This window comes from Elephas maximus, chromosome 19 (assembly GCF_024166365.1).
Source record: "Elephas maximus indicus isolate mEleMax1 chromosome 19, mEleMax1 primary haplotype, whole genome shotgun sequence".
Lineage (NCBI taxonomy): Eukaryota > Metazoa > Chordata > Mammalia > Proboscidea > Elephantidae > Elephas > Elephas maximus.
In genome coordinates, this window is record NC_064837.1 from 77433474 (window position 1) to 78560325 (window position 1126852).

At 40.4% G+C, this 1126852-nt stretch overlaps 1 protein-coding gene and 1 pseudogene across 1 annotated transcript; one reads left to right on the plus strand and one right to left on the minus strand.

Annotated features, from left to right (window-relative positions):
- Nucleotides 1-64392: 64392 nt before the first annotated feature.
- On the minus strand, nt 64393-581061 carry XKR4 (XK related 4). The gene is made up of 3 exons (XM_049860443.1): nt 580196-581061; nt 227418-227617; nt 64393-65858 (listed from the first exon to the last, which is right to left on the minus strand). Exons 1-3 carry the CDS (start codon nt 580978-580980, stop codon nt 64912-64914), a joined length of 1932 nt encoding a protein of 643 aa, XP_049716400.1. The 5' UTR covers nt 580981-581061; the 3' UTR covers nt 64393-64911.
- A 506236-nt stretch (nt 581062-1087297) lies between these two features.
- Nucleotides 1087298-1089725, plus strand: LOC126063209 (polyadenylate-binding protein 1-like; annotated as a pseudogene).
- The last annotated feature ends 37127 nt before the right edge of the window (nt 1089726-1126852 follow it).

A 1126852-nucleotide genomic window follows, 5' to 3' on the forward strand; every position in this document is an offset into this window, starting at 1 on the left:
TATGTTGAGGAATTTTCCTTCAATTCCTATTTTGGTAAGAGTTTTTATCATAAATGGGTGTTGGACTTTGTCAAATGCCTTTTCTGCATCAATTGATAAGATCATGTGGTTTTTGTCTTTTGTTTTATTTATGTGATGGATTACATTAATGGTTTTTCTGATATTAAACCAGCCTTGCATACCTGGTATAAATCCCACTTGATCACGGTGAATTATTTTTTTGATGTGTTGTTGGATTCTATTGGCTAGAATTTTGTGGAGGATTTTTGCATCTATGTTCATGAGGGATATAGGTCTATAATTTTCTTTTTTTGTAATGTCTTTACCTGGTTTTGGTATCAGGGAGATGGTGGCTTCATAGAATGAGTTGGGTAGTATTCCGTCATTTTCTATGCTTTGGAATACCTTCAGAAGTACTGGTGTTAACTCTTCTCTGAAAGTTTGGTAGAACTCTGCAGTGAAGCCATCCGGGCCAGGGCTTTATTTTGTTGGGAGTTTTTTGATTACCGTTTCAATCTCTTTTTTTGTTATGGGTCTATTTAGTGGTTCTACTTCTGAATGTGTTAATTTAGGTAGGTAGTGTTTTTCCAGGAATTCATCCATTTCTTCTAGGTTTTCAAATTTGTTAGAGTACAATTTTTCATAATAATCTAAAATGATTCTTTTAATTTCATTTGGTTCTGTTGTGATGTGGTCCTTCTCGTTTCTTATTAGGGTTATTTGTTTCCTTTCCTGTATTTCTTTAGTCAGTCTAGCCAATGGTTTATCAATTTTGTTAATTTTTTCAAAGAACCAGCTTTTGGCTTTGTTAATTTTTCAATTGTTTTCCTGTTCTCTAATTCATTTAGTTCAGCTCTAATTTTTATTATTTGTTTTCTTCTGGTGCCTGATGGATTCTTTTGTTGCTCAGTTTCTATTTGTTCAAGTTGTAGGGACAGTTCTCTGATTTTGGCTCTTTCTTCTTTTTGTATGTGTGCATTTATCGATATAAATTGGCCTCTGAGCACTGCTTTTGCTGTGTCCCAGAGGTTTTGATAGGAAGTATTTTCATTCTCGTTGCTTTCTATGAATTTCCTTATTCCCTCCTTGATGTCTTCTATAACCCAGTCTTTTTTCAGGAGGGTATTGTTCAGTTTCCAAGTATTTCATTTCTTTTCCCTGATTTTTCTGTTATTGATTTCTAGTTTTATTGCCTTGTGGTCTGAGAAGATGCTTTGTAATATTTCGATGTTTTGGACTCTGCAAAGGTTTGTTTTATGACCTAATATGTGGTCTATTCTAGAGAATGTTCCATGTGCGCTACAAAAAAAAGTATATTTTGCAGCAGTTGGGTGGAGAGTTCTGTATAAGTCAATGAGGTCAAGTTGGTTGATTGTTGTAATTAGATCTTCCGTGTCTCTATTGAGCTTCTTACTGGATGTCCTGTCCTTCTCCGAAAGTGGTGTGTTGAAGTCTCCTACTATAATTGCGGAGGTATCTATCTCACTTTTCAATTCTGTTAAAATTTGATTTATGTATCTTGCAGCCCTGTCACTGGGTGCATAAATATTTAATATGGTTATGTCTTCCTGATCAATTGTCCCTTTTATCATTATATAGTGTCCTTCTTTATCCTTTGTGGTGGATTTAAGTCTAAAGTTTATTTTGTCAGAAATTAATATTGCTACTCCTCTTCTTTTTTGCTTATTGTTTGCTTGATATATTTTTTTTCCATCCTTTGAGTTTTAGTTTGTTTGTGTCTCTAAGTCTAAGGTGTGTCTCTTGTAGGCAGCATATAGATGGATCGTGTTTCTTTATCCAGTCTGTGACTCTCTGTCTCTTTATTGGTGCATTTAGTCCATTTACATTCAGCGTAATTATAGATAAATAAGTTTTTAGTGCTGTCATTTTGATGCCTTTTCATGTGTGTTGTTGACAATTTCATTTTTCCACATACTTTTTTGTGCTGAGGCGTTTTTCTTAGTAAATTGTGAGATCCTCATTTTCATAGTGTTTGACTTTATGTTAGTTGAGTCGTTATGTTTTTCTTGGCTTTTATCTTGAGTTATAGAGTTGTTATACCTTTTTGTGGTTACCTTATTATTTACCCCTATTTTTCTAAGTAAAAACCTAACTCGTATTGTTCTGTATCGCCTTGTATCACTCTCCATATGGCAGTTCTATGCCTCCTGTATTTAGTCCCTCTTTTTGATTATTGTGATCTTTTACCTATTGACTTCCATGATTCCCTGTTATGTGTATTTTTTTTTTTAATTAATCTTAATTTGTTTGTTTTTGTGATTTCCCTATTTGAGTTGATATCAGGACGTTCTGTTTTGTGACCTTGTGTTGTGCTGATATCTGATATTCTTGGCTCTCTGACCAAACAATATCCTTTAGTATTTCTTGTAGCTTTGGTTTGGTTTTTGCAAATTCTCTAAACTTGTGTTTGTCTGTAAATATCTTAATTTCGCCTTCATATTTCAGAGAGAGTTTTGCTGGATATATGATCCTTGGCTGGCAGTTTTTCTCCTTCAGTGTTCTGTATATGTCGTCCCATTCCCTTCTTGCCTGCATGGTTTCTGCTGAGTAGTCTGAACTTATTCGTATTGATTCTCCCTTGAAGGAAACCTTTCTTTTCTCCCTGGCTGCTTTTAAAATTTTCTGTTTATCTTTGGTTTTGGTGAGTTTGATGATAATATGTCTTGGAGTTTTTCTTTTTGGATCAATCTTAAATGGGGTTCGATGAGCATCTTGGATAGATATCCTTTCGTCTTTCATGATGTCAGGGAAGTTTTCTGTCAGGAGTTCTTCAACTATTTTCTCTGTGTTTTCTGTCCCCCCTCCCTGTTCTGGGACTCCAATCACCCGCAGGTTATCCTTCTTGATAGAGTCCCACATGATTCTTAGCGTTTCTTCATTTTTTTAAATTCTTTTATCTGATTTTTTTTCAGCTATGTTGGTGTTGATTCCCTGGTCCTCCAGATGTCCCAGTCTGCATTCTAATTGCTCAAGTCTGCTCCTCTGATTTCCTATTGCGTTGTCTAATTCTGTAATTTTATTGTTAATCTTTTGGATTTCTACATGCTGTCTCTCTATGGATTCTTGCAACTTATTAATTTTTCCACTATGTTCTTGAATAATCTTTTTGAGTTCTTCAACAGTTTTATCGGTGTGTTCCTTGGCTTTTTCTGCAGTTATCCTAATTTCATTTGTGATTTCTTTAAGCATTCTGTAAATTAGTTTTTTATATTCTGTATCTGATAATTCCAGGATTGTATCTTCATTAGGGAAAGATTTTGATTCTCTTGTTTGGGGGGTTGGAGAAGCTGTCATGGTCTGCTTCTTTAAGTGGTTTGATATGGATTGTTGTTTCCGAGCCATCACTGGGAAACTAGTTTTTCCAGAAAATCTGCTAAAAAAAATGCAGTCAGATCCCTATCAGAGTTCTCCCTCTGGCTCAGGCTATTCGGATGTTAATGAAGCCGCCTGGGGAGGGTGGGGAAGGGAACAGAGAGATAGGAGAGTAGCACCTCAGAATATAGCCAGAGTTGCTTGTCTTGCTTGGAATGACTATTATATCTGAGATTCCCACGGGCGCGTCACCTATGTGTGCTGGCTGTGTGGAGATTGCCCCCGGGGGGTCTGGCCCGCTGGAGTCACGGTCAGATCCTCCGCTTCCAGCCCCACACCCAGCGTCAAGGCTCCCCTACTGGGACGGTGCACTCTCGACTCCAAAATCAGTCTCTGCCTCCCGGGGACTTCTCGTCCCTCCAGCCCCCGTGAACCAGTTGGGCCGCCTCCCGGGGTTAGTTCAGATGGGTGGAGCAGCTCCCCGTGCTTGTGCCGTGACCGAGTGTCCCGGCTGGGACGCTGATCTCCCCGCTCCAATACCAGTCGCTGCCTCCCGGGGACTTCTCCTATCGGCTGCGTCCCACGCCGCCCGCGCGACCCGGCTGGGCCCCTTCCTGGGGTTAGTTCAGGGGGGTGGAGTAGCTCTCCGTGTTTATGCCGTACCTGCGTCCAGTCCAAATCCCGGCGGGACGGTTCCCCGGCTCGGATGCTGCTCTTTCTGCTCCAAGACCAGTCACTGCCTCCCGGGGACTTCTCCTACCGGCTGCGTCCCACGCCGCCCGCGGAACCGGCTGGTCCCCCTCCCGGGGTTAGTTCAGGGGGGTGGAGCAGCTCTCTGTGCTCGTGCCGTACCTGACTGGTACGCTGGCTCCAGGCTCTGGAAACAATCGCTGCTTCCCCGTAGTAGTTCGTTCTCCGTCTCTAAATCTGTGTTTGTTGTTCAGGGTTCATAGATTGTTATGTATGTGATCGATTCACTTGTTTTTCCGTGTCTTTGTTGTAAGAGGGATCCGAGGTAGCGTCTGCCTAGTCCGCCATCTTGGCTCCGCCTGGGTTTGGTTTTTTATTTTTGCTTTTGATATTTGGTATCATTTGGGGAGTATCTAATGAAGTATTACCTGTCTGTCCACCCTCAATTTTATACTTTGTTTCCATCCACAGGCTCAGCAGCTCCTGTCTCTGCAGCCCCTGTGGTTGGCCTCAAGAAGGCTCTGTCACACCAGAGACCCTGGTGGACTGGAGCTGCCAGTGTGGTGCCAAAGCCACCTCCCCAGCTGGCAGTCCTGGGACAGCTGTTCTTTCTGTTCCTCTTCCCAGCCCAGGCCTTCCTGCTTGTGACTGGCCCAAATCATGTCCCTAGAATATCTTCTTTCCTCAAACCTGAATCCATTTTAAACTCACTGATTTTAAATCAACATATTTTTCTTGCTGTTGTCATTGTTAGAATTGCCATTGAGTCACTCTAACTTATGGCGACCCCATGTCCTATACCATCTTCACCATTGTTGGTATGGTAGAACCCATTCTTGCAGCCACTGTATTTTGAGTGCCTTCCAACCTAGGGGGCTCATCTTCCAACTCTATATTAGACAATATTGTGTTGTGATCTGTAGGTTTTCAGTGACCTTTCTTCCTTATCTGTCTCAGCCTGGAAGCTCCTTTAAAACTTGTCACCATGGGTGATCCTGCTGGTGTTTGAACTACTGGTGGCATCGTCTTCAGCATCATAGCAACACACAAGTCATCAGTGTATGACAAACTCACAGACAGGTGGGGGGTGTTTTACTTAGAGATCACAAAATACAGTCTCTCCATTTTATATTTGTGGAAACTGAGACTCAGATGTAGTAAACGATTTGCAGAAGAGTCCATGACCACTGCCCCACAGGATAATTTAATTAGTAGGCCTTTTACCCCATTGCCCCATTGTGTCTGACAGATTTAGCACATGGAAGAGGGAAGTAGAAATAACAAATCTACAAACTGAATAATCAGCAAAACTCTTGAACCTCAGTAAACTTGGTGATTCTTGTGGTAACTCTATGAGGTGAGTATTATTAATATCCCCATTAACCCAGGAGGAACGAAAGGTGGGAGAAGTTAAGTAAGTTGCCCAAGGTTGCAAAGCAAATAAATGGTAAAGCCAGCATTTGAATATCTGCACCCTGACCTCAGAAAACCTACCGAGAATGGTATTCAGTGCTCAATGGTATTCAGTCCCACTGAGAAAGTGTTCTGTGATGACACTATTGTAATATTAAGAATCTTTCCCTGAACAGTTTATGCTACATAAGGGATATCTTTTGATAGGGGGACTATTTGGTCATTTACCACAACTTCTCCCAGGTCCTTAGGTTCTCCTTGGCTCTGCCGTCACCCGAGGCCTGCATGAAGAGTCATTGAAATAACCAGGAAATAGTCAAGACAGACATAAACTTTCCTTTTGAATCTCTAAACCTAGATCGTCATCCATAGCTAATTAAACTCGAGATCAAGGGTATATGGATAAGTAATTTTAATCCCAGAACTTGCACTAAGAATACTTGACTACATCTTCATTTTGTGGGAGTCTTCTACAGTCTGTTATTATAAGAGATGGAAAGGGTCCTATAACCCAAGAAAACTTACCAAGGAACTTAAGTAACACAATGAAATGAGAGTTGCATACCCACTATGGAACTCCTTCCTGTATTGGAAGGCTACTGATGATCATCGTCACTGGTCATCCTACCCCGTGACATGGTAGTAAGTCTGTCAACACCCTTCTAATTGTAACATTAACACACTGAATGATAAAAAGAGCCATTCTCACTCCTTTAGATCTGCCGCAATAAAGATGAATGCTCAGGCCCTGCTATTATTAAATTTTCATGCTCACTGTCAGCTAGATGAGCCCTGATGTCAGTGAAACTGCTAAAGAGAGTGTTGAGGAAGGCCTCCTCCTCATCTGAAAGACGGTTCAAAACTTATAAAGTAGAGAAAATACATCTTCTCCAGTGTTTTAATGTTAAAGTAGAGAGAATATATTTTCTCATTTGTTTTAGTATAGCTGTGATTAATCTCAAGTCTTTAGAAAATGGCCCAGATTCTGTTCAGAATATGGCTGAGCAGCCTGTTCCAGTCTTAACAAACACCTGAATACCTTACAGGATGTTTTCTCCTCTTCACAATGGGTGATTGAGAACTGACATAACTAAACCCATAATGATGCTTTAAGTAATCTCTAAAAATGTTTTTTTATGACACCAGCTGCACCAGTCTCTTCCAAAGGGGTGAGCTTTGGAAGCTCTCTCAGCTCCTGTGGCCTTGGTCTCTCTTCTCTTTGTTCTCTTGAGAAATGGGATTCGGCCTATAAGACGGCAGCTGGAAAAGGCTCCTGACATTTTTAATCTTCAACTTTCTTTCTTGCTCCCTATCTCAGCCAAAGTTGACTTGGCAGAACAGTTCCACTAGCGGAGAGATTCTTATATGAGTTTTTTCAGCCTGTTACAAACATACTGATTAGAGTCCAGATGTCTGACATGCATATCTTTAGTTTAATAAAGTTTCTTATAGTTGTTTTGTGATGTATAAGACCATCTGTGGACTACGTGCTCAAAACATTAGGTAACCCTGATCTTCCCCCTATAAAACTCTCCCTCTAGCTCTTTAGAATTAGAAAGAATTTGGGAGAAATTTAACCCCCTCTGTCTCTTGAATACCGTTATTTTATAAAGCCCTCTTACTGCTTACCTCCTCCTGTCTCAGTATTGGCTTTGCTCGAACCCGCAATTTGGGGTAACACTTAGCCTTAATTTACACTTGTAGCTTAAACTGGATGAAAGAATGCCCGCAAATTAACAGAGCAATACCAAAAATTGTATAATAGTTAAATAAAAATAAACTTTTTTAAAATCATAAATGTTTCCCAGTGAATAAACAAGAAAGGCATTTATAACTGTAGTAAGGTCTTAAGCCCTTTGTTTCCCAAACTTTAATGATTAACTGCAATATTGCAGAATAAAATGTAAACCTACACTACCATAAAGCTGTCAATGACATTAGAACAAATGTTTTAATATCGTCATTGATAACAAAATTTCTAAGATAAAGTAGTATATAAATAAATAGACAAGAAATATATGTCTCAATTTTAATGATTAAGATCTAGAAAATTTTCTTGTTGTCTTTTCCTTTCGATGGTTGGCTTCTGTTCTCTGATTGAAATATAGGTCCCTCTTAATGAACCCTATCACGTAACATTAAGGATGGTCTAGTCAAACTTCTGACTCCTTATTGAGGAAATTTAGGCTCAGACAGGTATTGTCTGCCTAAATCCTGGAGCTCAAGTGCATGCTGGTGCCGGGACAAAAACCCAGGTCTCCAGCCTCCCATGTTAGCTCTCTTTCCACATCTGTAGTAACGGGAGGGTGGTACTGGAGAATGGGGTAGAAAAATTTTCCTCAGCACAGAGAATTTCATCAGGTGTGAGATGTGGAACCCCCTTGCAGTAAACACTTTGGCCTTTGGTCCTGGTTCTTGAGAGCTAGACAACACCCGAAACCAATGAGTAGGGGCTGACTAGACCAAGAGGGACTACCTGGCAGCCCAACGCTGACTAAGCCTCAGGAGGCATAATGTAATCTAACATGGCTACGAGGTGAGGCTAATAAAAGGTCTTGGATGACAGAGGCTCAGTAGAGCTTCCTGGGTGGCGAGAGTGAATATCTGTTCTCAGGAGGGTTAAGTGCATTCCCTGGGGACATGAAAGCTCTATGCCAAGATCTCTCCCAGATTTTATCCTGTGTTTGGATCATTTTTCTTTCTATTTAAAGATAGCCCTTTCCCTGAAGTTCATGAATAGTTCAATCCAGGTATCAGATCTAAAGGGAATAGTGGGGCTAGCTGGTTTGAAGTATAGGGAGTCATGTAGACCCCTGTGCTTGGGGCTGGTACCTGTTGAACTAGCCCCAAGTGGCTTGGGTTGGGAGAGAAGGGCTGCATGGGCAGCTGGGGTCTTAACTGACCAGGGAAGGAAGGGAAGCTGAGATTTCTACAAGGTGGATGATCTCAGCCTCCCTGGACTGGTGTGCCACTGATTTACATCAAGTGTCTTAGACCTTAGAGCAAGTATGATTTCTGTACTAAGGACCCACCCACTGTTTTATTTAACGTAATGATATCATCTGGGTACTTGAAACTCAAATATATTTTTTCCTTGTTCCTGAAAACAAATTCCCTAAGATATTCATGATGCTAGAGCCAGGTGCAGCTTTTACGTCTCACACAATAACAAAGTATGGAAAGCAACCTGAAAAATCCCAGAGCATGAAGGTTCCACTGCAGCTGCAAACTTGGAAATACTGTGAGCGAATACTTACAAACGATTGTAGCTGATTGGTGAAAAAGGCCAGCACACTTCTTTCTAAAAAGAATTTGAAGAGCAAACAGATACCTGCCTGCCTGTGTAGAAACTTCTACAGAAAATAAGAAACACTTAGTGCCCCATTAAAATGGTGCCTTTAGGGGTAAAATAGTCACAGGTAGGTTAGGCCTCTGCAAGAAACGAGGTAGGTAATTTTACCAAAGAAAAAAAAAGGACCTTCTCGCAGCATAAAACACTCTTGCATACTAGTGCTCTCAGTTGTGTGATGGTCTACAGTTGGACTGCAAATCCATTTCAGGTTGCAGAGACCAGAACCAGCCCTTGGAATTTTCCTCTGTAGCTTTGTGCAGGAAGGTCCCTGGGTGGTGCAAATAGTGAAGCGCTACACTGCCAATAGAAAGATTGGCAGCTTGAACCCACCTAGAGGCCTCAAAAGAAAGACCTGACAATCTGCTTCTGAAAGTTCACCGCCTTGAAAACCCTATGGAGTGCAGTGAGATGTTTAGTGGGAACGGGTAAGCCTTGTCTCGTTGTCCAGTTCTGTTCAAATATTGCTGAGGGCTCAAATATTGTGTTTTTGGTGAGATGGAACAATATGCAATTATGTGCCCAAGATCCAAGTCAATGAATTATTTGCAATTTGAAGGAAAATTTGAATGATTCTGCATGGGGAGGTGAGGGAAATTTCTATGTAGGAGGAGTTCGAAAGGTTGTCCTGAAGGATAAGTCTGAAATGCTCAGGTAGAGAGAGCACTGGAAGAGGTAGGAGAAGAGCTGAGGGATTTCTAGGGAGGGAACAGCTTCAGCAAAGTCACAGGCTCACTAAAGTACGGATCCACGCAGCGACAAGGGGAGGCCTGCGAAGACAGTGTGAACATGAGGAGCAGAAGAGACATCTAGAAAGGCAGATGAAAGCCAGTTTGGGACAGGTCGGAAGCTTACTACTGCACCCAGTGGGGAAGCATTGGAAGTATTGAGGTTGGGAATCCTGTGCTCAGTAGTGCATTGAGCCTGGTTCCAGAGCATCTCTGCATCTTGATTGAGCATCTGATCTTTCTTGTGTATGTCTGGATGCCAGCTTATCTTACCCAGGGATGCTCAGTCCCTGGGATAACTGAACTGTACATTTCAAACCAAAATTATGCTGCAAGCAGAAAATTAGTTACCAATGTGCTTTCTATTTGACCAGTGGCTGGTCAGTTCTGCAGAATGTAACTCCTTTCCAGCTGGAGATTGAATGGAGGAGATGAACTCACTGTCTTCCACATCTTGGGCTCCTCTTGCAATTGGCCCTGGAGCCCTCTACCTAGTGGTTATAGTGAACACTGTGGCACACTCTTTGTGGCCCATGCTGAGCAGCCCAGTTTACTAAAAAAAAAAAAAAAATGGATGGTCTGTAGAGCAGCTATATCATTTTTTGATAGGAAGTAACCAGATTGGGTCCTAATTTTTCTCTGCGAAGAAAGAAGATGTGGTTCTTAGTGTCACTGTGGTTCTTAGGCAGAGGGGAAAAAGTGTTTCCCAGGAAATTTTTCTGGGGAGCCAAGGTCTTGGAGGGTCCCCAGGTCCGAGAACTACATGTATCGACCCTGCACATGTGGTTGGTGGGCTGTTGGTTACAGTTCCAAACATGTTGGCACCATTCCTGAGTCTGGAAGCTATTGGTTTTGCATGCATGTTAGTCCTACACTTGAGAAAAGAGATGTCAAGTTTGATACTTGGGATAGATTTTAAAAAGCTTCTTCTAAACATAGGTCTTGATGACTGAGAAGGAGACCTGACACGGGGAAGGTCTCTGTAGCAAAGGAATGTCTTGAAAGGAGGCTGGTAGAAAATGATAGTTATTTCTCCAAAGTCTTTGGGGATTTTTCCTATAACCACTAACATGAACACTGCCTTATCTCTGGAATTCCTACCTGCTAAGTTGTATCCAAATGCCAAATTTCTCTGTCTTATGTGAGGAAGACCCTCAGTGAGATGGATTGACCCAGTGGCTGCAACAATGGGCTCAAGCATAACAAGGATTGTGAGGATGGTGCAGGACCTGGCAGTGTTTCATTCTGTTGTGCATAGGGTCACTATGAGTCAGGATCGACTCGATGGCACCTAACAACAACAACATGCAGAGATTGCCTAATTCCAATCAAAGTGTGCATTATGACATGTTGTTTTGCTATTGTTTTATTTGCTGCTCCTGTTGGGAATTTAAAAATGTCCTCAGGTTGTCTGGATTAGGGAAGCAGCTTTGAACTCATTAGAATAAAAATCACACTAGTTTATTCTTTACTTAAACTATTACTCATTATGTACAATATTTTATCTCAGGTATCATGGAAAATGCAAAGCTAAATAGATTGAGATCCCTGACTTCAAATTGTTGTTGTTGTTAGCTGCTGTTGAGTTGGCTTCTGACTCACGGCAACCCCATGTACAACAGAACAAAACAGTGCCTGTCCTATGATTGGACCCTTGTAATCAATAGGGTGTTCCTTGACTGATTCCCAGAAGTAAACCACCAGGCCCTTCTTCCTAGTCTGTCTTAGTTCAGAAGCTCCGCTGAAAGCTGTTCAACATCATAACAACATGCGAGCCTTCACTGATAGATGGCTGTGCATGGGGCCCATTGGCTGGATATTGAACCTGGGGTCTCCTGCATGCAAGGTGAGAATTCTACCATTGAACCATCACTGGCCTCTCTGTCTTCAAGTTAATCTAATGGAAAATGTGGCCTATAAATTATAAATAATTATCAAACAAATTCTAGAGTGATAAATGTTCTAAGTGAAATTTTATTTCAAATAATTGCAGGTTAGGTTATTGAGACCAACTGTTCTTCTGAAAATAATAAATTATACTGGATAAAATATTTTAAAATGTTATCTTAAAGGCATTGGAGAGATGATCAGGTAGTGAAGAACTCCTCGGCCAAACCTGAGGGGTAAGTGAAACATCGAATGTTAAAACCAATTATCTAATTCCCTTCCTTGAACCCAAGCTGCAGTGATTGGTTCAGAGCATATAATTCAATAAGAACCAAGGAGTTATAAAGATACTTCAATAGGGAATGCTGGGACACAATTCCTTAGATTTATCCTGGAGCCATGAACTGACAACTGTTTAGCAATTGCAAGAAGAAAACATTCTAAAATGAAACAAATAATAAAAAAGTGGAGCTAAGATAATAGAGAAAGAGAAACTGGGCCCTGAAAACATTTTTAGAGCCTTGGACCAAACTGTGCCTGAAGACTGCTCAGTTCCAGGATGACTTATTTTTTTAAGGAAAAGAATGTTTAAGGACAGAGCTTTGGGAAATACGTAAATTCAAGGCCTAAGGAGAGAGCAAGAGGGTGTACACAGAGGTGGACTCTCAGCAATATAAGACAAGAACAGTAAAATATAGTTTCTCCAAATATAAGGGAGAAAAGGGAGATCTCAGCAATTGTCAAATGATGTGCTGCTTGAGCTTGAAGATGAACAAAAAAAAAACTAATGAATTCGAGGACTAGAAGATGACCTTTGGGAGAGTCTTTGGTGAAGAGTCTTTGGGCAGAAATCTGACTGCCAAGACTCTAGAAGTGTCTTGGTGGTAAGAAATAAAAAGGATGGATGTTGTTTTAGTCAGTTTCCTCTAGAGAATCAGAAACGCGACCACAATTTTGCTCCTTTTATAGGGAGTGACATACATCTACCCATCCCTCTCTCCATCCATCCATCCATCCATCCATCCATCCATCCATCCATCCATCCATCCATCCATCCATCCATCCATCCATCCATCCATCCATCCATCCATCCATCCATCCATCCATCCATCCATCCATCCATCCATCCATCCATCCATCCATCCATCCATCCATCCATCCATCCATCCATCCATCCATCCATCCATCCATCCATCCATCCATCCATCCATCCATCCATCTAGATTTACTTCAAGGAATTGGCTCACATGATTGTGGGGGTCTGGCAAGTCCAGAATCCTTAGATCAGTGGACAGACAACTTATAAGGATAATTTCTGTAACTCTGCCAATATGAATCAGCACAAAGCGGGTTTCTATGAGGCAGAGGTCAAATATACCTTCACTTTCCAACTTCCCTGTTACTTCTGATACCAGCCGCTTCCCTCATTACATTTTTTGGGTTTTGATAATTCGTTGCAACATCCGTAAAACTCATGGAAACACCATATCTGTGATAAAAACTTTAATAACAGAGAAGGATATAAACAGAGAAAGGTATAAATGAAGAAATGCAAAGGGCAAAACTTGGGACAGTTTCCAGGACAGACCCACTTACATCTCAGAGGGACCCGCTTACCCTTCCGGAAAACAGATGTTCACTCTTACATCATTGGCAGGCATGCGATAGCTCGGTTGTCAGGAGGTGCACCGTGTTCGGATGCTAGGTTTATGCTGCTGCTTCAGGTGTTGGTGGTGTGCAGTGGCTGCTGCTATTGGACTCTCTCTTTTTCTCTGTGGTTCCTTTGGGCTGCCTCTGCTCCCACTGCTGACTGGTCTAGTTCTCATCCAGCATGCTTGGGACAGCTGTGCTCCTGGCCCTGTTGCTGACTGATCTGGCTCTCAACCAGCAGCCTCAAGAGAGCTCTACTATGCAGCCCACTGTGGCCTGGTGCTGTTGCCTCTGGTCTTGGTGGGCATCCTGTGGCTGCTCCCATGTCTCTGTCATTTATCACATGCTGCCATTTCTCCCTGTCACTGCTGACTGCTCTGCTTTCTACCAGGTCCAGCTCTTTACCCAGGTCCAGATTTTCATTAGTGTTACAGCTCTTTTATCAATGTCATATCCCTTCTTTAGTGTTACAGCTCAAAGCTCGCTTTTGAGTCAAATCTATGACACCTAACAACAACAACATAGCAGGTCTTATTCTAAATCTGGGAGGGTCTCAGCACAGGACCCCAGTGTCCAAAGGATGAACTCCCTTCCTGGTTCTTGTGGACCAAAATCTCTGTTTCTGTCATTTGTATATGCCATTTCTTGTCAATTTCAAGGTGGATCTTCCTAGCCAGGTCCAGAGCTCAACCAATCCTCTTAGCTGGATTGGACCCCGGCCAATCGTCATAGCTGGATTGGAGTTCAATGAATCCTTGATTATCCAGGAAATGTCAATTAATTCAGGCCTTGTGGCCTTGTCAATTACTGGGCCTGGACAGAACAAAGGTAGCAAACCCTCAAGTTGTTTATAGTTTACCTGGGAAATGTCAATCACTCAGGAAATCTCCTACCAAATTGTTTTTACCTACAAACTCAGGGCAAAAAGGCCACATAAGGGAATCCGCTGCATCACAGTCAGAAGAGTGAAGAGTAAGTTCTTCCAAAATGTCTATTTATAGCCTGGAAGCAGAATACACCCTAGGGAAACTTCTTTTTTGCTTTCAAGGCTTTCAATTGACTAGATTAAGCCCATCTACATTATGGAATGCTGATTTAATCACATATACCTATAAATGCAATAAGACTAGTGTTTGAACAAAGAACTGGACACCATAGCCTAGTCAAGTTGATACATAAAATTAGCTATCAGAAATGTAAACTCCCTTCTCATTAAGTCTGAGAGACAAGAGGTGGGGAAGGTATGTGTGGTAGCTTGTTGGGCAGGGTGGCCAGAGTGGAGGTGGTGACAGATATAAGGGGACTTTTTTTTTTTAAAGAAAGTAGAAGATTTAAAGGCTCCTATATTTTTTTATAGGTAGGCAGGAAACCCTGGTAGTGCAGTGGTTAAATGCTACAGCTGCTAACCAAAAGGTTGGCAGTTCGAATCCAGCAGGTGCTCTTTGGAAACTCTATGGGGCAGTTCTACTCTGTCCTATAGTGTTGCTATGAGTTGGAATTGACGGCAATGGGTTTGGTTTTTTGGGTATAGGTAGGCAGAAGAATCAAGGAGGCAAGGAAGAGCAATTTGATGGAGCACAATTATGGAGGTGGCAAAAGGAAATGAGATTGAGGAAAAAGAAGAAAGGAGTCGCTTTGGAATGAAGGATAACTGCTGCTTATTTGAAGCCATGAGTACAGGAAAGGAGGGAACAGGGAGTGGTGAACAGCCACACAGGCTTATCAATTTGGGGGAGTAACTGGAATAAATTGATATGATAAGTGCAGTAATTAAAGGGACACACAAACAGTAAACTCCCAGTAAATGTGAAGGAAAATAGTTAATTTTGTTGTTGTTGTTGAGAATATACATAGCAAAACATACACCAATTCAACAGTTTCCAGATGTACTATTTAGTGACATTGGTCACATTCTTCAAGTTGTGCAACCATTCTCACTCTCCTTTTCTGAGTTGTTCCTCCTCCACTAACATAAATTAGGAGTACATAGCAAGGCACATATGAATTTTTATGAGACACTGACTTGATTGGTAAACTTTCACTTAAAGCACAATAAATAAATTTAAAAAACCCAAAAAACAGAATGTTCAGTAATGGTAGCCAGGCACCATCCAGGTCTCATGGCAAAGGAGGCAGCTGTTCATGGAAGCAATCAGCCACACATTCTGAAGCTTCAGCTAATTGATTCTTGTCAAGCAAACTAGCGAGTTGAAGTCAGCCAGACACAGGGCTGGAAGAACAGAGAGGTTTATTCGCAGTTTGCAAACTGGGAGGCAGGCAGGGTCTCATGACCTAAGGCTGCCAGCTCCCTGAACCAGGGCAGATTTGCTCCTTTTATAGGGAGTGACATACATATGCATGAACAGTGAGGGGAGGATCTTCAGTCTTTTGATGTGTGCTCAGTCTGCATAATTTTAGTGAATGAGTTTTTGCTCACGGCTGTAAAAATACTGCGCACAGCCCTAAAAAAATGGCCACAGCTTGCTACTGCCAGTCCAGGAAGGTCACAGAGTTGGTAGATTCTGAGTCAGTGTGCCTGCGCCTCAGCCTCCTGCCAGGAGAAGACAGGAAACCTGGGGATTCTACCAATCATGGTGAAGTGCTATAAAAGTTGCAAGAAAAATGCAGCAACAGTAGACTTTCCTGAAAAACAACTATTATGGGATGGTCTCTAATCCTTAATAACCAGTTCATGACTGCCTGCTTCAGTTTCATATTCTTGAAAGAAAATAGTTTTAGAGGAGGAAAAGGAGCTTCTAATCACTTGCAGCTCTACTGTTCAGAGTGGTTTTGACGGTGGTCCAAAGGACTCTGTTGTGGAGCTCTGTGCAGCTGAGAGGACTCATTTGGATTTCTACAGGCTTCTGCTTATTTACATGAAGGCCTGAGGAGGCAGCCCAGGCAGTGAATTCTTCCAAGGTAGTATCTTTGTGGGTAAGAACCTTGCTTATCCTTCTTGAACTTCCATGTGATTCTATTAGTGTGCTCTGAAAGAGATGCTTGCATCCCTTTCTTTATAATGACGGTCATTGGCTGCATTTAATTTCCATATTTATGGAAACTTCCAATAATTCCACTGTTAGGACTAAGTTTGCTCAGTTCTCATGGGAAATCCACAGAGGAAGCTCTTTTTCACTCTGTGACATGGGTTCCAAGCAGCTGCACACAGGTCAACCCTAACAAAGCACCCTGGGGGAGAGGAACAAGGTCACTGTGACCTAAATTATCTTAAAGCTCAGTTCCACTAGCAAAGCAAGAACTCCCTGTCAGAATGTAAGATGCGCAGTGAAGGAAGAGCTCTTTTGTGCTGGGATGTCTCCCAAGTGGCACCTTTTGTGACATATGCCATCTTAAGAAGTGTACTAGGGTGTGAGCTGGGGGAATGTTTCTATCTAAATCTAAGGTATTGTTAGTGCTTGCATTGAAGCATCTAGCTGTGCAGTTAGTTTTTATTTATATTCCTAGTTTTCAAACTCCATGTGGAGCCACCCCCTCAGGTGCTACAGTGGGCGAGGGGTGGGCTTGTAGAAGGAGTGGGGCAAGGCTTTCCTGTTTCATGTTGAGGTGCTTGGCATCTGAATACAATTTTATTGGAAATTCATTTCAGTAAAATTCCTGAGAAAAAAGAAGAGGACTATATTAAATTAACTAATGCCTATTGTGAAATACATATTAGCAATTAAACAATTGCCAATTTTTTTGGAAGGGAGGTTATTTGCCCTGGTTTATAAATAAGAAACATTGAGAAATACCTTAACAATGTCAATGCCACTAAAAACAAATTGCTTTTTTACAGTTTAAAACCTTAGCAAATACCAAAAGCCATATATTTTCCATCTGTCAAAATTGACTCCTTTTTAAAAAATATTTCTTATCCCTCAAGACCTTGCATAAAAAATATCACTTTTCGCAGCCTGCCCCAGATCCCTCAGTCATCAATGATTCCTTCTTTCTTAGTCCTTCTATTGTATTTGTTAATATCTCTGTTTTGAGGGTTCTCATTCACCTTCATACTCTCTATGGTGCCTGTCTAGGTATAGTCACTTGTCAAGAGTAAACCCTAAATAAATATCTCTTTTCCTGAGTTCTCAAAATTCAAGATTTTTTCCAACAGAATGAGGTAGCTGAGCGTCTTAGACTGGGTTCTCTAGTGAAGCATATATATGTATAAGCATATATAATATATATAAGCATATGTATAAGCATATATAATATATAAGCATATATATGTAAGTATATATACACATAGAGAGATGTATAAGCATATATATAGATGTATATGTATATATATATATATATACATAGATTTGTTTCAAGGAAATGGCTCACACAGTCATGGAGGCTGACAAGACCCAAATCTGTGGGTCAGGTATCAGGCTGGAGGTCTCTCCTGACTCATGTGGTTGTAGGGTCTGAGGAACCCAAAATCAGCAGGTCAGATGGCAGGCTGCTGGCTCATGGGGCTGTAGGAGCTGGTGAATCCCAAGTTCTGTAAGTCAGACGGCAGACTGCTGGCTGACATCCGACAACTGGAGGTCAGAAGATGACAATTCAGACGCAGGATCGAGAGAGGGCAAGCTTGGCCAGAATATATATATTGGCTGCAGGCTACACCCTCCAAGGCAACACCCCTTTCCACTGACTGGCTGTTCACCTCAGATCAAAAAGTGGAAGATGATTACATAGTATCTGCCAAAACACTGAGAATCATGGCCTAGCCAAGTTGACACATAACCTTAACCATTACACTGAATAAATATCCATCATAATGAAAATAAAGTACTGCCCAAAGCAATCAAAAGTATTTAGGAGCCTGTTTGCACCTTTTTGGAGAAGTCATGGTTGACAAAATCTTTGTGGTAAATAACTGGGACAAACCCTTTTTAAACTTAACACTTCTTTACTATTCTGTTTCTAGAAACTGTAAAAGTATCTAGTATGACAGCTGCCAGTCTACCTCAGGCACAACTGACCTGTTGGAGGAATTCAGGTCTTTAAAATCTCCTCATCATCTTGAGTTTTGTTGACCGAGTACTCACTCAGATGGTCTTTTGAGGTCTCTTCTACCTCAGTTTCTATGACTATCTGAATCCTTACCTCCCACATCTATCTTGATTTTGACCAAGAACAAAGTCTTTGAATAGCTGTGCTTTCTTAGGGATGAAAGCACAACAGATTTGCAGAAAATCTTCATCACATAAACACGTGTAGAACAAGTTTGTTATCAACGATGAGAAATCCTGGGTTAGCTTTATTTCCCTATGCTTATGGAGGTGGGTAATGAAGGACAGAAAATACATTTTCTCTAGTGTTTTAAATATTAAAGTAGAGGGAATATATTTTCTAGTTTGTTTTAGTATAGCTGTATAAGCTGTGATTAATCTCTAGCTTTTAAAAAAATGGCACAGGTTCTGTTCAAGATATAGCTGAACAGCCTGTTCCACTCTTAAACACAACAAACACCTGAATACCTTACAACAGTTTTTCTCCTATTCAAAATGGGTGATTGAGAGCTTGGCATAACTAACGCCAAAATAATGATGCTTTAAGTAATCTCTAAACATCTTTTTCTTGCACCAGCTGCACCGGTCTCTTCCAAAGGGGTGAGGAGCTCTCTCAACTCCTGTGGCCTTGGTCTCTCTTCTCTTCTTTGTTCTCTTGAGAAATGGCCTTCAGCCTATAAGATGGCAGCTAGAAAAATCCCCTGACATTTTTAATCTACAGCTTTCTTTCTTGCTCCCTATCTCGGCCAGGGTGGACTTGGCAGAACAGTTCCACTAGCGGAGAGATTCTTATGTTAGTTTTTTTCAGCCTGTTATGAACAACTGATTAGAGTCCAGATGTCTGACATGCATATCTTTAGTTTAATAAAGAGTTTCTTGTAGTTGTTTTGTGATGTATAAGACCATCTGTAGACTACGTGCTCAAAACACTGGGTAACCCTGACCATCCCCTTATAAAACTCTCCCTCTAGCTCTTTAGAATTAGGCAGAATTTGGAAGAAATTTAACCCCCTCTGTCTCTTGAATATCGTTATTTTATAAAGCCCTCTTACTGCTTACCTCCTCCTGTCTCAGTATTGGCTTTGCGGCAAGCGGCTCGAACCCTGTGATTTGCGGTAACAGTAACGATGATTTACTTTAATTCAGTTTGCCTGTACTAGATTGGCTAAGGAAAGGATCTTGGAAACCCCGGTATTCTGAATAATGCCCTCTCCTGCCCACCCACCACAAATGCCTACTTTCTAATCTCTGGATTCTGTGAATGTAAATTTATACGGCAAAAAAGACTTTGCAAATGTAATTAAGTTTAAGATTTTGAGATGAGGCAATTATACAGGTGAGCCTGATGGTGGCACAGTGGTTAAAGTGCTCAACTGCTAAGTGAAAGTTTGGTGGTTCAAACCCACCAGCTGCACTGCAGGGAAAGATGTGATAATCTGCTTATATATAGCCTTGGATACCCTATGCGGCAGTTCTACTTTGTCTTATAGGGTTGCTATGAGTCAGAATCAACTCGATGGAAATGGGGGTTATAGGAGGGATGCAGTAGGTAGTAGGAGATGTGACAATGGAAACAAAATGTTGGAGTGATTTGAGGAAGGGGCCTCAAGCCAAGGAATGAGCAGCTGAAAAAGACAGGGAACAGATTATTTTCTGGAGCCTCTAGAAGGAACCTGCCCTACTGACAGTTTGATTTTAGCCCTAAAAGACTCCTTTGAGATTTCTCATCTCCAGAACTCTAAGAGAATAAATTTGTGTTGTTTTAAGCCAGGAGGTTTGGGGTAATCTGTTACAGCAGCCACAGACACTTTGTATGTCCACAACACATTTGAGAGTCTCCTATGTGCGTGTACAATTTCCTATGACTATACGACATTCTCTGCCATTTTTCCTTGGTGTAAGCTCTAGGGAAAAGCCTAGAAAAGTGGAAGCATATGAGTACAATGAGGTGTTTTTTTAAAAAAAGACCAGAATAGCACTGGAAATGGGATACCCTGAGTTAGAGAGAAAAGAGCCTTTCTATATGACCCTGTTCGCATCCCTTCCTTCTAACAAGCTTACAATATCTTTAATATGAATGCTTCATCCTCTGTGGCAAAACTGGTGCTAATTAGAAGTTTTTCTGCTGAAATCATGAACTTCTTGGTAGTATTGTTGCTGTCACTATAGGGTCAGAGGGGAAAGTTTGACATTTTCAAAAAGAAGTGTGTTTTACTTAAGTTATTTTGGTTGCAAAGAACACAGATTCAATCAAGTTAGCTTACGGAATTAGATATTTATTGTAAGTGGAAGTTGATTGTACATATGGCAAGTCTATACTTGTTCCATAATGCTGGGATGAAAGAAAATAAATATTAAAAAAAAATTTAATGAAATAAATTTGACTTGGACCTCACTTACTAGGGTTGATAGGAAGTTTACAATCAGTCATTACTGGGAAGGGAGGGTTTCTTTTCCTTTTCCCTATGCGTCTAAGGATCTGGAAGTTTTCTCAGACGTCAAGCTCCAATGTGCATGAGCTTATCAGGCCTTTGCATGCATCACACTGGTTTCCCATTGACCAGAGCCAGTCATATGGCCAAGTTCATGGTCCAGTTGGGGAGTGGGGACTATATAGGCCATGAACACTGAGGGTGAGTTCATTGGGGGCCACAATGCAACAGTTCACCATGGACAGATCTAGCTCATCCATTCACACTGGGCCACTTCAGTTACGCATTTTTATAGCATTCTGTGTTTATTCTTTTCCAGCAATAATCACTTTTTTTTTTTTTTTTTTGCTTATTGGCTATACATTTCATAGACTCTAAGTGCCATGAGGGTAGTAAACATGTTGGTCTTGTTCAATGCTGTATAACTATCAAAAAGCACAGTGCCAAGAATGTGGCAAGAGGAGGTCCTCTTGCCCCAGGAGAATGTAACCTGGTGAACTTTTATGCAACACAAACATGTCCAACAAGGCTGCCCTGTAAGCAGTTTTTCTTACAACTAGCAGACACTGTACTGGACACACCAATATAGAGTGCTTAGGAAAAAGTTCGGGGCAGCCTGACTGCAGCATTAACTGAGGGAGCTCAGGTGCGTTTACAGGAGCATCAAGTCCTAGGGCAGGCCAAGTCCGATAGCACCTTTCCAGTTTCGGAGCCAACCCCTCAGCAAGCAGCTTTTGGATTTTCATTTTCTTCCCTGATAGACTCCTAGCTAGAAGGAGATTTCTCTCTTTGTAAAGGGTTCTTTAAAAAAAAAAAAAAAAAAAACTCATACAAATCAGTGTTGCATAGACTGGTTGATGTAATCAATCCTCCAAATTTTTCATCAATACAAGTGCTTGGGAGGAAGCAAGGTGGAATAACCTGAACATAGTCTTTAGAATAGGTGAAGCCTGGACGTGAACTTTGGCTCTGTTGCTTCTTACCTGCCTGTTCCCAGCCAAGTTGCATAATCACTGTGGTGCATGAATCACGTTTATATGGCCTTTCTAGCCATGGCCTTGTAACTCCCACAAAATAATTGGCTGGGACTTATGAGTACAAATTGAGTGACTTATGGTCCAGCAAGCGGCTTGGTCGGTTTACTATGCAAATTGAGTAATTTGTGGTCTACCGAAGAGATTGGTGAGTACATGGTCCTGGTGGGAGGGACATGATTTGAAATTAACAAGAAGTAGGCTTACATAAGGGCCAATTTTGCAGAGACTGTGTGGCTCTCACTACCATCAAGAAGAAGAATCTGGAACAGAGAGTGTCCTTTGGACCAAGATCCTGGTGCCCCTGCCCTGAGAAACTCCTAGAGCCAGAAGAAGATTGTGCAAGACACTGAAGATGGCATGAGATAGTGTGAAATGGCAGCAATGGGGTTGCTCGCCCATGGAACAAGAGCTGAGTGCCTTGGAGCAGGAGGCTTGCTGGGGAGCTAAAAGACCTGTAAGACATGCCTGTGCAGGGCAGTGGCTTGAGTGCGTCCTATGCAGGGGTCCCTCAGAGGATCCTGTGCAGGGGTCTTCCTATAGGAAGGCAGAGCCAGATGCCTCTGGGCAGCAGACTTGCCAACAAAACCAAAAACTGTGCAGGACAAGAGAGGCCTGAGTGTGCCCCATGAAGGGGTTGTATGCCTCCCCCTCAGGGTAGCAAGAGAGCTCCACAGGCCTGGGTAGTGTAGCTAGAGCTGGCAGCAAAGGCCAGTGAGGCCCAGTAACAGCAGAAGCCTTGGGAGCCTTGTACCTCCCCTCCCAGTAGTGTGGTGGTAGCTGGAGGCAGTGGTAATGTGAAGACAGCATCGGACCTGAACCATAACACACCTGCTCAGGACATAAGAATGGGCATAGGTAATTTTGAGAAGGGTAAGCATTTCCCTCTGAGAATGTGTTGTTATTGTTAACCATTTACTTTCTATAAATTTGCCAGCAGAGTGTCTCATGTGTCCTAATTGATCACAGATGAATGTGGCACCCATAGAATGGTCGATACCAGTGGGTGCTTATGTCTCTTCCTGGCAGTCTTAGGCTGCCTGCGAGTTTGAGGCACAGCCTATCTTCATGTGCGATGTAGACAGACGGACATGTACATACAACCACTATGGTTTTCATGAGTTGCAAAATGGCTATCTTACCTTTAGCAGTTTAATAAAGTGTAAATTAAATAATACTCTGTCACACACTGGCTAGTATCGAGGATTCTTAGGCCAACAGAGCCAGGGCTAAGTTAAACTCCTGAGAAAATGTAATGTAGTATTAAAGTGTAGAGACTAAGAGTGAAGCATTTTGGGGACATTGGGTTAAAACAATTTAATCATCAGCACAAAAATTCTTTTGAGGTCATTAAAAAAAAAGGGGGATATAAAGAAAAATAAAGAATTTCCCATGGTTCATGAAGTTTAGGAAAGAAAGAAATTTTAAAAATAGCTCATTTTCCATATCTTAGTGAAGTACCCAAGCCAATATCAGAGTTATCTATTTATTAAATGTAAAAATGTTAAACACGGGGGTGGAGCCAACATGGTGCTAAAGACAGAAGCACCATGCCACCCCGCCACAGCAAAGACCCAAAAACTAAGTAAAACAGACAAACATCAACCCTGGAACGCTAAGCATCAAATGAAGAGGTAAACAACTCAAACAAGCACCAGATGGAAAAAGAAACTGACAGAGAACAGTGAGGAGACTTAAGAGTGGAGGTCCCCAATCAGCAAACGTGGTACTGATCCACCACCTTGGACCCCTGTTGAAGATCAGTGGACAGGGAGTATGGGAAAGCAGCTTTATAGAGCTCCCAGCAGGAGACAGAGCACCCGGTGACCAGTGAGACACGCTTTCCCACCCCCACCCTGTCTCCTCGTTCTCAGCCTTCACCGCTTCCCACCTGGCCGATCTGTGGCTTTCCAGTGGGCCAATTTATTGCTTCCCAGCGGGCCTATCCAGGGCTTCCTGGCAGGCCAATTAACAGCTGCCAATCTGCTGGCATTGCTTTTTTGGGCCTCTTTTGGTTTCTTCCCTGCCTCTCACCTCCCTCCCCTTCTCTTGAACACCTGACTCCATGTGCTATCATTGCTTCTTCTTGACAGGCTATGAAGTGCCACTCACCTGGGGAACAGCTTCCCTGGTCCGAGCTGCCATATTGGTGGGATCCCTGGGGGCTCTTTGTTTGTTTGTTTTTTCTTTCTTTTTTCCTTTTTATTTTTCGTTTCTCAGTTTCTTGTCTCTTTCTGCTTACCTTCTTTTCCTGTCTCCAGAATACCTGGGGCTGTCTGTGTATCATCTCCACCCCTTCTAGCCGGGCTGTACTGCATGGCTTTGGAGCCACTTCCCCAGTCTGCACAGGCACACTCTTGAAATCCCTGGGGGAATTTCTTTCTTTCTTTTTTGTTTTTCTTCATTTCTCGGTTTCTTGTCTCTCCAATCCAATGGAAGGGTCCCTCAGCACTTTTTTTTCTGCTCCTGTTTTTCTCTCCTCTCTTTCTTCTTTTCCATACCCAGCCTAACTTCACACATCACAACCTTCCCCATCCCCTCCCTCCTTTCTATCTGCTCTGTGTGTTGAACATTGCATTCCTGAGCAGCACAGGCATGGCCTACGGGTACCTGCCCTGCACTGACCCCTGGCTCACTTTTTTGACCCCAGTACATGCCTCAAACAACCCATCTCAGACTCCCCTCTTCGGCTGGACCTGCCCTGCTTCACCATAGCTGAGCAACTGGCCATGACCATTGGACAAGGAGGTGAAAAATATCTTGTCCACAAATGAGCAAACAACAAAGGATGCACAGCCCACCCGCTCAGATGTAACCAAATAGGACAAAATAAACAAATCTACAATCAATAAATGAAAAAAAAAAAAAAAAACTACTGAATGTCTCGAAGACAGCAGACAATATCAAGATGTATTGAAAAACAGGACAGGATGATTCCAATAGGCATCTGAAATAAAACACCAGATAACTTTCCAGTAGAAGAAAAGGCACTAGAACTATCTAGTAGGGAATTCAAATCTCTAATATTCAGAGCTATCCTAGAATTGAAGCAAAAAGCAGACAAAAATGAGGAAAAAATAGACAAGTCCATGGAAAAGGCAGAAAAGTTCATGGAAAATATAGACAAAAAAATGGAAGAATTCAGGAAAATAACACAGGAACAAAATGCCAGAATAAATTTCAACTAGAAATCATACAAAAGAAATCCAAAAGATAAACAACAAGAATTCAGAAATGGATGGTGTCACAGAAGGACTGAGGAACAGTTTTGAAACAATGGAAGACAGGATCAGCGCAATTGAAGACAAACACTTGGATACAACTTTGAGGAAAAATCAGAAAAAAGAACAATGAAAAATGAAGAAACCCTGAGAATTATGTGGGATACAATCAAAAGCAAAAATTTTCAAGTGATCGGAGTTCCAGAACGGGGGGAGAAAACAGAAAACACAGACAGGATCATTGAAGAATTGCTGACAGAAAACTTCCCCAATATCATGAAAGATGAGAAGCTGACCATTCAAGAAGTTCAACGAAACCCATATAGGATAGACCCCAAAAGAATATCACCAAGGCATATCAAAGGCAAAGAAAGAATCCTGAGATCAGCTCAAGAAAAATGAAAAGTCACATACAGAGGGGAAACAATAAGACTAAGCTCTGATTACTTGGCAGAAACCATGCAGACAAGAAGGCAATGGGATAACAAATAAATCCATGAAAGAAAAAAATTGCCAGCCAAGAATAATATATCCTGCAAAACTCTCATTCAAATATGATGGTGAAATTAGGGCATTTCCAGATAATTACTGAATGTAAATGGCCTAAATGCACCCATAAAGACAAAGAGAGTGACAGAATGCATAAAAAGGATCCATCAATATGCTGTCCACAAGAGTCACACCTTAGAAACAAAGATGTAAATTTATTAAAAATCAAAAGATGGAAAAAAATATATCAAGCAAATAACTACCAAAAAAAGAGCAGGAGTGGTAATACTAATCTCAAATAAAATAGATTTAAAACAAAATCCACCAAAACAAAAAACAAAGAAGGACACTATATCATGATTAAAGTAATGATCCAACGTGAAGACATAACCATAGTAAATATCTACCCACCCAATGACAGAGCTCCAAAATACATAAAACAAACTTGAAAAGCACTGAAAAGAGAAATTGACAGTTCCACTATAGTAGTATGAGACTTCAACACGCCACTCTCAGTAAAGGACAGAAAATATAGAGAGAAACTCAACAAAGATACAGAAGATCTAAAGGCCACAATCAACCAACTTGAACTCATACACATATATAGAACACTCCACTCATCAGCTGCAAAGTATGCATTTTTTTCCAACACGCATGGAACATTCTCCAGAATAGACCACATCCTAGGCCACAGAGCAACTCTCAATAAAATCCAAAACACTGAGGTAATACAAAATATCTTCTCTGACCACAACACTTTCAAAGTAGAAATTAACAAACAGAAGACCAAAGACCAAAAAAAAAAAAAAAAAACTACATGGAAACTAAATAAACACTGCTTAAAAATCACTGGGTAATAGAAGAAATCAAAGATGGAATAAAAAAATTCCTAGAATCAAATGAGAATGAAAACACATCATACCAAAACCTTTGGGACAGAGCAAAGGCAGTGCTTTGAGGACAATTTATAGCAATAGATGCACACATCAGAAAAGAAGGGACAAAATCAAAACATTAGCTGTACAACTCAAACAAACAGAAAGACAACAGCAAAAGAAGCTTACAGCCACAAGAAGAAAGGAAATAAAGATCAGAGCAGAAATAAATGAAATAGAGACTAGAAAGACTCAACAAAACCAAAAATTGGGTCTTTGAAAGAATCAACAAAATCGACAAACCACTAGCCAAGTTGACAAAAAAAAAAAAAAGGAGAGGTTGCAAATAATGCAAATAAGAAATGAAGTGGGGGACATTACAACAGACTCAAATGAAATGAAAATAACAGAGTAGTACAAAAAACTTTACTCCAACAAATTTGAAAATCTAGAGGAAATGGACAAATTTCTAGGAACACGCTACCTACCCAAACTATCGCAAATGGATGTTGAAAATCTGAACAGACTCATAACAAGAGAAGAAATTGAAAAGGTGAAAAAAAAAAAAAAGCCCTGGCCCAGATGGCTTCACTGAAGAATTCTACCAAAGATTCAGAGACGAGCTTACATCACTACTACTCAAACTGTTTCAGAACATAGAAAAGGAAAGGACACTTCCAAATTCATTCTTTGAAGCCAGCATAACCCTGATACCAAAATCAGGCAAAGAGACAGCAAAAAGGAAAATTACAGACCAATATCTCTCATGAATATAGATGCAAAAATGCTCAAAAAAATTCTAACCAGTAGAATTCAGCATCATATCAAAAAATAATACACCACAACTAAGTAGGATTCATACCAGGTATGCAAGGATGGTTCAACATTAGAAAATCAGTCAACGCAATCCACCACATAAAGAAAACAATCACATGATCAACTCAATCAAGGCAGAAAAGGCATTCAACGAAGTCCAATATCCATTCCTGATAAAAAACTCTCAATAAAATAGGTATAGAAGGGAAATTCCTCCACATAATAAAGGACATCTATACAAAACCAACAGCGAACATCCTTCTTAAGGAAGAGGACATTCCCCTTGAGAACAGGAACAAGACGAGGATGTCCTTTATCACCAATCCTATTTAACATTCTGCTGGAAGTCCTAGCTAGAGCAATAAGGCAAAAAAAAAAAAAAAAAAAGGCTTCAGAATTGGTAATGAAGAAGTAAAACTGTCCCTATTTGCAGTTGATATGATACTATATATAGACAACCCAAAAGACTCCACAAGAAAACTACTGGAACTAACAAAAAGATTCAGCAGAGATGCATGATACAAGATAAACATACAAAAATTAATTGGATTCCTATACACCAATAAAGCAAACAATGAAAAGGAAATCAGGAAAACAATACCATTGATAAAATACTTAGGATAAATCTAACTGGGGATGTAAAAGACCTACACAAAGAAAACTACAAAACACTACGGCAAGAAACCAAAAGATATCTACATAATGGAAAAACATACCATGCTCATGGATAGGTAGACTCAACATTGTGAAATGACAATTCTACCCAAAGCAATGTGCAAATACAATGCAATCCCCATCCAAATACAAGCAACATTCTTTAAAGAGATGAAAAAAACAATCATTTATTTTATATGGAAAGGGAAGAGCCCCAGATAAGTAAAGCATTATTGAAAAAGTAGAATAAGGTAAGAGGACTCGCACTACCTGACCTCAGAACTTACTATACAGCTATGGCAGTCAAAACAGCCTAGTACTGGTACAACAACAGACACATTGACCAATGGAACAGAATTGATAACCCAGATGTAAATCCATCCACTTATGGACACGTGATCTTCAACAAGGGCCCAAAGTCCATCAAATGGGGAAAAGACAGTCTTTTTAACAAACGGTGCTGGCAAAATTGGATGTCCATCTACAAAAAAAGGAAACAGGACTCAAACCTCACACCATGCACAAAAACTAATTCAAAATGGATCAAAGACCTAAATATAAAACCAAAAACTATAAAGATCATAGAAGAAAAACTAGGATCAACACTAGAAACCCTAATGCATGGAATTAACAGGATACAAATCATAACTAACAACACACAAATTCCAGAAGATAAGCTAGATAACTGGGATCTTCTAAAAATTAAAGGATTTCACCAAAAGAGTAAAAAGAGAACCTACTAGCTGGGAAAAAATTTTGGCTATTACACATCTGATAAAGGTCTAATCTCTAAAATCTACAGGAAATGCCAACACCTCTACAACAACAAGACAAATAATCCAATTAAAAAATGGGCAAGGAAATGAACAGACACTTCATGAAAGAAGACATTCAAGCAGCTAACAGACAAAGCGAGGAAATGCTCGCAATCGCTAGCCATTAGAGAAATGCAAATCAAAACCACAATGAGATACCATCTCACCCCAACATTACTGGCATGAATTAAGGAAACAGAAAATAACAAATATTGGAGAGACTTCGGGGAGATTGGAACTCTTATGCACTGCTAGGCAGAATGCAAAATGGTACAACCAATTTGGAAAACGATATGGCACTTCCTTAGGAAGCTAGAAATAGAAATACCGTATGATCCAGCAATCCCACTCCTAGGAATATGTCCTAGAGAAATAAAAGCAATCACATGAATAGACGTATGCACACCCATGCTCATTGCAGCATTGTTCACAATAGCAAAAAGATGGAAACAACCTAGGTGCCCATCAATAAATGAATGGATAAACTATGGTACATATACACAATAGAATACTTCACAACTATAAAGAACAATGATAAGTCTGCAAAGCATCTCACAACATGGATGAATCTGGAGGGCATTATACTGAGTGAAATAAGTCAATCACAAAAGATCAAATATTGTATGAGACCACTACTGTAAAAACTCATGAAAAAGTTTACACACAAAAAGAAACAATCTTTGATGGTTACAAGGGAGGGGAGGAGTGGGTACAGAAAAACACTAAATAGACAACCGGTAAGTTGTAACTTTGGTGAAGGGTAAGACAGTACACAATACTGGGAAAGCCAGCACAACTTGTACAAGGCAAGGTCAGGGAAGCTCCACAGACATGTCCGAACTCCCTGAGGGATAGAATTGCTGGGCTGAGGGGTGTGGGTTCCATGCTCTCAGGGAACATCTAGCTTAATAGGCATAACATAGCTTGTGAAGCAAATGTTCTACATTCTTCTTTGGTGAGTAGCCTCTGGGGTCTTAAAAGCCTGTCAGTGACCATTTAACACACTCCACTGGTTTCACCCCTTTAGGATTAAGGGAAAATGTAGAAAACTAAAGACACAAGGGAAAGATGAGTCAAAAGGACTAATAGATCACAATTACCACAGCCTCCACCAGACTGAGTCTGGTACAACTAGATGGTGCCCGGCTACCACCACTGACTGCTCTGAGAGAGATCACAATAGAGGGTCCTGGACAGAGCTGGATAAAAATGTGTAACAAAATTCTAACTGAAAAAAAAGACCAGACTTGCTGGCCTGACAAAGACTGGAGAAACCCCGAGAGTATGGCCCCCGGACACCATTTAAGCTCAGTAACGAAGTCACTCTAGAAGTTCACATTTTAGCCTAAGATTAGACAGACCCATAGGACAAAACGAGACTAAAGGGACACAGCAGCCCAGAGGCAAGGACTGGAAGGTAGGAGGGGACAGGAAAGCTGGTAATAGGAAACCCAAGGTTAAGAAGGGAAAGTACTGACATGTCATGGGGTTGTTAACAAATGTCTTAAAAACGACATATGTACCAACTGTTTAACGAGAAGCTAGCTTGTTCTGTAAACCTTCATCTAATGCACAATAAAAAAAATGTTAAACACAATATGAGAATAATGTATCTTAAAAGCTCATATTTACTAACTTGGGATGATTAAGATATCTACCGGCATAAGTATGCTGTGCTTTTCTTCAACCCTAGAACCACTCGCATGAAAGAAAAAAAAAACTGCTATTTCTGTATGGAAAACAACACAATAGTTATTTTTAAACTTTATTTCCGTCTTTATTGAAGAAGAAACCAAGAGGATTCTATGCTCAATCATGTTTCCCCACTTAAATATAAAAAAAACTTTTTAAGTATACAATTCAGTGACATTAATACATTCACCATGTAGTGCAGCCATCACCACCATCTAGTTCCAAAACTTTTTTTGACACCCTGAGCAGAAATTTCATACTTCTTAAGTAGTAACTCCCCATAACTTTTTCCCCTCAGCCCCTAGTAACTGCTAATGTACTTATGTCTCTAAGAATTTGCCTGTGCTAGATATCTCATAGGTCCCTAGGGGGTGTTGACTTGGAATCGACTCGACGGCCACGGGTTTGGCTTTGGTTTAGGTGCTGCAAACACTTTGCACCCGACAGCTGACTGAAAGGTTGGTGGTTAGAACCTACCTAGCATTACTGAAAAAGAAAGGCCTGGTGATCTGAGTCCTTTGAGATCACAGCCAAGAAAACTCTATGAAGTAGTTCTACTCTCTAACATGTGGGGTCGCCATATTTCATGTAAGCGTAATCATACAATATTTGTCCTTTTGTCTCTGGCTTATTTCACATAGCATAAGGCTCTTCAAGAATTATCCATGCTGTAGCATGTATCAGAACTTCATTCCTTTTTATGGCTGAATAATATTCCATTTCGTGTGTGTGTGTGTGTGTGCATCACGTTTGTTTTTACACACTCAGCTGTTGATGACTACTTGCATTATTTCCACCTTTGGACTATTGTAAATACTGCAATGAACATCAGTGTGCAAGTACTTGTTTGTGTCCCTGCTTTGAAGTCGTTTGGGAATATGCCTAGAACCGGAATCTGGAGTCATGTGGTAATTGTACGTTTAATTCTTTGAGGAACTGCCAAACTGTTTTCCACGGTGGCTGCACCATTTTACATTCCCACCAGCGATGGAGGAGGGTTCCCATGTCTCCACATTCTCTTCAACACTTGTTATTTTCCTTTTTTTTTTGAAATTATAGGCCTCATAGTAGGTGGGAAGTGGTATCTTACTGCGGTTTTGCTTTGCGTTTCCCTAGTGACTGCTGATGTTGAGCATCTTTTCATGGTCTTGTTGGCCATTTGCATAGTTTCTTTGGAGAAATATCTATTCAAGTTCTTTGCCCATTTTTTAAGTGGGTTGTTTGTATTTTTTGTGTTGAGTTGTAGGTTTTTACTTTTTTTAAAATAATTCTGGATATTAAATGCTGATCAGATATATGGTTCTCAAATATCTTCTATTCTGTAAGTTGTCATTTTACTTTATTGATAATGCCATTTGAGGCGCAAAAGTCTTTGTGATAATGTCCAATTTATCTAATTTTTCTTTTATTGCTTGTACTTTTGGTGTCACATCCAACAATCCATTGTCAGATTACAGGTCATGAAGATTTACCCCTAAGTTTTTTTCTAAGAGTTTTTATGGTTTTGTTCTTATAGTTAGGACCTTGATCCATTTTGAGTTAATTTTCATCTAAGATGTGAGGCATGAGTCCAATTTCATTATTTTGCAAGTGAAATCTAGTTGTCCGAGCACCATTTGTTGAAGAGATTACTCTTTTCTCATTGAATGGATTTGAGACCTTTGTTGAAAATTAATTGGCCATCAGTGTTTGGGTTTATTTCTGAACTCACAGTTCTATTCCATGGGTCTATATATCTATCTTTATGCCAGTACCACAAAGTTTTGACTACTATAGCTTTATAGTATGTTTTGAAATCAAGAAGTGCGAGTCCTCCAGTTTCCCTCTTCTTTTTCAAGATTGTTTTAGCTATTTGGGATCTTCTGCAATTCCATGTGAATTTAGGGATAACCTTTTCCATTCCCGGAAAAAAAAAAAAGCTTTTGGAATTTTGATAGGGATTGCATTGAATCTGTAGATTCCTTGACATCTCAACAAAATTAAGTGTTCCCATCCATGAACACAGTATGTCCTTCCATTTATTTAGGTCTTCTTCAATTTCTTTCAGTAATTTTTTTTTATAGTGTGCAAGTTTTAATCTCCTGATTAAATTTATTCCTAGGCATTTTATACTTTTAAATGTAATTGCAACTTAATTTTCTTTTTGGATTGTTCATTCAGATGTACAGAAATACAACACTTTTTTTGGTGTATGTTTATCTTGTATGCTGCCACTTTGTTGACTTCTTTATTAGCTCTAGTAGCTTTCTTGTGGGTTCTTTGGGATGTTCTAACGTACACAATCATGTCATCTTTGGAAAAGGGTAGTTTTATTTTTTTCTTTCAGATTTGGATACCTTTATTTCTTTTCTTGCCTAATTCACGAATTACCTTTTTTGTTTAATTTTTTGTAGTGAATCACTTTGACTTTCTCATTTGCTTTTGCATATATTAAAATTATTTTTTGTTTACCATGTAGATTACATTTACCATTCTCAATTTATAACAAATCTATTTTTTCTTTTTTTATTGTGCTTTAAGTGAAAGTTTATAATTCAAGTCAGTTTCTCATACAAAAACTTATACACACATTGTTGTGTGACCCTAGTTGCTCTCCCTATAATGTGACAGCACACTCCTCTCCACCCTGTATTTCCTGTGTCTTTTGGGCCAGCTCCTGTCCCCCTCTGCCTTTTCATCTCGCCTCCAGACAGGAGCTGCTCACATAGTCTCATGTGTCTATTTGATTTAAGAAGCGCGCTCCTCACCAGTTTCATTTTATGTCTTATAGTCCAGTCTAATCTTTGTCTGAAGAGTTGGTTTTGGGAATGGTATTAGTTTTGGGCTAACAGAGAGTCTGGAGACCATGTCCTCTGGGGTTCCTCCAGTCTCAGTCAGACCATTAAGTCGGGTCTTTTTATGAGAATTTGAGGCCCGCATCCCACCTTCCTTCTGCTCCATCAGGGGTTGTCTGTTGTGTTCCCTGTCAGGGTAGTCATTGGTGGTAGCCGGGCACCATTTAGTTCTTGTGGTCACAGGCTGGTAGAGTATCTGGTTCGTGGAGGCTGTTTCTGTCTCTTGGGCTCATAATTACCTGGTGCCTTTGGTGTTCTTCATTCTCCTTTGCTCCACGTGGATTGAGACCAATTGATGCATCTTAGATGGCTGCTTGCTACCTTTTAAGACCCCAGACGCCACTCACCAAAGTGGGATGCAGAACTTTTTCTTAATATACTTTGTTATGCCAGTTGACACAGATGTCCCCTGAAACCATGGTCCCCAGACTCCTGCCCCTGCTACTCTGTCCCTTGAAGTGTTTGGTCGTATTCAGGAAACTTCTTAGCCTTTGGTTTAGTTCAGTTGTGCTGACTTGCCCTGTATTGTGTGTTGAACTTCCCTTTACCTAAAACAATTCTTGTCTACTATCTAGTTAGTGAATTCCTCTCTCCCTCCCGACCCTCGTAAACATCAAAGAATATTTTCTTCTGTGTTTCAGCCTTTACTTGAGTTCTTATAATAGTGGTCTCGTACAACGTTTGTCCTTTTGCAACTGACTAATTTCACTCAGCATAATGCCTTCCTGATTCCTCCAGGTTATGAGATGTTTCACAGATTCATTGTTCTTTAATGTTGCATAGTATTCCATTGTGTGAATATGCCATAATTTGTTTATCCATTCATCTGTTGATGGGTACCTTGGTTGCTTCCATCTGTTTGCTGTTGTGAACAGTGCTGTAATGAGCATGGGTGTGCATATATGTATTCATATGAGCGCTCTTATTTCTCTAGGATATATTCCAAGGAGTAGGATTGCTGGATTGTATGGTAGTTCTATTTCTAGCTTTTTAAGGAAGTGCAAAATCGATTTCCAAAGTGGTTGTACCATTTTACATTCCCACCAGGAGTGTATAAGTGTTCCAGTCTCTCCACAACCTCTCCAACATTTATTATTTTGTGTTTTTTGGATTAATGTTAGCCTTGTTGGGGTGAAATCGTATCTCATTGTAGTTTTTTTTTTTTTAATTAACTTTTATTAAGCTTCAAGTGAACGTTTACAAATCCAATCAGTCTGTCACATATAAGTTTACATACATCTCACTCCCTACTCCCACTTGCTCTGCCCCTCTTGAGTCAGCCCTTTTAGTCTCTCCTTTTGTGACAATTTTGCCAGTTTCCCTCTCTCTCTATCCTCCCATCCCCCCTCCAGACAAGAGTTGCCAACACAATCTCAAGTGTCCACCTGATATAATTAGCTCACTTTTCATCAGCGTCTCTCTCCCACCTGCTGACCAGTCCCTTTCATGTCTGATGAGTTGTCTTGGGGGATGGTTCCTGTCCTGTGCCAACAGAAGGTCTGGGGACCATGGCCGCCGGGATTCCTCTAGTCTCAGCCAGACCATTAAGTTTGGTCTTTTTATGAGAATTTGGGGTCTGTATCCCGCTGATCTCCTGCTCCCTCAGGGGTCCTCTGCTGTGCTCCCTGTCAGGGCAGTCATCTATTGTGACCGGGCACCAACTAGTTCTTCTGGTCTCAGGATGATGTAGATCTCTGGTTCATGTGGCCCTTTCTGTCTCTTGGGCTCTTAGTTGTCGTGTGGCCTTGGTGTTCTTCATTTTCCTTTGCTCCAGGTGGGTTGAGACCAATTGATGCATCTTAGATGGCCACTTGTTAGCATTTAAGACCCCAGACGCCACATTTCAAAGTGGGATGCAGAATGATTTCATAATAGAATTATTTTGCCAATTGACTGAGAAGTCCCCGCAAACCATGTTCCCCAGACCCCCGCCCTTGCTCCGCTGACCTTTGAAGCATTCATTTTATCCTGGAAACTTCTTTGCTTTTGGTCCAGTCCAATTGAGCTAACCTTCCAAGTATTGAGTGTTGTCTTTCCATTCACCTAAAGCAGTTCTTATCTACTGATTAATCAATAAAAAACCCTCTCCCACCCTCCCTCCCTCCCCCCCTCGTAACCACAAAAGTATGTGTTCTTCTCAGGTTTACTATTTCTCAAGATCTTATAATAGTGGTCTTATACAATATTTGTCCTTTTGCCTCTGACTAATTTCGCTCAGCATAATGCCTTCCAGGTTCCTCCATGTTATGAAATGTTTCACAGAATCGTCACTGTTCTTTATCGATGCGTAGTATTCCATTGTGTGAATACACCACAATTTATTTACCCATTCATCCGTTGATGGACACCTTGGTTGCTTCCAACTTTTTGCTATTGTAAACAGAGCTGCAATAAACATGGGTGTGCATATATCTGTTTGTGTGAAGGCTCTTGTATCTCTAGGGTATATTCCGAGGAGTGAGATTTCTGGGTTGTATGGTAGTTCTATTTCTAACTGTTTAAGATAACGCCAGATAGATTTCCAAAGTGGTTGTACCATTTTACATTCCCACCAGCAGTGTATAAGAGTTCCAATCTCTCCATAGCCTCTCCAACATTTATTATTTTGTGTTTTTTGGATTAATGCCAGCCTTGTGGGTGTGAGATGGAATCTCATCGTAGTTTTAATTTGCATTTCTCTAATGGCTAATGATCGAGAGCATTTTCTCATGTGTCTGTTGGCTGCCTGAATATCTTCTTTAGTGAAATGTGTGTTCATATCCTTTGCCCACTTCTTGATTGGGTTGTTTGTCCTTTTGTGGTTGAGTTTTGACAGAATCACGTTGATTTTAGAGATCAGGCGCTGGTCGGAGATGTCATAGCTGAAAATTCTTTCCCAGTCCGTAGGTGGTCTTTTTACTCTTTTGGTGAAGTCTTTAGATGAGCATAGGTGTTTGATTTTTAGGAGCTCCCAGTTATCGGGTTTCTCTTCATCATTTTTGGTAATGTTTTGTATTCTGTTTATACCTTGTATTAGGGCTCCTAGGGTTGTCCCAATTTTTTCTTCCATGATCTTTATCATTTTAGTCTTTATGTTTAGGTCTTTGATCCACTTGGAGTTAGTTTTTGTGCATGGTGTGAGGTATGGGTCCTGTTTCATTTTTTTGCAAATGGATATCCAATTATGCCAGCACCATTTGTTAAAAAGGCTATCTTTTCCCCAGTTAATTGACACTGGTCCTTTGTCAAATATCAGCTGCTCATACGTGGATGGATCTATGTCTGGGTTCTCAATTCTGTTCCATTGGTCCATGTGCCTGTTGTTGTACCAGTACCAGGCTGTTTTGACTACTGTGGCTGTATAATAGGTTCTGAAATCAGGTAGAGTGAGGCCTCCCACTTTCTTCTTCTTTTTCAGTAGTGCTTTGCTTATCCGGGGCTTCTTTCCCTTCCATATGAAATTGGTGATTTGTTTCTCTATCCCCTTAAAATATAACATTGGAATTTGGATTGGAAGTGCATTAAATGTATAGATGGCTTTTGGTAGAATCAACATTTTTACTATGTTAAGTCTTCCTATCCATGAGCAAGGTATGTTTTTCCACTTAAGTATGTCCTTTTGAATTTCTTGTAGTAGAGCTTTGTAGTTTTCTTTGTATAGGTCTTTTACATCCTTGGTAAGATTTATTCCTAAGTATCTTATCTTCTTGGGGGCTACTGTGAATGGTATTGATTTGGTTATTTCCTCTTTGGTGTTCTTTTTGTTGATGTAGAGGAATCCAAGTGATTTTTGTATGTTTATTTTATAACCTGAGACTCTGCCAAACTCTTCTATTAGTTTCAGTAGTTTTCTGGAGGATTCCTTAGGGTTTTCTGTGTATATAATCATGTCATCTGCAAATAGTGATAACTTTACTTCTTCCTTGCCAATCCGGATACCTTTTATTTCTTTGTCTAGCCTAATTGCCCTGGCTAAGACTTACAACACGATGTTGAATAAGAGCGGCGATAAAGGGCATCCTTGTCTGGTTCCCGTTCTCAAGGGAAATGCTTTCAGGTTCTCTCCATTTAGAGTGATATTGGCTGTTGGCTTTGCATAGATGCCCTTTATTATGTTGAGGAATTTTCCTTCAATTCCTATTTTGGTAAGAGTTTTTATCATGAATGGGTGTTGGACTTTGTCAAATGCCTTTTCTGCATCAATTGATAAGATCATGTGGTTTTTGTCTTTTGTTTTATTTATGTGATGGATTACATTAATGGTTTTTCTGATATTAAACCAGCCTTGCATACCTGGTATAAATCCCACTTGATCACGGTGAATTATTTTTTTGATGTGTTGTTGGATTCTATTGGCTAGAATTTTGTTGAGGATTTTTGCATCTATGTTCATGAGGGAGATAGGTCTATAATTTTCTTTTTTTGTAATGTCTTTACCTGGTTTTGGTATCAGGGAGATGGTGGCTTCATAGAATGAGTTGGGTAGTATTCCATCATTTTCTATGCTTTGAAATACCTTTAGTAGTAGTGGTGTTAACTCTTCTCTGAAAGTTTGGTAGAACTCTGCAGTGAAGCCGTCCGGGCCAGGGCTTTTTTTTGTTGGAAGTTTTTTGATTACCGTTTCAATCTCTTTTTTTGTTATGGGTCGATTTAGTTGCTCTACTTCTGAATGTGTTAGTTTAGGTAGGTAGTGTTTTTCCAGGAATTCATCCATTTCTTCTAGGTTTGCAAATTTGTTAGAGTACAATTTTTCGTAGTAATCTGAAATGATTCTTTTAATTTCATTTGGTTCTGTTGTGATGTGGTCCTTCTCGTTTCTTATTCAGGTTATTTGTTTCCTTTCCTGTATTTCTTTAGTCAGTCTAGCCAATGGTTTATCGATTTTGTTAATTTTTTCAAAGAACCAGCTTTTGGCTTTGTTAATTCTTTCAATTGTTTTTCTGTTCTCTAATTCATTTAGTTCAGTTCTTATTTTTATTATTTGTTTTCTTCTGGTGCCTGATGGATTCTGTTGTTGCTCAGTTTCTATTTGTTCAAGTTGTAGGGACAGTTCTCTGATTTTGGCTCTTTCTTCTTTTTGTATGTGTGCATTTATCGATATAAATTGGCCTCTGAGCACTGCTTTTGCTGTGTCCCAGAGGTTTTGATAGGAAGTATTTTCATTCTCGTTGCTTTCTATGAATTTCCTTATTCCCTCCTTGATGTCTTCTATAACCCAGTCTTTTTTCAGGAGGGTATTGTTCAGTTTCCAAGTATTTGATTTCTTTTCCCTAGTTTTTCTGTTATTGATTTCTAGTTTTATTGCCTTGTGGTCTGAGAAGATGCTTTGTAATATTTCGATGTTTTGGACTCTGCAAAGGTTTGTTTTATGACCTAATATGTGGTCTATTCTAGAGAATGTTCCATGTGCACTAGAAAAAAAAGTATATTTTGCAGCAGTTGGGTGGAGAGTTCTGTATAAGTCAATGAGGTCAAGTTGGTTGATTGTTGTAATTAGATCTTCCGTGTCTCTATTGAGCTTCTTACTGGATGTCCTGTCCTTCTCCGAAAATGGTGTGTTGAAGTCTCCTACTATAATTGCGGAGGTATCTATCTCACTTTTCAATTCTGTTAAAATTTGATTTATGTATCTTGCAGCCCTGTCATTGGGTGCATAAATATTTAATATGATTATGTCTTCCTGATCAATTGTCCCTTTTATCATTATATAGTGTCCTTCTTTATCCTTTGTGGTGGATTTAAGTCTAAAGTCTATTTTGTCAGATATTAATATTGCTACTCCTCTTCTTTTTTGCTTATTGTTTGCTTGATATATTTTTTTTCCATCCTTTGAGTTTTAGTTTGTTTGTGTCTCTAAGTCTAAGGTGTGTCTCTTGTAGGCAGCATATAGATGGATCGTGTTTCTTTATCCAGTCCGTGACTCTCTGTCCCTTTATTGGTGCATTTAGTCCATTTACATTCAGCGTAATTATAGATAAATAAGTTTTTAGTGCTGTCATTTGGATGCCTTTTTATGTGTGTTGTTGACAATTTCATTTTTCCACATACTTTTTTGTGCTGAGGCGTTTTTCTTAGTAAATTGTGAGATCCTCATTTTCATAGTGTTTGACTTTATGTTTGTTGAGTCGTTACGTTTTTCTTGGCTTTTATCTTGAGTTATAGAGTTGTTATACCTTTTTGTGGTTACCTTATTATTTACCCCTATTTTTCTAAGTAAAAACCTAACTCGTATTGTTCTGTATCGCCTTGTATCACTCTCCATATGGCAGTTCTATGCCTCCTGTATTTAGTCCCTCTTTTTGATTATTGTGATCTTTTACCTATTGACTTCCATGATTCCCTGTTATGTGTATTTTTTTTTAATTAATCTTAATTTGTTTGTTTTTGTGATTTCCCTATTTGAGTTGATATCAGGACGTTCTGTTTTGTGACCTTGTGTTGTGCTGATATCTGATATTCTTGATTCTCTGACCAAACAATATCCTTTAGTATTTCTTGTAGCTTTGGTTTGGTTTTTGCAAATTCTCTAAACTTGGGTTTATCTGAAAATATCTTAATTTCGCCTTCATATTTCAGACAGAGTTTTGCTGGATATATGATCCTTGGCTGGTAGTTTTTCTCCTTCAGTGCTCTGTATATGTCGTCCCATTCCCTTCTTGCCTGCATGGTTTCTGCTGAGTAGTCTGAACTTATTCGTATTGATTCTCCCTTGAAGGAAACCTTTCTTTTCTCCCTGGCTGCTTTTAAAATTTTCTCTTTATCTTTGGTTTTAGCCAGTTTGATGATAATATGTCTTGGAGTTTTTCTTCTTGGATCAATCTTAAATGGGGTTCGATGAGCATCTTGGATAGACATCCTTTCGTCTTTCATGATGTCAGGGAAGTTTTCTGTCAGGAGTTCTTCAACTATTTTCTCTGTGTTTTCTGTCCCCCCTCCCTGTTCTGGGACTCCAATCATCCGCAGGTTATCCTTCTTGATAGAGTCCCACATGATTCTTAGGGTTTCTTCATTTTTTTAAATTCTTTTATCTGATTTTTTTTCAGCTATGTTGGTGTTGATTCCCTGGTCCTCCAGATGTCCCAGTCTGCATTCTAATTGCTCGAGTCTGCTTCTCTGATTTCCTATTGAGTTGTCTAATTCTGTAATTTTATTGTTAATCTTTTGGATTTCTACATGCTGTCTCTCTATGGATTCTTGCAACTTATTAATTTTTCCAGTATGTTCTTGAATAATCTTTTGCAGATCTTCAACAGTTTTATCAGTGTGTTCCTTGGCTTTTTCTGCAGTTATCCTAATTTCATTTGTGATACCATTAAGCATTCTGTAAATTAGTTTTTTATATTCTGTATCTGATAATTCCAAGATTGTATCTTCATTTGGGAAAGATTTTGATTCTTTTGTTTGGGGGGTTGGAGAAGCTGTCATGGTCTGCTTCTTTAAGTGGTTTGATATGGATTGTTGTCTCCGAGCCATCACTGGGAAACTAGTTTTTCCAGAAAATCCGCTAAAAAAAAAAAATGCAGTCACATCCCTATCAGAGTTCTCCCTCTGGCTCAGGCTATTCAGATGTTAATGAAGCCGCCTGGGGAGGGTGGGGGAGGGAACAGAGAGATAGGAGAGTATCACCTCAGAATATAGCCAGAGTTGCTTGTCTTGCTTGGAATGACTATTATATCTGAGATTCCCGCGGGCTTGTCGCCTATGTGTGCTGGCTGTGTGGAGATTGCCCCCGGGGGATCTGGCCCGCTGGAGTCACGGTCAGATCCTCCGCTTCCAGCCCCACGCCCAGCGTCAAGGCTCCCCTACTGGGACGGTGCACTCTCGACTCCAAAATCAGTCGCTGCCTCCCGGGGACTTCTCGTCCCTTCAGCCACGTGGCCGTGCCGCCCCCGAGAACCAGTTGGGCCTCCTCCCGGGGTTAGTTCAGATGGGTGGAGCAGCTCCCCGTGCTTGTGCCATGACCGAGTGTCCCGGCTGGGACGCTGTTCTCCCCTCTCCAATACCAGTCGCTGCCTCCCGGGGACTTCTCCTACCGGCTGCGTCCCATTCCACCCGCGCGCCCCGGCTGGGCCCCTTCCCTGGGTTAGTTCAGGGGGGTGGAGCAACTCTCCGTGTTTATGCCGTACCTGCGTCCAGTCCAAATCCCTGCGGGACGGTTCCCCGGCTCGGACGCTGCTCTTTCTCCTCCAAGACCAGTCACTGCCTCCCGGGGACTTCTCCTACCGGCTGCGTCCCACACCGCCCGTGGAACCGGCTGGTCCCCCTCCCGGGGTTAGTTCAGGGGGGTGGAGCAGCTCTCTGTGCTCGTGCCGTACCTGACTGGTACGCTGGCTCCAGGCTCTGGAAACAATCGCTGCTTCCCCGTAGTAGTTCGTTCTCCGTCTCTAAATCTGTGTTTGTTGTTCAGGGTTCGTAGATTGTTGTGTATGTGATCGATTCACTTGTTTTTCCGTGTCTTTGTTGTAAGAGGGATCCGAGGTAGCGTCTGCCTAGTCCGCCATCTTGGCTCCGCCCCCTACAGTTATACTTTTGACACTATCAAATAAGCAGAAGTGGTTTTTTGCAAGACTCCTTGAGCAGTCTTAGTTTCCTGCCCGCCTGTTCAAAAAAGGGCATTTCTCCTCTCCTCCTCTCTTCGTTAGAACTGACTTAATTGAGTAACTCGGCCTTTTCCTAAAGTCTCTCCAAGCCCAGTCACTTGTAAGTACATTCTAGGAACAAATTCTTTAGAAGAGGGTTCAGCTGCTCCCCTACATGGTTAACTTCTTTTCAAAAATTTGTCAAAGAAATTCAATTTACACCTAGCCCAGTTGCCAATTTGGTTCTCACTGGTCAACTGGTGTGTCGGATAGCTATTCTCAGATAGCTGCATGTTCAGCAAGGATCAGTTCTCTTTTCTTTTAATATTCTCTACTCGTTAATCCATTGTTTGCCGTGAATCGTAATGTAGTACTGCATTTTTGTTTGTGGTGTACCAAAATACTTGTTTCTTGGTTCTTTCAAAACTGAAAAGTTTTAACAATACTGTTATTTAACTTAATACAATTACTTTTAGAGTATTTATTAATTTTAATTGTTAGATGGTGCTTCATGTAACAATGTATCATAATTTATTTAGTTTCCTATTGTTTGTTTTTAAGTTATTTCTAGTTTTTCCCTCTTAAACATCTTCGAGTATACGCTTTAGGATATTTGTTAAATCTAGTAAGTTCCAACCTTTTTTTTCAGTTTTTTTTTTTTTTGCCATGTGTGTCGTCTTTAAGAGAAATGCCAGTGAATATATATCTTTGGCCTATTTTCTTATTGATCATGTCATCACTCTCTCTTTCCCATAAAAAATGTGTCACGGGGACAGATTACCTAAGAAGTAAGATGTGCACAGCCTGATCTGTAGTGCTCATGTGTCGTGCACAAATTGTACTTAGTACATAAGCATAATTAAGCCCGTGGGCCTCTTGCCTACTGTAAGCTGGTGTACCGTGTTTACTGGTTAATCTGCCCCTGCACACGTGTCTGTCTCGTACATAAACCAGTTGCTGCTCAGTCAATTCCGGCTGATGATGACCCTATGTGTCAGAATAGAACTGTTTTCAATGGCTGATTTTTCAGAAGTAGATCACCAGGCCTTTCTTCTGAGGCGCTCCTGGGTGGACTCAAACTTCCAAACTTTTGGCTGGTGACTGAGTACACTGACTGCTCATACCACCGGGGACTCCATCATACATTTGCACGTGTATGTGATGTGTATACAAATGCATACACACATATGGAAGAGAATATTGGTGATAATACAAAATATTTCACACTTCAAGATGCTATTAATATATTTTTGTAGTTGTTTTTTTTAATATCTTCAATCCGTATGTTCCTAATAATGAGCCAGTTATCCTGACATTTATTGAAGAGGCTATCCTTTTTCCACCAGTTAGAAGTGCCACCTCTATCATATACTAAATTTATTTATAAAGTGTGTACAGATTCTGTTTCTAGACTTTTTTTTTTTTTAAGTCTATTGGTCTATATTTTCCTGTGATAGTAGCACGCTGTCATTGTTACTGTAATGTATAATATGTTCTCATGTCTTGTAGGGCAAGGCACCATCAAAACCATTATTATTATTATTTAGAAAAAACAACTTCGTTATTCTAGTGCTTTTATTCTTCTATATAAACCTTTAAATCATTTTGTCAAGTTTTGCAAAATACCATTGTAGTATTGCTTAGAGGTGTATCATGTTAATTATTTAGGGGCAAATTGCATCCTTATTAAATAGTTTTGTAATTCAGGAATATGGCATGTTTTTCTTTTTTAGAAATGTCCTTTTAATACAAATGTTATCTTTATAGTAACAATACCCACCCATTGCAGACAGCATGAAAAAATGCAGACCAATAGCTTCTTTTCCTCTTTGTTTTTGGACCACAAGTAGAGAGAGCTGAGTTAATCATCGTTCTAGTTGAGCTAATTGTACGTCATTGCTCCACGGTGTGAATGCTCCTGTAAATGTCAGAAGAGGGCAGCTGCGGTAACAAGCAACAACAAATGTCAGCGGATCAACCCAGGAGATGCTTACATTTGCTCAGCTCCCTGTGGATCAGCTGGTGTGGGGTGGGGACTCTGCTCCAGCCACTCATTCAGGGACCCAGGCTCCTTACATGGCATTATTCTATCCCCAACCCACCACCTTGCAGGATATCTTAGGTGCTCCTGTAATAGCCTGTGCAGATCTCTGCTTTTGCTGTTACCGCCAAATAACCTACAGGCAGAACCTCATTTCACTGTGCTTTACTTTATTGGGCTTTGCAGATACTAAGTTTTTTTTTTTTTACAAATTGAAGGTTTGCGGCACCGCTGCGTCAAGCAAGTCTATTGGTGCCATTTTTCCAACAGCGTGTGCTCACTTTGTGTCTGTGTCACATTTTGATAATTCTTGCAATACCTTTCAAGCTTTTTCATTATTATATCTATTGTGGTGATCTGTGATCTGTGATGTTAATATTGTAATTGTTCTCGGGTGCCATGAACTGTACCCACATAAGACAGCCATCTTAATCATTAAATGTTTTGTGTGTTCTGATTTCTCCACCAATCAGCTGTTCCCAGTCTGTTTCCCTCTCCTCGGGCCTCCCTGTTCCCTGAGACAGGACAATATTGAAATCAGGCCAGTTAATAACCCTACATGCCCTCTAAGTGTTCAAGTGAAGGGAAGAGTTGCACATCTCTCACTTTAAATCAAAAGCTAGAAACGATTAAGCTTAGTGAGGAAGGCGTGTTGAAAGCCAAGACAGCCCCAAAGCTAGGCCTCTTGCACCAAACAGTTAGCCAAGTTGTGAATGCAGAGGAAAAGTTCTTGAAGGAAATTAAAAGTGCTACTTCAGTGAACACAGGAATGATAAGAAAGCGAAAAAGCCTTATTGCCGTTATGGAGGAAGTTTTAGTGGTCTGGATAGAAGATCAAACCAGTCACAACAATCCCTTAACCCAAAGCCTAATCCAGAGCAAGGCTGAGAGAGGTGAGGAAGCTGCAGAAGAGAAGTTTGAAGCCAGCAGAGGTTGGCTCACGAGGTGTAAGGAAAGAAGCCATTTCCATAACTTCCATAACATAACAGTGCAAGGAGAAGCAGCAAGGGCTGATACAGAAGCTGCAGCAAGTGATCCAGAAGATCCAGCTGAGCTAATTGATGGAGATGGCTACGCTGAACCACAGGTTTCCACTGTAGATGAAACAGTGTTAGATTGGAAGCAGATGCCATCTAGGGCTTTCATAGCCAGAGAAGTCAATGCCCCTTCAAAGCTTCAAAGGGCAGGCTGACTCTCTTGTTAGGGGCTAATGCAGCTGGTGACTTTAAGTGGAAGCCAATACTTATTCCGAAAATCCTAGCGCCCTTAAGAATTATGCGAAATCTACTCTGCCTGTCTCTACAAATGGAACAACAAAGCCTGGATGACAGCACATCTGTTTACAACACGGTTTACTGAATATCTTAAGCCCACTGTTGAGACCTACTTCTCATTAAAAAAGATTCCTTTCAAAATATTACTGCTCATTGACAATGCACCTGGTCACCCAAGAGCTCAGAAGGGGATGTACAAGAAGATCAATGTTGTTTTCATGCCTGTTAACACAACATCCATTATGCAGCCCATAAATCAAGGAGTAATTTTGACTTTCGAGTCTTATTATTTAAGACATACATTTAATAAGGCTATAGCTGCCATAGATAGTGATTCCCCTGTTGGATCTGGGCAAAGTAAATTGAAAACCTTCTGGGAAGGATTCATCATTCTAGATGCCATTAAGAACATTCATGATTCATGGGAGAAAGTCAAAATATCAAGATTAACAGGAGTTTGGAAGAAGTTGATTCCAACCCTCACAGATGATTTTGGGGGGTTCAAGACTTCAGTGGAGGAAGCAACTGCAGATGTGGTGAAAATAGCAAGCGAGCTAGGATTGGAAGTGGAGTCTGTGGATGTGACTGAGTTGCTACAATCTCATGATAAAACTTTTAATGGATGAGGAGTTGCTTCTCATGGATGAGCAAAGAAAATGGTTTCTTGAGATGGACTCTCCTCCTGGTAAAGATGCTGTGAACATTGTTGAAATGATAACAAAGGATTTAGAATATTACATAAACTTAGTTGATAAAGCAGCGGCAGGGTTTGAGAGTGTTGATTCCAATTTTGAAAGAAGTTCTATTGTGGGTAAAATGCTATCAAACAGCATCACATGCTACAAAGAAATCTTTTGTAAAATGAAGAATCAATTGATGCGGCAAACTTCATTGTTGTCTTATTTTAAGAAATTGCCACAGCAACCACAATCGTCAGCAGCCATCAACTTCAAGGTAAGACCCTTCCCCAGCAAAAACATTACGACTCGATGAAAGCTCAGATGATGATTAGAATTTTTTAGCAATATTTTTAATTAAGGTATGTACTTCTTTAAAGATATAATGCCAGTTTTTATAGTGTAAACATAACTTTTATATGCACTGGGAAACCAGAAAACTCGTGTGACTTGCTTTATTGCAATTTCATTTTATTGTGGCAGTCTGGAACTGAACCCACAATATCTTTGGGATATGTCTATAATTATTAATGTACTGGACTACTTTACCTACTAGGCTGCATTCTTTAAGAAAATATGTTTTATTCATATTTATACCCTAATACCATGCATGGCACATGGTTGTGATTTTTTAAAAAATTTTGTTAACAGTGTAAAAAATATAAATGCTTAAAAAAAGACTGGAAAGAATTACATCAGAATGGTGAGAGTTCCAGGTCCACAAAACAAAAAGAGACTAAAGGGGCACAAAAGCCCAGGGGCAAAGACTAGAAGGCAGGAAGGGACAGGAAAACTGGTAATAGGGAACTCAAGGTCGCGAAGGGAGAGTGTTGACATGTTGTTGGGTTTGTTAACCAATGTCATAAAATAATATGTGTACTGTTTAATGAGAAACTAGTTTGTTCTATAAACTTTCATCTGAAGTACAATAAAAATAAATAATAATAAAAGAATGATGAGTTCCAAGTTTTTTTACATTTAGGGTGTTACTATTACAACTAGGAAAAAAGAATACCCTAGTAAGTTACTCTAAAAAAAGAAACAAGTGAAAATTTTTTCATTTTTTCGTTCCTTCTAATAGTTTCCTTTATCAGCTGCTATGTGTTATTTATAACAGTTTCTACACATATAGTCAGATCTTAGGCTACAGTCCTCTTTTAAAACTGTAGGCACAAGGGCTTTTTTAAGCCGGTAGAATTCTTACCAATTGCACAGAAAATGGAAAATACCTTTAAAATGAATATTTTAAAAATACTTTAAGAAAAACAATTACATAAAACATATGCCCAAATTTTGTAGACAAAGCAGGTGTGTAGACACATCATCTTTTAAAAAGTATTTTTGCTTATTGAAAAGTTTTCCTTTCATTAATGTTAAAACAATTTATTTGGGTTTTTAAGACTCTTTGTGATCTGAAGCATCTCTTTGCTTCTATAGTGGTTCCAGAGAAATATTGTCTAGCACTTCTTGCAAGTAAAATAAACGAAACATAGCCTAGAAACAAATTAATTTTAAATTTATTTAAATAAAAACTCAGTTTTTTTTTTTTTTTTTCCAGATGTGAATAACATCGTCTTGAGAACATGCTGTTAACTTGGCCTCCTCCTCTGTCCTTCCCATATCAGATTCAGTCTGTCCTGCTCTCTTAGTAGACTTAGAAAGAAATGGGAGCTCAGACATCTGTTAAAATGACCACAGTGTACTTTATTTAATGATTTTGGTACCTTGTGTTGCAATAAAATAAAATAAATGAATTAAAAAAAAAAACTACAAAATTCAAATATATAAAATTTCAAGTTTTCTTTTTTTTAAAGTTTTACAAGAAAAATCATGTAACCGAGGAAATCTGTTCATTATGAAGCACTAATTTCCACTTGATTTCATCACAAATTGCAACTTACTTAACAGACCAAAATAACTATGGTACTGCAGTACATCAAATACTCCACACACCGTGCTGTGAACTAGAGCACGCAGGACCACTGCCCAAGACAGCAGCCTCAGCCAATAAAGACACTCTTACAATCCGAACACTAAAGGAATGTTTGGATACATGAAATTTGAATATATATATATATATATTTACAGGAAGGAAAAAATTTAATAACAAGTTTAATTCTTCATTTCAAATAAAACTCCAAATACATTTGTACAGTGTTTACAAAGTAAAAGCACAAGATTTGCCAAGGTTATCACTTGGGTCCACGCACTGTGCTCGTACCAGGGGGAATGTCTACACTGTTTCTTAAACACACATGGGGTCTCTCGGGCCTTATTTCTGTAAGGTGTACAGGCAGTCATGGCGACTGAGCACAGTCAGAACGTGATGCCAACAGTTGACAACAGGGAACTGAGAAGGTATTAGTCCATCTCTTGGTTTGCTGTCCATCTGCCATCTGTTACATTACCTTTTCAGGGATAGACTCAAAAAGGAAAAAAAAAAAAAAAATTGAACAGGAAAAGGAGCACAATACATTTAAGGCAAATTAAGCAAAGATAAAGCAGCTTCTCTTGGTGTTGAGCGGAAAGGAGGAATTTTACCCCAAACCAAACTTAGAAACAAACAGAAAAGTTTAGTACAACCTCCTGAGGTTGGGTGGATGACCATCATACACACATTTTTGAAAACTGCTTTGCACCAAGTACCTTTTAGAATTTGAAATGGAGAACTTGTTGATGACAAAGTGCATGATTTCATGTTCCTAAATAAAACAATGGTAGCTGAGGTAGTTAGATGTGAAACTTATTTGCTTAAAATAACTGCAAAATGAACAAAAAAAAATCAGTAGGAAAAATCCTAGCCATTTGGAATCAGGTGCAATGGTTTAGTGCTGAGCAAAATGCTTCTATTTCTTTATTAGATGTTTTTAATTAAACAGGAATATTAGTGGCGTAGTGTTTGTTTTCATTTTGCTTGGCAGCATGTCAGTACCGATGAAGCTTGTATCCCCAGTAATCTTGTTCGTAACTCATGATTTCACCATTTCTGCTTTGAAGCTATCATATAAAATGGCAGAGATTATCATTACTACAAATTTCCAATCCAAAATATAACAAAGAATTTAGTACAAATGGACAAAAGAACCAATAGGAAGGAAGATTTCACTATCATCTTAACATTTTTGCCATAGCCCTAAATTCAATGAACTATTTGGTTTCAAAAGGAGAGGTAACCTCTGGTTCACAGGCTTCCCTCTTTGCTCTGATAATGGAAAAGAACAATTTGCATCTCTTTTCTTTAACAGCATTTCTCATTATTTCTTTCTAGGCTACTGAGCTGTCTGGTTGCTGAGAAGAAATACAGAAGCAAGTTAGTCAGGGGGAGGTTCTCACCTGGCCCTCCTCCTGCACAGTCTAACAGGGGCTTCAGGTAGAACCTCCAATAAGCAATTGACCACAAGATTTGTTCTTCCAGGTATCTCATACCATCTAGATCTTTCTGAAAGGAGTTTGTAGTAATAATGAAGAGATATTAACATACAAGGGATATGAACATACAAGTCATGAGACATTCCTTTCGAGAGAAAGAATTTCCCACATGTTTTCTACAATATGCTTATGGAATAGAATGTTAGCAGAAGTAGCCAGGACAGTTGACAACTAACCACACTCATGGAAGTGATGTTTACATAACCACCGATTCACAACAGTATCATCACAAGTATCTTGGCTAAAAACTATCCTTATGAAAGATCTCTGCTTTTGGGGTGGGAGCCCGATCCTCTGGGTGGGCTTCAAGTGGGCTGGGAAACCTTGAAAAGAGGCAGGAAGGTTTAGTAAAACACGAGGGGGACTCAAGTCCCCTTTCTCCCAGTGATTAGATTTACAATTTGTATCTAGTAACTTATTGTCGCTACTGGCTTTTTCATCTGGCTGGTGAAGACTTTGAAGTCTATCATTTCAAAGAGCTGTCCAGATATAACTTTTTTTTTTTTTTATTCTGTACCTTTGCAGTAAAAGCTTTTCAAGACATACTCTCCCCTGGCCTCCTCTCATCCCAGCCAACCCACCTGCAAGATGCCACACCTCTTCTTATATCCGGGCCCCACATCCTGTCCTAACAGCTTTAGTCTTCTTGTGCAAAAACAAAAGAAAACATGAATATTTCCTTTCATGGCAGCAAGGGCATTCTGCCACCCATTCAATTGGAAAAGTATTGACTTTCGAAACTGGACTTTTTTTTTTTAAAGCCAGAAAAGTCCAAATTATCTTTTGGCTCACATACTGTACTCATATTTTTGGTCTATAAAAGCAATATTTATCTTAAGTCTGGTGTGGCAGCAACAATTTTTTTTAATGGATCAAACAATTGCCTAGGTTAAACTCATGCTTTCAAGAAGCTTGACACCATGCATTAGAAATACTTCACCAATCTGATAATCTAAGGCTTTGATGTACCTGGAAAACTAGATTACAGAATCCAGAAGAGAATATTTTGAATGTGCACCTTATGGCAGGCTCCAGGCACAGCATGATTCTGTACCTACTTATGAAGATAAAATTTCTGAAGCCCTATTTTATATTTTGGAGATCACACAAATTCCTTTCCGAAAAAATATAATTACTAAATAAGAGCACAAAGATAATATTGATGTACAACTTTGCCTCACGACACATTATAAAAACATTATCTGCATTGTGTATTCCCTACTTTATAATATTGTCCCCAGGAGTCAAAAATTGCGAACATTTAAAACCAGAAACCACCTTATGTAGCAAGAGTTCTTCTCAGGATCAAATGTTTAACTTAGAGAAGACACGTTGCTTTTGCGCGAAGTTGCGCAGGCTGTTCTCCGTGGTTGTTTCCCCGTTATCCACCCCTCTGCCCCCATTCCCTAGTCGTATTCACATTGTGCACATGTCAGTACTGCGCTATCAGTTCATAGCCAGCCCTTAAGTAAATACTTGACTGAAATATTTAAAATGTATTTATAATGTGACAATAAATCAACGCAGGAATTCCAGGCAGAAATAAGACTTTACATTCTTTTATTGGGTGAAAACGGAGAGAAGCGTCATTTTTAGGGGTGCAAAGGGATCTGAATGTAAATAACGCTAAATCTAATTTTAAGAATATTGATTAAAAAAAATTCCCTTCTGGTAGTGAATTTTGAACACCACGTAGCAATCATTAGTACTAAACTCCAGGATCATGCAGGCGTTCTGGAAAGCGTAGACTAGGATCAGGCATGCAAACAGCTTACGTAGCAGGAGGAGCCAGGTTGTCTGGATACATTTAATAAACATTTAGTAAGTTCAGTTAGGCTACAAGGAGAATTGTCATTCTATACAAAGCCTCTCAGCGTCTATATGAAAGGAGTCAATTTTTTTTCATTAAAAAGCTGATAAAAAGTTTTTAACTTTTATTAAGTGACCAAGAATGACTATTCTTTGCTTGGTAAGTTATTGCTGTTGTGTTACAAAGACAGCTCCAGCTCCTCCACCACAGTCTGTCCCCGCCATGCACACAATCCTCGTCCGTGGTAATACTAGTTACCGAGTGTGGTAGCACTGCACGAACTTTGGTTAGCTCCTTGTCACAACACCCCTATGAGGTAGGTAAATAAATATTCTTTCTCCTTTACATACGGGGAAAATGAGGCGGGGGGTGAGTTTCTGAAGATTCAGTGACTGCCCAGGGATTAGGACTCAGGTATGCTCATGTTCCAGTCCCCATGTTCAGATCAGGGGACCACAACCCTTGTGTCCTTGCATTCAGGAAGGAATATATTCCACAGCGTAAAAGGATATTGTTTCATAGACTATATTTATAAATGTTTAAAACAGTATATCCAACACAGGGATTTTTAGTTGTCTATGAAACCATAAACTCCATTTATTTATGACATAATAAAAGATAACTGAAAGAAAATAATGTTTGCATGCTTGTCAATTGAGGGTCACCTCTTTGTTGCTAATTCAACTAAACATTCAACTGAAAATCCTGTCAATAACATGAAGGTAGAAAGATTTAGAAAAGGATTCAAATTTAGAAAAAGATTTAGAAGTAAAATTCTCAGGGAACGAGATAAGCAAAACCAATTGGATTGTTGTGCACATGTGTGATTACAAAGCGTCACAGCTCACACATCCGAAGGCTTTAACAGGTGTGTGACTAGCAGCCACTGCTTGCCTCCCAAAGAGTGGTTACCAAACACAATTAGCACAGAGTAATGAAACCACAGTGGTTGAAGGCCCTTGCTACACCAGACGGAGATTACATTTGATTTGGGGGAAACTTCTTCATCTGATGGGAGGAGGCGCCTGACAAGGAAATGCTCCTCAAGGAAAGGTAAGGGACCCCATGGAGTTGTTCTGACTTGGCACTAAACATAGAATTTGACACAATACCTAAGAACTTACAAAACATTTAGATTTTCTCTGGAAATCCCCTTGTGATCTTTGCATAGCTGAACACCTTTCAATGCTCTATATGCCTGCACGTAGGCAACTCCTCTAGCAACTTCCAAAACATAAGCATTTTTAAAAGAAAATTGGTCTGAATAGCTTGCTTGTTTTTCTGCCAAGCCGCAGAACAGCCAATGAGGTAAGTACACAGTTTGAGGAATTACACATGCTCGCCATCCAGAGCCAAATCAGAAGCAGCAAGATCAACCTCCTAACGTTATAAGAAGAAACGTCCACAAATATAAGTCAGTACAAACATCTCAACCTTCCCTTCTGGAGAGTAATTTCCCTTTGATATCTTTTTTTTTCTTTCCGGGACTTCTGAAAGATACTGCAAACAACAACAACAACAAAACCCCCACTTATATCCTGATATGCATGCAATAACCAGTTAGTGATATTCAATCTGGGAATGACATTAATAAACCACGCCCCTGTACTTATTTTGTTTAATTTGGGGAAAATAGCTTTTGCATCTATTGATGCCATAAAAGTCACCATGAAATAATTGTATTAAGTAGTTTAAACCATTTTTAGGCTTAAAAAGTGCAGTAAGGAATGTTTAAAATCAAAACTTCTATTTGAAGAATAAAAATTTAACAAATTTTTATTTTTCTTGAACAATTCAGTCTAGGAGACTTTGTGGATGATTAGATTACAGGAAGAGCAGAGGAGAGTTATAAAATAAAAAGGTTACCAGACCAGGGAAGGGGCCTGTCATGGACTGAATTATGTCCCCCAGGAAATGTGTGTGTCAATTTGGTTGGGCCATGATTCCCAGTATTGTGTGGTTGTCCTCTATGCTGTGATTGTAATTTTATGTTAATGAGGATTGGGGTGGATTGTAACACCTTTACTATGGTCACATCACTGATCCAATGTAAAGGGAGTTTCCCTGTGGTATGGCCTGCACCACCTTTATCTTACAAGAGATAAAAGGAAAGGGAAGCAAGCAGAGAGTTGGGGATTTCATACTACCAAGAAAGCAGCACTGGGAGGAGAGTGTGTTCTTTAGACCCAGGGTGCCTGCACAGAGAAGCTCATAGTCCAGGGGAAGGTTGATGAGAAAGACGTCCCTCCAGAGACAACGGAAGAAAGCCTTCCTCTGGAGCTGATACCCTGAATTTGGACTTCTAGCCCTACTAGACTGTGAGAAATTAAATTTCTCTTTGTTAAAGTCGCCCACCTGTGGTATTTCTGTTACAGCAGCACTAGATGACCAAGACAGGGTCGAGTGACAGGTCTTTAGAACTCTCCCTCAGAAGGAGGTCTGTGCTAGTGCATCCAATTTTGCCAAAAGTAAATGAAAATCAAATAGCATTTGCTCTGCACTATTTATTTCTCTTTGCACAACAGACTTATCAGGAAAATATTAGCGGCAATAGATTACTGCACAAAAAAGTTAAATTCCATTACCTACAACACCTGACCAGTTTCTATCTAGACAACAACAATCAGATGAAAAATGGTATGATTCAAACATCTGGATTTTTCCAAATATTCAGATGTTTGGTATCATGCAGACCAAATTTACTACTTGAGTGACCTATTTCTTCACTTTTTATTTGGGTATTTGCATTCATGTGGACAGTCTTCATTTTTAAATAAAGCCATAGTGTCTACTTTGGTTTTGTGAAGATCAGCAATCATCTGGAAATTCAGATGTTGAAAGCCCTCATATAAAAAGAAACTTAGTCATACGGAAAACTCAGAGCTTTGGGGCTCTCAGTAGTCCAGTGGTTTTGTCTACATTGAGAAATTCCTTATATGTCCACTTTTTCCACTTCCATTATTCAGAGAATCATTCTCATAAGACTTATTTTTCCAATTAGGGATAGATAGATAGATAGACAGACAGACAGACTAGGTGACTGGCAGAATCAAGATCCAAAACATGTTTAAAAGATTCAGCTAATCCTTGTAATAAACCTCGTTGGGAACTGTGAACAGAGAGGCTCTTGTGATATCATGATGTATTTACAATCGGACTATATGTAAGGCCATGGTAACCCTGAATCTCATCACTGTGAAAACAAGGGAGAATGAAATGATTCATGTTCTACAAGCAAGAGCGACTTATGGTAACTTATATGTCTCATCTTATAATCCATCAGAAACTTGGAGGATGTAGAGCCAGCTAGCAGCATCAGTGCCAATAACCAAGAAAACTACCATGGAGGAGAATTCCCTCAAGGATAGAGTTAGTCTGGGACACAAGCCATGGACATCTCCTCTATCTTCCCACTTTAGCCATGCCTTGGGCTTTCTAAGTGGACACAGCCATCATCATAGTTATGGAGTGGCAGTGGCTACTTTGAACCTCTACCTTGTAAGAAGGGCAATATTTCTGACCTGCCAGTGACGGGTTTCTTCTTCAGTTACCACACGTGGATCTCTAACCTATTTAGACATCCTCTGTTCCAGTGTTGCCTATGGCTACTCTTACTCATGAGCCTTGTTTAAGAGGACTGCACATTGCTCCCATGTCCCCACAAACAACTCATTCTACATTACAGAGTATCTTTGTGCCTATTTTGATATGGAGTTCAGGAAATCAATATTTTCTACAACTTGTTAATTTTCATTGGCTTGGAATTGAAAATGAGTCATATGGTGGTAGACCTCTTTTCCATCATAAACTTTCAGTGCTTGTGCCGAGGGCTAGTTTTGGAAAATGACTGGCCAGAGTAGGGCTTGCAGCATGATACTGGGGGTATCATTCATCATACTACTGGAATATCATTTCAGTAGGAACCACGCTTGTGGTGTGTCTTGGGGCTAACTACCAAGATTATCCCTTACGAGGAGAAACATCTTGGAAGCAAACAATGATCCATACTGCTGCTGCTTTTTTTTTTTTTTTTTAAGATTGCTTACTGGATGAATCTGATGATGTTCACCTAGTCATCTAGGGTTAACTCCTAACATTGCTGTTATACTAAAAGATTAGACAGAGGGCTTTACAAGAACACATGGACACTTACTCTCCTGCATACCCTGAAACCATGATCTGATGTAACTTCCTTCTTACCTTACGGCTCAAACCTTAAAAAAAAAAAAAAGCAATGGAAAAACAGAAACAGCCCTGATTTTTCATTTCAAGACTGCCTGTCTACTTCTAAGAAAACCATGAAGGCATTAAGAATGTCAGACTGGTGACCTTAGAGCTCTTTACCAAGGGTTTGCAACGTCTGAGTAGCAACTGGAGAGGTAATCCCACACACGAATGTATCTCAGTTTGGGACTGGCAATGTCATCACCCAGGAAGGCAGGAATCAAACTACTCAATAGCTACATCCATGCAGATTTTACCTCTGAAACTGAGTTAGCAATTCAATTTTTACCAATTGGTTATTACCATGCTGACAACGGGACATTCAAGAAATGAAGTGAGGGCAGCGACTGTTCTCCAACAGGTCAATGAATATACAGATGACAATGACTTTTTTTTTTTTTCTTTTCCAAACCTGTGGATTTGAATCCATTTAAAGCAAGTATCCATTACCCACTACCCATCTCTCAGCTATGCAAAGCCCCGGGAGTTCCTTTACTTTTGTTCGTTTGTTTTTCAAAGCAGTGCTTACTGGCCAAACCAAAAGAAGTGAGGGAATCTTCCTGGCCTGAGTGATGAGGGTCTGGGTCACATGGAGCCACAACTGCTCTCCTCTGCAGCAGTCTTCAGGCCTGGGCACACGCAGCACAAGGCTGAACTCAGAGATCCTTTTCCACTAGCTGATTACCGCTTGCTCGCAGCACCTTGATTACAATAGTACAAGTCAAGAATTTGCAAGATCAAAGTGTGTTGAATTAATTAACTGCAAACCACCTCCAGTAACACTTGACAAGTTCCAAGACGTTTCTGAAAAGAAAGAAGGGAATCAATACTGTCAGCAATATGCAATTTGGCAGCAGCCAGGCTTGTATTTCTGAGTGCAAAAGGCTCCCCACCATTCCTTTTCTCATACCCATACAAGTATCTCCTTTTCCAGAGGCACAACCTCTGATCCAGATCATGGAACACCTTTCAGCTCAGGCTTAAAAAACTTCAGAGATCTTTTTTTTTTTTTGCATGTAATATATATTGTGTGTGTGTCTTAGGTGCCCTGGAGTTGGTTCTGACTCATAGTGACCCTATAGGTCAGAGTAGAACTGCCCTACTGGGTTTCCAGGGAGTGGCTGGTGGATTTGAACTGGCAACCTTTTGGTCAGCAGTTGAGCTCTTAACCACTATGCTACCAGGGCTCTGTACAATACATTAGGAAGGTTAAAAAGGGAAGCTGACTGTTTGGTTCTCTGAAAGAAGTATGTAAAATGAGCATTCAGTAACTAGCTGACAGGTCTCCTCTGGTTATGAGATGGTTCTGATATTGCTCCCAATGTGGGCAGACCAAGAAATCACAGCAGAGCTCCACACAAAACACCTGGTCACAGGTTAACTGCCAAGTGAACGTAGTGGTGCCAGACACATTCAAGCACCAGAGCTCGTTTTCCAGAATGAGAAAGGATGGGACTGCCAGTGTTGACTCAAACAGCTTCAGCTGGTTTGAAACGAAAATAGGAATTTCTTAGAACCATGATCGAAAACTGAAATTTATGTTCAATACTCTTGGAGTTTTTTTTGGACTTACTGATAAATGAATTAATTTGAAAAAAATTAAAAATGTTGATTTGATACAGCTCTGTAGCAGAGAGCCACTAAGCACAGTTAAATTAACTTAAACATAACATCTCCATTTGTTAATATCTGTAGCATTTAAATGAAGTAAAATTTTGATTAACTCAATTTCTATGCAAATTAAGCAGTAGAGGGAAGAGAGGGTGACTGCTTAGTTTGGTAGCTGAAACTACAATAAAAACCCAAAACCTTATATTTCTCTGAAATTCTAATAGCAGAGTAGGTGACAGGCTACAGTAATAGCACAAAAGAAAATTAATTAGTTTTAATTAGTTTTTGGTTAATTAGTTTTGCTGTTGATTTGTTTTGTTGAACATGACTTTTGATCTGCAAACATCCTATCAGGCTTCTAGCCTGATTTAGTGGCTGAAACGGCAGTCACCATGGTCATGAAAGTGGTAACAGCGGTAGGGAACTGGAAACCCTTCTACCAGACCAAGGCTTCCAGCCAGATCCCTCTACTCCAAACCACTGCTGAGAATCTGCACTTCTAACAAGTTCCCAGGAGATGCTAATGCTGCTGGTTAGGGATCAATTCTGAGAACCACTAGTAGAGTGGTGATTCTCAAAATTTATTATACATGAGAATCACCATGGAATCTTGTTTAAAATGTAGATTCTGATTCAGTATATCCAAGGTGAAAATGAAAAAGGATGGGAGCGCCAGTGTTGGTTAAAACAGGTTCTAGCACTGTTTTTTTTTTTTTTTTTTTACTGGTTTGAAACTAAAATAGGAATTTCTCACAATCACAGTCAAAACCTGAAATACACTTTCAATACAGAGGAATGGCCTACTGGAAAACTCTTCAGATATTTTGGAAGACCCTAATTTTCTGCTTTTTCTAGGAAGAAATTCTCAAGAATATTTCCAAAATTTACTCAGAGACAACTATTTCGAGTCAAATACTATGTGCCAAGAGAATATTCCAATTTTCTTGTTGCTTTGTGACCTTGATTCAAAGATATCTAGTGGTATAAAAAGAAAAGAGGCATAAAAACAGATTATAAACTTAGTTTTCTTGTTATAGGCCTGCATCTGTTGCTGATTTACCTTTATATCGTCACCTTATGTTTGTTATTGTGAGTGGTATTGAAAATATTCCAATTTTCTTGTGGCTTTGTGACCCTGATTAAAAAATACCTAGTGTCAGAAAGGCATAAAAACAAATTACAAAATTACTTTTCTCTTTATATGCAGTCACCTATTGTTGATTTATCTTTATAGTTATATCATTACCTTATGTTCATCTTTGTGTATGGTAATTGTTTATTGTGAGGCTTATGTGTTATGATCTTGGAAAAGCTTGTGTTTATTGGTATACTGTAGTATTAAGGAGTCCCTGGGTGGTGCAAATGCTTAATACTCTTGGCTGCTAACCAAAAGGTTGGAGGTTTGAGTTCACTCAGAGGCACCTTGGAAGAAAGGCCTGGGAATGTACTTCTGAAAAACCAGCCATTGAAAACCCTATAGAGCACAGTTCTACTCTAACACACATGGGGTCATCATGAGTCAGAGCTGACCTGACAGCAACTGGATCATATTAAATGTAGATATTGAAAAGAAAAGCAATGCAATCAAGTAGAAAAGAGTTAGAGTAGAAGTCAGAAAACTCTTATGGGGCTACTCATAACCAAACTGGAAGCTGTGGGACGCAGGGTGCCTTTTGTACCTGACTTGATACTGCCTTGCAGGATGGGCAATGACATGTATCAAAGCATAAGGTGTAATCCTGATTACAAAATTTGCCTGATCTCTTTGTATCTCATCGATAAAATAAGGGTGCTGAAGTGACACTAAGATCTCTTTTAGATGCTATTTTCTGTAAAAATCAGTGACTTCTAATTTAGCGTAACTTTATAAAGATCTGCTTAAGTGAGTCTGAAATCAAAGTAGGAAACTAGATGACTGCTTGAATTTTTTACTAGTTAGGTGGTTCAGGCTGATCATTCCAGGTTTTCAAAAATCATGAGGGTTGAGAAAATTCTTGATTATTGGTCACCTTATTGGTATCAATTCAAACAACATGCACACAGCTTGCAATGCAACAAGAAAACATCAACCATTTTATCACTGAATTCAACAAATATCTGGTAAACCTTTCAACCTGAGATGACGTTCCTAGTCTTATGGATAGTTCAAGTTAGTGATTTAATAATCCTCTTAAACATTACATTTTGCAACCTGCAAGATGTTAAATAAAACTTAGGAAAAAATTATGATGATGGAATAGAATTACCTTATAATATGAAAGGAGCATCACTTCAAGTATTTGTTAGATCTTTTTCCTTCCTTTCTTCCTTCCCTCCGTCCCTCCCTTCCCTCCTTTCTTCCTTCCCTCCGTCCCTCCCTTCCCTCCTTTCTTCCTTCCCTCTGTCCCTCCCTTCCCTTCTTTCTTCCTCCCTTCCCCCCCCCTTCCTTCCTTTGTCTGAGTTCTGAAGTAACTGGTGAAGTTCAGTTACTTTTCAGTTGCCTAACTAAATGACAGAACAGGCACAGATAGAATACAATGGAAGAACCTTCAGGCTAATTTATGTTTGTCACCAAATGGAGTGTAGAGTAAGGCAATGGAGTGGGCAGCTGTCTGGAATGGAAGGGTAGCCTTTATTTGCCCCCTATGAATCAGAGAGCTGGAGTGAAGTTCAGTCACAGTTGTTAGAGACTTCCAGTTCTCATCACCAACTTTTTTCTTTTTAACTTTTCATTTTGAAAGACGTCTTTGACTTTTTAAATAAAACATTCTTTGAAAAATGGAATCAAGACACCATGATTCTGTTTCTTCTAAAGTCCTGCCAAATCAGGAATAATTTCTGTTGGGAAAACATTCCTTTGTCTTCTAGAGGGAGCTGCACTTGTTCAAAGTGGTGTTCATCTCTCAGTTTCACTGCTTCCTAGCTGTGTGTTGTTTGGCACGTTGCTTGAAATCTCTGACCTTAAGCTTTGTCATCTGCAAATGGTACTCAACTCCTCGAGGTTATGAGGATTGAATGAGATAACCTATGTAAAGCTCTTTAGCATAGCACTTGGCAAATGGCAAGCTTTGAATCATGGTAAGCTACTGTCAATAAAGAAAACTGAGCTGTAAAAAATCTAACAGGAAAAAAATAACCAAAGAAGGAATTTGATTTTGAGTCAGTTTGTTTCTGGCTTAGGCTAGGTCAGTGTATTCAGGCTATGTCAGTATACTATGAGAACATTTCAGTCAACGATTAAGCATTTCAGGGACATTAAGCTTTCCTTACTGGGCAGAATACAGACCACACAAGGTAGACTGAAGTTTTACATTTCTGGGCTACACTACTGCGTGCGGTGTAACATAACTCTGATTCTTTTCAGAGTGGAATACAGAGGAAAAGGTTTGGAGGGATGGTAAGCAACATGATGCCTCAGGCGCTCAGGAGAGAGACTCTGAGCCCCTCGTTTCTGTGGGCACGTGGCTGGTCGCCATTTACTCCATTTGGCGCTCTGCGGGGAGAGCAGGCTGCATGTGAGCGACCCTAATTGCTACAATTAGCAAAATTAAATGGCTCATTGTGTTTTTATACAATTCCACCCACATTCTGCAGAGTTTCACTTTAGCATGAGTAATTATCCTGCTGAAGCTGTTAATCACAGGCACATCTTGAGTCTTGCCACGTACCCATCTGTAGGGCAGCAACTGGACAGGGCGGAAGTGGATAGAGAGAACTCGGAGTTCACTGCGTAGCCCAACTCTGCCCCCGGGAGCTGTGTGAGGAGAGTAGAAGCAACAGAAATGTGAAGATAATCTGATGGCTGGAACAGGTCGGGACAAAAGACAGGAATGGGGAGGGCGGGGGCGGGGGTGGCGGTGGATGAAATGGTCCATCCTAGCCATTTTGCAATGCTTGAGCTTCGGGTGGGGAAAGGAGAAAGATTGGTGGCAGCTGGCAGACGCAATAGTTCTGATGGTTTTGCAAAGTGACTTCGGATTGCTGCAGAAGACTGAACCCGAGCTGATCTGCAGCTGGCCCTGGAATTACAAAAATAGCCACCGAAGTCCTGGTGGGTTTTCGCCATGTACCACAGCAGCCCTGAGCTATATTTTTGAAAGACAATCTGGGCTATTTTTAAAAAGGCTTTAAGGAGTTCGCCTTAGAAGCATAAAAAATGCAGGCGTCTGGTCTCGTCCAAGCTTTATATAGAATCAGTAATGGCTAATGGCAAAGATGTGTGCAGAATACAAGGGGAGCATGTATGTAGTACAGAAAAGGGCTCATTAGGAAAAAACACCTCTGGATTCTCGTCTAAACATTATGTCAGAACGCGTTTCCGCTCAGTGGCATTTGGTACACTTAAAAGCAAATGTGTGGCCTCACACAATTCTGGCTAAGGCACCAGGAGTTTTTCTTCGCTCAATTCAATCTGTTCAGAGAAAGAAACTTTGAAATGACTCAAAACTATGCTGCTCAGCTGCTCAACAGATGAGATCATTAAGGAGTGATGTACCTAGGTCTTTCCAACTCAGAATCACAAATGGGTTGATGTCTTAGAGCCATGGACTGTAAGCCTGGGCTGTAGCTGAAAAAGGAGTAGGAAAAAGCTTATGATCTAATATTTCATTTGTCAACAGCATAGCAATTTATACATATTTAAGGGCAGTCTACACTTTATCCTTTTTGTTTCTGTTATTTAGTTGGAAAAGTCTGATTAGATACTTATATATACATACATATAATTTTTTAAAAAGAGTCACTGAGATTTCAATGATTCCTACTCACTTTTAATTGGAAAGTGCTATCACTTCATTTATTCATAAAGCAAAATAAACTGGAGATTTAGAAATATTTGGTAAACAAATTATATGCATATACAGGTGGTGACTATACAACTTGGCCATTTTAAGCAGAAATACTTTAATTATACTTTTATATTCGGATTATCTTTGTATTTTATGTTTTGCTAATACTTGAATTCCATATTCTTGCCATGCTAGTAAGATAATGTTTCTCATTTCTTGGGTTAACAGAATTACCATCAAAGAATAATAACTGAGGGTCTACAAAGTGAATATTACTGAGCTAGATAACACAGGACTAAGTAGGACGGCACAAAAGCCCAAAGAGTTGATTTAAAGACAGTTATTTGGGGGAGCCAAACTTTGACTTACATGGAAAATTCTTCCTTCTATATATATGCTTTCATTTAGGAATGTCAGTCTGAAAGTAAAAACAACAACAAAAACCTTATTCTTCCTTTAAAGAAAATGTCATGACCCTATGCAAAAACCAAGTACTAACAGGCAAATCCCCCCTATTAAAGGACTCAAAGTGGACTTCAGACCCAGGAGATTTGAGTCCACAGTAAAGAGTATGGCATTTCCAATTTGTATGCTAACAATAGCTCAGCCCTTTTGGATTCTACAGTTAGTTACTTTCTGTAGGGGGTTTATTAGCAGATTGAAAATGAAACCTTAAGAATTAAACTGTAAATAAAAAGTCAAACTTTGTTCCTTTGTACATTGATGATGTCTCTTTAAACCATAATACTTTGGACTCTCTTCTTTTCTATATGTCTAGAAACTAGTAAAAGTTGTTACTACCACAACGACAGTGAAACATGCAGGTAAGATTAAATCATGATTTTTTTTAAGTAAACTTTTTTTCAATCTTTTGAAAAAGTTTGTAATTTATAATATGGTAGAGATGTCATTTGCTTACCAATAATTTTTTACTAAGTAAAACATATCCTTCAAGTACGTCCCATAACAGAGTATTTAGAGTATTTGGGAAGTCATTGAAAAATTACAAAAATTCTTGTACCTTCCTGACCATCGTTTTCACCTCAATACAAACAGCACATTATTTCCGATTTACATAGTACTTGTGTTGACTTTTAACATGGTAAATTAGGGATCAAGTTGAAAATAATTTAGAACTTACATGATTGAAGAGTGAGCTTGTTGGGTTTTGTGTTGATTGACATTATTAGATTGTAATCTGTTATTTACTCATGGAGTCAAAGGTTCTGCTGAGCAATTCGATTTCCAAAGATTATCACGTAAAAAGTGTTCTTGGAAATAGTGAAGCCAGTAACTCATGGTTCTGCGCGAGAGTAAAGAATTTGCCAACATAATCAACTTTTTTCCTTCTAAAACGGTGATTGTGCTGAAAAGCAGAGCATATTCCTGGGCCTTTACTGGTGGGTACGCCATCTTCCCATATCCGAGCAAAGGTTATTATTTTTGAGTGGAAATCTTGCTTGGAGGATCAAGACACGGAGTACTACGGAAGTACATCTACTAATAAAAATTGTTGATTTAAAAAAAATTGCTCTGGGGCTTTATACCAAAAGAAGTCTTAAGTTGAGGCTTCTGCCCCTTCCTGCAAATATCATCATGGGGCCAGCGGCCTCTGTGTTATGCACGCATTACAGGTGGTGGCTATAGAAGTTGACCGTATTAAGCCAGTCCAAATAATTGAATAATTAAGTTAAACTAACTTTTTCCCCTCCTTTTTTGGTGACTTGACTAATATTTATCAGCTGGGTTAAAATAAAACAGGGGAGGCAGTTTAAGACATCTTCCACTGTGGTCAGGTTGCCATGAGGGACAGATGAAAGTAAGCATTTACATCTTTGATTTCCTGGGAAACATTGGCCAGTCTCGACAAGCCCTTTCTAGTTAAGTGGATTCTCTCTTCACCTGATATTCTGATAGCACCCCTGGCCAGGTTCCTGGGTGCACCAATATTGAAAAGTCAAGTGATCTTCCAAGAGACAAGTGCTTTCAATCTGCAGAAGCAGGTGGATGGGATTTGGGGACCAGACTCTGACATCCCAAGTGATTATGATACTGAAACTATGATGCTGAAACAATTCCAGGTCTATAAAAAAAGTGATGACACCTATATGTATACCCTATATTTTTTTATTACAAAAATATTGAAATAATCCATGAGTTATTCCACTCTGCACCAACTATAAAAAAATACTATCAAAGTTTGACCGGCACTTTTAATGCAACAAAAAGCACCATGACAGGAGGACACAGAACAGAAAGCAGGGTGACTTTTACTTGCTGTACGGAGGTATTTGAAACCCAGAAGCTTGTAAGAGTGCAACTTTACAAATAATTCAAATACGTACAAATTTGAGCTGGATATAGTGATAAGCCCTCAGTCAGTTCAGGAGAGAGTTCTCATAGCATATTTCACTGCATTTGTCTGCTCATACTTACTAAAATGTGTCCCAAAGCCTCTAAAAACACATCAGGTTGACCTTAGATTGGGGAAGAACGTCTGTACATAGTGGAGAACTTCATTGTTCATTCTTGCATCCGCTTCTGTGGCGCTCAGTCCATCTGGCTTCCATATCAGTCTTGCGGGTACTCAGTGTTTGGCACTAGAAAGGTATGGCAACGTTGTGGTCTCTTGTCACGCCTGCTTGCATTCCCACAGAGTCATGCATCCAGCATCCTGAACCAGACCCTGGTCCATCCTGCCGTCCTGCCTGTCATTCCAGTGGAGCCACCCCAGTGTAGAATCAGACTCTCCTTTTGCCTTTTTCCCACTTCTTCCCTTTGTATTTATTAAATTTCTGCAACTGAATACTGAATCATGATTATCATTTGTTTACATCACTAAGTTGGTGAGCTCCTTCTTCTTACTGAAAACCATAAATGTGCTGCATAGGATTTCTGTCATAAAGGATGTTCCCAACGGAAAATGTAAAATAAAATATAAACCGTCAAATGTGTAGAAAACTAACCATTCACTCAATTCGAATACATATGTAAACACACTTGAGTGGACTGTCCATCGGGTAGGCTTTTCACACATGGTATTATTTCCTAATAAGAAAATGTTTTTATGAATTATTTTCTAAGCAGTGCTATTTTTTTTTTTTCCTGGAGTCTTGAAGGTTATATTCTCTCTCTTTTTGTGTGTGTGCGTATGTGTTCCAGAGCTTTGCATCAAGAAAAATCACCAACGCTATTTTGACAGAAGACTGCTGTCATGTGTGTGTGTGTTTGTGTGTGTGCGACTGAATGTATCTTTATGTAAAGATCAGTTTACTCTATCAAAACACCCTATGGATTTGAGGCAAATTTTCCATCATGACTACCCTCTGGTGGATGCGTTGAAAGACTGTGCAGAAGTTTGGTAACAACGAGGAGTCCTGTGCTGGGTTGCTCCTTCAGGTGGAGTAGCTGAGGCTCTTGGGGCTGCTGTTTGGACAGGAGGCCAACACCAGCTAGTCAGCTACAATGGATCAAACCATAGTCATGATGATGGCTGGACTGAGAAGGTCACAGCTGCTTGCCCTACTCTAGGATGAAGTTCCATTATTGCCACAGCCCACTGTCAATCTTTCACTGGACCCGGTGGCTCCTGCAAATTCTTCTGCTCTATAAAGTAGTCTCATACTCCAACCGCTCCTGAATAAGGGCATCATCTTTGTACTGCAACCTCGGAGGAGACGGGGAATATTCGAAAGCTAAAATGGCCTTTCGGAGGCTTCGGTCCAAAACGTGCCTCTCCCATGCTGGATACCTATTCCTGAACAGGTCAATTTTAATGACTGATTCTTCAATCCGTGGGGGGCGAGAGGATGGCGTGGATGGGGCTGTCGGCCTCACCTGAAAGACAGGCACACACCCATCCCGCTCAGCAAATTTCTGATCACGGTCACTGGCCACACTGCGGTTGTTGGAGATGGACCGTAGAGTGCTTGTGGCCACTTCTGGAGGCAGAGTGAAGGCAGCTGCTGGATCCTCACAAGCACAGCTCGGCGACTGCCCAAACCTGGGTCCATTGGGGTGAAAGAAGGCATAATACATCAGCATAAAAACAACGCCAGTTAAAAAGCTGCTGAACACCACACACAGGGCGGGGATGGCAAACGCATCTGCAATCTGGGGAGCCTTGTAGAGGTACCAGAGGGCACTCAGGGCTGTGTTTTCCAGGAGGATCACGAAGTAGTAAATGAAGAGCCTGCAGCGTGTCCGACCTTCCTTGACATTGAACCAGCTGAAGATGTAGATTATCCCTACCACCATGTCAAACACAATCTCTTCCCATTTGGTGATACAGAATTCTGTCTCACAGTGGACGATCCAGAAGGTCATGATGCACCAGTGCAGGACGATGAAGATCCCAAAGTACAGCTGGAACACTGAGGCAAAGAGAGCAAATGTGATGACTCTCGCCGCAATGGTGAAGAAGTGCCAGCAAAACTGGATGATGACGGCCATGTAGCTGATGGGCTTCTTGTCATCGCGAGAGTCCCGGAGGGCCTTCTGGTAAGAAGCCAAGGCCCAAGCCAAAGACACAAGGGAGGCTGCCGCTGTGAAACCTAAAAGGCAAACAGGAAGAAATTCTGTCAAAAGTCAAATGTAATGGTGTCCCCAGAAAGTAAGCCAATTGGCATTGGGGGCTTTGGACAGGCTAGCTGTGACCTCAGAGAATAGTTATACGTTTTTTGAGTTGTAACCAAACAAAGCACTCAAATGAGGATACCAGTATCTGTCCTCTGTGTGGTGCCAACGATACAGAGCTGTCACGGAGGTAATGGGAATGCCCCTTGAAATCAACATGGGATCTGGAGAAGGCAGTGGAACTTTAATTGTGTGTATTTGGTGTGAATACACTAAGCAGGTGATTTTGATTAGTGGGTGGAAAAAAAAAAAAAAACCCAAAAAACAAAAACAGTGGACTGGGTTACAGAACAGAGTTTTTGTTTTAACTTTGCTACTTATTAAATGCGTGATCTTGGATAATCATTTAAATGGTTGTCCTCATTTATAAAGTGGATGATCCCCAAGGTTCCTTGCCAGCCTTGAGATTCTGTGATTGAAAGGGATAAATAACCACAGGAATCTTGAGGGGCTGTCTGCTTTTAAGCAAGAATAAATGTGATTTATTCACAAAAGAAAAGGAGTCTATAACATGCTTACAATGTTTTTGGTGTTCTTGGTGTGCAGTTTGTTACCTAGTATCACCCAGTACTCTACCTACAGCTTTTGTCTGACCCCTCACTGTCCTTACTGCCTTGCCCTTAAAAAGGAATGCGTGCTCACTGCCATTCATCTTATCCTTTCTTAAATGAAAGGCTGCACTGAAATCACTTCTCAGCCACCCCTTCTCTGTATTATATTAACTCCATTTGTTTAGAGTTTCCTCTAAAATTATGATTCCCAATTTTTGAAATCATTTTTATTGCTCTCCTCTACACTTGCTCCAACTTCTGTGTCTCCAACATTGCATCCTAGGTCCAGACATGGACAGGTTCACCTAAAAACACACACGGCCTCCTTTAGGAGACAGCTTCTGAGGGGTTCACTTTGTCCCTGAGATTCAGTGTCCACATGCCTTGCAGCTGCTTCCTGAAGGGGCCATACAGAGACTTACCAAGGCGAAGAATGCTCTATTGTGTTCAGAGGTCCAGATCTACTCTAATCATCATCAGGGCACATGACAGTCTTTCTCCCCCTTTGTAAATAATAGAAGCTGTGATGACTGCCAAGAGCTTATGATGGAATTGGCACTTTTATATTTCAGTAGGGAAAAGCCGTCATTTTTTTATGAGGATTAAATGTTAATTTTTTTAAAAAATGACTTGTGGGAAAAGGCCTCGCTGATTGATAGAAAACATAAATCTCAGTCATCACTCTTCACACATCCTCCGTGACTATGGTGAACTCCAAAAAAAGCCCAATTATTATAAAGGAAATCTTTTCCAACAGCCACTCATCATAGTAACTCCCAATAAAGCCAGCAGAACACCTGGGCATCTTGCATGGGATCTTCCATTTCTGGCTGGCCAGCACACAACTCTGTCATGACCACAAGTCCCAGGCACATTTCTAGATGATAATATAATCCCTATGTGGCAGAAGACGGTTACATCAACTACAAAACAAATTCAGTAGTGAAATGAGAGGGAAGAAGGAAAACAAAAAAATGAAGGAAAAGGGGGAAGGATGGAAAGTAAAGGTGATGGAATTGTGACTGTGAACAACATTTATTATGAGCTTAGGATGTAAGAACAAAGGGCCGTGCCATTTTTATTTCAACACCTTTGTGTGGCATGGACCTCCCATGACCTAGCTCCCTGGATGTACCATTTGTACATGTGTAGCTTCTTCACTAGACTATTTTTTTTTTTAATGATTTTAGAGCTTTTTCTACAGAAGTCCCCTCCCCCTTTCAGGTGCAGGCATTGGCCTTTCAGATGCTGCTTCTCATAGCGCCATCTTCAGGAAGAGGTTCCGCACTGTTGGCCAGAAACCAAAACCAAATTTATTGCCCTTAAGTGGTCTATGACTCACAGCAGCACTATAGGACACAGTAGAACTCTCCCATAGGGTTTCCAAGGAGTAGCTGATGGATTCAAATTGCTGACCTTTTGGCTAGGAGCCAAGCTCTTAATCACTGTGCCACCAGGGCTCCACATTGTCAGCCAGATTTGTGCAAACAAGAGAAACAGCCAGCTTGACTTGATCAGGGTAGTCAGAACAGCTATACCAATTTGTACAAACCAAAAAAAAACCAAACCCGCTGCCATCAAATTGATTCCAACTCACAGCGACCCTTTAGGACAGGGTAGAACTGCCCCATAGGGTTTCCAAGGAGCAGCTGGTGGATTCGAACTGCTAACCTTTTGGTTAGCAGCCAAACTGTTAAGTACTACACAACCAGGGCTCCTCCAGTTTATACAGGAAGATGCTACTTAAGACTCTTTTTCAAAGCAGTGAAAAAATAGTAAAAAACTTCAAGTGCACATTGTTGTTAGGTTTAAAAAATTAAAACATTAGCCTTGTACAAATTGCCCATTAATCTTTCCCCTTTCTACTGCATGTGCTAAGAGTGATTCAGCCCATCTTTGACACTCCGGAAACTTGTTAAGACAATATTCTGGAAGTAAAACATGAGTTTCCATCAGTTTTGCTTTCTATGTATCTTACAATTAAAAAAATCTTTACTAAAGGAAATTTCACATCCATCATGCCCCTTCCCTTTATGAATTTCTTTTGCTTTTGGAATGATTAGAATAAATGATAGTTTGCTTCTTGACCTATTTAGCAATTAATTTTTTTAATTAACTTTCATTGAGCTTCAAGTGAACGTTTACAAATCAACTCAGACTGTCACATATAAGTTTATATACACCTTACTCCGTACTCCCACTTGCTCTCCCCCAATGAGTCAGCCCTTCCAGTCTCTCCTTTCCTGACAATTTTGCCAGTTTCCAACTCTCTCTATCCTCCCATCCCCGCTCCAGACAGGAGAAGCCAACACAGTCTCAAGTGTCCACCTGATATAATTAGCTCACTCTTCATCAGCATCTCTCTCCTACCCACTGTCCAGTCCCTTTCATGTCTGAGGAGTTGTCTTCGGGAATGGTTCCTGTCCTGGGCCAACAGAAGGTTTGGGGACCATGACCGCCGGGATTCCTCTAGTCTCAGTCAGACCATTAAGTATGGTCTTTTTGTGAGAATTTGGGGTCTGCATTATCCCACTGATCTCCTGCTCCCTTAGGGGTTCTCTATTGTGCTCCCTGTCAGGGCAGTCGTCGATTGTGGCTGGGCACCAACTAGTTCTTCTGGTCTCAGGATGATGTAGGTCTCTGGTTCATGTGGCCCTTTCTGTCTCTTGGGCTCTTAGTTATCGTGTGACCTTGGTGTTCTTCATTCTCCTTTGATCCAGGTGGGTTGAGACCAATAGATGCATCTTAGATGGCCACTTGTTAGCATTTAAGACCCCAGACACCACATTTCAAAGTGGGATGCAGAATGTTTTCACAATAGAATTATTTGGCCAATTGACTTAGAAGTCCCCTTAAACCATGGTCCCCAAACCCCCGCCCTTGCTCCGCTGACCTTTGAAGCATTCATTTTATCCCGGAAACTTCTTTGCTTTTGGTCCAGTCCAGTTGAGCTGACCTTCCATGTATTGAGTATTGTCCTTCCCTTCACCTGAAGCCGTTCTTATCTACTAATTAATCAGTATAAAACCCTCTCCCACCCTCCCTCCCTCCCCCCCTCGTAACCACAAAAGTATGTGTTCTTCTCAGTTTATACTATTTCTCAAGATCTTATAATAGTGGTCTTATACAATATTTGTCCTTTTGCCTCTGACTAATTTCGCTCAGCATAATGCCTTCCAGGTTCCTCCATGTTATGAAATGTTTCACAGAATCGTCACTATTCTTTATCGATGCGTAGTATTCCATTGTGTGAATATACCACAATTTATTTACCCATTCATCCGTTGATGGACACCTTGGTTGCTTCCAGCTTTTTGCTATTGTAAACAGAGCTGCAATAAACATGGGTGTGCATATATCTGTTTGTATGAAGGCTCTTGTATCTCTAGTGTATATTCCGAGGAGTGGGATTTCTGGGTTGTATGGTAGTTCTATTTCTAACTGTTTAAGATAACGCCAGATGGATTTCCAAAGTGGTTGTACCATTTTACATTCCCACCAGCAGTGTATAAGAGTTCCAATCTCTCCACAGCCTCTCCAACATTTATCATTTTGTGTTTTTTGGATTAATGCCAGCCTTGTTGGAGTGAGATGGAATCTCATCGTAGTTTTAATTTGCATTTCTCTAATGGCTAATGATCGAGAGCATTTTCTCATGTATCTGTTAGCTGCCTGAATATCTTCTTTAGTGAAGTGTGTGTTCATATCCTTTGCCCACTTCTTGATTGGGTTGTTTGTCTTTTTGTGGTTGAGTTTTGACAGAATCATATAGATTTTAGAGACCAGGTGCTGGTCGGAGATGTCATAGCTGAAAATTCTTTCCCAGTCTGTAGGTGGTCTTTTTACTCTTTTGGTGAAGTCTTTAGATGAGCATAGGTGTTTGATTTTTAGGAGCTCCCAGTTATCTGGTTTCTCTTCGTCATTTTTGGTAATGTTTTGTATTCTGTTTATGCCTTGTATTAGGGCTCCTAAGGTTGTCCCTATTTTTTCTTTCATGATCTTTATCGTTTTAGTCTTTATGTTTAGGTCTTTGATCCACTTGGAGTTAGTTTTTGTGCATGATATGAGGTATGGATCCTGTTTCATTTTTTTGCAAATGGATATCCAGTTATGCTGGCACCATTTGTTGAAAAGACAATCTTTTCCCCAATTAACTGACACTGGGCCTTTGTCAAATATCAGCTGCTCATATGTGGATGGATTTATATCTGGGTTCTCAATTCTGTTCCACTGGTCTATGTGCCTGTTGTTGTACCAGTACCAGGCTGTTTTGACTACTGTGGCTGTATAATAGCTTCTGAAATCAGGTAGAGTGAGGCCTCCCACTTTCTTCTTCTTTTTCAGTAATGCTTTGCTTATCCGAGGGTTCTTTCCCTGCCATATGAAGTTGGTGATTTGCTCCTCTATCAAATTAAAAAATGACATTGGAATTTGGATCAGAAGTGCATTGTATGTATAGATGGGTTTTGGTAGAATAGACATTTTTACTATGTTAAGTCTTCCTATCCATGAGCAAGGTATGTTTTTCCACTTAAGTATGTCCTTTTTTAATTTCTTGTAGTAGTGCTTTGTAGTTTTCCTTGTATAGGTCTTTTACATCTTTGGTAAGATTTATTCCTAAGTATTTTATCTTCTTGGGGGCTACTGTGAATGGTATTGATTTGGCTATTTCCTCTTCGATGTTCTTTTTGTTGATGTAGAGGAATCCAAGTGATTTTTGTATGTTTATCTTATAACCTGAGACTCTGCCAAACTCTTCTATTAGTTTCAGTAGTTTTCTGGAGGATTCCTTAGGGTTTTCTGTGTATAAGATCATGTCATCTGCAAATAGAGATAATTTTACTTCCTCCTTGCCAATCCAGATGCCCTTTATTTCTTTGTCTAGCCTAATTGCTCTGGCTAGGACCTCTAGCACAACGTTGAATAAGGGCGGTGATAAAGGGCATCCTTGTCTGGTTCCCGTTCTCAAGGGAAATGCTTTCAGGCTGTCTCCATTTAGAATGATGTTGGCTGTTGGCTTTGTATAGATGCCCTTTATTATGTTGAGGAATTTTCCTTCAATTCCTATTTTGCTGAGAGTTTTTATCATGAATGGGTGTTGGACTTTGTCAAATGCCTTTTCTGCATCAATTGATAAGATCATGTGGTTTTTGTCTTTTGTTTTATTTATATGGTGGATTACATTAATGGTTTTTCTGATATTAAACCAGCCTTGCATACCTGGTATAAATCCCACTTAGTCATGGTGAATTATTTTTTTGATATGTTGTTGAATTCTATTGGCTAGAATTTTGTTGAGGATTTTTGCATCTATGTTCATGAGGGATATAGGTCTGTAATTTTCTTTTTTTGTGATGTCTTTACCTGGTTTTGGTAACAGGGAAATGGTGGCTTCATAGAATGAGTTAGGTGGTATTCCGTCATTTTCTATGCTTTGAAATACCTTTAGTAGTAGTGGTGTTAACTCTTCTCTGAAAGTTTGGTAGAACTCTGCAGTATAGCCATCCGGGCCAGGGCTTTTTTTTGTTGGGAGTGTTTTGATTACCGTTTCAATCTCTTTTTTTGTTATGGGTCTATTTAGTTGTTCTACTTCTGATTGTGTTAGTTTAGGTAGGTAGTGTTTTTCCAGGAATTCATCCATTTCTTCTAGGTTTGCAAATTTGTTAGAATACAATTTTTCGTAATAATCTGATATGATTCTTTTAATTTCAGTTGGGTCTGTTGTGATGTGGCCCTTCTCATTTCTTATTCGGGTTATTTGTTTCCTTTCCTGTATTTCTTTAGTCAGTCTAGCCAAGCAATTAATTTTTGCAAGACAAATACATGCCTGAATTGAAAATATGGGACCATTTTAGAGTTAAATAAGTCCCTCAGCCCTCCTCATTACAAATTTACACCTGCCGTGAAGCGCAGCGTTCTTTTGCTCTTTGAGCAAATAACCCCAGCTCATTTATTTTGAATTCCTAGCCAGAATCCTTCTGCAAGCCCCGGAATTATCACTGAAGCATAATTCCCCTGTGTTTCTGACACACAGCGGCATGCTGCTGGAACACAGGACTCTGAGCTTGCCTTAGCTAAGATACATGTTTCAGGTTTTTATTTGAAAATCATTTCAAACTTCTTTAAAAAAGTTGGAAGAATAAAAATAGTACACAAAGCACCTGTGTACCCTTTAACCAGAGTGTCATTTTGCCTCATTTGTTCCATCTTTGCTTTCTTTCCCTTTCTCTCTCTTTGTCTCTCCAGCAATTGAGAGTAAGTGGCAAGCATCATGGCCCTTTACCCTAAAATACATCAGTGTCTATTTCCTATGAATAAGGATATCGTCTTACATAACCACAGTGAAGTTGTCAACTTCAGAAGATTTAACCTAGATACAATACTTTTTCTAATTCACCATCAACGTTTCGATTTCATCAATTGACCCAATAATATCCTTTACAGAATTTTTCCCTCTGGTACAGGACCCAGTCTAGAATCAGGTATTACATTCAGTTGTCAAATCTCCTACATTTCTTTAATCTGGAACATTTCCACAGACTTTCTTTACCTTTTATGACATAGACCTTTTTTTTGAAGACCATATTACCTCAAAAAAAAAAAAAAAAAAGTACAGTATGTTCTTCTTTTGTGTTTTCCTGCTGTGTCCTCATAGTTAGATTCAGGTTATGCATTCAGGGTGGACTATTACATAAGTGATGTTGGACAATATTTTTTCCACACCATTAAAATACTAAAAATAGGGATTCCTTCAATAGTCTGAGGAAACACATAACGTGTCTGTCAGTATTTTCTTTCAAGATAATGGACAGCATATCACCGATGGAAACTTTAAAGACCAAGCTACAAAAGCAGCTATGGGGGACTAAATGGAATTATGTTATTTATTAAAATGTTAGAGTAGATGATAAGACCTCAGAGCTTACCAAGTGTAACTATCTAATTTTACAGAAAACAAACAGTCTGTCTTTGAGGTTAAATGCTCTATCTTCTCTTCTTCCTGCCTCCCTCTTGCCTTAGATGAAAACTCTCCTTCTACTGCAAATCTAACCCTTCTGCTTCCTTGAGGATGGACACTACCAATTACCCCTGCCCTCTCTGTATTCGGAGCCCTGATGGCCAGTTGTTAAGCGTTCAACCACTAACCAAAAGATCAGCAGTTTGAATCCTTGGAAACCCTGTGGAGCAGTTCTAATCTGCCCTATAGGGCCACTATGAGTCAGAATCAACTCAACAGCAATGGGTTCTACGTATTCAGGCTCTTTCTGTCCAAGATCTCCTTGCCTGGGGCTTACAAACATGTAACAAGTCTCTTCTATCCCAAGAAACACTCTTCACTTGATTTTCTCTCTCCTCTTCTTTATTTAATGGGCCTTGTCTCTTTCCTGATTTTCTTCCTATTTTTGGTTTCCTAATTTTCATCTGCTTGTCTTTGAGATATTGTTACTTCTTAGGATGTTCCCCTTGGTCCTCTCCCCTCCTCAATGTCTCTCTGGGTAAGTCCACACACTCCCCAGGTTTGAACAACCTTTTCCAACTCATCAGCCAGCAAATCCATCTCAACTACGAGCCTTTTCTGAGCTGCAGAGCTGCGTGTGGGATAATGGCCTACCACCTAGGTGTGCATAATGCACACATGGTTGGATACACGGAAGCAATCCGATTCTGTCTTGGAAAGAACACAATTTTCTTCCTTTATCCCCCCTCCTCCGTAGATGGAAACCCTGGTGGTGTAGTGGTTAAGAACTATGGCTGCTAACCAAGAGGTCGGTAGTTCGAATCCTCCAGGTGCTCCTTGGAAACTCTATGGGGGCAGTTCTACTCTGTCCTACAGGGTTGCTATGAGTCGGGATCGACTCGATGGTAGTGGGTTTTGGTTTTTGGCTCGGTGGTTAGTGCAATGCCCTTCCCAGAATGGGGGGGGGGGGAAGAGGGATGGCATGAATTTCCAGGTAGGTGCACTGTTCTAAGAAGAGGGCTTTGTGCACAGCTGGACTAAAATGTCACAATGTGTGCTATTTTGGTGCATGGCCTCTGCCACCAAAGTGGTCCATGCACTTTTGATTTCCTGAGGCACTGCAGCCTGAACTCTTAGCCTAACTTTGAATGAGATGATTCAGTGACAGTAGAGTTGGTATGACAGTACAGTCCATTATTTTGAGCATATACATATACGTATACACACGCATTATTGTTGTAAGCTGGCTTCAAGTTGATTTTGAGATCTCTAGACTAAAAAAAAAAAAAATTTATTATTTTTATTTTTTTTTAGAAAAAAAAATTTTTTTTTTTTTTTTAGACTAGGAGAGGGCTACTTCTAACCCCTCAAATCTGTTCACTTGAATTACTGTGGATAGAAAAAATAGTTTTTCAGAATACTATGATACTGGTCCATTCTGAAAAAAAGATTTGTATCACTGAAAGGGTCATGAGGCTAACACTAGATTATCAGTGAACTAACATTTCAAAATAATACCATGTATCCAAGTGAGTAGCAAATTTTTGTATTTTTTTCCCTCTTTTTTTCTGGATGACTTTTCCCCTTATGGCGACTCTCTTCATATCCTCTCCTCCTGTCCTTCCTCCCCCTCCTTTGTCTGTCTGTCTCTCCTTTCCTGCTTTGTCTCTGCTCTGCCTTCTGCTCTGTCCTTTTCCTTATTTCCTGTCCCCTATTGAACATGGCATGGAATTGATTTTTTTTTTCTTTTAAATAATTGTGTTAATAAAATAATGTTGGCCCACATTGATGTTACCCAAATGTAAGCTCACAACTGTGCCTAATACCCAAATAAAACTCAAAAGCAGAAAGGAAGGTACATTGTTTGTGACTGGTCCGCCCTAATGGCCCTTTTCTGCACCCTGTCCTGAGTCCTGTGACTTTGCTCCAAATCCAGATGTGCTTTCAAGGCTTCCCGCAGTTCCCGCTAAGAGGACCCATCAGCTGAGTAAGCCCTGACTTCCACCCCAGTGACCTGCTTTCCTATGGCCTTCTATTTTGGATTTACGTGCAGTTTTAGTGAGAGATACAGAGAATCCCTTACAGTTCATTTTAGATTATAGAAAACAGTAGCTTGGAGTATGTTTGTTCAGAAAGGGGAAGGAGTTGTGGGCAAAAACTCTATTGTTTCAATTTAAACATATTTCCTCTTAGAAGGAATGGATAAGGGCGAGAGTGAGATATAAGATCTTACTCTGGAAATGGTATAATCCCAGAGGCCCTTTTTTAACTTTGAAACCTCTAGACTAGGAGGGAGCTACTTCTAGCCCCTGAGTGTAAACTAGTTCTCTTCACGAACAAGTCTTTGTAACAAGTACACTGCCCTCTTCCTCAGAGTATTTGTCACAGTTTATAACTGTGCTTCATTTTGTACTTACTTGTTTCTCACCAGAGTGGAACTTTAGGGAAGGATTAATATCTACCTTGTTTACTTTTTTGTCCCCAGGCTAGCACAGTTTGGCACACGTTAAGGACTGGCACAGAGAGAGAGAGAAAGAAGAGGAGAGAGAGAGGAGAAGAGAGATAGAGTGAGAGAAGAAAAGAGAGAGAAAAGGGAGGGAGAGTGGGAGGGAGGGAGAGGGAAGAAGGGAGGGAAGGAAGGGAGGGAGGGAGGGAGGGAGGAAGGAAGGAAGGGAGGGAGGGAGGGAGGGAGGGAGGGAGGAAGGGAGGGAGGGAGGAAGGGAGGGAGGAAGGGAGGGAGGGAGGGAGGGAGGAAGGGAGGGAGGGAGGAAGGAAGGAAGGGAGGAAGGAAGGGAGGGAGGGAGGGAGGGAGGAAGGAAGGGAGGAAGGAAGGGAGGGAGGGAGGAAGGAAGGAAGGAAGGAAGGAAGGGAGACCAAAGAGAAAATCAGATGCTCAAGTTTTGCACAATTCTTCACTGTTCCCCTATTCTGCTGCTTTGTGGTTTCAGTGCGAGCTGCAAATGCCAAAATGCAGTGAAATAAAATCTGTACTCCTGTCGTGTTGTTTGTGGTCTGTGTGTAAACAAGAAATCCTGGAAATCTCCAGAGAATGCTTTATAAGATTTATAGCCTCATTCCCTAGATGGAGGAGGTTCAGGGAATTGAACCAAGTGCTCTAATTCTTTGATTCTTCAGCAAACTGAATGAGCCTGTCTCCATCCTCTCCCGGGGCGGGGAGGGGCAGGTAGCGCATAATCACAGCCCCCCCCCCCCAAGAGCAAATCAAAGGTTGTACTCTCAGAGGAAAAAAAAGTGTGATCACAACCAAACTGTGGTTGTTTAGAAAGCGGTTTTTTCTTTTTAACGTAAAATATTCACTATTTTGAAAAATTTCAAACATACTTAAAAGCAATGAGAATAAACAGGGTGACTATTCCCTTCATGCATACTCAAATAAAGCCCTCTTTTTGAGTTCTGAAATCCATCACCAGGGAAGCAGGATTTTGGCAACATGCGGACTCCTCTTGATGGAGCGCCGGATTCGCTCCTTCTGAAATCTTCCCGGATCTGCCCTTTCCTGAAAACATCTTTCCCTTTACCTACGGAGACGGAGCAGCAGTGCTGAGCCTGCGCGGTCCCGGAAAGCACCACCCGGCTCACTGGCGCTCTTCTGGGACATCTCGGAAGGCTTTGAGCTGGTAGCTGTCTGGACCAACTCCCCGCCCTTTCCTGCCTCGTCTTGTGTCTGCATCTCTGTGCCCCAGCCACCCTGCCATCTCTGTTACTCAGACGTTAAGTATAACGGTGTTCCCTTCCCAGAGAGGGGAAATGCTAAGCTCTCCCATTAAAAGCTCCTTCTCTCTTGTTCAGCCACCTCATCCTTCCATTGTCAGTTCAAGCATCCTTTCCTTAGCTAAGCCTTTGCTAGCGCCTTCGTTGTAAGTGCCCACAGCGCCCCCTGCCTTTGCTTTTCATAGTACGCACCAGCTGTAGTTACCTGCCCTATGGTGCCGGTAGGCACGTCTTGTCAGGAGGGCATGTCTTCGCCGGCTTGCAGGCTCGCCGACCGACCCCGGCGTCATGCTGTGAGCCACTGTCTTGAGCTGGTGCAGTGGTCAGCCAATAGCTGCTATCATAAGAAATTCAGCTGCTGTCGAGTCGATTCCAACTCATGGAGACCCCATGTGTGACAGAGTAGAACTGTGCTCCATGGGGTTTTCAGCGACTGATTTTTTGGAGGCCTTTCTTCTGAGGTGCTTCTGGGTGGACTCGAATCGCCTGCATTTCTGATAGCAGCCGAGGGCATTAACCCTTGGCGCCACCCAGGGATTCCAGCTGTTCTCATACTGTCTCTTTAACTGCCTACCATCTTTACTGCAAACATCATGACTTCCCTTCTTATCCCATTTGTCCAACCTTTCTGTTGATTTTAATATTTTTTCAGGAAATGTAAAGTGTCTTCTCACAAATAGTTTGGAAACTGGCGCTTTACAACATAACCTTCCTTGGCTATGGAGTGAGATGGTCACATGACCATTCGTAATGTATACAGTCTCTCATCTCAAACATGACTTTTTTTCCTGTATAGGAACAGTCCCTAAACCAACAAATGAAAAAGCAAATGAGACCTTGAATTTTGGATAATGAAATAATAGTCGAGAAATTTTATATTTTTCTTAGTGCGTCTGAGGCTCATAACCAGCAGATAAGTGAAGAAGGAACAAACGTTTGTTGATCCCTTGCTTTGCACCTGGTGATGTGCTAGATATCTACAACCTCTGTCCAATTAGAGCTCATGAGAACGCTTGGAGGTGGGGACTTTGACCTCTGTTTTGCCAATAGGGAAACAGAGACCCAAAGAGAAGTTAGATCACTTGCCAAGCCCAGGTAGTCAACAAGGGGGAAGGTATCAGAACCCATAGATTCCACTGCTCTGTCAGCCATGACAACAGACTGCTGCTCTCGTTAACAACCAGGTGATGAGACAAAGACAGGGACAGTGGTTCTCAAATTTCCCCCAATCCACACTAATGGGATAATGATGTGAGGAGTTGAAGGTGACACTGAGTTTCCTTTATGAAGGGCCATAAAGGGCCTCCAGGCTTCCTGACCCCTCATGTGGTCACATCACACCACCCTCCAGGCTCACAATATTGATCAGAATCACAATGACCTAGAAGGAAAACCATGCTTTTTTGCCTCTTTCCATATTCTGACTGAGAACAGCCCTCCTAGTCATCCAGGATTTTCATCTGAGGAAAAATACTGCCCCGTTTGAGTTGGATTGTATAACCTAAGAGTTGCTGTAGTTGTTAGTTGCCATCGCCGTGGCTCTGACTCCCGGGGATGCCACACACAAGAGAACAAAATGTTGCCCGGTCCTGCACCACCATCACAAGTGTTTGTATGCTTGAGTTCATAGTTGCAGTCACTGTGTGTTTTCAGTGCTTTCCAATCTAGGGGGCTCATCTTCTAGTGCTATATCAGGTAATATTCTGCTGTGATCCTAGGGCTTTCGTTGGCTAATTTTCTGAAGTAAATTGCTAGACCTTTTTTTTACTAGTATGTCTTAGTATAGAAGCTTTGCTGAAAACTATCCACAATGGGTGACCTTGCTGGTATTTGAAATACTGTTGGCATAGCTTCCAGCATCGTAGCAACATGTAAACCACCACAGTCTGACAAAGGTGGACCCAAGAGTTGTTGTTAGGTGTTAGTTGCCATTGAGTAGGCTTTGACTCATGGTGACATCATGTATAACAGAATAAAATGTTGCCAGGTCCTGTGCCATCCTCACGATTTTTGGTGTATTTGAGTCCATTGTTGTGGCTATAGCTGGTCACAAAATGACAATCCAGAAAGTCTGGGTTTCTCTAGAATGTTTTTACAATTCTTCATTATGTTTAGAGCTTTTCTCTTAGTTACAATATATAAAAGCAGTAGAGCCACTTGGCATGAAACATATCCAACTAATCTAGTTGAAAGACTACAAGGATTGAAAAATTGACAACTCTCTCTGCTGTGGTCTTTGTGAAGTGCGGTAAAGATGAGGGAAGCAATATAGCTTCCACAGGTCTGAGACTTTCTAAATCTTCCTGCATGGAAGCCATTTTATCTCTGTGCTAAACCTTGTAATAATTCTGATTAAAAATATTTAAATGCTTTAATATATTTAGTTTTGGTAGGGATATGCATTCTTTTTGTAATCCATTCTGAGGATTTCAACTCCTTTGCAAGGCAAATTGTAAGGCTGCTATGGAGTTGATAAGGGAAACATTGAATTGAAATTTATAAAGTGTTGTAATATGAAAGAAGTTGAAGGAACTTCTTGGGAGGAGGAAAGTGTCTCTCCTTAACAAATGTGGAAAGTTTCTTCCTTCTTATTGCAAAAGAGCATCTCAGAAGATCTCACATAGCTCTGTCTCATTTTTTACCACAATATTTATTCTTGTAGTGTTTCTCCTTTGGGAGAGAGGGAGGGTAAGGGGGAGACTGAATTGAAGAGAAATAAAGAGAAAAATGGAGTCCCTAGTAGGCACAAACAGTTAGCACGCTAGGCTGCTAATTGAGTGGTTGGAAGTTCCAGTCCACCCAGAGGTGCCCTGGAATAAAGGCCTGGCGACCTCCTTGAGAAAAATCAGCCATTGAAAACCCTATGGAGCACAGTGCTACTGTGACACACTTGGGGTCACCATGATTTGAATTCAACTTGATGGCTTTGTGTTTTTGGAAAGAGGGAAACAGAGAGAGAGAGATGGGCAGACGGGAGCTGGGTCCTTCTCCCACTTGTGAGAGACATGGACAACAGAAAGACGAAAATAATAATAGTAATTAAAAAATTCCCACATGTATTACACGCTATGATGTGGCTGACTTTTTCACATTTATTATCTGACTTATTTCTTGTAGTATCACTTCTTTGATGTGTTTTACCCATGAGGAAACTGAGGCTTAGAGAGATGAAATACTCTTACACAGGGACAGCAAGCTTTTCGGAAAAGGGCCAGGTAGTAAATATTTTAAGCTTAGCTGGCCATACAGTCTCTGTCATAGCCATGAAGCTTTGCTGGTATAGCATGTAAGCAGCAGAGGCCTTACTTAAACAGATGAAGAAATAGGCCATGAGTCAAGTTTTGCTGACCCCTGATCTAACTCACTGGCAAATTTCCAAGAAGTAGCAGAAGCAGGGTTTCTACCCACATTTTCCTGATTTCCAAGTCCTTATAATTTTCAGTACGCTCATTGGAACATTTGGGGCCAATCGTGAAGCCGGATACCTCGTTGAAGACTTTTTCAGGTGGTGGTAGTGTGATGTCTGACTGAATTAATGCCTAGAGGCCTTGTGACCAAACATACAAACAAACAGAACTGCAGGGACCCCTGTTGTGAGCATACTCTGCCCACAGGGTAAACCTCTTGAAGGGTAACTGTTCAGATCTAAAGTTGTCAAAAAAGGGGGACAAATGCCACACCTCAGTAAACTTCTCCATCATTTTCAGGAAAGTGGGTAGACATTTGCCAAGTGAAGGGCCAGATGCCCATGGGTTCAGGCTGCTTCCCTGCACGGTTTATTCTGTCCTCCTGCCCCCATGGAAAGGTCTGCTCCTCCCTCACCTGGCCCTCACCATGCCAACAGAAGTGTCTGAGAGGACGTCTTTAGTTGTTCCTCCTTTCTGTTTGCTCCTGAGATGCCTCTGTGGTCTGCCATGTATGTGAATGCTGCATGTCTCAAATTGCCCACCAGCCCACCAGCCTCAAGAGTATTGACAATTAGCAGCTTCTTTTGAGGAATCTGAAAAGAAGGACCACCACAGGGAATGACAGTCTGGGTCCCTGGGATTTATCATCACGCGTTAATTCCAATGAGATTTACTCTCCAGCCACCCACATTCAGAGTTAGTCATCCTCAGAGGGTTTGGAAGAGGGCCCAGAAGAAAGGAAGCTGTTGGCACTAACCAGATCCACTACCTGTGGCCAGGGTCAGTGCCATAAAGGGCCAGGTGTCTCTGGGGCGGCAGTGCAGGGGTGGATGGTGTAGGGTGAGACAGGAACACTAGGGGTCTGTGAGACAGGCTGGCATGCCATGATCCTATGACTTGAGGAGGCATGAACATTTGCATTTGTGGACATGGAAAGCCAAAGCCGTTTTGTGGTATGAGGACTGGAGCCTGCTCACCCGGGACTCTACCTACCCGGGAGAAAGGGAGTTTAAGAAGGCCTGAGGTGGGAGAGGCTCCAACAGAGAGTGTACCTGCTGTGCCCACGGCCGAGGTGCACACTGTGAGCTACGCTCCAACCAGAAAGCCCACACTCAGGCCTTCCTTCCTCCATCCCTCCCTCAATTATTTCTTTCTGCACATGTTTATTAATGCCTATTAAGTGTCAGCCACAAAGACACAAACTTGCTTCCCTAGAGGCACTGGAAATCAGTGTGTAAGACAGGCGTATAGTCACAATGCACATTTACTACACAGGGAACATGGTGTGGAGGGGAGAAGGGCAACCTTTGCGCTGAGGCTGGGTCCTGGAGGGAGGGCAGCCCAGAGGAGAGCCAGCCAACGCAACAGCTTATAGGTGTGGCTGAGGCTGGAGAGCAGGTGTGTGGGGTAAGAGGAGGAGACACCAGAGATGAGCAGGGGTGGGACATCATTCTGGATGCCATCATACCTGAGCAGCAGCATGACAAGATTTGTGTGACCCCTGAGGTGGCAGGGAAAATTCGAGTGGGGGGAGGTGGGAGGCTTTTGAAGTATTTCAGGGGGATGTGACAATGAGGGTGCAGGGAACCAGAGCTTCAAGCTGGCTCTTTCCAGTACAAACCCCTGCTGAAATTTGCATTTCTAACAAGTTCTTAGGAAGTTATGCATAAGAATCACCTGGTGATCTTGTTAAAATGTAGATTATGACTCAGTGTATCTGGGGTGGAAATGCAAATCTCCACAGGGAACTTGTTAGAGATGCAAATTCTTAGCAGAGGTTCAAGCCAGAACTAGCTAGCTCGAAGCCCTGTAGGGGAACAAGCTGCTAAGAAGTTCACAGGATGAAGAATTTAGACATATTAGCTAGGAGCTCTGGGTGACTTAAGAGTTACCTATTCTTCATATGTTTGAGGGAGAATCAAGGAAATAATGTCCTTTATGAGCAAAAAACTTTCTACATAAATCTAGCCATTCCAAATCCTAGCTTTCCTCTTAATTTTACAGCCCTCCTGCCACCAGGTGCTCTTTCAGGTCCTGGAACCAAAGGAAGCTTTACTGGTGGAGGATGACTTTCACAGAATAATAGGCCACAGGAATAACAGAATAAAAGGTACAATCTACAGGACAAAGAAAGGACATTTTCTCTTTACAAATGTAAAACATTTCTCTTCATAGAATAATGTTTTTAAAAATTATTTTAAATTAAGAGAATGAAAAGACAAGGCATAGACTGGGAGAAAATATTTGCAAAACATTTGATAAAGGACTCGTATCCAAAATATACAAAGAACTCATAAAACTCAACAATAAGAAAACAACTCAATTTAAAAATGGGCAAAAGTTTTGGATAATTCACCAAAGAAGATAAATAGATGGGAAATGGCTTATAAAAAGATGTCATTAAAGAATTTCAAATTAGAGAGGCAGAGCCAAGATGGCAAAAAGACAGATGCTTCCGGTGAGCCCTCTTTACAACAAAGACCCGAAAAAACAAGTGAAATGAATATAGTTATGACAAGCTAAGAGCCCTGAGCATCAAAGGCAAACTTAGAAAACGAACTGAGGGGTAGGGGGAGGAAGAGAGGTTCAGAAGCGGAGAGGAGGTACTGGACTGAACCACGGGGAGCCCTCAGGCACCACTCCCAGAAGCGGCGGCGGCGGGGTGGTACTAGTGTTCGGCTGCAGTTTCCTCAGGGAGAAGCAGCCAGCCACACAGCCCACTCACACCTCTAGAACCTGAGCAGAACGGCGCTCTCGGCAAAAGCTAAGTACTTGCGTACATTTTACCGTGCCCCCCACTTCCGCTCCCAGGCCAGCTTCAGCGGCTGACATCCCTGGGCCTGAGATAGGCCCTGTTGAGCACCTAGAACCATTCTCCCAGCCTTGGAGAAGGAATAGATTTGCAACTGGGGAAAAGATAATTTGCAAGCTCTACTAACTGGGGGAGCTCAGGACAGAAGCAGCTCCTGTCCAGGCATAAATGGTCCATGGACTTTGAGCACCTTTCCCATCTGCATGGACCTGTGTGGGCCTATTTCAGAAGGATAGGTCCTTGTTGGCAGACTCCAACCGTTTCTGCTGTGTGGTGGAGAGATGGGTGTTTGATGTCTGACATTACTTTGCCTATTAAACAGTATCCTCACATACTCACATCAGGAGCCTAAGGACTAGTAGCCAAACTCAGGTCACCCAGCCACCCATGACAGGGGTCAAAGGATAACTGGAACCTCCCAGTCCTTACAACGAAAGGCATTGGGTGTCCATGGTCCGTCCATAGAACCCACCCACATGTACTCTCTAGGGAACAGGGACATGCTTTCCTCAGAGACTCGTGGGGGATGATTCTCAGCCCCCTGCCTTGTTAAGAGTGTGACCGCCTGCTGCAACCAGATACCAGTACCTACACCAATCACCCCTGCCCCTCTAAGACTGTAGGACAGAGCCTGTACCACCCACTTGATGATAGCTACCTGGACACCTGAGCTGGACTCATACTAGAAAAGTGAATGGACTCCTAGGTTGATATACCTGATAACAGCTCTAACCATCTGGGGACAGGATGACAGAGCTCCAAAGGTGAAAAGAATCAAGCTAGCTCACTCAAGCAAGCCATTTGGGCATCTCAAAACAAAACAAAGAAAGAAGCTACAACACAGTAAGCAAACATAAAATAACCTAATACAATAACTTATGGATGGCTCGGAGACAATTGTCAATATCAGGTCACATAAAGAAACAGACCATGATCGCCTCAACAAGCTCTCAGAACAAATAATCAAGGGATCTTCTAGATGAAAGTAAAAAAAAAAAAAAAAAAAAAAGATGAAAGTAAATTGCTGGAATTACCAGAGGCAGAATAAAAAAGATTAATATACTGAACCCATCAAGAAGGAAATAAGGCTATACACAGAACAAGCCAAGGAACACAAAGATAAAGCAAGTGAAGAAATTAAAAAGATTATTCAGGAACTTAATGGAAAATTTAATAAGCTGGAAAAATCCATAGACAGACAGCAATCAGAAATTCAGAAGATTAACAACAAAATTATAGAAGTAGACAACTCAGTAGAAAGTCAGAGGAGCAGAATAGAGCAAGTGAAAGGCAGAATTTCTGAACTTGAAGATAAATCACTTGGCACCAATATATTTGAAGAAAAATCAGATAAAAGCATTAAAAAAATGAAGAAACCTTAAGAATCATTTGGAACTCTATCAAAAGAAATAACCTATGAGTGATTGGTACACCAGAACAGGGAGGGATAACAGAAAATACAGAGAGAATTGTTGACATTTGTTGGCAGAAAACTTCCCTGATATCATGAAAGATGAGAAGATATCTTATCCAAGATGCTCATCGAACTCCACATAAGAGGGATGTTAAAAGAAAGTCATGAATACATATTATAATCAAACTTGCCAAAACCAAAGATAAAGAGAAAATTTTAAGAGCAGGTAGGAAAAAATGAAAAGTCACCTACAAAGGAGAGCCAATAAGAATAAGCTCAGACTACTCAGCAAAATCAGGCAGGCAAGAAGGCAATGGGATGACTTATATAAAAAACTGAATGAAAAAAATTGCCAACCAAGAATCATATACCCACCAAAACTGTCTCTCAAATATGAAGGTGAGATTAGGACATTTCCAGATAAACAGAAGTTTAGGGAATTTGTAAAAACCAAACCAAAACTACAAGAAATACTAAAAGGAGTTCTTTGGTTAGAAAATCAATAATATTGGGTATCAACCCCAGAATATAACACTGGGCAGAGCAATCAGAAGTCAACCCAGAGAGGGAAATAAAAAAAAAAAAAAAATCAAGATTAAAAAAAAAAAACACTCAACACAGGGTAACAGTGATGTTACTATGTAAAAGAAGACAACATTAAAACAATAAAGAGGGACTAAGAAATGTAGTCATAGATCTTCCATATGGAGAGGAAGATAAGGCAATACAAAGACATAAAAGTTAGGTTTAAATTTAGAAAAATAGGGGTAAATAATAAGGTAACCACAAAGGAGACAAACTATCCTACACATCAAAATAAAATACAAGAAATAAATAGAGACTCAGAAGAAACAAAATCAATAACAACGAATATGAGGAAAGGACAATACATAAAGATAAAATACTCAGCACATAAAATCAACTGGGAAAAGGAAACTGTCAACAACACAGAAAAAATTCATCAAAATGATAGCACTGAATTCATAGCTATCCATAATTACACTGAATGTAAATGGACTAAATGCACCAATAAAGAGACAGAGAGTGGCAGAATGAATTAAAAGACAATGTCTATCTATATGCTGCCTACAGGAGACACAGCTTAGACTGAGAGACACAAACAAACTAAAATTCAAAGGGTGGAAAAAAACATATCAAGCAAACAACAATCAAAAAAGAGCAGGAGTGGCAATATTAATCTCTGAAAAAATATACTTTAAAGTTAAATCCATCATAAAGGATAAGGAAGGACACAATATAATGATTAAAGGGACAATACACCAAGAAGATATAACCATATTAAATATGCACCCAATGACAGGGCTGCAAGGTATATAAAACAAACTCTATCAGCATTGAAAAGGGAGATAGACAGCTCCACAATAATAGTAGAAGGCTTCAACACGCCACTTTCGGTGAAGGACAGGACATCCAGAAAGAAGCTCAATAAAGACACAGAAGATCTAATTGCCTCAATAAACCAACTTGACCTCATAGACACATATAGAACACTCCACCCAACAGCAACCAAGTATACTTTCTTTTCTAGTGCACGTGGAACATTCTCTAGAATACACCACATATTAGGTCATAAAACAAGCCTTAGAAGAATCCAAAACACTGAAATATTACAAAGCATCTTCTCTGACCATAAGGCCATAAAAGTGGAAATCAATAACAGGAAAAGCAGGGAAAAGGAATCAAACACTTAGAAACTGAATGAAACTCTGCTCAAAAAAGGCTGGATTATAAAAGACACTGAGGATGGAATAAAGAAATTCATAGAATCCAATGAGAATAAAAACACTTTCTATCAGAACTTTTGGGACACAGTGAAAGCAGTGCTCAGAGGCCAATTTATATCAATATATCCACACATCCAAAAAGAAGAAATGGCTAAAATCAAAGAATTATCCCTAGAACTTGAACAAATAGAAAGAGAGCAACAAAAGAAACCCATAGGCACCAGAAGAAAACAAATAATAAAAATTAGAGCAGAACTAAATGAAATAGAAAACAGAAAAACAATTGAAAGAATTTGCAAGACCAAAAGCTGGTTCTTTGAAAAAAATCAACAAAATTGATAAACCATTCACTGAACTGACAAAAGAAAAACAAGAGAGGAAGCAAATAAACGCAATAAGAAATGAGATGGGTAATATTTCAAAAGACCTAACTGAAATTAAAAGAATCATATCACATTACTATGGAAAATTGTACTCTAACAAATTTGAAAACCTAGAAGAAATGGATGAATTCCTAGAAACACACTACCTACCTAAACTAACACAAACAGAGGTAGAACAACTAAATAGAACTATAACAAAAGAAGAGATTGAAAAGGTAATCAAAAAACTTCCAAAAAAAAAAAAAAAAAAGCTCTGGCTGGGATGGCTTCACTGGAGAGTTCTACCAAACTTTCAGATAAGAGTTAATACCACTACTACTAAAGCTATTTCAGAGCATAGAAAGGACGGAATGCTCCCAAACTCATTCTATGAAGCCACCATATCCCTAATACAAAAACCAGGTAAAGACACCACAAAGAAAGAAAATTACACACCTATAACTCTCATGAACTTAGATGCAAAAATCCTCGACAACATTCTAGACAATAGAATTCAAGAACATATCAAAAAAATAATTCACCACGACCAAGTGGGATTCATACCAGGTATGCAGGGATGGTTCAACATTAGAAAAACAATTAATGTAATCCACCATATAAATAAAACAAATGACAAGAATTACATGATTTTATCAACTGATGCAGAAAAGGCATCCGGCAAAGTTCAGCACCCATTCACGATAAAAACTCTCAGCAAAATAGGAATTGAAGGAAAATTCCTCAACATAATAAAGGGCATTTATACAAAGCCAATAACCAACATCATCCTAAATGGAGAAGTCTGAAAGCATTCCCCTGACATCGGGAACCAGACAAGGATGCCCTTTATCACTGCTCTTATTCAACATTGTGCTGAGGTTCTAGCCAGAGCAATTAGGCAAGGTAAAGAAATAAAGGGCATCCGGACTGGCAAGGAAGAAGTAAAAGTATCTCTATTTGTAGATGGCATGATCTTATACATAGAAAACCCTAAGGAATCCTCCAGAAAACTACTGAAACTAATAGAAGAGTGCAGCAGAATATTGGGATACAAGATAAACATACAAAAATCAGTTGGATTCCTCTACACCAACAAAAGAACATCAAAGAGAAAGTCACCAAATCAATACCATTCACAGTAGCCCCAAGAAGATAAAATACTTAGGAATAAATCTTGCCAGAGATGTAAAAAGCTTATACAAAGAAAACTACAAAACACTTCTGCATGGAACCTTTTGAGACCTACATCAGTGGAAAAATATACCTTGCTCATGGTTAGGAAGACTTAACATTATAAAAATGTCTATTCTGCTAAAAGCGATCTATAGATTTAATGCAATTCCGATCCAGATTCCAACGAGATTCTTTAATGAGATGGACGAACAAATCACCAACTTCATATGGAAGAGAAAGAGGCCCCGGATAAATAAGGCATTACCGAAAAAGCAGAACAAAGGGGGAGGCCTGACTCTACCTGATTTCAGAACCTATTATACTGCCACAGTAGTCAAAACAGCCTGGTACTGGTACAACAACAGATACATAGACCAATGGGACAGAATTGAGAATCCAGACATAAATCCATCCACATATGAGCAGTTGATATTTGACAAAGGCCCCAAAACAGTTAAATGGGGGAAAAGACAGACTTTTTAACAAATGATGCTGGCATAACTGGAGATTCATCTGCAAAAAAAATGAAACAAGACCCATACCTTACTCCATGCACAAAAACCAGTTCAAAATGGATCAAAGACCTAAATATAAATCTAAGATGATAAAGATCATGGAAGAAAAAATAGGGATAATGCTAGGAGTCCTACCGCATGGCATAAACAGTATACAAAACATTACTAACAATGCAGAAGAAAAAGTAGATAACTGGGAGCTCCTAAAAAATCAAACACCTATGGTCATCCAAAGACTTCACCAAAAGAGTAAAAAGATTACCTACAGACTGGGAAAAAGGTTTTAGCTATGACATTTCTGATCAGCGCCTGATCTCTAAAATCTACATGAAATCCACAAATCTACAAAAACTCAACTGCAAAAAGACAAATAACCCAGTTAAAAAAATGGGCAAAAGATATGAACGGACACTTCACTAAAGAAGACATTCAGGCAGCTAACAGATACATGAGGAAATGCTCAGGCTCATTAGGCATTACCCAAATGCAAATCAGAACTACAATGAGATTTCATTTCACTTCAACAACAACAACAACAAAAAGGCAGGCATTAATCCAAAAAACACAAAACAATAAGTGTTCGAGAGGCTGTGGAGAGATTGGAACATTTATACACTGCTGGTGGGAATGTAAAATGGTACAAGCACTTTGGAAATCAATTTGGTGCTTCCTTAAAAAGCTAGAAGTAGAACTACCATATGATCCAGCAATCCCATTCCTTGAAATATATCCTAGAGAAATAAGAGCCCTTAGAAGAAAAGATACATGCACACCCATGTTCATTGTAGCACTGTTTACAATAGCAAAAAGATGGAAGCAACCAAGGCGCCCATCAAGGGAAGAATGGATGAATAAATTATGGTATATTCACACAATGGAATAGTACGCATCGATAAAGAATAGTGATGAATCTGTGAAACATTTCATAACATGGAGGAATCTGGAAGGCACTATGCTGAGTGAAATTAGTCAGTTGCAAAAGGGCAAATACTGTATAAGATCACACTATTATAAGAACTCAAGAAATAGTTTAAACAGAGAAGAAAATATTCTTCGATGGTTATGAGAAGGAGGAGGGAGGGAAGGTGTGAGAGGGGTATTCACTAATTAGATAGTAGATAAGAACTACTTTAGGTGATGGGAAAGACAACAGACAATACAGGGGAGGTCAGCACAACTGGACTAAACCAAAAGCAAAGAAGTTTCCCAAATAAACTGAATGCTTTGAAGGCCAGTGTAGCAGGGGCGGGGCTTGGGGACCATGGTTTCAGGGGACATCTAATTCAATTGGCATAATAAAACCTATTAAGAAAACATTCTGCATCCCTCTTTGGAGAGCGGCGTTTTGGGTCTTAAATGCTGGCAAGTGGCCATCTATGATGCATCAATTGGTCTCAACCCCCCTGGATCAAAGGAGAATGAAGAACACCAAGGACACAAGGAAATTACGAACCCAAGAGACAGAAAGGGCCACATGAACCAGAGACTACATCATCCTGAGCCCAGAAGAACTAGATGGTGCCCAGCTACAACCGAATACTGCCCTGACAGGGAACACAACAGAGAACCCCTGAGGGAGCAGGAGAGCAGTGGGATGCAGACCTCAAATTCTCATAAGACCAGACTTAATGGTCTGACTGAGACTGGAAGGACCCCAGTGGTCATGGCCCCCAGACCTTCTGTTGGACCAGGGCAGGAAGCATTCCCAAAGCCAACTCTTCAGACAGGGATTGGACTGGACAATGGGTTGGAGAGGGATGCTGGTGAGGAGTGAGATTCTTGGAGCAGGTGGACACTTGAGACTATGTTGGCATCTCCTGCCTGGAGGGGAGATGAGAGGGTGGAGGGGGTTAGAAACTGGCGAAATGGACAGGAATAGAGAGAGTGGAGGGAGAGAGCGGGCTGTCTCATTAGGGGGGAAGCAATTGGGAGTACGTAGCAAGGTGTGTATATAAGTTTTTGTGTGAGAGACTGACTTGATTTGTAAACTTTCACTTAAAGCACAATAAAAGTTAAAAAAAAAAAAGGAAGGAAATGATGAACATGTGATTGAAAAAAAGGAATTTCAAATTCAAACAACTCTGAGGTACCACTAAAATCAAAACCCATTAAAAGAAAAAAACCAAACCCACTGCCGTTCAGTCCATTCCGACTCATAGCAACCCTATAGGACAGAGTAGAACGGCCCCATAGTGTTTCCAAGGAGCGCCTGGCAGATTTGAACAGCTGACCCCTTGGTCAGCAGCCGCAGCCCTTAACCACTACGCCTCCAGGGTTTCCACACTCCCATTAGAATGGGTGAAATCCAAAGCACTGACAACACCAAATGCTGGTGAGGATGTGGGGCAACAGGAACTCCCATTCACTGCTGGTGTGAATGTAAAACGGTACAGCCACTGTGGAAGACAGTCTCACACTTTCCATCAAAGATAAGCACAGGTTTATCATACAACCCAGCAATCGTGTGCCTAGGTATTTACTCAAATCAGTTGAAAACATATGTTCACACAAAAATCAGCACATGGATGTTGATAGCCGAGTTGGTCATAATTGCCCCAAATTAGAAGCAACCAAGATGTCTTTTGATAGGTCAATGGGTAAACAGCCTGTATTACATCTTCATAATGGAGCATTACTCACCGATAAAAAAGAAAGTGACCTATCAAGCCATGAAAAGACATGGAGAGCCCTTACATGCACGTTGCTAAGTGAGAGAAGCCAGTCTGAGAAGGCTACCTACTGTATGGTTCCAGCTATGTGACATTTTGGAAAAGGAAAGTATAGAGACAGTAAAAATCAGTGGTTGCCAGAGGTTTAGGGGATGGAGGGAGGGATGAATAGGTGGAGCACAGGACACTTCTAGGGCAGTGGAAGTGTTGTGTTTGTAATGGTGCACACATGACATTATGCATTTTTCAAAACCCAAAGGAAGGTAAAACACAGAGTGAGCCCTAAAGTAAACTGTGGACTTTAGTTAACAACAATGTATAGATATCAGTTTGTCAGTGTACCACACAACTGCAAAATGTTTATAATAGAAACTCTGTAAGGAGAGAGAAGGGCATAAGGCAACTCTCTGTAAACCCAAAACTGTTCTAAAAAAGAAAGTCTATTAAAAAAAAAAAAAAGACTTTTAAAGTAGGAGAAAAAAATCTTTGGCATTCTTTACCTATGCAGTATGTATGGTTCATTTTATGTGGATTAAAGTATACTGAAATAGAGGCCCCTTTGTGGGAGGGAAGGAAGGGCCACCTACATAGTATTGCCCTGGTTTGCAGAGAAGCATTAGGGCTGGTTTCAGCAGTGGTACTGAGGGGCAGGAACCATTACAAGGGTTTTTTTTTGTGTGTGGAGACAAGACACCGGGCATCCTGAGGGAAGGCGTGGCCCTGAGGGCCCTCGTGTGCAAGGCCAGCCCCCGGCAGGGTGTGGGGCTCCCGGCCCCCCAACGCTCAGAGGAAGGACTTGAGGGACTGGAAGGCTGGCTGAGGAAAGGCGTCTAGTTGGAGAAATACGGGAATGAGAGGAAACAGCTGCCACCAAAACCGATTTGAGGTCCCTAAGAAGGCAACAGACTCTTCATCTATCCACTTTGGATTCAGTCTGCGTCCTGGTTCCACACCTCGATTTGTGGCAGAAATGGATGTCCTTTAAAAGTATCTTGCATTTCACATGACCCAGCTTTCTCTAAGGATCTCGAATGATAACCGTTTCCCACGTCTGCCTGCTTTGAGGCCAGCAGGCAGAGGCCTGGGGTTACCTTTTGCTGGGGACACCTGGGGGTGTGGAACCCTCTTTTCCAGGGTCCTGACCTCTAGGTTGCCTCATTTTACCATGTCAATAAAAGGAGCGTGATTGCTGCTGGAGCATTTCGTGATGCAGCAGGAAACTATGCTTTCAAGCCAGGCACTGCCTTTCTGGGGGATTTCAAAAAAGAAAAAAAGAAGACTCAATACCCGGAGAAGACGCGTTTGCAGCACTGTCTGTTCTTGCAGTCGGACTAACTCAGAGGAAGCTGACCCTGGGAGGACACGGACTGGCCCTGGATTAGCAGAGCAGAGGGCAGGGGGCAAATGCTCTGCCCTACTCTCTCCTGGTCCTGGGGGGCACGTCCGGTCACGCCCTCTTTGGGGGCCCAGCTCCTTCTACACGGCTGTGTCAGAAAGGCCCTCAGTGCTGTTTAGGAAGTGGAGGCAAGCTTTTCCAGAGAAGAAAAGGCCATGAGAACATCTAATGCCATGAAGACTGCCTCTGAGGTCCGTATGACCGCTCAGGATCCCAGCAAAGGCTTGACTCGGAGCCCCCTAGCGGCTGGGGCTGTGCGCCGGCGGCCCTCTCCTTCCGCACCTGCCCCTACCTGACTTTAGGACCCACTTTTGGGACACAGTCCTGCTGGCCTCCTCCTCTCCACCTTGCCTTTGGTTCAGTTCTTCACTTACGGGTAGCGGTGAACTGTCTGCTACGGAAATCTGTCAAATCTCTGCCCAGCTTCAAACGCTTCAACGGCTCCCCATTGACTCCCAGCCTTTCCTGAACCGGCTCTTCCAAAACCCCGCTTGCTCTCTCCCCACCTCCTGCTGCCCCTTCTCTCTTGCCCCTGGGGCGTCTGTGTTCCTTTCTTCCACCCTACCCTGCGGACTCCTGCTCATCCCCGCAGGCCCGGCTTGCATGCCCCTTACTCCAGGAAGCCTTCTGCCCACCCCCACCCCTCAGCCCCTACCTGCTGCCTGGACCCTCTGTCCTGCCGCCTCGCAGCTTGGCGTTCTTCCCCTCCCTGCAGGGACCAAGCCTCTCTCTGCCAGTAGGCCTCAGAGCTTCGGTGTAATCACATATAGGTTTGATTCTTAACTCAGGGTTGCGGCTGGGGTAGAGGAGAGAGTGGCCATGTGTTCTGTAAATTGTAAAGAACTTTACAAATAGCCAATACTTGGAAACTCTGTGGGACAGTTCTACTCTGTCCTTTAGGGTCGCTATGAGTCGGAATCGACTCGACGGCACTGGGATTCTGGGTCTCCGTTGTTCAAAAGCAGCCCAAAGGAAAGAACCTGCACAGGCTGGGTGACTGGGGAACATGGTAAAACTTCCTGTAGAAAATCTCTGTCCTTCCCGAAAGGACAGATTGTAAGGCTTGTAAGGTCTCATAAAGATCCCTCTGGTCACCATGCACCAAAAGGTTGTTCAGGATGCCCAGGAAGAGCCTCCAGGTCCTCTGTCCAGGAGCATTTAGACCAATTCAATGACCTTCTCTAGTAAAACCTTATTTTTAGAAATCAGTAAGCCTTTCACCAGCTCCTGTAAATGAGTTCTGTATTTATCATATATGTTATGGCAAGGTTCCTAGAATGCCTTCCTAAAAATAGAAGATGTTGCCTTTTAAGGCCTTGTCATATTTTGAGGTGCCCTCTAATTACTGTATTTGAAACAACAAAATTCTGTTGAGGGGAAGGCACATTTACTTGAAGTGACCCAAATTGCTGCTAGTTTGGGATGATTATAGAGATTTAATAACAAAATTAGCAAAAAAGAAAAGAAAGAAAAAAAAAAGAGGCAAAGAAATTTTACTCAATTTAGGAAATATTCCTAGAGGTATGATTTCACAATTAAGTTTTGGCTTTTACAAGTCAGCCTTTTAAAGCAACAGAGTTAGTGGTTATGAAGATCACAAATAGCAAACAGGAAATACTGTCCGGTAATATGCTCTCTAGAGGGAGCCTCATACCCAGTTCAGAATCTTGTTGTATCTTAAATAACACAGACAGAGGCCATGCTCCTGGAAACAATGCGTTGGTGACAAACAGTGATGGAAAAAAGTAAAATTTCTAAATGTATGTGTGATGAGTGTGTGTGACTAAGTCAATGAGTTAAACAGCATAAACAGGCATCTAGCTATTCCATCCACACCCTCAAACGTTTAAATATTTAGGTTGGCTTCGAAACTATTGTATGCATCCTCTTCTCATTAGAAAAATAGAGGGTTGCTTTATATTAACAATCCTTCTAAATCGGGTAAGCACCTCTGACTGGGTGGTCTGAAGTCCATGTTGGTCTACCTTTCGGGCCTCTGATAGGTAAACGGCAATGATCCCTTCACGATCACTCTTCACGTTATTGTGTTTCTTTTCAGATTTATTCACACTCCCTTGTTCAATTCGACAAATGTTTTTGAATGCCTACCTTGGGTTGGCCATTGGGCTGGACACTGGGGATGCTTGCGGAGGTCTGAGGCCTCCACTTGTGAACTGTATCTGGGCCCAGGCTCCCACCTTGCATCCCTGTTGGGACTCCTGTTCCATCTTCTCCCCTTTGCTTCTCTGTGCTCCTTAACACCTCAATTATACCTCGACTTTAATTATCTAGGTATTCACTAGCCTTTTTCCTTTTCTGGAATCCATGAAGGCAGAGACTGAGTTGTATTATTGCTATACTCCCAGAGACTCAGAAAACACCTAGGACATTTGATAATCACTTGATGAATTGCATTAAATTGAGCTGAATGAATTTAGAGATGTTCTAAATTGAGGTCTTGTTTGGGTGCAGTTTTTGTCCATAACAAAGAGATACAAGTGGCCTGGATCTAGAACTGTTAATTGGTATCCTGGGGGATGAACTAGCCCTGAGAGGTAGATGGTATAAAATATAAATCATCAAGAATCCAATGTGCCTTCCTTTCCTGATCAAGACATGTTTCTGACTGGCAGAAATAAACTAAATTCACGCCACCACCATGTTTAAAAGCTTCTCAGTGAGGCTTCTGTATGCTAGCAAGCACTAATTTCCCAGGATGGAGACTTTTAGGTGGAAATGGCCAACTCGAGATTCAAGGCACCCTCCAAATTTTCTAAAATTGTTGAGAATAAATTATTTTATGCTTTTTAAAACATACATTGGTGTAATTTTTGATAGCATTAGGGAAACGTAAGCTGGAATTTACAAAAACTCTGCGATTATACATGTCTCAGGTGTTTTGAGTTAGTACGATATAAGTAACTGTACAACTTAGAGGTACTGATATGCAAGTGGTCCAATACCTATGACAATTTAATGGTTGTTCTGAGGCAAAAAGTCACCATTTCATTTATTCTGAATGATAAACTTGCCATTCAGACAACATAGTAAAAGAAACATACAAAGTCAATGATTAATAGAGAAATAAAAAAGCAACACCACAAACTAGGCCAATATTATTTTTCCAGTTGACCATTAAATTTATGTCTGAGCTTTACAGAAGCCAAAGCAAAAAAAAAAAAAAAAAAGTCAATGGATAAATAATTCTCATTGTTGAATAAATGCAATAGTACTTGTCCTGGTATAATATTTCAGAAGCAGTGATCCAGCAGCCACAGCACCTTTCCTGACATGAGCTAAATGTCAGGTTCACAGAGTACTGTTTCCATTACAAACTGGTCAGCAATCTAAGCCAACTTGTGTAGACAGTAGATCTGCAAGGACTTCTCCTCCTAAGAAGGAGACACAATGAGGGCAAAATGGACCTACAGTCTGAATCAAACAGGGCGATGTACATGTGAACAGATAAGGGACTGATGTGTGTGTAAAATGGTCCCTACTAGTACTGCCAACAAGAGGAGACCTTAACCCAAATCAGTGTTCTCTGCGAGGTGGAAGGCTGGGAGCTGGCCTTCCTAGAGCTTCAAGCAGGTTCTTGGTAAGATACTGAGAAATCTGAGTCATACAGGAAGAGCTTGCTGTCCCTGGGAGAGAGGGGTGAACAAGTGCAGCTGCTCTCTCACTGAGATCTGGAGTCCGGGTCCCTGGGCTGGTACCTGATTTCTGCTGTGAGCACATCAGGTCTACTTATCAGATCATATCTTGAGACAGGTCCAGTGGTAGAGACCACAAAGTGACTCAGGAGTCCTTTCCTGGACCACCCACTTCGCTTGTCCTCCTGGGGTGCCCTGGGTCTGGTAGAAACACGGGCTGGGTTTCATCTGTATTTTCTGCATTCATGAGAATGCGGACACACAAAAGCCTCTATCAGGATGCAGGTAGTGCATTACCAAAGGAGTCTCATTCTGTCCTTCCATTGTCCCAGGGCTACTGGTCTCCTGGGAGTAAAAGCCAACTGCATACATCCAGATTGGGCAGTGTATATTGTGCTGCCTGTGCAACCTGATAAGACAATGCTGGAAAAGGCTGCTTCAAATCTTCAAATATATGTACTGTAATATAGGAAGATTATTTAATGCCATGGTGGACATGGCCTGATGTGTGGAAGATTCCTTCAAGTCTTCTGGTGTCTGCTTTAGCTTTTCCAGAATATTTTAAATCAGATGCTATTCCTAACTAGCAGGAGAAAGATGTGGCAGACTGCTTCTGTAACGGTTACAGCCTTGGAAACTCTATGGGGACCAATCTACTCTGCCCTATAGGGTCACTATGAGCCAGCATCTATTGACAGCAATGGGTTTGGGTTTTGGGGTTTTATTCCTAACTAAAGAGGCACTTGTGGTTCAGTGGTAGAATTCTGGCCTTTCATATGGGAGACCCAGGCTGATTCTTTTTTGTTGTTGTTGTTGTTATTGTTTTAATAATATTTTATTGTTTTCAGTGACAGTTTATGCAGCAGTTTAGGTCCCCATTCAATAATTTCTACACAAGTTGTTCAGTGACATTGGTTACATTCTTCACAATGTGTGAATATTCTCATTATTTCCATTTCCATTACATTCTAATGTTTGTTTTAAAGTAATTTTTTTCAACATTTCATTGTGCTTTAGTTGACAGTTTACAAAGCAAATTAGTTTCCCATTCAATAATTTATAGACAAATTTTTCCATGACATTGGTTGTAATTTAAAGTTAATTGTTGACTGTTTGGTCTCATATAGATGATTTTTTAAAGAAGCGCAATACTTACAGATGAGCCAATTTGTTATTTAGCTACATGGTACTCTCAGGGATTAGTTTCAGTTCCAGGTTTAAAGAGTATCTCAGAGCGGTAGTCTCGGGGAGTCCTCCAGTCTCAACCAGTCCAGTAGGTCTGGTTTTTTAGGAATTTGAGGTTCTTTTCCACATTTTTCTTCCATTCTATCAGGGTCCATCTATTGTGACCCTGATTAGAACAGTCAGTAGGGATTCAGTGAACAGTCAGTTCTGATTCCAATCATAAACACAAAACCACCTAACGTGCTTGCCAGGCTCCAGAGTTCAGTAAATGTCGGTTTCTTCTGCTCTTTGTCCTTTTAAGGGATCCATCAGCCTGAGATGGGAAATTATGACCATGTCATAGATTAGTGGTGGAAGAAGGTAGGAGAAGGTGGTTTAAGTAGTTTAGCAAAGGGTCTCTTGTGTTATTACAGATGCTGCTGAATAAATGCTTAGTGAATAGTGGTTGAGTTTCATCCATGTCGTAAAATAAGCATCAAAATGGTATTCACCTAGCTTTGATGACAATCTCAGAAAAATTAGGTCATGTGGAATTTTGGGAATAGTATGAGGCTTTCAAACTAGTGAAGATAATACTTTGAAGAAATCTAGAGAATAATTAAAGCTAAGAAAAAAGGGGAAACTCAAGGATTATGAGCTTAGTATTCATTTTTTTCTTCTTGCTGAAATGTCCTTGTTTCTTTATGTTTTTGGCCCAATTTGAAGGAGCAAGTGCTTCTCCTAGAGCTTCTGACTCACTTGCCCCTAAATCTGTCCCTCCTTGCTGTGGCACAGGGCATTCTGGGGGCCACACTGGGGCATTTCTTCCTCACCCCTTCATCCTCAATTCCTGGGAGACTTAGAATGCTAGAGATGTAGGATGGAAGAAATGAAAGAAGAAAGTGAATGCTACCCGGTTTTTGACACCGGCTACTCTATTCTTCTCTCTTACTCTCAAGAGAGGTGCATATTCTGTTTCCTACAAAGATAAGGAAGGTAACAAATTCATAAACTGGAGGACAGTTTCTAGGTGTCATCCTGAATTCGGGCTGTAGCCAAAACAAAACAAAACAAAATCAGAAAGCAGAACTGTGAGCTAAAGATGGAGCAACAGCTGGTGATTTAGCCGACCACTGGGTAAATACATAATTGGAGACAAAATTAGTATTATTAGTCTGTGATGGTTCTCCCTGCCAAACTGCTGCAATCAGTTGCTTTGAAAACTTCCCTTCATTTTTTCAAGTTCAGGTTGATAGCCGGAGGGGCCCCAGGGGCTGTCTCACAATAGGTCACTGCAGATGCGGGGAAAGTAAGCTCTACCTGTATGCTAACAAAGTGAGAGTTTGGAACACTCGCAGGGTCTTCACTTGTAAATTCACAAAAATGCTATCAGAAGAGGTATTTATAAGTCATTATTTTCCCAAAAATGAAGCCTACTGAAGCTAAGTCTGTCCCCTGGTGTCCCAAGGGCATAACTGGTGTCTGTCACATACCAAAACCTGCTGCAGCGGAGTTCATTCCGACTCATAGCCACCCTACAGAACAGAGTAGAACTGCCCCATAAGGCTCCCAAGGAATGGCTGGTGGATTCGAACTGCTGACCTTTTGGTTAGCAGCCAAGCTCTTAACTACTGCGCCACCAGGGTGGCATGTGCCACATGGCGGAGAGTAAATGCTTTCAAATGGCAGGAAGAATAATAGTGAGAGAAAGTTGCATTTATTTAAGGACCATGTTAATGACCCATTTCTTTAACGGACCGCTATGTTTCAGGCATTGGAAATAACGACGCCTTGATCTTAAGCAATGCAGTAATACTTTCAAAGTATTGTCCCCTACATTATCTTAGTATAGGATGTTGGTTTCATATCTTTCACATTTAAGTTTGGTGTCTCTAATTTCCATAAGATTACCATCTGGAAGTCAGTCAACATCCCTTCTCTATTCTGAAGACATTTGTTAAAATTCCTTATTTAACCAGGAAAGGATGATGACTGAATGCCAAAAGGATGGCATTTCATCTTATGTTTGGTTCACTTGTCAGAAGGGAAATCAGTAGAGGCTTCACTCTGGCCAGTGAAGATTTTCTTTTCTACTTCAAGCCGTGCCATCTAGGAAGACATTGGATTAGTGCAGTGGTTAAGGCTGTGTCTCTGAGGCCACTGCCTGGGGGTGAACCCCAGTTCTCAGGCACGTCCCTTCACATCTCTGAGTCTCAATTTCCTCATCTGAAAAATTCATAAAGTCAACAAATCTTTATGAATACCCACTCTATGCCAATGCTAGGGAAATACCACCAGACAAAACCAAAAATGTCATGGCTGTGTCTGTGTGGGGTGGGGTGGTGGGGTGTTGGGGGAGGGTAAACACATAAATACACCCAGATTGACAGCATTGGGGAGGAAATTAAATCAGGGAAGGGGGTAGCAAGTGGCAGTGGGGAGAGCCAGTTTCCCCTACGGTGATTTGGGAGTCTCTGATAGGACACTTGGGCAGGGTCCTTATAGACGTCCGATGAGCTCTGTAGGGTCTGGGGAGAGGTTGGCATTGCCCCACTAGAGACTGGAGCAGCCTACATGCTCGAGGAGCATCAGGGTGGAGAGCAGGTGGCTATATGATATTGTGCGATACCAGGCACAGTGAAAATGCTGGCTCCTGGCCAGGTGGGGGAAAGTGGACTCCCTTTCCCACCGGCCGTCACCCCAGTTCAGCAGCCAGGCACCCCCAGGAAACTGTAGCTCTGTGCCAGGTGTGCTGGGTACTGGCACTGCCGGCCAGGATGCTGGGGCACGCCTGACCTCCCCAAGCCCTGCCTGGCCCCTGGGAGCAGAGGGCAGCATGGCAAGGCCCGGCAGGGCCCAGGGCGTGGGGGGCAGGAGCAGCACCCTGAGAACCCATCCAGAGGAGTCAGCGGGCAGTGGAGTGTGCAGAGCCAAGAGCAGCTCTCTAGGCACCAAGGTTGTTGCAGGGTTTGGAGCACAAGGATGACATGATCTGAGCTGTATTTTTAAAGCATCCTTTTGGCTGTTATGTGGCCATTAGACTACAGGGCACAAGGGTAGAAGCAGGGAGGCCAGGTAGAAGGCCAAGGGAATTATCTAGGCGGCTTGGGATAGGAGATAGCAATGCAATGTGTATAGTATTTCAGATCCACATTGTCTATTTGCTGTTTGCTTTAATGGATAGGGAACATCATGATAAATGGAGAAAAGATTGAAGTTGTCAAGGATTTCATTTTACTTGGATCCACAGTCAACACCCATGGAAGCAGCAGTCAAGAAATCAAAAGATTCATTGCCTTGGGTAAATCTGCTGCAAAGGACCTCTTCAAAGTGTTGAAGAGCAAAGATGTCACCCCGAAGACTAAGGTGCGCCTGACCCAAACCATGGTATTTTCAATCACATCATATGCATGTGAAAGCTGGGCAATGAATAAGGAAGACCGAAGAAGAGTTGACGCCTTTGAATTGTGGTGTTGGCAAAGAATACTGAATATACCATGGACTGCCAAAAGAACAAACAAACCTGTCTTGGAAGAAGTGCGGCCAGAATGCTTCTTAGAGTCAAGGATGGCGAGACTCCATCTTACATACTTTGGACATGTTGTCAAGAGGGATCAGTCCCTGGAGAAGGACATCATGCTTGGCAAAGTACAGGGTCAGCGGAAAAGAGGAAGACCCTCAACGAGGTGGATTGACACAGTGGCCGCAACAATGAGCTCAAGCATAGCAATGATTGTATGGATGGCGCAGGGCCGGGCAGTGTTTCGTTCTGTTGTGCATAGGGGTCGCTATGAGTCAGAACTGACTCGACGGCAACTAACAACAACAGCAACAATCTTACCTCATTAACCACAGGCAGAGTAGGATTTATAACACATCAGATCACAAAAAGGAGGACAACCACAAAATACTGGGAATCATGTCCTAGCCAAGTTGACACATATTTTGGGGGGACACAATTCAACCCATGACAGTAGCCAAGTGCTTAACCATTGTGCCACCAGGGCTCCTTGTTTCCAAAGCCAGAGCACTTTAAAAACAAAACAAAAAAACAACAAAAACCCAGTAGAATAAATAAACTACATATCTGTTACTGTAATCCATTAAAAAATATATTAAAATAAAAACAAAACAGAAAAGATCCCTCACAGGGCAGTTTTGTAGAGTCCCTATCAGAGCCTTCTTCATGATTATATTTTAATTAGCAAATGCAAACTGATAGTTAACCTCTTATTTAACTTTTAAAATGTTCAGATTAAATACTAAAAATAATAGGGAGATGGCAATTTGATAGATAGTATCTGGGAACTACCACTCAAAATTTTGAGTTTGGAGCTCGAAAATCTTTTTCACTGATTAGCAAAGAGAAGAGAGACACTTCCAGAGAGATAAATGTTTTCATAAGTGTTTTTCCTCATCCTGATACGTACAAGATGAAAGATTTTACTTAACTTTTGGTAGTGGCAGGGGAGCTCTGGGCAAGCTTTTTTAAACTTCTTTTTTATGATGAAGATAACTACTGAAGGAAGAACAGAATGGGGCCAACTGACATAAATACTCAACTATTTTTTTTTTCTCTAACAATGAATAAATTTATTAAATAAACCCTAATCTATCAAACACTTCTATTTTATTCGGATGGAATTACAAGTTCTGAAAGTACTTCAAATATTTGAGAAATGTTATGTGAAGAAAATTAATTTCCTACCTTATCCAGAATTACATCTTCAGTGTTTTATTTGAGGCACATTCCTAAGATCTATGGCACATAGATATTCAAATATAAAACCACATTCAAAAGCCAGATAGATCGCTTTTTGGAATCTAGCTGTATTGTTGTAGCTTCTCGGGGAGGATGATTGGCCCAGAGTTGCCTGTGATTGAAGGTTGGTTTTGTAATAAGAACATTCGTTGCTTATGTGGGAAACCTGCTGCAATCTTAAAATGTTATTAGCAATGTTTCTAATTGTTAGATGAATAAACTGAGGCTCAGAGAGGCTGACCATCTTTGTAACGGACTTGAACCCAGGTCTATGGCTGGCTCAGGGATTGGCACTTTTTAAAACTGTCTTTTGGACTGCTTTAAAGAGAGATTCATGTTATCAGCCTCTGGCCCAGGGGCAGGCTGGGGTACTGGATGAGAGATAAGGACTTCATAGGATGTGAAAAAGTTCCCAGAAGTCTTCATCTTTATTCAGTAAGCATAGAGCTCAGATGGGTTCTCCTTAACCAGAACAGCTCCATCCACCCAAAATTCCAACTGTACTGCCCTCATAACTATTACTTATCATATATCAAATGCCCATGGTGCCCTGGGCTCCTTACAGCACTCATTAACAAAGGCTCCCCAGCACCAGACACGCTTCCAGAAGCCAGGAGGGGAGCGCTGATTGAGTGGCTGAATTAATTTCTAAGCAAACATTTCTGAGTTCGTATTCTCAAGTTAATTTGACCTTGATGTTATGCCTGAGGCAATTTTTCTAAAATATTTCTCATGTGGTGATGTTGAAGTGTGCATATATATACTTTGGGTAAAGAGCTTGTTTTAGTGTGAATTGACAGATACAAAGGTTACTAACTTACACAATATCTGGGGACCACAAGCAATTAACATCACAGAGAACAGGAAATCAATCCAATCTTTGTTTCATTCCTCCTTGATATGGTAAAGGAGCCCTGGTGGCACAAAGGTTAAGAGCTCGGCTGCTAACCAAAAGGTTGGCAGTTTGAATCCACCAGCCGCTCCTTCGGAACCCTAAGGGGCAGTTCTACTCTGTGCTATAGAGTTGCTATGACTCAGAATCGACTGTATGGCAACAGATTGATTGGCTGATTGAGGTGACAAAATGAGAACTGTGTGGACTAGTAGCACTATTGGGTAAGGGGCACAGTCATCTTTGCCGTCTATCTTTGTATGGCCAGCCCAAACGTAGGTGAGCTTTTCATTCTATTATTTATTAACTAACAATGACAAAACCCACAGCAATTTATTGAATGTTTCCTATGTGCCAGGTGTTTTTCTGAGAGCTTTATAAATGATAGCCCTTTAATTCACCAAATAACCCTATGAAATTGTTACTATTATCACTATTTTATGGATGAGAAGACTGAATCTGAGCAGGTTGTGTAGCCCAATAAAGGTGCTGAGTGTTGCCTGTTGACTCTGTCCCAAACTTGGCCTTTTGTATTCTCCCTATACCACTGCAGGTGGAAGCCTGCAAACTGCGTTTTCCAGATTTCCTGCTCAGTTGGATTCCAGCTATGTTCTGGTAATGGGGTACACTCACAACAAATTAACTGGGAGAAGAAGACAGGAACTACCCTGTTCCTGGCAGAGGCAGCTGACTACAGACTCTTATAGTAGTGCCAGCAGTTCAAAGATCACTGGAAGATGAGCAGGGACTCCACAGGGGTGACAGCCAACAAAACCCAGTGGCTCCTGCAGCAGTTTCATGCCGTGTTGGGGCAGAGGAGTGTGGGCTCAGGTGAGCACACCCTCCTGCCAGGAAAGCATGGATTTCTGCAGTTTTTGCTCTCTGTGTACCACCAACATTCCCAGTTTTTGCTCCTTCAGCCCTCTACATTATGTCTCTTAATTCCCTGATTTAAAGAACTTTCTGTATGAGATACCTAGAGTAGTTTGTGTTTTCCTGAATGAATCAATGTCATATTCTCTTGGCCTGAGCCCACTGCTCAAAGTCTAAATGTGAATAGGTCATACCTTTTATTCCAGTCCCAAAGAGCTGCTGTTGGCATATTCACCACTGCTATGCTATGCTGTTGGCATATTCACCACTGCTATGCTCTGCCCTGTCTGCTCCATAGCTCTTTGAGGCTGTGCTAGCACAATGCCCACAGATTCATAGGATCCATATGGCAAGAGAAAGACCTTGGATGTAAAAGCTGCAAGTGACAAAGCCATGTAAAACATCCAAAATCCAATTGAATGTCAACTTATTTCTGTAAGTCATGAGAAAGAAAGTATGAAGAATTCCACTGAATTTAAAGATTTTTAAAGTGATAAAGATATGCATATATTGTAGGAAACAAAAAATGCAGAATCTGATAAATTGATCAACCTCAGTGGGAACTGTAGGCTTCTGTGTGTAGACTGAAGAACTAGGTAATGTATTTATCTTGGATCCAGGGATATAGGCTAAGCGGCACTTCCTTTCAGTCATGGAGTCATTGACACAGGAATATAAATAGGATCCAGTGAGTCCCTTAGGACTGCCAAGAAGAACACAGCCAGTGATCTGGCCAAGATCCATTTAATTAATTGGGATGGCAGTTTCTCTCAATGGTAAGAATTTTTCAATTCCATTAAAACACAAGACAAGGTATTAAAATGATTGATAGAGGTAAAACCATGGTATTAGTAATTGGGGTTAAGAAGGAATATGTAAATATTTATTATTTAATGCACTTTTAATGTTTAAGAAAATTTGGACTATTAAAATGTTTCAGAGTAACTCGTACAGAATTTTTCCTCTCACCGTGAACACCTAGAAATCTGGACAAAATATGTGATACAACTATTTCAGGTACTGGACAATAGACAGCACAGGCCTATATACTAGATAGAAAGGAAACAAATTTGGTGAGACCAACAAATGCCCTGACTTTTTTCCTAGGCCTCCAAACTATGGTGCAGAAAGGAGAACTCAAATGGAACACTGCTCTATAAGAGACAGATATTAGTATTCAGGAAAGCTGAGGTGCCTGGAATTTGTGGGGAATAATACTGGAGAGAAAGAGCTCCAGAAATCTCTGGCATCCCCCGAGTTCTTTTTGTTGTTGTTGAATAACAAGCCACACATGCATAGGTCAGGCAAAAATAAACTACCAGAGTTCTGTAAGCTGAACAACTCCCAGAGCATACACAGGGCTAGGAGACTGCAAATTCTAACCAACTGAAGAGAAAAGACCTCACTGGATACCTGGAACATTCAGAAAAGCCCCAGAAAGGCCATGTCTTAAAAAGGAGGGCCAGGTTAGCCCTAGAGTAAAGGGTACTCCAGACCTGCCCTGACAATGCCTAGAAACAAGCCCTGAAAGCATCAAGCTCATCCCCTAGTAAATTAACTGCCTGAAAAAAATGCAGCACTCTTTAAAAGAAGACCATATTCAGATTCAGAATACCCAGTATACAATTAAAAATCACTAGCCATGGAAAGAAGTAGAAAAACGTGATCCATAGTCAGGAGAAAAATCAAACAACATAAACAGGACCTGAAATGACAAAGATGAAATTCGCAGATAAGGACTTTAAAATGGCTATTACAGATACACTCAAGAAAGTACAAGAAAACATGAGCATGATGAGGAGAGAAGTGGAAGACATAAATAAGACCCAAAAGAAACTTCTAGAGATAAAAAAAAAGTGATATAAGAAATAAAAAATACACTGGATAGAATTAACAGATTAGACCTCAGAAGATTAAACCTAAACCTAAACCTAGTGCCGTCAAGTCGATTCTGACTCAAATTCAGTAATATTGAGCACTCTAAACTGAAGCACAGAGAGAAAAATGCCTGAAAAAACAAGAAGAAACAAAAACAAAAAAATTGAGCCTCAGTAATCTATAAAACAATATGAAGTTGTCTATCATATATGCAACTGGAGAGCCAGAAAAGAGAAACAGAAAATTTATGGGGAGAAATAATGACTAAAAATTTTCTAAACATGATGAAACTGTAAACCAAGAATCTCAATAAACCACAAGCAGGATAAACACACACACACACACCAAGGCACTTCATAATCAAACTGTTAGAATCTGTGATAGAAAATCCTAAAAGCAGTCAGATAAAGACACCTTATTTTCATTTACACAGGAATAAAGATAAGAATGACCACTGACATGGGGAGCAATGGAAGCCAGAAGACAATGGAACAGCATCTTTAACATGCAAAGAAACAAATCATGTGTCAAACTACAACTCTCTATACGGAGAAAATCTCTTCCGAAATGAAGGCAAAATGATGACATTTTTATACAAATAAAAACTGAGAGGATCTGTCACCAAATGTTAAAGGCATAAGAAATGTTAAAGGAAGTTCTTCAGACTACAGGAAAATGATACCAGATGGAAACTTGGGTCTACCCAAAGGAATGAAGAGTGTCAGAAGAGCAACCAAAAACCAAACCCACTGCTGTTGGGGATTCCTACTCAGAGAGACCTTACAGGACTGAGTAGAACTGCCTCATAGGGTTTCCAAGGAGTGGCTGGCGAATTCGAACTGCTGACCTTGTAGTTAGCAGCTGAGTTCTTAACCACTGCACCACCAGGGCTCCAGAAGTAGTAAATAGGTGGGTAAATATAGAACTTTGCTTCTCACTCTTAATTGGTTTAAAAGGTAACTGACTGTTTAGCAAAAATGATTACAATGTATTGTGAGGTTTATAACATACGTAAAAATAAAAGGTACAAGGATAATAGCACAGAGGATGGGAGAGGGTAAATGTAAGTACAGTATTTCAAGGTTTTTATACTTCAAGTGGTATTTGAGGGTAAACTGTGCCTCGTTAAAGACGCATATGATAAGCTAATTTAATGTGTAATTTATTTAGGTCTGATTTTTATGTTAAAAATTATGTTTTTGCAACTTAAAATGATAAAGATTATTGTATTTATAAATGATAGAGTAAGAAGAATTATTTGGTATTTGGAAAATTTTGAATATGCAGACCATTGAAATGCTTAAAAAGTGAGTCTATGAAATGTGTAATACATACATAGATATATGCTATAATTCTGTTATGCTATTAAATCTTATTAGCTGTGCTCAGATACATCTTGCCCTAGTTTTAGCCAGGAAACAGGCACTAAGCCCTTTTGGTTTGCTGGGGTCTTTTCTCCTAGCTGCTAACTGGTCATGTCCTGCACCTTCCCTGAAGGATAGAAACGGAGGCTGCACAGACCAGGGGAAAGCCTTTGGGGGTTTCTCAGTGCCTCACTTGGCACAAAAGATTCTAGAGATCTCCTCTTGAATACCCTTTCCACCATCTGCTGAGCCTGCTTATAGTTGTTTGCTTATGCTAATGCTTGTGTGAGCATTATCATTTGTGCTTAATGAACTAGACAGGTGTACATCCTTGGCAGCATCCCTGTCCTATCCTTATTCCTTACTCCCATAGCCACCACGCGGACTCCTCGTGCTCTCTATTCAGGGCATACACTCTGACCTTCACACCCACACTTGTGAGCTCCTGATTGTCCAGTTCTGTATCAGTTCTTCTCTTCACCTGTTCTTTATCCCGGGAACAAGTTCCACAGATGGTGGGGAGATTCTATTTGTTCATTTCCTTCCCTTAGCATTTCCCTTCATTTAGTCATTCATTTAGCATGTATTGGACTTTTGCTTTATGCAAGGCAGTGTGTTAGGTGCCAAGGACAAACCAGACTGATGTCATCCTTGCCCTTATAGGGATGGTTGGCTATCGGGGAAGACCAAGTGGAAAATGGACAGTGGCAATCAAGGTGCGAATTCTTCTGTCCACTGGTGATGATCTAGGGAAGGCTTCTTAGAGGGGAAAATGACTACTCTGATACCCAAAAGATGAAAAGTAGATCCTGAAGCCTTTCTTCCTAGGCAGACTTAGTCTGAGAGCTCCACTGAAACCTGTTCAGAATCATAACATGCAAGCCTTCACGGACAAACAGATGGCAACAGATGGTGGCTGCACATGAAGTGCCCTGGCTGGAATCAAACCCAGGTCTCCCACATAGAAGGTGAGAATTCTACCACTGAACCACCAGTGCCTCATCAGCGTTTTGCAGACTATGCCATTTGGTCTTTAAGAGTAATGGGGAATCATTGAAAGCTTTTAAGTGGTGATGTGACATGATTGGTTTTATGGTTTGAAAAGAGAGTTGGTTAAAGTGGATCAAGAACGTTTATGAAGGTGATTCAGTCATTGAGGTAAGAAGTGCAGTGCAAAGTGGAACAAAGGTGGAAGGATGGAGAGAAGGTGATAGACTCTAGGGGTATTTAAAAGAACTGTTACATTTGGTGATTGGTTTGTTGTTAGAAGAGAGACAAGAATCAAGTACAGTGCCTGTATTTTTAGTCTGGGCAACTGAGTAGACAATGGCGCGTTCACCTAGGTAAGAAATACTGAGGATGACACAGTTTTGCGAGAAAAATGAGGTGTGCGGCAGGGTTGTGTTCTTTAACCATACCTATTATTCAATCTGTATGCTGAGCAAATAATCTGAGAAGCTGGCCTATATGAAGAAGAATGGGGCATGAGGATGGGAGGAAGACTCATTAACAACCTGTGTTATGCAGATGACACAACCTTGCTTGCTGAAAGTGAAGAGGACTTGAAGCACTTACTAATGAAGATCAAAGACCACAGCCTTCAGTATGAAAACAAAAATCCTCACGACTGGACCAACGAGCAACATCATGATAAATCGAGAAAAGATTGAAGTTGTCAAGGATTTCATTTTACTTGGATCCACAATCAACAGCTGTGGAAGCAGCAGTTAAGAAATCGAAAGATGCATTGCATTGGGTAAATCTGCTGCAAAGGACCTCTTCAAAGTGTTGAAGAGCAAAGATGTCACCCTGAAGACTAAGGTGCGCCTGACCCAAGCCATGGTATTTTCAATCACATCATATGCATGTGAAAGCTGGACAATGAATAAGGAAGACCAAAGAAGAGTTGATGCCTTTGAATTGTGGTGTTGGCGAAGAATATTGAATACACCATGGACTGCCAACAAACAAATTTGTCTTGGAAGAAGTGCGGCCAGAATGCTCCTTAGAGGATAGGATCATGAGACTGCGTCTTACATGCTTTGGACATGTCGTCAGGAGAGATCAGTCCCTAGAGAAGGACATCATGCTTGGCAGAGTACAGGGTCAGCGGAAAAGAGGAAGACCCTCAACAAGGTGGAGTGGCACAGTGGCTGCAACAATGGGCTCAAGCATAACGATGATTGTGAGAATGGTGCAGGACCAGGCCGTGTTTGTTCTGTTGTGCACAGGGTCGCTATAAGTCAATCTACTCGACAGCACCTAAACAACAACGTTATCCACCTAAAAACACACAGACAAGTGATTCTTTAATAGGCAGAGATTTTACATTATTTCTTTCACTTCTTCAGCACATATTCCACTTTCCCCAAATTTTATCTTAATGTTATATATATGTAAATTATTACATAAATGTTAATGTAGTTTATTCATTATTCTATAGGACTTCTACACAGCAAAATGCATATAGGTTTTATTTATTCATTCATTTTTATTTACTCTGATTATAAAAAATTACATGCTAAAATACTTTTTCTGGATTTTTGGTTATTATGAAATTTATTTTAAGTATATAATTTATTAAAACATCATAAATGTATATCTGAGTTTAATAACTATTTATTAAACAAATATTTTATTAGAAAGCCATCTCTTAAATTAGATGGATGAAGGGAACTGTTGAATTTTCTCTTTTTGGGTGTACCTGAGATTTTTACATCAACGTATAGGGTGGATGAAAGATTTGCCTTCTGAGGAAGGAGGTTGTGAAAGGAGAACAGCAGGACGCCTCAGCCCACAGGAGACTTCCTCAGCAAGTCAGCTTGAAGTGAGAGTACAAATGGACAGGAGAATCTGGAGATCAATTTCTTTAAACTTTTCCATGCCCTGGGGTAACAGGAGTACTAGGATCCCAATTTCAAGATCAGTGTCCTGAACTCTCTCCTCTCCTTCCGCTCCAGCTCCTAGGCAGTATTTTGTCTTTGCCACTGCAAAAGATCTAACCTTCGTCCTTTCCGCCTTTCTAGAGGATGTATCCATGTTTCTAAGATTAATCTATTCCTTCTCCCCAGTGGTGTTTTTTTCCCTCACATTTTTAATTGCATCCTCTCTCCCCAGCCATCGTCAACTTCTTTCCTTCCGCCAATGAACTTGCCAGGTTTCTCCTGTTGGTATGTATGTGCGTACTTTAATTTTTAAAAATTCTTCACTTGATTCATTGCTTCCTTTGTAGCTCCTTTTCAGTTACATTTCTAGAATTGTGTGCTCTCCTTCAACATGTCTAATTTCTCTTCATATTTTATCTCACCTCTGTCCCCCACAATTGTCAATACTTACAATCCTGCAGTTGCTTATACTGTAGTCTACTCCCCTAAGTACGTTGATTTACAGCATCTAAATTTTCTAACTCTCTGATGTCAATTTATCTGTCTCATTTTCCTCTCCCCAGTACAAAGATCTTCTTATTTCCTAATTTAACCTGTCATCTGGTTAGGTATTCCTGCATGTCCTTCTTGGACCCCAAATTGTGGGCTGAAAATGAAACTTAGTCTTTCTGACCCCTCCCCAGATCCCTCTCCTTGCTCTTCCTAAACCAGTCCCTCCTCCTAACTTTTTTAGTTGTATTCTGATCACCACCACTCCCCAAAGCTCATCTACCTCTCCTGCCTCTTGGTACCCCCACTACTTTGACAAATTGCCAATACTATTTAGGAAAACTGCATTATAACCCATATGCAAAAAAAAAAAGAAAAAAAAAAACATCAACCTAAGTCACACCATACACAAAAATTTACTCAAAATGGATAACAGACATAAAAATATTACGTAAAACAATAAAAGTTTTGGAAAAACACATAAGAGAAAATCTTCAAGGTCTAGGGCTTCCCCTTTATAATTGTCCTAAATTTTTACTTTATGTATGTAGTGAACACATTAGGCAGTGTTTTAATTTCAGCTGTCAAACACAGAAAATTCAAGAGAAGAAAATTGTATTCACCCTATATTTACTCTTTCCATTTTTCTTTCTTCCTTCCTGATGTTCCAAGTTTTCTTCTTTTAACATGTCATTTCCTAGAAAACTTCTTTTAGCCATTCTTTTAAGGATATAGTGTGGTTTCTGGGATACTGAAAACAAGTTCTCTGTTTTCTTTCATCTGTTAGTATCCTGATTTCCCCTTCTTTCCTTAAGAATATTTTAGCTAGATATAGAATTCTGGGTTGACAGTTTTTTTTTCCTCTCTGTCTCTATCTTTTGTTGTTGTTGTTGTTAGGTGCTGGCGAGTCGGTTCCGACTCATAGTGACCCCTATGCACAGCAGAACGAAACACTGCCCAGTCCGATGCCATTCTTACAATCGTTGTTATGCTTGAGCCCACTGTTGCAGCCAGTGTGTCAATCCACCTCGTTGAGGGTCTTCCTCTTTTCTGCTGACCCTGTACTCTGCCATGCATGGTGTCCTTCTCCAGGGACTGATCCCTCCTGACGACATGTCCAAAGTATGTAAGATGCAGTCTCACCATCCTTGCTTCTAAGACAGATTTGTTCGTTCTTTTGGCAGTCCATGGTATATTCAATATTCTTCGCCAACACCACAATTCAAAGGCATCAATTCTTCAGTCTTCCTTATTCATTGTCCAGCTTTCACATGCATATGATGTGATTGAAAATACCATGGCTTGGGTATGGTGCACCTTAGTCTTCAGGGTGACATCTTTGCTCTTCAACACTGTGAAGAGGTCCTTTGCAGCAGATTTGCCCAATGCAATGCGTCTTTTGATTTCTTAACTGCTGCTTCCATGGCTCTTGATTGTGGATCCAAGTAAAATGAAATCCTTGACAACTTCAATCTTTTCTCGATTTATCATGATGTTGCTCATTGTCCAGTTGTGAGGATTTTTGTTTTCTTTATGTTGAGGTGTAATCCTACTGAAGGCTGTGGTCTTTGGTCTTCATTAGTAAGTGCTTCAAGTCCTTTTCACTTTCAGTAAGCAAGGTTGTGTCATCTGCATAACACAGGTTGTTAGTGAGTCTTCCTCCCATCCTGATGCCCCATTCTTCTTCATATTGTCCAGCTTCTCAGATTATTTGCTCAGCAATACAGATTGAATAGGTATGGTTAAAGAATACAACCCTGCTGCACATCTTTCCTGACTTTAAACCAATCAGTATCCCCTTGTTCTATCCGAACAACTGCCTCTTGATCTATGTAAAGGTTCCTCATGAGCACAATGAAGTGTTCTGGAATTCCCATTCTTTGCAATGTTATCCATAATTTCTTATGATCCACACAGTCAAATGCCTTTGCATAATCAATAAAACACAAGTAAACATCCTTCTGGTATTCTCTGCTTTCAGCCAGGATCCATCTGACATCAGCAATGATATCCCTGGTTCCACGTCCTCTTCTGAAACCAGCCTGACTTTCTGGCAGTTCCCTGTGGATATACTGCTGCAGCCGTTTTTGAATGATCTTCAGCAAAATTTTGCTTGCATGTGATATTAATGATATTGTTCTATAGTTTCCACATTCAGTTGGATCACCTTTCTTGGGAATAGGCATAAATATGGATCTCTTCCAGTCATTTGGCCAGGAAGCTGCCTTCTATTTTTCTTGGCATAGACGAGTGAGCACCTTCAGCGTTGCATGTGTTTGTTGAAACATCTCAATTGATGTTGCATCAATTCCTGGAGCCTTGTTTTTCACCAATGCCTTCAGAGCAGCTTGGACTTCTTCCTTCAGTACCATCGGTTCCTGATCATATGCTACCTCTTGAAATGTTTGAACGTTGTCTAATTCTTTTTGGTATAATGACTCTGTGTATTCCTTCCATCTTCTTTTGATGCTTCCTTTGTCGTTTAACATTTTCCGCACGGAATCCTTCACTATTGCAACTCGAGGCTTGAATTTTTTCCTCAGTTTTTTCAGCTTGAGAAACGCCGAGCGTGTTCTTCCCTTTTGGTTTTCCATCTCCAGCTCTTTGCACGTGTCATTATAATACTTTACTTTGTCTTCCCGAGAGGCCCTTTGAAATATTCTGTTCAGTTCTTTTACCTCATCAATTCTTCCTTTTGCTTTAGCTGCTCGACATTCTAGAGCAAGTTTCAGAGTCTCCTCTGACATCCATCTTGGTCTTTTCTTTCTTTCCTGTCTTTTCAATGACCTCTTGCTTTCTTCATGGATGATGTCCTTGATGTCATTCCACAACTCGTCTGGTCTGCAGTCACTAGTGTTCAATGGATCAAATCTATTCTTCAGGTAGTCTCTAAATTCAGGTGGGATATATTCAAGGTCATATTTTGGCTCTTGTGGACTTGCTCTGATTTTCTTCAGTTTCAGCTTGAACTTGCATATGAGCAATTGATGGTCTGTTCCACAGTCGGCCCCTGGCCTTGTTCTGACTGATGATATTGAGCTTTTCCATCATGTCTTTCCACAGATGTAGTCAATTTGATTGCTGTGTGTTCCATCTGGTGAGGTCCATGTGTATAGTCGCCGTTTATGTTGGTGAAAGAAGGTATTTGCAATGAAGAAGTCATTGGCCTTGCAAAATTCTATCATTCAATCTCCAGCATTGTTTCTATCACCAAGGCCATATTTTCCAAGTACTGATCCTTCTTCTTTTGTTTCCAACTTTCGCATTCCAATCACCAGTAATTATCAATGCATCTTGATTGCATGTTCGATCAGTTTCAGACTGCAACAGCTGATAAAAATCTTTTATTTCTTCATCTTTGGCCCTAGTGATTGGTGCATAAATTTGAATAATAGTCATATTAACTGGTCTTCCTTGTAGGAGTATGGATATTATCTTATCACTGACAGCTATGTACTTCAGGATAGATCTTGAAACGTTCTTTTTGACGATGAATGCAACACCATTCCTCTTCGAGTTGTCATCCCCAGCATAGTAGACTATATGATTGTCTGATTCAAAATGGCCAATAGCAGTCCATTTCAGCTCACTAATGCCTAGGAGATCGATGTTTATGTGTTCCTTTTCACTTTTGATTTCCAATTCTCCTAGATTCATACTTCGTACATTCCAGGTTCCGATTATTAATGGATGTTTGCAGCTGTTTCTTCTCATTTTGAGTCGTGCCACACCAGCAAATGAAGGTCCCGAAAGCTTTACTCCATCCATGTCATTAAGGTCGACTCTACTTTGAGGAGGAGCTCTTCCCCAGTCATCTTTTGAGTGCCTTCCAACCTGGGGGGCTCATCTTCCAGCACTATATCAGACAATGTTCCCCTGCTATTCATAAGGTTTTCACTGGCTAATGCTTTTCAGAAGTAGACTGCCGGGTCCTTCTTCCTAGTCTGTCTTAGTATGGAAGCTCAGCTGAAACCTGTCCTCCATGGGTGACCCTGCTGGTATCTGAATACTGGTGGCATAGCTTCCAGCATCACAGCAACACACAATCCCCCACAGTATGACAAACTGACAGACACTTGGGGGTCTCTATTGTTTAGCACTTAAAAAATGTGCTGTTTTCTTGAGTCTTATATGGTTTCTAACGAGAAATTTGCTTTCATTTGAATTCTTTTTTTTTTTTCTATAGATAAAATGTTTCTCTTTCATTGCTTTCAAGGTTTTTTCTTTTTCTTTTGATTTTAGAAGTTTGACTATGTGTCTTGCTGTGGATTTCTTTAAGTTTATCCTATTTGGGGTTTATTCAGTTTTTTGAATCTGCAGGTCTATGTTTTTTCCTCTAAATTTGGGAAATTTTAATCCATTATTTCTTTGAGTACTTTCTCCTCTTCTTCTAGGGCTCCGATGACAAAAATATTAAATCTTTCAGTATTGTTCTGCAGGTCCCTGAGTCTCTGTTAACTTTTCTCAGTCTACTTACTCTCTGTTTTCAGATTGTGTAATTTTCTGTCTTCAAGATCACTGATTCATTCCTCTGTTCCCTCAATTTTGCTGTTGATCCCATCCAGAGTTTTTTAAATTTCAGTTATTTTATTTTTCAATTCTAAAATTTCCATTTGGTTCTTCTTTATGTATCTATTTCTTTTGTGACACTTAAGGTTTTTTCATTTGTTTCAAGATTGTGATTTGTTGTTGAAGCATTTTTATGAAGGTTTCTTTAAAATCTTTGTCAGATAATTCTAACATCTCTGTCATCTTGGTGCTCTTGTTTGTTAATTTTTTTTTTCATTCAAGTAAAAATTGTCCTGGTATTTGGTACTATGAGTTATTTTTTATAGAAATTTAGACATATTTAATATTATTTATGAAAGTCTGGATATTATTTAAATTTATTTTAACTGTTTCACTGTGACATATCTCTGCCAGAGAAAGAAGGGGCACATCATTACTTCTAGGTGGGTTAGAAGTCCAGGTTTTCCAGTTGGCTTCCACTGACAACCTACGGATGAGGGGATCGCCTGGCTTTTAATCCTCCATGCTTTGGTTCAACTTGTTTTATAGCTACTGCTTGCACTAGAAATCCAATTTTCAGCCAAATTTAATGTTCTGTACCACTCTCTGGGCCTTCCTGGCTTTGCGTTTTTGCTTATATTTAGAATGTTTTAATAATCAGGGTTTCTTTCAGTTTCTGAAGTAACACTTACAAGGCCACTTTAAGGCTGTAACATAAGACAACTCCTTATCCTAATGAGGACTGATGTTTCTGGGGGAAAACATATGGTTTAAAGAGAACAATCAGATTAGTGTCCAAAGCATGGATTGCTAACCATATGCCTTCCCTACCCCCCAAACAATATGAAACACTATAGTCTGAGAGTGTACAATGAGTGTCCATCGCCGTTTGAATAAAAGGCTTTGCTGCCAATTTCCACTCAAAGTCATTTGTTCTGTGTATTTGGATAAATTACTCATGTTTTTTATTGTTTCCTTTGAACAGAGATAATAGTGTTTTTTTTAAAAAATAATTTTTATTGTGCTTTAAGTGAAAGTTTACAAATCAAGTCAGTCTCTCACATATAAACTTATATACATCTTACTACACAGTCCCACTTACTCTCCCCCTAATGAGTCAGCCTGCTCCCTCCTTCCACTCTCTCCTTTCATGACCATTTTGCCAGTTTCTAACCCCCTCTACCCTCCCACCTCCCCTCCAGACAGGAGATGCCAACACAGTCTCAGGTGTCCACCTGATGCAAGTAGCTCACTCCTCATTAGCATCTCTCTTCAACCCATTGTCCAGTCCATTCCATGTCTGATGAGTTCACTTCGGGAATGGTTCCTGTCCTGGGCCAACAGAAGGTTTGGGGACCATGACCCCCGGGATTCTTCTAGTCTCAGTCAGACCATTAAGTCTGGTCTTTTTAGGAGAATTTGGGGTCTGCATCCCACTGATCTCCTGCTCCCTCAGGGGTTCTCTGTTGTGCTCCCTGTCAGGGGAGTCATTGGTTGTGGATGGGCACCATCTAGTTCTTCTGGTCTCAGGATGATGTAGTCTCTAGTTCATGTAGCCCTTTCTGTCTCTTGGACTCATAAGTACCTTGTGACCTTGGTGTTCTTCATTCTCCTTTGATCCAGATGGGTTGAGACTCATTGATGCATCTTAGATGGCTGCTTGCTAGCGTTTAAGTCCGCAGATGCCACACTTCAAAGTGGGATGCAGAATGTTTTCTTAATAGAATTCATTTTGCCCCCTGAAGCCATAGTCCCCAAAGGCCCCCCACTCCACTGACCTTCAAAGATCTCATATCTGCATTTTTTTAAATATAAGTAATAACAGCATGGTATGAGGTTTCACAGACGATGATTACAGTATTTAATCTGAGAGAACAAATAAATATAATTGAGGCCTGCTGAATAATGAAGAATAAAAATACTTTTTTTTGGAAACATAAAATACATTCAGTGAAAATTATCAGGTAGTAAATTCAGCACAAACAATTTCATTTTATTACAACCTTTTGAATTTATATTATACTCCTTTCTAAGTTCAAGGAGTTTAATTAAATGATTTTTAAAAACAGAACATACAATCATCCAGTAAAATTTACTGACTGGTAAATGAATCATGGAATAATATTTTCCTATTCAAATTTATACATGTGTTTGTAATTTCTAACATGAAATTTCACAAGTTAAAATGGTTATCAGGTTCCTGCCTTGAATAGCATTTTGACCTTTTGTGGGATCATTCTAGAATCCCTGCTCCTCCTAAGTACCACTTTACAGTGGCAGTTGGGAACACTGTGATCCCTGTTGCTGACTTCACCTTTATGTCACACATGTGCTAGTCCTAGATTAGTGCCCTAGGCAATAAGTCTTACATAAGGGTCCTTGAACTTACTCTATGTTTGGGATACTTGTGAGACACTGTTTTCTAGGCTTTACCCCATATCTACAGAATCAGAATAGCCAAAAGTGACCCTGGTGATTCAGTGGTAGAGTTCTCACCTTCCATGTGGGAGCCCAGGGTTGGACTCCTAGCCAATGTATCTCATGCACAGCCACCACCCGTCTGTCAGTGGGGGCTTGTATTGTTGCTATGCTGCTGAACAGGTTTCAGCAAAGCTTCCAGACTAAGATGGACAGTGAAGAAAGGCTTGGCCATCTACTTCTGAAAATCAGTTAGTAAAAACCATATAAATCACAATGGTCGGATCTGATCATAGGAAAGGCATAGGACTGGGCAGTGTTTTGTTCTATTGTGCGTGGGGTTGCCAAGAGTCAGGGATTGACTTAACAGCAGCTAACAACAAAAACAAGATAAAGTCACAGCTCATTAAAATTTATGAACCACTGGTCTGAAACAAGACAATCCGTACTTGGAATCTGTCTTCGCACAGCCTAATCTGGCTCAGCTGTCCACATCCCTGGGACATCAGGGACTATTGTTCTATTTAACATTGTTCTCTGCATCCTGTGCCGTTGTACATTTCTTTTTGCAGCATTTGGTGGGAACAAAGGTCACGAGCTGACTCTTCATCCAATCAGCAATTGTCATTCTTATCTATTGCCCTTGTAGCTGTGTACTATTTAGTATCATTGATTACCATACTACATTATTTTGCATGCATTATACAGGTTATCAGGTTATTGTTTTTAGTTGTATAACTCCTGTTTATATTTTGTCTCCCTGGCCAGAATTTAAACTCCTTGAAGACCAAGAGCAGGGCTTGTTTCCTTAGGATTCTGGGCCAGTGCCTCACACAGGGCTCTGAAGCCAGCAGGTGTTCATTAAATGCATTTTAACAGATGAGTTCTCTGAACACACATATTCCGTTTTAGAAGAACAAGTGTGCCCCAGGAGCACTGTGGTAATGCAGTGAGTGGTTATCCATGTGTAGATTCCCTGATGAGATATACAAAGACGACATTAGGTGTGTGCCTCATTGGCACCTCACGCAAGTGAAGGGCCATTTGAATACAGCCTTATTAGCATCCAGTACAGACTTGTGATTAATTAAAAATGTTAATAATCATCAACGCCCATGAGTCAGGGGAGGTGGTTACTCAGCCTCTGCTCCAGTTATAACTTAAATGCCAGAAAAAATCTGCCTATGTTCTAGTCACCTCACCTCAATGTATATTTATTCCAGCAAATTCTCAGAATAATAGATGGCATTTTACTTTAGCCACTTGGTATTTCCTAAAAACCAAGAACACTTAAAACCCAGTGCCATCGAGTCAATTCCGACTCTTAGCGACCCTACAGGACAGAGTAGAACTGCCCCCTAGAGTTTCCAAGGAGCACCTGGTGGATTTGAACTGCTGACCCTTTGGTTGGCAGCCGTGGCACTTAACCACTATGCCACCAGGGTTTCCAAGAACACTTAAGATGGTTAAAAAAAAAAAGAGCATTTTATATATATATATATACACACACACACGCTTTTTTCTTTTTCTCACTAAGATGGTAGAATGTGTGTGTATGGTGTGTATACAAGTGTGTGGTCACTAGAAAGGCTTCTTGGGGTTTTTAGCTCTATTCAGAACAGAACATACTTCACTAATATGAACTATTTAGCACATAGCATTTAGTTATACCAAGAAGAATTAGCTATACCAAAAAGAATTAGTTGATGTTCAACCATTTCAAGGGGTACCATGTGATCAGGAACTGATGGTATTGAAGAAAAAAGCCCAAGCTGCACTGAAGGCATTAGAAAAAAACAAGGCTCCAGGAATTGACGGAGTATCAGTTGAGATGTTTCAACAAACACAGGCAACACTGGAAGTGTTTACTCGTCTATGCCAAGAAATTTGAAAGACAGATACCTGGCCAACCGACTGGAAGAGACCCATATTTATGCCTATTCCCAAGAAAGGTGATCCTACCGAATGCGGAAATTATGGAACAATATCATTAATATCTCACGCAAGCAAAATTTTGCTGAAGATCATTCAAAAGTGGCTACAGCAGTATATCGACAGGGAACTGCTAGAAATGCAGGCCAGATTCAGAAGAGAATGTGGAACCAGGGATATCATTGCTGTTGCGAGATGGATCCCGGCTAAAAGCAGAGAATACCAGAAGGATGTTTACCTGTGTTTTATTGACTATGCAATGGCATTTGACTGTTGTGGATCATAAGAAATTATGGATAACATTGCAAAGAATGGGAATTCCAGAACACTTAATTGTGCTCATAAGGAACCTGGACACAGATCAAGAGGAAGCTGTTTGGACAGAACATGGGGATACTGATTGGTTTAAAGTCAGGAAAGGTGTGTGTCAGGGTTGTATCCTTTCACTATACCTATTCATTCTGTATGCTGAGCAAATAATCTGAGAAGCTGGAGTATGTGAAGAAGAATGGGGCATCAGGATGGGAGGAAGACTCACTAACAACCTGTGTTATGCAGATGACACAACCTTGCTTGCTGAAAGTGAAGAGGACTTGAAGCACTTACTAATGAAGACCAAAGACCACAGCCTTTGGTATGGATTACACCTCAACATAAAGAAAACAAAAATCCTCACAACTGGACCAATAAGCCGTATCATGATAAACAAAGGTTGAAGTTGTTGAGGATTTCATTTTACTCAGATCCACAATCAACACCCATGGAAGCAGCAGTCAAGAAATCAAAAGATGCACTGTATTGGGCAAATCTGCTTCAAAGGACCTCTTTAAAGCGTTGAAAATCAAAGATGTCACCTTGAAGACTAAGGTGCACCTGACCCAAGCCATGGTATTTTCAATCGAGTCATATGTGTGTGAAAGCTGGACAATGAATAAGGAAGACTGAAGAAGAATTGATGCCTTTGAATTGTGGTATTGGTGAAGAATATTGAATATTCTATGGATTGCCAAAAGAACGAACAAGTCCGTCTTAGAAGAAGTACAACCAGAATGCTCTTTAGAAGCAAGGATGGCGGGGCAACATCTTACATACTTTGGACATGTTGTCAGGAGGGATCAGTCCCTGGAGAAGGTCATTATGCTTGGTGAAGTAGAGGGTCAGTGAAAAAGAGGACGGGTCTCAAGGAAATGGTTTGACACAGTGGCTGCAACAATGGGCTCGAGCATGACAAGGATTGTAAGGATGGCACAGGACCGGGCAGTGTTTCATTCTGTGGTACATAGGGTCACTACGAGCTAGAACCGACTCCCTGGCACCCAACAACAACAACAACGTAAAAATTGAGATCTAGCCCAAGGTGTAAGGTTTTTTTTTTTTTTTTTTTTTTTGTCTTTTTGGTAATCCTCCACGAGTGATCAGTGAATTAGTAGATACACTTATGCTGGAAAGTCTGTTTTTAACTTAATGGTTTAAATGAAATTTTACCAAAAGAAACCATTAGAAGAAGACATGTGAAAAGTTTCACTATGCTTGTTTATAGAAATGGCCTCTATGTGAAGCTGTGGATCTGAAGTTTCTTTTGGAACTTAGACAAGGAAGTGCTTTGGTTCCACTGAGAAACTGGCACACTTTTTCTTTTTGAAAATAGGAACTGCATAATTGAGAGTGTCTGCCTTTTTGTTTGGCTGCCAAAAAACCTAGAGCTAAATTTAAAGCTTTGCTATGTGAATATGCAGAGATTTAACATCTGAATATCTCTGTTATTTTATCATTCTAGTCTCCACAGTCTTACTCTCATTATTTTTCAGGTGCCCCATTCTAATCTATTTGAAATTCTTCATGGAAAAAGCAGGAATGAATACATTAATAAAATAAATAAAATATAGCTGTTGTTTTGTGATTTAGTAGGGGTGAAAATACTGGGAAAGTCACAGAACCTTGATTTTCAGCTGCAAAATAGGAATGAGGTTTTCCTACGTACTTTCATATCTACTTCAGAGGATGGTTGTTGTGAGGATCTATTTAGGTCAGGTCAACTGTAAGAAACTATACAAACGGTATCTTTGTAGAAAAGGTCTCAGCTTAACCTATATTTACTCTGAGGATTCAGACCTCTCATTAAGGTGTGTGGAGTGGGCCAAGTAACACTTTGCAGGATAGAGGAGAATCCTAGAAAAGAATTCATCCTAAATAAAGACAGGATTAATGTCAGCTCACTCATCCTAAGTGAAGAGAGGATTAAGGTGAGCTCAATCATTGTCTAGGACCAATGAATGGATCAATATCAGTGGGACAAAATAATATTATTTATAGCATTATAGCCACTTTGTCCCCCGTTTCGGGGAGAGAAAGTATAAAAATTAGAAAAGCTGTTTTACTGAAATCTCTGTAATATACTGAGAACATAAGGCACTTTTCTAGAACCAAGAAGCAGTGCAAAGTATAAATCCACCCTTACTGCCTCACTACCTCATCTCCTATTTACTCTTCAAACCACTTCAATCTTCTTTAGCTGATCAGCCAAATTGGTTCCAGCTACTCTACAGAAATGACTCTGAAAAAGTTCATGTATGAAAAAAGAAAGTTCACATATATTGCTTTAGGCAAGTGAGTTAATCTCTAACCCTCAGTTTCCTGGTCTGTTAATGTAAATCACTTATCATAGTGATCACAGCAAGTGATAAAAAAAAGAGAGTCTGTTATTTATAATAGAAACATTATAATTAATAATAATAATTATCATTCCAAACACCTTTTAAGACATACAAATACCTTCTCAATTTGGGGCTTGCCTTGCTTTCTAAATTTAATTTTGATATGCCTTGTCTTGTGCCCTAACTTTCAGACTTTCTAAATTATTTGAATTGTCCCAAAATACTTTTACTTATTTCATGGGTCTGCGCCTTTGGCTGTATTGGTTCCTTGCTGGTCCACCTGGTGAACACTTATGTTTTTATATTAAGCTCATCAATTAAATCCTTCTACCTTCCCCTGTTGCATTAGGTAGAAGAGACAACTTCCTTCTCATTGTCCCACGAGGTGCCACTTCTATACCAGCACTGGTAATGCTTTTTGCACTTATTGGTTCACATGTATCTGCTCCCCCCAGACTGTGTTCCTGGAAAGCAGGGCTAATTTTCAATTTTGTGTTCCTAGGACCTAGCACATCGCACATTGCAGGCACAAAACACCTATTTGGTGAGTAGATGATTGACCAGGTCCTATTAAGGGGCAGACTGATTGTTCCCTGAGCTGTAGAAAGCTGTTAAGTCTTTGGTCGAAGATTTGTTCCTGAGTAGCTAACTGACCTTTGGAAAATCAATGTACCCCTCTGACCCTTACCAGTGGGGGGCTAGAGGCAGGTCTCACAGGAGCCCTTCCAGCTTGAACATGGCTCAACCCTAAGATCTTCTACATAGGCTTTTTTTAATTTGGGTTTTCTGCTGTACTTCACTGATATGGACTATATTGTTTTGTCCTCAATAAAAATAAATATTAAGTTTCTTTTGAATTGGGATAAAAATGGAAAATGACTACTTACTATCTTCTCATTTTAACTGAAGTAGATATCCCAGGTATTTACAGAAACTTTAGATACTGAAAATAGGAATTCAAAATTGAACCAAAAAGATAAAGCAATGACAAAACACAGGGTGTGTTCAGGAAATAGCAAGTCTCCTGGTGTGACTGAGACACAGGTCACAAGTTTGGAAAGCATGCAAATTCTGAAAGCCAGGCTGGGACTTTGTGTAGAGGTGCCTCATTTCCAGGCTAAGTAGCTTGTTCTTAATTCAGCAGGAATAGAGAACTACAGGAACATCAACCTGGCTGCAGTGCTTTGCAATTCATTGTATCAGGAAATACAAGGAAGGCATGGAGGAAGTTTTCATCACTGAGTCCTGAAGAGACACACCGAGAGCCTGAACTAATGTGTTGGTAGGAATTGAAAGAAGAGTAAGGAGCAGATATTGCAGTGAAGAGCTATTCTGATCTTGGGTAGTGATTAGATATGGGTAGAGTGAGAGGTGATAACAAATGATTTCTTATTTCATGCCTGCCTGAAGAAGAAAAATGGTACAAATTCTGGAGATGTGGAAGCCAGTAGGTTGTAGAAGGATGGCAAGAGTTCAGTTTTGGATATATTGAGTCAGAAATGTAATGCGGCGTTTCACAAAAATGCATAGTAGGAATCTGAAAATTAAAAAAGAGAGAACCTGAAGGTGAGGTAATAGAACAGGGAGTTGCAGGGGACAAAGAGAAATTGAGAGCAAAAGACCTGGCGTCAAATATCAGAATATTAGATAGGAGCAGGGGCCAAGAGATCAGCCAGTTTAACTTTCTCAGTTTATAGATGTGGAAATTTAGTGCCCTAAGACTTCTAAAAAACTTCTAGGAAGGCTTAAAAAATTTATACCCTTATAATTTACTCATCTAAAAATGAAGGGGGGATTTGAGGCTATTCTGAATATATGAATCATACAGTGATTTTGTTTCTGCCAAGGAAATATTTTATCACAGTTTTTTAATTCAGCAGAGAAAAGCAATCTTTCCAGAAAGACATACTTTCCTGGTTATCTGAGGATCTCCATTTTTAAAACAAGACATGTTTTAGGTCGCAGATTAAAATGAAAATATTAAATGTAACATGGAAATAGGGCCTAGAGATTCAGACAGTAGGCTGGAGCAGGGCCAGTTGTCCGCCCCCACCCGCCCGCCTCCCCAGCGGCACATAGGCCGGGAAAAAGTTGAGCAGGACAAACAGTGGAATAAACAACCTGGTGCAACCATAACCCAACTCCTGGAGAGTAGAACAGAACACACAAGCCCTGTGAGACAAAATGTTCTCCCTGTGGGGTGGTACAAACTGAAATGTTCTAAGATGTTGCAAATAAATTGTTGATGCAGATTTTGCAGGACTCCACAGGTGCAGAGCGTGTGCAAAAGGACCACCGTTTGTCCTTCTAGTGCCTGCCGAAGGGGGTGACGTGACAAAGGGAACCAGTGTGCGTGCGTCACATGCCATAATTAGTATGTCAAGGGTAACCAAAAGGCGTCCATCTTGAAGAAATCCTGTGTGTGCACCTGCCATTTTCATAACCCAACCCCTCTACAGGAATTTCAGCCCTTCCCCCAGCCCCGCCAGGAACCTCACGAGTAAACATCAAGACCGCTCCTCGTTGGAACCCTTAAAATAATACTTGGCTCTTAAGCAAACCGGAGATACAGCCTCTCTGAGGGTTCTAGCCCTTACTGTCTCCTTTTGCTAGCTGCCGGCAAAATAAATTCGCTTGTATGACTCTAGGCTGCCTCCACAGTCTTATTGGGCAGCATGAATCTGGATGGGTTCAACCAAGAACGGGGCCCTCGGTAACAAGATGGGGATGAACCTCAATACCAGAAGTGAATGCTTTAGAAAAAGTTGGTCTTGTCCTTTTTTTTTTGTTTTGTTTTCAAATACTCAGAGTAGTAATTTGATAAACCAAAGAAATGTAAAAAAAAAAAAAAAAAAAATGTAGCTGCCAGCGCCTCACCGGGACTGTTAACAGAATGATGTGGGTATATTTCCCTCAACAAAGCCAGCTTCGGGAATGGTGCATGCACCTCCCTGGCTGGACACCTCAGGTTAGGAATTGTTTTACACAACAACCATGAGGCTGACGGGTGCTGCATCATCAGGGCATTTTGTATGTCACTTCCCTGGTCTGTAGTGCCTAACGCTCTTCTGAGATGGAAAGTGGAAATCCAGTTTGATTGCTTTACTACTGATTCCTTTACTTCTCTCTCTTTAGAAATGAAAATCTCAGAAAACGTGTCAATGCATTTAGAAAAAAAACTGTAAAGCTTAGTAGGGCTGATTATGAAAGTTAAAGATTTTTACATGGCATGAGACACTGTAGCCAAGCTAAAAGGAAAATACATCGAGACCATAAACAATTAATATTCTTAATATTCAAAATGAGGTTACAAATCAACAAGTGAAAGAAAATTAAACCTTGAGGAAAACGATCAATAAATAAGTAATTTGCAAAGGAAAAGTAAAAGTTGTCAAATACCATAATGATCAAAGAAAGGCAACACTCATGCTCTTATTGCCATACTCTTGCCCAACTGTCCCAAGCTAGACATATTTGCCTGTCTTTGGCAAAAATTAAGAATAATGACAATATCCAGCCCTGGGGAAATTAGTACTCTGCTGGTGGGGGTATAAATGTCCTTCAGAAAACTGGCAATTTGAATCATAATTAAGAAAATGGCAAACTCTTTTTGGAAGGCAGAATTCTAAGCTGGCTCCCAATTTTTCCATTCCCTGATTGTACACATCCCATATAATCCACTTCCCTCGAATGTGGGCAGGACCTGTGACTACGATGGGGTGTTACTCCCATGATTCGTTACAGTATATGACAAAGGTGAAGGGATGTTTCACACGTCATTAAGGTCTCAAAGGAGCCATGGTGGTACAGTGGTTAAGCATTTGGCTGCTAACCAAAAGGTTGGTGGTTCAAATCCACTAGCTGATCCGTGGGGGAAAAATGTGGTAATCTTCTTCCACAAAGATTTCAGCCTTGGGAACCCTATATGTAAGCTCTGCCCTGTCCTATGAGTACCTATGAGTTGGAATTGACTCAATGGCAATGGGTTTGGTTTGGATTAAGGTTCCAAAGGAGTTTACTTTGAGTTAATCAAAAGGGAGATTATCCTTGGTCTGCCCTAATCAGGTGAACCCTTTAAAAGAGGGTCTAGAGGTAAGAGATAAGAAACAACAGCAGATGCTCTTCTGTTGGTCTTGGAGAAGCACACTGTCACGTTGTGGAGAGGACCATGTGGCAGAGAGCAGTAGGCAGCCTCTAGGAGCTGAGAGGCTTAATCCTACAATCACCAGGAACAGAATTCTGCCAACAACAGTGAGCTTGGAAAGGACCCTGAGCCTCAGGTGTGTGCAGCCTTGTGAGACCCTGAGCAGAGAACTCAGCTAAGCCTCAACCCATGGAAGCTGAGAGATCATAAATGTGTATGGTTTTAAGCTGCTAAATTTATGGCAACTTGTTGCACAGCAATAGGAAACTAATGCATTCTTTGACTAAGTAAGTCTATTCTTGGAATTTATCTTGAGGTGATCATTAGACACTCAAAAGTATATGCCTACAGGGGTTTCTTTGAGCATTATTGGTAAAAGACTAAAACAACCTAAAAATCTAACAATAGTGTTGATTAAACACATTCTGGTATATCATAGGGAGTCCCTGGATGGTGCAAACAGTTAAGTCCTTGGCGACTAACTGAACGGTTTGTGATTCAAATACACCCAGAGGTCCCTCTAAAGAAAGATCTGGAGATCTACTTCTGAAAGATCACAGCCATTGAAAACTCTATGGAGCCCAATTCTACTTTGAAATGCATGGCCTATCAAGAGTCGAAATCGACTTGATGGCAACTTTTTTTTGTATATCATATATTATATGGAGGGATATGAACCAAAGTAGTAAATGATTATATAAGTGGTAAGATTATGGGTGAACAATTTTTTTTCCTGCACTTTGTTTTTATATATTCTTTCTAATATATTCTTTCTAAATATCTATTTTTATAGTTTTATTAATGTATAATTTAATACCATAATACCCACCCATTTTAAGTATACAGTTCAGTGATGTTTAGTAAACTTATCCAGTTGTGCAAGCATCATGCTAGTTTGAGAACACCATATCACCCCAAAAAGATCTCTTGTGTCTCTTTGCAGGTAATCCCTACTTCCTCCATCAGCCTCAGGCAACCACTGATCTGCTTTCTGTTTCTATAGCTTTGCCTTTTCTAGAACTTTCATAGAATTGAAACCATACTATATATATAGTCTTTTGCATATGGCTTTTATTCACCCTGTTTATGAGGTTTATCCACACTTTTGCATCTACCAGTTATTCACTATTTTTTTTAAATTATCACATTTTGTATATGCATTTACCAGTTGATAGTCATTTTTTTTTTTTTTTTTTCCAGTGTTTAGCTATTGTCAATAATGCTGCTACAGACATTCATGGACAAGTCTTCATGTGTCATTTCTCTTTGGAAGATTCCTGGAAATGGAACTGCTAGGTCATATGTTAAGTGTATATTTAACTTTTTAAGAAACTGCCAAACTTTCCTAAAGTGACTGTATCATCTTACATCACTAGTAGCACTGGGTAAGGATTCTAGTTTCTTCACATTCGTGCCGACATCTGGTATTGTCAGCCTTCTTGATTGCAGCCATTCTAGTGGGCGTATGATTTAAATTTGCATTTCCCTAATTACTAAAGATGTTGAGCATCTTTTCATGTGCTTATTAGCAATTCATATATCTTCTTTGGTGAAATGTCTAAAAAAACTTTTCCCCACTTTTATTGGGTTGTTTGTCATATTATCCTGTTATAAGAGTTATTTATATATTTTCAATATAAGTCCTTTCTCAGACATGTGATTTGTCAATTTTTTAATTTCAGTGTGCCTTTGGTCAATCTTTAGGGTCCCAAAGTGGTTGTTAGGAGTCTCTGGGTGGCACAAATGGTTAAGTGTTCCACTACTAACCGAAAGGCTGGTGGTTTGAATTCACCTAGAGGTGTCTCAGGAGAAAGGCCTGGCAATCTACTTCTGAAAGATCACAGCCATTGAAAACCTGTGGAGCACATTTTTACTCTAAAACACATGGGGTTGCCATGAGTTGGAATCGATTGGAGGGCAATTGGTATTGGCAAAGTGCTTGTTTGGGAAATTTGTCCAGTTGTATAACTTTTTTTTTCCCGGAAGGATTCTTTTATCTATTAACATCACAATGTTTATATAATAAAGAAACCGTAATATTGGCTATTAGGGCTATTGGAAAACTACGCCCCACATATCTGTCAGTTTGCCGTACAATGGGGGCTTGCATGTTGCTATGATGCTGGAAGCTATGCCATCCAGTATTCAGATACTAACAGGGTTACCCACGGTGGAGAGGTTTCAGCTGAGCTTCCAGACTAAAACAGTCAAGAAAGAAGGACGTGGCAGTCTACTTCTGTAAAGAATTAGCCAGTGATAACCTTATGAATAGCAGTGGAACACTGTCTGAAATAGTGCCGGAAGATGAGCCCCCAGGTTGGAAGTCACTCAAAAGATAAGTGGGGAAGAGTTGCCTCCTCAAAGTAGAGTCAACCTTAATGACCTGGGTGGAGTCGAGCTTTTGGGACCTTCATTTGCTGATGTGGCACGACTCAAAATGAGAAAAAACAGCTGCAAACATCCATTAATAACCGGAACCTGGAATGTACAAAGTATGAATCTAGGAAAATTGGAAATTGTCGAAAGTGAAATGGAATGCATAAATATCGATATCCTAGGCATTAGTGAGCTGAAATGGACTGGTATTGGCCATTCTGAATTGGACAATCATATGCCAGAAATGACAACTTGAAGAGGAATGGTGTTGCATTCATCGTCAAAAAGAACATTTCAAAATCTATCCTGAAGTATGACACTGTCGGTGATAGGCTAATATCCATAGGCCTACGAGGAAGACCAGTTAATGTGACTATTATTCAAATTTATGCAGCAAGAACTAAAGCCAAAGATGAAGAAATCAAAGATTTTTACCAGCTTCTGCAGTCTAAAATTGATCAAACATGCAATCAGGATGCATTGATAATTACTGGTGATTGAAATGCAAAAGTTGGAAACAAGAAGGTTTGGTAGTTGGAAAATATGGCTTTGGTGATATAAATGATGCCAGAGACAGCATGATAGAATTTTGCAAGACGAACTACTTCTTCACTGGAAATACCTTTTTTCACCAACATAAATGGCAACTATACATGTGAACCTTGCCAGATGGAATACAAAGGAATCAAATTGACTACACCTGTGGAAAGAGACAATGGAAAAGCTCAACATCGTCAGTCAAAACAAGGCCAGGGGCCAACTGCGGAACAGACCATCAGTCACTTATATGCAAGTTCAAGTTGAAACGAAGAAAATTAGAACAAGATGACGAGAGCCAAAGTATGATCTTGAGTATATCCCACCTGAATTTGGAGACCATCTCAAGAATAGATTTGACGCGTTGAACTCTAATGACCGAAGACCAGATGAATTGTGGAATGACACAAAGGACATCATACATGAAGAAAGCAAGAGGTCATTGAAAAGACAGGAAAAAAAGAAAAAACCTAAATGGATTTCAGAAGAGACTTTGAAACTTGCTCTTGAACATCGAGTAGCTAAAGCAAAAGGAAGAAATGATGAAGTAAAAGAACTGAACAGAAGATTTCAAAACGCGGCTTGAGAAGGCAAAGTAAAGCATTATAACGACATGTGCAAAGAGCTGGAGATAGAAAACTAAAAGGGAAGAACATGCTCACCATTTCTTAAGCTGAAAGAACTGAAGAAAAAAGTCAAGCCTCGAGTTGCAATAATGAAGGATTCTGTGGGGGAAAATATTAAACAATTCAGGAAGCATCAAAAGAAGATGAGAGGAATACATAGGGTCATTATACCAAAAAGAATTGATCAACGTTCAACCATTTCAACAGGTAGCATATGATCAGGAACCAATGGTACTGAAGGAAGCAGTCCAAGCTGCACTGAAGGCATTGGTGAAAACAAGGCTCCAGGAATTGACGGAATACCGATTGAGATGTTTCAACAAATGGATGCAGCACTGGAAGCGCTCACTCATCTATGCCAAGAAATTTGGAAGGCAGCTACCTGGACAACTGACTGGAAGAGATACATATTTATGCCTATTCCCAAGAAAGGTAATCAAACTGAATGTGGAAATTATCAAACAGTATCATTAATATCACATGCAAGTAAAATTTTGCTGAAGGTCATTCAAAAGCAGTTGCAGCAGTATATCCACAGGGAAATGCCAGAAATTCAAGCTGGATTCAGAAGAGGACGTGGAACAAGGGATATCCTTGCTGAGGTCAGATGGATCCTGGCTGAAACCAGAGAATACCAGAAGGATGTTTACCTGTGTTTTATTTACTATGCAAAGCCATTCAACTGTGTGGATCATAACAAATTATCGACAACATTATGAAGAATGGGAATTCCAGAACACTTAATTATGTTCACGAGGAACCTGTACATGGATCAAGAGGCAGTTGTTTGAACAGAACAAGGGGATACTGTGTGCTTTAAAGTCAGGAAAGGTGTGCATCCAGGTTGTATTCTTTCACCATACTTATTCGATCTGTATGCTGAGCAAGTAATCCGAGAAGTTGGACTGTATGAAGAAGAACGGGGCATCAGGACTGGAGGAAGACAACCTGTGTTATGCAGATGACACAACCTTGCTTGCTGAATTGAAGAGGACTTGAAGCAGTTACTGATGAAGATCAAAGATCACAGCCTTCAGTACAGATTACACCTGAACATAAAGAAAACAAAAATCCTCACAAGTGGACCAATAAGCAACATCAGGATAAATGGAGAAAAGATTGAAGTCGTCAAGGATTTCATTTTACTTGGATCTACAATCAACATGCATGGAAGCAGCAGTCAAGAAATCAAAAGACACATTGTGTTGGGCAAATCTGCTGTGAAAGACCTCTTTCAAGTGTTGAAAAGCAAAGGTGTCACCTTGAAGACTAAGGTGCGCCTGACCCAAGTCATGGTATTTTCAATCACATTACATGCATGTGAAAGCTGGACAATGAATAAGGAAGACCGAAGAAGAACTGATGCCTTTGAATTGTGGTGCTGGCAAAGAATATTGACTATATCATGGACTTCCAAAAGAACGAACACGGTTTCAGGGGACATCTAAGTCAATTGGCATAATAAAATCTATTAAGAAAACATTCTGCATCCCACTTTGAAGAGTGGCTTCTAGGCTCTTAAACGCTAGCAAGTTAAAAAAAAAAAAAAATTTGTTAGTGGGTCTCAACCCACCTGGAGCAAAGGAGAATGAAGAACACCAAAGACACAACAAGGTATTATGAGCCCAAGAGACAGAAAGGGCCACATAAACCAGAGACTATATCAGCCTGAGACTAGAAGAACTAGATGGTACCCAGCTACAACCAATGACTGCCCTGACACGGAACACAACAGAGAACCCCTGAGGGAGCAGGAGAGCTGTGGGATGCAAACCCCAAATTCTCATAAAAAGACCATACTTAATGGTCTGACTGAGAGTAGAAGGACCTCGGAGGTCATGCCCCCAGACTAAAATTTAAGTTTTAAGAAAAGAAAAACAAAAAACAAACAAACAAAAAAACCAAAAGATGAGGAGTGAGCTTCTTGGATCAGGTGGACACTGGAGACTATGTTGGCATCTCCTGCCTGGAGGGGACACAAGAGGGTGGAGAGGGTTAGAAGCTGACGAAATGGACACGAAAAGAGAGAGTGGAGGGAGAGAGTGGGCTGTCTCATTAGGGGGAAAGTAATTGGGAGTGTGTAGCAAGGTGTGTATGGGTTTTTGTGTGAGAGACTGACTTGATTTGTAAACTTTCACTTAGAGCGCAATAAAAATTATTAAAAAAAACCAAAAGAACAAACAAATCTGTCTTGGAAGAAGTGCAACCAGAATGCTCCTTAGAGGCAAGGATGATGAGATTTTCATCTTACATACTTTGGACATTTTATCAGGAGAGATCAGTCCCTGGAGAAGGACATCATACTTGGTAAAGTAGAGGGTCAGCGAGGAAGAGGAAGACCCTCAATGTGATGAATTGACACAGTGGCTGCAACAATGGTCTCAAGCATAACAATGATCATGGGCAGTGTTTTGTTCTGTGGTGCATGGGGTTGCTATGGGTCGGAACCTACTGGATAGCACCGAACAACAACAAGAAGAGCACAAATGAAAAGCACTGATTCAGGTCTGATAAGGCCCTTGCTCACAGAGCCTCAGGTGGCTACGTGTCCTTCCTCTGCCCCTGATTTTTCTTCACCTGTACACATACGTGGCTGCATTGCTGGTTCACTATAGTTATTTTTAATGCTATGACTGAGACATAAGGAGCATTTTGGTCTCCAGCTTCATCACTCTTCCATGTAGCAAATCTCCAGCAAACTAGGTCGACCATGTTGCATTTCAGTTGATTATTATTGGGAATGCCAGGATGGAGATCTTTAATTGTGGAGATAAATAGTGGGCAAAAAAACAGAAAACCAAGGATTATAATCATCTTATTAAAGAGCAGAATCCCAATAAGAGAGAAATAAACAAACTGCTAATTAGTAAACTGGTCCTGGAGCCTGTTCCCCAAACTACATTCTCTCCACTGATTAGAACCATCTCATTTGTGAACTAGATGCTACACAGATGAGTAGATTTTGGTCTAATTAATCAAAATCCAGTATCATGAGTTTGTCTGGATTCATTTTTGATTGCAAAGAGCATTCCCTTCAAATCAGTGTCTTGCAAAAGAAATGTTTAGATTTTCAAGACTAAGTTGTATTTTGCACAAAACGGTTTTCATGTCATTGATTGTGCATTGTGTACACAGAATCCTGTTCCTTGGCTACAAGTCCAGGTGTAGGGAAAGATGAGCATTTTTTTGAGTCAGTCTTTCTTACAGCAGTGACTGTTTCATATGAATAAAATGAAGTTTAAGTCACTGGTAATGCCAGGCTTATGAGTGTATAAAGCATAGATGATGAAGCCAATTTCTGCCAAACTAAAAATATACCGAAGAAAGGAACTGCAAACTTGTACAAGGCTGGCTGTTGTTACTAGTTTTGCTGTTCTTTTTAACAAACTGGACAGGTAGCTTGCGTGCCAGAGAGCTTTGTACTCACTGATGACTATATCTCAGGGGTGAGGGTGGCAGCTCCGTGTCATCCACCCACTGGTTGATACCCCATCCAGGGCATTTGACAGACAGGCACCATTTAAACTAAGGAGTTAAAGTTACCCTCCCCAGATCGCTGGGGTAAGAATGTACCATCTACCTTCCACGCTTTCAATCTGGGGACGACACGTGGATTGGGCTTTTATGCAAACAGAGCTCCGATTCTGATGGCTTTCGCTGTGTGCCTGATTCTAGCCATGTCCTCTTTTCACTCCTGTGCTGTTTGGACCTTTCAACTGTCACAGAGCTCTAGGTTTTGCTTTGATTGTCTCCTGACTGTCAGATCTGCTCCACACAGGGCGGGATCTGGGCACTTCTGCTGTTAGCTGCTTCAATCCCCCATTACCAACCCCTGCTTTATTTTTTTTCAGCCAGATAGGCTATACCATCATTTCACAAAATCGGGTGAGAGATATGACTGAATTTCTTCTCCGGGCTAATGGAAATTAAATTTTTCTCTATCTGAATTGTCACAAAGGAGAGTTTGAGATTTTGGACAATAAACATAATTGGGGAGTACAGCATGCTTTTCTGTAAGGGTCTGCTCCCTGGAGGCATGCTGTTTCTCACTCTATTTGTGTGGATTGATCCGAGCAGGTGGCCATTTCCTTGGCTAGTTGAAGGAGCCTCTTCAGAGGGCGGTGCCTGGAAAAGGGCTTAGTTCTCATTGAATAAGTACTTTGTGATGGTGGATATGTGAAGCCACTAATAAATATTTATGTACTGATATTGAGCATTTGTACAAATGGAAACGAACACCTAGAATAATGTTGTTTCTACTCTTACTATCAGAAGAGTTGCTCTTACTATTTTTCCCACTCCATCAGGGGCCATTGGCGTATTGGGGGATGGACGCACCATGTCTTCTGAGTTGACTGGGGACAATCCTGCCCAGTCTATAGCTGAGTGGGAAGACATCCCATTGCGATTCTCCTCACCTGACAGCACCTGCCCTGAGGAGCCACTTTCTTCCTGTTCATGATCTAAAAATGCACCATAGAAGATGTAATTTCAGGCCAGAAAACTGACTCCATGATTTCCAGGCCTGTTTCTCTATGGAGGAAATATTTATCAAGGCTGCCTTAGTTCAGTGAGGCTCCTACATTAACGGGGTAGGCATATTCAGATCGTCACCTTATATGATGTTAAATGTATATAATTACATGTGCTCTTCTGTAATTTTTCCCCCACTCCACTCAACATTATATTTTAATAATTTATTTATAGGTTAGGTTATTGCCATATTTATTCATTTTCTCTATAATATAGGATTCTATGACATGACTATATCACGATTTTCATTTTACTATCAATGAACATTTAGGTTGTTTTGCCATAATTACAGATAATGCTGCTATGAATAATGTTTTTTATTTGAAAGAAAGTGATAATTTATTGTGAAAATAAAAATTTGGGGAAGACTAAAGAAAGAATTTTAGAGTTTTGGGTAGGTCCGAATTTGGGGATTCATACCACTGGCTCCTTTTCGGCCATACAGTACTCCATTTAATGCTGCTCTGTGCTTTTTTTTTTTAATATGCTATTTTACTGTGTTTAAGGTACACAGTTTACACAGCAAATTAGGTTCCTCTTTACACTATCTACAGAAACCATTCTGTGATGTTGGCTACATTTCCCCGACGTGTCGTCATTCTCATTCGTTCTGCTCTCGTTGCGCCGTTTCCAGGACTCTAGTCTCCCCGCCCTTTACCTTCCTGTCATTCCTTTAGAGTGATTTTTGACCATTTCAGCTCCTACACACGATTTTTTAAAGGACCTCATTTCTCACAGGTGATAGTCTTTATTTTACGAGCCAATCTGTTATTTAGCTAAAAGGTGCCTTCAAAGGATAATTTTAGTTTAAGGTTTAAAGAATATCTCAGGGAGATAGCCTCGGAGAGTCCTCTAGTTTCAAGCGGTCCAGTAAGTCTGGACTTACTAGGAGTCTGAGCTCTGCTCCACATTTTTCTCCGATTCTATCAGGATCCATCTTTTGTGCCCCTGGTCAGAAGAGGCGGTAGTGATAGCCGGCACCATCCAGTTCTTATGGTCTCAGGGTAGAGGAGGTCAGGGTTCACGTGGACTATTAGTCCTGTAGACTACTCTGAGTCATTGGTTTCCTTTTTTCTCTTTTGTTCTGGATGAGTAGAGACCAATAGATGTATCTTAGAGGGCTGCTCTCAAGATATTAAGACCCCAGACATTACTCACCACACTGGAATGTAGAATATATACTGTATGAACTACACTATGCCAATTAACTGACTTGTCCCATGAAACTATGGTCCTAAGCCTTCAAACACAGAAAACTAATCTCACAAGGTATTTGGTTATGACTAAGAAGTATCTGTAACTGTGTCCCCTATGTGGCTTATTTTATATACATGGAAATACATGTGTGTACACCATAACTGTGTGTACATATGTGTATAGGTACATCTATCTGTGCACACATATGTATCCATATATTCATGCCAATACACATATATACCTATATACATATTTGTGTAACCACTCACATATTTTTTGCTTGTGTTGGTGTTGTTGCAAAATTTATATTTGTCATATCCTTTACCAAAAATGTCTTTTTCTCTTGTGTACTTCTTAGTGACATCATTTACCTTGGTCAAGCTGTGTGCACTTCACCCATGTGCGATGCTATCTTTTCCATCACCAAAAATAACAAGTGTCTTCTATCTCTAGAGCGCTTCCCTCTCCCCTCCCCAACCTGTCCCTGGTAACCACCAATGAGCATTGGTCTCTGTATATGTATCTACTCTTCTTACAAAAGCGCCATCATACAATGTTTGTCCTTTTGTGATTGACTTATTTCACTCAGCATAATGCTTCCAGATTCATCTATACAATAAGATGTTTTGAGGACACATCATTTTTCTTTATGGCTGTGTAGTATTCCATTGTATGTGTGTACCATATTTTGGTTATCCATTCATCCATTGATGGGCACTTAGGTTGTTTCCATCTTTTTGCTATTAAGAATAATGCTGCAATGAACACACATGTGCATATGTCTGTGTCTCCTTCATAAATCTCTAGGGTATATGCCTAGGAGTGGGATTGCTGGATCATAAGGTATTTTTATTTCTAGTTTTTTGAGGAACTGCCATACTGTTTTCCATAGTGGTTGTTCCAGTTTACAATCCCACAAGCAACAGATAAGGGTTCCAATTTCCCCACATCCTCATCAGCATTTGTTGTTGTTTTTAATCATTGCCATTTTTGCAGGTGTGAGATGGTATCTCACTGCAGTTTTAATTTGCATCTTTCTAATGGCTAATGAGGCTTAATGGCTAATGATCTTGAGAATCTTTTCATGTGTTTATTGACCACATGCTATGAATAATGTTTTATTATATCTCCTGATATATATGCAAGAATTTCTTTAGTGTGTATGTATAGAAGTGCAATTGCTGAGTTGGACTGCAAGTATGCTGAAGTTTAATAGGTAATGCCAAATTGTCTTCAGAAGTGGTACAATGTATGCACCCATTAGCAGTGTATGAGCCTTTTCATTGCTCCATATCCTCACCAACACTTGGCCTTGTGTAACTTTTAAAGTATTTATCAATTTTGGAATACAGTTTTAATGTGTATTTCCATGATTTCTAGAATGCTTGAATATCTTTTGCAAAGTTTGTTAGTAATTTGTGTTTCTTCTGTGAAATGTTTATATATATATTTTTGCCCATTAAAATTGCTTGTCTATTTTACTGATTTATAGGAGTTCTTTATATATTCTGGGTACTAATCCTATGTCAATTATATGCCTAACAAATATCTACTGCTTGTTTACTTGTTTTATCTTTTTTAAAAAGGCTTTTTTTCATGCAACTGAATTTACTCATCATTTCCGTTATGGTTTGCATTTCTGTATCTTTAAAAGAATATATCCCTACCCTAGGCTTATAAATATTTTATTCCTAAACTTTCTTCTAAAGGTTGTAAAAGTTTGCCGTTCCTATGTTACTTTTTCACTCACCTGGCATTGCTTTTGTTATGTTATTAAGTAGGAGTTCATTTTAACTTTTTTTCCTATATATGTAATTAATCATTATCAGAGAGAAAGGATTTCTCATTCCTCACTGATGTGTAGTGCCAGTCTATCATGTATCAGGCTTGCATATGTGCACTGGTCTATTTCTTGGGCATCTATTCTGTTTCATTAATCTATTCATTTATACCTGCAGTTTTATATCAGTTTTCATATCTGGTAGTGTCTTGATTTTTCTTGAGCCTTTGTTCTTCTATGTGAATTTCAGAGCTGCACTGTCATTGATTGGAATTACATTAAATTTATATATATATGATATATATTTAAATACATATATAATATATATATTATATATTGGTATGATAATAACTAACTTCTTTACAATATCATGTCTTTCCATGTGGATTTCTCTCCATTTATTAAGTCTTTCAATGTTTCTGAAATTTGATTCATAATTATATATACTGCTTTGAATATGTTTCTTTCTGAAAACTTAATTTTCTAAATATTGGTGGTGGTAGGAAATACAATTAAATTTTTCATCCTAACAAAAACCAAACTCGTTGCCATCAAGTCAATTCCGACTCTTAGCGACCCTATAGGACAGCGTAGAACTGCTCCATAGGGTTTCTGAGGAGTGGCTGGTGGATTTGAACTGCCAACCTTTTTGGTTTGCAGCCATAGCACGCCATGGCTCTTAACCACTACGGCACCAGGACCCCTTTATATATATATATTTGAATACGTTATTTCTTTCTGAAAACTTCATTTTCTAAATATTGGTGGTGCTAGGAAATACAATTATATTTTACAAATTGCACTTGTGTTCATCAATATTCCTGAAGTATGAATAGCTATAATAATCCGCCCACAGGCTTTTGGGGCGTTTTAAATGTAAATAATCATAAATCTACAAATAGACAATGTTGTTTTTTTTTCCTTCCCAATCCTTATCTCTTATTCTTATAGAATTAAAAAAAAAAAAAAAAGTTAAACCATTGAGCATGATGTTTGCTGTAGGATTTTTTTTCTTTTTATCATTATTATTTGTCGAATTTTGTCAAAAAATTTCCTCACCAATTTACTGAGATGTTTTTCTTCAATTCATCTGTCAGTCTGGTATATTTTTATATTTTCTAGTATATTAATCTGATATTGATCTTTGGCCCTAACGAGTTACTGGATTCAGTTTACTGTTTGTTGGTTCCTAAATCTCATGAACATGATTTCTACAGGTTCATGAGAAAAATGTCCTGTAATTTTTCATCCTCAGGGTCTCTTTGCCATTTTATATCTCAGTGTTATGCTACGGTGATAAGCTGAGCTGTGTAGTTAGTGTTCTTTTTAAAGACTTCATTAAATATTTCAGAATTTACTTGTAAAACCAAATGAGCCCGATACTGACTTTGTACTAGCATTTGAATCTACAAATTAGTAGCTTTGGTGATTATAGGAACATTCAGAATTTCAATCTCCCCCTTTTTGATTGAGATATAATTCACATGCCATAAAATTCACCTTTTTAAAGTGTAAAATCTAGTGGTTTTTAATATATTTACAATGTCGTGCAGCCAGCACCACTATGTAATTTCAGAACATCTTCATCACCCCACAAAGAAATCCTGTACTGATTAGCAGTCACAAACCATTCCTATAGGACAGAGTAGAACTGCCACATAGGGCTTCCAAGGAGCGGGTGGTAGATTTGAACTGCTGACCTCTTGGTTAACAACTGAGTTCTTAACTACTGCACCACCAGGGCTCCTTCCATCCCTTAGCAATCACTTTTGCTTTTCTGTACATTTCATATGGATGGAATCATACAGTATGTAACCTTTTGCTTCTGAATTTTCACTTAGCACAATGTTTTCTGGGTCTATTCATGCTATAGCATGAATTAGTACCTCATTTCTTTCATGGCTTTATAATATTTCATTGCATGGAGATACCACATTTTGTTTATCCATTCAACAATTGATGGGTATTTGTTTCTCTCCCACTTTCTGGCTCTTATAAATAATACTGCTATGAACATTCATGTAAAGTTTTTGTGTTGACGTATGTTTTCAATTCTCTTGGTTATATACCTAAAATTGGAATTGTTAGGCCATGTGGTACCTCTGTGTTTAATTTTTGAGGAACTGACAAATTATTTTCCAAAGTGGCACACCATTTTACACACCCATCACCAAGGCATTAGGGTTCCAGTTTATCCACATCCTCATCAACACTTATTATTGTCTGTCTTTTTTGTTTTAGCTATTCTAGTGAGTGTGAAGCAGTATCTATTACTTTTTGAATGAGATTTTATAATTTCTGTTTTTCTAGAACTTTGCCATCACAACCACATTTTCAAATTTTTAGGTACAAAGTTATTCAACATATCCTTTTCTTCAGCATATATACTAATGCCCCATTTTATTCCTTTTTTAATTTGTATCTTCATTTTTGATTAATATTGCCAGATATGTAAATATAACTAAGAACTTTTTCTTTTTTAATCTTCTCTAGTGTATCTTTTCATTTATATCTGCTCTTATATATACAATAGTATTCTTTCTACTTTCTTTGGCCTTATCCTGTTCTTTTCTAACTTCCTAATTTAGATGCTTAATTCATGAATTTTGAGCCTTTCTTCTTTTTCTCATAGACTTTAAAAAAACTTTGTATTTCCTTCTAAACACTGCTTTAGCTCTATCTCACAAGCAATGATACATATTTTTATTGTTGTATTCAAAATATTTTTCCATTTTCATTACCGTTTATACTTCAAATTATGGTTTTTAGAAGTGTATCTTTAAATTGACAAATATTAAGTTATAAATATTTTACTGATTTATACCTTCATACGTTACAGTCAGAGAAATGTTATCCATATGAAACCGACTCTTTGAAATATGTTGAACTTGATTTATGCTCCAGAACTTGGTGAATTTTCATAAATGATCCATGCATATTTGAAATGATTATACATTCTTGAGTACGATGTTTCATACATGTCCATGGTTGTTGTTGTTGTTAGGTGCTGTTGAGTTGGACCCGACTCATAGCAACTCTATGTAGGACAGAATGAAATATTGCCTGGTCGTGTGCCAACGTCATGATCATTTTTATGCTCGAGCCCATTGTTGCAGCCAGGGTCAATCCATCTCATTGAGGGTCTCCCTCTTCTTCCCTGACCCTCTACTTTACCAAGCATGATGTCCTTCTCCAGGTACTGGTCCTTCCTGATAACATGTGCAAAGTACGTGAGATGAAGTCTCACCATCCTCACTTCCAAGGAGCATTCTGACTGTATTTCTTCCAAGACAGATTTGTTCATTCTTCTGGCAGTCCATGGTATATTCAACATTCTTTGCCAACACCATAACTCAAAGGCATCAATTCCTCTTAGGTCTTCCTTACTCATTGCCCAGCTTTTGCATGCATATGAGGCAATTGAAAACACCATGGCTTGGGTCAGGTGCATCTTAGTCCTTAAAGTGACATCCTTGCTTTTCAACACTTCTTTTGCAGCAGATTTGTCCAATGTAATATGCTGTTTGATTTCTTGACTGCTGCTTCCATGAGTGTTGATTGTGCATTCAAGTAAAATGAAATCCTTGACGTCAGTCTTTTCTCCATTTATCATGATGTTGCTTATCGGTCCAGTTGTGAGGATTTTTGTTTTATGTGGAGGTGTAAACCATACTGAAGTCTGTGGTCTTTGATCTTCATCAGTAAGTGCTTCAAGTTCTCTTCACTTTCAGCAAGCAAGGTAGTGTCATCTGCATAACACGGACTGTTGATGAGGCTTCCTCCAATCCTGATGTCCAGTTTCTCAGGTTATTTGCTCAGCATACAGACTGAATAAATACGGTGAACAGATACAATTTTGACGCACACCTTTCCTGACTTTAACTCACACAGTATCCCCTTGTTTTGTTAGAACAACTGTTCCTCATGAACACAACTAAGTGTTCTGGAATTCCCATTCTTCATAATGTTATCGATAATTTGTTATGATCCACACAGTTGAATGACTTTGCACAGTCAATAAAACACAGGTAAACATCCTTCTGGTATTCTCTGCTTTCAGCCAGGATCCATCTGACGTCAGCAATGATATCCCTTGTTCCACGTCCTCTTCTGAATCTAGCTTGAATTTCTGGCAATTCCCTATGGATATATCACTGCAGCCACTTTTGAATGATCTTCAGCAAAATTTTACTTGCTTGGAAACTCTATGGGGCAGTTCTACTCGGTCTTTATGTGGTCGCTATGAGTTGGAATCAACTTGATGGCAACGGGTTTGGTTTCAGTTTCGGTATGCTAAAATCTGAAAGGAGACCTGGAGGTGCAATGGTTAAGCACTCAGCTACTAACCAAAAAGCTGGGGGTTGGAACCCAACCAACCCCTCTGCAGGAGAAAGACCAGTAAAGATTATAGCCTAGAAACCCTATGGAGCTGTTCTGTTCTGTCACACGGGGTTGCTATGAGTTGAAATCAACTTGATGGCACCTGACAAGAACATGCTAAATTCTAATGAGACTGCGTGGCCCAAGTGGTTTGCAATTGGCTGTTAACTGAAAGGTTGGTGGTTCAAAGCCATGCAGTGTAAAGATTACAACAAGAAAACCCTATGGAGCAGCTCTACTCTGTAACATACAGGGTCACATGAGTTGGGGTCCAACTCTATGGCAGCCTAATAAGATGTTAAAATCTATTTTGATGCTGGACTTGTCAATTTCTCCTTGTACTTCTAGTGATCTGTGCTTTTTATGTTTTGTCGCTATATTTTTAGAATCCTGTAAGTTTACAACTGTTATATTTTCCTGTTGATTTACTTTTATTTTTTAAGTTCTGATTACCCTGTATCTCTGGTGATATAAAACCAAACCCAGTGCCATCGAGTTGATTCTGACTCATAGCAACGCTATAGGACAGAGTAGATCTGCGCTGCAGAGTTTCCAAGGAGCACCTGGCAGATTTGAACTGCCGACCTCTTAAACTTTTATTTTTTCTGATAATTGAATAATTGCAACAGCTGTGTATATATTATCATGGTCTTATCCTTTAATCTTTTTTAGTTCTTAAGTTTTAAGAGTTTTTTTTTTTTGTAGAGAGTGTTTTTTTTTAACTGGTGAATACAGTCCAGCCTCAGTGGTTATGAGCTTGGCTGCTAACCAAAAAGGTTAGCAGTTTGAATCCACCAGCCCTCCTTGGAAACCCGATGGAGCGGTTCTACCCTTTCCTATAGGGTCGCTATAATTGGAATCTACGTGACGTTAACGGGCTTGGTTTTTGGTTTACAGTCCATTTATAATTATTGTTAGGTTTTGGTGTATTTGTATTTATCACTATCATATAACTTATGCTTTATATTCGCTGTACCCGTTTGGTCTTTTTTATTTTCCCCTTCTTGCCATCATTTTGATTGAATAAAATCTTCCTCTCATTCCATGTTTCTCACTACTAGTTTAGAAGCCATACTTCTCTATTTGTATTTTTTGAGAAGTTACTTTAGAAATCTCAATGTGCATATTTAACCTGAAGCCTAAATCAGAATCTTTACTCCTTCCAAATAATTCACAGACCATAACTTGTTCTACGTGTAGTCACCCTGTCCAAATTTATAAGACTTTATTTTTGTGAGATATTAATTTTATCTTAAATTTTAAAGTTCCCCAACTTAGACAGTTAAAAAAAATTGTTTAATGCCATCATTGTTTGCTTAGATTTACCTACATGGTTTTTTTCCCCATCTTCATATACGTGTGAAAGTTGGACAATGAATAAGGAAGACCGAAGAAGAATTGATGCTTTGAATTGTGGTGTTAGCGAAGAATATTGAATATACCATGAACTGCCAAAAGAACAAACAAATCTGTCTTGGAAGAAGTACAACCAGAATGCTCCTTAGAAGCAAGGATGGTGAGTCTTACACACTTTGGACATGTTGTCAGGAGGGATCAGTCCCTGGAGAAGGACATCATGCTTGGTAAAGTACAGAGTCAGCGGAAAAGAGGAAGATCCTTAACAAGGTGGATTGACACAATGGCTGCAACAGTGGGCTCAAGAATAACAACGATTGTAACAATGGTGCAGGACTGGGGGGCATTGTGCATGGGGTCGCTATGAGTTGGAACCGACCTGACGGCACCTAACAACAACAACACGATTCCTTCTTATATATTATACCTTCTTTACTGGATCATATTCATAGTATCTGAAGTCCAACTTTTATAGGTTTCTTAGTGAAAACCTGTTGATATTAAATTTTTTCAGTTTTACATGAAGTGTCTTTATTTCATACTTACCTTCACTAGATATGTATCTTCCAGATTGACAGTTTTTCCATCTACACTTTGAATGTATTATTCTATTATCTTGTAGCCATTTCTATTCTTCATAACTCAGCAGTTACTCTAAAGCTCATTCCTTTATTAACAGCCTGCCCCTGTTCTTCTCTCCCCCCACCCCTGAGCTCCTTAAATCCTTCTGCTTATCTTTAGTTCCTTGGTATCCGACAGCTTCAGTATGTTGTGTCTAGTTGCAGATTCATTTTTGTTTATTCATATTTTGTTTATGTTGCTTAAGATTAATTGAATGTGAAGATAGGGATCTTTAATCAGTTCTGGATAATTCTCAGCCTAACCTCCATTTATTTTATTCTCTGCAACTGCAATTAAATATATGTTAACTGTTTTTACTCTGTCCTCTATATATTTTAACGTTTTGTTTATATTTTCTTTGTCTCTCTGTGCTGAATTTCTTCTGATTTCTCTTCCACTTCACCAGTTACTTCTTTGGCCATGTCTAATCTGCTGTGTAATACATCCATTGAGAATTTAATTTAATTTTTTTTATTGTGCTTTAGATGAAGGTTTACAGAGCAAATTAGTTTCTCATTAAACAATACACATCTTGTTTTGAGACATTGGTTGCCAACCCTGTAATGTGTCAACACTCTCACCTTCTTGACCTTGGCTCCTCATTTCCATTTGTCCAGTTTTCCTGTCCCCTCCTGCCTTCTTGTCCTTGTCCCTAGGCTGGTATGCCCATTTAGTCTTGTATACATGGTTGAGCTACATGTATTATGGTTTGTTTTATGGGCCTGTCTAATCTTTGGCTGAAGGGTGAACCATAAGAGCAACTTCAGTACTGAGTTAAAAGGGTGTCCAGGGGTCATACTCTCTGGGTTTCTCCAGTTTCTGTCAGACCAGTAAGTCTGGTCTTTTTTTTTTTTTTTTTTTTTTTTGTGAGTTTGAATTTTGTTCTAAATTTTTCACCTGCTCTGTCCAAGACCCCCTATTGTGATCCCTGTCAGAGCAGTTAGTGGCGGTAGTGAGGCACCATCTAGCTGTGCTGGGCTCAGTCTGGTGGAGCTGATATAGTTGTGGTCAATCAGTCCTTTGGACTAATCTTTCCCTTGTGTTTTCTTCATTTTCTCTTCTTCCACATAGGGTGGGACCAGTGGAGTATCTTAGATGGCCACTCACAAGCTTTTAAGGCCCCAGATGCTACTCATCCAAGTAGGATGTATAACATTTTGTTTATAAACTATATTATGCCATTTGAGCTAGATGTCTCCAGAGGCCACGGTTCCCAGCCCTCAGCCCAGTAATTTGGTCCCTCAGAGAGTTTGGATGTGTCTAGGAAGCTTTTATGACTTTGTCTTGGTCAAGTTGTGCTGACTTCCCCAGTGCTGTGTACTGGAGATTTTAATTTTAATTATTAAATGTTTCATTTCTAGACATTTTATTTGGTCCTACTCTATCAGATTGCCTCTTATTCCTGCATCATGCTTTCATTTCTTTGAAAATATTAAATTTTGGATCTAATAATTCCAATATCTGTTGACTTTGTGGATCTGAGTGTCTCTGGCTCTCACTCATGGTGGCTTGTTTCCTTGTGTTTATGTATTTTTGCCTGGGAGCTCATGTTCCTAGGGATGTTATATGTGGGAATTGTTTGAGTCATGTATTTAAAGTGTATTTCTACAGAAAGCATTTGTGTTTGCTTCTGACAGGTGCTTGGGGAGAGAAAAAAAATCAATCCATAGCACTTTCAATTAAATTTTTAGCTTGAGGAACTTCAGGTTACACAGGTAATGTGAATTTAAAGCACACATCCATGTTAGAGTGAGCATGTGCTAGGAAACTCTCATTAAAAAAAAAAAAAACTCTCATAGGAGACATTTTAATCTTATTTGCTTCTCCACCCAGAGTCTAGGCTGACCCATGCAAGTTCCCTTATGCAAGACCATTTCTTCCATTCCCCCTACTCTTCTTTCCCCACCCTTTGGAGATTTTTGCTTTATGTGGCAATCTCTGATTGGACCTCGTCTATACCTGGAGAGATGAACAGATGCTCTCAGGGTTGAAGCTGGTTTCATATTCACTGCTCTGGATTATAATTTCCTGTTGTTTAAGGTCTCTCTTTTTCTTATATTCCTGCCAGCTCAGCTATGCCCACGATATTTTAAAATATGTACAATCCAACATTTTGTGAGTTTTTGTATGAGAAGGTTTTCTTTATATAATAAATCATATAGCCAGACATAGAAAATCACTGATTCCTTCTTAAAATGACTAGGGCAGGCTTATTTCTTGGCATCTTCTTTTACAAGCCTCTCTCTCTCTCTTTCTCTTTATTCTGTCTGTGTTTTTTTCCTATTTCCACATTTTATTCACCTTCAGGCCAGGGTGGGGACTGTTATGAGTCACTGCTCATAGAGCATGTAAGGCTACTTAGGTGTATTCCTTCAGGTGCTATTCTTTGAATTGAGCTCAGAGCTAAGTTAACACTTCTCATTGGGTAATGTGCCCCAAGTGGCCCTCTCACTGAGTAATTCTGTATCCTATCTCTCTTGTTCTTGTAGCTGCTTCAGCTATCAAGTGTTCTCTCACTATTGTACCCCAGGACATTTTCAGGTTTATCCCTTAATCTTGTTTCCTGCCCCTTCCTCATTTCTTTAAAGGATGTCCCATAATTCTTCACATATCTGCTTCTTTGCTCTTTGTAACACACTTAACATTCATTTTCCTTTTAAAAATTTCTCATTTGTATTGTTCACACAACGAAGTCACCACTGTCAGGCCCATCCATCTATAAGCCACATATAAATCAGTTCCTACTCAATCATGAGTTTTACCAGGCACAGATCTACAATTTTGCAAATATTATTTCAGTACTTTTCTATATGCCAGGCTTTGTTCTAATCACTGTCTAGCATTATCTCATTTAATTCTTCAAACTCTCTCAAGATGCAGGTCTTCTTTAAGATCCTCATTTTAAAGATGAGGAAGTTAAGGCATGAACAGATTAACTAACATGACTATATTTTGTTGCTACTAAATACTGTAGATGGATTTGGCCCAGTCTGATTTCAGAGCCCATATCTTCACTGGTGTGCAACACCGCCTCCTAATAAGTAACGAAATTGATGCCAAGTAACTACCATTGTGCATGTCACATAAAAAAAACCAGCCAAACCTGTTGCCGTTAAGTCGATTCCAATTCATAGTGACCCTACAGTGACCCTAGAGTAGGTGTTTAATAAATGTTTGTTCCTCCTTCTTTTATCACTCATATGCTCAGATCCGTATGTTTTGGGGGTACTGGTGGTATTTCTTTATCACAAGGCTCTAAAATTGACCATGTAGGTAGCTGGGAACCTAATTACTATAAGGGAAGCTTTGGACTCATGTTATAAACCCTTAAGAGTAGATCAAAACCCCTAGAATGCCAGCTATATTAATCTTACCCCCTGATTTAAAGAATCACAAGTAAACCTTTAAATCTAGCAACTTCCCATCTCAATAAAGAAAATTGAATAAGCTATTTGGTGGGGCAGTTCTACTCTGTCCTTCCTATAGGGTCGTTATGAGTCGGCATCAACTCAAAGGCACTGGGTTTTTTTTTTTTTATTTTAAATTGGTAAAATCATATCCTGAAACAGTTTGGATATCAGAATACTGCTATCAATACCTTTATTCACTATTTACTTAAAAACATTCTTTTTTCCACCATGAGGAACACGTATTCAATCTGTGTTGAATTATGAACAAGGACAAGAAATCCTGTAACTTTTATAACATTTTGCTTTCCTTGTTAAGAAAACTAGATAGGGTGGAACTAGCAATGGAAGTAACGACAAATGCTGAGCCCAGGCCTGTGTGTCCAAGAGCCCACTCAATGCACAGGTCCTAGAGTTGGGTTCACAATGGCCAGTCAGTCCATGGTATTTGAATCCTTCAGCTCTTGAAGTTGGGTAAGTCCACAGAGATAACCAACTTCAACCCCTTACTTTGCAGAGGGGGAAATGGAGTTTCAGAGAAGGGCTTTGTGTGATGTCATGGTTGCCGTAGCATCAGGATTGGGTTAGAACCCTGCATCCTGCACTAGGGTCAGTGAGCCTCTCCTGGAACATGGGGACAAAACTGAGTTACTTCTGATGACATGTGATTGGCCATAAATTATCAGCGTGTGAGACTACAGGTCAAACGACCATGGCGAGAAAAGTCCTGTCTGAGTTATAAGAAAAAGCGTGGCCCAACGAAGCCAAAATTTCTTCCTACAATGATAGAAGACTTATGAGGTCAAATCTGAACATGTCTCAGAAATTTTCCAGGATAAATTTCAACTTCTGTGCAACAAAATTCTAATTTGGTTGTGGTAAATATAGCTTCTGATCAGCAACTTGTCACATACGTTTATTTTTAAACCCCTCTTTGCTTAAAAGCGCATCTGTGGACTCTTCTTAGCAGAGCTGTAATATCAGTGACACTCCTGTTTCTTAACTGACTGTGGCAATGAAGGATTCTCATGGGTTAAACTCTGTTTGGTTAAATATTGTCATTAAAAATAGAAGCAATGTAAAGTAAAGCACCTAGGGATTCTGTGGGAATCAGGAACCTTTTAATTTGTCTTAACAAGAAAAATGCCTCTGATTGAATATGTTATATGGTTCATTTAAAAACCCAACCCATAAAATAGCTTCTATATTAAAGAATAACATAGAAACTAGATTTGCATATGCAAAGGGTTGGAGGAGGTAACTGAGGTTTAGTGGTAGAATCTTTGCCTTCCAAGCAGAAGACCCAGGTTCAATTCCCAGCCAATGTACCTCATGGTATTTCATCCCATTGTGTATGGGGACCTCATGAGTTGGGGACAACTCGATGGCAGCTAACAACAACATAAGGGCATGGAATGTTTGGACCCAGATCAAATGCACAGGTCTTTTGAAAGCTGTGAGTGAGTGACACCGATGCTGGGACGGATATATACTTGGGGATACTGATGCAGGATGGTTGTGGAGGCTGGTTGTGGTGCCAGTTGTATGTGAATGGCCCTGTGTTCAAAAGGATGAACATTCCTTGGACTTTAGGAGGTGCTGGGAGCATACTTGGGTGTGTGTGTCCTGGGTCCTTGTTGGTTTTATGGGATAAGAGTTGTAGGATAAGATATGGGGTCCAATCCACATCGCATGGCTGGGGAGGGACAGTAGGCCACTGTGCCCCAAGCAGTATTTGAAGCTAGGCAAAGAAAGACCTGGGGCCATAAGCAGGCACTGCAAAGGATTTTTGACTTCAACTATTTTTCCACTGAACAAGTAAGAAAACAGTTAAGTAAAAACACAGTGAGGTTAATCTTCAGCACACTGAGTGGGTGGAAATCCCATTACCATTAACAGATTTACACACAGAAGTCCAACACATCCACAGGAGACTGTTTGCAAACACTGTATGATGAATAATAATGATAAAACTAAAATTTCAGAAATGTTTGTTCTGTGCATGTTAATGATGTGTAGCTTTTGTCTCCACATCACCAATCCCATGATGGGATCTCATTTTCAGTCTGGCTTATATCCTATGGTTGGATTTCATTCAATTAGCTGATATCTAAGCACTCTTGATTGCCATTTCCTTTAAAAAAAAAAAAAATATATATATATATATAATGGGAGGTAGAGCCTCCTAGACAGACACATCATGGCATCCCTCTGCAGCAAAGACCTGAAAAACTAAATAAAACAGATATAAACATCATTCCTGGAACCCTAAGCATCAAATGAAGGGATAAAGAACTAGATTAAACACTGAATGGAAGAAGAAACTGAAGAAAAACAGAGAACAAGCAGAGATACAGAGTAAAGATCCACTGCCAACTCACATGGCACAGCGACACCATCTTAGAGCATAGCCAGCAATGATCCCAGACAGGGAGTACATGAAGGCAACTTCATGGAGCTCCCAACAGGAGAAACAGCACCTGGTAATCAGAGAAACACACTTTCCCACCCCTCACCCCTCTGCCCTATACATCACCCCTACCTCTTCCTGATGGGCCACACCACACTGCTGACTAGAGAGCTTATGGCCTACTATCACTATGAGTCCACCCCATCCCCACCCACCGGCTGCTGCTGTGCCATTTTCTCCCTTTTCTTTCTCTCTCCAACTTAGCCCCATATGTCCCCCACCCCTTCCCGACGGGCCACGCCACACTGCTCAGCTAGAGAGCTACAGACCCACCATCACCCTGAGTCCACCACACACCCACCCACCGGCCCCTGCCATGTCATTTTTTTCTTTTTTCCCTTTCTTCCTTACACCTAGCCTTGTATGCCACCTCTTCCCCTTCCCAGCTGGCCACATCACAATACCGCAGGTAGAGAGCTACTGGCTCACTGTCACGTGGGTCCTCCTCATTCACATTCAACCATCTACTGCCAGGCATTTTTTTTCCTTTCTTCCTTTTATTTCTCCCTCTCGCCTAGCCCTGTACCCCTTCCCAATGGGCCTCACTGCACCTTTGTGGGTATTGCCATTTCCCTCTATCTCCACCTCTTCCTTAACCTCTGGCAACCACTACTCTGGTCTCCATTTCTATAACCATGTCATTTCAAGAATGCTATATGAATGGAATCGTATGGTACACACATTTTAAAATTGCCTTTTTAAAAAACTTTTCACAAAAAAAATTTTATGTAGTCCAATTTGTTATTTTTTTTGCTTTTGGTATTAAGTTTAAGAACTCCTTGGCTAGCCCTAAATCACAAAAATTGTCATCTTTTTTATTTTTGCTAAGTATTTTGTAATTTCATGTTTTATATTTAAGTCATTGAGCCATTTTTTTAAAAATAATTTTTATTGTGCTTTAAGTGAAAGTTTACAAATCAAGTCAGTCTCTCACACAAAAACCCATATACACCTTGCTACACACTCCCAATTACTCTCCCTCTAGTGAGACAGCCTACTCTCTCCCTCCACTCTATCTTTTCCTGTCCTTTTTGCCAGCTTCTAACCCCCTCAACCCTCTCATCCCCCCTCCAAGCAGAAGGTGCCAACATAGTCTCAAGTGTCCACCTGATCCAAGAAGCTCACTCCTCACCAGCATCCCTCTCCAACCCATTGTCTAGTCCAATCCCTGTCTGAAGCGTTGGCTTTGGGAATGGTTCCTATCCTGGGCAAACAGAAGGTCTGGGGGCCATGACCAACCGGGGTCCTTCCAGTCTCAATCAGACTATTAAGTCTGGTCTTAGGAGAATTTGGGGTCTGCATCCCACTGCTCTCCTGCTCCCTCAGGGGTTCTCTGTTGTGTTCCGTGCCAGGGCAGTCATCGGTTGGAGCCAGGCACCATCTAGTTCTTCTGGTCTCAGGCTGATGTAGTCTCTGGTTCATCTGGCCTTTTCTGTCTCTTGGGCTCATAATCACCTTGTGTCCTTGGTGTTCTTTATTCTCCTTTGATCCGGGTGGGTTGAGACCAATTGATGCATCTTAGATGGCTGCTTGCTAGCGTTTAAGACCCCAGATGCCAATCTTCAAAGTGGGATGAAGAATGTTTTGTTAATAGATTTTATATGCCACTTGACTTAGATGTCCCCTGAAACCATGGTCCCCAGACCCCTGCCCCTGCTACACTGGCCTTTGAAGCATTCAGTTTATTCAGGAAACTTCTTCGCTTTTGGTTTAGTCCAATTGTGCTGACCTCCCCTGTATTGTGAGCTGTCTTTCCCTTCACCTAAAGTAGTTCTTATCTACTATCTAATTAGTGAATACCCCTCTCCCACCCTCCCTCGCTCCCCCCTCTCGTAACAACAAAGGAATGTTTTCTTCTCAAACTATTTCTCAAAAAAAAAAAAAAAACAAGTTCTTATAATAGTGGTCTTATACAATATTTGTCCTTTTGCAACTGACTAATTTCACTCAGCATAATGCCTTCCAGGTACCTCCATGTTATGAAATGTTTCACAGATTCCTCACTGTTCTTTATTGATGGGTAGTATTCCATTGTATGCATATACCATAATTTGTTTATCCATTCATCCTTTGATGGGCACCTTGGTTGCTTACATCTTTTTGCTATTGTAAACAGTGCTGCAATAAACATGGGTGTGCATATATCTGTTTGTGTAAAGGCTCTTATTTCTCTAGGATATATTCCAAGGAGTAGGATTGCTAGACTGTATGGTAGTTCTATTTCTAACTTTTTAAGGAACCGCCAAATTGATTTCCAAAGTGCTTGTACCGTTTGACATTCCCACCAGCAGTGTAGAAGTGTTCCAATCTCTCCATAGCCTCTCCAACGTTTATTATTTTGTGTTTTTTGGATTAATGCCAGCCTTGTTGGAGTGAGATGGAATCTCATTGTAGTTTTGCTCTGCATTTCTCTAATGGCTAATGATTGTGAACATTTCCTCATGTATCTGTTAGCTCCTGAATGTATTCTTTAGTGAAGTGTCTATTCATATCTTTTGCCCATTTTTTAATTGGGTTATTTGTCTTTTTGCAGTTGAGTTTTTGCAGTATCATGTAGATTTTAGAGACCAGGTGCTGATTGGAACTGTCATAGCTAAAAACTTTTTCCCAGTCTGTAGGTAGTCTTTTTACTCTTTTGGTGAAGTCTTTGGATGAGCATAAGTGTTTGATTTTTAGGAGCTCCCAGTTATCTAGTTTTTCTTCTATGTTCTTTATACTGTTTATGCCATGTGTTAGGGCTCCTAACGTTGTCCCTATTTATTCTTCCATGATGTTTATCATTTTAGATTTTATATTTAGGTCTTTGATCCATTTAGAGTTAGTTTTTGTGCATGGAGTGAGGTATGGGTCTTGTTTCATTTTTTTGCAGATGGATATCCACTTATGCCCGCACCATTTGTTAAAAAGACTGTCTTTTTCCCCGTTTAACAGTTTTGGGGCCTTTGTCAAATATCAACTGCTCATGTGTGGATGGATTCATGTCTGGATTCTCAATTCTGTTCCATTGGTCCATGTATCTGTTGTTGTACCAGTACCAGGCTGTTTTGACTACTGTGGCGGTATAATAGGTTCTAGAATCAGGTAAAGTAAGGCCTCCCACTTTGTTCTCCTTTTTCAGTAATGCCTTATTTATCTGGGGCCTCTTTCCCTTCCATATGAAATTGGTGATTTGTTTCCCCATCTCATTAAAGAATGTCCTTGGGATTTGGATCGGAATTGCATTAAATGTATAGATTTCTTTGGGTAGAATAGACATTTGTATAATGTTAAGTCTTCCTATCCACGAGCGAGGTATGTTTTTCCACTTATGTAAGTCTCTTTTGGTTTCTTGCAGAAGTGTACTGTAGTTTTCTTTGTACAAGTCTTTCACATCTCTGGTAAGATTTATTCCTAAGTGTTTTATCTTCTTGGGGGCTACTGTAAATGGCATTGATTTGGTAATTTCCTGTTCGATGTTCTTTTTGTTGGTGTAGAGGAATCCAACTGATTTTTGTATGTTTATCTTGTATCCCGATACTCTGCTGAACTCTTCAATTACTTTCAGTAGTTTTCTGAAGGATTCCTTAGGGTTTTCTGTATATAAGATCATGTCATCTGCAAATAGAGATACTTTGACTTCTTCCTTGCCAATCTGGATGCCCTTTCTTTCTTTATCTAGCCTAATTGCTCTGGCTAGGACTTCCAGCACAATGTTGAATAAAAGTGGTGATAAAGGGCATCCTTGTCTGGTTCCCGATCTCAATGGGAATGTTTTCAGGCTCTCTCCATTTAGGGTGATGTTGGCTGTTGGCTTTGTATAAATGCCCTTTATTATATTGAGGAATTTTCCTTCTATTCTATTTTGCTGAGAGTTTTTATTAAGAATGAGTATTGAAGTTTGTCAAATGCGTTTTCTGCATCAATTGATAAAATCATGTGATTCTTGTCTTTTGTTTTATTTATGTGGTGGATTGCATTAATTGTTTTTCTAATGTTGAACCATTCCTGCATACCTAGTATGAATCCAACTTGGTCATGGTGAATTATTTTTTTGATATGTTGTTGAATTCTATTGGCTAGAATTTTGTTGAAGATTTTTGCATCTACATTTATGAGGGATATAGGTTTACAATTCTCTTTTCTCGTGGTGTCTTTCCTTGGTTTTCGTATCAGGGATATGCTGGTTTCATAGAATGAGTTTGGTACTATTCCATCCTTTTCTATGCTCTGAAATACCTTTAGTAGTAGTGGTGTTAACTCTTATCTGAAAGTTTGGTAGAACTCTGCAGTGAAGCCATCCGGACCAGGGCTTTTTTTTGTTGGGAGTTTTTTGATTGCCTTTTCAACCACTTCTTTTGTTATGGGTCTGTTTAGTTGTTCTACCTCTGTTTGTGTAAGTTTAGGTAGGTAGTGTGTTTGTAGGAATTTATCCATTTCTTGTAGGTTTTCAAATTTGTTTGAGCGTAGTTTTTCATAGTAATCCGATATGATTCTTTTAATTTCAGTTGGGTCTGTTGTAATATCGCCCATCTCATTTCTTATTCGGGTTATTTGCTTCCTCTCCTGTTTTTCTTTTGTCAGTTTGGCCAATGGTTTATCAATTTTGTCGAGTTTTTCAAAAAGCCAGCTTTTGCTCTTGTTAATTCTTTCAATTATTTTTCAGTTTTCTATTTCATTTAGTTCAGCTCTAATTTTTATTATTTGTTTTCTTCTCATCCCTGTGGGTTTCTTTTGTTGCTCTCTATTTGTTCACGTTGTAGGGATAATTCTTTGATTTGGGCCCTTTCTTCTTTTTGGATGTGTGGATTTATTGATATAAATTGGCCTCTGAGCACCGCTTTTGCTGTGTCCCAAAGGTTCTGACAGGAAGTGTTTTCGTTCTCATTGGATTGTCTGAATTTCTTTATTTCATCCTTGATGTCTTCTGAAATCCAGTCTTTCTTGAGCAGGGTATTGTTCAGTTTCCAAGTGTTTGATTTCTTTTCCCTGCTTTTCCTGTTATTGATTTCCACTTTTATGGCCTTATGGTCAGAAAAGATGCTTTGTAATATTTCAATGTTTTGGATTCTCCTAAGGCTTGCTTTATGACCTAATATGTGGTCTATTCTAGAGAATGTTCCATGTGCACTAGAAAAGAAAGTATAGTTGGTTGCTGTTGGGTGGAGTGTTCTGTATATGTCTATGAGGTCAAGTTGGTTGATTGTGGCATTTAGATCTTCCGTGTCTTTATTGAGCTTCTTTCTGGATGTCCTGTCCTTCACCGAAAGTGGTGTGTTGAAGTCTCCTACTATTATTGTGGAGCTGTCTATCTCACTTTTCAATGCTGATAGAGTTTGTTTTATGTATCTTGCAGCCCTGTCATTGGGTGCTTAAATATTTAATATGGTTATATCTTCTTGGTGTATCATCCCTTTAATCATTATATAGTGTCCTTCCTTATCCTTTATGATGGATTTAACTTTAAAGTGTATTTTGTCAGAAATTAATATTGCCACTCCTGCTCTTTTTTGATTGTTGTTTGCTTGATATATTTTTTTCCATCCTTTGAGTTTTAGTTTGTTTGTGTCTCTAAGTCTAAGGTGTGTCTCTTGTAGGCAGCATATAGACGGATCTTGTTTTTTAATCCATTCTGCCACTCTCTGTCTCTTTATTGGTGCATTTAGCCCATTTACATTCAGGGTAGTTATGGATAGGTATAAGTGTAATGCTACCATTTTGATGTCTTTTTTTGTGTGTTGACAGCTTCTTTTTCCCACTTGATTTTATGTGCTGAGTAGAGTTTCTTTATATATTGTCCTTTCCTCATATTTGTTGTTGTTAATTTTGTTTCTGCTGAGGCTGTATTTTTCCCTTGTATTTTATTTTGATGAGCAGGATAATTTTTCTCCTTTGTGGTTACCTTATTATTTACCTCTATTTTTCTAAATTTATAAGTTTTATTTCTTTGTATCACCGTATCTTCCTCTCCATATAGAAGATGTATGATTACATTTCTTAGTCCTTCTTTATTATTTTAATGTTGTCTTCTTGTATATAATAACATCGCTGTTACCCTGTGTTGGGCTTTTTTTTTTAAAATCTTGCTTAGTTTTTGTTTTTTTTGGATTTCCCTGTCTGGGTTGACTTCTGGTTGCTCTGCCCAGTGTTCTAATCTTGGGTCGATACCTGATATTATTGATTTTCTAAGCAAAGAACTCCCTTTAGTATTTCTTGTAGTTTCGGTTTGGTTTTTAAGAATTCCCTCAACTTCTGTTTATCTGGAAATGCCTTAATTTCACCTTCATATTTAAGAGACAGTTTTGCTGGATATATGATTCTTGGCAGGCAATTTTTTTTCCTTCAATTTTTTTAAATATGTCATCCCTTTGCCTTCTTGCCTGCACGGTTTCTTCCGAGTAGTCCGAGCTTATTCTTATTGGCTCTCCCTTGTTGGTGACTTTTCTTTTATCCCTTGCTGTTCTTATAATTGTCTCTTTATCTTTGGTTTTGGCAAGCTTGATTATAATATGTCTTGGTGAGTTTCTTTTAAGATATACCTTATGTGGAGTTCGATGAGCATCTTGGATATCTTCTCATCTTTCATGATATCAGGGAAGTTTTCTGCCAACAAATCCTCAACAACTTTCTCTGTATTTTTTGTTATCCCTCCCTGTTCTGGTACTCCAATCACTTGTAGGTTATTTCTCTTGATAGAGTGCCACGTGATTCTAAGGTTTCTTCATTTTTTTAAATTCTTTTATCTGCTTTTTCTTCAAATATATTAGTGCCAAGTGATTTATCTTCTAGTTCAGAAATTCTATCTTCTACTTGCTCAATTCTGCTCCTCTGACTTTCTATTGAGTTATCTAATTCTGTAATTTTATTGTTAATCTTCCGAATTTCTGATTGCTGTCTGTCTATGGGTTTTTCCAGCTTATTAAACATTTCATTATGCTCCTGAATAATCTTTCTGATTTCTTCAGTTGCTTTATCTGTGTGTTCCTTGGCTTGTTGTGCATATTGCCTCATTTCCTTCCTGATGTCTTGAAGGGTTCTGTATATTAAACTTTTGTATTCTACATCTGGTAATTCCAGGAATGCACTTTCATCTAAAAGATCCCTGGATTCTTTGTTTTGAGAGCCTGTTGAGGTGATCATGGCCTGTTTCTTTATGTGCCTTGACATTGAGTTATTGTATTAGTTTATGCTTGCTTACTGTGTTGTAGCTGCTTGCTGTGTTTTGTTTTGGTATGCCCCTATGGGTTGTCTGAGTGAGCTAGCTTGATTATTTTCACCTTTAGAGCTCTGGTGTCCTGTCCCCAGCTGGCTAGAGCTGTTATCAGGTATATCAGTCTAGGAGTCCATTCAGTTTTCTTGTATGAATTCAGCTCAGCTTTCCAGGTAGCTGGTCATCAAGTGTGTGGTACAGGCTCTGTCCTACAGTCTTAGAGGGGCAGGGGTGATTGGCTTATATACTCCTATCTGATTGCAGCAGGGGCTCACGCTCTGAACAAGGCAGGGGGCTGAGAACTGACCCCCAAGTGTCTCTGAGGAAAATGCATCTCTATTCCCTAGAGCATGATGGTGGGTGGGCTCTGCAGAGGGACCATGGGCACCCAAAGTTTTTGTTGTAAGGACTGGGAGGTACCAGTTATCCCTGGACCCCTGTCGCGGGTGGCTGGGTGACCCAAGTGGAGCCACCAGTCCTTAGGTCCCTGTTGTGGGTAGGTGAGGACCCTGTTTAATAAGCGAAGCAATGTCAAAGGTCAAATACTCACCTCTCCACCACACTGCTGAAATGGTTGGAGTTTGCCAACAAGGACCTATTCTCCTGAAATAGGCCCATACAGGTTCATGCAGAAGGGAAAGGTGCTCAAGGCCCACGGATGGTTTATGCCTGGATAGGAGCCGCTTCTGTCCTGAGCTCCCCCCATTAATGGAGCTAGCAAATTATCTTTTCCCCCAGTTGGAAATTTTTTCCTTCCCCAAGGCCGGGAGGACGGCTCCAGGTGCTCACCAGGGTCTATCTCAGGCTTAGGGATTCAGCCGCTGAAGCTGGCTTGGGGGTGGCGGGAGGCAGGGGGCGTGATAAAATATATGCAAGTACTTAGCTTTTGCCGAGAGCGCCGTTCTGCTCAGGTTCTAGAGGTGTGAGTGGGCTGTGTGGCTGGCTGCTTCTCCCTGAGGAAACTGCAGCCGAACACTAGTTCCAGCCCGCCGCCGCCGCTCCGGGAATGGTGCCTGAGGGCTCCCTGTGATTCAGGTCCGTTAACTCCTCTCCACTTCTGAACGGCCTCTTCCTCCCCCTGCCCCTCAGTTCATTGTCTAAGCTTGCCTTTGATGCTCAGGGCTCCCAGCTTGTCACAAATATACTCATTTCACTTGTTTTTTTCTGGCCTTTGTTATAAAGAGAGTTCCACGGAAGTGTCTATTTCGCCATCTTGTCTCCACCTCCTCTGTGATCCATTTTGATGTAATTTTTGTACAATGTGTGAGACTTAGGTTGACTTTTTTTTTTTTTTTGCCACGGATATCCAATTGCTCCGGCACCATTTATTGTTAAGGCTTTCTTTCTTCTATTGAATGGCTTTTGCATCCTTGTTAAAAGTCAATTGGGCATATTTGCACGGGACTCTTTCTGGATCCTCTAATCTTTGCATTGATCTATGTGTCTATCCCTCCACCGATACCACACATTCTTCACTCCTGTAGTATATAATAAGTCTTGAAATCAGATAGAGTGAGTGCTCCCACCTTATTCTTTTTCATAATTGTTTTAGCTATTCTCATTCCTTTGACTTTCCATATAACTTTTAGAATAATCTTGCTTACATCTACAAACATTCTTGCTGGGATTTTGATAGGTATTGCATTAAACTTGTATATCAATTTGGGGAGAATTGACATCTCTACTATGTGGAGTCTTCCAACTCATGAACACAGCTGTGTCTCCATTTATTTAGGTTTTTTTTTTTATTTCTTTCATCAGGGTTGTATAGTTTTCAGCACATAAGTCCTGTGCATGTTGCAATTACTTAATACCCTAAAATTAAATCAGCTTTGAAATACTTGGTCATATTTAAACACAGACTCTTTAGAGTTAATACATTCTCTTCATTTTTAACTTCACTGATAATAATTATATAATGAATTTTTGCTTTGAGCATGCCTTTTCCAGTTTTTGGATGTCTATTCTATGTACAGCAGAGTATTGCTTGTGTTTTAAGATAAGTGCTCAGCATCGATTCAATAATGCTGCTATTATCCAAATATATATTTGTATGAATGTAAAATGTTACATTACAGCAATAATCTAAAAGATTGTTGTTAACAATTGCCATATTTTATATGCAGCACTGACCTAATTTGCTTTTACTACCTAGCAGTTCTGGTAAATAATTTGCTGTGAATGGTGACTGTAAGGAATGGTAGGAAATCATTATTCTACAAATGTTCTTACATATGTAAATTTACAGCAAGTGGGTCAATATTAAAAACTCAATTTATCTTTACGATAAAGGACACAATTCCTGAGTCTATAAATACTAAGACATATGGACAAAAAGAAAATGCATTCAACTTTTTAACACAGTTTGGGTTGGTTTCATGATTGGGGGTGGTAAAAATGTCATTTAATTTCAAACTATGGTTTGAGCTGATTCCAGCTCAATTTATCCTAAACATCAGACGCTGTTTTTAGTGTTTAAGTGTGAGTTTTCCGGTGTCATTGTTTGGTTGCTCATTGATTCATTCATTCATTGGTTTTGAACTATGCTTGGTTCTGTGGATCAAAGACAAAACAAAGAAACAAACAAACACAAAACCAGTCTTTGCCTTTAAGTATGTACAGGTTTGGTGAGGGATATATAAATGTAGAAAGATGGCTGAAATATGAATGATTAAGTTCCATGATAGACATATAGACTGTCCTTATGGGAACATACACTAAGGGCAGCAAATCCAGCCTGTGTGAGTGTATGTGTGAGTGTGCGTGTGTGTCAGCGCATATGTGAATGTATATGAGTGAATGTGGATGTGTGTGAGTTTGTGTGATTGTGTGTGTATGTGAATATGTGTGAAAGTTCATGCGTGGGTGTGTGAGTATATAGGGGTGTGAGTGTGTGAGTATGTATGTGTATGAGATTATAAGAGTGTGTGTGCATGTGATTGCAAGTGTGTGTGGGTGGGTAGAGAGAGAAAGACAGGCCCGGGAGTATATGGCGAGCTTCAGCAAAGACACTGGGAGAAGATACTTGAGCAGAATTTTAAATGTTGAGTAGAATTCAGTCAGACAAAGGAAAAGAGAAAAAGGAAGTGAGTGAGCATTACTGAAGCAAAAATAAGCTCTGTGCAATTGTCCGTACTTAATTTTGAAAGAAAAATTTATTTTAAACTAAAAAATAGACTTGCACTGCTATGTTCATGAATGAGTGTCTTACTTCCAAAACTCTCTACTATTTCACATTTATATCGCCCCAGAGATAGCTCCAGTCATTCATTTATTATTTACCCAGGGACTCAAAGAAGTTTGGTGTTGCTGTGGAACCAGGAGGCAAATAAAATGTCGTGGGAGTTCAGGCTGGAGAAGGTGAGTGGTGGGGTGGGATGCTGAACATTGAGGCCCTCTATGAAAGTAAAGAAAAATGGAAAGACATTGATGGGTTTTAAGCAGTTGGGTTGCCCACTTACATTTATTTTTTAGCTTGATACTCTGATGTTTCTACACAGGGTCACCATGAAAAAGCTTGGATAGGGAGAACAGCTGTTGTAGAGCATCAGCTATAACGCCATGATAGTGGGAATAGTGCTATGATAACGGGAGCTATGAGGCCTCATCTAGGAAGTGGCAGAATGAATGGAGAAGAGATGATGGACTTGAGACATGTTTAAGAGATACAGCCATCAGGTCTCAGTGTTTGAATGTGGTGGACTGAGAGGGGGAACATCATGAGACCCCAGGTTTCTGATGTGGGTGACTAAGTGGCTGTCACCATAGATGTAGGCTAGAGGAGAGAAGGTTAGGGAGGGAGATGCACTTTCAGTATTGGACGTGTCCCCAGGACATAGAGGCGGAGATGTTGCAGCACAGCATAGGACAGCATGAAGCTTGGGAGAAAGGTCAGGGCTGGAGATCAAGATCCGACGGCCATCAGTCTCAGGGCAGTAGTTGCAATCATGCTAGCAAGACAGTCTAGGAGAGTGAACAGTGAGAGGGATAGGAGTGCTGGCACAGATTATAAGAAAGACTAGATTCCCAAAGGATGAGATGTCAGCCTCTGTGTGAGCATGGAAATTCCAGAATTGGCATTGATGCTACTCTGTGACTCTTTGAAATCATGAATGACCTAACTGTAGACTGGACTCTTAGTCTAGATCTGAGCTCACTCAGCTGCTTATAGGAACCAGGCAAGTAACATCAATGAGCGCAGCTGCCTGGCTATAAGATAATAAACGGCCACGCTATTGAGGGCCCCTACGCTGATTTAAGGAGCCCTGGTGGCGTAGTGGTTAGGTGCTACAACTGCTAACCCAAGGGTCGGCAGTTCAAATCCGCCAGGCGCTCCTTGGAAACTCTACGGGGCAGTTCTACTCTGTCCTGTAGGGTCGCTACGAATCGAAATTGACCCTTGGTTATGCTATTTAAAGACAATAGGGCATGGTTGGGATTGAGGCAACTGAAGAGTGTGTGTCCCTCTAAAGAGGGTAATCACAGCTCACCTGACTTGTCGCTATTATACAATGTGGGCTAAGTGGCCAGATCTTCCAGTTTTTCATAGGCATTTAGAAACCTAGATTTTTATGTAGACAGTTTATGAATATTTAGGATTGTATGTGATGGAAAAGAAAAAAATAAAAATGTCTATGTTTGTGGTCTACCACGTTGTGTGCCCTGCAATAGACTTCTTGGGTTGGAGTGACTGAGATTAATGTTGAGGGTCAAGAACTGCAGGGAGGGAGGCCGCAATTCACAAGGACTGTACTCCATTCACCCACAAATACTTATCTTCCAGCTCCATGGAAGAAAGGCCTGGTGATCTGTTTCTGTAATACAGCCAAGAAAACCCTATGAAGCAGTTCTACTCTGTAACACATGGGGTTGCCATGAGTAAGAACAGACTCCATAGACTCCACAGCAAGAGGTTTTTTTTTTATTTTTGGGTGTATGTGTAAAGCTCAAGGAATTTAGCAGTAAATAAGAGTCAAAAAATATCAGAAAAGAAAGTACCTCTGAGGAGATGTTTTTCTGGTTACTTGTTACCCTCCTTATTGACGTGTGGTTGAAACAGACCACAGTGTTTGTGGCAGAAGGGCCAGGCAGGGGGCTCGGCTGCTGGTGTCAGTGGGTTCACACTTACATTGGCCCCTTGTTGTTGTTGTTGGTTGTTGCCGTTGAATTGGCTCTGACTGATGGTCGCCACATGTACAACAGACTGAAAATCTGCCTAGTCGTGTCCCATCTTCATGATCACTGGCATGCTAAAGTCCGTTGTAGCCACTGTGCATTTTGAGTGCCTTCCAACCTAGGTGGTTCAGCCTTCAGCACTATCTCAGATAATATTCTGTTGTGATCCACAGGGTTTTCATCAGCTAATTCTCAGGAGCAGATATTCAGGCCTTTCTTCCTAGTCTGTCTTAATCTGTCCAACATGGGTGACCTTGTTGGTTATCTGAGGTATCAGTGGCTTAACTGCCAGCATCACAGCAACACACAAGCCACCACAGTATAACAAACTGAAAGATAGGTGGTGGTTGCACCTTATTAAATGCTGGATATTTAGCTCTAAAACTATTAGAAACAGATGCTGGAAAAAGCTCATGAACTCCCTGTGCTTCTGTTTCTTTGCCTGCAAACTGTGGATAATGATAATACCAACTCATAGAATGCCGGGGAGAATGGAGCGAGATGATGACTGTGGAGGGTCAGGTCAGCGTTCTGGGTCCTCTTAATGATGAAGAAGGGTGGTTGTCATTATTATTATGATGTCCCACTCGGCATTCCGCACACGTGTCTAAAACGAACGTGCTTAGAAGATGCAAATGTGGCTTTTGCTCATGGAAGCGGGAGCAGCCATTTGAGGCCAGCCTACATTTTCACAAGATGAACTTTACAGAAACTGATTCCTGGGGTACGGGGCAATGCCCTGAGGTGATCCCAAGCAGGTGCAAAATCAAATTAATTGCCAATCAGTTGCACATGCTAATACAAGCGAGCTCCAGGAGATGCAGTCGTGGGGGAGCACAGCTGTGTATACGGGTCCTATAGGGACTGTCAGCTGCTACTGACAGTGGAGTTGTTCAGGGAAAGGCTTGCTCCCATTGTCCCAAACCAACACCTCTAGTCTTCGAAGTGTTCATGATCTCCTGTGGCGATGGGGTCCAGCTGATCTCATGAGATGGAACCTGTGAGTCTGAATGGGTCTGGCGTGAGTTACGCATATCAAAGAGTCTGCCTTGCAATATAAAGCATTTATGGCTTCAACAAATATTTATTAGTCACTTCCTATGTGTCAAATGGAGTCCCTGAGTGGGGCAAATGGTTAATACCCTCAACTGCTAACTGAAATGTTGGAGGTTTGAGTCCACCCTGAGGTGCCACGGAAGAAAAATCAGCCATTGAAAACCTCATGGAGCAGTTCTCCTCACATACACACGGGGTCACCTGCAGTTGACTCAACAGCGACTGGCTGTTATACGCGAAGGCCTGAGCCAGGTCCTGGGGATACAATGAAAACAGCCTGGACGAAGTCCCAGCTTACGTGAGGATAACCCAACCCAACCCAACCCAACCCACTGCTGTCAGGTCAGTTCCTACTCACAGCGACCCTGTAGGACAGAGCAGAACTGTCCTGTAGGGTTTCCAAGGCTATAAATCTTTACAGAAGCGGACCGCCATATCCTTCTCCCTCAGAGCAGCTGGTGGGTTCAAACTGCTGACCTTTTGGTTAGCAGCCAAGCACTTTAACAAACGCACTACCAGAGCTCCTTCACATGAAGATACTAGGCAGTAATATAAGTTTAGGGTGCCCTGGTTGCTCAGTGGTTAAGCACTTGGCTGCTAACTGAAAGGTTCCCTGCTTGAACCTACCAGCTGCTCTGTGGGAGAAAGACATGGTAGTCTGCTTCTGCAAAAATCACAGCTTTGGAAACCCTATGGGGCAGTTCTACTCTGTCCAGTAGGGTCACTATGAGTTAAATTGACTCAGTGGCACACAACAACAAGAAGGGAAGTTCAGACTACTAGTACACAGTACTGTCACTAGGGTTGGTGTCACCCCGTGCAGTAACTCCTGCTGTGACCTCCCCAAGGACCTCCTCCCCTACCAGACCATACAGAATCCTTAGTAATGTGTTTTGTACTAGTGTTATTCCTAAATCAGAATCCCTGTACGTCACCCTGTCCTTTCCTTTAATTACTACTTCATTCTCACAAAACTTATCGATATAGAAATTGATACAGGTTCACACATTCTAAGGACCATGATATTTTTTGTAGCTAAAACACCTGAACATTTGACAAAACCAGCAACCATAAAAACACTGGCAGCAACGAAAACAACCCCGTGTGCTTGTAGTGTGTGCAGAGGAAACCATGTGATTCAAAGCATAACTGGGTAATAATGACAGCTCTGACCCAGGCGCGTTAGAAGGTTCAAAAAGTAAACGAGCATGGAATTTTAGCCTGGTAGGTATACTGATACATGCAAGCTGGGCTTATGAAAAAAATTTTTTGTTCTTATAACTAACCACAGGCATATTTTTATAAAAAATAATAAATTTCTATGGAATCACAGCACAAAAATTTTATGGGCAGTCACTTTGTGTCACTCCCTCACCCCTGCCGCACCCTTCTAGTGAGAAGCCACCGCTAATACAGCACATAGAAGGAGCACTGAACTTAGACCAAGAGGCAAGCCAGGGCTTCTCAAAGGAAATGGTGTGAACACTGACATTTAACAGCGTGAGCCTGACAAGGAAAGATGAGCGCCCAGATGAGCAGCCACACGTGCTCACTGCATGGCAGAGCCAAAGAAAGTTTCCTTTGACTCAGCTGGTCACCTTTTCTTAACTGTGTGTCCAGATTAGTCTTAGGGTAATTTTCAAGGTGTGTTCCATTGCTGATTCAATAGATTATATTACTAAAGTACACAGACTTGGAGCAATGTCTTAAACTTAATGCCATTTTGAAAAGACCATGTTATCTGTCAGCTTCATAGATCTTAAAGAGATCTGTTTCTGCACTGATGTTATGGGGATAAGGAACCTAGCTCCCACTTACCCCTGCCTCTCCCATTGCCTCCTCTCTAGTACACATCTTGTTGCCTCTGACTAAACAAATGCAATATTTTCTTCACTGATTTCCTTATCTTGATTTTTCCCCCACTTCAATGTCTTTTACGCATTGTTGCAAAATTAAATTTCCTGAAATGCAGCTCTGATTCTGTCATTCCTGTGCTTGAAGTTTTCCATCAAATCCCCACAGACCGCAACGTTAACGACACACCATGCAGACTGGCATTCAAAGCCTTCCCAGAGCTCCAGCCTGCCTTCCTCAGCTGCTCTTGCCCTATCCACTCCCTGGGTCTCAATGTTGACCACTTGCACTCTGGCTTTACTACTTGGTTGGCTTTTGTTCATAACAGTTCCTTTAGTGTCCCGTGCACTTCCACAGCCTGTACTTGTAGAAACTTCTACCTCTCATGGACCAGTTCAAATGCTCTACGGTTTGTGACATCCTCCCCTAACCGTCCCACTGCCCCACTGTATTCTCACCTTCCCTAAAGTCCCCACAGCACTGTGTCTATATCTCATGGACTCCACTTGTAAAATGATGCCCTTGTTATCGCAATGTGTGTATGCTCTGATGTACTGAAGGCGGCGGCTAGGTATTCATCAACTATGTGTATTTTATAGAATTAAGCATAGGATTCTTCACATGGTAGGGGTTCATGTTCATTGAAGTCTAAGGATTCTGTTGTCGTTGTTAGCTGCCGTCAAGTCTGCCCTGACTCATGGTGACCCCAGGCACAATGGACCAAAACGCTGCCCAGTCCTGTGCCATCCTCATGATCGGTTTCGGATTGGACCATTGTGATCCATAGGGTTTCACTGGCTAATTTTCAGAAGTAGATTACCAAGTCTTTCTTCCTAGTCCAGCTTAGTCTGGAAGCCCCACTGAAACCTGTTCAGCATCATAGAACACGTGACCCTCCACGGACAGGTGGGTGGTGGCTGTGCATGAGGCGCGTTGGCCGGGACTCACACCGGGGTCTCCTGCACGGAAGGTGAGAATTCTACCACTGAGCCACCACTGCCCCCTCTACCAATTCTACTGTCTAGCACATTTTTTCACTGCTAGTTTTATTTATGAATTAAAAAAGCCTTGACTTTATATGATTGTATTTGGTCTCAATTCATTGAACCATTAATCTTTTTTACCTTGTACATGTGGAACATTCAAAGTTCATGAACAATTCCATGTTTTATTTTATTTTATGCCCTAATGTTCTCACATTTCTTGGTACAAGCGCAGAAAGGTGAAATGGCTTGTTTGAGCTCATTGACTTAGCAAAGATCCAAACTGGAAGCTGGAATTGGGCCAACTTTGTGATTCTGGGCCCCTGATAACTGCTTCCCTAGCGTCTTTTTCTTCCTTCTGAAGACCCAGCAAGAGGTAAATGGTAAGACCACATTCAGTATTTTCTCACTCTACCCCTATGTCAGTTAAAATAGAACATGGTTACAGCTGCAGACTCAGAGGAGATATTGCAATGCAGCTTAGTCTAAAACCCAGGTGTTTAACTGAAATTATTCAGCGTCTATCCTTTCAGTCTAAATTTGTTAAATAATGACCGTCACTTAATTTTCAGTGGTGTTGTATACACACCTGTTGCCTATTGACCTGACCCTGAGAAGAGGAAGAGAGAGAGAGGCAGATCACCTGGGTTTGCCCCTTGGTGAAGGAATCTCGTTGTTGTTGCTGCTTCTGCTGTGTTACAAGGCTTCAGGAAGCAGCTATCAGAAGCATTAATATTTGCAGGTGTGACTGGCCCCACTGGTTGGATACAAAGTTTCATTTTTTATGGATCTGCCTCCAGCAGATGTATGGTAAGGCAGAAAAGGCCTTGGAATTAAATTGCAAAAATCTGTTTTCATCTTTAATGTAACTCCATCATTAGAGGTTACCTAATTTTACTGGGTCTGGGTAATCTCTCAACAAGGTTATTGGGAGAATCAGACAGAATAATATATGGGGAAGCATTTTATAAACTTCGAAGCACTTTACTAGAGTGAGGTGTTTTATTATTATTAGAAGTGGGAAATAAAGCAAATCTTTGAATTCAGTTTTGTTAAAAAGCCTCAATTAAAGTCTAATGGACTTATCTGCTAGTTATTTTGGGAAAGCATTTTATAAAGCCAAGGTAGCATAGAGCTTGCTAGATTATTCTGATAAATTATTTAAAAATAATTTATATTTTTCAACTCTATAACTCAGGTTTAATAATTAAACCACAGGAATGAGCAGTAACCTTCACAATCTATAAGATAATATTTTTATGGATAATTTCTATATAGAGAACAAAAAATAAAAGCAAAACGTATTTAGCCTGCCATTTCTGAAAAACAACAAAAAGATACAAACATTTTTGTATTTTGGACTTTTCTTGCCCTATATTAGAAAGTTAGCATGGCTTCCTTTTATGCACAAGCTTTTCAAACTGAGAGAGGCTGACTCAGTTTATTGCTCCTTTTACTTTCTTAGAGATAAATATTTCATCTAGAAAACAACAGTGATGACAAATCCAAAAGAAAACCCAAACCAAACCAAAACAAAAAGAGCTTTCTATATTGGTAGTAGTTGTTGACGGAAGATACCAAGGTTTTTTTACTAAAATTACCAGAGTGATTCTTATTTCAGAAATCAGATAGCAAGAACATCACTCTAACTTCCTTCAAAAGGACTTTATGCTGCTATCATTTTGTTGTTGTGAGAGCTAGATATAAATAGGAGGAAGAAATTGGAAGAAGCAGCTAATGAAAAATAGGAATAGTTCCCAAATCTTCTGCTTTCTGCCTATCTAATTCTCTTTAGTATTCCGAGTAAAACACAACAACGATCAAACCAAACCAAAACCAAAAGCTTTCTGGAATGAAAAGAATGGTCAGCTATTGAAGGGAATGAGAATTTGGACGTTACTAAAGAACAAATAGATCCATTATTAATTTGCTAAATAGTATAAGTCGGAATCGACTCGATGGCACTGGGCTGGATGGGAACTAGGCCTCAGGAGCTCATTTTTCTATTCATTATTTATTTAAGAACGTAGCATTACCTGTAAAATCCGCAGGGAGCCAGCTCAATTACATCATGTATTAAAAATACTTGAATACATTGACAATAATAACAAAACATTAAAATGGAAATTGTTAGAATAAGCATTGGTTTTTTTGGTCATGGAGTCTGGAACAGTTTTAAAAGATAGTCCAATGTGAGATTTAGCCAAATACATTAGAACGCCAACGAAGGGCACCATGGTTAAGCGCTTGGCTGCTAACCAAGAGGTTGGCAGTTTGAACCCTTCATCTGCTCCATGGGAGAAAGAAACATGTAGCAGCATGCTTCTGTGAAGATTTCAGCCTTGAAAACCCTATGAGGTAGTTCTCCTCTGTCCTACAGGGTCACTGTGAGTTGGAAGTGGCTCAATGGGTCAGTGGCAATGGGTTTGGTGTTTTGGTTTGTTTTTAGCTTGAATTAACCAATCTATGAAATGTTTGGCCATTTAGACAGCCTGTGAAGAAAATAAAAGGGCAGTCTCTCTCCTAAACCCCTGTGCTGGGGCGGAAAGTCTTCAAGTCCATTTCCAAACTGCCCATGAGGGGAAAACCCATGTGACTTCTAGAGGCTGTATTTAGGAAAAAAAGGAAAACTAGAGTTTATTGTGTGCTTACCATATGCCAGTGACTTTGTGGGGGTTCTTTCATGTAGTCCTCATTATTATACTCCTTATACTCCACAGCAGGGGCTTTCAACCCTGGCTGCTTCTTGGAACCCCTGCGGAGCTTCAGTAACTCCATGCCAGGCCCCACCCTCAGAGACTCTAATGTCATTGTCTGGGCCTCAGGATATTTAAAACCTTTGGTTACCGAATTTTTACTTAAAAAAAATTTTTTTTTTGATGACATGTGTTTCCAGTACTGGAATGCATGCTTACTAACTGAATACATTTAAATTTTTGGCTGGTAATGTGGATTTTTTGAGAAAATGATCTGGTAATACAAGTCACCAATAAGGCAAGTAGCAGTCTGGCACCACTGCTCTCTGGTATGACAATATCCCAAACCCAAAAAAACCAAACCCATTGCCGATGAGTCAATTTCGACTCATAGTGACCCTAGAGGACAGAGTAGAATTGCCCATATGGTTTCCAAGGAGCGCCTGGTGGATTCAAACTGTTAACCTTTGGGTTAGCAGCCGAACTCTCAACAACTACGCCACCAGGGTTTCCTGTAAGAACTAAACAGAGAATTTATTGTGGGTGTCTTTCCATTAGGTTACATGTAAACCTCTGATTTTCTAAATATGACACAGAAAAATCAAAACAAACCCATCAGGGCTCCCTAACTATCTATCACACCCAAGCCAAACCAATTGCCCTCCAGTCAATTCCGACTCCTAGCGAGTCTATAGGACAGAGCAGAACTGCCCCCTAAGGTTTCCAAGGAGCCACTAGTGGATTCGAACTGCTGACCTTTTGGTTGGCAGCCGAACGCTTAACCACTGTGTCACCAGAGCTCGTAACCATCACACAGGAAAGATATAATTATGCTTGCAAGCCTTATTTCACAGAAATAAAGGGGAAAAAAGGCAAAAGTTTACAGAACTAACACATCTAGGAAGTACCACCTAATAGAATGCTCAACCTATGCAACAACCAGCTCCAGCGCTGGTCTGCTGAGCGTCACACATTTCAAAAGGGCCCCAGCTTGACAGCTAAGTGAATTAGAAACAGAAGGGAGCCCTGGTGGTACAGTGGTTAAGAGCCATGGCTGCCAACCAAAAAGTCAGCAGTTTGAATCCACCAGCCACTCCTTGGAAAACCTGTGGGACAGTTCTACTCTGCCCTATAGGGTCAGTGTGAGTAGAAATTGACTCAACGGCAATGGGGTTGGGCTTTTTTTTTTTTTTTTTGTATGAGGTCCAGAAGCATAAAAAGAGGATGGTATACCGTTAAACCAATAGTAACTAAAGAGTTAAAGCTGCCCCAGGCGACTCTAACCTGTACACAAAGTTGAGAACCACTGCTCTCTTGGGTAATATGTGATGGCTGAAAACACTGGATGGAAAACATTTGGCCAGATGTAATACAGCTAAAAGCAATTTGATGGAAACAAGGTGCTTGGTATGGTCTGGCTACTGCCTCCTACTTTAGCTCTCTGAAATCATCCTCTTCCTGTCACCCCCTTGGGTATATACGCAAAAGAACTGAAAACAGGTACTCAAATAAATGTCTGTACATGAATGTCCGTTGCAGCACTATTCACAACAGCCAAAAGGGAGAAATAAGCTGTGTCCATCAATGAAGGAGTAGATAAAAAAATTTTGTTATGTGTATACACACACACATGAAATAGGATGTTATTCATCTATAAAAATAAATAAAGTACTGATGCATGCTATGACATGGATTAACCTTGAAAACACTATGCTAAGTGAAAGAGTTCAGATACAGAAAGTCTCAGATTACGACATTATACTTACATGATATATCCAAAACACGTAAATCCACAAAAAGCAGATTGGTGGTTTCCAGGGCTGAGAGAGGGGCAATGAGGAGTGACTGCTTGATGGTGGGACAGGGAATAGGCAGTGACTGTTTCACGCGTACAGGGAGATGAGAATGTTTGGGAACTAGATAGAGATGGTGGCTGTACAGCATTGTGAATGTATGAAACACCACTGAATTGCTCACTTTAAAATGGTTGACTTAATGTTAAGTGAATTTCACCTTAATTAAAATCAAAATGTATCCCTCTCTATGCTCAAGTTCACAGACTTAACTTGCAGGACCATGATCAAACCTCAATCTCTCTGATTCCATAATCCTTGTGTTTTTCATCTCATAATCATTCTCTTGTTAAAATAATCTTCTAATGAGGCTTTTATTCTTTGAATATTAGAAAAGAAAAACAATGAAGACCAAGAATTCTTCTGTAATAGCAGCCTTCAATAGCATCTAATGGTTTCCAAATATGAAACAGGACATTTGTTTCTTGTAGCAATAAATTATAGACAACATTTAGATCTTTTTCCTTCTTAATCCATGGGCCCAGCCCCTAGTTCATAACAGGCAATCAACAAATGTTTGCTGGATGCAAGGTTAGGTCTGAGGGATTTACTTAATTTCCCACATTACATGAAGATAACTCAGTTGTGCATTTAGCTTCTGATATAATCATGACTGTTTACAACTGTGGTTTTTCTGACTGATTAATAGATTATTTTTCCCTAACCTCCCTCCCCCATATCCTCTCCTGTATCTCCTCTGTCCCAGTGCCAGGTCTCTGCCCTCCTTGTCCCACCAAACCTAACAGGGCAATCAGAATGTCTGAAGGGTAAAACTCTTCCCTTATTCCTGAACTGAATAATCTGAGATTAAATCATGACTTTGAAAAGACAGTGCATATTGTTGCCCTGCATTTCTTTGTTAAGCTGTCTTTAAGGTTTCAGTTCTCTCCTCTGCATGATCACAGACTATTGTTAGCTATGCAAGATGTACTCTCCCTGTTTTGACAGAATGAAACATTCTGAACAAGAAACAAGGAAAATATGTGTAAAGCTTTCCTGCACGCCTAGGTCTCTCTGTCCTGGAATCACTTAAACATCACACTACTTTCCAGCATCTAATTAGTGATGGCTGGAGGCTTCAGATTCCTTAATAACACACAGAAAGCAGAAGAAGGGACACAAAACATTTTTACCCCTTTCCAGCATTCTCACTGGACTTATAATTCAGGATGGGCTTGGAAAACCAGATGGGCAAAACCAGACACTACAGTGAATCTTGTCATCCTATTTTAGTGTTTAAATAGGATAGATAGTATGTTTGGGATAGGAGCTTCTAAGATGGTCCCCAATGACCTTCACCTCCCAGAGTTCATGTCTTTGTGTAATGCCCTCTCCTTGGGTGTAGGACAGACTTAATGAATACAATATGGCAGAAGTTTTGGGATGCTAGTTTGAGATTAGTGTATAAAAAAACTGTGGCTTCCATCTTGGGTGCTCTCTCTGACACCACTGACCCTGGAGAAAGCCAGTGGCCAAGTTGTGTGGCAGCTCTGTGGAGAGACCCAGGGCAGGGATGGAGGCTGGTCAAAAATCATGTTGGTGAGTATGGGAGAAGACACCCTCCCATGCCTCCGTTGAAACTTCAGATGAGACTGTGGCCAGTTGACAGCTTGAATATAACCTTGTGAGCGACTCTGAGCCAGAGGCACCCAGCTCAGGCATGCCCAGATTCATGCACAACAGAAACCATAAGATAATAAATATTTGTTGTTTTAAGGCACTATGTTTTCAGGTAATTTGTTATTACACAGCAATAGATAATAAATATAATATTAGAGATGTAAAAGCTTTCCTCTGCAGAACTCCATTCCCTGTCTAATGCCCTCTGTGATAAACTACAAAGGCATTCCCTTGCGGCACTCACCGCTTCGTAACCAGTACTACAGATACGTCTCATTTCTCCCACTAGGCGTAAACTTCCGGAGAGCAGGAACCCACTGGTATTAATTTTTGAATCCCACTAGGTCTCAGAAATGAACTCTGTGTGTAGAAAATCCTAAATAAGTCTGATTAATACATATGTGACTAGGTCTTGCTTTGAGGACCAAGAGGCAGGTGGTAGCTGGACGTTAGACAAGGCTTCTATTTGACCATCATCTCCATTGATCCTTTGTGCATCTTAATATATTAATAACTGACTTCCAACCATAATCTACACTTGAGGTTTCTCTTTCTTATGGTAGAAGAGACAATGAAAGCTTGAGTAAATGACATCCCTTCATTATTTCTTTATGGTATAGCTAATTTATAACATGCAATCCTAAATCAAAGCATAATATCTTTTTCTATTATTGAAAGGGTAGTTTATGTAAAATAAGGAACCATTTGAAAATATGTAGAAGATGAGTTTTTATTTTTTCATCGGCAGTGCACAGAACTGTTACTAAGCAACAAAGCTTACTGGCTATTTTTACTTAAAATGTTACTCTTATACTCCTGTTTTAATATAAAGCATAACTGGTGCAGGAAGGAAAGTCATTGAGACTGACTTGAGAAGCAGAAATTGTGGGTATGAGATACACGGGTGATGCTTGTATGACGGAACAGGTTCCTCTAGTTATTATGCACATTAATAGAAATCAGACTAAGCTTCGAAATACTCAAACAGAACTAGGGTTTTTCTTTTTTTAAAATTTTTTATTGTGCTTTAAGTGAAAGTTTACAAATCAAGTCAGTCTCTCACACAAAAACTTATATGTACCTTGCTACATACTCCCAATTGCTCTCCCTCTAATGAGACAGCCTACTCCCTCCCTCCACTCTCTCTTTATGTGTCCATTTCGCCAGCTCCTAACCCCCTCCTCCCTCTCAACTCCCCTCCAGACAGGAGATGGCAATAGAGTCTCAAGTGTCTACCTGATCCAAGAAGCTCACTCCTCACCAGCATCCCTCTCCAACCCATTGTCCAGTCCAATCCCTGTCTGAAGAGTTGACTTCGGGAATGGTTCCTGCCCTGGGCCAACAGAAGGTCTGGGGGCCGTGACCACCAGGGTCCTTCTAGTCTCAGTCAGACCATTAAGTCTGGTCTTTTTAGGAGAATTTGAGGTCTGCATCCCACTGTTCTCCTGCTCCCTCAGGGGTTCTCTGTTGTGTTCCCTGTCAGGGCAGTCATCGGTTGTAGCCGGGTACCATCTAGTTTTTCTGGGCTCAGGCTGATGTAGTCTCTGGTTTATGTGGCCCTTTCTGTCTCTTGGGCTCGTAATTACCTTGTGTCCTTGGTGTTCTTCATTCTCCTTTGATCCAGGTGGGTTGAGACCAATTGATGCATCTTAGATGGCTGCTTGCTAGTGTTTAAGACCCCAGACCCCACGTTCAAAGTGGGATGCAGAATGTTTTCTTAATAGATTTTATTATGCCAATTGACTTAGATGTCCCCTGAAACCATGGTACCCAGACCCCTGCCCCTGCTACGCTGGCCTTCGAAGCATTCAGTTTATTCAGGAAACTTCTTTGCTTTTGGTTTAGTCCAGTTGCAGGTTTTTCTTTTTTTTAAGTTTATATTAAAGAACATTTAAAGGATGCTCTTTTGATGCCACACAAAAGGAAATAATAAAGGACACAAACAAAAAACACAAACCTATTGCCATCAAGTTGATTCCGACTCATAGCAACCCTATAGGACAGAGTAGAACTGCCCCACAGGGTTTCCAAGGAGCAGCTGGTGGATCTGAACTGCCAGCTTTTTGGTTAGTAGCCGTAGCTTGTTGTAGCTCTTCACCACTGCACCACCAGGGCTCCAATAAAGGAAGGAAACTGTAATTAAGTGAGAATTGTTAGAGGAAACAATCAGTACAGTAACTGATTTCTTTCTGTTCATTTCTTCTGGCAAAAAGAGAAAACAGTAAAACATTGTCACACACATACACCCATGCATACATACACAGACACCTAAAAAATTTTGGGCTAAATATCACTAAGTCACAGAGCAGGAACGTCAATAACATCACCCAGGGTAAATTTGGTATCATTTGTCTTCTGATTCCTGCCCTTCGGCACAGACCCCTTCTGTCAATGACATGGTTATCTGACTCAAACATGAGGATAGTTCTGTCTGGGACTTTAATTACTTTCTCAACAAAGCCACATTGGACAGTTTCAGAAATTTCTTCTTTGTCTTCTAGGATACCTTAAAGGACAAAAGGTTCTCTGCCGTCCACCCCTCCCCCTCAGTTGTTCATCAGAAATGGCAGGAAATCATTTGGTTTGGCCAACTTCAGTAAGGTTCTTCAGGACTTGTGCGTGCACAGCCAGAGCAGGAAGGTGAGGGCAGTCTCTGTGTCTTTTCCTGTCCTTGACTCAACATGGTAGCTCTTCCAGAGCCAAGATCCTCTGATTCAAATCAGGCAGACAAAGAGAAAGTACTCAAGGACTCTGCTTCAACCATGGCAAAAATGTTTCTATTGGTAGATTTCTGAGGGCTTAGAAACACATCCTCATGATATTGAAGGAAGGAGACAGGGTGCATTTGGTGTGCAAAGGGCATTAAGTACCAACATTGTACATAAATGGACATTGGGCTAGGAGTTGGGAGTTAGTCTTGACTCTACCATTATGACTTCAAGGATTTTGCATTATTAAAGAAAGAGAGGCTGTTATTTCGCCTTTAATTATCTGAAAATTATGGGCTGGGATTACAGCCTACAGAATCACATAGAATCACAACTTTGTAACTGGAAAGAATTTGGAAATCATGTAGTTGGCCCCTCCCACCCCAATCTTACAGGGAGGTGAGTTTCCATTTTCACAGCCATCAGGTTACCAGCTCTTGAAGAGAGCTTGTCAGGGTACAGTCCACAAAAAAACTCGCTTCTGTTTCTTTTCATCTTCCCCTCAGTGACCAGAAGCGGGATCGATCTGTACACAACTCCGTGTGAATTATCAGCTACTCTGCTGCCCTTCCCACTCGCCATCCACAGCTTTAAGGGTTCCTTGTAGCTTAGGCCTCTATTAAGAGTTTCAACTGCTTTAAAGCAGCAGATGTTTCCCTGAGTAGTCTCCACACATTCGGGATTGTGGGGAGACTAAACATGACTCTTCTGAGATGAACATCTCAGGAAAGCACCTAGGTGTCCATTAGCTGAGAGGACACTGTGTCACTGTCCTTTGTGGAAGAGTACAGCCTGAGAGTGCTAGGCAGTATGGGCCTGAGGGATCAGGGTTCCCACAGTGCTTTGTTATTACTTGTACCTGGGCCATTTCACCATGGGGGTTGATGGGGTGGAGATACTCATTATCAAATTCCCTCCCCTGCAGCCTGCAGACAGACACTGATTGTTCAGGGAAAGGGAAGAGAAGGCTGACCTACTTAGCGAAGGTGACCTCATTCCCACAGAGGCTACGGGCTCAGGTTTTCAGTTCCTAGTCTGCATTTTTAGGCATCGATGTTGGCAAGACAAGTGGTCAATTGACCAAGAGCTAGCAGAAACATTTAAAATGCACTTTATTTTTAGATTCTCTGCATATGACCCTGGGTACCTGGACTTAACAGTTTTTTTCTTGGAAGAATTCAATTTGAAAAGTCTGAGGGCTTGTCTACAGTGTTGGGTACCAATAAAAAAAAAAAAAAAATTTTTTTTTTTTTTGAAACCACCAAAGCTCACACGTACTGCGCACTTATTATGCACCAGGCTCCATGCTGAGCACTTTACATATATTGTGACATTCAATCCTCGCGAGAATTTTATGAGGGTAAAAACGAAACCTGCTGCCATCGGGTCAATTCCGACTCAAAGTAACACTATTGGACAGAGTAGAACTGCCCCATTGAGTTTCCAAGGAGCGCCTGGTGGATTTAACTGCTGACCTTTTGGTTAGCAGCCGTAGCTCTTAACCACTATGCCACCGGGGCTTCCTTTGTGAGGATAGATCAGTTATTATTCTCATTTCACCCAGGAGGAAAGTGAAATCAAAGTGATTATGTTACTTGCCCAATATTCCACAGTTAGAAAGCGGCAGAGTCACATCCTGAGTTCAAGGAGTCAGATTTTGAGTCCAAGTAGTTCTTCTCCAGAGTTCCTGCATGTTCCAAACGATTAATGCACTTGGAGGCTAACTGAAAAGTTGGAGGTGTAAGTCCTCTCAGAGATGCCTCGGAAGAAAGGCTTGGTGATCTACTTCTGAAAAATCAAGCACTGAAAACTCTGTGGAGCACATTTCTACTCTGACACGCAGGAGGTTGCCATGAGTCGGAACACACTTGACAGCAAGTGGTTTAGTTCTCCAGAGCCCACTCCCCTAGCCACTTCACACTACTCAAGAAACCTGCAATCTCACTGAGGATGAGACTCAACAAATGTCATCACTGGGGTTGAAAATAACTAACATCAGGCAAAATTAGATCTAATTAGATCATTAAATAGTGACAGAAGTGATGTACTGTAGAAGCACAAAGGAAGAAAGATCTGCCCTAGGTAGGGGTGTCTGACAGACAGGCTGGAGAGCCTCTGGCCAAGAAAGGGAGGCCCTGGAAGGAGAGGCTGCAGGGCAGTGCTTCAGAGCTGAGGGCCGTAACCCAGTTATAGGCTCGGCTCTTGTTCACGTGGAAGGTTCCTCAGCTCACCAATGGGGAAATGTCCAGGGAAGTCCACGTTGGGAGCTGGTAGCCGAGGACATTTGTGTAGAGGTCCCTGTCTAGGTTATCACACTGGTAGGTGTCCAGAAGAGCAGTGGAGATGAGAGGAGGAGCGGCCTGCCGACAGGACCTCCCGAACCGTCACCTGTGGGATCAGGGAAGACTCACTGGACCATCTGAAAGATGCCCTGAGAGGGAGGGTAAGGCAAGGGATGGAGGAGATTTTAAGAGAGAGAGAGCTACTACTATCTTCAGTGCAAAAGGCCTTTTTTTTTTTTAAGGGAAATAATGGAGAGGAATCAGCAAGCCATGGCAAATAGGAATAAGGCAGTTCTCCATCATCTCCTGGCTGCAGGCAGACTGTCTAACACCACTTATTTCACACAGATGAAGACGTGTTTCAGTGTAGCTGGGAGTAGTCAATTAAAGAGAGTAAAGGCAGAAAAGTGACTGCACCAAGTATTTAAGTTTTAGTTCTTTTTGCAGCTTTTCGGAAATCAGAATTTTCTTACCCTTTGCTCTTTCTGGCTGCAGGAATCGAATGTAAGCCTTTTTTTTTTTTCTCCTACAGATTTTTTTAAACAGTGATTCCAGGTTCACAGATTGTTATGATAGTCCGTATTTATGTTATGGCTATCCTGTAAGCTGAAGAGTGCTTCGTTTAGCTTGAATTACTTTCGCGTACCTTAAGAACTGATCCCCAAGTTAAGGATGAGAAAACCAAAGTTAAACGTAATTAACCCAGGCAGCTTAAAAAAAAAAAAAAAAAACTTTCATGTTCCAATGATCTCTGCAGAGAAATCATGTTTCAATGTCTAGAACACATATAAACTCAGAGCCTTTAGAACCAGAGGGCACTGTAGAAATTGGGTTGCCTGTCTCCTTTTCACAGGCTATGCTCACTCTGGTTACATGACGTCCCCCAGTCTTGGGTCAGGGATTTCTGACAGCCTGGCAAGGGCCCACGGACCCAAAGCTGAGGTGTCTCCTTGCCCCTCGCCTAGGCTGAGTCCTCTTCCTAGGATGAACCTGACTGAGGCAGAACAGATGTGAAAAACTATGGTGTGAAACCCAGTGGCATATCACTCCATCCTCAGGCAGCAGTGATGGCTTTCTGACCCGGTGTCAGATGGTACCAGCATCTTCTTGAAGCTTGGCCTCACACTTCTGGATTTGGTAACTAATGTCTGCCTTTTTCCTGTGCCTCAGTTTCCCTCTAAGGCTGTGTGTAGTATGTGGCCCTCTTGCACACCAGCACATGTTCTCCCCTGGCCCCTCGTAGACACTGTGACTCTATCCTATGGCTTTCCACAGGGCCTGGGACCAGCTTTGGCTGACAGCCTGCGGCTTGGACTGCTCTGTTCTGCAGTCAGGAGACACCAGGGCTCCTTCAGGATTGCTACACCCACATCCTCTGGAAACCCTTCTATCTGGAGTAGAGGCCCTACTGCAATTGTGTCTGTGCCTCCAGGTCCTGCACCACCCCATTGGGAGGGGCTGTTCCTGGGTCCTGTTCCCAAACCTGCTCTTTGCACACTGCTGAGATCCCTAGGCGGTAGCCTGAGACATTAACTGGAATTAGTGGGTAGCAAAGCCAGGACTCCTCGCATCTTTTTTTTCCCCCACAGAATCATGCTTTCTCCGTTGTTTCCTGTATGGTCTGGACCTATCGCTTTTTAGCAGTGTGAATCTGGACAAATTCCTCTTCTCTTGTCATTATTTTTTTGTACGAAAAATTGGGACGGTCATTTAGCTTCTAAGAGTTGTTGGGGGGGGGGGTGGTAAAAGAGAGAGTCTGTGATACATAGATGGCCCTCAAAAATGGCTTTCCCCACCTGAAGGCTCTTGGTTTTTGCATCTCATCTTTTTTCTGCTAATTACCTGCTAACTTTCTCCCTGCTCTAGACAGTGTCACAGGGGGTTTACAGCAGGGATGGATACGATATTTGTGGAGAGGGATTGGAGCAGCCACTTAGCTTGGTACTAAGATAACTACCACTCATGCCTTTGTTTATTAAACTACAAGTCTGAATAAGAAGTCCCTGGGTATGCAAATGGTTAATGCATTAACTGAAAGGCTGGAGGTTTGAGTCCACCCTGAGGTGCCTTGGAAGAAAGGCCTGTTGATCTACGTCTCAAAAACCAGCCATTGACAACCCTATGGAGCACAGCTCTACTCTGATAAACATGAGGTCACCATAGTTGGAATTGACCTGACGGCAACTGGTTTTTAATCTGGATAAGCCATAGAAATGCTTTGGAATGCAGGCATCATGTCTTCGGGGTTGATACACACGGGCACTGAATAAATACATCGTGAAATGGAATCAGTTGGTCCTAGTTTGAAGGTCCCATCCAGGCCTTACTTGGCCTGTATTTTGTCTTCCATAAAAGAGTGCATAAGATGGTACTCCTTAACGAAAGTGCAAAAGCATGGGGTAACAACAACCACAACAACAAAGCCCATCTGAAACAAACTCACATGACTCTCCTAACTGGGAAATCAAACAGGGGCAGCCCATGCGGTTCTTACTCCTGGTGCCTGTAGTCTCTGTATGTTATCTTACTTAGTCCTCACAAGAAACCTATGAGGTAGGCATTTTAAAACTCATTTTGCAAAATGGGAAATGGAGACTCAGGCTCAGAAATTCCCTCAAGTGACACAGAGAGTCAGTCAGTGGTGGAGCTGGAGTTGGCATCTAGGTGTATTTGACCTGCCTCTCTTTGGGATGCTGTCTCCTCATCATCAGGGCCTGAGAGCACTACAAGGTGCATCGCCCCAGCAGCTGGTGTGTGGATAATGGGGCCCATATGTGACCAAGAAGCTCTTCTAAGTCAGTAATATCTTCATGCCCACTGTAATCCCATAATTAGATGCCTGGAGTTCCTCCCTGCCCTCCCCCACCATAGTGATTTAGGGGGATGAGAATCAAAAGCCCAGCTTGAGTCCTAAAACTTTCCCTTTCACTGGAGACTCCTGTCGCTCACCAAGATTTGGGTATTTTTAAAAGCCCAAGTTGTCTCAGTGTGAGACTGACTGCAGGTGGTTCTTCTGACCCTGGTCAGTGCCTGCCCCTGTATCCCAGGCTTCCTATAGCTTGGAGATTGCCCGAGCGCAGTTCTGGAGTGCCCTCAAGGCCTCCTGTGAGCCCTTGGTGAGTGATGAGGATGTTTCTAGGGAAAGGAAACCAGAAGAAGGATGTCTGTACTTTGTCATCTTTCTGGACTCCTATCTCTAGGATTCTGGACATGGGCAACAAGTATAAAATCATTTTATACTTTTCTAGCTATCATTTTCTACTAAGAATCCTTATAAGCTATTCAGATGTTTACAATAATGTAATTATTGGATATTTTGGTCAACAAAGATTCCCTGCCTTCCTCCCTCCCTTCTATATTTACTCCCTTCCTTACTTTCTTTCCTTCCACTCTTCCTTCCTCTTTCCTTGTCTCTCTCTCATTCATTTCCTCAGTAGATTTTTGAGTGATTACTATGTGTTAGATACCAATGAGACATTTATGCTCCCCATGTCACCTTTACAACAATGGGTAGGTGTTATTGTACCCAATTTACAGCTAAGGAAAATGAGGTTCAGAAGCATTAAATAATTTGCCCCAAATCACAGAGCTCATAAGAGGTAGGGCTGGGATCAAATGCTTGTTGGCTTACCTGCTGACTTCCACCCAAAATGACTTGGCGGAAGAGCAGAAAGTAAGACCTTGTTCTTGGGCCAGGCAGACCTGGGTCTCTGTAAATTTGGATATATATGAGCTGTGGGCAAGGTATTTCACCTTCCTGAGGATCAGTTTCCCCTGCAAAACAGGATAATAACAGCTCTGGCCTCATGGAGTTTCTGTGAGGATTAAATGGGGTGCTCCGGCCTCATGGAGTTTCTGTGAGGATTAAATGGGGTGCTCCGGTGAAGCCCTGAGCACAGCGCCCAGCATGAGGCTGTGCTCACTGGTGTCAGTGACTCTGGTTCTCTTCATTGTTTCTGCACTGACTCAGAGGCGGGAGTGAAAGATGCAATCGGGGAGGCACTCAGGCTCCAAGAACTGCGGCTCTGTGGGAAATCACAGCTAAACTTTCTCATTAATACCCCTGATTGTCTTCATTGTAGTATTGGTTGGATACATATTAAAAGCCCTATTCCTGTAAAATCACTTTGATCCAAAGGCCATGACTCCAATCAGGTGTCATCTTCCCAGAGGCTGGGGAAAAAAGAGTCACAGCACATTGCTGAGCCACACTCAACACCTGCAAAATGACCAAAACTGTAACATCCCCATGGGCTTTAAGGGTGGTTCAATACCACATGGAGTGATAATTCTTGGCTGTGGGATCCAGATGCTGGTCAGTTCTGCACGCACAATGGAACAGCTCATTTAGGGGGAAGTTGGCAGGGAGTCATGAAAACCTGCCATCGTTTGACAGGCTCTCCTTTTGCAGAGTCCCTCTGAACACACCACGTAAGTGGCAGCAGCGACAGCGTTACTGTGAAGCAGCTTTTTGGTAAATCAAACTCTTTTGGGTAAATCAAACTCTTCCTGGGCTGAGTATTTTCCTGAACCAATCTTTTCTCCAGTCTCCCTGGAAATAACAATATTCCAAAAGTAACAAAATTTGGGAATTGAAGAACATTAAGGGTGTGCCATCAGCAGACCCTATAGAATTCTTTAGTAGCAGACTAAAAAAAGAAAAAGAAAAACCAGTTGAATGGAGTTGACTCTGACTCACGGTCAGCCCATGTGTGTCAGAGTAGAACTGTGCTGCACAGGGTTTTCAGTGGTTGATCTTTCCAGACGTAGACTTCTAGACCTTTCTTCTGAGGTGCTTCTGGGTAGACTTGAACCTCCAACCTTTCAGTTAGCAGCCAAGTGTGTAGCAGATCCAGGCCTGCTAAGTCCTTGTCAGACTCAAATCCCATGCGTGTGATAAGGTATACTGTTTATCTATCGCGTCGCTTTGTGACGGGGAAAATTTTGGAAGCAAAGAGGTGATAACATGCTGACATCTGCCAGCCCTCCTCACTGTGGAAAAGGGAATGGGCTTTATGATGTTTCAGGAAGCAAACAATAAAAGTCAGCTAGCGATGCTTCACTGGTGACAGCTGCAGTCATAACAGACATTTAAGTTTTTTCGGGGAGCAAATCTCAGTGTGGGCAGTGAGTGGCTTTACTGCTATTAGATTTCTTGTCCTTTTTCTTGCCCCTGTCTCAGCTTGCCCAGGTGGGCTGTCAGGCTTAATTCAGTGGTACACATGTCTAATACAGCCATTACAATACTGACAGCTGGACTTCAGAATGGGACGAGAGGGTTTCTTCTTGGTCCAAAAGGTGCTAGGAGAACTAGCCTACCTGTGGTATCGCAGGCAAACTACCCTTCGTTCTCATGAAGCAGAGAAAAAAAACAGAGAAATACTTATAAAGAAATATCTACATCACCTGGTATATTAAGGCATCAAATCTTGCACAAATTTTAACAGGCATTTTTTTTGCTGTGGGGAGAGAGGAATTTTGCAAACATGTCAGATCACATAAAGCTGTGGTACGACATGGCATCAAAGATGTAATCTGTGCTGGTGGCTTGGTGCGGTAGGGAGGCAAGTAAGCATTTGTACATTCTCCGAGGAAAGTGGAATCCAGACACAGCTTATCCGTCACCAGACAGGCTAGCCAGCACCCTTGGAGATGACACACCGTGGTCCTTTCTGCCACTAGATATCACTTTTCTTGTTCCCTTCTATAAAGCAGCCAGCAAGAGAGGCAGACATCAAGAGCTGTATTTATTAAGAGCTTTGGCCAAAGTCTTACTATTGAAATTGGGGTGTGCTTGGACTGAGCAGATTCAGGGATGTGAAATCTGAACTCTGTGTAGTGATCACAGAAGCTAAAATAACAACTATTAGATTAAGGAGTTAAACGGGCACAAGGGGATTTCTGTAGTTAGCATGGAAATGGAGGCTGGTTTACTTGATCTCTCTTCAGACTGGACGTTCTTGGGGAAATGATTCCATCCCTGCGCCCACACCCACAACACACCAGAGCAGTTCACCCTCCAGGGCATTAGATGTGACTCTGGCAGGTTAATTTTTCTGGGCCGTTGTCGTGGAAAAAAAGGGACTGTGCCCTAAGAATTTCTGTTACAAACTTTAGTGATTCTATGTACCATGGGATTTCTACCAGCTATCATCTTTCTCATAGGGTCGCTATGAGTCGGAATCAACTCGACGGCACTGGGTTTCTGGGTTTATCATCTTTCTCTATTATCTATCATCTCCAGACATAAACAGACGCATACATTGTTGAACCTTCCTAATGTTATTTGATGCTAATAGAAACAGGGTGTTAGCATTTTGAAATAATATAAAGGATGTTACAAAACAGTCTAATTTTATATATATATATATATACACACACACATACATATACCAACCATGGATCAAAAATATTTGGAAAAAAAAAGCTCCAAAAAGCAAAACTTGAATTTGTCACACACCGAGCACTACACTGAATCCACGCAAATGAAGTAATGTATAGGCACACTCTGCTGTAGCCTCCCGCCAGCTCACAGACCCTCAGTCTCCCTCCAGCACTCATTGTTTGAGCATTGTTCACCTCACGTCTTGTTTGTTAGCTACTTGTGTTGTGTGCACTCTTTGTTCTGCTATTTATACAGTATTTACATATAGGGTGGCTATGAGTCAGAATCTACTCGACTGCAGTGGGTTTGGTTTTGGTTACATCGTGTTAGGTGTTATAAGTAATCTAGAAATGATTTCAAGTATGTGGGGGGATGTGTGTGGGTTATATGCAATACTATGACATTTTACATAAGGGACTTGAGCATCCTTGGATTTTGGTATCCAAAGGGGGTCCTGGAACCAATCCCCTTTGGATATGAAGGACGACTGTATATGCATACGCACATATATACATATATATACACACATATGTCTGTATACACACACATACGTTTCTTTTTTCTCTGTGTGCACTCTTCCCTGCTCTCTGCTCTCCTTTTTCTCTAAGGCTGTAGCAGGCTAGTCAAGGGCATCAAGGGGCCCCAGGATATTTGAGGAATAAGGGTCCAGATGATGGCACCAAGCTGGAAGAGGGGTAGCCAGGTGTGCGCTGAGCATTATGTGAACTTCTGAGATGTGATTCTTGCTGGGTCTTAGCAGTGAACACCATAAAGCTTTGCACTAGGGAAAGCCCATGAGAAGGTATTCACTAGATGCTTATTGAATGAATGACGGGGAGAAGAAAAGAATAAGAGGAAGAAAAGAAAGCTGATGGGGAAAGGCGAGGTTGCAGCTCTGACAGAGTCAATTTTTCAAGTCCTCAGAAGATTGGTGATGTCACACCGTCTCAGAAAGCAAGTTTGCTACCTGTGGCCTTGTTTACAGTGGGCGCACAGTAGACTTGACTGATTAATGAGGGGCAATGAGACAAAGGGAACTGCAGCATCTAAATTACTTAATTGCTGGCCATAGACTCAAGCTGACTACCAAAATACTAATGCTTGTCTGCAATATGATGACTTTTCTGGAAAGTAAGTCTGTTTATTTTTTATCTGTCCTTCACTGACAGTTGCCTAAAAGGCATAGTTCAAATTACTTCTGATTTAGTTCTCTTAAATTATAGATTTTGCCCATGTAAATAATCAAGCTATAAAGTGAGAAAATGTAAAAAGTCAGGAAAACTATTTACAAGCCCAAGTAATAGGTAAAAGATAATTTCTGACCCTAAAGGCAAGATTGTAAAATTAATCAAAACTGCAGTTTAAAAATAAAGCATATAGAAAATCTCAAATGCACAAAGCTGACATAAAAGATTGCTTTTAAAAAGTCAACACAATTTAACTATTGATAAAGTTGAATATGTACATAATACTGGTTTTTTATCCTATTACAGAACTAATGTTAAATACATTTCTTGAGGGACACCCTGTGACATCAGGTGCTTCAGGGACCCAGCGGACCAGGACCTTGCTGTCAGGCATCTCATCCCTGCCATGAGAGTATTTTAGGGTGGGAGCCAAGCCCCTGCTTCACCTTGCCCTTTTGGATTCTAATTTACAATGCTCCTGACCTTGGTTTTTCAGACTATGGCTCACGGCCTGACTCTGGTCTGCGTGTTTGGCCTCCTTTCCTGTTGCCGGGGTCCCTTGCCAGGGTCTCATCTCCACTGATCTGGCTCCAGCTGGTGAACCTGACCCTGGCTCCTGTCTGGCTCCTTTGCTTGAAGACTGAATTTGATGGCGATTACCCTGAGTGCTCCTGCTGAAGAAGGAGAAAACCAGGAAGTGTAATGTGTAAAGGTGAATATTTTCACAGTGAAATCATCCCTGTACATTTTATTAAAAGCAACACTTAAGTATGGTAAATGCCTCTAATCATTTTGAACAGAAGCTGCAGAAACAGGTGCTCAGAAGATGGGCATTTGGCTGAGTCAGGTCTGGTCTGGGAGCTCCTGTGTGTGGCCTCCCAGGGGGTGATAGCCCCACTTCCTAAGAAGAACTGCCTTTCTGGCACCCTAAGAATGACAGGGTTACTCTTTTGAGCCCATACTGGCAAATGGGAAACCATCTTATACTTGGAGGAAGCGTCACCTCTGAGTGCCTTAAAGCAATGTCACTAAGACCTGCTTGCACACTTGCTCACATTCTCAGGGCAGGACCTGCATTGGTGAGGGGGGTTTCAGAGCAAATGCAGCTGGGGGATCTGCGCAGGCTAGACCTGCCTCCACTCTCCACCAGAAGGGCTGTCAACGTATGTCTGGGACCTTGCAGAACCTGAGACCCTGCTGGGGTCTTTGGAGGAAAAACCATTTTCATAATAATACTAGGACATTTTTCACTTGTCTTGTGAGTTTTCCAATGAAGTTTTCTAGAGGCTACACGATGATAACGCAACAGATTGAATACAGAAACACAAGAATCTACTTATTAACCAGATATGAAAGAGATTTGCAAAAATGTAAAAGTGTTGTCTTCTCATTGATTTTTTTGTTTTGTTTTATTTTTCATTAAATAGGTTTTTATGGTAACATAAGGTCAAATTCATTGTTCATTTTATTATTGTTAATTTTAAATGAATTAATACCTATTTAATTTTTTTCTCAGTTTTCATTTCTAATACAGCAAATATTTTTAGATATAACCAACACAAATACAAGCTTTTGGAGGTCCTCAATAATTTTTAAGAGCATAAGAGGGTCTGGATAAAAAGTTTGTGGTCACTGTCACAGTGGGAAATACATGGACTTTGGAGTCTAACAGACCCAGGCTTGAGTCCTGGCTCATCTCCCAGGCGTGGAGGCCATTGTCAAGCTTCCTACCATTTTTGAGCTTCACTTTACTTATTTCCAAAATGAGGAAGCGCTAATCTGCAGAGATATTTTGCACATCAATTGAGATGCCCTCTGGCAAGCAGGGGTAACTAGGAGCTCTCAGTGAGAGGTAGCTGTGAGCCAGAGGTCTCTGATACGTCTCTGCTGGCTGGGAGGTGGAGCCACTGCTGTAGAGAGCTCCCGTCAAGGACCTGATTCACTTCTTCCTCCTTTCCTATTTACCTGTCCTCTCCTGAAGATTCATGATAATCACAGCACCTCCTGTTCACCCTGTGCTTTGGGATGCCAGCTGGTAGGAAATGGATCATTCCACTCACAAAGGGAGCTGCGCTTAGGGCAGCTGCGATCCAATGCCAGCTCAGCTGGTGCTGTTCTTCTCAGGTTACATGTGGAAAAAGGAAGCAGAAAGCATCTGACCAGACATCTACAACATGGGGAGCCAGGAAGAAGTCAGTGGGCAAATCCGCAGTCCTGTATTATTGGCCTCTGGCTACTCAATCAATATACCATGCTTTCCTGCAGCAGGTACCTGCAATTGACCTAATCAGGTACTCTGTGAATGTGTAAATAGCTGTGCCACTGGAACCCTGTGAGCTGGGAGCTAGGCAAGTAAGGCTGAGCTGCTGCACCATCCACTTGTGGTCACAAAACAGCACAGCATGTGGGCAGGGAAGCTTGGTACGAAAAATTGAATAGGAAACACAAAGCAAGATTACTCCAGATTTTGAAAGCAATTGTAATTATGTCCAGGTCTATGTCATTAAGCAGATCGCTGCTCGCCCACCCTGTAGATCCTTCAATACACTGTTGTACTGAAAATCTGTGGATCTGAATCAGGCCTAGGTATTTGGAAACATGGAGAAAAATATGGTTTGACTGTTGATTCTTGTGTTACTGCAATCCATCTGCCTCAACCCCTGTCCAACTCCCTCATTACTGCCCAATGGGTTCTTCCTCAAAGAGAAAATGATCCTATAGGGACTCTGTAAGTCTGCAGTTCCTGTATCATTAAAGTGACATTTCTCGAAGCATGGTTTAGTGATTACATGCCTAAGAAGGATCCACCTCAGACACACTGCATCAGAATGATCAGGGTGTGAGGGTGAAAGGGGTCTGTGTTGAAAAGGTCCCAAGATGCTTCTTAGTTAACTCAAGTCTAAGAATCATTGCAAAATGATCATGACACATTTTTATATTGTGACCTTGAGATAGGAGGATCTTTGAGAGAACACTTGTCTGAGCCTGTGGATGGGATCTTATTTGAGTGTTTCATACAAGATTCCAGAAAGGTGTATAGCTGATAAGTGAGACTAGGAAGATTAGTGGGTTTGGAGGGTGCAGTGACTTACAGCTCAGTTGGTAACAGGACACTGCAAGCTGGATATATTTTATATAGAGAATTTAGGTCTAACTAATTTTGTTATTTCTTAGGGAAAGACTATTATTTAACAGATCACTTCTACAGGATGGAAAATCAGATGGCTGTGGTCATATCATGTGAATCTAAGGAGTGAGAGGGAAATCTGAACCACCCTTCACAAGCTACAAAATTTTAGGTCTAGTAGAACTCTTTGCTACTCCTGTTGGGATCCTTAGAATCTGAAACCTGTAATTTGGAAAGCTGCCCTAGAAATTGGCTGTATTCTCTGAAAAGACTTTCTCTTCATTTTCTTTAAGTGTTTATACGTCTTGAGAATTTTAGCCGGTCTGAACTGTGCAAAAAGGTGAACTCTTATCTGTCCTTTTATTGTACTTTAGATGAAGGTTTGGAAACCCTGTTCGCGTATTGGTTAAGAGCTACGGCTGCTAACCAAAACGTTGGCTGTTTGAATCTACCAGGTGCTCCTTGGAAACCATATGGGGCAGTTCTACTCTGTCCTATAGGGTCGCTATGAGTTGGAATTGACTCAATGGCAGTGGGTTAGATGAAGGTTTACAGAACAAACTAGTTTCTCATTAAACAGTGTATATATTGTTCTATGACATTGATTAACAACCCCATGAGATGTCAGTACTCTTCTTTCTCGAACTTGGGTTCCCTATTACCAGCTTTCTTGTCCTCTCCTACTGTCTAGTCCTTGCCCCTGGGCTGGTGCGCACCTTTAGTTTTGTTTTGTCCTGTGGGCCTGTCTAATCTTTGGCTAAAAGGTGAACCTCCTCTGGGGTGACTTCATTACTGAGCTAAAAAGGTATCCGGGGGCCATACTCTCGGGGTTTCTCCAGTCTCTCTCAGGCTAGTAGTCTGGTCTTACTTTAGTTAGAATTTTGTTCTACATTTTTCTCCAGCTCTGTCTGGGACCTTCTATTGTGATCCTAGTCAGAGTAATCAGTGGTGGCCGGGCACCATCTTGTTGTACTAGACTCAGTCTGGTGGAGGCCGTGGTAGTTGTGGTCTGTTAGTCCTTTGGACTAATCTTTCCCTTGTGTCTTTAGTTTTCTTCATTTTCCCTTGGAGAAGCATGGTCTTTTAAATACTGAAAGTATACCATGGACTGCCAAAGAACGAACAGGTCAGTCTTAGAAGAAATACAAACAGAATGTCCTTTAGAAGCAAAGATGGTGAGACTTTGACTCGCCTACTTTGGACACGTCATCAGGAAAGATCAATCACTAGAGAACGATCTCATGTTTGGTAAAGTAGAGGCCCACAGAAAATAAGGGACACAGTCAATGAGTTGGATTGACACAATAGCTGCAACGTGGACTCAAACATACCAAAGATCATGAAGATGGCACAGGACAGGGCAATGCTTCATTCTGTTATACATAAAGTCGCCATGAGTCACAGCCTGACAACAACAACAGCATAGGCTTAGCCTGTTTGGGTGATGAGAAAACTCCAAGGGGGTAGGAACAAAATCAAGTCACTGAAGTTCCTTGAAGCTCCCTCCCAGAGCCCCAAGTGTACTTGTTGCACCTGCCCCGGAGGTTTTGTGCTCTACAGTCTTACAGCGTCACCATGTCTCTGCATTTTACTCCTGAGCCCACTAATGACTGCTCACTGGGCCCCTCTCTCCAGGAAGAACTGGGTCCTCATGCCCATTCTGCAGCCGTCAGCCAGCCAAGATCCACCTGGCCTGGTGGCTTGATGGGCCACAGCACCTGTGTCCAAAGGCTTCCTTCTCAAGGACAACTGGGATTATACAATTGGATTTCTGTCTTTGCCCTTATTCTAAGATCTCAAGGTCTCTAGTACATTTGTACACATTTGGTAGGTGGGGATAGGAATAAGAACACGCTTTTTAAATTACAGACAGAAATAGTAATAGAGGCTTAATAAAATCACATAAAAATCAAAATTACTGGGCCCATTCTGTTCACAATTATTTATGAGCTGTCACCGGGAAGGAGTTAACTCAAACCTATTGTTTAGTTACTGGCTTGTTCCAGAAAGAGTGGCTATGAATGCCACTTGTTCTTCAGGCTGAATTATTTATTTTTTCCTTTGGTTCTTTCAGCCTCCTTTTGTGCCACACATTCATCTTTTGTACATGTGGAGAATAACAGCTGCAGAAAATGCTAGGCCTGGAGAGTTGGAGTGTCCCTGCCACATAGTTCTGTCAGGGCAAGTGTTGTGGATAATCCAAGCTCTCTGCTGTGAAGTCAGTGGCAGAAGACAGACTCAGCCCCAATCTAAATACATCTCTTTCCTTCAGGTACAGCTAAAAAACAACTCAACAACTTACTGATTCTTGAAAAACTTTGTTGGTGGTAGAGAGAGGAATGAGAAAAAGTGCTATTGTATATTAAAATATTGCTGTGATGATAATAAAACGTTGAATTTGAAATTTTACAAAATTCAACAAGCCACAACTATTTCACACAAAACATTATTTTTCCCTATCATGATATTTGAAGGCAACAAAAAACAGTACGTACCCTCTAGTGGAGAGGTAAAGCGATTTGCCTAAAGGCACAAAGCCTATTATCGCCCAGGCAAAGGTTCATACCCCTCACTTCCACTGTGTGTTCTTTCACCACATGGTGCTGTCTCTCAAATTTTCTTCTATACCAACCAACAAAGAACAAATTTATTCTGATGTATTTTTAAATAGCACGCTATTTTAGACTGGTATGCAAATTTGTTTACTTAAAGGCATCAAGTGATATCTGCAGAGTGACAGAGCTGGACCAATATCTAAACAAGGACCTTTAGACACTGGGAAGCTCTTATTTACTCCAGAATTTGGGGTTTTTAGGGGCACGGTGAAGGGGTTGGCAGCCCATCAAAGTCACCCTCACCTTACTTTCTGGAGCAGTGGGTGTGGGGTGGCTAGTGAGTCTGTGAGCAGGCATGGGGTCAGGAATTTCTGGGGTATGCTTTTGGCTCTGGGAAGCCTATTTTGGAGAGAGAGGATAATTTCAAGGAGAAAGAGGAAAGTTCTATCCCTTCCATCCTTTCAAAGTGCACATATACCTGGTGGGGCTATTGGGAATCTTTTCTACACATACAAGCTAACTTACTATCTGTTATCACATCACTTGAAAAAACTAGATAGGTTTTCACCAAAACTGTAGGATTTTTGGCTTGGCCTGATTCCAAATACTGCTGTCACACTTACATGGGAGTTCCCCAAAGAGGAAATCTCGCCTTTGGGTGGCTCCCCTCAAGGTGGGTACCTCATTGGTAAGAGCAAAAGCAGGGCTCCTCTTTCCCTTGAGGAAATGCTGAGCGGCTCACTAATCCTACATGGAATCAGCTAACAAACAATTCCTCAGAAAGTCTGAGGCTGGGCCAACTATCAGTGTGTTTAAAGGCCTGCAGCAAAGCCTGGGAACCGCTGATCTGAATTACTAACCAGTATCCGCAGCGGTTTAGATGAAAACTAGCTGGCTTGATAACAAGTCCTAGAACACACAACTGGGCTTTGGAGTGGTGCATACCCATGCATGTGTGTATATAGGTCTGTGCACGTGCATGTGTGTGTGCGGTGGGGTGGAATGGTGAGGAGGTCCTGGGAGGGAGGAAAAAAAACACATTTCACTAACTGCACAGTATTGACCACAGCTGCTCCTGACCAGGCCACTCCGCTCTCTCTTGCTTCCAGGTCACAAGTTTCCAAACCCAACCCAACCAACCTCAGGTGGATGACTTTTTACTTCAGTGTATTGCTTACAGGTGTGAACTGACAGCCTTTTGAGCACAGCTCTCAGGAGGACTCTGGATTTCCCTACATTGTTTTCTGAAAACCTTTCCATGGAGATCACACAACTAGAGGCAAGAATTCGTGTGCAAGAGAAAGTTTAAATAAGACTACCATTATTTACAAGCATTCAATATTTGCTGAAGGAATGAAGTGATTATCCCAACAGTTCAGCTCTTAAATTTTTTTTTTCACTTGAAATAAAGAGGATGATTGAGGCAAAAAATTCAATTTTGTCCCGAATTATCTAGAAAATTGCCTTGTTTGTCACTTTAGGCATCAGCCATAGAATTAGGGAAGCCAATTGCAGGGAAATGATGGAGAAATATTGTCCTTGAACAAAATGATGGAATTTGAAAATTAGTCTAAATTCCCTTTATCTCACATCATATTGCAGGTGGCAATGTACAAACTACTGCCCTGCAAATGAAAAGGTGACAGTGATTAGTGTTTCATGTTGGAAAACATATTCAAAGTGATTCCTCAGGAGATCATATACTTTACTTATAGATGACATGGAATACAATTCAGCCCATCAGGAGAGTTGGAAAATCCCAAAGTAAATATAAATAAATAATTTAAAGCTAGTTTTAGTTCTTGAAGTATGGTTAAATCTCAATTTATTAAAAAAAATGGCTGGAATGGGGATATGAACACAGAATTCAGGATATTTTCTTCAACAAAATAAAAAACAAAACATTTTCAGTTTTGCTTGGTCAATATTCAAGCATGAAGAATGAAAGGAAACAGAAAGTAGAAAGGCTGACCTTAAGTACAACTGATAAATTGGCAAAACCTTTTTTCAGGGCCCTTCTTCTACACTGTTCTTGTTCTCTCCCAACCTCTCTGGACTCTGGGTGACATTACTCTTCTTCCTTCAGGCAGCCAATGCTCTCAAACTGAGCCCAATTGCCCAACATTTTTCACTGCATTGATTTCAGCCCTTGCAACAGACCTTCCCTTGGCCCTTTATCTCTACAAAACTTTTGCAGGGCATCTGGTGGGCCCAACTGATAAACTAATGAAAATAAGGTATAGATTTGCTGCTGATGGTTCTCCCAAGCCAAAGAACTTGCACATTTCAAAAGAGACCTCCAGTTTCTGAAAGCAACCAAAAAAACCCAAACCCAGCGCCACTGAGTTGATTCCGACTCATAGCGACCCCATAGGTCAGAGTAGAACTGCCCCATAGAGTTTTCAAGGAGCGCCTGGTGGATTCGAACTGCTGACCCTTTGGTTAGCAGCCGTAGCACTTAACCACTACGCCACCAGGGTTTCCGCAGTTCCTGAAGGGTGGTATAATATAAAAATTTTCAGCACCATATGAGGGTCAGGAGCCCTGGTGGCACAGTGGTTAAAGCTTGGCTGGTAACCAAAAGTTTGGCAGTTTGAATCCACCAGCTGCTCCTTGGAAGCCCTATGGGGAAGTTCTACTCTGTCCTATAGGGTTGTCATGAGCTGGAATCGACTCGACGGCAACGGATTTGTTTGTTTTTTATATGAAGGTCATGGAAAATATTTTGTGGTAAGGCAGTTATCTTCCCTGCTCTTTAACTAAGCCTCATAGATAACTCTTTATAGCTCTTCATGCCTCCCCCCTAAATCTAAGGTAGGCAGGAGATCCAGTCTATTTAAAACCCTCCTAACACGGTCTTCATTGCCATCTCTCACCTCTTGGGTCCATCCATCCAGCAACCTCTGCTTAGTTAGTGATTGCTTTTAATCATGGCCAGGGCCAGGCCACCCTCTCCTTGAATACCTTCACTGATTCTCTGTTACCTACCCAATAAATTCCAAACTCTACGTTCTGACATTCTAGGGTTCTTGTGACCTGGATCCATTTGCCTTCCTCATCTCTTGTGTTCTGTGACACCACACTACTTCTGATTTCTCAGACATAACCCACTCTTCTCTGCTTCGTGGTCATGCCCATCCCTTGGCCTGGACTATGTCTCCTCTCGTTCTGCACTTGCAAACTATCGATTCATATTTCAATATGCAGCTCACCTATTCCTTTCTGCATATAAACCCACGGGAACCTTTACTCACCGAACTTAGCTCCCATAGTACCATTCTACTTGTACGAAGTGGTTTTCAGTGAAAGAGGTGCATGTCATAACTATTTGAGGAACTTTCTCAAATGATTGCTAACCTCCCCTTTCTCACCCCCAAATCCTTTCATAAAGCTCGTCAGGTGATTTTAGCACCTCACCTAGGTGGACAGGTTGACACTACTACTTTGATTTACACAGTAGGGCTCATTATGCAAGTTGTCATAATTATACCACTTCATAGAGAAGGAGAATATTACTAGTAAATGGGGCACATGCCACCCTGATTAGCACTAGCACTTGTCTTGGTGGTATCTCTTGGTCAGTCTTTTGTTGATTTCTTGATGGCAATTCAATGCAAAGTGACTAAAAGTGGAGTTGAAAATCTTGCAAAAGATGGAGAATTTCATTAATGGGTGAAATGGATGCTGGGGAACTCTAAATCACAGACAAGATAAATGCATATCAGCATATCAAGTCCAAGTAATTGAAGGAGAAAACATCCAAAATGATAATGCCAGGGTAGGTGCTCCTACAGACGATGATTTGAACAGAAGAGATTAAGAGATGCTTACGGGAAAGCTAATAAAGCTTGTGTGTCTTTATTTTTAATAACTCCATGATCCTTCTCTGAAAGTCAAACATGAAATGAAAGGTATTATATCATGCTATTACATAATTTGCTGGTAAGATTATACCTAAATCCTCCATCAACATGTGTAATTCTTTGTCCTAAGAATTAGTTCATGGTAGTAAGTATAAACTCTATTCTATTAAATATAACAAAATCAAATGTATTTTCATGATATCAGCTTTTTTTCAAGATAATAATTTTTTTTAAATCTCTACTGTTTCTATGAAATTTTGATCCTATGAGACTCATTTTAACTTGCCATTTTCAAATTTCCTCATATAGTAAAGACCTCCTATAGTTAGTTGTGCAGATGTCCAGATACCTTATTAGGTGGTAAGTACCTGGTGGGCATGAACCATGCCTTCATACTTAGATCCACAATGCGCAGTCCATATTTAAAGGAGATTGAATTCAGGGGAAGCTAGTTAAAATTAACATTCAGTGAAAAGTTGGTTTGGTTTTCTTTTGCTTAGAAGGGAGCTGAGTATTGGATTCTCTTGGGCTTCAGAAGAGCAGTCTAGTTTGATAATATTTGTACCAAATTGAAAGGTTATTTTTGTCCTTTTCTGGAAAAATGAGGCATCTATATATTTTAGGTGTACTGCTTTAGGACGGTTCAATCTCTTTAGAAGGAATACTTGTTTTTATTACCAATTTGACTTCTATGCTTTGGCTATTCAGCTGAAACTGGTAGCCAGCTTGCCTATTTCCAACCATGAATTCATTTTCAGTTAACTATCATCCACAGCTGGGTTGACTTTTGAGGATAACAGAGCAGCCAAATTGCTCAAAGTTTTCTATACGCCATAAAAAAAACATTTTCTATTTTATTTAAAAATTTTCAAACAAAAGAGGAAAGAGTAGTATAATAAAAAAAAAAAATTTTTTTTAGTATAATAAGCCTCCATATATCCATCACTGAGATTCACTTATTAATATTTTGCCATATTTGCTTCACCTTTTTTCCTTCTTTCCTCCCATTCCTTCCTTCTCTTTCTTCCTCCCTCCTTTCTTTTCCTTTTTTTACAAGTATATTCCACTCACATGTCATTCCACCCACTTGTGCTTCACAACAGAACAACAGCAGTTATCCTTTAAGAAATCCCATATTTTCAAATTGCCTGCTTGATTCTTTGAGTTGTTATTTAACTTGATTATATTTTTGTTCTTTTCTAGAGAGGGGATGGTGCTTTTTAGGAGGCACACTACTTCTTGTTGTCCCACTTTTCATAATGCTAAGATCAATTGGGGGTGAAAGCCTAATCTCTCCATTGTGAAGTTTCCTCTCAACTGACCTTTCATCGAATGGCTTCATACGCTAACAGTCCTTGATGAATCTATTGCTTCCTTTGGAGTTTCAAAATGGTGTGTTCTCTAATTCTATTATTCTTTCCATATGTATTAGCTGAAATTCTTTTGCAAACAAGAACTTTTCTCCTCAGCTAGGGTTATTTGATTACCCTGAAATGCAGTTTTTAAAGGAAAGAAATTTATAGGAAACTTAGGAGAAAGTATTTATAAGATAAATGCTTAGTTCTTTATTTTTCATTGCCAAATTTCAGAGTAAGCAGTTGGCATCCTACTAATTTCCGAAGTGTTCTATCAGGTTTTTGTTTTTTGCTTTGGGGTTTTGTTTCCTTTTTTCCAATAGAAATTGCAACTTACAGTTTTTTTAAAAAAAAAAAACATATTTAATGTGTTTCAATCAACTGCATTCATTATTATTTTAATTAAAATTGTCTCCTATTTGGCCGATGGAAGCCCTTCCATGTTGTCTTTGGTTACCTCTTTGTAAGACCCATGAGTCTTTGGTATGTGTTTTGCTTTCATGGACAAAAAGATGTTCCCAGCTAATCTTTTACATTTCCTTCCCAGACTGGGAACAGCCGTTCTTCCTCTTTTGTAGGGAATGGTATTTAGAGATGATAGTTAGGGTTCTTGGTGTGTTCACTGCAGTTGGTTTGCCATTTTCTCTACTCTTTTTTTGTGTAGAAGATATGTATGTATGAAGTATATACTTATATTTAAAAATCATGAGCTCATACTGATACATTAAATTTAAATGGGAAATAACATGTTTTTATTTATCTCCTTTTATTTTATACTTTTAACTCTTTTATACTGAAAGCCTTGGCTCCTAACAACATTAACATAATTACATATTTTATCATTCTATATAATTTATAGAATAGTTTCAAAATGATGAATACTAATACTATAACTACAAATTTGACTATTAAGTTTAAGATTTATTTGGAGTTCTATTTTTTCATTAGACTATGTTTCACTAAGATAGGATAGCCAAAACACTGCCTTAAAAAGATTTGAAATAATAATTTTTTGGGGGGTGGCTTACTTCTGTCATTAACTGGGCTTAAAGTTAGGTTGATATATATGTGTATTTTTATTTTTTGAATATGTAACACACGTATTTCCAAAGTCAAATATATATAACAAGATATACTTAGAGAAGTATTGCTTCCATTCCTGTCCCCTCACCCTGTTCTTTCACATTTTCATTAATTTTGGTTTGCCCTTCTAGTGTTTCCTTTTGCAAAAATTAAGGAGAAAGAGAAAGTCTTTTCTATACATAAAAGGCTATATATTACATATGGTTATTTTAAATATACAGTTTATACAATATATCCTGGAAATTACTCCAATTAGAACACAAATTTCTTCTTTTTCTTTTTAAAGCTGCATTATACTACATTGTGGGCCCTGGTGGCACAGTGGTTAAGAGCTACAGCTGCTAACCAAAAGACCAGTAGTTCAAATCCATCAGCCACTTTTTGGAAACCCTATGGGGCAGTTTTACTCTGCCCTACAGGGTAGCTATGAGTTGGAATCTACTCAATGGCAATGGACTTGATTTTTGTTTGTTTTATACTACATTGTGTGGTTGTATCGTAATTTATTCAACCGGTTCCTACTGACGGACACTTCAGCCAATTTCAATATTTGTTATTACAAACAATACTGTAATTAATAACCCCCCCCAAAAAAAACCCAAACCTGTTGCCATCAAGTCAATTCTAACTCATAGTGACCTTATAGGACAGGGTAAAACTGCCCCATGGGGTTTCCAAAGAGTGGTTGGAAAATCAATCAGCTCGAGGTAGTGCAGAGTCAGGAATTGGTGCAGTGGGAAAAGCACAGATAAAATGTGAAACATTTCACAAATCAATATGTGAGAAAGTGATTCAAAATCCTAACATTGAGGTACACAGTACTCAGCTTTAGTGAAATGGGATTCTAGCCCTCGTTCCCACAGTCTAAACTTATTCAAGCATAGGTTATAATGGAGGGATAAAGTTCCAAAGGCTCAATTTTATAGATGTTTACAACATTGTGGTCTCCTGTATACATTAGGAAAAAAGAAACCAATGAATCGATGCAAGCTATATGTCAGAGCAAAAATTCAGCGCTTACCCTGTAAAAAAAATCCTTTTCAGAATCTTCTAACATGAAAGCAAACTATACAGAACAAAGGCTGTAATTTCTTTTTGACATTATATTAATTTTCAAGGCTTTACATTGCTAATCATAAACTTGAAATTGACAAATTATACTATTATTAACCTGCTTAACTTCCTCAGTTTTTTAGTATGATTTACAAAAACATCACTGGAAGCCTAAAGCCAAGAAGTTAACTATAGGAAGAATGGGCTTTCTTTTCACTCTTAAGTATACCTCAGCCAGAGCCTCCACATGATCACAACTGAGTTGTTAAATTTATCTCTCAACCTTACAGCAAACCTTACTGAAAATTGAGATAACCCAGGCCAGTTTCCATTTGTCAAAATTTTGTTCATTCCCTTAGCATCATTCCCTGAGATCACTGTACAGTCCCCAGCATAACTTGTATATAATACCTAGGACATAGGAACCAGCCCTTGGCAGGGACTTTGACCTTGAGCCTTGGGTCAGAGGGACGGAGAGAGAAATATTAGATGTTTAGAATCTAGTAGGCACTAGGAACATGAGGACTTGGCTGGGTGTTTCTAAGTAACTGGAAATAGCAGTAACTAAGCAGAGGCAAGAGTAGGTTGCCAAGGGCTTAAAGATAGGCTTACAATTTCACTTTATTTCAACAGATATTTAATAAGTACTGGGACTAAAGCTTGGCAAACTAGAAAAAACTCAATAAATACCTGTTAAATGAGTAAAAGACTTTGAAACCCTGGAGTAGACTCTTGAGCAGATAAAATCCACTGACTTTATTTTTTTTTACATGTATGCTGTATCCATATTCCTTCTTTACTACCTGCCAGTTGATTTAGTCCGTCTTCACTTGGAATCTCACATTATAATGGACTTCTTCCAATACATTTTCTCATGGATTCAATGAAACAAACAGTACTCATTAGCCACTATATAATCTTTATCTTACATTGGTCTTCATTTTGAAGGGCCAGTGTTGTAATAATCTGGAGTCTTCTAAACATTATATAAATTCTGCTCAGGTTTCAGGCGATTTGGAGTGATACATTAACTAGCAAGAAGCCATCTTCCATCAGCATAGAAATCTGGCTGAGATCATCAGTGGAAATAAGTTAATTGCTATTAAATGAATGAGTGTAATCTTAGCCTGATAGATCTTCAGTGAGATTAACAGAACCCACTATCCTCTCATTATCCTGTGAAGTAGATGTGGCTGAGGAAGTCTGTCAATATGCAAAATATAGGAATAAAAAATTTCTACAGAAGAAAACTTTTGAGAGTGGGTCAATAAGAGAAATATCTTGGCCTTAAGGAAATTATCTTATTGTGATGCCTTAACATAGGTATAAGAAATTATAAAGCAACATATTGGTTAATATTAAATGCCACTCTTCTGAGTCTACCTTGAAGACGATGTAAACATGGATGCCATGATTATAAGCACTTAAAAGTAGGGAGAGATTGACTTTCTAAACGGCATAGTTAAGAGCTCAGTGGACCCTTTCCCAAGTGGAATAATAATTTAACTGCTGAAAATCATAAAAATAATGATTTAAGGTCTCTGAAAATTGTCCTGAGGGAATACAATAAATGGAGAAGCATCTATTCAAGAAAATATACTAAATCTCTGTAAGAACATTTAGACTCTGTGACGTTTGAGCTATTACCTAGTCACATTCACCCTTCTGTCCTATTTCTCAGTCTAGAACAATAGTTTCACCCTGGGAGGGGCAGGGTGCCAGCATTTCTTATCCCCTCCAACCTTTGTGTTGCAGAAACTCTATTCCAGGTGGGTGCAGCTAAGAGTATGAAGCTTACTTTTTCCACCCAGCCCCCATATGTAGGGCACAAATGTTAAGCCAGGCATGGCAGGCTGAGAATACTGAGTCCTGGTCAACCCCACCCCAGCTTGATCACAGGGCAGAGGTTCCATGCTAGTATGGAGAAACTGAGAAGACCAGAGTCCACATCCCCACCCAGAGCCCCAACAGTAAGACAAGCATGTCACTCTGAGAGAAGTGGGTTGCTGACTCTGGCCTCAGCTTCAGTGCAGTGGCACAGAGTTTCTGCCTAGTGGGAGAGGAAGGCCTTAAGAAAAGACAACTCTGAAGCTCTGCCTAAAGGGGACTGGCTTTAATTGGGACAGAGCATATGGAAGTTCATGCCTAAGGGCATTGTCAAAAATAATAAAAGATCATTTGGTGAGCAATTGAGAGCATGCTCCATAATGCTTATAGCAATAAGTGAAATGGTAGGCAACACAGAAGTTTAACAGGGAGAATCAGAGAAAGAGACAGCTGAGAGGATACCTCCTGGGGTCAGAGCAGCCTCAAAGACTGGCAACACTCTGCCCCTGCAAAGAAGTACAATTTTAGTCAGATCAAACTTTGAGGCAATTAATGCCCCAGGATGTTGTCAAAAACAACAGAGCAACAAGCTAACAGCCAGGTGTGATACTAATAGAGGCAGACTAGCCAGAAGCTTAAGGGGAAAACAAGAAAAGATACAAAGATATCCCAGATAAAACTACACTCATCCCAGGCTTTCAGGGAGACTGTGTGTATGCTCAAGGCTGCATCCTCTAAGGGATGACATCAGAGGCTGCACACTATGAGGGAAAGAAACTTCATCAAAGTAATCCAGCTAAGTCACTAACAAACAAACAAGTCCCAGAGGGGAGAGGGGATCAGTGTCCAGAGTTGCTGCAAAATATTATCTGAAATGTCCAATTTTCAACAAAATACTATGAGACATGTAAAGAAACAGACAATTTTGACACATACACAGTGGAAAAAAAGCAGGTAGTAGAAATTGCGTTTGAGGATGTTGGACTTAGGAAAGGTATCAAAGTAACTATTATAAATACGTTCAAAGAAGTAAAGAAAACCACGTTAAATGAATTAAAGAAAGGTATGATGAGAATGTTTCATCTAAGAGACAATATCAGTGAATATATATATTATTAAAAACAACCAAATGAAAATTCTGGAATTGAAGAGTACAATAACCAAAATGAAAAATTTACTAGAAGGGCTCAACAGTAGATTAAAGCTGGCAAAAGAAGGAATCAGTAAACTTGAAGATAGATCAATAGAGATAATATAGTATGAAGAACAGAAAAATGAATGAGGAAAAGTGAACAGGTCCATATAGAAATGTGGGACAACACTAAGTGCACCAACATATATATAATGGGAGTGCCAGAAGGAGAGGAAGAGAGAAAAAATTAGAACAAATATTTGAAGAAATAATGCCTTAAAACTTTCTAAGTTTAATTCTAAAAAATATTAATTTATACACTCAAGAAGCTAAACGAACTTCAGGTAGGGTAAATACAAAAAGCTACACCCAGACAGAAACATCATAGTAAAAATGTTGAAATACAAAAAGGAAATAGTGAAAGCAGCAAGAGAAAACTACTCTAATTAGATTAACAGCTGACTTATCTAAAGAAACAATGGAGGCCAGAATGCAGTGGGAAGATATATAAAAAGTGCTGAAAGTAAGACTCTTAACCAAGAAGCCTATATCCATAAAATCTGTCATTCAAAAGTAAAGGAAAAATAAAGACTTTCCCAGATAATAAAAAAACTGAGAGAATTTGTTGTTAGCAGACCCACCTTATAAGAAATACTAAGGCAAGTTCTCCAGGCTGAAAGCAATTGACATCAGACAATAATCCAAAGCCATAAGAAAAACAAAAATAACACTGGTAAGGGTAATTAGGTAGGTAATTATTATAATTGCATATTTCTTTTCCTTTTGTCTCTTAACTGATGTAAAAGTAGAGAGTAAATAGGCCTTCAATAAGTGCTTTCCGTATACAATATTCTATTCAACACAAGGAAAGATGTAAATTCAATGATGGGATGGAAAAATATTCATTAATTTTATTTGGATTGAGTGGACTATGTATTTTCTCATTCAAATTCACAAACACAGAAGTTCATACTAATTTGATGTATCAGATATCAGGCATATCCCCAGATGCAGCTAAACTTCTGCGCATTACTTCAAGCATGAATTAAAAGGAAGAGAGATGCATGAAGAAGCTGAAGGATTTTGAGGAAGACACTGGAAGCTGCCAAATTAAGACTGAGATGTGAAGTCTCTGTAACTTCATATGGTAGGTTATATAACACATAATATCATTAATAATTGCAGAAACTGTAGATGCTTTCGCTGATATAGTACAATGTGTTACATCCAGATTTTTTAAGAGGGAGGAACTAGGAGATACAACTCACATTATAAGGAAGTTTCTTCCTAGAAAAGAACCAAAAAAAGTGGCTTTAAAACAAAATAAACATGTTAGGAGAGAGCAGTCTACAAATTTAAAACCGGTATAAACCACTGGCTGGTACTGGTTTTAAATTTACAGACTGGTTTCAGCTTTAGCCAGTTGCACACTCACCTCTTCTTTGTTACTCCGTCTTATGATTTGGTAAAACCAATTTGCCATAGAGGCAACATGAGGAGAATCACCTTCATTTTCATTTTGGCAATAATGGGTAGGACTTTAACAGGACAGAAACTTCTTACTCAATCAACAGTTAGGAAAGTGGGAGCACAGATTGCAAAGATGTCAATCTGCCTGGTCATTATTTGAATGACTGCCTTTTTGGTTCAGCTTATGCAGACCATGAGATGGGGTTTTTATGAAAGGCTTTAATCACTGCTTTGTGAGGTGTGCTAATTGGTGGCTGTAGACAAGCAGCCACAATGAAAGATCACAGCCAGAACTCCCTTCACAGGGAGTGCATGTCATGCATGGAGTGGAGCACTCTGGGGCAGGCTCCGAGGAGGGCTCAGTGGACTGTACAATGAAGTGGTGATGCAATGCACGCCCCTGATCCCAGTAAGGGGCCCCTACTGATTTGAGTGTTGCTAAATTTGACATTGTGGACATTTCAGCTCATGTTGGTGATTATTTGCTCTTCCCTGGTCCTATAAAATGGAAAAGCATTTTGATGTCTTGACATTTCATTACTCTCGGACGTATTCCATTTCAGACAGCAGCTGCTCTGCTTTCAGAGTCTCTTTAAATGTGTTGTGGATAAAAGAGCATAAAAGCAAATTTTTAAAATTATGCATATGAAATATCTGAGTAACTAATGGAGAAGAAATAATGGCAAAACAAGCAATTTGGATGCATACAATACACTTTTGTTTTCGTTCCTGTCACATTCACCTCCAGATCTTTGGGGATTGTTTTTGTTGGTATAAAAGGATAGTTCCCTTGTTTTTTCTAATGGGTTGAGCGCCATATGCACATATGAATGAAGCTATGCACTTTCTAAAAGGTGAGAGAGGACCAATTTTTAAAAAAAAAATGTAGTAAATGTACACATCAAACTAGTATTCATTTTTCAAAGTAATTTCTTGTAGGCTGTTCTATGGACTCTCTTCTATGATGCTACTTTGCTTTACATTCTTTGGAATTGGTTTATTTTTATTTGGCAAGTATTTATTGAGTACTTACTATGTGCCAGGTACTCTGTAGAAGCTAGAGATACAGAGATGAAGAAACAGGATTTTTGACATCAAGAAGCACACAGCTTAGTGAGGAAGGGAAGAGTAAGGTACATTTTGTCTGTTCCAAGTTCTCCTGCGAGTCAGAAAAGGCTTCACAGCCAGAAGGTAATATCTGAATAAACTGCTAAAGTGAAGGATTTTGCCAGACTGAAACGGAAAGGAGGATAAGGGAGTCAGAGCTGAGGTCCAGAGAATAGTACATGAAAAATCTCCACAGCCCTGAAGTAGTGAGCCTGTTTTCTAACCGTTAATAGGGCTATGTTTCTTTAATAGGGTTTGATGGGAAGTACAGAAATATGTGTTTAGGCAGGGCTGCATATAGGAGGACCTTCCTAGCCAGTCAGTAATACCCATTTCTTCCTCTATAACCACAACTTCTACTTGACCCCTGAGCAAGCACATTGCCAATTTAGGTCATCCTTCACCAGACTTAATTCTGGGCTTAAAAAAAAAAAATTTTTTTTTTTTTTTTACATTCTGCAAAACTTAAACTTACTCTCAAAGAACAAAGAAATACTACTACTGTATAAAGGACATTCAAAGGAATGGTTACCAGGCATGATCCAGGCATGACGGTGAGTCCCAAAGAGGACTATGTATGTTTAGCAATGGGAATAACTCACGAAATTCACCCATAGAGTCTGCTTTTGAGGTAACAAAAATTATTTGAAATTTTTAAGTTTTGCCTAACCTTTAATAGGGCTATGTTTCTTTAATGGGGTTTGATGGGTAGTGCCAAAGAATCAGGCATATTACCTTATAAACGCCCTTCCTGGGGGCTCATACATGCTTTCAGGGGCACCTTGTATCTGGCGTTGATTTGTGTTCTTGACAGCCTATACCTAGTGCTGTTATACCTTAATTCCCTGTTTACTAATTTGTAGATAAATGTCTCCATGGTGTTCGCTGCCTCACTATTTTCAGGGGGCTTTCTCCTCCAGTCAGGATAAACTTGACTCCTTTAGTTGTTTTATCCAATGTTTCGGTTAAAAACAAACAACACAAAGAGAACAGAATCCTCACCTGGAATTGCCATTTCTCATCCTATCTTTGGGCTGTTAAAACATTTCAGCAGTTCAAACAGTAAGTTATAAGGCTACTATTTCTAGTATTTTTTATTCAGACCGTGCAACCACTCTTACTCTAACCATGATTTGACAAGTTGACCACAGTTAATGAAATAACATAAAATAATAACACCCTTGATATCTTACACATTCCCCTTTCCTCCAGAAAAGTGGAAACAATGCTTTCCCTTAATGGTTTTGCTCATACTTTCTTCTGCCTGAAGGGAGACTGATTCCAACTTGCTCTTCCAGACTTATCCCACCACTGCCTCTCATGACCCCCGCTCATCACCTCCTGGTGCATAGAATGACTTGCTGTTCCTGAAACATGCCCTGGGCTTTGACGTGTGCTGTTTCCTCCTCTTTGAAAGCTCTTCCCTACAATATTACACTACCTGGACCCATGTTCTGCATGTCCAAAAGTGATGCAATGATACTGTCATGAATTGAATTATGTCCCCCCAAAAATGTGTGTATCAATTTGGCTAGGCCATGATTTCCAGCATTGTGGGGTTGTCCTCCATTTTGTGATTGTAATTTTATGTTAAAGGGATTGGAGTGGGGTTATAACACCGTCCTTATCCAGGTCACATCCCTGACCCATTATAAAGGGAGTTTTCCCTAGTGTGGCCTGCACCACCTTTTATCTCTCAAGAGATGAAAGAGAAGCAAGCAGAGAGTTGGGGACCTCATACCACCAAGAATGCAGCACCAGGAGCAGAGCCCATCCTTCAGACCCAGGGTCCCTGCGCCTGAGAAGCACCTCGACCATGGAAAGATTGAGGACAAAGACCTTCCTTCAGAGCCGACAGAGAGAGAAAGCCATCCCCTGGAACTGACGCCCTGAATTTGGACTTTTAGCCTACTTAACTGTGAGAAAATAAACTTCTCTTTGTTAAAGCCATCCACTGGTGGTATTTCTGTTATAGCAGCAATAGATAACTAAGATAGATACCAAGAGTGATTTGTAAGACAGACTTGTGTAGCAAGGCTTAGAGTTCTCACCTGATTCCTCCTGGAACTGATTATGTGTTGAGAATATAAAAAAGAATGTGAGAGAATTTATGGGTCAGTGTTTGCAATATAGTATGGGGGGTGCATGTTCTGTCTTTGGAGCCAGACTGCCTGGATTTTAATCCTGGTTCTCTCCTTGTTTTTTCATATCACCTTAGACAACTTATTTATCACTTCTGTCCCTCTGTATCCTTGTAAGTGAAACTGGGATAATAAAGTACTGGCCCAATCTTCTCATGAGACTCATGTAAAGTTGAGATAATAACAGAACTTCTAAGGTAGCTGGGAAGATTAAATGGAATTAATACATTAATACTTAAAATAGTGCCTGGCACATAAGAATCATTTGAGAAACGTTAACCTTTTAACACTTATTACCTTCAAAAAAAAAAAAAAAAAAAGCCAAAACCAAAATACTGCCATTGAGTTGATTCTGACTCATCCAAAAAACAAAAAAAATGAAAATAAACAAACCCGTTGCTGTCCAGTTGAGTCTGACCAACTCATAGTGACGGACAGAGTAGAACTGGCCCATAGGATTTATAACGAGCGGCTGCTGGATTCAAACTGCTGACCTTTTGATTAGCAGCCAAGCTCTTAACCAGTGCATATTACCTTAGAAAACAAACAACACTACTGCTGTCAAATCAATTCCGACTCATAGCGACCCTATATGAGTATGACCTTAGCAAGTTCCAAACTTTAGTGCTAAGTCACCTAAAATAAAAATCAGTTACACAAAAAAGCAGAACAAAATCAAGAAACACAATTCCTGCTTTTTCCAGTGCCTGGGGTGTTCCGGTGGCTTTCCTGTCTAGTAGATCACGTGATTTATCCCCTTCCTCCTGGTCCCTCTGCCAGAACTTCAGCGGTTCCTGGAGCTCTCTGTTGTGTGTACTTAGGATCAAATAACGTGCCAGAGGCTGAGCATGTAAGGAGTCTGTGCAGGTAGGACTTGTAACTGAGCACGTCAAAGACGGGCGAATGCCGTTGTCCTTCCAGCTATTTCGGTTTGGATAGTTGGCCAGTTATTTACTCACTGCGCATGCGCTCTGGACCCCGCTGGCGATGCAGACACATATGACTTCTCCCCACCGTTCAGCCGATCTACCAGAACATTTTAGGAATTAATAAGGCCATGCACCTAAAATCCTCAGTGATAAAAAAGGAGATGCTAAAAATATCAGGTTTTAATAAATGGAACTTCTGTCCAGAAGCTGGTAAAGCTTGGGTATAATTCTATACCTGTAACAAAGCAATTTTTTTACAAACTCATTTTCCACCTTTTGGCTGCTATGAGTGTCAGTGGAATCGATACTTAATTGAAATCTTCCAGAGTTGATGTTCTGACCTTCCAGATGCCCTCCCTGTCCTCCTTCCTTTAATGGCCCTACTGCAGAACTCTTGGCGACATTAAGAATCACTCTAAAACAAACCACTTCAGTAATATCGGCCAAAACACATGGCCCCTCAGTAACTCAGTATCATATTGTATTCTGCCTCTTGAAACTTTGTAGCCAGCATTTTATTCTTTGCAATAAATTTACAACTGCTTTTGAAAAGTGGTTATCTGAAAATAAATCCCAGCACTTTATGTAATAGTGTAGTGTTCCAAGTGATCTCGTTCCAGGTCAGTGACCACTTCCATTCATTACTTTGCATTCCTTTTTTAATAGAGTTGAATACAAGTCATAGTATGAGTTCTCCTACTAAACTGTCAAACCTCAGTATCAGACAAGGAATTCTTGTCTTTCTTTGCCATTTAGGATGAGAAAGTTGACAAAGGCATCTCCAGCTGTAATGTTGTAACTATTTTAAAAAAAACTCTTCCTTTTAATAGTAGTATTTAGGATTTACATGATATTTAAGCTTTGGAAGAGCTTCATGATAGAAACGCAATATACCTTTCCTACTTCTCCCCCTGATGCGACCTCTCCCCTTAGTCCTGTCATTTAACCTTCTTTTCAGAAAATGGGAATAAGAAGACACATTCCTCTCCTTTAGTTGAACACCTATTAAACAACCAGTAAAGAAGTCATATTTAGGAACAAAGACTCCTTATTCTTGATTCCAAATTGTTTTCCTTTGCCTGGGAAACAAAAATAACATATTTTACAGTTAAGGGGAAAATGCAAGGATATAATTCAGAATCAATAATAAAGTGGTAAAATATGAAAGTTGAGATCCGGAATACAACATATTCAGAGTAATTTTAAGTTTTTCTTTATGTATGAAAATAATCAACATTGTTTAAACCTCTGATGATTCTGAGTTTTTTAAACATCTGATTTTATTGCTGACTATATACAGTGTGCAGGAGGCCTGGGCTTGAATCCTAGCCAACGCACCTCCTGTCTGTCAGTGGAGGTTTGCATATTGCTATGATGCTCAATAGTTTTAACAGAGCTTCCAGACTAACACAGACTGCTTCTGAAAAATCAGCCAATGAAAACCTTATGGGTCACAACTGTCTGATCCTGTTGTGCAAGGGATCACCGTGAGTTAGGGGTGACCTGATGGCGGCTAACAACAATATATAGTATATGTATCGCCAAGTATCTTGACTTGGATGTTCAACACATCAGCATTTATTTTTAGATGTGAAATAGTTTTAAAGGATAATTGGTACCTTCATATTAGATTCACCAAAAAAGATGAGCATGCTAAACATTTTATAAGCTGAAATAAACACGGTTTTACCGATTTTGAATTCTTGATTTAGGGACAACCTAGTTTAATTCTTTTATCAAATGCATAAATCACCTCTTCAATATTCTGTTGAGGGTCTACTGTGTGAATAAATAGTAGACACTTAACACAGAGCAGTTGACAGAAATACCAAAGACACTTTGGGAAACCAGTAGCAGGAAGTGTTGGAAGCTGATGGGTTAGTCTTAGAGACCTGGGTTATCCTTTTGCTGGCTCAGGGGGTAAATCTCAGTTTCTCTGTACGTGGGTTTAAAAAGGAAATCACGTACTAATACTGAGAATAAATTGAAAACATTAAAAATAACTGAATAAATGAAAGGAGAAAAATGCAGCAGCTGAAAGTTCAAGACATTGTAGGCTTTTGTTGCTACCTGCATGTTTACATAAGCAGAATATCACAGAACCCCGTAATTTCCTGAGGGGTTTGCCGCTTCTTTCAGCATTTTGCCTAAGCGTGTCTTTTCTCAATGCTTTTGATTATTATAAGAATGACTTGTACTCTTTTACATGTTACCACAGACATTTACAAACTCTTCTTATTCATCCTCACGCTAAACTGTTATTACAGGAGGTGGGGGAGGAAGGGGCAAAGTCACCTTCAAGCTGGCCTCCTGAGATTAGCTCAGTCTTTAATGTTGCTTTCCAAGATGCCATGGCATGCTTGGCACCCCACAATGTCCCCTTAATTTAAGTGTGTGCTTCAAATCGATTATCCCCTGGTGACTCCTGGACATATTGGGAGAAGCAGATGCTGTCGGGCTCCTCAGCCAGACTCTCTCACCAGTAACCCACAGAGCCTTAAGGCAGGAAGGAGTTCTTCTGAGGAGACAGAAGCGTTGGCTTCCAAACAGGGTTGTGTATTTAATTATGTTAATTATAACAACAGGAACCACAAGTAATGTGTTTGAGTCCATATTAAGCGGCAGGCTTTGTGCTCACTGCCGTACTGGCTATTACTTTATGATGAGTGTTAATAAGTGCTGACAATCACCCCTGAAGTAGTCTCCCATTGACCAGGTGGGTAAACCCAGCCACGGGAGGTAAGGAACTCCACCTCCTCAGCACCAGGTGGAGGGAAGGGCTTTCCTGCGATGCCAGGTGCATTCCACGTGGGGAAGCCCCCAGAATGTGCAGGGGGACCAGCACTTGGGTGAGACAAGGGGGCTGGTAGGGCCAAGAAGAGCTATATTCATTGGGCTGACACTGGAGCTAGAAACAAACCCAGAGGCAGAACACAGCTGCCAAAACCCATTTGTTCTCATTTGGCATCCAAATCCAAGGGAGTACGAGTGAACTCTGTGCCCAGGAAATTTGCTACATGACCCTGAACACATTGGTAATCATCGTATCTGTCCGTGCTCTGACTAAGGAAGTGGGAGCCCACAGCTGGTACAGGCAGGGTCACAGCAGGCCCTCCATCAATACGTGCTAGAGGGATAAAGAGAGAGGCCATTCCTGTCTTCTTGATTCTGTGAACTGAAAGGGAGCCTTTCCTTGAAATCTGATGGGTAAGATGCTTAGCTCAGTCATGAAAAGTACAAGTTCTATTGGTAGTATCAGGGAGAGGAATATGAAATACCTAACAGCATTTAATGAACATGAAATAATTAGATGCCTCCTGAGATCAGTAGCAGTCCCTGGATGGCACAAAAGGGTAGCTGTGGCGACTAATGGAAATGTTGGCAGTTTGAACCCACCCAGAGGCCCACTGGAAGAAAAGCCTATTGATCTACTTCCAAAAGGTCACAGTCATGAAAACCCTACGGAGCAGTTTTACTCTGACACACATGGGGTTGCCATGAGTCGGCAGTGACTTGTAGGCATTGGGTTAACTTGTTGACATTGGCATATTGCTAGCTTGCATTCAGAGACATTGACAGGAGGAGTTGACAGCCAGGGAGAAGAGTGTGGCGTGTCGTGTCAGACATGACCTCTGAGTACCAGACTGTAAGCCCTCATCCTTTTAAACTACCAATAATGTAATAACCCACCCAGACCCAGTGCGGTCGATCCTGCTTGAAAAAAAATCTCCACAACTCTGCTTGCCTAAGAGCAGGGTTATGTATGGGGGTTCACCTGGGATGGGCGAATCACTTACAAAAATACCCAAAACACCAAACCCACTGCTGACGAGTGGATTCCGAATCATAGTGACCCTGCAGGACAGAGTAGAACTGCCCCATCAAGCTTCCAAGGCTGTAATCTTTACGGAAGCAGACTGCCACGTTTTTCCTCTGATTTTTCAGTTAGCAGCTGAGCGCTTTAACCACTGTACCTCCAGGGCTCCTAAATCACTTACAGAATTAGTCTAACTGGGGTGGATGATTCCACAGTAACGGTAGGATTTTACTTTTTGCACGACGATATTCCCCGACGTGATTAATTCAGCAATGTTGTATCCCACGTGGTGCACATCAACCAACCAGCCGGTTGCTATGGAGCCAACTAAGGCTTACGATGACCCCCTGTGCGTCAGAGGAGAACTGAACTTCATGGGGTTTTCAATGGTTGATTTTTTTGGAAGTAGATGGCCAGCCCTTTTTTCCGAGGAGGCTCTAAGTGGGTTTGAACTGCCAACGTATTGGTTAGTAGTTGAGCACTTAACTGTTATGTCACCCAGGGACACTGTGATATACGTGGAGTAGCATAATTTTCAAGATAGAAGGGCGTACAGTGACCTTTATTTCAGATGAGAAAGCTGAGTCTCAGTGGAGCGAAATCTCAGGCACTCAGTTGCTTAGGTGGTAAGCAGTAGAGTGGAGGCTAGCACCCACTGCCCCAATCTCTTGCCATTTTCTACTCTCTCTCTTGTTCACTTGCTTGCTTGCTAAATTTTATTATGAGACGTATCACATACCAATGAAGCTATGCCATGTTTTTGTGGAGTTTGAAGAGGAATAATAAGATACCCTTTAACTTAAGAAATCGACCATCACAGATATCTGTGAAGCTCCTTCCTCCCCCACCCCATCCCCACAGGCAACCACTTTCCTGAATTTCATGTCAACCATTCTCTAGTTTTTCTCCAAAGCAGACAACCCCCGCCCTTGATTTGCAACATTTCTTTTAGTATGAGAGCCAAATGTGCAGATGTTCCCTGAAGCACAATGGATATTTTATAGCTCCAATATAAGATCAGCCATAAAAATAGCCAATTAGGTTTTCAGATCAATCTTACACTTGTACCCCATTAATCTGGGATGACACCACCACTTCTGACCATTAAGAGCTTCCTTTTTAGCTTTTCCAAATCCTTTGATAATGTAAATTTATAAAGAATAATGAGCTCCTTTGGGGGATTCTTGGTTTTTCTAAACTCACTGCACTATTTCTTGTCCTACTCATTTTAATGTACTTTTTTTTTTTTTTTATTATTGTTTCAAAAGCAGAAGAGGGAAAACACACACACACACAAACACAACAAAAGCAGACATCCTCTCTTTCCTAGCACTAACACTGCTTACCCGGACAAACAAAACATTTATACTCAAGCATTGTCAGTTTTAATTTCTATTCCCTGACGAAGACAAAATTTGATTGGTGCCACGGGAACATGTTGCCTCTGGTGTGGAATAGGTATTACTTGCACACAGTCTTGCTCACAAATTCTCTTTATAAGTGGTAGGAGAGGTGTGATCTCCTAGAACTCAGTAAATTAAAAAAGGCTGAAGAAAATCTAATTAGTGTTTCCAGAAGTGCCTTTCTGGTGTCTTATAATATCAGATTACTGTTTCCTATTTTTTTCCTATATCCACGTGGTACAGGCAAAGCAGTATATGTCCTGACAAGGGTCAAATAACTGAAGGTTTAAGGCAACATCAAAGGACTTAGGACAAGAAACTCGTGATTTTGATTTTTTTCTTTGACTTTTGATATTTCATGTTGAGATTTTTCCCCCTCCCTCTGTCCTTATCTCTCCCTTTATTTTTGTCTTCCTTGAGGGAAAAAAACAGTGATGTGTGACTAAGTCTATTTGATAGTGCGAGTCCTGGCGGTAAGGTCTGATTCTTTGTAATCTGTACTGCCACATTAGAGCTAAATGCTGTCCCCGTGACAATGAAGAAGAGGACCCTCTTTGAGTACCTGCCACATACTAGGGCACTTGCCATTCACATGGTTTCGGTCAGCTCTCTCAGATGCCCTATGAGAGAGGTGCTACTTTCCCCAGGACTTTGATGAAGAAACAGGTTCAGAGCGGTAGGGAAACAGGTCAAAAGTTATTAAGTGGTGGAGCCAAGATTCAGAGCTAGGTCTTTTTTGGCTCTGAATGTTTTCTCCATTATGCTCCACGAAGACACAGCCTGGGTTACTTGTCTCATTCTCTGGGTGGTGGTGGTGTGGGGGGCAAGTGCCACTGTGATTACGCATTATGACTTCAAATATTATAGTTTGAGAAGTGGTTTGTGTTTGTGATCCCTTGTATAGTTGTATTTGTGTGTATGTGTGTGCGAGAGAAAGAGAGAGAAACAAGAGAGAGAAGAGTGAACAATGAGGACATGGAAAGAAATATTCCTTGAGTCATTTATTGGATTAATGTTATGCACTAAGCTAGGACTGCCTCTAACATCAAGAAGATAGGGCTACCAATGTAAGCAATCCTATACTTTCCTAACTCCCCCCCGCCAAAACCAAACCCATTGCCATCGTGTAGATTCTGACTCATAGTGACCCTATAGGACAGAGTAGACCTGCCCCATAGGATTTCCAAGGAGCACTTGGTGGCTTTGAACTGCCGACCTTTTGGTTAGCCGCCAAACTTTTTTTTTTTATTATTTTTATTGCGCTTTAAGTGAAAGTTTACTAATCAAGTCAGTCTCTCACACAAAAACTTATATGCACCTTGCTACATGCTCCCAGTTGCTCTCCCCCTAATAAGACAGCCCGCTTCCTCCCTCCAGTCTCTGTTTACTGGTTCATTTCATCAGCTTCTAACCCCCTCTACCCTCTCATCTCCCCTCCAGACAGGAGATGCCAACACAGTCTCAAGTGTCTACCTGATCCAAGAAGCTCACTCCTCACCAGCATCCCTCTCCAACACATTGTCCAGTCCAATCCCTGTCTGAAGAGTTGGTTTTGGGAATGGTTCCTGTCCTGGGCCAACAGAAGGTCTGGGGGCCGTGACCACCAGGGTCCTTCTAGTCTCAGTCAGACCATTAAGTCTGGTCTTTTTAGGAGAATTTGGGTCTGCATCCCACTGCTCTCCTGCTCCCTCAGGGGTTCTCTGTTGTGTTCCCTGTCAGGGCAGTCATTGGTTGCAACTGGGCACCATCTAGTTCTTCTGGTTTCAGGCTGATGTAGTCTCTGGTTTATGTGGCCCTTTCTGTCTCTTGGGCTCATAATTACCTTGTGTCCTTGGTGTTCTTCATTCTTCTTTGATCCGGGTAGGTTGAGACCAATTGATGCATTTTAGGTGGCCGCTTGCTAGCGTTTAAGACTCCAGATGCCACTCTTCAAAGTGGGATGCAGAATGTTTTCTTAATGGGTTTTATTATGCCAATTGACTTAGATGTCCCCTGAAACCATGGTCCCCAAACTCCTGCCCCTGCTACACTGGCCTTCGAAGCATTCAGTTTATTCAGGAAACTTCTTTACTTTTGGTTTAGTCCAGCTGTGCTGATCTCACCTGTATTGTGTGTTGTTGTTCCTGTCACCTAAAGTAGTTCTTATCTACTAATTAGTGAATACCCCTCTTCCACCCTCCCTCCCTCCCCCCCTCTTGTAACCATCAAAGAATATTTTCTTCTCTGTTTAAACTATTTCTCGAGTTCTTATAATAGTGGCCTTATATAATATTTGTCCTTTTGCAACTGACTAATTTCATTCAGCATAATGCCTTCCAGATTCCTCCATGTTATGAAATGTTTCACAGATTCATCACTGTTCTTTATTGATGCATAATATTACACTGTGTGAATATATCATAATTTATCCATTCATCTGTTGATGGGCACCTTGGTTGCTTCCATCTTTTTGCTATTGTAAACAGTGCTGCAATAAACAGGGTGTGCATATACCTGTTTGTGTAAATGCTCTTATTTCTCTAGGATGTATTCCAAGGAGTGGGATTGCTGGATCATATGGTAGTTCTATTTCTAGCTTTTTAAGGAAGTGCAAAATCGATTTCCAAAGTGGTTGTACCATTTTACATTCCCACCAGCAAAGTGTTCTAATCTCTCTACAGTGTCTCCAACATTTACTATTTTGTGTTTTTTGGATTAATGCCAGCCTTGTTGGAGTGAGATGAAATCTCATTGTAGTTTTGATTTGCATTTCTCTAATGGCTATTGATCGTGAGCATTTCCTCAGGTATCTGTTAGTTGAATGTCTTCTTTAGTGAAGTGTCTGTTCATATCTTTTGCCCATTTTTTAATTGGGTTATTTGTGTAGTTGAGTTTTTGCAGTATCATGTAGATTTTAGAGATCAGGTGCTGATCAGAAATGTCATAGCTAAAAACTTTTTCCCAGTCTGTAGGTATTGTTTTTACTCTTTTGGTGAAGTCTTTGGATGAGCATAGGTGTTTGATTTTTAGGAGCTCCCAGTTATCTAGTTTTTCTTTTGCATTGTTAGTAATGTTTTGTATAATGTTTATGACATGTATTGGGGCTCCTAACATTGTCCCTATATTTTCTTTCATGATCTTTATAGTTTTAGATTTTATATTTAGGTCTTTGATCCATTTTGAGCTCATTTTTGTGCATGGAATGAGGTATGGGTCTTGTTCCCTTTTTTTGCAGATGGATATCCAATTATGCCAGCACCATTTCTTAAAAAACTGTCTTTTCCCCATTTAACTGTTTTGGGGCCTTTGTCAAATATCAACTGCTCATATGTGGATGGATTTATGTCTAGATTCTCAATTCTGTTCCATTGGTCTATGTATTTGTTCTTGTACCAGTAACAGGCTGTTTTGACTACTGTGGTGGTATAATAGGTTCTAAAATCAGGTAGAGTAAGGCCTCCCACTTTGTTCTTTTTCAGTAATGCTTTACTTACCCAGGGCCTCTTTCCCTTCCATATGAAGTTGGTGATTTGTTTCTCCATCTCATTAAAAAATGCTGTTGAAATTTGGATCGGAATTGCATTAAATCTATAGCTCACTTTCGATAGAATACACATTTTTATAATGTTAAGTCTTCCTATCCATGAGCAAGGTATGTTTTTCCACTTGTGCAGGTCTGTTTTGGTTTCTTGCAGAAGTATTTTGTAGTCTTCTTTATATAAGTCTTTTACATCTCTGGTCAGATTTATTCCTAAGTATTTTATCTTCTTGGGGCCTCCTGTAAATGGCATTGATTTGGTGATTTCCTCTTCGATGTTCTTTTTGTTGGTGTAGAGGAGTCCCACTGACTTTTGTATGTTTATCTTGTATCTGGATACTCTAATGAATTCTTCTATTAGTTTCAGTAATTTTGTTGAGGACTCCTTAGGGTTTTCTCTGTATAAGATCATGTCATCTGCAAATAGAGATACTTTTACTTCTTCCTTGCCAATCTGGGTGCCCTTTATTTCTTTACCTAGCCTAATTGCTCTGGCTAGGACCTCCAGCATAATGTTAAATAGGAGTGGTGATAAAGGGCATCCTTGTCCAGTTCCTGACCTCAAGGCAAATGCTTTCAAGCTCTCTCCATTTAGGATGATATTGGCTATTTGCTTGGTATAAATGCCCTTTATTATGCTGAGGAATTTTCCTTCTATTCTTATTTTGCTGAGAGTTTTTCATGAATGGGTGTTGAAGTTTGTCAAACGATTTTTGACATCAGTTGATAAAATCATGTGATTCTTGTCTTTTGTTTCATTTATATGATGGATTCCATTAATTGTTTTTCTAATGTTGGACCATCCCTGCATACCTGGTATGAATCCGACTTGGTCATGGTGATTTTTTGTTTTTTTAAATATGTTGTTAAATTCTATTGGCTAGAATTTTGTCGAGGATTTTTGCATCTAAGTTTATGAGGGATATAGGTCTAGCAGCCAAACTCTTAACCACTATGCCACCAGGGTTTTCATCCTTTCCTAGGACTGTAGAAAATATCTCAGCACTTTTGAAATGAACTGGTGGGTAAAAGGTTAGTTTTGATTTATAATGGAGTGGAGGTGATGTGCTAAGAAACTTTAAAGAAAATGGGCAGTATTTTTTTCTCATAAATATATATACCTTCAAAAAATACCAAGGCTATAAGTAGTACTTTGTGCTAAAAATATAGGGCAGCGGACGGAGCAGATCCCAAGTATCACTTGCTGTAAGATTTTGAAGGCATCAAGACCTTTTGTGGCAACTCCGGGGGTAGGAGAAACAAGAGTAACACCCACACAGTCAGCACTGGCTCTGGAGGGTGCAAGGAACCTCAGGCCAGACTGAGAATTCCTGGGATCAAGAGCTAATATTTAACTTCAAGGTTCGGTAAAATGAGTTTAAATTGGTCTACATCCCTTGAAAAGAGAAATAAAATGTGGATTATGCAACCTCATTTCTTGGAAAATTTAGAAACATGGTAGAATGCTCTTCTTCTTCTCCATTTGAGACAAGAAAAGAAGGAAGCAAGAAAGCATCCACAGGCCAGATATACATCCAGGTTCTCTACATTGTGTATCTTATTAACTGTTACACAGTGCTGCTATGTAGACAATTCAGTTCTTTTATAGACAAGGAAGCGAAGACTTGGTGTGGTTAAGGAACACATTCATGGCTACACAGTAGATACAAACATCCAAGATCATCCATGATGACATTTCTCCACACTGAGGTTCTCTACCCAGGGATATGGAGCCCCAGTTCCACCTGTTACTGGTTGTGTCATCTTTGCTAACTTTGCTAATTCACACTCCTCTCATTTCCTTCTTCTCCTTCATTAACTCTTCTTCCATTCCAATCCCTTGCAGAGGCCACCAGGATTCGGTCCCTGCTCCCCTTCTTCTCCAGTAAGCTCTACCTACGTGATCTCTTCTATTTTGACTGCTTCAACTATTACCATAAACTCAAACTCTTGCTCATATGCTGCTTACCATTAAAATAAACTCTTTAGAGGTCAATGGTCTGAGTCATCTTCATATCTCTAGTGTCCAAATCTGTACCTGCCATGGGAGAGGTATTCAATCAATGTTTATGAGTAAATGAATGTAATAATTAATGCAGACTTCTTTTGGGTTCTAACGAAGAATAAAAAGCAATTTCAGGACCCTTGAGCTTCAGGATCAAGTTCACGGTTCTCATTCCAGGATTCTGAGGTCCTCCATAATGAGGCCCCCTCCTGCCTTCCTTCCCAGCATTTCCCCTTCTTTCTCTGTGGTTGGCAATGCTAAACCAGGCACATCCCAGGAAGATTCCTACACTTCTCTGACTCCTTGACTTTGTTCAGATGGCCCATCAGGTCTCTTCCCCATACATTTCTACACTGGAAATTGTTTCACCTATTCTTTAAGGTCCAGCACTCCCTCTTCCATGAAACTCCCTGGCATCCTTGAATTTGAAATAAATCTCTCCTTCTGTGTACACAAAACATACAAAAGTAAAATTTAAATTGTTGTTGTAACTACATCACTTTTCTATGTTGATTTTTTAAATCCGCAAAACAGTGATCTTCATTCTTTTATTAAATCATTTATTCCAAAGGTCTTTGTTAAAAATATTTTTCTCCTATTTACATCATAGGAGATGTGTTTTAATTTGAATTTTAACTCAGTGTTTTAGGTCACGAAAACTTGGAAATATCTGCCTTCACTGAAGCCTACACAACGGAAGCTCCCACTTTTCAACCCTACATTTGAGAATGCTTCATACTCTATGTTGTTGTTGTTGCTGTCAGCTGCTGTTGAGTCCGCCCCTGACTTATGGTGACTCCATGTAGAGTGGAACGAAACACTGCTCAGTTCTGTACCACCCGCATGATTGGTTGCAGATTGGATCACTGTGATTCACAGGGTTTTCCTTGGCTGATTTTCAGAAGTAGATCGAGAGACCTTTCTTCCTGGTTTGTCTTAGCCTAGAAGCTCTGCTAAAACCTGTTCGGCATCATATCAACACGCAAGCCTCCACTGACAGATGGTGGCTGTGCATGAGGTACACTGGCCAGGAATCGAACCAGGGTCTCCATGGAAAGCAAGAATTCTATCACACAACCACCGATGTCCCCCTTAGAAGTGTCTAAGTGTTTGCACTGACAATATTATGAATGTTTAAAAAGTTTTGGAGTCTACTCTCATGGACTCTCAGACTTTCTACAGCTGAGTTATAAGCTACGGAAGCTGAGGATCACAATGAAAGTGCTGACAAAACCTCAGCCAGGCAGCACAAAGCAGGCCCTGTCCTTCTGCAATCAGCGGCTCATTGTGAGCTTTGAAGAGTGAATCTCTATGATTTTAGACTCACAAACGTTTACATACCAATTGCATCAGTCACTTCCTCCCCCCTTCCCATGTCCATCTGGCTTTGGCAGTTATGCAGGGCTTTCTTTCTCTCTGTATCTCTATATATATTACATACTTATACTCTCGTATATATGAGTAGTGCATGGAAGGAAAAAAAAAAAAAAAGACAGCCTCTCTTGAATCATTTGACAGGAAATGATCCCGGTTCTTTATTTCTGTTGAGTCATCAAAAATATTAGCTTAATGTGTCTGAGAAATGCTTTAAAACTCAGTCTAACTCCAATCTGCCGAATAAATGTAACTCTGGACTGGAAGGTGCACTTTATGGGCAGGTTTTAGAGTGACCACTACTTAAGTGGTTGTGGGAGCTTCTCTCCTGCACCCGCCCAGTCAGAACTGATCAGGACTCCTGATGACGTAACTGTTGGCGGCTTCCTGGAATAAAAGCTATTTGGGAAAATACCAGTAGTAAGCTGCTTTTGAATATTTTATTGAGGTGACCTCACCTGTTTCTCCTTTTGTTCTTCTTCTGCAAACATCTTGGTTACCATTCACAGTAGTTACTTTTAGCATTTAGAAACTATAATTATGGTATGTCAATATTCAGTCAAAGCAAACACCAGCTCTAAGGTTGGGGGCTGCTAAAGGTCAGGTAAACTTGGGCTTCCAAGCTGACACTTTTGAAGGTGAGAAGTGCTGAGTCATTACTAGAATTTGGGGAGTTTGGAGGTTGGCAAAACCAAGAAACCATGAGAAACTCCAAAGAACAGCAGTGTTTCGGGCACTATTCATTGCAGACAGCTTGGCAGTTTAAATCCACCAGCCCCTCCTTGGAGACCCTGTGGAGTTGTACAAGCCTCTCTAGGAACTTTCCTTCAGGTCTCTTCACAATCAGAGCACATCCAACTAACACACTATTTGCCCACATACATAACCCAGTTCATCACCCTGTGCCTGAACATGGATATGTGTTCACATCTCAGAGGGAGGAGAGGAAGAGGGAAAGAATATATTGAGTGGAAAAATATCAAGATTTGTGTTTGATTATTGGAGATAACTAAGTAGAACCTAAAAATAGTGAGGCTCTTTATTTCATATTATGTTCAAAATGATTCAAATTCAAAACTCTTCACAGCTGTGCTGGGGCTGATGTACCATACAGAGTTGATTTCAAGCACTTGAATCAATGGTAAAAAAATGATGCTTCTCTTGTTCTTCTAAGTATAACCTGGGGTGGTACCATGCCTCAGAGGCCACTGAATGTAAATAAAGAAATCGGCAATACTGTTACCCCCAATGACACCTCCTTTATTCTGCCATTACTTTTAAACAGAGTGGGGTGATATGACCAGTACTCCATGCAAACTTTGCTATTCTTTCCTTACAAAGTTTTTGGCAATGAGTCTTTAAAACTGAACTCCACATATGTATTGATTAAGGTGACTAGCTGTTTACTATTTTATTGATTTATTTATTGATAGCCCCAAGTACTGAATAATGTAAAAACACAGGCTCAAAAATCAGAAATACACGAAAGTAGGGTGCTGTACTTTAAAGCATATATGTAAGAATTTACTATTAGAGAGATGTTTTGAGTGTTAGGAATAAAACTAATTATGTGCTGTAAATGACAGCAACAATCTCATCCCTGGGTGGCACAGACAGTTTGCGCTCAACTTCTAACGTAAAGGTTAGTGGTTGAGCCTACCCAGCGGTACCACAGGAGAACGGCTTGGTAATCTGCTTCTATAAAGATTACAGCCAAGAAAACCCTATGGAACAATTCTAGTCTGTGACATGTGGGGTCTCCATGAGTCAGAATCGAGTTGACAGCGATGGGTTGTTTTTTTCGGTTTATCATCAGCACTACTGTACGGAGGCATGCGCCCCCCCCACCCCCGGGTCTTGTTCAAGTTGCTATTTCTTCCTTACAGAACTTCTTGCTGACACTTCATCATGACAAAATGCTAGGCATTACTTGTTACCCAATGCAAAAATCACGCTTCTCATGAAAACTTCCCTGATTCTTTCAACATTTCCTGATGTCTCATTTTTTGAATACCAATAGCTTTGCATTTCTACTTCCCCTCTATCATGTTGCATAAGAGATCACCGCGTAACCAAAGGACCTTAAAATAACCACCAACAGGACACAGCACATTGGGTTATAATAATGTTTTGGTCTTTCTTTCCCACTGGATTGAATTCTTCGAGAGCAGGGGCTATGCCATGGGTTGTTGTATTGGTCATGCCTAGGACAGGGTTTCTCACATAGCAAGCATTCGCTTTTCCTTTTTTTAACAAATACCCACTGATCGCTTACCATGTGCCAAGTGTGGTGGTGCAACACTGAATGAGGCATGGGTGTGTGCTAGGCTGTGAGTGCTAGCAGCACCATCCCCATTTTCACCTTTGTTTGTGCTTGTTGTTAGTTGCTGTCAAGTCGGCTCTGACTCATGGTGACCCCGTGTGTAACAGAATGAAGCATTGCCCAGTCCTCGCCATCTTCAGAACTGTTGGCATGTTTGAGTCCATTGCTGTAGACAGTGTGTCAATCCACCTTGTTGAAGTTTTCCCTTGCCTTTGCTGGCCCTTCACTTTATCCCTTTGGCATTGTCTACTAAAGTTCAATGCATCTGACCCTATGACTCAGCAATTCCACTTTTTGATATAAACTCAAGAGAAATATGTGTCTGTGTATAAAAAAGATATATAAAATAAGTCCATAGTAGTTGTGATAGTTAAGTTTATGTATTGACTTGGCTAGGCTATGGTCTCCAGTTTTCAGTCAAACACTAGTCTATCTGTTGTTATGGAGTGGTTCCATGTGCTGTCATGGATTAAATCACTGGCCTTAAGTAAAGCAGGTACCTTCCACAGTGTAATCTAACATAATATAATCAATCGGTTAAAGGTCTTAAGAGCAGAAAGGATGTTTCCCTAGGGTGTGGTCTGCCTCCAAACTATAAATAGATATTTTGGTAGAACTTTCACCTCACTCGTCCTGTCATCTGACCTACCCTACAGAGCCTGCAATGCAAGCCAGTAGGAGTTTACAGCCTGTCAACTGACTTAAGCGTTTTGAATCTGTAGGCCCCCACAATTGTGTAAGCCAATTCCTTGAAGTAAATCTACCTGTATCTATACCTCACTGGTTTAGCTTTTTTTAGAGAGCCCTGACGAAGACAGTAACATAACTCATCATACCTCCAAGATGAAAACAAACCAAATGTCCACAAACAATAGTAGGATAGACACACTGAGGTTAACTCTAACAATGGATTACCACAGCGCAATAAAAACGAGTGTTACAGCTACATGCAGCTACGTCTCACAAGTATAATACGGAGCGAAATAACGAAAAACATACGCACAAACACACAAACACCAACTTAGGATTTCATTTACATGAAGCTCAAAACCCTGCAAAACTAATTAATGTTCAAAATAGTGATTGTGCTTGCAGAGAAGTGGGGCGGGGGGTAGCGGTTAGAAGAGGGTAAGAGTGGAGCTTCTTTGATGCTATTAATTGTCCTTCTGATTTGGGTTGTAGTTTCTTGTATTGTGTACTTTTCTGTATATGTGTTATACTTCAAAAATAATGTGTAAACATCAAATAGAAACAGATATAGAGGCTGGAGGGTGGGGAAGATGATACAGAGGATATAGACAGATTTTTCAAGGAGTTTGTCTACGGAGAGCAAGCAAGTCATATAGGGACAATTTTTTTTTTTCTCTAATGACAATGGGTGTTGTAAGAGCGAGTTTATGTGCTGATGGCCATGAGCCAGTAGAAAGGAAACAATCGATAATGCAGAGGAGAGAGAAGATACTGCCAGGAACAGGACCCCTGAGGAAGTGAGAGGGGATCCAGTATAGGAGCAGGTACAGTTCATCACAGCAAACGGAGGCAAGGCTGGGTGTACGCGACAGGGGCAGGGAGATGCAGCAGTGGACAGATAAAATAATTCTCTACTTCCGTTTTCTCAGTGAAGTAAGAAGTAAGGTCAACAGTTAATAGCGATGGAGGCAGGCAGTTGGAAGTTTCAGGAAACATCAGAAGGTATGAAAGTCATTTTGGGGGCATTTTGAACTTACTGGAGAAATAAAGTAGGATTGCTGCATAATGCCGGGTGACCACTTGAGATCTGTAGCCATAAATTTAAGAAAAGACTCAGTTGCTAAATTCGGCTGCTTGGAGGTTTTTCACATGCCACGGTCTCCATGACCTAAAGCTCAAGTGTTCATCTCATATAATAGTCTTTCAGGTTTGCACCTCAAGCTTTTACTCAAAATAGATTTAACAAGCTTGGTTTTCAAGTTTCCCCGCTGGCAGCAGCTACAAGTAATACACAGAACCAGGAGCGTGTACCTGTTACCTCTGGCATGTGGGCTCAGACACTGCGGACTACATTTCCCAAGCTCCCCTACCAGCTGGTTTCCGGTTAGGTTCTGCTAATAGGTGGCCCAGACGGGAGGCTGGCAGGCCAAGAGGGGAGAAGAAGCTTTTTTTCGTGCTTCCAGCTCAGATCAACATCCTATTATCATTGGACATCTCCAACTTCTGGTTCCAGCCTGCGGCTTCTTTGGCATGCCCAGCACGGGCATCACGTGGCCCGCGGAGGGACCTGCAGTGGCTGACACACCGGCCCTGGCAGACAGACTCTCCCAGGCCTGGCACCTCCACCGCTGCCTGGCCGGCTTCCCGTGGCATCCCAGCAGCTGCTAGGATACACCCCTGTGGTTGTCCAGGACTCCGCTGGCCGGCCCTTCCCCAGAGGTCGTAGCATCCCTTCCCGTCTCCTGCAGCGCTAAGGCTAGGAGCTACTTCCTTTACTTATTAATCTGTTACTTTCATAAAGCAGTTGTCATTGAGATGGCTCCAATTCGTGGCGACCCCACGTGTGTCAGAGTAAACCGTGCTCCATAGGGTCTGCTTTTTAAAAAAAAATTTTATTGTATTTTTTGTGAATATATACACAGCAAAACACACTCCTGTTTGTTTTTTTTCTACACACAATTTCTACACACAATGTTCGGTGACATTGGTTACATTCTTCACATTGTGTTAAAAAAACACACAATGTGCATTCTCATTATTTCCCTTCTAGTTGTTTCACTCCCATTAACTCAGTCTCACTGCGCCCAAACTTCTCATCTATGCTTTGGAGTTAACTGTTGTCCATTTGGTCTGATATAGATAATTGTTAAAAAAGAGTTCAGTACTCATAGGGTTTTCAGTGGCTGGTTTTTCAGAAACAGATTGCCGGACCTTTCTCCCAACGTGCCTCCGGGTGGACTTGAACCTCCAACCTTCCGGTAGCTGTTGAGCATGTTACCTGTTTGCATCATCCAGGGACTCCAGAGATATACTAGATGCCCTGTAAGGTTCCTCCAACTCGGATTCTGTGACTAAAGCCTTCACACTGCCCCGTGACAAAGAAGGGCTGTCCAAGCAGAGGCTGTGTTCCCCCGAGGGGGGAGGCTGGCCTAGGTGTGTTTCAAGGGCTCTTCTCATTTTACATTATTCCATCGAGAAAATGGAATAGCTCCTTATGAAATACACCCAAATAAAATTAGGTGTTTCTAAATACGCTTTGTCAGATTGCATTACAAAGTTTTAGCAAAACGCAAACTTTTGGGGGGACAAATTTTGTGCAGAGCATCACACACCATCATGCAGACAATAGACATTCCATAAATGTGTTAATTAATTAGCTAAAGTAGCAACTGCAAAGTGAACAGACCTGAGGGAGCTTGGAACAGTTTCCCACTCGCAGACTGGCACCCAGCCTGCACCTCTCCTCCTCTGCAGAAAGACAGACGGGGGAGGGGCCAGGCACAAGCAGAAGAATACAATTTTTAGCATCAGTTTTAAAATGTCATATTTCTTGTAAATTTTCTTACTGTTTTTAAAGGGGTGTCCTTCAGAGAGCAATAATGGTTGAAACTGAGTTAAAAAAGCAAAGTTTCTATCCTGAAAATTAGTAATTTTAGATACAGTCATGTATGGAAATGACTTGTAGACTTAGGACCATTCTTTGCCTTGTAACTAAGAATATTTTAGAGATTTGAATTAACAGCCATGTGCAAATATGTCACACTCATTGATTATTTGCATTCATAGCAGAGAGGTGTATTTTTACATTTAAATTCCAAGAATCTTTTACTATGAAGATGGATAAAAATGTTGGACTAGTGTGGTTTATCACATTTATTTTCCTTTTTCTAGACAGGAGAAGCTCTGTTCCTGTAATTCACATCAATTTAATTTATAAGCTGGTTCATTTGTAAGGGGATGGTCTTCAGTGGAGGGTGGTCTTTAGAAGCTCTCTTCTTGAAGACTGGCTTCTCTGCAAATGGCAAAAGGAATCAGATACTATTGCCTGAGCTGGTCTTCATTTGCTGGAGACCATTCTGTGTTGTTTGCTGGCAGGTATCTTCACTCTTTGGTCTTTAACACAAACTTCTGCCTACCTCCCTTGTTAAAAACCAGCAACAATTAGAGGAGTTGGTTGTCATTAGCTGCCCTTGAGTTGGGCCCCAACTCAAGGTGACTCCATGCACAACAGAATGAAATACTCCCCAGTCCTGCACCATCCCTATGATCGGTTAGGATCCATAGGGTTTTCATTGGCTGATTTTCAGAAGTAGGTCACCAGGCCTTTCTTCCTAGTCTGTTTTAGTGTAGAAGCTCCGTTGAAACCTGTTCAGCATCATAGCAACACGCAAGTCTCCACTAATGGATGGGTGGTGGCTGTGTACGAAGTGCATTGGCTTGGAATCGAATCCCAGTCTCCCATATTAAAGATGAGAGTTCTACCACTGCTCCCATTAGGATTAGCTTCTTCATCTTGTGTTCACTGTCCTGCATTGATCCTAGTGATCTTCGGATCAGCCTATCTTCTGACCATTCTGAGAGCTATTGGAAACCTATTTTCCCTATGGATTCTTGAAGCTTAACAGCAAGGTTTGCCTTGGCCTAGGCTGAGGTCTGGAGTGTACATTCTGCAGTGTGCTGGAGATCGTTGATGTGAGCTTACTAAATAAGCTGAAGAGGTCACTTGTCAGGGAAGAGGCACAACACTAAGAACCATAAACTTTGATTTCTATGTTTAGGATAAATAAATACTCTAATAAAGATTAAAGGTTGCTTTTTCTTTTTTAATTTTTATTTTTGTATAAAACTACACATTAAAATAAACTCAAAAGGTGATCTCATGTTCTTAGCCCCTCTCATGCTTTCCTCCTATGTCTCCACTGGCTCCAGAGTAAAAACATCTCTATCATTTTCTCTTTCGGGAATCTAGTGGCGACACTCAGCATAACATTGAACCACAGGAAGATGGCTTGCGATCCTGCACATTTTTTGCTTAGTTTTTCCTCTTCTAGAACCAAAAGGTTGGGGGTTTGAGCCCACCCAGCTGCTCTGCAGGAGAAACACCTGACGGTCTGCTCCCATAGATGTTACAGTCAAGTCTGCCCCGTGCGACAGTTCTACTCTGTCCCATGGGGTTGCTATGAGCTGGAATTGACTCGATAGCAACCAACAATAACAACAACAGAGCTCTAGATTGTAGAACTATGTTAAGGATCTGCCAAGTTGTTTTGGAGATAAGTACTAGATTCTTGACTGAGATTTAGTGTGATGCTGCCATTCAATTTCACTTGTACTCTTATTTACAGGTGATTTCATAAAGCACATAAAAAAGCACATAGCTGGTATTAAATGCTTATGGGGCATTCATGGATTCAAAGATGATGTAGAGTTGTCAGGGAGTTGGGAGGTCACCCAGTTTAATCTGTGACCTTTACGTTTGCAAAGCTTGGGGCCCAGGGAGAGGAAGTGGCTTGCACAAAGTCTTACAGTGAGCTAGTGCGATACCAGAGCCAGAGTCTCCATAGGTGCACTGCATGGTCTTGCACCACTAAACACAGTTCTCCACACTAATCCACACCACTTCATGCTTTGCTGTTTTGGTGCAAACACCCCACTTTCTCTTTCTTCCAATTTGTCTTCTAGCATCTGAGAACCATAATCCATAGTTATTTTTGACTGTTTAATCAAACTTCTTGGACTGAAGATATTCTAATATGAAAGCAGGGTTAGGCCAGGAGTCGATGGATAAATGGGTCACCGGCTACCAGAGCAGCCTATATTTTTCTTTTACTATAATACGCAGGAAAAAGATTAACCACTCAGCCTAAACTCACAGATTTCTTGCTATAAAAAGTTATTAGAACATTATAGAGATTCCCAGACTAACCAGATTAAGTTTCAAGTTAGTGCACGACTTAGGATATGACAGCATTGTGTATGATTGTGAAGGGAGTCATGGCAAACCTCTGCTGAGGTTCAAACAAAATGAGCCCATTACAGTACATTAACTATTTTACAACATCTGCTTAGATACAAAACTGTCAAATTACCAGCAAACTCCTGATTTAGGAAATGGCTGCCTGTCCATCATCCATCCATCCATTTATTCACCTATTATACCCGCTCAATCATCTCATTTCCTGCCTTATTCCAGAAAGGATTTGAAGCAGCAGGCCCTCAGAAAATGTCAGGGCAGCTCTGTTAGAAGTGGAATAGCCTTATCGATGAAATTAAAAACAAAACACCAAAACACAAAATATTAATCTGAGAATAATATTCATCTTAGGAAATTTAGGAGTATATAAACCTCATAGTGTCAAATACTGGCAACCTTTTTTCTCTATGACTATCTTTTATTAAATATTAGAGCAATCTCTACCATTTCCTTTCGACATACATCTCTCTGTAAATATGTACACACACATACGTATGTTTCTCACTTTATAAGTTTTGGAAATTACACTATCATAATTACCAGAAAGTCTCTGTTGTCTCTACTCCCATACCAATCAAGCATAAATCATAAATATATATGTTTTTCTTACTTAGAGTGCAGTTGAAGGCAAACAGAACTGTCCGTGTATTAGCCCTGACAAGCAACGATGAAGAAAACATCGGGCATCACCCATAAACCCACGTGTGAAACAGCAGACACATTACAGAGGCAGCTCTGTATCAACAAAGCGCGTCAGGAAAGTTGCTTGGATTGTGACAAAAGTAGGTAGTGAATCTTTCCCCCAATACAGAAACCAAATTGCAAGCCCTTACCTTGGAGGGCCTGTAAGCTATGAGTCTGTACGACAATGCAGAGCTGCAGGACCAGCTGTGGAGCACTTTCCAGAAAGGTGGCTAGCAAATGCAGCATACTCACATCTGCATACTCATACACCATTTTCCAGTAAAACCGCCATCGGTCGTTCTCCCCACTCTGCCGGCTTCGAAGACCTAAGTATATGGTATGGAAATACCTAGGAAGAAAACACGGAGAAGAAGAGGGACGTGAGTGACAACGTGTGACTCAGACACCAGGTTCCTTTCCTTCAGGTCACCACATGCAAACACACACAAGGAACAATTACCTTGGTGACTTATAACTTAAGGCCCGAAGTTAACAGCGTAAGAACATCCTTATTCTTGAATGTTCACTTTGAGAAGTGACTGCGATTCTAGTGCTCACTAAAGGCATCCACGGACTTGCGTTATGAAGAAGAGTAGGGTAAAAGGCAGGCGGACACTCAGATACAGATGCATTTACGACCTTCAAAATCTACACCTACCCTTTCCGTTTAGTTCGCCAGGTGTATTCCCGAGAGGGATTTCTCCCAGGACACAAAGCATGTCTCAAGTAGTAACCGTATGTGCTTATAAATCCTCCTGATGTCTTAAAAAAACCATTTTATTATTAAAAAACTTCAAATATAGAAAAGAGAAAAAAATGTAATGAATCCACTCTACCTATCACCCAGATTAAGCAATGATGGCTACACTCCAAGTCCTTCCTCACTTACAGCTCGGCTTACTCGCCAAAGCCTAGACATCATATCATTTTACCGTGAATATTTCATTAAAAATCATCCTAAAACATAAATACATTACCTCCCTAATATTATCATATATTAAGTGTTCATATTTCCTGATTATAACATTTTTTTTTTAACCGTTTGTTTGAAAGGCAACCCAAGCAAGACCCATACATGGGTCTTAAGTATCTTAAGTCTCTTTTACACCATGGATTCCCCTGCCGTTTCTTTTTTTTTTAATTATTATTTTTCACATTGTTTTTGTTGTCTTGACTTTGATGATTGTATTTGCACGGTGTGTTTAACATATCTGTCCCTTGTATTTTCTGCAAATGAGTAGTTATTGTTAGAAATTTGATCAGGTTCAAATTAGATTGTTTTTAACAGATGATGTATACTTTCACAAGGCAGCATATTATGATCAGTTGTTCTCTTTTAAGATATTATCATTTATGGTGTTATCATTGATGATCATTTCCTAGATTCATTCATTCATTCATGCCATCACGTCAATTTTCAATTCCAAGCGATCCAATGGGACACGGTAGAACCGTCCCACAGGGTATGCTAGGATGTAATCTTTATGAGAGCAGATCACCAGGTCCGTCTTCTGTGGAGCAGCTGAGCGTGTTCGAACCACCAACATTTCAGTCAGCAGCTGAGCACTTAACCATTGTGCCAACAGGGCTCCTTATTTATATATGATGCAAATATGATTCATTCGCTAGGGGCTACAAAATGGTGATATTCTGATTGCATCACACTTCTTTATTTATTAGCTAGAATATTTTTTCAAGGACAAAGGAAATCTGAAGAATTGGTGCATTTGAATTATGGTGTTGAAGAATATTGAATATACTATGGACTGCCAGAAGAACAAACAAATCTGTCTTGGAAGAAGTACAACCAGAGTGCTCATTAGAAGTGAGGATGGCAAGACTTCATCCTGCTTACCTTGGACATGTTGTCAGGAGGAACCCACCCCTGGAGAAGAACATAATGGTTGATAAAGCGGGGGGTCAGCAAAAAAGAGGAAGGCCCTCAATGAGATGGACTGAAACAGTGGCAGCAACAATGGGCTCAAACATACCTACTATTGTGAGGATGGTGCAGGACCAGGCAATGTTAAGTTCTGTTACAGACTGGGTTGCTGTGAGTCAGAGACAACTGGATGGTACCTAACAACAACAACCTAACAATAAAGACTACTTCTCTGGCCTTTATGTCAGTATCTGTATAGTATGTTTGGTTGTCTGAGCTTGTTTCCCAGTAAATCCTACAAGAAGGGCTGACAGGGACATTATTCTCTGAACTCTTACATATTCGTAGTACGTGGCTATCAATCTTGCCCTGGGTGGGAATAAGGTTCCCTTTGTAATGCAGACCCTAGTTTCACAATTTTAACTGGAAACAGATGCCCACTTCTGGAGTCTGTGAAAAACCTACAATTAGCCAGTACAACGATTCTTAGGTGCCAGGAGTAAAGGATAGTGGAGATACTGCAAGGAAGTGCAAGAGGAGAAATGCCTGGGCAACATTTTCATGAAGATCAGGTCCATGACCTGAAATTTCCTCCTTTGGGCATATTAAATCTGTTGCATCATTACCTACTAGTATAAAGTTTTTTTTTTTTTTTTTTTGAGTATTTTATTGTGTTTTAGTTGAAAGTTTACACAGCAAATTAGGTTCCCCTTTAATAATTTTTATACAAATTGTTCAATGCCATTGGTTACGATTTTTACAATGCGTCAGCATTCTCATTATTTCCATTGATCTAGTTTCCCTTCCCCTCATTGCCTTCTCATCTTTGCTTTTGGGTAAATGTTGACCATTTGGTCTCATATAGTTAATTGTTTAAGGGAGCCCATCACTCATGGATGATACTGTTTATTTCATATGCCAATCTATTATTTGGCTGAAAGGTGACCTGCAGAAATAGCTTCAATTCCAAATTCAAAGAGTATCTTAGGGCAATGATCTCATGGGTTCCTCTAGTCTCTATCAGTCCAGTAAGTCTGGCCTTCTTTAGGAATTTGAATTTTGTTCTACATTTTTCTCCCTTTCTATCTGGGACCTTCTGTTGGGTCCCTGGTTAGAATTGTCGATAATGGTAGCCAGGCACCATTTAGTTCTTTTGGTCTCAGGCTAGGTTCCTGTGGGCTATTAGTCCTGTGGACTAGTTTCTTCTTTGAGCCTTTGGTTTCCTTCATTCTCTTTTGTTCCAGACAAGTGGAGACCAATAGTTGTATCTTAGATGTCCACTTGCAAGCTTTTAAGACCCCAGATGCTACTTACCAAACTAGGATGTAGAACATCATCTTCGTGAACTATGTTTTACCAGTTGACTAAGTTGTCCCCTGAAACTATGGTCCCAAGCCTTTCAACCCAGTAAATCAATGCCAAGAGTTGTTTGGATATGTCTAGGAAGCCTCTGTAACTGTGCCACCTATGGGAGTCGTTATGTATGTGGATATACATGTAGCACACAGAAACACGTATGTACATATGCCTACAGATACACCTATACATGCATGTGCATTTGCTTGAATTTGGCTTCCTGTCTTAGTTACCTGCTATAACAGAAATACAAGTGCATGGCTTTAGCAAAGAGAAATTTATTCTCTCAAAGTCTAGGAGGCTAGAAGTCCGAATTCAGGGTGACAGTTCCAGGGGAAGGCCTTCTTTCTCTGTTGGCTTTGGGGTAAGGTCCTTACCCAGTGGAGGAGCTTCTCAGAGCAGGGACCCCGGGTCCAAAGGATGCATTATTCTCTTGGTTCTTGTTTCTTGGTGTTACAAAGTCCCCCGTCTCTCTGCTTGCTTCTGTCGTTTACATCTCAAAAGAGACTGACTTAAGACACAACCTAATCTTGTAGATTGAGTCCTGCTTTATTAACATAACTGCATCTAATCCTGCCTCATTAACATCATAGAGGTAGAAATTACAACGCATAGGAAAATCACATCAGATGACAAAATGGTGGACAATCTCACAATACTGGGAGGCTTAATGGGAATCATAGCCTAGCCAAGTTGACAGATAATTTGGGGGGACACAATTTAAACCATGACACTTCCTATACACATACATGCATCCATGTCTACCTATGTAACCACACACATATTTTTGGTTGTTTTTACTGTTGCAAAATTATGTATGCTACAACATTTACCAAAATTGTCCCTTTTACTTGTGTACTTCTTAGAGTCTTTATTTACATTGGTCAAGTTGTGCTGACTTCCCCAGTATCTAGGATTGCCTTTCTCATCACCAAAAGTAGCAAGTGTCTACTATCTAGAAAGTGATTCCCCCTCCCTCTCCCTTCCATCCCTGGTAACTTTCAAAGAACTTTGCTTTCTGTGTGTATATCTATTCTTGACTTTTTATAATAGTGGGACCAGGGTAAATCCATACAATTTCCATGAAGGCAATTCAGAAATATGTAATCAAAAGGCCTAAATTGTATATATTCTCTGATTCAGAAATTCTAAGAATTTATACTATGGAAATCATACACATAGGCAAAGATTTAACTACAAGGATGCTTGTTATCATATTGCTTATAATAATGAAAAATCAAAACAACTTAAGGAAATATGATTTAGGGAACTGGCTAACAAGAGGAACTGGTTACGTTACAGCATGTGCATATATTTTATTCCTTGCTGCTATTTAAAATGACATCATAACGGCACATGAATAAATCTCAAAAACATGTTGAGTAAAAGAAGACAGACATAAAAGAGCACGTCCCGTATCATTTCCTTTATATGAAGTATAACAATGGACAAAACTTATCTGTAGTGATAGAAGTCAAAATAGTGGTTACCTGGGGTGATACTGACTGGAGAGGGGCATGAGTAATGGTTACGGTTGTACGTATGTCTACATACAAAATTCTTCAAACTGTTTGCTTAAGAACTGTGCACTATATGTGAATCATACCTCAATAACTGCTATCTGTAACCATCAAATTTAACATTTAGATTAAATTATGTTATAAAAAAAAATAATGGACCTTAAACAGATGAATTGATGCTCAACCTCACTCTTGATAAGATAAATGCATATTAAAACTATGAAATACCACTTTTCCCTATCAAAGTGGCCAAAAAACAATAGTTTGGTGGTGCACTGAGTTGGTGAGAATGTGAGGAAATAGGTGTCTACTCACAGTGCTGGTGAGACTGTAAACTGGGGCTACTTTATGCAAGGTGATTCGGAACTACCTCTTACATTTTCAAATGCAAGTACCAGTACTTTATGACCCCACTTCCAAACATTTATGCTACATACTGCACGTATGCTAAATATGTCTATACAAGGTCATCCAGTTCTTTGTAAGATTAGAACAACTCCAATAGGGCCTGGTTAAATAAATTATGGCATATACAGAATATTATACAGTTGTTAAAAAGCATGAGGCAGATATGGTGTCATGGAAGGATCCCCAAGACTTAGTGTTAACTAAAAAAAAAAAAAAAGATTCAGGACAGTATGCTATATTTGTGTAAAAAAGGAAGTATATGCATATATATTTACCCAACCCAACCCAGTGCTGGCGAGTCGATTCCGTCTCATAGCAACCCTATAGGACAGAGTAGAACTGCCCCATAGAGTTTCCAAGGAGCGCCTGGCGGATTCGAACTGCCGACCCTTTGGTATATATATATATTTGCTTGTAAATATTTAGTATATTTTTGGAAGGATTCACAAGAAACTAGTAATAATGATTGCCTCTTGAAAGGGAAACTGGGAGGCTGGGGAAGAAGGAAGTTTACTTTTCATTGTATACTCTTTTGCATTATTTGAATTTTGGTACATGTGCATACAAGATCTGTTCAAAAATTAAATGAAAAATTAAAAAATAAGAAGTCAAATTATGTAAAATATTTAATGACGGTAAAATAGTCACAATATTTTGTTAAGTTAAAAAATAGGTTACAAAACAACATACTGTATATGATACAATTTTATTAAAACTAATATATGTACATATGCAGAAAAAAAAAGACTGGCGTCAAAAACATCAAACTGTCAATAGCATTTTTCTTGAGGTGCTGGTATTTGGGGAGAGTTTTAGTTTCTTCTATATGATTTTTTTGTTTTTAGCTTTAAAGACCATTGAAATGTACCAGTGTTGTAATCACATTATTTTTAATGTTATTAAAGAAAAATCTACTTTAAAAAATATAATAGTGGGACCATATAATATTTGTCTTTTTGCGATTGACTTACTTTATTCAGCATAATGTCCTACAGATTCTCGACTCCTCATGGACTCCTCAATTTTTTTTTATACTTACGTAGCATACCATTGTATGTATTACCGCAATTTGCTTATCACCCCATCTACTGATGGGCACTTAGGCTGTTTCCATCTTTTTGCTATAGTGAATAATGATACAATGAACATTGGTGTGTATATGTCTATTTGTGTCACTGCTCTTTTATCTCTCGGATATATACTTAGGAGTGGGATTGCTAGCTTGTAAGGTATTTCTAGCTTTTTGGGGAAGTTCCATACTGTTTTCCATAGTGGTTGTAGCACTTTATGATCACACTAAAACCCAGTGCCGTCGAGTCGATTCCGACTCATAGTGACCCTATAGGACAGAGTAGAACTGCCCCATAGAGTTTCCAAGAAGCTCCTGGTGGATTCGAACTCTTGTTAGCAGCTTGTTAACCACTATGCCACCAGGTTTTCCATGATCACACTAGCAATGTATAAAAGTTTCAATTCCCCCACAACCTTGCCAGCATTTGTTTTCTGTTTTTTTTTGATCACTACCATTTTTGCAGAAACTCTGGTGGTGTAGTGGTTAAGTGCTACAGCTGCTAATCAAGAGATCAGCAGTTTGAATCTGCCAGGCGCTCCTTGGAAACTCTATCGGGCAGTTCTACTCTGATCCATAGGGTCACTATGAGTTGGAATCGACTCGATGGCAGCGGGTTTAGTGGCCGTTTTTGCAGGCGTAAGATGGTATCTCATTGAAGTTTTGATTTGCACCTCTCTAATGGCTAATCCAAAGGCATTCGACTGTGCGGATCATAACAAAACTATGGATAACATTGGGAAGAATGGGAATTTCAGAACACTTAATTGTGCTCATGAGGAACCTTTACATAGATCAAGAGGCGGTTGTTCGGACAGAACAAGGAGAAACTGATTGGTTTCAAGTCAGGAAAGCTGTGCGTCAGGGTTGTATTCTTTCACCATACCTATTCAATCTGTATGCTGAGCAAATAATCCGAGAAGCTGGACTATATGAAGAAGAACGGGGCATCAGGATTGAAGGAAGACTCATTTACAACCTGCGTTATGCAGATGACACAACCTTGCTTGCTGACAGTGAAGAGGACTTGAAGCACTTACTAATGAAGATCAAAGACCACAGCCCTCAGTTTGGATTGCACCTCAACATAAAGAAAACAAAAATCCTCACAACTGGACCAATGAGCAACATCATGATAAACAGAGAAAAGATTGAAGTTGTCAAGGACTTCATTTCACTTGGATCCACAATCAACAGCCATGGAAGCAGCAGTCAAGAAATCAAAAGACACATTGCATTGGGCAAATCTGCTGCAAAGGACCTCTTTAAAGTGTTGAAGGGCAAAGATGTCACCTTGAAGACTAAGGTGCACCTGACCCAAGCCATGGTATTTGCAATCGCATCATATACATGTGAAAGCTGGACAACGAATAAGGAAGACTGAAGAAGAACTGACGCCTTTGAATTGTGGCTTTGACAAAGAATATTGAATATACCATGGACTGCCAAAAGAAGTAACAAATCTGTCTTAGAAGAAGTACAACCAGAATGCTCCTTAGAAGCAAGGATGCTGAGACTGCATCTTACATACTTTGGACATGTTGTCAGGAGGGATCAATCAGTTCCTGGAGAAGGGCATCATGCTTGGCAGAGTACAGGGTCAGCGGAAAAGAGGAAGACTCTCAACGAGGTGGATTGACACAGTGGCTGCAACAATGAGCTCAAGCATAACAACTATTGTGAGGATCGCTCAGGACCAGGCAGTGTTTTGTTCTGTTGTGGATAGGGTTGCTATGAGTTGGAACCCACTCTACGGCACCTAACAACAACAACAGCAAATGGCTAATGGGAGCCCTGGTGGCACAGTGGTTAAGAGCTTGGCTGCTAACCAAAAAGCCAGCAGTTCGAATCCACCGGCTGCACCTTGAACCCCTATGGGGCAGTTCTACTCTACCCTATAGGGTCACTGTAAGTCAGAATCAACTGGATGGCAATGGGTTTGTTTGTTTTAATGGCTAATGTGTGGATCATAACAAATTATGAATAACATTATGAAAAATGAGAATTCCAGAACAATTATACTCATGAGGAACCAGTACATAGGTCAAGTAATCTGAGAAACTGGACTATATGAAGAACGGGGTATCGGGATTAGAGGTAGACTCATTGACCACCTGCGTTATGCAGATGACACAACCTTGCTTGTTGAAGGTGAAGAGGACTTGAAGCACTTACTGATGAAGATCAAAGACCACAGCCTTTGGTATGGATTACAACTCAACATAAAGAAAACAAAAATCCTCACGACTGGACCAATAAGCAACATCACGATAAATGGAGAAAATATTGAAGTTGTCAAGGATTTCATTTTATTTGGATCCACAATCAATGCCCACAGAAGCAGCAGTAAAGAAATCAAACAGCACATTGCATTGGACAAATCTGCTGCAAAAGACCTCTTTAATGTGTTAAAAAAAGCAAAGATATCACTTTAAGCACTCAGGTGTGCCTGACCCAAGCCATGGTGTTTTCACTCACCTCATATGCATGGGAAAGCTGGACAATGAATAAGGAGTACCAAAGAAGAATTGATGCCTTTGAACTACAGTGTTGGCAAAGAATGTTGAATAGACCCTGGACTTCAAGAAGAATGAACAAATCTGTCTTGGAAGAAGTACAGCCAGAATGCTCCTTGGAAGCAAGGATGGTGAGACTTCGTCTCCCATACTTTGGACATGTTATCAGGAGGGATCAGTTCGTGGAGAAGGACATCATGCTTAGTAAAGTAGGTCAGTGAAAAAGAGGAATACCTTCCATGAGATGGACTGACACAGTGGTTGCAACAGTGGGCTCAAGCATAACAACTGTGAGGATGGAGCAGGACTGGGCAGTGTTTTGTTCTGTTGTATATAGGGTTACCCTGAGTTGGAACCAACTTGAAGGCACCGAACAACAAAAACAACAACGGCTAATGATTGTGAGCATCTTTTCATGTCTTGTTAGCCACCTGAATATCCTCTTTCGTGAAGTGTCTGTTCATGTCCTTTGCCCATTTTTTGATTGGATTGTCTTTTTGTTGTTGAGCTTTTGAAGTTTTCTCTACGTTTTAGAGATTAGATCCTTATAAGTCACTGCCAAAGATGTTTTCTGTAGATTCTCTTTTTACTGTCTTGCTAAAGTCTTTTGACAAGCACAAGTATTTCATTTTTAAGAGGTCCCAGTTATCTAATTTATCCTTTGTCATTTGTGCAGTTTTAGTTTTATTTTAAAGGCTATTTATGCTGAAAATTAGGTCCCCCTTTTTGACCCTATGTTATCTTCTAGGAACTTTGTAGTTTTAACTTTAACATTTAGGTCTCTGATCCATTTTGAGTTAGTTTTTGTGCATGGTGTGTGGTGTGGATCCTGATTTATTTTTCTTCAAATGGATATCCAGTGTTGGCAGCACCATTTGTTAAAGAGACTGTTTTTTCCTTATTGAATGGGCTTTGACCCTTTGTCAAAGATCAGCTGCTGTATATGGATGGATTTACTTCTGGGTTTTTTATTTGTTGCATTGGTCTATGTGTCTGTTAGAGCCCTGGTGGCACAGTAGTTAAGAGCTCGGCTGCTAACCAAAAGGTCGGCAGTTTGAATCTACCAGCTGCTCCTTGGAAACCCTATGGGGCAGTTTTATACTGTCCTGTAGGGTCACTATCACTTGGAATCGACTCGATGGCAACAGGTATGTGTCTGTCATTGAACCAGTACCAGGCCATTTTGATTACTGTGACTGTATAGTGAGTTTTGAGATTGGGAAGTGTGAGGCCTCCTACTTTCTTCCTCTTCTTCAGTATTGCTTTAGCTATTTGAGGCCTCCTAAAAAAAAAAATTTATGTTTCCATATAAAGTTGGAGACTAGTTTTTCCGTTTCAATAAAGAACGTTGCTGGGATGTGGATGGGGATTGCATTATATCTATAGATCACTTTTGGTAGTATTGACATTTTCACAATGTTAAGTCTTCCAATCCATAAGCCTGGCAAGTTTATCCATTTATGTAGATCTGTTGTAGTTTCTTGCAGTAGTGTTTTATAGTTTTCCTTGTATAAGTTTTTTACCTCTCTTGCTAGGTTTATTCCTAGGTATTTTAACCTTTTGGGGGCTATTGTGAATGATATTGCTTTCTTAATTTCCTTTTCAGAATACTCTTTTATAGTGTAAAGAAACCCAACTGATTTTTGTGTGTTGATCTCATACTCTGTCACTTTGCTGAATCCTTCTATTAGTTCCAGTAACTTTCTTGTGAAGTCTCTAGGATTTTCTATTTACAGATCTTGTCATTTTCAAATAAGGATAGTTTTACTTCTTCCTTTCCAATTTGGATATCCTTTATTTCCCTTTCTTGGCTTATTCTAGTACAATATTGAATAAGAGTGTTGATAGAGGGCATCCTTGTTTCATTCTCATTCTCAAGGGGAATGCTCTCAATCTTTCTCCATTGAGAATAATATTGACTGTTGGTTTTACATATATGTGCTTAATTATGTTAAGGAATTTCCCTTCTGTCTCAGTCATCTAATGCTGCTATAAGAGAAATACCACAAGTGGATGGCTTTAACAAAGAGAAGTTTATTTTCTCACAGTAAAGTAGGCTAAAAGTCCAAATTCAGGGTGTCAGCTCAAGCGGAAGGCTTTCTCTCTTTGTCGGCTCTTGAGGAAGGTCTTTCTTGTCAATCTTCCCCCCGACTAGAGGCTTCTCTGCACAGGAACCCCAGGTCTAAAGGACGCGCTCTGCTCCTGGTGCTTCTTTCTTGGTGGTATAAGGCCCCCCGTCTCTCTGCTTGCTTCTCTCTTTTATATCTCAAGAGATTGCCTCAAGACACAATCCAATCTTGTAGGTTGAGTCCTGCCTCACTAACACAACTGCCTCCCATCCTTCCTCATTAACATCATAGAGGCAGGATTTACAACATATAGGAAAATCACACAATACCGGGAGTCATGGCCCAGCCCAGTTGATACACACATTTTTGGGGGGGCATAATTCAATCCATCACATTCCACCCTTTTGGCCCCCCAAAAATCACGTCCTTGCAACATGCAAAACACATTCACCCCATCATATCACGACAAAAGTCTTAACTCCAAGTCCAAAATCCAAAAATTCCTCTTCATCTGTGAAATCTAGAATACAAGTTATTTGCTTCCAAAGGTACAATGGCACAACAGGCACAAGCTAGATAGTTCCATTACAAATGGGAGAAACTGGAGGAAAAGAAGGGATAACAGGCACCAAGAAACTCAGCAGAATACATTATATTAGCCCTCAAAGTTTGAAAATAATCCTTTGTTCTCTGAGACAATTTACACAATGGCCCTGCCTTCCAGACTCTAGGTATTGGCCACACTCTCCAGATTCTGAGTGGAGGCCCCTTGGCCCTGGGCTTCAGCTCCGCCTTCCAGGCCCACTGGGACAGCAACTCTGCTCCCTCAGCTTTAGGCGCATCATTCTCCTAGTCCATCTGAGTGGCAACTACACCCTGAGAAACACCAGAGGTCATGGCTCCACCCTTTGAAATCCCTGAGGTCATGGCCATACCTTTTGAGACTAAGGCAGCTCGGCTTCTTGTGTTCTTTGTCTCTTCAGCTTCTGTTTCCTGGTTTCTAGGCCTCTTGGATCCTTGGGCCTCATGCCCACATCTCCCCTGCTGGGGCAAGACTTTCAAAGCTCTGTAGCTGTACTGATAAATGTCCAGAGGGACCCCACTCTGCCAGGAAGTCTCTTGCACACAGGCACTCAGCTCTCTCACTCCATGGGTCGGCTCCAGTGCTGTCTCGCTCTGGTCTCCTGGTTCTTCTGCTGCCAGTTCTCTGATGTTGCCACTTCTCTGCCCCCACAGGTTCTCTGCTGCACTGGTCCTCTGCCCCTGTTGCTCCTCTATGCATTCTCAGTTTCAAAACTGGGTCTACATTTTAGGTATCTGTTAGAGCAGGACCCCACTCCTGGTACCGAGTTCTGTCTTAGTCATCTAGTGCTGCTATGACAGAAATATCACAAGTAGATGGCTTTAACAAAGAGAAGTTTATTTTCTCACAGTAAAGTAGGCTAAAAGTCCAAATTCAGAGTGTCAGCTCTGGGCGAAGGCTTTCTATCTCTGTTGGCTCTGGAGGAAGGTCTTTCTCATCAATCTTCCCCTAGACTAGGAGCTTCTCTGAGCAGGAACCCGCGGTCTAGAGGAAGAGCTTTGCTCCTGGTGATTCTTTCTTGATGGTATGAGGTCTCCCATCTCTTTGCTTGCTTTGCTCTTTTATATCTCAAGAGAGATTGCCGCAAGACTAACCCAATCTTGTTGAGTCCTGGCTCACTAACACAACCACCTCCCATCCTCCCTTATTAACATTATAGAGGCAGGATTTACAACATATAGGAAAATCACACAATACTGGGAATCATGGCCCAGCCCAATTGATACACACATTTTTGGGGGGACATAGTTCAATCCATGACAACTTCTATTCCTCTTTTGCTGAGAGTTTGTATCAGGAAAGAGTGTTCGATTTTATCGAATGCCTTTTCAGCATTGATTGAGATGATCATATGATTCTTTTCCTTAGCTTTATTTATGTGGTGAATTATGTTGAACCCTGCTTGCATCACTGGTATGAATCTCACTTGATCATGATGTATTACTTTTTTGATATGCTGTTAAATCCTGTTGGCTAGAATTTTACTGAGAAATTTTATGTCTGTATGCATCTGAGATATTGGTCTGTAATTTTCTTTTTCAGTGGTGCCCTTGGCTTTTCTATCAGGGTTATGCTGCTTTCATCGAATGAATTAGGGAATGTTCCTTTCTTTTCTATGTTCCGGGACAGTTTGACTGGAATTGGTGTCAACTCTTCTCTGAATGTTTGGTAGAATTCTCCAGTAAAGCCATCTGGGCTGGGGCTTTTTGTTGTTGTCGTTTGGAGTTTTTTTTTTTTTTTAATGACATCTTCAATTTCTTCTTTTGCTATGAGTCTGTTCAAATTTTCTACCTCTGTTTGTGTTAGTTTAGGTAGGTAGTGTGTTCCTAGAAATTTGTCCATTTCTTTTAGGCATTCAAATTTGTTGGAGTACAATTTTTCATAATATTCTGTTATGATCCTTTTTATTTCAGTTGGTTCGACTGTAGTGTCACCCATCTCATTTCTTACTTTATTATTTGCATCTTCTGATTTTTAATTTTTGTCAGTTTGGCCAATGGTTTGTCAGTTTTATTGATCATCTCAAAGAACCAATTTCTAATTTTGTTGATTGTTTCTATTGTTTTTCTGTTTTCTATTTCATTTATTTCTGCTCTGATCTTTATTATTTCCTTTCTTCTGGTGGCTGTAGGCTTCCTTTCCTGCTCCTTTTCTATTTGTTCGAGTTGCAGGGTGAAGGTATTGATTTTGGCCCTTTCTTCTTTTTCGATGTATGCACTTGTTGCTGTAAATTCTCCTCTTAGGGCTGATTTTGCTGTGTCCCAAAGATTTTAGTATGTTGTGTTTTCATTCTTCTCATTTGATTCTAAGAATTTTTTAAATTTCATTTTTAATTTCTTCTATTACCCAATAGTTTTTTTTTTTTTTTAAAAATAAGGTGTTATTCAGTTTTCATGAATTTAATTTTTATTCCTTGTTCTTTCTGCTACTGATTTCTAGTTTTATAGCGTTACGATCAGAGAAGATGCTTTGTATTATTTTGATGCTTTTTAATTTACTGAGGGTTGCTTTGTGGCCTAAAATGTGGTCTATTCTGGAGAATGATCCATGAACATGGGAGAAGAACGTGTACTGTGCTGTTGTTGGATGGTGTGTTCCGTATATGTTCATGAGGTTGAGTTGGCCGATTGTGTTCTTTAGATCTTCTATATCTTTGTTGTTTCTTTCTAGTTGTTCTGTCCATCACCAAAAGTGGTGTGTTAAAGTCTCCTACTATTATTGTAGAACTGTCTTTTCAATTCTGTTAGAATTTGTTTTATGAATTCTGGAACTCTGTCATTGGGTGCATAAATATTTATTACAGTTACTTCCTCTTGGTGGATTGACCCTTTAATCATTATATAATGCCCTTCTTTGTCTCTTATATTGGATTTTGACTTAAAGTCTATTTTAGCAGAGATTATTATTGCCACTCCTGATCTCTTTTGGTTACTGTTTGCTTAATATAATTTTTTCCATCCTTTGATTTTTAACCTATTCATATATTTGTGTCTGAGGTGTGTCTCTTGTAGGGAACATGTTGATGGGTCATTTTTTTAATCCATTCTGCCACTTTCTGCCTCTTGACTGATGCATTTAACCCATTTACATTTAGTGTGATAATCCATAGGTATGAATTTACTACTACCATTTTGTTATGCTTTTTTTGTGGTGTTAATGGTTTCTTTGTTCCACTTAATTTTCTGTGCTGAGTTCTTCTTATTTATGGATTTTTTTTTGTATTCTCGGTTGCTGTTGATTTTGTGTTTACTGAGTATTTTTGATTTTCTTCTTTATTTTGGTGAGTAGATTTATTATCATTATTAGTGGTAGCTCTGAAATTTACCTTTATCTTCCTAAGTTTAAAATAGTCTGTTATATTTTGATATTGCCTTGACTTCTCCATATGGAAGTTCTATTACTACCCCATTTATTCCCCCTTTTTGTTTTCAAGGTGTTTCATTATGGATTGACATCTCTGGTTCCGTTTTCAGTTTTTCCACTTTACTTCTGAGAATTCTTTATCTGAGTTGGTATTTGGGTGGCACTGTGTGTGTTTAATCTCAAGTTGTTGTCTGATGTCATTGGTTCCCTGTCTGAAGGATTCCCTTTAATATTTCTTGTAACGTTGGTCCGCCATTTACAAATTCCCTTAATTTCTGTTTATCTGGGTATCTCCTAGTTTCACCATTGTATTTGAAAGACAGTTTTCCTGGATACATGATTCTTGGTTGGGAATTATTTTCTTTCAGGGTTTTATATATGTAATCCCATTGTCTTCTTGCCTGCGTGGTTTCTGCTGAGAAATCAGCACTTAGTCTTACTGGTGCCCCTTTGTAGGTAATATTTCATTTTTCATGAGCTGCTTTCAGAATTCTGTCTTTGGTTTTGGAAAATTTGATTATAATATGTCTTGGTGACTTTCTTTTGGGATCTATCCTGTATGGGGTTTGCTGAGCTTCTTGGATGGAAACTTTCCCATCTTTCATGATATTAAGGAAATTTTCTGCTAATACATCTTCAAAACTCTCTACTTTTTTTCTCCTCCTCTTCTGGAATTCCTATTATGCATAAATTATTCCTCTTGATAGTGTCGTACATAACTCTTAGGCATTCTTCATTCTTTTTCTGATTGTTCCTCAAATTGGTATCAAGAAGTTATTTCTCTATTTTGCTGATTGTCTCACCCATTGATTCAATTCTACTTCTACATCCTTCTACTAAATTATCAACTTCTGATATTTTAATGTTTATCTTCTGTATTTCTAGTTACTTGTATGGTTTCTAATTGTCTATTTATTTTGTCATTTTGCCCTTGTATTGTTTTCCTGGTTTCCTCTAGAGTTTTGTCTGTGTATTTCTTTGACCTCTTTGAAAATTCTGTATGTGTCTTTTGAATTTCTTTTCAGATAGTTCTGTTTCCATTTCTTCCTCAGGAAGGTTTTATGCCCCTTTATTTTGCTCACTTATTTAGCTCACTTGTTTCTTCATATGATTTGTTACTGTCTGCTATCTGTGAGGCATTAAGGTGTTGATTTCTTTCTTTCTTTCTTTATTGATTGCATGTATGTTTGTTTTGTGTTAATTTTTTTGTTTTGTTTGATGTATCTGGATTTGTTTCTTCTCTTTTTCTTTAGAATGTCTTTCTTCCTTTGTATTATTTAATTGCTGTTGCTTTGTGGTTCTGTTTTGTGACTTAGGTAGTGTCTATTGGCTGGGCGTCACTTTCTCTCACTAGTGGGTATGGTGGGTCACAGCTACGTGCGAGTCCTCTGTGTTTAGGCTCGTATGTCTTCCCTTACTGGATCAAGTGAGGTGGGACAGCAAGCTCTTCCCGGATATTGGGTGACAAGTGTTCGGTGGTCAGGGTCCCTTCTCAGCCCTTGTGAGACCATAGGGTCCTTCCATGTTTGTGCTAGCAGTTAGTACATTCTCTGGAGGTCAAGACAGGATGTCTCTGTATCGCTGTGAGGGAATGCTAACCAAATAAATGGGGTATACCTCTGTGTATGCACAAATTGGCATCTCAGTAGGTGGTGGGGTATCAAGGGTTTCAGTGCAAGAGCAGATAGCCTGCAGCTACTGTTTGGGTGTGGGATGTGTGATGTTGCAACCAGGTGGGCATTGGATGAGGACACTAGGATCTCCCGCTCATTGTCTGGCAGAGATGCAGATGGTGCCTGTCATGATGTGACTGACATTGCTGATGAGCTGATGTGTCTGCCCAGCTGTTCCCTGGGGCATGGGTGCAGGAAGCATTCTCGCTGGTGGCTGGGTTGGGTGCTGTGTGTGCACACCGCTGGTTGCCAGGTGGTCGGGGTGAGGGTGCACAAGTCACCAGTCACTGAGTGCGTTGCACGGGAATCACACTGTGCAGGTGGTGTAGCAGGGATGGGGGATTTGGGGGTCTTGTGCCTCTGGTCACTAGTCTGCTGATTTGAATGCATGCCACTAATCTCTAGGTGGGTTGGGTGGTGTGGGGGTTGGTAGAACAGACATGAGCTTCTGGTGGCAGTTCAGACAGGGTGGAGGGTGTGCTGCAGATTGCTGAGCCGGTAGGATGGCATGGGGATAGGTGGAGTGTGTGTGGTCACAAGTCTGACAGTATGGGACCATGTTCCAAAGATCTCTGGTCAGGGGTTGAGGGAGATATATTGTGGTCACTGGACAGGCAGAGGAAAGGGGGGAGGATGTTTTTCCAGTCTCTGGTGTCGGCACTGAGGCACTCCTTACAGAGTATAGCTGGAGATCAGGACCTGGCCCTGAACAAATGAGAGGAGATGGGGGCTGTCCAGAGTTTGGTTGGGCGGGGAATCTCCAGCTGCCACTCCAAGAATCCTCCATTCCGCTAGCACCACCCACCCAAATTATTAGGGACCGCTGCTGGTAAGTAGTACTGTCACTATTTTCTGGCTCCTTCCCTGCTCTATGGTTGGCTGGATCTGTAAGGCTCTCATCTGTCTTTCTGCACTTTCCCTCCTTAGATTCAGTTCATGTTCTGCTCACCTTGCTTCTCTCTGGGTTTGTCTAAACAGTATCTCTGTCTCTTATTGGGGATTCCTTGAAGTTGCCTTCCTGTGCTCCTCACCCAGGAATGCTGCTCACTTTATATCAAGATGGCCGTGTTGCACACGGCTGGCTAGCAGGGCACCTACAGTCTGTAAGTCTCCTAGTTCACTGTTTTCAATCAACTTCTCCTTCCCTTCAGTGTCTGATCTTATTCTTCACCTTTTGTTTTCTGTTCTTGGTTCCCAGGTTGTCATCTGTATCATTTTAGACTCCTATCCTTCCCTTACGCCTTATATTCAATAATGGACTATGTTCTGGAACTTTTATCTCCTCAGTATCTTCCTCTCTCCTTAACTTTTCTATCCAATAAGTAATTCCTGAGTTCATGACTTCATCATCTCTCAATCTGGCTACTGTAATGGCATCCTACTTGGTCTTTCTGACCTCAGCAAGTACTACAGTATTGTAGTCAAGAGAAACAGCACTGACATCTGACTTTCTGGGTTTCTGTTTTGGTTCTGTAACCTACTAACAGTCTGATACTGGGATTAACATTTCTCTGCCTCAGTGTGTCCATCTCTAAAGGGGTAAATAACAGTATCAGTCACATAGGTTGATCTGAGAATCAAGTAATAAAAGTGAAGGACTCAGCAGTAGCAAGCATTCAATAAATGTTAATTTTTTACTATTAATCAATTTTGAACCCTTTAATGTATTCTTCCCATTGGTCTGTCTGCAACATAAATTGGATAGAATCTCTCCCATCTTGAAAACCTCAATGACTCATCACTTCCTAGAAGATGAACAGTAAACTCAAACAATGCAAATAAAGATATTTAAGAATTTAGTGTAACTTTTCTAACCTAACCTTTGGTTCCCTGTCCTATACCTACCTCTCTGTCCCATACCTTATTCATCAACCACATTATAAAGCACTTGCTACTTCTTGGGTATGCATTCACACCTCAATATCTCTGGAATACTTCTCCACAGCCCTTGTCACTCTGGAATCTTTGTTTTTTTTTTTTTATAATAGTCAAGCATTACCTTTATGAATCTTCTCCTCACCTTCTCTTCCCACCCAGGAGACCTGGCCATTCATTCTATCCTTTGTGCCTCAACTATTCCTATTCAAATTTTGACCAGAAAAAATAACATTATTTTTGCATTTATTCATTTGTGAGTTCATCTCATATTCTAGAATATAAACTTCCAGAAAGAAAAGAGTATCATTTATCTTTGTACCCCCATGTCTAGCTCAATTTCTGATAATTAATAGACACTCTATTAATTTATTCAATGAGTGTGTATCGAGCACATCTAATATTTGCAATTTTATATTTTTTTCTAAGGAAGATAAGAAATTACTGCACAGTTTTGAGTAGAAGAGTGACATAATCTGACTTGCATTTTAACAGGGATATCTTGGGAGTGCAAGTGGTTAATGTGCTTAACTACTAACTAAAAAGGTTGGAAGTTCAAGTCCGCCCAGAGGTGCCTTGGAAGAAAGGCCTGGTTATCTAATTACAAAAAACCCTATGGAGCACAGTTCTACTCTGACACACATGGGGCTGTCATGAGTTGGGGTTGACCTGACAGCAACTGGTATTGGTACCATGGCTGCTGGTGGAAGACAGAGTGAGGAAGAAGGTTAGAAGGCTATTATCCAGGTAAGAGAAGATGCTGGCTTTGATTGGGGTACCAGTGGGATTGATGGTTGACGGGGTGAGGGTTGGGATATATTATGATAACACTGCTGGCAGAATTTGCATGATGAGTAAAAAAAATTGATGAATAAGTGCTCTACTTCACATTTATTGTAAAAGTTTTAAATCCAGGACCCCTATGGCACTAACAAAGACAGTGGAGCACCCACAAATGCCCCCACCTGAGCTATTTTATCTCTAGTTTTCACTTGGGGAAGAGATTATGCATACCCTCAGCTCTTTGTCGACAAAGGTCTGTGGCTCACAGGGACTTGCCCTCTTCTGGTACAATGAAACATTTGTGTTTGTAGCAGCTAGAGCTCACGGTTAACTGATACTGGTGACCAGTTTCTTCCCATGGAATAAAACAACAAGTATCTGGCCCCATGGAGTTTCACATAATAAGACACAAAATCAATTCTTCCAATAGAACTCATAGAGTTCAAACACCTGTGAACTCAGGGTAGCGAGAAAAGCTATTTCCAAGTCCTGGCTGGGGAGTTTTAAACTACCCAAATTTTTGCTTAGGGAAAAACAGCTCATCTAAATCCAGAGGCTAAGACACCTGAATTCCATGTTTTTTTATGGTCACTCAATAAAAGTCCTTAAAACAAAGTGCAGAGGAAATGGAGTTAGTCTCTCCGTAATTCCATACAACACAGCGACTTCTTGATGGGGTCAACTTACACACTGAAATGGCAAAACATCCACCAATAAGTCTCCATCTCTGGGAGTCCCACCACTAGGAAACAGGGTGGGTGGCACACATGAAGTGGAATGTAACTCCTGGGCATACTTTTGCTCTTTTAAAACAAAGAACATGCATAGATGACACAATAAAAATTAGCCACACGGATATTCAGCATAGGTTTTGTTTTCTATCACAATTTTACCTCCATGAAAAAGAAGCCAAATCATCCCACAGAAAGACAAAGACAAAAAGATACCGATACTACAAAGAAACTACAGTTACACAGGTTTTTGGTCTAATTAACACTCTACTTCCCTGAGTCATGACTGGCTCATTCCTTATTGATATAGATTGGTTCCCAAAATCTGATCCTTGAGTATAGGGCCAGTTCTGACAGTGAGAAAGTTTCCAATATGTGTCGTCCTGTGGCATCTACCCTTTGCTTATGGCTCAATCCCTGGGGCCCATATAGAGCAAATTCAGTGCATCTTCTCCACAATAATTTCAAAGGTTAGAAGATAACCCTGAGTCCACAGAGGTTTTTCTTTTTCTCCTCTCTGTGGAAAGTTCTAGTACGTTTGGCCATCCCTCCCATGACATTCCAAGCTCCTGAACTGCCTTCGCCCCTCTCTGAACATACTTCAATTTATCTTTCACAGGACGCAGGATTTTAATTTACTTTAAGAAAGCACATGGGTTACATTATATTTTCTCTTACTGTGAAGTCAAGACTCTCCTCTTTGTCACAGGACAATATTCCCATGCTGCTTTGCCACAGTTTTAACTTATTTATATAAAATTGGTTTTGATATTTTCCTTTGGTTTCCATTGTATTCATTCATTTAATGAACCCAGTGCCAGGGAGTCAATTCTGACTCATAGCGACCCTATATTTAACGAACAGCACTTGCAAATTTGATTCTGGAACAGAAATAAAGGATGATGTTCCCCTACTATTGGGTCAAGACAAGGAGTCCCTGGGTGGAACAGAATGTTAAGTGCTTGGCTACTAACTGAAAGGTTGGTAGTTTGAATCCACCCAGAGGCTCCTTGGAAGAAAGGTCTGGCTATCTTAAATCCAAAATATTAGCCATTGAAAACCCTATGGAGCACAGTTCTACTTTGACACATGGGGTTGCCTTGAGTTGGCATTGCTCGAGGGCATCTGATTCACCGTGTTATGGCACCAGGCAGTGGCAATGGGGAGGGAAAGGTGCTGCCAGTGCTGCTTCTCCATGTCAGGGTGCCTGTAAATCACCAAATATCAGGGTTGCCTTCCCGCTTCAAGGAAGTTGACCAGAAAGTTGAAGGCCTTGGAATAATTTTATTTGACTACTTAAAAATTTTAAACTTACTCCAATGCATGTGTACGCACATGTGTGCATGCATGCGTGTTATGTTTCTATAAATCTCTTTGAACATCTAAGAGTATACAGTGCCACGGGTCAGAAAAATTAGTAGTACAAAATATACTGGGTATGATCTGAAACAATTTTGAAAAAGTAACTTTTCTTTAGATGATCTTCATGGTAGAATATAAAATAAATCAATGTTTCTCAATTTATTATCTTGTGAATTCAATTCTTCTGGTGAATAGTTGTAGTTGTAAATAGTAATTTTAGCCCTGGAGAAGTATATGTGTGAGCTAGCACTTTGATATTGTTTTTATCCTCTTTGGTCTCTAAGATGGGGTCACTCCTCTCTAGTTTGTGGTTCTGAAGAAAGATCAGACAGGAAGGGGAACTGAGGCTGGCAGAAACACACCTGGAGGGGGAACAAGAAATACCTGTCAACTGTAGCAAGACCAGTTGCTCTTGCAAAACTGTTTTAGTAATAAATATTTTGTGGGTTCTGTGTTATGCTCTCCATAGTGACATGATTCTCAAATTTCTTAGTGTGGCCCTCAAGGCTCTTTAAGATCCAATGCCTTCCTATCTCTCCAATCATATTTCTCCATATGAAGCTCCATATACTTCATTCTGCAGCAAATCTGATATACTTAATATCAGAACCCAGCACACTATTCCCCATCTTTGTGCCTCTGCATATGTAGTTCCCTTGGCCTGAAATATCCTTTGCACATTCATGTTACCTTTTCTTAGATGGCCTTTCATATTTTCTCCACCGAGGAAGCTTGTGCTTCAAAACCCTGCTGTTATCTATCACTTCTGAAGATCCTCCTTGATGCCCCACATCCCCAGCCAAGAAGAATCATTCTCTGCATTGTATCAATATGGCAGGTATCTTACTATGGTGGGATTATTTACTTATATGTTGGCTTCCATTCTGGCTTCCTCCAAGGCTGGAGGTGTGCCTACTCAGGTATTCACAAAATGTGTGTTGAATTGAATGGAACTGGGGAAAAAAAAAAGAAACTTAAATTTTATTTCTTTCTAATTAGGAATTTCCATGAGATCGATAATTGATAAATAGCCTATGTCATATCAGTTTTTTGCTTCCACTTGGAAGCACACTGTGGTTTATGACATCTAAGTAACATTAGCACTATTATGGATATTATACTGCATGAGGGAAGTGTTCTACTTTTTCTAAATCAGCAGTGATGGACATCAGGAGTGTTATGCCCATAACTTAGTCACGGGGAAATGTCAGCTTGGGCTTTTGTTGTGTCCAGTTGTTGTGTTTGTGCTCTGAAAAATGGTCAGAGGAAAGAGACCTTGGAATCACAATTGACACAACCATGAGCCAGTATTTGGTGAGGACTGACAGTGTGCTAGACGGGAGTCTAAGGTCTGGGACTCTGAACCAAGGAGACAAAGAGGCCCATTGATCAAGGGCAGCAGTGGAAGATCACCTGGAATCACAGGACCAGAAGGAACCCGGGGGTTGCTGAATTCAACCCATTGCTTATCCACAGCTACTGTGGCAACATTAGCATCTGTTGTATCACATTTCATAAATAGTCCTCATTGTGGTTACATCTGCACATTCACTCAGTGAATCTAGCGAGTACTTCCACTGCACTTTGTCAAATGTATTAATGAAGTCTGGGAACTCGGGATGCTGTCAGAGATGCAGAGTTGGGAAGGTGGGCAGCTAGGCCCATGTGACACCACAAATTAGCTTTTTAAAGGTTCTTGGAAACACAGCATTGCTGTACAAAGTCAACAGAATCACGGTTGTGAGCTACCCTCTAGTATGTAGTCTAGTATCCAGTTTACGATGGACATGCCATGTGCATTATAACCACACAGTCTCCCCTGACACAGGGGGAAGTAGGACAGCTGGTAGTCAGTCCTATAAAATGGCCCTTTGTATAGTTGAAGACAATGACAAGTGGCCTTGTTTTCTGGGAACCTGTGTCATTATTGGAACCCTGGTGGCACAGTGGTTAAGAGCTTGGCTGTTAACCAAAAGGTCAGCAGTTAAATCCACCAGATGCTTCTTGGAAACCCGATGGGGCAGTTCTACTCTGTCCTATAGGATTGCTATGAGTCAGAATTGACTCAATGGCAATAGGTAAAATAAGGTGTCATTATTATCCCATTTAGAAGTATCTTCTCCCGTCTGATTCTTAAGTCACCCAGCCTGTGAGTCTACACTTCGCTATCTACAAAGTGGGGACAGCAGCACCTCCCTCACAGAGCTGCGGTGAGGATTAACGAGGTGCTACGTCTCTCGGCTCTATGTTTGTCCACAGTGCTCATCTTCTTACCCTAAGAACTGAGGGTATTTAGTGTCTTCAGTTCTTATTCTTTAGGTATTTCATTCTTAGACTGTTGGCTTTTGACTGCTGTCCCAGAGGAGAAGGTGTAGAAGGTCACACCCCTGCTCAGAAACAAGAAAGACTATTTTTTAGACTTCTTGAGGACCAAGGGAATCCAGGCTGGCGGGGGGTGGCGGGAGGTTCAATGAGGTTTTTCTTCTTAGGATTCTACTCTGCTGTGTTGAGGGAGGAAAATTGGAGAACGTAGGTGGGCAGGGAAATTCACAGTCATCAAAAGCCTCAGTCCTTTTTAGATATGCATACAGATGGTAGGGAGGATTCACAGAAGGCCACATATAGTTAGAAATTTAGCTTAATTACCAAAGAGTATCATTTAAGAAGGAGAAAAGTCTCAAAGCTTTGCCATCCAGGATGAAGCGTGCCCTGCACACAAGGCACAGTGGATTCGACACAACTCTCCAGTGCTCGTGTTCCATGAGGAGCCACTCAGAAACACCCCAGAGCACACCTCCTCCACATGGCGGACCTGTCCAGGTACTTGCCTTTGTACCTTAGGACTCATTCCTTCTCTAATAGGGATGTTCTTATTTATTGCCCTGGGAGACATGCTAATGGAACACAGAGGTTTCCTTACATCACAGAAGTCACCAGGAAGCCTTCTGCATTGACTTGATCAACATGCTCTCTACCCAACAACATCTTGATTTTGTAATTCTCTCATACACACACAGGGACACACAGCTGTAACTCCCCACCACGCCACACACACGGACATGAAGTCAAGTCCAATGATTTTCTGAAGATTTAAATGGCACTTAAATTCTCAGCTTATTTTCATCTGTATTTTCCAGCTGCAAAGAGCAACCTGGACTAAAGTCACAGCCTTAAGCATTATGAGCTTCAGGCAAATGTGGCAAAAGCTATACCCCTGGAAGAAAGAAATCCCAAATGTTGGGTATGTCAATTACTACATAGCTAATATATGTTTAATCTAAGAATTAGTGTGATTGAGATGCTCTTTACAAATTAGAGGAGAAATGGGATATGTATAATTCATGTTATAGATAGTCCATATTTATAATGATTACCTCAATCCTTAAATACTATTTTTTCAAATATTATATTAACTACTGATATATCTGTGGCTGAATCAGAAATTACTAATGAGGATATTATGATTATATACTCTGATGTTGTTCTAACACTGGATTTTCTTTCTCTATCCTATAGCACATTAAACAACTTAGCTATTAATAAGTTAATAGCTATTACTTTTACTATCTGAAAAATGCATAGTAAAATCTGTGCAAAAGAGCTTTAAACAAACAAACAAACAAACAAACAAAAAAACCCCAAACCCGTTGCCACTGAGTCGATTCCAATTCATAGTGACCCTACAGGACAGAGTAGAACTGCCCTATAGGGCTTCCAAGGAGCAGCTGGTGGATTCGAACTGCCAACCTTTTGGTTAGTAGTTGTAGCTCTTAACCACTACACCACCAGAGCTCCAAATGAGCTTTAAAGAACCATTAATAAGCAATGATTCCAGCAAGTGGTATTTTTTTCTGTTGCCTGGCTAGCAGGCAGCGTGTGTGTCAGCATTTATTTTAACCTCAACAGGTTGTTGGCTGCTGTCTAGTTGGTCTCCAACTCATGGTGACCCCGTGCACGACAGAACAAAACACTGCCCAGTCCTGTGCTACCCCAATCATCAGCTGCAGATCAGGCCATTGTGACCCACAGGGTTTTCACTGGCTGATTTTCAGAAGTAGATCACCAGGCCTTTCTCCCTAGTCTTAGTGTGGAAACTCCACTGAACCCTCTTCAGCACCATAGCAACACTCAAGCCTCTCCTGACAGAGGGGTGGTGGCTGCACACGAGTTGCACTGGCTGGGAATTGAACCCAGGTCTCCTGCATAGAGGCAAGACTTCCACCACAACAAAATTACATGGTTTGTCATTTTAAGTTTTTTAATTGGTTATGTTAAACAATGACAACCACAACAATCTATTATTTTAATACCAGAATATCAAGTTTATGCCCCCTCCATTCTGTGCTGAATAATAGTAAAAATGGCTTATAATTCTGCCCTTTATTTCTATGGTGAAAAATCTTCCTAGTGGCTGTTTCGAGGTTAGATTGTATTTCCCATTAATCTTCTATAGGGAAAAAATGTGCATTAGTGGGGAAAGATTGAAATCTGAAGATCTTCCATTCGACAAAAGCATGTCGAGGCTCAGCCACAAGAGAACAGACACCGCCAGGAGGGAGCTGTCACCAGGCCCCGTAGGCCCTCTCACACCTGGCAAGCTGGCCCTGCATGCACTGCCCCTCCCCGGAAGCAACCGCCATGTTTGCGGAGATGCACTTCCTTGTGCATCCCAGATATCCGCAATAAGAAAAGAGAGACAGGAGGTCCTAATCTGGATCTCCAGGATATTCCTGCATTGGATAAGAACCAGAACACCTTTTCCTCATTTAACACTTAATTTTCTTCCAACAAGGGCAACACTCTGCTTTCTCTGAATATACTTGTCCTGTTTTTGTGACCTGTCCTTTGGCACCTCTACCTCCTGCCCACACAGAAAACAATTAGAATTAATTTGGGCCATCAAAGAAAAATAGCACTCTAGTACCTAAACATCATGGTAACATTGTGAAGTTATACAAAGTAATATGATACTTGCTTTGCATCCTGTATTTGATAAATGGCCTGTTTTTTACTTATTTCATTTTTATTTTTCTGAGAAAATTAATTTATGAGATGTGGTTATTTTTCTTTGTTCAATTTTCATACATACCTCTCATAAAGGTATTCATCACATTAATCTTATGTAATTCCTAAAATCTAGAGGAAGACATAATAGAGTTTTTCCTTTGATAAATAATTTTTCCTGTAATGAGCAGCATGGCCAGAGGCCCTTGGGAACCAAGGTGAGAAAGTCCACTGAACTTGGCAAGAAGATTTGTTATTAACTGGTAACACCTCATAACAACTTGTACCTGGTCCTCAAGGAGAATAAAAGAAGTATTTTTTCCTAAGTTATTCTTTAAAGCCAAACCAAACTCATTGTCACTGAGTCGATTTTGACTCATAGCAACCCTGTAGGACAGAGTAAAACTGCCTTATAAGGTTCCCAAGCAGTGGCTGGTGGATTCCAACTGCCGACCTTCTGGTTAGCAGCCGAGCTCTTAACCACTGTGCCACCAGGACTCCTCTTTAGAGATCCTGAATACTAGTATTTTAATAGTCAAATGTGCATTAAAACGGGGAAGGGTGGCTTGGAGCAAACCTAGCAGTGACTACTATTTGACATAATCTTGACACGACCACAGAAACCTTCTTACAACTCAGTCTCTGCCATATTCCTGGATGGCTCCTGGGTTCTGTCCAAAGTGTCCACAGCTGACCATTGGTCCATTGCAGGGACCCATTTAACAAACCATTCAATGCTTAGAGCTGCTTAGGTCCTAAGGCAATCATTTTGCTTTCTTTTTCAAACACTTTACTAATACTACTGTTATTACCTTATTATAATTTTATTATTTATTCATTTCTCCATTCTAGGGGAAGAAGAGATTCAAGTTGTGTCTCTCCAGAATCTTGGCAGAACTTATCGCTAGTTGCCTTTCAGTCAGATCCAACTCACTGCGGCCCCATGTTGCCCAGTCCTGTACCCTCTTCATGATCATTGGTATGCTTGAGTGTACTGCTATGGCCACCATGTATTTTGAGTGCCTTCCAACCCAGGTGACTCATCTTCCAGCACTAACTATATTGGACAATGTAATTCATAGGGTTTTTGTTGGCTAATTTTTAGAAGTAGATTGAAGGCCTTTCTTCCTAGTCTTAGTCTGGATGCTCCCCTAAAACCTGTCTACCATGGGCGACCCTGCTGGTATTTGAAATACCACTAGCCTAATTTCCAGCTTAAGAGCAACACGGAAGCCACCACAGTATGACTAACTGCCGGTGGCTGGCAGTATTAGACAGTACCAAAAGCAGTGCTATGGGAAGATGGGAGAACAAAAGAATGATAGATCCAGATAGGCTGGGTCTAAACTTGTTTAAAAATGCCAATACCAAGCCCATTGCCATCAAGTTGATTCTGACTCATAGTGACCCTACAGGACAGAATAGCATTGCCCCATAGGGTTTCCAAGGAGCAGCTGGTAGATTCTAACTGTCGACCTTTTGGTTATCAGTCAAGCTCTTAACCACTGAGTCCCAACTTGTTTAGAGCATGTGAATATGAGAGTTTTATCTGTAAGCAGCAGCTCCTTCCCAGCTGCCATCTTCATCACATAGGTCTCACTTTTCACAGAGGCCACCTACTGAGTGGCAAGATTCTGAGATGAGAGCAGTAAATACTTTCCTGCTCCAAGCTGCAATGGCCGGCGTGGTCTAGAGTTATCACAGCCTCACCCTGAGTACCTAATTTCTGGGAGGCGGAGAGATGAAAGTCTCCTCAGGCCATGCTATCAAAACAGCAGGCAGAAAGCATGAGGGCTTCCTTCATGGGCAGCTAGGGCTGGGTACTGACATGTCACCTCCCTGGGAATGACCTGCTTACTACAGCACACTCGGCCTCAGGGAGACAAATCCAGGAGGGGGTGGAGGACGACCTTTCCACATAGTTACAGAAATAATTATTTCCTTTATCCTATTTGTTCAGCAATCTGTATTTCCAAAGTGTTCTTAATGCCCTAGAAAAAACTCTCACTCCACAAATAGCTGCAAGAATTTGGTAAATGAAATGTGAAAAACAGTATGCTGAAGTGTCAGGGAGCCCCTGGGTAGTATAAAGAGTTAACGTACTCGGCTGCTAACTGAAAGGTTGGACGCTCAAGTCAATCAGGAGAAGCCTTGTGGTCTTGCCTGCCCATCTTGGAATTTGCCAATATTCATAGCCTAAGAGCAAGAGCCCTGCTCTCAGACTTGCTGATCTTGGGTTCGCCAGCCCCTGTGGCTATATGAATTGGGAGAAGCCTCTATTCTGACCCATGGCCTTGGGACGTTCCAGCCTCTACAATCGCATGAGCCATTTCCTTGATAGAAATCTGTATATATTTATACGCCTTACTGGTTTTGTTCCTCTAGAGAACCCAGCCTAAGACAGTACTCCTCTAAACTCTGGGGATATAGCAAAGCATGAAGTATATGTTTACATTTTAGTGGGGAAGACAGGCTATAAATGAGATAAACAAATAAAAGATAAGACACATAATCGATGCTAATAATAAAGAAATAAGCAATGAAGGCGGGTAAGGAGTGTCAAGGTGCTCGCCAGTTAGATGTGTGGACAGAGAAATCTGCTGAAGAAATGAAATCTGGGTCAGAATCCAAATGTGTGAAAGCAAGCCCTCTTCACTGAAAGCTGAGGAAGAACATATCAGACAGAGGACGGAAGCACAAGGCTGAGGTGGAAGCGTGTCTAGTACATTCCAGGCAGGAGTACCAAGTTGGCAGGTGTGGTTCCACCAGCGTGAGCAAGAGTGGAGAAACAGGAGATAAGATCGGAAAGGAAGTGGGAAGGTCTGGTCACAGGGTTTGGTGGGTACTGTCGTTATTGTGTGCGATCAAGTCGATTCCAGCTCATAGCAACCCTGTAGAACAGAGTAGAACTTGGTGGGCAGTGTTAAAAAAAAAAAAAAAAACCAAACCTGTTGCCACTGAGTTGATTCTGACTCATAGCGACCCTACAGGACAGAGTTGAACTGCCCCCATAGGGTTTCCAGGGAACACCTGGTGGACTTGAACTGCTGACCTTTTGGTTAGCAGCTGTGGCTCTTAACCACTACACCACCAGAGTTTCCATGGTGGGCATGGTAGGGACTGGCTTTTGCTGAGTACAGGGCTGGAGGTGGCGGGGGAGCAACTGGATTGTTCTGAACAGCTGTTTTCATGATCTGACCAACATTTCTTAAGGATCCCTCTGGCAACTGGCTGGGAACAAGTGCAAAATCAGGGAGGTTGTTGCAACAACCTTGGAAAATGTAGATGGTTGTTTGGACTGGGACTGTAGTTGGGGAAAACTAGGCAGATCCTGGATATGTATTTGAAGTTAGAGTCAACGAGATTTGCTGCCAGATCAACATGGAATGTGAGTGAAAGAGGACTCAAGGTTGATTTCAAGATTTCTGCCCTGAGCTACTGGAGAAATGGAGTTGCCATCTACTGATGTGGGGCAACTGTGATGAACAGATTACCAGATGATGCTGACCTTTGGACATGTTAAGTTTGAGATGCTTCTTAAATATTCAAGCAAAGATTTGAGTAGGCAGTTGGATATACGAGTCTGGAATTCAGGTCCAGTCTAAAGTTTTATCTGGGAGTCACTGGTGTTGTTAGCTGCCATTGACTTGTCTGCCAACTCATGGTGACCTCATACAGAATGGAACGAAACACTGTACAGTCCTATACCATCCCCACGATTGGTTGTGGTTCTGACTGTTGTGATCCATAGGGTTTTCTCTGGCTGATTTTTCAGAGGTAGATTGCTAGCCCTTTCTTCCTAGTCCATCTTAGTCTGGAAACTCTGCTGGAATCCGTTCAGTATCACAGCAACACGAAGGCCTCCACTGACAGGTGGAAGGAGGCTGTGCATGAGGTGCGTTGGCTGGGAACTGAGCCCAGGTCTCCAGCATGGAAGGCAAGGATTCTTCCACTGAACCACTAAGACTTGAGAGTAGATGGTGAGATCACCCTTACTTACAGCGGGACTGTGCCAACCTTAATCAGCTTGGTGTGCCTCCTTAGGAGGAATGAGTTGGGTGCCCACTCCAAGAGAAGAATTTACTTCAAAAAGCATCATGCCTAAATACATCCAGTAGCCCTAGGAGCAGAGAATCCAGCTTCTCTCAGGGAACATGACTGCTCAGGAGGCATCTCCCTTCCCAAGGGTCAGCTGTTTGCCCAAGGGGCAGAAGGTTTATTTCAAAATCCTAGAAAACAGTTGAACAGTGTGGGTTTGAAATTAACAAGACAATAAGGTTTCCACAAATGTATAAACCCAGATGCCATTTTGGTCACCTTTTCTTAACGGGAGCGCTGGTGAAAAAGACACAGCTAGTGCAGAAAGTTCTTTGGAGAGTAGCCAGAAATGGCGGAGCCACCCCTTAACTGGAAAGTGGGGAGAGGAAACACAGAGAATCCAGGACGCCTCCTGGAAGTGTGTGCTGAGATGCTCTGAACCATGTTCAGGGTTTTCTCTTCGCCCGTGTACAGGGCAGGCTGATAATGCTGGGGAGTCAATGCCCTGGGAGCAGCCCTCACCAATGAGAAGAGGGAATAGGAGGATAAATAGCCCAGCTTCCTCACCCACCAGGTGATGTAACCTGATGTGTGTTCTCTACTGTTGCATAGGGTCCCCAGTGGGGTTGAGTCCCAGATTCCCACAGTGTCACCTGTGCATACACTTTTTGGCTGCTTTCTCTTCCCTACCTCACTTTTCCACTCCCTTATCAGATAAACCACTTGCTCTCAAATCCTCATCTTAGTTATAGCACAGGTTCATAGCAACATCCCTCAAAGATGCATTTTATTCCCTTGGACATAACTCTTCCCGAAATACCACTAACATCATATCAGTGCCATGCTCAGTAACCCAGAATGGCCCCCGACGTTCCCATGTGTCTTGATTCCTCTGCTGAGCTCTTCAGATCGTCTCTTACCAAGTCAGCCTTCACAGGGTTTCTCCCGGCATGAAAATGCAATGTGTGATCCTTGCAGACTGGTCTCCCCTGCCCTGCATGACTGCTTTTCTTCCTCCCTTGGTGACTGCTCATATTAGTTCTCTCTACACAAAGTGCCCAACTGAATCCAAGTGCCATTCCTCCAGGATTTGCACAAGCTTTCCCTTCCCACTGTTCCCACTCACAGTGACACTTATGCCTTTAGGGTTTATTGGGACTCACTTGGTACCCACAGTCTTGACACTTGATCATTGGTGGTCCTCTAATTTATGAATGAATAAGAGGCTTTGTTTTGCATGCTAGCTCTGATCCATTGGAGGTAACTGTGTTGAGAAGGATTCTAAGCTGGTCTTTGAGCTCCTTGGTTTCAATTAGTGCCATCTGCCATCTGGTGAGCAGTAGGGTATTTGTCAGGCAACAGGTACTTGCTCAGATATTTTTATGTGCTATTTAGCTTTGACTCTCTTATTAGATTATAAGCTCCTTAAAGAGATTATTCTGTGGTAGATATTTTTCCCTCTTTTGTGCCTATCTGATTCATCAGTCTAAACTTAGATTCATTAACCTTAAGACTGAATTATGAAGTTCAAATTCATAAATACATATTTGGTGTGTCAAGAGGCACCAAGACCACCACCATACCCAGTCATACACCACATGCACTCAGCTAAAAATGTGTTTCTTACAGCTGGGGATTTACAGTTACGTATGTATGCAATCAAAAATAAAGGATTTTAAACCATTTTGTTGTGGTTGTTCTGGTTTTGAGCATTCTGTTATATAGCCTTTACTCTTGTGCTGTATCGTATTTATCATCAACCAGCATCATCTAACCAATTTTCTTTAAAATCACGAAACAAATCAAGAGAGAGTGGCACACACACTCATTATTTTGGGGGTATAATTTGAGTTGTTCTGATAATTTATGAACTGAAGTTTAGCTAAAATTGTGTTTTAGCTGAAAGTTTACAGCGCAAATTAGTTATGTTGTGCTCTGGACTCAACTCAGCAACACCAGCGGTCAATGAGACTTTATTTTGTTTTTTATATCATAGAGGAAAATCCAGTTGATTCACACTTTATTTAAAGTATGCTTTAGTTGAAAAAAATATAATAGTAAAAAATCTAACCCATTCTTATAGCCTTTTCCTGAACCTCCATTGTGGTTTGTGAAAATATGATTCACGATGATACATTAAACATTCAAAGCAATACATGATTTAACTCATAGTGCAGCTTTGCCTAATTTACTATCGCATAATTTCCCTTACTGATAACTTTTAGCATGCTGCATAAATAACAAAAGAGTGCCCACATCCTTCATTTGTTTTATATACCCAACCCAGACCCAGCGCCATCTATAGCCCAGTATTAATATTAAACTTGCCAACATGAAGAAGGAGAAGTGGCACCAGGCCAAGGAAACAAGCTTTTGCCTTGGGTTTGGATCTCAGCTGAGGGTTAATGAATGGAACTGATCTGAGAGAGGCATGGCTGTGTACGCGGGAAACTCCAAGGTTTGCTTCAGCCATTCAACCTTCCAGGATGAATGCAGACGATCAGGAGGAGGGAATTAATAATAACTTTCCGCCTAAGATATACAGGCACTGGGTGAAACGCTTTATACACATTTTCTAAGTCAACCTTCCCCAAAGCTTTATAAAAGTGGTGTTATTTACTCTCTGTGACTCGTGAGGATCTTCACCACTGGAGGGTTAGGTAACTTAAGAAGGTCACACAGCCAATGAGTACTGGAGCTGACCATAGGTGCCATATCTGTCCGCGTCAAAGTCCATGCTATCTAGACTGGACTAGATCCATTCCCACAGTATCCTGAAGTCATCCAAAGACACCACGTTTCCAACCCAGGAAAATGTGTCAGATGGCACAGGACTGGGTAGTGTTTTATTCTGTTACATACAAAGTCGCCATGAGTTGAAGCCAACTTGACAACAACTAACAATAACAACAACAACCCATGACTAAATTTTCATTTCATCTTATATTTAAACTTTATTTGGATCAGGATTATCTAGTTCTTGATAAGGGGTTGTATATCAGGATATACCTTGCCATTCACATGGGGGTTTCTAAGAGGTACATTTCCTGCTAGGGGCCCTAACATCAAGCAATCTGCTCGTCAACAGCTGCATGAAACGGTTCAGTTTACTGACTACTTAACTTTGACAGAAACAAGCATGATTTTTCCTGAACATATTTTTAACTGTCCATATAAAGCCAAAAAATCAGAATATCAAATCCAGGGGGCTTGGCCTGGTTGAGGAGCCTGGACTTCAGGTGCTGACAACTGATTTTGCTTATCTCCATTCCATACTGTGACCGCCTCACGTCCTTAGCCCAGCTATACTCCAGCCACTGCTGAGCTCTGGGCTTTGCACTGGTGTAACCTGGAAGCACCTTGCCTGAGCTTCAGTACCTTCTCTCCCTCTTTGCTCCAAGACTAGTCAGAAACCATTTAGCAATGCAAGGGTGCTAGCACTCTGTGGGGCCAACAGCGACCAGGCGAGGATCTGAGTCTTTGGATAAATACCTGCCTCTTCCCTGGATCCCCAGGGCATCTCATTCAGGTGCCCACCTGGTGACCAGCTTGATAACGCATCCTGGGCTAGCTTTTCCTCCTTTCTTGACTCCCACTCCAGCTTCCTGGGATCACTTCCCCAAACCAATGACAGGCGCACAAGCTCTTGTTTCAGGCTCTGATTTCTGGGAAACCCAGGCTAAGCCACTTTCCCAGAAGTGAATTTAGAGCTTTATTTCTCTCTTCAAGCACTGTGAGGGCGGCGGAGGCTAGGACAGTGTCAGTAGCCCAAATGAAAGATCCAAGTTTTAAACAAAATTTGAGAGAGCAATTAGCGTCTTTTTTTTTAAAGAGCAGATCTCTCTCTCAGCTCCATGTGACTCCATTTTTATGACTCCTGACATAATTTTTATGCTTTTTACTTATTGCTCAATTAACTTTGTCATGCAGGGCATGCCAAACCAGCCTCTCTGTGATTGGTTTTTGTTTCCAGGCAGCCTACGCAAGAGACAATCCAGGAGACATGCTGTTCGTATCAAGGGAAGAGACTTCACACTGAATACAGGCAGCAGGACAATCAAATGCCACATGGTTGACTTCTTACACCACAGTGAGGAAATACCCTGTCTTTCCTGTCAAAAATAAGAAAACTACTTAATCTGTTCTCAGAGGGACCACGGGATTCAGAGTCAAGAAAAGCTAGCAAAGGCCTTCCTTTAGAAAACCCTAATCCAAGGTATTTCAACTATGTTTTTAGATCATGTGAACTTTTCAGCAAACCTACTAATTAATTAAAATAACTGTTTATTCTACCTTCGCCCCTCCCACTACATATGCATTTTCTCTCTCCCTTCTTCCCTCTTTCCCTTTTACTTCCTGTTGTTAGCTGCCATTGAGTGATTCCCTATTTATGACGACCCCATGTACAAAGGAACAAAATGCTGCCTGCTCGTGCTGCATCTCCGTGATCAGCTGCAGATCAGACCCTTGTGAACCACAGCATTCACACTGGCTGATTCTCAGAAGTAGGCAGCCAGGTCCTTCTCCCTAGTCCAACGTAGCCTGGAAGCTCTGCTGAAGCCTGTTCAGCATCATAACAACACAAAAGCCCCCAGTGACAGACGGGGTGGGGGTGAGGGGCTGAGCTTGCAGTACGTTGGCCCTTTCACTAGCTGCTGTATTTTCTCCACCCTCAGTTTTTAATATGATATGCCCTTCCTAGATCTCTTAGCTCTTCCCAGGCATAAACTGCTAAAGAGGAGTAAGAAGACAGATGCTCAGGGCCTGAAGCTTGTCTAAGCAACCTTCATTACACATTTCAGGACTGCGACCGCTGGTTGAGAAACATGGCCTTGATTCATGAAATACGGTAAAGGAATATCAGATTACATGCAGGCCCTCTTAAGGTGAAAGAGGAGCATGAAGAAAATATAAAAACTGGTGAAACAAAAATGGGATTTGATTAATGAGGCATTCTACTTCAAGAGCCTAGCTTGGCATTCAGAGATCCCCCCATGTTGGTACTTCTAGGGTGTACAATTTTTTTTTTTTCTGATGAAAGGCAAATCTTGGTGGTAGAAGGCACTAAGGACCTTCTCAATAGTGAGAACGCACTAGCTTTCCATCTGGCATTTCCTACTGAATTCCTGAATCTATGGGTATTCATCACATCCACTGTTCCGTAAGAGCTGGTCATGAAGTAACTGCGGCACACAGAAATGATTTGAGCCTAAATATAGAGCTGTCGTGTTGAAAGGATGTCTTCATAAAATGTCAAGATTTCTACCAAAGAACACTTGTAAATTTAGGATTGTTGGCTTTCTGGAGTTCAGCTATGAAATAGATTATGTTCATTAACTTGTTTATTTAATAATAGAATGAATATTCGTTGTGAGCCTAATGTATACACAGCACTATGCTAGTCACTATGAGATTCAGAAACGGCTAATAAAAACTTCATGGAGTTTATAATCTAGTAGTAGAGAACTATTCATATACACAAAAACAATTACAAATTGAGTATTTACACATACTCTGGAATGTCTTCTTCCACACCCTTTAGTACAATTTCCCGTCTCCATAAAAGCCTGTTGTTGTCAAGTCAATTCTAGCTCATCGTGGCCCCACGTGTGTCAGAGCGGAACTGTGATCCGTGGGTTTTCAATGACTGATTTTTCAGAAGTAGATCTCCAGGCCTTTCTTCTGAGGTGTCTCTGGGTGTACGTAAGCCTCCAATGTTTTCGTTAGCAGCTAAGTGTGTTAACCATTTGTACCACTCAGGGACTCCTCTTCTCCATAGGCAACCATAAAAATGTGTTTAGTATTCCTGCAGCCCTTGGTGAAGCGGGTCTGTCATTCCCACTGCCTGGCCTGCAGCAAGAGCCACTTCAACTCAGCTGATACCACTTCATCATGGATGGCACCAGCAACTTCTGCGTAGTCCTCCAGTTCATGGCCAACCTAAGCAAAGAGTTCGAGATGTCTGACACAGACATTTGAATCAGGGCTATGCAGTATACCTACAAGCAGCAGCCAGAGTTTGAGTTCGACCAGGGCAGCAGCAAGCTCAACATCCTGAATGCGGTCATTAGGGTGAGGTACTAGAGCGGAGGGGCCAGCATGGGGGCAGCCATCGCTTATGCCCTGGAGCAGCTCTTCAAGAAGTCCAAGCCCTACAAAAGGAAGCTCCATCACTGATGGGAGGTCCTGTGATGACATCTGAATACTAGCCATGGCTGCCCATCTAACAGGAGGGATCACCTGTGCAGTAGGCATTGCATGGGCCACACAGGAAGTCATCATCACTCACCATGCCAGGGACCACTCCTTCTTCGTGGATGAGTTTGAAAACCTCTACAAATCCGTCCCCAGGATCATCCGGAACATTTGCACAGAGTTCAACTCCCAGCCAGAAAACTGAGCTCAGCCGGCAAAGGAGCAGTCAATGCTGCTCCACCGGCTGGTCCTATGGACAACCTCCAGTGCTTCACGGGGCAGATGCAGGACAGCCAGGCACAGAGGGGTCGGGACACAGATGTGCTCTCATTCTTCTTGGCCATCCTGTTTTTTCTGCTTCAAAACTTGGAGTTGGAAAGGTGATCATAAATTTGTAGAATGAGCTGAAAGGGTACATCATTTTGAGGTTGTTGGGGATTTTACATTTTGATGATTGCTTGCAAGATAAATGTTCAGAACAGAGACTAGCACTTGTGGCAGGTTTCAGTGGGGCTTTTGTGAGGCTTTTTCCTTTGTTCCCATTAGAACTCTGTAACCCTCAACAAGTTTCATTGTGTCATGATATTGTAGGAGTTGTTTAATTAAATGTTTACCAGGATTACGTGTAAATAAAAAATGTGTTTAGTATGCATTATTTTAGTTGGCATTTGTTTACAAAAAAAAAAAAAACCCTTTTCATTTAGAAATATTTTTAGACTCATGTAGAAACTGCAAAAACAGTACACACAGTCCCTGTGTGACCTCCACTCAGCTCCCTTTAAATAACATCTTACGGGTTTTTAACATAGTACAATTTTCCAAATCAGGAAATTGACAATGACATTGGCACAACACTGTTAACTAAACTACGTGCCTTATTTTGGCTTTCATCAGTTTTTATAAGCGTGTCCAGTTCTATGAAATTTTATCACATGGACAGATTCATGTAACTACCACCACTGTCAGCACACAGATCGTCCCAATAAATTCACTTGTGCTACGTTATAGTTACGCTCACCCTCCACCCTCACCCTGGCGACCGCCGATCTGTTCTCCATCTCCGTAATTCTCAAATTCCGAGAACGCTACGTAAACGGGATCATACAGCGTGTAGTCTTTTGAGACTGGATTTATTCATTCAGCATAATGCCCTTGAGATCCATTGATTTCTTGCTTGTACCAATCAGCCATTTCTTTTTATTGCCAAGTAGTATTCCACAGTTTGTTTATTCATGAACTCCCTGAAGGACATCTGGGTTGTCTCCAGCTTTTGGCAATTATGAATATAGCTTTTACAAACATTTAAGATTTTGTGTGAACATAAGTTTTCGTATCTCCAGAATAAATACTCAGAAATAGGATTGCTGGTTCATGTGGTAAGTATGTGTTTAACACTCTAAGAAACTTGGCATTTCTTCTGTTTGCATGCATTTGTTTATTAAATGGCATTGTGTTGAACATCTCATTCCTTACTTTTTTTCACCCATTGCTGTGTTTTTACGGTCCCATGGTATTGCTCTGTGTATATCTAATTCAGATACAGATCGTTTCTTTTAACTGCTGCATAATACTGAAAGGAAGCTCTCTGCTTCAAAGAACTCTATAATAAGTCATTTTGTAATGCAAATGATTCTCTGAAAATGTATACAAACCACACTGTATTTTGTGGTTATTTAGTGAATTTAGATTTCTATGTATTAGGTTTCCTTAACATAGTGTATATGTTTATTGTCTCTGGGTTTACATCATGGTTTTACATTTTTTTTTTTTTTTTTACATATTGATGAAAACATTATTAGGTAATAACCACAGCTACGTTAAACCCTGGCCATATGGACAGTAGAGTTCCTAAGCTGCAGCTTTCCAGAGTTCACAGGAGCAGGGCTGATGCACGGAGCAGCTCCACAGACCCAGGCTCTTCCTGTAGGTTGCCGTTGAGCTCAGAACCTGGAGACATCATGGCATAGTCAAGTAGGAATGTCTTTATTAGCAAAGGTCCTGGAAAAATTAGCTACAGGCCTCAAGTTCGTGATTTTCACACAGGACTAGAGGTCACATATACTAGAGAACACGTGTGAAGGAAATTTCCCTTTTTGGTTCAGCCTTCTCATACGGAAGGGAGTAGTTGCAGGGAAGGACCCAGAAGTTATCCATATGTCTCCAGCTACATTCCCACAGATGTGCACAGTCTCAGGCCATCAGGCTATTGGTTGATTTACTAAAAACAACTAAACATTCTGGAATGCGCAGTTATAGAAGGTTAATATTTACAGTGATAGTAGTGAGTTGGGAGTGGCGACAGGGGCCCAGGATCCTCTGTAGAGCAAACTTTGGTGTGCATCAGAGTCACTCGGAGGGCTGGTTAAAACATACAGTGCCGGACCCTTCCGATACAGTAGATCACGAATTCTTGTTAAGTGCCAATGAGTCCATTTCAAGGCGCAGTGGCTCCATGTGACAGGGTAGGACTTCCCCACAGGATTTTCTAGTTTGTAATCTTTACAGGAACAGAACACCAGGTCTTTCTTCTGTGCAGCCACTGCGTGGGTTGGAACCACCAACTTTTCTATTAGCAGCCAAGCACTTAACTGTTGCACCAGCAAAGCTCCTTAGATAGGGACCAAGAATTTGATAATGCCGCTGGTCTGGGGCCAGACATAGAGAACAACTGCATTAGACATGGGGGGACCTGGCTCAGCTCTGAGCTCCAATTATCCTGACACATGTGTGCACCTAAGCCAGTACTCCTGATTTGATTTATATCCTCTGGACTCACAAAGGGCCTCCATAAATGTATCTGTGAAGTCGTTCTTCCTGTACTTAGCTTGTGGTGGCAGACACTTCTGCTCCCCCTATGTTGACACTTCACAGTGACTACTAAACACTTGAGTTTAACTATTCTGGGCTATTAGCCTGTCTCAGCCAATTGAATGCCTTCATGCAATGTCCTCTGTGCCCTTTTCCGTGGTTTAGGTGGGAGCTATAGGAGCCGTTTTCCTTTTCTCTTCCTTTTTTTTTCCTTACTAAGAAATTGCATCCTTAGAATAAGCAAATGGTCTCCACGGAGTGTGCTCAAACCCTGGAACAAGTGCAAACCTCTCCAGCAGTCACCGAGGGGCCAGCTCTGCTGTCGTGGCCACCTCTGCCTTGCTGTGATCGTGAGCGCTGGCAGAGGGCGTCGCAGGACACGCACAACCTCCGCGGGAGGAGGATGGGCCGCATCGTGGGTGCTAAAATGGATCAATCAGGGAGACTGAAGTGATGACTTCAGAAAGTTTAGGGTCTGTAGAAAGGCTACGAGTGACCATATAACTTCATCACTGCTGCACTCAGTTATGTTAGAGAGAAGAGGTAGCCCTTCAAATGCATTACATTTAGAGGGTTTAAATGGCACTTGATTTACTCTGCACTATAATACGGGTTTTATAGAAAAGTGTGCCTCTCCCAATTTTTATTCTGAGAGAATTCAGCACTGACAGGAGCGATAATTAATTAAGTGCATACCACATGCCAGGTGCCATATTTAATCCTTGGGGACATTTTCTAATTTAATCCTTATCCCATGCCTCTGAGGTAGAGACAATTATTTCTCCATTTTTCAGGTGAGAAAACTGGGTAAACATTCAGGTGAGACTGGGTAACTGGAGAGAAGTCACCACCAGTAAGCAGTACAGCTGGGCTTTAGGCTCAAGTCCCTTTAGCTACACTGCCTCATTTACTTTAGTGACTGGTTCTAGAGGAAGAGAAAAACATGCCAATAAAATAAAAAATCACAAATAATTCTGATCTGGCTCAAAGATGATAGTGATGAATCACACACCCAAGTTATAAAGCCCTTTTACATACATTCTTTTACTTAATCCTGGAGTTAAGCCTGTGGATTAGTTATTATTCCTATTTTTCAGGTAAAGCCTGAGGCTTAGAGAGGTTAAATGGAAACCAGCAGGTGGTAGGACTCAAGTTCTCTGTGTTTGGTTTCTTCCATTACATCACGTTGCCTCATGGAAGATGCTAGACATAGAGTATCCCAACATATGGCACACTCATGTTGGGGTGAGTGTGATAGTTGAACATAGGTCCAGACATGGAAATATAAAGAAAGACTCCTTATATAATTTTTGATGACAAAATAAAATAACAGGTCTTATTTTTTGTGAGTGGTTCAAAGAAAGCCTTATCATTTTACAGTCACTTGTTGTGTGGAACTCTGGCCAACCTTAATGCCTCTTAGAGAAAGAGCAAGGGAAGGAGATCCAGTAAGGAGTTGAGGAAGCACAGGATGATCAATAGAAATTAAGTGTTTAGTGACCCTAAGTTCCCTTTTATTTAGTGTACTAATCTTATTGCTTACATTTAGTCAATGTAGAATAGTTATGTAGCCTCTGTAGGATAACTTGTGACTGTAAACTCCCTTTGTCTCCTCAGCTCTTTCACCATTCTGTTTTCCTCTATAGATTTTAAGTACATCAACTATGAGTCCCACTATCCTGGGGCAGGAGCAGGGAGAGGTTTAGGAACCCAAGGGTTGTAAGGCTAGTTTATGGCCTATGTAGTTTGCTGCATCAGCATCTATTAATTCCTCCTAGCCGCCCTTCACCCAGTTTGTGACATGGCTCTTCCTATTTTATCACACGGCTTCTCATTGGAGTATTCTCCAACTGGCCCTCCCGGGCATGCCCCACGTGTTCCTGTGAGAGGAACCCATTACCATCTTATAGCCCAGTTTCTCAAGGGCTGTAGTTGCTCCTTGCCCCATATTGTCCCCCATGATTAAAACTAATCTCACCCCAAGTCCCCATTCCCCACCCCACATGCCATACATCAGCTGTCTCCTACAGTCCAGCTTGTTGAGGTCTTGTCCCCAGGTGCAACCCTCTGTGTGGTCCTGCATCAAGGCACGCTGTAGTTTCTTCTCTGGGACCTGGGAGTACTAAATTTTGTTTGTTTTCTGGCCTTCCTGCATCTCACTTTCTATGCAGCACCTGACAGACCATCCAAGACACCGTCAAACTTCCTCTAGGTCAAGCTAAAAACATCAAGTATCACGCACGGCTGAAGAGAAAATAAAAAATAAAAATTTTTTTTTTTTTATAGGTTCGTATTAAATCAGGATTGTTAGGAAGGCTCAACATGTATTCATTGCCACCCTATACTGATCCAGGCACTGGAGACAGAACAGTGACCAAGAATCAGGGCCCCATGTCTCAGAGTGGTTATAAGCTAGTGGCGTAGAGGCCATGAAAAAATACATGAACAAGATCATCTCAGAGAAAAGACACCATCACCACAATAGCCTAGCATTTTAATTGCAAAGCTGTATCTCATTTCTGCTATGACTTAACCATTTGAATTTGGGAAAAGAAAGCAGAATGAGTGAGTATGTGGTGGTTGTTAGGGAAAAGGTTTCTGAGGAGGGTACACTGGAGGGGGAGATGGATGAAATGGCAGTGTTAGCCCCGTGAAGATTCAGGGAAGGGTATTACATGTGGGAGAACAACCAGTGCCAAGACCTTATGGGAAGGATGAGCTTGGCATATTCAAAGAATATGAAGAAGGCCATGTGGCTGGGCTGCTGTGAATGAATGAGCGATGATACAAGAAGAGGTGGAGAGGGTGGCAGGGACAGGCAGGCAGGATCAAGTTACGGTAGTAAGTGGTTGGCTATTGCTCTAGGTGCAATGTGAACCCACCGGAGGGCTGCTGTGGGGAATGGATTGCAGGGAACACAGGTGGAGGCTGATAGGCTCTTCAAGTAAGAGATGATGGTAGTGACGTTGAAAGGGAGGTAGATATTTGGAGACATATTCTGAAGACCAAGGTGACTACTTTTTCCAATGGACTAAACACAGGGAGTGAGGATGTGTATCCCAAGGCCATTTAGAAAATCTGAGTCATTACTCAAACGTTACTTAGTTGCTGATGACATTCTATGGGGTGTTAATATTATGTTCTGGAGAAGGTAGGCCACCCAAAGACAGGGGCTATCCCTTCTTTATTTACCATGAACTGTTACAGTAACATTGTGGACCTTCAACATGAAGCCTAAATATCAACACTTCAATCAACAGGAATTGGAATGTGAACTTTTCTAAGACTTGGCTGACACCATCACCGTGGTAGCCTAGCATTTTGATTGCAAAGTGGTGTCTCATTTCTTGCTGCTAGACTTAACCATTTGAATTTGGCAATTGGCATCTTATTTGTTCTGGCTAAAAGGTCAGGTAGGCTTATTTTTCTCCATTTAAAATGTCACAAAAGTCAGAGCTATTATAAGGGAGACTTGTTTTTACCTGGATAATTTGCTGACTTCTATTATCTTATGGTGAATATGGTTCTTTACGACTAAAGAGTGCTAGTTAAGTTTGAGACAATCATTGGAAAGATAGGATGCTACATTTGTATTTATTAAAGGACACAAATAATACTTGATTGCAAGGTCTTGTTCAAGAATGGTTTCAGCAAGGTACAACACTGAAGCAATTTAAACCCATAATGGCCTTAATCACCCCACAGTGGGGAGGCTTGTTTTAACTCCAGTTTGACCTCTAGTGCCATCCCAGCAAAGAATAAATAGCACTGTCAGAAATTGCAGGGGAAGTGCCTCAAACACAGTGCTTGGGCAGTTTAATTGTGTGCTCGCCACCGTCTGTTTTCCTTTGCCCTGTTGTCTTGGGGACAGTATAAAGATGTCTCCAAAGCAAGAAATGGATTCTGAGCACATATTGTAAACATTTTATTTTTCCAAATTGGGAGGTGGGAGGGAATCTAGCAACTTTAATAAAAAAGCCCTGAAATAAAGGCTACCTACCACTATATATATACCACTAGCCAAAACTGGGAAGGAGCCTGGGTTCTTTTCTGTGTTTCCTGCTTATTAGTTGTCTCTTGGCTGTATGCTTTGATTTCTGCACAAGCTAGTTGGAACCTTTTGGCAAAAATGACCTGACAGCTTTCATATACGTCTTGGGGTGAATGTCAGTGATTGTGTACCTTCCCCTGGGGTACTGACATCCTGCTACTGGCCTCTTGCAAAGTGATTACAAGTATAAAGAAGAAGGGAGATGAGCTTTCTCATCATTCTTGAAAATCATCATGTAAGGCCCACGTGACATGGGTCCTGATTGCCACATTCATTTCCTGTCCTTTTTAGGCCCCCATGTCTTTGAAAATTCAAATCAGTTAGGCTTAGAAGTTTAAGTATAATTTTGCAGCCTATGTCTACAACCCTATTCCACCTGATTTCACACTTTTCAGAGCCTGTTGAGGGGAACACTTTGTAGTGTATCTTAAAACCCAGGAAGACTTCATACATAACTGCATAAAACAACCAGTGGCGCCCCTGGTACAAAATGGTTAATGCATTTGGCTACTAACCAAAATGTTGGAGGTTCGAGTCCACTCAGAGGTGCCTCAGGAGAAAGGCCTGGTGATCTAATTCCAAACAGTCAGCCGCTGAAAGTCCTACGGGGCACAGTTCTACTCTGACACACGTGGGTTTGCTACAAGTCAAAACTGACTCGATCGCAACCGGTACCGGTCAACAAACAGCGTAACTGCTGGGGACCCTCTCCTCATCCGCAAAGTGAGGGCAGGACACAGCTTTCTTGATTGCTGTGGAGGCTGGAAGTGATACATGTCAAGCACCATGATAGTGTCTGGCATAAAAAACCAAAAACTAAACTCACTGCCACCGAGTTGCTTCTGACTCATGGCTACTCCAAGTGTTACAGCGAAGAACTGTGCTCCACAGGGTTTTCTTGGCTGTAATCTTTATGGAAGCTGATTGCTATGCCATTGGGTGGGTTTGAACCGCCAATCTTTATGTCAGTAGTTGAGTGCAAATGTTTTGCGCCACGCAGGGACCCTGTCATAGTAGGTATTAAACAAATGGTGGCCACTGCTCTTGCCAATGTCCCCATTTGGGGATAAATACTTCTTGCCTGGACAATTGCAATACACCTTAACAGGCCGACCTGCCCCCAGCCTTCTTTCCTCTGCATTTATCTTCCTAAACACCACCCCCATCAGGTCAGTCCCTAACTCAGAAGTCTTCAGTGGTTTCTGTTGTTGTTATTGTTTGAATTGTGCCCCCCCTCCCCCAAATACTGTGTTGTAAATCTTAACCTCTATGCCTGTGGTTTTGGAGCCCTAGTGGCACAGGGGTTAAGTGCTATGGCTGCTAACCAAAAGGTTGGTAGTTTGAATCCACCAGCCGCTTCTTGGAAACCCTATGGAACACTTCTACTCTGTCCTGTAGGGCGCTATGAGTCAGAATCGACTCCACAGCAACAGGTTTGACTTTTTGGGGGGGGTTATGCCTGTAGTTATAATCCCATTTGGGAATGGGTTGTCTTTGTTATGTTAATGAGACGGGATTAGTCTAGAGTGAGTTGATCTCTTACAAAATACGAGAGGAGCAGATTATGGAAGCAGAGACGGGAAGACAGATGCTGAGCCACATGAGATCGCCAAGGAACCAGGAAACAGAGCCAAGGAGACAAAGACTTTCCGCACAGCCGACACAGAAAGAGAGAAAGCCTTTCCCAGAGCCAGCACCCTGAATTTGGACTTCTATTCTTCTAAACTATTACACAAGATGGAATATGATACATGTCGAATCAGTAGCACAGACGCATGCTGGAGTTTAGAGTAGAGATAAGGATGAAATGTAGATGGAGCACATGGTTTTGAAAGCCAAGCCAAGCATTCAGGGCTTAATCCTGTAGACAATCTTCTGAGTTATCCAGCGCTGTTATAATGGAAATACTGACCCCTAGAGTCAAAAATCGACTCAATGGCAAGACCGTTGCCATCGAGTCGATTCTGACTCATAGTGACCCTATGGGACAAAGTAGAACTGCCCCACAGAGTTTCCAAGGAGGGCCTGGTGGATTTGAACTGCTGACCTTTTGGTTAGCAGCCATAGCTCTTAACTACTATGCCACCAGTGTTTCCAATGGCAAAGAGTTTGGTTTTTGGGGGGTTTTTATCCTCCTAAACTGTGAGAAAATAAATTTCATTTGGTAAAGCCATCTACTTGTGGTGTTTCTGTTATAGCAGCACTGGATAACTAAGACAGTTGTCTACAGGATTAAGCCCTGAATGCTTGGCTTGGCTTTGAAAACCGTGTGCTCAACCTCCATTTCATCCTTATCTCTAAACTCCAGCATGCGTCTGTGCTACTGATTTGACATGTATCATATTCTACCTTGTATAATAGTTTTTTCTTCTGGTGAACAAGCCGTATCTCCTCACATATACATACCTATAAATTTTTAGGGAGGAATTACCGTGTCTTCCTTTTTTGGTAAAAAATTCTCCATAGAATCTATTTGTGTGGTCTCTCATACATGGTAAATTTCTAAAAAATGGCTCTAGACATGCAGAGGTTGTGGGCCAGGAAGACAGGCTGTCGTATGTACCAACGATGGGGGACGCGGACAGTGTTTTAGTAACTAGTGCTTATGATCTTGTCATTTCTTCTTGAATCCTTTTGAAATTAATTACAAAAGAAAAAAACAGAATATTGCAAGTCCACATAAAAGATAGTTTATATAAAGATTTTCTTACAATGTCTTTCAAACTCTTCAGGTAAAATACATGGTATTTATATTGAAATTCAAAGGAGGAGTTTGAGTCATTTTTCTCCTAAAACGACTGCAGGCTCCACAGAGTACATTTTCTTCGTGTTTGCACATTAAGTCAACAGAAGATTTGGGATCAGAATCCAGATCTTTCTATCTTACTGTCTGGATACTCAAAACAGTGATTAATAGAAGTAATTCCAGACGTCAAGAAGCCCTGGAAGCCAATTCAAAGACTAGTGCAATATGTATAATGAAACCTATTCCATCAGACTCAAAATACATATAGATGTATATAGTAAGTTAATATTTTTGCTTTTGTTTTCTGATTAGAGCACAACAATATTAACATCTTCTAAATGGAGTTTTCTTTGTGTCTGTTAGCCAAAACATAGCTAAAATTATGCCTCATATTGTTCCCTTTGACTATGGTATTATTTAATTTTTCCAAATCTCTTTAATATATGTTTATTTATCATCTATTTGTACATTAAATATGTGGCACATATTTCAAGAGGCACATAAAAGAAATCAAAGGCTCAGTTTTGACTCTCAAGAATATTTAGTTCTTTTTTATTGTACTTCAGATGAAGGTTTACAGAACAAACCAGTTTTTCATTAAACAGCTAGGACACATATTGTTCTATGACATTGGTTAACAACCCCATGACATGTCAACACTGCCCCTTCTCAACCTTGAGTTCCCTCTTACCAGCTTTCCTGTCCCCTCCTGCCTTCTAGTCCTTGCCCCAAGGCTGGTGTTCCCCCTTAGTCTCGTTTCATTTTATGGGCCTGTCCAGTCTTTGGCTGAAGGGTGACCTCGGGAGTGACTTCATTACTGAGTTGAAAGAGACTCCGGGAGAAGAATATTTAAATCTTATTGGAGAAATAAGATATGCGCTAAATAGTGAATGTCTGTATAGAATTATGTACTGAGATACATAGGAAAATATTTGCAGAGGAGGCCAAATTAAAGACTTGTAAAGTTTGATATGGGTGGGCTCTGGGTGTGGCAAATGGTTAAGTACTAGACTAGTAGCCGAATGGTTGGCAGTTTGAACCTTCCCAGAAGTGCCTCAGAAGTCAGGCCTGGTGATTTGCTTTTGAAAGCTCACAGCTTTGTACCCTTATGGAGCAGCTCTACTCTGTACACACGGGCTCAATGGGGTCACCATAGGTAGGACTCAACCTGACAGCAACCAGCAACAACAGCAAACTTTGATATGGCAAGGGGAGGTTTCTTGAGGCAGTGAGAGGTTGTGGTAGAAGAGGCTTTTGTGTTAGAACTTCCTGGGTGTGAATCCTGCTGCTGACTCTTAACTAGTTATATCATCTTGGAAATTTATTTCCCATATTCTAGTCTCAGCCTCCTCCTATGTAAACTAGGCATAAGCATATCTATTTCATTACAGCATTGTGTTTTAAAACAATGTCTAACACATGCCAGGAACTCAATAAATGATAGTTCCCTCCCACACTGAAAAAACAAAAAACAAACATAATCAAGCCCTCAAGTCAATTCTGACTCATGGCGACCCCATGTCTGTCAGAGTAAAATTGTGCCTCATAGGGTTTTTGGTGGCTGCTTTCTTGGAATTAGATAGCCAGGCCTTTCTTGTGAGGTACTTCTGAGTAGAAACGAACCTCCAACCTTTTGGTTAGCAGCTGAGTGTATTAACCATTTGCATCACGCAGGGGCCCCTACATTGATTTAAACCATGATAAAACATGACTGTGGGGGCATTGGTGGTTCAGTGGCATAATTCTTGACTCCCATGTGGAAGACCTGGGTTCCATTCTGGCCTATGTACCTCATGCATAGCCACCACCCATCTGACAGTGGAGGCGTGCATGTTGCTATGATTCTGAAGAGGTTCCATTGCAGCTTCCAGACTAAGATGGACTAGGAAGAAAGGCCTGGAAATCTGCTTCCAAAATTCAGCCAATGAAAACCCTATGGATCACAGTGGTCTTACCCACAACTGGTCAATGGATGGCACGGGGCAGGGCAGCATTTTGTTCCACTATAGTGGGGTCACCATGAGGGAGGGGTTGACTGGATGGCAGCTAACACCAAAACAGAATATGAGAGGAAGGGGGGGAGAAAAACGGCATGTTTGTACAACCATGAGCACATGTCAGTGACTTTTGTACTCACAGAGCCATAGAAAATAAAGATTGGTAGATGGGAGCAGTGGTGTGGGGACCTTAAATCAGGTGGGGGAATGTGGAATTGTAAGTACTAGGGAGAAGTGTTAGGTTATCAGGAGGATATGAGCCCCTAAAGAGGAAGCCTCTCTCTATTAAAGTGTAACTGAAAGCTCATTTATTGGCCCTTGTCCCTTATCTGTTTGAGTCTAGTTTGTTCTTCCTAGAGTCTCCTGTATCTTGAAGAGTGGAAAAAGGAAAAATGGAAATGGAAATGGAGTGGAAATCAGATTTGGCAGGGTAAATGCACATGAAGGAAGACAAGAGTATACTTGTGTAGCATGGAATTGGCTGGCCAAGAGGATAATGAGAGAAGAAAATGGATTCAAGAGATGTTCAAATATTGTCACGTGTAAGTGATGGTTTGTGTATGGAGGGAATAAAAGGGGCGGGGGAGGTATCCAGAATGACTTTTGGGTATCTGCACAGCTAGAGGGAAATTTCTGAGTTTAAATGAAGTATTCTAGAAGGGAAATGAGTTAGCAACTGTTGTAGCACTGATGGTTAATGGAGGCCCTTGAGCATTCAGATGGAGATGCCAGGTAAGCAGTTAGGTATTTGTATCTGGCCCTAGAGCAGTGATTCTCAACTGGGCATGGTTTTGCTCCTCCAGAGGACAATTGTCAATGTCTGGAGATATTTTTATTTTCACAACTGCAAGAAGTACTACGGGCATCTGGTGGGTAGAAATCAGGGATGCTGCTACATAGCTTGCAATGCAGATGATAAACCCCCACAAGAAAGAATTATCTGGGCCAAAATGTCAACAGTGCTGAGGTTTTTGGTTCTCAGAAAAGAAAAAAGGGACAAGGAGATCCCCTAATTTTGGTTATGAACCCACACGAGTCTCAGGCTGCCTGGAACGATATAAAACATTATAGAAAAGGTTTTGAGGATGGGACTAATATCTAAACAACCTCCAAAGTTTCAGACTAAGCCCCAAGTGGTGCCTGTGGAGGGCAGATGCAAAGGACCAAACCAAAACCATGAAAAGTAAACTGAGATTAGAACTTCCACCCAAAGAAGCTGAGATACAAATTGTGGCCTGAATCAAACTGGCCGTATTTCCTCTTAAAAACAAACAAAAATCAACATACTTCAGAGGATTATATCAGGACTTAGACTATGCACAATATAGCATTCACAGTGTTCAGGACATGATCCAAAGTTACATGACATACAAAAACCAGGAAAATGTGACCAGTTCTTAAGGACAAAGTCAATCAACAAATGTTAACCCTAAGATGACATAGATGTTGGAATTATCAAAAACATTAAAGCAGCTATCATAACTATCTTCTATAGCAAAAAGCTGTAGCACTTAACCACTATGCCACCAGGGTTTCTAGTATAAAGGTAAGTACACTTAACTGAATGGAAAGGTAGAATTTTTTTTAGCACAGAATAGAAGCTATTAAAAGGAATTAAATAGCTATACTATAACTTAAAAATATAATACCTGAAATTAAAAAAAAGAAAAATCGTTGCTCAGATTTAACAGTGGAATGGTGGCGACAGAGGAAAGAGTCAGTGAAGTTAAAGACAGATCTATAGAAATTATCCAATCTGAAGAACAGAGACAAAAAAGATGGGGAAAAAATGAACAAAGCATCAGAGACGTGTGAAGCAATGTTTAACAGATTAACACTATGCCCTAGCAATCCCATTCCTACATATTTACACAGGATAAATAAAAGCTTAGATTGACCCAAAAACTTGCATGTTAACACTTATAGTGGCTTTATTCAAAATCGCCAAAACCTGGAAACATTAACTCCCATCAGCTGGTGAATGGATAGACGAATGTTACATCCACACAAGGGAACACTCTTCACCAATTAGATGGCACAAACTACTGATAAATGTAACAACGTAGATGAATCTCAAAAGCATTTTGCTAACTGAATGAAGCTTGTCTCAAAAGTTACATCCTGGATTATTCCATTTATATGGCATTCTGGAAAAGATAAATTATAGAGACAAAAAACACATCAGTGATTCCTAAGGATAAGTGTTGGGGTTGGGGTTGAGTACAAAGGTTAACTAAAAAATTAGTAAATTTTGGGGATGATGGAACTGTTCTGTATCTTGATTATGATGGTGAGTACAGAACTGTATGCACTTGCCAAAGCCCCGAGAACTGTACACCAAAAAAGTAAATTTTACCATATGTAAATAAAATAATAAATTCACATTAATAAATAAAAGGAATATCATATGATCATCTCAATAAATGCAGAAAAATCGCTTGTTATGATGCTACATCCATTAATGATTTAATTTAAAATATTTTAGAAAAGCAATACTATAAGAAATTCGGAGGCAGAGCCAAGATGGTAGAATAGACAGATGCCTCCAGCAAGCCCTCTTTACAACAAAGACCCAAAAAACCAAGTGAAATGAGTATATATTTGTGACAAGCTGGGAGCCCTGAGCATCAAAGGCAAGCTTAGACAACGAACTGAGGGGCTGGGGGAGAAAGAGACCGTTCAGAAGTGGAGAGGAGTTACCGGACCTAAATTGCGGGGAGCCTTCAGGCACCGTACCTGAAGCAGTGGCGGCAGCGGTGGTAGGCTGGTACTAACGTTTGGCCACAGTTTCCCCAGGGAGAAGCAGCCAGCCGCACAGGCTACTCACACCTCTGGAACCTGAGGAGAACGGCGCTCTCGGGAAAAGCTAAGTACTTGTGTATATTTTACCTTGTCCTCTACACCCCCAAGCTGTCTTCAGCGGCTGAACCCCCGGGTCTGAGATAGACCCTGGTGAGCACTACAGCCATCATCCCAGCCTTGGGGAAGGAAAAAATTTGCAAGTGGGGGGAAAAGATAATTTGCTAGCTCCATTAACTGGGGGAGCTCAGGACAGAAGAGGCTCCCGTCCAGGCATAAACCGTCCGTAGACCCTGAGCACCTTTCCCTTCTGCATGGACCTGTGCAGGCCTATTTTGGGAGGATAGGCCCTTATTGGCAAACTCCAGCCAGTTCAGCGGTGCGGTGGAGAGGTGGGTGTTTGACGTTTGACATTGCTTTGCCTATTAAACAAGGTCCTCACCTACCCACAATAGGGACCTAAGGACTGGTGGCTCCACTCGGGTTGCCCAGCCACCCACGACAGGGGTTCAGGGATAACTGGTACCTCCCAGTCCTTACAACAAAAACTTTGAGTGCCCATGGTCCCTCTGCAGAGCCCACCCACCACCACGCTCTAGGGAACAGAGACGTGTTTTCCTCAGAGACACTTGGGGGTCAGTTCTCAGCCCCCTGCCTTGTTCACAGCGTGACTCCCTGCTGCAATCAGATACTGGTATATACGCCAATCGCCCCTGCCCCTCTAAGACTGTAGGACAGAGCCTGTACCACACACTTGATGACAAGCTACCTGGAAACCTGAGCTGAATTCATACAAGAAAACTGAATGGACTCCTGGACTGATATACCTGATAACAGCTCTAGCCAGCTGGGGACAGGACACCAGAGCTCCAAAGGCGAAAATAATCGAGCTAGCTCACTCAAGCAACCCATACGGGCATACCAAAACAAAACAAAGCAAGCAGCTAAGACACAGTAAGCAAGCATAAACTAGTACAGTAACTTATAGATGGCTTGGAGACAACAGTCAATATCACGTCACATGAAGAAACAGACCATGATCACCTGAACAGGCTCTCAAAACAAAGAATCCAGGGATCTTCTAGATGAAAGTGCATTCCTGGAATTACCAGATGTAGAATACAAAAGTTTAATATACAGAACCCTTCAAGACATCAGGAAGGAAATGAGGCAATGCGCACAACAAGCAAAGGTACACACAGATAAAGCAACCGAAGAAATTAGAAAGATTATACAGGAACATAATGAAAAGTTTAATAAGCTGAAAAATCCATAGACAGACAGCAATCAGAAATTCAGAAGATTAACAATCAAATTACAGAATTAGACAACTCAATAGAAAGTCAGAGGAACAGAATCGAGCAAGCAGAAGCTAGAATTTTGGAACTCGAAGATAAATCACTTGGCACTAGTATATTTGAAGGAAAATTAGATAAAAGAACTAAAAAAAAAAAACAAAGAAACCTTAAGAATCATGTGGGACTCTATCAAGAGAAATAACCTACGAGTGATTAGAGTACCAGAACAGGAAGGGATAACAGAGAATACAGAAAGAATAATTGAAGATTTGTTGGCAGAAAACTTCCCTATATTGTGAAAGATGAGAAGATATCTATCCAAGATGCTCATTGAACTCCACATAAGGTAGATGTTAAAAGAAAGTCACCAAGACATATTATAATCAAACTTGTCAAACCAAAGATAAAAAGAGAATTATAAGAGCAGCGAGGGATAAATGAAAAGTCACCTACAAAGGAGAGCCAATAAGAATAAGCTCAGACTACTTGGGAGAAACCATGCAGGCAAGAAGGCAATGGGATGACATATTTAAAAAATTGAAGGAAAAAAATTGCCTGCCAAGAATCATATATCCATCAAAACTGTCTCTTAAATATGAAGGTGAAATTAAGACATATCCAGATAAGCACAAGTTTAAGCAATCTGTAAATACCAAACAAAAACTAAGAAATACTAAAGGGAGTTCTTTGCTTAGAAAACCAATAATATCAGGTATCAACCCAGGACTAGGACACTGGGCAGAGCAACCAGAAGTCAACCCAGACAGGGACACCCAGAAAAAAAAAAACAAGATCATAAAAAAAAAAAAAATGCCCAACACAGGGTAACAGCGATGTTATTATATACAAGAAGACAACATTAAAATAATGAAGAGGGACTAAGAAATGTAATCATACACCTTCCATATGGAAAGGAAGATAAGGTGATACAAAGTAATAAAAGTTAGTTTCAAATTTAGAAAAGTAGGGGTAAATAATAAGGTAACCACAAAGGAGACAAACTATCCTACTCATCAAAATAAAATACAAGGGAAAAATACAGACTCAGCAGAAACAAAATCAACAACAACAAATATGAGGAAAGGACAATATATAAAGAAAATCTACTCAGCACATAAAATCAACTGGGAAAAAGAAACTGTCAACAACACACAAAAAAAGACATCAAAATGATAGCATTAAATTCATGCCTATCCATAATTACCCTGAATGTAAAGGGACTAAATGCACCAATAAAGAGACAGAGAGTGGCAGAATGGATTAAAAAACAAGATCCATCTATATGCTGCCTACAAGAGACATACCTTAGACTTAGAGACACAAACTAAAACTCAAAGGATGGAAAAAAATATATCAAGCAAACAACAATCAAAAAAGAGCAGGAGTGGCAATATTAATTTCTGACAAAATACACTTTAAAGTTAAATCCATCAGAAAGGATAAGGAAGGACACTATATAATGATTAAAGGGACATTACACCAAGAAGATACAACAATATTAAATATTTATGCACCCAATGACAGGGCTGCAAGATACATAAAATGAACTCTATCAGCATTGAAAAGTGAGATAGACAGCTCCACAACAATAGTAGGAGACTTCAACACACCACTTTCAGTGAAGGACAGGACATCCAGAAAGAAGCTCAATAAAGACACAGAAGATCTAAACGCCACAATCAACCAACTTGACCTCGTAGACATATACAGAACACTCCACCCAACAGCAATCAAGTATACTTTCTTTTTAGTGCACAAGGACGATTCTCTAGAATAGACCACATATTAGGTCATAAAGCAGGTCTTAGCAGAATCCAAAACATTGAAAGATTATAAAGCATCTTCTCTGACCATAAGGCCATTAAAGTGGAAATCAATAACAGGAAGAGCAGGGAAAAGAAATAAAACACTTGGAAACTGAAAAATATTCCGCTCAAAAAAGACTGGATTATAGAAGACATTAAGGATGGAATAAAAAAATTCATAGAATCCAATGAGAATGAAAACACTTCCTATCAGAACCTTTGGGACACAGCAAAAGCACTGCTCAGAGGCCAATTTATATCAATAAACGCACACATCCAAAAAGAAGAAAGGGCCAAAATAAAAAAAATTATCCCTATAACTTGAACAGAGAGTAAGCAAAAAAACAAACCCTCAGGCACCAGAAGAAAACAATAAAAATTAGAGCTGAACTAAATGAAATAGAAAACAGAAAAACAATTGAAAGAATTAACAAGACCAAAAGCTGTTTTTTTGAAAAAAACAACAAAATTGATAAACCACTGGCCAAAGTGACAAAAGAAAAATAAGAGAGGAAGCAAATAACCCGAATAAGACATGAGAGGGGCGATATTACAACAGACCCAACTGAAATTAAAAGAATCATACCAGATTACTATGAAAAAGTATAATCAAACAAATTTGAAAACCTAGAAGAATGGATGCATTCCTAGAAACACACTACCTATCTAAACTAACACAAACAGAGGTAGAACAACTAAATAGACCCATAACAAAAGAAGAGGTTGAAAAGGTAATCAAAACACTCCCAACAAAAAAAAAAGCTCTGGTCCGGACGGCTTCACTGCAGAGTTCTACCAAACTTTCAGAGAAGAGTTAACACCACTACTGCTAAAGGTATTTCAGAGCATAGAAAAGGATGGAATACTAGCAAACTCATTCTATGAAGCCACCATATCCCTGACACCAAAACCAGATAAACACACCACAAGAAAAGAAATTTATAGACCTATATCTCTCATGAATGTAGATGCAAAAATCCTCAACAAAATTCTAGCCAATAGAATTCAACAACATATCAGAAAAATAATGCACCATGACCAAGTGGTATTCATACCAGGTAAACAATTAATGTAATCCACCACATAAATAAAACAAAAGTCAAGAATCACATGATTTTATCAATTGATGCAGAAAAGGCATTTGACACAGTCCAACAGTGATTCATGATAAAAACTCTCAGCAAAATAGGAATAGAAGGAAAATTCCTCAACATAATAAAGGGCATTTATGCAAAGCCAACAGCCTGAAAACCTTCCCATTGACATCAGGAACCAGACAAGGATGCCCGTTATCACCACTCTTATTCCACATTGTGCTGGAAGTCCTAGCCAGAGCAATTAGGCTAGATAAAGAAATAAAGGGCATCCAGATTGGCAAGGAAGACGTAAAAGTATCTGTACTTACAGATGACATGATCTTATACACAGAAAACCCTAAGGAATCCTCAAGAAAACTACTGAAACTAATAGAAGAGTTCAGCAGAGTATTGGGATACAAGATAAACATACAAAAATCAGTTGGATTCCTCTACACCAACAAAAAGAACATCGAAGAGGAAATCACCAAATCAATACCATTCACAGTAGCCCCGAAGAAGATAAAATACTTAGGAATAAATCTTACCAGAGATGTAAAAGACTTATACAAAGAAAACTACAGCACACTTCTGCAAGAAACCAAAAGAGACTTACATATGTGGAAGAACATACCTTGCTCGTGGACAGGAAGACTTAAAATTATAAAAATGTCTGTTCTACCAAAAGCGATCTATACATTTAATGCTATTCCGATCCAAATCCCAATGACATTCTTTAATGAGATGGAAAAACAAATCACCAACTTCATATGGAAGGGAAAGAGGCCCTGGATAAATAAGGCATTACTGAAAAAGAAGAACAAAGTGGGAGGCCTTACTTTATCCTGACTTTAGAACCTATTATATCATCACAGTAGTCAAAACAGCCTGGTACTGGTACAAAAACAGATACATGGACCAACGGACCAGAATCGAGAATCCAGACATAAATCCATCCACATATGAGTAGTTGATATTTGACAAAGGCCCCAAAACAGTTAAATGGGGAAAAGACAGTCTTTTTAACAAATGGTGCTGGCATAACCGGATATCCATCTGCAAAAAAATGAAACAAGGCCCATACCTCACTCCATGCACAAAAACTGACTCCAAATGGAACAAAGACCTAAATATAAAATCTAAAATGATAAAGATCATGGAAGAAAAAATAGGGACAGCGTTAGGAGCCCTAATGCATGGCATAAACAGTATATAAAACATTATAAAGAATGTAGAAGAAAAACTACATAATTGGGAGCTCCTGAAACCAAACACCTAAGCTCATTCAAAGACTTAACCAAAAGAGTAAAAAGACTACCTACAGACTGGGAAAATTTTTTTAGCTATGACATTTCCAATCAGCGCCTCATCTCTAAAATCTACATGATACTGCAAAAACTCAACTGCAAAAAGACAAATAACCCAATTAAAAAATGGGCACAAGATATGAATAGACACTTCACTAAAGAAGACATTCTGGTAGCTAACAGATACATGAGGAAATGTTCACGATCATTAGCCATTAGAGAAATGCAAGTTAAAACTACGATGAGATTCCATCTCACTCCAACAAGGCTGGCATTAATCCAAAAAACACAAAATAATAAATGTTGGAGAGGCTGTGGAGATATTGGAACACTTATACACTGCTAGTGGGAATGTCAAATGGTACAACCACTTTGGAAATCGATTTGGCGCTTCCTTAAAAAGCTAGAAATAGAACTACGATACGGTCCAGCAATCCCACTCCTTGGAATATATCCTAGAGAAATAAGAGCCTTTACATGAACAGATATATGCACACCCATGTTCATTGCAGCACTGTTTACAATAGCAAAAAATGGAAGCAACCAAGGTGCCCATCAACGGATGAATGGATAAATTATGGTATATTCACACAATGGAATACTACGCATTGATAAAGAACAGTGAGGAATCTGTGAAACATTTCATAACATGGAGGTACCTGGAAGGCATTATGCTGAGTGAAATTAGGCAGTTGCAAAAGGACAAAATATTGTATAAGACCACTATTATGAGAACTTGAGAAATAGTTTAAACTGATAAGAAAATATTCTTTTGTGGTTACGAGAGTGGGGAGGGAGGGAGTGTGGGAGAGGAAAATTCACTAATTAGATAGTAGATAAGACCTACTTTAGGTGAAGAGAAAGACAGCACACAATAGAGGGGAGGTCAGCACAATTGGACTAAACCAAAAGCAAAGAAGTTTCCTCAATAAACTGAATGCTTCGAAGGCCAGTGTAGCAGGTGCAGGGGTCTGGGGACCATGCTTGCAGGGAACATCTAAGTCAAATGGCGTAATAAAATCTATTAAGAAAACATTCTGCATCCCACTTTGAAGAGTGGAGTCTGGCGTCTTAAACAGTATGAAGCAGCCATCTAAGATGCATCAGTTGTTCTCAACCCACCTGGATCAAAGGAGAATGAAGAACACCAAGGACACAAGGCGATTAAGAGCCCAAGAGACAGAAAGAGCCACACGAACCAGAGTCGACATCATTCTGAGACCAGAAGAACTAGATTGTGCCCAGCTACCACTGATGACTGCCCTGACAGGGAACACAATAGAGAACCCCTGAGGGAGCAGGAGAGCAGTGGGATGCAGACCCCAAATTCTCATAAGACCAGACTTAAGGGCTGACTGAGGCTAGAAGGATGCCGGTCGTCATGGCCCCCAGACCTTCTGTTGCCCCAGGATAGGAACCATTCCCCAAGTCAACTCTTCAGACATGGATTGGATTGGACAATGGGTTGGAGAGTGATGCTGGTGAGGAGTGAGCTTCTTGGATCAGGTGGATACTTGAGACTATGTTGGCAACTCCTGCCTGGAGAGGAGATGAGATGAGAGGATGGAGGGGGTTAGAAGCTGACGAAAAGGACACGAAAAGAGAGTGGAGGGAAAGAGCAGGCTGTCTCATTAGGGGGAGAGTAATTGGGAGTGTATAGCAAGGTGTATATGGGTTTTTGTGTGAGAGATTGACTTGATTTGTAAACTTTCACTTAAAGCACAATAAAAATTATGGAAAAAAAAAACCTATAAGATATTCCTTAACCTAATGCAAATACACAGAAAATCCTTACAGAAAAAAAAAAAAAAACATACTAAATGGTGACAATTTGAGATATTTCTTTTAAGATTAAAAAAAATTTCAAAGGTGACTGCTCTCACCACTGTTTTTCCAATATTACATTAGAGGTTCTAGCCAGTACAATAAGGCAAGAAAAAGAAATATAGGGTATAAATATGGAAAATGAAGAACAGTATTGTCATAGTGACAGATATGATTGTTCTTAGACCAAAAAGAATCTAAGGTAAATGACTAGAATATTAGCAAATTTCCATTGTACAAAATAAATACAATATAAAATGGAAATACAATTTTAAGAGGATAATATATATCACTGCAGATGATATATAAATTAGGACCTCAGTGAGATAGTATACTCATCTGATTGACAAAACTCAGAAAAGTCTAACCATAGCATGTTGGATGACGTTATGAAGAAAAAGGAGTCTTAATCTCTAGTAGTAAGGTATGAATTGTTAAAACCCTTTGAAAAAAAATTTGATAATGTCAGTCAATTGAGAAATGCTCATACCTGATAGTCCAGCAATTCCAGAAAAAGTACAGTATCCTAGAAAGCCTCACATATGTGTAAAAGATAACATATATGAGAATGTTCATAGCTTTTTACTAGCAAATGACTTGAAGCTTAAGAATTTTCATCAACAACAGAATGGATAGAGAAATTATATAATGTAGCTTACATAGATTATCAATTTATATACACATATATGTAACGTTAGCAAATTATAGCTATAAACAAGAAAACGGATGAGACACAGAAACAAACAATTGAGTAAAAAAAGCATGTTAAAAAAGAATGATTCTATTTATGCAAAGTTTAAAAAACATGCTAAACAATTAATTGCTTTTTTTTTTTTAGAGGTTTAAAAAATATGTGGTAAAACCATAAAGAAATAATAAAGCACACAAAATTTAGAACAGTGGTTATCACAGAGGAAGGAGCTAAATGATTGGATTAGGGAAAGTCAAGAAGGAATTTCAAAGATAATCAGAATATATATTTATTTTTGATAGGTGGTGGGTTCACAAATGTTTGTGAATTATGTTTTATACTTTCACCCATTTTCTAAATATCTTTTTATCTCTTCAATACCTAATGAAAAACAAGGGAAGAAAATCTAATGGCTAGTTAGGGAAGGATGAATCTACAAAGACAAAATCACAAGAGGAGAAAAAACCACATGGTGTCACAGAAGCCAAGGTCATGGTCAACAGTCTCAAATGCAGCCCACAGGGTAAACAGATGTTTCCATTTAATTCACTGTCATGGAACTCACTGAGGACCTCAGTGAGAAGTAATTAATGGGTAAAGTGGGTTGAGTAGAAAGTCGAGGTTAGAAAAATGGGAACAATGAGTACAGACAACACTGTCAAATAGTTATGCCATGAAAAGGGTCAGAGAGAAGGTGAGTAGCTGGAGATTAAACAGGTTGTTGAGTGAAAGCTTTGCTTTGTGTATTCTAATGAGAGAGAGTGGAACTGGTTTAAAGCTAATGAGAAAGAATCCTGTTGAAAAAGAAATTGTGAATACATGAAATACAGAAGGGCTAGTCAGTGGTTTAGGTTTTATGGGAAGGCAGGAGGTTTCATTGACATGACCAAAACTGAAGCACAGGTGGAAGGATTGGTCCCAGCTAGAAACAAAGTTACCTCCTCTATTACATCAGAGGAGAAGGAAACAAGGAGAGGCAAAGATGTAGGTTTGATGGGGGAAAGTGAGAGATTCCAATCAATGGCTTTTCATCTTGGGGAAGGTAAGGAAGTAGATGTCTTAGGTTTGAAGAATGTGGAGGAGGTCTGAAATAGTCCTTATGGACACAGAGAGTAAATTGATCAAAGAAACAGTTAAATTATCAGGAAGGATGGGGAGAACTTGGCATGGGTGACCATGAATTTCTAATAAAATCAATCTGTCTTGTTATTGGAACTATCCTGGCAGTGCTCAAACATGCTCAGTTGCCCTGGTGTGGCTGAAGAACTGGATTTATCCAGGACTGGGACTATGCCAGGTTGTTGGGATTATGAGTGATACAGATGGTTAAACACTTGGATACTAACTGAAAGGCTGTCGGTTTGAATCCACCCAGACGTGCCTCAGAAGAAAGGCCTAGAGATCTACTTTTGAAAGACCACAGCCATTGAAAACCCTATAGAGCGTGGTTCTACTCTGACACAAGCGGAAATCACCCAAAATTGGAATTAACTCAATGGCAACTGGTTTGGTTTTTGATTTCGACATTATGCCAGGTGCATGGGACAGAGAGAGAGAATGTCTTCGAAGCATAGGATCCTGGTAAGAGTACTACTTTGAAGTAAAGAAAGAGGGACCGGTTGATGTATATTTCATTCAAGGAGGTTATGGCTACCTTACATTTAGAGGGAGACACACAAATAAGACAAAATCATAATAAAAGTCTGGTCCGAAAGACACAAAGTAGGGCAAAAGTCCTGTGCTAACTGAGGGCTTCACATCTGACCTTTAAGAAAGGGTTACCCTTGAGTTGAGTCTAGAAAAATGATTAGGTATCTATTATATAGACACACTACCAGAATCAGACATGGAGGAATCAGGTAAGTTTCAGTGGAGATGATAAAAGAATGGCTCCCAAAAAATAACATTAGGATTTTAAGCAGGTCATAGGGTTGTTATGAGTCGGAATTGACTTGGTGGCTGTAGGTTTGGTTTTGGTTGAATGTAATACCTTGATTTAAAATCCAGAGGAAACATTTTTACTCTCCTCCAACCACTGTGAGCTTTAATTGTGCTTCTTCTTCCTGTACCATCTTCCAAAACAACCAGCTTCTGCTCCACAGGGTTGCTGGCCCCAAATTTGCACGTTGGCTCAGGAGGACCAGTCGGCTATTTTTTGATGTTGGGATGAGTGGCCAAATTCACATTGGACTCAAGTCTCTTCCATCATTCCAGACAGTTAGTTAAAGGCTAGGTGAGTATGTAAACTCCCGCAACTTCCGAGCCCAAGGAGTGAGGTTCCAGGACTACATAGAATAGTTAAACAAGTGGTTTGGCTTTTTTTTTAATCAGAAAAATATCCATTGTTTGAACTCTTAAGTCTGCCATCTCGCACTGTTAAAGCACTGCTTTCCAGCCTGCCTGGCCTAATGTAACCCAACGTGCAGGCCGCCGAGGTCTTAAGCCCTTGTGTCCTACAAGAGATGGGAAGAGATGAAGTGCTCAGATGAGAGAATACAGAGGAGAAGACAGCTTCACCTGTCCACTGAGAAACTGGGGGAAAAGCGTAATGACTGATGTGAAGGCTGAGCTTTATTCCTTGATTAACACCACCTCCTCTTGACCATGCTGCTCTGGTAGGTGCAGCTCCTGGGTGATGCAACCAGACAGATGAATTCCATTTCTCCTATCTTTTTGTTGGGAAAACTAGAGGAAAGTATGTCATCTCTCCAAGTTTTTCTTTATCTTTAAAATAAAAATAAATGCTTCCTACTATTGTAAAAATTAAAAGATACGAAAATAGCCTTAGCATAATAAACCAAAAATCAGTTGCCCTCAAGTCAGCTCTGGCTCACGGTGACCCCATGTGCCTCAGAGTACAACTTCTCCACAGAATTTTCAATAGCTGATTTTTTGGAAGTAGATCACCAGGCCTTTCTTCTGAGGTACCTCTGGGTAGAACTGAGCCTCCAACCTTTCTATTAGCAGCCAAACATGTTAACCATCTGCACCACCCAGGGACTCACCATAGTTTAGGTTCTTAGTAATTTGTCCTATGATGTGTGTGGTATAGTCTAGCACTTGCCATGTTTTGTCCTGACTTTCACAGTACGTGTGCTCTTGTCTGTCCAGCAGACTGTAAGCTTCTCAAGGGAACAATCAAACCAAACCCACAGCCATTGAGTCCACCCTGAGTCATAGCCACCCCAGACGGTTTCCAAGGCTGTAAATCTCTATGGAAGCAGGCTGCCACATCTTTCTCCTGCAGAGCTGCTGGTGGTTTCAAAGCCATTGTGCCACTGGGGCTCCTTTCTCAAGGGAAGGGAACGTGATTCATTTATCTTTGTAGATGAGCAGCACATATTACAGCTTCTTGGCCGTGAATTAATTGTCAATTAGAGAATAATTATTTTCAAATTTTTATGCATAGAACAAAGTGCCATTAGGAAAATGGCAAATGACTTCAGTGTAGCAGCCTTTTGGGGTCCAACAGTGCGTGCTTCAAAAAAGTGACATATTTGAGACATGAAATTCAATTAGGCACTTGTATCTCAGGATAGGTTATATTAGTGGACAGGACCAATGCTTTTACTTTTCTGTTGTAAAACTATTTAAAATCCACCAGAGAGTCATCAAATGCAAAATATGCTTTACTTCTCAGTATCAAGCCAAAACTTGTATGTCCAGGCTCTACTTTTCTTTTGAAATTTTCTTAGAAAAAATCATAGGAAAAAACTAAGTGACATAAGAGTTTCTTTGCTCTGACTTGATTAGAAATTTTTCCCAAAGTATTTCTCTCTCTTCTCCCTCTCTCTGCAGCACAGAAGGTCACAACGACCTTAATATTAATAGTCTTCAGGGAAAAAATGAGTCGTAGAGAGAGCAGGCTGCCGCAAAGAGAAAAAAAAGGAACAAAAGTCAGACAATTTACAGTTTCTTGGGAGGCACTGTTGTCCTGCTGTAACAGTATGTACTGTACTGGGACATTCCTACCCTACGGTATCAATATTAGAACCAAATTGTATTTTCCCCAAATGCTCTTTTTTATTGCGGATTTCTATTTCTCTGTTAATTCGTCAAATCTGCAAATAAAGAAATTATAACTCACTTCCTAACAAGTGGGAGGAACTGCCTTGCATGAAATGCTTGAGGGAAGGTTAGGTGTCTGATGGGAGCAGGGATGAGGGCCATCCCTTCCCATGCTCACTCCAAGAAAAGTGATCTGTGGGTGTGTCCCCGCCTTGGATGGTAAGCTATTTGAAGTCAGTAACCACTCTGTGTTCATTTTTGTACCCCAAGAGTCCCGCACAATGCCCAGCACCTACTAGGTGCTCTGTAAATGTTTCCAGATATCAAGCGTGGATCACACATTTATGAGATTTTCCACTTGACCAAAAGGTGATGCAAGCCCAAGGCAAAACTGCACTTCACCTGCTCCCTGGTTTTGGGTCGTGCAGCGGAGAAACCTTCTGGTTGAGTTTGGAACAAAACTCCTGAAGAGTGCAGAGGAGAGACACTGGGGTCAAAATTATTTTGCAAATGTCATCAGAGCCTGCTGAACTTTTCTAGTTGACAGTTGGGGCTCAGTAAAGTCTTAATGACTTGAACAGAAAAAATCTCATAGGATTTTGCTATAATCAAGAACAATCATTTATTGATGATCAAGATATGGATAATGATATTTCTGACTTCTCAGGATTATCTGTTCTTTTTTGTACATATTTGTCATGATTCACGTAAGATAAAAGAGATGGGTCCATGATTCAGGCAATTGACTAATTTTTAGGAAGGTGTTTACAAACCAGAAGATCATCCTGCCTGTCTCTTAGTTTCCAAACGAAAATCATCCAGTATCAGCAGGGACAAAGACCCAAGCCAGTAGCTGAGACAACTTGGTATCAAACCAGCTTCGTGTTGGTTTTAGAATGATCTTGAATACTGTTTCTGGTAAAGCGGATTATGACTTGGCCCTTATAAATAAATTACAGCCTGATACTTCACTTTCAGGAAATGGACCCCCTTTTATTCTGGGTTCCCCACTTCTGCTGGGATTTCGATTGCATCTGTATTATAGCCCCCTTCCTTGGCTGGGAGTCCTGTTCCTGAATCTCAGCTGCTCTAGCTGAGACCTTGCTCTCCTGGTTCCTCTTTACCACACCAATCAAGTGTCTGTACTGTTGGGAATTTGCACAGTATTTTCCTGACAGCGTGCTCTTCCTGATCACCGTCTGTTTAGGCTGTCTGCACGGTCTCTCTCACTGGCAGTCGTGGAGCAAACTCCACCGCAGCTGACCCTTTACAGCCGGAGTTCAAGGTCATATGTGGTCACTGGCTGAAAGGCTCCGTGGAGATGACCCTCAATGACCTCTGAGATGAAAAGGCCACAGTCCAATCTCTTATCCATAAATGTGTCAGAACTAATATTTAACATGCAAACTGTATTTTATGAATCCTGCTTTCTTAGATTTGGTATGAATTCTTCTTTCTAAGTTATGAAATGATGGGGTGATAGTCTAACCTATGAATGCTTTCCTCAAAGAATTCAGACTACAACCCTAGACTCAAAGAAACAAAATAAATCTGAGGTTAGAAAAGTGACAGCTAACTGGGGTGGGGGGAGGGGGGAAGGGTTGGGTTTTTTATCTGTTTATCTGTGCTCAGTCATTTTAGAGACATTTAGACACAAAACTCAGACTAATTCAACATTACTTTATATGTCAGTAGCTAACTCAACGCTAATTCAATGTAAGTAATTGCTTTGACCACTCATTATCTATGATAGGAAGCCAAGTAATCCAGGTAAATATTTGAAATGTATGACCATAAAATCATTCCGAAATGAACAAGCAAAAGATTGTCTCAATTTTGGATTTTACCCAGTTATTAATTTCTAGAACAAATGTCTATGTATAGTCTGGCATAGTGAGATTTTTATTATTTTAGATGGTAGTGGAGGTGGCAGGGGTGGTGGTAGTACATATGCGGGAGGGAGGGCAAGGGGAAAAGTGGGAGAGAAGAGAGAACAAAAATAAATGCTTAAAACACAATAAATTGAGTTGTGTTTATTCTCCACATGTATTGCTGTCCTCTGTCCTGCATAATAAATAATAGGCACAATAACTACTTCAGCGTATAAGTATCTGTCACAACAAGGCCACAAATATTTTTGAAAAGACAGCCTTAAAGAGTCCATTCAGGCAACCTCCTTGTTTTGTACATGAGGAAACTGAGGCCCAGTAGGATACATGAGTGCGAGATGCAGCAGAACTAGAATTCAGATCTCTGGATATTCAGCCAACTTTCCGCCCACCATGCTACTCTGCTGGAGGTATTCAGACACTCACACACACACGCATTTGGGAGCCCTGATGGTGCAGTGGTTAAGCATTTGCCTGCTCACCAAAAGGCTGGCAGTTTGGCTCTACCAGCTGCTCCTTGGAAACCCTATGGGGCCATTCTACTCTGTCCTACAGGGTCTCTGTGAGTTGGAATCGACTCGACAGCAATGGGTTTGGCTTTGGTTTGGTTCCTCTGGGGCATTACGTAGAGGTTCGTGGAGAAAACACTGCACTTGTGGTGAATGAAATGTTGACTCTCCTGAACTTTATGAAGGTCGATACCACTGGCTGTCTCCATGACTGAAATTTCAAGGACATTTTGTCTTTGGGGAAAATGACCCAGAAAAGAAAGGACATAAAGGGAGAGAAAAAAATGCAAAGCTATATGACCAAGAAAGGAATGCAAGTGATACTTAAAGCAGAAATTTTAACCTTTTGTAACAAGCAGGTGCTTCGAACAAGCAAACAGAATTCTGTAGTTCACCAGTACGCTAAGTGCAGAACGCAGCCACCACAAGTCCATGTCTCCCTGAAACAATTATCTCTTGGAGACACTGGTTACAGATTTAACTGACCAAGCACATCTCACATTTCAGAAAGACAGGCAAGTCCTTAGCTGTTATAAGCAAAATTAATCAATCTTAGGCTATTTTTGACAGGCTACTGCAGCCACAGAGTCATCTCTACACTGTCTCCACCACCCGCCCCAGCAGTCCTGTTTTTTAAGCCATAGAAAGTAAATGTTTACGAAAAGCTTCCCGGCCAGCTATTTCTTTTTAATTAGCAGTCCCCTTATGGTTTGATATCCTTCTGCTATTCCCTGAAGCACCACTTTAGCTACAATCTGCACTTACTATTGAATTTGCACCAGAGAAATTAATTAGACACAAAGAGTATAAGAATTCCTTTAAGCTTCCATTCTTATAATTCAGCCCAAACCACTAAGACTCTGAGTCATATCAAACAGTACTGAGGGGTTGAGGTAGAGAATCAATGGGTGGAGGAGGACAAAGAAGGTACAAAGGAAAAGAAGGAACTGGGCGTTCACACAGGCTTGCTGCAATACAGGGCCACAGAACCCCATTTGGCCTCGTAAACTATCCTTCTTGACTAAAAACAATGTGATTTTCCCTCAAAGCCATTCATAAATGATACATTTCTTCAACAGAGTTTCAGTTTTAAATAGATTTGGACTATAATCAGTTTTGAAAAAGCGGTCGTCATAGAAGTTATCACTTTAATCCGGAATCAAAAGTATATGCCAGTTCTAGAGATGATAGAAATCAGGAATGGGGGAGCCACGGCACATGAGAGACCTGGGGACGGCTGGAGCTTGGGGTGACAGGCTCCCCCCTTCACAGCCTGAGATGGGGGCTACTGATCACAGGAGCTAAAAAGATTTGAGTTTGGGGTGGGGAACCTCCCTCACCAGACTTTCAAAAGTAAGAGAAAATGTATGTGAAGGTTCTTCAGAAACTGTGAAGTGTTAGCACGAGATACCACTGCTGTTGTGGAGCGGTCCACATAAAAACCAGTTCAGCTGAAGTCAGTCGTTTGAAAGACTGAGTTCAAACAAATCATTAGGTTGTTAAGACTCCATGAAGCACAAATAACCAGCTTCAATGCCTTCTTTACTTTCAGTTGATTGTTCTGACTTCATGCAGCCATAAGCTAAGATCTGAGACCCCAGGATGGCAGGGACTTTAAGAGACCCATTAATGCATCTTCTTGCCTTCAGGGTAAACCACACCAACCATGAGTATCCATCTAGTGTTTAGGATTCTTCACAGAGATGCTTGATGATTCCCGTGTTAAGGTTTTTTACTCAGTGAAGTGCATTATAAATACGGAAAGTGCATTAAAAATGCCCGTGTTTCTTTAAATTACAGGAAGAATGGATAGCTACTTTTTTTCTTTTCATAGAATATTGGTTAAACAAATATTGGACGTCTTCCGGATGGAAAAGGTATTATGAGGGGGTATTGTGGAATAAAAAGTTCTTCCAGTTGGACTGGAAGCGAGGTCCTGCCTGGGGATGGCAAGCCTGAGGGTATGCCCCCTGCAGCAGACCCTCCAGAAGATCTCCTTCTGCAATGAGCTTTGTGTGGCTGAAAAGCTCTGCGTACTTACTCTATAGCATTGCCCAGAAAATGCAGCTCGCTCACCCTAAGACTCCGCAGGAAACTCAATCATTGATTGCATCTCCAAAAATCCCACTTGATCACTGGACTACAAACTCCTGAAAGTTAGCCCCTGTGCTCATTCAGGGAGCCCAGCACAGTGCTGGGTACTCAACAGCCACTCCACGAAAGAGCATGATAATGAAATCAGCACCTGTCATTTACAACAGGGCTCCCTGTCCCATTCCACTTGGGTTTTGAAGTTGACACATTAACCTAGAACTGCTCTTCCTTAGAACACTCAGTAAATACATTTATAATCTCGAAATAACTCGTCACGAAGACGGTCTCATGAAAACACCTAGCTGAGGAATAGCAAATGCACAGTGATTCTGCACTCTCTCTCCCCTCTTGTACCCATGGTGGACTCTGTTCATCCATCATTCTTTTCACTCTGTCCTCTTGAAACTCAGGCTCAATCTATACAGAGCTGACCCTTCAGAAGAAACTTGTTTTCCCTTCTTGATGTAGTTTATCCTCATAATTTTATGGATGGGAAAACTGAGGTTCAGAGCATTAAATGGCTCACCCAACAGTTAGTTGGTGGGAATTCTGCCAGTTGTTGGCTGTGTCAATTATGTACTCTGGAACTGGGGAAATAATCACAGGATGAGTTTGGGGACCCATTGTGAAGCAGACGAGCTAAAATTCCATTCATCACCTGACTCCCATACGACCCTACCCTGACTGGTGGATCACAGTGACATTTTGGTTCTCAGGAAATTAGTGCCAGTTTAGAGCCAGTGTCCAATAATCCCTGAAAAGTCTGATATTTCTTTTTACCGGATAAACAGTAACCCTGGTAAAAGGCCATAGGTCCCTTTGGGAAGGGCAGGAGAAAGAGTAACAGTACATATTTTGGCAGTATAGTGGGGTCTTTCCTCAAGGAGACAAGGTATACTATTCTGATTACCTTGTTTTTGGTGATTAAGTACTATCACTTGGCCCCTGCACCCCAGGATCCAATCGCCCCTACTGTTTCCAATTCAGATGGCAGAACAGACTAGATCCTAGACATTGGTAGGGAGTTCTCTCTCTCACTTTCTCTCTCTCTGTCAAATTACCCACGCTTCTTTTTTTTTGTTTGGGGGGAAAGAGTAGGAGCATAGAGATTAAACAAAAAAGACAAACTTTTCAAAGAATGTGGTTATTATCACTGTTGTACACTGCCAGTGAATCAGCCCCAGACTCAAGGTGACCCCATGCATTACAGGGTAGATCCGCTCCATAGGGTTTTCTTGGCTGTAATCCTTATGGGTGCAGCTCACCAGGCCTTTTCTTCTGTGGAGCCGCTGAGTGGGTTTGAACCTCTAACGTTTGGGTTAGCAATGGATTACAAACCGCTTGTGCCGTCCAGGCTCCTTTTTCAAGGTATATGTTTCCCTCTATAATCATGAGAAAAATCAGGGTAAACTGACTTAAAAATTCTTAATAAAAAGGAAGTTTGGGATCGTTTATTTTATTTTTAAACACCATACCGTTTGCTGTGGACTTGATACTGACTCATGGCAAACCCATGTATGCCAGAGAAGAATTGTGCTCCATAGGGTTTCCAACGGCTGGCTTTTTGGAAGGAGATCACCAGAGCTGTTTTCCAAGGAGCCTCTGTGTGGGCTCAAACCTCCAACCTTTCAGTGAGCAGCCAAGCACGTTAACCATCTGCACCACCCAGAAGCTCATTTATTTATTTATTTAAATTTTTATTAAGCTTCAAGTGAACATTTACCATTCCAATCAGTCTGTCACATGTAGGTTTACATACATCTTACTCCCTTCTCCCACTTGCTCTCCCCCTATTGAGTCAGCCCTTACAGTCTCTCGTTTCGTGCCAATTTTACCTTCTTCCCTCTCTCTCTATCTTCCCATCCCCCCTCCAGTCAAGAGTTGCCAACACACTCTCCCGTGTCCACCTGATTTAATTAGCTCACTCTTCATCAGTATCTCTCTCCCCCCCACTGACCAGTCCTTTTCATGCCTGATGATTTGTCTTCGGGGATGGTTCCTGTCCTGTGCCATCAGAAGTTCTGGGGAGCATTGTCTCTGGGATTCCTCTAGTCGCAATCATACCATTAGGTGTGGTCTTTTAATGAGAATTTGGGGTCTGCATCCCATTGGTCTCCTGCTCCCTCAGGAGTTGTCTGTTGTGTTCCCTGACAGGGCAGACATCGATTGTGGCCAGGCACCAACTAGTTCTTCTGGTCTCAGGATATTGTAGGTCTCATTTATTTTTAACGATGCCTTAATGTTACTTCATAAAAACCTTTCTGACTAAATACTTCTTGTTGTGTAAAAATACCTTTCTTCAGTATCCTAATGTGAAGTAATTTGACCGTATGTGAATTTTTACCATGCACACAGATCTAGATAGTAATAATGACTAGTGGTAGCAGTGTTTTAAGGGAGAACACTTAATGCTAAAAATCAAATATTATGGTCAAATACTCTATTCCTTAAAGTAAAACATTTGTAATTCAAGATCTGACCAGAGCTACTAACCAACCCTCCACTAATCTTTTTGTAATAAAAGCAGCAAAGGCTTAATTTTACCATCAAAGGTATTTGTCTCAAAATGGCAGTGTCCCAGGGAGCTGAATGTCAGAACAAATGGTGCCTTGCCTGCCATTCCTGGAGGTCAGTGCCCCAGAGATGTGGATTTCAGTCAGGGCGGGCTTCCCAGGGTTTCTTGGGACCAGAGAAGACTCTGTACAACTTCCAGGTCCCCCGTGGTCCGAACCTGTGCCCCTGGAGTTGGTACAGGGAATGATACAAAACAGGGAATGATATATCCGACCTAAATTCAGGGTACCTGTCTGCCAGCTTCTGGCACAAGGCTGGCTCACAATATGACACACATTTTGAACTCTTAATTGCTATATAATAATTGGGCCTGCCAAGATCACCAGTCTGCCAAGACCTTGGAAGAATTTTAACCAAAGGATGGAATTCCCATCTGGTGTTGAAATTGCTGCTGTTACTGCCACTGTTTCTCCTCTGATACATTTATTTCAAGAAAGATCACATATGGAGCACACCTATAGCTTACAAATTACTGTCACTGTTGGTGGCTGTGACTGACAAAGATTAGTACCTTCACTGGAATGGTAGAGACCTGCAGTGATCCAGGGCTTAAGTGAAGGGGCCAGAATCCCTGAGAAACTTTGGAGAAAACCTGAGTGAAAAGCTTCACTTGCATTCAGTTAGTCATTCATAATTCACTCATTTCCCAGAGGAATTCTGCTCTCAAGCAGGAGTCCCAAGGGTCCAGTATGAGAAGATCTCACATGGCAGTCCTTCCCTAGCCAGCTCAGTGGACGCAGCAGTGGCAGCAGCTGGCTTGGACCTACTTTTGATTTGGAGCCCATTTTCCTTTCTGCAGAGGAATATCATTGAGGAGTATGGACTTTACTCCAGTTGAACTTTTATTTTATTCATGCCATCTGGCTTACAGGGTACTTGGCCAGATAATAAGTAGACACCCCCATCTAGTGGCTTCCATAGTATTCTACTCTTAGCATCTTGGGCCTCTTCTGCCCGAATTTCATGCTGCCACTCTATAGAACACACACTCATTTCTATTGGAATCAGATGGTCTGTCTGTCAGGGTCCTGCTTCCAAAGCCCCAATGCCACTTTGGTTTTTTCCTGAAGTACATTTTCACAAATGAGTACCCCCTTTATCCCATCCATTACCCTAACAGCATCCTCAAAATGGGCTGGATGCAACGCTTGCACAAATCAGTGTTATAGCTCCTTGCCAATTACTGTTTATCCTACCCTAAAATATTCCTCCTACTCATGATAGTAATGCTGTAAAAAGAACACAATGTATATAGCAATTTTATTTTGAAGAGTGAATTAGGGAATCTATCAAAGCACTAACAGAGTGGGAAATGCATAATAATAACACTTTTTACTTCTAAGAGTTCTACCCACTGAAGGAATTATGGATGCTTTATATAAAACACAGAGATAAAACAGCAATTAAAATGCTATAAACCCAGAAAAAGGAAGAATAACGTAACCAAACAACTGTGTCCTGTGAAGATCTTTAAAGAAAATGAGTCAAATGCGCTGTCTTGTTTAAAGTCTAAATGCAGAGCTACCCTGAGAGAGAAGACAAACAGGTTCCAAGTCTTAGAGCCATACACATCTAGGATGAGCATCTTTCTCCTTGTCTTGACACCGCTTTGGAAGATGACCCAAACCCATCTGGAAGATGACAGAGGGTATTAAAATACAGCTGGCTCTGGATTCTACTCATGAGAGATTTAACAGTAATATTTAAATTTAATCCAAAGAGTTGAAAAAAAAAAAGATTACCTTCATTATAAAAGATATTCATGAAAAGAGAACACTTCTAAATGAGATCCTAAAGGCCACTGATTACATCAGTGATGGACTATACATAACTCTACCAATTTCTGACATGAGGAATATTGACGCCTGTGCTAACTCCCAGTGGTCACACCCCTAAAGTGCATGTAGTTTTGACAATTTAGAAACTTGTTGCTCCAATCCCACTGAAAGTGATAAATTGTGATCCTAGGATCAAGATCTTGATCAAGTGATCACCGTTGAGAATTTTATAGCCCCCTGTTAAATACAGGGTCGCTATGAGTCGGAATTGACTGGACGGCAATGGGTTTTGTTTTTTTGGTTAAATATGCAGAAACAATTCTAATACTCTTGTAATTGACCATATAAATAAATGGAGCACATATCAAGGTTATTACTTAACAGTCTTAAGCAATGAATGCTGAAAAAGACAAAGGTTTGCTTCTAGGCTGGCGAGGTAGGAAGTGTTGGTATTGCCTTCAACTAACTCGAGAAATTAGCTTAGTGGCCTGTATCAACAGAAACATCCAGGGACGGTTTAGCTTTTTCAGAAGAAATTTCTGATTTTTCCTATGATAAAAACTGAGTTCACAGTGGACACAGGCAAAAACTTTATTGTGTCCACACCTAAAAACCTCAGAACAGATTTAGAAGTGGTTACATTTGCAACTAAAAATCACAAGAGCTTCGTGGCTGAAAGCTTTTTGGAATAATTACCCTCATTTGACCATGAAATTAGATTGTGCTAGAACAGACTGTTTCAGAACAGATCTAAACCAGCATCCACAGGCTGTTTCAGAACAGATCTAAGCCAGAATCCACAGGCTGTTTCAGAACAGATCTAAGCCAGCATCCACAGGTTTAATTCAGTAGACGGTAGACACTCTGGGCTGAACAAAATGAGGAAAACCTATGACATTATTAAAATAATCAAATGTGGACACTTTTCACGTGTTTAATTCTTTGTTCCCCCCCTTTACTAAATCACAGAACATCTTCAGTTGTTTTAGCCTTTATAGAAGTTTTATTTTACCTTCCAGCATGCAAGGAAAATAAAAATAATTTTAAACCAACCTAACTTCAATTCTTTAAAAATGATTATGTGTTCTCAGTGACTCATTTCTCCATAACCATAAAACGATGCTGGCTGCTAACGGGGAGGTAGAATCTGGCCTAACAGGGTGTCACCCACTGTAAATTAGGAATCCGAATCCTCTTCTGTACTCTGACACGTGTCTCTACCCAAACTGTGTAAGACCCTGTTGCTGTAAGCTGCCCTCAAGTCAGCCCCTGACTCATGGCGACCCCATTCACAACAAAACTAAACGCTGCCCGATTCCGCTCAACCCCACGATTGGTTGTGGATGGGACTGCTGTGATCCACAGGCCTTTTGTTGGCTGCTTTTCAGTTGATCGCCAGGCCTGTCTTCCGAGGTCCTTCTTAGTCTGGAAGCTCTGCTTTCAGCAGATCGCCAGGCCTGTCTTCCTAGGTCCGTCTTAGTCTGGAAGCCCTGCTTTCAGTAGATCGCCAGGCCTGTCTTCCGAGGTCCGTCTTAGTCTGGAAGCCCTGCTTTCAGCAGATCGCCAGGCCTGTCTTCCGAGGTCCGTCTTAGTCTGGAAGCCCTGCTTTCAGCAGATCGCCAGGCCTGTCTTCTGAGGTCCGTCTTAGTCTGGAAGCCCTGCTTTCAGCAGATCGCCAGGCCTGTCTTCCGAGGTCCGTCTTAGTCTGGAAGCCCTGCTTTCAGCAGATCGCCAGGCCTGTCTTCCTAGGTCTGTCTTAGTCTGGAAGCCCTGCTTTCAGCAGATCGCCAGGCCTGTCTTCCTAGGTCTGTCTTAGTCTGGAAGCTCTGCTGAAGCCCGTTCAGCATCGCAGCAACATGCAAGGCTCCACTGACAGTGGCTGCACATGAGGCGCATTAGCTGGTAGGTGAACCTGGTTCTCTGGCATGGAAAGCAGGAGTTCAACCATCGCACCATCACTGCCTCACGTGTAAGACCCTAAGACACTACAAATTAGCTCCTATGATTCATTTCCTGGTCTGGCTCCTCCTCGACTTCTTAGCCTCATCTTTAGCCATGCCTTCCTTCTTTATTTTTAATTCACTGAATGCCGTCTTCTTTTCAGCTGGCTAGACCACTCTCCCCTCTCTCCGTCTCCCTAACTTTGCCTCCCTAATTCTTCCTCTTCTTTCGTTTTGTCCTGAAAGCTCTCTCCTACGTGTTCTTTAGCTCCCTATGTGTCTCCACCCACCTTCTCATTCAGCGGCTACTTGTGCAGTTAAGGCAGAGACAAGTCCACCTTGCAGATGCTGTCAGGCTATGTCCTGCAGAGGCCCCTTGGATCCCTCTTCCAGTTTCAGGCACTTCAGCTCATCACGTGCTTTCATCCACCAAAGCCAAAGCTTACATCTCTTGGCCAAGGGCGGCCCTCAGGCAGCCAGAATTGCCTTGCTGACTCCCAAATAAAACAGGTAAACGAATAAACAAACAGAAATACCCCACTGCTGTCAAGTTCATTTGATTCCAACTCAGAGAGACCCTATAGGACAGAGTAGACCTGCCTCATAGGGTTTCCAAGTAGCGGCTGGTGAATTCCAACTGCCAACCGTTTGGTTAGTTGCTGTAGCTCTCAACCACTGCACCGCCAGGGCCCCATGGAGCAGGTAGTAACTGGGAATTTGAATGAGGGCAGACAGCTTTTGAACTGACCTGTGGAGTTATAAACATCCCAGCTCCCTGACCCTTGGCCAAGATGCTTGGGGGTGGGGGGGGGGCGGGCAGATTTATATCATCTCCAGAGCTTCCTGCAAGACTGAACCTAAGCCACCCACTGTGGGCCTTTGCTTGACCTTCTTCCCTTTCCCATCACACTTCCCCATTCCTCTACAGTTTTTCCTAGGTGCTTCTGAATAAACCCTTTCTCATGACTCCTCCACTCAGGATGTGCTTCTTGGGAACCCCACCTAAGGACCAAATAAAGGACTCCCCATCAGTGCTTGCTCCATGAGTTAATGCATCTTATTACTGGTGCAGCCACAGAGTCACTCCAGATAGCAAGGTTTTAACTCTCTTATTTTATGGATTGAAGCACAGAGAGAGTGTGACTTCCCAATCTTACTTCCTGAGCTAATGGCAGGAGAACTCTATTAAAACCCACGTTCTTTCCACTCATTTGTTCACCTCTTGGTCTGTTATTCTGAAAGTTCCTTTGAAAAGAATAACCAGAACTTTTAGTCCTTTCCATTTTGATCACAACAGTAATAGCACTAATAAGAGCTAATATTTACTGAGTGCTAAGTGATTGCATTATGCTAAATGATTTACGTACATTATTCCATTGGAAACTCCTAATAACCTACAAAATAAGACATTTTTTCCCATTTTACAGATGAAAAAAACTGAGGCTTGGAAAGTCTAAGAACCTTGTCCAAAGCCATATGTCTAATACAAAGCAGATATGGGATTTGAAGCTTGGAAGTCTAACCCCAGAGCCTGTTCCATCAAGCACCATGCCTGCTTTTTTCTGTTTACAAAATAATGCAGTTGTGCATAGCATTACTTTAAATTGCTCCAAAAATATTTTTTTTTGCAGTTCATACTTTGTGTGTTTTTAAGGACCTCACTTCTAAATTACAGTGCTGCAAAGTTCTGAGGCAACGGTTCTTGATCTTTTTTTAGGGGGGCAATGGAAAAATCACAGACTCTGTCTTCAGAAAAACACACTCCTCGCCCACCCCCCCCCCCCGCTCCGCAACACACATACATGATATTGTATACAACTTCGAGGGAACCCATAGAAATAGGTTAACCGTCCCTGCTCTAAACTACATTCAGACACATCACCACTGTTAATGAAAAAACATCTAAGTGATTGATGGCATATGGTGCTGAGGGGGCTGAAATACAAAGGTAGTTAGATAGTCTTACCCTTATGTTGTAAGTTTAAACCAAGGCAGCAAGTTGTTATCATGGTGATACAAAGCAGGCGAAGATTACAATTTTCTACCATCTTTTTTTACTGAGATAACTGAAGAGTCATATGCAGTTGTAAGAAATAATACAGGGACCTCCTGTATACGTTGCTACTTCCCCAAATGGTGACATTTTTCAAAACTATAGAATAATATCACAACCAGAATATTGACATGATATAATTCACCGATTTTATTCAGCTTTCCCGAGTTTCACGTGTACTTATTTGTGTGTGTACCTATTAAGTTATATACAATTTTATCACCTCTGTAGTTCATATATACGCCATTACCTGACAAAAGGCTTCTAGAGGCTGCCTATATTCCTTGGCTCATGTCTCCCTTCATCTGTCTTCAAAACGAGGAATAATGGGTTAGGCTTTTCTCACATCACTTCACTCATTTAAGGATTTAGGATTGCACTGGATCCATGCAGATAATTCAAGATAATCTCCCTATTTGAAATTCACCGACCAGAATTCCATCTACAAACTTAATTCTCCTTTGCTATGCAACATAATATATTCATAGGCTCCAGGGATTTGGATGTAGACATCTTTGTCAATCAGTAAAAGATTGTCTTGGAGACTGAATAATACCCTGCCCAAAAAAGACTGAGGTACAGAAGCTATCACGGATGGAATAAAAAAAATTCATAGAATCCAGTGAGAATGAAAACACTTCCTATCAGAACCTTTGGGACACAGCTAAAGCAGTGCACAGAGTTCAATTTATATCAATAACTGTACACATCCAAAAAGAAGAAAGGGCCAAAATCAAAGAATTATCCCTACAACTTGAACAAAAAGAAAGATAGCAACAAAAGAAACACTCAGGCACCAGAAGAAAGCAAATAATAAAAATTAGAGCAGAACTAAATGGAATAGAAAACAGAAAAACAATTGAAAGGCTTAACAAGACCAAAAGGTGGTTCTTTGAAAAAATTAACAAAATTGATAAACCATTGGCCAAACTGACAAAAGAAAAACAGGAGAGGAAGCAAATAACCCGATGAAGAAATGAGATGGGCGACATTACAACAGACCCAACTGAAATTAAAAGAATCATATCGGATTACTATGAAAAACTACACTCAAACAAATTTGAAAACCTAGAAGAAATGGATGAATTCCTAGAAACACACTACCTACCTAAACTAACACAAACAGAGGTAGAACAACTAAATAGACCCATAACAAAAGAAGAGATTGAAAAGGTAATCAAAAAACTCCCAACAGAAAAAGCACTGGCCCTGACAGCTTCACTGCAGAATTCTACCAAACTTTCAGAGAAGAGTTAATGCCACTACCACTAAAGGTATTTCAGAGCATAGAAAAGGATGGAATACTCCCAAACTCTATGAAGCCAGCATATCCCTGATACCAAAACCAGGTAAAGACACCACAAAACAAGAAAATTACAGACCTATAAATCGAGAGCACTGGGTCTGGGATATCCATCATGAACTTAGATGCAAAAATCCTTAACAAAATTCTGGCCAACAGAATTCAATAACATATAAAAAAAAAAAATAATTCACCATGACCAAGTGGGATTCATACCAGGTATGCAGGGATGGTTCAACATTAAAAAAACAATTGATGGAATCTATCACATAAATAACACAAAAGACAAGAAACACATGATATTATCAATTGATGCAGAAAAGGCATTTGACAAAGTTCAACACCCATTCATGATAAAAACTTTCAGCAAAATAGGAATAAAAGGAAAACTTCTCAACATAACAAAGGACATTTATATGAAGCCAACAGCCAATATCATCTTAAATGGAGAGGGTCTTGAAGCATTCCCTTTGACATTAGAACCATACAAGGATGCCCTTCTCACCACTCTTATTCAACATTGTGCTGGAGGTCCTAGCCAAAGCAATTAGGCTAGAAAAGAAATAAAGGGCATCCAGATTGGCAAAGAAAAAGTAAAAGTATCTCTATTTGCAGATTGTATGATCTTATACACAGAAAACCCTAAAGAATCCTCAAGAAAACTATTGAAACTAATAGAAGAGTTCAGCAGAGTATTAGGACACAAGATAAACATACAAAAATCGGTTGGATTCCTCTACACCATCAGAAAGAAATCAAAGAGGAAATCACCAAATCAATACCATTTACAGTAGCCCCCTAGAAGATAAAATACTTAGGAATAAATATTACCGGAGACATAAAAGACCTATACAAAGAAGAGTATAAGACACTACTGCAAGAAACCAAAAGAGACCTACATAAGTGGAAAAACATTCCTTGCTCATGGGTAGGACGACTTAACATTGTAAAAATGTCTATTCTACCAAATGGGATCTATGGATACAATGCAACTCCAATTCAAATTCCAACGACTTTTTTTAACGAGATGGAGAAACAAATCACCAACTTCATATGGAAGGGAAAGAGGTCCCAGATAAGCATTACTGAAAAAGAAGAACAAAGTGGGAGGCCTCACAGTAACTGATTTTAGAACCTATTATACCGCCACAGTAGTCAAAACAGCCTGGTACTGGTACAACAACAGATACATAGACCAGTGGAACAGAATTGAGAATCCAGACATAAATCTACCCACATATGAGCAGCTGATATTTGACAAAGGCCCAAAGTCCATTAAATGGGGAAAAGACAGTCTTTTTAACAAAGGGTGCTGGCATAACTGTATATCCACCTGCAAAAAAAATGAAACAAGACCCATACCTCACACCATACACAAAAATGAACTCAAAATGGATCAAAGACCTAAATATAAAATCTAAAATGATAAAATCATTAAAGAAAAAATAGGGACAACGTTAGGAGCCCTAACACATGGCATAAACAGTATACAAAGCATTACTAACAATGCACAAACACCAGAAGAGAAACTAGATAACTGGGAGCTCCTAAAAATCAAACACCTATGCTCATCCAAAGACTTCACCAAAAGAGTAAAAAGACTACCTACGGACTGGGAAAAAGTTTTTAGCTATGACATTTCTGATCAGCGCCTGATCTCTACAATTTACATGATACTGCAAAAACTCAACTGCAAGAAGACAAATAACCCAATTAAAAAATGGGCAAAGGATATGAACAGGCACTTCACTAAAGAAGACATTCAGGTAGCTAACAGATACACGAGGAAATGCCCATGATCGTCAGCCATTAGGGAAATGCAAATCAAAACTACAATGAGATCCCATCTCACTCCAACAAGGCTGGCATTAATCCAAAAAACACAAAATAATAAATGTTGGAGAGGTTGTGGAGAGACTGGAACACTTATACACTGCTGGTGGGAATGTAAAATGGTACAACCACTTTGGAAATCAATTTGGCACTTCCTTAAAAAGCTAGAAATAGAACTACTATACGATCCAGCAATCCCACTCCTTGGAATATAGCCTAGAGAAATAAGAGCCTTTACATGAATAGATATATGCACACCCATGTTCATTGCAACACTGTTTACAATAGCAAAAAGATGGAAGCAACCAAGGTGTCCATCATCGACGAATGTATAAATAAATTATGGTATATTCACACAATGGAATACTACGCATCAATAAAGAACAATGATGAATCAGTGAAATATTTCATAACATGGAGGAATCTGGAAGTAATTATGCTGAGTGAAATTAGTCAGTTGCAAAAAGACAAATATTGTATGGGACCACTGTTATAAGAACTTGAGAAATAGTTTAAACAGAGAAGAAAATGTTCTTTGATAGTTATGAGAGTGGGGAGGGAGGGAGGGAGTATGCACTAATTATATAGTAGACAAGAACTATTTTAGGTGAAGGGAGAGACAACACACAATACAGAGGAGGTCAGCACAACTGGACTAAACCAAAAGCAAAGAAGTTTTCTCAATAAACAGAATGCTTCAAAAGCCAGATTAGCAGGGGCGGGGGTTTGGGGACCATGGTTTCAGGGGACATCTGGGTCAACTGGCATAAAGAAATCTATTATGAAAACATCCTGCACCCACTTTGGAGAGTGGCTTCTGGGGTCTTAAACGCTAGCAAGTGGCCATCTAAGATGCATTAATTGGTCTCAACCCACCTGCAGCAAAGGAGAATGAAGTATACCAAGAGACAGAAAGGGCCACATAAACCAGAGAGTACATCAGCCTGAGACCAGAAGAACTACATGGTGCCTGGCTATGAGCTATGGCTGCCCTGACAGGGAACACAACAGACCCCTGAGAGAACAGGAGAGCAGCGGGATTCAAACTTCAAATTCTCCTAAGAAGACCACACTTAATAGTCTGAGACTAAAAGGACCTCGGAGCTCATGGTCCCCAGGCCTTCTGTTAGCCCAAGACAGGTACTATTCCCAAAGCCAACTCTTCAGACAGGGATTGGACTGGACTATAGGATAGAAAATGATACTGGTGACGAGTGAGCTTCTTGGATCAAGTAGACACATGAGACTATGCGAGCAGCTCCTGACTGGAGAAGAGATGAGAAGGCAGAGGGGTCAGAAGCTGGCTGAATGGACATGAAAATAGAGGGTGGAGAGAAGGAGTGTGCTGTCTCATTAAGGGGAGAGAAACTAGGAGTATGTAGCAAGGTATATATAAATTTTTATATGAGAGACTGACTTGATTTGTAAGCTTTCACTTAAATCAAAATAAAAAATTAAAAAAAATTGTCTATCACAATATGGAGGTACCATAGTTTTTTGTTTGTTTTAAATTCATTTACCTGTTGAAGGACATCTAGGATGATTTCAATTTTTTGGCTCTCACAAATAAGTTTGCTATGAACATTCAGGTACAGGTTTTTGTGTGAATGTAAGTTTTAATTTCCCTGGAATAAATGCCCTCAAGTGTATTTGCCAGGTCATATGGTTGTTACATGTTTAGGTTTATAAGAAACTCTAAACTGTTTTCCAGAGTAGCTGTACCATTTTACATTCCCACCAGCAATGGACAAGTGATCCAGTTTCTCTGCATGGTGTCACTATTTTTTATTTTCGCCATTCTGATAGGTGTGTGCTTATATTTCATAGTGGTTTTAATTTGCACTTCCCTCATGGCTAATGATGCTGAACATCTTTTCATGTGTTTGTTTGCCATTTTTATACCTTCTTTCGTAAAATGTGCATTTATGTCTTTTGTCCAATTTCTAATTGGATTGTTTTGTTTTTAATTGTTTGTAGAGTTTTTTTTTTAATATATATATATTCTAGATACTAGTATCCTTTGTTGAATACGTGGTTTGCAAATATTTTCCCCTAGTCTGTAGCTTTTCTTTTCACACTCTTCATATGGGCTTTCACAGCACGGAAGTTTTTAATTTTGATCAAGTGCATTTATCAATTTTCCCTTTTATGGCTAGTGCTTTGTCTAGTCCTAGGTCTAAAAGGTTCTCTTCCATTTTTTCCTAAAAGTATTATCATTTTAGGTTTTCCATGTAAGTCTGTGATACATTTTGGTTCAATCCGTGTATAAGGCGTGAAGGTAGCTTTGGGTTCATTTTCTTGCCTATGGATATCCAATTGCTGCTCCAGCATCATTTGTTGAAAAGACCATGCTTCCTCCATTGAGTTGTCTTTGCACCTTTGTCAAAAATCAGCTGAGCGAGCATATTCGAGTGGGTCCACAATCTTTTATAAAATGTAATTCCTTATGCACCATTTCTTCACTGTTTTAGGACTTGATTTTCTTAGCATCAACTGCATTTGATCGTCCTTGTTGTACCTATACTTGTATCTCCATACTTGAACAATTAGCCCAGGAGCGGCTAGGCAGCAAAGTGTAATAATACCTCAGTAAGTGTTTTCTTAAATGAAATCAGCCTACCAGCAGTTTAAATGTTTAAAAACCGTGCAAAAGATATGTGCCCACATCAAAGCTTTCTGCCAAAAATGCACACATCTTTTATCTGTCTCTGCTCAAGGGTAAACATACCCTACTTTAAACAAACTTGTGGCATCTGGAGTTAGCCTTCTCCATGCGTCATCTTGGTCTCATCTTAGCCCAAGTCCCTCCAGCCACTTTTGCTAGTCCTCACAGTTAGAAGGGAGGAATTGAACCACTATATATATTTCTTGATTGTTTGAAGACACTGAAACTGATTTATGCTTACGTGTTACATCTACCATTCATGTATACTTTAACTGTTGATATCTAATTGGGGTAGGAATGAGTTCTATTTTTATTCAAGGGGAGATGGTACAGACATTTCTGGAATCAACCAACAAGTCAGAATCCACCTCCATTCCCCTGCAGTGATTTGAGGGGTGGGTATTCAGTTTGCCGTGGTGGGAACAGGGATTGTTAGAATCCTATTTGGCTTATTTTACTGGCATTACTAGTATTACTCCTACTGTTTATGTAATAATGTTTGTTAAGTTAATGAGTAATTTTATGCAATATTTAAATTGTAATTCTCATGGCCATTGTGAGGTATTATTATATCCAACTTAGGCAGAGTCTGAAAATTGGAGTTATTCACTGACATACTCAAGACATATATAAACTTAATTGAAGCCTTCTCAATTCAAGTTCAATATTCACTTCACTGTAACAAACAAAAAGCCTGACCTTTCAGGTTAATTTGGAAGTAAGAGATTAGAAACTCCATCTGTAGCCTTCCAGTGTCCACATCCTTCTTCTGTTTTACCTAGAACAATTAAGTCTCTGGGAATCCTCATCTGGGAACTCTGAACCCACCCTACCTAAGCTCAAGGTTCTCCTTTCAAGCCAGCAGCATTCAGTAGAACTTTGTGCAATGATAGAAATGTCCTATATCTGTGTTATCCAATATGCTAGACACTAGCTAGTTCCTTGTGTGGCTACTGAATACTTGAAATGTGACCAATGTGGCAGAGGAACCAAATCTTAATGTTTATTAATTTAAATACCCATGTGTGGCTTGTGGCTACTGTACTGGACAGTAAGTCCTTCCCTTCATCTTCCCACCTTCGTGGCTGAGCACAATTTGGGTACCTCTTCTTTGTTTTGTTTTTTTTTTTCTTTTCCCACCATCTCTGATCTTATCCTATCCTTGGCCTTACAAAAATACAAATAAGTATTTTTAAATTTAATTATTCTATTTAAGTATTTAATAATCTCATTTTTATTCCCTCCATTTTCTGACATGATGAAGCTTATTATATCTGCTTCTGGTAATATAATTTCTGATAAGAAAAGTGAGAGCACCTTTAGGGGCCTCACTTCATCACTGTTAATCTTATGTTAAAATATAAACCTCTGTTACTCTTAACATCATAATGCTCATTCCTTCCCTCCTTCCCACACAAATCTTTTCCCTTCTGGAAACCGTGCTTCCAGGAAGTTACTTCTATTATGGTGTTGCCTTCTTTGCTCAGCCTTAATGAAGATGTCTCTGTCTTACAGCCTCTGAAGTGCGAGCATCTTATTGCCCCACATTTAGTAAAGTCATGGTTGAGTGTGGGTCCACTGTCCTCTTTCTACCTTAAAGCTATTTCCACACAATTACTCCTCTTCCTTCATGTGATGCCAGTCTTTATCTCTTCTCAAGTCTATCGTTCATTCGTTGAAATCTTTGGTGTCTTATCCATAGACATGCTGTTTAGTCCAAGAGCCATCCTCACCCAGATGCTACCAATACTCGGGAGGATGAAACATCCAATACTTGAGTGCCTTACTGACTTGGTCTCCTTAACCTCAAGGACTTCCAAGTTTACTCCACCTGAGCTACTGTCTCTCAGCTTTCCTCAACCTGGTCATCGCTCAAAAGCACAGTCAAAACACTCTGAAATTGCAAACATTTTAATTTCTGATTTCAACCTCCTCAGGCTTCTTTCTTTTTCACTCAGAGGTAGGTAGCTACTGCATCTATTTTTGACCTGGAGAGATGGCCAGGCCCCAAAACTCATCTGTTAGCCTCCATCCATTTTTACTTCCTTCAATATGCAGCTTAGAGTCTGTCATCCATCATTTCAGTTACTTATTTGCCAATAATCTCAACTCCCTTCCTTTATTGCTTTCTCTCATACTCAATTGGCGAGACTCCAGCCCTGGTTCAGTTGAACTGCCTACTTTACTTTTCATAGGCCTGAGCTATAAAGTGCTGCTGGAAAAAGTACCCCCAACACTACATCAACATCCCATGGCTCTCCAACCTCAACGGAGCCATCAGTATTGTTAGACAACCTCACCGTGCCCCCCTACTCATCTCTGTCCCCTTCTCCATCAGGCCTCACTCTCCTGGGAGAGCTTCTCCAGCCAAGGGCTTAGCGGGGGTAATGAGTGCTCAGGGGCAATCTCTAAATTGCACCCCCGCCCAATTCAAGTGCCCAGGGGCAATCTCTAAGTTGTGTCCACCAATCCGATTTCAAGATGAATAGGCGTTGATAACGGCCACGTGTCAGCAGAAATGCCTTCCCCCCTCTTGTCTGGTTGCCTCTGTCAAATGCCTTTCATATTTGTGGTTCCTTGGGATGTCATTTCATGCCTCTTCTGGAGCCTTCTTGGACTTGCGCCCAGGGGGAGAGCTCCCCGCTATGCCTGCTCCTCTCTATACCTCTGCCTTCAGCACGCATCTTCCATGGCAGTCTGTAGGCTGATGATGCCTATGTCTGTATCTTCAGTACAAATCTCACTCCTAAGTTCCTGGAGGACAGCGCCACCTGGACATCCCACAGATACTGCAAATGCACCATACCCAGTATGGAATCCAGGTTCCCCTTCCATAGGACTGCTTTCCCCATGTTCCCAGCCTTAGTGGGTTACACCACCTGACATCCAGGGCACACTGCGGAATTCTAGCTCCCATACTGACCCTCCCTGTAGTCTACTCTTTACGTCAAATCATCACGTTCTTTAGATTTTATCTTGTACTTTGCTCTTAGTTTGCTTTATCTTTTCATTACACTTTTACTATAGACCAGAACACAATAATTTTAAGAGAACCGTTACCTCCTCTGTTGTGCTCCCACTCAGATCCATTTACCAAATTCTCTTGAAGACATTATCTTCCTGAGAAACAAAAACCATTATGTTCCTGCTGTAACTGAAATCCTCAGGATCATGTTCACATTCTAAAGCCCTGCAGGATCTGACCTTGGCTCATCTCTCTGGTCTCCTGGTTCACGTCTCCCTTTACCCTGTAACTTGAGGGACACAGAGGTCATACCAGCTTCTCTGATTTCCTCATCTGAGCTAGGTGCCATCTTGATCTCTTTGCATATGCTTTTCACATTGCCAGGAATATCTTCACCCACCCTTCTGTACTATAGCTTCTATTTATCAACACCCATGGAAACAGCGGTAAAGAAATCAAACGGTGCATTAGATTGGGCAAACTTGCTGCAAAAGACCTCTTTAAAGTATTAAAAAGCAAAGATATCATCTTGAAGACTAAGGTGCACTTGACCCAAACCATGGTGATTTCCATCACCTCATACTCATGCAAAAGCCGGAAAATGAATAAGGAAGACCAAAGAGGCACTGATGCCTTTGAATTATGATGCTGGTGAAGAATACTGAATACACCAGGGACTGCCAAAAGAACGAACATATCTGTCTCGGAAGAAGTACACCCAGAATGCTCCTTAGGAGCAAGGATGGCGAGACTATGTCTTACATACTTTGGACATATTATCAGGAGGGATCAGTACCTGGAGAAGTACATTATGCTTGGTAAAGTAGAGGGTCAGCAAAAAAGAGGAAGACCCTCAATGAGATGGAATGACACAGTGGCTGCAACAATGGGCTCAAGCATAACAACAATTGTGAGGATGACACAGGACCAAGTGTTTTGTTCTGTTGTACACAGGGTTGCTATGAGTTGGAACTGACTCGATGGCACCTAACAACAACAACAAGCTCCTACTTATCAAATTTAGCAGGGCCAGGCAAACCCATTTTGACAGCTGTTCTATAACTGGCCTGGATTCTCCAAAATGCCAACCTAAAAAAAAAGACAAATAAGCCTATTCCATATCCAAGAAGTCTAAAGAGACATAATAACTAAATGCAGCACATGGTCCCAAGCTGGACCTTGGTTAAGAGGAAAAAGATGCCATAAAGGACATGACTGCGTAATTGAAAAAAGTAGTATATGGACTATAGATTCGACAAGGGTCATGTGTCCTTGTCAATTTCCTGAATTCCTTAATTGCTCTGTGGTTATGGAGGAGTATACCCTTGATTTTTGGAAATACACACTGAAGTATTAAAGGTATAAGGGCAGGCCATATGCTAAACAAAAAACCAAACTCGATGCCTCATAGTGACCCTATAGGACAGAGTAAAACAGCCTCACAGAGTTTCCAAGGAGTGGCTGATGGATTCAAACTACTGACCTTTTGGTTAGCAGCCTTAGCTCTTAACCACTGCTCCATCAGGGCTCCATGCTATATGCTACCTATTCTCAAACCACTCAGAAAAAATAATTCTTTCATTTCCAGTGTTGCAGTTGTTGTCAAGAGAATATGAGAGATCCTGTCCTCATTATTATTTCTGATACACAAGAGCTAAAATTAAAAGGTGTTACAGAAATTCCTACAGTATAAAATATTTTATCAAAAAAGCTGCTGGGTAAAAACCAGAAGAACAGACTTTAACTGTAACCAATCATATGCAATGTTTAGAAAAATTCAGGGTGTACACAAAATGATATTATTATTGGCCGATGGAATTTTACATGATTTGTTTTTATTCTTATCGTTTATGTTTTTTAATTTAAATAAGTGTAAATTAGTTAACCAAATTAAAAATAAATCATGGGTAATTTAACTATTAAAAAACAAAAAAGAAAACGTGAACAGGCTCCTTCTCCCCCATTGCCTTGGCTGAGAGGTAAAGTAAATTTTGACACAGCCCTTTCAGAGAACTGGATCACGTGATTTTCCACATACCTAAAAAGTCTTGTTATGTCTTTCTCAGAGAAATAAGTACTCACAAAAGATTTGTGGATTTAAATATATACCATTTCCCAAGTCCCTTTAATTATTTCCATCACTTCTCAATAAAATGGCAACCATGCCCATTGCCCCTACACTCAGTAGATGATGACCAAATTACAGGATATCCTATGCAAATCTCAAAAAATCTAAACTCTGGGTTTCATATGCCAATATTGTACATTGTAGGTTTTTTGAGGGATAAAATGTCTGCCTTGCCCTCTGTTGAGTGCCTGGTACCTAGTAATTTTTGATAAAATTTTAAGGCAGAAATAGTGCTATTCAAACTCATCTTCCTTAATTGAAAAATTTCTGTTCTTTCTTATTTGACTGCCAATTTTAATTTAGTGCTAGACCTTGGGTTTGGTTAATAAAATGATAATGCAGCATTACTCATTCACCATACCTGTTGTTTCCAGTCTGAATTTGGAGCTCCTTCTAATATGTTCCCTAAAAACACCTGATACCTATTCCTGTTATTGTGTTTGTCAGACAGTATTACAGTCACCTGTTTATTACTCTACACCAGGCAAGGATATTCACTTCCAACCCATGAGACCTTCAGCTCCCCGAGGCATTTATTTGTATGTCTAGAAAGTTGTCTGTCACAGTATAGGCTTTCAGTGAGTATTTTCTGTTATGGATAAATCTAATTCAACATTCTTATTTTATAGACGAGGACACAGAGACCCTGGGTAGTTGAGCATCTTCTTCAGGGGCCATGACAGAGCCTGAATTATGCTAAGATAGAAATAAGAACCCAGACGTCTTAGTTACTAGCTATTGCTCATTCTTTTGGAGCCCTGGTGGTGTAGTGGTTAGGAGCTTGGCTGCTAGCCAAAAGGTTGGCAGTTTAAATTCACCAGCTGCTCCTTGGAAACTCTATGGGGCACTTCTGCTCTACCCTATAGAGTTGCTATGAGTCAGAATCGAGTTGACACAATGGGTTTGTTTTTTTTTTTTGATCTTTCTTTTATAATACAATTGCATTCTTTTCATCTGAACATCTACCTACGTTCATAAACACATAAATGTACTTTGATCTCAAACCAAAACTGGAGTGAGTGTAAACTTGCTGATTCCATCTGAGCACTCCTGCTTGATTTCGCCAATCATGGGGTCTCCTCGTATCCGAGTAGTCCTAGGCAATTTCTTTATTCCTAAAGCCATTACTTCCATCTTCTGATCACAACCGGAGCTCAGCTATGACCTTTTTACTTACAGATGTTTGGTTCATTCTCATTCATTAACTCCCTACATTTTCATTGCATTGGATTCCAGTGATCAGTTTCCCTGCAACATTCTCAACTTGTTTTCTTGGCAAGAAAAAAAAATAGTAGCAAATTAGGCGGATGGAAAAATGAGCAAAAGGTCTTCATCAATGAAATGGCTTGTTTATAATTCTAAGAGATCATTATGACAAAAACCATTAGTTGTTGCCCAATAGCCAACCCATGCTTTTCTTTCAGTAACTGGACTCTACATTGTAGCTAATCATATGCCCATTAGCCAAAAACTGTGTTTTTCCCAGTGTCCCTAGCAGGTGTGTGTGGCCATGTGTCTAACTTCTAAATGACGGGATACAAATAAGGGTGAAAGGTGAAATATTGGGTTCATTCTCTTAAAAACAAAGAATAATACAACCCCACCTTCCTCTCTTTCTGCTGGCTGGAATCCTCATACTTTGATGGCAGACGAAGAAGTAATTTTGAACTTGAGCAGTGAACTTAAACCTCCACCCTTGATGGATGATGTGTGGTAAGGATGTCAGAGCAACAGGATATGAGGAATCCCAATACTTGATGCTGTGGAGCCTACCCCAGCTCTGGGCCATTCCCAGCTTTTGTGTGAGAGAAATAAGCCTCCATCCTATCTAAAAAAAAAAAAAAAACTAGGCCACTATTATTCAGAATTTCTCTGTGACAGCAAGTAAAACTGGTAACATAGGAAATAAATCTTCACATTATGCTCATCAATCAAAGTCAACAGATTTGTGAAAAAATAATAAAAATGGAATAAAACTTTAAAACACTCAAACCAAAAATGAACACATGATCTATAAATCTACTCCATTTATAATCAGGAGTAGACAGCTAATTACCACATTTTTCTGCAAATAACACGCACCTTCTATGTTTTCCAGCTCCCCACCCCCCGTGAAGACACCCTCACAAGTGCCACCATGTTGATTCTCTTCCACATGTTGCTGTAAAAAAAAAAAAAATAGCAAAGCAAGATTAGGAAAATACCTGCGGGGGCAGGGTAGGGGGTGGCCAGCAAACAAACGCAGAAGGAGGATGTTATTTGCTTAAAAATATGGTAGTAATTATGCTCCATTGAACATTTTTATTATCTTTTGGCAACAAGCATAGAAGATAAAGTTCTAACCAAGAAGAAGGTCAAAATCTAGTTAGTGTTAAACAAACATGCCCTACGAGGGGTCAAGTCAATAACTGCCTTATTCTTATTTTAATGATCCTGTCTTACATGTACACAGTTTTTTACCCCTAATTTCAAAAAAAAAAATTTTTTTTTTTTTGAAATTTCTTACCACTCCTCCACATAACCCATTGCTCCAGCCAAACTGAATTATCTGCAGTTTGATGTAGGTATCACTTGACATATTATTTCTGTTTCTTTGCCTATACCATGACACTGGCCAATAACAGATGCTCAATTAATACGTATAAAAGAATGGTTAAGCATTTCTTCACCGTGAAATACCTGTCCCCTACCCCCAAATGTCTAAATCTTATCATTCTTAAATATGAGAATCAAAATTCATCTCCTCCAAGAAATAGTCTCTGGTGCCCTTGGCTGGAAGAGATCTCTTCTTTCTCTGACTTCCCATAATAACTTTTCTGTGTTTCTCAGGTCATTTATCACTACCTTATATCACAGAAATTCACATTTACCTCCTCCTCCCTCCAGTGTAAGGACAGAACCCATGCCAGAATCACCTCTTTATACCTTGTCTAACAGTGCCTTACATATAGTATTAGTAGCAGCGACACTTATTTTCATGCTGTTTTGTTAGCTGCCATCGAATCAGCCCCCAACTCATGGTGACCCCATGCATAATGAAATAAAACACTGCCCGGTCCTGTACCACGATGGGCTGCAGATTGGACTGTTGTGATCCATAGGGCATTCATTGATTGATTTTTCAGAAGTGGATTTCCAGGACTTTATTCCTAGCCCACATTAATCTAGAAGCCTTGCTAAACCTGTTCAGCATAACAACACACAAGCCTTCAATGACAGTCAGGTGTTGGCTGTGCATGAAGCGCACTGGCCAGGAATCGAACTTGGGTCTCCCACATGGAAGGTGAGAATTCTACCACTGAACCTCCACTTATTTTAATACCCGTTGCTGTCCAGTCAATTCCAACTCATAGTAACCCTACAGGACAGAGTAGAACTGCTCCATAAAGTTTCCAAGGAGCGCCTGGTGGATTCAAACTGCTGACCTTTTGGATAGCAGCTATAGCACTACTTATTTTAAATAAAAAATAAAAAATAGTAATAGATAGTATTAAATACATATTTTCATATATGAATATTTATCATATGTTATCTCAAGTGGCTTTGTTGATTATACAGAGAGAGAGAACCATTTGCTGAAAGAAAATGAGAGAGATATTAATTTAAAACTCTTGTATTGACTTCTTAAGGAGCAAAAGAACAGCCTGGATTAGATGAGGTTAATTATGGAAATGTGGTTGTATAATATTTCCAATAGTGCTATTTGACTTTCCTCACTTGCACCCTGAGGTTTCATCTTTCCCCCAGGGCATTAAGACAGGCTTGAGTTATTAACTGTAGAACCAGAAACGACAGCTGCAAACACTCAGCTACTAAGCAACGAAAGCAGATGGTCCAAGTGATACAAGCATGCTAAGGAACACTGGCAGAGTAAGTTTTACATATCCTCACACACTAGACAAAAATGTTAAATAGGCCTAGAGATGAGGAGGGAACAAGGGATCAAGCGTATTCCACACCAGGACGCTGTGGGGAGAAGATTCATTACTCAATTTGCTTACTGGATGCCAGCTATAGGGTTAACAATCAGCAGCTGTTGACCATCAATCTTCCAGCTGGAGAGATGCTTATCTGAGTCCCAGTACCCCCTTTCCCACTCCATCCAACCAATCCAAAGAAGAGCACCACTCATAGGCCGGGGGGAGGTGATCAGAGTGGGTTGGTGTGGGGACTGAGATATCTTGAGGACTGATGACAACATCAAGGAAAACACTAAGCTTGGCTAAGATGGGAATAGTTTGAAATTTACCTTTAAGGTGGCACTGCAGGGGAATACACTGCCCCTATTCAAGAAATTCTTAGAGAAGATGGATTTTAAATTACATCTTCAGGAAGATAGTAGAGAAGACCTGGAATGAATTTCCAAAAATGGGAAGTAAAAGCAAACTAGCAGGAATGAGAAAATAATGAGGCCCTCGTGGCACAGTGCTCATGAGCTATGGCTGCTAACCAAAACAACGGCAGCTCCTTGAAAACCCTACAGGGCAGTTCCACTCTGTCTTATAGGGTCACTATGAGTCAGAATCAACTCGACAGCAATGTTTTGTTTGTGAAAGAGTAATGATAGTGCATAATAACAAATAAAGTTACAGATACAATAAGGTTGATAGAAAAAGCTTTGAAGAGATGCTATATGGACCTCAATGTTTATATGTCTGTTTCCCAGTGTCTGGGTTATGGAATAGTTGATATTTCAAGAAACCAAAACATAAATGTTGATTGCATATTCAGGTAGTTAATCTAATGATAACTAGAATGGACCGCTTAAATTCAGACGTAAACAACTTAAAAAATGAATTGATGTTTTCTCCTGAATATTCTCTTTCCCAGTTATTGGTCCAGATTTGCCTTGACAACTTGATGATGACAGAATTACTCAAATCAATATCCTGAGGCTCAGATTTCTCATTCTACCCTATAGGTGTATGCATACACAAAGAAGCAAACAAGACACAGTACGCATTAAGTATATAAAAGGTTTCCTTAGAAAAATGGCCTAAAATATGCTATTCTAATAAAATATAGATGAAGTTTTTCCAGTTTTTTCTAAGAGAGTAATACATTCCTGTAGCTTTATTATAATACTATATTTTAATAAAGAAAATAACATATAAAGTGTCTCTCAGATTTTCAGCATGGTCCTTAGTTTTTTTTTTTTAATAGGATAAGTTTATGTGATTTAGTTTACATTTTTGTTCCCTATAATGTAATCAGTAATCGTGTCCAAAAAAGAAAAAAAAAACTTCTTATACTAATTTTATATTACAATAACTATTAAGGAAGTTATTACAACTGAATATTTATAACTTCACATGTGTTCCTTCCTCTTAAAAGACAACTTGTATTAAACTATTTGGATTTTAATATGCGGTAGGAAAAAACGATAGTTGGAAACATCTAGGTGTAAACCTAACATGTGCAAGATTGTGTGCTGAAAACTACAGAGCTGCAATGAGGGACATCATAGGTCTAAATAACTGGAGAGACACACTGTATTGCTAGATTTGAAAACATTACTTTTCTCGAATTGACATACAGGTTTAACAAATTCCTGTGAAAATCTAAGCAAGATTATAGATTGCTTATAGATACAGGCAAGATTATTCTAAATTTATACGGAACACAAAGGAACTAAAGAGCTAAAACATTTTTGGAAAAAAAAATAAACTGGAAGAATCAGTCTACCCAATTTCAAGATTTATTATGAAGTCACAGTAACTAAGGCTGTGTGGTATTTGGGGAGGTTCCCGGATGGCACAAATGGTTTGCTTTCAACTACTAACATAAAGGTTTGTGGTTTGAACCCACCTGGTGAAGCCAGAGAAGAAAGACCTGGCAACCTGGTCCTGTAAAGATTAGTGCCAAGAAAACCCTATGGAGCACAGTTCTACTCTGTAACACATGGGTGGCATGAGACAAATTGACCCTATAGCAATGCATTTGGGTTTTCTTGGCTTTGGTACTGGAGGAGAAGAGACATATAGACTGTATGTCCAAGTGATAGTTAATGAAGGTACAAAAGAAATTCAAGGGAGCAAAGATAGCCGTTTCAACAAATGATGCTGGAGCAACTGGACTTCTATAGGCAAAAAAAAAAAAAAAAGGCAGCAGCAGCAGCTTGATCAAGATCTCACACCTTATACAGAAATTAACTCAAAATCTCAAAATTGATCCGGTCTTAAACATAACACATAAAACTGGGAGGAAAAAAACTCTTCCAAAAAAAAATATAGAAGAAAATCTCCAGGATCTAGGGCTAGTGAAAAAGTTCTTAAATTCGACACCAAAAGCATGATCCATAAAAGGAAATTGATAAATTAGATTACATCAAAATTAAAAGCTTCTACTTTGAGGAAGACCCAGTTAAGACCATAAAAAGACAATCTACAGACTGGGAGAAAAATATATGTAAACTATCTATCTAATAAAGGACAAATACATTGGCTATATGAATTTTCAAATTCGACATCTGGAAAATCAAACAACCCAATTAGAACACTTGGAAGGTAAAGAGTTGAAGGGATTTTTCAGCAATAAAGACATACAGGTGACACGTAAGCACATGAAAACATGTTCAACATCATTAGCCATTAGGGAAATCCAAATTAAAACTCCAGTGAGGTATCACTACATACCCATCAGAATGGCTAAAATAATAATGTTTAAAACAGTGATAATGCCAAATGCTGGTGAGGATACAAGGAAATAGACTCACTCATACATTACTGGTAGAAGTGTAAAATAGTACAGTCACTCTGGAAAGCAGTTTGGAAATTTCCTATAAAACTAAATATGTAATTTCCATAATCCCAGCCATTGCATTCTTGGACATTTCTCTCAAACAAAAAATTATGTTCATACAAATGCACATAAATGTTTACAGTAGTTTCATTTGTAATAGTCAAAAACTGGAAACCATCCAAGTGACCTTGAATAGGTGGAGAGTTAAACTGTGGTACATCTACACTGTAGAATTCTACTCAGCAATAAAAAAGCATAAGCTATTTATACATGCAACAACCTGGATGAATACTCAGATCATTACAGAAGCTTATATACCGTACCAAAGGAACTGACTGACATTCAACTATTTCAGCGCAGAAGAAACCCAAACAGCACTGAAGGCATTGGCAAAAAGTAAGGCTCCAGGGATTGACAAAATATTAATTGAGATGTTTCAACAAACTGATGTAGCACTGGAAGCGCTCACTCATCAGTGCCAAGAAATCTGGAAGACAGCTACCTGGCCAACCAGCTGGAAGAGATTCATATTTGTGCCCATTCCAAAGAAAGGTGATCCAACAGAATGAGGAAATTATTGAACGGTAACATCACACACAAGTAAAATTTTGCTGAAGATCATCTAAAAGCAGTTGCAGCAGTACATCGACAGGGAACTGCCAGAAATGGAATGACGGATATCACTGCTTATGTCAGATGGACCTTGGCTGAAAGCAGAGAACACCAGAAAGATATTTACCTGTGTTTAATTGAGTAAGCAAAGGCATTCGACTGTGTGGATCATAACAAATTATGGATAACATTGGGAAGAATGGGAATTCCAGAACATTTAATTGTGCTCATATGGAACCTGTACATAGACCAAGAGGAATTTGTTCAAACAGAGCAAGGGGATACTGCATGGTTTAAAATCAGGAAAGGTATGCATCAGGGTTGTGTCTTTCACTCTACTTATTTAATCTGTATGCTGAACAAATAATCTGGACTATATGAAGAAGAATGGGCCAACAAGATTGCGGGATGACTCATTAACAACCTGCGATATACAGGTGCCACAACCTTGCCTGCTGAAAGTAAAGAGGACTTGAAGCACTTATTGATGAAGATCAAAGACTAGAGCCTTCAGTATGGATTACACCTCAACATAAAAAAAACCAAAAATCCTCACAACTGGGCCAATAAGCAACGACATGATAAACGGAGAAAATATTGAAGATGTAGAGGATTTCATTTTACTTGGATTCACAATCAACATCCATGGAAGTAGCAGTCAAGAAATCAAATGACGTATAGCATCGGGCAAATCTGCTGCAAAAGACTTCTTTAACGATGTCACTTTAAGGACTACAGTGTGTCTAACCCAAGCAATGATATTTTCTGTCACCTCCTATGCATTGTGAAAGCTGGACAATGAATAAGGAAGACTGAAGAATTGACGCCTTTGAATTATGGTGTTGGCGAAGAATATCGAATATACCACGGACTGCCAGAAGAATAAACGTCTGTCTCGGAAGAAGTACAGCCAGGATGCTCTTTGTAAGCGAGGATGGCAAGACTTTGTCTCAAGTATTTTGGACATGTTATCTGGAGGGACCAGTCCCTGGAGAAGGACAGCATGCTTGGTATGGTAGAGGGTCATCGAAAAAGAAGACGATCCTCAACAAGATGGACTGACACAGTGGCTGCAACAGGGGGCTCAAATATATAGAAATGATTGTGAGGATGGTGCAAGACTGGGCAGTGTTGTTGTGCATGGGGCAGCGATGGGTGAGAACCGACTCCATGGCACCTAATGACAACAATAACAACCTATTGGATGATTCTTTAACTTTCTTCAAATGGAGAACAGGTGCTAGGATTTAAGCTGGGGTTGGCAGTGGGAAAGAATTGGGTGTGGCTTTAGAAGTGTAACATGAGGGATTCTTGTGATGATGGAAAATGTACTGTATCTTGACTGTATCAATGCCAATATTCTGGCTGTGATACTACACTCAAGTTTGAGAGAAACTGGGTAAAGGTACGATGATTTCTGTATACTTCCTAATTGCATGTAAATCTACAATTTTCTCAAAATAAAAAAATTAATAAATATAAGAAAAAATGGCAAATGTAGAACAAATCAGTATTTGCTTTAAAAAAGTTGCTACATACTGAGCTTAAATATTCGCTAAGCATGAAATTCATTATTATTTGGCATATTGGGAAGATTAGAATATAATTACTTCTTCAGGTGAATTAAAGTATCTGGTTTCATTCCAGAAAGTACCTCAGGATCCACTGGAGAGATTACTGTTCTCACATTTTTAAGCATAAAATTCGCAAATGGTTTAATAAATTTTACTTCCCTTAATGTTCTTGGCAACTTTCTGCCTATTATTTTTTAATTACTGCAAAAGAAAAAAGCCCAAATTTAAGTAACTAGGCACTGTGGTCTTCAAAACAAGAGTTCTTTTCCTGAGCCCTAGAGCGCTGACTTGTATGTGACAGAATAAGCTTGGTGGCGATGCATTGCCCCCGAAAACTGTAGAATTCCCCCATAATCTTCTTGGATATAGAGGAAAACAGGAAGCGGGTGAAGTAAATTCAGTCACGTTCTAATAATAAGTCAAGGAGTTACTTATGTCTCCTAACTTGCTTGTGTTAGCAGTGATAGAGAAAGCCTGCTTCTTAGCTTAGCAGGTCTTTAGTGAATGACGCACTTGCCTTTAGCAGCTCATCTAATTCCCACAAGCAAAACCTCAAAGGAATGGCCTTCTGTATAAGACTTGTAGATAGAGAAGGGATGGCAAAGAGAGAAAGAAAAAGGAGGGAGAAGAGGCCATTCCTCTCCCAGAAATGGCAGCTGTCTGTGGTTCTGCACAGGACAGCCTTCCGTGGCAATTAGGGTTTGTTCTAAGGCAATGTTTGGTGAGCACACAGCATACCGTAGCATCCATTTCCCAGGCAACCTCTCTTTCATTAGGTTAAAGAATCTCTTTTGCTCTGGGCTTCCCGGACTGAAATCCTAAGGCACCTTAGGAGGTGAAGTGCCTTGCATATTGAGAGCAAGTATTCAGGGACTCCTGAGGCATAGCCTCACCAGCACTTCACATTCAGTGGATGCCCTGTAAGTCTCTAATATGCAAATATGCTCAGATCAAAATTGATTTGCTAAATATGGCCTTCCACATAACAGTACTACACAAGGCTGCCCTTTGAAAATCTCTTGTGACAAGTGTCTGCTGGAGATCCAGATTATACTCCAACTTCTAGCATTTCTAATCTACTTATTTATAGTTTCCCTTTTTTAGTGATTAGAAGCATGTAAAATATGTGTTCTTGTAATTTTTTTTAATCGAAAATTATTCCTGGGCTGTTGGAATTTTTGTTTTTTTCAAGAAACATTCAAATGGCTCATTTTGATGCTTAAATTACCAATCTCAAAATATTTTCTTCTGTAGTTTCAACATCTACAGAAAGCCAAAAGGAGAGTGCCTCTAACCAGCAGGTCTTATTTGCCTAGTTTTTATGTTTTGCAGATATAAGGAAACTGGATTGCTTGAAGACAAAGTAAGTTCTCTGGGCTGCCTTCACCCTCTTCCTGTGTTTATAAATTCTGTGCTTCTCTTAACAGTCCAGATCCAGCCACCACAGTGTGGCTCCTTTCTCATCCTCTATCCTCTGTATCTTCAGAGCTGTTCATTTGGCAACGGTCATCCTGAGATAGAAGACCCTGGGAAAAATCCTCTTAGTTTTGTGGTCGAGGGTCTTGGACAACTCCTATGGCACTTCCTTCTTCTCATGGGAAACAAATGTGACTGTTGCTTCCAAGCCAGGCAGTGTGGGGCTCCCTGCCTCTTCCCTCCCACAAAATAAAATTCTACATATTGCGATGGGTGAAGAAACAATGTCTGCAGAATTTCTGTGAGCCACCTCATGCATTACCCTTGCTTGCTGTGTGACGTTTCTATTAGAAGATAAGCACAGGCTTGCTTCTCAGTGACCTGAGAGAGATCACCAGTGAAACTACCCTGAGTAAGGTAACAGGTACTCTAGGGTGACATTAAAGATGGCTGTTTGGGGTGGGAGAGTGGTGATAAAAAGGTTCAGAAGCAATTGTCTCTACGTGCTCATAAACCTTGATCGTAGTCTGGCTGAGCTAGGCAAAATCATCTGCTTCCATCCCCAAGACCAAGTGAATTATGCCAGCTTGAAGATCCTGAACCAACTCTGCCAGAGAGGTAGACACAGTGTGTTTATCCTGGGAATACAGAACACAGCATACAAGGACAGAAAAACTCTCTCAGGGTTTCTCTTCTTGTTCCATTTCAGCTAAAGACAATAAGGCTAGCAGAAAACCTACACTGCATACAGCAGGTGTTCAAAATGCAGTTTAGGGCAAATGAGTGAAGAACTGAATGAATCAGGTTGAAGGTGTTTGTGTGTGAGAGAGAGACAGAGAGAGGAAAGATTGAGGGAAGGAAGGTAGATGGGTGCTCTACTTAGAGCTAGGACTACTGATTCCTTAAACTATGACTTTTTCTTTTTTTTTTTTTTCCAGAATAAAGGTCCAGGATCAAGGAGGTAGGGTCAATGTCCTATTGGGCTGGGGAAGCTGGGTTGATGCCCAGGGCCAAGGGGATGGGGCCATTGCCAAGACGGACCTGGAAGACAGAAAATTATTGTCAAGCCTTGAGATCTAATAAAATTTGCCCTGAAGGATTTCAGACATGTTTGGTACCCATCATCTCTTCTTTCTCTCCATTTCCTCCCCTTTGGAATGGGAATGTCTACCATGTTTATTTTACACCTGTCCCACCATTGCATTGTGGATGCAGATAACTTGTCTTGTAAAACCCCCCTAGGTTTTACAGGTCCACAGATGGAGACAAATTTTTCCCCAGGATGGGCCACACCCAGAGTCTCACCCACACTTGATTTAGATGATTCAAAAGATGATTTTGGACTTAAAGTGGATGCTGGGATGGATTAAGACATTTGGCAATGCTAGGATTGGGTGAATGTATTTTGCATTAATTTTGGGGGACCAGTGGGCAGAGTGATATGGATTGAATTGTGTTCCCCAAAAGATATGCTGAAGTCTTAATTGCAGTACCTGTGAATGTGACCTTGTTTCAGGAATACAGTTTTTGTTTGCAGATGTTATTATTTAAGTTAAAGAGGTCATAGCAGAGTAGGATGGGCCCTAATCCCTACTTATAAAAGGGGAGGACTAACAGGAAGACAGAGACACACAGAGACATGGCCATGTGACAGAGGCAGCTGCAAGTCAAGGAAGCCAAGAAACGCCCAGGGCTACCAGAAGCTGGAAGAAACAAGGAAGGATCTTCTCCTAGAGCCAACAAAGACAGACCATGGAAAGCCCTGCCAATGCCCTGAATTCAGATCATTAGCCTTTAAAACTTTCGGACAATAAATATCTGTTCCTTAAAGCCACTCACTTTGTGTAAAATACATACACAACTAAGAGACTATGTGTACATATTTTATATACTACCTAATTCTGACAGCCCAAATCAGTTGACACGTGTCACCCTGAACCTATTTATTTTTGAAAGAATGTGCAACTAATATTGGATTTCTCTTAGGACGGTCATTGCCCACCTCCTACGGAGAGGAAAACTAAAATCCAAAGAAATTCTCTGATTTTTCCTAGAGGTAAATTAGCATTTTAATTTCTATATAATAAACTGGCTCCTATTGGGTTATTGTCACTAGGGAGCCCTGGTGGTGCAGTGACTAAGAGCTCTGCTGCTAACCAAAAGGTCAGCAGTTCAAATCCACCAACTGCTCCTTGGAAACCCTATGGGGCAGTTCTACTCTGTCTTATAGGGTCACTATGAGTCAGAATTGACTTGAAGGCAATGTTTGTTTTTTTGTTTTTGTCACTACAAACCTGAACTGGCATGAAAGACTTGTCTTTTCTCTTGGAGACAAAACAGAAGGTAGTAAAACACCCAGTTCTTAATATGTTTAAAAAAAACCTTTAGTTCAAAGGATAAAATCTTCTTAGATTAACATGAAACTATTAATTGGAAGATTGCTTTGATGTTCAGCCAGGAAATGGATGGATTTTGGGGGGGGCATTTTTAAAAGTTTTCCAGCCTATCTGCATTCTGATACTGTAACTTACAGAATCATTGTTACAGAGTTTTGTTTTTCCAAACTTTTATTTATTTTAATAGAGCCATTTTATTAAATACCACATATTGCTATTGCTAGCCAGTTTCTGACTAATTTTAATATCTAAAATCAAATATTTTTCAAAATATTTTATGAGTAAATAAAGACTTAATATACATACACTCATTCAAAAAATATCAGAAACAATCGAGCAAACCGGAGGCATAAGCTACGCTTCTTGTTCAAAGGGTCTCATTCTTACTGTCATGCAAAGAGTGAGGGGATGGATAGCGCACAGGGGCTAGAAGAAAACCTTCCACTCTTTTGTAGTGATATGGCTATTTGTAAGCTGATTAGCAGCAGGACATCTATTTCCAAACGTTTGTGTTTCAGTAACAGGACAGCCTGTGCTAATGTAGGCTGACTTAGTGGGCTTTCCTGCTGGCACATTTAATAAATCAAGACAGTATCTCAGTTGCACGTTGGATGACTCAGTATATACACACAGAGGACTCCCTTTCTGGCCAGATGGCAACAGAAACAATGGTTCTGACACTTTGGTTAATTCTTATGCTCTTCTACACACTCCTGACACAGACCTTTACAAAATGCCTTTCTTTTTCTTTCAAAAGTGGGTAATCTTCTAATATCAGGTAACTGGTGTCTGAATAAAGCCAAAAACACATTACAAGGCCAAAGAGAAGTGATTCTGGCATCATTAATGATACCTTATCTTTAGGAAGTAGGTGTATCTCTCCAAAAACAATTTGGAAAGCTTGATCAAATCTTTCTCAGCTTATTCTCACATTACTCTCTGGCTCACATTTGTGGGAAGAGCAAATGCCTGCCTCTGTTTTACAAAAGAAGCTACAACTGCTCGCATCTATTCCACTCATACCTACAGTCATTTCTTTGTAGGCCTAGAAATGATACATCCCTGCATGGTAAGACTCAGCATGAACCCAATCCCCAGAATGCGGAGATTGATCCAGCTCTCACATCACCACTTCCCCATCCCATTGCTAGCTGCTCCCATGGCACTCTCTCTCTCTCTGACAACAGCCATCAGAGCAGGGTCAGAGCTCTAAAGGACATCATCCTTCAGACCCACTGCCCATGGAGCCCTTCTGTGACCCTAGCCACCCGGAGCTGGGTCAGGGCTCACAAGTTAAAAGGATACCTTCCTTCAGACTTGCCAGCCACAAGTTTGGAGAGTCCACATGACACCCCCAACCTTCTGCCCTGCTGGCTACAAATTCAGGGCCGGTTTCCTACTACTCCCTCAGGATGCCAGCCACAAGCTTGGGAGTCCCCATAACAGCCTTACTTTCTTATCTGCTGCCTCCTACCACCTCTTTGGTTTCTATAATGCACTGGAACGACTCACAGAATTCAGGGACAGTACACCACACTTATGACTACAGATTTATCATAGCCCAAAAAGATAAAAATGAAAAGATGCATAGGATGACGTATCAGAAAGTTCCTACTGTGGATCTTCCATGTCTTAAGGGATGCATTAACCTCCCTAGAGCAGATTATCTCACCAACCAGGAAGCCCTCTAAGCCTTCGTGTTTCAGGCTTATTGTCCAGTCCTGCATGATAATCTAAATCATTCCTCCTGAAGCTAGTTGATATCAGCCTCCCAGGTAAGTCTTTTCTGGTCTGGCCAGCCCCTACTCGCAGCACAGATTTTCAGATGTGGCCTGCAAGTCCTAGTCCAAGGCACCCCAGTTACTCCAAGGGTTATTTCTCTGGAGCCAAAGACAAATGCCACCTTACTCAGGGTAAAACTAGGTCCTTTACTTAACAGTCTCTCTGGGAACAATATCCCCAAGGAACAATCCCACTCTAACCTAATTAGAAATAAAAGCCTGCTCACACTCCATGAGGAGGTGAAGAGCAACAACTTCCCCCGGCCCATCATGAGGTCTCCCTCTACTGTCACTGGGAAAAATGGACCAGTCAGAAAGTAGAGGTTCTTTTCAGACCCAGACACAGAGAGGCTTCAAACCAGTGAACTATTACAATCTGTTGAAACTATATTTGGTCTTCTAAGCTATATAATTTGCTACCCTTCATGCTTCCTAATCAAAATATCCAAGAGAAGATAACAGATTACTGTAACAATGAACTGTTGTTGTTAGTGCCACTGAGTTGGTTCTGACTCACAGCGACCCTATGTGCAACAGAACAAAACACTGCCTGGTCCTGCGCCATCCTCACAATCATTGCTATGTTTGAGCCCATTGTTGCAGCCACTGTGTCAATCTATCTTGTTGAGGGTCCTCTTTTTTGCTGACCTTCTCACACACCAAGCATGAGGGCCTTCTCCAGGGACCGGTCCCTCCTAGGGCTGGTTCCTCCTGGTAACACATCCAAAGTATGCAGATGAAGTCTCACCATCCTCCCTTCAAAGGAGCACTCTGGCTATACTTCTTAATATTCTTCACCAACACCGTAATTTAAAGGCATCAATTCTTCTTCAGTCTTCCTTATTCATTGCCCGGCTCTCACATGCATATGAGCCCAAAGAAAAAAATCATGGCTTTGGTCAGGCACAGCTTTGGTCAGGCACGGCTTAGTCCTCAAAGTGACACCTTTGTTTTTAACACTTTAAAGAAGTCTTTTGCAGCAGATTTGCCCAATGCAATACACTGCTTGATTTCTTGACTGCTGCCTCCATGGGCATTGATTGTGAATCCAAGTAAAATGAAATTGTTGACAACTTCAATATTTTCTCCATTTATCATGATGCTGCTTATAGGTCCAGTTGTGAGGAGTCTGATTTTCTGTATGTTGAGGCGTAATCCATACTGAAGGCTGTAGTCTTTCATCTTCATCAGTAAGTGCTTTAAGTCCTCTTTGCTTTCAGGAAGCAAAGTTGTGTCATCTGCATATCACAGGTTGTTAATGAATCTTCCTCTAATCCTGGTGCTGCATTCTTCTTCATATAGTCCAGCTTCTCAGAATATTGGCTCAGCATACAGATTGAATAAGTATGGTGAAAGCATATAACCCTGACGTGCACCTTCCCTGATTTCGAGTCATGTAGTATCCCCTTGTTCTGAAGAAACATGGGGAAAATTAAGCATTCTGGAATTCCCATTCTTCTCTAACCATAATTTGTTACAACAGTCCTCAGAGTCAGATGCCTTTGCATAGTCAATAAAACACAGGTAAACATCTTTCTGGTATTCTCTGCTTTTAGTCAAGATCTCTCTGTCATCAGCAACAATATCCCTTGTTCCACATCCTCTTCTGAATCCAGCTTGAATTTTTGGCAGTTCCCTGTTGATGTGCTGCTGCAACTGCTTTTGAATAATTTTCAGCAAAATTTTACTTGTGTGTGATATTAACGATATTGTTTGATAATTTCTGCATTCTGTTGGGTCAACTTTCTTTGGAATGGGCACAAATACCTATCTCTTCCAGTCAGCTGGCCAGATAGCTGTCTTCTAAATTTCTTGGCATAGAAGAGTGAGCATTTCCAGCGCTGCATTCGTTTGGTGAAACATCTCAATTGGTATTTCAGTCATTTCTTAAGCCTTGTTTTTGCCAATGCCTTCAGAGCAGCTTGGACTTCTTTTTTTAATACCGTCAGTTCTTGACCATATGCTACCTCCTGAAATGGCTGAAGGTTGATAAATTCTTTTTGGTACAATGAGTTTGTGTATTCCTTCCACATCTTCTTTTGATGCTTCCTTCATCGTTCAATATTTTGCCCACAGAATCCTTCGAAATTGCAACTGGACCCTTGAGTTCTTTTCTTCACTTCTTCCAGCTTGAGAAATGCCGAGTGTGTTGTTCCCTTTTGGTTTTCTAACTCCAGGTCTTTGAACATTTCACTATACTGCTTTCCTTGATCTTCTCAAGCCACTCTTTGAAATCTTCTGGTCAGCTCTTTTACTTCATCATTTCTTCCATTTGTTTTAGCTACTCTACATTCAAGAGCAAGTTTCAGAGTCTCTTCTGACATCCATTTTGGTCTTTTCTTTCTTTCCTGTCTTTTTAATGACCTCTTGCTTTCTTCATGTATGATGTCCTTGATGTCACCCCACAACTTGTCTGGTCTTCCATCATTAGTGTTTAATACATCAAGTCTATTCTTGAAATGGTCTCCAAATTCAAGTGGCATGTACTCAAGGTGATATTTTGGATCTCGTGGACTTGCTCTGATTTTCTTCAACTTGAACTTACATGTCAACAATTGATGTCTGTTCCATAATAGGCCCCTGGCCTTTTTCTGACTGATGATATTGAACTTTTCCATCATCTATTTCCACAGATGTAGTTGATTTGATTCCTGCATATTACATCTGGCAAGGTCCATGTGTATAGCTGCCGTTTATGATGGTGAAAAAAGGTGTTTGCAAAGAAGAAGTCATTGGTTTTGCAATATTCTATCATGTGATTTCTGGCACCGTCTCTATCACCATGGCCACATTTTCCAACGATCGACCCTTCTTTGTTTCCAACTTTCGCATTCCAATCACCAGTAGTTATCAGTGCATCCTGATCGCATGTTCAATCAATTTCAGACTGCAGAAGCTGGTAAAAATCTTCAATTTCTTCATCTGTGGCCTTAGTGGTTGGTGTATAAATTTGAATAATAGTCATATTAACTGGTCTTCCTTATAGGTGTATAAACATTATCCTATCACTGACACCACTGTACTTCAGGATAGATCTTGAAATGTTCTTTTTGATGATGAATTCAATGCCATTCCTCTTCAAGTTGTCATTCCTGGCATCATAGACCATATGACTGTCTGATTCAAAATGGCCAATACCAAACCATTTCAGCTCACTAACGCCTAGGATATCGATGTTTATGCATTCCATGTATTTTTGATGATTTCCAATTTTCCTAGGTTCATACTTCGTACATTCCACATTCTACTTATTAATGGATGTTTGCAGCTGTTTCCTCATTTTGAGTCATGCCACATCAGCAAATGGAGGTCTGAAAAGCTTAACTCCATCCACGTCATTAAAGCTGATTCTACTTTGAAGAATGTTGAATACACCATGGACTGCCAAAAGAACAAACAAATCTGTCTTAGAAGAAGTACAACCAGAATGCTCCTTAGAAGCAAGGATGGCGAGTCTTACATACTTTAGACATGTTGTCATGAGGGATCAGTCCCTGGAGAACGACATCATGCTTGGCAGAGTACAGGGTCAGTGGGAAAGAGGAAGACCCTCAATGAGGCGGATTGACACAGTGGCTGCAACAATGAGCTCAAGCATAACGATTGTTAGGATGGCGCAAGACTGGGCAGTGTTTTGTTCTGTTGTGCATGGGGTCGTTATGAGTCGGAACCGACTCGAAGGCACCTAACAACAACAACAACAACAACACTTTGAGAATGCAGCTGTTTCCCAGTCGTATTTTGAGTACCTTCCAACCTGAGGAGGTCATCTTCCAGCACTATATCAGACAATGTTTCCCTGCTATCCATAAGGTTTTTTTTAAGAAGTAGATAGCCAGGTCCTCCTTCCAAGTCTGTCTTAATCTGGAAGCTCCACTGAAACCTGTCCACCATAGATGACCCTGCTGGTATTTGAAATACTGGTGGCATAGCTTCCAGCATCACAGCAACACACTAGCCACAACAGTACGACAAACTGACAAACATGTGGTAGTAACAATGAATAGTCCACCTACAAGTGAGCAAAAGAGGACATCACGATTTAAATGACTCAAGTGAGTTTTGGCAAGGAGAGATCATTTCCACTGAAAACGTCCTCCTTCAGCATCATCTGGAAATTTACAGACATAAAACGAGGAAGCTCAATGTTCTCTAAGTAAAAGGAGACCATAGTCAAATGACATGACATTGTTATTTTGCTGCTAGAGCTGGACATTCTTTGACAAATGGGGAAAACTTAAGCAACAGAATAGCTTAAATAAAAGAGAAATGAGTTAATATTCAGATCTTTTATCAGGTTAAGAATTTATTATGGACATAACAGATTCTTACCTAACAGAGTATCACTTCCCAATAACTGTACAAAAGTCCATTTCCTCTTTGCTTCTCTTCATGTTCCAATTTGTGGTTCCTGGGGTATTCACAAATTAGTATTTGGTTTGTTGTTGTTAGGTGCTGTCAAGTCAGCTCTGACTCATAGTGACCCTATATACAACAGAATGAAACCCTGCCCAGTCCTGTGCCATCCTCATAATTGTTGTTATGCTTGAGCCCACTGTTGTAGCCAGTGTGTCAATCCATCTGGTTGAGGGTCTTCCTCTTTTTTGCTGACCCTCTACCAAGCATGATGTCCTTCTCCAGGGACTGACCCTTCCTAGTAAAATGTCCAAAGTATATGAGATGGAGTCTCACTGTCCTTGCTTCTAAGGAGCATTATGGTTGTACTTCTTCCAAGATAGATTTGCTCATTCTTTTGGCAGGCCATGGTATATTCAATATTCTTTGCCAACACCGCAATTCAAAGGTGTCAGTTCTTCTTCAGTCTTCCTTATTCACTGTCCAGCTTTCACATACATATGTTGCAATTGAAAATACCACAGCTTGGGTCAGATGTACCTTAGTCTTTAAGGCGGTATCTTTGTTTTTCAACACTTTAAAGATGTCTTTTGCAGCAGATTTGCCCAATGCAATGTGGTCTTTTGATTTCTTGACTGCTGCTTCCATGGGTGTTAACTGTAGTTCCTAGTGAAATAAAGTCCTTGACAACTTCTATCTTTTCAATCTTTATTTCTTATTATAGTATGTCAGTATTTGCCATGAAAGCTAAGGAATATTTTGAAATGTTAAATAGTTCATTATATGATTAAACTTGTGTATACATGGGTGTAGATGTAAAGTGAGAAAAACGCCCTGCCAATTTTTTACTTAGTTATAAGGGCCCAGTTATTATCTCCAGAGGTGACGAAATTGCACTTCGTGATGGTATCTTAGTTATCTAGCACTGCTATAACAGGAACACCACAAGTGGATGGTTTTAAGAAACAAATTAATTCTCTTACAGTTTAGGAGGCTAGAAGTCTGAATGCAGGGTGCCAGCTCAAGGGGAAGGCTTTCTCTCTCTGTCAACTCTGAGGAAGGTCCTTATCATCAATCTTCCCCTGGGTCTAGGAGTTTCTCAGCACAGGGACCTTGAGTCCAAAGGATGAGCTCAGTTCCTAGCTCTTCTTTCTTGGTAGTAGGAAGTTCCTTTATCTCTCTGCTCACTTCTTTCTGTGATATCTCAAAAAGGACTGACTCAAGATACACCCTAATCATGTAGATTTTGTCCTACCTCATTAACATAACTGAATCTAATCCTGCCTCATTAACATCGAGGTTAGGATTCACAACAAATAGGATAATTATATCAGATCACAAAATGGAGGACAACCACACAGTACTGAGAATCATGGCTTAGCCAAGTTGACCCACATTTTCAGGAAATACAATTCAATCCATAACATTCTACCCTTTGGTCCCCCTCCCTCAAAATTCATGTCATTGCCACATGTAAAACACTCACTCCATGACATCACCCCAAAAGTCTTAAATCAACTCCATGTCCAAATTTCATCCTGGGACAAAATTCTCCTTCATCTGTAAAATCTAGAATACAAGTTTTCTGCTTCTAAAGTACAATGTTGGAACAGACATAAGGTAGACATTTCCATTACAAATGGGAGAAACTGGAGGGAAAGAAGGGATGACAGGCACTAAGCAAGCCAAAAAATCCAGCGGAACAATTTACTTTAGCTTTTAAGACTTAAAAATAATCCTCTGTTCTCTGAGCTCATTTAGGCAATGAACTTAATCTCCAGACTCTGTGTGTTGGCCACAATCTGTGGATTCTGGTGGACGTCCCTCAGTCATGGGCTTCAGCTCTGCCTTCCAGGTCCACTGGGACAGCAACTCTGCTCTCTTGGATTTGGGTGGCCCCATTCTCCTAGTCCGTCTGAGCTGCGACTCTTCCCCCTCAGCCCCAGCTGGCCCTGTTCTTCTGCCCCTTGGGCATGGCATTCCCATCCTCTCAGCTTTAGGCAGTGAATCCAGCCCCATCTCCTTGGCACTCATGAACAGCTACCCCACCCTGCAGAACCGATACTGAAGATCTTACTCTTTGAAACTTAGGAGGCCATGGCCCCACCCTTTGAAACCTAGCAGGCCATGGTTCCATCCTTTGAGACCCTAGAGGTCTTGGCCCCACCTTTTGAGACCGAGGCAACTCTGCTTCCTGTGTTCCTTGTCTCTTCAGCTTCTGCTTCCTGGTTCCTTGGTTACTCAGCCTCTTGGCCCCTTTTGGGCCTCTTGGGCCAGCCCCGCCTCTGCTCGGGCAAGTGTTACAAAGCTCTTTATTTCCTCCAATAAGTACCCAGAGGCACCCCACTCCACAGGTAAGCCTAGGCCCAAAGGCACTCAGGCCTCTTGCTCTGTGGGTTCACAAGCCTGGTTCCATCAGTAAGTGCCTGGAGGCATCCCACTCCACCAGCATGCCTCCTGCCCGAAAGCGCTCAGCTCTCTTATGGTAGTTCTGTTATAGCAGCACTAGATAGTGAAGACAGACGGTGAATTATATAATGAAATTAAAATCTTTGTCACATTTTCTAAAACAATGATAATTTATCATATATGATCTATTATGATATTTAAATATTAACATGATTTCTGAATCTCAATACTGCTTTCAAAGTGCTTTCTGCCAATTCCAGTTGATACTTCCTTAGTAGACATTCTCAATGGACATTAATGAAAAAAAAGACAATGAGTCAGGAAAACTTGTTAATTTCACATCACTGTATTTAGAAAAAAAAACTATGCGAAGATACCGATATTTAGTGATTTTGTCAAAATAAGGGAAAGAAAAATAATGTTGTGGAATAAATATATATAATACTTAGTAAACTCTATATGCTTTGTTTTATTATTTAGCAAATGCTGCTGATCCATAAGTCTAACACTTAGACTTGTGCGTTAAGTATTACTCAGTCATCATTGATATTTTGCTGACTTTCAGTCATATATAAATAATATAAACAGCATCTACATGTTTTTTATTTTTTATCTGAAGGTATATTTATCAAGGTAGGAGGATGAACACAATAGAACGAATCACATTTAACAATTTGTGAGATTGGTTTCTACCACCCATCTGTCAGTTTGTTGTACTATGGTGACTTGCATGTTGCTATCTTGCTAGAAGCTATGCCACTGGTATTTCAAATATCAGAAGGGTCACCCATGATGCACAGATTTATTGGAGCTTCCAGGCTAAGACAGAGAAGAAGAAAGGCCTGGCAATCCTCTGAAAATCATCCAATGAAAATCATAGAATATTATCCAAGACTCACTTATTTTGGATGCATAATCAGGAGGGACCAATTGCTGCAGGTGGAAATCATGTTTGGTAAAGTCTAGGGTCAGCGAGGGCAAGGGAAAACCTTAATGAGATGAACTGACACAATGGCTGCAACAATGGGGTCAAATGGTCAATGATCATGAAGATGGCACAGGACTGAGCAATGTTTCATTCTGTTATGCAGGAGATTGCCAGGAATTGGAGATAACTAACAAGAATATTGATTTATAGCTTCTACGTATTTAGACACGGTCTGTAGGCTTCCGTCTGTATTCTGACCCCGTGGCCCAGAGATGTTTGAGGTAAGCATGTGTATGTAAGGACATTTACCAAATAGCCTTGCATGTTATCAAACAGTATATCAGTGGATATGTTATTTTATTCTACCCAATAACCAAACCTGTGGCCGTCAAGTTGATTCTGACTCATAGTGACCCTGTAGGGGTCAACCCATTCTAGATGTTGATACTTCTCTGGAATTTCAAGAAAAATAAAATTGTCTTTTATTGAATTATTGCAAAAGGTAATTAACAGTCAATGATTTATTCCTGTCTTGACATTTCAAAGACAACAATTAACATGTCCAATATTTATTGAAGTCATACAAATCAAATTTATCTGTGATCACTGATTTAGAAAACAGTAAAAAAAAAAAAAAAAAGGGCTATTTTACAGTAGAACTCTCAGAAATTGTGGGATGCTAAGGAATAAATTGTAATCATTGTTGTTTTTAGGTGTCATTGAGTCAGTTCCAACTCATAGCGACCCCATGCACAACAGAATGAAACATTGCCTGGTCCTGTGCCATCCTTACAATTGTTGCTATGTTTGAGCCCATTGTTGCAGGCACTGTGTCAATCCATCTCATTGAGGCTCTTCCTCTTTTTCACTGACCCTTTACTTCGCCAAGCATGATGCCCTCCAGGGACTGGTCCCTCCTGATAACATGCCAAAAGTATGTGAGATGAAGTCTCGCCATCCTTGCTTCTAAGGAGCACTCTGGCTGTACTTTTTCCAAGACAGATTTGCTCGTAGTTCATGGTATATTCAATATTCTTTTCCAACACCATAGTTCAAAGGCATCAGTTCTTCTTCAGTCTTCCTTATTCACTGCCCAGCTTTCACATGCATATGAGGCAAGTGAATATACCATGGCTTGGGTCAGGCACATCTTAGTCCTCAAAGTGACATCTTTGTTTTTGAACACTTTAGAGAAGTCTTCTGCAGATTTGCCCAATGCAATACGTGGTTTGATTTCTTGACTGCTGCTTCCATGGGTGTTGATTGTGTATCCAAGTAAAATGAATGAATAGGAATGAAATGAATGAATAGAAAACAGAAATTACTTTATACTTAATCTTTGCATCTCTATCTACAAATTAATGTGAACAGTTATACTACAGTTTCCTAATGTTGAGGCTATCTTCTGAAAACAAACTAGAACCTGGGGAGTGATGATTGATTGGAGTTCTCCCTCATTCCCTGGTTATCACTGCTGTTATATTTGCTATCTGTGCTATGACTACTTGAACAAAGGGAATTAGAAAGGCGAGAAATCATCTTGTGCATTTGTCAGACCACTGGAATTATTTTGTCCCAAATCTGCGTTCTGAGGACTTTAGTACTGAGAACCTTGCTTTCTCCAGGTAAAAGTACCTTAGACTTTCCACTATTCATCCCCAAACCAAGATCTGCAAAGAAACTAAGTGCTGAGGTTATTCTGTTAGATAACATTCTAAGATACCCACGAAAACACTGGCATTGTAACTGCTGCAGAAGTACAGTTCTATCATCAGGGATGCGCGTTGTGGGGTGGTTCTGGCCGTGCTGGTAGAAGATATTGCTTTCACCAATTTGCCAAAAGCCTTAAAAATCCCACTATTAGAAGCACCCGTAGAGAGGTTTGGAAGAGTTAGGATGCAAATGAATCACCAAACTTTGAAGCGAGCAACCTCTGGCATCCTAAGAGGATGAAGCACAAAGGCATTTGGAGGACAAGGACGTCTAGATGGCAGATCCAGGTGGAAAGGTCCTGGCCAATGGTCTTCCAATGAGGCAAGGGTGTTTTGAGAGGAATTGAGCAAAGGAAAAACACTTCACAATTTTACTTGGGATCAACCCTATAAACTAACCTTTAAATTGGTTAAGCTTATTGATGTAAACGAGATCCACTTGCTATAACTAAATTAACAGGTGGACATTTTTGAAATTCTCTTGGCTCATCAAATTGCTAAAGGAGAACTTTAAGAGGAATAGAAGAAATATCCTGTTGAAATATGAGTAGTGGAAAGTCTAAGAAATACCAAAATGCTGCAGATCGAGAGTCTGTGTTGGGGATGCATTTCTTCTCATGACGATGCCTTTATAAAGACAGGCCATGCTGTCTAACAGTACTGAGAGCCTTCCCTGACATTGTCTCACTTCATTACACTCAAACCAACAATGCTATTTATATTGCTCAACAAAAAATTAATATATTTATTATATGATATTTTGCAGGAGACAAACATGCATGTGTGATTTAAATTTTCTCTTGTGAGAAAATCAATTTCATTATAAAATTGTTTTCTCAAATACTGAAGTTGATTTCATTCTTTACATTTATTACCATAAAGCCTATTCACATTTTACTTCTATAACAACATGTAAGAAAGCCTTACAACAATACTATATTTTGAAATTACATGCTTTAAAAAAACTATTAGATATTTTATTTCTATTAAATATCTACCAAAATAGAAATGTGAAATGTTTTGTATAGTTTCAAAATGCAAATGACATTCTTTAAAATTAAAACTTCATATTTATCATTCCAATATTTTATATAGACTTATTTCATTTTACAGGGAAGAATTTTTTCAAAATACATACACTTCCTATTAAATTTAAAATAAGATTTTAAAATTTTGGTTTTTTAATATTTGCCTAGGAAGCAGGCTGTAATTCTAGATTCTGATTAGCTTTAGTACAGGAGTCCTATTTTTAGCCCAAGTGTACAATAAAAGGGCCTGCTTTTTCTGCAGCAGGCACTGAAGGTATTTTATCAGTGAGAGTAACACTGACGAGACCCTGGTGGCGTAGTGGTTAAGTGTTACAGCTGCCAACCAAAAGGCTGGCAGTTCGAATCCACCAGGCACTCCTTGGAAACTCTATGGGGCAGTTCTACTCTGTCCTATAGGGTTGCTATAAGTCGGAATCAACTTGACGGCAACGGGTTTGGGTTTAGTAACACTGACACTATTTTGTTTTTCACATTTCTGGATTCATGATTCCCATACTTTTCATCTTTATTTTGCTTCAGGTCCTGAGGTTGTTCGATGTCATTTTTTCAGCATGCTGAAATTCTTATGTATGAACACAGTGAGAGAAATGACTGGGAAAACAAGCCTCATACCTTTATTCTTCATTTATAAGGACAAGAATTCAGAACCAGAGAGCTTCAGAGCTACCCTTTCTTTTTACCTGCAGTGGACGGTACTGACTCGTGACAACTAAACAGGCGTATTTATTGAGTGAAGGAGTAGCTACACATACACACACATGCACACACACACTCCACATATACACATACACTCTCTTTTCCTAGTACCACATTGCTTTCACTCTGTGTTCTTCCTATTACAGTTGTGGTAAAAATGAAGCTAACAGATACTGTAATCTTTTCTCCCACATCACCACATCACATCTCCTAGAGACAGGCTGACTCACTCTGGTTAACTGCCCCAAAGTGGGCAGTGGTGTTTATCAGAGGAATGATGTCCAATAGTTTAAATATCGCCAGACACGATTAATTAATACAGGAAAGTAAGCCAAGTCTTCTGCAGCTAATTAAGCTTTTACTCTAAAACATAATTCCTGGAATTCTTCTTTAAAGGACAGACTAGATTAATTAACTATTCACTATAACGACAGCCAAGCACAGAGATACCATCTGCTGCAAATTTTAAGAGAACTAGAATATCTAAAAAACAGTCACCAGTGAGTCAATTCCGAACCATGATGACCTCACGTGTGTCAGAGTAGAACTGTGCTCCACAGGGTTTTCGGTGGCTGATTTTTCAGAAGTAGAGCAGCAGGCCTTTCTTCTGAGGTACCTTTAGGTGGACTCGAATCTCCAGTTTTCCAGTTAGCAGCTGACTGCATGAACCATTTGCACCAGCCAAGGACTTCAAGGATAAGGTAGAATTTTTTGTGTCTGTTAATTTAGCGTGATTTGGGGGCAGGAGAGACAGAAAGTAGGAGAGTCAGCTGGCCACCTGATTATGCCTACGCAGAGGATAGATTTTGTCAGAGATCCTGGAGGCCAAGTTAGGACTGGCAGAGTAAACAGAAGAAATCTGGTGTGAAGTGCCAAGACCCTATCAAAGAAGTTCCAGAGCTGCAGCCTAGGAAGCACACTTAGATTTAAAACCAGGGACTGCCATTGGCTCTGTGCAAATGGAGAGCCCAGAAATTCTGTGGGTGTCCTCCACCGCCCACCCCTGGTTTTATCGGGCTATCCCACCACTGTGGTTTTACCCTGCAGCACCTTCACGACACCACTAAACTTTATTAATTCTCCAACTGCTTATTAATCTTAGGCTACTAGCTTACTCTGGTATTTTTTTTAAAGCCAAAAGCCTTCAATTCTATATTTGCCCTAATAATGGTGGTTCTTATTAGCTTGATCTATTCTTGTATGACAGTGCCCCTAGCCACTTTAGCAGCTGCTTGTCTTACACCGAATGACAATTTTATGTGTATGTGTGTGTGGTAAAATATACACAACATAAAACTTGCCATTTTAACCATTTCCAAGTAGACAACCCAGTGGCACTAATCATACTTATGTTGGACAACCATCATCATCATACTTACTCCTCACTTGTTGACTATCTTGCTAGACATTTTGCATTTACGACAAGAGTAAAAAAATCTACTATCCGACTATTTTGCACATTGAAGATGTACATGGGTCAGTAACAAATGCTGAGTTGCGACGTGACAGTAACTCTGGCTGTGATGGTTACGGTTTATGTGTCAACTGGCTGGGCCATGACTCTCAGTTGTTTGGCAGTTATATAATGGTGTAATTTGGCAGTTAGGTAATGATGTTATTTGGCAGTTATACAATGATGTAGTCATCTTCCATTTTGTGATCTGACATGGTCATCTCTATTTTTGCATAATGCTGATTTTCATATAACAATCTGATCTTCGAAACCTAACCACGTTGATAAGTGAGGAGGGGGTATGCTTGTTTCCAAAACTTTTTCATCCTCCCAAACAGAAACTCAGTACCTATTAAGCAATAACTACCTATCTCCCTCCCCTCCAGCCCCTGGGAAGCCATTAATCTACTTTCTGCCACTATGCATTTGCCTTTTCTAGATATTTCATATAAATGGCATCATACAATATTTGTCCTTCTGTGTCTGGCTTATTTCACTTAGCCAAAAGGTGGTAAACAACTCAAGTGTCTATCAACAGAAGAATGAATTGACAAAATATGATATATCCATACAATGGAATTTTTTTTTCTTTATTTTGGTGAAAATATACATGGCAGATCGTACAACCATTCAACAATTTCTATATGTACAGTTCAATGACACTGCTTACATTCTGCACATTGTGTCACTATTCATGTTTTCAGCCCTCATATTATTTCACCACCATTGACTTAGACTCACTGCACCGTAAACCTCTCATCTGTGTTTGAGTTCCTGTTGTCAATTTAAAAGGATGCAATGCTCAAAGCAAACATTCTTTACTAATTCAACTGAATTGTTGTGTAGTTTTAAGATGACTTCAAGGGATGGTTTTGACTGAAGGTTCAAAGATTTCCTCAGGGCAACAGATTTGGGAGTTCCTACAGCTTGAATGGGTCCAGTAAGTCTGAGTTCTATAAGAATTTTGTACTTCTGTTCCACATTTTTCCCCATTTTGATCAGGATTCATCTACTGAGTCCTTGATCAAAACACACATTAATGGTAGCTGGGCACCATCCTGCTCTTCTGGTCTCATGACAAAGAAGGCAGTAGTTCATGAAGGCAAATGGACCTGCAGTCCAGTTCTTTCTCTTATTCCTGGATCTCCTTTCTTTGTTGCTCCAGGTGAACAGAGACAATTGTTATATCTTGGATGACCACTCACAAGCTTTTAGGACCCCAGGCACTACTCACCAAACCAGAGAGTAGAACAGAAACTCTAAAAACTGTGTTAGGCCAATTGCCTGGGTAGACTCACGAAGCCATGGCTCTAAACCTTCAAACCAAGAAAACTACCATAATCATACGTAGTACTTAGATGTACCAAAGTAGTATCATCAACCGCATCCTTCACTTCCTTCCCCCCTTCTGCCCCAGGTAACCACTAATAACCACTGGTCTCTATATAGTTACCTATCCTAGTCATTTCATGTAAGTGAGGTCATACAGTATCTGTCCTTTTGTGATTGACTTATTTCACTCAGCATAAAGTCTTTGAGGCTCATCCATGTTGTAGCATGCATTTATGAATGAGTAGTATTCCACTGTATGTATGTACCACATTTTGTTTATGCATTCATCCACTGATGGGTGCTTAGGTTGTTTCCACATTTTGCTATCGTGAGTAGTGCTGCTATGAACATAGGTGTACATATGTTCTTTGTCTTGTTACTTCTAGGTCCCTAGGGTATATACCTAGGAGTGAAATTGCTGGCTCATATGGTAGTTCTATTTTCACTTTTTTGAGGGATCACCATACTGTTTTTCACAATGGTTGTACCATTTTACATTCTCACCAGCAGTGGATAAGGGTTTCAACTTCCCCACATCTTTGCCAACATTTGCTATTTTCTGTTTTTTTTTTTTAATCATTGCCATTTTAATATGGGTGAGGTGGGATCTCATTGTAGTTGTGATTTCTATCTCTTGAATTGCTAATGATGCTGAACATCTTTTTATGTCTTTGTTTGTTGCTTGGATATCCTCTTTAGTGAAGTGTCTGATCATGATCTTTGCCCATTTTTTGATCGGGTTATTTGTCTTTTTGTTGTTAAGGTGCAGTAGTTTTATATATATTTTGGATATTAGACCCTTAATGGATGTATAGTTCCCAAAGATTTTTTTTCCCAGTTTGTAGGTTGTCTTTTTACTTTTTTGATGAAGTTCTTTGATGAACATAAGCATTTAATTTTCATGAGCTCCCAATTATCTAGTTATCTTCTCTTGCTTGTGGATTTGCTGTTGAATTTGATAATCTAATCATTAAATAAACTAGATCCCATAGCTTTATCCCTATGTTTTCTTCCAACAACTTTTTGGTTTTAAGTACTTCATCCATTATGAATTAGTTTTTGAGTATCGTGTGAGGTATGGATCTGGCTTCATTTTCCTGCATGTGAGAATCGAATTTTCTCAGCACCATTTGTTGAAGAGACTGTTCCTTCCCCCATTGAATTAACTTAGAACCCTTGTTGAAAATCAGTTGACCATAGATGTATAGGTTTATTCCTGAGGTCTTAATTCTACTCCATTGATCTGTATGCCTACCATTCAACCGGTACCACACTATTTTTTTTTTATTAACTTTTATTGAGCTTCAAGTGAACATTTACAAATGAAGTCAGTCTGTCACATATAAGTTTATATACATCTTACTCCTTACTCCCACTTGCTCTCCCCCTAATCAGTCAGCCCTTCCAGTCTCTCATTTCCTGACAATTTTGCCAGCTTCCAACTCTCTCTATCCTCCCATCCCCGCTCCAGACAGGAGAAGCCAACACAGTCTCAAGTGTCCACTTGATATAATTAGCTCACTCTTCTTCAGCATCTCTCTCCCACCCACTGTCCAGTCCCTTTCATGTCTGAGGAGTTGTCTTCGGGAATGGTTCCTGTCCTGTGCCAACAGAAGGTTTGGGGACCATGACCGCCGGGATTCCTCTAGTCACAGTCAGACCATTAAGTATGGTATTTTTATGAGAATTTGGGGTCTGCATCCCATTGATCTCTTGCTCCCTCAGGGGTTCTCTGTTGTGCTCCCTGTGAGGGCAGTCATCGATTGTGGCCGGGCACCAACTAGTTCTTCTGGTCTCAGGATGATGTAGGTCTCTGGTTCATGTGGCCCTTTCTGTCTCTTGGGCTCTTAGTTGTCATGTGACCTTGGTGTTCTTCATTCTCCTTTGCTTCAGGTGGGTTAAGACCAATTGATGCATCTTAGATGGCCACTTGTTAGCATTTAAGACCCCCGACGCCACATTTCAAAGTGGGATGCAGAATGTTTTCATAACAGAATTATTTTGCCAATTGACTTAGAAGTCCCCTTAGAGCATGGTTCCCAAAGCCCCGCCCTTGCTCTGCTGACCTTTGAAGCATTCATTTTATCCCGGAAACTTCTTTGCTTTTGGTCCAGTCCAATTGGGCTGACCTTCCATGTATTGAGTGTTGTTCTTCCCTTCACCTAAAGCAGTTCTTATCTACTAATTCATCTGTAAAAAACCCTCTCCCTCCCTCCCTCCCCCCCTCGTAACCTCAAAAGTATGTGTTCTTCTCAGTTTATACTATTTCTCAAGATCTTATAATAGTGGTCTTATACAATATTTGTTCTTTTGCCTCTGTCTAATTTCACGCAGCATAATGCCTTCCAGGTTCCTCCATGTTATGAAATGTTTCACAGATTCGTCACCGTTCTTTATCGATGCGTAGTATTCCATCGTGTGAATATACCACAATTTATTTACCCATTCATCCATTGATGGACATCTTGGTTGCTTCCAGCTTTTTGCTATTGTAAACAGAGCTGCAATAAACATGGGTGTGCATATATCTGTTTGTGTGAAGGCTCTTATTTCTCTAGGGTCTGTTCCGAGGAGTGGGATTTCTGGGTTGTATGGTAGTTCTATTTCTAACTGTTTAAGATAACGCCAGATAGATTTCCAAAGTGCTTGTACCATTTTACATTCCCACCAGCAGTGTATGAGAGTTCCAATCTCTCCACAGCCTCTCCAACATTTATTATTTTGTGTTTTTTGGATTAATGCCAGCCTTGTTGGAGTGAGATGGAATCTCATCGTAGTTTTAATTTGCATTACTCTAATGGCTAATGATCGAGAACATTTTCTCATGTGTCTGTTAGCTACCTGAATATCTTCTTTAGTGAAGTGTGTGTTCATTTCCTTTGCCCACTTCTTGATCGGGTTGTTTGTCTTTTTGTGGTTGAGTTTTGACAGAATCATGTAGATTTTAGAGATCAGGTGCTGGTCGGAGATGTCATAGCTGAAAATTCTTTCCCAGTCTGTAGGTGGTCTTTTCACTCTTTTGGTGAAGTCTTTAGATGAGCATAGGTGTTTGATTTTTAGGAGCTCCCAGTTATCTGGTTTCTCTTCGTCATTTTTGGTAATGTTTTGTATTCTGTTTATGCCCTGTATTAGGGCTCCTAGGGTTGTCCCTATTTTTTCTTCCATGATCTTTATCGTTTTAGTCTTTATGTTTAGGTCTTTGATCCACTTGGAATTAGATTTTGTGCATGGTGTGAGGTGTGGGTCCTGTTTGATTTTTTTGCAAATGGATATCCAGTTATGCCAGCACCATTTGTTAAAAAGACTATCTTTTCCCCAATTAACTGACACTGGCCTTTGTCAAATATCAGCTGCTCATACGTGGATGGATTTATATCTGGGTTCTCAATTCTGTTCCACTGGTCTATGTGCCTGTTGTTGTACCAGTACCAGGCTGTTTTGACTACTGTGGCTGTATAATAGGTTCTGAAATCAGGTAGAGTGAAGCCTCCCACTTTCTTCTTCTTTTTCAGTAATGCTTTGCTTATCTGAGGCTTCTTTCCCTTCCACAGGAAGTTTGTGCTTTGTTTCTCTATCACCTTAAAAAATGACATTGGAATTTGGATCGGAAGTGCATTGTATGTATAGATGGCTTTTGGTAGAACAGACATTTTTACTATGTTAAGTCTTCCTATCCATGAGCAAGGTATGTTTTTCCACTTAAGTATGTCCTTTTGAATTTCTTGTAGTAGAGCTTTGTAGTTTTCTTTGTATAGGTCTTTTACATCCTTGGTAAGATTTGTTCCTAAGTATTTTATCTTCTTGGGGGCTACTGTGAATGGTATTGATTTGGTTATTTCCTCTTCGATGTTCTTTTTGTTGATGTAGAGGAATCCCAGTGATTTTTGTATGTTTATCTTATAACCTGAGACTCTGCCAAACTCTTCTATTAGTTTCAGTAGTTTTCTGGAGGATTCCTTAGGGTTTTCTGTGTATAAGATCATGTCATCTGCAAATAGAGATAATTTTACTTCCTCCTTGCCAATCTCGATGCACTTTATTTCTTTGTCTAGCCTAATTGCCCTGGCTAGGACTTCTAGTACGATGTTGAATAAGAGCGGTGATAAAGGACATCCTTGTCTGGTTCCCGTTCTCAAGGGAAATGCTTTCAGGTTCTCTCCATTTAGAGTGATATTGGCTGTTGGCTTTGCATAGATGCCCTTTATTATGTTGAGGAATTTTCCTTCAATTCCTATTTTGGTAAGAGTTTTTATCATAAATGGGTGTTGAACTTTGTCAAATGCCTTTTCTGTATCTATTGATAAGATCATGTGGTTTTCATCTTTTGTTTTATTTATGTGATGGATTACATTAATGGTTTTTCTGATATTAAACCAGCCTTGCATACCTGGTATAAATCCCACTTGATCAGGGGGAATTATTTTTTTGATGTGTTGTTGGATTCTGTTGGCTAGAATTTTGTTGAGGATTTTTGCATCTATGTTCATGAGGGATATAGGTCTATAATTTTCTTTTTTTGTAATGTCTTTACCTGGTTTTGGTATCAGGGAGATGGTAGCTTCATAGAATGAGTTGGGTAGTATTCCATCTTTTTCTATGTTTTGAAATAACCTTCAGTAGTAGTGGTGTTAAGTCTTCTCTGAAGGTTTGGTAGAACTCTGCAGTGAAGTCGTCTGGGCCAGGACATTTTTTTGTTGGACGTTTTTTGATTACCGTTTCAATCTCTTTTTTTGTTATGGGTCTATTTAGTTGTTCTACTTCTGAATGTGTTAGTTTAGGTAGGTAGTGTTTTTCCAAGAATTTATCCATTTCTTCTAGGTTTTCAAACTTGTTAGAGTACAATTTTTCGTAGTAATCTGAAATGATTCTTTTAATTTCATTTGGCTCTGTTGTGATGTGGTCCTTCTCGTTTCTTATTCAGGTTATTTGTTTCCTTTCCTGTTTTTCTTTAGTCAGTCTAGCCAATGGTTTATCGATTTTGTTAATTTTTTCAAAGAACCAGCTTTTGGCTTTGTTAATTCTTTCAATTGTTTTTCTGTTCTCTAATTCATTTAGTTCAGCTCTAATTTTTATTATTTGTTTTCTTCTGGTGCCTGATGGGTTCTTTTGTTGCTCACTTTCTATTTGTTCAAGTTGTCGGGACAGTTCTCTGATTTTGGCTCTTTCTTCTTTTTGTATGTGTGCATTTATCGATATAAATTGGCCTCTGAGCACTGCTTTTGCTGTGTCCCAGAGGTTTTGATAGGAAGTATTTTCATTCTCGTTGGTTTCTAAGAATTTCCTTATTCCCTCCTTGATGTCTTTTATAACCCAGTCTTTTTTCAGGAGGGTATTGTTCAGTTTCCAAGTATTTGATTTCTTTTCCCTAGTTTTTCTGTTATTGATTTCTAGTTTCATTGCCTTGTGGTCTGAGAAGATGCTTTGTAATATTTCGATGTTTTGGATTCTGCAAAGATTTGTTTTATGACCTAATATGTGGTCTATTCTAGAGAATGTTCCATGTGCGCTAGAAAAAAAAGTATACTTTGCAGCTGTTGGGTGGAGAGTTCTGTATAAGTCAATGAGGTCAAGTTGGTTGATTGTTGTAAGTAGGTCTTCCGTGTCTCTATTGAGCTTCTTACTGGATGTCCTGTCCTTCTCCGAAAGTGGTGTGTTGAAGTCTCCTATTATAAATGTGGAGGTGTCTATCTCACTTTTCAATTCTGTTAAAATTTGATTTATGTATCTTGCAGCCCTGTCATTGGGTGCATAAATATTTAATATGGTTATGTCTTCCTGATCAATTGTCCCTTTTATCATTATATACTGTCCTTCTTTATCCTTTGTGGTGGATTTAAGTCTAAAGTCTATTTTGTCAGAAATTAATATTGCTACTCCTCTTCTTTTTTGCTTATTGTTTGCTTGATATATTTTTTTTCCATCCTTTGAGTTTTAGTTTGTTTGTGTCTCTAAGTCTAAGGTGTGTCTCTTGTAGGCAGCATATAGATGGATCGTGTTTCTTTATCCAGTCCGAGACTCTCTGTCTCTTTATTGGTGCATTTAGTCCATTTACATTGAGCGTAATTATAGATAAATATGTTTTTAGTGCTGTCATTTTGATGCCTTTTCATGTGTGTTGTTGGCCATTTCATTTTTCCACATACTTTTTTGTGCTGAGATGTTTTTCTTAGTAGATTGTGAGATCCTCATTTTCGTAAAGTTTAACTTTATGTTAGTTGAGTCGTTACGTTTTTCTTGGCTTTTTTCTTGAGTTATGGAATTGATATTTCTTTTTGTGGTTACCTTATTATTTACCCCTATTTTTCTAAGTGAAAACCTAACTTGTATCGTTCTATATCGCCTTGTATCACTCTGCATATGGCAGTTCAATGCCTCCTATATTTAGTCCCTCTTTTTGATTATTGTGATTGTTTATCTATTGATTTCCATGATTCCCTGTTATGTGTATTATTTTGTTTATTTATTTTTTAGAATTAATCTTAATTTATTTGTTTTTGTGCTTTCCCTATTTGAGTTGCGTTGATATCAGGACGTTCTGTTTTGTGACCTTGTATTGTGCTGGTACCTGATATTATTGGTCATGAGGACAAACAATCTCCTTTAGCGTTTCTTGCGGTCTTGGTTTAGTTTTTGCAAATTCTCTAAACTTGTGTTTATCTGTAAATATCTTAATTTCTCCTTCATATTTCAGAGAGAGTTTTGCTGGATATATGATCCTTGGCTGGCAGTTTTTCTCCTTCAGTGTTCTGTATATGTCGTCCCATTCCCTTCTTGCCTGCATGGTTTCTGCTGAGTAGTCAGAACATATTCTTATTGATTCTCCCTTGAAGGAAACCTTTCTTTTCTCCCTGGCTGCTTTTAAAATTTTCTGTTTATCTTTGGTTTTGGTGAGTTTGATGATAATATGTCTTGGTGTTTTTCTTTTTGGATCAATCTTAAATGGGGTTCGATGAGCATCTTGGATAGATATCCTTTCGTCTTTCATGATGTCAGGGAAGTTTTCTGTCAGGAGTTCTTCAACTATTTTCTCTGTGTTTTCTGTCCCCCCTCCCTGTTCTGGGACTCCAGTCACCTGCAGGTTATCCTTCTTGATAGAGTCCCACATGATTCTTAGGGTTTCTTCATTTTTTTTAATTCTTTTATCTGATTTTTTTTCAGCTATGTTGGTGTTGATTCCCTGGTCTTCCAGATGTCCCAGTCTACATTCTAATTGCTCGAGTCTGCTCCTCTGACTTCCTATTGCGTTGTCTAATTCTGTAATTTTATTGTTAATCTTTTGGATTTCTACATGCTGTCTCTCTATGGATTCTTGCAACTTATTAATTTTTCCACTATGTTCTTGAATAATCTTTTTGAGTTCTTCAACAGTTTTATCAGTGTGTTCCTTGGCTTTTTCTGCAGTTAGCCTAATTTCATTTGTGATGTCTTTAAGCATTCTGTAAATTAGTTTTTTATATTCTGTACCTGATAATTCCAGGATTGTATCTTCATTTGGGAAAGATTTTGATTCTTTTGTTTGGGGCGTTGGAGAAGCTGTCATGGTCTGCTTCTTTATGTGGTTTGATATGGACTGCTGTCTCCGAGCCATCACTAGGAAACTAGTTTTTCCAGAAATTCTGCTAAAAAAAAAATGCAGTCAGATCCTTATCAGAGCTGCCTTTGGATTATAACCGCCACCTTGTTCCCTGTAAGGATGAAAGTCCGAGATTTGGATCATATATGCTTGGCTGTAGCTGGTTCTGTGTTTTTAGTCCAATTAGGGATGGATTTTTGGTCCCTGGGTTTTTTGTGGTTCCTTCTCTCAGGCCGGAAGAGTGGGTTAGGAAAAGACCAAAAGAAGAAAAAAAAGGGCGGGGGGGAAGCAAAGCCACCGCGGAGCCGGAGCTGTTCTCCCTCTGGCTCAGGAAATTCCAATGTTAATGAAGCTGACTGGGGAGGGTGGGGGAGGGATCAGAGAGATAGGAGAGTAGCACCTTGGAATATAGCCAGAGTTGCTTGTCTTGCTTGGAATGACTATTATATCTGAGATTCCTGAGGGGCGTCTCACCTATGTGTACTGGCTGTGTGGAGATTGCCCCCGGGGGTCTGGCCCGCTTGAAGCCGCGGTCAGATCCTCCGCTGCCAGTCCAAATCCTAGCGTCAAGGTTCCCCTGCTGGGACGCTGTGCTCCCGGCTCCAAAATCAGTCGCTGCCTCCCAGGGATTTCTCGTCCTGCCAGCCGCGTCGCTGCGCTGCCTCCGAAGACCAGCTGGGCCCCCTCCCAGGGTTAGTTCAGGGGAGTAGAGCTGCGCCCCGTGCTTGCGCCGTGACAGCGCCCAGTCAAATACCCGGCGCCAGGGTTCCCCAGCTGGGACGCAGCACTCCCGGCTCCAAAACCAGTCTCTGCCTCCCGGGGAGTTCTCCCACCAGCCGCGTCGCCACGCCGCCCGCGCAGACCTGCCGGGCCCCCTCCCGGGTTCAGTTCAGGGGGTAGGGCTGTGCCCCTTGTTTGCACTGTCACAAGATTTATGAGTTCAGCTCCCCTGGGCCCAGATGCCTGGCGCCAAGGTTACCTGACTGGGACGCTGGCTCCAGGCTCCGAAAACAGTCGCTGCTTCCCCATATTTGTTCATTTTCTGTCTCTAAATCTGTGTTTGTTGTTCAGGGTTCGTAGATTGTTATGTATGTGATCGATTCACTTGTTTGTCCGAGTCTTTGTTGCAAGAGGGATCCGGGGTAGCGTCTTCCTAGTCTGCCATCTTGGCCCTGCCTCCGGTAGCACACTATTTTGATTACTGTAGCTGTATAGTATGTTTTGAAATTGAGAAGTGTGAGGCCTTCTGCTTTGTTCTTCTTCAAAATTGCTTTTAGCTATTCGGGGTCTCTTGCCTTTTCATATGAATGTGAGGATTCATTTTTCCATTTCTGTAAAACAAGCTTATGGAATTTTGATCAAGACTATATTGGATCTATCGCTCACTTTGGGTAGCAAGACAACATTAAGTCTTGCAATCTGTCAGCACAGAATATCTTCCCACTTATGTAGGTCTGTATTAATCTCTGGCAGCAGTGTTTCATAGTTTTCATATTATAAGTCGTTTACATCCTGGTTAGGTTTTTCCTAGGCATTTTATTGTTTTAGGTGGTGTTGTAAATGGAATTGTTTTCTTGACTTCCTTTTCAGATTTCTCCTTATCTTGTATAGAAACTCAACTGATTTTTGCCTGTTGATCTCGTACCTTGAAACTTTGCTGAATTCTATTAGTTCTAGAAGCTTCCTTGTGGATTCTTTGAGATTTTCTATATATAGGATCATGTCATGTGCAAATAGAGATAGTTTTATTTCTTCCTTTCCAATTTAGATACATTTTCTTTTTCTTGCTTTATTGCTCTGGGTAGAACTTCCAATCTGATATTCAATACAAATGGTGATAGCAGGCATTGTTATCTAATTCCTGTTCTCAAGGGGAAGGCTCTCAGCCTTTCTCCATTGAGTATAGTGTTGGCTGTTGATTTTTCATAGATGCCTTTAATTATTTTGAGGACTTTCTCTTCTATTCCTATCTTATTGAGAGTTTTTATCAGGAAAGAGTTTTAGATTTTATCAAATGCCTTTTCTGTGTCCACTGAGATGATCAAGTGTTTTTTGTTTTGTTTTGTTTTTTCCTGTTTGGTGCCTTATATTGGTAGAGCAGGCAGAAGAAAGACTAGAGGACAAAACAAGCGAACTTGCCAAATCCCAAGAGAAACAATAGAAAAAAAAATTGAACAAAGTCAAATGGAACTATGGGACATCATCAAAACAACCAATGTATGTATTACAGGAATTCTGGAGGATAAAGAAAAAAAGGAACAGACAGAATATCCAAGAAAAGTGTGGTAGGAAACTTCCTAGACCTGAGTAAAGTAATGAACCAGCAAATCCAGGAATTTCAGTGAACTGCAAGTAGAGTGAATGCAAAGAGGTCTTCAAAAAGACACATTGTTATCAAACTCCTTAAGACCAAAGACAAGCAGCAAGAGAAAAACACAAAGGGGTCCTCAACAAGATTAACTGCCAACTTCTCCACAGAAACCTTGGGGGCCAAGAGGCAATAGAAAGATATACACAAAGTACTGAAAGAAAACGTCTGTCAACCAAGAATTCTCTATCCAACAAGCTATCCTTCAAAAACAAGGGTATTGGTTTTCACATTTAGGTCCTTAACTCATTATGAAAATTTTTTAATGTAAATTGTAAGGGGTGGATTCTGGTTCACTCTTCTGCATGTGGAAATTAACTTTTCCCAGCACCATTTATTGAAGAGACTCCTCTTTCCCCCATTGGATGGATTTAGAACCTTGATGAAAATCAGCTGACCACAGATGTATATATATTTATTTCTGGGATCTCAATTCTATTCCTTTGGTTTATATGTCTATGATTATACTGGTACCAGGCTGTTTTAACTACTGTAGCTTTGTAGTATGTTTTGAAGTCAGGAAGTGTGAGTCCTCCTACTTAATTCTTTGAGATTGCTTTAGCCATTGGGGTCCACTGCTCTTCCAAATAAATCTGAGGTTTGGCATTTCCATTTCTGTCAAGAAGGCTGGTGGAATTTTGATGAGGATTTTGTTGAATTTGTATTTGCTTTGGGTAGTACTGACATCTCAGTTATATTAAGCCTTCAAATCCATGCACATGCAATATCCTTCCTTTTACTTAGATTTCTTTTAGTAATGCTTTATAATTTCCTGTATACAAGTCTTTCACTTTCCTGATTAAATTTATCCCTAGATATTTTTTTAGATATTTTATTCTTTTTGATGCTATTGTAAGTGGTGATTTTTTTTTTTTTGATTTCCTTTTCTTCTTGTACATTGCTGATATATAGAATTCATTTATTAGTGCTAATAGTTTTCTTGTAGATTCTTTGGGTTTTTTATGAATAGAATCACATCATCTACAAAAAGGGATAGTTTTACTTCCACCTTTCCAATCTGGATAACTTTTATTCGTTTAGACTAATTGCTTTGGCTTGGACTTCTAGAATGATGTTGAATAGTAGTGTAAGAATAGGCATCCCTGTCTCATTCCTGACCTTAATGGGTACAATCTCAGTCTTTCTCTGTTGGGTATAATGTTAGCTGCAGACCATACAATGAAATAGCACTCAGTCATAAAGGTAAGTAAAGTCCTGATACATGCTGTAACATGGATGAACCCTGAAAACATTATGCTAAGTGACATTATTTTTTATTCCTTGTTAACAATAGCTTCTCTTCCATCTATCCCTATGTAAACACCTCTGTACCCAGCTCTCCCCTTGCCCCTCCACTACCACCATGCTTACACACAAAATAGAAAAATCTTAGTTCACATCTCCATCATTTCCTTCCTTACCTTCTTTTTATTTATTTTGTTGTTGCTGAGAATATACACAGCAAAACATATACCAATTCAACAGTTTCTACATGTACCATTTAGTGACTTTGATTACATTCTGCGAGTTGTACAACCATTCTCATCCTACTTTTCTGAGTTGTTCCTCCTCCCTTAACATAAATTCACTGCCCCCTATGGTTGCTATCTAATCTTTCGAGTTGCTGTTATCAATTTGATCCTGTATGGGTAGTTCTTAAAGAAGCATGATGTTAAAAGCATATAAACTATTGTTTGGTTTTAAGATTTCAGGGGATATTTTTTGGTTTAAGGTTTAAAGATTATCTCAGGGCTATAGGTTCAGGGGTTCATCCAACCTTCATGGCTCCAGGAAGCCTGGAGTCCATAAGAATTTGAAATTCAGTTCTGCATTTTCCCCCTTTTGATCAGGATTTTTTTCTATAGCATCTTTGATCAAAATGCTCAGTAATGGCAGCCATCCAGTCCTGCTCTTACAGTAAAGTAGGCAGTTGTTCACAAAGGCAAGTACTGCCTTCTCTTCTTATTGTTACTTTTTGGAGCCCTCAAAACAAAAATAAGCAAAGATATGTGTACCTAGCCTTAGCTTTCGAAATTCACTTTATTTAGTAGTGATTGTTATTATCCACCAGATTTTCAACACTCTTATTCTCTTAACCGTATATTAGCTACGGAGCTTGAAGTCAAAGATGATTGTGATGTTTTGAAGCCAGTGATGCGAAATACAGTTTTGCTTTTTTAAAAAATAGTGGAAGTCTGAAGAAGGACCTTGGAGCAAAGAATGCTAGCTGTCTACCAAAATGCATTCTCTCCATTCTTCTTTAGCACACAAATAGGATACAAGTTCCAGACTTTCAGTTTAATCATAAAGTCCATATTCCTTAGTGTGGCCAGATCACCATGTCCATTCTTGGCTGCAGCCTTTCAGGTAGAGGTCTTCACATTGTTTACCCTATCTCCTGAAGAAGTAGCAGTCTAGAAATCAAACAACATATTCCATTTGACAAATCTGATGAAAAGACCTCTTTAAGTTTTAAAATGCAAAGATGTCACTTTGATGAGTAAGCTGAGCCTGACCCAAGCCACGGTCTTTTCAATCACCTCATACTCATGTGAAATTTGGATAGTGAAAAAGACAGAAGAAGACTTGATGCACTTGAGCTGTGTTGTTGGCAAAGAATACTGACTAAACCCTGGACTGCCAGAAGAAAAAACAAATCAGTCTTAGAAGAAATACAATCAGAACGTTCCTTAGGAGCAAGGATGGTAAAAATGCAATTCACTTACTTTGGGCACATGATCAGGAAAGACCAATCACTAGAAAAAGACATCATGGTTGGTAAAGTGGAGGGCCAAGAAAAATGAGGGAAACCCTTAATGACATGGATTGACACAAAAGCCACAATAATGGACTCAAACATACCAACAATCGTGAAGATGGCATAGGACTGGAGAACTTTTCATTCTGGTCGCCATAAGGTCATAAGTTGGAACCGACTCAATGGCAACTAACAACAACCTGGCTGAGATGGCCAGGAACAGAGTGAAATGAAATGGATGACTCTGGGAAGAGAGCAATCTGCCAAAATGGAACACTCATCCTTGTTGCTACCTAAGGGAATAAAGTCCATATCCCTTAACAGCCTGAATAATTGTTGAGCTTCTTGTCACAGTCATTTAGCCTACATTAACTAAAGTGGGTAAGTAGAATCCTACGTTTTCAAGGGAATATAATTACATTCAAACAGTATTTCCAGAAATTATGTTCAACCCCATGAATGTAACATGGATAACACACGGTGCCACCTTTAAGAAGCTCACAGTGGGAACAATCAGATGGGCAGGTAACACACCATGATCAGCATCCCATAGAGCTGGGTTTCAGGTGCTAAAGCAGCTCATGGGAGGGAACAGTAACTCTCTCCTTAAAGTGAGGAGGCTCCACAGATAGGAAGTATCAATGCAGGAACTCGAAGATTATCAATATCTGGCCAAGGGGCTGAAGTCTCAGCAGAGGTGGAGATGGGGTAGGGGGGCAAGGTAACAGGGATGATAGCTAAGCTGCCAGCCTTGCATAGCAGAGCAGGGACATGCATGGAAGCCAGGTGGCCTTCAGAGGTGATTTCATCCAGCATTGTCTGATGCATAACCCCCCTCTGCAGTGTTCCTGACACATGGGCACCCGTCCTGGAGGAACAACCAGGGCACAGGGAACTCGATGCTGCCAGAAGGAACTCAGACTTTGTCGAACACGCCTAACTGTCAGAGCATTTCAGTTTAACCACGAGAGATGGTGAATTCAGGCCTGGGCTACTGTACTGAGTAACATGCAAAAATAACAAAGCGATGCCTATGACTCCAAAATAACACTTTGGGAAATGACACAGGTGCATCATCAGTTTGCCCCAGTTAACCTCTTGACTGGCCCATTTGTTCATTCAGAAGGTATTTGCTGATGTTTTGTATAAGCAGGGTCTCCAGGCTTCCTCATTTACCAGACTGTACAGGAGCCCTGAGCAATATGATTAACACGAAAAGAAGCAGAACAATAAAATAAGGAAATAGTGGACAAAGCATCTGGTTCCATGTTCCACGACTCCTTGGGGTTTTTGTCGACTCTGAGTGCTCCTTCGGGCAGCTGGAAAAGAGTGGGTGCAGAACTGGTTGTTACTAAAGGCTAGTAGGGGCTCTTTATAAGGATTGGCAGCGTCTCTGCTCCTGGATCTGAGCCCAGCTCTCATTAACCGAATGTGATAAGGATAAGGAATCAGCTCTTACTGTAAGCTGTCCTCGCTCCCCCAAAACATGCCATATTCTTGGAAAGGAGAAGCTACATACCCTTCAACGACTTGGGGAGCATCCTGTGCAAACAGAAGTCCATTTTTTCCCATAGAAGCCAAAATTGAAGGCTTTCAGAGCTACAGTAATGGTTTCATATTAAACAATTTATAAATTATGCTATGGGTTTAGTGATCCTAAACAAACTACAGAAAACAAAGTATTGCAAACATGTCTGTCTTGTGATGTGGACAAACGAAGTCATCTCATTTATGCCACAACTTCACTACTCGAAACACAGTTTAGAACCAGAGAGAGAGAAAGTGCAAGCAAAGACCAAAAATCAAGCAAATGACCAAAAGCCCCAGAACAGACATGATGAAATTGAGGGGTGAAAAAAGTATATTACTTTGTTTATCAGAAATAATTTGTTCTTGTTATTGTTGTTAGCTGCCGTCAAGTCGGTCTCTGACTCACGGCAACTCTTTACACACAGAACAAAAAGCTGCCCAGGCCTGCACCATCCCCATGATTGGTTGCAGATTGAACCATTGTGACCCACAGGGTTTTCACTGGCTGATTTTCAGAAGTAGATTGCCAGGCCTTTCTTCCTAGCCCACCTTAGTCTGGAAGCTCCACTGAAACCTGTTCAGCATCACAGCAACAAGCAAGCCCCCACTGACAGGTAAGCAGCAGCTGTGCATGGGGTACACTGGCCAGGAACAGAACCCAGGTCTTCTTGGAAGATGAGAATTCTACCACTGAGCCACACTGCCCCCAATTTACTCTTACTTTATGTATAACTATTTTGGTTCTTTTGAGAGGAAACCCTGGTGGCACAGTGGGTAAGAGCTATGGCTGCTAACCAAAAGGTTGGCAGTTCAAATCTACCAGGCGCTCCTTGGAAACCCATGGGACAGTTCTACTCTGTCCTATAGGGTCGCTATGACTCAGAATCAACCCAATGGCAACACGTTTGGGTTTTTTTATTTTGGGATTTTGAGGCCACTCAGAAGAGGGCTGCAGTTCCTTAATCACCAAATTAAACTGAAATGAAAATCTGAAGTGCACCAGGAGTACCCTCCACCACTGAGGAAGGGCTGTCAGGATACGGGCTGAGGTGGCACTCTGATTGACATACGCTTCCGCATAATTTTCATCCACAATGATTAAAACCAATGTAGGGACTCCAGTGTTTCTTCAGGTGTCTGGAATATTTCTTACACAGACCAACTTTTTTCTGACAGCCGGATTAACACTGTGAGCCTCCACTTCCTCATTTATAAAGCAGGAATGAAGCCTGACACACTTACAGGGTTGTTGTGGGGACTGTGGGATTTGATGCCTGTACACAATGAATGCAGAGCTTGGTACACTGTAAATGCTGCTCTTACTGCCACTGTTATCCTGTGAATGTTATTATTATTGTGTAATTATCTCCTCTCTTTACTGAAGGCAGGGTCATATGCTAAAATTCTTTTTCTTTCCTATGCCACTTAGGACAGGACCTGGCTTTTGGTAGGTATGAAATAAGTACCTGTTGCATGAAAGAAGAAGATTAGATAATACGGCAGTCCTACACACCACGTATTGTGAACTAAACTGTGTCCTCCAAAATTATGTGTTGGAATCCTGGCTCCCATACCTATGAGTGCAATTCATTTGGGAATAGGGCTTTCTTTGTTGGTTAATGATGCCATATGAGTATAGGGTATGTCTTAAACCTAGTAACTTCTAAAATATAAAAAGAGAATACGCAATACTGGGGAAGTCAGCACAACTTAACCAAGGCAAAGTTATAGACACTTCACAGACACATCCCAACTCCCTGAAGGACTGAATTACTGGGCTGAGGTTTGGGGACCATGGTCTTGGGGGACATCTAGCTCAACTGGCATAACATAGTTCATAAAGAAAATGTTCTATATCCTACTTTGGTGAGCAGCATTTGGGGTTTTAAAAGCTTGTGAGCAGCCATCTAAGATACTCCACTGGACACACCCCATCTGGGACAAGGGAGAATAAAGAAAATCGAAGACACAAGAGAAAGATGAGTCCACCAAACTGAGTCCAGTACAACTAGATGGTGCCTGGCCACCACCACTGACTACTCTGACAGAGATCACAATAGAGGGCCCTGGACAGAGCTGGAGAAAAATGTAGACTAAAATTCAAACTCACAAAAAAAGGACCAGGCTTACTGGTCTGACAAAGTCTGGAGAAACCCCAAAAGTACGGCACACAGACACCCTTTTAACTCAATATTGAGGTCACTCTTGAGGTTCACTCTTCAGCCAAAGATTAGACAGGCCCGTAAAACAAACAATAATACATGTAGCTCAAACATATACATGAGATTAAATGGACACATAAGCCCAGGGGCAAGGATGAGAAGGCAAGAAAGGACAGGAAAGCTGGACAAGTGGAAATGGGGAATCCAAAGTCAAGAAAGATAGAGTGTTGACACATTGCAGGGTTGGCAACCAATGTCACTAAACAATACATGCATTAATTGTGTAATGAGAAACTAATTTGCTCTGTAAACCTTCAACTAAAGCATTAAAAAAAAAAAGACATAGAAAGAATGGATTAGGGACAGAGAAGAAAGCACAAAGGGAGGAGAAGACCACCCTGCCATGTGGAAATCATCAAGGAAGCAAGGGATGCCAGGTCTACAGAAACTGAAAGAGACCTTCTCCTTGAACAGGGAGCGAGCCTTCTCCTAGAGCTGGTGCCCTGTATTCCGATTACTAGGCTCCTAAACTGTGAGGAAATAAATCTGTGTTCTTTAAAACCACCCACTTGTGGTATTTCTGTTACAACAGCACTAAGAAACTAAGACACCATATATTAAGGTAGCTGTAACAACACAATGACAAGCATCAACGTCACCTGCAAACTGTCTTTCCTTATGGTGCTAAATGCATTCAACATTTTGCCTCGATACTATCACTATTATCATTACACCTATTTATTGTTAAAATAAAAATAAAGTCTCTTTAATAGTATTATCTTGTAAAGCTCTCATCTGCTAGATCTCAATTAACTTGCTAAAAATCTGATACACTTTCTCAAAATGAAAACAAATTAGTCTAATTTATGGAGACTTGTTACTCCATTCATATTAATCTCGCAAAGGTAAGAGTTTAATGTATTCATGGCAAAATCAATAAATTGTATGCTGTTTCGACAATGTCCCTTCATAATTATTTATTACCCATTAGTTTTGTAATGATCGAATACAGGGCAGAGTCAAACTGCACTGTGTCTTTTCTCCAGTTAATATCTCAATCTCTCATTTTCATTCATTTCCTTACCTCCTCTTTCTTTGGTGAGCCGGGATTCATCCCTGCCCCCAAATTAACACTACTGAAAAGAGAAGGAAGGCTTATATAAAGGAGCTCTGGTAGTGCAATGGTTAAGTGCTCAACTGCTCACTGAAAGGTTGGCAGTTCAAACCCACCAGGCACTCTGAGGGAGGAGAGATCTGTTCCCATAAAGATCAGAGCCTGGAAAACCCTATGGAGTAGTTCTACACTGTAACACACGGGGTCACCATGAGTCAGAATGTGCTCTTTATGGAAGCAGATCACCAAGTTTTCTTCTGCTGTGCTGCTGGGTGGATCACATGGTTCGTGCCACCCAGGTACCTCAGGCTTATCCATAACTAAAACTATTTGGCAGGTCAGCCACATTTTATTTGATCACTCTTCTTCCTGAAAAGCACTTATACCTGTGGCGTAAAAACTAAAACAATGTGAGATGCAAGAATGGGAGAGACTCTTAAACTAGTCTGCCTCCCAAATTCAGAGAGTGATAAAAGAATCTTCTCGCAGATTATGGATCTTTGCTCAATTATAAAACTATTAAAATTATTATAAATAGAATGAGACTATATTACAAAAATAGATAAAAGGAATAAAACACATAAACCCACCAAACTGTCACACCCCTTGTTAACATGTCAGTTACACCTTAATGGCTAAAACCACTTAGTTATGAAGCAGCTACTTTTTAATTTATTTTATGTATGAAACCTGAGAGACACCTGATGTCTGTTACGTAGTAGCCCACACGTTTTCTGTTCTCTAGTCTGGATACTTTGTCTTTATTTTTGTCCCAGTCTCTAACTTAGCCTACTGAGCCTCAGCTTGCCCCCTTCTCTCACACCCATTTGATAGGCTCACCATCTGGCTGAACTAAAACCTGCAAAATGCTTTCCTTCCCATTCCCATCAAAGTTCTCCATCTTTCTTTGTTCAAGTATTTATTAAAATATGACTCCTCTTTGATATTTTCTCTGCATAACCGGAAAAGAGACAGTGAATTTGCTTTGACAATCACTGTCAATGTATGCGACTCCCATGATCCCTTTCTCTCCCACTAGCTCACCCATAACTGGCTGTTTATCACACAGGCACATGAGGTTAAGGACATTTGCACTGACATTAACTTTTTACCTGTGCTTTCTACCTTTTGGGAATCAGAAAATACTCAGGGAAGGAGGCCTATCTCCAAGAGGTTCTCATCTGCCCAGGGCACGGAGTACAGGGAGGATGGTGTTTCCTGTGATGGCTCAGACAGCATATCTCAGCCTCATGATCCTTTAATAGCAACACAGGCTGTGCCTCCCAGAAAGCCACAAAACCTTTCATTTCAGATCTTGTATTTGAGCAAATTGCTCTCCTCTCTTTCTCTCTGTACATCCTGTATTTGCTGCTAGTTGAAACTGACCCCAATCTTCCACTTTTTAGAGGGGTAATTGAATTTCTGTCTTCTCTGGAAGGGCTAAACACCCCTACTCTCATCGTGGCTACCATTAGTAAATGTCACAGCTACTGTCTCTGCTCTATTATCCCATTCTTCAATGAAACTCATGTCCACCCTAACATGGACCTTATATCAGACCTGCCCAGGGCCCCTGGCTCATTGATGGACAAAGTGAGCATGCGGGCTATTGGAAACTCGGCTTGCTCCTGCCTCCTCCCACCTCCCCTCACTCCCCTTGCACTTCATCCACTGTGTCCAGCTCCTGGTCATCTCTGCCTCATCTGCTCCCACATTTGTCCCATTGGACTAGGCCATCAGGCTTGATCCATTTCTTACTCATAACTGGAACATGGCTTTTAGCTTTTATACCCTCTCTAGCTAGTTTCCTTTTCTGAGTTACTCACCCCATCCTTAAAACCCAGCTGTGGCCATCAGGACCCCACCTCAGCGCAGCTGCCTGACTGGGGGTGCTTTCAGTCTAGCCTTGGTGGAGTGTGCAAGAACTGGACTTTTGGAATAATTCATAGCTGCCTCCAAACAGCATGTAGGCAAAACCAAATAAGCTCCTGAAATAGTCACCTGACTAATGTGTGTTTTGAAGCAATTGTATGCCTCACGTTATGCATCTTTGCTACTGCCTATTTCCTGATACCGCCACCCATCTGTCAGTGTGTCATACTGTAGTAGTTTGTGTGTTGTTGTGATGTTGGAAGCTATGCCATCAGTATTTAAGATACCAGCAGGGTCGCCCATGGTAGATAAGTTTCAGCAGAGCTTTCAGACTAAGACAGACTAGGAAGAAAGGTCTGGAGATCTATGTCTGAAAATCAGCCAATGAAAACCCTATGGATCACAACAGAATAGTGTCTGATATAGTGCTGGAAGATGAGCCCCTAGACTGGAAGGCACTCACATTACACAGTGGCCACAACAATGGATTTGTACATACCAACAATTACAAAGATGGCATAAAAACCCAGTGCCGTCAAGTCGATTCCGACTCACAGCAAAAGATGGCATAGGACCAGGCAATGTTCCGTTCTGCTGCACATGGGGTTGCCGAGAGTCAAAGGTGTCTTGATGGCAACTAATACTCTTTCCTGACTTGTAAAGCACTCAGAAGAGATGGTGATTCACCAGTGATTCCGATGATGATGGACCTTCACGTTCAGAATACTTTCTACGCGAGTCACAGACTGACAGGACCACTCAGAATGAGATTCCGGAGTACAACCTACCTGCCAGTACTGAGGCCTGCTTGCTTTGATACAACTCTGCTTGCAGGGACAAGGGTGGAAACTGGCTGATAGTGGAATAGCCAACAGATGCCCTATGGTGATTGCAACGGTGGTCGGAAGAAATGCTTCAGAGCCATCATTTAAGACAATGCAGACTGTGGAATTCTGGGAAACAGCTTTAGCTGACAGAATCATCTGGCATCTAGCAACAGAGAGACTTACTCTGGAAGACTTTCGGATTCTTCACATATATCATTGAGTCTTAAAATTGTGTGTTCAGAAGTAAATGAAAGCCACGTGTGTGTTCTACACATAGGTATCAGCAGAAACAATAATGTGTACACATACACACAGAGCAGGAGCGATGCAGTGACGACCACATTTACACGTTGCAATTCAGGCTTGTCTCTTCTGTTAGTTAATTGATGATATAAGAGTTTCTGCCTTGATGACAACTTGCAAATAATGAAAGTGTCTTCCTTTCACATGATTTCTTACTAAGAAGTATAAACCTTATGGAAATTGAAGCATAGTTTCATATACTAAGATATGATTTGTGGCTGAAACCTTGACTTTAACAACCTACCTTGAGAACAGATAGTTAAATGCAACTGTAAATAAATATAATGATTGTTCTAGTTACACTACAGACATTAGCCAGGTACCGCCTGTTCATTTACTCATTCATTCATCAAGTACTTAGGGAGGGCTTTTCTATGTTAGGCACAGTCTAGGCCCGAGGGGGTACAACAGTGAACAAAACAGACAAAATCCCTGGAGGCTGCATTATGGTAAGGAGAGAAAAGCAATACTAAGTTAACATAAAATCTGCCAGGTGTGGAGCCATGCAAGGAAGAAATATAAGGCGGGGTAAGGGGAGTCAAGGATGGTGGCACGGACGCTGCTGTAGACCCGAGTAAAGCAGGAGAATGAGCTGCTATGACCCAAAGGAAGAACAAGTGCAAAGGTCCTGAGGCCAGACCAGCCCTGGCCTGTTCCTGAGGGGAGCAGGGGGGCAGCAATAGGAGATAAGGGCGGGGGAGAGGCTGGAGGCAGATCACGTAGAGCCTAGAGTACCATCCTAGTTTCTGTTCCCGGTGGTGAAGAGTAACATGCTCAAGTATGGAGGCTCCTCTGGCTTTCCACACACCTTTAATTATTATTTTCCTAACTTTAGTCAAGAAAACAAGAAGTGGCCCTAATGGGCCTTCTGTACATTTCTGCAGACCCAAGGGTGGCTGACCACTGCAGCTACACAGCTGTCTCTCATTGCTGACCACAGAATTTGCATGTGAGTTTGGAAAGGTGTAGATTCCCAAGTGTGACACTGCCTATATGAAGTAACTCAAGTTATCCAGTGACAGTTTGGAAGGGGAAAGGAAGAAAGAAATTCATGATTTGAAACAGCATTCCCAGCATCATTTAATGGAGAGCTCTGAGGATTAGAGAGATCTGTAAACTGTACCATCATCTTTGGGTGAAAAGGTGTTATATAAATAGCACGACAGTGATTACTTGTAAAATGCATTATTTACATTTGGCTACAATTTCAGATTCAAAGTCTTAATGATCTATTTGTGTACTTATTTCTGCCATTATCCCTAGGAAAGAATACGTGCTGGAGCTGGCTAATCCTAAGCAGCGGAGCAAGGGGGGACAGAAATGGCCTAAGGTCCTGCAAAGGAGAGACAGTGCAGGGCAGAGCCACCTTGTCCCTGGGGCCAGGGCAGGACAGAGCACAGACACAGTGCCACCTGTAGATGGTGTATTACCCAACAATGGCCAGGAACTTCGCCCACGTGGGCACTCTCCTTACAGTGTCGACTACATTCTGCCACTGAGCGACCCCTCCCCTACACCACTGAAGCAAGAAAGTAGTATAAATAATATTTAAAGAGACAACTCAGGGTTAGAATGGACTGAAGGCAGAAAGACCAGTGAGGAGAGAAGGTGCTGAACCAAGGGAGGAACAGACTTCAAGTCTGTGGAAGAAGTAGATTCTGCAGGACTGAGAGGCAGAAGGTGTGTGGGAATGTGCTGGAGAGGGAGAAGCCTGGGAAGACGCCTCGACACTTCCTGAGCTTCTACTGTTGTGGAAAATGAGTTACTCTCCATTATGTCATAGGCCTTTGGACCACGGAGATCCAAAGTCCTTTGGTGCATATATCTATTCCACATGATAGCCCATTGCCCACAACAGTTTCCTGGACCCCACATCCTCGTGGACTTTGGAGTCATTCAGAGTTTGGTTCCAATACCAGCTTTACTGCTTATTAGCTATTTGGTCTTAGGCAACCTACCAAACCCCTCTGAGCCCGTTACTTTGGGACCTTAGTGGGAAAATACTATCTCCCTCATGTATTTGTTGCATGGATTGATTTTGGCTGTTTACGTAAAGGACTTATTCAGAGGAGGTGCTTAACAAACACAAGCGTCATTCTCCTTAACATAATTCATTCACAAATTAATTTATTAACATCCTGCCCGTTGCATGCATCTTTTCCATTAATATTATGCAAAGTCAAACTCATTTTAAAATGCATCTAGTGTAGTTTTCAGATGATACAAGGAAAGGTTGGTCTTGGCCTTGCTCCTCAAAGTGGCCCAACAGGACTCTCACACTTCTCATTGTATTAAGACGAAGAGTTCTCTCTCTTCCAGGACATGGCTAAAGGTATTGATCACAGCCTTAAAAGAAGATACATCATATACCTAGATCTATATACATATTTTAAGCCAAGTCTTCTCTTCTGCAGTGGAACTTATTACTACCATAAATGTCTGATATTCTAGAAGAGTGACCCTCTGGTCTATTAAGGACCGAAAACCAAAACCTGTTGCTGTTGAGTTGATTCTGGGTCATATCGACCCTATAGAACAGGGTAGAACTGCCCCATACAGTTTCCAAGGAGCGGCTGGTAGATTCAAACTGCTGACCTTTCGGTTAGCAGCTGAGTTCTTAACCACTGCGCCACCAGGGCTCCTAGGCTATTTAAAAGTTCCTTGTACTTTCCACTCTCCAGGGAGAGTCAATGTTGTATTTACAGAAGGAAATCTTCTCAGCTGCCTGCTTCCAAATATCTGTTAGCTTCAAACTCAACTTTATTTTCAAATTTCCTTCATTTTTATTTTCATGCATTTTGCACAAGCCCTGAGAGCAAATTAAAAAGATTGCCCAAGGCCACCTTGCATGGAGTTGGAAAATTCTGACAGCTTCGTTTCTATTACTCTTCAGAAAATGAAGGGTTGACTTAGATGCAAAGGAATTCAAAATAGGAGATTTTTAAGCTAAATGCTATCAGATCAATACTTACATATTTGAAAGAAAACAAGTCCTTTAGCATCACAGAAGGAAGGAAACCTGAAAGCATCCCTGACATTAGCGAGCCTATCTGAAATTATGTTGAGCCACAGAATGTTAGAGCTGGTAGAGACCTTTGAGGTCATCTGGCCTGACCCACTCATTTTCAGCAGAGGAAACTCAGTTCTGGGCAAGTCCAGGGCTTTCCCAAGATCTCCTGGTCAGTAATTACTGGGATGGGAACCTAGGTACCCTGACTCCTTGTCTGTTATCTCTCTCCTTTCCTTTCCTTTATATCTCTATATATCTTTATATACCTCTATATCTCTCCTTTCCTTTACCTTTTTCCTTTTAATATAATATGGTTTCCCCTGAGTCTCACCTCCCTAGGTAGAATGGCAGAAATATTCAAAGAGTCTTTTCCATACACTTTAGAGAAATCAGTGCCTCTAAGGCAAAACAGTGGTTAAGAGCTACTACGGCTGCTTACCAAAAGGTCAGCAATTCAAATCCACCAGCCGTTCCTTGGAAACCCTATGGGGCAGTTCTATTCTGTCTTACAGGGTCGCTATGAGTTGGAAGTGACTCGACAGCAACAGGTTTGGTTTTTTAAGGCAAAACCAATCTGGATTCTTAATATGTTGACTTAATTGAGGTCACAGGGGTGCTGGGATAGAAATGAGCATCCTGAAGAATTATAGCAGCCACTTGTAAAAGAGGGGAGGTAGCTCAGTTAGCTGGGATTTTGGCTCTGTGGAGTAGTCAGGCTAACGCGTGAATGGCTGTGGGGACACAATGAGGGCTCATGTGCCCATCCGTCCAGCACGTCTTCATGGAACACCAGGAGTGCCAGGCCCTGCTTCAGGTGTTGATAGCTCAGCCAGTGAAAACACCAAAGTCCTGCCTCCTGTCAGGCAGGGGAAACAGGCAGCAGGCGAGGTGAGCCAGTCATCCCATAGCGATAGCACAGACAGCATAGTGATCAGTGCTAAGGAGGACACGAACGGAGGGCAGGGAAGAGGACATCCCAAGTTTGGTGAGTGTGTGTGTGAGCACGCTCTGTGAAATTTTAGATAGGGTAATAGGACAGGCCTCACTGAGATGCTAACTGAATAAAGGCCAGGAAGGAATTGGGTTTAATTCCACCTAATAGGAAGTTCCCCTTTCTAAAAGTATAATAGTCTGTTAGAATTTTCAACTATCAATTAATATAAGCCTTCAACTTCTACACTAAAAAGTGCCATAAAGCAATCAGATAGGCAGATCGATAAAGCAAACAACAACAAAAAAAACCAAACCCTTTGCTGCCGAGTTGATTCCGACTCACGGTGACCCTATAGGAAAGAACAGAACTGCCCCATAGGGTTTCCAAGGCTGTAAATCTTTACAGAAGCAGACTGCCACATATTTCTCCCTCAGAGTGGCTGGTGGGTTCAAACTGCTGACCTTTTGGTTAGCAACTGAACTCTTAACCACTGTGCCACCAAACCAAAAAGCCAAACCCATTGTTGACGAGTCGATTCTGACTCATAGCAACCCTATAGGACAGAGTAGAACTGTGCCATAAGGTTTCCAAGGGTGTAATCTTTACAGAAGCAGACTGCCACATCTTCCTTTTGTGGGGTGGCTGATGGGTTAGAACCACTGACCTTTTGGTTAGGAGCCAAGCGTTTAACCACTGTGCCACCAGGATTCCTAGGCAGATGAATAGGCCCAACGATTTACATCATTTCAGTGAAAGAGCCAGAAGAGATAAATCACCTCCCCTCAGCTCAGCATGTGCTTCCCCTCCGCATCAGCCGAGGGGCGTCACTTGACCAGCCAACTCGACTTCTGCCCAATTTGAGGCTCTGGAAAGGTAGGAGGAGCAGAGCTTTGCAGAAGGGCACACCTGAGAACAGACCCCAACCTCCTCACCACTTGATTGACTGTGCAGACTCCATTCATGCCCTCACCCACACTAGGGGGAGAGCCTCAAAGCCTTAGAAGGACAAAATTAACTAATATTAGTAGCTACCATATATGTTTATTGTTGTCGTTGTCAGTCTCTGATTCATGGCGACCCCATGCACAACTGAACAAAATGCTGCCTGGTCCTGCACCATCCCCACAATTAGTTGTGGATTGGGCCATTAGGATCCATAGGATTTTCGTTGGCTGATTTTTAGTAGATTGACAGACCTTTCTTCCTAGCCCACCTTAGTCCAGAAGTTCCACTGAAACCTGTTCAGTATCATAGCAACGTGCGAGTTTCCACTGAGACAGGTGGTGGCTGCATATGAGGTGCACTGTCAGGGAATCAAACCCCAGTCTCCTGTATGGAAGGCAGCCACTCTACTGCTGAACTACCACAACTCCTACCACTTACATAAAACCAAAAAAAACCTCACTGCTGTCGAGTCGATTCCGACTCACGGCAATCCTATAGGACAGAGTAGAATTGCCCCATAGGGTTTCCAAGGAGTGGCTAGTAGATTCGAACTGCCGACCTTTTGGTTAGCAGCTGAAACCTTAACCACTGCATCACCAGGGCTCCACCACTTATATAAGGTTTATTAAATGTCAGACATGGTGCCAAGCGCTTTGCATACATTATCCAATTCAATCTTCATGATTAAGTAGGTTTTATTTTTACAAACATGAAAGCTAAGGGTTAGAACGGTTAAATAATTTTCTCAACAGGACTTGAGCCTACAATCATCATCCAAAGTCCTGAGCTGTACCACTCAGCTGCCTCACCTGCATTCCTTCTCAGAGTGGAGGTGCTGTCTGAGGGTTGGTGTTCAGAAGGTGCCTGCTCAGCACTAACTTCACCTTCGCCCACCTTGCACACTGTGGTGTCGAGTACGGTGGCTAAAAGATTCTCAGACATTTTCCCATTAGCAAATACAATGCTATTGCTGAACTAAACACTCCAGAGAAGCCAGCGAGGACCTGCGCCTAAAGAAGTGAGCAGCCGAGCCACTGCCTGAGTTGGCATCTATACATTTTATGAAAATAAAGAAATGCTTGGTTTAGTCACACCATCTGTGCTGTATTTGTTCAGTGTTTGTGACAGTTCTCTGTAATCTAGAAAAATAATGGCGGTAAATAAAGACTGAAAAGATCTGTATTGACCAAAAACTTGCTGGCCAAACCCAGGGTGGAAAGGGTCAGAAGAGTTGTAGAGTTTCCTGAAGCCATGCTATAATTCAGCCCAAGGCAAATATTTTGACAAGGGAAACATAAACATGGGGGAATGGTTATGAGATGCTGGAGTAGGCCAAGAGGAAGAGCTGTAGGAACGGAGAGAGAAAGGGGAAGAAAATGGAGGAGAAATGGGTGCAAAGAGGCTGAGTACAGCATGCAGGAGGGGAGAGGCTAGGCATGTTTGGCCAGCACACTGTACCCTGCCATGCCTTCAAGCTCCTATTACAGGAGAGCTCTACAAAATTTTCAGATGGGGCCCAAGACCTGGGCTCTCTCAGACCTACTGCTTCCTACTCCCAGGAATCCATGTTAAAGGATAAAAAATAAGCAGGGATCTGTCAACCTCAGTCCACATCCTTTCCCATACAGTATCTGCATACCTACACTGAAGGTGAATGATTGACCTATAACCCCCCCACCCAAGACCCTTTTAAATGGTTATTTGCATGCCTCCCTAAAGAGATAGGAAGAAACCTACATCTTTGTGTCCAAACAAAGCCAATGACAGTTAAAAGTGGGTTTCCTCACAGGTAAAAATTGTAATTTAGTTTTATCATGAACGGGAAATCTTGCTGCAGGAAAGGCAATAGCAGGTGAGAGCACAAGCCCCTGCTCCAGGCATGTTCAGGCAGCTGGCAAAGACTGAGCTATAAAGCCCAGCCTCCACTCTGGGCAGCCTTTTCGGGGCATAGGGAACAGCAACAGCCTGACCGGACTGGACGCATCAAGTCCCTGGAGAGCGTGGGTGAGCAGTGCAGGTGGCATCTAGGGTGGCAGGTGTGTCACAGCTGTGTCTTTCTTTCTGCACCCTGACATTTCTGTCTCCATGGGAAGGTCCAAATTGCTATCTGGCCAAGAGAAAGGCCTCACTCTTAAACCTGGACAGCTCCTAAACCTATCCCTATTTTACCACGCTTCCCGTCTGTAGCACCGTATTTATTTACCAGCCTGCGCAGTCCCTGAAGCTTTTGAGTTTGGAATTTATAGGGGATGAAAAGGTCCATTCCCACTGGGGTACAGATGTGATGACTAAAATATTAATAAATGCAAAATTGACATAACTGAGACATCTGGTGGCCTGGCCTGCATCACCAGCTCAGGACCCGGTGCCATCCGGTCCAGAGCCCACGGGCTGGGCCACTTCACTTGTCTGCCTCTTAAGATCCTGCCAGGGTACCCACTGGTGGCATGAAGTTGCCTGGTGGCCAAAGGAAAACCCACATCAGAGGAATCAGCACAGCTTGTGCCTGAAGGAAACAAGTATGACCTGAGAGAAATTTTAAAAGTCAGAGAGGCTCAAAGAAAATGCCAGAATACAAAAATCAATAGTGTTCCTCTTTCTAAGCCCTGGAAATGTTTTCCCTTCAATTGAGAGTAAATAGCCAGTATATCAATTCAGTATAAAGTATCACATAACGAAACTCAGCCTTAGATGTGTAAAATGGAAGCCCATGAGTATTTGGTGTGCACAGGTAATATTGATTCTGTATATGTTTGTGTCAGTGTTTAGTTTCCCACTTGAGGAAGAATGAAAAGGCACTGCTACTGGGTGTTCAGCCCGTTCTGCACAGGAGCGGCCAGGATGGTCTTGGAATCCTGCGAATGCCAATTCCGCCTTCACTCACGACACCTGCTCTTATTCTTCGCTTCATCCTGCCTGCTCTCTTCCTCGCGCTGGATCTCTCTTTATTCTCTATCTTCTCCACTCGCCTCTCTTACTTCCTTTTTTTATGTTTGATGCTCATCCCTCTCTCTTCAGAATGGTCAATTTTTCACATACCAAACTGTTGATATCTATTTATTGAATGAACTCTTTTGATGCCTGTTCTTTATTTTTATTTCAAAACTTTTGAGTTGACCACTTTCCCTAATTCTCAAAGAAGCCCTAGGACATGTAAACTAGCTGTATATAGACTTTGGCCTCCACCCACATTGGATCAGTTTCCTACTTACACTATGTGACCGTGTCAAGCCAGTCATTGTTTCTGACAGAGAACTATCTCAGAAGAGAAATTCTCACCCTTGGTATGAATGAGTTCATCTCTATAAATCTTTCCTCTCTAAATCTCTGCTAAACTTAGCTGCCTTGGGCATCCAGTGGGCATCTCACACTCACCTCATCATCTCTACCTCCACAAACTCCTTCCTCTTCCGGCATTCTCTCTCTCAGTTGATAAAATCTTCTTACATCTTCTCATGCAAGCTCAAAACCTTGACTTTTCCTAGACTCTCCTCTCAACTCAATTCCAACACTCAGTCAGTCACCAATTTCCTAAATGTTTCTCAAATTACCACATCCTCTCCATCCCAATCTCCAAAATCCTGGTTTTCAGCTTCCCAAACTAATTGCAAACACAGCCCCTAACAGTCACCAGACTCCAGTCCTGTCTTCTCCAAATCCATTCCCCACAGAGCCACGAGAGCGATTCTCTCAAAATGAATTTGGCCATGACATTCTTTTGCTTTGTATCTTTCAGGGTACTGTCTATCTACAAAATAAAGCTCGAGCTCTTTAATGAGGTCCATTAAGACCAAAGTCTTCAGTCTCAGCCTCTCTCACTGCTTCAGCCTCATACTTCACCCTCTGGCTACATAAGGCCCTATGAAGTTGCAACCTGACTTTGCTAAGCATCCTTTTCCTGGAATACCTTTATCTGCTCTGCCCTGTCCCCATTTCCTGAACTACTGACATGTGAAGACTCTGACTTGCCCTCTGCTCCATGCACCCTTGGTATGGGGGATTCCTCTGCCAGGGTACTTACTCTGTCATCATTGTCTGACTGTGTGGACCTTACTTACCATTTGCCTGTGAGCTCTTCAGGGGCAGGAAATACACCCTTCATGCGCTTTCCACCTCCAGCAACTAGGGTTTTACCTGGCAGAGCAATGGGTACTCAGTTCTAGCTCCCCAGCTCCGATTACAGGCAATTTGTCTATAAACTTCATAGACTCAAAAACAAAGCCCCTCTTAATCGCTGAAGGTTAGATATGTCCTGTCTGTATAGTCTTTGTCAAGAGATCTACTTTTGTATTTAATCATGGATCTTACACTTATATATATTATTTAATATCACCTTTTAAATTTAGTCATTCATTTATTCGCTAAACATTTACTGCTTGCTTTCTCTCCAAAGACAAAAGATCCAGAATAAAGTATTGTTTGTATTAATTTGGTAACTTCGTAAAAATTACAATGTAAAGTTGTTGGGATATATGTTAGAAAACATAGAGGAAATGATGATGGTACCTAATAAATGGTTTGGGCCCTGGGTAGTGCAAACAATTAACATGTGTAGTTGTTAACCCAAAGTCTGGCAGTTTGCGTCTACCCAGAGGCACCCCATAAGAAAGGACTGGCAATCTACTTCTGAAGACTCAGCCACTGAAAACCTTAGGGAGGTTCTACTATGAAACACACGGGGTCACCGTGAGCAGGAACTGACTCCACAGCCACTGGGTTCCTTTGTTTGTTTTGTTTTTTAAGCTAATAAAAACGCTACATTTATCAAATGTTCACTATGCAACAGGTACTTTATATGTAAGCACTTCATATGTTTTTTCTTCAGTTCCTCCTGCAGGCTCTGAGAAGCACAATAACTTGCTCAAGGTCACACACTAAATCTAAAACCAGGTCTGTAAGATTTCAAAACACAGGCCCTTAACCATCCAGGGCCACAAAAAAAGCACAAGTATAGGTTGGAGTTTCCTCCCCAAGGCCATGGAGGTGATGGCAGAGACACTCAGGTACCCAGTGCATATATACTCGAGCAGGTTGCACAGCATAATCAAAATCTATTAGTGCTGCTTGGGGTTAGCTTCAATTCCACAAACTAAGTGTGGCAAGGCTGGTTCTCTCAGACTTTCAAAACCTAATAGAGAAAGTATATTGTTGTTGTTGTTGCTGGGTGCCATTGAGTCAGTTCAGACTCACAGCCACCCTACGTACAACAGAACGAAGCACTGCCCAGTCCTGTGCCATCCTCACAATCATTGTTACGTTTGAGCCCAATGTTGCAGCCACTGTGTCAATCCATCTCATTGAGGGTCTTCCCCCTTTTCGCTGGCCCTCTACTTTAAAAAGCATGATGTCCTTCTCCATGGACTGATCCCTCCTGACAACATGTCCAAAGCATGTGAGACCTAATCTCGCCATCCTTGCTTCCAAAGAACATTCTGGTTATACATGTAGTGCAAATGGTTAAAGTGCTTGGCTTGAGGTGCCTAGAAAGAAAAGCTTGGCAATCTACTTCCAAAAAATAAGCCATTGAAGACCCATGGAGGACAATTCTACTCTGACACACACGAGGTGCCATGAGTGGGAATTGATGGCAACTGATGGTTTTTATCATTACTTCAGAAATACAAGGTGTTGGTAGATGAAACGTTTCTATACCGGAGGCCCGTGGGGAAAAGTAGTAAGAGGAACCCTTGGTAGCAGGAAGGTTGTGACCAGGAAATCTGTTTGAGCCTTGGCTCTGTTCCCTGAGGAAGCAGCCTCAGCACAGCCAGGTGGGAGGAAGAAGTCCTGGGAGGTGGAAGGAGGGCTGATTCCAGCAGTGGGTGATTCTCAGGGCACAAGGAGACAGGTTTGGCAGGCTGCTCCCCAGCCTCTCAGTGCACACTGAGCCCCTGCCCAAATGCCTTCGCAGGGCGAGGGACAAGACTGGGAAATCATTGTCTAGATAGCAATGCTTTCTTTACCAAAGCATGAACATTCCTTTCTCTTTTAAAAAATAATCACTTGTCCCATGACATTATTTGGCAAAGCATTAAAAAAGGGCCATTTATCAATTTTGTTTGGTAAAAGAAAAGCACTTAGAGTTCATACATTATCCCGTCCTCTCTGAAGTGCAACAATCTGATCCATGACAATCGTGTGTGACGGACAGGAGTGGAGTAATTGTGACAGGATTACATACCCTCACTGTTGTGTTGCGACAGGAAGTTCCGGTGTGTTGAAAAATTTTTTTCTTTAATTGAACCCTTAAGATGAAGGTGTACAGAACAAACCAGTTTCTCATCAAAAAGTTATTACACACGTTGTTGTATGACATTGGTTAACAACCCCACGACACGTCAACACTCTCTCTCCTCAACCCTGGGTTACCTATTATCAGCTGTCCTGTTCCGTCCTACCTTCCAGTCCCTCCCCCAGGGCTGGTGCGCCCCTTTAGTCTTGTTTTGTTCCATGGGATTGTTCAATCTTTGGCTAAAGAGTGAACCTCAGGTGTGGCCTCATTACTGAGCTGAAAGGGTGTCTGGAGGCCATACTCTCAGGGTTTCTCTAGTCTCTGTCAGGCCAGCAAGTCTGGGCTTTCTTTCTGAGTTAGAGTTTTGTTCTATATTTTTCTCCAGCTCTGTCTGGGACCCTCTATTGTGATCTCTGTCACAGCAGTCAGTGGTGGTAGGCAGGCACCATCTAGTTGTACTGGACTCAGTCTGGTGGAGGCCATGGTAGATGAGGTCCATTAGTCCTTTGGACTAAGCTTTCCCTGTGTCTTTAGTTTTCTTCATCCTTCCTTGCTCCCAAAGGGGTGAGACCAGTGGAGTATCCTAGATGGCCACTCACAGGCTTTTAAGATCTCAGACAATACTCAACCAAAGTAGAATGTAGAACATATTCTTTATAAACCCTGTTATGCCAATTGAGCTAGATGTTCCCTGAGGGCATGGTCCCCATGGCCCTCAGCCCAGCAATTCAGTCCCTCAAGGAGTTTGGGTGTGTCTGTGGAGCTACCACAGCCTTGCCCTGTACAGGTTGTGCTGGCTTCCCCAATATTGTGTACTGTCCTACCCTTTACCAAAGTTACCACTTATCTATTGTCTACAAAGTGTTTTTCCATCCCACCCCTCCCCTCCTTCGTAAGCATTAAATATTGTTTCTTTTTGTATGTAAACCTTTTCATAAGTTTTTACAGTAGTGGTCTCATACAATACATTCCTTTTGTGGCTGACTTATTTTTCTCAGCATAATGTCCTCCAGATGCATCCATGTTATGAGATGCTTCACAGATTCATCGTTGTTCTCTATCGTTGCTTAGTACTCCACTGTGTACGTACCATAGTTAGTTTAACCATTCATCTGTTGATGGGCATCTACGTTGTTTCCATCTTTTTGCTATTATGAACAACGCTGCAATGAACATGGGTGTACATATATCTATTCGTGTGACGACCCTTATTTCTCTAGGATATATTCCTAGGAGTGGGATTGCTGGATCAAATGGTATTTCTATTTCTAGCCTTCTAATGAAGCACCATATCATTTTCCAAAAGGTTGTATCATTTTGCATTCCCACCAGCAGTGTATAAGAGTTCCAATCTCCCCACTGCCTCCCCAACATTTGTTATTTTCTCTTTTATTGATTCGTGCCAGTAATGCTGGGGTGAGATGGTATCTCACTGTGGTTTTGATTTGCATTTCTCTGATAGCTAGAGATGGTGAATATTTCCTCATGTGTCTGTTGGCTGCTTGAATGTCTTCTTTGGTGAAGTGTCTCTTCATTTCCTTTGTCCATTTTTTAATTGGATTATTTGTCTTTTTGTTGTACAGGTGCTGGCTTGTCTTGTAGATTTTAGAGATTAGACCTTTGTCTGATCTGTAATAGTCAAAAATTTTTTCCCAGGCTGTAGGTTCTCTTTTACTTTTTTGGAGAAGTCTTTTGATGAGCAAAAGTGTTTAATTTTTAGAAGATCCCAGTTATCTAGATTATCCTCTGGAGATTGTGTGTTGTTGGTTGTGATTTGTATCCTGTTAATGCCATGTGTTAGGGCCTCTAGTGTTCCTATTTTTTCTTCTATGAACTTCATGGCTTTTGGCTTTATATTTAGGTCTTTGATCCACTTTGAGTTAGTTTTTGTATATGGTGTGAGGTATGGGTCCTGTTTCATTTTTTTGCAGACAGACATCCAGTTTTGCCAGCATCATTTGTTAAATAGACTGTCTTTTCCCCATTTGATGGACTCTGGGCCCTTGTAGACTGGAAACCTGGTGGCGAAGTAGTTAAGTGCCACAGCTGCTAACCAAAGGATAGGCAGTTCAAATCCACCAGGCACTCCTTGGAAACTCTATGGGGCAGTTCTACTCTGTCCTATAGGGTTGCTATGAGTCGGAATCGACTCGACGGCACTGGGTTTGGTTTTTTGTTTTTTGGGGGCCCTTGTTGAAGATCAGGTGACCGTAGGTGGATGGATTTACATCTGGGTTCTCAATTCTGTTCCATTGGTCAATGTATGTGTCATTATAATTATATCAGTACCAGGCTATTTTGACCACTGTAGCTGTATAGTAGGTTCTGAGATCAAGTAGTGCAAGTCCTCCTACTTAATTCTTCTTCTTCAATAGTGCTTTACTTATGCAGGGCTTCTTCCCTTTCCATATAAAGTTAATGACAAGTTTTTCCACCTCTTTGAAGAATATTGTTGGTATTTGGATAGATATTGCATTGCATTTGTAAATCACTTTGGGTAGAATTGTCATTTCACAATGTTGAGTCTACCTATCCACAAGCATGATATGTCTTTCCATTTATGTAGATCTCTTTTGGTTTCTTACAGTAGTGTTTTGTAGTTTTCTTTGCATAGGTCTCAGTGTGTTTAAAATTTGTTCAGGCCCATTTTCACAGGCAGCATACGAGTGAATAATAACTTCATATTTGGAAAGGAAAAGAAGGGTTGGGAGCAGAACATACCTCATCTCTGGTTTTTTTGTTTGTTTGTTTTTGGTACAATACAGGCACAAGAAGGAAAGGCTGGGCTGAAGAATTTAACCTATATCAATTCAACAACTTTACTGCAGGCAGTGCTCTCACTTGGTGAAGAGAAAGATAAGCCCTAGCAAAGAGACAGGGGCAAGACAAGGTGGACTACATGAAGGAGTCTTTGAGGCTCACCAAACCTGCTCCACTGTGCCACAAAGACAATATCACCCCTCCCATGTGGCTTTAATCTTTTCTGAATACAAAGTGACTTTCTGCCTGCATTAAAATTCATCATAAGCCCTTGAGATAAGAATCTTGGAACACATGTTATAGAATTGTGCTGGCCTTTCATTCTTCATAACGGTCAGTCTGAAAAAATCATGGGGCTGGATGTTATTCTACTGGGACTTTAATTATAGCTATAAAAATAAACTCATACAAATTGCAGATGAAAGACAGTGAAAAGGTGTGTTTTCCCCACCATCTACATGATAAACAGTATTGAGTTCATCGTCTTCGTAAGGAATCATCCCAAGAAAATAACATGATGGTATGCTGCCATTGCTTTGCATTTGGCTTCCATGGTGCATAAAAGATTTAGTAGTAACTTCTGCTTTTTTTTTTTTTCCTGCTAGTTTTGTAGGTCTGCTATCCACAGAGGTGAGGAAGAAATAGAATAATTACATAGAACAGAAGAAGCACAGACAGTGATTAAAGTTTTCAGATCACCCAAATACTACATTGTTTATAAAGAGTTTTTGCTTCTGCACAAAAAACTCAACTAAGTAGTTAAAATCAAGCAAACGCCTTTGACTTGTGTTTTCACTCCTCATGTTTCTGCCACTCTCCTCTGGCTTCCTGCATCACTCTGCTCCCCCGTGAAGGAGGCCAGGATGTTGCTAACCCTTTCCTTCCTGAGCCCCTTGTGAATGGAGGACAAGGTGGGGCGGGCTTCAGGCACAGAGCTCCAGAAACCACCTCTGGTGTGGATGCACACTAACTATCTGCTCTTTCTCCTGCCTCGGACCCTCCAGTAGGACACATTCATGAGCTACGTGCCAGCTCCTCAGCTTTGAGATCACCCCAGAGATGCTGAGGGGGTCTCTGCCTTCTGACAAGCCTCTACCACAGACCACAGAACAGTGTTTTCTGGCACAGACAACACATTTTTCTCACTTATATATGGCTTGGGGCAGTGCATACTGGGACTGACCTAGTTTTGTGAGGGCAAAGCTGGCCACTTCATCAAACGTGGGTTGACAAATTTTCTACTTTCAGATGATTATTAGCAACAACTCCTGATTTTCCATCTGTCGCAAATCCGTCTCTGTCTTGCAGTCTCTGGTGCTGCAGCCCTCTTCCCCGTCCTTCTCCTCCCTTCCTTCCCAGACCTGAAGGGTCTTGCTTTGCTCAGTCTCTACGTTCAGGCAGTCAGATGCAATGGGGAAACAAAGTCAGTCCCTGCCTCTCGTGGTGCGTCTTCATTTTAAGGAATCAAAGGGAAGAGGAAAACCAAAGGTGCAGAGTTTACACATTTTCACATCTGCATTGTTTTGCATCAAAAGTTTCAGCAAAATTCCCCAACTTCCTGGAGCAAGGATGTCGCAGACAAACTCTCTTATGTTCAGTGGGCAGCTGCTGCTGCCCCACACAGCTCACCCTCCTAAACCACTGGGGCATACCAAGCTTGCTTGGAGACATTTTCTACAAATGCATACAATTCAAATCTGTGGGAAGAGGAACGGCATTTCTACAAAGTTTCACGCATTCTAATCCAATGTGTGACAAACATGGATTTTCTATCTGGGAAGAAACTGATGTTTCTACAGAAACACAAAGCCTCTTGTACATGGGATTCCCAGTCAGTATAATATGCTGTGAAGAAATGACTAGCCCAACCAGTAATGGCAAAGAGAACAAGTACCTGATACAAAAACTGACCAGATACCGGAGAAAGGCAGGCTTGAGAATGAGAAAGCTAACACATTTGTTTTAGAGACTGCTAAACTCTATTGGCATATTTTCTTACTAGCAGATCAAGTTGAACATCTCTGGAGTCCCTAAAGGCAAAATGATTGTTATCATCATGACTTTCTGAGAAGCGGTAGAAGGGGCAAAGTATTAGAACAATGACTTCAGCCGAATTCTGATCCTCCTAAACTGCTGTATTAAAATCAAGTAAAGGATAATGGACTCTCTTCACTGTAGGAGATTTACAGAGTCTTGATTTTTTTTTTTTTTTCAGTTTAATGAATTTTTACTTATCAAGCCTCCAAATCATCTATAAGAAAGTGACACTCCCTGTATCACCAAACTATATGAGGGTAGCTCATTCTTTCCCAGCTCCATGCTAATGACCTCATTCTACATTATTCATGCTGAAAGGAAGTTAACAGACAGACAAAGCAGAGGCCAAATTCCACACAAACTGTGTGGAAGGTCCAGCTGCAAAAAAAAAAAAACTACTAGCTGCAACTTACGAGCAATTTGAAATTCAATATAAAAAAAAAAAAAATTATACGCTTCAGAATTCAGCACTTGAAAGTTGCCTCTGACTTCATTCAGTATGACCTTAAACAGATTTGGGTTATTTTCAGAGGTCTGGGCGACTCTGGGAGGCAATAACATTGGTGGGAGCAGAGAACGGAAAGGGACTGTATCTATACCTACAGTGTGCTCCCTGAAATCAGATGGTGTTATCAGGGTCACCACTGGATCCCCAGCATCTGCCACACAGCGCTCAGCAAATGTTGTGAGATCTACGGATACATGGTTCACAGAGCTCCCAGCAGATGTTCTGCGAAATGTGGATACATGGTGCACAGAGTGCCCAGTAGATGCTCTGAAACCTATGGATACTTGGTGCACAGAGCGCCCAGCAGGTATTCTGGGATATGTGGAGACATGGTGCAGAGCACCCAGCAGATGATCTGGGACCTATAGATACACGGCCCACCGAGTGCCCAGCAGGCGTTCTGGGACCTATGGATACATGGCCCACAGAGTGCCCAGCAGATGTTCTGGGATCTGTGGGTACATGGTCCACCAAGTGCCCGGTAGATGTTCTTGGATTTGTGGATACACGGTACACACTGTGCTCTGTGAATGTACTGGGAGCTATGAATACACAATTCTCCCAAGAACAAGACAGCATCAAGATGACCACTGAACGTGGCATATACCCACTTGCTACCACAATGTTCAATTAGAGTTTGCATTGCTCTAAGGTAAAGGATCATTTAGTATTTGAATCATTCAAAAAGTATGAATGGATCACTTATATGTACTAAGCACTGTCCTCCTCCTATTTTATTTATTTTTTATTGACTTTAGATGGAGGTTTACAGAGCAAACTAGCCTCTCATTAAACAATTAATATACATATTGTTTTGTGACACTGGTTGCCAACCCCAGGACATGTCAACACTCTTCTCTTCCCAACCTTAGGTTCCCCATTACCAGCTTTCCTGTTCCCTCCTGCCTCCTAGCCCTTGCCCCCGTGCTGTTGTGCCTCTTTAGTCTTGTTTTGTTTTATGGTCCTGTCTAATCTTTGGCTGAGGGTGAACCTCAGGAGTGACTTCATTACTGACGTATAAGGGTATCTGGGTGCCATACTCTTGGGGTTTCTCCAGTCTCTGTCAGACTAGTAAGTCTGGTCTCTTTTTTCTTTTTTTGCCTCACTCCTATCTTAATTAAACATTCTAAAATTGAAATTCACAGTGCAAATTACATATTTTCCATTTCAAGCAAGATGATCACCAGCCAAAGAACATTTTAGATATGAACAAATGAAAATGGTAAAATTATATCCATTAAAAATCTTTTTAATTTAGGAGCGTCCATAGCCAGCTGAGCCAGAGAGGATGTCCTGGATGAACTGAAGCAGTGAGTCTGGCCTAGCACGATGATTCTAGATGGTCTCCCAGGAGCGAAGGAACTCACCTGTTGCTCTTAGAGAGAAGTCACCTATGCAACTCTAAATTAGACATCCAGAGGTATAGAGTCAGTGCATACAGAGTTGGGGGGTACAAAGAAGCAGGAAAGGAGGAGCTCAGATGGCCTGAATTTGTAGACATTCCTCAGGACTATGGCTTTGTTTACGATAAGCCTGCGTCATCCTGTCCTGCTATTGTTCAAAGACAGATAATGTTATGTGGGGAAACTAACCTGTTGCATCCCTGGATTCATAGGTAGCTATCCTTTGGCTATCTCTAAAGTTCATACTTCTTGTAGTTGATGTTAGGCTCCCTTAAGTTGATTTTGACTCATAGCAACCCCATGTAACAGAGTAGCACTGCCCCATTGGGTTTTCTAAGATGTAATCTTTTCAGGAGCAGATCCCCAGGTCTTTCTCCCCTGAAATTGTTGCATGGATTCAAACCATCACCTTTCAGTTAGCAGCCTAGTGCTTAACAGTTGTGCCACCAGGGCTCTTTCATATTTTTTCTTATTTTTTTTTTTTTAATAATTTTTATTGTGCTTTAAGTGAAGTTTACAAATCAAGTCAGTCTCTCACACAAAAACCCATATACACCTTGCTACACACTCCCAATTATCTTTCATACTTCTTACATATTCCTAATAACTTTTGAGTTAAACCATCAGAAACCTAAGACACTATCTCTGAAAGAATTCTGAAATTTAAAAATGACCTGGAGAAATGTGTATTAACTTAAATGCCATTTAGATTTTAGCGGACGAGAAAAGGTTCATGCAATTTGCTAATGCTAAGAAAAATGACTTATACTTTTCAGACAATTTCTGTTTCAGAGAGCATAAAAAAAGCATTAATAAGTAGCTCCTTGGTTATTGAGGAGCCCTGGTGGCACAGTGGTTAGGCGTTCAGTCGCTTACCAAAAGGTTGGCAGTTTGAATCCACCAGCCACTCTTTGGATACCTTATGGGGCAGTTCTACTCTGTCCTATAGGGTCCTTATGAGTTGGAATCGACTTGATGGCAGTGGGTTTTGGGGTTGGTTATTGAGGTTTTTAGTTTCCCACTCGTGTTCTTATGCATTAGAATACCTCAAACAGTGCTGTTTAATAATGTGTAATTCTACATGGCCATCACCTGTCTGCTGGTTGGCTGTACTGTGGTGGCTTGCATGTTAGAAGCTACGCCACTGGTACTCCAATGCCAGCAGATCACTCATGGTGAACAGGTTTCAGTGGCGCTTTCAGATTAAGAGAGACTAGGAAGAAAGGCCTGATGATCTACTTCCAAAAATTAGTTAATAAAAACCATATGGATGTCAACAGAGCATTGTCTGATTTGCTTGCTTTAGTCATATCATCAGGAGGGATCAATCACTAGGGGGGGACATCATGTCTGGTGAAGCAGAGGAGCAGCGAGAGTGACAGAAGCCCTTGGCAAAATGGATTAGCACAAAAGCTACAATGGTGGACTTGAACATGCTGGCAACTGTGAGGATGATGCAAGATTGAGCAAAGTTTTGTTCTGTTATACATAACCACCGTGGGTCAGAGTCAACTTAAAGGCAGCTAAAAACAACAATTCTATATACAAGTTAAAGTAATCATTATAGAGGTAAAATAAGAATCATGAGATTTGATACATTAATTCTATAGAGCATTGAACCTAAGTATGGCACTAGATTTACCTGAGGCTACCTCACTCTCAGGAGCCCTGGTCGTGCAGTGGTTAAAGTGCTTGGCTGCTAACCAGAAGGTTGGCGTTCAAACCCACCAGCCACTCCACGGGAGAAAGATATGGAAGTCTGCTTCTGTAAAGATTCATAGCCTCTGAAACCCTATAGGGCAGTTCTTACTCTGTCCTATAGCGTCACTATTAGTCAGAATCAACTCAATGGCAGTGGGTTTCATTTTTTTTTTTTTACCTCACTCTCTGACTGCAAACAAAGTCTTACTACTTGACTTTAAATAGGTCTTTGTGATCATTTTTGGTGCATCTTCAACTGGTGTTTAATGTGATGAAGTCACCAGACACTTGAAAAGAACATCACCAGCTAGTACAGCAGGCTCAGAAGTGTAAAACTCAAGCGGCACCCTGAACTAGTCAACCTGTACCCAGGTGAGCAGCACCTGACAGAAGAGGAGCCGGTGCCCTAGGTGGACCAGGGTCTACCATGAGAACTAGGAATTAAGAGACTCAATGGGGAACGTGCATGCTGGCAAGCCTCGGCAGCTGCTTTTGACTATGTACAACTCAAGTAGATGCCCCAGTCCAGAAGGGAGAATGGCGTAGCCATGCACAAAAAGAAGACACAATGCTCACAGGGCTTCAGCAAGAGGAGCAGAGGGGAAGGAGCCGCTGCTTTGTAGCCAAAAGCTTCTCAATTTCAGTTTTGGCTCTTCATGAGTATTGACTATACTCACGTCCCTGAATTGTGTGAGATATTCCTTTCAATAAATACCTTTTTTTGGCTTATGTTAGCAAGAATGGGCTTCATTTTGTTATAACTCGGCAATTACAGACCAGATATAAAACCAAACCAAACCCATTGCCATCGAATTGATTCCAACTCAAAGCAACCCTATAGGACAGAGTAGAACTGCCCCATAGGGTTTCCAAGGATTGGCTGGTAGATTCCAAACTACCAACCTATTGGTTAGCAGCCAAGCTCTTAAACACTGGGCCACCAGGGCTCCAGGTCAGAGTCCATGAAAACAGCAACAATGCCTGCTTTGATCACAGCTGTGTCCGACTACTAAGAACCCTGTTTAGCTACCAACAAAGGTTGCTGAATGAACTGACTACACAGAGGGAGATGTGGAAGGATAGATAGCAAAGGCAGAAGTGAAGCAGGCCTGGAACGCTGAGCTGGCCTTAAATGAGAAGAGAACAGGAATAGGGTGTTTTCGGCAGGACAAAAGCAGCAGAAAAGTGTTCCAAATTTGGATTTAACTAACACTAATTTGTGCCCATGCTTCAGGAATAGTACTGAATAATATCAAGGAACAACTACCAGAGCAGGTTACTCTGGTGCTATGCATGAATGTCTTAAGAGCATCCTAAAAACTCCATTTTCCTTTGACAACTCTAGGTTCCAGAAGTCCTGTCTTTATGTTTCCACGGGTGTAATTACCAAAACCAAACCCTCTGCTGTGGAGCCGACTGTGACTCATATTGACCCTATAGGCCAGCGCAGAACTACCCCATAGGGTTTCCAAGGAGCAGCTGATGGATTCAAACTGCTGACCTCTTGGTTAGCTGCTGAATGCTTAGCCACTGCACCACCAGGGCCCTGTGGATGTAACAGTGAAGTGGAATTCTGAAGGAAGTGACTCATGAGTCACTGTGAGATCACACTGCTCTAGGTCCCTGCACTAACTAAGGGACAAGGTGAGATAAGTCCTCTTTTACTGCTAACTGCATGGTAAGGAGCAGTATGAACTCAGTTCCCACCTGGAAGTGGATCCAGACTTCATCTCCTCACCATTCCATTCCTTTGCCAGCAACCCACATGGCACTTCCTTATCCCTGGCTCCTTGGGGCCAGGCCACCCCATGTCAGGCCCCCTGAGCCAAGTTAAAACATACAAATTAGAAGGACTTTGTCCTTCTCATTGACTGCTGATGCAGCCTTTTTCTGTCACCCAGCCACCCAGGGCTCAGTCTTTATAAATTAGGATTCTGTCCTGAAGGCTGCCTGGCAGATCTTCTCTGAACACCAGCCGCTCAGAGCTGGGCCTTGCCAACCCCTGCTGGCTCATTGCCCCTGGTGGGTTGGTTAGTTCTCCAGGACAGCTCACAGAAATTCACAGAAACTACCTATACTTACAGTTACCCATTTATTATAACCAGAAAGGATAAACATGAAGAGCTACATCAGGCAAGGTCTGGCAGAATTTCCGGCACAGGGCCTCCATTGTCCTCAGGGATGTGCTACCCTCTCCAGGTCACGGATGTTCTCAGCAATCCAGGAAGCCCAACCGCTTCCCTGTTCAGCGTCTTTAATAACAGTGCAGAGTCACATCAGTGCCTCTGAGGGAATCAACATGCATGATTGATCACACCAGACCCCTAGCCCTTCTCAAGGTTAGCTGTCAGGTGGAGTCTGTGTAGCCCACTCATTTGCACATGATCTAAGGTTCTAAGGTCCTGTCCAGAGGTTTTTCATAACAAAAGCATCTCGATTGCTGGGGAATTCCTTGTGGCTCAGTGGTTAAGCTTTCAGCCGCTAAGTGAAAGGTCCCAGGTTCGAACCCACCAGCAGCTCGAAGGGAGAAAAGACATGGTGATCTGCTTCCTTAAAGATTACAGCCTAGAAAACCCTGTGGGGGCAGTTCCACTCTGTCCTATAGGGTCTAGAACAGCTCACAGAAATTCACAGAAACTACCTATACTTACAGTTCCCATTTATCATAACCAGAAAGGATAAAAACGAAGAGATACATCAGGTCGCATAGGAATCGACTCGATGGCACACAACAACAACATCTTTCAGCAATCGGGCCATCCAAGATCTTTGTCCCGCAGCCACCTTCTCTAAGACTCCAGCCTGCCTGCCCTGGTCATTTTAGAGCTTTATATTTACATTTCAGATTAACAGGGCAGAGGAGAGTCTGGGAAATGAAGAAGAGAAAAGAAATCAAAAAGTTTAATTTCTGTGAAGGAATATTAAACTTGGAAGTATGTTCACACATGTATCTATTTGTATAAGAACAATTTAAATTATTTATATGCAGGCATCTCTATGAAACATGCAAAAAACTACAAGATACCTGAGGTAGAGTAAATATGCACATACTCTGAGAAGTAGAAAGGCTCTTTATGACACAAAGTCCTATTATTATTATGTATTATTGTGCTACACAATAAATATTCAACGCTGAATGAGGGGCATGGAGGGAAACATTGTGTGTAACCCAATTTGTTTTTCAGCTTGGCTGACACGCCTGCTAATTCTGAGCTACGGTGCTAGTGGAAGCGATCACATGTCTGCATGAATGTCAAGTGACAGAAAGTAAATTACAGAAGAAGAGGATGAGTGCTTTTCTGTGGAGATGGATCAGCTCTTTGGACAGCATGTACAGTACCATGTGCCTATGGCAAATGAAAGATGAAAAATATTACTGGAAATTGGGCTCCACTGAAGGATGATAAACGCTCCAGGAAGAGGTTTCCAGGCTCTCTGCATTGGATCTCTGGTAAGAATAAACAAAAGGAAAAAGTCACGTGAGTAGCTTCATTCTGGAAACCCTGGTGGCACAGCGGTTAAGAGGTCAGCAGTTGGAATCCGCCAGGTGCTCCCTGGTAACTCTACGGACAGTTCTTCTCTGGCCGGTAGTGTTGCTATCAGTCAGAATCGACTCAATGGCAATGGGCTTTGGGTTAATTATTTCATTCTAGTTGCTGAAGGACTGGCCCAGTACAGCTCTGTGGTAGTAAGACGAAGCACTGTGTTGTACTTGGAAACTCCAGAAGAGGACAGAATGGGGTCCAAGGCCAGAGAAAACGGGGAGACCAGTTCCTCAGTCGGGTGCCACCAAGACCCACACGTGTCAGAGTAGAACTGTGCTCTCTACAGGGTTTTCAACAGTGGATTTTCTGGAAGTAGATTGCCAGGTCTTTCTTCTGAGGTGCCTCTGAGTGGACTCAAACTGCCAAGTTTTTGGTTAGCAGCCTAGCACATTAACCATTTGTACTACCCATGGAATCCTCAAAACCCATTGTCATCGAGTCAATTCCGACTCATAGCGACCCTATGGGACAGAGCAGAACTGCCCCACAGAGTTTCCAAGAGCGCCTGGTGGATTCAAACTGCTGACCTTTTGGTTACAGCCGTAGCACTTGACCACTACACCACCAGGGTTTCCAGGGACTCCTCAGTCTGGTGGAAAATGACAGGAAAGGGCCTGGGGTATGCAGGTGACTAGGGAGCTCCAGCACCATCTCCCTGATGGTTTACTGACATTTTTGTGTCACTTAGCAGCTGAACGCTCACCCACTGAGCCACCAAGGGTCCTTCAGAGGACATGGGATTTACGGCTAGAAGTTCTTCCATCCACCTGTATCACTGAGTGGCCACAGGGCTGAAGGAAACCATTTAATCTGAGACTTGGTTTTGTCATCAGGGAAGTGATGAAAATAATGAACTTTTGTCCTAACTAAGGAATTGTGAAAACGAAGAGAGTGAATGCTTGTAACAGTGCTTTTGAAATTGATGCCATATAAAACACAGCATTAAAACTTTCACTGAGTCGTCTTAGGGCAAGTTCAAGGAGTCCTGGTGACACAGTGGTTAAGCACTCAGCTGCTAACCAAAAGGTCGGTGGTTTGAATCCACCAGCAGCTCTGAGATAGAAAAGGCCTGGCAATCTGCTCCTGTAAAGAAACTCTACAGGGCAGTTCTACTCTGTGCTAGAGGGCAGCTATGAGTCAGAATCAACTCAACAGCATGCAACAACAAAACGGGGCAAGGTTGGGGTCAGACAGTTTGGGAAGTAGTTTAAGTGGCTAAAAAAGAGGTCATACCCCTCAATGATTCTAAGTCAGCCTTAGCTCCTCACCCCTCAAGCTTCCTCCTACACTTTCCACATAAGCCTCAGGCTTCGTTCACCAACTGGTGGTATACTTTCACTTCCAGGGCTCTCCTTGTTATTCCTATTAACCTGATTTTGCCTCTTCGGTGTAAAAATGTTAGAAATGGGGAGAAAAGGAAGCAATACTGGGAATGGTTTTCCTTAGCCCTGATTTCCTGAAGGAATGCCCTGGTCTTTTCCACATCTACTTGGCTTGGGCATTATATTACCCTCCTCTAGACACTGAGAAGTCTTATCTCTCCCAGCAGGTTTGCACTCAACCCATCCCTAGGGATTCTCCACCAAGAAACCCCAGCACAGAAGCTAAAGAGGGAGTGCCAGGACACTCTGGGAGGTAGACTGCGGCAGCTCTTATTGTTCTCATGCTACAAATGAGAAAGTGGGGCCAAAAGGTTGAGCGATTTATTCAAAGAGTTGCTCTGAGTCATTGAGAAACCTGAAAATGGAATACAAATCTACTCAGTCTGGGCTGAAAATTCAGTGAAGCCTTCTTGAGACCCAGAAACCTCCCAGACATTACTCTCAATGGTGTTTGGAGGCATTCACTTTATACACCCTAGACTAAGGAACAAAGGGAGAATTTACATGCCTGATATACACTGTATATTTGGTGGGTAGAAGAAACCCTTCCTAGGGGTTAGAATGAGGAAACCATCTATACTCCTAAACCACTAAGCCAACAGAAATGGTCAGTCCATTCGATTCATCTGCAGGCATTCCCTGTACACCTGCCCATGAATAAGATGGTACCAGAGAGAGTACGTTCTTCGATCCGTTTCCCCAGTTATGTTGTGGCGGCTGATCTGCTAGGGGAAACATCATGTTCTCTGTGAATCAAGCCCCTCCTGCGCCCTCTGCTGTCCTAGCAGCCTGCCTCACGTTCAGTGTCCACTGCAACATGGGGCTCTCATCCACACCGACCCTGCTTGGACTCCTCTTTCAGATCCTCATTCATTTCTTCGCTCAACAATATGTGCTAGCTACTATGTTAGGGGGAAACCCTGGTGGCGTAGTGGTTAGGTACTATGGCTGTTAACCAAGAGGTCGGCAGTTCAAATCCACCAGGCGCTCCTTAGAAACTCTATGGGGCACTTCTACTCTATCCTATAGGGTTGCTACGAGTCGGAATTGACTCAACAGCAGTGGGTTTGTTTTTTTTTGTTTTTGGTTTTACTATGTCAGGCACTAGGGATACAGCCATGAACAGACAATACACAATCCCTAAATAAAAACATAAGCAATAGAGGCCATAAAAGGGGGGAGGGAACGGGGACTGAAGGGTCCGTACTATGCACATGTCTCTGTGTGCAGGTATGTGTGGGGGCTACTTTAGACATGGTGGTCAGAAAAGAAGAGATCTGAGTGGACACCCAGCAGGAGTGAAGGCTCGAGCCATGTGGATAACCAGGGGAGAATGTTCCAGCAGGGAAAGTAGCCTGTGCTCCACGCTCGCGTTCCAAGCACACCTGTAACGTCAGCAGCTGGGAGGACAGGTGGCTGGAGCACACGAGTGAGGGGTGCAGTGGTGGGAAGCGTCAGAGTGGTGGCTGCTTGGAGGCCGCGCAGATCATGGAAGGCCTCATAAGCCATTGTAAAAGCTGTGAATATCGTCTGGAAGATTCAAATGTCAAACAGGAAGCCACTGGAAGGTTGCTGCGGTTTTTCACTGAGCAGAGGCATAAAATGTCTGACTTTAATAGTAACACTGCACTCTCGGGTGGTGCAAATGGCTAAGCTTGTGGCTAATAACCAAAGGTTGGTGGTTTGAATCTACCCGCAGGCACCTCAGAAGAAAGGCTTGGCAATCTACTTCCGAAAAATTGGCCACCGAAAATGGTACGGAGCACAGCTCTACTCTGACACACATGGGACCGCCGTGGGTCAGAGTCAACTCCACAGGAACTGACTTGGTGTTTTTTGTTGGCTGGCTGGCTTTACAGGAGCACTGTGGCTGCAGGTGAAGACACTGAGGAAGAATGGGAGAGGGGAGCAGTCTTAGTGCCAACAGCCAAAGTGAGGGACGAGGGCCAGGATCAGGGTGGGGGTAGTCAAGATGGCGAGAGGGGGTTGGGTTGGGTCGGGGTGCCTGTCTAAGACAGAGCTGGCTGGATTTGCTGAGGGGTTGGGTGTGCAGTGTGAGAGAGACAGGTGTCAAGTGGGACGTGGAGGAGGTGCCCTTGACTGGGGAGACCCTTGGACAGCAGGTTTCTGTGGGAAACTCAAGTGTTCTGTCCTGGACTTGCCACATTTGATGTGCCTGCAAGACATCTGGGAAGAGATGTCACAGGGGCACCATGAGCAGGAGAAACGGGGCCAGCAAAGGGGACTGAGAGGGAGCATCCAGCAAGCTTTAGAACAGGTAAGAGCAGGGAAGGTCAGCGAGGAACACTCGGACCACTGATTTTAAGTATCTGCATAACACTGCAGGATTTTAAAAATAAATACAAAGGTTTTCTTCCTTACTACAAAAAGAACGTAAGATTTTCTTTTGGAAAAATATAAAATAGATCTAGGGAAGAAATTTAAGAACCAGAATATTTAATACTAGTTTATATCCATTTTTTCCTCCCTGTGTATGAGTAAACACGCCCACATAGTAACTACTGTTACAATACAACTCAGTATTTATTCCTCCTCTCACGCATGTCCCTTTGGCAGAGCCCTGACTGGACCTGGGTTTTCTGACTCCAGAGCCTGGTCCCTGCCTGCCATGATCTGCAGAGCTGCAATTACATTATACGCATTGTATTACAAATTGTTTTCCCCTTAGGCTGTTAAATAGTTTTCTGAATCATGAATTCCAGATGCCAAGTGATTGCATAGTTTATCACCTGCGTGTGCCACTACTTATTTATCCAAGTTCTTATTTTTTGACTTTTTTCAATTACTCCTTATAATTTTCCTCATATTACTGATACCTTTCTATAGAAATCTCTGGAGATATTTCTGATAAGTTCTATGGAATGGAAACCCTGGTGGTGGAGTGGTTAAGAGCTAGAGCTGCTAACCAAAAGGTCCACAGTTCAAGTCCACCAGCCACTCCTTGGAAACCCTATGGGGCAGTTCTACTCTGTCCTTTAGGATCACTATGAGTCGGAATGGACTCGAAGGCAACTTTTTTTTTTTTTTCTTTTCTATAGAATAATCACTAGAACTGAACTTGCTGGGTCAAAGGTGCATGTCTTTCCCACACTGCTGACCGCTGACGCTTTCCAGGGTGCAGCTGCTCAGGGTCCCTTCAGTGCAGGCGCTCGGCCCTGCTCCTACATGCCACCAACTTGTGAATTTTTATTCTTTCAATTGTCACCATTTTGAAAGTGATACTGACATCTCACTAGTTACTCACCTTTCATTTCCATGATTATTAGTGAATATTTTAAAACATGCTTATTCACTCAAAGTCCCATTTTTTTTTGCACTGTTCAGGTGGTTTAGAACCTGTAGCGCACTCCTTCCTTCTCTCACTCTCTTGTTGCCCCCACTTGTGCCCTCTCTGCTGGGTGAGCCAGCCTGTCCCCTCACAGACTTAGGAAGACTCCTGATGTCTGTGTGGCACGAGTGGACCTGGGCAAGGCTCGTGCAGACACCTCTCCACCAGACTCTGCACTTAGAACCTATGTCTCCATGGTCAGGGAAGAGGCTGACACTGACCTACTCTCTCACGTGGGGTCTCTGAGAAGAACACAAGTTAGGACAAGGGCAAAGCAGCAGGGACCCTATGGGGGCTGAAAAAGGTTCATGTGAGATTAGGTTGAAAGAAGGTGAGAACGAAGCAAGAAATCAAGCAGATGAACGGGCATAAGCTGCATTTATTGTTAAAATCTTCTGCCCTTTATAAATTATTTGGGATATAAAAGTTTAATTTTTAATTAGTCATGTTTCAAAAAGAAATAAAAACTAAAAATTGCAGACTCAGATCTATAAACACATTTATATTCAAAATGTGATTACGACTTTCAATCATCCTTGTTACACATAGCTAGGATTGGGTTAATCTACATACTAGTCATAAAAGTAACAACATACTAGCTCTAGTAGCAATCATTTAATGACTACCTAGTGCATGGCAGACATTAAGCACTTTATGAATGTTACCTCATTTGATTAAAATCCAGCTCCAGAACACTGAAATATTAAGAGTTCTTTTTTAGGATGATGAGGCTCAAATAATTCCTCAACGCCTGAAGTTTTAATCTTCCAATCCACCCAATTATGTTTTCTCTTGTTTTGTACTTTCCCTGCCACAGGCTTACCCTTTCAAACTTCAAACCCCCAATACAAACATTCTTCCAACCACTCAGGCCTTTGCTTACCTCTCTGCCAAACTCTTCAAGATTCATCAAAATAGCTAATGAAACACTTCAGCACTATATCTGGAAATACATTTTTAAAGTTACAGTTACATATCTATGAACATGGAGACTGCCTGTTGTTGTTAGGTGCCATCGAGTTGGTTCTGACTCTGTGAGCCTACGTACAACAGAACGAAACACTGCCCTGTCCTGCACCATTCTCACAATCCTTGCTAGGTTTGAGCCCACTGTTGCAGCCACTGTGTCAAACCAACTTGTGGAGGGTCTTCGTTTTTTTGGCTGACCTTCTACCTTACCAAGCCTGATGTACTTCTCCAGGAACTGGTCCCCCCGATGACATGTCCAAAGTATTTCAGACAAAGTCTTGCCATCCTTGCTTCCAAGGAGCAGCACTCTGGCTGTACTTCTTCCAAGACAGACTTGTTCATTCTTCTGGCAGTCCATGATATATTCAGTATTCTTCACCAATACCATAACTCAAAGTCATCCATTCATCTTTGGTCTTCGTTATTCACTGCTCAGCTTCCGCATGCATATGTAGAAATTGAAAATATCATCGCTTGAGTCAGATGCACCTTAGACCTCAATGTGACATCTTCGCTCTTGAACACTTTAAAGAGGTCTTTTCCAGCAGATTTCCCAATGCAATGTGTCTTTTGATTTCTTGACTGCTGCTTCCATGGGTGTTGATTGTGGATCCAAATAAAATGAAATCCTTGACAACTTCAGTCTTTCCTCCGTTTATCATGATGTTGCTTATCAGCCCAGTTGTGAGGATTTTTTTTTTTCTTGATGTGGAGGTGTAATCCATACTGAAGGCTGCACTCACTCTTTGATCTTTATCAGTAAGTGCTTCAAGTCCTCTTTGCTTTCAGCAATGTTTATGTCACCTGCATATTGCAGGTTGTTAATGAGGTTTCCTCCAATCCTGACGCCTCATTTTTCTTACAGTCCATCTTCTTAGACTATTTGCTCAGCATATGGATTAATAAGTATGGTGAAGGGATACAACCCTGATGAATACCTTTCCTGATTTTAAATCATGCAATACCCCCTGTTCTGTTGGAATGACCGCCTCTTGGTCTATGTACAGGTTCCTCATGAGTACAATTAAGTGTTCTGGAATTCCCATTCCTCACAACGTTATCTGTAATTTGTTATGATCCACACAGTCACATGCCTTTGCATAATCAATAAAATACAGGTAAACATCTTTCTGATATTCTCTGCTTTCAGCCAAGATCAGTCTGACACCAGCAATGATATCCCTCATCCCAGGTCCTCTTCTGAACCAGGCTTGAATTTCTGGCAGCTCCCTGTCGCTACTGCTGTAGCTGCTTTTGAATTATCTTCAACAAAATTTTACTTGTGTGTGATATCAATGACATTGTCCGATAATTTCTGCACTCTGTTGGATCACCCTTCTTTGGAATAAGCATAAATATGGATCTCTTCCAGTCACTTGGCCAGGTAGCTGTCTTCCAAATTTCTTGGCATAGACAAGTGAGCACCTCCAGTGCTGCATCTGCCTGTTGAAATACCTCAATTGGTATTCCGTCAATTCCTGGAGCCTTGTTTTTCATCAATGCCTTTAGTGCAGCTTGGACTTCTTCCTTCAGTACCATTGGTTCTTGATCATATGCTACCTCCTGAAATGGTTGATCGTCGACTCTTTTTGGCGCAGTGACCCTTTGTATTCCTTCCAACTTCTTGATGTGTATGTTAGCTTTGATGTACAATATCTTTCGTTTAGGTTCTTACGTGTTTGAGCTGTGTTTTTACATTTATTTTTTAAATCTTCATGATCCTTACTAATGTAAATGCAGTCTTACTACCTGACTCATGAGAAAGCACTGGAAGAAAAGTATCCATGTAATTCAGCTCAAAATTCCCTGTACAATGACTACATTCTAGGCACTGTACCAGATGCTGAGAACAGGAGCATGACCCCTGCCTTAGGATCGCACAGTTTAGGAAGTGAGATAAAAACATATTTGAGCTCAATAAGATGTTCTAGTGCAATGACAGAGGTGTGGATGAGATATACTGGCTCACAACGTCAAAGACAGCAGAAGCTCAAGTGTGAATAGGAAATGGCTTGTAAGAATCAGTGTTCTTGGAGCTGGCTCCTCAGTGCCAACCGCAGCACAATCTGTGTATAACCCAGAGCCAGGAGGTCGTTCTTAAAGCTGAGGGATGGGATAGACTTTGGACAGAATAACTACAGAGGCAGTTATCGGCTAGGAGGTTACTATACCGGGGGGGTCAGGGCTAGATATATAAATTTGGTAGTTTTTCCAAATGATTAAAGAAATTGGAGTGGGTTGGATTCTAAGAGAGAACATCCAGAGTGAGAAGAGTACCAACGGCAGGACCTTCGATGAATGTCCACAACAACGGCCAATGGAGGGTGAGGAGCAAAATCAATTACATGGAAAACAAGAGGAGAAATAGGATCAGGGTTCACAGAAGCAAGCACAGTACAGCACGTTAAGTGGACAGAGACCGTTCCCAGTCTTGAGTGCTAGAAGTCAGTGTAAAAAGGCTGCCTGGTGTTAAACAGTGAGAGGTATGTCTAACCTGCTCTGGGCTGCAGGCAGTATTTCTTTTGCATATAAAAAAGCATCATATAGTGGCACAAAGAGTTTATTGATATTGATCTGATGACTTCCTTTTCTATCTGAACACAATTTGAGCTACCACCCATGTCCAGACAACAAGACAGCTCATGTATAAAGGACATGAATTCAAGACATTGCTACCTAACACTGCAGCAGTGAAGCTAATAGCATTTTTCAAGTTCTGATAGGCTAAGACGCCACTGGTATTTCAAACATCACTGTAGCAATAAATTATGTCACTGTAAAGAACAAAAAATATTAGAACGGAGTTCAAATTATTACGTTCTTCAGATGGGTTCATATGAAAAAATAAAGCACTCTAGTTAACCATGGAAATGGAAAGACGTCTTAAAATTTATTCACTCAAAGACATCAATAATTAGTAGACTACATGGGGAATGTATAGGTTTTGGAGTCATACAGATTTAGATTTGAGTGAGTCCTACCTATATGAACCTAGAGAAGGTATTCATGGTTTCTGAACCTCACTTACTCATCCTTAAAATGCAATCAGAGTAGCTTTGCTGCCAGTATTGCTGGGCAATATTTGAGACTTTAATTTGTGTTGTTTTTATTTTTCCCTGTATGTGGCAGAGAAGTAGCCTGGGGGTGCAAATGGTTAAGCACTTGGCTGCTAATCAAAAGGCTGGAGGTTCGAGTCCAACCAGAGGCACCTTGAAATAAAGGCTGGTGATCTACTTCTGGAGTTTTTCCAGCCATTGAAAACAGTTATGCTCTGATGCACACGGGTTGCCAAGAGTCAGAACTGACTTGACAGCAACTGTTTTGGTATGTGGCAGCCTGAAACTGTGTCCTGATATTAATTCTTTCCTCTTCCTTTTAATAAAAGAAGCACCCCTTCTGCCTAGGTTTTAGCTGGGCTTGTGGCTGCCAGCTCCTGCCCATACATCCCAGCCTCTCTCACGGATAGGTGTGGCCATATGAAGTTCAAGCCAAAGGGAAGAGAGTGGAAGTGGTGTGTTTAACTCCAGGCCATCACCTTAGAAATGCTTGCCTGAATTCTGTTTCCCTCTTCCTGTGTCTGGAAGATGGTGAGGTTAAACCAGCAGTCTTGGACCCAAGGATGGAAGCCACATATTGACGATGGAACCGCTGATCTCCTGGTGCACAGCTCTACATTTGGCTGGGTGGCCAACATTTGGCTGGGTGGCCTACCTACTTTTGGATTGGTTTATGAGAGAGAGAGATTAAATTCTATTTGAGTGACAGTATTTTTGCTTTGCTCCAGTAGCTTTGCCTACTGTTCAATTCTCATTTTCATCTATCTCCCAGTCACACTAGTTCTTTATGTCATTGCCTCAGAGAAAATAGGTGACCAAGTCTTTTTCTTTTTTCCTTTTGTTTTCCAAAACTTAATTTGTTAGAACTTGAAAGATTTTGGAGGAAGAAAGTAAGAGAAGAAGATTCTTTGGTAAAGCAAGTGTCCCGAAAATACAGCAGGAGGGTAAGGTTCTTAATGCCCTCTCTCCACCCTTTGCCAAGACTAGAGACATATTTCTCTTGGGCTTGGAGGAGGATTGTTCTATCAGCCAAGGACTATGGAATCAGGTCTGGGTTTTTTTGTAGCCTTCTGGGCAGGAAATAGGACTATAGTCCACGGGGCACACAGAACTAGTAGCTGTGCAAGAGGAGTCCTGGGTCCAGACTCTGGCCATGCACAATTGAGCCTGCTGGACCTGGTGCAGCAATGCAGACAGTGGCCAGGAAATTCCCGTAGCTTTCTGTGTGGACCGGTTACCCAGGGCAGAGCCACAGCTCCACCTCATTCCAATGCTCTGGCGTTATCTGACGGCTTGAGCTTGGCACAACCCCAGGGATGTGATGGAAGATTGATTGTCCACCAGCCCAGCAGCTTGAGGGGGTCAGTGCCATAAATCATGTTGAGTTATCAGAAAACAAGAAAGTGAACATTTCTTTTATACTTGCGTTTCTGGTGTTAGAGTCTCACATACTATGAATTAACACATATAACATGCATTGCACAGCATTCATTTCCTTTGATTCTTATACTGATATGCTGGACCATCTGCTATTGACTGAGATATGAAAGCGATTAAGATACATTCTCAGGCCCACCTTCCCCACCTCAGTTCAGTGAAGAAGAGTGAGATGGATAACACCTTTTCAATAAACTGCTGAGGACTCAGAGAAGTGGAAAAACTACCATCAAGTCAGAGAAACAGTTGAATTAGACCTTGGGGCAGAAGCATAACTAGAGAGAAGCCCCCACCCTCCCTCCCCACCCCGACTACAAACGTTTCCAATGGTAAGTAGATACTAGGTGGGCAGGGGGGGTTAAATGATTACAGTAAAAGCATCAGCAGGATCAAAAGCCCAAATACATCACTGGGTAGAGAGGGGGAGCCGCAGACCAGGGAGGGAGTTGAAGGGTGGCTTGGTTTCCTGCCTGGTCCCTGGGTCCCTGGCTCGCTCTCCATGGTGCTAAAACCTGACCTCAATTCTGCTTTAAAGATGAACAGGGACAAGTAGGGAAGCACAGATGCAAAGACACAGAAGCCCTGGCCTTCAGGAACAGAGACCCTCTGTGGGTGGGAGGAGCTGGGGAGGGATGAGGCAGAGGCATAGATTGAGGGCAGGTGGGGCTCAGTGGTCCTTCAAGAGGACTGACTCATTTATTTTAACTAGTCAGTGTTGGTTGCCCATCAATTGAGAACAATGCTTGTTAGTTATGCAGCATGCATTGTCCAGGAGTCCACCAAGGATAGCCTGAACATGTGCCACCCACTTGATTACCTTCCTCTGCGGAAGCAGACTCAGGGGACAAGCTCAGGTGACCCTGTTCCCTGTGCATTTGGAAGGGTCTCCAGCCTTGTCTGGTACACGTGAGCCAGGGGGAAATAAAGTGCTTTTTCGTGTATACTGGGAGACTTTAATTATTTCTTCTTGGCTACTACAAGGGCAGAAGCCACTGGACATTCAGGCTGGTGTGGACTATACACAGCCTCACAGGGCCTTCCTTTAACAACACTTTCCCAAACAAATCTAAGGAGAAGGAGGAAAAGACAACAAAACATCATGCTTACCTCTTTCTGTTTAGCTTATATTGATCCCCTTTGGTTCCCCTGCTCTTGGTTGGTTATCCGTCTGTCTTTCTGTCCCTGCACTCACTCCGACTCACGGAAGTTGTGTCTTTGCAAAAGTCAGTCCGGGCTTGGAGACAGGTAGCACATGTGCTGTTAGGTATCACCATAAACCAGGTGTGATGGAGACATGGCCAAGATGGCCTGGGGTGAGGACAAACTTTGGGGTTTGAAATATGGTCAGATGACCACATCTCCAAACAATTTAATGCTGAGGCCTGAGCCGGCTCACCAGAGAGCCAAAATCACTATGAAAAATCATAGCCTGAAGCTCATTCACAGGCAACTTATTAAAGTGAGTCGGTTACCCAGGTCCAACAAGGCTTGTCAATTTGTGACTTGACAACCAGCAGCCTTGTACTTTTTTGACAGATTCTTTGTCACCCAGGATCAGGCTGTGTATTGGTTTTGCTTACTTTCCCTTTCTACTGCTGTGGCATGATTTTGTGCCAAGGCTTGCATACAGGATCTTTTTTTGAATATGAACAGTTTGTAGGTAGAGGAGAGGGGAGGGAGGGAAAGAGTTGGTGTTGTGGGGAAAGGTGATGTTCTTATAATGTGCCTATAAATGATTCTCAAACAAATAAAAGTAAACTTGCGTTTGTTTAATGTGATCTCTTAACTTACTCCTATACAACTACTCCTCACTTATCGACTACCTTGTTACTCAACATTTCACATTTATGACAATAGTAAAAAATTTAGTATCTGACCATTTTGTGCATTAATGATCTACATTTGGCAGTAGCAAACACTGAGGTGCATTATGTGTCAACTGGGCTGGGCCATGATTCTCAGTGGTTTGGCAGTTACGTAATTTGGCAGTTATGTCATAATGTAATTCAGCATTTATGTAATGATGTAGTCATCCTCCATTTTGTGATCTGATGTGGTCATCCTCCATTTTTGCATAATACCAACTTCTGCCTAACAACCCAGTTTTTGGTTTGGAACCTAACCATGTCGATAAGCGAGGAGTGGTTGTAATTAATAGCTAAAACACATGCACTGCTTACCGTGCACCAAGTACTGTTCTAAGCATTTTGTCTCCATTAATTAATATATTACACCAACCTGTGAAGCAGATGTTTGTAGCACCCACATTTTACAGATGAGGCAGTTGTACTGGGTTGAATAGATTCCCCCCAAAATTCATGTCCACCTGGAACCCTAGAATGTGATCTTATCTGGAAATAGAGTTTTTGCAGATGTAATTAAGAATCAAGATGAGATTATACTGTATTAGAGTGGGCCCTAAATCCCATGAAAATATACTCATAAGAGACAGAAAAGAACATAGACACATAGGAGAGAAGCTAAGATGAAGCGACAGGTAGAGATTGGAGTGACGTATCTACAAGCCAAGGAATTCTAAGCATTGCCAGCAACCAGCAGAACCTAAGACGGGGTATGGAGTGTTCCTCCCTCAGAGCCTTCATAAGGAAACAACCCTGCCAATAACTTGATTTCAGACTTCCGGGTCTCTTGACTGAAAGGATAAATTTCTGTTGTTTTAAGCCACCCAATTTGTGGTGTTTTGTTACAGCAGCCACAGGAAACAAATACAACACCTGAGACACTTGCCCAAGGACACACAGGTAGTTAGTGCAGAGCTGTGGGGTCTGGTTCCAGTGTTTCTAACAACTCTGCTGTACTGTCGAGGTCACCAAAGGGGTCTGTAATGAATCTTGAAACGGCTCTAGAGCCATCACACCTGGTTTTTACTGTGTGTCGTTAATGCATTTGATGATTGCATTCTTGGTGATAAGCCACTCAATATCCCCATTTGCTCCAGTATCCCTGTGTTTGCTTCACCGGCTGCCAGGTTGCAATGCCTGTTAAAGTAAATATGCTTCAATTACCTCCAAATCACTCAACATTGCCAGTGTTCCTACTGATATAAAACTACTGGAGTGATACAAATTTTAACAGGAGTTTGAATTTGGAAGTAATAAAGTTTTGTGATAGGTGTAATGTAGAGCGATTTCAGGATAAAGCATTTAGTGATGTCTGCTTCATACTGAAAACACTGAAGTTCAGAGGTGATGTCCAGACTCAGCCCCTCACCCACTAACCCACTACTGTCAAGTCAATTCTGACGCCTAGCGACCCTATTCGACAAAGTGGAACTGCTCCACAGGGTTTCCAAGGAGTGGTAGGTGGATTCAAAATGTCAACCTTTCGGTTAGCAACCAAGCACTTTAATCACTGCACCACCAGGGCTCCTCTACTCAGTCCCCAAAAGGTACTCAGTTAAACCTAAAAATCTGCCTTCTGCTTTTGCTAACCATTTTAATTGGAAATCCATGTCTATTTTTAATGGGACATACTTTCAAGTTCGGTATAGATGAACAAGGATGGAAGGCAAAATATTTTTCTAAAAATCTGACACTGTATTGCTTTAAATACAGTAGAAACAATGTTTTGGAGAAAAACATCCAAATCTATAGGCTGGGTACAAGCCTGACAGCATCTTCAGGTCTGAGTGGCTCTAGCCTGTTAAAGCTATACCCATGGCAAAGTGACGGCTGTGGTTACGTGGTAATGAAGGCTTCTCCCTTCCCAGCCCATGGGCGTTACATTTTGCTAATAGAGTCGGAATCGACTCAACGGCACTGGGTTTACTGGGATCTTGACTACAGTTTCCTAAATCCCACGCAATATTAATTCAGTCATCAGTCGATGATGGTATTGACTCTGATACTCACCCATAAGCTTCCTGTGGCCTTGACATATGTTTTCTGGGTTTCTTATTTAGGCCAATTATTATTATCTTATTCTTGTCTTTCATCTCTAAATCCAAAAACAGAATCATCACAATCTTGAAGATACTCCCTCTACTCCTGTGTTTTTTTGTAGTTTATTCAGTGGGTTTGCAACAGGTATATATTTGCTGCATTTTCTTAACCCAATATTAAAGGAATGTGTTCCAATGGGGTAAGGCACAAGGGACAAATGGGGGAGAAGCCCATGAAGATACACCAGACCTCATGATTTTACATGCTTCTCTTAAAGTCATCGTTGAGGCATTTGGACACATTTCTCCCCCCACAAACGAGCTCTGTGAGTGGGCAATCCTCACAGTCCTGAGACAGGTAACTGGATGATCTGTGCCTGGCTGGTCCACCTCTTCTCAAAGAACCCACTTCCCTTCCCAGCCTGCAAGGGTAAGCTGAGGGCAGGAGGCCAGGTCCTTCTCCCTGGAGGACTGGACCTAGTATCCATCCCTGACCTGGAAAGCGCCACCCACGGCCTGGCCAGTGGGCTGACTCAGATTCTCCCACCGGGAATTTGGAATGAGATACAAGAGATCACAGACATGAGGAACACAGACAAATTTCATTAATGACAGAACACTGAAATGAAACTCCAGGATCTGTTGTTCTGCTTTCTGCCCTGCCTGAGGTCAGGTTGTGCAGCTTCCTCTGAGCTTCCATGAGCCATCTTCACATCTTTATGATAGATGCTCCTTTTCAATTGAGCTACTTTAATTTACTATCAATTGCCTGGATCAAAAAAGACAGTGTAAAGTGACGGTGAACAGAGACTTCCTCAAGCCCACATAGCCAGCCCTTCATATATATAATTCCTAACTCCCAGTTATGCTGTCCCTTCTTCTCCTCCATCCACCTTCCTCTCCATCCCCACTCATAATGGGCAGAGGCACAGATGCACAGAGCCAGACAATAACGGGGCAACCACAAGGCTGCAAGAGAATAAGGATCACACAGAGCCAGAGCAGAGAGCACAAGAGATGCAGGTATGCCAAACGGAGAGAACCAGGCTATGCCTGGGTGAGTGATACAGGAGCTATGGAGGACAAAACAAATCACCTCTTAAGAATAAAGAGAGAAATCAACCTCAAATTCCCATACATTGCTATTTTTACTTAGCTCATGAGTAATTTTTAAACTATGGGTTTTACTTTAAAAAAAAAATCCTATTATGGTAAAAATTCAGGGAAATTCCAAATTATTGCTACATGATTATATGTTCATAAAGATTAAAAATCTGGTTATGCATTTCATGTTTTCAAAGAGGCCCCACATACATCAAATATCTTGGAGGCTAACCATTCTCATGTTTCTTTGGTCCATATGATGGCTTTAGAGTAAAGTATCAAAGTGATGATGGAGTGTGATCCATCTTTGCATGCATTCCAGACCATCTTCAGGATAGCTGGAGAAGCACACTTTCTGGGCTATGCACATATAGCATGCTCCACATTCCAAGCCACTCACAGGCAGCTGGGTGCTAATGGCCTCATCTTAGTGGTGCCCACTGCTAAAGGCTTCTTTCTGGCACTTGGTCAAGCAACACTAATGACCAGCAAGTAGCCTGTCCACACCAAAGGTGAGAATCCCATTTTCACAGTTGAAGGGACAAACTGAAAGATCCTTCCCGTTGGCCACAGTAGCCATGGGACTTGGGCACACAGCACAATAGGAAAAGACTTCTAATAGGCAAGATTTGACCCCTGGTAGAAAGATTCACTGGATTCAATTTTTAACCAACAATCTCTTGTCATAAAGACTTAAAACCTAAAAGGACAACACGGCTTTCTTTTAGGAGCCCATCTATCAGTTTGACTTTGATGTCAATACCAAAGAAGTATCTGTGAAACTTACAGTTACAAGTAAATGGCTCTGAAATGGTAACTGGCCCTCAGGGTTGGAAATGTGCACGTGAATATACTGGAATTAAATATCTCAAGCACTGTGTTTCGTGGGTACAAGTTAAAAACGATATCCATTGCCGTCAAATTGATTCCAACTCATAGCAACTCTATAGGACAGAGAAGAACTACCCCACAGAATTTCCAAGGAGGGCCTGGTGGATTCGAACTGCCGACCTTTTGGTTAGCAGCTTGTACCAGGGTTGTCAGGTACAAGAGAGTGGTAGGGAATCTTTCAAATCTGATGAGTTTGCTGGCATTTATAGTGTAGGTGGGATCCCCACTGCAGACCCTGTGTCCGTAACTTTCCACTCATTTTTCATTTGGCTGTTCCCTGACATGGTTGAAAGTCTACAAAATGGATTTAAGAGATCTCATTCATTTGCTAAAAATTAGGAACCACAAATTCTTCAGCCAACAAAATGAATTTATATTGATCACCACCCCCCCACCTCTTTTTTGTCTTAGCCACCCCAACTTGAACTCTACCCCAAGGGGGACAGGTTGGAGGTAAACAAAGCAAAATAAAAGGGATTAAAAACAAAAATAGAAGCTAAATCAACATTTCCTTCAAAGCTTCTGTCCAATGAAACGGAAGGCCATATACCTTCTAAAGATATCAGCGATGACTTTATTTTTTTCTTCCTCGCACCCAAATGATACATATAAAATGAGTATTGTCAGCATCCTACACCACTTTCCTCATGATTTTTTCTACCTTCCCACATTACAGATGCCAAGCTCACTCGCTGTTGATAAAGAATGGTTTCAGTTTCATACTTTGATTTATCCCTAATATTCTAAGTGATAATATCCTTGCCTGTAATCCTCACTATTTTCAAGTTTATGAAATAGAAAGCTAGACTTAAATGAATATAATTACCACCTTTGATTAGGTAAATAAATAGAACAATAATACAGATGTTGGGACTGACAGAAACCTCATTATCACCAATTTCAAACTCATCTTGTTAAAGATGAGGAAACCGAGGCCTTTAAGAGGCCAAGCAACTTGCCATATGAGTCTTGAGCAAAATCGCCAGGACTTGGATGCGATCAATCACACACGGCATCTGAAGGCAGAGGCCATGCACTGGTGAAAGACTGGAGGACATGGGGAGGGCTCACACCTACCTCTGTGGCAGCCATCTGGCAGTGCTGGTCTGCACATTCAGGGTGCCACTGACACCAGTCCAACGAACAAGGTGGTAAAGGTGACCAACAGTTTGAGCTTTTTATAAAATTATTGTTACCAATTTAAAAGACTGTACTCTCCTCTGAGATAGTTATTTCTACTTTTTAGCATTAAAATGTATTTTCCTAAATGAAAGAATGATTATCATAGATGGCAATTTTAAAATGCCTATGCTTGAAGAAACAAACGAAATTATTCACTTCCCCAATTTTTGTTCTAGTTTTGATTTTTTTCCTAATTGTTTTATTTACTGCTCTTTCATATGTAAAATCCTGGGAAACCACTGCCTTCGCCATAACGAGTCACCAGAGATTTTTAAATCAGGGAGTAACATGAACAGAGAAGTAATTTGGGGAAATTGATTGTTCTTTAGTGGGCAGTATCAACTTTAGTAGGAAGAAAATGGAGTCAGGAAGCCTGCTTAGAAAAGAATTGTGGTACACCTAGCTTAGAGTGAGAGGAGGGAGCTAGCAGGTGGCAGCAAGTCTGAAACAGAGGCAGTGATGCTGATAACATCAGAAAGGGAGAAGCAATGGCATGACTAATGAGAAGTAGGATGGAATAGAGGCTCCAAGGTTTCACGCCAAGGTGCCCAAAAGGATAATGAATTACAGAAGGACCAAGGAAGCCTAGAGAAAAGGTTAGGAAAAAAAAATTGGTTAATGTGATGATAACTATGTTTGCTTTGAGGATATGGTGTATGCATGCAAGACTAGGCCTCTGTAGGGAAGTCAAAATAATCCTACAGGGAAACTTACATAAACATAATAGTCTCAAGAGCAGATAGACCAGAGACGTGCAGAAGACCAAAACCTGGAGAGTGGAATACATCCTTTGTAGGAGAAGGAGACAGCAGAGAAGAGCAGTCAGAGAAAGAGGAGAAACCCAGGAAGGAAGAAGTTTTAAGTTGAAAAGAAACAGTGCTCCTTCTTTTCTTTCATCCATCAATCTGTCTGTTCATCCATCCAACCTTCTTTCTTCCATGGGCCCATCCATCCATCCAATCTTTTTTATTCCCTTTCCTTCCTATCCTTCCTTCCTTCCAGCCTTCTATCCAACCATCTACCCTTCCATAAATCAGTCCATCCAACTACTTATTGAGTATCTATTGTGTTCTCGGCCCTGAGCTTGGCCCTGAATAAGTCAAATGCTTCAGGCTGGATATGGAGAAGTCTGAAACACCTAAAGGATACTGTCAGGTTCTGAGGAATGTGGATTGCAAGGTGAGGGGTTTACCTGTTTCCATCAGATCCATCTCTCCCAGCCTTCTCTCACCTTGACCATGCCCTTTTCCTCCACAACCAGTGGTCCTGTGCAGAAGCGCTGATCAGAGAGAGTTGAGCAGAAATCAACAAAATGTGGACAGCAAGGGCTGTCAACCACCCCCTTTTAAAGCACAGGGCACAATCTATCACAGCCTGGGTTATGGCAGAACCAATTTCACCAACGGCCATTAGGCTTGCACATGGCCCCAGGGACAAATTTTCATCAAGGGCAGGGAGGATCGTCTGAGAACACGGCTCCTGACTTCTCATGGTGTGCTTCTAGTCAGTGACAGAAGCTGATGCTCTGCTCTTTGAAAAGCTGTAGTTCTTTAGAAGGAAACATGTTTTAAAGGCAAGATACAGAAATTTTTGGCTGAAGTGAAGAGAGTCCTCTTTAACAAAATATCAGTGGAATGAGGGGAACCCATGAAATAGGTCTGTCTGGAGACTTTTAACATATTCCCAATCCAGAATCACAGTATCAAGGTTAGAGACAGGAACAAAAATGTATGTGTGTGTGCATATACATACATGCATTTCAAGAAATATTTAATGAAACACACATATACACACAAAATGAAAACAAAAAAAAAGTAAGCTATGAAGAATATGAGGCCCTGGTGGCACAGCGGTTAAGAGCTCAGCAGCTAACTAAAACATCAGCAGTTCAAATGTACCAGCTGCTCCCTGGAAACCCTACGGGGCAGTTCTACTCTGTCCTGTAGGGTCACTGTGAGTCGGGAACTGACTCGACGGCGATGGGTTATGAAGAATATGGTGCTACTATACAGATAATGGGACACTGGTGGTTCATTGGTAGAATTCTTGCCTTCCATGTGGGAGAACTGGGTTTGACTCCCAGCCAGTGGACACCATGTGCAGCCACCACCCACCTGTCAGTGGAGGCTTACATGTTGCTATGATGCTGAACAGGTCTCAGCAGTTTCTAGACTAAGACAAACTAGGAAGAAAGGCCTGGCAGTCTAGTACTCAAAATCAGCTAATGAAAACCCTATAGATACACCAAAGAGGACATTCAAATAGCCATCAAACACATGCAAAAATGCTCAACATCATCAGCTATTACAGAGATGCAAATCAAAACCACAATGACATATCATTTCACTCCCACTAGGATGGATAAAAAAAAAAAAAAGATATAAAACACTGGTGAGCATGTGGGGAAATTGGAACCCTTATTCATTGCTGGTGGGAAGGCAAAAAGGTACAGCCCCTACGGAAAACAGTGTGGCCCTTCCTCAAAAAATGAAAAATAGAACTATCACATGACCCAGCAATTCCATTCCTAGGTATACACCCAAAAGACTTGAAAGCAAAGACTCAAACAGTCTTGTGCACCATGATCACTGCAGCACTATTCACAATAGCGAAAAGGTGGATACATCCAAATGCCCACCAACAGATGAATGGATAAACAAAACGTGGTACAGACATACAATGGAATTCTACTCAGCCAGAGGGAGAAGTGAAGTCTTAATACATGCTACAATATGGACAGAGCTTGAAGACTTTATGCTGAGTGAAATAAGTCAATCACAAAAGGATAAATATATGACCTCACTTACATAAAAAGACAAGAAAAGGGCAATGTATAGAGACCAAAGTTTATTTGTGGTTACCAGGGGTGGGAAGCAGGTGGAAAGGGGGGTTAACAGTAACGGAAAAATCACATTAAGAGTAGGGTTGCACAGCCCATTATTGCAATTGCTTTCAGTAAGTTGTAAACCTGTAAAAAGTTGAATTGGCAAAAGTTGTGTGATAGATATACCTAAAATAGAGACAAAAAAAAAAAAGAATAGCTGCTGATGCTGCTTATGCGCAACCCAAAATCTCATGGGATTTTGTTCCTTAGTTTGGAGGTTTAGGGTCATAATTTCATGGAATACCCCAGATAACTGGCCTAATACCATGTGTAGTGCTTCTGTTCTATCCTCTAGTTTGCAGCGTAGTGCCTTAAAAGCTTTAAGCGGCCATCCAAGGCACAACAATTGGTCTCTATTTGCCTGGAGCAACAGAGGAAGAAGGAGAGTCAGGAACAGAAGGAGGATAAGGAATGTGTGGCTAAAACGTCTCTGTAAACAACTGCCTCCTTTGCCAAGAGATCAGAAGAACTGGATGGTGCTCAGCTACCATTACTGAACATTTTGATCAAAGATTCTATAGAAGAATCCTGATCAAAAGGGGACAATGCAGAACAGAATTTCAAATTCTCATGGACTCCAGACTGTCTGGAGCCATGGTGGCTAGATGAACCCCTGAAACAACTTCCCTGAGATAATCTTTAAACCTTAAACCAGAAATATCCCCTGAAGCCTTCTTATAACCAAGCAATAGTTGAGCATTGTGCTCTTTCAAGATCTATCTATATGGGATCAAACTGACAACAGCAACTTGAAATATCAGATAGGAACTTTAGGGGGCAGTGAGTTTATGTTAATTGGGGAGGAACAACCCAGGAACGAAGGGTAAGAATAGTTGCACAACTCCAAGAATGGAACCAGTCACTAAATTGTACATGTAGAAACTGTTGAACTGGTTGGTGTATGCCTTGCTGTGTATATTCTCAACAACAGCAAAACTAAAAAAAAAAAAAAAAAAAAACCCTATGGAATAGAACAGTACAATCTGCAAATGATCATATGAACGGCACTGGAACAAACAGCATCTTGCTCCATCGTGCATGGGGTTGCCATGAGTTGGAGGCTGACTGAACAGTAGGTAACACCAACAACAACAAAACAGAGAGTAACAGGAGTGGGCTACCTGAGGTTCAATCTCTTCATCTTGTAGGTGAGGATGAATGCCTTATTAAATCCTTTAAGTTGTTACATGTTTTCAGTGATTTTTTTCAATTAAACTGCAAACAATAACATTGCATTGATTCTTTTTCCTTCGTGGGGATTTCAACCACTGGACTTAATATAATTATTCCATTTATATTTTGTACATGTGCCCAAGGGCTTCTGAGAAATGAGAGCACTTGTAATGAATCAAATAAACAACACGTAATAAATAATAGACACTGCCAAATGACTTCAGGTTAAAATTTGATTCTCCTTAAAAGTTACCCTTTTCTCTAGGTTCTTCTTCTTTAGATAAACAGTGGTTTTGTGTTTTTGTTTTTTAAGTGGTTCTTTTTGATATCTACTATTTATAGCTAAATACAACTTAGTGACTGTATTGTAAATGTTACTATATTCAAAGTTATGGGTGCTTTTTGTCTTCTGCCTTTGACTCCCTCGGCTCCCATGTGGCAGGCATGCCAAGTACAGTGATGGCCTCACATGCTGTGCACAGAACCGGCAGAAGCCAACACTGCGGGCAGCCTGCGCACGTGCAGAAGCCCTCTGGACCACATTCTGATGCACCTGAGGGACTGGGAGGGAAGCTGCTCTTTCAGTAGTCACCCCCGTGTACCCCCATACCCTACTTTCCTTCCCCATCTGCCTCCTACAGGGTCTTGGACGGTTTCTGCAGAAGTCCCACCAAATGGTTCCATTCAGCAAGGGCCTTTCTAGACTAACTGGTTCAGGCAAGTGATTTTGTTTCCACACAGGTTGTCCTAAACCAAAAGCAGAGAGAGGGTGGGCCTGGACTCAGACAGATCTGGTTTATGTGCTGACTTTTTAACTTCAGAGCTTGGCTGATATCCAAAAGGTCTGTAGTTTGAATCTACCAGATGCTTCTTGGAAACCCTATGGGGCAGTTCTCTCTGTCCTGTAGGGTTGCTATGAGTCGGAACTGACCCCACAGCAATAGGTTTGGGGCTTTTTTGTGACCTCAGATTGCAGGAGAAGGCTTTTTCCTCCTGGAAAATGGATGATAAATCTCACCAGGCAGTGTGTGTGAGGTGAAGTGAGTGGATACAGGTGACACCCTGTTCCCGTGCTGCCCTCAGCACCCAAGGACAGGACACAGATGAGAAACTGTGACTTGTCACAAATGTTTGAGCACATTAGGCATGGGGCACTCTGGCAGAAGATGGAGGGCCCCTGCTACACACACAAGACCAATGGTGTTCCAGAAGGGCTTCTTGACTGAGATGATGTCCAAGAGTGCTCAAGAATAAGTGAGAGGGGGCCAGATGAAGCAGGGGAACTCTAGGCTGAAATACTGGGCGCACGTTATGAAGCAGACAGATGGGAGAGGCAAGGTAACAAACATCCTCACATTTCTTGCTATGCTTTTGATTTTTATCTTAAAGGTAGTAGAGAGCCAATGAAGGATTATGAGGATTCTGAGTAGCTGAATGATGCGATCAAGTTCCACAGCAGGACTCTTCTACAAGATGTACTGAAAGGAAGGTGGGAGGGTGAGATCCACAAGGAGTGATTTCAGCAGTCTAGGCAAGAATGATGCAGGTATGAACAAATGTAATAACAGCAGGGATGGTGAGGGAGACAAATGTCGGACATTTCAAAAGTGGGACAGTAATACCTGGTGACTTACTGGACATCAGACATTCTGAGGAAGAGGAAAGAACCTAGGAGAGCTATTTAAAAAAATGAACTGGGAAGACATATTTTTCATCCACCAGGATGCATGCCTTAGATCCCTGCTTCCAGCACAGTTGCCAGCCTCCTTGAGATTTGGAGTGAGAGCCTCATTCGGTGTATATGCACATTTCATAGGCCACAAGTTACCTGAAGGCCCTCCTTTATCATTCTCTCAATTTCATACCTAACAAAATTTCTTCTTCAGCCTAACTTACATGTCCAATCACCTCACTGGTGTAAATTTTTGTCTATGAATTAATGCACATTTCCTGTAGATTTGAGAAAAGATTTATACTCTAGCCTTAAATTTTGAAGTTCCTTAACCCATCTTTCCTGCCTTTTCTATTTCTTTTCATGAATCTTTGGGTAGGCTATATTTTGCTAATCTTTGTCTAGGAAGACGATATTGACGCACCCTTGTCAGGGTACAGGCTTGAAGGTGTGCTGTTATATTGTGATGGGCTTTTTTGTACTGGCTCATCCACTGCTTTGGCCCAGGCGTCTGTGTGGAGCAGGGCCTTACAGACGCTGGCCGACAGTGGAGGCAGAGCTGGTCACCATAGTGAAAGGCAGTCATCTGGTTCAAATGGGACATGGGTCCTAAGACTTCGACCTTCTCTACTCTTGCCAACTTCAGCCACTAGACGCCTCCTATGCTGTTTCACCTCTTACAACACAAACTTCCTTACTTTAGAAAAGCAAGTAAGTGAACAAAAAAAAATCTTGAGACATTTAACAATACACTGGTGTAGAGCATCTAGTCGCATTTACCGGTTGGTAACTGTTTCTAATATTCTCTAAGAAATAATAAGAACAGTTGCCAGCATCATCCAGTGTAATGTCATTTATTAAAAACAACCAGTCTTTCACCCTTGACAGACCTGATGTGCATGTGTTCACGTGGGCATTCACTCCGGGCATAACAGTTTAATGCACAGTTCAGCCTTTGGCTCTGGAAGAATATGACTAAAATGAAAACATGAGACTATGAGCTAGCATTATGGATCATGCTAAGCCCACCATCTGTCTCCATAGGAAGAGAACGGTCCTGTAGACCTTTCTAGGCACAGAATACCATCAGTCTGACGAGTTGGTGCAGAGCACCATGAGGGGGGTCAATGATTGTAATGATCCTACTACAGCCCATTTAGACACAGCACTTTGTTGTGGGCAATGCAAAAAGGATAACAGGCAAAGGGCACCATATAGCTCATTATATAATTCAGCCCACCTAAAGTGCAATTTCTAAATATTATAATTGTGCTATATGATACATATGCTTTAAAATTATTTGATTTACCTAATAAATTAGTGTCATCACTCTTGCTAACTGCACTATCATAGGGGCAAGGTAGACAAACCAAACCGTTATCACTAACTGCATGGAAAGGATCAGCATGAACCTAATTCCCACCTGGAAATGGATCCAGGCTTCACCTTCCCACACCTCCAAGATCCTCATCACCAGCCACTTCTTCTGTGGCACTTCTCTCACCCCAACCCCCCAGAGTTAGGTCAAAACATCCCTGGCTACCCGAGGCTACCTGGGGCTAGGTCACAGCTACAAGGAGTTTGTCCTTCACTGGCTGCCTGCAACCTTTCTCTGTACTCAGCCAAAGGCTAGTTCCTCTCTAGTTAGGGTTCTGCCTTAACAATTGCCTGCACAGACCTCCTCTGAATTAGCCACCCTGACCTAAGTCAGAATCTCATTGTCCCTTGTGAGTTCATTAATCCGCTATAACAGCTCACAAAATTCATAGACTACTACCTGTACTTCCCAAAAACACAAACCCATTGCCATCAAGTCAATTCCTATTCAAAGTAACTGTAGAGACAGAGTAGAACTGCTTCATAGGGTTTCCAAGGCTATAATCTTTATGGAAGCAGAATGCCACATCTTTCTCCTGTGAAGTGGCTAATGGGTTCAAACTGCTAACCTTTTGGTTAGCAGCTGAACACTTAACCACTGTGCTATCAGGCTCCTTCCTAAATTTACAGGTACCCATTTACTATAACCAGAAAGGATACATCACCAGGTGTGGAACCTGTGTAGTCCTACTTGCCTGGTTATTTTGGAAAACAAAGAGCCCCTTAATTGCTGGTGTTAATTTCAGGAACCAGAGACAAAGGCCAAACCAAGTTCTGTATGCCACAATACCATAAATGATAATTTAGTCAATATCAGAAAATTCCTGTTATTTTTTTAAGTGTATTTCTGCCCCCTTCAGTGCTTCTGAAGTCATATACAGTAAATGCCATTATTTAAAACCAATGTTTCTACAGAATAAGAATGTTCATAAGAAGATATTTAGATGATCTAATCTAGCATTAGGAGTCCCTGAGTGGTGCAAAGGGTTAACAAAAGGTTGAAGGTTCAAGTCCACCCATAGGTGTTTTGGAACGCAAAAAGCTGGAAGCAAACAAGATGTCCATCAACGGACGAATGGGTAAATAAATTGTGGTATATTCACACAATGGAATACTACGCATCGATAAAGAACAGTGACGAATCTCTGAAACACTTCATAACATGGAGGAATCTGGAAGGCATTATGCTGAGCGAGATGAGTCAGTTGCAAAAGGACAAATATTGTATAAGACCACTATTATAAGATCTTGAGAAATAGAAAAAACGGAAAAGAACACATACTTATCTGCTTCCAAAAGGTCACGGCCACGAAGGCCCTATGGACCAGATATACTCTGAAACACATGGCTCGCCATGAGTTGGAATCAACTTGATAGCAACTTAAAAAAAGAAAAGAAAAGAAAAAAAAACACCTAGCATTTTCCAAAATATTTTCTTTGCAGTAACAAACCTTTAGGATTCTCTGTAAGATAAAAGGATGTATGCTTTGATAAGTTTAGAAAGTGTTACATACTGCAGCCTACCTATGATTCACAATGCACTTTAGTTTATTAAAGGTTGAATTTTAGCAGAAACGAAGCCCGCCTACGTTTGTTTAACCCAGTACTTCCACACTACACTCTCACCCACCCCAGCCCACTACCCACTGTAAATCTTGACAGAAGCAGACTGCCGCATCTTTCTGCCGCGGAGCCGCCGGTGGTTTCAAACTGCCAAACTTTTGGTTAGCAGCCGATTGCTTTATATATACTAAATTTTTATGAAGACAAAGTTCCATATAACATACTTTGGGGAGTAATATTTTAAAAGAATTTTATAGCCCAAACCAATTGCAGAGAATCAAAAATAATTAAAAGTAAATGACACAGCTGATAAGTCAAGTGGCAAAATCATTGAGTCCGTTCCTTCAACCACACGAGAGTCAAGTATGTTTTCTGTTCATTTTCTACCCCAATATACTGATATCAGTTTGCAAATTCTAGAACTGATACCATAAATTTTTAATATATTTTCTTATAGAAAGGCAAGCCTCCCTTCAAGACACAAATATAATTACCTTTATTCTTTGACTATTTTTTCTAAGGTTTGCTGAATTGGAATTAGTTATATGAACTGACTTTAAAAACACAGAAATTTAATATTTTTGAGAAAATAAGGATTATTACAAAATTAAAAGAAGACAAAAAAGCTACTCAGTCAGTCCTTGAGAGAACAGAAAAAAAGATCTTAGAGGATGTCTTAGTTATCTAGCGCTGCCAAAACAGAAATACCACACGTGAATGGCCTCAACAAAGAGAAAATTAATTCTCTCACATTCTGGGAGGCTAGAAGTCTGAATTCAGGGTGCCAGCTCCAGGGGAAGGCCTCCACTCCCCATCGATTCTGGGGTGAGGTCCTTGTCATCAATTTTCCCCTGGACTAGTTGCTTCTCAGTGCAGGGACCCCAGGTCCACAGGACGCGCTATTCTCCAGTGCTTCTTTCTTGGTGGTATGAGGTCCGCATGTCTCTCTGCCAGCTTCTCTTTTTTATATCTCAAAAGAGATTGATTCAAGACACAATCCAATCGTGTAGATTGAGTCCTACCTCATTAACGTAACTGCCAATAATCCCATCTCATCAACAGCATAGTGATGGGATTTACAACACACAGGAAAATCTCATCAGATGACAAAATGGTGGACAATCACACAATACGGGGAATCATGGCCTAGTCAAATTGACACACTTATTTTTGGGGTAAAATAATTCAATCCATGACAGAGGACAAAGGTAAAAACAAAAAGGGAGAGAAGAGGGAAAAAGAGAATTTAGAAGTATGGGAGAGAGAGAATACATAAAATATAATGATCCAATATTCTTTTCAGCTTGCTAAGTGTAATATAATTAGATTTAAATAACTATTTTTTTTTTCCCTGCAAGTTCAGAAATTTTTTTAGAGTCCTCGCTCTTTCCTTTGACTTCTTTCCTTAGTTTCTGGGGAAACTGAATTTCTTCAACAAGGAGTAAACAGAAGCTCTTAGTGGAAAATCAAACAGCTTAATTTACCATGTCAAAAACCAAACTCATCATCTATCCTTACACCCTGAAATATGTTGCCCTCCCACAACCAGTAACAATATCTGCCCAGGTGCCTAAGACAGAAATCTAGGCTTTACCCTAAATGCCTTTCTCTCCCTCATCCCCGTATTAAATCAATTATCACCTCTATTAATTGTTCAAGGAGGTTTCAGGTGAAAGAAAACAAAAATATTTTTCAATCTAAGTACTCCAAAGAATTTGGAGAAATTTCAGTTATTTTCTAGAAATGAAGATTGGAAGAATTTCATCTACTTTACAGAAAAGCAGAATGAAAGAGATACAATCATTAACTTTACAAATTTTGATAGAATCATATATAATTTTCATAAAGTGTCAAATATCTTGACTGTCCATAGAATTCTTCAACATTGCAACTCAAAGCTTGAACTTTTTATTCAGTTCTTACAGCTTACAAAATGCCGAGCGTGTTTTTCTCCTTTGGTTTTCTAACTCCAGGTCTTTGCACATTTCATTATAATACTTTACTTTGTCTTCTCGAGCAGCCCTTTGAAATCTTCTGTTCAGCTCTTTTACTTCATCATTTCATCCATTCGCTTTAGCTACTCTATACAAAATATTTTTTGTCTCTTCTGACATCTATTTTGGTCTTTTCTTTCTTTCCTGCCTTTTTAATGACCTCTTGCTTTCTTCATGTATGACATCCTTGATGTTATCTCACAACTAGTCTGGTCTTTGGTCATTAGTGTTCAATGTGTCAAATCTATTCTTGAAATGGTCTCTAAATTCAGGGAGGATATAATCAAGGACATACTTGGCCTCTCCTGGACTTTTCTTCACTTCAGCTTGAACTTGCAAATGAGCAACTGATGGTCTGTTCCACAGTCAGCCCTTGGCCTTGTTCTGACTGATGACATTGAGCTTCTCCCATTTACTTTTTCCACAGATGTAGTTGATTTGATTCCTGTGTATTCCACCTAGTGAGGTCCACGTGTATAGTCGCAGTTAACATTGTTGAAAAAAGGTATTTGCAATGAAGAAGTCGTTGGTCTTGCAAAATTCCATCATGTGATCCCCCGCATCGTTTCTATCACCAAGGCCATGTTTTCCAAACACTTTATCTTTCTTCTCTGCATCTGACTTTCTCATTCCAATCACCAGTGATTTCAATGCATCTTGATTGCATGTTTTGTCTGTTTCAGACTGCAGAAGTTGGTAAAAATCTTCAATTTCTTCATCTTTAGCCTAAGTGGTTGGTGCATAAATTTGAATAATAGCCATATTAACTGGTCTTCCTTGTAGGCATATGGATATTATCCTATCACTGACAGCCTTGTACTTCAGGATAGATCTTGAGATGTTCTTTTTGAAAATGAATGTGATGCCATCCCTCTTCAATTTGTCATTCCTGGTATAGTAGATCATATAATTGTTCAACTCAAAACGGCAAATACTTGTCCATTTCAGCTCACTAATGCCTAGGATATCCATCTTTAAGTGTTCCATTTAGTTTTTGACAACTTCCAATTTTCCTAGTTTCATATTCCACATTCCAATTATTAACAGATGTTTGCAGCTGTTTCTTCTCATTTTGACTCATACCATATCAGTAAATGAAGTTCCCTAAAGCTTTTTTCCATCTACATCATTAAGGTTGACTCTACTTTGAGGAGGCAGCTCTTCTCCAGTTATATTTTGCATGCCTTCCAGCCTGAGGGGCTCATCTTCCAGCACTATATATCAGCACTATATCACAGCTATTCATAAGGTTTTCACTGGCCACTTTTTTTAGAAGTAGAACACCAGGTCCTTCTTCCTAGTCTACTTCAGTCTGGAAGCTCTGCTGAAACCTGTCCACCATGGGTGACCTTGCAGGTATTTGAAATACCAGTGGCATCGCTTCCAGCATTACAGCAACACACATGCCACCACAGTATGACTAACTGACAGATGAGTGATGGCTCATATATTACTGAACATAAAATATCACTTTAAAGAATTTTTTGGATTAAGAGGCTAATAATAATACTAATACAAAACCAGAGTACAACAGAAGTCCTCCACAGGAAACCTCTTAGCCATTTGTAGGTTTGGAGAAGCCAAGGAGTATTATCTCAATTATTTAGAAACTTAATACCTTGACTGTTCTTGTTATGTCTTGTAAGAACGGTAGGCATAAAAACATTTGTTTAGTGGATGTTCATTGATTTTACCTGCATATCCTTACCTGTGGAAAGAGCACCTCAGCTCTCCTTCCAAGAACTACCCCTCTACCCATGGTATGCAGCCTCCTAATTGGATAGGATGAGATAGGTGCCTGGTTCTCTCCTGGACAAGACAGGGGCATGACAGTCAAGCTCAGCCAGTCAGATGCACTTTTCTGGGACTCTGAACATGCAGTGGAGATGATGCAACCTCATGATGCTGCCAAAAGGGACGGTCCACTGTACCCACTACCTTGATCCTCAAACCTGCCTGATTTCTGCCCTTTCTGTGGCATGAATGACCTCATATTCCTCAAAGAAAAAAAAAAAAAAACCCTTCTCTAATTAAATTATCCAGAGCCAGCTAAATGAAATTGGCAGAGAATCAAAATGGGGTGGGAGTGGGGGTAGGGGTGGAGTAGGGGTAGGGTAGGGTAGAGTAAAGAAGAGTAGAACAGAGTAAAGAAGAGTACAGCAGAGCAGAGCAGAAGAGAACAGAAGAGAGCTTTTGCTTCTATGGGTCATTTTTCAAAGAGGTTTGAAAAACATAATCTGGAAAAAAAAAGGTCTGAGAAGACAAAGAATCCACATACTGCAACTAGCAGTTAGCACCAGGGCAGAAATCCTAAGGATGGGCAGGTGGAGGTCTCAGTCTTCCAATGGTGGCAGGAGATCTCCCTGGGATGGAAGAACAGTAGGCTTATCAGCCGGCACAGGTTAATACAGGTTAATCGTTGGCCAGAAGAGGTCGTCAATTCCATGGTCAATAAGCATACAGTAGAGAGTCTACTCTGCGGCAGGTCCCTGTGTCCAGTGATGCAGAGGTGGAGTCAACATACTCTCTGATCTCACAGAGCTAAAGGCTGGAGTCAGAATCTGGAGTGGGACGGTTTCCTCCCATTGTATTTGTCATGGATTAAATTATGTCCCCCCAAATGTGTATATCAATTTAGCTGGGCCATGATTTCCACCATTGTGTGGTTGTCCTCCATTCTGTGATTTTAATTAATGTTTAAAAGGATTAGGGTGGGATTGTACCACCACCCTTACCCAGATCACATCCTTGATCCAGTGCAAAGGGAGTCTCCCTGGGGTGTGGCCTGCACTACTCTTTATTTCTCAAGAGATAAAAGGAAAGGGAAACAAGCAGAGAGTTGGGGACCTCATACCACCAGGAAAGCAGCACCGGGAGCAGGCGCGTCCTTTGGACACAGGGTCCCTGCACCTGAGAAACTCCTTGACCAGGGGAAGTTTGAGGACAAGGAATCCTCCTCCAGAACCGACATAAAGAGAAAGCCTTCCCCTGGAGCTGACATCCTGAATTTGGACTTTTAGCCTACTTTACTGTGAGGAAATAAATTTCTCTTTGTTAAAGCCATCCACTTGTGGTATTTCTGTTATAGCAGCACTAGATGACTAAGATAGAATTATTGTGCTGGAGAAACTCCTGTGAGACTCTCTGGAGAGGGGCTGTGAAATAGTGAACAAGTTCCACTGTGATACTAGATAAAGCACACTAAGAAAGCAGGCTTCTTCCCCTCCTCATCCCACTTCATTTTGGGAGTTTGGTAGAGAGAATATGGACGGTGGGAGAGGGAACTTCCAGAGCCCAGCTGAGGAAACGAGAATGACAACGACAAGAGGGTCTCCAGAGAATGCGCCAGCACCATAAAGGCAGAGAAGCCATTTCCCTGAAGGAAATACAAATCCTGAGGGAATGCAGACTTGGTTCTAGCTGTGAAGAGTAACAGGGCAGCAATCCAGGGACTTCGGGTGTGGAGCAGAAAAATCACCTGCACTGCTGACCAGGACCCTGGTGGTGGCGCAAAGGAGAGCCAAGCAGCTCTGCTGAGACCTTGCTGGCTAACCGACCGACCTCGGAAAGAGTCTGGTCGGCTGTCTCAGAGCCAGAGACTATAACTGTTGTCATTTATTCCTTAGCATTTTACCATACTCTATGGTGGATGGGTTGACATCCTTGAACTGTGGCCCAGGTTCATAAAGCATACTATCTATCTGCTATAAGTATTTTTTGTTTTGTTTTTTCAATCCATGGGTGGACAGGAGGGGAAAATAAGAAAATCCATGGATGACTACTTCCAGAGGTACTGCTGCAACCAATAGGGCCCGGTACCAGTTGGCTGGGCAGCAGTGCAGATGCTACTGTTCAAGAGCAAACTCCAATCTAATCTGGGCTGGCCATGACACTCAGAACAGCTGAGCCAAAGAGACTAATGCGGGGTGGAGGGGGGGAGCAACAACAGTATCTCTTGGCAGAGGTGATAACTGAAGATGGGTTGTAGGTAATGAGAGCTCTGTCCATCTTGCCCTATCATCAGTAATAGTATCTACCGCATATTTAAAAGTAGTTTCCATTGAGTCAGTTCTGACTCATGGTGACCCCATGTGTGTCAGAGTAGAACTGTGCGCCATTGTTTTCAATAGCTGGTTTTTCAGAAGTAGATCACCAGGCCTACCTCCGGAGGCTCCTCGGGGGAGACTCAACTGCCAACCTTTTGGTTAGCAGTCGAGCTTAGTTGTTGCCCCACCCAGAGACTCCATCATAGATTTAGAGCTAGCTGTATGCAAAAAAAAAAAAAAAAAAAATTTTTTTTTATATGCAAGGCACTGTTGTAAGTACATTTATCCTCATTACAATCCTATAAATTATTATCCTCAGTTTAAACCAAAAAAACAAACCCACTGCCATCAAGTTGATTCCAACTCATAGCAACCCTATAGGACAGAGTAAAACTGCCCCATATGGTTTCCAAGGAGTGCCTGGTGGATTTGAACTGCTGACCTTTTTGGTTAGCAGCCGTAGCTCTTAACCACTACGCCACCAGGGTTTCCACCCTCAGTTTAGACTGTAATTAAAGATTAAAATTGAGATGAAGTAACTAGCTCAAGATCCCCTAGTTATTAAGTGGTAAAGCTGGAACCAGACATTGGCAGTAGATAATGGAGGTCTTAAAAAGAAGATCCAGAAGGTGGTCAGAGCCTCAACCAAACGGGCCGACATTTAGGACAAAGACACGTGCAGGCCAGTGGGAAGGCTCCAGCGCAGCCGGCCACATGGGTCCATGGAGCCAATCCAGTCACCTGGGCCCTTCCCCACTGATCGCACAGAGCCAGGCTTGATTTGTAGTGGCTCAGGGCTGCAGGTTTCGGTACACAAAACTAGTTGGTGCTGGAGCAAACAGACATTGTTATACCCTTTGAAGCATTTTTTTCCCATTTGTTTTCTATTCTGAGGAAATTAAAAATTTATGATCACTTTCATTGGCACTGCACCATTTATATAGGATACTTAATGTCCAAGAAGACTCATGTGCTTCCTTTCCCTTGCAGTGCATAACTGAACATTTTCAGAGTATTTGCCTTTGCTATACTAATCACTAGTTTATTCCATACATTTGACTATATAAGCCAAGATTTGAAATTTGTAGTCCTATGCTACCATAAATTTTACTCTAGCAAATTAAGAACACAGTTACCTGGAGAGAAAGATAGATGTTCAATTAGATGCACATACTCTGAAGAAGTTCTAGGATATACTATTTAGGCAACGGATTTGCTCTGGGCCACAATCCAGCATTCTGTGGAGGACATGCTCCCGTCTATTTTGGGGGAATTTCTAGCGCTAGCAATACCTATCTGTTGCTTGCACGTTAACTTTAAGATTCTAGTTCTGTAATTATCAGGGACCTTACAGTGACCTATTTCAAGGTGTTGCTATAACGTTGCAATGAGGTAACAAATTCATTAATCCGTTCATTCAATTCATATGCATTAAGCACCAACCATGTGCCAGGCACGGGGTAATGCGAGGAGATTACAAAGAGGAAGAAAATATGGTCTCTGCCTTTGAGAGCTCACAGTCTTGTGTAGTTCTAAGGTAAACACATATAAAAACAAATGCATAAGGGAAACAAAGGGAGCTTCCAACTCTCTTCTTAAAGCTGTCATAGAGCAGACGTAAAAATCTTAACTCTATCTGTACGCCCTCATCTCCAAAGCAAAGGAACAGCTTCCATACCTACGAGCCTCGGGCTGGCTTTTTAAGAAATTTATTCCAGCAGGAGTCAATATTCAGTTGGTTAGCCCTGAGAAAGGGGTAGGGAGAGGTTGGTTGCCAAAGCCTGTGGTCCACATATTTTCCTGAATCATCAGAACTGAAGAGGAAGCATTACTCATTACGCAGAGACATCCTTGTAGCCAAAATAACTGAGATATTTTAACTTTCAGAGCCCCTTGGTAAGCAGACACATTTTCAGAAAGCCTGAACAGACTGGAATTCATGAAGACCCATTTCTGCCTCTCCATCTGCCGGCCAGCCCAGTGCAGAGCGCAGTCTCCCAGGAGCTGTGTCATCTGAGCCATCTGGGAGCATTTACCAAGAATGAATTGCTACTCTCAACAGGAACTGCAGACCTCCAGAGTGAGGTGGGAAGAGCAGGTTCTGAATGGCAGAGAACAAAGATCCTCCACAGGGCCATGAATGGACCAGCTGTCATTTCCTGCTAAAGGGAGCCAAGCAATGATGACTTTGACAGGTACCTTGGACATCACAGCAGCTCCTGTAATTACTCAGAGGTGATATGGACTGAGCCCCTGAGTGCTCGAGGGTGGTTTACAGAGCTCCAAATACAAACAAGGGACACACGACACCTTCTCTTCAGGGTTCATGCCAGAGTAAAGGTGGCTTTCTAAAGGAAAAAAACTCTGCTGCTAGGATTTGGTGTAAAGATCTTAAATTTCACTAGGTGGATCTCACCATGGTCAGTGCTACGAAATGTCTTTCTGAACCTGGAGGTGTTTGGAATGCCTGCTCTCTTGTGTGTCTCAGCTGTGTGAGAACAATTTCTACAGAACACCAATAGCTCCTCCGTAAACCAAGCGATGATTCTGAGCAGGTCAAAGGGGGTGCTTCTTTTGGTAGAAATGCAACATCTCAAAAACTGTGGAATAATTACTGTTTGTTCAAATTTATACCTACTTCAAAGAAGATGAGAAGCCCTAGCGATGCAGTAGTTAAAGCACTCGGCTGCTAACCAAAAGGCCAGCAGTTTGAACCCACCAGCCACTCCATGGAAGATGTGGCAGTCTGCTGCCGTGAAGGTTTACAGTCTTAGAAATCCTATGGGGGCGTTTCTCCTCTATCCTCTAGGGTCACTCTGAGTCAGAATCGACTTGATGGCAGTGGTTTGGGTTCTTTTTTTTTTTTTGGTCAAAGAAGGTAATAACCTTGCCCTGGAGGTACCTTGTGAGTGGAAAGTGAGATGCTCTTTGTAAAGGAACATCATGAAGGAAAACAAGGGCTGTGGGCCCCTGGACATTGAGACTACTTTCAAATAAGTTTCCAAAAGAGATGTGAAATCTTCCTATATCCTATAACTCAAAAGGAACGATAGCAATGAGCATTCTGAGGTCTGGGAGACCTCTACTCTAGTGTAAAAGCATGACTTCTGAAATAAGACAGATGTGAATTCAAACCTTAACTCTACCATTTTAGAGTATGTAACACTGTGAAGAAAATTTAAGCTTTCTTTGCTTTGGTTTTACTTCCAGTGAGGTAAGGAAAGTACTATAAAGCTGACTTGCAAAGAGTAAACAAGATAACGCCTGTAAGTGCTAACCCACGGGTCCCCTCTCTCCACTCCTACCTTTTGAGAGAGAAAGCTTTGAAAACATCGGGAGAAAAATGAAGGGAGAGGGGCACAGGAAAGAATTGGAAAAGATCATTATGATTTTCATTTGTTTTTGTCATTCAAGTTCTGAACAGAATGTCTTGTGTGTTTATCTCTGCTTTCATGACTTTTTCTCCCACCAGAGGTAACTACTGTTCTATGATGTGTTTATTATGTCCTTGTTTTTGCAAAAAAGTCTTCTAAGACTATCTTTATAACTATATCTGTATCTTCCTATCTACTTTTCTTCCTTCCTCCCTCCTTCCCTCCCTCTCTCCCCTCCCCCCTTCCTCCTTGCTTTTATCTAGCTAATGTCTACTTATTCATCTTATCTATTTTATCTATCTACCTATCGGAAACCCTGGTGGCATAGTGGTTAAGTGCTACGGCTGCTAACCAAAGGGTCGGCAGTTCGAATCCACCAGGCCCTACTTGGAAACTCTATGGGGTACTTCTACACTGTCCTATAGGGTTGCTATGAGTCGGAATCGACTCAACGGCACTGGTTTTTTTTTTTTTTTAATCTACCTATCTATCTATCATCTATCTATATCAAGTTTTGTCCTCTGCACTTTGAGCTCTATAAAAAAGTGTATCATACTTACAGAGACTTCGGCAACTGGCTTGTTTACAACTCATCACTTTGCGCACAGTTATAGATAACGTGTTTTTACTGCTGAGTAATACCCCACTGTTTGAACACACCATAAAAATGTAAGAGAATCTCTAGATTATTTACTCAGGAATGGAATGGTGAGGTCAGAGTGTATTCATGTGTTCAATTTTATAAGATACTGCCAAATAATTTTGTAATATGGTGGCACCAGTTTACCTTCCCACTGGAAGTATGCAGGAGACCTTATGGCTTCAAATGTCCTCCAATGCTCAACATTACCAGACCTTTTAATTCTTGCCTATAGGGAGGAGGGAAAATGATATTACTCCATAGTTTTGAGTTTCTCAGATTACTAATATACTTTAGCCTGCTTTTTTTATGTTTATTAGCCTTCATTTATGTCTTCTGTGAAAGTATTGTTCATGTTTATGCATAATTCTTTTGGACTGCTTTTTTCAAAGGTATTTATTTGCGAATCTAATGCTTGACTGTTTACATATTAGGGCTTGTTCTACCATTTTCTTCATGGTACATATGATTTTAACGTTGAACTCATCGATCTTTTATAACTAACATGTTTTATTGCCTTGTTTAAGAAAGTCTTTCCCTATCCAGAGTTCATAAAGATATTCCTCTACATAGACATCTAAAAGTTTTGCTTTTAATATTTAACCCTTTAATCCATGTGAGAATTTATTTTTGTGTATGGTATGAGGTAGGGTCCAATTTCCTTTTTTCCATATTGATAAGCCATTGAACCACTATCATTTATAGAACAGTGCATTCTATGCAGTTATCTACAATGCCACCTGTATCATAATCAAGCAACCACAAAAATGTAGGTCTAGTTTGAGGCTCTCAATTCTGTTCTGTTGGTCTACTTGTCTCAGCACCACCACTACACTTTCTTGACTGCTACACCTTTATAATGGATCTTGATATCTGGTAGGGCATGTGTCATCTTACTTACTTCCTCAGGAAGTTTTGGTTATGCTTGCCCCTTTTCTCTTCCATATTCATTTCAGAATCACTTTGTCAAGTTCCTGTGAAAGTACTCTCTGGATTTTTATTAGATTTCCTGTGTTCAATTTACACAAATCAACTTTTGGAAAATTAATAATACATGATTTTTAACCTTCCTATGTTTTTTATCCATAAACATGGTATATCTCTCCATTTAATTAGTTCCCTTTTAAAAACTTCTGTCAACTTTTTCAATGAAGATCTTACTCATTTTTTATTTTATATATCTGGGTTCTCGCCTCCCCCCCCCCCCTTTGGTAGTTTATATGTTTAGAGTCTACTGAAAATGTTATCTTATTATTATTGAATTTCCTATGTAGACAGTAATTTCATCTACAAAAACACCAGTTTGGACTCTTCTCTTTCAATCAGCATGATAAAATTAATATTTTATTGCATTAGTCAATACCTCAAAAGAAATTGAGTAAAATAAGCATTAGTGGGCATTTTTATCTTGCTCTTGATCTTAAAAGGAATGCTTCTAATGTTTCACTACTATGAAAAATGTTCATTATAGGTTTTTGATAGATAGCCTTTATCAGTTTAAGTATGTTCTTGTCTTAATTTCCCAAGAGCTTATTTTTTTGGTAATTTGTATTGTGCTTTAAGTGAAAGTTTACAAATCAAGTCACTCACTTATACAAAAACTTATATACACCTGCTATATACTCCTAGTTGCTCTCCCTCTAATGAGACAGCACACTCCTTCCCTCCACTCTCTCTTTTTGTGTCCATTCTGCCAGCTTCTGACCCCGCTCTGCCCTCTCATTTCTTCTCCAGATTGGAGATGCCAACACAGTCTCATGTGTCTACTTGATCCAAGAAACTCACTCTTCACCAGGATCATTTTCTATCCCATAGTCCAGTCCAGCCCCTGTCTGAACAGTTGGCCTTGGGAATGGTTCCTATCTTGGGCTAACAGAAGGTTTGGGGACCATGACCTCTGTGGTCCTTCTAGTCTCAGTCAGACCATTAAGTCTGGTCTTTTTACGAGAATTTGAGGTCTGCATCCCACTACTCTCCTGCTCCCTCAGGGGTTCTCTGTTGTGTTCCCTGTCAGGGCAGTTATCGGCTGTAGCTGGGCACCATCTTGTTCTTCTGATCTCAGATTTATGTAGTCTCTGATTTATGTGGCCCTTTCTGTCTCTTGGGCTCATAATTACCTAGTGTCTTTGGTGTTCTTCATTCTCCTTTGTTCCAGGTGGGTTGAGACCAACTGATGCATCTTAGATGGCCGCCTGCTAGTGTTTAAGACTCCAGATGCCAAATCATGATCTGGTGTTAAATGTTACCGATTTTTTCCTGTTTCTAGTAAGATGATTATGTGGTTTTTAACCTGCTTATTTATTATTATAATGAATGAGAGTTGGGATATTCTAATGTTAAATCATTCTTGCATTTTTGAGATAAATCCAATTTGATCACTGTTGGATTCAGGTTGTCAGTGTTCCGTATTAATGATTGAGATTGGTCTGTAATTTTACTTTCTCATATGTTTTTATTTAATTTCAATATCATACAATGAATTGACACGTGTTCCCTTTTTTTCTATTTGCTGGAATTTTTTTTTTTTTACTTAAATAATTCTTAACTGATCAATTTTAGAAAAGCTTATACATAGCTGAGGAATTTTGTTGGACCAGATTAAATCATACGATCTGAAAGCGTTCGGGCAAATTGTAGCCTAAATAGTAAGCCCTAAGGGGTTCCCCCTAATGTAGTAGGAGAAGAATGAGGAGCTTGGATTTATTTCAATTGAGACTCCTCACCAGCTGAATGAAAACCAGCTGCCATCTAGTCGATTCGGAATCACGATGACCCCATGTGTGTCAGAACAGAAATGTTTTCAATGGTGATTTTTCAGAATTAGACCACCAAGCCTTCCTTCTGAAGAACCTCTGGGCAGGCTTACACCTCCAGTCTTTTGGTTAGCAGCCAAGTGTATTAACCATTTGCAAATAAAGAAAATGAGAAAAACAAATAAATAAACTTGGCCTGGGCTTTAAAATGGTTTTTATAGCATACTCTACACCTCAGTCAATATAAGGGGCGTATGATAAAAACATTAAAATTCACAATACAGGAAATGCCGACAACAGAATAGCAATGTACTATTTTGTATTATTAAAGAAACAGCCTGGAGGAATAATTTCTGGTGTATATTTTTCTTCTGTGGGCAGCTCTAAAATGCATATATTTCATAAATCAAAATTCCCTCTGACATCAAGATAGAAAACTTATTCAATAACTGTTGTTTTGTTCTGCTACCAGGCCCAGAGACACGCGTGAGCCTCCTTTACAAAGTAAAATGCACAGGTTGCCCCTCTTACTCTCACTCCTTCATTATCTCTAGCAAAGTAAAGAACTTCAGGGTCAGGGTAACCCTGTCTGCATTATCCCCTGGGCCTGAGGATTACACCACAGATCACCGCAGTCATTACCAGGATGCCAAACCTTAAGTTTAATGAGATTGAGGGACTTGAGCCTAAATGAGGTTTTAAAGTGAAAACCCATCACACCTCAATAGTTTGGTGATGTTTACATGGTCAGAGTGAAGTAGCAAGATGGATAATGACTACGTTACTGTGACTGATGACAGGACAGATTAATATTTTCATTCACTTATTTATTCTTCATCAACACATATCAAATACTTAATATAGTCTGAGTATTGAGTTAAGTGTTATATAAATAACATTTAAATGTAAATAAAATATTCCATTAAGTAAACATTTATTTTGTACCCATGAAATACAAGGCCCTGTATTAACTGTTGTGAAAAATGTGAAGTTAAATAAGGCCGCATCACTGCCTTGGATGAGCTTAGAAACAATACTGCAGTCATGATGTTTACAATCTAGCATTCTTGTTCACAGTAAGCACGCCAGAACTTTTTTTAATTTATTGAATTATGTTTTCAGTTACTTAAATTTCTATTTTACTTAGTTGGAGCAGACTGCCTATTAATAATAAGCTTTTTAAAACTCAGCTCTGGTTACCGACTCTGCAAACCAATGCATAATGACAGCCTGTCCGACAAAACCTTTAAGCCAGAGATGTCTGACATCATCACACAGGATGCCTTCTCATGGCCTGACTTCACCCATGAGTGAAAGGCAGGAAGATAGGGAATGGGTAAGCTAATCTCAGCTTAGACCTGAATCAGGAAATGACTCCATCTAAAGGTGCTTAAGTACCCCTCCAATGTCAGGAAAGATAAAGAGTATATGAAAGGATACACAGGACAAACAGACACATAAAGGTGCTGGGTGAGTGAGAACTGCACGCCTAAGCAAGTGGACAGCAAGCAGTCCGGGGTAGCAGGCCAGGCAGGTAGCCGGCATTATGCAGAGTAACAAAGAAGGAGCAGATCCCCATAGGAATCAGCTGACAATGGCTGCCTGAAATACGCCAAGATAGTGAGCTACTCCTAATGGCAACTAAGACTCTGGTGTAAGAAGTGATACACCCCAGGCCAGACTACAGGAACAAGAATTGGAGAGGATCAGCAAAACATGAACAAAAGTTTTCATCACTTACTACTGGGAAAAAGTGACAATTTTTCTACCCAGAGTCTGTTGGAGATTATTTTTCTGTATGCATGTTTATAATTAGTGTAAAAAAAAAAGTTGCCTTCCACTCGATTCCAAGTCACAGCAAGCCCATGTATGTTAAAGTAGAACTGTGCTCCCTAGGGTTTTTAAATCTGTGATCTTTTGGAATTGGATCATCATGCCTTTCTTCTGAAGGACGTCGGGATGGGTTCAAACCAGTCAAGCACTTGACTCTGCTACCCAGAAACTCTAAATAATGTACAACAAATAATAAATGGTTCTTAGCCTATAGTGTGCAATCACTTTCAGCAAATTGCATTTTGGTATTCCAAAATTTTTGAATAGATAACCTGCTTTAGATATTGTTCTAGGCAGATGCAAGAGCAGTGTGAGCACCACCAGACAATCTGGTCAAGAAGCTGGTGCTCAGAACAGATTCGAGCACACCAACGATCCGGAAGATGGCGCAGGACAGAGCAATGTCTCATTCTGTTGTACATGGGGTCATGATAAGTCAGAGTTCACGTGATAGCAACGGACAATAACAACAAAAAAGTAAAAGGGAGTTAATGCTGGAAGACATTTGTGAGGAAGTTCGTAAGTTACAATTTTCTTTATCATAATTGTAGGCTTGTTCTGACCCTCACCTCTCACTTATAACAGACAATCAATGCATACGAACAAAAATAAACAAATGTTCATTTTGTGTTGTGGACAAAGGGAATTCTACATATTTCACATGCCATAAGAAGTCATGCCACATAAATTTCTCGTGAGATGCTCCTGAGACAAATCACTTACTGATGTTCTGTCAAAGATAAAAACATTATTGTAGGTTTACTCCTTCTTTAAAATTATTAAATAAACTGTTATGACAAAGGGCTGGAAATTAAGCCTGATCGACTTCTCTAAAAACCACCAAAAAAGATCAGGTTTTTCACTAATAATTAATTCATCAAAAGAAGCTGGAGAATGCATGTACCCCAGTGAGAAAGATCGCCACTTGCTTTTCTCAGAGCTGGCTATGCCCAGGTTGCTGTCACCCTAGCTGTACCTGCCCGTCTACTCTGCAAGTCTTCATAGAGCCTTTCAGCCTGAATACAGAAGGCACATTTCCTGCTTCTGTATTTGAGTCTAGTTGTATAACAACAAATAGATGCCCAACAAACAAAACATCTAAAGGGTTATGTGCATGTTAAATAAGACATGGAAAAAAATTTTTTTAATGATCAACTAGATGGTAAAGCTTTATTTACTTCTTAGAAAACAGAACAAAACAGAAAAACTTGGGTTAACACCTCCTACTACCTGTTGTCACTGAGTTGATTCCAACTCATAAAGACTCTATCAGAAAGGGTAGAACTGCTCCATAGGGTTTCCAAGGCTGTAAATCTTTACAGAGCCAGACTGCCACATCTTCCTTCAGTGGAGCGGCTGACAGATTTGAACCACCAACTTTTCAGTTAATATCTGAGTGCTTAACCACTGTGCCACCAGGGCTCCTCACTTGGGTTAATACTTTCTACACATATATGTATATGTATGTGTGTGTGTGTATATATATATATGTTGTTTTTGTTAGGTGCCGTCGAATCGGTTCCAACTTATAGAGACCCTATGTACAACAGAACGAAATACTGCCCAGTCCTAAGCCATTCTTACAATCGTTGTTATGCTTGAGCTCATTGTTGCAGCCACTGTCAATCCACCTCGTTGAGGGTCCTCCTCTTTTCCACTGACTCTGTACTCTGCTAAGCATGATGCCCTTCTCCAGGGACTGATCCCTCCTGACAACACGTCCGAAGTATGTAACACACAGCCTTACCATCCTTGCTTCTAAGGAGCATTCTGGCTGTACTTCTTCTAAGACAGATTTGTTAGTTCTTTTGGCAGTCCATGGTATATTCAATATTCTTTGCCAACACCACAATTCAAAGGCGTCAATTCCTCTTCAGTCTTCCTTATTCATTGTCCAGCTTTCACATGCATATGATGAGACTGAAAATACCACAGCTTGGGTCAAGCGCACCTTAGTCTTCAAGGTGACATCTTTGCTCTTCAACACTTTGAAGAGGTCCTTTGCAGCAGATTTACCCAATGCAATGTGTCTTTTAATTTCTTGACTGCTGCTTCCATGGCTGTTGATTATGGATCCAAATAAAGTGAAATCCTCGACAACTTCAATCTTTTCTCCGTTTATCATGGTGTTGCTCATTGGTCCAGTTGTGAGGATTTTTGTTTTCTTTATGTTGAGGTGCAATCCATACTGAAGGCTGTGGTCTTTGATCTTCATCAGTAAGTGCTTCTATATATATATATTTATTTCTTAATTAAAGGAGATGGCTACTAACCTGTTAATAGCCATCTCCTTTACTCTAAATAAGAAATTCTTTTTTTTTTTTTTTTTGCTGTTTATGTTTAAAAAAAAAACAAAAAACAAAAAACCCGTGCCGTTGAGTCAATTCCAAGTCATAGCGAACATTAAAAAAGCATAGAATCAAATGGGTGTTTTTCACTTTTTCCAGCCATGCTAGAGTTAATGAGAACACTTCTGGAAAGGTAGGGGACTGTCTTCAAAGCTAGTTAGGACAGTGATTAGGGAAGTGGACTACACTTAACAAACATGATGTTTGTAAATGCCCAGCGAGGACTGCAGTGGCCCATGGAGGTCTGATAAACCCTGTCTTCCCTACCCCTTCCAATCATCGCCCCATGGGGGAGGCCACAGGGTCTTTTATTTAACTTTAAAAACATTAAAATGCATCAGTGATACTCATTATCTTTCATTTTGTCATTTCTGCAATTACTAGAAACTAAGAAAGTGTAGAAAATGTACTTTTTTGTTTTTACATAGTATTCCAAGGGATAAGAACTTATACACCTGAAATTCCAGCTTGAAAAATATCTTCCAGGAATCATCCTCTTTGTTGTTGTTGTTTGCTGTCAAGTTGGTTCCAACTCACGATGACCCCACGTACAGAATAACAGAATGCTGCCCGGTCCTGCACCATCGTCACAATCGTTGGTATGCTCATGTCCACTGTTGCAGCCACTGTGTGTTTTGAGTGCCTTGCAACCTAAGGGGCTCGTCTTCCAGAACTATATCAGACAATATTCTGTTGCAATTCATACGGTTTTCATTGGTTGATTTTTGGAAGTAGATTGCCAGGCTTTTATTCTTAGTCTGTCTTAGCTGGAAGCTCCACTGAAACCTGTCCACCATGGGTGACCCTGCTGGTATTTGGAATAATGTTGGCATAGCTTCCAGCATCACAGCGTCACAAAACCCACCACAATATGACAAACCGACAAATGGGTGGTGGCATCCTCTCTTTAGCCCACTCCAAAGTCTGACCCTCCTCTACTCTCTGGGCCCTAGAGACATACAGTACTCAGTTTTTAATACCAGCTCACATGGTGATTTGTTGCTCACAACTGTGAACTCATTTCATGTACATATCTCTTCCAGTGAATCCACAGATTCAGAAGGGCAGGAATTTTTTTGTCACTTAAAAAGACCATTTGTCTTCACAGTGTCTAGCAAGGCTCTGTACACAGGTGTCTAATGAGCACTTATTGGTACAGAGATTTTTCTGACAGCTGAGAAACCCTCTGTGGTTATCCTCTCCAGCTCAGTGGTTCCCAACCTTGGCTACACATTCAAATTCCCTGGGGAGCTTACAAAATACTGATGCCTAGGTCCCATGAGCAAAGACTGTGAGTCAGTTACTCCGGGTATGGCCTGAACATTAGAATTTTTAAGATTTCCCATGTGATCCTACCTTCTGCCAAAGCTGAGAACCACGGCTCCAGCTGCCCTGTTTCTCAAGCTTCTCTGGGAAGAATGATATACAGGCTTTTTACTATCAACCTTCACTCAGTGGACTTGGGGCAGCTCCTCCTCGTGGCTCAGTTAAGCTCCCCATCCCAGGGATTTTTTTTATCATCGGGGAACTTGGAAAGTGCAAAGGATAGCTTACCGCTCACCTGAAAGTCACCAGGTACACTATTGCCAATGAATATTCATTAGTGCCACATATTTTCACCTCCATCTTCAAGTACCTTTCCTCCAGTGAGTGCAGATGTGATGTATGCTAAAATGCAATGCTAGGGGCAGAAGAGGCAGGGAAGCTGAATATAATATACTATAATATACCGACCTGGTATAATGGTAATGAGCCAAGGCCAAGTTCAGAAGAAGAGGCAACAGCTGGCAGAGTGCTCATGTCTGCTTTGTTGTTACAGACAATGAATCACAGCTGTGCTGGACCAGCTGCAGGGTGCACAGGGCATACCTGTCATTTTATCAAACGCCCTGGTGGTTATTCTCATCCAAGCTGCTTGCCCCATATTTTGCTAAGCCTGAAATTATCTGAACTTTGCTACACATCAAGCAAACCCTCAGTAAAGTGGTTTCCTCAGCCATCTGAAATGTCAGCAATGTCAGAATAACCCTGCTGCATTGCCTGGATTCAAGGAATCTCCCTAAAGGTCCAGGCCGGGGACTAAGAGGGCTGCTCTGTGGACTTCGGGGGCTCTCTTGGACCTTGTAACATACAGTGCTTGCATTTGAGTTCAGAAACAGTCTCATTTCTTTTTTCACATCCTCATCAGTGATGATACATTTTAGTTGGTCTGTCCTTTGCTCAGAAGCAAAATTACCTCCTACCCAAAACAAGAAACTATCACACCTCGGAAGAGCCACAAGTATGCTCAGACCTCCGGGCAGGGCACAGGGCTGTCCAGCCATAAATGGCAATCACTTCCAGGTGTGTGGTGATGCCTACCTGGAGACCTGCACTTGCAAGTAAGGTCCTGAATCATAACCGTGATGCACGTGAGAGGCGTAAATGTTACATCATTGGTAAATCCGCAAGTGTCGATTGTTGGTCGAAAAGATATATTCAAAGTCTGTGGAAGAAAGAGCTTGGAAAGAGCATCCTGTCCGGGTCTCACTCGCCGCAGTCTAGAAACGGCATTGCTTAGCCTTTCTGTAAGCATCCTAAGATAATTCCCAACCTCCCCGGGTAGCCACCACCCCAGTTCTATAAATCATTTCACTTCTGGTAAGGCCACAACAAGCCAGTTGGCTGTAATGACATGTTGAACCTTGGGTCTCTCATGCCCTCAGCTGATTTAAAAGGCAAGTCCAAGCTTTCTAGTACCTTTCAAATTTGGAACTAATTCCCTTGTTAGGGTTTCTTCCTCATTAGAATCTGAATAGCTGTTGGAACTGGCTCCTTCCTCTTCACACTTTATGCCTAAATGGGGAGAATTCTTGAGCAGTTGCTATTCTTTAATGAAGGTAATACTGAGCAAAGCTGATATCAAAGCCACCATTTTGTAAACAAATAAACCACTTCTGTTTTAGCAATGAAAGAATGATGCTTTTTTTTAATACAGCATAAGAGATTTAGCAACATTCCTCAAACATTAATAGAGCCCCTATTTTGACAAGATACTGATTGGAAACAATCTCTTCCCATAAATGCTAGGCTCTGTAGGCAAAAAGAAGCTGCACAAACTCAACAGGAATCCACGGGTAATTTCAGTCTCTCTCCAGTGTCATCAGAATGCTGGCTTTCGATTTGGCCATGTAGTCATCCCTCATTTCACACTAAACACTGGGAAATTCCAGAAACTCGCTTAAAGCCTTGTTCCCCAAATCTCACAATTACAAGGCTTACAAATTGACACAGAGAGTACCCATGGAAATAGCACGTCTCCTTACAGACAGCTTAAGAGGTGAAGCCGCAGAGAGAGGGAGGCTGCCAGCCCCACAGTTGTGTACTCCAGGGTCAATCACAAAATTTCTTCCGGTTTCAATTTTCCCAGAAATACTATGAGTAAAATGACACATTTTAAATTACTCTGGAGTCCAAGAGGGCGGGGATATATAAGTGTAACATGGTATTCTCCTCACCGTTGGGTTAAACTAAGCCTGCATTATAACAGCAAGGGCTCTGTCGACCAAACCAATCGTTGGCACAGAAATGCCCCAACGATGTGACATTTTTCTGATGCATTGTCTTTTCAACTGTAGCCACAAATATCTGTTTGCCTGTACTGTTCTAAGCTCTGCAGATACATATTGAACAAGAGAAAGACTGATTATTTCTTCAAGACTTTCAACAAGAAGTAAATTCAACTTTACTTTTTTTTTTTGCTGCGGTGAAAATACACGCAACCAAACGTGCCAATTCAACAATTTCTACATGTATAATTCGGTGCAACGGGATTTACTTTTATATTCACTTTCGTTTCATTATCCCTGCTGTAGCCAATAAAAAACAAAACAAAACAAACAGATGCAGTGGAGTTGACTCCAACTAATGGCGACCCCATGTGTGATGGAGTAGCGCTACGCTCCACTGGATTTTCAATGGAGGGGTCTTTTGGAAGAAGATCACCAGGCCTTTCTTCCAAAACACTTCTGGGTGGGTTGGAACTGCCAACCTTCTGATTAGTAGTCAAGTGCTTAACCAGCTGTGCCACCCAGGGACTCTGCCGGCATATAGCCACAAGGCACAGGGCCCCCTGTCTGTGCCTGGCCACCCCCACGCCTCCCTCCTGTCCACCTTTTCCCCTGTGCCCCTCCCCCACACCTCCCTCCTGTCCACCTTTTCCCCTGTGCCCCTCCCCCACGCCTCCCTCCTGTCCACCTTTTCCCCTGTGCCCCTCCCCCACACCTCCCTCCTGTCCACCTTTTCCCCTGTGCCCCTCCCCCACACCTCCCTCCTGTGCACCTTTTCCCGTGTCCCTCCCCCACACCTCCCTCCTGTCCACCTTTTCCTCCTGTGCCCCTCCTCCACACCTCCCTCCTGTCCTCCTTTTCCTCCTGTGCCCCTCCCCCCACACCTCCCTCCTGTCCACCTTTTCCCGTGTGTCCCTCCCCCACACCTCCCTCCTGTCCACCTTTTCCTCCTGTGCCCCTCCCCCCACACCTCCCTCCTGTCCATCTTTTCCTCCTCTGCCCCTCCCCCACACCTCCTGTCCACCTTTTCCCCTGTGCCCCCCCCCACACCTCCCTCCTGTCCACCTTTTCCTGCTGTGCCCCTCCCCCACCTCCCTCCTGTCCACCTTTTCTCCTGTGCCCCTCCCCCACACCTCCCTCCTGTCCACCTTTTCCTCCTGTGCCCCTCCCCCACCTCCCTCCTGTCCACCTTTTCCCCTGTGCCTCTCCCCCACACCTCCCTCCTGTGCACCTTTTCCCGTGTCCCTCCCCCACACCTCCCTCCTGTCCACCTTTTCCTCCTGTGCCCCTCCTCCACACCTCCCTCCTGTCCTCCTTTTCCTCCTGTGCCCCTCCCCCCACACCTCCCTCCTGTCCACCTTTTCCCCTGTGCCCCTCCCCCACACCTCCCTCCTGTCCACCTTTTCCTCCTGTGCCCCTCCCCCCACACCTCCCTCCTGTCCACCTTTTCCTCCTGTGCCCCTCCCCCCACACCTCCCTCCTGTCCACCTTTTCCCCTGTGCCCCTCCCCCACACCTCCCTCCTGTCCACCTTTTCCTCCTGTGCCCCTCCCCCACACCTCCCTCCTGTCCACCTTTTCCTCCTGTGCCCCTCCCCCCACACCTCCCTCCTGTCCATCTTTTCCTCCTCTGCCCCTCCCCCACACCTCCCTCCTGTCCACCTTTTCCTCCTGTGCCCCTCCCCCCACACCTCCCTCCTGTCCACCTTTTCCCCTGTGCCCCTCCCCCACACCTCCCTCCTGTCCATCTTTTCCCCTGTGCCCCTCCCCCACACCTCCCTCCTGTCCTCCTTTTCCTCCTGTGCCCCTCCCCCACACCTCCCTCCTGTGCACCTTTTCCCGTGTCCCTCCCCCACACCTCCCTCCTGTCCACCTTTTCCTCCTGTGCCCCTCCCCCACACCTCCCTCCTGTGCACCTTTTCCCGTGTCCCTCCCCCACACCTCCCTCCTGTCCACCTTTTCCTCCTGTGCCCCTCCCCCACACCTCCCTCCTGTCCACCTTTTCCTCCTGTGCCCCTCCCCCCACACCTCCCTCCTGTCCACCTTTTCCCCTGTGCCCCTCCCCCACACCTCCCTCCTGTCCATCTTTTCCCCTGTGCCCCTCCCCCACACCTCCCTCCTGTCCTCCTTTTCCTCCTGTGCCCCTCCCCCACACCTCCCTCCTGTGCACCTTTTCCCGTGTCCCTCCCCCACACCTCCCTCCTGTCCACCTTTTCCTCCTGTGCCCCTCCCCCACACCTCCCTCCTGTGCACCTTTTCCCGTGTCCCTCCCCCACACCTCCCTCCTGTCCACCTTTTCCCCTGTGCCCCTCCCCCACACCTCCCTCCTGTCCATCTTTTCCCCTGTGCCCCTCCCCCACACCTCCCTCCTGTCCTCCTTTTCCTCCTGTGCCCCTCCCCCACACCTCCCTCCTGTGCACCTTTTCCCGTGTCCCTCCCCCACACCTCCCTCCTGTCCACCTTTTCCCCTGTGCCCCTACCCCACACCTCCCTCCTGTCCTCCTTTTCCTCCTGTGCCCCTCCCCCACACCTCCTGTCCACCTTTTCCCCTGTGCCCCTCCCCCACCTCCCTCCTGTCCACCTTTTCCTCCTGTGCCCCTCCCCCACACCTCCCACCTGTCTACCTTTTCCTCCTGTGCCAGATCCCCTAGCAGCACTCACCTGAGTGGGGCCTGCTCCACCAAGCAGAGACCTTCCCTTATAGCACCTGAGTAACTAAATGCCAAAGGGGACTTCTTTGACTGCTCAGAGGAAGAGTGGTGCCTTCATCCTCATTCAACAGTCTTGCTCTCCACAAACTGACAGCTTGGTGCCCCCAGCAGCCTCTGAAAGAACCTCACTCAGCCATGCAGAAGTTCCCAGGATATTTTCAGTTGACTCCCCAGGAATCCTGACAATGAAGCTGGTTCCTTGATGAGGGACTTAGACACCAAGAGATTCTCCAGGCTGACCCCCTTGGGGGACCGCACATGAAAGGTGAGTAACACCATTCTCTCCAACCAGGAGTCCAGTTGAGGTGTCTCGGGTCAGCTGGGCCTTTGGGCTCATATGCTGTCATTGCCTGGCACCCTCTGCCCTTTGTTACCCCATGGGGCCAGTGACACAGCGGAGTAGCAGGGTCATGTGGAGACAGCAGTCACTAGCTGGCTGTGTGGCTGCAGGCAAAGCATTTACCCTCTCTGGGCCCCAAACAACTTTGTATGGTTCTTCAGAGGCTAGTACAGTACCTGATACATGGCAGTTCCCCCTGCTCATTCACAGTAAATACAGCAACCCCATCCGGATACGTGGTTGTGCTTTCACTAAGGATTGTGAATTTCTGTTTTAAAAGCTCTAAACAATATTGCTTTTTTTTTTTTTGTATCCTTAAAAAGTTCCACCAGATTATAGCTTTGCAAGAGTAAATGTCATAAAAAAAACCATAGGGGGATGAAAATATGATTTACTTAACTAATTTTCATGAGGAAACAGCTCAATTAGTTGAAGAAAAGAATGAATCAGAAAAAAAAAAAAAAGCAGTGTTATTAGTGTCTAGATCTCTATGAAAAGAACCAGCACGAGATAGAAAGAGGGAGAATGCATTAGACTCTGGTAGGTCAGTATAAAACGGAAGGGAAGAAGGGGGTGGCCTTCTGCTCCTTCGGTTTCCCTCAGACTGCCTGTCTCTGAGCGCACACGCAGTGGCGTCACGTGACTGGGCACTGGCAGAAGAGCTGGTCAGAGAGCATCTCTGAGAGCAAGGCCAAGTGCGACACTTGGCTAGAGGCAGGCATGGTATATCTGATTGATGCTAAGTAGCTAGTAGTACAATACATGTAGAGAGAACGTGTACAGAGGGAAAATCATTCATATTCCCCTTTTGTCATCTGTAAATTTTAATATAAATAGAAAGAAACCCTAGACCTGTTGGCTACCATTGCAGTTTTGGATCCTCTGGTAATGCCACTGATGCTTTGGGTTAATAAACTTTAAGTCTATGACAGTCCTTGACAATTCAGTTCAATCATTGTCTCAGTTACCTTCATACATTTGAAGGCTGGTTTTCTTTGGCTCTGTGACTCCATTCATGGGGTACATCCACAAACCTCCTTATTAGGCAATACATTGCACGTGTAGGATGCTCTTGAAAACCATTTAGTAAGAAGTATCCTTAACCACGGAAACCCTGGTGGCATAGCGGGTAAGTGCAACGGCTGCGAACCAAGAGGTCTGCAGTTCAAATCTGCCATCGGGCAGTTCTACTCTGTCCTATAGGGTCACTATGAGTCAGAATCAACTTGACGGCAGTGGGTTTGGTTTTGGTGGGTTATCCTTAACCACAGCAACTGTGAGTAGTTGCTTACAAAACGTTGATTTTTGTTACTTTATGCACATACAGGTTTCACTTTGTGATCTCTTTAGTGCAATTAAAGGAATTGATAAAACCAGCTCCTCATGAGCTTTATATTTTAAACTTTAAAATGGAATCTGTCCAGCACCAAAGCATTGGCTTCAGCTAAATTTTTAAAATGAGGTTTTATGACTAAAATCCCTGATTCAAATTACAGTAATTTTTTTTTTTTTTTTGCTAAAGCTCTGCCTAAGTTTATGGTGATCCTGAGAATCCTGAGACTACTCGGAAAAATTAAATGACTGCCCTAAAAGTATCTACATTGGTCAAATAAGGTATTATTATGAAAATTATAGGTCTTGCTTAATTGGCAGTATCAAGGTCTAATACATCTTACATGTTTTCCAGGAAGGACTGGAGCAGCTCTACCATGGCTGCCACTGATTCCAAGACAGAGCCAGAAATGAAGAATAAAAATTCTCTGCCTTCAGAGATCAACTAGGCTGGGCCATGGACTGAGGCCAAACAATATTGATTGTATCTGTGCTTTCCCAGGACTGACTGTTTCCAAGTCATGAGTGATCATGACAGTGATGTAAACCTTCATTTACTTTACCTGGATTACTTGTAGTTTGATGCCATATCTAAAATATAGTTCCCTGAACTTCAATAATTATTTTATGAAATTTGGTATGGGTGAACAAAAGTCAATGAAAATAGTAAAAGAACAACTTAAAACTGTTCATGGGGGTTAAAGTATTAAATTACTGAGGGTCTATGTCAAGTAAAATTATAAACAAAATAGAAGCAAGACCACAAATTCATATGGTTCCACTTTTCAATATACTTTACTGTGATCTATTAAAACACTGTAGTGAAAAATAAAATACTATTTTCTTGGAAAAATAGAAGATGAGCCCCCTAGTGGCCACAACAATGGACTCGAGCATACCAGTGATCATAAAGATGGTGCAGGACCAGACAATGTTTCATTCTGTTGTGCATGAAGCTGCCATGTGCTAAATGGCAACTAACAACAGCCACATTATTACACACCTATTTTATTTTATTATTATTATTTTTTTTAATTTTATAGTCCAACACTAAGTCTGCCATGGATCTAGTTAGAAGAGTGTGTGCGTGTCTGTGTGTTGGTCTATTTTCTGGCATATGGTAAAAAAAAAGACCATCAAATGTAGAGTCCAAAGGCTCTGTGTAGTGATCCTGTCACTTACTAACTCTGAAACTGTGCGCAGGTCATTAATGACGTCTCTAAGGCTTGGTCTCCTTATTTATGCAATGGGGTCTAAGCCTGGACAGGTTTGTGGTCAAAGTGAAATTAAGTAACTGTATGCAAAAGTATTTTGGAAACTGTACAGCACTTAAAATATGCAAGTTATTACTAATTGGTATTTTAAATAGAAGGAAATGATGATAAAGTTGATGACAACTAAGATTTACTTAGTGCCTTCTATGAGCCAGACATGGAGCCCTAGTGGCGAAGTATTAAGGGCTCAGGCTGCTAACCAAAAAGTCGGCATTTCGAATCCACCAGCCACCGCTTAGAAACCCTATAGGGCAGTTCTGCTCTGTCCTGTAGGGTCGCTAAGGGCTGGAATCAACTCAATGGCACACAACCATCGCAACATGAGCCAGACACAGCCCTAAGCACTTTGGATGCATTATCTCTTCTCCTAAGTGTAATCTGAGGTCATATAAAGGGAATCTTGTGGTTCTGCTATTTATGCTTAGCTGGATTGCTGATTTTAACCTCTTTTCTTTTACCTTCTGTTTTATGAACGTCTGACCCTGTCTGCTGTAGTTTGGGGGAAATGTCTTTGACCTCTGTCACTGTGCTGTTAGCTCTAGTTCTGTAACGGACCATTTTACAGAGCCACGTTAGTATGTAAGAAGTGCTACTATAAATGTATTTATTGCCTTAATCCTGTTGACTACATTGAGGTACATTTTAATAGCTTCTGTATCCATGAGCCGAATGTGTTCTTTACTTTGTTTTACATACCCTTTCCAACTGCAGGGAGCCGGGTGTTTATAGCTGGTTCAAAGGCTAGGCTGTCAGTTTGCTACACTTAAGGTCAAGTTATATTTTCTGCAGACATCAAGATACATGCTATCTTTTACCGTCACATAGAGAAGGTTAGCGACTGTCTGTTAACTTGTCCCAATGTTACAAAAGGATTAACTACCGACATTTACGCATATGAGATACTACACAACTGTATGTAGAGGCACCATTCACACTATAATGATTATTTAGTTATTATGAGAACTTCTGGCATCGAAGATGCGCCTGAAACGAGAGGGCCCTGACTCAGGGGAAAGTGGCAGGACATGAAGGATTCCCAGACAAGGGAATGTGCTGCCAGTGTGCACGGAAAGTGTGTGTGGTGGGGTTGGGGAAAGACCTTCAGAGGAAAGAAGAAAGACCTGAGAGAAACTAAATATAAGGATACCACACATATAAGATGTGAAAAGGGAAGCAAGAAGTGTAGGGACTAGGAAAGCATCCACTAGAATCCCACAGAGAAAGGGAGAGTTGAAAAGGAGAAGAGGAGCTTAAAGCAGTCATTTGCCTCCAGCAGCAGCACAGTCACTTGAGCAAAGGGGGGTGCAGTTCTCAACCTTGGTCATCTCAAAGCCTCTCTAAGGACTTCTCTGATACTACCTCTCCCCCTCTCTATGTCATCCCGTGAGGGTAAAAAGGGGGAAAGGAGTGGACCTATGGAAGGAAAAAAGGCTGGAAAGGCCGCCTTGAGTCCACAACCTGGGGAGCACCGCGTCACTCTAAGCCGCCCACCCAGCACAGCATATCCATGGTGATCTCAGCGGTCAGTGATCACCCATCAAACGAGGATCCAACACTTCCTCTGAGCACAGTTCCCATGGCCCTCTTCAACCAGATGATATAGATAAAAGCCAATCTGTGTTTGGGGTAGATCTGGAATTCATTAGGTTTAAGGATCGCTTCCTTCAGGTTTATCTCTAGACAAGTGAGTTGGTGATTCTACTTAGAGCTGAAATTTTGGTCTTAGTTCCTGAAGACCTCTAACTAAAAAAACCAATGCTCTTTATGGAATAAGAAATGTGATTTTAATTAGTTGAAATATGAAGGAATTGCCTGCTATGTAGATTTTTCCAGCTATGTGGGTACCCATCTCTAACTCCTTCCCCTTTTCCTAATAATGAGACTCAAACTAATTTAAACTCAGTATAAATTATATCACAATCAATTGGTGGCAGAAAGGAGGCTTTATAATAAACAGGAAACAGATGCTGACAAACACAAACATTCAGACATCAGCTGTATCTTGGCAGACATCTCTTCAGAAGCTTCAGAACATTTGTATCTTCGGAAAGAAGTTAAAATAAGATTGTCAGTTGGCACGTAAAGCTCTACCTTTTCCAGGTTATGCAGGCCTCTTTAACCTGGTATGTGCTAGATATGTTCATTCTTAGGAAAAAATTGAAATAAACCAAGGTAAGTTTAATAGGGGTCACAATGCCACTGAAGTCACAATTAACTTATCTACTTAGTAGTCAGGGGGATGAAGTAGACCAGAATGGAGTGGTTGACAATTCCACCCCTGTGTATCTAAACTTGTACCATGAATCACAGTTATGTGATTAGATTCCTAGTTCCCAATCAAGATAACATATGATTTGTGTATACTATTACCTAGCACAGAGCCAAAATGCCATATACTTTCACTGAATAAATAACAGTAATTAACATCAATTGAACATTTGTTGTAAACTAAATTCTGTGTTAACGTCTTTACATTTCATTATCTCATTTAACCTTCCCAACAACGCTATAAGTATTATTGTTATTTTTATTATTGCCATTTTATAAATGGGGAAACTGAGGTTTAGCAAGGTTAAGTAACGACCAATTTCACCCATTATCAGCTGCTGCGGTCTGAAATTGATAGAACATGCAATCAAAATGCATTGATATTTACTGGTGATTGGAACACGAAAGTTGGAAACAAAGGAGAAAAATCAGTAGTTGGAAAATATGGCCTTGGTGATAGAAACAATGCCGGAGATCGAATGATAGAAAATTGCAAGTCCAACGACTTCTTCATTGCAAATACCTTCGTGTTGCACTAGTGAAGGATTCTACGGGGAAAATATTAAACGATGCAGGACGCATCAAAAGTAGATGGAAGGAATACACAGAGTCATTATACCAAAAAGAATTAGTTGATGTTCAACCATTTCAAGAGGTAGCATATGATCAGGAACCCATGGTACTGAAGGAAGAAGTCCAAGCTGCTCTGAAGGCATTAGCAAAAGAACAAGGCTCCAGAAAATGATGGAATAACAATTCAGATGTTTCAACAAACAAATGCAGAGCTGGAGGTGCTCACTCGTCTATGCCAAGAAATATGGAAGACAGCTTCCTGGCCAACTGACTGGAAGAGATCCATATTTATGCCCATTCCCAAGAAAGGTGACCCAACTGAATGTGGAAATTATAGAACAATATCACAATATCACACGCAAGCAAAATTGTGCTGAAGATCATTCAAAAATGGCTACAGCAGTATATCAACAGGGAACTGTCAGAAATTCAGGCCTGTTTCAGAAGAGGAGGTGGAACCAGGGATATCATTGCTGATGTCAGATGGATCCTGGCTGAAAGCAGAGAATACCAGAAGGATATTCACCTATGTTTTATTGATTATGCAAAGGCATTCGACCGTGTGGATCATAACAAATTATGGATAACATTGTGAAGAATGGGAATTCCAGAACACTTAATTGTGCTCATGAGGAACCTTTACATAGATCAAGAGGCAGCTGTTCAGACAGAACAAGGGGATACTGATTGGTTTAAAGTCAGGAAAGGTGTGCATCAAAGCTGTATTCTTTCACTGTACCTATTCAATCTGTATGCTGAGCAGATAATACAAGAAGCTGGACTATATGAAGAAGAATGTGACATCAGGATTGGAGGAAGACGCATTAACAAAGTGTGTTATGCAGATGACACAACCTTGCTTGTTGAAAGTGAAGAGGACTTGAAGCACTTACTAATGAAGATCAAAGACCACAGCCTTCAGTATGGATTGCACCTCAACATAAAGAAAACAAAAATCCTCACAACTGGACCAATGAGCAACATCCTGATAAATGGAGAAGAGACTGAAGTTGCCGAGGATGGCATTTTATTTGATTCCACAATCAACAGCCATGGAAGCAGCAGTCAAGAAATCAAAAGACGCATTGCATTGGGCAAATCTGCTGCAAAGGACCACTTCAAAGTGTTGAAGAGCAAAGATGTCACCTTGAAGACTAAGGTGTGCTTGACCCAAGCTGTGGTATTTTCAATTGCATCATATGCATGTGAAAGCTGGACAATGAATAAGGAAGACTGAAGAAGAATTGATGCCTTTACATTGTGGTGTTGGCAAAGAATGAATATACCATGGACTGCCAAAAGAATGAACAAATCTGTCTTGGAAGAAGTGTGGCCAAAATGCTCCTTAGAGGCAAGGATGACGAGACTGCGTCTTACATACTTTGGACATGTCAGGAGGGATCAGTCCCTGGAGAAGGACATCATGCTTGGCAGAGTACAGGATCAGCGGAAAAGAGGAAGACCCTCAATGAGGTGGATTGACACAGTGGCTGCAACAATGGGCTCAAGCATAACAACGATTGTAAGGATGGCACAGGACTGGGCAGAGTTTCATTCTGTTGTGCATAGATAGGTTCGCTACGAGTCGGAACCGACTCGACGGCACCTTACAACAACTAAACATTACCACTTCCTTGTCACCTATCTAGAGAATGGTGGGCCACTGGTGGTGCAGTGGGTAATTCTTACCTTCCATGCCGGAGACTCAGATTCTATTCCTAGCAAATGTACCTCATGCCCAAGCACACCCACCTGTCCGTGGAGCACTGCATGTTGCTATGAAACTGAGCAGGTTTCAACAGAGCTTCCAGACTAAGATGGACTAAGAAGAAAGGCCTGGTGGTCTTTTTCTGAAATCAGCCAATGAGAACTCTACGAATCAAAACAGTCCAATCTACAAACAATCATGGGAATGGTTCAGGACGGGACAGTGTTCAGTCCCATTGTGCAAGGGTTGCCATGAGTCTGCCCCAACTAGACAGAAGCTCACAACAGAAAACCACAGCACCATGTCTGTATGTGTGCACAGTGAGCAAACTGCAGAGTTATCAGTGATCTGAGAAACTACAAATCATCCCAAAACAGAGACAGACAGAAAACATTAACAACTTTGAGGTCTATCTGAATTGTAGATGTTTATTGCTACGTAGATTTTTTTTTTTTAAACTACTGAAGTCTTTGAGTTACACTGTACAAAGTGAAACAAGACTCTGAAGGTACAGATGGTCAGATTCCTGATAAGGGAACGCTACTCAACTCCATTGACACTTCTGTCAAGTTCTCTAAAGGCCCACAGTGTTTAAAGCTTCATGTTTTGGGAACTTTGAGAAACACCAGATTGACTAAAAACTACAGTATATCATTTCTTCTGCTACTTAGTTTTTCTATGTGTTGATTATATTTCTTTAGTTCCATCACTATGCATAGCAGGTCTTTTTTTTTCTTCTTTTCCTGAACACAGAGTACCTCCCAATAGACAGAAGTCCCTGCATGTCCAACTTAGGTGGAAAACTTTGTGACACTGAGTTGTGATGCCAGGTAGGCTAGGTTCCCGCACTGAAACTCTGCAGCCAATGACTCAAACACGTACCCTACAGAACTTACGGGAAATGACTGCCCTTCAAGCCACTAGTCCCTAGTTGAAATGGGGAATGTCAAATCCAGGATTGCCAAGGGTACCCGTATTAAATTTTGCATGACCGAGACACACTCTATAAAACCTAAGCAAATATTCTCTACGGATTAGGGACAGTGTTATGTAAATGCCAGCCTTTAAAAAAAAAAAATGCAACTAAGAAGGGTTTGTCTTTAACCGTAATTACTTCTTTAGTAATCACAGCCCATATAATTGTCTGTTCCCTAGATACTGGTTACTTATTTAGTGACTACATAATTACTGATTACAAATATAACAGTCTATTATTTCATTACTATCATTATCTTAATCTAGGGAGCATATTTTCCTTCAAGAAAAGCAAGATATATTATGAAGCACATTAAGCCAAAAAAAAAAAAAAAACCAAACCCAGTGCCGTCGAGTCGATTCCGACTCATAGCGACCCTATAGGACAGAGTAGAACTGCCCCATAGAGTTTCCAAGGAGCACCTGGCAGATTCGTAGCACTTAACCACTACGCCACCAGGGCTCCGTGTGTGTGTGTGTGTATGAAGCACATTAGAGCGTAAAAAAAAAAAATAGTATTCAGTATAAAAAGAACTGACACCAGTATAAAAGAATTCACACCAGTTTAAAAGAATTCACACCAGTATGAAAGAATTCACACCAGTTTAAAAGAATGTACAGTTGATTATCTCAGGCGGGTCATCTCTGGATGTTTAAAGGCAAATTTTGTTTTCAAATTCTTGGTGATCTATCATCTCTTTGACCTAATTGAGCACTCTGTTAACATAAATGGGATGTATCTGCCAAGACTGGGAGAGAAGACCTTTTAAATCTAAACTATAATTCCCCTGTCCTTAGGAAAAACACCAATTAGCAATTGTGATGCAAGGGTCAAGTCTGTGTTTATACTGATCTTTTGCATTATTTTGAGAGGTAAAGAAGTCTGTGTCTAGCTAGGTCATTGAGTTGGCAGTTTACCTTTATCTCACTCTCTGCAGCATAGAACTCTGGAGAGTACCTTATTTTGATGTAAAAATGAAGCATTCCCTAAAGTGAAATACCAACACTGTAGGAATCACCAACCCTGTTTGATGATCAATGTCATGCTTCAGTTCTATTAACAGCCTCCATTGACTTTTTTGAGCTTAGGAAATTCAGGGACTTAAAAGTGAGTTGAATGCAGTAAAACAGAGAAGTTGGCACAGACGGCAGGGTAGTTATGAGCCAATTATCCCCCTAGATAGACTCAAACTCTTTTATACTCTTTCATGGGAAATTTGTGCTGTCCCTTAATAAGTGAATGCCCTGTCATTTCAGCTACGGCCACAAGGCATTTATTTCTCTTCACAAATCTACGTATTTTAATCAGTCACCTTTACCAAACCAAAGAAAGTAATGGCAAGCCCTTAACAACTCAGATGTTGTTCCTCAATTTCAAATAATCATAGCTGCTTTTCATTAAAAGGTCCGCTAGTACCATTGTTATTACCCTAAATATTTAATAATGCGTATACTAGAAAGAAGGCCTTTCATTAGCTTCTAAATTGTCTTAAAAAAAAAAAAGTCTTACAATTACTAAAAGGTCATTCAAATGGTGGTCATCTTCTGTTTGTGTCCATAAGAAAAATCAGTAGATAAGAAAAACTGTTTTGTGAAAGGGAGTATGTGTACACACTGGTAGTACGAAGGAGTGAAAGGAAGAAAGAAAGCAACGGAAGGTGACCTTTCAACAGGAATTACTGTCTCAATGCCACCAAGAGGAAGGAGGATCTTTAAACTCCAGCATGTCAATACTGAAAAAATTACTCCAGGTCATTTACATGGTGATAGATGGCTTTGATTTGAACCGGTTTTGCATATGAGATTGCCTCAAGCCGTAAAAACAGGGTCCCCGTATTTCTCTGACACCTTTGCATCAAGCCAAGCTACTGAAAAAATAAATCGGCTTTGTGTCACTGCCTAATAATAACACAATGTCTCAGATCAGCTTATATGTACAAACTATTGTTCAGCTGTAGTTTGTTTTTCTTTTAAATCATTTTAAACTAAACCGCAAGTGGTATGTAGTTAGATGAGCTGTAATAGCTGAAATCCATTATTAGGCATGTTCATTAATTAACAGCAAGGTGTTAATACTCATACCTTTTTTGAAGTTAAGCAATCTTTCAGTTAGATATCGCTATGCTCTGACAAATAATTATTGAGCCTCATAAAAAGGAAAACCAGAAATACACCTGAGAAGAACGACGTGTATTACCTAAACACAACACACATCCTGATTAGAAGACAAAAGAACTGAGATTCATGCTGGAGGAGTACTGTTTTGGAGACTATCAAAGTGACAGATGTTCACCATAGCTGTCACTTAACATTATCACCTGTATTTACCATGTCTCAAGCATGAAGACCTGCCATGGTACAGAGACTATTTGCAGTTTTCTTCTAAAGAAGTGACAATGTAATTGTACAAACAGAACACAGATACATACTCATACTACACATGGAAGAGAACAGCTGAATAATACACAATTTCGGTTGTGAAAAGTCAATGCTTGGAAATGTCCAGAAAGACATAATATTCTGTAAGTGGAATATTACTTTAGGAGACTGTGATTCCTACAAATGAGGGGAGCTGAAGGGCTAAATAACACTAGTTGATTCCAATAAGATGACTGTAACTACAAAACCAGGTGTTTTTCAACTCTGCATTTTTGTGAGACATCTGGTTTCCACTTGGACATGAAGACAGCATCACTTCCACCCTTGAAACAAGGAAAAACCTAAACTGCAAACTAACAACTTTTCTAAACTTGCATAAAAAAAAAAAGGTGGAAGGGGCGGGGCCAAGATGGCGGACTAGGTGGACGCTACCGCGCATCCCTCTTGCAACAAAGACTCGGAAAAACAAATGAATCGATCACATACATAATAATCCACGAACTCTGAACAACAAACACAGATTTAGAGATGGAGAATGAACAAATAGGGGGAGACAGTGACTGTTTTCAGAGCCAGGAGCCAGCGCACCAGGCAGGTGAACTTCGGAGCCCGAGTTGGGGCAGAGCCCAGAGGGCCAGACGGCACAGACAAGGGGCCTAGCCCTAGCTCCCAAACTCATCCCGGGAGTGAGCCCAGCTGGTTGGCACGGGCAGCGTGGCAGCGCAGCCGGTAGGAGAAGTCCCCGGGAGGCAGTGACAGGTCTTGGCGCGGGGAGAGCAGCATCCCAGCCGGGGAGCCGTCACGCCAGGAGTTTGGCGGGAAGGGGGTGGGGCGCGAGCGTGGCGCGAGCGCGGGGACCACCTACATTTCCCTGAATTGACCCTGGGGGGATCCTGTCCTTCATACGGGAGGCACCCACCCAGTTCGCGGGAGCGGCGTGGCACGCCGTAGGGAGAAGTCCCCGGGAGGAAGTGACTGGTCTTGGAGCGGGGAGAGCAGCGTCCCACCAGGGGAGCCGTCCCGCCGGGATTTGGGTGGCGTGGGCGGGGCGTGAGCGCGGGGGCCACCTACATTTGCCTGAATTGACCCTGGAGGGGGGTCCACTCGTTCGTGCGGGAGGCGCCCACCCAGTTCGCACAAGCAGCGTGGCGCGCTGGAGGGAGAAGACCCCGGGAGGCAGTGGCTGGTCTTGGAGCAGGGAGAGCAGTGTCCCATCCGGGACACGCAGTCGCACCTGGTTCGCGGGAGCGGCGCGTGACGTGGCTGGAGGGACGGGAAGCCCCCGGGAGGCAGCGACGGATTTTGGAGACGGGAGTGCACCGTCCCAGTAGGGGAGCCTTAACCTTGGGGGTGGGGCTGACACCGGAGGATCTGACTGTGATGCCAGCGGGCCAGACCCCCCGGGGGGCAATCTCCACACACCCAGTACATATAGGTGACGCGCCCCGCGGAAATCCCAGATATAAGAGTCCTTCCAAGTAAGACAAACAACTCTGGCTATATTCTGAGGTGCTACACTCCTAGTTCTCTGATCCCTCCCCCACCCTCCCCAGGCGGCTCCATTAACTTCCGAAAAGCCTGAACCAGGGGGAGAACTCTGATAGGGATCTGACTGCATTTTTTTTAGCAGATTTTCTGGAAAAACTAGTTTCCCAGTGATGGCTCGGAGACAGCAGTCCATATCAAACCACATAAAGAAGCAGACCATGACAGCTTCTACAACCCTCCAAACAAAGGAATCAAAATCTTTCCCAAATGAAAATACAATCCTGGAATTATCAGATACAGAATATAAAAAACTAATTTACAGAATGCTTAAAGACATCACAAATGAAATTAGGCTAACTGCAGAAAAAGCCAAGGAACACACTGATAAAACTGTTGAAGAACTCAAAAAGATTATTCAAGAACATAGTGGAAAAATTAATAAGTTGCAAGAATCCATAGAGAGACAGCATGTAGAAATCCAAAAGATTAACAATAAAATCACAGAATTAGACAACGCAATAGGAAGTCAGAGGAGCAGGCTCAAGCAATTAGAATGTAGACTGGGACATCTGGAGGACCAGGGAATCAACACCAACATAGCTGAAAAAAAATCAGATAAAAGAATTAAAAAAAATGAAGAAACCCTAAGAATCATGTGGGACTCTATCAAGAAGGATAACTTGCGAGTGACTGGAGTCCCAGAACAGGGAGGGGGGACAGAAAACACAGAGAAAATAGTTGAAGAACTCCTGACAGAAAACTTCCCTGACATCATGAAAGACAAAAGGATATCTATCCAAGATGCTCATCGAACCCCATTTAAGATTGATACAAAAAGAAAAACTCCAAGACATATTATCATCAAACTTGCCAAAACCAAAGATAAACAGAAAATTTTAAAAGCAGCCAGGGAGAAAAGAAAGGTTTCCTTCAAGGGAGAATCAATAAGAATAAGTTCAGACTACTCAGCAGAAACCATGCAGGCAAGAAAGGAATGGGACGACGTATACAGAGCACTGAAGGAGAAAAACTGCCAGCCAAGGATCATATATCCAGCAAAACTCTCTCTGAAATACGAAGGAGAAATTAAGATATTTACAGATAAACACAAGTTTAGAGAATTTGCAAAAACCAAACCAAGGCTACAAGAAATGCTAAAGGAGATTGTTTGGTCAGATGACCAATAATATCAGATACCAGCACAATACAAGGTCACAAAACACAACGTCCTGATATCAACTCAAATAGGGAAAGCACAAAAACAAACAAACTAAGATTAATTTTAATAAATAAATAAATAAACAAAATAATACACATAACAGGGAATCATGGAAATCAATAGATAAAAGATCACAATAATCAAAAAGAGGGAATAAATATAGGAGGCATTGAACTGCCATATGGAGAGTGATACAAGGCAATATAGAACGATACAAGTTAGGTTTTTACTTAGAAAAATAGGGGTAAATAATAAGGTAACCACAAAAAGAAATATCAACTCCATAACTCAAGAAAAAAGCCAAGAAAAACGTAACGACTCAACTAACATAAAGTTAAACATTATGAAAATGAGGATCTCACAATCTACTAAGAAAAACGTCTCAACACAAAAAACTATGTGGAAAAATGAAATGGCCAACAACACACATGAAAAGGCATCAAAATGACAGCACTAAAAACTTATTTATCTATAATTACGCTGAATGTAAATGGACTAAATGCACCAATAAAGAGACAGAGAGTCACAGACTGGATAAAGAAACACGATCCATCTATATGCTGCCTACAAGAGACACACCTTAGACTTAGAGACACAAACAAACTAAAACTCAAAGGATGGAAAAAAATATATCAAGCAAACAATAAGCAAAAAAGAAGAGGAGTAGCAATATTAATTTCTGACAAAATAGACTTTAGACTTAAATCCACCACAAAGGATAAAGATGGACACTATATAATGATAAAAGGGACAATTGATCAGGAAGACATAACCATATTAAATATTTATGCACCCAATGACAGGGCTGCAAGATACATAAATCAAATTTTAACAGAATTGAAAAGTGAGATAGACACCTCCACATTTATAGTAGGAGACTTCAACACACCACTTTTGGAGAAGGACAGGACATCCAGTAAGAAGCTCAATAGAGACACGGAAGACCTACTTACAACAATCAACCAACTTGACCTCATTGACTTATACAGAACTCTGCACCCAACTGCTGCAAAATATACCTTTTTTTCTAGTGCACATGGAACATTCTCTAGAATAGACGACATATTAGGTCATAAAACAAATCTTTGCAGAGTCCAAAACATCAAAATATTACAAAGCATCTTCTCAGACCACAAGGCAATGAAACTAGAAATCAATAACAGAAAAACTAGGGAAAAGAAATCAAATACTTGGAAACTGAACAATACCCTCCTGAAAAAAGACTGGGTTATGGAAGACATCAAGGAGGGAACAAGGAAATTCATAGAAAGCAACGAGAATGAAAATACTTCCTATCAAAACCTCTGGGACACAGCAAAAGCAGTGCTCAGAGGCCAATTTATATCGATAAATGCACACATACAAAAAGAAGAAAGAGCCAAAATCAGAGAACTGTCCCGACAACTTGAACAAATAGAAAGTGAGCAACAAAAGAACCCATCAGGCACCAGAAGAAAACAAATAATAAAAATTAGAGCTGAACTAAATGAATTAGAGAACAGAAAAACAATTGAAAGAATTAACAAAGCCAAAAGCTGGTTCTTTGAAAAAATTAACAAAATTGATAAACCATTAGCTAGACTGACTAAAGAAAAACAGGAAAGGAAACAAATAACCCGAATAAGAAACGAGAAGGACCACATCACAACAGAGCCAAATGAAATTAAAAGAATCATTTCAGATTACTACGAAAAATTGTACTCTAACAAATTTGAAAACCTAGAAGAAATGGATAAATTCCTGGAAAAACACTACCTACCTAAACTAACACATTCAGAAGTAGAACAACTAAATCGACCCATAACAAAAAAAGAGATTGAAACGGTAATCAAAAAACTCCCAACAAAAAAAAGCCCTGGCCCAGACGGCTTCACTGCAGAGTTCTACCAAACCTTCAGAGAAGACTTAACACCACTACCACTGAAGGTATTTCAAAGCATAGAAAAAGACGGAATACTACCCAACTCATTCTATGAAGCTACCATCTCCCTGATACCAAAACCAGGTAAAGACATTACAAAAAAAGAAAATTATAGACCTATATCCCTCATGAACATAGATGCAAAAATCCTCAACAAAATTCTAGCCAATAGAATCCAACAACACATCAAAAAAAATAATTCACCCTGATCAAGTGGGATTTATACCAGGTATGCAAGGCTGGTTTAATATCAGAAAAACTATTAATGTAATCCACCACATAAATAAAACAAAAGATAAAAACCACATGATCTTATCAATAGATGCAGAAAAGGCATTTGACAAAGTTCAACACCCATTTTTGATAAAAACTCTTACCAAAATAGGAATTGAAGGAAAATTCCTCAACATAATAAAGGGCATCTATGCAAAGCCAACAGCCAATATCACTCTAAATGGAGAGAACCTGAAAGCATTTCCCTTGAGAACGGGAACCAGACAAGGATGCCCTTTATCACCGCTCTTATTCAACATCGTACTTGAAGTCCTAGCCAGGGCAATTAGGCTAGACAAAGAAATAAAGAGTATCCGGATTGGCAAGGAGGAAGTAAAGCTATCACTATTTGCAGATGACATGATCGTATACACGGAAAACCCTAAGGAATCCTCCAGAAAACTACTGAAACTAATAGAAGGGTTTGGCAGAGTCTCAGGTTATAAAATAAACATACAAAAATCACTTGGATTTCTCTACATCAACAAAAAGAACACCGAAGAGGAAATAACCAAATCAATACCATTCACAGTAGCCCCCAAGAAGATAAAATACTTAGGAATAAATATTACCAAGGATGTAAAAGACCTATACAAAGAAAACTACAAAGCTCTACCACAAGAAATTCAAAAGGACATACTTAAGTGGAAAAACATACCTTGCTCATGGATAGGAAGACTTAACATAGTAAAAATGTCTATTCTACCAAAAGCCATCTATACATTTAACGCACTCCCAATCCAAATTCCAATGTCATATTGTAAGGGGATAGAGAAACAAATCACCAATTTCATATGGAAGGGAAAGAAGCCCCGGATAAGCAAAGCACTACTGAAAAAGAAGAAGAAAGTGGGAGGCCTCACCTTACCTGACTTCAGAACCTATTATACAGCCACAGTAGTCAAAACGGCCTGGTATTGGTACAACAACAGACACATAGACCAATGGAACAGAATTGAGAACCCAGACATAGATCCATCCACGTATGAGCAGCTGATATTTGACAAAGGCCCCAAAACAGTTAAATGGGGAAAAGACAGCCTTTTTAACAAATGGCGCTGGCATAACTGGATATCCATCTGCATAAAAATGAAACAAGACCCATACCTCACTCCATGCACAAAAACTAACTCCAAATGGATCAAAGACCTAAATATAAAATCTAAAACTATAAAGATCATGGAAGACAAAATAGGGACAACGTTAGGAGCCCTAATACATGGCCTAAACAGTATAGAAAACATTATAAAGAACATAGAAGAACTAGATAACTGGGAGCTCCTAAAAATCAAACACCTATGCTCATCCAAAGACTTCACCAAAAGAGTAAAAAGACTACCTACAGACTGGGAAAAAGTTTTTAACTATGGCATTTCTGATCAGCACCTGGTCTCTAAAATCTACATGATACTGCAAAAACTCAACTGCAAAAAGACAAATAACCCAATTAAAAAATGGGCAAAAGATATGAATAGACACTTCACTAAAGAAGACATTCAGGCGGCTAACAGATACACGAGGAAATGTTCATGATCATTAGCCATTAGAGAAATGCAGATCAAAACTACAATGAGATTTCATCCCACTTCAACAAGGCTGGCATTAATCCAAAAAAATAATAATAATAAATGTTGGAGAGGCTGTGGAGAGACTGGAACACTTCTACACTGCTGGTGGGAATATAAAATGGGACAACCACTTTGGAAATCGATTTGTCGCTTCCTTAAAAAGCTAGAAATAGAACTACCATACGATCCAGCAATCCCACTCCTTGGAATATATCCTAGAGAAATAAGAGCCTTTATACGAACAGATCTATGCACATCCATGTTCATTGCAGCACTGTTTACAATAGCAAAAAGATGGAAGCAACCAAGGTGCCCATCAACGGATGAATGGATAAGTAAATTATGGTATATTCACACAATGGAATACTACGCTTCAATAAAGAACAGTGAGGAATCTGTGAAACATTTCATAACACGGAGGAACCTGGAAGGCATTATCCTGAGTGAAATTAGACAGCTGCAAAGGGACAAATATTGTATAAGATCACTATTATAAGAACTTGAGAAATAGTTTAAACTGAGAAGAAAACATTCTTTTGTGGTTACAGGGGTGGGGGGAGAGCAGGATTCACTAATTAGATAGTAGATAAGAACTATTTTAGGTGAAGGGAAAGACAGCACACAATACAGGGGAGGTCAGCACAATTGGACTAAACCAAAAGCAAAGAAGTTTCCTGAATAAACTGAATGCTTCAAAGGCCAGCGTAGCAGGGGCAGGGGTCTGGGGACCATGGTTTCAGGGGGCATCTAAGTCAATTCGCATAATGAAATCTATTAACAAAACATTCTGCATCCCACTTTGAAGAGTGGGGTCTGGGGTCTTAAACGCTAGCAAGAAGCCATCTAAGATGCATCAGTTGGTCTCAACCCACCTGGATCAAAGGAGAATGAAGAACACCAAGGACACAAGGTGATTATGAGCCCAAGAGACAGAAAGGGCCACAGGAACCAGCGACTACATCATCCTGAGACCAGAAGAGCTAGATGGTGCCCAGCTATAACCAATGACTTCCCTGACAGGAAACACAACAGAGAACCCCTAAGGGAGCAGGAGAGCTGTGGGATGCAGACCCCAAATTCTCATAAGACCAGACTTAATGGTCTGATTGAGACTGGAAGGACCCTGGTGGTCATGGCCCCCAGACCTTCTGTTGGCCCAGGACAGGAACCATTCCCGAAGCCAACTCTTCAGGCATGAATTGGACTGGACAATGGGTTGGAGAGGGATGCTGGTGAGGAGTGAGCTTCTTGGATCAGGTGGATACTTGAGACTACATTGGCATCTTCTGCCTGGAGGGGAGATGAGAGGGTGGAGAGGGTTAGAAGCTGGTGAAAAGGACACAAAAAGAGAGAGTGGAGGGAGACAGCGGGTGCCTTATTAGGGGGAGAGTAATTGGGAGTGTGTAACAAGGTGTATATGGGTTTTTGTGTGAGACTGACTTGATTTGTAAACTTTCACTTAAAGCACAATAAAAATTATAAAAAGAAAAAAACCTAAAACACCTATAGTTAATGTCATACTTAATAATGAGAGTCTGAATTCTTTCCTAGGAAAAAAAGAAGAGGAATACATAGTTAGAAGTGAAAATAAAGAAATAAAATACAGACAACATGCTTGTCTACAGAGAAAACCGTAAGGGAATTTACACATACAATGCTAAAACTAACAAATGATTTAAACAAGGTCTCAGAATACAAAGTCAATATACGTATTGAAGTCATATTCATTCCTAAATGGCAGCAATGAACAATTGGAATATGAAAAAAGAAATACCGTTCACAATAGCAACTGAGTGGGGGAAGGGAGAGAAATATGTAGACAGAAATCTAAGAAAATACACACAGGATCTATATGCTTAAAACCATAAACTGCTCCTTAAAAAATTACAGGAGTTAAATAAATGGAGAGAGATATCATGTTTATTGATTGGGAGATTCAGTCATTTTAAGACCTCAAACTTTCCCAAACTGATGTATAGATTCTACACGGTCTCAACCAAATTTGAAGCAATTTTTTTTTTTTTTGGTAGATATTGGCAAGTTAATTCTAAAATTTATACAGAAGGCAAAGGGCTTAGAATACCCAAATCAATACTAAAAAAAAAAAAAAAAGTTGACAGACTCATATTACACCATTCTAAAACTTACTATAAATCTACAATAATCAAGACCGTGGTACTGTGAAACCAGAGACCCACAGATCTATGGGACAGAATAGGAAGCCCAGAAATAGATGCATACAAATACAGTCGATTGATTTTTGACAAAGGTCCAAGGCAATTCAATGGAGATATGAAACTCTTTTCAACAAATGGAAAAATTAGGAGCCTATACGCAACACCAAAAGCATCATCCATAAAAAAAAATGTGATAAATTGGACTTTGCCAAAATTAGAAAATTTTGCTTTATGAAAGACACTGTTAAGAGAGTGAAAAGACAAACCACAGATTGAAAGAAAATATTTTCAAATCATATATCTGATAAAGGACCCATTTCCAAAATATTCAAGAACTCTTAAACCTCAAAAACAAGAAAACAACTAATTCAATGAAATATGATCAAAAGATCTGAACGAACACTTCACCAAAAAAGTTTTATGAATGGCAAACAAGCATATGAAAAAATGCTCAACATCATTAGTCATTAAGGAAATGCAAATTAAAATTACAATGAGATACTATATATGCCATATACCTAACCTATTAGAACAGACAAAACCAGAGTGGGGTGGGGAACTAGCAATACCAAGTATACAGGCAACGATGCAGAGCAACTACACCTCTTACACATTACTGATGTGAATGCAAACTGGTACAATCACTGTGGAAAACAGTTTGGAGTCTCTTACAAAGTTAGACATACACATGCCATATGACCCAGCAATACTACTCCTAGGTACTCACCCAAGTAAACAGAAAACTCCTATTCATGCAAAAGCCTACTGGCAACTTTATTCAAAATTGCCAAAAACTGAAAACCACCTATCCTGGATTGAATTTTGTCCTCCAAAAATATCTGTCAACTTAGCTGGGCCATGATTCTCAGTATTGTGTGATTGTCTACTATTCTATGTGATTTTCCTAAATGTTGTAAATCCTATCACTATGATGCAGTAAGATGGATTAGCAGCAGTTATATTGATGAGGTCTACGAGATTAGGTAGTACCTTAAGCCAATCTCTTTTGAAATATAAAAGAGAGACATGGAAACCTCATACCACCCAGAAAGCAGGGCCAGGAGCAGAGTGCATCCTTTGGACCGGAGGTTCCTGCGCTGAGATGCTCCCAGAACAAGGGCAGACTGATGACAAGGGCCTTCCTCCAGAGCCGAGAGACAAAGCCTTCCCCTGGAGCTGGTGCCCTGAATTCGGACTTATAGCCTACTGGACTGTGAAAGAATAAACTTCTCTTTGCTAAAGCCATCCACTGTGGTATTTCTGTTATAGTGGGCCTAGATGACTAAGACACCACCCAAATGTCCTTTTGTAGGTGAATGGATAAACAAACTGTGGTATATCCATACATACAATGGAAAACTACTCGGCAATAAAAAGGAATAAACTATTGATTCATGCACCAACCTGGATGAATCTTAAATGTTTTTTGCTAAGTGAAAGAACCCAGACCAAATGGCTAAGAAAAAAAAGAATTTTTTTTTTTTTCAAACGGCTAGGTATTATATAATTCCGTTTGTATGAAATTCTGGAAATGGCAAAACTATAGGTACAGAAAACAGATCACTGGTTACCAAAGGTAAGGATGGGCTGGCGTGTTGGCTATAGAGCAGTAGCCTCAGGGATTTGGGGGTTGATAAACCTCCTTTGTATGATACTATGGAAACCCTGGTGGCGTAGTGGTTAAGTGCTACGGCTACTAACCAAAGGGTCAGCAGTTCAAATCTGCCAGGCACTCCTTGGAAACGCTATGGGGCAGTTCTACTCTGTCCTATAGGGTTGCTATGAGTCTGAATTAACTTGACGGCACTGGGTTTGGTTTGGTTTGGTTTGGTTTGGTAGTAAATGGAGCCCTGGTGGAGTGGTGGTTGAAAGCTTGGCTGCGAACCAAAAGTTTGGCAGTTCAAATCCACCAGCCACTCCTTGGAAACCCTATGGTGCAGTTCTACCCTGTCCTATACAGTCGCTATGAGTCGGAACTGACTAGACAGCACCTAACAACAACATGTGGTAGATACATGATGCTGCATTTGTAAAATCCCACAGAACAGCAAATCACAAAGATCGAATTTTATTGTATTCAAAGGGGCAGGGGGTGGGGAGCCAACCAGGATGCTGGGGGAAGCTAAGAAGGAATGCAGACTATGACAAATTAATCTAATTGTATTACAAATATACATATAACCTCCCTGAATGTGGAGGAAGTGGAATGTGACTCAAGGTGTGGGCTGAAAAGGTGGAGAAGAAAGCTACTGAGCTATGTAACACCGACAATCAGAGTTTTCCCTAAATATTGTAAGGCTACAAAGAAAACTGTAAACAAACACTGTTAATTTATTTCTTACAGTGTTCATGCTAGCAATTCTGAAACGATGAGAGTCAGGTTTCTCAATTTTGGAGAATGACATTACAAACAAGCAAAAGGGGAACGCTGGAATCATTCCTGTAGTGCTGGACTGGATTGCAGACATCAGTATGAACTCACGTTTATTTTAATATATAGACAGATATGTAGATACTGAAATATAGGTGAGTGTACATGCTTAGATTAATTCATACCTTTCCTAACTGCTGAGCAGTGACACCCAGTAGCAACTAGCACATCAAGTGCCCAGATCTTGGTTTCTAAGCATCATTTTGTAGTAAAAGGAATCAGAGGTCCTTGGGGAAATTGCTGACTATAGGACTGGGGCAGAGAAAACACCAGAGGAGCCTGGATATCTTGCTATGCTAAAAAGTAAGAGTAGTCACCCCCACCAAAAATAAATATGGAGCATGTGAAAAGAACACAGACGTCAATCTAGAAAAGCTCCCAATGGCCAAAGCTCGAACAATTTTAGCAATTAAAATAATAATAATAACAAGAGTACTGAATTCTAACAAAAAGAATAAAATAAATAACTGTGAGTCCAGATATAAACAAATGATTGAATAAATAAATAAGAAGGTACAAGTCTTCTTTACAAAAGAATTCCCACCAAAAAATACAGAAAGAATGCGAAATAAAAAATCACTATTATATCACTATGGTAATGATTGCTACAGGCAAAAATCCATCAAGCTGTTAAAGTTCATGGGTGAAACTTTAAAGAGGAATACGATATTTGTATATCCTCAAAGTATCTCCTCCGAAGTATTTATTAATTACTGTTGTGGTTTTAACATACGTCCATAGATTGACACTTCTCTCTGCAGGAAGTAGAGCTTAATCTCCCTCCTCTTGAGCGACATGCTTACCAAGAACATAGTATGCAAAGTAAAAACAATAAGACCACAACACAGAAACCTGGCAGACTTCACCTCAATCAGCTAATCAATTTAACAGCACCAGTAAAAAGACATATTGATATCACGTTATCTCTGACATGATACCACATCACCCTGATATGACCACATCATCTCTGTGGTCTTCATCCCCAAAATTCATAACCTCAGTTTAATCATCAGAAAACATAAGACAAATAGAAACTGAGGTACATTCTACAAAACACTTGGCCAGCACTCTTCAAAACTGCCAAGGTCATGAAAGGCAAGCAAAAACAAAAGAACTTCCACAGACTGGAGAAGACTAAGGAGAAGAGCAAACGATTTATGGCATTCTGGATTAGATCTGGAAACACACCAAAAAATTGGAAAAAATTAGAAAATCTGAATGCAGTCTGTAGTTTATTTAGTAGTATTTACACTAATTAAAAAAATTAGTAATTATTAATTAACCCATTGCAATCGAGTCAATTCTGACTCACAGTGACCCTATAGGACAGAGCAAAACTGGCCCATTGAGTTTCCAAGGAGCAGCTGGTGGAGTGGAACTGCCAACACTTTGGTCAGCAGGCAAAAGCTTAACCATTGTGCCCTCAGGGCTTCAATTAGTAATTAGTCACATCAATTAATAATACATGCAATAGATAATACACCATGGTGATATAAGATATTGTTGCTGTTAGGTGCCATCGAGTCGGCTCCAACTCATAGCAACCCTATGCACAACAGAACGAAACACTGCCCGGTCCTAAGCCATCCTTACAATCGCTGTTATGCTTGAGCTCATGGTTGTGGCCATTGTGTCAATCCACCTCACTGAGGGTCTTCCTATTTTCACTGACCCTGTACTTTGCCGAGCATGATGTCCTTCTCCAGGGACTGATCCCTCCTGACAACATGTCCAAAGTATGTAAGATGCAGCCTTACCACCCTTGCTTCTAAGGAGCATTCTGGTCGTACTTCTTCTAAGACAGATTTGTTCATTCTTTTGGCAGTATATTCAATATTCATCGCCAACACCACAATTCAAGGCATCAATTCTTCTTCGGTCTTCCTTATTCATTGTCCAGCTTTCACACGCATACGATGCAATTGAAAATACCATGGCTTGGGTCAGGCGCACCTTAGTCTTCAAGGTGACATCTTTGCTCTTCAACACTTTAAAGAGGTCCTTTGCAGCAGATATGCCCAATGCAATGCGTCTTTTTGATTTCTTGGCTGCTGCTTCCGTAGCTGTTGATTGTGGAACCAAGAAAAACAAAATCCTTGACAACTTCAATCTTTTTTCCATTTATCATGATGTTGCTCATTGGTCCAGTTGTGAGGTTTTTTGTTTTCTTTATGTTGAGATGCAATCCATACTGAAGGCTGTGGTCTTTGATCTTCATTAGTAAGTGCTTCAAGTGTTTTTCACTTTCAGCAAGCAAGGTTGTGTCATCTGCATAATGCAGGTTGTTAGTGCCTCTTCCCCCAATCCTGATGTCCCCTTCTTCTTCATATAGCCCAGCTTCTTGGATTATTTGCTCAGCATACAGATTGAATAGGTATGGTGAAAGAATACAACCCTGACGCACACCTTCCTGACTTTAAACCAATCAGTATCCCCTGTTCTGTCTGAACAACTGCCTCTTGATCTATGCAAAAGTTCCGCTTCTGAAACCAGCCTGAATTTCTGGCAGTTCCCTGTTGACATACTGCTGTAGCCATTTTTGAATGATCTTCAGCAGAATATTGCTTGCGTGTGATATTAATGATATTGTTCTATAATTTCCACATTCAGTTGGATCACCTTTCTTGGGAATAGGCATAAATATGGGTCTCTTCCAGTCAGTTGGCCAGGAAGCTGTCTTCCATATTTCTTGGCATAGACGAGTGGGCACCTCCAGTGCTGTATCTGTTTGTTGAAACATCTCAGTTGATATTTCTTCAATTCCTGGAGCCTTGTTTTTTGCCAATGCCTTCAGAGCAGCTTGGATTTCTTCCTTCAGTACCATGGGTTCCTGATCATACGCTACCTCTTGAAATGGTTGAATGTCGACAGATTCTTTTTGGTATAATGACCCTGTGTATTCCTTCCATCTTCTTTTGACGCTTCCTGCATCATTTATATTTTCCCCATAGAATCCTTCACTATTGTAACTTCAGGCTTGAATTTTTTCTTCAGTTCTTTCAGCTTGAGAAACGCCGAGCACGTTCTTCCCTTTTGGTTTTCCATCTCCAACTCTTTGCACATGTCATTACAATACTTTGTTTTCTAGAGCTATCCTTTGAAATCTTCTGTTCAGTTCTTTTACTTCATCACACTCGATGTTTAAGAGCAAGTTTCAGAGTCTCCTCTGACATCCATCTTGGTCTTTTCTTTCTTTCCTGTCTTTTCAATGACCTCTTGCTTTCTTCATGTATGATATCCTGGATGTTATTCCACAACTTGTCTGGTCTTCGGTCACTAGTGTTCAATGCATCAAATCCATTCTTCAGATGGTCTCTAAATCCAGGTGGGATATACTCAAGGTCATATTTTGGCTCTCATGGACTTGCTCTGATTTTCTTCAGTTTCAGCTTGAACTTGTGTATGAGCAATTGATGGTCTGTTCCACATTCAGTGCCTGGCCTTGTTCTGACGGATGATATTGAGCTTTTCCATTGTCTCTTTCCATAGATGTAGTCAATTTGATTTCTTTGTGTTCCACCTGGCGAGGTCCATGTGTATAGTCGCTGTTTATGTTGGTGAAAGAAGGTATTTGCAATGAAGAAGTCGTTGGTCTTGCAAAATTCCATCATTTGATCTCCAGCATTGTTTCTATCACCAAGGTCATATTTTCCAACTACTGATCCTTCTCCTTTGTTTCCAACTTTCACGTTCCAATCATCAGTAATTATTGACACATCTTCATTGCATGTACGATCAATTTCAGGCTGCAGCAGCTGATAAAAATCTTCTCTTTCTAGTGGTTGGTGCATATATTTGAATAATAGTCATATTAACTGATCTTCCTTGTAGACGTATGGATATTATCCTATCACTGACAGCACTGTACTTCAGGATAGATCTTGAAATGTACTGACAATGAATGCAACACCATTCTTCTTCAAGTTGTCATTCCGAGCATAGTAGACTATACGATTGTTCGATTCAAAATGGCCAATACCAGTCCATTTCAGCTCACTAATGCCTAGGATATCAATGTTTATGTGTTCCATTTCATTTTTGACGATGTCCAATTTTTTGCAACGCGCAAGGTCCCTCAATATGACAAAGTGACAGACACGCAGGGGATATATGATGTTAGTAGTAGGGAATTCTGGGTGAAGGGTATACCAGAACTCTATACTATTTTTCAATTCTTCTGTATGTCTAATTTTATTTTTTAACAGAAAATTAGAAGCATGCTAATGAGTTACCTGAGGAATTCTGACCTATATTGCATGGCAGCCTGAAAAATTCATGTGTCTTTAGACATAAGGAAAATAGATAGCATTCAACTGGGGATTCAATTCCACAGGTTTCAGTTGGGAACTGGTAACCTGCAGGCCGTTACGCTAAGTGCTGAGGAAACAATACTGAATAAAGTACAGCCTTGGATTTGAAGCAATCATAAATTTCAGACGTTTAAAATCAACAAAAATGAATTATTTCAATTCAGTATAATGTGATGGAAATCAAGAGATGGGAGCAATTAATTCTGTCTGAGGAAGTTCACAAAGTCTCCTCAGAGGAACAGACTTTAAGCTGGTTGAATCTTAATTACCCAACACAGAAATCGTATCTCTTCACTGCCTCCGTAGCTTTAGTATACCACCCCTTCTGCAACAAATCAATCTCCAAATCTTCTTCATTTTATCATCTATTTCTTCTCCTTCATCTTTCTCTTCCCTCTTTCTTCAAAGCTGATGTTCTCACCATCTTTTTCTGCAGCTCCTAGTAGTTTACCTGCCTTCCAGCCTTCATACTGCTCCCTGAAGGACCTTTCTAAAATGAACTCAAATCATTCCTTCATTGAAAAATACTTATCAAACACTGACTTCACATAAGGTAACAGACCCTCTGCTTACGTTAAACATTTCAAATAAAAATCCTCAATAATTGTTGCTGAAAGGATGAAGGGAAGGTGGGCAGGAAATCAGGGGAGGGAGTGAGGGAAAGGTGAGGTGGGAGGAGTGCTGAAGGCAGACATGCAGGGCAGAAGATGTGAACAGTGGTTCAGAGTGGTCCACGTGCAAGACGCACGTGGGGAGCCAGGCAGCAGAGCGCAGCCGGTGACAAAGTTGCTGAAGAGTATGTTTGGGGCCAGAATGGCACATAGGAAGAGAAAGAAACAATGATTTTAAACACAATAATTAATCCTTGCAAAGATGGTCTAGAGAATGTATTTGCTTCTTAATTGACAATCTGGCCTAAGTACTGGAAGAACAACTTTAGAAGCCAGCAAGGAGATGATACACAAGTCATTGGTTCATCTCCTTGGAACTGAAAACCTACTGTCTTAAGACACAGTAGGAAACTGGATCAATTTATAGAAGCGCTATCATTAGGACTCTCAGTCCAAGTTTACTCTAAGATTTGCATTCAACGGGCTCATGGATCAATTCACGTTAATACCATCAAATGTAGGTATCATTTTATCAATATTACTCTTTAGTAGGTTTGTGTGATCTATGTCAAGTAGCATCTCAATATCTAAGAACAAAATGAATCTCTTCTGTAAACAAGAAAGCCTGGAGGGGGAGAAATAATAACACAAAAATACATCAGAGTTTTGTGCAAACACCGTGTATTTTCTTTGGACACACGGACTCCCCTGAACTACAACAGCAGAGGGATGCATAGGGAATGAGTTACCTCTTAAAGTGGGCAGGTAGCCATCGTTAGCGCTATGAAATCTGCACATTCATTTTCCTTGTTAGAGACTCAGATATGCCAGCTGCATATCCATCCAAGTTCATGCTCACTCACGCACAGGTTTTTCATGTACACGTTCACGCAGACATGCCTATCAAACAGTCTCTGACTGGTTAACAGTCAACAAATGTGGAAATGCGATGTCACCGATGGTCTTTGTAAAGTACCTTCTGACACATGATTTAGTTCGTTTGAACCAGTGTTTTTTTATTTCAAGAGAATGATTTATACTCCAAATGTTGACATCAAGATATCACTCACTGTATGTATAATTATGATAATATTGTGTTTAAACATCCCCACACAAAAAAGAATCAGCACCTTCAAAGAAAAGTAGTTATTCTAGTCTCTGCTAGAAGAAGGCTCCTCTATCAAGTCCTCTCAGAAATCTCCAGTTTTCACTGAAAAGCAAATACCACATTTAAGTTACTAGTGACTTTTATTATAATATGACATTAATGGGAACAGCACAAAACATAAATAAAACAGGGTAAAGCTGTGAGATTTCATGCAATATTCCATTATACTGTTCAGTATAATCCACTCTGCACTCCTGCTGTGTGCCCAGGAAACCAAGTGAAGCTGTCTTATTACCTAGGCAACAGAACTAGACTTGCACCCTTCTCAGTGAAAAATGCAGAGAATACCCTACCTCAAGCTAGCTGTGCCTTTGACATTTGCAGATCTGAACGCAAATCTGAGGCTTATGCTCTCAAATTTGACACGTTTGTCTAAAAAACCTCAGATAAAAAAAAATGAATCATTTTTTAGGCTACTGATTATTTTCTAGTGGTCAGCAGTACAACATAAAAGCCATTAATTGAAAGAAAGCCATAATACCAATCTGAAAAAGGAAGACACCCTGTTTTTTAGACAAAACAACCTATTTCTTGCTAAAACTGGAGAACTTTAGAACTGGAGGCAATTGAGACATCCTGCACATTGACACAGCTGAGAAGCTCCTAAACCAGGGGAAAAGGACCTTCCCCCAGAGAAAGAAAGCCTTCTCCTGGAGCTGGCACCCTGAATTTGGACTTCTAGCCTCTAGGCTGTAAGAGAATAAACTCCAGTTTTGTTAACGCCATCCACTTTGAGGTACTTCTGTTGTAGTGGCACTAGATAACTAAGCCTCTAAGGACCTATCTGTGGGATAAATGGAGTGAGTGACACCCGTCTATTTGTGGGATAAATGGAGTGAATGACATTCTCTACTTTGTAGCAATTTTCTTAGAAGGGCTTGGTTGCAAGCCCAAGAATGTGTGCAACATAGGTAAACCCAGAAGGCAACGCAGAAACTGCTGAGGGTGCTGTCTCTTCCTGAGAAATCACCACTATTAAACGGTTTTCATTCTTATTAAGACAAGTTTAGGAGAGTCTCCTCAGAGCAGTGGGTGCCCTCTAAGTGTGCCCAGGCTGGACCTGGCGGTGAACTGATCCTTGTCTGCCTATAAGCTCTGCCTGTGGGATCTGAGGGGAAGGGACTGGAGATGAGATGGAAGCTGTGGATGTCACACTTAAAAAGAGCCTGCTTTCAAGAGATAAAGAACAATAATGAGAAATTCAAGATAAATCAGAGCCATATCAAAGTTCACAATAGCCATGCTGAAAGCATAAAACCAAATTCTATGGGAAAGAAGCAGTGTGACATTTCTACCTTGAGAACAATCACATCTATTCAGTCAGTGTCAGTGAAGACCACCTACAAGGAATGACAAGGAGAACACATCTCTCCCAGCAGGAGAGAGCTTCCCAGGGCTCCAGGGCCTGTCTGCTCTGTGACCCACAGAGCCAGCTCAAGTTGGGAGCACTCCTTTTGAGGCCATCAGGAGACCCAGGCCTGGGTTAGCATCAAAGGCAGGCACAAGATCCCACTTCCTGCTTTTCTTATGCTCTGCATGCCCAGGTTCCACTGTGCTGGAGATTGCCCCAGGGTAGAAGAAGCCCAATGTTAACCTAATTATTAGGCTTCCTCAGAACTTAAAAACTCAGTCAAGAAGTCTGTTGTCTTACAGTTAGGAAAGGTAGACCACTGACATTTTTGGGTTTAACATTTCTGCTTGTGGTTACTTGAAAGTTATTAGGCAATTATATTTGGTATTTTGTCTTTGACTGGGCACAAATTTACCCTGTGCATATGAGACGAATGTCAAGGGAATGAGGCAGTGAGTGAGTTAACTGGTCAATACTTCCACAGTTCAACCGATTCCATCATGGTTGCTCACAAGTCTCATGAAATCATCAGAATGTTATTTCTTTGAGGAAAAAAAAAAAAAAAAGTTCACCAAATGGGAGAAAATTTCTTTAAATTTGAAAAGTATTACAAGTTGCTCCTTGAAGCTATGAACAGGGAACACATGATTCTTAACAGAAGGAAGGTAAGATTCAAGTCAGAAGCCTGTCTGTATTTGAAAATTTGGACATTTGTAAGGTCTACAGAGATAATCCTTGTTCTGTCTGGTGTCCACTATAAATCAAATAGATTTTTTTCTGAAAGAATGGCTTCATTAAGTGCCTCCCAAACTTGAATGACATAAGAATTAAGTGGGAGGCTTCCCCACAGACACACATGCACTCACATACCAACCCCAGCCCTGTGATTAGGATCTGGTAGGTAAGCAACGGTGGATGAGTCTACATTTAAAATACCTCTTCTAGAGGCTGTGGTGGAGTGGTTGCCCAGGATGCAAAGCTGGCAGACCTGGTTCTATTTTCAACCAGTGACAAAGAGACTTTATCTATGTTTCAACAGTAATACTCCAACCCAGGATGTTATATTTATAGAATATGTACTACTAAACTCCTTGAAAAATGATGTAATATAAGCTCTATATGACAGAGATAAATATTAGTGACTGTGCAAAATGTTCTCTTTCATCCTGACAACATAGTTATGCATTTTGTCACAGGCCACCTGCATATCTATGCTTTATGTTATTAGGTAACTTAGAAAGAGTATGTATGCTTTATCTCAACCCTTGGAAGGAAGTTTCAGCTTCATATCTTCTGAGCACAGAGAGAAAAAATGTCATCTTTTTATGGATATTAAGAATTTCATTCTGCAGAGCTTGAAGTGACTATTAAGTGGCTTTACCTATTCCCCCTAATTACAGTAACTATCAGGGAAGGGTCCTAGGCAACCGAAATGTACATTTCCTCTAAAGCTTCATGTAACAGCCACCTTTGTTACTGCTGTTGTTGTTAGGTGCCATCAAGTTGGTTCTGACTCATGGTGACCCTATGTACAAGAGAACAAGACACTACCTGGTCCTGTGCCACCCTCACAATCATTGTTATGCTTGAGCCCATTGTTGCAGCCACTGTGTCAATTCATCTCATTGAGGGTCCTCCTCTTTTTCGCTGACCCTCCACTTTACCAAACATGATGTCCTTCTCCAGGGACTGATCCCTCCTGACAACGTATCCAAAGTATGTGAGATGTAGTCTTGCCATCCTTGCATCTAAGGAACATTCTGGTTCTACTTCTTCCAAGACAGGTTTGTTTGCTTTTTTGGCAGTCCATGGTATATTTAATATTTTTTGCCAACACCACAATTCAAAGGCATCAATTCTTCTCACTTACATAATTGTCATGTGTTTATTTTACTTACCATTGGTTTTAAATATTTGTATACACTGGGATGTTTTTCCTTATCTATGAGTGACTCAAAGGCAGGTCATTTTTAATAAACAGAACCTAAAATAGCTCTGGTGGCATGGTGGTTAAGAGCTCAGCTGCTAACCAAATGGTCGGCAGTTCAAATCTACCAGTCACTCCTTGGAAACCCCGTGGTGCAGTTCTACTCTGTCCTACAGGGTCACTATAAGTCGGAATTGACTCGATGGCAACAGGCTTGGTTTCGGGTTTTTTTTTTTTGGAAAACAGAATTTAATCAAACACAGTGCTTTCTTTCTACACTGACAGGGCTGTTGATCCTTGGTGTGTCTACTTCCCTGACGCAGTCCCAGCCATTGAGAAGGGACAGTAGAGCTGAAATTCTGAACGGGATGCTGTTTCATCAGGGACCTAGCCACAGACCCTGGCATAATTCTGGGCATCTAAGAAAGTGTCTGAAAAAGAATTCTGGAGTCACTGCATGACCAAACATAAATTCCGATTATTTCAGCAGAATTTTTAACTATAGAATGTCTGTATTTACAAAATAATGAACATTCATTTGTCAGATAGCTGCATAAGAGATGCAACTACCATGGCGCTAGGCCTTTGGAAGCTAGAACTTAAACATTATTATTATTCATAATCTGCATGAATTGATTCCATAGCAACCAAAACACTGGATGCAAAATTTCTTCCTGACAAAGCCAATTTCTATTACCCATCTCTGAGTTACAAAACCTAAGCTTATCATAAAATGTCTTAAAAGCCTCCTCAACCATAAGGTGAATATTTGGTTTCAAATCTCTAATTATTCACAGTAGAGCATCATCTCTTAGTTTCCTGACAAGTTTCATGTAGATGATATTAAAGTGTGTTTAAAACATCATCTTTGCGTGTATTCTGAGCCAAATGCACCATTGTTTTATTATTTGTTATTTTGAATTATACAATTCAATGTTACTGTGTGTATGTGTGTAAAATTCTGAAGTCTGCTGATAAAATTCCTTTCTTCTGGGTTACCAACAGAAGACATATTGCCTCGGTCACATCTCTCACTTGACTGTCCTCTAATCAGAGGAGGCACAACTCTTAGTAAGGCTGGAGAGCCACCTGAGACAATCAGACCAGCATGTGTGACTATTCATGGAGGCAATGTCCTGTGACATGCTACTTTGGGCATTGCCGGGTCAGTCCCACCTTAAACCTCTTGGATGAGCAGCCATCCTTGAATTACCTGTAACTACAGGGTAGCAACTGGTGGTGTAGTGGTTAAGCATTCGGCTGCTAACCCAAAGGGAGGCAGCTCGGCTCCATCAGGCACTCCTTGGAAACCCTATGGGACAGTTCTACTCTGTCCTATAGGGTCGCTATGGGTCAGAATTGACTCGATGGCAAAGGGTTTGGTTTGGTTTTTTGGTATACATATGTATGTATACGTGTGTGTGTATATATATACACACACACATACATATATATATACACATATACACATACATACATATATACACATACATACACGTTTTTGTATGCGTGTATTTTATTTGTAGAAAGAAATCATGAAAGGATGCACAAGAAAGTATAAAAACCACTACCAATTTGGAACATAGAAGCAATTGGGTGGTTGGGACAGAGAAGCAAGATTTTTCACATTGTTTTGATTTTCGAATATTGGGAATATATTACCTATTTAAAAATAAAGTAAAAATTTAAAGCCTATAAGGTGTATAATTATCTGCATATTGAAGACGAGGAAGCTGAGGCAGAGAAAAGAGGAGTCACTTCCTTAAGGCCTTATCCTGTATGTGAAGGGAGCCATGGAAGAATTTCAGTGACTGGAACGTGTATACTACAGAGGTCCCTGGGGCAGCAGATGGAAGAACAACCTGGAAGGGCCTGAAATGGGGGCCTTAAGGAGTCTCAGATGGGAGAGGTGAGTGTCTGAGCAGGGACACGCAGAGGGAGGTGTGGTAATGTAGGGACCCTGAAAGGCCAAAGAAGCAGCTTGTTACCCAATGGGTATGTGAAGGGAAGAAGGCCCACAGGGCTATTCCTGGCCTAGGGCTGAAAAGTGTGAGTGTCACAGGGCCCTGAAAGAGACAGGGAAAGCAAGAGCACAGGATAACTTGTGGGAGAGAGGAGTAAAGAGTTCCGTTTTGGAAAGGTGTTAGGTGCTGGAGGACCATTCAGATGAAGGCGTTCAGTCCCACCAGGTGCAAGTAGGCACTGGAAGTGAAGAATGGGGAGACACAGATGAGAACTACCTCAGGAGGAGATATGACTGACTAGGTAAAGTGACAACACTGACCCAAGAATGTCTGAATGATGCTGCCTGTTTGTAGGTGAACAGAGACTCAGCTGTTAACAGCCCTTCACAAGGCCTTCAGCTGAGTAGTGATGTGGGGGTCAAACCCAGGGTTGTGGGCCCAAGGCCTAGTCTATCTTCTTTTCTCCACTCTACCTCCATTAGATGCTATAACAGATGGTAAGATATACATTTTCTATCAAAAAGCTCACAAACAAAATACCAGCACACTATCACCTAGAAAAATATGCTCCAATGATTCAGAAATGCATTTTTGTCAATCATAACTACTGAAAATTATGCTATTTCTTCAGCTATTTTTTCATTGTTTAGTGTCTATCTGTACAAATATTTTGAGGCCTTTATGCCCTCATCTGAGGAAAGCAATATAATCTATGAAGTAAACATATTGGCTACTCTCAGGAAATAACTTCTAGAAGGCACATAACCTGATGCCAAAAAACCACAGAAGACCTTTCAGAAAACGATGAGATAAAACTGACAGGAAGCAGAAAGTTCACCACTAAAGAAGGAAAGTTTGAGAAGCGCTGACCTTCTGAGGTTTGGCAGTGAAACTCTGAGGTGCACGTCCAGTATCTTCATTGACCCTTTGCCAATTACAAAGCACTTATCAAAATCTAGAAAGTCAGAGGAATATTTTTGTTAGGAAGCTCAAACTGTACGGGGAAATGTTGTTGCCCTGAGTGCTCCATTTTCTGTTCTCTGCCTGGAATTTTTCCAGAGTGCCCACTGTCTGGTCTTTCTGTCTTCCAGATGAAAACAAGTACAATCAACATTGTACTTGTGGTAAATGCACGTGTCACGAGTGTCTGTATTAATTTTCTGTTGCTGCTGTAAAAAATTTCTACAAACTTAGTGGTTTAAAAAAAGACAAGTTTCATTCTTCCAGTTCTGTGGGTCAGTAGTCTGTCACAGGTCTCACTGGGCTAAAATTAAGATGTCGGCAGGGATGTGTTCCTTTCGAACGCTTAGACAACAATCTGTTTCCTTGCCTTTTCCAGGTTCTGACATTCCTTGCCACGTTATCACCTCCATCTTCAAAACCAGCAACACTGCATCTCTCTGGCTCTTCTCGGTAGTTACATCTCCTCCTTTCTTTTTCCATTCCCTCTTCCACTGTTAAGGACACTGTGAGTACACTGGGCCCACCTGGATAATCCAGGATAACCTCCCTACTCGAAGGTCAGGTGATTAGCTGCTGCAACCTTAATTGCTTTTGCCAAGTAACCTAACATTTTCACAGGATCCAGCAATCAGGACACAGACATCTTTGGGGCCATTATTATGCCTACCTCAGGACTTTACATGGTAGACTAGTTACCATGTAACAGCTAAGAGTGAGACGTTTGGAACATGCTATAAGCTTTGGGTTGAAGAATATGAATATGAGTATGATGTAGAGAAGAAGGACAACTAATGCCTGTCTGGCTGGAGAAGAATAAGTTATTTTCATAATTCAAGATATGTCCAACATTATAAAAAGGCACATTAATATAAATTAAACTCAGCTCGAGAAGCCGTCAGCTCAATCTAAATGTTCTTGCAAGAATGGGTACTGGCTAGGTGTAGACTCTGGACTTCTTGTGCGCGTGGACTTTTTTATTTGGGATCCTGGCTTTTTGGCTATATAATACCCTATTTAAAGACCAAAATTTGAATTTGGAATAGTAGATATTTCCATGGCAGGCTCCACAATTTTAAGTTTTTATTTAATTGAAGAAGCAGCTTAATGCTGCTTCATCTGAAATTAATAGAGTTTAGTTGGATTGAGCACAGGGACAAATGAATTATTTTGCACACTCTTCCCTTTCTGACACCCAAAAAAGGAGGCTTGCCCCAAGCTTGAGTGCCCAGTCTGTCATTATGGTGTTTTAAAAGGACTGACAGTGATGCTGGATTCTTGTCCAACATTATGTTGGAAATGGCACGTGAAACACAGAGGACCCTGAAAAAAGTAACGAGTTGGTGCACTTTTGTAACCCTGAATTGATGGCTGTCATATTGGTTTTGGCATTTACTGTTCAAATCCAGTCTTTGTAAAGAGAGGAAACCACTGATGGGCGTTTCTGCCATTTGATCTACCCTTCCCAGCTTCAGCCCAGCAGCATTCAGTTGAAGCAGGCTAGTCGGGAACCACCACTAGCAGAAAGGCTCAAAAAACCAGAGTCCTCCCCAGTGCAAAGGTAACAGAGATGAGTTTTATATTTGTCACTCCATATAAAGCCAACAGCAAGGGGCACCAGGTATAAGAATTTTAAATCGTGTCAATATTTCAAAGAACATGTATTAAAAACCTGACTGCTTACTCTTTCAGAATTCCACACAATTAATATGAAATTTGTCTCTTGAAAAAATAAGACCGGGTCAAAGAACAATTTTAAAGGAATGTGATTTGAAAAAAATCGTTCATTTCTGACAGGCTCATTAAGCAGGGGTCTATCATATTTGGAGTGGCTATTCCAAGGGCCTGCAGTGTGCGGGGACTGTTGCAGGTAACCTCAGCTCGGCCATCAGTTATATACAGACAGACTGGTAGATTCCGAGTTCTCTGTGTATATACTTAAGAGTTAACTGTCACGTCCTTCTTTGTAAACCAAAGGCTAAAAGTCCTGGAGTTTCTTGCTCATATGAAGGAGTGTGGCCAGCAATGAGAAGGTGATTAGAAAAGCCTCCCGGAGTAGAAGGAGGATATGAAGGTTTTCCTGTGGTTTCAGTAGGCAGATGCACATGAGCTGGCACAGGAGAGGGGGCACGGACATCAGTTTCTCTCCAGGTGAGGACTACTGCCACTCATTTTAGTCATCTCAGAGCAAAAGCTTCAGAGTAACTGAACAACTACAGCAGAAATAATGAGAATGCTCATGCACTTTGAAGAATATAACCAATGTCACTAAATTTGTGTAGAAATTGTTGAAGGGAAGCCTAAACTGCTGTGTAAACCTTCACCAAAAACACAATAAAGTATTATTTAAGAAAAAAAAAATTTTTTTCCAGAGTGATTTGCCTGACTGTATAAAGCACAGGAAAGGCAGAAAGTATACAGAAATATAAAAACCGATGCATGTAAAAAGTAATATACAGTAATATGCCATTAGCACCTCATGTAGTTTAGGGTGAAACAAAACAGGATGAAGGATTTAATGTTACTTTTCTCCCACCCCACAATTTAGAAAATCCATTCTTTCCTCTGTATCCTTGATGGACAAAACCACACAAAGCTCAAAAGCAATGGAAATGATAACAACTCTTCTGCTCAAGTTCTTACTTGTTAAGAAATGAAGAAAAAGAAACGAGTCTGGCCAGTAGAAGAGCTCCAGGCTCTGAGAATGACTGGGAACTGAACAATATTTCACTGGGCTGTCATTTACAATAACAGATTTCTATACCATTCTTCTCTTCTTAAACAAATAGGTATTTTTTTAAAGAGTCTAGAGTTTCCCAATTTTTATGGTTGTATTATATTCTACTGTAAAGTTATCTTCTTCCCCAAAGTGGCTATATTTCTTATAATGAAATTACAAAGTCCTTGTCTTACTTGACCTATAAGCTTCATTTTATAGTGAATCACTCACTGTAAGGCCTTCTCTGTGAAATTTCTGTAAGTAGTTTCGTGGACATCACACTCTCCTGGTTATCCTTCTCTGGCTCATTTCCTGGGTCATCCCCTTTCCTGGATCTCTAAGAGCTGGAGTTCCCAAATCTCAATCTCCGGGCCCTTCTCATTCCAATCCACATCCATTCCCTTGGTAATCATATCCACTCAGGTGACTTTAAACCCATGCATAAGCTGGTGACTTCAAAATTTACATGTGCAACCTGGACACAATACTGGTTAGTGTAACACTAATTTTTGTAACAGAAAACTGCAAATCTGAGGAGCTTGGTGCAACAAATTTTTACATTTTCTTCTCTGAAGTATAAAATAACCTGTTGCCAAAAGTCAATTCCAACTCATAGCAACCCTATAGGACAGAGGAGAACTGCTCCCACAGAGTTCCCAAGGAGCACCTGGTAGATTCTAACTGCCAACTTTTTGGATAGCAGCCACCTTTCTTAACCACTACACCACCATGGTTTCCAAAGTATAAAATAAGCATTCCTAATTGCCAGGTGGTTCAGTGGTAAAATTCTCAACTTCCATGAGGGAGATCTTGTTTGATGCCCAGCCAATACACCTCAAGCATAGCCACCACTCAGGGCTGGATTCCCCACTAAGTAAGTTAGGCACAGGCTTACTTGTGTATACTTACTAATCTGTAGTGCACGATTTCACATGGATTTCACCACATCACTGATTTATGACAAGCTAGGAGCCCAAAACACCAAATGTACACTTAGAAAATGAACTGAGGGGTAGGGGGAGGAAGAGACAGTTCAGAAGTGGAGAGGAGTTACCAGACCTGAATCGCCGAGAGCCCTCAGGCGCCATTCCTGGGAGCAGCTGTGGCTGGCTGGTACTGGCATTTGGCCACAGTTCCCTCAGAGAAAAGAGCCAGCCACACAGCCTACTCACACCTCTGGAACCAAAGAAGAATGGCGCTCTCAGCAAAAGCTAAGTAATTGTGTATATTTTACATACCCCCACAGCTGCTCCCAAGCCAGCTTCAGCGGCTGCTTTCCCTGAGGCTGAGATAGGCCCTGTTGAGCACCTAAAGCCATCCTCCTGGCCTTAGAGACAGAACAAATTTGTAACTGGGGGAAAAGATAATTTTCAATCTCCACTAACCAGAGGAGCTCAGGACAAAAGCGGCTCCTGTCCAGGCATAAACAGCATGTGGAATTTGAGTATCTTTCCTCTCTGCATGGACCTCTGTGGGCCTATTTCAGGAGAATAGGCCCTTGTTGGCAGGCTACAACTGTTTCAGCTATGCGGTGGAGTGGTGTGTGTTTCATGTTCCACACTGCTTTCTCTATTAGACAGGGTCCTCACCTACCCACATCAGGGGCCTAAGGACTGGTGGCTCCACTCAGGTCACCAAGCCACCCGCGACACGGGTACAAGGATAACTGGTACCTCCCACTCTTTACAACCAAAAACATTGGGTGCCCATGGTCCATCTGAAGAACCCACCCACCTATATGCTCTAGGGAACAGGGACACACTTTGCTTAGAGACATGTGGGGGACGATTCTCAGCCCCCTGCATTGTTCAGAGCATGATACCCTGAAGCAAACAGATACCAGTACCTACACCAATCACCACTGCCTGCTAAGACTGTAGGACAGAGCCTATAACACATACTTGATGATCAGCTACCTGGACACCTGAGCTGAATTCATACAAGAAAAGTGAATGCACTCCTAGACTGACATACCTAGTAACAGTTCTACCATCTGGGAACAAGGCATCAGAGCTCTAAAGATGAAAATAATCAAGCTAGCTCACTCAAGCAACCCATTTGGGCACATCAAAAAACAAAACAAAGCAAGAAGCTATAAGCTAATACAATAACTTATAGATGGCTCAGAGACAACAGCCAAAATCAAGACTCATAAAGAAACGAGCATGATGGCCTCATCAAGCTCTCAAAACAAGTAATCAAGGGATCTTCTAAATAAAAGTGACTTCCTGGAATTACCAGAGGCAGAAAGCGAAAGATTAATATACAAAACCTTTCAAGACATCAGGAACCTAACCAGGCAATACGCAGAACAAGCCAAGGGACACACAGATAAAGCAGTTGAAGAAATTAAAAAGATTATTCAGGAAAATAATGAAAAATTTAATAAGCTGGAAACATCCATAGACAGACAGCAATCAGAAATTTAGAAGATTAACAATAAAATTACAGAAGTAGACAACTCAACGGAAAGTCAGACGAGCAGAATTGAGGGAGTAGGAGGATTTCTGAACTTGAAGATAAATCACTTGGCACCAATATTTAAAGAAAAATCAGATAAAAGAATTAAAAAAAAAATGAAGAAAACTTAAGAATCATGTGGGACTCTATCAAGAGAACAAGCCAACGAGTGATTGGACTACCAGAACAGGGAGGGATAACAGAAGATACAGAGAGAATTCTTGAACATTTGCTGGCAGAAAAATTCACTAATAGCGTGAAAGATGAGAAGTTATCTATCCAAGATGCTCATCAAACTCCACATAAGGTAGATTTTAAAAGAAAGTCACCAAGACATATTACAATCAAACTTGCCAAAAACAAAGATAAAGAGAGAATTTTAAGAGCAGCTAGGGATAAACAAAAAGTCACCTACAAAGGAATGTCAATAAGAATGAACTCGGACTACTCAGCAGAAACCATACAGGCAAGAAGGCAATGGGATGACTTATATTAAAAAAATGAAGGAAAAAAATTGCCACCCAAGAATCATATACCCAGCAAAAGTTTCTCTCAAGGGGGGCGGAGCCAAGATGGCGGACTAGGCAGACGCTACCTCGGATCCCTCTTACAACAAAGACACAGAAAAACAAGTGAATCGATCACATACATAACAGTCTACGAACCCTGAACAACAAACACAGATTTAGAGACGGAGAACGAACTAATACGGGGAAGCAGCGATTGTTTCCAGAGCCTGGAGCCAGCGCACCAGTCAGGTACGGCACAAGCACAGAGACCTGCTCCACCCCCCTGAACTAACCCCGGGAGGGGGACCAGCCGGTTCCACGGGCGGCGTGGGATGCAGCCGGTAGGAGAAGTCCTCGGGAGGCAGTGACTGGTCTTGGAGCAGAAAGAGCAGCACCCGAGCCGGGGAACCGTCCCGCAGGGATTTGGACTGGACGCAGGTACGCCATAAACACGGAGAGTTGCTCCACCCCCCTGAACTAACCCCGGGAAGGGGACCAGCCAGGTCGCGCGGGCGGCGAGGGACGCAGCCAGTAGGAGAAGTCCTCGGGAGGCAGTGACTGGTCTTGGAGCAGAAAGAGCAGCATCCAAGCCGGGGAACCGTCCCGCAGGGATTTGGACTGGACGCAGGTACGCCATAAACACGGAGAGTTGCTCCACCCCCCTGAACTAACCCCGGGAAGGGGACCAGCCGGGTCGCGCGGGCGGCGTGGGACGCAGCCGGTAGGAGAAGTCCCCGGGAGGCAGCGACTGGTATTGGAGCGGGGAGAACAGTGTCCCAGCCGGGACACTCGGTCACGGCACAAGCACGGGGAGCTGCTCCACCCATCTGAACTAACCCAGGGAGGAGGCCCAACTGCTTCTCGGGGGCGGCACGGCCACACGGCTGGAGGGACGAGAAGTCCCCGGGAGACAGCGACTGATTTTGGAGTCGAGAGTGCACCGTCCCAGTAGGGGAGCCTTGACGCTGGGTGTGGGGCTGGAAGCGGAGGATCTGACCTTGACTCCAGCGGGCCATACCCCCTGGGGGCAATCTCCACACAGCCAGCACACATAGGCGACGAGCCCGCGGGAATCTCAGATATAATAGTCATTCCAAGCAAGACAAGCAACTCTGGCTATATTCTGAGGTGCTACTCTCCTATCTCTCTGTTCCCTCCCCCACCCTCCCCAGGCGGCTTCATTAACATCTGAATAGCCTGAGCCAGAGGGAGAACTCTGATAGGGATCTGACTGCATTTTTTTTTTAGCGGATTTTCTGGAAAAACTAGTTTCCCAGTGATGGCTCGGAGACATCAATCCATATCAAACCACTTAAAGAAGCAGACTGGGACAGCTTCTCCAACCCCCCAAACAAAAGAATCAAAACCTTTCCCAAATGAAGATACAATCTTGGAATTATCAGATACAGAATATAAAAAACTAATTTACAGAATGCTTAATGATATCACAAATGAAATTAGGATAACTGCAGAAAAAGCCAAGGAACACACTGATAAAACTGTTGAAGAACTCAAAAAGATTATTCAAGAACATACTGGAAAAATTAATAAGTTGCAAGAATCCATAGAGAGACAACATGTAGAAATCCAAAAGATTAACAATAAAATTACAGAATTAGACAACGCAATACGAAGTCAGAGGAGCAGACTCGAGCAATTAGAATGCAGACTGGGACATCTGGAGGACGAGGGAATCAACACCAACATAGCTGAAAAAAAATCAGATAAAAGAATTAAAAAAAATGAAGAAACCCTAAGAATTATGTGGGACTCTATCAAGAAGGATAACCTGCGGGTGATTGGAGTCCCAGAACAGGGAGGGGGGACAGAAAACACAGAGAAAATAGTTGAAGGACTCCTGACACAAAACTTCCCTGACATCATGAAAGACGAAAGGATAGCTATCCAAGATGCTCCTCGAACCCCATTTAAGATTGATACAAAAAGAAAAACACCAAGACATATTATCATCAAACTCACCAAAACCAAAGATAAACAGAAAATTTTAAAAGCAGCCAGGGAGAAAAGAAAGGTTTCCTTCAAGGGAGAATCAATAAGAATAAGTTCAGACTACTCAGCAGAAACCATGCAGGCAAGAAGGGAATGGGAAGACATATACAGAACACTGAAGGAGAAAAACTGCCAGCCAAGGATCATATATCCAGCAAAACTCTCTCTGAAATATGAAGGCGAAATTAAGATATTTACAGACAAACACAAGTTTAGAGAATTTGCAAAAACCAAACCAAAGCTACAAGAAATACTAAAGGATATTGTTTGGTCAGAGAACCAAGAATATCAGATATCAGCACAACACAAGGTCACAAAACAGAACGTCCTGATATCAACTCAAATAGGGAAATCACAAAAACAAACAAATTAAGATTAATTGAAAAAAAAAAAAACACATAACAGGGAACCATGGAAGTCAATAGGTAAAAGATCACAATAATCAAAAAGAGGGACTAAATACAGGAGGCATTGAACTGCCATATGGAGAGTGATACAAGGCGATATAGAACAATACAAGTTAGGTTTTTACTTAGAAAAATAGGGGTAAATAATAAGGTAACCACAAAAAGGTATAACAACTCTATAACTCAAGATAAAAACCAAGAAAAACGTAACGACTCAACTAACATAAAGTCAAGCACTATGAAAATGAGGATCTCACAATTTACTAAGAAAAACGCCTCAGCACAAAAAAATATGTGGAAAAATGAAATTGTCAACAACACACATAAAAAGGCATCAAAATGACAGCACTAAAAACTTATTTATCTATAATTACCCTGAATGTAAATGGACTAAATGCACCAATAAAGAGACAGAGAGTCACAGACTGGATAAAGAAACACGATCCATCTATATGCTGCCTACAAGAGACACACCTTAGACTTAGAGACACAAACAAACTAAAACTCAAAGGATGGAAAAAAGTATATCAAGCAAACAATAAGCAAAAAAGAAGAGGAGTAGCAATATTAATTTCTGACAAAATAGACTTTAGACTTAAATCCACCACAAGGGATAAAGAAGGACACTATATAATGATAAAAGGGACAATTGATCAGGAAGACATAACCATATTAAATATTTACGCACCCAATGGCAGGGCTGCAAGATACATAAATCAAATTTTAACAGAATTGAAAAGCGAGATAGATACCTCCACAATTATAGTAGGAGACTTCAACACACCACTTTCGGAGAAGGACAGGACATCCAGTAAGAAGCTCAACAGAGACACGGAAGATCTAATTACAACAATCAACCAACTTGACCTCATTGACTTATACAGAACTCTCCACCCAACTGCTGCAAAATACACTTTTTTTTCTAGCGCACATGGAACATTCTCTAGAATAGACCACATATTAGGCCATAAAACAAACCTTTGCAGAGTCCAAAACATCGAAATATTACAAAGCATCTTCTCAGACCACAAGGCAATAAAACTAGAAATCAATAACAGAAAAACTAGGGAAAAGAAATCAAATACTTGGAAACTGAACAATACCCTCCTGAAAAAAGACTGGGTTATGGAAGACATCAAGGAGGGAATAAGGAAATTCATAGAAAGCAAGGAGAATGAAAATACTTCCTATCAAAACCTCTGGGACACAGCAAAAGCAGTGCTCAGAGGCCAATTTATATCGATAAATGCACACATACAAAAAGAAGAAAGAGCCAAAATCAGAGAACTGTCCCGACAACTTGAACAAATAGAAAGTGAGCAACAAAAGAACCCATCAGGCACCAGAAGAAAACAAATAATAAAAATTAGAGCTGAACTAAATGAATTAGAGAACAGAAAAACAATCGAAAGAATTAACAAAGCCAAAAGCTGGTTCTTTGAAAAAATTAACAAAATTGATAAACCATTGGCTAGACTGACTAAAGAAATACAGGAAAGGAAACAAATAACCTGAATAAGAAATGAGAAGGACCACATCACAACAGAACCAAATGAAATTAAAAGAATCATTTCAGATTATTATGAAAAATTGTACTCTAACAAATTTGAAAACCTAGAAGAAATGGACGAATTCCTGGAAAAACAATACCTACCTAAACTAACACATTCAGAAGTAGAACAACTAAATAGACCCATAACAAAAAAAGAGATTGAAACGGTAATCAAAAAACTCCCAACAAAAAAAAGCCCTGGCCCAGACGGCTTCACTGCAGAGTTCTACCAAACTTTCAGAAAAGAGTTAACACCACTACTACTAAAGGTATTCCAAAGCATTGAAAATGACGGAATACTACCCAACTCATTCTATGAAGTCACCATCTGCCTGATACCAAAACCAGGTAAAGACATTACAAAAAAAGAAAATTATAGACCTATATCCCTCATGAACATTGATGCAAAAATCCTCAACAAAATTCTAGCCAATAGAATCCAACAACACGTCAAAAAAATAATTCACCCTGATCAAGTGGGATTTATACCAGGTATGCAAGGCTGGTTTAATATCAGAAAAACCATTAATGTAATCCATCACATAAATAAAACAAAAGACAAAAACCACATGATCTTATCAATTGATGCAGAAAAGGCATTTGACAAAGTCCAACACCCATTCATGATAAAAACTCTTACCAAAATAGGAATTGAAGGAAAATTCCTCAACATAATAAAGGGCATCTATACAAAGCCAACAGCCAACATCATTCTAAATGGAGAGAACCTGAAAACATTTCCCTTGAGAATGGGAACCAGACAAGGATGCACTTTATCACCGCTCTTATTCAACATCGTGTTGGAAGTCTTAGCCAGGGCAATTAGGCTAGACAAAGAAATAAAAGTATCCGGATTGGCAAGGAAGAAGTAAAGTTATCACTATTTGCAGATGACATGATTATATACACAGAAAACGCTAAGGAATCCTCCAGAAAACTACTGAAACTAATAGAAGAGTTTGGCAGAGTCTCAGGTTATAAAATAAACATACAAAAATCACTTGGATTCCTCTACATCAACAAAAAGAACACCGAAGAGGAAATAACCAAATCAATACCATTCACAGTAGCCCCCAAGAAGATAAAAAAAAAAAAAAGATACTTAGGAATAAATCTTACCAAGGATGTAAAAGACCTATACAAAGAAAACTACAAAGCTCTACTACAAGAAATTCAAAAGGACATACTTAAGTGGAAAAACATACCTTGCTCATGGATAGGAAGACTTAACATAGTAAAAATGTCTATTCTACCAAAAGCCATCTATACATTTAACGCACTTCCGATCCAAATTCCAATGTCATATTTTAAGGAGATAGAGAAACAAATCACCAATTTCATATGGAAGGGAAAGAAGCCCCGGATAAGCAAAGCACTACTGAAAAAGAAGAAGAAAGTAGGAGGCCTCACCTTACCTGACTTCAGAACCTATTATACAGCCACAGTAGTCAAAACAGCCTGGTATTGGTACAACAACAGACACATAGACCAATGGAACAGAATTGAGAACCCAGACATAGATCCATCCACGTATGAGCAGCTGATATTTGACAAAGGACCAGTGTCAATTAACTGGGGAAAAGATAGCCTTTTTAACAAATGGTGCTGGCATAACTGGATATCCATTTGCAAAAAAATGAAACAGGACCCATACCTCACACCATGCACAAAAACTAACTCCAAGTGGATCAAAGACCTAAACATAAAGACTAAAACGATAAAGATCATGGAAGAAAAAATTGGGACAACCCTAGGAGCCCTAATACAAGGTATAAACAGAATACAAAACATTACCCAAAATGATGAAGAGAAACCCGATAACTGGGAGCTCCTAAAAATCAAACACCTATGCTCATCTAAAGACTTCACCAAAAGAGTCAAAAGACCACCTACAGACTGGGAAAGAATTTTCAGCTATGACATCTCCGACCAGCGCCTGATCTCTAAAATCTACATGATTCTGTCAAAACTCAACCACAAAAGGACAAACAACCCAATCAAGAAGTGGGCAAAGGATATGAACACACATTTCACTAAAGAAGATATTCAGGCAGCCAACAGATACATGAGAAAATGCTCTCGATCATTAGCCATTAGAGAAATGCAAATTAAAACTACGATGAGATTCCATCTCACACCAGCAAGGCTGGCATTAATCCAAAAAACACAAAATAATAAATGTTGGAGAGGCTGCGGAGAGATTGGAACTCTCATACACTGCTGGTGGTAATGTAAAATGGTACAATCACCTTGGAAATCTATCTGGCGTTATCTTAAACAGTTAGAAATAGAACTACCATACAACCCAGAAATCCCACTCCTAGGAATATACCCTAGAGATACAAGAGCCTTCATACAAACAGATATATGCACACCCATGTTTATTGCAGCTCTGTTTACAATAGCAAAAAGCTGGAAGCAACCAAGGTGTCCATCAACGGATGAATGGGTAAATAAATTGTGGTATATTCACACAATGGAATACTACGCATCGATAAAGAACAGTGACGAATCTCTGAAACATTTCATAACATGGAGGAACCTGGAAGGCATTATGCTGAGCGAAATTAGTCAGAGGCAAAAGGACAAATATTGTATAAGACCACTATTATAAGATCTTGAGAAATAGTAAACCTGAGAAGAACACATACTTTTGTGGTTACGAGAGGGGGAGGGAGGGAGGGTGGGAGAGGGTTTTTTATTGATTAATCAGTAGATAAGAACTGCTTTAGGTGAAGGGAAAGACAACACTCAATACATGGAAGGTCAGCTCAATTAGACTGGACCAAAAGCAAAGAAGTTTCCGGGATAAAATGAATGCTTCAAAGCTCAGCGGAGCAAGCGCAGGGGTCTGGGGAACATGGTTTGAGGGGACATCTAAGTCAATTGGCAAAATAATTCTATTATGAAATCATTCTGCATCCCACTTTGAAATGTGGCGTCTGGGGTCTTAAATGCTAACAAGCGGCCATCTAAGATGCAGCAATTGGTCTCAACCCACCTGGAGCAAAGGAAAATGAAGAACACCAAGGCCACACGACAACTAAGAGCCCAAGAGACAGAAAGGGCCACATGAACCAGAGACCTACATCATCCTGAGACCAGAAGAACTAGTTGGTGCCCGGCCACAATCGATGACTGCCCTGACTGGGAGCACAGCAGAGGACCCCTGAGGGAGCAGGAGATCAGTGGGATGCAGACCCCAAATTCTCATAAAAAGACCAAACTTAATGGTCTGACTGAGACTGGAGGAATCCTGGCGGGCATGCTCCCCAGACCTTCTGTTGGCACAGGACAGGAACCATCCCCGAAGACAACTCATCAAAAATGAAAGGGACTGGTCAGCGGGTGGGAGAGAGATGCTGATGAAGAGTGAGCTAATTATATCAGGTGGACACTTGAGATTGTGTTGGCAACTCTTGTCTGGAGGGGGGATGGGAGGATAGAGAGAGAGGGAAGCAGGCAAAATTGTCAAGAAAGGAGAGACTGAAAGGGCTGACTCAAGAGGGGGAGAGCAAGTGGGAGTAGGGAGTGAGATGTATGTAAACTTATATGTGACAGACTGATTGGATTTGTAAACGTTCACTTGAAGCTTAATAAAAGTTATTAAAAAAAAAAGTTTCTCTCAAATATGAAGGTGAAATTAGGACATTTCCAGATAAACAGAAGTTTAGCGAATTCGTAAAAACCAAACCAAAACCACAAGAGATACTAAAGGGAGTTCCTTGGGTAGAAAATCAATAATATCAGGTATCAACCCAAGACTAGAACACTGGGCAGAGCAATCAGAAGTCAACCCAGGCAGGAAAAGCACAAACATAAATCAAGATAAAAAATGCTCAAAACGGTAACAGCAATGTTATTACATAAAAGAAGACAACATTACAACAATAAAGAGGGACTAAGAAATGCAGTCATAGATTTTTCACATGGAGAGGAAGATGAGGTGATACAAAGAAATAAAATTTAGGTTTAAATTCAGAAAAATGGTGGTAAATACTAAGGTAACCACAAAGAAGACAAACTATCCTAAACATCAAAATAAAATACAAGAAAAACATAGAGACTCAGCAGAAACAAAATCAACAACAACAAGTATGAGGAAAGGACAATATATAATCTACTCAGCACAGAAAATTAAGTGGCAAAAAGAAACTGTCAAAAACACACATAAAAAGACATCAAAATAATAGCACTAAATTTATAGCTGTCCATAATTATGCTGAATGTAAACACACTAAATGCACCAATGAAGAGACAGAGAGTGGCAGAATGGATTAAAAAACACGATCCGTCTATATGCTTCCTACAAGAGACACAGCTGAGACTCAGAAACACAAACAAACAAAAACCAAAAGAATGGAAAAGAATATATCAAGCAAACAACACTCTAAAAAGAGCAGGAGTAGCAATATTAATTTCTGACAAAATAGACTTTAAAGCTAAATCCATCAGAAAGGATAAGGAAGGACACTATATAATGATTAAAAGGACAATATATCAAGAAGATATAACCATATTAAATGTTTATGCACCCAGTGACAGGGCTGAAAGATACATAAAACATTCTATCAGTATTGAAAACTTAGATAGACAGCTCCACAATAATAGTACGAGACTTCAACACACCACTTTCAGTGAAGGACAGGACATCCAGAAAGAAGCTCAATGAAGACATGGAAGATCTAAATGCCACAGTCAGCCAATCTGACCACATAGACATATACAGAACACTCTACTCAACAGCAACCAAGTATACTTTCTTTTCTAGTGTGCATGGAACACTCTCTAGAATAAACCACATACTACGTCACAAAGCAAGCCATAGCAGAATCCAAAACACTGAAATATTACAAAGCATCTCCTTTGAGCATAAGGCCATGAAAGCAGAAATCAATAACAGAAAAAGCAGGCAAGAGAAATCAAATACTTGGAAACTGAACAATACCCTGCTCAAAAAAGACTGGGTTATAGGAGACGTTAAGGATGAAATAAAGAAATTCATAGAATCCAATGAGAATGAAAAGACTTCCTATTGGAACCTTTGGGACACAGCAAAAGCAGCGCTCAGAGGTGAATTTTTATCAATAAATACATACATACAAAAAGAAGAAAGGGCCAAAATCAAAGAATTATCCCTACAGCTTGAACAGAGAGAGAGCAACAAAAGAAACCCACAGGAACCAGAAGAAAACAAATAATAAAGCTTAGAGCAGAACTAAATGAAACAGAAAAACACCTGAAAGAATTAACAAGACCAAAAGCTGGTTCTTTGAAAAAAATCAACGAAATTGATAAACCACAGGCCAAACTGACAAAAGAAAAACAGGAAAGGAAGCAAATAACCCAAATAAGAAATGAGATGGGTGATATTACAACAGACTAAACTGAAATTAAAAGAATCATATCAGATTAGTTTCAAAAATTGTACTCTAAAAAATTTGAAAATCTAGAAGAAAATGATGAATTTCTAGAAACACACTACCTACCTAAACTAACACAAGCAGAGGTAGAACAATTAAACAGACCCATAACGAAAGAAGGGATTGAAAAGGTAATCAAAAAACTCCCAACAAAAAAAACCCCTAGCTCAAACGACTTCACTGTAGAGTTCTACCAAACTTTCAGGGAAGAGTTAACACCACTACTACTAAAGGTATTTCAGAGCATGGAAAAGTAAGGAATATTCCCAAACTCATTCTATGAAGCCAGCATATCCCTGATACCAAAACCTGGTAAAGACAACACAAAAAAAGAAAATTACAGACCTATATCCCTCATGAACTTAGATGCAAAAATCCTCAACAAAATTCTCGCCAATAGAATTCAACATGTCAAAGAAAAATTCACCATGACCAAGTGGGATTCATACCAGGTATGCAGGGATGGTTCAACATTAGAAAAACAATTAATGTAATCCACACCACATAAATAAAAGACAAGAATCACTTGATTTTACCAACTGATGCAGAAGAGGCATTTGACAAAGTTCAACACCCCTTCATGATAAAAACTCTCAGCGAAATAGGAATAGAAGGAAAGTTCCTCAACATAATAAAGGGCATTTATACAAAGCCAGTAGCCAACATCATCCTAAATGGAGAGAGCCTGAAAGCATTCCCCTTCAAATAGGGAACCAGATAAGAATGCCCTTTATCACCACTCTTATTCAACATTGTGCTGCAGGTCCTAGCAAGACCAATTAGGCTAGATAAAGAAATAAAGAGGAACCAAATTGGCAAGGAAGAAGTAAAAGTATCTCTATTTGCAGATGACATGATCTTATACAAAGAAAACCCTAAGGAATCCTCCAGAAAACTACTGAAGCTAATACTGAAGCTAATAGAAGAGCTGAGCAGAGTATGGGGATACAAGATAAACATACAAAAATCAGTTGGATTCCTCTACATCAACAAAAAGAACATCAAAGAGGAAATCACCAAATCAATGCCATTTAAGTAGCCCCCAAGAAGATAAAATACTTAGGAATAAATCTTACCAGAGATATAAAAGACTTATACAAAGAAAACTACAAAACGCTTCTGCAAGAAACCAAAAGAGACTTACATAAGTGGAAAAACATACCTTGCTCATGGATAGGAAGACTTAACATTATAAAAATGTCTATTCTATCAAAAGTGATCTATAGATGTAACGCATTTCCGATCCAAATTCCAACGATATTTTTTAATGAGATGGAGAAAAAAATCACCCATTTCATATGGAAAGGAAAGGGGCCCTGGATAAGTAAAGCACTACTAAAAAGGAAGAACACAGTGGGAGGCCTCAGTCTACCTGATTTTAGAACCTACTATACCACCACAGTAGTCAAAACAGCCTGGTACTGGTACAACAACAGATACATAGACCAATGGATCAGAATTGAGAATCCACACATAAATCCATCCACATATGAGCAGTTGATATTTGACAAAGGCCACGAAGCAGTTAAATGGGGAAAAGACACTTTTTAACAAATGCGGCTGGCATAACTGGATATCCATCTGCAAAAAAATGAAATGAGACCCATACCTCACTCCACGCACAAAAACGAAGTAAAAATGGATCAAAGATCTAAGTATAAAATCTAAAACGATAAAGATCATGGAAGAAAAAATAGGGACAATGTTAGGAGCCCCGATACATGCCATAAACAGTATACAAAACATTACTAACAATGCAGAAGAAAAACCAGATTACTGGGAGCTCCTAAAAATCAAACACCTACACTCATCCAAAGACTTCACCAAAAGAGTAAAAGGATTACCTATACAACCAAAAACCAAACCCACTACCGTAGTGATTGCGACTCATAGTGACCATATACGACAGAGTAGAACTGCCCGACAAGTTTCCAAGTAGAGCCTGACGGATTCGAACTGCTGACCTCTTGGTTAGCACCCGTAGCACTTAACCACTACGCCACCAGGGTTTCCAGGATTACCTATAGACTGGGAAAAAGTTTTTACCTATGACATTTCCGATCAGCGCCTGATCTCTAAAATCTACATGATACTGCAAAAACTCAACTACCAGAAGACAAAAAAACCAATTAAAAGATGGGCAAAACATATGAACAGATACTTCACTAAAGAAGACATTCAGATAGCTAACAGGTACATGAGGAAATAGGATCATTAGCCATTAAAAAAAAAAAAAAAAAGCCATTAGGGAAATGCAAATCAAAACTACAATGTGATTTCATCTCAGTCCAACAAGGCTGGCATTAATCTAAAAAAACCAAAATAATAAATGTTGGAGAGGCTGTGGAGAGACTGGAGCACTTACACACTGCTGGTGGGAATGTAAAATGGTACAACCACTTTGGAAATCGATTTGGCACTTCCTTAAAAAGCTAGAAATAGAACTATCATACGATCCAGCAACCCCACTACTTGGAATATATCCTAGAGAAATAAGAGCCTTTATACAAACAGATATATGCATGCCCATGTTCACTGCAGCACTGTTCACAATAGCAAAAAATGGAAGCAATCAAGGTGCCCATCAACAAATGAATGGGTAAATATATTATGGTATATTCACACAATGGAATACTATGCATCAATAAAGAACAGTGATGAATCTGTGACACATTTCAAAACATGGAGGAATCCGGAAGGCATTATGCTGAGTGAAATTATTTGCAAAAGGACCAATATTGTATGAAACCACTATTTTAAGAACTTGAAAAACAGTTTAAACAGAGAAGAAAATATTCTTTGATGGTTATGGCGGGGGGAAGGGAGGGTAGAAGAGAGGTATTAATTAATTTAAAAAAAAATTTTTTTTTATTAGATAAAAAAAATAACTAATTAGATAGTAGATAAGAACTACTTTAGGTGAAGGGAAAGACAACACACAATACATGTGAGGTTAGCACAACTGGACTACACCAAAAGCAAAGAAGTTTCCTGAATAAACTGAATGTTTTGAAGGCCAGGGTAGCACGGGCGGGAGTTTGGAGACCATGGTTTCAGGGAACATCTAAGTCAATTGGCATAATAAAATCTATTAAGAAAACATTCTGCATCCCACTTTGGAGAGTGGCATCTGGGGTCTTAAACATTAGCAAGTGGCCATCTAAGATGTATCAATGGGTCTCAACCCACCTGGAACAAAGGAGAATGAAGAACGCCAAAGACACAGGGTAGTTATGAGCCCAAGACACAGAAATGGCCACATATACTAGAGCCTACATCAGCCTAAGACCAGAAGACACAGATGGTGCCCGGCTACAACCAATGACTACCCTGTCAGGGAACACAATAGAGAACCCCTGAGGGAGCAGAGGATCAGGGGGATGCAGACCCCAAATTTTCATAGAAAGACCAGACTTAATGGTCTGACTGAGACTAGAAGGACCCCGGTGGTCATGGCCCCCAGACCTTCTGTTGGCCCAGGACAGGAACTATTCCCAAAGCCAACTCTTCAGACAGGGATTGGACTGGACAATGGGATGGAGAGGGATGCTGGTGAGGAGTGAGCTTCTTGGATCAGGTAGACACTTGAGACTATGTTGGCATCTCCTGCCTGGAGGGGAGATGAGAGGGTAGAGGGAGTTAGAAGCTGGTGGAAAGGACAGGAAAAGAGAGAGTGGAGGGAGAGAGCAAGCTGTCTCATTAGGGGGAGAGCAATTGGGAGCATGTAGCAAGGAGTATGTAAGTTTTTGTTAGAGAGACTGACTTGATTTGTAAAGTTTCACTTAAAGTACAATAAAATTTTCTTAAAAAGGGTTTAGAATGGCATCCTTTTTTGTTATACATATTTTATTGCAATAAAATTAAAAAGGAAAATAGAAAGCATTCCAGATTATTTTATGTGTGTTTGGTAGTTATTTTCTCTTCGGATATATAAGCACTGACATCCTATTTTTCAAGGAGCTTGTTGGACTCTCAATTATCATATTTTCAGAGCTTTCAGATGAAGAGATAAAGACTTCAGTCACTCAGATTCTGAAATGTGTCTTTGCTGACCTTGATTATAACACCAAAATTAACTGCCAAAGTTTAGAATTTAGTGGGTGTCTTATAGATTATTTACAGTTTTGGTTTTGTTTTTTGTTACATATTTCATATTTGCAAGTTGCGTATTGCCAAACTTTCATAGAAACTACTCAGGCAGAAATATCTTCTTTTCTGGTACTGATGATTAATGTTTTATAACACTGAGAAAATTAAAAATATATAATCGTCATGCATACTAATGGTACATAATATGTATGAAGGTTACTGCATGGTCAAGGAACGATCTTAAAATAGCTGGCTTCTGATTAGCCCTGATTCCTTTTTTGTCTTCCTTTCCATGGATTCATTAATACACCTCTAACATGTCATTAGTCTTACATTGAGAGGTTCTTACAAATCAGCACTCTAATTGCAAATAAAGACCAGTTAAGCAACTTTGTCTCTTCTTCCAAAAAGAAACTATTGGGAAAAATAAGCACATTGAATTTTCATTGTCTTGTCTTCTGTGGGACCTGCCTATCAGACTGACATCCCAGGACAGCTTACTTCCTCTCTGCCCTCAGCCATAATTTTACAGATTTTGCCTTTTGACAAGAAATGACCCCCTTCCCTTTATGGGAATTAAAGAGCTGATCCTGAACACCAGGCTTAAAGGACATGTTGCGGGGGACAGGGTAAGGTAGAGGAATCTGAAAGCAGGTATTAGTGAGCTTGGCACCTTTAGTCTGCTCTTTCTATTTTATTTTAGCAAGTGTTATAGATGGAGTTGTGTTTTCTCAAAAAATATACTGAAGTTCTAAGCTCTCACCCCTGCTCGTATCTGTGAATGTAACCCTATTTGGAAATAGGGTCTTTAAAGATGCTATCAGTTAGGTTAACCTGAGGTTGTACTGGAGTAAACCTGTTGCTGTCAATTCAATTCTAACTCATGGTGACCCTATAGGGTGAGTCTTAATCCTGTATGAGTGATGTCCTAATAAAAAAGGAAAAGAGACACAGAAAGACACACACAGGGAAGATGGCCACATGAAGACAGAAGCAGAGACTGGAGTGATCCATCTACAAGCCAAGGTACGCCAAGGATCGCTGGCCATCACCAGAAGCTAGGAGAGAGGCATGGAATAGAAGCTTCCTCAATGCTCTCAGAAGGAATCAACAAAGCCAAAACCTTCGTTTCAGACTCCTAGTCTCCAGAACTGTGAAACAATAAACTTCTGTTCTGATAAGCCACTCAGTTTGTAGTACTTTGTTATATAAGCCCTAGAAAATTAATACAGTGAGCATAAATGTATTAGCTAATTATTTAACATAGGGAACCAAAAGATCCAGAGCCCTTAGGAATAAATTAGGAATATTTAGAAGTCTATGTTTAAGTGAAATTATATTTAAAAACCAAATAAGTCACTTAAAAGACATAAGCTGCCCATTTTGCCATTTCTTTGCTCCTGCATTTTCTCTCTGGGGCCCACAGTATCTCCATGGTCTCTTCCTGCAGCCCCTACCTTAATACAGCCTACTTTAACAGAAGGATCTGAAAGTCACTCACACTCACAAATGGCTAACAATATCTGAGTCTTCTCTTCCCAGGGATATCTGCATATTAACAGAGGTCTGAGCCTTAAGTTTAAAGAATTCAGCTTTAGATGTTCCAGCAGGTATGTGTATATACAGGGGGAGGGGTGGATTTATTTTAAGGGCATTATCACCGTCACTGGAATTCCAACTTATGTGCTTTGCCCAGTGACAGGCAAGGCCAGGACTATAAATGTATATAAATTATAGTCCTTTTGTATATTGTGACATGAGTGGAAACTATAAGAATTATACAACATTATGTATTTATATCATTACACATTTCTTTTCTTAACACTTTGCATCATTATGTATTTTAGTTGTGACTCATTTATATGTTCATTGGTACATACTATTAAGTCCAGATATTCTACATACAGTTTAGCTATGAAAAGCCATTTCATATGGATATAGTAAAAAAGAAAAAAGAAATTAGTGTAGATTTTGGACATTTCTAACTGAGTAGTTTAAATATTAAAAAGGTAGAAGTAACTGAATTTCCCATTGGAATGCTCTAAATTGTATTCCTGAGACTCCAATGCTGAGTGTCTTTCTGTAGATTGCTGTCACTTTCAAGGAGACACTTTTGAAGAGTAGTGCAAAGAGTAACAATTCTGGAATCAGACCTGGGTTTGATTAAAAACAATGATCATATTATCATGTATTCAGTGGTTACTATGCATCAGACATCACGTAAAGCATTTAAATACACTGTCTTATTTAATTCTCGTAACACTTCTGTAAAGAAAGTACTATCTTCATTTTACAAGTGAAAAAATTGTGGTTTTAAGAACTTACAAATTGTAATTCATTCATACAGTCGTGAAGATGCTATTAACATTTAGGACTATCTGATGCTTCAGCATTAACTCACTTATTTCAAAAAGCACTAGTGCTCCCCTACCTGTATGGGGTGCTGAAGACGCAAAGACAAGTAAGGCACAGTGTGCATCCTGAAAATCCAAGAGTCTCATCCAGGACCAAGTGTGCACTCCGTGACAACGGCAGACTGTGAAAGCATCATAAGGGTGATGAGCAAGGTTCTCTGGGCACACAGAAGAGAAGACTCTCCATCAGACTTCAAGTTAGGGTAGGGAGGGCTTCCTGGAGGGAGTGTTGCTCAAGATGAGCTTTGAAGGACGTGTAGGAATAATTTAGACAAGGGAGGTCAAATAGGTAAGGACAAGATCATGTGAAAACATCTCTGGAGCCCTGAAACAGTTTGCCACAACCAGCTCTCCTGCCAGATCAAGTTAAAGGACTGTATTGGGCAGAAAAGCGAGGTGGATCTGGAGTGTGCAGAGGCTGGATCACGGAAGAATCATATGAACCGTGTCAGACACACAGCAGGACCTCAGGAGGGGCTGTCAGGAACACACTGGTTTGCAAGACCTCTGTATTTGACACTGGATATTAAACTTTGCTAAGCACAGTTTTGTCACCTGTAAAATGGAGAAAACGATTTAGTGAAAGTAATGACTAACCTGTGCCTGGCCCAAGCCATAGTCTTTTCAATCATCTCATATGGACACGAAAGCTGGAAAATGAAAACGGAAGACAGAAGAACTGACACATTCAAACTGTGGTGTTGGTGAAGAAGAACGAACAAATCAATCTTAGAAGAAATACAAGCTGAGTGCCCCTTAGAAGCAAGGACTCACTTACTTTGGCTATGTCATCAGGAAAGACCAACCACTAGAGAAGGACATCATGTTTGGTAGAGAGTCAGTGAAAATGAGGGAAACCCTCAAAGATATGGACTGATACAACAGCTGCAATAATGGACTCAAACACGCCAATGACCATAAAAATGGCACAAGACCAAGCAAAGTTTCACCTGTAATACACTGGGTCACCATGAGTCAGAGCCAACTGGACAGCAACTAGCAACAAGCGAGCTAAGACATGGGAAGCATGCAGAAAGTCCTGTCCAGAGGGTGAGTTAGTGGCCATAAGGAGGTACCGGGCACTGTATAGGTACTGACCCACTCAATCCTCACGCAGCCTTAGGAAGTGGGTACTACAATTTATCCACATTTAACAAATGAAGACACTGGAGTACAGAGAAGGGAAGCAACATGTCAAAGGTTGGATGGAGAGTCAGTGAAGGCAGGTCTGGAGCCTGGGCATCTGATGGCAGAGTGGGTCTGATCCTGCTGCCCAATCCTGCCCTGAAGACCACGACTGTAATGGGCCAAGCACTACCTGGTGCTCCCTCCACACCCTAGGAGAACCTAGGAGCTAGGGACGTAGAACTTGATGTGAAGAGAGAACAAACCAACACAACCTAAATGGAAAAATTCATTTATCCATTTGAATAATCCTAAACCTGAAGCTTATTTTCCAGGAAACATGTCTACAAATGAGATAAAAGCATCAGCAGAAGCATAAAAAAGAACCTGCACCTTTATTGTATCTGAATTGTGTTATGAATGTTAAAACGCTATTCCTGCTCCCCTGCCTTCCTGATGGTCCTGAAAGCATAAATCCCCACCCTAAGTGTGTAGCCAACATGAGAAGCACAAAAGTGAAGCTTCAGAACACAGGCCCGGCTTTAGTCAAGTAGTCGCACCACTTGAAATTTGCTGACCTCTGCTCAGAAGGTACGCTTCCTGTTGTTAAACCTCCCTTATGCTGCTGAAAAACTCCACCCACTGGAAGAAACCATGTGCTACCTTCAAAGTCTTGTGTGTGGGTCTCGCGGAATTTCACTTATTTATTTGGCAAACAATGAATCTCAATTATATGAGAGACACTGTGATAAGTGCTAGAAATAGAAAGATAAATACCATACCACCCCTACCCTCAAGAAGCTCAGGCTAGTGCAAACATTACTTTCAGCCATATGAAATTGTCCTTTTCATGGGTGAAAACAGTTAGATACGGGCAATTTTCATATGGTAAAATCTAATAGTAATAATATGTAATATAAACTCAATTACTACTCATAATTATAATATAGAATTAAAAATATAATGCAATGTGGACTCAACAGGGAATTGTGAAACACAACAGCATGTGAAATTCCCTGAGAGGGTTAGGGGTGGCTTTGGCAAGAGTTGTGTTTTGCCTCCCCTGGTCTCACCTCAGACCTTGTCACTGGCAGCAACTCCAAGCAGCACCCATTTACTAATCTCACTCCAAGCCCCCAGGAACTGACTGCTGCCTCTTTCCTTTTCCTTTCACTGCCTCGAGAATTCCAACTCCATTGGTCCTACCACCTCATCACTGTGCCTCACCCTCTCTCCCCTCTTTTCCAAGCTTATACTGCATGTCAACAAATTTAAATACTCCCTTGCATATATATGGAGCCCCTGGGTGGTGTAAATGATTAAGCACTCAGCTGTTAACCAAAAGGTTGGAGGTTTGAGTCTACCCAGAGGTATCTTAGAAGAAAGGCCTGGTGATCTACCTTTGAAAGGTCATAGCCATTGAAAACCCAAGCATAGCTCTACTCTAATACACATGGGGCCACCACCAGTCAGAACTGCTCAATGATAGCTGGCTGGTGCATACATATCGCTTCATTGTTCTCGCTTGAAAAACCACACCCTGATTAAATCCAACTTTTTACCTACTTTGGACTTGCATCCATGAGCTGAATACGGCTGGTATGAAAACACAACCACACAGATAGTCTCACTTTAAATTCATGACCACACCTGGTAAGTCAGCTCTTAATGCTTCCAAACAATCATGCCATACTTCCCTAGCCCATCCATTCTTTGCGTTCCTGGATAACTACACAACTTCTCCTCTTTGCTCAAATCCACAGCACCTCCTTCCCCATCCTAACTCTAGCAAATGGTCTTGTTTAAAAAGCAATCAGAAAAGAACCATATCTTCCACCATATCTACTCACCTATATCACCACCTGAGCCCAGATGCAATATGATGAACTAACCACACACTGTCTAAAGACAATCCTTCTATTTGTGTCCTAGGCCCTATCCCTTCTCCAACACTATCAATCTTTCCCTTCTTTGGGATTACCCCATCAGCTAATATTTCTCTTGCCTTAAATAAACAAACACAATCTTATTTTGCTAAGCTTTGCATCCAAATTGCTATCCAAAAAAACCCCAAACCTACCGCCATCAAGTCGATTCCAACTCATGGTGACTCTATAGGACAGAGTAGAACTGCCCCATAGAGTTTCCACGGAGCACCTGGTGGATTCGAACTGCCAACCTTTTTTGGTTAGAAGCTGTAACACTTAGCCACTACGCCACCAGGGTTTCCGGGTTATCTATACTTCTTTGCAATTCCTCTCCTCTTTTCTTCCTTAGCAGAATGTTCTCGGGCTTTCACCCTCACCATTCAACCTACTGCTCCTGTAGAGGTCAACATGACCTCTTAAGCAATCAATTTTCTCAATGGGGCCTCCCCTCCACACAGTATTAAAAAATGTTCCCAAAATTCCCTCATTTTTCTCTTTTTATAACATGTATTGCCATATAACGTATGTATGTATGTGCATGTGTTTATGGTGTGTGTGTAATTTAAGCTCCATGAGGGCAGGATTTGTTCATCAATATATCCTGAGCCTGCATACAGCAGACACCAACACATATTTGTGAATTAAGAGTACTTCCAAAAAATTTTAGGCATGTACCTTTTCCTCATATTTTAAGGAGGATAAGCGTATTTTTTTTGTTCTTGTTGGTTAGAAGCATAATGTTAAGAGTTGAAATAATGTCCTAAGTTACTGTTATGGACTGAATGTGTTCCCCTAAAATATGTGTTGTGAATATATACTTTTGAGGTATAAAAGAGATTAAAGAAGCAAGGGAGAGAAGCAGAGATGGCGTAAAAGAGATGTCAACCCTCATGGAAATCTCTAAGGAACAAGGAAGCAGAAGCTGAAGACAAAAGGACCTTCCTCCAGAGCCGACAGAGACAAAAAGCCTTCTGCTAGAGCCAGGGCTCTAAATTCAGACTTCTAGCCTCCTAAACTGTGAGAAAATAAACTTCTCTTTGTTAAAGCCATCCACTAGTGGTATTTCTGTTATAGCAGCACTAGATAACTGAGAAAGTTACTAAAACAGACCACATCTCACTTGTGTCATCTCTAAACTCTTTCCTCATTGCATTCCTGAGGAAAAAAAAAAGATTCCTTCAATACAAGAAGCTTCACTACTCAACTTGTTTTGTTCCATAAGTACATAAGTAAACCCCATGTTCTATTCATAAATAATTCTACGCAGTGATTTCAGAATTATATAAAACAAGACAGGAAACCAAATTATACGGGTAAGTCTAAACATGTAAAGCAGCATGCTCTAACTACTGTAGCAAACAAACTGGAAGAAAATCCTTCCATTTGAGTGGCTATATAAGTTATGATAGTACCAAACATTGCATATTGAGAAGGCATTGAAATATTTACTAGTTTATAAAAACGTGGGGAAATATTTATTTACCCTAATAAATGAAAAAAATAAATAAGAGCATGAAGTTTTATGTGCAGAGTGATCATAATCATACAAGAAATGCAAAAAAAAAAAAAAAAAAAAAGACAGACTGACTTTGTTGTTACTCGCTATCAGGTCAGTTCCAACTTGTAGTGACCCCATGGACAACAGAACAAAACACTGCTTGGTCCTGCACCATCTTCACAATTGCTGTTATGCTTCAGCCCATCATCGCAGCCACTGTGTCAATCCATCTTGTAGAGGGTCTCTCTCTTTTCTGCTGACCCTCTACTCTACCAAGCATGACGTCCTTCTCCAGACTGGTCCCTCCTGGTGACATGTCCAAAGTACATGAGACAAAGTTTCACTATCCTTGCTTCTAAGATGCATTCTGACTGTACTTCTTCCAAGACAGATTTGTTCTTTCTTCTGGCAGTCCATGGTATATTCAATATTCTTCACCAACACCATTACGTCTAATGCATCAATTCTTCTTTGGTCTTCCTTACTCATTGTCCAGCTTTTGTATGCATATGAGGCAACTGAAAATACCACGGCTTGAGTAAGGTGCACCTTAGTCATCAAAGTGACGTCTTTGCTTTTTAACACTTTAAAGAGGTCTTTTGAAGCAGATTTGCCTTAAGCGATACATTCTTGGATTTACTGACTACTGCGTCAATGGATGCTGACTGTGGATCCAAGTAAAATGAAACTCTTGACAACTTCAATCTTTTCTCCGTTTATCATGATGTTGCTTATTGGTCCGGTTGTGAAGATTTTTGTTTTCTTTATGTTGAAGTGTAATCCATACTGAGGGCTGCAATCTTTGATCTTCATAAGCAAGTGCTTTAAGTCCTCTTCAAGTCCTCCTCTTTGAGGTTGACTTCAGGTTATATAATTATGGATGATTTTCTAAATTTTAAAAATTTATTTTATATTACTTTAATTTTCAATTTGCTTATAATGAGTATATAGTAACTTGTAATAGAAGAGATTCACTTTAGTTTTTTCTTAATATTTCCCTAAATTCAATTTGACTTACATGCAGTTTTAACAATTTCCCTACCACTTATGCCTCTAATAGCTAAACATTCTCAGCAGACTCTTGCTTAAACACTGGCAAAAGGGTGATCTGATGGACCACCTGTGGGACTAGTGGTCACAGAAACCTTTGGTTCAGATTTGGCCCAAGTTTGTCTATACCCTGTGACACATGATGGCCACCTTCTCCCCGGCCTACTCCTCACTGGAATCTGTTGAATCAATGCTCTGCGCCCCTCCAAGAAGAGAATAAACGAATGAATGGCTTTTAGACGGGTTTGAAGAATACAAACCAGATGCTGTTTGCCAGTCTTACAGTTTATCTTCTCCCTTCCTCATACTGTTAGCCCAGAGGTCCCAGCAGGCATGGTTCTACCCTGGATTTACGCAGTTTGCTATTATCCAACGTGATTAGGGCACTGCTGCTCAGGAAGCATTTCTGAATGACATAACCATCTCTGTGCTCTTGCTTGTATGAGAGCCCTGTCATCAGTAACACTAACACAACGCCCTCCCCTTGGTAGTCTGAGGCATGTTACGGCCTTTCAAGCTAAGAGACCTTGGCATAATGCAGGAGTCGCATCCAATTCAAAATCTATAGGCAACTTGATGTCTAACAGGAGAGATAAAAAGATACCAATTATGAAATGGAGAATCCACGTTCCATACCAGAGCTGTCTGAAATACTAATGGAAGCCAGAAATGCAAAGAATTCTGAATTACTTTCTTTCTTCTACCTGGGTTATAATGATTTTTTATATTATTCCAATTTCACAATGACTGCACAAGTTCCAATTCTAAGCGCCCTACAACTGCTATTTTTTACCTATCCATAAATATCTCTATAAACAGTATACGACATGGATCGATGTTTGCTCAACAGATTAAAAAAGTCAGTACAGGTCCATGACTTGTCCAAAGTTACCCAATATAGGTGGTGGTTTATTCTAGAATTCCATCAGATAATTGGGCTGTGGAAAGCTGCTGTAGACGCTGAGTGAGGAGACACTAGTAACCAGAGTACGGCTGGAATGGGGGATGGATGACAGGAAGGTCAGCATGACTGCAGCTGAAATGAGCGTCAGTTCTCACCAGCTGGATAACCAGAAGCCAGAGTGGGCAAGGCACTTCAGGGTACGATAGGCAGGGCAACACAGTATCCTGATAAGTCAGCATAAACCTGGATATTGTTAATAAAAATGAGCCAAGGTAACATCAAATGGAATGAGACAATCAAAAAGTGTCAAGTTATTCCTGGTAGATGAGGTAGCCAGGTCCCTTAATTCTACATCAGTTGCTATCGAGGTGGTTCCAAGTCATGGCGATGCCACATGTGTCAGAGTAGAACTCTGCTCCACAGGGTTTTCAATGGCTGATTTTTCAGTAGATTGCCAGGGCTTTTTTCCAAGGCTCCTCTGGGTGGACTTGAATCTCCAATCTTTCCGTTAGCAGCCGAGCATGTTAACCATTTTCACCACCCAGTGACCCCTACCTTAATTCTACTGGGCTTTATTTCCCTGCAAAGTTGGCATGATCAAGACCTGAGTGACGTAAGTGTGAAAGCTCACCAAGGAAGACCACAGGGAATAGCTAACTGGACGGTGATCAATGTGGGAAAGAAAAAAGGCAACGGATCTTGCACCATATTCATCTTGTACCATATTCCAACATGCTGAAAGTTCAAAGCTGTGCCAGCACAGAACCTAACACTTTCCATTTCAAGGCCAGTACATGATTCAACAGGACACTTGGCTAAAAGGTACAGAGATCATTTAATTTTTTCCATTCCCTGTGAAGCAGTTTTTGAGTTAAGATGACAGAACAATGAATTACCTGCAGGAGCACCATGTAACTTAAACCACAATACAAATGATTATATATATTCACTGAACACCAAGTTAGAAGACGATGTTCCCCCGTGAAAACATACTCAGTATTTTTTGGTCTGATATTATAATTGGAAATCTGAGTATCAATTCATCTCCACTAACAATCTTCTAAGAGGCTGGTTTATGTGGAAAAATTATGCAGACAAGTTGTTAGCACAGCCCTGTCTGCCACAATGGAGACCCCTGTGGATGAACCATCGCCCCAGATTAGGGGGTGTAACAAGGCGGTTTTCCTGTCTTTTTATTTCTTTAAGGATGGTTAAACTTTTGTTAAGTTCAATAAATCAGATAGTATTACGAGATTTAAAATGCAGAAAAAAAAAAACAAGCTCACATTCCATTCTTTTCTAGCTTGGATGCCCAACTCAACACCCCTAAGATAAGCTCTTTCAACCCTTTTAGATATTTCTTCAGGTATTTATTTCCAATCTCTTCATGCTTTTACTTGTTTAGACATGATAATTATAAATTTTAGACATGCTCTATTAATTACCTATTACAGTAGGTTAAGATTTAACTCTTGTATCCTAGTCTACGCCCACCTCTGTCTTCCCTATTACCTCATACCTTGACTATGTAAGTGCTGCCTACCGGTCACTGTACTGTGATTACGTGTCCTCCCTCACAAAACTTATCTATTTATTCGTACTTACAATTGTCTCTTTTTTCATTTGTTTTCTTATATGTCTATATTTTTCCCCGAGTGTTTTTAACATCAAGTGCCTAGCAAATCTTTTTTCCAAGCACACAAAGACACCACCAAATACTCTATCACTTGTTTTTCGCCACAGACACTCCCTTCCCACATCACGCTTGCATACTGCCAGTGATATATATGCTCCCCAAAATTAAAAAAAAAAAAAATTAACTGGCTGCTCATGAAGGCCGTAATGCTGCTCTTATCCCAATATTCTGCACTTCTCCTGTGTTGGAAGCCCTGTTTCTTGTACTTTATGTCTTGCTCTTTCTAGGTTAAATTCTTCATGCCAGTAGCTAAAGAAGGTATTTGAGAGATGATTTTTTTTTTTTTTGAGTACTCGCATGTCTGAATGTCTGAAAGTATCTTTATTCTGTGCTTACACTTGATTGATAAATTATCTGAATATAGAATTTTACACTGAATACCATTCTCCTCCCTAAGTTTAGGGTATATCTCCATTGTTTCCTATTATGTAATACTGGGTTGATTCCTATTCCTTGTGGGTGCCCCATTTCTTGAACACTTTTTGAATACTTTTGAGGTTTGCTCTTTATCTCTGTTATTCTGATATGTTGCAATGATTGGCTTGGGTATGTGTGTGCTTTCTTTGTTCAACAGGCTGAACACATGATGGTCCCTTTTAATTTACACCCTTATATTCTTCACAATTTTATAGTCTATTTCTTCAATAATATCTTTCCTTCTATTTTCTCTGTTCTTTTTTTCTGGAACTTCAGTTAGTTACACGTTAATGTTTTTGGATCAATCATCTAATGTTATCTTTTTTCACTTAGTATCTTTGTCTTTTGTTTTACTTTCTAGATTTCTTGACTTCTTCCAAACCCTGAACATTTATTTTTAACATTTCTACCTTATTTTAAATTCCCAAAGCACTTTGTTGTTTTTGATGTTCCTGTTATTACCGTATCCTATTATTTTACATTAGATGTAATATCTCACTTTTTAAAAAGTTATTCTGAAATTTTTCTTCTGCTCCTGTATTATCTGTTATCCTCTAAGGACTCTTTTTCTTTTGTTTCAGTCTCAGTTTTTAACTCTGGGAATGTTCTTCAAATGTCTGTCCACATTTAAGAGTATTTCTGAGTTCATTATCTCTGGGTTGTTTGCTTTCTTCAAGGGAGAAGACAGGAGGATACAGCTGGTGGCAGGCTTTCTGGGAGCAGGATGGTGAAGGGGGCTGGGGATCTCGTAGGTCAGTGTGCGGCCTTACATTTGATCTGTTTTCAATCTTACACCTCAAACCCCTCTCTTCTCTAGACTCACTGACCAAAGTCAAAAGCCTCTCTGGATCAGATTCACTGGGGAATCAATTTCTGGTCTGAAGAAAGAGTGAGGAAGGGAACTCATCTGTCTTTAGGATATAGCCAAGGATGCCCACACATTTAATCTGCCGTAATTAAACAGAAGTCTTCTTGCTTAGTTCTAACACTGCATACCAGACACTTTTTCTGGGCTGTGTGAATATAAGTTTTATAGTGATCCTCCCCAGTGAACACATACTCCCAAATCTCCTTCTAATTGACCTATTTCCCTCTTTAATAAACAGGCTGCTTTTAATTAATTATAACCACTTTCTACTAAGGCATTTTAAAGTGGGTTTAGGTTATTTGCAGCTGCTAATAAGCTAATGATGGGAATGAGTTTCTTATCTCTATTAAAGTGTAGTGCCCTGATTAATATGCCTAGGCTTCAGTATATCTCCAGTGATAGCTTTTCAGAGGATTTTGTCCAGCACCATGAACATGCAAATGGTGCAACAATGTCCAAGGCCTAAGGCCGGTCAAATGGAGGCAGATTCACCATTTTCCTACCCAACACTGCACGTGGCTTGGCAGAACCCAAATCTTATGTCACTGAACATTAAATACCTTTTTCTTAGGAATATTTTAAATAGAAAAACCTCTCCAGATATTCAGGAATATCAATTTTTTTTTCCTGGACTTTAAGTTTGTAACACACATGACAAATACTGTACATAAAAAACATCACATCACAAAAAAAGATCAAACTTTTCAAACAACCTTCTCAAAATCCCATCTGTACAGAGACTCAAAAACCATCACTTCAGTTGTCGTATTTAAAAATAAGTTAAGGTTTTAAGGATTACAGTAGGAAGGAACATTTCTTGAAATGATTACTGAATTAGAAACAGAATCTGAAAACAGGTTTGCTAGTCTAAGAATGTATTAACACCAGAACAGAAATGCTACTAACCTTCCCTGTGTATAAAGGGAAAGGAATTCAATCTTCTTTGCTGTCATTAAGAGCCCTCAATGCAATCAGTGGGCCATATGCTCTAATGTGAGCCTGGAGCTATAAGAAATGTCAATAGAACCTGTGTCAGAAGATCAAGGGGAATGAGTTTATCAATGTGTTTACCGTTCCTGGGAATACTCTCTCATCAAAAGTATACTCTAAGCCAACATGCATTGTCAATTCTCTAATATCTTGGATTTGTCTGTAGGTCTTAATATCTCCGTGCAATAACAAACCTGGCTTTCCTTTTCGAAATGGATTCACACAGAATCAAGAACACGCTGATCCTATAGTTAGTGGCAGAGGAAATATTTGATCCGTCTGTGCCAACACCAAGGACTTGATCTCCTACTCCATGCTCAGAGCCGGGCACTTAGCAGTTAGTTATGATTTGACATCACAATAAGCTTTTTATTAAGCATGGAATTACCATGTTGTTGTTGTTAGGTGCCGTCAAGTAGGTTCAGACTCATAGCAACCCAAGAGGACAGAGTAGAACTGCCCACTGGGTTTCCAAGGAGCGACTGGTAGATTCGAATTGCCGACTTTTGGTTAGCAGCCAAGCTCTTAACAGTGCACTATGCCACCAGGGCTGAAAATTACCATATAACCCAGCAATTCCACTCCTATGTATATATCCAAAAGACTTGAAAGCAGAGGCTCAAACAGACGCTTGTTCACCGGTGTTCACCGCAGCACTATTCTCCATAACCAAAAGGTAGAAACAACCTAAATGTCTACCAACAGACAGTGGATAAACAAAATGTGGTATTTACATTCAATGGAGGATTTTCAGCCACAAAAAGGGATGAAGAATTGATATATGCTACAATGTTGATAAACCTCACATATATGCTGTCAAAGAAGTCAGCACAAAAAGACAAATATTGTATGATTCCATTTATATGCAACATCTAGAATAGGCAAATGCATAGAGACAAAAGTTTATTAGTAGTTACCAGGTGCTGAGAGTAGGGAAGAATGGGGAGTTATTGCCTAATGAGTACAGTTTCTGTTTTGGGTGATTAAAAAAAAAAAAAATCTGGAAATAGATAATGGTGATGGTTGTACAACTTGGTGAAGGTAATTAATGCCACTGAATTGTACATTTAGCCATTAAGAATGGCTAAAATGGCACATTTTATATATATATATATATATATTACCACAATAAAATTAAAAATAAGCCTTTTAGAGAGGTGGAAGCTGTTCTCTAACCACATATGTTACTTTTTTATCAGAACGTTTATGGAGTTCTCAGGATTCATCATGTACAGTAAAGCATGAAGAAACAAGAGATTCAACTTGACCCACATCTCACATATTTTGTTTTTATCATTACAGTGGACATAGTCTATGAAGGCAGTTCTACCAGAAACAATGGTGTTAATTTCCTCCCATTTTTCTTTTTGGCAATCTGAAGTCTTGGAGTCTGTGTGCTTTGAAGGTCCAAAAGTATGGAATATTCTTTGAATAATTTCTCCTATTAAGCATCCAATGCTTTGAGAAATAGCTGGCTCTTTATCCCTTATATCTTCTTTTGGAAGAAGTACTCAAGGGTGAAAGCACTGAAAATGTCAGTTCTTTGATATCTGCTCCAGTAAAAGTTTTTCTAGAACATACTTAGACCAAGAACTGTACTTAAATTGAGAAAACACTAATAATATACCCTATTATAAAATTTGAAGACCCTCCAAGGGCCAATTTGATGCCAGAATTTGTGGCACTTAAGGTCAACTCTAGTGTGGACCTTGAGTATTAACTATTCCCAACCAGGGAGCACACCAAGGTCAACCCAGTGTGAACCTGAACCCTTCCAAGAAAGTTTCGAAAGAATTCCGGTCAGCAGGCATCCCCTGAAATTGGAGCTATCACCTCTAGTTAGTCACCACTTCAATCTCAAAACCTTGGGTTCACACTTATGAAGAACACATCCCATGCTCCAAGCTAGGCCCTCCAGATTCATTGAATCATGTAGTCCTCACACTTCAGAGCTGAGCAACTAAGGCTGGAAACTGTGTAGCCTGGCTTGGGTCAAATCTAGTTAAGGGATAGAGGCGGAATTTGATCTCAGTGTCTGAGTCCATAACATTATGTGATCTCTCATGCAGTGCTCTGAGAAATACCAGTTCTTGTGCTGATCTTACTGGACTGGCTGATCTTACAGCAAAACAAATCAGTTGACTTCTCTTCACTTTTTAATTAGCTAGGTGTTTCCAACTTTACAAAACATCAGTGTTCAGAATTGTGGGGTGTACAATCAACTTTATCCAAATAATTTGGTCCTTGTCCCTAGTTTCTGAGGTGGCGATTTGGAGACCCTTTGAATTTCCCTAGTGATTGGAGTCTTTGTTATTCATGGAAGGTCTCAGATCACACCTAAGATTTTATGCTAAAGAGGCAACTCACATGAGGTGGAGGCTGGCTATGACAGAAGGACCCACACGTGGTATCATTCTGACTGGGTGGGCGGGGAGGGGGAGAAGCTAGAATTTGAGTTCAACCATGAAGACAATGATTCAATCAATTTTGCATTTGTAATGAAACCCTAATAAAAATTCTGGACACTGAAGCCTACTGAGCTTCCTGGTTGTTGAAAGACATCAATGCAACTGGATAAGGTAAAAGCATCCTTTGGGACATGAAAGCTCTGCATTGGGAAGCTTTCCAGACCTTGCCCTAAGCATCTCTTCATTTGTATCCTGTTTGTTATAATGGAATTACAGTTATATAATAAAATTTTGATTTTATAAAAATGTTTTTGCTTTCTTGAGTTTTGTGAGTCATTCTAATTATCAAACTCGAGAAGGTAATGGGAAACCCCAAATTTGTAGTCAGCAGGTCAGAATTAAGGGGAGCCCTGGAGGCCCCCAAGCTTGCAGCTGGTGTCTTGGCAGTCTGGAGAACTGTGCTTTTTAACTTGTGAGATCTGACCTAGCTCCAGGCGGTTAGGGTCAGAGGAAGAACTGCATTTACAGTCGGTGTCATAAAAGATATTTAGAGTTGATGTCGAAAAACATACACTCACACACCATAATAACTTTTTACTTTTTATCTGGATGAACATGACTGGTAGAATTAGTGTGTAATTTAAATTACATGAAGGATAGAAAGAATTAAAAAGTGCTCTACACTTAAAAAATTAAAAATTTAGCAATCTAAATGACTGACCACTCATTAATCACACCTTGAAGGCAAAACAGAATTATTACAGCATGTGTATTATTTCTTAATTTTTACCTCATTAACGGTTATGTACAAAACCTTCCATTTTTGTATAAAGAACAGATAAATGGTACATAACGAGCAGCTTATTGGATTTCAATTCAGGCCTAAAACTCTCTGGTGAGCTCTTTTCATATTACATAGCAGCTATCATCTAGCTTAAACAAAGTATGGAAATGTAAAAGATAACAAAATTATCAAAGATACTATCTCATAACCTCCTGTGAATTTGAGATCTGACATCCTCTTTCATAAAGAGCTCATGCTCAAAGCACCTTATTCTGTTAATATTACCTTTTCTCAGAAAGTCTGCCAGCTAAGGTTAATTTCAAAACTAGTAGTTTCTTTTTTAAAAAAACTGGTATTTTCGATTGTAAAGGTAGGAATTATTTTCATACAAGTAGACTTTGCTGCAATCAGTGGACACAAGAAATAAGATCTGTGCGCAATTTGCCACCATAGATCAGGAGCCTTAAAAATCTTCAAATTTTGACCCAGCAATTACACTTCCGGGAATTCACTAAGACATAATCAAAGATACACACAAAAAATTACCCAAAAGATCCTTCATTTTATTTTGACAGTACATATAGTCAAAACATTAGGGAAAATAAATAAAATATGGCGCTTTCACTCATTGAAATATTAATCAGACATTAAAAGTCATGTTTTTCACTCTGCATCCCACTTTGAATTGTGGCACCTGGGGTCCTAAATGCCAACAAGCAGCCATCTAAAATACATTAATTGGTCTCAACCCACCGGGAGCAAAGGCAAAGGAAGAACACCAAGGTCACACGACAACTAAGAACCCAAGAGACAGAAAGGGCCACTTGAACCAGAGACCTACAATATCCTGAGACCAGAAGAACTAGTTGGTGCCTGGCCACAATCGATGTCTGCCCTGTCAGGGAACACAACAGACAACTCCTGAGGGAGCGGGAGACCAATGGGATGCAGACCCCAAATTCTCATTAAAAGACCACACCTAATGGTATGATTGCGACTAGAGGAATCCCAGAGACAATGCTCCCCAGAACTTCTGATGGCACAGGACAGGAACCATCCCCGAAGACAAATCATCAGGCATGAAAAGGACTGGTCAGTGGGGGGGAGAGAAATACTGATGAAGAGTGAGCTAATTAAATCAGGTGGACACGGGAGAGTGTGTTGGCAACTCTTGACTGGAGGGGGGATGGGAAGATAGAGAGAGAGGGAAGAAGGTAAAATTGGCACGAAACGAGAGACTGTAAGGGCTGACTCAATAGGGGGAGAGCAAGTGGGAGAAGGGAGTAAGATGTATGTAAACCCACATGTGACAGACTGATTGGAATGGTAAATGTTCACTTGAAGCTTAATAAAAATTAAAAAAAAAAAAGTCATGTTTTTGAGGAATATTTAATGATATGAGGAAAGGATCATACTGAAATACTATGTGAATATAGCAGGGTACAAAACCATTTATAGTTTGATTCAAATCTATCATTCATATCTATCTATCATCTATATATCTTTGCATATCAATAAAAATACACAAAAAAATTGATAGTGGGTAGAGAGCACAGGGAATGATTTAAGTTTTCTTTTTTGTATCTTTCTAATTTTTAACATTTTTATAAAAATATGTGCTACTTTTACTGTTATTAAAAAATAAGGCCTAATTGAGTACACTCTAATTATAATTTTTTTGTCACTAGGTATGACACATAATGCCCAAATGTGGCTTATTCACAGACCATTTTATCATCTTGTCACGTAGTAGACAACAAAGGGGAACAGAAGTTTACTGTGCCATGGGCAGCATGCCTTTTGATTCAGATGAAGTTGATGATAGAAATTCACCTTGTATTCATGTTGTTTTAATGTCAAAGCGGGTATCAGACCAGATGTTTTTTAAGGTCAATGTCTTTTCAATATACTTGTGAAGCTTACTTTGCAAACCAGAAATTGAGGTATAAATTCTAGGTAGAATAAGATAATGCTATTCTTGTCATTAAATATTAAACCAAACCTGTTGCTGTCAATTCTGACTCACAGTGACCCTACAGGACAGAGTAGAACTGCCCCATAGAGTTTCCAAGGAGCAGCTGGTGGATTCGAACTGCTGACTTTTTGGTTAGCAGCCACGGCTCTTACCCACCACCCCACCAGGGCTCCCATTAAATATCAGCGTGCTGTTCATGCCAGCTGGGGAAGCAGTGTCTCAGCAGCAGCACTCTCGCCTCCCCTGAGGAACACGGGACTTTGCGCCTCAAGCAGAGCCACCCTCCGCGGCAGCAGAGGCTCGCGTGTTTCCATGACGTTGAACAGGTTTCCGTGCACCTTCCAGACTAACAGAGACTAAGAGCAAAGTCCTGTGACCTACTTTTGAAAATCAGTTAATGAAAACCCTATGGATCATTGTGGTCCGATCTGCAACCCATCATGGGACGGACGGCACAGGAGCAGGTGACACTTAGTTCCATTGTGCACAGAGTTGCTATGAGTCGGGGGAGACCTGACAGCAGCTACCAACAACAACATTTCTTCAACAATACAGAGTTGATTCTAGGTCTGTATTACCTATAGCTTGAGAAAGAAAAGAAAACTTTGGGCTGAAAAAAAGGACTGATGCGTTATTAGTATTCGACTTCCTTTAAATGCTGATTGTAAGCTTAGCAATCACTACTGTCAGGCAGTTACTCCAGTGCCTCGGCTAAAGCACTGCTCCTTGAAGAGCTGAAATGGGACAGGCGGGGGCGGGGGGGTGGGTGTTAGCTATCTCACTAATGTAAACTCTGACAAATGTATTCATCCATTCTCCATTCATTCATCCAGTTCTTCATTCTCTCAAACAAACAGTGCTTTTTGGCACCACCTGTGCACCAGGCATTGTGGTGACCATTACGAAGAGAAGACACCATCCTCTCCCCATGGCGTTCGCAGTCTGTAAGAGTATAAACCACAGAAACAATAGGACACATGATAAATATCACATGGGAGATTCTTACGAAGGTCTGTGCAAGCCCCAAGAAAAAATATTCATTTGTCAGGTATCACCTGAGCTGGATTTTCAGGACGAGGAGGAATTTGCTGAGTGAAGAGAAGGAAGAGAGAAAGAGTCCATTCTAGCACATTCTTTCTCAGCAGTGTGAGACACTTGATGTGCCACTGGAAAGGACTGTGGTGGTGTGGCCCCGGGCAGGGAACCCGTGGGACAAGGTGAGTGGGCTTCAGAAATGGGAGAAGGTAATTTGAGGTTAGACTTGCTGAGTATTAATGATACTATTACAAAGATCAGTCCATAATTGCTAGATGTTCAAACTACATAGTCTGGAATAGCTAAATCTAACCTTCTATAAACAACTTTCTCCTCCTACTTTCTTCTTCAGCAACCCGTTAACACATACCAGCACCAGCCTGCAATAAATCTGCTGTGTTTTTCTTATAAGCACAGATTTGAATGTAAACTGAACCAAAACAGGAAGACAAAAAAAAATTTTTAAATGCCAGAGAAATGCAGTTACAGTCACCCAGCAAAGCTTGATGCTCAAACCACTGCTCTGCCTACTTTTAAGGCCTGGTTATACCAACTAGAAACCCTGGTGGCATAGTGGTTAAGTGCTACGGCTGCTAACTAAAAGGTTGGGAGTTCGAATCCACCAGGCGCTCCTTGGAAACTCTAATGGGCAGCTCCACTCTGTCCTACAGGGTCACTATGAGTCAGAATCGACTCGACGGCAAAGGTTTTGGTATACCAACGATGACAGTTCTGCCAAGTCACCCATGAAATGGTGTCTCTGTCATCTTAGAACTGTGAAGTACAATCAAGGCCTTGGTGTTCCACATTTTACACATGGAAAAACAGAGTCTTTATGCTGACTTGTCCAGATGACACTGCTCATGGTGGAGGGGTCAGTGCTTGGATGAAAGCCTTCAACTTGGAGCCTGGCTCTTCCACCTGTGCCAGTTTGCACCTCTGCAAGGCAGGCCCTTCCAAATTAAACAGCAGGTCAACAAGGTTCCCCTTGCATGGATTTGACTATCAATTAATAGCTAGCTGCATTCCTAAAGATGAGGTCCTGGTGTGGGTGTTGGTGGGCAAACCTCCCTGGATCCAGCATACACACTCCTGGGAAAGCTGCTCAAAAATCACACTTTACGGCAGTACTTGTTCCTGCATTATGGTTCCAAGAATGAGACACAAGCATAACAGCTAATTCTTTCCTAATTCCAGGCCACGGGCTAATGCCAGACTATGACGAAGCAATAAACACTCCAAAGGGTACTCATGGGTAAGATAACTGCAGTGTCTTCTGCAACACTCCGCTCAGTTGCAGACCATGATGACAACGCTCATCCTCCTAGTTACCAAAAATGATCCCTATATTGCTGAGAAACCCTTATGAACATTACACAATGTCTTAATGTAAACATCTCCTCAATACCAAAGGATCCCATGACCCCATCAGGTCCACTTCTTTGCTTCCAAATCTCTGACTCTGCCACCCATGTGTTAAGCCTCTCGCTGCACCATCTCTGTACACCTGCCCCCCACTCCTGCCTCCTGCATGTCCTTCTGCTTCACATGCTATGACAGCTCTTTTTAACCTCATTACGGTTTTTCTCCTTGACCACCCATTTGAAAGTCTGTTGTACTGTGGTGGTTTACGTGTTGCTGTGGAACTGGAAGCCATGCCACTGGAATTTCAAATACTAGCAGGGTCAACCATGGTGGACAGGTTTCAGTAGAACTTTCAGACTAAGTCAGACTAGAAAGGCCTGGCCATCTACTTCTGAATATTAACCAGTGAAAACCATACAGATCAAAACAGAACACTGGCCAACCCACTTGCTTGGGACACATCATCAGGAGAGATCAGTCTCTAGAGATGGACATGATGTTTGGTGAAGCAGGGGGCCAGCAAAGGCAAGGGAGACCCTCAGTGAGATGGACTGGTACAAAAGCCACAGCGATGGCCTCAAATATGCCAGTTATCATGATGATGCAGGACCAGGCAATGTGTCAATCTGTTGTGCATGAGGCTGCCATGAGTTGGAGTCAACTCGACAACAGCTATCTACCCATTCATCCACCTATCTATTTATCCATCCATCCAAACCATCCAAACCATCCATCCAAACCATCCATCCATCCATCCAACCACCCATCCATCCAGCAGCTAGACAAAGGGAGTCCAATAGGTGGAAAGCTAGCTAAATAAGGCAAGTGATGGGAAGAATTAATTACGTGCTCCAGTGAGCTGTGAGACTATCTGGAGAGGTTCAATGTGTCTGGAAGACCACAGACACTTGAGGGTACAGAGACAGCCAGCACACTCTGCTTGCCTGGGCCCGGGGCAAGTCACGTTGCCTGTTACCCAGGTAGTCCATTATGGAGGAGTGTCTAGCAAAAATTAAATAGGACTATGTCTCAGAGGTCAGAAAAAAGTTAATGTGTTCCCTGAGCAGTACTCCTGGAGTGCCACTAATTAAGGCATAGGGAGAATTTGGCTTATTTGTACTTGCGGCTTCAATAAAACTTTCATTCTCAAAAATGTAAGGGTTAATGGTAGAAAGCAGATCCTTTGGAAGGGAAAGCTATTTTCAGTTAATGACTCTTTCTGTGACAGAGCCCAGGAATTCTAAACCCAGCTTTGGGAAATAAAACAACGCCAGCTTTAATGTAGCTGCACAAAATTTTTTTTTCCGCTTAAGCTAACCAACTACTTCATGTGTCTAAGTTCGGGTATTAATTGTGAAAGGAAATAATGAAAAGAATTATTTGAAAGACAAATAATAAATTATAGTCTTTCAGGTAATTAAATTGGATAGCATTCAATATGGTATGTTGGAAAAAAGACGCAACAATTTAAGTATTTTATGCTTTGTCACGTATTTTACATTATTCATTAGGATTATTTAACGACTTAAACAAAAAAGCTCAGCACCCCCATTCTGGCTCTGCATACACACTTTTTACCAAGGAGATGAGGATCATCAGTTAAGAACTACCACCTAAGCTGTGGTAGTTCTTAAGCAAAGGAAGTTTATCGCTCTGTGAAATGTTTTCCTCTTAAAACTAAGTGAACATACGTATCAGAATCCTAGTACTCATGGAACCACTTGAACATATGGTATCCATGCATTAATGCTGTAATGTGGGCCAGTGTGTCTGTAACTCAGGACCCCTCCTTTTTTAACAGACTAGAGGGGTGAGGGTGTGAGGAGCAAGGGCCCAGGGCTACCAGAAGTCCCAGCCCTCATCCCTTTCCACCGACAGTGGGTCAGAGACGGCTATGAGTCCTCAAAGACTCTAAGTCTTGGCTCACAAATGAAGTGGCCTTAACTTTCTTGATTTATCGCCTTTATTGTGTTATATTTTTCTCTTTGGGCACAATTTCAGGAAATTATAAAATAAACAAAATAGGGCCAAAGTGCGAAAGCCTGAAAGAGCTGAGGTTTTACTTCTTGCCCATCTCTGTAATTTCTTAACCTGCCATTACACGCATCTGTTCCCAGAGATCCTTCCAAAAGGCAAACGTCAGTGCTCTCAAAAACGTCTCACCAGACGTGCAGATGTAGAAGAAGGAAGAGGGACAGGCAGCAGATGGGCCTCCCTGTCTTCTGGACACTATTTCATAGCATTGGGCAAGGCCCCTCCATTCTGGATCACGATGTCCAAGACATGAATAAACTACAGATTCTGCTGTTGATGTGCTGAAAATAATTTAGTCACTTAGGAGTCTAGAGTATCTGAAAAGCATTTAAATTAGACCCTGAATTATGAAGTTCAGCATAAAGTAGGATGCTTCTCATAATTAAAACAGATATAATTACTGAAGAAGGTTATTAGCTCTCTTCCCTATGGGCCTTTAAAAATAGGAGGCTCTTCCTCTCTTTGGTGTGGTTTCAGTGTTCTCAACTCCATGTGCAGAGCTTGACTAGCTAACCTCTCCAGGGCCTTCCCAGTCTTTTATTAACAGTTATCACATGATTTGATGCACTCACTTTATTTTATTACCTTATGAACAATGATTTTTCCAAATAAAGCTTTTGTTTAAATCAAAGCAGCTTGTATTGAAGCTCGGTTTTCATATATATCTGCTTCTCATGTTTTACTGAGTTACATGCACTAAAAAACAGATGCTTGATTTTGAAGATTCCCAGAACTGACTCTAACGAGCATGAATATGTTTAATAGTGTGACTGATCAAATTTCATTGACCCTGACTTTAATAAAGTCCCAAGTTATCTTCAAAAACAGTATTTCATTGTAATGGATATAGTGTATTTTCCCTTCCATGGAACTGATTATCTCTCGATGCCACCCCCAACAGTCATGACCCCAACATCTGCTGCTATGTGCATCTCCCTAAAGGGAAATCCCACAAGGGCAAGAGCCGCTGTCCCCAGCCAGCCCAAAGCAGAGGGACAGCAGCAGGGCTTGGAGCTGTCTTTCCCCTCAGTGTCAGCCCTGCCTTTCCCTCCCATATCCTGCCCCTCCCTAAGGATGTGTCACTTTGAGAAATTAAAACACAAACACTTTAACTGAAAATACTCCAGGTCCTTGAATCAGACAGAAGAACTAAAATTATTTTAAGCACTTTTCAGAGAAACGATACATTTTCTCCTACAACTGCACTGTCCAATATGATAGCCACTAGTCACCTGTGGCTATTTATATTTAAGTTAATTAAAAGTTCAGCTTCTCAGTCGCAAGTGCCACATTTCTACACTTCAAGTGTTCAACAGCCATATGCTGAACAGCAGAGACAGGAACATTTTCATCATTGTAGAAAATTCTGCAAGGAAAAGTGTTGCTCTAGAAAAAGTCGTACCTTGTAATGAATGGCATTTGTCATACTAGAAACTAATTTGCACCTCATTGGACTTCTTACAAGGTATTTTTTTTTTTTTATTAGCACTCTTTTAGGAAGTCTCCCTCATTACCATCTTCAAAACAAAAGCCTCCTCTTCCTCACCCTGAACACCAAGCTGAACTTCCTGTCAGCCTCCTCTGTTGGGCTGAGCATAGAGCAACTGTTTTGTAGGTCTTCAAGGAAAAGTCTTTGTTCTCTCTTCAGGATTTCTATCTTGTTTTTGAAAGAGGTAAGGAAAGTCTATCCTAGACCTCCTAGAGCACTGTCTCTGAGTCGCTCTACAGAACATAAACATGAGAGCCACAGTACAGTCTAGGGTCACACTGCGAGTCCCACAGACACTTGGGCTACTATGTCACCTCATAGTTCATATTTCTGATGCATCGACTATGCTTCACAACTTACCCAATCAATGATAATAAATCTAAGATAATATCCACAAGTGAGCCTAAATTATGTTCGTACAAACCCCAATGACTGATAACATATTTGCTTCACAAAGAGAATTGCTTCCAATAATGAGGCTCTCAAATCTCTCCAGGAGAGTCCTGGAGTTAACTGGCCAGCTGGCAGGCAGGTTCTTATAGATTGAATCATGTCCCTCCCAGAATAAAAAAAATATGTGCTATAAATCCTAACCCCTATGCCTGTGGTTATAATCCCATTTGGGAATGGGTTGTCTTTGTTAACGAGGCAAGATTATCATACAGTGTATCCTGAGTCTATCTCTTTTGAGATATAAATGAGACTAAACACATGAGCAGTGCAGAGATGGGGAAGATACATGCCAAGCCACATGAAGAGTGCCCAGAACAGAAGCACACAGAGACAAGGATCTTTCTCCAGAGCCAACACAGAGAGAAAACCAAAAAATAAACCAAACCCATTGCCTTCCAGAAATTTTCATCTCATGACAACCCTACAGGTCAGAGTAGAACTGTCTCATAGGGTTTCCAAGAAGCAGCTGGTGGATTCAAACTCCTGGCCTTTTGGTTAGCAGCCAAACTCTTAACCACTGTGCCACCAGGGCTGCTTTCCCCTAAAGCCAGTACCCTGAATTCAGACTTCTAGGCTCCTAAGTTGTGAGAAAATAAATTTCTGTTTGTTAAAGCCACCCATTGTGGTATTTGTGTTATAGCAGCACTGGACAACTAAGACAGAATTTGGTACCAGGAGTGGGGTGCTGCTCTAACAAATACCAAAAATGTAGAAATGGTTTTGGAACTAGATAATGGGTAGAAGCTAAAAGAGTTTTAAGGTGCCTAATAGTAAAAGCCTAGATTGCCCTGAAGGGGCTGTTGGTAGAATTATGGACATCAAAGGCAATTCTGGCGAGGGCTCAGAAGGAAGTGAGGAGAGTCAAAGAAAAAGTCTCTGTCACCATAGAGAATACGTAGGGCATCAGCAACAGAATGTTGCTAGAAATATGGACATTAAATGTCCTTCTGGTGAGGCTTTAAAAGTAAATGATGAGCACATAACTGAGCATAGAGGAAGGGCAATGTTTTTTATGCACTGATGAAGAACTTGTCTAAACTATGGCCAAATGTTTGGTGAAAGGTAGAAGTTGTAAGTGATGAATATTTGGTTGATGAGATTTCTAAGCAAGATCTTAAAGGGCCTGCATGGTTTCTCTTTGCCACTTACAGTAAAATGCAAAAGGAGAAAGACAGGCTCAAAAACAAACCTTGTAAAATGAAAACAGAACTTAGAGATTTGGAAAATTCTACTGTGCAAACTAAGGACATGTGTCCTAGAATGTTCACCAATGACATGGTTACACAATCTTTTGTTAAAGAGATTAAGCCTGTGACTGATAGAGCTAACTAACCATCACAGCAGAAAACCCATCACCTTAAACTGAGGGGAACAGAAAAAGAAAGGAAAGGACGCAGACTGCCTCTTGGAATTCTACAGACAAGAAACAGGGCAAAGGCGTTACATCTGTTGTCCTCCAAGAAAAGAAAAGAATTGTTCCTGGACAACTTGGAGATCCGGAAAACTGCTGGAAGAAGCATGGGAAGCGAGGCCTTCTTGGCTTCAAAGGGTGGGGCTACACTCTCCTGGATCTCAAAGGCTGTGGCCACAGCCTCCTAGGTTTCAAAGAGTTGAATCTTTGCAAACTCAGTTCCAGAGTGTGGGGTTGTTGTTAAGGTATGCTGGGGGATAGGGCTTCCATGCCCAAGGGGCAGAATGACAGGACCTGCCAGGGCTGAGGAGTATGGGGTCACCGCTCAGATGGACTAGCGGAACACAGCCACCCAAAGCCAAGGGAGCAGAGCTGCCATCCCAGTGGGCCTGGAAGGCAAAGCTGAAGCCCAGGGCTGAGGGGCCTCCACCCAGAATCCAGAGGGCATGGCCAACACCCAGAGTCTAGAAGGGAGGGTCAATGCCCAGATACTTTCAGAAAAGACAGAATTATTTTCACGCTTTGAGAGCTAATGTAACTTGTTCTGCTGGATTTCGGATTTGCTTGGTGCCTGTTATTGCTTCTTTCCCTCCAATTTCTCCCATTTGCAATGGAAATGTCTACCTCGTACCTGTTCTACCATTGTATTTTGGAAGCAGCTTGTATTCTAGATTACACAGGTTCACAGATGAAGAGGAATTTTGCCCCAGGATGGAATACACTTAAAGTCTCACCCATATCTAATTTAGATGCTTCAGATGATATGATTTTGGATTTGGAGTTGATCTGACACTTTTGCAATGATGTGATGGGGTGTTTTACACATGGCAATGACATGAATTTTGGGGGGTCAAAGGGTGGAACGTTATGGACTGAATTATGTCCTCCAAAATATGTGTTGTAAATCCTAACCTCTATGCCTGTGGTTATAATCTCATTTGGGGTGCGTTGTCTTTGTTATGTTAATGAGGCAGAATTAGTGCAGGTTATATCTTGAGTGAATTTCTTTTGAGATATAAAAGGGATTAAACAAATGAGCAGAGCAGAGGCTGCGGAGACACATGCCAAGCCACATGAAGATCGCCCAGGAGCAGAAACTCAAAGAGACAAGGACCTTCTTCTAGAGCTGACAGAGAGAGAAAACCTTCCCCTATAGCCTGCATCCTGCATTTGGACTTCTATCCTCCTAAACTGTAAGAAAATTAACTTCTGTGTGTTAAAGCCACTTATTTGTGGTATTTCTGTTACAGCAGGAACAGGTAACTAGGGCACAGGTATTCATTCTGCACCTACCGCACACAGAACACATCAGATGGAAAGAGGGGAACAGCCCTCCGCATGCAGTCCTGACGGCGGAAATGTACTTTCATAAGCATATGCAAAATTAAAGGAGTTTATTTCAAAACCTGGCTATTTAGATCTGTTTCAGGTTCTTAAACAGCAAATAAAACTTCCTGAGTTAAAGAACATATGCTAAAATGTTTTGATCATTTTGGTGGACTTTAGATTCCATCTCACATTCCATATAATCAATCACCCAAACAAAACCAGCTACTGAACACTCTCTACACACCTCAAATTGTGCCAAATAATGTTGGGGGGAGGAATGCAATGAAACGGACCTAAAGCATGAAGAACAAATAATCCTGCTAGGTTAATTAAATTTGCCTTTTTGAAAGAAAATTTTTAAATGGTAACTGTGGGGTCAGTGATTCTATAGTAACTCTGTTCAGAAGATGAGAAACCAGTGTCCTGAAGTGTGAAGACCAGCTTCTTGGATGATGCAGTATGCTGGCTAAGCTTTAAAGGAGACAAGGAGGTGGACAGATGGTGAAGGAGAGGGCAGGAGTGGATTAAAGGTCAAAACTAACTGCAGGGAAGGATGCAGGAAAAAATGGACACACTATGAAAAACACAGAGAGTTGCCAGCCTGCTAGAATGTGTTCGGGAGAACTGGACTTAATGTTAATAGTGGGGGTGGCTTACTTATCCGGGGTCATAAATATTCAGAGGCCGTAAATGCACTTAACACATTTGATGCAAGGCAGAGCTCGTAAATAGGGAGCTCGGGGATCACATTTCATATACAGAGCTTTATTCTGTTTTTGAATTACAAAATTCTAAAATAAACTGAATTAAATGCTGTTATGGACTGAATTGTGTCTCCCCAAAATACGTGTCAATTTGGCTAGGTCATGATTCTTACTATTATATAATTACCCTCTATTGTGTGATCTGATGTAATTATCTTCCACTTCACGATCTGATGTAATTATACTCTATTTTGTGATCTGATATGATTATCCTGTGTGTCATAAATCCTAACTTCTATGTTAATGAGGCAAGATTAGTGGCAGCTATGTTAATGAGGCAGGATACTATCTACAGGATTAGATTACATCTTGAGTCAATTCCTTTTGAGAGATAAAAGAGATTAAACAAGTGAGCAGAGATGAGGGGACCTCCTACCACCAAGAAAGACGAGCCAGGAGCAGAACACATCCTTTGGAACCAGGGTACCTGTGCTGAGAACTTCCTAGACCTAGGGGAAAACTGATGCCAAGATACATGGAGATCTGCAAGGAACACCAGGCCCACAGATGTTAAAAGAAGACAAGGACCTTCCCCCAGAGCTGACAGAGAAAGAAAGCATTCCCCAACAGCTGACGCCCTGAATTCGGACTTACAGCCTCCTAAACTGTGAGAGAATAAATTTCTGTTTGTTAAGGCCATCCACTTGTGGTATTTCTGTTATAGCAGCACAAAATAACTAAGACAGATACCAAAGTTTAAATATAACGATGTTTCACACAAAAATCTGGCTCTCCAAATTCTTTTGAAAAGTTGGAAGGTCAAAAAAAATTGACCAAATTCCATCCCGGCAACAATTACCAGAAATTCAATGGCTGCACGCAGCTCTCTCCAAAGGGAATCTCTTGAGTTTCAGTCACCATTCCTAGTTGGGCTAGTGCTGTTGGTTTTCTCACTGTAGAGCTAAAAATGAAGTGAATTTTTTTGACAGTTTTTATTAAAATCAGAAAATTAAAATTCAGACCAAGAAGTCATTGGGTTTCAAGTAAAACAGAAGAACACATAATTCTCCGTGGACTTGAAGACTACTACTATATGCTTCCATCGTCCACCTCTCTATTGTACTTTGGTAGCTTAAGTGTTGCTGTGATGCTGGAAGCTTTGCCACTGGTATTTCAAATACCAGCAGGGCACCCAGGGTGCAAAGGTTCTAGTAGAGCTTCCAAACTAAGACAGACTAGAAAGATAAGGCCTGGCTATCTACCTAAGAAAACTACTCAATGAAAACCTTATGGATCACAACAGAGTATTGTCTGATATAGTGCTTACAAGATGAGCCCACTAGGTTGGAGGGCAATCAAAAGGTACCGTAGATGCAAAAATGGACTCAAACACCATCTTCACAACTGTTAATAGGCTCTAGTCCATTGTTGCAGCCACTGCATATTTTGAGTACCTCCATTATGACAATCTCTTAGCTGTTGTCTTAGGCTGGGTTCTCTAAAGAAGCAAAACCAGTGAAGTGTGTATGTGTATATATATAGGGAGAGAGAGATATTTATATCAAGGAAATGGCTCATGTGGTTGTAGAGGCTAGAAAATCCCAAGTCTGTGGGTCAGGCATCTGGCTGGAGGCTTCTCCTGACTCACATAGCTGCAGGTGCTGACAGCCCAAGATGAGCAAGTCAGATGTCAGGTTGCTGGCTCATAGGCTGCAGAGGCTGAGGAATCCAAGACTGGCAGGTAAGGCAACAGGCTGCTGGCTCAAGTCCAGAGATCTGATGATGACAAACCAAATGTAGGATTCCAGAGCAAAAGATAGCAAGTTTTGCCCGAAAGTCCATATACACTCGATGCAGGCCACACCCCCACGGAAACACCCTTTCAACTGATTTGCCACTTATAGCAGATCTCATCATGGAAGTGATTACATCATTACATAACTGCCAAACTACATCATAGCTGCCAAACCACTGAGAATTGTGGCCTAGCCAAGTTAACACACAACGTTAACCATCAGAGACCACCCCTTGTCAACTTGGCACCTATACACATCTCCTTAAACCATACGTAACAGCTAAATAAGAACAATTATAAGTCATAATTACACCAAACATAACTAATACACATACAACCAAAAATGCACTAGCTTTGTTTACATCTTATAAGTGAAGAAAACAAAAATATTTGATGCACACATACAAGAAAGAAATACTCATAACAATCACAGTCCTCGTTTCTGCAACTGGTCATGTGGTGTAGCTCTTATTTAGAATTACCTTCTCCCACCACTCATTCCATATTCCCTTTACCCTCAGCAAGTACCTCAGCTGGTCTTGTTTCCTGAAGGGTCTGGGCCATTAGTAGTCATGTTAGAACTGGGTTGCTGTAGTTTTCCACTGACTTTAATCACAGGGCATGTTAGCACTAAGAGACACCCTAAGGGATCTCCTGCGTTCCAGACATACTCTTCTATACCTCCATTATGTAATATCAATCCGATTGCCTCTTGGAAATCAGGATCAATCACACCAACCAGTATGGTAACACCCTTCTTTGCCTGTTGATCGAGAGGTATAAGCTGCATTCTTAGTTTCCGGTTCAATGGAATCAGTGATGAGTATCCAAGTGGGAGCATTTCTCCCTTTGGAAATAAGACCTCTAGACCCACAGAGCATCAGCTCACACAGACAGCTGCTTTCCTCAACTATGCCTTCTGTTATGTCTAATACATCTCAGGATATTATTCAACAAATTAGTCTTATAAGACAACACATTCATTTTGCATCTCTTTTGTTCAGTACTCTTCAAAAAGAATTATAGGCCCAGATATCTGTGGGACCAGGTAATGCAAACACACGAAGGTGCCCTGGCAATGGCCTTGCATATAAAGCATGTAGCTGTTGTTGCTGTTAGTTGCCATGAGTTGGATCCCACCATTACCCTGAAGAAATCTTAAACCAAAACTATCCCCGGAAGACATCTTTAAACCAAAAAATATTTTAGCCTAATTACAAAGGAATGTCTGCATTAAGTATTATACTATTTAGAAAATTATCTATATGTGATCAAATTCACAAGAGCAACTCTAAAGAACAGATGAGAAGCTTGGGGGTGGAGGAGTGTGAGCTTGTGTTAACAATGGTGAAACAGTTTGGAATAGGTTGTCAAGAAAAGTGACACACGGTAGACAAAACAGCCTGATACTGGTACAACAACACATACATAGACCAACAGAACAGAATTGACCCAGATGTAAATTCATCCACCTGTGAGCAGCTGATATTTGATAAAGGCCCAAAGTCTGTTAAACGGAGAAAAGACAGTTTCTTTAATAAATGGTGCTAGCATAACTGGATATCCGTCTGCAAAAAACCAAAACAAAACCCATACCTCACACTATGCACAAGAGCTAACTCAAAATGGATCAAAGACCTAAATACAAAATCTAAAATGATAAAGATCCCGGAAGAAAAAATAGGGAAAATGCTAGGAGTCCTAATACATGGCATAAACAGAATACAAAACATTACTAATAATGCACAAATATCAGAAGAGAAACTAGATGTCTGGGAGCTCCTAAAAAGGGAACACCTATGCTCATCCAAACACTTCACCAAAAGAGTAAAAAGACAACCTACAGACGGGGAAGAAGTTTTTTGGCTACAACAAATCTGATCAGCGTCTAATCTCTAAAATCTGTAACATACTGTAAAACCTCAGCAACAAAAAGACAACCCATTTAAAAAATGGGCAAAGGATATGAACAGGCACTTCGCCAAAGAAGACATTCCGATGGCTAAGAGATACATGAGGAAATGCTCACAATCATTAGCTATTAGAGAAATGAAAATCAAAACCGAAATGAGATACCATCTCACCCCAACAAGGCTAGCATTACTCCAAAAAACACAAAATAATAAATGTTAGAGAGGTTGTGGAGAGACTGGAACACTTACACACTGCTAGCAGGAATATAAAATGGTACAACCACTTTGGAAATTGATTCGGTGCTTTTTTTTTCTAATAATTTTTATTGTGCTTTAAGTGAAAGTTTACAAATCAAGTCAGTCTCTCACACAAAAACCCATATACACCTTGCTACACACTCCCAATTTTTTTTAATAAGACAGCCCGCTCTCTCCCTCCACTCTCTCTTTTCCTGTCCTTTTCACCAGCTTCTAACCCCCTCCACCCCTCTCATCTCCCCTCCAGGCAGAAGATGCCAACATAGTCTCAAGTGTCCACCTGATCCAAGAAGCTCACTCCTCACCAGCATCACTCTCCAACCCATTGTCCAGTCCAATCCATGTCTGAAGAGTTGGCTTTGAGAATGGTTCCTGTCCTAGGCCAACAGAAGGTCTGGGGGCCATGACCACTGGGGTCTTTCCAGTCTCAGTCAGACCATTCAGTCTGGTCTTATGAGAATTTGGGGTCTGCATCCCACTGCTCTCCTGCTCCCTCAGGGGTTCTCTGTTGTGTTCCCTGTCAGGGAAGTCATCGGTTGGAGCTGGGCACCATCTAGTTCTTCCAGTCTCAGGATGATGTAGTCTCTGGTTCATGTGGCCCTTTCTGTCTCTTGGGCTCATAATCACCTTGTGTCCCTGGTGTTCTTCATTTTCCTTTGATCCAGGTGGGTTGAGACCAATTGATGCATCTTAGATGGCTGCTTCCTAGTGTTTAACACTCCAGATGCCACTCTTCGAAGTGGGATGCAGAATGTTTTCTTAATAGATTTTATTATGCCAGTTGACTTAGATGTCCCCTGAAACCCTTATCCGCAGACCCCTACCCCTGCTACACTGGCCTTCCAAGCATTCAGTTTATTCAGAAACCTTCTTTGCTTTTGGTTCAGTCCAATTGTGCTGACCTCCCCTGTATTGTGTGCTGTCTTTCCCTTCACCTAAAGTAGTTCTTATCTAACTAATTAGTGAATACCCCTCTCCCACCCTCTGTCGCTCTCCCCTCTCGTAACCACAAAAGAATGTTTTCTTCTCAGTTTAAACTGTTTCTCAAGTTCTTGTAATAGTGGTCTTATACAATATTTGTCCTTTTGCAACTGACTAATTTCACTCAGCATAATGCCTTCCAGGTTCCTCCATGTTATGAAATGTTTCACAGATTCCTCACTGTTCTTTATTGATGTGTAGTATTCCATTGTGTGAATATACCATAATTTATTTATCCATTCATCCATCGATGGGCACCTTGGTTGCTTCCATCTTTTTGCTATTGTGAACAGTTCTGCAACAAACATGGGTGTGCATATATCTGTTAGTATAAAGGCTCTTATTTCTCTAGGATATATTCCAAGTAGTGGGATTGCTGGATCGTATGGTAGTTCTATTTCTAGCTTTTTAAGGAAGCACCAAATTGATTTCCAAAGTGGTTGTACCATTTTACATTCCCACCAGCAGTGTAGAAGTGTTCCAATCTCTCCACAGCTTCTCCAACATTTATTATTTTGTGTTTTTTTGGATTAATGCCAGCCTTGTTGAAGTGAGATGAAATCTCATTGCAGTTTTGATCTGCATTTCTCTAAAGGCTAATGATTGTGAACATTTCCTCATATATCTGTTAGCTACCTGAATATCTTCTTTAGTGAAGTGTCCATTCATATCTTTTATCCATTTTTTTAATTGGGTTATTTGCCTTCTTGCAGTTGAGTTTTTGCAGTACGATGTAGATTTTAGAGATCAGGCGCTGATCAGAAATGTCATAGCTAAAAACTTTTTCCCAGTCTGTAGGTAGTCTTTTTACTCTTTTGGTGAAATCTTTGGATGAGAATAAGTGTTTGATTTTTAGGAGCTCCCAGTTATCTAGTTTTTCTTCTACCTTCTTTATAATGTTTTCTATACTGTTTATGGCATATATTGGGGCTGCTAACATTGTCCCTATTTTTTCTTCCATGATCTTTATCGTTTTAGATTTTATACTTAGATTTTTGATCCATTTTTACTTCGTTTTTGTGCATGGAGTGAGGTATGGGTCTTGTTTTATTTTTTTTGCAGATGGATATATAGTTATGCCAGCGCCATTTGTTAAAAAGACTCTTTTCCCCATTTTACTGTTTTGGGGCCTTTGTCAAATATCAACTGCTCATATGTGGATGGATTTATGTCCGGATTCTCAATTCTGTTCCATTGGTCCACGTATCTGTTGTTGTACCAGTACCAGGCTGTTTTGACTACTCTGGCGGTATAATAGGTTCTAAAAACAGGTAAAGTAAGGCCTCCCACTTTGTTCTTTTTCAGTAATGCCTTATTTATCCAGGACCTCTTTCCTTTCCATATGAAGTTGGTGATTTGTTTATCCATCTCATTAAAGAATCTCGTTGGGGTTTGGATCGGAATTGCATTAAATGTATAGATCGCTTTTTGGTGGAATAGACATTTTTATAATGTTAAGTCTTCCTATCCACAAGCAAGGTATGTTCTTCTACTTATGTAAGTCTCTTTTGGTTTCTTGCAGAAGTGTACTGTAGTTTTGTTTGTATAAGTCTTTTACATCTCTGGTAAGATTTATTCCTAAGTATTTTATCTTCTTGGGGGCATTGATTTGGTGATTTCTTCTTCGAAGTTCTTTCTGTCGGAGTACAGAAATCCAACTGATTTTTGAATGTTTATCTTGTATCCCAATACTCTGATGAACTCTTCTATTAGTTTCAGTAGTTTTCTGGAGGATTCCTTAGGGTTTTCTGTGTATAAGATCATGTCATCTGCAAATAGAGATACTTTTACTTCGCCCTTGCCAATCTGCATGCCCTTTATTTCTTTATCTAGCCTAATTGCTCTGGCTAGGACTTCCAGCACAATGCTGAATAAGAGTGGTGATAAAGGACATCCTTGTCTGGTTCCTGATCTCAATGGGAATGTTTTCAGATTCTCTCCATTTAGCGTGATGTTGGCTGTTGGCTTTGTATAAATGCCCTTTATTATGTTGAGAAATTTTCCTTCTATTCCTATTTTGCTGAGAGTTTTTATCATGAATGAGTGTTGAACTTTGTCAAATGCCTTTTCTGCATCAATTGATAAAATCATGTGATTCTTCTCTTTTGTTTTATTTATGTGGTGGATTACATTAATTGTTTTTCTAATGTTGAACCATCCCTGCGTACCTGGTATGAATTCCACTTGGTCATGGTAAATTATTTTTTTGATATGTTGTTGAGTTCTATCGGCTAGAAATTTGTTGAGGATTTTTGCATCCACATTCATGAGGAATATAGGTCTATAATCTTCTTTTTTTGTGGTGTCTTTACCTGGTTTTGGTATCAGGGATATGGTGGCTTCATAGAATGAGTTTGGTAGTATTCCGTCCTTTTCTATGCTCTGAAATACCTTTGGTAGCAGTGTTGTTAACTCTTCTCTGAAAGTTTGGTAGAACTCTGCAGTGAAGCCTTCCGGACCAGGGCTTTTTTTTCTTGGGAGTTTTTTGATTACCTTTTCAATCTCTTCTTTTGTTATGGGTCTACTAATTGTTCTACCTCTGTTTGTCTTAGTTTAGGTAGGTAGTGTGTTTCTAGGAATTCATCCATTTCTTCTAGGTTTTCAGATTTGTTTGAGTATAGTTTTTCATAACAATCTGATATGATACTTTTAAATTCACTTGGGTCTGTTGTAATATCGCCCATCTCATTTCTTACTTGGGTTATTTGCTTCTGCTCCTGTTTTTCTTTTGTCAGTTTGGCCAGTGGTTTATCAATTTTGTTGTTTTTTTCAAAAAACCAGCTTTTGGTCTTATTAATTCTTTCAATTGTGTTTCTGTTTTCTATTTCATTTAGTTCTGCTCTAATTTTTATTTTTTGTTTTCTTCTGCTGCCTGTGGGTTTCTTTTGTTGCTTTCTTTCTATTTGTTCAAGTTGTAGGGATAGTTCTTTGATTTTGGCCCTTTCTCCTTTTTGGATGTGTGCATTTACTGATATAAATTGGGCTCTGAGCACCCCCTTTTGCTGTGTCCCAAAGGTTCTGATACAAAGTGTTTTCACTCTCATTGGATTCTATGAATTTCTTTATTGGATCCTTAATGTCTTCTATAACCCAGTCTTTTTTGAGCAGGGTATTGTTCAGTTTCCAAGTGTTTGATTTCTTTTCCCCACTTTTCCTGTTATTGATTTCTACTTTTATGGCCTTATGGTCAGAGAAGATGCTATGTAATATTTCACTGTTTTGCATTCTGCTAAGGCTTTCTTTATGACCTAATATGTGGTCTATTCTGGAGAATGTTCCATGTGCACTAGAAAAAAAAAGTATACTTGGTTGCTGTTGGGTGGAATGTTCCGTATATGTCTATGAGGTCAAGTTGGTCGACTGTGGCATTTAGATCTTCCGTGTCTTTATCAAGCTTCTTTCTGGATGTCCTGTCCTTCACCAAAAGTGATGTGTTGAAGTCTCCTACTATCATCGTGGAGCTATCTCACTTTTCAATGCTGATAAGAGTTTGTTTTATGTATCTTGCAGCCCTGTCATCGGGTACATAAATATTTAATATGGTTATATCTTCTTGGTATTATCCCTTTAATCATTATATAGTGTCCTTCCTTATCCTTTCTGATGGATTTAACTTTAAAGTCTATTTTGTCAGAAATTAATATTGCCACTCCTGCTCTTTTTTGATTGTTGTTTGCTTGATATATGTTTTTCCATCCTTTGAGTTTTTAGTTTATTTGTATCTCTAAGTCTAAGGTGTGTCTCTTGTAGGCAGCATATAGACGGATCTTGTTTTTTAATCCATTCTGCCACTCTCTGTCTCTTTATTGGTGCATTTAGTCCATTTACATTCAGGGTAACTATGGATAGGTATGGATTTAGTGCTACCATTTTGATGTCTTTTTTTGTGTGTTGACAGTTTCTTTTTCCCACTTGATTTTATGTGCTAAGTAGATTTTCTTTATATATTGTCCTTTTCTCATATTTGTTGTGGATATTGTTTCTGCTGAGTCTGTCATTTTCCCTTGTATTTTATTTTGATGAGTAGGATAGTTTGTCTCCTTTGTGGTTACCTCATTATTTACCCCTATTTTTCTAAATTTAAAACTAACTTTTATTTCTTTGTATCACCATATCTTCCTCTCCATATGGAAGGTTTATGATTATGTTTCATAGTCCCTCTTTATTATTTTAATGTTGTCTTCTTTTACGTAATAACATCGCCGTTACCGTATGTTGGGCTTTGTTTTTTGTTTTTTTTTTTAATCTTGCTTTGTTTTTTTGGATTTCCCTGTCTGGGTTGACTTCTGGTTGCTCTGCCCAATGTTCTAGTCTTGGGTTGATACCTGATATTATTGATTTGCTAAGCAGAGAACTCCCTATAGTATTTCTTACAGTTTGGGTTTCGTTTTTACAAATTCCCTCAACTTGTGTTTATCTGGAAATATCTTAATTTCACCTTCATATTTAAGAGACAGTTTTGCTGGATATATGATTCTTGGCAGGCAATTTTTTTCCTTCAGTTTTTTAAATATGCCATCCCATTGCCTTCTTGCCTGCATAGTTTCTGATTTGGCGCTTTTTTTAAAAAGCTAGAAATAGAAGTACCATACAATCCAGCAGTCCCACACCTTGGTATATATCCTAGAGAAATAAGAGCCATCACACAAATAGATATATGCACACCATGTTCACTGAGGCACTGTTCACAACAGACAGCAAAAAGATGGAAACAACCTAAGTGTCCATCAATGAATGAATGGATAAACAAATGATGATATATTCACACTATGGAATACTACGCAATGATAAAGAACAACGATGAATCTGCAAAACACACCATACCGTGTATAAATCTGGAAGGCATTATGCTGAGTAAAATTAGTCAGTCACAACAGGACAAATATTGTACAGGACCACTATTTTAAGAACTCAAGAAAAGACTGAAACACAGAAGAAAACATTCTTTAATGGTTACGAGGGTGGGGAGGGAGGAAGAGGGAATTCAGCAACCAGATAGTAGGTAAAAATTACCTTCGGTGAGGGGAAGGGCAAAACACAATATAATTGGACTAAATCAAAAGCTAAGAAGTTTCCTGAATACAACCAAACACTCTGAGGGACAGAGTAGCAGGGGTGGCATCTGGGGACCATGGTCTCAGCGGACGTTCAGGTCAACTGGCATAACAAAGTTTGTTAAGAAAATGTTCTGCATCCCATTTTGGTGAGCAGCATCTGGGGTTTTAAAAGCTAGCAAGCAGCCATCTAAGATACATCAATTGGTCCCAACCCATCTGGAACAAAGGAGAATGAAGAACAAAGACACAAGGAAAATATTAGCCCAAGAAACAAAATGGTCACATAAACCAGAGACTCCATTAGCCTGAGACCAGAAGAACTAAATGGTGCCTGACTACGACCAACAACTGCCCTGACAGGGAACATAACAGAGAGTCCCTGACGGAGCAGGAGAAAAGTGGGGTGCGGAACTCAAATTCTAGTAAAAACACCAGACTTACTGGTCTGAGACTAGGGGGACCTGGAAGACATGGCCCCTGGACTCTCTGTTAGCCCAGAAGTGAAACCATTCTTGAAGCCAACTCTTCAAACAAAGATTAGACTGGACCATAAGACCTAAAATGATACTCATGAAGAGTGTACTTCTTAGCTCAAACAGATAAAAACCAAAAAACCAAACCCACTGCCATTGAGTCGATTCCGACTCATAGCAACCCTATAGATACACAAGACTAAATGGGCAGCTCCTGTCTGCAGGCGAGATGAGAAGGCAGAAAGCAACAGGAGCTGGTTGAATAGACACAGGAAATCCAAGGTGGGATGGAGGCGTGTACTGTCACATTACAGGGAGAGCAGCTAGGGTCACATAACAATGTGTACATAAATTTTTGTATGAGAAACTAACTTGAACTGTTGAAATGGTGTATGTTTTGCTATATATATTTTCACCAAAAAAAGTAATAATCCTGCTTAAAAGTTAAGAAGATTGATGGAGGTACTTACCAAAATTGGGAGCTTTAACAGAACAAATTTACTGATACTAAGAATTAACACACAAACATACACCATTACCATGGAATCAATTCTGACTCACAGTGACCTTAGAGGACACAGTAGAACTGTCCCATAGTGTTTCTAAGGCTGTAATCTTTATGGAAGCAGACTGCCACATCTTTCTCCTGAGGAGTGGCCGGTAGGTTCAAACTGCTGACCTTTTGGTTAGCAGCCAAGCGCACTTAATCACTGCACCATCAGGGCTCCTCAATACATGTATAGGCTCCTTTTTTTTTTTTTATCTCCAAGGTTCACCCTCCAAATCTCAGTTTAAAAAAAAAAAAATCCACCTATGATACACCTAAAATAAAAAGTCTGCAAATAGAATTAAACAAAAATCTTAAATTAATATCTAAATATATAGAAAAATATAGAAACCCATTCATTGTGAGCAAGCTCTTGGCCTGAGTGTGGCTCTGGGGCTCTGAGGCCATCACTCTGAGACCATTACTGATGGACTAGGAGCAAGTGGACCAGAGGGACCAGTGCACTGGAAGAGGGAGAAGGAGGCAACCTCACGGGAGAAGCAGAGGGAGAACCCATGCCCCAGTCCAGACACAGACAAGGATGAGACTGTCAGCCCCACTCCCACTGCTCTCCTTTCAGTAAGTCATTCAGTGGGTTCCTGATTTTTGTGAGGAAAGATCCTTTGGGCTGATGTGAGCTCCAAGGGCTCCAGTAGAGATCCAAGGGGAGGTACAAGGTAAGTGCAGCCTCAGAGGGGGCCTGACTACAGTGGGGGGACAGAAGAAAGGGGACTGACCAGCAGTGGAGGCAGGAGGCAGGGTGCTCTCCTGCTGGGACTGGCAGGCCAAGCTGGCCTTTCTGCAAGGTTTAAAAGGGGATGAAGATTTGTAAATGAACACTGGCTGTTGATCTGAAAGGTCCCTCTCGGGGCCTTGTTATCCTAGTTTAATTTTTCTATTTGATGAAGGTTATTCTCTGATAAATGGGCCCAAATTCTTAGAGGGGCCACCCTTGGTCAGGCTTCCTGCAGTCCCACCTTGAGCATCATGAAGTGCAGCACACTGAAGCCCAGCAGAGGGAGGACAACACCCTCTCTGACTACAGAAGCCGCTCCCCTACACACAGGACGGAGAGACAGGAGGAGGATGGTAGACTCCAGAGGCAGCTAGATGGAGGCTTGGGGAATCCTGCTCTAACCCTGGGGATGGAGCCTTCACTGAAGGGAGGTCTTCAGGTGCTGATGCACGTGGGGCCTGGCAGGAGCATCTCGGAAAAGCAAAATGAAGAAGTTTCTCTCTCATACGTGGCATCAGACTCTGGAAGTCCTAATAGTGCTTTGCGAACAAAACAATGGGCCTATACACAACTTTTTCACAAGTAAACTACCATCAATGCTACATTCTCAATTTTTCACACAACCCCAAAAGTTGAAATCGACCTTTGGATTTTAAACTAATAATTATTTATTAGTCTGCAAATGGAACAAAGTTTTAAAATAACTACAGGAGGAAAGATATTCTGTCAAGATGGTACCAACCCAGAACAACCGAAGGAGGATTTTCATCATAAAAAACATTTCACCTTGTAAGATCATCTTAAAAAGCAAACTTCTTAATTAATAAAAGAGGATGTGAACTCTTTAAGATTTTCCCAATTTTTGATAGCTTAAAAATCAACTGTTGGCTAACTGAAGTGGTAAAGAATCAATGATTTGTAAATATGTTAACTTTAATTATACATAATTTGGTGAATTAAGGACATGTGCTTTATGGTGTACATATCTAATTAAGTAAAAGGCTTTATCATTATTTTTTTATTGATGAGGATGACAGGAATAAGAGCTAACCATTCCTGGGTATTCTCTCTCTGCCATCCTGCCAGGCACTCTTTGAAGACATCAGCTCATGAAATGCTCACACAAACCCTCTGAGGTATCAACTACTAATATTCCCATTTTACAACTGGGGGGATGGTTAGCAGCCAAGTGCTTTAACCACTGCATCATCAGGGCTCCTTCCTCAGAGACTATTCTCTCTTTAATGCAGATTCCTGTTTTTTACACTCACCATTTTGAAAACACAGCATTGACATCAAGTGTATTTTCCTCTGATTAATCTGTCTCAATAGATCCCCCTTCAGTGAGGTCTCAAGTGATCATACAGCACTGCTCGCTCTTCTCATGACGAGTCCTTCCTCAGCAGCATACTGGACCCTCCTTGGGATAAAAGATGGGACCAATATGAGCCAGAATCAACCCAACGGCAACAGGTTTTTCCCCAGAAGATGGAACAAAGTTTAAGCTCAGACTGCTATGTGGAGATTAAATTATGGGTTTCCAGAATCCTTTTCCATGACACAACTCACATATTATATTTACACTTAACACAAAAAGTACAGCCAGAATGCTCCTTAGAAGCAAGGATGGCAAGATTTCATCTCACGTATTTTGGACATGTTATCAGGAGCGACCAGTTCCTAGAGAAGGTCATCACGATTGGTAGAGGGTCAGTGAAAAAGAGGAAGACCCTCAACGAGATGGAATGACACAGTGGCTACAACAATGGGCTCAAACATAGCAACGATTGTGAGGATGGTGCAGAACTGGGCAGATTTTCTTTATGTTGTTATACACAGGGTTGCAATGAATCCGAATCGACTCAAACAGCACCTAGCAACAACAAAAATATATACATAGGCACCATCTACACTTTCATGTTCTACTGTGCTTAGACTAAATACAGAATTTAAAGATATTCAGACAGAACGGCCTCATCTCTTATTCAAGGGCAAGCAACATGTGCTCTTGATTTTACTTCTGACACTCTCTTCTAGGACTTGCTCCAACAATTATGCCCTTTCTTTCCGCAAATTCAACTTATCTTCTTGCATGACTTAATCACAGCTAGCCTGAGCTGTCTTCCATCTCCTAAAAACTAAATAATACTAAACAAATAAAACAATCACTTTGTCAACTCTGCATCCTCATCGAGAAACTTTTCTATTACCTTCCCTTTACAAAAAACAGTTGCCATCATTAAGTTGATTCTAACCATGAAGGTCCCACGTGTGTCAGAGCAGAACTGTGCTCTGTAGGGTTTTAAAGAGCTGATTTTGGGAAGCAGATCACCAGGCCTTTCTTCTTAGGAATCTCTGGGTGGATTCAAACGTCCAACCTTTCAGTTAGCAGCAAGGACATTAACAGTTTGCACCATCTGGGGACAATTCCCCCCCCCCGCCCCGGGGACAATCTTTAAAAAAAAAAAAAGTGTATCCCATTCCATTAACGTTCAAATACTTGGAAACTGACACCTCCAACTGAATCTCTGGAATTTGCAATATTATTAATCATCCCCTTGCCTTCAGAGTCAGTGGATTGATCAGGGTTCAGCTTTGCCTCTCTGATCATCTGACCTGTTGGCCCTTTCTTCCTGAAACTCTCTCTCTTTGTCATCCATTCCTTTGTCACCTTCCTGTCACTCTGAATATCAGTATTTCCCCAGAGATCACTCACTCATTAATTCAAGAAATATTTACTGAATGTCTATTATATGCCTGGTGCCATTTCATGGGCTAGGGATACATCAAACTTATGAAGAGATGCCTAGAGTCGCCTTAACCTAACTGTGTCCCTTGATAATTTCATCTACACCTGTGGTTTTAACCCTCACCCTAGGCACAGGTCCCAAATCCAGGCCACTCCACTGATCTGCTGTCTGCACTCCACATCTGGAGGCTCTATGGAAACTTCACACCCAACAGAGCCATGCTGAACCCATTATTCTCCCTCCTAAACTTACTCCTTTTCCTCTACTTCCCATCGTGGTTAATGGTACTCACCGTTAACCTTAAAATCTTGCTGTGGTTACTCATCTCAATACTGGTATCCTGAGATGTGGGACTAAGAACTAGAATCATTCATCTAACAAAACAATTAACAGGCAAAGGCAGAGACCTCACCTGCTGTGTCCACTGCTTCTGAGCAGAATAGGACAGACAGTTTGGATTTTAGCATCAGATCTCAGGTAAATTACTTAATCTCTGTGCGCCTCAGTTTCTTCATTTGTAAAGTAAGGCATGGAGAATTCTGGCATGTGCTAATCACTCCGTTAGCTTCTGTTAGCTGCTACTCTTACGGAGAACCTACTCATGGACTCAGATTCCTAAAAATATTAGGGACAAGGACACATGAACTAAAGTGGTCAGTCTGAATAAGGGTTTAGCATAGTGCCCTGCACACAGCAGGCTACCGATGAATATTTGTTAATAAAGGAACAAGATGAATATAAGCCTCGCTTTATAAGGAAAAACACTAATCGTAAGTTATCTTTAATTAGATCCACGCTCTTTGCTTTGGCAGAGTTTAGCATCAATTTTTAGGCATGTTTTGGAAATATCTAATCACTCTTTAGCAACCATTTTATTCTTAATATATTTCTAGAGTATTTAAGACAGATATCATTTTTATCCATTATATTATTTTTCTGGAAACCCTGGTGGTGTAGTGCTTAAGAGCTATGGCTGCTAACAAGAAGGTCGGCAGTTCGAATCCACCAGGCGCTCGTTGGAAACCCTATGGGGCAGTTCTATCCTGTCCTTTAGGGTCGCCATGAGTTGCAATCAACTTGACGGCAACAGGTTTGGTTTTGTTTTTATTATTTTTCTACAAGATTCTCTGAATATTCTCCTGTGAGTTGACATTAAAATTTGTTCTCATCTCTCCTTTTGCCCAGCCTCTTTCTCTCTCCCACCCACCAGCCTGAACACACACACTTGGTTACCAGATACTGCATCGAAAGGACAGAACGGGCTCTGAAACCTACAAATGATCTAAGGAGCCCTGGAGGCACAATGGTTAAGCGCCTAGTGATCTGTTCCTGGAAAGATTATAGTCTAGGAAACCCTATGGGGCAGTTCTACTCTGTCCTATAAGGTCACTATGAGTCGGAGTTGATCTGAGGCCACACAGCAACAACAGCAGATATCTAAAAGCCTTGTTGCATCTGTTGGTGTCTATCTTCTCCTGGCCCATCATACCTATTTAGCTAACTTATTAACAGCTAATAAACTTCCCTAAGTGTGCTAAATGTCAATAAAGGGGTATTTGGTGAAACAAAGGAGTCCTGGTGGTACAGCGGTTAAGCTGCTAACCAAAAGGTGGGTGGTTCAAACTCACCAGCAGCTCTGCAGGAGAAAGATGTGGCAGTCTGCCTCCATAAAGATTTACAGCCTTGGAAATGCTATAGAGAGCACTTCTACTCTGGCCTATAGGGTTGCTCTGAGTTGGAATCGACTCAGTTGCAATGGGGTTTTTTTTTTTTGTTTTGGTGAGACAGTCCTAATACAAAAAAGGAATCCTTTGGATTGAGGAGCCATAGACAAAAACTTGGCTTTGAACCAGTCCTCTCTCCTCTGGATCCATTTCAGGATACCAAAATAACGGCAAGACCGTAAAGGGGGAATGAGCTAGCCCTTCCTATGTCCTCTTCCACCCAGGAAAACAAAATTTGGGGCCTGAAGGTCTTGCCCCAACATTAGACTTTCCTCAGTTATGCCAGGTTATAAAACTAAACACGCAAAAACAGCCACCCTTTCAGGATACTTTAACAAACTTATTAGTACGAGTAATACTATTATGTACCCTCTATACTACAGATACACAGGGTGGCTATGAGTCGTAATTGACTCCACAGCAATGGGTTTTGTTTGTTTTTTGTATACTAGAGACCCAAATCATACCTTTATTCCAAGGTTGGATCGTTTCCCTTCTATAATTTTCTATTAAACATCTATGACTCTTATCACTGTTATGTTTTTATATTTTTATATTTTATCTCTGCAATTATAATAATTCCCTTAAAGCCTTAAAAACACCTGTCTGTTCTTTAGGTTCCTCTTTAAATTAGCTAAATGCGTTGAATACAGGAGGTGCTCAAAATACATTAACTGATTGGATAATAATGTACAACTGAACTTTAGTTACCTTCAAGTGGACTCTATATAGAACTGTGCTCGGATAACTGAAGTCATCACCTTACAGGCAGGTTTTAAGATCTCTAAGCAGAGGTTGAAGCCCTGGTGGCACAGTGGTTAACAGCTCGGCTGCTAATCAAAAGGTTGGCAGTTTGAATCTACCAGCTGCTCCTTGGAAACCCTATGGGGCAGTTCTACTCGGTCCTATAGGGTCACAATGAGTCAGAACCCACTCCATGGCAAGGTTTTTGCCTTTGGTTATGGAGAGATAGAAGGGAGTCCTGGGAAGTGCAAATGATTAATTAGGCAGCACCTTAGGCCTAGCAATCTCCCACAGCCTTGAAAAACCTATGCGGCAGTTCTAGTGTGCAGCATGGGCCACTATGAGTCCGAATCAATTCCCTGGCAACCAACAACAGGCAAAGGTTGAAAGGCCTGGAAGGAATTACAGAAATTCTCTTCTTTATGTACCTTCTCCAGCCCCTCCCTACGTACCTACACCTACTCCTTCTTCCTTTTGACTTTATATAAAGCCTTCTGACTTTTTTTCTAACAGAATCTCTGGGTATTTTCCCATAAGTTGATGTGGAAGTCTAGTCTTAAAAATTACTAAGCATAAAATGCTTACACTGTAAGTTTAGCACCAAGAGCTAAAAACTGTTTTTCGGGAGCACTTTGGAAACCCTGGTGGCATAGTGGTTAAGTGCTAGGGCTGCTACCCAAAGGGTCAGCAGTTCGAACCCGCCACGTGCTCCTTGGAAACTCTATGGGGCAGTTCTACTCTGTCCTATAGGGTCACTATGAGTCAGAATCGACTCGATGACACCGGGTTTGGTTTTGGTTTTGTAATTGCATTTTGTGCTCTGTGCTGTCCTGATTTGCAAATCCTTCTATCCCTCAATAAACCTCTTTTGCTTTTACTTTAAAAAAATGAAAACAAAAAACTGTATTTCTCCAAAATATCTAGTATTATCATTTTGTCTGTGGTGAAGGCCACAGAATAATCTACTTCTATCCTTAAAAGACGTAACTATATTGTAATTAGCCCTCTATTCCTCAAAGACACGCATATTTTCAATATTTCCTTTTTATATATTCTTACCTGTTATCATACATTCAAAACTTTAATAAATGGGGGAAGCCCAAAGGTATTTTTTAAACTACTTTAAGACCAAAGTACATACACGATTTAGCAAGTTTTCTCATTTCTTTGTGTACCATTCTGAAGTTTCCCCACTCTGTTTGAAGACATCAGGGTTATACACAAAGAAGAACCTACAATTTATTTGCAATCAGGATACATAAAATTGTCAATTATCTACAGATTTGCATAATTACAATTATTATTGTTAGACTACTGGTCAACCTTTCTAATAATAAAATCAGTAAAGGCTTTTTGACTATTCCTGAAGGCACGTATGTTATATTAAATATATTATCATACCACATACTACCATTTACCCAAAGCTTTTATGTGCATACGTGAGAAAGAAAGGATACAGACTTTAAGTACATATACTGTATATACAGAAGTAGCTACAAAAGCAATAGTTAAAATGAGGACATACCTGAAGGGTAATTCATTCAGCACCAACTTACAGGCAATCACCAAGTGAATATCTGGAAGTTTTAGTTTATTATTATTCTCTCTGAAGCAAAGAAGATACATTTGCTGCTCCCAAAACCATTCCCTGCTCGTTACAAACATATCCAATAACACATCTCAGTTATAAAATAATACCGAATAATTATATGGTGATTTGTTTATAGTAAAAGCAAATTCTTGAGCAAGGTGAAGGAAATCTAGGTGAAAAATCAAGAATAGAGTCTTTCTATTGGATCTCTTTGGAGAGGCTTCCCACTTCCTCAGACTGGAGAGAAGGGGCACCCAACAGGCAGGAGGTGGGTGAGTAGACCAACCTACTGGGCCTGAGGTGGAGGCTCACCCGCCATCCCGTTTCCTTTACCTTGACTTTAGAGACTGCAAAAAGAAACTAAAGCTGATATAATGGGAATAAATGGCGAAACTCAGCTTTGACTTTGTTCTCCCTGTTCTTTGAATATTTACCTATCTGGCTGATACATCTACCCTTTGCATCCACCCCCCCCCCCCATCCCCAGGTTGTTTACACTATGACTGCCCACAGAAAGCAATGGTAGGCTGGACTTTTAGGCTGTGCTATTTGTTACAGTCGAGGGTAAAGATTTAACATTGCAGACAAAGAAGGCTGAAGTGATTGGTTCAGATAAGATTTCTGGAAGACCCACAGGTTTCGTTAGTCCTGTCTCCATTCTTACAACGTTTAAAAAGCATATATTGAGTACCTACTATGTGCCAAGAACTGTTACTAAATAAAGAAGCACTGTAACACAGTGGTACAAGAGTGTGGGCTTTAGCTTTAGACGAATGTTTTTGAAATTGCGCATCATAACCCATTAATAATCTGCATAAACAATTTAGTACATTACTACTGTCATGGATTGAATTGTGTCCCCCCAAAATATCTGTCAGCTTGGCTAGGTCATGATTCCCTTGTATGACTGCATGACTGTCTACCATTCTATCTTCTGATGTGATTTCCCTGTGTGTTGTAAATCCTATCACTGTGATGTAATGAAATGGATTAGCAGCAGTTATATTAATGAGGTTTACGAGATCAGAGTAGTGTCTTGAGCCAATCTCTTTTTAGATATAAAAGAGAGAAGTGAGCAGGGAGATAGGGGATTTCATACTACCAAGAAAGCAGTGCTGGGGACAGAGCATGTCCTTTGGACCTGAGGTTCCGGTATTGAGATGCTCACAGACCAAGGGAAGACTGATGACAAGGACCTTCCTCTGGAGCCAACAGAGAGAGAAAGCCTTTCCCTGGAGCCGGCACCCTGAAGTCAGACTTCTAGCCTACTGGACCGTGAGAGAATAAATTTCTCTTCGTTAAAGCCATCCACTTGTGGTACTTCTGTTATAGCAGCACTAGATGACTAAGACAACTACCATCACACAAAAAAAGGTATAGAATACACTCTATTCCATATATACACATATATGTATATATACATATATACACACATACACATATGAGTTTGTATCAAAGTAAATGTGAGCACTTTCATAAAATTTTTGTTTTAATCTTACATACATATATACATACATATTACTGTTGTTATAGTTAATTGCCACCTAGTCAGCTCAGACTCATGGCAACCTTATGTATAAGGAAGGGTCTAATATTTCAGAAGTAGATTGCCAGACCTCTCTTCTGAGCCTCTGGGTGGGCTCGAACCTCCAACCTTTGGATTAGCAGCCAAGCACATTATACCGCAACTTCTCAACTTAGGAGCTCTGGGCCCTCAACTAAGTTCTCGGTACCTCTTTTTCTTTATCTGTTAATTAACTCTTAGACTGTGAGAATTAAATAAGATACACAGCAATCCACATACATATGCTCTTTTTACAAAAGCTATGACCTAATTTCAAAAACTTGCTTTACTTGCTACTCACATAACCCCACCAGGCAGGATCACAGGTAATATTACCCTCTTTGCAAATGAAGAAACTGTAGCTTACAGAGATTGTAACTTCCTTAAAGTCATGCAGCTAGTAAATGAGAGTGATGAAGCTAGAAGCCAGGTCCTCTGATTTTCCATCCGGCCTCATGGTCTGTCTGCCAACTATACTGGCATGCCAACTCTTTTACATGGGCACATATGAGATGCCCATGAAAATGAATCTGTTACCATGCTGGCAAGGGTAAACACCAAATGAATGAAGACAATATTGATTGTCATCTTCTCTGACTTCCTTTTTGCCCCTTCCTAGCTTCACATCTGCATGTGAATGTACTGACATTTTCTTTTAATTTTGTTTTTACTTTCACAAAGTACACACAGACTATTGCTGGCCACATAAATATACACAAAGAGCTTTCAATAAACTGAGAATATACTTGATAAATCCAACCAATATTTTTTTTCTTTTTTAAGGAAAGAAATGTCCCATTCCAAATAGTATTCAATCTTCACTCACTTTCTCTTCTAGAATTCAAGTCGCTCAGTTTATCTGGGAACAAATCTTTTTTTTTTTTCTTATTGTTTTTTTTTGTTATTGTGCTTTAGGCAAAAGTTTACAGGGCAAATTAGTTTCTCACTCAAAAATTTATACACAGAGTGTTTCGTGGCATTGGTTGCAATCCCACATTATGTCAGCACTCTTCCCCTTTACCTTTCCGCCCCAGCTTCCCAGGTTCCATTCGTCCAGTTTTCCTGTCCCTTCCCACCTTTTCATCTTTGACAAATCTTAATATATAGTATATATATTTTTTTATTGGTATATTTTAGCACTGTAAGGAAAGTATTTTTTTCTGTCATCTGATGCTATAAACGGTCTTTTATTTTCCCTTCAAATTCAGTAACTGAATGAACTTACAAATTGGTTTGGGGGAAAAGATTTTGTCTGGGAGGAAAATTTTTCCAAGCCATCTAACAATTTTCACCAGTGAGTCTAAGGCCTCTGTAGCTACTGCTGACCACCCCCTTCCTGAGCAAGCCATAACTGAAAAGGCTCCAACAGTAGTAACTTTGCCGTATCACCCAGAATGTCAAAACATCTCATAAATCTTCATCTCCATCATTTGTGATTAAATATTCAGACAAAATTAAGTGCACCATAACTCTCCCTATTCATCTCTTTTAATTGATGACAGAAACTAAGAAAAGCAAACATCATCCATTTTGCATCAAAGCATCTAATTCAAGACTTCGACAACTTTGGCTCTAAGGACATTCTCAGTTTTCTCATGCAAAATATGGTTGCCGCGATGAAAACCATTTAGATCCAGTAGGTCCCAGGGTGTTATCAGTTGGTAATCTTCAGTATGACCAGTACAAGGATCAGCGCCCTCTGCTGGCCCTCAGACACGAGATACCTCAGCACATGATTCCTGTGCACGAACAGTCATTTCACTGTCCGCCATTACGCCAACCAGCTGCCTAAATCCTGCAGAAAACGTGTCTATTTATGTAAGGTGAATTTATTGAACTTGAGGGATACTGCACATGTGTGGCTTGGGCAGACTTACGTGCCTGACGTACTTGAACATTTTTCCCTGAGCTCCTGTGTCGGGGGGCCGCGCCTGCTCTCCTCTGGCCTCAGCACAGCGGTAGAGCCAGAGGCTTAGGAAGTTGTGAGTTCACACAACAGCTTTCTTGCACGGCAGATTTTTTTCTCATCTCTCATGTATTCCATGATCTCCTTTTCCATAAATTCGTGGCTGTTTCCATTAATCTTTCTCATGTTTATGAATACATATTTGGGAAAATGGAAGGAGCAAGACAGATAAAGCTCTTCTTTGTTCAGGCGAAAATACACTTCTCTCTTCCCATCTAGCCCATCCCCCAAATGCGTCCAAATCTTAGTCATCTCCCAAGGGCCAGTCTGGTCACTTAGTGACTTCTCACTCTCAGGCCCAGCCCCACACCAGCCAGGACTGAGCATGCAGAATTATCATGGGCTTATGGCCTTCCAGTCCAATTTTCAATGGCTCAACATTGACTCACAGGCAGCTGGACACCGAGAAGACACCCAGCTCAAACAGCTGGATACCTACCTTGTTCCTGGGCCTCAGCCTCTTCCCTGTTCCTGCTAGTACAATTCTATTCTGACAACATCCTGGACACACCACTCCCACTTTACACTTGAGTTTTCCCTCTCAAGGGTTCCTTGTCAGAAACTATGTTTCCCATGATCAGTAGCCAAACCTTCTTTTTTTTAATTTTTTTTTATTGTGCTTTAAGTGAAAGTTTACAATTCAAGTCAGTTTCTCAAACAAAAACTTATACACACATTCTTATGTGACCCTAGTTGCTCACCCTATAATGTGACAGCACACTCCTCCTCTCCACCCTGTATTTCCCATGTCCATTCAACCTGCTCCTGTCCCCCTCTGCCTTCTCATCTCCCCCCTCCAGACAAAAGCTGTCTACACAGTCTCATGTGTTTGTCCACTTGAGCTAAGAAGCACACTCATTTTATGTCTTATAGTCCAGTCTAATCTTTGTCTGAGGAGTCGACTCTGGGAATGATTTTAGTTCTGGAAAACAGAGAGTCCAGGGCCATGACCTCTGGGGTCCCTCCAGTCTCAGTCAGAGCATTAAGTCCGGTCTTTTTACTAGAACTTGAGGTTTGCATCCCACTTTTGCTCCATCAGGGAGTCTCTATTGTGTTCCCTGTCAGGACAGTCATTGGTGGTAGCCAGGCACTATCTAGTTCTTCTGGTCTCATAGCCAAACCTTCTTGATACCAACAGTCTGATGACCACAATTTCTGACAAGTGTATCTGGCAAAGAGGTTAATAATATGTCCCCTGAATCAGGTACACCTGGATTTGAATGTCAGCTTTGCCTGTTAATTCCATGTTTTTGGGCAAGCCACTTGACTTCTCTCTCAGCCTCTTCATAGAATGGGGCAACTGACAGTGCTTCTGTTATGGGAGTTATGAGAATTAAAGGAGACTGCTTCTGCAAAGCACAGGGTCTGGTGCATAGTATGGACTTAATCAACTGAAGCCACTGTTACCAGTCCTGAACACCATGCTTTGCCATCTGTGAGGATGAGCAGTTACCTGGACGTTTCTGAAGCTGAGCAATGACACAACGGTGCAACGCTTTGTGGGCCCTGTGCTTCACTAATTGGCTAAAATTGCTCTGCCAGTGCAGAACCATGATCATCTATTCTAGAATGACTTTCATGAAGACTATGTAATAGGCTGGCCATCTTACTGCAACAAATACCAGGAAGGTGCTGGAAGATCCTCACAAATGGTTTTTGGAAAGGCATACTAATCATGTTGTATGACTATCTATTAAATTCAACTACACACTACTGTGAGAAACCAAAAGACACCTACATAAATGGAAAAACATTCCATGCTCATAGATTAGAAGACTTAACATTGTGAAAATGTCAACACTACACAAAGTAATCTATACACATGATGCAATACTGATCCAAATACTAACAGCATTCTTTACTGAAAAGGAAAATTAACCTCCAACTTTATATGGAAAGGAAGGAATTCCCAAATAGTTAAGGCAATATTGAAGAACAACGTAGGAGGCCCCACACTTCCCGATCTCCAAACTTACTATACAGCCACAGTAATCAAAACAGCCTGAAACTGGTTCAAAGACAGACACATAGACTAATGGAATAGAATTGAGAACCCAGAAGTAAACCCATCCATCTACGGGAAGCTGATCTTCAACAAAGGGTCAAAGTCCATTCAATAGGGATGAAATAGCCTCTTTAGCAAATGGTGCTGGCAAAACCAGATATCCATTTGAAGAAAAATGAAACAGCATCCATACCTCACACCATACACAAAAGCTAATTTGAAATGGATCAAAGACCTATATGTTAAAGCTAAAACTATTAGGTTCCTGGAAAATAACACAGGGACAAAACTAGGGGGCCTAATTTTTGGCATAAATAGTCTATCAAATGCAACTAAAAATGCACAAACAATAGAAAATAATTTAGATAACTGGGGCCTCCCAAAAATTAAATACTTGTGTTCATCAAAAGAGTTTACCAAGAGAGCAAAAAGAGAACCTACAGACTGGGAAAAAATCTTTGGCAACGACATACCTGAAAGGGTCTAATCTCTAAAATATACAGAAAACTTCAACAACAAAGAGACCAACAATCCAATCAAAAAATGAGCAAAGGACATTAATAGACACTTCACCTAAGAGGACATTCAGGCGGCTAACAAATACAGGAAAAGATGCTCACGATCAAGATGAAAGGGAATGATTTCCCAATGATCGAAACTAAAATGAGATACCATCTCACTCCTGTAAGAACGGCAATGATCAAAAGAACAGACAACAAATGTTCATGGGGTTGTATGGTATTGGAACTTTTATACATTGCTGGTGAGACTGTAAAATGGTACAACCACTACGGAAAACAGTATGGTATTTCCTCAAAAAGCTAGAAGTAGAAATACCTTATGATCCAGCAATCCTACTCCTAGGTATATATCCTAGAGATAAAAGGACATGAATGTTCATTGCAGCATTATTCACAAAAGCATAAAGATGGAAACAACCTAAGCGCCCATCAGCGAATGAACAGACAAACTGTGGTATATACATACAATGGAATACCATGCAACTATAAAGACTAACAAGAAATCTGAAAACATCTTATAACAAGGATGAATCTTGACATTATGCTGAATGAAAGAAATCAATCACAAAAGGACAAATATTGCATGATCTCACTTTTATAAAAAGTTAACAACAGGTATATGCAATGAACAAGTCGGTTTTGCAAAATTCTATCATTCAATCTCCGGCATCATTTCTCTCACCAAGGTGGTATTTTCCAACTACTGATCCTTCTTCTTTGTTTCCAACTTTCACATTCCACCAGTAATTATCAATGCATCTTGATTGTATGTTCAATCAATTTCAGACTTCAGCAGCTGATAAAAATCTTCTATTTTCTTCATCTTTGGCCTAGTGGTTGGTAAGTAAATTTCAATACAAGTCGTATCAACTGGTCTTCCTTGTAGGTGTATGGATATTATCCTATCACTGACAGTGCTGTACTTGAGGATAGATCTTGAAACATTCTTTTTGACGATCAGTGCAACACCATTCCTCTTCAAGTTGTCATTCCAAGCACAGTAGACTACATGATTGTCCGATTCAAAATGGCGAATACCAGTCCATTTTAGCTCACTAATGCCTAAATGTGGAAAAAATGTGGAAACCCTGGTGGCATAGTGGTTAAGTGCTACGGCTGCTAACCAAAGGGTCGGCAGTTCAAATCCGCCAGGTGCTCCTTGGAAACTCCATGGGGTAGTTCTACTCTGTCCTATAGGGTTGCTATGAATTGGAATAGACTCGACGGCACTGGGTTTTTTTTTTTTTTTTAATGCCTAGGATATTGATGTTTATGCGTTCCATTTCATTTTTGATGATTTCCAATTTTCCTAGATTCATATTTCGCACATTCCAGGTTCCGATTATTAAAGGATGTTTGCAGCTGTTTCTTCTCATTTTGAGTCGTGCCACATCAGCAAATGAAGGTACCGACAGCTTTACTGCATCCACGCCATTAAGGTAGACTCTACTTTGAGGAAGCAGCTCTTCCCCAGTCATCTTTTGAGTGTCTTCCAACCTGGGGGGCTCACCATCCAGCATTGTATCAGACAATCTTCCGCTGCTATTCATAAGGTTTCCACTGGCTAATGCTTTTCAGAAGACTGCCAGGTCCTTCTTCCTAGTCTGTCTTAGTCTGGAAGCTCAGCTGAAACCTGTCCTCCATGGGTGACCCTGCTAGTATTTGAATACAGGTGGCATAGCTTCCAGCATCACAGCAGCAGGCAAACCCCCACAGTACGACAAACTGACACCAACATAAATGGTGACTATTTTTTTTTTTTTTATACACATGGACCTCGCCAGATGGAACACACACAAATCAAATCGACTATATCTGTGGAAAGAGACGACGGAAGAGCTCAGTATCATCAGTCAAAACAAGGCCAAGGTCCAACTCTGGAAGAGACCATCAACTGCTTATATGCAAGTTCAAGAGGAAACTAAAGAAAATCAGAGCAAGTCCACAAGCGCCAAAATATGACCTTGAGTATATTCCACCTGAATTTAGAGACCATCTGAAGAACAGATTTGACGTATTGAACACTAGTGACCGAAGACCAGGCGAGTTGTAGAATGACATCAAGGACATCATACATGAAGAAAGCAAGAGGTCATTAAAAAGACAGGAAAGAAAGAAAAGACCAAAATGGATGTCAGAGGAGACACTGAAACTTGTTCACGAATGTCAAGCAGCTAAACCAAAAGGAAGAACTGACGAAGTAAAAGAACTGAAGATTTCAAAGGGCACCTCGAGAAGACAAAGTAAGATATTATACTGACATGTGCAAAGGGCTGGAGATGGAAAACCAAAAGGGAAGAACACACTCGGCATTTCTCAAGCTGAAAGAACTGAAGAAAAAATTCAAGCCTCGAGTTGCAATAGTGAAGGATTCTATGGGGAAAATACTAAACAATGCAGGAAGCATCAAAAGAAGTTGGAAGGAATGTAGAGTCATTACACAAAAAAGAATCAGTCGACATTCAACCATTTCAAGAGGTAGCATATGATCAGGAACCGATGGTACTGAAGGAAGAAGTCCAAGCTGCTCTGAAGGCATTGGCAAAAAAACAAGGCTCCAGGAATTGATGGAATATCAATTGAGATGTTTCAACAAACACGTGCAGCACTGGAGGTGCTCACTCACCTATGCCAAGAAATACGGAACACAGCTTCCTGGCCAACTGACTGGAGGAGATCCATATTTATACCCATTCCCAAGAAGGGTGATCCAACCGAATGTGGAAACTATAGAACAATATCATTAATATCACACACAAGCAAAATTTTGCTGAAGATCATTCACAAACGGCTGCAGAGGTGTATCGACAGGGAACTGCCAGAAATTCAGGCTGGTTTCAGAAGACGAGGTGGAACCAGGGATATCATTGCTGATGTCAGATGGATCCTGGCTGAAAGCAGAGAATACCAGAAGGATATTTACCTGTGTCTTATTAACTATGCAAAGGCATTCAACTGTGTGGATCATAACAAATTACGGATAACATTGCGAAGAATGGGAATTCCAGAACACTTAATTGTGCTTATGAGGAACCTTTACATACATCGAGAGGAAGTTGTTCAGACAGAACAAGGGGATACTGATTGGTTTAAAGTCAGGAAAGGTGTGCGTCAGGGTTGTTGTATTCTTCCACCATACCTATTCCATCTGTATGCCGAGCAAATAATCCAAGAAGCTGGACTATATGAAGAAGAACGGGGCATCAGGATTAGAGAACAACTAATTAACAACCTGTGTTATGCAGATGACACGATCTTGCTTGCTGAAAGAAGGACTTAAAGCACTTACTAATCAAAGACCATAGCCTTCAGTATGGACTGCACCTCAACATAAAGAAAACAAAAATCCTCACAACTGGACCAATGAGCAACATCATGATAAATGGAGAAAAGACTGAAGTTGTCAAGGATTTCATTTTACTTGGATCCACAATCAACACCCATGGAAGCAGCAGTCAAGAAATCAAAAGATGCATTGTATTGGGTAAACCTGCTGCGAAAGACCTCTTTAAAGTGTTGAAAAGCAAATATGTCACCTTGAAGACTAAGGCGCACCATACCCAAGCCATGGTATTTTCAATCACATCATATGCATGTGAAAGCTGGACAATGAACAAGGAAGACTGAAGAAGAAATGACGCCTTTGAATTGTGGTGTTGGTGAAGAATAACATGGACTGACAAAAGAACAAACAAATCTGTCTTAAGTAGTTCAAGCAGAACGCTCCTTAGAAGCAAGGGTGGCAAGACTGCATCTTACACACTTTGGACATGTTGTCAGGAGGGATCAGTCTCTGGAGAAGGACATCATACTTGGCAAAATACAGGGTCAGCGGAAAAAAGGAAGACCCTCAACTAGGTGGATCGACACAGCGGTTGCAACAATGAGCTCAAGCATAACAATGATTCTAAGGATGGCGCAGGACCAGGCAGTGTTTCATTCTATTGTGCCCAGGGTTGCTAGGAGTCAGAACTGACTCGACAGCACCTAACAAGAACAAGATTAGGTATACAAACAGAAAGTAAGATTCTTTGATGGTTACCAGGGATAGGACCCTGATAGTAGACACTTGTTACTTTTGGTGATGGAAAATGCAATACCCAATATGGGTGAAGTCCGCACAACCTGATCAAGGTAAATGAAGACACTAAGAGTATGCAAGGGACAATTTTGGTAAATGCGATAACAAATACAATTTTGCAACAACAGTAGTGGTAACTAAAAAAATATGAGTGTATGCAGGTATATAGGAAGATACATGTGCAAATATGTGTATAGGAAGACATACGTGAGCACATGCACGTGCAGATATAGGTGTATGCAGGCATATGTATACATATGTTTGTGTGTGTGTATATATATTCATATATATACTAAAGCACATGGGGGAACAGTTATGGAGACTTCCTAGACATATCTGAACACCTCACGGGATTGTTTTACTGGGTTAAAAGGCTTAGGACCATAGTATCATGGGACAACTCAGTCAACTGGCATAACATAATTCATAAAGATGATAGTCTACATTCTAGTATAAAGAGTAGCATCTGGGGTCTTTAAAGCTTGTGATGGGACAGTCTAAGATACAACTATTGGTCTTGGCTTATCTGGAGCAAAAGAGAATGAAGGAAACCAAAGGCTCAAAGAAGAAACTAGTCCATAGAACTAACAGCCCACACGAACCATGGTCTTTTCTAGCCTGAGACCACAAGAACTAGATGGTGCCCAGCTACCACTACCAACTGTTCTGTTCAGGGACACAAATGTAGAACAAAATTTAAAAATTCCCAGATAAAGGTCAGACTTATTCAACTGATAATAGAGACTAGAGGAACCCCAGAAACTATGACCCTAAGATACCCTTTGAACTTGGAACTGAAGCCAGTCCAGGAGGTCACCTTTCAGCCAAATAATAAAATAAACAATAACACCTGTGATGAATGTGCTCCCTTAACCAACCAACTATATGAGACCTTCCTGCCCCTCCTTGCCGTATCATCTTTGCTCTTGGGTCAACATGTACCCAAGAGCAAAGATGATACGGCAAGGAGGGGCAGGAAGGCTAGGACATATTGCAAAAACTGTAACCAATGCCACAGAACAATCTGAATAAAAATTGTTAAATGTGAACCTAATTTGTTGTGTAAACGTTCACCTAAAACACAATATTTTTTCAAAAAATCAACTAATTATTAAAGTTCAAGGTAAGCTAAAGTGAGTAACAGATGTAGCTGAAGAGATCTCAGCTCCAAAAAGAGAGGACTCTAATCCAGAAAGACAATGGATCTGAATCCTGAAAAAATAGATAAGATGAAAAGGGAATGATTTCCCATTACACAAGTAATTAGATGACATATCCTCTACTTTGTAGCAAAGCAATTATACAAACTTTTCTATTTTGTTCAAAGAAAAGTAGAGGAAGTCTGTTAGAGTGTGCTTAAAACAAGGATGATCTTAGAAAAATGATCTTAAATGCAGAAGAAAAAAAAAAAAAAAAACAACTCCGGTTCTCTCCAAGAAACTCTAAAGCAGGCTTCTCAAGCTTTCACATGCATGTTAATCACCTAGGGACCTCGTTAAAATGCAAGTTCTGATTCTGATCCAACAGATCTGAGTTGTAGTCCAAGATTCTGCATTTCTAACAGACTCCAGGGTCAGGACCAGACTATGAGCAGCAAGTCCCTGGGACTCTGACAGTGGCAGTGCAAAGTGAACTAGAGGTCGGGTTAACTCTCCATTTACAATGAGACTTGTGCCGGGTCTACACAGGACACACACACACAGACACGCACATTTGCAGTACAAATCACGTGAGCTCCCTCATAGACAATGGGCCTGGTCATCTGGTCACCCAAAACTGCAGGATTAGAGCAACATCAACCAGGGCAAAGCCAGAAACAAGGTACACAGACGCACCAAAGAGAAGCTCAATCCAAAGGGGCCAGGGTAAGATAAGTGGGGAGATACCAGGGACCTCAACCTCTGTGTGGGCAGCACTCTGGCCTCGCACCAAAGAGAAGCTCAATCCAAAGGGGCCGGGGTAAGATAAGTGGAGAGATACCAGGGACCTCAACCTCTGTGTGGGCAGCACTCTGGCCTCGCAGCTGCAGGGTCCCCACATCAGGGCCCTCTCTATCTTCTTCTCCTCCAGGATCTGACAGGGTGCCTGGCCAGCACCCAGCAGTCAGTGAAGTTTGCTAAGTGAGTGGAACACTTTTCCTTTACTCTGCCTCCGCAGTCAGTCTGAAGTAGGAGTTTCTCTGGCCACAACTTCCTGTCCTTCCAGTGGCCTCCTCAGAACTGTGAGGTATACGAGCGATGGTTTATGGGCCATTCCACGCTTCCCAATCAGTTCTCTCCTGTTTTCAGTGTGTTCTCTAGCTTTGATCCAATCACTTTCTTGCAAATGTCCTCGACTCGGACTCTCTGTCCTTTGTTGGGCAAAAACCCATTATCTACCTTCCACAGACCACATGCACTCACCCAAATTATAATTCAGAGTCCTTAGCATGGTCGACAAGACCCACAGGGCATGGTCCTGCTGCGTCCTTCACTCATCTCTGACCACTTGCTCCGTGCTCCAGCCACACTGGCCTTTTCTTTCATCATCACCCCAGGCGTGCTACTGCCACCTGGGACGCTCCTGTCTCAGGAATCTGCATGGCTGGCTCATCACTTTCTTCAGTTCTCTGCTCACAAGCCACCTTATGGGAAAGGCTCTCCTTCACCACCCTCTATAAAATAGAGTCCTCCTCCCCAATGGGCCCTGTTTTCCCTGCTTAATTTTTCTTCATAGCATTTATCATCTGACGTATTATATATTTATTGGCTTTTTTGTTAAAGGTCTATTATTTCCTTTCTGAAATGTAAGCTGCTATATCTTTGGTGCCAGTAATAACACCTGACATATGATAAGAGCTCAATGAATGTTGACAAATGTCTAAACGAATGCACCTGAGAACTGAATGCTGCAGATAAAAATCACAAATACAGGAAGATTGGTAACACTGTAAACTCACAGTCATCAAATTCACCTGGGCCCCTGACCCTTTACCTTTCCAAACTTCTCTAGTTAGCTTATTCTTTCATTCTCTTAAGCAACAATAATTAAACCATTATTTCTTCGAACTTGTAAAGGTGTTCTACCCCTCCCCCCACCCAAGCAAATGGCCTTGCCTCTAATTCAAATAGAGAATACAAGACACCAGGTGTTCAGCGGCCACCTGCATCTGTGCTGGTCCTCCCTGGCCTCCTCCCTCACCGGAGAAGGACCATTTCTCCCACCACTGCCATTCGTTTCTGCTTCTTAGAAACCTTATGCTACACAGAAACAAACTCCATGCAGGTTTCATCAATTCCTTCCTTCCTTCCCTCCTTCCTCCCACCTTCCCTCTTTCCTTCTTGCCTTCCTTCCATCCTTTCTGCCTGCCTTCCCACCTGCCCTCCTGTCTTCTGGCCTTCCTGCCTGTCTTCCTTCCTTCCTGCCTGCCTGCCTTCTTGCCTTCCTTCCTTCCCACCTGCCTTTCTATCTTCCCGCCTGCCTTCCTTCCCACCTGCCTTTCTGTCTGCCTTCCTGCCTGCCTTCCTTCCTTCCCACCTGCCTTTCTGTCTGCCTTCCTGCCTGCCTTCCTTCCTTCCCACCTGCCTTTCTGTCTGCCTTCCTTCCTGCATTCCTTCCTTCCCACCTGCCTTTCTGTCTGCCTTCCTTCCTTCCCACCTGCCTCTCTGTCTGCCTTCCTTCCTTCCCACCTGCCTGTCTGCCTTCCTTCCTGCCTTCTTTCCTACATTCCTTCCTTCCTGCCTTCCTCTCCCCCTCCCTTTCTCCCTCCTTTCCCTACCCTATCAAACATGTTTCAGACTCTCCCATTTAAAATACAACAACAAGGCACAGAAGAACAGGAAAGAAAAGGAAAGGAAAACAATAGGGTCCTCCCTTCTGGACTCATATTCCTCTCCACCCTGTTCTAGTCCTCATAGTCACTTTTCCCATGTTGCTTACACTCACCTTTCTCCATTCCTCACCTCTAACTCAGTCCCCCATCTACAACATCTGGCTTCTGCCCACCTCACTTCAGCAAATCAGCTTTTGCTCAGGTCACCAGTGATCAATTAGCAGGGTACTAAATCCAACAAGCATTTTGCATTCAAGAGTTAATTGAATGGCTCATGTATGATCCAAGATTCATCTGAAAATGAGGTCAAAGTACTACAGGTTAGTGAACAGAACAGTCTGTACAACTGAAATGCTACTTTAATACCATCCGATTTCACACAGAGGTATAGCTCTGCGAGCAAGCAGAGTACCAGGCATTTTGCCTCCTGATACCAGGCTTGTAGAATGAGAGCATACAAGCATTTTTTTGTTGTTGTTGGAATTTGCCCAAGGGAAGAAGTCCCTTGATGGTAACACTTATTTATCTTAGAAAATTCTTTCCTTGACTCAGAATACAGGCTTTCAGAATACAGTGTCGATAACATGCCTGTAATAAAAAAGAAAAAAAATCTATTTTCCTTTAAGGTAAGTCTTTGGATTATCTCTCATTTTCAAAACTCAATTGGTCTTCATTCCTTCTTAGCATTTTGTGAAAAATATTTTTCTTGCTAGGAGACCAATGTTTCCATATTCTGACTGAAAATCTACTGAGTTCAGCTGGGTTATACGAATATTTGTAACTTTATCAACAAAGTGAAAAGATAAGCTACAGATTGGGGAAAATGTTTCAGAATCAATATCTGATAAGGGGTTAATATCAAGAATAGATGAAGAATTCCTACAACTTAACAAAAGACAAACAGCCCAATCAAAACATGGGCAAAGGACTTGAACAGACATTTCACCAGAGAGGATATACAAATGGCCAACAAGCAAACAAAAAGGTGCTCCATGTCCTCAGTCACCATTGTTGTGTTAGCTGCCCTCGATTCTGACTCCTGGCAATCCCACGTGTGCAGAGTACAACTGCACTCCACAGCGTTTTCAATGCTGTGACCTTTCAGAAGCAGATCGCCAGGCCTGCCTTCCAAGGCGCCTCTGGGTGGGTTCTAACTGCCAGTTTTTCAACTAGTAGTTGAGCACTTAACAGTTTGTACCAGCAAGTACTCTACAAAACCACCAAAAAAAACCAAACCCGTTGCTGTCGAGTCAATTCCAACTCATAGCACCCCAAGAGGACAGAGCAGAACTGCCCCATAGGGTTTCCAAGGATCATCTGGTGGATCTGAACTGCCGACCTTTCAGTTAGCAACCGAGCTCTTAACCACTGCACCTCAATAGTCATTAGGGAGATGCAAATCAAAACCATAATGAGATGCCACTTTACCCATACTAGAATGACTATGATCAAAAAAAAAAAAAAATTGGAACTCTCACCCATTTCTGAAAGGGATACAAAACAGTAAAGGTACTGTGGAAAATAGTTTGGTGGTTCCTCAAAAAGTTAAACACAGAACTACCCTATGACCCAGCAATCTCAATCCTAGGTGTATACCCAAAAGAACTGAAAGGCGGAACGCAGCAGAACCCTATGCACCAATGCTCACTGCAGCACTGTTCACAGTAGGCAAATGGTGGAAACAACCTAAATTCCAACAACAGAGGAATGGAAAACAAAATGTGGTCTATACATACACAATGGAATATGACTCAGCTGTAAAGAGACATGAAGACCTGATGCATGCCACAACGTGGGTCAACTCTGAAAATATCACGCTGAATGGAGTAAATCAGTCACAAAGGACGAATATATGACTCCACTTCCATGAAACAGGCAAAAGTATAAAGACTAAATTAATTTATTAGCGGTTACCAGGGGCAGCAGGGAGAGAGAAAGACAGGGCACTAAGTTTCCGTTAATGGTGGGAGAACAATCTGGAGAAGGATAATAATAATGGCTACACAGCATGATGAATGTAACCAACGTCACTGAATTATGCTTGTAAAAATGTTGAATTGGAAGTGCTTGTTACGTAAATTTTTACCACAATTAATTAAAGATGTAGAAGCTTCCCACTAATGCAGATGAAAGATTCAGAGCTACCACCATTGTTGAGATAATCCTATGAACAAAAGGAAGAGTGTACATTTCACCAAATTCCTGTTCTTAACCCATACTCATGACCAAGGACCTGTATTTCAACCTCATGAATAACAGTGCTGCTGTGTGACACCTGGAGCCATCTTCACTTTGATTACCTGCCTCGTTCATTTCTTGGAGAGAATTCTTCCACAAGCTTTCTCCAGAAAGAGAAACCAGAAAATATTTTTGATCCACCAGGTCAAACATAAAGAGTTGAACTCCAGGGACCACTGTATGTTTGGAGCTCTGGTAGCACCGTGGTTAAGAATTCAGTTGCTAACCAAAAGGTCGGCAGTTTGAATCCACCAGTCACTCCTTGGAAACCCTGTGGGGCAGTTCTATTCTGTTGTACAGGGTTGCTATGAGTCAGAATCAACTCAACAGCAATGAGTTTGGACTTTTTTTTTGTATGTCTGGTTTGACTGCCAGCCAGAGGGAACCTCCAGGCCCATACTACTAGCTTACGTTCTTTTAATCTGACAAGTTTTAAATGAACTTAAAGTGTGTACAGTCATCCAAGACAGACTCGATCACTGTTCCTCTTAACTTCCTTACATACATGCTTTCAGGAGGCCAAGTCACTCCATACCGTCTGCTGAGGCTTGCCTCTGAGGCAGACTGGACTCAGTCATTCCTACTTCCCCTGTCTTCACCCAGAGAGGTGGCAGTGAACCTTCCTGGCTGAGGCCAGGTGAGGCTGGCTCTGCAGTCACGTGCTGGGCATGCTCCTGCTGCCCTCGTGTGAGGACTATAACCACGGGTGTTCCAGCCGACACTGGCTCTAACAGATCAGGCCCCTAAGCTGAAATCACAGGTATCACTATGTCTTAACACTTCTTTTAACGGCCTCATAATAATAAAATGGATTAAACCCATATGGAGAGATGCTGAACATGTTAACCAACCGTTTCTTGCCTTCCTCTGTATTCCCACGGCACTCAACACAAGCCACTGATGGAGGCCTGATGGTGCTGCACTGCTGTAACTGGCTTGTTAATATGTTTACCCAACGGAAGGAAACTTCCCGGAGGGTGAGAAACCACATCCTGTTCCTTCTTAAACCCTCTCTATTTTTCAAAAGGATTCCTGTTAACATTTTTTGAAAACAGGAAGTAATTAATTGGGCTTATATACCTTAAGGAAAAGGCATATTACACAGACCATCAAAGTACACCTGGATTCTGAAATTGTAGGTAATGTGGTGATGTACTTGATTGATATGTTATTTGGCTAAATGAATGAGTGGATGCTGAGAAAATAGTATTTTACGAGATTTCAGCAGGGACACTCAAAAGCAAACATAACTCTGATTTACAAAGAGTATTTTTTTCCAGCCATGAGATAACTAGAACTGAAAACCTAGCAGAAATTTGGCTGGAACTGCTCTGCCCTCTCCCTGCAGACTCCACCTCTGCCCTCTGATTACCGAAACCCAATTTTCTTTCTGAAATGAATATGCTAAGGCTGAACCCACCCCAGCTGGTGTAAGTAGGGAAAGGTTTGTTACAAGGTATAAGATGACTTGAAGAATCTCTGGGGTGGTCACAGACCAGGGTGCTCCCTCGCCAGAAGCCATGAAGCTAAACGGCGCCACCCACTACGCAAGACTTTTTCTCTAGCAACTTAACAACTGTGCCGGACCTACCACTTGCTGCTCTGCACTTGGGACAATCTCCACCCAGGCTTCCCCTGAAGAATGAAACATTTCCTGGCACACAGCCATCGCCTTAAATTGCTCACTTCAGCATCCCAGGTCACTCACTACAGACGCAACTTCCTGGCAGCACCTGGGTTCTTGAGCTGCATGGAAGGTTTGAATTATTTTTGCTTTCTTCCTTCATCCCTCCCCTGGCTCCCTTTTTGAGCTTTCCAGCTTCTAGCATATAAGACACACTAGAAGAGGGGTGAAGGAAGTGGGCAGTGAGACAAACTGCAACATCTGCTACATAAACAAAGACCCAAACCATGGCCATTGACTAGATTCCCACTCGTAGCAACCTATAGGACAGAGCAGAACTGCCCCAGAGAGTCTCTGAGGCTGTAGTCTTTAGAGAAGCAGGTGTCTCCCGCAGAGCAGCTGGTGGGTTTGAACTGCCAGCAGTTCAAACCGCGAACCTTTTGGTTAGCAGCCTAGCACTTTAATCACTGCGCCACCAGGGCTCCTACATAAACTAAGGGCTGAAACAAACCTCAGCCTCCTGGGCCTGCAGCCTGGGCAGTGGCCACTGGGTCCCCCACTTAGAAGGGCCCTGAACTTGGTTTTAAGAGCAAGAGGCAGAATTTATATATTGAGCAAATATAAACAGCTTTATTAACAAGGGTGAGTTTCTTTAATTATAAGCAAATTCTTCATCTTTTTGCATGTCAAAAACCATTTTTTTCTGTGAACTATCTATGCATGGGAAACCCTGGTGGCGTAGTGGTTAAGTGCTATGGCTGCTAACCAAGAGGTCGGCAGTTCAAATCCACCAGGCACTCCTTGGAAACTCTATGGGGCAGTTCTACTCTGTCCTATAGGGTCGCTATGAGTCGGAATCGACTCGACGGCAGTGGGTTTGGTTGGGGTTTATCTATGCATGTTCTTTGCTCATTTTTTAAATTTATTTTTAATTTTAATGTTAATTTTTTCCTGATTCTTGGTGAGAAATTTTACGTTACAGAGAATAGCTCTTTGTCCATAATATGTGTTCCAAAGGTATTTTTCCATTTCATCACATCTTTTTACTGTTCACGGCTTGTGTGTGTGTTTGTGTGTTTGTGTGTGTGTGTGTCTGTGAAAGAATTTTAACATATTAATGGCCAGCTTAATGTATTTGTAGAGAAAGAAAAAAACCAAGAAGTTAATAATTGGCAGGCAAAGAGACTTTCTTACAGCTCTCATGCAGAATCTGCAGCCACTGGAGAAGCACCTGCTAAAATTGGATTTCTTTATAGAATGAGAGCTGGTGTGCTTACTTCTCCCATCGACACCATTTTCCAGGAAAATGGTTTCTTGTTAAAACTTATTACTTATAGGTGAGAAATATATTCAAAGGATTAGCAATAAGCTAGATGCTGCCAATGACTGGCTGCTTAGAATTTGGTAGAACCTTAATAAATACTTTTCATGAATTATTGAATGTAATATTCCAAGCATAGCTAGGTTAATTATTATTAAAGAAACTGATGATGATCTTGTTTTACACTCAATCTTGCCTGAGAAATCTCAATCTTGCTTCCTAGCTTAAGATGAGGTTATTGAAAATGGTTTGGATGGTGTCTACGTCTCAGAGAAGAAAACGGTAAACAGCTGTTGAATTTCCCTAAGTCATCCACATGCTGAAAATTCTTCCGAAGGTCAATACTTACAGATACTAAGGGAGAAATTGTAATAAAATCGTATTTAGCTTTAAGAGTTTGGGAGAAGGTTTTGGAAAAGATAAATGCTAACACAAATTAATATAAGCACCATATTACTACTACTAACCCACTGCCGTTGAGTCGATTCCGACTCATAGCGACCCTATAGGACAGGGTAGAACTGCCTGAGACAGTTTCCAAGGAGCGCCTGGCGGATTTGAACTACCAACCTCTTGGTTAGCAGCTGTAGCACTTAACCACTGCACCATCATGCTTTCCATTACTACTACTACTACTACTAGTAGCAGCATTAACAATAATTAAATCTTACAGCAGTCTTGGTGTTCCAAGACAAACTTAACGGCAAGCTTGAGCGCGTACTAATCAAAGGGTTTTTGCCCTGCCTTCGAGGAGAAACGTGGTACCTTCTGCATGGACAATGAGAGGCTGGGGAGGAGGGATACAGGTTATGCTCACAGTTAAGGTGTGATACACAATGCTGAAAAGAGGGTACAGTGATCCACAGCACAGTGACAATATGTAGAAGGATGAAAGGACTGCTGGCCAGGAGCACAGGAGAGGCGACCACGTTTATAGAGACCACTGCTGCCTGTTTGGGAAAGTGGGACCCAACCTCCCAAGCCCGGCAGGGCTAAGTAAGGAGGAGCCTTTGTGAACTACATCCACACGAGTTTATAGCATCGTTGGGGAAAGGGATGGAGCACAATTAAAATATGATAATTCACCTTTTTTTTTAAACAGATAATGGGGAAAAAAAAGTAGACTTTATGGTGACATACGAGGAGGGGAAAGTGATGAGATGCTATGATCACTCTTGCTATTTGTTTTTGTCCAATCAGAACTGCTAAATGCAAAATGCAGTTTGGGAGTTTAAGGAAATGCTGCAAATTCTACTGCTTGCTCACTTGCTCACAAGAAAAACAAGAATGTGGCCAGCTGGAGTGACAAATCCTGTCACAATGAAGCCAAGGGGATCTTCCTGTGTGACACGGACAGCCGGAGCACATTATGCACACACAGGTCTCTGAGGCTGCTTCCATGGAGGGGTAGGGTAGCCAGCAGGACCTGGCATGGAGGGTGAACAGCTGTCTCAGTGGAAGCCTCTCCTGAGAATTTCCCTAAGGGAGCTGGCAGGCAATCTTAGACTCTGTAGTGTCTGTAGGCCTGAGGCCTGACCTGGTTCTGGGATTCCCGTGCCTATACTCTGGGGTCATAGTGAATCCCTACCCTGCAGACACCTAGTCCTTCCACCCACTAGCCTGATTCCAACTGCAAAATTTACTAAGGAGAGTCAGACACGCTACAAGGGGGTGCCCTGGGCCTCATACGCTATTTTATTTCTTTGGATTAAATTCACAAGTGAAACAGAACATGTGAAATTAGGAGTTTACTCAAATCTTTCATTCAAATGAAAATAAAGTCCTCTAATAATTTGCTAATTTTCATTTATTTAATCAGCGAGTATGTAATAAACGACAACAAGGAGCCAGACACCATGTATGTTTTAGGGATACCTCAGCGAACAAGTTTTCTGCCCTCATGGAGTACACATTCCAGAGAGAGGCAAAATCTAGAAATGAAACTAAGCACTGTAAGGCAAGGTGCTGATAGAATCAAGAGTCAATGTGAATCAGTAGCTTATATCCCCAAATAAGCAAGAGACTATTATTGAAGACGTGCAAGCCGATCTATAAATACTGGGTACAAGTGAGTTTATCTACACACCACTGGAGCATGCTCACAGCCTCCCCTTCTCTCTTCCCCCTCCTGCCTGTTCTTGCTCTTACTTCCCTAGGAGACCTTCCCATCGTGACCACAGGAAAATCCTCGGTGACTGAGATTTAAATATTATGCAGAGAAATGGAGTCCCTGCATGGCAGAAGTGGTTAAGCACCGGATTACTAGCAGAAAGTTTGGCGTTCTGAATCCTCCTAAAGGCACCTTGGAAGACAGGCCTGGTGATCTGCTTCCTACAGATCCCGGCCTTGAAAACCCTATGCAGCAGTTCTACTCTGCACACACGGGGTCGCCACGGGTCAGGTTTGACTCCTTGGCAACCAACAACAACAGCAAACAGAAAAAAAGACTCACACTTTGCTGTGTCCCAGCATTTAGACCAGACTTCATGAGGACCATGTGTCTTCTTCTGTTGTTTTTTGTATCAGAAGTATTCTAAAACACTTTCTCATCTTTGTCCTTAATTCTGTGGCTTTCAGAGATTTCAAAGCTATATCAGATAAAACTTTTTTCTTCCTCTGAACTACACAATAAACTTTCTTTAGCATTTCTCTGCTAATTCCAAGAAAGTCACTGCACGCTGTGCGTTCACAAATCTTCGCGGTCTCCTCAGCAGGCTTACGTCTATACCCACTACAGGGAGGGAAGCATCTCTGTCTGCTTCAAAGGGGCCTCCACAAGCTAGAAAGGCTGACTGTTTAATAAGTTCAGCAATGTTTCGGTGTCCTAGGAAACCAGACGGCCTTACCAGAATTGTCATATCATGTACAATTTTCGGTTTCACAAGTATTTGTATACAATCTCAAAACGAAAAACATCAGAGATGTGGAAGCAAATTTAAGAACACAGACTGAAATGAATATCTACTGCTACTGCAGAAACACCTGACAGTGATACCAAAGTTGCTTCTAGACAGCACAAAGTCCACCTGAGGCACGCTCTACTGAAAGGCAAAACATCTAGAGCCCAGGAAACTGAGGAAAGGGAGGGTGGAATTTACCAGGAAACTTCTTACAGCCTCAACTAAGACGCCCATGAGTGACTGCATAATTTAGGCTAACAGGGATAAACACGGTCATCTCATTTGTTGCCTTAATTGAGCAGATGAGAACAAAATTCTCAATTCACACTTGCTTTTAAAAACTACAAAAATAATTCGGCTCAATCCTTTGTCATTGTTAGTTGCCATCAAGTTGGCTCCAACTCACGGCGACCCCAAGTGTGACAGAACGAAACGTCAGCCAGTCCTGTGCCATCTTCGAGATAACTGCTATGCTCGAGTCCATTACTGCAGCCACTGCGTATTCTGAGTGCCTTCCAACCTAGGTGGCTCATCTTCCAGCCCTATATCAGACAATATCCTGTCGTGATCCGTGGGGTTGTCACTGGCTGGTTTGCAGAAGCAGATCATCAGGCTTTTCTTCCCAGTCTGTCTCAGCCTGGAAGTTCTGCTAAAACCTGCCCTCCACAGGTGATGCTGATATGTGAAATACCAGTAGCATAGGTTCCAGCACCAAGGCAACACTCAAGCTCCACAGTATGGCAAACTGACAGATGAGTGGTGGAGCTCAGTCCTTGCTGACACTGTAACAATTCAAATCAAGATTCTGAAAGGCCTTTTAAAAAAGGTTAAAGAAAGTGATTCTCGGCCATTCATGTATGTACAATTTCCAGGTCAACTAATGGCCATGCCCAAGGCAGGCAGGGCTGAGCGAATTGGCTGCTGTCTCAGGGCAAGTGTTCAAACCTCTACACAGTGCCAACGTATGGGGGAGGCAGTGTGCGCATGTATACTGTGCATTTTTTTCCAAAAAATGAAATGTATTTACCTTGGGTTTTTTTTATTTTAACGAATAAATTACTGAGTAAGAATATAAATCTATGAAAATAACTAACTGCAAAGGTACAAAAAAAAAAAAAAAAGATAGCTTTGTTCCAATAGGCTTTCTTTCCCCTGTGTGAAACCCAGAGGGCTGGATACAATGTCTAGATGTCTGACGGGATAATTCTGCATGGCTACCTAAATGCACCACTAAAAAACTGAGATATTGTGATTTTTACTATAAATCATAGATCCTAATCAGTAATCAGTAAGCCACTCCCAAATTTTAGCGTATCTGTAATTTGGACAAGTTCGTGGCATCTTTTTTCTAGAATAACATGCCATGCCCTGAGGCACTAACTTTGTGCCCCCAAGAAGGGACACCTGGCACAGGGTAGGTGCACAAACGTGGCTAAATGAAGAAAATGTGAAATAAAAGGGATCAGTGGTCTCCCAAGCACCTTCCTCTGAAGAACACCCTATTTAATGAGATTTTTTTAACCCATGGAGCTCCTGGGTGATGCAAAGATTTAACATACTTGACTGCTAACCGAAAGGTTGGAGGTTCAAGTCCACCCAAAGGCACCTCAGAAGCAAGGCCTGGGGATCTACTTCCAAAAAAATGAGCCATTGAAAACCATGGACCACAATTCTCTTCAGACACACATGAGGTCGCCATGAGCTGGAGACGCCTCGACTGCACCTAGCTTGCTGGTTTCTAAGCCACGCTCCAGACAGCATCAAAGGTCGCACACTTACCACACATTAGTAATTCTGAATGGCCCTGACAATTCAGGGACTGTTCCTTCACCTACAGAGGTTTCTTCCAAGATGGGGCTCACAGACCTACACAGAAAAGGGGAGTTCACATCCCTCTGAAAGCCAAAATAATATCTAGAGTCAGGAGCATCGAGGAAACGGAGGATGGAATTTACAACCCAACTCACAGGCTCAACCAGACACCCACGAGTGAGTGACAACGTCAGTCACCTTTGGCTCAAGAAGCTGATCAGCAAGCGGCTCACTAGGAGTCCCTCATTAACTTCAGGGCGAGATCCCCCAGCTAACCAGCGTTGGCCGTAGAGGCAAACCCTCCTCTGCCAAGCACGGAAGTTCATGTCAAAGCTCAGGGTCGTTATTACTGAGGCGTCGCAGGCCCGTTAATTATCCGCTGTACTGGATTCAGCTGGACTCTGGTAAATCTTTTTTAATTGCCCAGCCTCCATTTACACAGCATCTTTATTTAACATGCTCCCAACTCTGTTTACGTTTATGCCTTTTCCAATAACCCAATAAACACAGCTCTTAACCAGGACTATCCAAGTCTCTAATGAGAAACTGACCAAGCCCACTTAAGTGCTTCCCTTTCATTCACTCATTATAGAGCATTTTCAAGTCGATAATATTTTTCAAGGCCACCCCCCACCCACATCTTCTTTTCCTTGACTCTGAAAAGTACAGAAGTCGTCCTTCTCCAACAAGCCCAACCTGTCATTCAGTCGTTCCCACTGCTAAAGGGTAAACCTGCTCATAAATACCAATCTGAACAAATCGGCTGGGTTTCCTCAAGCACCCAGACTCCCATTCACCTGCAGAACCAAGTCCAGACTCCTTCGGAGAGCGCCCAAGACCCTGGTTAGTCTGGCCCCACGCTAACTCTCACCCAAGACCCTGGTTAGTCTGGCCCCACGCTAACTCTCGCCCAAGACCCTGGTTAGTCTGGCCCCACGCTAACTCTCACACAAGACCCTGGTTAGTCTGGCCCCACGCTAACTCTCGCCCAAGACCCTGGGTAGTCTGGCCCCACGCTAACTCTTACGTCCTGCCAGTTTTCTCTGTCAGCTGTGGAGAGCTGCTTTCCCCAATAGAACGTGGTTCCCAACGTCTCTGCCCTTTCTTTACTTGCTGCTTGGAATTCTCCTCCCCATCTTTTTGACTGGAGAACTCTTGGGCCCCTCCCAAAAGTTACCCTGTGTAAAAACTAGGCTAAAGTACACTCTTCCCCTCTGCTCTCCCAGATACTCCTATTCCTGCGATCACTGATGGCAGGCTGCACAGTATCTGAGGTAGTCCAGTTCACACAACGGTGATTCCTCCAGTCAGGAAGAACAGCTGATTAATCTTGGTGCTCCCAGAGCCTGGCACACATTGAATCCTGATAAACATTTATTAAATGAATGGATGACAGCATTCTCACTTGAGAGTTTCTGAGTTTAATTAAATCACTACTGCTCTTTCCAACATATTCCAACCTACACTACAACATGATCAGACATATACACAGAAGAAAATGATGGAGAAATAACAACAGTGCGAATATGTGTATTTCTGAGAGCATATTACTTGAGAACAAAAATCCAAGTATGTCAGGATCCATTTCATGCCATAAGCATTAAAAAACATATTTGGAAATCACCTGGTGCCTCTGGAGAAAGAAGCAAAGATGCCACTGAACTGAAAAGAAAAACAATATGCATTTTTTTCATGGAATGCTACCAAAAATAATAAGGACCAGACTGAAGTTGGCCAGTCCTTTCAAAGCAGTTCACTGGGGGTTGGGGAATCTTTTAAATCAGCAAAGATTCACTCTTGATTTTTAGAAATGAGGAGCCCTGGTGGCACAGTGGTTAAGAGCTATAGCTGCTAACCAAAAGGTTGGCAGTTCGAATCCACCAGCCGCTCCTCGAAAACCGTAGGGGGCAGTTATACTCTGTTCTATAGGGTGGCTGTGAGTCGGAATCGACTCTGGTTTTGGTTTACAAATGATCAAAAAAGGCCTGGCGATCTACTTCCGAAAAATCAGGCAATGAAAACCCTACGGACCGCAATGGTCCCACATGCAACGGACCATGGGAATGACATAGGATTGGGCAGCATTTGTTCCATTGTACATGAGATGGCCATGAGCTGGGACGGACTAGACAGCAACTAACAGTACCAGCTGTATCTGATTTTGAAACTTCTGAACTGCATCGATTTGAGAAGGAATTTCCTAGCACCTCCACATGCTGGCCTATTAGAGAGCGGTCCTCCGAGGTGGGTATTAGGTGGTGAATTTGAAGTTAAGTCACAGAGATGTAAATTCTGCTGCTCTCAGTGAGAGATGTGACTGACAGAGGTGCTTTGCCTCGTGTGCTGTAGCTGAATTCATAAATCATGAACATATGTGGGGTAGGTAGAAACCTAGGACAGGCAGAGCGTGACTGCATGCAAAATGAGGATGTAAATGCAGGTTAATTACATGCTATTCATTTGGGAGGGAAGCCTACTTAGCATACTTAGTGTCATGCATTTCCCAAAGGTAATAACATGTATTTTCCCAACAGGTGTCAATAGAAAGTGACACATGATGGATGAAATTAATCCATAGTATCTGTGTTTGGAGTTTGGTGTGAAATATCAATCCCAGTAGTTTATCAGAAATCTAGCCCAGCCAATGAAATGTGAATATTGTTCCCCAAGTGCATATTCAATAAAGTGTATAAAAAGAGTTGGCAATCTCAGTTTACGAACCAAACTTCATAAAATTATAGAACTGGAACAGGCTTCAGGAATTGTCTGATATAGCTCCTCCCACCCCTCCGTATAGCTGAGAAGTTAACAGCTGAGTCAAGACTCAAATCGGACCCCATTTCAGTTGTGTCTCTGGCTCTCCTAGTAGTCACAGGAAAACTCCATAACTGTTCCTAACTAATTCCACTGATGTCACAGTAAAGTGAACTTGTCACAGTTTTATGGGGTCATCTCAGTTGCTAGTCTGAAAGGTCAGGAAATGCTCCTCCGAGTGATTCCCTTGGATTAAATTGGAGAAGTAAAACACAGTGAGGAGAGCACAAGATTTGGAAGCAAAAGACCAGACAGTGAAATCAGGTGCTTTCTAGTTAGTGCTTCTGGTGGTTCAATGGTTAAGCACTTGACTGCTAACTGAAAGGTCGGCGGTTCAAACCCACCAGGGGCTCTGTAGGAGAAAAGACCTGGCCTTCTGCTCCTATAAAGATTTCAGCCTAGGAAACCCTCTGGGACAGTTCTAATCTGCCTGATGGAGTCACTATGAGTCAGAATCGATTCGATGGCACACAATAACTCTGAACCTCAGTGTGTCCACATTCAAAATGAAAACAATAAATAATACTTCCCTTGAGAGGCTGAAGAAAAGATTGGATGGTGTAACGTGAAAGGATGTACTTGATAAGCTACAATGGCACTTATAAAGATTTAGTCATTGTTATCATTATTAAACCACCAAATAAGCACAGCATGTGGCTCGGCCTTAAGCAAGGAAGCAAGCAGGGAAGACAAAGAGTTTCACTCACACTAGTGGCCTCTGTCTTCTAGGAAGTCAGTTCTGACCAGCAGATCATCCTACCTGTAAAATCCACCAAGTCACCCTGCCTCGGCAGAGAAGCAACTCTTTGCCCTTTCCCTGGTAACCCCTAGTAAACACTGATCTGAAGTTTTACATTTCACCTCTGACTTCCCGCTCCTCAAGAACTAAGCTCTGACATCATCTAGATCAGCGCTACCCAAGGGAAATATAAGGCAGGCCACACATGTTTTTTAGGTAGCCACATTAGAAAGTTTTAAAACCCCTAGAAGTCATGGTCCCCATACCGTCTGTTAGCCAAAGACAGGAACCATTCCCAAAGCCAACTCTTCAGACACGGATTGGACTGGACTGTGGGATAGAATATGATATTGGTGGAGAATGAGCTTCTTGGATCAAGTAGACACAGGAGACTATGTGGGCAGCTCCTGTCTGGAGGGGAGATGAGAAGGCAGAGGGCGCCAGCTGGCTGAATGGACACAGGGAAGAGAGAAGGAGTGTGCTGTCTCATTGGGGGAGAGCAACTAGCAAGGTGCATACACGTTTTTGTATGAGAGACTGACTTGATTTGTAAACTTTCACTTAAAGCACAATAAAAAAAAGTTTTAAAACGAGGTACAATTATTTCAACACTATCTTATATTTAACCCAATACATCCAAAATATTATTGGTTCAACATGTGATCAATATAAAAATTATTATGTGATGTTTATTGTCCTTTATTTTGCATGAAGTCTTCAAAATCTGCTGTGTATTTGACCCTTACGACACATCTCACCTGGGACTAGCCGTGTGTCACGTGCTCAGTGGCCACATGCAGCAGCGGTGACCACACTGAAAAGTCAGCTCTGGAGCCATGCAGGCTGGAGCCTGGCAGGGCAGCCACACAAGGAACATTCACGTACTCACTCTCCATGGAAACAGGTAAGAGCGCTGGACCCAGCAATCACAGCCATGGGGGAGGGGGCCCTAGAAACCCAAGTGACAGCCCGGCAACTCCAGCTGTTGTACAAAAGGGACACTAGAAAACTGTAACTCTGCAAAGATGCAGTTCTGGGAAGGTCATCCTTTTCTGTTTAGTGTCACGTGAAATCAAGAAATTGGTGATACACTGGCACACATATACAGGTTATGAGGCACCATTCTCATTACCTCCATAGTTTAAAACAACAGACACTGACACATTTGGTGGTACTGCTGAGTGTCCTGTTTTCTCATCTAGGCAGACAAATGGTAAAGCACGAGATCAGACAGGACCGCTATTCTCCTCCTCAAGTATGCTATCTTCTGTGCCTTCTGGGTCACTGCGGAAGGTGCTGCATGCAGACAACTGGTCATCACAAATCTTCTGTCCCATTTCATTAAAACACCCAGCTAAATCCCGGCCAGGGTTCAGCAGTCCAGGCCTGCTTTCCTTCTATTCCTACCACAGCTCCTGTCCCCCAAACAGACACAGAGGCTCCCTGCTCTATTATACCAAAGGCTGAGGGTGAAGGCTGCCCAGAGACCTCGGCTCCTTCTCCACCAGCCCTATACCCCTGAGCATGCACATGCTTTGCTCGGCCACACTGATGTTTCCTTTTCAGAAAAATATAAACCAGAATGCTGCAACTTGCACAGCTCAGCTTCTCTGAGCAGAAACCACCACCACGGTGTCCCAGTTAAGAGCTGACATGCCCACATTCTTCTCTTCATGTCTCTTCCCTCGGTGTCTGGTTACTCGTAATCTAATGCTGCCCTTAGCATCCACCCTCCGTTGAGAAGGTCCAGCCACTCTTACCACCCCTCGTCCTCCACTCTGACAACTGGATCCCTGGGGGCTAAGTGACTTAAGGTCTGAGTAGAACATAGAACTGGGAGACATGGGGAGTCAACAAGCTGAAGTGTGCTCCTGCAGTTCGGTTCTGAAAAATTAAACTATAAAGTAATGGATTTTTAACAAAGATTTTACTATATTCTTTTGCCAATGAAAGATTTCACATTCTTGCTTAAAGTACAGTCTTTAAGGGGATTCGTGTGTTTGTGGGTGTACGTGTTTGTGCACGCGCGCCTGTCACTGTTATTTCTAAGCAATTAACACTTGCTATAATTTTGTAATACTGTGAGCTAATTTTGGTGAGAAAGCCAGTTATAATGTCTGGATCAACCATACTTTCCATACTGTCCAGCTCAGCTGCCACCTGCCGCATCAGCCTTCCCTGACCATTTGAGCTGAAAGGGATTGCTCCCACCTCGGGAGCAACAGCAGCTGCTGGGTGCTTTTCCAGCTGTATTGTGCATACTACTCACCTGAGGATCTTGTTAAAATGCAGAGTGTCTTTCCTCAAAATGTTAAGCATAGAATTACCATGCCATTAGCCCACTGCCCCAGAGTCAACTGGGACTCACAGGGACCCTACAGGACAGAGTAGAGCTGTCTGTCCCATACAGTTTCCAAGTCTGTAATCATTACGGAAGCAGACTGTTCCATCTTTTTCTCACACAGTGGCTGGTGGGTTCAAACTGCTGACCTTTCAGTTAACAGCCGTGGCTGAGCACTTAACCACTCCTCCACCAAGGTTCCTAAGAATTACCATGACCCACCAATTCCTCTCTTGGGTATATACCCAAAATAACTGAAAGCAGGGACTCATATTTTCATTGCAGCATCATTCACACCAGCCGACAGATGGAAACAACCAAAGTGTCCATGAGCAGATGAACAGATAAAATGTGGTATGTCCATACAATGGAATATCATTCAACCATAAAGAGAAATGAAGCTCTGATACATGCTACAACATGGATGAACCTTGAAAACATGCTGAGAGAAATAAGTTAGACACAAAAGGAGAAGATTGGATAAAACACCTAGAATAAGCAAACGTGTAGGGACAAAAACAGATAACAGGTAACAAAGGGCGGGGGGATGGGAAGTTACTGTGGAAGAGGTATGGAGTTTCTGTTTGGGGTAATAAAAGTCTTTTGGAAATAAATAGCGGTGATCATTGCACATCATAGTGAAAATAATTGATGCCACTGAGTTATACACTTAAAAATGGTTAATATGCCAAGTTTTATGCTATATGTATTTTACCCCAATAAGAAAAATTAAAAATAAAATACAGACTGTGATTTATCTTGTATTCCCTGGATGGTGCAAATGGAAACCCTGGGGTGCAGTGGTTAGGGGCTCCGGCTGATAACCAAAAGGTCAGCAATTCGAATCCACCAGGCGCTCCTTGGAAACCCTGTGGGGCAGTTCTACTCTGCCCTATAGGGTTGTTGTGAGTCGTAATCAACTCTATGGCAATGGGTTTGCGTTTTTTGGTTGGATGGTGCAAAGGATTAAAATGCTTCACTTCTAACTGAGATGGCTCAAAAGAAAGGCCTGGCAATCTACTGAGAAAGCAGCCATTGAAAACCCTATGGAGCACAGTCCTACCCTGACACACGAGGTCGCTTTGAGTCGGAATCAACTCCATGGCAAATGGTGATTTTTACTTTATAATGGGTGTCAGTACAATTTTTCCATTCCCACTTCTAAGAACTGAAAGTTCACCCTCTGATTATGGAAAAGAAATCCTGTATTGTGGTTAGTTTCTCTCATGGCTAAAATTTTCTTCGTCAAGCTAACAGATTCATGCCTTATCTACAACACCCCAATCTCCCATTATCGGATCATAGAATGTTACTCAGTGATAGCTCCTAGGGTATCGGACATGTTTCCTTGATAAAAAACTTCAGATTTCTTCCCCTACTTGACTGCTAAACGAAATGTTGACAGTTAGAGCCCACCAGCCGCTCCAAGGGAGAAAGTTGTGGCAGACTGCTTCCTTAAAGATTTACAACCTTGGAAACCCTATGGGGGCATCTCTACTGTCTTACAGGGTCTCCAGGAGTTGGAATCCATTTGATGGCAATGGACTTCACTCATTTGATTACAACAGTATTTTGAAATAAGATAGATGTTCTATCCCTAAATAATCATAACTGCTGGTTACTTTTCAGAAGTAGAAACACAACTAACATGTACGCAGTGCTTTCATTAGGATGGTGTTAGGTTCCTGCTCCTATCTAGAACCCACACACACCAAATCAGGAAAATCCCATAGCACATCTGTGACTGCTCCTCTTAACAGCAGTACATCCCCTGGAAATACTAAACCCGAAGTGAAATACCTCCTAATTTATGTTACGATAACGGACCCAAGTATTGTAAAACGCTTGGGAGAGTCCTCTGGAACTGACCTACATTTTAAAAGACTTGTTACTAACTTTACTTTTGCAAAACAAGAAATTACTTAATGAGCTGAAATCTACTGAAACAAAAGAAGCCTTTATAAATCCTTTGCTCCGCTTCCCAGAAGGATCGTGCCCTCACTGTTACTGTTACGCAGATACCGTGATCACGTCATGAGCTAAAGATGGGAGTTAGGAAGCCGTTTGTCGCTGTCGCTGCGTCAATGGCTAGCTTTGTTTAGATTACTCTCTGCTGCTGTAAAAAAAAAAAAAAAAGTGCTGAAAACTAACGAATTCAGCCCAAACCAGATTTTTATTCATGGCTATTCTGTGCGCTGCAGAAAGTGAAAGTCAGACCGCTTTTTACATGGATGAAATTCCCTGGATTGGTGGTGTCCTTAAATTGAGAGCACTTGATGGGAAGTCAAAGCACAGTCAGCCCGAATCCCACGTAAAGTCACGGTCACTGCGGGTCCTGCCTTTTCCGTGTGTGCCTGATTCTGTGGGTGACCATTCCCCACTCCACCCCACAAGCTGCCTACAGCTGTTTACATAAAAGGACTCCCCTAAAACGGTATGTGTATAAACAAAAGATGAACAATTGATTCAAACAGCCTACTTAAGAACCACGAATATGAGAGACTATTTTGACTTACTTAGTTTAGATCATTTTGAAACAGACACTCAAAATTTTTTTTTTAATTTAAAAATCTGAACTATTGGCATGGGACCGCAAGTTGTTCAGCTTTATGACAGACCTCTAACATTCTAGGAATCCAAGCCGTTTCCATCCTGTAAAGGTTGATGCGATGCTCCCTCCTTCCAGCAGAATATGACACGTGCCAAGTGTTTAACGGGTACCAGTCGCCTTCAAGTCAACCGACGGTAACTGATTTTCTGGAAGCAGATCGCCAGGCCTTTCTTCTGAGGCACCTCTGAGCGGACTCAAACCTTCAACATTTCAGTTAGCAGAGAGGTCCGTTAACCATTTGCAGCACCCAGTGACTCAACAGGTACAGACCTGGATACACTATCTTTGAATAGAGTTCGAATTCAATTTCTAGCATATTAAATCAGTGACAGTGTAACCCAGGCCAGCTTTTAACAGAAAATCTAGCTCTGACATCCTTCCTATGGACAAAACGAATAATTTTTAGGCCCGTGAGGCATTGTTCTATTTGCTAATCACAGCACACCAGCTGTGCGTACCTCACTACATGAAATTTATCTTCCCAAGTCTACATGGTATATATTGTAGATTTAGTATATGGACCACTTTTAACCTCAGTTTCAAATATTTCAGTACACTCTTTAATGAAAATGATTTTATTTCATTATAATTAAAACTAATGTCACAAAATCAGTTTCATTCTAAAAATAAGCTGAAGATTTTCTCATTATGCACTAATACCAGTTTCTGTGTTTTAGACACAAATGGCATCAACTCTAGAATGTCCCTTGTAGACCCCCTGACTTATACAAACAGAGAAAAGCTGTAACCATGGCCTTGCAAGAACACGGACAGACTTTCTTGGCACAGTACTGCTGTTCACTGCCGTCCAGTTGGTCCCTGACTCACGGCAGCTCCACGCAAACTGAACAAAATGCTGCCCTGCCCTGCTCCATCCCCATGATTGGTGGCAAATCAGACCCTTGTCATCCACAGGGCCTTCTTTGGCTGATTTTCAGAAACAGATTGCCAGGGCCTTTCTTCCTTGTTCTACATCAACTCTTCATAACTGATGATGTGAGTTGAATCAGAATGTTAGAGCTGGAAAGAATCTTGGCTCTCACTTTTTGACCAATCACATAATGTGGATAGGAAACTAAGATTTAGAAGAAAGAAGCCAAAAGCAGCTTTAAACTCTGAGGGGCCACGGGAGCTAGGCTACATATGTCACCTACTTACCGCTACATGTAACCCTGAGTAGTTAAGGGACTTGTCTGGGCTCATGCAGCTATCGAATGGCCGAATCCTCTCTCCTCACTCCCAACTTTGCCAATTCCCAAAAGGATAACTGCCTCTGTAAAGGAGATGCATCAGCCATATTTATGATTTTCTGCCCCACCTGAGAAAACACATAATGATGCCATTCAGACTCTTACCTTTAGGGGGTTTCTGGATGGATTTACTTTCATTGTAAATCTTTTTTTCAAAGTTTCTCTTGCAAGCAGCAATCTACATGTTCTAGACATGGAATGAATACTTGAGAATGACAAGGAGTATGGTGATGATGGTAATGTGGTAAGTACTAGCTACAAATTTCCGGTGTGAGAATAAATTTCTCTTTCTTAAAGCCATCCATTTGTGGTATTTCTGGTATAGCAGAACTAGATAACTAAGACAACATCTTTCTGGTATTCTCTGCTTTGAGCCAAGATCTATCTAACGATGATATCCCTCCTTCCATGTCTTCTTCTGAATCTGGCTTAAATTCTAGACATCCCCTGTCATGTACTGCTGCAACCACTTACAAATTATCTTTAGCAAAATTTTACTTCTGTGTGATATTAATGATATTGTTTGATAATTTCCACATTCTGTTGGATCACCTTTCTTTGGAATGGGCACAAATATGGATCTCTTCCAGTTGCTTGGCAAGGGAGCTGTCTTCCAAATTTCTGAGCATAGATGAGTGAGCACTTCCAGTGTTCTGTTTGTTGAAACATCTGAATTGGTGTTCCATCAATTCCTGGAACTTTGTTTTTAATTAATGCCTTGAGTGCAGCTTGGACTTCTTCCTTCAATGCCATCAGTTCTTGATCATATGCTACCTCCTGGAATGGTTGAACATCGACCAACTGTTTTTGGTACAATGACTCTATATATTCCTCCCATTTTCTTTTGATGCTTCTTGTATCATTCAATATTTTCCCTTCAATATTGCAACTCAAGGCTTGAATTTTTTCTTCAATTCTTTCAGGTTGGGAAATGCCAGGTGTGTTCTTCCCTTTTGGTTTTCTAACTTCAGGCCTTTGCAAATTTGATTGTAATACTTTGTCTTCTCGAGCCACCCTTTGAGGTCTCCCGTTCAGCTCTTTTACTTCATTTCTTCCATTCACTTTAGATACTCTATGTTCTAGAGCAAGTTTCAGAGTTTCATCTGGCATCCATTTTAACTTTCTTTCCTGTCTTTTTAATGACCTTTTGCTTCCCTCATGTATGATGTCCTTGATGTCATCCCACAACCTCTCTGGTCAGTCATTAGTGTTCACTGTGTCAAATCTATTCTTGAGATATTCTCTAAATTAAAATGGGATATATTCAAGGTTGTACTTTGGCTTTTGTGGACATGTTTTAATTTTTTCCACTTTAACTTGAACTTGTATATGAGCAACTGATGGTCTGTTCCACAGTCATCCACAGGCCCTGTTTTAACTGATGATATTGAGCTTCTCCATCATCTCTTTCCACAGATGTAGCTGGTTTGATTCCTGTGTATTTCATCTGGTGAGGTCTAGTCAACATTTATGCTGTTGTTCACCATTTATGTTGTTGAGAAAGAGCATTTCCAATGAACAGGTTGTTGGTCTTGTAAAATTCTATCATGTAATCTCCGGCATCATTTCTATCACCAAGGCCATATTTTCCAAACACTGATCCTTCTTTGTTTCCTTCTTTGGCATTCAAATCACCAGTAGTTACCAATGCATCTTGATTGCATGTTTGATCAATTTCAGACTGCAGAAGTTGGTAAAAATCTTCAATTTCTTCTTCTTTGGTATTAGTAGTTGGTGCATAAATTTGAGTAACAGCTGTTGTGAATAGTAGAGGCTGGAAGAGTTTTAAAGTACCTAATAGTAAAAACCTAGATTGCCTTGAAGAGACCGGTGGTTGAATTATGGACATGAGAGGACTCAGAAGGAAACGAGGAGAACTGTTAACACTGGAGACAGTGCAGACAGGAAAAAGCAGCCCCAAGGAAGCTGCAGCAGCAGAACCAGGAGACCAGCATGAGACAGCACTGGAGCCGACTCATGGAGCAGAGAGCTGAGTGTCTCTGCAGAGGAGGCTTCCTGGCAGAGTAGGATGCCTCTGGGCACTTATCAGTGAAGTTATGCTTGCCAACCCACAGAGCAAGAGAGCTGAGTGGCTTCCGGCAGAATTTTACTAGCAGAGTGGGGTGACTCCAGGTACTTGTCAGTAGAGCTAATGAGCTCTGGAACACTTGCCTCAGCAGGGCAGACATGGGAGGAGAAACTTGAGAGGCTGGAGATCAAGGAACTAGAAAGCAGTTGCTGAAAAGACAAGGAACACAGGACGTAGAACTGCCTCAGTCTCTAAGGGTGGAGTCACCACTCAGATGCACTAAGAGAATGGGGCCACTCAAATTTGAGGAAGCAGCTTTGCTGTTCCAGTGGCCCTAGAAGGTGGAGCTGAAGCTGAAGGCCGAGGTGCCTCCACTCAGAATCCAGAGATTGTGTACGATACCTTGGGTCTAGAGGGCAGAGCTATTTCCTAAATGCTCTCAGAGAACAAAGAATTATTTTAAAGCCTCGAGAACTAATGTAATCTGTTCTGCTGACTTGCTTGGCACCTGTTATCCCTTCTTTCCCTCCAAGTCCTCCCATTTGTTATGGAAGTGTCTGCCTTGTACCTATTCCGCTATTTTATTTTGGAAGCAGATAACTTGTATTCTAGATTTCACAGATGAAGAAAAATTTTTGGATTTTGGACCTGGAGTTGAATTAAGACTTTTGCTATGATATGATGGAGTGAATATGTTTGACATGTGGCAAGGACATGAACTTTGGGAGGCCAAAGGGTGGAATGTCAAGGATTGAATTGTGTCCCCCCAAAAATGTGTGTCAACTTGGCTGGGTAATGATTTCCAGTATTGTGTGATTGTCCACCATTTTGACATCTGATGTGACTTTCCTATGTGTTGTAAATCCTACCTCTATGATATTAATTAGGTGAGATTAGTGGCAGTTATGTTAATGAGGCAGAACTCAAACTACAAGAATATGTTGTGTCTTAAGTCAATCTATTTTGAGATATAAAAGAGGAAGCAAACAGAGAGACAGGGGGACTTTATACCACCAAGAAAGCAGAGCCATAAGCTCCTAGACTGAGGGAAGATTGATGACATGGACCTTCCTCCAGAGTTGACAGAGAAAAAGCCTCTCCCTGGAGCTGGCACCTGAATTCAGACTTCTAGCCTACTAGACTGTGAAAGAATAAGCTTCTGTTTGTTAAAATCGTCCACCTGTGGTATTTCTGTTATAGTGGTACTAGATGACCAAGACAGTTGTATTAACTGGTCTTCCTTGTAGGTGTATGGATATTATCCTATCACCGACAGTGCTGTACTTCAGGACAGATATGGAAATGTACCTTTTGATGATGAATGTGACACCATTCCTCTTCAACCTATCATTCCTGACAAAACAGACCACATGATCGTCTGATTCAAAATGGCCAATACCAGGCCATTTCAGCTCACTAAGACCTAGGACTCCATTTCATCTTTGACAACTTCCAACTTTCCTAGACTCGTACTTCGTACACTCTACGTTCTGATTATTAATGGTTATTTGCAGCTGTTTTTTCTCATTTTGAGTCATGCCACATCAGCAAATGAAGGTCCCAAAAGCTTTATTCCATCCATGTCATTTAGGTTAACTCTAGTTTGAGAAGACAGCTCTTCCCCAGTCATATTCTGAATGCCTTCCAACCTGAGGGGCTCATCTTCTGGCACTGTATCAGTGTTCCAACGCTTTCATAAGGTTTTCACTGGCGAACTTTTTTACAAGTAGACCGCCAGGTCCTTTTTCCTAGCCTACCTTAGTCTAGAAGCTCCACTGAAACCTGTCCACTATGGGTGACCCTGCTGGTATTTGAAATACTTGTGGCATAGCTTCCAGCATCATAGCAACACACAAGCCACTACAGTACGACAAACTGACAGCTGATTGGTGGCAGGAGCAGATAACCGGATCTTTCTCCAGCAGGGCCACTGGGTGGGTTCAAACTGCTACACCATCAGGACAGATCTGGACTAGAAAAACAGAAGCACCAAAGATACTAAAAATCATTTTTTGTAAGTATAAGCTCAGCCAGTCAAGTGTAGGTAAGAATTAAGTGAAAGATATCCCAAAGCTTCCACTGTCTGACTATCCTATCAGTAAGAGCAGGAATGCAAAGGTGGTTTCTAGATACATTTTCCTGAGAGGGTGAATAAAACTTTTCGAAATTTAACATCACTTTCAGAATACTAATAATATAATACAACACAGCTGTCTTATCTTTTGTAGCTATCTTTGCCCCTTTTCTAATGTACTACACCATTAGAAACCCAAATAAGCAATGGAGCAGCAAGTTCAGCTATACTCTCACGAAGGAGAAAGAAAAATGCCTAGGTTTCATTCCCAGATGAGCAAATATTCACTGGGCACGTATTCACATAAACATCCAGAGCAGTTTCACAACTCACTGATCACAGTCTTTCTTCCTGGTCACCATGCCGTCGGCTACCGAGGACACCACCGTGTGGCCACCACGCCGTCGGCTACCGAGGAGACCACCGTGTGGCCGCCACGCCGTCGGCTACCGAGGACGCCATCGTGTGGCTGACGTAAGGTCACCTGGTGTGGCTGTTACAATAACCTAACACTACTCAAGAATTTTTTTGAGAATTATTCCTTTTGAGAATTACTTAATGTGATTTTCCCTAGAGTCCAGCTAAAAATTAGAACTCTTTTTTAAGATTATGCATCCTCCTTGAATGGCAAAATAACAAAAGGCAAAGATAATATTGGGTTAATACTGCTGCCTATTATAATAAATCTCTTTTCTTCCTGGCAAACATGATACAAATACCTGAGGAGACAAAACCGCATTACCCTGGGACACTCATACATGCTTGCCTATGACAAGCACCATACTTCACCTTATATTTGAGAATGCAAAAGAATAATAAATCCAATTCTAATTCCTAGACTTGCTTTTATATGCCTAGTTAGTGTGCCACTCTCTGTTTAAACTTCAAAAGCAAGGAAAAGAAAGGTGTTAATCAGATTAGCCCACAAGTCCATGTAAAGGGAAACTATTCAGAGGCTGGTGTTATTAAATTCACAAGCAGACGATCTCAAATGGCAAAGTACAGAACACATTCAACATGAAGTTGTGAACTTAGATATTCAAACATTAAAGAATTTTGTGTATTTGACAAGACGAGGACTTTCAAAGCCACTGACTCGAGGATGTGCAGGTATTGTTCAAAACTGATAGCATGTATTTGTATAGACACTACATTCAGTTGCCTTGTGAAGATAGCCTGCAATTTTATGGGGGAATAATGAGCATAAGTATACAACATTTTTCCACCTTTGTGCAGAAAACAGTGCATTGTTCATGTGAACAGAAACAATTTATAGCCCTTGCACTGATTACTGCAGACACTGAAAGAGGTATATCCACCACATAGATTTATGCATAAATTATTCCAACTCATACAGAAACCCAAGCAAAGGCACAGGGCACTGGCTGGCTGTGTGGGATTTATACCTGTCAGCTAACTCAGGGGTCTAAACACCAAGTCCAGCACTCAGGGCTGCTGCATGGATTTGTGATGCTCCTGGGAAGAGCCTGGGTCCATAAACCAATGAATAGACTTAAAATGACATAACAGCAGTATTTCAACCAAACTCCCTCTGACTTTCACCCACCAAAAGCAAAGCCAAGTCTACTATGTTTGGAGAAGCATGTAGTAATGAAAACTGTCATAGAGGCATAAATCTCAGGACTGGAAGATGGTCTTCTAATTCAACCATCTGTATGATTGTCTCTCCACCACATCTCTGTCTACAGCTTTCCAAGCTAGGTTTAAACACCTCCAGTGACAGGGAACTCACTGCTTTGAAAGCAGCTCAGTCATCTTTGGATACCTCTGACTACTTAAAAAATTCTTCCTTATATGAAATCAAAATCTCTTCCTGTAGTTCCCATCCATTTTGTCCCGAGCACCCACAGAAAAGTCCAATGCCTCTCGCGCCTTACAATAATTATCCACAATTCTGGAGCTATGAAAGGCTCTGAAGTGTTCAGGCTTCTCTTCTACCTGATCATCCTCTGCCCTATCAACCATTACGTTGCTTTTTTCTCTCCATATTGATGTTCAGTTCTAGCCTGGAACGTGCACAGAGCTATGGGACCCAAGGAAAAAAAACATCTTTTACTTCTCTATGTCTCAATTTCCACAAGTGAAAATGGAAGTGCTACCTTACAAGATTATTCTGAGGATCAAATAAGGAAGGAGACACGGAAGTTCTCTGGAAATTTTAAAGTGCTATGTAAATATAGGCGCCCTGGTGGTGCAGTGGTTAACAGCTTGGCTGGTAACCAAAAGGTCGGCAGTTCGAATCCACCAGCGGCAGTTCGAATCCACCAGCTGCTCCTTGGAAACCCTATGGGGCAGATCTACCCTGTCCTATAGGGTCACTACGAGTCAGAATCGACTCCACAGCAATGGGCTTGTATGTAAATATAGCAACAAATGTTTATGGACCTGGAAACCTAAATTTCAATAAAGTGAAGACCACTACACTTTAAGGAAAAGCTCTTCAGAAAGTAACAGAAAATAAATTTCCTACTAAGAATTCAGTTTTGCATAAACATAATTAAAACTTGGACCACCCTGTTTTTCTGAAAAACTCTTCTGCCATGTTGTCTATTTATACACTCCAATTACCTCCATACTCAATTTCTCTGAAGTCAACTAATTCCCACGAATAGAAGAGCCCCAACTGAGTCAGAGAGGAACTGATGACATAGCCACAGAAAACTGTCAATCCCTGCCTTTCCTGCGGACAAAACAATGTTTTAATGCTTTCACAACCACCCTCCCCAATAATCCTTCAGTGGCTCCACAATGTCTCCAGAATAAAATCTAAATTCCGTTCATCATCTTGCCCAACTACTACTTCATCCTCAGCCCCTCTCCCTCCCTCACTCCATATTCAAGGCACACAAGCACCTGCTTTCTTCCTTCTTGCCCTCTGCTTTATGCATGCCTGTCTTGAAGCCTCTCTAGCCAAAGCCCTACTTGGTTCAGAAAGCAGGTTTCTTATCATTCAAACCTACACTCAGACCTTCCCTGATCCGAGTCTTACCTGACAACCAAGGTGGTTTGTGTTTCCCGTTTCTATCACAGTGTTTATTTCCTTGTATTGTAATTGTCTACTTACTTTTCTGTTTTCCTCTCCCAACAGCAGGTTCCTTTAAAGAAAATGTGTGCTTTATTCATCTTGGGATAATTAGCAACTAGTGCGGTACCTTGCATACAGTAGTGTTCAATACATATGGAATATGTAAATTAATATGCATTGAGAGGGAATACAAACACACAGGAAATGGCCATTCTATAAATGCAACAAATGGCACTAGTTGTTATCTGACCTCCATCAGAATGCAGGATGACCTCAGGGTCAAAAAAGTATTTTTCCAAGAGTCAAAGGTATAACACTGTTTCCCTACCCATTCTTTATTTCCAGAACCTCTTTATCACTTGCAAAGCACTTCTTGCCATTTTCACATACACCATCTCATGCAATCATGAATGCCACTACAACAACGTGTTACTCTGCTGGGCTTTACTGCAAAAACTTCAGCACAGCCAAGCGCTGTGGTACGAGGAGGAGCACTGGGCTCAGAGTCTGACCATCTGGGCTCAAGGCCCTGTTCTCCCACTTAACTACTAGTGTGTTAATGGAAAGATCCCATAATCCACCGAGCCTGCGCTCCCTCTCCCATTCTGCCATCCCCAGTGAAGGTGAAATTGACATTTCTGTCATTATTATCCCATTTGGCATTTGGAGATAGCCAATGGAGTCAGAAAGGTGTAGACTTTAGGGTAGGATAGGCCTGGATTTGAATTCTAGCTACATCACAAAATAGGTGAGTAACCTTGAACCACTTAAGCTCTCTGAACCAGTATTCTAATATATGTAATGACACCAGCAATTTTCTCCTAGGTTACTGTAAAAATTAAATGAGATAAAGAGTTTAAAACCATTTGGAGAATAGAGTGCTGTACAAAATTATTATTACCGCCATTTAGCCAGGTTTAAGAATGGAACAGAACGTTTCTCAAAGTGCTACAACCGCCGTTATTTCATTATTACAAGAGTACCTGATAGGTGGTACGCCTTTAAACAGTGACTGGCAATGACACATTGCTTATTAAAGGCTCTGAGAAGTCCTGCTATAGAGAGATCTGTTTAACTTTCTTTACCCTATCATTTTCCCAACCTATCTGAACATGGAACGCACATTAATACCTGTGTAATACCTGTTCTTTCCTTCCAGAGGAAACTGGCCCTGCAGTCTGGCATGAAGACAAGCTACTGTTTCACCATGCCTTTCCCACACAACCCTCATGATATAGGCTCAGAGACAAACATCAAAATAGTAAAAAGTAAAAATACAGCCTACTCTATCACCCATGGACATACTCTCTGCAATGTGCATATTTGCTAGAAAACAAATACAGACACACATGCATAAAAAGATATTCAGCTAGAATTTTAGGTGTAAATGTAGAAATTATGAGGGTAAAAAATCTACATATAACTGACCATGACTATAGGAACAAAAAAATTCTACTGAGTACTGGCTGAATGGCAGTCAGTAATCTCTGGATTCATATGAAAACAGCAAGAAAGAAAAGGACTTTGGCATTCACTCACCAGCACCATAATTGTTCTTTTCATGTGGCAGCAAAAGTTCACTTCATTATTTCAAATGGCTCTTCCCCAGCATCACCTCCTGCGACTTTAAAAGCTGCCATTAATTTCCCATTAGTAAACTTTAATTACAACGAATATGTATCATTGCTTTCAGCAGTTGTATCTGTAATAAATGCATAAATCATGCAAATCTTGCCCAGAATGTTTTAAATAGCTAGTTCCAAACAAGCAAACACTTTGATGTTATTTCAAAAGATTTTATCTAAAGAAAGCTTTTAGAATCCGGCCCTTACCTAAAATAATGACAATTTCGTGGAACGGACTTTACTGATCTCAGACAGAAACATGGAGTATGAATGGCCTCGCAGCTTTGAAGCAATCAGCGCCCAGTGTTTTTGCAACATTTGTGTACAAGGCAGTGAAGAGAAAAGCTAGAAGAGATGAAAGACGCCCCTCATTTCAGAAATCGCAGTGGTCTAAGGTAATGGTCTAACACAGTAATCTGAGATGCCTCAGATATTATTAAATATGGATCTACCCTAAAGTTCTATTCAGATTTTCTACGCTCTGAAAAGTTGGAACATTTTAGAATGTATGTGAGTGTCAATTCCATGAGCTTTCTGACCCCTTTTCAATTGGGCTAAGTTCAAAAAACCATACTTTATAAAGAGAAAATGTGGCTGACTAGTCTTAGATCATGCTTCCCCCAGGTTACCCCTCCATCCCCAGGTATCGTCACCAAAATCCGAGACTGGTTACAGTACCTGGTAATTCAGATTTACAAACTAAACACATTATTCTGAAAATGCAGACAAACATCTGAGGATATTTCCAAAAACAATACTCCCTCCCAAATGAGCATGGATTATCTGAATAAACTTCACAGCCTCTAAGGAAAATAATGCTTTCCCTTAGAGAAATGCTTAACAAGTTATAACAAAAGGAGCCCTGTGTGACCACAGTTTCTCCAAGGGCTGGGTCAATTAATGGATTTGCCTGATAGCCTGTGGTTTTCCTTCTAGATTCAATCCTTACCCTTCCATCCCTCCACCCCCCCACGAGAGTCTCTGTATGCCCAGTTAACTCAGTGGCTGTGGTCTCACTGACAAGTTTTTAGGCCTATTTCTTCTCTGAATTATTTTTCACTTTCTGTATTTCCTTTCCTTAGAAACTTAACATAATTCTTAATTGGGGAAATGTTTGGTTTAGGAGGTCTAGCCAACACAACTATAATTAAAATGACTTTTTCAGCTCCCAAAATGAGATATCAGATTTTTTCAGAAAACATCAATCTGTAGGGAACATGAATGGTTTTTCAGTCAATAGAATCAAGAAGTATTTGCATTACTTATATAAACCAAGAAACTCCAAAGGTGATTATAAGTAAGTGATTTCCAAATCTAAAAGTTAGCAAATCGAATGTTAAGCTTCATTTACCACATTATCACATGCAACGTAGCCTGGAAACAATTTCAGAAATTAAATCAAGCATTCACGTTCTTCATCAAACTCGAAGACAAGCACCTAGCTGTAGGTCTTGGCAATGGTCATCCATGGGAAATATGGCTATCACATTTCACTGCTATTTCAGAAAGTCCCTTTGAATACAAAATATGGAGGTTTCTAACATCGATGTCTAAATGCACATCATATCCCATTTTTCCAGAAAGTATTTGCTTGATAAAATAGTTTGACAATTATAAAGGTCAACATCTATGACAATCCTTACCCTGCTTTAAAAGCAATGGTCACAGGAAACGTTGCAAATAGTCCCTCAATTGAAAATCACTATTTCTCACCATAAGCAAAAGGAAGTTTGGAGCTGTAGTCCACAAATTTTGAGTTGTCTGCACACAGCAGCCCTCACCACCCTCCATGACTTAACATTTCTTTTATCATAAAATCACAAGTGAGATGGATAAAGAACACCGGCATAGCAGAATGTGGTCACAGGACCACGTTATCGGCGTCCTTCTAGGAAGTTTCCTCGTTTTACTTGTACCACACATTTACTAAGTCACATTAAAACCAGAAACAACTCTGGAGTGTTAGCATTTGTAGCCACACACTTCAATACAAAGAACTTTTGCAGACGTAAAATGGTGCTTCGAAAAGTCATTAAACACATAAAATTTGAAAGAACATATTCCTGAATATGAGGTTTCGTTATATTCCGACACCCATGCCGTGACTGTTGGGGTGACGGTTTCTCTCGGGCCAACTTAGCCTTGTATCTCAGTTTGTAAGTGGAAGTGAGGTTTGTGTAAAAAGGTTCGGTAGATCAGATGACAAGTACCAATGCAGTCAACGAAGACGCCAAGTGTGATAAAGCTTACGGGGTACGCCACCCATTCTCCAAGGGTTCTTAGTCACATGATACATGAAATGTGGTGATACTGCAAGACGATCAGAAAGTGCACTGCCGAAGTCGGTCTGGGTCCCACGAAGTGTACTCACCCATGCTTGATATACACATATTCCAGAGACAAGCAGCCATGTCCCTATACTTCTCTTTCAGTGTAGCATTTGTCTAGCAATAATAACTAAAATGTGGGTACTCTTGAGCAGTAGTAACTCCCATCCAACTAGAAGTCACAATTTTTCTCAGGGAACAAAAGAAACCACCCAAGCTGCCACATATACCTCAAATTCAACATAATAAAAACTCATTTTAAAAGGTGTTGCAGGAATCCTCTCCTAGTCACTGAAGCAATTATCACTAAGATCGGGGTGGGGCTGTAGCACATAGAGAGACAGGCCACTGAAGCAGCGGGAAGGCAGAAGGGCTGAAGTGACCAAACCCACGCCGCTGCCTTTCCCTTATTTCTGACTTCCCTCCCACCCTGGAGTGTGATCTCAAAATAATAAGACCCAGATATAAAAAAAAAAAAAAGAAGCTAAAACCTGAAGAAGTGACCATGGTTACTCCGATGGTGACCACAAACGGCATCCGTGCAAAAGCAAAGCAGTGGGATGCAGCAGCGGCGGCAGCCCTCCCTCTTCCCCGCCCCGGATACGGTACCTCCAAACCTGCCCGAGCTGCAAGATGTGGACGAACGACTGCAGGAGCCAGATGCAGAAGGAGCAGGACGCAGACCTGTGCGTGCCGCTGGCCCGCGTGGCCCCGCTGCTGTTGCCGGCCGGGAGGTTGCTCTTACTGGCGCTGGATGCTTGCCTTTGCGGCGTGGAAGGACGAGCCTCGCCTTCCCCGGCTGCAGACCCGCCGCTGACCACCGGCTTGCACTCGGCTCCGGGCTGCGGGCAGCTGGCGGCGGCCGTAGCGCTGTCCTCGGCGCCGAAATCGTGCACGAACCAACGGAAGCTGAACACCTGCACCGAGAGCGAGCCGAGCACCACGAAGAAGAGCGTGAGCCCGAACCACCAGCGCTGGCCGCGCAGGTAGTAGTCCACGGCGAGCCAGAGGTCCGTGCCCACGTCCGCGAAGTACACGGCCACGGCGGCCAGGATCCAGAGGCAGTCCCACAGCGAGTAGCGCCGCTGCTCGCGGCCCAGGCGCAGGCACAGCGCCGCCGAGCCCGCCCCGCCGCCGCCCGCGCCGCCCGGGCCCCCGGAGCCGCCGCCCGAGCCGCCGCCACCGGCGCAGCAGCAGCAGCAGCAGCGCGAGCTGCCGCCGCCGTCCGGGCAGCAGCCGCCGCCGGCCGCCTCCTCGTCCTCGGCTCCCGCGCTCGACGGCGCGCCGGGGGCCAGCGCCGGCACCGAGCCCGAGTGCTCCGAGTTCTGCAGCGGGGTGAACGCCACGTCGCTGCCCTTCTTCATTTTCAGCCTCCCGTCTGACTTAGCGGCCATGATGCCTCCGAGCCGCGGGAGAGCCCTCCTTTATCTGACACCTTTCCGCTGTCTCCTCCTCCCGCCACCTCCTCGTCGGCGGCCGGCTCACCCCTCGCCGCGCGGCTCCCGCCTCCTGGGCTGCGCCCGGCTCGCCCGCGGCCGCCGCCGCCGCCGCCGCCGCCGCCGCCCGCCGGGTGGAGCCGGGCGCGGGGCCGGGCTAGCGGTGCGCCGCGGGCCGGCAGGAGCGCCGCCTGGCTGCCTGCACGGAGCTCAGCGGCTCGCGGCGCCCGGCGCCGGCCCCGGCCCGCCGCCCGCGCTCCTGGCCGGCCCGGCCCCGCACCTGCCGCCCGAGCCGCCGCCGCCGCCAGCAGCACAAGCAGCAGCGGCCGCCGCGGCGCTCCTCGGACCTGCACATTCCTCTCCTCCCCGCGCGCGCGCCCCCTCCTCCCGCTCGCGCTCCTCCACCAGCTGACTCCGAGGGAGAGGATGACCTCATCCCTCTGTTCCAGCTGCCGCCGCTCCCACCGGCTCGGGAGGGGCAGGCGCGAGGAGGGGCACGGAGGAGGGGCGCGTGGGGGCCGACGGGTCGTCTCTCCCCCCACCCCAGGGGCGCGGCGGGGGTCGGCGGGATCCCAGCCCAGAGCCCTCTTCGCCGGGTTTGGGGGAGCTGGTGCTTCAGGCCGACCTGGGGGAGGGAAGGAAGGGAAGAAGAGGAGGGGTCCCCGCCTCGAGTCCGCGCCGAGGACACAGGAGAGCGCTGAGGGGCGGGCGTGGTGGCGCTGGGGCACGGCCACCCAGGCCTCTTTGTAGCTCTCGGAGGCAGAGGAAGAGGCACCTGGGCAGGGCCAGGCGAGCGCGCTCGGGAGATTGGAGTGTAACTGGCACGCCGGGGTGGGTGTGCGCCGGGCCCTGCGAGTGCGGTGTAGGGAGATGGCGCGTGAGGCGCAGCTGCGAAGCCCCCGGCCGCAGCTGCCCGGAGCCCTGAGCCCGCGCCCTCGGGGGAAGGAGTGGGGAGCCGGGCGCCAAGTCGGGGCGGTGGGGAAACAGCACCCCGCTCCGCCCAGACCCCCGCCCCCCGACCCGTCGTTCCCGCGCTCTCCACGCCGGGACCCAGCCGAACCCGGTGAAGTGGGCCGGGCGGCCCCTAAGCGCTTCCTCCTCAGGGGAGGGAAGCAGCGCCCGGCAGGCGGCAGCGTGCGCGGGGAGGGGAGTGGGGCTCGCGGCCGCGGGAAACTGAGTCCTGGCTTGCCCGCTGGGCGCGGCAGACCTGGGAACTGAAGCCACTTCTATTCCAAACCAAGAGTGATCTTTTTTTTTAAGCTAAAGGTAAGCAGTTCGAATCCACGAGGCGCTCCTTGGAAACTCTGTGGGGCAGTTCTCTGTTCTTAGGGTCGCTGTGAGTCGGAATGGACTCGACGGTAACCGGTTCGCTTTTCTGATTTGTATATAGATTTCAGGATACATGTGTGGTCCCACAACGCCAGAAGGAAGTCAAATAAATTAAATCTGTGCTCAGGGTTATTCACCAAATTGCATACAAAAAGAATAGAAAATGTTTCAAGGTGTGAAAGATTCTGAAAGCCCATTCAAATACAAGCTCTTCATTTAAAATACAAAATAGGAAAACCAAGTTTTTGTCCCACTTAACTTTTGCAAATGTAGGAGACAGGGAGTGTAATTCTTAAACTGTACTGTGACTCATATTTTAAGAGCAGAGAGGGAAGTGAGGCAATACAGCTTTACACTGCCACTGAAACGCAGGCTGCCTTCTAAATCTGGAGGCAAAGCCTAACACTTCTTGGCGCCCCCCCCCGCCCCCCACCAGACTGAGTTCAAACTAGTCCATGGTGCCATTCTTAATAACTCCGAGGCAGGAATGCCTAAATTTTACTGCATTATAGTAGGCACCCTGGTGGCACAGTGGTTAAGTGCTCAGCGGTTTGAACCCACCAGCCCCACCAGCCACTCCGTGGGAGAAAAATGTGGCAGTCTCCTTCTGTAAACGTCTACAGCCGTGGAAAACCTTGGCAACCCTATGGTGCAGTTTTGCTCTGTCCTACAGGGTCACTATGAGTCAGATTCAACTTGATGGCCCTGGGTTTTGCATGACGGTATCCACCGCAGACATCTTGCACAAAGACCATCAGCTTTTAGCATCAGCCTGGGCAAAGTGGAATGCACCCCAACCTCTACATACGTGGTCTTTAGCCTCCAGGATAGGTGCCCAGGATTCTGCCTTACTTGGCCTTTGCCTGACATTCTGGTAGGACAGTGTTGACACAGAGCCCAGAAACAAACATGTATACATCCAACATTTCTAGTAAAAGTCATGGCTGCAGTGGTGTTGACTAAGGGAGAAGGCAGGACCACATCAGCCAATTAGATACCAGGCAGGAGGGTGCGTTTTTAAATTTAGCTTTAAAATTGGACCCTCTTGCTGTAGGAAAACCCTTTTTTGGAAAGCGCCCCAGTGCTGTTTCCCTGGGGTCCAAATCTAAGATTCCATCTCCAGGGTGCTGTTACTGATCTATCTTACTTTGTGCCAAACCATTAGGGAAAAGAATGATCTCTTAGGTAACCAGATCCTAAGGGATAGAGTGTATTCTAGTTCAAATGCAATGTCAAAAATTGCTCCAGGGCATGAAAAGGCCCAGAGTACCTGAGGTTCTGAACACCTGGAGCTGACTGAAGTTTCCTTTGGAGCAGAGGTGTTTCTTATTCAGTTGTATCCTCTGCGGCTAGCCCGGCACCTGCACAGACTATTTGCTCAATAAATATTAGTTGAATGAACCCGTGAATTTATAGAAAGAACGTGCCACAACAGGAAGAATGCTACATTCTGTGCTAACTAATGTTTCCATGGAAGCATAAGAATTATCAGACTTATCCTGTCAAGTTCTTAAAAAAAGAAAAAAAAAAAGCTAGTAATGATTTTCTTATTAACACATTTACTCAGAACCTTTTAGACTCTCTTTAAAGTTTCTGCCTGAACCATCTCTTTGGGAAGTAATGGTGACATATAGCTAATGGAAGGAGTATAAAAGCATGTAGGTCAGGGGACCAGTGTTCACCTCCAGGCTCTGCTACTTACCGGTTGCAGGATCTTGGCAAGTTACTTAATACACTGGCTTAATGTGAAGATCAGATGAGACAATGTGTTTGGCTGGATTTTGCATACAATATTGTTTTCAAGAGCCTAATCCCGTAAGTCTCTTGCTTACATCTCAGGATGTAGATTTAATATTACAGTGAAACCTGTGACAGTCAGAACGGAAACAGGACTGCCTTGTTTTTCTGGGCCTGACAAGTTTTCTGCCTTTGACGGGGTGTAGTCTTATCACTTTTCTGTCATTCGTTTTATTGGAAAATATTTGAATTTTCCTTCTCTGACAGGTTTCCTCCTGCCTGACACACGTCTCAGATTTCACTGTATCTCGTCTATCATGATCACTGCTCCTTTCAGGGCAGAGACACAAGGTGGTTAAGAGCTCAGTGCTTACACTCAGACAGAGGTGTCCGTGGCACTTTTTTTAGTCTCTCTGCTCCCTCATGTTCATCAAGCATAATACAGGAATACTATGGGTCTCTAGCATTCAGTGGGAGCCCTGGTGGTGCAGTGGTTAAGAGCTTGGCTGCTAACCAAAAGATCAGAAGTTGAAGCCACCAGCCCCTCCTTGGAAACACTGTGGGGCAGTTCTGCTCTGTCTTATAGGGTCACTATAAATCAGAATCAACTCGACAACAATGGCTTTTGTGGTTTGTTTTAGCATTCATTGTTTTTGCAGGAAATAAATAAAATGATACATGCTAAATACTTATCACACTCAGTATATAACGCTCTATTCTTTCATGTCTCTTCTAACCCTCTCCTATTTTCTGGCTTAACCCTAAACATTGTGTTTACCTACTCAAGTCTCCCTAAATTGTTGCCCGTGTTGTTAGCTGTCATCAGATTGGCCAACAGCTCATAATGACCTCATGCCCAATAGGATAAGACTTTTGTGATCCATATCGTTTTCACTGGCTGATTTTCAGAAGTAGATTGCAAGGCCTTTCTTCCCAGCCTGTCTTAGTCTGGTAGCTCCACCGAAACCTGTTCAGCATCATAATAACTCGTAAGCTTCCGTTGATAGACAGGTGGCAGCTGCACATGACGTGCTTTGGCCAGGATGGAACTTGGGTCACCTCCATGAAAGCTGAGAATTCTACCATTGAAACACGACTGCCCCCAAGTCTCCCTAAATTACAATTCCTTAAAACACCTATATCAGAAGCATCATTTTTGTTTGTTTTTTAAATGTAGATTTCTGGCCAATCAGCAGTGTGGCTTCTTCTCCTTTAATCATCTACTCTTCCACCCAGTTTCAGAGATTCATCATCTCAGCTTTAAACATCCCACTCACCGATTACCCCTGCTAAGTATTTGGCTCACTCAGTCCATGTATTCTATCACATTTTCATACCTTTAACCCCTTCATACTTGGCTGCTAACCAAAAAGTCAGCAGTTCAAAATCCAACAACTGGTACTTAGAAATCCTATGGAGCAGTTCTACCCTCTCCTGTGAGGTCGCTATGGGCTGGAATCGACTCAATGGCAATGGGTTTGGTTTAACCCCTTCAAAGGGGCAGTGGTGATTCAGTGATAGAATTCTCACCTTCCCTACAGGAGATCCAAGTTGGATTCCTGGCCAATGCACCTCATGTATAAGCCACCACCATCTGTCAGTTGAGGCCGCATGGTGCTATGATGCTGAACAGGTTTCATGGGAGCTTCCAGAAGGATTAGGAAGAAGGGACTGGCTATCTACTTTTGAAAATCAGCCAGTGAAAACCCTATGGATCATAATGGTCTGACCCACAACTGATCCTGGGGATGAGGCAGAACCAGGCAAGGTTTTTCTCCGTTGTACATGGGGTCACCATGAGATGGGGGCCGACTTGAAGGCAGCTAACAACAATAACCCCTGTTGCCCTCGCTTTGCTCCTTACACTGCTTAAATTCTATGGTCAACCACTATAAGTACTCTCTCACATACATCGTTACCTCTGTTGCTCCTCTAACTTGTCAGAACATCACCCCTGGCTAAGCCATGTTGTCGCCCAGCTTCCCGCCTGCAGCCCTCCTCTGTGCCCTGATTGTGGCTGAGAGCAAGATCTGCTCAGGCTTCCTGAGCTCCTTTGAAATCCATGATCGGAACCCTCAAGTGCACCCTTAAGGCTACTCAGCAGTCACACCACATTCCTAGTCCATTTGCATTTCTACTCTGTCCAATGATTACTGCTTTTCTTATTTTCTTTTCTCAAACTTTAACACCTCCTTTCCCATCCTTACTCTCAGCTCATGACTCTGCTTCCTATTTAACCAAGAAAAATGAAGCAATCAGAAGAAAACCCACATAAGCCCTCAACACATCATCTGCCCACCCAGCAGATCTTGTATCCACATACTCTTCCTTCTGCCACTCCCTGTCTCTCCTCCATGTGCAAACCAGCTCCCATCGCCTCCCACCAGCTCAAGAACACAAGGCCACATTAATGCCACAATCATCCATTTTCCTTCTCTACTTTTTTTTACTGGGTTATTCCCATCAGCATACAAACACAATCCTGTTTAGGTACAAGTTAAAAAACAAAACACAGGACCTTATTTTGATTCCAACTTCCTTTTCAGCCACCACTGCATGCCTCTAAAACTTTTACAATAAAGTTCATCTAAAGAGTTGCCTAAACCCACTTTCTTTAATTCTGTTCTCCTGTCATCTCTTGAACACACACAAGCCAACAATCACTCCAAGGAAGCTGTTCTCCCAAGTCACTGAGGGTCTGTCTCCACTTGACTCAACATCTCAGGTCTCTTCTTGACACAGGTAATCTCTCCCTTCTCGCTCACTTGGCTTTCAGTGTACCACACACTCTTGGTTCTTCCCTGCCTCAAGGACTGCTCCTTCTCAGGACCCTTTGCTAATTCTTCCTCATTTCTTCCATCTTTAAATACTGGGGTGGCCCAAGGCTCAATCCTGAGAACTTTCTCCATGTACTCTCTCCTTTGATAATTTAATAACATCTCATGTTTTAAAATATCGCCTATTGCAGATGACTTCCATATTTACTTCACCAGGTTGGATATGTCCCCTGAACCCCAGAATACACTCAAGTATTTTCTCAAATTCCTACTTGGGTGCCTAGTAGAAATCTAAAACTGAACTCCAGGACTTCCCCTCTTAAAATATGCTCTTCACATATAACTCCATCCTTTTAGTTTCTCAAGTCAAAACACGTGAAGTCATCTTGACCATTTCTTTCTCTTGCACCCCACACCTACTCTGCCAAAAAATACTTCTGGCTGCACCTTCAAAATATATTTTTATTTGATCATTTCTCACCATCTTCCCACAACCACCTTGGTTTGATTCACAGTTATCTTCCATCTGGGTTCCTGTAATAGCTTCTTTCCTGGTCTACCCATTTCCACCCTTGCCCTCCTGCAGTCAACACATCAGTCAGCAGTCAGAGTGGCTCTTTTAGAAAGGAAGCCAGACCATGCTATTCATCTTCTCATATCAAGCTAGGCAGCATAATTTGCAGGGTCCAGTGCAAAAAGAAAATGCAGAACCCCAGCTGGGGCCAGGGAAGTCAAGTCTCCCCACCCCATGCACTACCATCTCAACCCAAAAGATTGCAGCCTCCATGCCAAAACAGACACAGAATCTGGATCATGGGTGGGGCAAGAGGCCCCTGCTGGGTTGCCACTAAATGCATCCCAATGCTGCCAGCCCAAGGGGGGAGGGCCACTGCCTTGCCTCACCTTGAAATGGTATGGGGTACACACTCAGTCCTAACCCTTCACATTTCTGTGCTGAGGCCAATGCTGGGGGCCAAGGGCAGCAGTGGCAGTGGTGTGGGTGGGAGCAGGCAGGGGGAAGCCAGGTGGGCCTGCAGTACTAGGAAGTGGGGAGTGGGCATCTGAAAACCTCTCCCATGGAGGTGGCAGGTGGCAGGACTAGGCATAAGTTGCAGCTCCAAGCCCCTAGCACAAGCTCTGTTGCCCAATCAAACTTCAGGTATACAAATTCACATATAGAAAGAAGGTAACTGCAGAGCATTGGAGCCGGGAGCCCCTTCTGAGCATGGAGCCATATGTGACTGCACAGGTCACACACATTTATCCAGTGCCTCCTCACTGTGCACCATATGGGGAGGGAAGTTTTCATATTGGCACACAGGACCTGCTTAACCTGACCTCGGCTCTACCAGTTTCCCTCAGACCTCATTCCAACTATTCACCTACTCCGGCTGTTCCCTCCAGCTGTACTGTTCTCCTCACTATTTCTCACACACATCAGGAATATTACTGCCCAGGGCCTTTGCATGTGCTGTTACTCTTCCAGGTAGGGTCGTCTCCCAGTGTCCATGTTAAAAAAAAAAAACAAAAAACCCACTGCTGTGGAGTCGATTCCAATTCACAGTGACCCTATAGGACAGAGTAGAACTGCCCCACAGAGTTTCCAAGGAGCATCTGGTAGATTCTAACTGCCAACCTTTTAGTTAGTAGCCATAGCTCTTAACCACTACGCCACCAGGGTTTCCAATGTAACAGTGTCCATGTAACTACTTTTTTTTCCTTCAGGTCTTCACTTGGATTGATAAAAATCCTTCTTTAGCTTTATCATCCTTGTTGTATGTAATCAGAGGTCCTCTCTTCCCCTCTTTCAGACATCTAGGCCAAGAGAAGGAGGCCAGGAACCTTTTGCCTGTCTGCCTAGGGCCCTTAATCACAATTCTGATTTCCCATCTAAGGTATCTAAGGTACCATTTTATGGGATGGCTGAAATGGGAGTATAGGAAACCTCCCCATTCTCAAGAGAGCCAACACACTTTCCACATCCTAGTAGGCTCCAATGTGAAAACCACATCAGAATAGGCCTTCATGCTAATTTTTGCCCAAGAGATACATACAAGGTGAGTTTGGAGAGTGAGAATCAGAGCTTGCTAGAGTACATACAGATTAGCTTTTTTCTGTTTTCTTATAATCCCAGCCTAGAGAAGGATTATACGAAAATTAGGAAAAGAGTTCTGGACTCAGGTGAGAGACAGGGTGTAAAACAGAGTCAATATTAAATATTTTGACTTGGTTCATTTGTCCCTGAAAGGGTGGAGGTGAAAGAAAGGAGTAGACCAGGTCATTCCCACAGAACGAAGGAATAGTTTCTGGCTTAAAATCAGGAAAGGTGTGCATCAGAGTTGTATCCTTTCACCATACTTATTCAGTCTGTATGCTGAGCAACTAATCTGAGAAGCTGGACTATGTGAAGAAGAACAGGGCATCAGGATTGGAGGGAGAATCACCAACCACCCATGATATGCAGATGTCACAACCTTGCTTGCTGAAAGTGAAGAGGACTTGAAGCACTTACTGATTAAGACCAAAGACTACAGCCTTCAGTATGGATTACACCTCAACATAAAGAAAACAAAAATCCTCAGAACTGGACCAACAAGTAAAATCATGATAAACAGAGAAAATATTAAAGTTGTCAAGGTTTTCATTTTACTTGAATCCACGATCAACACCTGTAGAAGCAGCAGTCAAGAAATCAAATGACATATTACTTCGGGCAAATCTGCTGCAAAAGACCTCTTTAAAGTGTTGAAAAGCAAAGATGTCACAATGAGGACTAAAGTGTGCCTGACCCAAGCCATGGTATTTTCAGTTGCCTCATATGTATGCAAAAGCTGGGCAATGAGCAAGGAAGACCGAAGAAGAATTGACTCCTTTGAATTATGGTGTTGGTGAAGAATATTTAATATACCACGGACTGCCAAAAGAATGAACAAATCCGCCTTGGAAGAAGTACAGCCAGAGTGCTTCTCAGAAGTGAGAATGGTGAGATTTCATGTCATGTACTTTGGGCATGTTATCAGGAAGGCCCAGTCCTTGGAGAAGGACATTATGCTTGGTAAGGTAGAGGGTCAGCAAACGAGGAAAATCCTCGACACAGTAGCTGCAACAGTGGGCTCAAACATACCAACAATTGTGGGGATGCCATAGGACTAGGCAGCATTTCATTCTGGTGTACATAGGGTTGCTATGAGTGGGAACTGACTTCAGTGCAACTAACAATAATCTTTATAGGAAAGGAGCCCTTGTGGTGCAGTGGTTAAGTGGACAAGTTGCTTATCAAAAGATCAGCAGTTTGAACTCCCCAGATGCTCCACGGAAGAAAGATGTGGCAGTGGGCTTCTGTAAAGGTTACAGCCTGGGAAGCCCTATGGGGCAGTTCTACTCTGTCCTATGTGGTAGCTAGGAGTTGGAATGGACTCGAAGGCGATGGGTTTGATTTTTACCGAAGCTGACTGCCACATCTTTCTCCCACAGAGTGGCTGATGGGTTTGAACCACCAATTTTTCAGTTAGCAGCCAAGTGCTTAACCACTGAGACACCAGGGCTCCTTATCGAGCAGGACAATCAGTGACTAAGTTCTGGGCAAATTAAGGATTCCACTTGGGAAGGTTAGCCACATTTATAGCATTTTTTGGAAAAAGAAAAAAAAAAAAGCTAACTGTATATTGCTGAAGTAACAGAATGCCGCTGAGATAGCTGTCCTAATAAATAAGCTGCTAGCATACGTCCCAGAACACTTTCTTTGAAGTCCATCCAAAAAGCTACCACATCTCAGAATTTTCACTTAAAGTATTGGCCATAATTCTGAGAAGTTTATAGGCCTTCAGCTCCAGACATTTCAAACTAGTGCAGAACCGTTGTAAGAGTTGGCAGGAGACCACGTGTTGGAGCTGTTTGCCCTCACTTACTGGTCAGCGGCCCCGAGTACGTGCCAGCATGCCCTTTACAGTGGCATCCCAGATGTGGGGAGGTTTCCTCCCTTCTCCATACATCTGGACCACACTGTCCCTCATCTCACCCCAAACGCATTTTTGTAGCTAACCCTACCTACTCTCCAGACTTCAGTTTAAATAAATAGGATAACATGTCACTTTTTAATATAAAAGTATACAATAAAAGGTTTACAATCAAAACCAAAAATAAAGCCAGTTGACACTGAATAGATTCCAGCTCACGGAGACACCATGCATGTCAGGGTAGAACTGTTCTCCGTGGAGTTTTCATGGCTGTGACATTTTGGAAGCAGATCACCAGGCCTTTCTTCCAGGGTGCCACTGGGTGGATTTGAACTGCCAACCTTTCAGTTAGTAGTTGAGTGCTTAACCGTTTGCACCACCCAGAGACACATGGGGTCATCATGAGTCAAACTTGACTTGATAGCAACTTGTTTTTATAACCAAGAGGGAGTAAAGTTACTTTGTGGACTATGTTTTTCAAAATACAATTGCCTTATTAAAGCCTCATGACACATTTGTGAAAGAAACCAGGCAAGCATGCTACCACCGTTAAAAAAAAGTTAAACAAGACTTAGAGAGTTTAAAAGACTGCCAATATCATAATTCTTATGGAACAAGTTAGGAAGATACAATGATTTTCCCAAACACTATAGGAAATCCTTGAAGTGTTTAAAATAAAAGAGTGCCATGGCCAGTTTTGCCTTTTAGAATGGCCATTCTGGTAGCAGAGTGGAGAATTAAAGGGAGTCCTTGTATGCAACCGTTTTTGATTGATGATATCGCACAAGCACCCAGCTATGCGCTGTGCCCAGTACCTCACACAGTATGTGGCTATTAGTAGACATTTGATAAATATTCTGGGGAAAGACTTCCCAAAGAGTCTGCAGCTCTTCTGATGATTACTAACTGTAAACATGACTTTAAAAAGGCTTATGTTCAGAAAGCAGCAAGATTCTGAAATGCTAAAAATCAACAAAAATGGCTTTTCAACAAAATTCGGAGCAACAATAATAAAACAGTTGCCATCAAGTCAGTTCCAACTGATGGCGACTCCATGTGTGTCAAAGTAGAACTATGATCCATTGGGTTTTCAATGTCTGATTTTTTTGGAAGTAGATCACTAAGCCTTTCTTCTAAAGCACCTCTGGGTGGACTTGAACCTCCAACCTTTCACTTCAAAGCTTAATTTGTTAACCATTTGGCCCACCCAGGGACTCCAGAGCAATAATGAAAAACCTAAAGTTTAGAAGTAAAATGGGGGAGAGGATATTAGTGCTGGGGATGTTGTCGTTAGGTGCCATCCTGTTGATCACAACTCATATATGTCAGAGTAGAACTGCCCCATAGGGTTTTCTAGGCTGTCACCTTCATGGGAGCAGATTGCCAAGTCTTTCTCCCAAGGAGCCTCTGGGTAGGTTCAAACCGCCAACCTTTCAGTTAGCAGCCAAACACTTAATCATTTCACCAACAGTGCTAGGGGATATAAGTACCAAAAATGGCCATTAGAGAAATTTAGAGGATTGAACTCCCCCAATATTTTAATTTCCAAATTTGCATAGTAACATATAAACTAAGCGAAGTAAAATAAAATGGAATGTAATTTAGGGCCCAAAATGAAGAGTCTCAAAAGCTGGGAACACTAGTTTATATTTGATGGACAAAAAAGTGGGTAGCCCCTGGGTTTCTTTCTACACCACATAATAGACAGCTTCCAAGTGGTAAGTGTGTTTTGTTTCTGAAGTATGTTAGTGAGTCATTTAGATCTTAAAATGCCTTTTCTCATAGGAACAAAATGATAAATGGTGATTAAGTCCCCAAGTCAGCCAATAAAGTCCTGTTTAATGCTTGACGTAGCTGAAATGCACATTTGCAATAAAAAAAGGCAGAAAACACATCATTTCCATACTAGCATTTAGACAATTTAAGAAATACTATAGTATTGAATAAGGAAGAGTTTTATTTATATTAGATGCTGGTACTTGAGAGAAAAGTAGGTGTGATTCAAAGGAGAGTTAAAAAGTACACGAGCCCCTTCAGAAAACGAAGCTTAATTCCTCCCTTCCCATATGCCACACTGCACTCAGTGACTAGCTGACAAAGAATAGAGTATGGAAAGGGAGGGAAGAGTTATTTTACAGTGGAAAAACCTGACAAACATTACCTTGGCTCATGACTTATCCACAGTGATAAGTCATGTTGATAGCAGGTACACCTGATGTGATGGGATGAGAACACTTCACCTCCATAGCCTTCTTCCCAAAAACCTATAACCCCAGTCCAAACATGAGAAAAACATCAGAACAGAAACTGAAAGGACTTCTATAAAATACACCTGACCATTACTCCTCCGAACTGTCAAGGTCTAAAAAAACTGTGATAGCTAAGAGGAAGCTAAGAAAACATAATTGTGATGTGATACCTTGGATGGGACCTTAGACTAGACTTCTGGGGATAAGCCAGTGCAATCTGAATAAAGTCTATTGTTAGTTGCTGTGGATCCAGCTCTGACTCATGGCAACTCATATACAACAGAATGAAACATTGCCCAATCCTGAGCCATCTTTACGGTCATTGGTATGTTTGAGTTCATTGCTACGACCACTGTGTATTTTGAGCATCTTCCAACCTAGGGGCTCATCTTCCAGCACTATATTGGACAATAATCTGTTGTGATCCATAGGGTTTTTATTGGCTAATTTTTGGCAGTCATTCAGAAAGAACAAGGGGATACTGTGCGGTTTAAAGTCTGGAAAGGTGTACGTCAGGGTTATGTTCTTTCACCATACCTAGTCAATCTGTATGCTGAGCAAGTAATCCAAGAAGCTGGACTATAAGAAGAAGAATGGGGCATCAGGATTGGAGGAAGACTCATTAGCAACCTAGGTTATGCAGATGATACAACCTTGCTTGCTGAAAGTGAAAATCCTTGAAGCACTTACTCATGAAGATCAAAGACTACAGCCATCAGGTATGGATTATGCTTCAACATAAGGAAAACAAAAATCCTCACAACTGGACCAATAAGCAATATCATGATAAAACACAGAAAAAAATTGAGGTTGTCAAGGATTTCATTTTACTTGGATCCACAATCAACACCCATGGAAGCAGCAGTCAAGAAATCAAAAGACACATTGCATTGGGCAAATCTGCTGCAAAAGACCTCTTTACAGTGTTGAAAAGCAAAGATGCCACCTTGAAAACTAAGGTGCGCCTGACCCAAGCCATGGTGTTTTCAATCATCCCGTATGCATGCAAAAGCTGGACAATGAATAAGGAAGACCAAAGAAGAATTGACACCTTTGAATTAATGGTGTTGCTGGAAGAATATTTACCACGGACTGCCAAAAGAACAAACAAATCTGTCTTGAAAGAAGTACAATCAGAATGCTCCTTAGAAGAAAGCATGGCGAGACTGCATCTCACATACTTTGGACGTGTTGTCAGGAGGGATCAATCCCAGGAAAAGGACATCATGCTTGGTAGAGTAGGAGGTCAGGGAAAAAAAGGAAGACCCTTAAGGAAATGGATTTACACAGTGGCTGAACAATGGGTTCAAGCATAACAACAACTGTGAGGACGGTGCAGGATGGGGCAGTGTTTTGTTCTGTTGTCCATAGGGTCCCTATGAGTCAGAACCGACTCAAGGGCACCTAACAACAGCAATTTTTCAAAGTAGGTTGGTAGGCCTTTCTTCCTAGTCTATCTTAGCCTGATCTGGAAGCTTCAGTGAAACCTATCCACCATGAGTGACCCTGATGTTATCTGAAATACCAGTGGCGTAGCTTCCAGCATCATAGCAACACATAAGTTATCACAGTATGACAAACTAATGAGGGATAAAGCCTAGAGTTTCATTAAGAATAACATACCTATGTTGGTTTTTTAGTTGTGACAAGTGTACCATACTAATATAAGATGGTAACAGCAAGACAAACAGTTAGAGGCACACAGAAACTATCCCTGTAACTTTTATGTAAATCTAAAACTATTTTAAAATTAAGTGTATTAAAAATTTGAAAAATGATACTTTGAAAAGGTTAATAAAGTTGATAAAGCGAAAAACTAGACTTGTTAAAAAAAAATGATCAGTAACAGGTATGAAAGAGGGGCTATCACTTCATTCTACAGGCATTACAAAGGCTAATAAGGTCTGCAGTTACCACATGGTCCCACAATTGCAGTCTTGGGCATTTATCTCTGAGAAATAAAAATTTATGTTCACACAAAAATAAATATTCATAACATCTTTATTCATAATATCCCCAAACTTGAAACAACCCAGATGCTTTCCAGTGGGTGGATAATTAAAAGACGGGGTTAAGTAGGGAACTGGGTGTGGCTATAAAAGAATCCTTGTGGTGAATGAGCTTTTCTGTATCTTGACTACGGTGGTGAATACGTGAACCTACATGTGATAAAGTACATGGAACTAAATTCTCTTTCACACACACGCACACACACATATAATAAAGGAATATTTTGAACAGCTTTATGTCAGTAAATTCAACAACTTAGGAAAAAAAAAAAAGTTTTTGAGTGTTCCGTAAAGACATTGAAAGAGACCCTCCCACGTTTAAGAACATTAGATGGTGGTGGCAAGTATTTTTTAATTTTACTTCAAAACTTACAGCTTTCCTTTTCCTTGACACGGATTTATCACCAGCATTTGTAACTTTAAGACTTTGGGGATGTGGAGGGCTAACAAAATTCAAGTTAGATAAAGGCAAAGAACTAATAAAGGAGTGAAGAAAGATTTTTGTGGGCCATCAACTGGAATTTGAAAGAGGGCTAGAAGGAGGAGTGGAAAGAACAGGGCATGTTTAACACTAGAGATGAACCAGTGAACACAGTGGAGGAAAGGGAGCAAGCCAGCCAAGTTAGCACAGCTTGGAGCAGCCCTCCCAGGATGTGGCAGGATGAGGAGAAAGGGGCCAGGCATGGGATCCAGAGCCGGATGGGCGCAGTTGACAGACTGGTACAAATCAGGGCTCTTCTGTCCTTAACATTCCAGGTGTGAGCATGTGCCTGTGAGGGCAGAACAAATGGCTTGATGGGGGAAGACACAGGGTCAGAAACGTATTTTTATGCACATTTCCAGGTGACTGTCCCCTTGGCTCAGGTTTGCCACAGTAGGGCATGGCTGAGGAGGGCACAGCCACATGGGAAGGACTGGGGCCCAAGGAGAGGCCATGGGCACCACGTCCCTCATATGGACAGTGATGGTGACCTGCTTCCATAAAGATTACAGCCAAGAAAACCCTATGGCGCAGTTCTACTCTGTAACACATGGAGCCACCGTGAGTCGGAATCAACTCGATGGCAATTGGGAAGTTTGTGGTGAACTGCTGTGGCAACCACAGGAAACTAAGGCACACATCCACCAAAAACACCAGAGAAGGGGCCATCCTGACTTAATCATGTTACTACCTGACTTTTTGAACTCATTGTGAGCTTGTTTTTATTTCACCATTTTGGTGATGTTTCAGAGCCTGGAATTAATGCTGTTTTTACATCTTGCACTTACTGGCTTACCCAGTTGTTTCAATGATCAAAACATGTTTTGTATATTTGCAAAGCAAAGGAAAAGAGAAGTTACGAAAGACAAGGAAAGAATGAGGTAAAGATCAAAAGAAAAGTGTGATTTAAAAGTAAAGAGGGATGGCAGTGTGTGTGGATTTATGCATGTGCACGTTGCATTTTGATATCAGTGCACTTAAATCACAGGTTATACAAACAAATTGGAAAAAAAGTGATTTTCTCAGTTACATGCATTTATATTTGGGAGATATGCTTTCAGAACCGACCATGTTATTAGATACAATTCAGACAGAGCCCCCACATTGTTGCATTAAAAATTCTGTTTCCTTTGCTGGGCTTCCTCCCCCCAGGCTTTTCATTTATATCCTGCTTTTGCTTGGAGGTTTTATGTAAACCTCATTGTGCCTGAGTGGTATGATTAAGAATGTTGCTGACATAACTTGTATGAACTCCTTACCTGTAAACCCCTTAAAAGTACCTTTTCTCCTCCCCCTCAGGAGCAGGCTTGGCAGCAGCAGCTCCCACAATGAAATAAAAGTGCCTTTCCTGTTCTCCCACCGCGGTCTCTAGTTTACTGGCCAAAATGAGTCACGTCAAGCCAAAAACCTGGGGTTTCCACCCAGTAACACAGTGTCTTTATTTTTCTCAGCAATAAACTTTTTCAATCTAATTTCTAGGTTCCTTAAGATTAGAAAAATGATGCTATATGTAATAATTTCTACTTGTATTTTGCAGAATGAAAAGCAATCATGTCTTATCAGAAATAATTTTAGGTAAAAAAGCAGGGGTGGATTACCCAATAAGCAAGGTAAACATGTGCTTAGGGTATAACCAAACAGGGACACCAGTTGTCCAAACCAAGGACCCACAGATGCCAAGAAGACAAGACACAAGGAAAAATGAGCACCACAGTGAAGGGAAACTGGCAGGGCACTACATGAAACTGATACCAACTCCAGTGTGTGAGAATGTGCTGGTCAGAAATAAAGCTCATGCAGGGTGATGAGAGTGCTCACACGCGAAGTTGTTTTAGCTGTGAGGCCCCTACCACTTCAGCACCTTCATTGACCTCTGTCTCCTATGGTCCCCTGCCATGTAGTTGAAACTCCTTATCTCAGCAGGTCTCTTGGGAGTATACTATTTCTTTCTGATAAACGAGAGGTGGGGTTGGCTGTTGAGCCTAACCCTTGCTGTATTCACCCAATATGCAGCTGGACCCAACATGATCTGTTACTGGGCAAGGACAGGTTATATTAATAAATAACAGGTCTCTGATCTATTTTGAGAGAACTGTCTTGTACATTCAAGTCTGCTGATCCAGCAGCTCCAGCCAGGAGGGCCAGCAATGCTCTTTACCGTGATACCGACACAAAGGTATGCTCTTGTGCACATACACTCATTGGTTGTGGTAAACAACCAATGGGAACTCCAGTCTCAGATAACGCTCAGGTATGCTCTTGTGCACATACACTCATTGGTTGTGGTAAACAACCAATGGGAACTCCAGTCTCAGATAACGCTCAAAGCAAGGGAACTCAAATAAGTTGACCATTATAATGAAGTAAGTCAAGTTAATTTTTAATTGTATAATATTTACATACAGAGTTGTGTCCTAAGTAAAAATCTTAGTATCTCATATTCAGTAAAAGTTTTATAACCCAGTTCATCTCATTCAATCGCTAATATTACAGTCATATTTTATAAGAAGTTACATCACAGATAGCTAAGAAACACAAACGCACACACACTCCATTCGAATTCGTAAGTAATCAGAGGAGACAACACCAAAGATTATCAGTGTTTAGGGCCTTCACATGTCTTAACCCAGACCTGTAAAAAAGTAACATGTATGATAATGTTTCATGGTCCACTAAAGGGGAATAATACGGCCGCTCTACTACACTCATGAGGGCAGTGGTGGTTCAGAGGCAGATTTCTCCCCTGCCTTTTGGGACACCCAGGTTAGATTCCCAGCCAAGGTGCTCAAGAGCGGCCACCATCTGCTGTCAGTGGAGGCCGGTGTGTTGTTATGATGCTGAGCAGGTTTCAGTGGAGCTGCCAGACTAAGACCAGGAAGGAAGCCCTGGTGATCTACTTCTGAAGATCAGTCAGTGAAAACTCTGTGGATCACAGTGGTCTGATCATCTGTGCACGGGATTGCCGTGAGTCGGGCTGAGTTGACAGCCGTTGACAGCCACACAACTACAATTACAGACTTCGTTCAGATGTTTTTAATCACTCTCTCTCTCTGTCCCTCTTCCCCTCCCCCTCCCCCTCCCTCTCATTTTTTTTTTTTTCCTTTTGCACCTTCAGATAATCCAGTGCAATTATTTGCGATGTTGTGTTTACCTAGCTTTGTGGGAGTTTTAATTTATTTTGAAACTCTGTCTTCTGATTGTCCTGGAAGCCAGATAAAATTATCTCTGAACGCCAATATTATCCTTTGTGGAAACTTATTAAAATAAAAGCTGAGAAATTAATAGTGTCCTTGTTAAAATAAATAAGAGAGCTGTTTTAATAAAAAACACAAAATTATTTGTAAAAAAGCAACATCGATGGTTTTAAAGAGAATACTGACTTTGAAACAAGCCACTAGGTTGATGCCAACTCAGATCCATGATTAAAAAAATATAGATCAATTGAATTCAAATTCAACAAAAATCTTAAAATTCTCTTTCCGAGGTCTCTAAATATCTTGTACTGTTCTGAAAATACAGAAGCTGAAGTTTTGTAATGAAGAGTGAGACAGAAAAGACACTGGACGGAGAGTCAGGAGACCTGGGTTCTAAGTGTTATGTATACTGAGTCACTGATTGTGGCTGTGGTCTTTTGGGATCTTGGTTAACAGAGAAAGAAATGGATATAAATTCTGGGAAACAGAGTCACAGAATTTTTTTTTGTAATATAATTTTTCTAGCCAGCATCATGGGAACAGGTTTTGATTGTCTTTCACCTAAGTCAAGTACTTTGATCAAAGTTTATTTGTAAGAAACACCGTCTCCCATCACAGCATTTCCTAATCCCTTTCTAGAGTTATCTTCCCTTGACCACCCTGCAATGGCTTCCAGCTGCCCCAACAACTCACATCCCATAACAAGCAGCCAGAGCACTATTAGGAGAATCTAAGAGTGTAAACTTCACTGCAAATTCTGCTTTGAAAGTCTCATACCATTTTCATCTTGGGAATTCTTTCAACTCACACCCATAGCACAGAAATAGTTACCAATGGATCTGAGCTTTATTTAATATTTAGGAACTAAGAAAAGTTGTACTAGATGTTTTATTGGTTCTTCCCCAGTCAGTGTCAAAGAGTCATAGAACATCCAAAAACCATGTAAAGGTGAAGGTGCAATGATTTAAGGCAAAAGGGAATACAGGTTATCATCAGTTGGTTTCAGTTAATAAAGAGAGAAATGAAAGGCTAAATTATGTCTACTGATAAAGAAGAAAGGAGCTCTGGTGATGTAGTTGTTAAGCGCTTGGCTGCTAATCAAAAGGTTGGTGGTTTGAACCCACCAGCCACTTCGTCGGTGAAAGATGTGGCAGTCTGCTCCCACAAACACTTATGGCCTTGGGAAGCCTATTGGGCAGTTCTACCATGTCTTATAGGGCTGCTGCGAGTCAGAATCGGCTAAATGGCAACGCGTTTGGACAAAGAACAAAGGGAGTAAACAGGAATCAGAGCATTATTATTCCATGCTACATCATAGAGGCCAAATCACCACCAATTCTGCTCCCCACTTGCCCTTTACCAGTCCCGTCTCTGTCACTCCTTAGATGGTCAATGTGAGATGTGTCACTTGACCTCTTGTGGCCTTACTGTATTTAAAAATAAAGAAGGATACGCTTGATGTTTTGTGGACTTCAGGTTTCATATCCACAGAGCCCTGCCTCCAGGGATGGTTTCAGAGGAACCAGAAAAGATATAGGCACTCTGCCTTCTAGGACTGATTTTTCCACAGACGGGCATCTCTCCATTGACATGGCTGGTCATGCTGCTCAGGGTGCAGATCATAAGTACCAAGAGCAATTTTTAATTGGTTTTTAAAAATCAATTACTTCATTAATTCAACAAACACTGAGAGTGTACTTCCTAAGTGTGTGCAGCTGTGACCAGTGCAGCAGACTGCACAGGAGTGAGCACGTTAGTGTCCTGTATTCAGTTTCTGGGGCTGCCATTAAAAAGTACCACAAACCGAGTGGCTCATAAGAACAGACATTTGTTGTCTCACATTGTGGAGGCTAGAAGTCTGAATTCCAGGTGTCAGCAGGGCCGTGCCCTCTCTGAAGACTCTCGGGGAAGATCCTGTCTTGTCTCTCCCACGTCTGGTTAGCCCCCGGTGTTCCTTGGCTTGTAGCTGCAGCATTGCTTGGAATTCTTCACTCTTAGTGTCTTGCTGTGCCTCTTCTCCTCTTTTATAAGGACATCACTCAGACTGGATTGGGACCCATCTTACTCCAGTATGACCTCATGTTAACTTGAATGATAACATCTGCAAAGACCCTCTTTCCAACCAATGTCACATTAGCGGGTACCAGGGATTAGAACTTCAACCTATCTTTTTAGGGAACACAATTCAATGCATAACACTCCTCCCCCTGGCTCTCAAACATTCATGTCCTTCCCATGTGCCTGGTGGTGCAAACAGTTAATGCACTTGGCCACTAACCGAAAGGTTGGAGGCTTGAGTCCACCCAGCGACGCCTCAGAAGAAAGGCCTGGTGACCTACTTCTGAAAAATTAGCCATTGAAAACTCTGTGGAGATTGGCACCAAGATAGCAGCTTAGTCACACACACCAGGCCATCCTCCTACAGCGAAGAACCAAGAAACCAAGTGAAACAGATACAGATGACAATATGGGAACCCAGAACAGCAAATGGAAAGATGAAGATTTAGATCAGTACCGAAGGAAAGGAGAAACTGAGTAAAAACAGTTAATAAGGAAGCTTATGGACTGTAGGTGCCCTACCAATCAGTCCAGCGCATCATGGCCATCTTTAAAAATTTTTTTTTTATTGTGCTTTAGGTGAAAGTTTACAGATCAAGTTAATTTTTCATACAAAAATTTATACACATATTGTTATGTGACATTATTTGCAATCCCTATAATGTGACAGCACACTCCCCCTTTTCACTCTGGGTTTGTTTTTTTTTTTTTTTTTTTTTTGTCCATTCAATCAGTTCCTGTCCCTTTCTGCCTTATCATCCTGCCTCCAGACAGACCCCACCCATTTCATCTTGTGCTCGAACCAAGAAGCACACTCTTCACAAATATTATTTTATGTTTTATGGTCCAGTCTAATCTTTGTCTGAAGAGTGGGCTTTGGGAATATTTTTAGTTCTGGGCTAACAAAGTATCTGGGGGCCATGGCTTTGGGGGTTCCTCCAGTCTCCATCAGACGATTAAATCTGTTCTTTTTACATGAGTTTGAGTCCTGCTTCACACTTTTCTCCCACTCCATCAGGAATTCTCTGTTGTGTGCCCTGTCAGGGCAGTCATTGATGGTAGCTGGGCACCATCGAGTTCTTCTGGTCTCATCTCAGGCTGATGGAGTGGCCCTCTTGTCTCTTGGGCTAATATCTTCCTTGTGCCTTTCTGTTCTTCATTTTCCTTTGCTCCAAGTGGGTTGGAACCAATCGATGCATATTACATGGTCCCTCACAAGCTTTTCAGACCCCAGACACCACTCACCAAAGTGGGATGCAGAACATTTTCTTAATAAAGTTTGTTATGCCAATTGACCTAGATGTCCCCTGAAACCATGGTCTCCAAACCTTAGTCCCAGCTACTCTGTCCCTCAAAGTGTTTGGTTGTATTCAGGAAACTTTTTAGCTTTTGCTTTAGTCCAGTTGTGCTGACTTCCCCTGTATTGTGTGTTGTCATGGCAATCTTGAGACAAAGCAAGCAGCATTCCTGAGTGAGCAGCACAGAAGGCAACAGCACAGAATTCCCAGTAGGAGACTGGAATACTGTGTGGACAAATCCAGAGCAATGCAAGGTGAGCAGAACATGAGCTGTATCTAAGGAGGAAAGTACAAGAACATGGGTGAAACCCTAAGGACCCAGGTGACCATAGAGCAGGGAGGGAGCCAGAAAATAGGGAAAGAACTACTCACCATCAGAAGCCCCTGAACTTTTAGGTGGGTGGTGCCAGAAGAATGGAGGATCCCAGGAGTGGTGGCTAGAGATCCCCCACCTGACTGGACTCTGGACAGCCCTTTCCTTCTCACATTTGATCAGGGCTGGGTCCTGATTGCCAGCTGCACTCTGCAGGGTGTACCCTGGAGCCCATGCCAGTGACTGGGGGAACACACTCCTCCCTCCCTCCCGCCCTCTTGGTGACGCAGTGAGCACTCCCCATGTCTGTCGATTCATGGTGTACGCTACTGCACTGCCGAACCAGCGACTGGAGCTCACGCAGGCCCCCAACTATCTCCGCACAGCCACACCAGCCCAGAGATCTTCGGCACGTGCTTCCACATTGTAGGACCCACACTGGAGGCTTGTGCACTACCCTGAGCTGCTCGGTTTGCTGGTGACTGGTGGTGCAATTTCCCATGCCACCGCCCAGTGACTGGAAACCTCTCTCTGGCCACCTGGTAACCAGTGGTCCACACATACAGTGCCCAAGTCAGCAACAAGCTAAAATGCATCCTGAATCCACACCCTAGTGGCCAGCTGGACAGACACATCGCCTCACCAGCAATGGCAGATACATCCTGATAGACCCTTTCTTCAAATCAGGCAAACCACGAGCAGGAAATCCTAGTGTCCTCATTCAATACCCACTCAGGTTCAACATCATATATATCACACCCAAACAGTTTTTGCAGGCCAACTGCACCTGCCCTTAAACCCCGTGATACCCTACCACTTATCAAGATCACAATTCATGCATGCACCGTGGGCCTACTACATCCATTTGGGTAGGAATCACTCACAGCAGATATTGAGATGTCCTGCCCTGACCTTCAGAGAACACAATAATTCCTAACACCAACCTGAAAGAACCCCATGGTCCCACAAGGACTATGAAGGGACCCTGAACACCCAACACTTGTCAGCTAATATCAGGGAAAGAGCCTGTTCTCCCAACACCACTCAATAGAGTAAGGGGAGACATACAAACCTAACCACAGAGGACTTGCATGTGCGTGTGACCCACCATATCCACTAGTGAGAGGAAATCATGTCCAGCCAACAGACACTATCAAAGTCTCATAAAGACCAGAACCACAAAACAATAAAGATTAAAATAATACAAAGGAAGAAAGATATATCAAAGAGAAAGAGAAGAAACAAAGTTCTGGATACACCAAACAAAACAAAACAAAAAATCTGCACAAAGCAAACATACACACAATCATAAAAGAAATATATAAATAAATAAATAAGCACCTTAATGCCTCTAAGATAGGAAACAATAGCAAATCATAAGAAGAGTTGGGATAAGATAAGATCACTCAAACAAGTGATCAGGAGTGGCAATAATCTCTGATAAAACAGACTTTAAGTCAAAATCCATGACAAGGGACAAAGAAGGGAATTATATAATGATTAAAGGGTCAATCCCCCAAGATGGCACGACCATAATAAATATTTATGCACCCAATGACAGAGTTCCAAAATATATAAACTCTAACAGAACTGAAAAAGAAATAGACAGTTCTGCAATAATAGTAGGAGACTTTAACACACCACTTCCAATGATGGAGAGAACAACTACAAAGAAACTCAACAAAGATACAGAAGATCTGAATAACACGATCAACCAACTTGATCTCATAGACATATACAGAACACACCACCCAACAGCAGCACAGCACACATTCTTCTCCAACACACATTGATCATTCTCCAGAATAGACCATATTTTAGGCCATAAAGCCGGCCTCAAAAAATTCAAAAACATCAAAATAAGACCAGGCATTTTCTGTGATCCTAACACTACAAAACTAGAAATCAGTAACAGAAAGAGCAATGAAAAGAATTAAAAACATGGAAACTGAATAACATCTTACAAAAAAACTACTGGGTAATAAAAGAAATAAAAAATTAAATTAAAAAAAATTCCTAGAATCGAGTGGGAATGAAAACACAATATACCAAAACTTTTGAAATGCAGCAAAAGTACACACACACACACACACACAAGTGGTGCACATCAAAAAATAAGAAAGGCCAAAACCAATAGCTTAACCATACAACTCAAACAAATAGAAAAAGAGAAAGAAGACCATAGTCACCAGAAGAAAGGAAATAATAAAAATCAGAGCAGAAATAAATGACATAGAAAACAGAAACACAAGAGAAACAACAAAATGGCCAGCGGTTAGTTAGTTTTTTGAGAGGATCAATAAAATTAACAAAGCACTGGCCACATTGACTAAGGAAAAACAGTGAAAAGATACAAATAACAAAATAAGAAATGAGATGGGTGACACTTCAACAGAACCAACTATAATAAAAAGGATCATGACAGAATATTATGAAAAATTGAACTCCAACAAATTTGAAAACCTAGAAGAAATGGACAAATTTCTGGAAACACATGACCTACTTAAACTAACACAAATAGAGGCAGAAAATTTGAACAGACCCAAGATGACAGAAAAAACTGAAGAGGTCATAAAAAAACCCTCAACCCAAAAAAATCCCCCGCCCAAATGGCTTTGCTGGTGAATTCTACCAAACGTTCAGAGAAAAGTTGACACAAATTCTACTCAAACTATTCCAGAAGATAGAAAAGGAAGGACTACTCCTTAATTCATTACTATGAAGCCAGCTTAACCCTGGTACCAAAACTAGACAAAAAAAAAAAAAAGACAAAGACACCACTAAAAAAGAAAATTACAGATTAATATCCTTCGTGAATATAGGCACAAAAATTCCCAGTGAAACTCTAACAGCACATCAAAAAAATAAAAGATCATGATCAGGTGGGATCATACCAGGGATGCAAGGGTGGCTCAATGTTAGAAAATCAATCAACTTAATTCACCACATAAATAAAACTGAGGAAAAGAGTCACACGATCATCTCAATCGACACAGAAATGCATTTGATAAAATTCAACACTCTTTCCTGATAAAAACTCTCAGAAAACTAGAAATAGAAGGAAATTCCTCAAGAAGATTAAGGGCATATAAACAAAACCAACAGCCGACATTATTTTCAACAGAGACAGATTGAGAGCATTCCCCCTGAGAACAGGAATGAGACAAGGATTCCCTTTATCACCACTCTTATTCAATATTGTACTGGAAGTCCCAGCCAGAGCAATAAGAAAAGATAGGGAAATAAAGAAAATCCAAATTGGAAAGGAAGAAATAAAACTATCCTTATTTGCAGATGACATGATCCTATCATAGAAACAGAAAATCCCAGAGACTTCACAAGAAACTTACTGGAACTAATAGAAAGTTTCAGCAAAGTGACAGGGTACAAGACCAACAAACAAAAATCAGTTGAGTTCCTCTACACTAACAAGGAGGATTCTGAAAAGGAAATCAAGAAAACAATACCATTTACAATAGCCCCCCCCCAATTTTTTTTTTTTTCCCAAAAGGATAAAAATATCTAGGAATAAACCTTACCAGAGACGTAAAAACTTATACACGGAAATCTATAAAGCACGACTGCAAGGAAATAAAAGAGACCTACATAAATGGAAAAACATTCCATGCTTATGAATTGGGAGACTTAACATTGTGAAAGCGTCAATACTACCAAAAGCAATCAATAGATAAAATGCAATCCTAATCCAAATTCCAGCAATATTATTCAATGAAATGGAAATACTAATCTCCAACTTCATATGTAAAGAAAGGAGTCCCCAAAGAGCTAAAGCAATATTGAAGAAGAATAGCGTAGGATGCCTCTCATTTCCCGATTTCAAAGCATAGTATACAGCCACAGTAATCAAAACAGCCTGGCACTGGTTCAATGACAGATGTATACACCAATGGTGTAAAATTTCGAATCCAGAAGAAAATCCATCCATCTACTGCCGCTGATCTTTGTCAAAGAGTCGAAGACCATTCGGTGGGGAAAAAACAGCCTCTTTAACAAATGGTGTTGTGGGAAAATAAAACAGGATCCATACCTTACACCATGCACAAAAGCTAACTCAAAGTGGATCAACAACCTAAATGTTAAAGCTAAAACTATGAAGTTCCTGGAAGATGATATAAGGCCAAAACTAGGGGACCTAATTTTTGGCATAAATAGCCTATCACACAAAACTAAAGATGCAGGAACAACAGAAGATAAATTAGATAATTATTATCTCCTAAAAACGGAATACCTATGCTCATCAAAAGAATTTACCAAGAGAGTAAAAAGAGAATCTACTGACCAGAAAAAAATCTTTGGCAATGACATATCTCATAAGGGTCTGATCTCTAAAATATATAGAAAACTTCAACTACTGAACAACAAAAAGACAAACAATCCAATCAAATATGGACAAAGGACATGAGCAGACACTTTACCAAAGAAAGCATGTAGGCAACCCACAAATACATGAAAAGATGCTTGCAATCATTAGCCATTAATTACAGAGATGCAAATCAAAACTAAAATGAGATACCATCTCACCACTGTAAGAATGGCAATGATCAGAAAATAAATTCTAGTGGGGTTGTGTGGTATTGAAACTCTTATACATTGCTGGTAGGATTGTAAAATTGTACAACCATTGTGGAAAACGGTATGGCATTTTCTCAAAAAGCTAGAAATAGATATACGATCAGTAACACGAATATACATATACACACGTATGTTTATTGCTGCAGTATTCACAATAACTAAAAGATGGAAACAACCTAAGTGCCTGTCAATGGATGAATGAACAAAAAAAACTGTGGTACTGAGACCAGAAGAACTAGATGGTGCCCGGCTACAACTGATGACTGCCCTGACAGGGAACACAACAGAGAACCCCTGAGGGAGCAGGAGAGCAGTGGGCTGCAGACAACAAATTCTCATAAGACCAGACTGAATGGTCTGACTGAGACTGGAAGGACCCCAGTGGTCATGGCCCCCAGACCTTCTGTTGGCCCAGGACAGGAACCATTCCCGAACCCAACTCTTCAGACATGGATTGGACTGGACAATGGGCTGGAGAGGGATGCTGGTGAGGAGTGAGCTTCTTGGTTCAGGTGGACACTTGATAGTATGTTGGCATCACCTGCCTGGAGGGGAGATGAGAGGGTGGAGGGGGTTAGAAGCTGGTGAAATGGACATGAAAAGACAGAGTGGAGGGAGAGAGCAGACTGACTTATTAGGGGGAGAGTAATTAGGAGTGTATAGCAAGGTGTATATGGGTTTTTGTGTGAGAGACTGACTTGATTTGTAAACTTTCACTTAAAGCACAATAAAAATTATTAAAAAAACTGGTATATGCGTACAATGGAAAATTACACAACTATAAAGAATAATGAAGAGTCTGCAAAACATCTTTTAAAATGGTTGAATCTGGAGGACATTATGCTGAGTAAAATAAGCTGATCACAGAAAGACAAATATTGTATGGTCCCAATATTATAAAAAAATCAAGAATAGACATACACACAGAATGCAAAGTTCTTTGATGGTTACCAGGGATGATGGGAGGGCGAGAGAAGGGAAATCACTTTCTAGATAGTAGACACTTGTTACTTTTGGTGATAGGAAAAACAAGACCAAATAAGGGTGAAGTCAGCATAACTTGACCAAGGTAAATAAAGATACTAAGAAGTACATAAGAAAAAGGTATAATTTCGGTAGATGCTATAACATGCTCAATTTTGCAACAACAGTAAAAATAACCAAAAATGTGTTTGCAGTTATGTGGGTACATGTGGATACATATATGGATATAGAATGGCACACTTGCGGAAATACACACGCACGTATAGGCGTATCTGTAGGCATATGTGTCTTAGTCATCTATTGCTGCTATAACAGAAACACCACAAGTGGATGGCTTTAACAAAGAGAAATTTATTTCCTCACAGTCTAGTAGGCTAGTAGTCCAAATTCAGGCCATCACCTCCAGGGGAAGGCTTTTTCTCTCCATCAGCTCTGGAGGAAAAGCCCTTCTCCTCAATCTTCCCCTGGACTAGGAGCTTCTCCATGCAGGAACCCCAGGTCCAAAGAACACTCTCTGCTCCTGGTGCTTCTTTCTTGGTGGTATGAGGTCCCCAACTCCCTGCTTGCTTCCCTTTCCTTTTATGTCTTGAGAGATAAAAGGTGTGCAGGCCACACCCCAGGGGAACTTCCTCTACTTTGAATCAGAGAGGTAACCTGAGTAAGGGTGTTGTTACAATCCCACCCTAATTCTCTTTAGCACAAAATTAAAATCACAAAATGGAGTAAAACTACATAATGCTGGGAATCATGGCCTAACCAAGTTGACACATATTTTTTGGGAACACAATTCAATCCTTGACAATATGTATATATATACATGTTTGTGTGTGCTGCATATAGATCCGCATATATAACAAACCACGTAGGGGGCACAGTTACTAAGGATTCCTAGACATGTCCAAACAACTCTTGGAACTGGTTTGCTGGATTAGAAGGCTTGGGACAATGGTCTCAGTGGACAACTTTGTCAATTGGTATGACATAATTCACAAAGATAATGTTCTGTGCTCTAGATTGGTGAGTAGCATCTGGGGTCTTCAAAGCCTGTGTGCAGCTAAGACACAACTATTGTTCTGTACTCATGTGGAACAAAAGAGAATGAGGGACACCAAAGACTCAGAGAAGACATTAGCCCATAGGACTAATAGCCCACATGAACCATGGCTTCCTGTAACCTGAGAGCAGAACCAGATGGTCCCTGGCTAGCACTACTGACTCTTCTGACAACGGACACAGTAGAAAGTACAAGACAGAATGAGAGAGAAATATAGAATAGAATCCAAATTCCTAAAAAAGGCCAGAGCTACAGGATGGATAGAGATGAGAGGAACCCCCGAGACTATTGCCCCAAGATAACCTTTGAACTTGGATTTGAAGCTATTTCTGTAGGTCACTTTTCATCCAAATAATAGATTAACTTATAAAATAAACAATATCGCCTGTGAGTAATGTGCTCCCTTAAACAATTAACTCTATGAAATGGAACAGTCAACATGTACCCCAAAGCAAAGATGAGGAAGCAAGGAGGGGAAGGTAAGATAAATCAAGGAAAACAGAACAAAGAGAATGGAAATGATGAGAGTGCTGACACATTGCAACAATGTAACCAACGGCATGGAACAACTTGTACAAAATTGTTAAACAGGAACCTAATTTGCTGTATAAACTTTCACCTAAAACACATATACAAAACAAACAAACAAACCTATGGAGTACAGTTCTACGCTGATAAACATGGGGTCACCATGAGTCAGAATTGACTTGACAGCAATTTGTTTAACTGATCCCATGAGCAAAATACATTCACCACCTTCCAGCATCCCTAAATGTGTTAGCACATTTCAGTATCAAGTATAAGTCCAGTATCTTATCTTCTGAATTATCTAAATGAGGCGTGGGTGAGACTATCTTGGGGAAAAATACCTCTCCGTCTATGGACCTATGGAACCTAAAATACAACCTGTCTCCAAAATACAATAGTAGTATAGACATAGGATAGACACTTGGCATTCCAAAAGGGAGAAATTAGAGGAAAAGAAGGGAGCACAGATCCCAAGCAAGTCCAAAATCCAACTGGGCCAATTCCATTAGGTTTCAAGGCCCCAGAATAATCCTCTTTGGCTGAACGCTTTGTCCTCCAGGCCCCCACGGGGCAGCAGACCTATTCTCCCTGACACCCTGCTCTGGTGGCAGCACCTCCACCTGGAACAAAAGAGGCAGCGGCCCTACCCCAAAACTATGCAGGAAGCCACAGCACTGTTGCCTTCTGAACCACTCTCGAGTTTATCTTTCCCTTTTCTGAAGGATAGCATACATTTGGAGCTGAGTAGATCTTTCAGCCCACATTCCCGACTGTAGACTCCCAGGACACCAACAGCTTTACTCCATTTTGTCCTATCTCTGTCCTCTTCAGTCTAAACTGGCAGTTTTCCTGATGATGTGGTTAATTGGATCCATTAGTTACAGGCCTAACTTCTTTAGCAAACTGTTGTTGGCTACATCCTTGATGTTCTCTCTGGGGTACACTCTCGATTTTTATAATGTAGACCATGACTCATGGCGACTCCATGTGTGTCAGAGAAGAACTATGCTCCGTAGGGTTTTCAATTGCTGTGATTTTTCAGAAGCAGATTGCTGGGTTTTTCTTCCAAGGTGCCTCTTGGTGGGTTTAAACCATCTACCTTTCAGTTAGTAGTCTAGTGCTTAATCAATTGTGCCACCTATTTTCAAGTTCTGTTTCCTTTTTGTTTAACAGCCCATTCTTTAACTTATCTCTTGTTTCACATTTTACTATCAGCAGCAAAGAGAAACCAGGCTGCACCTTCCACATTTTGCTTAGAAATATCCTCAACTAAATATCCAAATCCATCACTTACAAGTTCTACTTTCCACAAAACAGTAGAACATAATGCAGCCAAGTTCTTTGGCACTTTATAATAAGGATCAACTTTCTTCAGTGTCCAGAACGTATTTATCATTTTCTTTTAAGGCTTCAACAGAAGCACATTTAAGGTCCACATTTCTAGCAACATTCTGTTCACAATGATACATATATTCTCTAGGATGGTAGAAACTTTATCTAAGTTATCCTTACTTTTCGTTCTGAAGCCTCACCAGGGTTGTCTTTAACACCCATAATTCTACCAAGAATCTCTTCAATACAATCTATGCTTTTATTTTTAAGGATCTCAAAACTCTTCTAATCTCTACTCATTAACCAATTCAAAAGCCGCTTTCACATTTTTAGGTATGTGTTATATTAGCAGCCCAATTCCCACTACCAACGTCTGTATTAGTCAGAGTTCTCCAGAGAAACAGAACCAATATGCTACACTGAACAAAGAGAGAGAGAGAAAGGAGAGAGAGAGAAAAGAAGGGAGGGAGGGAGGGAGGGAGGGAGGGAGGGAGGGAGGGAGGGAGGAAGGGAGGAAGGGAGGAAGGGAGGAAGGGAGGAAGGAAGGAAGGAAGGAAGGAAGGAAGGAAGGAAGGAAGGAAGGAAGGAAGGAAGGAAGGAAGGAAGGAAGGAAGGAAGGAAGGAAGGAAGGAAGGAAGGAAGGAAGGAAGGAAGGAAGAGAAAGAAATAGATTGAGCTTGAGATTAATTGACTGTATGGAATTGGCTCACATGATTGTGGGGGCTGGGAATTCCAAATTCAGGCTGTCAGCAAGGCCATATTCTCTCTGAAGAGTCTAGGGGGAAAACCCTTTCTCGTCTTCACCAGATTTCTGGTATCTCCACACATTCCTTGACTTGCACCTGCAGCATTACATGGGATTTTTCTCTTTGAGTGTTGGTCTGTGACTCTTCTTTTTTTAAGGAAACCACTCAGGACCCACCCTTCTCTCGAATGACTTCACATTAACTGATAATACCTTTGAAGATCCTATTTCAAAACAATGTTATGTTCACAGGTACCCGGGTTGAGGACTTCGACATACATATTTGGATGACAAAATTCAGTCCATAACATGTCCTTAAATGGCCCTGGACTTTGGGGTCCAACTGACCATAATTTCAATTCTGTACTAGAATTCTGGGTACAGAATTATCCTCTGGAATGTTGCTTCTCTGAGCAACATCCTCAGAGCCTCAGTTTCCTCACCTGAAAATTGGAGACATTATTATCTTCTTTCTGTGTGATTATAAAACTACTGCAAAAATTAGAGAGAATATAAAATTACAGAGAGTAACTGGTACCTAGTAGGTGAGCATAAAAAAGCAAAGAAGACATGCATCATTCCTTCTAAAAGCTTTTAGTCCGGTATGGCAAACAGAAATAATTACTAGCACTAGAGTATGAAAAGTCCAATAGCAATACATATAAGATATGTATTCATACTAAACAAACAAACAAATCTGTTGCCCTCAAGTCCACTGTGGCTCATAGTGACCCCACAGGTCAAATAAACTGCCCCATAGGGTTTCTAAGGAGTGGCTGGTGGATTCTAATGGCTGACCTTTTTGTTAGCAGCCAAGCTCTTAACCAGTACACCACCAGGGCTCCAGGATTTCAAAGTAGGGTAAAATTAACCCTCTGGAATCAGGAATGGCTTTGTTAACGTGACGATGTTTGATGAGGGCTTCTAAAGAAGTAGTGGAAATTTATCGGGGGAGCAGAGTGGAGAAGTGCCTTCCATGTGGAGCAAGCACAATTTCTAAAATTAAAGAGACACGAGACAACACAGCATATTTGCTGAGTTATGTGCAATTACATTTCACAGGAAGGAAAATACACAAAAACAGGAGCACTTTTTAAATCATGCATCTAAATGGGATATATTGTTGTTAGGTGGGGTCAAGTCAGTTCCAGCTCATAGTGGCCCTATGTACAACAAAACAGAATACTGATCGGTCCCGTGCTATCCTCACAATCTTTGCTATGTTTGAGCACATTGTTGTAAACACCATGCTACTCCATCTTGCTGAGGGTCTTCCTCTTTTTCACTGACCCCGTACTTTACCAAGCATGATGTTGTTCTCCAGGGACTGGTCCCTCCTGATAACATGTCCAAAGTAGGTGAGATGTCTCGCCATCCTCACTTCTAAGGAGCATTCTGGCTCTACTTCCCTTCAAAACAGATTTGTTCTTTCTTCTGGCAGTCCATGCTACATCCAATACTCTTCACCAACACCATAATTCAAAGGCACCAATACTTTTTTGTTTTTCCTTATTCATTGTCCAGCTTTCTTGTACATATGAGGCAATTGAAAATACCATGGCTTGGGTCAGGCACATCTTAGTCCTCAAAGTGACGTCTTTGCTTTTCAACACTTTAAAGAGATTTTTTGAATCAGATTTGCCCAATGCAATACATGGTTTGATTTTTTGACCTTTGTTGATTGTGGATCCAAGTAAAAATAAAATCCTTGACAATTTTAATATTTCCTTCATTTATCATGATGTTGCTTATTGGTCCAGTTGTAAAGAATTATGTTTTCTTTATGCTGAGGTATAATCCATACCAAAGTCTGCGGTCTTTGATCTTCATCAGTGTTTCAAGTCCTTTTCCCTTTCAGCAAGCAAGGTTGTGTCATCTGCATAACACAGATTTTTAATGAGTCTTCCATCAATCCTGATGCTGTGTTCTTCTTCATATAGTCCTGCTTCTCAGATTATTTTTTGTTCACAACACAGATTGAATAAGTATGATGAAAGGATACAACCCTGATACACACCTTTCTACCACAGAGTATCCACTTGCTCTGTTCAAATGACTGCCCCTTTGTCTATGTACAGGTTCCTTACAAACACTGTTAAGTATCCTGGAATTCCCATTCTTTGCAATGTTATCCATAATTCGTTATGATCCACACAGTTGAATGCCTTTGCATAGTCACTATAACATGGGTAAACATCTTTCTGCTACTCTGTTTCAGTCAAGATGCACCTGACATCAGCAACGATATCCCTCATTCCACATCCTCTTCTAAATCCGTACTGAATTTCTGGCAATTCTCTGTTGATGTACTGTTGCAACAGATTTTGAATTATCTACGAACAAAATTTTACCTGTGCATCATATTAATAAATTGTTCAATAATTTCCACATTCTGTTGAATCGTCTTTCTTTGGAATGGGCACAAATATGGATCTCTTCCAGTTGGTTGGCCAGGAAGCTATCTTCCAAATTTCTTGGCATAGTTGAGGGATCACTTCCAGTGTTGCATCCATTTGTTGAAACATCTCAACTGGTATTCTGTCAATTCCTGGAACCTTATTTATTGCCAATTCCTTCAGTACAGCTAGGACCTCTTCTTTCAGTACCATCAATTCTTGATCATATGCCACCTCCTGGAAGGGTAGGGCATCGAGGGTTTTAAAAGGTGGCTAGTAGAAAATAAGTACATGAGAAATCTCAGTTGTTGTAATATGAATGTTTCTCATATTGATGTGAGCAAATTCCGTTCTGCAGCACTTGACTTTCACTGTCCTTGTCCTTACCTCTGCTGGCTTGTTTTAGCTCCATCCTTCAAGGGAAGCGCAAAAAGTAGAAGCCTACCAGTGCCTGTAACCCTGGTGCATCTACCGCAGCCTCCTCCTGTATCTCATCTGCATCAGGAGCTTCCTTTGACATCTGAGAGAAAGCTGAGCCTTCTTCCAGCAGCTATTAACTACTTTTTTCTAATTATGTCTCCGAGTTTCTTGAGCAAGTATATTATAGCAAACTGGGATGATGCATGCATGCCTCAGAAAATAGGAAGGTGTGAACATTAGAGGAAATGGAAACTCCGTATTGTTTATCTAATAAAACTGAGAGTAATTGAAAACCCAGTGCCTCACATTTCAACTTTACTTCTTCATAAATTAGATGTAGATTTAAATAGTCTTAAATATTATAATAAAAAGACATGCCTAAACACAAAAATTTACATGTGCAATGCTAGAATAATTCCCCTTTCATACTCAAGCTTACACTGCATTTTTAAAACAACAAAAACCAAAACAAACAAAAAACTCCATCAATCCCCAGCCAGCTTCCAAAATGCTGTAGTGTACATTATAGATAAATTCTGGAAATATAATAAACCACTTGTAAGGAAGAATAAGAGATGTAATAATCTTTTACAGAAACAGTCTCAGGAGAACTTGAATTAAATTGAATCAAATTCAATTATGACAAATATCTTAAGGTAATACTACACAGACATTAGTAAAACATCAACCAAAATATACAGATGTCATTTTGGACACTGGAAAATTCCTAAGAAATCAATCACATAAATGTCTTTGAAGTACACAGAGGATTTAAGTGACTAATTAAGTTAAACAGCATAGAAAATACTAGCAAAATCATTTCTTTACTCAAATGAAGTTTTTATTTTCTAAATTTACAAAGATTTTGTCTAACTGGTTCACATAGGAACCAGGACAAACAGAAATGTGGTCTTCCATGAATAACTCTGAGAAGGCAGATTCAGATGAGAAATTGGATTCATGTAAGCATCTAGGAATCCATAATGGATATTGTGTGAACTAACCTGCATGACAGCCTTTCCAAAAACTCAAAAGTCCCTGCTAATTACTGAGCTAATGCCACACCATGTAATCAACATAAATATATTTTGAATAAACAAGTACAAATAAAATTGTTATGTGTTTTGTTCACAGAAGGGATGTTTCTGGATAACCCCCAGATACTACATGGTGAAAGAGCATCAAGGTCACCCAAATTTCCATTCCTCTTAATAATGTTCCATAATTATACATATATATTTTATATATTTATATAAAATAATTATATATATATATATAAAGCAAAAGGTCATTAAAAAGACAGGAAAGAAAGAAAAGACCAAAAAGTATGTCTGAAGAGACTGAAGCTTGCTCTTGAATGTGAAGGGGCTAAAGGTAAAGGAAGAAAAGATGAAGTAAAAGAGCTGAACAGATTTCATAGGGCAGCTCCAGAAGACAAAGTAAAGTATTATAATGAAATGTGCAAAGATCCAAAGTTAGAAAACCAAAAGGGAAGAACAAGCTCAGTATTTCTGAAGCTGAAAGAACTGAAGAAAAAGTTCAAACCTTGAGCTGCAATATTAAAGGATACTATGGGCAAAAGAAGATTGAAGGAATATACAGAGTCATTGTAGTGAAAAGAACTGGATGAGGTTCAACCATTTTCAGGGGGTACCATATGAACAAGAACCAATGGTATTGAAGGAAGAAGTCTAAGCTGCACCGAAGGTATTGGCAAAAAGCAAGGCTACAGAAATTGACAGAATACTAATTGAATGTTTCAACAAAAAGGATGCAACACTGTAAGTGCTCACTTACCAAGAAATTCAGAAGACAGCTACTTGGCCAAGTGACTGGAAGAGATCCATATAAGTGCCCATTTCAAACAAAAGTAGAATGCAGAAATTATCGACTAATATTATTAATACCACACACAAGTAAAATTTTGCTGAAGATCATTCAAAAATGTTTGCAGCAGTGTATCGACAGGGAATTGCCAGAAATTCAGGCTAGATTCAGGAGAGGATATGGAATGAGGGAAATCATTGCTGATGTCAGGTGGATCTTGCCTGAAAGGAGGGAAGACCAGAAAGATATTTACCTGTGTTTTATCAACTATACAAAGGCATTCGACTGTGAGGATCATAACAAATTATGGATAACGTTGCAAAGAATGGGAATTCCAGAATACTTAATTGTGCTCTTGAGGATCCTGTACCTAGACCAAGAGGAAGTCATTCGAACAGAACAAGGGGATACTACATGGTTTAAAATTAGGAAAAGTGTATGTCAGGTTGTAACCTTTCAATCTGTATGCTGAGCAAATAATCTGAGAAGCTGGACTATATGAAGAAGAATGGGACATCAGAATTGGAAGAAGACTTATTAACAACCTACTTTATGCAGATAACAAAACCTTGCTTGCTGAAAGTGAAAAGGACTTGAAGCACTTACTGGTGAAGGTCAGAGACCACAGCCTTCAGTATGGATTGCACCTCAACATAAAGAAAACAAAAATCTTCACAAATAAGTGGAGAAATTTTTGAAGTTGTCAATGATTTCATTTTACTTGAATCCACAATCAACACCCATGGAAGCAGCAGTCAAGAAATCAAATGGCATATTGCATTGAGCAAATTTGCTGCAAAAGACCTCTTTGAAGTGTTGAAAAGCAAAAATGTCATTTTGAGGACTAAGGTGCACCTGACCCAAGCCATGGTATTTTCAATCACCTCATATGCATGCGAAAGCTAGACGATGAATAAGGAAGACTGAAGAAGAATTAATGTCTTGGAAAATGGTGTTGTTGAAGAATATTGCATAGATCACGGACTGCCAGAACGAACAAATCTCTCTTGGAAGAAGTACAGCCAGAATGCTCCTTAGAAGTGAGGATGGTTAGACTTGGTCTCATGTACTTTGGACATGTTATCAGGAGGGACAAGTCCCTGGAGGACATTGTGCTTGGTAAAGTGGAGGGTCAGCCAAAGAGAGGTGGATTGACACAGTGGTTGCACAATGGGGTTCAAATGTAACAATGATCATGGGGATGGTGCAGGATGGGGCAGTGTTTCGTTCTATTGTACATAGGGCTGCTATGAGTCAGAAACATCTCAACATCACCTAACAGCACCATATATATGTATATGTACATGTATACAAGTAGTCTCTGATTTACAATGGGATTCTGTTCCAAGGACTCCCTCCTAAGTCGATTCTGACATAAGTCAAATAGCTCATTTTTTTTTTTTTTCAGTTTTTATCATATGCCTTTTGTTATCAGTATCTCTATAAATCCAGTCTTTGTGTTTGGGGGTTGGCCTGAGAATGATAATATCATCAAAGTATGTGCTACAACGCTGTATAGTACATATTGCTGATACCATAGCAGTTGCCATCTAATTGATTCTGACAAAGTAGAACTGTCCTACAGGGTTTCCAAGGAGCAGCTGGTGGATTTGAACTACTGACTTTCTGGTTAGCAGCCAAATGCCTAACCACTGTGTCACAAGGGCTCCAAATACTAATCCCGTTGCCATCGAGTCAATTCCGACTCATAGTGGTCCTATAGGACAGAGCAGAACTGCCCCATAGAGTTTCCAAGGAGCGCCTGGTGGATTCGAACTTCTGACTTTTTGGTCAGCAGCCATAGCACTTAAGCACTATGCCACCAGGGTTTCCGAATTACTAATAAGACGTATAAAATAAAGAAAGGGGGGCTGTCCTAAATGAGGTTTATAGTAACTTGAATAAGTACTAAATCAGGGACTACTTACGTATATGTACATATAAGTACATACATAAAGGAAAAAGAAAAAAAAAGAACCCATTGCTGTGTAGTCAATTCCGACTCATAGCGACCCTAAAGGACAGACTAGAACTGCCCCCATAGAGGCAGTGCCTCGTGAATTCAAACTGCTGACCTCTTGATTAGCAGCTGTAGCACTTAGCCACTATACCACCAGGGTTTCCTACATACTTACATACATAAACACACACACACACACACACACACACACACACACACACACATACACAATATAAAAAACACATACATACAGAGTGAGAGACAGAGCACCCTGGCACAATGTTAAGTGCTCAGCTGCTAACCAAAAGGTTAGCATTTTAACCCACCAGCTGCTCCACAGGAAAAAGATGTGGCAGTCTGCTTTCATAAAGATTACAGCCTTGGAAATCTTATGGGGCAGTTATACTCTGTCCTATAGGGTCACTGCAAGTTGGGACCCACTAGAAGGCAATGGGTTTTAGTATATGCACATATGTGTACATCTGTTTATCCATTCAGAATATCATATCAAAAAATCCATATGAAATATCAAAAAGCAGAAAGAGAAATGTCTTTTTTTTTTTAAACTGGAAACCCTGTTCTTCAGTTTTTACCTCCTTTTCACTTTTCAAATAAGATCTTTCTAGTTATTCTTTCAATTGATTTTCCAGAAGCTCTGGCTTGGAATTTAACCTCCCCTTTAAAAGCTAGGAACTGCAATCCTGGAGGACAATCTTTAATATTAGAGAGTGAAGTTGCAACCCTTACTACTTGATCAAAATAAAAGCAACATATTTTGAGTGAGTTTGAAGTCAAAATACATGTCCCATGTTTTCAATGCAGTGATTGAGCACGCCGATTAGACAGAGGACAGGTGTAGAAGAGGCAGCATCGTCCCCCTGCCCTGTGATAAACCATGCAGCCTCCAAAGTATTAATTATCAGTAATGAAAAACAAAGAGGTTAAGTAGGGTTTATTTACACATGAAAATCAAATACAACATCAAAGAGAATTAATATTACACACAATTAATGAAAAGGGAGACAATGAAACAAAGCACACAGCTGATCACAACAAAGTGGTTTAATACAATGAATACTGATATTAAGTAACCAGATGATACTCCTGGGATTGGAGTTAAAATCCCTTCCAGGCAGTGCAAAAGAAAATTGTATTTCCGAAAGGCTGATGTTACATCATTTATTGTCTACTTGGACGCTATCAGGAATCACCTGAATTATTACTTACTGAGACACAGAGAAAAAAAGATCAGCTTCCCAGAGGACCCGGTAGTTCCCGGTTGGGAATGAAGACACAGCCATTGTGAGATGGTCAGTCAGTGATCATTCCTAAATCTGATTGTTAAAAACAAGAATACTGTTTCTCTCCATTCTAAATTGGTGTTATCACAACATGTAGCAAACGACCACTGTGAAAATAGGATGGGCCAGGACAGACATTCAGTCTACAACGAAAAATCGATAGAGCTTGGGCAATACCAGGGTCTAGGTCTGGTATTTGAAAGTTCTTTTGAATAACCTGGAGCTCTGATGGCGCAGTAGTTAAGAGCTCAGCTGCTAACCAAAAGGTTGGCAGCTCAAATCCACCAGCTGCTCCTTGGAAACCCTGTCCTTTAGGGTCGCTATGAGTCAGAATCGACTCGACGGCAACAGGTTTGGTTTGGTTGGTTGAATTATCTCGTCCTTCTGAAATGTAAAAGAACACACACACACACTTGAATAGTTAAGACTTTTCAGGTATATTATTATATTTAATTTTCTCCAACTCTCTATACTTTTTATGCCTGATCACATCAAGAGGCAGATGCCAAAATCTTATGAGAGAGGCTGTTCACAGGGTATTTCTAGCCTTTCTGAAAATAGCAAGTGCTAGAAATTTTAGAAATTTCATAGGGAAGTAAGTGCCTCTTAACTTCCTGATTCAATTTTTGCAGAGCGAACTGATAATTAAAGCCTAAAAACCCCAATAATATCCTAATTATTACCAAAGGTAATGACAGTCAATACCAGGAGACAAGAGAGGGCAATGAACACAACACTGCACTGTGAATCAAGAACCAGGAATTTCATTCCCCCTCGGAAACATAGCGTGTGACTTTGGATAAATCACTTAACTTACTTTAGCTTCGATTCTGTAAGATGAGGAGCTTAGACCAAATCAATAGCTCATATACTTAGCTGTGTAATAGTTATTTCAAAATAAATATTATGTGGATCTCAATTAATAAAAGAGTACAATGCTCAAGGCAGACATTCTTTACTAATGAAGCTAAACAAGTGTTTGATTTAAAGAAGACTTCAAGAAATATTTTTGGTTTAAAATTTAAGATTTATAGATTATCTCAGGGCAATAATTTCAGGGGTTCATTCAGCCTCAATGACTTCAGAAGATCTGGGCTCCAGGAAAATTTAAAATTCTGTTCCACATTTTCCCCCTTCTGATCAGGACTCGCTAGTAGAATCTTTGATCAAAACATTCAGTAATGGTAGCTGGGCACCAGTTCTTCTGTTCTCATGGCAAAAGAGGCTGTTGTTGGTGGAGGCAATTAGCGAAGCATTCTATCTCCTCCTCCTATTCCTGACTTTCCTTCTTTCTCTGCTGCTCCAGGCAAATAGAGACAAATTATTGTACCTTGGAGGGCTGCTAGTAACCTTTAAAACCCCAGGAAGTGCACAACGAACTAAGAGGTAGAACAAAAGCACTAAACACGATATTAGGCCAATTAACTGGAATAGAGGTGCTCTTTTTAAAGAGAGAGTGTTGGCACATGAAACCTGTTGTTATTAAGTCAAGTCTGACTCATAGTAACCCTACAGGAAAGAGTGGAACTGCTTCATAGTGTTTCTAAGCTATAATCTTTACGGAAGCAGATCATTAGGTCTTCTCTCCTGTGGAGTGGCTGGTTGGTTAGAGCTGCCAACCTTTCAGTTAACAGCCAAGTGCTTAACCACTGCACTACCAGGGCTCCTTCGGTTAACCCAAACGGAGAGCACATAAAAACCAAAACCAAACCCATTGCCATTGAGTCAATTCTGACTTACGGTGACTGTATGGAACAGAGTAGAATTGCCCGAAGGGTTTCCAAGGGTGTAAATCTTTATGGAAGCAAACTGCCACATATTTCCCCGGTGGAGCTGCCAGTGGGTTCAAATTGCTGAACTTTCAGTTAGCAGCTGAGTGTTTAACCACTGTGCCACTAGGGCTCCCTTAGCATGTGCTTTAATGAATGAATCTCAAACTCCTTTATGAAGCTGCTGAGGAACCTTCACAGATCCCCTTTCTTAAAATATTTTTGAAGTTACTAATGAAGACCCACTTATATGAAATATTAGACGAGGCAAATGTATAGAGACCAAAGTCCATTCGTGATTACCAGAGGTGGGAGGGACCAGGTAAGAGGGAGCCATTGCTTGGGGGACACTGAGCTTCTCTTAAGGGTAATAGAAAAATTTGGAAATGGATAGTGGTGAAGGTTGCATGACATGATAAAAGTAATTAATGTCATTGAATCGTACGTTCAAAAAATGTTTTTGTTATATATATATACACACTCACTGCAATAAAAAAAATTAATATGAAAGTCCTAATGAAGGGGTAAGACTTTTCTGATACATTGTTGTTGTTGGGTGCCGTCGAGTCGCTTCCAACTCATAGTGACCCTATGCACAGCAGAAGGAAACACTGCTCGGTCCTGCGCCATCCTTACAATCGTTATTATGCTTGAGCTCATTGTTGCAGCCACTGTGTCAAACCACCTCATTGAGGGTCTTCCTCTTTTCTGCTGACCCTGTACTGTGCCAAGCATGATGTCCTTCTCCAGGGACTGATCCCTCCTGACAACATGTCCAAAGTATGTAAGACGCAGCCTCGCCATTCTTGCCTCTAAGGAGTATTCTCGTTGTACTTCTTCTAAGACAGATTTGTTCGTTCTTTTGGCAGCCCATGGTATATTCAATATTCTTCACAAATACCACAATTCAAGGTGTCAACTCTTCAGTCTTCCTTATTCATTGTCTAGCTTTCACATGCATATGATGTGATCGAAAATACCATGGCTTGGGTCAGGCACACCTTAGTCTTCAAGGTGACATCTTTGCTCTTCAACACTTTGAAGAGGTCCTTTGCAGCAGATATACCCAATGCAATGCATCTTTTGATTTTTGACTGCGGCTTCCATGGGTGTTGATTGTGGATCCAAGTAACATGAAATCCTTGACAACTTCAATATTTTCTCCATTTATCATGATGTTGCTCATTGGTCCACTTGTGAGGATTTTTGTATTCTTTATGTTGAGGTGTAATCCATACTGAAGACTGTGGTCTTTGATCTTCTTTAGTAAGTGCTTCAAGTCCTTTTCACTTTCAGCAAGCAAGGTTGTGTCATCTGCATAACACAGATTGTTAATGAGTCTTCCGCCAATCCTGTTGCCCCATTCTTCTTCATATAGTCCAGCTGCTCATATTATCTGCTCAGCATATAGATTGAATAGGCATGGTGAAAGAATACAACTCTGACGCACACTTTTCCTGACTTTAAACCAATCAGTATCCCTTTGTTCTGACTGAACAACTGCCTTTTGATCTACTTAAAGGTTCCTCATGAGCACAATTAAGCATCCTGGAATTCCCATTCCCCGCAATATTATCCATAATTTGTTATGATCCACACAGTCGAATGCCTTGCATAATCAATAAAACACAGGTAAACATCCTTCTGGTATTCTCTGCTTTCAGCCAGGATCCATCTGACATCAGCAATGATATCCCTGGTTCCACATCCTCTTCTGAAACCGGCCTGAATTTCTGGCAGTTCCCTGTGGATATACTGCTGCAGTCATTTTTGAATGATCTTCAGCAAAATTTTGCTTGTGTGTGATATTAGTTATATTGTTCTATAATTTACACATTCAGTTGGATCGCTTTTCTTGGGAATAGGCATAAATATGGATCCCTTCCAGTCAGTTGGCCAGGAAGCTGTCCTCCATATTTCTTTGCGTAGACAAGTGAGCACCTCCAATGCTGCATCTGTTTCTTGAAACATCTCAATTGATATTCCATCAGTTCCTGGAGCCTTGTTTTTCACCAATGCCTTCAGAGTGGCTTGGACTTCTTCCTTCAGTACCATCGGTTCCTGATCATATGCCACCTCTTGAAATGTTTGAACGTTGTCTAATTCTTTTTGGTGTAATGACTCTGCGTATTCCCTCCATCTTCTTTTGACGCTTTCTGCGTCACTTAATATTTTCCCACAGAATCCTTCACTATTGCAACTCGAGGCTTGAATATTTTCTTCAGTTTCAGCTTGAGAAACACTGAATGAGTTCTTCCTTTTTGATTTTCCATCTCCAGCTCTTTGCACATGTCATTATAATACTTTACTTTATCTTCTCGAGCCGCCCTTTGAAACCTCTGTTCAGTTCTTTCACTTCATCAATTCTTCCTTCTGCTTTAGCTGCTCAACCTTCAAGAGCAAGTTTCAGAGTCTCCTCTGATGTCCATCTTGGTCTTCTCTTTCTTTCCTGTCTTTTCAATGACCTCTTGCTTTCTTCATGTATGATGTCTTTGATGTCATTCCACAACTCGTCTCGTCTTCGGTTGCTAGTGTTCAATGCGTCAAATCTATTCTTCAGATGGTCTCTAAATTTCTGATATAGAAAAATCCAAAGAGAAAAGAAGAGAGTCCCAGGAAAAGTACAGCCAGTATGTAGTAGATGTATTACTATGGGAAACCCTGGTGGCATAGTGGTTAAGTGCCATGGCTGCTAACCAAAAGGTGGGCACTGTGAATCCACCAGGCGCTCTTTAGAAACTCTATGGGGCAGTTCTACTCTGTCCAACGGGGTTGCTATGAGTCGGAATTGACTTAACGGCAGTGGGTTTTGGTGGGTATTACTATGTCTCAGATATCTGGAAGGTTTTATCAGTTAGCATGTCTTAGTTGACAGAAACAAACAACATGATGCTGTTTGGAGCAAGTAATAATATATCGATTAGCGTAACTCAGTAGATCCAACTCCAGGAGAGGGTTAATCCAGATTTCGCAAGATTGTTAAGCTCTGGCTTCCTTTCTCTGCAATTCTCTCAGCGTTGACTTCCTGGGTGTGTGATAGTCACCTGCAGACTGACTCCCCTCTCTGTAGTAACAGAGCTGCAGCAGTTCAGATCTCGAGTCTAGAGGAGGAGATTGTCTCTTCTAGGAGCACCTCAAAAAAGAAAAAAGAAGCTTCCTTTTCCAGAACCCCCATGAAGCATCTCAGTGTCATTGGCCTGATTTGCAACATGTGTCTGTCCATGAGCAGCCACTAGAGGATGGACTCAGTGACTAGGCTAAGTCAAGGCCAGCCCCTCAGAGGGGCATTAGGTCAATCTTACTCAAAGTGCACAGCTGGGGAGTTATGAAAAGAGAAGGTGGGTTGTATTCTGAAAGACCATTCAGCAAATGTCTAGTCCGGCTATTCAAATCACTAATTTAAAACATTGCTATGGTTGTCCACATGTTGTTATGTGCCGTTGAGTTGGCTCTGACTACAGGACAGAGTAGAACTGTCCCATAGGGTTTCCAAGGAGAGCCTGGTGGATTTGAACTGCCCACCTTTTGGTTAGCAGCTATAGCTCTTCACCACTATGCCACAGGGTTTCTGTTGTTCACATAGACCTAGTAAAAATTCTTTGAAGACAAAGGACATGTCCACTTATAATCATTACTGTCTCATGTCATCTTATTAAAAGCCGTATGAACAGTCATTAGGTGGGAGGACAATGCCTTGGTTCAAAGAATTGAGTATGAGCTTGTTTGAGTATATTGAAAATACCCAGAGACAACAAACTCACAGCATGTGTCTTCCTTTGTTCTTTATTTACAGACCACTCTAGCAAAGTTGGAAGCCCTGGTGACGTAGTGGTTAAGAGCTACTTCTGCTAACCGAAAGATGGGCAGTTCGAACCCACCAAGTGCTCCTTGGAAACCCTATGGAGCAGTCCTACTCTGTCCTATAGGTCGCTATGAGTCAGAATCAACTCATTGGCAATGGCTTTTTTTTTTTTTCCTAGCAAAGCTGGAAACCCTGGTGGTATAGTGGCTAAGAGCTACAGCTGCTAACCAAAAGATAAGCAGTTTGAATCCAGTAGGCCCTCCTTGGAAACCCTATGGGGCAGTTCTACTCTGCCCTTTAGGGTCGCTATGAGTTGGAATTGACTTGACAGGAATGGCTTTTTGGGTTCTAGCAAAGCTATTTAGCATTGCCAATGAATGGATTACACATTAAAGAGCTTTAAGCTGTGCAATGTTATTAACGTATTGTTTTGACATCCTTATACATAATTATGATACCCTTATAATTTCAGGTGAAGAAATCTGGGAAATCAACATTTACTTGAAACAAGAGAAGTACGTGGAGAATGAATACTGGGGGAGAAAAAGCAGATTCAAGGGCAAAACTTCCTCACAAGTTGATTGCTGCCATACTCAGTCACCACCTGTGTTGAGAGAGGGAGAAAGAAAAACATGATTGTCACAGGTAGAGCCCAGCATATATCTAAGAGACAGTTATGAATATATTTATCAATCATAAAGACTAACAACCATTCTGTTCAAAATGTAGCCATTTTGATCACTCCCTGAAGATGAACTGAATTGCTCTTTCTAGTATTCATCTTGCACGCTAGAAAAAGCAACTGTCTATTTCCCCAAAGGAATCCCTGGATGGTACAAACAGTTAACATGCTTGGCTGCTAACCAAAAGGTTGGAGGTTCGAGTCTACCCAGAGGCACCTTGGAAGAAGGACCTGGCAATCTACTTCTGAAAACTCAGCCATCGAAAACCCTACACAGCGCTGTTCTACTCTGATACACACAGGTACACCGGGAGTCAGAGCTGACTGCACCGCAACCGGCACTAATACTGCCCCATAACCACACAAGCAATAGTTGCCCGTTGAAAATATCTTTGTAGTCCCGATTTTATTAGGTGTGTGAGAGAATAAAAGGGAAGAACTTGGGATACTTGTGACTTTTTTTTTTTTTTAACAAATATTATTTGATTGGGATAAAGCTTTGCAACAGGAGTATCTGACTCAAAATATCAGATGGGCTTATTATGTAAGTGAATGGCAGGTACTGACTGAGAATATGGAAACAGCTGTTAAAATTCCAGGGGCAATGTATACCTTCCTTTGAAAACATAGTTCAGAAGGCTGAGCGAGAAAGCAGAGGCTTGAAGCTGCATTGCGGCTGAGCGCCAGAGCAGGTGCGGAGGACCTCGCAGCCTTCAGGCGAAGGAGCTCTAACAAGCAGTGTCTTGGCATCCTGACCTAGGAGGGGTTTGAAAGCTTTGCTAAGGCTTGTAAGAAACTTCACCCCCTTGGAAACAACCTAAGCGTTCATCAACTGATGAAAGGATAAATAAAATGTGGTATACACATACAATGGACTATTACTCAGCCAGAAAGAGAAATGAAGTATTAATACATGCTCCAATATGGATGAGCTTTGAAAATATTACTCTGAGTGAAATCAATCACAAAAATGATCTCACTCACATGAAATAGAGACCAAAGTTTATTAGTGGTTACTGGGGTAGGAGAGAGAAGGAAAAGGAGAGTCATTGTTTAGGAAGCATTGAGTTTCTGTTTATGGTGGTGGAAATTTATCAACAGACACTGGTGATGGTTGTACAATGTGATTATTGTAATTGGTGTCACTACCTTGTACACCTGTAAAGTATTAAAGTGGCAAGGGTTGTGTGTTTTTTTACAACAATTAAAAAAAAGAAAAGGAACTTCACTGTTGTTTAAGTGTCTAAAACACCACAGATTCTAATGTTACAGCTTTATGGGGAGCCACGCAGGCGATATTATGGCGGGGGGGCACATGCGGCCCTGGTTTCCGGTTCTCTGACCTACCACTGGGTGAGCCCAGATAAGAGATGGAATCTCTGAGCTTCAGTTTCCTCATCAGTGTAATGGAGACATTAACACGTTCCGCACAGGGGTCTGTGGTTTTTAAACGAGACTGTGAATACGGGTGAAGTGTCTTACACAATATCTGATGTGGAAAAGGTGTTTAGAAATGCCCACCCACTTCCTTTCCCTGCTGTGTTTCATCCCTACACGGGCAACTCTTTGATTTTAAGCTAGTTGTGCTGGGACGAAACAATTGAGAAGTAAAGCTGGAGATAAAGCAAAACCAAGAGCCTAGAGAGATTTATTATTGTGTTTCAGGGTGGATTATTTGGATATTTCAGGGCAAGAGAAAATCCCTGCTTTATGTTTCCTATGAATGAGATGGTTCTTGAGATACAGGCTTTCTTCCTGGTTCATAAACATTTTGGCAGCAGTCAGGGGAAGCAATCAGGGAGGATTTGAGGGTGACATTGCAGCAAGGGGGAGAGCAGAAAAACTCGGAGGAAAGCACAGGGTTCATATTTTGTACATGTAGAGAGCACTACTGGAAGAATTAAAATTGAACACTATAAAGAACAGTCCCTTCAGCTTTTCATGCTCAATTTAAATTCCCAGGTCTGACTTTTTGGAAGCCAATTCCCTTTGAAGATCATGTTGATTCATGCAGGAAACAGACATTCATCAAATAGGCAATGATTCTAAAGCTACCTTGATGTTAATTGTATTTCTTACTTTACTTGGACTGGCCTATGTATTTTAAGGTGTTATGGTAATAAGAAATCCCACTTTCTAAAAAGTATGCTACAAAATTTGAGGCCAGTTCTGTTTCTTGGAAATTTCATAATCACCAGTTACATGAGGCCTGTTTAATCCCAAATCCTTAGCCTGACATTGAAAGCCCTCCATGAACTGATTACAAATGGCTTCCCCACCTCATTTCTTCCTCCCTCCCCTCTGTGCTTCAGGCAGGGAGGGATCTTCCCTCTTTCTCTCATGTTGTTGCTGTTGTTGTTAGCTGCTGTCAAGTCAGCAACAAAGCATTGCCAAGTCCTGCGTCATCGTCACAATTGTTCTTGTGCTTGAGTCCATTGCTGTGGCCACTGTATATTTTGAATAGCTTAAAAAAAAAATTTTTTTTTTTCCAACCTATGGGCTCATCGTCCAGCACTATATTTGACAATATTCTATTGTGGTCCATAGGATTTTTGGAAGTATATCCCCAGGGCTTTCTTCTTAGTTTGTCTTATTCTGGAAGCTCTTTTGAAACCTGTCCACCACGGGCTACCCTGCTGGTATTTGATATACTGGTGGCGTAGCTTCCAGCATCATAGCAACATGAAAGTTGCCACAGTATGAAATACTGACAGATGGGTGATGGCTTCCCTTCATAGTGCTTGTGCTTTACCCCACGTCCACTTACCCTGCTATATTCAGCTGAGCTTGTATTACTCCCAAGGCTGTGGAAAGCAGCACACATTCAAGCCTGCGTGGTTGGCTTCCACCACTGAGCTGGGCACCACTGTTTCCGACTCCGCCTGTCAAGAGATTTGGATGCTATGCAACATGCACTCTGCCCTTGTTTCCTAAAAGGGAGATTAAATTTCTAGCAGGGTCTCAACCCATAATTTTTCCTGTTCCAGTTATGATTCCTGTTCACCCACATTTTAAAAATTTGGATCTGTTCAGGTTTTGCTTCATCAGTCATGACTGATGAACTGGGCAGAAGTGGTTCAAAACCCTGCTCTGCTCCCATGAGAGATTGTAATTGCCCCACATGGCAGATCATAAAAGTCAGTCCTTGTACTCCTCTTCACAGCGTTGCTTGATGGAATGAATGATTGGAATCTGCAAAACATTTCTAAGCAAGACAAAGAAATTTTGTAGACCATCTTTTTAGTAAGAGAGCCCCCGTGTTTTGCACATACTTGTGTATTCTCTGACTTTTGGCTAGGTTTGTAGGGAAGAGAATGGATAAGAATCAAAGCTGAAAATAATAAAAATAAAAAGACCAGATGACAGATTTGTGATTTCATCTCACTGGTGGAAACCCTGGTGGTATAGTGGTTAAGTGCTTCGTTGCTACCCAAACGGTCAGAGGTTTGTATCTGCCTGGCACTCCTTGGAAACTCTATCCGGCAGTTCTACTCAGTCCTATAGGGTTGCTATGAGTCAGAATCGACTCGACAGCAGTGGGTTTGGTTTTGTTTTGTGGTGCATCTTTGGATATTTTTTAAAGCTAAATGTGTATTGCTTGTCTCATGTATGTGTTCGCTGGTCTCTTCAGGGCCCTTCAAGACCCTTCCTTAAAAGAAAGTAGGAAGCAAAGCACAGTCCCTTCACATTCCTGAATATCAAAGAACTTAAGGAGGTTGAAAAGGGGGTTTAAAGTCATAATTAAGAATGAAATCTCATGTCAATATTGGGTGAAGAGAGTTTTATAGGGAGATATTTTAAATAATAGGATATATAAGTTTAAATTTGGAGATTTTTTCTGGGAAGGAGAACAAACTGAATAAACAAAATTGTTTGCATTTATTGAAGGCCCTAAAGGATATCACTTTCCAAAAGTTAAAATCTAGAAGACTCACAGAGAAAACTTAATTCACTTTATTCCTTCTTTCTCAGACTGTGTAAATAATACTCATTGCCTTTGAGTAATGATAAATTATTTTCCTTTGCCAAAAAGTGCAATAATTAAAAAAAAATAAAAATAAATTGTTTCCCTACTAGTTATAGTCTGGCTGACTTTAATTTTCCTCCCCCCAACTCTTATTTGTGTTTTCTTTTTCTTTCACTGAGCTTTTCTTCCTTTATCTCAGTATTTCTCTCCCTTTCTGTCTCACAGGCTTGCCAGCAATTATCACTTTCTGGGACAATCCCTGGCCAAGGTGTGCAAAGTCTTGGTGATCTAATGAGAATTCTCAGGGTCTTCTCAGGCCAGCTCTTCTCCATTATGCGCCCCCTCCCCCGAACTCAATTAGCAGGGTCCTGGGAAGACACATGCTGGGCTCTCAGAAAAATCGGTCTTCACAGTGCGGCATAATTAAGAAAGCACAAAATCTGGAGTCAGAAAACCTATACTTGAATCCTGATAAAATTACAATCCCTGTGAGATTTATCTTCCTTACCTGAAAGCTGGATATTCATGCTTTCTAACTCAGTGAGGACTTTGGAGACTAAATGAGATATGTATGAAAGAGCTTTGGAAGTTTATATCACATTGTAATATCAGACTCTCAATTCAAAAGCCTTCTATCATCCCAAATTGCCACTCTTCCTTCCCAGTTTGAGAAGCAAAGAGAAGGAAATGACAATAATAATCATAACGACAACAATAATGATAATATCCTTAATACTAATGGCAACTACTATCTATTTACTTTGTACGAAGTGCTCTGCTATATGCTTTATGTATACTATTCCCCATATCCCTGTGAGGTAGGAACTGAGCGTAGGGTTTCAAAGTTACTGAATTGTCAATTTAGGATTTGAATCTACATCTTCTCTGATACCTGGGCTCTAGTCACTCTGTAACACGTTTCCCAACAGCCGTTCATTCTTCTTCCATCAACACTTCCAAGGTCTACTTACTGTCTTTAGCACAAGAGCTGCCCCTACTTCTAGCAGAGGGGAGAGTGGTAGGCATGAGTGATAATGACTAAAGAACACCACTGGTGGTGAAGAAGAGTTTCCTCAGGTGGTGTTTTAGACATTAGATTGAGGGTCTCATATCTGTTAGGATCATGTGCCTTCCTTTTAGAGTATCCCTGTGGGAAAAAGCTAAAGGCAAGTGTACTGAATCACTGTAGCTGCCATTTTGGGGTCTGCCTAACACACTTCCCCCCCTTTCTTCTGAAAGCATCAACCCCATCTATTCATGGAGTGCCTTCCTCACTCCAAGAGGGCCTGAGGGAGCTATCAGATGTGCTGCCCAGTCCCAACCTCCACCCAGACAGTGGGCATGTGACCCAGGCTGTACCTGTAACAGCAACCTTGTCCCAGATATGAATCATTGGCTGAGGACTGAGGCAGTGTCAATCTGAATCCTTTCCCCGGATTGATATTTGCACAGGGAAGAGAGGAAGCCTCTTTATACTACTAATGCTAAGCTGAGATGTTGAGAAGTTGTGAATCTGAGGTTCTATACTGCCAAACAAAGTGAGCATAACTTCAATAAGATAGAATCAGACTGACACACAGAAGAAATTACAGGTAAGAGAAGAAAGAAAGAGAAAAATGGCAGTGTTGCTTCAGCCCCTAGATCCAGCCTTGTCTAAGACCAAGTTCTACCACTGGGTTTCCTAGGGACCCAAACCAACATATTTCCTTTTTGGTTTAGGCTAATTTGAGTGGAGACTTTATATCTTGCAATCAAAGAATCTCGATTAATATATCAAAGTAATTTAATGTACTGAAGAAACTAGAAAGTCTAGAAGTAAAGAATGGACGTATATGAAGAGATTAAGGAAATACAAAGATCAAATCATCGAACTACAAGACAAAACAAAAACCTTGTATACAGACCTACTGCAAAAGAAGCACTGGTTTTTCCTCCTGGACATTTCTGTCATTTCTACTTAGTCCAGAACCAGTCACAAGCAGCAGGGAAAATACTCAAGGGACAAAATATGCTACAGATTCAGATATAGAGAAAGATTCAGAATATGTTGATGCTTACCACTAGCCTGAGGCATATAGAAGAATACTGCCTGAGGAGTATTTATTGTCACCACCATACTCCACCACATGGTTATGACATGAAGCATTCAGAACATCTTAGGAAGTGATTTAGTGGTGATGGAAATGGTGTTGGTGAGGAGGGCTTATGAAGACGATTCTCCAAACTTATCTAAAGGTGAGTTTCCTGCTCATTTGAAGTGAAGTCTAAACAGCAATTGAGTGAAACACATCAAATTAACAGCATGAGGTGATAGGCCACCAATTTATACATTTTAGTTTTTGCTTCTTCTCCCTTTGTGAAATGCTCTTAAAGAACGTTGTTAGAGTCAATGATGTAAACCTTGATTCTCTGGCCAGGTCAGGCAATACATCATGAAAAATTTCATTTTTTCCCTGAGAGAAACAGTTGTGAATACAACAGGTGTAAAGAGGAGGACTGACTTCCATCACCTTCAGTTTGCATTGAACTGCACTGACTCACGTAATGTATTTGAGATTTGGTAAGTGTGTAACAGCAATCCCAGATTTCTATTTTGAACAACTCAAACAAACTGTGCTTTCTGTGGAGGTCTACTTTGCTTGTTTATAATGCTGTGGGAAGGCTGATGACACGGAATTCTATGATTTGACTTATGGCAGAATCAAAAATAGCAACAAGCTCAGCAAACAGCATCTACAGCTGCTAAGGAAAGAACAGCCCTCATTCAAATGTGCTGCAGAGTAGACAGCTGGTCACATTGGTCTTTTCAGCCTTTCTTGTGCACATATTTAGCAACCCAGTCAGTAGCAGTATCCTTGAGTATAAAAGACACTGATAGATAGCTGGGATAACTCCAGCTAAGTTAAATTTTACATAAGTCCCTTTCCATTATGCCCAATTTCACTTCTCCCTAGTTGTCCCAGATTCTTTGTTTTAGTATGGAATGCCTCAACTTTTAAAATAGAAAGAGGTAGGGCTATTAAATAAAGAGAAGTCAGAGCATTGAAGTTGAGCTCTTGCTGGTTCAGGTTTGGACTGCCCCGAATGGGACGTTTTGTGCATTGTTATTGTTGACTGTGATTAAGAAGATCTCCGCTCATGGTCACCCCATGCACAACAAAATGAAATGCTGCCTAGTCCTGTTTCATCCCCACAATCAGATGTGGATCAGAACATTGTGGGCCATAGAGTTTTCGTTGGTTGATTTTTGGAAGCAGATTGCCAGGCCTTTCCTCCAAGGCCATCTTAGTTCGGAAGCTCTGCTGAAACCTATTCAGCATCATAGCAACATGCAAGTGTCCACTGATAGACAGGTGGTAGCTACATATGAGGTGCATTGGCTGGTAATTGAATCCGGGTCTCCCACATATAGAAGAAGAATTCTACCACGGAAGCATGGAAAATGTGTGCTTTCCAAGTTGTGAACTGATACTTCTTAACCTTGAAGTGGGGTGGCTTGTAGGATCAAGTCCCTACACAATTATACTTTGACAAATGGACATGACAAACAGGAATTTAGGGGCACCGTAGATGTGCAAGCCACAGTGTCAGGGCATGCATGCAGAGAACACCCAAATAAGGAGGAGGTTTGCTTCCTTGCCAGGAGGGTGCTCACACTCAGACATGGGCATTGCAAGTGTGTGAATCATGTGTAATATACAGCAGACAGATTAGGTGCACAACAACGCCCTTAGAATTATCAAGGAGTAGAAAGAGAGAGGGTTTACATCAAAGAGAGGAAAGCAAGAAGAGATTTTAAGATGGACCTTGAAAAACTGGCAGTATTTTGACATATGAAGACCTTAAAGAAGAACGGGGGAGTGTTTAAACTTGGGAAAATATAAAACCATTTAGGTTCGATGGAAAATTTGAACTTCAGTTTGAAGGGTTTTGAGCAGCAGAATGACAGGACTGGAAATACAGGTTAAGAAAAGGCCCAACGTACTCAGACATCTTATATTTTTCATTAGTGCTGCCTCTGTACACAGGATGATCAGTGACAGAAAATGGTAAAAGAGAACTAGTGCTTCAGATATTGTCATGACAATGTAATGGTGACAATGTAAGATGTCACCTGTAAGAGTATTTCTTATAATCTATCAGTAAAAAAAGATGACAACAAATTTCAAATTAATGTATTTCTTTTACAGCACTATAAACACACAGACAAGGAAAAAAACAACATGTAAGTCCATATGCAATCCCAATAATAATTATTAATATAATGCATTTTGACAGAAGTAGGGCAGTTATTATCTTCATTTTCAGAATAGGGAGCTCAGGTTTAGTCTTCGGATGTTGTATCAGTTTCCTAAGGCAGCCCTAATAAAGAACCCTAAAGCAGGTGGCTTACAATAACAAATTTATTGTCTCACAGGTTCTGGATGTTAGAAGTCTGAATTCAGTGCATCAGCAGGACTGTGCTCCCTTGGAAGTCTCTAGGGGAAGTCTCTCCCAGCTTCTTGTAAGTCTAGGTTTCCCCTGCCTTGCAGCTGCAGTGTAGTTCCATCTCTGCCTTCATTTTTGCACGATTATCCTTCCTCTGTCTGTCTACGTCTCTTCTCTTTTATAAGAAAATCACTAAGAACACTTAATTGTGCTCATGAGGAACCTTTACACAGATCAAGAGGCAGTTGTTCAGACAGAACAAGGGGATACTGATTGGTTTAAAGTCAGGAAAGGTGTGCGTCAGGGTTGTATTCTTTCATCATACCTATTCAATCTGTATGCTGAGCAGATGATAGAAGAAGCTGGACTATATGAAGAAGAATGGGGCATCAGGATTGGAGGAAGACTCATTAACAACCTGTGTTATGCAGATGACACAACCTTGCTTGCTGAAAGTGGAGAGGACTTGAAGCGCTTACTAATGAAGATCAAAGACCATGGCCTTCGGTGTGGATTGCACCTCAACATAAAGAAAGCAAAAGTCCTCACAACCGGACCAATGAGCAACATCATGATAAATGGAGAAAATATTGAAGTTGTCAAGGATTTCTTTTTACTTGGATCCACAATCAACAGCCATGGAAGCAGCAGTCAAGAAATCAAAAGACGCATTGCATTGGGTAAATCTGCTTCAAAGGACCTCTTTAAAGTGTTGAAAAGCAAAGATGTCACCTTGAAGACTAAGGTGTGCCTGACCCAAGCCACGGTATTTTCAATCACATCACATACATGTGAAAGCTGGACATTGAATAAGGAAGACTGAAGAAGAATTGACACCTTTGAATTGTGGTATTTGCAAAGAATATTGAATATACCATGGACTGCCAAAAGAACAAACAAATCTGTCTTAGAAGAAGCACAGCCAGAATGCTCCTTAGAGGCAAGGATGGCGAGACCACGTCTTACATACTTTGGACATGTTGTTAGGAGAGATCAGTCCCTGGAGAAGGACATCATGCTTGGCAGAGTACAGGGTCAGCGGAAAAGAGGAAAACCCTCAACGAGGTGGATTGACACAGTGGCTGCAACAATGAGCTCAAGCATAACGATGATTGTAAGGATGGTTCAGGACCAGGCAGTGTTTCGTTCTGTTGTGCATAGGGTCACTATGAGTCGGAATCGACTCGACGGGATCTAACAACAACAACAACTCCAGTATGGCACCATGTTAACTGATAACATTTTCGAAGACTGTATTTCTAAACAGGGTCATGCTCACAGGTGCTTCAACAGGTCTTAACATGTCATAACAAAAGTCAAATCTTGATCCCACCCCACCATGACTTACCGCCTCCCATGATCTCTATCTAACGCTTCAGAATATTCTGTTACCTTCCTTCTTGTCCTCATTCTCTATTAGTTTGTCTGTTGGAAAGTGAACATTTAAAAATATCTTTAGCAGGGTAAGAAGCCATTCACTAGCCTCTGTCTGTCTTTCTCCTTCATAAATCTATTTTGGGGGATATAGCCTGCAACTTTGGTTGCCAAGGTAAACATTAGGGAAGAAAATCTTGAAGGATTTTGGATGGAACTGAATGCAATGTAATGGGGGGGAAGGAGGACCAAGAAAACAGACCCAGAAGATGCTGGCCTGTGCAATTGTATTAGTTTCTCAGGGTTGCTATAACAAAATTCCACTAATTTGGTGGCTTATAAGGTGTGCCTGACCCAAGCTGTGATGGCTAAGATTGTGTATCAACTTGGCTGGGCCATGTTTCTCAGTGTTTATATGTGATCACCCCTATGATGTCATCAGTTGAAAGGAAGATTCCTTGGGCATGTAGCCTGCATCTGGATATAAGTGGACATTCTGACTTTTGCCCACTCTGGATCCTGCAGCTGCCTCCTGTTCATCTGGCCTCTGGTTCTTGGGACTTGAGCTAGTAGTTTACCTGCCAATCTTGGGATTCATCAATCTTCACAGCCTGTGAGCAAGAGCCCTGCTTTCTGACCTGCTGATCCTGGGTTCACCGTCCCCTGCAGCTGTGTGAATCAGGAGAAGCCTTGTGGTCTTTCCTGCTGATCTTGGGATTCATCAATCTTCACAGCCTGTGAACAAGAGCACTGCTCTCCAATCTGCCAATCTTGAGTTCGACAGCCCCTACAACTATGTGAATCAGGAGAAGCCTCTATCCTGATTCACAGACTTGGAATGTTCCAGCCTCTACAATCACATGAATTGTTTCCTTGATATAAATCTCTCTCTCTCTGCATATATTTATATACTTTACTGGTTTTGATTCTCAAGAGACCCAACCTAAGACACAATCCAAATGTTTTGTTTTCAATTGCCTCATATATATGCAAAAACTAGGCAATGAAAAAGGAAGACAGAAGAAGAATTGATACATTTGAATTGTGTGTTGACAAAGACTATTTAATACACTGCAGACTGCCAGAAGAATGAGCAAATCAGTTTTAGAAGAAATACAACCAGAATGCTCCTTAGAATGCAAGGATGGCAAGACTTGGTCTTGTTTACTTTGGACACATCATCAGGAAAGACCAATCACTAGAAAAGGGCACCATGTTTGGAAAAGCAGTTGTTTTTAGGTGTTATGGAGCTGGTTTGGACTCACAGCGACCCTATGTACAACAGAACAAAATGCTGCCCGGTCCTGTGCCATTCTCAAAAACGTTGCCATGTTTGAGTCCGTTGTTACAGCACTGTGTCATTCCATCTCATTTAAGGTCTTCCTCTTTTTCACTGACCCTCTACTTTACCAAACATGATGTCCTTCTCTAGGGACTGGTCCCTCCTGATAAATGTTCAAAGTAAGTAAGTGAACAAAGTCTTGCCTTTTTTGCTTCCAAGGAGCATTCTGTCTGTACTTCTTCCTAGACAGATCTGATTTTTTTCTGGCAATCCATGGTATATTCAATATTCTTCACCAGCACCATCATTGAAATGAATCAGTTCTTCTTTGATCTTTCTTATTCATCGTCCAGCTTTTACATGCATATGAGGGAATTGAAAATACCATGGCTTGGGTCAGGCACACCTTAGTTCTAAAAGTGACGTCTTTGCTTTTCAACACTTTACGGGGGTCTTTTGCAGCAGATTTGCCCAATAAAATACTTCCTTTGATTTCTTGACTGCTGCTTCCATGGGTGTTGATTCTGGATCCAAACAAAATGAAATCCTTAACAACTTCAATATTTTCTCTGTTTATCATGTTGTTGCTTATCGGACCAGTTGCAAGGAATTTTTTTCATTTATGTTGAGGTATAATCCATACTGAAGGCTGTGGTCTTTAATCTTCATCAGTAAGTGCTTCAAGTCCTCTTCACTTTCAGCAAGCAACATTGTGTCATCTGCATATTGCAGCTTTCTAATGAGTCTTTTTCCAATCCTGATGCTGAATTCTTCTTCATATAATCTAGCTTCTCGTATTATTTGCTCAGCATACAGATTGAATAAATGTGGTAAAGGATTCAATCCTGAGTCACACGTTTCCCTGATTTTAAACCATGCAGTATTCCCTTGTTCTGCTTGAATGACTTTCTCTTGGTCTATGTACCGGTTCTACATGAGCACAATGAATTGTTCTGGAATTCCCATTCTTCCCAATGTTACCCATGATTTTTTATGATGCACACAGTCAAATGCCTTTGCGTAGTCAGTAAAACGCAGGTAAACATTTTTTTGTATTCTGTTCTTTCAGCCAAGATCCATCTGATATCAGCAATGATATCCCTTGTTCCAGGTCCTTTTTCAATCTGACTTGAATCTCTAGCAAAACAGACAGTCAGCAAAAATGAGAGAAACTCTCGGGGAGATGTGTAGACACAACAGCCACAACAATGGACTCAAACATACCAGTGATCATGAAGATGACACAGGCTGGGCAATGTTTCATTCTGTTGTTTGTAAGGTACCCATGAGTGCATACCAACAAGACAATACAAGAACAGAAATTTATTGTTTCACAGTTCTGAGATCTGAAATCAGAAGTCTGAGATCGAGGTGTCCAGTAGGTTGATTATTTGCAAGTCTTTGAGGGAGAGCCTGTTCTATGCCTCTCTCCTAGTTTCTGGTAGCTCCAGGCATTCTTTGGCTTGCATCTGCAGTATCACATGGCATCCTTCTTCTATCTTTCTGTCTCTGTATATTCTTTCCTCTTTTATAAGGACACTAGTCATATTGGATCAGGACCTACCCTACTCCAGTATGACCTCATGTTAACCTAAATAATAACATCTTCAAAGACACTGTTTCCAAACAAGGTCACATTCACATATACATGGGTTAGGATTTTAACATATCTTTTAGGGGGAACACAATTCAATCCATAACAGTGACTGTCATAGGAATCTCACAGGAATTAATGACATAACATAACTGGTGCTGTCGAGTTGGTTCCAACTCATAGCAATGCTACATGCAACAGAACAGAACACTGCCCACTCCTGCACCATCTTCACAATTGTTGCCATGCCCAAGTCCATTGTTGCAGCCATGGTGTCAATCCATTTCATTGAGGGTCTTCCTCTTTTTCACTGACCCTCCAAACATGATGCCCTTCTCCAGGGACTAGTCCCTCCTGACAACATGCCCAAAGTATGTAAGATGTAGTCTCGCCATCCTTGCTTCTAAGGAGCATTCTGGTTGTACTTCTTCCAAGACAGATTTGTCCATTCTTTTGGCAATCCATGGTACATTCTATATTCTTCGTCAGCACCACAGTTAAAAGGCATCAGTTCTTCTTCGTTATTTCTTATTCATTGTCCAGTTTTTGCACGCATATGAGATGATTGAAAATACCATGGCTTGGGTCAGGCATACCTTAGTCCTCAAGGTGACATCTTTTCTTTTCAACACTTTAAAGAGGTCTTTTGCTGCAGATTTGCCCAATGCAATACGTCTTTTGATTTCTTCACTGCTGCTTCCACGGGTGTTGATTGTGGATCCAAGTAAAATGAAATCCTTGGCAACCTCAATCTTTTCTCCATTTATCATGGTGTTGCTTATTGGTCCAGTTGTGAGGATTTTTGTTTTCTTTATGTTAAGGTGTAATTCATATTAAAGACTGTGGTCTTTGATCTTCATTAGTAAGTGCTTCAAGTCCTCTCCACTTTCAGCAAGCAAGGTTGTGTCATCTGCGTAGTGCAGGTTTTTAATGAGTCTTCCTCCAATCCTGAGGCCCCGTTCTTCTTTATATAGTCCAGCGTCTCAGATTATTTGAATATATGAATAGCAGCAGTACAACCAGAGTGGATATTAAAAGATATGACAGTTTAGCTCTGCGGAATGGGATGAACACTCAAAAATCACCAGTATACCCCAAATGAATAGTCAAAGTTTCATACTTTTTACTCAGCACACTTCTTTATCTACACTTAGGAATTTAGTGGAAGATACTCTGAGTCTTTAAAAGGGGAAAAGTGGCTGACATAAATATCAAGTATTACAAAGATGTCCTTTAAATCAGAAAATGAAGAGAATGATGGCGATCTCCATGTGACTAACACTAATTTATTTAATTCAAGGCATACAGTGGAATGGGTTTGAGACTGGTGGGTTGCAGAGGTTCAAATGAGCTCTCTTTTCCACACAGAGTTCTGTGGGCACCAGCATCGCCTTCTGCACCTTTAGCATCACCTGTGTACACTTTCACTTCATACTCCATCCTACAAGTTTCCAGGCTTCTGTCTTTGGCACCACAGTCAGCCTGTTTTTTCTCAGTAATGGAAGTGACTGAAATTGTTTTTCTTGAATTTCAGGCTTATCAGTGTTCATCATGAACTTTCTGCCAAGTAGATCAATGTAAAAAATAAGACTTGTTAGCACATTAGCTGGGAAGCATGAGAAAAACAGGTTAAACTCAGGTGATAAGCTTGGAACTTGCCTTCTAGTAGTCCCTTGGCTTTTCTAGGAGGAATACCTAGCCACCAGAGCTCGTTTCTTGACTTAATTGACTCCATGAGTTATCCTCTCACCCCTGAACCAGACACAGTTCATGTAAGGAAAAGATAGATTCTTCTTACAAGTATATGAATCTGTCCAACTGTAAAGTCCAGCTCCTTCTATGTTTTTAGGAGATACTGTCTTTCCTTTCAGTGTCAGGCATCCTTTCCAAGCAGGCAGCTGATGCCCTCTTAAAGCTGGAGTCAGTTATATGCCAGAGAAAAGATATCTGTTAGAGGAGTACAATGGTAAGGGAGAAGTGATGGAGAAGCTTCTGCTTCCCCGGGGAAACTTGATTTAAAAAGAAGAAAGAAGGCACAGTGTCTTAGTTACCTATTGCCATAATGGAAATACCTCAAGTGGGTGGCTTTAAAGAAAAGATATTTATTTTCTCACAGTTCTGGAGGCTAAAAGTTCAAATCAGGTCTAGCCTTGTCGATTTCTTCCTTGTCAGTAGTCCTGGGAATTTCTTGGTTCCTTAACTTATAAACAATCCTCACATGGCATCTGTCTTCCCCAATGTGTGTACGTATCTCTGTGCCTAATTTGCTGTTTTTATAACTCAGAAGTGATTAGATTTAGAACCCACTCTTCTTGGGTATGATCTAATTAACATAACAAAGAAAACCCTATTTACAAATGGAATTACCTCCACATATATAGGGGTTAGGATTCCAACACACATTTTGGGGGGACACAATCGAATTCATGACGTTCAGTGAAAGTAATGATTACTCCAAAATCATGAATCTTTAGTTGCAGATTTCCAGGTACCTGGGGTATCTGGGTGCAGTGGGATGGGGCTGGGGGGTGGGCATTGGAGGTAGCACAGTGGTGAGAATGTGAGGTTTCCTATTAGCCCATAAACCGCACTACCTTGGTCTACTCTTAAGCCTGGCCTTATCAAGATCCACAGAAATTGTTGACTTCTAGTCATATTGTCAATATGACTGGATGTGATGATAATAAATATACATATTATTAGTTGTATATGCTAATATGAGTAGGAACGAGAGCCTCTTCCCTACTCTATTCTTTCATCTCTTCCTTCCTGTCAATCGCACCCATAAAGAGGGAGAGATCTGAACTGGATCAAAACCTATGAGGCCACAGTTTGAGGTGAAGACTTAGAAAGTCTTGTTTGTACATTTTACTAAGTGAAATAAGTCAGACACAAAAGGAACAAATATTGTATGATCCTACTTACATGATTATTGAGCAAATGCATAGAGGCAGAAAGTAGATAAGAGGTTTCCAGAGGCTGTGGGGAGAGAGGAAGGAGGAGTTATTGGTTAACTTGAGGAGTTACTGGTTAGTTTCTGTTTGGGGTGATGAAAAAGTTTTGGAAATAAATAGTGGTGAAGATTGTACATCATTGTGATTATAATCAATGTCACTAAAAACGGTTTAAACGGCAAATTTTATAGTATATATATTTTACCACAATTAAAAAAAAAAAACAAACTCTTATTTTTCTTGGAGGATTGTTTGGTGGATCTCCTGAACTTTTGTATCCCTCTCATTTATGTTTTTTAGTGATTCTCTTCTAGGATTTAAGGGGACTCAGAACTTCTCCCGTTTGGAAAAAAGAAGTCTTTGTCATTATTGCCTTAGAAGGACAAGAAGAAACAAGGACCAGGAAAAGGAGGCTAAGGGACAGGTTTCTTAGGTACGCACTTTATCGAGTGCAGGATTGTAAATAGGTTTCCTGCCCTGTGCCGAACAGTGCTGTGCGGAGAGCGATGCTGAGCCCACCCGGGGCCATGACAACTATTAAAGCCTGCTGTAGGGGACTGAGCATGTAAGCCAGGGGTCTGCCCTTCCTCATCAAGGCACAGCTTGCTCAAGTTCACAAGGGCAGGAGCCCAGGTAGACATTTGAGGGCAGAGCTGTAGCTTAATAATACAGAATGTACTTTTTCTTCAGGGTCTTACTGCATTTATTTTCCCCGAAATTTATTGGAAGTAGCTGTGACTTTGTTAGTCAATCAAGGATTTGGGATCCTGCCCACATCCCTTTTCCTTAGCACACTGAAGGCCTGGCTTAACAAACCACAGTTAAGTATGTTCCCAGGGGTCTGGGCCGCTTAGGAGCCCCAAGCTGCAGAGCAGCTGCACGATCAAAGACGTGTTTTTATTAGAAGGAGCAAAGCTTTGGGAGAAAATCGTGTTCACAGGTGGGGTCAGGCAGCCTCACTTAGGGGCCTTGAGCTGCAAAAGCAACTGCAGGTCTGTGGACCACACACCCGGTACGGAGTGAGCAGGATCCGGTTATGGGTGGAGAGGAACGCCTCTGGGACCCCAGGCTTGCCTGGGCACTGGCAGAGATCCTGTGGGGAGGCTTCTGGCTGAGCCTTTGAGACTCTGATGAATAAAACAATGTTTGCCTTTCCTTTCTCCCTCTTTCCCTGGGAAGTGCAAAGCCATGGGTTTCGCTTGGGAAGCTTTCTGTTACAAATGCTCTCAGGCAGAAAGACAGTCCTAGGCTTAGATCTTATTCAATTCAGGATTAAGGTATCAGGAATGCAGAGGCTGAAGAGAAAGGTAAAAACAGTTCTTTAAATATTTATTAATGATTCTAAGGAGAATAAGAAAGCCTTGAGGAAAACCGAGGGCTAGTGTTCATCATTTACAGTTTCTAAAACTGGAAAGGTAGTGCTTGAGAAGACACTCTCCTAGAATGAAGGCAGTCTGCCTAGCTCTGTAGTTACCTGTTTCTGGTCTGGGAAACTTCCCTGAAATGCATTTTAAATTCTTTGGTGATAAAAAAAAAAAAAAATTTTTTTTTTTTTCTTGATAACTGGTATAAAGAGAAACCAATGACTTTCTTATTCTCTCTCTTCTCTGAGTCCTTCCTCTTGCTAGCACTAAGTCTCTGTGCTGGTGCTCAGCCAGTACTGGAAGCCAGGTCTAGATGGCAGTAGGGTTTGGATTCTGGGAGTAGCCTTTTTGCTTGGGAGCTGCTACTGAATAAGGGCTTGTGCCCTTGGAGAATCAGCTATGCCGAGGTCACCTTAGGCTCTGGGATTTGGCACCTCGCAGCTTTGGACTGGCTGCTGCAATCCTCTGCTGTGTCCAGTTAGCTCCTGAAGCTGAGATGATGGAAATGGGATAGTCTCAGTTTTGGTCCATTTCTCCTTTAAAGCAACTAAAATCCAGTTGTCGTTGAGGCGATTCCAACTCATGGTGACCCCGTGTGTGTCAGGGTAGAACTATGCTCTGTAGGACTTTCGATGGCTGATTTTTTGGAAGTAGATCAACAGGCCTTTCTTCTGAGATGCCTCTGGGTGGATTTGAGCCTCCAGTCGGTAAGCAGTTGATCACTTAACTGTATCATCACCCAGGGGCTCTGAAGACAATAAAGGAACTGGATTAATTTCAGTGGAAATTGGCCTGAACTTCAGCTACTGAGCCCAAACTCCGGATCATATCAGGTGTTAGAATGGGACTGGTTGGCTAAGGCTAAGTAAAAGGACAAGGTGAGAAGAAAGCTTTCTATCTGTCTTATAACTATCAATTCTTTAAATCAATCAGAGGAAATCAAAGAGTGAATTAGTAAGATGACTAAAAAATTACAGAAAATTTAAGCCACTTACATTGTTATTCTATTTCATAGGCATTTTTTTTTTTTAATTAGTACACATTGTTTAATTCCATCTGTGGAACTTTGTTGGTCAATGCAGTTGAGCGTTAACTCAAGACAATAGACTTGAGGGTGGATTTTTGGCGAATGTGATCCGAAGATATACGTATTTTTCTTTTCCTTTGACTGCAGTAAAATTTTCTGCACGTGAAATGCAGAGATGTTAATTTGACACTTCCATGAGTTCTGACACATGTAAGTATTCGTGTAATCCACGCCTTAATTGAGATATAGGCTATCAACAGAGAAAGTTCCTTTGTTCACCTTTCCACTTAAATCCTTCCCCCATGAAAAGACAGCTACTGTTCTGGTTCCTGTCATTATAACTTTGTTTTCTCTGTGCTTTAAACTTCACAGGGGTGGAATCATGCAGCATGCACTCATTTTTTATGTCCTCAATGCCACTATATTAACAATTCTTAGCGAAGGATTGTTTGGAGCAGGGCAAAGACCAGATACTTCTAATGGCGTGATCAACAAGCATTTATTACTTCAAAATAAACAGGACGGGGATGAGCAGAACAGCACACATCATTATCAGCCTAGGTTTTCCAAAGTTAGGCTCCCATCCACAGAGTTAGATCATATCCAAACGAGTCCGAGTTCACGTCTTGGGGAAAAAACACCTAAATTCCTCTCTCCCAGGATTAAATGCTAATGGGACAGCCATGTCTACCTGCCAAATAGCATGTACAGAGAATAGGTAGGGGAAGAGGCAATAAAAGGAGGTAATAATATGTAAAACACGGTACGGAAGTGGAAGGCTCCCTGCAGGCAAGGGACAATATTTATTGCCCGTCTTTAGGATATTCTAGGTTTACTGGTACCAGAGGGCCATCATCTCCCCCTAAAGCACATACTTTATGTCCGTTGGTAGCTATTATGCCCATTAGCAGCTAGGGAAATGGTGAGGGGGCAATGATAACATAGCACACCTGTGCGTCCAGCATGTCTTTTATATTAACACGCCAGCATGTGTTTGAGATTCATCCATGTTGTTGGTTACTGGTTCTTCATAACGTAAAACCAAAAACCAAACCTGTTGAAGTTGAATTGATTTTGACTCATAGTATGAATATATCATATTTATCCATTGTCCTGTTAATGGACATTTGTGTCGTTTTCAGTTTTAGGCAATTATGAATGAAGCTGCTATAAGCATTATTATACAAGCCTCTTCTTGCAAATATGGGCACATAGTATCTTTCGATCATAGGATAATTGTGTGTTTAAATTTGCAGGAGTTTGGTAAATTGTTTTCCAAAATGGTCGTACCATTATACACTTAACACATTTGGAAATGCTAGCTTTTAAATTATAGCCATCATAGTGGGGTGGAGTGGTATCTCCTTGTGGTTTTCATTAGCCTTTCCCTGATAATTAACGATGTTGAGCATCTTTGAATATGCTTATTGGCCATTTAGATCATCTCTGAAATCTGTTTGAATTTCTTGCCAATTTTTAAAAATTAGGTTGCTTTTCTTGTACTTTTGGTGTATAGTTATTTATGTATTCCAGATAACAGTCCTTGGTCAGACATAAGAATTGGAAATATTTTTCCTAGTTTGTCACATGCTTTTTCATTTTTTAATGATATCTTTTGAAGAGCAAAAGTTCTATTTTTTTTATTTATTTTATTTTTGTTGCTGATATTGAGAATATACACAGCAGACCAAAGACCAGTTCAACAATTTCTACATATACAATTCAGTGACGATTACATTCTTCAAGTTGTGCAACCTTTCTCACCTTCCTTTTCTGTGTCTTCCTCCCCCATTAACATAAACTCACTACCCGTTAACTTTCCTATCTAATCTTTCGAGTTGCTGTTGTCAGTTTGATTCCATATAGACAGTTCATAAAAGAGCTCAATGCTCAAGGATTAGTTAAGCTAAACTCTTGCTTAGTTTTGAGAAGATTTCAGGGGATTTTTTTGGTTTGAGGTTTAAATATTATCTCAAGACAATAATTTTAGTGGTTCCTCCAGCCCGTGTGGCTCTAGGAAATCTGTATGGCATTAGAATTTGAAATTCTGTTCTGCATTGTCTTGCTTTTGGTCAGGATTCTTCTATAGAATCTTTGATCGAAATGTTCAATAATGGTATCTGGGCACCATCCAGTTCTGGTCTCATGGCAAAGGAGGCTGTTGTTCATGGAGGCAATTAGCCTTGCATTGTTCATGGAGGCAATTAGCCACGCATTCTTTTTCCTCCTCCTGTTCCTGACTTTCCTTCTTCCCCTGTTGCTCCAGGTGAATAGAGACCAATTGTACCTTGGATGACTGCTTGTAAGCTTTTAAGACCCCAGGCACTACAAAATGAACTAGGAGGTAGAACAGAGGCACTAAACATGATATTAGGCCAATTAACTGGGAAGTCCCATGAAACCATGACCCTAGACCTCCAAACCAAGGAACCCAACTCCATGAAGTGTTTAGTTGTACATAAGTGGCCTCAGCGGCTAAGCAGCCAAGCCAAGCCAAGCCAAGCCAAGCCAAGCCCACTGCCATCGGCAGCTACTCTTTTTTTTTTTTTTTGGCATTTTTGTAAATGTATCTATCCCATAACTTTTGCCATTCAACATTTACATGTGCACAACTCTTTGACAGCAATTACATTAACTGACTGTGCAACCCTACTCTTAATCGATGCAATTTTTTAACCACTGTAAAAAAGTTTTAATTTTGATAAAGTATAACGAATCAATTTTTAGTTTTTTCTCTTTTGCTTTCAGTGTTCTGTTGTAAGAAATCTTTGCCTACCCAAAGATCACAATATATCATCCCACATTTACTTCTAGAAGCTATGTAGTTTTTACATTTGGGTTTATGATTCTTATTAAATGCATTTTTTATTAAAGTGTGATGCAGTGTCAAAAGTCACCTTTTTTCCACATAGTTAACCAGTTATTCTAAAACCATGTTTTGAAAAGATGCTTTTTTTTTTTTTTTTCCATTGAATTGTTTTGATGCATTTGTGGAAAGTAAATTAATTACAAATTAGTCTATGGGATCTATTCCCTGATTTATTTGCCTATTAGTTTACCAATAACACATTCTATTAATTACTGAAGCTTTATGGTAAATTTTGAAATCAAGTAGTGTAGGCCCTCCAACTTTGTTCGTCTTTTTCAAGGTTGTTTTTGTTGTTCTAGTTCCTTTGCTTTTCCATATAAATTTTAGAACCAGCTTATCAATTAAAAAAAAAAAAGTGTGCTGATATTTCTATTGAGATTGCATTTCAACTAAAGATCAATTTGAGAATTGACATTTTATTAATATTGAATCTTCCAACCAATGTACATGCTATACTTTTCCATTTATTTACATCTTAATTCCTTTCAGAAATTTTTGTAGTTTTCAGTGGACAGCATCTATACATATTTGATTTTTTTCTAAGTGTTTTATATTATTTGATGCTATTGCAAGTGGTTTTAACTTAATATTTTTGATATCAAATATTTTAATTAATATTTTAAAGGAACCAAATAATGGTTTTGTTGATTTTCTCTATTGCTTCTTTTTTATTTCATTGGTTACTGCTCTCATCTTTATTATTTCTTTCTTCTACTTACTTAGGGTTTAGTTTACTCTTCCGTTTTTGGCTTGTTAATATGGATGCCCTAGTCATTGATTTTAAGTGTTTCTTCTTTTCTATTATAAACATTTAAAAATATATTTACTTCTGAACACTGTTTCAGCTACGGACCATATATTTTGATATATTATGTTTATAATTGTTTTTTTTTTTTTGCTTTCAGATTTTTATGTACATGTTTATTTATGTCCAAGGTAAAAATGGAATAACAACCAAAATGTGAAATTGAGAGCATAGTCAAGGCGATAAGGTATTGATTCTGTTTAAATTTTCTTCTCTTCAAAGATGATCTGATTATGGAACTCATTTAATGCATAAATATATGATTGATAACATTAGTTGCTGTTGAGTTGATTACATGTGTTCAGAGTAGAACTGCTTCACACGGTTTTTAAGGTTATGACTTTTTTTCCCCATTTAAAAAAAAATTTATTGTGCTTTAAGTGAAAGTTTACAAACCAAGTCAGTCTCTCATACAAAAGCTTATACCTTGGTACATACTCCTAGTTGCCCTTCCTCTAATGAGACAGCACACTCCTTCCCTCCACCCCCTATTTCCGTGTTCATTCGGCCAGCTTGTGCCCCCTTCTGCCCTCTCATTTCTTCTCCAGACAGGAGGTGCCCACATAGTCTCATGTGTCTACTTGATCCAAGGAGCTCACTCTTTACCAGCATCATTTTCTATTCCATAGTCCAGTCCAATCCCTGTCTGAAGAGTTGGCTTTGGGAATGGTTCCTGTCCTGGGCTAACAGAAGGCCTGGGGGCCATGACCTCTGGGGTCCTTCTAGTCTCAGTTGGACCATTAAGTCTGGTCTTATGAGAATTTGGGGTCTGCATCCCACTGCTCTCCTGCTCCCTCAGGGGTTCTCTGTTGTGTTCCCTGTCAGAGTGGTCATCGGTTGTAGCTGGGTACCACCTAGTTCTTCCGGTCTTAGGCTGATGTAGTCTTTGTGGCTTTTTCTGTCTCTTGGTCTCATAATTACCTTGTGTCTTTGGTGTTCTTCATTCTTCTTTGATCCAGGTGGGTTGAGACCAATTGATGCATCTTAGATGCCACTTGCTGTAGTTTAAGTCCCCAGCCACCACTCTCCAAAGTGGGATGCAGAATGTTTTCGTAATAGATTTTATTATGCCAATTGACCTAGATGTCCCCTGAAACCATGGTCCCCAAATCCCCGCCCCTGCTACACTGGCCTTTGAAGCATTCAGTTTATTCAGGAAACTTCTTTGCTTTTGGTTTAGTCCAGTTGTGCTGACCTCTCCTATGTTCTGTGTTGTCCTTCCCTTCACCTAGACTAGTTCTTATCTACTATCTAATTAATGAAAACCCACTCCCTCTCTCTCTCCCAGCTCTGATAACCATCAAAGAATATTTTCTTCTCTGTTTAAACTATTTCTCAAGTTCTTATAGTAGTGGTCTCCTACAATATTTGTCCTTTGCATCTGACTAATTTCACTTAGCATAATGCCTTCCAGATTCCTCCGTTATAAAATGTTGCACAGATCCGTCACTGTTCTTTATCGATGTGCAGTATTCCATTGTGTGAATATACCATAATTTATTTATCCATTCATCCATTGATGGGTACCTTGGATGCTTCCATCTTTTTGCTATTGTAAACAGTGCTGCAATGAACATGGGTGTGCATATATCTTTTCTTGTAAAGGCTCTTATTTCTCCAGGATATATCCCAAGGAGTGGGATTACTGAATCATATGGTAGTTCTATTTCTAGCTTTTTAAAGAAGCACTAAATCGATTTCCAAAGTGGTTGTGCCATTTCACATTTCCACCAGCAGTATATAAGTGTTCCAGTCTCTCCACAATCTCTCCAACATTTATGATTTTGTGTTTTTTGGATCAATGCCAGCCTCGTTGGATTGAGATGGAATCTCACTGTACTTTTGATTTGCAATTCTCTAATGGCTAGTGAGCATTTCCTCATGTACCTGCTAGCTACCTGAATGTCTTCTTTAGTGAAGTGCCTATTCATATCCTTTTCCCGTTTTTTAACTGGGTTGTTTGTCTTTGGGTAGTTGAGTTTTTGTAGTATCATGTAAATTTTAGAGATCAGGCACTGATCAGATATGTCATAGCTAAAAATTTCTTCCCAATCTGTAGGTAACCTTTTTACTCTTTTGGTGAAGTCTTTGGATGAGCATAGGTGTTTGATTTTTAGGAGCTCTCAGTTTCTCTTCTGCATTGTTACTACTGTTTTTTATACTGTTTGTGCCATGTATTAGGGCTCCTAGTGTTGTCCTTATTTTTTCTTCCTTGATCTTTATCTTTTTAGATTTTATATTTTGGTCTTTGATCCATTTTGAGTTCGTTTCTGTGCATGGTGTGATGTATGGGTCTTGTTTCATTCTTTTTTGGCTGATGGATAACCAGTTATGCCAGCATGAGTTGTTAAAGAGACTGTCTTTTCCCCATTTAACTGATTTTGGGCATTTGTCAAACATCAGCTGCTCATATGTGGATGTATTTATGTCTGGATTCTCAATTCTGTCCCATTGGTCTATGTATCTGTTGTTGTACCAGTACCAGGCTGTTTTGACTACTGTGACAGTATAATAGGTTCTAAAATCAGGTAGACTGGGGCCTCTCACTTTGTTCTTCTTTTTCAGGAATACATTACTTATCGGGGGCCTCTTTCCCTTCCATATGAAGTTGGTGATTTGTTTCTCCATCCCATTAAAAAATGTCATTGGGGGGCGGAGCCAAGATGGCGGACTAGGCAGACGCTACCTCGGATCCCTCTTACAACAAAGACACGGAAAAACAAGTGAATCGATCACATACATAACAATCTACGAACCCTGAACAACAAACACAGATTTAGAGACGGAGAACGAACTAATACGGGGAAGCAGCGATTGTTTCCAGAGCCTGGAGCCAGCGTACCAGTCAGGTACGGCACAAGCACAGAGACCTGCTCCACCCCCCTGAACTAACCCCGGGAGGGGGACCAGCTGGTTCCACGGGCGGCGTGGGACGCAGCCGGTAGGAGAAGTCCCCGGGAGGCAGTGACTGATCTTGGAGCAGAAAGAGCAGCATCCGAGCCGGGGAACCGTCCCGCAGGGATTAGGACTGCACGCAGGTACGCCATAAACACGGAGAGTTGCTCCACCCCCTGAACTAACCCCGGGAAGGGGACCAGCCGGGTCCCGCGGGCGGCGTGGGACGCAGCCGGTAGGAGAAGTCCCCGGGAGGCAGCGACTGGTATTGGAGTGGGGAGAACAGCGTTCCAGCCAGGACACTCGGTCGCGGCACAAGCACAGGGAGCTACTCCACCCATCTGAACTAACCCCGGGAGGGGGCCCACCTAGTTCACGGGGGCGGCACGGCCACGCGGCTGGAGAGACGAGAAGTCCCCGGGAGGCAGCGACTGATTTTGGAGTTGAGAGTGCACCGTCCCAGTAGGGGAGCCTTGACGCGGGGCGTGGGGCTGGAAGCGGAGGATCTGACCGTGACTCCAGCGGGCCAGACCCCCCGGGGGCAATCTCCACACAGCCAGCACACATAGGCGACGCGCCCGCGAGAATCTCAGATATAACAGTCATTCCAAGCAAGACAAGCAACTCTGGCTATATTCTGAGGTGCTACTCTCCTATCTCTCTGTTCCCTCCCCCACCCTTCCCAGGCGGCTTCATTAACATCTGAATAGCCTGAGCCAAAGGGAGAACTCTGATAGGGATCTGACTGCAGTTTTTTTTTTTAGCGGATTTTCTGGAAAAACTAGTTTCCCAGTGATGGCTCGGAGACAACAATCCATATCAAACCACTTAAAGAAGCAGACCGGGACAGCTTCTCCAACCCCCCAAACAAAAGAATCAAAATCTTTCCCAAATGAAGATACAATTTTGGAATTATCAGATACAGAATATAAAAAACTAATTTACAGAATGCTTAATGATATCACTAATGAAATTAGGATATCTGCAGAAAAAGCCAAGGAACACACTGATAAAACTGTTGAAGAACTCAAAAAGATTATTCAAGAACATACTGGAAAAATTAATAAGTTGCAAGAATCCATAGAGAGACAACATGTAGAAATCCAAAAGATTAACAATAAAATAACAGAATTAGACAACGTAATAGGAAGTCAGAGGAGCAGACTCGAGCAATTAGAATGCAGACTGGGACATCTGGAGGACCAGGGAATTAACACCAACATAGCTGAAAAAAAATCAGATAAAAGAATTAAAAAAAATGAAGAAACCCTAAGAATTATGTGGGACTCTATCAAGAAGGATAACCTGCGGGTGATTGGAGTCCCAGAACAGGGAGGAGGGACAGAAACCACAGAGAAAATAGTTGAAGAACTTCTGACAGAAAACTTCCCTGACATCATGAAAGACGAAAGGATATCTATCCAAGATGCTCATCGAACCCCATTTAAGATTGATCCAAAAAGAAAAACACCAAGACATATTATCATCAAACTCACCAAAACCAAAGATAAACAGAAAATTTTAAAAGCAGCCAGGGAGAAAAGAAAGGTTTCCTTCAAGGGAGAATCAATAAGAATATGTTCTGACTACTCAGCAGAAACCATGCAGGCAAGAAGGGAATGGGACGACATATACAGAACACTGAAGGAGAAAAACTGCCAGCCAAGGATCATATATCCAGCAAAACTCTCTCTGAAATATGAAGGCGAAATTAAGATATTTACAGACAAACACAAGTTTAGAGAATTTGCAAAAACCAAACCAAAGCTACAAGAAATACTAAAGGATATTGTTTGGTCAGAGAACCAATAATATCAGATATCAGCACAACACAAGGTCACAAAACAGAACGTCCTGATATCAACTCAAATAGGGAAATCACAAAAACAAACAAATTAAGATTAATTAAAAAAAAAAAATACACATAACAGGGAATCATGGAAGTCAATAGGTAAAAGATCACAATAATCAAAAAGAGGGACTAAATACAGGAGGCATTGAACTGCCATATGGAGAGTGATACAAGGCGATATAGAACAATACAAGTTAGGTTTTTACTTAGAAAAATAGGGGTATATAATGAGGTAACCACAAAAAGGTATAACAACTCTATAACTCAAGACAAAAACCAAGAAAAACGTAACGACTCAACTAACATAAAGTCAAACACTATGAAAATGAGGATCTCACAATTTACTAAGAAAAACGCCTCAGCACAAAAAAGTATGTGGAAAAATGAAATTGTCAACAACACACATAAAAAGGCATCAAAATGACAGCACTAAAAACTTACTTATCTATAATTACCCTGAATGTAAATGGACTAAATGCACCAATAAAGAGACAGAGAGTCACAGACTGGATAAAGAAACACGATCCATCTATATGCTGCCTACAAGAGACACACCTTAGACTTAGAGACTCAAATAAACTAAAACTCAAAGGATGGAAAAAAGTATATCAAGCAAACAATAAGCAAAAAAGAAGAGGAGTAGCAATATTAATTTCTGACAAAATAGACTTTAGACTTAAATCCACCACAAAGGATAAAGAAGGACACTATATAATGATAAAAGGGACAATTGATCAGGAAGACATAACCATATTAAATATTTACGCACCCAATGACAGGGCTGCAAGATACATAAATCAAATTTTAACAGAACTGAAAAGCGAGATAGATACCTCCACAATTATAGTAGGAGACTTCAACACACCACTTTCGGAGAAGGACAGGACATCCAGCAAGAAGCTCAACAGAGACACGGAAGATCTAATTACAACAATCAACCAACTTGACCTCATTGACTTATACAGAACTCTCCACCCAACTGCTGCAAAATATACTTTTTTTTCCAGCGCACATGGAACATTCTCTAGAATAGACCACATATTAGGACATAAAACAAACCTTTGCAGAGTCCAAAACATCGAAATATTACAAAGCATCTTCTCAGATCACAAGGCAATAAAACTAGAGATCAATAACAGAAAAACGAGGGAAAAGAAATCAAATACTTGGAAAATGAACAATACCCTCCTGAAAAAAGACTGGGTTATAGAAGACATCAAGGAGGGAATAAGGAAATTCATAGAAAGCAACGAGAATGAAAATACTTCCTATCAAAACCTCTGGGACACAGCAAAAGCAGTGCTCAGAGGCCAATTTATATCAATAAATGCACACATACAAAAAGAAGAAAGAGCCAAAATCAGAGAACTGTCCCTACAACTTGAACAAATAGAAAGTGAGCAACAAAAGAATCCATCAGGCACCAGAAGAAAACAAATAATAAAAATTAGAGCTGAACTAAATGAATTAGAGAACAGAAAAACAATTGAAAGAATTAACAAAGCCAAAAGCTGGTTCTTTGAAAAAATTAACAAAATTGATAAACCATTGGCTAGACTGACTAAAGAAAAACAGGAAAGGAAACAAATAACCCGAATAAGAAATGAGAAGGACCACATCACAACAGAACCAAATGAAATTAAAAGAATCATTTCAGATTATTATGAAAAATTGTACTCTAACAAATTTGAAAACCTAGAAGAAATGGATGAATTCCTGGAAAAACACTACCTACCTAAACTAACACATTCAGAAGTAGAACAACTAAATAGACCCATAACAAAAAAAGAGATTGAAACGGTAATCAAAAAACTCCCAACAAAAAAAAGTCCCGGCCCGGACGGCTTCACTGCAGAGTTCTACCAAATTTTCAGAGAAGAGTTAACACCACTACTACTAAAGGTATTCCAAAGCATAGAAAATGACGGAATACTACCCAACTCATTCTATGAAGCCACCATCTCCCTGATACCAAAACCAGGTAAAGACATTACAAAAAAAGAAAATTATAGACCTATATCCCTCATGAACATTGATGCAAAAATCCTCAACAAAATTCTAGCCAATAGAATCCAACAACACATCAAAAAAATAATTCACCCTGATCAAGTGGGATTTATACCAGGTATGCAAGGCTGGTTTAATATCAGAAAAACCATTAATGTAATCCATCACATAAATAAAACAAAAGACAAAAACCACATGATCTTATCAATTGATGCAGAAAAGGCATTTGACAAAGTCCAACACCCATTCATGATAAAAACTCTTACCAAAATAGGAATTGAAGGAAAATTCCTCAACATAATAAAGGGCATCTATGCAAAGCCAACAGCCAATGTCACTCTAAATGGAGAGAACCTGAAAGCATTTCCCTTGAGAACGGGAACCAGACAAGGATGCCCTTTATCACCGCTCTTATTCAACATCGTGTTGGAAGTCTTAGCCAGGGCAATCAGGCTAGACAAAGAAATAAAAGGTATCCGGATTGGCAAGGAAGAAGTAAAGTTATCACTATTTGCAGATGACATGATTATATACACAGAAAACCCTAAGGAATCCTCCAGAAAACTACTGAAACTAATAGAAGAGTTTGGCAGAGTCTCAGGTTATAAAATAAACATACAAAAATCACTTGGATTCCTCTACATCAACAAAAAGAACACCGAAGAGGAAATAACCAAATCAATACCATTCACAATAGCCCCCAAGAAGATAAGATACTTAGGAATAAATCTTACCAAGGATATAAAAGACCTATACAAAGAAAACTACAAAGCTCTACTACAAGAAATTCAAAAGGACATACTTAAGTGGAAAAACATACCTTGCTCATGGATAGGAAGACTTAACATAGTAAAAATGTCTATTCTACCAAAAGCCATCTATACATTTAACGCACTTCCGATCCAAATTCCAATGTCATATTTTAAGGGGATAGAGAAACAAATCACCAATTTCATATGGAACGGAAAGAAGCCCCGGATAAGCAAAGCACTACTGAAAAAGAAGAAGAAAGTGGGAGGCCTCACCTTACCTGACTTCAGAAACTATTATACAGCCACAGTAGTCAAAACAGCCTGGTATTGGTACAACAACAGACACATAGACCAATGGAACAGAATTGAGAACCCAGACATAGATCCATCCACGTATGAGCAGCTGATATTTGACAAAGGACCAGTGTCAATTAACTGGGGAAAAGATAGCCTTTTTAACAAATGGTGCTGGCATAACTGGATATCCATTTGCAAAAAAATGAAACAGGACCCATACCTCACACCATGCACAAAAACTAACTCCAAGTGGATCAAAGACCTAAACATAAAGACTAAAACGATAAAGATCATGGAAGAAAAAATTGGGACAACCCTAGGAGCCCTAATACAAGGTATAAACAGAATACAAAACATTACCAAAAATGATGAAGAGAAACCCGATAACTGGGAGCTCCTAAAAATCAAACACCTATGCTCATCTAAAGACTTCACCAAAAGAGTAAAAAGACCACCTACAGATTGGGAAAGAATTTTCAGCTATGACATCTCAGACCAGCGCCTGATCTTTAAAATCTACATGATTCTGTCAAAACTCAACCACAAAAAGACAAACAACCCAATCAAGAAGTGGGCAAAGGATATGAACACACATTTCACTAAAGAAGATATTCAGGCAGCCAACAGATACATGAGAAAATGCTCTCGATCATTAGCCATTAGAGAAATGCAAATTAAAACTACGATGAGATTCCATCTCACACCAGCAAGGCTGGCATTAATCCAAAAAACACAAAATAATAAATGTTGGAGAGGCTGCGGAGAGATTGGAACTCTCATACACTGCTGGTGGGAATGTAAAATGGTACAACCACTTTGGAAATCTATCTGGCGTTATCTTAAACAGTTAGAAATAGAACTACCATACAACCCAGAAATCCCACTCCTAGGAATATACCCTAGAGATACAAGAGCCTTCATACAAACAGATATATGCACACCCATGTTTATTGCAGCTCTGTTTACAATAGCAAAAAGTTGGAAGCAACCAAGGTGTCCATCAACGGATGAATGGGTAAATAAATTGTGGTATATTCACACAATGGAATACTACGCATCGATAAAGAACAGTGACGAATCTCTGAAACATTTCATAACATGGAGGAACCTGGAAGGCATTATGCTGAGCGAAATTAGTCAGAGGCAAAAGGACAAATATTGTATAAGACCACTATTATAAGATCTTGAGAAATAGTAAACCTGAGAAGAACACATACTTTTGTGGTTACGAGGGGGGGAGGGAGGGAGGGTGGGAGAGGGTTTTTTATTGATTAATCAGTAGATAAGAACTGCTTTAGGTGAAGGGAAAGACAACACTCAATACATGGAAGGTCAGCTCAATTGGACTGCACCAAAAGCAAAGAAGTTTCCGGGATAAAATGAATGCTTCAAAGGTCAGCGGAGCAAGCGCGGGGGTCTGGGGAACATGGTTTGCGGGGACTTCTAAGTCAATTGGCAAAATAATTCTATTATGAAATCATTCTGCATCCCACTTCGAAATGTGGCGTCTGGGGTCTTAAATGCTAACAAGCAGCCATCTAAGATGCAGCAATTGGTCTCAACCCACCTGGAGCAAAGGAAAATGAAGAACACCAAGCCCACATGACAACTAAGAGCCCAAGAGACAGAAAGGGCCACATGAACCAGAGACCTACATCATCCTGAGACCAGAAGAACTAGTTGGTGCCCGGCCACAATCGATGACTGCCCTGACAGGGAGCTCAGCAGAGGACCCCTGAGGGAGCAGGAGATCAGTGGGATGCAGACCCCAAATTCTCATAACAAGACCAAACTTAATGGTCTGACTGAGACTGGAGGAATCCCGGCGGCCATGGTCCCCAGACCTTCAGCTGACACAGGACAGGAACCATCCCCGAAGACAACTCTTCAGAAATGAAAGGGACTGGTCAGCGGGTGGGAGAGAGATGCTGATGAAGAGTGAGCTAATTATATCAGGTGGACACTTGAGATTGTGTTGGCAACTCTTGCCTGGAGGGGGGATGGGAGGATAGAGAGAGAGGGAAGCCGGCAAAATTGTCAAGAAAGGAGAGACTGAAAGGGCTGACTCAAGACGGGGAGAGTAAGTGGGAGTAGGGAGTGAGATGTATGTAAACTTATATGTGACAGACTGATTGGATTTGTAAACGTTCACTTGAAGCTTAATAAAAGTTATTAAAAAAAAAAAAAAAAAATGTCATTGGAATTTGGATTGGAATTGCATTGTATCTATAGATGGCTTTTGGCAGAACAGATATTTTTACAATGTTAAGTCTTCCTATCCATGAGCAAGGTATGTTTTTCCACTTATGTAGGTCTCTTTTGGTTTCTTCCAGTAGTGTCTTGTAGTTTTCTTTGTATAGGTGTTTTACATCTCTGGTAAGATTTATTCCTAAGTATTTGATCTTCTTGGGGGCTACTGTAAATGGCAATTGATTTGATGATTTCCTCTTTGATGTTCTCTTTGTTGGTGTAGAGGAATCCCACTGATTTTTGTATGTTTATCTTGTAACCCAGCACTCTGCTGAACTCTTTTATTAGTTTCAGTAGTTTTCTTGAGGATTCCTTAGGGTTTTATGTGTATCAGATCATGTTGTCTGCAAATAGAGATACTTTTACTTCTTCCTTGCCAGTCTGGATGCTCTTTATTTCTTTATCTAACCTAATTGCGCTGGCTAGGACCTCCAGTACAATGTTGAATAAGAGTGGTGATAAAGGGCATCCTTGTCTGGTTCCCGATCTCAAGAGGAATGCTTTTAGACTCTCTCTATTTAGGATGATGTTGGCTATTGGTTTTGTATAAGTGCCCTGTACTATGTTCAGAAATTTTCCTTCTATTAGTATTTTGCCGAGTTTTTATCATGAATGGGTGTTGTACTTTGTCAAATGTCTTTTCTGCACCAATTCATAAGATCATGTGGTTCTTGTCTTTTGTTTTACTTATATAATGGATTACATGAATCGTTTTTCTTTGTTGAACAATCCCTGCGTACCTGGTATGAATCCCACTTGGTCATGGTGAATTATTTTTTTGATATGTTGTTGAAGTCTATTGTTTAGAATTTTGTTGAGGATTTTTGCATCTAAGTTCATGAGGGATACAGGTCTGTAATTTTCTTATTTTGTGATGTCTTTACACGGTTTTGGTATCAGGGATATGCTGGCTTCATAGAATGAGTTTGGTAGTATTCCGTCCTTTTCTATGCCCTGAAATACCTTTAGTAGTAGTGTTGTTAACTCTTCTCTGAAAGTTTGGTAGAACTCTGCAGTGAAGCCATCAGTCCCAGGGTTTTTTTGTTGTTGTTGGGAGTTTTTTAATTACCTTTTTAATATCTTCTTTTGTTATTGGTTTATTTAGTTGTTCTACCTCTGTTTGTGTTAGTTTAGGTAGGTAGTGTGTTTCTAGGAATTCATCCATTTCTTCTAGGTTCTCAGATTTGTTAGAGTACAATTTTTCGTAGTAATCTGATATGATTCTTTTAATTTCAGTTGGGTCTGTTGTAATATTGCCCATCTCATTTCTCATTCAGTTTATTCACTTCCTCTTCTGTTTTTCTTTTTTGAGTTTGGCCAATGGTTTATCAATTTTGTCAATTTTTCAAGGAACAGCTTTTGGTCTTGTTAACTCTTTCAAATGTTTTTCTGTTCTCTATATCATTTAATTCTGCTCAAATTTTAATTATATGCTTTCTTCTGGTGCCTGAGGCTTTCTTTTGTTGCTCTTTTTCTATTTGTTCAAGTTGTAGGGATAATTCTCTGATTTTGGCCCTTTCTTCTTTTTGTATGTGTGTGTTTATCAACATAAATTGACCTTTGAGCACTGCTTTTGTTGTGTCCCAAAGGTTTTGATAGGAAGTGTCTTCCTTCTCATTGGATTCTATGAATTTCTTTTTTCCGTCCTTAATGTCTTCTATAACCCTGTCTTTTTTGAGCAGGGTATTGTTCAGTTTCCATGTGTTTGATTTTTTTTTTTCCTGCTTTTTCTGTCATTGATTTCTACTTTTATGGCTTTATGGTCAGAGGAGATGCTTTGTAATATTTCAATGTTTTGGATTCTGCTAAGACTTGCTTTATGACCTAATATGTGGCCTATTCTAGAGAATGTTCCATGTACGTTGGAGAAGAAAGTATACTTGGCTGCTTTTTTGTAGAGTGTTCTGTATATGTCTACGAGGTCAAGTTGGTTGATTGTGGCATTTAGGTCTTCTGTGTCTTTATTGAGCTACTTTCTGAATGTTCTGTTCTTCACTGAAAGTGGTGTGTTAAAGTCTCCTGCTATAATTGTGGAGCTATCTATCTCACTTTTTAATGCTTTTAGAGTTTGTTTTATGTATTTTGCAGCCCTGTAATTGGATGCAGAAATATTTAATATGGTTATATCCTCCTGGTGTATTATCCCTTTAATCATTGTGTAGTGACCTTCCTTATCCGTTGTGGTGGATTTAACTTTAAAGTCTATTTTGTCAGAAATTAATGTTGCTACTCCTGGTCTTTTTTGATTGTTGTTTGCTTGATATGTTTTTTTTTCTATTTTTTGAATTGTAGTTTGTGTCTCTAATCTAAGTTGTGTCTCTCATAGGCAGCATATAGTTGGACTGTGTTTTTTTTTATCCATTCTGCCACTCTCTGTCTCTTTATTGGTGCATTTACTCCATTTACATTCATCATAATTATGGATAGGTATGAGTCTTTTTTTTTTAATGAGTTTAGAGCTGTCATTTAGATGTCTTTTTTTGTGTAGTCTTGATAGTTTCTTTTTCTTACTTAATTTTTTTGTGCTGAGTAGCTTATCTTTATATATTGTCTTTTCCTCTTATCCATTGTAGTTGATTTTGTTTCTGCTGCATCTCTATTTTTTCCTTGTATTTTATTTTGATGAATAGGATTGTTAGTCTCCTTTGTGGTTACCTTAATATTTACCCTTATTTTTCTAAATTTAAAACTAACTTTTATTTCTTTATATTGCCTTGTCTTCCTCTCCATATGAAAGATCTATGACTACATTTCTTAGGCCCTTTTTATTGTTTCGATGTTGTCTTCTTTTACATAATGACATTGGTATTTCCCTGTTTTGAGCGTTTTTTTTTAATCTTGATTTATTTTTGTGATTTCCCTATCTGGGTTGACATCTGATTGCTCTGTCTAGTGTTCTAGTCTTCGGTTGATATCTGATATTATTGAGTTTCTAACCAAAGAACTCCCTTTAGTATTTCTTGTTGTTTTGGTTTGGTTTTTATGAATTACCTAAACTTCTGTTCATCTGGAAATGCCATAATTTCACCTTCATATTTGAGAGACAGTTTTGCTGGGTATATGATTCTTGGCTGGCAACTTTTTTCTTCAATGTATTATAGAAGTTATCCCACTGACTTCTTGCCTGTGTGGTTTCTGCTGAACAGTCCAAGCTTACTCTTATTGTTTGTCTTTTGTAGGTGACTTTTCTTTTATCCCTAGCTGCTTTTAAAATTCTCTCTTTATCTTTGGTTATGGCAAGTTTGATTATAATATGTCTCGGTGGCTTTCTTTTTAAGATTTACCTTATGTGGAGCTTAATGAGCATCTTGGATAGATATCTTCTCATCTTTCACGATAGCAGAGAAGTTTCCTGCCAACAAATCTTCAACTATTCCCTCTGTATATTCCGTTATCCTGCCCTGTTCTGGTACTCCAAGCACTTGTAGGTTATTTCTCTTGATAGAGTCCCTCATGATTTTAGGGCTTCTTCATTTTTTAAAATGGTTTTATCTGATTTTTCTTCAAGTATGTTGGTGGCAAGTGCTTTATCTTCAATCTCACAAATTCTGCCTTTCACTTCCTCAGTTCTGCTCCTCTGACTTTCTATTGAGTTGTCTACTTCTGTAATTTTATTGTTAATCTTCTGAATTTCTGATTGCTGTCTGTCTATGGATTCTTGCAGTTTATTAAATTTCTCACTTTGTTCTTGAATACCCTTTATAATTTCTTCAACTGCTTTATCTGTGTGTTCCTTGTCTTGTTTTCGCATTTTGCCTGATCTCCTTTCTGATGTCTTGAAGGGCTCTGTATATTAATCTTTTTTATTCTGCATTCAGAAACCCTGGTGGCCTAATGGTTAAGTGTTATGGCTGCTAACCAAAGGATTGGCAGTTCAAATCTGCCAGGTGCTCCTTGGAAACTCTGTGGGGCAGTTCTACTCAGTCCTACAGGGACGCTATGAGTTGGAATCGACTTGACAGCACTGGTTTTGGTTTTTGGTATTCTGCATCTGATAATTCCAGGAAGGCACCTTCATCCAGAAGATCTCTTGATTCTTTGTTTTGAGAGCTTGTTGAAGTAATCATGGTCTGCTTCTTTATGTGATTTCATACTGACTGTTGTCTCCAAGCCGTCTATAAGTTATTGTATTAGTTTATTTTATGTTTGCTTACTGTATCATAGTTTCTTGCTTTGTTTTCTTTTGATATGCCCAAATAGGTTGCCAGATAGGTCTTTTCTTTGAAGCTCTAACATCCTGTCACTAGAGGTCGAGACCTATTACCAGGTATATAAGCCTAGGAATCCATTCACTTTTCTAATACAGGTTCAGCTCAGGTGTCCAGGTAGTTTTACATTAAGTGTGTGGTAAAGGCTCTGTCGTACAGTCTTAGGGGGGCAGGGGTAATTGGTGTAGGTACAGGTATCTATTTGCAGCAGGGGGTCATGCTGTGAACAAGGCAGGGAAGTGCTTTCTTGTTCCCTATAGCACACAGGTGGGTGGGTTCTGCAGACAGACCTTGGGCACCAAATGCTTTTGGTTGTAAGGACTGGGAGGTACCAGTTATCCTTGGACCTCAGTCACGATTGGTTGGGTGACCTGAGTGGAGCCACCAGTCCTTATGCCCCTGATGTGGGTAGGAGAAGGCCCTGTTTAATAGACAACACAGTGTCAAACATCAACCACCCATCTTTTCACTGCACAGCTTAAATAGTTGCAGTCTGCCAACAAGGGCCTATTCTCCTGAAATAGGCCTGCAGGTCCGTGCAGAAGGGAAACGTATTCAAAGTCCACGGACCATTTATGCCTGGACAGGAGCTGCTTCTGTTCTGAGCTCCCGAGGTTAGTGGAGCTAGCAGTTATCTTTTCTCCTGCTGTGAATTTATTCCTCTTCCAAAGCCAGGAGAATGGCTGAGGTTGCACAACAGGACCTATCTCAGGTCCAGGGAAATGGAAAGCCACTGAAGCCGGTTTCAGGGCAGGGACTGTGGTAAAATATACCCAAGTACTTAGCTTTTCCCAAGAGCACTGTTCTTCTCTGGTTCCGGAGGTGTAAGTAGGCTGTGTGGCTGGATGTTTCTTCTCTAGGAAACTGCGGCCAAACACTACCACCAGCCCACCATAGCCACTCCTGGGAATGGTGGCTGAGGGTTACTGGTGATTCAAGTCAGGAAACTCCTCTCCGCTTTTGAACTGCCTCTCACTCCCCTTGACACTCAGTCTGTTTTCTAACTTTGCCTTTGATGTTCAGGGCTTCTAGTGTGTCATAAATGTAATCTTTTCACTTGTTTTTCCAGTCTTTGTTGTAAGTGGGTTCACCAGAACCATGTGAGTACTCCGTCATCTTGGCCCTACCCCCTTATTGAGTTTTTTAATGGACCAAAATATAGTCTATCATGGTAAGTGGTTTATGTGTACTTGAAATGAATGAGTATTCTGCTTTTGTTGGGTGGATTGTCCGATACATATATGTACAAACTAGGTTAAGATTGTTGACAAAAACAAGCAAACAGAAAAAGAAGTTGTCATTGAGTCAACTCTGACTCATGGTTACCCCATAAATATCGGAGTAGAACTGTGCTCCACAGGGTTTTCAATGAAGGATTTTTCAAAAGTAGGTAGCCAGGCCTTTCTTCCAAGGTGCCTCTGTGTGTACCAGAACTTCCAAACTTTTGGTTAGCTGCCTAACTTGTTAACCATTTGCATCACCCAGGAACTCCAAAGATAGTTGATAGTGTTATTGAAATCTACTTCATTCTTGTATTTTTTGTCTCATTGTTCCACCAATTACTGAGAGAGAAGTGTTAATACATTCATTTTCATTGTGATTTCATCTATTTCTCCCTTTAGTTCTGTCAGTTTTAATGCATTTATTTTGCAACCCTGTTATTACATAAAGACATTTTTGGGATTGCTATGTTTTCCTAGTAAATTGACCTCTTTATCATTATGAAATGTCTATTTACATTTCCAATAATACTCTTTGTCCTTAAGTCTACTTTGTCTGATGTTAATACACCCACATCAATTTATTATGCTCAGTGCTTTGTATTTTATACCACTTCCCATGCTTTCACCTTCAATTTGTATTTGTCTTTATATTTAAACCAAATCCCTTCCAGACAAGGTATAGATGATCTGCCATGATTTTTAATTTTATGTTTATTTTTGTTAAGATTTTTTTTTTTAGTCTATCATCTTTTTATTTGCTTTCTAGTTTGTTCCATTTATTCTTTGTTCCTAAGTTTCTCCTTTCCTACCTTCTAAAAAAAATCTTCTGGATTGTGTGAATTATTTTTATTATTCCATTTAATGTGATTTATTGGCTAAGTATTCCTCTTTGTTTTGTTTTTAGTGATTTCTCTACGAGTTATAATAACTCTATGTCAGTTATCAAAGTCAACCTTGAAATACTACTGTAGTACTTTATGCAGAATGATATCTAACCCTTCTCCTGTGCTTCGTGTTGCTGCCATGCATTTTACTTTCAAACAGGTTATAAACCTAGTGGTATATTGTTTTGCCTTATAAAAATTAGGTGTCATCAACACTCATAGAACTGTACGAGGCAAGGAGTGATCCCTAATATAAACTATAGACTTCAGTTAATAATAATGTATCAATATAGGTTCAACAATTGTAAGAAATGTACTACACTAATGCAAGATATTTATAATAGGGGAAATGGTGCATTGGAAGGGTGAGGAGTATATATATGGAAATGCTGCACTTCTCAAATTTTCTGCAAAGCTAAAAGTGCTCCAAAAATTAAATGCATTAATTTAAAAATGAAGTGTCATTTAATGTAAATATAAAAAGAAAAAATAGTTTTTTATATTTACGTACAAACTTACATACATTTCTTCCTATAGAACCAAGTTGCTTTTTAATATCATGTCTTTCAGTCTGAAATACTTTCTTTAGTCTTTCCTCTACTTTTTTTTTATACTTCAGGTGTATTGGCAACAACTTCTCATATCTTTTTTTTTTGTAAATGTCACTATTGCACCTTAATGTTTGAAAGACATTTTCCCTGAATATAGAATTCTAAGTTATTAATTCACTTTTTCCTTTAACACTTTAGAGATGTCATTCCATTGTCTTCTGAATTCCATTGTTTCTGATTAGAAATCAGCTATAATTTTTTATTGTTGATCGTATCTTTCCTCTTGTGCTTTCAAGATTTTTTAAAAAATTGTCTTTGTCTTTTAGCAAATCGTCTAGGGTTTTTTTCCCTCTCTTTTTGGTTACTTTTCTCTTTGATTTACTTTTTTTTATGTTTTGGGATCTATGGGTCTATAATTTTTATAAAAATTGCAGAATTTCCCTTTCTTTTGCCAGCCTATACTCTGGTCTAAAGCTCAGCTAATTTTTCCTCATTTCTGAAATGCCTCTCCATCTACAGCTGGCCAACTCTTCTGTCTGACCATACCTAAACTAAGTACCTGGCCTCATTTATGGAAACTCACTGCTTTTGCTTACCTATGAAGATCCTTTTCTTACTGTAATTCAGTGCTTCAGGGATCACTTGAATCCACTACTCCTTGCTAGCCCCGTATAAAAACATGCTCATAGTATAGTTTCTGGTTTTCTTGTTATTAAGGGAGTGAAGATCTCCCACTTTTTACACGTTTTAACCAGAAGCACATTTTTCAGAATAATATGGGAACAATGCGAAATTGGTACAACATGGATACAAGCAGAGGCAACTTTGGAAAACTGGCCTCAGAATAATGTAGAGAGACTTTCTCTGATAATTTGGTGATCCCTTTTCTTGTGAGGGGAGTTGGCATCACTTGGATCCTTCAAGGGTAGAGTGAAAAACCTCCTCCATTCTTATAAAAGAGAGGAGATAGACCATTGCTGATGACACTTCTGGGCAATGAGTTTGGGAACATAGGAACTCTTGCTTTGTGTGGGACTGTTTATTCTGGATTATCTATTTCTTTCTTGGTCTTGTTCAGGCTCCCTCTTTCCCTTTTGGAGTGATTTTTCCTCTTATAATTCATCTCCCATGCAGCTGGTGACACAAGATTTACCTGTGGTCTCCTTCCACTTAGGGAGAGGTAACTTACCTTTATGTGACCAAGTGGGAACAAAGGTAGGATTAGAGGAAACAGGCATAAAAGAAGGAAGACAACAGGCTCATCTTTGTTCATTTCCTATTCACTAGAGTAAAAGACTACAAAAGGATTTAGAACCCAAGCCTTTCACGGTTTTGGAGTCTTTCTTTGCCTAGAGAATTCTATGAGATCATCTCTTTCAAAATACATGACAACTGGAGGCAGTTGACCAAAAAGTCTTTGTTTTGGGATTCTAGCAAAGTATTTCTCTCCTATAATGCATAACTTTATTTCATGGGATTGTTTTGAGAAGATTAGCTAATGTATAGAAGAAGAAGAGGACTTTGCAAACTATAAAGTCCTCTATAAATAATAATAATAATGGTTAGTACTAATATTAATTATTATTATTCTAACGAATAGTTCTGTGAGGAGAGGGTGTGGTTGGTCTGCACCCACTGGGTGACTGATGGCTCTGTCTGTTAAATGAAAAGAAAGCTCCCTAGTAACATGCACTCCCAGTCACAATGAGTTTTAACTGGGCAACCAACACCTCCTGCAGACTCTGGTCACAAAGAGAGTGTGGGCTAACAGAACAAATCTCCAGGCAGGAGATGGCTTGTAGCCCCAGTTCTCTCTGCCACAAACCATGTTCTTTCTTGGGATGTACTGTCCTTCCCAATCAGAGCTAGGTGTTGCTGCCTGTCACTAAGTGACCCTTGCCTGGGTTGGGAATGGGGGCATCTCTCTTTACAAAGAATGTGAAACAAGCCCTGTGTGCTCCAAATGGCAAAGTTGAGCTCACCCACTGTGATTGGCTTTTTATCCCACTGTATGTGAATAAAACCTCATTTCTTGCCTCTTTCTTGGGGTCTGGAAAAGATCTGTAGGGTTTGCAATTGCTGGAACCTCTGACTTATCTCCTGAGAATGTACTTGATGAATGCAGTCATAGGGGTCTTTGAAGATGATTCATATTTAGGGGTTTAGAGATGAGTTTTTTTCAAAGCCTTATTCCTTTTTCTGCCTACTCTATAGGCAACCCATGCCATGTGGGAATTAGCTTGGTTATCTTTGTGGAAACATTTGATCCTTTGTTTGACAGTTTGCTTTTCCACATATGGGGGAGACTTCGAAATCTGCCTATTTCCTAAAAGTCTTTTTCCCAAACTCCCTGCACACCAGATTGTCTAGTGAGTTATAAGGATCACTTCAAAAACACAAATGAGCTCTCTTCTATGAGTCTCCTTCAGATGTAGTTTCTTAATATCTAATTCACAGCCTACAAAAGGAAAGAAAGTAAAGTAGCATTTACTTGAAAAGCATATTCAAGTTTTTTCTCCAAACACTGGCTTTAAACAAGTATCCCTCAGTGTTCCCATGCCACCTCAATGTAATTCCAGGGTGAGCTTGGACTATCTCACTTCCTAAGACACAAACGCAGCTTTTAAACTAGTCTTCATATAAGAAGGCCATTTTCCTTATAATTCTAAGGTCTAAGAATTTTTTTTTAAGACTTTCTGTACAATTTAATTCCAGAGATGAACGAAAATGACTTAGAATGTGGGAAAACAGTTTTTATTTTTGTCATTATATTGTATAAAGAGAAATTTGCTGTATAATAAACAACCCGATATCCAGAAGATGCTTTTTCCAAAGCAATGTCCGTTTATTCAATATGCTATGAGTTCATGCCAATGAGATTTTAAAAAGATAAAATTGATTCTAATGGAACATGGAAATAAATGAAAACAAACCTGAATAATTTAGATTAAAAAAAAATTAAGGAGCGGCAATAGGGTTGAATGAATAATTTTCAGAACTTAAGTTTAGAAATTCTACTTTGGCAAGAAAAGTTCAAGTAACCAAGATAAAATGAAGAATCTAGGTCTGACTTGGGAAAGAAATATGCTTATAATTGTACAAATATCACATTCACAAAAGATACAATAACTGATTCATTTCAAAAGAAAGAACTCAACTTTCTAAAGGTGAAAATGTTTACATAGAATACCACGCTGGAAAATCCAAAACGTTTGAAGCTAGGTAAGTTAGATTAGAGTTGAATTCTGTGGCCTGGGGTAAGTCACAGTGGTGTCACCAGGGGAGTGTACTGGGTGACACTGTCAGAGGGGGTGACACCAAAAAGATGGTTCATGAAATTTTTGTGCAGTGCTTTAGCAGAAATTTATTATTTTTTATAAATATATTCTTGTAGTTAGTTGTAACAACAAAAACATTTTTCATAATCCCAGCTTACATGTATCAATATATCTATGAGACTGAAACTCTATGCTTATTCACTTTTTGAATCTTCTAATGCTCTTCGGTCAGAGCTGTCATTATCATCCAATTACAATGACCCTGAATCACGTGGTTTCATTTGCATGTGCTATAAGCACGAGCTGCTGGTATTTTTATAGTGGCTGATTTTGTCACAGCTTCTGGTGTTTTAGCTACAACATTGTGGTAATTAGTATTTGTGAACCTATATCAATAACATTTTTGAGAATGAAGTAGTAATTAAAGGAAAAGAAGGAGAAAAAGAAAAAAAGACTTCTGTTCAATTACGAATAATGCTGTAACTAATGTTGTAATTCAATGTAGAAAGATTTTACAAAACAATTTTATTGTTAGTATTCATATAACCTAAAAAATATTACATTTAAGCAATTTACAACTATATCACATATTATTCTATGATTAAAATTGATAATAAATTTACATGTCTAATAATTGTTGATCATATAACTCTGATAACTAAATAGAAAAATTGACAATTTAAAGCATGAAGTGGGGGAAATGTCATGTTTCTTGATACATGTTTAGAAATACAACTTAAATTCTGTTTTTTTATAATTTTAATCTTTTAAAAATTTTCTTTAGTGATGCTTTTAAAGAAAACTGCATATATATCTGACTTTAATGAAATTTTCAGGGTTTAAGTTTGAATTGTGGTTTAAAAAAATAGTGACATTAAAAAGTGAATTGGTGAAAGGCACTGGTTTAGATGAAGTCATTCAGAAGTCCACAGCTTTGAAGACCAGGAAAGAAATGTCCTGATTTAGTTTAGATGTTCACTAAGTGCTGAAATGCTTGTGTATTTGTTCCTGCTTATTTTAACGTATTATTTTATTTATAAATATATTTCCATATGCATTTGTCTACAAAGTCTACATTATTTGGGCAGTTATTTATTATGCAAACCTAATCTATTAATGTAATGGTAATGGTAAAGTTTAATGCTAAAAGGAACATAATTTGTATTTAGTTCTTAAACATTTTTACTTTGAATTCTACTGTTTTCTTACCAAATTTTCACTTTAACCACATGAAATTGTGTAAATGTAAATACTCTGAGGTTGTGTGTATGATATTATAATTTAAAGGTATAATTTTAATTTCACCACTACTCATTGAGTTACTACTATTATGTCACTACTATTGCCATTTACATGCAGTGATACATGGAAATTATGATTTACAAGTATCATTAGTAAAAAAAGTTACTAAGCATTCTGTATGATCTGGTACGGGATGAGTTCCATGTGGGGGGTGACACTGTGAATTACTACACTGTGTGACACCAACTGTAGTGACACCACAGGCAGGTTGCCTGAGTCTTTGGGCCCTGGCTTCCCCAAATGTAAATGAAAATAAAAATTCTTACCTCTCAGGTTACTGTGAGCATTGAAGAAGTTCAATGCATTTATCATGGATTGAATTGTACCTCCCCAAAATATGTGTCAGTTTTGTTAGGCCATGATTCCCAGTATTGTTTGATTTCCTCCATTTTGAGATGTGTTGTAAATCCTATCCTCTATGCCTGTGGTTATGGTCCCATTTGGGAGTGAGCTGTCAGTTATGTTAATGAGACAGGATTGGGTCATGTTAATGAGGATTAGGTTATGTTCATTATGTTAACAAAGTAGGATTAGGGTGGGATGTATCTTGAGTCATCACCCTTCACCACTGTAGAAGAAATAAAGCAGAGAGCCGGGGACCTTCTGTCACCAAGAAAGAAGAGTGAGGAGAGGACTGTGTCCTCTGGGCCAGGGGTCCCTAAGCTGAAAACCTCCTAGGTTTCTTACAAGTATTACTTCATTATATCAAACATAATATACAGTTGGGTATGTAAAGGTACATACCCAGGACCTGGGGAAGACGGGCGCAAGACACATGGAGATCTCCAAGCAACACCAGGCCCACAGATATTGAAAGGAGATGAGGACCTTCCCCCAGAGCTGCCAAAGAGTGAAAAGCCTTCCCCTAGAGTTGGCACTCTGGATTCTTACTTCTAGTCTCCTAAACTGTGAGAGAATACATTTATGTTTGTTAAAGCCACTCACTTGTGGTATTTCTGTTACAGCAGCACTAGATAACTAAGGCAACATTTGGAAGTGTTTTGTAACTATAAAATGTGAAACAAACATGAACTATCTTAGCTTCTACTTCCTGGAGAAGGAATTAGCTGTCCATAGCATAGATGCCTGCCTCTTAGCTGCCTTTGGTGAGGACAAGTGGAAAGAGTGTGGACCTGAGAGCCAAAAAAGCCTTAGTCTGAATCTTGGCTTTATTACTAACTAGCTCTGTAACTACTGGAAAGTTATTTATTGGGAGGCAACATGTGTAGTTGTTAAGTGACATGGCCGCATTTTGAATTTCAGCTCAATCACTTAGAGACTCTGTAATCTTAGCGAAATTTCCCAACCTCAGTTGATACACCTATCAAGTGGGGCTAATGAACTATATTCACATAGGTTGAGAGGAATAATAATTACGGCTAATATTTATATGCTAAATATGTTTCAGGCAGTAAGAAACTTATAAGTATTACTTCATTATATCCAACATAATATACAGTTGGGTATGTAAAGGTACACACAACACAGTATCTGTTGAATAAGTCCTGCCCACTCTTTGCTGAATTTTCATTTTGCTAGGTCTGCCGTACATTATGCTTCCAGAAGATGGACACATGAATCCACCTAAGCCTGTCTTTCCACCATGGGAGTGCACAGTAATGAGAGGGGCTACCATTATACATCTCAGGGCTCTCTGGGGTGAGCAGGGGTAGAATCCCAGGAGTAGATGGGCCTCCATGCCCATGTAGTGAATGCTGGGAAAATCTTTTTTTTTTTTTTGGGTTACTTGACATAAAGGCTTCCCATGTCTCTAGAGATCTGTGTTGGGTACATGTCATGCAACTCTTCTAGCTTATTTAAAGGCTGCATTTGCTTTGCCGATATAGAGGGTAATACGACACAGTTTTCTCAGTTCAGCAGCCCCCAGGACAGTACTAGAACAGTAACAACAAAATTTCTCAATCTCAACAAGTCATTGAAAAGAGAATCGGAATATCATTATTCATTCAAAAACAATGAAATGCATTTCCTACAGAGAATGAAACACAGAATGCCTTTCTATCTTTTCAGGATGTGGCTTCTGTTAGAAAGAAGGTTTCTGTGTCTCCATTGCTTCCAAAGATGCAAATTTTAAGGTGAGCTGAACTTCCCAACAGCAGAGCTTCCAAACTAAGACAGATAAGGAAGAATGTCTGGCATCTGGCAATCTACTTCAGAAAATCAGCCAATTAAAACCCCATAGATCACAATGGTCCAACCCACAACTGATCATGGGAATGGCGAAGGACTGGGCACCATTTCATTCCATCATACATGGGGTCATCATGAATCAGGTGCTGACTTCACAGCAGCTAAAAACAAAACTCCCCAGGAAAATTGCTAGAACATAGCAGTTACTATTATTATTATTTAATATAGCCTATTATTAAAAATGCTCTCTAGTTATTCACCCTGCATTTGCTCATTTTTGTTAATAAGTCTGTCTTTCTTACTAGACTTGTACCCACTAGGACAAGGATCATGTATACTCTTTAGGCTAAATCACGTTAAGTTGCTAATATTCACCATCCTTAACTTACAAAGACAGCAGTTAGGGTTTGACCTACCATCTCCATTTCCTTAGCACCAAATACCATATCTGGCACAAAGTTTAACTAAATAAATATATAAAATATATTAATATATAAAATGTTCATAACTTATGGCCTGTTGAATAGTTACTGCAAAATTTTAAACTTACGTTTATTTCTCAGAATTTATCTTCTCTTAAATGTTTTGTTCCCTAAAGCTTCAAGAATCAAAATATATTTTACTGAAAGGAAAAGTTGTATATACACACTTTTAGAAATTTGCTTTTAAACAACGGCATCATTTTTTCATTTTAAAGTAACACACACAAAGGGAAGTTGAAACAATTTTCATAAAAGTAACATGAGTTCCAAATTGTTACTCTAAGTTTAATGATTATAATTGGTAACGGTCACTTAACTATGTTTTATTTCAAAGATCTCTAATATGGCTTCATAGTCACCTTCAGAATGATGTTTATCATATATGAGCATCTATAATGAGTATATATGGTTTAATAAGTACACATGATCCATGTCTTAGTGGCTATCAGTCTAGTGAGAAAGACTTATAAACAAATATGAGCAACTGCAGGGTGAATAACTAGACAGCATTCTTAACAGTAGGCTATATCAGAAAAATAACTGCCATGTTCTAGCTAGTGATGCATAAAGTATGAAGTGATCCATAAGTAAATTAGGTCAATACTTATTGAGTGCCTCCTGTGTCCTAGGTACTGTTCTATGCTGGGAGGATAAGATAATGAACAAGATGGCGAGGTCCCTGACTGTACAGAGGGTACACTAAAGGTGGAGAAAAACAATACTTACCAAATACAAAAATAAACAATTGTCAGAGAGTGACAGGTTCTATGCAGATAATTAAACTAGACTGATGAACTGAGGGGGCCTGACAAGAGAGTGAGAGGTCTCTCTGAAGAGGTGACTTTTAGGCTGAGATCAAAGAGAAAAGGGAAGCCATTGAGGGTAAAATAGTTTAGACAAAGGGGCTGCTTGTGAAAAGCCTTGAGGCTGGGTGCAAAATTGACGAGTAAATGAAGTAGGGTAGGAGCAAACGGGCTTCTTCAAGAAGAGATTTGAGACCAGGGTTGTGGAATTAGCTCATGTAAATCTTTGTAGAACAGATTCAGGAGTCTGAACTTTATTCTATATGCGACCTGGAGCCACTAATGAGTTTTAAGAAGGGGTATAGCATGGTTAGACGTGCACTTCAGAACATCCTTCTGGAAGGTAGAATGCAGGGTGACTTTGGGGCAGAGAAAACTAGAGATGGTGACATGCAACACACAGTCAAGATACGACAGAATTCTTAACTAAGGTGAGGGTAAAAAGGATGGGGAGGATGGACTTTAGTAAAAGACTAGAAGAAACACGACTTGATGATTAACTGGGTGTCTGGGATGAGGCAATGGGGGAAAGTATGATAACCAGATGACCAGATGGATAATGTCTTAGGTTGGGTTCTCTAGAGAAGCAAAACCAGTGGAGTGTATATATATAAATAAATATATATAGAAGTATAGAGAGAGAGAGAGAGAGAGAGAGAGAAAGAGACAGAGACAGAGACAGAGAAAGAGAGAAAGAGATTTATATCAAGGAGATGGTTCATGTGGTTGTAGAGTCTGGGAAGTTCCCAGTCTGCGGGTCAAGCTGGAGTCCCCTTCTGAGTCACGTAGCTGCAGGACTGATGGATCTAAGATGGGCCCAAAATGAACCCAAGCAGGTCAAAAGACAGGCCACTGGCTCAGGCTGCAGAGGCTGATGAATTCCAAGATCGGCAGGTAAGCTGCTAGCTCAAGTCCCAAGCACTGGAGGTCAGATGCAGGATCCAGAGGGAGCAAAAGCCAATGAGCTTTACCAGAAAGTCCACATGTATTGGATGCAGACCACACCCCCAAGGAAGCTCCCTTTGAACTGATTGGCTCATAGCAGATCTCATCATGGAGGTGATTACATCATCACTTAGCTGCCAAACTACATCATAACTGCAAAACCACTGAGAACCTTGGCCCAGTGAAGTTGACACACAATCTTAACTATCACAGATCATAATTATCATTATTTATAATTAACTATTATTAATGAATAATTATTATTATAACAGTAGTACTAATAAACTTTTGAGTAATTATCATGCTTGGGGCAGTAATCTAAGCACTTCACATGCAATAACTCATTCAACCCTCACAACCATTCCATAAGGTAGGTACTATTAAAAAAAAAATAAAACCATTGCTGTCAAGTTGATTTTGACTTGTAGTGACCCTATAGCGACCCTATAGGACAGAGTAGAACTGCCCCATAGAGTTTCCAAGGAGTGCCTGGTGGATTTGAACTACTGACCTTTTGGTTAGCAGCCCTGGCACTTAACCGTTACTCCACCAGGGTTTCAAGGTACAATTAGTATCCTCATTTTTTAGATGAGGAAATTGAGTTACAGATTAAGTAATTTGACCAAATTTCTTGTAGTTAGCAAGTTGTGGAGCCAGGACTCAAACCAGGTAAGCTTACTTCCAAGCTATGCCTCTAACCACTACTCAATAAATGCTTTTAAATTCCTTGGAAGCACCATTATTAGAGCTGGAGAAATATAAGAAAAAAAAATTTGAAGATTGATATTTGTGCTCAAATCCTTTGGGTTTATGGAAGAATCCCTTAGACAAAAAGACACAGAAGTCTGTCACACAAGAAAAGCCTAGGTATAGAAGACATTGCCTGCAGGGAGTTTACGTACCTATGGAGCAGAAAGGTAAAAGCCAAAGACAAAATTTGAAGGACAGTTGGAAAAGGAAGAACTAACAAATAAGACTGAAAAAAGAAAGGAAACTGGAAGAACTGACAAAGAGAGAAAACAGCCATATCTGGTATTTTGGAATCAAAGGACATTTCAAGTGAATCTAAGTGTCGGTGTCAACAAGCACCCTTGGAGGTATAGGTAGATTAAAAAACAAACACACAAACAAATAAAAAACAAAAACAGTTTCCTTCAAGTCCACTGTGACTAGTGGCATCCCATGTGCGTCAGAGTAGAACTGTGCTCCGTAGTGTTTTCAATTACTGATTTTTTGAAAGAATATTGCCAGGTCTTTCTTCTGAGGTGCCTCTAGGTGAACTTGAACCTCCAACTTTCGGGTTAGCAGCTGATCACTTAACCATTTGTACCACCCAGGAATTCTATAAGTAGATAAACCTGAAATCAAACCCATTGCCAGCAAGTCAAATCCAACTCATAGAGACCCTATAGGACAGGGATTCCAAGGCTTTAATCTTTAAAGAAGCAGACGGCCACATCTTTCTCCCACAGAGTGGCTGGTGGGTTAAGCTGAGCACTTAGCCACTGCACAACCAGGGCGCTTCTCCATAAATAATGACTGAGAAGTGATCAAGTTGGGATTAATACAAAGGTAATTAATGGCGTTTAAAAGAGCTGAGTAAGTGGTATGGTAACAGATGATTAGGTTACAGTGGATTAAAAAAAATTAATAAGTGTTGAAGGTGTGGACACTGGAAATGCCACTTATGATTTTCAAAGTTTGGCTGTGAAGCTGCAAGCATAAATTGTATTTGGCCGTGGGTGTGGTTTAGGATGTATTTGTTTTCTTTGAAGGTGGGAAAGAATGCTACTGTGCAGAGGGCAATGGGTCAAGCCGGAGGGTATGGATGGGAGTTTCTGGCACTAAGCATAGTCTCAGGGAATCTTGTAATTCACTTGTACTGTGATACAACTACTGGTATTCAAGTACTGTATACTCGATTCACTTGTACTATGATACAAGTACTCGTATTCATGTACTGTGTACTTGATTCACTTGTACTGTAATTCTTTGTACTTTGCACATGATTTAGTATGTAGAAGGTATGCAACTTTTTTTTTTTACTGAGATTTCTAAAATGCTAGGTTTTTCTATCTATTTTTTGATGGTATCTTGTTCCCTCGAGAGCATTATCTAATGAGAGCCAATTCTAGGACAAGTTGTGAAATTTCACCTCTAAATGTTTTAAGTAAAGAATGTTAGGGTAAAACCCATTTCTGTCAAGTCAATTCCAACTCATCGTGACCCTATAGGACAGAGTAGAACTGCCTCATAGGGTTTCTAAGGAGCAGCTGGTGGATTCAAACTGCCGACCTTTTGGTTAGCAGCTGACCTCTTAACCACTGTGCCACCAGGGCTCCATTAGGAGGATAGCAAAAAAGGAAGGAAGAGGAAACAGAAATCTAAAAAGATTATGAACAGAACCCAGAACTTAGTGAAAGAGCCAAGTAATTAATAACAACATTTTTTCTGTCAACTGGGACTAGTAGTTTTCTTGAAGCCTTTTCTGTAATACTGTACTCTGAGCTTCAAGAAACCTCTCTCCTTTTCACAATTTTTTTTTTTTTTTGGTCTGTAGTGCCTTTTTCTTACCCAGGTCTTCATTCCTTAGTCTTTCTTACCCATATCTCATTCTTTCTGCACGTGAGACATCTCTCTTTCTGCCTCAACCCCAAATTGTTCTTAGGAACAGAGACCAGAATTTAGTGAAAGAGGAATTTAATGGAATGTAATGGCTGTTCCTTTGTGTGACAGAAAGCTAACCCATGTAATATATGGAAGGAGAATTGGGACACGGTGGTAGCATGATGTGCCCTGCTGAGAAGGCAAATTTAGGAGAAGGTTCATGGTCAGGATGAGTGTTAGGGTCAAGCGATCCTACTTTCTAAAATTAATAGTTGAAAAAAATGAGTCCTGAACTTTCCAAAATTTGGAAGTTAAAGGAAAATAAGAGGAAGATTTTGGATGGGTCTTTGTGTTATCTGTGATTAGGTTTCAAATATTTCAGGACAATTCAACTCTTATTTCGGGGTTTTGTTGTTGTCTTCCATGGAACATTCTCGTTAAAGGACAAAGCTTATACACAGTGTCTAATGTATAAAGAGAGAGAAGTAGCGCCCTTCTCGTCTTATCCCTGCCCTTTTTCCAGCCTCCTGTCTGTTAAGACATCTCCTTGGAGCTCAACTTGAAAACCACGTGCAATTTATTTAGCCTCTAAAAAATTGACCCTTATTTTCTACTAGGTGTTTGACTACTAACCAAAAGGTTAGTGGTTAGAACTCAACCAGAGGCAACTTGGAAGACAGCCCTGGTGATATATGTCTGAAAGGTCACAGCCTTGAAAACCCTGTGGAGTAGTTCTGCTCTGACACACATGGGGTCGCCATGAGCCAGAATCGACTCAATTGCAACTAGCAATTTTCTAAAGTTCTATTTAAGTTACTGTGTGTCAGAGCTACCCTCCTGATGCCAGTTTTCCCCGTGCTCCTGAGACCTCATCTCTGCCTGCCTTTCCCAGAATCGTGGGCTTATTAGTCAGTGTGCATTGATGATGGCTATGTTCTTGGTGCCCAGTGTGCATCTCAATTATGCACAATTGTTATCACTTGCCAGTGGGCATGCAGCTGTACTGGGTTCACTGACTCCCACGTCCCCCACCTTGTCAGTAGTGGGAGAAAAAACTGACTGTTAAAAGTGAATCCCCCCGAACTGTTACCCTAGAGGTCAGTTAGCGAGATGATCAAGTAAATATGAGTTATTCCTTAAGCAATGTACCGGCATTTTTAAGACCATTGACTTCAAGTCAGCTGGATCTAGGTTCAAATCCTGACAATTCCATTATTAGCCATGGATGATTAGAAGAGTTACTTCACCTTTCTGAGCCCCAGTTTCACCAAATGGACAGAGAAGGTGATATTTTTAGCATTTCTATATCGGAAATGATATAGGTAAAATTCCCAGTACTGTGCCTGGCTCAGGGAAAGCACTCAATAAATAATAACTGCTATTAATACTATTTTTTATATGAAAGACTTGTATTAATTTTTCTGGAAAGCTAAAGTTCCCAAAAGACTATCTCAGTGCAATATCAAGAGTTATGATAAAATGGCTGATGACATGCAATATATCAGTTAGTGTGATGTATATCAGAGGGTGGCCTGCTTAAGCACACACTGGAGACGGTCAGTACTCCTACATCAGTACTTCCCTGTCCTAACATCCTACTTACACAATCAAGAGACAGAAAAACCCTAATGACTTAGCATATTATTAGCATAATGCAGTGGCTGTCTGAAAGGCGACTTGGAACTACAGTTGGAAATTTGAAGTGGGTGATTTTTTTAAAGGCCACTCTGCTTTTTTGGCAGCTCTCCACTGACAGCATGTTACTTTTGCTTTCTTTGTCAAGCACAGAAAAATAGGAAGCACAAAATCAATTTGGACTGAGTGGGGGGTGGGAAGGAGGCTGACAGAAGCAGGGATGTTTCTTACAGAGCCTCTGGTCCACATTATGCAACAAGAGATGGCTCTGAGCTCAGCCTGGGTCTCCTGCTGGGCTGCTTTTTGAGCATTTTTGGACCCACAAAGAAATCCTTCTGTACATGTGGGGTTTCTGGCTCTCTCCCCAGGACCCAATTAATTTTTTTAATACCTGCAGGGGCATACCAAAACCCGTTGCCGTGGAGTTGACTCTGACTCCTGGCAACCTCCTATGTGTTAGAGTAGGACCATGCTCCATAGGTTTTTCAATGACTCATTTTTCAGAAGTAGATTTCCAGGACTTTTTTACAAGTCACCTCAGGGTGGATTTGAACCTTCAATCTTTGGGTTAGCAGCCAAATGCATTAATCCTTTGCATCACCTGGGCACTCCACTGGGGGTGCAGGGAAGTGAAATAAGCAGGGACTAGAACGAATTTTTTTTTTTTTTAGAACGGCACTGGGTTTTTGTTTAGAAGACTAAGGACTTTGCAATGAATTAGCCATGTGGCCTTCATAAAATTATTTAACATCCTATGGCCTCGGTTTCTTTATCTATGAGAGTACTGAAAAAGAAGGAGGAGTTGCAAACTCAAATGTCATGCAAGGAATGCAGATTGTGCAATCAAGGAAGGCAAACAAAAGAGGTTGGCTCAGCTTTGGCCAACAAAAGACCCTCAAGCCTAATCTAAAACCATCAGATTAAAAAAAAAAAAAAAATTCGAAACAGAACATCTCTGTTGGTTGCCAGTTTAAGCCTCTGGACCAGATTATGTAGAAAGTCATTTTTAGTTCTCTGACACGGCTGCTCTGGCACCAGAAATTAACACTAAAGGATATTGAAGGATGTGAAGCAGAGTAACTTTCCAAATAAAATTTAGCCATGACTATAAGAAAAGCTTGAAATGTGGACAAAATAAACCTATGACAGTCTTCCTAATTCTAAAACAAAAAGTGAATGAATTCCAGCTTAATTAGAACCAAACCTAGAGTTAATAGATAGCTTTCCAGGAATTTTTAAGTGTATGAAAAAGTAGCACTTGGAGAAAAATGTCTATTACATGATAACTGCCTCCAGCATCATTTATCATCTTCACTGCGGCAAGGTATCTACCTACCAGACAGTGTTTCTGTAAATGGCCACTCAGCAGGGAACACAATCCATCTGTCTCCATTAAAAGAAAGACGAAGTACTTTATTTATAGAAAAGCTAAAAGTATCCATTGTTGCTTTATTTTGCATTTTGAAACAATGAAGAAACGCATGTTTTTGCCTAAACTCTTCAGCTCAAGTCACTCTTTTTTATTCATCATTCCAGAGCCAAAGGGATAAGAATCTAGAAAGCAAGGTCCCAAACTGTCACCTAATTGGACAACCTATCAATAATAAAAAACAAACAAAAACCCTTATACTTTTTCTTTAATTTTTATTGTGCTTTAAGTGAAAGTTTACAAATCAAGTCAGTCTCTCACACAAAAACCCATATACACCTTGCTACACACTCCCAATTACTCTCCCCCTAATAAGTCAACCCGCTTTCTCCCTCCACTCTCATTTTGTGTCCATTTCACCAGTTTCTAACCCTCTCCACCCTCTCATCTCCCCTCCAAGTAGGAGATGCCGACATAGTCTCAAGTGTCCACCAGATCCAAAAAGCTCACTCCTCACCAGCATCCCTCTCCAACCCATTGTGCAATCCAATCCCTGTCTAAAGAGTTGGCTTCGGGAATGGTTCCTGTCCTGGGCCAACAGAAGGTCTGGGGGCCATGACCACTGGGGTCCTTCTAGTCTCAGTCAGACCATTAAGTCTGGTCTTATGAGAATTTGACGTCTGCATCCCACTGCTCTCCTGCTCCCTCAGGGGTTCTCTGTTGTGTTCCCTGTCAGGGCAGTCATCAGTTGTAGCCAGGCACCATCTAGTTCTTCTCATCTCAGGATGATGTAGTCTCTTTTTTACGTGGCCCTTTCTGTCTCTTGGGCTCATAATCACCTTGTGTCCTTGGTGTTCTTCATTCTCCTTTGATCCAGGTAGCTTGAGACCAATTGATACGTCTTAGATGGCCCTTTGCTAGCGTTTAAGACCCCAGCCGCCACTCTCCAAAGTGGGATGCAGAATGTTGTCTTAATAGATTTTATTATGCCAATTGACTTAGATGTCCCCTGAAATCGTGGTCCCCAAACCCCCGCGCCTGCTACTCTGGCCTTTGAATCTTTCAGTTTATTCAGGAAACTTCCTTGCTTTTGGTTTAGTCCAGTTGTGCTGGTCTTGCCTGTATTGTGTGTTGTTTTCCCGTTGCCAAAGTAGTTCTTATCTACTATCTAATTAGTGAATACCCCTCTCCCACCCTCCCTCCCTCCCCCCCATAACCACCAAAGAATATTTTCTTCTCTGTTTAAACTATTTTTTGACTTCTTGTAATAGTGGTCTTATACAATGGCAATGGGTTTTATACAATATTTGTCCTTTTGCAACTGACTAATTTCACTCAGCATAATGCCTTTCAGACTCCTCCATGTTATGAAACGTTTCACAGATTCATCACTGATCTTTACCAGTGCATAGTATTCCATTGCATGAATATACCATAATTTATTTATCCATTCATCCGTTGACAGGCACCTTGGTTGCTTCCATCTTTTTGCTATTGTAAACGGTGCTGCTACGAACATGCGTGTGCATAAATCTGTTCCTGTTAAGGCTCTTATCTCTCTAGGATATATTCGAAGGAGTGGGATTGCTGGATTGTATGGTAGTTCTATTTCTAGCTTTTTAAGGAAGCGCCATATTGATTTCCAAAGTGGTTGTACCATTTTACATTCCCACCAGCAGTGTATAAGTGTTTCAGTTTCTCCACAGCCTCTCTTAACATTAATTGTTTTTTCAATCAGTGCCAGCCACGTTGCAGTGAGATGAAATCTCATTGTAGTTTTGATTTACATTTCTCTAATGGCTAATGATTGTGAGCATTTCCTCATGTATCTGCTACCTACCTGAATGTCTTTAGTGAAGTGTCTATTCATATCTTTTGCCCATTTTCTAATTGGGTTATTTATCTTTTTGTAGTCGAGTTTTTGCAGTATCATGTAGATTTTAGACATCAAGCACTGATCGGAAATGTCATAGCTAAAAACTTTTTCCCAGTCTGTAGGTAGTCTTCTTACTCTTTTGGTGAAGTCTTTGGATGAGCATATGTGTTTGATTCTTAGGAGCTCCCAGTTATCTAGTTTTTCTTCTGCATTCTTAGTAAAGTTTTGTATACTGTTTATGCCATGTATTAGGGCCCCTAACATTGTCCCTATTTTTTCTTCCATGACCTTTATAGTTTTAGATTTTATATTTAGGTCTTTAATCCATTTCAAGCTCATTTTTGTGCATGGAATGAGGTATGGGTCTTGTTTCATTTTCTTGCAGGTAGATATCCAGTTATGCCAACACCATTTGTTAAAAAGGCTATCTTTTCCCCATTTAACTGTTTTGGGGCCTTTGTCAAATATCAGCTGCTCATATGTGCATGAATCTATGTCTGGATTCTCAATTCTGCTCCATTTCTTCTAGGTTTTCAAAGTTGTTAGAGTACAATTTTTCATAGTAATCTGGTATGATTCTTTTAATTTCAGTTGGGTCTGTAGTAATATCACCCATCTCATTTCTTATTTGGGTTATTTGCTTCCTTTCCTGTTTTTCCTTTGTGCGTTTGGCCAATGGTTTATCAATTTTGTTGATTTTTTCAAATAACCAGCTTTTCATCTTGTTAATTCTTTCAATTGTTTTTCTGTTTCATTTAGTTCTGCTCTAATTTTTATTATTTCTCTTCTTCTGGTTTGTGAGGGTTTCCTTCGTTGCTCTCTATTTTTTCAAGTTGTAGGGATAATTCTTTGGTTTTGGCCCTTTCTTTGTTTTGTATATGTGGATTTATTGATATAAATTGACCTCTGAGCACTGCTTTCACTGTGTCCCAAAAGTTCTGATACGAAGTGTTCTCATTCTCATTGGATTCTATGAATTTCTTTATTCCATCCTTAATGTCTTCTATTATCCAGTCTTTTTTAAGCAGGGTATTGTTCAGTTTCCAAGGCTTTGATTTCTTTTCCCTGCTTTTTCTGTTATTGATTTTCACTTTTGTGTCCTTATAGTCAGAGAAGATGCTTTGTAATAGTTCAGTGTTTTGGATTCTGCTAAGGCTTGCTTTATGATCTAATATGTGGCCTATTCTAGAGAATGTTCCACGTACACCAGAAAAGAAAGTATACTTAGTTGCTGTTGGGTGGAGTATTCTGTATATGTCTATGAGGTCAAGTTGGTTGATTGTGGCATTTAGGTCTTCCGTGTCTTTATTGAGCTTCTTTCTGGATGTCCTGTCCTTCACCGAAAGTGGTGTGTTGAAGTCTCCTACTATTATTGTGGAGCTGTCTGTCTCACTTTTCAATGCCGATAGAGTTTGTTTTATGTATCTTGCAGCCCTGTCATTGGGTGCACATTTAATATGGTTATATTTCCATACAAAATATGGTATATTGTCCCTTTAAGCGTTACATAGTATCCTTCCTTATCCTTTATGATGGATTTAAGCTACAGTCTATTTTATTAGAAATTAATATCGCCACTGCTGTTCTTTTTTGATTGTTGTTTGCTTGATATATTTTTTTTTGCATGCTTTGAGTTTTAGTTTGTTTGTGTCTCTAAGTCTAAGGTGTGTGTCTTTTAGGCAGCATATAGATGGATCATGTTATTTAATTCATTATGCAATGCTCTGTCTCTTTATTAGTGCACTTAGTCCATTTACATTCAGCGTAAGTATGGATAGGTATGAATTTGGTGCTATTGTTTTGATGTCTTTTTTTGTGTGTTGGTGACAGTTTCTTTTCCCCACTTAATTTTATGTGCTGAGGAGATTATCTTTATATATTGTTCTTTCCTCATATTCCTTGTTGTTGATTTTGTTTCTGCTGAGTCTCTATTTTTTTCTTGTATTTTATTTTGATGTGTACTTTAGTTTTTCTCCTTTTTGGGGTTACTTTATTATTTACCCCTATTTTTCTAAATTTAAACCTAACTTTTATTTCTTTGTGTTGCCTTATCTTCCTCTTCATATTGAAGACCTATGACTATATTTCTTAGGCCCTCTTTATTGTTTTAATGTTGTCTTCTTTTATATAGTAACTTCGCTGTTACCCTGTTTTGGGCTTTATTTATTTATTTTAAATCATGCTTTGTTTTTTTGATTTCCCTTTCTGGGTTGACTTCTGATTGCTCTGCCCAGTGTTCTAGTCTTGGGTTGATACCTGATATTATTGGTTTTCTAACCAAAGAATGCCCTTTAGTATTTCTTGTAGTTTTGGTTTGGTTTTTGCGAGTTCCCTAAACTTCTGTTTATCTGAAATGTCCTAATTTCAAGTTCATATTTAAGAGACAGTTTTGCTGAATATATGATTCTTGGCATAAACATTGATATCCTAGGCATTAGTGAGCTGAAATGGACTGGGATTGATCATTTTGAATCGGACCATCACATAGTCTACTATGCGGGGAATGACAACTAGAAGAGGAATGGTGTTGCATTCATCATCAAAAAGAACATTTCAAGATCTATCCTGAAGTACAATGCTGTCAGTGATAGGATAATATCCATAGGCCTACAAGGAAGACCAGTTAATACGATTATTGTTAAAATTTACACAGCAACCACTAGGGCCAAAAATAAAGAAATAGAAGATTTTTATCAGCTGCTACAGTCTGAAATTTATCGAACATGCAGTCAAGATGCATTGATAATTACTGGCGATTGGAATGTAAAAGTTGGAAACAAAGAAGAAGGATCAGTAGTTTGAAATATGGCCTTGGTGATAGAAACTATGCCAGAGATCAAATGATAGAATTTTGCAAGACCAATGACTTCTTCATTGTAAATACCTTCTTTCGTCAACATAAACAGCAACTATGCACATGGACCTCGCCAGATGGAACACACAGAAATCAAATTGACTACATCTGTGTAAAGAGACGATGGAAAGCTCAATATCATCAGTCAGAACAAGGCCAGGGGCTGACTGTGGAACAGACCATCAATTGCTCACATGCAAGCTCAAGCTGAAATTGAAGAAAATCAGAGCAAGTCCATGACAGCCAAAATATGACCTTGAATATATCCCACCTGAATTTAGAGACTATCTGAAGAATAGATTTGATGCATTGAACACTAGTGACCAAAGACCAGACGAGTTGTGGAATGACATCAAGGACATCATCCATGAAGAGCAAGAGGTCACTGAAAAGACAGAAAAGAAAGAAAAGACCAAGGTGGATGTCAGAGGGACTCTGAAACTTGCTCTTGAGCATCGAGCAGCTAAAGCAAAAGGAAGGATTGAGGAAGTAAAAGAACTGAACAGAAGATTTCAAAGGGCCTCTCAAGAAGACAAAGTAAAGTATTATAATGACATGTGCAAAGAGCTGGAGATGGAAAACGAAAAGGGGAGAACACTCTCAGTGTTTCTCAAGCTGAAAGAACTGAAGAAAAAATTCAAGGCTTGAGTTGCGATAGTGAAGGATTCTATGGGGAAAATATTAAACGATGCAGGAAGCATCAAAAGAAGATGGAAGGAATACACAGTCATTATAACAAAAAGGATTAGTCGATATTCAAGCATTTCAAGAGGTAGCATATGATCAGGAACCGATGGTACTGAAGGAAGAAGTCCAAGCTGCTCTGAAGGCATTGGCGAAAAACAAGGCTCCAGGAATTGATGGACTATCAAATGAGATGTTTCAAGAAACAGTTGCAGCACTGGAGGTGCTGACTCGTCTATGCCAAGAAATATGGAGGACAGCTTCCTGGCCAACTGACTGGAAGAGACCCATATTTACGCCTATTCCCAAGAAAGGTGATCCAACTGAATGTGTAAATTATAGAACAATATCATTAATATCACACGCAAGCAATATTCTGCTGAAGATCATTCAAAAACAGCAAAGCAGTATATCAACAAGGAACTGCCAGCAATTCAGGCCGGCTTCAGAAGAGGACCTGGAACCAGGGATATCATTGCTGACGTCAGATGGATCCTGGCTGAAAGCAGAGAATACCAGAAGGATGTTTACCTGTATTTTATTGATTATGCAAAGGCATTCAGCTGTGTGGATCATAACAAATTATGGATAATATTGCGATAAATGGGAATTCCAGGACACTTAATTGTGCTCATGAGGAACCTTTACATAGATCAAGAGGCAGTTGTTCAGTCAGAACAAGGAGATACTGATTGGTTTAAAGTCAGGAAAGGTGTGTGTCAGGGTTGTATTCTTTCACCATACCTGTTTAATCTGTATGCTGAACAAACAATCCGAGAAGCTGGGCTATATGAAGAAGAATGGGGCATCAGGATTGGAGAAAGACTCATTAACAACCTGCGTTATGCAGATGACACAACCTTGCTTGCTGAAAGTGAAGAGGACTTGAAGCACTTACTAATGAAGACCAAAGACCACAGCCTTCAGTATGGATTACACCTCAACATAAAAAAAAAAAAACGAAAATCGTCACAACTGGAACAATGAGCAACATCGTGATAAACGGAGAAAAGACTGAAGTTGTCAAGGATTTCATTTTACTTGGATGCACAATCAACAGCCATGGAAGCAGCAGTCAAGATATCAAAAGAAGGATTGCATTGTGCAAATCCGCTGCAAAGGACCTCTTCAAAGTGTTGAAAAGCATAGATGTCACCCTGAAGACTAAGGTGCGTCTGACCCAAGCCATGGTATTTTCAATTGCATCATATGCATGTGAAAGCTGGACAATGAATAAGGAAGACTGAAGAAGAGTTGATGCCTTTGAATTGTGGTCTTGGCGAAGAATATTGAATATACCATGGACTGCCAAAAGAACGAACAAATCTGTCTTAGAAGAAGTACAACCAGAATGCTCCTTAGAGGCAACGATGGCAAGACTGCCTCTTACATACTTTGGACATGTTGTCAGGAGGGATCAGTCCCTGGAGAAGGACATCATGCTTGGCAGAGTACAGGGTAAGCGGAAAAGAGGAAGAGCCTCAACGAGGTGGATTGATACAGTGCCTGCAACAATGAGCTCAAGCATAACAACAATTGTAAGGATGTCTCAGGACCGGGCAGTGTTTCGTCCTGTTGTGCACAGGACTGGTATGAGTTGGAACCAACTCAACGGGACCTAACAGCAACAATGATTCTTGGTTGGCAATTTTTTTCTTTCAATTTTTTAAATAATTCATCACATTGCCTTCTTGCCTGCATGGTTTCTGCAGAGTAGTTCGAGCTTATTCTTATTGGCTTTCCTTTGTAGGTGACTTTTCGTTTACCCCTAGCTGCTCTAAAATTTCTCTCTTTATCTTTGCTTTTGGCAAGTTTGAGTATAGTATGTTTTGGTGATTTTCTTTTAAAATCTACCTTATGTGGAGTTCGACGAGCATCTTGAATAGATATCTTCTCATCTTTCATGATATTAGGGAAGTGTTCTGCCAATAAATCTTCAAGCATTCCTCTGTATTTTCTGTTATCCCTCCGTGTTCTGGTACTCCAAGCACTCGTAGATTATTTCTCTTGATAGAGTCCCACATGGTTCTTAAGGTTTCTTCACTTTTTAAAATTCTTTTATCTAATTTTTCTTCAAATATATTTGTGCCAAGTGATTTATCTTCAAGTTCAGAAATTCTGCTTTCCACTTGCTCAATTCTGCTCCTCTGACTTTCTACTGAGTTGTCTACTTTTATAATTTTATTGTTAATCTCCTGAATTTTTGATTGCTGTCTATGGATTTTTTCAGCTTATTAAATTTTTCATTAAGTTCCTGAATAATCTTTTTAATTTCTTCATTTGCTTTATCTGTGTGTTCCTTCTCTTGTTCTGCATATTGCCTGATTTCCTTCCTGAAGTCTCGAAGGGTTCTGTATATTAATCCTTTGTATTCTGAATCTGGTAATTCCAGGAAGGCACTTTCGTCTGGAAGATCCTTTGATTCTTTGTTCTGAGAGCTTGTTGAGGCGATCATGGTCTGTTTCTTTATGTGACATGATATTGACTGTTGTCTCTGAGCCATCTATAAGTTATTGTATTAATTTTCTGTTTGCTTACTGTGTTGTAGCTTCTTGCTTTTTTTTTTTCTATGCCCAATGGGTTGCTTGAGTGAGCTATGTTGATTATTTTCACCTGTGGAGCTCTGACATCCCCAGATGGCTAGAGCTGTTATCAGGTATATCAGTCTAGGAGTCCATTCAGTTCTCTTGTATGAATTCAGCTCAGATTTCCAGGTAGCTGATCATCAAGTGTGTGCTACAGGCTCTGTCCTACAGTCTTAGAGGGGCAGGGGTGATTGGTGTAGGTACCGGTATCTTGTTGCAGCAGGCAGTCACACTCTGAACAAGGCAGGGTGTTGAGAATCATCCCCCACCTGTCTCTGAGGAAACGTGCCCCTGTTCCCTAAAGCATACAGGTGGATGGGTTCTGCAGATGGACCATTGGCACCTAGTGTTTTTGTTTGTAAGGACTGGGAGGTACCAGTTTTCCTTGGTTCCCTGTTTCGGGTGGCTGGGTGACCTGATTGGAGCTACCAGTCCTTAGGCCCCTGATGTGGGTAAGTGAGGACCCTGTTTAATAGGCAAAGCAATGTCAAACATGAAACACCTAACTCTCCACCGCACAACTGAAACAGATGGACTCTGCTAACATGGGCCTATTCTCCTGAAATAGGCCCGTACAGGTCCATGCAGAGGGTAAAGGTACTCAAAGTCCACAGACAGTTTTTGCCTAGACAGGAGCTGCTTCTGTCCTGAGCTCCTCCGGTTAGTGGAGCTGGCAAATTATCTTTTCCCCCAACTGCAAATTTTTTCCTTCTCCAAGGCTGGGAGGATGGCTTTAGGCACTCAACAGGGTCTATCTCAGGCCCAGGGAATTCAGCTCCTGAAGTCAGCTTGGTGGTGGGCAGCGCGGTAAAATATATGCAAGTACTAAGCTTTTGCCAAGAGCTCCATTCTTCTCCGGTTCCAAAGGTGTGAGTAGGCTGTGTGGTAGGCTACTTCTCCCTTAGGAAACTGTGGCCAAACGCTAGTACCATTCCGCCTCCACTGCTTCCGGGAATGGTGCCTGAGGGCTCCCCCCGATTTAGGGCCGATAACTCCTCTCTCTGCTTCTGAATTGTGTCTTCCTCCCTGTGCCCCTCACTTTGTTTTCTAAGTTTGCCTTTGATGTTCAGGGTTCCTAGCTTGTCATAAATATACTCGATTCAATTGTTTTTTGGGGTCTTTGTTGTAAAGAGGGCTCACTGGAAGTGTCTGTCTATTCTGCCATCTTGGTTTCACCTCAAAACCCTTATACTTTTAAGGGGTCCTTGACTGTGGAACACAGGACGTCAATGCAGACAATGAGTTCCAGAGAATATCAGAGCCAAATTTGGAGTTTTTATGAAAACTTTTTGTTTTGAAATAAGTATAGATTGACAGGAAATTGTAAAGACAAACACACCAAAGTCCAGCACAGCCTTTGGCTAAGTTTCCCTCACTGATTACACCTAGCCTAACTAGAGTACCCACCACCTGTCTGTCAGTTTGTTGTACTGTGATAGTATGTCAGTTTGTTTATACCATGATAGGTTTCAGCAGAGATTCTAGAGTAAGACTGGGAAGAAATGCCTGGAGATCTGTTTCTGAAAATTAGCCAATAAAAACATTATATCACAATAGAACACTGACTCACTTGCTTTGGACACGTCATCAAGAAGGACCAGTCACTTGTAGAGGATATCATTTTTGGTGAAATAGAGAGCAAAAGAGAGCAAGAGAGGCTCTTAGTGAAGTAGATTGGCTCAATAGGTGTAACAATGGATGGTAAAATGCTGATGATCGAGAGGATGATTCAGGACTCAGCAACATTTTATTCTGTTGTACATAAGGTCACCATGAGTTGGAGTTGACTCAATGGCATCTATCTTTCTATCTGTCTACCCCACTTGTCTGTCAGTTTGTTGTACTGTGAGGGTTTGCATGTTGCTGTGATGCTGGGAGCTATGCCACCAGTATTCAAATACCAGTTGGGTCACCCATTGTGGACAAGTTTCAGCTGAGCACCCAGACTAAGACTTCTAAAAAGCGTTAGCTAGTGAAAACCTTATGCATAGCAGTGAAACATTGTCTGATATAGTGCTGGAAGATGATCCCTTCAAGTTGGAAGGCCCTCAAAATACTACTGGGGAAGAGCTACCTCCTCAAAGTAATGACATGGGTGGAGTCAAGCTTTCGGAACCTTCGTTTGCTGACGTGGCATGACTCATAATGAGAAGAAATAGTTGCAAACATCCGTCAATAAATGGAACCTTGAATATATGAAGTATGAATCTAGGAAAATAGGAAATCACCAAAAATGAAATGGAACCCATAAATATCAATATCCTAGGCCTTAGTGAGCTGAAATGGACTGGTGTTGGCCATTTTGAATTGGACAATCATATGGTCTAATATGCCAGGAATGACAAATTGAAGAGGAATGGTGTTGCACTCATCGTCAAAAAGAACATTTCAAGATCTATCTTGAAGTGATAACTGTCAGTGATAGGACAATATCCATACACCTACAAGGAAGAACAGTTAATACGACTATTATTCAAATTTATGCACCAACCACTAAGGCTAAAGGTGAAGAAATTGAAGATGTTTACCAACTCTGCAATCTGAATTGATTGAACAGGCAACCAGGGTATGTTGATAATATGAAATGAATGTGAAATGAATATGAATATGAAAAGAATATGAAAGTCAGAGACAAAGAAGAAGGATTGGTAGTTGGAAAATATGTCCTTAGTGATAGACATGATGCCAGAGATCCCATGATAGAATTAGCAAAACCAACGACTTCTTTATCACAAATACCTTTTTTCAACAACATAAACAGCAACTCTACACGTGGACCTAGCCAGAAGGAATGAACAGGAATCAAATCGACTGCATCTGTGGAAAAAGAGGATGGAAAAGCTCAATATCAACAGTCAGAACAAGGCAAGGGGCCAACTGTAGGACAGACCATCAACAGCTCACATGCAAGTTCAAGTTGAAGCCGAAGAAAATTTGAACAAGTCTGCAAGAGCCAAAGTATGACCTTCAGCATATCCCACCTGAGTTTAGAGATCATCGCGAGAATAGATTTGATGTGTTGTGCACTAATGACTGAAGAGCAGATGGGTTGTGGAATGACATCAAGGACATAATACATGAAGAAAGCAAGAGATCACTAAAAAGACAGGAAAGAAAGAAAAGATGAAAATGGATGTCAAAAGAGATTTTGAAACTTGCTCTTGAACATCAAGTTGCTAAAGCGAAAGGAAGAAATGATGAAGTAAGAGAGCAAAACAGAACATTTCAAAGGGCGACTGGAGAAGACAAAGTTTTATAATGATGACACGTGCAAAGACCTGGAAGTAGAAAACTAAAAAGGGAAGAAAACGCTCTGTATTTCTCAAGCTGAAAGAACTGAAGAAAAAATTCAAGCCTTGAGTTGCAACATTGAGGGATTATTTGGAGAAAAAATTAAATGACTCACGAAGCATCAAAAGAAGCTGGAAAGAATACACAGAGTCACTATACCAAAAGGAATTGGTCGACATTTGACCATTTCAGGAGAGAGCAAATGATCAGGAACCAATGGTACTGAAGGAAGAAGTCCAAGCTGCACTGAAGGCATTGGCAAAAACATAAGGCTCCAGGAACTGGAAGAATACCAGTTGAGATGTTTCAACAAACGGATGCAACAATGAAAGTGCTCGTTTGCCTATACTAAGAAATTTAGAAGACAGCTATCTGGCCAACTGACTGGAAGAGGTTCTTATTTATGCCTATTCCCAAGAAAGGTGATCCAACTGAATGTGGAAGCTGTTGAACAATATCATTAATATCACACGGAAGTAAAATTTTGATGAAGATCATTCAAAGGTGGCTGCAGTAGTATATTGACAAGGAACTGCCGGAAATTCAAGCTGGATTCAGGAGAGGATGTGGAGCTAGTGATATCATTGCTGATGTCAGATGTATCCTGGCGAAAGCAGAGAATACCAGAAAGATATTTACCTATGTTTCATTGACTATGCAAAGGCATTTGACTGTGTGGATCGTAAAAAATTATGGATACCATTGCTAAGAATAGGAATTCCAGGACACTTAATTGTGCTCCTGAGGAACCTGTACATAGACCAAGAGGCAGTGGAACAGAACAAGTGGATACTGATTGATTTAAAGTCAGGAAAGGTGTGTGTCAGGGTTGTAACCTTTCACCCTACTTATTCAGTCTGTATGGTGAGCAAATAACCAAAGAAGCTGGACTATATAAAGAAGAACATGGCATCAGGATTGGAGGAAGACTCGTTAATAACCTGCGTTACGCAGATGACACAACCTTGCTTGCTGAAAGTGAAGAGGACTTGAAGCACTTCTTAATGAAGATCAAAGACCACAGCCTTGAGTATGGGCTGCACCTCAACATAAAGAAAACAAAAATATTCACAACTGGACCAATAAACTACATCATGGTAAACAGAGGAAAGATTGAAGTTATCAAGGATTTCATTTTACTTGGGTCCACAGTCTGCATTCTTGGAAGCAGCAGTCAAGAAAGCAAAGATGCATTCCATTGGGCAAATCTGCTGCAGAAGACCTCTTTAAAGTGTTGAAAAGCAAAGATGTCACTTTGAAGACTAAGGTGCGCCTGACCCAGGCCATGGTGTTTTCAATCGCTTCATATGCATGTGAAATCTGGACGATGAATAAGGAAGACCCAAGAAGAACTGATGCCTTTGAATTGTGGTGTTGGCGAAGAATATTGAATATAACATGGACTGCCAAAAAATGAAGAAACCTGCCTTGGAAGAAGTACAGCCAGAATGCTCCTTAGAAGCAAGGATGGCGAGACTACGACTCACATAATTTGGACATGTTATTAGAAGGAATCAGTCCCTGGAGAAGGACATAATACTTGGTAAAGTGGACCGGTGAAAAAGAGAAAGACCCTCAAGGAGATGGATTGACGCAGTGGCTTCAACAATTGGCTCAAGCATAGCAACAATTGTGAGGATGGCCCAGGACCAGGCAGTGTTTCGTTCTGTTGTACATGGGGTTGCTGGGAGTTGGAAGGGACTCTACTGCACCTGACAATAACAACATCTATCTGTCTGTCTATCATCTACTACCTATCACCTACCTACCTACCTACCTACCTATTACCTACCTACCTACCTGCCTTCCTGCCTACCTATTTATCTATCTAGAGTATAATAGCAAAACCAGGAAATTGACATTAGTATAAAGCATATGTATATTTCCATGTCATTTTATCGCGTATGTGGATTCATGTAACCACCACTGCAATCAAGATACAAAACTCTTCCATCACCACAAAATTCCCTCTCATAGTACCCCTTTATAGGCACATACACCCCCTACTCCCCACCATCTTTAACTCCTGGTATTAATTTGTTCTCCATATCTATAATTTTGTCATTATGAAAATGTCGCATAAATGGAATCGTATAGTGAGTATATGGTCTTATGATGTTGGCTTTTTAAAAATCCCATTCGGCATGAAGTCCTCAAAAGCCACAAAATTTTTCACTTCCTTTCTTTATATTTTTGTTCATTTCTTAGTATTCCATAGTATGAGTTTGTTTAACCATTTGTCTATTGTAGAATGTTTTTGTCATTTCCAGTTCTGGGCTATTACAAACAAGCCTGTTATGAAAGTTTATATACAGGCTTTTTCTGTTTGGTCATAAGTTTTTATTTCTCTTAAATAAATGCCCAGAAGCACAACTGCTGGCTCCCATGTTAAGTGTATGTTTAGTTTTTTTAACAAACTGCCAAACCCATATCCAAAGTGGCTGTACCATTTTATATTCCCATCAGCAATGTATGAGAGGTTCAGTTTCTCCACATCCTCACCAGCATTTGGAATTGTCATTATTATTATTATAATATTTGACTTTTCTAACAGGTGCGCAATGATACCTCACTGTGTTCTTATACCCCATGAACATCTTTAAATGTTCTTCTTTGGTATTCTTATATCTTCCTCAGTGAAATACCTCTTCATGTTATTTGCCCATTTTCTGATTGGACTGGGATTTTTCTGTTTGTTTTTTACTGCTGAGGTTTGAGAGGTCTTTATATATTCTAGATATGAGTTCTTTAACAGAAGTGTGGGCTGCAAATATTTTTTCCCATTCTGTATCTTTTCTTTTCACCATCTTACCAGGGTCTTTTTTAAAGCAAACGTTAAATTTTGATGCAGTCCAATTGATCCTTTTTTTCTTTTATGGATCCTGATTTTTGTGTTGTATCTAAGAGCCCTTAATGAAGGCCTAAAAAGAGAAAACCAAACCAAACCTGTTGCCGTCGAGTCAATTCCTACTCATAATGATCCTATAGGACAGAGTAGAACTGCCCCATAGAGGGTACCAAGGAGCACCTGGTGGATTTGAACTGCCAACCTTTTGGTTAACAGCTATAGCACTTAACCAATATGCCACCAGGGTTTCCTATGCAGGCCTAGATCCTGAAATTTTCTCCTATGTTTTCTTCTAAAAGTTTTATTATTCTTTACAGTGAACTCTGAGAGGGCTGGAACTCAATGGGACTGCCTTGTTTTTCCAGGTCTTACAAGTTTTCCACCTTTGACAGGGCACAGTCTTACTGTCTTACTATTTTTGTTTCTTGTTTTAGTGGAAATTATTTGAGTTTTCCTTCTCTGACAGGTTTTCACGTTATACAGGTTCCAGCTTTTGCAGATTTTACTGTTTTTTACATTTAAATATATGATCCATTTTGACTTTTTTTTTTTGCATAAACTGTGAGGGTTAGGTTGAAGTTTATTATTATTTTATTGTTATTATTGCTATTAGTGTCCAATTGCTCTAACGCTATTTGCTGAAAAAGGTCTTCTTTCTCCATTGCTTATTCACTCTTGTCAAAAATCAATTGCATACTTCTGTAGAACTATTTCTGGATTTTATACTTTGTTCCATTGATCTATGAGTTTTTCCTTCCACTAATACCACATAGTTTTGATTAATTATATAATAAGTCTTAAAACTGGGTGGACCAATTCCCTCACTTTATTCTTATTTTTAAAAATTGTATTAGCTACTTCTAGCTCCTTTGACTTTCCACATATATTTTAAAATAATCTTTTCTATATCTACAAAAAAACTTCCTGGAATTTTTACTGGAACTGCATTATACCTGCATATCAGTTTAGGGAAAATCGACATCTTTATTCAGTAATTGAGTTTGTGAATAAGTATGTCTCTCCATGTATTTAAATCTTTGATTTCTTTCATTAGTGTTTTGTAGTTTTTGGCATATAGTCCTGTACATGTTTTGTTAGATTTACATGTAAATGTCGCCCCTATTTTTAGGGATTGTAAATAGTATTGTATTTTTAATTTCTGTTTTCACATGCACATTGCTAGTAGATAGAAATACTGTTGAGTTTTATGTGTTGATCTTGTATCCTGTGACCTTACTGAATCCAATTATTAGTTCTAAGAGGCTTTGTCTTTGTTTTGTTTTATTTTTTAGATCCTTAGGATTTTCTACATATGCCATTATGTCATCTGCAAATAGGGAGAGTTTTTTCCCCCCTTCTTTTCTAATTTGTTTACCTTTTATTTCATTTTCTTGCCTTATTGCAGTGGCTAGAACTTCCAACACAACGTTTAATAAGAGTGGTTGTTCTTGCTTGTACTCAACCTTACCTTTACGTATCATGCTAGCTGTAGGTTTTTTTGTAGAAATTCTTTTTCAAGGTGAGGAACTTCCCTTCTATTCCCAACTTTCTGAAAGTTTAAATAATGAATGGGTGTTGAATTTTGTCAAGTGATTTTCCTCCATCAATTAGATGTGATCATGTGATTTTTATGTTGATATGTGGATTACATTGATGGGTTTTTGAATATTGAACTAGCCTTGCATCCCTGGCATAAACCCCATTTTGTTGAGGTATACAATTCTTTCCATATATTGCTGAATTATATTTACTAAGGATTTTTTGCATTTATATTCATGAAGGTCTATAGTTTTCTTTTTTTTAATACTCTTTGGCTTAATATTAGGGTAATACTAACGTTATAAAATCAGTTGGCGAGTGTTCCTTCTTCTGTTTTCTGGAAGATGTTGTGTGGCATTAGTGTTAACTTTCCTTTAAATGTTTCATAGAATTCTCTAATGAAACCATCTGGACCTGGGGATTTCTTTTTTTAGAGGTTTTAATTATGAATACAATTTCCTTATACTGGTGGGGCTATTCAAATCATCTGTTTCATAATAGGTGAATTGTGGTAGTTTGTGCTTTTTAAGGCATTGGTCCATTTCATCTAAGTTATCAAATTTCTGTGGTAGAGTTGTTCATAACCCATTGCCGTCAAGACAATTCCAGCTCACAGCAACCCTACAGGACAGAGTAGAACTGCCCCATAGAGTTTCCAAGAAGTGCCTAGTGGATTCAAACTGACGGCCTTTTGGTTACCAGCCGTAGCACTTAACCACTACGCCACCAGCATTTCCAGAGTTGTTCATAGTACTTCCTTATTATTTCTGATGTCTGTGGGGTCTGTAATGTAGTGATATCCTATGTTAGTGTCTTCTATTTTAATTCCTTGTCAGTCTTCCTAAAAATCCTTTGCCGTTGAGTAGGTTCCGACTCATAGAGACCTTATAGGACAGAGTAGAACTGCTCCATAGAGTTTTCAAGGAACACCTGATGGATTTGAACTGCTGACTTTTTGGATAGCAGCCGTAGCACTTAACCCAGTACTTCACCAGAGTTTCCAAATCTTCCTAAAGACTTGTCAATTGATCATTTCAAAGAACCAGCTTTTTGTTTCATTGATGTCTATTCTTTATTATTTCTTTCCTTCTGCTTGTTTGGGCTCATTTTTATTTTCTATTACTAGTTCCTTCAGGTGGAAGCTTAGATTATTGATTTGAGACTTTTTTTCCTACATAAACACTAAGTGTTATAAATTTCCCTGTCAACATGGCTTTAGTTTGTTTCAAAAATATTGTTCTCTTGTATTTTAATTTTCATTCACTTAAATATATTTTTAGGTTTCCTGAGACTTCCTCATTGACTTATGGCTTATTTACAAGTTTAGATTCCAAAAGTTTGAAGATTTTTCTGTTATCTTTCTGTTTTTGATTTCTAGTTTGATTCCACCAAGATCAGAATATACCCTCTATCTGATTTCAATTCTTTTAAATTTGTTGTGGTCTGATTTATGGCCCATAATATGGTCTGTCTTGGTATATGTTCTTTGGGTGCTTAAAAAGAATGTGTATTTTGTTGTTATTGCATGAAGTGTTCTATAAATATCAATTAGGTCCTGGTTGATGTTGTTATCTGCATCCTTTCTGATTTTCTATATAGCTGATTTATCAGTGGTTGAGAAAGGAGTTTTGATGTCTTCAACCATAATTGGAGATTTATCTGTTTTTTCTTTTGTTTTATCAGGTTTTGCTTCACATATTTTATTGCTCTATTGTTTGGTGCTTACACCAAGATTGCTGTGTCTTCCTGGTAGATTGACCCTTTTATCATTATGTGATATTATATCTTTATCATTATCCTGCTTGTCCCTAGTAATTTTCTTTACCCTGAAGTCTGCTTTATCTGATATTAATGTAACCACTTCTACTTTATTTTAATATTTACCTGTTCATAGATAAAAATGGACATAACCCCAATACCCAAAGTGTGAGAATTAATTAAATACCTAACTTCCCACTTCTCAATCTTCTCTCAATCACCCAGCCACCCACACTGCACTTTTTCTTTCTCTGGCCCCAGCCACTTGGACCTAGGTCAGATTTCACAAGTTAAAGGGACACCATCCTTTAGACTGTGAAGTAGGCAGATGATGGCAACAAGCTCAGGCATCCACATACTTCTGGTTTGCTGGTCACAAATTTGAGGTTTTCCTCCTACCTCTTTCGGATGCCAGTTACCATCTTGGGAAACTCCCCTGGACTCCCTCACTTCCACTTTCTGGTTCCCACTTCTCCTTTGGGTTTGATAATTCACTGTATGACTCAAAGAACTCACAGAAAGTACCATACTTATGATTACAGATTTATTATAACAAAAGAATACAAACTAGGATCAGCATAAAGTGACATATAGGGTGAGATCTGGGAGGGTTCTCAATGCAGAGTTTACATGTCCCCAAAAGAGCACGCTACCCTCTTACATGTATTGATGTATTTCACCAGTCGGGAAGCTCCTGAAGCTTCCGTGTCCAAGCCTCTATTGACTTCATTGCATAGTCATGATTGGGGGCTCATGGCATATGCATGATTGAATCATGATCTCCTCCTTCCCTGAGGTCAGTTGATATCAGACCAGCAAGTGGTCCTTGTGACTTGGCCAGGTCTTTAGGTCTAGATAAAGAAAAAAAACCAGTGCCCTCAAGTTGATTAAGGCACCTAATTTACTCAGGAAATTCCGAAGATTATCTCTTAGGAACCAAGGACAAAGGCCAAATTACTCTCTATAATCACTTCACAGCATGGTATATTTTTGTCCATCCTTTTACTTTCAACCTACCTATATCACTGCATTTGAAATGAATTTCTTATAGACAGTATATAATGCTTTCTTTTTTAAAATGCTATTTACCAATCAGTGTTCTTTTACTGATGTTTCTAGATCATTTACAATGAATATAATTGTTGACATGAAAGGACTTACATCTGTCATTTTATTTTTTGCTTTCTCTTTGTTCCCTCTGTTCTATGTTTCTCTTTTTTCCTTCCTTTGTGTTATTTCAACAATTTTTTTGTAGAATTCCATTAAAAAATATCTAGAACACTTTTGAGTTAATTTTTTTGTATAGCTTTTTCTGGAGCCCTGGTTGTACAGTGGTTAAGTGCTATGACTGTTAACCAAAAGGTCAGCAGTTTGAATCCACCAGTTGCTCCTGGGAAACCCTATGGGGCAGTTCTACTCTGTCCTATAGGGTCACTATGAGTTGGAGTTGACTTGATGGCAATGGGTTTGTCTGTTTTTTAATAGTTTTTTATACTCTGTGCTTTATGTTCTAGGTATTGTATAATATATTCATAACTTATTACAGTTTTCTGGTTCTACCAATTAAAGAAGTCTTGCCTCCATTTACCTCCTTTTACCCTCCTCATTTACACTATAATTGTTTAAATATTTTCTCTACATGCCTTGAGAACCACAGTGTTATAGTATTTACTTCAACTGTTAAAAATGATTAAGAAAATCAAATAGAAGAAAATGTGTATTTATCCATATTTTTCCTCTTGACATTTTTCTTTCTTCCAGCCTGATGTTTTAAGAGCCCTTCTTTCATCATTTCGTTCCTGGTTAAAGAACTTCCTTTAGCTATTCTTTTAGGGTAGGCCTTCTGTCAGCAAATTCTCTTGCTTTTTCCTCATTGGAGAATGTCTTGATTTCCCCCTCATTTGTGAAGCCTTTTTTCTCTGTATATAGAATTCTGGCTGACACTTCTTTTATTTCAGCACTTGAAAATTTGGTACTACTTCCTTCTGGCCTCCATGGTTTCTAATGAGAAATAAACCACCTAACAATTTGTTTTCCTCTCTAGGTAGGATTTTATTTCTTTTTCACTGCTTTCAATTTTTTTCTTTGTCTTTACTTTTTGAAAGTTTGACTATAATGATGCGTCTTAGTGTGAGTTTTCTTGAATTTATTTTGTCAGAGGTCAGCTCAGCTTCTTGAATCTGTGGGTTTATGTCTTTTGCTGGGAATGGCAGGAGTGCCTTGTTACAGCTTCCTATGTGGCTTCCATTGACACCAGAGGGGACGTGTGGTCTTGTTACTACTGGATGGTGGTGAAAGTCCTGACTCTCCACTAGGCCTCCTCTGACACCATCCTAGCAAGAAGGTTGAAGGGCACCTCATCACTTCTGGGTAGGAGTGGAAGTTCAGGATCCTCCCATGGTCTCCACTGACACTTCAAGGAAGGAGGGAACCTCATCTACTAGGGATGAAAGCCTCAGCTCCTTTCTTGGCCTTCATTGATATTACCATATCAGGGGACTAAGGACAACTTATTATGGCCAAGAAGGGTGGGAATCTAGGCTCTCCACTCAGCCTTTGCTGGCAGGGTAAGGGAACAGGCACATTTTTCTGCAGTGTTTGGCTAGAGTGATTATTGTCTAAAAGGTTTCTATCTCTCTAGGCTTTCTCTTTCGTAGTCATTTGTCTGGGGAAAGCAGGTTTTTACTAGCACCTTTTTGTTTGTTTTTGGTCTGCCTTCATTGATATTTCCAGGCTGCTAGCTTCTCCAGAATCCAGTCTTGTATACATGAGGCAACACGAAAACCCAGGGAACTCACTGCCACATCATTCCTCAGGTCCTGAAGAAAGTCACGGTGCCTTATCCTCTCCACCATTCAGAGTCTTCTTATGGCTGTTTTACACAAAATATCCAGGGTATTCAGTTGTACTTAGTGGCAGGAATAGGGAAAAATACTTTTACTCCATCTTTCCTTCCAAATCAGGAATATTTAACCCAGGTTTTTCACATTCTTGTACTGGCTCTTTTGAAGCCTTAAGTATATTTTTCATGTGCCCTCTGACCAAATTATATAAGAATATAATAAATGCAAGATAAATATTGTTTTCATTATAAAAATTGTGGTACCCCAAAAATTTCAGGAAACTAGAGACTTACATCATCCTGAGACCAGAAGAGCTAGATGGTGCCCAGCCAAAACCAATGACTGCCCTGACAGAGAGCACAACAGAGAACCCCTGAGGGAGCAGGAGAACAGTGGGATGCAGATCTCAAATTCTCATAAAAAGACCAGACTTAATGGTCTGACTGAGACTAGAAGAATCCCAGCAGTCATGGTCCCCAAACATTCTGTTGGCCCAGGACAGGAACCATTCCCAAAGACAACTCATCAGACATGGAAGGGACTGGACAATGGGTTGGAGAGAGATGCTGATGAAGAGTGAGCTACTTGTATCAGGTGGACACTTGAGACTGTGCTGGCATCTCCTGTCTAGAGGGGAGATGGGAGGGTAGAGAGGGTTAGAAACTGACAAAATTGTCACGAAAGGAGAGACTGGAAGGAGAAAGTGGGCTGACTCATTAGGGGGAGAGTAAGTGGGAGTATGTAGTAAGGTGTATATAAGCTTATATGTGACAGACTGACTTGATTTGTAAATTTTCACTTAAAGCACAATAAAAATTATTTATAAAAAAAGAAAAATTCCAGGAAAAGGAAATTCATTTTCACGTTGTTTCAATCAAGCAGCTATCTGGAAACCACAGCATCCAACAAAGTGTTCCTTCCAATGCTTCTATCAGTTCTACCTTAAAGCGGAAAGCTAGGCATCGAAGGTAACTGAGCTGTTTTAGAAAATGAATGTGTTTCTTTTTGGTCCAAACTTAAGCCTGGCAGTAATTTAAGGACCAAAGAGAACTAGGTCTAATAAATTAAAAATGTGTGTTTTGTCTGATTAAGATAGTCTAAATTCATGTCCATTTTTGAGTAGCATAAGGAAAATGTAAAATGGCTTTACTGGAAAAGGCAATTATCATATAGATATGAGCAGCTAACACAGGACTAGATTTAAGCCAACTGGCCCAATATTGGTGGAAGTAGGTGCATCACCTGATTTCTACTGTTGATGTCTTAGTAACAAGGCATTCATATTTCTGCTTTCCTTGATGTCTAGTGGAAGAGGAGATTGAAATCCAAATGACTGTTTTGGCCAAACTGTATCTAAATGCTAATAATGAGCTGGTTCTAGAATACACAATATTTTGAAAAGCCTTATATCTAGACAATTACTATTTTTCATTTTTAATTGTTTATGATTCATTTACCTAATTACTGCTATCACTGGTTTGGATATGTCTGAATTAATCAGATAGCTTAAGGCATAACAAAGTATAATTGTATACAATAAAATTGTATGCAATAAAATTCAAACTTTTTCTTCTATTTTTTTTGGTAAAGTCAGTGAAAGCCTGTTGTGTTCCTGTGTTTTCCAAAATACCTTCATGCCAGAGTTGGCAATATCTATTGTTCATAAGAATTACCTCTTAGAATTACTCAAAATTTTTAATAGCACAGAGTCTACAACTTAATTTGCTGAAACAGATGACAGTGATTGACTTCTTTGTTAAAAAAAGTAATAAAATTAGTGCTAGATAGTTAAAAAAAATAGATAACGATGCACACACTAACAAACTCTAGCAGACCACCCTATGAGACATAGTACAGAGCAAGTATCAACATGCTTTCTGTTTTTTTCTTGTTATTATGTAAGTAGATCATAAAAAATGTAGAGAGAAACATTTTGCTGTTTGCAATTGGATCACACTGTGATCTTTTGAGAATGGTATTAAACTAATCCAGTGAATACCCAGATGTACTTCAACTTCCAATTGTGTTTCCTAATGCAAGGATGGTCTGTTCTGTGCATGTCGCTGGGTTTTGTGATAAATTTTACATGTGTGGATTATGCAGTTAAACCTCACAATCTCTCAGTTAATGTAGTTCAGGGAACCTAAGTTTTGTTGTTGGAGTGAATACATTATTATCTTCTCTCAAATCTTCCAATAAGTAAGCTCCAAAATTGAAAATAAAATGAAGTTCTACTGACTTCAACTTTGCCTGTTATGCTGAATCTAATCCAAACTCTTATATTTGCAATTATGGTGCTCTCTAACAACAACAACAAATACTTGGCTATATCATTTCTCTTCAAAAACTATTTTAGAAACTTGTTGTTAGGTGTCATTGAGTTGGCAATAGAAGGAAACATTGCCTGGTCCTGTGCTGTCTTTATGATCTCTGGTATGCTTAAGTCAAGAAAATTAGTAACAAATGATAATTACTATAAGAATAATTAAAAAAAAAAAAAAGGAAAAGCCCATTCTCTGTGATTTTTAGTGTAACCACTGAATATTCTGTTCTGTCCTTGAGCCAGAACTGGCTGCTTTTTTTCATTCACTGATACTCCCTTCACAGTACTCGTTTCTGAGTGCCAGTGAGGGCCTTGCCCTCTTTCCTCATCCAAAGTTTGCAAAGAACAAAGGCAAATGCTTACACTGTACACACATCCACTTTTTCGTTAGTTACTGTTGAGCTGGCTCCAACTCATGATGACCCCATGTATAACAGAACAAAATGTTGACTTGTCCTGTGCCATCTTCATGATTATTGGTATGTTTGAGTTCATTGTGGTTAAAATCCATTGCCATCGAGTCGATTGTGACTCATAACAAATCCTATAGGACAGAGTAGAACTGCTAACATTGCCCAGTCCTGTGCTCTAATCATGATTGTTGGTATGCTCCAGTCAAGAAAATTATTAACTGCTAACTGCAGACCTTTCGGTTAGCAGCTGAGCTCTTAACCACTGTGCCACCAGGGCTCCTTCCATGGTTGTTATCAATGATGAAATCATCATTCGCACCTGAGAAAAGTGCAAAAAAACTTCCCTTCTAGAAAACCCGAGCTGAGTCATAAGCTCAGTTATAAGGTTTGAACTCATACTTCTGTGGGGTGAACTTGAAAACTTGTGTTAAGGCCACTGAATCTGTAACCCTCTCCAAGAGGTCCATATTTAATCAATCTCTCCAGAGTTAGAATTTCCATGATTAATGCAAAAAACCTCCCATTAGAAACCACTTGGAAAAGGTGCTTCCAAAATCAAGAAAACCACAACACAATGCAATTTTGGTTGTTACTTTTAGAGTATATGAGTAGAAGTTGCTGTTGTGGAATGCCCATTGAGTCGATTCTGACTTACGGTGACCCAGTGTGATAGAGTAGAGCTGCTCCATAGGGTTTCCAAGGCTGTACTCTTTATGGAAGCAGACTGCCACATCTGAGGAGCAGCTGGTGGGTTTGAATCACTGACCCTCTGGTTAGCAGCTGAATGCTTAACCACTGCACAACCAGGCTCCTTCTCCCTAGAGCCACAGCCTGAATTCCAAATTCTAGCCTCCTAAACTGTGAGAATATAAATTTCTGTTTTGTAAAGCCAGTCATTTGTGATATTTATGTTATGGTAGAACTAGGTAACTGCAACAGCCAGGTTTGCCACTGATTTATTGTTTTGAAAGTAGTTTACCATTCTGAAAAGAAGATGGAGTTGCAAGTTTGGAGTAACTGAGTCTGCACCCGATCTAGGCTAGTCTCATTGGACCTAAGTTTCTCTCTATAAAATTATACAATTTGATTTAATAATAAAAATAAGGTCCCCCCCATTTTTTTTATTGTACTTTTTTTTTTTTTTTAGATGAAGGTTTACAGAACAAACTAGTTTCTCATCAAACAGTTAGTACACACATTGTTCTATGATATTGGTTAACAACCCCATGACATGTCAACAATCTCCCTTCCCAACACTGGGTTCCCTATTACCAGCTTTCCTCTTCCCTTCTACCTTCCCGGCCCTGCCCCAGGGCTGGTGCACCCCTTCAATCTTGTTTTGTTCCAAGGGCCTGTTCAATCTTTGGCTGAAGGATGAACCTCAAGAGTCACCTCATTACTGAGCTGAAAGGGTGTCCGGGAGCCAAACTCTCAGGGTTTCTACAGTCTGGCCAGCAAGTCTTGTCTTTCTTTTGGAGTTAGAATTTTGTTCTATATTTCCCTCCACCTCTGACCAGGATCCTGTATTGTGATCCCTGTCAGAGCAGTCAGTGATGGTAGCCGGGCACCATCTAGTTGTACTGGACTCATTCTGTTGGAGGCCGTGGTAGATGTGGTTCATTGGCTCTTTGGACTAATCTTTCCCTCGTGTTGTTAGTTTTTTTATTCTTCCTTGCTCCCGAAGTGGTGAGACAAGTGGAGTATCCTAGATGGCCACTCACAGACTTTTAAGGCCCCAGACGCTTACTAAAGCAGAACGTAGAACATATTCATTATAAACTATGTTATGCCACTTGAGGAAGATGGTCCCTGAGACCATGGTCCCCACAACCCTCAGCCCAGCAATTCGGTCCCTCAGGGAGTTCCCCCAAAATATTCTTTTAAAGATTACTTACAATGTCTAATGAAGCAAAGTTACTCTTGTACCCATTTATAATAGGTTCCATTCAGAAATACATAATGTACAGCAACTCTAGTATTCCTCAATAAACCTACCACTCTTCTCTTAAAAAAAAGAAAAAGGAAAAAACTAAGGTCCCTTTTAAACTTTAAAGGCATCTTGAAAAAATTGTGTTATACTGTGTGTGTGTATGCCATTACTCATTAAGCCAAATGAGTAAGATAAACCTGATACCTAATTGCAAAGGAGTGTGATGGCTATAGACTTATGTTTTAAAGGAATCAGGTGGAAAGTTAAAAGATGCTTTATCAATGTTATACACTTTTACTGTGATGATTTCTCATTTCATTTAAAGAAATTTAACATTAAGTGTGGGTTCTTGATAGCTTGTTTTACCCCCAGGAACATTTCTCTGGTTGCCTGGACATTGCTGCCAGGTAAATCAAAGGGTCTATTAATGATCATCAGACCTAATGTCAGTTTATCCTTGAGCACAGAAAACTGAGCAATAGATTTGAGAGGCAGTGGTCGAATACATGTGTCTGTACAAACTTATTTCACGTCATTATTTAAGTACCACAAAACAAGAATGAATAAACTTCCTCTCTTCATACTAATTTAAATCACCCAATGTTAGGGAACGTTTTAAAAAGTAACAGAAAATACTCATTTGATCTTATTTATATATTTCTGCACTCTTAATTATTTTTTTGGGGGGGGGACTTGTTCATTCAATAGACTATTACTAAATACAGGAAGACTAAGCCAACTACTTCTGTGGAAACAAACGATGGAAAAACTCAATATCATCAGTCAGAATAAGGCCAGGGGAACAGATCGTCAATTGCTCATATGCAAGTTCAAGATGAAGCTGAAGAAAATTAAAATAAGTCCACAGAAGGCAAAGTATGATCTTGAGTATATTCCACCTGAATTTAGAGACCATCTCAAGAATAGATTTGATGCATTGAACACTAAGGACAAAAGACAAGATGAGTTGTGAGATGACATCCAGGACATCATACATGAAGAAAGCAAGAGATCATTAAAAAGACAGGAAAGGAAGAAAAGATCAAAACGGATGTCAGAAGAGACTCGGAAACTTACTCTTGAACATAGGGTAGCTAAAGCAAAAGGAAGAAACGAAATAAAAGAACTGAAAAGAAGATTTCGAAGAGCTGCTCGAGAAGACAAAGTATTATGATGAAAGTTGCAAAATTCTTTAAATGAGATAATAAATCATCACAGTAAAAATGTATAACGTTGATAAAGTGTCTTTTGATTTTCACCCTGATGCCTTTAGTGCATAAGTCAATAGTCATCATGCTACTTTACAACTACGTACCAGGCTTATCTTCCCCAAAAGGGAAAAACACACCCAGCATTTCTCAAGTTGAAAAAACTGAAGAAAAAAATCAAACCTTGAGTAGCAATATTGAAGGATTTTTAAAAATAATTTTTATTGTGCTTTAAGTGAAAGCTTACAAATCAAGTCAGTCTCTCACACAAAAACCCATATACACCTTGTTACACACTCCCAATTACTCTCCCCCTAATAAGACAGCCCGCTCCCTCCCTCCACTCTGTCTTTTCATGTCCATTTCACCAGCTTCTAACCCCTTCCACCCTCTCATCTCCCTTCCAGGCAGGAGATGCCAACATAGTCTCAAGTGTCCACCTGATACAAATAGCTCACTCTTCATCAGCATCGCTCTCCAACCCATTGTCCAGTCCAATCCAATCCATGTCTGAAGAGTTGGCTTCGGGAATGATTCCTGTCCTGGGCCAACAGAAGGTCTGGGGGCCATGACCACCAGGGTTCTTCCAGTCTCAGTCAGGCCATTAAATCTGGTCTTATGAGAACTTAGGGTCTGCATCCCACTGCTGTCCTGCTCCCTCAGGGGTTCTCTGTTGTGTTCCCTGTCAGGGCAGTCATCAGTTGTAGCCTGGCACCATCTAGTTCTTCTGGTCTCAGGATGATGTAGTCTCTGGTTCATGTGGCCCTTTCTGTCTCTTGGGCTCATAATCACCTTGTGTCCTTGGTGTTCTTCGTTCTCCTTTGATCCAGGTGGGTTGAGACCAATTGATGCATCTTAGACGGCTGCTTGCTAGCATTTAAGACCCCAGATGCCACTCTCCAAAGTGGGATGCAGAATGTTTTCTTAATAGATTTTATTATGTGAATTGACTTAGATGTCCCCTGGAACTATGGTCCCCAGACCCCTGCCCCTGCTACGGTGGCCTTTGAAGCATTCAGTTTATTCAGGAAACTTCTTTGCTTTTGGTTTAGTCCAATTGTGCTGACCTCCCCTGTATTGTGTGCTGTCTTTCTCTTCACCTAAAGTAGTTCTTATCTACTATATAATTAGTGAATCCCCCTCTCCCACCCTCCCTCCCTCCCCCCTCTCGTAACAACAAAGGAATGTTTTCTTCTCAAACTATTTCTCAAGTTCTTATAATAGTGGTCTTACAAAATATTTGTCCTTTTGCAACTGACTAATTTCACTCAGCATAATGCCTTCCAGGTTCCTCCATGTTATGAAATGTTTCACTGTTCTTTGTTGATGTATAGTATTCCATTGTGTGAATATACCATAATTTATTTATCCAGTCATCTGTTGATGGGCACCTTGGTTGCTTCCATGTTTTTCTGTTGTAAACAGTGCTGCAATAAACATGGGTGTGCATACATCTGTTTCCGTAAAGGCTCTTATTTCTCTAGGATATATTCCAAGGAGTGGGATTGCTGGATCGTATGGTAGTTCTATTTCTAGCTTTTTAAGGAAGCACCAAATCGATTTCCAAAGTGGTTGTACCATTTTACATTCCCACCAGCAGTGTAGAAGTGTTCCAATCTCTCCACAGCCTCTCCAACATTGATTATTTTGTGTTTTTTGTATTAATGCCAGCCTTGTTGAAGTGAGATGAAATCTCATTGTAGTTTTGATCTGCATTTCTCTAATGGCTAATGAGGGTGAACATTTCCTCATGTATCTGTTAGCTACCTGAATGTCTTCTTCAGTGAAGTGTCTATTCATATCTTTTGCCCATTTTTTAATTGGGTTTTTTGTAGTTGAGTTTTTGCAGTATCATGTAGATTTTAGAGATCAGGCTCTGATCAGAAATGTCATAGCTAAAAACTTTTTCCTAGTCTGTAGGTAGTCTTCTTACTCTTTTGGTGAAGTCTTTGGATGAGCATAGGTGTTCGATTTTTAGGATCACCCAGTTATATAGTTTTTCTTCTACATTCTTTATAATGTTTTGTATACTGTTTATGCCATGTATTGGGGCTCCTAACGTTGTCCCTATTTTGTCTTCCATGATCTTTATAGTTTTAGATTTTATATTTAGGTCTTTGATCTATTTGGAGTTAGTTTTTGTGCATGGAGTAAGGTATGGGTCTTGTTTCATTTTTTTGCAGGTAGATATCCAGTTATGCCAGCACCGTTTGTTAAAAAGACTGTCTTTTCCCCATTTAACTCTTTTGGGGCCTTTGTCAAATATCAACTGCTCATATGTGGATGGATTTATGTCTGGATTTGCAATATTGAAGGATTTTATGGACAAAATATTGATTGACACAGGAAGCATCAAAAGAAGATGGAAAGAATACAAAGAGTCACTGTACCCGCCCCAAAAAGGTTAACATTCAACCATTTCAGGAGATAGCCCTCCAGAAAGATGTTTACCTTTGTTTTATTGGCTATGCAAATGCATTCAACCTTGTGGAGCACAACAAATTACGGATAACATTACAAAGAATGGGAACTCCAGAACACTTAATTTTGCATATGTGGAACCTGTATATAGACCAAGAGGCAGTCATTTGAACAGAACAAGGGGATACTGCATAGTTTAAAATCAGGAAAGGTGTGCACCGGCATTGTATCCTTTCACCATACTCATTCAATCTGAATGCTGAGCAAATAACCTGAAGAGCTGGACTATATGTTGAAGAATGTGGCATCAAGATTGGAGGAAGACTCATTTAACGACTTGCATGTGCAGATGACACAACTTTACTTGCTGAAAGTGAAGAGGACTTGGAGCACTGATGAAGATCAGAGACTACAGCTTTCCGTATGGGTTAACTGCGACATAAAGAAAACAAATATCCTCACAACTGGACCAATAAACAAAATCATGATAAATGGGGAAACTATCGAAGTTGTCAAGGATTTCATTTTACTTAGATCCACAATCAACACCCATGGAAGCAGCAGTCAAGAAGTCAAATGATGTATTGCATTAGGCAAATCTGCTGCAAAAGACCTCTTTAAAATGTTGAAAAGCAAGGATGTCTCTTTGAGGACTAAGGTGTACCTGACCCCCCCCCAAAAAAGACATGGTATTTTCAATCTTCTCATATGTATGCCAAAGCTGGACAATGAATCAAGCAGATCAAAGAAGAATTGATGCCTCTAAATTATGGTGTTGATGAAGAATATTGAATATACCATGGACTGCCAGAAGAAGGAACATATCTGTCTTGGAAGAAGTACAGCCAGAATGCTCCTTAGAAGTGAGGATGGTGAGACTTTGTGTCATGTACTTTGGACATGTTATAAGAGGGATCAGTCCCTGGAGAAGGACATCATGCTTGGTAAAGTAGAGGGTCAGTGAAAAAGAAGAAGACCCTCAATGAGATGGGTTGATACAATGGCTGCAACAATGGGCTCAAACATAGCAACAGTCATGAGGATGACATAGGACTGGGCAGTGTTTCATTCTGTTTTAAGTAGGATCATTATGAGTCAGAACTGACTGGACGGCACCTAACAGCAACAACAACACATAAAGGCCATTTGGAGGTGGATGATGAATTTATCCTGAAAGTTCAAATATAAAATCAAAATATAATGAATTGCCCAATTGATACACAGTGTCCTCTTGGGGAGAGATAATGGCTACTATACCACCATGGTTGATTGCAACTGAGTCAATGTATGAACACAGCTAACCAAAGAATTCGTCCAGGAAACAAGAGTTTGGGCCATGAGTGAAGACAAGCAGGAAGAAAAAATGGTTGCTATTTCAAAAGTTGTCTGCCTCCGTTTTTACCCTCCGAGGTGTGAAAACAAAATTTGTCTTGGGGAAAAAGATCTCATCTTTGATTGGGAAAGCATTCCCAGGGACCATTTTGGTTCTATAAATTTATGGTCCGGAATTTAGTCTGGAGAGACAGGTTGAGACAATGAGGAAGTCTTCAGCCACGGTTAGCATGATTCATCCGATATCACAACCTCTGTTTCTTGACCTCTTTCTCTAGAAAGACCTTCTCTTCATTTCAGCTATACATTCTCAAAGTCACGCCCTGGACTTGTTATCGCCATTTGGAATTGATTCACCTTGAAAATCAATAATTCAAGCATCTCAATTTCTGACCTCAGCTTCCTCTCCATTCAGGTGCTGGTTGGCTGCTTCCCAATATATGGTGTTTCAACCTCAATGGGGCCTTCAATGTTCCCTCTACAGTGTCCTAATCATCTCATCTCCTGTTTCCTTCTTTGTCCAAATTTTATTTCATATTACTCCGTTTTAGAAACAGTTTTGCCCATACCCTAAACAACTTTTTCACTCTTGTCATCATATTCATCTAAAAAGAAAAGTGGATTAACCCTTCTTTCTGCTTTTTTCACACTTCTCTCTACTACGCATGCAACACCACAAGGCAGGCTTTGGTGTCACTATAGGTTCATGACCACCATTCATGTGAGCCCACCATACTGCATTTCACGAGCAACTCCAATGACTACTTCAAAAAATTTCCACTTTCCTCAAACCTACGTTCTACCCACAACTGCTCCCCTCACTAAACCTTCAAAAAATTGAAGCTGTCAAGTGGAATATTCTTCAACTTCCAAACTCACAACTCTGCCTATATCTGAAAACACCCAGTTCCTCCCTATTCTGTTTCTGCATTGCCCAGCTTCCTATCCGAGGTTAATACATCCAGTAGTGTTTTGATCCTCAGGAACACGAAATTATCATTTATTCCTTTCTAGTATAATTATTCATCTATCAACACTTCTCTGGGTATCAACACTTCTCCAATATAATCATCCACATCTAACCAACCCACTGCCGTTGAGTCAATTCCAACTCATAGCAATCCAATATGACAGAGTAGAGCTGCCCCCATAGGGTTTCCAAGGAGCACCTGGTGAACTCAAACTGCTGACCTTTTGGTTAGCAGCCGTAGCACTTACCCACTATACCAACAGGGTTTCCTCATCCACACCTATCAACCCTATTATTGCCATTTACGTTTAAACCTCGCCCCCCCCGCTAAATCACAATAACAATGGCAAATCAAAAATCTTTCGTTTTTCATTGTCGTAAATACATATAAAACACAACATTTGCTAATTCAACATTTTTCACGTGTACAATTTAGTGACACCAATTACATTAATATGTGTGCAACTATCACCAACATTCATTGCCAGTTTTTTCATCACCATAAACAGAATCTCAATGCTTCCTAAACAATGACTCCCTCTTTTCCCTTCCCTTCCACCCCTGGTAACCAAGAATGACTTTGGTCTCTGTGTTTTCCTGTTCTACATATCTTGTGTAAGTGAGGCCATATAATTTTTATCCTTTTCTGACTTATTTTGCTCAGCATAATATTCTCAACGTTCATCCATATTGTAGCATGTGTCAGGACTTCAGGAGCTCTGGTGGCCCAGTGGTTAAAGCACTCGGGGGCTAACCAAAGGTCTGCTGCAGAAAGATGTGGGAGTCTGCTACTGTGAAGATTTATAGCCTTGGAAACCCTATGGGGCAGTTCTAATCTGTCCTATAAATTCGCTAGCAGTCGGAATTGACTTGATGGCAATGGGCTTGGTTTTTGGTTTTAACAAGACTTTGTTTCTCTTTATATCTGAGTAATATTCAAAATTATTTTTCACACATCCATGTCTAAATGCTGACCCTTTTCTCTACTTTTATAGAAAACTTCCTGAAAGAATTGTCTCTACAGATTGACACAATTTCTTCCTGTTCTACTCGAGCTCTCTTTTCACAAGTTCCAGCCTCCTCAAGCTACCCCAATCTGACTTTGACTCCCATCATTCCACAAAAACAGCTCTTGTTAAGGCACTGAGATCTTTCTTTTACTCACTTCAAAGAGCATGTTTGCTGTTCTTACTTTACTTAACATAAGGAACACTTGCATGTGAATGTTCCTTGCTCCCTGAAACACTCCTTTCTACTGCTCATGTGACACCACACTTCCTTTCTCATCCTACTTTCCAGGCACACACCCTCCTCTTCACAGATACTTTTAAGTGTTGGGACTTCTCATGCTCATGTATGGGCCCTCTGCTCTTCTCACTCTCTACTCTCTTCCTAGTCAATCTCATTCACCCTTAAGGCGTCAATTATATCTTTTTGCTTAAAGTGATCATAGCCCAGCTCTCCCTCTGCAGCTCCAGTCACAGTATCCACCTGCTTCCAATAACTTGGGTGGCTCAAAGTCTCTCAAACGCATGTGACCAAGACTGAACCTTTGACTATAGCCTCCAAATCCATCTTCTTCTAGGGTTTTCTGTTTCAATTCATGATACTTTCATCTTTTCCGGTGTGCAAGGCAGAAGTCTCAGAGTCATGTTTGTGGCTTCTCTCTCTTTTACTGCTAATATTCAAGCCATCACAAATTTCTGTTGATATTCTCTCCTTATCCTTTCTCCAGTCTCCACTGTCTTTGATATCATCCCAGTTGCAGCATCCATCATCTCTTGTTTGGATTACTGGGATAACACACTGACTGATTTTCTTGCACAGATTCCAACTCTGGTCCACCTCCAGTTCATTCTCCACAATGCAGCCAGAGGGATTCTTTTTTCAAAACTGAAATCCGAGCTTTATCAATCCTATGATTTCCTGAGTGATTTGACCTCACCATCTCTCTTCAGCTTCATCGCATGGTCTCCTATATTTTCCTCCTTTCTCTGCACTCCAGTTATACTGGACTTGTTTTAGTTTCCCAAGGACTGCATGCACGGAAGCTTCCCTCTGCAGTGTGCCCCTCTGTCTGAAAGGTAGTCCCTCTCTGCCCTACCCTTCTCTTTACCTTCTTATCTTATTCATCCACCAACCAAAGTATTGTAATGACTCCCTCTCAGAAGCCTTCTCTGATATACAGCCTAGGTCAGATGCCACTATTAAATACCCTGAAAATACCATGTTTCTTTTCTTTAAGTACTAATTGTAGTTTGTAATTACACGCTCAGTTGTGTAATTATTTTGATTAATGGGCCATATTTGTCTCTGTTCCCTACTGTATCCCTCAGCCTATCACAGTGTTTTGCATATAGTAAGTGTTCAATAGAAGTTTTCTGAAGATGATAGTATAAACATATAAAAGGGGACTGTGATTTTTTTAGGTAAGGAAATTTCCTATTGTTTTCCATGTGGGCTGGAGAAAGTAGCTTGGGAGCTTTGAGGCTGAGGAGAATGAGAGAGAAGACAAAAAGAGAGATTTCTAATCTAAGTAGGAGAGGGGTTTTAACATCATTGTGGTAGGGAAATTGCCACTGGGAGATAGATTCTGATGGTTAATTGCCAAAAGTCTTTGGGAACAGTGACATCTGGTTGACTTTTTTCTGGTAATGGTTCCACAACATGATGAATGCAATCAATATCACCTAATAATACATGTAAAAATTGTTGAATTGTGAATTTTTTTGTCATATATATTTTTACGATAATAATAAAAAAGGAGTATAAGCATGGTGTCTTATTTTGAGACTTTACACCTTATTCAGAATATGAGACATCTTCACAAATACTTCATTTATTCAAAATATTTATTAACTGAATAGTATATATGATAAATTTTACAGGAAATAAGTACTAAAATAAATAAAATTATTTTTAAAATAAAGTAAAACAACTGCATTTGGTATTCTAAATGCTAAGGCATAATCAGGAAAAGCTACATAGCAGAGGCGAGGATTTATTGGTGCATGAAGGATAAACAAGAGTTCAATAGTTAGAGATTTTTAGGACAGCAGAGTTAGAAAAACAAGGAAGTAGAGGAGAACAAGGTGTGTTCAGATACTGTAAGTAAAGCAATATCCTGTAATAAAACCCAAAACCAAACCCGTTGCCATCGAGTTGATTCCGACTCATAGTGACCCTATAGGACAGAGTAGAACTGCCCCACAGAGTTTTCCAAGGAGTGCCTGGTGGATTTGAACTGCCAGCCTTTTGGTTAGCAGCTGTAGCACTTAACCACTATGCCACCAGAGTTTCCATCACTGTAATAGGGGTTCTGTATACCAAAGCCACAGGAAATGAAACTAAGTAGGTGTGTAGGAGTGTTTGTCCTTGAGGACCATAAATACCAAAGAAAGAATTTAGTGTTTTATGTTATAATGGCGGAGAGGGACAGAACAATAATTATTTATCAAGCCACTGTCAGATAACAAGTGTTCTTAGGCAGATTTACATATATTATCCTATTTAATTCTCACAAGAAACCTTCGGGAACATGTTATTAACACAGCTATAAACTGGAACGTCAGCTATGAGAACTGATCTACCCAGTGGTGCTCAATAATTGTGCATTTGGAGAATGAATAAGCAACAGTATGCTGCCCTTGCCTCTGCTCCACCGCTCCAAAGTTTTAGCACAGTGTTTGGCACTCGGTAGGTGCCCATTATATTTCCTGAACAGATTGTCAAATGTTATCCTGACTCTTAAAAATTTCTGTCAAAATAGAAGTAATAATCATTTTCCCCAGTGTTTCAAGGGTCAGTATCTTGATAAAGTACATTTCCTCCTTTTTAATAGCTAGTTCATGTGAAACAAAACTCAGCATATTTTAACCAGAAAAATGTATTTCCACAACTATATCTCCATATGTGCTCTGCCCTATCCCTCTTTGAGAAGCATAAATTATTTGCTTTCTAGCAGGGCTTTGAGCCAGTTTGAACCAGTTCAGTCATGGCCAACAAAGTGAAAACAGAACAGACTAGAATTTTTAAAATTTGAGTGATCCGGGACCATAACTGGAGTGGGAAAAATTATGGTAGAAACCCTGGCATTGGAGACTCAGAAGAGGTACAGCGAGCCCTTTCAGGAGCCTGATGCATGAGATTGGATTACTGCCTGGACTGGGGAGAGTTATACACATTCAAAGCAGCACAAATCAGCCACCATCTTTGGGCATGGCTGTTTCTGACTCTGCACAAAATCTGGCGGGCAAGAGGTTTGGTTGCTACACAGTATACACACTGCCCTTGTTTTCTAAGAGGTAGATTAAATTTCTAGCATGACTTTGACTCATAATTTTTCCCACTCCAGTTATGATCCTCGCTCACCAGAATTTAAAAAATTCAAGTCTGTTCTGATGTCACTTCCTTGACCGTGATTGAATGGGGAAGAACAAGTTCAAAGCACTGCTGTCTAATTATTATTGCCCACACGACACGGACAATATGGTGGCATGGCCAGTCTAAGGAAATGCTCGTCTTTGGCTCCTTCCTCCATATTCCTGTGCATTCCCTATCCTTTCCTCCTCAAACATTTGTGAGCAAGTTAGGCAGAAAGTTGGTGAAGGGCTAAAATAGATACTTTCTTATGCTAGTAAAATCTTATTTTGTAAGACTCCTCTCTTTTTCTTAAGCCCACTCAGCTAAATAGAACGATAAAGTAATGCTACCCAGATTACTGGGAGTCCTGTTTTAGTCAAACAAGAATAGAAAGCTCTAGCCTTCCAGGAGCGGAACACCACTGACTTCCTGTTTTTATCTGAGAAACATTACGGAACTCTGTGCCCCAGTCCATATACCTCATCTGTATAAAATATATTTCTGAATAGTGTCGGGGAGAGGGGCATCTATGATAGCTAATTTTCTGTGCCAACTTAGCTGGGCTATGGTGCCCAGTTGTTTGGTCAAACACTAGTCTAGCTATTGCTATGAAGCTATTTATATGTGATTAGCAATTACAATCAGTTAACTTTAAATAAAGCAGATTACCTTTCATAATGTGGGTGAGCCTTATCCAATTAGTTGAAGGCTTTAAGAGCAAAAAGATAGGTTTCTGGGGTAGAAGGAGTCTGCGTCAAGACTATAACATAGAATATCTGCTGGAGTTTCAGCTTGCTACCTGGCCTCTGGATTTCAGATTCAAGGCTCCCGGAATTTCCAGTCTGTTGCTTAACCTACAGATTTTGGACTTGTTAGTCCCCCCACAACAAGGTAGGTCAATTCCTTAAAATCAATATGCTGTTGTTGTTGTTAAGTGCTATCGCATTGGTTCTGACTCATAATGACCCTAAGTACAGCAGAACAAAACACTGCCCGGTCCTGTGCCATCGTCACAATCATCATTATGCCTGAGCCCGTTGTTGCAGCCACTGTGTTGATCCAACTCCTTGAGGAGCTTCCTCTTTTTCACTGACCCTCACTTTGCCAAGCATGATGTCCTTCTGCAGAGACTGGTCCCCTCCTTTTTCTCTCTTTCTCTCTCTACGTATATCGTACATACATATACACATACACACACACAACTCCTATTGATTCTGTTTCTCTGGGGGTTTCAAGCATCCAAGACAGAATAACGTGTGAATCCTCTTTCAAGGGAATCAACTTGAACTCATGCCTGGCTTGTTCTCAAATTCAAGCATGTCTGCATCTGTAGAAGTCTGGTTGGGGAATCACTACATAAGGAAGCAGGAACCTCCTGTGAAAGAAATAAACAATTCACTTGAATGGAAGAGAACACTGAGGTGCTCAAGTCCAGCTCAAAGAGCTAGAAGTGTTAACCATGGCTCACCGCCTATTGCTCAGCTTTTCTCCAGGGTTGGCCCCCAAACCCTATGACTGAGTACGAGGGAAGGAAGACCTCCATAATAGAATGGCAAAGCTGAAAAGACACTTTTTCTACGAATCACCTGGCATTATCTAAGCCTCCACAGTGGCAGTCACTACAGCACCACTGGGAGCCTGGGGGCTGGGAGTGAGAAAATGTGAAAGAGAAAACCTCAGCTATTATGGCCTAGGTGTTAGTGCGAGCAGTGGGGTGCAGCCCAAGCAGCAGCCTGACATGGGCAGCCCTCCTTGTTAGCCAGGGAATCTACTGCAGCATTAATGGGGCCTTTGATGGACACCAGGCATCAGCATTCATCTGAGCCTCAGCGGCAGCTGCAGCTGCTGAGTGCTCAAGCTCATCTGTTTAGATCTCAGGGGAGACCACTTCCTGGGGACTCCCAGACTTATTTCTCCCAGACACAAGAGCTTCTGGAGGGCATGCTAGGTAAGTGGACCAGAAAACACAATTTCATACTTGCCTGGTGCTCCAGTGTTAAACAAAACATTGCGTATTTTTCCTGAAAATCAAATGTCCACAGTTGTATTTCCACATGTGTTCTGCCTTATCCTTCTGCCATACTGAACTCGCGTTTGCTTTGAAAATATGAGAAGGTCATTCTCTTCAGAGAGCATTTGTACTTGCTGTTCCCTCCAGACATGCGGTTTCTCCATACCTTGAGAAGCTAGTGTCCTTGTCATTCAAGTTACAACCCCAATATTAGCCTCTCAGATCAACCTTCCCTGAGTTCTTCAACTACCAACCCAGCTTCCTTGTGGGAAATTTGCCTCCTTTGATGACTTGCACATCACTTACAAATCTGACTTTTTAAAATTTATGTTTATTATAATTATTTATTACTGAATGTTGTGATGGTTAAGTTTGTGTGTCAGTTTGGTTGGGCCATGATTCTCAGTGATGTGGCAGTTATAATGTAGTTTGAGAGTTACATAATAAATGTAATTTGGCAGTTATGTAATGAAGTAATCAACTCCGCGATGAGATCTGCCATAAGTAGCTGATCAGTTGAAAGGAAATTTCCTTGGAGGTGTGGTCTGCCTCCAGTCTATAAATGAATGTTCCACCAAGGCTATTGCTCTGTATCCTGCATCCAGCTCATCATCGTGTGACCTCCAGTCCTTGGGACTTGAGTTAATAGTTTACCTGGTTATCTTGGTTTATCAACCCCTACAGCTTGTGAGCCAGGAGAAGCCTCCAGCCTGATGCCTGGCCCACAGACTTGAGGCTTGCCAGTCTCTACAAACATGTGGGCCATTTCTTTGAGATAAATCTCTCTCTCTCTTTCTCTATCCCTTTCTCTGTATACATACACACATATATATATACACATATATACATAAACACACACACATATATATGTATGTACATATAAATGCACACCTGTGTGTGTGTGTATGTATGTATATACACTTCACTGGTTTTTCTCTCTAGAGAGCCCAGGCTAAAACATTTGGTACAGATAGTGGTTCTAGAGAAATAAAATTGTAAGGAGAAGTTTTCTAAATTGGTTCCCAAGTCTGGTTAGTCTTAAAGATGTTGATGACTTTGCAATATGCGAAGTATCACCACCAATGCCTCAAGTATTGATGAGAGGTGAGGCTCTGGATGATTACATGTTTGATGCTTTTCTACAATTTTGTCAGAATGAGAAATATAAGAAGGCTGGTTGATTGGTCCTGCTTCTGCTAGACAAAGTGGTGAAGGAAAGAGATAAGCTCAGGACTTCAGAGTCATAGCTCAAGTGCCACATAAACAACTTCAAAGTTGCCACTTGTAGCAACAGAGCTGATATTGCTGAAAACCAAATCCAGAGTCTTTCATAAGAGTAGTTGAATTACAACACCAACTGAATTCCCAGCGTCAAATGGTGTCTAAAATTAAAGTGAGGGCATTGATTGGGAAGAAATGGGATCTTGAAACTTGGAATGGGGGCATATGGGCAGACAATCAGGAAGCTGAGGACACTGACTCCCTAAATTCTGTTGAATCACTCTTGTCAACAGAACCAGCCCTCTCACTCCCATCTGAAGACATGACTCCATCTTTGTCTGCTAAGCCTCGCTCCCCAATAAAACCATTAGCCCCTTCACCACCACCTCATGAGATTAACCTAACTGTGTCTGAAGCGCCTTTGTCTCAGTTGTTGCCTGGGGAGGTGTGTTGAGCCTGAGGCAGATGGCTTACAAGACATTGTTGAATGTTCTCAGAATACATCTCTACCACCCATTTTTGCTTCTAGACCTGTAACTAGACTTAAGTCCCAGCAAATCCCAAAAGATGAAGTATAAAGTGTGACCCAGGAGGCAGTATACTATATTCCAAAAGAATTGCTTGACTTTTCTAATATGTACAAACATAAATCCAGGGAATATGTGTGAGAATGGGTATTAAGGGTGTGGCATAATGGTGCAAAGAACATAAAGTTGGATAAGCCTGAGTTTCTTGATATGGGCCCACTAAGCACAGATTCTTCATTCAGTGTTACAGCTCAAGAGGTTAAGAAAGGATCTGATAGTTTATTTGGTTTGCTTGCTGAAACATGAATTACACAGTGGCCTACACTAAAGCCAGTTGAAGTACCAGGCCTGCCTTGGTATACTGTAGAAAGAGGTATCCAAAGGCGTGGGGAAATTTGCAGTTAGAATGAATTTATCAGGTTAGGCCCACATGGAGTGCCCAGAGCACACACCTTTTACCACAACAGTGAGGAACAAATTTGTAAAAGGAGAACCAGCGTCATGAAGACTACTGTAATTGCTGTTTCATGCAAATCAGATTTGACAGTGGAAACTGCCTTAACTGAATTAAGACACCTAACTATAATGGGGCTGATTGGGCCACGAGATGGTAGGGGCCAAGTATCAGCACTCAACCAACAAAGACAAGATGGGCATGGAGTCAAAGCAGTAATCAGAATGGCCTGACTCATATGGACTTATGCCATTGGCTACATAGTCATGGTGTCCCTAGAAGTGAAATAGATGGGGAATCTACTAAATATCTACTTGATCTGTACAAGAGGAGGAATTCTAGGTTAACTGAACAGCAGGCTAACTTGAATTCCCAGAATAGTGAGTGATGGCCACTCAATTAATTCCTAGACCTGAGCCAGTTTACAAACCCCTTGAATAAATGGGAGGCCTGGTCCCCTTGAGCAAGGACCCCACTACACTGCCAAAAGTTTATAGTGTTAATCTTTCTCCTAGCATTCCCCAAAGTGATCTATGGCCTTTTATGAGAGTGGCTGTTCACTGGGGAAAAGGAAATAATCAGAATTTTCAGGGATTGCTACATACTAGCTCAGAGCTTACATTAATTCCAGGAGACCCAAAATGCCACTGTGGCCCACCAGTCAGAATGGAGGCCTATGGAGGTCAGGTTATTAATGGAGTCTTAGCTCAGGTTCATCTCACAGTGGGGCCTGTTGCTTCTTGAACACATCCTGTAGTGATTTCCTCAGTTTCAGAATGCATAATTGAAATAGTTATACTCAGCAACTGGCAGAAACCCCACATTGGATCCTTGTCTAGTGGAGTTAGGGCTATTATGGCAGGAAAAGCCAAGTGGAAGCCATTAGAACTGCCCGTACCTAGGAAAACAGTAAACCAGAAGCAACACTGCATTCCTGGACTGATTGCAGAGATAACTGCCACCGTCAAGGACTTTAAAGATGCAGGGTTGGTGATTCCCACCAAATCCCCATTCAACTTGCCTGTTTGGCCCTTGCAAAAAACAAATGGATCTTGAAGAATGACAGTGGATTATGGAAAGCTTAACCGGGTGGTGAACAGCAGCTGCTGTTCCAGATGTGGTTTCGTTGCTTGAGCAAATTAATACATCTCCTGGTACCTGGTATGCAGCTATTGATCTGGCTAATGCCTTTTTTTCCATACCTGTTTCAAAAGACCCACCAGAGGCATTTTGCCTTCAGCTGGCAACTCTCCAATATGTCAACTCTCCAGCCCTATGTCATAATTTAGCCTACTGGGACCTTAATCACCTTTCTCTTCCACAAGACATCACACGGATCCATTATATTGATGACATTATGCTGATCGGCTCTAGTAAGGAAGAAGTGTCAATGACTTGGAACTAATTGGTAAAACATTTGCGTGCTAGAGGATAAGACATTAATCCAACAAAATTTCAGGCACCTTCTACCTCAATTAGGTTTCTAGGGGTCCAGTGGTGTGGGGCATGTTGGAATATTCCTTCTAAAGTGAAGAATAAGTTATTGTATCTTGCCACTCCCACAACTAAAAAGGAGGCATAATGCCTGGAGTGTCTCTTTTGATTTTGGAGGCAACAGATCCGTCATTTGGTTGTACTACACCAAGTGACTAAAAAAGCTGCTAGTTTTGAGTGGGTCCCAGAACAAGAGAAGGCTCTGCAACAGGTTCAGGCTGCCATGCAAGATGCTTTGTGACTTGGGCCATATGATGCAGCTGATCTAATTGTGCATGAAATGTCAGTGGCTTATAGAGATTCTCTTTGGGGTCTTTGGCAGCCCTTCATTGGCGAAACACAGCACTGACCCTTAAGATTTTGGAGCAAAGCCCTGCCGTTCTCTGCAGTTAACCACTTTCCTTTTGAGAAACAGCTTTTAGTTTGTTACTGGGCCTTAGTATAGACTGACTGCTTAATCATAGGCCACAAAGTCACCATGCAGCCTGAGCTGCCCATCATCAACTGGGTCATAAAGATGGAAGTGCCACCCACAGAGCCATGAAGTTGGACGTGCACAGCAACACTCCATCATTAAATGGAAGTGGTATATGTGAGATTGGGCCTGAGCAGGACCTGAAGGCATAAATAAGTTGCATGAGGAAGTGGTCCAAATGCCCATTGTCTCCACTCCTGTCATATTTGCTGCCCTTTCCCAGTCTGCGCCTATGGCATCATGAGAAGTTCTTTATGATCAGTTGACTGAGGAATAGAAAACTTGAACCTGGTTTACAGATGGTTTTGTGTGATATGTAGGCACCACTCGAAAGTGGACACCAGCAGCACTGCAATCCCTTTCTCAGATCTCCCTGAAGAACGGTCACGAAGGGAGTTCCTCCCAATGGGCAGAACTTCAAGCAGTGCACCTGGTTGTTCACTTTCTTTGGAAGGAAAAATGGCCAGATGTGCAATTGTATATTGATTCATGGGCTGTGGCCAATGGTTTGCCTGATTGTTGGGGATTGGAAGCAAAATGATTGGAAATTTGGAGACAAGGCAGTATGGTGAAGAGGTATATAGATAGAACTGGATGAATGGGCCAAAGCACTGAAGATATTTGTGTCTCATGTGAATGCTTACCAGAGGGTGACCTCGAGAGAGGAGGATTTTCACAATCAAATGGATAGGATGATGCGTTCTGCAGAAGCCAGTTATCTTGTTTCCCCAGCCACTCCCATCATTGCCCAATGGGCTCAAGAACAAAGTGTCCATGGTGGCAGGGATGGAGGCTATACACGGGCTCAGCAAATGGACTTCACTCACCAAGGCTGACTTGGCTACAATCACTGCTGAGTGCCCAATCAGCCAGCAACAGAAAACAACACTGAGTCCCGGACGTGCACCATTCCTGGAGATGATCAGCTAGAGCCCTGATAGCAGGTTGATTATGTTGAAATGCTTCCATCATGGAAAAGGTAACATTTTGTTCTTACTGGAGTAGACACTCTGGATATGGATTTATCTTCCCTGCATGTAATGCTTCTGCCAAACCTACAATCTGTGACCTCGCAGAATGCCTTATCCACCCTCGTGGTATCCCACACAGCATTGCCTCACATCAAGGGATTCACTTCACAGCAACTGAAGTATGGCAATGGGCCCATGCCCATGAAATTCACTGGTCTTACCATATTCCTCATCATTCCGAAGCAGCTGCCTTAGTAGAATGATGGAATGGCCTTCTGAAGACACAACTATGGCACCAGCTAGGTGGCAATATCTTGCAGGCCTGGGGCAAAGTTTCCAGGAGGCTATATATACTCTAAACCAGAGTCCAACATGAGGTGCTATTTCTCTCATAGCCAAGATTCGTGGGTTGAGGAATCAAGGTTCAGAAATGAGAATGGCACCACTCACTATTACCCCTGGTGACCCACTTGCAAAATTTTTGCTTCTTGTTCCTTTGACCCTATGTTCTGTGGATCTAGAGGTCTTAGTTCCAAAAGGAGGACTTCTCACACCCAGAGACACATTACTGATTCCATAAAATTGTAAATTAAAAATGCCATCTGGCTACGTTAGACTACTCATGCCTCTGGGTCAATAGACAAAAAAGGGAGTTACCGTATTGGCTAGTGTGATTGATCCTGATTATCAAGGGAATATCAGATTGATGTACTTAATGGAGGTAAAGAGGAGCATATCTGAAATAGTGGAGGTCCCTTAGGGTATCTCTTAGTACTACCATGCCTTGTGATTAAAGTCAATGGAAAACTATAGCAACGCAGTTCTGACATGACCACTAACTGCCCAAACCCTTCAGGAATGAAGCTTTGGGTCACCCTACCAGGCAAAGAACCACAACCAGCTGAGGTACTTGCTAAGGGTAAAGGGATTACGGAATGGGTGGTAGAAGAACATAGTTCTATATATCAGCTATGATCACATGAGCAGTTGCAGAAATGAGGATTGTATTTGTTATAATTATTTCTTCCTAGTATGTCTGTCCCAATATTTTTGTTTTCTTCACTTATATAAGATGTAAATGGGGCTAGTGTGTTTTCAGTTGTATACAGGTTAGTTGTATCATATTTCATGCAAGTATGACTTTATAATTGTCCTTATTTGGAGACTATGTATGGCTTAAAGAGACATGTACAGGTGTTAAGTTGACAAGGGGTGGACTGTGATGGTTAAGGTTGTATGTCAACTTGATTTAGCCATGATTCTCAGTGGTTTGGCTGTTACGATGTAGTTTGTTATTTATGTAATGATGTAATTTGGCTGTTATGTAATGATGTAATCAATCTCATGATGAGATCTGCTATGAGCAGTCAATCAGTTGAAAGGGAGTATCCTTGAGTGTGAGGACTGCCTCCAGTATATAAATGGATGTTCTAGCAAGGCTTTCACTCTGGATCCTGCACCCAGCTCATCATCATGTGACCTCTGGTTCTTGAGACTTTAGCTAACTTCTTACCTGCTGATTGTGGGATTTTTTGGCCTCTGCAGCCTCCCAGAGGCCTGTCATCTGAGTTTCTGATCTTGGTTTTGTCAGCCCCTGCAACTACATGAGTCAGAAGCCTCCAGCCTGATGCCTGATCCAGGGACTTGGAACTTACCAGCCTCTACAACAGTGTGAGCTATTTCCTTGAGATAACTCCTTCTGTCTCGCTCTCTCTCACCCCCTCCCCCACACATGCTTCACTGGTTTTGTTTCTCTAGGAGAACCCAACCTAAGACACATGTTTATCACTGTCTCTCCGCCAGTGAATTTAAACTCCATGAAGACAAGACCTTGCTTGTCATTTTCACTTCTCTTTCTCTAGTGCTTAGGACAGTATTGATCGGAATGCAAGTACCCAATAAGAACTTGATGGTGTGGATTATTACCTTCAGATACCAGTACCACTTGTTGTCAAGTCAACTCCTACTCATGGCAACCTTATATGTGTCAGAGTAGAACTGTGCTCCATATGGTTTTCAATTATGATGTTTTGGAAGTAGATCAAAAAGCCTCTCTTCTAAGGTGCCCCTGGGTGGATCTGAGCCTCCAGCCTTTGGCTAGCATGTTAACCATTTGCACCACCATGCAGGAACGCCAACATCAGATAGGTGTGCTGGGAATACACACAGTATACAAATGCAAGGGTGTAGTGATATTTGCCCAGAGTTTATTATAAGAATCTAGGTTAGTTCCAGGACTTAGGGTGAGCAAGGTTTCTCACCTATGCAGACAAGGCAGCATTGTTGGGAGTCAGAAAGGTGCTTGGATTGGGGGTGAGGGTGTGAAGCACAGAGACCCCTTTCCTCAGCAGTTTCACACATATCAGTGACACGGGGTAACAGTGGTATTTCCATGGGCCACCCTGCCCATTGCAGGAGGACACAAGAGCAGGCAGCACATGTTTCCTAGGTTGGCGAATCTCTAATCATACTCAATTGGCACTAAATAAGCAATTCCTGGGAACACAAGTGTGCCTCTCTCGCTAACATTCTCCGTGTGGCAGTTTCCATGGCACCGACCTGCCTGGTTGATGTCTAAATATAGTGATAAAAGATTTCATCTGTTCTCAGCTACTAAGAGAAAATGTAAGGAGCAAAGAAAAATAAATGTTCATATGCCATTATTTTTAGGGGGAGAGGAGTAAAAATTTTAATCTATTATCTTTTGGGTATAATCAAAAAAGTGATTTATAATATAATATTTAAGAAGTTATTTGTTGCATTATTATATGATGTTGTATTAAAGATTATGAGCTTTTTGGGGGGAATAAATAAACGAGTATATTTCAGAATGACTATTTCAGTAATTTTCAAGAGATATGACATATATGGAAATAAGCCAGAAGAAACACTCTGTAATAGCTCAGAATATTTTAGGCTGAGGGGAGAACATAGACAGTAAGGGAAAAAATGGATTTGTCTACCAAAGGCACACCCAAAGAGAAAGGAGCCACTGTATTGCTTCTAGGCTATGGAAAAACTGCCCGTGGGTATGGAACAAGCCAGGAGGGCAGTCCTCACAATGGTCATCTGTATTAACAGTCCTTGAATGCAATATAAGAATTTGCTCCTTCCTTTTTCGAGGACACTGAACAGTAACTCTAACTGATAGAAAACTCATGAAATGTGAGTCATTCAGAAAGAAATGATAGTTCATTAAATCATAACATGAATTACCAGTTTTGCTCTGGAGGCATATGCAGCTTATTTGTGCAAAGTAGATTAATTTATTATAAAACTAGCCCCTTTAAACTGCAAGTTAAACAAGTGACACCTTTATCTAGAAAGGGTTTGTACAAACCATTGCATCCACAGAGACAGTGAGGTTTGGTGTGGGAGTGTTGGGAAGGGGCTCTGACCCTCAGTGACTGTTGCCATGGAAGTGCGCTCTACTTTGCTTACCGTTCACCCCCAGGGCTAGCCCCAGGGCTGGCCCACAGGACGGCTTCAAAATGAAGTGCGGTGCACCCTGTGAATGCTGAGAATCTGGGCAGTTATTTCTCTGGGGCTGTGTCCCAACTGTACATGAATGAAGAGTTTGGACATGGCTCTGTTTCAGGAGCATCCCAGCTCTATCTAACACCAATGAAGATGTCTCTTGTACAGAACAGTGTACTCAGGCTAGGTCCCCTGAGTCCCTAACTCAGTGCATGGGAAATGAATGGTTGCAGAGGTAGAGAATGGGGACATGAGCAGTGCCCATAAACAGGGCAGGTATAAACAATGGGACTTTCAGTTAGGGAAGACAGTCAGGGTATCAGATGGGATTGCTTCTTGTCATTGCCATGATGCCTGCCCCCTTTTCAAATATTTCTGCCAAATCTATCTCCCCTGTCTTCCCTTGGAACTGCAATTATTTTCTCATCTAACACTCTCATGTGATAACTCAAGCCCAGGACTATCCATTATTCTCTAGTTTCATATTTTTGGTGCCTTAGTTTTCCAATTGTTCTCCTCACCATCTCTCTAAGCTTAAGTGAAGAGAAAATCTAACTTGTTATCCTTACCCATCAGTCAATCTCCCTTTCCAATATTATCATTTTTATTGTTAGACCTATCCTGTGACAGGGTCACCTTTGATTCACTTCTCTTTTAAAAGCTTTTTTTTTTCTTCAAAATTTATCTTAGATTGGTCACTCTCTCTCTAGTGCAGTGTCAGCTCTCAGGCCTGGAATGTCCTCTGAGTTCCAAGAGGGGTAACTCTCTTCAGTTCCAGCCTGTAAGCTCCATGGGTGGCCGTGTCTGTTCTGATCATCACTCTGTGATCAGAACCCTAGACAACACTTGACATACCATAGGCAGGCAGTAGGTATTTATTGAATGAGCGAACACATGCAGGGTCCACAGCCCGTAATTCAGACTTTTTAAGTTATTTCCAAATTAGGCTATGCAGAAAATGTTTGTCATACATATTTAAACATTTATTCCATTGCTGAACCACATCTTCAATACTGTATACTCCCTTTTTTTCAAAATCTTGTATTTTGTGACTAGCACAATTATACCACATTGCAAAATCTTTATGTTAAAGATGTAAAAGTGTTACGTTAAATATGTGTATTAAAATAAATCATAATTTTTGTACATCTGTTTTAGCGTGTTTCATTTTTATTACACCATGATTCTCAAAAAAACAAAAAATGGAGGTACCCAAGTTTCTCCCAATGTCTGAGAGACCCTAACCTCAACCACTCTTTGCCCCTCACATTTGTATTCTCTTATGTTCTCCTGAGTGCAAGACTTAGAAGAGGAGTTAATAGGATCCTTGGAATCCCATGTGAACAGCTTGTAGCCCATCATATCTGTGCTGCAGCCCTCAATTCAGGCAAAGGTGAGACATGTGGGCATGATCTGTCACAAGCCTGTGGGAGACAAAAGGTTAATCTATTTAAATACATCTTTTCTTTATTGGGCCTCCTTCACAGTTAATCCCCATTTCTAACACTGAGCTGTTGCCCATGCTATTTCCCTATCTAAACTACCTCTCCCCACCAGTTTTATTACATCTATTCAGGCTTACTTTCTACCCAAAATCTTCTCCATAAATTGCAGTTCAGTAACTCCAATCATTCGTGTTCCTTAATTGCCATAGTATTTACAGTACGGACAGAGAATTTTGCACGTTTGAAACTCTTCCTTTTATATAATTTTTGTTTTAATGCTTGTTGTTTTGTCTCCCCTCATATTTCAAGTTTCCTTGAAGTGAGGGGCCATTTGTTCATTTATCAAACACATACCATACATAGTTCAACTATTTGACCTAATGGAAGCGATGACACTGGACAAATATATATGGATCTACAATTACGAATCATGACAAGTGAAAAGGAAAAGAACCAATTATGAGCAAAAATTATTGACTGAAGCTTAGTGATGAAGGAGGAAAATATAGAAAATAGAGCATAAGGTAGAATAATTAGTCAGGGGAGCATTCATGGAGGGCCTTAGAAATCACTGTCAAGAGTCTCAGTCTGCGTTCTAAGGACAACAGAGGCCAATGAAAAGTTTTAAACAAGACAGTAATATGATCTGGTTCATGTGAAAGAAAGAACTGAGAGTAATGATAATTGAACTGAGTTAGCACTAAAGTACCTTCAGATGGACATGCTTAGTAGTGACTCACTACCATTAGAGGGAACAAATCACTGGAAAAAGACAACTTGCTGTTTGCATTCTTTTTCTGTTTTCACTAGAAATTTTCATCAAGTTAATAATCTGGTCAATTCATGTACATGGTTACAGCCACCAAATTTAGAGTTCGATCACTTTTCCTAAACAAATCTTATTTTGGATAGAAATTTTTTATAAGACTGAGTTTTTGACATGTTTAAGTTCTTTAATGAGTTGATGCAAGTCGGGTATCTCTTATCTGGGAAAAAAAAAACTCCAAAGGTACCAAGAATGTGTATGGATAATGTTGTTGTTGTTGTGTGCCATTGAGTTAATTTTGACTCAGAGACCCTACATGACAGAGTAGAACTGCCCCATAGGAATTCCTAGGCTGTAATCTTTATGAGAGCAGATTGCCAGGTCTTTTCTCCTTCGGAGCTGTGGTGGGTTTGAACTGCTGACCTTTTGGTAAGCAGTGGAGCGCTTAATCATAATGCCATCAAGGCTTCTTGTTTGGCTAATAAAGAGTATATTATCCTCTGTATTAGTCAGGTTCTCCAAAGAAACAGAACCAATACGATGGAGATATATGTATAAAATGTATATTTAGAGAGAGAGAGAAAGATTTTAAGAAATTGGCTTATACTAACCAACTCTATAGGACAGAGTAGAACTGCCCCGTAGGGTTTCCAAGGGGTAGCTGGTGGATTCAAACTGCAAGCCTTTTGGTTAGCAGCCAAGCTCTTAAACACTGCACCATCAGCGCTCCGACCGAAAGGTTGCTAATAACCAAAATGTTGGCGATTTGAACCCACCAGCCACTCCGCAGGAGGAAGATGTGGCTGCCTGCTTTCGTAAAGATTACAGCCTTGGAAACCCTATGGGGCAGTCCCACTCTGTCCTCTAGGGTTGCTGTGTTTCGGAATTGACTCAATGGCAATGCGTTATTATAGCTCACACAGTTATGGGGACTGTCAAGTCCAAAATCTGTAGTTTTAGCTAGCAGACTGGAAACTAAGGAAGGAGTTAGTTTTTCAATCTTTAGTCTGAAATTCATCGGGCAGGTTGACAGCCTGAAAACTCAGGCAGGATTTCTATGTTACAGGCTTGAAACAGAATTCCTTCTTCCTTAGGAAATCCTAGTTTTTGCTTTTAAGGGCTTTCAACTGCCTAGCTGAGGTCCACCCACGCAATCGAAAGTAATCTTTACTTACAGTCAACTGGTTGTAGATGTTAACCACAGCTGTAAATACCTTCACAGCAACACCTAGGTTAGTGTTTGATTAATCAACCTGGTGCTCTATTCCAGCCAAGTTGACACATAAAATGAACCATAACTTCCTCTTCACATGCTCTTCAAAGATGGAGCTTAGCTAAAATTATACAATATGGCTCAACAATATGTTGATGTTTCTCTTTTTATCCCTTCAAACATACAGATCATCCTTCATGGCTTTTTTCCTTCATTTAATCAACAGGTAGGTATTAAGTATCTATGAGATGCATAAGGAAGTATTCTCAATGTTGGAGCAAAACGACTGGATGCAGTATTCTCACATAAACGCATCTCTTTGCTGTTTCTTTGCCTGATTTACCTGGCCTATTCATGGATCCTCATTTTTTCCTCCATTATTATTGTTTTAAAATATAAAACTGAATGTGGAATTTAATGTCTGTTCACCATCCAACTCGTATTTGGCTCACAAGGAGAAAGAATCTATCATTTCTTAAATGAGCTTTCAGTCCATGGCAAATTCATTTGAGTGCTGACGTTTTCCATTTTCCTTTGCACTTTGCTAATCTTTGGGGTGCTACAAACCTGAATCTTGTGTTTCCAGTACCCAGATTGTTACATAAGTAATTTAAGATTTTGGCTGCACTTTATTTCAATGGTAAAATATAGTTGCTTTAAGGCAAGATAAAGTCTTACAAGAAAAAAAAAATTTCTTTTTTAGTGCAATGCAACTTTCAAAATGAAAACCCATTTCTGTAACCCTCACAAATGCTTCAGCTTCTAGTCCTAATTGGGCATTTTTCTACGTAAAAATCTCAGTGGAACTTAGGCAGAAATGGTGAGTACACCTTATAAACATTTCCTTAACTCACATGTCCAAAGCCAGAATATTTGGTCATTCACTGAATTCATCAATCTAGTGAATGAAATTATCTTGCCATTTTCTTCATATAGTAATACCTATGCATTTTATTTTGTATGGAACAATTTTACTAGCCCCCAAATAATATTGACTAGCATGTAATAGCTCATTATAGTGGTTGCGTGTGTGGTTTCTGGAGACAGCAAGTTATGGTAAACGCTAGAATTAGCTTTAGCCTTAGGGCTGGGTTAGGGTTAAGTCTAGGGTCAAGTTTAGACTTAGATTTATGTTATGGTTAGGGTTAGTGTTAGGGTGGGGGTTCCAATCTTGGCTGTTTTACCTCTGGCTGTATCACTAAGGAATGTATTTAGCTTAATTGTGCCTCAGATTTCCTCATTTACAAACTGGGTATAACAATGGTGCTTACATTACAGAACTGTTTTAAAGATTAAATAAACAAATACATATAAAGTGCTTAAAAGAGTGCTTGGGACAAAGGAAAGATGATAAAATTAATTTTATTTCCTTCAAACTTAAATTTGACAGCATCACCAGGGTTAGGAAATATTTTGTTAAGATGGCTTCTTATTTTGAAGTGTACTTGAAGATCAATTATTTGCACACCCTGTCACCACCCTGCCCCAAGCCTGCACTTGAAAAGTACCAACTGCTAATCCAGTGCATTTGGGGTACGGCCCTAAGGTGCAGAGGTTCCAACTTAACAACATGGGAGCCACTTAGGTGTTGGGAAATTCCAGTGCAGAAGAGAAGATGACAATTTAAAATCCATGAAGTGGCATTTTAAAACCTATCAACTCAGACAGCTCATAAGGCAAAATTTTCTCTGAGCTTCTGTTTTTTGAACTAAAACTTTTCTTCAGATTCCAGACATGTCTTCCATCAGAAACCACCAGCCAGGTTACTGCGTCTCGTAGAATGGGGATTTAGAAACACATCCACAGGTCGTTGCAGCCACCTGAGGTCCTAACAATGGTTCTAAAGGTGAGAAGCCAGGGGTCAACATCCTTATACTGTCTATCATTCCAAACCAGCCAAAGGGCTCACAGAATTTCAAAGCTAAGTACAACTGTGTGTGCACACACATGCAAAGAAATAAACAACAGAGGAATGTTCTTGTCAAGAATTTCCCAGCTGAGTCCTCCCTGAACTGACAGAGCCTTACGGGTCCTGTAGCTGTCATTTGATTTGACCTCCAAAGGCATGGGGCTGACTTGCATTTGTTATCCACCTGTGTGGTTCTCAGGCTGAGGGCCAGGACACCTGGAATAAACTATGGGAGACAAAGGTGTTTGTCAAGGTAAGAAAAGGGGAATAAAATCACTTTCTTTTTTTCGCACAGTTAGTTTCATCTGATAAACTGGCATACTTTGGAGAGTCTCCTATTCACGATGCTGTCCTGCACTGCCCTGATGTCACTGAATTCTAATTAGTTATAACACACCAAGAAAGGAACTGTGTTCAGATCTCCAAACAGTCTTTTTCAGAAGCAACATATTATCTTCAAAACAGAATTTTTTTTTAATTCAGAAGTACCACTGGCCCTCAGGGAATGGTGACTTCTTAACTCAAGAAAAAGTGTCCTTCTGGTACTTAGACACCCTTCTAAGGAGCCCAAGGTCATTTTTCAAATATCCCAGGAGGGGTCAGGGTGGAAGACACTTACGTTTTGAAAGAGCTCATTCTCATCAAGGTCACTGGAGATCTATTTTGATTAGTGGAGAACTGAACTTATTTCCTAATGAATGTGGCAGCAATTTTGAGGAATCCATTTACCTTCAGAAGGTGAAGAAAATGTAAGTTGATGCAGCTCAAGTGCTCAAAATGGCTCCTGATGTAGGTAGTAATTATCAGCTGTATTTTCCTAGCGGGGAGAATAAGGCAGCAAACTTAAAGGATTCTGCTCAAGTGTGAGGGATTTTGTCTGTGAGATTGAGCCCAGACATGACCTAGAGCAATGATTACACCAGCTAACGCTGACTGAGTGCTGGCTATATGCTGGATGCTGTTTGATGTGTTTCATAGGATGAATCTTCACAAAAGTCCTAGGAGTTCGGTACTATTTTCATTTTCGTCTTATAGGTTTAAAAAATCTTGCAGCGTAGAGCTAGGATTTGAACTGAGGCAATGTCTCCCTGAAGTCTGTGTTTCTAACTACTGCTCTACTGCCCCTAGAGGGAGAGTCAAGAGCTGGATTTTAGCAAATGAACAGGGAAGGGAAGGGAGGAAGACTAGAGAATTATCAAACCAAAAAAAAAAAAAAAAGCCCAAACCCGTTGCCATCCAGTGGATTCCGACTCATAGGACAGAGTAGAACTGCTCCACAGAGTTTCCAAAGAGTGCAAGAGATTATCAGGAAGGGGCAAATAAACTGGGGAGGGCAGGAGGAAGATGCTTTCAGCCAGGAAAAATAAGAGTCTATGAGCAGCATACTGCGGATCAGGTTAGAAGAAGCAAAGGATGGAAACAGGATTGTCTGTCTTAAGGCAAGCTGTCTGGTCACCTTTTCTACATTACAACTGCTGAGGAATTAAAAAAAAAAAAAAAGTACTGAGAAAATTATCAATAGAAAAAAAAGTGATCTCATTCCTTGGGGAAGAAATAAACTGCTTAAAATAATACATTTAAATATCCATAAAAAAAAAAAAGACCCTAATACAGAAGAAAGGAGATAAGAGCTAAAGTTAGGTAATTTGACAAAGGTGCACAAACTTTTCCTCTTCCTGCAGAGCCTTCTTCTCCCAGTGCTCCGTGAAGACTCTACAGTGTGACACAGACTGCACGACATATCTGACCCTGGGGACTCCCCAGTAGTGATGGAAAGAGGGCCTCTTTCACTGAAGTAGAAGACAGTAGCTATCGTAAAATAAACAATTTATTTAATAAACACTGTTATGGATTGAATTGTGTTCCCTAAAATGATATGCTGAAGTTCTAATCCGTGGTACCTCTGAACATAACTTTGTTTAGAAATAAAATCTTTGAAGATGTTTCTCGTCACCATAAGGACACTCCAGAGTAGGGTGAGTCCTAATCCAATCTGAGTCCTGTCCTTAGAAAAAGAGAACGGGCACAGAGACACACAGGGGCACGGGAGCCATGTGAGGATGCTCCTACAAACCAAGAGATGCCCAGCACTGCCAGAGCTGGAAGAGATAAGGAAGGATCTTCCCTGAGAGTGAACAGAAAGAGCATGGCACCGTCCACATCCTGAATTCATATTCCTAGCCTCCAGAACTGTGAGATGATCAATTTCTGTAGTCTTAAGCCCCCAGTTTGTGGTTCTTTGTTAGGCAGTCCTAGGAAATGAATGCTGTTGTTGTTAGGTGCCGTCGAGCTGATTTCACCTCATAGCAGCCACATATGTTACAGTAGAATTGCCCCATGGAATTTTCTAGGCTTAATCTTTACAGGAGAAGATTGCCACCTCCTGTGGAGGTGTTGGGTGGGTTTGAATCGCTGACCTTTCAGTTAGCAGCTAAACACATAACCATTATGCCACCAGGGCTCCTTAGGAAATAAATACACACACCAAAATTTAGTCTCATGTGACTTCTTGGCTTCATTTGTTTTCATTTTCAGTGAGAGATTGAACTATATAACAAATTCAGAACCTTCAGGCAATCAATTTGACAATATGATTTGATGACACAAAATTCTTTCTCACAGGTTCAGGGTCAAATCTTACTAAAAATTAAAGTACTCACATTATCTATGTTGAAAGAATGTCATTGCCCATGTTCCCAGGTGTGTGTCTGGCTTAGACGAACCTCCATGAGGGTTCCTAACAGGGTGTGTGGGGGGTGGTGTGCCAGTACATGAGTGCGCAGCCGCCAGTGGTGGTAAGCTTAAGACCTTCCTTACACTGTTGGAACAGGAACACGTCTGCTTCAAGGCGGCAAATGAATGGTCCCTGGAGTAGAACAAGTGTGGTCAACAAAATCTGAGGAGGGAGATCTGGGCTATTTTCAGTAAAAAGTTTTTTTCCACACAAAGATAAAACCTTTCCCATGGGCCTTGACTAAAGCAGCTTTTAGTATTTATATTTCACTTTTATAAAATAGTAAACCTAAGAGTAATTGAGCTGAGATTATCCACTTTGCTGCAGCAAGATCTCAGTTCCCACCCTACCACTGACCAGCTGTGAAAGCCTGTGGAAGTTATTTAACGGTTCTCAGCCTCGATTATCTTACAGATGAGAGAGGGAATCCTAGTGCCTGTCTCTAGTGTCACTGTGGGGACTATAAACGAGATGCCTGATGAGCGCTGATATAAGCACTGCCAGTGACTGGTTACTGTTGAGCCTGTCCCATGGAGACCCCATGTGTGTCGGAGTAGAATTGTGCTCCATAGGGTTTTCAGTGGTTGACTTTTCAGAGCTAGATTTCCAGGCCTTTCTTCAGAGGCACCACTGGGTGCACTTGAACCACCAGCCTTTTGGTTAGCAGCTGAGCTTGTTAGTCATTTGTATCACCTAGAGACTCATAAGTCCTAGCACATAAGTGTTCAATTGTTGACAATTATTATTATTCACACCATCTGAGTTTTCTGGCCCTACATAGTTACTTTAATGGGAGTGGTAACGTCAGCACTAGTAGCTGTATTTAAGTTCTTAATAAAACTTAATTTTATTAAGATTAAAATTTATTTAACTAAGAATCATTCTGCTCCTTGTGGATGAACTGGACTGTATTTTCCCTTCTCATAATTATCAGCTGTTTGCTCTGACCTTTCTATTCCGTTCAGTCCCTGAGAAACTTTGACAGAGTGAAACGATCTCACTAAACAATAAATGAGAGCATATGCCCATCCATACTAAGGACTCGGAATACTGGGAATTTGAGAATCACATACAGAATATTTTAAATCAAAAGTCGCTTTTAAAAAGATGAGAAATCTGAGATTTTTGAAATCTAGGCAACTGTCCATGATCCCATAACCCTGTCTCCTGATTCCCTATCCCAAGTTTATTGTGCTATATAGCTCACCTCATAAAGATACCTGCATTTCTCGTGTGCAGGTCACACGTGTTTACTCGGTCACCCATTTTGAGTGATCTAAAATTAGAAACATTGAGACAATGCATTGCTCACAGCATTCAGAGATGGATACCTAAGGTAAAATTTCTTAGAGATCACTTTTATTACTTTAACAAAAATGTATTTAATGAATTAAAACCTTCTCTATGGCATACTCCATTTCAGCTAGTGGTAAAAACAAAGGTCATCTTGCTAACTGTGAAGTATCTGCCAGCCCCACTGCACAAAATATGTATCTATAAATGATTCATAGCAACGTAACATAAATAATTGTAACTTCCACTCAGGAAGTTTTTGGGTGTTGTCAGAGAAATTGTAGAGTTTTAGCAGTGAAAAGAGAAGTAAGACCATCTAGTCCAACTCATAGGTAAGGAAACAGAGGCCCAGAAATGCTTAATGCCCACAAGACTGTACTTCATGTTTCTTGCTAAGGAGCAAAGATTGAAAGTCGTTAACTGCACACTCCTAACTAAGCAAGAGCTCATTGAATGACAAGTAAGTATTTTATGTACTTTAAAAACTCATCACCGAAAAACATCACTGATAGTTCAGTATTTTGTCTAAAAAACGACAGCAAACGTGACAGTAAAGACTGTAAGAATTGGCTGCTCTGCTACTATGCGCCCTTCAGCATTTGTGAAGAGCTTCTGGAAAGAACTTTCTAGACTCCCTTTATTTGCCCTGTGCGGAGGTTTTACCTGAGTAGACCAAATGGAAAATAATACTTTCAATCACAAATTGTCATACTTGATTATGCTCCCCTAGGCATTACAGATTACCTTAAGGTTAAAGCCAGACTCAAATGATAAAAATATGCTCTGGCTGCTGGCATCTAAGGATTCCCCGTCCTCCAGTGAGATCCCTGGGGTAAAACCTCCCTCCTTGAAGAGGTCATGCTGAGGCTCAAGGGGAAAGAACATCTTGCCCTGGGACTACTGTGGCTTCATAAAGTCATTTTTTGTAACAATTTTTTCCCTGCCCCACCTTTTACTCTTAACGACAACACTCATATTCAATAGAGGAAAGAACTTCAAGTGCCCTTGGAGATCTGGAGACATACTAGGAAAACTTGCTGAATTTCTGTCTGTCTTCAGCATCAGTTCTACAGGGCTAACAATAATTTCAGAGAAGGAGTTTCATGATTGGAGTAGCAGGACAATTTTAAGTGAGCAATGAAGATGAGTATTAGAGTAAGTAGATGTGGTTTAAAAAGGTTTTTTTATTATAAATAAATCCATACCCCTTGCTATTGAGTTGATTCTGACTCGTAGAGACCCTATGGGACAGAGTAGAACTGCCCGCTAGCGTTTCCAAGGAGTGGCTGGTGGATTCGAACTGACAGCCTTTGGATTAGCAGCCAAGTTCTTAATCACTGTGCCACATATAAATGTATAGATTACAAATATTTTTAGAGAAATATTTTATATGCACCTGAAATTACTTTCAGTCTTCATACACATATCAAGGATTATGGAATCTCTTTTTTATTTATGTATTTATTTATTTTGGTTTTATAGTGGTTGTCAATTCCATTCTTTTCTATTTACTAACCAAATGTACACAGAATATTCTTCTGATTAAGACAGCAGAAAACATATTATCTCTTATCTCAAAGCACTTGTTTTTGCTTTTGCCATTATTTAATTAACTGGCAGATATGTCAAGTTTAGTTTAATCACCACCACTTGGCTGCTCACATACCTTGAAAACCAATTCATGGATACGCCAAGTCTACTGATTTAATGAACTGATTGGGTCCATTGGTAAGCAGTATTCTCTACCAGAATGACAGTGCTTTCATGATGGTATTACAATGCAATCAAATTGAATTTGAAACCCAAATCCATACTTTTTCTTAAGAAAATTGCAACCCAGCTAAACCTAGATCGATATTTTTAAAAGGGATGACTAAAGAAAAAAGCACAATTAAGCATTTGTACAGAAATGTTACATTTCTCTCCAGCAATACCAAACAGTCTGTAGTTGCCTACATGGATGATGCTATTTTTTGCCTTTGCTTATCCTGCCCTCCTCCCCTGCTGGTTTAGACTTCCCATTCTGAGCCTTTTAGCTGGTTAACACCTACTTACACTTTTACACTCAGTTATCGTTTCCTTCTGACAGCTTTCCCTATTCACCCCCAACCTTACCTATAAACTCTGTGCATGCGCCTGTCAGAGCTTCTCTTCACTGTATTATAAATATATCTTAAAGAGGCAGAGCCAAGATGGCAGAATAGACAGACACTTCCGGCGAGCCCTCTTAACAACAAAGACCTGAAAAAACAAGTGAAACAAGTATATTTATGACAAGCTAGGAGCTCTGAACTTCAAAGGCAAGCTTAGAAAATAAACTGGGGGGGAGGGGGAGGAAGAGATGATTCAGAAGTGGAGAGGAGTTACCAGGCCTGAATCACGGGGAGCCCTCAGGCACCATTCCTGGGGGTGGCTATGGTGGGCTAATACCAGCTTTGGGCCACAGTTTCCTCAGGGAGAAGTAGCAAGTCACACAGCCTACTCACACCTCCAGAACCAGAGAAGAACAGAGCTCTTGGCTTTTCAAGAGCTAAATACTTGCGTATATTTTACCGAGCACCTATCCCCCCACCCCACTTCCAAGCTGGCTTCAGCAGCTGATTTCCCTGGGCCTGCGATAGACCCTCTTGAGCACCTAGAGTCATCCTCCTGGCTTTGCAGGAGGAATAAATTTGCAACTAGAGGAAAAGAAAATTTGCCAGTTCCACCAACCGGGGGAGCTCAGAACAGAAGATGCTCCTGTCCAGGCATAAACAGTGAGTGGACTTTGAGTACCTTTCTGCTCTGTGTGGACCTGTGTGGGCCTATTTCAAGAGAATAGGCCCTTGTTGGCACACTCCAACTGTTTCAGCTGTACAATGGAGAGGTGGGTGTTTGATCTTTGACGTTGCTTTGCCTATTAAACAGGGTCCTCACCTACCCACATCAGGTGCCTAAGGACTGGCGGTTTGACTCAGATCACTCAGGCACCCATGACAGGGGTCAAATGATAACCGGTACCTCCCAGTCTTTATAACCAAAAACATTGGGTGCCCATGATCAATCCGCAGAACACACCCACCGGTATGCTCTAGGTAACAGGGACACGCTTCCATCAGAGACACATAGGAGACGATTCTCAGCCTCTTGCCTTGTTCATAGTGTGACCCCCTGCTGCAACAAGATACCAGTACCTACACAAATCACCCCTGCCCCTCTAAGACTGTAAGACAGAAGCCTAAACCACACACTTGATGATCAGCCACCTGGGCACCTGAGCTGAATTCATACAAGAAAAGTGAATCGACTCCAAGACTGATATACCTGATAACAGCTCTAGCCATCTGGGGACAGGACATCAGAGATCCAAAGGTGAAAATAATAAAGCTAGCTCACTCAAGCAACCCATCTGGCCATATCAAAACAAAATAAAGCAAGAAGATACAACAGAATAAGCAAACATAAAATAAACTAATACAATAACTTATAGATGGCTTGGAGACAATAGTCAATATCAAGTCACACAAAGAAACAGACCATGATTGTCTCAACAAGCTTCCAAAAAAAAGACTCAATGGATCTTCTAGATGAAAGTGCCTTCCTGGAATTACCAGAGGCAGAATACAAAAGATTAATATACAGAACCCTTCAAGACTTCAGGAAGGAAATCAGGCAATATGCAGAACAAGCCAAGGAACACACAGATAAAGCAATTGAAGAAATTAAAAAGATTATTCAGGAACTTAATGAAAAATTTAATAAGCTGAAAAAATCCATAGACAGACAGCAATCAGAAAATCAGAAGATTAACAATAAAAGTACAGAAGTAGTCAACTCAATAGAAAGTCAGAGGAGCAGAACTGAGAGAGTGGAAGGCAAAATTTGTGAGCTTGAAGATAAAGCACTTGGCACTAATATATTTGAAGATAAATCAGACAAAATAATTTTTTTTTAGAAAATACTCTTTTTAGTATAATATTATGTTTTTAGTGAAGGCTTACATACCAGTTTAGGTTCTCATTCAACAATTTCTGCACAGATTGTTCAGTGACATTGGCTACATTCTTCGTAATTCGTGAACATTCTCAATATTTCTGTTCTGGTTGTTCCACTTTCATTAATCTAGTTTCCCTGCCCCCTTGCATCCTTACCTTTTTTTTTTTTTTTAACTTTTATTGAGCTTCAAGTGAACGTTTACAAATCAAGTCAAACTGTCACATATAAGTTTATATACACCTTACTCCGTACTCCCATTTGCTCTCCCCCTAATGAGTCAACCCTTCCAGTCTCTCCTTTCGTGACAATTTTGCCAGCTTCCAACCCTCTCTATCCTCCCATCCCCCCTCCAGACAGGAGATGCCAACACAGTCTCAAGTGTCCACCTGATACAAATAGCTCACTCTTCATCAGCATCTCTCTCCTACCCACTGTCCAGTCCCTTCCATGTCTGATGAGTTGTCTTCGGGAATGGTTCCTGTCCTGGGCCAAAAGAAGGTTTGGGGACCATGACCACTGGGATTCCTCTAGTCTCAGTCAGACCATTAAGTATGGTCTTTTTGTGAGAATTTGGGGTCTGCATCCCACTGATCTTCTGCTCCCTCAGGGGTCCTCTGTTGTGCTCCCTGTCAGGGCAGTCATCGGTTGTGGCTGGGTGCCAACTAGTTCTTTTGGTCTCAGGATGATGTAGGTCTCTGGTTCATGTGTCTCTTGGGCTCATAGTTATCGTGTGATCTTGGTGTTCTTCATTCTCCTTTGATCCAGGTGGGTTGAGACCAATCGATGCATCTTAGATGGCCACTTGTTAGCATTTAAGACCCCAGACGCCACATTTCAAAGTGGGATGCAGAATGTTTTCATAATAAAATTATTTTGCCAATTGACTTAGAAGTCCCTTTAAACCATGGTCCCCAAACCCCTGCCCTTGCTCCGCTGACCTTTGAAGCATTCGGTTTATCCAGGAAACTTCTTTGCTTTTGGTCCAGTCCAGTTGAGCTGACCTTCCATGTATTGAGTATTGTCCTTCCCTTCACCTAAAGCAGTTCTTATCTACTAACTAATCAGTAAAAAACCCTCTCCCACCCTCCGTCCCTCCCCCCTCTCGTAACCACAAAAGTATGTGTTCTTCTCAGTTTATACTATTTCTTAAGATCTTATAACAGTGGTCTTATACAATATTTGTCCTTTTGCCTCTGACTCATTTTGCTCAGCATAATGCCTTCCAGGTTCCTCCATGTTATGAAATGTTTCACAGATTCATCACTGTTCTTTATCGATGCGTAGTATTCCATTGTGTGAATATACCACAATTTATTTATCCATTCATCCATTGATGGACACCTTGGTTGCTTCCAGCTTTTTGCTATTGTAGACAGAGCTGCAATAAACATGGGTGTGCATATATCTGTTTGTGTGAAGGCTCTTATTTCTCTAGGGTCTATTCCGAGGAGTGGGATTTCTGGGTTGTATGATAGTTCTATTTCTAACTGTTTAAGATAACGCCAGATAGATTTCCAAAGTGGTTGTACCATTTTACATTCCCACCAGCAGTGTATAAGAGTTCCAGTCTCTCCACAGCCTCTCCAACATTTATTATTTTGTGTTTTTTGGATTAATATCAGCCTCGTTGGAGTGAGATGGAATCTCATCATGGTTTTAATTTGCATTTCTCTAATGGCTAATGATCGAGAGCATTTTCTCATGTATCTGTTAGCTGCCTGAATATCTTCTTTAGTGAAATGCGTGTTCATATCCTCTGCCCACTTCTTGATTGGGTTGTTTGTCTTTTTGTGGTTGAGTTTTGACAGAATCATATAGATTTTAGAGACCAGGCGCTGGTTGATAAAATGGCCAATTTTCAGGAAAAAATTATAAAGCATGCAAAGAAAAAGAAAGTATGATTCATTCTCAGAAGAAATTAACAGAAGCTGCACCGAGGAAGCACAGACATTGTACTTACTAGATTCTAAATCAACTGTGTTAAATAAGCTTGAAAATTTAAAGAAAGTCATGGACAAAGAGTTAAAGGAAGCTAGGAAAAAACACCTCAACAGATAGACAGTATCAATAAAGAGACAGAGATTGTAAAAAGGAACTAAACAGATATTCTGGAATTGAAATAAACAATAATGAAAATTAAAAATTTACTAGAAGGTTTCGCTAACATATTTGAGCGGGTAGAAAAAAGGATCAGTGAACTCGAAGATAGATTAACTGAAATTATCCAGTCTCAGAAGCAGAAAGAAAAAGAATAAATAAAAATTAACAGATCCTCAGAGACCTATGAGACACTATCAAGCATGCGAAGATACACATAATGGGAGCCTTGGAAAAGAGGAGAGAAAGGGGCATAAAGAATATTTGAAGAAATAATAGCTGCAAATTTAACAAATTTGAAAAATACATGGATCTACACAACCAAGAAGCTCAACAAACTTTAAGAAAGAGAACTGCAAATAGATTCACATCAAGGCAAATTACAATCTAAAATGGGAATACATACAGAAATCAATATTCTTTGCTGGTTATCAGGAAAGGAAGAAGAAAGAGGGGGAATTACTCTCTAGACAGTAGACACTTGCTATTTTTGGTGATGGGAAAGGCAATAACAAATGTGGGTGATGTGTATACAACTTAAGCAAGATAAATGATGACAATACAAAATGCACAAGATTAAGAGGCCCTATTGGTAAAATGCGTTTTTTATTGGTAAATGCTACAACATACACAATTTGGCAACAACAGTAACAACCTAAAAATTTGTAAGCAATTTCATAGGTAGATATATATGCATATATGTGTAAAACAAAAACAAACAAAAAAACGACAAAATACCAAACCCACTGCCATTGACTTGATTTTGACTCATAATGACCCTATAAGGACAGAGTAGAACTGCTCCAAGGGATTTCCAAGGCGTAAATCTTTATAGAACCAGATCACCACATCTTCCTCCCACAGAACTGCCAGTGATTTTGAACTGCTGGCCTTTCAGTTAGCAGCCAAGAGCTTTAATCGCTGTGCCACAAGGGCTCTAACATGTGTATAGCAAGGTAAATGCATGTATATATAAAAAAAAACCCACTGCTGTCGAGTTGATTCCGACTCATAGTGACCGTATAGCACAGAGTAGAACTACCTCATAGAGTTTCCAAGGAGTGCCTGGTGGATTTGAACTGCTGACCTTTTGGTTAGCAGCCATAGCCCTTAACCATTATGCCACCAGCGTTTCCATGTGTGTATATAGGTGTGCATATATAGGTGTATCTTTAGGCATAGATATGTACATGCTTATGTGTGTGGCACATATATTCATATATATATAATGGCAGTGGGTGGATAATAAAGCACATAGTGAATACAGTCATGATTACCTCCCAGACATAAACACCTTACGGGATTGGTTTACTGGGTTTGAAGGCTTAGGACCACAGTCTTATGTGACAACTTGGTCAATTGGCACAATATAGTCTATAAGGTTTATGTTCTACATCCTAGTATGGTAAATAGCATCTGGCATCTTAAAAGCTTGCATGAGACCATCTAAGATACAGCTATTGGTCTGTACTTATTTGAAGAGAAAGAAGAAAACCAAAGACTCAAAGAAGAATCTAGTCTACAGGACTACTTGCCTACACGAACCATGGCCTCATCTATCTAGAGACCAGAAGACCTATATGGTGCATGGCTACCACTACTAACAGCTCTGACCTGGGACACAATATATGGCTCCAGAGAGAATGGGAGAAAATTGTAAACAAATCTCTAATTCTTATTTAAAAAAAGAATGAAGGCAGACTTACTGGACTGGTAGAGACTAGAGGAACCCTGAGATTATCGTCCTGAGATATCGTTTAAACTTTGAACTGAAATAACTCCCAGAGGTCACCTTTCAGCTAAGTAACAGATTGGCTCAAAAAATAAACAGTATTATCCATGAGCACTGTGCTTCTTTAAAAAAAACTCACCTATATGAGACCAAACAGTTTACACTTACCTCAAAGCACAGATGAGAAGGTCAGGAGTGGGGGGCAGGGAAGCTGAATTAATGGAAGCAGAACAACTAGAACAGAAATATGGAGAATGTTGACATAAAGTGGAAAATGTAACCTATATCACTGAAAAAATATGCATATAAACTGTTAAATGGGAACCTAATTTGCTGTGTAAGCTTTCACTAGTCAATAAAATAATTTTAAAAAGACACATTATAACCACATTGTCAAAAGACAGAGACAAAAAGAATATTGAAAGCAGCAAGAGAAGATTGACTCATCACGTACGAGGTAGTAACAGCCAACTTCTCATCATAAACCATGGAAAACAGAGGCAGTAGGATGACATTATTTTAAAGTACAGAAAAAAAGAAAAACTGTCAACCAAAAATTTTATATCCATCAAAAATAAATGAGAAATGAAGACATGCCAGATAATAAAAGTTGAAGGTGTTGTTGCTAGTGTATCTGCCCTACAAGAAAGAGCAGGCTAAAATGAAGGGACACTAGATAGTGACTCAAAGCATATGAAGAAATAAAGAACACTAGTAAAGGTAACAACATGGGCAAAGATAAAAGCGAGTGTTTGTAACTTCTCTTTTTATTTCCTATTTGCTTTGAAAAGACAAACACTTGAAACAATATTAATAAATCTATGTTAATGTGCACACCATGTACAAAGATGTTATCTGTGACATAACAACATAAGGAGAGGATGGGGCTGTATAGGAGCAGAGTTATTGTTTGCTTGTGGATTTAATTTGATATCAATTCAAACAAGACTGTTATATATTTAGGATGTTAATTGTAATCCCCATGGTAACTACTAAGGAAATATCTAAAAAATACAAAGAAAGAAAATGAGAAGGGTATGAAAATGGCACATGACAAAAAATTGATTAAACAAAAAAGAAGACAGTAATGGAGGAACTGAGTAACGAAAGGTATAACACATACAGAAACAAATAGCAAAATAACAGGAAAGACCTTCTTTATCAGTTATTACCTTAAATGTAAAGGTATTAAACTATGCAATCAAAAGCAGAGATTGACGGAATAGATTAAATAATGATATAACTGCATGCTGTTTACAAAACACTCACTTCAGACACAAATAGGTTGAAGTGAAAGGAAAATATTCCACGCAAAACTAATATCAGATATAATTGTCTTTAAGTCAAAAAGTATTACAAAAGAAAAAAGAAAGCAACTATATATTGATAAAAGGGCCAATTCATAAAAAAATGACAATTATAAGCATATACATACTAAACAACAGTGTCCCAAAATATATGAAGCAAACTTTGGCAGAACTGAAAGAAGAAATTATTCTACAATAATAGTTGGAAACTTCAACATCACATTTTCAATAATGGATAGAACATCTAAAGACAAGATAAATAAGGAAATAGATAACTTGAACAACATTTTAACCAACCAGACCTAGTAGCCGTTTATAGAGCACTCACACAACAAGGGTAGAATGCACTTTCTTCTCCAGTGTACATAGATCATGCTCCAGGACAGCCCATATGTTAGGTCAAAAAATAAGTCTCAATAAAATTTAAAAGATTAAAATTACACAAAGTACCTTCTCCAAACCCAATGAAATGAAGCTAGAAATAATAATAATAAAATAGAAATAGAAGGAAGACAAATCTATGCAAATGAAACAAAACACTCTTAAGAAACCAATGGGTCAAAAAAGAAATAACTAAGAAAATTAGAAAATATTTGAGATGAATAAACACAAAAACATGGCATAACAGAACTTACGGGATATAGCAAAAGCAATGCTCAGTAGGAAATTCATAGCTATAATTTATGAATATAGCTATGTACATTAAAAAAGAGGAAAGATCTCAAATCAAGAACTTAACATTATACCTCAAGCATCTTGGGAAAAAACAAAAAGAGCAAACTAAACCCAAAGCTGGCAGAAGGAGGAAAATAATAAAGTTTAAGTGGAGATAAATTAAATAGTGAATAGAAAAAACAATAGAGAGAATCAATGAAATCAAAAGCTGGTTCTTCGAAAAAATCTACAAAATTAACAAAACTAAACTAGTTTGACTAAGAAAAAATGAGAGAAGATACAAATAACTGAAATCAGAAATGAGCAGAGACTTTAGTATAGACCTTACAGGTGAAAAAAAATGATTACAAAAGATACTATGAAAAATTGTATGCCAACAAAATAGATGTTGTTGTTAGGTGCTGCTGAGTCAGTTCCGACTCATAGTGACCCTATGTACAACAGAACGAAACACAGCCCAGTCCTGTGTCATCCTCACAATTTTTGTTATGCTTAAGCCCATTGTTGCAGTCAGTATGAAATGAACAAATTCCTAGAAATGTGCAAATTAGCAAAACTGATTCAAGAAGAAATAGAAAATCTGAAAAGATTCACAACAAATAAAGAGATTGAATCCATAATCAAAAACCTCCCAACGAAGAAACATTCAGGATCAGATGGCTTCAATGGTAAATTCTACCAACCATGTAAAGAATACTTAACACCATTCATTTTCAAACTCTTTCAAAAGCACATTAGGAGGGAACACTTTCCAACTCATTCTAGGAGGCCAGTATTAACCCTGATAACAAAGTCAAACAAATACACAATAAAAGAAAGTTACAGATCAATATCTCTTATGAGTATAGATGCAAAAATTCTTAACAAAATGCTAGCAAACCAAATCCAGTGATATATTAAAAGGATTTTTTTAATACCATGATCAAGTGGGATTTATCCCAGGAATGCAAGGGTGGTTCAACAGAAGCAAATCAACTTAATATACCACATTAATATTACAATGGGGAGGGGGGGACCTTACATGTTCATCTCAATTGATGCAGAAAAAACATTTGACAAAATTCAACTCTATTTCATGGAAAAAAAAATTCAGCTAACTAAAAAAGAAGTTTCCTCAGTACGACAGAGGACATTTAGAAAAAACCCACAGCTAACATATTTGGTGTTGAAAAAAAGAAAAGTTTTTCTCCTAAGATCAAGAATAAGACAAGGACAACTGCTTTCACTACGGCTATTCAACATTGTACTGAAAATTCTAGCCGGAGCAATTAGGCAAAAAAGGAAAATTTGAAGTAGCCAATTAGAAAGAAAGAGGTAAAATTAACTCTATTCATAGATGACATGATCCTATACATTGAAAATCCCAAAGAATTCACAGAAAAATTACTAGAGATAATAAACAAATTAAGCAAAGCAGAGTGTAAGTTCAACAAGTAAATATGGATTATGTTTCTATATACAAGCAATGAAATATTTGAAAAGAGAGGCAGAGTCAAGATGGCGGAATAGACGGATGCTTCCAGTGAGCCCTCTTTACAACAAAGACCCGAAAAAACAAGTGAAATGAGTATATCTGTGACAAGCTGGGAGCCCTGAGCATCAAAGGCAAGCTTAGACAATGAATTGAGCGGCAGGGGGAGGAAGAGAGTGTTCAGAAGTGGAGAGGACTTACCAGACCTAAATCGTGGGGAGCCCTCAGGCACCGTTCCCGGAGTGGCGTGGCAGGCTGGTACTAGTGTCGGGCCACAGTTTCCTCAGGGATAAGCAGCCAGCCACACAGCCTACTCACATCTCGGAACCTAAGGAGAACGGCACTCTCAGCAAAAGCTAAGTACTTGCGTGTATTTTCCTGTGCTGCCCCCTACCCCCAAGCCGGCTTCAGCAGCTGAATCTCTGGGTCTGAGATAGATCCTGGTGAGCACCTAGAGCCATTCTCCCGGCCTTGGGGGAGGGAAAAAATTTGCTACTGGGGGGAAAAGATAATTTGCTAGCTCCATTAACCGGGGGAGCTCAGGACAGAAGAGGCTCCTGTCCAGGCATAAACCATCCGTGGACCTTGAGCACCTTTCCCTTCTGCATGGACCTGTGTGGGCCTATTTTGGGAGAATAGGCCCTTGTTGGCAAACTGTGCGGTGGAGAGGTGGGTGTTTGATGTTTGACATTGCTTTGCTATTAAAAAAGGTCCTCACCTACCCACATCAGGGACCTAAGGACAGGTAGCTCCACTCAGGTCACCCAGCCACATGCTACAGGGATCAAAAGATAGCTGGTACCTCCCAGTCCTTACAACCAAAAACTTTGGGTGCCTGTGGTCCCTCTGCAGAACCCACCCACCACCATGCTCTAGGGAACAGAGATGCGTTTTCCTCAGAGACACTTGGGAGTCAGTTGTCAGCCCCCTGCCTTGTTCAATGCGTGACCCCATGCTGCAATCAGATACCGGTATATACGCCAATCACCCCTGCCCCCTCTAAGACTGTTGGACAGAGCCTGTACCACGCACTTGATGATCAGCTACCTGGAAAGCTGAGCTGAATTCATACAAGAAAACTGAATGGACTCCTAGAATGATATACCTGATAACAGCTCTAGTCAGCTGGGGACAGGACATCAGAGCTCCAGTGGCAAAAATAATCAAGCTAGATCACTCAAGCAACCCATAGGGGTATACCAAAACAAAACAAAGCCAGCAGCTATGGCACAGTAAGCAAGCATAAATGAATACAATAACTTATACATGGCTCAGAGACAACAGTCAATATCAAGTCACATAAAGAAACAGACCATGATCACCTCAACAGGCTCTCAAAACAAAGAATCCAGGGATCTTCTAGATGAAAGTGCATTCCCGGAATTACCAGATGTGGAATACAAAAGTTTAATATACAGAACCCTTCAAGATGTCAGGAAGGAAATGAGGCAATACGTAGAACAAGCCAAGGAACACACATATTAAAAAACTGAAGAAATTAGAAAGATTATTCAGGAACATAATGAAAAGTATAAGAAGCTGGAAAAATCCATAAACAGAAGCAATCAGAAATTCAGAAGATTAACAATAAAATTACAGAATTAGACAACTCAATAGAAAGTGAAAGGAGTAGAAATGACAAAGTAAAATCTAGAATTTCCGAACTCGAAGATAAATCACTTGGCACTACTATATTTGAAGAAAAATCCGATAAAAGAATTTTAAAAAGTGAAGAAAACCTTAAGAATCATGTGGGACTCTATCAAGAGGAATAACCTATGAGTGATTGGAGTACCAGAACAGGGAGGGATAACAGAAAATACAGAGTAAATTGTTAAAGATTTGTTGGCAGAAAACTTCCCTGATATTGTGAAAGATGAGAGGATACCTATGCAAGATGCTCATTGAAATCCACATAAGGTAGATGTTAAAAGAAAGTCACCAAGACATATTATAATGAAACTTGCCAAAACCAAAGATAAAGAGAGAATTATAAGAGCAGCGAGGGATAAATGAAATGTCACCTACAAAGGAGAGCCAATAAGAATAAGCTTGGACTACTCAGCAGTAACCATGCAGGCAAAAAGGTAATGGGATGACATATTTAAAAAATTGAAGGAAAAGCATTGCATGCCCAGAATCATATATCCCGCAAAACTGTCTCTTAAATATGAAGGTGAAATTAAGACATTTCCGGATACACACAAGTTCAGAGAATATGTAAAAACTAAACCGACACTACAAGAAATGCTAAAGGGAGTTCTTTGCTTAGAAAATGAATAATATTGGGTATCAACCCAAGACTAGAACACTGGGCAGAGCAACCAGAAGTCAACCCAGACAGGGAAATCCAAAAAAACAAAGCAAGATTTAAAAACAAAAACAAAGCCCAACACAGGGTAACGGTGATGTTATTATATAAAAGAAGACAACATTGAAATAATAAAGAGGGACTACAAAATGTAATCATACACCTTCCATATGGAGAGAAGATATGGCTATATAAAGAAATAAAAGTTAGTTTTAAATTTAGAAAAATAGGGGTAAATAATAAGGTAATCAAAAAGGAGACAAACTATCCTACTCATCAAAATAAAATACAAGGGAAAAATAGAGACTCTGCAGAAACAAAATCAACAACAAATATGAGGAAAGGACAATATATAAAGAAAATCTACTCAGCACATAAAATCAACTGGGAAAAAGAAACTGTCAGCACACAAAAAAAGACATAAAAATGATAGCACTAAATTCCTACCTATCCATAATTACTCTGAATGTAAATGGACTAAATGCACCAATAAAGAGACGGAGAGTGGCAGAATGGATTAAAAAACATGACCTGTCTATATGCTGCCTATAAGAGACACACCTTAGACTTAGAGACACAAACAAACTAAAACTCAAAGGATGGAAAAAAATATATCAAGCAAACAACAATCAAAAAAGAGCAGGAATGGCAATATTAATTTCTGACAAAATAGACTTTAAAGTTAAATCCATCAGAAAGGATAAGGAAGGACTCCATATAATGATTAAAGGGACAATACACTGAGGAGATACAACCACGTTAAATATTTATGCACCCAATGACAGGGCTGCAAGATACATAAAACAAACTCTAACAGCATTGAAAAGTGAGATAGACAGCTCCACAATAATAGTGGGAGACTTTAACAAACCACTTTTGTTGAAGGACAGGACATCCAGAAAGAAGCTCAATAAAGACACAGATGAAATAAATGCCACAATCAACCAACTTGTCCTCGTAGACATATACAGAACACTCCACCCAAGAGCAACCAAGTATACTTTCTTTTCTAGTGCACATGGAACATTCTCTAGAATAGACCACATATTAGGTCATAAAGCAAGCCTTAGCAGAATCCAAAACACTGAAATATTAGAAAGCATCTTCTCTGACCATAAGGCCATAAAAGTGGAAATCAATACCAGGAAAAGCAGGGAAAAGAAATCAAACACTTGGAAATTGAGCAATACCCTGCAAAAAAAAGACTGTATTGTAGAAGACATCAAGGATGGAATAAAGAAATTCAGAGAATCCAATGAAAATGAAAACACTTCCTATCAGAACCTTTGGGACACAGCAAAAGTGGTGCTCAGAGGCCAATTTATATCAATAAACGCACACATCCAAAAAGAAGAAATGGCCAAAATCAAAGAACTATCCCTACAATTTGAACAAATAGAAAGAGGGCAACAAAAGAAACCCAAAGGCACCAAAAGAAAACAAATAATAAAAATTAGAGCTGAACGAAATGAAATAGAAAACAGAAAAACAATTGAAAGAATTAACAAAACCAAAAGCTGTTTTTCTGAAAAATTCAACAAAATTGATAAACCACTGGCCAAAATGACAAAAGAAAAACAGGAGAGGAAGCAAATAACCCAAATAAGGAATGAGATGGGCAATATTACAACAGACCCAACTGAAATTAAAAGAATCATCAGATTACTACGAAAAATTGTACTCTAACAAATCTGAAAACCTGGAAGAAATGGATGAATTCCTAGAAACACACTGCCTACCTATACTATCATAAACAGAGGTAGAACAATTAAATAGGCCCATAAAGAAGAGATTGAAAAGGTAATCAAAAAACCCCACACAAAAAAAAGCCCTGGTCCGGATGGCTTTACTGCAGAGTTCTACCAAACTTTCAGAAAAGAGTTAACACCACTTCTACTAAAGGTATTTCAGAGCATAGAAAAAGACAGAATACTACCAAACTTATTCTATGAAGCCACCATATCCCTGACAACAAAAGCAGGTAAAGACACCACAAGAAAAGAAAATTATAGACCTATATTCCTCATGAACGTAGGTGCAAAAATCCTCAACAAAATTCTAGCCAATAGAATTCAACAACATATCAAAAAAATAATTCACCATGACCAAGTGGGATTCATACCAGCTATGCAGGGATCGTTCAACATTAGAAAAACAATTAATGTAATCCACCACATAAATAAAACAAAAGAGAAGAATCACATGATTTTATCAATTGTTACAGAAAAGGCATTTGAAAAAGTCCAACACTCATTCATGATAAAAAACTTTCAGCAACATAGGAATAGAAGGAAAATTTCTCAACATATTAAAGGGAATTCATACAAAGCAAACAGCCAACATTACCCTAAATGGAGAGAGCCTGAAAACATTCCCATTGAGATCGGGAACCAGTCAAGGATGTCCTTTATCACCACTCTTATTCAACATTGTGCTGGAAGACCTGACCAGAGCAATTAGGGTAGATAAAGAAAAAAAGGGCACCCAGATTAGCAAGGAAAAAGTATCTGTATTTGCAGATGACATGATCTTATACACAGAAAACCCTAAGGAATCCTCCAGAAAACTACTGGAACTAATAGAAGAGTTCAGCAGAGTATGGGGATACAAGATAAACATACAAAAATCAGTTGGATTCCTCTACACCAACAAAAAGAACATCGAAGAGGAAATCACCAAATCAATGCCATTTACAGTACCTCCTAAGATGATAAACTACTTAGGAATAAATCTTAGCAGAGATGTAAAATCCTTATACAAAGAAAACTACAGTACACTTCTGCAAGAAACCAAACGAGACTTACTTAAGTGGAAAAACCTACCTTGCTCGTGGATAGGAAGACTTAAAATTATAAAAATGTCTGTTCTACCAAAAGCAATCTTTACATATAAGGCAATTCGGATCCAAAGCCCAAGGGCATTAATCACCAACTTCATATGGAAGGGAAAGAGGCCCCAGGTAAATAAGGCATTACTGAAAAAGAAGAACAAAGTGGGAGGCCTTACTTTACCTGATTTTAGAACCTATTATACCGCCACAGTAGTCAAAACAGCCTGGTACTGGTACAACAACAGATACATGGACCAATGGAACAGAATTGAGAATCCAGACATAAATCCATCCACACATGAGCAGTTGATATTTGACAAAGGCCCCAAAACAGCTAAATGGGGAAAAGACAGTCTTTTTAACAAATGGTGCTGGCATAACTGGATATCCATCTGCAAAAATATGGAACAAGACCCATACCTCACTCCATGCACAAAAACTAAGTCCAATTGGATCAAAGACCTAAATATAAAATCTAAAATGGTAAAGATCACGGAAGAAAAACTAGGGACAATGTTAGGAGCCCTAACACGTGGCATAAACAGTATACAAATCATTATGAAGAATGCAGAAGAAAAACTAGATAACTGGGAGCTCCTAAAAATCAAACACCGATGCTCATCCAAAGACTTCACCAAAAGAGTAAAAAGACTACCTACAGACTGGGAAAAAGTTTTTAGCTATGACATTTCTGATCAGAGCCTGACCTCTGAAATCTACATGATACTGCAAAAACTCAACTGCAAAAAGACAAATAACCCAATTAAAAAATGGGCACAAGATATGAATAGACACGTCACTAAAGAAGACATTCAGGTAGCTAACAGACATATGAGGAAATGTTCACCATCATTAGCCATTAGAGAACTGCAGATCAAAACTACAATCAGATTTCATCTTACTCCAAGAAAAAAAAAAAACTGGCATTAATCCAAAAAACACAAAATAATAAATGTTGTAGAGGCTGTGGAGAGATTGGAACACTTCTACACTGCTGGTGGCAATGTAAAATGGTATAACCAGTTTGGAAATCGATTTGGCACTTCCTTAAAAAGCTAGAAATAGAACTACCATACAATCCAACGATCCCATTCCTTGGAATATATCCTAGAGAAATAAGAGCCTTTATACAAACAGATATATGCACACCCATGTTTATTGCAGCACTGTTTACAATAGCAAAAAGATGGAAGCAACCAAGATACCCACCAACGGATGAATGGATAAATAAATTATGGTATATTCACACAATGAAATACTACACAGCAATAAAGAACAGTGAGGAATCTGTGAAACATTTCATAACATGGAGGAACCTGGAAGGCATTACGTTGAGTGAAATGAGTCAGTTGCAAAAGGACAAATATTGTATAAGATCACTACTATAAGAAATTGAGAAATAGTTTAAACTGAGCTGAAAACATTCTTTTGTGGCTACAAGGGGGGAGGGAGGGTGGGAAAGGGGCATTCACTAGATAGTAGATAAGAACTATTTTAGGTGAAGGGAAAGACAGCACACAGTACGGGGAAGGTCAGCACAATTGGACTAAACCAAAAGCAATTTCCTGAATAAACTGAATGCTTTGAAGGCCAGTGTAGCAGAGGCAGGGGTCTGGGTACCATGGTTTCGGGGGACGTCTAAGTCAATTTGCATAATAAAATCCATTAAGAGAACTTTCTGCATCCCACTTTGAAGAGTGGCGTCTGGGGTCTTAAATGCTAGCAAGCAGCCATCTAAGATGCATCAATTGGTCTCAACCCACCTGGATCAAAGGAGAATGAAGAACACCAAGGACACAAGGCGACTACAAGCCCAAGAGACAGAAAGGGCCACATGAACCAGAGACTACATCCTCCAGAGACCAGAAGAACTAGATGGTGCCCAGCTCCAACCGATGACTTCCCTGACAGGGAACACAACAGAGAACCCCTGAGGGAGCAGGAGAGCAGTGGGATGCAGACCCCTATTTCTCATAAGACCAGACTGAATGGTCTAACTTAGACTGGAAGGACCTCAGTGGTCATGGCCCCCAGACCTTTTGTTGGCCCAGGACTGGAACCATTCCCGAACCCAACTCTTCAGACATGGATTGGACTGGACAATGGGTTGGAGAGGGATGCTGGTGAGGAGTGAGCTTCTTGGCTCAGATAGATACTTGAGACTATGTTGGCATCTCCTGCCTGGAGGGGAGATGAGAGGGTGGAGGGGGTTAGAAGCTGGTGAAATGGACATGAAAAGAGAGAGTGGAGGGAGACAGCAGGCTGACTTATTAGGGGAAGAGTAATTGGGAGTGTGTAGCAAGGTGTATATGGGTTTTTGTGTGAGAGACTGACTTGATTTGTAAATTTTCAGTTAAAGCACAACAAAAATCAGAAAAAAAAAATTGAAAAGAAAACAATTCCATTTACCATAGCATCCAAAGAAAAAAATACTTAGGAATAAATTTAACCAAGGAAGTGAAAGACTTGTACACTGAAAACTACAAAACATTGTGACAGAAATTAAAGAAAAGTCAAATAAAAAGATTTCATTTTACTTGGATCAACAATCCAGGCTCATAGAAACAGGAGTTAAGAAATGAAAGGAAGTAGTGCAGTGGGAAAATGTACTGCAAAAAAAATCTCTTTAAAGTGTTAAAGAGCAAAGAGGTCACTTTGACGACTAAGGTGCACCTGACCCAAGCCTTGGTCTTTTCAATCATCTCATATGCGTTCAAAAGCTGGTCAGTGAAAAATGAAGACTGAAGAAGGACTGACATATTTGAACTGTGGTGTTGGTGAAGAATATTGAATATACCATGGGCTGCCAGAAGAATGAACAAATCAGTTAGGGAGGGTGTATAGCCAGAATACTCCTTAGAAGCGAAGATGGTGAGACTTCATCTTACTTACTTTGGATACATCATCAGGAAAGACCAATAGCTAGAAAAGGACATGGTGATGGTTAAGGTTGTGTGTCAACTTGGCTGGGCCATGATTCTCAGTGGTTTGGCAGTTATAATGTCGTTTGGCAGTTGTATAATAATGTAATCACCTCTGTGATGAGATCTGATATAGTTTAATCACTTCCACGATGAGATCTGCTTTGAGTAGACAATCAGTTGGAAGAGTTTCCTTGGGGGCATGGCCTGTATCCGATATACGTGGACTTTCTAGGAAAGCTTGCTGGCTTTTTCTTTGTTCTGAATCCTGCAGTCGACATGTCAACATCTGACCTCCAAGTCTTGGGACTTGGGATAGCAGCCTGCCATCTTACATGTTGATCTTGGATTCATCAGCCTTCACAGCCTTGAGCCAGCAGCCTGAGTTCTGACCTGTGGATCTTGAGTTCAACAGTCTCTGTATCTATGTAAGTCAAGAGAAGCCTCCAGCCTGACATCTGACTCCTGACCTGTGGATTTGGGACTTGCCAGTCTCTACAACAGCATAAGTCATTTCCTTGAGATAAATGTCTCTGTATATGTAATACGTATGTTTATGTATGTATATATGGGGGCCCTGGTGGTGCAGTGGTTAAGCACTTGGCTGCTAACCAAAAGGTTGGCAGTTTGAATTCACCAGATGCTCCTTGAAACCCTGGAAACTGTTTGGGTCAGTTCTGCTCTGTCATATAGGGTCATTGAGTTGGAATCAACTCCACAGCAATGGGTTTGATTTTTTGGGAATCTATACCCATATCTATGTGTATATATATATATATATATATATATATATATATATATATATATATATATATATATATACACACACACACTTTACTGGTTTTGCTTTTCCAGAGAACCCAGCCTAACACAAATATTATGCTCAGTAAAGTAGATGGTCAGTAGAAATGAGGGAAATCATTCATAAGATGGATTGACAGGTATGACGTGGAACCAGGCAAGGTTTTGTTGTGTTATACACAAAGTCACCATGAGTTGGAACTGACTGAACAGCAACTAAAAACAGCAACAAATAAATGGAAAGATATCTCATGTACTTAGATTGAAAGAATTAATATTATTGATGGAAATACTTCCCAAAGTAATCAACATATTCAATGCAAACTCTGTCAAAATTCTAATGGCATTTTACGCAAAAATGGAAAAAACCAATCCTCAAATTCACATGGCATTACAAGGGGCTCCAAATAGTCTAAACAATATTGCAAAAGAAAACGAAGTTGGAAGATTCATACTTCCCAATTTTAAAACTTTCTACAAAGCTACTGTAATCAAAACACTGTAGTATAGGCATAAGGATAGACATACAGACCAATGGAATAGAATTGAGAGTCCATAAGTAAACCCATCCCCCACGTGTTTGTCAGTTTGTCGTACTGTGGGGGCTTGCGTGTTGCTGTGTTGCTGGAAGCTATGCTACTGGTATTCAGATACCAGCAGGGTCACATGCAAGCAAAATTTTGCTGAAGATCATTCAAAAATGACTGCAGCAGTATATCCACAGGGAACTGCCAGAAATTCAGGCCAGTTTCAGAAGAGGACGTGGAACCAGGGATATCATTGCTGATGTCAGATGGATCCTGGCTGAAAGCAGAGAATACCAGAAGGATGTTTACCTGTGTTTTATTGACTATGCAAAGGCGTTCGGCTGTGTGGATCATAACAAATTATGGATAACATTGTGAAGAATGGGAATTCCAGAACACTTAATTGCGCTCAGGAGGAACCTTTACATAGATCAAGAGGCAGCTGTTTGAACAGAACAAGGGGATTGGTTTAAAGTCAGGAAAGGTGTGCAGCAGGGTTGTATTCTTTCACCATACCTATTCAATCTGCATGCTGAGCAAATAATAGGGGAAGCTGGACTATATGAAGAAGAATGGGGCATCAGGATTGGAGGAAGAGTCATTAACAACCTGTGTTATGCAGATGACACAACCTTGCTTCCTGAAAGTGAAGAGGACTTGAAGCACTTACTAATGAAGATCAAAAACCACAGCCTTCAGTGTGGATTGCACCTCAAAATAAAGAAAACAAAAATCCTCACAACTGGACCAGTGAGCAACATCATGATGAACAAAGACTGAAGTTGTCAAGGATTTCATTTTACTTGGATCCACAATCAACAGCCATGGAAGCAGCAGTCAAGAGATCAAAAGATGCATTGCATTGGGTAAATCTGCTTCAAAGGACCTCTTTAAATTGTTTAATAGCAAAGATGTCACCTTGAAGACTAAGGTGCGCCTGACCCAAGCCATGGTATTTTCACTCGCATCACATGCATGTGAAAGCTGGACAATGAATAAGGAAGGTCAAAGAAGAATTGATGCCTTTGAATTGTGGTGTTGGGGAAGAATATTGAATATATCATGGACTGCCAAAAGAATGAACAAATCTGTCTTAGAAGAAGTATAACCAGAATGCTCCTTAGAGGCAAGGATGGCGAGACTATGTCTTACATACTTTGGACATGTTGTCAGGAGGGATTGGTTCCTGGAGAAGGACATCACGCTTGGCAGAGTACAGGGTCAGCGGAAAAGAGGAAGACCCTCAACGAGGTGGATTGACACAGTGGCTGCAACAATGAGCTCAAGCATAACGATGATTGTAAGGATGGTTCAGGACCAGGCAGTGTTTCGTTCTGCTGTACATGGGGTCGCTATGAGTCGGAACCAACTCAAGGGCACCTTACAACAACTCAACAACAAGTAAACCCATACATCTATGGCCAATTGTTTTTTTGACAAATGTGCCAAGCCCATTCAATGGGGGAAAGAGTAGACTCTTTAACAAATGATGCTGAGACAACTGGATATCCCCATGCAAAAGAATGAAAATGGTCTCTTATCTCAAATTTTACCTAGTAATGGACTTAGACGTAAATATAAGAGCTAAAAATATAAAATTCTTAGAAGAAAACATAGGTATAAATCTTCATAACTTTGGAATAGGCAATTGTTTGTTAGATATGAAACTAAAATCACAAATAACAAACAGAAACGATAAATTCGAAATCATCAAAATTAAAAAAAAAATTGCTGTAAATGATGCCATCAAGAAATTGAAAAGATAAGCTACGGTAAGGGAGAAAATGTATGCAAAATATACAGTCATCTATCTGATAAGGGACTTTTATCAGGAATGTATAGAGATTTCAAAATAAAAAGACATAACCCATTTAAAAAATGGCAAAGGATCTGAATAGACTTTTCTCCAAGGAAGATATATAAATGGCCAGTAAGCACAAGAAAAAAATGCTCAACATTGTTAACCATCAAATCAAGTCAAATCACACCCATTGCAGTCGAGTTGACATAATTAATTTTACTGAATTGTACGTGTGAAGAATATTGAAAAGGCAAATGCTTTGTTGCATATGTACCAAAACCAAACCTGTTGGGACTGAGCCGATTCTGACTCATAGTGACCCTACAGGACAGAGTAGACCTGCCCTGTAGGGTTTCCAAGGAGCAGCTGGTGAATTCGAATTGCCAACCTTTTGATTAGCAGCTTAGCTCTTAACCGCTGCGCCACTGGGGCTCCCATTAGCCATCCAGACACAAGCCCTTTGCCGTCAAGTTGATTCTGACTCATAGCGACCTTATATGTAAATCAAAACCACAATGATATACCTCTTTACACTCGTCATCGGGATGACTAAAATAAAAGACAGATAATAACAAGTTTTGACATGGATGTGGAAAAATTGGAACCCTCATACCCTGCTGCTGACAATTTTAAATGGGTGCAGGCATTTTGAAAAACACTCTGGTATTTCTTCAATATGTTAAACAGAGAGTTACCATTTGATCCAGCAACTCTACTCCTACATGTATCTCCAAAAGAACTGAAAACATACATCCGCACATAAACTTGTACATGAATGTTCATAGCAGCATTGCTTATAACAGCCAAAAGGTAGAAACAATCCAAACGTCCATCAACTGGTGAGTGGGTAAATAAAATATGGTATATCCTTAGAATGGACTACTACTCGGGAAATGAAGTACTAAAACATGCTGCGACATGAATGAACCTTAAAATCATTATGATAAGTGAAAGAAACCAGCCGCAAAACATCATGGTTCATTAAGGAATTGTGATGTAAATGAGTAACATTTTTACCAACTGTAGTGTTCCAAACCTTGGGTCTAGATCCTGAGTTTTATATCCTGGAAAGAAGACAAACTGATAAACCACTTAGAGTTAAATAAACCTGTGTCATGAATCAACTATTTGATTGGAAAAAAAATTCAAAGAACACAATATATTTTTGAAGGATTTGCAGAATGAAAAAAAAATCCCATCAAAAGTAGAGTTGTGCTTTCTCATAATGGAGACAAAAGATAGTTATCTGCTTTGTTCATAGTATCAAAACACCCATTAAATTCAGTCAAAAGTGACTTCTCTCTTTAAGATGTTTAAGTGGAGCCCTGGTGGTGTAGTGGTTAAGAGCTCGGCTACTAACCAAGAGGTTGGCAATTCAAATCCTCCAGTCGCTCCTTGGGAACCCTGTGGGGCAGCTCTACTCTATCCTGTAGGGTGGCTAGGAGTCAGAACCAACTCAACAGTGCCTAACAACAAGTGCATTGAGAGCCTGTAATTGAGAAGAGTCTAAGTTGCTGAAAAAATATTTTATTTGCTATCCTGTGCAAAAGAATTGAGATTTTTTCCCTTAACCATCATCTTTGCAAAGTTGTAATTAGCCAGTAGTCTTTCCTGTACATAGACCTTATCATATTGTAGTCTTTCATCCGAATTGATCCTATAACTTGTAGATTTGAGGTAGTAGAAGTTGTTGGTCACTAACATCTCAGGGACATTTGCCAGTTTACACAGTATGTGTGCACTTCTCTGGGCTCACATAATACTTACAGCCATCTTGTAAAATGGGCATTAGTACTGGCACTAATCTAGATGTAGAAACTGATGTTGGAGGTGGTGGGTGAGGGGTAGGGGATGGCTTGCCCAAATTGAGTGGATAGCTCAGGACAGATATTCAAGCCTGAGATTCCAAAGGCTTCATTCCCTCCTCATAGCCATGCATGACAGGTGTGATGAGAGCCCTGGTTTCACTTCCCCCCTCATTCTGCCACACTTCTATCATCACCATCGGTACTGTGACACCAAGCCCCTATAGAGTAGAAGGTAAACATTCCTTAAGATAAAGATCTATTATTCAAATCACCAACTAAAGGCTGTGGTCAAAAATCACTTCTTCAATTGCACAATGTTTTTTTTTTTTTTCTGAAAAAGAAACGTGATGAAAAAGACAATCTAGTGTTAGCTAAATGGCTAAGAAATAAATTGTCTCTATGAGTGTCCAAATGTAGGCCTTGAAGCATTGGTTGGCCTCTGGCAAGAACGCTGTGGCTTTATGCTTATTCTGTGCTTGTTCCTTTGCTCTGCATAACATCTGGTCTTCCCAGATGGACGTATTCTATTTTGGAGGCAATCAAATGCTGCATTCCAAGCAACACAGAAAGTGTTCTCCATTCCAAGTGCTACTGGTGTGACACAATTAGGATGGGGTCCCCAGATAGGCTGCAAGTCAATATTGTGCCAGTTCATAGCAGGGCTTCATGATGTCTACAGTTTAAATAATGTGCTCTTTGTGGACCAATTGATGTTAATACTCAGCTAGGGTTAACTTGCTTCATTTTCACTGTGGCTGTGTTGTAATGAGACACACACACTTGGTATGGAGTCAAGAAATCCCACTTCCAAACCCAGCTGCACAGCTCCCTGGCCTCATGCTGTGGGGTAATGCTTGCCCATCTCTAGACCCAGAACCCTCATCAGAATGCATGGAGGAAAGAAGCAGCATTGTTACTATGGTTTTAAGCCTGGCTGGATTTAGGGCTGGGGGGTTTAGAGTGTCCCTAGGTGGTGATACAGTTAATGCACTCAGCTGCTAACAGAGAGGTTGGCTGTTCAAGTCTACCATAATGCACTACAGAAGAAAGGCCTGGCACTCTACTTCCAAAAATCAGCCACTGAAAACCCTGTGGGGCACAGTTCTACTCTGACACACATGGGGTTGCCATGAATCAGAATCAAACTACAGAGCAACTAGATTGGCCTCCGGGAAGCTATAATTACTCTTTGGGAGAGGATTTCTCCACTGCTTTCCTCTTCTTGGAAACCCTATGGGGCAGTTCTACTCCATCCTATAGAGTTGCTATGAGTCAAAATCAGCTTGACGGCAATGAGTATACTTTGGTGTTTGGTTTCCCTCTCCTTAGGAAAAGCACTTAAATAGTTGTGTTCAGTTAGGCTTAGTAAGGAGATAGAGAATTCAGGTTTGGTGGGAATCATCCAAGAAGTTAGGGACAGGGGCTCTAGAACTTAGTTTTAAGTAGATTGCCATATCAGTCAGGATCTATTTCTCCTCTGTCATCCCAGACCATCACATCACTGCTTTTTGGAGACAGTGATTCAGGGAGTGAGGGGTGGGGCTAGGATGAGGTCAGTGCAGTTGTGTCCCCAGGAGAGCAAAGTCAAGGGCTGCAGCTGTGAGAGCCAGATTCATGGGGCAGAATCCAGAAAACCGGAAGAAGCAGACTGATATTGGGGTGGGTCAGAAGTGCCATGTTTTGTGCAGTAGGTCCAAGATGTACCTCAGAAGCTTGTAAAACTTGTAAGCATCCAGAAGGCAAAGAATTAACCTGCATAAATCTGAAAGATGAGACTAATTGATTATCAAGGCTCTCAGTTAAAATATTCTGGGGTTCTATGGGTCTACTTAGAGAAAAATTAAATTAAAAATAGCTAAAGAGCATTTGTGGGACTATTTTTAGTCCTTTTCATGTTTGTCTCCTTTTTTGTGTTTTAAACAGAAATATCAAGATTATCATACTACCTCCTAATGTCAAGAAGAGAACATGTAAGCAAGTATATATTAAATTATAGACTCGTAAACAATGTATTTTCAAATATGATGACACTTTGAAGATAATAGTCCGTTGTGCAGACCAGATGAAGAGAAAAAAACTGAAAAGCAAATTTTTGTGGGTGTAAAGGATGATTGAGTACATAAATACATACTGCATGAATGTACATTATTTTATGCCGTTATTACTGGGCTGATGTAATGATACTCCTGACACTTTATCAAATTTAAGCCTGCATGCAGAAATTCTGATTGAATGTATTCGTTGCAAAGAGCTTTCCAGACAATTAGCTAATTCTTTCCGTGAGGCAGGCACCGCCTGGGAGTGAAATGACCATTTTGCTCCTTTGGCCTGAATATGAGCGGCACTGAGATCCTGTGTGTCAGCAGACAATCTGACACACTTAACCAGTCAAGGGGACAGGGTGCCACTGACACACAGCTGTGAACACCTTTGAGGCCAAATTATTACTATTACCCCAGCAGCCCTGTCCTGTTAGGCCTGCTTTGGATTGTGTGAGGGTCCCGTGCCAGTTGTCAATTACGAAGCTCCAGCCCTTTGTAGTCCAGTCACTGCAACTCACTGGCCAGTCTTTAAAATCACTTCCAAATTTACCAACTGGCCCAAGATGGACATCTTTCCCAGGACCATGACAATGAGGTTGGTGATGGGTTTGCAGATGAATGTTTCATTATAATGTCAGCTTTGGCACCTAACCATTGACAAAGAAGTATTCTTTCTATTCCTACAAAGAAAAACAACAACAGGATATTCTTGGATACAGGCATCTAAAAGGACAGACATGTTGGTGTTGTTACTCCCTTGCTCCTTTGCTTTATTGCCAGTATGGATGGATCAGGATCTAAACCGTTTACTATCACTGTTCTTGCGCAGTGATTTTGATATGGTCAGATGATTATCTTCAGCATCTCAGACATCAGAGGACAGCTTGTCACTTGGACAATTCATTTCATTTTCAGCACGTCAACCTCAGTGGCAGATATTTTTGTCAAAAGACAGTTACAGAATCTCAGTTCATTACCTCTCTGGGATTATATGCCCAGGACATGTAACAGCCAATTTGGAATTATGGTAATAATGTCTTGTCTGCTCACAAATAAAAGTGAAAATGGATAGAGCTGGGAAAACTCTGAAGCTTGGCTTCCACAGGCAGCCTGCGCTCCCTTTCAGTGAGAAATAATTTGGCAATTCTTAGATCGTCTAATAAAAATACGTAAGAGATATGTTTTTCTATTACACATAAAATCTTTAATGCCAAGACTTAGTAGAACTGCACGCACGCACTTAACACTATTGTGAAGTGCAAGTGAAGTCATGATAAGAGTGTTGATGCTGAAACGGATCTGTCCAGCTCCTGCCTATGTGGAATGCTGAGCCAGCCCTTGTGTGGTTCTTACCCTCTAGGGATGTATATGCTGAAGTATAATCCACACTGAAGGCTGTAGTCTTTGATCTTCATCAGTAAGTGCTTCAGGTCCTCTTCACTTTCAGGAAGCAAGGTTGTGTCATCTGCATATCGCAAGTTGTTCATCAGTCTCCTTCCAATCCTGATGTCACCTTCTTCTTCATATACTCCAGTTTCTCCGACTATGTGCTCAGCATACAGATTGAATAAATATGGTGAAAGGATACAACTCTGATACACACCCTTTCCGTATTTTAAGCCATGCAGTATCCCCTTGTTCTGTTCGAATTACTGCATCTTGATCTATGTACAGACTCCTCATGAGCACAATTAAGGGTTCTGAAATTGCCATTCTTTGCAATGTTATCCATAAGTTGTTATGATCTACACAGTCAAATGCCTTTACGTAGTCAATAAAACACAGATAAACATTTTTCTGTTATTCTCTGTTTTCAGCCAAGATCCATCTGACGTCAGCAATGATATCCCTTATTCCAGCACTTCTTCTAAATTCTGCATGAATTTCTGGCAGTTCCATGTTGATGTACTGCTACAACCACTTTTGAATGATCTTCAGCAAAATTTTAATTGTGTGTGATATTAATGATATTGTTTGATAATTTTCACATTCTTTTGGATCACTTTTCTTTTGAATGGGCACAAATATGGGTCTCTTTTTTTTTCCAGTCAGCTGGCCAGGTAACTGTCTTCCATATTTCTTGGCATAGGTAAGTAAGTGCCCCCAGCACTGCATCAATTTGTTGAAACATCTCAGTTAGCATTCTGTCAATTCCTGGAGCCTTGTTTTTTGCTGCTAACCAAAGGGTTGGCAGTTCGAATCTGCCAGGTGCTCCTTGGAAACTCTATGGGGCAGTTCTACTCTGTCCTGTAGGGTCGCTATGAGTCAGAATTGACTCGATGGCACTGGGTTTGGTTTTTTTTTGGTTTGTTTTTTTGCCAATGCCTTCAGTGCAGCTTGGACTTCTTCCTTCAATACCGTCGATTTTTTATCATATGCTACCTTCTGAAATGGTTGAATGTTGACCAATTCTTCTTGGTACAGTGGCTTTGTGTATTTCCTCCGTCTGCTTTTGATGCTTCCTGTGTAATTCAATGTTTCATCCATAAAATTCTTCAAAATTGTAACTCCAGGTCTTAATTTTTTCTTCAGTTTTTTCAGCTTAAGAAATATCGGGTGTGTTCTTCCCTTTTGATTTTCTAATTCCAGGTCTTTGCACATGTCATTATAATACCTTACTTTTTCTTCTAGAGCTGCTCTTTGAAATCTTCTGTTCAGTTCTTTTACTTCCTCATTTCTTCCATTCACTTTAGCTACTCTGTGTTCAAGAGCAAGTTTCAGAGTCTCTTCTGACATCCATTTTGGTCTTTTCTTTCTTTCCTGTATTTTTAATGACCTTTTTCTTTCTCCATATATGAAGTTGTTCAATGTGTCAAATCTATTATTGAAATGGTCTCCAAATTCTGGTGCGATATATTCAAGGTTGTATTTTGGCTTTTGTTTTAATTTTCTTTAGCTTCAACTTAAACTTGTAGACGAGTAATTTATGGTCTGTTTCACAGTCAGCCCTGGTCTTGTTCTGACTGGTAATATTGAGCTTTTCCATCATCTCTTTCCATGGATGTAGCCAGTTTGATTCCTGCATTTTCCGTCTGGTAAGGTTCATGTGTGTGTTGTTGTTGTTGTTAGGTGCTGTGGGGTCAGTTCTAACTCATATTACCCTATGTACAACAGAACAAAACACTGCCCAATCCTGTGCCATACTCAACAATCGTTGTCACGTTTGAGCCCATTGTTGTAGCCAGCATGTCAAGAGGGCCTTCCTCTTTTTCACTGACCCTCTACTTTACCAAGCATGATGTCTTTCTCCAGGGACTGATCCTTCCTGCTAACATGTCCAAAGTATGTGAGATGTGGCTCGCCATCCTTGCTTCTAAGGAGCACTCTGGTGGTATTTCTTGCAAGACAGAATGGTTTGTTCTCCTGACAGTACATGGTATATTCAATATTCTTTGCTGACACTGTAATTCAAAGCCATCAGTTCTTCGGCCTTCTTGAGTCATTGTCCAGCTTGCATATAAGACAATTGAAAACATCATGGCTTGGGAGACACACCTTAGTCCTTAAAGTGACATCTTTGCTTTTTAACACTTACTTTAAAGAGGACTTTTGCAGCAAATTTGCCCAATGCAATACGTCCTTTGATTTCTTGACTGCTGCTTCCATGGGTGTTGACTGTGGATCCAAGCAAAATGAAACCCTTGACAAAGTCAATCATTTGTCCATTTATGAGAAGAAACTTACTCGAAGTCACCCAACAACGACAACAGCAGGATATATAATGAATGATGGAAAATAAGAATTAAGAGCCTACAAGTGGTTAAATGTTTTATGTGATGACAGATATCTCCATTTTTGACATCTCTGACTTTGTTGTTCTTAGCTGCCTTCAAGTTGGTCCCTGACTCATGACGACTCCATTTACAAGAGAATGGAGCACTCCCTGGTCCTGCACTGTCCCCATGATCACTTGTGGATTGGACCATTGTGATCTACAGGGTTTCCACTGGCTGATTTTCAGAAGTAGATAACGAGGTCTTTCCTCCTAGTCCATCTTAGTCTGAAAGCACTGCTGAAACCTGTTTGACTTCATAGCAACATGCAAACCTCCACTGACAGACACGTAGTGGCATATTGACCAGGAATTAAGCCCTGACCTCCCACATGGAAGATGAGAATCATTGAACAACCACTGGCTTCATGTAAACCAACTTTAAACCTCCTTTTTTCCCATATGTCCCTAGGTGGTGCAAAGAGTTTATGTTTGACTACTAACTGAAAAATTGGCAGCTCGAATCCACCCAGGTGTCATGAAAGGAAGACCTGGTGATCTGCTTCCATAAAGATTATATCCAACTTATAAAGATTACAACTAAAAAAACCCTATGGAGCCATTCTACTGAGTTGGATATATATATATATTTGGGTTATTCCCCTCTCTTTGTTCTGTTGTCTTACATACTGTGCTCTCTGAAGAAAATCTTTTGGGAGCATCACTGGTACACAAGGGCCCTTATCGCAGAAAACTACAAAGGTCATTTCGGGGCTCAAGCTTTGGAAGGAACATCACTAGTCTACACAGTGATTTCCCAAGTTTCTGTTTTCTTTTTTTTAATAATTTTTTATGTGCTTTAAGTAAAAGTTGACCAATCAAATCAGTCTCTCACACAAAAACCCATATACACCTTGCTACACACTCCTAATTACTCTCCCCCTAATAAAACAGCACGCTCTCTCCCTTCACTTTCTCTTTTCATGTCCATTTCGCCAGCTTCTAACCCCCTCCACCCTCTCATCTCCCCTCCAGGCAGGAGATGCCAACATAGTCTCAAGTATCCACCTGATCCAAGAAGCTCACTCCTCACCAGCAACCCTCCCAACCCATTGTCCAGTCCAATCCTTGTCTGAAGAGTTGGTTTCAGGAATGGTTCCTGTCCTGGGCCAACAGAAGGTCTGGGGGCCATGACTACTGGGGTCCTTCCAGTCTCAGTCAGACCATTCAGTCTGTTCTTATGAGAAATAGGGGTCTGCATCCCACTGCTCTTCTGCTCCCTCAGGGGTTCTCTATTGTGTTCCCTGTCAGGGCAGTCATCGGTTGTAGCTGGGCACCATCTAGTTCTTCTGGTCTCCGGAGGATGTAGTCTCTGGTTCATGTGGCCCTTTCTGTCTCTTGGGCTTGTAGTCATCTTGTGTCCTTGGTGTTCTTCATTCTCCTTTGATCCAGGTGGGTTGAGACCAGTTGATGCATCTTAGATGGCTGCTTGCTAGTGTTTAAGACCCCAGACGCCACTCTTCAAAGTGGGATGCAGAATGTTTTCTTAATAGATTTTATTATGCGAATTGACTTAGATGTCCCCCGAAACCATGGTCCCCAGACCCCTGCCCCTGCTACACTGGCCTTCAAAGCATTCTGTTTATTCAGGAAATTCCTTTGCTTTTGGTTTAGTCCAATTGTGCTGACCTCCCCCGTACTGTGTGCTGTCTTTCCCTTCACCTGAAATAGTTCTTACCTACTATCTGGTGAATGCCCCTTTCCCACCCTCCCTCCCCACCTTATAGCCACAAAAGAATGTTTTCAGCTCAGTTTAAACTATTTCTCAATTTCTTATAATAGTGATCTTATACAATATTTGTCCTTTTGCAACTGACTAATTTCACTCAGCATAACTGTTCTTTATTGATGTGTAGCATCCCATTGTGTGAATATACCATAATTTATTTATCCATTCATCTGTTGATGGGCACCTTGGTTGCTTCCATTTTTTTGCTATTGTAAACAGTGCTGCAATAAACATGGGTGTGCATATATCTGTTTGTGTAAAGGCTCTTATTTCTACAGGATATATTCTGAAGAGTGGGATCGTTGGATTGTATGGTAGTTCTATTTCTAGCTTTTTAAGGAAGTGCCAAATCGATTTCCAAACTGGTTATACCATTTTACATTGCCACCAGCAGTGTAGAAGTGTTCCAATCTCTCCACAGCCTCTACAACATTTATTATTTTGTGTTTTTTGGATTAATGCCAGTTTTTTTTTTTTTCTTGGAGTAAGATGAAATCTGATTGTAGTTTTGATCTGCAGTTCTCTAATGGCTAATGATGGTGAACATTTCCTCATATGTCTGTTAGCTACCTGAATGTCTTCTTTAGTGACGTGTCTATTCATATCTTGTGCCCATTTTTTAATTGGGTTATTTGTCTTTTTGCAGTTGAGTTTTTGCAGTATCATGTAGATTTCAGAGGTCAGGCTCTGATCAGAAATGTCATAGCTAAAAACTTTTTCCCAGTCTGTAGGTAGTCTTTTTACTCTTTTGGTGAAGTCTTTGGATGAGCATCGGTGTTTGATTTTTAGGAGCTCCCAGTTATCTAGTTTTTCTTCTGCATTCTTCATAATGATTTGTATACTGTTTATGCCACGTGTTAGGGCTCCTAACATTGTCCCTAGTTTTTCTTCCATGATCTTTATCATTTTAGATTGTATATTTAGGTCTTTGATCGAATTGGACTTAGTTTTGCAGATGGATATCCAGTTATGTCAGCACCATTTGTTAAAAAGACTGTCTTTTCCCCATTTAGCTGTTTTGGGGCCTTTGTCAAATATCAACTGCTCATATGTGGATGGATTTATGTCTGGATTCTCAATTCTGTTCCATTGGTCCATGTATCTGTTGTTCTACCAGTACCAGCCTGTTTTGACTACTGTGGCAGTATAATAGGTTCTAAAATCAGGTAAAGTAAGGCCTCCCACTTTGTCCTTCTTTTTCAGTAATGCCTTATTTACCTGGGGCCTCTTTTCCTTCCATATGAAGTTGGTGATTTGTTTCTCCATCTCATTGAAGAATGTCATTGGGATTTGAATCGGAATTGCATTTAATGTATAGATTGCTTTTGGTAGAATAGACATTTTTATAATGTTAAGTCTTCCTATCCACGAGCAAGGTAGGTTTTTCCACTTAAGTAAGTCTCTTGGTTTCTTGCAGAAGTGTACTGTAGTTTTCTTTGTATAAGGATTTTACATCTCTGCTAAGATTTATTCCTAAGTAGTTTATCATCTTGGGGGCTACTGTAAATGGCATTGATTTGGTGATTTCCTCTTCGATGTTCTTTTTGTTGGTGTAGAGGAATCCAACTGATTTTTGTATGTTTATCTTGTATCCCCATACTCTGCTGAACTCTTCTATTAGTTTCAGTAGTTTTCTGGAGGATTCCTTAGGATTTTCTGTGTATAAAATCATGTTATCTGCAAAATAGAGATACTTTTACTTCTTCCTTGTCAACCTGAATGCTCTTTATTTCTTTATCTGGCCTAATGCTCTGGCTAGGACCTCCAAAACAATGTTAAATAAGAGTGGTGATAAAGGGCATCCTTGTCTGGTTCCCAATCTCAAGGGGAATGCTTTCAGTCTCTCTCCATTTAGGGTGATGTTCACTGTTGGCTTTGTATAAATGCCCTGTATTATGTTGAGGAATTTTCCTTCTATTCCTATTTTGCTCAGAGTTTTTATCATGAATGAGTGTAGAACTTTGTCAAATGCCTTTTCTGCATCACCTGATAAAATCATGTGATTCTTGTCTTTTGTTTTATTTATGTGGTGGATTACATTAATTGTTTTTTAATGTTGAACCATTCCTGAGTACCTGGTATGAATCCCACTTGGCCATGGTGAATTATTTTTTTGATAAGTTGTTGAATTCTATTGGCTAGAATTTTGTTGAGGATTTTTTCATCTACGTTCATGAGGGACATACGTCTATAATTTTCTTTTTTTGTGGTGTCTTTACCTGGTTTTGGTATCAGGGATATGGTGGCTTCATAGAATGAGTTTGGTAGTATTCTGTCCTTTTCTATGCTCTGAAATACCTTTAGTAGTAGTGGTGTTAACTCTTCTCTGAAAGTTTGGTAGAACTCTGCAGTGAAGCCATCTGGGCCAGGGCTTTTTTTTGTTGGGAGTTTTTTGTTATGGGTCTATTTAGCTGTTCTACCTCTGTTTGTGTTAGTTTAGGTAGGTAGTGTGTTTCTAGGAATTCATCCATTTCTTCTAGGTTTTCAAATCTGTTTGAGTATAGTTTGTCATAGTAATCTGATATGATTCTTTTAATTTCAGTTGGGTCTGTCGTAATATCGCCCATCTCATTTCTTATTCGGGTTATTTGCATCCTTTCCTGTTTTTCTTTGGTCAGTTTGGCCAGTGGTTTACCAATTTTGTTGATTTTTTTTTTTTTAAAAAATCAGCTTTTGGTCTTGTTAATTCTTTCAATTATTTTTTCTGTTTTCTATTTCATAAAGTTCAGCTCTAATTTTTATTTTTTGCTTTCTTCTGGTGCCTTTGGGTTTCTTTTGTTGCTCTCTTTCTATTTGTTCAAGTTGTAGGGATAATTCTTTGATTTTGGCCATTTCTTGCTTTTGTATCTGTGCATTTATTAATATAAATTGGCCTCTGAGCACCACTTTTGCTGTGTCCCAAAGGTTCTGATAGGAAGTGTTTTCATTCTCATTGGATTCTATGAATTTCTTTATTCCATCCTTAATGTCTTCTATAATCCAGTCTTTTTTGAGCAGGGTATTGTTTAGTTTCCAAGTGTTTGATTTCTTTTCCTGTTATTGATTTCCACTTTTATGGCCTTAAGGTCAGAGAAAATGCTTTGTAATAGTTCAATGTTTTAGATTCTGCCAAGGCTTGCTTTATGACCTAATATGTGGTCTATTCTAGAGAATGTTCCATGTGCACTAGAAAAGAAATTGTACTTAGTTGCTGTTGGGTGGAGTGTTCTGTATACATCTGTCAGGTCAAGTTGGTTGATTGTGGCATTTATATCTTCTGTGTCTTTATTGAGCTTCTTTCTGGATGTCCTGTCCTTCACCGAAAGTGGTGTGTTGAAGTCTCCTACTATTATTGTGGAGCTGTGTATCTCACTTCAATGCTGATAGAGTTTGTTTTATGTATCTTGCAGCCCTACCATTGGGTGCATAAATATTTAACATGGTTATATCTTCTTGGTGTATTGTCCCTTTAAACATCATATGGAGTTATACCTTATCCTTTATGATGGATTTAACTTTAAAGTCTATTTTGTCGGAAATTAATATTGCCACTCCTGCTCTTTTTTTAAAATAATTTTTATTGTGCTTTAATTTTTTTTTTAAGTGCAAGTTTACAAATCTAGTCAGTCTCTCACATATAAACTTATATACACCTTACTACATACTCCCACTTACTCTCCCCCTAATGAGTCAGCCCGCTCCCTCCTTCCAGTTTCTCCTTTCATGACCGTTTTGCCGGTTTCTAACCCCGTCTACCCTCCCATCTCCCCACTAGACAGGAGGTGGCAACATAGTCTCAAGTGTCCACCTGATACAAGTATCTCACTCCTCATCAGAATCTCTCTCCAACCTATCGTCCAGTCCAATCCATGTCTGATGAGTTGTCTCCTGCAATGGTTCCGGTTCTGGGTCAACGAAGGTTTGGTGACTATGACCGCTGGGATTCTTCTAGTCTTAGTCAGACCATTAAGTCTGGTCTTTTTATGAGAATTTGGGATCTGCATCCCACTGTTCTCCTGCTCCCTCAGGGGTTCTCTGTTGTGTTCCCTGTCAGGGTAGTCATAGGTTGTAGCTGGGCACCATCTAGTTCTTCTGGTCTCAGGATGATTTAAGTCTTTAGTTCATGTGGCTCTTTTGTGTCTTGGGCTCATAATTACCTTGTGACCTTGGTGTTCTGCATTCACCTATGATGCAGGTGGGTTGAGTCCAATTGATGCATGTTAGATGGCCACTTGTTAGCATTTAAGACCCCAGATGCCACACTTGAAAGTGGGATGCAGAATGTTTTCTTAACAGAATTTATTTTGCCAATTGACTTAGATGTCCCCTGAAGCCATAGTCCCCAAACCCCCGCCCTTGATCCACTGACCTTTGAAGCATTCAGTTTAGTCGGGAAACTTCTTTGCTTTTGGTCCAGTCCAGTTGAGCTGACCTTCCCTATATTGAGTGTTGTCCTTCCCTTCACCTAAAGTAGTTCTTATCTACTATCTAATAAGTAATTAACCCTCTCCCACCCTCCCTCCCTCCCCCTTCTCGTAACCACAAAAGAATATGTTCTGCTCAGTTTAAACTATTTCTCAACATCTTATAATAGTGGTCTTATACAATATTTGTCCTTTTGCAACTAATTTCACTCAGCATAACGCCTTCCAGATTCCTCCATGTTATGAAATGTTTTGCAGATTCATCATTGTTCTTTATCAATGCATAGTATTCCATTTTGTGAATATACCATAATTTATTTATCCATTTATCCGTTGATGGATACCTTGGTTGCTTCCAGCTTTTTGCTATTTTTAACAGTGCTGCCGTAAACATGGGTGTGCATATATCTGTTTGTGTAAAGGCTCTTATTTCTCTAGGATATATTCCGAGGAGCGGGATTTCTGGGTTGTATGGTAGTTGTGTTTCTAACTTTTTAAGGAAATGCCAGATTGATTTCCAAAGTGGTTGTACCATTTTACATTCCCACCAGCAGTGTAGAAGTGTTCCAATCTCTCCACAGCCTCTCCAACATTTATTATTTTGTGTTTTTTGTATTAATGCCAGTTTTGTCGGAGTGAGAAGGAATCTTATCGTAGTTTTAATTCGCATATCTCTAATGGCTAATGATGGACAGCATTTTCTCATGTATCTGTTAGCTGCCTGAATATCTTCTTTAGTGAAGTGCATGTTCATATCCTTTGCCCAATTTTTAATTGGGTTGTTTGTCTTTTTGTGGTTGAGTTTTGACAGAATCATATAGATTTTAGAGATCAAGCGCTAGTCGGAGATGTCATAGCTGAAATTTTTTTCCCCAATCTGTGGGTGGTCTTTTTACTCTTTTGGTGAAGTCTTTAGATGAGCATAGGTGTTTGATTTTTCAGAGCTCCAGTTATCTGGTTTCTCTTGGTCATTTTAATAATGTTTTGCATTCCTTTTATGCCTTGTATTAGGGCTGCTAATGTCCCTATTTTTTCTTCCATGACCTTTATCGTTTTCATCTTTATGTTTAGGTCTTTGATCCACTTGGAGTAAGTTTTTGTGCATGGTGTGAGGTATGGGTCCTGTTTCATTTTTTTGCAAATGGATATCCAGTTATGCCAGCACCATTTGTTCAAAAGACTATCTTTTCCCCAATTAACTGACACTAGGCCTTTGTCAAATATCAGCTGCTCATATGTGGATGGATTTATATCTGGGTTTTCAGTTCTGTTCCATTGGTCTGTGTACCTATTTTTGTACCAGTACCAAGGTGTTTTGACTACTGTGGCTGTATAATATGTTCTAAAATCAGGTAGAGTCAGGCCTTCCACTTTGTTCTTCTTGTTCAGTAATCCTTTACTTATCCGGGGCTTCTTTCCCTTCTTATGAAGTTGGTGATTTCTCTATCTCATTAAAGAATTTCCTTGGGATTTGGATCGGAATTGCATTAAATGTATAGATCGCTTTTGGTAAAATAGACATTTTTACTATGTTAAGTCCTCCTATCCATGAGCAAGGTACGTTTTTTCACTTAGGTAGGTCCCTTTTTAGTTTCTTGCACTAGTACTTTGTAGTTTTCTTTGTATAGGCCTTTTTCATCTTTGGTAAGATTTATTCCTAAGTATTTTATCTTCTTGGTGGCTACTGTGAATGGTATTGATTTGTTGATTTCCTTTTCGATGGTGTTTTTGTTGATGGAGAGGAATCCAAGTGATTTTTGTATGTTTATCTTGTAACCCAAAACTCTGCCGAACTCTATTAGTTTCAGTAATTTTCTTGAGCATTCCTTAGGGTTTTCTGTGTATAAGATCATGTCATCTGCAAACAGAGTTAATTTTACTTCCTCCTTGCCAATCCGGATGCCTTTTATTTCTTTGTCTAGCCTAATTGCTCTGTCTAGGACCTCTAGCACAATGTCGAATAAGAGCGGTGATAAAGGGCACCCTTGTCTGGTTCCCCTTCTCAAGGGAAATGCTTTCAGGCTCTCTGCATTTAGAATGATGTCGGCTGTTGGCTTTGTATGGATGCCCTTTATTATGTTGAGGAATTTTCTTTCAATTCCTATTTTGCTGAGAGTTTTTATCATGAATGGGTGTTGGACTTTGTCAAATGCCTTTTCTGCATCAATTGATAAGATCATGTGGTTTTTGTCTTTTATTTTATTTATATCGTGGATTAGATTAATGGTTTTTCTAATATTGAACCAACCTTGCATAAAAAAAAAAAAAAAAACCTTGCATACCTGGTATAAATTCCACTTGGTCGGGGTGGGTTTTTTTTTTTTTTTTTTTATATATTGTTGAATTCTATTGGCTAGAATTTTGTTGAGGATTTTTGCATCTATGTTCATGAGGGACATAGGTCTGTAATTTTCTTTTCTTGTGGTGTCTTTACCTGGTTTTGGTATCAGGGATATGATGGCTTCATAGAATGAGTTAGGTAGTATTCCATCATTTTCTGTGCTTTGAAATACCTTTAGTAGTAGTGGTGTTAACTCTTCTCTGAAAGTTTGGTAGAACTCTGCAGTGAAGCCATCTGGGCCAGGGCTTTTTTTGTTGGGAGTTTTTTGATTACCTTTCAATCTCTCTCTCTCTTTTTTTTTTATGGATCTATTTAGTTCCTCTACTTCTGATTGTGTTAGTTTAGGTAGGTAGTGTTTTTCTAGGAATTCATCCATTTCTTTTAGGTTTACAAATTTGTTAGAGTATACTTTTTTGTAATGTTCTTGTATGATTCTTTTAATTTCAGTTGGGTCTGTTGTGATATGGCCCATCACATTTCTTATTCGGGTTATTTTGTTTCCTTTCCTGTATTTCTTTAGTTAGTCTGGTCAATGGTTTATCAATTTTGTTACTTTTTTCAAAGAACCAGCTTTTGGTTTTGTTAATTCTTTCAATTGTTTTTCTGTTCTCTAATTCATTTAGTTCAGCTCTAATTTTTATTATTTGTTTTCTTCTGGTGCCTGATGGATTCTTTTGTTGCTCGCTTTTTATTTGTTCAAGTTGTAGTGACAGTTGTCTAATTTTGGCTCTTTCTTTTTTATGTATGTGAGCGTTTATTGATATAAATTGATCTCTGAGCACTGCTTTTGCTGTGTCCCAGAGGTTTTTATAGGAAGTTTTTTCATTCTCACTGCATTCTATGAATTTCCTTATTCCCTCCTTGATGTCTTCTATAACCCGGTCTTTTTTGAGGAGGGTATTGCTCAGTTTCCAAGTATTTGATTTCTTTTCTGATTTTTCTGTTAGTGATTTCTACTTTTATGGCCTTATGGTCTGAGAAGATGCTTTGTAATATTTCAATGTTTTGGATTCTGCAAAGGTTTGTTTTATGACCTAATATGTGATCTATTCTAGAGAATGTTCCATGTGCACTAGAAAAAAAACTATACTTTGCAGCTGTTGGGTGGAGTGTTCTGTTTAAGTCTATGAGGTCAACTTGGTTGCTTGTAGCAATTAGATCTTCCATGTCTCTACTGAGCTTCTTACTGGAAGTCCTATCCTTCTCCAAAAGTGGTGTGTTGAAGTCTTCTACTATAATTGTGGAGGTGTCTATCTCACTTTTCAATTCTGTTGAAGATTGTTTCATGTATCTTGCAGCCCTATCATTGGGTGCATAAATATTTAATATGGTTATATCTTCCTGGTAAATTGTCCCTTTAATCATTATGTAGTGTCCTTTATTCTTTGTGGTGGATTTAATTTTAAAGTCTATTTTGTCAGAAATTAATATTGCCACTCCTGCTCTTTTTTGATTGTTGTTTGCTTGATATATTTTTTCCATCCTTTGAGTTTTAGTTTGTTTGTGTCTCTAAGTCTAAGGTGTGTTTCTTGTAGGCAGCATATAGACGGATCTTGTTTTTTAATCCATTCTGCCACTCTCTGTCTCTTTATTGGAGCATTTACTCCATTTACATTCCGGGTAATTACGATAGGTATGAATTTAGTGCTATCATTTTGATGTCTTTTTTTGTGTCTTGACAGTTTCTTTACCTTCTTGATTTTGCATGCTGAGTAGATTTTCTTTATATATTGTCCTTTCCTCATATTTGTTGTTGATTTTCTTCCTGCTGACTCTGTATTTTTCCCTTGTATTTTGTTTTGATGAATAGGATAGTTTGTCTCCTTTGTGGTTATCTTATTATTTACTCCTATTTTTCTCAATTTAAAACTAACTTTTATTTCTTTGTATTGTCATATCTTCCTCTCCATATGGAAGGTGTACGATACATTTCTTAGTTCCTCTTTATTATTTTAATTTTGTCTTCTTTTATATAATAACATTGCTGTTACCCTTCTTGAGCTTTTTTTTAATAGTCTTTTTTTTTTTTTCTTTTTGATTTGCCTCTCTGGGTTGAATTCTGGTTGCTCTGCTCAGTGTTCTAGTCTTGGGTTGATACCTGATATTATTGATTTTCTAAGCAAAGAGCTCCCTTTAGTATTTCTTGTAGTTTAGGTTTGGTTTTTACAAATTCCCTAAACTTGCTTTTTTCTGGAAATATCTTAATTCCACCTTCATATTTAAGAGACAGTTTTGCGGGATATATGATTCTTGGCAGGCAATATTTTTTCCTTCAATTTTTTAAATATGTCATCCCATTGCCTTCTTGCCTGCATGGTTTCTGCTGAGTAGTCCGAGTTTATTCTTATTGGCTCTCCTTCGTAGGCAACTTTTTATTTATCCCTCGCTTCTCTTATAATTCTCTCTTTATCTTTGGTTTTGGCAAGTTTTGTTATGTCTTGGTGAGCTTCTCTTAACATCTACCTTATATGAAGTTCGATGAGCATCTTGCATAGGTATCTTCTCATCTTTCACAATATCAGGGAAGTTTTCTGCCAACAAATCTTCAACAATTTACTCTGTATTTTCTGTTATCCCTCCCTGTTCTGGTACTCCAATCACTTGTAGGTTATTTCTCTTGATAGAGTCCCACATGATTCTTAAGTTTTCTTCATTTTTTTTTAATCCTTTTATCTGATTTTTCTTCAAATATTAGTGCCAAGTGATTTGTCTTGAAGTTCAGAAATTCTAGCTTTTACTTGCTCAGTTCTTCTCCTTTCACTTTCTATTGAGTTGTCTAATTCTGTAATTCTATTGTTAATTTTCTGAATTTCTGATTGCTGTCTGTCTATGGATTTTTCTAGCTTATTAACCTTTTCATTATATTGTTGAATAATCTTCCTAATTTGTTCAATTGCTTTATCTGTGCATTCCTTGGCTTGTTCTGCATATTGCCTCATTTCTTTCCTGATGTCTTGAAGGGCTCTGTATATTAAACTTTTGTATTCTGCATCTGGTAGTTCCTGGAATGCAATTTCATCTAGACGATCCCTGGATTCTTCATTTTGAGAGCCTGTTGAGGTGATCACGGTCTCTTTCTTAATGTGACTTGATATTGACTGTTGTCTCTGAGCTATCTATAAGTTATTGTATTAGTTTATGCTGCCTTACTATGCCAGAGCTGCTGGCTTCGTTTTGTTTTGCAATACCACTATGGGTTGCTTGAGTGAGCTAACTTGATTATTTTCACCTTTGGAGCTCTGGTGTCCTGTCACCAGCTGGCTAGAGCTGTTATCGGGTATATCAGTCCAGGGGTCCACTCAGTTTTCTTGTATGAATTCAGCTCAGCTTTCCAGGTAGCTGATCATCAAGTGTGTGGTACAGGCTCTGTCCAGCAGTCTTAGAGGGGCAGGGGTGATTGGCGTATATACCAGTATCTGATTGCAGTGGGGGGCTGACAACCCACTCCCAAGTGTCTCTGAGGAAAACGCATCTCTGTTCCCTAGAGTGTGGTGGTGGGTGGGCTCTGCAGAAGTTTTTGGTTGTAAGGACTGGGAGGTACCAGTTATCTTTGGACCCGTGTCAAGGGTGACTGGGTGACCTGAGTGGAGCTACCAGTCCTTAGGTACCTGATGTGTATAGGTGAGGACCTTGTTTAATAGTCAAAGCGATGCCAAACATCAAACACCCACCTCTCCACTGCACAGCTGAAATGGTTGGAGTTTGCCAACAAGGGCCTATTCTCCCGAAATAGGCCCACACGGGTCCATGGGGAAGTGAAAGGTCCTCAATGTCCACGGATGGTTTATGCCTGGACAGGAGCCTCTTCTGTCCTGAGCTTCCCTGGTTAATGGAGCTAGCAAATTATCTTTTCCCCCCAGTTGCAAATTTTTTCCTTCCCCAAGGCTGGGAGGGTGGCTCTAGGTGCTCAAACAGGGCCTATCTCAGGCCCAGGGATTCAGCCGCTGAAGCTGGCTTGGGGGTAGGGGGACACTGCAAAATATATGCAAGTACTTAGCTTTTGCCGAGAGCGCCGTTCTTCTCAGGTTCTGGAGGTGTGAGTAGGCTGTGTGGCTGGCTGCTTCTCCCTGAGAGAAACTACAGCCGAACGCTAGTAGCGGCCCGCCGCCACTGATGCTGCTGCTCCAGGAATGGTGCCTGGGGGCTCCCCATGATTCAGTCCAGTAACTCCCCTCCCCTTCTTAACGGTCTCTTCCTCTTCCTGCCCTTCAGTTCATTGTCTAAACTTGCCTTTGATGCTCAGGGCTCACAAATATACTCATTTCACTTGTTTTTCGGGTCTTTGTTGTAAAGAGGGCTCGCCAGAAGCGTCTGTCAATTCCGTCATCTTGGCTCCACCTCCAAGTTTCTGTTTTCTTAAAGCACAAACACACACACACACAAATACTTCATTGCTCATGGCCTTCATTAGTTGCTGCACTTACTCCAAAAATTATAAAAATAAACATAACTTCTATTTTCCAGTAACTGTAATCATTCTTCTTAAAATACCTGAAAAGAAAACAGTGGCCCTGAGGTAATATCTCTTGTTCTGGCATTGTTCTAGAATGATCTAGCCTGGCACTTTTCACAGAAATAGAATGGTAGCCACATATGCAGTGCTTTTTGGTTTTGGGAATTCTTTTAAAGAATAAACTTTATTTTTAAAGGAGTTTTAGGCTTACAAAAAAATCTTGTGGGAAGTACAGAGAGTTCCCATAGATGCCCCTCCCCGACCACCACAATGCATCTTGCGTTCCCATGGTACACTTGTTACAAAGGAGGAGCCGGTGTTGATGCATTACTGTTATCTAAAGCCCATAGATTACATTAGGGTTCACTCTGTGTTGTACTATGAGTTTTGTCAAATACGTACTGTCAGGTGGCCACAATTACAGTATGACATAGAACAGTATCACTGCCCTAAAAATGCCTTGTGTTCCACCTATTCATCCCGCCTCCCTCTAAAGCCTTGGCAACAACTGATCTTTTCACTCTCTCTAAAGTTTGGCTACTGGCCAAAAGATTGGTGGTTTGAATCCACCAAGATACACTTCAGAAGATGGGCCTGGTAATCTGCTTCTGAAAGTTTACAGTCTTGAAAAACCTATGGAATACAGTTCTACTCTGACACACATGGAGTCACCATGAGTTGGAATAGAGTTGATGGCAACTAACAGCAGAGTTTTGCCTTTTCCAGAATGTCATAGAGTTGGAATCATATAATAGGTAGATTTTCAGACTGACTTCTTTCACTTGGCAGCATGCATCTGAGTTTCCTCCATGTCTTTGTGGCTTGATAACTCATTTCTTTTTATCACTGAATAATATTCCATTGTACCACATATGCAATTTTATAAGTTCTAGAAGCCACATTCAAAAAGTAAAAGAAACATGTGAAATAAATATTTGTACTATATTTTATTTAACATAATATCCTAAAGAGCTGTCATTTCAACTTATAATTAATATAAAAATTATTAAGTTGTTATTTTACTTTCTTTTTTTATACTGTTTGGAATCTGTGGTGTACTTTACACTGACGGCACATCTCAGTTCGGGCTAGCCACGTGTCAAGTGTTCAATAGCTACATGTGACTAATGGCTAACATATGGCACAATGCAGGTCTAGATTGTTAAGGGTAGGTTTTGGACTTCTATTAATTCATGTGATGAATTTGATCAATGCGTTTTGTGCATTATTTGTTCTAGCATTACTATTGTTATTTTTGGGTATTTTCCTCAAGTTTTTATTTCCTCATGGTTTATGACCTTGGTTGTATTATTATCAAGAAGCTGGAGGTGACATACTCTAATTGAATCAGGCCCTTTTATTGTACAGTGTGAATTTCCTGAAGAATACCTGAAGATGCTGTTTGCCTGGGGATGTAGTAAAGAAATCAACAGGTTAATTGAGAATTAGGTGTGAAAACAAAAGCACACAGTTTATTATATGGTTTAATCATAAACTTCTGGTCATTCAAATTCTGGTCCTGGCCATGGTGTACCTTTTACCTTTTATCTGTACCTTTTATCATCCAGCCTCTGTATCTTTTCTAACCCCCTTCCTCTAAGCCCGCTCCATGATCTAGCCACGCTGACCTATTTACAACTCCCCTGCCATGATCAAACACAAGCCTGTAAGGCAAGTATCTTTACTACTATTTCACAGGTAAAGAAACTGAAATTCAGTGGGGTCAAATGACTTCTCCAAGTTAAAAAATGTGCTAAGTGGAGGAAACAGGCCTTCTGACAACTCCTGAGCACTTTCTGCTGCATAGAAGGCATGTAGGCTTATGCTAACTAAGCATACGGGGTCCTTAGCTTTTTACATGACAGCACAAGAAGCCAGACCAAGCTTTGCAACTGTTTACCTTCAGCTTACTGCTCTGAATATGACAAACAAAGCATTCTTTTGCGAGTATTTGACTTATGTTCTGCAGTAGTCGGATACCACACACATTCACCAAATACAAAGAGGCAAGGAACTGTGGTTTTGTTTCCAGTTCAAAGCATACTAAGTATCTAACTTCTGTTATTTCAAAGGCAGATAAGCCTAAGAACTTGACAAGGTAATTTGAGGGAATAGTACAATTGATGTCTTTGAAATTACTGTTGTGGCTGGCTTTGGTTTTTTTTCTTGTTGTTTCCAAAAACCCAGTATTTTATGTGGGTGAATAAAAAGTTGTTTTCGTTTAGGAAATTACTGGTATCAAGGGATGAGCCAATTTTTTTAGCAAATATTTTAAAAGGGGAGACCATTCTTAACCCGCCTGGATCAAAGGAGAATGAAGAACACCAAGGACACAAGGTAATTACAAGCCCAAGAGACAGAAAGGGCCACATGAACCAGAAACTACATCATCCTGAGACCAGAAGAGCTACATGGTGCCTGGCTCCAACCGATGACTGCCCTGACAGGGAACACAACAGAGAACCCCTGAGGGAGCAGGAGAGCAGTGGGATAAAAAAACAGACCCCAAATTCTCATAAAAAGACCAGACTTAATGGTCTGACTGAGACTAGAAGGACCCCAGTAGTCATAGTCCCCAGACCTTCTGTTGGCCCAGGACAGGAACCATTCCCGAAGCCAACTCTTCAGACATGGATTGAACTGGACAATGAGTTGGAGACGGGTGCTGGTGAGGAGTGAGCTTCTTGGATCAGGTGGACACTTGAGAAAACTATGTTGGCTTCTCTAGCCTGGAGGGGAGATGAGAGGGTGGAGGGGGTTAGAAGCTGGCGAAATGGACACGAAAAGAGAGTGGACGGAGGGAGCGGGCTGTCTTATTAGGCGGAGAGTAACTGGGAGTGTGTAGCAGGGTGGAGGTAAGTTTTTGTCTGAGAGACTGACTTGATTTGTAAGCTTTCACTTAAAGCACAATAAAAATTAAAATAATAAAAAAGGAACACCATGCAGTGATACATAGCTATCACTTCTTCACGTTTCAAACAACTATGACTTTACTGATCTCCTGACCCATTTGCCTCATGCTTCTCCGTGTTTCCTCCCAAAACCTTACCTTATGCAACATGGTGCCATTGATAGGACTGATACCAGTAAACCAAGATGTAAGAAATTAAAATATAAGGGTCCTATTTTAAAGAGGGCTTCCTCACCATACTTTATTGTTATTGTAATAATTGAGGCATTTGGTAAAGTCTATAAAGAATTCAGAACATGAAATCTACCATACATTTTAAGGTACTGCTGAAAGTGTGATATGTACTTAATTGGTTAATTTTAAAATTTCAAACGTATCTGATTCAGAACCACAAAAACAGAGTTAACTGTCTGAGTACTACAGCCATGAGCAAGACAAAAGTAAGAGTCTGGTTGACTGGGAATGACTACGCTTTGCCTACTGGAGTGGGCAGGCAAGGGGGCCATAAAACCAGCTTCCTTGATAGAAGGGCAGACACAGGAAGACACAATACAGCATCTTGAGCTTACAGAGTGAGTCAACAGATGATAGACCCAATGAACAAGAGGCATCAAGAATCTTCAACAAGGAGCAACTGGTATCCCTAATGGTGAACATGGTAAAAAGAAAATCTCCAGTAAAAATATGTAGAGATCTTAGTTGGCTAACACGGGGGCTGGATAGAGAAGTCCTAGTCATTGGGTGGTGGAACATTCTCTGACTATAAGCACATCAGAAGCAGGTTGGTTTTAGGAGAGTTGGAATTTTTTTCCCTCCCCAAGGCTCTCAGAGAGGAAACTTTAAACAAACAAACAAAAGGGCAGCAAGTAGAGAAGTATTAGAGTGAATTGTGTTTGATAAGTGACCTTTACAAAATAAGTATTTACAAACCTATAATGATTGACTATATCAGCAAAAACAAGCTTGGAAGTATGGCTGAAAAATATTCTGTTCATAAGGGATTAAATAAAAATATTTATGTAAAAATATTTAACATTTAAAATGTTTAATAGATAATGTTCATAGGGATTAAAATAAAATAGAAATGTCGAACTAGTAAAATATAAGAGATGTTTGACTAAGTAGACAGACTATGTTTCTCCACTAAAGAAGTCAACATTCTAAAAGTACTAATGCTGTACATTATCTATCATGTGAAATATTTCTAATTTCTTTCTGTTTTTTTAGTTATAATTTTCAAACAGGTTTTAATGCCCAACTCATTAAAAAAAACCTTTCTAAAACCTATATATTCCTCAAGTTACTAGCCCATTTCTCTGCTCCATTTTCTTCCTATTCTTTTCATACTTCACTTTGACTTAGACTTCCTCCACTCCACTGAAATCGCTCAACAAAATCTACAATGATTTTCATCTTGCCTAATTCTGTGGCCATTTCTCAGACTCCATGTTCCATGACTCTATCTGACACAACTGATCACACCCTCCATCAAAAAAACAATTTTTTTTTTCAAGGTAACAGACTCATTTTAATCCTGAATTTATTGTTCATGCCTTCTCATCTACTTTGCTGGCACCTCTTCATCTTCCTGAATTCTCAGCCATTTTCTTTTCTTTCACCAACATAAACGGTGAATATACACATGGACCTTACCAGATGGAATACACAGGAATCAAACTGACTACATCTGTGGAAAAACACAATGGAAAAGCTCAGTATCATTAGTCAGAACAAGGCTAGGGGCTGACTGTGGAACAGACCACCTGTTGTTCATATGCAAGTTCAAGCTGAAACTGAAGAAAATCAGAGCAAGTCCATGAGAGCCAAAATATGACCATGAGCATCCCACCTGAATTTAGAGACCATCTCAAGAACAGATTTGACACTTTGAACACAAATGACCAGACAAGTAGTGCAAACACATCATACATGAAGAAAGCAAGAGGTCATTGAAAAGACAGGAAAGAAAGAAAAGACCAAGATGGATGTCAGAGGAGACTCAAACTTGCTCTTGAATGTCAAGCAGCTAAAGCAAAAGGAAAAAATGACGAAGTAAAAGACCTGAACAGGAGGTTTCAAAGGGCGGCTTGAGAAGACAAAGTAAAGTATTGTAATGACATATGTAAAGAGCTGGAGATAGAAAACCAAAAGTGAAGAACAAGCTTGGTGTTTCTCAAGCTGAAAGAACTGAAGAAAAAATTCAAGCTTTGAGTTGCAATTGTGAAGGATTCTATGAGGAAAATATTAAACAACTCAAGAAGTATCAAAAAAAGATGGGAGGAATACACAGAGTCATTATACCAAACAGAATTAGTCGATGTTCAACCATTTCAAGAGGTAGCATATGATCAGGAACCGATGCTACTGAAGGAAGAAGTCCAAGCTGCACTGAGGGCACTGGCAAAAAACAAGACTCCAGGAATTGATGGAATATGAACTGAGATGTTTCAACAAATAGATGCAGCACTGAAAGTGCTCACTCATCTATGCCAAGAAATATGGAATACAGCTTCTTGGCCAACTGACTGGAAAAGATCCATATTTATGCCTACTCCCAAGAAAGGTGACTCAATGAAATGCAGAAATTATACAACAATATCATTAATATCACAGGCAAGCAAAATTTTGCTGAAGATAATTCAAAAGTGGCTGCAGCAGCATATCGACAGTGAACTGCAAGAAATTCAAGCCAGATTCAGAAGAAGACATGGAACCAGGGATATCATTGCTGATGTCAGATGGATCCTGGCTGAGAGCAGAGAATACCAGAAGGATATTTACCTGTGTCATATTGACTCTGCAAAGGCTTTTGACTGTGTGGATCATAATAAATTATGGGCAACATTGCAAAGTATGGGAATTCCAGAATACTTTATTGTGTTCATGAATACTTAGTTGTGTACATAGATCAAGAGGCAGTTGTTCGGACAGAACAAGGGGATACTGAGTGGTTTAAAGTGAGGAAAGGTGTGAGGCACGGTTGTGTCCTTTTACCATACCTATTCAATCTATATGCTGACAAAATAATCCGAGAAGCTGGACTATATGAAGAAGAATGGGGCATCAGGATTGGAGGAAGACTCATTAACAACCTGCGTTATGCAGATGACACAACCTTGCTTGCTGAAAGTGAAGAGGACTTGAAGCACTTACTAATGAAGATCAAAGACCACAGTCTTCAGTAAGGATTACACTTCAACATAAAGAAGAAAAAATCCTCACAACTGGACCAATAAGCACCATCACGATAAAAGGAGAAATGACTAAAGTTGTCAAGGATTTCATTTTACTTGGATCCGCAATCAACAGCCATGGAAGCAGCAGTCAAGAGATCAAAAGACTCATTGCATTGGACAAATCTGCTGCAAAAGACCTCTCTGAAGTGTTGAAAAGCAAAGATGTCACCTTGAGGACTAAGGTGCACCTGACCCAAGCCATGGTATTTTCAATCGCATCATATGCATGTGAAAGCTGGACAATGAATAAGGAAGACCGAACAAGAATTGATGCCTTTAAATTGTGGTGTTGGTGAAAAGTATTGAATATACCATGGACTGCCAAAAGAACAAACCAATCTGTCTTGGAAGAAGTACAACCAGAACGCTCCTTAGAACCAAGGATGGCGAGACTTGGACATGTTGTCAAGAGGGATCAGGCCCTGGAGAAGGACATCATGCTTGGCAAAGTACAGGGTCAGTGGAAAAGAGGAAGACCCTCAACGAGGTGGGTAGACACAGTGGCTGCAACAACGGGCTCAGGCATAACAACGATTGTAAGGACGGCTCAGGACCGGGCAGTGTTTCCTTCTGTTGTGCGCAGGGTCGCTATGAGTCGGAACTGACTCGACGGCACCTAACAACAGCAACAACATGAATCAGTGTGGATCTGTACTTGAAAGTATCACACAAAATTTTTAATCGTATATACCACCCGAGGTTGTAGTCAGTGAGAGGATTTCCCTTCACCACTGTCTTTTGGAGCCAGAGTGGGGCAGAAGTGCAGCAGCTGTTTACTTTTATCGATATAGATAAATAAGTAAACCAGGCCTGTATTTTTCCTCTCCAGTTAGCCAATCATACAGAGTTCACATAAGGCCATGGGAATAGGTTGATGGCAAATGATTTGGAACAGGCACCTACCGTGGCAGTCTGAGTTAACTATCAGAGCTAGTTATTTTTACCATTTTGTAACAGAATATTTGGGGCATGTCCACATTAATGGTATAGGACAAAGAGTTTCTTGGTATCTCATGGTCAGGCACTCATTCTCTACCAGGGCCAGTAACCATCCAGGAGATTCTTTTCAAAAGAGAATAATTCTCAGTAGAAAAGAGTGTGACCTTACTCCAGAGCCCAAGGGATCTGTGCTATGATTTTCCTTCAGGGTTTGCAATAGGCCCTCTATTTTCATTGGGTCTACTAGGTCATAAGGCCAAGGAATAGGGCAGCTAGGCCTTCTGCCAAGGCTGCTCCTCCCCACCCCACTCACTTCTGGGCTGTTCTCACAATTATCAGTCTTCCTGGTTACTGGGTAAATAGGTCAAAACAGCATGCCCAAAACATGGAATATGTTGCCTCCAAAATTCAAAGAAGGCCACCAATGTTGTGCCTCTTTATTTATTGGGGGTATTTTAATGCTAGATGAATCAACTTATCTCTCACTTTAGAAGAGATATTCAACATGTCAAAGACCACTGGGACCTTGGAAACTTTACTGATGTCACAGGTCCCTGAGTCAGTCACTCCCTGGCATACATAAATCTTACTGATATCTAGCATGCATCCTACTTCCTTCTTACTGGGTCCATTTATTTTAATGTCATCCATTTAATGAAACTCTATGGTGTCCTGTTGGTTTTCAATACAATCTAGCTTCCTCTAGGCTATTACAATCCAACAGGAATACAATATGAATAGTAAATGCAAGCAACATTTGTAATTTAAAATTTTCTGGTACCAATGTTAAAGAGTAAAAAGAAATAGGTGGGATTACTTTAATAATATATGTTATTAACCTAACACATCTAAAACATATCATTTTGACAGGTAATCAATATAAAAACATTAATGAAATGTTTTATTTTTTTCCCATCTGAAGTCTTCAAAATCTGGTATATATTTTATTCTTACAATACATCTCTCCTCAGACCAGCCACTTTTCTAGTGTTCAGTAGTCACATTGCTACTGAGTTGGACAGCACAGTCTTAGGGTTATGACAGAGAGCAGAGGCACTGACAAAGGCTATGCCACATATCTTTGCCACATAAAGACAAGCTGTTCCTGATTTTCCATGCTGATATCAATGGGGTAAAACAGCTTTTGATAGGCATCAGGAGCTATGTTTATTTCTCCAATGAAGGTATAACATCTGGAACCCCAGATGTGATTGCATCACCACCTGATAAAGTTTGCAGTAATATAGAACTATCCTCTGTGATCCATCTGGCTTTTATAGTGCCCAAACAGTCTAATTAAATAGGAATATAGTAGGAATAACCCTTGCAGCTTTCAATTTCTGATGGTAGTAAAAATTCTGTAGTTTTTCTAGGAATGTGGCATTGTTTATTATTCTGGAATTAGAGACTGCCCCACGGACTTCAAATTGACTCTTCACTTAGCCTTCACTCCATGGGTCAGGAAACCAATGTGAAAATTTTGCCAGTTACTTAGTATGTTTAGTCCCACTCTACACTCTGGGATTGGGGAAATAACCACAGGTTGGGTCCACACTCCTGCTGGACCTTCTTGGAGATGGAGGCAAGCTAAGACTCCACCACCTGGCTTCCACATCTCCCATTTGTCCAGTATACTTCCAGGGTAAGTCTTCTGTCTGGGTATTATCACCAATTGAAATTTATTAATAATAATTCCTAGAAAATCCAGATACTTCTCTTTCCTCGACCACAGCTATCCTGATAAATGTCCAAGGTCCCTCTGGAGATGACTTGAGGAAGAATCCACATACATAGAGTCCTATCTTAAATGGGCCTCAGGTCAAAAGGCTTCATTCTAAAAACTGGCTTAGATCTGGTACCTAGGTAAGAGGCTTCCCACACAAATCCATTGTGACCCACTGGGAGAGAGCCAGATTGGGTGGGGTAAGGGAAGACTGAATTTTCTCTCCTCCCTCCCTCTCAACTCTTCTCAGTGCTTCCTATTTGTGGAAACCAACAGGAAATGGAGAGCAAGAAAGCTCACCATTGTCACTCCAATGGGGTGGCCTCCCTGAGCAGAGGACTGGCCAGAGAAGAGAGTGGGTCTGGAGGGCTGAACGGAAGATCTCTAGCACAGAATCCAGACACAAACACATGCATGTGATGGTAAGTATTCTTTTTAACACAAATTATTCTTCCCCTTGCTGCCTTTCCTTAACAGGCATTCATAGACCGTTCTGCATTGGTGCATATAAGGCTGCTTCATACTTTTAACCGCTGCATATTATTCCATTGTATGACTATACCCTAACTTATTTTACCAGTCCCCTATTGATGGTCATATAAATTGGTTCCAAACTTTTGTCATTACAAATAATGCTTCAATGAATATCCTTATAAATGTGTCAGTTTACACACATGCCAGTACGTATGTAAAGTAAATATACCAAAACCTATTGCCATGAAGTTGATTCTGACCCATAGTGACCTCACAGGACAGAGTAGAATTCTCCCATAGGGTCTCCAAAGCTGTAAATCTTTAGGGAAGCAGATTGCCACATCTTTCTCCAGTGGAGGGGCTGGTGGGTTTCAAACTGTTAATCTTTTAGTTAGCATCCAAGTGTTTAAAACCACTATGTCACCAGGGCTCCTAAAATATAGGGTTTTTTTAATTTATATGTTGGATAAATATTGAGAAATAGCACTTCATACTTCATTCTCTTATTCTTACAGCAGAGCTAATCAACAGACATTTCACAGCACATTATATGGTGGCTTTTAGGTGTGCCATAGGTATTAGGGTGGTTAAGTGGGTCTTATTTATGCATGGCCTTTGATAGGAACCCTGATGATGTAGTGGTTAAGAGCTACGGCTGCTAACCAAAAGGTCAGCAGTTTGTATCTACCGGGTGCTCCTTGGAAACCTTATGGGGCAGTTCTATTCTGTTCTGTAGGGTTCCTATAGGGTCACTATGAGTCAAAATTGACTCAATGGCAGTGGGTTTTTTTTTTTCTCTTTGGTAGGAAATATTATTTTCTATGGGGCCATGACATTAAAAAGCACTGTTAGATATCTTTTACCTAATATGAGCAAAGATGAAATTATTATGTTTACATGTTATCAGCTTCATTTTCTCTCTTGTATCACCTGAATTTCATGGATTATATTACTTGTCTTAGTACTCCTTTTAAATATTTTCTGATGGACATGGCAGGTTGGCTCTCCCTGATCTCCTTTCAGAGACCTGGTGGCACAGTGGTTAAGAGCTCAGCTGCTAACCAAAAGGTCAGCAGTTCAATTCCACCAGCTCCTCCTTGGAAACCCTATGGGGCAGTTCTACTCTGTCCTATAGGGCCAGTATGAGTCAGAATCAGCTTGATGGCAATGGGTTTGGTTTGTTTTTTTAAATCTCCTTTTCAGCTGCTTCCCTATACTGCAGTGATTGGAAAGCTAAATACTACATATTGCCAACTCTTTTATAGCTAATGTTCCAGGTATGATTTGGATTAGAGTAATGAGATGCACTCTTGTGAGTGCTGCAAGACAGAGCTAGAAGCCACACTTCTGCTGACTTTGCTATTCAGTGCGGTAGTGGAGGTTCGTGGACCTTCTGCAGCAGATCAAGGCCCAGGGACCAGCACTACGGGTGTCAAGAAGGTGGCCACGGGGTATCCACTATGCTGGGCAGGATCATAGTGGCAGACTGGGTCTGGGCCTGAGAGCAGCAGCATCTCCTGCTCAAGGAGGCTTCCTGACTGGGATGGCTTCTTGACTGTGGTAATGACAGTGTGGTTCGGCAACTTGTGGCTTCCTGACCATATAAGAGGCAGTTTTCTTCTTCTAGAAGCCATTTAGTACCTGATAATAAATATTCTGCTTTGAATTCCTGTTTTAAAGTGGATTTACTTCATCAAGTTTTTAAATTCATAAAAATACGTTTGGGCAAAACTTTCACTGTTCTCTTCCAACAATTTTCTGAATGCTCTTCACCTTCAATTTATTTTTCCTATTCTTTTTCTCATTTCTTTGTTTTGAATATCTTTTAGTGTATTCTATTCAGAGTAGAAGAATATGGAAGAGGAAAGTTCTTCCTGGATTAGTACGGATGGGAAGTTCTGGTGATGAAATGACCAAGTTGTTTTTTAAGGCTCACAAGAAGCCTCCCTGGTACACAGTGAAGTTCCCTCATGACAGGGACTTATGTGAGTGAGTGCGCGCGTTCATTTTCTGGGTCTTTGTCCCCAGGCCACAAAGACAGTTATAGCTTCTCTTAATGCAGAGCCCTTCTCTCCAGAGCTGCTTCAACAACAGACTGCTTCCTACAAATATGGTGTCTATCTAGTTTCTTCCTTAGATTCTCCTTGCTAAAAAGTGTCCTGGGAAGATCCGTGCACCAAGTTCCCATTGCCCTGAGCAAATAATTTTTTTTTTTTAATTTTCCCTCTTAGGATATGACACCAAGAAGGACCCAGGAGTTTACTTCTGAAAAGAATTAGCCAGTGAAAAACTTATGAATAGCAGTGGAACATTGTTTGATATAGTGCCAGAAGATGAGTCCCTCAGGTTGGAAGGCACTCAAAAGGCGACTGAGGAAGAGCTGCCTTCTCAAAGTAGAGTGGACCTTAACGACATGGAAGGAGTCAAGCTTTTGGGACCTTCATTTGCTGATGTGGCACGACTCAAAATGAGAAGAAACAGCTGCAAATATCCACTAGTAATTGGAACCTGGAATATACGAAATACAAACCTAGGAAAATTGGAAACTGTCAAAAATGAAATGGAATGCATCAAGATGTATATCCTAGGCATTAGTGACCTGAAATGGACAGGTATTTTGAGTCATTTTGAATCAAAGAATCATATGGTCTACTATGATGGGAATGACAACTTGAAGAGGAATGGCATTGCATTCATTGTCAAAAAGAAGACTTCAGGATCTATCCTGAAGTACAGCACTGTTAATGATAGGATAATATCCATATACCTACAAGGAAGACTAGTTATTATTCAGATTTACACATCAACCACTAATTCCAAAAATGAAGAAATTGAAGTTTTTTTTTTTTTACCAACTTCTGCAATCTGAAATTGATTCAACATGTAACAAGATGCACAGATAATTACTGGTGATTGGAATAGAAAACTTGGAAACAAAGAAGAATCAGTAGCTGAAAAATATGGCCTTGGTGATAAAAATGAAGCTGGAGATGACTTGATTGAATTTTGCAAGACCAATGACTTCTTCATTGCAAATACCTTTTTTCATCAACATAAACGGCAACTATACACATGGACCTTGGCAGATGGAATACACAGGAATCAAATCGATTACATCTGTGGAAAGAGATGATGGAAAAGCTCAATATCATCAGTCAGAACAAGGCCGGGGCCAACTGCTGATCAGACCATCAATTACTCATATGCAAGTTCAAGTAGAAACTGAAGAAAATTAGAACAACTCCACAAGTGCCAAAGTATGACCTTGAGTATATCCCACCTGAATTTGGAGACCATATCAAGAATAGATTGGACATGTTAAACACTAATGACCGAAGACTAGACTAACTGTGGAATGACATCATACATGAAGAAAGCAAGAGGTCATTAAAAAGACAGATGAGAAAGAAAAGACCTAAATGAATGTCAGAAGAGACTCTGAAACTTGCTTGTGAATGTCAAGTAGCTAAAGCACATGGAACAAATGATGAAGTAAAAGAGCTGGGCAGAAGATCTCAAAGGGCAGCTTGAGAAGACAAAGTATTATGATGACATGTGCAAAGACCTGGAGTTAGAAAACCAAAATGGAAGAACATGCTCAGCATTTCTCAAGCTGAAAGAACTGAAGAAATATTCAAGCCTCGAGTTGCAATACTGAAGGATTCTACAGAGAAACTATTACATGATGCAGGAAACATCAAAAGAAGATGGAAAGAATACACAAAGTCACTATGCCAAAAAGAATTGGTCAACATTCAGCCATTTCAGGAGGTAACATATGATCAGGAACTGATGGTACTGAAGGAAGAAACTGCACTGAAGGCATTGGTTAAAAACAAGTCTCCAGGAATTGACAGAATACCAACTGAGATGTTTCAACAAACTGATGCAGCACGGGAAGTGCTCACTCATCTATGCCAAGAAATTTGGAAGACAGCTACCTGGCCAACCAACTGGAAGAGACCCATATTTATGCCTATTCCCAAGAAAGGCGATCCAACTGAATGTGGAAATTATTGAACAATAACATTAATATCACATGCAAGTAAAGTTTTGCTGAAGATCATTCAAAAGTGTCTGTAGCAGTGTATCAACAGGGAACTGCCAGAAATTCAGGCCGGTTTCAGAAGAGGAGGTGGAACCAGGGATATGATTGATGATGTCAGATGGATCCTGGCTGAAAGCAGAGAATACCAGAAAGATATCTACCTGTGTTTTATTGACTATGTTAAGGCATTTGACTGTGTGGATCATAACAAATTATGGATAATATTTCAGAGAATGGGAATTCCAGAACACTTAAGTGTGTTCATGAGGTATCTGTAAATGAATCAAGAGGCAGTAATTCAAACAGAACAAGATGATACCGCATGGTTTAAAGTCAGGAAACGTGTGCATCAGGGCTGTATCTTTTCACCATATCTAGTCAATCTGTATATTGAGCAAATAATCCGAGAAGCTGGACTATATGAAGAAGAACAGGGGATGAGGATTGGAGGAAGACTCCTTAACAACCTGCATTATGCAGATGACGTAACCTTGCTTGCTGAAAGTGAAGAGACCTTGAAGCACTTACTGCTGAAGATCAAGGACCACAGCCTTCAGTATGGATTACACCTCAACAAAAAGGAAACAAAAATTCTCACAACTGGACCAATAAGCAACATCGTGATAAACGGAGAAAAGATTGTGGTCGTCAAGGATTTCATTTGACTTTGATCCACAATCAACACCCATGAAAGCAGCAATCAAGAAATCAAAAGATACATTGCACTGGGCAAATTGGGTGCAAAAGAACTCTTTAAAGTGTTAAAAAGCAAAGATGTCATCTTGAGGACTAAGGTAAGCCTGACCCAAGTCATGGTGTTCTCAATTGCCTCATATACATGTAAAAGCTGGACAATGAATAGGAAGATCTAAGAAGAATTAACACCTTTGAATTCTGGTCTTGGTGAAGAATAAATAAACAAACTGTAGACTGCCAAAAGAACGGACAGAACGCTCCTTGGAAGCAAGGATGGCTAGACTACGTCTCACATATTTTGGACATGTTGTCAGGAGGGATCAGTCACTGGAGAAGGACATCATGCTTAGTGAAGTAGAGGGTCAGTGAAAAAGAGCAAGACCCTCAGTGAGTTGATGGACACAGTGGCTGTAACAATATGCTCAAGCATAGCAACAATTGTGAGGATGGTGCAGGACAGGGCAGTGTTTTGTTCTGTTGTGCATAGGACCGCTATGAGTCAGAACACACTCAATGGCACCTAACAACAACAAACTGTGAGAAAATAAATTTCTGTTTGTTCAAGCCACCCACTTGTGTTGTTTCTGTTATAGCAGCACTACATAACTGACATAGTTCAACTTCTCTTCATCCACCCCTCTTCTGCTGTTCACTATGAAGTTTTCCAGTCAAAAAGCATATAGAAAGAGAAGGAGGAAATGAGGATCAGGGAAAAGGAAAAAAAAAGTGTTTTTTTTTTTTTTTTAACCATGGTTGATTCCTCTTAGTGAGCCAGAAGGACAAAAAAAAAAAAAAAAGACAGTGAGAATCTAAACCCATTGCTGTCGAGTTGATTCCAACTCATAGTGACACTATAGTACAGAGTAGAACTGCCCTACAGGGTTTCCAAAGAGAGACTGGTGGATTCAAACTGCTGACCTTTTGGTTAGCAGCTGAATCCTTAACCACTGAGGAGAATGTTGTTGTTGTTGTCAGGTGCCGTTGAGTCAGTTTCGACTCATAGAGAACCTATGCACAATAGAACGAAACACTGCCCAGTCCTGTGCCATCCTCACAATTGTTGTTATGCTTGAGCCCATCATTGCAGCCACTGTGTCAATCCACCTCTTTGAGGCTCTTCCTCTTTTCCGCTCACCCTGTACTCTGCCAAGCATGATGTTCTTCTCCAGGAACTGATCCCTCCTGACAACACGTCCAAAGTATGTAAGACGCAGTCTCGCCATCCTTGCTTCTAAGGAGCATTCTGGTTGTACTTCTTCTAAGACAGATTTGTTTGTTCTTTTGGCAGTCCATGGTATATTCAATATACTTTGCCAACACCTCAATTCAAAGGCGCTAACTCTTCTTCCGCCTTCCTTATTCATTGTCCAGCTTTCACATGCATATGATGTGATTGAAAATACCATGGTTTGGGTCAGGTGCACCTTAGTCTTCAGGGTGACATCTTTGCTCTTCAACACTTCGAAGAGGTCCTTTGCAGCAGATTTGCCCAATGCAATGCTTCTTTTGATTTCTTGACTGCTGCTTCCATGGGTGTTGATTGTGGATCCAAGTAAAACGAAATCCTTGACAACTTCAATATTTTCTCCATTTATCATGATGTTGCTCACTGGTCCAGTTGTAAGGATTTTTGTTTTCTTTATGTTGAGGTGCAATCCATACTGAAGGCTGTGGTCTTTGATCTTCATTAGTAAGTGCTTCAAGTCCTCTTCACTTTCAGCAAGCACAGTTGTGTCATCTGCATAACACAGGTTGTTAATGAGTCTTCTGCCAATCCTGATTCCCTGTTCTTCTTCATATAGTCCAGCTTCTCGGATTATTTGTTCAGCATACAGATTAAATAGGTATGGTGAAAGAATACAACCCTGATGCGCACCTTTCTTGACTTTAAATGAATCAGTATCCCCTTGTTCTGGCCAAACAACTGCCTCTTGATCTATGTAAAGGTTCCTCATGAGCACAATTAAGTGTTCTGGAATTCCCATTCTTTCCAGTGTTATCCATAGTTTGTTATGATACACACAGTAAAATGCCTTTGCATAATCAATAAAACACAGGTAAACATCCTTCTAGTATTCTCTGCTTTCAACCAGGATCCATCTGATGTCAGCAATGATATCCCTGGTTCCAGGTCCTCTTCTGAAGCCGGCCAGAATTTCTGGCAGTTCCCTGTCGATATTCTGCTGCAGAAGTTTTTGAATGATCTTCAGCAGAATTTTGCTTGTGTGTGATATTAATGACATTGTTCTATAATTTCCACATTCAGGTGAATCACCTTTCTTGGGAATAGGCATAAATATGGATCTCTTCCAATCAGTTGGCCAGGATACTGTCTTCCATATTTCTTGGCATAGACGAGTGAGCACCTCCAGCACTGCATCTGTTTGTTGAAACATCTCAATTGATATTTCATCAATTCCTGGAGCCTTGTTTTTCGCCAATGCCTCCAGAGCACCTTGGACTTCTTCCTTCCGTACCATCGGTTCCTGATCATATGCCACCTCTTGAAATGGTTGAACATCGACGAATTCTTTTTTGGTATAATGAATAGTACAATATAAATACTACAGTATAAATTACTTCATTTTTGGCCCAAAGTTATTCTTACTTTTTACAACCAATAAAAAAAAAGTTTTTTTTTTTTTTTTGGTCAGTCTGGATGATACTTCACTTAGAACAATCTGGCCTATGTGAATTCTGTTCACACATTTTCTCCACAACATAATTCAAATGAAAGCCTATCATTAGGCTCAGGCTTGGGTATAATAATTCTTAGTCATTAGACAACATTGGAGACAATAAGCCATTGTTCTTAGTGAATTCTCCTCATATGCACTTTATTTTCCATTATGTCATTATTATTAGTGCAATATTTTGTGTTAGAAATGGCTGGTAGAAATGGCTAACGTGTTCAGCTGCTAACCAAGTGGTCAGCAGTTCAAGTCCAATCTGCGGTGCCCCAGAAGAAAACCCTAGCAATCTACTTTAAAAAAATCAGGCTTTGAGAAAAATCTATGGAGCGCAGTTATACTGCTACACGTATGGGGTCAACATGCATTGGAATTGACTCAATGAATGGTAATTTAAAAAAAAAATTTGCATATCATTCTTGCTGTCTTGGTTTTTAAGTTTTCTCAGGATGAAGGGATTGATTTCTACAGCATAAGTGTTGATAATATAAGATTTTCGATATTGAATATTTTTAAAATACTTAATCTAATTTGAGTGAAACATTTTCAAGTAAATGTTGGAATTCCCATTCATAGTAACCCAAGAATCTAGGTGAAAGACAGAAACAAGTAAGTCTACTTTCTAATATTAAATTCACAGTAAGAAGTATGAAGCGCTGCAACTGTGAAATTAACCATTTAACCAGAATAAATTACTCATCTATGACAAAGTCATTGTTTCAGTTGAGAGTTGTGTGAAGTAGGGTATAATTTTCAAAGAGGTATCTATTAAGAAACTTCGTAACATATAGTCTACTTATTTCTTAACTATCATGAAAGTTAAATTTATTTTCTTTATTGAATTATAGATTCTAAACTGATATGTGCAACCAACAAGCACTGTCCACAGCCCTATGACATCAGTAATATTTTATGTACTATTTTAACCAACTTCAAGTGAGCCTGTATGTATTCCTCATACACATTATGAGAAGAGGGTTCTCTATTTTATTAATATTATTGTTTTTAATGACTGAATTATGTACATTTCACAGCAGAAGGAGGGACTAGGCAGGTGGCTGTGAACCCAGAAAGGTCAGGGAATGCAAAGGTCTCTCACAACCCTACACTCAGAAGAACTAACATTTACATACCAGGCACCTGAGCTTTCCATAAATTATCACGTTTTATACTCACCAAAACACTGTAAAGTCGGTACTATTATCCCCATTTTTACAGCTTAAAAAATAATTGAGGCTAGGGAAAGTTAAAGAACATGTCTGAGGTTAAAGAGCAAAGATTCAAATCCACCTTTGTTCCAGTGCAAAATTATGCTTCTCCTCCATCCTTATTTTAATAATTGATGTGACCATGAAAAGGTGCTGATGGGAATCTCCTGCAGAGGCGGCACTGGTGACTGCCAGCCTCACTGGTGTCCCTCTGAACCCATCATTGTGCTTACTGAGGTGTTTCCCAAGGGGCAACTTTGGAGCTCATGGACTCCCTATCAGTCTGGCTGGAACCTTACAGGAATGCACTGCAGTTCAATATGCTTCCCACCCAACCCCCTTCCTCCCCCCTCTCCTCCCATGGGTGTCACATCTGCCTGGTGGTCTGAAACCATGCCTGCCTTTTTCCACTCCTTCTTCCAAGAAGTCTCTTGCATGAATAATCCAGTCTTCACATCCTTTTTGGTGGACACAAACTAATAGACAATGTACTGGAAGAAGTCTGAGAAAACAGTTTATAAACGAGGATTTGGGACAAGCTCACTCATTGCCCATGAGGTGAAGGGATGCCATCCTGCGTGGTGGGTGTGGCACAGAGAGTTGTTGGGACAAAGTACAGCCCAGTTATTAAATATTTCACTGGTGGTGATCAGGGAAAATGTCCTGCTGCTACGAAATGCCTTTGCAGGTGTGATGATCCAGGCATTTGAAAAACAGGGGGAACAATGCCACAAAGGCACCTTAGTTGGCTGGTTACTAAATTGTATTGATGCCCTGTTGGTGAGATATTAAAGACTGTTAACAAGCAGCTAAAATCTGAGAGTGAGAGTCATAAGGCCTGTTTTGTAGCTTACAAAGATACCATATGGTAGGCAGAATAATGGCTCCCCAAAAATTTCCAAGCCCCAATCCCCGAAACCTATGAATATTTTCCCTTACGTGGAAAAAAGATTTTGTAGGAGTGATTAAGTTAAGGACTTTGAGATGAGGAGATTATCCTGGATTATCTGGCTGGGCCTAAAAGATGAAAGAGGGAGGCAGAAAAGAGAGAGGAAAGGAGATGATGACAAAGGTAGAAAACACTCATACATGGCCATAAGCCAAGGCAGCCCCTAGAAGTCAGAAAAGGCAAGAGAACAGATTCTTCCTTGGAGCCTCTGGAAGGAATGCAGCCTGACCAACACCTTAATTTTAGCCAGTGAAATCTATTTTAGACTTTTAACCTCCAGAAGTCTAAGATAATAAATACGTGTTGCTTTAAGCGACTGAGTTTGTGGTAATCTGTCACAGCAGCAGTAGAAAGCTGATACAAAACCCCATCTCCTATGGTGACAGAACAATCATGGTAAACATCAGACTGAGGATCCAGAGTCCTGGAGTGCCTTTGAAGTTCCTTGGCATTCCATGGTGTCTGTCTTCCCCCACTGACCTCATTAACATAACAAAAGAAAAACCCTATTTCTAAACAGGATCACTTCCACCGGTCAGGGGTCAAGACTTTGATACATATTTTTTGGGAACACAATTTAATCCACAACACTTTGGCATCCCCAAAATTCATGCCCTTCCCAGGCGCGTTTATCTTATCACATCATCCGCAATATTCTTAACCCATGCCAGTGTCAACTCTAGGTCCAAGCCTGATCGTCTGATCATCTAAACCAAGTATGGGTGAGAATCTGATTGTGTGTTTCATACTGGGGCAAAATTCCTTTCCATCTGTGGACATGTGAAACCTAGAATACAAGTTATCTGCACAAAGCAAGCCAGACACAAAGTAGACATTGCCATTCCAACGGGGTGAAACTGAAGGGAAAGTAAGTACCAAACAAGTCCAAAAGCCACTGGAACAAATCTCATTAGCTCTCAAGGATTGAAAATAACCTTGTTTTCCAGGCACATATGGGCAATGGCCCTGGTGGTGTAGTGGATAAATGCTACTGCTGCTAACGAAAAGGTCCGCAGTTCGAATCTGCCAGGCGCTCCTTGGAAACTCTATGGGGCAGTTCTACTCTGTCCTAAAGGTTCGCTACGAGTTGGAATTGACTCAATGGCACTGGGTTTGGTTTTTATGGGCAATGGCCCTGCTTTCTAGGCTCTGGGCATTGGACTCGCTTTCTGGATTCTGGGTGAAGACCCCTCAGCCCTGGACTCAATCCCACCTTCCAGCCCCACTGGGATTGTGACCCCACTCCCTTGGCTTTGGGTGGTTCCATTCTTCTGGTCCACTGGAGCAGTGAGTGACTCCATCCCTTCGGCCCTGTTCTCCTGTCACACCAGAATGGCAGCCCCACCCTCCAGAACTGAGGTGGCAGTGACTCCACTCTTCAACACCTAGGGGGTGGTAGCTTTACCCTTTGAGGCAGCAACAGCCTTCCACTGTGCTCCTTCTGACAATTTTACTAGTTTCTGAACTGTTCTCAAGATGGTCCCTTCCATTTCCTGGGAGGGCTAAAATGTATACAACCAAGTAGTTTCATTTGCCCATTTTCTGCTTGCAGACTTCTAGAAGGCAGTCAGCTTTCATTCATTTCATTCTGTCTCTGTCCCTTTCAGTCTATGCTGCCAGGATTTCTGCTGAGGTGGTTGATTAGATCCATTGGTCACAGGCCTAATCTCTTTAGCAAATGATTGTGTAGCAACAGAATTTTCCACATTTCGTTTCTCAATATATCTTTCTTCCTGCATTTTATTATAAGCAATAAGAAGAAACCACACTGCATCTTTAACATTCTGCTTAGAAATCTCCTCACCTAAATATCCAAGTTCAGCACTTACAAGCTCTACTTTGCGCAAAACATTCACATATAACTCAGACAAGTTTTTTGCCACATTATAATGAGGATATCCCTTCCTCTAGTGACTAATAACAGGCTCATCATTTCCTTTTAAAGCCTCACCAGAAGTGCTTTTAAAAAAAAAAAAAATTTCTATTGTGAAAGTTTACAAATCAAGTCAGTCTCTCACATATAAACTTATATACACCTTACTACATACTCCCATTTACTCTCCCCCTAATAAGCCAGCCCGCTCCCTCCTTCCAGTCTCTCTATTCGTGATAGTTTTGCCAGTTTCTAACTCTCTCCACCCTCCCAACTCCCCTCCAGACAGGAGATGCCAACAAAGCCTCAAGTGTCTACTTGATACAAGTAGCTCACTCCTTATCAGCATCTCTCTCCAACCCATTGTCCAGTCCATTCCATGTCTGATAAGTTGCCTTCAGGAATGGTTCCTATTTGGGCCAACAAGGTTTGGGGACCATGACCGCCAGGATCCTTCTAGTCTCAGTCAGACCATTAAGTCTGATCTTTTTATGAGAATTTGCGGTCTGCGTCCCACTGTTTTCCTGCTCCCTCAGGGGATCTCTGTTGTGCTCCTTGTCAGGGCAGTCATCGGTTGTGGCCAGGCACCATCTGGTTTTTCTGGTCTCAGGATGATGTAAGTCTCTAGTTCATGTGGCCCTTTCTGTCTCTTGGGTTCATAACTATCTTGTGACCTTGGTATTCTTCATTCTCCTTTGATCCAGGTGGGTTGAGTCCAATTGATGCATCTTAGATGGCCGCTTGTTAGCATTTGTGACCTCAGAGGCCACACTTCAAAGTGGGATGCAGAATGTTTTCTTAATAGAATTTATTTTGCCAATTGACTTAGATGTCCCCTGAAGCCATACTCCCCAAAACCCCGCCCTTGCTCCAATGACCTTTGAACCATTCAGTTTATTCAGGAAACTTCTTTGCTTTTGGTCCAGTCCAGTTGAGCTGACCTTCCGTGTATTGAGTATTGTCCTTCCCTTCAACTAAAGTAGTTCTTATCTACTATCTAATCAGTAAATAACCCTCTCCCACCCTTCCTCTCTCTCCCCTCTCGTAACCACAAAACAATGTGTTCTTCTCAGTTTAAACTATTTCTCAAGTTCTTATATTAGTGGTCTTATACAATATTTGTCCTTTTGCAACTGACTAATTTCACTCAGCATAATGCCTTCCGGGTTCCTCCATGTTATGAAATGTTTCACAGATTCATCACTGTTCTTTATTGATGTGTAGTATTCCACTGTGTGAACATACCATAATTTATTTATCGATTCATCCCTTGATGGACACCTTGGTTGCTTCCAGCTTTTTGCTATTTTAAACAGTGCTGCAATAAACATGGGTGTGCATATATCTGTTCATGTAAAGGCTCTTATTTCTCTAGGATATATTCCGAGGAGTGGGATTTCTGGGTTGTATGGTAGTTCTATTTCTAACTTTTTAAGGAAACACCAGACAGATTTCCAAAGTGGTTGTACCATTTTACATTCCCACCAGCAGTGTATTAGAGTTCCAATCTCTCTGCAGTCTCTCCAACATTTATTATTTTGTGTTTTTTGGATTAATGCAAAAAAAAAAAAATTCTTTTTTTTTTTATTGGAGTGAGAAGGAATCTCATTGTAGTTTTAATTTGCATTTCTCTAATGGCTAATGATCGAGAGCATTTTCTCATGCATCTGTTAGCTGCCTTAATATCTTCTTTAGTGAAGTGCGTGTTCATATCCTTTGCCCAATTTTTAATTGGGTTGTTTGTCTTTTTGTGGTTGAGTTTTAACAGAATCATATAGATTTTAGAGATCAGGCGCTGGTCGGAAATGTCATAGCTGAAAACTTTTTCCCAATCTGTGGGTGATCTTCAGATGAGCATAGGCGTTTGATTTTTAGGAGCTCCCAGTTATCTGGTTTCTCTGCATGATTTTTGGTAATGTTTTGTATTCTGTTTATGCCTTGTATTAGGGCTCCTAAGGTTGTCCCTATTTTTTCTTCCATGATCTTTATCGTTTTAGTCTTTACGTTTAGGTCTTTGATCCACTTGGAGTTAGTTTTTGTGCATGGTGTGAGGTATGGGTCCTGTTTCATTTTTTTGCAAATGGGTATCCAGTTATGCCAGCACCATTTGTTAAAAAGACTGTCTTTTTATTTGTATAAATAGATGCCCTTTATTATGTTGAGGAATTTTCCTTCAATTCCTATTTTGCTGATAGTTTTTATCACGAATGGGTGTTGGACTTTGTCAAATGCCTTTTCTGCATCAATTGATAAGATCATGTGGTTTATTTATATGGTGGATTACTTTAATGGTTTTCCTAATATTGAACCAACCTTGCACACCTGGTGTAAATCCCACTTGGTCGTGGTGGATTATTTTTTGATATGTTGTTGAATTCTATCGGCTAGAATTTTGTTGAGGGTTTTTGCATCTATGTTCATGAGGGATATAGGTCTGTAATTTTCTTTTTTTGTGGTGTCTTTACCTGGTTTTGGTATCAGGGATGTGGTGCCTTCATAGAATGAGTTAGGTAGTATTCCATCATTTTCTGTGCTTTGAAATACCTTTAGTAGTAGTGGTGTTAACTCTTCTCTGAAAGTTTTTTAGAACTCTGCCGTGAAGCCATCCGGGCCATAGCTTTTTTTTGTTGGGAGTTTTTTGATTACCTTTTCAATCTCTTTTTTTGTTATGGGTCTATTTAGTTGTTCTACTTCTGATTGTGTTAGTTTAGGTAGGTAGTGTTTTTCTAGGAATTCATCCATTTCTTCTAGGTTTGCAAATTTGTTAGAGTATAATTTTTCATAATAATCCGATATGATTCTTTTAATTTCAGTTGGGTCTGTTGTGTTATGGCCCATCACATTTCTTATTCAGGTTATTCGTTTCCTTTCTTTTATTTCTTTAGTCAGCCTGGCCAATGGTTTATCAATTTTGTTAATTTTTTCAAAGAACCAGCTTTTGGCTTTGTGAATTCTTTCAATTGTTTTTCTGTTCTCTAATTCATTTAGTTCAGCTCTAATTTTTATTATTTGTTTTCTTCTGGTTCCTGATGGATTCTTTTGTTGCTTGCTTTCTATTTGTTCAAGATGTAGGGACAGTTCTCTGATTTTAGCTCTTTCTTCTTTATGTATGTGTGCATTTATTGATATAAATTGACCTCTGAGCACTGCTTTTGCTGTGTACCAGAGGTTTTGATAGGAAGTATTTTCATTCCATTGCATTCTATGAATTTCTTTATTCCCTCCTTAATGTCTCCTATAACCCAGTCTTTTTTGAGCAGGATATTGTTCAGTTTCCAAGGTTTTGATTTCTTTTCCCTGATTTTTCTGTTAGCGATTTCTACTTTTACGGCCTTATGGTCTGAGAAGATGCTTTGTAATATTTCAATGTTTTGGATTCTGCAAAGGTTTGTTTTATGACCTAATATGTGATCTATTCTAGAGAATGTTCCATGTGCACTAGAAAAAAAACTATACTTACAGCTGTTGGGCGGAGTGTTCTGTATAAGTCTATGAGGTCAAGTTGGTTGATTGTATCAATTAGGTCTTCCGTGTCTGTTGAGCTTCTTACTGAAAGTTCCATCCTTCTCCAAAAGTGATGTGTTGAAGTCTCCTACTATAATTGCGGAGATGTCTATCTCACTTTTCAACTCTGTTAAAGTTTGTTTTATGTATCTTGCAGCCCTGTCATTGGTGCATAAATATTTAATATGGTTATATCTTCCTGGTCAATTGTCCCTTTAATCATTATGTAGTGTCCTTCTTTATCCTTTGTGGTGGATTTCACTTTAAAGTCTATTTTGTCAGAAATTAGTATTGCTACTCCTCCTCTATTTTGCTTGTTGTTGTTTGCTTGATATATTTTTTTCCATCCTTTGAGTTTTAGTTTGTTTGTGTCTCTAAGTCTAAGGTGTGTCTCTTGTAGGCAGCATATAGACGGATCACGTTTCTTTATCCAGTCTGAGACTCTCTGTCTCTTTATTGGTGCATTTAGTCCATTTACATTCAGCGTAATTATAGATATGAGTTCAGTGCTGTCATTCTGATGCCTTTTTGTGTGTGTTGTTGACAATTTCATTTTTCCAGTTACTTTTTTGTGCTGAGATGTTTTTCTTTGTAAATTGTGTGTTCCTCATTTTCATAGTAGTTGAATTTATGTTTGCTGAGTCGTTATGTTTTTCTTGATTTTTATTTTGAATTATGGAATTGCTAGACCTCTTTGTGGTTACCTTAATATTTACCCCTATTTTCTAAGTAAAAACTTGTATCATCCTGTATCGCCTCGTTTTCCTCTCCTTATGGAAGATCTATGCCTCATGTATTTAGTCCCTCTTTTTGCTTATTGTGATCTTTTACATATTAACTTCAATGATGCCCTGTTTTGAGCATTTTTTTTCTTTTTAAAATTAATCTTGATTTGTTTTTGTGATTTCCCTTTTTGAGTTGATATCAGGATATTCTATTCTGTGACCTTGCGTTGGGTTGGTATCTGATATTATTGATTTTCTGACCAAACAATTTCCTTTAGTAGTTCTTGTAGCTTTGGTTTGGTTTTTGCAAATTCTCTAAGCTTGTGTTTATCTCTGAATGTTTTAATTTCACCTTCATATTTGAGAGAGAGTTTTGCTGGATATATGATCCTTGGCTGGCAGTTTTTCTCCTTCAGTGCTCTATATATGTCATCCCATTGCCTTCCTGACTGCATGGTTTCTGCTGAGTAGTCTGAACTTATTCTTATTGATTCTCCTTTGTAGTAGACCTTTCTTTAATCCCTGCCTGCTTTAAAAATTTTCTCTTTATCTTTGGTTTTGGCAAGTTTGATGATAATATGTCTTGGTGATTTTCTTTTTGGATCAATCTTATATGGGTTTCGATGAGCATCTTGGGTAGACATCCTTTTGTCTTTCATGATGCCAGGGAAGTTTTCTGCCAACAGATCTTCAACTATTCTCTCTGTATTTTCTGTTATCCCTCCCTGTTCTGGAGCTCCAATCACACGCAAGTTATTCTTCTTGATAGAGTCCCACGTGATTCTTAGGGTTTCTTCATTTTTTTTAATTCTTTTATCTGATTTTTCTTCAACTATATTGGTGTCAATTGCCTTCTCCTCCACTTCCCCACTCTGTATTCAAGTTGCTCGATTCTGGTCCTCTGACTTCCTATTGAGTTGTCTAATTCTGTAATTTTACTGTTAATCTTTTGGATTTCTGAATGCCGTCTCTCTATGGATTCTTGCAGCTTATTAATGTTTCCACTATGTTCTTGAATAATCTTTTTGATTTCTTCCACTGCTTTATCAGTGTGTTTCTTGGCTTTTTCTGTAGATTGCCTTATTTCAATTCTGAGGTCACCCCTGATGTCTTGAAACATTCTGTATATTAGTTTCTTATATTCTGCCTCTGGCAATTCCAGGATTGTATCTTCACTTGAGAAAGATTTTGATTCTTTAATTTGGGAAGTTGTAGAAGCAATCACGGTCTGCTTCTTTAGGTGGTTTGATATCGACTGCTGTCTCCAAGCCATCTATAAGATATTGTAATGATTTATTTTATATTTGCTCACTGAGTCTTACCTTGTTTTGTTTCCTTTCAATATACATAGATGGGCTACTAGATTGCGCTGTCTTGATTGTTGTAGCCTTTGAATCACTTATGTCCTATTACCAGCTGGTTTGGGCTGTTACCAGATATATAAGCCTAAAAGTCCATTCACTATTCTTGAATGGAATCAGCTTAGTTGTTCTGATTTTGGGTCACCAAGTGTGTGGTGCAGACTGTCACCTATTAAGTTAGAGGAGTAGTGGTGATATTTGTGTGCACCAGGTCGTACTAGCAGCAGGGGGTCACACTCTAGGGGGGGCAGGATACTGACAGCCTTCCACCAGGTGCCAGTGAGGTAGGTGTGTCTCTATTCCTAAAGCACTTTGGTGGGTGGTCTCTGCAGCTGTACCTTAGGCACCCAATGCATGCACCTCTAAAGATTGGTGGGTGTCAGTATCCTCAGACCCCTTTAGCAGGTGGCTAGGTGGTTTGGGTGGAGCTTCAGCCCTCAGTTCTCCATTGTGGATAAGTGAGGGCTCTGTTTAACAGGTAGAGATATCAGACCTGGAAAACTTGTCTTTCCAGATTTTTGGGTTTGGGGGTTAAAACAATTATAGTCAGATCTCTATCAGAATTGCCTTTGCATTATAATAGCCACCTTGTTTCCTGTAGAGATGAAAGCCAAAGACTGTGGATCTCATAAGCTTGGCTGGAGCTTGTTCTATATTTTTATTCCAATTTAGGGAAGTCAGGGAAAGATTTTTGGTCCCTGGGTTTTTAGTAGCTGCTTTTCTCAGGCCAGGTGAATGGATCAGAAAAGAAAAAAAAAAAAAAAAAAGAAAGAAAGAAACTGCAGAGCACTTCACTCCCTGGGCCAGGAAATTCCAATGTTAATGAAACCGCCTGGGGCAGGGAGGGGAGGGATCAGATAGATAGGAGAGAGTAGCACCCAGCAATATAGACAAAGTTACTTATCTTGCTTGGTGCTGAATGTTTTATCTGAGATTCCTGAGGGGCGTGTAGCCTGTGTGCACTGGCTGGGTCCAGATTGCCCCCGGGGGTCAGGCCCTCGTGTCCATCCCGTTCCGTGCTGGTGCTGTCCCAGAAGCCGTTGTCAGCTCTCCGCTCCCAGCCCAAAGCCCAGTGCCAAGGTTCCCTGGCTGGGATGCCACACTCCAGGCTCCAAAACCAGTAGCTGCTTCCTGGTGACTTCTCCTCCTGTCAGCCACGTCGTTACACTGCCTGCCTGTGCTGGCTGGGCTGCCCCCGAGGTCACTTTAGGGGGTTAGGGCTGCGTCCCGTGTTCGTGCCGTCTCAAGAAGCCGTGCTCAGCTCCCCTGTGCCCAGTCCAAAGCCCGGCGCCAAGGTTTTCTGACTGGGACACTGGCTCCAGGCTCTGAAGACAGTCGCTGCTTCCCCGTGGTTGCTCGTTCTCTCGTTAGCTGCATCAGTGTGCAGCCTGCTTGTGCTGGCTGTGTCTCTACTGAGGTTACCCCAGGGAGCTAGGGGTTAGGGATGTGTCCCGTGCCTGCTCCGCCTCAGCAAGCCTCAATCAGCCCCAACACTCAGCACCAGGGAACCGCGAGGGCTCAGGGCTGTGGAGCGGAACACCAGTTCCAGAGGTGGTCGCTGCTTCAGGGCGCAGCTTTTTGCTCCCCTGTCACTCAGGTCAACTTTTTAGATCTGTGTTTGATGGTCAGGGTTCATAGATTGTCATGTATGTGATTGATTCACTTGCTTTTCTGAGACTTTGTTGCAAGAGGGATCTGAGGTAGCTTCTACCTAGTCAGTCAGCCATCTTGGCCCCGTCTCCAGAAGTACTTTTAATGTCCACATTTCTAGCAACATTCTGTTCATAACAGTAGAAGCTTTCTCCACAACTCTCAATTCTTTCTGAGCCCTCATAAAAATAATTTTTAAAGTGCATAATTCTATCAACAGTCTCTTCAAGACAATTTAGGGTCTTGCTATCAATGCATCACAATTTCTTCCTCCTCTACCATGTTTCCAAGAACACTTGCACATTTTAAGTATTTGTTAGAACAGCATTTCTGCTCTCTGGTACCAAACATTGTCTTAGTTTCCCATTGCTGCTGTAACAAAGATACCTCAAGTGAATGGTCCTTGTCTTAGTTATCTAGTGCTGCTGTAACAGAAATACCGCAAGTTGATGGCTTTAACAAGCGGAAATTTATTTTCTCACAGTCTAGTAGGCTTTTTTTTTTTTTTAGTAGGCTAGAAGTCCAAATTCAGGGGGTCAGCTCCAGCGAAAGGCTTCCTCTGTTGGCCCTGAAGGAAGGCCCTCGTCATAAATCTTCCCCTGGACTAAGAGCTTCTCTGTGCAGGGACCCCAGGTCCAAAGGACATGCTCTGTTTCTAGTGCTGCTTTATTGGTGGTATGAGGTACCCCCTCTCTGCTTGCTTCCCTTTCCTTTTATCTAAGATAAAAGGAGGTGGTACAGGGCATACTCCAGGGAATATCCCTTTACATTGGATCAGGGATGTGACCTGTGCAAGTGTGTTACATCCCACCTTAATCTTCTTTATCCACAGGCAGAGATTATGATTTATAACACACAGAAAAATCACAAAATGGGGGACAAACACACAATACTGGGAATCATGGCTTAACCAAGTTGACACATATTTTGGGGGGATACAATTCAACCCATGACAGTCCTGAAGAACAGAAATTAATTTTCTTACTGTCCTGGAGGCTAAAAGTCCAAATCAGGGTCTTGGCCAAGTCACTATCTGGTGATTGCTGCAATCTTTGGCATCCCTTGGCATCTGTCTTTTCATGTGTGTATTTCTGTGTGTCTTTCTGAATGGCATGTGCCCAGAAATTGTTCTTGACTACTAACCTAAAGGTTGATGGCTCAAACTCTGACGATCTACTTTTGCAAACATTACAGCCAAGAAAATTCTATGGAGTAGTTCTAGTCTGTAACACATAGGGTTGCCATGAGTCAGAATCAACTTGATGGCAATGGGTATGGTTTTTGGTTTTCTACTTGTAATGTAGAGATGTCAGAACTTGTCTAACTTCAGAGGGGATGATGAGAATCACCACCACCCAAAGTGGATTCCTATGAGGTGATAGTCAAACATGCATTCACTCTACAAGCTTTTTAACCCTTTCTAACATCAGCCATCCTCCCCAGGGCACTTTCTACTTCTCTGATAGGTTTGATAATTCATTGCAATGGCCACACAGAACTCACAGGCCATATTTACAGTTATGGGATTTATTAGGGGAGTAACAGACTATAATTTAGGATCAGGACCAACTTAGAAGTAACAGTAATAACTCAAGAGACAGTGTACAGCTTCCAACCAAGAGCTATCAGCTCCTTTTTGGTTGTGCTGGCTGGCAGGGCCTTCATTCTGGCCTCTCCTGCCTAAGCCTGCTTGGGCCAGGACTTTGCCGCCAGCCTCTGCCCAGCTTGAGCAAGTGCTACAACTCTTTTGGTTCTGCTGTCAAGTACCCAGAGGCAACCCACTCCACTAGTAAGCCTCCTACCCAAAGCACTCACCTTTTTGCTATGTGGGTCAGGAGGCTCACTGAAGCTGTCTTACTCCTCTGCGCCATCTTGTGCCACCTCCAGTGTTATAGCTCTGTCTGTTTCCTGGGCCTAGAAGGTTCTCAGCCCAGGGACCCCAGGTCAAAAGGATACACTATGCTCCTGACTTGTCTTCTTAATGGTAGTGAGGTCCTCCCTCCAAGCCTTTGTGGAATTGGCTCTCTTATAAGTCTACTCCTCCCAACAAGACCAAAAATGATCAAACCTCTCAGTAGGCCACATACACCATTATTTGCATAGTAATTGACCAATCCCTGCAAGGGTTTTACAGAACTTATTTGCATAGTGCCATCCAATCATTTTGTGGGAGTTATAAGACCATGGCCAGAAAGGCCATATAAAAAGAGAAATCCATTGCTTTGCACTACTCTTTTTATAACTCAGAAATAATTAGGTTTAGGAACCTCCTTAGTCGGGTATGGCCTCATTAGAATAACAAAAGAAAAACCTTATTTCTAAGCAGGATAACATACACAGGCACAGGACCAGGATTTTGACACGTATTTGAAAGGACACAATTCAATTAATAACACAGTTAAAACACCAATATCTAGAAATCATTCACAAAGACATGGAAAAAAAGTATTTTAAATTTGCACTTGAATTATTATTAGCAAAATATTTTAAATAGGCTCATTAAAAAGTAATTATTAAAATATAGTCTCAAATACCTTATTTTTAATTGTCTTTGTTTAAAAAATTGCATGCTAAGTAGACTGGGACGTAAGGATTTACATTCACATCAACTGTCTTCTGATGTTTCTACTAACCTCTCCTTTCCCAAAACATGTCATGAGACTGGAATACTTGAGTTTTATTTTATAGCAATCATCACGTTCCCTAAATGTGGTGGTAAAATGTCTTTATCAGTTCCAAATGCAGATTCTACCCCTGTGTGGACACTGACCAAGTAAAATACATCTGTTAGAAAAACTGGAAAGAACTTAATGAGAAACAACCTTAAGATCATGAATAATATAAATAGTAAGAAACTTTAATAATAGATGTTCATTATTTCCTGGATCTAGAGTTTTTAATATCTGGAAATAGTTTATCAAGATTGTTTTTCTAGAATTAGGATGATAAATGCAATCACATTTTCTTCCCCCAAACTCCACACAGATATTAGATCTTTACTGAGAGGACTTCTAGTCTGAATTACCCTAAGAAGCATTCTTTTATGGCTTTATCCACTGTCATTTTTTAGTTGCTTCCCAAGATCCCAAATCATACTAATATTCTAATCACGTTTCCATTTAAATCCTCCTTTCAATTTATAAAAAATACCCTCAGTTTGGCTACTTACAGTTTACTTACCTGATCTAGGACTTTAGGAATAAAGAGAGAAAAAAATCACCATGAAGAATTTCAGCTGTTGAAAACCTAGAGGAAATGGACAGATTTCTAGAAACACACTACCTACCCAAACTAACACAAAATGATGTTGAAAATCTGAACAGAGATTGAAAAGGTAATTTAAAAAACTCTGAACAAAAAAAAAACCCTGGCCCACATGACTTTACTGGAGAATTCTACCAAACATTCAGAGAAGAGCTTACACCAGTACTACTCAAATTATTTCAGAACATAGAAAAGGAAGTGATCCTTCTGAAGTCATTCTATGAAGCCAGCATAATTCTGATACCAAAACCAGGCAAAGACACCACAAAAAAAGAAAATTACAGACCAATATCTCTCATGAATATAGATGCAAAAATTCTAACCAACAGAATTCAGAATCATATCAAAAAAATAATAGGCCATGACCAAGTAGAATTCATACAGGTATGCAAGGATGGTTTAACATTAGAAAATCAATCAACATAATCCACCACATAAATAAAAAGAAAGAAAAGAATTGTGATCATCTCAATCAATGCAGAAAAAGCATTCAACAAAGTCCAACACCCATTCCTGATAAAAACTCTCAATAGTATAGTAGGAAAATTTCCAACATAATAAAGGATATTTATGCAAAACCAATGGCCAACATCATTCTTAATGGAGAGAGGCTGAAAACATTCCCCTTGAGAACAGGAATGAGACAAGGATGGCCTTTGTCAGCACTCCTATTTAACATTGTGTTGGAAGTTTTTTTTTTTTTTTTGGAAGTCTTAGCTAGAGAAATAAAGCAAGAAACAGAAATAAAGGGCATCCAAATTGGTAATGAAGAAGTTAAATTGTCCCAATTTGCAGATGATAGAAAACCCAGGAGACTCCACAAGAAAACTACTGGAATTAATAGATTCAGCAGATTAGCAGGATATAAGATCAACATACAAAAATCAGTTGGATTCCTACACACCAATGAAGAGAATGATGAAAAGGAAATTAGGAAAACAATACCATTTATGATAGCCCCTAAAAAAAAAATAAAATACTTGGGAATATATTTAACCAGGGATGTAAAAGACCTATACAAAGAAAACTACAAAACACTACTGCAAGAAACCAAATAGAGCTACATAAATGGAAAAACATACCATGTTCATGGATAGGTAGACTCAAAATTGTGAAAATGACAGTTCTGTCCAAAGTGATTTACAAATACAATGCAGCCCTGATCCAAATACCAACAATATTCTTTAAAGAGATGGAAAAACTTATCACTAACTTTATATGGAAAGGGAAGAAGCTCCAGATAAGTAAAGCACCACTGAAGAAGAATAAAGTAGGAGGACTCACACTACCTGACCTCAGAACCTACTATACAGCTACAATAGTCAAAACAGCCTGGTACTGGTACAATGACAGATACATTGACCAATGGAACAGAATTGAGAACCTAGGTGTAAATCCATCCACCTACGGTCACCTGATCTTCAACAAGGGCCCAAAGCCCATTAAATGAGGAAAAGACAGTCTTTTTAACAAATGGTGCTGGCAAAACTGGATGTCCATCTGTAAAAAAATGAAACAGGACCCATAAGTCACACCATATACAAAAACTAACTCCATATGGATAAAAGACCTAAAATATAAAGCCAAAAACCATGAAGTTCATAGAAGAAAAAATAGGATCAATGCTAGAGGCCCTAATACACAGCATTAACAGGATATAAACTACAACCAACAATATACAAGTTCTAGAGGATAAGGTAGATAACTGGGATCTTCTAAAAATTAAACACTTATGCTCATCAAAAGACTTCACCAAAAGAGTAAAAAGAGAACCTGGAGACTGGGAAAAAATTTTTGGCTATTACAGATCAGACAAAGTTCTAATCCCTAAAATCTGCAAGAAAATCCAACACCTCTACAACAAAAAGACAAATAATCCAATTAAAAAATGGGCAAAGGAAATGAACAGACACTTCGCCAAAGCAGACATTCAAGCAGCCAACAGACACATGAGGAAATGTTCACGATCTCTAACCATTAGAAAAATGCAAGTCAAAATGGCAATGAGATACAATCTCACCACGGCATTACTGGCACAAATCAATAAAACAGGAAATAACAAATGTTGGAGAGGCTGTGGGGAGATTGGAGCTCTTACTGCTGCTGGGAATGAAAAATGATACAACTATTTTGGAAGATGATATGGTGTTTCCTTAGAAAGCTAGAAATAGGAATACCATATGATCCAACAATCCCACTCCTAGGGATATATCCTAGAGAAATAGGAGTTGTCCCAGGAATAGACATATGCACACCCATATCCATTGCAGCATTGTTCATGATAGCACAAAGATGGAAACAACCTAGATATCCATCAACAGAGGAATGGAAAAACAAACTGTGGTACACACATGCAATGGAGTATTACGCAATGCTAAAGAACAACAATGAATCTGTGAAGCATCTCATAACATTGATGAATCTGGAGGGCATTATGCTGAGTGAAATAAGTCAATCACGAAAGAACAAATATTGCATGAGACCACTGTTATAAAAACTCTTGAAAAGTTTTACATACAAAAAGAAACAATCTTTGATGATTACAAGGGAGGGGAGGGGTGGGGATGAAAAACACTTAATGGACAATAGATAAGTGGAAACTTTGAAGAAGGATAAGACAGTACACAATACTGGTGAAGCCAGCACAACCTGTGCTAGGCAAGGTCATGATAGCTCCATAGACACATCCAAACTCCCTGAGGGACTGAATTACTGGGCTGAGGGCTTGAGGGATATTGGTCTCAGGGAATATCTAGCTCAATTGGCATAACATACTTTATAAAGAAAATGTTCTACATTGTACTTTCTTGAGTAGTGTCTGGGGTCTTAAAAGCCTGTGAGCAGCCATCTAGGATACTCCACTGGTCTCACCCCTTCAGGAGTAAGGAAGAATGAAGAAAACTAAAGACATAAGGGAAGATTAGTCCAAAGGACTAATGGACCACATCTACCACAACCTCCACGAGACTGAGTCCAGTACAACAACATGGTGCCCAGTTACCACCACTGACTGCTCTGACAGGGATCACAATAGAGGATCCTGGTCAGAGGTGGAGGGAAATATAGAACAAAATTCTAACTCCAAAAGAAAGACCAGACTTGCTGGCCTGACAGAGACTGGAGAAACCCTGAGAGCATGGCCCCTAGACATCCTTTCAGCTCAGTAATGAGGTGACTCCTGAGGTTCACCCTTCAGCCAAAGATTGAACAGTCCCTTGGAACAAAACAAGACCAAAGGGGAACATCGGCTCTGGGACAGGGCCTGGAAGGCAGGAGGGAACAGGACAGCTGGTAATAGGGAACCCAGGGCTGAGAAGGGAGAGTGTTGACATGTCGTGGGGTTGTTAGCCAAAGTCGTAGAACAATGTGCACTAACTGATGAGAAACTAAGTTGTTGTGTAAACCTTCATCTAAACTACAATTTAAAAAAAAAACAAAAAGAATTTCAGCTGTTTCTTCCACATTAGAGACATTTGGAAGTGGGAAGTTCCTGCGTGGCCCAAATGGTTAAGCACTCGGCTGCTAGGAGAAAAGTTGGCAGTTGGAATCTACCCAGAGATGCCTCGGGAGACAGGCCTGGTAATGTACTTCTGAAAGGTCACAGCCTTGGTAACCCTGTGGAGCAGTGCGACTTTGCACTCTTGGGCTCACCATGAGTCAGAATTGATGGGACAGCAACAACAACAAGTCAAAGTAGCCAGGGAGATAATTACTGTCACCTCCAATTATTGTGGTCTGGGGAAGTGGCTCCAACCTGCCATTCCTGATGTATTAACATTTTTTCACAGAGGACAGTAAAGATCATTTAACATGTTTTCTAAATGACAACATGTTGTTAGATAGCACATGCTTCTTCACACAGATGTCAGTATATTTTAACAAGGATTGTAGAATTAAATGCCATAAAGACCCCTCGTCCCTGTGTGATTTCACCTACATCCCTGCTCTGAAGCACGTTGTCCAGCCAGCTCTGTGTTGTGTTATTGATTAACAGCCTCCCAGGTGGACATACAAAAACTGAGTGTCCACAGGCCACAAAGACACCTTGTTTGTGCCTCCAGTGCACAAACATATGTGTACACAGGTCTTGTATGAAGTGTTGCAAACTATGTCGTCAAAGGTTCCTCCTCATCCTTCTACTCTTTTTTGGGGGTAAGAGTAATTGAATTTGAAAACAAAAATAATCATATGTAGCAGGAATTTGTGGTTAAAAGAGATTTCTAAAAAATAATTTTTATTGTGCTTTAAGTGAAAGTTTACAAATCAAGTCAGTCTCTCACACAAAAACCCATATACACCTTGCTACACACTCCCAATTACTCTCCCTCTAATGAGACAGCCCACTCTATCCCTCCACTCTCTCTTTTCGTGTCCATTTCGCCAGCTTCTAACCCCCTCTACCCTCTCATCTCCCCTCCAGGGAGGAGATGCCAACATAGTGTCAAGTGTCCACCTGAGAAGCTCACTCCTCACCAGCATCCCTCTCCAACCCATTGTCCAGCCCAATCCATGTCTGAAGAGTTGGCTTCGGGAATGGTTCCTGTCCTGGGCCAACAGAAGGTCTGGGGGCCATGACCTCTGAGGTCCTTCTAGTCTCAGTCAGACCATTCAGTCTGGTCTTATGAGAATTTGGGGTCTGTATCCCACTGCTGTCCTGCTCCCTCAGGGGTTCTCTGTTGTGTTCCCTGTCAGGGCAGTCATCGGTTGTAGCTGGGCACCATCTAGTTCTTCTGGTCTCAGGATGATGTAGTTTCTGGTTCATGTGGCCCTTTCTGTCTGTTGGGCTCATAATCACCTTGTGTCCTTGGTGTTCTTCATTCTCCTTTGCTCCAGGTGGGTTGAGACCAATTGATGCATTTTAGATGGCTGCTTGCTAGAGTTTAAGACCCCAGATGCCACTCTCCAAAGTAGGATGCAGAATATTTTCTTAATAGATTTTATTATGCCAATTGACTTAGATGTCCCCTGAAACCATGGTCCCCAGACCCCTGCCTCTGCTACACTGGCCTTCGAAGCATTCAGTTTATTCAGGAAACTTCTTTGCTTTTGGTTTAGTCCAATTGTGCTGACCTCCCCTGTATTGTGTGCTGTCTTTCTCTTCACCTAAAGTAGTTCTTTTCTACTATCTCATTAGTGAATACCGACCTCCCCTGTATTGTGTGCTGTCTTTCTCTTCACCTAAAGTAGTTCTTTTTTACTATCTCATTAGTGAATACCCCTCTCCCACCCTCCCTCCCTCCCCCATCTCGTAACCACAAAAGAATGTTTTCTTCTCAGTTCAAACTATTTCTCAAGTTCTTATAATAGTGGTCTTATACAATATTTGTCCTTTTGCAACTGACTAATTTCGCTCAGCATAATGCCTTCCAGGTTCCTCCATGTTATGAAATGTTTCAGATTCCTCACTGTTCTTTATCGATGTGTAGTATTCCATTGTGTGAATATACCATAATTTATTTACCCATTCATCCGTCAATGGACACCTTGGTTGCTTCCAGCTTTTTGCTATTGTAAATAGTGCTGCAATAAACATGGGTGTGCATATATCTGTTCATGTAAAGGCTCTTATTTCTCCAGGATATAGTCCAAGGAGTGGGATTGTTGGATCGTATGGTAGTTCTATTTCTAACTTTTTAAGGAAATGCCAGATTGATTTCCAAAGTGGTTGTACCATTTTACATTCCCATCAGCAGTGTGTAAGTGTTCCAATCTCTCCACAGCCTCTCCAACATTTATTATTTTGTGTTTTTTGTATTAATGCCAGCCTTGTTGGAGTGAGATGAAATCTAAAAGAGATTTTTAAAGTGTGTTCAATAAAAAATAGTGTTTGTCTAAAACAGTAAATAGAGAAATATAATTGAAACCCCCAACCTCCAAAACTACCCCCCCCATCAGTTTGTTGTTCTGTAGTGGCTTGAGTATTGCTGTGATGCTGAAAGCTATGCCACCAATGTTTCAAATACGGGTCACCTGTGGTGGACAGCTTTCAATGGAACTTCCAGACTAAGACAGGCTAGGAAGAAAAGACCTGGTGATCTACTTCTGAAAACTAGCCTATGGAAACCTTAAAGATCACAGTAGAACATTGTCTGAATTGCTTGCTTTGAACATGTCATCAGGAGGGATCAGTCGCTAGAGAAGAACATCATGTTTGGTGAAGTAGAGGGCCAATGAGGGCAAGGGAGACCCTTGGTGAATGAACTGGCACAATAGCTGCAACTACAGACAACAAACATGCTGAAGAATGTGAAGATGGTGCAGGACCAGGCAATTTTTCCTTTTGTTGAACATAAGGTTGTCTTGAGTTGGGGTTGACTCAGTGGCAGCTAACAGCAACACAACCTCCAAAACAGGGATACTACAAAGGTAGTTTGAAGTCAAAGTGCGAGAGAGCCTTCTGCAAAGTTGACCCCTTAGCCTGTTTTGAGGTGTGTGACGTCAGAGAAAACTGGGAAGAGACCTGGAGCTTCTTGCAGCCTGGGAGTTATGTCCTCAGAGGTGCCTACTCTGGTGGTGGCCTCAAGTCCCTGTCCGTCACATGTTCTGACCCTTATTGTGTCTGCCACGCTCTTCCTTCATGTGCGTGTCTTTGAGAAAAAGCTGCATTTTAATGAAGTAAAACCAGTCTTGGGTTACTCATTTATTATTATTTTTGATGATTACAAAAAACATTTTTTAGTCTATCAACACCAAATTATCTGTGGGGAAATTTTGTTAGGTAGTGTGGCATAATCTACCTGCTTTGGGCAGCTTCCTCAGTCAATAACCAATAAAAAAATAGTAGGACTTTAAACCAGTGTGTTCCGGTTCGAAGCCCTGCTGAGAATTTGCCTTTCCACTTTAGATATACTGAATCAGAATCTACATTTTAGCAAGATCCCCAGGTGATTCTTATGTATAATAAATTTTGAGAACACTGCTCTACTAGTGGTTCTCGGAATTGCTCCCTAGTTAGCAGCATTAGCATCCCTGGGAACTTGTTGGAAATGCAAATTTTCAGGAGGGATTTGAACCAGAAGGAACCAGTCGGAAGTCCCTGTCAAGAGTCAGAAAATGCAAAGTCATTTAGAAATCAGAGTCAATCTGTTGCATTTCAAGATTTGAAACACCAGAGAAATGACATTTTATATTAATTATATATATTTTCACTTTCATGTGTTTTGTATTTCTAACTGAAAGAGACAGGTTTAACTAAAATTCTCCTCCCCCCCCCCCGCCTCACTTGACAGCTTCCTCTTCTAAGGCCTTTTAGTTAATATATGTACATGTAAACAGAAGGTTTGGCTGTAAGTGCAAGTATGACTTTGCGTTTTAGGAAGGCCTATGATAGTAATGAAATTAATCACTATGTAAATGTATCAAACAAATGATAATGTATGTTAATAGCCATATTGCTCTAAAACAATATTGGTTTTTATCCAACATTTTATTTTGAAAAATTTCAAATCTACAGAAAATTGAAAGAGTACCACAGTGAACACCTGAATACCTTTTAATGTAGATTCATCAATTGGAACATTTTACCACATTTGCTTTATCCTTTTCTCTATAAAGAAAGATCAGTAGGTAGATAAACACGTACATAAACCAGTTGCCGTCAAGTCAATTCCAACTTATGTTGACCCCATGTGTCTCAAACTCATGGCAACCACATGTATGCCAGAGTAGAACTGTGCTCCATAGAGTTTTTAGTAGCTAATTTTTTGGAATTAGGTCACCAGGTCTTTCTTCCAAGGTGCCTCTGGGTGGACTCAACCCTCTAATCTTTAGGTTAACAGCTGAGCACAGTAACTGTTCCACCCAGGAACTCCACATACATACATACATAAAAAAAAAAAAAAAAAATTTTTTATATATTACATAGATTTCTGGTAACAGTTCAAAAGTAATTTGTAGATATGACACTTTACCTCTAAATATTTTAGTTCATATCTCCTAACATTTTTGTGCATAAATACAATACCATTTTCACATTCAAGACATTTGACATTGATACAATAATTTTATCTAAAAGGATATGCAAAATATCCTTCATAATTTTTTTTTTTTTTTAAATTCAGTGACCAATCAAGGATCATGGCAATCATGCATTTGGTTGCCATGTTGCTTTTGTCTCTTTTCATCTAAAATGGTCTCTTCCATCATTTCCATCTTTCATGATATTGGCATTTTTAGGGTCCAGGTCAGCTGTTTTATAGAATGCCCCACAGTCTGGACTTGTCTGATTTTTACCTCATGATTAGATTCAAGTTAGAAGTATTGGCAAAAACAGTATGGAGGTGATGTGGGCTTCTTAGTGCATAATAAGCAGTTTGTCCTATTATTGGTAAGGCCAGGTTTGGTCATTTAATTGAGATGGAGTCCATCGGATCTCTCCATTGTAAATGCACCGTAATTAATGAGTAAATTGTAAGGTGGTATTTTAAAAGAATGTGACAATTCTGTTTCACAACAACTTCTCATCCAATGGAAGTATGTGTGCCACTTGCAGGCCAAAGTTTTTAAGAAGCAAAATGTTTCCAACACTCTCTTTTCACTGGCCAGATACAGATGACAGCAAAACCCTCAGGGACATGGAACCATGTGATGGAAGATGTCTGGGGGTCCTTAAGTCACAGCATGGAGTAAAGTCTTTTGATGACTCACAACATCTGTGTTGGACAATGTGTGAGAAATAAGCCTCAACATTAATTAGGACACTAACAGTTTCGGTCTAATGGAAACTGCGATTGGCAAATAATATACTTAGCTCAACACTTTCAACCTTTTTTGTTACATCAGTAAGAAATAAATTTTAATTTATTTTGATACTTGGGTATAGCAGCTATCAAAGCTAAGGAAGATACTTGATAAAATTACCTATAAAACCAAAGGCAGGAAGTGTACCATTTTTTCTTCTAACTGGGTTTTGATGCTGATTTTTCCATGCCATTCATGCATTATTAAGGTGTTTTGGTTGAAGTTCATCTAGTGATTATGTCAATCAGTTGTTCTTGGAAACTAATGGGAGTTTTTATATTTTTAAGAAATAGTATTCATATCCACTGAAACTTTATTTGGAGTTATACAGAGGTTCAAAAACTGTTTCCAAATTTTTTAAGTCTGTAGTCACAAATATTTTTATAGGCAGCACATTTATATTGTTTTCAGCAACTAATATCATACTGAAGGAAACACTTCCAGAAATCCACTTTCTGAATTCTCTTTCTATGGCATGGGTTTATTTGAAAATCAGGAAACATTTACAACTATTTTTTTAAATGTCTGCTTAAAGAGAGATATATTAAATGCATTTAATTTTTCAAAAATATGTGCTTGGCACTATAATGCTGACCAGGAACTTATAGGAGAAAATGCTGCAAATTTGGGACACCCTATTTTTTTTTTTTTTGGTAAAAGAAAAAAAAGTAACATCTTATGTTCAGTGACCCTTTGAAGTACTTTGCCAAGAAATAAGTTAATTGTACACTAAAATAAAAATATTTAATGGCCTCTTCCCATTTCATTACAAAGCACGGTAAACATTCTACCATGTTTGAAAGGTTATATTTAAAAATCTAACTATACAGATATAGATATTGTCTTGTAGAACTTTGTATATTCCTGGTTTCAGCTTCTTTGCTATAATAGCTTGTCTATGAATAATTCAGTGAATGAATGTTGTGAGTGGTCGTAGCTTACTCTGATTCCCGTTTTAAAAAATTATTATTCTGGGTGGGATTCATACCAAGTATGCAGGGATAGTTCAACATTAGAAAAACAATCAATGTAATCCGCCACATAAATAAAACAAGAACCACATGATCTTATCAACTGATGCAGAAAAGGCATTTGACAAACTCCAACACCCATTAATGATAAAAACTCTCAGCAAAATAGGAATAGAAGGGAAATTCCTCAAAATAATAAAGGGCATTTATACAAAGCCAACAGCCAGCATCATCCTAAATGGAGAGAGTCTGAAATCATTCCCCTTGAGAACTGGAACCAGACAAGGATGCCCCTTATCACCACTCTTATTCAACATTGTGCTGGAGGTCCCAGCCAGAGCAATTAGGCTAGATAAAGAAATACAGGGCATCCAAATTGGGAAGGAAGAATTAAAAGTATCTCTGTTTGCAGATGACATGATCTTATACACAGAAAACCCTAAAGAACCCACAAGAAAACTACTGGAACTAATAGAAGAGTTCAGCAAAGCATCAGGATACAAGATAAACATACAAAAATCAGTTGGATTCCCCTATACCAACAAAGAAATCACCAAATCAATACCATTTACAATAGCCCCAAGAAGACAAAATACTTAGGAATAAATCTAACCAGAGATTTAAAGATCTATACAAAGAAAACTACAAGACACTACTGCAAGGAGCCAAAAGACACCTACATAACTGGAAAAACATACCTTGCTCATGGGTAGGAACACTCAACATTGTGAAGATGTCTTTTCTACCCAAAGCGATCTACAGATACACTGCAATCCCGATCCAAATTCCAATGGCATTTCTTAATAAGATGGAGAAACAAATCACCAACTTCGTATGGAAAAGGAAGAGGCCCTGGACAAGTAAAGCATTACTGAAAAAGACCAAAGTGGAAGGCCTCACACTACCTGATTTTAGAACCCATTATACTGCCACAGTAGTCAAAACAGCATGACACTTGTACAACAGATACATAGACCAAAGGAACAGAATTGAGAATCCAAACATAAATTCACCCACCTATGACCAGCTGATATTTGACAAAGGCCCAAAGTCCGTTAAATGGGGAAAAGACAGTCTCACCAACAAATGGTACTGGTATAACTGGATATCCACCTGCAAAAAAATGAAACAGGATCCATACCTCACACCATGCACAAAAACTAACTCAAAATGGATCAAAGACCTAAATACAAAATCTTAAACAATAAAGACCATGGAAGAAAAAATAGGAACAATGCCAGAATCCCTTATACATGGCATAAAGAGTATATAAAACATTACTAACAAAGCACAAAACACAAGAAGAGAAACTAGATAACTGGGAGCTCCTAAAAATCAAACACCCATGCTCATCCAAAGACTTTACAAAAAGAGTAAAAAGGCAAACCACAGACTGTTAAAAATTTTTGGATAAGACAAATCCGATTAGCTTCTAATCTCTAAAATTTACAAGATACTTCAAAATCTCAACAACAAAAACACAAATAACCCAATTAAAAAATGGCCAAAGGATATGAACAGACACCTCACTAATGAAGACATTCAGATGGCTAACAGATACATGAGGAAATGCTTATGATCATTAGCCATTAAAAATAAAACATAGAGAAATGCAAATCAAAACTACAGTGAGATACCATCTCACTCCAACAAAGCTGACGTTAATCCAAAAAACACAAAATAATAAATGTTGGAGAGGTTGTGGAGAGACTGAAACACTTACACAGTGCTGGTGGGAATGTAAAATGGTATGACCAATTTGGCACTTCCTTGAAAAGCTGGAAATAGAACTACCATATGATCCAGCAATCTTATTCCTTGGAATATATCCTAGAGAAATAAGAGCCTTCACATGAACAGATAGACATATGCACACCAACATTCATTGCGGCACAGTTTACGATAGCAAGAAGATGGAAATAACCTAGGTGCCCACCAACAAATGAAAGGATAAATAAATTAAGGTATATTCACACAATGGAATACTATGCAATGATAAAGAACAGCTATGAATCTGTGAAGCATCTCCTAACATGGAGGAATCTGGAAGACATTATGCTGAGTGAAATTAGTCAGTTGCAAAAGGACAAATATTGTATGAGACTGCTATTATAAGAACTCAAGAAAAGGTTGAAACCCAGAAGAAAACATTCTTTGATGGTTACAAGGGTGAGGAGGGAGGGAAGAAGAGGGGTAGTCACTAATTAGACAGTAGGCAAGAATTATTTTAGGTGAAGGGAAGGACAACACACAATACAGGGAAAGTCAGCTAATCCAAAACCTCAGAAGTTTCCTGAATACAATCAAACACCTCAAGGGACAGAGTAGCAGGGGCAGGTGTCTAGGGACCACGGTTTCAGGGGACATCTAGGTCAATTGGCATAAGAAAGTATATTGAGAAAATGTTCTGCATCCCACTTTGGTGACTGGCGCCTTGGGTCTTAAAAACTAGCAAGTGATCATCTAAGATGCATCAATTGGTCTGAACCCACCTGGAGCAAAGAAGAGTGAAGAACATAAACGACACAAGGAAAATATGAGCCCAAGAGAAAGAAAGGGCCAATAAACTAGAGACTCCATCCGCCTGATACTGGAAGAACTAGATGGTGCCCGGCTACCACCAATGACTGCCCTGACAGGGAATGCAGCAGAGAATCCATGTTGGAGCAGGAGAAAATTGGGATGCAGACCTCAAATTCTCATAAGAAGACCAAACTTAATGGTCTAACTGAGACTGGAGGGACCCCAGAGGTCATGGCCGTTGAACTCTCTGTTAGCCCCAAACTAAAACCACTCCTGAAGCTAACTCTTCAAAGATTAGACTGGGCTATTTTTTTTATAAGACATAAAATGATACTGGTGAAGAGTGTGCTTCTTAGCTCAAGTAGACACAAGAGACTATGTGGGCAGCTTCTGTCTGGAGGGGAGATGTGAAGGCGGCAGGGCAGGAGCTGGTTGAATGGACACAAAAAATATAGGGTGGAGAGGAGGAGTGTGCTGTCACATTGTAGAGAGAGCAACTAGGGTCACAGAACAATGTGTGTATAGGTTTTTGTATGAGAAACTGACTTGAACTGTAAACTTTCACTTAAAACACAATTTTAAAAAAAGTATAAAAAATTATTCTGGTCAAAACAACTTCTTCATTAATGATTATACTTATACATTCTTTCAACAAAAATATAACTTCTATTAAAGGGATCATGTACTTCTCGTATCTTCTCTGGTACCTCTTTCTTTTAGCAGCTCACACACAAAAAATGCTGATTAATAGTCTGCTGAATAACACAGTAACACAAGCTAATATATTGGAGACATTTTACTTTCATCTAATTGTAACTATAGTTAGTATTCGTCCAAAACTACATAATTTATTGTAATACGTGCTTCTTTAAGCCTCAGCAATATTTCTACGTGTATGCCAATACTACATGTATTTGCTAAAGAAGAAATGCAGTATAGCCTGTCTCCATGTTGTTCTCCATGTTTTACTTCAGCTGTTTTAATTGAGACAGTAGGAAGAACGAATGTTTCTATGGTGGTTTTGGGCTTCATATCCTCTGCTATTAATAAAAATCTGAAAAGAAACTTTTGCACTTTTATCATGAAGTTTGATGACATTTTATAAAATGCAGATTGTATATTACATAATTTGAAACTTGGTAAAAGTATGCAGACATTTGTTTTCATAACTTATATGTTCAGTGTTTAAATGTCTTGCTTGTTTTGAGGTCATAGCTTCGTACTATTTTGCTACTATCTGAAGGTACAACATACAGTTAAGAAAATTTTTATTGTTAAGGGTTTTTGTCGTTAGCTGCTGTTGTGTCAACTCATGGCAACCCCATGCACATCGTGATGGGGCCTCTGTGATCCACACGGTTTTCATTGGGTGATTTTCAGAAGTAGATGGCCAGGATTTCCTCCTACTCTGTCTTAGTCTGGAAGCTCTGCTGAGACCTGTTCAACTTCATAGTAACATAGAAGCCTCCACTGACAGACAGGTGGTGGCTGGCTGCACTTGAGGTACACTGGCTGGAAATCAAACCCAGGTCTCTGGCATGGAAGGCAAGAATTCCACCACTGAACCACCATGACCCCCATTGTTAAGGATGTTGTTAGTTGCCATTAAGTTGGTTTCAACTCATGGCGACCCCATGTATGAGAAATAGAACTGCTCCATAGGATTTTCAAGGCTGTGATCTTTTGGAAGAAGATCTCCAGACCTTTCTTCCTAGGCACCTCTGATGGGTTTGAACCATCAACCTTTGGTTAGTAGCCCAGCACTTAACCATTCGCACCACCCAGGGACTCCATTGTTAAAGATGTTGCTGTTGGGTGCTGTCAAGTCAATTCCAATTCATAGTGACCGCCTAGGCAGAGCAGAACTGCCCCATAGTGTTTCCTAGGCTGTAATCTTTAAGGGAGCCGATCACCAGGTCTTTTATCCTGTGCAATAGCTGGTTAGCAGCTATACCATCAGGGCTCCTTTTGTTAAGGATAGTGGATATAAATCTACATTCTGAACAGTAGACTCAATAATTTAGAATTTTTTTGCAGGACTTCTTGTCAAATTTCCATTTGTTTTTACCTAGTACTATGGCTAACAAATACTAGGTATAGGAAGAGAATCAGGGCTGCTATTTCTTAATGTGCCTGACAATTATTTTATCTTTAATCCATGCTTTCTTTGAAGAATTCATTTTAGCTACCTGTCCATATCGTGTGGGTAGTTTAGTTGAAGGTAGGTAATAAAATTCATTATCCCTAATTTTTAAAATCCCAATTTTCTCCTATCTTTGCATATTTTATGAAACACAGATATGAAACACAGGTACTGAGTTAGTATCCTCATTTTAGTTTTTTTTTTTTTAATACTAAAAACAAATAGAAAACATAGAAATTCAAATGTTTTTCCCTGTGACTTACTGGCTTTTGCCTCAGTTATACATATCCTTCTCTGATGACTTCTGATATTGCTGTTTTTTTTTTTGTCTTTTTGTTTTTTTTTACTATGACAACAATGAAAATGTATTTTATATTGCAATCCTATCTCTGTCCCCCCACACATAAACACGCACACATTCAAAAAGAAAATTTTTATAAAATACTGTATGTAATGCACTCTGATATTTTTACTGTTCTATTACATTACTGTTTCCTTTTCTAAATAAGCTGGCTTTGACCTCAAGTTTGGAAAAGACTATGCTATCATGTTCACATTCTTTAAGTCATGGTGCAGTGCAGCGAAATGCTATTATATCATCCTTCTAGCCATGGTCATGTAATTCTCACAAAATGATTGGGAGGGACTATGCAAATAAGGTGTGTGTGGCCCACCAAGGAGATTAGGAAGCCTGCTAAAGCAAACAAGGTGCATGGAAAGTTTACAGGGGTAGGACTATGCAAATAAGGTGTATGGAACCCTTTTAGGGGATTGGTTGGTTTGGCCATCCCACTAGGCTAAAGGGAGCCATTCCCAGAGGTTGGAGGGGGACCTCACTACCATCAAGAAGATAAGCTGGGAGTGGTGTGCATCTGTCTTAGTTATCTAATGCTGCTATAACAGAAATATCACAAGTGAATGGCTTTAACAAACAGAAATGTATTCTCTCACAGTTCAGGAGGCTAGAAGACCAAATTCAGGGTGTCAGCTCCAGGGGAAGGCTTTCTTTCTCTGTCGGCTCTGGAGGAGGGTCCTTGTCATCAATCTTTCCTTGGACTAGGAGCTTCTCAGTGCAGGGAGCCCAGGTCTAAAGAATGCCCTCTGCTCCTGGCACTACTTTCTTGGTTGTATGAGGTCCCTATGTCTCTCTGCTTGCTTCTCTTATATCTTAAAAGAGATTGACTTAAGACAAAACCTAATCTTGTAGATGGAGTCCTGCCTTATTAACATAACTCCCTCTAATCCTGCCTCATTAACATCATAGAGGTAAGATTTACAACACATAGGAAAATGACATCAGATGATAAAAGGGTGGACAATCACACAATACTGGGAATCATGGCCTATCCAAGTTGATGCATGTTTTGGGGGGACACAAGTCAATCTATGACAGTGTCCTTTGGACCCACGGTCCCTGTGCTGAGAACATTCTAGACTCAGGAGACAGAGAGCTGTACCACCGGAGACAACGTCAGACAGTGAGAAGAAGCAGCAAGCACGGCAGAGTCCTGAAACAGCAGAACCAGGAAACCAGTTTGAGATTTCATACAGTGGGCTTCCCAGCCCATAGAGTGAGGTGGCTGCAGTGGGCTTGCTGACCCACGAATCAAGGGAGAATTGCACATTTGGGCAGGAGGCTTGCTGGAGGTGTGGGGTGCTTCTGGACACTTGTCAGTGGAGCTAAAGGGGTTTGCTCACCCACGGAGTGAGAGAGCAGAGGGCCTTCAGGCAGGAGGCTTGCTGGTAGAATGAAGTGTCTCCAGGCACTTGTCGGCAGAGCTAATAGAGCTGTAGCATCTGCCCGAGCAAGACAGGGCCTGAGAGAAGGCCTGTCCTGAAGGGGCGTGCACAGCTGAGAGGGAGACAGAGCTTCCTGTACTAAAGAAGGGAGGGATGTGCTCTTCACTTTGGCAGAGCCTTCCAGGCCTTGCCTATGTGCTTCCTGACATTGACCCTGTTTCTATTACTTCTGAGTTAATCCTGATTCCCAGTTTCTCCACTAATAAACCCTTTAACTGTGAGTATGGTCTGTGAGTTCTGTGTGGCCATTGCAATGAATTATCAAACCCTGCAGAGAAGTGGAGAGTGCCATGGGGAGGATGGCTGGTGTCAGAACTAGTAAAAAGGTTGGAGAGTGGAGTATATCTGACCTTTACCTCATAGAAATCAGCTTTGGGCTGATCCTGATGGTGATTCACATTCTCCCTTAAGTTAGACAAGTTCCAACACTACCACTACCACCCTACACATGATCACTCAGAGGAAGCCATATAGTATAACAGCAAAAACAAGTGTTTTGAAGTTAGACTGGTTCTGAGAGTCAGTTGGGTCATTATATAGTCTTTTGGCACTGTAAAACCCATTCAAAATTTCCTCTCTCAGTTGTTCCATCTGTAAAATGAAAATAACTATGCTTGCCTTATGATAATTGTGAGAATGAAATGGAATAATGTATGTAAAGCATCTAGCACCATTCCTGTGACAGAGCAAGTACTTGATAAATAAATGGTAATCATTGTTAGTTGTGCTAGTACAATAATAACATCCCTCATGTTCTAATAAGAGAGATGTGTGGGCAAAACAAATCCGGAAATGGTAAGTAAGGGGAAAAAGAAAAGAACAGTAGTAAAAAATTAGGACTAGAGAAAAGACAGGAGAAAGTAGAAATGTCTGTGCAAATTCTTACTCTTATCTCCTGAGCCAGGCCCTGTAAGGTGCCACTCAAAACACAGCCTCAATGCAAAAGGGAGCATTAGTTACCTTGTCGTTGTTAGGTGCTACCAAGTCAGTTCCGACTCATAGCAACCCTATGTATAACAGAATAAAACACTGTCTGGTTCTGCGTCATCCTCACATGTTATGCTTGAGCCCACTGTTGCAGCCACTGTGTCAATTCATCTCACTGAGGATCTTCATCTTTTTCACTGACCCTCTACCAAGCATGATGTCTTCTCCAGGGACTGATCCCTCCTGATGACATGTCCAGAGTATGTGAGACATAGTTTCACCATCCTTGTCTCTAAGGAGCAATCTGGTCATACTTCTTCCAAGATAGATTTGTTCGTTCTTTTGGCAGTCCATGGTATATTCAATATCCTTTGCCTACACCACAATTCAAAAACGTCAGTTGTTCTTAGGTCTTCCTTATTCATTTTCTAGCTTTTGCATGCATATGAGGTGATTGAAAACAACACAGCTTGGGTCAGGCACACCTTAGTCTTCAAACTGAAATCTTTAGAAGTACAAAATCAGTGTTTGGCCACGTTGATTCCTTCTGAGGGCTCTGAAGCAGAATTTTCTCATGTCTCACTTCTATCTTCTGGTGATGGCTGGTAATCCTTGGCATTCCAATATTTGCCTCCATCTTCGCATGGCTGTCTTCCATCTATGTCTGTCTCTTCACCACTTTTACGAGGACACCAGTCAGATGGCATTAGGACCCACCCTACTCCAATATGATCTCATGTTAACTGGCAAAATCTTCAAAGACCCTATTTCCAAACAAAGTCATGTTCACAGGTACCAGAGGTTAAGACTTCAACATTAATTTTGGGGGACACAAGTCAACCAATATCAAAGCTAGACCCTCACTTTATAGATTAGCTTCAATTACTACCTCAATGGAACTTTCAAGTCCATACCTTTCCTTTAGATTTTGTCTTCTTTTAAATACAGTCATTCTCCAAAATTAGGTGCTCTCATGTTTTAAAATCCACTGCCTTATCAATATCTCATATTGACCTGATTGGTTGGCAATATTGCAAATTTATACTTGTTGCATTAGTATTTTGTTATGATCAGTAGATTTAATCTAAAATTTTATCTCCCAGGAGATGGGAGGGAGAGATCATCTGTGCAGTTATTTATTTATACAATTTCTTATGTGGCCATTTGACCGATATTCAGTTTACCCCCAGTGTTGGGGCCATTCTACTTGTTACTGTTGACCACCAGTGGTCATTGTTTCTTTTTATTCTTTGTATAGTTTCATTTTTTCCCAGAATGATTTGGGTTGTGCAGTGCTATGGAGTAATTTTGTGTGGCCTTTGTAACTCCCACTCAAGTGATTGGGTGGGACTGTGCAAATAGGGTAATCATAGCCCACCAAGGGGATTGGTCAGTTTTGCCATCCTGCTGGGCTTGAAATGAGCCACCCCAGAGGCAGGGAAGAAAGGATCCCACCACCACCAAGGAAGAACAGCCAGGAACAGAGAACACGTCCTTTAGAACTAGGATTCCTGTGCTGAGTAGCGCCTGGACCCAGGAGACAGAGAACTGTAACACTGAAGACAGCGAGAAGCGGAAGCAAAAAAACAACAGAAGAGACCAGCAGGAGAGACGGGCAGGAGATGGGCAGTGAGCTTCTTGGCCTGTAGAGCAAGAAAGCCAAGTGTCTTTAGGCAGGAGGCTTGCTGGTAGAGTGGGGTGTTTCTGGATACTTATTGGAGGGGGCTAAAAGAGCTTTGTAACATTTGCCTGAGCAGGGCAGAGGCCAAGGGGACAGAGAGAGGTATGCCTGCAAGCATGGCTGGTAAGAAGCTGTCCTGATGGAAGAACTGTATCCTGAGCATTCCTGAGTCTGAATTGTAATGTGTTACTTCTCTAATAAACCCTGTAATCGTGAGTATTGTCTGTGAGTTCTGTGTGGACATCGCAATGAATTATCAAACCTAGCAGAGAAGTAGAGAGTGCTATGGGAGGGGCAGTTGCTGCCAGAATTGGTAGAGATTGCAGAGAGAGGAGGCATGTCTGACCTCTGCCTCATAAGAATCAGCCTTGGGCTGTTGATCTTGGTTCCCCTTCCCCCTTGTGAAGAGAGAGAAGTTCATACTTCAACCCCATGCCATTTTTACAGCTTGCTTACAATTTTCTGCCTCACATCTCTGCTTACAGAGAAAGAGAAATCACTTTATAAACAGATAGATAGTTGGTAGAAAACAATCAAATATTCAAGTATATCAATATCTAACTGAAGTTCATTAAATACTTACGTCTTATGATATTTCCTTCAATTGTTTAAAACTAGCTTTTATAGACTTTTTTTTTAAAAACTTTTCTCTCTTAATTGACTTGCTACAGTTAATGGTAACTTTTTCTTACTGATACTCAAATGTTCTGATCTTGGCTAGTGGTAGCTGCTTTAAGCTGACTTCTTTGTTCTTTCAATATTACCCTTGACATTTTTGAAAGTATTCTTGCTTACTGGCAAAAAAAAGATATTCCTCTTATTAATAAGAATGCCTCTCGATTCTTTCACATGCCCCAAAATAGAATCAGCTATTCTCAAAGAGGCCTTGGTTCTTTTATCTGGAAAATAGCACTGGGGAGAGTGCATATCAGCCTTACCAGGTGGTTTCACCTGATGTTGCAGTTAGGTCAAATGGTTAGGCCACTTTATCGAGAGGGACAAAAGTACACTTTTTTTTAAGTGGCAAGTGTACTCCAAGTTGACTCTAAAATTACTGAGTCATAATTTTCAAAGATTTTGTTTGAATTTGCTGCATTATTTAGATTTTTAACCCCTTATTTATGAAATCATGAATTTCATCTATGTGAAGATCTTCCATTATATTGACTAAAGAAATTATCTTCATTTCATGTCAATAAAAACATTATCAATGAGCACAATGCACACTATTCCTCAAAGGCTTCAATCTATTGATGATAAGATACATGTACCCATTTAAATGTAAAAAAATTCGTATTACTACTGAGAAGTATTTTGTGTAGCTTAATTCCTCTCTTCGAACATGGGACAGAAATAGAAAAGACTTTTTAATTACAGCACCAGGCCCTAAACATGTAACCATAAAATGACACAAAACCAAACTGAATAGAAAGAATCTTCCCATAGTAGAATTCAAAGCATGGTTGGTTGTTGGCATTTTCTAAAAAAGAATGGCATATGAGCAGTTTTGCTTCCTTTCAACACTCTTGCATGTAATGTCACAAAGCTCAGGGTCTGGAAAATGACTGAGAGCAGTGAGCCTGGATTATCAAGAAGCCTGCCAACTCTCGCTTGCATTTAGGATTTGGCACAATGTTGCAAAATAAGTGTTCTGAGACAATTATGGTTTTGCTGCATACCCAAATGTCTGCAAAGTAATTCCAAATGCTCTTCTAACTACATCTTCTCACAGGTTTCCCTCCATTTCTCCTGATGATGTTACTTTTCTACCACCTAGGTTAAATCAGTGAGTCAAACAAGCTTGGGGAGAGACCTGGCTGCCTGCTTTCTTCTGCCTCAGGGAACCTTTTCAAAATCTTTTTTACAAACTATGTGATCAAAATTTATGTTTTAAAAACTAAGCTTATGGGGGTAGAACCAAGATGGCAGAATAGCCAGACGCTTCCTACGAACCCTCTTACAACAAAGACTTGAAAAAACAAGTGAAATGATTACATTTATGACAACCTAGGAGCCCTGGACATCAAAGGCAAAGTTAGAAAATGGACTGAGGAGCAGGGGGAGAGATGGTTGGGAAATGGACAGGAGTTGCCAGACCTGAATCACTGGGATCCCTCAGGCACCATTCCCGGGAGTGGCTGTGGTGGGCTAGTGGTACTGTCTCACTGCAGTTTTCTCAGGAAGAAGCAGCCAGCTGCACAGCCTACTCACACTTCCGGACACAGAGAAAAATGCTGCTCTCGGCAAAAAGTAGGTACTTGCGTATATTTTGCCATGCTCCCCGCCCCCAAGCTAGCTTCAGTGGTTATTGATTTCCCAGGGCGTGAGATAACCCCATCTGAGCTCCCTGAGCCATGACCCTGGACATGGAAAAGGAATAAATTCACAACAGGGGGAAAGAAAATTGGCCAGCTCTACTAATCTGGTGAGCTCAGGACAGAAGGGGCTCCTGTCCAGGCATAAATGGTCTGTGGACTTTGAATCACTTTCCTCCCTCCATTGACCTGTGTGGGCCTATTTCAGGAGAATAGGCCCTTGTTGGCAGACTACAACTGTTTCAGCTGTGCAGTGGAGTGTGTTCGATGTTTGACATCACTTTGCCTATTAAACAGGGCCCTTACCTACCCACATCAGGGGCCTAAGGACTGGTGGCTGCACTCAGGTCACCCAGCCACCTGTGACAGGGGTCCAAGGATAACAGGTACCTCTCAGTCCTCAAGTCTAAAAACACTGGCTGCCCATGGTCAGTCTGCAGAACCCACCCAACTGTACGCTCTAGGGAACAGGGATGCGCTTTCCTCAGAAGCACTTGGGGGATGATTCTCAGCCCCCGCCTTGTTCAGAGAGTGGCCCCCTGCTGCACACAGATACCAGTACCTACACCAATCACCCCTGCCCCTCTAAGACTGTAGGACAGAGCCTGTACCACACACTTGATGACCAGCTACCCATACACCTGAGCTGAATTCATACAAGAAAAGTGAATGGACCTCTAGACTGATACATGTGATAACAGCTCTAGCGATCTGGGGACAAGACGTCAGAGCACCAAAGGTGAAAATAATCAAGCTAGCTCACTCAAGTAACGCTTTTGGGCATATCAAAAAACAAAACAAAGCAAGAAGCTAGGATACAGTAAGCAAAGATTAAATAAGCTAATACAATAACTTATAGGTGTCTTGGAGACAACAGTCAAAATCAAGTCACATAAAGAAACAGACCATGATTGCCTCAAGAAGCTCTCAAAACAAAGAATCAACGAATTTTCTTGATGAGGGTGCCTTCCTGGAATTACCAGATGCAGAGTTCAAAAGATTAATATACAGAACTCTTCAAGACCTCAGGAACAAAATTAGGAAAGAAATCAGGCAATATGCAGAACAAGCCAAGGAACACACAGACAAAGTAGTAGAAGAAATTAAAAAGGTTCTTCAAGAAAATAATGAAAAATTTAAAAAGCTGCAAGGATCCATACAGAGACAGAAATATGAAATTCAGAAGATTAACACTAAAATTACAGAATTAGACAACTCAACAGAAAGTCAGAGGAGCAGATTTGAGCAAGTGGAAGACAGAATTGGTGAACTTGAAGATAAAGCACTTGGCACCAATACATTTGAAGAAAAATCAGATAAAAGAGTTTTAAAAAAAATGAAGAAACCTTAAGAATCATGAGGGATTCTATCAAGAGAAATAACCTACCAGTGATTCGAGTACCAGAACAGGGAGGGATAACAGAAAATACAGAGAGAATAGTTGAAGATTTGTTGTCAGAAAACTCCCCTGATATCGTGAAAGATGAGAAGATATCTATGCAAGATGCTCATTGAACTCCATGTAAGGTAGATTTTAAAAGAAAGTCACCAATACATATTATAATCAAACTTGCCAAAACCAAAGATAGAGAATTTTAAGAGCAGTTGGCATAAACGAAAATTCACCTGCAAAGGAGAGCCACTAAGAATAAGCTCCAACTACTCAGCAGAAACCATGCAGGCAAGGAAGCAATGGGGTGACTTATATAAAGCACTGAAAGAAAAAAATTGCCAGCCAAGAATCATATACCCAGCAAACCTGTCTCTCAAATATGAAGGTGAAATTAGGACATTTCCAGATAAATGGAAGTTTAGAGAATTCATAAAAACCAAACCAAAACTGCAAGAAATACTAAAGGGAGTTCTTTGGCTAGAAAATCAATAATATCAGGTATCAACCCAAGACTAGAACACTGGACAGAGCAATCAGATGTCAACTGAGAAAGGGATAACAACAACAAAAAAAATCAATACAAAAAACACTCAAAACAGGGAAACAGTGATGTTACTACGCAAAAGAAGACAACATTAAAACCAAAAAGAGGGACTAAAGAATGTACTCATAGATCTTTCATATGGAGAGGAAGACAAGGCGATACAAAGAAATAAAAGTTAGGTTTAAATTTAGAAAAATAGGGGTATATATTGAGGTAATCACAAAGGAGACAAACTATCTTACACATCAAAATAAAATACAAGAGAAAAATAGAGACTCAGCAGAAACAAAATCAACAACAACGAATATGAGTAAAAGAAAATACATAAGGATAAACTACTCAACACAAAAAATTAAGTGGGAAAAAGAAACTGTCAACAATACACACAAAAAAATCATCAAAATGACAGCACTAAAGTCATAAAAAAAAAAGTCATAGCTATCCATAATTATGATAAAAGTAAATGGACTAAATACACCAATAAAGAGACAGAGAGTAGCAGAATGGATTTAAAACATGATCCATCTATTTGATGCCTTCAAGAGACACACTCTAGACTCAGAGACACGAACAAACTAAAACTCAAAACATGGAAAAAATATATCAAGCAAACAACAATCAAAAAGAGCATGAGTGGCAATATTAATTTCTGACAAAATAGACTTCAAAGCTAAATCCACCACAAAGGATAAGTAAGGACACAATATATTGATTAAAGAGATAATAAACCAGGAGGATATAACCATATTAAATATTTATGCATCCAATGCCAGGGCTGCAAGGTACATAAAACAAACTCTAAAAGTATTGAAAAGTGAGATAGAGAGCCCCACAACAACAGTAGGAGGCTTCAACACACCAGTTTTGGTGAAGGACAAGACATCCAAAAAGAAGCTCAATAAACAACGGAGATCTAAACACCACAATAAACCAACGTGACCTTGTAGACATATACAAAACACTCCACTCAATAGCAGTCAAGTATACTTTCTTTTCTAGTGCACAGGGAACATTGTCTAGAATAGATCACATATTAGGTCATAAAGCAAGCCGTAGCAGAACTCAAAACATTGAAATATTACAAAGCATCTTCTCTGACCATTTAAGGCCATAAAAGTACAAATCCATTACAGAAAAATCAGGGAAAAGAAATTAAAAACTTGGAAACGGAACAATACCCTGCTCAAAAAAGACTGGATAATAGAAGACATTAAGGATGGAATAAAGAAATTCATAGAATCCAATGAGAATGAGAACTCTTCCTATCAGAACCTTTGGGACACAGTGAAAGCAGTGCTCAGAGGTCAATTAATATCAATAAATGCACACAAACAAAAGGAAGGGCCAAAATCAAAGAATTATCCCTACAACTTCAACAAATTGAAAGAGAGTGACAAAAGAAATCCTCAGGCACCATAAGAAAGTAAATAATAAAAATTACAGAAGAATTAAATGAAATAGAAAACAGAAAAACAAAAGAATTAACAAGACCAAAACCTGGTTCTTTGAAAAAATTAACAAAATTGATATATCATTGCCCAAACTGACAAAGGAAAAACAGGAGAGGAAGCAAATAACCCAAATAAGAAATGAGATGGGCAATATTACAACAGACCCAACTGAAATTAAAAGGATCATATCAGATAACTATGAAAAATTGTACTCTAACAAATTTGAAAACCTAGAAAATATGGATGAATTCCTAGGAACACACTACCTACTGAAACTAACACAAACAGAGGTAGAACAACTAAATGGACCCATAACAAAAGAAGAGATTGAAAGGTAGTAAAAAAACTGCCCCCCCACCCAAAAGCCCTGGTCTGGATGGTTTCATTGCAGAGTTTTACCGAATTTTCAGAGAAGAGTTAATACCACTATTTCTAAAGGTATTTCAGAGCATAGAATAGGACAGAATACTCTCGAACTCATTCTAAGAAGCCAGCATATCCCTGAAACCAAAACCAGGTAAAAAAAAAAAAAAAAAAAAAATTTTTTTTTTTTCAAAGACACCACAAAAAAAGAAAATTACAGACCTATATCCCTCATGAACTTAGATGTAAAAAACCTCAACAAAATTCTAGCCAATAGACTTCAACAACTTAACAAAAAAATAATTCACCATGACCAAGTGGGATTCGTACCAGATATTCAGGCATAGTTCAACATTAGAAAAACAATTAAAGTAATCATCATATAAATAAAGCAAAACACAAGAATCACATGATTTTATCAATTGATGCAGAAAAGGCATTTGACATAGTTCAAGACCTATTCATGATAAAAACTCTCAGCAAAATAAGAATTGAAGGAAAATTCCTCAACATAATAAAGGGTGTTTATACAAAGCCCATAGCCAACATCATCCTAAATGGAGTCTGAAAGCATTCTCCTTGAGATCAGGAACCAGACAAGGATGCCCTTTACCACCACTCTTATTCAACACTGTGCTGGAGGTCCTAGCCAGAGAGATTAGGCCAGATAAAGAAATAAAGGGCATCCAGATTGGCAAGGAAGAAGTAAAAGTATCTCTGTTTGCAGATGACATGATCTTATATACAGAAAACCCTAAGGAAATCCTCAAGAGAACTACTGAAACTAATAGAGTTCAGCAGAGTATGGGGATACAAGATAAACATACAAAAATCACTTGGATTCCTCTATACCAACAAAAAGAACATCGAAGAGGAAATCACCAAATCAATACCATTTACTGTAGCCCCCAAGAAGATAAAATACTTAGGAATAAACCTTACCAGACATGTAAAAAACCTATACACAGAAAACTACAGGACACTACTGCAAGAAACAAAAAGAGACCTACATAAATGGAAAAACATACCTTGCTCATGGATAGCAATGCTTAACGTTGTGAAAATGTCTATTCTACCAAAAAACATCTATAGATTTAATGCAATTCCAATCCAAATTCCAAGGACATTTTTTAATGAGATGGAGAAACACATCACCAACTTCATATGGAAGGGAAAGAGGCCCCGGATAAGTAAAGCATTACTAAAAAAGGGATAACAAAGTGGGAGGCCCTACTTTACCTGATTTTAGAACCTGTTCTACCGCCTGGTACTGGTAAAACAAGAGATACATAGACCAATGGAACAGAATTGAGAATCCAGACATAAATCCATCCACATGTGAGCAGTTGATATTTGACAAAGGACCCAAATCAGTTAAACGGGGAAAAGACAGTCTTTTTAACAAATGGTGCTGGCATAACTGGATATCCATCTGCAAAAAAATGAAACAAGACTCATATCTCACACAATGCACAAAAACAAACTCAAAATGGATCAAAGACCTAAATATAAAATTTAAAACGATAAAGATCATGGAACAAAAAATAGGGAAAACAGTAGAAGCCCTAATACATGGTATAAACAGTATACAGGATATTACTAACAACGTACAAACACCAGAAGAGAAACTAGATAACTGGGAGCTCTGGAAAATCAAACACCTATGCTCATCCAAAGACTTCACAAAAAGAGTAAAAGGTTGCCTACAGACTGGGAAAAAGTTTTTAGCTATGACATTTCTGATCAGCCCCCGATCTCTAAAATCTACATGATACTACTACAAAAACTCCACTATAAAAAGACAAAAAACCCAATTAAAAAAGTGGCAGAGACATGAAAAGTCACTTCACTAAAGAAGACATTCAGGTAGGTAACAGATACATGAGGAAATGCTCACGATCATTAGCCATTAGAGAAATGCAAATCAGAAGTACAAAGAGATTCCATCTCACTCCAACAAGGCTGGCATTAATCCAAAAACACAGACTAAGAAATGTTGGAGAGGTTGTGGGGAGACTGGAGCACTTATACACTGCTGGTGGGAATGTAAAATGGTATAACCACTTTGGAAATCGATTTGGTGCTTCCTTAAAAAGCTAGAAATAGAACTACCATATGATCCAGCAATCCCACTCCTTAGAATATATCCTAGAGAAATAAGAGCCTTTACACAAACAGATATATTCACACCGGTGTTCAATGCAGCACTGTCTACAATAGCAAAAAGGTGGAAGCATCCAAGGTACTCATCAATGGATGAATGGATAAATAAATTATGATATATTCACACAATGGTATACTATACATCGATAAAGAATGGTGATAAATCTGTGAAACATTTCATAACATGGGGGAATCTGGAAGGCATTATGCTGAGTGAAATAAGTCAATTGCAAAAGGACAAATATTGTATAAGACCACTATAATAAGAACTCGAGAAATAGCTTAAACAGAGAAGAATATATTCTTTGATGGTTACAAGAGAGGTATTCACTAATTAGATAGTAGATAAGAACTACTTTAGGTGAAGGGAAAGACAGCACACAATACAGGAGAGGTCAGCACAATTGGACTAAGCCAAAAGCAAAGAAGTTTCCTGAATAAACTGAATGCTTCAAAGGCCAGCATAGCAGGGGTGGGGGTTTGGGGACCATGGTCTCAGGGGACACCTAAGTCAATTGGCATAATAAAATCTATTAAGAAAACATTCTGCATCCTACTTTGGAGAGTGGCATCTGGGGTCTTAAACTCTAGCAAACAGCCATCTAAGATGCATCAATTGGTCTCAACCCACCTGGAGCAAAGGAGAATGAAGAACACCAAGGACACAAGGTGATTATGAGCCCAACAGACAGAAAGGGCCACATGAACCAGCGACTACACCATCCTGAGACCAGAAGAACTAGATGGTGCCCAGCTCCAACCGATGACTTCCCTGACAGGGAACACAACAGAGAACTCCTGAGGGAGCAGGAGAGCAGTGGGATACAGACCCCAAATTCTCATAAGACCAGACTGAATGGTCTGACTGAGACTGGAAGGACCCCAGAGGTCATGGCCCTCAGACCTTCTGTTGGCCCAGGACAGGAACCATTCCCTAAGCCAACTCTTCAGACATGGATTGGACTGGACAATGGGTTGGAGAGGGATGCTGGTGAGGAGTGAGCTTCTTGGATCAGGTGGACACTTGAGACTATGTTGGCATCTCCTCCCTGGAGGGGAGATGAGAGGGTGGAGGGGGTTAGAAGCTGGTGAAAAGGACACGAAAAGAGAGAGTGGAGGGAAGGAGTGTGATGTCTCATTAGGGAGGAGCAATTAGGAGTATATAGCAAGGTGTGTATAAATTTTTGTATGAAAGACTGACTTGATTTGTAAACTTTCACTTAAAGCAAAATAAAAATTAAAAAAACTAAGCTTATCAAATAAGAGTCATTTAAAATATTTTCAATTTTCTGTATAGTAGATATTCCTCTCTTTATGTCACAGTCATGTGACTATGGGGGGATGGGCTCAGCCAAGGGAAGTAGGGAGCCTCTGGGTGGGGAAACAGTTAACTCAATAGGCAGCTAACAGAAAGGTTGGAGGTTCGGTCCACCCAGGGGAGCCTCAGAAGAAAGGCCTGGTGATCTATGCCTGAAAATCAGCCATTGAAAACCCTACAGAGTATAGTTCTACTCTAATACACAGGGTCACCATGAGTTGGGATAGACTTGATGGCAACTGGTAGGTAGGTGGGTAGGGGCAGGGAGGTAGAAACACCACCTGCCGTGGAGAATTCTGCTATCACAGCAGGAAGTCTATTTGCTTCTAAAATTTGAAATAACAATTATAATAATTATTCACATGTATAAACATTGTTTATAGTAGGTGATGCAGAGGGAATTGAATTATCTGAAATGTTTCTCCTCCCATGTTACATCATATAATATTCTCTGGGCTCAGAGCACTGTATAACTCCCGACAAGTGTTTAAGTGTCAAAATGAGTGGTAAAAACATTTTGTGCTAGAGTTGTTCAGAGAAGGGTAAAATGGATGTGTGCCAGGGAGCATGGGGAGAGGCTTTTGGAAGAAGTGGGGCTGGCAGGTGCCCTGAGAGATGAATACATGCTGGAGAGGTGGAGGGGAAAGAGCGGACATGGGCAAGATGGGGACTGGAATTGACAATGTGTGGGGCATAGATAGCAGGGAGGGATCCGGAAGCCAGGTGTGGAGTGGAGAGTTGCATGGGGAAGAAAAGGTGGTTGGAGCCAAATACACTTGCAAATGGTAGAGGACTGTGAAGGGCAGGCTCCAGGTGCTAAGGGAACACCAGGCACTCTGCTGGACATGAAGTTAGAGATGTGATTTCAGTTGCTTTTCGCCCAGCCTGTGAGGCTGGTATTATAGAGAAAGAAACTGAAGCAGAGGGAACAAGTAGCCTGCCAGTTGATGTCACTCTTTTTGCTTCATTCCCTGCGAACAGTCCTAAAAAAAGTATTACCTCACACATTTTTAAATTAACATCTAAATTTGTTTTTAATTTTGTGTACAAATAAGTTTATTTTCATTGAGGTGGAAAAAATTAAACATTTTATAAGATGAAGTTTCAACAATAAATTACTATTTTATAACATGATTTGGTGAAACAAATATGTTTAAACCAACTTGTGTGAATATTAAGCACAATGAATCAGAAAGGAATCATGCAAAATTTTTATTTATGGGTTTTATCTAATGTATCATGAAGGTTATTGGTAGTCCTGAACAGTTAGGTAAATTTAGGCTATACTTGGAAATTTGTTTTTATAATGGAAACTATAATTTTTTTCTCCTAGCTAAATCAAAGAAATATTGAGATCCAAATAAAAAAATTGATATTACTTTCAGCAGAATGACATCTTCAGGGAAGTTATTCTTTGAGTGCCTGCTGATGTAGTTTAAGTAAATGCATGAGAGAAGGTAGAAGTGTCCTTCCTTTGTAAAAATTTCATCAAGGAACTGATAATCTAGTTGAAATACAAGAAAGAGGAAGTTTTTGTTTCCTGGAAACATCATGATTCCTGAGAAAATAACCTTTGACATCCTAGTGGAATTAACATGTCAAATAAGTTACAAAAAAATCAAAACAGATGGAAAATAAACTCTGTAATTTGGTAAAACCACCAGTAATTCTGGTCACTATAACATGCAATATTCAGCATCGCCTTTGTTATCACATGTCCAGAGCAAAGGTGAGCAGTATTGCTGATTGGAGGGCACCAAGGGTCCAGAGCTTAGATGGAAGGCTAGATGGGTGTTAACCTATTTTCCCGTTTGACACAAAATTTCTTGATCAACAAGAGAGATACATTGCTGTGGTATAGTCATTAGCACCCTATACTTACTTTGTTATTATTATTAGTTGCCATCAAATTGACTCCCACTCATCTTTTTTTTTTTTCCCATCATGACCATGTAAAACAGAATGAAATGTTGCCACTCTTGTGCCAGCTCCATGAATGTTGGTAAGCATTGGAGTTCTCCATGAAAGGTGGAGTCCATTGTTGCAACTACTATGTGGTGCCTTCCAACCTAGGGGACACATTTTCCAGCACGATATCAGGCAATGCTCTAATGTGATCCATAGGGATTTCATTGGCTAATTTTTGGAAGTAGTATTGCCAGGCCTTTCTTTCTAGTCTGTCTCAGTCTGGAAGTTTCACTGAAACCTGTCCACCATGGGTTGACCCTGCTGGTATTTGATCTACCAGTGGCATAGTTTCCAGCATCATAGTAACACATAAGCCACCATAGCACAACAAACTGACAGATGGTGGTGGTCTGCTTACTTAGTTCTTATTTATTCCAAAAGATAAAAGATGCATGGAAGTGTATCCACTGATAGTCTATAATGAATGTTAATTTCTAAATACATTTACTGTTTTTAGATGTGTCAAAGGTAACTAGTTGCCTACCTAATAATCATTTTGTTCATATTCCCTGGTTTTATTTAGGATGGCAATATGCCGAGCTAGATATTTACATTCCTTGGCCTCTTTTGCAATATGGGTGTTGTCATATGACAAAGTACTGGCTCAAGAGATGTATCACAAGCCACTGAGGAAAGAGAGGAGTGTTGCTAATAGGAAAGCTCTTTAAAGGGAGGAGGCTACCTGGATAAGACACTTTTTTTGTTTGTTTGTTTGTTTGCCTTTTTCTTCCTTACTGCTTGAAATGGGTTGCTGCTGAGCTCCAGTATTTACCCTAACGGTGGCAGAGCTGAGAACTAGAATGAGGTTGGCATCCATTGAAATTGTAGAACCATCAGATCTTTCTTGGACACCCCAACTTGGGACTTATTTCTTGTGAGAGAAAATAACCCCTTTATTTGGTTAAGCCAAACTCAATCCTGAACAGGGGTAAGAAAATTTGAAACTGCATGACACTAAACCCTTTCCATTTTTAAAATATAAAATGGAATCATATCACAAATGTAAGCATCATGACAAATTTGAAATTAGCACCCAACCGAGAAACTGGCAAGAATGCTCCTTGCACCCACGCCCCAGTGACTGGCCAGACGCATCACCTTATCAGCTGTGGAGGGACCCTGACCACTCGACACTTGTCACCCTATATCAAGGAAAGAACCTGCTCTCCTACTTCAACTCAATCTGGTAAGGGAAGACGTACAAATGTAACCATGGGGAACTCTTACATGAGTATAACCCACCATACCCACTAGTGAAAGGAAATCACACCCAGCAAAGAGACACCACCAAAGTCACACATGGACCAGAACCACAAAACAACAATTGAAATACTACAAAGGAATAAAGATATTCTAAAAAGAAAGAGAAGAAACAAAACTGTGAATACATCAAAACAAAACAAAAATATCAGCAGAAAACAATTAAGAAATATATAAATAAATTAACATAAATTAAATATATACAATCAATTAAGAAATATATAAATAAATTAACACCTTAATGTCTCAGAGACAGCAGAGAAAAAAATCATATGAAGAAACAGGATAAAATAACTCAAACAAGTGAGCAAAATAAAGGGGCAAAAAACCTTCCTGCAGAAGAAATGGTAGTAGAAACTGATAAGGAATTCAAAAGGCTTATATATAGGATCCTGAAAGGATCAAGGAAAACAAAGACAAAACTCTCAGGAAAACAATATAAGAATGAAATGACAAAATAAATAGACAACTAGAAACCATACAAAAACAACAAAAAAACCCAGAATAAAATATCACCAAAAATTGACAAGTCAATTGAAGGACATAGAAGTAGAATTGAACAGATGGAAAAAAGAATCAGTGAAATAGAGGACAAATAACTTGATACTAATTTGCTTGAGGAACAATCAGAGAAAAGAATGAAGAAAGCCTGAGTTTTTTGTGGGACACAATCAAGAGGAATAATTTAGGTGTAATAGGATTTCCACGAGAGAAGACAAAAAAAATTTGCTTTTTTCAAAGAACTTTTGAAGATTTATTTACTATCATGAAAGATGAATTTCCATTCAAGAAGCTCAACAGATAGACCCCATAAAGAGCAAACCCCAAAAGAAAATTACAAAGACATCATAATCACAGTTTTCAAAACAAAAGACAAAGAAAGAATTCTGAGAGCAGCTCACAAAAAATGAAATAACCAATAAGCCTACGTACTGATTGCTAGGCAAAAACTATACAGGCAAGAAGGCAATGGGATGACATGTATAAAACCCTGAAAGAAAAGAATTGCTGACCCAGAATAAAATATTCAGCAAAATTGTCTTTCAAATATGGAGGTGAAACTAGGACATTCCCAGATAAACAAAATTAAAGGGAATTTGTAAACAGCAGACCAACCTTACAAGAAACATTAAAGGGAGTCCTTTGGACAGAGCATCAATGACATCAGAAAACAACCTGAGATTAAGCACATGACAGCATCACTTAGATACCAACCAAGATACAGAATTCCCAAAAGTCAAATAAAGCTGCAAAACTTTAAGCATGGAACCAGCAATGGCTATCTATAAATGATGACAACTTCAAAACAAAAAGGGAGAATAAATGGTATAATAATAAAACTTCATATGGAGAGGAAGTCAGGGTAATATTAACATATAACAGACTGTTATAAACGTAGGAAGATAAAGGTGAATTTCAGAGTAACCACAAAGACAATAAATCTACTGACCAAAATAAAGAAGAAAATAAAAAACACTCGGTAAAAAATCAACAACAATGAAGGATCCTGTTGTTGTTAGGTGCCATAGAGTTGCTTCCGACTCATAGTGACCCTATGGATACAGAACAGAACATTGCCTGGTTCTGCGTCATCCTCACAATTGTTACTATGTTTGAGCCCATTGTTGTATCCACTGTGTCAATCCATCTCTTCAAGAGCATTTCTCTTTTTCACTAACCCTCTACATTACCAAGCATACCTTTTTTCAAGGGCTAGACCCTCTTGTTAACATGTCCAAACAAGAGGGTGAGATGAAGTGAGATGAAGTCTTGCCATCCTCACTTCCAAGGAGCACTCTAGCTGTACCAAGACAGACTTGTTTGTTCTTTTGGCAGTCCATGGTATATTCAATATTCTTCACCAAAACCATATATTAAAGCATCGATTCTTCCTTAGACTTCCTCATTCATCATCCAGGTTTTGCATACATATGAGGCAATTGAAAATACCATGGCTTCGGTGTCAGAAGCACCTTAGTTCTCGAAGTGACAACTGCTTTTGAACACTTTAAAGAGGTCTTCTGCAGCAGATTAGCCCAATGCAATGTCATTTGATTTCTTGACTGCTGCTTCCATGGGCATTGATTGTGGATCCAAGTAAAATGAAACCCTTGACATTTTCGATCTTTTCTCCATGTATCCTGATGTCGCTTATTGTTTTCTTTATGTTGACATGTAATCCATACTGAAGGCTGTAATCTTCAGTCTTAGTCAGTAAGTGCTTCGAGTCCTTTCCACTTTCAGCCAGCAAGGTTGTGTCATCATCATATTGGAGGTTGTTAATGAGTCTCTCTCCAATCCTGATGCCACATTCTTCTTCATATAGCCCAGCCTCTCAGATTCTTTACTAAGCATAACGAGTGAATTAGTGTGGTGAAAGGATACACCCCTGATGCACACCTTTCCTGATTTTAAACCATGCAGTATCCCCTTGTTCTGTTCTAATGACCACCTCTTGGTCTATGTACAGATTCCACATGAGCAGAATTAAGTGTTCTGGAATTCTCATCTTTCACAATGTTATCTATAATATGTTATAATTCACACAGTTGAATGGCTTTGCACAGTCAATAAAACACAGGTAAACATCTTTCTGGTGTTCTCTGCTTTCAGCCAAGAGCCATCTGGCATCTGCAATGATATCCCTTGTTCCAAGTCCTCTTCTGAATCCAGCTTGACATTTTGGCAGTTCCCTGTTGATGTACTGCCTGAACCGCTTTTGAATGATCTTCAGCAAAATTTTACCTCTGTGTGATATTAATGATATTGTTCAATAATTTCCATATTTTGTTGGATCACTTTCTTTGAAATGGGTACAGATATGGATCTCGTTCGGTCAGTCAGCCAGGTTAGCCGTCTTCCAAATTTCTTGGTATAGTTGAGTGAGCTCTTCCAGCACTGCATCTGTTTGTTGAAATATCTCAATTGGTATTCCATCAATTCCTTGAGCCTTGTTTTTCATCAAGGCCTTCAGTGCAGCTTGGACTTCTTCCTTCAATACAATCAGTTCTTGATCATGTGCTACCTCCTGAAATGGCTGAATGTCAACTAATTCTTCTTGGTACAGTGACTCTGTGTATTCCTTCCATCTTATTTTGATGCTTCCTGTATCATTAATATTTTTCCCAAAGAATCCTTCAGTGTTGCAACTTGAGGCTTGGCTTTTTTCCTCAGTTCTTTCAGCTTGGGAAATACTGAGTGTTTTCTTCCCTTTCAGTTTTCTAACTCAAGGTCTTTGCATATGTCATTGTAATAATTTTCTTTGTTTGCTTGAGTTGCCCTTTGAAACCTTCTGTTCAGCTCTTTTACTTCATTATTTCTCCCTTTTGCTTAAGCTGCTCTATGTTCAAGATCAAGTTTCAGAGTCTCTTCTGACATCCGTTTTGGTCATTTCTTTCTTTCCTGTCTTTTTAGTGACCTTTCTCTTTCTTCAAGTAAGACGTCCATGATGTCATCCCACAAATCAAAGGATATGAAGAGAAAATCCATAAAAAAATGTCAGCACAAAAAATTATGTGAAACAAAGAAACTGTTAACGACACACAAAAAAAGCATAATGAAATAAAAAAATATAAAATATTTTTTAATATTTTATAGCAGTAGTAAATTCATACCTATTGATGATCATATTGAATGTGAAAGGTTTAAATGCACCAGTCAAAAGGCAGAGAGTGGCAGAATGGTTAAAAAAAAAAATGACCCATCCATATGTTGCCTACAAGACAGACACCTTAAACACAAAGACATAAACAAGTTAAAGACAGAAATATTGGAGAAAGTATATCAAGCATACTAACTTAAACAGAACAGGAGTGGCAATAATAATCTCTCATAAAATAGACTTAAAGTCAAAATCCAGAAGAGACTAAGAAGGGCATTATATAATTACTAAAGGGTCAATCCACCAAGAGGACATAACCATAATAAATATTTACATACTTAATGATGAAATTCCCACATACATAAAATAAACTTTAACAGAATTGGAAAAAGAACTAGATAGTTCTACAATAATTGGAAACTTTAACACACCACTTCAGTGATGGATAGAACAACTAGAAAGAAACTCAGCAAAGATACAGAGGATCTAAATAACATAACCAACTTGATGTCATAGAAATTTATGGAACACACCACCCAACGGCAACACAGTATACATCCTTCTCCAATGCACATGGATCATTCTCCAGAATAGATTGTATTTTAGGCCACAAAGCAAGCCTCAATGATTTAAAAAACATAGAAATAATAAAAATCATCTTCTCAGATCATAAAGCTATAAAACTAAAAATCAATAACAGAAAGAACAAGGAAAAAATTAAGTACGTGTATACTAAATAACACCTTACTTAAAAACTACTGAGTGATAGAAGAGCTTGAAATTAAGAGATTCTTAGAATTAAATGAGAAAGAAAACACACCATTTCAAAACCTTTGGCAGACGGCAAAAACAATGTCAGAGAATTTATAGCAATGAATGGACACATCAAAAAAGAAAAAAAGAATCATAACAGAATATTATGAAAAACTAGACTCCAACAAATTTGAAAACCTAGAAGAAATGGACAAATTTCTAGAAACACACTATTAACCGAAACTAACACACATGCACAAAAAAAAAAAACACAAGGAGGTAGAAAATTTGAACATACTGATAACAAAAGAAGAACATGAAGATGTCATTTAAAAAAAAAAAAAAAAAAAAACTCCCAACAACAACAAAAGCCCAGATAGCTTCAGTGGAGAATTATACCAAACATTCAGAGAAAAGTTGACGCCAATTCTACTATTCCAGGACATAGGAAAGAAATGCTCCCTAATTCGTTCTGAGAAGCCCTGATACCAAAGCTAGACAAAGACACCACTATAAAAGAAAATTACAGACCAATTTATCCCTCATGAATATAGACGCCAAAATTCTCAACAAAATTTTAGCCAACAGAATTCAACAGCATATAAGAAAATGATAATAATACATCATGATCAAGTAGGATTCGTACCAGGGATGCAAGGATAGCTCAGCATTAGAAAATCAATCAACATAATTCACCACATAAATAAAACAGAGGAAAAGAATCAGATGATCATCTCAATCGATGCAGAAAAGGCATTTGATAAAATTCAGCAGGCTTTCCTGATAAAAAAATCTCAGCAAAATAGGAATAGAAGAGTAATTCCTCAACATGATTACGGGCATGTATGCAAAATTAACAGCCAAGGTTATTCTCCACTGAGAAAGACTGAGAGCGTTCTCCTTGAGAACAGGAATGAGACAAAGGTGCCCTTTTTCACCACTCTTATTCAATATTGTACTGGAAGTCCTAGCTAGAGCAATAAGAAAAGAGAAATAAAGGGAATCCAGATTGGAAAGGAAGAAATAAAACTATCCTTATTTGCAGATGACATGATCCTATACATAGAAAAAATCCCAGAGACCCCCACAAGAAACTTTCTGAAACTAATAGAAGCATTCAGCAAAGTGGCAGGGTATAAGCTCAACACACAAAAATCAGTTGAATTCCTCTATACTAACAAGGAATACCCTGAAAAGGAGATCAAGAAATCAGTACAATTTACCATAGCCCTCAAAAGAATAAAATATCTAGGAATAAACCTAACCAGAGACATAAAAGACTTATACAAGAAAAAGTATAAAACACTACAGCAAGAAAACAAAAGAGATCTACATAAATGGAAAAAAACATCCCATGCTCATGGATTGGAAGACTTAACATTGTGAAAATGTCAATACTACTAATAGTGATCTATAGATATAATGCAACCCCAATCTAAATCCCAACAACATTCTTTAATGAAATGGAGAAACTAATCTCCAACTTAAATGGAAAGAAAGGGGGCCCCAAATAGCTAAAGCAATACTGAAGAACAAAGTAGGAGACCTCACACATCCCAATCTCAAAACTTACTATACTGCCGGGGTAGTCAAAACAGCCTGGTACTGGTTCAATGAAAGACACATAAAACAATGGAATAGAATCCAGAACTCAGAAGTAAACTTATTCATTTATGGGCACTGATCTTCCACAAAGGGTCAAAGTTCATTCAATGGGGAAGAAACAGTCTCTTTAACAAATGATGGTGATACAATTGGATATCCATTTGAAGAAAAAATGAATCTATACCTCACCCCATGCACAAAAATTAACTCAAAATGGACCAAAGACCTAAAACTATAAAGTTCCTGGAAGGTAACATAGGGTCAAAATTAGGGGGATTAATTTTTGGTATAAATAGCTTATCAAACAAAACTAAAAATGCATGAATAAAACAAGATAAGTTAGACAACTGGGGCTTCCTAAAAACTGAATATTCACGCTCATCAAAAGATTTTACCAAGAGAGTAAAAACAGCTCCTACAGACTGGGAAAAAATTTTTGGCAACTACATGTCTGATAAGGATCTGATCTCTAAAATATATAAAAAAATTCTGTAACTCAACAAGAAAAAGGCAAACAACCCAATCGAAAAATGTGCAAAGGACATGAAAAGATACTTCACCAAAGAAGACATTCAGGTAGCCAACAAACACATAAAAAAATGCTCAGAATCATTAGTCATTAAAAAATCCCATTGCCTTCGAGTCGATTCCGACTCATAGCGACCTATAGGACAGAGTAGAACTGCCCGTAGGGTTTCCAAGGAGCACCTGGTAGATTTGAACTGCCAACATTTTGGTTAGCAGCAGTAGCTCTGAATCACTACACCACCAGGGTTTCCCATTAGTCATTAGAGAGATGCAAATCAAAACTACAACAAGATACAATTTCACCCCTGTAAGAATGGCAATGGTCAAAAAAACAACAAATACTGGCTAGGTTGTAGGGTATCGTAACTCGTATATACTGCCGATGGAACTGTAAAGTGGTACAACCACTATGGAAAACAGTACGGCACATCCTTAAAAAGCTAGAAATAGAAATATCTTATGATCCAGCAGTCTCACTCCAAGGTATATATCCTAGAGGCACAAGAACAAGGACAAAAATAGACATATGCACACTTATGTACATTGCAGCATTATTCACAACAGCAATAAGATGCAAACAACCTAAGTGCCCATCAATGGATGAATGGATAAACAAATCGTGGAACATACATACAATGGAATACTGCCCAGCTATAAAGAATAATGAGGAGTCTCCAAAACATAATATAGGTGAATCTGGAGAACATTATACTGAAGAAATAAATCAATCACAAAAAAGACAAATATTGTGTAGTCCCAGTATTATAAAAAGTCAAGAATAGATATACACACAGAAAGTGAAATTCTTTGATGGTTACCAGGGCTTGGAGGGAGAGGGAAGTGTAACCACTTTCTAGATAGTAGACACTTGTTACTTTGGGTGATGGGAAAGGCAATCCCAAATGTGGGTGAAGTCAGCACAACTTGACCAAGGTAAATTAAGACTCTAAGAAGTACCGAAGAAAAAGAGACACTTTTGGTAAATGCCATAACTTAATTTTGCAACAACACTAAAAACAACAAAAAAAATGTATGTGGATACATAGGTAGATATGGATGCATATATTTGTATAGGAAGGCATATGGGCATGGACGCACCTGCAGGTACAGATGTATTTGTAAGCATATGCATAAAATATGTGCTGCATATATATCCACATATATAACAAACCACATAGGGGGCACAGTTATGGTGGCTTCCAAGATATATCCAAACAACTTGCAGCATTGGTTTACGGGGTCAAAAGGCTTGGGAATGTAGTCTTGGGGGACAACTTAGTCAATTGGCATAACATAGTTCACAAAGATAATGTTCTACATCCTAGTTTGGTGAGTAGCATCTGTGGTCTCAAAAGCTCACTAGCAGCCATCTAAGATACAACTATTAGTCTCTACTCATCTGGACCAAAAGAGAAGGAAGGAAACCAAAGACTTAAAGAAGGAACTAGTCCACAGGACTAATAGCCTACACAAACCACAGCCTCTTCTAGCCTGAGACTAGAGCTATGTGATGCCCAGCTACCACTACCAACCTTTCTGACCAGGGATGCAATAGAAGGTCCTGCATAGAGTGAGAGAAAAATGTAGAACAAAATTCAAATTCCTAAAAAAAAAACCATACCTACTGAACTGACAGAGACTAGAGGAACCCCTGAGACTATCACCTTAAATACCCTTTGAACTTAGAGCTGAAGCTATTTCAGAGACCACCTTTCAGCCAAATAATAGATTGGCTTATAAAATAAACAATATCACCTGTGAGTGATATGGTACCTTAAACAATTAACTACATGAGACTATATGTCAGCATTTACCCAAAAGCAAAGATAAGATGGCAAGGAAAGAAAGGGAGCTAGGTCAATGGAAACAGAACAAACACAATAGAAATAATGAGAATGCTGATATATTGTAAAAATCGTAACCAAAGGTATGGAACGGTTTGTACAAAAATTGTTAAAACCCGTAAAAACCTGTTTCCGTTGAGACGATTTTGATTCACAGCAACTCTATAGACCCTTTGTTAAAATTGTTAAAAGAGAACCTAATTTGCTGTGTAAACTTTTACCTAGAATATAATAAAATATTATTTAAAAAAAGAAGCCAGATTAAAGAAGCACAATTTATAAAAATGAAAACATGTAAGGAAAATAGGTTTTATCCAGCTTTACTGAAACGTCTACGTGGTTACCATGATGTCAAATGGTAGTCAATATATATTACTGCCCCCATTTGACGGAAATTCTAATAGGGAGACTGATGCTTTACATGAAATGGTAAATAATTAAATCTTTGATTTTCAAAATACACATGGCCAGGAAAAAGGAAATATCTCTTCTTTCAATAGAAAATAACATTATCTGCCAAAATGCTGCAGGTGAATGCCAAGAACTAGATGAGTCAAGGAATTTGCTGGCAAAAATAAATGTACAAGTTTCAAAATTAATGACATTCTTTGAAAAATACATGAGATATACACTTATGGTGTTGATCCCTGGGGGTATTGCTATACTATTGGAACCCAGAACCACATAGAGTGCTTGAAATAAAGTTTAGATCCTAAAAAAGGAGGGACATGATTATCTCAATAACTTCTCCTGGATTAATAGTGATGCATTTTGCTCACAAGGGATATCACCTTTCCAAGTGTAACCAATGTATACAAGCAGGCTTACTGTTTACTGTTTTTTTATCAGCAAGAAATTACATTCCCAAGAGACAGAAACTGACCAAAATTCTCTGGTGGGAACAATTAGAATGTTCTAATGAACAATTAGAAAGGTGCACTCAGATTACAATAAAAAGTCATCTTTCGCTCATCTCTACACATACCACTTTCCTCTTCCATGGGCCTGGCCTTTGGCATTAATACCGTAAAGTTTCAAAGTTCCTTCAGTTTTTGTCAATGCCTTCTTACACTGATATCCCACATGTAAACCAGAATTGAAGCAGAGGATCTCTGAACTGAAGATACAGAGTTATAGAGGAGTAGAAGAGAACTTCCCGTGTCGCATGCTCAAAAACCTCTGAGCTAGTGTATCATTTGGTTTTTACAGGCAAGGTAACTGAAAGGGAATTCCCAGGGAAAATGAGATTTTATTTGCCCTGTATTCCTCGCCTTCGGATGCGTGTTAACATGCATAACGGCATGGCAGGTGAAGATTCATTCGTACAATACATTTCTTGAGTGAGGAGCAAAATTAAGACACTGTGGGGGATATTGTTTCCTACTCATGGTATGTGCTAATCACTGCTGGATTTTGAATATGGATGAATTGGAATTTTTTTTTCAATGCTACTGAAGAAGGTTCAACAAGTATTTTGATTCATGTTTTATAATGTTTAAGCAGGATGAGGCAAAATGTATATCTTGAAGTCCCACAGCATGAATATATTAAAGCAGTGGCAGGTTGAGAATATAAACTCGTCTATGTTTGGACCTAAGTCCTAGCAATCTAGGCCACTTCCAAATTGAAATAAAAAAAACTAATATATGGAGGTAATGTTTTCTTTGAGGGCTTATTCTTACATATCTCAAAATGTGAAATACAGGCAGGCTGAATTGTAAGAGTCTGGAGAGCATAATAAGCAGTTAAAAAATTCCAGCCATTTTCACCATATTTCTCCCTCTTCAATTTGTTCTTTAAGAAATGAACCCAAGGAATGTTCATTTTTCTTTCTACAGTGAATACTGATATTTCTGGTAAGGAAGGCCATGGGAATTCCTATATTTGGAAATCTACTGTGAAATAACTAAGAGTGTAGTCCCAAACTTTCTAACTTACAGGATCCCTGAAATCTACACTATTTGAGAATCCCCCCCAACACTTGCTTTGAAAAACAGAGGTTAATTGTAATAAGCATAAATAATGCTACATAAAAACCTAGCAGTAAACCTAGCATTTATTTGGCTTTCTCAAAGGGGTGGGCTAGGGTGTCTCTGTGGGAGGAAAAAAGCTAAAAGTAAGGATTATGTGTAATATGATCCAGCAATTTCACTCCTAGGTATGTACCCAAAAGAAGAGAAAGAAGGTACTCAAAGAGATACTTATAAGATTCACTGCAGCATTATTCACAGTAGCCAAAATATGGAAACAACCCAAGTGTCCACCAACGGGTGAATGGAGAAGCAAAATGTGGTTCATACATAAAATGGAATATTGTGCAGCCACAAAGAGAAGTGAAGCTCTGATGCATGCTATGACATGGATGAATCTTGGAAACACCATGCTGAAAGAAATATTCTAGATGCAAACAGACAAATATTGTATGATCCCACTTATGTGAAATATATAGAATAGGCAAATGCATAGAGACCAAATAGATTAGCGATTACCAGGGACTGGAGGGGAGGGGGGATGGGAACTTATTGTTTAAGGGGTACTGAGTTTCTGTTTGGAATGATGAAAGGCTTTTGTAAATAATATTAAAGAATACACAACATTGTGAATGTAATTAATGCCATTGAATTGTATACTTAAAATGTCAAATTTAATATATATCTGTATATCCAGAATAGGAAAGAATTAGAGTCTTACAGAAAAATCATAGAAAGGAATGCAGTTCTCTTTTTTTTTATATAATTTTTATTGCGCTTTGAGTGAAAGTTTACAAATCAAGTCAGTCTCTCACACAAAAACCCATATACACCTTGCTGCACACACCCAATTACTCTCCCCCTGATAAGACAGCCTGCTCTCTCCCTCCACTCTCTCCGTGTCCATTTCGCCAGCTTCTAACCCCCTCCACCCTCTCATCTCCCCTCCAGGCAGGGGAAGCCAACATAGTCTCAAGTGTCCACCTGATCCAAGAAGCTCACTCCTCACCAGCATCCCTCTCCAACCCATTGTCCAGTCCAATCCTTGTCTGAAGAGTTGATTTAGGGAATGGTTCCTGTCCTGGGCCAACATAAGGTCTGGGGGCCATGACCACTGGGGTCCTTCTAGTCTCAGCCAGACCACTAAGTCTGGTCTTATGAGAATTTGGGGTCTGCATCCCACTGCTCTCCTGCTCCCTCAGGGGGTCTCTGTTGTGTTCCCTGTCAGGGCAGTTATCAGTTGTAGCCAGGCACCATCTAGTTCTTCTGGTCTCAGGATGATGTAGACTCTGGTTCATGTGGCCCTTTCTGTTGCCTGGGCTCATAATCACCTTGTGTCCTTGGTGTTCTTCATTCTCCTTTGATCCAGGTGGGTTGAGACCAATTGATGCATCTTAGATCGCTGCTTGCTAGTGTTTAAGACCCCAGATGCCACTCTTCAAAGTGGGATGCAGAATGTTTTGTTAATAGATTTTATTATGCCAATTGACTTAGATGTCCCCTGAAACCAAGGTTCCCAGCCCCTGCCCCTGCACGCTGGCCTTTGAAGCATTCAGTTTATTCAGGAAACTTCTTTGCTTTTGGTTTAGTCCAATTGTGCTGACCTCCTGTGCTGTCTTTCCCTTCACCTAAAGTAGTTCTTATCTACTATCTAATTAGTGAATGCCTGTCTCCCACTCTCCATCCCTCCCTCCTCTTGTAACCACAAAAGAATGTTTTCTGCTCAGTTTAAACTATTTCTCTAGTTCTTATAATAGTGGTCTTATACAATATTTGTCCTTTTGCAACTGACTCATTTCACTCAGCATGATGCCTTCCAGGTTCCTCCATGTTATGAAATGTTTCACAGGTTCCTCACTGTTCTTTATCGATGCGTAGTATTCCATTGTGTGAATATACCATAATTTATTTATCCATCCATTGATGGGCACCTTGGCTGCTTCCATCTCTTTGCTATTGTAAACAGTGCTGCAATAAACATGGGTGTGCATATATCTGTTCGTGTAAAGGCTCTTATTTCTCTAGGGTATATTCCAAGGAATGGGATTGCTGGATCGTATGGTAGTTCTATATCTAGCTTTTTAAGGAAGCGCCAAATCGATTTCCAAAGTGGTTGTACCATTTGACTTTCTCACCAGCAGTGTAGAAGTGTTCCAATCTCTCCACAGCCTCTCCAACATTTATTATTTTGTGTTTTTTGGATTAATGCCAGCCTTGTTGGAGTGAGATGTAATCTCATTGTAGTTTTGATCTGCGTTTCTCTAATGGCTAATGATGGTGAACATTTCCTCATATATCTGTTAGCTACCTGAATGTCTTCTTTAGTGAAGCGTCTATTCATATCTTTTGCCCATTTTTTAATTGGGTTTTTTGTCTTTTTGCAGTTGAGTTTTTGCAGTATCACGTAGATTTTAGAGATCAGGCGCTGATCAGAAATGTCATAGCTAAAAACTTTTTCCCAGTCTGTAGGTAGTCTTTTTATTCTTTTGGTGAAGTCTTTGGATGAGCAAAGTCTTTGATTTTTAGGAGCTCCCAGTTATCTAGTTTTTCTTCTGCATTCTCTATAATGTTTTCTACACTGTTTATGCCATGTATTAGGGCTCCTAACATTGTCCCTATTTTTTCGTCCATGATGTTTATCATTTTAGATTTTATATTTAGGTCTTTAATCCATTTGGAGTTAGTTTTTGTGCATGGAGTGAGGTATGGGTCTTGTTTCATTTTTTTGCAGATGGATATCCAGTTACGCCAGCACCATTTGTGAAAAAGACTGTCTTTTCCCTGTTTAACCGTTTTGGGGCCTTTGTCAAATATCAACTGCTCATATGTGGATGGATTTATGTCTGGATTCTCAATTCTGTTCCATTGGTCCATGTATCTGTTGTTGTACCAGTACCAGCCTGTTTTGACTACTGTGGCAGTATAATAGGTTCTAAAATCAGGTAAAGTAAGGCCTCCCACTATGTTCTTCTTTTTCAGTAATGCCTTCTTTACGCGGGGCCTCTTTTCCTCCCATATGAAGTTGGTGATTTGTTTCTCCATCTCATTGAAGAATGTCGTTTGGATTTGGGTCGGAATTGCATTAAATGTATAAATTGCTTTTGGTAGAATAGACATTTTTATAATGTTGTCTTCCTATCCACGAGCAAGGTAGGTTTTTCCATTTATGTAAGTCTCTTTTGGTTTCTTGCAGAAGCATACTGTAGTTTTCTTTGTGTGTAAGTCTTTTACATCTCTGGCAAGATTTATTCCTAAGTATTTTATCTTCTTGGGGGCTACTGTAAATGGTGTCGATTTGGTGATTTCCTCTTCGATGTTCTTTTTGTTGGTGTAGAGGAATCCAACTGATTTTTGTATGTTTATCTTTTATCCCAATACTCTGCTGAACTCTTCTATTAGTTTCAGTAGTTTTCTGGAGGATTCCTTAGGGTTTTCTGTGTATAAGGTCATGTCATGACTTCTTCCTTGCCAGTCTGGATGCCCTTTATTTCTTTATCTAGCCTAATTGCTCTGGCTAGGACTTCCAGCACAATGTTGAATAAGAGTGGTGACAGAGGGCATCCTTGTCTGGTTCCCAATCTCAATGGCAAAGTTTTCAGGCTCTCTCCATTTAGGGTGATGTTGACTGTTGGCTTTGTATAAATGCCCTTTCTTATGTTGGGGAATTTTCCTTCTATTCCTGTTTTGCTCAGAGTTTTTATCATGAATGGTGTTGAACTTTGTCAAATGCCTTTTATGCATCAATTGATTAAATCATGTGATTCTTGTCTTTTGTTTTTTTTTATGTGGTGGATTACATTAATTGTTTTTCTAATGATGAACCATCCCTGCATACCTGGTTTGAATCCCACTCGGTCATGGTGAATTATTTTTTTGATATGTTGTTGAATTCTATTGGCTAGAATTTTGTTGAGGATTTTTGCATCTACATTCATGAGGGATTTAGGTCTGTAATTTTCTTTTCTTGTGGTGTCTTTACCTGGTTTTGGTGTCAGGGATATGGTGGCTTCATAGAATGAGTATGGTAGTAGTCCGTCCTCTTCTATGCTCTGAAATACCTTTAGTAGTAGTGGTGTTAACTCTTCTCTGAAAGTTTGGTAGAACTCTGCAGTGAAGCTTTTTTTTGTTGGGAGTTTTTCGATTACCTTTTCAATCTCTTCTTTTGTTATGGGTCTATTTAGTTGTTCTACCTCTGTTTGTGTTAGTTTAGGTAGGTAGTGTGTTTCTAGGAATTCATCCATTTCTTCTAGGTTTTCAAATTTGTTTGAGTATAGTTTTTCATAGTAATCTGATATGACTCCTTTAATTTCAGTTGGGTCTGTTGTAATATCACCCTCCATTTCTTATTTGGCTTATTTGCTTCCTCTCTTGTTTTTCTTTTGTCAGTTTGCCCAGTGGTTTATCAATTTTGTTGATTTTTTTCAAAAAAAAATCTTTTGGTTTTGTTAATTCTTTCAATTGTTTTCCTGTTTTCTATTTCATTTAGTTTAGCTCTAATTTTTATTATTTGTTTTCTTCTGGTGCCTTTGGGTTTCTTTTTTTGCTCTCTTTCTATTTGTTCAAGTTGTAGCGATAATTCTTTGATTTTGGCCCTTTCTTCTTTTTGGATGTATGCATTTATTGATATAAATTGGCCTCTGAGCACCGCTTTTGCTGTGTCCCAAAGGTTCTGATAGGAAGTGTTTTCATTCCCATTGGAGTCTCTGATTTTCTTTATTCCATCCTTAATGCCTTCTATAATCCAGACTTTTTTTAGCAGGTTATTGCTCAGTTTCCAAGGGTTTGATTTCGTTTCTGTGCTTTTTCTGTTATTGATTTGTACTTTTATGGCCTTCTGGTCAGAGAAGATGCTTTGTAATATTTCAGTGTTTTGGATTCTGCTAAGCTTGCTGTATAACCCAACATGTGGTCTATTCTGGAGAATGTTCCATGTGCACTAGAAAAGAAAGTATACTTGGTTGCTGTTGGGTGGAGTGTTCTGTATATGTCTACGAGGTCAAGTTGGTTGATTGTGGCATTTATATCTTCTGTGACTTTATTGAGCTTCTTTCTGGATGTCCTGTCCTTCACCAAAAGTGGTGTGTTAAAGTCTCCTACTATTATTGTGGAGCTGTCTACCTCACTTTTCAATGCCGATAGAATTTGTTTTATGTATCTTGCAGCCCTATCATTGGGTGCATAAATATTTAATATGGTTATATATTATTGGTGTATTGTCCCTTTAATCATTATGTAGTGTCCTTCCTTATCCTTTATGATGGATTTAACTTTAAAATCTATTTTGTCAGAAATTAGTATTGCCACTCCTGCTCTTTTTTGATTGTTGTTTGCTCATTTTTTTCCATCCTTTGAGTTTTAGTTTGTTAAGTCTAAGGTATGTCTCTTGTAGGCAGCATATAGACAGATCTTGTTTTTTAATCCATTCTGCCACTCTCTGTCTCTTCATTGGTGCATTTAGTCCATTTACATTCAGGGTAACTATGGATAGGTAGGAATTTAGTGTGATCATTTCGATGTCTTTTTTTGTGTGTTGACAGTTTCTTTTTCCCACTTGATTTTATGTGCTGAATAGATCTACTTTATATATTATCCTTTCCTCATATTTATTGAAGTTGATTTTGTTTCTGCTGAGTCTGTATTTTTCCCTTGTATTTTATTTTGATGAATAGGATAGTTTGTCTCCTTTGTGGTTACCTTATTGTTTACCCCTATTTTTCTAAATTTAAAACTAACTTTTATTTCTTTGTATTGCCGTATCTTCCTCTCCATATGGAAGGTGTATGATTACATTTCGTAGTCGCTCTTTATTATTTTAATGTTGTCTTCTTTTATATAATAACATCGCTGTTAGTCTGTTTTTTTTTTTTTTTTAAATAATCTTGCTTTTTTTTTTTTTTGGATTTCCTTGCCTGAGTTGACTCCTGGATGCTGTGCCCTGTGTTCTAGTCTTGGGTTGATACTTGATATTATTGATTTTCTAAGCAAAGAACACCCTTTAATATTTCTTGTAGTTTAGGTTTGGTTTTTACAAATTCCCTAAACTTGTGTTTATCTGGAAATGTCTTAATTTCACCTTCATATTTAAGAGACAGTTTTGGTGGATATTTGATTCTTGGCAAGCAATTTTTTTCCTTCAATTTTTTGAATATGTCATCCCATTGCCTTCTTGCGTGCATGGTTTCTGCTGAGTGGTCCGAGCTTATTCTTATTGACTCTCCTTTGTAGGTGACTTTTCGTTTTCCCTCGCTGCTCTTATAATTCTCTCTTTATCTTTGGTTTTGGCAAGTTTGATTATAATATATCTTGGTGACTTTCTTTTAACATCCACCTTATGTGGAGTTCGATGAGCATCTTGCGTAAATATCTTCTCATCTTTCACAATATCAGGGAAGTTTTCTGCCAACAAATCCTCAACAATTTTCTCTGTATTTTCTGTTATCCCTCCCTGTTCTGGTACTCCAATCACTCGTAGATTATTTCTCTTGATAGAGCCCCACATGATTCTTAAGATTTCTTCATTTTTTCAAATTCTTTTATCTGATTTTTCTTCAAATATATTAGCGCCAAGTGATTTATCTTTGAGTTCAGAAATTCTAGCTTCTACTTGCTCAATTCTGCCCCTCCGACTTTCTACTGAGTTGTATAATTCTGTAATTTTATTGTTAATCTTCTGAATTTGTGATTGCTGTCTGTCTATGGATTTTTCCAGCTTATTAAACTTTTCATTATGTTCCCGAATAATCTTTCTAATTTCTTCAGTTGCTTTATCTGTGTGTTCCTTGGCTTGTTCTGTGTATTGCCTCATTTCCTTCCTGATGTCTTAAAGGGTTCTGTATATTAAACTTTTGTATTCTGCATCTGGTAATTCCTGGAATGCACTTTCGTCTAGAAGATCCCTGGATTCTTCATTTTGAGAGCCTGTTGAGGTGATCATGGTCTGTTTCTTTATGTGCCTTGATATTGACTGTTGTCTCTGAGCCATCTATAAGTTATCGTATTAGCTTATGCTTGCTTACTGTGCCGTAGCTGTTGGCTTTGTTTTGTTTTGGTATACCCCTATGGGTTTCTTGAGTGAGCTAGCTTGATTATTTTCACCTTTGGAGCTCTGGTGTCCAGTCCCCAGCTGGCTAGAGCTGTTATCAGGTATATCAATGTAAGAGTCCATTCAGTTTTCTTGCTTGAATTCAGTTCAGCTTTCCAGGTAGCTGATCATCAAGTTGTGTGGTACAGGCTCTGTCCTACAGTCTCAGAGGGGGAGGGGTGATTGGCATATATAGCAGTATCTGATTGCAGTAGGGAGTCACAATGTGAACAAGGCAGGGGGCTGATAACCAACCCCCAAGTGTCTCTGAGGAAAATGAGTCTCTGTTCCCTAGAGCATGCTGGTGGGTGGGTTCTGCAGAGGGACTATGGGCACCCAAAGTTTTTGGTTGTAAGGACTGGCAGGTACCAGTTATCTTTGGACCCCTATTGCAGGTCGGATGGGTGACCTGAGTGGAGCTACCAGTCCTTAGGTCCCTGATGTGAGTAGGTGAGGACCTTGTTTAATAAGCAAAGTAATGTCAAACGTCAAACACCCACCTTTCCACCGCACAGCTGAAATGGTTGGAGTTTGCCAACAAGGGCCTATTCTTCTGAAATTGGCCCATACAGGTCCATGCAGAAGGGAAAGGTGCTCATGGTCCACAGACGGGTTATGCCTGGACAGGAGCTGCTTCTGTCCTGAGCTCTCCCAGTTAATGGAGGTAGCAAATTATCTTTTCATCCCAAATGCAAATTTTTTCCTTCCCCAGGGCCACGAGGATGGCTCTAGGTGCTCACCAGGGTCTATCTCAGGCCCAGGGATTCAGCTGCTGAAGCCAGCTTGGGCGTGGGGGGAGGGGGGCATAATATATGCAAGTACTTAGCTTTTGCTGAGAGCGCCATTCTCCTCAGGTTCCAGAAGTGTGAGTAGGCTGTGTGGTTGGCTGCTTCTCCCTGAGGAAACTGCGGCTGAAAGCTAGTACCAGCCCTCTGCCGCCACCGCTGCCACTGCTCCGGGAGTGGGGCCTGAGGGCTCCCTGTAAGTCCTCTCCACTTCTGAATGGTTTCTTCCTCCTCTTGCCCCTCAGTTCATTGTCTAAGCTTGCCTTTGATGCTCAGGTCTCCCACCTTGTCACAAACATACTCGTTTCACTTGTTTTTTCGGGTCTTTATTGTAAAGAGGCCTCGCCTGGAGCATCTGTCTATTCTGCCATCTTGGCTCCGCCTTGCAGTTCTCTGAATAAAAAAATACATTGTTTTTATTTCATTATTTTAGTGAATGTGGAATTAAAATCTGCTTTGAAAATTATCCCATGTGTTTTTACTTAAGAGCAATAAGGAACTAATCTAAAGTAATGCAGGAAGTTAACATAGTAACTCCTCATTAGATGTTGCTATTATATTTAACGGAGTCTGTGGATGGCACAAGTGGTTAATGATCTTGGCTGCTAACAGAAAGGTTAGAGGTTCAAGTACATTCAGAGGCACATCTGAAGAAAGACCTGGTAATCTACTTCCAAAAATCAGCCACTGAAATTCCCACAGGGCACAGTTCTGCACTGACACACTTGGGGAGACCATGAGTCAGAATTGACTTTTTGGCAACTTTATTTTATTTCATTTTTTAATTATACTTAATATATCTCTAAGTGGTGTGGTCAGCCCACAGGCAATTATTTTACATTTCACAAAGCTGTAACTTTTGAAAACTGGAACCCAGCATAAACTGTGACAGGCTGCCAGAATGCACTGCTTCAACTCTGGAAACGTCTATTGCAATTAAACAAAAAGTACATGGAGAATGCTGAAGGAAAGATTTATCATTCTAGTGCATCAATTGTTTTAAAACTTGTCTTTCACTCTTTTTTTTTGGCAACTTGTAAATATTTGCATGCGGTTAATATATATTGATTTCCTTAACTTACTAAAAACACAGTATCGGCACATTTCGAATGATTCTATTATTGTTTAATTGGAAAAGCAGGTTTAAGACCATTTAAGACATGGAGAAACTAAAGCTCAGGGAGCTGGAGTGATTGCCCACAGTTGCAGAGCTGGATAGAGCAGATCAGGATCAAACTGGGGCACCTGGAATCTCAGCTGGACACTCTTTCAGACGCATTGTTATGAGAGGTACTTACAGATTTTAAGCACTGATGCTGTCAGTGGTATACAGTGTTTTCAAAAATGTCCATGCTCTGTTTAAAGTTTCACTAAGCATATCATTGTTTGTCAGCTGTTGGAACATACACAACTAAATCAGATGAGACGTGATAGCTTTTGGAGAAAGACAGGCTGTATATCTTATAAGAAGGGCTAGGAGCACCATCAATTATTGCAGCCTCTAAATACTCAGTGTTCAGCCTGCATGAACTCCTCAGGCAACGAAAAACGATTTAAAATTTATTTTAAGTCTCAATGGCCAAGAATAAGCACACGGAGGGTTCAAAAGAAAACCCAAGCTTGGTAACCACTTAATCTTACTGAACGCTGAATACATGGGAGGGGATGAAAAGTAGTAATTTTTCTGGAGAGATTTTTCTTAATTTTATTAACTTTGCAGACAATATATGAGGCAAGATTTACTTGTAAAGTTCGATCTACACAAGATGAAGATTTCACGTATTTTTCCATTAAGATTTCATAGTTTTTTTCTACCTATCAGCCTCATTAAGCTGTTTTATTTAAATAAGATAGTGAGTCTTTAAGTACTACTTTCGTTATGCCAAACCTGTCCCTTTTCCAGCAACGTCAATGTTTAGTGGCCCCTGCCCATGGCTCCTCAGCCTTCCCTAACCCAACTGTCTTCACTCGCCTTCCCTACAGGTTTCATGTAGGGAAGATTCTGAAATTTTAGGCTAAAAGAGTTCACTGTCTTGCTATGGACTGAACACACCAAGCTGCTCATGTGTCTATTCCCACACATCTGCTCATTCCACACCATTAACCTCCTTTATTTTCTTCCATTACCCAGTTCTACAAGTCTTTTCTACTTGTCTGTCACTTTTTCATACTGTGGTGGCTTGCTATGATGCTAGAAGCTATGCCACAGTATTTCAAATACTAGCAAGGTCACCCATGGTGAACAGGTTTCATCATAGCTTCCAGACTAAGATAGACTAGGAAGAACCTGACAGTCTACTTCTGGAAAAACTGGCCAGTGAAAATCTTACAAATTGTAGCAGAACACTGTCTGATGTAGTGCTGGAGGATGAGTCCCTCAGATTCGAAGGCACTCAAAATACGACTGGGGAAGAGATGCCTTTTCAAAGTAGAGTTGACCTCAGTGATATGGATGGAGTCAAGCTTTCGGGATCTTCATTTGCTAATGTGGCATGACTCAAAACGAGAAGCAGAAGTTGCATACATCCATTATTAATAGGAATGTGGAATGTATGAAGTATGAATCTAGAAAGATTGGAAATCTTCAAAAATGAAATGGAGTGCATCAAGATCTATAACTTAGACATTAGTGACCTGAAATGGACTGGTATTTTATTTTTTCTCTGGGCTGTAATCTTTTTCTTTTAATTTTTTTTTTTATTGAACTTTAGATGAAGATTTACAGAACTAGTTTCTCATCAAACAGTACACACATTGTTGTATGACATTGGTTAACAACCCTGGGTTCCCTATTACCAGTTGTCCTGTTCCCTCCTATGTTCCAGTCCCTGCCCCAGGGCTGGTGCATCCCTTTAGTCTTATTTTGTTCCATGAGACTGTTCAATCTTTGGCTGAAGGGTGAACCTCAGGAGTGGCCTCATTACTGAGCTGAAAGCATATCCAGGGACCATACTCTCAGGGTTTCTCCACTCTGTCAGGCCACCAAGTCTGGTCTTTGTTTTTGGTTGGAATTCTGTTCTACATTTTTCTGCAGCTCTGTCTGGGACCTTCTGTTGTGATCCTTGTCAGAGTAGTCAATGGTGGTAGCCCGGCCATCATCTAATTGTACTGGACTCAGTCTGGTGGAAGCTGTGGTAGATGTGGTCCATTAGTCCTTTGGACTAATCTTTCCCTTGTATCTTTAGTTTTCTTCGTTCTTCCTTGCTCCTAGATGGCCTTTCACAGGGTTTTAAGACTCCAGACACTAGTCACCAAAGTAGAATGTAGAACACATTCTTTATAAACTCTGTATGCAGGCTGAGCTAGATGTTCCCTGAGACCATGGTCCTCACAGCCCTCAGCCCAGCAATTTGATCCCTCAGTTCCACGTTTCTATGGAGCTACCATGGGCTTGCCTTCTACAGGTTGTGCTGGCTTCCCCCGTATTGTGTACGCTCTTACCCTTCACCAAAGTTACCACTTATCTATTTTCTATTAAGTGTTTTTCCATCCATACCCCTCCCCTCCCTCATAACCATCAAATATTGTTTCTTTTTATGAGTTTTCATGAGTTTTTACAGTTGCTGCCTCATGCAATATTTGTCCTTTTGTGATTTACTTATTTCACTCCGCATAATGTCCCCCAGATGCATCCATGTTATAGATGCTTCACAGATTCATTGTTGTTCTTTAGCATTGCTTAATACTCCATTGTGTGTATGTACCACAGTTTGTTTATCCATTCATCTGTTGATGGGCATCCAGGTTGTTTCCATCTCTTTGCTATTGTGAACAACCTACAATGAACATGGGTGTACATATATCTATCTATTCATATGACAACTCTTATCTCTCTAGGATATATTCCTAGGAGTGGGATTGCTGGATCAAATGGCATTTCTATTTCTAGCTTTCTAAGGGAGTGCCATATCATTTTCCAAAAAATTGTATCATTTTGCATTTGTGATTTTCTGTTTTATTGATTTGTGCCAGTAATGCTGGGGTGAGATAGTATCTCATTGTGGTTTTGATTTCCATTTCTCTAATGGCTAGAGATCATGAGGATTTCCTCTTGTGTCTGTTGGCCACTTGAGTGTCTTCTTTGGTGAAGTGTCTGTTCATTTCCTTTGCCCATTTTTTAATTGGATTATTTGTCTTTTTGTTGTAGAGGTGTTGGATTTTCTTGTAGATTTTAGAGATTAAACCTTTGTCTGATTTGTAATAGCCAGAATTTTTTTCCCCAATCTGTAGGTTCTCTTTTTCCTCTTTTAGTGAAGTCTTTTGATGAGCATAAGTGTTTAATTTTTAGAAGATCCCAGTTATCTACCTTATCCTCTGGAGCTTGTGTGTTGTTGATTGTGATTTGTATTCTGTTAATGTTGTGTATTAGGGCCTCTAGTGTTGGTCCTACATTTTCTTCTATGAACTTCATGGTTTTTGGCTTTATATTTAGGACTTTGATCCACTTTGAGTTAGTTTTTATATATGGTGTGAAGTATGGATCCTGTTTCATTTTGTTGCAGATGGACATCCAGTTTTGCCAGCATCATTTGTTAAAAGGACTGTCTTTTCCCCATTTTATGGACTTTGAGCCCTTGTCAAAGATCAGGTGGCCATAGGTGGATGGATTTACATCTGGGTTCTCAATTCTGTCCACTGGTCAATGTATCTGTTTTTGTACCAGTACCAGGCTGTTTTGAATACCATAGCTGTATAGTAGGTTCTGAGGTCAGGTAGCGTGAGTCCTACTTTATTCTTCTTCTTCAATGGTGCTTTACTTATCCGGGGCTTCTTCTCTTTCCATAAAAAGTTAGTGATGCGTTTCTCCATCTCTTTAAAGAATGTTGTTGGTATTTGGATTGGGATTGTATTGTATTTGTAAATCGCTTTGGGTAGAATTGTCATTTTCACAATGTTGCATCTACCTGTCTGTGAGTGTGGTATGTTTTTCCATTTACGTAGATCTCTTTTGGTTTCTTGCAGTAGTTTTTTGTAGTTTTCTTTGTCTAGGTCTTTTATATCCCTGGTTAGATTTATTCCCAAGTATTTTATTTTTTTAGGGGCTATTATAAATGGTATTGTTTTCCTGATTTCCTTTTCATTGTTCTCTTTATTGGCGTATAGGAATCCAACTGATTTTTGTAGTTTACTTTGTATCCTGCAACTCTGCTGAATCTTTCTATTAGTTCCAGTAGTTTTCTCGTGGAGTCTTTTTGATTTTCTAAGTATAGTATCATATCATCCAAAAATAGGGATACTTTAACTTCTTCATTACCAATTTGGATGCCCTTTTTCTGTTTCTTACCTTATTGCTCTAGCTAGGACATTCAACACAATGTTAAATAGGAGTGGTGATAAAGGGCATCCTTGTCTTATTCCTTTTCTCAAGGGGAATGTTTCCAGCCTCTCTCCATTGAGAACAACGTTGGCCATTCGTTTTGCATAGACGCCCTTTATTATGTTGAGAAATTTTCCTTCTACACCTATTTTTTTGAGAGTTTTTATCAGGAATGGGTTTTGGACTTTGTCGAATGTCTTTTCTGTGTCAATTGAGATGATCATGTGATTCTTTTCATTCCTTTTATTTATGTGGTGGATTATGTTGATTGATTTTCTAATGTTGAACCATCCTTGCATACTTGCATACCAGGCGTCTTGGTCATCTAGTGCTGCTATAACAGAAATACCACGAGAGGATGGCATCATCAAAGAAATTTATTGTCTCACCGTCTAGTAAGTTAAAGTCCAAATTCAGGGTGTCGGCTTCAGGGGGCAGCCTTCTCTCTGTTAGCTCTTGAGGAAGGTTCCCTGTTATCAATCTTCCCCTGGTCGAGGAGTTTCTCAGGTGCAGGGACCCCAGGTCCAAAGGATGTGCTTTCCTCCCAGTGCTGCTTTCTTGGTGGTACGAAGTCCCCAACTCTCTGCTTGCTTCCCTTTCCTTTTATCTCTTGAGAGAGAAAAAGTGGTGCAGGACACACCCCAGGGAAACTCCCTTTACCTTGGATCAGGGAGGTGACCTGAGTAAGGGTGGTGTTACAATCCCACCTTAATCCTCTCAACATAAAATTACAATTACAAAACGAGGACAACCATACAGTACTGGGAATCATGGCCTAATCAAGTTGATACACACATTTTTGGGGGAATATAATTCAATCCATGACAGTTGATATGAACCCTACTTGGTCGTGATGTGTTTTTTTTTTTTCATATGATGCTATATTCTATTGGCTAGAATTGTGTTGAGAATTTTTGCATCTATATTCATGACAGATATTGGTCTGTAATTTTTTTTTTTTGTGGCATCTTCGCCTGGTTTTGGTATCAGGGTTATGCCGGCTTCATAGAATGAATTCGGAAGTATTGCTTCCTTTTCTATGTTCTGAAACAGTTTGAGTAGTACTGGTGTAAGCTCTTCTCTGAACATTTGGTAGAATTCTCCTGTAAAGCAATCTGGGCCAGGGCTTTTTCCTGGGGGGAGTGTTTTTTATTACCTTGTCAATCTCTTCTCTTGTTATGGGTCTGTTCATATTTTCAAAATCATTTTGTGTTAGTTTGGGTAGGTTGTGTGTCCCTAGAATTGTCCATTTCCTCTAGGTTTTCAAATTTGTTGGAGTATAGTTTTTCATAATACTCTGTTATAATCCTTTTTATTTCAGTTGGGTCTTTTGTAATGCCACCCATTTCATTCCTTATTTGGGTTATTTGAGTTCTTTCCTGTTTTTCTTTTGTCAATTTAGCCAGTGATTTGTTAATTTTGTTGATCCTTTCAAAGAACCAACTTTCGGTTTTGTTGATTCTTTCTATTGTTTCTCTATTCTCTATTTCATTTATTTCTGCTCTGATCTTTATTATTTCCTTTCTTCTGGTGTCTCTGGGCTTCTTTTACTGTTCTCTTCCTATTTGTTCAAGTTGTGTAACTAATGCTTTGATTTTGTCCCTTTCTTCTTTTTGATGTGTGCATCTAGTGCTATAAATTGACCTCTAAGGACTTCCTTTGCTGTGTCCCAAAAGTTTGGGTATGATGTGTTTTCATTCTCGTTTGATTCTGGGAACTGTTTGATTCCATCTATTACCCAGTGTTTTTTAAGCAGGGTATTATTCAGTTTCCATGTAATTGATTTTTTTCCCCTTATTCTTCCTGTTGTTAATTTCTACTTTGATGGCATTGTGATCAGAGAAGATACTTTGTATTATCTCAGTGTTTTCCATTTTGTTAAGGGTTGCTCTGTGGCCTGAGATGTGGTCTATTCTGGAGAACGATCCGTGTGCGTTGGAAAAAAATGTGTACTTTGTAGCTGCCGGGTTGAATGTTCTGTATATGTCTATGAGATCAAGTTGGCTGATTGTGGTCTTTGGCTCTTCTGTATCTTTGTTGAGTTTCTTTCTAGATGTTCTGTCCTTTACTGACAGTGGTGTGTTGAATCTCCTACTATTATTGTGGAACTGTCAGTTTCTGTTTTCAGTGCTGTTAGAGTTTGTTTTATGTATGTCGGAGCCCTGTCATTGGGTGAGTAGATGTTTATTATGGTTAAGTCTTCATGATGGATCATCCCTTTAATCACTATATAGTGTCTTTCTTTGTCTTTTATGGTGGATTTAGTTTTAAAGTCTATCTTATCTGAGATTAGTACTGTCACTCCTGCTCTTTTCTGGTAGTTATTTGCTTGATATATATTTTTCCATCTTTTGATTTTTAGTAAATTTATGTCTTTGTTTCTAAGGTGTGTCTCTTGTAGACAGCATACTGATGGATCTTCCTTTTTTTTTAATCCATCTGTCACTCTGTGTCTCTTTATGAGTGCATTTAGGCCATTTACATTCAGTGTAATTATTGATAGGTGTAAGTTTATTGTTATCATTTTGCAGTGCCTTTTTGTGGTGCTAACATTTTCTTTGTTCCTCTTACTCTCCTGTGCTGAATTCCTTTTGTTTGTGGATTTTCTGTTCATTTCTTTGGTTTTTGTAGATTTTGTTTTTATCGAAACTTCATGTTTTTCTTCTATATTTTGATGAATAGGTTTATTAACTTTCTTCATGCTTACCTTGAAATTTATCCTTATCTTCCTAGGTTTTAACCAGTCTATTGTTGCTTGGTATCACCTTGTCTTCCTTACCTTTAGAAAGATGTATACCTATACCATTTATTCCCTCTTTTATCGTTCTGACGTTGCTGTCATTTATAGATTAACCTCTCTTATTCCGTGTTGCAACTGTTTTGGTTTTGGATAGTCCCTGAGAGTTCATTTCCTAGGTTGGTATCTGGCTGGTACAATCTCGCATCCTAGATTCAGGCTGTGGTCTGATGTTGTTTGTTCTCAGACCGAAGGAATCCCTTTAATAATTCTTGCAAGCTTGGTTTGGTTTTTACATATCCCCTCAATTTCTGTTTATCTGGAAATGTCCTAACTTCACCCTCATATTTGAATGAAAGTTTTGCAGGATATATGATTCTTGGTTGGGAAATTTTTCTTTCAAGGTTTTATATATGTCATCCCATTGCCTTCTTGCCTGCTTGGTCTCTGCCAAATAATCAGAGCTTAGTCTTATTGTTTCTCCTCTGTATGTGACTTTTTTTCTCGAGCTGCTCACAGGACTTTCTCTTTGGTTTTAGTGAGTGCGATTATGATATGCCTTGGTGTTTTCTTTTGGGGTCTATCCTATAAGGAGGTTGTTGAGCTTCTTGGGTAGTCAGCTTTTCATCATTCATGATATTAGGAAAGTTTTGTGTCAGCAATTTTCCAATGATCCTTTCTGTGGTTTTCATTTTCTCTCCTTGTTCTGGAACTCCAATCACTTGCAAACTTTTGCTTTTGGTTGGATCCCACATAATTCTCAGGATTTCTCCATTTTCCTTCATTCTTTTTTTGGATTTTTCCTCAAACAGAGTTGGTCCAACTGTTTGTCTTTAATTTAGCTGATTCTGTCTTCCATCATTTCAAATCTGCTCCTCAGCCCTTCTATGACACTGTCCATTTCTGAAATCTTGTTGTTTATCTTTTGGATTTCTAATTGTTGTTTTTGAATGATTTATAGTCATGAATTTATTTTGGCATTTTGTTCCTATATTATTTTCTTGAAATGTTTCATTTTTGTGTCTGACTTTTCCATAACTTTGTCTATTTTTTCCTCATTTTTGTCTGCTTTTTGCTTCAACTCTTGGATTGCTCTGAATATAAAGATTTGAATTCCCTATCAGGTAGTTCTAGTGCCTTTTCTTCTACTGGAAAGTCATCTGGTGTTTTATTTTGGACACCTACTGGAACCATCGTATCCTTTTTTTTTTTTTAAATACTTTTTGATATTGTCTGCTGTCTTTGGGACATTCAGTAGTTATTTTCCTCATTTCTTGATTGTAGATTTGTTTGTTTCATCCTGCTTTTTTTGTTTTATTTGTTTATGCCTGAGTGGCAGACTGTGTGTTCTTTGTTGTTTGCTCATCTGTAATCACAGTATTTTTCACCTCCTTGTCCGATGGGCAGAGCCAGTCATTCAGCTATGGTGCAGCAGGGCAGATCCAGCTGAAGGGGAGGGGTTATTTGTGGCATGTACTAGGGCCAAGAGGGTGGGCCAGGAATCAGTGCTGGGCAGGTTCCAATAGGCCGTGCCCATGCTGCTCGGGGGTGTGATGTTCAGTGCACGGTGCAGGTAGGCAAGAAACAGAGGGGAAGTTGTGATGTGTGGCGCTAATAGGGGTACGGGAAAGAGGAGAGAGAGGAGAGAGAAACAGGACCCCAAAACAAACAAGCAAACAAGTAAAGAAAGAAAAAAGTGTGCTAAGGAAGCTTGCCGTTGGAGTGGATAGATGAGAAACTGAGAAATGGAGAAAAGCAAAAAGGAAAAAAGAGCGAGAAAATGGGAAAAAGAAAGAAAAAGTAACTAGATAAAAGTTTGGAAACAAAAAACCTCCAAGAGTCCCAGAGTCTCACTGGTGAGGCTGCTAAGACTGGGGAAGTGGCTCCCAGTCTGTGTAGTACAGCCTGGCTAGAAGGGGTATAGATGTCATACAGCACCAGGTATTCAGGAGACAACAAAAGAAGATAAGTGTAGAGAGACAAGAACTGAGAAATGGAGAAAGACAGAAAGGGAAAAAGAGAGAGAAAAGAGAAAGTAAAGAAAAAGAAAGAGGGGAAAAAAAGAAATGTCCCCAAGGACCCCACCTACGCAGCTGCACAGATGGTGGGAGTGGCTCCTAAGTGAAGCTGGCTAGAAGGGGGTCCCGAGGTGAGAAAAGAAAAAGAAAACAAACAAACAAAACAGAATAAAGCAAAACAAGGGGAAAAAAAGCCCCAGGGATCCCACCAGCATGTTGTTGCGAGCCGGGGGAGTGTTTCCCCATAAAGCATGGCTTCACAACCTTTCAAGAAGAAGCAAAGGTGGCACACTGAACCAGGCGTTCCAGAGAAAGGAGGGGAAGGTGGTAGGAGGCACAGAAGAAACAAAAAGAGACAGGAAGAACCAATAGTATCTCAGGGCCCAGCCTGTGTGGGCAGGGGGAGTCCAAGAAACCTGAGGCAAAAGCAGTTGCCTCCTGGCCAAGAGACTGTGGCTGGCGGGAAGCAGAGGAGACCGATGGGGTGGTGGGGAAGGTGGGGAAGGAAAGCTTATATCGCTCATTACTGGGTGCTCTGTCTACTGCTGGGAACTTCTTGGAGCTGCTTTCACGTACTCCCTGTCCACTCTCCAGTGTGCGTGGGATGAATCCAAGCAGCACAGATGCCACACTTCCTGGCCACCCGAGCCACTGCAGCCAGCCAGGAAGCTCGGAGCAGTGGGGAGAGAATGGAGAGTGGGAAAGCATGTATTGCTGGTTACGGGGTGCTCTGTCTCCTGCTGGGAGTTCCTCGAAGCTGTTTTTTCCATGTTCCCTATTTGTGGATCCCCAACAGGGGCCCTTAGATGATGGATCCGTGCTGCGTTAGCCAATGGGACCTTCGGCATGTATCTCTTCTCACTCTCTGTCCTCTGTCAGTTTCTTATTCCATTCAGTGCTTGGCTGAGTTCATCTCTTCATTTGACACTTCAGGTTCCAGGAATGACATTTGTCTTTGTTTTACTTAGTTTTTGGGATCTTTGCTGTGGAGGGATGGCATGGTACTTCTGTCTATGGTGCCATGTTGGCTGGTAGTCCTGGACTGGTATTTTGAACCATTTGCAATTGGACAATCATATGGTCTACTATGCTGAGAATGACAAATTGAAGAGGAGTAGCATTGCATTCATTGTTAAAAAGAACATTTCAAGATCTAGCCTGAAATACAATGCTGTCGTTGATAGGATAATATCCATACACTTACAAGAAAACAAAAATCCTCACAAGTGGACCAATAAGCAACATCATGATAAATGGAGGAAAGATTGAAATTGTCGAGGATTTCATTTTACCTGGATCTACAATCAACTGCATGGAAGCAGCAGTCAAGAAATCAAAAGACGCATTGCATTGGGCAAATCTGCTGCAAAGGACCTCTTTAAAGTATTGAAAAGCAAAGATGTCGCCTTGAAGACTAAGGTGTGCCTGACCCAAGCCATGGTATTTTCAATCACATCATATGCATGTGAAAGCTGAAGAATGAATAAGGAAGACCAAAGAATTGATGCTATTGAATTGTGGTGTTCATGAAGAATATTGAATATATCATGGACTGCCAAAAGAATGAACAAATCTGTCTTGAAAAAAAGTGCAACCAGAATGCTCTTTAGAAGCAAGAGTGGCGAGACTGTGTCTTACATACTTCGGACATGTTGTCAGGAGGGATTGGTCCCTGGAGAAGGACATCATGCTTGGCAAAGTACAGGGTCAGAGGAAAAGAGGAAGACCCTTGTCAAGGTGGATTGACACAGTAGCTACAACAATGAGCTCAAGGATAACAATGATTGTAAGAATGGTTCAGGACTGGGCAGTGTTTCATTCTGTTGTGCATGGGGTTGCTATAAGTAAGAACCAACTCAATGACACCTAAAAACAAGGAAGACCAGTTAATATAACTATTATTCAAATGTATGCACCAACCACTAAGACCAAACATGAAGAAATTGAAGGTTTTTGCCAAATCCTGCAGCTTGAAATTGATCAAACATGCAATCAAGATGCAATTATAATTAATGGTGATTGGAATGTGAAAGTTTGAAACAAAAAAGAACCAGTAATTGGAAAATATGGCCTTGGTAATAGAAATGATACCAGAGATTGCATGATAGAATTCTGCAAGACCAATGATTTATTCATTTCAAATACCTTTTACACCAACATAAAATGTGACTATACACATGGGCCTCACCAGATGGAGTATACAGGAATCAAATCTACTACATCTGTGGAAAGAGATGATGGAGAAGCTCAATGTCATCATTCAGAGCAAGGCTAGGGGTTGACTGTGGAACAGGCTATCAATGTTTCTATGCAAGTTCAAATCGAACCTGAAGAAAATTAGAGCAAGTCCAGGAGAGCCAAAATACGACCTTGAGTATATCCCTAGTGTATCTATTCTTGAGACCATCTCAAGAATAAATCTAACACATTGAACACTAATGACCGAAGACTAGAAGAGTTGTGGAATGACTTCAAGGACATCATACACGAAGAAAGAAAAAAGCTATTAAAAAGACAGGAAAGAAAGAAAAGACCAAAATGGATGTCAGAAGAGACTCTGAAACTTGCTTTTGAATGTCAAGTAGCTAAAGCAAAAGGAAGAAATGTTGAAGTATAAGAGCTGAATAGAATATTTCAAAGGGCATCTTGAGAAGATAAAGTAAAATATTACAATGACATGTGCAAAAACATGAAGTTGGAAAACCAAAAGGGAGGAACACACTCAGCATTTCTCAGGCTGAAAGAACTGAAGAAAAAAATTCAAACCTCGAGTTACAATTTTGAAGGATTCTACAGGGATAGTATTAAATGATGCAGGAAGCATCAAAAGAAGATGAAAGGAATACACAGAGTCACCGTACCAAAAAGAATTGGTCGATGTTCAACCATTTCAGGAAGTAGCATATGATCAAGAACTGATGGTATTGATGGAAGAAGTTCTAGCTACACTGAAGGCACTGGTGACAAACAAGGAGCCAGGAATAGAGGGAATACCAATTGAAGTGTTTCAACAAGCTAATGCATCACTGGAGGTTCTCAACTGACTATTCTATGCCAAGAAATTTGAAAGAGAGCTACCCAGCCAACCAACTGGAAGAGATCCATATTTGTGCCCATTCCAAAGAAAGGTGATTCAACAGAATGCAGAAATAATAAAATAATATCATTAATCTCACACAATTAAGTGTTCTGAAACACTCATTCCCCGCAATGTTATCCAAAATTGGTTATGATCTACACAGTTGAATGCCTTTGCATTGTTATTAAAACACATGTCATAGATTGAATTGTGTTTCCCCCAAAAAAATATGTATTAACTTGGTTAGGCCATGATTCCCAGTATTGTGTGATTGTCCTCCATTTTGTGATTGTAATTTTATGTTAAAAAGAATTAGGGTGGGATTGTACCACCACCCTTACTCAGGTCACCTCCCTGATTCAAGGTAAAGGGAGTTTCCCTGGGGTGTGGCCTGCACCACTTTTTATCTCTCAAGAGATAAAAGGAAAGTGAAGCAAGCAGAGAGTTGGGGACTTCATACCACCAAGAAAGCAGCACCAGGAGCAGAGCACGTCCTTTGGACCTGGGATCCCTGTGCCTGAGAAGCTCCTTGACCAGGAGAAGACTGAGGACAAGGACCTTCCTCCAGAGCTGACAGAGAGAGAAAGCCTACCCCTGGAGCCGACACCCTGAATTTGGACTTGTAACCTACTAGACTGTGAGAAAATAAATTTCTCTTTGTTAAAGGCATCCATTTGTGGTATTTCTGTTATGGCTGCAGTAAATGACTAAGACAACACAGATAAACATCTTTCTGGTATTCTGTGCTTTCAGCCAAGATCCATCTTATATCAGCAATGATATCCCTCCTTCCACGTCCTCTTCTAAATCTGGCTTGAATGTGCATATAGACCAAGAGGTGGTCTTTAGAAAAGAACAAAGGGATACTGTGTGGTTTAAAACCAGGAAAGGTGTGTGTCAGGGTTATATCCTTCCACCATACTTATTCAATCTGTATGCTGAAAACATAATCTGAGAAGCTGGACTATATGAAGAAGAACATGGCATCAGAATTGGAGGAAGACTTATTAACAACCGATGACACGAGTTTGCCTGCTGAAAGTGAAGAGGACTTGAAGCACTTACGATGAAGATCAAAGACTGCAGCCTTTAGTATGGATTACACCTCAACATAAAGAAAACAAAATTCCTCACAACCAGACCAATAAGCAACATCATGATAAATGGTGAAAATATTGAAGTTGTCAAGGATTTCATTCTACTTGGATCCACAGTCAATGCCCTTTTTTGATGGACATTTACATTTTGTCCAGTTATTAAAGAATATGAACAATGCCTAATGAACATCCATGGAGGAGTTCATGGAATGTGGAGGGGAGGCACATCTTCAAGAGCTTCTTTAGGGTATATGCCTAGGATTTGTTGTTTGTTGTTAGGCGCTGTCAAGTCAGTTCCAACTCGTGGTGACCCTATGCACAACAGAATGAAACACTACCTAGTACTGTGCCATCCTTACAATAGTTGCTATGCTTGAGCTCATTTTTGCAGCCACTGTGTCAATACACCTCGTTGAGGGTCTTTCCCTTTTCTGCTGCCTCTGTACTCTGCCAAGTACAATGTCCTTCTCCAGGGACTGATCTCTCCTGACAACGTGTCCAAAGTATGTAAGATGCAGTCTCGCCTTTCTTGCTTCTAAGGAGCATTCTGGTTGTACTTCCTCCAAGACGGATTTGTTTGTTCTTCTGGCAGTCCATGGTATATTCAACATTTTTCACCAACACCACAGTTCAAAGGCGTCAATTCTTCTTCGGTCTTCCTTATTCATTGTCCAGCTTTCACATGCATATGATGCGATTGAAAATATCGTGGCTTGGGTCAGGCACACCTTTAGTCTTCAAGGTGACATCTTTGTTCTTCAACACTTTAAAGAGGTCCTTTGCAGAAGACTTATCCAATGCAATGTGTCTTTTGATTTCTTGACTGCTGTTTCCATGGCTGTTGATTGTGGATCCAAGTAAAGTGAAATCCTTGACAACTTCAGTCTTTTCTCCATTTTTCATGATGTTGCTCATTGGTCCAGTAGTGAGAATTTTTGTTTTCTTTATGTTGAGGTGCAATCCATACTGAAGGCTGTGGTCTTTGATCTTCATTAGTAAGTGCTTTAAGTACTCTTCACTTTCAGCAAGCAAGGTTGTGTCATCTGCATAACACAAGTTGTTAATGAGTCTTCCTCCCATCCTGATGCCCCATTCTTCTTCATATAGTCCAGCTTCTCGTATTATTTGCTCAGCATACGGATTGAGTAGGTATGGTGAAAGAATACAACCCTGACGCACACCTTTCGTGACTTTAAACCAATCAGTATCCACTTGTTCTGTCCGAACAACTGCCTCTTGATCTCTGTAAAGGTTCCTTATAAGCACAATTAAGTGTTCTGGAATTCCCATTCTTAACAATGTTATCCATAATTTGTTTTGATCCACACAGTTGAAAGCTTTTGCATAGTTAATATAACACAGGTAAACATCCTTCTGTTATTCTCTGCTTTCAATATACTGCTGTAGCCATTTTTGAATGATCTTCAGCAAAATTTTGCTTGCATGTGATATTAATGATATTGTTCTATAATTTCTAAATTCGGTTGGATCACCTTTTCCTGGGAATAGGCATATATATGGATCTCTTCCAGTCAGTTGGCCAGGAAGCTGTCTTCCATATTTCTTGGCATAGGCAAGTGAGCACCTCCAGTGCTGCATCTGTTTGTTGAAACATCTCAATAAATATTCCATCAATTCCTATGCCTAGGAGTAGAATTGCTAAGTCATAAGGGATGAACATCTTCAACTTTGCTTGACATGGACAAATTCTCCAAAGTAAGAGTACTAACTTATAGCCCCATCACTAGACTGAGGGATTTCCTGTTTCCCCATATGGTCAACAACAACACTTGGTACCGTCAGATCTTTTGATCTTTGACATTCAGATTGATGGGTGGGAATTGGTGTATATTTGTTGTTTTAACTTGCATTTTTCTGAAGGTTTTTTTGTTTGTTTTAGTTTCCTTTTTTTTTTTTTTTACCTCCTGGCTTTTTTTATTTTGTCTTTATATTAGACCGTCTTTTTTATTTTTGTTTCATAGGAGTTTTTCATACTAATTGGTTATACAGATTTAGCGCACTTTTTCTTCATTCATTAAACACCTATTATGTGCCAGACACTGTTCTAACAATGACAATAAAATAAGCAAACCAGGCAAAATCCACATCCTCAAAGAGCCTCCATTCACCTCCTCCTTTCTTCACACTCCCAAGTTTTTTCTGAATAAGCTATCTTTTATTTTATTTTTTTATTGTGCTTAAAGCAAAAGTATACAGCACAAATTAGTTTTTTATTCAAAAATTTATACACAAATTGTTTTGTGGCATTGGCTGCATTCTCCACAATGTGTCAGCACTCTCCCCCTTTTCCTCTCCACCCCAGGTTGCCTGTGTCCATTCGTTCAGTTTTCCTGTCCCTTCCTGACTTCTCATCTTTTCTTTTGGGCAGGTGTTGCTCATTTGATTTTTTTTTTAATTAACTTTTATTAAGCTTCAAGTGAACATTTACAAATCCAATCAGTCTGACACATGTAAGTTTACATACATCTTACTCCCTTCTCCCACTTGCTCTCCCCCTATTGAGTCAGCCCTTTCAGACTCTCGTTTCGTGCCAATTTTGCCATCTTCCCTCTCTCTCTATCTTCCCATCCCCCCTCCAGTCAAGAGTTGCCAACACACTCTCCAGTGTCCACCTGATTTAATTAGCTCACTCTTCATCAGCATCTCTCTCCCCCCCGCTGACCAGTCCCTTTCATGTCTGATGAGTTGTCTTCGGGAATGGTTCCTGTCCTGTGCCAACAGAAGGTCTGGGGAGCATTGCCGCCAGGATTCCTCTAGTCGCAGTTAAGAATGGTCTTTTTATGAGAATTTGGGGTCTGCATCCCACTGATCTCCTGCTCCCTCAGGAGTTCTCTGTTGTGCTCCCTGACAGGGCAGTCATCGATTGTGGCCGGGCACCAACTAGTTCTTCTGGTCTCAGGATGATGTAGGTCTCTAGTTCATGTGGCCCTTTCTGTCTCTTGGGCTCTTAGTTGCCGTGTGACCTTGGTGTTCTTCATTTTCCTTTGCTCCAGGTGGGTTGAGACCAATTGATGGATCTTAGATGGCCGCTTGTTAGCATTTAGCACCCCAGATGCCACATTTCAAAGTGGGATGCAGAATGTTTTCATAATAGAATTATTTTGCCAATTGACTTAGAAGTCCCCTCAAACCATATTCCCCAGACCCCCGCCCCTGCTCCGCTGACCTTTGAAGCATTCTTTTTATCCCGGAAACCTCTTTGCTTTTAGTCCAGTCCAATTGAGCTGACCTTCCTTGTATTGAGTGTTGTCTTTCCCTTCACCCAAAGCAGTTCTTATCTACAGATTGATCAATAAAAAACAGTCTCCCTCCCTCCCTCCCCTCTTCGTAACCACAAAAGTATGTGTTCTTCTCAGTTTTTTCTATTTCTCAAGATCTTATAATAGTGGTCTCATACAATATTTGTCCTTTTGCCTCTGACTAATTTCGCTCAGCATAATGCCTTCCAGATTCCTCCATGTTATGAAATGTTTCAGAGATTCGTCACTGTTCTTTCTCGATGCGTAGTATTCCATTGTGTGAATATACCACAATTTATTTACCCATTCATCCATTGACGGACACCTTGGTTGCTTCCAGCTTTTTGCTATTGTAAACAGAGCTGCAATAAACATGGGTGTGCATATATCTGTTTGTGTGAAGGCTCTTGTATCTCTAGGGTATATTCCAAGGAGTGGGATTTCTGGGTTGTATGGTAGTTCTATTTCTAACTGTTTAAGATAACGCCAGATAGATTTCCAAAGTGGTTGTACCATTTTACATTCCCACCAGCAGTGTATGAGAGTTCCAATCTCTCCACAGCCTCTCCAACATTTATTATTTTGTGTTTTTTGGATTAATGCCAGTCTAGTTGGTGTGAGATGGAATCTCATCGTAGTTTTAATTTGCATTTCTCTAATGGCTAATGATCGAGAGCATTTTCTCATGTATCTGTTGGCTGCCTGAATATCTTCTTTAGTGAAATGTGTGTTCATATCCTTTGCCCACTTCTTGATTGGGTTGTTTGTCTTTTTGTGGTTGAGTTTTGACAGAATCATATAGATTTTAGAGATCAGGCGCTGGTCTGAGATGTCATAGCTGAAAATTCTTTCCCAATCTGTAGGTGGTCTTTTTACTCTTTTGGTGAAGTCTTTAGATGAGCATAGGTGTTTGATTTTTAGGAGCTCCCAGTTATCTGGTTTCTCCTCGTCATTTTTGGTAATGTTTTGTATTCTGTTTATGCCTTGTATTAGGGCTCCTAGGGTTGTCCCAATTTTTTCTTCCATGATCTTTATCGTTTTAGTCTTTATGTTTAGGTCTTTGATCCACTTGGAGTTAGTTTTTGTGCATGGTGTGAGGTATGGGTCCTGTTTCATTTTTTTGCAAATGGATATCCAGTTATGCCAGCACCATTCGTTAAAAAGACTATCTTTTCCCCAATTAACTGACACTGGGCCTTTGTCAAATATCAGCTGCTCATACGTGGATGGATCTATGTCTGGGTTCTCAATTCTGTTCCATTGGTCTATGTGTCTGTTGTTGTACCAGTACCAGGCTGTTTTGACTACTGTGGCTGTATAATAGGTTCTGAAATCAGGTAGAGTGAGGCCTCCCACTTTCTTCTTCTTTTTCAGTAATGCTTTGCTTATCCGGGGGTTCTTTCCCTTCCATATGAAATTGGTGATTTGTTTCTCTATCCCCTTAAAATATGACATTGGAATTTGGATCAGAAGTGCGTTATATGTATAGATGGCTTTTGGTAGAATAGACATTTTTACTATGTTAAGTCTTCCTATCCATGAGCAGGGTATGTTTTTCCACTTAAGTATGTCCTTTTGAATTTCTTGTAGTAGAGCTTTGTAGTTTTCTTTGTATAGGTCTTTTACATCCTTGGTAAGATTTATTGCTAAGTATTTTATCTTCTTGGGGGCTACTGTGAATGGTATTGATTTGGTTATTTCCTCTTCGGTGTTCTTTTTGTTGATGTAGAGGAATCCAAGTGATTTTTGTATGTTTATTTTATAACCTGAGACTCTGCCAAACTCTTCTATTAGTTTCAGTAGTTTTCTGGAGGATTCCTTAGGGTTTTCCATGTATACGATCAGCTCATTTGATTTTGTATACGTGACTGAACCAAGAAGCGCTTTATTCGCAAGTTTGTTTTACAGGACTGTCTAATCTTTGCCTGAAAGGTGGACTTCAGTTTGCAGGGTTTCCAGGGGCCATAGCCTCAGGGGTTCCTCCAGTCTCTGTCAGACTAGTAAGCCTGGTCTTCTTTTGTGAATTTGAATTTCATTCTACATTATTTTCCCCAGCTCTGTGTGGGACATTCAGTTGTGAACCCTGTCAGAGCGGTTGGTAGTGGTAGCCAGGAACCATTTAGTTCTTCCAGGCTCAGGCTAGAGGAGGCTGTGGTTCATGTGATCCATTTGTTATTTGAACAAATATTTTCCTGTGTCTTTTTTTTTTTCCATTCATTCTCCTTTGTTCCAGATGGGGCAGACCAATAGATATAGCTTAGATGGCCACTCACAAACTTTTAATACCCAAGATGCTACTCACCAACGCAGGATGTCGAACATTTTCTTTATGAATTATGTTATGCAAATGACCTAGATGTCTCCCAAGACTGTTTCATAGCCCTCAGCCCCAGTAACTTGATCCCTCAAGGTGTGTGGAAGTGTCTAGGAAGCTTCTATGACTTTGCCTTGATCAAGTTGTATTGACTTCTCCTATATTGTGTGTTGTTCTGTTCACCAAAGTTAACACTTGTCTACTATCTAGCTGGGAACCCTGGTGGCATAGTGGTAAACAGTTCAGCTGCTAACCAAAAGATTGGCAGTTTGAATCCACGAGGTGCTCCTTGGAAACCCTATGGGGAATCTCTACTCTGTCCCATAGGGTTGCTATGAGTCGGAATTGACTCTATGGCAATTTTTTTTTTTTTTTTTTTACTATCTAGTTAGTGATTTCCCCTCCCCACCACTCCCCTCCCTCATATTGCTACAAGTTTTTGAAGCTATTTTCAGAAATGGATCTTCGTTTTTGCTGACTCACAACAGTAATTATTCTTATGCTTTTGGCTGCATTTTTCAATTTTTTTATTGTTTATCTTTTAATATCTCTTGAATCAATACATTCTATTGCTTAAGCCAAGCTTAAGCTGAATTTTCTGTTACTTGCAACCAAAGCATTCCCATTGACACACTTCTTAAGAAAAGTGTCATGTGTTGAGCCTTCCCAAGGATATGTCCAGCGGACTCCATGGTGACTGTGGGGATTCCTACCTCCTGACTGAGGCATTCAGTCTCCCTGTGACTGCTGCATGGCAGTTGAAGGCTGAGCCACTCTCCAGGGGGAGAGCCCATCACCCAAGTTCAACTGCTCCCCGTTCCCTTTCCAGGGGCAGCCCACAACCAATGATCGGTCAGTGCTAAGATGTAAAGCTTTTTCCCTTGACTCAGGGCAGGATGATTCTGAGGGCCAGTTCCAAGTTCCCAGGGGTCAGTAGAGGCATTTATTGTTTATATGTGGCAGTTCTGCCCTTCCTTCCACTGCCCACATCCAATTCCTCACCCCCTCACAGGCATTGATCTTGAGGGCATTCCCAAGAAACTTCCTTTATGCACGTCTCCTTCCAAGAGACATTTCCCCAGGGAACACAACCTAGGTAGTGTTTTTGAAACAGGAAAAGTGCACAGAGGAGGTTTTGTGTATATATATATATATATTGCCAAGAACTGTTATAAATACTCTAAGATTCAAAAAGACTAAATACAATTGATTTGTCAAATAATAAAGGACTAAGAATTTTTTTTTTTTTTGCAAAATTCTACTCCAGAGAAACTGATCCTTTAATATACGCTTTTTTTCAATAATCAAGTAAATAAATAGTCACCTGGGCTTCAGAATCCTCATTTTTCAAAGAAATATTGTTAACCAAAACTAAGACAGCATATGTAAATTCGTTTTATAGAAAATGGATGCCTACACCAATGACAAGTCTTCATTATTAAAGAAATCAGTTAGATGGTTTCTGCTTCTAGCTGTGACGGAGGCCTGGTACTGGACTAGCCCTCCCCCCATAACAACTGCAGAACCACAACTCCTGAGAGAGGGGGACTGATGAGGTAAGCCACCTTATAGCCCCTGCTCTCTGCTAGAGACCATTTTTGAATACGTTGCGATAGGCTGGAGCTTTTGCAGAGCACAAGAGTCTGTCTGAACTGTGGAGGTAGAGATCAGAGTTGGGGGCAGCTGAAATGGCTAGATTCTATTGAGGAGGACCTAGGGAGGAGAAAACTGTACATAGCCAGTACAAAGGTCTCCATGATGACCTTCTCTTTATGCCCCTAGAGTCCTTGGCTGAGGGCTGGGCTATACATGCACAGGCTAAGATTCCCTAACTGCAAAGATTTGCTAGATGGGGTGGAGAGTGGAGCAGAGATACCAGAGGTTGTTAAAGTCATCAACTTGTCATGTATACAAAAGAGACAGTTTAAGGAGCATCAGTTGCAATCTTAGCATGGAATATAGAAATTCAAGTCCAAGGAGACTGGGGCATGTTGACTTATAAGTAAGGTGTGAGACCAAATAACTGGTCTTCACTATTTGAGATTCTACCACTCGTCCATCAGTTTGTTGTACTGTCATGGCTTGTGTGTTGCTGTGATGCTAGAAGCTATACCACCAGTACTTCAAATACCATCAGGGTCAGCCATAGTGAATAGATTTCAGTGGGATTTCCAGACTAAGACTAGGAAGAAAGGCCTGGTCATCCACTTCCTAAAACTAGCCAGTGAAAACCTATGGATCACAACAGAATATTGTCCCATATGGTGCTAGAAGGTGAGACCTCTAGGTTAGAAGGCATTCAAAATACACAGTGGCTGCAACAATTGACTCGAGCATACAAACAATTGTGAAGATGGCTCAGGACCAGGCTACATTTTGTTCTGTTGTACGTGAGGGGATCAGGAGTAGGGAATGAATCCACAGCAACTAACATCAACTATTTAAGGTGAGATTTTTACTTTTAAGAAAGATTATGGGGCGTGTTTTGTATGTTTTCGTACTTATTCAGCCCAAGCAAGACAAATGACAATTCCCAGTAGAAAAAGAAAATTGTTAGTATGTAGATTACCATGTTTATCTTTGTAGCTAATAATATTGGTATCATTTTATGGTTAGGAATTTCCTTGAATTTTTGGATAAATACTCACTTTATGAGCTATTTTTAAGCCTCTGCTGTTTTAATTGGAATGAATATCATGGGCAGTTTTTAATTTATGTAACTGGGTTTTGAAAGTCAAAGAGAACTTAATGAATTAGACCAGGTTTTCGTCTGAGCTATGGTCTCCCATTGTTTGATAAGCATGATAGGGTTTATATTTTTTTTTCAATCTATGGTATTAATATTCACTCTTTCTTCTTTTAAATTAGTACAGGCCCTTATTTCAACAGGCAACCAAGGAAAACCAAGCCTACAGAGAACTCAAATGGCCTTCTCCTCATTACAGTAGCTGTCTACTTTGCTTCAATCGATCTGTTTCCAACAGATGGATTCTCATCAGAAAAAAAAGTATTATAAAATAAAACCCTCCCTTTTGAACCTGAGCATTTGTTACTTCTCTGTGTGCTAAAATTTGAACTAGGATCTTATGTCAGACTTCCAAGGATGTCTTCATACTCTAATAAGGACTTCACTTTCACAAAACGCTCAGCTATCTCCTCAACTTAAAAGTTTATTTGAATAGAAAATGGAAAATATATGGATTTCGTAATTTCCTTTCTGAAGCTTTAGCTTACAGGTAAAGCCTTTTCATGAAGTTAACACATGACCAAAGCCCTGGTGGCACAGTAGTTAAGAGCTCAGGCTGCCAACCCAAAGGTTAACAGTTTGAATCCACCAGCTGCTCCTTGGAAACCCTATGGAGCAGTTCTACTCTGTCTTATAGGGTTGCTATGAGTAGGAATTGACTTGACGCAATGGGTTTTAAAGTGCGACAGACTTTGCCTGGCCAGACAAGTGGTCTGAAGGCAGGAGTGTCCTTTAAGACCATGTCTTCTCTGTTTTTAAGCAAAAACAACATCCAAGTGGTCTTTTTAAGAGTGGAATTACTTATATCTAAATTCAAGAAGTGAAAATGACAGTTTAGAAGTATAGTGAAAACATATTTATAAATGATACTAAAACCTGGATTTAAACTGGCAGCTAGCAGTGCCTGAGCCGGGTGAGCATGGGAATGTATGTGCTCTGCTAGTTCAGAAATGCCACAGGGGACGTGACGGACATTTACATACACTTTATCCTGATAGAAAGAGAAACTCCTCAGATCCCAAAGCCTTACAAAGAGAAAAGGACCACACCCATACACACCCACACACACACATGCATATGCATTGAGTGATAGAGATGTTTTTCCAGGTATTAAGTTTATGTTTCCATCTTGTTCTGTTGAGCATGGTCTTCACAACCCCAAAGGGAGTTGACCCTAAGCATTCACTCTATTGTTATTCCAGCTTCCCCTAGGCTGCCACCTAGGTGACAGAAATATGACCTTTCCAAAAGACTCTGTTATCCTTGTTTATGATATGTGAAGAATGAAGAATAAGCAACCCTTTTGTATTTTGAGCAAAAAAGGAAAAACAAAACAAAACAAAAAGTGCTGTCAAGTTGACTCTGACCCGTGGCGACCCCATGTGTGTCAGAGTAGAACTGTGCTCCACACGGTTTTCAGTGGTCGACTTTTCAGAATTAGATCTCCAGGTTTTTATTCTGGTTGCTGAAGGAACTCAGGGTTGTACATTTAGAACATGCAGACCATTATTCAGTAGGGGCCTTGTTCTTTTCAGCTTGAGGTTCTCAAAGGAAAAACTGTCAGACCTAAGATAATAGTGTGTGTGTGTGTGTGTGTGTCAAGGTTCCTGATGGGCAACCTGTGCCCAAGCTGACTTTGGATTTCAGGACCAGCTTACACCCAGCAGAGCAGTGCCTGGGCTCTGGGACAGGGCTGGAGCCAAGGAGTTGGCCTGGCCATGCTCAGCCCTGGTTAGTACCTCTTCTGTTTTTAGCATTCCAGCACACGGCTGCCTCAGAGCCAATGCAATACTCTCCCTGAATGACCACTCAGTGGCCTGGTGGCTACCCTGTAGCCGCGTGTGAGGTGGATATTCCTGGGACTGCCTGACTGCCTGCCAGCACTGGCCTGGGCCACAGGGTAGGAAGCTGTGCTCATTCCTCTCATTGGTCTGTGGCCTGGCAGCTGAGGAAGGAGGTGAAGGGTCCTTTGGCCACATGCAGTAAGGTCACTTGGCAATTCGCAAATCATCATCTTGCTTGAAAACAGTACTTCTGCCAAATGACATAAGCATATAGTATCATCCCATTCTGTAGACAAAGAAAGCCAGACTTGGTGATGGGAGGTGACTTCCCAGGGTTACACAGCTGTGGCACACTGCTACTGAGGCACAGTGCCTTATGACAAGCCACTCTTCTTCTTTTTTTTTTTTTTTAATTTTTATTGTGCTTTAAGTGAAAGTTTATAAATCAAGTCAGTCTCTAATACAAAAATTTATATACGCCTTGCTATATACTCCCCGCAATGATACAGCCTGCTCCTCCCCTCCACTCTCTCTTTTCATGTCCATTCCACCAGCTTCTGACACCCTCTGCCCTCTCATATCCCCACCAGAGAGGAGATGCCAACATAGTCTCAAGTGTCTGCTTGATCCAACAAGCTCATTCTTCACCAGCATCTTTTTCTATCCCATTGTTCACTCCAATCCCTGTCTGAAGAGTTGGCTTTGGGAACAGTTCTTGTCTTGGGCTAACAGACGGTCTGGGGGACATTATCACCTGGGTCCTACTAGTCTCAGTCAGGCCATTAAGTCTGGTCTTTATATGAGAATTTGGGGTCTGCATCCCACTGCTCTCCTGCTCCCTCAGGGGTTCCCTGTTGTGTTCCCTGTCAGGGCAGCCATCAGTTGTAGCCGGGCACCGTCTAGCTCTTCTGGTCTCAGGATGATGTAGTCTCTGGTTTATGTGGCCCTTTCTGTCTCTTGGGCTCATAATTGCCTTGTGTCTTTGGTGTTCTTCACTCTCCTTTGCTCCAGGTGGATTGAAACCAATTGATGCATCTTAGATGGCCACTTGCTAGTGTTTAAGATCCCAGACACCACTCTCCAAAGTGGGATGCAGAATGTTTTCTTAATAGATTTTATTATGCCAGTTGACTTAGATGTCCCCTGAGACCATGGTTCCCAAACCCCCACCCCTGCAACGCTGGCCTTCCAAGCATTCAGTTTATTCAGGAAACTTCTTTCCTTTTGCTTTAGTCCAGTTGTGCTGACCTCTCCTGTATTGTGTGTGGTCTTTCTCTTCACCTAGAGTAGCTGTTATCTACTATCTAATTAGTGAATACCCCTCTGCCTCCCTCCGTCTGTCCGTCCCCCCCTCATAACCATCAAAGAATATTTTCTTCTGTGTTTAAACTATTTCTTGAGTTCCTATAATAGTGGTCTTATACAATATTTTTCCTTTTGCAACTAATTTCACTCAGCATAATGCCTTCCAGATTCCTCCATGTTATGAAATGTTTCACAGATTTATCACTGTTCTTTATTGATGCATAGTATTCCATTGTGTGAATATACCATAATTTATTTATCCATTCATCCATTGTTGGGCACCTTGGTTGCTTCCATCTTTTTGCTATTGTTAACAGCACTGCAATGAACATGGGTGTGCATATATCTGTTCATTAAAGGCTCTTATTTCTCTAGAATATATTCCGAGGAGTGGGGTTGCTGGATCATATGGTAGTTCTATTTCTAGCTTATTAAGGAAGTACCAAATTGATTTCCAAAGTGGTTGCACCATTTTACATTCCCACCAGCAGTGTGTAAGTGTTCCAGTCTCTTCGCAACCTCTCCAACATTTTTCAGCCTGTGTTTTTGGGCTAATGCCAGCCTTGTTGGAGTGAGTTGGAATCTCATGGTACTTCTGATTTGCATTTCTCTAATGGCTAATGATTGCGAGCATTTCCTCTTGTATCTGTTACTACCTGAATGTCTTCTTTAGCGAAGTGTCTATTCATATCTTTTGCCCATTTTTTAATTGGGTTGTCTTTTTGTAGTTGAGTCTTTACAGTATCATGTAGATTTTAGAGATCAGGCACTGATCAGAAATGTCATAGCTAAAAACTTTTTCCCACTCTGTAGGTAATCTTTGTACTCTTTTGGTGAAGTCTTTGGGTTTTTTTTGGGGGGGGGTTAGCATAGGTGTTTGATTTTAAGGAGCCCCAGTTATCTACTTTTTCTTCTGCATTGTTAGTAATGTTTTGTATACTATTTATGCCACATATTAGGGCTTCTAACGTTGTCCCTATTTTTTCTTCCATGATCTTTATCATTTTAGATTTTATGTTTAGGTCTTTGATCCATTTTGAGTTCTTTTTTGTGCATGGTGTGAGGTATGCGTCTTGTTTTAGTTTTTTGCAGATGGATATCCAGTTACGCCAGCACCATTTGTTAAAAAGACTGTCTTTTCCCCATTTAACTGATTTGGGGCCTTTGTCTAATATCAACTGCTCATATGTGGATGGATTTATGTCTGGATTCTCAATTTTGTTCCATTGGTCTATGTATCCGTTGTTGTACCAGTACCAGGCTGTTTTGACTGCTGTGGAGGTATAATAGGTTCTAAAATCAGGTAGAGTGAGGCCTCCCACTTTGTTCTTCTTTTTCAGTAATGCTTTCCTTATCTGGGGCCTCTTTCCCTTCCACATGAAGTTGGTGATTTGTTTGTCCATCTCATTAAAAAATGTCCTTGGAATTTGGATCGGAATTGCATTAAACCTGTAAATCGCTTTTGGTAGAATAGACATTTTTATAATGTTAAGTCCTTCTATCCATGACCAAGGTATGCTTTCCACTTATGTAGGTCTCTTTTGGTTTCTTGCAGAAGTATTTTGTAGTTTTCTTTGTATAAGTCTTTTATATCTCTGGTAAGGTTTATTTCTTGGGGGCTGCTCTAAATGGTATTGATTTTGGTGATTTCCTCTTCGATGTTCTTTTTGTTGGTGTAGAGGAATCCAGCTGATTTCTATATGTTTATTCTGTATCCTGATAATCTGCTGAATTCTTCTATTAGTTTCAGTAGTTTTCTTGAGGATTTCTTAGCGTTTTCTGTGTATAAGACCGTGTCATCTGCAAATAGAGATACTTTTACTTCTTCCTTAACTATCTGGATGCCCTTTATTTCTTTTTTTTTTTTTTTAATTACTCTGGCTAGTTCCTCCAGCACAATGTTGAAAAAGAGTGGTGATAAAGGGCATCCTCATCTAGTTCCCATTCTCAAGGGGAATGCTTTCAGACTCTCTCCATTTAGGATGATGTTGGCTATTGGCTTTGTTTAAATGCCCTTTATTATGTTGAGGAATTTTCCTTCTATTCTTATTTTGCTGAGAGTTTTTATCATGAATGGGTGTTGAACTTTGTCAAATGCCTTTTCTGCATCAATTGATAAAATCATGTGATTCTTGTCTTTGGTTTTATTTATGTGATGGATTACATTAATTGTTTTTCTAATGTTGACCCATCCCTGCATACCTGGTATGAATCCCACTTAGTCATGGTGAATTATTTTTTTTTTGATATGTTGTCGAATTCTTTTGGCTAGAATTTTGTTGAGGATTTTTGCATCTAAGTTCATGAAGGATATAGGTCCGTAATTTTCTTTTTTTGTGGTATCTTTACCTGGTTTTGGTATCAGGCATATGGTGGCTTCATGGAATGAGTTTGGTAGTATTCTGTCTTTTTCTATGCTCTGAAATACCTCTAGTAGTAGTGGTATTAATTCTCTTCTGTAAGTTTGGTAGAACTCCCCGGACCAAGGGTTTTTTTTTGTTGGGAGTTTGTTTTTTTTTTTAACTTTTATTGAGCTTCAAGTGAACCTTTACAAATCAAGTCAGACTGTCACATATAAGTTTATATACACCTTACTCCGTGCTCCCACTTGCTCTCCCCCTAATGAGTCAGCCCTTCCAGTTTCTCCTTTCGTGACAATTTTGCCAGCTTCTAACTCTCTCTATCCTCCCATCCCCCCTCCAGACAGGAGATGCCAACACAGTCTCAAATGTCCACCTGATATAATTAGCTCACTCTTCATCAGCATCTCTCTCCTACCCACTGTCCAGTCCCTTTCATGTCTGATGGGTTGTCTTAGGAAATGGTTCCTGTCCTGGGCCAAAGAAGGTTTGGGGACCATGATCGCTGGGATTCCTCTAGTCTCAGTCAGACCATTAAGTATGGTCTCTTTGTGAGAATTTGGGGTCTGCATCTCACTTATCTCCTGCTCCCTCAGGGGTTCTCTGTTGTGCTCCCTGTCAGGGCAGTCATCGATTGTGGCCGGGCACCAACGAGTTCTTCTGGTCTCAGGATGATGTAGGTCTCTGGTTCATGTGGCCCTTTCTGTCTCTTGGGCTCTTAGTTATCGTGTGACCTTGGTGTTCTTCATTCTCCTTTGATCCAGGTGGGTTGAGACCAATTGATGCATCTTAGATGGCTGCTTGTTAACATTTAAGATCCCAGACGCCACATTTCAAAGTGGGATGCAGAATGTTTTCATAATAGAATTATTTTGCCATTTGACTTAGAAGTCCCTTTAAACCATGGTCCCCAAACTCCCCCGCCCTTGCTCCACTGACCTTTGAAGCATTCAGTATACCCCGGAAACTTCTTTGCTTTTGGCCCAGTCCAGTTGAGCTGACCTTCCATGTAATGAGTATTGTCCTTCCCTTCACCTAAAGCAGTTCTTTTCTACTAGTTAATCAGTAAAAAACCCTCTCCCACCCTCCCTCCCTCCCCCGCTCGTAACCACAAAAGTATGTGTTCTTTTCAGTTTATACTATTTCTAAAGATCTTATAATAGTGGTCTTATACAATATTTGTCCTTTTGCCTCTGACTAATTTCGCTCAGCATAATGCCTTCCAGGTTCCTCCATGTTATGAAATGTTTCAGAGATTCGTCACTGTTCTTTCTCGATGCGTAGTATTCCATTGTGTGAATATACCACAATTTATTTAGACATTCAACCATTGATGGACACCTTGGTTGCTTCCAGCTTTTTGCTATTGTAAACAGAGCTGCAATAAACATGGGTGTGCATATATCTGTTTGTGTGAAGGGTCTAATTTCTCTAGGGTATATTCCGAGGAGCGGGATTTCTGGGTTGTATGGTAGTTCTATTTCTAACTGTTTAAGATAACGCCAGATAGATTTCCAAAGTGCTTGTACCATTTGACTTTCCCACCAGCAGTGTATAAGAGTTCCAATCTCTCCACAGCCTCTCCAACATTTATTATTTTGTGTTTTTTGGATTAATGCCAGCCTTGTTGGAGTGAGATGGAATCTCATCGTAGTTTTAATTTGCATTTCTCTAATGGCTAATGATCGAGAGCATTTTCTCATGTATCTATTAGCTGCCTGAATATCTTCTTTAGTGAAATGTGTGTTCATATCCTTTGCCCACTTCTTGATTGGGTTGTTTGTCTTTTTGTGGTTGAGTTTTGACAGAATCATATAGATTTTAGAGATCAGGCGCTGGTCTGAGATGTCATAGCTGAAAATTTTTTCCCAATCTGTAGGTGGTCTTTTTACTCTTTTGGAGAAGTCTTTAGATGAGCATAGGTGTTTGATTTTTAGGAGCTCCCAGTTATCTGGTTTCTCTTCATCGTTTTTGGTGATGTTTTGTATTCTGTTTATGCCTTGTATTAGGGCTCCTAAGGTTGTCCCTATTTTTTCTGCCATGATCTTTATCGTTTTAGTCTTTGTGTTTAGGTCTGTGATCCACTTGGAGTTAGTTTTTGTGCATGGTGTGAGGTATGGGTCCTGTTTCATTTTTTTGCAAATGGATATCCAGTTATGCCAGCACCATTTGTTAAAAAGACTATCTTTTCCCCAATTAACTGACACTGGGCCTTTGTCAAATATCAGCTGCTCATAGGTGGATGGATTTATATCTGGGTTCTCAATTCTGTGCCACTGGTCTATGTGTCTGTTGTTGTACCAGTACCAGGCTATTTTGACTACTGTGGCTGTATAATAGGTTCTGAAATCAGGTAGAGTGAGGCCTCCCACTTTCTTCTTCTTTTTCAGTAATGCTTTGCTTATCCGGGGGTTCTTTCCCTTCCATATGAAATTGGTGATTTGTTTCTCTATCCCCTTAAAAAATGACATTGGAATTTGGATCGGAAGTGCATTGTATGTATAGATGGCTTTTGGTAGAATAGACATTTTTACTATGTTAAGTCTTCCTATCCATGAACAAGGTATGTTTTTCCACTTAAATATGTCCTTTTTAATTTCTTGTAGTAGTGCTTTGTAGTTTTCTTTGTATAGGTCTTTTACATCTTTGGTAAGATTTATTCCTAAGTATTTTATCTTCTTGGGGGCTACTGTGAATGGTATTGATTTGGTTATTTCGTCTTCGATGTTCTTTTTGTTGGTGCAGAGGAATCCAAGTGATTTTTGTATGTTTATCTTATAACCTGAGACTCTGCCAAACTCTTCTATTAGTTTCAGTAGTTTTCTGGAGGATTCGTTGAGGTTTTCTGTGTATAAGATCATGTCATCTGCAAATAGAGATAATTTTACTTCTTCCCTGCCAATCCGGATGCCCTTTATTTCTTCGTCTAGCCTAAATTGCTTTGGCTAGGACTTCTAGCACAATGTTGAATAAGAGCGGTGATAAAGGGCATCCTTGTCTGGTTCTCGTTCTCAAGGGAAATGCTTTCCTGCTCTCTCAATTTAGAGAGATGTTAGCTGTTGGCTTTGTGTAGATGTCCTTTATTATGTTGAGGAATTTTCCTTCAATTCCTATTTTGGTGAGAGTTTTTATCATGAATGGGTGTTGGACTTTGTCAAATGTCTTTTCTGCATCAATTGATAAGATCATGTGTTTTTTGTCTTTTGTTTTATTTATATGGTGGATTACATTAATGGTTTTTCTAATATTAAACCAGCCTTGCATGCCTGGTATAAATCCCACTTGGTCGTGGTGGATTATTTTTTTGATATGTTGTTGAATTCTATTGGCTAGAATTTTGTTGAGGATTTTTGCATCTATGTTCATGAGGGATATAGGTCTATAATTTTCTTTTTTTGTGATGTCTCTACCTGGTTTTGGTATCAGGGAGATGGTGGCTTCATAGAATGAGTTAGGTAGTATTCCGTCATTTTCTATGCTTTGAAATACCTTTAGTAGTAGTGGTGTTAACTCTTCTCTGAAAGTTTGGTAGAACTCTGCAGTATAGCCATCCGGGCCAGGGCTTGTTTTTTGTTGGGAGTTTTTTGATTACCGTTTCAATCTCTTTTTTTGTCATGGGTCTATTTAGTTGTTCTACTTCTGATTGTGTTAGTTTAGGTAGGTAGTGTTTTTCCAGGAATTCATCCATTTCTTCTAGGTTTGCAAATTTGTTAGAGTACAATTTTTCAAAATAATCTAATATGATTCTTTTAATTTCAGTTGGGTCTGTTGTGATGTGGCCCTTCTCGTTTCTTATTTGGGTTATTTGTTTCCTTTCCTGTATTTCTTTAGTCAGTCTAGGCAATGGTTTATCAATTTTGTTAATTTTTCCAAAGAACCAGCTTTTGGCTTTGTGAATTCTTTCAATTGTTTTTCTGTTCTCTAATTCATTTAGTTCGGCTCTAATTTTTATTATTTGTTTTCTTCTGGTGCCTGATGGATTCTTTTGTTGCTCACTTTCTATTTGTTCAAGTTGTAGGGACAGTTCTCTGATTTTGGCTCTTTCTTCTTTATGTATGTGTGCATTTGTCGATATAAATTGGCCTCTGAGCACTGCTTTTGCTGTGTACCAGAGGTTTTGATAGGAAGTATTTTCATTCTCATTGCATTCTATGAATTTCCTTATTCCCTCCTTAATGTCTTCTATAACCCAGTCTTTTTTCAGGAGGGTATTGTTCAGTTTCCAAGTATTTCATTTCTTTTCCCTAATTTTTCTGTTATTGATTTCCACTTTTATTGCCTTGTGGTCTGAGAAGATGCTTTGTAATATTTCGATGTTTTGGATTCTGCAAAGGTTTGTTTTATGACCTAATATGTGGTCTATTCTAGAGAATGTTCTATGTGCGCTAGAAAAAAAAGTCTACTTTGAAGCAGTTGGGTGGAGTGTTCTGTATAAGTCAATGAGGTCAAGTTGGTTGATTGTTGTAATTAGGTCTTCCGTGTCTGTATTGAGCTTCTTACTGGATGTCCTGCCCTTCTCCGAAAGTGGTGTGTTGAAGTCTCCTACTATTATTGTGGAGGTGTCTATCTCACTTTTCAGTTCTGTTAAAATTTGATTTATGTATCTTGCATCCCTGTCATTGAGTGCATAAATATTTAATATGGTTATATCTTCCTGGTCAATTGTCCCTTTTATCATTATGTAGTGTCCTTCTTTATCCTTTGTGTTGGATTTAAGTTTAAAGTCTATTTTGTCAGAAATTAATATTGCTACTCCTCTTCTTTTTTGCTTATTGTTTGCTTGGTATATTTTTTTCCATCCTTTGAGTTTTAGTTTGTTTGTGTCTCTAAGTCTAAGGTGTGTCTCTTGTGGGCAGCATATAGACGGATCGTGTTTCTTTATCCAGTCTGAGACTCTCTGTCTCTTTATTGGTGCATTTAGTCCATTTACATTCAGCATAATTATAGATAAGTAAGTGTTTATTGTTGTCATTTTGATGCCTTTTTATGTGTGTTGTTGACAATTTCATTTTTCCACTTCCTTTTTATACTGAGATGTTTTTCTTTGTAAATTGTGAGATCCTCATTTTCAAAGTATTTGACTTCATGTTTGCTGAGTCGTTACATTTTTCTTCGTTTTTATTTTGAGTTATGGAGTTGTTGTACCTCTTTGTGGTTACCTTAATATTTACCCCTATTTTTCTAAGTAAAAACCTAACTTGTATTGTCGTATATCGCCTCGTATCCCTCTCCATATGGCAGTTCTATGCCACCTGTATTTAGTCCCTCTTTTTGATTATTGTGATCTTTTACATATTGACTTCAATGATTCCCTGTTTTGAGCATTTTTTTTTAATTAATCTTAATTTGGTTTTGTGATTTCCCTATTTGAGTTGATATCAGGGTGTTCTGTTCTGTGACCTTGTGTTGTGCTGGTATCTGATATTATTGGTTTTCTGACCAAACAATTTCCTTTAGTATTTCTTGTAGCTTTGGTTTGTTTTTTGCAAATTCTCTAAGCTTGTGTTTGTCTGTAAATATCTTAATTTCGCCTTCATATTTCAGAGAGAGTTTGCTGGATATATGATCCTTGGCTGGCAGTTTTTCTCCTTCAGTGCTCTGTATATGTCATCCGATTCCCTTCTTGCCTGCATGGTTTCTGCTGAGTAGCCTGAACATATTCTTAGTGATTCTCCCTTGAAGGAGACCTTTCTTTTATCCCTGGCTGCTTTTAAAATTTTCTCTTTATCTTTGGTTTTAGCAAGTTTGATGATAATATGTCTTGGTGTTTTTCCTTTTAGATCAGTCTTAAATGGGGTTCGATGAGCATCTTGGATAGATATCCTTTCGTCTTTCATGATGTCAGGGAAGTTTTCTGCCAGCAGATCTTCAACTATTCTCTCTGTGTTTTCTGTCATCCCTCCCTGTTCTGGGACTCCAATCACACGCAAGTTATCCTTCTTGATAGAGTCCCACATGATTCTTAGGGTTTCTTCATTTTTTTTAATTGTTTTATCTGATTTTTTTTCAGCTATGTTGGTGTTAATTCCCTGGTCCTCCAGATGTCCCAGTCTGCATTCTAATTGCTCGAGTCTGCTCCTCTGACTTCCCATTGTGGTGTCTAATTCTGTAATTTTATTGTTAATCTTTTGGATTTGTGCATGCTGTCTCTCTATGGATTCTTGCAGCTTATTAATTTTTCCACTATGTTCTTGAATAATCTTCTTGAGTTCTTCAACTGTTTTATCAGTGTGTTCCTTGACTTTTTCTGTAGCTTGCCTTATTTCATTTCTGAGGTCATCCCTGATGTCTTGAAGCATTCTGTAAATTAGTTTTTTATATTCTGTATCTGATAATTCCAGGATTGTATCTTCATTTGGGAAAGATTTTGATTCTTTTGTTTGGGGGTTGTGGAAGCTGTCATGGTCTGCTTCTTTATGTGGTTTGATATGGACTGCTGTCTCCGAGCCATCACTAAGATACTGTAGTGGTTTATTCTATATTTGCTCACTGAGTCTTGTTTTGTTTTCTTTCAATATATGTGGATGGGCTACTAGATTGTGCTGTCTTGATTGTTGTAGCCCTTGACTTACTTATGACCTATTAGCAGCTGGTTTGGGCTGTTGCCAGATATATATGCCTGAGTCTATTCACTATTCTTGAGTAGAATCTGATTTTGGGTCATCAAGTGTGTGCTGCACCCTAACACCTATCCACCTTGAGAAGTAGTGGTGATAGTTGTGTGCACCAGATTCTATTAGCAGCTGGGGTTCACACTCCAGGGAGGGCAGGATGCTGACAGGCTTCCCCCAAGTGTCAGTGAGGTAGGTGTGTCTCTATTCCCAACGCACCTTGGTGGGAGGGCTCTGCAGCTGTACCTTAGGCCCCCAATGCAAGTACCTCTACAGATTGGTAGGTGTCACCCTCCTTAGACCCCTAAGGCAAGAGGCTAGGTGGTCTGGGGGGAGCTTCAGCCCTCAGTTCCCTGTTGTGGGTCAGTTAGGGCTCTGTTGAATAAGCATTGATATCAGACCTGGGAAACTTGTTTTTCTAGTAAATCCGCTAAAAAAAAAAAAATGCAGTCAGATCCCTATCAGAAATGCCCTTGCATTATAGTAGCCACCTTGTTCCCTGTAGGGATGATATATGCTTGGCTGTAGCTGGTTCTGTGTTTTTAGTCCAATTAGGGAAGGATTTTTGGTCCCTGGGTTTTTTGTGGTTGCTTCTCTCAGGCCGGAAGATTGGGTTAGGAAAAGACGAAAAAAAAAAAAAAGGGAAAAGAAAAGCCGCGGAGCCGGAGCTGTTCTCCCTCTGGCTCGGGAAATTCCAATGTTAATGAAGCCGCCTGGGAAGGGGAGGGGAGGTTTCAGAAAAACAGGGGAGAGTACCACCCCTGAATATAGCCAAAGTTGCTTATCTTGCTTGGGATGACTATTTTATCTGATATTTCCGAGGGGCCTGTCGCCCATATGTGCTGGCTGTGTAGAGATTGCCCCTGAGGGTCTGGCCCACAGAAGCTGCGGTCAGTTCCTCCACTGCCAGTCCAAAGCCCCGCGTCAAGATTCCCCGGCTGGGACGCTGCACTCCCGGCTCCAAAATCAGTTGCTGCCTCCCGGGGACTTCTCCTCCCGCCGCCTGCGCAGACCGGCTGGGCCCCCTCCCGGGGTCAGTTCAGGGGCGTAGGGCTGCGCCCTGTGTTTGCGCCTTGACAGGATGCCATGCTCAGCTCCCCTATGCCCAGTCCAAAGCCTGTTGCCAAGGCTCCCTGGCTGTGACGCTGCACTCCTGGCTCCAAAACCAGTCGCTGCCTCCCGGGGACTTCTCCTCCTGGCCGCATCGCCGAGCCGCCCCGCGCTGACCGGATGGGCCCCCTCCTGAGGTCAGTTCAGGGGGGTAGGGCTGCACCCCATGTTTGCGCCGTCGCAAGATATTGTGTTCAGATCTCCTGCGCCCAGTCCTAACCCTGGTGCCAAGGTTACCTGACTGGGATGCTGGCTCCGGGCTCCGAAAACAGTCGCTACTTCCCCGTAGTTGTTCTTTCTCCATCTCTGTCACTCAGGTCAACTCTTTAAATCTGTGTTTGTTGTTCAGGGTTCGTAGATTGTCATGTATGTGATCGATTCACTTGTTTTTCCGAGTCTTTGTTGCAAGAGGGATCCAAGGTAGCGTCTACCTAGTCAGCCATCTTGGCTCCCTCCCATTTGGAGTTTTTTGATTACCTTTTCAATCTCTTCTTTTGTTATGGGTCTATTTAGTTGTTCTACCTCTGTTTGTGTTAGTTTAGGTAGGTAGTGTGTTTCTAGGAATTCTTCCATTTCTTCTAGGTTTTTAAATTTGTTAGAGTACAATTTTTCATAGTACTCTGATATGATTCTTTTAATTTCAGTTGGATCTGTTGTAATATCTCCCCTCTCATTTCTTATTTGGCTTATTTGCTTCCTCTCGTTTTTCTTTTGTCAGTTTGGCAATTTTGTTAATTTTTTCAAGGAACCAGCTTTTGTTCTTGTTAATTCTTTCAATTGTTTTCTATTTCATTTAGTTCAGCTTTGATTTTTATTATTTGCTTTCTTCTGGTACCTGAGGGTTTCTTTTGTTGCTCTCTTTCCATTTGTTCAAGTTGTAGGGATAATTCTTTGATTTTAGCCCTTTCTTCTTTTTGGATGTATACATTTATTGATCCTAATTGACCTCGGAGCACTGCTTTCACTGTGTCCCAAAGGTTCTGATAGGAAGTGTTTTCATTCTCATTGGATTCTCTGAATTTCTTTATTCCATCTTTGATGTCTTTCATAGCCCAGTCTTTTTTGAGCCTGGTATTTTCAGTTTCCTAGTGTTTGATTTCTTTTCCTTGTTTTTTCTGTTATTGATTTGTACTTTTATGGCCTTAGAGAAGATGCTTTGTAATATATGTAATATTTCAATGTTGTGAATTCTGCTATGGCTTGCTTTATGACCTAATATGTGGCCTATTCTAGACAATGTTCCATGTGCACTAGAAAAGAAAGTATACTTGGCTGCTGTTGGGTGGAATGCTCTGTATATGTCTATGAGGTCAAGTTGGTTGATTTTGGAAGTTAGATTTTATGTGTCCTTATTGAGCTTCTTTCTGGATGTCCTGTCCTTCACCGAAAGTGGTGTGTTGAAGTCTCCCACTATTATTGGGGAGCTGTCTATCTCACTTTTCAATGCTGATAGAGTTTGTTTTATGTATCTTGCAGCCCTGTCATTGAGTGCATAAATACTTAATATGGTTATATCCTCCTGGTATATTGTCCCTTTAATCATTATATAGTGTCCTTCCTTATCCTTTAGGATGCATTTAACTTTAAAATCTGTTTTGTCAGAAATTAATGTTGCCTCTCCTGTTTTTTTTTTTCTTTTTTTTTGCTTGATATTTTTTTTTCCATCTTTTAAGTTTTAGTTTGTTTGTGTCTCTAAGTCTAAGGTGTGTTTCTTATAGGCAGCATATAGACGGATCATTTTTTGAAAATCCATTATGCCACTCTAGGTCCCTTTATTGGTGCATTTTGTCCATTTGTATTCAGCGTAATTATGGATAGGTATGAATTTAGTGCTATCGTTTTGATGTCTTTTTTTGTGTGTTGATGATGGTTTCTTTTTCCCACTTAATTTTTTGTGCTGAATAGATTATCTTTATATATTGTCCTTTCCTCGTATTCATTGTTGTTGATTTTGTTTTAGCTGATTCTCTATTTTTTCTTGAATTTTATTTTGATGTGTAGGATAGTTTGTCTCCTTTGTGGTTACCTTATTATTTTCTCCTATTTTTCTAAATTTAAACCTAACTTTTATTTCTTTGTATTGCCTTGTCTTTCTCTCCATATGAAAGATCTATGACTACATTTCTTAGCCCCTCTTTATTGTTTCAATGTTGTCTTACACAATAACATCACTGTTTCCCTGTTTTGAACTTTTTTTTTCTTGATTTACTTTTGTGATTTCCCTGTATGGGTTGACATCTAATTGCTCTGTCCAGTGTTCTAGTCTTGGGTTGATACCTGTTATTATTGATTTTCTAACCAAAGAACTCCCTTTAGTATTTTTTGCAGTTTTGGTTTGGTTTTTACAAATTCCCTAAACTACTGTTTATGTGGAAATTTCCTAATTTCACCTTCGTATTTGAGAGACAGTTTTGCTGAATATATGATTCTTGGCTGGCAATTTTTTTCTTTCAATACTTTTTGAAAGTCATTCCATTGACTTCTTGCCTGCCTGATTTCCACCACGTAGTCCGAGCTTATTCTTATTGACTATCTTTGGAGATGACTTTACATTTATCCCTAGCTGCTCTTAAAATTCTCTCTTTATCTTTGGTTTTGGCAAGTTTGATTATGATATGTCTTGGTGACTTTCTTTTAAAATCTACCTTATGTGGAGTTCGATGAGCATCTTGCATAGATATCTTCTCATCTTTCACAATATCAGGGAAGTTTTCTGCCAACAAATCTTCAACAATTCTCTCCATATTTTCTGTTATCCCTCCCTGTTCTGGTACTCCAATCGTTCATAGGTTATTTCTTTCGATAGAGTCCACATGTTTCTTAAGATTTCTTCATTTTTTAAAAATTCTTTTATCTGATTTTTCCTCAAATATATTTGTGCCAATTGCTTTATCTTCAAATTCACAAATTCTGCCTTCCACTTGCTCAGTTCTGCTCCTCTGACTGTCTAATGTGTTATCTAATTCTGTAATTTTATTGTTTATCTTCTGGATTTCTGATTGCTGTTTGTCTATGGATTTTTCAGCTTATTAATTTTTCATTATGTTCCTGAGTTATGTTTTTAATTTCTTCATCTGCTTTGTCTGTGTGTTCCTTGGCTTGTTCTGCACATTGCCTGATTTCCTTCCTGATGTCTTGAAGGGCTCTGTATATTAATTTTTTTGTATTCTGCATCTGGTAATTCCGGGAAGGCACTTTCATCTAGAAGATCCCTTGATTCTTTGTTTTGAGAGCTTGTTGGAGCAATCATGGTCTGTGTCTTTATATGACTTGATAATGACTGTTGCCTCTGAGCCATCTATAAGTTATTGTCTTAATTTATTTTATGTTTGCTTACTGTATCCTAGCTTCTTGCTTTGTTTTGTTTTTGATATGCCCAATGCATTGCTTGAGTGAGCTAGCTTGATTATTTTCACCTTTGGAGCTCTGACGTCCTGTCTCCAGATGGCTAGAGCTGTTATCAGGTGTATCAGTCTAGGAGTCCATTCACTTTTCTCATATGAATTCAGCTCAGGTGTCCAGGTAGCTGATCATCAAGTGTGTGGTACAGGCTCTGTCCTACAGTCTTAGAGGAGCAGGGATGATTGGTGTAGATACTGGTATCTGGATGCAGCAGGGTGTCATGCTCTGAATAAAGCAGGGGGCTGAGAATCATCCCCCAAGTGTCTCTGAGGAAAGCATGTCCCTGTTCTCTAGAGCGTACAGGTAGGTGGGTTCTGCAGAGGGACCATGGGCACCCAATGTTTTTGGTCATAAGGACTGGGAGATTCCAGTTTTCCTTGGACCCCTGTCTCGGGTGGCTGGGTGACCTGATTTGAGCCACCAGTGCTTAGGGCCCTGATGTTAGTAGGTGAGAACCCTGTTTAATAGGCAAAGCAATGTCAAACATCAAACACCCACCTCTCCACCACACAGCTGAAACAGTTATAGTCTGCCAACAAGGGCCTGTTCTCCTGAAATAGGCCTACACAGGTCCATGCAGAGGGGAAAGGTATTCAAAGTTCATAGACTGTTTATACCTGGACAGGAGCTGCTTCTGTCCTGAGCTCCCCCGATTAGTGGAGCTGGCAAATTATCTTTTCCCCCAATGGTGAATTTATTTCTTCTCCAAGGCCGGGAGGACTCCTCTAGGCACTCAACAGGGCCTATCTCAGGCCCAGGGAAATCAAGAGCTGCTGAAGCCGGCTTGGGGGTGGGAGGTGTGGTAAAATATATGCAAGTGCTTAGCTTTTGCCGAAAGTGCCGTTATCTGGTTGTGGAGGTGTGAGTAGGGTGTGTGGCTGGCTGCTTCTCCCTGAGGAAACTGTGGCTGAATACTAGTATCAGCCCACTGCAGCCGCTACCGGGAAAGGTGACTGAGGGCTCCCAGTGATTCAGGTCCAGTAACTCCTCTCCACTCTGAACCATCTCTTCCTCCCCCTGCCCCTCAGTTTGTTTTCTAACTTTTCCTTTGATGTTTAGGGCTCCTAAAAAAAAAAAAAATTTCCTAGGTTGTCATAAATACACTCGTTTCACTTGTTTTTTCAGCTCTTTGTTGTAAGAGAGCTCACCAGAAGTGTCTGTCTATTCTGCCATCTTGCCCCCACTTCGTCACTTTTTAATGAATGCTCCAGCCCGCCAAGTCCATAACCACTGTTCTCCATGTTCCGGGCTCAACATGCCAAATCACATCCATCTCCCAAATACTGGCACTCCCAATTCATAATATGAATGAATACTAAGTTTCTTCCATTCTAATTAGCATTGATGGAGCTTGGTTGCCCCTTCCAGGAGGGAGCATGCACTACTTGAGAGCTAAGTTAGAAGAGCTCCCTTCCAGGCTCTTCTTGGACCCGCTCAGAGCCAAGGATGAACCACAGTGGAGAGTCATTCGGGCAGTCACTCTGCCTAAGAAGAGGAGGACTCTGCTACCCCTTCCTTGCCCCAGGCTCCCCCTGGGTCCACCCTCACCTCAAATCCCTGCTTTCAAAGGGCCGGTCTCTTTACAGCATTTTTAAGAGCTCTCAAGTGTTGACAGCCATCACCCATCTGTAAGTGTGTTGTACTGTGGTGGCTTGTGTGTTGCTGTGATACCGGAAGCTATGCCACTGGTATTTCAAATACCAGCATGGTCACCCATGGCGGACAGGTTTCAGATAAGTTTTCAGACTAGGAAGAAGGAGCTGGTGATCTACTTCCAAAAATTAGGCAATGAAAACCCTATGGATCACAACAAAATATTGTTTGACATAGTGCTAGAAGATGAGCCCCCTAGCTTGGAAGGCACTCAAAATACACAGTGGTTGTGACAATAGACTCGAGCAGACCAACGATCATGAAGATGATGCAGGATCAGGCAATTTTTTTTCTGTTGTGCATGGGTTGTCATGAGTCCAAACCAACTCATTAGCACTTAACAATGAGTGTTGACAGCAAATTTTAAGTTTTTAAGAACAACTTGCCTCATGCTGTTGGTATCATTGACATTGAGGCTTAACTATAAATGTAATTGAAATTATAACTTAAGTAGCATAGTTAAATAACAATAAACATAGTTTAAGTCATCACACTGTTGTAAAAGTAATTACTAAATTAAAAATGGAAACTGGGGGAACTATTTGTAACTTGTCTCACAAGAAAGTTGACATGCCTAATAAATAAATACAGGGAAGGAAAGGCCACAATGCTAAAGAAAAATGGGCTGAGACATGATCGTACAGTTTAGAAAGTGGAAATGGCTCCATATGAAAGGGTGGTCAACCTCACTTATATTAAGATAATATAAATCAAAATACATTGAGATATTATTTTAACTAAAAATTACGAACTTTTTAAAAATTATAATATTGTGTCTTCTTTCCAAACAGGTTGAGACCACACAAAAGACAGGAACCATGTGTTACATTTCTATCTACCCCAATGACATCTTAATAAATATCAGACTCATAAGTATCTGGGTTAATGCTGTGGATGCTACAAATGATATATAGCTATATCTCTATCTATCTGTCTGTCTGTCTATCTATCTATCTCTATCTATATATTTTAACTCTTCAAAGATGCACAGCCTTAAGAACTAGAAAAAGGCAATCGATTAAGATATGCCAGTTGGAAAACACTGTCATTTTCTCTGCCTTGAGATTATTCTACTGCTCTGAAACAGCATGTACAGTTATCTTCTTGTCTGGGTACAATTTCGGAAAAAAAAAAAAAAAACCCAGTGCCAATTCACAAGACTGTTGTGGCATTTTCAGTCTTACCCTGGCAGAAAACTCTTTAGAGTATATGACCATGTATCTAATTCACAGCACATCACCCTCTCCTTCCAAGATATCTTAGATTAGTATAGATCACAACGTGATTTTTAATCAACCCCATCAAAACAAAGCTTTAAAACAAAGCACATTTTGAAGTGGGCCTGCCCAGTGTCTGTGATAGGATGACGGGGAAAGCCAGTCAAATATCTTTTTAAACATCTTTCTGCAGCTCTTTTCATAAGTTTTTCATACTGAATGATATAATCAAAGGGCTCGATTCCAAATATTATGACATTCTATGCAGTCATTATTTAAAACACTTCTAAAATGCCAAAAAGAGCGTAATGCTGATGAAAAATAAAAGGCAGCCTTGCATGGTCTTGACAATGAATAAAAACAGATAATCACTCATGGGGGGGTAGGTTCAATCTAGAATGAATACACCTAATGAAGAGAAGTAGTATCTGCAGTAATGTACTTCTACAAGAGAAAAATAATGTTCTGATTTTCTTTGAATTGTAAAGTGAACAAAAGCCATAGAGGGGAAGACGTGCTTTTCAGCAAACTTCATTTTGTTCACATCTATACGAGAGACGATACAAATATTAAACAAGTTATTCATGAAAACTCTTAATGTAACATTAAAAGGAACCAACCCATAAATTTTTAGGACTATAGCCAACAACTAGAGGTACTTAAACAGATATTTTCTGAGTGAAGGACTAAAACTTCTCATCAATATATAATATTTATATTACAAACATATTATTACAAATATTTTTGATAACTTTGTGTATCCCTGAGTGGTGCAAAAAATTAATGTGCTCAGCTGCTAATCAAAAGGTTGGTGGTTTGAATCCACCCACATGTGCCTCAGAAGAAAGTCCTGGTGATCTACTGTTGAGAAATCAGCCATTGAAAGCCCTCAGGAGCACAGTTCTACTCTGACACACAGTAGGTCGCCATGAGTCAAAGTCAACTTGGTAGCCACAAGTTTTAGCTCCTCTAGCTCCTGGGGTATGTATGAACTAGCTTTATTCCCTGTACAATATGTGATCAAATATGCAGACAAGAAGACAAAGTTCCAGAGGGTAGTGCTGTTGGTTGGCTTCAGGACACTGGGTTCCTTTATGTCGAGGTTTCTAGAGTCCTATGCTTTACTTAAGGGGTCTGTAAGCTCTGGAACTACCCCATCAGTGGCAAAGGAGGAGTCTTTGATGTCTGCTTCTCTGTTTCCTCAGGAACGATCTTATTCAATAAACTGGGTTCCCCTTTATGGGACAAATATAATCTCAAAATTTATATATCCTTGAAAAGAAGTGTTTCAGGACAACTTGTAGGTAAGGCACAGTACTGGGAGTTGATAGAAGAAGAGTAGTAAGAGTTGTTGTTAGGTGCCGTCGAGTCAGCTCTGACTCAGCAACCCTATGTACCACAGAATGAAACACTGCCTGGTCCTGCACCATCCTGACAACCATTGTTATGCTTGAGCCCATTGTTGCAGCCACTGTGTCAATCTCGTTGAGGGTCTTCCTCTGTTCCACTGACCCTGTACTTAAAAAAAAAACCAAACCCATTGCCATCAAGTCGATTCTACTCATAGCGACCCTATAGGACAGAGTAGAACTGCCCCATAGAGTTTCCAAGGAGTGCCTGGTGAATTTGAACTGCTAACCTTTTGGTTAGCAGCTGTAGCACTTAACCACTACGCCACCAGTGTTTCCACCCTGTACTTTACCAAATATGATGTCCTTCTCCAGTGAGTGATCCCTCCTGACAACATGTCCAAAGTATGTAAGACGCAGTCTCGCCATCTTTGCTTCTAAGGTGCATTTTGTTTGTACTTCTTCTAAGACAGATTTGTTCATTCTTTTGGCAGTCCGTGGTATATTTAATATTCTTCGCCAACACCACAATTCAAAGGTGAATTTGGAGTTGAGAGGAGATAAATAACTCACAGGTTAGAAATGGTCTTTTCCCAAATGTGGGACAGAATTCCAAATTCTCATGGAATACAGACTTTCTAGAGACATTAAGCCTGAATGAACCCCCCTAAAAGCAGTTACCCTGAGATAATCTTTAAACCTTAAGCCAAAAATATCCCCTGAAGTCTTCTTTAAACCGAACAATGAGATAGCTTATTCAGTAAAGAAGTTTTGCTTGAACGTAGTGCTGTTTTGAAGAACTAACTATATGAGATCAAACTGACAACAGTAGGTCAGATAAGAACCATAGTGGGTAGTGAGTCCATGACAATGTGGGAAGAATAGTTCAGAAAAGGTGAGAGAGGGTGGTTGCAAACTTGAAGAATGTAATCAGTATCACTGAACTGTACATGTAGAAATAGTTGAATTGGTATAAGTTTGCTGTGTATACTTTCAACAACAATAAAAAATAAGCACTACCGATTCACCCATTCTTTTTCTTAACAACCCTCCTATACAATGGATCACCTAACCCATTGAGACCAGTTGCTGTCGAGTTGGTTCTGACTAATAGAGACCCTATAGGACAGAGTAGAACTGCCCCATAGGGTTTCCAAGGATTGGCTGGTGGATTCAAACTGCCGACCCTTTGGGTAGCAGCCTAAGCTCTTAACCACTGGGCTACTAGGGCTCCATGGATCACCTACTGCTATCAATTCCACTGCTGAAAAAAACCTCTGATATATCCTTCAACGGCTTAGCAAGTTATTCTAGGCACCATACAGTCTTCTTGCACCTTACCGCTGCCTCTAGCTCTTCTCCTTATCCCTCTTCCCCACCCCAGCCAAATAGTCAATATTCCAGCCATGTTGGAATTACTGCACACAACAGGAAACAACCACGCTGTCCCCTGGAACCGATACATGTTCATACCTCTAGGCCTATGCTCATTTAGTTTCTTCTGATTGGAATGTACTTTTCACCATTCCACTCTATTTCCCTTCTCTGTCTACTAAATTCTATTATTTTCTTATCTTTACAATAGGAATGTTAAAATTGAATGCTTATCGGGCCTGACAGATAACAATATGACTGAGTAAAACTGGTTAGTATACTCAGCCATAAAAAGAAATGAAGTCCTGATGCATACCACAACATGGATGAACCTTGAGAACATCATGCTGAGCAAAATAAGTCAGTTACAAAAGGATAAATACCACATGATCTTATGTACATGAAATAAGCAAATGTATAGAAAGCAAAGATTATCTGTGGTTACCAGGGGTGAGAGAGATGATGAAAGGAGGAGTTTTTGTTCAAGTGCCACTAAGTTTATGCTGTTATGTTGTAGGTAGGTGGCGTTGAGTCGGTTTCAACTCATAGTGACCCTATGTACCACAGAATGAAGCACTGCCTGGTCCTGTGCATCCATACAATTGTTGTTACGCTTGAGCCCATTGTTGCAGCCACTGTGTTTATGTTAATGCTTATATATATGTATATATACATATAAATATAAAAATTTATGTTAATGGTGGTAAAGTGATTTGGAAAAGGATAGCAAGAATGGCTGTACAACTTGAAAAATGCGATCAATGTCACTCAGTTGCACATGCAGACATTGCTGAGATGCCATATGTTTTGTTATGTGCATTTTCACTACTATTAAAAAAAAAGGTTAGTAAAAGAAGAAAAAGAAATGGTCTTTTCCCAATATAACCTTAGGGATGAGGGGGCTAAGAGATAGATGAGAGACCTAAGGAAGTGGGGTCCATTATGGGCAGAACTAAAGCTGAATAACTTTGATGATTATGAACTACTCCTTTCCACTGATCCTGCTTTAGTCATATCAGCAAAAATTATGCAAACATTTTCCTATCTGAAGCTTCCCAAGGACTCTGCAGACACAAAACTGGGACTATAATTGAAAGGATCCCGGTCTGCACAGAATGCACAAGTCAGAGGGTAAATGCAATATATATTGCCAGGTAGGGTGTGATAGTTCAGATAGAGGTAGATACACACTGAGTATCACAGGAATCAAAGAAGAACTCTAAAATAAGTGGAATAAGGTCTCCTTGGGAAATCTGGGGGTCTCCAGTGATGCAGTGGTTAAGTGTTTGGCTGCTAACTAAAAGGTTGGCAGTTTGAATCCACCAGCTGCTCCTTGGAAACCCTATGGGGCTGTTCCACTCTATCCTATAGGGTCACTATGAGCCAGAATGACTCGATAGCAATGAGTTTTTGGAAATCTGGGTAAGCTTTCCAAGGAGCTGAGTGCTGCTTGTTGAATCATGCATCCAGCATGTACTGATTTTCTACAGCATGCAGGACTGAGTTTGAAGCCTGCTGGATGGAGGAAGGAGGCACATGCACTAATATAATAATACAATTGCAAAAGGCAATGGCACAGATACGTGCTGGACAGTTCAAAACACATATGAGGATCACTTTGCCCAGCCCCAACTGGGCGGAGGTGTTAAGGGAGGCTTTCTGAAAAAGAGATGCTTGAGCTGAGCTCAAAAATGTGAGAGGAAGTAGGGCAGGAAGGATAAAAAGGCCAAAAAGACAGTCCATGCAAAGAGCACATCCTGAGCAAAATCAGGGGTGGAAGAAACAGACTCTGAGAAGTAGTGATGGGAAGACTGGGAATTAGGGGGCTGCATGATGACGGGTACCAAGATAAGAGAACGTAAACTAGATTTCCTGAAGAATGAATGAGAAGTCTCCTTACTGGGGTGGAGGCTATGAGAGTGAATGGGGGAGAAGGGTAAGTGGGAGACTTGTCCTCAAGATGAGATGGGGTGAAGTGAGACCCTTGAAGTCATGTGAGGAAATTAGGTCTATTTTCTAAGGAGGTACTCACATGACCTGTGTTGAGTTTAGAATGGAAACTTGCAGCAGTGGAAAGGATAGGATAGGGAAGGAGTTGTTTACTGGGCTGAGGGCTGTGGGGACCGTGGTCTTGGGGAACATCCAGCTCATTTGGCATAACATAGTTTATAAAGCAAATGTTCCACACTCTACTTTTGTGAGTAGTGTCTGGGGTCTTAAAAGCCTGTGACAGCCATCTAAGATACTCCACTAGTCTCACCTCTTCGGGAACGAGAGAGAATAAAGAAAACTAAAGATACAAGGGAAAGATTAGTCCAAAGGACTAATGGACCACAACTACCATGGCCTCCACCAGACTGAGTCCAGTACAATTAGATGGTGCCCAGCTACCACCACTGACTGCTCTGACAGGGATCACAATAGAAGGCCCCAGACAGTGCTGCAGAAAAATGTAGACCAAAATTCTAACTCACAAAAAAGACCAGACTTACTGGTCTGACAGATGCTGGGGAAACCCAGAGAGTATGGCCCCCCAGAAACACTTTTAGCTCAGTAATGAAGTCACTCCTAAGGTTTACCCTTTAGCCAAAGATTAGTCAGGCGCATGAAACAAAACAGGACTAAAGGGGCACAACCCCCAGGGGCAAGAGGGGACACCTAAGCTGGTAATAGGGAACCCGGGGTTGAGAAGGGAGAGTGTTGACATGTTGTGGGGTTGTTAACCAATGTCGTAAAATAATATGTATACTAACTGTTTAATGAGAGGCTAGTTTGTTCTGTAAGCCTTCATCTAAAGTACAATTTAAAAAAAAAGGAAAGAAAGGGAAGGAGTTGAGTGGCTGGCTGGTACCTACCATAATATCAGTGCAGTCCAGGTGAGTAGCAATGCCAGTCTGCACCCAAGTGACAGTGGGAGCTGGTATGCTTGAAATATGTGGGAAAGCTAGTATAGCTACCAACTGCATGTGGCAAGAGTGGAGTCCAAGGTGGCTGGGGTTTCTAAGCTGAATGTTTGACAAGGCTGAAGTAGGGAGAACAGTTCTACAAGTAAAATTATGTATTTGTAAGACACGCAAGAGCCTGAGCTGCACGTGGACTGCAGAAGGTCATCAAACAGGAAGATGGGATCATTCTGTACAAAGTTGGAGCTATGTTAATAGAAAAGGAATGAAGTCACCACAGATAACCCATTGCCATTTCTGAGTCTTTTCCTTTGGCTTCTTCCTAGTGTAGACGCATGGTCTCTTTCATGTCTGGTCACTGTCAGAGCTTTACCAATGCCACCTGTTCAATTACTAAACTGTTTTATCATTTTTCTTTAGAGCTGTGTGTCTAATATTGTAACTACTATGCATATATAGCTATTGAGCACCTAACATGTGGCTAGTCCGAACTGAAGTGTGGAATAAATATAAATACTTAGTATAAAAAAAATGTAAAATATTTCATTAATAGCATTTAATATTGATTACATGTTGAACTAATAATGATTTGGATTATAGCATTAAATAAAATACATTATTTAAATTAATTTCACTGGTTTCTTTTTATTTTTTAGAGCCCTACAAAATTTTAAATTAGATATGTGGCATGTGTTCATTTATTTCAGACAGTGCTACCCTAGTTGTTGTTGTTAGGTGCTGTCAATTTGGTTCTGACTCATAGTGACCCTATGTACAGCAGCACAATCCTTGCTATGTTTGAGTCCATTGTTGCAGCCACTATGTCAATCCATCTCATTCAGGGTCTTCCTTTTTTTTTTTGATGACCATCTGCTTTACCATATATGGTGTCCTTCTCCAGGGACTTGTCCCTCCTGATCACATGTCCAAAGTAACTAAGACAAAGTCTCACCATCCTCCCTTCTAAGGACCATTCTAGCTGCACGTCTTCTAACACAGACTTGTTCATTTTTCTGGCAGTCCACGGTATATTTGTTATTCTTTGCCAACACCATAATTTAAATGCATCAATTCTTCAGTCTTCCTTATTCATTATCCAGCTTCCTCATACATATGAGGCAGTTGAAAATTATCCTAGAGTGTTACTGTAATATAGTAACATGATATAACTTATCAGTAGGGTATAAATTATTAAGACAACTTATGAAATAGAACACTTATAGCATCATCTCTTTGCACATTCAGATTCCTTATTATTTTCCTGTTGTCTATGTTGCATCAGTGTATCAAAAAAACAAAACCCGTTGCTGTCTAGTTAATTTCAACTCATAGCCACCCTATAGCAACCAGTGTATAGTATCCACCAATGTGGAGAATGTGGTCTCTGGTAATGGCATCGCGTAAGCAGTCCAGAGTAAGGGTAGCAATTGTCTGGCTTTCTGGGAAGTGCTTGGGACAAACGTTGTCAGGCAGTGATGTGCTGGTAAATCAGATCTAAAACAAAGGAAAACAAAACAAAAAACAAATCTTGATTTGAGGGTTTCCGTAGTGTAAATGCTGTCCGTGGATGGGACAAGTCACTAATGTGCTCAGCTGCTATGAGAAGCAAAACTAGTGAAGCATATACATACATGTAGAGAGAGAGAGATTAATATGAAGGAAATGGCTTATGTGATTTTAGAAGGAGGCAAGTCCCAAGTCCACGGGTCCGAAGTCAGGATAGAGGCTTATCCAGACTCAGGTAGCTGCAGGGGCTGACAAAACAAAGATTGGCACCTCAGATGGTGGATTGCTGACTCTCAGGCTGTGGGGGCGGATGAATTCCAAGATTGGCAGGTTAAGCTGCTAGGTCAAGTCTCAAGAACCAGATCTCAGGTGATCATGAGCCTGATGCAGGATCCAGAGCAAGAGACTTGCTGGAACGTCCATGTATACACTGGAGGCAAGCCACACCACCAAGGAAACTCCCTTTCAATGGATTGGCTGCTCATAGCAGATCTCATCATGAAGTTGATTACATCATTATGTAACTGCCAAATTAAATCATTACTTAACTATCGAACTACATCATAACCGCCAAACCACTGAAAACCATGGTACAGCCAAGTTTACATGCAACCTTAACCATCACAATCCACCACTTGTCAAGTTGGCACCTGTATACATCTCCTTAAACAATACATATTCTCTATAAAGACAATTATAAAGTCATACGTGACTTTTTACATGATAAAACTAACAGAAGTACAATTCAAAATGCACTACCCCTCTTTACACCTTATATTTACTTATATTTATAAGTGAAGAAATAAAAAAAAATATTTGATGCACACATATCATAACTATTACAGTCCTTTTTCTGCAGCTGGTCTCGTGGTGGTAGCTGGTATTTAGAAATACCTTTTCCCATTACACATTTTGTATTCCCTTTACCCTGAGGAAGCACCTCAGTTGGTTATTGTTCTTTGCCTGGTGGGATGACCAAAACCTTCATTCTGAAGGGTCTGGGCCATTAGTAGTCATGTTGGAATTGGGTTGCTGTAGTTTTCTATCAACTTTAATCAAAAGGCATGGTAGTACTAAGAGACACTCTAAGGGATCACCTGCATTCCAGACATACTCTTCTTAAACTCCATTATGTAATATCAAATCGATTTCCTCTTGGTAATCAGGATCAATAACACCAGCCAATATGGCAACTCCCTTCTTTGCCTATTGATCTAGAGGCATAAGGTGTGCAAAGTGGTCAGGTGGCATTCTTAACTTGCAGTTCAAAGGAATCAGTGATGTATCTCCAGGTGGGAGTATTCCTTCCTTTGGAACTAAGACCTCTAGACCTGTGAAGCATAGGGTGGTGGGGACAGGAAGCAAAAATCATAAGTGTGGGTCACTAGGGGTAATGGTGAGTGGTACCACTCCCATTACCACCCCTTGATTCTCAGACCTGTGAATCCTGGCTACGGGAGAAACAGAACTATATATTGGACACTGGTTTAGAGCATATACAGCCTCCCAGAGAACATTTCCCCAACCATGAAAGATATTGCCACCTAGCTGGTGCCATGATTGTGCCTTTAGAAGGCCGTTGCATCATTCTATCAAGCCACCTGCTTCAGGATGTTGGAGTACATTGGTAAGACCAGCGAATTCCATGAGCACGGGCCCATTGCTACACTTCATTTGCTGTGACTTGAGTCCCTGGATCTGAAGTGATGCTGTGTGGGATACCAAATGGTGGATAAGGCATTCTGTAAGTCCAAGGATTGTAGTTTTGGCAGAAGCACTCCATGCAAGAAAGGCAAATCAGTATCTAGAGTAAATGTCTATTCCAGAAAGAACAAAATGCTGCCCATCCCATGATAGAAGTGTTCTAATGTAATCAACCTGCCACCAGGTTGTTGGCTGATCACCTTGAGGAATGGTGCCATACTGGGGACTTGGTACTGGTCTCTGCTTCTGGCAGATTGGGCACTCAGCAGTGGCTGTAGTTAAGTCAGCCTTGGTGAGTGGAAGTTCATGTTGCTGAGCCCATGCAAAACCTCCATCTCTGCCACCATGGCCACTATATTCATGAGCCCATTGGGCAATGACAAGAGTGGCTGGGAAGAGCATGAATGTTTTCCACAGAACGCATCATCCTATCTACTTGATTGTTAAAATCCTCCTCTGCCAAGGTCACCCTCTGGTGAGCATTCACATGAGACGCAAATATCTTCACGTCTTTGGCCGATTCAGAGAAGTTGATTCACATCTTCCCCATACTTCCTGTCACCAATTTTCTAATCATGTTCCTTCCAAGTCCCTGACCATTCAGCCAAACCATTGGCCACAGCTCATGAATCAGAATACAGTCTCACATCTGGCCATTTCTCCTTCCAAGAAAAGTGAACAACCAGGTACACTAATCAAAGTACTGCCCATTGGGAGGATTTTCCTTTACCACTCTTCTTCAGGGAGGTCCCAGAAAGGGCTTGTAGTGTCCCTGTCCGCTTTTGAGTGGTGTCTGCATATGGCGCAAAACCATTTGTAAGCCTGGCATGAGATTACTCTTCTTCAGTCAACTGATCATAAGGAACTCCCTATGAGGCCATAGGTACAGACTGGGAGAGGTCAGGTAATATAACAGGAGTGGAGACCATGGGCATTTGGCCACTTCCTCATGCAACTTACATGTGCCTTCAGGTCGTACTTGGACCTGATCTGTTATATACCACTTCCATTTAATGATGGACTTCTGCTGTGTACATCTAACTTTATGACCCTGTGGGTCAGACAACACCCAGTTCAGGATGGGCAGCTCAGTCCACATGGTGACATGATGATCCATGGTTAAGCATCTGCTCTCTACTAAGGCCTGGTAACAAACTAAAACCTGTTTCTGAAAAGGAGAGTAGTTATCTGCAGAGAATGGCAGAAATTACCTGCAAAATCCTAAAGGTCTATGCTGTGATTCACCAGTAAGAGCCTGACAAATACTCCAAACAACCTCACTATCTGCCACTGACACTTTAAGCACCATTGAATCAATTGGATCATATGGCCCAAGTGGCAGAATGGCTTACACAGCAGCCTGAATGCAAAGATTTCTCTCTTTCTGGGCCCCACTCAAAACTAGCAGCTTTTCAAGTTACTTGATAGGCCGGAGTAGCACACCCAAATGAGGGATACACTACCTCCAAAATCCAAAGAGGCCCACCAGGCATTGTTTCTCCTTTTTAGTTGCAGAAGGGGCCAGAAGCAACAACTTATTCTTAACTTTAGAAGAAATATCTTGACATGCCGCACATCACTGGAGTCCTAGAAATTTCACTGAAGTGGAAGGCACCTGAATTTCTGTTGGGCTAATTTACCATCCTCTAGCATGCAAATGGCAGCCTGGTGGCACAGTGGTTAAGAACTTGGTAGCTAACCAAAAGGTCAACAGTTTGAATCCACCAGTTGCTCCTTGGAAGCACTATGGGGCAGTTCTACTCTGTCCTATAGGGTCACTGTGAGTTGTAATGGACTCTACTGCAACAGGTTTTTTTTGTTTTTGTTTTTTGATTACCATGCAAATGTTTTGCAAATAAGTCTAGAGTCAGTGACATTCCTTCCTTACTGGGTCAAATCAGCATAATGTCATCAATTTAATGGGCCAGTGTGAGGGAAAGGCTATCCAATTTCCTATGGACTAAATTATGGCATAGGGCTTAAGAGTCAATATACTTTTCTTTTTTTTAATTATACTTTAGATGAAGGTTTATGGAACAAACTAGTTTCTCATCAAATAGATAGTACACACAATGTTGTATGACATTGGTTAACAACCCCACGACATGTCAACACTCTTCCTTCTCAACCCTGGCTTCCCTATTACCAGCTTTCCTGTTCCCTCCTGCCTTCCAGTCCCCCCTGCCCTAGGGCTGGTGCACCCCGTTAGTCTTGTTTTGTTCCACGGATCTGTTCAATCTTTGGCTGAAGGGTGAGCCTCAAGAGTGACCTCATTACTGAGCTGAAAGGGTGTCCAGGGGCCATAATCTCAGAGTTTCTCCAGTCTCTGTCAGGCCAGCAAGTCTGGTCTTTCTTTTGGAGTTAGAATTTTGTTATACATTTTTCTCCAGCTTTGTCTGGGTCCCTCTATTGTGATCCCTGTCAGAACAGTCAGTGGTGGTAGCCAGGCACCATCTAGTTTTACTGGACTCAGTCTGGTGGAGACTGTGGTAGATGTGGTCCATTAGTCTTTTGGACTAATCTTTCCCTTGTGTCTTAGGTTTTCTTCATTCTTCATTGCTTCTGAAGGGTTGAAACCAGTGGAGTATCCTAGATGGCTGCTCACAGGCTTTTAAGGCCCCAGACACTACTCACCAAAGCAGAATGTAGAACATGTTCTTTATAAACTATGTTATGCCAGTTAAGTTAGATGTTTCCTGAGACCATGGTCCCCACAGTCCTCAGCCCAGCAATTTGGTCCCTCAGGGTGTTTGGATTTGTCTATGGAGCTACCATGACCTTGCCTTGTACAGGTTGTGCTGGCTTCCTCAGTATTGTGTACTGTCTTACCTTTTACCAAAGTTTCCACTTATCTATTGTCTATTAAGTGGTTTTCCACCCCATCCCTCCCCTCCCTCGTAACCATAAAAGATTGTTCCGTTTTGTGCATAAACCTTTTCATGAGTTTTTGCAGTAGTGGTGTCACAGTATTTGTCCTTTTGTGATTGACTTATTTCACTCAGCATAATGCCCTCCAGATTCATCCATGTTATGAGATGCTTCTCAGATTCATCACTGTTCTTTAGCATTCCATAATACTTCTTCGTGCTTATGTACCAGAGTTTGTTTATCCATTCATCTGTTGATGGGCATCTAGGTTGTTTCCATCTTTTTGCTATTGTGAACAAAGCTGCAATGAAATTGGGTGTGCATAGATCTATTTGTATGATGACTCTTATTTCTCTAGGATATATTCCTAAGAGTGGGATTGCTGAATCATATGGTATTTCTATTTCTAGATTTCTAAGGAAGAGCAATATCATTTTCCAGAATGGTTGTATCATTTTGCATTCCCACCAGCAGTGCATAAGAGTCCCGATATCCCTGTGGCCTCTCCAGCATTTGTTATTTCCTGTTTTTTTTAGTTGTGCCAGTAATGTAGGGGTGAGATGGTGTCTCATTGTGGTTTTGATTTGTACTTCTGTAATGGCTAGAGATTGTGATCATTTCCTCATGTGTCTGTTGGTTGCTTGAATGTCTTCTTTGGTGCAGTGTCTGTTCATTTCCTTTGCCCATTTTTTAAATTGGATTATTTGTCTTTTTGTTGGAGAGGTGTTGGATTTTCTGGTAGATTTTAGAGATTTGTAATAGCCAAAGTTTTATTCCCAGTCCGTAGCTTCTCTTTTTACTCTTTTGGTGAAGTCTTTTGATAAGCATAAGTGATTAGTTTTTAGAAGACCCAGTTATCTAGCTTATCCTCTGGAGCTTGTGTGTTGTTGGTTGTGGCCTGTCTCCTGTTAATGCTGTGTATTAGGGCCTCTAGTGTTGATCCTATTTTTTCTTCTATGAACGTCAAGGTATTTGACAATGTATTTAGGTCTTTGATCCATACAGTTGATGTACTCTGAGCTAGGACAGTGAACGTATATTGCTGGCCTTGCCTGTGGAAGGCAAACTGTTTCTGGTGGTCTTTTGAAACAGATGTGGAGAAATACTCATTAGCCATATCAATAGTGGCATAACAGGTACCACAATGTTATTAATATGCTCAAGCAATGAAACCACATCTTGAATAGCAGCTTCAGTTGGAGTCACATCCTGGTTAAGGTTTTGATAATCCACTGTCATTCTTCAAGGTGCATATGTTTTTTTTCCACAGGCCAAATAGGCAAGTTGAATGGGGATGTGGTGGGAATCACCACTCCTGCATCCTTCAAGTCCTTGATGGTGGCAGTAATCTCTGCAGTACCTCCAGGAATGTGTTATTGCTTTGGTTTACTATTTTCCTAGGTAGGGGCTGTTCTAATGGCTTCTGTTTATACTTTCCTACCACAATAGCACTTACTCCACTTGTCAGGATACAATGTAGGGGTTTTGCCAGTTTCTGAGTATTTTTATTCCAATTATGCTTTCTAGAATTGGGGAAATAACTACAGGGTGGGTTTCAGGACCCACTGGACCCACTGTGAGGCAAACCTGTGTTAAAAGTCCATTAATAATCTGACCTCATACACCCCCACTCTGACTGGTGGGCCACAGAGATGTTTTAGGTTTTTTGAAATCAGTGGCAATTCACAGTAAATGTCCAGCAATCGCTGAAAAGCCTAATTATTTCCTTTTCCCCAATGAACCATCACTCTCATAAAAGGCCAGAGATCACTTCGAGGAAGTCTGGGAGGAAGACTAACAGTATAAATTTTTGGAAGTGCAGTGGGGTCCTTACTGAAGGGGTTGTGGGTTTATAGATTGGCAAATTTGAGGATAATTTGAGGTGCCACAACTCTCTATTCTGGTGATTTGAGTTAGACTGCCATTCACTTGACCTAGAATTCTTCTGTTCATACAGATCAAGTAAAATGTTAGTAGGTTTTCCATCTACCTTACTCCTAGGGACACCATGATTAAGTAGCCAATGCCATAAGTCCAAATTTTCTGATTAATACTTTGACTCAGTTGTCCATTATGGTATCCACACCCACCTTGTCTTTGTGAGTGCCACCAATTGGACCCTCCCGTCATGGGTTCCAATCAGCCCCATTGTCTTAATTCAGTTGGGGTAGTTTCCACTGGAATTTGCCTTCACAAATTTGTTTCTCTCTGCCATGGTAAAAAATGTGTCCTTTTGGCACTCCATGTGTGGGTCTGTGGGTCAGCTTTATAAATCCACTTTAACATGCCAATTTCCCTAAGCCTTTGATACATTTGTCTAGATCAAGACAGATCTAGCACTTCAACTTGATTTAGTGTAGGCCACCATGTAATCCATGCTTCAGAGATCCAACCAAATAAACTACCAGATCCTTTCATAACCTCTGTAGCTAAAATATTGAATGAAGACTCTGTGTTTAGTGGGACTGTATCAATAAACTCAGACTGATTCAAGTTTATGTTCCTTGTATAATTATGTCATACTCTTAATAGCCATTACCTCACGTATTCCCTAAGTCTCCACTTGTACATATTAGAACAGCCAAACAGTTGTTTTGGAGTGTAAAGTACCTCCTCCTGGGTCACACTTTGTACTTAAACTTGTGGGGCTCACTGGGACTTAAGTCTAGTTATACATCTAGAAGCAAAAATGAATGGTGGGGATGTGTTCTGAGAATGTTTTGCAATGTCTGGCAAGGCATCTGCCTCAGGCGATGCCCCAGGTGATGACTCAGACATTTCCTCAGTGGTTGACTCAAAGACTCTTCAGAAACAGCTGGGCTAATTTCCTCAGATGGTGGTGGAAAGGCTAATGATTTTTACCCGGGAGGATGGCTTACCAGACAAAGACTTAGTAATCTCTTCAGATGGGAGTGAGAGGGCTGGTTCTGTTGGAAGGAATGATTCAATGGAATTTACGGGCTTAGTGTCCCCACCTTCCTGATCATTTGCCTGTATGTCCCATCTCAAGTTTCAAGATCCCATTTTTTCCCACACTTTAAATTTAGACACCATCTGAGATTAGAAATTTACTTGGCTTTGTAATTCAGCACTCTTACGGTAAGGCTATGGATTTGATTTTCGGCAATATCAGCTCCTTTACTTCAAGAAATAAGGCTTTCTTTCAGGGCACAAGTGGCAACTTTGTGGCCATTTATGTGGCACTTGAGCTGTGATTCTGAAGCCCTGAGCTCATGTCTTTCTTTCACCACATTTTCTAGTGAAAATAGGACCAACCAACCAGCTTCTTTTTACTTCACATTCTGGCAAAGCTGTAGAAAATTATCAAACATATGATCAGCCAGAGCCTTGCCTCTCACAAATACTTGATCTATTGGTGGTTATAGCTTGTGTATTTCTATTGCCACCTCACTCCATGGATTAGCAGTGCCCTCTTTACTACTGGAAGTAGAGTCATCAACATCTTTAGGGCAAACCAGAGTTGAGAACCAATTTAGAAAACTCGTCCTTACAATTTTGTTTCTCTAGAACAATTCTTGGTACCAAATGTCTTAGGCTGGGTTCTCTAGAGAAGCAAAACCAGTGAAGCGTGTTTGTGTGTAGAGAAAGAGAGAGAGATTTATCTCAAGGAAATTGCTCATGTGGTTGTAGAGGCTAGTAAGTCCCAAGTCCGTGAGTCAGGTATCAGGCCGGAGGCTTCTTCTGACTCATGTAGCTTCAGGTGCTGACAAACGCAAGTTTGGCTGGCCAGACGGCAGGATGCTAGCTCACAGGCTGCAGAGGTTGATGACTCTCAAAATCTTCAGGTAAGCTGCTAATTCAAGTCCCAAGAACCAAAGGTCAGATGGCGACAAGACAGATGCAGGATTCAGAGCAATAGCTTTGCTGGAACATCCATTTGTATGCTGAAGGCAGGCCATATTCCAAAGGAAACTCCCTTTAAACTGATTAGCTGCTCATAGCAAAACTCATCATGGAATTGATTACATCATTACATAACTGCCAAATTACATCATAAATGTCAAACCACGACCCAGCCAAGTTGACACACAACCTTAACCATCACAGCCACTAACCAAAGATTGGAGGTTCAAGTGCACGTAGAAGTGCCTTGGAGTAAAGGCCTGATAATCTACTTCTGAAAAATCAGCCATTGAAAATCCTAGGGGGCACAGTTTTATTCTGACACACAGGAGGTCACTATGAGTCAAGGTCAACTCAACAACAACTAGTGTGGTGGTGTGAATACTTTCACCATGTCTGGTTTCAAGCTACCAATAATCTAACATCTGGTTTGCATTCATTCAAGCAGAATCCAACATACCAATGTCAAGTGCCAGGCCATTTGGTTAGGCAAAGAATCAAGGGGGAGTCTGGAACAGTGCTGCCCAATAGAACTTTCAGCAATGATGTAATATTCTAGGTCTGTGCTCTGTGGCTATTGAGCACATAAACTGTGGCTAGTACAGCTGAGGAATTAAATTGTTTTATTTTAATTAATTATTTAAATAGCAGCATGCGGTTAGTGGCTATCATGACAGTATAGGTATGGCGATATATAAGTATACAGAAAGAAAGCCATGATTTCTAATGTAAACATTTCATTTGTAGGGAATCTAATGAAAAATAAAGAGCTAATGCTCAATTCATTTTTCATCAGGCTCCTTACTATTGGAATGTTGTTTGAAGAGCTAATATTCAATTCCTCACGCATCTCTCAGTCTGCTGTATTCTGGGGGCTTAAGGGTTGCTGTAATAATGGAAGATATGCCACCAGTATTCAAATACCAGCACAGTTATCCATGGTGGACAGGTTTCATCTGAGCTTCCATACTAAGACAAACTAGGAAGAAGGACCCTGCAGTCTACTTCTGAAAAGAATTAGCCGGTGAAAACCTTATGAATAGCAGTGGAACATTGTCTGATATAGTGCTAAAAGATGAGTCCCTCAGGTTGGAAGGTACTCAAAATACAACTGGGGAAGAGCTGCCTCCTCAAAGTAGAGTGGACCTTAATGACATGGATGGAGTCAAGCTTACAGAGCCTTCATTTCCTGATGTGGCAAGACTCAAAATGAGAAGAAATAGCTGCAAACATTCATTAATAATTGGAATATGGAAAGTACAAAGTATGAATCTAGAAAAATTGAAAGTTGTCAAAAATGAAATGGAATGCATAAATATCCTAGGCATTAGTGAGCTGAAATGGACTGGTATTGGCCATTTTGAATCAGACAATCATATGGTCTACCATGCCGGGAATGACAAATTGAAGAGGAATAGCGTTGCATTCATCATCAAAAAGAACATTTCAAGATCTATCCTGAAATGCAACACTGTCAGTGATAGCATAATATCCATACACCTACAAGGAAGACAATTAACACCACAATTATTCAAATTTACACACCAACCACTAAGACCAAAGATGAAAAAATTAAAGATTTTTACCAACTTCTGCAGTCTAAAATTGATCAAACATGCCATCAGGATGCATTGATAATTACTGGTGATTTTAATGCAATGGTTGGAAACAAAAAAGAAGGGTTGGTAGTTGGAAAACATGGCCTTGGTGACAGAAATGATGCTGTAGATCACATAATAGAGTTTTCCAAGACCAAGGACTTCATTGAATACACCTTTTTTTCAACAACATAAAAGGTGATCATACCCATGGACCTCACCAGATGGAATATGCAGGAATTAAATTGTCTGCCTTTGTGGAAAGACATGATGGAGAAGGTCAGTATCATCAGCCAGGACAAGGCCAGGGGTCGACTGTGGAACAGACCACCAATTGCTTATATGCAAGTTCAAACTGAAGCTGAAGAAAATTAGAACAAGTCCATGAGAGTCAAAGTATGACCTTGAGTATACTCTGCCTGAATTTAGAGACCATCTCAAGAATAGACTTGATGCTTTGAACACTAATGATCGAAGACAAGTTGTGAAATGACATCAAGGACATAATACATGAAGAAAGCAAGAGGTCATTAAAAAGACAAGAAAGAAAGAAAAGACCAATATGGATGTCAGAAAAGACTAAGAAAGTTGCTCTTGAACATCAAGTAGCTAAAGCAAATGGAAGAAATGATGAAGTAAGACAGCTGAACAAAAGATTTCAAAGGGCAGCTCGAGAGGACAAAATAAAGTATTATAATGACATGTGCAAAGACCTGGAGTTAGAAAACCAAAAGGGAAAAATACACTCAGTGTTTCTCAAGCTGAAAGAACTGAAGAAAAAAATTCAAGCTTTGAGTTGCAATATTGAAAGATTCTATGAGGATAATATTAATTTAGGCAGGAAGCATCAAAGGAAGACAGAAGGAATACAGAGTCAGTATACCAAGAAGAATCAGTCAATGTTCAACCATTTCAGGAGGTAGTGTATGATGAGGAACCTACGGTATTGAAGGAAGAAGTCTAAGCTGCACTGAAGTCATTGGCAAAAAAAAAAAATAAAAGGCTTCAGGAATTGAGGAAATACCAAATGAGATGTTTCAACAATGGATGCAACACTGAAAGTGGTCACTCTTCTATGCCAAGAAATTTGGAAGACAACTACCTGGCCAACCGACTGGAAAAGATGCATATTTATGTCTCTTCCCAAGAAAAGTGACCCAATCAAATTCAAAAATTATTGAACAATATTATTAAATCACACGCAAGTAAAAATTTGCAGAAGATCATTGAAAAGCAGCTGCAGCAGTATACAGACAGGAAGCTGCCAGAAATTCAAGAGATTCAGAAGAGGATGTGGAACCAGGGATACCTGATGTCAGATGGATTCCAGCAGGAAGCAGAGAATACCAGAAGGATGTTTACCTGTGTTTTATTGACTATGCTAAGGCATTCAACTGTGTGGATCATAACAAATTATGTATAGATGACATTGTGCAGAATGGGAATTCCGGAACACTTACTTGTGCTCATGTGGAACCTGTACCTAGATCAATAGGCAGCCCTTCGAACAGAACAAGGAGATACTGAATGGTTTAAAGTCAGGAAAGGTGTGCTTCAGTGTTGTATCCTTTCACCATGCCTATTCAATCCGCATGCTGAGCAAATAATCTGAGAAACTGGACTAGATAGATGAAGAAGAACTGGGTATCAGGCTTGGAGGAAGACTCATTAACAACCTGCGTTATGCAGATGACACAACCTTGCTTGCTGAAAGTGAAGAGGACTTGAAGCACCTACTGATGAAGATGAAAGACTACAGCCTTCAATATGGATTACACCTCAACATAAAGAAACCAAGAATCTTCATAACTGGACCAACAAGCAACATTATGATAAACGGAGAAAAGACTGAAGTTGTCAAGGATTTCATTGTGTTTGGATCTACAATCAACACTCATGGAAGCAGCAGTCAAGAAATCAAATGACACGTTGCGTTGGGCAAATCTGCTGCAAAAGACCTCTTTAAAATGTTGAAAAGCAAAGATGTCACCTTGAGGACTAAGGTGAGCCTGACCTAAGCCATGGAGTTCTCAGTTGCCTCATACGCATGTGAAACCAAAGAATTGACGCCTTTGAATTGTGTTGTTGGTGAAGAATATTGAATACACCATGGACTGCCAAAAGAACAAACAAATCTGTCTTGGAAGAAGTACAACCAGAAGCAAGAATGCTGAGATTATGTTTCACATACTTTGAACATGTTATCAGAAGGGACCAGTCCCTGGAGAAGGCCAGCAAGCTTGGTAAAGTAAAGGGTCAGCATAAAAGATGAAGAATCTCAATAAAATGGATTGACGCAGCGGCTACAACAATGGGCTCAAGCGTAACAATGATTGTGACGATGGCGCAGAACCGGGCAGTGTTTCATTCTGTTGTACATAGGATCACTATGAGTCAGAACCTACTCGATGGCACCTAACAACAGAAATGTTCAATTGTCAAAATCGAAACAAGCCCAGGTCCTAACGGGTAAAACAGGTACTGTTGAGGACATGGGCTATGAAAGAATGAGTTACATAGATCTCTCTACTACCCAAAGCATATAGATGCCTCCTCTTAGGTGAATATTTTTGGAGTTGATAAAACTTTTCTTTCATAACATTCTGGTGAACATTCCTTAAATTCCAAATAATACAACTTTAATTCATGAATATGACCCCTGTAACATCCCTGTCCTATTATACTCACTACAAATTTTTGGCAACTTTTAAGCTTCTTAAATAAAAGCTAATAATGTTTCCATGCTGAGGACTTTCCCACATTGGTTGTTAAACGTAAGTGTACTCCATGATTATTTACTAAACCAGTTGCCATCCATTTGACTCTGACTCATGGCAACCTCATGTGTGTTAGAGTAAAAATTTGCTTCATAGGGTTTTCAATGGCTGATTTTTTGGAAGTAGATGGCCATTCCTTTCTTTGGAGGTGCCTCTGGGTAGACTTGAACCTCCAGCCTTTTGGTTAGAAGCTGAGTGCCTTAACCGTTTGCCCCACGTGAGGACTGCAGTCATTTACCCATTACCCAATGCCATCAAATCAGTTCTGACTCACAGCAACCCTATAGGGAAGAGTAGAGCTGCCCCATAGTGTTTCCAAGGCTGTAATTTTTTCTGAAGCAGACTGCCACATCTTTCTTCCATGGAGCAGCTGGCGGATCATTTTCTAGAGCTCAATTATTACTAACAACCATCTTGGTCCTTCAGAAAGTACTAGACTACTATTTTGGCCAAATGACAAGAACCATGGAGAATGTCCTGTTCTACACGCAGATCAAGAATCTTTACTATGTGAAACATGCTTCTCCCCTGAGAAAATAAGCTTCAGAACCAACGAGAAATCTCAGGCTTTATTAAAATAAATATTTGACAATAGTTGGAGGCATATTATTTTTGTGTTAATCATGTGAGATCTCTCAATCTCATTTTCTTTGTTCCAGATCCCAGATGAACTAATGCTTTGTTGATTTGTTAAAGTTATTGATCAAATGGAACCAGAATTTAGCAGACTGTGATCAGTTCTGGTTTCTGAAGCTCAATTTAGCTGTACCCCGGAAATCAGAACTTCAACAATTGATTCAATGTCTTTAAGTTCATCCTAAGAAAAACAATAGAGTAATTTTTAATTGTTTAATTCCCAGCTGATAGAAATATGTATTAAGTAATTGATCAGAACTTTGAATTTAATTAACAATATTGAATGTGTATATACTTATTAGGTTTGCTATGAGTTGGAATTGACTCAAGGGCAATGGGTTTGGTTTTGGTTTGGTATATACTTAATGAAGATTTTAAAAGCATTTGGCATATTATGACCATAGTTTTTCTTATATTCTGAAGGAAATTATTTACAAAAAAACAAATGAACCCCTAGGGTTTAAATACTGCAAAATTCTTGATTCTTTCTGCTACAAAAACTACAAGGTACTATAGAACAGAAAGTAAGAATAAAAACTATAGAACAGAAGGTAAGAATAAAAACAAAATTTTTTTTTCTGTTATTTTAAAGTTGGCCTCAAAGGTAAGTTCAGTGGTTCCAACATGAAATGTGCATAAGAATTGCACTTTTTTAAAATGCAGAGTCCAGGATGCAGGGCCCAGGAATCTGCATTCTGATGAGTATCCCAGGTGATTTTTTTTTGTGCTTTAAGTGAAAGTTTAAAAATCAAGCCAGTCTCTCATACAAAAACTTATATATATCTTGCTACGTACTCCTAGTTGCTCTCCCCCTAATGAGACAGCACACTACTCCTCTCCACCCTGTATTCCCTGTGTCCATTCAGCCAGGTCCTGTCCCCCTCTGCCTTCTCATCTCTCCTCCAGACAGGAGCTGGGCACATAGTCTCATGTGTCTACTTCAGCCCAAAACTTCACTCCTCACCAGTATCATTTTCTGTCTTATACTCCAGTCCAATTCCTCTTTGAAGAGTTGGCTTTGGGAATGGTTCCAGTCTTGGGCTAAAAGAAGGTCCAGGGACCTTGACCTCTGGGGTCCTTCTAGTCTCAGACCATTAAGTCTGGTCTTTTTACGAGAATTCGAGATTTGCATCCAATTTGCTCTCTTGCTCTATCAGGGATTCCCTGTTGTGTTCCCTGTCAGGGCAGTCATCGGTGGTACCCGGCCACCATGTGCTTTTGGTCTCAGGCTGATGTGGTCTCTAATTTATGTGGCCCTTTCTGCTCTTAGGCTCATAATTACCTTGTGTCTTTGGTGTTCTTCATTCTCCTTTGCTGCAGGTGGTTTGAGACCAATTGATGCATCTTAGATGGCCGCTTGCTAGTGTTTAAAACCCCAGTCGCCACTCTCCAAAGTGGAATGCAGAATGTTTTCTTAATACATCTTGTTATGCCAATTGGCCTAGATGTCCCCTGAAGCCACAGTCCCCAGACCCCCGCCCCTGCTACTCTGGCCTTCGAAGCGCTTGGTTGTATTAAGGAAACTTCTTTGCTTTTGGTTTAGTCCAGCTGTGCTGATCTCTCGTATATTGTGTGTTGTCTTTGCTTTCACCTAAAATAGTTCTTGTCTAATATTTAATTAATGAACACCCCTCTTCCTCCCTCCCCACCCTTGTAACCATCAAAGAATATTTTCTTCTGTGTTTAAACTATTTCTTGAGTTCTTATAATAGTGGTCTCGTACAATATTTGTCCTTTTGCAACTGACTAATTTCACTCAGCATAATGCCTTCTAGATTTCTCCTTGTTATGAGATGTTTCACAGATTCTGCATTGTTCTTTATCATTGAGTAGTATTCCACTGTGTGAATATACCATAATTTATTGATCCATTCATCCATTGATGGGCACCTTGGTTGCTCCCATCTTTTGCTATTGTAAACAGTGCTGCAATGAACATGGGTGTGCATATATCTGTTTGTGTGAGGGCTCTCATTTCTCTAGGGTATATTTCAAGGAGTGAGGTTGCTGGGTTCTACAGTAGCTGTATTTCTAGCTTTTTCGGGAAGCGCCAAATTGATTTCCAAAGTAGTTGTACCATTTGACATTCCTACCAGCAGTATAAAAGTGTTCCAGTCTCTCCACAACCTCTCCAACATTTATTATTTTGGGTTATTTGGATCAATGCCAGCCTTGTTGGGGTGAGATGGTATCTTATTGTGTTTTGATTTACATTTCTCTAATACATAATGATAGTGAACCTTTCCTAGTGTGTCTGTTAGCTGCCTGAATGCCTTCTTTAGTGAAGTGCCTGTTCATATCTTTTGCCCATTTTTTAATTGGGTTATTTGTCTTTTTTAGTTGAGTTTTTGCAGTATCATGTAGATTTTAGAGATCAGATGGTGATCAGATTTGTTGTAGCCAAAATCTTTTTCCTAGTTTGTAGGTTCAGGTGATTCTTATGCAGGGACTCCATATTGATAAAAACCATTTCATGTCTAGGAACCTTGCAAATTACCATACGCATGACCAGTACCAATTTATCTGCTTACACACAAAACTGAGCAAGAATCCACTTGTACCTTCAATTGCGTAATATCTAAACCTAAGCACTGTATTATAGAAAGTACTTAAAGAACTTTAAATTCAGATCATTCCAAACACCTCTTAATAAGTAATTTAAAATAAACTGCCGGTCTTCAATGTCTGAACTCATAGAAATTTGTGCACTTCACAAAAAGCCAATGATCTGTGAAAACCCTTGTAACTTGCCATTATAAGAAGTAAAGAACAAGATTGTAAACCAAGTAACATTTTCATTCCTCCCATCAATTCCTTTTCCCACTATTTCACAAGAATGCTGCTGCTAAAAAAATATGCTTAAAAAGGTTCTCAGTCTCTCTTCAGTAGCTATGTGCAAATGGAACAAAATGAAACATGTTGTCATTAAAATCTACGAGGATCAGGGCTTAGACCTCTGACTACCAGGGGCCTGTTCTTCTAGAGATGATTTTTCCTGGGTCTCTAAGAATAATTTGAGTTAAAACGTCATTTAAAACAGCTCTTTGGAATCAAGAAGGCAGTCTCTGTGGGGCAGAGAGAATTTAAGGCAACACAGTAACATAAAAATATGCATTTGGTAGAAAAAGGAGAAGAAACACAAGATGACAACTAAGTATTAACTGTTATAGATTGAATTGTGGCTCCCAAAAATATGTGTTATAAATCCTAACCACTATATCTGTGGTTATAATCCCATTTAGGAATGGGTTTTCTTTGTTATATTAAAGAGACAGTATTAGTCTAGGATACTCCTTGAGTTGATCTCTTTTGAGATATAGAAGGAGCAGACTAAGCAAGAAAGAAAAGAAGTAGAGACAGGAGAAGATAGATGTCATGCCACATGAAGATCACCAAGGAGCCAAGGAATGCCCAGCCTGGAGACGCTGAAAAGAGACAAGGACCTTCCCTCAGAGATGACAAAGGAAGGCTTCCCCTAGAGCCAACGCCCTGAATTTGGACTTCTAGCCTTCTAACCTGTGAGAAAATAAATTTCTGCTTGTTGAAACCTCCCGCTTGTGGTATTTCTGTCATGGCAGTACTAGATAACTAAGACACAGAGAGTATCACTGAGAAGGGTGGCACTATCTGCAAATTAATTATGATTTCTTTATGGCTCAGGAGTGTTCTCAAACATTCCCAGATGGCATTCAGTCAATAAGCAAAGACTGCAACTCTTGGATTTCAGCTCCACTCCCCGTAATTTGGAGGTGCAGCCCTTTGAGATTCAGCTCCCATGAAAAACCTAAGAGGAGAGCTGTGTTTGCTTCTGCGTCCAACTTACATCCGTGATTTTCATTTCCATAACCCCAGGAGTGCTTGTTGATGTGACTCTGACTACAAACCAATCTTTTACCTAAAAAAGTGGAAGAAATGAGAGAAAAGGGAAAGAAGAAAACTTGAAAGCAATTCATAATATGCAATGAGCAAGGACTAAGCAGGGGAAATTGAAATCAAAACTGTTTGCAGGGTCTGCTTGTCCCTCTGGCAAGAGTTTATCCAGATCACAGCAAGACCTTTATTGCTGACAGATTTAATACTTCAATGTTCTTATATGTTTTAAACTTCTCTGGACAGCTTTTCTTGCTGTCAAATCTTTTTGAAACTATTTATTATAAGAGCATGGACTATCCCTAAAATGAATCTCCAAAAACAGTCAATAGGAAAGGAACAACAAAAAACTCTACAATTTTGCTTAGAAAATGCTTATGAAAAAATTACTAGTGTCTTTTTTTAACTTTTATAGAGCTTATTCCCTTGGTCTACAAACACAGTTCTGCTAAAATCAGTATTATTTTTAAACCGTTCAAGCAAATGTGGTGCATTCAGCCCCTAAGGCAACTCCGTCTCCCACGAAATGGTGTTGCAGATATTAAGAAATTCCAGGTCTTTCCCATGGCTTCCTCTCCCCATAAACACAACTGAAGACTTAAATGAATCCTCTTCTGATTATAATTTCTATCTTAAGAGTTGTTGGTTTGATAGCCCAAGCTTTAACAAACTGCTAAGAAAAGAGAGTTCAAAAGACAATGAATCTTGACAACACAGTACTTAAAACTGAACAGGTACAAGTTTCAAAACACAGACAGCTTGGTTATCCTTACATGAGACCAAGTTAGTGCTGCCTTTTTATTCACTCGGTCGATTCAGTGAACAAAGGGAAAATAAAAATGAATTTGGTAAATATATGCAAACCAAATAGCTGTCCACTAAAATCAGTGACCGTCGAGTTGATTCTGACTCATGGCAATCTCATGTGCATCAGAGCAGAACTGTGCTTCAGAGGGCTTTCAGTGGCTGATTTTTTAAAAGTAGATCACCAGACCTTTCTTCTGAGGTGTCTCCGGGTGGACTCAAACTGCCAACCTTCCAGTTAGCAGCAGAGCACTTTAACTCTTTCTGTCACTCAGGGACTCTAGCTATCCATTACTGACCCATTAAAGACTGGTTAGCTGAGTCCAAAGGACCAATTCACTATGAATATAAAAAAAAAAAAAAAAAAATCATTAAATCTTTAGTTTGAGATATAAAAATTTTGATGTTCTAAACAGAATTTGACAAAAATTCTGTAACAGATTATTGGTTTGGGGCCATTAGTTTTCACACTAATATTTACCATTAGATGAGGAAGTTTAATTATAAAAGACTTCTAAAAATGCATGTACCTACGCTTGACCCAGTAATGAGAAAAGGATTAAATAAATAATGGTATAATAGACATTGGAGGCAAGTTTGAAAAAAAGTTTTCTGTACTTTCTAAGTTTTCTAAAATTGTTGTCGTTTAGTGCTGTCAAGTCCATTCTGACTCATAGTGACAACAGAACAAAACACTGCCTGGTCCAGCACCATCCTCACAATCCTTGCTATGTTTGAACCCATTGTTGTAGCTGATGTCAATCCATCTCATTGAGGGTCTTCCTCTTTTTTACTGACCCTCTACCAAGCATGATGTACTTCTCCGTGGAGTGGTCCCTCCTGATAATATGTGCAAAGTAAGTGAGACAAAGCCTTGCCATCCTAGCTTCTAGGGAGAATTCTGACTGTACTTCTTCCAAAACAGATTTGTTCGTTCTTCCGGCAGTCAATGGTGTATTCGATATTCTTCACCAACACCATAATTCAAGAGCATCGATTCTTTGGTCTTCCATGCATATGAGGTGATTGAAAATACCATGGCATGGGTCAGGCACACCTTAGTCCTCAAAGTAACACCTTTGTTTTCTTTATGTTGAGGTATAATCCATACTGAAGGCTATAGTCTTTGATATTCTTCAGTAGATGCTTCAAGTCCTCTTCATTTTTAGCAAGCCACACTGTGTCATCTACATATCACAGGTTGTTAATGAGTCTTGCTCCAATTTTGATGCTGTGTTCTTCCTCATATAGTCTAGCTCCTTGGATTATTTGCTCAGCATAGAGATTGAATAAGTATGGTGAAAGTATGCAACCCTGACACACATCTTTTCTGATTTTAAAATACTTTCTAAAATTAGAATGTGTTATTTTAACAATGAAAAAAATTACAAAGACGGTCCCTCTTAGTTTCAAGATAAGCCTCACACAGACGACCTGAAGTAGTCACAGGCCTCAGCCACTCTCTTAGTACCGTATTTAAATTTTCTTTGTAGAGCTTATTGTTATCAGAAATTATTTTATTTGTTAACTTGTTAATTGCTCATGTCCCAGCCTCAACCAGAATGAAATCTCCATGAGACCAAAGAACTTACTTCTCTTGTTCAATGTGTTTCCAAACTCTAGACTAGACACTAAAGCATTGTGGACATTCAGCTACCCTTTGTTGAATACATAAATGAATCCATTGCTCACTTATCACATTCTCTCATAGTTAAGTTTAACATGTCTCTCTCTTCTCTTTGCTCCTGTTCCATGAGGGCAAGAGACTATGTCATAGTTCCCAAAGCACCAAGCCTGACACACAGAAGATGCTCAGTAATCTTTTGTTGATTATTAATGCCCATGTTCTTTCTTCTCTACCATCATTGGCCTAAAATTCATCCTGCATGAAGATAATAGCAACTCTAAGGTTAAAAAGAGCTTTACAGTCAAATAAGTTTAATACATACTGATTTAGAGGAGGTTTGCAAAAAATAAAGACTTGAAGGATTTACTGATGATGGTCAAAGAGTATAGCCTTCAGTACAACTTTTTTTTTTTTCATTTTTTATTGTGCTTTAGATAAAGGTTTACAGAGCAAATGAGTTTCTCATTAAACAATTAATACACTATTTTTGTAACATTGGTTGCCAAACCCATGAAGTGCCAAACCCTTTCTTGACCTTGGGTTACCCATTACCAGTTTTTCTGTCCCCTCCTGCCTTTTTTTCCTTGCCCACGTACTGGTGTGCTCATTAAGTCTCATTTTGTTTTATGGGCCTGTCTAATCTTCGACTGAAGGGTGAACCTCAGGAGTGACTTCAGTATTGAGTTAAAAGGGTGTCCAGGGGCCATACTCTTGGCGTTTCTCCAGTCTCTGTCAGGCCAGTAAGTCTGGTCTTTTCTTGTGAGTTTGAAATTTGTTCTACATTTTTCTCCAGCACTGTCCAGGATCCTATACTGTGGTCCCTGTCAGAGCAGGCAGTGGTGGTAGTAGTCAGGCACCATCGAGTTGTGCTGGATTGAGTCTGGTGGAGGCTGTGGTAGTTGTGGTCCATTAGTCTTTTTTGACTAATCTTTCCCTTGTGTCTTTGGTTTTCTTCCCTTGCTGTTGCTGCACATGGGGTGGGACCACTGGAGTATCTTAGATAGCCACTCACAAGCTTTTAAGACCCCAGATGCTACTCACCAAAGTAGGATGTAGAGCATTTTCTTTATAAACTATATTATGCCAAATGAGCTAGATGTTGTGGAAACCATGGTCCCCACAGCCCCCCAGTAACTCTGTCCCTCAGGGCGTTTGGATGTGTCTATGAAGCTTCCATGACCTTGCCTTGGTAAAGTTGTGCTGACTTCCCCAGTATTGTGTACTGTCTTACCTGTCACCAGAGTTACCACTTATCAATTGCCTAGTTAGTGTTTTTCATCCTCACCGCTCCCCTCCCTTGCAACCAAAGATTATTCCTTTCTGTGTATAAATCTTTTCATGAGTTTCTATAGTAGAGGTCTTATACAGTATTTGTCCTATTGTGATTGACTTTTTTCACTCAGCATAATGCCCTCCAGATTCATCCATGTCGTGAGATGTTTCTGGCGTTCATCATTATTCTTTACCATTGCATAGTATTCCATTGTGTGTATGTACTGTAGTTTGTTTATCTATTCCTCTGTTGATGGACACTTAGGTTGTTTCCATCTTTTTGCTATTGTGAATAATGCTGCAATGAACATGGGTGCGCATATGTCTATTTGTGCGATGGCTCTTATTTCTCTAGAATATGTTCCTAGGAGTAGGATAGCTGGATGGTAATGTATATTTCTATTTTTAGCTTTTTAAGGGTGTGCCATAGTTTTCCAAAATTATTGCACCATTTTGCATTGACACCAGCAGTGCATTTAAGAGTTCCAATCTCCCCACAGCCTCTCCACCATTCGTTATTTTTTGCATTTTTTGATTTGTGCCAGTAATATCGGGGTGAGATGGTGTCTCATTGTAGTTTGGATTTTAATGGTTATGATTGCAAGTATTTCCTCATGTGTCTGTTAGCCACCTGAATGTCTTCTTTGGTGGTGTCTGTTCTTATCCTTTGTCCATTTTTTAATTGGATTATTTGTCTTTTTGTTGTAGAGGTGTTGGATTTTCTTGTAGATTTTAGAAATTAGACCTTTGTCTGATTTGTAATAGCCAAAATTTCTTTCCCAGTCTGTAGGTTCTCTTTCTACTCTTTTGGTGATGTCTTTTGATGAGCATAAGTGTTTAATTTTTGGAAGATCCCAGTTATGTAGCTTATCTTCCAATGTTAGTGTATTTTTAGTTAGGGTTTGTATCTTATTTATTCTGTGTGCTAGGGCCTCTAGTGTTGACTGTATTTTTTCTTCTATGATCTTCATAGTTTTGGGTTTTATATTTAGGTCTTTGATCCATTTTGAATTAGTATTTTTGAATGGTGTGAGGTATGGGTCCTGTTTGATTTTTTTACAGATGACAATTTTGGCAGCAGCATTTGTTAAAAAGACTGTCTTTTCCCTATTTAATAGACTTTAGGCCTTTGTCTAAGATCAACTTACCATAGGTCGGTGAATTTACTTCTAGGTTTTTGATTCTGTTCCATTGGTCAATGTGTCTGTTGTAGTACCAGTGCCAGGCTGTTTTGACTATCATAGCTGTATAGTAGGTTCTGAGATCAGGTAGTGCTAGTTCTACTTTATCCTCCTTCTTCAATGGTGCTTTACTTAACTGGGCCTCTTTCCTTTCCATATAAAGTTAAGGATTAGTTTTTCCATCTCTTTAAAGTATGTTTTTGGTATTTGGATCGGGATTGCATTGTATTTGTAGATTGGTTTCGGTAGAACTGACATTTTCACAATGTTGAGTCTACCTATCCATAAGCATGGTATGTTTTTACATTTGTGGTTTCTTAATGGTTTCTTGCAGTATGGTTTTGTAGTTTTCTTTGTATAGGTCTTTTACATCACTGGTTAGATTTATTCCTAAGTATTTTATTTTTTTAGGGGCTATTATAAATGGTATTACTTTCATGATTTCCTTTTTGTAGTTCTATTTATTGATGTATGGGAATCCAACCGATTTTTTTATGTTTATCTTGTATCCTGCTACTCTGCTGAGTCTTTCTAATATTTCCAGTAGTTTTCTTGTGGAGTGTTTTGGGTTCTCTATGTATAAAATAATATCATCTGCAAATAGGGACAGTTTTACTTCTTCCTTACCAGTTTGGATGCCCTTTATTTCTTTATCCTGCCTTCTTGCTTTAGCTAAGAGTTCCAGCACAATGTTAAATAGGAGTGATTACAAAGGACATCCTTGTCTTGTTCCTGCTCTCAGGGGTAATGTTTTCAGCCTCTCTCTGTGAAGAATGATGTTGGATAAAAATATCAGTTGGGCAGTGCATGGCGGGGACTGGTGGTCCATGCCAGTGCTGCTTGAGGGTGCAGTGTTCAGTGTGCAGTGTAGATAAGCATGAGAGAAGGACAAGGATGTAATGTGTGGAGCTAAGTGGGTGAGAGAAACAGAAGCAAAAAAAAAAAAAACAAAAAGTAAATAAAAGGCACCATGGTAGGATTCTGCAGGTTGGGGCGGGGAAGACATTGCAAGGCCATGTGCCAGCGGCTCTCTAGCCAAGCGGTGTGGCTAGGCCTGTCCAGAAAGAGCTTGGGCAGTGTGTCCTAAATGGTCAACATTACATCTCATGTCCCACACTTGCAAAAGTATTTAAGCCATCTCTAAGTCTTCTTAAGTTTGCTTAATTTATGACGTTTCAGGAAAAGAAGAATAAAATAGTTTCCAAAATTTTATGCTAAACATGAAGGAAGCCGTGAGGACAGACGGAATGTGAAAACTGAAGGTGGAAATAATGCTTGAAGAGGCTGAGGCAGAAGGCAAGAGGAAAAATTAGAACCCAAGGAGAAAAGATGGACAAGTATGAATAAGAAACTAGGAGAGGAAGTGTAAAAGAAAAAAAAAAACTTAAATATGAGATGAATATCTCCAGAAGAAGAACCAAGAGGATATAAAAATCAAGTGAAGTAGTAGTGCAAATTAAAGAAAATGTTCAGGAAAGAGTGAATACTCTGTCCTTCTTGTTGGGGTGGTCCAGAGAGGAGTTAGAAGATAAACACTGGAAAGTCATAACTGTATTTGCAACTGGAGTTTATTAATGACCTTCAAACAATAGTTTTGTAGAATGATGAGATTGCAAGTCTATTAAAGGATTAATAAAAAGTGAGAGGTGACATCATTCTATGTAGTAGCGCTTACTTGGTGTCTTATTGTCTTAGTGTTGCCATAACAGAAATACCACAAGTAGGTGGCATTAACAAACAGAAATTTATTTTCTCAGTTTGTTCTTGTGGTTAGGTGCCATCGAGTTTGTTCTGACTCAAAGTGACCCTCTATACAACAGAACGAAACACTGCCCTGTCCTGCTCTATCCTCACAACCGTTGTTATGCTTGAGCCTATTGTTGTAGCCATCTTATTGAAGGTCTTCCTCTTTTATGCTGACCCTCTACTTTGCCAAGCATGGTGTCCTTTTCCAGGGATTTGTCTCTCCAGATAACATGTCCCAAGTATGTGAGACAAAGTCTCATCATTCTTGCTCCTAATGAGCATTCTGGCTGTACTTCTTCCAAGACAGATTTATTCGTTCTTCTGGCTGTCTATGGTATATTCAATATTCTTTGCCAACACTACCATTCAAAGACAGCAATTCTTCTTCAGTCGTCCTTATTCATTGTCCAGCTTTCACATGCGCATAAGGTGATTGAAAACACCATGCCTTGAGTCAGGCGCACCTTAGTTCTTAAAGTGACATATTTGCTTTTTAACACTTTAAAAAGTTCTATTGCAGCAGATTTCCCAATGCAATGCATTGTTTGATTTCTTGACTGCTGCTTCCATGGGTATTGACTGTGGATCCAAGTAAAATGAAACCCTTGACAACTTCAATCTTTACTCAGTTTATCATGATGTTGCTTATTCATCCAATTATGAGGATTTTTGTTTTCTTTATGTGGAAGTGTAATCCACACGGAAGACTGTGGCCTTTGATCTTCATGAGTATGTGCTTCAAGTCCTCCTCACTTTTAGTAAGCAAGGTTGCATCATCTGCATATTGCAGGTGAGTCTTCCTCCAACCCTGATACCTTGCTCTTCTTCATCTAGCCCCATTTCTCGGATTATTTGCTCAGCATACAGATTGAATCAATATGGTGAAAAGATACAACCATTATGCACACCTTTCCTAACTTTAAACCACCGAGTATCCACTTGCTGTGTTCAACAACTGCGTCTTAGTCTATGTACAGGTTCCTCATGAGCACAATCAAATGTTCTGGAATTCCCATTCTTCTCAATGTTGCTCATAATTCGTTATGATCCACACGGTCAAATGCCTTTTCATAGTCAATAAAACATGGGTAAATATATTTCTCGTGTTTGCTGACCCACCTGACATCAGCAATAATATTCCTTTTTCTACACCCTCTTCTGATTCCAACTTGAATTTCTGGCATTTCAATGTCAATGTACTGGGGCAACCACTTTTGAATTATTTTTAGCAAAATTTCACTTGTATGTGATATTAATAATATTGTTCACTGATTTTCACATTCTGTTGGATCACCTTTCTTTGGAAAGCGTACAAATGTGTATCTTTTCCAGTCAGTTGGCCAGGTAGCTGTCTTCCAAATTTCTTGGCATAGACGAGTAAGCATCTCCAGCTCTGCATCTGTTTGTTGTAACATCTCAATTAGTATTCCTTCAATCCCTGGAGCTTTGTTTTTGGCCATTCTCTTCAGTGCAGCTTGGATTTCTTCCTTTAGTACCATTGGTTTTTGATCATATGCTACCTCCTGAAATAGTTGAATGTCAACCAATTCTTTTTGGTACAGTGAATCTCTGTATTCCTTCCATCTTCTTTCAATGATTCCTGCATCGTTTAATATTTCTCTCTTAGAATCCTTTAGCATTGCAACTCGAGGCTTGAATTTTTTCTTCAGTTTTTTCAGCTTGAGAAATGCTGAGTGTATTCTTCCCTTTTGGTTTTCTATCTCCAGGTCTTTGTGCATTTCATTATAATGCTTTACTTTGTCTTCTCGAGCCACCCTTTGAAATCTTCTGTTCAGCTCTTTTACTTCATCATTTCTTCCTTTCACTTTAGCTACTCTACTTTCAATAGCAACTTTCAGATTCTCTCCTGACATCCATTTTGGTCTTTTCTTTCTTTCCTGTCTTTTTAATGACCTCTTGCTTTCTTTATGTATGACGTCCTTGATGTCATTCCACAACTCGTCTGGTCTTCAGTCATTTGTGTTCAATGCATCAAATCTAGTCTTGGGATGATCTCTGAATCAGGTGGGATATACTCAAGGTCGTATTTTGGCTCTCATGGGTTTGTTGTAATTTTCTTCAACTTCGGCTTGTACTTGTCTATGAACAATTGATTGCCTATCCCACAGTTGGCTGCTGGCCTACTTCTGACCGATGCTATTGAGTTTTCCATTGTCTCTTTCCACAGGTGTAGTCAGTTTGATTCCTGCATATTCCATCTGGCAAGGTCCATGTGTATAGTCACTGTTTATGTTGTTGAAAAAAGGTATTTGCAACGAAGAAACATTGGTCTTGCAAAATTCTATCATGCAATCTCCAGAGTTGTTTCTATCACTGAGGCCATAGTTTCCAACTACCAATCCTTCCCACAGTTTAGGAAGCTAGAAGTCCAAAGTCAGAGCACCAGCTCTATGAGACGTCTTTCTTTCTCTGTCAGCACTGGGGAAAGGTCTTTGTTTCTTTTAGCTTCTATTGCTCAGTTCTTTGGTGATCTTCATGTGTCATAACATCTAACCCCCCCCACCCTGCATCTATACTTCATCACTTCTGTGCCTAATCTGCTCTTTTATATCTCAAAAGTGATTGACTTAAGACACACCCTACACTGATATGGATTCATTAACATAACAAAGAAAAGCTTCCCAAATGGTACCATATCCACAGGTATTGTTGTTGTGCAGTGTAGAGTTGATCCTGACTCAGAGACCACATAGGACAGAGTAGAACTGCCCCATAGGGTTTCCTAGGCTGAAATTTTTATGGGAGTAGATCACCAGACCTCTTTTCCCTCAGCACAACTAGTGAGTTTGAACTGCCAACCTTTTGGTTAACAGCTGAACCGTTAACCATTGCACCACCAGGGCTTCTATCCACAGGCGTAGGGGTTAATATGTCAACACATATTTTTGGAGAACACAATTCAGTACATAACACATGGTGTTTACTATGTGCTATGAACTGTTCTAAGTGTATGATCTAGATGGGGTCATTTCACCCATCTTCATATGAATTATTACCACCCTAATTTTTCAGATAAGGTAGTTGAGACACAGACCAGGTAAGCCCTTTTCCAAGATCACATTTTTCATAGGTGGTGGAGTACAGATTCACTTTCTCACAGTTTTGCTCCAGAGTCCATCCTCTTAACCCTTATAGGATGCCGACTCTTTGGGGGAATAAAAGGAAGCATAAGGAAGTCCTGTTTATTATCTCACATCTTGCGAAAAGGCTTATTAGGAAGAGTTTGAGATTTGAGGATGGGGACAGACATCATCAGAAGGATATTTTTGCTTTTTTTTTTTCCCCACACCTGATCAATGTCAGATAAGATTAACAGAAAATTCTCTACAGATAACTAAGAACCCATGATTCTGGTTACAGCCCAAACTTTTATGAACTATATGATCTTTAATAGGTCTTAACTTCTCTGGGAGTGAATTTTCTGTCTCCTATTAAGTCATGCTAATTCTTAATTATTATTTTTATACTTAGAAGTTTATTATGATAACTTAAAAGTTGTAATGTACATGAGACCATTTTGCAAACTTGAAATGAATACCCAAAAGTAAGATATCTTATTATCAAAAATTGAAAGAGATTATCTAACAAAAAAGAACACAGTCTCCTTGATATCCTTGATTGAAATAAATGAAAACCTCACATTTGGAAAATGAGCATGATCATGAAAGTTATGAAAACTGAAAAACAATAGCTGTTAGGTAGAATCCTCTAATGTAAAAAATAGAAATCATTTTTCCTGTTTTTAGTTCATCTATCTGGGTCATCATATATAACTATACACAGGCCGTGAGGAATTCTGAGTCATGAATACCTTTTATCAGTTAAGTTTGTTCCTACTGCAGGAGATTGAGAGAACTAACTTTAAAAGTTTTCTCAGGTTTGGGCAATTATTGTAATGTAGCACTTTTTCTAATGTATTTTAGAAACAAGAATATGTCAGGGATCATGTAAACAACCTTGATAATAAAATAACTTATTATTGGATTCTAATATATAATATATCTCAACCCAGGGCACAACGTATTACATGCAAAATTTTAACATTTGATGATACTTCTGAATAACATGTAGAACATCTTAATAGTGTGATTATATGTGGAATTTTACACTCTTAGAATTACGTGAAAGTTAACATTGGAAAGTGTCCACATCTGCAGTCATTATGAAAACATCACATCTTCAAAGAACCAAGAGGAGGGAAAAAATAATAAAATATAATGCTCCCTGACTTAGTTATCTAGTGCCGCTGTAACAGAAATACCACAAATGGATGGCTTTAACAAAGAGAAATTTATTTTCTCACAGTCCAGGAAGCTAGAAGTCCAAATTTAGGGTGTCAGCTCCAGGGGAAGGTTTTCTTTCTCTGCTGGCTCTGAGGTAAGGTCCTTGTCATCCATCTTCCCCTGCTCTAGGATCTACTCAGGGCAAGAACCCCAGGTCTAAAGGATGCGAGCTCCTGGTTCTACTTTCTTGGTAGTATGAGGTCCCACTATCTCTCTGAGGAACCCTGGTGCCACAGAGGTTAAGAGCTTGGCTTCTAACCAAAAGGTCAGCAGTTCGAATCCACCAGCTGCTCCTTGGAAACCCTATGGGGCAGTTCTACTCTGCTACTCTGTTCTATAGGTTTGCTACGAGTCAGAATTGACTTGATGGTAATGGGTTTGTTTGGTTTGTCTCTCTGCTCACTTCTCTTTTATATCTCAAAAGAGATTGACTTAAAACACAGCCTAATCTTGCAGATTGAGTCCTGCAACTCATAGCTGCAGCTAATCCTACCTCATTAACATCATAGAGGTAGGATTTATAACACATAGAAAAATCACATTAGATGATAAAATGGTGTACAATCACACAATACTGGGAATCGTCTACTAAGGAAGTTGACACATTTTTTTGAGTGGGGACACAATTCAATCCATAGCACTCCCTTACTTTGTTTTCAAAATCTGGTTAACACTGCTTCTGTCTTCATTGCTATTTTTACCTGGGAAAGGTTTTGGTCCTTTCTTGCTCCAGAGAATTCTTTCTCCAGTTCCCACTCTTCTTTGAAAAGAGAACCAGCAGTGATGGTCAAAGTTCACCTCTTGTTTTGTATGTTCATTTTCTTTGTGGAAAGACTTCAAATGCCAGCCCTCAGAGAGCAGGGCAGACTCACAGCTAACCAGGATGTGTACATGTCTCCCATGTGCAGGGATACAATCTATAATAGATATGGAAGAAAGGGGGCACATTACAGAGTTGTGGAGACTTCATTCTATTAACAGCTATAACTTTTGGAACACATTACTATGAAATAGACACTGGTCTTCATTTGATGCTCACAATAACCCTGCAAACTAGGTATTATTAAGCCCATACTACAAATGAGAAAGTGAGGTTCAATGATAAATTGTTGTTGTTAGGTGCCGTCTAGTCAATTTCCTACTCATAGTGACCCCATGTGATAGAGTAGAACTATCCCATGGGGTTTTCTAGGCAGGAGCAAATTGCCACTTCTTTCTTTGGGTGAATTCGAACTTTCAGTTAGCTGCCAAGTGCTTAACTGTTGTGTCACTAGGGCTCCTTCAATGATAAGTAGAAGAATTAATATTTAAACCCTGACTCTCCAGGCCTACCAACCAGGCAAGCTTTGTGTATATATATTGCAACCTGTATAAATTTTACCCATCATATTAGCAGTTGGCTACCTCTAATTAAAATTGCTTTAGCATACATAATTACTGTATTGATTTAGTGACTGGCTGTCCTTTAAAAATATATGTTAGTCTAGCAGGACAAGATAGCAAAGAAGGTCTGTAGGGTAACTTGGACTTTTGTGGAAAATGTTCTGAAGGTGTGCAACCTCCTGTTGAGTATGGCACGGAAAATTGATTAGTTAACATAATGTTACTAACTTAATATATCTGCTGATAGTTGTCAAACTAGAGATCTGAGGTTGGATATTAATAGTTAATAATATTATTTTGAGCTGTTCAAATTAGACTGGGAAGAAAGGCCTGATGATCTACTTCCAAAAATTAGTCAATGAAACCCTATGGATCACAAAGGAACATTGTTTGATATTGTGCTGGAAGATGAGTCCCTTAGATTGGAAGAAACTCAAAATATACAGTGGCTGCAACAATGGACTTGAGCATACCAAAGATTGTGAAGATGGTGGTACATAGGGTTGCCATGAGTTGGAGGCGATTGGACAGCAACTAACAATATCAGCAACAAAACTATCATAAAATTGGATCATTCTAAGAGGTGATTCACCAGAAATAGGTCCACTTGCCCAAGGATACAGCAATGAAAGAATAAAAGGGAGAAAGTCAGTGAATTATTCAAATGAAAGAGAAAGTCATTGTGCCCAGTTTCCATTGGGTTTACCCATCTGAAGTTTGGTCTAAGGCATTTGTCTTTCTACACGATGTAGATGGGAAATGACTGAGATTAGTCCTTTTCTTTGTGCTTGGGCGCTTAACTATTACTGGTTTATGCGATACTTAAGAGAAATTGAGTAGAGTCTGTTGGTTTTCTTTGTGGTGGTGGTTGTAGTTGTTATTGTTTATAGACAGACTGAAAAAACTTGTTGAAGAGATATACTTAATTATTTTATCTGAGTAAGGACATTTTTCTTATTTAATTATAAGCGCTGAGAAAGCCAATTTGTTGGTTACTAAGTGGTTCATAAGATTTAAGCTTCTTGCTAATGTAATAAGCCATCTGGACACTTTGTATTCTAAATTGCCAGAAAGACAGCAAGGCAACTCTGGATGATTAAAGGGAGTTCAGGGAGACAGACTCAAGTTAGACACACACATTGAGCAGAAGGCACCAGAGGTGGCCTTTGTCCCTCTTTCCAGGAATGCCATGATGCAATCATGGGTTTTGAAACATGGCAGAACTGGTTAGCAGAGATGACATCACAATGTCCCAGAAAATTCCAAGATTTTTGTAAGTGGTTAAATTGCTTTTGCTGCTTCTGGAACACAGAGCTCCAGACATCTCTGAAATATCATCATTCACCTTGCCTGTGGTTTGATGTCAACATGTCTACCAGGAAGACAAATGGTTCCCAGAATGATAGTGATGGGTCCATTAATCCAGATGCCTCCTAAAAGTGCTGGCACTGTGGCCAAAGATTGGACAACTTTTAGTGACAACTAATTCCATTAAAGTGTTCTCTCTTTAATAAAACTTCAGTAATACATATTCAGAGTCACATATATACTGTAACAGCTGTCCCATCCCCGTGCAATTCTCAAGACCAGGAATTCTAGTAGTGTCATGGCAGGTTCACTGACTAATTTTAGGCCTATTTTTCTCATTTTTGTGCAAAAATGTTGTCAAACATTTTGGATCAGCTTTTATAATTTTGTTAACAATTCGTATTTTGAATAATTAACGGGCTACACTTTACCATTATTATCAATTCAATATTTATGTGTATCATGTGGAGTTGGGTTTCTTTCTCATTTGTAGCTCATTATATTAAAAAAGTAAAAGAAAAACTTGGACACCCCTAGGCTACAGAGAGGTTCAGCTTACTCCATCTCACTCTCAGTGACCCTATGGTGAGCATAAGTCTTTAGGAAACTTGTTTGCAGAATTCCCACCCTCAATAAACCATTTTTATTTAGGTGACCCAGAATGACATCCCTATTCTTTGGTGTTGCAAAAGAATTTGCACTTAAATGGGAGTAGTCATTGAAGCATCTGGTTTTCAGCCGAAATTGTATCATCTGTGCCCAGAAAGAGATGCCTGTGTCCTCAGGACAAAATCAAGAATTTAAAAATGTGGAGGGAGCCAACATGGGACCCTAGACAGGCACACCATGCTGTCCTCCTGCAGCGAAGACTTAAAAAATTAAGTAAAACAGATACAGCCATCAATCCTCAAAACCAGAGCATCAAATGAAGGGATAAAGAACTAGATCAAATACTGAGTAGAAGAAGAAACTGACCAAAGAGAATAAAGGGATATGGAGTGGAGATCTCCTGTCAACTAACATGGTACAGCATCACCATCTTGAAACAGAGCCAGCAATGACCCTACCAGGGAGTACTAGAAGGCAAATTATTGGAATTCCCAACTGGAGACAGGGCACCTGGTAACCAGAGAGACACACTTTCCCACCTGTCATCCCTCTGGTGAGTAGAAGCAAGAACTCTTCCATTCCAGCAGCCCCCACCATCGGCATCATCAATATGAGCTCCACTCTCAACCCTGGGTCCACACCACCGCCTCCTGCCAGGTGGCTTTATTCCTTTTCTTCCTCCCTCCCACCTAGACCTGTACACCACCTACCCCTCTTCCTGTTGGCTCCCATTTTGCTGCCATTTTTTCTTTCTTTTCTTTCTCTCTCCCACCTAACCTCACATACCACTTCCCTTCCCCCACAGGCCCCCAAGTTCACCCCACAACCATTTGCTGGCCCCCACTGAACTGCCATTTTTTCTCCTTTATTCCTTTTCTTTCTCCCTCCCACATTTCCTCATATCCTACCTCTCCCCCTTTCCCACTGGTCCGCACCACAGCACCAAGGATAGAGAGCCACTGGCCTGCCACTATCCCTGGCCTGTCCCATTGACACCTGACACATCACCATTTTGTTTTTTAAATTTCTTTTCCTTCTTTTCTCTTTCCCTCCCACCTATCCCCGTAAGCCACATGGCCTTCCTTCCACTGGTCCTCAGGTCTGCCCCACCACCACTCTCTGGGCCCTACTACACTACCATTTTTTCTCTTTCTTCCTTCTCTTTCTACCTCCCACTGATCATTGTATGCCACCTCCCTGCCTTCCTGCCAGCCCCCACCCCACCACTGCAGCTGGAGTGCCTCCAGCACTCAGGCCCACCACTGCACTGGGGCAGTACTGCTCCTTCCTTCCTGTCACTTGTCCAGCTGCTGAATGGTGGGAAGCAAGTCCATACCACTCCCCATCCAACACCTCTGCCCATCTGGTGAGGGGCTATGAATGTTACTGCGCCACGGAACAAACACCAGGAGGCAGACAGCACCCACCCGGTCTACCTTCAGCCATCATGTCAAACCAGTGTACAGCAGAGTGGGCTCGCCCTGCCTGCTGCTGCCCTGCCCACCTGGATGAGGTGGTGAGAGTTATCACAACCATAGATGAACAAGCAGCAGAGCACAGGTAGCCGGCCTGCCCTGACATATCAAAAGAAACAAAAAAGCAGAATGAAACAAACGAACATATACTCAATAAATAAAGAAAATACCTTAATGTCTCAGAGACAGAAGACAATATCAAAATGTATAAAAAAGTAGGACAAGATGGCTCCAGCAAGTGACCAAAATAAAGAATCAGATATCCTTCCAGTAAAAGAAAAGGCATTGGAACTACCTGTTATGGAATCCAAAAGACTAATATTTACGGTTATCCAAGAAATCAAGAAAGAGGACAAGGAAAACACAGACAAGTCCAAGGAAAAAAATAGAGAAAATCATGGGAAACACAGACAAAACCAAAGAAAACATAGCCCAAATCAAGGAAAACATAGATAAAGCAATAGAATAATTTAGGAAAATAACACAAGAATAAAACGTCAAAAATAAATAAAAAATTAGAAATCATGCAAAAACAGCAATTAGAAATCCGAAACACAAACAACAAATTTCAGAAATTGACAACTCAATAGAACACCTTAGGAGTTGGTTCTGAATCATAAGAACCGTATGTACACTGCCTTGTCTTGCACCTCCTCACAATCATTGATATGTTTGAGTACATTGTTGCAGCCACTGTGTAAATCCATCTCCTTAAGAATCTTCCTCTTTTTTTGCTTACCAAGCATGATGCCTTTCCTCAGAGACTGGTCCATTCTGATAACATGTCCAAAGTACATGAGACAAAGTCTTGCCATTCTTGCTTCCAAGGAGCACTCTGGCTGTGCTTCTTCCAGACCTGTTCATTCTTCTGGCAGTCAATATTCTTCTCCAAACCATACTTCAAAGGTGTCATCTCTTCTTCAGTCTTTCTTATTCATTGTCCACCTTTCCCATGCATATGAGGTGATTGAAAATATTAATGGCTTGCGTCAGGGGCATCTTAGTCCTAAAAGTGACATCTTTGCTTTTTAACAGTTTAAAGAGGTCTTTTGTAGCAGATTTGCTCAATGCAATATGTTGTTTGATTTCTTCACTGCTGGTTTCACGGGCACTGTTTGTAGATCCAAGTAAAATGAAATCCTTGACAACTTCAATATTTTCTCCATTTATCATGATGTTGCCTATTGGTCCAGTTGTAAAGATTTTTGTTTCCTTTATGTAGAGGTGAATCCGAACTGAAGGCTGTAGTCTTTGATCTTCATCAGTAAGTGCTTCAAGTCCTCTTTGCTTTCAGCAAGCAAAGTTGTGTCATCTGCATATCACAGGTTGTTGATAAGTCTTCCTCCAATCCCGATGTTGAGTTCCTTTTAATATAGTCCAGTTTCTCTGATTATATGTTTAGCATACAGATTGAATAGCTATGGTGAAAGGATAGAACCATGACACATACCTTTCCCGACTTTAAACTGTGCAGTATCCCTGTGTTATGCCTCTTGTTCAGGTTCCTCAGAAGCACAATTAATTGTTCTGGAATTCCCATTCTTTGAAATGTAATCCATAATTTGTTATGACCCACAAAGTCAAAGGAGTCCTGGTTGCACAGGAGTTAAGTGCTTGGCTGCTAACCAAAGTGTCAGCAGGTCAAATCTACCATCTTCTCTTTGGAAACCCTGTGGGGCAGTTCTATTCTGTCCTGTAGGGTCACTATGAGTTGGAATAGACAAAATGGCAAGGGGTTACAAAGTTGAAAGCCTTTGCATAGTCAATAAAACACAGGCAAACATCTTTCTGGTATTCTCTGCATTCAGCCAAGGTCCGTCTGACATTTTGAACTTGGATGTAATCAACTGATGGCCTTTTCCTCAGTCGGCCCCTGGCCTTGTTCCAACTGATGGTATTGAGATTTTCCATCATCTCTTTCCACAGATGTAGTCAATTTGATTCCTATGTTTTCTATCCAGTGAGGTCCACGTGTATAGTCACCATTTATGTTGTTGAAAAAAGGTATTTGCAATGCAGAAATCATTGGTCTTGAAAAATTCTATTATGCGATCTCCAGCATCATTTCTATCACCAAGGCCATATTTTCCAACTACTGATCCTTCTTCTTTGTTTTCAACTTTTGCATTCTAATCATCAGTAATTTTCAATGCATCTCGAGTGCGTGTTTGATCAATTTCAGGCTGCGGAAGTTGGTAAAAATCTTGAATTTCCTCATCTCTAGCAATAATGGTTGGTTAGTAAATTTGAATAACAGTTGTATTAACTGGTTTTCCTTGTAGGCATATGGATATTATCCTACCATTCACAGTGCTGTATTTCAGCATACATTTTGAAATGTTCTTTTTGAAGATGAGTGTAGATTCATTCCTCTTCAATTTGTCATTCCCAGCACAGTAGCCCATAAAATTGTCTGATTCAAAATGGCCAATACCAGTCCATTTCAGCTTACTAATGCCTAGGATTTCTATCCTTATATGTTCCATTCCATTTTTTACCACTTCCAATTTTCCTAGATTCGTATTTTGTACGTTCAACATTCTGATTATTAGTAGATGTTTGCAGGTGTTCCTTCTCATTTTGAATTGTGCCTCATCAGCAAATGAAGGCCCAGAAAGCTTTATTCCATCCATGTCATTAAGATGGACTCTGCTTTGAGGGAGCTGTTCTTCCCCACTTGTATTTTGAGTATCTTCTGACCTCAGAAGCTCATCTTCTGTCATTATATCAGGCAATGCTCTGCTACTATTTATAAGGTTTTCACTTACCAATTTTTTCAAAAGTGGACTGCCAGGTTCTTCTTCCTAGTCTGTCTTAGTCTGGAAGCTCCACTGAAAACTCTCCACCATGGGTGACCCTGCTGGCATTTGTAATAATGGTGGCATGGCTTCCAGTATCACAGCAACAGACAAGCCACCACAGTACAACAAACTGACAGACATGTGGTGGCAATTGGCATAACGTAGTTCGTGAAGAAAATATTCTATATCCTACTTTGGTGAGTAGCATCTGGGGTCTTAAATGCTTGAGAGCAGCCACCTATGACACATCTACTTGGCCTATCCCATCAGAGCAAAAGAAAATGAAAAAAAAAAACAAAGACACAGGGAAAATATTAGTTCAAAGAACTAATGGACCACAGAAACCACAACCTCCACCAGCCTGAGCCCAGAAGAACTAGATAGTGCCCACCACCAACTGCTCTGACAAGGATCACAATAGAGGGTCTGGTATGGAGAAAGAGAAAAATGTAGAAAAAAAATCAAATTCACAAAAAAGACCAGACTTACTGGTCTGACAAAAACTGGAAGAACCCTGAGACTATGGCCCCCAAACACCCTGCTAACTCAGAACTGAAGCCACTCCCAAAATCCACCTTTCGGGCAAAAATTAGGCCTATAAAACAAACAATAACACATGTGAAGAATGTGCTTCCTAGTTCAGTCAGCTACATAAGACCAAATGGGCAATACCTGACCAAAAGCAAAGACAAGAAGATGGGCAGGAGCAGGAAAACTGGACGAATGGATAAGGGGAATATGGCATATAAAAGGAAAGGTGAGAGTGGGGACACATTGTGGGGATTGCAACCAATGTCACAAAACAATTTGTGTATAAATTTTTGAATGAGAAGCTAATTTGTGCTGTAAACCTTCACCAAATCACAATAAATTTTTTTTTAATTTAGTGAGCTACATTATAGTTATCATTATTATTAACATTTTCATATTTAAGAGCAATTTTATACACAGTATATCATTTTACCTTAGCTCTAGTCCAGAGAGGTGGACAATATTATTCACATTGTATAAAGAAAAACATTGTCTTAGGGACAGAAAATGGTTTCTCCAAGGTCACTTGGCCAACAAGTTATAGAGCTGAGGTCTGAACATTTTTCTCCTTGCCACCATTTCAGCAAGTTTTAGGAAGAATAATGACTTCCTAAGAAAGGGAGCCATGGTGGTACAGTAGTTAAGTGCCTGGGTGTTAACCACAAAGTTGCAGTTCAAACCCACTAGCCACTCCACAGGAGAAAGATGTGGCAGTCTGCTTCTGTAAAGATTACAGCCTTGGAAACCCTAGGGTCAGTTCTACTCTGTCCTATAGGGTCACTGTGAGTCAGAGTCAACTCGACAGCAATGGGTTTTAACAGAGAACAAGATGTCTGTTCATCGCTTCGCCAGGTGCAGCCGACTTTTTCCAGTTGCATAGCAGGTTGGAATCAATGCATATTGGTGATATGATTAATTTCTGGGGCTCATGCAGAATAAGAGTTCTAACTAGAAAGCAAATTGCTTTTCTCCGATTAATGACAACATGCTTTGTTAGTAGGAGTGTACCCCAGAACCCAGTCACTCAAAAATCATAAAAGAGTTTTTGAAAATGTAAGGGAAAATTACAAAAATAACTAAACAGCTTTACATAAAATAGATCACAGAAAAAAATGACTTTGCAAAGCATACATAGGTTACAAAGGGAGTAACGGCAGGCTGAGAAATTTTCAGAGTGGATACTCTGTGTGGTCCCCCGTGAATGGAACTCTCAATGAAAGGCAAACATATGGCCTCCAGGGAACCCTGTACTCTTTCTCTCTCTTATAATAAATTATATTACTAAGTCATATTCCTTAATTTTAATTGCTCCTACTCTTACTATAGGTTTTGTCCATTTTTTCACATTTTAATTCCTTATTTATCATTTCCTCTGTAGATTGTATCCATTTCAATATTTCCTGGTCGTTCTGTAAGTATCTTCTGTATATATGCAACAGCCAGCAGTATAGAGTATTCACAGAGATTTCTTCCAGTGGAGTAATTTCCATGAAAGGGGCCAGAATCAATACCTTTAATGGATTTTTTCATGTAATTTGTGCTGGTTAGTTTTATGTGTCAACTTGGATAGGCTATACCAAACCAAAATCCATTGCCATCAACTTGATTCCAACTCACAACAACCCTATAGGACAGAGTAGAACTGTCCCATAGGGTTTCCAAGGAAAGGCTGGTGGATTCGAACTGCTGACTTTTGGTTAGCAGCTGAGCTCTCTAACCACTGTACCACCAGGGCCTCTGGCTAGGCTATACCAAAAAAACCAAACCAAACCAAACCCATTGCCATTGAGTGGATTCTGACTCATAGCAACCCTAAAGGACAGAGTAGAACTGCCCCATAGGGTTTCCAAAGACCACCTGGAGGATTTGAACTACCGACCTTTTGGTTAGCAGCTATAGCTCTTAACCACTATGCCACCAGGGCCTCTGGCTAGGCTATAAAAAAAAAGGCCCAGTTATTTAACCATGCATTAATCTAGGTGTAGTTGTGCAAAGTATTTTGTAGATGTGGTTAACATCTACAATAAGTTGACTTTAAGTGAAGGAGATTATCCTCAATAATGTGGGTGGACTTTTCCCAATCAGTTGAAGGCCTTAAGAGCAAACACTGAAGTGTCCAGAGGAAGAAGAAATTCTGTCCCAAGATTGCAGCCTCAACACCTGCCAATTTCTGAAATCGCTCTCTTTCTCTCTGTATATGTATGCATATACACAGTGAAACCTGTGAGATCTGGTTTCCCTGGGTCTCACAAGTTTTCCGCATTAGACAGGGTGCAGTTTTACCACTTTCCTAGCATTCATTTTAGTGGAAAAAAACTTCGAGCTTTCCTTCTCTGGCAGGTTTCCATTTTATATAGGTTCCTGCTTTTGCAGGTTTTACTGTATATAAAGAAGCCAGCTGTATGGATAATCAATCACTGCCTACTCTCATTGCTGAGTCATGAGAACAGGAGCTAACCAGAGGTAGGGCTGGTATATATAGAATCTACTTGAAGGCCATATGTAGATCAGCAGCCTTCAAGTAGATTCGGACTCATGGCGACCTCATATGTGTCAAAGGAGAATAGTGCTCCATAGGGTTTTCAATCGTTGATTTTTCAGAAGTAGATCACCAGACCCTTTCTTCCCTTTTCTCCACCTCGGGCAGCTCTACTCTGTCCTATAGGGTCTCTATGAGTCGGAATTGACTTGATGACACTGGGTGGGTTCTGGGTAGGTGGACTTGAACCTCCAAACTTTTGGTTAGCAGCTGAGCACGTTAATCATTTGCACCACATGAGGCTATATATGTTATGATTTTCTGCAGAATCCTGACTTTCAGATGTACTTCCACTGGTATTTCCAGATGAATATGGCAGAGTGATCATTAGTACATTTCAGGAATTTGGGGCAAAGCAGGATAGATGTAGTTCAGGAAATTAAAAAGGAATCAAGAATAATGCATGTGCTTTGATTTGAAAAGGTATTGTTTCTAATTGATTCAGGATGTTTTAAAAGGAGAAGGAGCAAAGAATTGGCCAGAGATACCTTGACAGGAGCCCAGACAGTGAGTGCCTGTACAAGACCCTGGTGAGTTCCAGCAGGGCCTGGCTGGCACACTTGTGGGACTCCCAGCTTATGTTCCACTCCATAACGGCTCCTGGAAGCATAGGGAAGCAAGCCCAACTTCCCTTTTTCTTAAAAATATGTATGAGATTCAACTTATGAACTTTTAACTTACTTCTTGGGGGTATTTTAAATCAAAGCAGTGAACTGATTTTTACTTGCTTTGGACACTTTAAATTGAGGGTGGGCAAAGTTTTTTTTTTTTTTTCATTAAGAGCCAGATGGTGAATATTTTAGGCTTCGCGGGCCACATATTCTCTGGGTTTCTTCTTTGTTTATTTGTTTGTTATCATTCTTCAAAAATCTAAGAACCATTCTTGGCTTGCAGGCCATTAAAACACAGGCTGTGGACCAGATTTGGCCTGCAGCTGGTCCATAGTTTTTGACCTCGCTTTAAATCCTTATTATTGTGATGGAGCTATGACTCAGAGCACCTCCCAGAGACTGTTTTGCAGTGATGTTGCTCTTTCAGGGTCAGTGATACCCTGTCTGCGAGTGGTCGGGGTGCGGTACAGGCCCTCATATGTGTTCCCTGTCTCATGGGTCTAGCTACGGAAGGAAGCACATTTTTTGGAGCACCTTAAACAACTGGTAAGAATAAAGGGCAATAAGGGTAAGTGCATGATCCAGGTGGAACAGGTCTGAAGTACTGCTTCTAACCTTACTTTCCCTTTGTTCTTACAATGTTTGGAATTTATTTCCCCAGGGAGGAAGGTCTTGGAGACTGAACACCTCTAACCTGCCTCCAATTTCCACAAGTTAGTGAAACTGCAAATCCACCCAGTTACTGCCACTTCAAGGAACAAATCACATGATGTGAGTCTCACTGGGTGCTTGCATGAGAAAATGAAGTGATTTAAGCCTTATGGGTTGAATGGAACTCTGTGAGTGGTTAAGAAGACTATAGAAAAATATGCATATATTTAGGAAATTTTACTTTGACAATTGTCCAACTTTTTATAATAAAGAAAAGTATCCTGTTGGAAAATACCTCATGTATAACACATGGAAACAATCCTAATAGTTACCGTTTATTATTAGTGGTTACTAGGGGTGGGCAAGAGGAAGGGGGGAGAGGAAAACACAATGCTTAGCGGACACTGAGCTTCTGTGAAGGGTGATGGAAAAATTTGGGAACAGCTAAGGTTGGTGGTTGAACAAAGCAATGAAAATCATTAGTGACACTGAATTGTATGTGTGAAGATTGTTGAAATGACAAATGTTTTGTTACACATATATTTACCCCAATTTTTAAAAAACAGAAAAGAAAAAAGAAATACTTATCATTTATTAAGTACTTACCATCAGGGTTTTGAAGTGGTTCGAACTGGTTCAGTCATGGCCCACGAAGCAAAACCGGAAAAGACCCCAATTTTTAAAATTTAGGTGATCTGGAACCATAAACAGAATCAGAAAAATTATGAGTCAAAGTCCTGGAATGGGAGACTCAGAAGAGGCATAATGAGCCATGTCAGGAAGGAGCCTGATGAGTGAGACTGGATTATTGCCAGAACTGAGGAGCATGACACACATTCAAAGTGGCACCGTCAGCCACTGTTACTGAGCAGGGCAACACTGTTTCTGACTCTGTGCAAAATTCAAGGGGCAAGAAATTTGCCATGCAACACTTAAACATCCCTTGTTTTCTAAGAAGGAGATTAAGTTTCTAGCAGGGCTTTGATCCATAATTTTTACCATTCCAGATATTGTTCTGGTTCACCTAAGTTTTAAAAATTAGGGTCTGTTCCAGGGTCAGCCTAGTACTCAAACCATAACCATTGCTCTCACTGTCCACAGAAGCTGCCTGGCTAGACAAAGTGTAGGATTTTGAGTAGTTAGACACAGACATTTTTATTAAAAGTGTCAACAATGTGATATGATTTAATTCATTTGGGTAAAGCATAAGAGTAAAAAGATACTTCTTCATTACTAAGACTATTTTTAATCTGTGAAACTCAAAATGCCTCTCTTTCCCTGCCATCTAACTCTAACAGTGACTACAAAATGCTATCTTAATTGTAGGCTTTAAAATGGGTAATCAAAATCAATCAGATTTGTTGAGATTAAATAAACAAAATACCGGCAACAGAAACAGGAATGTAGTTGCTTTAATACATCGACATATTCAAAACACTGAAATAATTCAAATTGTTAAACCAGGTGAAAATACTAAAGACATTTAAAATCCTAAGTGGAAAGCCACAACCTTAATAAGTGCAAAAATTTTAGGGTATATGTTAAATGGCAACTCCCTCAAATATATCATTTCTACTTGGCAGCACTTGATTTATATACTTTTTTACATTGAGAGTTTACACTATTTTTTTTTTTTTCAAAAGGCACCGTGATATAAACTATGGTGCTCTGGGCTCGGAATCAGCAGACTCAGGTTTTTTTTTTTTTTTACTATTCTTTTTTTTTTTTTTAATAACTTTTATTAAGCTTCAAGTGAACATTTACAAATCCAATCAGTCTGTCACATATAAGTTTACATACATCTCACTCCCTACTCCCACTTGCTCTCCCCCTCTTGAGTCAGCCCTTTCAGTCTCTCCTTTCTTGACAATTTTGCCTGCTTCCCTCTCTCTCTATCCTCCCATCCCCCCTCCAGACAAGGGTTGCCGACACAATCTCAAGTGTCCACCTGATATAATTAGCTCACTCTTCATCAGCGTCTCTCTCCCACCCGCTGACCAGTCCCTTTCATTTCTGATGAGTTGTCTTCGGGGATGGTTCCTGTCCTGTGTCAACAGAAGGTCTGGGGAGCATGGCCGCCGGGATTCCTCCAGTCTCAGTCAGACCATTAAGTTTGGTCTTTTTATGAGAATTTGGGGTCTGTATCCCACTGATCTCCTGCTCCCTCAGGGGTCCTCTGCTGTGCTCCCTGTCAGGGCAGTCATCGATTGTGGCCGGGCACCAACTCATTCTTCTGGTCTCAGGATGATGTAGGTCTCTGGTTCATGTGGCCCTTTCTGTCTCTTGGGCTCTTAGTTGTCGTGTGGCCTTGGTGTTCTTCATTTTCCTTTGCTCCAGGTGGGTTGAGACCAATTGATGCATCTTAGATGGCCACTTGTTAGCATTTAAGACCCCAGACGCCACATTTCAAAGTGGGATGCAGAATGATTTCATAATAGAATTATTTTGCCAATTGACTTAGAAGTCCCCGCAAACCATGTTCCCCAGACCCCGCGCTTGCTCCGCTGACCTTTGAAGCATTCATTTTATCCCAGAAACTTCTTTGCTTTTGGTCCAGTCCAATTGAGCTGACCTTCCATGTATTGAGTGTTGTCTTTCCCTTCACCTAAAGCAGTTCTTATCTACTGATTAATCAATAAAAACCCTCTCCCACCCTCCCTCCCTCCCCCCCTCGTAACCACAAAAGTATGTGTTCTTCTCAGGTTTACTATTTCTCAAGATCTTATACTAGTGGTCTTATACAATATTTGTCCTTTTGCCTCTGACTAATTTCGCTCAGCATAATGCCTGCCAGGTTCCTCCATGTTATGAAATGTTTCAGAGATTCGTCACTGTTCTTTATCGATGCGTAGTATTCCATTGTGTGAATATACCACAATTTATTTACCCATTCATCCGTTGATGGACACCTTGGTTGCTTCCAACTTTTTGCTATTGTAAACAGAGCTGCAATAAACATGGGTGTGCATATATCTGTTTGTATGAAGGCTCTTGTATCTCTAGGGTATATTCCTAGGAGTGGGATTTCTGGGTTGTATGGTAGTTCTATTTCTAACTGTTTAAGATAACGCCAGATAGATTTCCAAGGTGATTGTACCATTTTACATTCCCACCAGCAGTGTATGAGAGTTCCAATCTCTCCACAGCCTCTCCAACATTTATTATTTTGTGTTTTTTGGATTAATGCCAGCCTTGTTGGTGTGAGATGGAATCTCATCGTAGTTTTAACTTGCATTTCTCTAATGGTTAATGATCGAGAGCATTTTCTCATGTATCTGTTGGCTGCCTGAATATCTTCTTTAGTGAAATGTGTGTTCATATCCTTTGCCCACTTCTTGATTGGGTTGTTTGTCTTTTTGTGGTTGAGTTTTGACAGAATCATGTAGATTTTAAAGATCAGGCGCTGGTCTGAGATGTCATAGCTGAAAATTCTTTCCCAATCTGTAGGTGGTCTTTTTACTCTTTTGGAGAAGTCTTTAGATGAGCATAGGTGTTTGATTTTTAGGAGCTCCCAGTTATCGGGTTTCTCTTCATCATTTTTGGTAATGTTTTGTATTCTGTTTATACCTTGTATTAGGGCTCCTAGGGTTGTCCCAATTTTTTCTTCCATGATCTTTATCGTTTTAGTCTTTATGTTTAGGTCTTTGATCCACTTGGAGTTAGTTTTTGTGCATGGTGTGAGGTATTGGTCCTGTTTCATTTTTTTGCAAATGGATATCCAGTTATGGCAGCACCATTTGTTAAAAAGGCTATCTTTTCCCCAGTTAATTGACACTGGTCCTTTGTCAAATATCAGCGGCTCATACGTGGATGGATCTATGTCTGGGTTCTCAATTCTGTTCCATTGGTCTATGTGTCTGTTGTTGTACCAATACCAGGCTGTTTTGACTACTGTGGCTGTATAATAGGTTCTGAAGTCAGGTAAGGTGAGGCCTCCCACTTTCTTCTTCTTTTTCAGTAATGCTTTGCTTATCCGGGGCTTCTTTCCCTTCCATATGAAATTGGTGATTTGTTTCTCTATCCCCTTAAAATATGACATTGGAATTTGGATCGGAAGTGCGTTAAATGTATAGATGGCTTTTGGTAGAATAGACATTTTTACTATGTTAAGTCTTCCTATCCATGAGCAGGGTATGTTTTTCCACTTAAGCATGTCCTTTTGAATTTCTTGTAGTAGAGCTTTGTAGTTTTCTTTGTATAGGTCTTTTACATCCTTGGTAAGATTTATTCCTAAGTATCTTATCTTCTTGGGGGCTACTGTGAATGGTATTGATTTGGTTATTTCCTCTTCGGTGTTCTTTTTGTTGATGTAGAGGAATCCAAGTGATTTTTGTATGTTTATTTTATAACCTGAGACTCTGCCAAACTCTTCTATTAGTTTCAGTAGTTTTCTGGAGGATTCCTTAGCGTTTTCTGTGTATATAATCATGTCATCTGCAAATAGTGATAACTTTACTTCTTCCTTGCCAATCCGGATACCTTTTATTTCTTTGTCTAGCCTAATTGCCCTGGCTAAGACTTCCAACACGATGTTGAATAAGAGCAGCGATAAAGGGCATCCTTGTCTGGTTCCCGTTCTCAAGGGAAATGCTTTCAGGTTCTCTCCATTTAGAGTGATATTGGCTGTTGGCTTTGCATAGATGCCCTTTATTATGTTGAGGAATTTTCCTTCAATTCCTATTTTGGTAAGAGTTTTTATCATGAATAGGTGTTGGACTTTGTCAAATGCCTTTTCTGCATCAATTGATAAGATCATGTGGTTTTTGTCTTTTATTTATGTGATGAATTGCATTAATGGTTTTTCTGATATTAAACCAGCCTTGCATACCTGGTATAAATCCCACTTGATCAGGGTGAATTATTTTTTTGATGTGTTGTTGGATTCTATTGGCTAGAATTTTGTTGAGGATTTTTGCATCAATGTTCATGAGGGATATAGGTCTATAATTTTCTTTTTTTGTGATGTCTACCTGGTTTTGGTATCAGGGAGATAGTGGCTTCATAGAATGAGTTGGGTAGTATTCCGTCATTTTCTATGCTTTGGAATACCTTTAGTAGTAGTGGTGTTAACTCTTCTCTGAAAGTTTGGTAGAACTCTGCAGTGAAGCCGTCCAGGCCAGGGCTTTTTTTTGTTGGGAGTTTTTTGATTACCGTTTCAATCTCTTTTTTTGTTATGGGTCTATTTAGTTGTTCTACTTCTGAATGTGTTAGTTTAGGTAGGTAGTGTTTTTCCAGGAATTCATCCATTTCTTCTAGGTTTTCAAATTTGTTAGAGTACAATTTTTCATAATAATCTGAAATGATTCTTTTAATTTCATTTGGTTCTGTTGTGATGTGGTCCTTCTCATTTCTTATTTGGGTTATTTGTTTCCTTTCCTGTATTTCTTTAGTCAGTCTAGCCAATGGTTTATCAATTTTGTTATTTTTTTCAAAGAACCAGCTTTTGGCTTTGTTAATTCTTTCAATTGTTTTTCTGTTCTCTAATTCATTTAGTTCAGCTCTAATTTTTATTATTTGTTTTCTTCTGGTGCCTGATGGATTCTTTTGTTGCTCACTTTCTATTTGTTCAAGTTGTAGGGACAGTTCTCTGATTTTGGCTCTTTCTTCTTTTTGTATGTGTGCATTTATTGATATAAATTGGCCTCTGAGCACTGCTTTTGCTGTGTCCCAGAGGTTTTGATAGGAAGTATTTTCATTCTCGTTGCTTTCTATGAATTTCCTTATTCCCTCCTTGATGTCTTCTATAACCCAGTCTTTTTTCAGGAGGGTCTTGTTCATTTTCCAAGTATTTGATTTCTTTTCCCTAGTTTTTCTGTTATTGATCTCTAGTTTTATTGCCTTGTGGTCTGAGAAGATGCTTTGTAATATTTCGATGTTTTGGACTCTGCAAAGGTTTGTTTTATGACCTAATATGTGGTCTATTCTAGAGAATGTTCCATGTGCGCTAGAAAAAAAAGTATACTTTGCAGCTGTTGGGTGGAGAGTTCTGTATAAGTCAATGAGGTCAAGTTGGTTGATTGTTGTAATTAGATCTTCCGTGTCTCTGTTGAGCTTCTTACTGGATGTCCTGTCCTTCTCCGAAAGTGGTGTGTTGAAGTCTCCTACTATAATTGTGGAGGTATCTATCTCACTTTTCAATTCTGTTAAAATTTGATTTATGTATCTTGCAGCCCTGTTATTGGGTGCATAAATATTTAATATGGTTATGTCTTCCTGATCAATTGTCCCTTTTATCATTATATAGTGTCCTTCTTTATCCTTTGTGGTGGATTTAAGTCTAAAATCTATTTTGTCAGAAATTAATATTGCTACTCCTCTTCTTTTTTGCTTATTGTTTGCTTGATGTACTTTTTTCCATCCTTTGAGTTTTAGTTTGTTTGTGTCTCTAAGTCTAAGGTGTGTCTCTTGTAGGCAGCATATAGATGGATCGTGTTTCTTTATCCAGTCTGTGACTCTCTGTCTCTTTATTGGTGCATTTAGTCCATTTACATTCAGGGTAATTATACATAAATTAGTTTTTAGTGCTGTCATTTTGATGCCTTTTTATGTGTGTTGTTGACAATTTCATTTTTCCACATACTTTTTTGTGCTGAGGCGTTTTTCTTAGTAAATTGTGAGATCCTCATTTTCATAGTGCTTGACTTTATGTTAGTTGAGTCGTTACGTTTTTCTTGGTTTTTATCTTGAGTTATAGAGTTGTTATACCTTTTTGTGGTTACCTTATTATTTACCCCTATTTTTCCAAGTAAAAACCTTACTTGTATTGTTCTATATTGCCTTGTATCACTCTCCATATGGCAGTTCAATGCCTCCTGTATTTAGTCCCTCTTTTTGATTATTGTGATCTTTTACCTATTGACTTCCATGATTCCCTGTTATGTGTATTTTTTTTTTAATTAATCTTAATTTGTTTGTTTTTGTGATTTCCCTATTTGAGTTGATATCAGGACGTTCTGTTCTGTGACCTTGTGTTGTGCTGATATCTGATATTCTTGGTTCTCTGACCAAACAATATCCTTTAGTATTTCTTGTAGCTTTGGTTTGGTTTTTGCAAATTCTCTAAACTTGTGTTTGTCTGTAAATATCTTAATTTCGCCTTCATATTTCAGAGAGAGTTTTGCTGGATATATGATCCTTGGCTGGCAGTTTTTCTCCTTCAGTGTTCTGTATATGTCGTCCCATTCCCTTCTTGCCTGCATGGTTTCTGCTGAGTAGTCAGAACATATTCTTATTGATTCTCCCTTGAAGGAAACCTTTCTTTTCTCCCTGGCTGCTTTTAAAATTTTCTGTTTATCTTTGGTTTTGGTGAGTTTGATGATAATATGTCTTGGTGTTTTTCTTTTTGGATCAATCTTAAATGGGGTTCGATGAGCATCTTGGATAGATATCCTTTCGTCTTTCATGATGTCAGGGAAGTTTTCTGTCAGGAGTTCTTCAACTATTTTCTCTGTGTTTTCTGTCCCCCCTCCCTGTTCTGGGACTCCAATCACCCGCAGGTTATCCTTCTTGATAGAGTCCCACATAATTCTTAGGGTTTCTTCATTTTTTTTAATTCTTTTATCTGATTTTTTTCAGCTATGTTGGTGTTGATTCCCTGGTCCTCCAGATGTCCCAGTCTGCATTCTAATTGCTCGAGTCTGCTCCTGTGACTTCCTAGTGCGTTGTCTAATTCTGTTATTTTATTGTTAATCTTTTGGATTTCTACATGTTATCTCTCTATGGATTCTTGCAACTTATTAATTTTTCCAGTATGTTCTTGAATAATCTTTTTGAGTTCTTCAACAGTTTTATCAGTGTGTTCCTTGGCTTTTTCTGCAGTTATCCTAATTTCATTTGTGATATCATTAAGCATTCTGTAAATTAGTTTTTTATATTCTGTATCTGATAATTCCAAGATTGTATCTTAATTTGGGAAAGATTTTGATTCTTTTGTTTGGGGGGTTGGAGAAGCTGTCATGGTCTGCTTCTTTAAGTGGTTTGATATGGATTGTTGTCTCCGAGCCATCACTGGGAAACTAGTTTTTCCAGAAAATCCGCTAAAAAAAAAATGCAGTCAGATCCCTATCAGAGTTCTCCCTCTGGCTCAGGCTATTCAGATGTTAATGAAGCCGCCTGGGGAGGGTGGGGGAGGGAACAGAGAGATAGGAGAGTAGCACCTCAGAATATAACCAGAGTTGCTTGTCTTGCTTGGAATGACTATTATATCTGAGATTCCCTCGGGCGCGTGGCCTATGTGTGCTGGCTGTGTGGAGATTGCCCCCGGGGTGTCTGGCCCGCTGGAGTCATGGTCAGATCCTCCGCTTCCAGCCCCACGCCCAGCGTCAAGGCTCCCCTACTGGGACGGTGCACTCTCGACTCCAAAACCAGTCGCTGCCTCCCGGGGACTTCTCGTCCCTCTAGCCGCGTGGCCGTGCCACCCCCGAGAACCAGTTGGGCCTCCTCCCGGGGTTAGTTCAGATGGGTGGAGCAGCTCCCCGTGCTTGTGCCGTGACCAAGTGTCCCGGCTGGGATGCTGTTCTCCCCGCTCCAATACCAGTCGCTGCCTCCCGGGGACTTCTTCTACCGGCTGCGTCCCACGCCGCCCGTGCGACCCGGCTGGTCCCCTTCCCGGGGTTAGTTCAGGGGGGTGGAGCAACTCTCCGTGTTTATGCCGTACCTGCGTCCAGTCCAAATCCCTGCGGGACGGTTCCCCGGCTCGGATGCTGCTCTTTCTGCTCCAAGACCAGTCACTGCCTCCTGGGGACTTCTCCTACCGGCTGCGTCCCATGCCGCCCGTGGAACCGGCTGGTCCCCCTCCCGGGGTTAGTTCAGGGGGATGGAGCAGCTCTCTGTGCTCGTGCCGTACCTGACTGGTACGCTGGCTCCAGGCTCTGGAAACAATCGCTGCTTCCCCATATTAGTTCGTTCTCCGTCTCTAAATCTGTGTTTGTTGTTTAGGGTTCGTATATTGTTATGTATGTGATCGATTCACTTGTTTTTCCGTGTCTTTGTTGTAAGAGGGATCCAAGGCAGCGTCTGCCTAGTCCGCCATCTTGGCTCCGCCCTCGAGAGTTTACACTATTTTTATATAGTATTTTTTAATGTAACTTAAGTCTTGAACCACCTATGCTAATAAGAACTGGTGATAAAGACCACTTACTGCTTAGAAAGATAACATTTTATACTTTGCTAAAGGTGACATCGAAGTAGAGTACAAATTGAAATGGCTTAAATGACTTTTCTTTAAACTTTGGGTGAGATTTTTCTCTCTAGCTTTGTATGACAGTTCTTTATTTGTATTGGCTTTATTAAAAACATATCTATGTTTCTTCGACATCTACTAAGACTTACGAGACAAAATTGAGGCCAATATTTTAAATGCTAAAGTTTTATTCAGGGACACTTGTCTAGTTGTATGGTTCGTTTAAGGGAATAGTAAGGAAGAAAATTGGGTTTTGAAAGACAGGTACGATTTGTAAAATTTTGTTTTTTTTATATTAGAGATTAAAAATTAAAGTGGGAAATCCACAAGCAGATTGAAGGAACTCTACCTTGAACAAGGAAGGAAGGGCTGAGAATTCAGAGGTTAGTTTGAAATAGTTGAAGAAGGAGGTTGAGGCAAGATTGTAGATGGAGCTCCCTGGATAAAAGACTACGCAGTTATGTCTTTATCCCCTGGTAAACAAAGCACAGCCACAAGTGCAGTAGTCAAGAGCCCAGGCGCTAGAAGCACACAGGTTCCCTTCATCCCAGGTCTAGCAAAGTCAACAGTAGTGTAAACTGGACAAGTTATTCAGTCTTTCTGTCCTCATCTTCCTCTCGGGATTATGTATGAAATAATTTAGGCAAATCTTTTAAAAACAGGCCTCACGTATAGTAATCTGAACACAAATAAGAGACTGAATACCCTCCAATTTCTAAGGAAAATGTGATCATCTTCACACTTTGTTTTTTAGTCTGTGGTTAGTATCAAGGTACTTGAGCAAGGTCACAGCTGAGGTTGACAGAGTGTGTGTCACCCTCTGACTGAGAACCACAGACCACCATGGTAGCCCGTTCAGTTGGCGCCCCTGAGGTGACCTCGTGCTCTCCTCTATTAGAGTGCATACCTCCTGACACTGAGCTGTGTGTCCAGTCTCCTGTTACACCTGTGCTCTGCCAGGCACTCAGATTCCACGCCCACAGGCCCCCTGCCAATGCTTGCTGCCTGAATGAATGAATGCATACGTGAAGTCACACTGAAGGAGCACAGGCTGGTAGCTGGGGAGGTGTGTTCTCTGCTGACACCTGTCCTCAGAACCTCCGTTTCTTTGCTGTCAGGGTGCGCGAGGTCCAAGAGAAGATTAGGGCAATTCCAGGAACGTGGCCTGCCAGAGCCAGAGAGGCAGCAGAAGCCTCCACCCCCACAGGTAGGTGGCATACTTTCTGTATCAATGCAATCCTTGGAAAGGTTGCAATGACCACTGTCCCCAGGGAAAGACACTGTGGGTCTCCATGGATGAGAGCAGACTGGAATCAGGGACAGAGCCCGTGCCCCAAGAACGTCACTATCCCCCATGCTCATGGAATGATGTTAGGAATATCGTGAAGAGAGTTCTAATTAACACTTAGTCAAGGCCAATTCTGAAAAAAAACGAATGACTTATTGTCTGACACAGTACGAACTTTTACAGTCTCTGTTTGCACTGCCAGGTCCAAAAATTTTAGAGCAAAAGCTATTTTAGGCATTGCGGTTAAATTGATAGAGCAGTTTCTTTGGTTAAATTAACTGTGTATGATCCACATATATTCATGTTTAGATACTCCGCTCTTTTGTGAGCTCCAGAAACCCTGGTGGTGCAGTGCTTAACAGTTTAGCTGCTAACCAAAAGGCGGCAGTTCTAGCCCATCAGGTGCTCCTTGGAAACCTGTGGAGCAGTTCTACCTGTCCCTGCTATGAGTTGGAATCGACTGGACAGCAAATTTTTAATTTTTTTTGGTAAAATATTGAGACTGACACACACCTGTACTGGTTCAGGAAATTCCTCCAGGTGTTTCAGGTCAACAATAGCAGACCTACTGCTGTTCCTTAACCTAGCTGTACTTCCACATGCATTAACCTGTTGCTGCCAAGTTGACTCCAACTCACGACAACCTCATGTGTATCAGAGTAGGACTGCACTCCGCAGGGGTTTCATGGCTGATTTTTCAGAAGTAGATTGCCAGGCCTTTCTTCTGAGGTGCTTCTTGAGCTTCCAACTTTTTGGTTAGCAGCCAAATAGGTTAACTGTTTGCACCACCCAGGGACCCCTCAAATCTTTCAGGGAGTTTCTTGTCCACAAATGGCAGACAAAGAGCCCTGGGCCCCACCCCCAGAGCCTGACACATTAAATCCACTCTGGCATCTCAGGGGATGCATTTTAAGTAACTCTCTCAGATTATTCTGATGTGCAAGCACACTTGGGAATGTTTCTTTATGGGAGTCGCACAGGGGAGCAAGCCGTTATTCCGCTGCCCTTGCACTTTTAAGTGTGTTCAGAAGCAGAAAACATGATTCAAATGTTATTTCAAAATCTCTTCACATGCAGGCCCTGGTCACCTGTATTTGGAGACTACAAATAGAAACTGAAAGATAATCTCCATTTATCAAAATTAAAAAACAAAAAACAAGTGATTAGAAACTAGAACCCCTGAGTTTCCACAAGTGGCTTAGAGCAAAGAATTTTATTTGGTAGCATTTCTTCTCTTCTGCATGGCAAATGGAAATAAAAACGTGGGGGATAAAAGCAAAGACAAAGTGTCTTAAGCATAACTAAAACATAAATCATGAAACCCAAGTGCTAATCATAAAAAAAAAAGTAATAAAAAATAACAAAACCCCTTTTGCTCTGTGGCTTATGGGGACAGACACACAGCAGGTTGGAGGTGGGGGAGGGTCTTGGCGTTGGGGCCTGAGAGAGGAGGAGGAATTCAGGCCACGCTGTGAGAAGTCTGCGGTGAAAGAAGAAAGGAGTGTGCCGCTGACTGAGGTGACTGCTGGATGGACAAGGACGCGTGCGGGAATGTAGCTGGGAGGAATGTAGCTGGGAGGAAGGCACCCCGCAGCTGGCGCAGGAGAGCACGGATGCTTTCAGGCTCAACGCCCCCTGGGGTCCAGAGGGAACGCCGACGGTTTTTGGTCTCTGCCATTCAAGATTCAAATCCCCAGGGTTAACTTAGCTGAGTAGCAGGCTGCTCGGTCCAGGGAAGGACGCGCGCTGGGTCTGGGCTTCCCGCGTTGGGAAGAGGTACTTGCTCAAAAAGAAAGCCGGCTCTTAGGAAGGGAACGTGGCCTGGGCAGCGGAAACCTTAAATGCCCACAAAGGGCTTTTGGAGTTTAGTTGCACACATCACCCTCTAGTCGCACCCCTAAAATCTCCGTCCCCCCCATTAAGGTAAATTTTAGGTGCTAAGGAATCTGCTAAAATTTTAAGTGTGCATGAAACATTCAAATGATTGTGTGATGCTTAAATTTGATCTCCTCCCACCCGCGTTATTATTCAAATTGAAGAAACCAGTAATCAGTTCTGACAGGGAAATTAAATTAGCAGGAAAATAAACTAGAGACTCACAAAATTTATGAAAAGGGGAGATTCGTGGAAAAATAACGTACAGCCAGAGATTTACAAATACATTTTATAAGCCCCCTCTCCCCTCCCCGAGTATTCTTTTCTCTGTGGGGCAATCAGTGTAATGTTACTAATAGGTTCATAATTTCAGAGTCAAACAGGGTTTTCAGGATTCTGTGTCAGCCAATTTCTTCAAATAAGATCTGGCACTGAGCTTCTTTCTCATCTGGGAACACTGCGAGGAAACTCCACGCCCTCTGACCCCGACTGCAGGGCTTTTCACTTCAGACGTTTTTAACCTTCCAAGTCATCTGAGGAACGAGTCCCTTCCTGTTCACTGACAGTGACACCGGGCTAAACAAAAGACTTCTCAAGTCTCTTCTCTAAGAATAGCTCCCTGAGCGGAAACAGAGCTGTTGGGAAAAAAGAAAACAAGATGAATTTCTCAAAATATTTCCATTACCTCAGAAAAACCTATTAATTCTCATGACTCCTAAATATATCCAGTTTCTAATAGCACTGTCCTAGGCACCTTACTTCAGAACACAAAGATAACTAAGACAGGAATCCCTGCTCTCAAGCAATGCATTATCAAGTGGGAGAAGCAAACTAACATGGCAGGAAAAATTTGAGCTGTTAATCCCCATCTTTTGTTTCCTCCTCCTGCTCCTCCTTTAAACAGCACATCTGGCTAGGTAAATCCCTGCCCCCAGAATCTGGGCAGGAGGAGGGCGGAAGCGCCCCAAAGGCCTGTCCTTATGCGTGTTGGTAGGTAGATGCTCATCCTCCATTTGCAATCATTCATTCGACTCTATTCATCTTAATATTTTAAATAGACAATAAATCCACGCAATTGAAAACAACAACCGCCACTAAGTAATTGAACAGTGTGAAGGCAGTTGTTCCTATCCTACTCTTCGATTCTCCCCATTCCCATCTCTCTCCTGCCACAGGTAGCCATTATTTACTAGTTTCTTATACATCTTTCTGTTTAATTGTGAGATACAGCATTAAGATAGAAGAGTATATAAAACACGTATGAACAGTGCAGAGAATAATTATAAAATTAACACCTATTTAACTCTAAAGAAATTTCGATCAACACGAGAGCATTTCTGGGTGTCTACAAGTCCTTCCTGTGACTGCTCCCTGGACTACAGTCTTGCCTCCTCAGAGGTAACCATCTTCCGTTCTCAGCAATCCTTTTCATTTAAAAAATAGTTCCATCCATATACATAATTGAACACTGTACATGAAACATTTTGCCTGTTTTTGACATTTATATAAATGGAATTATATTTAAATATCTGTTTCTTATTAATTTTGCTCCACGTTATGCTAAGGAAATTCATCTATGTTACTCATGTATCTGTAGCTTACTCAGTTTTATTGCTGTTTTGTGGCCCAATTTTTTTGATGTTCCATGTATGTCTGAAAAGAATGTGCCATTTGTTGGATGCAGTGTTTTATATCTGGCTATTAGGTCCTCTGTTAATCATATTGCTTCAATCTTCTGTATCTTTAACTAATTTTTTCTACTTGTTCTCTCAGTTACCAAGAGCGATGTTTTAAAATGATATCATTTTGAGGCGGGGCCAAGATGGCTGACTAGGTAGAAGCTACTTGGGATCCCTCTTGCAACAAAGACATGGAAAAACAAGTGAATCGATCACATACATGACAATCTACGAATGCTGACCATCAAACACAGATCTAAAGAGTTGACCTGAGTGACAGGTGAGCGAAGAGCTGCATCCTGAAGCAGCAATTGCCTCTGAAGCCGGCTACTGGCACCACAGCCTTGAGCCCTCGCGGTTCCCTGGTACCGAGTGGCAGGGCTGATTGTGGCTTGCTGAGGCGGGGTAGGCACGTGACACAGCCCTAACCCCTAACCCTCTGGGGTAAACTCGGTAAAGACTCAGACAGCAAGCAGGCTGCACACTGACGGGGCTAACGAGAGAATGAGCAACCACGGGGAAGCAGCGACTGTTTTCGGAGCCTGGAGCTAACATCCCAGTCAGGAAACCTTGGCGCTGGCCTTTGGACTGGGTGCAGGAGAGTTGAGCACGGCATCCTGAGACGGCGCAAACATGGGACGCAGCCCTAGCCCCCTGAAGTGACCTCAGGGGAAGCCCAGCCAGTGCATGCAGGCAGTGCAGCGATGCAGCTGACAGGACGAGAAGTCACTGGGAGGCAGCGACTGGTTTTGGAGCCTGGAGTGCAGCATCCCAGCCAAGAAACCATGGCGCTGGACTTTGGACTGGGAGTGGAGGAACTGACCACGGATTCTGAGACAGCACAAGCACAGGACCCAGGCCTGACCCTCAGGGACAATCTCGACCCAGCCAGCGCACACAAGCTACACGCCCCTCAGGAATCTCAGATAAAACAGTCATCACCAAGCAAGATAAGTAACTTTGTCTATATTCCTCCTATCTATCTGATCCCTCCCCTCCCTTCCCAGGTGGCTTCATTAACGTTGGAATTTCCTGGGCCAGAGAGTGAAAAGCTCTGCGGTTCGTTTTTGTTTTTGTCATTTCCTAACCCATTCTCCTGGCCTGAGAGAAGCAGCTACAAAAAACCCAGGGACCAAAAATCCTTCCCTGACTTCCTGAAATTGGACTAAAAATACAGAACTAGCTCCAGCCAAGCATATGAGATCCACAGTCTTGGGCTTTCATCCCTACAGGGAACAAGGTAGCTATTATAATGCAAAGGCAATTCTAATAGGGACCTGAATGTAATTGTTTTAGCGGATTACTGGAAAGACAAGTTTCCCAGGCCTGATATCTCTGTGTATTAAACAGAGCCCTTACTGACCCACAATGGGGAACTGAGGGCTGAAGCTTCCCCCAGACCATCTAGCCTCCTGCCATAGGGGTCTGAGGATAGTGACACCTACCAATCTGCAGAGGTACATACATTGGGTGCCTAAGGCACAGCTGCAGAGCCCACCCACCAAAGTGCTTTAGGAATAGAGACACACCTACCTCACTGGGACTTGGGGGAAACCTGTCAGCATCCTGCCCCCACCCCAGAGTGTGACCCCCTCCTTCTACTAGAATCTGGTGCACACAACTATCAACACTACTACTCTAGGTGGATAGGTGACAGTCTGCACCACACACTTGGTGGCCCATAATCAGATTCTACTCAAGAATAGTGAATGTACTCTTAGGCTTATATATCTGGTAACAGCCCAAATCAGCTGGTAATAGGACATAAGTGATTTAAGGGCTATAATAATTTTAACAATCAAGACAGCCCAATCTAGTAGACCATCTACTTATATTGAAAAAAAAAAGATAAGACTCAAGTGAGCAAATATAAAATAAATCATTACAGTATCTTATAGATGGCTCAGAGACAGTAGTCAATATCAGACCACATAAAGAAGCAGATCAGGATTGCTTCTACAGCTCCCCAAATTAAAGAATCAAAATCTTTCCTAAATGAAAATACAATCCTGGAATTGCCAGATGCAGAATATAAAAAACTAATTTAAAAATGCTTCAAGACATCAGGGAGGACCACAGAAATGAAATAAGGTAATCTACAGAAAAAGCCAAGGAACACACGGATAAAGCAGTTGAAGAAATCAAAAAGATTATTCAAGAACATAGTGGAAAAATTAATAAGCTGCAAGAATCCATAGAGAGACAACATTCAGAAATCCAAAAGATTAACAGTAAAATTACAAATTTAGACAACTCGATAGGAAGTCAGAGGAGCAGAATCGAGCAATTGGAATGCAGAGTGGGGGAGATGGAGGATAAGGCAATTGACACCAATATAGTTGAAAAAAATCTCACAAAAGAATTAAAAAAAAATGAAGAAACCCTAAGAATCATGTGGGACTCTATCAAGAAGGATAACTTGCGTGTGATTGGAGTTCCAGAACAGGGAGGGATAACAGAAAATATAGAGAGAATAGTTGAAGATCTGCTGGCAGAAAACTTCCCTGACATCATGAAAGATGAAAGGATATTTATCCAAAATGCTCATCGAACCCCATTTAAGATTGATCCAAAAAGAAAATCACCAAGACATATGATCATCAAACTTGCCAAAACCAAAGATAAAGAGAAAATTTTAAAAGCAGCCAGGGATTAAAGAAAGGTCTCCTACAAAGGAGAATCAATAAGAATAAATTCAGACTACTCAGCAGAAACCATGCAGTCAAGAAGGCAGTGGGATGACATATATAGAGCACTGAAGGAGAAAAACTGCCAGCCAAGGATCATATAGCCAGCAAAACTCTCTCTCAAATATGAAGGAGAAATTAAAACATTTACAGGTAAACACAAGCTTAGAGAATTTGCAAAAACCAAACCAAAGCTACAAGAAATACTAAAGGAAATTGTATGGTCAGAAAATCAATAATATCAGGTACCAGCACAACACAAGGTCAAAGAACAGAACATCCTGATATCAACTCAAATAGGGAAATCACAAAAACAAATTAAGATTAATTTTAAAAAGAAAAAAATGCTCAAAACAGGGAATCATTGAAGTCAATATGTAAAAGATCACAATAATCAAAAAGAGGGACTAAATACAGGTGGCATAGAACTGCCATATGGAGAGTGATACAAGGCAGTATAGGACAATAAAAGTTAGGTTTTTACTTAGAAAAATAGGGGTAAATATTAACGTAACCACAAAGAGGTCTAACGATTCCATAACTCAAAATAAAAACCAAGAAAAACATAACGACTCAGCAAACATAAATTCAACTACTATGAAAATAAGGAACACACAATTTACAAAGAAAAACATCTCAGCACAAAAAAGCAAGTGGAAAAATGAAATTGTCAACAACACACATAAAAAGGCATCAAAATGACAGCACTAAACACATACTTATCTATAATTACGCTGAACGTAAGTAGCCTAAATGCACCAATAAAGAGACAGAGAGTCTCAGACTGGATAAAGAAACATGATCCGTCTATATGCTACCTACAAGAGACACACCTTAGACTTAGAGACACAAACTAAAACTCAAAGGATGGAAAAAAATATACCAAGCAAACAACAATCAAGAAAGAGCAGGAGTAGCAATATTAATTTCTGACAAAATAGAGTTTAAAGTTAAATCCACCACAAAGGATAAAGAAGGGCACTACATAATGATTAAAGGGACAATTGACCAGGAAGGTATAACCATATTAAATATTTATGCACCCAATGACAGGACTGCAAGATACATAAAACAACCTTTAACAGAACTGAAAAGTGAGATAGAGACCTCCACAATTATAGTAGGAGACTTCAACACACCACTTTCGGAGAAGGACAGGACTTCCAGTAAGAAGCTCAACAGAGACACGGAAGACCTAATTGCTGCAATCAACCAACTTGACCTCATAGACATATACGGAACTCTCTACCCAACAGCTGCAAAGTATACTTTTTTTTCTAGTGCACATGGAACATTGTCCAGAATAGATCACGTATTAGGTCATAAAAAAACCTTTGCAGAATCCAAAACATTGAAATATTACAAAGCATCTTCTCAGACCACAACTCCATAAAGGTGGAAACCGATAACAGAAAAATCAGGGAAAAGAAATGAAATACTTGGAAACTGAACAATACCCTGCTCAAAAAAGACTGGGTTATAGAAGACATTAAGGAGGGAATAAAGAAATTCATAGAATGCAACAAGAATGAAAACACTTCTTATCAAAACCTCTGGGACACAGCAAAAGCAGTGCTCAGAGGTCAATTTATATCAATAAATGCACATATACATAAAGAAGAAAGAGCCAAAGTCAGGGAACTGTCCCTACAACATGAACAAATAGAAAGCGAGCAACAAAAGAATCCATCAGGCACCAGAAGAAAACAAATAATACATATTAGAGCTGAACTCAATGAATTAGAGAACAGAAAAACAATTGAAAGAATAAACAAAGCCAAAAGCTGGTTCTTTGAAAAAATTAACAAAATTGATAAACCACTGGCCAGACTGACTAAAGAAATACAGGAAAGGAAACAAATAACCCGAATAAGAAATGAGATGGGCCATATTACAACAGACCCAACTGAAATTAAAAGAATCATATCAGATTATTACGAAAAATTGTACTCTAACAAATTTGCAAACCTAGAAGAAATGGATGAATTCCTGGAAAAACACTACCTACCTAAACTAACACAATCAGAAGTAGAGCAACTAAATAGACCCATAACAAAAAGAGATTGAAAAGGTAATCAAAAAACTCCCAACAAAAAAAAGCCCTGGCCCAGACGGCTTCACTGCAGAGTTCTACCAAACTTTCAGAGAAGAGATAACACCACTACTACTAAAGGTATTTCAAAGCATAGAAAATGATGGAATACTACCTAACTCATTCTATAAAGCCACCATATCCCTGATACCAAAACCAGGTAAAGACACCACAAGAAAAGAAAATTACAGACCTATGTCCCTCATGAACATAGATGCAAAAATCCTCAACAAAATTCTAGCCAATAGAATTCAACAATATATCAAAAAAATAATCCACCACAACCAAGTGGGATTTATACCAGGTATGCAAGGTTGCTTTAATATTAGAAAAAAACGTTAATGTAATCCACCTTATAATTAAAACAAAAGACAAGAACCAGATGATCTAATCAATTGATACAGAAAAGGCATTTGACAAAGTCCAACACCTATTCATGACAAAAACTCTCAGCAAAATAGGAATTGAAGGAAAATTTGTCAACATAATAAAGAGCATCTATACAAAGCCAATAGCCAACATCACTCTAAATGGAGACAGCCTGAAAGCATGTCCCTTGAGAACGAGAACCAGACAAGGATACCCTTTATCACCGCTCCAATTCAACATTGTGCTAGAGGTCCTAGACAGAGCAATTAGGCTAGACAAAGAAATAAAGGGCATCCGGATTGGCAAGGAAGAAGTAAAATTATCTCTATTTGCAGATGACATGATCTTATACACAGAAAACACTAAGGAATCCTCAAGAAAACTACTGAAACTAATAGAAGAGTTTGGCAGAGTCTCAGGTCACAAGATAAACATATGAAAATCACTTGGATTCCTCTATATCAACAAAAAGAACATCGAAGAGGAAATCACCAAATCAATACCATCCACAGCAGCCCCCAAGAAGATAAAATACTTAGGAATAAATCTTACCAAAGATGTAAAAGACCTATACAAAGAAAACTACAAAGTACTAATGCAAGAAACTAAAAGGGACCTACATAAGTGGAAACACATACCTTGCTCATGGATAGGAAGACTTAACATGGTAAAAATGTCTATTCTAACAAAAGCCATCTATACATACAATGCACTTCCGATCCAAATTCCAACGACATTTTTTAACGTGGTGGACAAACAAATCACCAACTTCTTATGGAAGGGAAAGAAGCCCCAGATAAGTAAAGCATTACTGAAAAAGAAGAAGAAAGTGGGAGGCCTCAGTCTACTTGATTTTAGAACCTATTATACAGCCACAGTAGTCAAAACAACCTGGTACTGGTACAACAACAGGCACATAGACCAATGGAACAGAATTGAGAACCCAGATATAAATCCATCCACATATGAGCAGCTGATATTTGACAAAGGCCCAGTGTCAGTTCATTGGGGAAAAGATAGTCTTTTTAACAAATGGTGCTGGCATAACTGGTTATCCATTTGCAAAAAAATGAAACAGGACCCATACCTCACACCATGCACAAAAACTAACTCCAAGTGGATCAAAGACCTAACATAAAGACTAAAACGATAAAGATCATGGAAGAAAAAATAGGGACAACCTTAGGAGCCCTAATACAAGGCATCAACAGAATACAAAACATCACCAAAAATGACGAAGAGAAACCAGATAACTGGGAGCTCCTAAAAATCAAACACCTATGCTCATCTAAAGACTTCACCAAAAGAGTAAAAAGACCACCTACAGACTGGGAAAAAATTTTCAGCTATGACATCTCCGACCAGCACCTGATCTCTAAAATCTATATGATTTTGTTAAACCTCAACCACAAGAAGACAAACAACGCAATCAAAAATTGGGCAAAGGATATGAACACGCACTTCACTAAAGAAGATATTCAGGCAGCTAACAGATACATGAGAAAATGCTCTCCATCATTAGCCATTAGAGAAATGCAAATTAAAACTACGATGAGATTCCATTTCACTCCAACAAGGCTGGCATTAATCCAAAAAACACAAAATGATAAATGTTGGAGAGGCTGTGGAGAGATTGGAACTCTTATACACTGCTGGTGGGAATGTAAAATGGTACAACCACTTTGGAAATCTATCTGGAGTTTTCTTAAAAAGCTAGAAATAGAATTACCATAGAACCCAGAAATCCCACTCCTCGGAATATACCCTAGAGAAATAAGAGCCTTTACACGAACAATTATATGCACACCCATGTTTATTGCAGCACTCTTTACAATAGCAAAAAGCTGGAAGCAACCAAGGTGTCCATCAGCGGATGAATGGTTAAATAAATTATGGTATATTCACACAATGCGATACTACGCATCAATAAAGAACAGTGAGGAATCTGTGAAACATTTCATAACATGGAGGAACCTGGAAGACATTATGCTGAGTGAAATTAGTCAGATGCAAAAGGACAAATATTGTATAAGACCACTAGTATAAGATGTTGAGAAATAGTATAAACTGAGAAGAACACATTCTTTTGTGGTTACCAGAGGGGGGAAGGAGAGGGGTGGGAGAGTGTTATTTACAGATTAGATAGAAGGTAAGAGCTACTTTAGGTGAAGGGAAGGACAATACTCAATACAGGGAAGGTCAGCTCAACTGGACTGGAGCAAAAGCAAAGAAGTTTCTGGCATAAACTGAATGCTTCGAAGGTCAGCAGAGCAAGGGCGGGGGTTTGGGGACTATGGCTTAAGGAGACTTTTAAGTCAATTGGCAGAATCAATTCTATTAAGAAAACATTCTGCATCCCACTTTGAAGTGTGGCGTCTGGGGTCTTAAATGCTAACAAGCGGCCATCTAAGATGCATCGATTGGTCTCAACCCACCTGGATCAAAGGAGAATGAAGAACACCAAGGTCACATGATAACTATGAGCCCAAGAGACAGAAAGGGCCACATGAACTAGAGACTTACATCATCCTGAGACCAGAAGAACTAGATGGTGCCCGGCCACAACCGATGACTGCCCTGACAGGGAGCACAACAGAGAAACCCTGAGGGAGCAGGAGAACAGTGGGATGCAGACCGCAAATTCTCATGGAAAGACCAGACTTAACGGTCTGACTGAGGCTAGAAGAATCCTGGCGGTCATGGTCCCCAAACCTTCTGTTGGCCCAGGACAGGAACCATTCCCGAAGACAACTCATCAGACATGGAAGCGACTGGACAATGGATTGGAGAGAGATGCTGATGAAGAGTGAGCTACTTGTATCAGGTGGACACTTGAGACTGTGTTGGCATCTCCAGTCTGGAGGGGAGATGGGAGGGTAGAGAGGGTTAGAAACTGGCAAAACCGTCACGAAAGGGGAGACTGGAAGGAGTGAGCAGGCTGACTCATTAAAATGGGAGTATGTAGTAAGGTGTATATAAGTTTATATGTGACAGACTCACTTGATTTGTAAACTTTCACTTAAAGCACAATAAAAATTATTAAAAATAAATAAATAAATAAATATCGTTTTCTGTTTTTATTTTTACTTATGTCTATTTTCACTTCATGTAAATAGGACTTGTTAGTAAGATTGTAATTTGAAATTATAATATCTTCCTAAGGATTTACATTTTTCACCTTACTTTTACCTGTGTGAAAATTTCACCCTGTTTTATTCTTTCAGTGTTTACTCTAGAAATCCAGTCATAAGTACCTAATACCTTTATCCTCCTTCCAGATAATACTTTAGAACACAGTGCTCCACTTACCCCTTTCCAATTGTGTGTTATTTGAATTCTATCTCATTTTATTTCATGGGGGCGGTGGTGGTTCGGTGGTAGAATTCTCATCTTCCAAGTGGGAGACCTGAGTTCGATTTTCAGCCAACGCACCTCACGCACAGCCACCATTTTTCTGTCAGTGGAGGCCTGCGTGTTGCTGTGGTGCTGAACAGGTTTTAGCGGATCCTCCAGGCTAAGACAGGCTTGGAAGAAAGGCCTTATGATCTACTTCTGAAAACTAGTCAGTTGAACCCTGTGGATCATAATGGTCTGATCCCCAACCAGTCATGGCAAGGGCACAGGACCGGACAGCATTTTGCTGTCCATGGGATTGCCACGAGCTAGAAGCTAACATATTGCAGCTAACAACAACATTTTATTTTAACCTGGTATTGCTATTTGTATACAGTCAATGATACTTTAGACTTACCTACATACTTGCCCTTTTCACAAATTCCATTCCTTCTTGCATCTCAGGCTTTCCATCTGGAATCACTTTCCTTCTGCCTGAAGTACCTCCTTCAGAATTCCTTCAGTAAGGGACTAAATCCATTGTCGTATAGTCATGATTCCAACTCACAGCGACCCTATGGGACAGAGTAGAACTGCCCCCATAGCGTTTCCAAGGCAGTAAATTTTTTTTTTTTTTTGAGCTTTAGGTGAAAGTTTATGGCTCAAGTTAACTTCTCATACAAAAATTTATACACATATTGTTATGTGACATTAGTTGCAATCCCTATAATGTGACAGCACACTCCCCCTTTCCACCCCTGGTTTCTTACATCCATTCATCTAGTTCCTGTCCCCTCTTGCCTTCTCAGCCTGCCTCCTGACAGGAGCCCTCCACCTGGTCTCGTGTATCTGCTTGAACTAAAAGGACACTCTTCATGAGTATTATTTCATGTTTTATAATCCAGTCTAACTTTGTCTGAAGAGTGGGATTTGGGAATGGTTTTAGTTCTGGGTTAACAGAACATCTGGGGGCCATGGCTTTGGGTGCTCCTCCAGTCTCAGTCAGACCGATCTTTCTACTTGAGTTTGAGTTCTGCTCCATACTTTTCTCCTGCAGTCAGGGACTCTCTGTTATGTTCCCTGTCAAGGTGGTCATTGGTGGTACCCAGGCAGCCATCTAGCTCTTCTGGTCTCGGGCTGATAGAGTCCCTGGTTTATGTGGCCCTTTGGTCTCTTGGGATAATATTTTCCTTGTGTCTTTGGTGTTCTTCATTCTCCTTTGCTCTAAGTGGGTTGGGACCAATTGATGCATCTTAGATGGCTGCTCACAAGCTTTTAAGGCCTCAGATGCCATTCACCAAAGTGGGATGCAGAGCATTTTTGTAATAAACTTTGTTATGCCTATTGACCTAGATGTCCCCTGAAACAATGGTCTCTAGTTACTCTGTCCCAGCTACTCTGTCTCTCAAAGTGTTTGGTTGTGTTCAGGAAACTTCTTAGCTTTTGGCTTAGTCTGGTTGTGCTGACTTCCCCTGTACTGTGTGCTGTCCTTCCCTTCACCCAAGGTGATTCTTGTCTATTATCTAGTTAGTGAATTCCCCTCTCCCTCCCTCCCCATTCTTGTAACTATCAGGAATATTTTATTCTGTGTTTAAGCCTTTTTTGAATTCTTATAACAGTGGTCTCATACAATATTTGTCCTTTTGCAACTAACTCATTTCACTCAGCATAATGCCCTCCAGGTTCATCCATGTTGTGAGATGTTTTGCAGATACATCATTGTTCTTTATTATTGCACAGTATTCCATTGGGTATATGTACCATAATTTGTTTATTCATTAGTCTGTTGGTGCCAAGGCTATAAATCTTTACAGAAGCAGACTGACACATTTTTCTCCCATGGAGCAGCTGGTGGGTTCAAGCTGCCAACCTTTCAGTTAGCAGTCAAGAACTTTAACCACTGCACAACTAGGGCTTCTGGGGGGGGGGGGGAGGCTACTGCTGGCAAATTCTTTCAGAATTGTTGTTTGTGTGTCTGTGTAAGCTTTTGTCTCTCTTCATTTTGGCCTCATTCTAGAAAAGACATTTTCCTGGTTACAGGAAAATGGTTATAATTTTCAGCATTCTGAATCTATCACTCCTTTTTCTGTTTTCCATTGTTACTCTTGAGATGCTAGCTGCCAGTGAACACTCTACTATTTTGAAGGTAAACTATTCTCTCAGGCTGCTTGTTAAATGTTCTGTTTGTCTTTGGTGTTCTGCAGTTTTACCATGACGGCGCTGAGATATGGATTTCTTTTCGTGTATCCTGCTTGGGGTTTGTTAGTCTTCTGGAAATTGAGGAATATGTGAAATGGCATCTTCCAACAATTCTGGAAACTTGTCAACCATTAGCTCTTCAAATATTGCTTCTATTCCATTCTCTGTCTGGAATTTCAATTAGATGTGTTAGAATTTTTTTCCTCCAAGTCTCTTAGCCATTCATTCATATGTATCATCACATTGTTTTTCTCTGTTATATTTTGGATAATTTTTCTGACCTATATTCCAGTTACCAAATTCTCTTTCTGACTCTTCCTAATCAACTGTGAAACACAGCTACCTAGATGTAAAATTTAAGCATTGTATTTTTAATTTCTACAGGTCCTATTTGGCTGAGTTTCAATATGCTTGATTGTTTTTGTAGTCGCCCACTCCTAGAAGATATTTTCAAACCTGCTGTTTATGTTTTTGAGAATAGTTTCTCTAGATGGCTTTATAATCTGTGTTGATAATTGCAATATCTGAAGGCTTTGTAGATCAGTGTCCACTATCTGTTGTTTCTGCTGGTACTCATGAATGGTGTCTTGTTTTTATTTAGGCCTTAATTTTATTTCACTGTGAGCTGTTCATTTTCCTTGGTATCTTAGGCTGGGTTCTCTAGAGAAGCAAAACCAGTGTAACCTGATCTTATGAATGCCAGTAAATTTCCATTACTTCTTAAACTAGTACAAGCCAGATTTGGCCCACCCTGCATGTGCAGAAGGGCCAGCTGTGACCACTAATTAACTTCATCAGCGGATGTAGCAACAGGTGTAATGAATCAGAAGAAAAATCAGCACTTGGACCCTATTCTAAAGCGAGAGGTCCAAAAAAAACCATGTTACCTCCTGTTTCCTGGCTGCCCCAGTATGTTTGCATGACCACCATCTTGCTGCCCAAATCACATAATAGCCCTGCTTCCCCATAGACCCAGGAGCTGGATCTGAGGAACTTCCTCCTGGCTCCTTACTCTGCACATTGCAATAAATTTACTTTCTCAATCTCAAAGACCAGTGTCCAGATAATTGGTAAGTCTGAGCACACCTCAGATTTGATCCACCTTTCAGGTTCAGTAACATCAGTAAAGTGTATATATATATAGAGAGAGAGAGAAGTTTATATCAAGGAAATGGCTCACACGGTTGCAGAAGTTGAGATGTCCCAAGTCCATGGATCATGATAGAGCCTTCTCCTGATTCACCTAGCCACAGGGACTGGCAAACCCAAGATCAGCAGGTCAGAGAGTGGGGTTCTTATTCACAAGCTGTGAAGATTGATGATTCCCAAGATTGGCAGTCAAGACTGCAGGTAAGCTGCTAGCTCAAGTCCCCAAAACCAGAGGTCAGACGAACAGGAGCCGGCTGTAGGATCCAGAACAGCAAAAGCCCCCAAGACTTGCCAGAATGTACATTTATATTTGGATACATGTGCACACCCAAGGAAACTCCCTTTTAACTGATAGGCTACTCACAGCTGATCCCATTATGGGGGTGATCACATATCACATCTCAACAGAGAAGTGATCACAAGAGTATATGACTTCCAAAACACTAAGAATCATGCGCCAGCCAAGTTGACGCACAATTTTAACCACCACGCTTGGCAAATTAATTTGTGGGGATTCTTTGAGGCTTAATGAAAGGGAGATTCTATACTAACCTTCCTCTACACAGCTTCTGCTGAATCTCAGCCACACCCCATGTAGGCATCTCTTTCAGCAGTTATGAAATAACACATGTAACATTTGTACCTCATGGTGGGCCATGCACTCTTTGGAAGTGAATTTTCGTTGGCATGTTTTGAGATTTGCCATTGCTTGGCCCCTAAAGCTTCCATCTGTTTTCAGCTGATTTTGGCAGGACTTAACATGTGTTTGGGAGTTTGCAGATTTTCACTGCCTCATGGTTTCACTGAAATTGGAAATCGTAGGCTTTTCATTCTCTTTGTTAATTTGAGCAAGAGCAGAAGGGGAAAGAGTCTGATCTCTGCCATCATCATGTTCATATTGGAAAGAAAATCCTCCTTTAAAAGTCAAACCTTATACAAAGATATTATGCTGGTTGAGCTAATGTAGGGAGAAGAAAGGGAAAGGGCTTTTCAGAACCAAAAAGGTAAAAGAACGAAAAAAAAAATTTACTAGAAAGAAAGAGATCTGTGGGCCCCATGAGAAGTGGGATCCTATGAGATTTGCCATCTTCATGTAGAGAGTTCAGAAGGAGATATAAGCTTCTGAGGAGGGTCTGAGGTGCTCGAGTCTCCGGCCTGACCAAAAATTCTAGCACTTCGTGAGAGGCCAGAAAGCTAAGACAGAACCAACTTTATCAGAGACTATGATAGACTGGGGAGGAGCATTTCCTTCTCTTTCCAAACCAGCATATACCTCTTGGATTCTGCTGCAACTTATAAAAGAGAATGTACCCAATTATGCTTGAGAAGGAATTTTCTACCAGGCCATGTGATGATGGAGACTTGGAGCCATATGTTAATTTTGCGTATAGAAAATAATTTACCATTTGTCACACTTCTGAGTGTGCATACAAGGATACATGCTGCCTATGAAAGTGATAATTGCAATAAGACAGAAAGGACAAGGTAATGTGGAAACAGAGAGGATGGGGTGAGAATTCTGAATGATGCTGAAGTTTGAGCTTGGTCTTAGAAAATGAGGAGGAGTTTTCTAGGAGGCATGAGGGAAAGGCTTCCAAGAAAGAAAACAACATAGGTAAAGCCCTAGCTTATGGTATGTTTTGAAAATTTCAAGTCAGTTGATATGGATGAGCTTGCAAATGCTTTATAATAATTTTTATCATGTTTTTAAACTTAGTAACTGATGGCAACATAATTGATACTCTGCAGCCGCTTATGGTATGTTTTGAAAATTTCAAGTCAGTTGATATGGATGAGCTTGCAAATGCTTTATAATAATTTTTATCATGTTTTTAAACTTAGTAACTGATGGCAACATAATTGATACTCTGCAGCCACTTCTGTAGAGACATGGAAATAGAGATCCAAGCCAGTAGATGTTCCTTCCCTAGGGCTTCAGACTTTGTTTTAGAGAATCAAGACTAATTTCTGAACTTGTGAGCCTTTGCTTAGTATATTCTATCCCATGGCCTAAAAGAATTAAAATGAATCTCCATTTATAAAACATCAACATGGGAGGAGGGCCTATTTTCTATTGTTTCTTTGCTTCTAAAAATAACATGTAACAATTTAAAAGTATTATCAGCACCGGTAAGTGTAGGATAAACCTTAACTCTGGTAGGCTTTCTGGAAAGTCTCTTTCTAAAAAAAAATGCAATTAGTTTAGCCTACCTAGAGTCGCAAAGAAGTTGCATCATCCTTTGATACAACTTATGCGTCATTTAAAAACTTCCTTTTGTCTGCTAGTGAGGGTTATAGGAAAGCATACTGGAACTAAAGGCGAGCCATATGACCATTGCACCATGATTATAACTTACTGGTTAAAACCGAGGACTTATCACATCAGATAAAAGTGCTTTTCATCCCTTCTTGTCCCTTACCCCAGATACCAGCAAATATGTGAAAACACTGGAATTTTTGAAAACAGCTTTCCAGCCTCAGGAAATGAGCCACATTCTGCTTCTGGCTCTTATTTTGCCAGCCTCCCATTCACCAGCCCAAAAGGTTTCTAGATGAGAGATTTATATCTTTCTCTCCATAAGGAAGAAGGTGCTTCTTTCCACCTAACTCCCTTTAAGGATTCATTTGCTTTCTTCATATTATGTGCGCTGATAACAATTTTTTTTTTTTTGCCTGCTCTGCAAATTTAGAAATAAATACGGCTTTTCTGTTCTTTTTCCGTTTTTCCGGGGATGGCCATTACATAACAGGGTTATTGTTGTTGGAGCCCTAGTGGCTCAGTGCATAAGAGTTTGGCTGCTAACTGCAAGGTTTGAATCCACCAGACACCCCTTGGGATCCTTATGGGCCAGTTCTCCTCTGTCTTATAGGGTTGCTGTGAGTTGGAATGGACTTGATGGCAACAGGTTTGGTTTTTGGTTTTGTTGCTGTTAGCTGCTGTCAAGTCAGCTCCAACTCATGGTAACCTTATGTATAATATAAAGAAACAATACCTGGTCCTGTGCCATTCTCACAATTGTTCGTATGTTTGAGTCCATTGTTGAAGCTATCATGTCAATCCATCTTATGGACAGTTTCCTTCATTTTCACTGGCCCTCTACTTTACCAAACATGATGTCCTTTTTTAGTGATTGGTCTTTCCTGATGACATGTCCAAAGTCACAAAGCCTCACAGTCCTTGCTCCTAAGGAGAATTCTGGCTGTACTTTCTCCAAGACTGATTTATTCTTTCTTCTGGCAGTAGACAACATTCAGTATTCTTTGACTATACCACAATTCAAATGTGTCGATTCTTCTTTGATCTTCCTTTTTCATTGCCTCTTTCCCATGCGTACTAGGTGATTGAAAAAGCTATGCTTGGGTCAGGCCCACATTAGTCATCGAGGTGATATCTTTGCTTTTCAACATTGTTTTTGTCATTGTTAGTTGCTGTCAGGTCCATTTCTACTCATGGTGACCCCATGTGTGCAGAGTAGAACTGCTCCATAGGGTTCTGGAGGCTGTGACCTTTTGGAAGCAAATCACCAAGCCTGACATCCACAGAGCCTCTGGGTAAGCTGACGGCACCAACCCGTGGTTAATAGTTCACAACTTAACCATCTGTGCCACCCAGCGTGGCTCTAACACTTTAAAGAGGCTTTTTGAAATATGCTGATTTCTTGACTGCTGCTTCCATGGGCATTGATTGTTGATCCAAGTAGAACAAAATCCTTGACAACTTCAATCTAGTCTCCATTTATCATGATGTTGTTTATTGGTCTAGTTGTAAGGATTTTTGTTTTCTTTATGTTCATGCATAATCCATACTGAAGGCTGTAGTCTTTGGCTTTCATCAGTAAGTACTTCAAGTTGTCTTTACTTTTGACATCAAGACTGTGTCATCTGCATATCACAGGTTGTTAATGAGCCTTCCTCTAATCCTGATACTTTGTTATTCTTTATACAGTCTAGCTTCACAGATTATTTGTTCAGCATGCAGATTGAATAAGTAAGGAGAAAGGATACAACCCTGTTGTACCTCTTTTTCAGTTTTAAACCATGCAGTATCTCCTTGTTCTGCTCAAATGACTGCCTCTTGATCCATGTTCAGGTCACACATGATTACAACTAAGTGTTCTGGGATTCCCATTCTTTGTAATTTTATCTGTAATTTGTTATGATCCACACAATTGAATGCCTTTGCATAGTTGATAAAACACAGGTAAACATCTTTCTTGTATTCTCTGCTTTTGACCAAGATTCACCTGACTTCAGCAACGATAAACTTTGTTCCATGTCCTCTTCTGAGTCTGGCTTAAACTTTTGACAATTCCCTGTCCATATACAAAAAAAAAAAAAAAAAACAACCAAACCCATTGCCGTTGAGTCGATTCCGACTCCTATCAACACTATAGGACAAACTAGAACTCCCTCATAGGGTTTCCAAGGAGCAGCTGCTGGATTCAAACTGCTAACCCTTTGGTTAGCAACCAAGCTTTTAACCACTATGCCGCCAGGGCTCCCATCCATATACAACGGCAGTCATTTCTAAACTACTTTCAGCAAAGTAGTTCTGACTCACGGTGACCCCTTGTGTGTCAGAGTAGAACTGTGCTCTACGGGTTTGCAATGACCGATTTTTCAGAAGTAGATCACCAAGCCTTTCTTCTGAGGCACTTCTGGGTGGACTCGAACCTTTAACCTTTTAGTTGATATCAGAGTGTGTTAACCATTTGCTCTACCCAGGGACCCCATGCCTGGCACACAGGACACACTCAACAGCCACCTGCTTCATAAGTGATTGTGTTCACTTGGTACCTGCTCAGTGCCAGCATCATGCAGCAAGTGTCCTAAGGGCCATAAGTGTGTCAGCAACCTCCTCCACAGCCTAGAGAACATGCCTATTATTCTACCCCACAGTATGGGCCACTTTAGAAAAAAACTGTTTTTAACTTCAAAACTTTTTAAAATTTTTATTGTGCTTTAAGTAAAAGTTTACAAATCAAGTCAGTCTCTCATACAAAAATTTACACACACCTTGCTATATACTCCTAATTGCTCTCTCCCTAATGAGACAGCATACTCCTTCCTTCTACTCTCCATTTTCATGACCATTCAGCCAGCTTCTGAACCCCTCTCCCCTCTCATCTCCCCTCCAGACAGGAGCTGCCCACATAGTCTCACTTGTCTACTTGATTAAAGAAGCTTGCTCTTCAGCAGTATCATTTTCTATCCCATTGTCCAGTCCAATCCCTGTCTGAACAGCTGGCTTTGGGAATTGTTCCTGTCTTGGGCTAACAGAAGGTCTGGGGACCGTAACCACCGGGGTTCTTCTAGGCTCAGTCAGACCATTAAGTCTGGTCTGGTCTTTTTATGAGAATTTGGGGTATACATCCGACTGTTCTCCTGCTCCGTCAGGGGTTCTCTGTCATGTTCTCTGTCAGGGCAGTCATCAGTTGTAGCTGGGCACCATTTAGTTCTTCTGGTCTCAGGCTGATGTAGTCTCTGCTTTATGTGGCCCTTTCTGTCTCTTGGGGTTATAATTACCTGTGCCTTTGGTGTTCTTCATTCTCCTTTGCTCCAGGTGGGTTGAGACCAATTGATGCATCTTAGATGGCTGCTTGCTAGAGTTTAAGACCCCAGACACCACTCTCCAAAGTGGGATGCAGAATGTTTTCTTAATAGATTTTATTATGCCAATTGACTTAGGTGTCCCCTGAAACCATGGTCCCCAAACCCCTGCCCCTTCCACGTTGACCTTTGAAATGTTCAGTTTATTCATGAAACTTCTTTGCTTTTGGTTTAGTCCAGTTGTGCTGACCTCTCCTGTTTTCAGTTTTGTCTTTCCTTTCACCTAAAATAGTTCTTATCTATTATTTAATTAGTGAAAACCCCTTTCCTCCCTCCCTCCCCAGTCTCATAACCATCAAAGAATATTTTCTTTTCTGTTTAAACTATTTTTCAAGTTCTTATACTAGTGGTCTTATACAGTATTTGTCCTTTTGCAGCTGACTAATTTCACTCAGCATAATGCCTTCCAGATTCCTCCATGTTACAGAATGTTTCATGGATTCATCATTGTTCTTCAATGATGTGTAGTATTCCATTGTGTGAATAAACCATAATTTATTTATCCATTCATCCGTTGATGGGCACCTTGGTTGCATTCATCTTTTTGCTATTGTAAACAGTGCTGCAATAAAAATGGGTGTGCATATATCTGTTCATGTAGAGGCTTTTATTTTCTAGGATGTATTCCAAGAAGTGGAATTGCTGGATCGTATGGTAGTTCTATTTCTAGCTTTTTAAGGAAGTACCAAATTGATTTCCAAAGTGGTTGTACCATTTTACATTCCCACTAGCAGTGTGTAAGTGTTCCAGTCTCTCTAGAACCTCTCCAACATTTATTATTTTGGGTTTTTTTTGGATCAATGCCAGCATTGTTGGAGTGAGATGATATCTCATTATCTCTCTAATGGCTAATGACCGTGAGCATTTCCTCACGTATCTGTTAGCTACCTGAATGTCTTCTTTAATGAAGTGTCTGTTCATATCCTTGGCCCATAATTTTAATTGGGCTATTTGTCTTTTTGTAGTTGAGTTTTTGCTGTATCATGCAGATTTTAGAGATCAGGCGCTGATCAGAAATGTCATAGCTAAAAACTTTTTCCCAGTCTGTAGGTAATCTTTTTACTCTTTTGGTGAAGCCTTTGGATAAGCATGGGTGTTTGATTTTTAGGAGCTCCCAGTTATGTAGTTTCTCTTCTGGTGTTTGTACATTCTTAGTAATGTTTTGTATACTGTTTATGTCATGTATTAGGGCTTCTAGAGTTTTCCCTATTTTTTCTTCCATCATCTTTATTGTTTTAGATTTTATATTTAGGAGTTTGATCCATTTTAAGTTCGTTTTTGTGCATAGTGTGAGGTATGGGTCTTGTTTCATTGTTTTGCAGATGGATATCCAGTTATGCCATCACAGTTTGTTAAAGAGACTGTCTTTTCCCCATTTAACTGACTTTGGGCCTCTGTCAATATCAGTTGCTCATATGTGGATGGATTTATGTCTGGATTCTCAATTCTGTCTCATTGGTCTATGTATCTGTTGTTATACCAGTACCAGGTTGTTTCGACTACTGTGGCAGTATAATAGGCTCTAAAATCAGGTACAGCGAGGCCTCCCACTTTGTTCTTCTTTTTCAGTAATGCTTTACTTATCCAGGGCCTCTTTCCCTTCCATATGATAACTTCAAAACTTTGATGTGTTTTCATTCTAAGATGCAAATGTACTAGTTATAAAGACTGGTTAGTTTTAGTCATAGTTGGTAAAATGAAAATGATAAAAACAGCTTCTATTCCCTGAAATGTTACTTACTGGTCACATGCGTCAGGCGCAGCACTGAGTACTTCATATATGTTATCTCAGTGCTCTTCCAAACTGTGGATGCATACCATTGGATGTTTTTAAGATAATTATAGGCAGCAAGTTTGTTGTTAGGTGCTGTCAAGTTGGTTCTGACTCACAGTGGTCCTGTACACAGCAGAATGAAACACTGCCTGGTCCTGCGCCATTCTCACATTTGTTGCTGTGCTTGGCCCAAGGTAGCATGGAGACTGACATAAAATGTTGGCTAGACACAGCTTTATTTTAATGTGTTTTAGGAAAAAATGTAGCCAACGTATTAAGTCAGTGATATCATAGATATTATGATTATGGTTTAGGATGAAGATAAGCTGTCCTACCCCCAAATAAGCTGGTATAAAGATGATTTAAAGAAAGCAATGTGAAGTCTGTAGTGGTACAGGTGGCACTTGCATCTAATAGAAACCACAGCAGTGGAATGCAGGATGTGACTGTTAGGCCTGCTGGTGGTCCCCTGTGCTACTGGACAATTCCAGGAGGAAGGCGGTGGGTAATGGGACCCCGTGTGAATGACTGTGGGCTCCGGCTTAGAGTCTGGCTCATATCCTTGCCCTCCTCCTGACTTTCTGGCAGCATAAACCCAGGGGAGCCTGTTGACCTCCCCAAGCCTCGGTTTCCTCATCTGTAAAATGTGAGCAACAGGGCAATGGTGGTTCACTGGAAGGATCCTTGGCTTCCTTGAGAGAGACCCAGGTCACTCCCAGCCAGTGTACCTCATGCACAGTCAACAACCGCCTCTCAGTGGAGGCCTGTGTGTTGCTATGATGCTGAACAGGCTTTAGTGGAGCTTCCAGACTAAGGTGTGATAGGAAGTAAAACCTGCTGATCTACTTCCAAAAACCAGCCAGTGAAAGCCCTATGGATCACAATGGTCCAATCTGTAACTTATCATGGGAATGGAACAGGACAGTGCAGCATTTTGTTCTGTTGTGCATGGGGTCACTGTGTGTCGGGGCCAATTTGACAGCTGACGACAACGTGGATGATGATGGTATCCAATTCATGGTGGTGGTATGACAGGTAAGTGAAATAACCAACCCAAAGCCCCTAACTCAGGCCCTGGAACAGTAAATTGCCGTAAATATTAGCTATTACTATTATTTGAACCATTTATAGGTGCAGAGACTTCAACTTAGAGAGTTATGTAACTTGTCCAAGGTCACAGAGCTGGTAAAAGTGACAGAACTGAGATTCAAACCCAAGCTTCTTTAGTATTAAATGCCACACCAGGACCTTTCCAGGTTGGGAGATGAGTGTTCTCTCATGTGCCAATGTGAAGGGCTGGGAGACACGCCAGTGACTCTGGGGTGATAAATGTCAGGCTTCATGGAAAAAGTGACACGTGGACGGAAGATGCTGCCTCACATACTTTTCCCTGCATGACATTCCACAGCTGGACCAGAATGGCATAAAATGGAAAATAATTCAATCCAATGAAATATCTTCTTCTTACATTTTCTTATTTATATCACCATTGATACTAAGGGAGCCATACCATTATCTACGAATAAGGCTTCCATTTTAGAATCAACCTGTGTTTTATAAAAGTATTTTACATTAATCAAATATTACTCTGTACTCCTTCAGTGATTTTCTACAAAGGCTACCTGTTTAAACATGCCAGTGACTTAAGTAGCTAAGTCAGATTTTCTGAGAAATGAAATAATAAGAAGCAGCAGCAGTATTTGTACAACATTATTGTATTCTGAACTTGGTCAGTGGTCGGCTGATAGTCTCAAAACATTCTCCCAACTTATGATGTTCTCAAAAGAATTTGTCCAGCACTAATTGGTCCTCCCTGTAGTGTTTGCTTCAATGCAAGGTCAGTAGCTGTCTTGATGCCCCAGATGAACCACAGAGTCCCTGGCCCCCTCAGGAGGCACGTGTCCAGCCACTCCGCAGGGACCGAGCTCTGCAGGCAGTTCTTGTTCAGTTTTGCCATCATCTTGGTATTCATCTAGCCATCTGCCATATATACAGAGAAAATATTAAAATGAGTCTTTAAGAACACATATTACTTAGAATGGAAAATAAAACATAGAAAGGATTCTAAAGAAAACTTCTGTATTCAGGTCAGAGAGAAGCTCAGAAATTTTTTAAAGCATTTAAGAATTCAAGCCACAACAAATTATCTTTAGGAGTCCAACTTCAGCAAACCTTTGTCTTATACCCAAGTTCCCAGATCACATCAGCTTATCCTAAAATTTTGATTGTTAGAAACACCCTATGGCAACATTACAGGTATTCAAATATATCTCAATGTCAGTTAAAATTTCTCATTTCAAGTTTCCTTAGTAGAAGCCTTTACTTTTCTTCTGATTATGTGACTGGCAGGTTTATGTAATAGTTAAACCCTCTGTAGGGCAGCACTTTACAGGAAAAATATAAAGAAAGCCACAAAATATAATTTGAAGTTCCTTAGCAGCCACATTAAAGAAAATAAAAAGAAAAGGTGAAGTTAATTTTAATATTTTCCATTTTGCTCAATATATTCAAAACATTATCATTTCAATATGTAATCAATATAAAATCCATAATGTATATTATATTCTTTTTCTAAGTCGTTGAGATCTAGTGTGTATTTTACACCCACGGTCCATCTCAAATTAGGAATAGCACAATTCAAGAGTTGAGTAGACACAGGTGGCTAGTGGTTCCGGTATTGGGCAGCAGAGTTCTGCGCTTAGAAACACCTTGATCTGAACACTAAGGGTCAGTCACTTAACCTCCTTGTGCCTCAGTTTCCTCAACTGTGAAATACAAGAATTAAACCAGCTAATGTGTGAAGTTCTGGCTTCACGATGAAACACATTACATAGTAAGAGTTCAATAAATGGACATTCTCATTTTCTTGTCAGCAATACAGAAGGAAGGTGTGTAAGCATTAGGGAGTCCAACAACGCAAGAGATCCCCTATGGTTTTTTAAAATTGCCTAGATTTCTTTCTCAGAGAACTTCTCTTTTTCTCATAATTAAAAGAGTCCTTGAGTTCAAAGAGCTTAAAAATTACAGTAGGGAAAATAGAAAAACCTATGTCTCCAAACTCTCCAAAATCTAAGTGAATTTTTTTCTGAAATATCTATTTTATAGTGAGCTTACTATTTTATACAGAAATTTCTTCTTAGAAGATAATTTACAAAGTCATGGTGATAAAGTAGAAACATCAGGATGATAGACACTAAATTAAAAGACAAGGCGTTTTCATCTAGAGTGCCCGAGCTCTTGCTCTCTGGCTGACTAGTGTATGATTTTGTGCGTGCCATTTAACTGCAGTTTTCTCACCTGTCAAATAGGCACTAGACTAAACGTTATCTAAAGTATCGTCCGCTTGCAATGAAACAGCAAGAAATTTTATCTTCTTCTCTCTTACTTATGTAACCCAGGGCTCTCAGAGAGAGTGGACAAGGAAAACTCTTAATATTGCTATACAGAGGTGGATTAACCAGTAAGCAAGGCACCTATGGACTTACATTGGGCCAGGCATCCACAGGCAAAGATGGGATGAAACCCACGTGAAATCGTGCACTACAGATTAGTAGTAAACACAAGTAAGCCCATGTGTACTTTGCTTATTGGGTAATTTATCCTTGTTGCTATAGTTTAATTAACGGTAATATACAATGATACGCCTGTGTGTAGTAGTTAATAAGGTATAGTATGATAGAGTAATATCTTAAATATTTTGCCTGTGTGCTTTTTTTCTTTATAAGTCCAATTTCCAAGATTTGTCATTATTCTAAAATGTAGGCGGGCTCTGGAGAAATAAGTCACCTCCATGTTGACTGCTTTGTATTGCCACTAAAATTAATTCAGCTCTGAAGAGAATATGACTGTTGTCACCTGGTCCAGATGACTCTTGAGTTTTTAAATGTGACATATTTAGAAAAAATAATCTTACCTTTACTCCTTCCATTATTTTCTAGTTACCATCAAATTCAGAGTGACAAGACCATGTCGTGTAATGTTAAATACGTTTTCGTATGATACCAAATATCTAGATCTCATATAGAAGCAAATGTTTGATATTTGCTGGCCAATTTTTTTTTTTTTATGGTAGCCACTAGCCACATGCGTCACCACTTGTCTGTCAGTGTGTCATACTGTGGTAGTTTGTGTGTCACTATGATGCTGGAAGCTATGCCGCTAGTATTTTAAATACCAGCAGGGTTACCTGTGGTGGACAGGTTTCAATGGAGCTTCCAGACTAAGACAAGGAAGAAAGGCCTAGAGATCAATATATGAAAATTAGCCAATGAAAATCACATGGGTTACATAATATTTTCAGACTTCAATTTGCTTATTTTGGACCTGCAATCAAGAGGGACCTATTGCTGGAAAAGGACATCATGTCTGGTAAAGTGGAGGGCCATCGAAGGTGAGGGAAACTCTCAATGAGATGGATTGACACAACGGCCACAACAATAGACTCAAAACACCATCGGTCGTGAAGAGGCTGCAGGATCAGGCGACGTTCTGTTCTGTTGTGCATGGGATTGCCAGGAGTTGGAGCTGACTATGGGGCAGTTCTACTCCATCCTACAGGGTCGCTATGAGTCGGAATTGACTCGAGGGCACTGGGTTTAGATGGCAACTAACAACAACAACAAGCCACATGTGGCTATTGACCAATTGAAATGTAGCCGGTGCAACTAAAGAACTGAATTTTTAATATTATTCGACTTTAATTTAAATAGTTTTTTATGTGACTAGAGGCTACCATAATGGACTGTGTAGATCTAGATTTTTCGAAATGAAAAAGACAGTCAATTATCTGGTATAAAATGTATTTGCCAGATGATCTGGAAATAAGGGTATGTTTTCCTCCTTCAGTTGTATGTGAGTGTCTCAGATTTAAGACTAGCTCCATGATAATAACATTTATTATCACTGAACGTTTAATAATTGCAAGACATTTCTTGTAGGTAATTTATGTACATTGTTTGAAATCCTCAAACGACCCTGTAAGATAAGTGTCATGATTGCTCTTTCATATAAGAACGCATTGGGCTCCCACTGTCAGCTAGAGACAGCTGCAATTAAAATGCAGTTCTGAAACACTTCAAGCTTTTCTCTTCCCACTGCCCATTAATTAATAAAAAGATTTCTTGCAAAAATGAAAATATAAGGTCTCCTTCCAGAACTTGAATTTTATAAAATGGCAAGAACTGCTGTGGTACATCTGCATTCTAAATGAATGAGCTGGAAGAAAACTAATAGGAGAACAGAGCAGCATTAGACATTTTCTCCCTACAGGATGCAACTTTATTAAGTTACAAAAGAACAGATATGTTCTAGAATCAAAACTACAGCAAAGCAAAGTCCAGTCAGTCAACCAATGAACTTTCCTCCATACTTGATAGCACAAAAACCACTCTGAGTAGCTGAGCAGTGAGGCCAAACTTCTGCTGAGCTCAGAGCACCCCTCCAGCCTCATTTGGCACCATATCCCTCTTCCTTCATCTCACTGTCAACAAGTGAGGCTCCTTCAGGCCAGCAGCTCTATATGTATATATATTTAGGACCAGGTACAATGTCTGACACCTAGGGTACATGCAGAATTTTCAAATGAACAAATTGACAAGTAAATGTATAAACAAAGTACATAAGGTTCCTAGATTCAAGAAGGATGCAATATGTACATTGACACCTGGGCCCTCACCGTGCATCATGGCCCCACTGTGGCTCTATGGCACTCACTTTATTCGACCCGTTTGTTCTCACATGGGAGTTCACTGGGTTCTTTTGGGCAAGGCACTCACTACATTACCTCTGGATCCCCATTGTCTTGATATAGTAGGTAGCCAACTACTATTTGTACAATGACTCATGGAATGAATCAACATATTTTCCAGATTAATTAATAACAAAGGAAAACTAATTTTGTAGTTTCTATTTACAGTGCGCTGTGTAATTTAAGAAATTATTTTAAGTTGTATTAGATATTGTATTCATAACATCACCATAAAAGTAGTGTAGGGCATATTTAATCATTCTCAAGGTAAAATTTTGAATTACAGTGAATTACACAGCTGCCCTTGAACTTGGTTCTCCTACTTTATACTGTATCTGCAGCATATTAGTAAAATGCTTTAGCATTCACAGTTCATACACATAACTTCAGTTGAATTTAAATGAACCAGGAGGAACAGGTATCGTTCCTGCTTTACACAGGAGTAAACTGAACCTGAGTGAAGTTGAGAGAAGGATTCACATAGCTAGCAGGGAGCAGAGTCAAGCCCCAGTTTTCTAAGTCCTAATCCATTTTCCTTTCTGTTTCAGCATGCTTATTCCAGAAGAGAGAAATGTAAAATATTACAAGATGAGAATAACTAGTGCTGAGAAGGAAAAGCTGCCTCAGCTCTGGCCAAGGGAGGGAATGAGTTGGTCTCACAAATGGGAGGAGCACAGCTGAAATAGGCTGGGCGCAGGGAAGCACAATTTTGCATAATGATATAATACGTGGTGTCACACTTGTTGCATGGAAACAGCACCTCTTGATTGCTGTCTTCCTCTTCAGCCCTCACAACAATACTATCCAGAAACCATCCATTACCTGTATGAATTGACAAAGGAGATTAACTCTTTGACATAAAATATACCAGCACAGGCAGTCCCCGGGTTGCAAACTAGATCTGTCCATAGCTGTCTCTTTAAGTCATTAAGTCAAATTTGAAGGTGAGTCAGAACAGGTGCATATTGTTCTTATTTGGCCTTACTTTAATGCTAGAAAAGGCTCAAAGACTTTTCAATGATTTAAAAGCTTTACATGAGCAAGTGAAGGTGATTGTGATGAAGAACCTTTGAGTAGGGGCTGGGTCAGTCATTTCAAAGTGAGGGCAAATTTACAGGACATTAAAGGGCAAGTAGGAGTTGTCCCTAAGGCAGATGTTCATAACCTGGAGACTGCCTGTATTGGGATTTTATTCATAGACTCTTCAAATGTTCTTTTTTAAGTACACTTGTCAGGCTATTTGGATAAAAAATATGAACATCCAAATAATACCAGTAGAGAAATGAAAACATGAGTGAGTGACCTAATTACTCAATAGTAAAAGCAAAGGGAAAGAAGATTCTCTATTAGAGATAAAAACTTCCAATTAAATTCTAAAAAACTTATTTGAAAGCACACAAGCCAAGAAGAAAGAGAAAAGCAATTCACACAAATGCATTTCAGTGCATTAAGTTATAGAAGACAGATATGTTTAAATACGATTGTAGAATTACAATCATCATTCTTAATGGTAAAAATTTGAAAATTATCAGTGATTACTGTATTTGGCAATGTAATCACATAAAGAAAACATTAAGGAACAAAGGGAGGAAGGGAGAGAAGCAGGAAGGGAGGGAAGAGGAGAGGAAGGAAGGAAGAAAGGAAGGGAGAGAGGGAGAAAAGAGAGAAGGAGGAAGAAAAGTAGTAAGTGTTGGAAAGGAAGAAACAGAACTGTCTTTATTCATGGATGATGTGACTTTCCAAATTGAAAACCTAAAGGAGTTACAAAAAATAGTGCAATTAAGAGAGATGAGGCAAATGGTTAGATGTGTTAGACATAGACAAAAATTCATGGCATTTCTATTCACCAGAAAGGAACAGCTAAAAAACATAATTCAATGAAAGCTACAGTGTTGAATTGTTATTAAAAATTTTGGAATCTGGAGATTGGCTTCAGTAAAGATTATAGCCTAGGAAACCCAATAGGGCAGTTCTACTCTGTCACATGAAACCACTATGAGTCCAAATGGACTTAGTGGCACCTAAAAGCAACAAGATGTAAATCCAAAAAAAAAAAAAAGGCTGTAGTATAATTTATGGAAAAGCTATATACACTCAGTCCTCACTTCCCCCACGCAACCGTCAGTTTGTCGTCCTCTGGTGGCTTGCCAGTTGCTGTGATGCTGGAAGCTATGTCACCAGGATTTCAAGTACTAGCAGGGTCACCCACGATGGACAGCTTTCAGCAGAGCTTCCAGACTAAGACAGACTAGGAAGAAGGATCTGGCAGTTTATTACTGAAAAAATTGTCCAGTGAAACATTGTTTGGTGTAGGTGGAAGATGAGTCCCTCAGGTTAGAAGGTACTCAGAATACCACTGGGGAAGAGTTGCCTCCTCAAAGTCGAGCTGACCTTAATGAGGAGGATGAAGTAGAGCTTTCAGACCTGCATTTGTTGAAGTGGCGCAACTCAAAATGAGAAGAAGAAACAGCTGCAAATATCCACTAATAATCAGAATATGGAATGTATGAAGTAAGAATCTAGGAAAATTAGAAGTTGCCAGAAATGAAATGGGATATATAAAGATGGACATCCTAGGCATTAGTGAGACGAAATGGACTGGTATTGGTCATTTTGAATCAGACAATTATATGGTCTGATGCCAGAAATGACAAACTGAAGAAGAGTGGTGTCACATACATCATCAAAAAGAACATTTCAAGATCTGTCCTGAAGTATAATGCTGTCAGTGATAGGATAATATCCATACGCCTACAAGGAAAACCAGCTAATATGACTATTATCCAAATTTACACACCGAACAGTAATGCCAAAGATGAGGAAATGGAAGGTTTTTTACCTACTTCTGCAGTCAGAAATTGATCAAACATTCAATCAAGGTTCATTGACAATTACTGGTGTTTGGAATGGAAAAGTTGGAAACAAGAAGGATCGGTAATTAGAAAATATGGCCTTGGTGATAAAAACAATATTGGAGATCACATGATAGAATTTTGCAAGACCAAATGCTTCTTCATTGCAAATACCATTTCTCAACAACATAAACAGCCTAGCACCTCAGTGTTCTTTGCTGCCAGATGTACGTCATTGATGAGCAAAAACAGTCAGATAGCAGAATTTTTACTTTTGTTGTATAATGGAAAGTAGGATAACAAGACAGTCAATAAGTGAGGAGTAGGTGTAAATGGGATCCCTGGTGACCTGGTGGTTAAGCACTCACATGCTAAACAAAAGGTTGGCAGTTTGAATCCACCAGCTGCTCTTTGGAAACCCTACAGAGCAGTTCACTATGAGTAGGAATCAAATTGATGGCTATGGGTTTGGCTTTTTTTTTTTAGGTGTAAATGTAATGAATGACAGCAAAAGAGACATAAATAAGTGCAGACCTATCATGGCAAGACATTGTAGACAAGTCAGTTACTCTCAAATTAATCTACAACTTCAATGTAATTAAATCAAATTCACCATGGGGTTTTACAAGAAAATCGATAAGCTGATGCCTACGTTTATGTGCATGAGTGAAAAGTCCGAGAATATCAAAGACACTCCTGAATTAGAATAAGGTAGGGGGAGTCACCCTATCATTTATCAAAATTTATTATAAATCTGTACTAATTAAGACAGCATGAAATTGGTGCTGGCATAGATAAATCGACAGGTGGACTCAGAATTGACGTACGCATTTATTCACACTTGATGCTGTGCAGCAGGGCAATCTTGCAGAAGGGACCCTTACGCAATCTGGAACAGTGCAAAGGACTCCTGACAATCAATGGGAAATTATGATTGTTCCATGACCTTTAAACATTTATTGTTGTTGTCGTTGTAGTGAATGTAAATGTAACAAATTTTTGGCCTTTTTAACATTTTTCACCTGTACAATTTAGTGACATTAGTTATGTTTATCATGTTATTCAAACAAAAATTCTTTTACTATTAGCATAAATGTATAAGAAAATGAAAAATAGCAGAACTAATATTCACATAGAATGCTGCATTTTAAAACATTAGAAACATTGAGAATTGTTTTATTTCATTGTAAAAAAATTTCTGAATAGTTTGAACAGTGCTTGCCTTCTTTTTCTCATCATGTAAATTGCAATACAGAGCAAGTATCTTTTCTATACCTTAGCAAATTCTCAAACTCCTTTCTAAGTTTGGATCAACTTCCAACATTTTATCTTTTGTGCATCCAGTGTCATAAGACAGCTCTGAGAATTCATCTAGTGTGAAGTTTTTACTAATATTACTTCCTCTGGAACAACTTTATCCTTTTCATCACAACCAGTTTTCTCGTTTATATCAATAAGTTTCGCCTTCACGAAGTTCCTCTGCGTACCTACAGTCTCTCAAATGGTGGCAGTATCAATATTCCCCCAGTCAGCTCTTTCTTCGTAACTTTATGTTTGATATAAATGTGTGTATGTATGTACATACATACATATATATTCATATCTGCATACTTATATCTATGTATTCATAAAAATGAGTATACATAAATGTATGTATATATATATAGGTTTATATGTAATATGAATGCTCTAGGACTAGAGAAGGCTTTCTTAAATAAGTCTTAAAACATGGTGATCGTAAAGGAGAATACAATATTGATAAATACAATTATACTAAAATTAAGAACTTTTGTTCATCTAAATATACCTCAAGCTGGAGAGGAGGATATTGTGACAGTAACTGCTAAGTGCACTCCAAAGCCCATTCTCCCCTTCTTCTACATCGTTGTCAGGCTGGGGACTACATTTCCTATGTATTTGCAGTTGTACATTACCATGTGACTAGCTTCTCTCTAACAAAATGTGGACAGAAGTGATGTGTGCAGTTTGCACCGCACTTGCTTTACAATGTTGCAGCCATGGGCTTCCCCTCTTCTCTGTGAGCTGTAGCCAGACAAGGGTAAGATGCAGGCAGTGGATCAACCACATGGAAGGGCCCTGAGCACCGGATGCCTGACTGGAACAGAGGCATTACAACAACCCGTGTGGCTGTCCCATAAGTGTGAGATGAACATCTGTCTTTTTAAAACATTGTTTGAGCACTTTTTATTTGAGGACCTTTGCTTTTACCCTAAATATTATGGAGAGGAACATGCATTTCCAAAGAGGAGGAAGTACAAGGGACAATAAAAACATGAAAGAATGCTTATTCTTCTTAGAAGTCAGAGAAATGCAAACTCAGATCACATGGAAGGCCATTTTAAACCCACTTAATAAAGGCAAAAATTAAGTGTAACACTACCAGGTGATGGTAAGAATGTGGAGCAATGGAAATTCTAACACACTGAAGGAAAGTATACAAATTAATTCAATCAATTTCGAGAAAAGCCATTAATCTTATTAACTGAATACAATTTCGAGAAAAGCCATTAATCTTATTAACTGAATATTATCATATCCTTTGACCCAGCCATTAGTTCGAGTGATGGTTATGGCTGCGAGTCAGTTTGGCTGGGCCATGATTCTCAGTAGTTTGGCAGTCATGCAATGATGTAGTTACTTCTATGATGAGATCTGATATAATATGATGACCTCCATAATGAAATCTGCTATGAGCAGCCAATCATTTGAAAGGGAGTATCCTTGGGGGTATGGCCTGCATCAAATATTTATGTACTTTCTGGCAGAGCTCGCAGGCTTTTGGTCTGCTCTGGATCCTGCATCTGGCTCATCAACATCTGACCTCCAGTTCTTATAAAATTTCTTAAGTTGGGTTCTCTAAAGAAGCAAAACCAGTGAAATATATATATATATATATATATATATATATATATATATATATATATATATATATATGTTGTTAGGTGCCCTTGAGTTGGTTCCAATTCATAGAGACCTTAGGTACAACAGAAGGAAATATTGCCCAGTCCTGCGCCATCTTCATAACTAACTTTATGCTTCACCCTATTGTTGCACCCACTGCGTCAATCCATCTTGTTGAGGATATTCCTCTTGTCTCAGTTATCCAGTGGTGCTATAACAGAAATACCACAAGTGGATGGCTTTAACAAAAAGAAACTTATTCTCTCACAGTCTAGTAGACTAGAAGTTCAAATTCAGTGTACCACCTCTAGGGGAAGACTTTCTCTCTTTGTTGGCTCTGGGGGAAGGTTCTTGTCTTCAGTCTTCCCTTGGTCTAGGAGCTTCTCTGGGCAGATACCCTGGGTCCAAAGGATACGCTCTGCTCCCGGCATCACTTTCTTGGCAATTTGTGGTCCCCATGTCTCTGCTTGCTTCTCTCAATTATATGTCAAAAGAGATTGGCTCAAGACACAATTCAATCTTGTAGATTGAGTCCTGCCTCATTAACATAACTGCCACTAATCTCATCTCATTAACATCATAGAGATAGGATTTACAACACATAGGAAAATCACATCAGATGGCAAAATGGTGGACAATCCACAATACTGGGAATCACAGCCCAGCCAAGTTGACAGATATTTTGGGGGGACACAATTCAATCCATGACACCTTTCCTTTGCTGACCCTCTGCTTTATCAAGCATGACGTCCTTCTCCAGGGACAGGTCCCTCCTGATAATATGTCCAAAGTTTGTGAGATTAAGTCTCGCCATCCTTGCCTCTAAGGAGCATTCTGGCTGTACTTCTTCCAAGACAGATTTGTTCATTCCTCTGGCAGTCCATGGTATATTCAATACTCTTCACCAAAACCATAATTCAAAGGCATCAATTCTTTGATTTTCCTTATACATTGTCCAGCTTTCGTATGCATATGAGGAGACTGAAAAAAACATGGCTTGGATCAGGCCCACTGTAGTCCTTAAAGTGACATCTTTGCTTTTTAATACTTATTTTTTTAGAGGTCTTTTGCAGCAGATTTGCCCAATGCAATACATCATTTGATTTCTTGACTGCTGCTTCTATGGACACTGATTGTGGATCCAAGTAAAATGAAATGCTTGACAACTTCTATATTTTCTCTGTTTATCATGATGTCACTTACTGGTCCAGTTATGAGGATTTTTGTTTTCTTTATGTTGAGGTGTAATCCATACTGAAGGCCATAGTCTTTGATCTTCTTCAGTAAGTGTTTCAAGTACTCTTCACTTTCGGCAAGCAAGATTGTGTCATCTGCATAATGCAAGTTGTTAATGAGTGTTTCTCCAATCCTGATGCCCCATGCTTCTTCGTATAGTCCAGCTACTCAGATTATTTGCTCAGCATGCAGATTGAAGAAGTATGGTGAAAGGATGCAACCCCGACTCGCAATTTTCCTGACTTTAAACCATGCAGTATCCCTTTATTCTGTCCAAACAACTGCCTCTTGGTCTATGTACAGGTTCCTCATGAGCACAATTAAGTGTTCTGGTATTCCCATTCTTTGCAATGCTATCCACAATTTATGATCCATACAGCCTTTGCATAGTCAATGAAACACAGGTAAACATCTTTCTGAAATTCTCTCCATCAGCAGAGATATCCCTCATTCCACATCCTCTTCTGAATCTGGCTTGAATTTCTGGCAGTTCCCTGTCGATGTACTGTTGCAACTGCTTTTGAATGATCTTCAGGAAAATTTTACTTGTGTGTGATGTTAATGATACTGTTTGATTATTTCTGCATTCTGTTGGATCACCGTTCTTTGGAACAGACATGAACATGGATCTCTTGCAGTCAGTTAGCCAGGCAGCTATCTTCCATATTTATTGGCATAAATGAGTGAGCACCTCCAGCACTGTGTCCATTTGTTGAAATATCTGAATTGGTATTCCGTCAGTTCCTAGAGCATTGTGTTTTGCCAGTGTTTTCAGTGCAGCTTGGACCTCTTCCTCAGTATCATCAGTTCTTTGTCATATACTACCTCTCCAAATAGTTGAATGTCGACAAATTCTTTTTGGTACAGTGACTCTGTATATTCCTTCCATGCTCTTTTGATGTTTCCTGTGTCATTCAATATTTTCCCGTAGAGTCCTTCAACATTGCAACTCAAGTCTTGAATTTTTTCTTCAGTTCTTTCTACTTGAGAAAGGCCAAGGTTTTCTTCCCTTTTGGTTTTCTAGCTCCAGGTAATTGCACATTTCGTTATAATTTCCTCTGCCTTCTCGAGTCGTCCTTTGAAATCTTCTGTTCAGCTCTTTTACTTCATCATTTCTTTCATTCACCTTAGCTACTCTACATTCAAGAGCAAGTTTCAGAGTCTCTTCTGATATTCATTTTGGTCTTTTCTGTCTTTTTAATGACCTTTGACTGTCTTCATATATGATGTCCTTGATGTTATTCCACAACTCATATAGTCTTCAGTCATTAGTGTTTGACACGTCAAATCTATTCTTGAGATGGTCTCAAAATTCAGGTGGGATATACTCAAGGTCCTATTTTGGCTTTTGTAGACTAGTCCTCATTTTCTTCAGTTTTAACTTGAATTTGTTTAGAGGCAATTAATGGTCTGTTTCACAGTCAGCCCCTGGCCTATTTGTGAATAATGGTATTAAGCTCTTCCATCTTGTCTTTCCACAGATGTAGTTGATTTGATTCCTGTGTATTTCATCTGCTTAGGTTCATGTGTATAGTCACTGTTTGTGTTATTGAAAAAAGGTATTTGCAATGAAGAAGTCGTTGGTCTTGCAAAATTCTACCGTGCAATCTCCGGCATCTTTTCTACCACCGCAGCCATATCTTCCAACTACTGATCCTTCTTCTTTACTTCCAGCTTTCTCATTCCAATCACCAGTAATTATCAATGCATCTTGTTTGAATGTTTAATCTATTTCAGACTGCAGAAGTTGGTAAAAATCTTCCATTTCTTCATCTTTGGCATTAGCAGTTGGTGTGTAAATTTGAATAATAGTCATATTAACTGGTCTTCCTTGTTGTTGTTGTTGTTCAGGGCCATTGAGTCAGTTCCAACTCATAGCGACCCTATGCACAACAGAACAAAACACTGCCCGGTCCTGAGACATCCTTACAATTGTTGTGATGCTTGAGCTCATTGTTGCAGCCACTGTGTCAATCCACCTCGTTGAGGGTCTTCCTCTTTTCTGCTGACCCTGTACTCTGCCAAGCATGATGTCCTTCTCCAGGGACTCATCCCTCCTGACAACATGTCCGAAGTATGTAAGATGCAGTCTCGCCATCCTTGCCTCTAAGGAGCATTCTGGTTGTACTTCCAAGACAAATTTGTTCGTTCTTTTGGCAGCCCATGGTATATTCAATATTCTTCACCAACACCACAACTCAAAGGCGTCAGTTCTTCTTTAGTCTTCCTTATTCATTGTACAACTTTCATATGCATATGATGCAGTTGAAAATACCATGGCTTGGGTCAGGCGCATCTTAGTCTTCAGGGTAACATCTTTGCTCTTCAACACTTTAAAGAGGTCCTATGCAGAAGATTTGCCCAATGCAATGCGTCTTTTGATTTCTTGACCGCTGCTTCCATGGCTGTTGATTATGGATCCAAGTAAAATGAAATCCTTGACAACTTCAATCTTTCCTTTGTCTATCATGATGTTGCTCATTGGTCCAGTTGTGAGGGTTTTCATTTTCTTTATGTTGAGGTGCAATCCATACTGAAGGCTGTGGTTTTTGATCTTCATTAGGAAGTGCTTCAAGTCCTCTTCACTTTCAGCAAGCAAGGTTGTGTCATCTGCATAACGCAGGTTGTTAATGAGTCTTCCTCCAATCCTGATGTCCCATGTTTCTTCATGTAGTCCAGTTTCTCGGATTATTTGCTCGGCATACAGATTAAATAGGTATGGTGAAAGAATACAACCCTGACACCTTTCCTGACTTTAAACCAATCAGTATCCCTCTGTTCTGTTTGAACAACTGCCTCTTGATCTATGTAAAGCTTCCTCATGAACACAATTAAATGTTCTGGAATTCCCATCCTTTGCAGTGTTGTCCATAGTTTGTTATGATCCACACAGTCGAGTGTCTTTGCATAGTCAATAAAACACAGGTAAACATCCTTCTGGTATTCTCTGCTTTCAGCCAGGATCCATCTGACGTCAACAATGATAACCCTGGCTCCACGTCCTCTTCTGAAACCAGCCTGAATTTCTGGAAGTTCCCTGTCGATATACTGCTGCAGCCATTTTTGAATGATCTTCAGCAAAATTTTGCTTGCATGTGATAGTAATGATATTGTTCTATAATTTCCACATTCGGTTGGACCACCTTTCTTGGGAATAGGCATAAATATGGATCTCCTCCAGTCAGTTGGCCAGAGAGCTGTCTTCCATATTTCTTGGCATAGACGATTGAGCACCTCCATCTGCATCTGTTTGTTGTAACATCTCAATTGATATTCCAGCAATTCCTGGAGCCTTGTTTTTCGCCAATGCCTTCAGAGCAGCTTGGACTTCTTCCTTCAGTACCATCGGTTCCTGATCATATGCCACCTCTTGAAATGCTTGAATATCAACTAATCCTTTTTGGTATAATGACTCTGTGTATTCCTTCCATCTTCTTTTGATGCTTCCTGCATCGTTTAATATTTTCCCCATAGAATCCTTCACTATCGCAACTTGAGGCTTGAATTTTTTCTTCAGTTCTTTCAGCTTGAGAAACACCGAGCGTGTTCTTCCCTTTTGGTTTTCCATCTCCAGTTCTTTGCACATGTCATTATAATACTTTACTTTGTCTTCTCGAGGTGCCCTTTGAAATCTTCTGTTCAGTTCTTTTATTTCATCAATTCTTTCTTTTGCTTTAGCTGCTCGATGCTCAAGAGCAAGTTTCAGAGTCTTCTTTGACATCCATCTTGGTCTTTTCTTTCTTTCCTGTCTTTTCAATGACCTCTTGCTTTCTTCATGGATGATGTCCTTGATGTCATTCCACGACTCGTCTGGTCTTTGGTCACTAGTGTTCAATGCATCAAATCTATTCTTCGGATGATCTCTAAATTCAGGTGGGATATACTCAAGGTCATATTTTGGCTCTCGTGGATTTGCTCCGATTTTCTTCAGTTTCAGCTTGAACTTGCACATAAGCAATTGATGGTCTCTTCCACAGTTGGCCCCTGGCCTTGTTCCGACTGATGATATTGAGCTTTTCCATTGTCTTTTTCCACAGATATAGTCAATTTGATTTCTGTGTGTTCCATCTGGCGAGGTCCATGTGTATAGTCACCATTTATGTTGGTGAAGGAAGGTATTTGCAATGAAGAAGTCATTGGTCTTGCAAAATTCTGTCATTCAATCTTCAGCATTGTTTCCATCACCAAGGCCATAGTTTCCAACTACTGATCCTTCTTCTTTGTTTCCAACTTTCGCATTCCAATCACCAGTAATTATCAGTGCATCATGAATGCATGTTCGATCAGTTTCAGACTGTAGCAGCTGATAAAAATCCTCTATTTCTTCATCTTTGGCCCTAGTGGTTGGTGCGTAAATTTGAATAATAGTTGTATTAACTGGTCTTCCTTGTAGGCATATGGATATTATCCTATCACTGACAGCGTTGTACTTCAGGATAGATCTTGAAACTTTCTTTTTTACGATGAATGTGACACCATTCCTCTTCGAGTTGTCATTCCCAGCATAGTAGACTATATGATTGTCCAATTGAAAATGGCAAATACCAGACCATTTCAGCTCACTAATGCCTAGGATATTGATGTTTATGTGTTCCATTTTATTTTTGATGATTTCCAATTTTCGTAGATTCATACTTCATACATTCCAGGTTCGGATTATTAATGGATGTTTGCAGCAGTTTCTTTTCGTTTACAGTAACGCCAAATCAGCAAATGATGGTCCCAAAGGCTTTACTCCATCCACGTCATTAAGATCAACTCTACTTTGAGGAGGCAGCTCTTCTCCCGTCATCTTTTGAGTGCCTTCCAACATGGGGGACTCATCTTCCAGTACTATATCAGACAATGTTCTGCTGCTATTCATAAGGTTTTCACTGGCTAATGCTTTTCAGAAGTGGACTGCTGGGTCCTTTTTCCTAGCCTGTCTTAGTCTGGAAGCTCAGCTGAAACCTGTCCTCCATGGGTGACCCTGCTGGTATCTATCCATCCATCCATCCATCCACCCATATATCATCTATCTTTCTTTCTTTCTTTCTTTCTTTCTTTCTTTCTTTCTTTCTTTCTTTCTTTCTTTCTTTCTTTCTTTCTTTCTTTCTTTCTTTCTTTCTTTCTTTCTTTCTTTCTTTCTTTCTTTCTTTCTTTCTTTCTTTCTTTCTTTCTTTCTTTCTTTCTTTCTTTCTTTCTTTCTTTCTTTCTTTCTTTTCTTTCTTTCTTTCTTTCTTTCTTTCTTTCTTTCTTTCTCTCTTTCTCTCTTTCTCTCTTTCTCTCTTTCCTTCTCTTTCTCTCTTTCTTCTCTTTCTCTCTTTCTCTCTTTCTCTCTTTCTCTCTTTCTCTCTTTCTCTCTTTCTCTTCTTTCTCTCTTTCTCTCTTCTCTCTCTTTCTCTCTTTCTCTCTTTCTCTCTTTCTCTCTTTCTCTCTTTCTCTCTTTCTCTCTCTTTCTCTCTTTCTCTCTTTCTCTCTCTCTCTCTCTGTCTCTCTGTCTCTCTTTCTCTCTCTCTCTCTCTCTCTCTCTCTCTCTCTCTCTCTCTCTTTCTTTCTTTATCTATCTATCATCTATCTATCCCTGGTGGGGTTGCTAACCAAAAGGTCAGCAGTTCGAATCCACCTAATGCTCCTTGGGAACTGTATGGCACAGTTCTGCTCTGTTCTGTAGGGTTGCTATGAGTTGGAACTGACTCAAAGGCAGACAGAACAACATACAAGTATATATGTGTATGTATATATATATATATATTTACAGAGTGCGATTTATCTCAAATATATACATATATATACAGAGAGAGAGATTTATTTCAAGGAAATGGCTCACTCGGTTGTAGAGGCTGAAAGTCACGAGTCCATGACTGGAGGCTTCTCCTGACTCACATAGCTGCAGGAGCTGACAAAGTCCAAACTGGAAGATCAGATGGCAAGCTGCTGGCTCACAGGATGCAGAGGCTGATGAATTCCAAGATCAACAGGTAAGCTACTAGCCTAAGTACCAAGAATCAGAAGTCAGATGATGGCGAGCTGGATTCAGGATCCAGAGCGAGAGCCCTGAGGAACATCCATTTATATACTGGAGGCAGGCCACACGACCAAGGGAACTCTCTTTCAACTGATTAGTTGCTCGTAGCAGATCTCATTATGAGGTTGATTACATAATTACACAACTGTCAAATTACATCATAACTGCCAAACCCCTGAGAAGCATCGTCCAGCCAAGAGGACATACATAACCTTAACCGTCACAGTCCACCCCTTCTCAGCTTGGTACCTGTACACATCTCCTTGAACCATGCATAATCTCTAAATAAAGACAGTTGTAAAGTCAAATTTGCACCTAACATGATACAATTCACACATGTTCAAGTGAAAATGCACTAGGCCATTTATATCTTATATTTTATAAGTAAAAGAAACAAAAATATTTGATGTATACATACAAAGAAGAAATACTCAAAACAATTACAATCCTCATTTCTACATCTGGTCACGAGGTGGTAGCTGGTATTTAGAACTACCTTCTGTTGCCACCCATTTCATATTCCCTTTACCCTCAGCAAGCACCTCAGCTGGTCTTGGTTCTTTGCCTGGTGGGGTGACCCAAATCTTCATTCATGAAGGATCTGGGCCATTAGTAGTCATGTAGGAATTGGGTTGCTATAGTTTTCCATTCAACTTCAATCACAGAGCATGGTAGTACTATGAGATCCCCTAAGGGATCTCGTACATCCCACACATACTCTTCTTTAACTCCATCATGTAATATCAATCAAATTCCCTCTTAATAATCAGAATTAATCACACCAGCCAATATGATAACTCCCTTCTTTGCCTCTTGATACAAGTACAAAGTGGACAAGTGGCATTTTTAACTTTAAGTTCAATGGAATTAGTGGTGTGTCTCCAGGTGGAAGCATTCCTCCCTTTGGAACTAAGACTTCTTGACCAGCAGAGCATAGGGTCATGGGGACAGGAAGCAATAATTTTGCAAGTGGGTCACTAGGGGAAATAGTGAGTGGTGCCATTTCCATTTCAACCCCTTGGTTCCTGGACTGGTAAGTCCTGGCTATAGGAGAAACAGCACCATATATTGGATGCTGGGTTAGAGCATATACAGCCTCCTGAACAACATTGCCCCAACCCTGCAAAGTATTGCGACCTAGCTGGCACCATAATTGTGTCTTTAGAAGGCCATTCCATTGTTCTATCAAAGCAGCAGCTTCAGATGATAGGGAACATGGCAAGACCAGTGAATTCCATGAGCATGGGCCAATTGCTGTACCTATTTACTGTGAAGTGAGTCCCTTGATCCTAGGTGACTCTGTGTGGGATACCAAGGTGGTAAAGAGGGCGTTCTGTAAGTTGATGGATGGTGGTTTTTGGCAGCATCGCATTCAGGAAAGGCAAATCCATATCTGGAGTAAGTGTCCATTCCGGTAAGAATGAAATGCTGCCCTTTCCATGATGGAAGTGGTCCAGTGTAACCAAGCTGTCACCAGGTTGCTGGATGATCACTTCTAGGAATGGTGCCATGTTGGGGACTTGCTATCGGTCTCTGCTGCTGGCAGGATGGGCACTCAGGAGTTAGAGCCAAGTCAGTCTTGGTGATTGGAAGTCCATGTTACTGAGCCCATGCCTAACCTCCATCCCTGCCAACATGGCCACTTTGTGTGCCCATTGGGCAATGATGGGAGTGTCTGGGAAAAAATGATGACTGGTTTCTACAGATTGTGTCATTCTATCCACTTGATTGTTAAAATTCTCCTTTGCCCAGGGCACCCTTTGGTGAGCATTCACATGAGACACAAATATCTTCACTTCTATGGTCCATGCAGAGATGTATAGCCGCAAACCTCTTCCCCATACCTGCTTGTCTGAAATTTTCCTGTCATGTCGCTCTCAAGTCCCTGACCAAACCTTTGTCCACAACATATGAATCAATATAAAATCACACATCTGGCCATTTCTCCTTCCAAGCAAAGTGAACAACCAGGTCCACCAGTCAAAGTTCCACCAATTGGGGGACTTCCCTTCACCACTATCTTTCAGGGAGGTCCCAGAAAGGGGCTATAATGCTGCCACTGTCCACTTTTTTTTTTTCATTAACTTTTATTGAGCTTCAAGTGAATGTTTACAAATCAAGTCAGACTGTCACATATAAGTTTATATACACCTTACTCCATGCTCCCACTTGCTCTCCCCCTAATGAGTCAGCCCTTCCAGTCTCTCCTTTCGTGACAATTTTGCCAGCTTCCAACTCTCTCTATCCTCCCATCCCCCCTCCAGACAGGTGATGCCAACACAGTCTCAAGTGACCACTTGATATAATTAGCTCACTCTTCATCAACATCTCTCACCCACCCACTGTCCAGTCCCTTTCATGTCTGATGAGTTGTCCTCGGGAATGGTTCCTGTCCTGTGCCAACAGAAGGTTTGAGGACCATGACTGCCGGGATTCCTCTAGTCTCAGTCAGACCATTAAGTATGGTCTTTTTATGTGAATTTGGGGTCTGCATCCCACTGATCTCCTGCTCCCTCAGGGGTGCTCTGTTGTGCTCCCTGTCAGGGCAGTCATCGATTGTGGCCCTGGCACCAACTAGTTCTTCTGGTCTCAGGGTGATGTAGGTCTCTGGTTCATGTGGCCCTTTCTGTCTTTTGGGCTCTTAGTTATCGTGTGACCTTGGTGTTCTTCATTCTCCTTTGCTCCAGGTGGGTTGAGACCAATTGATGCATCTTAGATGGCCACTTGTTAGCTTTTAAGACCCCAGATGCCACATTTCAAAGTGGGATGCAGAATGTTTTCATAATAGAATTATTTTGCCAATTGACTTAGAAGTCCCCTTAAACCATGGTCCCCAAACCCCCGCCCTTGCTCCGCTGACCTTTGAAGCATTCATTTTATCCCAGAAACTTCTTTGCTTTTGGTCCAGTCCAATTGAGCTGACCTTCCATGTATTGAGTATTGTCCTTCCCTTCACCTAAAGTAGTTCTTATCTACTAATTGATCAGTAAAAAACTCTCTCCCACCCTCCCTCCCTCCCCTACTCGTAACCACAAAAGTATGTGTTCTTCTCAGTTTATACTATTTCTCAAGATCTTATAATAGTGGTCTTATACAATATTTGTCCTTTTGCCTCTGACTCATTTCGCTCAGCATAATGCCTTCCAGGTTCCTCCATGTTATGAAATGTTTCACAGATTCGTCACTGTTCTTTATTGATGTGTAGTATTCCATTGTGTGAATATACCACAATTTATTTACCCATTCATCCGTTGATGGACATCTTGGTTGCTTCCAGCTTTTTGCTATTGTAAACAGAGCTGCAATAAACATGGGTGTGCATATATCTGTTTGTGTGAAGGCTCTTATTTCTCTAGGGTCTATTCCGAGGAGTGGGATTTCTGGGTTGTATGGTAGTTCTATTTCTAACTGTTTAAGATAACGCCAGATAGATTTCCAAAGTGGTTGTACCATTTTACATTCCCACCAGCAGTGTATAAGAGTTCCAATCTCTCCACAGCCTCTCCAACATTTATTATTTTGTGTGTTTTGGATTAATTTTTTGTTGTTGTTGTTGGAGTGAGATGGAATCTCATCGTAGTTTTAATCTGCATTTCTCTAATGGCTAACGATCGAGAGCATTTTCTCATGTATCTGTTAGCTGCCTGAATATCTTCTTTAGTGAAGTGTGTGTTCATATCCTTTGCCCAACTTCTTGATTGGGTTGTTTGTCTTTTTGTGGTTGAGTTTTGACAGAATCATGTAGATTTTAGAGATCAGGCGCTGGTCGGAGAAGTCATAGCTGAAAATTCTTTCCCAGTCTGTAGGTGGTCTTTTGATTCTTTTGGTGAAGTCTTTAGATGAGCATAGGTGTTTGATTTTTAGGAGCTCCCAGTTATCTGGTTTCTCTTTGTGATTTTTGGTAATGTTTTGTATTCTGTTTATGCCTTGTATTAGGGCTGCTAAGGTTGTCCCTATTTTTTCTTCCATGATCTTTATCATTTTAGTCTTTATGTTTAGGTCTTTGATCCACTTGGAGTTAGTTTCTGTGCATGGTGTGAGGTGTGGGTCCTGTTTCATTTTTTTGCAAATGGATATCCAGTTATGCCAGCACCATTTGTTAAAAAGACTATCTTTTCCCCAATTAACTGACACTGGGCCTTTGTCAAATATCAGCTGCTCGTATGTGGATGGATTTATATCTGGGTTCTCAATTCTGTTCCATTGGTCTATGTGCCTGTTGTTGTACCAGTACCAGGCTGTTTTGACTACTGTGGCTGTATAATAGCTTCTGAAATCAGGTAGAGTGAGGCCTCCCACTTTCTTCTTCTTTTTCAGTAATGCTTTGCTTATCCGAGGCTTCTTTCCCTTCCATATGAAATTGGTGATTTGTTTCTCTACCCCCTTAAAAAATGACATTGGCATTTGGATCGGAAGTGCATTGTATGTATAGATGGCTTTTGGTAGAATAGACATTTTTACTATGTTAAGTCTTCCTATCCATGAGCAAGGTATGTTTTTCCACTTAAGTAGGTCCTTTTGAATTTCTTGTAGTAGAGCTTTGTAGTTTTCTTTGTATAGGTCTTTTACATCCTTGGTAAGATTTATTCCTAAGTATTTTATCTTCTCGGGGGCTGCTGTGAATGGTATTGATTTGGTTATTTCCTCTTCGATGTTCTTTTTGTTGATGTAGAGGAATCCAAGTGATTTTTGTATGTTTATCTTATAACCTGAGATACTGCCAAACTCTTCTATTAGTTTCAGTAGTTTTCTTGAGGATTCCTTAGGGTTTTCTGTGTATAAGATCATGTCATCTGCAAATAGAGATAATTTTACTTCCTCCTTGCCAGTCTGGATGCCCTTTATTTCTTTGTCTAGCCTAATTGCTCTGGCTAGGACTTCTAGCACGATGTTGAATAAGAGCGGTGATAAAGGGCATCCTTGTCTGGTTCCCGTTCTCAAGGGAAATGCTTTCAGGTTCTCTCCATTTAGAGTGATGCTGGCTGTTGGCTTTGCATGAAAAAAAAAAAATTTTTTTTTTTTTTTTGCATAGATGCCCTTTATTATGTTGAGGAATTTTCCTTCAATTCCTATTTTGGTGAGAGTTTTTATCATAAATGGGTTTTGGACTTTGTCAAATGCCTTTTCTGCATCAATTGATAAGATCATGTGGTTTTTGTCTTTTGTTTTATTTATGTGGTGGATTACATTAATGGTTTTTCTGATATTAAACCAGCCTTGCATACCTGGTATAAATCCCACTTGATCGTGGTGAATTATTTTTTTGATATGTTGTTGAATTCTATTGGCTAGAATTTTGTTGAGGATTTTTGCATCTATGTTCATAAGGGATATAGGTCTGTAATTTTCTTTTTTTGTAATGTCTTTACCTGGTTTTGGTATCAGGGAGATGGTGGCTTCATAGAATGAGTTGGGTAGTATTCCGTCATTTTCTATGCTTTGAAGTACCTTTAGTAGTAGTGGTGTTAACTCTTCTCTGAAAGTTTGGTAGAACTCTGCAGTGAAGCTGTCTGGGCCAGGGCTTTTTTTCTTGGGAGTTTTTTGATTACTGTTTCAATCTCTTTTTTTGTTATGGGTCTATTTAGTTGTTCTACTTCTGAATGTGTTAGTTTAGGTAGGTAGTGTTTTTCCAGGAATTCATCCACTTCTTCTAGGTTTGCAAATTTGTTAGAGTACAATTTTTCGTAATAATCTGATATGATCCTTTTAATTTCAGTTGGGTCTGTTGTGATGTGGCCCATCTCATTTCTTACTCGGGTTATTTGTTTCCTTTCCTGTATTTCTTTAGTCAGTCTAGGCAATGGTTTATCAATTTTGTTAATTTTTTCAAAGAACCAGCTTTTGGCTTTGTGAATTCTTTCAATTGTTTTTCTGTTCTCTAATTCATTTAGTTCGGCTCTAATTTTTATTATTTGTTTTCTTCTGGTGCCTGATGGATTCTTTTGTTGCTCACTTTCTATTTGTTCAAGTTGTAGGGACAGTTCTCTGATTTTGGCTCTTTCTTCTTTTTGTATGTGTGCATTTATCGATATAAATTGGCCTCTGAGCACTACTTTTGCTGTGTCCCAGAGGTTTTGATATGAAGTATTTTCCTTCTCATTGCATTCTATGAATTTCCTTATTCCCTCCTTGATGTCTTCTATAACCCAGTCTTTTTTCAGGAGGGTATTGTTCAGTTTCCAAGTATTTCATTTCTTTTCCCTAGTTTTTCTGTTATTGATTTCTGGTTTTATTGCCTTGTGGTCTGAGAAGATGCTTTGTAATGTTTCGATGTTTTGGATTCTGCAAAGGTTTGTTTTATGACCTAATATGTGGTCTATTCTAGAGAATGTTCCATGTGCGCTAGAAAAAAAAAGTCTACTTTGAAGCAGTTGGGTGGAGAGTTCTGTATAAGTCAATGAGGTCAAGTTGGTTGATTGTTGTAATTAGGTCTTCCGTGTCTCTGTTGAGCTTCTTACTGGATGTCCTGTCCTTCTCCAAAAGTGGTGTGTTGAAGTCTCCTACTATAATTGTGGAGGTGTCTATCTCACTTTTCAGTTCTGTTAAAATTTGATTTCTGTATCTTGCAGCCCTGTCATTGAGTGCATAAATATTTAATATGGTTATGTCTTCCTGATCAATTGTCCCTTTTAACATTATGTAGTGTCCTTCTTTATCCTTTGTGGTGGATTTAAGTCTAAAGTCTATTTTGTCAGAAATTAATATTGCTACTCCTGTTCTTTTTTGCTTATTGTTTGCTTGATATATTTTTTTCCATCCTTTGAGTTTTAGTTTGTTTGTGTCTCTAAGTCTAAGGTGTGTCTCTTGTAGGCAGCGTATAGACGGATCGTGTCTCTTTATCCAGTCCGAGACTCTCTGTCTCTTTATTGGTGCATTTAATCCATTTACATTTGCGTTATTATAGATAAATGTTTAGTGTTGTCATTTTGATGCCTTTTTATCTGTGTTGTTGACAATTTCATTTTCCACTTACTTTTTTGTGCTGAGATGTTTTTCTTAGTAAATTGTGAGATCCTCATTTTCGTAGTGTTTGACTTTATGTTTGTTGAGTCGTTACGTTTTTCTTGGCTTTTATCTTGAGTTATGGAGTTGTTATACCTCTTTGTGGTTACCTTATTATTTACCCCTATTTTTCTAAGTAAAAACCTAACTTGTATTGTTCTATGTCACCTTGTATCACTCTCCATATGGCAGTTCTATGCCACCTGTATTTAGTCCCTCTTTTTGTTTATTATGATCTTTTACATATTGACTTCAGTGATTCCCGGTTATGAGCACTTTTTTTTTAATTAATCTTAATTTGTTTTTGTGATTTCCCTATTTGAGTTGATATCAGGATGTTCTGTTTTGTGACCTTGTGTTGTTCTGGTGTCTGATGTTATTGGTTTTCTCACCAAACAACATCCTTTAGTATTTCTTGTAGCTTTGGTTTGGTTTTTGCAAATTCTCTGAAGTTGTGTTTATCTGTAAATATCTTAATTTCACCTTCATATTTCAGAGAGAGTTTTGCTGGATATATGATCCTTGGCTGGCAGTTTTTCTCCTTCAGTGCTCTGTATATGTCGTCCCATTGCCTTCTTGCCTGCATGGTTTCTGCTGAGTAGTCTGAACTTATTCGTATTGATTCTCCCTTGAAGGAAACCTTTCTTTTATCCCTGGCTGCTTTTAAATTTTTCTCTTTATCTTTGGTTTTGGCAAGTTTCATGATAATATGTCTTGGTGTTTTTCTTTTTAGATCAATCTTAAATGGGGTTCGATGAGCATCTTGGATAGATATCCTTTCGTCTTTCATGATGTCAGGGACGTTTTCTGTCAGCAGATCTTCAACTATTTTGTCTGTGTTTTCTGTCCTCCCTCCCTGTTCTGGGACTCCAATCACACGCAAGTTATCCTTCTTGATAGAGTCCCACATGATTCTTAGGGTTTCTTCATTTTTTTAAATTCTTTTATCTGATTTTTTTTCAGCTATGTTGGTGTTAATTCCCTGGTCCTCCAGATGTCCCAGTCTGCATTCTAATTGCTCGAGTCTGCTCCTCTGACTTCGTATTGCGTTGTCTAATTCTGCAATTTTATTGTTAATCTTTTGGATTTCTACATGCTGTCTCTCTATGGATTCTTGCAACTTATTAGTTTTTCCACTAAGTTCTTGAATAATCTTTTTGAGTTCTTCAACTGTTTTATCAGTGTGTTCCTTGGCTTTTTCTGCAGTTTGCTTTCTTTCATTTCTGATGTCTTGAAGCATTCTGTAAATTGGTTTTTTATATTCTGTTTCTGATAATTCCAGAATTGTATCTTCATTTGGGAAAGATTTTGATTCTTTTGTTTGAGGGGTTGGAGAAGCTGTCATGGTCTGCTTCTTTATGTGGTTTGATATGGACTGCTGTCTCCGAGCCATCACTGGAAATCTAGTTTTTCCAGAAAATCTGCTGACTGGGACGCTGGCTCCAGGCTCCGAAAACAATCGCTGCTTCCCCGTATTTGTTTGTTTTCCGTCTCTAAATCTGTCTTTGTTGTTCAGGGTTCATAGATTGTTATGTATGTGATCGATTCACTTGTTTTTCCGAGTCTTTGTTGCAAGAGGGATCGGAGGTAGCGTCTACCTAGTCCGCCATCTCGGCTCCGCCTCCTCAAGTCAAGCATGCTACGTTTTTTTATAAAGGATAGAAACTACCAGAAGTAAAGTATTTTCATGGATGCCTACAAAACTGGTAGAGTCTTTTTAAAGGCTTTAAAAAATCATTGATAAAACAATCAAGAATTTTAAACAAAAAATGTAGAGTGGATAGTTTGGGAGAAAAGACAGAAGAGGAGAATACAGGCAGAATCCCTGGTACGGTAATGCCCCAGGCTTAAGTTGGGTGGTGGGTTATTAGACTTTATATAATACACATTTCGAAAAAGAAAAGAAAGAAAAAAAAAAGCCGAGATACTCAAATTAGTATCAAGATCTTTCTTCCTCTTTCCTTCCTTCCTCCCTCCTTCCCTCCCTCCCTCTCTTTCTTCTTTCTTGTGGAAGAATACTCTGAAGACAGTAAGAAGGATAGTTAGAATACCAGTCAGTTCAAACTCATGATGACCACGTGTGTGTCAGAGTGAAACTGTGCTCCACGGGGTTTTCAGTGGCTGATTTTTCAGAAGTAGATCACCAGGCCTTTCTTCTGAGGCACCTCTGAGTGGACTTGGACCTCCAATCTTTTGGTTAGCAGCTGAGGATGTTAACCCTCTACACCACCCAAGATAGTTAAAGGATAGTTTAGACGGTCTGGAAATCCGTACCATTGTTTGCAATGAGAACATGTTATTTTCCTTCATGAAAACATTGCATAAATCATGTCCCTCTGTGGTGACGCCTTGTGTGGAAGACAGCATATTATGTCTTTCCTTCCTCTGTTCATTCTCTTCTTTCTACCTCTTTCTAAAATTTTCTGCCTGTAATCCTGAACTCATTTTACCATGTGTTTATTTCCTTTTTGTACACAGCTACTGTCCCTTTTCTGCTTCCTTTCTCTTTGGTTTCTGTCAAAAATACTCACAAGGCTCTTTCTTGCAAAGGCCATTTTCAGCTCACCCTGATCTTTTTTAAAAAGCTTTACTCAGAATCATTTCACTGATTTGAATCCAGTCATTTCATAAAGGGTCAGTAATTAAAATGTCTGTATTGTCAACCACTATATTAGGTACTGGGAGAATAAAGATAAATAATGTATAATCCCAGGCTTAAAAAAACTCAGAATCTCAGAGAAAGAAAAAAGGAGTACAGAAATAAATGTAAAAAACAGTCTAGATACTATGATATGAATTAAAATATATAGTTGCATTTTGTTGTTGCTGATGTGTCAAGTCAGTTCTGACTCATAGAGACCCAATGTACAACACTGACTGGTCCTGTGCCATCCTCACAGTTGTTGTTATGCTTGAGCCCACTATTGCAGCCACTGTGTCAGTCCATCTTGTGGAGGGTCTTCCCCATTTGCGCTGACCCTCTACTTCACAAAGCATGATGTTCTTCTCCAGGGACTGGTCCCTCCTGATAACATGTCTGAAGTATTTGAGATGAAGTCTCACCATCCCTGCTTCTAAGAAGCATTCTAGCTGCACTTCTTCCAAGGCAGACTTGTTTGTTCTTCTGACATTTCATGGTATATTCAGTATTCTTCACCAACACCATAATTCAAAGGCGTCTATTCTTCATCAGGCTTCCTTATTCATTTTCCAGCTTTCACGTGCATATGAGATGATTGAAAACGTCATGGCTTGGGTCAGGTTCACCTTAGTTCTTGTAGTGACATATTTGCTTTTTAAACTTTAAATATGTCTTTTGCAGCCGATTTACCAAATGGAATGTGTTGTTTGATTTCTTGACTGCTGCTTCTATGGGTGTTGACTAGATTCAAATAAAATTAAATCCTTGACAATGTCAATCTTTTCTCTGTTTATCATGGTACTGTTTATTGGTCCATTTGTAAGGATTTTTGTTTCCTTTATGTTGATGTGTAATCCATACTGAAGGCTGTAGTCTTTGATCTTCATCATTAAGTGCTTCAAGTCCTCTTCACTTTTAGCAAGCAAGGTTGTGTCATCTGCATATTCCAGGTTGATAATGAGTCTTCCTCCAATTCTGATGCCACATTCTTCTTCGTATAGTCCAGCTTCTTGGATTATTTGCTCAGCATACTGATTGAGTAGATATGGGGAAAGGATACAACCCTGATGCACACCTTTCTTGACTTTAAATCATGTAGTATCCCTCGTTCTGTTCTAATGACTGCCTCTTGGTCTATGTACAGTTTCTCATGAGCACAATTCAGTGTTATGGAATTCCCATTGTTCATAATGTTACCCATAATTTTTCATGATCCACACAGTCTAATGCCTTTGTATAGTCAATAAAACACAAGTAAACATCTTTCTGGCATTCTCTGCTTTCAGCCAAGATCCATCTGACATCAGCATTGATATCCTTTGTTCTATTTCCTCTTCTGAATCAGGCTTAAATTTCTGGCAGTTCCCTGTACAGGTACTGCTGCAACTGCTTTTGAATGATCTGCAGCTAAATTTTACTTGCATGTGATATTAATAATATTGTTCTATAATTTCCACTTTCTGTTGGATCACCTTTCTTCAGAATGGGTATAAATATGGATCTCTTCCAGTTGATTGGCCAGGTGGCAGTATTCCAAGTTTCTTGGCATAGACGAGTGAGCATCTCCAGTGCTGCATTTGTTTGTTGAACTATCTCAACTGGTATTCTGTCAATTCCTGGAGCCTTGTTTTTGGCCATTCCCTTCAGTGCAGCTTGGACTCCTTCCTTCACTACCATCCATTCTTGATCATGTGCTACCTCCTGAGATGGTTGAATGTTGATCAAGTCTTCTTTGTACAGTGACTCTGTGTATTCCTTCCATCTTCTTTTGATGCTTCCTGCCTCATTTAATATTTTTTCCATAAAACCCTTCAATATTGCAACTAGAGGCTTGAATTTTTCTTCAGTTCTTTCAGCTTGAGAAATATGGAGCTTTTTAGAAGTATAGAATACAAGTAGTAGAGTCAAACAAACTTAAATTTGAATTTAATAGCTTTAAGGAAGAGAGCTTAGAAGATACTAATGAAGTAGAATTAATAGGACTTGGTTAAAATTTGAGGAAGGGGTAGGGGGGGAAAGGTAGAATCCAGGATGGTCGCCCAAGTTTCTGGTTTGCTGGAAACCTTTGGGATTAGGAACATAGAAAAAGTCTGTGGGAAGTACAAGGGAAGTGATTTTGAAGATGGCCTAACAGGTCTGAAGATTTTACGTATGTATGTGTGTATAAATGCATATATACATATATATATACACACACACACAAAATGAAGGTTTCGTTTTCATAGAAAACTTCCTTTGTAGTAACACACAGCAGCAAGCTTTTGTAAGTCATATAATAAACCTAACCTGATAAAACTTCATTTAGCTGTAGTATCTTAAATGAAAAATATTTTCTAATTTCAATTTTAAATGTTATACATTTATTTTTTCCTTTTACCTGTCTTTTATATTAATTTTAATACAATTTGCAAAGCAGCCTTTTTACCAAGAGACCACATCTTACCTGGACCTGTACCATCATGACTAATCAGAACTTTCTTCAATTTTCCAAGAGACACAAACTTAATGGAAAAAAAGTCAACCTGTACAATAAAGGAATAAATCGATTGACCATTAGGAAATTCCTTTTCTCTAGGGAAAAAAAAAAAAGTATTACTAGACTACTACATTATTGTATTGCTACATGTTAGAACTCTATTACTATAATAATTACTAAATTACTAATTAGTGTAAATTACTTATTACTACTTACTATTTTATGTGCAAATTCCTGCCTGTGTTTTGTGGGAGACATAAATACATGTAACATCTAATCCTTGCCCTCTTCAATCATACAGCCTATTCAGAAAAATAGGTTAAAAAACATTTTATCATATTATTTATTTTAGACCTACTACTATTCACAATAGTAATAGATCATACAGTCATTACTCTGTGCCAAAATCTTCTCAGTGCTTTTCACATGTTAGCTCATTAAATCCTCAGAACAATCCATGAGGTAAACACTTTTCATTTTCTCATTTTACATCAGAAGAGACTGAGGCATACAGGGTTAAGTTGCTTGCCCAAGGCCAACATCTAATGAGGGACTGAGCAGGGACTCAGACCAGGGGGTCCGGCTCCAGAACGAACACTTTCCACCATTGTCCATCTTGCAGTACCTTTTGTTTTCAAATAAACTGCGCATTGAAATATATTTATATATATGGTACATATATACATGTTGTTGTTGTTGTTGTTGTTGTTAGGTGCCATCGAGTTGGTTCCGACTCATAGCAACCCCATACACAATACAACGAAACACTGCCCGGTCCTGAGCCATCCTTGCAATCATTGTTATGCTTGAGCTCATAGTTGCAGCCACTGTGTCAATCCACCTTGTTGACCGTCTTCCTCTTTTCCGCTGACCCTGTACTCTGCCAAGCACGATGTCCTTCTCCAGGGACTGACCTCTCCTGACAACATGTTCAAAGTATGTAAGACACAGTCTCACCATCCTTGCCTCTAAGGAGCATTCTGGCTATACTTCTTCCAAAACAGATTTGTTTGTTCTTTTGGCCGTCCATGATATATTCAATATTCTTCTCCAACACCAAAACTCAAAGGTGTCAATTCTTCTTCGGTCTTCCTTATTCATTGTCCAGCTTTCACATGCATATGATGCGATTGAAAATATCATGGCTTGGGTCAGGCACACCTTAGTCTTCAAGGTGACATCTTTGCTCTTCAACACTTTAAAGCGGTCCTTTGCAGAAGATTTACCCAAAGCAATGCATCTTTTGATTTCTTGACTGCTGCTTCCATGGCTGTTGATTGTGGATCCAAGTAAAATGAAATCCTTGACAACTTCAATCTTTCCTTCGTTTATCATGATGTTGCTCATTGGTCCAGTTGTGAGGATTTTTGTTTTCTTTATGTTGAGGTGCAATCCGTACTGAAGGCTGTGGTCTTTGATCTTCATTAGTAAGTACTTCAAGTCCTCTTCACTTTCCGCAAGCAAGGTTGTATCATCCTCAAAGTAGAGTAGACCTTAATGACATGGATGGAGGAAAGCTTTCAGGACCTTCATTTGCTGACGTGGCATCACTCAAAATGAGAAGAAATAGCTGCAAACATCCATTAATAATCAGAACCTGGAATGTATGAAGTATGAATCTAGGAAAATTAGAAATCATCAAAAATGATATGGAACACATAAACATCAATATCCTAGGCATTAGTGAGCTGAAGTGGACTGGTATTGGCCATTTTGAATCAGACAGTCATACAGTCTACTATGCTGGGAATGACAACTTGAAGAGGAGTGGTGTTGCATTTATCGTAAAAAAGAATGTTTCAAGATCTATCCTGAAGTACAACGCTGTCAGTGATAGGATAATATCCATACGCCTACAAGGAAGACCAGTTAATACAATTGTTATTCCAATTTACACACCAACCACTAGGGCCAAAGATGAAGAAATAGAAGATTTTTATCAGCTGCTACAGTCTGAAACTGATCGAACATGCAATCAAGATGCATTGATAATTACTGGTGATTGGAATGCGAAAGTTGGAAATAAAGAAGAAGGATCACTAGTTGGAAAATATGGCCTTGGTGATGGAAACAATGCTGGAGATCAAATGATAGAATTTTGCAAGACCAATGACTTCTTCATTGCAAATACCTTCTTTCACCAACATAAACAGCAACTATACATAAGGACCTCACCAGATGGAACACACAGAAATCAAATAACTACATCTATGGAAAGACAATGGAAAAGCTCAATATCATCAGTCAGAACAAGGCCAGGGGCCGACTGTGGAACAGACCATCACATATATACATACACATATATATGTATAAAATTTTAAAATAAATAATTTATTGGTTTATTTATTGATACAAAGTACACAAATTACAAATGTACAGTCAGTGAACACACTCATGTAAGTCACAGAACATTAAACAAAAAAAACCAAACCCATTGCCATTGAGTCAATTCCAACTCATAGCGACCCTATACGACAGAGTAGAACTGCCCCATAGAGTTTCCAAGGAGCGCCTGGTGGATTCAAACTGCTGACCTCTTGGTTAGCAGCCGTAGCACTTAACTACCACGCCACCAGGGTTTCCCATAGAATATTAACAGAATCTAAAATCTCTCCATGACCCCCTCCTGATCACACTCCCAACAGTGGGAACCACTAGCATGACGTTTAATGCTTTGAGTTAGATTTGCCTGGCTTAAGACCACATACAAACAGAATCATACAGTATGTTCCCTTTCTGCCTGATTTGTTTCACTCAACATTTGTGAAATCCAACCATGTTTTGTTTAACAGCATTTTGGTCATTTTCGTTATGGAATATTATTTCAAATTATTTAGCCATTCTACTCTTCAGGGACAAGAGTTGTTTCTAGGTTTGGGGTATTACAAACAATGCTAAGAACTTTCTTGTACATGCTTTTTTTGTGTACATGTGTGTACATTTCTGTTGGGGAACTGTTGGATTATAGGACATTCATACGATCAGCTTTGATAGTCTCAGTTTTCCAAAATGGTCATATCCATGCATACTCCCTATGCTTAGTGTATGGGAGTTCCAGGTGCTCCAGGGGGTAACCAATACTTTATATTGTCACTCTTTTTATCTTTAGCCATTTTTACTCTCTTAATGGTATCTTTTCAGGAACAGAAGTTTTCTGATATTAAAATAGTACAATTTTTTCCTTTTATGCTTAATGTTTTCTCTGTTCTGTTTAAAAAATATTAGTCTACCCCCGAAGTAATGAAGATCTTCTCTTGTGTTATTTTCTAGATATTTTACTGTTTTATTATTTATATTTAAACCTAAATTTGCATGTAACTCATTTTGGGGGTTTGGTGTAAAATAGGAGTATCACTTTCTTTTTTTTTAAATATATAAGAATATCCAATTGACTATAAGAATTTACTGAAAAGAATATCCTTTCCCCGATGCTGTGCATGTATGTGTGGGGCTGTTTCTGGACTTTATTCTGTGTCTTTGTTCTATTTGTTTTCCTAAAAAAAAAAAAAAAAACCCAAATCCATTGCCGTCGAGTCAATTCGGACTCATAATGACCCTATAGAACAGAGTAGAACTGCCCCATAGGGTTTCAAATGCTGTAATCTTTACAGAAACTGACTGCCACATCTTTCTCTTGCTGAGCAGCTGGCGGGTTCTAACTGCCCAACTTTCCATTAGTAGCCGAGTGCTTTAACCGTTGCATCACCAGGGCTCCCTATTTGGCTTGCCTTATATCAATTACACCAATTAATGCTTTACAGTAAGTCTGGAATCTGGTAGTGTAAGGCTACCAAAGTAGCTTTTTTTCCTCAAGATTATCTTCAATTATTTGATTCTTTGCATCTCCCTACAAATTTTAGAATTAGATTGGCCAATTTACATTAAAAACATCTTTCTGGGGTTTTGATTGATATACATTAAAATTACAGACTAGTTATAATTCTGAGTTTCCCAACCCAGGGATATAATACAGCTTACTATTAATTAAAGTCCTTTTAAACTTTTCCAATAATATTTATAATTTTCCACGCCGTGGTCTTCCTCAGCCACGTGTGTCCTTGCTGTGCGGTGGGCTCAGGAATGGAGGAACTTACTGGCTGGCTAGTCTGTCTTTGCCCGGCTCGAGAACACGAGCGCCCCCTTTGGCCACTCCAGCCACTACTGCTGGTGTTAATACCCAGACTGTTCGCAGAGGTCCTGGAGGAATCTAGCTGACAGGGATGGACTCTAGAAACACGCTTATGCTGGCTCTTTGTCTTTCCTTGCTTCACTCACTGCGTGCCTTCACTTCTGCTTCTTGAGATCACCTCCCGTATTAACAACCTGCAGGACCTGTCCCAGGCTCTGCTGTGAGACAGCTCAGTCTAAGGTCAAAGTTTTTCAGCCAAAGGGTCGGCAGTTGGAATCCACCAGGCGCTCCTTGGAAACTCTACGGGGCAGTTCTACTCTGTCCTATAGGGTCGCTATGAGTCTGAATCCACTAGATGGCAACGTGTTATATTTTACTGCGGACCGGAGAACCAGCCATAGGAGACCTCCCAATCTCTGCATTCTGTAGCAGACTCTCCACTGCCACTTTCTGATTAGCTTCTTGCTTCTAGGTTTTTGCTCACAAAAGGCAAACGTTGTGGTGGTATCAGGCTCTCCTCTGTTCTCCTTTTCTGTCCAGGATCTTTGTGTGTGTGTGTTCTCATTTATTTTTACTTTGTTGTTGTCGTTGAGCATATGCACAGCAGAACATACCAATTCAGCAGTTTCTAAATGTACAGTTTAGTGATATTGATTACATTCTTTATGTTGTGCAACTGTCTCGCCCTCCTTTTCTGGGTTTTTCCTCCCTCATTAATATAAACTCACTGCTCTCTAAGGCTCCTGTCTAATCTTTTGAGTTGCTATTGTCAGTTTCATTCCATACTGATTGTTCTTAAAAGGGCATAATGCTCAAGGCAAACATTTTTACTAGTTAAACTATCATTCTGTTTTAAGATGACTTCAGGGGATGTTTTTTCTTTAAAGTTTAAAGATTATCTCAGGACAATAGTTTCAGGGGTTTCATCCAGCCTTCATCACTCCAGAAAGTCTGGAGTTTATGAGAATCTTACATTCTGTTCTACATTTCCCCCCTTTTGACCAGAATTATTCTATGGAATCTTTGATCAAAATGCTCAGTAATGGTAGCCAGGCACCATTCAGCTCTGTTCTCACGACAAAGGAAGCAGTTGTTCATGGATGCAATTAGCCACACATTCCATAGTCAAAGAAATTAGGAGAAGGATGTTGGGTGAGAATTGATGAGGATCTTTTCATTACCTGTCTATGCTGAAACTTGACTTTGTGGTTTTTGTGTTGATGAAGCCTTCTTTTCCCTGAATCTCCTCTGGTGCCAATGAGGTTGACAAATATGTTAGACTCTGTCTCTGCACCAATCTTGGTGCCAGTGTATACATGGATCTCATAAAGCACCACTAAAATAACATAAAACTGACATCACTATCTTCATTTTAACTTTTCCCTTTGAATGTAGTTAGATATTCTTGAAGGCAGTGTCACTTAATCTCATTGTCATGAATTTCTCTGGGCCTCAGTCCCCACTCTCCTTGTTTATGTATGCCCCATTCAGACAAACTCTCAGCTATTCATTGTTTACCTCATTCATACAGACTCACAGCTAGTCCCAGAACTACTGTTTCAAAGTAATTATTGTTAACAATTTTGCACTTTCATTAGCCACTACACTTTCCCAGTTATTATGCAAAGCCATATTAAAAAGGAGCCCTGGTGGTGTAATAGTTAAGAGTTTGGCTCTAACCAAAAGGTCGGCAGTTCGAATCCACCAGCCACTCCTTGGAAACCCTGTGAGGCAGTTCTATTCTTCTCTATAGTATCGCTATGAGTCGGAATCGACTCGATGGCAACGGGTTTCAGTTTTTTGGGCATTAAAAAACAAGAACAACAAAACCCTTGCTCTCTTAATTAGAAAAAAATGACAATTTTTTTCGCCCTGAAATTTGGCTATTCTAATCATAGCTGATCATTCATGCTGCTACTCTGCGGAGATTAGTATTTCAATAATATAGATTTTTAATACCCCTTATGAGAGAGAAAAAATAGTCATAGAATGCAAATCTAAATGTAATTTAAAAAGAAAGAAAAGTCCAGTGAGGTACCAGCAAATTATAGTCCACTATGTTTGAATTTTTTTTTTTTTTTTTATGTTTGACCTTAGAATTAAGGCAGAGGCAGGATCAAGATGGAGGAATAGACAGACTCTCCCAGTGAGCCCTCTCACAACAAAGACCTGAAAAAACAAGTGAAACAAGAATATTTATGACAAGCTGGGAGTACTGAACATCAAAGACAAACTTAGAAAACAAACTGAGAGGGAGGGGGAGGAAGAGACAGTTCAGAAGCGGAGAGGAGTTACCGGACCTGAATCACAGGAAGCCCTCAGGCACCATGCCTGGAGTGGCAGCGGTGGGCTGGTACTAGTGTTCTGCTGCAGTTTCCTCAGGGAAAAGCAGCCAGCCACACAGCCTACTCACGCCTCCAGAACCGGAGAAGAATGGCGCTCTTGGCAAAAGCTAAGTACTTGCATATATATTTACCCCACCCCCAACCCACTACCCAGCCAGCTTCAGCAGCTGATTTCCCTGGGCCTGAGATAGGCCCTGTTGAGTGCCTAGAGCCATCCTCCCAGCGTTGGAGAAGGAATAAATTTTCAACTGGGGGAAAAGATAATTTTCCAGCTCCACTAACAAGGGGAGCTCAGGATAGAAGCAGCTCCTATTCAGGCATAAATGGTCTGTAGACTTTGAGTACCCTTCCCCTCTGCATGGACCTGTGTGGGCCTATTTCAGGAGAATAGACCCTTATTGGCAGACTCCAACTGTTACAGCTGTGTGGTGGAGGAGTGGGTGTTTGATGTTTGACATTGCTTTGCCTATTAAATAGGGTCCTCACCTACCCACATCAGGGGCCTAAGGACTGGTGGCTCCACTCAGGTCACCCAGCCACCCATGACAGAAGTCCAAGGATAACTTGTACCTTCCAAACCTTACAACCAAAAACATTGGGTGCCCATGGTCCCTCTGCAGAACCCACTCACCTGTACGCTCTAGAAAAGAGGGGCACGCTTTTCTTAGAGACACATGGGGGATGATTCTCAGCCCCCTGCCTTGTTCAGAGCGTGACCCCCTACTGCAACCAGATACCAGTACCTACGCCAATCACCCCTGCTCCTCTAAGACTGTAGGACAGGGCCTGTGCCACACACTTGATGATCAGCTACCTGGACACCTGAGCTGAATTCATACTAGAAAAGTGAATGGACTCCGAGACTGATATACCAGATAACAGCTCTAGCCATCTGGGGACAAGATGTCAGAGCTCCAAAGGCAAAGATAATCAACCTAGCTCACTCAAGCAATGCATTTGGGCATAGAAGAACAAAACAAAGCAAGAAGCTATGACACAGTAAGCAAACATAAAATAAACAAATACAGTAACTTATAGATGGCTCAGAGAAAACAGTCAATATCAGGTCACATAAAGAAACAGAGCATGGTCACCTCAACAAGCTCTCAAAACAAAGAATCCTGGGATCTTCTAGATGAAAGTGCCTTCCTGGAATTACCATAGGCAGAAAGCAAAAGATCAATACACAGAACACTTCAAGACATCTGGTAGGAAATCAGGCAATATGCAGAACAAGCGAAGGAACATACAGATAAAGCAGTTGAAGAAATTAAAAAGATTAGTCAGGAAAATAATGAAAAATTTAACAAGCTGGAAAAATCCATAGACAGACAGCAATTAGAAATTCAGAAGATTAACAATAAAATTACAGACTTAGACAACTCAATAGAAAGTCAGAGAAGCAGAATTGAATAAGCAGAAGGCATAATTTCTAAACTTGAAGGTAAAGTACTTGGTACCAATATATTTGAAGAAAAATCAGATAAAAGAAGTGAAGAAACCTTAAGAATCATGGGGGACTCTATCAAGAGAAACAACCTAAGAGTGATTGGAGTACCAGAACAGGGAGGGATAACAGAAAATACAGAGAGAATTGTTGAAGATTTGTTGGCAGAAAACTTACCTGATATCGTGAAAGATGACAACATAGCTATGCAAGCTGCTCATCAAACTCCACATAAGGTAGATGTTAAAAGAAAGTCACCAAGACATATTATATTCAAACTTGCCAAAACCAAAGATAAAGAGAGAATTTTAAGAGCAGCTAGGGATAAATGAAAAGTCACCAAAAAGGAGAGTCAATAAGAATAAGTTCGGACTACTTGGTGGAAACCATGCAGGCAAGAAGGCAATGGGGTGACTTATATACAAAATTGAAGGAAAAAATTGCCAGCCAAGAATCATATATCCAGCAAAACTGTCTCTCAAATATGAAGGTGAAATTAGGACATTTCCAGATAAACAGAAGTTTAGGGAATTTGTAAAAACCAAACCAAAACTACAAGAAATACTAAAGGGAGTTCTTTGGTTAGAAAATCAATAATATCAGATATCACCCCAAGACTAGAACACTGGGAAGAGCAATTAGAAGTCAGACCAGACAGGGAAATCATAAAAATAAATCAAGATAAAAAACACTCAAAACAGGGTAACAGCGATGTTATTATGTAAAAGAAGATAACATTAAAACAATAAAAAGGAAATAAGAAATATAGTCATAGATCTTCTATATGGAGAGGAAGACAGGGCGATACAAAGAAATAAAAGTAAGGTTTAAATTTAGAAAAACAGGAGTAAATAATAAGGTAACCATAAAGGAGACAAACTATCCTACCCATCAAAATAAAATACAAGAAAAAAAGAGACTTAGCAGAAACAAAATCAACAGCAATGAATATGAGGAAAGGACGATATATAATCCACTCAGCACATAAAATTAAGTGAGAAAAAGAAACTGTCAACAACACACAAAAAAAGACATCAAAATGATAACACTAAATTCATACCTATCCATAATTATGCTGAATGTAAATGGACTAAATGTACCAATAAAGAGACAGAGGGTGGCAGAATGGATTAAAAAAACACCATCTGTCTATATGCTGCCTACAAGAGACACACCTTAGAATAGATATATGCACACACATGTTCACTGCAGCACACTGTTTACAGTAGAAAAAGATGGAAGCAACCAAGGTGCCCATCAACAGATGAATGGATAAATTATGGTTTATTCACACAATAGAATACTATGCACTGATAAAGAACAGTGATGAATCTGTGAAACATTTCATAAAATGGAGGGATCTGGAAGGCATTCTGCTGAGTGAAATTAGTCAGTTGCGAAAGGACAAATATTGTATAAGACCACTATTATAAGAACTCAAGAAATAGTTTAAACAGAGAAGAAAATATTCTTTGATGGGTACGAGTCGGGGAGGGAGGGAGGGTAGGAGAGGGGTTTTCACTAGTTAAATAGTATATAAGAACTACTTTAGGTGACGGGAAAGACAACGCACAGTACAGGTGAGATCAGCACAACTGGACTAAACCAAAAGCAAAGAAGTTTCCTAAATAAACTGAATGCTTCGAAAGCCAGTGTAGCAGGGGCAGGGGTTTGGGGACCATGGTTTCAGGGGACATCTAAGTCAATTGGCATAATAAGATCTATTAAGAACACATTCTGCATCCCACTTTGGAGAGTGGCGCCTGGGGTCTTAAATACTAGCAAGCAGCCATCCAAGATGCATCAATTGGTCTCAACCCACCTGGAACAAAGGAGAATGAAGAACATCAAGGACACAAGGTGATTATGAGCCCAAGAGACAGAAAGGGCCACATGAACCAGAGTCTACATCATCCTGAGACCAGAAGAACTAGATGGTGCCTGGCTACAACTGATGAGTGCCCTGACAGGGAACACAACAGAGAACCCCTGAGGGAGCAGGAGAGCAGTGGGATGCAGTCCCGAAATTCTCGTAAATAGACTAGACTTAATGGTCTGACTGAGACTAGAAGGACCCTGTTGGTCATGGCTCCCAGACCTTCTGTTGGCCGAGGACAGGAACCATTCCCGAAGCCAACTCTTCAGATAGGGATTGGACTGGACAATGGGATGGAGATGGATGCTGGTGAGGAGTGAGCTTCTTGGGTCAGGTGGACACTTGCGACTGTGTTGGCATCTCCTGCCTGGAGGGGAGATGAGAGGGTAGAGGGAGTTAGAAGCTGGTGGAATGGACACGAAAACAGAGAGTGGAGGGAGGGAGTGGGCTGTCTCATTAGGGGGAGAGCAATTGGGAGTATGTAGCATGGTGTATGTAAGTTTTTGTGTGAGAGAATGACTTGATTTGTAACCTTCCACTTAAAGCACAATAAAAATTAAAAAAAAAGAATTAAGGCCATTTCCAAGACTCTGGTAGAAGTGAATAATTAGAAAAGGAATTACTATTACCAATATAACTATTATGAATAATATCTTGGATACACTGAGTACCTTTACTCCAAGAGCCTAAAATTTTTTGCAAATCATACCGTTTGCAATTGAACAGTTGCATTTATAGAAATTCACATTAACATTTTCCAAAGAACAGAGACACGAAAATCCAACAAGTCAGAAAACAAGGTAAGTGAGAAACATTGCCAGTTTCCATCATGCCTGACCTTTAAAAAGACATATGTGGTTGGTATCCTGGGAAATGGTATAAGCAACAAAGATAAATCAGTTTCTTTGTGCAGTCTTACATCTTCTAACTACTCCAGAGAGAAATCCAACTGAGTTTAAGCAGAAAATTAGAACACTCCTCATGAATTAGGACAACCAAAGGAATCTTTAAAACAACCTATAAAGAGGATGTGGTCTTACACAAGTGTAAATTAAGTTAAACTTATGATAAAACTTCATTATGAAAGAAGATGCAAACAAGCTTGATCGGATATCCCTATAGAGAAACCAGTGCACTGAGAATTTTTGCTTTACTTCAGATGAAGGGTAAACTTATTTGCACCTTCTTAGAAAAAAAAAAAGCAGGATAATTTACTATATTAATGCATATATAAAGTAAAATATTCCATTTATAGTTAAAGGTTTAAAAATTACATATAAAAATATTTAGAAGACAGACCACATATTTACAGCACCAAGAACGACAGTAACCTTCGCTCAGCCACTGTACACACAAATCAAGCGCCTTTCCTGCTAAACTGCACTTGGCCCAGGGGTTGCCACAAACTGGTTAGGGTTAGCAAACACACACACACGCACACACACACACACACACACACACACATGAAACTGTATTTGCCATCTAAAGTTCAAAAAAAGAGAAGTAAATGTCCCAGAAATTCATAACGAGGTAGTTATTATAGTTGAACATTAAATTTTATTCTCAAACCACATCAAAAAGAGTTACAGTTTACATTGAAAGAAAGCATAAAATCCCACCCTTAGAAACAGACATTTTTCTAGAACCTGTAACACTAATTCTATTTTAATTGTATTAGATAACACCAGGCCTTCGAACTGGTTCATTCCGGTTTGAACCCCAGCTGACAATTTGCATTTTCATGCCAATTGTACTGAATTAGAACCTACATCTTAACAGGATTCTCAGGTGATTCTTAAGTATAAGAAATTCTGAGAACCACTGCTGTGCTAGCGGTTCTCAGAATTGGTCCCTAACCAGCAGCTTTAACACCACCTGGGAACTTGTTCCTGAGTCGGAATCGACTGGAAGGCACTGGGTTTGTTTTGGGGGGGGGGGGAGGGCGGGGGGGGGGGAACTTGTTAGAAATGCAGACTCTCAGCAGGGGTTCAGACCAGAGGCAGCTGGTTCCAAGGCCCGGATAACACAAATTCCCTAAGTATTTTTTTTTGCTATAGTTCTGCAACAAAAACATGTATATTCTTAAAAAAAAAAGTTAAGTTCATAACAATGAATTTTAACTCAAGACTTTTTCATGATCCTTAATGCTATATAAAATTATTTTTATAATCTAACTTAACACAAAGGATGAACTTCAGGAATGCTTAGTTAACACGTCTGTCCTTCAGGCTCTCCCTCAAAGACTGTGTGTTTTAAATGAGTCTTTAGCAAATGAATCCTTTGCTGAGTTTCTCTACTTAAACATGAAGTTTCAGAGCTCAGTGTTGCTGGTTTAAAGGTAGAGCCATATGTCTGAGCTATCAGACATTCTTCTGTCGTAAAATGTGTAAGGCTAACAAATTATTTTTACTGCAAGAGAGGGGCTTCCCACACACGAGGTAAATTGCTAGGGAGCCTGATGGTGAGTCTAAAATGTAAGCCGAAGAAAACTAAAAATTAGCTTAAATACTTGAAAAATACAAGGGTGGGTTTCTAGGTTATACAGGATGGAAAGGATCGTTTGACCTAAACATACTCAAAAGCAGTTATTATTAATCATTCTGACTATAAATAAACAAAACAAACAAACAAACAAACCTGGGTTACCATCCAGTTCACTCCAACTCCCGGCAACCTCGTGTGTGTCAGAGTGGAACTGTGCTCCACAGAATTTTCAGGGGCTGATTTTTTTTTGAAGTAGATCAGCAGGCCTTTCTTCTGAGGTGCCTCTGGCTGGACTCAAACCTCCAACATTTCAGTTAGCAGCTGAGCATGTTAACTGTTTACACCACATAGGGACTCACTCACTATAAATAACCATTTTTAAAACACCAGGTTTTGGGATGTAGCTCTTAATGTATCTATCACAATGCTTTAGGTAAAAGTATCTGCAGGATTGGATTTGTTGCTTTAGGTTATCCGTATGACTTTTCTGCCATTTTTTTAAATGGACTTTTCCCACAGTTGGCATTAAATTTTTCTTTCTGACAATTAGTAGCTTTAGCTGCTTAGAATGACTTTTCTTATACGTTGACAGTCTGCCATAAGCACAGAATAAAATACTAGTTTTTCTTCTTGCCACAATCGTTTGTCATCTTGATTCCTTTGAGAGCTGCATTACAGATTTTCACCACATCTTTCTGGCATTGCTTTTCACTTGTATTCACAAAGAGATGGGTCATCCTCAGCCCTCTCATCCCTGTATTTCCCTGTATTGAGTATCCGTAGTGTGATGGAGTGCTTTTGTGTGGCCTCTCTTGCCATGGTCTTGTAACTTCCACCCCGGTGAATGGGTAGGACTGTGCAGATAGGGTAATTGTGGCCCACTAAAGGAATTGGTCAGTTTTGCCATCCTGCTGGGCTTGAAATGAGCCACCCCAGAGGTGGGAAAGAGAGGATCCCACCACTACCAAAGAATAAAAGCCAGTGCATCCTTTGGACCCAGGATCCCTGAGCTGAGAAGCTCCTGGAACCAGGAGATTGAAAGAGAGTGAGTTGAAACACTGAAGGCATCGACAAGTGGTGGCAGAGACCCAGTGACAGAGACCTGGCAGCAGGAGACAGTGTGGTGGGCTTCCTGGCCCCCAGAGAGAGAAAGCTGAGTGCCTTTGGGCAGAGACCTGCGGCCAGGGAGAGGTGTGCCTGTGAACACAGCTGGTAAGAGGCTGCTCTAATGGAAGAATTGTACCTGAGTATTCCAGAGCCTGAATTGTAACCTGTTAATGCCCTAATCAACCTCATAATTATGAGTATGATCTGTGAGTTCTGTGTGGCCATTGCAATGAATTATCTAACCCAGCAGAGAAGTAGAGAGTGCTATGGGAGGGACCGTTCGCGTAGAATTGGTAAAGATAGCAGAGAGGAGGCTTGTCTGACCTCTGCCTCATAGGAATCTGCCTTGGGCTGCTCATCTTGATTCTCCTTCCCCCTTGTGAAGTTAGAGGAGGTCAGACACTGCTCCCATGCCAGAATTATAGTATCATTTCAGTAATGTCCCCATCTCACAAGGAGTGCATGACACGTGTGTCATTGTCCAAGCTCAGCATTTTGTGTATTGTGATAAATATCTATGTAACAAAACATTTGCCATTTCAACCTTCTTCGCATGTATAATTTATAACATTTATTGTGTCATCATGTTGGGCAACCATCACCATTATTCATTTCCAAGTTTTTCCATCAGCCTTCACAGAAGCTCAGTGTCTTTTAAGCAGTAAGTTCTCCTTCCCCCTCCCTCTTGCTCACCCCTGGCAACCTTTGGTTGAAGCTCAGCATTTTTTGATCTCAGCTTTCTTTAACTTACTTATTACTTGGGCTTATAAATTTGTGGCCTGTATAATAAGATTTGAAATGATCTTATTAATGACAAAAAATCTTCCAAAATCTTCATCTGCAGGTTTATTTTCAAATATCATTTAGGCCAGAATCTGTGCCAAGCATCTATTGATGATGACTTATCGGCATCGATCCCAAGCATCCACATTTCTACAGTAGTATCCCTAAGATCTCTTTTCAGGGAATCACAGATCCTTAACCCTTTGTTCACTGCAACAAGCACAGAGCTAAAACATAGATGAAAGGTAGGTAGATAGGTGGATGGATGGATGGATGGATGGATGGATGGATGGATGGATGGATGGATGGATGGATGGATGGATGGATGGATGGATGGATACTTGCCCTTTATGGAAGCATATAATTACTTTTTAAAATATCATTACTCTGGAGCTGAAACAAATTCTCCAAATATCATTTTCACTAGAAGTTTGGGAGAGGAATGTGCAAAGTATTTGTCCAGGAACAACAAGTTAAATTTTTTCTTCCAGCTTAGTTTCACTGTAATGAATAAATCTACTGCTTAAGGGTGATGAACCAGTAAAAAAAAAAAAAACAAGCAAACAAATAAAGAGCAAAACGCACTTCCATTTTCATGTTTATGTAATATGTTACAGGTGAATTGCACCCCCCTTCCAGAACTCCAGCCCTGGATGGTGGAAACAGTTAACATGCTTCATCTGCTAACCAAAAGGTTGGAGGTTCAAGTCTACCCAGAGGCACGTCTGAAGAAAGGCCTGGCAATCTACTCCCCAAAAAATCAGCCTTTGAAAACTCTATGGAGCAGAGTTCTACTCTGATGTATGTGGTGTCACCATGAGTTCAGAATACAAATCTAGAAGATACATACAAATTCAGGAGACATATATCCGCAGCTCCAGATGCTGGCATTTCCTAACCTCTGCCTGCTTCACCTGCAGCGTTGGTGCCCCCAAGAACAGCCAACCGGTGCTTAGCATTGTTAATGCCTGCTGGTTCTCACATCAGTCATTATGAATGGAAATTAACAGCTTCCATCACTAACATCTCTTTTTATGCCTTTTAGAATATTTAAGACTTCAAAATTTTGGTTTCTTTGCTATGATACTTCTGTTTTTATGATCCAAGTTTCTGACATTTCTTTTTGGAACAGTCATGCTAAATTCTTTCAGCCTGTGAGTTGATATTTTCCTAATGGTATGGGGTTCTCTGTCCAGCAGTGTGTACGGGAGAGGAGTCTAAAACCAGACACCATTTGTTTCTCAGGCAGCTGTATCCTTGAACCCCATCAGCTCTAAGTCCAAGGTCTGGAAAACACAGTTGATCTCCCCTGACTGCTACTACAACTTCTGAGATCAGAGGGCCCCCAGGAGGAAGTCTTTGAGGAGGAGGAGCTCCTTTGAATCTGAGGGGTACACCAGCCTTGGGGGCTTGGAGGGGAGAGTGTGGAAATCTGTGGGAATGGGCTGCTTCCTCAGCTTCTCACTGGATTTGGGGGTCTGAGCTGCCTTGGTTTTCCTTCTAAGGGTGCCTGCACCCCATATCTGAGCCATCACAGGTGTGGAGACAGTGAGAAACAAAGTCAGAACTGCAACAGGGGAGAAAGGAAGGAAGTGAGAGATGGCAATCATATACATACTTATGTTATGAGGGAAAAAATGTTAAAATTAAATCAAAAGAAACACTATATATTCTGCCCAGCTGTGGCAAGAAGCAGCAGTAGTAGAAGCAAGAGGATCAGCAAGGAAGAGAAGCAATGGCGTTTGGTTCATTCTTCCGCTCGTACCGAGCGCCACGCCAGGTGCTGGGGCTGCGGTCATGGTCAGTGTGGTCACATGGTGGCTGGCGTGGAATTGGCCAAAGGGCAGTCACCCAGGGTCAGAGTCTTGACAAACAGCGCAGCAGCAGCAGCAGGAAAATGTTAAGGACCATTATACAGTGACGTTTGACAGCCAAGGGAGTAAAGCAACAGGCCGTGGGAGCCATTAGGCGTCAAACAGGACAGAGCATGGCAGGGCTCCGGGCCCTGGAGCTGACCGAGGATAACTCAGAGTCACAGACAAAGCCCCTGCTGCCGCTGCCCATGACGGGCTCCTCTCAAAGAGTTGGTGGAAGGCTTAGGTCACTTAAAAAGAAGGCAAACAGAACAAAGCCTTGCTGTTTGCCACTCACAACTGGAATTTGATGTGTCAAAAGATCCTTATCATCCACCATAATATCAGCAAACATGTCAGGGTACTATTATGAGACTGTAACAGACTTTTCTACATTTTTTCTTTTTGCCTTGAGGACCCAAGGCCCTTGAGTGGCACTTATTGCTTGGGAGAAGGTGGTCCTAGGTAATGCCTAGAAAAAAAAAGTCCACTGATTTCTGGAATAGATTTAATTAATCTTAAGAGACACATTGCTTGTGAAAGACATGACTTTGAATTTTAAGAACCAGGTGTTTGAAAAAGAAAGTTTCTTGTATTTTCTTATTCCCTTCCCTCCATCTCCCTTCCCTCTCTCCCTTTACTCCTCCTGTGTTTCCTTCCTCCCTTCTTCTTTCCCTCCTTTTTTTCATTCTTTCCTTCTTTTCTCCTTCTTTTCCTCTATCTTCTGGCATAGGCATTCTCTTAGTCATCTAGTGCTGCCATAACAGAAATACCACAAGTGGATGGCTTTAACAAAAAGAAATTTATTTCCTCATAGTAAAGTAGGCTAAAAGTCCAAATTCAAGGCATCAGCTCCAGGAGATGACTTTCTCTGTCTGCTCTGGAGGAAGGTCCTTATCCTCACTCTTTCCCTGGTCAAGGAGCTTCTCAAGTGCAGGGACCCCAAGTCCAAAGGATGCACTCTGCTCCTGGTACGTCTTTCTTGGTGCTATGAGTTCTCCAACTCTCTGGTTGCTTCCCTTTAGTTTTATCTCTTGTAAGATAAAAGGTGGTACAGGCCACACCTGAGGGAAACTCCCTTTATATTGGATCAGGGATGTGGCCTGAGCAAGGGTGCCACAGCCCACCCTAATCCTCTTTAACCATAGGCAGAGATTATGATTTATAACACAGGAAAATCACAAAATGGAGGAAAACCACACATGGCCTCACCAAGTTGACACATATTTTGGGGGGACATAATTCAATCCATTATACGTGTGATGGACTAGCGAAGGCTGGAGGATGAGTCTTGGGTGAAGCTCCAGCGTGGCCTCCTATGATCCCAAGCAGCCAGGAGAGATGTGGAGGAAGCCACAGAGCATCTTGACTCCAAGTTCCCTCATCAACCCCACCCCCTGTTGCCAAGAAAAGCCTGGAAATGGCTGAGATCGGGGTGATGTACCAGAGAACACATGCTGGGTTCTGACAAGGGTAGCACAGAGTTCAAGGGCCTGAAAACCAGAAGTGTGTTGGACCACATACTTCAGCAAAAGAAGAGAGAAGTGGGACCCAAAGACATCCAGAGACTGAGCAGCATATCCAGGAGCTAAGATAGCCACATGGAGTAGAAAAGGGGTAGGAGGAGAGGACTCTTGAATTGATTGATTTTAGACCAAAAACAAATAAACAAACGAAAACACCAAAACAAACAAAAACTAAGCGTTATATGGAAATGACTGAGTTTATTCTGAGTTAAAGTGAGTACGTTTCTACCCTCAGTGGAAACTGCGTTCTTTTTCAGTCACGTTTGTGGAAGTATAACTCACATGCAGAAAAGCCACCCTCTTTAGGTCTATAGGGATGAGTGCTGACAAATGTTCACAGTTACATAACTACCACCAAGGTCACGACACACTTCCATCACCCCCGAAAGTAGGGGTACAGATTTTAGTCAACTACAGAGAACAAAAAAAATATACTGTTGCACCCCTAAAATTATGATTACCAAAAAAAATTATGACTAGGGAATTTAAATCCAGTCCATGTGGCAGAAACAATGAGACCAGAGTGATATCCTGGATTACCTTTAGAGACATTGTTGCTAGCAATGAATTAACTGCTTATAATACCCGTTGCCGTCAAATTGATTCTGACTCATGGCAACCCTACAGAGCAGAGGAGGACTGCCCGGTAGGGTTTCCAAGGAGCAGATGGTGGATGCGAATCACCAACCTTTTGGTTAGCAGCCTGAGCTCTTAACCACTGCACCACCAGGGCTCCAAACTGCTTATCAAGCATATTAAATTTAGTATACTCCTGGTATGTTAATCTGAATTACACTTACACGGCCACTGCCTAATATTCTAACAGGCCAAGGAGCGCTTTCACCCCCTTAGTAGACCATTTCTTGATCATCCAGGGTACAGAGGCTGCAGATCAGTGATGACAAGGGCAGCCTCTTCACAAAGCCAGCTGGAATGGAGATCTTTAGATATTTGGCCATCAAAAGTTTCCTTATAGGATGGAATTGAGTCCTTCACTGTCACATTTATATGCATGTCCGTACACACGTCAGTTGTCATGGGCAACTGGTTGGTAGTCTTATACTATCATGTGATTAAGAAGAAAGGACCGCTGCTAACCTGTCTGAAGTGTCAACATTGAATATAAGCTGTCAAGTCGCCTCCCAATTCATGGTCACTCATGCACAACAGCACTAAATGCTGCCCAATCCCATGCCATTCCCACAATCAGTTGGGGATTGGACAGTTGTGATTCATAGGGTTTTCATTGGCTTATTTCTTCCTACTCCACCTTAGTCTGGAAGTTCCACTGAAGCCTGTTCAGCATCCTAGCAACACACATGCCTCCACTGGGTGGTGGTGGCCAAGCTGAGGTGCACTAGCCAGGAATCAAACCTGGGTCTCCAGCATGGATGGCAAGAAGCCTACCACTGAGCCACCAAGGTAAGCAGTGCTGACGACCCAATAGTGACGGCCCCTGAAATAAGCATGCAAAGGGGTGGTCAGTGGCCTTATCCCACCATTGGTCACTTGTCAGTATTAGAATGTGATAATATATTAGCTGAACCAGACAATTTTCTTCCTGGGTTTAGGCAGCTATTGGCAGAGAAATGTCCTAAAGAGAAGCAATCTTCTCAAGTTAGGAAAACTATAAATAAGGCAGGAAAGGCAGATAAGTCTGTGGTGGAAGCCTTCTGAAGTCATCAGTGGTACAAGTAGTGGCTATATTCAGGAGACTGTCTACAACCAAGCCAGTGGGAACTGCCCTCCCTGGTGCTGGGGCCTGCCCTCCCTTCTTAGACTCCATGTGCCCTAAGGCCAGGGTTCACGTTGTTCCCGCCTTGGAATGCCTCCCCAGCACACATAGATGAGCACTGAATAAACCAGCACCTATCCATCCACCCAACTGCCTGTCAGTGCTGTGCACTGCTTTCTGCTGGCTGCCCAAGGAACCGCTGGCGCCAGCGTCACCTAAAGGTGCTGTACTTGTGCCTTTAAACCGGCCCCTTTCCCCAGGCGCATCGCAATCCTACCCAGAAGGCAAGTAGTCCATTCTGGTGGGAGGAAATTTCCTTCCAGCCCCCACTTTGCTCTGGTTCCCCGTTCTATTTCGGGGCCTGGAAGCTTCTGGCCCACCCATTGTCTCGGGGTCTTAGGTCTTTCTGTGCAGTAAAAAAAAAAAAAAAAAATTTTTTTTTTTTACTCTGTGCAGTAGTGGCTGATAAAAGAACTGGTTTCCCAGACTCTGGCCTTGTCTGGGGGTTCAGCAGCCCTCTGGGGGTGGTTGAAGGAGGGCAGGGGCAGGCGCTGGCGTCCTTCCACTTTGACCCAGACGCCGTGCTCAAAGTGTCTCACAAGTGGCTGGTTTGCAATGCCTCTGAATCTTTTTTCTGCAATGTGACGGTTGTGGAATTCTCTTTAGTTCCCAGCATCTCAGATTTCTCAGTGGGCTCAGAAAAAATTATCTATTATCAAATAAACAATAAAGCAAAAAAAAAAAAAAAAAAGTTGCTGTGGAGTCGATTCCACTCACAGTGACCCTGTAGACAGAGTAGAACTGCCCTATAAGGTTTCCAAGGAGCAGTAAGTGGATGTGAACTGCCGACCTTTTGGTTCGCAGGTGGAGCTCTTAACCACTGTGTCACCAAGAGTCTCATAAAAATGCCATTCTTGTAGCTATGCCCTAATGTTGCAGACTTCCATCCTCCCCGCCCAGAGACACAGCTCAGGTTTTCACTGGGAAATGACCTAGAGGAAGTACCCCAGAGAGATGTGCCCCTGTGCAAAGAGACGTGCACACATGCCTGCATGCGAGCACACATGTGCAGACACGCACCCATGTGACTCCTGCCTAAAGTTAGTTAGGGGCATACACCATACGCTACAGTGAACTCCGTGGGACTTTAAATAACCATGAAGTCCAAGGAGAAGGCTAGAAGTTCAGGAACTTTGCATTTATGCACCACCCCTATCACCTTCCACGTGATATTTGTAGCGAAAAAAACAAAGGTAGGTATTTTTCCTAAACATTTTCCAAATCAAGAATAAAAAAAGAATAATAATAAGAAGAAAAGCAGCAGTTTGTTTGGGGGACTTCCCTAGCACCATGTTCTTAAACAACAATCCTCCCGTGGCCTAATCAATCCGGAGGGAGTTTACCCCACGTGGGAGGCCAGCCCCTCCCTCACCGGCGTCTGTGCTGCGGGGCTCTAGGCTGAAGCTGTCACTGGGAAGGGTAAGGTTGGCGCTGGCACCTGGGGCACTCCACGGCAGCGCAACACAACTCTGATAAAACAACTCCTCCACTGATTCTTTAATTTGATATAATTAATGGACTGTTTTAGTGCTTTCTCCCAGGTCTCCATGAATTAAGCTATCTCAGCACTCACTGTGCTATGATCATGGAGCTATGAACTGCCCAAAGAAATCAAATCTCAGAAACAGATGGTGAATGAGATTTCAGCGGTGAACACGTGCCAACAGTTCCCGTTCAGTCTGGCTGAAGGTTCATGGTGCCAAATTCAAAGACGGCAGTGGTATGGGTCTGAATCTTCAAGTGCCTCCTTGTTGGAAATAATTCTCTTATTGCTCCAAAGAAGTAACTTTCAGCTTGGGGAGAAAGGAGCACCAGGTGGGGAAGGGATTGCCATTGTTTGCTGTTACGGAAGGTGGGCAGGTAAGGGCCACCGAAAAGGGGCCTTCCCTCTGAGACTGAATCAAAGGAGAAGAAGTCGGAGACCTGGGGGAAAGATCACAGGACAGAAAAGCCCAGGCTTGAGGGAGGAGGGGGCAGCATGCCTGGCAGACCAGAGAGCATAGGGGCTGGAGGAGACCAAGCCAGAGAGCAAGGGGGACCATAGGGCCTCGTAAGACATCTGGTAACTTGGGATTTTACTCTTAGTGACTTGGGAAACCATTGAAGGGTTGTACCAAAAAGTGGCATCATTTGAAAGTGTCATTCTGGCTGCCAAGTTGGCAATAACCAGTAAACCAGTTGCGTGGATTTGACTCTGACTCATCGTGACCGCATGTGTGTCACAGTAGAACTGTGTTCCATAGGGTTTTCAATGACTGATTTTTTGGAATTAGACGAGCAGGCCATTACTTCTCCAGGCACCTCTGGGTGGACTTGAAGTGCCAACCTTTCGGTTAGCAGCCAGGTGTTTAACTGTTTGTACCACTCAGAGACTCAAAGTTGAGAATAGCTTTTACTAATCCCAAAGTGCTCTTTGTGTTTGCCTTCCTGTCATGACATCACCTAGATGCTGTGAAAGAAAGGGAAGGGGGAAGGAAAAGGTGAGGACAAAGGGATTACTTTAGTGTGTACTGAGTGCCTCCCAGGTGACAAATACTTTATTTGTACCATTGCCCATAATCCTGACCAAAGTCCCACAGGGTGACTGTATTTCTAGTTTGCCTGGAATGGTCCCAGTTTACACCTTTTGTCCTGGCACAATTATTAACAGAGCCCTTCTCTCCCAAAAATATCCTGGTTTGAGTGGTAAATTATATAGTGATCAATCGAGTAATAGGGATTATGTCCCCTATTTCACAGACAAAGTAACAGGCCTAGAGAACCTACAGAATTTGCCCCAATTCACAAAGCTAGTGATTGAGCCCAGGATTTGAAATGAGTCTGCTTATCTAAGCTTCAGTTGTCTCCTCTGAAAAGGTCTGTCTCACTCTGTAACTCACATTTCCCCCTAGAAAATGGGTATTGTGATAAAGGCTAAAACCTTAAAGAAAGCATGCTTTAAAAAAAAAAAAAAAAATTCATCTTAGCTCAGCTGTTACCATCTAAAGCTTGCTGTAGGTTGTCAACACGTGTTTCAGAAATACACTTCTTTTCTCACTATTTAAAGTCTGATAAATGCAAATGTTCTAAAGCAGACACATTCTATTATGATGGTACTTCCATACATTTCAGATGTTTTTGCTTGACATGAAGTAAACCACTAAGCACACCTCCTGTCAACTTGCCAAAGACTAGCATCAAGCATTTCTGAGCCCACAGATAGATGTGGCCCCAAGCCTCATCTCTCCATCATCATCCATCTCTCTGAAAAAGTGCCTGGAGCGAGAGCTCATGAAGAGACCAGGAAGCTGAGTCGGCATCCTTAACAGCCCTTGGCACCCCCGCCAGGCCATTAACTATAGGTTCTTAAGGCCAACAACCCAGGGGTGCCTTCCTGTCAACATGGTGGACAGCAGGTAGGTAAGAGGAAGGCTTGAAAGCTGTGCTCACAAGCTCAGAGTCTGGGCAAAGATCTCTCTCTGATCCCACTAGTAATCTACCTTAGCTTCCAAAGAACAATGATTTATAGTCTAATAGCCTCAGAACCCCTCTTCTTTTGAAAACATTCCAGTAATCTTTTAAAAAGAAGAGGCAAAGGCACAAAATTAATTGGCTTGGAGTTTAAGTGCCAGCTGCATGGAAAATCACTCATTTTGTGATACTAAATTAAAAAAAAAAACAAAAAACCCTGAAGTTTGCCTACAAGACTCTAGCCAGCCTAGCTACCCTAAGTATTTATAGCTTAAGAAAAAAGTCTTCCATATCATTCTTCATGTTCAGTGTGGACGGACAATCCCAACATTTTGAAGGTCACCCCCTCCTTAATCCTCTTCTCAAACCCAAAACAGAGAACCATCAATTCAGTAGTCTGGGTATACTGTGGGCTTCCTTTTAAGTCACAGCAAAAGTGAATGAGCCTCTCAGTGGCAACAAGATCGATTTTCCAGAAGGTGGCCCTCGACATGCCCACACTACTTGCTTAAAAAAAAAAAAGTGGCTATAGAATCGATTCCAACTCATGGTGAACCCATGTGTTTCAGAGTGGAACTATGCTCCATAGGGTTTCCGGTGATGTTTACCTTTCGAATGTAGATCGCCAGACCTTTACTTTGAGGGCCTCTGAGTGGACTCAAACTGACAAACTTTCTGTTAGTAGCCAAGTACTTAACCATTTACACCACCCAGGAACTCCTGGTCCTTGCTTAGAAAACCCATTGCCATGGAGTCAATTCCAACTCATAGCAATCCTATAGGACAGAATAGAACTACCACATAGAGTTTCCAAGGATGACTCAGATGGCCACTAGGTATCATGCATGACATTATATTATTTTGTAGGAGAAAAAGTCTTAAGAAATGGTTAGTGTGCTTCAGCTGGGAAATTATGCTTTTAAATGGGAAATGCTAAAGGATAAAGTTTCATAAGCTAGTTTGGGAAAAGGATGAACACAAAGATGCAGGGGACACATGCTGAGCCTTTATTGCTGCTCAAGTGAAATGAATTCAAAATCAATAGTTCAATTAAAGTACAGTGGAGTTTCTTTTGTGTCTCAGATTTTTTTTTAAACTTATACTGTCTTCCACATTTTTTGGCATGTGATAATGTATACATCAAATAGGAGGCAATTGGAAGAAATACAAAATAGCTTTCTCAAATGAGTTTAAACAAAGTTAATTTAAAAGTAAGGTAGCTCTTAAAAATGCTATGAATTGAGAAATAATTAACACCACAGGTCAACAAGATTTCTTTTTTATTGGTACCATAGATTTCAAAATTCTTCTATTTATTGTTTTTAAAAAGCAGAATGGTTTGTTGACAGATGTAAGCAACTTGGGTGAATAGTGTAGTGAGGCCCTAGGATATCCAAAGTGAAAGCAGGATTCTAAATTCCTTCGGACCCTTCTATCTTTTCCATCTGAGTGTCTCTGGATCCTGCACACTACTGCCAGACAGGCATCAGAGCACAGGAAACTAAAACTGTGGAGTCTGGAGCTTCATATATCAGATGTTATATGAGAAGATGCTTTTGCAAACTGCCAAAATATATACAAATACGAAGAATCAGTATACCGTGTATTTCTCCTTTTGTTAAGCTGGTCTTCAAAACCCTTCCTGCCGTATCTGAATCAGTCAAGTATCTTGATGGCACATGGCCCATGTGTTTCGTGCCAGGCCTCACACTAAAGGAGACTGAAAATAAGTAAAATGGAGCCCCTGCTGGGAGATAAGGCTGATTGACACGAAACCACAGGTGTGGGAAAGAAAAGACTGTCCATGTGAGTTTGGAGGAGGCAGTGATGGATGGATGGATGGGTCAGGGATGATGAGTTCTATTAGGGATGTGGTGGCTTCAAAGTGCACTAGAGATCCAAAACTTCCAGGGAAGTTGAGAGAAGAAACTGTGGTGTAGAAGAAAGGGCAGAAGTGCAAATGTAGGTGGGAGAGTCGTTAGACTGAGGATGATTACTGAAACCATGAGAGGTGAACAACTGCTCCAGAACAAGAGCCCTATCTCAATCGTTTTTGTTTCCTCTATGACTAGTTGCTTCTGCTACACAGTAGGCACCTAATACCTGTGTTGTATACATGTGCTTACCTTCATTTGTTTGGAATGGTTGAATAAATGTGTTAAAGATGACGAGATGGTAAACCACCGAATGGAACACTGGGACCCTAATCAAGATGCATATAGCTGAACAGCATTACCATACAGCAACTCACCTTTATTATCTTACAAAATAAATGTTCTATTGTAATTATTGATATGTAATTTTCATTGAGTGATTAAGGCCTAAAGAATAAGATAATCTCATTCTCTGATGTCCATAATAGCTTAATTTTGCCATTAAAGTGGGATCTTGAGTGAAAGAGACCATATGGGCCTTGTAAAATCAGGGCTAACTAGATAACACCAAAAGAAACTGACTTTGTATTGGAAAGACTGTGACTTTGAAACAGTTTTGTTAATCTGATTAACATATTATTTTTTAAAACACAGAGGACAGCTTTCACTCTTGTAGGAAACACTGTTGGTCACCCACTCAATATCCATTTCCTTTTCTTCTTCCAAGTAGATGCAGGATGTTCTTCAGGAACCACCCCACCCACAACCCCATCTGGGCAAGTGATGGCATTCCCAACTCTAGGGTTAGATCTTAATAAGTCTCAGACCAATAGGTCCTTTTGAAAAGACTATAGGTTCAGGGATGGTGGGCCTGGGATCCAGGTAGATTCAATCACACCAGGGATTTCTTCTGCCGGATGTAAACAAGAAAACGTAGTCTTTCTAACTTGGTGGCAACCTTGTGACCCTGAGGGAAACTAAGTTAGGATAAAGCTGTCTCAAGGATGCTAAAGCAGAGAGAAGAAGCCTTTGATGGGATCGGCGAGCTGCTGATCATACTTACCTGGAGTCTGACCTACCTTTGAACTGCAAATTTAGCTACAGTTTTCGACAGTTTGAATCAAGAACTTTTAGTTCTAACCAAGAAGCATCATAACTGAAACAACCGTGTGTTGATATGATCTTTTGGTTCATTAGATTTAGATAAAAACCAGGTCTTCTCCATTAAATGGTTAGCAGAGTCAGTTCCATTTAAAGAAATATGTGTTAAATCACTCAATGATGAAGTGAGTTATCCTCAAAGTATTTCCTTTCATCTCCTGTCTCCCTTTCCTACAGGTTTAGAAATGTGTCCCTGCCCCTAACATAGGCTCACATCTTTTTGTAACCATCACTTGCTACCTTTCCTGGGATCAAAAAGAAAAAACAAAAACCAAACCCATCGCCATCAAGCTAATTCTGACTCATAGCAACTCTATAGGACAGAGTAGAAGCACCCCATAGGGTTTCCAAGGAGAGGCTGGTGGATTTGAACTCCTGGCCTTTTGGTTAGCAGCTGAGCTCTTAACCACCCACAACCAGGGCTCCTTTCCTGGGACAGCTCTCCCTAAACTGCTTCCTCATTCACCTTCTTTCAAAATTCCACAAATGGATAACCATCTAGAAATCTTTATCTTTTTCTCTTTAAACTGCCAAATTTCTAGAATGAGCGTTGTACTCATCCTTTCCATTGCCTCACAAACAATTCTCTTCAGATTTCTCTAACCTAGTTTCTGCTCCCACAAACCTTACCTTGAGACTGCATTCTCAGCGACCACGGTGGCCCCATCACCTGTGGTCAGGTCCCCGGTGACACCACGCCTTACGTCTGTCATCACTGTTCTCTGCCTAAAGTGCCCACCTTGTCCTCCTCATCACCTGTGGTCAGGTCCCCGGTGAACACCACGCCTTACGTCTGTCATCACTGTTCTCTGCCTAAAGTGCCCACCTTGTCCTCCTCATCACCTGTGGTCAGGTCCCCGGTGACACCACGCCTTACGTCTGTCATCACTGTTCTCTGCCTAAAGTGCCCACCTTGTCCTCCTCATCACCTGTGGTCAGGTCCCCGGTGACACCACGCCTTACGTCTGTCATCACTGTTCTCTGCCTAAAGTGCCCACCTTGTCCTCCTCATCACCTGTGGTCAGGTCCCCGGTGACACCACGCCTTACGTCTGTCATCACTGTTCTCTGCCTAAAGTGCCCACCTTGTCCTCCTCATCCAGCTTCTTCCCACTCATCTACTGGGAGCCCTCGCATCCTGCCAGCCTTTTGGGGGCTTCCCTGAGTAATCAGCTCAGAGCAGGTGGTTTCTCCATCGGACACAAGGAACCCTGAGTGATCAAATCATCGATATCCCCTTGTGAGTTGCAGATCTATAGAATAGTCAGGGATAGATTAACCAGTAAGCAAGGTACACACAGGCTTAATTGTGTTCACTTACTAATCTGTAGTGCACAACTTCACACGGTGAAAACAGGTGAAATTATGCACTACAGATTAGTAAGTGAGCACAAATAAACCTGTGTTTACCTTTTTTACTGGGCAAAGTGCCCCTACTTATATCCCTTTGCACTGCTTCAAACACCTAATGGCCTGGCAAGATAAATATTTTGTTATTCAGATAGGGCAATATTTTTTCTTTTGAAAATTTCTGTATGAGTCTTATGAAAAAAAATTGTTCAATTATATACTGCATTAGCTTTCTATTACTGACATAACAAATTACCACAACTTCACAACTTAAGAGCACAGAGTGTTCAGCACAGACTGGCCCAGCTTGGCCCTCTGCCCACGGACTCACAAGCTGAAATGAAGGTGTTGGCTGGGCTCCTCTTATCTGCAGGTGCTGGGGAAGAGTTTGCTTCTGAGTTTATTCAGATTATTGACAGAATTTAGTTCTTTGTGGTTGTAGGAAGGCAGCTCCCATTTCTTTAACATGGACTCAAATATTAGCAGATACTGTTATACCAGTCATAATTTTGTGCTAATAACCAAGTTAGAGAAATGCCTGAATCAACTTAATCTAAAAATAAGGACGGAAAATGGTCCCAGCACTCATGGAAGGAAATAAAAAAGAAAAAAAAAATGTAAACAATAACTAAATGGTGCCATGGAACACCAGCTATGTCTTCACTCATACAGTGTCTCTGCCTGGGTTAGCCAAGTAAAAACCACAATGACTGTACTATGGCCTGGTTAGCGCTATAGATTGCTCCCGAAACATTTCTAACAAATGAGGGTCATGGTAGTCAAACTCATTGGAAACTTCTAGTTCTGGTTTAATACAGTTGATCTAGGTCACCTCAGCTTAAATAAAAATGCAGTGCATTAAGAAAGTATTCTTGCACATAGCTGCTTTTAGCTTTCTGCATTTAACTTTCTACCTTTGAAAATACGTAGAAGAATGATCCCAAAATGTAGGATGGCTTTTCATCACATGGATGGACATGTCATGGCTCAGTTATTCTCTAATAGGACAAGTTTATTTTTGAGAATTATGCTTAAAAGCAGTGCACTATCACAATTAAATAAAACTATTTTCAATCCGAGGACCAGAGACATCACAGAGTCAGAAGAAATGAAGTTGTAAAAGGCAGGCCTTTGGACTTCATTTTTTAAAGCAACAGTCTTGCAGTGTTTTTGGCTTGCATTCCCCTTAAATTTCTGACAGAGTGTGTATATTAGAGCATTTTGTACTACTCATGCAGTTTTCTGACATTTCACTTTTTAATCATAAAAAAACCCAAACCAAACCCATTGCTGTTGAGTCCATTCCGACTCATAGCTACCCTATAGGACGGAGTAGAACTGCCCCCATAGGGTTTCCAAGGAGCGGCTGGTGGACTTGAACTGCCGACCTTTTGGTTAGCAGCTGAGCTCTTAACCACTGAACCACCAGAGCTCCTTTTAATCTTAATTGCATATAATTGTAAAGTATACATTTTCTGGCGTGTATGTTATAAATCTGTTTTTAATATATTTTTATCAGGACATTGGGTTGCAGATGTAGTCCACTAAATTTGAGGAAGTGAGTTGCTATGTCTGTCAGTGGAGGCTTGAGGGCTGCTATGAAGCTGACTAGGTTTCCAAGGAGCTTCCAGACCAAGACACACTAGGAAGAAAGGCCTAAGGAGCATGGGGATGGTGCAGGATGGGCGGCTTTTTGTTCCATGGTGTGGGGGGTGTCATGAGTTGGGGGCGACTCGATGACAGCTAACAACAGTGACAACAACCTCATCAGTACAGCCAGTCCTCATTGTCACACAAATCAGCTAAAAATGTTACTTGTGAGAAAAAGTGTGCTACTATTTTTTTAAATCAAATAAAGGTGTTAAAACAGTAGTGTGACAACCACCTCACTTCTGAATTACAATTCCAAGATAAAGAAAGACAGAAGCAAAGAAGGAAGAAAACGCAGCCACAGTGCCCTGCTTTGGGGTTTTAGCCTCCTTTCCATGCATTTCTTAACTAAACTCTCTGCTCTCAGAAGTCTCTCCCTCAGGGTGATGCACACATGCTCAGATGAGCTTAATGTTTAATGCCCTGGGGCTTTTAGACCTGAGGCAATGCTCCATAATGAGATTCACTCCCAATGGGTGAAAGTATTCCTTTCTTTTGTAAAGTGGAAGAAGGACGATTTTTTTTTTTTAATTGTACTTTAGGTGAAGGTTTACAGGACCAACTAGTTTCGCATTAAATAGTTAGTACACATATTGTTTTAAGACATTGGTTAACAACCCCATGACACGTCAACACTCTCCCTTCTCAACTGCAATTTTTGAAAGGAGCGATAAGGAAAGAGACATCCTCAGACAGATGGGTTTTAGTAAAGATTAGACATGAAGCTTGAGGATCTGCAAATTGGTTCCCTGAAACTGTGCCTGCCCATGCACCCTCTTGAAAATTGTCATGTACTCCAGGTTTGAAATCGCTGCTTTAGAACATCAACTTGGAGCAGTAAAGCTCAACCACTTTTTACTCTGAACTGATCACCCATCCTGGGTAAAAATTCTTGATGTTCATCAGTCACGGTTGCTCACCAAACACACAAATGAACAAACTCCAGCAGTTTCTCATAGGCCATGACTAGTGTGCACCCTTCCGGTGCCTCTGCCTCTGCCCTTTTCTATCTACCTTATATTGTCATTCTTCTTGAAAAAATTGGAAAAGAAACCTCTCTTGGCTTAATAAGGAAATGTGCTTAGATTTTTTTGAGAGATCCCTGGTGGCTCAGTGGTTAAGAGCTCGGCTGCTAACCAAAAGGCCACCAGCTTCTCCTTGGAAACCCTGTGGGGCAGTTCTACTCTGTCCTATAGTGTTGCTATGAGTCGGAATCTATTCAACAGCAAAGGGGTTTGGTTTGGGTGGTTTTTAAGCCCTAGAGGGAGCCCTGGTGGTACAGTGGTTAAGCGTTCACCTGCTAAATGAAAGGTTGGCAGCCCAAACCCACCAGCTGCTCCACTGGAGAAAAACGTGGCAATCTGCTTCCATAAAGATTAAAGCCTTGGAAATCCTATGAGGCAGTTCTACTTTGTCCTATAGGGTCACTATGAGTAAGAATTGACACACTGGCAACAGGCTTGGTTTTTTGTTTGGTTAAGCATAAGAAAGCTGGGTGAATATTTTAATACTAGAAAATTCTGACTCTTCAAGAGAGGTGCATTAACAAAGATAAAAAGTGTCATTTTTTGACGACAAAAGGGTCAATTCATCAAGAAGAGATAAGAATCCGAACTGTGAAGATACCTAATAATAAAGTTTCATACAAAACAGGAAGAAAAAATTACTAGAATAGCTAGAACTAAAAGGGAGTAATAAACAAATACGAAATCATAGTTGGATATTTTAACACTGCTCTCTGAATAATTGATAGATACAAACAAATACAAATCAGTGAGCATATAGGAGACTTCATCAACACTATTAAACAACTTATGATGTTGTTGTTATTGTTGTTAGGTGCCGTCAAATCAGTTCCAACTAGTAACGATCCCATGCACAACAGGACGAAACACTGCCCAGTCCTGTGTCATCGTCATAATCACTGATATGCTTGAGCCCATTGTTGCAGCCACTGTGTCAGTCTATCTCATTGAGAGTCTTGCTCTTTTTCACTGACCCTCTACTTTACCAAGCATGATGTCCTTCTCCAGAGACTGACCCCTCCTGATAACATGTCCAAAGTATGTAAGACAGAGTCACACCACCCTCTCTCCTAAGGAGCGTTCTGGTTGTACTTAACCAAGACAGATTTGTTTGTTCTTTTGGCAGTCCACGGTATATTCAATATTCTTCGCCAACACCACAATTCAAAGGCGGCAATTCTTCTTCGGTCGTCCTTATTCATTGTCCAGCTTTCCCATCCACATGAGGTGATTGAAAACACCATGGCTTAGGTCAGTTACACATTAGTCCTCAAGGTGACATCTTTGCTTTTCAACACTTTAAAGAGGTCTTTTGCAGCAGATATTCCCTATGCAATGCGTCTCTTGATTTCTTGACTGCTGCTTCAGTGAGTGTTGATTGTGGATCAAGTAAAATGAAATCCTTGACAACCTCAATGTTTTCTCCATTTATCATGATGTTGCTTATTGGTCCAGTGGTGAGGATCTTTGTTTTCTTTATGTTAAGGTGTAATCCATACTGAAGGCTGTGGTCTTTGACGTTCATCAGTAAGTGCTTCAAGTCCTCTTCACTTTCAGCAAGGAAGGTTGTGCCATCTACATATCACAGGTTGTTGTCTTCCTCCAATCCTGGTACCCCGTTCTTCTTCATATAGTCCAGCTTCTCGTATTATTTGTTCAGTATACAGATTGAATAAAAAAAAAAAATTTTTTTTTTTTATACAGATTGAATAGGTATGGTGAAAGGATACAACCCTGACCCACACCTTTTCTGACTTTAAACCATGCAGTATCCCCTTGTTCTGTTCAAATGACTGTCTCTTGATCTATGTACAGGTTCTTCATGGACACAATTAAGTGTTCCGGAATTCCTGTTCTCTGCAACATTATCCATAATTTGTTATGATCCACATAGTTGAATGCCTTACCATAGTCAATAAAACATAGGTAAACATCTTTCTGGTATTCTCTGCTTCCAGCCAGGATCCATCTGACATCAGCAATCATATCCTTGGTTCCACTTCCTCTTCTAATCCGGGTTGAATTTCTGGCAGTTCCCTGTCAATGTACTGCGACAGCCACTTTTGAATGATCTTCAGCAAAATTTTGCTTGCATGTGATATTAAGGACATTGTTTGATAGTTTCCACATTTGGTTGAATCACCTTTCTTGGGAATAGGCATAAATATGGATGTCTTCCTGTTGGTTGGCCAGGTAGCTGTCTTCCAAATTTCTTGGCATAGGTGAGTGAGTACTTCCAGTGCTGCATTCACTTGTTGAAACATTTCGGTTGGTATTCCATCAATTCCCAGAGCCTTGTTTTTCACCAGTGCCTCCAGTGAAGCTTGGACTTTGTCCTTCAATACCATCGGTTCCTAATCATATGTTACCTCCTGAAATGATTGAATGTCGACCAATTCTTTTTGGTATAGTGACTCTGTGTATTCCTTTCATCTTCTTTTGATGCTTCCTGTGTCATTTAATATTTTCCTGGTAGAATCCTTCAGTATTGCAACTCAACACTTGAATTTTTTCTTCAGTTTTTTCAGCTTGAGAAAGGCTGAGCATGTTCTTCCCTTTTGGTTTTCTATCTACGGGACTTTGCACATGTCATCGTAATACTTTACTTTGTCTTCTCCAGCTGCCCTTTGAAATCTTCTGCTCAGCTTTTTTGCTTCATCATTTTTTCCTTCTGCTTTAGCTGCTTGACATTCAAGAGCAAGTTTCATTGGCTAATTCTTTTCAGAAGTAGACTGCCGGGTCCTTCTTCCTAGTCTGTCTTAGTCTGGAAGCTCACCTAAAACCTGTTCACCTGCTGGTACGGGAATACCGGTAATAGCTTCCAGCATTACAGCAACATACAAGCCCCCATAGTACGACAAATTGACAGATGTGGGAAAATCAACATTTAGAGAACTCTATTTTTTTTTAATCCAGCTACTACAGAATGCACATTCTTTTCAATTCTGCATTTATAAGAAAAATCCAGATGTGTAACTATCCCAAATTAAGGAATATAAAATTTCACTTTAATTCAGAGAAATTTATACTGGTTTACAGGAGGCAATGCATCCTTTTTTAAGAAAAAAAAAATGTATGACAATGAGATGAAATAAGACTATAATGAGGTATAAACTACACGCCTATTCAGACAGCTAAAATAAAAATTAGTGTGACTACCAAATGCTTTCAAGGATGCAAAGGAACTGGATCTCTCATACATTGCTGGTGGGAGTGGAGATGGTATAGCCATTCTGGAAAATAGTTGGCACTTTCTTAAAAATCTAAACGCATACCACCATGTGACCCAGCAATTATACTCCTGGCAATTATCCCAGAGAAAGGAAAACTTATATCCACACAAAAACTCAAACACAATAGTTAACAACATCTTTATTTATAGTAGCCCCAAACGGGAAACAACTAAAATGTTCCTCAGTGGCTGAGTGGCTAAACAAACTGTGGTACATCCATGCCATGAAATATCACTCAAGGAAAGCATTCTTCTATGAGGGAGGCGATAAGAGTGCAGAGAATGCGGAATGTAAAGCAAGGTAAATTATCCTCCAGGGAGAATTTGTCCCTCTGCCCATGATGCCCTTCTCTTACATTTCTGCCTACCAAAAGCAGTTGTAGATTACAATTTACATTTTTTTAAGAAAGTAATCATTGTAAAACATTTGTGTTATCAATATATACAGAGTTACTTATTACAGCTAACAAAACTTAAACTCACATCGAAATTATAGGAATCTTTTTTTCCAAAGAATCCAAGCACAAAATAAATCTCCAGTTCTATGTTATTTTATAAACTTCACAGGAATTGCCAAATGCCTGTGACATATGTGACTCAATCTAAACCCTGCAAAGTATTTATCAAAAGGTTATTAAAAACAATCTGCATATAGTGTGACATCAAATGTTTTCTGCTCCATGCTCAAAGTCTACACATAATTTCTAGATATGGGGGGGATCCAGATTTTGTGGGGCCTGACATGTAGCCTTCGTTAGCTTCATGGCAAATCTGCCTTTGTTTCCTGGAAGCAGCTAATGCCTATTCTCTTCATCCCCTGACAATGTTTTCTAAAACACCAGGGGAAATTTGGGGCAGAGAATACAGATTTTTTAAAAGTATGTTTTATTTAAAAAAAAAAAAAAATAGGTAGAACCAGAAAACGAGTGATACGTTGAAAACACAATCAATAAAAGTTTAAATTAATGTATTAATAGATATTACAAACCAGAAAAAACACAAAAATCTGTATACAATTGTTAACAGCATCTTCATATATAATAGCCCCAAACTAGAAACAACTAAAATGTCCCTCAGTAGGTGAGTGGTTAAATAAACTGTGATACATCTGTGCCATGAAATACTACTCAGCAATAAAATGGGACTATTGATACACGATACACGGAACAACTCGGATGGATCTCAAAAGCCAGTCTCGACAGGTCACCTGCTGTATGATTCAGGCTATATAACATTTTCAAAATGACAAAATTATAGAGATGGGAAACCCATTAATGGTTGCCATGGATGAGGTGGTGCAGCTTTGACAATAAAGGGGCAGCAGGAGGGAGATCTTTGTGCTGATGGAATGTTGATGATTTAGGCAGTGGTTACATGAATTAAACACCTGTCTTAGTTTCTTAATGCTGCTGTGACAGAAATACCACAAGTGGGTGGCTTTAAAGGACCAAAATTTGTTTTTTTTACAGTTCAGAAGTCTGGAAGTCTGAATTCAGGTCACCAGGTAAAGGGGAAAGATTTCTCTGTCAACTCTGCAGGAAGATCCTTGTCTCAGCTTCTGTAGCCCCAGTGTTCCTCCGTTCCTTGGCGATTTCATGTGGCATCTATCTTCCCTTCTTTGTGCTTACTTCTGTGTCTAATCTGCTCTTTTTATAACCAGAAGTGATTAGGTTTAGGACACACTTTGCGCTGACATGGCCTCATTAACATAACAAAGAAAACTATTTCCAAATAGGGTTATATCCCCAGATAGAGGGGTCAGAATTCTAACACATATTTTGGGAGGACACAATTCAATCCATAACAGCATCGATAAAAAGACATAAAACTATACACACACATTGTGCCCGTGTCAGAGTCCTGGCTTTGATATTGTACACAACTATGTAAGGTGTCTTGGAAGAATTACAGCCAGAATGCTTATTAGAAGCAAGGATGGCGAGACTTTGTCTCACTTACTTTGGACATGTTATCAGGAGGGACCAGTCCCTGGAGATGATGGTAAAGTAGAGGGTCAGTGTAAGAGAGGAAGACCCTCAACAAAATAGAGTGACACAGTGGCTGCAACAATGGGCTCAAGCATAACAATGGTTGTGAACCTCACGCAGGACCAGGCAGTGTATTGTTCTGAGTTGGAATGAGTTGGTTGCTATGAGTTGGAATGGACTGGCAGGCACCTAACAACAAAAATATGTAAAATGAAATCATTGGGGAAAACTGGGTGAAGGGTACATGGGACCTATCTGTATCATCTTTATAACTTCCTGTGAATATATAACAATTTGAAAATAAGTTTAAGGAAACATGTTGGCATTTTGTTATAATTAGCAGGGCCACCTGGAGGCCTCATCACCTCGGAGAGGAGGGACTGTGCCTGCATACGAAGCACTCTTCTAGATGGCTGGCTAACTTACCATTTTGGAGCCCACAGTGAACCTCCCTGTAGCTGGCTCTTGTGGATCTTTATGAAGCTGAGGCGTCCTTTCTCTTTTCGGTGCAACACCTACTGTTGCCTGGACTACTTGGATTACTTACAATTCTTGGTGTTTTTCCCTTCCTTCCCACACAAATAGAAACAAGCACATGTGTGTAATTATAAACAGATGCATAATTAAAATAAGAAACAAATATATATTCAAAATACTCATAAAATACACTTGCAATTTGAACTTTAATGATTTTGCTTCCCTAGAAGCTACAACAATTTGCAAAATATAGGAGAGATGGAATTCACTCATGATTTAAACTAAATTATTAATGACTCATTTGTTCTAATTTCTTTATATTCCAGGTAATGAAATGTAAATTATACTGAATAACATCAAAAGTATCCAAAACCATGGTGGGTACATCAAAAGATAACAGTCCTGCAAACAAATGCGCTGTATTGTGGGCAATGTTCAATGTTCCTTTTTTTCAGATTGTTTACGTCTTTTATAGAAGTGAATTTATTAAAATTTCAAATGGCATAGGGCTTTCTAGAAGTCCCATTTATTAATACTCCTTCATTTATTAAAGCCAGTAAATAATTAAACATATACTATTATATACGGCCTTCTTTGTATTACAGCTACATTTTATACATTTTATGCTCAGCTATATCTTGAATATAATTGAGTTCATCGCTCTTCACAGTTTCAACTTGTTTCAATTAACTGTTATAATTATTATCACTATTATGATGATGGAAACCCAGGTGGTGTAGTGGTTAAGTACTACGGCTGCTAACCAAAAGGTCGGCAGTTCGAATCCGCCAGGTGCTCCTTGGAAACTCTATGGGGCAGTTCTACTCTGTCCTACAGGGTCGCTATGAGTCGGAATCGACTTGAAGGCACTGGGTGGGTATTATGATGATGATATTTCCAGCTTAGCCAGTGGAATCCCCTGTTAATTTGCTCCTTTGTCCTTTAGTACTGCCCTTGACATTTTTGAAGTTATCACTGATTCCAGTCAGAAAAAGGATCTTCCAGACCGATTCTGCTTCTGCTTTTTCCTGCCAGAAGACGCGGAATGAATCCCACCTCCTACCCCTCTCTGCCCGGGTATCCTGGCTCTTTAAGAGTGTGGATTCTCAGTGACTTAATATGGGCACCAGAGGGCGCAGGAGAGCTGGTAGTGGGTGAATGCTGCTGCTGTTGAGACCCTTAGCGGTGACAGATTAGAAAATACGCATCTTTTCAAGTTCATGGGTTTGTATTAATTTTTCCAGTTTAACACAGTAAGTTACTATTCGTACTTTTCATAGAGCATGTGATTTCATTAACCACAGCTGACGTTATAGGTAAATACCTGTCCCTCATCTCTACAGATCAGAATGCTGAGGCCTGGAGAGTAATCAGATTAACTCCATTAGAAAGTAAAGGAGGATTCAGAATCAAGACAATAATTGCTAGAGTTCTTTGTAGACAATATAACCTTACTGGAATTGCTGTAAATTTATTAATGTAAATTATTTGTATGGCTTGGCAACATCTATGTTTTTGGCCAGGCACCTGTAGGACTGTCCTTAACATACCAGAATGTTGCCAAGTTGTATCTGGATGATGGTCTCTTTCCGTTGTTTTTTATGTAGAGTTTGATGATCTTTTTCTATAACTCTAGAAAGGGTGTTCCATCGTATTTTCTATTACTGACATTATTACATATTCCCTTGTTTCTTCTTCCAAAACAGCTTGGTGTACTTTTTGTTCTTTGTCCTCCACACCTTCCTTCTTTTCTCTATTTTTTCCTGTTTTTGCATTGTGGAAGATCTTTGCTGGTATGTCCCATACCATTGGTTCCACTTTAGTGGTGCTATTCTCCATGTCTCTGATTCAAGTAAGGTTTTTCATTCTGCTGTTATATTTTTGTTTCTAAGCCTTTTCCAGCTTTTCCCTCATCTTACTGCTTCATCTCAGGCTGGTCTTTCAGTGTGGATAGTGCTGTGTCTTCTTTTACCCTTGAGAGGACACCACAGTGTCTTGAAATGCATTCTGGGCCTTGCAGCCTGATGCCTCTCCACCTCATCCCTGTCCTTCCTTGTGATATACCCACATAGGAAACACTGCTCCTGAGCTCCTCTCTGCTCCAGCTTGAGGGCTGACCCCCAGACACTCCACCTCACAGAATGCACTCCATCACTGCCAAGTACCTCCTGTTTTCTGCTCCCTGGTTTCTGGGATTTGCGGAATCTGCATTGTTCTGAGATCCTGGCAGGAAAGGCTGTCTTGCTTGGAGAAAAAGAAGCACAAATAGTGATTCACCTCTCAAAGTACTTCCATGGGAGAAAAGATAACAGCGCTCTGATTCCCACAGGCATAGATCCTGAGGCTCAAATCATGGAGCTAATGCAGGGGTCATACCACACCCCCACCACCTTCTCTTAGGAGTTACTTGCTCTCGTTAGGTAAAGCAGAGGGTGCAGCTCCACTGAGAAGTTCTCTGACATCAAGAAATATGTTCACAAAAGCAATGAAGATTCCTTAATAAACCGAATGATTTGAAGGCCAGTGTAAAATAGGGGCGGGGGTTTGGGGACCATGGTTTCAGGGGACATCTAAGTCAATTGGCATAATAAAATCTATTAAATCATTCCTTATCCCACTTTGGAGAGTGGCTTCTGGGGTCTTAAATGCTAGCAAGCGGACATCTAAGATGCATCAATTGGTCTCAGTCCACCTGGAGCAAAGGAGAATGAAGAACACCAAAGGCACAAGATAATTATGAGCCCAAGAGACAGAAAGAACTACCTTGTACCCAGCTACAATTGATGACTGCCCTGACAGGGAATACAACAGAGAGCCCTCGAGGGAGCAGGAGAACAGTGGGGTACAGGCCCTAAATTCCCATAAAAAGACCAGACTTGATGGTTTGACTGGGACTGGAGGGACCCCGGTGGTCATGGTCCCCAGACCTTCTGTTGGCCCAGGACAGGAACCATTCCCAAAGCCAACTCTTCAGACAGGGATTGGACTGGACTATGGGATAGAAAGTGATACTGGTGAAGAACGAGCTTCAGGGATCAGGTAGACACATGGGGTTATGTTGGCATCTCCTGTCTGAAGGGGAGATGGGGGGCAGGGGGAGCCAGAGGCTGACCGAATGGACTCGAAAGTGGAGAGTAGAGGGAAGGAGTGTGCTGTCTCATTGGGGGGAGAGTGATTGGGAGTATATAGCAAGGTATATAAAATTTTTGTATGAGAGACTGACTTGATTTATAAACTGTCACTTGAAGCACTGTGCAAATTAATTTAAAAAAAATCTGTTCATATTAGTTTTCCATGTTCAGATTCTTCTCTGTTACTGGATGTGTATGAGTTTGTGGTGAGATAGGTGTCATTCGGAACAAAAAGTCTCGGTCTGAATAAATTTGATGGATTTTTATAAAATAGCATTTCCTAAGGTTGATAGAAGCAAGAGGACAGGAAACCTACTGTCAGAACAGGCCATCATTAGCATAAGGCTTATTTCAGCTACAGTTTGCATTTTTGCAAAGACACTATTTATCGAATCCATTTCACAGTTGAGGAAATTGAGCTAAAGTAGCTAGTTCAGGGTCGCATGGGAAGCATGCAAATTAAGAATGCAAGCCTCCAGTGCACACTTGGTTCAAAACCGTTAGTCAAATTCACTTCTAACTAAGGCAGCTTAAGATGACCTTGGCATGAAAAAATAACTTAAATTGTTAACACATTGCATCTTCGCAATGTTAAAAATGGTTGAGGATTTTTTGCTTGTTTGTTTTTTCCTTATTTTATAGAAAAACTCCAATTGTGGGCATTTACGTTGGTCAAGCTTTATGATAAGAAATACAAGCTCCATAAGGGACTTTCACAGTTTCCAATTAAGAAATGGATTTAATGCTTCTTTTGTGAAAATAAAATAAAACAGGCCACTATTAAATATGATTTACTCTGTCAGTGGATTTTTTTAATACTACAACCCAAGTCTGGAAACCCTGGTGGTATAGTGGTTAAGAACTATGGTTGCTAACCAAAAGGTCAGCAGTACGAATCCACCAGGCACTCCTTGGAAGCCCTACGGGCAGTTCTACTCTGTTCTACGGGATCACTATGAGTTGGAATCAACATAACAGCAATGGGTTTCATTTTTTGGTTTTGCAACCCAAGTCTAATAAATTAAAATGAAGACTGCATACTATTATTAGAGAAAAAACGTTTTATTTTATGTCTGTGTGAACACCAGTGGAATTAACAAATGGAAAAAATGAGATTTTCTAGAGTCATTTAATGAGAAAAATATCTTTCTATATAAATGAGGAAATTGCTTAGAAAATTAATAGTGACGTAATTCTTCTGTATTAAACGTAGTTGTATTTTGCACAGAACTTGTTCTCTATTTTCCACAAAGTTGCAAACCCTTTCTCTCTTTGCTTCCCTTACTCTGACCTCATCTTTTTAGTCTCATTCCCCACCATTCCCTGCCATGCACATTCTTTTTGACTGGCTCATTCCTCATTAACTCCCAAATATTTTATGGGTCTCTCCCACCAGTATCTTCCTTCTTCCGTTCTTCTGCCCCACACTGTGTACCATGTCTCCTATCTTTCCAAGTCCTACACGAAGTTCCAGCTTGATCCAGCCTCCTCCAAAAGCCTTTCCAAGATAGCAACACTAACTTGCATTGACCTTCTTTGTCTTCGAATTCCTCCAGTAATCATTTATTCATTCATTCACTCAGTCAGTTGATCAGTCAGCCAGTCACCCAGAAATACTTGGTGAGAGCCTATTCCAGCCATTATTCTAGGCACTGGGGAAAGATAGTGATGAATAAAATAGACAGAGTACCAGACCTTGTATAGTATACCTTCTAATGGGGGGCGATAGACCATGACCAGAAGTGAGAAGAAAAGCAATGACACATTGTGCCTCTACAGAGAATAAATGGGTGGCCGTTGCAGACAGGATGGTGTTATGGATTGAACTGTGTTCCCCAAAAGTATGTGTTGTAAATCCTAACCCCTGTACCTGTGGTTGGGGCCCTGGTGGCACAGTGGCTAAGCATTTGGCTGCTAACTAAAAGTTCGGCAGTTTGAATCTACCAGGTACTCCTTGGAAACCCTATGGGGCAGTTCTACTCTGTCCTATAGGTTCCTTATGACTAGCAAACAGCTCTAGGGCAATGGGTATACCTGTGGTTGTAATTCCATTTGGGAATGAAGTTTTCTTTATTGTGTTAATGAGACCATAAAAGTGTAGGGAGTGTTTTAAGCCAATCACTTTTGAAAGATAAAAGAGCGGATTAGGTACAAAACTAAGTAAACCCAAATGGGAAAAGCTTGATGCTACATGGAGATCACCAAGGAATTGAGGAAAAGAAGCTGAAAGAGACAAGGGTTTTCCCCCAGAGTGGACAGAGAAAAACTTCCCCTAGAGCAAGCACCCTCAATTCAGACTTCTAGCCTCCTAAACTGTGAAAAAATAAATTTCTGTTTGTTAAAGCCACCTACTTGTGATATTTCTATTATAGCAGCACTAGAAACTAAGGCCTTGGGAAGGCCTATCTGAGCGGTGCTTTTCAGGCTGACATGGGAATGATAAAAAATACTCACCTGGTGATGATTAGGGAGAATGAGTTGTGGGCAAAGGAACAACAACAACAAAAAAAAAACCCTTGCTGTGCAAAAAAAAAACTTTGTTTTTTTTTTGCTGTGGAGTGGATTCAGACTCATAGTGATCTTAGTGATCTTATAGGACAGATTAGAACTGCCCCATTGGGTTTCCAAGGAGCAGCTAGTGGATTCAAACTGCGGACCTTTCAGTTAGTAGTCAAACACTTTAACCACTGTATCACCAGAGCTAGTGTAATCTTTTAAAAACCCTAAAGTAGGAATGGATTTGGAGAGTCTGAGATTGGAGCAGAAAGAAGTTCCCTGGACTGCTGTGGTTCAGGAGAAGACCAGAACGGAAGAGGGACAAAGAGGTGAAGGGGAACCATTAGACTGGGATGGGAGACCACACAGGGATTTTAAGCAGGAAATAGCATAGTCTGGTTTGTGTTTATGAACATAAACAGATTATCTTGACTGCTCTGCGAAGAAAGGCTTGCAAGGGAGCAAAGTGAATGCAAGTGGGCAATTTAAGAGGCTAGTGCATTATTTTGGGTGTTGGAAATGGAAAAGAAGGAAAGGAGAAGGATTCACAACATATTTGGAGACTCTTTCTGTGACTCTTACTACATTCTCAATTTCTTGGGCTGAAATTCCACTTTATTTGTTTTACTGTTTCCAGGTTAGAGATTATTCTTATTGAAGATCAAATCAGAGTTCAAGAGTTCTACTTTTTCCTGATTTTTGTTAACATTATCCATTTGATCCCAAGCAGGGAATCCATCCTTTCATCCCCTCGTTTTATGGCTCTTAGCATTTTCCACATGTCTAAGGCTGTACAAGTCTTTAGCCTTATGGAGACCCTTCAAGGCTCCTACTATTCATTTTAATGTGTTCTTAAACGTGCCCCTTTACTGAATTTTTGAACACAGCTTTCAAAATTTTAGTTCATTGAAGGAATGCAGTTTCAGGGACTTTATTAAATACTTTCCCCTTTCTCTCTTTGGGATTGTTTATAATTGGGGGATAAGGGGTTTTATGTTTAAAAATCTGCCTTTCCTTGTAAGCCATGTCCCCCAAGGTTTCACATTTACACTCATGAAACTCAGCATTGATCACACAGCTAGTCGACAAGAGATCTAGAACACTCAGACAACTAGGATATTCAGTTATGGGCACGCTGGGATACATCAGTATGCTACAGTTTATATGCATGCTGTATTAAAATTTCTGAAGTAATAATACCACTAGAAACAAAAGCAAAATGCTCATGTCTAGACATAAATAGTTGCAACTGAGCCAAATATGAACTGTCTTCCAGAAAATTTTAACATTAGCAAATAAAACTTTAAGGCAGGCATCAATTTTTAAAATTTAAAATATTAGAATGGTATTCTTCATAGTCTTTCTCTTTCATGCACACACACACACACACACACACACACACACACATTTTTATCGTAAAAACTCTCCAAGAATTAAAGGTCTAGAAAGGAGTTTGGAATGCTATCCAGTCAATCTGCCTACTATGAAGAAAGTTCCAGACTTCACTTGTAATCTACCTCAATATCAACCTCTTACTTCAGAAATATTGTTACCAAGCCACATTATCTAGTGGATAATAAATCACTATTGGACTTATTCCTAGGTTAGAACATTAAAAGTGTACTTTTTTTGAGTTGGTGCAAATATTAAGCAATGATTTCTTATTTCATTTATAACCTTTAAGACCTGATTTTAACTTGAGAACCAACTCTTAAGTGTCATTCAACAAGCATGTTATAAAATTATTTTGAAAATAGAAGTTCTTGCATGAACCAATGACTTATGAAAGGGCAACTCAAAGGAGTAGAATTCAGTGATGGCAGTGGTAGTGGTGGGCTTAGGGAGGGAAATGCTGTGTGTGCTTCTTACATTGCCTAAACCCCAAAAGATATGCTAGACCATGTGTTGAGGTTCTTTTTTTAGGCAAAATTTCCACTGTTTTCGGTGCGACCAAGGGACACTATCATTTTGTAATCAGAAGCAAACTTTTCCAAAGAGAGGAGCAAAAAAGCTGAGGCAATTTGGGCAACAGCAAATGTAAGCTGAACAAACTTAAAGTTCTACTAAATGAAAGAGTGTTAAGTAACCGGCACCCCAGAGAGAACTTTGAAAAAACACAATAACCAGGACCCTTACAATCCCAACTTCATGGGCAAGTTAATATTCCACGTCCAATGCTTCCTACCAACATACAGGGTCCCATTATAGGATCTATTCTCTACAGAGCTTACTTGTTTTTCTCTGTGTGTTAGTGAACTCTTTGATAAAATACAACGGATGTCATTTTAATGACTAAAGTACACCTGACCCAAACCATGGTGTTTTCAATCACTTCACGTGCATGTGAAAACTGGACAATGAATAAAGAAGACCAAGGAAGAAATGATGCCTTTGCATTATGATGTTGGTGAAGAATATTGAACATACCATGTACATCCAGAATAATGAATAAATCTGTCTTGGAAGAAGTACAGCCACCAGAATGCTCCTTACAAGCAAGGGTGGCAAGACTTCGTCTCACATACTTTGGATTGTTATAAGGTGGGACCAGTCCCTGGGGAGGGACATGATGTTTGGCAGAGTAGAGGGTCATTAAAAAAAGAGGAAGACCCTCAAAAACATGGATTACACAGTGGCTGCAACAATGGACTCAAGTATAACAACAGTTGTGCAAATGGCACAGGACTGGGCAGTGTTTTCTTCTGTTGTACTATGAGTTGGAAGCAACTCGATGGCATCTAACAGCAGTGATTTCCCTCTCATGGAACCTTGTTCTCTATAGGTGGATAAACCACCATTCACTTAATGCCATACAGCACTATCATCTTAAATATCTCCAAGCCACAGTGAAGTTACTTTGAATTTATTTTGAGATTTTTTTCCTTTGCTTCTAGTTATTTTGTATGCTCATTCATTCTAGACTAATACCATTTTAAGACATTCTTGTTAATCCAGGAACTTCTTGGAGACTTTCATAGGTCCACTAAATTTTTAAATTACAAGAAAATTACCTACATATGTACCTAGCTTTTCTAAGAATATTTGGCTTTTTTACTTAAATCTAACTCAGTCTTACAACCACAAACCAAGTCAAGATTCAAGGTATATGGTCTAACGTTAATAACAGAGCCAAGAACAATAAGAACTACTGTTTGTTGAAGTAAAGAGATTCTCTGCTAAACACTTTGCACTTTTTACTTCAAATTCTTACCTCACAACCTTGTGAGATACACATCATTTTCTCTACTTTATAAAAGAAGGAACAGCTTCAGAGAGGTTATGTCATTTGCCCAAAGCTCCACAGTGCCTAAGGTTCGGAAGAGTGATTTTAACTCGAGATTATTCGATTTCATAGTCCATGTCCTTTTCACAACACAACACAATAAAAAATTTTGGACAATTCTGTTCTTGAGAGGTGAACCTGGTCTACATCAGAAAATACAACACAACAAAATAGAAATAGCAAACATAACTGGTGTGCCCTATGAGGAAATCAAATAGCTCCTCGTTTTTTCCTCTCCACCTCTGCACTTCCTACATACTCGCCCCACAGTGTAGACACAGCCTATGATTATCAAACACACCTGTGTGAGTATATGTGCATGGCATGTACAGGTCTCAGATGGTGCACATCCTGGATGGTACAAATGGTTAACATCCTCAGCTGCTAAGTGAAAGTTTGAAGTTTCAGTCAACCCAGTGACTCCTTGAAAGAAAGGCTTGGGATCTACTTCTGAAAAACCAGTCATTGAAAACCCAATGGAGGACAGTTCTACCCTGACACACATGGGGTTACCATGAGTTGGAGCCAACAGCAACTGCTTTTGGTATCTTCTAAGGAACCAAGTTAGTATTTTGTTTGTAAGAGAAACCATGAAGTGAAGTTAAATTTAATTAAATTAAAATGCCCTTTATATCTGCTAAGTGGGAAGTGTTGCCCATTTTGCCTGAAGTTTAAGGAGGTGGCAGTGTCCATTCAACTCTTCTCCTGGGCTCTCCTGGCCACGCCTAATTTTGCCAGGCCCTCAATTTCCATTTGCATTCAGGGAAAAGGGTAGCCATTTTTGTAAATGCTGACACTACACTATGACACACTTAGTAAAGCACAGACATCACACACACACACACACATACACACACACACAAATGGGCTGAAAGAGTGAAACAGCAGCCAGAGATGAAGTTCATTGAGGGATGAAGGCAGCAGGAACTGGCAGAGCAGATCCATTAGATCCACTCTGTGTCCAGCAGTTACTGAGCTTGCTCCCAGACAGTGTGACAAGCCCTGAGGTCTGGATTTCTTTTCTTGGCATGCTAGTTAGATGCCAATTAACGCAGTCTCTGAGTCCATCTAAAGGAGAGCAAAATATATTCCATTGGAACCAAGTTGATATTGATTTGATTGCCTACAACTGCCTAAAGCAATTTAGATCTAATTAGAGTTCAATGCCTAAGGCTTCGCTTTCATGCTTGAATTATGACTCATCTTCCTGTCCTGCCAGCTATAAAAGTTGGCCTGAGTTGCCCCAACACCTCCTCACCATTGCCCACATTAAGATTCTTACAGAAAACAAGAACAAAAACTAAAATTTGACTGTGGCACAGAAATGTTGATAGCAATAAAATCTGTTTGCCAGATGGATTAGGAAGAATGAGTTACCCCAGACATTTAAGCATCTGAAATAACTGTGTAAAGAAGTTGCTTGGATCTTTGGAAAATTATTGAGAGTATCATTCTGTCTTAGCTACCTAGTGCTGCTGTAACACAAATCAGCATCTCAACCGTGTTTATTCCTTCCTTGTTGGTAGCTCTGGTTGTTCCTTGGTCCATTGGTGTTCTTTGGCTTGTAGACTATTCTCACATGGCATCTGTCTTCCCCCTTTGTGTGTCTGTGTGTTTATTCTGGTCTTTTTATAACTCAAAAATGATTAGGTTTAGGACCACCCTACTCAGGTATGACCTTATTAACATAACAAAAGAAAAGCCCTATCCCCAACAGGATCACATCCACAGTTATAAGAACTAGGAATTCAACACATATTTGGGAAAGATATAATTCAATCCATAACACATTCCTATTCTTTCTATTCAATAGATAGATAGATAGATGATACACAGATAAAGAGAGAGAGAGATACCTAGGGTCATATAAATGAGAATTTACTCTTATGCCTGAAAAGCATTAGAATTTCAGGAAGGTAAAAATTAACATGTGCTTATAAGGCAAAAGAAAGCAATATTGAAAGTGAACACGTTTAAAATAAAATAATCTTATGAATCCTTCTCAGGTTGGTAATTGAGAAGTTATGAGTGAGGATCTGTGAATATTAATCTGTGTATTACCGTATAATTGGGGCCCATACAACTGGCATAAAATATGTGCCTTTCACAAGCAAACAAAAACCTGACAAATGTATGCATTTTCTCATTGCATCAATGACATCTGTACATTCTTCTCTTGATCTTGATACAGCATGGTTGTGCCAACTCTGTAATTTATATATTAGTTTTAGAGAAGAGGATACAAAATGTTCTTGTGTCTCAGTACAGAAAAATTGCTCATTAAATAAGATTTATAAAATGGTGACTCAAACTAGTTAGGAGTAGGAGAAAATTTTGTTATTAAAATTACAAATGTATGGATGACAACAGCATGCAAGCAGGTTTAGGGATGATGGGTTTCAGGACAAGCCTGGCAAGGGTCCCTGACTGGGGAGGCTGCAGAGTTTGGACCTGGAAGACAGGCCTGGGTTACGTCAGCAGCAGTGAAAGGGAAAGGGAAGCTGCGTGTCTGCAAGTCACCACAAAGCAAAAACGGATAGAACCTTACGTGATGTGCTTGTCAAAACCGGGGGCTTCCTTCTTCCCTAAGCTAGGCCTTACTTTGGTTCTTTTAAAATAAGCAAAGAGGAGGATATTTCAGGATAGCAAGAGACCTAGAAACCATTCAACAAGAGTTAATTCTACTTCTTTATCACCTATAAAAATATCAAAACCAAACCAGTTGCCCTCACATGAGCTCTGACTCATGGTGACCCCACGTGTGTCACAGTAGAACTACTTCACAGGGTTGTCAAGGCTGTGACCTTTTGGAAGTAGATTGCCAGGCCTTTCCTCCAAGGCATATCTGGGTAGATTTGAACCTTCAACCTTTCAGTTAGTAGTTGATCTCTTAACTCTTTCTACCACCCAGGACACTTTATTCTCTGTACTAAGCTACATTTCACAGAATTCAAATATTACTGTCCTGGTTTCAGTCCTCTGCAAGTGGTTTTTATCCTTTTTCATGTACGGTGAAATCTGTGAGAATTACTTAATATGGTCCTTCTAGCCATAGTAGTCTTTGTAACTTCCACCATATGACTGGGTGGGACTATGCAAATGAGGTGCTTGTGGCCCACCAAGCGGATTGGATACCTTGCTAATAATGTAAATAAGGTACATGGCACCCTTATGGGGGTGGGACTATGCAAATAAGGTGTATGGAACCCTAGCAAGGGGATTAGCCATCCAAGAGGCAGGAAGAGAGGATCTCACCACCACCAAGAGAGAAAAGCCAGGAGTGGAGTGTGTTCTTTGGACCCAGGATCCCTGTGCTATGAAGCTCCTAGAACCAGGAAACTGAGAGAGAGAAAGACTGCTATAACACTGAAGACAGTGAGAAGCGGCCTTAGAGAAATGGTGGCAGCAGCAGCAAGAGACCAACAGGAGATGGCACAGCATGCTTCCTGGTCCACAGATGAGAAAGCTGAGCATTGCTAGTGGAGTAGGGTGCCTCTGGGCACTTGGTAGAGCTAGGTTTGCTGACTCACAGAGCTAACGCTGAGCACCTTCAGGCTTAGGCTTACTGGTGGAGTAGGGTGCCTTGGGGGTATTTATTAGCAGAGCTAAAAGGGCTCTGTAACACTTGCCCAAGCAGAGCAGAGGCTGAGGGGCCAGAGATAGGTGTGCCTGTGGGCATGGCTGCAAAGAGGCTATCCTGGTGGAAGAAATATATCCTGAGCACTCCTGAACCCGAATTGTAACCTGTTACATCCATAATAAACCCCATAATCATGATTGCAACAAATTGTCGAACCCAGCAGAGGAGTGGAGAGTGCTGTGGGAAGGACAGTTGGTGTCAAAATTAGTAAAAAGTTGGAGAGGGGAGGCATGTCTGACCTCCATCTCATGGGAATCAGCCTTGGGCCATTGATCTTGATTCTCCTTCCCCCTCATGAAGTTAGAGGAGGTCAGACTTCCCTGCCAAGCCATTTTTGCAAAGCTAGACCTCAGTTGGACTGCCTAGTTTTTCCAAGTCTCGCAAGTTTTCTGCCTTTGACAGGGTGCTGTCTTTCCACTTTTCCTTGTCTGACAGGTTTCTGCCTTACATAGGTTCTGGCTTTTGCAGGTTTTACTGTATTTGAAGATTGGGACCTCTTATCATCTGTGGTAGCAAAAAACAAAGAGGTTGGACTGCTAAACTGCCTCAAAGACAGAGAGATAGGTTGGGTGCCATCTTGACAGCCTTTCATATGACTGGCAGTGGTGAGATCCAACAATGAATATTCTTTGCCATGCAACAGACCCTTCCCCCTTCTTCAATAGCAGCATTACACGGTAAGCTGGCACAGGGTTTGAAGGCGGATTTTCCTCAGGATCACTGCAGGCATTACGTGTTTCATTTAATGTGAAATCTGTCTTTCTGAGAAGAGAACATTAAGATCTTGGTGGGACTTACTTGGGAACAGCAGTCAACAGACTATTTTTAAATATTTTCCAATAGAAAGGAAAAAATAATTCAGTATGTGAAAAGTTTCAAAAGACTTTATGCTTATGAAAAGGAATTTGAAGGTCTCCTGGAACACCTTTTAAACAAATATAACAATAATAATAATAATGGCAAGAAGTAAAAAGTAGAATGGTGAAACTTAAAAAAATCTATTTAAAAAGCAATCGCTATGTGTAAGGGAATTTGTCAGGTAATGGTGGCTTTAAAATTTGAACAAAACTCTCTGTCCTCAAGCATACAATGTAGTCATGGGGATCAGAGAAGGGCCTAATGGACTATAACATAAAACAAAATAAAATGATTGCCCAAAGAATAATGTAGATGGAGGCAGTCTGAGCTCAGCCTGCTACCTTTCCCTGTGACCCACGAACAAACCTTGTGCTTAGGACCAGATGTGTTGGCCTGGCTTCTTGGATGGGATGAGAGTGTGGGCTGATTTCCTTTTACTGGGGCTTCTTGACCCAAAACACATCCTATAGCAGCTAGTGGTCTATCAGCACATCCCTCCCCTCTTTCTTTGAGTGCATGACAGCATTCCCAGGAATTGCATTATACAGCACCTGGCTAACCCCACTTCTTATCTGTTTGCAGTGGGGAAGGAATGGGTCTCTCGCCTCTAGCACAAGAAGGGTGCGTGCAGACCATCTCCCTGCATTGGCTGCTGCGAGGAGTGGTCCTATGTCCATAGGGGAGTGACACTGCCACTGAAGCTGACCATGCTTTGCCTCTTCTCTATGTGAGTAAATTGTTGTTCCATCCAATGCCTGGGTATGAACCTTGTCTTTCTTGGCAACCCCAACACCTGCAACTGTGGAGTGGGTGGGTTACTGTCCTCCATGATCCCTCTCCTGGAGGTGGTGATAGATGTCACTTGATGGACAAATAGAATTAAGTATAAATGGTCAAAAACATCTTCTTTAAAATCTTTTTACTGAGATCAAAACAATGACCTTGGTTACCACCTTCTGTCAGTGATTGCCTGTGAGAAGCCCGGGACTCCAGCATATGAGTCATTTTAATATTGTTTAGCAATCTTTTTTATTCCAAAATGGTTACAAACTCACCCTGGTGCCAAATGTAAATTATGTTTATTTCTTGTTGAAAATCATGGCAGGGACTTTAATGCCATTGACTACTGTGTACATTATTTGAAGGGTTGCTCATATATGTGCTCAAAACACATATGTATACTCTGTGCAGAGGGGTCCAGGTGTTCTTGGTTGGGATTTTCACCAGTTTATTTCACTTTCACCTCAGCCCTTACACTGGACTCTCGGCAGTATTGGCTTACTAAAGTGCTCCCGCTTGCCAAATGGAACACTGTCAAACATTTTTCAGCTCTCTTGCACTGCAGTTAGGGGGAAAATGTTCTCACTTTCACACTGCGTTATGAATGACTTTCTTAGTCTCACCTTAAGTAATATAGCTGAAGTTGCTTACTTAATTTGCAGCACCCACCTAACCATTGCAAATGGCATGCAAGCAATTTTCAGTATCAAGGTAGGTTACACAAGTCACTCTAGTGGAAAGGACTATTTTTTCCCTAGAAAAGCTACTGAACAAAATATGTTTTTATTTATTTTCTAGAACAATGGCTGTGAAAGAAACAATCATCTTTATGTACAGCGTGCTTTTCTGGCATAAGGTTGAAATAAATACAGAGTGTATGTTTGAATTTAAGGCTTTTACGAAAAAGACAGCTCCCCTGCTCCTTGTCTGCTTCAGGAATCTGGCTTTTACATAATTCAAATGCCAGCAGTAGACTCCATCTCGTCCATGAAATCCCTTTGCTGATACTCTCACCAGGCTGTTTTGATGTCTTATGGGAATTAGGCCGCTTTTGGATGTATACACATAACGCCTACTCATACTGCTTCAAGTTTTGCATTGCAGAATGAAGAAAGAGAATTCGTGAGTAAGAATAAGAGTTGTTTGTTTATCTTAGCATAAGGTGTTTGCAAGCTTGATATACATCTAAACTTTAGAAAAATCTCCAAGTTAATAAAAGTAAATTCGATTTTATAGTCTGCATTCTTTTCTAGGTAAAGGCAAAGAAGGAAGCAACTGTTATTGAGCAGAGTTTAAAAGTAAGAATATGAAATTCTAGATAAATTCTTAAGTAATGCATGCTGAAGTGCCAAGTGAAATCACTTGGATACACACTGAAACTATTCAAATATTTGCTAGAAGTAGAGCTTTTAGCTTCATGGGTAGCTCACCTTCTTTGTTATCATTATAACAAGGTATTTATTAAATTATTTATACACTAGGACAGATAACACTGACAAATATGAAGAACTTATAAGCTTCCATGGACAGATAATACTGACAAATATGAACTTGTAAGCTTCCATGGACTCTGTGAAGCTGACCTAGGTCGAGCAGGGTGTGGCCATTCAAGGCTATTCCAGTAACACGAGGGCAGAGTTTCAGGTGCAAAAAACAGGACAAATAGATAAGCAGGTGTAAATCGAAGTCTGTGCCTCAGACCAGTCCAAGTTCTACAGAGTAAAACCTATGCAGGACTAAGATTTTCTAAGAAAGACATGGTAAAATCACGATGTAAAGGATGGGAAGGAGAGCTTTGCTGACATCTTGATGTACGAAGAATTCTAATGATGTGATCAGGATCTGTAATAACCAACCAGGTATCTTAATCCAGATGATTGTAACTCTGGGATTATAACCCCCACAAAGTTACCAACCTCAGTACCCCATCAAAACTATTCAAAGCTCAGGCTGATAGCCAATCTGTGGAGGATGTGAGGATGCAGGCATGTCCATCCTCACACCCCCTGCAGCTGAGAGTGGGCTGCACAAGAACGAAAACAATAACATCACATTACCCTCACAGGAGGCCTTCTAAGAGAGCCTTGTAGAGAGCTGAGGGGCAATTTAGGCTAGTTTAGAAAGTGGAGCAAACCTCCACACAGTTGGCCCCAGTTAACTGAGAGCAAAGGACTTCTTGAAGGAAAACTGAGTTTACATTGACTTACATTTATATGTATACATTTACATAGGCTATTATATATATTTTGTACATGCTATTGTTGCTGTTAACTGCCGTTGGATCAGCCCTGACTCAGGGCAACCCCACACACAATGGAATCAGACCATGGTGATCTGTAGAGTTTTCATTGGCTGGTTTTTTAGAAGCAGATCTCCAGACCTTTCTCCTTAGTCTATCTTAGTCTGAAAGCTCCACTGAAACCTGTTCAGCATCATAGCAACACAAAAGCTTCCACTGACAGATGGGTGGTGGCTGCACTTGAGGCTCATCTGGATCTCCCACATGGAAGGCCAGAATTCTACCACTGAACCACCACTGTCCCCTGTACATACTGTAGTATGTATACACCATATGATTGTGCAAATAGAGCACACCTTCTATATTTGTTTGCCAACCACACCCTCCCCTCAAAAGGTATTTTTATAAGTGCAGCTATGCTGATTTTTTTTTACATCTTGCTGTAAAAAAATTAGCACAGTGTTCTTATGAAAATACCTCACGGGGAGAGGGTGCAGTTGGCAAACAAACGTAGAAAGGCATGCGCTATTTGTGTGTACTATACATTTATATACTCTTAATCTTGGGAAGAGAAGGGAGAACTTTCTGGTACCATGATGAGCCCCACATCCTTCAAGGTCCTGTTAATCTGATTGTGGAAGAGGCGGTTTGAAGGCCCTCCATGCAGGCACCTCTCTAGATTAAAAAATAAGCAGAAATCCAAACAACTGAACAGATATGCATCAGAAACACACATCCAAAATGTCATACATGTATATTTATGAGGTCGAAGGAGAGAATGGATTTGGTAGGACGACAGCCCAGGTTGTGGCACATTTTAGTAAAGTATGACTCAAACCTCTTTGCCATTGAGTCGATTCTGATTAATAGGACAGAATAAAACAGTCCCATAGGGTTCCCAAGGCTGTAATCTTATGGAAGCAGGCTCTCACATCTTCCTTCTGAAGATTGGCTTGTGGGTTCAATGGCAGTTAAGTGTTTTAACTACTGTACCACCAAGGCTACTTAGTACCACTCTACCCACCATGATTTCTTCTGACTAAAATAAGGAGAATAATCTTCCCAGTTCAATAGTTTGCTCTTTGAAGAACAGCGGAATGCTTCACCCAGTTCTTCAAGATTTGTTAGAGAACATGCGAGGAGGTGGGGCCAAGATGGCAGAATAATCAGACATTTCCTGTGGTCTCTGTTACAACAAAAACCCGAAAAAACAAGTGAATGGTTTATATACGACAGTCTAGGAGCCCTTAACATTAAAGACAAAGTTGAGAAGTCAAACTGAGCAGCAGAGGGAGGGAGAGACAGTTCAGAAGTAGCGAGGATTTGCCAGACCTGTCCTGGCCAGGTCTCTGCAGGCTGGATCAGCTGGCACACACAGGCTGAGTGAGGTAAGCAGTAGTGCTTGGGACACGTTTTCCACATAGGAGAATCTGAGTGGTGGAGAGTCTGAACAAGCCTCCAGAGCCAGGGAGAAGTGGCACTGAATCTGTGAAAGCTAAGTGCAAGCATCTAACATACTGCATAGGCTCAAAAAAAATTTCCCCCCTCTGGGAACTGCCTCTCTTCCCCTCACTTGTCCCCTCCCCACTCTGCTCCGGTCCTGGTCTGGTTTCAACCATTGCCATGCCCCTAGGCCAGAAGTGGGACCCTTCACATGTACCTGAGCCACTCTCTCAGCTTTGGAGAAAGAACAAATAAACAAATGAACAAACAAGCAAAAAGAATCTGCCAGCTCCCCTAAGCTGGGATCTAAGGGCAGGTATTAGGCACAGGTAAAAGGGGTCCATGGACTTTGAATGCCTTTCACCACTGTCTAGACTATATGAGCCCATTTCAACAGTGTAGGCCTTCATTAGCATAGAACAACAAGGTATACACTTGAAGCCTATTTCAACTGCAATGACTAAGGGGGAGTGGATGATAAGTGACATTTGACACTGCCCTGTCCATTAAGCAGGCCCCTCACCTATCCACATCACAGGCCTGAGGACTGGTGGCTCCACAAACTCCACCTAGCCACCATGATAGGGATCCAAGAATAAATGTTGCCTCCCAGTCCTTACAGCCAACAGCATTTGGTACTCAAAGTTCATCTGCAAAACCCACCCACCTATGCCCTATAGGGAACAGGGACATGCCTTCCACCCAGGCGCTCAGGGGCAGCCATCAACCCCTTACCTTCCTCAGCACATAAACCCCTACAGCAGCCAGATACCTGTGTCTGCTCCAATCACCCCTGTGTAGCCCTGCCCATCTAGGACTGTAGGTGAGAGGCTGTACCACACATCCAAAAAAAAAAAAAAATCCAGTGACCAAAAATCTGGACACATGAGCTGAATCCACACAAGAAAAGTAAATGGACTCCTGGACTCACATACCAAGTAACAGCTCTAACCATCTGGTGACAGGACGGGAGTGCTTCAAAGATGCCAACAATCGAAGTAGCTTACATGATCAGCCTATTTGGGCATATCAAAACAAAACAAGAAACTAGGACACAATAAGGAAACATAAAATAAATAAATGTAATAACTTATTGATGGCTCAGAGACAACAGTCGATAGCAAATTACATAAAGAGGCAGGCCATGATGGCTCCAGCAAGTGACCAAAACAAAGATTCAAGAAACCTCCTGGAGGAAGATAAGATCTTGGAATTACCAAAGATAGAATTCAAAAGTTTAATATACACAGCTCTTCAGGAGATCAGGCAAAATGCAGACCAAGCCAAGGAACACACAGACAAAGCAATAGAGGAATTTAGGAAAGCTATACAAAAGCAAAATGAGAAATTTAACAGGCTTCTAGAATCTACAGAGATAGCAAATAGAAATCCAAAAGATAAATTTCAGAATTAGACGATACAGTAGAAATTCATAGAAACAGAATTGAGGCAATCAAAGTCAGAACTAGTGAGATTGAAGACAAAGCACTTGACACCAATTTATTTGAGGAAAATCAGATAAAAGAACTAGAAAGATTGAAGAAACCCTAAGAATTCTGTGGGACTGTATCAAGAGGAATAATTTATAAGTGATTGGAGTGCCAGAACAGAGAAGGGGGTAACAGAAAATGCAGAGAGAATTGTTGAAAATTTGTTGGCAGAAAACTTCCCTGATATCATGAAAGATAAGAAGATATCTACCCAAGAAGCTCATTGAACCCCACTCAGTGTACATCCAAAAAGAAAGCCACCAAGAAATATTATAATCAAACTTGCCAAAACCAAGGACAAAGAGGAAATTTTAAGAGCACCTAGGGATAAACGAAAAGTCTTCTACAAAGGAGAGTTCCTAAGACTACGCTCCGACTAGTCAGTAGAAACTATGTAGGCAAGAAGGCAATGGGATGACATATAAAAAGCTTTGGAGGAAAAAATTGCCAGCCAAGAATTATATACCCAGCAAAACTGTTTCTCAAACATGAAGATGAAATTAGGGCATTTCCAGATAAAGAGAAGTTAAGGAAATTTGTAGAAACCAAACCAAAATTACAAGAAATGCTAACAGGAGTCCCAGATAACAACCCAAGACTAGAATATAGGACAGAGCAACCAGATATCAACCTAGACAGGGAAGTCACAAAAACAAGTCAAAACTAAAACACTGAAAATAGGGAAACAGAGATGTCAATATGTAAAAGATGACAACATTAAAATAAAAAAGAGGGATTAAATAGTGTAATCATACGACTTTCATACGGAGAGGAAGTTAAGGCCATATCAAAAGATAAAAGATTGGTTTGGATGGAAAAGTAAAGGTAAATTTTAAGATAACTACAAATGAAACTAACAAACGTACACATCAAAATCAAAAAGAAGAAAAACACAAAGACTCGGCAAATTCAAAATCAACAACAATGAAAAAGATATACACAAAGAAAAATGACTCAGAACTGAAAATTAAGTGGAACAAAGAAGCTGTCAACACCACACACACACACACACACAAATCAAAATGACAGCACTAAACTCATTAAAAAAAAAAAAAACTCATACCTATCAATAATTACCCTGAAGGTAAATGGACTATATGCACCAATAAAGAGACAGAGAGTGGTAGAATGGATAAAAAAACATGATCCATCTATATGCTGCCTACAAGGGACACACTTTAGACTCAAAGACACAAATAAACTAAAACTCAAAGGATGGAAAAAAATATATCAAGCAAACAACAATCAAAAAAGAACAGGAGTGGTAATATTAATCTCTGACAAAACAGACTTTAAAACAAAATCTACCACAAAAAATAAGGAAGGATGGTATATAATGATTAAAGGATCGATATCCAGGAAGACATAACCATAATGAATATTTTTGCACCCCACGACAGGGTTCCAAAATACATAAAACAAACTAACAACATTGAAAAGAGAAATAGACAGCTCCACAGTAATAGTAGGAGACTTCAAAACACCACTTTCGGTGAAGAACAGAATATCTAGAAAGAAGCTCAATAAAGACACAGAAGATCTAAATGCCACAATCACAACTTGATCTCATAGACATAAATTGAACACTCCACCCAACAGCAGCCAAGTATACTTCTTTTTGAGGCACATGAAACATTCTCCAGAATAGACCACAAAACACACTACCTACCTAAACTAATACAAACTGAGGAAGAAAAACTAAATAAACCTATAACAAAAGAAGAGATTAAAGAGGTTAAAAAAAAAAAAAAAAAAACAACTTCCCAACAAAAAAGCCCTGGCCCTGATGGCTTCACTGGAGAATTTTACCAAATTTTCAGAGAAGAGTTAACACCACTACTAGTAAAGGTATTTCAGAGCACAGAAAAGGAGGGAATACTCCCAAACTCATTCTAAGAAGCCAGCATAACACTGATACCAAAACCAGGTAAAGACACCACAAAAAAAAGTAAAATTACAGACCAATATCTCTCATGAACATAGATACAAAAATCCTCAACAAAATTGTAGCCAATCGAATTCAACAACATATCAAAACAGTTATTCACCATGACCAAGTGGGATTCATACCAGGTATGCAGGGATGGTTTAACAATAGAAAAACAATCAACGTAATCCATCACATAAATAAAACAAAAGACAAAAACGACATGATCTTATCAATCAATTGATGCAGAAAAGACATTTGACAAAGTCCAACACCCATTCATGATAAAAACTCTCAGCAAAATAGGAATAAAAGGGAAATTCCTCAACATAATAAATGGCATTTATACAAAGCCAACAGCCAACACCATCCTAAATGGAGAGAGTCTGAAAGCATTCCCCCTGAGATCAGGAATGAGACAAGGATGCCCTTTATCACCACTCTTATTCAACATTGTGCTGGAGGTCCTAGCCAGAACAATTATGCTAGAAAAAGAAATAAAGGGTACCCAAATTGGGAAGGAAGAAGTAAAAGTATCTCTATTTGCAGATGATGTGATCTTATACATAGAAAACCCTAAAGAATCCACAAGAAAACTACTGGAACTAAGAGTCCAACAAAGCATCAGGATACAAGATAAACATACAAAAATCAATTTAATTCCTCTACACCAACAAAGAGAACTTCAAAGAGGAAAGCAACAAATCAATACCATTTACAATAGCACCCAAGAAGATAAAATATTTAAGAATAAATCTAACCAGAGACATAAAAGACCTACAGTCAGGAAACTACAAGACACTACTGCAGGAAACCAAAAGAGACCTAAAGAAGTGGAAAAACATACCTTGCTCACGGATAGGAAGACTAAACATTGTTAAAATGTCTATTCTACCCAAAATGATCTATAGATAAAATGCAATCCTGACCCAAATTCCAATGACATTTTTTAATGAGATGGAGAAACAAATCACCAACTTCATGTGGAAAGAGAAGAGGCCTTGGCTAAGGAAAGCATTACTGAAAAAGAAGAACAAAGTGGGAGGCCTCACACTACCTAATTTTAGAACCTATTATATGGCCATGGTAGTCAAAGCAGCCTGGTACTGGTACAACAGCAGATACATAGAACAATGAAACAGAACAGAGAATCCAGACATAAATTCATCCACCTATGAGCAGCTGATATTTGACAAGGCCCAAAGTCCTTTAAATGGGGAAAAGACAGTGTCTTTCACAAATGGTGCTGGCATAACTGGATATCCATCTGCGAAAACATAAAACAAGACCCACACCTCACACCATGCACAAAAACAAACCCAAAGTGGATCAATCACCTAAATATAAAATCTAAAATGATAAAGATCATGGAAGAAAAAATAGGGACAACGTTAGGAGCCCTAATACATGGCATAAACAGAATACAAAAGATAACTAACAACAAGAGAGAAACTAGATAACTGGGAGCTCCTAAAAATCAAACACTTATGCTTGTCAAAAGACTTTTCCAAAAGAGAAAAGTCAACCTCCAGACCAGGAAAAAATTTTTGGCTATGACATATCCGATCAGGGTCTAATCTTTAAAATCTACAAGGTGCTGCAAAACCTCAACAACAAAAAGACAAATAGCCCAATTAAAAAGTGGGCAAAGGATATGAACAGGCATTTCACCAAAGAAGACATTCAGGCAGCTAACAGATACATGAGGAAATGCTCACGATCATTAGCCGTTAGAGAAATGCAAATCAAACCTACAATGAGATACCATCTCACCCAAACAAGGCTGGCACTTAGCCAAAAAAGAAACACAAAATAATAAATGTTGGGGAGGTTGTAGAGAGACTGCATCACTTATAAACTGCTGGTGGGAATGTAAAATGGTAAAACCACTTTGGAAGTCAATTTGGCACTTCTTTTTTTTATAAAGGTAGAAATAGAAGTACCGTACAATCCAGCAATCCCACTCCTTGGAATATATTCAAGAGAAATAAGAGCCATCACACAAATAGATATATGCACACCACACCCACGTTCACTGCAGCACTGTTCACAATAGCTAAAAGATGGAAACAACCTAGGTGCCCATCGGCAGGCCAATGGATAAACAAATTATGGTGTATTCACACAATGGAATACTATGCAATGATAAAGAGCAATGATGAATCTACAAAATATCTCATAACATGGATGAATCTAGAAGGCATTATGCTGAGTGAAATTCATCAGTCACAACTGGACAAATATTATATGAGACCACTATTACAAAAATTTAAGAAAAGGTTTAATCACAGAAGAAAACATTCTTTGATGGTTACAAGGGTGGGGAAGGAGGGAGAGTTGAATTCACTAACTAGATAGTAGACAAGAATTATCTTAGGTGAGGGGAAGGACAACACAGGATACAGGGGAAGTCAGCACCACTGGGCTAAATCAAAAGCTAAGAAGTTTCCTTTATACAACCAAACACTTTGAGGGACACAGTAGCAGGGGCAGGGGTCTGGGGGCCATGGATTTGGGGGACATCTAGGTCAATTGGCGTAACAAAGTTTATTAAGAAAATGTTCTGCATTCCCCTTTGGTGAGTGGTGTCTGGGGTCTTAAAAGCTAGTGAGCGGCCACCTAAGATGTATCAATTGGTCCCAACCCACCTAGAGCAAAGGAAAGTGAAGAGCACCAAAAACACAAGGAAAACATTAGCCTATGGGATAAAAAGGGACCCATAAACCAGAGACTCCATCAGCCTGAGACCAGAAGAACTAGATGATGTTTGGCTACCACCAATGACCACCCTGACAGGGAACATAAAAGAGAGTCCTTGATGGAGCAGAAGAAAATTGGGGTGCAGAATTCAAATTCTACTAAAAAGACCAAACTTAATGGTCTGGCTGAGACTAGGGGAAAATCAGAAGACATGGCCCCTGGACTCTCTGTTAACACAGAAGTAAAATCATTCTGGAAGTCAACTCTTCAGACAAAGATTAGGCTGGACTATAAGACATAAAAGGATACTTGTGAAGAGTGTTCTTCTTAGTTCAAGTAGATACACAAGACTAAATGGGCAGCTCCTGTCTGGAGGTGAGATGAGAAGGCGGAAAGGGATAGGAGCTAGTTGAATGGACATGGGAAATCTGCGGTGGAAAGGGGGAGTGTGCTGTCACAGTACAGGGAAAACAAGTAGGGTCACATAACAATGTGTATAACAAATTTTTGTATGAGAAACTAACTTGAGCTGTAAACTTTCACTTAAAGCACAATAAAAAAAAAAAAAAAGAATTAGACCCAGACATTCTGCAAAAGACTAGGGTGCAGATCTACATTCTACATTCTACATTGGTGATAGCATCTGGGGTCTTAAAAGCTTGCCAGCAACCATCTAAGATACATCTATTGGTCTCCTCCCATCTGGAGCTAAGGAAAATGAAGAAAACCAAAGACATCAGGAAAAAATTTGTCCAAAGGACTAATGGACCACATGAACCACATCCTCCACCAGCGTGAGCCCAGAAGAACTAGATTGTGCCCAACTAACACCACCAACCACTCTAACTGAGATCACAATAGAGAGTCCTAGACAGAGCAGGAGAAAAATATAGAACAAAATTCACATTCACAAAAAGAGCAGACTTACTGGTCTGACAGAGACCGAAAGAACCCCAGAAACTATGGCCCCCAGACACCCTTCTAACACAGAACTGAAGCCACTTCTGAAGTTCACCTCTCAGCCAAGTATTAGACAGTTCTATAAGACAAACAATAACACACGTGATGAACATTCTCCTTGTATCGATCAAGTATAAATAACCAAATGGGTAACACCTGCCCAAAAGCAAAAAAAGAGGGCAGAAAGGGCAGGAAAACTAGACAAATGTACACAGGAAACCTGGGGTGGAAAGGGGGAGAGTGCTAATATACCGCAGGGATCTCAAGAAATGTCAACAATTTGTGTACAATTTTATTGAATTAGAAACTAATTTGCACTGTGAAGTTTCACCTAAAGTACAATAAAATGTTTTTTAAAAAAAAGACTAGGGTGGGCTCTACTTAGTAGAACCAGTGTATTTCTGTTAGCCCCTTACACCCGTCCTGGAGGCTGCTAGGAAACATACTGGATGAGCTGCTCACCGACAAAGACTCAGCAGTCACAAGCTTTAAGATGGCTTACACAATGGCCAGACTCTCTATCAGCCTGGAAATCACTGACAACACTCATTTTCCTTCCATGGCACCTGCATACAATGAAAAAAATCTAGAGAAATGAGAAACATTTCCAGTACACTAGAATGTAGCTGGTGTTATTGCAAAGGACGCTATAACTAATGTACCAACAGACACCCGGGATCCAACCAGCTTGCCAGTATTTTCCAGGCATGCAAATGAATGCCAAAGATGGAGCAATTTAAGATTTTTACCAACTTCTGCAGTCTGAAATTGATCAAACATGCCTTCAAGATGCATCGATAATTGCTGGTGATTGGAACACAAAAGATGGAAATAAAGAAGAATCAGTAGTTGGAAAATAAGACCTTGGTGATAGAAATAATGTAGGAGATAGCATGATAGAATTTTTAAAGACCAATGATTATTCATTGCAAATATCTTTTTTTCAACAACATCAATGGTAACTATTCACATGGACCAGGCCGAACTGAATACACAGGCATGAATCGACTATACCTGTGGAAAGAGACAATGGAGAAGCTCAATATCAGTCAGAACAAGGCCAGGGGCTGATCGCAGAACAGACTATCAATTGTTCATGTGCAGGTTCAAGTTGAAGTGGAAGAAACTAAAACAAGTTCATGCAAGGCAAAGTACAACCTTTGAATTTAGAGACCATCTCAAGAAGAGACTTGATGCTTTGAATACTAATGATCAAAGATCAGACAAGTTGTGGGATAACATCAAGGACATCATATATGAAGAAAGCAAAAGATGGGAAAGAAAGAAAATACCAAAATGGATGTTGGAAGAGATTCTGAAACTTGATCTTCAACGTAGAGTACCTAAAACAAATGAAAAATGATGAAGTAAAGAGCTGAACACAAGGTTTCAAAGGGTGGCTTGCAAAGACAAAGTATTATAAAGAGCTATGCAAAGACTTGGATTTAGATAATAAAAGTGGAAGAATGCTTTCGGCATTTTTCAAGCTGAAAGAACTGAAGAAAAAAGTCAAGCCTCAAGTTGCAATATTGAAGGATTCAATGGGCAAAATTTGAAAGACACAGGAGCATCAAAAGAAGATAGAAGGGAGGGGGCCAAGATGGCTGACTAGGTAGACGCTACCTCGGATCCCTCTTGCAACAAAGACTCGGAAAAACAAGTGGGACGATCACATACATGACAATCTACGAACCCTGACCAACAAACAAAGATTTAAAGAGTTGACCTGAGTGACAGAGACCGAGAATGAACAACTACGGGGAAGCAGCAACTGTTTTCAGAGCCTGGAGCCAGCGTTCCAGTCAGGAGACCTTGGCGCCGGGCTTTGGACTGGGTGCAGCGGAGCTGAGTAGGGCATCCTGTGATGGTGCAAACACGGGGCGCAGCCCTAACCCCCTGAACTGACCTCAGGAGGGGGCCCAGCCAGTCCGCGAGAGCGGCGCAGCGACGCGGCAGGCAAGAGGAGAAGTCGCCGGGAGGCAGCGACTGGTATTGGAGCGGGGAGTGCAGCATCCCAGCCAGGAAACCTTGGCGCGGGGCTTTGGACTGGACGCAGGGGCGCTGAGCACGACATCCTGTGATGGTACAAACACGGGGCGCAGCCCCAGCCCCCTGAACTGACCTCAGGGGGCAGCCCAGCCAGTCCGCGTGGGCGGCGCAGCGATGCGGCAGGCAGGAGGAGAAGTCGCCGGGAGGCAGCAACTGGTTTTGGAGCCGGGAGTGCAGCATCCCAGTCGGGGAACCTTGGCACAGGGCTTTGGATTGGCAGCGGAGGAACTGACCGCGGCTTCTGAGACAGCGCAAGCACGGGATGTGGGCCTGACCCTCAGGGGCGATCTCTACCCAGCCAGTGCACACAGGCTACGTGCCCCTCAGGAATCTCAGATAAAACAGTCATCCCAAGCAAGATAAGTAACTTTGTCTATATTCCGGGGTGCTACTCTCTCCTGTTTTTCTGAACCCTCCCCTCCCCTTCACAGGTGGCTTCATTAACATTGGAATTTCCTGAGCCAGAGGGAGAACTGCTCCACGTTTTTTCTTTTCCTTTTTTTATTTTTGGTCTTTTCCTAACCCATTCTTCTGGCCTCAGAGAAGCAACCACAAAAAAACCCAGGGGCCAAAAATCCTTCCCTAATTGGACTAAAAGTACAGAACCAGCTCCAGCCAGGCATATGTAATCCACAGTCTCGGGCTTTCATCCCTACAGGGAACAAGGTGGCTATTATAATGCAAAGGCATTTCTGATAGGGATCTGACTGCATTTGTTTTAGCGGATTTAATGGAAAGACAAGTTTCCCAGGTCTGATATCTCTTGCTTATTCAACAGAGCCCTCACTGAAACACAACAGGGAACTGAGGGCTGAAGCTCCCCCCAGACCACCTAGCCTCCTGTCTTAGGGGTCTAAGGAGGGTGGCACCCACCAATCTGTAGAGGTACTTGCATTGGGGGCCTAAGGTACACCTGCAGAGCCGAACCACCAAGGTGCTTTAGGAATAGAGACACGCCTACCTCACTGACACTTGGGGGAAGCCTGTCAGCATCCTGCACCCCCTGGAGTGTGAATCCCAGCTGCTACTAGAATCTGGTGGACACAACTATCAACACTACTTCTCAAGGTGGATAGGTGACAGTGTGCATCACACACTTGATGACCCAAAATCAGATTCTACTCAAGAATAGTGAATGGACTCAGGCATATGTATCTGGTAAGAGCCCAAACCAGCTGGTAATAGGTCATAAGAGAGTCAACGGCTACAACAATCAAGACAGCACAATCTAGTAGCCCATCTATGTATATTGAAAGAATACAAAACAAGATAAGACTCAGTAAGCAAATATAGAATAAATCACTACAATATCTTAGAGATGGCTCGGACATAGCAATCGATACGAAACCACACACAGAAGCAGACCATGATTGCTTCTACAACCCCCCAAACTAAAGAATCAAAATCTTTCCCAAATGAAGATACAATCCTGGAATGACCAGATACAGAATATAAAAAACTAATTTACAGAATGCTTCAAGACATCAGGGATGACCTCAGAAATGAAATAAGGCAAGCTACAGAAAAAGCCAAGGAACACACTGATAAAGCAGTTGAAGAACTCAAAAAGATTATTCAAGAACATAGTGGCAAAATTAATAAGTTGTAAGAATCCATAGAGAGACAGCATTCAGAAATCCAAAAGATTAACAATAAAATTACAGAATTAGATAACGCAATAGGAAGTCAGAGGAGCAGACTCCAGCAATTAGAATGCAGAGTGGGAAATTTGGAGGACCAGGGAATTAACACCAATATAGCTGAAAAAAAAAATCAGATAAAAGAATTTAAAAAAATGAAGAAACCCTAAGAATCATGTGGGACTCTATCAAGAAGGATAACTTGCGTGTGATTGGAGTCCCAGAACAGGGAGGGATGACAGAAAACACAGAGAGAATAGTTGAAGATCTGCTGACAGAAAACTTCCCTGACATCATGAAAAACAAAAGGATACCTATTCAAGCTGCTCATCGAACCCCATTTAAGACTGATCCAAAAAGAAAAACACCAAGACATATTATCATGAAACTTGCTAAAACCAAAGATAAAGAGAAAATTTTCAAAGCAGCCAGGGATAAAAGAAAGGTCTCCTACAAAGGAGAATCAATAAGTTCAGACTACTCAGCAGAAACCATGCAGGCAAGAAGGCAATGGGATGACATATATAGAGCACTGAAAGAGAAAAACTGCCAGCCAAGGATCATATATCCAGCAAAACTCTCTCTGAAATATGAAGGCGAAATTAAGATATTTACAGATAAACACAAGCTTAGAGAATTTGCAAGCAACAAACCAAAGCTACAAGAAATACTAAAGGAAATTGTTTGGTCAGAAAACCAATAATATCAGATACCAGCACAACACAAGGTCACAGAACACAGCATCCTGATATCAACTCAAATAGGGAAATCACAAAAACAAATTAAGATTAATTAAAAAAAAAAAAAGGCTCAAAACAGGGAATCATTGAAGTCAATTTGTAAAAGATCACAATAATCAAAAAGAGGGACTAAATACAGGTGGCATAGAATTGCCATATGGAGAGGGATACAAGGCGATATAGGACAATACAAGTTAGGTTTTTACTTAGAAAAATAGGGGTAAATATTAAGGTAACCACAAAGAGGTATAACAACTCCATAACTCAAAATAAAATCCAAGAAAAACGTAATGACTCAGCAAACATAAAGTCAAGTACTATGAAAATGAGGAACACACAATTTACAAAGAAAAACATCTCAGCACAAAAAAGTAAGTGGAAAAATGAAATTGTCAACAACACACACAAAAAGGCATCAAAATGACAACACTAAACACATACTTATCTATAATTACGCTGAATGTAAATGGACTAAATGCACCAATAAAGAGACAGAGAGTCTCAGACTGGATAAAGAAACACAATCCGTCTATTTGCTGCCTACAAGAGACACACCTTAGACCTAGAGACACAAACAAACTAAAACTCAAAGGATGGAAAAAAATATATCAAGCAAACAATAAGCAAAAAAGAGCAGGTGTAGCAAAATTAATTTCCGACAAAATAGACCTCAAAGTTAAATCCACCACAAAGGATAAAGAAGGACACTACATAATGATAAAAGGGACAATTGACCAGGAAGATATAACCATATTAAATATTTATGCACCCAATGACAGGGCCGCAAGATACATAAATCAAATTTTAACAGAACTGAAAAGTGAGATAGACACCTCCACAATTATAGTAGGAGACTTCAACACACCACTTTCGGAGAAGGACAGGACATCCAGTAAGAAGCTCAATAGAGACACTAATTACTACAATCAACCAACTTGACCTCATTGACTTACACAGAACTCTCCACCCAACTGCTTCAAAGTATACTTTTTTTCTAGCGCACATGGAACATTCTCTAGAATAGACCACATATTAGGTCATAAAACAAACCTTTGCAGAATCCAAAACATGGAAATATTACAAAGCATCTTCTCAGACCACAAGGCAATAAAAGAGGAAATCAATAACAGAAAAATCAGGGAAAAGAAATGAAATACTTGGAAACTGAAGAATACCCTGCTGAAAGAGGACTGGGTTATAGAAGACATTAAGGAGGGAATAAAGAAATTCATAGAATGCAACGACAATGAAAATACTTCCTATCAAAACCTCTGGGACTCAGCAAAAGCAGTGCTCAGAGGCCAACTTATATTGATAAATGCACACATACAAAAAGAAGAAAGAGCCAAAATCAGAGAACTGTCCCTACAACTTGAACAAATAGAAAGTGAGCAACAAAAGAATCCATCAGACACCAGAAGAAAACAAATAATAAAAATTAGAGCTGAACTAAATGAATTAGAGAACAGAAAAACAATTGAAAGAATTCACAAAGCCAAAAGCTGGTTCTTTGAAAAAATTAACAAAATTGATAAACCATTGGCTAGACTGACTAAAGAAATACAGGAAAGGAAACAAATAACCCGAATAAGAAACGAGATGGGCCACATCACAACAGACCCAACTGAAATTAAAAAAATCATATCAGATTATTATGAAAAATTGTACTCTAACAAATTTGCAAACCTAGAAGAAATGGATGAATTCCTGGAAAAACACTACCTACCTAAACTAACACAATCAGAAGTAGAACAACTAAATAGACCATATCAAAAAAAGAGATTGAAACTGTGATCAAAAAACTCCCAACAAAAAAAAGCCCCGGCCCAGATGGCTTCACTGCAGAGTTCTACCAAACTTTCAGAAGAGAGTTAATACTACTACTAAAGGTATTTCAAAGCATAGAAAATGATGGAATACTACCTAACTCATTCTATGAAGCCACCATTTCCCTGATACCAAAACCAGGTAAAGACATCATAAAAAAAGAAAATTGCAGACTTATATCCCTCATGAACATAGATGCAAAAATCCTCAACAAAATTCTAGCCAATAGAATTCAACAACATATCAAAAAAATAATCCACCATGACCAAGTGGGATTTATACCAGGTACGCAAGGCTGGTTTAAAATTAGAAAAACCATTAATGTAATCCACCATATAAATAAAACAAAAGACAAAAACCACATGATCTTATCAATTGATGCAGAAAAGGCATTTGACAAAGTCTAACGCCCATTTATGATAAAAACTCTCACCAAAATAGGAATTGAAGGAAAATTCCTCAACATAATAAAGGGCATCTATACAAAGCCAACAGCCAACATCACTCTAAATGGAGACAGCCTGAAAGCATTTCCCTTAAGAACGGGAACCAGGTAAGGATGCCCTTTATCACCGCTCTTATTCAACATTGTGCTAGAGGTCCTAGCCAGAGCAATTAGGCTAGACAAAGAAATAAAGGGCATCCAGACTGGCAAGGAGGAAGTAAAATTATCTCTATTTGCAGATGACATGATCTTATACACAAAAAACCCTAAGGAATCCTCAAGAAAACTACTGAAACTAATAGAAGAGTTTGGCAGTATCTCAGGTTATAAGATAGACATACAAAAATCACTTGGATTCCTCTATATCAACAAAAAGAACCTCGAAGAGGAAATCACCAAATCAATACCATTCACAGCAGCCCCCAAGAAGATAAAATACTTAGGAATAAATCTTACCAAAGATGTAAAAGACCTATACAAAGAAAACTACAAAGTACTACTACAAGAAACTAAAAATGACCTACTTAAGTGGAAAAACATACCTTGCTCATGGATAGGAGGACTTAACATAGTAAAAATGTCTATTCTACCAAAAGTCATCTATACATACAATGCACTTCCGATCCAAATTCCAAAGTCATTTTTTAATGTGATGGAGAAACAAATCACCAACTTCATATGGAAGGGAAAGAAGCCTCAGATAAGTAAAGCATTACTGAAAAAGAAGAAAGTGAGAGGCCTCACTCTACCTGATTTCAGAACCTATTATACAGCCACAGTAGTCAAAACAGCCTGGTATTGGTACAACAACAGGCACATAGACCAATGGAACAGAATTGAGAACCCAGATATAAATCCATCCACCTATGAGCAGCTGATATTTGACAAAGGCCCAGTGTCAGTTAATTGGGGAAAAGATAGTCTTTTTAACAAATGGTGCTGGCATAACTGGATATCCATTTGCAAAAAAAATGAAACAGGACCCATACCTCACACCATGCACAAAAACTAACTCCAAGTGGATCAAAGACCTAAACATAAAGACTAAAACGATAAAGATCATGGAAAAAAAAAATAGGGACAACATTAGGAGTCCTAATACAAGGCATAAACAGAATACAAAACATTACCAAGAAGGACGAAGAGAAAGCAGATAACTGGGAGCTCCTAAAAATCAAACACCTATGCTCATCTAAAGACTTCACCAAAAGAGTCAAAAGACCACCTACAGACTGGGAAAGAATTTTCAGCTATGACATCTTCGACCAGTGCCTGATCTCTAAAATCTATATGATTCTGTCAAAACTCAACCAAAAAAGACAAACAACCCAATCAAGAATTGGACAAAAGATATGAACACGCACTGCACTAAAGAAGATACTCAGGCAGCTAACAGATACATGAGAAAATGCTCTCCATCATTAGCCATTAGAGAAATGCAAATTAAAACTACGATGAGATTCCATCTCACTCCAACAAGGCTGGCATTGATCCAAAAAACACAAAATAATAAATGTTGGAGAGGCTGTGGAGAGATTGGAACTCTTATACACTGCTGGTGGGAATGTCAAATGGTACAACCACTTTGGAAATCTATCTGGCATTTTCTTAAAAAGTTAGAAATAGAACTACCATACAACCCAGAAATCCCACTCCTCGGAAAATACCCTAGAGAAATAAGAGCCTTCACACAAACAGATATATGCACACCCTTGTTTATTGCAGCACTGTTTACAATAGCAAAAAGCTGGAAGCAACCAAGGTGTCCATCAATGGATGAATGGTTAAATAAATTGTGGTATATTCACACAATGGAATACTACACATTGATAAAGAGCAGTGATGAATCTGTGAAACATTTCATAACATGGAGGAACTTGGAAGGCATTATGCTGAGCGAAATTAGAGGCAAAAGGACAAATATTGTATAAGACCACTATTATAAGATCTTGAGAAATAGTATAAACTGAGAAGAACACATACTTTTGTGGTTACGAGGGGGGGAGGGAGGGAGGGTGGGAGAGGGTTTTTTTTACTGATTAGTTAGTAGATAAGAACTACTTTAGGTGAAGGGAAGGACAATACTCAATACATGGAAGGTCAGCTCAACTGGACTGGACCAAAAGCAAAGAAGTTTCCGGGATAAAGTGAATGCTTCAAAGGTCAGGGGAGCAAGGGCGGGGGTTTGGGGACCATGGTTTAAGGGGACTTCTAAGTCAATTGGCAAAATAATTCTATTATGAAAACATTCTGCATCCCACTTTGAAATGTGGTGTCTGGGGTCTTAAAAGCTAACAAGTGGCCATCTAAGATGCATCAATTGGTCTCAACCCACCTGGATCAAAGGAGAATGAAGAACACCAAGGTCACACGATAACTATGAGCCCAAGGGACAGAAAGGGCCACATGAACCAGAGACTTACATCATCCTGAGACCAGAAGAACTAGTTGGTGCCCGGCCACAACTGATGACTGCCCTGACAGGGAGCACAACAGAGAACCCCTGAGGGAGCAGGAGATCAGTGGGATGCGGACCCCAAATTCTCACAAAAAGGCCATACTTAATGGTCTGACTGAGACTAGAGGAATCCCGGCGGTCATGGTCCCCAAACCTTCTTTTGGCCCAGGACAGGAACCATTCCCGAAGACAACTCATCAGACATGGAAGGGACTGGACAGTGGGTAGGAGAGAGACGCTGATGAAGAGTGAGCTATTTGTATCAGGTGGACACTTGAGACTGTGTTGGCATCTCCTGTCTCTAGGGGGAATGGAGGGTAGAGAGAGTTGTAAGCTGGCAAAATTGTCACGAAAGGAGAGACTGGAAGGGCTGACTCATTAGGGGGAGAGAAAGTGGGAGTATGGAGTAAGGTGTATATAATCTTATATGTGACAGACTGACTTGACTTGTAAACGTTCTCTTGAAGCTCAATAAAAATTAAAAAAAAAAAAAAATGAAGGAGAACCAGACCCTAGGAGAAGATTTCAATTGGGTGCAGCAAATAAACCATGACATTGCAAAAAAAAAAAAAAAAAGATGGAATACACGCAGTCACTGTACCAAAAAGAATTTGTCAAAGTTTCAATATTTCAGTAGCATATGATCAAGATCAAAGACCACAGCCTTCAGTATGGATTGCACCTCAACATAAAGAAAACAAAAATCCTCACAACTGGACCAAGGAGCAACATCATGATAAACGGAGAAAAGACTGAAGTTGTCAAGGATTTCATTTTACTTGGATCCACAATCAACAGCCATGGAAGCAGCAGTCAAGAAATTAAAAGACGCATTGGATTGGGCAAATCTTCTGCAAAGGACCTCTTTAAAATGTTGAAGGGTAAAGATGTCACCTTGAAGACTAAGGTGCGTCTGACCCAAGCCATAGTATTTTCAGTTGCATCATATGCATGTGAAAGCTGGACAATGAATAAAGAAGACCGAAGAAGAATTGACGCCTTTGAATTTTGGTGTTGGCGAAGAATATTGGATATACTATGGACTGCCAAAACAACAAACAAATCTGTCTTGGAAGAAGTACAACCAGAATGCTCCTTGGAAGCAAGGATGGCAAGACTGTGTCTTACATACTTTGGACATGTTGTCAGGAGGGATCAGACCCTGGAGAAGGACATCATGCTTGGCAAAGTACAGGGTCAGCAGAAAAGAGGAAGACCCTCAACGAGGTGGATTGACACAGTGGCTGCAACAATGAGCTCAAGCATAACAACGATTGTAAGGATGACGTAGGACCGGGCAGTGTTTTGTTCTGTTGTGCATAGGGCCGCTATGAGTTGGAACCGACTCAATGCACCTAACAACAACAACAACATGATCAAGAACGGAAAGTACTGAAGGGAGAAGTCCAAGCTGCACTGAAGGCATTGGTGAAAAACAAGGCTCCAGGAATTGATGAAATACCAATTGAAATATTTCAACAAACTGATGCAACACTGGAAGTCTTCACTAGTTTATGTCAATAAATTTGGAAGACAGCTACCTGGTCAACTGACTAGAGGTTGTTGTTAGGTGCCATCAAGTTGGTTCTGACTCATAATGACCCTATGTACAACAGAACAAAACAGTGCCTGGTCCCGTGCCATCCTTAAATTGTTGCTAGGCTTGAGCCCATAGTTGCAGCCACTGTGTCAATCCATCTAGTTGAGGGTCTTCCTCTTTTTTGCTTATCCTCCACTTTACCACTGTCCTTCTCCAGAGACTGGTCCCTCCTGAATAACACATCCAAAGTATGTGAGACGAAGTCTCACCATCCTTGCTCCTAAGGAGCCTTCTGGCTGTACTTCTTCCAAGTTAGGTTTTGGCCCACCAGTCCGAGTGGGGGGTGTATAGAGGTGAGGTTATCAATGAAGTCTTAGTTCATGTCAGTCTTAGTTCATGTAGGTCCAAGGGTCTCAGACCCATCCTGTAGTGATTTCCGCAGTTCCAGAATGCATAATTGGAATAGATATGCTCAGCAACCGGCAACATTGTATCCCTGACAAGTGAAGTAGGAGCTATTATAGTAGGAAAAGCCAAGTGGAAGCCACTAAAACTGTTGTTACTGGAGACAAACAATAAATAAAAAGCCATACTGCATTCCTGGAGGACTTGAAGGATGCAGGGGTGGTGATTCCTACCACATTCCTATTCAACTCTCTTATCTGTCCTGTGCATATAAACAGATGGATTTTGGAGAATGACAGTGGATTATTGAAAACTTAATCAGGTTGTGACTCCAACTGCAGCTGCTGTTTCAGATGTGGTTTCATTGCTTGAGCAACTTACTACATCTCCTGGTACCTGGTATGCAGCTATTGATCTGGATAAGGCTTTTTTCTCCGTATCTGTTTCAAAGGACCGCCAGAAGCACTTCACCTTCATCTAGCAAGGCCAGCAATACACCTTCACGGTCCTGGCCCAGAGGTATATCAACTCTCCAGCCCTGTGTTATAATTCAGTCTGCAGGGAACTGGATCACCTTTCCTTTCTACAAGATGTCACACTAGTCCAGTACATTGATGATGTTATGCTAATTGGACCTAGTAAGTAAGAAGTGTCAATGACCCTGGACTTATTGGTAAAACATTTGCGTGCTAGTGGACAGGAAATTAATCCAACAAAAATCCAGACATCTTCCACTCAGAGAAATTTCTCAGGGTCCTTCTAAAGTGAAAGATAAGTTATTGTATCTGGCCCCTCCCACAAAGAAAAAGGAGGCATACCACCTTATTGGTCTCTTTGGATTTTGGAAGCAATATACCCCTCATTTGGGTGTGCTACTCCAGCCTATTTATCAAATGATTTGAATAGCTACTAGTTTTGTGTGGGGCCCAGGTAAGTGAAGGCTCTGCCATAGGTTCAGGCTACCATGCAAGCCACACTGCCACTTGGGTCATATGTTTGGGCTGATCCAATGGTGCTTGAATTATCAGTGGTAGGTAGAGATGATGTTTGGGGTCTTCGGCAGGGCCCTACTGGTGAATCACAGAGCAGATCCTTAAGATTTTGGAGCAAAGCTCTGCCATCCTCTGCAGATAAGAACTTTTCTTTTGAAAAACAGCTTCTGGCTTGGTACTGGGCCTTTGTAGAGACTGAATACTTAACTATGGCCCTCCAAGTCACCATGCAGTCTGAATGGCCCAGCATGAAATGTGTGTTGTCTGACCTGCAGAGTCACAAAGTCGGCTGTGCACATCAATACTCGGTCATGAAATGGAATTGGTATGTACGATATTTTGCCTAAGCAGGATCTGAAAGCACAAGTAGGTTGCATGGGGACATGGCCCAAATGCCCATGGCTTCCACTGCTGTGACATTAACTGCCCTCTCCCAGTTTAAATCTATGGCCTCATGGGGAGTTCCTTCTGATCAGCTGACTGAGGAAGAGAAAACTCATGCCTGGTTTACAGTTGGTTCTGGTTGATATAAACACTGGTGGAAAGTGGAAAACAGTACACTACAGCCTCTTGCTGGGACCTCCCTGAAGAACAGTGGTGAAGGGAAATCCTCCCAGTGGGTAGAATTTCAAACAGTGCACCTCGTGGTTCACTTTCTTTGGAGGAGAAATGGCCAGATGTGCAGTTGTATACTGATTCAGGGGTGTGGTCAATGGTTTTGCTGGATGGTCAGGGACTTGGAGGAACATGCTTGGAAAATTGGAGAGGAGGTATGGGAGAGAGGTATGTGTCTAGACTTCTCTGAACGAGCCAAAGAAGTGAAAGTATTTTTGATTCATGTGAATGCTAACCAAATGGTGACTTTGACAGAGGAGGATTTTAACAATCAAGTGGATAGGATGACATGTTCTATATAAACCAGTCATCTTCTTTCCCCAGCCATTCCCATCATTACCCAAAGGGCTCATGAACAAAGTGGTGATGGTAACAGAGATTGAGGTTATGCAGGGGCTCATCAACATGGACTTCCTCTCACCAAGACCGACTTGGCTACAGCCATACATAGCTGAGTGCTTAGCCTGCCAGCAGCAGTAACCAGCACTGGGTCCTCGACATGGCACCATCCTTAAAGGGAATCAGCCAGTAACTTAATGGTAGGTTTATTACATTGTACTGCTTCCATCATGAAAAGGGCAGTGTTTTGCTCTTACTGGAATAGACACTCTGGATATGGATTTGCCTTCCCTACGTGCAATGCTTCTGCCAAAACTACCATCTATAGACTTACAGAATACCTTAACCATTGCCATGGTATCCAACACAGCATCGCCTTGGATCAAGGGATTCATTTCACGGCAAATGAAGTGTGACAATGTGCCCATGATCATGGAATTCGCTGGTCTTACCATGTTCCACATCATCCTGAATCTGCTGACTTGATAGAATGAAGGAATGGCCTTCTAAAGACATTATTACAGTGCCAGCTAGGTGACAATGCCTGCTGGGTTGGGGCAATGTTCTCTACTAGGCTTCATATGCTCTAAACCAGGGTCCAATACAAGGTGCTGTTTCCCTCAAAGCCAGATTCATGGGTCCAGGAATCGAGGGTTGGAAATGGGAGTAGCACCACTCACTATTAACCCTAGTGGCTCACTCACAATTTTTTTGCTTTCTGTCACCATGACCCTATGCTCTGCTGGTCTAGAGGTCTTAGTTCCAAGGGGAGGAATGCTCCCACCAGGAGACATATCACTGATTCCATTGAACTGGAAGTCAAGAATGCCAGCCAGCCACTTTGGAATCCTCATGCCTCTGGATCGGCAGGCAAAGAAGTGAGTTGCCATATTGGGTGGAGTGATTGATCCTGATTACCAAGAGGAAATCAGATAGATATAACATAATGGAGGTAAAGAAGAGTATGTCTGGAATACAGGAGATCTCTTCAGACATCTCTTAGTACTGTTATGCCCCATGACTGAAGTCAATGGAAAATTATGGCAACCCAATTCCAATAGGACTACTAATAGCTCGGACCCTTCAGGAATGAAGGTTTGGTTCACCCTACCAGGCAAAGAACCATGACCAGCTGAGGTGCCTGCTGAGGGTAAAGGGAACACAGAATGGATGGTGGAAGAAGGTAATTCTAATACTAGTTACAACCATGTGACCGGTTGGAGAACTGAGGACTGTAATTGTTAGGAGTATTTCTTCCTTGTATGTGTACACCAAATATTTTTGTTTTCCTAATTTATAAAATATAAGATGTAGACAGGGCTAGTGCATTTCTGGTTGTATGTGTGTTAGTTGTGTCATGTTAGATGCAAGTATGACTTCATAATTGTCTTAATTTAGAGATGTGTATGGGTTTTTTTTTTTATGGGTGCCAAGTTGACAAGGGGTGTACTATGGTGGTTAAAGTTATGTGTCATTTTGGCTGGGCCATGATTCTGAGTGGTTTGGCAGTTATGATGTAGCTTGATAGCTATGTAATGATGTAACTGCTTCATAATGAGACCTGATATACTGTAATTACCTCTGTGGTGAGATCTGCTATGAGCAGCCAATCAGTTGAAAGAGATTTTCTTGGGGATGTGACCTGCATCCAATATATGTGGACTTTCTGTCAAAACTCATTGTCTTGCCCTTCTCCCCGGCGGTTAGTGCAGGGAGTGCGGAGTGTGTGCTCCGTGCTCTGAACACACATTTATTATTTAAAAAATCAAAAAAATAAAAAAACCTTTTAAAAACCCCCCCAAAAAATTTACAAAAAATCCGCGTCTCCCCCGCCGGAGACTTTTATTTTTTTATCTTCCTCTTTTATAAAATAATCCACCGGCCCGCCCGCCCGCGGCCCGCAGCAGCTCCAAGAAGGAACCAAGAGACCGAGGCCTTCCCGCTGCCAGACCGACATCGCCACCCTCGCTCCCAGCCAGCAGCCAGCGGCAGCGGATCGACCCCGTTCTGCGGCCGTTGAGTAGTTCTCCATTCCGGGTGGTTTTTGTCCCTCTACGCTTACCCCGCTCCCATCCCTCGGCTCGGCCCGGCCCCAGCGCTCGCTCTCCCCTCACGGAAAGGTCGCGGCGGCCTGTGGCCCTGCGGGCAGCCGTGCCGAGATGAACCCCAGCGCCCCCAGCTACCCCACGGCCTCGCTCTGCGTGGGGGACCTGCACCCCGACGTGACCGAGGCGATGCTCCATGAGCAGTTCAGCCCGGCTGGCCCATCCTCTCCGTCCGGGTCTGCGTGGGGGACCTGCACCCCGACGTGACCGAGGCGATGCTCCATGAGCAGTTCAGCCCGGCCGGCCCATCCTCTCCGTCCGGGTCTGCAGGGACGTGACCACCCGCCGCTCTTCGGGCTAAGCCTCTGTGAACTTCCAGCAGCCGGCGGCGCGGAGCGTGCTTTGAACGCCGTGAATTTTGACGTTATAAAGGGCAAGCCGGTACGCATCCTGTGGTCTCAGCGTGATCCATCGCTTGGCAAAAGTGGAGTGGGCAACATATTCACTAAAAATTTGGACAAATCCATGGATAATAAAGCATTGTATGATACATTTTCTGCTTTTGGTAACATCCTCTCATGTAAGGTGGTTTGTGACGAAAATGGTTCCAAGGGCTGTGGATTTGTACATTTTGAGACGCAAGAAGCAGCTGAAAGAGCTATTGAAAAAATGAATGGAATGCTTCTTAATGACCGTTAAGTATTTGTTGGGCGATTTAAGTCTCGTAAAGAACGAGAAGCAGAACTCGGAGCTCGGGCAAAAGAGTTCACCAATGTTTACATCAAGAATTTTGGAGAAGACATGGATGACGAGCGCCTTAAGGATCTCTTTGGCAAGTTTGGACCTGCCTTAAGTGTGAAAGGAATGACTGACGAAAGTGGAAAATCCAAAGGTTTTGGATTTGTGAGCTTTGAGAGGCATGAAGATGCACAGAAAGCTGTGGATGAGATGAATGGAAAGGAGCTCAATGGGAAACAAATTTATGTTGGTCGAGCTCAGAAAAAAGTGGAACGACAGACGGAACTTAAGCGCAAATTCGAACAGGTGAAGCAAGACAGGATCACCAGATACCAGGGTGTTAACTTGTACGTGAGAAGTCTTGATGCCGGTATTGATGATGAACGTCTCCGCAGAGTGTTCTCCATTGGGTACAATCACTAGCGCAAACGTTATGATGGAGGGCGGTCGCAGCAAAGGTTTTGGTTTTGTATGTTTCTCCCCCCCAGAAGAAGCCAAGCAGTTACAGAAATGAATGGTAGAATTGTGGCCACCAAGCCTTGTATGTAGCTTCAGCTCAGCGCAAAGAAGAGCGCCAGGCTCACCCCACTAACCAGTATATGCAGAGAATGGCAAGTGTGAGAGCTGCGCCCAAGCCCGTAATCGACCCCTACCAGCCAGCACCTCCTTCAGGTTACTTCATGGCAGCTTTCCCACAGACTCAGAGCCGTGCTGCATACTATCCTCCTAGCCAAACTGCTCAATTAAGACCAAGTCCTCGCTGGACTGCTCAGGGTGCCAGCCCTCATCCATTCCAAAATATGCCCGGTGCTATCCGCCCAGCTGCTCCTAGACCACCATTTAGTACTATGAGACCAGCTTCTTCACAAGTTCCACGAGTCATGTCAGCACAACGTGTTGCTAACACATCAACACAGACCATGGGTCCCCGTCCTGCAGCAGCTGCTGCCGCGGCTACTCCTGCTGTCCGCACCGTTCCCCAGTATGAATACGCTGCAGGAGTTCGCAATCCTCAGCAGCATCTTAATGCACAGCCCCAAGTCACCATGCAGCAGCCTGCTGTTCATGTGCAAGGTCAGGAACCTCTGACTGCTTCCATGTTGGCATCTGCCCCTCCTCAAGAGCAAAAGCAAATGTTGGGTGAACGGCTGTTTCCTCTTATTCAAGCCATGCACCCTGCTCTTGCCGGTAAAATCACTGGCATGTTGTTGGAGATTGATAATTCAGAACTTCTTCATATGCTTGAGTCTCCAGAGTCTCTTCGTTCTAAGGTTGAGAAGCTGTAGCTGTACTACAAGCCCACCAAGCTAAAGAGGCTGCCCAGAAAGCAGTTAACAGTGCCACTGGTGTTCCAACTGTTTAAGATGATCAGGGACCACGAAAAGAAACTCGTGCTTCACCGAAGAAAAATACGTAAACATCGAAAAACTTAAATACTGTGGAAAAAAAAATTGCAAAATATAAAATAAATAAAAAAAAAAGGAAAGGAAACTTTGAACCTTATGTACCGAGCAAATGCCAGGTCTAGCAGACAAATGCTAGTCCTAGATTACTTATTCATTTAAAAACAACAAAAAACAAAAAAATGGAAAAAAAATAGTAAAATATAAAAACAAATTAATGTTTTATAGACCTTGGGAAAAAGAATTTTCAGCAAAGTACAAAAATTTAAAGCATTCCTTCCTTTAATTTTGTAATTCTTTACTGTGGAATAGCTCAGAATGTCACTTCTGTTTTAGATGACTGAATTGATGACTGAGCAAAGAAACGTAATTTGGATTATAAAATTCTTGCTTTAATAAAAATTCCTTAAACCATGAAAAAACAAAACAAAACAAAAACTCATTGTCTTTTGCCAGCTCTGGATCCTGCAACTGTTCATCTGACCTTTGATTCTTGGAACTTGAGCTAGCAGTTTACCTGCCGATTTAGTATGTGTCAGCCTTTGCAGCCTGTGAGTCAGAGGTCTGCTGTCTGACCTTTCAATCTTGGGCTCACCAGCCCTTGCAGCTACGTGAGTCAGGAGAAGCCTCCAGGCTGACTCATGCACTTGAGACTTTCTAGCCTCTACAACCTTGTAAACCATTTCCTTGATAGAAATCTCTCTCTATGTGTATTTATACACTTCACTGGTTTTGTTTCTCTTGTGAAGCCAAAGACATAGAAGGAACTCATGTAAAGATCAGGTGACCTCTAATACTCCTTCCAACTTGGCATTCTATTATGTTCTTTTATTGCTTCCTTCCTGCTTTCCCTCCTTCCTTCCTTTCTGTCTTCCTACCTCCGTCCTTCTTTCCTTCATTCTTTCCTTTACGTAAATATTGGCCAAGTACTTACTTGGTGTGAAGAGCCATGCTGGACAATAAAAACAAACGTATGCGATCCTACCCTTAAGAATTGTATCATCTAGTACATGTGACAAACACGTTCACAAACAATGATAGTGGAGGACATTATGTGGTAAGTAATGCACAGATCCCTAAGTAAAGTGCTATAGGACTTTAAAGAGGTTAGGCAAACAGAGAAAGCCTCATAGTAGGAGTAGCATTTCATCCTCAGCCCCAAAGGACAGGTAAGATTACAATAAGCAGAAGAATGAATAAAATGAGCTAAGATATGCGAGGTAAAAGATTACCAAGTGTCCCCAGAGAACGTCCATGGAGGGGAACAGAGAGTACTTTATTGGGGAGAAGAGGAAGAGAACCCTGGAAAGGCAGATTAAGGAGTGTTAAATTCACCTTAAACTTGTCACCTTCACACCAAACTGGCCTGAGTGTAAGAGTTCCCTTGCCAACTCTAGTTATGTGAAAGAAGGGTGCTGTTTAAACAGGGCCTTCTCATGTTTCTTCTCCTGGCCCTCTCCACACATAGCCTTCACTTAGTTTATGATTATCCACAAATTCACTAACTTAGCACACACTTCTTGAGTACCTACTATGTTCTGCTACAGGCTTGTTTTGTGAACACCATGAAGGTCGTTGTTTATAACCTCCTACAAGCATGGGTCCTGGCAAGTGATTTTCTTGGAATAAGCTCCAGAACTGGCACAATGCAGTTAAGAAAGAGACAAGCTTTGTAAATGATGATGATGGAATGCTGGAGGGGTAACTATTGCCTTGCTTCTGCTTAAGAACCTCTCGCCTCAATATGTGGCCCTGACAGTGCTTGACAGCCTGGTGATGGTGCAGCAGAGATGCTCCCCCCCCCCCACCCCACACAGACAACAAGGCAGGTGATGGTGCAGTGGAAGACGCCCCCACCCTCACCCCATACAGTCAGCAAGGCAAAGGAGTCCCACCATGCAGGTCAGCTAGCAACTTCAGTTTTTCAAGATTGAGACACCAAGGAAAGTTAACCCTGTTTTGCTTAAAAATCTATACCAGTGGGGCATTCAAGTAGTCTTTTTTTTTTTTTTTTTAACTCCCATGCTAATTCTAGGAATCACTATTTGTCATTGTTATCATTAATACTTTAAAAAGAGTATTAAGTGATAATTTTGTTTCCATATTAAGTGATAATATGTCCTAGTGAGTTTAAAGGCATATTTAAATCTTTTAGATTTTCTGTTAAATTCCAAATCCCTCACTTAACATGAGTCCCATAGGGCTTATGGTGTCTTGATTAATGCATGCCCTTCATTTCAATTTAATATACCTTTAATTTTAACCTATTCTAAGTTCCAGGAGGAAACCCTGCTGGTGTAGTGGTTAAGTGCTACGGCTGCTAACAAAAGGGTCAGCAGTTTGAATCCACCAGGCACTCCTTGGGAGCTCTATGGGGCAGTTCTACTCTGTCTTATAGGGTCGCTATGAGTCGGTATCAGCTCAGCGGCACTGGGTTTGGTTTGGTTTTGGTTAAGTTCCAGGAACCATGATAGGGTCTGAAAGCAGAGATATATAAAAGTGTACTGGGTGTTGGAAGAGGTAGGAAGACACATAAGTAACCAAATATAACTTAATATGGTAAACAGGGAATTAATGTTATGGACCTTGTTAAAGGCATACAGGGAAGGGAAAATTTGCCCAACCTGAGACTTCAGGAAAGGGTTCCTGGCCCAGGTAACACCTTGTGTTAATTCACCAGCAAATGTCCTGGTGAGAGCCTACTGCACCCAGGGAACCAGGGGAGCATCAGGGTGTAGGCAGACACAGACAGCCAGCACCCACTGAGAATGCCCCGAAGCTGACTAGAGGACCCAGGTCTGCCCCACTCAGCCTGGTGTGGCCCTGAGTGTGGCCAGGCTGGCTTCAGGTCCAATGCTTTTCAGTGCAGTGTGATCCCAAGGGTGTGGGGAAGGCCTTCTTGGCACCCCCCGCTCAAGTCTATGCCTCAACTGCTTTTAGGGCCCACAGGTTTATTTATTTATTTTTTCCAAAAATTAACAAAAGGTGTTGAGAATTGTGAAATGGTGAAGGTGGATTGGAGTGGTGGTGAATTCTATCCACCAGAAATATCCAGAACTTTCTGATAGTCTTTTCTATCCACAGTAAAAGCCTTTTAAAGTCTCCTTCCTTCCATTTTTACACAAAGAAAATGATCTCAACCTTTTTCCAAAAAAAAAAAGGTAAAGATTGCTGAATAGAAATGAGGTTGGAACACTTTGAAAGTGTTAGCTGCATATCAATGCTCAGGGACACTGTGCAGCCTCCTGTCCTTATTCCTCAGCTCTTAATACACTCAGGTCACTCCATCTTTCTGACTGTGGTTTGCATTTGAGAGGACAGTGCTGGTCATGCTGCTCTGCCTTGACAAGTTGTTAGTTTTTTAGATCATTTATTTCCATCTAACTTTTCAATTCCTGAGTCTATAAATTCTCCTTCTGTTCTGAACTGCCCTAGGTAGGACTTTATTTCAAATAGCTTGCTTCCTACAATCTCATACTAATTCCATTCCTGCAGTCAGGAGACAGTGAGGCCCTCAGCACCTCCTTCAGGCTGAGTCTCAGCTAATCTAGATCCTCTGAGGTCAAGCGGAGTAGCAAATATCTGTCTTAAATGACATTGCTCTAATCACCTCCGTGATGAGATCTGCTATGAGCAGCCAATCATTTGAAAGGGAGTTTCTTTGGGGTATGGCCTACATCCAATATATGTGGACTTTCTGGCAAAGCTCACTGGCTTCTGCTTGCTCTGGGTCTTGCATCTGGCTTGTCATCTGACCTTCGGTTCTTGGGACTTGAGCTAGCAGCTTACTTGCTGATCTTGGAATTTGTCAGCATCCACAGCCTGTAAGCCAGCAGTCTGCTGTCTTATCAGCTGATCTTGGAATTTGTCAGCCTCCACAGCCTGTGAGCCAGTGGCCTGCCACCTGACCTGCTGATCTTGGGATTCATCAACCTCTACAGCATGTGAGCCGGAGGCCTGCCATCTGACCTGCTGATCTTGAGTTCATCAGCCCTGAAGTTGTGTGAGTCAGGAGAAGCCTGCATCCTGACCCATGGGCTTGGGACTTTTCAGCCTCTATAACCATGTAAGTTTTGCTGTGAGCAGCCAATCAGTTGAAAGGGAATTTCTTGGAGGTGTGGCCTGCATCCAATATATATAGACTTTCTGGCAAAGCTTGCTGGCTTTTACTTGTTATGAATCCTGCATCTGGCTCAACATCCTTCCTCCAGTTCTCGGGATTTGAGATAGCAGCTTACTAGCCAATCTTGGGATCCATCAGCCTTCACAGCCTATGAGCCAGTGGCCTGCCATCTTACCTGTCGAACTTGGGATTCATCAGTCTCCACAGCCTGTGAGCCAGGAGCCTGCTGTCTTACTGCCAATCTTGGGATTCATCAGCCTCCACATCCTATGAGCCAGTGGCCTGCCATCTTACCTGCTGATCTTGGGATCTGTCAGCCTGTGATTCTGACTCATAGCAACCCTATAGGACGGGATTCCAACTCACAGCAACCCTGTAGGATGGCATAGAACTGCCCCATGGAGTTTCCAAGGAGAGCCTGGTGGATTCGAACTGCCAACCTTTTGGTTAGCAGCTGTAGCTCTTAACCACTATGACACCAAGGTTTCGGCACAGTGCTTAAGAGCTATGGCTGCTAACTAAAAAGTCAGCTGTTCAAACCCACCGGGCACCCCTTGGAAACCCAATGGGGCAGTACTACTCTGTCCTTTAAGGTTGCTATGAGTCGGAATCAGCTCGACAGCAACAGCTTTGGTTTTTGGCATAGCCTGTGAGCCAGAGGCCTGCCGTCTGACATGCTGAACTTGAGTCCATCAGCTCTGCAGCTACATGAGTCAGGAAATGCCCCAGTCTGACCCGTGGACTTGGGACTTTCAGCTTCTATGACCACATGAGCCATTTTCTTGATATAAATCTCTCTCTGTCTTGCTGTCTTTATATAAATATACATACATACACTTCACTGGGTTTTCTTCTCTATTGAACCCAGGCTAAGACAGACAACATGCATGGTAAAGTAGATGGCCAGTGAGAAAGAGGAAGGCCCTCAGCAAGATGAACTGACACAGTGGCTGCAACAATGGGCTCAAATGTAGCAATAATTGTGAGGATGGTACAGGACAGGACAATGTTTCATTCTGTTATACATAGGGTCTCTATGAGTAGGACTTGACAGTATCTAACAACAACAAGCTTAGTCACTTTTTTGAACAAAGTCCAGTTAACTTGGCACAGTTGCACAAGGTCTCATATTCAACAGTTAAAGTAATTTAAGATAGGAGGATTCATGTCCTGGGTGTCAAAGATGCCATTGTTTGTTTCATTTTATTCTTGTGTTTCTACTTTGGTGGAAAAGTTGAAACACCAATTTTATTTACTGAGATACTAGATTCCAAGATTCAAACTTAGTGAGGAATGAATGTGAAGGAAAATAATCCTACTTTTTTTTTTTTTTTTTAGTATAATATTTCATCTGAAAGATAGCTTAGTGTCAGAAATAAATAACCAGCCCAGGCAAACTAATTTATGAACATATTTATTGAAACAATATTCAGAAGATAGGTCTTGACAAAGAAAAATCAGGGATGCTTATCAAAACTCCATCTCCAAGATTTTCTGAAACAATCTCAGTATAAAATTTTTTGTTCCGTGTTCTCCCAAAAAGCTAGTAATCTACCTTGCTTCCATATACTGCCAATGTACCTTGTTGATTCTGCCTCCTTTATTAGATCTTCTCAGGTGTTGATGAAGATCGCAATCACCTGAGTAGTTTCTCAGACCTGGAATCATATGCACCTGAGGTGAAGCCCACATATCTGTATTTGAAAGCTCAACAAGTGTTTCTGCTGGCACCCAAACGTTAAGAATCCTGCGTGGATTTGAAAAGGAGATATAGTTGCTATTATCGGGGTGTGATGTTTGATATATAAATAATCTACCTTATTTATTATGTTGTTTAACTCTTTTACGTAATTCTTTAATCTTGATCGACTTGACCTCTTTTAAAATAAGAATAATGTATTAAAGTCTCCTGTTATTAGTTGGTTTCTATCTGAATCCTTGTACCTTCTTGTGATTTGTGTTTTATGTGGGTTTTGCTGTTCTATTTCATGCATTGGTACTCACACAACTGTTTTATCTTCATTGCAGAATGTAGCTTTTAACATTAAAAAATGTTTGTTTTAAAATCTTATTTAAGGCTTTTGTCTTTAATATTTTTGCTGTCAGAATTGGAACCATTTCTTTCTTACTGTTTCTTTTGCCTGGGTAAATATTTGCCCATATCTTTTTTTTTTTTTTTTTTTTAGCCTTTTTGAGTCACTGACTTCAATGACTTCGAGTGGTTCTCAATGACAATATCATAATTACTTATTTGCACGACATGCACAGCAGTCTCACACTGTCAATACCAAAACTACCACAAACCATGTGATGACTGTATAACCCGGGTAGTAGTATTGCTGGGTTTTAAAGTCACTTGGAACAGTTCCTTGCTGGGTGGTTACATCATCTGAACACACAAGCTCATTTGTTTCATTTTCCTTTCATTTTTAGGGGCTTCCTTTTTTTTTAATTAGTTTTTTAAGTTACACAAACTATTTATAGCTTTCCAAATCAAAACTGGAAAACAAGTTTTTTCAAAAAGTCTAGTTTCTCTTCTTGCCCGTCTAATCTCATCATTTCCTCCCACATACATATCCTTTTTTATCTTATAGTCTGTCATCTTTGCATTGTTCATTTTTAATTAAAAATATATGTCTATGTATCTATATTTGTATGTGTGTGCATGTGTATATATATATATATATATATATATATACATACATCTATATAGCTGCTGTCAAGTCGGACCCTGACTCATGGTGACCCCATGAACAACAGAAGGAAAAACTGCCCAATCCTGCTCCATCCCTGGATTCATAGAGGCTTCAATGGCTGAATTTTGGAAGTAGATCTCCAGATCTTTCTTCCTAATCTGCTTAATCTGGAAGCTCAGCATCCTAGCAACCTGTTCAGCCTCATAGCAACACACAACCTTTGCTGACAGACAGCTGGTAAGCTGCTCATGGGGTGCATCAGCCAAGAATCAAACCCAGGTCTCCCACACCGAAGATGAGAATTCTACCACTGAACCGCCAATGTGCCCACACATATGTACGTGTAGAGATGGAAACCCTGGTGGTGTACTGGTTAAGAGTTCAGCTGCTAACCATAAGGCTGGCAGTTGGAATCCACCAGGTGCTCCTTGGAAACCGTATGGAGCAATTCTACTCTGTCCTAGAGGGTCAATTGTGAGTCATAATCGACTCAACAGCAATGAGTTTGGTTTTGGTTTTTTCTTAAGTAAATAGCAGCATACTACGTTTTTCTCTACTTTTTTTTCGTTAAATAGTTATGTCCTGGAAATCAAATATTCCTTTATATAATAAGCAAATCTTGTAAGGAACTTATTCACCATCATCCCTCTCTGAATATCATTTGGGGGAATGACACTTGCAATTCCATTATCTTTCACACACCTATCTGAACCCTCAATTTTCCTAGTCAGTCCTCACAGTTATATCAAGTTTACTAACTATTCACATTGTTGTTGTTAGGTGCCATCGAGTCAGTCCCAACTCACAGTGAGCCTGTGCACACAGAAAGAAACACTGCCCAGTCCTGCATCATCCTCACAATCATTGTTATGCTTGAGCCCATTGTTGCAGCCACCGTGTCAATCCATCTCATTAAAGGTCCTCCTCTTTTTTGCCGACCCTGTACTTTACCATGCATGATGTCCTTCTTTAGGGACTGGTCCCTCCTGAAAACATGTCCAAAGTACATGAGACATAGTCTTGCAATCTTTGCTTCTAAGGAGTATTCTGGCTGTACTCCTTCCAAGACAGATTTGTTTGTTCTTTTAGCAGTCTGTGGTATATTCAATACTTTCACAAACACCACAATTCAAAGATGTCAGTTCTTTGGTCTTCCTTATTCATCCTTCAGCTTTCTCATGCATAATAAGGTGATTGAAAACACCATGGCTTGGGTCAGGTGCACCTTAGTCCTCAAGGTGACATCTTTGCTTTTTAACACTTCACAGAGGTCTTTTGCAGCAGATTTGCCCAAAGCAGTAAGTCATTTGGTTTCTTGACTGCTGCTTCCATGAGTGTTGATTGTGGATCCAAGTAAAATGAAATCCTTTACAACTTCGATCTTTTCTCCATTTATCATGATGTTGCTTATTGGTCCAGTGGTGACGATTTTTGTTTTCTTTACGTTGAGGTATAATCCATACTGAAGGCTGTAGTCTTTGATCTTCATCAGTAAGTGCTTCAAGTTCTCTTCACTTTGAGCAAGCAAGGTTGTGTCAACTGCATATTGTAGGCTTTTGACGAGTCTTCCTCCAATCCTGATGCTGCGTTCTTCTTCATATAGTCCAGGTTCTCAGATTATTTGCTGAGCATACAGATTGACACACATCTTTCCTGACTTCAAACCATGCAGTATCCCCTTGTTCTGTTTGAACAACTGCCTCTTGGTCTATGTATATGTTCCTCATGAGCACAATGAAATGTTCTGGAATGCCCATTCTTGGCAATGTTATCCATAATTTATAATGACCCACACAATGGAATGCCTTTGCATAATCAATAAAACACAGGTAAACATTTTATTGGTACTCTATGCTTTCAGCTAGGATTCATCTGATATCAGCAATGATATCCCTGGTTCCATGTCCTCTTCTGAACCTGGCTTGAATTTCTGGCAGTTCCCTGTCTACATATTGCTGCAACTGTTTTTGAATGATCTTCAGCAAAATTTTACTTGTGTGTGATATTAATGATATTGTCCAATAATTTCCACATTCTGCTGGATCACCTTTCTTTGAAATAGGCATAAATATGGATATCTTCCAGTCGGTTGACCAGGTAGCTGTCTTCCAAATTTCTTGTCATAAATGAGTGAACACTTCCAGTGCTGCATCCATTTGTTGAAACATCCTAATTGATAGTCGGTCAATTCCCGAAGACTTGTTTTTCACCAATGCCTTCTTCAGTGCAGCTTGAACTCCTTCCTGCAGTACCATCAGTTCCTGATCATATGCTGCCTCCTAATATGGTTGAACCAGTTCTTTTTTGATATAGTGACACTGTGTATTCCTTCCATCTTCTTTTGATGCTCTTTGAGTCACTTAATATTTTTCCTACAGAATCCCTCAATGTCGCAACTTGAGGCTTGAATTTTTTTTTCAGTTCTTACAGCTTGAGAACTGTAACTCTTTTAATTTTCTATCTCCAGTTCTTTGCACATTTCATTATAATATTTTACTTTGTGTTCTTGAGCTGCCCTTTGAAATCTTCTATTTGGCTCTTTTACTTCATCATTTCGTCCTTTTGCTTTACCTACTTGACATTCAAGAGCAAGTTTCAGGCTCTCTTCTTAAATCCATTTTGGGCTTTTCTTTCTTTTCTGTCTTTTTAACAACCTCTTGCCTTCGGGTTTTCTTGTCTTCTTCCTGTATGATGTCCTTGATGTCATTCCACAACTCGTCTGGTCTTCAGTCATTAGCATTCAACACGTCAAACCTATTCTTGAGACGGTCTCTAAATTCAGGTGGGATATACTCAAGGTTGTACTTTGGCTCTTGTGGACTTGTTCTAATTTTGTTCAGTTTTGACTTGAACTTTCATATGAGCAATTGATGGTCTGTTCTGCAGTTTGTCCCTGGTCTTGTTCTGACTGATGATATTGAGCTTTTCCGTTGTCTCTTTCCACAGATGTAGTCAATTTGATTCCTGTGTATTCCATCTGGCGAGGTCCACGTGTATAGTCACTGTTTATGTTGGTGAAAAAAAAGGTATTTGCAATAAAGAAGTCATTGGACTTGCAAAATTCTATCATGTCATCTCTGGCATCATGTCTATCATCAAAGACATATTTTCCAACTACCAATCCTTCTTGTTTCCCTCTTTCCAACGCCAATCACCAGTAATTATCAATGCATCTTGATGGCATGTTAGATCAATTTCAGACTGCAGAACCAAACCAAACCCAGTGCCATCGAGTCGATTCCGACTCATAGCGACCCTATAGGACAGAGTAGAACTGCCCCCTAGAGTTTCCAAGGAGTGCCTGGTGGATTCGAACTGCCGACCCTTTGGTTAGCAGCCATAGCACTTAACCATTATGCCACCAGGGTTTCCTCGGACTGCAGAAGTTGGTAAAAATTCAGTTTCTTCAACTTTGGCCTTAGTGGTTGGTGCGTAAATTTGAATAATAGTTGTATTAACTGGTCTTCCTCATAGGCGTATGGATATTATCCTATCACTGACAGTGTTGTACTTCAGGATATATCTTGAAATGTTCTTTTTGACAATGAATGCAAGGCCATTCCTCTTCAAGTTGTCTTTCCCGGCCCAGTAAATCATATGATGGTCCAATTCAAAATGAGCAATATCAGTCTGTTTCAGGTCACTAATACCTAAGATATGGATGTTAATGCATTCCATTTCATTTTTGACAGTTTCCAATTTTCCTAGGTTTATACTTCATATTTTCCAAGTTCCAATTATTAATGGATGTTTGCAGCTGTTTCTTCTCATTTTGAGTTGTGCCACATCAGCAAATGAAGGTCCCAAAAGCTTGACTTCTTCCACATCATTAAGGTTGGCTCCACTTTGGGGAGGCAGCTCTACTCCAGTCATATTTTGAATGCCTTCCAACCTTAGGGGCTCATCCAGCACTATATCAGACAGTGTCCCACTGCTATTCATGAGGTTTTCGGAAGTAGATGCCAGTTCCTTCTTTCTAGTCGGTCTTAGACTGGAAGCTCAGCTGATATCTGCCCAACATGGGTACTCTGTTGGCATTTGAATACTGGTGGCACAACTTCCAGCATCACAGCAACACACAAGGCCCCACAGTATGATAAACCAACAGATGTGTGGGGGAACTATTCCTACAGTCAGGATAATGTTCATGGTCCTCAGGAGACCCCTCAGAACCCCAGGTGTTACAGGGTAGCATTCATCATTTAATTTTTATGTGTTCAGGTACGATATCTAAATGTCTTATCCACAGCCCCAAAATTCTGACCACACTTCTCTATCCAATCCTTTCCATGAGACAACACAGACATATTCATAATAAGTCCCAACCTGTGTATTACATAGACCTCCAAAGTAGCTGTGAGGACTGATTTGGAAAATGAACTCCGATTAGACTGAAAAACAAGCTAAAGTTTTTTGGGGTGTGTTTTCTTTTGTTAAAAAAATAATATTTTGTATTCTTACTTGCCTGGCAAGTTTAAGAGATGTAGGAAATATTTGGAATAGGGGTAATTGTTGTCAGTGTAATTGCTGCTGAGTTTGAGTTTAAGAATTTTGCAGTTGGGAAGCACAAAGAAGCACAGAAGGAAACATAAGCTAGGAATCTATAGGAAGCCAAAGCACTTTTCTCCCTTGAGCTTAGTAAGCTGCCTTGCTTCCAGAGAACTACACTTCCAGCACACCCTGATCCCAGTTGAAAGGTCCACTAGTCAACAGCTAGAGAAGATTTTGCTTCAGCCAATCCCAAGAGAGAACCCGAGATGATTTCTCTGAGACCCTAAAGCGTTTTTTATCTGCACTGCTTAATGGGGCACTAACTCATAAAATTTCTGGCATCTCACCCATTTCATGTGTATATATCTTTTCTCCTCAGTGCAATTGTTTCTTATTTAACACTTCTGTACTTTTCAGAGGTCTTAGCACAGTGTTGAACATATTGTGTGTACTCTATAAATACTTGTTGAATGACGCGGGATTTAACAATACCCTTTGAAGACCCCACCATTACAAAGGAGAGACAATTTGCTCTTTCTCTAAAATGATTTTTGAGAAACTGGAGGAAACATTTTGTTTAGATTTTAACCTACCTTAAAAAAAAAAAATTTTTTTTCCTAAGTATTATTTTTTTATTTCAATAGGGGTTTTCTGGTCTTCCTAGTCCAAACTGATATTTGAAGGTATTCCTCCCACCTCCCCCACCCCCATTGAATTGGCAAATGTTGTGTCATCTATATTTTTATAAAAATAAAAAAGCCTATATTCTTAAACACTTAATACTTTCTATTGAATGTCATGATTACATAATCTTTTATAGATCCATTCTGTTACTTATAAGCTGGTTTTATCTAAATCAGCATATACGTAAATGCCCTGATTGTTGTTCAATCTTGTCAAAGAAGAAAGCGTAATAAATATTATTCTGAAGCTATTTAGTTCTTTCTTGTTACAGTTTATGTCACTTATTCTCTCCTCACAGAACATGGAGAACAGTTGGACTTAAGCCTCTGAATAATCTTCTATTTGCCTGACTGGTTACTGAAACTTTATACACTATTAAATTTTATATGTTGTCTTCAGCTCTTTAGTGTCTATAAAAAATATATAACGAAAAGGAAATAAATGAAGTGACCTGCACATCCAAATATTCCTAGTTGAGCTCAGAGATGTAGAGAAAGAATGTTACTCTCACTTTTACAGAGACAAAAAACCTGGACAAACTGAAAAGTAACTACTTGAGAGCAAGTTTCCAAGGGTAAAAAACTGACCCAGACTCTGGAGTGAGACAGGCTTCTGCAAGGAGAAACAAGCATGTGCTTTTCTGGGACAGGAAAGGGATTCACCTAGAAATTTTCAACAAATTGCTGATGGCTTGGTATGGGCTAGCATGAGGGACTTTTCTTTCATGAACCCCACCAGGCACTCACAGGACTCACAGAGGGGACTGGGGCGAACACTGAGAAAGATTCCCTTCTTGTGCTGGCTTGGGGAGGAGGAGCAGCCACTGCTGAAACCCTGCCCAGACCTATCTCCCCTGTCTTCCCTATGGATTTAAACTGTAGAAACAAAAGATTTCATCTGCAGAGGGAAGAGCAACAAAAACAGTCACTTGGGGGCACTATGGAAACCCACTGCAGTAGGGACAGAGCAACAGGGGAAAATCTACCTTTCACTGTGTGTGTGGCGGGGGGCAGGGGGCGGTGGGTAGCACATGTGCTGGGCCTACTGCATCTCCAGGAGGGGCAGGAACCCTTGTGAAGAACACACTCCCAGACTGAGGTTCACAGTGCTTGTATAAGACTGAGGTTCACTCAGAACATCAGAGAACATACAATTATTGTACGTGAAATACTGACACCTTTTGCTGTCTTAAAAAAAATAAAACCAAACCCATTGCTGCAAAGTCAATTCTGACTCATAGCAACCCTATACAACAGAGTAGAACTGCCCCATGATGTTTCCAAGGAGTGGCTGGTAGATTCAAACTGATGAACATTTTGGTTCGCAGCCAAGCTCTTAACATAGTCTGATGGAAAAAAGAAATATACAAAATATTGCACATGTTAAGCTTGTATATGTCAAGAGAAGAATAAAAAATAGGAATTGAAATAGATAGACAAGTGTATGATATTGTGAAGCCAGGTTAAAAATGACTTTACAATTCACTTTTACTGCCGTAAGTGGCAGCCAAAAAGATGAAGGATGTTCATTGCATACATTTTGATAGATAATAGATTCTGGGAACAAATAATTTCAAATCTATGAAGCTCAACATGACAGTAAAAACTCCAGTGCTTTTCTTGGATCTGTGGTTTGGTTTCAGGGTCTAATTTTGAAAATGTTTGGCCATCATTTTTTTCCAAATATTTTGCACGGCTTACTCTTTTTTCTGGGATTCTAACTGTGTATATGTAAGACTGCATGATGAACTTGACCCTTTGTTGTTTTGTGCCAGAAAGTCAGTTGAGCTATAAGCTCAATTTATTAATCAGCCTAACTTGCATAATCCAATTTGTGAATGTTTTGATAATTAAGTTCCTGAGATTAAATAGTTAAGAGAATCACCATGATTAAAGCAATGCAAGGACTTCAGTTTTCTTTCTTATTTCTTTAAGGTATATTTGACATCTGCAAATACTTCCTAATTTTTCATTTCCTTTGTTCATTATCTTGGGCAAATGGAATTCTGCTAGAAACATTGCTGGCTTCTCCTATCAGTGCACTATACATTAGTCCAACAATTTCTCCACTACCAACCCAGGACAACACCTGATAGGGTAATTAGGAGTTCATTGCTGATGCTAGAAAACATGGTTTAAAAAAAATGATGGAAGAAAAACCCAAACAACAAGAGATTTAGGAGAGAATGGGAAGAGAAAGCCACAAAACAGTAAATGTGGGTTAGTATTTCAAAAGGTTTGGCAAAGAAAGAAAGGAGAAAGGTCAGTCATTTAAAAGCAAAGTAATGGTCATTTTTAGAATACAGAAGACACAAGTAAATTGACAGGTTGAAGGCAGGGGTTAAAGGCAATCATTCTGAAGATGCAATAAAGAATGGGGATGGCTGATGGCATACCATCTTAAAAGACAGAAGAGGATGTGATCGAGAAAGAAGAGACATTATTTCACCAAGGAAAGAGACAGGGGATAGAGAAGGGTGGTATTATTTTTTCTGTGGTTCAGCTTTACCAAATATCTAGCATCTAGCTCAGAGCATAAGTCACTGTATCAAAAAAATTGGTGGACATTCAACCATTTTGGGAAGTAGCATATGGTCAAGAAGCGATGGTACTAAAGGAAGAAATCCAAGCTGCACTGAAGGCACCGGAAAAAACAAGGCTCCAGGAATTAACAGAATACCAACTGAGATGTTTCAACAAACAAATGCAGCTCAGAAAGCACTTGCTTATTTATGCCAAGAATTTTGGAAGACAGCTACCTGGCCAACCGACTGGAAGAGATCCATATTCGTGCCTATTCCAAAGAAAGATGATCCAACAGAATGAGAAAATTATCAAATGATATCATTAATATCACATAAAATTTTGCTGAAGATAATTAAAAAACAGTTGGAACAGTACATTAACAGGGAACTGCCAGACATTTAACCAGATTTAGAAGAGAATGTGGAACCAGGGATATCATTGCTGATGTCAGATGGATCCTGGCTGAAAGCAGAGAATACCAGAGAGATGTTTACCTGTGTCTTACTGACTGTGCAAGGGCATTTGACTGTGTGGATCATAACAAATTATGGATAACATTGTGAAGAATGGGAATTCCAGAACCCTTTATCCTGCTCATGAAGAACCTGTATATAGACCAAGAGGCAGTCATTTGGACAGAAAAAGGGAATACTACATGGTATAAAATCAGGAAAGGTGTGTGTCAGGGTTGTGTCCTTCCACCACACTTATTCAAGCTGTATGCTGAGCAAATAATCTTGGAAGCTGGACTATATGAAGAATAATGCAGCATCAGGATTGGAGGAAGGCTCATTAACAACCTGTGATATGCAGATGACACAACCTTGCTTATGTAAAGTGAAGAGGATTTGAAGCACTTACTGATGAAGATCAAAGACTATGGCCTCCAGTATGGATTACACCTCAACACAGAGAAAACAAAAATCCTCACAACTGGACCAGTAAATAAAAAAACATCATGATAAATGGAGAAAAGACCGAAGTTGTCAAGGATTTCATTTTACTTGGATCCACAATCAATGCCCATGAAGGCAGCAGGCAAGAAATCAAGTGACAAATTGCATTGGGCAAATCTGTGAAGTGTTAAAAAGCAAAGATGTCACTTTGAGGACTGAGGTGCAACAGACCCAAGCCATGGTGTTTTCAATCACCTCATATGCATGTTAAAGTGGGTCAATGAATAAGGAAGACCAAAGAAGAATAGATGCCTTTGAATTATGGTGTTGGTGAAGAATATTGACTATACCACGGACTGCCAGAAAGATGAACAAATCTGTCTTGGAAGAAGTACAGCCAGAATGTTCCTTAGAAGCAAGGATGGTGAGACTTTGTCTCACTTACTTTGGACATGTTATCAGGAAGGACCAGTCCCTGGAGAAGGACATCGTGCTTAGTAAAGTAGAGGGTCAGAGAATAAGAGAAGATCCCTCAATGAGATGGATTGACACAGTGGCTACAATAATGGGCTCAAACATAGCAACAATTGTAAGGATGGTGCAGGATCAGGCAGTGTTTAGTTCTGCTGTTGATAAGGTCTCTAGATAGGTTCCCTATATGTCAGAACCAACTTGATGACACCTAACACACACACACACACACACTCATCTCAGAGCAGGTATCAGCAAACACTCTTTTCCTTTTCTTCCTGAAAAGGATTTTGGTTTCTTCAGGGGTGATACCATGGCATACTCTTTTGGTGGCCCTCCAATAAATAAGAAGTGATTAGTATACGAGGCCAATAATTTTTTTTATTTTAGTGAGAAGATTTAGTCCCTATGAAAAGTGCTTATCTGTTTTCCCTAGTTTATTCTGTATTAGGGTTTTGCAGAAATTTAAGGGAAACAACTCCCTTGACTTTTCCTGATAAGAATTTATAAGTAAAAATTTGATGGTCCAGATGTAGGAATTGTCATTAAAATATATGTATACTTTAACTTCTGTGACAAGTTCCTGGGGTCTGCCATCCACAGGAAAGTCTGGTATGGCACCTGGGCACCACTTGGTGCTGCAATTCCTAACATGCCCAATGGAGTTGATATGAAATAGTGCCAAATTCCAAGTCTTGGTTCCACTAGCAAAAAAAAGAAAAGAAAAGAGGAGGAGAAAGAGAAGGAGAGAGAAGAGGAGGTGAAGGAGAAGTGAAAGGGGAGGAGGAAAAAAAAGGAAAAAAATACAGAAAATGGTCATACAGTGTTGTAGGAAGTCAAAATAACATGCTGACTTAGCTAATGGCTAATAGTACTTACGTCCACATGGACATATAACCTTTAAACATTGAAAAGGCCCAGGATCAATGTTCCTGACGTTCCTTACGTACTCACTGCCTTGCTGTAGCTCAGCCAACCTCTTCTTGGCTTTCTCTCTTCTATCCTCCTACTCCAGCTTCCAGACATGTTTCTACACAGACCCTCATGCCATCCACCAACATTTGCCAAGCTGCCTTCCTGCCTTCACTCATCTGAAACATTATTTTAAAGCCCACCCCATCAGGAAGTCTACCCCATTTTGTGGGCAGAATCCGAAGAGTCAGCTTCATGAGTATAATAATGAGAATACTTTATAGTTTATATAAAGTGTTTTAATTTTTAAGTATTTCAATCTGCGCAATGACATTGTAAGGTATTATTAAACTCCTTTTACAAAGAAGGAATTTAAAGCTTAGAAATGTTAGTGGTTTGTGCATGTGTCCTTAGAGAAGGAGAGAGTCAAAACTCAAATGTAGGTCCTCTCATTCCTGCTGATATAAATTGTTCTTAAAGAGGCAAAAAAAAAAAAAAAGTATTACAAATTCTATTCTAAGGAACATTATGGGTATTCAAATACTTGGGCAAGTGCCCTGTGAGCTCATAATAAATATCAAACCTATTCATCTACAAAATTAATTGACTTCATAGGATAGTAAACCAGAAGCAAGAAACTACTTTCTCAGAGTGAAATTCTTAGCTGCTAACTTTTCCCAAACAACAGAGTACTATTTAGTGCTTCAATTTGCAAAAAGGCAGAGAAAAGCTCAGCTGAACTGGGGCAGGCTTATAAGTAATTAACAACCATGTAAGATACATGGGTTGCCTTTACGATGACTTCAAGGTAAGAATGATCACAAGGGAAATTCAACAATGAATGCCCCCTGAGAAAGCATCAGATACTAAACAAATTTTAGCAAAGTCATTCTCATTAGATTTTCAGGCTTTCAACAGCTATTCATAAGTGTCTAGTCTGTGTCAGGCAATGGATAAAATTCAAAACATTACCAAGTGAATATGCTCCACCCCGCTCTCTAGGAACTCCTCTGTGCCTGCTCCCGCCACACTTCCTGTGTCACTGGACTTTGCTTTGATTTCCAAAATCACAGTCATAAGTGTAATATTTCACAGAGCTATGGAAATTTGAAGAAAACACGATAAAGGTAAAAAAGGGGTAGAACAGGCTTCCAGAATGGTGCCGTAAGGGCCTTCATCATTCCACTTCACAAAAGCAATGAACACACTGGCAAAAATTACCAAAACTGATTTTTCTAGCCTCTGGAAATTAACCAAAGCTTGCAACGATCTGAAAGTATTTACTCAATGAAAACTACAAACCCGGGTAAGGACAGATGGGTTCATGCATTGTAACTTGATCTACTCTCATACCCCTTTCCCCAGCTCCACATTAGGCTTGAAAAGTCAGCAGCCTCTCAACCATGATAGCTGTGAAAACCAGCAGCAAGAAGATCCACACCTAAACAAAGCACAGCCAAATTGCTGAAAGCCAAAAACAAGGAGAGAATCTTGAAAACATCAAGAGAAAATTCATAGCAGCATTATTCAAAAATAGCTAAAAAGTAGAATCAAACCAAACGTTCAACAACTGATGACTGGATAAATAAGATGCAGTACATCCATGCAATGGAATATTATTCACCCATAAAATTGAATGAAGCACTGACACATGCTTCAATGTGAACGAACCTTGAAAACATTATGCTAAGAAGCCTGACACACATGTTGTATGAGTCCACTTATATGCAGTGCCCTGAACAGGTAAATCTATAAAAACAGGAAGTAGATTACTGGTTGCCTAAAGCTGGGGACCATCAACATCTGTCAGTTTGTTGCACTGTGGTGACGTGTGTGTTGCTGTGATGCTGGAAGCTGTGCTGCCTGTATTTTGAATCCCAGCAGGGTCACCCATAAAGGGCAGGTTTTAAGTGAGCTTCCAGACCGAGATAGACTAGGAAGAAAGGCCCAGAGATCTACCTCCTAAAATCAGCCAGTGAAAACCTACAGACCACAGTGGAATATTGTCCGGTATAATGCTGGAAAATGAGCCTCCTAGATTGGAAGGCACTCAAAATACACAATGGCTATGACAATGGACTTGAGCACAACAACAATCGTGAAGATTTTGTTCTGCTGTATATGGAGTCACCATCCATTGAAACCTACTCAACAACAACAAATAATGATAAGAACTGGAAAAAAGGGGTTTGGAGAGTCACTGCTAATAGGGACAGGGTTTCTTTTGGGGGTGATGAAAATAATCTGAAATCATATTGTAGTTATGGTTGTACAACTCTATGAATGTACTAAACACCATCAAATTGTACACTTTAAATTGGTGAATTTTATGGTACGTGAATTACACTTCAATAAAGCTTTTTAACAAAATGGTAAGAAGGGAAGATAACTTCCATAGATCCATAGTCACATACTATAACTTTCAAAGATAAACTGAGAGATTTTTATTAAAATATATTAAAGACTGTGTATGGCAGAAACAGATGCCATGATCTGGGGTGCAGTAATGATTTAATAATGACAAAATTTTACCAATAGCGCTTACTATGTCCCACCAGGCACCGTGCTATGTAAATCAGACACTTTTACAAATGAATTTGTCAAAATGGATCAAATGTAATTCTAAGTCTCAAAGTTTATAATAATAAGATAACTGGTTAAAAAAGAAGAAAGCTAAGGTCATAAAAAAAAGGTCATAAATATGTTTAATGCAGCATTATTTATAATAGTAAAAACCTAGAAGCCATTTAAATGTCCAACAATAGCCTAGTTTCATTTAGACCAGGTATATTCCTCAATATTGAATTGATATAAATCATAATTAGAAAGACTATGTAGCTCCTGTCTAAAATAGTAATGTTATAAACAAAAAGGGGGGCAGTGTCTACAAAATTGCTTATGTACTACGTTAATAACAGCCACTATTTATGGGGTATTTCAGGTACTGCACTAAACACTTTACCAGTACCAGTACTAGTTGCCCTCGAGTTGACTCTAACTCATGGAGACCCCATGTGTGCCCGAATACAACTGTGCTCCATAGAGTTTTCAATGGCTGATTTTTTTAGAAATAGATCACCAGGCCTTTCTTCTGAGGTACCTCTGGGTGGACTTGAACCCCCAGCCTTTCAGTAAGCATCCAGTTAGGTTAACCAGGACCACCCAGGGATCCCTACTAAGCACTTTACATGGATTTATTCATTTAATCTTCACAATAAGCCTGTGGGATAAGGGCTTTTGAGAAAATCAAGGCATAGAGATGTTAGCAATTTGATCAGGCCACCATGCTAATAAGTGACAAAGTCAGCATTTGAATCTTGGCCAACTGACTCCTCAGGCCATGTGGTAGCCATTAGGCCGCACCACCTTTTCATCGGGGCATCACACTCCATCACAGATACTAGAGTGTATATGTAAAACATGTATGCATATAGATCAAGACCAGGACCCATATCTGTTGCCATCGAGTCGAAGACCAGGACAGAATATACAGAACTAAAAATAGTTGCCTTGAAGGTGGACTTAGGAATAATTTTTTCCCCTCTAGATTTTAAACTTTTTAAAGTTAGTATATTTTATTACCTTTATACAAATAAAAAGTGGGGGAAAACACTTCTTGATATTACTCCAGTTCCTGACTCCCTTAAGAAACAGATTTCATGCACCCAACCTACTGCCGTACAGTTGATTCCAACTCATAGTGACCCCACAGGACAGAGCAGAACCGTCCCATTGGGCTTCCAAGGTTGTAAACCTTTATGGAAGCAAACTGCCACATCTTTCTCCTGTGGAGCATCTGATGGGTTCGAGCCACTGACCTTTTGATTAGCAGCTGAGCACTTTACCGCTGAGCCACAGGGCTCCTGATTTTATGTACACCAAGAAAAGTTAATACAAATAAAATGCCAAAATAGTGATAATAATAATCACGCTCTACTCCATCGTAGTGCATCTGTACCATAACAGATCTTAGCAAGCAAGTTATGGCCAGATCAATTTTACCCTGAATATGCCCACACTATTTTTTTTTTTATTGGGGCTAAACAGCTGCTGTTTCCCAGATCCCAAAATAATAGGACCTGAAGATCTTGCTTCTCCATAAACATAAAGGGAGACTGTTGCTGTAGTGCCAACATTTTCAAAATCCCCAGTGACAACAGTCTCCTTCTGCAAAGGAAGAAAGAAATCAATATGAAATTATGGAGGGAACCCATATTAACCAAAATAAAAACCAGCTGCTGTCAATAGGACCCTGACTCATCATGATCCCGTGTTTATCAGAATAGAGCTGCACTCCAGAGGGATTTCAATGGCTGATTTTTCAGAGGTAGATTGCCAAGCCTTTCTTCCAAGGCAACTCTGGGTGGACTTGAACTGTCAACTTTTGAGTAGCATAAGAGCACATCAACAGTTTGCATCACTCAGGTGCAATGAGTAGTTTGCAAAACAAAGAAATCCTAAAATAATTGCTTACCATGGACTGCCATTTTGGAAGCTAGCATGTGGAACAGTTACAGAAATATTATAGCATTTTAATTACAAATTCTCAGGAACAGTGGATTTGTTGGGAAAAACAGCTGAGTTGGAAGCATTTAGTACTACGTGATTGGTGGGAGACTTGGGAGTTTATTTAGGCACCACTGTCAAATCTTTAAGGAGCCCTGGTGGCACAGTGGTTAAACAATTGGCTGCTAAGCAAAAGGTCCACAGCGCAAAACCACCAGATGCTCTGTGGGAGAAAGATGTGGCAGTCTGCTTCTGCGAAGATTTACAGCCTCGAAAACCCGACGGGGCAGCTCTACTCTGCCCTGTGGGGTCACCATGAGTCAGAATCTACTGGACAGCAGCAGGTTTTTGAGTTTTGGAGAAATTTTGGATGAAATGCATGACAGACATCTGATGACCCTGACGTTTGGGTGCTATCTGTACCAGGAACAGCCTGTCAAGCTGGGCCAGCAACAGAGTTTGGCGACATTAGCAGAGTAGTGGTGGGGATGTGGACAAGCTGAAAAAAAGAAAAGAGAATTAAAAATTTTTCAAACCTCCCTTAGGGAAAATACTATAGTATTTATTAGGGTTGGAGTGAACCAACAAGTAATGTGTAAAATGTTGGACAAGGCAAGTGGGGCTTATCAAAAGGAGATGGTTTGGGGGAGGGAGAATGAAGAATGACGTATTTGAACTGGGGGGAGACTGTCCTGTCGGCAGAACAGATAAACTTTCTGCAGCGGTGATGCTGGGAGCACTGAGAAGTTGAGACAAGCAGAGCCTGACAGAAAACATCTTTTAAAAAGGTCTACGAGCTGTTCCATGATTGGTTCAGCCAGAAAGACAAATGAAAATAGTATTCATATTATTATTTTTTGTCCTTCTTTGGAAAATGACACCATCAAGCATGCAGCATTAAAGCCGTCTCGCCCCAAGGCTGCACTGCATCACCAAACTCACAGGATCAGTGACCCCAGGACTGCAGGGGCAATTCAAAGATGTCTTCGTCGGTATTTTCAAAGGCTCTGCAAACAGGAACTGCCTTTTAAACACTTTTTACATTTCCAAAATGTGATTAAAGCCCATCTCCATACCGGACACCTGAGTTTTCAGTAAATATCCCACTAAGATACTTTGATTCTAATACATATTCCCTGCTTTTCCCCATATATATTCAAATATTATTTGAAGATCTCTACTCTCCAATCGGAAACCCTGGTGGTGTAGTGGTTAAGTGCTATGGCTGCTAAGGAAAAGGTCGGCAGTTTGAATCCACCGGGCACTGCCTGGAAACTCTATGGGGCAGTTCTACTCTCTGTCCTATAGGGTCGCTATGAGTTGGAATCCACTCCACGGCAACAGGTTTGGTTTTTTTTTGGTTTACTCTCCAATCAGTTTAATAAAACTTTCACCAAGTAAATGTTGCATAATGTTACGCTTAATAAAGGAGGCGTGCTTGAAGGTGTGCACTCTACCCCATACCAAGTTTATTTGAGGAACGTTCGATTCATTTGGCAAAATAGAAAATGTGCAGATTTCAAGCTATACTCCCGTTGAGTATCCTATTATGATATTCTTACAGAGAGCTTGGCACCTGTGCTTTGATGCATAATTCAAGAAGTTAAAGTATCTCTATTCTTTTATTCAGGCCTTCTTTCCTATCTCATCCTTGTCTCCTTCCCCTGCCATCTGGGCCTGCCCTGGGATTTTTTGTATCATGCTGTCATGGGGAGAGGGGCAAGAATTAGTTTGCACATCAGGTTTGGATATCTTGTTTATTAAAATAGAGACAAATAGCAAGGAGCCACTTACTCATATGATGCTCTTGTATTCCTCCCTTTTTGGAATTACCATGTCACCACGACATAAAGCCTTAAGGGTGGAATAACTAATTAAATGTCTTCTGCAGTTACTTTTGTTGATTTTCAAATTTTCCTAAGCATAATTTTCTTTTCTACCACTAGAGAAAACCACTCTTTTTCAATAAGTTTAATAGTGTACTTTTAAAATGTGATCATTTAACTCCTCTAAGAATTTCTCACTATCTAAAATACAAAACAGGGACATTTGTAGAAAATAGCAGAGATACATTCTGAGTATAGATTTAAATTAAAAGAGTCACTGTCCTGTGAAACACAGCTTTTTGTTAACAGAGCTAAAAATACATCTATAATTCTTTGAATTGCTTACATGTATATGTCATAATTACAAGGTTCCCCCCCCCCCGCCCCCCCGTCCCTGTAATTTTCTATTGGGAGCCTTCTTCACCAAAAAATCAGAATAAAATTAGTTCAGATATTTTGTTTATACAACCTTCTCTGTCTCTTTTTTTCTCCTGTTCAACCCAAAACTTTCTTTAGAAAATTGCTTCCATTAACCCAAGGTTCTCAAAAGAAGAAAGCAAATGCCGTGTAATGAAGTCTAAATATTTATGTTATATTTACAAGTATTCTGAAAGATTATCACAGAAAAAGTGCATCGGCTCTGCAACAAGCCATTGCTGACCGTGGACTTCAGACCACCCACTCCATGCCCTCCCCATTGGCTCTCACACCCAAGCCCAGGAGGTGTAAAGCAATGGCCTCCATTTGAAGACATCTTGGTACAAAAAAGTGAACATTTTCTTGGAAACTACACCTTAGGAGGTTTACTTTCATGTTAAAAATACTTTTAAAATGGTTTTAAAAATACTTCTAAAAAATATGTAGGCATGCTCTATACCAGTTTATGGGTTTAACTTTCAACATGTGCTACTGAGGCCCTATACCCAAAAAACCCACTGCCCTATACTGTCTCTAAATCTCCCAGAATAAATTTGGATTCCTTCTCAACAATAAAGCCAGCCAGATTTAACAAGGATTTCTACTTTAACAATGAGAAGTATGTGGTCTGTCATTCACTTATTTTCATGTACAGGCAGTCCCCCACTTAACGAAGTATTCAAGTTATGACAAATCACACTTACCGGCCTTCTTGGGTTTTGGGTTTTTTTTTGTATATCTTATCATTAGCAACATGTTCGACATACAGTGTTGCAGAGCATAATTTGCTGGTGTCATCGTTCCCGTGTTTACTTACAGATGTTTATATGTAATGTTTCCAACCCCCAAGACAAATAAAGATTGGATTTCCAAAGATACTGAAAACAAAAGGCAATAATAATGAAAACTAAAAAATAAAATAAAAGAGGTATTTGACTTACGTCAGAACTGACTAATCAGTGGAATGTTCTGTCAGAATGGAAACTCATTTTAAATCGGTAAGTGCAGTACAATTTAACTCTAGAAATCCTGAACTTCAGTATCTAATGTTATGTTAATCATTGAAAGCGAATTACTATTTATTAACCAGCTAAGTTACAGATATTAAGTGTCCGTATTATACACTGGCCTTGTGACAGACATTCAGGATAACACAGAGTGGGATTATTTCAAGGCAATTTATAGATCTTACCTAATACCAAGTTCACTACCAACTCAACAGCAGGGCACAACTAAGCTTTCTTCCTTTGGAGCGATCATAGACCAGAGGGTGACAAACTATGACCCATAGGCCACATTCAGGCTGCCACCTGTTTTTGTAGTTAAAATTTCACTGTAACACAGCCACCCTCATTTGTTTATGTGTTCTCTAGGCTGCTCCCACACTGAAAAGCTGAGTAGCTACAACAGAGACCGTATGGCCCTCAAAGCCTAAAGTGCATATTATCTGGCCCTTTCTTGTTACAACTCCTGCCCTAGATCCTCAGTGAAACTCCGGCATATCATCTCTAGCCCACATTAGAACATGTAAGATTTAAGCAATGCATGTAATTATTAAACCCGACTGATTACATTCTCTAGTCATGCTCCATACATCCATAAATATCAGGTTTATTTACATGAGGCAACTTAGACAGAGCGGTCCAACCTGCTGTGGTGGATTGCATTATCCAAGGATGTCCTCACTGATATCTCCCAACCCACTTGCTCTTTTGCAACATGCCTGTTTTGCTGCTCCATTAGAAGTAGAATCTATTTCCACTCCTCTTGAATCTAGGCTGACCTGGTCGATACATTGCAGCAGAGGGGAAATTCTGGGATTTGGAAGCTAGGTTTTCCTGGGTCTGTTACAACACTTTTTCTTGGAACGCTCCCTCTTGGACCTCAGGAGCCATGCCTCACATAGGCAGTAACTCCAGATGAGCCCCCAGTCACATCAACTGCTGGCCATGAGAAGCCATCTTGAAAGTCCAGCCCAGTTGTGTCTTTAAATGTCTGCAGTACAGCCACTGTCTGTCTACAAGCACCTAGCTGCACCAAGTCAGCTCACTGAAATGTGAAAGATAATAAATTATTGCTTTAAGCCCTTAAGTTTTGGGGTGGTTTCTCTCACATAGGTAGATAACTGGAACAGCTGCTGAAAACATTTCACAGATAAGGGCTCTCCACTATCTTTTCACATAGAAACACCATTAGAGTCTGTTTATTAGCATGTTTGCAAAGGAATTTGACCGAGTCATCTTTTCATGGGCCCCAGGTAAAGGAAAAAAGTAGGTTAGAGGCCTGCCATTAACCTTTTTCTTCCCAGTGTTTTCTTATTCATTGAAGGTATATTTTCAGGAAGACACTAGGGGGTTCTTTTAGTGGACAAAGTCCCAGTTGCTAGAGCCCTTCCTTAGATCTTAACATTTTATCTTTGCCTTATTCTGTGCATTCTGTTACAGCAGCTCCATGCATTTGACCCTGTAGCTCAGAAAAGTGACCCTGCTGTTGAATATAGAAACATCTGTGTCTAGACACATTTTCAGTTACTTGGCAACTACCCACTGAATACTCAGAGAAAACACAGGGAGGATGCACATAAATTAAGCTCTTGCCATGTAATTGTTAGTTCAGTGTACTGAGGAAAAAACTTCTCAAAGCTGCCTACCCTATGTCATTGCAATACATAGTAAAAACTGTGGAACAGCCTGGTGGCTCACCACTGATGTTTACCTAGCAGAGCAGGACACAGAAAAGGCAATGAGAGTGAGAACACTAAGCGCACCTCTGTGGATGGCAGCTTCCCACTCCTAAGGAGAGCTCACACTTTGGGGAAAATGGAGACAACGTAAGAAGACCAATTCCACTATGCAGTGAGGGTTTGCTCAGCTCTTACTGGGTGGAGAGGCTGATGTTATGTGGGGGAAAGATGGAGGAAGACTGCAGAAGACTTAGGACAAAAAGCCTTAAAATTATCAGGATCCACCCCCCCTCCAAGGGCCTGTGGGGTCTCCTGGACTTCAGGTGATGAGGCCAAGAACTCCTTCTGACCAGTCCTCTGTGCTCCTTGAAAGGGGTTAGGGTAAATGAAACTCCCTCCATCACTCTACATCCCTGGCAATGCTATAACACCCCTCACACATTGGCACGCCTGCCAAATGCTCGTCTAGTTCTCCTCGTCACCCTGACATTGCTGTCCAACACCCCACAAAGAAGCCCCAGGGCCTCTCACACAGGGGCCTGCCCTTGCAGCACACCATAGGCTGTCCTGGTGGTTTTTTCCCATCTTTAAGACTTTTCCTTAAATCCCTCTGCCAGAAATGACTTCTCCTCACCTCTCTTATCCACGTTCCATCTGGCGAACACCTTCTGTTGCCATGTGCAGTTCAAAGGCTACCTCCTCTAAGAAGATACCCCTCTCTGTACCTAGAATTAACCACTCTCTGCTCCATGCCTCTGTTTGACCCCGTGCACACCTCAGCCTTCAGATGTGAATTAACGCCAAGGCCCTGCCCCTTCACTTGCCTTTTCTGTCCACCCAGACCGAAGCTCTTTGCAGGGCAAGTCTTAATCATGGATGATTCTGTACCCCCAGTGCCTAGTACAATGCCTGGCACTAAGCACCTTCTCAAGGAAGAATGAGCGAATGATTTATAAAACATTTTGGAATCTGCTAAGTGTTTTGGAAAGAAAAGTCTGCACGTGTAAGAAAGGATATTCGAGGTAGTAGTAGGACTATTTCAGCACAATGTCTGAGGATTTCGCAGTTAACAAAGAACAAATCCTTCTGTTGATATGTCATTGGTGTCATTTTTCATACAAAAAAACAAGGACATTGTTATTTGCTTCATAATTTGTCTTATCATTAGCACAAAGATAATGGAAAAAATATTGACCTTGTATCACCTACATTTTGAAGGACATGTAAATATATTTCTGTGAGATTTGGCAAATATACTGCAAACAATACAAATTATTACCTTATTCTAATTTTTGATAATTTTATCCCCAAACAATTCTATGTATATAAACTGACAAGTCCTTCAAAATACAGCAACCTCATAAGAGGATCATGAGGTTTTTTCTTTTTAATTTTTAAGTACTTTGCAAATATTTTTACTCTTCCAGGAGAAGATATCATTAATCCTATTATACATGTAAAGCAATAGAGAAATTTATTCTGATTATCACAGGCGCTGGGATAAATCCGACACAGTATTAGTAACAGTCATGCTTCCTAGGGTAAAATGGTTTCAAACAATGCTCAATTTTCTCCACCTTAGGTTTGGGAAACAACCATAAAACACTATCAGAAATGGTTCTATAATATAACCCATTTTATCTTGATATTGGTTTAGGGAGTCTTTTGTCATTCCCATGGTTCTGCTTATTGGTTATTGTTGTGTGAAGTGGTAAAAGACACACCAATACTTCACAGGTCTGAACAGAGAAGTTTAGGAATCAGTGATCAGAGAGGCGAAGAGGAGGTGTGTGTGCTGCTTAGTCCAAATGCTCGTTCAGTGGTTGACAGCCAGAATGTGAAAGACTCGGATCCATTTTATCACAAGTGAAAAATAATGTTTTAAAACTAACATTTATTGATGACTTATACTATATATGTTAAATACATATTATATATAACATTTACCATGTTTTATAGGCATTGTTTTATGTAGTCCTTACAACAATCTAATGAGATACTTTCTGTTTTATAGGAAAGAAACTGAGGCACAGAGAAGTGCAGTGATTCCCCTAAACTGTGCAGGGAATCAGAGGTGGAGTCGGGATTGAGAATCTGACTTTGCACCAGGGTGCTAAGCAGCCTCCCCACGTGGTGGAGCTTGTTATGGAGTGTGATTAAGGCAAAGTGACTGTGTTTTGGTGCTGTTTCCAACATATTCCCTGCCTCTGTGTTCAGGACATTCAACTCCACTTCAAACCCTGGGTCCCGGCAGGGTGGACACCACAAGAGCACAACACTGTGTTCCTGTCCTGTGCCCCAGCCTTCACATGACCATTCCGCCTCTGGGTTCCACCCTCTCAGCAATTGCACTTCTGCCTTGTCTTGACCCCAAGTCCCTTCAAGTTTATCCTTGACACCTGCTGCTAAACCTCCCATCCCCCTGGTCCCCTACTGACCATCACCTTACCTTGACTTATGTGGAAACCTTGGACTTGAATCTCTCTGAGTATTTGCTAACAGTACTCATGTACTTTAGGCCCAACCTCCCAAGCAATCTACCAGGTCCAAACTACCTTCAGAACCACATCACTGTATGCACGTCATTAGGATAGCAACCTATGATCCTCGGAATATTTAGAATCTAAGTCTTGACCTATGCACACAGGTCCACATGAACTATCACCACCAATTCTGCTGCTAAACAAACCGTCCTAAAACTGAAAGACTCAAAACAACAACAGTTATTTATTTTGCTAAAGAGTCTGCAATTTGGCTGGGCTTGACAAGGAAGGATCACCTCTGGGTCACACTGGGATAGCTCAACTGGGCACAAGAGGTTCTGCACCCAGGGTGGCTCGCTTACTGACTGGCAGGTTGATACTAGCTGGGGCTGGAAGCTCAGCCAGGGCCAAGGGCAAGGGCTTTGGGTCTCTCCATGTGCTCTGGGCTTCCTCATGGCATGGTGGCTGGGTTCCAAGGACAAACCATCCTAGAAGGAGAGCCAGGCAGAAGCTGTATCATCTTTTATGACCTAACAGTGTAAGGCAGATGGGACTTAGCATCACTTCTGCTATGCACAACAAGTCAAAAAAAAAAATTAAAAAAAAAAATGCACAACTAGTCAAGGCACTCTCAAAGGTCTGATCACCCAGGTTCCAGGGGATATATATTCCACCTTTTCATGGGGAAGTGGTAAAGTTCTAGATGAGCACATGGCACAGGAAATGTTGTTGCAGGTGCAGTCATTTTTATAAAAATGAAATAAAATAATAGAGGGCCATTCACAGACAAATAACGATAGTGTCTCATGACCTAAGGTCTGTGATTAATCCACTAGTGTATTATAAGAAATAAAAACACTTTATCAAAGTCATAAAATATTAATTAAAACAACAGAAACAATTAATTGCACAGTGCAACCAAGATGGTACAGTAGTCAGGGGCTTCTGGTGGCCCCTCTTACACCAAAGACCCAAAAAAACAAGTGAAGTGATTATATATGACAATTTAGGAGCCCTGAACATCAAAGCCAAAGTTGAGGAATCGGACTGAGTTGCAGGAGGAGGGAGAGACAGTTCAGAAGCAGCAAGGAGTTGCTGGACCTTACCTGGCAGGAACCGGGACCCTGCAGGCTGGATCCACTGGCGCGGCACAAGCACGGTGAGACAAACAGTGGTGTTTGGGATGCATTTTCCACATCAGGAGAGACTGAGTGGTGAAGGGTTCACTCAAGCCTCCGCGGTCAGCAAAGAGCAGTGTTCTCAGCATAAGTACTTGTGTCTAATCTACTGTGTGGACTAAAAAACACCATTTTGGAAAAAACTCTCCCATTTAACTGACCCCTCCCTGCTCTGCACCAGGTCCCGAGCTGGCTTCAGTGATACTTGCTTTCCCTGGGCTGAAAGTAAGACCTGTTGTGTGCCCTGAGCCATCCTCCCAGCCTTGAGGAAGGAAAAAATTAACAAACAGGGGAAAAAAATAATCTGCTGGCTCCCCTAAGCTGGGAACTCAGGGCAGAAACAGCTCTTTTGCCTAAGCATAAGTGGCTTATGGACTTCGAATGCCTTTCACCCCTGCATAGACCTGTGTGGGCCCATTGCAGCAGCATATGCCCTCATTAGCACAGTACAACAGGGTATATACCTGAAGTCTAACTTCAACAGTTTCAGCTATATAGTAGAGAAGCAGGTTTGTGATGTTTCACACCGCTCTGCCTATTAAGCAAGATCCTCACCTACCCACATCAGGGGCCTGATGACTAGTGGCTTCACCCACACCACCTAGCCATCTTCAACAGGGGTCCAAGGATAAGTGATGCCTCCCAGTCCTTACAGCCAACAGCATTGGGTGCCCATAGTCCAGCCGCAAAATCCACCCACCTAGGCACTCTAGGAAAGAGGAATACGCATTCCTCACAGACACCCGGGCAGTTGTCAGTCCCCTACTGCAGCAAGATACCTGTGCCTACACTAACCACCCCTGCTTGTCTAAGACTGTAGATGAGAATCTGCACCACACATTTGGTTCCAGATGAAGAGAACTTCCTGGAATTACAAGAGGTAGAATAAACAAAACATTAATATATAGCACTTGATCAGGAAGGAGATTAGGCAAAATGCAGAACAAGCAAAGGAACACACAGACTTAGAATTAGAGGAACTTTTTTTTTAGGAAGATTAGAAAAGAGTATAATGACAAACAGGCTGCAAGAACCCATAGAGACACAGCAAACAGAAATTCAGAAGATTAACAATAAAATTTCAGAATTAGACAACTCAATAGAAAGTCATAGGAGCAGACTGGAGGCAACAGAAGTCAGAATTAGTGAGACTGCAGAAAAAGCACTTGACAACAACATATTTCAAAAAATTAGATAAAAGAATTAAAAAAAAATGAAGAAATCCTAAGAATTATGTGGGACTCTATCAAGAGAACCTAGGAGTGATTGGAGTACCAGAACAGGGAAGGAGATCAGAAAATACGGAGAGAATTGTTGAAAATTTGTTGGCAGAAAACTTCCCTGATATCATGAAAGATAAGAAGATATCTCTCCAAGATGCTCATTGAACCCCACACAAAGTAGACCTCAAAAGGAAGTCACCAAGACTTATTATAATCAAACTTGCCAAAACCAAAGATAAAGAGAGAATTTTAAGAGCACCTAGGGATAAACGAAAGGTCACCTATAAAGTAGAGTCAGTAAGACTAAGCTCAGGCTACTCAACAGAAACCATGCAGGCAAGAAGGCAATAGGATGACATATATAAAGCCTTGAAGGGGAAAAATTGCCAGCCAAGAATTATATATCCAACAAAACTGTCTCTCAAAATCTGAAGGTGAAACTAAGACATTTCCAGATAAATATAAGCTTAGGGAATTTGCAAAAACCAAAACAAAATTACAAAAACACTAAGCAGAGACCTCTGGTTAGAAAATCAATAACATTACATAAGAACCCAATACTAGAACACAGGACAGTGTAACCAGATATCAACCCAGATAGGGAAATGACAAAAATAAATCAAAGCTAAAACTTTCAAAACCGGGAAACAGAGACATCATTATGTAAAAGATGACAACATTAAATCAATAAAGAGGGATTAAAAAATGTAATCAGAGATCTTTCATACAGAGTGGAAGTCAAGGCAATATAAAGAAATAAAAGTTTGGTTTAAACTTAGAAAAATAGGGGTAAATATTAAGGTAACCACAAAGGAAACTAACAATCCTACACATCAAAATAAAAACAAGAAAAACATAAAGACTCAGCAAATATAAAATCAACAACAATGAAAAAAAGGAAAAGACAATATACAAAGAAAAACTACTCGGTGCAGAAAATTAAGTGAAAAAAAGAAACTGTCAACAACACACACACACAAAAAGACATCAAAATGACAGCACTGAACTCATATCTATCAATAATTATGCTGAAGGTAAATGGACTAAATGCACAGAGAGTGGCAGAATGGATTTAAAAAAAAAGACTATCCATCTATATGCTGCCTACAACACACACACCTGAGACTTAAAGATACAAACAAACTAAATCTCAAAGGATGGAAAAAATATATATAAAGCAAATAATAACCAATAAAGAGCAGGAGTGGCAATGTAAATTTCTGACAAAATAGACTTTAAGTAAAATCCACCACAAAGGATAAGGAAGGACACCATATAATGATTAAAGGGTCAATATACCAGGAGGATACAACCACATATTTACACACCTAGAGACAGGACTCCAAAATACATAAAACAAACTCTAACACCACTGAAAAGAGAGATACACAGTTCTTTTGGTGAAGGACAGAACATGGAGAAAGAAGTTCAATAAAGACACAGAAGATCTCAACCAACATGGCTTCATAGACATATACAGAACACTCCACCCAAGAGCAGCCAAGTATACTTTCTTTTCTAAGGCACATGGAACATTCTCCAGAATAGACCACATATTAGGTCATACAGCAAGCCTTAACAGAATCCAACATATTCAAACATTACTAAGTATCTTATCTGACCATAAGGCCATAAAAGTAGAAATCAGTAACAGAAAAAGCAAGGAAAAAAAAAAATCAAACACATGGAAACTGAACAACACTTTGCTCAAAAACTACTGGGTTATAGCAGAAATTAAGGATGGAATAAAGAAATCAATAGAATCAAATGAGAATGAAAACATTTCTTACCAGAACCTTTGTGACACAGCAAAAGTAGTGCTCAGAGGTCAATAAATACACACATACAAAAAGAAGAAAGGGCTAAAATCAAAGAATTATCCCTACAAATCAAACAAGCAGAAAGAGAGCACCAAAAGAAGCCCTTGGGCATGAGAAGAAAGCAAAAAATAAAAATTAGAGCAGAATTAAATGAAATAGATAACATAAAAACAATTAAAAGAGTTAACAAGAACAAAAGCTGGTTCTGTGAAAAGATCAACAAAATCGATAAACCATTGGCCAAACTGACAAAAGAAAAACAGGAGAGGAAGCAAATAACCCTAATAAGAAATGAGATGGGTGATATCATTACGAACCCAACTGAATTAAAAGAATTAACAGAATACTATGAAAAATTGTACTCTAACAAATTTGAACACCTAGAGGAAATGGACAAATTTCCAGAAACATAGTACTTACCTAAACTAACACAGAGATAAAACAACTAAAATAAAACTATAACAAAAGAAGAGATTGGAAAGGTAATTTAAAAACTCCCAACAACAACAAAAAAGCCCTAGCCCTGATGGCTTCACAGGAGAATTCTACCAAACTTTCAGAGAACTGTTAATATCACTACGACTAAAAGTACTTCAGTGCATAGAAGAGGATGGAATATGGCCAAATTCTTTCTATGAAGCCAGCATTTTCCTGATACCAACCAGGTAAAGACACCACAAAAAAAAAAAAAAAAAAAATTACAAACCTATATCCCTCATGAACTTAGAGGCAAAAATCCTCAACAAAATTGTAGCCAGTAGAATTCAACAATATATCAAAAAAATAATTCACCATGACTAAGTGGGATTCATACCAGGTATGCAGGAATGGTGTAACATTAGAAAATCAATCAATGTAACCCAGCACATAAATAAAACAAAAGACAAGAACCACATGATCTTATCAACTGATGCAGAAATGGCATTTGACAACATCCAACACCAATTCATGATAAAAACTCTCAGCAAAATAGGAATAGAAGGGAAAATTTCTCAACATAAAAAAGGGCATTTTTACAAAGCCAATTGTCCTAAATGGAGAGAGTCTGAAAGCATTCCCGTTGAGATCAGAAACCAGACAAGGATGCCCTTTATCACCACTCTTATTCAGCATTGTACTGGAGGTCCTAGCCAGAGCAATTAACCCCACCCAATCCAGTTAAAAAAAAAAAAAAATTTTTTTTTTTTTTTTAACCCAGTGCCATAGAGTAGATTCTGACGCATAGCAACCCTACAGGACAGAGCCAGAGCAATTAGGCTAGATAAAGAAATATAGGGCATCCCAGCTGGTAAAAAAAAAGAAAAAAAGGAAGAAGTAAAAGTTTCTCTATTTGCAGATGATATAATCTTATACACAGAATACCCCAAAGAATCCACAAGAAAACTACTGGAACTAATAGAAAAGTTCAGCAGAGTATCAGGATACAAGACAATATACAAAAATCAGTTGAATTCCTTTACGTTAATAAAGCAAATGTCGAAGAGGAAATCACCAAATCAGTACCACTTACAAAAGCCCCCAAGAAGGCAAAATCCTTAGGAATAAATCTTACCAGAGACATAAAAGACCTATACAAAGAAAACTACAAGACACTACTGCAAGAAACCAAATGAGACCTATGTAAGTGGAAAAACATACCTTGCTCATGGATAGGAAGACTCAACATTCTGAAAATATCTACTCTACCCAAAGTGACCTATAGATACAATCAATCCAAATTCCAATGGCATTTTTTAATAAGATGGAGAAACAAATCATCAACTTCATATAGAAGGGAAGAGGCCCTGGATAAGTAAGGCATTATTGAAAAAGAGGAACAAAGTGGGAGGCCTCACACTACCTGATTTTAGATCCTATTATACTGCCACAGTAGTCAAAACAGCCTGGTACTTATACAACAACAGATACATAGACCAATGAAACAGAATTGAGAATCCTGACAAAAATCATCCACAAATGAGCAGCTAATATTTGACAAAGGCCCAAAGGCTGTTAAATGGAGAAAAGACAATCTCTTTAACAAATGGTGCTGGCATAACTGGATATCCATCTGCAAAAAAATGAAACAAGACCCATACCTCACACCATGCACAAAAAATGGATCAAACACCTAAATATAAAACCTAAAACAATAAAGATCATGGAAGAAAAAATAGGGATAATGCTAGAAGCCCTGATACATGGCATAGACAATATACAAAACATTACTAACAATGCACAAACAACAGAAGAGAAACTAGATTACTGGGAGCTTCTAAAAATCATGCACTTATGCTCACCCAAAGGCTTCATCAAAAGAGTAACAAGACAACCTGCAGACTGGGAAAAAAAATTTGGCTACGACAAATCCGATCAGCCTCTAATCTCCAAATCTGTAAGATACTGCAAAACCTCAACAACAAGAAGACAACTCAGTTAAAAAATGGGCAAAGGACATGAACAGGCACTTCACCAAAGAAGGCATTCAGGCAACTAACAGATACATGAGGAAATGCTCACGATCATTAGACATTATACAAAAGCAAATCAAAACTAAAATGAGATATCATCTGGCATTAATCCAAAAAACACTAATAAATGTTGGAGAGGTTGTGGAGAGACTATAACACTTATACACTGCCAGTGGGAATGTAAAATGGTACAACCACTTTGGAAATCAATTTGGCACTTCCTTAAAAAGCTAGAAATAGAACTACCATATGATCCAGCAATCCCACTCCCTGGAACATATCCTAGAAAATAAGAGCCGTCACATGAATATATATATATACACAGCCATGTTCAATGCAGCACTGTTTACAAAAGATGTAAGCAACCAAGGTGCCCATCAATGGATGAATGGATAAGAAAATTATGGTGTATTCACACAATGGAATACTGTGCAAACGATTAAGAACAATGACTCTGTGAAACATTTCATAACATGCAGGAATCTGGAAGGCATTATGCTGAGTGAAATTAGTCAGTTGCAAAAGGACAAATATTGTACGAGATCACTATTATAAGAACTCAAGAAAAGGTTTAAATGCAGAAGAAAACATTCTTTAATGGTTAAGAGGGTGGGGAGGGAAGAAGGGAGGGGAGTATTCACTAGTAGACAAGAATTAACTTAGGTGAAGGGGAGGACAACATACAACACGGGGAAGTCAGCACAACTGGACTAAACCAAAAGCAAAGAAATTTCCTGAATACAATCAAACACTTCAAGGGACAGAGGAGCAGGGGCAGGGTCTGGGGACCATGGTTTCAGGGGACATCTCAGTCAACTTACATAATAAAGTGTATTAAGAAAACGTTCTGCATCCCACTTCAGTGAGTGACATCTGCAGTCTTAAAAGCTAGCAAACTGCCATCTAAGATGCATCAATTGGTCTCAACCCACCTGGAGCAAAAAAGAATGAAGAACATCAAGGACACAAGGAAAATATGAACCTGAGAGACAGAAAGGGCCACATAAGCCAGAGGCTCCCCCATCAGCCTGAGCCGGAAGAATTAGATGGTGCCTAGTTACCACCAATTATTGCCCTGACAAGGAACACAGCAGAGAATCCCTGATGGAGCAGGAGAGAAACAGGATGCGACCTCAAATTCTCTTGAAAAAAACAGACTTAAGGGTCTGACTGAGACTGAAGGGACACCAGAGGTCATGACCCCCGGACTCTCTGTTAGTCCAAAACTAAAACCATTCCCGAAGCCAATTCTTCAGAAAAAGATTAGACTGGACTATAAGACATAAAATGATACTGGTAAGGAATGTGCTTCTGAGCTCAAGTAGACACGTGAGACTATGTGGGCAGCTCCTGTCTCCAAGTAGATGAGAAGGCAGAGGGGAACAGGAGCTGGTTGAATGGACACCAGAAATACAGGGTGGAGAGAAATGTGCTGTTACATTGTAGGGAGAGCAACTAGGGTTACATAACAATGTGTGTACAAGATTTTGTATGAGTAACTGACTTGAATTGTAAACCTTCAAAGCACTATAAAAAGTAAGAGAAATAATTGCAAAAAAATATTTTGTAATATTTTATTTTCATCAAAATTACACTTGATGAGGCATACTTAACAAATTCCAAGGTAAACACTTCCCAGTATAATACAACTGCATTTGGTTTCTAATCACCGATATGGATTAAATGGACTTATATTATTAGCAAAGGACTTACAACATTTTTCAGCTTTAATTAGAATCTTCAGTTTAAAACTATTAAAAAATATTTAGCCTATATTAATCACATATCCCCCACCAGTTTCTAGAATTAACAGATTTTTTCCTTTTTTTTTTTTTATTTAGAATATTATTTCAAACTCATTGTTCAATGGCTTATTTGAAGACATATACTTTTTGAGGCCCCTTAAACTTAATAAAAGATTCTGGAACATCAGCAAAATTACGCCATGACTAATAGTCTCACATATGCACAGACTTCTTCCCATAAGATAATTAGATGACAGAAAGTGAAATATAAGCCAAAACACAATTTCTAATATAAATAAATATAAAGGCTAGCTTAAGGTAGTTGTCAGAAATGGATGTGAAATGTTTGCACATCAGTGGCCAACCCAACATATACAGGGCTTTATGAATATTATAAAG

What these genes read in the sequence shown, in the direction of transcription:
- XKR4 (XM_049860443.1), bottom strand. Translation starts at nt 580,980, where the DNA reads ATGGCCGCTAAGTCAGACGGGAGGCTGAAAATGAAGAAGGGCAGCGAC. An exon ending in CAGCTCGGGCAGGTTTGGAG is followed by an intron (nt 227,618 to 580,195) that starts GTACCGTATCCG and finishes TTTTCTTCCTAG; the next exon opens with GTATTTCCATACCATATACT. An exon ending in TAGCTTACAGGCCCTCCAAG is followed by an intron (nt 65,859 to 227,417) that starts GTAAGGGCTTGC and finishes TTTGCCTTTTAG; the next exon opens with GTTTCACAGCGGCAGCCTCC.